Source organism: Lissotriton vulgaris, chromosome 3_1 (assembly GCF_964263255.1).
Source record: "Lissotriton vulgaris chromosome 3_1, aLisVul1.2, whole genome shotgun sequence".
In the NCBI taxonomy this organism is placed as follows: domain Eukaryota; kingdom Metazoa; phylum Chordata; class Amphibia; order Caudata; family Salamandridae; genus Lissotriton; species Lissotriton vulgaris.
The window spans coordinates 645569108-646722540 of NC_141689.1; the positions used below are offsets into that span (position 1 = coordinate 645569108).

Here is a 1153433-nt window from a genome sequence, read left to right on the forward strand (position 1 = left end):
ATTACCGCTATAGCACGTAATGCGTGTTCTGACAAACATGAGATATTCTACAGTTGGTGTTCCGATATGATACACAGGTGTTGTTTTACAGCACCTTTTTACAGATATCCTCCTTTTCCGTGTTGCACACACAGTGACCAGTGGCGTGCAGAATAATTATCGTCTCTATAGAAATTGTTGACACTACCCCTTGGCTCTACAACAATTCACTATTTGGAGCATGTTTTTGTCCTAAATATCACATGATGAGCGTTGGGGTTCCATTTATTTATTAATTTCGTCAAGGTAAAATTTAATATACCGAATAGGATACTTTGAAACACTTCAATGTCTATAAATAGTACAATCCATCCAATAAATCAACACCCCCTTTCTTCTTTCTAACCAGTGCTATCCACTTCTGCCTTGTTTACTGTAACCAATTCTAAATCGCTTTTACTTTGCAAAATTATCGTTATATTCAACAAAAGCATATGTAATGTGTTGGATGTAATAGTTCATATGGACTCACTAAACAGTCACTACGAGTCACAATGGGGTGTGTACCCGATAACAAACACAGATAGAATTTGGCCCCCAGGTTTTTTTGTTACAGTGGGGCTCGAGTGTTACTTAAGCAGGGGTTCTTCGGAAATTATTTCTAAGACAGGATTGGCGCTAGAATCCTTGCTACTATATGACCTGTTGGGCTCAGATAATGTTGTAGCATCTTTAAACAGGAGAGGAGTGCCAATATCGCTGTGAGAAGATCTCTCCTTGTCCGGAGTAGGCGTCAGTGAAGTCACTAATTGGAGGGGTCCTAATGATGAACGTTTATTCTGGAATTCTGTTGATATGCGGCGCTCGGTGATGGCTATCTCATGCTCCAGCATGGAGGCCGCCTTGGTAATAAACTGATCGAGCGTCCCCCTTACAGACCCCCCCCACTAATGATTTCCTTCACTTCGCAGCCCTTGGTGACATATTCCACAATCTTTGTGCACAGGTACTTTGTGACCTAGAAAGTAATAAGCAAGGGCCCCACCAAAAACACAATGAGGCAGAAAGTGAAAAAAGTGAGGCAACAGGTTCTGGGGCAAGATATCACAGTACCTTTAAGTTTTGAAGTCCCATGTAGCCTGATGGTAGGTGGAAAAGGTATGGCCCAGCCCTGCCTCTTCTGACCTCTGAGGGCCACAGAGGGCCTGCCCTTTGCCCGGGCTTAGCCCGGTGTGTCCCGCACGCTGCCCGCGACGCGGGGTGTAAGCGCTATTTCAAGCGCCTCCGGGCGCAGGAAATGACGGGGGCGTCTTCGGCAGCTGTGCACCCTGGGAGGCACAGTCCTCCTCTCAGCGGCTGCAATGGTGGTGAATGCGGCGGCGGGAGGACTGAAGGCAGCTACTCTGGTGGGCCAGCAGCGTTTAGATGGGGAAGCCAGGTAGGGAGCAGATTTTCCCAGTGAAACAAAAGGTATCACCAACACAATGAACAATATTGTACTAATAAGTGAAGGGAATACAACGTACAACCACGTTTGGGTATTGGTTTCATGTTTAATCATTCCAATACTGGAGCCTTTTAAATTGCTTGAAGCAGTGAAATCTGTGTTGCAATCCAATATTTTTGTGAATAGGTCAGACACTTAACTATTACAAATATTGAATACACGTTACCATGAGTAATTGATATGTACACATACATTGGATTTTATTTTATCATCTTTTTCCTGAAGTATATTTGGTACTAGAGAGTAATAATACCTTTCTTTCATCCACCCAGGCCAGTACGCATTCCTCTGTTTGGGACAGCATTGAACATGTTTAGGTGAATGCTAATAAACCTGCATTCGATTTTCCTGGCTAGGCAGGTTTTTCCTAGATGAAGTAAACCAGACCTTTAATTCCAATACTTATGAATGGCATCTCCCATTGCCTCTGACTGACTGGTAGATCAACCAGTATATAAAGAGACAAGTCATCTTGGAAATGTCTTTCCTGGGGGTCCTAAACCAAACGTTTTTAGCTTTTGGAACACTGTAATTAAGGAAAAAACTACAATTGGTGCCTTTAAGGCTTGATAATTACACCAATTGGGCTTGGCCTAAAAAATGTCAGGTTTTCCACATTGCTTGTAATAGCAGTTTATGAGAAAGAATGCTCATGATCTTTGGAAAAACCTGAACGGCTGCCCACAGTTGGTATCCTGCCTGCCTTTTTTTCAGAATCATCAAGTAGCAAGAAGCCTAAAAACCTGGTGCCAACAGAGTCCAAGATAACAGAGGAACCAGAGAGGCATGAATATACAACTCACTGGAGTGTGAGGCTTGCTTGCTATAAGCCCTGTATTTACAGGAATAGTAAGGTATTGATTCAAACTAGTTATGTGCTGTGTTGGATATTGTCTTATAGCAACTAGTCTGTCATGCCCTAGCGGGATCCAAAATCCAATGAGATTTTAGGATGAAACTGGATCGTTTCAGAAAAGTAGAAAGTTGCACGCTACTAAACCCTTGATTACGAGTTTGGTGGTAAACATCACCAAAGTTGCAGGTACGGTACATAGTGATACCACGGGGTTCAGTAAATATTACGTGTTAAACAGCACCGAATATGAGTTTTTACTGTGTACCACGCAATCGTTCTTTATCGCATGTGATGAATAGCGAGTGTTTATTTATCGCATTTAGTAAATACTGAATGTGTTGTTTAGCACATGTGATAAATAACTCACCCGAGGAATAGCAGGTGCATAAAACATCAGGAAGTAGCTATTTTCTGGCATTGGAAGCTCCTGTAGTGTGGAAATGAATCCCTAGAAAACAGAAACAGCGAGAGCAACACACAGAAGGACTTTAGGACAACCCAAAAGTACACCAACAACTCCTTTCCATTTGGGAGTGTGCAGACATTCATTTTGTCTGGACAAAGCACTTTGAGACAACACAAACAAAATCCACTGCTACATTCTGAAAGCACCCTGCCATCACTCATTAGAACCCTACCAAACGCTTTTATCACGGGCCCAGGCAAGAAGATGAAGTAAAATGTTACAAATCCTGAGCTGGAGGTCCTAGCCAAAGAGGTGTTCATTTATTTTTTATTTAGTTTTATTTATTTGTTTATTTATATAGCGCCTGAATCGACCCAAGGAGGAGTATCTCTGCGCTTCGGACAGGCAACAAGGAAAACTGAGAAACTGGAACACAAACAGAAAAGAATGGTCTTAAGGTGCTTCCTGAATTGGAGGTGGTCAGGGCATTGTCTCAAGTAAATAGGGAGTTGATTCCAGTAAAGAGGGCCAAGGTGGGAGAATGCCTTCCCAACCAACCTAGCTTTCCTAACTCAGGGGACCACGAGAAGGGATTTCGTTTCAGAGCGAAGGGACCTGGAGGGCATGTACGGCGTAAATCTCTCGGCAAGATAGGCAGGCCGAGATTTCTATATGGCTTTGTGAACAGTGGTTAAGACACCATGACTGTCTAATGTGCCATCTCATGCTGAAAACGCCACTAAGAACAAACAAAAACATGCTTGTAGGAGATAATGGCCTGTTGCATGATTCTCAGTCAGGTTTTAGACCAGGCTTCAACACCGAGACGGCTCTGCTTGAGGTGTCTGAGTCCATCCGAAGGCACGTGGATGCGGGCGAGGAGGCCATGTTGGTTCTCCTCGACCTATCCGCGGCTTTCGATACTGTATTGCATGACATACTATTGGACCGCCTGCGCAATATTGGAAATGGGGGAACTGTGTTAGCCTGGGTCAGATAATTTCTAACGGATAGATCCCAGCAGGTCTTTCTTCGCCCTTTAATTTCTGAGGAAAGACCGTTGCTTTGCAGTGTCCCGCAGGGCTCCGCACTCAGCCCTTTGTTTTTTAATATTTACCTTACCCCGTTGGCAAAAGTGGTTAAATCCTGGGGGGTCAGAGGGATCTCTTACCCTGATGACACTCAGCTTGTTTTTTCTTTCAGAGATCACTCTGACGGCAGCTTAACCAATTTCCGTCACTGCCTTATCAACATCTCGTTTTGGATGACTACTAATAAACTTAAACTTAATACGGACAAGACGGAAGTCTTGTTCTTTAATCAGAAGTCCCCATTAGCTACCACATTATGGTGGCCCTCAGAGCTAAATCCTCCTCCAGTCCCGGTCCAAGCAGCTCGTAATTTGGGTTTTCAATTTGACAATACTTTATCGTGTAAAACCCAATTAACAAAGTCACTGCAACCTGCTTTGGCAAACTTCACATGATCAGAAAATGTTTTCCTTATCTGCCACTTGATTCACGCAGGACCGTCATACATGCATTAATCACCTCGCATCTTGACTATTCAAATAGTCTGTATGTCGGGGCTCCTGCTTACCTGATCAATTGACTGCAGATTGTGCAGAATGCACCTGCTAGGCTGATTGGTAACATTCCTTACCGTCATTCGATCACTCCATACCTGAGGAGCCTGCACTGTCTTCCAGTGACTCGGCGTATTCAATTTAAAGCACTGGTCATTGCATTTAGGGCCCTTAAATGCCTTGGTCCTGCCTATTTAAGAACTAGGCTTAAAGCTGTCCGCTCCACAAGAGCTCTCAGATCTAATGACCTCTGCCTCCTTTTCACTTCACGTTTTCGCCAGTCCAAAATGGGGGGCAGAGCGTTTGCAGTAGGGACCGCGAAACTCTGGAACAGTCTTCCATTAGATCTTAGGCTCTCACCATCAGAGTTACTGTTCCGGAGTAAATTGAAAACCTGGCTGTTTTCTAGTCTCTAGTCGCTATCGTCCCTCTCTAGCCTGTTGCAGCGCCGGGACACCCCCGTTGGGGGTAGCCGTGCGCTTTATAAGCTTCAAAATAAATAAACAACTAAATAAATAAATAAATGGCCAAAAGGAATACTGAATCAATATATCCACAATGTTGAGAAAATCAAAAAAACAGGTCTAAATCTTGAAATACTAGGTCCTTAAGCAAGTTGCCAAGCACAAGCTCTAAAGCAAGGCATGGCAACTCGTGGTAGTTCTCCACTTCAGCTTAATTGAAGCTGGGGGAAGAAATAATTATACCCAGGAGCGGCCGCTCATACTGTGAAGTGGTGGTGCAAAGATAGGGGAGAACACAAAAAAAGACATTTAAAAAATAAAGAAAATTTCACTTACCTTGCTCCGATTGGCTGCCACCTTGCTCCCGATCCCCACATCCGTTGGGAACTGCTGCACACTGCGCAGGCTCCCAGTTCCTAATCCCAGCGCTGCTCACATGCTTGAAATTCAATTCCCAGCATGTGAGCAGTGCTGGAATGTGTGTGAGCGCCTCAGTTCGGCGCTCAGACATTGACTGGGAGCCGGTGTTGGTTTCTCCACCCAGTTGTATAACACAGCTAGATAGAAAGGATAAGTGCGCATGATGGTTTGGGCAGCCCTCTGGGGCCGGCAAAACCATCATGCACATTTTGTAGTGCCCACCACTCCCCCTTCTCCCTGGTGCTGCAGCTGCAAAGTCACTGTGGCTGTCCCTGCCCTCCCTCGGCTCAGCTAGCAGGCAGTCTGCAGGACCTTAAATAAAAATGATAATAAATAAGTTTTATTACCATTTTATTTATTTCCTTCCCTCTGCTGGCTTTCATCAGGGGGGTGACGCTCATCCACCGTAGCGTTGGAGCCGCCACTGATTATAATCATCCTCAACATGTTTGGAGTGAAAGACATGAAAAGGTGTCTCAAGGTCGGAGGAATCCAAGCCTACAGTCATTAAATTTGATGGTAATGGAAGTACTGTGGTTGTTAAAAAGTTGACTTGCCTGACAATCATCATCGTTGTGAGGAGTGGCCAATGTAAGTTTTTACACATATTCATATTGACTCATATATATGTCATAGGGGCTAACAACTCTTTAAAAGTACTGATGACATGTATAGAGATCTGGCTACAACATTCATAATGCACTGTAATCCTGATGATAAAGGGTTGATTTGCCTGTCCATTACCTTAAGGTTGATATGTTACCACAGTATGGCTAATGTTACGTCTTGTCAGCATCATAACATTGTGATTTCGTCCAGAGCACCTCACAGACCAGTGCAGTATACACAGGCTCGCATCACACAGCATTTACCAATAACTAGTGTGTTTCATCTTATAGTTTCAGCACAATTATTCCTGTTCACCGTATGTACCTGAGTGCAGCCAACTGCTGCTAGGGTATCAAGACATCCTTCTGTAGCACAGATGTTTGTTTTGCTGCCATTAGCCATGTGGGTGTCCAAGGGGAGCTGTATATGCTGCTCACTCACTCTCTGCAAAGCAGCCATCACCTACAGTATTTTGCTAAAGGCCACTAAGAAATACCTTGCACCAAAACCATGGTCTGCTGTGTAGTGCCTGTTGCAAAGAATTATAGCATTGTCAACAAGGGAAGGGGGGCACTAGATCCCCATGTTGGGCTCTAGGGTATCAATAATGATGTAAATACATTGTGTATGGTGCCATATAAAGCCTGTGTATCCTCTGGATCTCAAGCAAACTCATGTTAATGGGTTCCAGCCTTACTCCATCAATCCAGGCTCTTATTCTGTGTTGCTGCACCATTTTGGATCATTGATTGGTGGCCAGGTTTCCATCCTCATACTGCATGGTTTATTGTAGGAGAACACAGATCTGGTATTGTATGATATAGTGGGCCAACAGTGCTGCATCCATGGTGGTGTACTGCAGAATAGAAGTGTGAACTGCTGCAATCATCTTTTGAGAGCTTCACCTGCACCTGTCCCTGATTGTTAATGTAGGTCTGGCCCTGTGTGTGCACATACTATGGGCCCTATTACGATGTCGGACAGAGTGTACTCCGCCTGACATCATCTTGGTCATGGGACCAACCGACACCTATTCCGCAGTCCAGACCGACTAATTAGGATGCGACCGAATACTGTTCAGTCACATTCCTCTACTTTACAATGGGAGCAAGTATTCCTGATGGAATGCATGCTCCCATTGTAAATTAGGAGGTACAGTTCCTCCCTGCACCCCATGGCAGGCTTCTGAAGGTGCCTTCCACGGGGTTCAGAAATGAATCCCTCGGCCTCCAAACGGAGGCAGTGCACCCAAGGGTGCCCTGCTGAGGGCCCCCAAAGTCGAGTTCGGACAGCCTTTCTGTGTCATAAAGGCCGACACAGAAAGGCTGCTGAACCCGACATCGTAATCCCTAGGGTGGGAAGAGCAGCCCTTGGGATTACTGGGTGCATTTCGACTGGCGGACGTGCTCTCTGAGTCGGAAGCCAGTCGGAATGACTGTTCGGATTCCTTTCTGACCGCCTCCATTGTAATGAGGCGATTGAAAAGGAATTAGACTGGCATATTACGATGAGGTCGGAAAGACTCCGACCGACGGTTGGAACCTTTTTTGACCACTTCGTAAGCGGCCCCTATCTATTTTTGCATTATTGTGTTAAACTTTGAATTTTTCTATTGTTTTACAACTTTCCTTTCATTCCCTACACATTCATGGATTTTTACCACCTGGTTTTGACTAGTGGTGTTTTAAGGTGGTATTTTCCAATGTTTTCAATAACCACTAATATTTGTAATTGGGTATTATTTACCTAATGTATTCTTTTTTGCATATGGTTGGTAAATATGTTAAAAAGGGTATATGGACTACAGACATGCAGCATTTAGTACATGGTAAATATCATGTTTTTGAACTCCTGATCATACAATTTGTCCTGTGCTATTTACCCCTGCATGCGGAAATTACTACTATGTCTAACTCAAACAGGGCCAGGGCCGGACTGGGAACCCAAACCGACCCAGGCAAACTGCTCGGCTGGCCCCCGTAGTAGGGGGGTTTGCGGCCCAGCTGTTTGCTACAGCCGTTTTCAGCCAATTTTGTTACATGGGGCCGATATTGCCAGCCCTGGTAATAAACACAGCTTCCTAGGGGCCTAAAGCCAGCCATCCCACCCTGGTGGCCCACAGGGGAAATCACCAGTGCCCGCCACAGCCAGACCTCTGCGCCTTGCAAAACTCTGTCCTGGAGGGCCCACCTTCAGATTGCTATCCAGCAAGCACAGGCAGGTCTCCAAGGAAGGCAATGTCCTCACCGGTAGGCTCTGGGACCGCCTCCTTCAGTGCCCCATCCACTGGTACCATGGAAGGTTAGGGGCTGGTTTCCCAAGCCCACTGCCCTTCCACCTCTTTGAAAAAAAGTGATGGATGGAAAACTTGAATTAATCTCAGACACTGGAAATTCCTAGAGCTAGGGCCACACCTCAATCCATTGTTATTTTGTACACCAAGTCATTTCAGTTTGGACCCAACAATATGCAAACCAGTCTTGAATATGCTCCAAATGGAACAGTCCAGCCTGAACTGTCAAGCCAGGTCCTCCCTGAATTGGGACACACAGAATCCAGGACTGGTTTTGCCTAGTTACGGGCTCATCAACCATGCTCAATTTGGTTCCAGTGACAGTGTGCACAGGACCCATGTCTGGGCATACCCGTCCCACTTAGGGTGACAAAAGAAGCTATACAAAAATTGATGGATGGAAAGCTTGAATTAATTTCAGCCACTGGTAATTCCTCGGGCCGCATCCCATTCATTGTCATTTTTGCACACCTTCCTCTTCTTTGCAGCTGCCTGGGCCATACTTCCATACTCTCTTGACTCTCCTCCTGAGCAGTCATGGCCAGAGTGGTCAGGCAGGCCCACTCAGGGAACCCCAATGTTTCCAGGTGCGACTTGAGCACCACTTCATTCCAGGAAGTGCGATCCAAATCATTCCCTAGCAAACAATCCACAGCATGGCAGAGCTCATAGCTACTTTAATAGAACCTGAGACCCCCTGCCCAACTCAAAAGGAACCAGAGCCACCAAGTTGTGGCTCTCACTGTTGTCTGCTACCACAATCTGGAAAACTGTGAGGCATATTATCAAGGGGGTTTATCTCTGCTTTTTTGGCTTTAAAAACCAAGAAAGCGGAGATAAAATTATCTCTGTATTACCTAGCTGTCGCTAACATCAGTTAGCAACAGCTAGTAGGAGATAGCGACCATCTTGGTCCCCACTTTGCATGTCAGTGATATTTATCACTAATGACATGCAAAGTGGGCGTGCCAAGATGTTAGCGACTGGAAACAGTCGCTAACATCGCTATCTCCTATTACCAACTTTTGGAGATATTCGCGTTAAGCGCGAATATCTCCAAAAGCTAACACCTGCCCTGAGCAGTTCTTAGCCATGTTATCCAATGGGAGGTGGATAACATGGCTAAGAGCATTAGCTCGCTAATGCATGAATATCGCGGACTTTTCAGCGATATTCATGCTTTGCCGCCGATTTTTAAAGCATTTGCGATAAACCTTGGTAATATCAAGGTTTATCTGCGATAAAAATCGCCGCAGATCGGCGATAATTTTTTCACGCTAACCAAGCAATAGCGATAATTATCGCTATTGCTTGGTAATATGCTCCTTTATTTGGTATTACTTTTTCTGAGGATACCAGATGACACATGATAGTATTCATACTTGCTTTTATGTCTCTCAGAGCCTCAACCTTCTGTCCATTGAGAGTGACCTGCTGCCTATTCTTGGAAGTAATGGCAGGCATGTGGGCCTTAGTCACTATCTCTCTGTCACCCAGGACACTAAGGTAATCTTAGCTGTCTCCTCCCATTCTGACTGGGCCCTTCTTTTCCCCAAGTGCTACATTGGCCAATCCCAGGGACTGCCCACTACATGATGGCTGTGCTCTGCTCACCACTGGAGTCAAGCTATCCAGGCTGATGAAGGCTGATAGCCAGAAACCGGTCCTTAGATGCTTGATTCCGGTCTGGGAAAGACATGGCTTGGTAGTTCGGACTGGACTGTTCCCATGAGGCACAGGGTCAGAGCTGATTTGCATATAGCCAGTGTCTAACCCAGGGTGGTGTGGAGTGCAAAAAAAACGATGGATTGAGGCCCAGATCCTTGTACTGGGGTGAATGTATGACATTGTTCTACATTCTGTCCATCAACTGTGTTTTTTGCAATTTTTCACCCCGAGTGTGCTGGGTATACTCAGACGTGAGTCCCAGGCTCTCCACACCACTGGAGTCAAGCTATCCAGGCTGATAGCCAGAAACCGGTCCTTGGATAATTGATTCCGGTCTGGGAAAGACATGGCTTGGTAGTTCGGACTGGACTGTTCCCATGAGGCACAGGGTCAGAGCTGATTTGCATATAGCCAGTGTCTAACCCAGGGTGGTGTGGAGTGCAAAAAAACGATGGATTTAGGCCCAGATCCTTGTACTGGGGTGAATGTATGACATTGTTCTACATTCTGTCCATCAATGGTGTTTTTTGCTCTTAGAGCACCTGGCATCTTCTTTGATGTGTCTATACTCAAGCAATTAGGGACAACCCTACCAGTATTATTATATGTGAAGCCTTTTTTCTGGTTGCCAGTTTGGGTATGGTCGCCTTTCCCCTGTGAACTATTTTGGGGGCCTTTAGAGAACTTTTTCTTGTTTTTATCTCCCACTCCTTCCTCTGGTGGGAACCCTGACCACCCCTTAGGTAGTGCCCCCACAAGCCTTTTCGGACAACCTGGTATGGACCCAGATGTCTGCCTTCTCGGCAAGATTTCTGGGATCATTCACATTTGAACTTGTCTATATCATCTCCCATAACATAATTGGGCACCAGGGGCCTCATTTATGAAAAGTAACGCATCGCTGCGTGAAAACAGCGATCCGTCACTTTTCATTGTGCCCTCCTTGCAACACCAATGATGCGTCATATTTACAGTATGACGCATCATTGTGCAAGGAGTTACAGATACGTCAGTATTTCTGAAGTATCTGTATGGCGCAAAAATAACGCATTGCTGGAGTGTGTCACAAAAGTGACGCAACTCCAGCAATGTGTCCTTTCACATGGGGCAAGCCCCATGTGAAAGGGCCTGCGTCAATCTTACGCCTGCTGTGAGGCAGGCGTAAGAAATTGATGCATTTGCGGCCTAGAAGTGACGCAGTGAAATCTTATAGATTTCACTGCCTCACTTCTATGACCCTTTCTTGCGTCAGAACGGCCCCCTGCATACATTATACCTGGCGCAAGTATAATGTAGTGCAGGGGTTTACCAAGTGACGCATCTACCTAGATGCGTCACTTTGTAAATATGGTGCAACAAGGCACATTTTTACGCTGCTGGTGCGTCACAAAAAGTGACGCACCGGCGGCGTAAAAGTGACGCACATCCTCATAAATGAGGCCCCAGATGTTTAGGGATGCAGACACTGCAAATTTGCTGCAACCAACATTGCTGGACTCCGCTTGCCTAGTTCTTATGCCCAGCTCCCTGAGATTTAGCTCAATTGCCATTTCCTCTCCTCCATTTTTAGCTTGGGCAACCTGAACTCCCTTTCTGCCTTCCTGTCCTCCTTCTGCTCTTAGGGCAAGTACCTTGAAGCAACACTGCTATCCGCCCTCACACTGGGCTCTGTCAGTGGGCTGATGGCCTCCTTCCTCTGGGATCTACTAATCAGGGCCCACAGCCAGGCCCTCCACCACTCCAATCCGAAATCATGTCCTCCACTCATCAGGATCATCCTTGTTAAGATCCTCTTCCTCAGACTCCTCAAGATTGGATCGGATCCCTAAGGCCTCCTCATAGGCAAGGAGGACTACCTGAAGGTGGCCTTACTTTTCACACTTAGCCCCCTCTCCAAACAGAGTTTCTACAGCTCTGCCCTGTTGAGGCTGTCCATTGAGCATCCCCATCACCATGGTAAAAGAAAAAGAGGTAGGAAACTCAATTTTAGAAAAAAGAAAAACAGCCAATCAGAAAGTAGGGAGGATTTAAAAAGGCTCAAATTGGTCTCAGATTAATCATTTAGGAGTTTTAGTGTACCACAAAATAACTGTATGGCACGCCACAAACACAAGTCCTAATTTTAAGTGCTGAACACCAACGTAAGAAACTGGGTGACTGGTTGAGGGGGGTAAAACCCTACTCAAGCAACAACCGCCGTCCTTATTAGGGTGAAGTCACAACCAAACCCCAAATTAACCTGTGCTCATCCCTAGGTTACTTGGCAAAGAGCAGTCAGGGTTAACTTAGAGGCAATGTGTAAAGCATTTGTGCAGCAAGCCACACATAATAAAGTGAAACACAGAAGATAATTCCAACACCAATTTAGAAGAAAATAGTACAATTTAACAAATAATTTAAAATCAAAACAACAAAAATGTTAAAAGTAGAACCAGAGAAAGCAATTTAAAAAATGTAAGTGAAAATAGCATGCAAATGCACAAAGCACCAACTCCGGTAGTCTAGTCGCACTGGACCGAGACAAAGTCACAGGTTCAGGCAAACTGACTGTGGACCGTGGGCTGGCTGCAGAAACCTAGTTAGGCCTGCTGATGAAAGTAGTTTAAATCCAGGTTGCAGATCGGTGGTTCCTAGAAGCTGAAAATCAAGGTCCTGTGTGAACCTCGAGGATGCCATTGATAAGGGCTTGAGATGCAAAGTCCTGCTTTTAAGATGTGTCATTCACCAGCTGGTTCCGAAGGAGCTGTGGGGCTTGCTAAATTGCACAGAGTCCTAGATCCAACAAAAACGAATTTCAGAACAAAGTAGAAGGTAAAGGTAAAAAGTTCAAGGAAAGACCTCCCTCAGGCTGACAGGTGTAATACAAGACACACAAAAGTTGGTGGGAGGTTGCTTGCAATACGTCTAGCCACTGGCAATCATTCTAGGTAGCATATCATCGTTCTTTGGCTCACCAGGCCATCTGAGTTTGGACAAATGCACATCAGTGTTGACCCTGTTTCTTATAGGAACAGTCCAGCCTTAACTGCCAAGCCAGACTCTCCCTGAACCCGAACACAAGCACAAACAAGCCAGGACTGGTACTCTCTAGTTATGGGCTCATCAGAGAGGTGCAACTTGGTTCCAGTGACACAGTGAGCATGGGACCCATGTCTGGGCATACCCATGCCACTTAGACTTATTGCGAGAAGCCTCCCATCTAATTTTGTGCATTTCTTGCACTGCCCTAACGACTGGCAACTGCTTGGGGTAGCACTCTAACCCATTTTTCTTTTGCTCACCATGCCACCTCAGTTTGTACCCAGCCAAATGCAAATCAGGCATGACCCTGTTCGTCATAGGAACAGTCCACCCAAACTGCCAAGCCAGGTTCTCCCTGAATCAGAACACATGTAGCCCAAGACCGGTTTCGCCCGTAACAGGTCCTGGGCTGCTTGTGTTCTGATTCAGGGAGAACCTGCCTAGGCACAGCTGGTCCTGGGTTTATTGTGTTCTGGTTCAGGGAGGACCTGGCTTGGCAGTTCGGGCTGCACTGTTCCTATTAGAGCAGGGTCAAGACTGATTTGTATATGGCTGGGGCCAAACTGATGTGGCATGGCATGTGCAGAATAACGATGGATTGACAGTGGCTGCCATTAATTCAAACATTCCATCCATCACTGTTTTGTATACTTATTAGGCCTAATAAGTGGCCATACTCGAAATTATTCAAGTTATAAGGGGATCACCCCTTCCCTAAAGGAACTGTTGACAACCATTCTCACAAATGGAGCTACCTCTTTACATGCCACTTTACCAGGTTAGCAGGAGAGGTATCCGTGGCATCCGTTCCTACAAACAGTAGGATTCAAAGATGTCACAATGGCAGAGACCTCCAGTAGAGACGTCTCCCTAGAGGAAGAGGTGTTGCTGAATTTATGAAGAGCAGCCACTTTTGATAGTGGCGCGGCAGTAAACTCTGGCAAATCCAAAGCATGCAGATAAGAACGGACTGAAATCTTCCAGGTCCTGTGTCCGTGGTTACCAAAACAAGACATTCCTAAACTTTCCACTGGGTCCTTTAGTTGAAGTGCACACTATTATTGCACTGGCGTCGAGAGAGTTCCCCTGGGCAAATAACTATTATTTATTGTGTGAGCAAGAATTATTATTTTATTTTTTAAATCTTTTTATTGAAACAATATGCTCCATCAAAATACACATCATACAGCAGTGGAAGTGGAGTGGTAAGTTCACAGTAGATGACTATAAAAAAACCTTTCGTCTGCGTACATAGCATCGGCCTCCCCCAAATCATGCCCCAACAAATTGCAGTGGGCTACGCTTAAACATCCCGCCTTCCTGTCTAGACCCCCCTCCCTGATCTGAGCCCTCACCCCAACTTCCCTCCCTCCCCAGCCCCCCCCTGTCATGCCCAGAACCTCTCATAAGCATAGGCTCACGGCTTCTCAGTAAGTGGATGTACCGAATGTATACAGTGTGTGGTGCTCAGTGGGGGAGTTCCCATGAGGGGGTACCCTTATCTCATTGGTGAAGCATCTGGGGTATCCATCCATTCCCCTCTGTGTGTGAGCAAGAATTATTCGTTTATTTAATCATAGTAAACTCAAATTATTGTTAATCACCAGTGAACACAATTATGTTTGCGTTACTGTTGTTAAGATTCATAAACATCTGCTAATCATGAATTCTGAGACGACGTACAATTTGTAATGAAATATTTCATAAAACTAGTTGTAAAACTGTATCTGCAGTGTGGCTGCTGCGACTTGTAAGAATTATAGACACTGATAGTGATAAATAAAAGTCGGGTCTGAGCGCAAGTCTGTGATGAAAGTTGTACCTTGCTTCTTATCACCTGCTGGTCAGAATAGAGTGGAAGACCCACTTCTTCAGGGAGTACCCCAACATCTATCGATGAAGGAGATTCCAGCGTCTCGTCCCATGAATCTGCCCTCGCCTCCAGCCCAAATCTAGAAAACAATGTTAATTTATTCCCTACCAAGCTGGCAGCAGCCTGGGCAGAGTATCTTTACTTCCAGACAGACATCACGGTGCAAACACACTTATTGATATAATATTGGGAATGAGATTGGTCAAACCTTTAAGGAGCACAGCAGGAACGCTAGACATGCATTTATTTGCTATTTGTCTAAAGCCAACAATCATATGTAGTCAGTGTTTGTGCAATGTTCAGTAAATTGGGTATACACATTGTTTATACTGGTGCAGTTAATGCAATTCGCAAATATTTCTGCTCGTTTTCAGGATTTGGTGAGACTTCATTTAATTTATCCACCAAAACAATTTCGCAACTTCATTTTAGCTATTACACAAACAAAGTATTGCATTGCTTCTGATAATATCCTTCAAAAATCTGAGTACGGCTGACAAGTATCTCGAAAGTTACTCCAGTTACAATTTAACTCAATAAAAAGAAAGTACATTTGTAGTTAGATCGTCGTAATCTTACAATTTACTTAACAGAAGAAAATGTTTACCCAATCTCCTAACAGAGAACTCCGAGACAAATGAAATTCGAAATAAAAATGGAGCATTGCACTGCAGCATGGTAGAGCGCACAAACCGAAGGTTAGAAACCTGCACGACTCCATCTAAAACACCTAGGCTCGATTAGACATTTATATGTGGACACAATCTTTTTTTTCCAAAATCTTTATTAAACTGTACCGTTTTTATAGTTCTCGTTAAGCTAAAAATAGAAATGACCTGGGGGTACGGGAGCCTTATCTGTTTCCTCTTACCATACACAGAGGAAGCAGAATCTATTTTTCTTTACAGACAAGAATTGTAGACATCTGCTGCCTGACCCTGGGTGCCTGTACCACCCACGGGCAAAGAGCTAATTATACTGTATATACAATTCTGCCTAATTGAAATGACTGTAATTCGCCGGTTCATCTGGGTCTGCTTACCACCGGCGTGCTGTGGCTCAACTGACTGTGAGTCCTGTTCTAAGCACTTGCACTGCTGCTATTACATACCATGCCCTGGGACTGTCAGAGCCCGGCCCTGTGGGTTATTACATGCTAACGCATAGTGCACACATCTGTCAAAGCAGCCTCAGACGCTCCACTGAGTTGGCGAGGAAGCAAGATTTCGGTTTTAATGTGCAGGATGAATAAGGTTTCAGGACACACACAGGCCCTTATGTGTACCAGTTAATTGCAGAGTTTACACTATTAAAAAGAGACACAATGGCTCAGCCTTCTACTTTGAGACCTAACGCCAGAGCCATGGGCACCTCTGGCTGTCCCATCATAACGGGCGCGGGCGGCTGCGCATGCGCATTTCTCACGAGAAAATGCGCATGCGCGGCCGCCCCCGCGCATGCGCATTAGTAAACAAGACGGAAGACGGAAGATAGCGAGCCCCGGGGACGCGGCGGGCAGCGGCGGGCAAGGTAAGTGCGCTTTAATTATTTTACTCTTTTAATTGAAAGTATTTAGGGAGGGGGGGAGGGAGGCGGGTGGCGGCCAGCTACGCTCCGTCTGCGGAGCGTGCGTAGTGCCGCCTGGCTCCGCCCGCTCCGCAAAATGCGGAGTAGGCGGCACTACGCACACTCCGTGCACGGATCGTAGCTGGCCGCCCACCCCTATTTAAAACCACCCATGGAATGTCATCATTGAGGCACCTGGTGTTGCTGGAAATTTTAAAAATCAATGTTTGCTCCTTTCTAAAAAGGGCTTCTTTACTGATCACTGGGTGTGACTCCAAAATGTTCCAACAGATGTCATTGGCAGTATGATTGGCCTCAGTGTAGTGTGTGCACATCTTCTTGTTATTTCTCCTACACCTGATGTTTCTGCGGTATTCGGAGATTCTAATTTTCACGGGGCGAGTCGTCATGCCCACATACATAAGTTTGCATGGGTATGTGATTAAATATATGCAATTGTGGGTGTTGCAATTGGTGTGTGTCTTTTGAACCCAGGAAATAGTACATTCAAAATTCAAGTCTACGCGTTTCGGTGGATCTTTGCTGTGCGCACCATCTTCCTCAGGACAATATTAAAACAGTTCTGTGAAAGCAATTATTAAAAAATAAAGTCATATTTTGTACTCGGCATACGTTTACAGAAATAATAAGACCATACGTGTTATCAATTTATGCACTGGTTGTCTGCATACTATTAAATATTATTATCCTATCGCATACAGAAATTGATTGTAAATACATAACCACTCCTTTTCTGTCTTGTACATTTGTATACTTTTATTCCCAGGTTACATTATCTTCTGTAGGTCTTACATTCGAACCTTTCCCTGTGCTAATTTTGTGTTCCCATTGTCTTGCATGCATTCCCTCATTCGTACATATTGTTGCCTATTTCAGGCAGCTATTAACCTATAATAGTTGTCACTCGAGTCAACATCATTCATCCATGGGTTAAGCACCCACCTTCTAGGTTGTCTTTCATCAGCGTAAGTCATGAACCTCGTAATAAATTAAGGCCCTGATTCCAGATGGTTGTTATGCTCCTGTATTGATTACAGACAGATGCATTATAATTATGAAGACTTATTCTCTTCAGGTTCACTGTGTTTCTATTCTCAATACTTACTAGTAGAGATATGATGAATCTCAGATAAACGATAATTCTTATGTATACTAGAAGTCTCAAATCCGCATATTCGGTGTATTTATTCTTAAGAATACAAGAGGGCACCTATTTGTGAAAAACATGAGATCTTTTTAAGGTACTATTCTTATATTATAATATTCATACTATACTCCTGCTTGATTGTAGCAGTGCTTTTCCCTACCAGAATTAAAAATGATTTTCAATATGGCATCTCCTGATGAGTTTAAGGTTATTGCATTCCTTTCATGTGTGTTCTTGCCGGGGACTACTTCAATCTTCCCACTTTCAGCGTGCAACTACATCAAATAAGATATTGAATTAGGAACATGCTACTTTCTCCTCTTTAACCAACTTAGTACTGTTTTATCTCTAAGCTAAGTGGCTAGGCGGTATTAATACTACTGTTTTACAGAAATGCTCTGATTACACACCAGAATCAGGAGTGTTATTAATCAACCTGTCATATTGACTGAATTGCCTCTATTGCTACTCCGTCTTTCTAATAATTATGTTAAGGTTATTATTTATACTAAGCCTATTCCTTATTGCTGTTGTGTTCAAATACACTGACTTAACGTAAACATTGTGGTAGATCCACCGAAACGCATCGACTTGAATTTTGAATTTTGAATGTACTGTTCGTTGTTATTCCTTTTTTAAAGAATAGAATTTTTGGTTTGTCAAAGTGCTTTGAACACAATAATGCACGGATACAAATAAGAATATGTGGATATATACAAGAAATACTTGCCAAAAGGAATACATATATGTGTATGTTTTTAACTGATTTTTTTTAATACATGGTATTGTTTTTATAAATAATAAAATCTGTTGTCATAACACATAACTTACCGGCTACGTAGTATATAGGATCTTAGACTAAGTGCTTTTTGTGGTTCCATGGAAGTCTGAATTAACTGAATGTTTGCATGTCACATATATTATAATTAGATCTGTAGTAGGTATAGACCACGGGATTTCTAGTCTTATAGCTGAAGTAGGACATAAGGAACTCAAGGGAACTTTCTTTATTTGTTTGTCTTTACATACCCTGTTCCCTTGACACGAAAGGGTTACTCTCTTTTTGATTTACACAAGGATAGTGGGCCACAACCGGTGGTAGGTCCAAAGATGGTTGGTCTGCGGGGGTTCTTTCTTAGGTCTTGTTCGGATTAGTAGGAGTCGTTTTTTTTAAGTTATTTGTTCTTTTAAAGGCGAATCTAGGGGGTTCTACTGCAGAGTCGCCTACATTAAGGAGCTTCCAGTGCTTATTTATGATCTTCTTGATCGTAGTTGATTCAGGGGTATAGGTGGTTACACATGTTATATGTTTGGTGTTAGTTTTTTCGTTGGTCTGTAGGAGTACCTCCCTGATTGTGTTGCATGCTCTCTTGCAAGTGGTCTTTATAGTCTTTGTCAGATGTTCCCGTCTAGCCAGATGGGTAGTCAGCTCAGAAGCCTGTGTGTTGAAATCTTCCAGCTTGCTGCAGTTACGTCTGAGCCTTAAGTATTGCCCATAGGGTAGGTTATCGCGTAATGCTTTGGCGTGGAAGCTACTGAAGAGTAGCGGACTGTGACTGTCAGTCGGTTTTTTGTAGGTCTTAGTAACTAGCCCTGTGGTGGTGCAGCTAATAAGCAGATCCAGAAAGGGTATTTCTTGTTCTGATGTATTGGCAGGAAAGTGAAGGAAAGGGTTCAAACTATTAACCCTTGTTATGAACAGGGGTATTGTATTTAAGCTCACCTGCCACCCCGGGGTCAGGGGGCCCTTGGCCTACCTCACCGTGTATGTGTGTTACGCCTGACCTATGTGTGGGGGCCTCTCAAGAAGGGTCCGTTCGACACTACCGATTGAGCTCCTGTGTACCATAACCTGTTCCCTCACTATCGGGGCATATTGAAACACCACTTACTACTGGCAGATTATGAGGATATGCTTGTCATTCTTTCACACTATTCGCATGATATAAATGGCGACTGAGCACCAAAGTCTATTTCATGAAAGCAGCATCATGACTAGTATGCCCTCATCCACGCGCTCACCACCTAACACTGGCAGACTATGAGGATATGTATGTCTGTTTGTTTTTACATCCTATTCGCATGATATATATGGAGACTGAGCACCAATGTCTATTTTATGAAGGCAGCTTTAGGACTAATATGCCCCCATTCAAGCGTTCACTTCGGAATCTTGGCTGAGTGCGTGGTTTTGTACATATGCTTGTTCTTTCCTCTCTCATTATATTCTTTACCTTATTAGGTTGGGGATGAGCACCTAGATTATAGGTAGCCATCAGCGCGAAGACGCTCGACACCTGGAAGAATAAGGTATCACAGGTTTACGGGCACTAGGCCTGACACCTGTTATTTCTCTAACATTTGTTCCACACACTGTTAATCCCGTTTATTTTTGGTCCTGACGATTGGCGAAGCGCCTATGGATCCGTTAGGGACCCCAACAAAGCGCGAAACATGTTGATCTAGTTCCTTTTACACCTTTTTCATCTGAGCACTTGTCCTGTGAGCAGCGGCTAGTCATAGTGTAGAAAGATTATAGCTAGATGCTGATATAAACCATAGCCTATTTAATAAGAATACCTCTATATGTGAAAAAATACTATATTCTCATAGATAAACCACCCTATTAAAGGCGATGCGTACACACACACAATTAAGTATCAAAACTAATTTATTTTCTTATTTTGTGTATTGTTCATGATTTGTTTGATAGATCAAAAATTCAAATATTCATATAGGATTCATGATAGTAACTTCATGAAAATAATTTCATCAAACCAACATAGATGTACATAAATCCAATACGATAGACGTAAAGTTGATGAAAGCAGTGCGGAAGATGTCTACTACGCGCGTTTCGGCATACATGCCTTCATCAGGTAGCCGTCTATTGCACATGTAGTTTATGCTGAGTATCATTGATGATGTACTGTAGCTTCAAGAGTGTCTATACTCTAATGGCTGGATCTACAGATTTGTAAAAACACACGAAAGTGGATTGCCACGAGATTAGAAATGTCTCCCGGAGTGAAGACGTAGGGATATATCGGATACTTAAGAACAATACTATCCTTTGGCTACATGCCGATTATGTGCGGATCAAAATGCGGTCATGTATAAACGGTGGCGCCAGGACCAATAGATTAGGTGGATCGACTATGATGTGCCGAAGATATTCTCCTGAAATGTTGGATAGATTCAGTCGGATGACCCTCTCGCCGGGGCGCCGCAGGCTAGGGGTAAGCTCGGATTCAAACCAACCGCCCCTTTTATTTGCTTTGACAGGGACTCTCCAGGACATACACACTTTTAATTGACCATTCGGACCCTTGGTTAAAAACAGGTTCTGGGCACCGTTTGGTCATTTTAAACTCACTCAATTTCCCTAGGCCCTCACACCCACAAGCACAACTGCGGCACCTCCTAAAAAAGATCTCCGCTAAAGAGCCCCCCTGCGGGGCCCGTGAGGGACAGCTGTGCCGCCCACACGAGGAGCAACGCCTCATAATGATACATAGCACTCGCAAGGGTGTCTGAGGGCACTTTAGATAAAAGGAGGATTTCCCCTTCTGCACCTGACAACAACCAACCAAGAGAGCGACTCACAAGCATTGTTCCTTTTTCTATAACTTATTTTTCTTAGAAACCAAATTTTGTTGATCTCTTTTCCTATTCTAGAGGAACGGTTACCACTTCAGGGTAGACACATTATATTTAAGCTTCCTTTCCAGAAGACTAGGACGCCATTGATGTAACGACGCCAAAGGACGACGTGGTCTTTGTATATATTGGTGCTCATCAGAATGTGTTTCGCTTCAAAGTGCAACATGTAGAGACACACCAGACTTGGGGCAAACGTGCTCCCCATGGAAGACCCTTGGGTGTGGTGTTAAATTTGTTCTTCAAATTGAAAATCATTTTCAGTCAGTGTGACGTGTGCACCCTCCATAATGAATGAGATAGGAGTAGGAGCCACCCATTCAGAATAGTGTAGTATTTCCTCTACTCCCTCTAGTGTGGCCAGTTGTGGGATGTTGGTGTAGAGGGCCTCCACATCTAGGGTTAATAAAGCGTCCAGATGGGGGCCCTCATTATTTTGTAGTTCTATGATGTTCAGAACATCCCTTCTGTCTTGTAGAAACATTGGAGTTTTTTTTACTAACGGTCTGAAGAAGTGGTCGCAGAATTTCAACATGGGTTCTAGAACAGACCCGATCCCTGACACAATGGGCCTCCCAGGTGGTGGTATAGTGCCCTTGTGAATTTTTGGCAAGGTGTAGAAGTAAGGAATAAAGGGGTTGTCATTCATGAGGAATTCGGATTAATTTTTGGATATCCATCCTTGCGTGAGGGCTGCTGTTTTATCACAAAAGGGGTGCCATAGTCATCATGTGCACCACAGATTACAGAACAGAATGCCTACGGCAGTTTAGTGACGCAAGGTACTACACCCCCCCGAGAGAACACCCGACCGCCAGACTCATTACCAAAGTCAGGTCCCTGGTGACAGCAGCCCTCATGCACTTAATAGGCAATTATGCCATGATTAAATGTAGCAGGCGTACATTTACGAAAGTGTAAATGCTTTGAAAAGGTGCATTGACTCTTTAAAGCTTTTTTTTTCTGTTTCCACTGTGAACATATTTTTGTTTCTGGGAGGAAACTCCTTTCCTCTTTTACCCATCTCTCTCTTGACACAGGTTTACCACTGGATTTGTTAGAGGTACATTTCCTCCATATCCACAGACTGAAAGTTCCTTACAAAGGATTGTAAATATAAAAAAAAGTTCAAGTTTGTTGGTGTTCACCCACTTTATTATTTTAATAATTTGTAATCTAGGTAAATCCAGACACTAGTGGGAGGTTGGGTAAAGTTTCACCTGCCCTATTACAGAAGGTGAGATTTTAAGGCATCGCAGAAAATCTAATACGAAATTACCGACTCCCTGCCCTTGTGAGATGATTGACTCAGATATCATATTTTACCATGCAGGTGTCATTTTCAATCCGAGTAAGTCTATTTGTGCTTGTAAATTTAGATTTTGAGAATAACTCATACATTTACGCTTCTAATTCAAGTCATTTACACACTTAAGTGCAATTTAAAGTCATAACTGGGTGTGCATATATCTTTGTGAATTGAGTCTCTAAGACAAAGTTAATGTGTGCTCATGAAACACGTGGGGCTGTTTCTGACTGCACAGCTTAGAAACACAGGGACTAATTCTTTGTTTTTCCAGGCTCTAATGTCGGAAAACCATCTATTAAATCAAAGATATTTGGAGTTAATGCATACTCTCAAGATGCCAAAAAACTAAATAAATGATACAGCCCCAGATTCACAGACGTCTTACACATTTAAGTGGTAATAAATTGCACAGAAATGTACTTTGTGGACATAAATTCCACATGCTTACTCACAGACTCAAAACTGATGGAATTTGATATTTTTAAGGTGGACATATGCGTTAGAAAATCTGCCCACATAGAAGCATTTCTACATTTGCAAGTTTAAGGTTGAGAAACAAGATTGGGGAAGTTCTGGGTGGGGCACCCTGCATAAGCAGTTGAACATATAAACTTTGTATGTTGGATGTTTTTACCTGTTGGTATCTTTACATCTTGGGAATGCACATCAATCTGTGCCTGGAAAAGTGAGGCGTGGGCACAGCAGCCAAGACAGCGGCTTTCAATTAGAGCTGTACTCGAGCCCTCAATTTGATCTGCACTCATCTGCTACCTGACAGCATTGCCACCCCCACCCATCTAGGGGTGGCAGGGGATTTAGAGGACCCGCAACTGACGATGCAGAGGGCCTCGAACAGCACCAAGAGCTCTGGAGCTGTTGCGGACACCGGGCAGCCCATACAACATGGCGGCCCTGTGCGGCTATTAGGCCGAAGCGGCTGCGGAGAACTGCAGGCCAGGGGCCTCATTTATGACTTTTTGCCGTAGGGAAGCGCAGCAGGCCTTCCTGCTGCGCTTCCCTACGGCAAAAGAAAAGGGCAGAAATGCGCCGTATCTATAAGATACGGCGCATTCCTGTCCTTTTCCCCTGCGCCGGCGCACGATGGGCTGCCTGCGCCAGCGCAGGCACCCTTGCACAATGGTGCAAGGGTGCCTGCGTTGCGGGGAAGACTATTTTTGTACAGGAAGGGAAACCTTTCTGTACAAAAATAAACACAAGAGGCTTTTCCTCTTTCTATGTGTGCTGCAGAATGCAGCACACATAGAAAAAGGAAATACGAGGAGAAATAAAGACATTTCTCCCTGTTGCGCCTCCCTTACGCCTCCCCTGGGAAGGCGTAAGCTTTTGGCACTGCTTCAGAGTTACGATTTCTGGTAAATCTGGGGCAGTGTCAAAAGGCCATGGATGTTGCTGGGAACGCCCCCAGCAACACCCATTGCACGCCCCTTTAACGCAGAACACTGCGTTAAAGGGACTGATATTTATCAGGCAGCAGTACGCCACAAAAACTGGCGTACTGCTGCCTGATAAATACCACGCAGGCTTCTGCGCCACGGAACTTCATGAAAAGTGAAGTTCCGATGGCGCAAGGGGCCTCATAAATGAGGCCCCTGGAGCGCTGCAGCGGGCTGTTGTGGACCCAGAGCAAAGACCTAAAATCGGAGCGAGGTAGTGGGAGAAGGCACTTCCACCGACCTGCGTGGGTGCAGCTGCTGCGCGTTTCTCTGTCCACAAGAAAAAGAGGTGAGAGGTAGGCTGAGATGACAGTGAGGGGCTGCTGCGGTAGGAAACACTGCTTTAGGGGGCCCGGCAGGCAAAGGAGGCCCGGCAGGCAAAGGAGAAGGACATATGCCTGGGGGGAACTGTAAGGTGGTTCCCAGGCTGTGACGGATCTGACCAGCCCTCGCCATGAATGAGTACGTGGGTGTGCACGAGTGAAAGCTCGAGACTGGGGGCACCCTCGCCAAATTTCCATTCCGTCCGGGGTGGGTGGATTGGCCATGAGGCTGGCGGTGAGCATGTTCCCTTCCTGTAGTGTCCACCCTTGCCCCGCTAGACTGGAGGCAAGGAGCTGCATGCCAAGACGGCCTCTGTATTCAGCTCTGTGCCGAGTTGTGCCGACGGCCTTTGAACTGCACCTGAGGCCAGCGTGCCCTCTCGCTCATTTCCAGCCACTGGGAAGCAGAGGGATGTACAGACGGGGTTGGAGCCCCAAGCCTGCATTGCTACTGATCGCTGGAGGGGGCCCGACCCCCCTTGCGTAATCATCCCGCTTCGAGGTGTGGGCCTTGACTGGGGCTGCATTTGGGATTCTTTTTCCCCCTCCTTCCCTCGATGCTCCATAGAACCCCTGGATGGATCGCTATGGGGTGGCCATGTCTTGGTGTCCTCTGCTGTTGACCTCCAACTCCATCGAGGCCTTGCATCACCTGTGATGGCGGTACTGCTGGCAGCTTGAAATTTCATACCTGGCACTCGGTTGCACTCTCTCCGGCTGGTACTGCTGTGACTGGTCAACCCCGTGCTTCAACGAAGTCACTGCTGCCCCGACTGCGACTCTGGGGTAAGCGGGCCACGTGTGGTGATGAAAGCCCTCTTTCACTTCAACCAAGGATGAACTGGCAAAGATGGGGTGTGGCAGGCCGCCTCCCTCGCATCAGTCCAAACGAAGATCTGCTTTCAGAATATGAGGATTATGGCCTTCCCTGACTACACCCAGGTGGTCCAGCAGACGCTCCTTCAAAGACGGTAAGCAGATGCTTCAAGCCCTCAACTTGCAACACATGCTCCTCTTCCCAGTACGACTGAAGGTAATCTTTAACTCTACCACTTACTTTTTTGATACCCAGGAGCAGGCCTGGGAGTGGGAGGCAGAGAGGAGGGAGAGTAGGCGGCCTGATGGGCATGGGGAGCACAGTTCCCTGGCAGTGGGAGCCCTCACCCCACCCCCCTCAAAAACTATCCAGGAAAAGGCAGGCTCATTCCCAGAGGACTTGTTCCTGCCCCTGTGGAGGAAGGGGCTCATCGGGCTCAGACCAAGAGGAGGCAGAGGAGGAGGACACTGTTCAAAACACCATGCTGGTGTGTAGGCCCGAACTCTTCCAGATCCGGGACGAGGACCACAGCACCCCTGTGAGGTCCTGAGTGGGGAATTGGGTGCATCCTGGATTCTTGTGATTGGAGTGTGTGGGTGGACGTACCTGTTTTATTTCTGTCTGCTTTACACAGACTGTTCCTTTTTTTAGTTTTGAAGTTCCTCTTCGCAGATCTACTGTAGATATAGAACAATAATTGCTGACAGGCGCTACAAACCTAGCATACTGGAGGCCCAATGTGGCTCTTAGCGCTGTCGACCTAGGCTCCTGTTTTGTTCCAGTTATGTGTGGGGTTAGAGTGAGTTGGGGGGTGGGTTGTTATGTTTGGTTTAAAAGGTTTAACCACACAGCTCACTGACACTTTTATTACACACCAGTCACACACAGTCTGAAGCTACGCCTCTGGTACCCCTCCTGTGATTTTGTTCTCACCAGGCCCACAGGAATCCTTGTCCTTGGACATGGCCCCATTGATTTCTGCCCTGATAATGCCTGTTAAGATACTGTCCTGGAACGTCAATTGCCTGCTGGATCGTACCAAGAGGTCCGCGGTTCTCCATTATGTTAAACAATTCCAGCCGGTGGTTCTTCTGTTTCAGGAAACCCATTTGCTGGGTTTCGATTGTCCCTTTTTGGGCCATTTTGGCTATGATAGAGTTTACCACGTGGGGGTCTCCCTGGGATCCAGGAGTGTGGCTATCCTTTTACATAGAGGAATTCAGTTAATGAATAGAATGTTTTATTAGTGCATACCTTTCCTTTCTGACTAGATAGGCCCGCTCCTACCACTAAGAGTGGTGAGGACAGGCAGTGTAACCTTGAATACAAGATAATGTGTGCCCGGTCCAAGGATTGTAACACATCTTTCTTTATCTCGTTTGTTCATTAGCTCCCAACTGGAAAAATCCAGTCCGGGTGTGTCTTTAGGGGTACTGGAAATGTACTTTATGCCTTACCATGTTGGAGGTCAGTCCCCTCTGCAGCAATCCAAGGAGGCTGGTCAGACTGGACCCTATTCGAGTGTATGATTAATAAATCACTTTGGTTTGTATTCTCTACTGTCTGACCGACTCTTCATTTGTATGGAAGGCTGAGAGGTGGTCACGAGTGACCCAGGAGACCCTAATAGGGTCACTTCCTTCAATGCCAATACTCACACATCATGGGCACACTAAACTCTGTTCACCATTGACCTGATTTGACTCCCAATGGCAGTTGTCCTCCAGCTCTCAGAGATCAAGGCCTTCTCCTGCGGTATCTCGGACCATGCCCCGCTTTTGCTTCAATTTGACCCTCAACGGCAACACTACACCCTATGAGGCGTATTAACACTTGGTATTTTACTGAGCAAGAATGCTCCAACTCTATTGAAGCAGAGATCTGTTTTTATTTTAAAGGGTGACAGAGGTACGTTGCAATCAGCAGGTACACTGCAGGTGACCAGCAGCAGCCCATGCAGGTAAGAGCTGTTAGGCCGGGCTGGGGAGGAGGGGCTCAACAGATGACCACGAGGGGAAATTAAATTAAAAAAAATTCCTCATCGTCGTCTGTTGTAATCCCCCCACACAGCCCCACTGCTCCCTCTTGCATGGGCTGTGTCTGGCGGCCTGCAAACCTACTCTTATGGGGTTGGTCAAAGGGTATTCTCGAGGTAAAGAGGTGTAGTAGTTGTTCTGGTGGCCCAAATACTCTTCCTGGAGGGGAGGAAACAGCGGCGGCCCTATATCAAGCCTATATCAACCTATATTGTCAGCTAGTATTGGCAAGATCACAATTGTGTTGGTTCCTGGTAGAAGAGGACAGGCAAGGCTGGAGAACATTGACACAAAGGGTCAACAAACAAAGAGATGCCTATACGATCAGGCTCCCACAATGGCACAAGTCTTTGCAGATTACCATACATTATATGCGTGGGCGCCCCGACTCCTTCATGAGACTGACACCTGAGGCCATATTACCGGAGTGCCCTGGGGGCGCAACGTGTGTTTGCACCCTTTTTGCGTGCCCCGGGGCAATTTGGGCTGCAGACACTTGTGCGCCCCCTTCTGTAATACTGACAGTGACGGTACACACAAAGCACTAGTGATATGATCAGAGGCCATTCCCTCATTTTCATGGGGCGGGAATCCTTTTGACTCTGTGCTCGCTCCGCATTAAAGACGCGAACACAGAGACAAAGAAGCTGTCAGGAGGTGCACCAAAAAGGTGGCGCATTGTCAGTGCACCCCCTGATGGGAGCCCTTTGGGTGGGAGAAGGTTGTCCCATGGACCCCCGCAGATATCCCCTTGCAGGTGGGTGCAGTCACTCACTGCACCCACAAGCAAGGGCTTCTCTAATCCACCTTCAAAGTGCAGGTGGGTTGTCACCAGCACTGTGAAGCACAGAGCGGTTTCAAAGCAGCCACTCTGTTTTGCACCTGAATGCACTTCCCTTGGGGGAGTGCGGGTTCGTGGCTGCCCTTGGGGCAGCGCATTCAATATAATGCAGCGCATTCTCTGGTTAGAACTGGGTACAACTTTTGAAAGTTGCACCCAGCACTAAGCAGGAAAATGTGCCACATATCTAATACGGCCTCTGGTGCTATATGATATTCCACTGCCCTCGATCCCTTGTCCTAGACTAAGCAGCATGACCAGCTGTTCATGATGGAAAAGATTGGAGCGGCGTTCTTAAATATGACTCCAGTGAGAACCTGGGTCCAGACTGATTCCTGGTTGAAGATTTTTGAAGATTTTGGCCTCTCTTGCTTCCCAACCTGCTAGCTATTTACAATGAGGCGGCAGTTCGGGGGACAATCCCCTCTGTGTTGGATATGGCCATGATTGTCATGATCCCTAAACCGAGCCAACTGCTGAACAGATGCTCCTCGTATCGGCCTATCTCCCTGATTAATTTGGTTGTTAAGGTTTTTTGCCAAAGTCTAAGCTAACCAGCTACGCCACACCCTGCCCTATTTTATCCACCCAGATCAATATGCCTTCATGTCAAGTTGCGGTACTCTGCATTGTATTCAAAGGGTCCAGGTGGCCCTCTCCCAGGCACACCGCCTTCAGTGCCCCTCAGTTGCTCCAGTTGAATTTTGAGAAGGCCTTTGACATTGTTGACTGGTCCTTCCTGGGTACAGTACTTTAGAGGGCCGGTTTGTGGCCTGATTTTCGCATACTTTTCTCCTTTATGCCAGCCTGACCGCCCCAGTCTGGGTCAACTGAGCCCTTTCACCTCTATTACCTAGCATAGAAGCACCTGGCAGGGCTGCCCCTTCTCTCCTCATTTAATCGTACTGGCGATCGAGCCCCTGGCACACCTCATTCACTGCATCACTCTTATTCAGAGGTGGTCTTGAGATGAAGACCCTGTAGAGCGCATTGTACTACACACAGATGAAATCTTTGTGTTCTTAGCGAACCACAGACCTCAAGTCTACATTAGATCCTACTGAAATATGGGGAGGAATCCGGCCTCCAGGTGAATTAATTAAAATCCTTGTTGATCCCCATTGCTGGGGACACATATAGGTTTCTTGCACTCACCGATACCTTCACTCCACCTGTCCTTTAAATACCTTGGTATTTAAATCTCATGTCACACACTTAGCCTGGAGCCTTAATCTGATACCTTAGTCAATAGAATTATTGGGGTTGTCTACTGTTGAATGTCCCAGGTTGGGTGGCCCTTTTTAAAATTATGATCTGCCCTGTTTTTTGTATAGCTTCTTAAACGTTTCCCACCCAGTTCGTAGACAATGGTTCCAAACCCTGGCTTCAAAGATCAACACTTTTCTCTTGGCTGGTGGTCACCGTCAGATGACTTTTGTCAATGACGGGCAATACCCTTATGACAGAGGAATGGGTATGGCAGACTATATTATTTCTTGGCCTTGCAGCTGGTCACACTGGTATAAAGTGGGGTGGGAGGACCCCGCCTACTGGGTGGAACTGACCTTGCTTGGCCATAAGAAGCCTGCTCTCTGTGGCCCAATTCTCCAGGACCTCCCCGACTGTACCCAGGTAGAACTACTGTGCTGGAGGGTGACACTCCGCTTTATGGGTTGGTATCAAAACTCACTGGGCTGACCCTCCCCAGGTGGTGGGGGACATGGTTGCACCATACCCCGGGTCTGGAGGGCTTTGTGCGATGGGATAGAATAGGCATTACTCACCTCAGAGGTGTTTGGGTGGGCACTGATGTGCTGGCATTTCGGGAGCTACAGGAGCATTATCAGCTCACCCATACCCAGTTCCATAAATACAGACAGCTGCAGCATGCCCTGTTGGTCAATATTCCCCCCAACAAACAGATTCTGTTGTATGGCATTTTAGATTCCGAATGGATTTTCCAGATTCATGCCCTTATATAGGCACAATTCATGTTGCCCTTATATAGGCATAGAAATCAAGCCCTTATGTAGGCATAGCCCATGCAACCCAAATACAGGCATGGCTACTTCCATCCGTTCACTAAACGTCAAAATGATTTCTTGGAAAACCAGCTTAAGCCGTTAGGGACTTTCTCTTGCTTGAATATTGATTTCTCCAAGAGCTCACTTAGTTTTACAATAAACATCTATTCCTTGCGGGTTCATTCATGAAGTTCATATGCCCGACTTTACGTCAAACATGGCATTCCTAAACACCTTCAAGGTATAAATATCCCTTCATTTGCCCGACGCAGCTTGCTACAGCAAGTGCCAAAGGAAGCCAACTCTCCAGCTGACGCACTGATCAGGAAGCTGCCCTTCTCTGCTGAGAAATCCAGCTCCAGTGTTTCTGGCTCCTCTTGCGGGTTGTTGGGAAATCGAGTCCCGAGACAGAGATACCAGACCTCCTTCATTCTAAGGTATGGAGCTGATTAGAACCTAGAGAAACCTTTGGTAGATTCTTGGCAAAAACTAAACCTATGCCAAAGACCATACTTACTTCTTCCCTCGTACTAGACCTAGGTTAGGTACATTGGGGTAGGCGTATTTTAGAAGGACCAGTTGAGTATTTTAGCCTGTGTTATTTATGTATGTATTTTTATATGGCTTAGAAACCATACAATACTATTACAGTATTATTTTATAATACTATTCTCACTGTACGCATTATACTTTGCATTCTGTCTACTGATTGTAGCAGTTCACCACTCTTGCATAAGAAAGAAGACTGTTCAATAAACCTTTTTTTGAAAACACCTGTCTCACTATTTCTCTGCAAACTCTGTAGAAACGAAGCATGCACGATTGACTGAGTGAAATATTTATCCATTGTTTCCACAACTCTGAAGATAGTTATCCCAGTCCTAGGGAAACAAAGTTGTCATGTTTATGCAGTTGTCCGAAACTACTCCCTTCTTGTGAATTCGAGAAAGTTTCTAGTGACCTCTGAGCTAGCTGGCACTCACAATTAAGTTTAGTATATTCGATAGAGGCCTACTGACCTAAGTCCTACGTAATATCTATAGGATGTATTATTCCAATGCGCAGAGCCTTTTGGGAATATAGGAACTACACTACATGGCGCCCAACATTTGGTAAGGCACTAATTTAACACTAGATACTAAAGTAACTCAGTCGTGCTTTTCACAGAGAACCCTTTTTCCGTAATACTCGAATAGACGTCTGTAGAGGGTAAAAGGATAATATCTGCCATAGCTGAGTAGGACGAAAATCCTATGTATTAGCTTTTTAGTTTGTTCAATGTTGAACGATACAGTGTTCCAAAATATTGTGCACCTTATCTTTGTTTCCTTGAAAACTTGCTTTGCAAACTTTCAGTCAACAAAATGACTGACGAAGTACTTCCTGGGGCCAGTGGAGCTGCGGCTGATCCAGCCAGTGCAGCTTTTAACATAACAGGTTTCCAAGAAACCAACGAGGATGCTATAATCATTCCTCCAAATTTAAGGAAAGCCATCACTATAAAACTTATAAAAATAGGCATATCAGCAAGAGGTGGTAGGGTAGTTTTTGTGATAGAGGCACATGAATATCACCAGACAGAGGTATTCTATTTGTGGATAGTCTTCCCTGAAGCAGATCATAGGAACACTTGTGTTTCACTTCTACAAAGAAGATGAACCATCAGCAGAACAGATTCCTTTCGAGGATATTGAAATTCCACTAACTAACCAAGAGCATGCGCTCTGGTTTAAAGGCGCTCTAAAACATATAAATCACATGACCAGGCTCGGTCCACTAGGTAGACCAGGAGCAACATGGCTAGCTTTAGCCAACTACAGACCTGACCCAGACATTGAATCAATGTCAGATGAACAATTACTTTATAATATACAAAGCTTAATAGAATTACATAATTAAAGGTCTTTACTAAAAACACTCCTACTACATCTAAAAAGAAGTGGGAAAACACTAAACAAACTTCTAAAGAGAAGCGTTCCGAGGTAGATCTCCTCAAAAGGAGCCCTCTGAAAGGAGGTATAACCTCAGGAATAGGGATAATTTGAGAAAACCTGACAGATATCAAGATACTGATACATGCTCCTCTCGTACCTTTCAGACTTCGTCACAGAAATCCGAAAGAAGAGGACGGTCAGAAAACAAGGAAGAACGTGTGAAGTCTAAAGACGATCAGCATGTTCAGAAAAACAAGAAAACTCAATTCACCAAAAAGAAGGTAGCAAGTCTAAAAATCAGACATGTCGAGGTTCTTGAGGACTCAACTCAAGAATGGGGAATGGGCTCAGACAATGTTGGACAGCGCAGCAGAAGTCACCATAGCTCGCAAGAACTTGAAGGATCATCTGGAGACAGTGGAATTGAATGAATTCATTCAAATGGAAACTGCAGATACCAGGGTTAGTTGTCCACATAAGTTATATAAAATAACACTCAAGATGGAGGGGGACATACCAAGAAAAGTGAGAGCACGACTTTCTAGGGGTTATGACATTCTTCTAGCTGAAAAAGACTGACCGCCACAATTTGCCAGGGAGTGCCCACATGTCGAAGACATCATTATGCCAGCCTTCTTCAACCACATGAAACTCATTTAAAAGATATCCTATGCCAGGAAATGGGCAGTAGCCCAAGCTCCTGCATTATACAAAAATCATATAAGATGGGATGAGGACTCGCCTCGCCATAAAATCCAACATAAAAATCAACCAACTGCACAAAGGAAGTACCCACTTCAGCAGGAAGCTAAAAAACAGGTCAGGGAGATATTAGATCAACTTGAATACCAAGAGGTGATTGAAACATGCACCTCGTCAATGAACAATCCTTTGTTTCCTGTCTCCAAACCAGACAATACATATTGTCTAGTTTTAAACTCTTGTTGCAAAACCCTGCCACAGAGGACCTAATACGTATATCAAATGTTATCAGATTGGAAAAGCCCAAAGTATGGTATTCTATATAGGGCAAACAAAACAGATGAAGGAATTGTAATTTGGAGGGGCATTTGGATAAACATTGTTCTGAGCCTTTCTGCAGAGAGTGAAGCTGTCTCTGTGGTTGAGAAGACTTGTAATCTTTGTGGCTCAAAGGAGCATGTGTTTAAAAACTGTCCCTCTTCTTTTGCCTTTAAAAATCCACACTGCACAAAAGTAGGAATGATTTCGTCCCTATCAAAGTAGCTGTGGGGCAAGGTAGGACATTGAGGCAGAAGAGTAGCAACTAATGAGACTTGGTGTAGAAGAATGTTTTGATTACAAAACTCTTTTCTGTGGCTGAAACCTCAGAAAAAGAAACTCCGTTTGAGAAGATAAAAGTAAACTGGTGTTATTACTGAGACTGGAAAGAACATTAAACCCAATGATGGAGCTTCACTAGGTGCTCCTGATAAAGCAATCTTGGTTCCCACACCTGATAAAGATTTGCTTGTCCAATCACAGCAAACATTTTCTTACACCGCTAAGGGGAGTATTGAAAACCAACAACTTTATCCAGCTGACGTGAATGAAGTGCACACATTCAGCTATTGATATATCAAGGTGAAACTTGACCCGCATCTAGTCAAAAGTTACTCCTAAGGATTACAGTTTGTATGACACACCAAATATATGTTCTACTTTAAGTGAATAAATAGTAGAAACACATAACTCTAGTACTGTGAGCACTGTGACGGTCTGCAGTTTCCATAAAGGATTCTTCTGCCGAGATAGACTATGCTTTCAAAGCCCTGGAACAGTCATCTTTATCTGCTTCTGTATTTAGTGGCTTGACCATTGAATGGTGATAAGGATGACTATAAATGTGGACCAAGATCTAACAGCCAAGGATATGTTAACCTCATTAAAAACAAAGGAACATGGGGGATGAAGAGAATGATTTTGAGAGCAATGAATTAAAAGATTTGGGTGCTCAGGGTGAAATAGGTCAACTTAAGGGAAAACCAGAAGAGGCTATTGTCCCTGTGATAAAGAGGAAGCCCATGAAAACATACCTGAAATTGGACAATAAGTAAAATATGATAAAGGCTATTCTATGTGAATGATTTCTAATGCTCTTCTTAGAAAGTATTATTGTTAGGTGTTTGGCAACAACACTTAGGGGCCTATTAGGATGGCGGGCTGGGACTGGCAGCCAGTAGTGCGGCGGTCATGCACTGGCAAGTAGGATTCCACCGCCACAGTGGCGTCCCTAATCCACATCATTGTGGCGGGCGGTGCACACAGCACCGCCCGCCACAATGCTGTGGCTGCACACTGTGCATTTACATGCACAACATGGCAGGCACTGCGCGGTGCCTGCCAAGTTGTGCATGCAAAGGCAAGGGGGTACCATAGGTACCCCACATGTGCCCCATGCCCCCCAACATCCTTGGGGCCCGCAACAGGACCTCAACTGCAAAATCTTTATGCCTTTCTGTGGCGGCAGGCTGATCCCCCCATATGCACAGTAATATGGATGGCGGTGTCTAACAGACACGCCACCATATTCAAACCTTTTCCGCCCGGTCGGCTCATTGACTGGGCGGAAAAGCAGCGGACAGTATTCCCGTCCGCCGCGGTACCCTCGCCAACATAATCAGGCAGGGGGTAAATTGCATGCGGGCAGTGGATAAGGGTAGGCGGATCGCCATCGCCATACTAAAGTTTCAGACAATGCAACTGCAAACTTTGTCTTACCGTATTTGCAGTTGTTTTGTCTGAAGAGGTCAAAGAAGAATGGAAAGGGGCGACCACTCGGTCCCCCCGAACGTATGGTAGGGGGCCCGGATCCCCCCGGGAAACCGTTTTGGGCGGGGGGCGTGTCACGGCTGGTATGCCCGAAGCGGCGTAGCCGGGGCGCGCCTTTTTCCCGCCCAAGAGGGGTTGGCCTAGACACCTACACCGCTGGCCACGCCCAGTAGGCGTACCGGAGGAGGGTACACGCCCTCCCAAGGAGGAATAAAGAGAGCTGGAATCCGAAGAAGCATCCTCTTGTTCCTGTGCTTGGAAGCTGCACCCACTCGTTGCACGTGAGCCCTCGACGGAACAAGGAGCAATTTTGAGAACTTGTAATTCTTGTGTTTCTCTTTCAGCGACTTCGAGGCTACGATCCAGGACCGTGTTGAGCCACAAGGATCGCCATCCGATAAACGATGCCTGGCAAGAAGGCCGGAAAGAAGTCAGGGACTGACCAGATGCTTCGCATGCTGATAAAGGATATGGCAAGCATGAAGAAAGAGATGGCAGCGATGAACAATACGGGTAAACCAAAGAAGGTTATAGGCCCGGCATTGCCGGGAGTAGTCCCCGCAGGGAGGGGAAAAAGGGTCAGGAATAGGGCGGTAGGGGGGGAGGTCCCGGTTCCCGAGTTACCCCCGGCAAGCCCGGTCATTCCAGTCGAGGCCCCGGTACCGATCCCGGATGCGGGCCAACCGATTCCGGTTGTTGTTACGCCCGCCAGCGAGGAGGATATGCCTCCGGAGTTAGCCGCCCAGTTGGCCGCATGGCTCGGCAGAAAAACAGGGGGTGCTACGGCACCGGGAGACACGGCCGAGGAGGCCAAGTTACTAATGCAGCAGTTGCGGCAGTCGCGAGATGCCGCGAAGGCGAATCTTTCTCTTGTCCCCCCACAGGTGACCCCGGAAGGAACAGCAACCGTCGTCGAAAAAGCAGCGGGATCAGCAATGGAGCCGGGTAAGCAGGCATTGCCAATGGCAAGGGAGGGGTCTTTGCCCTCGAGAAGGGAAAAGGTGGTCCAACATATACCGTTGGCCACGAAAGAATTGATTTGGGCTGATAAGTATGTGAATATGTTTTCTCTGCTGACTGACCATCGCGAGATGGAGTACGTTAAGACTCAGAAGGAGTTGTGGCACCCGAGTGTGTGGCGAGCCAAAATGGCGGGTTTCAGGGTTGATGTTCAATTTGGGCCAAGGCCTTTGCGATGTTTACTGCTATTATTGGGGAGCGTAAGCCTGAGGTTTTGACCGAATTGGCCTGCTATCAGGCATGAATAATGGATTTCTATGAGACATATGAGGGCGATGAATGGATGGGTTACGATATGAAGTTTCGTAAGGCCAAGGAGTACGATTCATCTCTGACGTGGGATTGTCTCGACTCGATCTCTTGGCAGAAGCAACTCCTGCCGGGCGCAACAAAGTCATCCTCGTTAGGCGGGAGTGGGTCGGGGCCTTCCTGCCAACAGCCCGCGACGCCCTTTCGAGCAGGCCCCGCTGGCGACCACCAACCAAGGAATGGTGGGAATGGGGGTAAGAAAGGGGTCTGTTGGAACTTTAACAGGGGCAACTGCACAAGGCCACAAGGGACATGTAAGTTCAGACATGTGTGTGCAGGTTGCGGAAATTCTTCACACCCCGAGAGTTCGTGTAGATCCAGGAGTGGTGATACGGGGGGTAGAGGAGGGGCCAAACAGGTCTGAGGGGGTCCATTGTGTACTGTTACCTACCCCCATCGATATCATGGCAATGATCCCCTGGCTAAACGAATACCCTGATCATGTCTCCGCTGGGGTGTTGAGGAACGGATTCTTATATGGTTTCTGCATCCCGGCGGGGGATTTTCGGGGGGAACCACTTTGTAGGAACCAACTCTCGGCTCAGCACAATCCAGCGGTGGTTGAGAGGAAGATTGCAAAAGAGGTTGCCCTTGACCGGGTTGCTGGCCCATATAGGCACCCGCCAGTACCTGATTTCATCTGTTCCCCGTTAGGGGTGGTTCCCAAGAAGGACCCTGGGGAATTTAGGCTGATCCATAACTTGTCAGCTCCGAGGGGTCTTTCGGTGATCGATGCAATTGACCCAGGAGTTTGTTCGGTGCGGTACGCATCCTTCGATGATGCCGTCGCCATGTTGAATCGCCTGGGGCCCGGAGCACTGATGGCGAAGTCCGATATCGAATCAGCGTTCCGGTTGCTCCTGGTACACCCAAGGGATCAGCGTCTGTTAGGCTTTGTGTTCCAGGGTCAATACTACATGGATAAATGTATGCCAATGGGTTGCTCCATCTCTTGTGCCTATTTTGTTTCCTGGAATGGGCATTTACCAAGGCCACTGGCCATAGCAGTGTGATGCATTATCTTGATGATTTTTTTTTTTTGGGGGCGGCCAGCGACACAACATGTGCGCAGGCCTTACATGAATTTTGCACTCTCATGCAGGAATTCGGAGTGCCATTGGCACCAGGCAAAATGGTTGGACCATCCACTTCACTCGAGTTTCTGGGAATTGAGCTCGATTCTGTGGAGGGATGTTTCCGTCTGCCAGTGGGGAAAGTAGCTAAATTCAGGGCTTCCCTGGAACTGTGCATTAGCAAAGAGAAAGTGACTCTCCACCAGTTACAACAAGCAGTAGGGCAGCTTAACTTTGCTCTAAGAGTGATACCAATGGCCCGCCCGTTTTCCCGCTCCATTGCACAAGCCATGGTTGGTCTAAAGGAAGGGCACCACCGCACGAGACTGTCGGCGGAGGTTCGCCAGGACATGCGCATATGGTTGGCGTTCCTGGCGGACTTCAACGGTCGAGTGGTGTGGAACAAGCCGCCAGCGTCTTCGGACGAGCTGGGTTTGTGGACCGACTCGGCGGGGAGCGTGGGATTTGGTGCCATCTTCGGTAATCGATGGTCGGCGCAGACATGGCCGTTGTGGTGGCACACCAGCGGCCTCACAGTTAACATTGGGTTCCTTGAGTTGTTCCCCATTTTTGTGGCTCTGAAGGCATGGCCGGATGAGTTCAGAGATTGCTCTGTGGTGTTTTGGTCCGACAATATGACTGTGGTCGAATGTATAAATAGTCAGGCAGCACGCTGTAAGTGGATATTGAGATTACTGAAAGAAATTGTACTGCTTTGTATGAGACTAAACGTGCAATTCAGAGCGAAACATGTGCCAGGTGTACTGAACCAGGACGCTGATGCACTCTCTCGTTCACACATGCAGGCTTTCAGGGATTATCTACCTTCCGCAGACCTAGCGGCGGCACCATTTCCCGAAGCACTCTGGTTACTCGGTGCCCCGGATTACAGGACCTCGTGGCAGCAAGCTTAGCCCCCAGGACGAGGAAGGCATACGAAGGAGCGTTTCGTTCCTATTGTACATTTTTGGGTCCGACAGGGGGGGACAATTGGGGTCAGGAGGTTAATGTGCTGAAGTTTCTAGTAGCACTGCACAAGGAAGGCCGATCAGCGGCAACGGCCAATAGGCACCGGGCCGCCATTTCTTTCATGGCACAGGCGCATGGTATCAAGGACCCGACATCGTCCTTTTTGGTAAAGAAAGCCCTTCGTGGTTGGCAACGCCTTGAGGGTCGCAGAGTGGACGAGAGGCGCCCGATTGGGTTAGACAGATTGTCCCTGCTGATGTCAATGCTCCCCACGACATGTTCCTCCCAGTTCGAGGCAGTGCTGTTCCGGGCCGCTTTCGCATTAGCATTCCATGGGGCTATGCGGGTGAGCGAGCTGGTGGCAAGAAACAAGAAAGATGTGGAGGGAGGTCTGTGTCGGGATTGCATTCTGATTAAGGGTGATTCTGTGGTGGCCACAATAGCCAAGTCCAAGACTGATCAGAGTGCTAGGGGAGACAGTATTGTGGTCCAGCGCATGCGCGGGTCCCCCATGTGCCCGGTGAAGTGCATTGAGGAATATTTGGCGCAAAGGGCGGATACATGGGGGGGTAGCCTGCTGAGACACATCGACGCCACCCCACTGACGAGGTTCCAGTTTCAGAGGGTGCTAACAATGACAATCGCAGCAGCGGGCCTGGACCCCGGCGATTTCGGGACCCATTCCTTTCGGATAGGGGCTGCTACAGAGGCTACAGCCAGGGGTCAGAGTGTTGAGAAAGTGAAACAACTGGGACGATGGTCCTCGAACTGTTATAAAAGGTATGTGCGTTTGCACATGTTGTGAAGCCAATGTCATGCACTCACGCTTCTTGTCTTCTGTTTGGTTTTCAGTTTCGCGAGCATACCATGCGGGGCGGACTGTGCAGTCGACCCGGCACCTGGGGTCCAGCGGTCAGAGATCACCGGCTGAGGACAGAGTGGTGTGGGTCGTGGGCCACTCATACGTGAGACGGGCCGGAGACGTATTCAAAGCAGGTGACGTGATTCACGCAGCTGGGGAATACGGGTGCAGAGTGACCTTCCACGGAAGGGGCGGGCTCTGTATTGACCAGTTTCAATGTTTTGTCGAGGAACTGTTAGGGCGGCAGAGGTCACCGCCATCTGTAATCATAGTACACCTGGGGGGCAATGATTTGGTGACACTCGGTCGGCGAGTACTACTCGAGCGAGTTCTATCTACTGTTAGCTGGCTGGCGAGAAGGATCCCGGGGTGCACGATAGCATGGTCCCACATGATTCCCAGAAAGGTGTGGCGGGGGGGCCTCTCGGTGCCAGCACTGAACCATTCGGTAAAGAAGGTCAATAACAAACTTAGTAGGTTGCTTCGCTCGGCGCAGTTGCACTGTATTCCGCATGGATGTATTCGGGGGGATCGCATGTATCTCGATGATGGGGTCCATTTGTCCCGGGAGGGGAATGTCTTACTCATAGGAGACTTCTTAGCATGGTTAAGGGGTTTGTAATAACATGACCTTTGGTAGGAGTGTGTGGGGGGGCCGGATAGCCGGTCAACTATCCGGCCTGTGGCGGTAAGGTCATGATCGGTGAGCAGTAATTTCAAGGTCCCTAGAGGGGGGGGCGCCACCCAATATGGATGTAAGCGCCCGTGGGGGGAGATGGCCATTGGCCCCTCCCACGGGGAGGCGGCACCCACTAAGTATGGGTCGCCTAAGGGAAGACGGCCATAGGCCCCTTCCAGGGGAGGAGGCGGCTACATGCCCCTCCTACAAATTTCCCGGGGCCCGGATATCCGCGACGGCGGATGTGATAGACAGTGTGGGGTGGGAGGAGGGTCCACGCTGCCTTCTTACAGACACCCCACACGGGTCCTTGGACGACCTTTAAGATGGCGTCGAGTTAAATGGGGGCCCCCGCAAGACAAGGGAAATTGGAGTTGGCACAGAGGGCACAGTCCTCTGCGCGGCCGCCCTCACACCGTGAGGGGGAGAGTTCTGGTAGTAGGGATCTGACACCGGTTGTGACCTTGCCGTTGGCCCGTAATGCTAGGATATACAATTTTAATTTAGAAAGTATGCATTTGCAGGATGTTAGACTCGGCTAGGAAAACCTTTGTACTAGAGATTTGTTAAGGTTAGCCAAAGAACATGTCTTCATCAAAATGTAATAAATGAAAATTGTACATGATATGAAACTATTATTTTAATGTTTTGATTTTGTTTCATATTTTAATAAATACGGCCGGGGGGGTCACTCCCTCCCGCCTTCCAAAAGTTCAGAACGGCGTCCGTCTTCCCATTCTTGGGGATTGTGTTGGGAGGGGGTAACAGGCATCCCGGCCATACTAGGACAGCATTCTTTAATTGACTATATAGAAAGAACAATGCAAAGCTTTCCCAAGGGGCGAGCCCCTAGTTCAGATGGTTTACCTCAAGAGTTATATGCAACCTTTTGGGATGCAGTTGGTTCTGATTAATTTGATGCATATAAGAACTCCATGAGGGATGGTCTTCTTCCAAATTCTTTGAGGGGGGGATGTATAAAGATAATCTATGAAAAGAAAGGTGATATAAATGATTTTGAAAAGTGGCGTCCAATTAGCCTACTTAATATTATCTAAAGGTATACACCTGTTACAAAGCAACTTTTACAACTACCTACCATTACAACGCAACTTTTACAACGCATACCATTACAACGCATTGCGCTGGGGGGCGCTCTAGGATAGGGAATACGTTTAATTTACTATCCAACACCTTCCCTAGTGTCCACGGGGACTGGAGTTGGAATAGTAAATTATACTTACCACTATCCAGCACCTCTAAGCGCTATGCGTTGTAATGGTATGCGTTGTAATGGTCGCGTTGTAATGGTAGGTAGTTGTAATGGCATGCGTTATAACGTCATACATCCTATCTAAAACTGTGTACCTTCAATTAAGGCCTGTAGTTTTCACAGTCAATGAATCTAAACAAACGTGTGGTGTTTCAAGAAGCAACATTTCTGACAATTTATATTTGGTGGGTTTTCAGTTCATTTAGGTATGGAAGCAAGAACGAGTTGCTCGTGTTTCCATGTTTAAATCTGTAGTTTCAGGTGGCAAGAATACTCTAAATATTGACCTCAGCTTACAACCCTTGCTTATCTGCAACATGATAAAGGTGAGCATTTCTCAAGACAAGGAAGAAATTAAATGGTAATGTTTTTAAAAAAGTGTTTGGTAAACATTTTTGGGGAATTTAGAAAGTTCATTAAGAAGAACAATTTAAATGGGATTCCATTGGTATCGATTTCACCTAGGATTATTTGAAAATAACAAAGGTCACTGGAGAACAGCTACAAATACTAGTTAGTGAGTTTTCTGATCAGCCTTCAAAAGCAATTGGGGAAATGGTTCTGTAAAGTACCTATTTAACATTCATCACGACTTGGCATGGTCCACGGTGCACGGTTGTCTAGGTCTTTTTCTATATTGGAGAAATTCTAGAACCCCTTCTTGAATCAGGAAGGGATGTTTGTCAGAGGAATCTTTTGAACACCTTTTTTTTGGTACTGCCCTATGGAGCTCAAGGTATAGGCGTTGGCAAGGATTTGGGTATCCTACCTAAAGGCAGATGTCATCTTATCTAAAGAGATTGTGGTTTTTGGTCTGATCAGATCCAGCTCCCCTTGCCAAACGTTTTGGATCATTGTTAATTGCTTAAAAGATGCTCTATGGAGAGCCAGGAATATTTTGTCATTCAAATGTGCTGAATTATCCCCCCAAGAAATGTTTGCACTTGCACTTTCCTTGGTGCAAGATTACATGTGCAAAGACATATTAAATAAAGGCAAGATGAGAGCTAATTCTGAATGGTTTGCGGGGGACCATGGGTAATAGTTGTTTCATGATTTAAAACACTGGAAGGCATTAATGTGTTTATTGATTTACTTGCTTTTTGCTTCATAAATGACCTTTTATTTTATATGTTTAAAAAGATCCTTGCTTACGTTTCTTTTAATTCACATGAACACTCAAAATGCAATAGCGTCTATGTAAACCTCACATAGAACTTACTAGTGTCCGGTCTTTACATTGGCTTATGCCTTGCCACCTGAAAAATTGATTGGTTAAAATGCATTCTGGCCTTTGTAATGAGGGTTTTTGAAACTTAAAAAAAAAGTTGCACCAAGGTGAGGCTCACCTATTATACTTTGGATGTGCTGACCTCAGGGTGTCTTCAAATGCGGGATACTCATCTGCATACTTTCTGTTAGTGGGGACTGAGTTTGAGCTTTCCCCTGACTTCCCCATGTACAGCAGCAGAACCTTTCACCTGGAAGAAATTTGGCCTTCAAACATTTTAGCATTTGCCACTTCTGGAAATCTATGTCTGTCGTAGGTCTCCTAAAGTACTCTTTCTCTTTTTAAGAAAGTCCAACATTTGCAGCATTTGCAAAAGTAAACCCATGGGAGCATATTGTTGACTTCTCTGAAGTAGGTGTTTTAGTCTAATGCACCTGTGTCCATAAAATTGCAATAGGGGCAAAATATAGTCTATTGCTAATAACGTATATTGTATTGCTGGATAAGACACAGGTTTTCGGGAGTGGTGAGTACTAAAAAGTAATCATGGGTAAAAGCAAATTAGTGAATTCCACAATTTCAGTTCCAGTACCAACCAGATAAAGAGGTGAAAAAATAACAAATAATACAGTGCAGTTATTGTTTCCCCAGGCTGAATGATTGATTCCTCGGGCTGAAGTAGTTGAAACATAAAGAGATAATGTGGGTTTTCCTGGTGTTTAGAAAAAGGCTTGCCCCATTACCTTATAACTCACTTCAAGGTGTTAATTTTTTTTTGGGGGGGGGGGGGGGGGGTGCTTCTGTGAAACCAAACGTTGTTGATGCTAAATATGCATAGTTAGGGAAGACCAAGTAAGGGATCCAGGACCAAAAAAGTATATGACATTAGACCAAAGCTCAAGTCCCTGTTACACAAGGGATGTGGGTCAGAGCAGTGTATTATTTGAGCATGATAGAACTTTCTAGTGCATCTAACCTGGAAAATTTGGACCAAATTTACTACGATTTGACACACTGTAGTGCAGCAACCAAATATGCTGTGCTTCATTGCTTCAAAGTGGGAGAGTAGAATTGCACATTATCAAGTGAGATATGCTGCTGTTCCTTTCACCCACAGCACTGGTGCATTTTTGGCTGCCTTGACTACCATAGTGCAAGGTTGCGTACACAATGTCTACTATAGGTTTGGTACTTGAATGGAAACCTTTTAAATACAAAATATTAGGCTTTGCCATAGTTAAAACGTTTTCTAACTTTGCATGCATGCTGTACATTACAGCACACATGCAAATTTAGAAACGTTTTGAGAACAGCAAATGTTTTCACACTTACATCGGCCTCGAATAGGCATAATTTTCATACACAGATCCTGGTCTATATATCAGACAGGAACTTATGCGAAAACATTGGGTGGCAAATGGCTATATATCACACAAGGTACACTCCCTTGATGCAAACTATCACCTGGTGCTACTTTGAATTTCTTTAGGGCTACTTTCATGTGCACAACACATTTTGTGCTACAAAGTAAATACCAGCATAGCACTTTGTGTTGATTTGTGTCCGTTTTGTGACAAATCTGAAACAAAAGTTTAGCAATTCTGGGCCCTAAGATACAGCAAAGTTAAGTTATGGCACTGGCTTGTGTGCAGCACAGTCTCCTTCAGCAAGAGTGCCTTCAAAAGGCCGTTGACATCCACAGGTAGGTTGGGTATTATCATCAGGCCCTGTAGTTCTGAATATGCTTTCTTTGATGTGTTATGCCTACTGGTCGTATTCAACAATTAATGTGTAGGTCACATTTATTCAGGGGCTATTGTATAATTTTGGTGTTTCTGGCTTAAGACTGGAGGACTTTGCCATTGCTTATACATCTTTCAGGTTTCTACATATACCCATTGACTTGCCTTGTAATGGGGATGTGTTGGTTGTGTTTCTTAGTAATCAATGCTGTGGAGTACACGGATTGCCCATTATATGATATTTCAGGGCTGTATTGATATTATACATTACAGTTATTTTTACTGTACCAATGGACTCCGGGAACATTCAGTCAATTAAAAAAAATAGTTTCTGCCCCAAGCATATTACCTTAGACATTGTTTCAACATTTCACCAGCTGTGATTGGCTGTGCCATCTGTTTTTGAATAAGAACTGAACAGTCAAGATTGGTTGTTCCCCATCTCATGAGACATTGGTGGTCAGAGTATGGAGTCTGCAAGTAAGATCATAGAGCAAGGTTATGATCCATAGTGCAGAACATGTCAGAGTGAGCCTAAAACCTTATTACAGTCATCGCCACACTGAAAATATCTGTATATTGATAGGCCCCACCAGAGGGGAAACCATAGCACCCACTGTCCTCATCCTTGCCCCGGGATGCAGATCCCAGAGAAAGACTGAGATATGTGGGTTTACATGTGATAAACAGACCAAATAACTGATCACCATTAATGTACCTTTTATTACACGCCAGTTTGTGTGCTTACATTACCAATTAAAGTTTTTAAAAGCTATTAGAGCTGGTAAGCAAATGTATACAAAAAGAAATCAGGATCTGACATACACCATGCTCATAAGAATGCCAAAGCCAAAAGAAGGCTAGAACCTTATCAAAGTGTCCCCGACTTACAGCCTGTGAAACATGAGCATGACCTTCAGCATAGAACATGCCCCCATTCCAGTAATACTGCTATCACGGTTTCAATGAAAGGAGAAACATTCTGTAATCCAGGGTCTTCAAAATATCAATTTCAATGTAATTGGGTTGCTAGTTCATCGACTGTAAATAGTCACATCTATGCTCAATTCCTACCTACACCATTTGCCAGAAGGTGTGAACCATGGCCAGTTACTATAAGCCCCCATCACCTCTATTGCCTTTTCTAAATAGACTTTGGGAAGTTCCTAAAAGCCCCCATTACCTCTATTGTCTTTTCTAAATAGACTTTGGGGAGTTCCTAAAAGTAGTTTGTATTCTGGTATTAAGTGCTAACTGAAAACCTGAAAATGGTCACTTAAGCAGTGCATTTCTAATGATAGCATAACATGAATCTCTTGAGGTTGAGAAAATGTGTCTCTTAATTATGAGGGTGTCACTTCAAAGCTCATACTGTAATATTTGAAATTTGGTGGCAGTGGTTTGTCTGTTATAAGGAATATCTCTTGATGCACCATGTCAAACAGAGGCTTCTGCTAGGGCGTTTGGTTAGAGTGAAGTACCACAAAATCAGATTTGCCTCTGAGGATTAGAGTCCACCCCAAGGCCCTGAAACCTGCGTGCACCACTCGGCGATTTGACAATCTGTTGCCATATGTACCATAAAATTCTCATCAAATGAGATTCCTCTATCTACTCGCAAGTCCTTATCAGTATATCGTGTGATCGTCTAATGGTACCCGTTTAGAGTCAAGTTCATTTGGTCACTGTCTCTCAATGAGTCGAGGCAATCACTGTAGATCTGGCTTAGAGCTAAGCTCAAGATTTCTTTCTTTTCCTTGTAAAAACGCAACTCTCGCCCAGCCTTCCGAGCTTCCTCCATCTCTCTCAGCGCAACTTGCAGCTCTTGAGAAATAATCCCTGGAGTTTCGCGCTCCTTCATAATCCAGTCGAGTGCCATATGACTTCTCATCCTTTCATCTAGGGAGTATTCTGAATAATAGGCGATAACTTCCTATTGACAAAAAAACAAAAAAACAGAGTTATTAAAAACAAATACACATACTCTGCTTTCATAAATAAGTCTTCTTCCCCATCAGTGAGAGAATGCTCATTTTGAAATCATCCATATATCACAATTTAAGAAGTGGCTTTTGATCTCATGAAGTGTTTTGTAAACTTATTTAATAATGCACTGTAGCGTTTTATAAGAACATTTATTACCACAATGTAGAAATTTATATGATGAACATTGTATGCTCCTTCCTGACAGGGCTGCTAGTGTTCCTGGAATTCCTGGGATATTATCGAAGTCCTTATTATTGAAAGTCTTGAGTCCTTCATATTGTGCCTCATGTACAGCTCATTCCACCTGTAGCAGCGATCCCTCTGACCCTAAAACTCAGAAATCCGTCCATCACTGACCACTGGGGACAGCAGGGGTAGGAGGAGGCATCATAGCTCGATGGGCTCTTTTGATAAGGACAGGTTAAACCTTTTTTTTGGTTTTGAGAGTCCATTGTTCCACAAAAAATTCATTGGGGCCACGAGGGGTAGGAGGGTGCATCATAGCTTGTGGGTGGAGTCTGCAGCGGCAGCTTCTCCACAATGGCAGAGGAGTATCGCCTCACGGGTTCAGAGCCAGCAGCTGAAAAACAAAACCATACTTTATTATCATTTTATTTTTCAGCTGCGGCTGAGCCAGCGTGTGAAGGGAGGGGCAGGGCTGGGCCATCGGCGGGGGGGAGGAGTAGTGGCGTATGCCACTTTGGCCGGCCGTCTCAGGCCAGCCAAAATGACATGCACACTTATGTTTCTCCAATCCAGATGTATTGCACAGCTGGGTTGGAGAAATAGCACATACTTCCTGTGTCTGAGCGAGCGTTAATCCATCCCTCTCAAGCCAATACACAGGCTGCTCTGCTCTCATGCTTGAGAGCAGCTTGGAGATTCGTTGGGGAGTCCATGATGTTGTCCCAGGGACTGCTGGGACCAGGAACTGGGAGCAGAGGTGCGCGAGGCAGCCAGAAGCACCAGGTAAGTTTTTAATATTTTCTCATTATTAAAGCCCCCGCTGTGTGCTCCCTGCACCCACTCCACCTGCTCCACCACTCTTTACCTGTGTCAACAGCCACTGGGAGTCTGCTGTTTCTTCTGTCACCTTTATCCTTTCTGCTCCTTGCCTCAGATCCATTGAAATCAGACTGATTTCAACTGTCACTGAGATGATTTAAGGTTCCAAAGTAGCTCTTGATGTTTATGATAGCTTTCAGGATGTCAGTCATCATGGGGAGGTCAGGGTCAAACTTTGCATCAAACAATTACACTGAGAAGGAAGACTTTTGATTTTTTCATATAAGAGGGAAAGGTTCATGTGACCACAGCTAGTCAATCCCTAGATTTCCTTGGTATCTTGCTCTACAAGACCCTTCCTCTTCCTTCAAACCGATGGCCATGAACTTAATTTTAAACTTAGGAAAAAAGCCTCCCCAGTTTGTCATCAGATGTTTGCCCAGACCAAAGACCTCTTTTGAATCTCCTGAAGCAACAAAGCTTTTGAAGACATTCTATCTTCGGGGTAAAGTAATTAATCCCTTTAAGCATGGTTCTAAAGCTCACTTCTGGCAAAAAATACTGATACCAGTAAGATACCCTTTAACATCCTGAAATGGTAATAATTCAAATTCCTCAGAAAGAACTATGACCACTATTTTAGGTTTTAGACTCGCCTGAGAGACTGTTCAGTTGAAAACATCATAAAGAACGAATTATCATGGGTTCTCCCATCACATAATTTTTTTGTGACTCAGCCTTTTGTCAGCCTGCGAAGAAATAGATCTTGACATTCTGCTCTTATGTTAGAATAGAAAGTAATGGTACAAATGGCCCTAAAATCGGTAATTCTGACATACGCACAGCCAATAAATAAAACATGGGTGACCAAATACCACAAGGGTACCAAGTGGTGAACTTTAAGTAAACTCCCTGTCACTTCTCTGACATATAGCAACACTTCTTAGGCAAATTATCACACTTTGTTGGGACAATGATAGAACGTTAGTGCAATGCAACCCACTCTCACAGGAAATACAAATAATCTGTGGGCACTTGAAAAACCTTCTCCATTTGATTGCCTTTTCTGATTATATCTTTATGATATGATTCAATGTGGGTGGTGGAATGCACACCTTTCTTTTTGTTATGTGCTCAGTAATTTGCTTCTCTACTTAATTGTTCAATTTCTTCATCACAGTAGTGGCGTGCAAACTTGATAGCGCTTCACCCAGTGCGCTTGAAATACATCAAACAAAAGGAACCAGGTTAGATCCCTGTACAAGATGCATAGCCGTGGATGCAGCAAATGAATCAATGTCTCAATTGTAATCCTCTTTTACTCTTTTTCATTGTTACTCAATAAGTTTCTCAAACATTTTCCTCTCTATTTTCAATTCATTTTATACATTTAACTTCCCACAAGTAATGTCTTTTTCAAGCACAGAGGAGTAAAACGTTTCCACCAGTCACGATAATTTATTTAAAAATCCAATGCATTTCGGGAATGTTCCCTTCATCAGGGATATCTAAAATACAAATGTTCAAAAAAGACAATCAGTGTTATCATCATATTCCACACCCAATTACCAAACATGAACTCTACCTTATGTGTACCCCATTAAATCTCAGATAGCATCATGCATATATGCCTTGCCCTTACCAAAATTGTCTGCAGTGCTAAATATATACACATTCTGGTACCTAACGATATCCTGTTCCACCTCTGCATGTCTTGCTGTAACATTATGACTGCAATGGTCAACGCCCTTTGCCACATTTAACCTTGTGAGCTTTTTATTTCACGAGCAGTACTTTCCTAAACCTTAGACATAGAAACGCTTACCGTAACTGTTTATTCTTTGTTAGATTCAAGATTTACTTATGGAGTAACAATGAAAAAGAGTAAAGAGGATTACAATTGAGACTTTGATTCATTTGATGCATCCACGGCTGTGCATCTTGTACAGGGATCTAACCCGGTTCCTTTTGTTTGATATATCTCTATGATGACATCTGTTGGATATCAATGTACTGCAGCATCTCATCTCAGGATAATCTTTGTGAGGACATCTTGGTTGTCAGTGGAAATCGGCATGCAATCTCTGTGAAGAGGCATCATTCCTCAGAGTGGAGCTGCAGCCTTTTTATTTGTATGAAATCCAGATGAGGGTATGTGATGTCTTCTGGTGGAACTGTGGATTACTTCACTTTGATGACATCTGCTGGGTGTGACTGAAGTTAGAACATGACTTTATATGTACTGTCTGTCAGCATGTCTATTTGCACTCTGTGTAGCAGAAGCTTTATTTTCTTAGGATAACTGCTGACTGTCAGTGGAACTGCAAACTGCACCCTTTGTTCTCTATGGATTATCTGTTATGACACCAGTCAGTGGATTTTCAGGTTTGGCTCCCCAGTGAATCTTTGTGTGAGCCTCTGTTGGCTCCTATGGATAAGGACACCCAAAACCTTGCTTTCACCAGATTGTTCAATGCAATTGCACCCTTGCATAAATAAATGGATTTGTAAAGCATGCACTTACCAAAGAAAAAGGTGCCCTTGTGCTAGCAGAAGAAGCTTAAAGAAGGTAAAGAAAGAAGCTAGGCTACAAATCAGGTTTCATTCTTTACAAAACGTTGTGTAGCAATTGAAGGACTGAAGAAGTTTTATAAAAGAAGAAACAAGTGAGAGCTTTGTAACACAGAGCACCTCGAAAGTGGAGCACATATGGACTTGAATCTAATGAATATTAGGTGGTCATACATCCCACAGCAGGGATTCAGCCCGAGGCCGAGCCTCTCTTCAGAATTTTCATTATGTTGGATGCTGGCCATCTCATAAGACCGCGGGTTGAAATAAAGGGCGTTTCAATAGTTCAGGTGTGTGATAAGTGCCCGGACTAGCTTTATGTGAGTGCCCAGGTTATATGGGAAAGATTTACTTATTGACGGAACATCAAAAAGCAGGTTGATGATAATTTATCAGTTTGAGTTACAAAGGAGAGTTAAGTGTTGACCATTGTTAGGAATTTAGAATATCAGTTAAGGTGGGTAAATACAAATACATTTAATACAAACAACTTAAGATCGGTAAGAACCTTTTATTGCTAGCAGTATAAGAATATGGCAGCGAACAAGTGAGAACTATTTAAAAGCAAAATGCAACCAGTATACAGCTGGGAATAAGGCATAAGAGGAGGAATCAGTCATACAGGTAGCCTGATGGGCACCGACTATTTGTGTGTTCTTGAGCCATTAAGCACAGAGCCGCCTGGCTTTAAAAGTGATGCTGCGTGTCTAATCTTCTTGCATGGAGCCTCACCAGTCGGCACAAGGAGCGACCTTTTAGAAACACTGTGCCCTGTACTCAAATAGCCACCCTAAATGAGGGGCATTTGTAATAGGCAAAGGTCATCATTTTTCACCATGCCCAATGTCTATCACCACTTCCTGCAGTACCTCTTGAACCCAGTAGCATTTCTTGCAGTACCCCTTCCAAATGGTGCAGGGCCAAGAGCAGGAACATTGCTAACCCACCTGGGCAAGGTTCTGCAGGTACTAGGCGTAGGACCATGCCTTGTGCTCAATACGTGTGTCCTAAGTACCCCTGGGCATGACCTATACACTACTCAGTAGAGTCTGGATGCAGGACATAGCCTTCATCCAGGTCTTGCATCCAGCACTCTGTTGTGCAGTTTTATGCATCTTCATCAATTTAGGTCAATGTTAAATGTGATCCAAACAAATGTAACTCCTGTCTGGTACAGGAAACAGATCATATAACTCAACTATATGCTCTGCACACAGTGCTGTCATTCAAAATAACGAGGCTATGTTAATGTAATCTCATCATAGGTGTGATAAACTCCAAAAATGTGCATATTGTTTTGTTGAACTAAAGTTAGATACAAAGCTCCAGTGGCTATATATATATATATATTGGTTTATTCAGAGGAAATTACATTTTTCAACACTAAATCATTGCTGTAGCTCTCCACTACCCGCCACACATTGGTCCCATGTTTCATTTTATCAAATTCTGTGGGTCCTGATGGGCAATCAAATTTCCAACTAACAACTATCTATACTTTTGTATTCTACCTCTTTCCAAAAACGTTTGCACTGATTGTACAATGAATCAACTAAGTCAGTCAGTACTGGCAATAACCTGAGTCTTCATGTCAAATGTTGATCCATACAAGGAGTCTTGCTTAATTTGGGAAATATTACTATGAAGTTTTGAAAGGAATTGAATTTGTTTTGACCCCCTCTGAACATCCTATGTACTTTACTTACCCAGTTAAAATTGTTCTAGGCGTATACAAAAGAGCACATCCTCCCTCCTGCGCGTACGTATGTGTATATTTTCTCTGAAGCCATTTTAAATGACCTTTTAAAATTCAGATTCAAGACCACAAAGAAAATGTCTCCCAGCAATTTGTCAATTATGGAAAAACAGGCATTACGGAACTTAATGCAGTATCAATCCAGCATTATAAAACCCTCAGACAAAGGGGGGAACGTGGTATTACAAACTAGGGATCAGTAGTGCAAAGAGGCATTACGTCAATTAACAGATACAAACCGCTACCAAAAGACAACGGGTAACGTGTATCAAAGTAGTATTAAAGCATATGACGACTTAATCAGTAAATGTTACGACAAGAAGATGTAGGGACCGGAAGAACATTTGTTTCGGCGCAGTTCAAATCCTGTAATCCCTACTTTTTACCACATTCCCAAAATGCATTAGGACAATTTACATCCGCCTGGTGGACCCATTGTTCCGTCTCTAAATGGACTGACTGAACATTTATAACTATAACTATAATTATAACTATGTTTATTGATCACTATTTATTTCCAATTGTGGCTCAGTTACATTCGTATGTGAAGGATATGAAAGATTTTTTGAACAAGATCATGCATGTGGAATGGGATCCCACGTACCAATTAATAGTCTTAGACATCACCAGTCTTTATACCTGCATACGCCATGAGGATGGAGTGAAAGCAGCAACGTTCTATCTAGAAAAACGTCAACTGCGGTATTCAGAACATAACAAAATGTTAATAGAATTTATGGAATTCTGTTTGAGAAATAAAAAATTTCTGTTTGAAGAACAACATTACAAACAGTTGACTGGCACGGCGATGGGCACCTGCTTTGCCCCAGCTACGCAAACTTGTTCGTTGGCTGGTGGGAGGAGCAGGTGCCCAAAGCCTACCAAGGCGAAACCGCAAGTGGCCGGTTGATAGAGTGGCTCCTAGATATATCGATCTCGTTAACCACAATAAAGTAAATCTGAGATTTTCAGGTACAGTAAGTCCAGTGGCAGTGGACTACCTGGACCTGAAAATATATGTGGAAGAAGGGAAAATCCAGACAGCTCTATACCGCAAATCCACCGGGGGCAATTCAATACTATTTGCCACTAGTAGTCACCCCCCTAAACTGGTCCAAAGTATACCTCATGGCGAACTACTTAGGCTGAAGAGAAACAGCACTAAGGAAGGAGATTTCGAAGCGGCTGCTTCGGAAAGTATACCCAGGTTTACTGTGTGGGGATACAATCCCACAGCACTCAATGCCACATTACAGAAAGTGAGAGGCATCCAGAGGGGCCAATTACTAATCAGTAAAGAGAAAACCGCTGGAGACAAGGGTAAATTCCGGATGGAAACTCCCTACTCTTCGGAAGCCAATCATTTGAAGAACATGCTAAAAAAGAATTGGCATATTCTAAAAACAGATAGCACCATATGTGATGATATTTCCCCTTTCCCATCAGTGACTTTTAAGAAAGCTAGGTCACTTCATGACATACTAGTAAGAAGTCACTTAGAGAAAGTACCACAAAGAGTGAGCACTATAAAACAAATGATGGGCTTCTATCCTTGCAGAAAAAATGCAAAGCGTGTGCCAACAGTAGGAGAGTCCTATCATACACAATTCCAGACATAGAGAAACTGAAGAAAATCACCAAATGTATCACATGTAGGACGCTCTATGCGGTTTACTGCCTGCTATGCGCGTGTTGGCATAGCAGGCAGTAAACCGTATAGGCAGTACGGTTCACCAATTAAAAATCAGAATATTGGAGCCCTTAAGGGCCATTGATAAAATTGATCAAGCTTACCCTGTGGCACGGCACTTTGCAGAGAAACATCACAGTGACCGGAATCAGCTACAGTTTAAATACAAAAAACTATTTCATATTGTCTAATATTTCTAAAATACATGTCATCAATGCAATGTTTATGACTGTATAAATACAGGAAATCTAATAACACGCATGTATCCTTTGTTATTCATGTAGAAAAAATCCCATATCTGTCGAGTTCATGTGCAAAATATAGCAAACATTTCTAAGTTAATGTGCAAAAAACTGTGCAAAAATCTGTGCAAATAGCTTCTAAGCTATATATATATATATATGCAAAGTTTTCCACCGCCATCGTGCCACACACCTTGGGTTCTTCCTGGACGCGGTGGTGAGCCGCGTTGTAGAACCACAGCACAGTCAGCAATAAATCAGTTTTCAGCCGACAACAAGCAGGAGCACACTCGCAAGTGGCTCCGTGAAAAAATATATTTATTTCATTTCTAGATCCCCCCCCCTCAGCGTTGATAGATGCATTTCGACGCTCTGGCTTTGTCAATGTCAATAGCTTCAATAAAGTACCACCATTTTAAGGGAAAAAAGTGCAATTGAAAAGAAAATAGTGAACATAGAAGAAGGCAAAATAGATGCTCTATGCTGTGTTTTCATGTCGGCCATCTTAACATGCAATGCAGTGTAATTAAAAAGAATGCGTCCACGGTGTTATCTTATTCGTTATATCTCAAACAAAACATATAATGTCCCAAATTCAACATTAAAGCAATATATACATCAAAATGTTTTTTTTAAATAGAAAGACAAAAAGAAGAGAAGCGCCAATTTTTTACTCTTTCCAATAGTCTTACATTTTACCCCAGTGTCTATATTGTATAAAGACAACAGTATTTGTGTGTGCAAATATTTTTCTGCTTATTTATACAAAATGTATATTTTTGCACCACAGTTTGTGATGAAATGGGACTTATAATAAAAAGCCATTGAGCCCTGAATGCGCTTAGTTGAATATGGAACGGAGGAGGCAAAGTTCATCTTCATATACATTGCCAGAATGGAGCACACAAAGGTTTTTTTTATCTAAATTCCTGTCTTTTAAATTTTATCTACCAAGTGAAGGAGTGTTACCCCTAAATACACCCCTTAGGAAAACACACACAAAAAAATATATCAATAAGACTTATAAAATAAGCAATTAAATGTCACTAAATTCATATATACAGAGTGTAGATACTTTGGATAACAAACAGATATCATCCATTGTTTTGCCTCAATGGTTTAGACAGGGTATACTCCAAGGCTTCTCCAATCAGAAAAGTATATCATTACATAGACCTATTAAAAAGGAGGAGAAAACTATAAGAATACCCTGTGGTTCACAATGGTGTAAATATATGCAACCACGAACTTCAGTGCTTGAAATTTATTCCAAATGGGACCATAGCTCTTCATCATTATTCAGGCCCTAAGGGGACATAGTGCCCATTTGAATGCTGTATCTGGATTCTAGTCCACATAATCTCCTAACCCTGTCCCCCCTCTCTCATTTTGGGATATTTGGTCCAAGCAGTAAAAGGTTAGAAGAACACGGGTACTTGAGTGACATTCCTCAAAGTAGCGTGCCACTGGATACGTTTTATCTTTTTGGGTTATAGCCCGCATGTGTTCTAGCATTCGCTTCTTAGTTGCATTTATAGTGCTACCAATGTATTTTTTCATGCAAGGACAAACTAAGCAGTACACAGTAAATTCTGAGTTGCAATTCAGCAGTTTATTTATGCTTCTCATAGTCTTAGCACTCTTGCCGTGTATCTCATATGAGGTCTTTTTGCAACTGTACTTGTACGCCTTGCATTTCTTGCAGGGAAAGAACCCATTTATTGGTGCTTTGGGTTTAGCTGTGGATTCATAGTGGCTAGAAACCAATAAATCCCTGATGGATTTAGACCTTCTATATGTTATTAGTGGCTGTGTTGTAACAAGATTTTTGAGGATGCTATCAATTTTAAGAATATGCCAGTTCTTGCGAAACATTTGTACTATTTTAGCAGACTGTGTGTTGAAGCGTGTGATCATATGTGTAGGTTCTGATTGGTTCGTGACACTGCCCTTTATACTTGTTGTAACAGCCAAAAGTTCCCTTTTGGTCATTTTTTCAACTTTCTTAATTGCAGTATCTAGAGAGCTATCAGAATTGCCTCTTGCCTTTAAGCGTATGCATGCCTCCATTTGTGCTGTATTGTAGTCTTCTTCTGATGAGCAGTTTCGATTTATGTGCAAAAGTTCCCCATAGGGAATGTTATAGATCATACTTTTAGAGTGGAAGCTTTTGGCATGAAGCAAAGCATTCCCAGCAATTGGCTTTCTATAAAGTCGTGTCAAGATCCCCGAGTCCTTAATGTAAACCTCTAGATCTAAATAAATAATATATATATTTATTTATTTTTTCCATTGCAAAAAATCAAAAGGCTAAGTGACGTTATAGTTAGGAATTGTTATTATATTTTACTTTACATAAAATAAAACCTTAGAAATTTACTTTAAAAAACAAAGGTAAAAGTGAAGTTTGAGATGTCATAAGTCATGCCATAAATGAGGTCATAGAACATATCATGAGTGATGTAATGTGTGAGGTCATAAGCAGGGCATGGCAGTGGAGCAATTTATAATTAGCCCTGCTATCTATAACTGACATATTCAGCTAACTTTAACATCACTTTAACCTTTTTTTCCAGTGAATTTCTAAGTTTCTTTTTTCCAAATATTTTTTTTTACAGGAAATATCCGCAGAGTCTGACTCCCAGGCTAGGCAAATTGGTCCAAGAGAAAAAACTCCTTTGGCCAAATTGAACACACAATTGTTTTTAATTGGGCTCAATGGAGTCTCCTGAGGGGCCCACGCACACAACTGTCGAGATATACAATTGTATTTTACCTTAATTTCACAAATACCTCTAAATGGATTTACAGCAAATCATGAAAAGCACAATCTGCGGACCAAGAGCTAGCATCTTGCCAAATTAGGTGTAATTCGGTTTAGCAGATTTTGCAGTGGTGCTTCTTTTCCGAATTCTTCGGAAAATGTATGTGGATTTTGGGTTCTGGGTCCTCCCTTTTGTCTCAGCCCCTCACTTGACTGATCACCCCAAAATCTTCCATGCACAAGCTAAGCAAAAAAGAGCCCTTTTTGGGAAGTTTTGTGGAGATGTGATATAATTTTAGATGTTGCAGTGATGTTATCAATGATGTCATAGAAGATGTCATGAGTGATATAATACATGTGGTAATTAGTAGGGTATGGCAAGAGTTATAGTTAACTTACAGCACCAGTTATAGTTACTTGAGATAACTATAAAACTATAACTGGCGAATGTTAGTGTTTTTTCATTTATGTTTTAACTGACATTTTCAGCCAACTAGAACATTCCTTTAGCTTTTTATTTTCAAGGACTATCTTATTTTCTTTTTTAATGCAAAGTAAGATATTATTATACCTAACTATAACTTCACTTTAAACTTTGGCTTTTTTTCAATGAATTACTAGGGCTTGTTGAACGTAAAACTATTTTGTATTACCATATGTAAACCCAACACCCCCCCCCAATCGCACGAAGTTGGCCACAGGACCTGCGACCCAGCCCTGCATCAAACTCCATGTTGACAGACACTGAGCACAGCCTTCGGCCATGCAGAGCACAGGGTTGACACAGGGCTTGGCCTACGGACAAAGCCCCCTTCCAGGCACCCAACCCCCACCCTCAGATCTTCGTAGGCACTCCCCCCCCAACCAACCGACCCCTTATTTAATATGCTGATATTTCTCCATAAATCACCAATAATTTTAATCAACATTACAAACAAATAAAGGTTTGCCAATATTGATTACTTAAACACCTTTTTAATAAATTTTTATTTAAAGACATGTCCATGACAATTTCTTGTAAAATAGTCAAATAATTTTTTTTCTTGGTGCTACATTCCAGGAAGTAGAGCAAAAGCTCCAGCTTGGGAAATGCTTCAGAAAAATATAGTAAGTTCTTCAGAAATCATGGTTTAAATTGCCAAGGTGACTTACTGTCTTGTGTTGCTGGGGGCTGCAAAACCCCCTGCAGTCCCCCACAGCACTAAAACAATTCTGAGTTGTCCCTTCTAGGGACATCACTCAAAATAAAAAAATATGTAAATAGCCCTTGCAGGGCATTATGGGGCACATCTTGAAGTAGCAGTGAAAAATAAAGAAGCAGCTTTCCCAGTGCCCAACCAGAGCACCCCAGGCAATTTTGTTGGGGCTGTAGGGGGAGCAAGAGGGCATGCGCACCCCTGCCGGATCCACATTTGGACCCCTTGCGGGTGCAGCAGAAGCCAGCATTTCTCTCCGCTTGTGGGAGCAGTTTTTACTTTGCGCTTTCTGGGCGGAAGCATTTAAAAGTGACATCACTTTACTTCTTCATACACATCTGTCTATAAAATAGTCCACTTAAGTGCCAATGCTGGCGGATCAATCTCTGATTTCATTACAGTTCTCATTTCATGGTTTGTTAGTTTATTTTTTTTTGATGGATCGTTTTTATTTTTACAAACTTATAAATGCCTCCTTTAGATGCTGGAATGTTCTAATTTTTATTTCTTTTAAATGTCTTTTGCCTATTTTGGGCCAAAAAGGGGCAGCACAGACCACAGACTAGCTTGTTGGTGTGAAAAAGGCCGCTTTATTGGAAACAGGTGCACCTTACATACAAGTTCCCTTGGCCTGTGCCGTACAAAACTAAACCTCACTAAATATTTTCTTCCTACTTTACCCCCCTCCCCTAAACATGTTCCCCCTGCAACAATTATAAACACAACTTGCAATTTCCTAACCTTTCTACAACTACCTAACTAGGTAAACTCCTTATGTTCTTTCATAACTGTAACAGTACCTAATTATACCACAACTGACCTAGGAAAAACGCCCCAAAGAAACAAGCGCACCACACCAGCACCTGTTCCAGCGACTACCCCAATACAAAATTCCTGCCCCCGATGCACCTGCTCCCAAAAAAAGTACCTAGCTGAAAAAGTAATGAGCTATCCAACAACAAACCCTGCAAAAACCAGCTGGAAGCTCGTTCCTTAGGGAGGGAGGGCGGGACAAAGCTACACTGCTCAGTGTCCTCCCTGACCGACTTGTGTCACAAACACCAAAATGGTGGCTTGTGACACATGATTGCCGGTTATAAAACCCCCAAGCCCAAAACTTGCCCAACCCAAGACCAACAGAGCCCAACCAGCCCAATGGGCTCTGGTTGCCAATCCCAAAACTAGCCCAACCCCAAGCCCAACAAGCCCAACACCAGCCCATTGAAGCCCAATCAGCCCAATGGTCTCTGGCTGCCCCCGGCCCAAAAACCCCTGAGGGGGGTTGCAGGCCTCCTGCTGGTCGGCTGCCCCCCCAAGCCCTACTGGGCCAAAAAGGGGGGCTGAACAGAGCACAGACTAGCTTGTTGGTGTGAACAAGGCCACTTTATTGGAAACAGGTGCACCTTGCATACAAATTCCCTTGGCATGTGCTGTATAAAACTAAACCTCCCAAAATACTGTCTTCCTACTTTACCCCCCACCCCTTCCCCTAAACATGTTCCCCCTGCAACAGTTGTAAACACAACTTGCAATTTCCTAACCTTTCTACAACTACCTAACTAGGTAAACTTCTTATGTTCTTTCATAACTGTAACAATACATCATTATACCACAACTGACCTAGGAAAAACGCCACTTGGAAAGTCGACCCCGGCGGCTTTCCGACCCCCAACTAAGACTCCTGACGCTTCGGGTATCTGGACACCCCTATCACCCTGTCCAAAGTCTCCTTCAACTGCACTATATACAATTCCATGCCATAGCGGGACAGATGCACCCCATCTTCCCTGAAGAAATACAGTGCCGCATAGTGCAGCTCCGGATGTTCCATCCTTCCAAACCCTTCTTTGTCGCAAAAAACTCTCATGACCCTTTTATTCTTCCTCCGTGCCCTATCTATGGCTGCCAGCCGTTCAGCCCTTCTCCAAAATCTCCTCGGTATAAACTCAGACCATATCACATGACAACCAGACCACTGCCGCTGAATCTCCAGCAAATCCTGCTTCATTTGTTTCAACAACGCCAAGCCTTTGCATTGCACCAGATCATTGTCCCCTAAACGATAACCAGAACATCCGGGCAAATTCTCCCCTTAACTACCTTACTCAGTGCTGGAATTAACTCATGCCACCTCATGCCCCCCCTTCCCTTGCCAATAACAACGAAAAACCCTAGAATCCAATTCCAGATTCAAATTCCTGGTCTTGTCCCATTCATATCGCTCCGCTTGTTTCACGAAAAAGTGTCCTAAGATGAGGATGGACAATATTTCTATGGTCACCGCACCTGAAAAGACACATATGTGAGACAAGCAATAACAAATCAAGCCTCCTCCTCCACGAAACCCTGCATCCTGATGTATGTCTTATAACAGTCAGATTTCCAGCGCCCCAGTCGCATTAAATCCTCCCTCCCCCACCCCTTCTTCATCGCATCTGTTGACGCGCGTATACGAAAGGAGTGCGTCCCAAACAGTTTGGGGTTCTCACCCACAGCGAGAAGGGCGTGCCGCAGAACCCAACCAAAGTAGTTGCGCCGCTGACACCCGGCTACCCTTAGCCCGTCAAAAAACCTCACCCACCTCATCACTCGCCCTGGACGCCAGCATCCCACCCCACACTGTGAGGCCCACCACCTGATCCACCACGGGTCCCATGACAACCCACTTCCCCACTCCTCGTTGATCAGTCTTCGAGCACCGCAAAAGAACCGCCACCTCCCTGGTCCACAACTCCACCTCCCCCCCACCATATCCTCTGTTTCACTCTTGTCCCCAGGAGCTCTGACACCCGAAAAGCCTCTAAATACATCCATGACATTAGCGTGGAAAACAGAATAGCTTCCTCTCTGTTGTGGCATATCTTCGGCATGAGCCTTATCAAGCCAATAAGAATCCCTGCCAGTACGGTGCAGCATTGCGAGGCATTGGCGCCTCGTTCCCGCGCCCATCCTTCCAATAAAAGTGCCCCCAGTTCACCCGCCAATGGCTCACAGCCCCTATCACATTTTTCTCATGAATGGTATGGCTGACAGCCTGCCTGCGATCGTCACCTTGGACATTCCTTTGTCCATCATTGCCAAAATTAAGTGCACCACCTGCTCACCCCACTGTCATGCCGCGTTGTCCTACTGTCCAAAAAGTCCCGCCAAACCTGCTTGTACGCCCTCCACGTGGAAATGGCCACTGACCCTCTTCCAGTTGAACAACCCTTTCTCTCCTACTGACCACATCCCTGTCGGCACCGGCTTCTTTAATTCGTCCGCCTCCGTGGCCAGCCCATGGAACCTCTGCCACTGTGAACGATACAAAGCATCCACAATGTCATTGTCCACCCCCGGTACATGCCGGGCTTGAAACAAAATGTCATGTTCCAAACATTGCAGCAAAAATACCCTGAACAACTTGAGCACCTGTGGGTCCCTGGCCGACTGCTTATTCACGACATGTACCATCGACATGTTATCCACGTTGAAAATCAACTTTTTGTGTGCCAGCTCCCCTGCCTACGCTGTCACCGCCACCACCAGGGGAAACAGTTCCAAAAATGCAATGCTACTTCCCCCGTTCTGCCACTGTGGGGGCCAAACCTCAGCGCACCACTTCCCTTGCCAATACAGTCCAAAAACACCCACCCCCGCCGCGTCCGAGGAGATGATCGCGTCCCATTCCCACTCCTCCGGGGGGGGCCATGGGAATACCATTAAATTGTTCCAAGAACACCTGCCACATGTGTAGGTCTTCCTTCCTACCCACCGACAGGCACAGATGATGGTGTCAAACTGGGCAGGGACACGCCCAGACATGCCCAGACATCTGCAAAAGGTTAGCCCCGCTCGCACCACCCGGCACGCAAAGTTCCTACCCTGTGCGCCACTCCTCTGGGTCCTGATCTGAACTGACGGACCTCTGCCCCTGTCCCCCGGTGGCCGCATCGACCCGTTGGAGTGGTGCTGGTGCGGACTTACTGCCCCGCCTCCTGTAGGACGCTACTGTCAGGTCCCTCGTGGGAGCGCGACCGCCCACACGAGGCAGAGCCGGACCATCCGCTCGGTGGATTGGAGCCGCATGCTGCTCTCCCAAGCACCTTGCCTTGCTGTCCTGCCAAAAGAAAGAAGTGGAGTCCAACATGCCGGGGTTCAACCTGTCACCTAAGCCGCCAAACCCACCAGCGTCCCCTCGGGAGCCACACCCAAACCCCCCCACCCCCACCACACCGCACGAATGGCCCACGCCACGACAGGGTAGACCACCAGGCCCCAGGCCCCACTCCCCTGCCATGAGCGCCCCACCCTCCTCCCCCCAACCGCCTGCACTTTCCAAGGAACAAAGACTCCAGCTCCCGGAAGACCACACCTCCCCCTGGCCCCCCCTGGCACCCCTGCATCTCCCTGACACCCGACGATCCTGCCAGCTCCCCCCAGGCCTCAGCAGCTGGCAACCGATTGCGCCGGTCCTCAGATGCCCTCCCGCACCGCTCCCCTGCGTCCAAAGCCGGCATGGGCCCCCAACATGGAAAATCCCTGCCCACCACCCCTGCTTCTCCCCCCACCCGTCGCCCAGCATCTCCCTAACCCAGATATTCTTGGGGAGCCCCCCACCCCTCTCCCACTTGGCCCCTCCCCCACACCCAGACTCGTTGGCCTGGCCTGTATCCCTACGCCCCTGGCATCCCCCCTCAGACCCTCTAATGCCCCATGTCCCCCCCTTTTCCCCTCCCCTGCCCCTTCCCCCTCCTCTGCGCTGTCAATAAGCAAGGGGGGAAACCCCCGCTGTTCCCCGGGGTGGGCCCATCCCCCCCACCGCTCAGCCCCTGTTCTGGGATCACTTTACCTCTCTTATTGCCCCGTATTCACTTGTGGGCGCCATCCCTACTCGCCTGCTTCACACCCACGTCCCCTGCCCCTCCCTGGGCCGTGCCGCCCCCACCCTTAACACCAAGGTAGGCAGCGAAGCAGCGTCCTGCTTTCCACCTCGCGGGCATTTGACAGACGCGGCCCGGTGCGCCTTGCGACCGTGCACACTGCCTCCGCTATCACCCACTTCTGCGCTCGCAGGCAATTACCAACGCTGCGACGCCACTTGCTCGGCGCCTAGCGGGCCTCACCTTCACGTCGGGACGCATCCTCTAAGAGGAGGATGGCCTCTAGGACACGCAGATCCTCCAAGCGCGCCAACCCCCCCACCAATGGGCCCGTGCAGAGACGCTGCTCAGATCTCCTTGCTGACAACGTGCACCTACCCTCGCAGCTGGTGACCAAAGGCTCCCGCTGCAACTATCACTGCGAAACGCACAACAAAACGCCACCACACCCACCACAAAGCTAAAGTCAACAAAGCTAAACTGCCCAGTGTCCTCCTTGACCGGCTGTTGGCTTGTGACACAAGATGGCCGGTTATAAAACCCCCAAGCCCAAAACTAGCCCAACTCATGACCAACAGAGCCCAACCAGCCCAATGGGCTCTGGTTGCCAAGCCCAAAACTAGCCCAACCCCAAGCTTAACACCAGCCCAATGGAGCCCAACTAGCCCAATGGGCTCTGGCTGCCCCCTGGCCCAAAAACCCCCAGGGGGGGCAGGCCTCCCGCTGGTCGGCAGCCCCCCCAAAGCCCTATTATGTTTGCAAAAGATTTTTCAAAAACTGTAGGGTTGTAATGCTAGATCTATTGGCTTTGCCAGTGCTCGTTTGCTGATAGAATTATTTCTAACCAGTTTGCCATGAATGTGATTCCTTTAAGATGTCTCAGTGCAGTTTACAGTAGGAATTCTCATGTGGCCAATACATTGCAACTGAAGGAAATGAAAACACATTAGTTCATACTTTGAAGAAGAATGAACTGGAATAAACCAGTCAAAAGATCCTGTTTGGATGAAGGGTTTACTCACTGAGAAAATGAACAATGGGAGTTCTGTATCTTGGGCTGAGATAATAATGCCACGAAGGGCTTTTTTAATTAGCTGTTGATGCCAAGAAATGCGAAAGCACTTAAAACACTTCAAAACATCTAAATATTTAATATGGGCTTTCCCGTGGCAAAACTACAAACAAATGAGTGCGTTTCCAGGTATTTTTAGAAACGGAGTTAATTAAGACAGACTCCGGGCTTTTAATACCACATGGCCTACACAAGTTATTTTCTTTCTTTGCGCACATGGTATTTATTCATGATGTTATCGCAGATTAAAGGCAAAAACAGACCCAGTGTCATATAATGGCCATACAATAAACAGCCATTATGTCAACATAAACAGAAAGCCATCAGTCCTGATTTTATGTCCATGGCCTGATCACCAGCATCCACGGTCCACAGATGCCCACAGCCCTGCAGTTCTAACTTCCTCTTGACGCGGGTGTGGCACAGTGTAACTAATGTCACAGAATGACAGACTCTCTGCTCACTCTGGTATTGGTTGCAAGCTTGCTGCTAATTCCATTTCAGGTGCAAACTCCCAATTCTGGAGGCATTTGATTATGCGCTATTTGCACATATGCTATTTGCCTGTGTTCACATTTTCCAGGCTATGCTAAATGCGGGCACGTTTTCGGCAAGTAAAACCTGGCAAGAATCTTTTAGCAAATTGCACGAAATTCCGATTTGTGCACCATGAGGCGTTCATGGGAGTCCAAGGCTGCCCGAATTGGAACACACGTGGGCAAAGAATGCAGCGGGGCAATTCAAACATGGGAAAATAGCACATGAGCAATTAGTGCATAAGGAAATCCGGCAGACTTGGGAGTTAGCCCTTGAAGAAGAATTGGCAGCAAGTTTGTAATCATGATCTAAATGGATTTTCTTTCTGTTCTTCTGATTACCGCTATATCAGAGATTCCAATTCAGGCTTTTGGCCCACGCAGGGGTGTAACACAGGCCCCTGCATCCCCCGTGGTGCGGGGGGCCCCAGCTGCAGAGGGCCCCCCTGAGCACAGTAGTCAGGTCTGAGCGCTTCGGATAAAATCCGGAGAGGGGGCCACTCCGTGTACATTGCAGGGGGGTCCCTTAAACTTTTGTTACGCCACTGGGGCACGCACACAAGGCTCTACATACCCAAGGGTCAGCCTACAATAATCACTGCCTGAACTTCTACCAACCATCGAGAAGACAGGTGCTTTGCCTCCCTTTCAATTGCTGATACTCCCTGCATCAACCAAAGCAGAAGTGGAGGACGCTCCTTACCTAACATTGCAACCAAGGCATGGAACAGCCTCCCCACACATCTTCGGACCATCCCATCACTTCAGGAATTCTGAATGGTTTCTCAAGACCTGCCTGTTCAAATAAGTCTCTGGGTCCTGCAAGTGCCTGGATACCCTATCGGGTGATTAGTTGTGCTTTTTAAATCTTGATTGATTTATTGATTAAACATGATCTGAATGGTCTACTGAAGGACATTCTAATCACTAGACGGACATCCTCCACAACTCCAAAGATAGGGTGATCACATGCCTCCATTTCCTAGGAAAAACAGTGATCCAGTTTAGCTCCAGTAACAGCAACACATTCTGGAAACTATAGGGTTGGCTTGCTTCACAGTAGTTGAAACAATTACACTACCACAAAACCGTGCAATGAAGTCACGCAGTCCTTGGTAAAACTAAATAATCTGGTTTCCTACAGAAATGTTATTTGCTACTGTGAGAAATGTTGTTGGTTGAGGGGGTTGTGAGCCCTCATTAAGCAACAGCTGCAATCCTAGTCAGGGTGAACCACAAATGTCACTAAATTAACCTGTGCTTACTCCTCTGGTAGCTTGGCCCAAAATCAGTCAGGCTTAACTTAGAACACAACCGGTAATAAAGTGAAAACCCAACAAAGGAAAACTCCTAAACCAAGTTAGAAAAAGAGATTATGGTTTAAAAAATACAATGAGGCCAAAATGACAAAGATCCAATCAGTAGAACTGGAGATATTGAATTTTAAATGTTTAGAGATTGATAACCGTAGCGCCAAACGACGCAAACCCCAACTGAGGGTATCTGGTTACGCTGGACTCGGCAAAAGTTCAGGCTGACCACGATGGAGTGCAGGCCAGACACAGGACAAAGATTGGTCCACTGATGATTGAACCTTATGTCCTTGGTGTGCAGTCTACGCAGCGTTGCTTTGCGATGTTTCTTTTGTCCTTGTCGGTTCCAATGAATCTGCGTGGCGAGGCTTAGAGTCACTCTGTATTGGTTTAATGAGCTGAGCAGCGAGGCTTTGCATCACTTTGCATTAGTTCTGATTAGAGTGGCAGCTGTGTGGTGAGGCCTTGCAGGCTTTGCATTTCTCAGTGTTGATTCTAAGGAGACTGGCAGCTGTGTGGTGAGGCGTTGCATGGCATCAGTTCCGATGAAGCTTACAGCTGACTGATGAAGCTTTGCAACACGCTGGGTTTGGTTAAACATTTAATTAATTGAGGACCTGGGGAGGCACCTTCAAGGGGTCAGGAACGCACTCCAGAAGAGGCCAACAGGGCTCAGACAGGTCTAGCTGCAGGTCCAGTGCAGCAGGTCAGCTGAGGAGTTGAAGGGAGGCCTCAGGATCTCTGCAGCTTAGAATAGGACGTCAGTCAGATGACCCTTGAAGTCACTGTGCCTGGAATGCAGGGAGCAGGTCCAGTCTTCCTTCACAGACAGCATGGTATGCCTCAAGCAACTGGGAACTCCTGTGGCAGCAGGGTAGTCCTTCTTCTGTAGTATCCACCGGTCAAGGAGTGCACTGAAGCGTTGGTCTGAGGGTCTAGTATTAATACAGGGTGCCAGCTTTGAAGTGGGAGAAACATCTATTGCTGGAATTTACTTCCTTCCCCAGCCCTGGTCCAAGGGTTGTTTTTGATTAAAAAAACTAGTGTGAAGTTCTTTATGTATATGCTGAGGCAGCTTTTTTGAAGTGCATGTGTGGTAGGTGACAGCTCTGCCCCTCCCATCTAGCCAGGTTGGCCAATTCTGCCAACACCCAGTCTTTGTGATACTGTCTCGGAGGAACACACAAAGGCCAACTGCCAACTAGAAAATGCCAACTTTCTAAAAGTGGAATTTTCAGAATTGTGTCTTAAAATCTGGCTTTATCATTCTTTTTTTTTTTCCTTTTTAGAGTTTTATATAGCGCGAACTAGACCCAAACCGAATCAGGTATCAGAGCGCTTTACAGAGCACCAGTTACGTTACAGGAGGACACACATTCATTTTTTGTTAGGCACGAGGAGATTAAGTGATTTGCCCAGAATCACAGGATGTTTTTGTTTAGCGTCCTTACCGAGACTCGAACCCAGGTCCCCAGGTCCGAGGTCGAACGCCCAGCCGTTACAATTCACTAGAGACCAAATCCGACATTCCAACCTTCTCCCAATCAAATATTATCACTTATTAAATGTAATAAGGTAACCCAATGTTATCTAATGGGAGAGGTAGGCCTTGTAGTAATGAAAAACAAATGTTTGAGTATTTCACTACCAGGACACGAACACATTTAAAGTACATGTCCAACTTTTTACATACACTGCCCTCTGCTGTATAGGCTACTTAGGACCTACCCTAAGGGTAACATATATTTATTACAAAAAGAAGGTTTAGACCTGGCAAAAGGTTTATTTTGCTAGGTTGAAATTACAGTTTGAAACTACACACAGGCTGAGAATGCAGGCTGAGACACATTGAGTGGGTCCACTTGAGTGGGTGGCAGACCTGCTAGTAGCATTTATTTTACAGGCCCTGGGTACATATATTACCACTTTACTGGGGACCTACAAGTAAATTAAATGTGCCAATTGGATGTATGCCAATTTTACCATGTTGAAAGGAGAGAGCACGTGCACTTCAGTACCGCTTAGTAGTGGTAAAGTGCAGACAGTTCTAAAAGCCAATAAAAACGGGTTCAGACCACAGAATTTATGAATGCAAAACGTTTGGAGGTGACCCTGCAGAGAGGACCAAGTCCAAAATGTACCTTTTAGTTTGAAGATTGAGGAAGTAGAAAAGTATATAATAAATGAAAAAATTGACCTCTGGTAAAGGGTACACTACTTAACTCCTGTTTACATGGCTTAAATAAATGGGGAACTTAAATCTATATACAATTGGCAGGAGGCACAGGAAATAGCTCTTAGTTCTATTCATCTAGGTACTAGTCCTATTCAAGCAGTTCCTCTTCTAAGGGCACAAAGTATCACTTTGGTGCTTAGTACTTTTTGTTTAAGCCTATCAACAAATTTTTGAAACTGCTTGTGAGCCTGAACACATTGACCAGTGTCTCTTTAGCTGTAAAAATTAACACAGTTTCAGCATCATGAGCCTCAGGTGTTCTTGGATTGACTAGGACTAAGACGAGGGACACCAGCAGTGAGGGATTCATTAAAAGGTTCTTTACTCACAATTATCAGGGTCAGCATATTTTAAAACAGGGGTGTAGACTATAATCCAAATGATAAATATTTTCTAAGAGATCTAGCTGCCTACCCCATAAATCCCTAGGAAAAAAACATGATACAAATTAATACAAGCCCTGGCAACTTCTCATGAAGCTTTGCAGAAGTAACAAATGTATCAGTCACATCATTTACTAGCTGAAATAATAGGCTTTTCATTGATTCAAGAGATTTTCTAAAATGCAGACCAGGCCTGGGAAAAGGACGTCAGCGTGCTGTACACAGAGCACATACATGAAGATTAATAGAAACACAAATAAAAATGTAATTAAACACTAAAAATGAAATTGGGGCCCTCTTTAGAGTCTGGTGGATAGGGTATTCTGTCTCCAAGGAAATAGAGTAGCCTTCCCACCAAATTCTTGGTTTGTCTACCTCATTTAGAAATAGCTAGGCCTTAAGTTTTCCATCGACTGATTCTCCAATTGGCTCTGTTGATGGAAAACTTCCTCTGAGGGCGTGAAAGAGTTGGGACATTCAGAGGAAGAACATTACTGAAGCGGCCCTACGTAGTATGAATGGTGTATTGTCTTTTTTTCCTGTTGGGACAGAAAAAAATACAATAATGACCTCCCAAGCCAGGGAGAAAACTCTGAGGGTGTGGACCATTTGTTTTTTTGAAACAACCTCTGGAAAAAGTGGGTGTACTTCCATCAAAAATTACGGTGGCTGCCCACCATATGTTTTGTACACTGAGGGGAGCCACTTTGGCAATAGGTCCTTTCAATGTACAGAGATGACCACTGGGCCAGTGGTCATCTCTAAATTTGATGGGCAGCCTAATGTCATTGCACTGCATGAAAGGGAGACAGTACAACCGAGCCATACCCTTTAAGATGCGATGATGTTTTCCTTTATCCCTTTATTCCATTTTCCTTTTTGTGTGCTTCCGCGAAGTACAATACATGAAAGGAGAAGTGCTGTTCAGCGTGCAGATAGTGAGTGTGTGCTGGTAGAGTGAGTGATTAAAAAGAGCACACCCTGGTTAACCCCTTCGATGCTGATGACGAGCTCAGCTCGTCATCAGCCACGGGGGGCGTGTGCGGATGGCGAGCTGAGCCCGTCATCTAACGCGGCTTTTAGAAAAAAGCCGCGTAGCGTAAAAATAACCGCCGCAGCGATGCGGTTAAATACAGGAAATCCTCAGTGCTGAACAGGGCACACAGTTTGAGTCTGTGTACTGGGAGCATGTGTACATGTAAGGGTACAATGCATAGAGGTAACAGTGCTGGACCCAAAGTGTGCTGTGAAAGTACACAGAGGGAGTGTGCCTGCAATGCTACATTGTATGGAGGTCCCTAGATTCTAATTTGGGAAGCCCAGGCCTGTCTGGTGAAGATATGAGGACAAGAGGAATCCCCAAGACAGGCATGTGACTTGCTGCTAACGAAGCTGCGGTAACATAGATACATTTGAATAAATTCCTAAAAGGTCAGAAGGGAGAACTCTTGATTTTGACCTAATAGTTTGCACTCCCTGATGTGAGACCAGTGAATGGGGAATAATCCTTAACACATTACACAAAGGAAGGTGGTACAGGTATTCATCTTACAACTACCAGAGCATTGGTCTCAAGAGGAACTGTTTTATTGCATTTTAATGTTGCATCACTTTATAGGAGTAGAATTAGAAATAAAATACTACTTTTTCCTATAAAAGCAAGTATTTGGCTGGACAGTGACATATTGTTCATATAGCTTGCATTTTCAGTTATGAAGTTATGTTCACTGACTTGAATCTACACACACCCTACCCCCGAGGGAAGCCTTGACTGCGGGATCACAGCTACCACTGAGAGTTACGTGCAGAAGGGGTTCTTAACTGAGTTGAGCAGAATCCATAGTAGGTTGGGCCCCATCAGGACTAAAAGGCCTCAATCACCATGGTTGAGCCCAGTAGCTCCTGTGGGCCCGTGGCCCTCACCAAAGGATTTTAACAGCTCATTAATGTTCTGCTGCATTTATCGATATGTCCAAGCGCAAAATGCATCCTTGTGTCCATTTTGGGCGTGATGGTGCATTTTGCACGAAAAAATAGCACTAAATGCCAGGAGTAATTTGGGGGGAAATCTTACCCAAGAGGACATTTAGCGCGTTCTGTTGCATTCAGCACTATTTATTAGTATGTGATGCTCCCTTCTAACCATAGAGTCCCACTCTGGATATCTCTCAACATCGAAGAAATGCCTCAGCGTGCATGCAAGATCTTCGTGGGTGCTGCGGTCGGGTTCAAAAACATTAAAGCTTGCCATGGGGAATCTGATGGGGCACACCCTCTTCAGACCCATGCAGGGGACTTTATCCATTCCAAAATGATTAACTTACTTTTAGTCATTAATATGAACGTGCATTTGAGAATCCCTTCTGTCAGAAGTAATGCACAGTGTAACACAACGGGGCACAAGAATATTTGAAGACGGAGTGTGATGACTTTTCAATGCACCTCTATAAAGTGAGGTATGGGTAGCTCAAGTGGACTGGCAAACTGAGTCCAGCAGCAGATGGCCAGGAGATGTTTGCAGGCGAGTGAAACGTGTGTTGGAATTCCTTTATGTGACCTAATAACTGGTTTGTATTGGCATCAGTTTTTTTTTATATCGGGCCAAAGGCGGAGTCCGCCTCCTATATTGAAGCTATGTGGAGTGATTACAGGCATAGACATACCACACTACTCATACTTTTAACTCTTATTTACAAAGCACATGCAGGCATTGCATTGCATTAAAACAAATGAATGTTTTTGCCCAGTAATGAAAGTAAAAAAGTGGTCAAAATCTGCAGTTAAATCAGTGTATTTAAAATTACTTAACATTTGTTACAGCAAAAAAAAAAACAACACTTTGAAATGCAAATCTCTATCCATAAAAGGCTCTCATGAGTTGAGGTGCCCTCTTTCATATATGGTAAGCAGTCTCATCTATGACAAGGTTTACTGCACAGGTTTTGTTTTAGATACCTAATGGTCTTATGCTAAATCTTAAAACAGAACCACTCACATGAAAAAATATAAAAATTCCTTTTGTCAGGCTTTTTTGCATTTTTATGGCCACCTTGGGATGATTCCGTTTGCCAGTGATCGCTGCCAGACACAGGCTGATGGTCGAGCTGTCTAACCACTGAATTTACCACTGCCCGAAAAGTCTCCAATGTAAACATACAGCCAACCACAAACACTTTTAAATATGTGATTTAACTTGAAATAAAAATAGCTTTTTTATTTTCTTTTCCTTAAAAAAATATAAAACAAAAGAAAGACACACATACACTGATCCCGGGTGGGAGAACCTTTCTTAAAGCAGAACTCGTTCATAATTCGAAGCAGTAAAAGCAGCCTGACTGCTGGACTAATCTCCCATCTGCCTTTCCTATCAATGTATTTTTCCCAGATGTTTTCTATTACAATTTGTTATGTGGAAGGCACACTTTTAAGTTGGTGCTAGCAATCGATTGTACCATTTTGCATTTTGCACGGGCCAAATTGCACATTTCATTTTATAATGAACCCCTGAATAACATTTCTACAATTAATGTTATTGTTCCAACGATTTTATTTTCAGGTTGGTCACACTGTGCACCCATCACTGGGATGTCCAACCTTAGTTAGTCAATTGTATGCCTCCTATTTTTATTATTAAAAGCAAACTCAACCCACTGAGGTGCACATCTAGGGTTTAAGATTGGGAAAGAGATCTGGGGGCGTATTATTGATGCATGGTCGCAGTTTGCGGCTGATTATATGGTCTGTTCCAGCGTATGGTCTCCCATTAACAACTCCAAGAATTACAAATGGAGGACTGCACAGGGGAGAAACTTGTATTGGGGATTCACCAACCCCTCTGTGTTTATGTACCTGTACCATAAACCCACCCACCTTCTCCTCCAGCGGGGCTCCACGGGGCCCGCTCAGGGGCCTTTGCGCAAGTTGCTGGTATGGAGCTGATGACAGTGTGGAAAGGGACGAGTGACTCCTTTGGGGATGGTGAGTGCAGGCTTCGATAAGCTGCTTCTACAAGTAATGGTAGCACTGGTACTTTGAAGAAAAAGATGAAAGTTGGCACAACTAGGTTCTAAGCATTCACTCTACGTTCAGATCCGCAAGACAATGTTAATTTCCAACAGGTGAACCTACATTCCTTGCCTCAACAGGTGGAGCGTCCCCCTGACTTTCTACCCTATCGTTATCATTCCCAGTTCATCCTCTTGGGGTTCATAGGAAATGTTCCCTTGTAGTGTAGTTCCTAGTTTCCCACTAGGCCCTGCGCATTGGAATAACATAAACAGTAGTATCGACGTGGAACTGCGGATATTCCAGGCCTCCACTGACTATGCTAAACTTAATTGGGTTGTGTTACCAACTAGCTCAGAGGTCACTGGAAACTTTCTTCTCTGCATAGGAAGTGATCAGCTTCCTTGGCACAGACAAGAAGGGATTCAGTTTTCCAACAACCGTGCAACATGACAACTTTGCTCCTCAGATCAAGAGTCAATCTCTAGGGTCGTGTGAAACAATAGACATGTATTTCACTCAGTCAGTCTAGTGCAGTTTACTTTCACGAGATGTAGAGAATAGAGAGACGGGCGTTTGTCAATAAAGGGTTAACATTTATTGAACAGTCTTTCTTCTCGTACAAGAGAAATGTATTGCCACAATTGCAATAATTGTTATTATAAAAAGTACGTACAGTAAGATAAGTATTGCGAAATAGAACTGTAAAAGCATTGATATGGTTTCTTAGCCATACAATGGTTTAAAAGTAATAAAACATATATACAGTCATATATACATTAGGCTAACATACTCAACTGGTGCTTCTAACTAAGCCTACCCCAGTGTGCCTGACCTAAGCCTAACACGTGAAAGGGGAGTAAGTAAGTAGCTTTAAGTTAAGTTGGTTTTGCCAAGGTTTGTTTCAAGAATTCTCGTCTAAGGGTTTAGTCAACACCATACCTCTGAATAGAATGATGGAGGATTGGTATCTCCTTCAGGGGTCTCTCTCGATATCCCAGTCACCCGCGAGGGTATACCGGAAGCGCCGTGGCTGGATTTCTCTGCACGAGAAAGGCAGCGGCTTCTCTTCAGCGCGTCGAGGAAGGAGGGGGGACAGCGTCCGCGGGCAGCTGGAATCTGCTGGATGTCTTCGCAGAGGGACGGCTGTTCAGCTCCTTAAGCGTACTGCACCATAGGTCGCGCTTTAGCGGCGATAATGGTATCAGCAGCTTCACCACCACAGGATAGCAGGCTGCAGCGACAGAGTGCTAGATTTACCAACACGGGGTCGTGCAGGCAGCTGGCTTCAGTAGCTCGTACAACAGGCATTGCTTAAGGCAACGTTGGTAATATTTATACCTGACAGGTGCTGGGTTTGACGCAAGTTTGCTGGACATAAGACGTCAATTAAAGATGTCACTAGGAAGTGATAGTTATCAGTTGCTCATTAGAGTTCTATTACTAATCAAAACATAGCAAGCGGGGATTTCCAGGTTTGCTGAGTTTTTATCTTGTTGAAGAACTCGGAGTGTTATCTAGGAATATCAGATAGTGACTGCTGCTCTGTCATTGCACTAATTGGTCACAAAGGAAGTGGCAGAGAGTCATGCTGGAATGTGGCTCTGTTCGTGTGAGGCCAGAGATGACTTTTCAGAAAATCGCACTTGAACGGTTATGCCAATATAGGGAATAAATGGATTTATAGCCGAATAAGGGCATAAGGTCACAGTATCGATCAGGAACCTAGATAAACACGCAACACCCTGATGTACACCTTAGTCAAGACTGTGTGTAGACCCTGGTTCCAATGACTCTCCTGGTTCCCTTCTTCGGACGCAAAAGATATTACTAGAATTATTTCAAACGCAGATGTCCTTGCAGAACCCAGAGGCTTTGCCTTCTATCATTCTGAGAAATATGGGGACAGTCCTTTGATGTAGCAGAGGCCACAAACGTGTGAATGGGTTTGATCACATACTACCACCTTTTGCATTGCACTTCAGCAGAACTTTGATGGAATGTCTTTAATGTTACAGAATTGTTATAAATGGAATAGATAAACAAGAACTTAAAATCATAAATGGTCATTTAACCAAGGCTATGCATATACTGTGAATTCAGATTTGGAAATAGGTTTTATCAAAAGCTATGAATTTAGGGTTCTGTTACATTTTACACAATTGGAATATTTCCTGTTGCAGAGTTTCCTACGAAATACCTAAAATAACATGTTATGTTTTTAGATGTATGTGGGACAAAGTTAAGCTCCACTCCAATTTTTCACTTCCTATATAGGTTTCCGTGATACTATACAGAGTCGAAGAGGCTAAGCATGTTTAGCAAGCTGGGACGACTGCATAGGTCAAAACACCAGGGGCGCAATTTAGAAAGGTAAATCTACATGTAGAGATCTCAGTGTGGATACATGTGTTTATACATTTGGGCTGAAAATTTCACTTAGATGTAATTAACAAATAAGAAGGTATGTCCACAGATGAACAGGCTTATGTGTCACCACATTCTTACATGCGGGGTATGAGGGTCATACAACTCAAAGTATGGTTTTAGAGTTACTATTAGTGACCTTACTGATACTTTTTAGATTTAAATTGGCCAAATGTACTTCTACAAAACCTATACATAGATCTCCACTTACTCTATGTAGAACTGTGAATTGAAGAGAATAGGGAAAAGGAATCACCTGAGGAGAATATTAAAAATTTGACATTCATCCCAAGAGGAGGCACATAAATACGTATCACGCTCTAGGCTCTGCTCTTTTCGCCTTGTGCTGTGAGATGTTGTGGAACCAGACATTAGCTACATTTGTTTTCAATGTCTGTGTGTGTTATGAGATGTATTTGAATGTATGTAGAGTGGTGTGAGAGGAGTTATGTCTTTATAACGCATTAACATATTGCATAGTGGTAATTCTCGGAGTATCTGCAGCTGGCCTGTTTACAATTTTCAATGAAATTTGTATGGATGGCTATAATGTCTAAAGTTACATTGCCATTTGTCTTAATAAATTGTCCATTACCTTTTAAATACTTTTACAATGCGATTTGTGCAGGTGCTTGCACCGTCTAAAGTTAAATGCACAGGTTTTCCTTTTTGTTTTTAAGATGCAGGTCTTTGTGCTCAAAGTGGAATTCCCTGCCTACCCCAATCTAAGATTAATTCTTTTGTAGTACTTGCTAATGGCATTTGTATTGTGGACGTTGCTCAAAGGCTTAGCTGGACTAGGATTGAGCCTGTTTGGCCGAGAATAGTACTGGAGTAAATGTTGATATATTTTTTGACAAATTACAAGTGATTTACCTTTGTGTAGTTGTGTTTTTGTATTTGGATGTTCTCCTTGTGCATTCTTCAACCCACTTTGTAGTAGACGTTCTCTCATTTCCAGCCGCTCCCTCTTGACACGTCCACATTTACATTTAAAACATAGTAGTTAAACACACTCTTGGCAGATAACTCTGCCCATGAGAAATAGGATTAGCTTGGGCATAAATCTGCACTCAAGCATTTTGGAATTGCATTTATGGGTATGTAAAGTAGTATTAGAAGAGTACTAATATAGATACTCAGGAAAACCTTTCTGAATTGTCCCAGAATGTTCAGAGCAAGACTGTGGGGGTACATTTGAAAAAATGTTGACTTGAAGCCACCAAAAGGACACTGGGGGAGACCTGTGCAAGGTTTGGACTCTGGAGTTCTGTCCTGTCTAGAAGGTGTGGGAGAATGCATTGACAATGAAGAAAGAGTGCACCATGGTACTTCACTGGGTTTGAGTTGCTATCGGAGTCTATAGTGCCAAGAAGCCTCTGAGTGACAGAGACCAGTGACCTCCATCCGCACTTGAAGCTACAAAAAAATACAAGACCAAGAGGAGATCAACATCAGAACAGATGTCTGTATCTGCTAGGGTACCCATCACTGTGACTTAGAGCTGGCCCAGACTTTTTTTGATAAGCAGGTTTTGTGATTGACCTTGAGGAAGTATCCCGGCCTAGGACAACCAGGACTCCAAGTACCACCACCACAGAGCTGTTGCCCCTCAACTAGTGCTGGTGCTTCCCCATGTCAATAGTATTGTCAACGCCGGCACTTGCCTTGCTAATTGGAAATTCTTGATTAGTCCAGGGCCAGGACTGACATCTCTCCTCTCCATAGCTGTGCAGGATGCATACACTGCAGGTCAGTGTGGCCCGAAAGGCTGGCACCCACTGCAGGTGCTACTTGCATATGAACAACTATTAGCAAACTAGGGCAGCAGAATACTGTTACATTGCGACCCAAGAGGCCGTAAAGAGACGATAAAGTCTTTACTTTCTAGTGCAAAGCCTATTTTGATCTGAAAAGTAGCCCTCAAAGTAATGCAAATACCCTTTGAACTATGGTGAGAGGCAGCCAGTCTCTGCACCAGTGGGGGTGAATCAGTGCACTCTCCCGGTCAATGGCTTCCATCAGACTCACCTCGCCCTACACGGAGGGGTCACCCAATGTGGAGATACAATGTTGGAGAAGATTGTCCTAGCACAGTGCAATATCTTTGTTTGTTATGCTATTATTTGTTGGTAAATGTGACCCTGTGTGTGTGTTATCGTTTTAAAGATGAATTGTTAAGATACCTTAGTAATGAAAGTGAAGGTTAGACTAGCTCACTCCCTCAATTCCCATTACAGCCCAAACTCTTCCAAATCTGTACTTTATGGGCTAACGTATGAAGTGAATAATCACCAATTCTACAGATTGGTCTTTGCTGACCACTTATTCATATTAAGTTCCTATTTTATCCTTTTATATTAAATTATATTCTGTAAAATACGTTACTTTTCTATTTCTTTATTAAACGTTTAATGACAAAACTATATATTTGTTATCAAAGTATTTATATTCATTTTCTGTAATTGCAGAAAGCATAAAGGAGAGGAGAAACACAGTACCTAATTTCTTCTACAATTCAGAAACAACACAGCGAGGAATGAATTATAAGGAACAAAGACCCGTATGTAGCAACGCATCCTCCCATAGACACAAACCCTTTAATGCATGAGGGTCCACGTCCCTCAGATATTCTTAAACACTTTATTGCACGCCCTTTAGAGGTTCATGGGCAGTAATATCAATGGAACGCCTCAAAGGTGCCCTTTATACTGGTTATGTAGTGCATGTCCTATAAAATATAGGGGTGTGCGAAACTCATGTAATTGTCTCCACCATATTTATGTGTAATCGCCACAAACTTACACATTATAACATGAGAAACATAGTCCAGCATTTAGTGCCATTTTCTTAACACAAAAGGCAGCCCCTAGTCTCTAAAATGGATGCGAGGAGGCATTTTGCGCTGAGAAAAAAAAGCTAAATGCAACAGAACACGTACAGCAGCACCCAGCAGCCTCTTGCGCTCTCGAGGTTTGTTGTTTCTGTGCTCCTGATATAGGATTATTGCCCAAAATTACTCGAGTAGGCATGATTGCATAATTTAGGTAATTCTGCATCACAAGAGTAATGCGGCATTACCGCAATTACTACTAATATTTCGACGTAATTAAAATTGCTTCCAGACCTATTATATTACAGGGGATCAGTGCAGTGCCAAATTAACCCCTACATAACTTTCTGCAGACTTCTAGTTGTAACATCACTAGTAATAAGCAGGGCCGGACTGGGAACCAGAACCGGCCCTGGCAAAGTGCTCGGCCGGCCCCCCTCCCCCCTCCGGGAGGAGAGGGGAGGGGGGAGAGGTGCGACCGCGCTCTGTGCCCGGGCTGGTTTTCGGCCGTTTTTGTTATGGGGCCGTTTTTGCAGCATAACGGCCCTGTAACAAAAACGGCCCCAGGGGCCCAAAACCGGCCCCCAACCATGCGGCCCACCGGGGAATTGCCCGGTGCCCGCAACGGCCAGTCCGGGCCTGGTAATAAGGAACCCACATCACTTTACTACTGAAGTATCTTTTCAGAGAAGAAAGACACCGTGTCTGCCAGCAGAACCTTCAATACAATTGCATCAGCTCAGGTTTGTAATAACTCACTTTCAAATAATGCAAGGAATAGATGGCCTTTTCACATTCCTTTCACGTGAACTTTCTTGTTCTGCTCGTCTTTACCCAAAGTATCTCCTGGGTCTGAGGGAAGCAGTACTCCAGGCAGAGGGGAGAGAAGGAGGTTCCCCATGTAAAGAGTGTAAAGTGGGGGTACGGCTGTAAAAAAAGATAATGGGAACTACCCTGCATTCCATGACCTTCAAAAGGAAATGTATTCTTTCGTTATATCCTAAAGTGTATGCCTCTGCTTTGTTAATTGCATCTCAACAATATGTATTTAAAGGAAGGGAGTAGTGGGGGATCGCTTCTTGTGTGCAGTGTTTAGATCTGGCTAAAAGGTGAAATCGCATGTGCTGCACTAACGTGATACAAAGAACATAATACAAGGAGAAAAATTGTGGGTTTGCTGATCGATCTGCACATCTTATGACATTCTGAGTCTACATAGAAATTGTTGAATTCAATTTTTGAGAGGTGCTCAAAAGATGGCGTCTTAATACCCACCACCAGGGTATAAAAAAGTCTCGAGACCTGTATGGTCCAGAGCAATGATTAATCACACTGCACCAGAGCACACTTGATCACTATATCTATAATCCAAAAACAATAGAAGTTATTCAAATAGCAAGAATTATGGGAAAATCCCCCTCAAGATGTGTTTCCTATGAGTCCTCGGTCCAATGTCCTAAGAACAAGGCTTCAAAAAATACTTCAGCCACACTCCCAAATCAGGTCTTGTCACTTTTCACTTTTATTTCCAGAATAAGCGAAGACACAGTAGCAGCCGACATGCGTTTCGCCCGCAGGGCTTTTTCAAGGCTCAAAGAAAGTTGTCCTGTTGACGAGTACAGTAGAGCAAGAAGACAATCAATTTGTTGCGCGAGGAGGTAGCGGCCATGTCTTAGTGTCTAGTGTTGTCTTACGACTGAAGATAAAGCTACCATGTAGCAATCAGTGAGTGAATACATTGTTACAAATGTATTCCAATTTGTCCAAACATTTTATGGCGCAGGTTTATTTACATTGGTACGATAATACATCTCTTTGGCTGTACACAGAACAGGATAGGCGACCAAGAAATGTAAATGAATGAGTACACCCCATTATAATTTTACCACATATATACATAATTAGATTTTAAATAGCACAATTGTAGAAGCTGCAAGTGTTCAAGTTACAAAATGGCCGTTTCATATCAGCTCAGTTTCAGAGTAAGGGGCGGCGTCTCATAATTTGTCACGATCCATGGTATCATTACGCAGCTCTTTGGAAGACGGGACGTTTAGCAATGCTAATGGAACGTATGCAGTGAAAACCTGCTCACTTCGTATCTAAAAAAAGTTGAAATTTGGTATTGAAAACACGAGCGTGAATGTTTACTTTCCAACATATTGTGACCTAAAGGAGGTGGGCTTTTTCGGGTTTTAAAGTTACAAATTAAAATAGTGACCATGCTACAGTATGAACTACTCCTACCATCACTGAATGTATTCGCGTCAATCAAGTGGTGACGCTGTCTGGTGACAAATTGTGGGAAACAGCGACAATTATTTATTTCAAATGCACTATCACACATGCCTACATTTTAGAACAGAAAAGAGGGAAACTTTTGTTTAATGAATAAGGGCAATGTATTGTCCCCATTATTAAGATCAGTGGAAGGGGTAAGTAGTCTCAGTTACTCCCGTTCTCCCTTTCACCCACTTTCCTCAGCAGTCTCTTACTCTGTTAGTCATTTATGACCCCTTTCTCTCCATATCTTCTTGTCTCACGCCCTGTCATTGCAAACTGCTTTCCTATTTAGAAGAGAGAGCAGGAAACCTGCTCTCTCTTCCAAATAGGAAAGCAGATTGCTTTTCCACATGGGGAGCAGCATGTTAGCTGCTCCCCATGTGGAAAAGCAATGCCGGCTCCTGCAGGATGTGGGGAGCCGGCTGGGACCGTGGGGGGATTGGGGACCCCCCCACAGCCCCCAACAAGGAGGGCCAGCCCCAGGAAATGGTGTCCCTGGGCTGGTAGTGGCCCGGGAGGGTGGCCACACGGCCCCCCTCCACAAATAAAAAAATAAATAAATGTAAAAATGGCCCCGGGGGATTGGGTCCCAGGGCCATAAGAGGCCACAGGAGGGGGGCAAGGCAGCCCCCCTCCAAAAGATCATTAAAAAAAAATAAGGTCATGACCGGAGGATGGGGTCCCTGGGGCCAAAAAAGGCCTCGGAGGGGGGCCACACAGCTCCTTCCCAACATTTTAAAAAACGTTTAAAAATTTGAGGGCAGGCCCTGGGGGATGTGGTCCACAGGGCCAAAAAAAAGAGAAAAAGATGGGAGGCTACACAGCCCCCCTTCTTAAAAGTAAATTTAAAAAAAACGGGATCGGGGAGGAGGCCACGCCCCCTCATTGCACCTCTCTGCAAACGTGCCCCTTGCCACGTTTGCATAGGGGGAACTAATTCCCCTTGAATACTGGGGTCCCTAGGAGCCAACTAGCCCACCAGGAACCTCCAGTATGCGCCAGGGGGCTGCGTTGCATAGAGGTGTAAAAAGGGGCGTGGCCTCATTACACCTCTCTTCAGCGCAGCCCCCAGGCTCATACTGGAGGTTCATGGTGGGCTAGTTGGCCCATCAGGTACCTCCAGTAAGCATCAAGGAGCTGCGTTGCAGAGTGTTGTAAAAAGGGGGCGTGGCCTCTGAACACCTCTCTGCAACACAGCTCCCTGGGGCATACTGGAGGTTCCTGGTTGGCTAGTTGGCCCACAGGGGACCTCAGGATTGAAGAGGAATTAATTCCCCAACTTAAAACGCGCCACAGGGTGTGTTTGCACACATGTCACCTCAGGCCCCGCCCCCTTCCTTCATTATTGAGCAAAATATTCCTCTAAAATTAGCCGATCTACGAATTCCGATTTACTCACCTGTTATCACGAGAGACCTTAGTGCTGAATCTTTGAGCCCAGTACGGACCCTGAAAAGGAAATCTAAGCGTATTTACCAGTAACTTGTATGTCCTTCCATAGGAATCTATTGTGTGGTGTTCACCAGAAAAGTTTTTAAGTGTCTATTTTTGAAACGTACAAATATTCCTCTAAAATCAGCCGAACTACGAATTCCGATTTACTCACCTGTTATCAGGAGAGACATCAGTGCTGCATCTTTGAGCCCACTACTGATCCTGAAAAGTAATTCTAACCGTACTTACAGTAACTTGAATTTCCTTCCATAGGCTAACATTGACTGGTTTCACTTGGAAATTCTTCTAAGTGTGGAGTTTTGGAACTTTAAAAAATTCCTCTAAAATCAGCCGAACTACGAATTCCGATTTACTCACCTGTTATCACGAGAGACCTCAGTGCTACATCTTTGAGCCCAGTACGGACCCTGAAAAGTAAATCTAAGCGTACTTACCAGTAACGTGTATGTCCTTCAATAGGAATCTATTGTGTGGTTTTCACCAGAAAAGTTTCTAAGTGTCTATTTTTGAAACGTACAAATATTCCTCTAAAATAAGCTGAACTACGAATTCCGATTTACTCACCTGTTATCAGGAGAGACCTCAGTGCTGCATCTTTCAGCCCACTACTGATCCTGAAAAGTAATTCTAACCGTACTTACAGTAACTTAAATTTCCTTCCATAGGCTAACATTGGCTGGTTTCACTTGGAAATTCTTCTAAGTGTGGAGTTTTGTAAGTTTAAAAAACTCCTAAAAAATCAGCCGAACTACAAATTCCGATTTACTCACCTCTTATCAGGAGAGATCTCAGTGCTGCATCTTTCAGCCCACTACTAATCCTGAAAAGTAATTCTAACCATACTTACCAGTAACTTGAATTTCCTTCCATAGGATACCATTGCCTGCTATATATATATATATACATATATATATATACATTAAAAAAAAATACAATATTACAATTTCAAAATTTTTAAAAACATTTTTTTTCAATTTATATTGAAAATATGTAATGCAATTTAAAAAATAAATAGTTTAAAACAATGTAGTAAATCAGTATAACAAAAATATGACAATTAATACATTTAAAAATTATCATTTACAAAATCTTTGAAATTCACTGAAAAAACCATAGGTTTCAGCCACGTTATAGTTAGGAATTAGCATTTAAAAAACCTTAGAAATTCACAGAAAAAAACCATAGGTTATATTTAGCTGGACATTTCACTCATACAAAACCATTGAAATTCCCCCATTATAGTTAGTTCAGCTAACTATAACTCGCACGCCCACAATGCACTTCTGATGACATCACATATTACATCACTCATGACATGGTCAGTGACATCACTCATGACGTCACTGATGACATCTCAAATGACATCACTGATGACATCATCGTTGTGAAAGAATGGCAGACCTCCTCTCACCGTAATATAACCTTTGATACACACATTCAAAAATAGAAACTGAAATTTAAAAAAAATGGAGATACCAACACCAATTACAACGTTTTCAGTAATTCCAACATCTACATACACATCTACTCATTCACCAACAGTTCTATATAGTCACTCATACATGTACTCACTCATCATATGTACTCATACACCTATACATCCTGTTACACACCGACACTCATCCATAGAGTTACTCACACACACACTCACACATGCAAATAAACTATCAAACATCCATTTACTTGCATATATAGCTATACACACACCACTATACTTACTTCTATAGAAAAGTACACATACTTACTCTCTTAAACAATCACTTATAGAAACACATACTTATTTATACAGGAACTCTTCCAATCTCTCACTCTCACATATACTCACTTATATAAATCAATACTCACATATACTAGTTTAAAACATGTAGTTACTCATAAAGATACTACTGAGACAGTCATTCACTCACTAACACATCCATACACACACTTATCCACCCATACAGTCCTGCACACATGCTGTCTTCAAAACACATACAAACAGTGAGTCAGTCATTCATGCATTATGCGCTAAGTAATATCCCCCACTGAACCATACAGACACTCATACTGATACTCAAAAAACCAACTAATAACCCATATACACACTCATGTAGCTACTCACCAACCCATGCAGCCACTTATACACAAAGTGAGACACTGATACAGATATTTACATATTTAAACATTATTCTTTAATACATGTATTCACTAAGATACATTTAATAAGTCAGTTATACAATCAATTTTACAAAAAAACATCCATTTAGACACGTATTTACCCATTTATTCTTCCATCAACCTTTAGATATACATATATAAAAAATATTTATTTTTCAGAAAGACACACATTCACTGGATGATGTCATTTGAGATGTCATCAGTGATGTCATGAGTGATGTCACTGACCATGTCATGAGTGATGTAATATATGATGTCATCAGCAGTGCATTACGGGCGCGCGAGTTATAGTTAGCTGAACTAACTAGAACGGGGGAATTTCAATGGTTTTGAATGAGTGAAATGTCCAGCTAACTATAACATGTGTGAAACTTATGGTTTTTTTCTGTGAATCTCTCAGGTTTTTTAAATGCTAATTCTTAACTATAACGTGGCTTAAACCTATGTTTTTTTTAGTGAATACATATATATATATATATATATATATATATATATATATATATATATATATATATATATATATATATATATATATATATATATATATATATATATATATATATATTCCTAATGAAGCAACATTAAATCAGCATCAACAAATGTTCATGTATTTTTTTCACATTTCAAATTAATTTCACATTTAGGTACCTTATTTCATATATACAAAGAAAAGATACGAAAACATAAAATACAGTGCGTTTCATTATGACCCACCAACAGTGAATCAAACAGTGCATTCTTAAAAAATAAACATAAAAAACGGATTCACAATTGACTAGGCAGGTTCCACAATTATAATCCTTTTGTTTCAATGAAACCAGCTCTGCTTTCTGCTTAAAATATAAATAACCACTGTGGGCTCTTAAAGGTGCGACCCACACCACACCCCTCCCACAAGGGGTCTTTCCTCTGGTCATCTGAGTTCTTGTCAGCTCCAGGCAGTGGTTGTTGATGTCGAAGTTACGACTGTTTCAGGTTAATGCGATGACTTGTGGGATGAAAATGAGATCTGCATCAAATGTTTTGTCTTCTGTGAAATAATTAGGCCTATCTAGACTTCTGAACTATGTAAAAGAGCAGGGCGTGCCTCTGCCTGTATTTCCGGTCTTGTCTCCATTCAAGCAAACAAGGTTTTTATCCATTCAGTGATGTGCATGGATGGGGCACACCCTGATGATAGCTCTGCCTCCTTGATCATTTCCTCACTGTGTATTGTTTGGAGAGGTAGCAAGGAGGAAGCTTTGAGTTTTATTGAAAGCATAAACAACAATAATCTCAACCTCAAATTCACTGCCACCCTTAGCCAAGAATCTATCACTTTTTTGGACACTGAATTATATATTTACAATGGACACCTTGAAAGTAGAATTTTTCGAAAAACAACTGCAGGAAACAGCATACTTCATGCGGCCAGTGCACACCCGGCACATTTAATTTCGAGCATCCCCTATGGGGAGATGCTTCGTCTACGCCGAGTGTGCAGCAACCCCATAGACCTTAAATTGGCTCAGGAGGACAGTAAGAAACGTTTTTTGGAACGTGGATACTCTGGACAGGTGATTCATAAAGCCATAGAAAAATCTATGATGCTAACTAGGGATTAGCTCCTGACTAGGACTGTGAAGCAGTCAGTAGTTGAAACTGGGGAGACTGAGAATAAATTGGATATGGTAAAGAACAAGTTCCGCATTATAACAGGGTACAGCAGGCAGCACAATGAGCTATAGAAAATCATGAATAAACATTGGCCTTTAGTTACCCGTGATTCGATCATTGGAACCACCCTACCTAAAATAGTCTCCCTCACATTCAGCAAGGCGCCCTCATTTCGGGCTAAAATAGTTGACACTAGTCCAGAGCCATTCAATAAAACGTCTTGGTGGCAACATAATAAAGGATTTTATCGCTGTAAGACCTGTAAGGCGTGCGTCCATGGGGAAAACACTAAAACATACATGGACGGCTTCACTGACCATCCTCATCCCATCACACAGGTTTTGACCTGCAAAACCGAATTTGCGGTTTATGTTCTCCAATGCCCCTGCCTACTGAGATATGTGGGCAGCACAAAGCATGCTGTACATAAGCGCATTTTATAGCATTTGCGTGCGATCACCAATGGTGATAACACATACCCAGTGGCCCGACATTTCAGGGAAACCCACCAGAGTAATAACAGCTTACTGAAGTACTGGGTAATTGATTCAGTACTAGCCAGCAGAAGGGGTGGAGACAGAGAGAGCAAGTTGAGGAGGCTAGAGACTAAATATATCCTTTTACTCAACACCAAGAGCCCGGGGGGATTGAATGTAACGGAGGACCTTTATACATGCTTACCTTGATTAATTTTGTACTAACACACTGTTGATATGTCATCCAGAGTACTTCTGTCTTTTTTTAGCCCGGCTGGGAGACATATGATGTAGCATATGGAATACAAGTTCTAGGTTTTGAATCTGACATTGATCTATACTTGCTGCTATTTTGATTATGAATTTGGTTTTAACATATGATGGGTATGGCTGGATATAGGTAGACTAAACTGGTCCTTGTTCCCTGATAGTCTCATATATCCAACCCACTATGCACTTAATTTACGGTGATAATTATTATTAACGTAGTGACATGGGATAGAAAGTACTTGGAAACAGAGGATTCTCAATAACCTATCTGCTTTGTTCAAATTGTATCATCATTTTATCTATATAGGACTGAATATTTGATTCTGTTATGACTTTAACCATATTTTAAATATTTGTGGTTATTGATGTGTATGAATTTAGATGTACAATATACAGTATTCCAGAGAAAGGATCCTTTAGTAGAAGGGGTTTCCCTTTAGCTGATAGCAGCAAACATTTGCACTATTATGCGGTATTTTGCACATTGCAGGTTTTGCACTATTGCTAGTTGTTGCACATTCAAATTTGCACTATTGCAGGTTTTGCACATATGAAAACGATATGCACTTGCACTTTATTGTATAAAAGCTTACTGTGAATACTGTATTACAAACTTGGGTATTTTACCGATATCAGACAATACAAGTCCTATTGTATTAGAATAATAAGTGATGATATTTATATTTTGTTTGATTACCTCTGTTTGAATTGAAGGTGTTTTTGGACAGCAATCTGGTATTTTACCGTAATTCTATGTCCCAAACCATGGTCTTTATTTCTTACTTTTTAACATGCATCTTAAAGACCTACCAGTATTTTTTCTATGTCTACTATGATGTAACACTACCCTCTCATGTGACTAATATCATCCAATCACTGGCAGTATAAAATTGTGTTTTTTTAAGTTGAACATTGTCATGTGAACAAGGCTCTTGCGAGCCGAAACGTCATGAGACTTCTACTGCACTTGAAATAAAATTTGGAGCACTACAACTGGTCCATGTTCATTGGCTTTCTTCCTGGCTGGAGTTGGTCCAGAGCGCGAGAAAAGTGACGGTGTGTTTGATATATATATATATATATATATATATATATATATATATATATATATATATATATATTCTTAATGAAGCAACATTAAATCAGCATCAACAAATGTTCATGTATTCTTTTCACATTTCAAATTAATTTCACATTTAGGTACCTTATTTCATATATACAAAGAAAAGATACGAAAGCATAAAATACAGTGCGTTTCATTATGACCCACCAACAGTGAATCAAACAGTGCATTCTTAAAAAATAAACATAAAAAACGGATTCACAATTGACTAGGCAGTTTCCACAATTATAATCCTTTTGGTTCAATGAAACCAGCTCTGCTTTCTGCTTAAAATATAAATAACCACTGTGGGCTCTTAAAGGTGCGACCCACGCCCCACCCCTCCCACAAGGGGTCTTTCCTCTGGTCATCTGAGTTCTTGTCAGCTCCAGGCAGTGGTTGTTGATGTCGAAGTTACGACAGTTGCAGGTTAATGCGTTGACTTGGGGGATGAAAATGAGATCTGTGTCAAATGTTTTGTCTTCTGTGAAATAATTAGGCCTATCTAGACTTCTGAACTATGTAAAAGAGCAGGGCGTGCCTCTGCCTGTATTTCCGGTCTTGTCTCCATTCAAGCAAAAAAGGTTTTTACCCATTCAGTGATGTGCATGGATGGGGCACACCCTGATGATAGCTCGGCCTCCTTGATCATTTCCTCACTGTGTATTGGTTTAAAAGAGGGGAGGCGTTCCTGAGGTGCTCCCAGGGAGAGCAAAAGGAGGCCCAGTTGCAAACAAAGAAGGTCATAAAGATACTACATATTGTAGCGGAGGAACAACATACGGGAAGGACCATCATTTTGTTCTGATAGTCCTGATGACTGCCAGTGGAGATACGCTGGGGCAGCAGTGCCTGGCTACCGGCTTTAACTCTGCCTGCTTGGATAGCTTAACCCTAAATAGTCGATTACTTGGTAGGAAGCGGACTTTGCAGCCTCTGGCCCAGTGCTTAGTTTGTAAAAAAAAACTGCAGCTTGCACCACCCACCGTCCCTTTCAGGGCTGCCAATTCCAGTACAATTACAACTACAAAGCATCACATTCCAACAAGTGTAATAATTCAGACTATTACAGGTCCCCGAAGCTATAGTAATGGCTTGGGTGGCAGGTATTAGTCATTTTTAATGCATAGTAATGTATTAAAGAACTGTTGTTGTGCACTTCAAACAGCGCCACCATATGGCAGACTATCATAAGTGCCGGTGTTGTCAATTAAGTGGAAGTGCGGAGCACCGGAAACCGCCTGCTCAAATTAAGCACTGCTCCGGACATTCAACAGTTCCCTTCACTCAGACTGCTCTTGCTGTCAAATATTCTCAAGCAGCCATACATGAATACCTTAGTAAATCAGGGCAGCCATCTGTTAAAAGTAAAATTTGCAGAGAACCATAGATAATACATCTGGTGTTAGCATGCAACCATATGTGAGATGTAAAAAAGCATCAATTACATTTTTCAAATGAGGCAATACTTAGGGTTGGTAGTTGAGGGGTCAGTACCAGTTTATAAAACAAGCACCAAGCATTAGTTGACATCTTACCTGACGGGAGCACTTTGTTTCCCGGAGGGCCTTGAGGCTTCCATTCCAGTGCAGGAGCTGAAAGACGATCATCAGTTCCTATGACATGGAAGATCAGAAAGTCTGGTTTTCAGTGCTTGAAGTTTCTGCAGCATCATATTTACAATTCATTAACAAGATGGAATTGTTTTAAGATAAACTTATTAAGGCTAAGGGCCTGATTTAAAGTTTAGTGGCCAGCCTACTACATCACAAGCATGATGCGATAGCCATACCACTGAGGCTTAGCACAAGTGCCATAGTATATAATGCACATGTAAAAAGGCAGCCAAGATTTCTGTTACATGTGTGACAGGGTAACCTCTTCACAAATCTCTGTACCAGGCCCTCAGTCTTGGTAATTGGTAGTGATTCGCATGATATGACAAGTTGCCATTTTAAATAAGGAACAATCCAAGGTGTCCAATTAGACATCTAAAAGAGTGACATTATATGATAAAGAAATTACAAAACATAATGATGATTTTGTATGGTTTTTTCTTACAACGTTTTCTTCTTAAAGTGCAGTTTCAGCCCATCAGCACTGCCACTGCTCCTCTAGAGCAGAAATCTACAAACTGAGAGATGCAACCCCTGGGGTCCTCTAGCTTCATTTCTTTGGGGCTCACATCCTTTGACAAAGTAGATGCTGAAGCAACTTTGGACAGTAAGTTTTTGGAGGGATTGGCGGAAGGGCAGTAGTGTTTGTAAGTAAAGATAGCTTGGAAGTGTGACCTTGGTTGCTAAGTGCGTTTCCAAACTGTATTCATGTACACAGAATTGATCAAGTGAGAGGGGTGGGGCGAGTGGAGGAGGAGGTAGTTTCACTGATGCCCCCGACTGCAGAGGCACCAGTGACGTAACGAAACATGAGGGGGCCCCCCTGCAAAGTACCTACTGGGGGCCCCTGATGCTGCGGATCCAGTTTAGAACTCTCAGGCCAGGGACCCGCCAGTGCCGGTGGGGTCCCCCGCACCGTGGGGTCTTTTGTTACACCACTGAGGAGCACCCCACCACAGCACATCTGCCCAAAGCTGGGACTCCTTGAGACCTTCTAGAGAAGGGCCAGAGGAGGCGGGTGAGGCGTGGGGGCTCACTGTTTTCACTTATAAGAAGGCAGGGAATACGGATTGCTCGACCTTACAATAAACCATAGGAGGAGGGTGCTGGAGCTCATTGTTTTCTTTTTTTCTTTTTTTTTACAGGTATGCAGAGGATACTGGCCATGGGGAACTCCACATCAATGTCACAGTTGAGAGGAGGCGAGGAGTGTGCACTTCCAGCCAATTGCAATGTCATCTCACCTTGTCTCAGGGTCCACAGATCCCCGTTTTAGCAGACTGCTGAAAGAAGGTGGTCCCAGAGCGGGTGAGCATGCGTGGATAGGAGCAGCAGATATCAAGTGCTTTGTCTTACAATGCTTTGTTCAAGGAAGTGTTGTAAACATAGTGAGATGTCTACAAGTGAGAAAGCACTGGGTAAGGAAATGGGGCTCTGAGATCTATGTTTTCTGTCTACCTATGGATGCAATCTCTGTTGCAGTGTAGCTGTGAGCATCCTAAATTCCTTGCAACGTAAGGGTCATCCTCTCTAGACTCATTTTAATTTCTTCTATAAAGGCACGTGCTCCCATTGACCTGAATTGGCACACCTGCCCTGAAAACCATCTTCACCCTGCAAAAAAGCTAATTTCCATTAACATCGGTGAGGTCACTGCCCAGAACCCTTGAATGTCTACCTTCTTGTAGACTACATAGTTTGAGAAGTAAACTTTGAAGAGCTGTGCTTCATGTGCCAGTACTGCATCTGTTTGCTTTATTTGGTTTTAGGACCATTTTACACAGCACTAGCATTCAGAAGAAATAACTTATAAAGTATGTGGTGTATTGAGTTTATAGTTCAAAGGAGAAAATACAACATGTGAAGGATTTTTGTCCCATTTTTATCAGCGGAAATTTAATTTAATAAACGGTGCCCCCTCCTTCTCTACCTCTTCTGCCCAGCATCTCTTCACCCTTTCTAATCTTACATTTTAAACGGGTAGAGAGACTGACTTATAAACATTTTTGTTTAGTGGGGCTCGCAACAATACAGTTTGAAAGGCTCTGTGCTAGAGACTGCATGCTGCGCTTCGATTAAATTCCAGGCGTGGTGGAAAAATTCACAAATGGACATGAACAGGAATAGATAAGAGTGGAAATAATATATAAAATAACACCAACTTGTTTTTCTGCTATTTCAAACCGCAATACACTAAGAGTTATTTACCAACCTTGGAAGAATGGAAAGCTGGATTACCCTTGCTGGGTCTTGGATTGTGACCTTCAGATCACCACACCCTTCTCGCCGAGTGCTCTACAAAATGCTTACTGTGGGAGATCTGAGTTCTTATTCTGACATCCTAATTTAGTTAAAATTACCTGACTCTTAAAAACTTATTAAAAAATTCTGTGCATCTGTTCCCTTATCTTGCAGCATTTAGTGTACTTGGAGTCACACGAAGCACTATCAGAAAAACATTTATGAACATGCATTGATAAAGGCAATACACCTGGCATATTTATAGAAATGTGCTTCTTGCTGGACTGTCGAGTTTGGGTATATGTGAATGAGCCAGTGACTGGAAGATTGGATAGCTGAGTGAGTTCATGTGTAAATGAATGGATGGGTTAGTATATAAAAGAATGTATGAATTAGTCAATAGATTGATGATTTGGTGAGTAAGAGCAAAATTAATGATTATAATGAGATTTGTTATTTTGTAGCTGGAAAGTGTAGACTTCCTATTATTGCAACTAAACAGCTATTAAGGGTGATTAGCAGTGCAAGCTTCCCTCACACACACACAACATGTAAAGCTGGCCTGAAGGCACAGTGGGCTAATGCATCCACGGATCTGTATTGGATCCCATGGCCCCAGTATCCGACCTCTGCAGGTCTACTCAGTCATTCATGTTTAAAGGTTGATAATAAATGGTGTTGAGTTAGAGAACAAACATCTACCATCCATTGCCAAGATAGCTCTTTTTTTGTGTGTTTTACAGACAGAAGTTACATGCAAAGAACAACTTTTAAAGCTTCTCAAACTAAAAGTGAGCGTAGGATGGATGCAATAATCTTCTTAGTAACATTACCATGGCCCATTCAGTTACAACTCTGTGGTTGCAAAACAAATATCTGTGCTCTTGAATACCTTTCTAGCAAACTACTGTGGGTGGACTGACGCCAGCTGGTTGTCAGGTAGATTTGAATTTGCTAGTCAGAGAAACATGTTTCAGGGAAACTAGGATAGTAAGATTAAGAATAGGCTCATATTAAGGGTTGGGGTCAGAGGTAAGGTCAGGTTTTGTTGAAATTTAAAGGTTATGATAAAAATGTGTGTTTTATCCAGCGTGGTCATGGTCCCACTTTTGTGTCAGCTAGTGCCTGGAATTGTGACAGTGTATAATGATGTTAAAGAAAGTGGGTACATATTGTGAATGGAATCCCACTATGTGGCCAACCCCCCCTGTGAATGGCATTGTTTGGGGCACACCAAGGACCCAATTACAAATAGGGTACTCTTTTTCCTGTTTGTGCCACGCCGCACTTTAAAACAGGCGCACCAGGCGCAAACAGGGAAAGTACACCCTATTATATTGAGTGCTCTGGCCCCAGGGCAGTCGCAAATCTGTGCTGCCCTGGGGAAGTGCATTCAAAAGAAATACAGAAAGACTTTGAAGCAGTAGCACCTTGTTTCACTGTGGAAGCATCTACCCACCTGCACTTTTAGGAGGGGAGTGAGATCCCCTTGCAGGCAGGTGCACTGAGTGACTGCACCTGCCTTCAAGGTAATGTCTGTGGCATCCCCTTCCAGAGTGCTATCATTAGGGGCGCGCTGATAGTGTGCCACCTAAATGGTGGTGCACTATCAGTGTGCCTACCGACAGCTTCCTTGCCTCTGTAATATGGCGAATGGTCACGGAGATTGCCATGCCCCCATGCAAATGAGGAAACACCTCTGGTGATAGCTTGGCGCAATATGTGCACCAACGCTATCTGTATTACAGAAAGGGCTGCACAGGTGTCTGCGGCCCCTTCTGTAATACCAAAGTGCCTTCTGTGATACCAAGGTGCCACAGGGCACTTTCCATAATACGATCCCAGGAGTTAGGTGGAATGCTTGATCAAAACTTATGTCCTGTACCCAACCTCCAGTGAAGACAAACCTGCTGCTCATTTCCTGTGAGTGTTGACCAATGAGCCTACCTAGCCTAAAGTGCAGGTGATCCCAGGTAGTTTGGGTTGGTTGTAGGACGTGGCCTGTAATCAGGCTGTGCCCCTAACCCACTGAGTGCCCAAGTGGTTGAAAAGTTTCAGCACTCCGTCCATCATCTCCTTGTGTTTGTTTTGCCCAAGTCTGATGACATACAACTTTCGAGCATGGACATGGGGGCCAGCCACAAGATCTGGCCTTTGTCAAGGAAATGTGCTTAAACCATCATTATTCCAATTCAAAGCTTTATTCGGCACAAGCCCATGAAAGAATAAATAACATACATACAAATTATAAAAATAAATAACGTTACAGTGTAATCTCAAGCCATTCATAATACCATTTTAAATTCCTTCCGCAATACAATTTGAATATACAGAGTATTATTCAATAAAAGAGGAAACAGTCTTCCTGATTTTGAGAGCTTGACGAATATAACACAATACTGCTGCACAACAAAATTCAGATTCTAGCAGTTGGAGACAGAGCAAAGAGGCAGAAAAAGAACGAAAAGAGTGCAGTAATGTATATGCATAAAAATCGCCCTTGGTCTGGAATAAAAACTACAAAAAACATCGAATGGGCCAGAGATTGTTTAGAAAAACCATCACAAGGACAGGAGGGAAAAAAAGAGAACCACAAAGCCTGCTTAGGGTGGGCTACCAGGAAATACAAAGTACCGAGTCTAAAACAGGTCAGATAAAATCTGCTTTCCAAATTTGTAATCCAAGTAAGGTACCGTTCCTGGTGCTCAGTCTGCCTCAGATCTAAATAACAAGTGACTGAGGTCATGGACTGATGTTTTACAAACCTGAAATGTGATCAATGTGTAGTGAAAAAGGATTTTACCAATTTTTTAGAGCGTCCATTGATTTTTTGAGGTTTGTGAAACGACTTAGAAAGTCCTGTAGTTGCGAAAGAGGACGAGCCATGGGATTGCGGCTGCATGATCTAATATAAGACAGTCTGCAAGAATCATTTTATTCAATGATGGGGCGCGTGCTAGATCTTTAACAATAACAACAGTGGGGCAAACTGAACTAGATCCTCCAAAAAAGGCCAATCCAACTTCCGTATGAGTAACAAAAGTTATCGTAATCTTTGGCAGAGAAGTATCCTGCAGAGAAATTGATTTTACATTGTTTAAAGGTTGCCTATCCAAGAGTAGCCCTAGGCACCAGCCCCATAAGTCCCCTGGGAAATGCACTTACTCTTATAGAGAGAAGTAAGCTCTCTAATAAGTCAAACCACACATGTGACCAACAGAAAGAGCATGACACAGGGCCTCCACCCAATCCTCCATGAGGGCAAACCAAACTGCGCACAACTTTTAAGAAAATTGATAAATGCTTTTTTTAATAAAAGCCGAGGCATAACCGACTCTCTACACAAATGCATATAAAATATTTATATTAGAGTGTAATATGCTATTTATTACCAGTGTTGAGGGTGAATAAAGTCGATAGTGGGTTCTTTCGCTCTCTATACAATTGTAGTAGCATATTGCATCCTGCAGCTCTGCATGCATGCTTAGTGTTTTTCAAGTGCGTTTGTGCTTTAGTTATAAACCATTGATGACAACACTGGGCATGGTGAGCCGCGAGTTATAGTTACTTTAGGGCATACGATATAGATACCCCAACATTTTGCTCCCTTTAAACCCTCTATTCTCGGTGCTGTCTAGGGACTCCACAAACCCTGGGTACCTTTAGAGACCCAATATGTGGGGGAAAGTATGCACATTTGCCCTGGATATCATATGTAGGAAAAGAGTAATTAAGTCTTAAGCTTAAACTGGCTCGAATATAAGCAAGCATTGGCAAATTCAAGAAAGCTTTTTGAGTGTAAAAGAAATCACGCATTACCATAGTAATCCCTGGCACTGAAGGAAACTGCTTTGTGTGTAGGTGTGTTCCTTGTAAAAGGGTGGCATGTTGTAACTCATAGTTTATTCAGCCAATGATAAATTGCCCCTTAATGTATGCTGGAGTATGCGAAAGAAAAATGTCTGTCTGAAACGCCTATAAATAAATATGCTATACATATAATTTTAGTAAAATTAAAAGGTCTTGGCTAACACAGACCTAAAAATGTCAGTCAGTCTGGCATTGACCGCAAGCCTATTGCCTTTGAGAGAGAGAGAGAGAGAGAGAGAGAGAGAGAGAAAGAGAAAGAGAGAGAGAATGTGATGAAGAGAGGAAGAGATGAAGGTAAAAAAGAGGATAACTTCACACAGAACAGTTGCAATTAGACACAAGCTGGCATTTTGTGAAATAGCAGCCTCCAGAAAAGCAAAACACTCCAAAAGAAATTTACAGCAGCATTAGCAGGCATTGGAATCTGATAAAGATGAAATGTGCAGCAGGTGTCACCCACTATCACTTCAGGCTCTAACCATAAAGGCATTACTAAAGTAATTATAAAATAAAAACAAAACTCTAGCACTGAAGGGTACTACCTTGTTTGCAGATGTGCTCCTTGTGAGAGCAAAATGAAGTCACTCTAATTAAATTAACCAGTGGCTTACCTACGTTGAGCCACTGACCCATGCTACATGCTGTAGTGGGTGGAGGCAAAATGTGAATGACACACCTACAGACCAATGGATGAAGAGAGGAACTGAAAACGCCTAATTGTAAATATATTACACATAGTTTTGTAAAATGAAGAGGTTTTGGTCAACGCCAGAACTAGAGAGCTCACCACTGGGGGATGAAAAGCCTCAGCACTTAAGGGTTTAATAATGAAGTAATCACTGTATGGGGCATATCCAACCTGTTACCAAGAGGAGCCAAAGTAGAGCTCTTTTGAGGAGGACTTATGATGTGCAGCCCACTAATGGATGACAAAGTCTTAGTTTGAATTTTTATAAACAAAAGTCATTATTTCATTGGCACCTTCAGACAACACTTTTGACTTGGAGACAGCTATCTTGTAGGTTGTTAGTAGGGATGTATAAAACCTCTGATGACATCTCACACTAAAGAGAACATGCTAAGGGACAGATGAATAATATTGTTGAGACAGAACAGAAAACATGTGAATGCCTTGACAGCCATCTTACTCCTGGCTGTTCCTGACACACTGGACCACATGATGGAGTTAGTTTCAAACTAATGAATAAGATGAGTGATTCCCAGAAGGATAGTGCAGCCGGTCACATGCCTGAAAACTGCTGCCAGCAAGATCATTAACAGAGCAGTGACTTTCGAAGTAGCAAGGTGATTCCTTTGGGTTAGAGAGTCACGAATGGGTACGTTTCCTGCTCCTGTGTGCAAGGGCATGACAGTCCTCTTGATCCCACACACTGGTCCCCCTGCTCCATGAAATGCTTGTTTGTGAAGGGCATGGAAGAGTGAGCAATCCAATCCTCTGTCATGTGGCAGACTCCTCTCTTTGTTTTATAATGCTCTAGAGTAGACCAAGCATTTCCTTCCTATGCTTGCAGAGGACACTTTTTTTTGTGTTCACCGCTTTTCTGTTGTGAACTGGACAAAATGTCGTCACTCAGTTCAACTGACACTCCAATTACAGAAGGACATTGATGTGAGCTGCTCTCAATGTAAGCGACAACAAAAAATGGATTATGGGTTGGGTGGGGGAAGGTCAATCTATTGACACATCTCGCAACTACTTAAGGATATCAACATTCAGTACAAATGACAATTGAAAAAACAATAATTTCGAAGCAGATTCTTTGGTGTGTTTCTTGTCACTGCAAAATGACGATTTAATATGTCCAGACTTGAAGCACAGTCACAGTAAGCCGACACGTGTTTCGTCGTGTACGGGTGAGTCAACACGACTCTTCAGGGCTTTATGTTCAACTCAGACAAAGTGAGTTGAGGATAGTCTGGTGCTTGAATTGACAATATAAAGACTAGTGGAAAATATCCTAACCACTAGTTTCTGTCTATTCTTGTATAGACAATGGTGAGACCGTATGCTCAATTGGTTAGGAACATATAAGTGATTTCACTGCTATGTTTTATCCGCTGGGTTGGTCAAGTTATTCCAAAAGTAAGCTTGATAAGGGTAAGTGGATAGCCGTACCGGGAGGGGAACCATTCGATTAGACACAAAAGAAAACGTGTGCGTTTCTTCATACGCGATGCACGATGGTGCGGTATCCCTCCTCTTGAGTTTCCCGGTCGCCGTTTCCTGTAAGAGTGTTTTACTCAGTCTTCACACCTTCTTCAGGACGTTCACAAAATTGAATTGATGTCTAAGAAATCAAAAACAAAAAATTATTAACTACAATTTTTTGTTTTTGATTTCTTAGACATCAATTCAATTTTGTGAACGTCCTGAAGAAGGTGTGAAGACTGAGTAAAACACCGAAACGCTGCGTCGACTGTGTTCACTTGTGTAGTTAGGATTGTTTTTAAGTAAATTTTGCTATAATTGTCCACTTTTGGGTGGCCTGTATGCTTTGATTTTAACCATGTTTTAGATTGTAACCCGTTCGGGAGGTAATACATTTTATGTTTTAAATTCAGACAATTTTTGTTTAATCACTGTTATTAGTTTATATTCACTCTGTCCACTTGTCTACTTGATATTGCCCTGCTGGAGTTACCATTTTAGTAACTTCCTTTCATAAGTTCCTTAGGTACTTAGTCCTCTTTGTTCATAGGTGAGGATATCTGATCAAGAATCACTAAGACAGGGCCTCTATTCATTTCCTAATATTTTCCAGCCCAGCAGTGCCAAAGTGTAACCTTTAGTCCTTTTACATCTGCAGATGTTAATACCTGCAGAGTTCTTCAGGGTTCCTTCCCGTGCTCCATCTAATCCAATACCTCACTGGCACCTATTTTAACATACATTTTTATCATCCTTTCTCTGCACAATCCTGTGCTGATGATAGTAATGATGAATTCTCAAAGGACTCAAAAGCAGGGTCGGCCACAAGATGTCAGTAAACAGCCTTCATCTCAACAGCTACAAAAGAGAGCCTACTATCTAAATAAAGTCCAGCACTGGCATCAGTACCCCCACAAACTCTCTTTGATCAGCACACCCATGGCCAGCTTTAGCGATGTTGGCACCCAGTGCGACAATCTTTGTTGCCCCACCCACAAAAACACCTTATCTACAAATTCCCTAAATACCATGCTCCAACAGTAAACTAAATCTATCCATAGCCTCTCTCTCAAATATATTTAATTTGTTATGTAGTTCAACTCATAACAGTGTAGAGTGCCAGTGCACTTTGCATCACACATATGTTATACAGAGCCAATGAATCATATGTGTGTAAATCAGTCAACAGGAAAGGTTACAAAAACAATGAGGAGTTCAAGGTGTAGGAGTCACGTCACCGATACTAGTATGTATTATATTTTAAGAGTGTTTGGTTAGGAGAAATACAAACTCAGGATTTAAGATGTACCAAAGTGTTTGGCTTTACTAATAAGAGTGTATTTCTACCCAAATTAACCCTTTTTAGCAACATTGGGATAATAAAAAGTCTGGGGAAAACCATAACGTGCATGCAGCTCGTTGACGGAAAGGCAGTAACCTACTGAGCGGTTCACAGACCACACAGTTTGGTGACTTGCGGGGTACACGTTCTTTGTAGCAGGCATATTAACACTCTGCGCTACTTTGTCATGAATGGAAACTGCCACTAGACAAAACTCTAAACCCTCTCCAGCTGGAACATTAATTGCCAGTTATCTTGAATTTTTTATTGTTGATACTAAAACATGCTGAACACACCCCAATGTCAACCAATGTAAGAAACAAACTTGGTGATGTACTTTGATTCAGACCGCTCATTCATTCAGTCGTGTGTCCATAAGTTAAGACCGATTCTCCTACTTCTTTACACAACTAGTAGGCACTAGTATTGGAAATACCTGTCACATCACAGCTGGACTGTCATCAGTGACAATGGCTATGAGTGTTTGTATTCCACCCACAGAGCCTCAGTAAATCAGTCATTTTAATTCTTTAAATGTGCAATTAATTTTGATGACTAGCTTCAAGGGGTCGGTCCGGCAGAGCTCAGTGTGGTAAGGTTTCTGTGACATTGCATTCAGGGTCGTATGGACCCACCAACAAGTTAGAGGTTTTCATATGGATGTAAGTAGAAGTGGGCGTGCCAACAAAATAACGGGGAGACCCCAGCCAAAGCCCAGCCTGGCTTAAAGAGCCTGTGCATGAGCAAAACCCTAAACATGTTTGACATGTAAATCGTGCAACAAGGCTAAAGAATGATAAATTTACTTCAAATTTCAAGAAAGTGAATTTTGTTGATACAGAGCAGCATTTTACCTTAGTGCACCAGATAATTTTAAAAGTATTTAATAAAAATTAGTGTTTTTAAACATGAGCTGAGAAACATTCATGATCCTGCCCTGATGACAATTGTATTAATGGACTAAGAGGCAAGTCAGTTCTCATATATCTAGTATACATGGTCTAGATTCTGATTATAGATGTAGCACCAGCATAGGCTATTACATTAAATACAACACATGTTTTTGTATAGCACACATCCCAAACGGAGGTATTTGATTATGTTCTCAGAAGTGATAATGAACAAAAAGGATGGTTCAGTGAAATAAAGTATTGGCCTATGATCACACAACGTTGTAAAGCAGGGAAGCTGCATTTATCCCAGCTTTTCCAAGTTTCACACAGTGCAATTCAACCACTAGATTGGTATCTCTTTGTGCCAAAAATAATAATGTTTATGCTCAATCTTAGTAGATGAGATTTGAGTTTGGGTGACAGGCAGAATCCCATTATATTTTGGGCAGTTTTACATTGTGCAAACCTTGCCCAAGGACATGATGCTTTGCAACAGATACATACTATGTTACAATTTTTAGGGCACAGGGAAATTTGCAAAGATTCACAGAATGCTTAGCCGAGATCTGGATTTGAACCAGGCTCCTGATTATACATGGTCAGCAGTTGTAGCCACCAGTCCACAACGTTTGCCGTGAAAACTCAGCTCCTTTTGGGCTTGAGGATCCCAGAGGACTTCAAGTTAACCCAGAGACAGGCATTTGTCTCATGACTGACTCTGAGCAGCTCGCCCTTCTAGCTGTATGCACACAATTAGAGGCAGGTATCTGAATGAAGACAGCTAGTTTAGGTACATCTCATGTACACACGCACCAGGTGTACTTATAATTCTCAAAGCAGTGCCCCGCAATAACACAAACATCCTTGAGCCGTATTTCACCAGTTGCAACCGTCAAAAGTAAGTGCAATGGGTGAAGCCAAACCTATTGGCACAAGGAAAAGAGCACATCTATGATGCTATACTATGTACAACACTCAGCACAAAGGCGCTAACCAACCAGGACCTGCTCAGATCTTTCAATAAGCATTATTAATAAGTGTGAGCTGGCTTGGGTAGGGAACTCATGGTGCTCTAAGGCATAGAGCCAGGCCATTCTGAAAGTAATCTAAAGCTTGACAAAGCAAGGCAAAGTCCATTATACTGAGAAACACACGGCACCCACAGGGGCCCCTGTAGAATAAGAGAGAGATGGTGCATACAACAGTCCTTGAATGCCCGTACAGCAGGAATGGGGTCCCCACTGTATAATATGGTAGTAAATAATGCCCCTTCAGGTTCTTCATCTGGCGCAATAGGTAACTGGGTCTCGATATATGTGGCCGCGCTGTGTGAAATGTGTCAGAGCTCATCACCAACTTAGTTTAGATATGCGCCCATAATTCATAATATACATTGCACATTTCTGGGGAACACTAGATTTCATTATAATGTAAAGGACTCATTTAGCCCCAATGATGAATTTAGCAACAAAAGAAATAGAAATGCACTTCAGCATTTAAAAAAAAAAAAGAGTAGGGTCAAAAGGGGCGTCCTGTGGCTGCAAGCTCCAGCATGCATGCTTCTTCTGCAGAAAACATAGGCCCCTGCATGTCAACAAGTTTAAGAAGCACAGAAAAGCAAAACAGCAGCCCACGAAACAGCAATCTTCTTTCTTAAAGAAAGGCAAACTGCTTGTGAGATACGATTACGCTCAAGATGCTCAGGGGTTATATATTTCGTTTCTGTGAATAGATTTAGGATCCTATCAACCACCACACCATCAGCCTCCTCCCCTCCAAATAATCAGACATCACGGCGGTGTGCACAACAATTGTTACAGCGGAATACAAAGGGAGCAATAGGGAGAGAGTATTGGGGTCCTTATGCTGCGTTCCTAGTGCCTGGACTAATATGTTACCTTCCAGGCTTAATCTAGATGAAGCAACCCAGGACATTCCTGATCGTACATAACATGATTTACTAGGAAGAGGAGTCCGCGAATAACAGGCTAGATGTGGTCGCATGCACAGCAGTGCTTTATTTATAATAAAAAATAAAAAGTGCTGTGGTCCTAGTCAGTAGGCCACCGCAGTTTACACCACACATTGCCACTGTACTTACACAACTACTAACCATCACACTGCTTCAAGTGTGACAATCTAGACTGTTCGAGGCTGCCAAAGCTTTAAGAAGGGCATGGGCGGCAAGCATTAGTTGTTTTTAATGAATATAGAACTAACAAACAACTTCAAATTACACAAACCTGTCTACCATGCAGCAGCTTTCGCAAGTGCAGGTTCCTGCAATTAAGTGCTGGTGCCGAGCTCCAGAAACAATTGTCTCACATCAATGAGTGGTCATTCATCTCTGCCAAATAAAACCCGAACCATGTCCTGTGATAATAATGTCATGCTGATCTATGACCAGTATGGTGATAATAGTTGGCATGGACAAAACATGTGCATGGTCCCCTTCTAGTTCATTACATCTTGGATATCTGGGGATAGAACTAGGACACATTCTATACTTCGTTTTTTGACATATAATATTCATGATGTAACATCAAAACGTCCTCTCCGACATATCTTACACACGAAAAGACTTCATATATCAAAAATGCAGCCTTCCAAGGTTTACTGTTAGCACGAATGTCTTCAGATGTGCAAAGATCTGTTAGTTATTGAGTCCAGTCATTCTCCTCATATTGCAATTTCTGATACATTTGTGCCATTGTCTGATAGCAATATTCAGAAGAACATATTGCTCTGATAATACTATTTTCTGCAGGATCCAGAGTTTCTCTTGTCCTAAAATGAGTAAAAGTTTATTTCAGCTTATTACACAGTAATAACATGAAGTCATTCATAGTATCTTACCTTACTTGTTGGAACTTAGTTAAATTCTCCACTTCATCAAGGACACCTCTACAAATAAAATAGGTTCAGGGATTTTAGATCAGGACAAGATCTGTACTAACACGAATTCTTTGTTACCCTAAAGTGCTGTGTACAAATGACATTTTTGGTTTTTAAGAAAAGTTGTGATATCACACCAGTGATGTGAAAGATACTGAATTATCATTAGTTTTAAAAAAAATGTGTGCTTATTAAATTAGTTACCATTGCCGTAGATGGACTAAGACCTACGATATCGGAGATAAAAATAATTCAGGCATATTCACATCTGTAAGTTATTTATACTCAGCAGATGTTGCCCAATAATATTTCTTAAAGTTAGGACAGCTCAGACCAGCTTCCTCTATGATTCCATACAGTTTTTTCTCCTGCAGTTTCTGGAAGTTTTAACCTTTCATATAAAACTTCTCTTTGCCATTTTTTAATTTGCCATAAAAATCATGGATATCAATAGGCAACTACTGAAATAGATAAAGCAATTTGAGTAGAAAAATCATGGTAATGTAATTCATTCTCTCAGAAGATTGATACTTAAAGATTTTGTTTCAGCTGTTGCCTAATCTCTTCCTATTTCTTTTATGTTATTAACTTGATAGATCCTTCTGTTTCATTGGAAATTTTAATCTCAATATAACTCACTTGTTCGCGACTCATAACTAGAGTGAAAAGTTAGGTTTTTCCAGTAAATGGGAAGTTCCATGTCATAGCTTCCAATTCGATGACATCAATATTATATCCTAAGACATTCTCAAATCTTTTTAGAGTGTCTACACATTTTTTGATAGCCTACTAGTAAGTCATCTGCATAGGTTTCATTCTGTCTATTGACAATCCCAATTTACACCTTTATACAGTTAGTTATTTTTTTAGAGTAGCCGCTATTGGTTGTATTAAGGTGGAAAAATATCTTTGGCGGCTGTAGGCATCTTTGACAAACCCCCCAGGATATCGGAAATATTGGACACCATTTAGGACTAAGAAAGTATTCAGGTTTTGGGTTATTTCAATCAAACCGTACCCTCCTACATAAGTTTCCATTGTACTCAATCTAGAGCTTTCTCTGCATCTGCCAGGATGGCTACCCGAGCAGGGCTCTAGGCTCATGGTGGCCCTGGGCAGAAGGCGTAGGTAGGGGGCCCCTGGAGGAATGCAGACGTGGAGGCCAGTGAAGAGGGGGGGTGGGGGGGTCAGGGTGTTTGGAAGTGGAACAGAGCCGGAGGCCACCAAATCGCTGCCAGGGGCCGCCACGCAAATATGTATCCATCCTCAGAAGATTATTATATTCAATATATATATTGGCGTGGTGGCCCCTGGGATTTGGTGGCCCTGTGCAGGTGCACAGCTTGCACATGCCTAAGGCCGCCCCTGACCCGAGGATGAAATACTGCAATCTAGGAGTCTATAGAGGTAAAACATTTCACTATTTTCTTACACTTTTGATGACCACATCTAAAGGGTTGCTGGTCCGGGTGAAACAAGTTTTTGAGTGTACTCTGTAATGTGTCAGCTAATATGTCTGAATAGACTTTACTATTGGTATTAAGGAGTGATAAAGCTCTGTATGAAGAATAAATGGTGGAGTCTTCATCTGTTATTACTGAAAACTAAAAGATACTTTTTACCATGATTCCAGAGCGGTACCTGACAGAGACAACGTTATCCAGATAAATGCACTATGATATTCTGGAATATGTGTTTCAAAAGTTCTGCCAGCAAGACATTCAGTCCAGATGCTTTCTCACTCTTCATCAATGCCGTCTCCCTTCCCAATGTATTTGATCTTAAAAGGTTGAGTTCACTTTTTGTGTCTATCTGCAACTAATGATGGGAGAGCTAATTTTTCCATAAACTTATTTAATAGGGTGCTGCATGCAGTGCTTCATAGAAGTCTACAATTTGCTGCCCGGATTGCATCATCAATAGGTAATGTATTACTCATCTCTGACCATATTGATCAGGGTGCGGTTTGGGTTTCATGTCTGCTGTGTTAACATTTTCCACACTTCTCACTTAATTTTGTAGGTTTTCTCCATTTGTGTTAAACTCTTTGTGATAGCTTGTTATTTTCTCAGTCTGAGTGTAGAACAGGATCATGTGTCGAATATTACTCAAGTGTTTGTGTTGTTTATCAAATAAAAGCACGGCCACTTATTGAACTGAATGGCGACCATGTCATCTTCCTTGAGTTGTGAAGGACCCCTGTGTGCGGACCACTACAAATCTATATATAGACTGTGAAGGCCTGCTTGTTCCAAATTACTTTTCTTTTAGACCAGTACCAATGGATTATTTAGTGTGTGCACTATAAATGTAGTCAGTCACAAAATATGAACTAACACACACAAAAAAAGACATTAGTCCACCTAAGTGCAACTTAGGTACGCAGATGACTTTTTGAACTGGGCCCTACAAATTTTCTCTGCCACATGAATACATCTATAAATATACATACTGCTATAAAAATAAATGAATTTGCCTGGCACTGGTTCAGTTTATGTGTTATTGCCCAACACATGTTTTCTCTACCTAGAGTAGTAGAAAGATCAAGGAAGTCCTATATGTGAAAACAGATGTATAGAGGTGAGATGGGTATAGGCTGAGTTTTTTTATTGGCAGAGGTACACACACGCTCGTTTAAAGCAGACGGACACCTTCGTAGGAATGTTCCAAAATGTCTGTGTTAGATTTCACATAAAGTGTGATAGACTTCGGCGCTGTGCTCAGAATATCTCTGAACATGTCTAACATGCCACCTGGCATACAGAAGTACCTGGCACTATTTCCAAAGTGTTGCACAGACCAGACAAAATTCATACCATTTGGATAGGAGTAAAACGATATTTGTGGTGTCTCACAGTTCTCAGAATATTTATATCCAACAGATGTTGTACCTAAGCCAAAGCAAGACCATCTGTCTGGAATTTGACTGCAAAATGATTCTCCTTAATACTGCCAACAACTGTAATCGCATCATTTCTATCATTCAAATCATACAGTCGATACATTTTGTCTTTGTTACCTTTAAATAGTTCCATAACACTCAGCAGGATGGATTTAGGTGCAACACACCCTGGGGGTGAAGTTAGTGTGGCCAGTTGACAACCGATACATTTTTAGGGGGAAAAAGACAATAAAGCGATATTCTGCACTATGGGCACCATCAGGCTCGCTGGATCCTGCTCCCTTACCTCAACATTTCCACTCTATATTTGTTTTATCATATAAAAAACATCCACTCCTAAATGTGCTTATACATATCATTTAAATTGACACCAATTTCCTCAGAGAGCTGTTGATTTAGCAGATATGGCCCCTTACAGCTCTTAACAGTCAAGTAAGATCTACTGTAAGCTTCGTTATGATTCCAGCCAGGAATTGCTCATTCAAAATAATTCAAAGCATGCCAGAAATCTTTTGATGGTTGCATACTGTAGATGTTTCCTTCTTCCAGGTGTTGTCGGTCAGATTTATCTGAGAATACTGTGCCCACACCACCCGAAAAAACATAAATAAAACAGAAAGCGCTGCCGCAGGCTAAGCAAGCATAGATTGTGCGCTTCTTCAGTATGTAAATCACACACACACACACACAAACACACACACACACACCCACACACACACACACACACACACACACACACACACACACATACCATATTTAAATGATGCCCTTTGGATAGCTCATATTCTAGGTTATTAGTACTATCCATTACAGCATGGTTCTGAAGATTACATTAGAAACAGGGTATTGAAGGACCCGATCTAGTTCATAGGTGTGGAGGTGATTGGCTTAGTGGGGATAAGAGTGAACCTAACCATTTGATTCTCATAACTAGAGTGGTGTGTGTGTCTGGAGTGTAGGCATGCATAAAATCTCTGGAAATCCCTTTTGCAGATACAGCTTCTCCATTAGTGTGTTTTGGCCATGCCTTACCAGCATATCTGACTAAGATACCAGGGTCTGAAATCTTAGTGTGCAGCGCCATCTCTGCACTGGAGGTTTAGATCTTCGTAATGGAGGGAGAATAAAACACAAAGATTGCATGCTTCCTGAGCTTCTCTGTCGTGGATGTCTAATGAGCATTGACAAACAACATAAGTTCATACCATCCTGTGAGACGTTTTCTGACTAGTGCCTTCCAAGTCAATATTTACTTAGGGCCTGTTAGAAATTGGGGTCTCTAGTTGGTAATGGTTTGCACATTTGTCCAAATAGGGACCTTTCCTTCTAGTCAGGATAAGGTGGATACACTACTGAAATATCCCCTGCTCAACCCTTTGGTAGCTTAGCATGAGCAGTCAGGCTTATCTCAGAGGCAGTGTGTGAAGCATTTGCACATAACCAACAGTAATACAGTGAAAACACTCAAAAAGGACACCACACCCATTTTAGAGAAAAAAAATCCCTCAAACTTATCTGTGCAAACTCGACCAACATGATAAAAAAAACACATACAGTAATCAAAAATAGGCACTTTACAAGTATGACTTTAACATGCAGTTCCTTAAAGGCCAGTAGCGCCTTATGGGTCTACTGCGGTGCTTAAAACAACAGAATCTAACAGTTCCGGCTGACCACAATGGTGCAGACCAGCATTAGTGTCAGCAGACTCGTAAACAGTACCCTTTGGTTTCAGCCAACCGTGTGGGTGCAGGCAAGTTGTGGCAACCATCACTGTTGCGATGTGACGCGTAGTGCTGCAGTATGCGGTGCCCTCCAGTCGGGCTCAGGCAACGGCTCGGTGATGATCATCCAGCGGCATCAGTGAGACCAAGGCTGCGGTGAGGAGAGAGGCAGTGTTTTTGCGGTGCTGACAGGTCACAGTGCAAGCAACAGTGCTGATTGATGGGAGCTATTCAGAAAAGGGGGTGGTGATGAACAGAGTGTCTGAATTAAGCAGACCACTCTTACCCAGTCCAAAGATCAGGGCTTGATCCATCACCGTTATTTATCTCACTGCACCATCCCAGCTCAGAACCTGGCTATATGCAAATCAGTCTGTCCCTGGCCCAGTGCATCATGGGAACAGGGCAGACTAAACTACCAAGCCAATTCTTCACCAGAAAGGAGACAAGCTACCGGGGACCGGTTTCTGGCATTTCAGCCGTCTTCGGCCCGGCTTGCTTGAATCCTGATAGTGCAGTGAGAAAGGGACTCATGTCTGAGTATACCCTGCCACACCTATAGTGGCCAAAAACGATTCAGAAAAGGGGGTGGTGATGAACAGAGTGTCTGAATTAAGCAGACCACTCTTACCCAGTCCAAAGATCAGGGCTTGATCCATCACCGTTATTTATCTCACTGCACCATCCCAGCTCAGAACCTGGCTATATGCAAATCAGTCTGTCCCTGGCCCAGTGCATCATGGGAACAGGGCAGAATAAACTACCAAGCCAATTCTTCACCAGAAAGGAGACAAGCTACCGGGGACCGGTTTCTGGCATTTCAGCCGTCTTCGGCCCGGCTTGCTTGTATCCTGATGGTGCAGTGAGAAAGGGACTCATGTCTGAGTATACCCTGCCACACCTATTGATGGGAGCTGGCATCGGCCGTCCCAGACGGTGGTGTGGGAAGGGGCGGTGCGTCGTGTGACTCACAGGGGTCAAGGTCAGCAGGCAGCAATGTCACTGATGAGGAAATGGTTGGGGTGCAAAGTGCGGCGGTGCCCTCTGCAGTGCCTTCTGGACACGAAGCCAGCAGCAGTGTCGCTGATGGTGTCGGCTGCTTTACCCCTCTGTGGCAACTGAAACCCATGTTTACAGAGGCGGTACCCAGAGGTAAGTTTAGGCATTGCAGTCCCTGAGACTTCGTAAACAGGAGACAAGCTCTTTTTCAATGCCTTGGAGATACTCAGTAACAAGTGAAGAATGTTTATCCCAGTCCTTTAACTGCCAAAGGTAGAAGCAGGAACTGCAGGCCAATCCAACAAAGTAACAACCCATCAAAGGGGGAAGAGAGTGTTGGTGCCTCATCCAAACTAGTTTGGTCCTCTCTGTCCCAGCTTTCCAGCAGGAGGTCGAGACAGCATTATCCAAGGCAGACCATTCCCTTTCAGGTGCAAGGTAATCTCCACCCACTACTCAAAATGCAGCCCAGGTCTATTTAGCCCAGCCCTGACTCATCCAGGAAAGGCAGGACACACCTCAACACCCCGGTGGCTGTCTGAAGAGAATGCACATCCCCAGCTTCCGCCACTCCAAGGCCAGAGTCATTCCACAACCCAGCAGAGGCACACAGGACGGCTAAGCAAGAAAATGCCTACTTTCTAAAAGTGGTATTTTGAAACACAGAACATAAAAATCATCTTTACTAAAAGATGTGTTTCTACATTCTGACCTCAGGCATACTAAACTCCATTTCTGTATCCTTTCCCAACGGTTAGATATACTCGTAAAATGTTACCCCAATCTATCCCATGGGACAGATAGCCTTTCTACAATGAAAAATGATTTACACTGTAGTTCAATATCAGAATATATCAAACACACCAGGACATGTCCTACCTTTCACATATACTGCACCCTGCCCATAGGGGTACTTTGGGCCTACCTTAGGGGTGACTCGTGTAATAAAAAGGAAGGTTAGTACTTGGCAAGAGGATGCACTTGCCAAGTTGACATGGCAGTAAAAACTTCAGGCAGACCGTGCAGTGGCAGGTCTGAAAACCCTTTGAAATTCTGCTGGTGTGGTTGGCACAAAAAGTTGTTAATGGGTGAGTAGCTGCTGCTTTTATTCCCTTCTTTAGTACCTAATGCCTTGTATGTAGCTTTCTTAATTCTGGGAAAGTCTAATCCATCTCACCTAGTTCTGTACCACCGTCTGTCATTTTCTGTTCTTATTTGGCCTTGCTGTGATGGTCTAGGACCTACTTGATTTGAAGGCCAGCCAGTGTGTTACAGGTCGCCAGTTTGCAAGCCTAGCTGAAGTTGGAGAGAAGGAAAACAAGGGACTGATCCGCTGTCTTTGAATGTAAAGCCACTAATTTCGTTCCCTCACGAAGAGTCTAAGTGCAGTCATCGTTTAGACCTGAAATTCTGCTACTATTCAGCTTTACCATCCACATTTACAACAAATACGGACGTTGTTGAAAGAGGCTCCTCCTCTTACATCACATTAAAGCCCCTAAGAAATCACCCAGCCCTGGTCCTGAGGAGAACCTATAATGATTGTGGTTCGAAACATGTAGACTATTAACTTAGGGTCTCCATGTTCAACCAACTCTAATATGGAGGATGACTAAGGACTTCCAATGAAAATACATTGTGTCTTTCTTTTTCCATATTTGATGCCTTTGGAACCCTTCACTGATACCAGGAGTGTTAAGAGAAATCACTCTGGTTTATAACTGTGGACTGGTTGAATATTGATTTATTCTAGTTTTGATTTGTGTCATTATGTTTTACCAATGTGATTTCATTTGTGAAGAGAAAAATGTTTTGTATAGGTTTGCAATTTTGTCAAGAAATATTGAGTAATGTATGTTACCACAGTAATTTGTCTTAATTGATTTACAGGTCATGTTTATTAAGTAGAATGATCTTGTGAAAAAAGTAAAAAACTAAAAGAAACACAACCACCTACTGTTTTGGGTTTTTGCAGGCCCACTAGCAGCATTTGATTTATAGGCCCTGGCACTCTCAGTGCACTTTATCAGGGGCTTACCAGTAAATCAAATACGCCAATCATGGAAATACCAATCCATAATATAATGTACAATAGGAGACCTGCATTTTAACACTTAACATCAGTGAGAAAGTGCACAGAGTCACTAAACCAGCAAAAACACAGTCAAAACCAGAAGGCTCAGAAAACAAAAAGACCGGGTAAACACACCAAAAAATGCCAGGTCTAACAGGGCCCCATTTAAACTATTGCGGGTGGTCGGCTGTCTGTTAGGGCAGCAGAGGGAATTACCTCTCCCACCCTAGTAGCATTACTGCCCACCATGTTTAAAAATCTCTGACAGCCATGGGGAGATCTCTGTACCTTTAGGTGAGGCGCAACCATGGCAGCTCCTCTGAAGGCACAGAAATAGTTCTGAGTTGCCACCATGTTTCAGGTAACCAGTGAGCAAACTTTAAAAATAAAAAATAAGCTACCAAAACAGGAGTTTGTTTTTCAAGAACAAAAGATGAATGATTGTGATACCCTGAGAGTTTTCTCCCAGGGCGTAGTTGTCATTTAAAAATGTTTCCAGTTCAGGACTGCCACAGTTTCTCTTCACTGATGTAATATTGATGGCAGCACATCCACTCTGAAAATTGTTCCAGCACCACTCTATGTCATATATGCATTTGAAGGTCAGGCAGAGGAATCCGCATTTGGTTAGGGCTCTGAACAAGAACCAGTCGAGAAGAAGCGTGGAGGACTTCTATATTGGCATACATGCTCACTTTAAACTACCAAAGTTAAAGTACTAACTATTCCCCCATTAGGAATGATGGAGATAACAGGGGCAATACCCGGAACTATCGTTATTACAAAAGTTTAATTATAAGAGAGCAATGCGTTCCAAAGGGAATTCCTAATCATATTAAGTAATGGTTTTAAAGGATTCCGGCAAATACTGTCCCACAGTATTCACCGGTTCATTTGTGCAGGTTATTGCAGGTAGCCGGTACCAACACTCATTTTTGGAGAGAAAAAGATCGAAATGGGACAGGTAAGGATGGAGCGAAAGGTAGGAAAACAGTAATGAAGGAAGACAGCATGGATAAAAAAGAACCCGCAAGATAAAGAGGGAGAAAATATATGTTGGTGGAAGAAAGAGGCATTAGGTGTAATAAACAATTGGCAGCCTTGGAATTCAGCTACCCTACCATTACGTGGCACCGTTGGCAGCCTCCTAAGTAAATCTGTGGGCCCTTGCTCTTCTATTTTATTTTATTTCTACTTCTGAAGCACTGCGTTTTTTCTTTAATAAGCTGAGTGACTAGTTCTGCTGGTGAAAAAATGACAGAAGAGATTCATATTAGTGTGATATTTGATGTCTGGCACGATTTCATGAGATGCGTTTTTTCAAAAGCAACTTTCTTCGCAGATTGCTCTAAAGTGAATTTTAATGAAACATTTTTTATTTTGGAAATTAAAGTAGGCCAATATTTCCAGTCCATAAAACATAATACTATCCAAATATGCAGCAACAACCAAATTATATTGAGATTCAAATCCCAGGAGCACCCAGACAGTTGTACATGATGCATCTGACCTGCCAATGCACTTCTGTCGTGGGCCTAATTTTCACTTGAATTGCAAGTCTGAAAGTTTATATATTTTTTGTTGCAGAATATTGCATACACGAGGTCTTGAAAATGTACTTGTGAAAAAGTAGAACTGGGGATTAGTTTAAACGCAAATTATCAGCTCACATTTTCTTCAGTAGAATTGCAAATGCAGCAAGTGTTCATATGGGCTATGACTAATTTCTAGACGCTTTCCGTCCTTTATATGTAACTGAGTTCATTTGCTTTGCATATGACAGTTAGTCATCTGTGGCTTCAGATAGACTAAACTAGAGTGGGAGCTGAAACTGAATCCTAGTTTCACCTAGAATACTTTTCAAACTTCTCTCAAAGGGTTTCTAGATTAGCATTGCTATAGAACCATTTTAGAAAGGCTTTTCAACACTATGGCATCTCACATAGATGTGGTTTAATTCCACCATGGTTTTCCTGAGCTTGAGTAATATCCAGAATTGTCCCATTTTTATGTGACATACTTTTGTCTGATGTGTCCACTCTTCCAAATGCATATTGAATGACACTGAGAGTATCTTTATTTTTTGAAAATTAAATAAGCCCGGGCTTTACTTTAGCCTAGCATCTTACCCACCAGTAACTAATTATGAAACACTGTAAAATCTATAAAAACCTAGAAGTCAATGCATTGAGAATGATGACGAAGGAAACACTTTCGGATTCATCTTTCACAATACCTTATGTGCAATGTTGATTGCACGATTGGGCTGACATAGACAGACATTGTCCTTACCAGATTAGGCTGGCTTTCTACATTGTAAACGTAAAAAACCTAAAGTCAGATTCTCCAGTTGATCATGGCATTTCTTCCTAAAATAAAAAATTGTATCCCAAATAAATGTCATAGTGTTGATATATATTATGTACATACTTCCATTCTTAATTATTTTTAGGTAGGACAAAAGAAGTTTGGGGCAGAAACAAAAAGTTAAACAGCAAATGTCCATTTAGCAGAATCTGTTTTCCTGTCCACAATGAAAATGTGCCCCTTTGTCAAATCCTTTGAGCATGTCTTTCAGCCATATACTCCTATTTCAAGACCCTGACATCAGCCTAGAAGATTAATGGGTTATTGCATGTTTAAAAGTATGGCAAACTAGAATGGAATATCTAGTCTATCTATTTAAATCCGTGTTTAGATCGTTAAAGGCAGTGCCTGTTGAGTTTACTTTTAATATTCAGCGTCTCAATTGATGTCTTAAGCTTTTGCTGAATTTCTGGGTCGTAGCTTTGCCCTCTAGTTTGTTGCCTGCAATTTCTTTGCTTTTATTTCCATAACTCATGATTCAACCTCTTCCCTGTGTGTCGGTCAGCTAACCCTTTTCTCCTTGTTTGTTATTTGTGTTCATCGGTTGACTTTAGTGGCATTACCTGTGATATACCTTCATTCCACTCAAATGCACAGAGATGTGCTCTTTTGGAACATGTGGGTATTTCAATGTAATGCTCAGCACCTCCAACACCTAGATCCTTTTCCATAATTAAATGTGGCAAAGTTTCGGAAGGAAGGACTCATGTAGCACTCAAAACTAAATGGCCCTTAGACGACAAGAGCTGTTAGGCCAAAGCAACACTACTGTTCTCTGTGTTCGTGCTTTGCTGTATATTTGAAGACAAAAGGGTACATGTGGGAGAAGGAGACCAGTCCTGCGTTGTTGTAAAGAACGCGCCTCAATTTAACAACTGGTATTCCTGCAGAGCCATCATTTTATTCTGCAGGTTACTAAAGGACTTTACTTTCACGTCTAAAGGTGACCCAGACAGTGACCTTTTATCCTCCCTCATTAATTATTTATTAATGACAGTGGACCTAAGTTTAACCTATTAAATTAAAGTCTGTTCATATATTTTGTACTTTAAATCCCACACTGTAACAGGTGAAAACGACGCTCGCAATAATTTAGGTTAGCGTGAGGTGCACAAATTAGCTGGTGATCTATTTGCACCCGAATACGGTTTGTACATTCAAGAATAGGGTATTGGCGTGCCACTTGCATATGATTTCAAGCCTATCCAAGTCCACAAATCAATTTTCTCTTCCTTTTGCTCCAGAGCCAAACGCAATTTGTGTGCAACTTGTAATCCTATTGTGGGTTTAAACAAGGGTTTGCCTCCAGCACAGAACTTCTAGCCCATTCCTAACCAGGGCCCACATCTTTCTTCTCTAATTCTTATTTCTACCTCTCCTCTCCTTTGAAACCTTTACTCTGTGATTCAGTTTCTTATTCTTGTTAATTGCCCACACTGTTCTCATGCTCATTTTTTTGCTCTTTATTCCTGAAAGTACTGGTGTTTTACATCGCTAGGCCTTTCTCTGCCTGTTTGCCTATATCCTATCCAAAATATTTCATAGAGCTACTCTTAGCCCCTCTAATTACTTCTTCTGAAAATGTTTCTTGTAAATCAAGATGGCGTACTCTACGCTTCATTCTCCTTATTGAGTGCAACTTTTTCAATGTGGTGTATGACACTTTGATCAAGGCACCCCAAAGTTCAATCAAATTATATAAAAATTACTATAAGCCTTGGCCACAATCTCTCAGTGTCAATTAATATTTGATTAGTAAGAAATTGCTTGCCGATCAAATAGGAAACCTATCTCTTGAAGAGGCTGTCTAAATGATGTGCATAAGCGGTAGGCCTGTTTTCCCACTCAACTGTTAGTGGGTGGAGCAAATGTAGCATCAAAGTATGTGCAGCCTTGCCAAACCCAAACTACTAATCAATATTTCCCCAGAGGGTCAGTTTCTCGTAGACTATTCCTTTCCTACATAATAGCTTGAGGGTACTCATTAGAATTTACACTTGCAACTGAGGGGCTCTGCAACACCCCTGGACACAACCCTCATCTGTGTTTGAGAACCTTGTGTGAGGAGCCATGTTGCTCCGTCATGGGCCATTGGTTGCATTTATCATTTTTATGGCTGGTTTGACTGTGTAGCAGACTTTCACGTAATTTGTCATTAAAATATATACATAGAGTCGGCTTCAGAGCAAGCAACTCTCACTATATAATACCAACTGTGAAGTGTATAATGCTGCTCCCTAGGTACTACATACATTATCTTGCATGAGGTGCATTGTTGTCAGACATAGGAAGGGAGTATTTGGTGAATGCTGAAGCATCTTAGAGTTAAAGCTTTTTGCCACTAAAAACAACATATGGGGCATGTGACAGTAATGCTTACTTGAAATATGACGTATCTAAGTAAACACAAATGCATCATAATACTTCTCAGGTTCTAATTTTGAGGGAAATATGTGTGAAAAAGAAACTTCAAAAATGAATACATTTCTTGAAAATTAAAACTTTAACTGCATTTTCAATCCTTTCTTTATTTTACTTTAAGTGACATTTTTCTATTGTGTTACTTATGTAGGTTTGAATGTACACTGATCTATATACTACTTATTGATCCCATGCCTCCCTCGTTCCCTTGTTGTTGATCTCTCCCACCCCATCTCTTTTTCCCCTGGTGCCATGCTGAACCAAACCCTGGGTAAATCTTCAAATCATGTGGCAATGCTGGAAAATAACCACTGTACATGTATGTCCATGAACAATGGGATTTGTAGATTTCTTTCGGCACACACCACTATCAGCATAAGGGCTATTCTATTTTCATATCATTATGCCCGACTAGAATGACCCCTTTGTTCCTCTAATGCCAAGATGTCCATGCACAGGTTCATTATTTGGGTGATGTTAAAATAGTAGCATTAAATAATTTGTTGTATTACTTTTCTAAAAATTTAGCAAAAGCTCCTAAAATGGACATACTAAACACCAAGGCTAAAGCTCTGATTTGTGGGAAATCATTTAGGAGTTAAATGGAGCACACATGCTGTTCCACATGATCCAAATACACTTTATGGATGTAGCCGACTCCCAGGATTGTATTCTACTGAAGAGAGGCAATGTAGCATTCGTGGCACCAACAATGTTGTCTAGTGAGGCCCCCAGAAAGAAAGAATAGAATATCTAGTCAATCTATTTATCTCAGTGTTTCGAATCACTGAAATCAGAAACTTATTCTGTAAAATAGCCACATATATATGTAAGGTTCTCCTAGATTTCAGCCAGCAAAAACAGCATATCGTATTGTTTTTGTTCATGTATAAGAAGTGAAAAGCTGTTATAAGGTTTTCCTCAACAGTATTGTTTTTATTTAATTATTTTAGCAATTTTCTTACTGACTCTTAAGTTTAATAGTTTCAATTCCATTGCCATAGAAACAACAAAAGTGGTATACTTCAGGGCATTCCGTCCCGACCTCCGATCATCTTGCGCAAAGACATATGCTTAAATCTAATTTGCAATCATTTGTAGGTCTCAGTGGGACGTTTCAAAACTTCATATTGTTTCACATTGGAATTTCTCATGTAATAACCGATATATCTACATTGTATTCTTGCCTTATTGACTCGACCAGTGACGTGGCAATACTGATAGCCTATTTGTAGCTTGTCAACTTCCTTTTAAACAATTCCTAAGTAGTATTGAAGGCCCTCATACAAACCATGATGGCAATGGTCAAATTGGTGGATTTGGCTTTTTTTAATTTTTCAGAACCCAAATTACGATACAGTAACACGTTACTGAAGTGCAATTTAGGTTTGCATGTTTGTGTGTAAATAGGAAGTCGGTATTTAGGCGGGAAATGTAGAGGACATCTCTTCCAAATACTGACTCCTTGAGTTATGTATTAATGTTTTGCGGCCAAAATCCAGTCACCAAACAATATTTTACCACCATATCAATGGAGGTGGTGAACCATTCACCAACAGAAAACTCTTTAGTAAATGTAGACAAAACCAATTTTAGAAGCAGTCAGTGGTCCCTGCCTACTCTTAAAATATGTTTGTAAAATGTTCTTTTTTTTTTTTACACAAAAAGCAATCAAAGACATGGAGGTCTGTGACCCCTTCAGGCTACCATGCCTGTGACTCTAGCCAATCATACTCGGTCGCAATTTGTGACCTACCTCATGCATACTAATGAAATACGACGAAGTGCAATCCACTAAGATTCAGTATTTTATTAACCAACCTATTAATACATATGCTGGTTCGCAAAACACCAAACATTTGCTGGAAGTCTGTGCACAAAACATGACCACGTGTACTGAATCAATTATAATAAATTTAAAATCATTAATCGCAAATCTATATTTTTTTGCAATTTTTTACTTCGAATTTGGAATATTAATACATGAGGCTCTTAAATCACATAAATCAGCTTCTAAATATTAATCAATCAATCATCGCCATTTGTATAGCGCGCCACTCACCCGGAGGGTCTCAAGGCGCTGGTGGGTAGGGGTCCGTTACTGCTCGAAGAGCCAAGTCTTGAGGAGCTTCCTGAAGGAGAGATGATCCTGGGTCAGCCGGAGGTGGGTCGGGAGAGAGTTCCATGTCTTGGCTGCCAGGTAGGAGAAGGATCTTCCCCCGGCGGTGGCTTTGTGGATTCGTGGTACGGCGGCGAGCGCAAGGCTGGCTGATCGTAGCTGGCGGGTGTGCGCGTAGAATGTCAGACGGTTGTTGAGGTACTAGGGGGCCCAGATCGTGGAGGGCCTTGTGTGCGTGGGTGAGGAGTCTGAACGTGATCCTCTTGCTGACGGGGAGCCAGTGCAGGTCTCTCAGGTGGCTGGAGATGTGGCTGTGTCGGGGATGTCCAGGACGAGTCGTGCGGAGGCGTTCTGGATGCGCTGGAGTCTTTTCTGAAGTTTGGCTGTGGTTACGGCGTAGAGGGTGTTTCCGTAGTCTAGCCGGCTGGTGACGAGTGCCTGGGTGATCGTCTTCCTGGTTTCGGTGGGGATCCATCGGAAGATCTTGCGGAGCATGAGCAGGGTGTTGAAGCATGATGATGAGACGGCGTTGACTTGTCTGGTCATCGAGAGGGAGGAGTCCAGGATGAAGCCCAGGTTGCGTGCATGGTCCGTTGGTATGGGAGTGGTGCCCAGTGCAGGGGACCACCAGGAGTCGTCCCAGGCGGAGGGCGCTGATTCCAGGATGAGGATTTCCGTCTTGTCTGAGTTCAGTTTCAGGCGGCTGTTCTTCATCCATTCGGCGACGTCTTTCATCCCTTCGTGTAGGATGGTTCTGGCGGTGGCCGGGTCGTTGGTGAGGGAGAGGATCAGCTGGGTGTCGTCGGCGTAGGAGATGATGTTGAGGTTGTGTTTGTGTGCAATGGCTGCGAGAGGGCTCATGTAGACATTGAAGAGGGTTGGGCTTAGTGAAGATCCTTGTGGTACGCCGCCGATGACTTCGGTGGTCTTGGATCTGAACGGGGGGAGGCGGACTCGCTGGGTTCTTCCGGCGAGGAACGAGATGATCCACTCCAGTGCCTTCTCTTGGATTCCAATGTTGTTGAGGCGCTGTACTAGGGTGCGGTGGCAGACAGTGTCGAACGCTGCAGAGAGATCCAGGAGGATGAGGGCCGCTGTTTCCCCGTTGTCGAGCAGGGATCTGATGTCGTCAGTGGCTGCGATGAGGGCGGTCTCGGTGCTGTGGTTGACTTGGAAACCAGACTGCGAGGGGTCAAGGGATCCGTTCGTCTCGAGGAAGGCAGCAAGCTGTCTGTTGACGGTCTTCTCGATGACTTTGGCAGGGAAGGGGAGGAGCGAGATGGGGCGGTAGTTTTTGAGGTCAGTGGGGTCCGCTGTTGGTTTCTTCAGGAGGGCGCTGAGCTTGGCGTGCTTCCAGATCTCCGGGAAGGTGGCGGTGTTGAAGGAGGTGTTGTTGATGTCCCGGAGTTGGGGAGCGATGATGGAGTTGGCCTTGTTGAAGATGTGGTGGGGGCAGGGGTCGGTTGGTGATCCGGAGTGGATGGTGTTCATCATGCGGGTGGTGTCTTCGGTGATGACCGCGGTCCAGGCGCGGATGGTGGTGGTGGGGGGCCTTGGTTCGGTGGTTGGGTGTATTGTTGGTGTGCCGAAGCTGTTGTGTATATCAGGGATCTTGCGGTGGAAGAACAAGGCGAGTGAGTCGCAGAGGTCTTGCGAGAGAGTGATGTCGTTGTTTTCGGCGCTGGGGTTGGAGAGCTCTTTGACGATGCTGAAGAGTTCCTTGCTGTTGTGGGCGTTGTTGTCCAGTCGATCTTTGAATGCTGTCTTCTTGGTGGTGCGGATCAGCTGGTGGTGTTTGCGGGTGGCGTGCTTGAGGACCGTCATGTTGTCTCTGGTCTGGTCGTGGTGCCAGGCTTTCTCGAGGGTGCGGCAGTTCCTCTTGGAGATCTTGAGTTCGTTGGTGAACCAGGGGGCTCTCTTGCTGCCAGGTTTGCAGGGGGGGGGGTCTTCAGTGGTGCGAGGTCATCTGCGCAGTTGGTGAGCCACTGTGTGAGGTTGTTGGCTGCTTCGTTGGGGTCCCTTGTGCTGGCGGGAGGGTTCTTGCAGAGGGAGGTGGCGAGCTGCTCGGCGGTGATCTTGCTCCAGCTCCTGCGAGGAATCTGTTGCGGATGGTGGTGGTGGGTCGTGGGTCTTTTGAAGCTGAAATGGATGCAGCTGTGGTCAGTCCAATGGAGTCCGGTGGAGTGGCTGAAGGAGATGTGTTTGCTGGAGGAGACGACGGGGTCAAGCGTGTGGCCGGCGTAGTGGGTGGGGGTGTTCACCAGTTGCTTGAGTCTGAGGTTAGCGAGGTTGTCCAGCAGGGTGTTGGTGTTGCTGTCCTTGTTGTTCTCCAGGTGGAAGTTGAGTTCCCCTAGGAGGATGTAGTCAGCTGAGGGGAGGGCGTGCAAGCTGATGAAGTCGGCGATGTCTTCGCTGAATTGGGTGCGTGGTCCCGGGGGTCTGTAGATGAGGGTGCCTCGGAGGGTGGTTTTGGGGTCGGTGTGTATCTGGAAGTGGAGGTGTTCGGCGGCGGTGAAGGTGTCGTCGGGGTTGGTCGTGATGCGGATGGTGTTCTTGTGTACGATGGCGATGCCTCCTCCAGTCTGGTTGACGCTGCCCTTCCGGGTGATCTTGTATCCGTCCGGGATGGCTATGGCGATGTCTGGCACTGAGGAGGCATTCATCCTGGTTTCTGTGAGGAAGGCGACGTCTGGTGATGTTGTGTCCAGCAGGTTCCAGAGTTCCACGGCATGTCTGTGGACGGAGCGGGTGTTGAGCAGGATGCACCTGAGGTGGTTGCTGCTGGTGATCGGCTTGTCGGGTGTGGTGCAGGTCCGGAGGCAGGTGAATTTGCAGGCTTGGCAGGTGAAGGGTCCGTGGGTGCGTTTCGGGGTGGCTCAGTAGCAGGCGGGGGTTCGGCCGGCGTTGAGTACGTTGAGGGTGGCGGCGTCGTAGGTCCGTCGTGTGGTCTGGTGTCGACGGGGGCCAGGGGTCGTGGCGCTGGGCGCGGTCCAGGTGCGGACGGGCGCAGAAGGGCTTGCCTTTGGCGCACAATCGGCGCACCCGCTGCGCACGTTCGCTGCGCGATCGCTCTGAGGGCATCATAAATCAGGAGCCGGGATTGAGGAGCAGCTAGGTGGCGGGAGCGGGGTGGCGAATGGGCTGGAGGGGGGCGGGCCGCAGGGAGGCAGCGGCGGGAAGATCCGGAGGTCGGGCGGCTCAGCGGAGGCTGGGTCGTGAAGAAGCAGCACCAGCAGGCAGGCTGGTTGTCAGGCAGCAGTGCTTGGGGGCGACCTAGCCTGGTGAGAGGCTCAGCGGTCGCTCCCTGGCACAGGTACAAGGTCCCCTTAAATCAGGAGCCGGGAGGGAAGAGCAGCTGGGAGGCGGGAGCGGGGTGGCAAATGTGCTGGAGGGGGGCGGGGCCGCAGCGGCGGGAAGATCCGGAGGTCGGGCGGCTCAGCGGCGGCTGGGTCGTCAGAAAGCGGCACCAGCAGGCAGGCTGGTTGTCAGGCAGCAGTGCTTGGGGGCGACCTAGCCTGGTGAGAGGCTCAGCAAATATTGAACTCTCCACCTTTTCTACAAAATGAACAATAGTGTTCACCGTGACGGTGTACTACAGACATAAGTTCCATACAGATATGCTGTCCCAAAGAGTTGTGGGGCTCTGTTGCAGGTTAATAATCACATCGGAGTTAGTTCAATATCTCAGCTATACCTTAAAACGAGTTTTAGTTGCATTAGCTCAAATGGATTAGAGCATGCATAAATCAAAGATTTTCTGAAAGGTGTTCCTCCTGCTAGCAGTATAGGCTGAATCAAAGTCAGCAACTAGACTGGATTATCATGTGTTAAGATCAGAGTTATTTTTTTTTGTAAGACAAACCTCAATGAACTGTTGTTAGGAATTATCACCAAACATATGGTTAAACCCACAGAGCATTAGCAGTTATTTGTATGAAATGTTTTTTTCTCAACAAACGACCTCCATTTCCTCTTACTGTCAAAGGGGATTCCCAAATATTTATTGCCTGTTACTTGCTCAAGAAAACCACAGTAAATCAACAGCCGCTAAAAATGCTCTTTCCAAAAAGCATAACTTATATGTGTGTCATAACTTGCTGTTCCTGGTCTTACTATGTCTTACAGACACATTTCTCCCTCCCCACATTTCACATTTTCAGTACATTATTTTTGTTTCATTGTATTAAGGAAGACCTACAAATGTTACACCTGTTTCTCTTGGTGGTCATTACTTTGCCTTCTATAGTACCTATTAGTGTATAGATGGTATCCCTTCAAATTTGTATTCATTCCTGATCTACTTCCTTCGTTATTCGGTTTGTAAAACCACACAAGCAAGACATAATACAATATTGTTAAAACAAATACAACATATAAGATCTATTCTAATATTGTAGCACAAATATTTATAAAAGAGTTGTCAATTAAAAAAGAAGTAAAATCTTAAAATACATATGCCACAATCAAAAACAGCAAATTGTTTGTTTCTGATTATTACAAGGAGCCTGGGTCTTAGAGTAGATTATTACTCCCATGTCATGCATCCGTCTGGAGAATGTGTGTTTGTCTGGCCCAATAGGCAGAATCAAGACAATATTTCTGCCTACACAAACACAGATCGTTGGAGTCTCTTTTACCGGGTACCTAAATTGCTCAAGCATCGAATTAATGTCAATATGTTTAATTGGAACTAGAGAAATAGGCAAAGGGGGATCGATGTTTAGGTGGAATTATCGAGGGGTTTATCACGTTTTCCTGATCTAATTCTCCAGGCCCAGAATATCTAGAGGTGGCAAAAACAAGTTGCTCGGTAGTGTCAAACCTCATGAGACTAGCCGCCTCCCAAATAAAGTGTTATGCCTAAAAGCCTACTAATAGGGGCAATCCACCTTTTCCTTGGGGTCAGGTATCCTGGGCAGACGAACAACAAATTATCCTCTGGCTCCAGGATCGTTGGACAAAAAAAGCCAATAAGCAGGTTTTCTGCTGATCTCTGTAGTTATGGATTTACTTTTGTCATATTCGATTGACTTTTAGCCAGGCTGGAATGACGCATAGCTTAGGTTTTTTTGTACACCACTATACTGAACTGTATTATTGAAAAGGTTTTTACAAAAGATCTATGTATTTTCTTGCCCTACTTTTACAGCAGTGCTCTGTATTAATTCAGAGGTTTTATACAGTGCTTTGTGCCCCGTTTCATTTACTTTAGAGCACTGGTGCTAACTGTGACACTTTTGAACTAATTCCCATTAAGTCAAATTATAATGATTGATACACTGTAGAGTGCTCTGAAACCGGGTGGAGTGGAACTTGTTATATATATACCAGTGGCGGTCAGTGAAGGGAGCAGGAGCTGTTTCATGCTCTGGCGGCTTCGGTGCGGGCAGGCTCGGTTCCGGCCTTGCGGGGGAAGAAAAGTGTACAGTGCAGAGGCCAGAAGCGTTCTGCTTCGGCCTCCGCTTCGGAGTCGTCTGCGGTCACACGTGGAGGGGGGAGGAGGTGGCGCGAGTTTCCTGCTCACCGGCGCGCCCTCTATTTAATCCTGTACCGCTGCCATTTGAGGGACAGGGCTTTTCTGCCATCCCAGAGCTTCAGGCGGCGCCGCATTTGAGTGTGTTGGGGAGGGGGCGGGTTTTGTGATGCCGGCTTGTTCATCTGTGGGAGAGCAGATAGGCATTGTGAGACAGAAGGGGGTACTAGTTCAGGTTTCACAGGATTTTGGTGATCAGGGTGCGATGGGGCAATTCAGCCCCCTGTTGTTTTCCCCAGCTGTATCCAATAGGGGTGAGGCGATCTTGGTTCAGAGTGGGTCAGTGGGGGAGGGGGAGTGGGCACAGATGGGGGGTTGGGAAGACATGTCTTTTGGGGCTCAGGGACATGATGCAGGCACTTTAACTTCCCCTGTTCATTCCTTGGGTTCCACCAGGGAGGTAGCTGGGAATCTGTTGCAGGCAGGCACCTTTTCTTCAAGGGGTGTGGTGAGTAAGAGGTATGGAGTGGGAGCAAGTTCTTAGGAGGGGCTTGATGTTTTTCCTTCATGATCTAAGGGTGTTCGTGAAGCTGGCAGGGGCAGGAGTGGTGCGGGTTTTGGATGTCAGGAGGAGTTGGGGGGGGTTGTTGGGTTGCGCAATCCTATGTTTGGGAGTCAGGTGTTGGAGGCTCGTGAGGTAGGGGTTCAGGAACAGGTGGTGTCGGGAGGCCAAGCCTTAGGTCCTGCTTCGGCTGTGTTACAGGCCATGCTAGATTTGAGTAGTGGGGAGGAGGTGGTGGAGCCTTCCCCTCCTCCCCGCAGGGTTGGTTTTCATCAGGTAGTGTAGTGATTCAAGGGAAGGAGATTAGGCAGGGAATTTGGTCCAGGGATTCCATTGGTTTTGGTGAGGTTGGCAGTCAGGGGCCCGGCACATCAGTTCAGCCTTTTTCTTTACAGGCTAGGGATCGGCGTGGGACAGCGGACTCGGTAGGGCGGAGTGCAGCCCGTGGTCACAGAGGAGAAGGGAGGGTGGAGCCTAGCGCGGCACATTCCGTACGTTCGGGGGAGCCCGGCGCGGTCAGCAGATGCAGGTCCGGTGCGACCTCGCTGGCCCCTACATATCTTCGCACAAGGAGGACGGATTGGACTGCCGACAATCTTCACAGGAATAGTAAAAGGCTGGGGGAGTACCGGCGGGTACAGTCGGCTCCCCCTGTAAGTGTTCAAAAACTGGTTGGTAAGGCCCATTCTTCTGTGGAAGAGCCTGGGACAGCTCATAAGAGGTTGTTGGTGTCAATAAGAAAAATATGAGAAATCCCTTTTCATGTATTTATTGAAATAGACTGCTGTCTCTTTGGGATCCGTATCTAATTAGAATGGTGATGCATTAAGTTGTATCTAGGGTTGTAACCGGATCAACAAATTTACAATTTCTACAAGATACATCAATCTCTAGCATACTAAAACATGATTTCAACTAAAGAGAATATTGGGACAAAAAGGTTTATCTATAGATTTTTCAAAAGTTTATTGTGTATTTCGATTACAAAACATTTAAAAATTCACATTTATTAAAAAAACATTTTCATAAGTTAAAAAACAATATAATAATTCTACAGTGAAAAATGTGTCGACGCGGCGTTTCGGTGATTTGAATTGTCACCTTCTTCAGGACAATTTTTCAAGATTTAAAACCACTTAATGGGTTGTTGCAAAGTCGCTTTGATCAATGGGCGATTTCAGAATTTGGTATTTGTTCCCTCCTTTCTTCTTGTTATGAAGGTGGTTCCAATAGTAAGTAGGTTATTTCTTTTATTCAGTTTGCAGACCCACTGCGTGAGTTCTCAATCCTCACTACCCAGTTCCTGTTTTTCTCTTTAGAAGGACGGCCGTTTTACTGATCACTACACCATATCGGATTCTCTAGCTGGCACTTTCCGTGTCTGCAATGAGGTTATTCGTAGGGTTTTTAAACCTTAATGGACTGCACTGTTTCTAGAGGCGGCAACTTATTTCCTTTGCAATCCTTTCCGCGGGTGAAGACCTCCCGGACCGTCCTTCGGGTTCAGGAACAGGTGGTGTCAGGAGGCCAAGCCTTAGGGCCTGCTTCGGCTGTGTTACAGGCCATGCTAGATTTGAGTAGTGGGGAGGAGGTGGTGGAGCCTTCCCCTCCTCCCCGCAGGGTTGGTTTTTCATCAGGTAATGTAGTGATTCAAGGGAAGAAGATTAGGCAGGGAATTTGGTCCAGGGATTCCATTGGTTTTGGTGAGGTTGGCAGTCAGGGGCCCAGCACATCAGTCCAGTCTTTTTCTTTACAGGCTAGGGATCGCGTGGGACAGCGGACTCGGTAGGGCGGAGTGCAGCCCGTGGTCACAGAGGAGAAGGGAGGGTGGAGCCTAGCGCTGCACATTCCGTACCGTCGGGGGAGCCCGGCGCGGTCAGCAGATGCAGGTCCGGTGCGACCTCGCTGGCCCCTACATATCTTCACACAAGGAGGACGGATTGGACTGCCGACAATCTTCACAGGAATAGTAAAAGGCTAGGGGAGTACCGGCGGGTACAGTCGGCTCCCCCTGTAAGTGGAGAAGTGTGGCTCACTGGTTAGAGCAGGCAGACCCTGAAGCAGAGGTCAGACCCGGGACCAGGGTTCAATTCCCGACGCGGCAGGGTCTTGAGCTCAAATGTCCATGGACTCGATAATTCTCGCTTCGGTGCCTGACCTAATCATGGGTTCACACTCTGCAACTCTGGGCATTAAGCTTGCTTAATCTCCACAACGGCCCCCCCGCGGCGGGATGCCTGGCTTTCACCTTGGGGATGCCCTGTAGGGGCTATCGCACAGGGAAAAGCCAGGACGGGTTCCCAAGGCAAGCGCGGAGATACCCCTTTGGGGGTCGATTCAGGCGCTATATAAGAAACATAATAATAATAATAATAAAGTGTTCAAAAACTGGTTGGTAAGGCCCATTCTTCTGTGGAAGAGCCTGGGACAGCTCATAAGAGGTTGTTGGTGTCAAGCCCTCCCCAGTTAGAGGAGCCTTTGATTTTGGACTATGGTGAGGATAGCCCCGAGGAAGGGGAACTGTGTGATACTACGTCTGGGTGGGGGGGGGGGGGGGGGGGCATTTTCATGCTTCTCGTAGTGTTTTTCAGGCACCGGTGGAGGTGCAAGCAAAGAAAGTGGTGGTGTCCGGACCAGCTCGAGAGCGCGGTTCCGCAGGAAGGGTTCCTCGGATGGTGGACAACGTGGAGCAAATGGCATGGCGGTCGTGGCCAGGGCAAGCCCCCTTGTTAAACCCAGGTGAGCTTTGTGAACCACGGGCCAAACCGAAAATGGTGTCTGTGGGGACTGGGGGGGAGTCTTTGGAGGGAGAGACGGGAGGTAAACTGTATAAGGGTCGCTACGTCAAGGATCAAGGGGTAGGCACAGGTGATGCGGAGGGTGCAGCTGCCAAGGTTGAGTGTAGCACGAACACTGTGTCAATCGGGGGGGAAAAAGATCCTTTACATAGTAAGGAGTTGAAAATTAAGAAATTACCCTATATGGGTGTGACTAAGCCTTTGGGGGCCCATTTGATGGTTTCTACTAAAGAGAGGATTTGGAAAGGTGAATATGTGGAGCTTTTGAAGTTGCTCCATAGGGAAGTGCGCTCTAAAGAAGGCTCAAAGGGGGAAGAGTATGAGCTGGCTAAGCACCCTAAGGTGCCGCTGACTATTGAAAATTGGACGTCAGCATTTTTAATATACGCTAGTGTATATTGCGAAAAGTTTCCGGAGCGTTGCATTGCTTTATTTAAATACATGGATGTTATCAGAAAGGCGCAGATCACGGGTTGTGGCTTTGCATGGGCTCAATATGACGAAGAGTTTAGGGCTCGTATGGCCTGGGACCCTGATGCCAAGTGGGGCGAGTTGGACACGGATCTTTGGCAACACACAATGGGTGTTTCAGTCGGTGGTAAGACTATTTTCACTGCTAGTGGCTTACCATTAGTTTATCGGCCCTTTCAGGGAAAGCCCACTAGGGGAGGGGTGGGAAGTACAACAAATACACAGTCAGGAGGAGGGGCATGTTGGGACTTTAACAAAGGTCTGTGCTCAAGTTAATTCTGCAGATTTCGGCATGAATGTTCTCAGTGTGGTAGGAGACACCCATCGGTCAAGTGTTGGGGCCTAGAACAGTGTAATGGCTGGATTTTCTGAGTAGGTGGGATCAGCCCCCAGGGGCCCCTCCAACCCAGCCAGAACGTACTCACCTTCTTCCCTCCTCAGGACTCCTCTATCCAGGCACCTGGTACCTACCTGGGGATGGGGAACTCGCAATATACAAGCTCATATTATTAAGAACACCACTAAATCTATAGGGATACTAAGAATACTCACTGATTACTAGGGATATCCATACCCTACACCACACTTATTCACATCAGTTGGTCTCGCGGCCACCCTGACCCAGACCGTTCTACCCTAGGGCAGATCTGACACACAATCTGGTGCGTCTACACACGGGCCTGCAGAACCCAATGCTCCCTTTTCCAAATTGTTCGCGATCCTGCGAAACTACGCGTCAGTGTCCTTCCTGACGTTCTCACTTATTCAAGCCACAATCTGGTGGATTTACACACTGGTTCGACCCCCCAGTGCTCTCATTAACGCCGCATATCAACGACGACCACATTCCTATGAACACCTATACATATATATATATATATATTGGGATATTATCTCAGCTGTCTACTCGGGATGAAACTACAATAATAACTTTGAATATGGGTCCGGATTGTATAGTGTACTCTCTGCTCTTGGCATCAAAGGTTCACTCACTCCCTATTTATGTGATCACCACTTACCTGATTGGGATTACTCATCCATTCACATATCTAGCAAGCACCTAGGAGATTCATTTACCTTCAGTGAACAAGAATAGGGGCTACACACCAGTTTGTTATAAACTGGGGATCTTTTATTATAGTAATATAAACATTTATGCATATCTGACAAAGACTATAGGTAGAACACACCGCTTGAAAGAGAAGGATTACACATAACAGGAACACTCCGCTAAAAGGGAAAAGATTAGGCATAAAGTGTAAATGTAGCTAATGTGATGAAAACAATATCACCTGATTAGTGTGAAGTCTTGTTCTAGCTGTCATCTGGGTTCCTCTCTCGTCTGTGCCTTGGCTCATCTCATGCTCTCTCTCTCTCCTGCACTCTTGGGTACACCTCTGCGCTGATCACTCTGTCTCTGGACTCCTCTCCCCCACACGAACTGTCTCTCCACCTTCCGTCTTCAATCTTAATGGTTCCTGCCGCTCTGATCACCGTTCATTCCACTATCTTATTCACTCTGTCTCTGCGCCAATGTCCAATTCCATCTGCTCCCATAGGTTAATCCACGAGCTCTCCTCTATCTCTTCTAAAAGGCATTACTTCAGACTCCAGCTATTCACACCTCCTCCTGATAAGCAACTGCTTCTGACTGCTTCCTTCAGTTCCAGCTCACTATTCAACTCAGCTCTTCTCCAGATTGAACCCTCTCTCTCTCTCTGCCAACTCCACTCCACTGCTGGACTCTCTGCTGGACTCTCTCCTCGACTCCCCTCTGCTTGACTGCTTCCTGCTTGACTGACTGACTCCGCCTCTGCACTTCACAAATATAGAATGCTGTTTCCTCATGGAAAGTTCCAGCCAGCAGCTTCTTCCCACCAATCCCATGCACCAGGCTCCTTGCGCTAGACGCTCCCACAGTGACCAGTCTGCTTGTTTCGTCTAGAGACCTGAGCCCGGGAACAATTCCTGATTAGATTCAGCTCTGGTCGGTTCTCTCCGGTCCGCTTAGGGCGAACAACAGTTATAACTATAAACATTGCTTTTGCCCTAAAAAGCCTCTCTTCTTCCATCAAGATGGAGTCTCTCTAGCTTTAGGCCTGAAAGGGGTGAAATGCTCCTTAGCTCTGTCAGAATACCTACATAAACCATACCAATATGTCTAATATGTCAAAGCCAATAGGCAATAGACAGGTTAAAGTCAAGAATAAAGGCATATTAAGCAGCTATCCTCTTCTAGGTCTGGAAAAAGGGCTTAAAAAGGGCCAACACAGGCTAAGAATACCTATACTAGATGCGAGCAAGAATAATGATCTATATCACTGCTAAATAAAGCCAAAAACTCTGCCATTACAAACAGCAGGTGGGCAGCAGTGGTCCCAGCAGAGTGCTAGCGCATCCGGTCCCTCTACGCAATCCCAGGCAAACAGAGGGGAAAGAATGCTTCAGGGGTTGGGCCCAACGGCTCGTACTCCGGTTAAGTTGGATCATTTGGTAGACAGTGTGAAGGAGTATGAGGATGTGGGAGCTCAACAAATTTTGCTGACAGGTTTCCAAGAAGGTTTCAGATTGGGTTATTCAGGGCCTCGTGTGCGGCGATGGTCCAAGAATTTGAAATCAGCTAATGAGCTTAAACCAATGGTGCAGGTCAAACTAGATAAGGAAGTGCAAGAAGGTAGGATGGCAGGTCCCTTTGATGATTGGCCTTTGGTGGACTTGATCATTTCACCCATAGGAGTTGTTCCCAAAAAAGAGCCTGGGTAGTATTGTTTAATCCAACACTTATCATGGCCAGAAGGGGCATCAGTTAATGATTTCATTGATGAAGAGTCAGCGTCAGTGTCCTATTCTTTGGTTGATGTGGCCATGTCTTTAGTGGGACCAGCAGGTCCTTTAGCGGAAATGGCGAAATGCAATATAAAATCTGCATTTAGACTGCTTCCATCCTGAAGATTGGAGTCTTCTAGGTATCCATTTCAATGGAAAATGGTACGTGGACAAGGCATTGCCAATGGGTTGTTCGATGTCCTGTTCTCTTTTTGAAACCTTCAGCACTTTTTTACACTGGTTTTTCACTCACCAATCTGGTCATGAGCTAGTCACACACTATCTAGATGATTTCTTTTTTGTGGGGCCCCAGGGATCCTCGGCGTGTCAGGTGCATTGGACAAATTTCAGGAACTTATGGAATATTTGGGAGTGCCATTGGCGCCGGAAAAGACCATGGGTTCTTGCGCGACCATGTCTTTTTTGGGCATTGAGCTTGATTCAAGGGCAATGCAGGCTCGCTTGCCACTGGATAAGAAAGTGAAAATGCTGGATCTGTTACAGTCAATGTTGGCAAAACCAAAGGTTACAGTGAAAGAGGTGCAGGTCCTGTTGGGTCATTTGACTTTTGCTTGCAGGGTTGTGAGAGCAGGGAGAACTTTTTGCAGGCGGCTCGGCAGGGCTCTGTCGGGACATCATTTGCCTCATCACCGTGTGAGATTGACTGCTGGGGTAAAAGAGGATTTACGGATGTGGTCCACCTTTTTGCATTCATTCAATGGAGTCCCTGTGGCTCAGGAGGAAGACTGGTTGTGGGAGGTTCAGATTTTCTCTGAGGCGACAGGCAGTGATGGTTTTGGCCTGTATTGGCAAGGCAGGTGGTGCGCAGAGAAGTGGCCGGACTGGTGGAAAGATGGAGACAGAAGTATCGCCTTCTTGGAATTGTTTCCGGTGGTGGCGGCTTTGACGCTGTGGGGGCAGGAGTTGGCTCACAGAAAGGTTCTGTTTCGCATTGACAATCGGGCTGTGGTCGACATTATCAACAGACAGTCTGCCAGGGATACTCAGATTCTGAAACTGCTGTGAGTCTTTGTGTTGGGGTGCCTTAGGTATGACATCAGCTTTAGGGCTCTACACATTCCTGGTGTTGACAATGACATTGCGGATGCTTTGTCTCGTTCGCAGTGGGAGAGATTCCATGGGCTTGCCTCGGAGGCGGACAGGACACCGACACGCATGCCGGAGCATCTTTGGGAGGTCGTCAACACAGGGTCTTACAGTTGGTGGTAGGTTTGTTGTCTTCATCTACTCGAGCTGCATATGACCTGGCTTGGAGGGATTTCTTGGCGTTGGGGGCTCGCAGACGTGAACCTGGTTGGAGGCGTTTGGAAGATGTAGTTCAATTCATTCTGTATATGATGGATAGAGGGTTATCTAGGGTTACCATTGCTGGGAAGTTAGCAGTCATCTCCTTTATGGGTAAGCTCCTTTTGGGAATACTCTCCTTCGGCTGGTGAAGTGGGGAGGAGATTGTTGGAAGGATGGGCTCGAGAGCATGGAGGGCAGCAGTCAGTTCGGAATCCCTTGTCCTGGCAGAATTTGGCACGGGTGGTGGAGGCTCTCCCTCTTATTTGTACAGATGATTTTGAGGTTTGCCTGTTCTCCACGCTCATGGTGTGGATGTTTATTGGCGCATTTAGGGTTTCAGAGTTGTTGGGTTCTAAGTTTAATAAGGGTATTGGGTGGGAGGATGTTCATTTGTATGAAAAAGGTGTTCATTTATGGCTGCATCGTTCGAAAACTGATCAAAGAGGCAAAGGTAAGGGAGTTTGGTTAGTAGCGTCTTCCCCCCCTGAGACATGCCCCTTACAGTGGGCTAGGAGATGGTGTACTGTTTCTGGGGGGGGTTCTAGAAGCGGGCGTTTTTCAGCATGCGGATGGTGCCAGGGTCACTGAATATCAATTGCGCATGGTATTACGCAAAGCGTTGAGGAGCATTGGTTTGGATGAGAAAAAGTATGGTACTCATTCTTTTCTAATTGGGGCAGCGACTGAAGCACATAATCGGGGTTGGTCTGGGCAAGATATCATGCGCTTAGAGCGTTGGTCATCCGGGTGTTTTCAGCGCTATGTAAGAAATGACGCGGTCGAGGCGCTTGCATCCTTGTTGTCTTAAAATCTGATGCTGCTTTTCTCATTTCAGGTTCGGTGGCGGGCCCTCGTGCAACGGCTATGACCATTTGGATTGTGGGTCATTCATTAGTGAAGTGGGCACAGATTCAAGCACGAAATAGCTATTTTAGATCAATGCTTGGTTTTAATGAGCGTTTTTTCAATGTGATATGGAGGGGAAGAGGGGGCATGTGTTGGAAGGATTTGATTCCTGCTCTTAACTCCTGGTTGGACGGGGGCCATTGACCTGATGTTTTGGTAATACACCTGGGTGCAGGGTGAAGGGATTGGTTCTCTTAAGGAAGAAGGATCTTTCTCTATTGCGGCAGCAGTGGGCAGGTTGCCATGTTTTTTGGACAGGGTTAGTCCCGAGGAGATCTTGGAGAGGGGCTAACAAGCCCAAAGCAATTGATAAGGCGTGGAAAAAGATCAACCTAGAGGTTTCCAGGTTTTGCAGAGATTTGGGTTTTGGTCGTGTGACGCATAGTGACATTCGGTATGATGCAGTTGAGTTCTTTCGAGATGATGGTGTTCACCTTTCCAGGTTGGGTATGGATTTATATCTTTTGGAGTTGTGAGAAGTTCTGTCTCGTTGTTTGAAGATTCAGGAGTTTGCTGGCTAATTCCCCCTTTTGTTCTTAAGTGTCTTTTCGCAGTCTGTTGGGGGGGGGGCAGAAAGGGGGGGTGTAGTTCTCCCCCCCACTTTCTGGGTGGCAGGGTTTAGTTGTGTTTTGTCAGGCTTGGCAAGTTTGTGGTTGGTTTTTACTTGGTTGGCACATTCGTCAGGGGGAATTGGGCATGATGACTTGTTGGGATGGTTACAGAGGTTGGGGGACAAAAAGGGGTTTGAGGGCAAAGGTTGGAGTTTGTTTCATGGTTTGGAGGGTTTGATAAGTTAAAATGTTTATGCGGGGTTTTTTGCATTGTTGGATTTGTAATGATGTAATGTTCGGGTGGGGGCGGGGTCAATGACGTTTAGGGGTGGGGTCGGGGTGTGCAAATTAAGGAAGTTATTATTTAGTGAGGACTAGTTTTGGAAGGCGTTTGCCGAGGTTTTAATTTGTTAATGTGCACCTGTTTCGATAAAAGCGGCCTTTTTCACACACAGAAATTTGCCCCTGGTCTGCTTACCCCCCTCGCCCCTCCCTCCCAAGGGGGGTTTGGGGGGGGCAGCCGACCGAAGGGAAGTCCCCCCCCGGCAGTTTGGGAGGGTCAGGTGGGGGGGTAGTGCAGCTTCCCGGGCATTTCCTCTTATTGGGCTGGTTTTTCCCTACCAAATGGAGCCCAAGCATAAATGCTTGCTGCTCCTCCCCCGGCCACCATTTTAGGTTTGGTGACCTGGTGGCCAGGAGGTTGAGCTTAGAAATTTTTTCCCTCCCTCTTTTTTCGGTACATGTGTGTAGTTACATGTACTTGAGTGTATAATGTTGTCCGTTTTTTCGGTTTATTAATTCTTCGTTTTTTCTTCCTTTTCTTTTTCCTTGGGCCTTTTTGCTGGAACAGGTGGACATGGGGCCTTGTTTCTGTTATAATTGTCGCTTGGAACAGGTGCTGTGCGGGGTTTAGTTGTGTTTTGTCAGGCTTGGCAAGTTTGTGGTTGGTTTTTACTTGGTTGGCACATTCGTCAGGGGGAATTGGGCATGATGACTTGTTGGGATGGTTACAGAGGTTGGGGGACAAAAAGAGGTTTGAGGGCAAACGGTGGACTTTGTTTCATGGGTTGGAGGGTTTGATAAGTTGAAATGTTTATGTGGGGTTTTTTGCATTGTTGGATTTGTAATGACGTAATGTTCGGGTGGGGGCGGGGTCAATGACGTTTAGGGGTGGGGGTGGGGTGTGGAAATTAAGGAAGTTATTATTTAGTGAGGACTAGTTTTTCGAAGGCGTTTGCTGAGGTTTTAATTTGTTAACGTGCACCTGTTTCAATAAAAGCGGCCTTTTTCACACACAGAAATTTCTCCGTGGTCTGCTTACCCCCCTCACCCCTCCCTCCCAAACGGCCTGCTGCATGCTGATCACGAAAATGAAATCGGAGCTGCGTAGAGACGAACTCTCCGACAGCCCACTCCCCCAGCTTCTGTTGTCCAAACAGGGGGCATAAACAGTAGTGCACAAATGAAGGGAGTGCTCCAGTTGTTGCCACCCACTTCACTTCCTCGATGTAGGCCAGCCCTGCCCCTTGCCATTTAGTTCAACAGCGCTGTGCTGAAAATGCCTGGGCTGCAGCATAAGCGCCCTATTGAAAAGTTAATCATTGCCGCTTCCTCCAGCCACTCCCATCACCCCGACATCACTCTCTTCGAGTGTGCCTCGAGGGCGAGCAATATTCCTTGCCCCCGGCCAGCCCATGTGCAGGAGATCTCGTCTCTGACCTCACCCCTTCCTTTAAAAGAAAAACCTTGAAATTGTTTTGGAATTAGAATGAAGCAGTGAGTGAGTGCTCATAGTTGCTCCACATGCTGTACACTTTCTCTCTCTCTCTTCTCCCGTCCCGGATGCTAGTAGGGCAACGCCCCTTTTGCCCATAAAGACCAGCCGCCATTAATATAAACCACTCTTGATAAACTACATGTTAAATATTATCAGCGCAGCTCTAAATTTACCACTTTGACACCGAATTGTCAGTCCTACAGATGGACTCTTCTATAGGAACGCTTGCATTAAAGCTGGCTGTATTATACATGTCTGTGTCAGCCAGTCCTCAGGGTTGCACTACCGCTGCCTGCATTGTGTAGTAAAGCATGCACGTATGCTGCATAAGCATTATCTGTTGAGTGTAGAAATTAACTTGCATTGCCGCTGTTGCTTATTGTGTATGTCCCCCAAGCCTTCCTGTGCCTCTTGTCCTAACTATGACAATTATTCACCTGAGCATCTTTGGCTCTCTGGGTCAGTTGATCTTGTGCACTCCTGCTTCCCCTTGTCCATGTGGCAAATCAGAAGCAAACCCACCCATGCTTCTGTACTGCAGGGCTCACCATGGCTTACCCTCTGTCTCTTCCGCTTGGTGGAGGCATCAAGGACTGCAGCAGGCCCACCTTTACACCCATCTCAAAGGGGGCACTGCATGATTATTTGAACCTGCTGTGTGGCTTGTGCATTGCTCCTTCATTTGTTGAGACTTCAGACTCGCAAAGCTGCTGGCATGCTCTTGCTTTTGCAGAGGAAGCAGTGCGGGGCAGCTTGCTGGGCGTGCTCTGTGGTTGCCACATTCCTCATTTTGCCATTTGTTCCATTTGCCGAGGGGCACACTTGGCTCATGTATTTTGGAGCAGTAGGGGACTAGCTGGATAGCTCTATCAGCAGTGACTGACAGAAGGGTTCTTAGTAGTGTACCAGAGACCTTCACTCATGAAGCCTTGTGGCAATGCCGGGTATGGGTCACTTCTAGCCATATGCACAGCATTAAGAGACCTCCACTCCTGAAGCCGTATGGCAGTGCAGGAGATGGGTCACTTCTAGCCACAAGCTCAGCGGTCAGAGACCTCAACTTATGAAACTGTGTGGCAATGCGGAGATGGGTCACTTCTAGTCACATGCACAGTGATCAGAGACCTCGGCTCATGAAGCCTTGCAGCAGTGCCGGAGATGGGTCACTTCTAGCCACATGCACAGCGGTCAGAGCGCTCCACTCAAAGCCTTGCAGCAATGCCAGAGAAGGGTCACTTCTAGTCACATGCACAACAGTCAGAGACCTCCACTCAGGAAACCATGTGGCAATTGTGGAGATGGGTCACTTCTAGCCACATGCACAGCGGTCAGAGCGCTCCAAACAAAGCCTTGCAGCAGTGCCGGAGATGGGTCACTTGTAGCCACATGCACAGCGGTCAGAGACCTCCACTCATGAAGCCGTATGGCAATGCGGAGATCGGCCACTTCTAGCTACATGCACAGCGGTCAGAGAACTCCACTCATAAAGCCTTGTGGCAGTGTCGGAGATGGGTCACTTCAAGCCACATGCACAGAGGTCAGAGACTTCCACTCATGAAGCCGTGTGGCAAAGCGAAGATGGGTCACTTCTAGCCACATGCACAGTGGTCAGAGACCTCCACTCATGAAGCCGAGTGGCAATGCGTGATGGGTCACTTTTAGTCACATGCACAGCAGTCAGAGACCTCCACTCATGGAGCCTTGCAGCAGTGCCAGAGATGGGTCACTTCTAGCCACATGCACAGCAGTCAGAGACCTCCACTCATGAAGCTGTGTGGCAATGCGGAGATGGGTCACTTCTATCCACATGCACAGCAGTCAGAGACCTCCACTCATGAAGCCGTGTGGCAATGTGGAGATGGTTCACTTGTAGCCACATGCACAGCGGTCAGAGACCTCCACTCATGGAGCCTTGCAGCAGTGCCAGAGATGGGTCACTTCTAGCCACATGCACAGCAGTCCGAGACCTCCACTCATGGAGCCTTGCAGCAGTGCCAGAGATGGGTCACTTCTAGTCACATGCACAGCAGTCAGAGACCTCCACTCATGAAGCTGTGTGGCAATGCGGAGATGGGTCACTTCTATCCACATGCACAGTGGTCAGAGACCTCCACTCATGAAGCCTTGCAGCAGTGCTGAAGATGGGTCACTTCTAGCCACATGCATACAATCAGAGACCTCCACTCATGAAGCTGTGTGGCAATGCGGAGATGGGTCACTTCTATCCACATGCACAGCAGTCAGAGACCTCCACTCATGAAGCCTTGCAGCAGTGCCGGAGATGGGTCACTTCTATCCACATGCACGGTGGTCAGAGACCTCCACTCATGAAGCCTTGCAGTAGTGCCGGAGATGGGTCACTTCTAGCCACATGCATGCAGTCAGAGACCTCCACTCATGAAGCTGTGTGGCAGTGCTGGAGATGGGTCACTTTTAGTCACATGCAGAGAGGTCAGAGACTTCCACTCATGAAGCCGTGTGGCAATGCGAAGATGGGTCACTTCTAGCCACATGCACAGTGGTCAGAGACCTCCACTCATGAAGCCGAGTGGCAATGCGGAGATGGGTCACTTTTAGTCACATGCACAGCAGTCAGAGACCTCCACTCATGGAGCCTTGCAGCAGTGCAAGCGATGGGTCACTTCTAGCCACATGCACAGCAGTCAGAGACCTCCACTCATGAAGCTGTGTGGCAATGCGGAGATGGGTCACTTCTATCCACATGCACAGCAGTCAGAGACCTCCACTCATGAAGCCGTGTGGCAATGTGGAGATGGTTCACTTGTAGCCACATGCACAGCGGTCAGAGACCTCCACTCATGGAGCCTTGCAGCAGTGCCAGAGATGGGTCACTTCTAGCCACATGCACAGCAGTCAGAGACCTCCACTCATGGAGCCTTGCAGCAGTGCCAGAGATGGGTCACTTCTAGTCACATGCACAGCAGTCAGAGACCTCCACTCATGAAGCTGTGTGGCAATGCGGAGATGGGTTACTTCTATCCACATGCACAGTGGTCAGAGACCTCCACTCATGAAGCCTTGCAGCAGTGCCGGAGATGGGTCACTTCTAGCCACATGCATACAATCAGAGACCTCCACTCATGAAGCTGTGTGGCAATGCGGAGATGGGTCACTTCTATCCACATGCACAGCAGTCAGAGACCTCCACTCATGAAGCCTTGCAGCAGTGCCGGAGATGGGTCACTTCTATCCACATGCACGGTGGTCAGAGACCTCCACTCATGAAGCCTTGCAGCAGTGCCGGAGATGGGTCACTTCTAGCCACATGCATGCAGTCAGAGACCTCCACTCATGAAGCTGTGTGGCAGTGCCGGAGATGGGTCACTTTTAGTCACATGCACAGCGGTCAGAGCGCTCCACTCAAAGCCTTGCAGCAGTGCCAGAGATGGGTCACTTGTAGCCACATGCACAGCGGTCAGAGACCTCCACTCATGAAGCCGTATGGCAATGCAGAGATGGGCCACTTCTAGCTACATGCACAGCGGTCAGAGAACTCCACTCATAAAGCCTTGTGGCAGTGTCAGAGATGGGTCACTTCAAGCCACATGCACAGAGGTCAGAGACTTCCACTCATGAAGCCGTGTGGCAATGCGAAGATGGGTCACTTCTAGCCACATGCACAGTGGTCAGAGACCTCCACTCATGAAGCCGAGTGGCAATGCGGAGATGGGTCACTTTTAGTCACATGCACAGCAGTCAGAGACCTCCACTCATGGAGCCTTGCAGCAGTGCCAGAGATGGGTCACTTCTAGCCACATGCACAGCAGTCAGAGACCTCCACTCATGAAGCTGTGTGGCAATGCGGAGATGGGTCACTTCTATCCACATGCACAGCAGTCAGAGACCTCCACTCATGAAGCCATGTGGCAATGTGGAGATGGTTCACTTGTAGCCACATGCACAGCGGTCAGAGACCTCCACTCATGGAGCCTTGCAGCAGTGCCAGAGATGGGTCACTTCTAGCCACATGCACAGCAGTCAGAGACCTCCACTCATGGAGCCTTGCAGCAGTGCCAGAGATGGGTCACTTCTAGTCACATGCACAGCAGTCAGAGACCTCCACTCATGAAGCTGTGTGGCAATGCGGAGATGGGTCACTTCTATCCACATGCACAGTGGTCAGAGACCTCCACTCATGAAGCCTTGCAGCAGTGCCGGAGATGGGTCACTTCTAGCCACATGCATACAATCAGAGACCTCCACTCATGAAGCTGTGTGGCAATGCGGAGATGGGTCACTTCTATCCACATGCACAGCAGTCAGAGACCTCCACTCATGAAGCCTTGCAGCAGTGCCGGAGATGGGTCACTTCTATCCACATGCACGGTGGTCAGAGACCTCCACTCATGAAGCCTTGCAGCAGTGCCGGAGATGGGTCACTTCTAGCCACATGCATGCAGTCAGAGACCTCCACTCATGAAGCTGTGTGGCAGTGCCGGAGATGGGTCACTTTTAGTCACATGCACAGCGGTCAGAGCGCTCCACTCAAAGCCTTGCAGCAGTGCCAGAGATGGGTCACTTGTAGCCACATGCACAGCGGTCAGAGACCTACACTCATGAAGCCGTATGGCAATGCAGAGATGGGCCACTTCTAGCTACATGCACAGCGGTCAGAGAACTCCACTCATAAAGCCTTGTGGCAGTGTCGGAGATGGGTCACTTCAAGCCACATGCACAGAGGTCAGAGACTTCCACTCATGAAGCCGTGTGGCAATGCGAAGATGGGTCACTTCTAGCCACATGCACAGTGGTCAGAGACCTCCACTCATGAAGCCGAGTGGCAATGCGGAGATGGGTCACTTTTAGTCACATGCACAGCAGTCAGAGACCTCCACTCATGGAGCCTTGCAGCAGTGCCAGAGATGGGTCACTTCTAGCCACATGCACAGCAGTCAGAGACCTCCACTCATGAAGCTGTGTGGCAATGCGGAGATGGGTCACTTCTATCCACATGCACAGCAGTCAGAGACCTCCACTCATGAAGCCGTGTGGCAATGTGGAGAGTGTTCACTTGTAGCCACATGCACAGCGGTCAGAGACCTCCACTCATGGAGCCTTGCAGCAGTGCCAGAGATGGGTCACTTCTAGCCACATGCACAGCAGCCAGAGACCTCCACTCATGGAGCCTTGCAGCAGTGCCAGAGATGGGTCACTTCTAGCAACATGCATACAATCAGAGACCTCCACTCATGAAGCTGTGTGGCAATGCGGAGATGGGTCACTTCTATCCACATGCACAGTGGTCAGAGACCTCCACTCATGAAGCCTTGCAGCAGTGCCGGAGATGGGTCACTTCTAGCCACATGCATACAATCAGAGACCTCCACTCATGAAGCTGTGTTGCAATGCGGAGATGGGTCACTTCTATCCACATGCACAGCAGTCAGAGACCTCCACTCATGAAGCCTTGCTGCAGTGCCGGAGATGGGTCACTTCTATCCACATGCACAGTGGTCAGAGACCTCCACTCATGAAGCCTTGCAGCAGTGCCGGAGATGGGTCACTTCTATCCACATGCACAGTGGTCAGAGACCTCCACTCATGAAGCCTTGCAGCAGTGCCGGAGATGGGTCACTTCTAGCCACATGCATGCAGTCAGAGACCTCCACTCATGAAGCTGTGTGGCAGTGCCGGAGATGGGTCACTTTTAGTCACAAGCACAGCGGTCATTGTTATTAAAAGACTGGAATTGGAAAGCTGTTGCAGATACTGTTACTTCTGATGACTGCCTCCTGGTGCACGTTCACAAACCATTCACATAAAGGCTATGAAAGGGCAGCCAACACACCCCACTGATGCTTTAATGTGCATACATTACAATGGAAGCTCTCCTTTGACAACCTCATCATATGCGATGGATCCATCAACTTTCCTAAAACATACTCGCCAGTAGTTATCTGCAGTAGCAAGCCAAAGAGTAAAAATAGTAAAATGCACTCTTAACATAGCGTATGCTAGACTGGCCAATCCTTAAAGGAGCAAAATAAGATGCAGACTTCAGCATTGCCTTGGTGTAATATGTGGATAATGTTATCACAGTCAGTATAATCTAAAGAATTGGACAGCCATGATAAAAGACTGGAAGAAGGAGTAAGTTATGATATTTGAATATTTTGACCTGAACCGTGTGCCAACATAATCAGAACTCTTTACTTCAAAACATTGTGTTCAGCACTGACACATAGATCTTACACAAGCACTACTTTTTCTGAAGCCTGTTGTATTGCCCTTAAAGCTGAAAATACATAGAATACCACGTAGTGCCCAATACACGTGGGGTCCAGCGATTTATCGTTGCTCTGTTCTCAATTGTCAACAGACCCTCTAAAGCCGTCTCTAGAGTCCAGACCTGTTTTGTGATGATCAGGAAAAGAAATGGCGCTTCAACACAAACGGAAAGAAAGGAAGCGAGATGTCTCTACTGGAGTTTCTTCAAAACGCTAACAAAATTAAATTGTCAGCCCTATGTACATACATTGCCACCAAAAGTCATTTTTTAGCAAATAGCCCTGCCTAATACATCAGCGCATTCCCCCTCACAAATCACAGAGGGTAGGGCTGCTTTTCGAAACCTTCTTTTCCTTATACCTCCTCCCTCCTGGAGCTTTGGCTGACATTTCAAGAAACCAAAAGAAAAACAACTGTTTGGCAAACACTGTTCAGTCTTTAAAAATATGACAACACAGCAGCTCCTACTCTCAGGACCTCAATGCCAGTGCAGTCACCCATACCAAATGCACTGATAACTCTCAGGGGGGCGGGGGGGGATTACTTGAGGTAACAAAGGAGGAACTTTGAGGCTTCACTGAGAAATGAAAAATGACTGTGGGAAGTGGGACTCCTGTGCCCAGTGCCACTGACGACTCCTCATTTTACCCTTGAGGTTCACCCCGAGGTTTCGTCTGCTTTCAGCAGCTGCAGTTTCGGGTGAAACTTCAATTCTTGGAATACTGGCCCCATCACCAACTCCCAAAGAGCCCCAAAGCAGTGTATTTAGCGTGCCTTCAGGGCGCGTCAAACTACCCTCGGGACTCATGATAAGTGCTTCTACAGAGAAGTACCATTTGGGGACAGAAAGTAAAATATGGAGTCAGAAAATGTCATATCTCGAGAAGGTTATCCACCATTTTGACCTAGGGGGGAATTTTTCAAGGGTTATTACAAATATATATTCAGCCCCGATAGGGAAAATACTCGTAAATGGAAGAGTCTCAAAAGTCTTTCAGATTAGAAGAGGAACAAGGCAGGGTTGCCGATTTTCTCCACACCTTTTCAACCTTTACATTGAACCCTTAGCTAATAGAATAAGATCTACTGTAGAAATTGTTCCTTTTAGTTTTAAGAGTTGGGTTCTGAAAGTGGCGCTATATGCTGATGACTTAAAGATCTACACTAGTAACTTGAATGATTCGTTGGTCAGCATAAATTGCTTATTATCCGATTTTGGGAGGTTATCTGGTTATCAAATTAACCACCAAAAAATCGAAATCATGCATTGGAATATAACGCTACCCCTGTCTGACTCTAAAAACAAAATTAAATATTTGGGGATTGAAGTTCCAAGAAGCATCGAAGATGTGGCACAAGTCAATCTGGAACTTAAAACCAAAGAAATGAGGAAACTGCTAAAATCATGGAGTGGTTTACATCTCACATTCTTGGGGAGATCAAACATTATCAAAATGGCAATTCTACCAAAGTTCACATTCCTATTCAATGCAATCCCCTTGGAGTTTAATTCTGTGTGTATAAAAAAGATACAGAGTGAAATCAACTCCTTTATTTATGCATCTAAAGGGGTAAGAATAGCCTGGAGAAAGCTTTGCCAAAAGAAAAGTAGGGGGGGGGGGGTCGCCAGTCCAGACTTAGCCATGTACTATAAAGCTTTTCATTTTAAAAACATTAGGATTTTACTTCTTGCCCGGGAGTCCTACGCCGCCTATTGGAAAGCTGTAACCCATCAAGATCAATGTCTTTATACATTTGGCCATCCCAAATACTTTAAAAAGATCAAACTGAAGGTATTAAGATCAGCATATAAAATGTGGTCAGAGATAAGGAAGGTGTGGAGGTTTTCATATTATAGTCCTCTAGCCCCAATATGGAACTCGCCGGGTACTCCAGAATGCCTGAAAGATGCCCTAGCATGTCCTTTGAAAAAAGCAGGAACAGAGAGGTGGGGGGACCTTCTTGAAAATGGGAATCTTAAACATTGAGAAGTTTTAGCGGAAAGAACCAATAATGAACTATCAAGATTCAAATACTACCAAATGGCCAGTTGGACCAGAGGACAAGTAATAATAGTGGATTCGGGCAGCACGCCAGAGGAGAACCTACAAAAAAGAACAATTCGAAAGGAAGTTTCACTCTTGTACTGGCACTTGACCGAGGGAAACGAGGCCGATTTTGATACACCTGAAGACATTTGGAAGAAAACCTTTCCGGATAAAGACGTTCAACATTCTTGGTAAGTATCTTACACCTTTTTATGGCACATTATTCTTTCTGCACCTCTCAGGAGAAACCATCTTTTTACTTTGCATAGGTCGTAGTGGACACCCACAAAGTTGTTTAAGATGAACACACAGATGATGAAATAAAATCCTAAATGTTTTTACATCCACCCACCTTGACGTTTATTGGCATGCAGTCGGTAAGATTGTTGATAAAGCTCTAGATTTCAACGTCAAGGTAAGCCCTTTCACTATAATTGTTGGCATATTAGACACTGCTGAATTTAGTATCAATTTAAGTAAAAAACAGAACCACTTGCTATTTATGTCTATGTTATTAGCTAGAAGATAGGTGTGTAAAAATTGGATCCTTCCATCACCTCCTAAAGCAGATGATTGGGCTAGGGCAATGAACAAATTCAGAAAGCTGGACGAAATGAGAGGGAATACCAAACGTACGAACTACTGGGAATTATGGGACAAGGTTAGGTGGTAGGGCAGGGAGGGAAGTCCAATAATTTAAACAAACACAATCAAGCAAGTTCTTTCTATGGTAGCAGTTTGCTCGCATAAACTAGTCGGAACTTGCTGATATTTATGGCATGGCTATTTTTCGCCTCTCTGGGAACTCCCCCCGTGCACAACTCAGAGGTGACCCTGTTGCCAATTTGCATAAAGATCGTATAAATGAGGACCAAAAAAAAAAAGGCATCTGTGGACTGTTCCCGTGTAAGATAAGGGATGTTGAAACTGCTTTCCGTCACTGGCAATGGCTCCCTTCTGATACCAAGAATTAATATTAGATTCGAAAGACATACACAAACAATTGAAAAATGAAAAAAACAAGTTTTAGATAAGAAGTGGCACCTCCAGCTTCCAAATACAATATCATATGGATAAAACGACAATCTCTTGCTGGACAATCATCTCAGGAAATATAAAGCCACTGCATGGAAGATATCAGAAGTGAACATGGATATTACAATTAATCAGTTCACTGGAAGTGCTCCATCCCATTCATCGCCAATAAGACTCATTTACTGCTAACCTGTAACACCCCTGTGTCTGATCTGAACCCCAATATTTACCAAAAGAATAATTCCGCTCCAATGTCAGACTACACGCCTCATCAGGAAAACACAATTTTAAAAAAAATTTGCAGAGTTTATCAGACTAAAATATTAGATGCATAAAGGACTGAGTTGTAGATCAAAAATAGAGCAAAATGTAAAAAATTGTGGTACAGAGAAAAATGCATAAATTGCCATGAAGGTCCAATTACAGAAGTACACAAATGCAATAATCATAAAAATATATAATGCCTTGTTAAATGAAATCTAGCCAGAAAATTCTACTTGACATACTCCTTAAGAGCACTGACAACAAAAGGGAAGCATAATAAATTGCTTTTGAGGAGAATAGCAAAAGAATCCTAAGAAAGACCCAAAGATTTTTTTGACAAATCACACAACCTATTCATAGATTCTGCAAATTCAGCATGGTATGATCATAGTTAGGGTCACATTAGCAAATCAGAAACGACGAGGTTATTATTAAAAAAACGTATTTTACCACAAACCCATTTCTTAAGGTCAGACATACCCATTTCTTAAGGTCAGAGAAATCTTCCGCTTGCTTCCTCCACGACTGCACTTTGGAGATGTACAACACAAATTAAACCTTTCTTAAGCAATGGCTAATGGAATTTACCACAACTACCCTAAAACTTCCAGAGAAAGTCCTTGAAAATTATACTTTGAGCACATGATAGAAGCTCCATTGACAATAAATTGTTGCTAACAATGTTGTATATTTCTAATACATTTACGTCATTAACCCGATGCTCCACTGAAACAAGAGGAGAGAAGGCTTTGCAGTGAAGCACTGATTAAGAGGGGCAATGAATAGGAGCAAGTTGCACAGAACACCAGAAACTGCATCGATTAAAGAAAAGAAATGGTGTATTACACGAAAATGAGGCCTAACCTTTCATGGCATTATTCACACCTCTACGTGACTGAGATAACGTTCAGGTGCAGCAACATTCATTTATTAGTTACAACTCTATGCATCATTTAACACACTAACTATCAACAATACTTTCCCCTTGACATTTGCACATTTTGCATATTTCTGAAAATGCTACAACACCTGCATGTTTGTACAACAGTATGTGGCCATCATCTCTAGGTGCAACCCCACCCTACCCTAGAAGTTAAATGCCACCTGTGGACTGTACCACCTATTGTGCCATCCAAAGAATGGCCCTTTAAAACATGGTTTCAGGCTACACTATATAGCCTGACTGTAGCAGCTTAACAACCTGCTGATAAACCTGCCAAAACAATCCTTTTTGACAGGAGGAAAAACCTTCCTTTAAATATTAATAATTTACCCCTAAGTACACCTTGACACCCACAAAGTAGGGTGCTCGATATTTAAACGTGGGACATGTGCAAAATTAATGTTGCATGTTTATCGAGTAGTGACTAGCAAACAAAAGCTAACTTCACTGGCAGGGCTCTGTCCAGAACCCAGAAAAAAGTCAAAATACAGATTATAAACTTTAATCTGTAACTTTGGAACAAAATGGATATAATAGTCACTCAATGACTTTTTTCCTATTTATTAAAAGTGCAATTCATAGGTGAAGCTAGATTTTTAATAAATAATTGGGAAGAGTAACTTTTAAAAAGTCTGCCTGAAACTCCAGGCATCTACTTTCTATTAGCAGCTGCCCAGCAAGTGTTTTGCCTGTACGAGGTGTGAAAACTGGTCCCAGAGCAGGAACAATGGCCTAGTTATAGAGAGGTGTTTTTTCCCCTTACAGGAACATCTGTTGCGGTGGGTTATATTAACTTGTAAAGGGGCCTGCACTTTCATAAGTAAACAAAAGGTGAGACTTGGAAATGTAAATCTGTTGTCACCCAAATCAGGCGTGCACCAATCACAGTGGAAACCAGTTTTGAGTAACCACGGGGATGGGATTGCTTATTACCCTGGCCACACCTCTGGGTGAGGGGCACTGTGGTATTGTTTGCAGCAGGACAAAAAAGAACTGCTGAAAAAGTGGGTAAGAACGTTTTACCTATTGGTTGGGGAAGAGTACTGGAGTACCCCCGATCCAATGTCTAGTGAATGGGTACTCACAAACCTTCTCTCCGGGGCCAAATTTACACTGTGGTTTGTGTCTGAGGGCTGCACCAGTGGTGGCGGGGTCAGTGGGGGAGGGGGCAGGGCTAGAGCAACAACATAAAAAACGGACCATGAGGTTGATCACTGGTCCCTGCAGCGGACACCTTCATCCAGTGAGCCACCAGACGACCTGGCATACACACATCTCTCTCTCTCTCGCTCTCTTTCTCTCTCTGTCTCCCTCCCTCCCTCTCTCACTCTCCCTTACTCTGTCCCCCTCCCTCTGTCCCCCTCCCTCGGTCTCCTTTTCCCTCTCTCACTCCCTCACTCTGTCTCCCTTTCCCTCTCTCACTCCCTCACTCTGTCACTCCCTTTCCCTCCCTTCCTTTCTCTCCCTCCCTTTCCCTCTGTCACTTCCTCACTCTGTCTCCCTTTCCCTCTCTCACTCCCTCACTCTGTCTCCCTTTCCCTCTCTCACTCTCTCACTCCCTCAATCTGTCTCCCTTTCCCTCTCTCACTCCCTCACTCTGTCTCCCTTTCCCTCTCTCACTCACTCACTCTGTCTCTCTTTCCCTACCTCACTCCCTAACTCTGTCTCCCTTTCCCTCCCTCACTCCCTCACTCTGTCACTCCCTTTCTCTCCCTCCCTCCCCCTCCATCCCCTACCCTCCCTCCCTTTCCCTGCATCCATTTCCCTCTCTCACTCAGTCTCCCTTTCCCTCCCTCGCTCTGTCTCCCTTTCCCTCCCTTGCTCCCTTACTCCCTCACTCTGTCACTCCCTTTCCCTCCCTCACTCTGTCTCCCTTTCCCTCACTCACTCCGTCTACCTTTCCCTCCCTCACTCCCTCCCTCTGTCTCCCTTTCCCTCTCTCACTCCCTCACCCGGTCTCCCTTTTCCTCCCTCACTCCCTCACTGTCACTCCCTTTCCCTCCCTCGCCCTCCCTTTCCCTTCCTCCCTCCCTTTACCTCCTACCCTTTCCCTCTCTCACTCCCTCACCCGGTCTCCCTTTCCCTCCCTCACTCCCTCACTGTCACTCCCTTTCTCTCCCTCACCCTCCCTTCCCCTTCCTCCCTCCCTCCCTTTCCCTCCTTCCCTCTCTTACTCCCTCACCCGGTCTCCCTTTCCCTTCCCTTTGTCTCCCTTTCTTTCCCTCTCCCTCCCTCGCCCACTGTCATCTCACCCTGCCTCTGTGTCAGCCCGGGCTGAGACAGCTTCGGAGCACACACACACACACATAGCCGCACCAAGCGCATTAACAGGTCTTTAAAAGACCATTAGCATGTTAATGAGGCTGTGTTGTTCACCTCTTAGCGCCCCTGCAGCTCCACTCTAACTATGGCAGGAATCATTCGGCCGGCCCCCACAGAGCAGCAGAGTCTCCGAGTCGCGCTGCTTAGTTTGCAGACACTCTTAAAAAAAAAAAAATTCAAACACTGGTATGATGTGTGCAAGGTCCGCTGGCTGCCAGGGTAGGCTTGTCGGGCCGCCAGCGGCCCGTGGGCCGTACTATGAGTACCCCTGGTCTAGTGGCAACCATAAAAGTGGCACTCCATGGAATACTCCTTAGAACACTTACTGGACCAATGAAAGATTAGAAGAGGACTGGACCTGCTGCCTGTGACCTGAGAGGAGCCCAGAAGAACTGGACCTGCTCCCTCTTGTATGCAGGATAAAGAAGTGAACTTCAAGTTTCATATGGCTCATCTTGTGTGCGACTACAGTGATACAACAAGCTGTAAAAAGCCTTTCTCCTGAAGTGACTAGTTGACCTGGACTGGGCCTTTCTGGCCCTGGACTGGCGGACTCTGTTGGAGTAAGTTCAGGCCTCTAAGGGCAGTTCTGGTCTTCTTCGAAGTGACAACTGTGCTGCAAAAGACCGCCCACCCCAAATAAAAATCAACTTTCTGTAACCATCAACAAGGACCTCCCACTGAAACCATAGGACAGTGCTGTCTCCTCTGCCAGTTTCTAGAGATTAACATGCTGAGGAAAGATTCTTGCCTCATGAATATCTTATGCATGTGGACTTTTCTTGTATTCTCTCAAGAACAGATCACTGTAACATCCTTCACATTGGTGCCCTTGACCCTATGTTTCTCAAACTACAGAAGACTTGGAGTGCCATAGTCCAGAAATTGATCATTTGAACATGGATTGTGATATATGTGGTCTTGAGACCACTGTACTTATTACCAAGCTTAACCAAGGCCCCAGAGAACAATTGGCTTCCCTTGTTATCCATAAACGCAGTCCAGAAAGTGGCACTCCTTAAAAGGTTAGATCATGTTTCGTCATGTTCATAAGCTAGAAAAAAACTCACTTGCTCTTAGTCAAGGAAACAGATTCTTTCAAATCCATTTGCCTCATTCATTAAAGTTTTTATAAAATCAAGCAATCTTGCACTCAAAAATGACTCAAATACCCCCTCTTGAAGAGAAACCTGTGTCCTAATTTCAAGTACTGCTTGCCATCGAGAGATTTTGGAGATTGCGTAAAAGTGCACTGCATCTCAGATTCCTGGGCCCTCACTGTTGAAACAACCTTCCTTCGTAATTCAGAGTCAACCATTCTCACCTGGCCTTTAGGAATGCCTTAATGTGCACTTATTTTGCTAACCACTTCAGGCAGGCCATTAGCTTTCTGTTAGACTTGATATTTATTGCTGGCATCATACTATTTTTCACACTTATAGACATGTGTTGCTGGTGCCAAGATGTCTCTCGATTTGAAGATATGCTCAATAAATATAAAATCAAATGAATAAAATGTAGTGGGGTGAAGAATGTGGGGCATGTCTATAGGGGGTATTTCATAAGAGGTGTGGCCTAAGTAGCAAATGATGAAGCTCAAATCATGTGGACCAGATTTCCGTACACAAATTCATAGCACGCATCTCTTTGCAAAAATAACTATAAACTGCAGGCAAATCTATTTTATAATACAATGGTACTTCTCACCTGCTACAAAATTCTATTCTGTAACCTACATGCAGCGGTCTCCGCCTCTCCTATCTTGTGTGGACATCTCCACACACATATGCCTACATTTTTGTAGAAAATGTATTAGGGACAACAGAGTGGATGGAAAATGGTGAATACCTAGCACTAAATGGTATAGGTTTAGGATGAGAAAGAATGGTTTAAGGAGGGGTTTAGGGAAGGACAAACACAAAAGAGTAAACCCATTGCTATTCAGAGACTGCACCTCTATAGATACTACAGCCAAAGAGAACTCAAAACAGTCATATTTCCTCCAGCTCAGACTTGAAATAAGTTCAGCACTGCAGACGGCCAACCCTACACCCTTCAATAGAAAGTAATGAAGTCAGGGACTTAAACTAGAACCCATATCAAATAATGTCAAAATTAATTCATTTATATTAGTATTTTAAAAATGGATATACATGTATTTTTATGCTAAAGATCAAAGATAAATACAAAATAAACATTTCCTTCATCTGGTATTTAAAAAATAATAATTTTAGTTCGATATAATTGCATTAAGAAATATTTAATTCAGAATTAAATTCTGTTATATTTTGTTCATCATTCAAAATAAATTAATTTACATTAATACTTATCATAAAAATATGTTTACTGTTTTACATTTCCCTACACTTTACGATAGAGAAAGTTCATGCCTAGTGGCAGGGATGTCCACCTATGAGTGGAATGTTACAAGCAGTCATTTTTCACTTGTGAATTAGGCTCCCACCGGCGCTGAATTCAGGGGGGGCAGAGGGGGTGGAGATATTTAAGTCTACCTTGTAGTAAATTTACACTGGTAAATGGTGACTATCTGAAAGTAGTAAGTTTACTACAAAGTGTAGGAGTAAATTTACACATATAGATTTACTCACATATAAATGTGCCTTCAGGAATAGCCACCAAGATGTTTAATAGCATCCTTCACCTTGCCATTAACTATAATAAATTGTACTAGGTGCATATAGAATTTAAGCGGTGTGATACACTACAGTTATAACATTTGATGTTTAACAGCTTTGCAATCTAGACAAAGCACCACCCATGGGAAAAAGTGACAGCCCCTTTCCAGCATCGAACTGCATACATTTCTGTTAGTATAATATAGATGCATGTGTCAGATTTATTTTGTGTTTATATGGCTCTGATACTCACTATTACACTCTGGCTGTTAATGTAATAGTGTAAGTAATAGGGAGTTATTGTATTCCTCCACAGTTCTACTTGTTTTATGGACTTTAGAAGGTTAATAACCTGTGTTATCCTCAATGAAATTTGAACCATGATCTGCTAGTTGTCTACATATTTCCAAGGCGGAATATTAGTCCACTTTCTTAACCCCTCCCCTGCTGATGACGGAACATCTCCGTCATCATCCGCGGTAGCGCTGTGCTGATGACGGAGCGGTTCCGTCACGGCACGCTCGGCACGCCTGCGCGGCGCGGATTCCGCGCCTGCGCTGAGCGTTCTATTGAGCGGGTGGGGCCGTGACGGAACCGCTCCATCATGAGCACAGCGCAACCGACGCTGGAGACGGAGCGGTACCGTCACCCGCCACTCGGACGCCCTCCCCCCTTAGCACTGCGGCGGAATAGCCGCCGCAGTGAAGGGGTTAATAGCTATATTTGTGTAAAACATATCATTTGTTAAGATAGTTCATTGTGTTAATGCACTCTTACGAGGTACATTTGGGGTCATCCATTCTGCCGGGATCTAAGCCATAGCAAGCTTCTAAAACGACTTCTGTGGAAGGTAGAGTGGCCCTTAATGGTAAGGGCGGAAATCTCCTCCTTTTTAGCTATCCGGTGGTCAGAAATAACAATCCCTACACCTTAAAAATACAGCACAACACATTTCCAACCTTCCAAATCCACCTGCAAAGAGTATCCATTTCCCCAGCCAAAACATGTTGTTTCGCTCAATGCTGCAGTTTTTGTTTTTATATTTCTTTTTATTGAAACAAACATCAGCATTAATTTACTTTACAGAGGGTAGGACACGGCAGCCGAGCACACAGCAGAGGGTAGCAGAACCAAACAAATCCCAAAAATAATAAGCATGATAAACCTTCACGGGGAGGAATTTTCATCAGGGATAGCGCTCACGGGTGGCGTACAGATTTCTCCTCTAAAACTATTCCATGGCCCCCAGATCAATGACCATTTCCGAGGGCGTCCCCTTGCCAAATATGTAGTCTTTTCCCTGAACATACACAAATCTATGTTGTTGTCCCATTCTTTCAGGGAGGGGGGCTGCACCGCCTCCCACAACCGAGCTATATTTCGTTTAGCAATCATATACCCCAGCGTGACCCACTGCGTCTGCGAAATATTCAGGTCCATAGGCTCCCATATATTAATCAGACATCTTCTGGCTTCCGGAGGGAGAGTAACTCCAAGTACTCTTTCTATAGTGTTATGTATGTTTCGCCAGTACATGGTGACATGCTTACACTCCCAGATAATGTGCATGAAGGTACCAACTAGACCACAATCCCTCTTACAAAGTCCCGTATCTGCGAGTCCCATATGTACTAACCTAGGTCCTGTAAGGTAGATCCTATGTAAAATCTTAAGTTGCACCAGTCGGAGGCGAGCTGAAATTGCGACCTCTCTAGGGGAAGACCTCTCTAGGGGAAGAAACCCCTATCTGCCAATCTTCCTCGTCTAGTTCTAGCCCGTCCTGTGTCCACTTATCCCTAAGCCCCTCCAGGGAGTCAGTCCTGTTATTAATCAACTTTTTATATATTAAAGAGATTGCTTTATCTGGTAGATGGCCATCTAAAATCCTATCTTTCAGAGGGGAAGCTTCTGAAGGTCCCGCCTCACCAGGTAAGATTGTCAGAAGGGCATGTTGTACCTGCCCATACCTAAAGTATTCCGACGGAGCGAGTTCATGTTCATTCTATAATTCTTGGAATGATTTAATCCGCCCCTTCTCCCAAATGTCCTTGAATGTAGAAATACCTATAAGTTCCCACCTATCAAACCCTTTCGTTTTCCACAGCTTGCCCAACATTTCCGAGTCCCAGAGCGGAGTACCCATCGTTAACTTATTTCTCCATCGCAGGGAGGCCGTAGCTGCATGCCAGACTTTCACGGAGTGCTTCGTAGGGCCTATCAAAGGCACCCTGTTCGGACGAGAGTATAGGGACCTGTTATAGTTTTTACCTGGTAGAAGCCATTTATCCAAGGCATAACCAGGGTCATCCACTCGGCCATAAGTGCAATGGTTAATTGCCGCAAGGTGGGCGGCCCAGTAATACCTTTTTATATCAGGTAGCACGATACCTCAGTCATACCAGGAAAAAGTCAATTTGTGTAAAGTAATGCGAGGCCTCCCCTCCCATAATAGACTACGTTGCAAACTCAATTTCACAGAAGTAACTAGCAGGCACTACATCTAAGGAGTTTTGCAGAGCATAAATAAAGCACGGGAGAACCATCATCTTGAACAATGCCGCTCTACCCAATAAGGAAAGAGGAAGCTTCTTCCAGTTAGATATATCACTCCTGAGCCGACTAAGAGTGGGAAGAAGATTACGAGAGTACCTAAATGGTGAATCTAGAGACACAAAGATCCCCAGATATGTAAACCCTTCCGAGGTAATCTGTATCGGACAATTCCTGGGAAGCACAGGAGGGTCACCCTTTAAGACAAACAAGACAGATTTTCCCCAGTTGATCGAAAGGCCAGAATTCCTCACGAAGGAGGCAAGAACGTCAATAACCACAATAAGGGATTTACGGGGGAGGCCAAATAAAGTAAAATATCATCTGCATATAGGGAGACGCGGTCCTCCCAATCCGGAGACCACCGCAGACCCCTGATAGAAAGCTCCCAGCGCAACCAGGCGGCCAACGGCTCTATAGCCAATGCGAACAGAATGAGGGACAACGGGCAACCCTGACGGGTTCCCCTTCCCAATAAAAAGGCAGCAATACTTTTCTATACACTACCACTTGCTCGAGCGGCTCCGAATACAGCAAGCGTATCCAGCCAATGAATCCAGGGTCAAACTCGAACTTTGCCAACACCGCCGACAAATATGGCCACTCAATTGTATCGAATGTCCTTGTTGCGTCCAATGATGCAATTATAGCCGGAGCTCGCAGAGTCTGGGCCCTGGCCAAAACTCCATGCAATCTATGCAAATTTAAGGCCGTATTTCTGTGAGACATAAAGCCTGACTGATCAGGATGCACCAAATCAGTAATAACCTTAATCAACCTGTTAGCAATTACTTTGGCCAAGATCTTGGGCTCAGCATTGAGTGAGAAATAGGACTATATGAGGCACCATTGGTTTTGATCTTACCCTCCTTATGTATCACTACTATCGATGCAATCCTCTGATCCCTTGGGAAAAGTTCCCCCCTCTCTAGATTCCACAAACTTTTCCTTCAGATTAGGCGCAAGGCGATCCGGCTTAAGCTTGTAAAGCTCTATAGGGAGACCATTAGGGCCCGAAGCTTTGCCGGAGTTCAAAGATCGGATCAGCTGTTAAGTCACTATCTATAAAACCTTTGTCCTCGGCGGAGAGATGTGGGAGCTGTATGTCTCGGAGTAGCAAGTGGAAGTCAGACTCCGGGTATGGAGAGATCGACGCATACACTGTTTGGAAGTGCCTGGCAAACTCATCTACAATTCACTGTGGATCTGTAAGCCTCTCCCCCTCCTCCGTGAGAAGCTCAATGACCAGTCGGCTTGCCAACTCCTTGTCCAACCATGCAATGAGTTTTCTTGCTTTGTCTCTCAGATCATAAAGTCTACCCTGCTGTTCCCTACCAAGCTGTTTCGCCCCATCTGTGACCAGTGCTTTGTAATCGCGCTGTTTCAGCCACAACTGGTGACGTTTCCATTGCGTCACTTCTAGCTCCAAGTCTCTTTCCAGCCCCTCGATCTCAGTCTCCAACTCCACAGCTTCCCTCTCTTTTCCCCTCTTCCCTCCAGCTATCAATGACAAAGCCTGACCCCTAACAACAGTTTTAAAGGCCTCCAATAGGGACTGCGAGGAGGAGACCGATCCCATATTTATGAAAAATATTCTTCTATTTTAGCAAGGAGGTCCTTCCGAATCTTAGGGTTGCGCAGATACCACAGGTTTATAGGGGCCACTTTCCCAGCGGTGTTACGATTCACAACAATATGTATTCATACCGGAGAATGGTCAGAGATCCTCCTAGCCAGATGCTCGACCTTTGCCACATACGATGCATGAGTCGCCGGCACCAGACAGTAGTCCAGCTGAGAAAGCCTATTATGAACCCCAGAGTGAAAGGTATACTGCCTCCCATCCGAATGCAGCAGCCTCCAGCAATCAACCAAACCCAACGCTTCCATGAAATCAGGGAACCACTGCATCGCCCGCCCAACTTCTCGAGGGGGATGTCTGTCCATTGTACCGGAGACAACCGCATTAAAGTCACCTCCCAGCATCAAAAGGCCTTCAGGGAGTGACAAGAGCACTGACCCAAAGTCTGCAAAGGTTGTATTCTGAAGTCCTGGTGGGACATATATGGAAAGGAAAGTAATGTGGCGACCCTCCCATCTACCCGTGACCCCGCTATACCTGCCCCTACCATCCTCCCAATTAGAGGTAACTGCCAAAGGGAGCCTGTTTTAAACCCGGAATGTGCAATCAATTTGTATCCCACTCTATGCAATGCGTTGCATACATTCCCAACTAAATGAGTTTCCTGAACTAGAACCACGTCTGCGCCTGCCTTTTGAGAAATAGGAAAACAACACTCTGCTTGATTTTGTGCCCCAACCCGTTAACGTTCCAACTCAATACTTTTATTTCACTACCCCCTATCATCCACCCAACACCACCGACTCCCTCTGCTTGCCACATATTCAATAAAGGTACCATGCTCATGAACTCTACAAATCAAAAAACATACAAAACTAACAGTCTCCCCCAATTCCCCTCCACCCCGCTGCCCCGTCCATTGGGCTCAAAACTGACCGCGGAAAACTGCAGAGTGCCTGTTGCCCTGGCCCCCAACACTTCAAAGAAAGAAACACTGGAAGAGGATCCCACCCCGCCCCCCCTGCCGACCCCAAAACACAACAAACCCCTGTCCCCATATTTGTGTATACAAAACTCTATGGTAGGCCTTAAGGCAGTACAAAGTCAAGGACCCCAATACTCAAAGTGTCTCTGAAGAATTCAGGTGCCACATCATTCCTGTTCCATCCCCGCCTCCTCCCCGTCCCAACCCGGTGAGTCAGGTCCATCCCGAGGGAGGGTGTCCAGCCAAACAGCTACAATATCTGGATTGTCAAAGAACCAAACTTTCCCACGTACTTCCACTCTCAAACGTGCGGGGAAAATCATAGCATATGTTAATCCCCCGTCTCTCAGCTTCTTTTTAACTGCTAGGAGGTTACGTCGCTGTTTCTGCACCGTCTCCGTGAAATCGGGGAAAAAGGACAGGGCGGCGTTCTCAAATTTGACAGGGCCTCCAATTCTTGCTGTTTGCAGGATAAGGTCTCTGTCTCTAAAATTTGGTATCCTGGCAATCATAGGACGCGGAGGGGCCCATGCCTTGGTCGCCCCCCAGGCACTCTGTGAGCGCGTTCAACAGAGAAGAAATTACTAAGGCCTTTAGGCTGAATATGTTTGAGGATGAGATCCTCCACAAATAGGTCGGGAGCAGGCTCCTCTGACCTTTCGGGCACTCCCAGGATGCGGATGTTGTTTCACCGAGCCCTACTTTCATACTCGTCCAGCTTGCAATCTGCCAACGCCTGAGAGGATGTAAGTACTCTTACGTCCTGCTGAAGCTGGGTCACATCCTAAACCAGGCTGGAGGTCTTCATGTCAAGCGACTTGACTTTCTCATTGACTTTTGTTAGGTCTGCTCGTATGAGATTGACTTCAAGAGACACAGTGTCCAATTTAGCATCTAGCGTCGCCATTTGCTGCCTAAGCGAGGTTTTGATGCCATCTATGGCACCCATAACATCTTGCAATGTGGTCTCACTACCTCGATCCTGGAGTGCACCAGTAACCGCAGCAGAAGATCCCATACCGACTGGCGAACTCTTAGGCTGGGTATACCTGTCCAGCTTGTTGGACCGCACTGGTTTCAGGCCTTGCTGTCCCCTGAAGGATTGCTTCTCGCCATCTTGTTTGAACGCCATTTCCCAGCTGCAGCTGCCAAGCACAGTACCTGCCCCGGGTCACCTCACCTGGCTTTGCTGTCCTGTGGTCTATGGGTCTCGCTACTCACCGTCCGAACCCAAGTGCAGAACTCCCCCCAGTGAGGGGGCGAGAGGGGGTATTCTTGCCACCTCTTTAATCGCTCAACAGAACAGCACTTTGGCGCCCTCGATCCCCCACTCACTTATCGCCTTCACTCCGGGGTCCCAGCAGCAGGCAGCCTCAGCGAAAGAATGGCGCTTCCAACGGGACTCCAGGTGGGCCGCCCAATAATTCCAGCCCCCAACGGTCAGGAAGTCCTCATTGACCCAAGACTTCATATGCACCACTCAGTGCCATGGCCTCCAGCTCTTCTTTTAGGGCTATTCCCCCCTATCGACAGCACAGTCGTCTCAAATGAGAGGCCCTGGGGGGGGGCCACAACGGAGCCCCAGCTCACACTGACCCCCACCGCGCCCCAAGTCAATACGCCGGTCTCCCTCGACAACCGACACTGCACCTCTTGTAGTGCCCCCACCTAAAGCTGGGTGTCAATGAATCACGAAGGGAGGGGTGGGCAGGCCCCCCCACAATGGTGCGCCTCCCCCACAATGGTGCTCCTACCCCCCACTCACCTCCCAACACCTCCAGGTGCCGATGCGGCTGCGATCCAACAGCTACTGCAACCAGGACACCGTCACACAGCGGGCATCTTCATTTCACCGCCAGAAGGGGGGGAAAAGGGGGTGCGACGATGGCTCCACACTCTCTCCTTAGTTTATATCGCCATCCCAGTGTCCTTAATTCTATGATCTCGGCGGACCCATCCGGCAAGTTCCGGAGTGGGCTGCCGCTGTTTTTTAACTCTGGAGCAGGCACCACCAGCACTCGAGACCCCGGTCTTCTCCTCTTGCAGGCCCGGAGTCAGAATGGGCACCACCGAGGCATCCGGCGGCCCCCGACTCCCAGAGTTGGCCCCAACTGCTCTCTTTGGCCTCCGATGCAATGTCCCGGGCTCGGGAGGCAGGATATATGTCAGGATCGTGAGGCCAGAGGGCGGACCCGGCGGAGCCGAGAGCCTACGCGGCCATCTTCGTTGGTAGGGTAGCTCCTCCCCAGGCTGCAGTTTTAACACACCATTGTCAGCCATTCTAGGATGTCGACAATGAAGATGCCTTACATTCTTCTCCTTTCAGGATACAGCATATTAAGAGAGTAGCCCAAAGACAAACCTCAACCAAGAATTCTGATACTTTGAAACAAAAGATCATTTAAACCTGTTAATGAGGAGTTGATTAATTATACTCTCTGTTGGTTTTCTTAATGCCGACGAACAATAGTTAGTGGATTGTGTTTTCAGACTTTACGATGGGATTAAAGCAGAGAAGAAAATACAATTTAACACGGTGTCAAAAATTCAACAGTACCGATCCACATTTGCAATAACGACAGTTTCAAAACTTAATGTCCCGTGGAATATTGTGTGACTTGTGCAGACAACCACTGCAGAGGTGTGTGTATTTTGCAAGACTCAGTTTCTAGCAGTAGTAAATTGGCTCTGGGGCAAATGTGACTGCTCAAGTGTTTTCTGTAATTTGCAGGCCAATGGTGTGAATCCTTGAAATCTTACTCAATGAGCTAATGCTTTTGGTGCAGAGATTGAAGTGTAGCCTGCAGGTCACAAATCCTACTTCTCTCTCCCTTTCTTTTGCTTGCTCTGGAAGCGAGTCTGATGATGAAAAAGAAGTGCCGGAGCTAATGCCCATTTCTTGTACAAATTAAGAATGGGACCTCAATCTTTTCCACTGAACACCCTCTTTGAAATTGTAAGGAAACGCCTCGATTTGCATGGTCACCCCCAAACTTTAGACTCATGCTGCTAGTTTTTCGAATCTGAAGGTGCATGGAGTCTTGCAAAACAAGCTTCTGTGCCAGTGCTCTGACCATTAAAAGAATGTATGTCTGATTGATTCACCTGCAATTGACATAAGTTAAATTACTTATATGTTCCTAGTATATAGACAACTGCGAAGTGCTTATCTTTGGCAACAACATCTCTCCTCGGAATGGCACCTGGTGGCCCACCGAACTCGAACCGACTCCCACACGACAGACCATGCCCACAACCTTGCATCAACCTGGACAGCAAACTCACCATGAAACAACAGATCAATGCAGTCTCTTCCTCCTGCCAAAACAATCTTCAAATGGCTCCAAATCGACAGAAGGAAAACTATCTCCCAAGTCACTAGCATACTAGACTACCGAAATGCACTGTATTCAGGAGCCACCACCGAACTCATAAGAAGACTTCAGATGATTTAGAACTCAGTGGCCAGACTCATCCTCAACCTGCTCAAACGGACCCACATCATCCCATTCTTTGGGAACCTCTCCTGGTTCTGGAGGCAGAAAAAATGCCAATTCAATATACTGACACACGCCTACAAAGCCGTCCATGACCTAGGACCAGAACACATCAACCCTCACCTGAACATTTACCAACCATGAAGAAACCTTCGCTCCGTCTCCCTCGCTCAGACATCTCACATTCCCCGAAGCCACAGTGGAGTCTGTTCCTTCTCCTACCTCGCTGCCGCGTCCTTGAACAGCCTCCACCTCTAGACATCACCTACACGGGCAGAATTAGGAAGCGACTCAAGACCTGGCTTTGCAAATGAGTCCAGCATCAAGATACCCTTATAGGCGATTGGCAGCACTTTACAACTAAAATTGATTGATTTTAACTGTAAGTTAAAGTGTCTCTCATGGACTGCAGCACTAATGCTACCACGAGTGAGACAAAGCAAAGTATGGCACCCAGCCCACCATTGCTGAATGGCAGAGTAGTTGTCGACTGCTAACTTGACTTTGCTATTTAAATAAATGGAAAAGCCCAAACCTTCTTTTTTTAATATTTATAAGTCACCTCTAAGGCAGGTGCCCTAAAGGCAGGGTGCAGTATATAAAAAAATTGGCAATGCGTTTTCTCAACTTAACATGTCCTGACAGTAAGAACCCCGCATTGCCATTTTTACTGTGAAAAGGTCAGTAGCCCAGTGCTTAATTTGTCAGGCGGTCACTGCAGCTTGCACCACCCATTGTCCCTGCCAGTGCTGCCAATGAGAGAACCAACACAACTACTGACCTTCACACTCCTACAAGTGTTACAATCCAGATTATTCCATACCTCCAGATCTATAAGAACCGCTTGGGCAGCAAGTATTAGTGATTTTAATGTATATTTTATTATTAAATAAACGTGGCAGACTTCTATAGGTGCCTGTGTTGACAAATAAGTACAGGTGCCAAGTACCAGAAACCACAGGCTCAAATTAAGCACTGTAGTAGCCCTTTTGGCGAGCACAGAGTTACACGGTGGAGAAGTGTGGCTCAATGGTTAGAGCGGCAGACCCTGATGCAGAGGTCTAGCCCGGGACCAGGGTTCAATTCCCCGCCTCTGCGGGTCTTGGGCTCAAAATTCCACGGACCTGATAATTCTCGCCTCGGTGCCTATTCCAATCATGGAGTCCCACTCTGCAACTCTGGGCAATAGCTTGCTTAATCTCCACAACGGCCCCCACAACGCTAAGGATGCCTGGCCTTCACCCTGGGGGTGCCCAGGAGTGGACGCCTCACATGGAAAGCCAGGATGGGTTCCACAGCGGTATTCGTACAAGCGCCTTGAGACCCTTGCGGGTGTGTAGTGCGCTATACAAGTATCAATTCACATATATTTACATTTACACGCTCAGCAGTGCTAACTTCTGAATGGGACTATTACATTTGATACTTCAAGGTATCAAAAGAATTGTGGCAATAAACCCGCCTTGATGATCAAGTCGAATTTAATATATCTTATGCCCATCTGGAAACTTTAGTAAGTAGCTACTTTGTTGCCCAAATCTTTCAAGTGATTGTTTACGGTTGCTGGCTACAAGGCAGACTTCTGCCTTCCTGGTTGACGTTTGACATACAGGACCTGCATTTGGAAGAGATGAGACCTCTCCTTAGCAGGAAGGCCAAACAGGGTGTGAGCCCAAAAGGTAAGCTTTAAATAGGAAGCCACCTTTGAAGGGAAATTGGTGGACACACACAAGAGTGGCTGCACCTTTGTTCTTGCAGCCAGGTTGGTGTTGGAGACAGAGAGGTAAAACAGTTGCCAAACAGTTTTTTCTGTGGGTGTGTAGCCTCCAGGTAGCCTTACCTCTAGGGTGGGTTAGGAAGGATCACGCACCAAGAGAAGGGTCCTGCCATCTTGAAAGTGGGTAGAATGGCACATTCTGGGATGACTAGATTCCATACCTCACAGGAAGTCATCACCAGGTGGGTAGGAGCCTGATATCTCATTGGCTAGTTGATGCCATATCCCCCACTGGCACACACTAGGCATAAAAGTGGCACTTCTGGCACCCAGACCACAGATTACGGTGAAGAGTGGACAAAAGAAGGACCGTCTGGCTTCCCTGGACTCAGCAAAGACAGGCTGCACTAAAACTAGACAGCACCTGCTGCTCCTCGGGCTAGCAAAGAGGATTGTGGCAACCACAGGAGGAAAAGTCATCCCTGAGCCTCAAACAGGGGTGGCTTTAAGAGTCAGTTGGCTGACTTTTTTTTACAGCTACAGGGCCACAAAAGCTTAAGTAGCCTGAGTTGGTTGCCAAGAATGTCTGACCACCAAAGTACAGACTGGGAGAGTGAGTCCCGACCCTCAAAAGTTGCACTCAAGCCTGCTGGACCTGTAAGAGTCATTGGAGTGCAGTTTGGTCGCACAAGATGGAAGTTATCACCAGTTATGGTAGACTGAAGGTTTGGGTGTAACCAAAGAACAGTAGAGAACTGGACTTGGAGGAACATCGACACCTGCGGTCAAAGTCACCCCACCATAACTGTGCACCAAGGAGTTGCCCACGGAAGACGCCCATCACCAGATGAGAATACTCTCCATCCTTCAGCATTCTGCAATCCTTGCATCAGGACCACTCCTTTATAATCTATGGCAGTTCATTCAAAGAGATTAGTACTGAACTGGATACTGCTTTGACTGAGAGGTAACTGTCCAACCAAACCTCTTTGGTCCCTGTGACTTGCTCTCTATAAGAGTTGATAGTCCAAAGTGGGCCAGAGTACTGCACAAAAGTTTTCCAAAGTTGCAATCATGTTCCATTACAATGATTTTTTTGTGTTGAATGATAAAGCAGTGATTTCTTGTTCCTTGAAAATTCAAATCTCTGGAAACCTCAGATGGATTTTGTCTTTGAAGTGACTATTTGAAGATAGAAATACAAACTACTTTTACAAATTGGTGTTCGATTTTTGTTGTGTTCTGTGTCTTTCTTAATGGACTGTTCTGATACAATTTAATGCTTTGCATTTGTTCCATTAATAAAGCATGACTGCTCAAAGTCACAGCTACCCAGGCTTGATAACAGGTTTTTCAAACAAATCTGACTGGACCTAGTACAGGTGGTGGGTTTATTACACAGTGAGGTCTCACAATCACACCATATAAGATACTGCTTTTCACACAGAAATCCACCTATTCCGTTCGGTGCCCCTCTTGCAGTCTTGCAGCACTTTTGGTTGAAGTTTATATTCTCTACCATTTTACGGACTTTCACTATTATTCAGCACACCACTGACTGGTAGCCGAGTTTGTCCAAAGTACCAGATATAAATGGTGCTAAATCTGAACCAGAGGTTGCATGTGGGAACAGCATTTATTTTTCCTCATCAAACTTTCTTACAGATCAAGAGAGGGAAACCATAAAAGGGGGAAAGAAATATGAAGAGAAAGATGGAAACACAGTAACAAAGAAAGAAGCAGGAATGAAAAAGAACCACAAGGGAGAGTCTGGTGGTGGATTAAAGAGGCAAGGCAGCCTTGATATTATCTAACCTCACTTTCGATAGTGCCGGCCATTTTCTTCTGAGGGAAAATTTGGGACCCAACCCTTGTTCCACAAATTGAGCACTGCATATCAAGAAATAATGTCCTACTTTGATATCCTTCCCTGTGATTTACAAAACACAGAGCATTGTAGATGGATTGTATATATTTAGGAAGCCAATAGCACAGTTAGCTTATGCTTTTGTGGAGTGGCGTAACAATGGCCCCTGCACACAGCCTCCTCTCCCCACATGCGGGGGTCCCCGAGTTCCAGGGGGCCAATCCAGCACTGTGGAAGGATGGAGGGACCCAAGACCTAATGACTGGATCTAGGACGGACCCCCCCCCTGTACTTTGCAGGGGGCCCCCCTCAAGTTTCTCTACACCACTAGAGATTCCTAATGGCCCAGAGATAGCATTCTGTGATTCAGTAAATCCTCCCTTTAATTAGATTATTAGCAGTCCAATAACACGTTCCTCTCGATTTTTTCTTTCCTATCAACGAAAACCACCTTAATCCAGTTCTGCCTGAGGAGGTTAAAACAAGATAACCGTGGAAATATACCCGGCATGTCATCCACTGAGTTCTTGCTTCACAAACACGCGTTTGAAATCTCACAAGTTTCTTTCATATGCCTTCCAAGTTCCTGGTTTTTATTTGGCCAACTCACATTTTAGTTAAGCCCTTTCTGTTCTTTTTATTACCAATGTCAGTGAGAAAGCTTGGGATTTTATCAACTTCCCAGATGTCTCTATGGAAAAAAATAAATATAATAAAGATATTTGGCCAGTTGTTAGCTCAGCCCTTTGATACAGAGACTGTTTTTGGCAGAAAGCGAGCCTTGCTGGATTAGATGCCCCCCTTAATGATTCAAGCCCAAAGCTAAGCTTTTACAATCTGCTAAAGGCGTGTTAGTAAAATTGCATTTCTACAGCACATAAAGTCAATCAACTTCCCGCCAGTGGTGCTCGAACAAGTAGTATTTTCAAATAACACGGTGGAAGCACTGAATAAAAGTACACAAAGCCAAACATTGCAGGAGGGCCTTGGAGGCAATGTTCTGTGCGCCCTGCGTCATGCAGAGCTCTTGGATAGCTTTAACGCTATTGTTTGGCGCTTCAAAGCGCTGTGGGGAAGAGGAGAGGAAGGGACCGGGCAGATCATTTATAAGAGGACAGATGTAAGGAGGGTCTAGGGAAGAGGATGGTAGGAGACATGATGTTAAGTCATGTTGGTAGTCTGCTTATTGATTATACGGCTGGACTAGTGACTTACGGGTACCATGTTTGCCGTATATTCAACTTTAAGGTAGAACATGCTACTGACTGAATGGTCTCTTGGTTTACAAAGATTTAACATCCGCCGGAGAACTTCTTGGGGGAACAAGAGTGCTTTTGAGACTGAAGCAGTACTGACAAGCCAAGTATTGCATGAATCCAGGAGTTTACCCCCTCTTCTCATCAGACCATGGAAAGAGTGATCGTTGGCGACAGTGGTTTGATCGTGAGAGGTGCCTGCCTTTCACTGGCATCCAATGGAAAGGAACCAACTGTCCTCTGGGCAAAATCCATTCAGTACCACATACGGTAGCTATTCACGTACCCGAGCAGAAAGATGCATGTCTGTGTGCAATACAGTGGCTGGTACAAAATGGTGGTTGGTCCCGGCAGTCACGACTGTCTGTGGGCAGCGGTCCAAACAGTTTCTATGCGAGACCAATTGTTATTTTTTTGTCTCAACCAGGAGCTCAATTATTCAAGCAGACGGTTCTGTCGACTACACTAGTTCAGTGCCCCCTAAGAAGCCAGGGGAAGTAACCACTGTTTTGGTAGATTCAACAACCTACATTTGGCGAATGACAAGCCTGTTCTTGTAACCTGGTCTCCCCCAGTTAATAAGACCTTGAATATGTACAGAGGTTCAGGAACTAATATGTATAATGGCTGTACTTCGTGAAGTGCAATACAGGATAGTAGAAAGTGAACCCTTGACATGCCACAGGCTTGCGCCAATCTCACTGAGGGTAGGCATAAGCCGATGGGGCTGTTTAGGGACTGAAAGTGATGGCCCTGTCACAGGAAGAGGAGGTGGTCTGCAGTGGCTGACACTTCCAGTGCTCTTGGAGCTCAAGCGATGCTGGTCCCGGTGGGGCGGGGTTGCATGCTAATCTATCTCAAAGAAGACCAGACTGAGGAGGCACAAGAACATGTGGCACTGTAGACTGGCACCATCTACAAAATGAAAACACGATCAGAGGATGCCAAAGGCCAGACTGGGTGCCTAGAAGCAGAGACTGCTTTGCAAGTTTGGCACCCTGAACTGAACAGGAAGGTTTGCTTTACGTTTCTGAAAATTGGCATATCAAGGTGGCACATTCAGAGTAGAAAATAAATCCAGGGATTGAGGCTCATACAGGAAGACGCATGTCCTCTCTACCCGTGAGCTTTGAAAAGGTAGGCTCGACTAGGGCCTAACTAGCATTATACCCAATCTGTATGTCTCCCCAGGCAGGATCCTCCATTAGGGTGGAGGAGTGTCGCCTCACTGCTTTCTCCAAACCAGTCATACGCACTCTCCCTTTTCTCCATGTAGGCTGCATGGAGAAAATGGTCTCCCCATAGGCGCCCGGCTGGGCGATGTCCCCACCAATCACAACGCTGCCATTGCAGTGTTGTAATCCCTCCCCTCAGCCAATCACAATGCTGCAATGGCAGCGTTGTGATTGGTGGGCACAGCGCCCAGCCGGGCGCCTATGGGAAGACCATTTTCTCCATGTAAGCTGCTTGCAGCCTACATGGATAAAAGGGAGAGTGCACATTATTGTTTTGGTCGTCCCCTGAGGGCCAACCAAACAGTCAGGACCCGTACCATTGGACAAGCCACACCTCCTGAACCAGTTCACCCACCCGCAACCAGGCCTACACTTCTGCTTTCTCGCGGTGCGAGAAGCAGAAACATAAAATGGTAGTTTTACCATTTTTTGTTTCTGCTTCTCGCACTGCGAGGAAGCAGTGGGGCAACGCTCCACACCCCTAATTGAGGAGCGCCCCTGCTCCAATCTACCCCACATAAATCTACTCCAATCCACTGCACTCAACCCCACTATCTACCCCAATCCACCTTCTCCTGCCATGCCCATTCCAATCTACCCTTGTCCAACTACTTCTATATACCCGTCTCCAATCTACCCCTCTTTACCCTAATCTACTTCACCCCTCTCTATAGTAATACACTCTACCTCACCAACTACTCCAACAACCCCTCCCCAAGCTACCCCTTTACAATCTACTTCACTCCAATTTAGCACTCTTCACTCCAATCTACCCCACTCCAATCGACTCTTCTGCACTCCATTGTTCTCCAAATTACCCCAATCCACTCTACCCCAATAGATCCCACTTCACTCTAGTCTGGTCTATCCCACTCCAATCTACTCCAAACTAATGCACTCCACCCAATCTACTCCACTCCACCCAATGTACCTAGATTCTATCTACACCATTCCCATCTATTTACACTGCTCAAATCTACTCCAATTAATTTACCTCACAGTACTCCAATCTGCCCCACTCTACCCCACTCAAATCTACCCACTCTACTACACACCACACCAATCTATCCCACACCCCAATCTACCACACTTCACTCAAATCTCCCTCACTCTAACCCACTCCACCCCACAATTCTCCTCTCCACCCCAATCTACCCTACCCCAATCTGCCCATACCTATTCCGATCTACTCTTCCCCAATCTACCCCATTTCACCCCATTCCACCCCATTACAATCTACCCCACTCCATTCCAATCTATCGCACTCCATTCCAATCTACTCTACTCAAATCATCCCTCTTCAATCTGCTACACTTTATTCTACCCTACTCCCACCTAATCTATACTACTCTAATGCACCCCGCTTCACTGCATCCTAATCTATCCTACTACACTACACTCTTCACAAATCTATTTCACGCCACTCCAATTTCAACTTCACTCCAATCTATCCAACTTCACTCAGCCACACTGTAATCTGCCCCACTCCACTCTACCAGACTCCAATCCACCCAATCTACCCCACTCAACTTTATTCCAAATTACCACACTCCATTCTACTCTACCCAATCTACCCCACTCCACTTCACTCTATGGAGTATGCTACAACATGCCAATCAAATTTACCCCACTGGAGTCCAATCTAACCCACTCCACTCTAATCTACCCCATCCAGTCCTCCCTACTCCAATATACCCCATCCCAATCTATCTACCTCACTCCAATCTACCCCAGTCTTTTCCACTTAAACCTAGACCATTCCAATCTAGCCCAATCTACCCCACTCTAATCTACCTTACTCCTATCAATTTCATTCCTATCTACCCCACTCCAGTTTGTCTCACTTCACTTAAATCTGCCCTACCATAACCCGCTCAATCTCTTCCTCTCCAATCTAACCTACTCTGTCTACTCCGCTCCACCCTAATCTACCCTACTCCACTCTACCCACTCTGCTCTACCCCACTGCCATCTACACTCCCCTCTCCACTCTACTCAACTGCTCTCCAAAATACTCCTCTCACTCAATCTACTTCTCTCCAATCTACCATGTTCCAATCTACCCCATCCACTGCACTCTATTCTTTTCCAATTTACCCAATTCCACTCCAATCAACCCACATATATCCCATCCCAATCTACCCCACAACACTCCAGTATAACCCCACTCCACTCCAATCTACCCCACTCCACTCCAATCTACCCCACTCCACCCCAATCTACCCCACTCCAATCTACTCCACTCCACCCCAATCTACCCCACTCCAATCCTCTTCACTCCAATCTACTCCACTCCACCCCAATCTACCCCACTCCAATCTACTCCACTCCACCCCAATCTACCCCACTCCAATCCTCTTCACTCCAACCTACCCCAATCTAATTAACTATATCCCACTCTATGCCACTAATGTTTAGCCATGCTGAACAGCAGTCACACGGGTGTACAACATAGATTAAACACATTGCCAAAGCCAATATCTCTTGCATAGGCGAGATCTATTCACTTTGACAAAGCTTGTTCCTCCTCGGCTGCCACGGTCTTGCCATGGGTACAGCTGGTATCTACACTGCAGCCTTCTGGCCCATCCTCATCACAGGCTCTGCTCTCCTGAGGGTCTCCTCCCTAGGCCCAGAGCAGCATATCTGGGCTGCGGGCATCGTGGTGCTGTGTAGATTACTGGTCTGTATTGTGCAAGCTGCAGTGCAATACGCTGGCAGAGAATGGTGGCCTTCTCACTTTGAGCAGCATGTCTGGGCTGCAGTCTCCTCTTTCATTTGTAAGCAGTCTCCTCCTAGAAACCATGCTCATCCTTCCTCCATGCTGCACTGCCAACCCCAACGATGCACCACTAGACACAACCTGGTTGGCACCTGCCTATGGGAATCTGAAGGATGTGGCACAATTTGAGTACCAGAACCTGTCACAAAGCAGAAATGTGTCCAAACGTGTGGCACAACTGTAAGGACTCGTAGGAGAACAAAGGGGCTGGATACCGAACATGCAGTCTTGTTCAAGGGCTGATGGAATATGGAGATACATACAGGGGTGGCTTCTCCATTAGGGGGAGAAGCGTTGCCCCACTGGTTTCCTAAGTGCGAGAAGCAGAAACATAAAATGGTTAAACTACCATTTTATGTTTCTGCGTCTTGCACTGCGAGAAAGCAGAAGGGTGTGACTGGTTGGTGGCGGGCAGGTGGGTGTGTTGGGGAGGATCAGCTTGCCCAATGATGCGAGCCCAGACTGTTTGGTTGGCCCTCTTGGGCAGACCAAACCAGTCATGCACACTCTCCCTTTTCTCCATGTAGGCTGTATGCATGCAGCCTACATGGAGTAAATGGTCTCCCCATAGGTGCCTGGCTGGGCGCCTTCCCCACCAATCACAACACTGCCATTGCAGCATTGCGATTGGCTGAGGGGAGGGGAGGGAGGCTGCCTGCTTCCTGTTCAGCAGGAGAGCAGATAAACGGGACCCGGCCAGGAGCCACAGGACCCAGGAAGGTAAGTTTCTTTTTTAAAATATTATTTAACCCCAACATCCCCCTGCACAAACCCCGGCATGAACCCCCATCCCACAAGTCATGCGGGCGATGACTGGATTAGAGTGCAGTAGATTGGGGTAGATTGGAGTAGAGTAGATTGGGATAGATTTAGGGTAGACCTGGGTAAATTGACAAGGGGAAGATTGGGTGGATTAGAGTAGCTTGGAGTAGTGTGGTGTAGATTGGAGTGGGGCATATTGGAGTGGGGTAGATTGGGGTAGAGTGGAGTGCAGTTGATTGGGGCAGACTGGAGTGGAGTGGGGTAGATTGAGTGGAGCAGAGTGGGCTGGGAACTCTGCAGTGGGGTAGATTGGAGTGGAATAGATTAGGGTAACATGGGGAAGATTAGGGTGGCATGGGGTTGAATGGGTGGATCATGGTGAGGTAGATTGGGTGGATTATGGTAGGGTAGATTGTAGTAAAATGGGATTGATTGGAGGGTGATAGATAGGAGTGGACTTGGATAGAGTGTTGTGGGGGTAGATTGTGATGGGGTAGGGTAGATTGGAGTGGAGTAGATTGTGGTTGGCTGCAGTGAGGTAGATGTGAGTAGGTAGTTGGGGATGGAGTGTGGTTGGCTAGATTGAAGTGGGGTTGTTTGGGGTGGTGTGGGGTAGATTTGACTGGCATTTGGTAGATTTGAGTGTTGTGCAATGGGGTAGATTGGGTAGAGTGGAATGGAGTGGGGTAGGTTAGGGTAGATTGGAGTGGGGTAGATTGAGTGGATTGGTGTGAGTAAATTGTGGTAAAGCACAGTGCCCGAAGTGGGATAGAGTTGGATAGATTGAAGTAAAGTGAGATTGATTGGGGTGAAGTGGGGTAGATTAGGGTGGAGTGGGGTAGATTTGATGGATTAGCGTAGGGTAGATTGGAATGGAGTGGGATAGATTGAATAGGAATGACTGGAGTGGGGTAGTTTGGAGTAGGATATATCTGAATGGGATAGATTAGATTGGAGTGGGGTAGATTAGAGTGGAGTGGGGTGGATTGAATTGGGGTCTAGTGGGGTGGGGAAGATTGCAGTAGGGTAGGGTAGATTGAAGTGGGTTGGGGTGGAGTTGGGTGCAGTGCAGTAGATTGGGTTAGAGTTGAGTTGATAGGGCTAGATTTGGGTGGGGGAGATTGGGGTGAGTGGGTTAGATTGGAGTGGGGTACATTTGAGGTGAGTTGGTTAAAATGCAGGGAAGTGAAGTGGGGTACATTTGGGTGGAGCGTGGTAAAGTGAAGTGGGGTGGGGTAGATTAAGTGTAGAGGGTTTGACCAGGTGGATTGGGGTGTGGTAGATTGGAGTGGGGTAGTTTGTGGTAGATTGGAGTGGAGTGAGGTATATCCGAGTGGGGTAGAATGGGTATACTAGAGTGTGGTGGATAGGGGTACATTGGAGTGGAGTGGGGTAGATTAGAACAGAGTGGGGTAGATTTTAGTGGAGTGCAGTAGATTGGGTGGATTAAGATAGATTGGAGTGGGCAGGGTTGACTGGGTTAAATTGAGTGAAGTGGGCACATTTGGAGTGGAGTTGGGTAGATTAGACCGTAGTGGAGTGGAATGCAGTAGATTGGAGTGGAATGGGGTAGACTGGGGTGGGTAGGGTAAATTGAGGTGGGGTGGATTGGAGTGGAATGGGGTAGATTGGGTGAAGCAGATGCGAGTAGGTTAGATTCAGTAGAGTAGAAGGGGTGTAGAGTGGAGTAATGTGTTGTGGAGTGAGTGGCATAGATTGGAGAGGTGTGGAGTCTAGCAGCGTGTTGCAGTGTCTTAGAGTGAAGGTGCGTAGAGTGGAGTGGCACAGTGAGGAGTAGGAATGGTGTGGTAGCGCACTGCCTTTACAGACAACAATTTTTCAATTGAAATGACAATTAGATTTGTCCTGAAATACAGTTTTACTGAACACAAACAAAAGTGTGTGCAAATGTCATCAGCTAGTGTATTGATATGGTTTGATCATATTCAAATATTTATCACCACACTTCACAGTGCTTCATTTGTACTAATTTTGACATATTGTGGAACATCAGCACAGTTCAAATATTTTGTTGAGTACTACAAAAAGAAAATACCCTACACCCTCTCCTCGTACATGGGTACTCAGCAGGATTGTCACATACATTCTCTCACTTTGAAGTCAGAGAAAGAAAAATAAACACCAAGTTCACTGGAATAGAGAGTGTGACGTTTGACCTCTGTCTTTGAATGCACAGCAAGTGTGGCCGCCATGCTCGTGACAGAACCACGCCATCATGAGTCACGGGCGAACTATGCTCATGACGGCGTGGTTCCGTCACTACCCCGCCCACTCCCTAATTCGCCTGGACAGGCGGGGAATCAGTGGCGCCTGGGCGGAGCGGCCGCAGCTTGACAGAACCACGGCCATATGAGCACACACCGCCCATGGCTCATGACGGCATGGTTCCGTCATGAGTAGGGAAGGGGTTCAAGGCCTGTTTTCAGAAAATGAGTTTGTATAAGAATACAGTAAACACATTTGGGCACCAAGAGGGACAAACTCAAACTGGACAACCTAAAGCAAATACAGCCAGCAAATAGGAAGCCAGAATATGAGAATTACAAACCACAAAGCCAATGGTAAGCAATGGGCGGAATGCATTCCTAGGTCAGCTTTCTGAATGTCTTCAGGATGTCTTTAGCATAGGCTGTGACATTAAAAGAGGCAGTGAATGGTGTTGCAATGGCTGTGGGGGTGGCTGAGCATGGGGATGACAAGTAGATGTTTCTTCTGACTGGCGGTCAGGACAGCAGTCCCAATGTGCTGCTCAATGACAACATGCACACTGCCAGACGAATTTACTTCAGCCTCACAATGTGCAGACCTGTTAGAGTCACAAGCCGTGCAAGCAGCATAATTTTCTGTATTAACGCAGAAAAACACTCCTTTCTTTGTTATCAATACAAACACTTAACTGCGCAGTACAAAAGCGAATACCACTCCAAACAAACAATAACGGAGGGGGTGACACAAAGCAACCCCTGGTTGAAAAGGGTTGACCAAAAGCCCCTCTCTATTCATATTCATGGAATAAGGTCTTGGCTGCACTAGAACTAATACAATGTCAACAACGTTACTTCTGCAATAATCCAGATCCGTTATTTAAAAAGCGAAACATCGTCATTTTACGATCTTAACCTGATGTAGAACTTGTTGCCCTTAAAAAATCTGACAAATTAACTACAACACTTTGAATGTAATATTAAATCACATGAAAATAATAAATTACAAACACAGAGCTCCCTATTAACGCATACAGCCGTGAAGTAACGTTTCTCTTGTCAACGCAGATTGCGTTTCTCTACTTTGACAATAATAATGAAAGTTTAATACTTATAAGAAGACCTGTAGGTAGCAGGAAAATATAATTTTCGTTTGCAAATTAAGGGGCTTATTAGGATAGCGGCTTTTCCGCATCCTCTGGGCCGGCCGAAGCCACCGCCGGCCCGGAGGATGCGGAAAATCCGCTGCGGACCCACCAAAGACGCACCTCCACATTAGGATGGCTGGTGGGTCCTGGTTTCAGTCTGCTGCTTTTCCACCGCAGTTGGCTTACAACCGCGGCTGAAAAGCTCTAATATGGTGGCGGTGTCTCTCAGACAGTGGCGGTGTCTCTCAGACACCGCCAGCCATATTAGGATGGGTTTCAAAACATGCTTTTCCGCGGCGGGTTTTCCGCCGTGGAAAAGCATGTAGAACTTCACTGCAGGGGCCCGTTGGGGGGCCCCTGGGTGAAGGGGGGGTGGGGGGGGGCACATGGGGGGTACCTATGGTACCCCCCTGCATTTGTATGCAGAAATCAGCAGGCACCACACGGTGCCTGCCGCTTTCTGCATACAAATGCAATGTATGCATTTTTACCATTGCAGCGGGTGCAGCTTGAAGCCGCACCTGCTGCAATGGTAAAAATAGAGGATGTGACCGCCAGGGTGGCGGTCACATCCTAATTGCACAGGAGGGAACTCCGCAGGCCATGCGGAGGTTCCCTCCTACTCTGGGGTCGCGGACGGACGCAAGTCCCTCTGCGATCCTAATGGGCCCCTTAGTGTAACAATTGAATAAATCAACGCTCGATATACAATATCTTTTGCACTTTCTGTACATCATAACTTCATAACTTTCTCATTAACTCGAGGATTAGTCTCATCCCATCGACAAAATCGTGAACGAAAGATAGCTTGTGCAGCTACTTAGGCAATTAATGAAAACTCATGGTCTGACATATCCAACGTGTAATTATCATTCTCCATCTGATTGCATGTTGAATAGTAGGTTTTTATGGCTTTTAAATAATAATGGCTTTGTTTTATCTTAAACCTCTTCATAAAATTCTGAACGGATTAAATTAAAAACTAATATTATACATTGCATTTCGCCATATTAAGTTAATTTGCGATGTTTAAAATGTTTCCACAAGCAAAATTTTGCGTTATTCACGATTTTCGCCTTTTGTGAATGTTGAGAAGTGTTGTGATTTACATTCGCCTGCTCATGCAGTTTTTCTTTACCTTAAATGTCATTGTATCTACATAGAGAGATCGTTGTCAGTCTGTTCTAAACGGGCTAAGTTGGAAAATGTATACAGCAAGATTACCTTTCAAGACGAATTTTTTTGTAAAATGTTACATATTTCCAGAATTCATCGGAGTTTACTCTTTGGGGATCTTTTGTAGGCAGTGAGCAACATCGCGGACCATATTCATTCACTTCGAACTATTTATTATACCTCAATGACTCTTGAAACTATTTTCTTTCAAGTTGAAACTATTTTCTGCAAAGTTAATGTTTTCGTATTGTGGCTTTTCTATAGCGCCAACAGGTCGACTAGGTAGTTGCCAAATCTTCCTGTGCATGGATGAGGAAAAGGTGTTGCAAGGGTAGCTTATCTGGACTGGAAAAGAGCACCCCACATGGCCAAAACCGTGAGCGACACGCTTAAGCCACCAGATGAACCACCCTACGCAGTCCACCCAGAAGCACTGGAGGTCCAAATTGCTGAAGGCACTGTTAAGCCACCAGATACAGCACTTTCTGGATTCACCACAGAGGCAATAGAGGGCCAAAGCACTGGAGGGAAAGTTCTACCACCTGATAAAGCACAGTCTGGAGACCTCCCAAACACCTGGGGGCTCTGTTACACCATCAGCGAAAAACACCATGTAATTCTAGTAAGGATGGATTAGAGGTGGCCAAGTGGCCCGAGCTACTGTCTTTAGAACCTGGAGACAGGTCAATAGCGTGTGATTTTGGGCAGATCACTTAATCTCACTGTGTCTAAAAATGTGAAGTATAATGTTTGTAACAACTTATCTGTGTAACCCCCACCTGGTGTACACGGTCTGTCTTGTAGAACAGACTACCAACCTATCACATAATGTATAGTGCTCATTGATAGATACAAGCTATTTAGATACCAATACATAAATACATAGCATGCTCAATCTTTATCATTATTTTCTAAAATAATTGTGAGGATATTCCTCTCTAACTCTAGCTTGTTCTTGCTCCAATATGGTTTCTTTTGAGTAGTTGTGACAACTGGATTGACAACATTGTTCCTTTTCCTGAAGGTCGGTTTCCTAGGGACATGTCAGATGTGATTCAAACCATGGAAGCAATTTTACTTTGGAATCAAAACATTGCACAAACTTTTCTGTTTTCTTGGAAGGGTCATCATGTTGATGGGGCAGTGGGCAAGGGAAGACTGCAGGCTGTTTTGTTCAAATCAAACGGTTGTTTCAGTCGATTCTTGGCTGAGTCAAGCGGGGATCTGTAGTGATTTGATTTCTCACGAAAAATGTGCTTTCGGAAACGTGATCTTGCATTGCTGAGGCATGCCAAATTAGTGGTGGAAGGTGTCTTTTTCCTTTGCATATGTAGAGATCTCAAGGTTTTTCTTTCCTCATATAAGGCCTTATTGAACCAAGGAGCACATGGTGTTGCTCTTTTCTTTTTGATTTGGAGTGGGGCTTCTAGCCCCAGCAAAACAGAGAGACTGTCACAGCAGTTTTTGCTGAGGGAAAAAAAGTCGAATGAATAAGCCTAGAGCTCAAGTCAGATTTAGTGATATCAAGTTGGGAGAGTGTTGAGGTGAGGTTAGCAGGTTTGTGTTCTAAGGTCTGCAGGTAAAAGGAGTGTGGTTCGATGTGGTGACCATTTGGAGTTTTTGTCATTGGAGGATGGATATTATAAGTGGCATTCATAATGCCCATTGATGAGGTTGTTTGTCCTAGGGGTTGTGCGGCATTGCATGTGAGCTGTCAATGTGGTGTGGAAGGAGGAGGATGGAGTGAGAAGAGTAGATTGTGTGGGGTGGGTTCACGTTACATGGGGTGTGCATGAGATGGGGTCTTGGTGATGTGGGGTGAGAATGGTAGGAGAGAGAGGGGGTAGCATGGAAGGAAGGAGGAAATGCTGGAGGACAGTTAGTGTGAGCAGAGTGCTCTCTGTGCAGTAGACGGGGGAGGGGAGGAAACTAGGTGGTGTGGGAGAGAATCACAACACCTGTGGGGATTCTGAGCAGTAATACCAGATCCGTGAATGACTGATAATGCTGCGTTCTATTTAGTTGGTGCAGGATTACTGCATCACTCTGATTTCTGTGCCTTAGAAGGGGCGATAATGTGTCATATCATGTAATTTCCATGTTCTGAGGTGTGTTCATTGACACACACATTTTACAGGTTTTACCTGGTAAAAACCCTGCAAGCAAATACCTGTGGGTGTTGGTACATATCACAAAACTTAAACCCGCAATATGGGTGGGAATTCCTGTTCACTTCTGAATTGAGATTCCTACGCGGGCTGCACTGAGGCCAAAAACTGGGCAATTATAAAGCCTATGATGGAGATGTTAACTCGACTTTCTGGCAGATTCTCTTTTACTGCATGTGCTAAATCAAAACATTAGTTCTGAACGTATTTCAGGCAGGAGGCGAGCATTAGTCACTGTTTAATATATTTTTATGGAATACTCAGTTTTGTTTTGTTACATTACAAATTCTTCTCCCACCAACATTTTGTATTATGAACAGAAACACATTTAACAGAAGAAATATGTATTCTCTGCCTCCCTTTGTTAGATGAGAATATTTTTTCCCCAAATTGCATGCTGACTGTGGAAGCGCCATGGAGTCTATGGCCATTAAAGTAAATGGTCCGTAGAGCAGAAAAGGCTATTAGGCTTTTATTTGTTTTGCCATCAAAAGTGGTATTTAAGCAATTCCCCTTCGAGGAGAGTGTGTGTAGGGCAAGGAGGGTTCAAATAAGCAAAGTCATGCTCGTTGTGATCAAGTTCGGAGCACAAGAGTCAGAGTTTGGAGTGTACATGTGTGACTCTGGAAACACGAGAATGCATTCGTGAAAAAAGGTTTAAGTCTTGTGAAGAGTGCCAGCAGTTATAGGACATTTGTGGGACTGCTAAGCCTCAAGAATTAGCTTTGAAGGACATATTTCGCATTTTTAAATTTTCAAATAATTTGTAATTTTGTTTTTGCTTACACAAAGGGGAACATTTTTCTCAGTGGAATATGATCTTCTCCTACGTTACCACCATTAAAAATGTGGGATTTCCTTCTCCACATCCACCCTGGAAACACATTAATTTCTCCATTGATAGGAGTAAATTAAAATGCATCCACAGTGTAAAAAGCTAAATGAAAGTTGCTCGGCAGAAAAAGTTTTGGGTAAGACACTGCAAATCACCAGGTATTCTTAATAATGTTAACAGTTTGAGACATGATTAGATTTCTTTTATTAGCTTCTTGTCACCTTTATTGTCGTAACATCTTGGATCTCTTGTGAATTTCCTGGATACTCGCGGAGGCTCCAGTCTTCTCTGTGGTCGTTTTTGCCAGGCAATATCCGAAGACTTCACAAGAGATCTAATGTGTTACGACAATAGAGGTGACAAGAAGCTAATGAAAGAAATCTAATCAATGTCTTGGACAGACATCGCCACCACTCTCAAACTGTTAACATTATTAAGAATACCCGGTGATTTTTAGTGTCCTACTCAAAACTTTTTCTGCCCTGATGAAGATCTTAAGCTCCTACTACGAAGGTAGAAACACGTTGGCATTTCTTTCTTGAGGCCAAGGGTGAATACAGAAACACTATAAAAAATAACGATTGGTCTAGGCTGTATTAAATTAGCTTGGACAATGAGTTTTACAATTGTACTCTGACCTCAACCGGACCATTTAGTACTGTAGAGACAAATTCATAGAAGCCCTCCCACCAGGTTTCCAAATCTCCCGCCAAGACCGGCCTAAAGGGAGAGGAGGAGGCCTGGCGATAATTCATAAAGAACAACTTCACTGCCGAGCGGTCTCCGAAACCATCACGGACTGTGAAAGCCTTTCTTTCAACATTGAATTCTCACCTAACAGATGCCTTTCTGGCACTCTTATCTATCGCCCCCCCGGCCCCCCGAAGCAGTTCCACGTCAGTCTACCTTCAAGCGTCGCTGAACGTCTCAATACCACATCCAACTTCATCCTGCTAGGTGACTTTAATTTTCATTTCGAGTCAGCTTCAGATCACATAGCCGTGACCTTAGCAGATGATCTAGCAGCTCTGCAACTTTCCCAACGGGTTACTTCTCCCACCCATGTGAAGGGCCATTTGCTGGACCCGGTTTTCAGCAACTGCCCTGGTCTTCTAACCAGTCCACCTATTCCCCTGCCCTGGACGGATCATTTCCTGATCCCCATCAACTGGACTGCGTTTAAAACCCCTGAACCAACACCTACCACGAGACTCACGAGAGCCTGGTCCCACCTAGCAGTTGATAATTGGACTAGCAAACTTTCTGAGAATCCACCCATGATTAATGACAATCCTGGCCTAGCTAACCAGGCATATGCCAACTGGATCACTCAATCTCTTGACGTTGTTCTTCCGAAAAAGAAAATCACACTCAAACGCTCCCACAAAACTGACCAGTGGTATACGGAGACTCTTAGAGACAAGAAACGACTCTGCAGGAAATCGGAAAGACTTTGGCAATCTGATTACTCTACAGACAATAAAACCCTTTATCGAGAAGGCATCAGTGAATATAAAACGATGATAAAAGCGGCTCAGGCCTCATACTTCTCCAAGAAAATTTTGCTTGCTAAATCCAAACCCAAGGAAATTTTCCAAATTATTAAAAAACTAACTAAACAGCCCCCTAGTCTGCAGACGGACAAGTCCACCACCCACTGCAATAATGTTGCCGAATTTTTTCATCAGAAAATAAGCTCTATCTACTCTGCCTTTCCCCCCAAAAACCCTACTCCCTCAGTCCCTCCTCTCCATCCCGCGCCCCCCCGCTCCAGTCAACATCTACCCACGCTGACTTGCTTCCTCCCTTCGGATCTCGCTACTCTTGAACCCTCAGCACGGAAAGTTAAATCCAGATCCCCTGATGACCCTGCCCCACCAGACATAATAATGGCAGCCTCGCAGACCACCCTGCCTATTATTAGGGAGGTTTTAAATGCCTCCATCTCTTCTGGCACGGTTCCAACCGTATGGAAGCAGGCTATGGTCAGAGCCTTATTGAAAAAGCCTAATTTGGACTCTTCCAACCTGAGCAACTACCGCCCCATATCCCTGCTCCCATGGGTAAGCAAGATCCTGGAGAAATATATAAATCAACAACTAATAAACTTCCTGGAAGATCACCACCTACTGGACCCTACCAAGACGGGCTTTAGACCAAAACATGGGACCGAGACCGCCCTCCTCATGGTTACAGAGGAAGCCAGAAAAATCCTGTATCAAGGAGGATCAGTGGCAGTGATCCTCCTTGATCTCAGGGCGGCCTTCGACACGGTCAGCCATGACACTCTGCTGTACCGCATGTCCAAGGCCGGGATTAAGGATAAAGCCTGGTCTTGGTTCCAGTCCTTCTTAGAGGACAGATCCTTCTGTGTGTTCGAAGGCGAGTCTGTGTCCACCAGCAGACCTTTGAATTGCGGAGTCCCCCAGGGCTCTTATCTAAGCCCTGCACTTTTTAACCTGTACATGAGGCCACTGGCTGATGTCGTCCGCCCATTAGGGATTAAGATCATCTCCTATGCGGACGACACGCAGCTGGTGGTCTCCCTGTCGCAGGAAGCCAATCCACCTGCTCAGGGCGGGCTTAGAGATTGCCTGGAGGAAGTGAAGACCTGGATGTCCTTATCGTCCTTAAAATTGAATAGGGACAAAACTGAGCTTATGCTCCTAGGCCCCCCGGATCTCAGCCTCCCCGCTTCCCTGTGGCCACCTAGTTTGGGTTTACCCCAAACTCCCAAAAACAGTATCAAGAGTCTCGGAGTCTGGCTGGACAGATCTCTGTCCTTTAATGTACAAGCCATAAAACTCTCAGCCACATGCCTCATGAGGATGCTAAAGAAAATTCTCCCTCTCCTCCCCCTTGAAGCCAAACAAGCAGCCGTACAAGGTCTAATTCAGTCACGCCTTCATTTTAATAATGCACTCTATCTTGGTGCTCCTGAATTCACTCTGAAAAGGCTTCAAACAGTCCAGAACTGCGCAGCACGCATTTTACTCGACCTCCCCAGCAGACAGTCAGTGAGGGCCGGACTGGCATCCCTTCACTGGCTACCGGTGCGCCAGAGAGTTATGTTTAAAGCTATGTGCATAGCACACCAGGCCTTCTGGAACACTGGCCCCAGGATTACGCGGGACCTAATTACCCACTACACGCCCAACAGAAGCCTACGCTCTAGTCAGACTTTCCTTGCAATGGCTCCCAGAATTTAAAGACCCAGATCCGGAGGTAGGACATTTCCTTATAATGCTGCCAAGGCCTGGAACGCCCTTCCGTTGCATCTCAGAGCCAACCCCAACCTCACGGCCTTCCGCAAACAGCTGAAAACCTTTTTATTTCATCCAGTCTAATTAACCCCCATTCTCTCTCCTCCTGGGCCACTGTACGGATTCATGGTATTCCCAGCGCTTGGACGCCTCCGGGCAGCAATTCGCGCTCTACAAATGCACATCCAATCCAATACAATACAATACATTAACACGACCAGAAAAGTAAAGCCATTCTGATTAGCACTGTTTCCAGTATTCCCTATGATACATTAACATGACCAGAAAAGTAGAGCCATTCTGATTAGCACTGTTTCCAGTATTCCCTATGATACATTAACATGACCAGAAAAGTAGACCCATTCTGATTAGCACAGGTTCCAGTATTCCCACCATCAAAGATACAGTAGACATTTGGGCAGATACTCTAGAGATCAAGGAGTGGCCAAACAGACTCCAACAGATACCCTCAGACTTTAAGAAATAAAACATCAGAAAAGTAACTAATTTGATCCAGAAGTTCACCTAGTAAAAAGGTAGAAAGAGGATAGAAACAGGTTTGATAAAACAAAATAGCCAGGCAGGCAAACATGAGGAAAATGGCCCAGAAAAGGGGGGAAATGCAGATATATGTGACTTGGGCAGTCACGCTGCTAGACAATATTGCAGGAATTACAATATCCCATCATATATGGGCAATTAGGCAATGGAAAACTTTGAAGTAGACACCATGGATTGGCATGCAAGTAAACCTAGTCATCATCATCATCATATTCTTTATTTTGGTTCAAATTAAAACCATGACAGATACATCTTCAGTATACACATACAATTATAAAATACATGGGACACTTCCGTATGTATATAGTAACACCTCAACATGGTAGGGGCTGCAATCTAAGTGACTAATACATTTTCCATATCCAAAAAATATTATTAAAACCTATAAATACATTAAAATTTAGGCATAGATCTTTTTTCAAAAATTAGTAAACTGTACACTTTAAGTAATTATTTATTAATCTAATTTGAGCATGTGCATGGTTATATGAGATTTCAATATTATTTCCACGTGGTCATACCAACTTAAAATACTTTTCTATACAAGGATAAATCCAGAGTTTAATTTTAGCGTTAAGGCCATAAAGTGCATGTGATTAGTTACAGTTTTAATCCAGCTTTAGGTCTTATAAGACTCACATTAAATAAAAACCTACTAACACTAAAAACAATTTTTTGGGAAGTATCTGTTTTCAATATTCTTCCTGCCTCTATACAGGCTTTAGTAATCAGGTTACGGTAAATGGATTTAATCCATTTATTCCTCGTTTTGGTGTATGCTGGGCAAAAAAATAGTACGTGTAAGTCATTTTCCTTTAATGCATTTTGACATAATTCACAAGATTCATTAATATTCCTATCACAGTTTATTGCCCATTTAGATGGGTTCGCATTGATGTGTAACACACCATACCTGAATTTCATGTACAGGGCCTTGGCTAGTGGTGGGTATAACTCATCCAAGAAAGGTTCAAAACTGGCTACTTCCTTTTAAAGGGGAAACTCAGTTGTTAATGTACCATTTCCTACAGAATGTAACACGTTGTGCTGAATAGGAGTCCAAAAAGTGGATTTTAAAAGTTTTTTACTAGCCATAGTCAGCTGTGTCGGAGCTTCCCAAAAATGTTTCAAGCCCAATTTCTCGAACCAGGATTTATTTTTTTGGGTCAACGGAGTCCCCCTGCTTTTGACAATTTCTACAATCTCCTGTGAACCCTCCTTGTAACTGGTCAATTCAGTAGTTGACCAGAGCTGTACCCAATATAGTAGGGGTCTTAATATTGCATGGTGGTCCATGCGTTTGATGTTTAAATCCATAAAAATTGGAATTAGGGGTGTTCTCACTGGCAAGCTTAAAAGCCTTCTGAGAAACTTGTTTGATCCTAGTTCAAAACTCCTTTTGCAGTGTGGTCCCCAAATTTCAGGGCCATAAAGAGCAGCTGATTGTACTTTATATTTGTAAACCTCCAAAGCAGGAGTCAACGCCTTCGATGTACTACTCCCATGCATCTTAATTATTGGCAACGAGTTTTGAAATTGGATAATCTTGTTTTTTGCTAACTGTTGCTTCCAGGACAACTGAGTGTCCAAAGTTATGCCTAAATAACTAACACTGTGTACATACTCTAGTTTTTGGCAGCTTATTGCTAGATTATTTTTTAAATATTTGTGTGGATTTATTGCCATGTACTTTGTTTTGCCGGAATTTATTTCAAGGCCCTTTTTTTTACAGTAATTATTAAAAGAGTTCAATAAAGATTGTAGACCTTTAGGGGTATGCGATATCAGTATGGTGTTGTCAGCAAAAAAAAGGGCTGGCATCAAATCCCCACCCAGCTTGGGCGAGTCATGTGTGCACCCAAGTAGATAGCTTGGAATATCGTTGCCGTATATTGAAAATAGGGTGAGTGCCAGTACGCACCCCTGACGTACGCCACTTCTTACTGGAAGGGCCTCAGTTAATTCACCCCTCGGACCCCACCTTACTTTTGCAAAATTACCTTTGTGCAATCTTATTAATTGCATCAATAATTCTACAGGGACGCCTTGCTGTTTCAATGATTCTCAAAGTAAATTCCGGGGTACGAGGTCAAAAGCAGCCTTCAGGTATACAAAAGCAATATATAAATGGCCCTTTTTTATTTTTAAATATATTTCCAGCATATGCATAAAAATCTAAAAACCTGATCGATTGTGCTTGTTTTTAATCTAAACCCCGCCTGGAATTTTGAGATCACACTATTCTCGTCAGGCCAGTCGTTCAATCTCATTAAAATATGCCTAGAGTCACTTTTTTGTAAAATATCAATTAAACTAATTGGTCGTTAATTTGCAGGGGATTCAGGATGGATGGATGAATGTCATTGATGCAGGATGGATGGATGGATGGCATTCAAATATGCCTGGATGGATGGATGGATGAATCATGGATGCAGGATGGATGGATAAATGTCATTGATGCAGGATGGATGGATGGATGGATGAATGTGATTGATTCAGGATGGATAGATGTATGGATGAATCATGGATGCAGGATGGATGGATGAATGAATGTCATGGAGTCACTTTTTTGTAAAATATCAATTAAACTAATTGGTCGTTAATTTGCAGGGTCACTACGATTGCCTTTCCTAAAAATTGTGACAATTTCTGCCCCTTTACATGTTTCCGGTATTGGTGAACCTGCAGCAATTGCATTATATAAATGATTAATATAGGGGCCCCAAAAACTGCTATCATGCTTCAGTAAATCTCCCAGTATTTTATCAGGGCCTGGGGCTTTCCCTGGCTTAACTGCATCTATTGCCAGTAATGTTTCCTCCAGGCTACAGTGAAGGTTATTAATAGTAGGATTGGGCACAGCTATTACAGTGCAAGGTATCTCTACCACTTGTACATCCGCATAGAGTCTAGAAAAATGGTCCTCCCAAGTTTTTGCATCTAGGAAAAGGTCCTTATCCTCCCAGCTTGTCTTTAGCCCTTTTGCTATTAGACGCCAAAAGCCAGCTTGATCTTTGGGTTTGGCCGCTTGAATTAAATCTGTCCAAATATTATCATCCCATGTTTTTTTGGCATGGGCAAGGGTTTGCTTATATTTAATTCTTTTCTCCCTTACAGCTGCTATATTGTTCTCTTTTATTGACAGTTTAAGATCAGCTTTTACCTCCTGGCACTCCCTATTGTACCATAGATTTGCTCCTATTTTTTTTAACTTTTTCTGCTATCTTCCCCTGGTAAACTACTCAATACTGGTGCCAGTGCATCCTGCAAGGCTTGGTGTACAGCTGTTATTGAAAATTCCACCACTGATAAATTTAAATGAAGGGAAACAATATCTGCAAAGATATTATAAATCTGTATCATGGATTCAGCCTTTCCTAGTATGTGGGGCCACTTTAGAGCACGGCAGTTGTTACTATGTTAGCATCAATGGAGGTAAAAGTTTCTTCATTGTCCAAACTTTTTCCAAGGAAAAGGTCAGGTATTAATGACAAGTGCAAGGGACGATCAGTTCTATGATCAATTTTCAGATCCAATACATTAGGCCAAAACTCAACAGAAACTAATATATAATCAATGCTACTCCTATAATTACCTCTACAAAAGGTTGGAGTATTCGGTCTATCCGAGGGTGACCGACCATTGCAAGCTCTAAGACTACTTTCTACGGCAGAAATATTATTCTTTGTGTCTTCATCTTCAAAAAGATTATCAAGCCCAACCACTGGTTAAAACTTACAATTGAGATCGCCCCCGATAATAACCATTGCACCAGCCTCTATTAGATTAAAAAATGAATCAAATTGATTTATTGTTAAAGATTCTTTCGAAGATGGGTTAAGTCTGTTGTAAATATTAATTAGATATATTATTTTTTTATCCTGTATTTTGATTTTTACACCAACCAAGTCCTGGGATGCTGTGTGCAGTGCAATTGATTCAGTTTTGAGGGTTATTCTAATCCTTATAATGAGAGCCCCTGAAGGCCTACCTCTTGTTGTCGGAATGGCGTTTACGCTGAAGGTCTTAAACCGTACCCTGTGGGGAGTTTCTAGAGCCCAAATCTCTTGTAAGAGAAGAATATCACTTTGCTCTGTATATTCCACCCGTTCCATGGCTTTAAGGTTCCTGTCTAGTCCCACTATATTCCAGGATGTGAATCATATTGCTTTCCGAGTATTTACTCCTGGATTTGTGGTGGGTGGCCTTTGAGGACTATTCGCTATATCAGAAGAAACATTTATGGCCATTGCTGCTCCTCTTCCCCACCAACTGTGTGTAGCTTGTATGCCCTATAAGGGGCTATCTCCCCCTGCAACTCCTCTGGGTAATACAAATTTTTGAAGCGCATTTGTTCTGTACTACTGTTTGCCTCATAATTTGCGGGAAGGAGTATTTCACCGGCTATAGGAGTTGGTAGTCAATCCATGGCATCCAAGACAGATAGTGCCTGGCACCTATTCAGGGATATTATTGGAGCGTCATCATGGACTCATACCCCGGGATGAAGTTTGTAAAAATATTCCAATGGAAGAGCACAAATACAAGTGTTTAGGATGAAGGTTTCCTCTCTGATATTTAATACTGACCGAACCATCTGCAGGCAACGAAAATTGACTATTATTCAATCGCCGTCTAGGTTCTTGAGAGAGGTGCCAACACACCCTACTCTGCGGACCATCAAAATTTTGTTAGTGTTCGTCGTCTAAAATTCTTGTGTTTTGTCAGCCAGTTGACTGTCTTGTTTCACAGAGTTGTCCAGGATTCACTCTGTCCTTTTTTTTAGTGTCGGAACCCCTGCTAAACTTACTATGTAAGGACATGAGGCAGGGGGTAACCCCTTGGATGCACTGGGCCAAAAACTGGAGCTCCTGCGTCATTTGGGAGCTCTGCTGGCGTACTCCTGTGCCGCAACCCTGCTGGGCTACAGACTCTACGTTAGCACCCCGGTTCCCCACTTGGTCCTAGGCTGGGGCTGCCCTGGAACGAGCCGCGTCCTTCTCCCTCAAGAGATTTCCCTGCCCTGCTGCCGGCCCAACTTCTTGAAGCTGCATAGTTCTCCTGCGATCCGAGGTGAGCCGCGCACCAATAACAGCGTCCTTTTCCCTCGAGACCGGCGTGAATTGTGTGTGGCCGCTGCGGACTTCTCCCCCTGCAGATGCAGCGCATCTGCGTGCCGCCATAACCAATCGCGCAATGAGCCACTCCACGCATCAGTTTTGCGTAAAAGGCCATTTATTAGGACAGGCATGACAGATTACAAAACATAACATTATCAACTTTAACAATCCCCCCAACATTCTGCCTTTCAACCGTCATCCACTCACGTGCTCCACCATCCATTCCCAAATCACACCACAACCTCTTTGCATCCCATTCACTTCCCCACTCCTCGGTCATTTCCGTCCATCGCACTCCCGTCTACCACTCTCTCGCCTGTAACCCCCTCCCTGTAAGGGTGCTTTTGCCCGTCATGGACTCCCCACCCCTCCCAGTTCCCGGAACGTCTCCCCCCTTGCCATCCTGTCCTAAACTGGCACGTTGCCCAACATGGCAACCATAACAACACCGCACCAAAAACCCTTTAGCTTGTAGGGTGGGCGGGTGGCAAAAACCTAGCTCTTCCCTGAGGCACCGGGGACAGGAAAAGGAAGTTGTTCCTCTCCTGTCCCCCCCTAAGTAGCCTCCTACCTAACCCCCCCCCTCTGACCTAAAACCCCTTACCTAACTTCCGCCCGCCGTGTCCTCGCGCGAACACCCCGGGGGAAGACTAGTCTGTCGACCTGCATTCCCCCGGGGGCCGCATCGCTCAATGAGCCACTCCACGCATCAGTTTTGCGTAAAAGGCCATTTATTAGGACAGGCATGACAGATTACAAAACATAACATTATCAACTTTAACAATCCCCCCAACATTCTGCCTTTCAACCGTCATCCACTCACGTGCTCCACCATCCATTCCCAAATCACACCACAACCTCTTTGCATCCCATTCACTTCCCCACTCCTCGGTCATTTCCGTCCATCGCACTCCCGTCTACCACTCTCTCGCCTGTAAGCCCCTCCCTGTAAGGGTGATTCTGCCCGTCATGGACTCCCCACCCCTCCCAGTTCCCGCCACCCAGGGAACCCCCGGAGGGTGGTTACCTGCCCCACCAAGCGTGCACCTTTCGAACTCAGACTCTCCTACACCAAATGGACTCGTTCTACAGACAACTGATCAAGTCCCGCAGCTCCATGAGGTAGAATGCATTTCCCATGTGAGAAAGGTGCACGCCGTCGTCCCTGAAAAGAAGAGGTTGTTCCAGCTGGAGCCCGTCATGAGCCAGCACTTTAATCCCCCGATCTGCGCAAAAGAGTCTCATAGCCCTATTCAGTTTCCTGCGGGCCCTTTCCACAGCCGCAGGCTTAAGAGCACCCCTCCAAATCCTCCTCGGCACAAACTCAGTCCATACAATGCAGGCGCCAGCCAGATTGTTCTTCATTACCTCCAAGTCCCTCTGCATCAAGTGCGACAGTGACACCCCCGATTGTTTCACTAAGTCCTTTTCCCCCAGGTGAATGATGATCAAATCCGGGCAGCCCAGCTGCGACACTTTCTTTGTCAGCCATGGTAACAGTTCACCCCATCTCATTCCGCTCTTACCCCACCATTGCACTTCATGATGGCTGCTCCTCAAGCCCAGGCTACGACCGTACACCTGTCTGGCAGCATACTTCGAAGCCCAATGCACAAACGAGTGCCCCACGACCCAAGTGACCGTCTTGGCCCCTGGTCCACGAACACAACCTACGAAGAAAAATATATTAGTACCAAGGCAGACAAAAAACTACGCCAAGCAGCGTCGCCGTCCAAGCGTTGCGCTCCCGCCCTCACTTGCGCACATAGCGCTCGCAGCACCGCGACCTCCAGCGACCGATCCTTCTGATCTCCTCCCAAGACCACCCCAAACCCGCCGCCGCCGTAGCCACCCCAATCCGAAAGGAATGCGTGCCAAACCGAGCCGGGTCCCTACCCAGCCTCTGCAAAGCCATCCGTAGCACTGCCAACAACTGACCCGACGTCAAACGCTTCCGCGATACATGTACAAAGATCTCCCCCTCCGTCTGCTGCACTCTCTGCCTAAAACACAGCCATTCCCGCACCGGACACACATCCTCACACCCACTCACCGACAACCACACCCATTTTCCCCGACCCAACTGGTCAGTCTTGGACCGCCCCAACCAAATGCCCAAACGAAGCCCGTCCACCCGCACATCAGCAAACACCCTACCCGGCGCCCCCTGTGGCCCCAGCAGCTCCGATACGCGAAACGCTCCAAAAAACATCCAGATCATGCATAGGCGAAAAAGCGCCACCTCCCCCCCGTCATAGCAACAAAAAACCAATTCCTGCAAAATCAACCTCAACAAGTCAAACGTGACCGCCTCCCTGGGCAACTCCCCGCCCCCCAACTCAGCCCGCACCCGCCCCCAACCCTTCAACATTCGGCTCAGCAGATCCGAACTAGCCGGATCAAAACCCAAATACAACATGCAGTAAAACGACACACCCGCCAACTTGCCAGCAATCGTTGTCTGTGACAGTCCCTTATCCATGCATTCCAGCACAAAGCGCACAACCCGCCTTTCGCACTCTTCCTTCGGCAAACCCAGCACCCCGTTCCCAGGCCCACAAACTTCCCAAACTCCTTCCAAGCCAATCTGTACGCCCGCCTGGTAGACTCCGCCAGCGACCGTTCCACCAAACCCACCACTCTCACTCCCCCCACGCCCAGATACCCTCCGGCACCTTGGTCTTGCAAGCCTCCGCTCCCGGCGCCAGCTCCCTGAAGCGCAGCCACTGCGAACGAGATAACGCATCCGCAATTTCGTTACTTGCGCCAGGCACATGTTGCGCGCGAAACAGCACATTGTAACGCAGACATAGCAGCATGAAACTTCGCAGCAAGCGCAGCACCCTCAGATCTCTCGCTTTCTGATTGTTGACCAAGTCCACCACTGTCATATTGTCCACGTGGAACAACACAGACCTGTTCTTGAACTCCGGGCCCCACACCAGCAACGCCACCAACAAGGGAAAGAACTCCAAGAAAGCGATGCTCCTGCCCTGACGCAGCCAATGATCCAGCCACCTTTCTGCGCACCAGTGACCGTCCCAGAAAATTCCAAAACCAGCCGCCCCCGCTGCATCCGAGTAAAGCTGAACCTGCCACACCATCCTGTCCCGCACAAAATCCAACGACACTCCATTGAAATCCTCAAGAAAGACCAGCCACACTCGCAAGTCCGACCGGACCCCCAGCGTGATCCTGACCCTGTGATGTGGGAGGGCCACGCCCGACATGGCCATGCCGAGCCGCCTACAGAAAGTCCTCCCCGCCCTCACCACTCTACAGGCAAAGTTCAACAAACCCAGCAAGCGCTGCACAGACCTCAAATCCAGCTTCCGAACCGCAATCGCACTCTTCAAAGCATCCTGCATCTCAGCCACCTTCGCCACCGGCAAGCGTGCCTGCCAGGCCACCGAATCCAATTCAATTCCGAGGAACGTCAGACAACAACTGGGCCCTTCCGTCTTCTCTGGCGCCAAAGGCACCCCAAAATCCTGAGCCAACAGCTGAAACTGCCGCAGCGCCTGACCACAGTCACCCGAACGTCCAGAACCCACAAACAGAAAATCATCCAAGTAGTGGGACACCAGCCGGTGCCCACAGCGGTCCACAAAGGCCCACTGCAAAAAGGAGCTGAAAGTCTCGAAGAGCGCGCAGGAAATCGCACAGCCCATTGGCAGCACCATGTCCACAAAAATGGCCCCGTCAAACTGCATACCCAAGAGAGAGAAATCCGCTGGATGAATGGGAAGAAGCCGAAAGGCCGACTTGATGCCACACTTGGCCATCTCCGCCCCCCTCCCACACGACCGCACCAACCCAATGGCATCATCCACCGAAGCGTACAACACCCTCGAGTCCTCCTCAGCAATGAAATCATTCACCGACCCGCCTTCCGGCCAGGACAAGTGATGGATCAACCGGTACTCCCCTCACTCCTTCTTGGGCACCACCCCCAACGGTGACACGATGAGATCCGCCAAAGGCCACTCCGAGAATGGACCCGCAATCCTGCCCTCCGACACCTCCTTCTCCAATTTACACGCCACTACCCCCGGCAACTCCTTAGCAGACCCCAAATTCTCAGCCCAACGCCTCTCCCTGGGCCCCTGATAGCCAATCCGAAAACCTTCCACAAACCCCCAGTACAAGCGCAACGCTGCCTCCCTATCAGGGTACCGGGAGAGCCATGGACCCATGGCCTCCACCTTAACCGGAGTACGGGCCCTTCGGCCCAGGCTGCCCCCTACCCTTGGCAAATTTCCACTGTTCTGACGGCGTAGCCAGGGTGAGGCACTGCGTGACCGGGTGGCGTCCCCCACACTTAGAACACTCATGCTTGAATTTACAGGAGGGGCGGTTGCAGAAACCTCTGTTAAACCCCCAGCATGCTCCTGAAGCGACCGGCTTGTATTGCTGACCCGCTGAGCCGGACCACACAGGCTGGCTCCCAGGACCACTTGGGGTACCCTGGCTACCCGCCCCAGATTGGGCGGGACGCGGCTGAAAGGACCGATACGTAACCGGAAGACCGCTGGCCGTATGCGTAGACGCCGCCGCCTGCGTCGAGGACATCCACTGGAGCCAAAGCTCCTGATCCACATCCCCCCACGGCTTATCCGGGTTAACACTGACCCGAGCCCTGAACTCTTCGTCATAGCTCAACCACGCGAAACCCCCGAAATGCATCTGCTCCTTCCTTATCACGTCCATGTATTTAAACAAAGCGATAGCCCGATCCCCATGCTTCTCACAATATATACTCGCATAAATCAGAAAGGCAGAAGTCCAATTCTCCACAGTAACCGGCACCCTCGGCCGCCTGGTCAGCTCCCATTCCTCCTCCTTAGACCCCTCCTTCGCCTGAACCTCCCTGTGCAAAAGCTTGAACACATCCACATACTCGTGCCTCCAAATCCTGGCCCTAGTCTTCTCCGACAAATGAGACCCCAGGGGCACACCCAGCCCCATGTATGGCAACTTCTTCCTCAGTTTCTCCACCCCACTCACACCCTCCTCCTTCCCCTCCAGGTCTTCCACCTTGTCCGTCTGCGCGCTGGCCGTCGCGACCTGTTTGCCCCCAGCAGCCTTCACCGGCTCCCCACCGCCCTGGGCTCCAGCCGGCACAGACCCTTCCCCTACCCCCACCGACCGGCAGGGCTTCTTCCTCCCCCCGCTCCCCCCATCCAGCCAGGCGTCCCACCAAGAGCCCTCACCTGACAAAGTTGCAGGAGCCTCCCGCTCCTGTCGCCGTGCGTCCGCCGGCCTTGACATCCCGCTGGTGGCCCGACCAGCGCCATCTCGTGCCTCCTGAGAAGCACCAACCTTGGTAGCTGCCCCCTTAGCCCTGCACACACGCCCAGGCTCACGCAACTCACCCTCTTCCAACTCATCCTCATCATCCTCGTAATCCAACCATTCATCCTAAACATCCAGCGGCACCACCTCAGTCACTACTCTTTTAGCACCCTTCCCTTTCACACCAGGCGTAAATTCACACTCCAACATGGTCGGTGCCCGCTCCCTCGGTGGAGGGCAGGCCGCCGCGGACCCCCCTGCTTCTTCGTCCCGGCGTTTGGAGGCCGTTTTGCGCCCCGCCGGCCCACCCCGGCCTCTGCCAGCCGACCCTGCTGGCCTGACCCCCCCCCCCCGAGCCGTATGCGCTCGGGGAGGCCCCGGTGCCACCAGGTCTCTGATCCGTCAAGGCAGTCCCTGCATACTCCACCCAGACCCACTGACCGTGAGACCCAGGGGTGTGGAAATTAGCAAAATTAATGTACCTAAGCGGCGTTCATTTGCCCTCTCCCGTCCCCCTCCCTGTAGACACCACGTATACCCTGAAATATTGACCGTATCACTCCGCCAGTAAAAGCCCGTGCCCATATGTACATGACAGCCATTTTAGGCACCTTGGCCTCTTGCCCACTCATTAGAATCACTGGCTTCCCTCCTGCGCGCATTTGAGCACCCCCCTCCCACTCTCACATGCATAGACCATGAAACCCAGTACTCTGCGCGACCCTGCTATGAAAGGCAACCCTCCTGCTTGACCCAGGCACCCCCCCCCCATTTCCCTCTTGAAGAAGCATCCTTCGCCTCAGCTGACATAGCCCCCCAGCTGTATCTGACTGCCCCTGTTCTCTCATGTACGGGTCATAAGACCTCTCTCTCTCTGTGCGACTCTGACCCTGCGCGCACCCTGACCCCCTCCTTCTCCCTCACATGGACAAGTCATAAACCTTCCTCCTCTGCAAGACCCTGTCCTTGGGAGTCACGGCCGCGCCTGACCAACACCTCCTTTCCTTTCATGAATAACCCCTCTGTTAGCAAACCCTCCCTCCGCGATGGACTGTCCACACATGTCCGAGGCCATCGCCTAAGCCGGGAGACACTGTTTACTGCCCTTTATTGTATGGAGTCACTCCTCTTCAAATGACCCACTATTGATCCTGGCCTCCCCACCCCCTGGGCTACGATCAGGCGCACACATCCTAATAATCAGCGGAACATTCAGCTGCGTCATTGCCCCCTCTCTTATCAGCAGGTCAAGGGTCCCTATTGTGAACACATGTGGGGTAGGATTGACACGAGGATTATAGGGTTATCTTTCCTTCGTTTCACAATGCTGTGACTGTAGTACCAAGTGTTTTGTAAGGTATAAAAGGTTGAGTCTTAGCTCACTTGTTAGAGCACCTCCCGATGGCACCTTGTTTCGTGTCTGACATGACAGGCTCTCCTCATGAGAATTAAACTCTGTTCTTGATTCCTGCTTCCAGCGCCCGTCTCTTTATTTTGGTAATTATTCAGAATGGGAACTAAGAGGCGTCTTGCGCCAGCAGCCTGGGCATCGATGGTAATATGGGCTCCTGTTCCACAATTGGCGTCCCAACGCGGGGTCCATCAGTGACATAAGGTCCAGTAAGAGAGATCCAGACGATGAGGTGAACATCTAAATGATCGGAGTATACCTGCCTTGAGAGGGCCCTCGTCCGGCTGCCGATTGAATGAACTTCACCTATTCTGAACGGACCTCTCTTGAGTGACCTACTGTCCTGACTGGAATCCCACAGGACTGCTGCGGTAAAATCATGGAGTAAGAGAACGATCGGGCGCTGGAAGGAGGAAGGCGAAGAACTGCCCACACGGTCCGGTCCGGGTAAGGTCGCATAAATGCGACAAATTGTGAAATGATTGTTTGTTGGATAATACTAGTATTACGCTTTATTGAAACCTCTGGAGATTCACCGTCTGCAAACGGAGAAAACAACAGGCTCTCCCTTTGCAAGCAGTGAAGGATAGGTAACGCAGACTTTTGTCCCCGTTGTAATCCGTCGTGCCTATCTTCCTCCCCCACTGTTTCCCGAACTGTCGTTCGTGGATTATTGTCTGGAGATTCTTTGTCTGCAAACAGGGAAGAACAAGGTCTCTCTTTGCAGGTAGAGAAAGAGTGGGTAACGATAACTTTTCGTGCCCACTTATTCTCCCCACTGAATTGCTTGATTGACCGATTATTCGGTATTGGTTCGTTTGAGGTATTCACCGCCGCCAAACAACGGAGAATAGAAATATTCTGCCTAGTCTTTGCCCGCTGTGATAAGATAGGTAATGCAGACTTTTGTCCCCGTTGTAATCCGTCATGCCTATCTTCTCCCCACTGGTTGGTAGCCTGTTTAGCCCGGACCGCTTATTAGAGATGAACCATCCAGCTCCACTGGAGGGCACACCTAATAAGGACATGTTCATTAAGTGTGGACTAGTCGCTATAGCTTATAATAGGTTATGGCATAAAAATAAAAGAAAAAGAGTCGAGCGAAATCAGTAGGCCACTGATGAGTCATCAACTTCGCTAAAAATAAAATAAGAAACGACAGAAATAACCCGCAATAAGAAACATAAAAATGGCGAAGGAAGACAAGCTTGACACCAAGGCAGCCACGAGGTAGCTAGGTTCCGTTGCCTATTCCTGCCCTAAACATGTCTGCCTCATTGCCCACCACGCCCAAATAACGGTCACATGAAATAGATACAAATCAATAGGTACCTACCCCTATTCCGGAAACTCCCGAAGTGCCACAGGTCCGCGGTTACGCCCATCCGGTAGGCGAGGCCTCGAGGCATGCGGGGCTCGCCTGGACGCAGTCGGAAGGGGAGGCTGTGGGGCGGACGGCCCAGAAAACCGTGATGGCCTCTCCTTCTCTCCTCTTCTGCTGCCCTGCAGGCCACGGGGGGGGGCTGTCTTGCCTCAGCCACCGACCACCCACCCCCCTCTGTCTCTCGCCTGGTCCGACCCGCAAAGAAGGCCGAAGCCAAAAGCAAGAACGGCGGCACTTACAGGTAGTCCCGCCACATGTCAAATTCCTGCATAGTTACAGGTAGTCCCGCCACATGCCGACGCCTGGACAAGCGCAAGTAGCCCCGCCACATGTCTACCCCTGGAGAGTTGGAGGTAGTCCCGCCACATGTCAAAAGGGGGGGGGGGCTGTCTTGCCTCAGCCACCGACCCCCCCCCCCATCTTCAATAGCCGGCACGGCCAGTATCAAAGCGGCGGAGCCGAGGATCGGCGCGGGGTCGCTGGAAGGGGGAGGCGGCGCAAACGAGCCTCCCCCACCTCCCTCCAGGTGGAGGCTTCCAGCGACGCCCCAACGCTCTTACTTAAAGAGGGTCCACATCGAAAAGCGGTCCTTTGCCCGGGATGGGCACACGTCCCATGCCTTCTCTCCTCAACTTTGAAGATTCTATGAGAGCCGGGGGACCCCCGACCCCTCCGCATGGGCGCCCCCGTCCCCCTCACTGGGAACCGCGACATCGACGCACTCCTGCCGGTGCCAGCCTCAGTTTGGAAATGGCTAAAACACCGCCAAGGTACAGACTTGTTCAGTTCCGGTGGAACACCAGAGTGACCCGGTAGGAAAATTGTTGCCGCCCTCCCCACTCTTTGAACTGATGGTCCATATTGTTAGACTGTTACCACATTGCGAAAAACTTTTTGAACTGCCAACGGAAGGTTCTGGTCCAACCATGAGTCATTGAAAGACATTCTGACTATACCGGAACCTGCCTGACCTCGCCCAAAATGGCGTCGATACACGAAATGAAACTTTCGAACTCCCTGTTCACCCGGATTGCTCGAATATTGATGCTCTGAGATATGTATGCATTTTTTGGACAATGGAAGTCGATAGGATGGATAATGAGTATGTGTTTAGAGAAGAAAGCAATGTAAGACAGATATTGATCATGTGTTGGGACAATGAACTGATTTAGGGTGGGTACTAATTATGATTTGGAAAATGAACTGGTGTATTTTAGACAGTGAATGAGCATTTGGTTACTGAATTAATGAATTAATTGAAAAACAGAATTCTTGACATGCATCATGCTTGCTCTGTAGGGAAGTTTAATACGATTTTATTGCACTGCTGCACTTTATGCAATGAACTGCCACCAACTTCGTTCTTCTTATGTACAGTTTCAACCTGCTCCGTGGCCGGTCCACTGGGTTGTAGGCCTGTATTTATACATCAACACTTTTTATTAAAAGTATTTTGAAAAAGAAAGCATAGTTGTAGCGGTTGCATTAATGAGTTTTGGATGTTTTGCTACTGTGAGCGAAGAATAAGTATGATGAAAGCTGAAGGTTAAAAAGGACCAGATATTTAGCAGCTACATTAATGTGTCACAGGCAGCCGGAAAAGGGTTTTAGACGCTTTAAAACGACACCACAGAAATGCCACCTGACCGCCACCCTCGCACACAACCAAAAGGGGTCGCGACCAAGTAACTCCTGTAGATACATAGATCATCAATGATTATCTATCTGACATTACTGGTCCCTCTGGGCTTAAACGCCGAGATGGTAAAGAAATGCAGTACGTGGAGATAGGTCGAGTATGTGGTAGGTAAAAACATTTTCGGACTACTGCATGCTGATGTGCTTTGAATGCTGCGCCCCACCCCTTTTTTCTCCTCCCTTCTGCAGGTCGCGTTGGAACATTGACTGAAGTATGGGAGAACGATGATCAAACCGCCGACGAAAAAGGGAAGGAGGGAATAGGAGCATAGTCCTTATGACGATAAGTTTTTAAAAGACGTAGATTTAAACATGACTGTTCCTCCTTAGGACATAGCAACTGGGAGGATGGACTGACATAGAGACTTGACGGGTACTGTAGGACGAAAATTGACTCAAAATAATACGTTAGATAATGTAACTAGACGTTTGACTAGGTAGGGAAAGGACAAAGGAAAGCGTGTGGGTAAGGGTTACCACGGCACCACCCGTCTGGGAAGTTAGAAATGTTGCTGATGTTCAAAATGTACTGCCCCCCTTCTCACACTCTTATAGATCTAGCCAAGCTGTCTGACTGTTCTCCCGATCAATACTTGCCGTTGCCTCAGCCTGGAGAACTTCCCACCAAAGGAAGGAACTGAAAAATGGTTTAAGATCCAACCATGGGTAAATAGCGCGACCAGGTTAATTTCAGATCGACTGACCACGGTGTAAGTATTAGCGACTGAGAACACTCACGAAGATAGTAAATGAGAGAAAAAGGAGGAAAAAGGTAAAAAGAGCTAAGCACATTGATAAATAGGATACTAAAGATGCGCAGCATGCAGAAGTTCTCTTTGGCCAATAACTGTTTTATGTTTTGTCATGAACCCTTTTTGTATGTAACACATGTACTGCCTTCCCCTGTCTGAGTTTGTGTGTATGTAATGTACGAGTTTTATGTCCTCCCTCTGTCTTGTGTTTCCGTGTTACCTGACCCCTACCGTTCTGTGTTATGAATGCACTAAACGACCTGTTGCCGTACACGTCTTTCTCTCTCTCTCCCCTCGATCTCTCTCTCTCCCTCTATCTGTCTCTCTCTCTCTCTCTACATGTCATATGTGTACTGAATAGCTCGTTTAGGTTGCGGACGACTCTCACTCTCTACGAGAGTCCCCCTGTTCCATCTTCCTTTTTGTATATATTTTGTGCCCCGCTGGCACCAGTCTGATTGGATACTCTGTGAACACAAAGGTGTTCAGTGAAATTGACAGATAATAAAATGATTGTGATTTGCCATATTACTACCTCTCCTTTCTACAAAATGAATGAACTCGAATTGGCTAAGAAAGAAAGGACAGGTGAGACGACTAAGGTCCCCTAATCTGGCCCTTTTATAAGGGGGACTATATGTCAATGGCATCCTAATTTTTTAATTGTTAGAGACAAGCGCCAACGTCCAGATTGACCCCCAATGCCCAGATTGCCCCCCCCCCTTTGCACCCAAGCGCGAATGCCCGAAGCGTCCCCGCCCCACTTGATTGACCCCGGCTACTATCCCCGATATATATATATATGATGACCATGAGTAACTGCCGCCCTTCGAGAAAAACCTGTTTGACCCTGTCTTTCAATGATTGCACCCCGCTCTGTTTGAAAGAGTTAGCCAGCTCTAAAGGGAAATGTAAGACTGTTCAGGCTCGGGTTAGAAGGACGAGTCTCCCCTGAATGTTGTCAATCTTGGGTTTTTTTTTTTTTTTTTTGAAATACGCAGGTGATAAGAGTCTGACCTCTGTCCATATACGTCATGAACGAACGCCGATTAGACTTGGTGCGAACGCAGTAGAAATACCCACCTACTTACTTCATGGTAATAGACTTCTGACTATGACCAATGGGCATAACGCCAGGTGCTAGGATTGCGAGTGGAATTCAAATGTAAAAATCTCTTCTCCTGCCAGTTCTCTAAAACTTGTTTTTACCCATTTAAAGATACTCAATCACCGGAGGAGAAGGGCCGGATGTGACGCACAGCCTGGCCGCAGATCATGGGACACATGCGACATCGACCAAAGGTGGAACCGCAGCACAACAAGAAACGGGACGAGGCAGCACTTTCAAAGGCAGTAAAAGAAAGGATGAAGGGCTGTCCTGAAGCTCGCCGTCCGCCAACCCACGTGTGCCTGGAGCCTCCGTCCCCCTTTTCAAGCCCGATTGATGGGCCTGCTTGCTTGATATCCATTGCTCCCTTGGTCACTTTGGTGTGTCCCAGGAAATCTGCTCCCACTCTGCCCTCTCACTCCCATCGACTATTTGAACGACACACCCTCTTTTCCATGTGACTTCTTGCCAAAAAGGAAGAACAGCCTTCAGGTGGGAATAGGGTGTTGCCACGGAAATATAGGTGCCGAGCATAAGGCGCCGCTAAACGGATTGTTTAGGGAACAGGACTGTGGTCTAACAGCAGAGGACTGACTGCACCCTGCAACGTGTAAGGATAAGACCCGAGCTGGACCTATAGCTCCACCGCCGGTGCTCAACAGCGCCAACGAAAGGACACGGACTAGAGCCTACCAGTGATGGCTCACTGCTAAAAGACACTGTGACGAAGAGATCTTGTGTATTGAACTGATTCCGCCCTCAGCTGCTTGGTCAAAATGTTCATTGGTCACATTTTTAAGTCAGAAACATTTATGCTATGTAGTGCTTTTGAAATGATAGGAACTCGACAAATGCAATTTCCTATGTGCTGCATTCTGCCCATCACATCAACTGTTCATGATTTTTATGCAATATGTTAGTATTGACAAATACTATTTCATCAACCACATGTTTATATGTACGCCCATCAACTAGGAAGAATAGGAAAATGAACTCGCTTATGTTAAAAGCGGCGACTGTGGAAATTAGCAAAATTAATGTACCTAAGCGGCGTTCATTTGCCCTCTCCCGTCCCCCTCCCTGTAGACACCACGTATACCCTGAAATATTGACCGTATCACTCCGCCAGTAAAAGCCCGTGCCCATATGTACATGACAGCCATTTTAGGCACCTTGGCCTCTTGCCCACTCATTAGAATCACTGGCTTCCCTCCTGCGCGCATTTGAGCACCCCCCTCCCACTCTCACATGCATAGACCATGAAACCCAGCACTCTGCGCGACCCTGCTATGAAAGGCAACCCTCCTGCTTGACCCAGGCACCCCCTCCCCCATTTCCCTCTTGAAGAAGCATCCTTCGCCTCAGCTGACATAGCCCCCCAGCTGTATCTGACTGCCCCTGTTCTCTCATGTACGGGTCATAAGACCTCTCTCTCTCTGTGCGACTCTGACCCTGCGCGCACCCTGACCCCCTCCTTCTCCCTCACATGGACAAGTCATAAACCTTCCTCCTCTGCAAGACCCTGTCCTTGGGAGTCACGGCCGCGCCTGACCAACACCTCCTTTCCTTTCATGAATAACCCCTCTGTTAGCAAACCCTCCCTCCGCGATGGACTGTCCACACATGTCCGAGGCCATCGCCTAAGCCGGGAGACACTGTTTACTGCCCTTTATTGTATGGAGTCACTCCTCTTCAAAGGACCCACTATTGATCCTGGCCTCCCCACCCCCTGGGCTACGATCAGGCGCACACATCCTAATAATCAGCGGAACATTCAGCTGCGTCATTGCCCCCTCTCTTATCAGCAGGTCAAGGGTCCCTATTGTGAACACATGTGGGGTAGGATTGACACGAGGATTATAGGGTTATCTTTCCTTCGTTTCACAATGCTGTGACTGTAGTACCAAGTGTTTTGTAAGGTATAAAAGGTTGAGTCTCAGCTCACTTGTTAGAGCACCTCCCGATGGCACCTTGTTTCGTGTCTGACATGACAGGCTCTCCTCATGAGAATTAAACTCTGTTCTTGATTCCTGCTTCCAGCGCCCGTCTCTTTATTTTGGTAATTATTCAGAATGGGAACAAAGAGGCGTCTTGCGCCAGCAGCCTGGGCATCGATGGTAATATGGGCTCCTGTTCCACAGGGGCCCCCTACCACGGCCAACGGCCGACGACCTGCCTCGCCCTGGTGCCGGGGCCCCATCGCCCACGGGTACCCCTCCCATCTTCTCCTCCCTGGTGGCACACAGGGGCTGCCACTCCCTCTCATACTCTTCGATGACCCGCCGCTGGTCCCTCGCCCTCTCCTCCTCGGTCATCTGGGCCCACCGGTCAAACATAGACGTCTGCCCCGGCCCTCCATTCCCGGTCAAGGGTGCCACAGCACCACTCGCCCCGTGCCCAGCCCCACCCCGCTGCTGCCCCTTGACGGGGCCCTTTCCCTTGGAACCCTGGGACCTCACCACCCCCTTCCGGCCCTTAGACAGGTCAACCGGCTGCTCAACAGTCGCAAAACTAGCCTCCCCCCCCAGATTCCTCCCCCGACAGCAAGAGGGCGAATTCATCCCCAGCCGCCAATTCCCACTCATCAGAGTCCTCCCCCCCACTGCCATCACTGCTCCCCCCGTACCCCGCCAACTGGCTCAAACTCCTGGACAGTCCGGCCCGAGACGCCAGCAAGTCCTGTCCCTGCACGTGCCCATCAGCCTCCAGCTCGGGGCCCTCCGCCCCCCCATCCCCCTCGGGGACCACCTCCCCCTTAGCCCCGACCTTAGCTGGGAGACTCAATCTCCTCCCTCCCTTCTTTGGGGGCTCCTGCACCTTCCTGGCCTTCCCCCTCCTGGGCCCCCCATCCCTCGACCCAGCAGGCTCCTCCTTACAGGCAGCCACCACAGCTGCCACCCCCGCTGACGCAGACCTGGTCGGGCGGGTCATGCCGACCCAGGCCTGATCCAAGACACCTGGCTGGAGGAGATCTGCCCTCCCAGCCCGGCCAAGCACAAGTAAGGCAGCCCTAACTGCCTCAGCATCAGGGACAGCCATGTAACAAAACCGGCAAAACACCCTCCGCGAGATGCGTGAGGATCGGCAACCCGCTCGGAACGTCCGCAAGATGCGTGACGTTCGGCACCCTACACTCGCCGCCCGGAGCACCTGCTCCGAAATAAGTAAAATTACACTAAATGACAATCCGCCTAAATGCGCCGTACACACTGGCCTACTCGTCGTCCTGGGACACCAAAACGACGACCCACGCTAATCACACACCGCCTACCTAAGTCACACTCCACCTACGCTCCGACAAAAACCTAGCTCTTCCCTGAGGCACCGGGGACAGGAAAAGGAAGTTGTTCCTCTCCTGTCCCCCCCTAAGTAGCCTCCTACCTAACCCCTCCCCCTCTGACCTAAAACCCCTTACCTAACTTCCGCCTGCCGTGTCCTCGCGCGAACACCCCGGGGGAAGACTAGTCTGTCGACCTGCATTCCCCCGGGGGCCGCAGTGCCAGGGAAGTGAGCAGCCCATGTCTGCCGGCTCCTGGACTGCACTTTGAGGCTGTGAGTGACGGGCCTCGGAATTTCACCCAAAGCGCTCAGCGTGTATTGAGCTTCCCCCCTGGGGGGAAATCAGATCGGGCCATTACCGCTGCGGCTGAAGGACTGTGGCAGCGCGTCTCACTCTCTGCTGGCAACTAGCACCGTGGCAGGACCGTGGTAGACATTGCACGCTGTGTGTTCTCATCTGATCTGGCACATATGGGACTGGTGCCAGTATACTAGCTCCTACCTTACTTCTATGCATCTAGGGGCCTGCGTCAAATATGCAGCGCTGCACCTATGCATTGTGGGGGATGGGTTGCGGCCTATGATGTCGTCTATGCAAGCTGGTAGACTTCTCGAATTCCAGGCACTTACAGGCTGCGCACTGCGGGCAGACATCTGATGCGCATAACCTACTCCAGAGTTACCTATGGTCTCTGTGGCTGTTTTCTTACTCCCTGCGCACAATCCAGTGTGAAGATCCTTACCCGAAGACCGGGTTGTGGGTCCTGCCTAGGTGCTGCCACGCTGGACATGTCCTCCTGCTTATACTGTACACTCTGCACACCATTTACACGTCGGCTATAGACTGCTACTGCCTTCTGCTATCAAGGCTACAGGTGATCTTGCTACTAACGTCCTGTTGGCGGTTGGACACAGCCGGGTGTGCTAGGTGGCCGTGGCCCGTTTGAACTATCTTATTCAAAGTGCGATCGCGCACGCTGGGGGCAACGGGTTGTGCCCCTGGACTGCAAGGTTTGAGGCCCACTGCCCATTCGTATGCCCGGTCATCATGGGGAAAACCCGCCCGTCAACCCAGATTGACATTTGACACCAGGAAGGGCGGAATCCGCTCTACCTCTGTTGACTCCGAACTGCCAGACATGGATCATAGCCAAGCCTATTCACAACCCCCAGGGGATGACGTTAAGACACTTCTTTTGGCCGTTCAGACTGACTTGTCCGGGAAGATGGAAACAATGAATAATTGCCTGGACTTTCAGGTTCACAAAGTCGACAAGCATGATGGGCAAATTAAGAAGGCTGAGGGGTGGGAAGGGTTGGGGGGAGTTTTTACTGTTCCGTCCAGTGCAATGTACATGTCTTGCAATGTGATAATTTTGGCAACCTTACTGACAATACTGTCGAGCAAACACTTCCACGACAGATTCATTCCCCTCGTTTTTCATGGCAGCACAACCTAGGCCCCTTAGTATCAAGCTACTTACATGGAATGTCAGGGGGTTGCGGGATCCTCGAATAAGGAGACAGATCTTGGCCTATTTAGATCGCCACCAGGTGCAGATCGCACTGCTCCAGGAGACACACATGGATCCTCGCAGGCCATCAAACTATGGTTATAGGTGGGCCTCCGCCCGAACATTTTCCTGCTATTCGACGTACTCCCATGGTACACTCATTTTGGTTAAAAAAAGTTCACCATTTATACTTGGAGGTACATACAATGATACCTCAGGACGTAGCTGCATTATGTGGGGTACTCTGGGTACGCAGTCGGTCACCTTGGCATGTAGCTATGGTCCTAATCAAGACGACCCCAATTACTTCACTACTCTATGGGGACGTATATTGGACATAGGCTCCACACATGTGCTGTGGGGGGTGATTTTAACATGACCTTACACCCAGAGGTAGACCGCTCCAACCCCTCACCACACTACTACACGAATGCACGCGAAGCTCTCTCTGGAATATTGGAGGAGTACGGGCTTGTAGATATCTGGAGATACACATATCAAGCTTGGATGGAGGGTACGTTTTTCATATCAGGCCATGCCACTTGGTCCCGCCTCGACTACTTGCAGTGCTCGGTGGGCGCGACTCCCTGGATTCGCTCGGCTACTCATTTTGCCCGCACATATTCTGACCATGCTCCTGTATGTTTGGAGTCGGCTACCCCCAACTCAGTGGCCACCCCCCGTTGTTGGAGACTGATACCCGAGTCCCTTTTAGACATTGTTTTTCAGGCTGAGCTCAGGGAGGAGATCAAGGATTTTTTTGTCTCAAATAAAGGCTCTGTAGATCAAATGAACACACTTTGGGAGGCCTTTAAGGTCACTGTCCGGGGTATAGGCATGTCCAAGAGTTGCGGGGTACTCCGAGACATCAGACGGAATTCGCAACGACTGGAGATTGAGATAAAACTCTTGGAGACTAACATGTGGGATGAGAATTCTGGCACACAGAGCTTTGCTCTGAGAAAAACTTACTGACTACATGACCACAGCAGACCATGAGGTGAAATTCCGAGGCAGATACTTCACCGCTCGCAGCTATGGGGAGGGTGAGGGACCTGGCCACGCCTTAGATAATGATATTAAACAACCTAGTTTTTCTAATTACGTGCTGGAAGTAGTTGATGAGGTGGGAGTGCGACATAGAGAAGGCCAAGATATACTTCAAACGTTTACTACGTTCTACATGAATTTGTATAAAACCCAATGTACTACTCCTCCAGACTTTGCACCCATTTTCAGCGACAGCACCCTGGGTTGGTTGGGCGGCACACAACGCAAGTTCCTAGCTGTGCCTTTTGAAGATGACAAGCTGTGGGAAGCTATTATGCAGATGTGGTTAGGCAAGGCTCCGGATCTGATGGCCTACCCATCAATTTTTACAAATCGTACATTGATCAGCTACTCCCAATACTAAAAGAAGTTTTTCTAGAGGCGCACAAGTCGCAAATTCGTTCGCCCTCAATGAGGGAAGCCCTCATCACGTCATTGTTAAAACCGGCTAAATCTGCTGACCGATGTGAATCTTACAGACCCTTATCCCTGTTGAACACTGACACCAAGATCCTTGCTAAATTGTTGGCTAACCCCTTGTGCCTTCTCCTATATAAATTAGTCCTTCCAGATCAGGCGGGTTTCTTACCAGGTAGAGCGACATCCCATAACCTTAGGACCTTGTTTTCCAACTTACAGACAGTTGATCCCAAATTGGCACTAGTGGCCGTTTTTTAGACGCCTCCAAGGCTTTTGACTCGGTGGAATGGGATTACCCGTTTACCGTTCCACAGTGTATGGGACTCCCTATAGGTTTCCTCTCCTGGATTCAGTGGTTGTACACTTCACCTACAACGAGAGGCTTGATCAATGGGCACACCTCACTATCCTTCTCCCTATCCCGCAGCACTCACCAGGGATGTCCCCTCTCCCTGCTCCTTTTCGCCCTGGTAATGGAACCATAGGCGGCAAGGATTAGACAACATTTCAATTATGAAGGTCTTCGCTGCCTATTGCGGCCTGTCCTGATATCCCTCTTGGCGGACGATGTCACCCTCTATGTAAAAATCCCCAGCCAAAATTTAAATCCACTCATGCGCGAATTTGTTAAATTCGGTAGCTATTCAAGCATTAATATAAATTGGACTGAATCACAAATTGGAGTGGCTAGGCGAAATGATCCTTTGACAAGAACAAATTTTTACATATGCTGAATTGCTTCCCCAATCCTCACGTCCCCGTGATATATGGGGCCCGCTGCAGTCATACTTGCTGAACCACCCTATCATTGCTCGATTGTGAAATTCATGTGTTCTGAACGCTTTCAAGATGTGTCTTTTCCCCCCGTGACTGTGACACCTACTGTGGAAGTGCTGTGATGCTTATGGTAAACTGCATTGTATGCTTTGCCATCGCTCATTATGGTGTTGCTGTGTACTTGCACTGTATCTTGTGTAGCATTGACATCCATCTACTCTAACTGACACAGTTCTTCATTTGATGATTGTATCTCCCTAAACTGCTCATGATAATATATCTCTACTGTGAAGGTTGAAAGATTGCTTGTACATTGTTGACGGCTGTTTCAATAAAAAATAATATTAAAAAAAAAAGATACCAGGTGGTCAAAATAACTTCTCTAGCTGAAGCAGCATTCAAATATCAATAACAGAAAATCTAAAATAACGACTTGTGAACTGGCAAGTGAAGGCAAAGGGTTACCACCTGATTTTCTAAACATTTCATACACTAAACCTTACAAGTAATATTCTTCGTAAACCCCAACCCTAATTGTATTTTTATCATACCTGTCACATTATGTAAAAGGAGCCAATTGTACCCACATTTGCAAGAGGCTGGACAGAAAACAACATTAATTTAATAAAATATTTGCAGGTAGATAGTCTAGAAACGTTTGTACATGCAAACAAGGAATAATTAACTTAATTTAATTATATGGCTGGTTCCTTACACATCAGGCGACAACTACATTGAAATAATAAAGGGGCAAATACATCCATTGCAAGCACAGCTGTTCTTCTGGTGTCAGCTGCCATTGGCTCCTGCTCTGGCACAAAACTGGACAAGGGACAGGGGAGTAGGCTCACTGTCCTGACCCTCCCCTGGGAGGGTCCCCTGATTCTGTCCAACCCTCTCCCGTTGGTACAAAAGGGTTTACCTGCCTGTAGGACCCTAGCTTCAAGGTGGACAAGATTCTGAACCAGAAACCACTGAACTTCGACCATATGAACACTCTGGACCTCACTGGAATTTGACTGGGCCAGACTTCGTCTCCGTCCAAAGCATTGTTTGTGCCTGTGCACCATACTTGTTCTGTGCAGTACCTGTGGAGCATCAAGGTCAACTAAAGTATCTCCCTTGGGGTGAAGGAGTCACTCCCCTGCATTCGCAGGCACCGTAACGCAACTGACCTATCTGCTGATTCTGAGCTCCTGTGGACTCCGAAGGCTCCAGCAAGCCAGGACATGGGTTCCATTGTTCCTCGAGGTTGAGCTGCTATCTTCTAAGTTTGAGGCCAGTATCCCTCGTGGGGACCGCATAACCCAAACCCCTGTGCACTGCGTATTTTTGCAAGTGCATATGCTTGTTGGTGTTCCCCAACTAAGTGCATTGGGCTATCAATAGCCCCAACAAACTTAATCCACAACCGGCCGTACCCCCCCCTTCCATCACGGGTGACGCTTCACTAGATTCCACAAATTTCCACCGGTGGATCGAGAGAGTAATCTCTGCCAATGCAAAATCTGTCATCCAAAAACCCGTCCGAGGAAAAAAGAAACCCAATGCCCCCTGGTTTACTCCGGACCTAGCTGACTGTCACCTCAAGTGTAGGCTTTTGGAGAGAGAATGGAGAAAAACCTACGATCCTACGTCCAGATCCATATACATTCTCCAGAGAAAGCAATATCTCACCAATATAAAAAAAGCAAAAAAGGCATTCTTCACTCTAGCAATAGACTCAGCTAAACATAAACAACAAACGATTTTCAATATCGTAAAATCTTTTACTCATCCCAAAGCACTGGCACTTGAAATCCCCCCCTCACAAGCCCTCTGTGATCAAATTGCTGATTTCTTTGAGGAGAAAATTAATAATATCCATAAGGACTTCCCTCCTGCACCTACTCCAACCCAAGAGCCTGACACATCTATTCCCTCACTTAATCAATTCACAGCAGTCTCCCTATTGCAAACGCACAAAGCCATACTAGCCTGCAAATCAGGTGCACCCACGGACTCCTGCCCCCCAGCCATCTTGCACCACCTTATTGAGTCCGTAAACCCACTAATTAATGCGATTGTGAACGAATCCCTCGACTCCGGTATTGTTCCTATTGAGTGGAAGAAGGCCACAGTCAAGCCCCTCATGAAAAAGCAAAATAAATCCCCTACTGATTTGTCTAATATGCGCCCAATCTCACTTCTCCCTGCGCTAGGCAAAATCACCGAGCAACTAGTCCATGAGGAATTAAAGAATTTTGTGGAAAATCAATGTATCCTGCACCCACAGCAATCTGGCTTCCGCCCCGGCCACTCCACAGAAACCGCTTTGATTGAGTTGTCAGACACCATCAAGTTCTTGCAGGATGAGGGCAGGCAGGCTGTCCTCATCCTGCTCGACTTAACCGCGGCCTTCGACACCATCTCACATGCTATTCTAATCAATAGGATGCGTGAGATTGGTGTCTCGGGCTCCGCGCTTGCTTGGATAACTTCATTCTTGTCCAATCGCTCTCAAACGGTCTCCTTAGGCCCCTTTCTTTCTGGTGAACGATCCATCATCTCAGGGGTGCCCCAGGGTTCCATCCTGAGCCCCCTCTTTTTTAATGTATATATGGCCCCCCTTCTCACGTTGATCGAGTCACATGGGATTCTCGTGACATCTTACGCTGACGACACCCAGCTTGTCGTCACCATCGACAAAAGACTTCCGGATGCTGCCACCAGATTCCAGAACTGTCTGTCAGAAGTCTTTTCCTGGCTCAACCTGAATCATTTAAAATGCAACAGCGCCAAAACAGAAATAATTCCCCTAGGCAAAGGCACATTCTTTTCCCCCAAAGACTGGTGGCCTCATAACTCCGAAGCACCACCTAGCGCGGTCGCTTCAGCCCGCAACCTGGGCGTTCAATTTGACGCTTCCCTCAGCTTCGATGAGCATGTGCGCATTACCGCAGGGCGCTGTTTCAGTCTGATCAGGCAATTAAAGAAATGTTTTAATTTTCTGCCTATCACAGCCAGGAAATCAGTCGCGGTGGCGCTTATCCTCTCCCGGCTGGATTATTGTAACGGCCTCCTAGCAGGCATCAAGAAATCCTCTCTGAAAAAACTACAAAGTGTTCAACATGCAGCAGCCAGGCTTGTTTTAAAACTCCCCCGTAGGTCCTCGGCTTCTGCAGCCCTCAACGCCCTCCATTGGCTGCCCCTCCATAAGAGAATCTTATTTAAGCTCTTAGTCACTGTATTTAAAGCTAACAGGTGCACGGCTCCATCCTACTTGACCAAGCGCTTCCAGCGTTACACTCCAACCCGCTGTTTAAGGTCATCTGGCGCCAATTTCATCTTTGAACCCCGTATAAAATTAAAATCCAAGGGTGGAAAGACCTTTTCTTTTCTGGCGGCTAAGGCATGGAACCGTCTCCCCCCCGACCTGAGGCACGCTCCCTCAGAAAGCTTATTTAGGAAATCCCTGAAAACTTGGATTTATTCACAGTCCGACTCCTCAGTTCTCGCAGCTATCTGATCCATGCCCCCCATAGACGACCTTCTGTGTGCTCAGCGCCAAGATGCTCCCTCCGGAGCGATAGTTAGCGCTTTACAAATGCCAATAAATATCAAATATCAAACCTCTGTGCACAATTACTAAAAAAGACTTTTCCCTCCTCGCACTATGTGCCCTGTAAGCTGAGACTTTGTGGAACTGCTAGAGGTCCCCTCGAGACTCCTGTGCCTTGGGCCTGTAGGTCCATGTGAGGGACAGCACACATTTTCTTGGGCTCCTCTGGTTGCTCCAGGCCTGGACAGAACAGTTTCACTATCAAGTCCACAACAAGGTACTAAAGTCAGTTTGTCAGCAATGTGGAGTCAAGTCAATGGCACTGCCCTGCACCACACCAACACACACCATGGAAAACAAGGCCAACATTAGCAAAAACATAGCAAACCTCTAATACACAATAACAAATCATAAGACATTGGCCTGGCTTGTGATCCACATGCTGACAACATGTGTACTTGTTGAGCAATGGACACATGCCTCATGGGTAAAACAGGAAAGTCCTTATGCACACCAACCCATAACCCATAAAACTCCACAATGATCTTCCTAAGTCAATCTCATTTTATATAGATATTAATTCTTCTTTGAGTTCCACACAACTTGGGGCACAGAGGAACAAGCATTGGAGCAAGCAATACATCCAATTTGCACCCCCCCCATTCCCCATAGAATGGTAAGTTGAATAAAAGTCAAATATTTAGTCAGAACAACAAACCGAATATTTGAGAAGAGCACCACAATGATCTTAAAAGCTTTTAATACGGTAATAATATTCAGTTACATGGATTTGCAATTCAGACACAGCATTATACATCCATCCCTTACCAATTATCTTTTAAGGTCACAAAACACATTCTGGGATTTTGCTTTTACAATTTTAAAAGGTATACGATTAGAAAACATAAGAAACGGGAAACCTCGATTACATAGACTAACCCAATCTGATACAGCTATTACATCTGATACAGGTGATGGCAAATCCTGTGTTTTAAGAGGTGCCACACAGGGTGTGCAGTGGCAATGGGAGAGTGAGTGTGTGGGGGCTTAAGCTATGTATACACTGCACAGGCGAAGGGTGTAGAGGGTCAAGACTAGATGACTGGACAGGCTATATCCTAAAAGTAGGGTACACCAGGGCATCAGGCAAGGACTGAAATCACGAGAGATTGCACATATCACCAAAGCACCAAATCCGGGCGCTGCACACTCAGTTAAGGAATGGGAAGGCTGTAATATTGTTGCCATAAATACCAGTGTGTGATATCAGATCCATGGTACTGGACACCATCATGACAGACTTTTCTTATGAGGACCACACCTGTTAACCCTAAAAAAACACAACCAAGATTGGTGAAGGGATGGACAAGCATGAACATACTATATATGGGATTGACAGATGTGGCAATATGTGGAATGACTCTACAGGAACTACCTGTTAGCTCTATGGCTGGTGACACTGGAGACACTGGGAAGGCACCTGTTACTGTGTCTTTTGCTGCACAGGCCACGCTGCACGAGGATCCGCACAGGCACCATATGCAGGTGGTAACTGGAGTGAGGGCACATGCGCCTAATACTCCTTTTAGGGTCAGTCAGTCACCTGAATAGGAATAGTAGCGGGTATGAACTACAGCCCGCTAGAAGAGGACACTGTCCCAGAGTGTATCGATTCTTGCTAGAGAATATGTTATATTATTATTTTATATTGTGAATGTACTCTCTAATGCAACTTATTTCATATTCATCACTGGCTTTTTAAACCCCGACATACTTAAACTTAACCCTGTCTGACTAGAACAAATGTATGATAGGTTAAGGGAGGTATTTTTCTATGGGGTATCCCGAAAGCTCACTTTAGGTCAGCAGATCTGTAGGTCTTATCTGAAGATTTTCAAGCATTTACGGTGGACACAGCGCCCGAATTAAGGGTTTTATCACTCGACCGTGCATTATCTCAACCTTCTTGAGAAGCTCCTTTTCCCTTTGGTTGCCCCGTTTGCGTCACGAAGCACTTTGTAAATACTATGGACCGTGGAAGACAAAGGCGTTATTGGATGTTTTACGTTTTTGTATAGCTTTTATGGTTCTTAACTGAAAAAAAGCATTTGTGATTGATTTATGCATAATTAACACTACATGTTTGACAGAAAAAAGGAGCATGGAAATGTTTAATGTGTTCGTTTCTAAGCTATTTGAAGTTTGATCTATAGAGCAACAGAAGATTTCACAAAAATACAAAGAAAAAAAAACTTCAGGCAAAAGAAATGAGAAATGTCAAAATATGTGGCAACTAAAAGGTATTTCTCAGTTGCAACAAAAAGCACGTAGGCTTTAGATTGGTTGCAATTTAAGAAAACAAAAGTACAAAAATATGTACTAAATCATAACTAGAAACAGTATTTGAATGTTCCATTAAATTTCAACAATCTGGTTCCAATCGCAAGGAGAAACGATGTGTTTTCCAAAATGTTAGGGATTCCCTGAAAGGTCGCAAATCATAGGAGGTGTATTTTGGAAGGATATCTTGTTTTTCATGGTTATCGCCTTCTTGCAAGATGTTTGACAAAGTAGGCTGTTATTTTCAAATGCATGTCTTAGTAATGACGTATTTGTTGCTAAAGATAATAGGCACATCCAAGTATACTGAAGTCATCACAAACCCGGGGAATGTTTTTGCAGCACTGAATATTTTAATTTAAAAATAAAAATAGTCCCAGCTTTACCGATGCATGTTTTCGAAACAGGACTGAGAAAAGAGAAAGGTTCACAGCTAGCCTTCCTGTAGAATCAAGCGAAATTTGGAGAATAGATTTAAGGCCCGATTAAAATGTGCACAGTACAGGCAGGGCAGTAAATCTGACTACAGAATTTAAGTTACTGTACAGTAAAGCCACACAGTACTTGCAACTTCTGTAGAACCTCATAGAAAGGGGAATTACCACATGGAACCGGACTTAAAGGTCATAGAAGCACATGGAATTTCCAATTGCACAGAGTTTAACATATACTGACCACTTGCTCTAAGCAGGTGACAAATGTATGCAGGCGCCTCTGGTGTACAAATCTGCCATAGATTCCACATTTGGCCATGGAGGACTGAGAACTGCATAGTAAAGTGGTCTGGCTCATAACTAAACATATAATCCAGATGGATTGTCTTTGCAATGTATGTCTCTGTTGACGGCTATGACTTCTGTCTGAGGGTCTGGGTTCCTACCGGGCCTGCTTGCAGACATTCTCCCCAAAAGGTTTCACGTCTTGCTAAAAAAAACTAGTTTATTAGGTGGATGAGACTGCTTCCTGTAATATGTGACTACTATTGTGATGGGTGTGGAAGAACTGTTGGTAACACAAGACTGCAAGTAAGTGAGAGCACAAAACTGGTTCAAGTAGTGTGTGACCGGTGCTCTGTGAACGGTGTTAGAATGCTGTCTATATTTAAGAAGTTTTGATTTTCCTCAGTAAGGGCTTTAATAGCTCCCCTTGTACTTACATCAAGGCTATGCTCAAGACATCCTGTGTAAATATTTAACAACTGCAGCCCACATTGCTTCAGCAATCATTCTTAAGTGGAGTCCACTTCCTCCTCTTGTGACAAGGTTTTAGAATTCCTATTGCCTGCATGCCTGAGACATATCATTTAGGATCAAGGACAACAAGTCTGTTTATTTTGCCCACAGGTAAAGCAAGCTTACCGACCAGCATAACATACCTTTTGGCTGAGAATTGACAATATCACAATATTTTGTGGGAAAAGGACTGTCCGCTGCAAAGGCAAAAATATACATTCGTATGTAGATGATGTTCAAATGGAATATATGGTTAATTAAAGCAAAATTTGTACTGTATGGGTGAGTGTTCTAGGGAAATGCAATGAGCTGTAAGCTCAGCCTGCATTAATAACTAGTTCAAGTATAAAAATGTATACACATACTCGTTAAGTTTTCCAAATTTGAAGACCGCACTTTCACAAGTGACGGTATGCGAACCCAAAACCTCCAAGAAAAACTGCTGCACCTTCGAGGAAGCCTGGCGTCACAACCAGACTACAGAAAACATGACAGCCCTCAAGAATGCCACCCGTATACACCACCAGCTGATCCGCACCACCAAAAGGGCAACATTCAAAGAACGACTGGACAACGACACCCACAACAGCAAGGAACTCTTCAGCATCGTCAAAGAGCTCTCGAACCCCAGCGCCTGCAACGACATCACAACCTCACAAAACCTCTGCGACTCACTCGCCTTGTTCTTCCACCGCAAAATCGACGACATACACAACAGCTTCGCCGCACAGACCACGCACCCAACCACTGAACCAGCGCCCCCCACCAACACCCTCTGCAACTGGACACTGGTCAGCACCGAAGACACCACCCGCATGATGAACACCATCCACTCAGGATCCCCAACCGACCTCTGCCCGCCCCACGTCTTCAACAAGGCCGACTCCATCATCGCACCCCAACTCCGGGACATCATCAACATCTCCTTCGCCACCGCCACCTTCCCGGAGAACTGGAAACATGCTGAGCTCAGCGCCCTCCTGAAGAAACCCACCGCTGACTGCAAGGACCTCAAGAACTTCCGCCCCATCTTGCTCCTCCCTTTTCCTGCCAAAGTAATCGAGAAGACCATCAACAAACAGCTTGCCGCCTTCCTCGAGACAAACGGATCCCTCGACCCCTCACAATCCAGTTTCCGAGCTAACTACAGCACCGAGACCGCCCTCATCGCAGCCACCGAAGACATCAGATCCCTGCTTGACAACGGGGAAACAGCTGCCCTCATCCTCCTGGATCTCTCAGCAGCGTTCCACACAGTATGCCACCGCACACTAATAAAGCGCCTCAGCAACACCGGAATCCAAGGGAAGACACTGGAGTGGATCGTCTCGTTCCTCACCGGAAGAACCCAGAGAGTCCGTCTCCCCCTGTTCGGATCCGCGGCCACCGAAGTCATCTGCGTCGTACCTCAAAGATCCTCGCTCAGCCCCACCCTCTTCAATGTATACATGAGCCCCCTCACAGCCATCGCACGTCAACACAACCTCAACATCATCTCCTACGCTGACGACACCCAGCTGATCCTATCCCTCACCAACCACCCCGCAATCGCCAGAGCCAGCCTCCAAGAAGGAATGAAAGACGTCGCAGAATGGATGAAGTCCAGCCGCCTGAAACTGAACTCAGACAAGACGGAAGTCCTCATCCCGGGATCAACCCCCTCCGCATGGGACGACTCCTGGTGGCCCCCTGCCCTGGGCACCGCCCCCAAGCCAACGGACCACGCACGTAACCTTAGTTTCATCCTGGACTCCTCCCTCACGATGACCAAACAAGTCAACGCCGTCTCGTCATCCTGCTTCAACACCCTGCGCATGCTCCGAAAGATCTTCCGATGGATCCCCACCGAAACGAGGAAGACGGTCACCCAGGCCCTCGTCACCAGCCGACTGGACTACGAGAACACCCTCTACGCGGGAACCACAGCCAAACTACAGAAAAGACTCCAGCGCATACAGAACGCCTCCGCATGACTCATCCTGGACATCCCCCGCCACAACCACATCTCTGCCCACCTGAGAGACCTGCACTGGCTCCTCATCAAGAGAATCACGTTCAGACTCCTCAACCATGCACACAAGGCTCTCCACGACTAGGTCCCCAAGTACCTCAACAGCCGCCTCACATTCTACACACCCACCCGCCAGCTCCGCTCGACCAGCCTCGCCCTCACCACCATCCCACACATTCGCAGAGCCACCGCCGGAGGAAGATCCTTCTCCTACCTGGCGGCCAAGACATGGAACTTCCTCCCCATCCACCTACGACTGACCCAGGACCATCTCTCCTTCAGGAAACAACTCAAGACCTGGCTATTCGAGCAGTAGCGGATCCCTCCCCTCCCAGCGCCTTGAGACCCTAACGAGTGAGTAGCGTGCTTTACAAATACACCTGATTGATTGATGATTGATTGACTGGCGCTGAGCAGTGTGAGTCTAGGCACACTTAGGGCCTAGTGGAAGTACTCGAAAATCCAGATCTTCAACTTCTTGAGGAACTCAAGAAGCGAAGAGAAGGCTCTTATATGTAGCCGCAGGTTGTTTCCTGCTTTAGGAGCATTGTATGAGAAGGAACAAATAACATTTTCCATAGATTTGTGGAAGTAGGAGTCTGGATAAGCGGAGATGTCTGGAAGGTTTGTAGAAGCAGTTGCTATTGATGAGGTATGCTGGGACAGTGTAATGTGGTGCCTTGAAAATGTGGATGAGGAGTTTGAATTGTGCTAGTTTGTGAATGGGGAGCCAGTGGAGCACCTTCAGGTGCGGCGTGAAGTGAGTGTGGCATAGGAGGTTAAGAGTGATTGTGGCTGCTGAATTTTGAATAGTCTGTAACCTTCTGGTGAGTTTTTTGTCGATCCCGGAATAGAGGGAGTTCCCATAATCCAGCTTACCTGTGACCATGGAGTGTGGGACGGTTTCTGGGTGCTCATTTGGAGCCACTTGAAATTCTTCCTCAGCATCTTTAGGGTATGGAAGCATGAGGCGGTGACAACACTGACTTGGGTGGTTATGTCGAGTTTGGTTTCGATGACTATCCAGAGGTTCTTGGTGTGGATGGGAGGTGCTAGACTTAGCTCTATTAGCAACCAGGTGGAGTCACACTGTGATGTGCTCTTTTTGAAGATCATCATTTCAGTCTTGTTGGTGCTCAGCCTTAAACAGTTGGTCTTCATTAAGAGGGCGATTTCAGTCATGCAGACATTAAACTTGATCCAGGTACTGGGTGTCTAGTCCATGAGGGAGAGTATGAGTTGAGTGTCATCAACATAGGAGAGGCATTTGATATTGTAAGAGCAGATGATGCTGGCTTGAGGAATGATCTATACATTAAAGAGGGACAGGCCAAGGGAGGATCCTTGCATAACTGCACAGATGCAGTCAATGGTGTCTGAAGTACTGTGCCAGATTCGGGCCTTCCCGTCATGCAGGAGCAGATGCATCCCAGTGCAAATCTCTGGATTTACATGTTGTGTAGGTGTTGGAAGAGGATGGGGTGGGGGACTGTGTAAAATGCTGAGTAGAGGTCCAGGAGGATGAGGGCTGCCGTGTCTCCTCTTTCCAGAGTCATGCAGATATCATCCATATCATCAATGAAGGCAGTTTCCATGACATGGTTGGGCTGGAAGTCAGACTGATTGGTGTTGATGAGTTGTTTGATGAGGTGTCTGTTGATGCTTTTTCCATAAGACCGTGGCCGGGAATGGTATCAGGGAGATCAGTCTGTAGTTGGCGAGCATTGAAGGGTCTGCAAAGGCTTTCTTCAGCAATGGTAGAAAAGTTGTGTGCTTCGAAGCGTCTGGGAAGGTCACAGAATAACTGGAGGCATTCAGAGTGGATGTGAGCATTGCACTGATGGAATGCAGTAAGCAAAATGTAACAATTTCTTGCTATTTCTAATGTCTCAAGAATGGTCCTTCATTCTATGAAAATACATGCAGAAGAACGGAAAGCAAACAATGGACCAAAAATATTTGCAACTTCAAAATATGGTCAGAGGTTGCAGTTTTTGCTACAAAATAGAGAACTTGTTTAGACAATTTCCAAACCATAGTGCATTATTTTCAATTTTTAATGAAAGTGTTTGATGCTTCCCAATATTTATCAAGCATTTGCAATGCGATAGGTCTTGCATTTGGGGGAGATCGAGCTATTGGCTATGTAAATGATAATGCCTTTTACCCATGTTTTTTTTTTAGTGGAGTGGGTGCATGTGGTGTGGTGTGGAGTGGTATTATGTGGTTTGTATTAGAAATATGTAGTTTGTAGTGTATTTGTCTAGTGGAATTGTGTGGCATAGTGAATACTTAGGGGTGAGAGCTGCATAGAATAGTTAAAAAGGAAGATAGAGAGGGATAAGTAGTTTGTGCATGAAGTGGTGACTGAAATCCAGGCAGAGGAGAGGAAAGTGTGTGAGAAAGAGAAAAAAGGGGAGAGCAGGCCACAGACTCATACAGAGAGAGAGTGAAATAATGTTTACGTCCAAAACAAACTAATATGCCCAGCACGGTTTTGCAATGCTGCACGTTTCAGATACTTGCAAAGGGAGGCGAATGTGGAACATATCTCCCCTGAGGGATTCTGTACGCAGTTAGTCCTGCGAGATGAGTCAGTAGGATGGATTGCATCAGGAGTAAATGCTTGTAGTAGTTGAAATGTTATGTGGTCGCTGTTTTGTAATTAATATGATTTAATACCAATAAAGAAATATTTTAAAAAGTATGGAAGTTACTTAACATGGCTGGTTAAACCACATGAAGTTGTATGAAAGTGAAAATGTGCACATATGCAATTGCTTATTTTTCATTATGTTACATCAGCTATCTCCACATGTTCATTACCAATGCTTCATTTCATATGTGCTTTCAGTGCAACCTATTAAAAATAGAAGTAATGACTTGAACATGGCGTAGTTCAAAGACATTGTTCTAGAAGTGAGCTGTTCAAATTGTAAATCGGGAACGTGCACCGTTTTTCTCTTCCAAACTTCCTGGAAGTTTTACGTACGATTGCTAAGCATGTCACAAAGATTTCAGCATATGGGTTCTATGTTAAAACTGACACTTTTTGCCCCCTCCTTAGTTGTTTTGGGGAAAAAATGATTGAACACTTGCATTCATTATTCAAGTCGTAAGGCTAATGGTTTAAAATGTAACTCACAACGATAAAGGTTTTGGTCGAATCTGTTGATCTCCATCAATTTTCAGAATCAATTTCTTCTGACAAAATTGACATATCTTAGGAACTGTATCTTTGAATGCTTGTTAGATATGAACATTAATCTTCTTACCACACCTCAGTGATCTTCAATTTGGCTCCCATTTGAATCCTTCGGCATATGTCCTTTACCATATGCTTTTTATTCACTTAATTATATTTCTCCATTCCCTTAAACATCTATCCACAAATCTTTATAATTAGTATGTTTAGACTTGCCAATACAGTGTCTTACCATGCCATAGGACGTGTATTCCTCTACCCCAAAATGACCACAGTCACTCTCTAAAGCCTCGTTTTCTAAAGGTACATGATAGCTTATTGATTTTTTGCTACGTTAATTTAAACGCATTGAATATGACATAAAATATATTCTTCATGTGCTACCGCTAATTCAAAGTCCTAGTGGGCTACTGAGCCTATTCTTTAAGGCTGAGCAAAAAGTAGATCCGATTCATAGGTATTGTCTTACCTGGGTATCCCTCTGCTACAGAAATGTGATTTTTTTCCTCTTGTGCCAAGAAGAAAGCTTTTTTTTAAAGATATTTTTATTAATTTAAAACAAAAAACATACATCACATGTCAAATAGTGCACTACATTGATAACATCTACATGGTTAATGGAATCAATAATGACTTAGGTCTACGCTTCGGACTCAAATCTGCCCCTTTAGTAATTTCCATATCTACAGTTGGCGAAGTACACAGCTCACCTCGATACACGTTCCATTTACTCCATTTTCTATTCCATTTCTTAGGACAAACCTAGGGTTTAAACACATCTTTCTCAGCTATCACACATTTTTCTAATTCCAGCGCCCAAATTTTTGGTGATGGCTCCTCTCACATCCCCATTTCATTACAATAGCCCGCTTGACTAGTCTATATCCCAGTGTGGTCATTTGTTCCACCTCTGTTAGGTCTGTTGCCTCCTAAATATTAAGAAGCCATAAGCATGGCGTAGGGCTAATTTTTTTATCTAACGCCCTTTGCATGTGTCTTGTGGCTCTTTGAATGTTGGAGGGTCTGCGCACACCCGCTTATTAGTAAAAAATAAATAATTGATGTGATCAATTTTAAACAAGGAATGCGTGCAACCCAGTGTAGCTAAACTTGCACAGATCAGATTCACACACAGTATCAGCGAACACAGCATTTCATTCCTGGATGTTTTAATAACCAAAAATGATCACAAATTTCAAACATCTGTGTACACGAAACCAACAGACAAAAACATCCTACTGTTATTTTCCAGTTTTCACTCACCATCATTGATACAAAATTTACCCTACTCTCAAATGTTGAGATTAAAAAGAATAACATCAGAGGATGAAAAGTTGGAACTGGCTCTTGCAGAACAGAGTGAGAAGTTCACAAAGCGTGGGTATCCTCAAATCATCTTGGATCAAGCATTTAATAAAACACGGTCAAAACAACGAAAAGATTTGCTGATTAGCCAAAACCGACATGTTTTTGTACCGAAATTTTCAACCAGGTCAACAACAATCAGAAAAATCATCAGGACAAGGTGGGAATTGTTGAAACACGATCCGGATTTTAAAGGTTTATTCGCAGAAGAACCTTTATTTGCATACACTCACAGTAAAAACATTAAGAAAATGTTGACATCAACAAACACAGTGAATCAGAAACAATTTACAGGGATGAGCAAATGCTACAACTGTGTCAATTGCAATAACGTGATTACAGGAAACATCATCAATCACCCAAATTCTGGAAAACCGATAACACTCAGGTACAATGGTGACTGCAACACCGGCAATGTTATCTATTCCATTAACTGTCCATGTGGGCTACTTTATGAAGGGAAAACATCTCGTAAGATCAAAGTTCGGATTACTGCACATAAAAGTATCATACGTACCAAAAGCACCAAATCAAATTTTGAACACACTGGACAGAACATCAGCACACTAACGCACAGTTAAGATTCATGATTTTAGAAACATTACCGCTGGGACCAGGTTTTGATAATCGTAGGGCGTTAGCACAAAGAGAAGTGTGGTGGACAACATTTTTACAGACACTAATGCCGGGTTGGCTTAATGATAGAATTGAAATGCAGTGATTTTTATAAGTAGTTGCATGCTGATTGTGTTGCATGGGTGCAATAAGAAAAATGCTTTCTAATGTTTTCTACAATATCTTCATGTTGACAGGAATTATTTAATTCTCAAGGCAACTATTTTCGTGGATTATGCTGAATGGGTTGAATGAGCAATGTGCTTTGCTATGTTTTATTCTTGCAGATTGTAAATATGCAATTACTAAGACAATCAGTTTTGTACACGTGGTCTCTGGTGAAGGTCAATTTTTAGATTTCAATACGTTTCATCTAGCACTGCAGAAACACATTAGCACCATTTTATTGTAGTAAGTGTGCTCAGTTATTTGAAAGTTTGGTTGGGGGTGCACGTAATCAGAAAAGAGTCCAAGAAAAGTAATGTTTATGTGCAAAAAGTGTCTTGTTTATTCAAATTCTTTTGTTTTTCAAAGAGTTCCACATTTGTTAACATACATCAGCCAACGCGTTTCTCTCCCTCACTGGGAGCTTCCTCAGGGCAATTGAATTTATGACGAGCCTTCAGAGTTGAAAAATGCTTGTAATGGATTAGAAATCTAGGCGGACGTAAGTGTTCTTTGCCCAGGTATGGGTAGATGTCACCAGCCGAGGTCTTTGGTTGATTACAAGGGATCCAAAATAATGCCGCCACGTAATTCTTCCTATGCATGCGTAGGTTGTCACCAACCCGGTCCCATGTATACGAACCGGGTTTCAGGATTAAAGAGTCTTCCGACCGGCTCAACTCTGAAGGCTCGTCATAAATTCAATTGCCCTGAGGAAGCTCCCAGTGAGGGAGAGAAACGCGCCAGCTGATGTATGTTAACAAATGTGGAACTCTTTGAAAAACAAAAGAATTTGAATAAACAAGACACTGTTTGCACATAAACATTACTTTTCTTGGACTCTTTTCTGATTACGTGCACCCCCAACCAGACTTTCAAATATCCAAGTGATCTGAAGCTCTGTTGTGTCACTTAGCAGCTGACGCAGGGATTGTGTGCACAAAACTCTCCTACTTATTCATTGAACTGGGACTAAGGTGCGGCATATGAAGGCCCGCTGCTGCTCTGCTAAGTGTGCTCAGTTGTCTGATATTTGTTTTACAATCACGTTTATATACAACACTAGTGGGACCCCACTATTTAGGTGCATTCCAGTACCAAGATTTGGAAACTTATTGAATTAAGATTATTTCAGTAATAGCACATTTCAAGATGGCGTCTTGTTAGTTGTCACTGACATTTAGTCCTTTGTTGATGCTTATGAGTCATATCCCGTGTTCTCGGGGGAACGGTTTATGTGGAATCAATAGTTCGGCATGTCAGCACTCGTGTAAGCGGCATCGGAAACAGACAGGATTATCCTGCGAGCCATATGCATGGTTGTCTCTGAGTAGCGGAGTCCAGCGATGTTAGACTAAGGGCATACTATAACGGGGTATTTCTTTATTCGCTGGGAAGTTGCAGCGTTATTGAGGTATACGCGTTTCACCAAGAATACCGAAGAGACTGTGTTGCTCCATTTTCGCAACTGACACCGTGGGTGGTGTGAAGCTGTGAACAGTGTTTTTTATTTCAGGTAATTATGTTTCTTTTGGAATAAGGTAGCATTGGTTACATTCATCAAGGGTCCCATGGTTTATGGACAATTATTATTATTTTTCGACAGCTCACATGTTTGAGGTCTGGTGTTACATCACAGGAGCAGTGCTTTACTGGCGCCTATACAGTGCAGTAAGTTTATAGGCTTTTATCCATCTTTCTGAAAAGATGCTACTTTAAGAGGTGGGGTATATTTATGGCACTGCTTTTTATTTAAGAGTCGAATCAGCATTTGATTATTGGAATTCGTCACACAAGTTCCTGCTCAGGTTACAGCCATAGACTACGTGACTCTATCCAGCATGACTATTAGTTTGTCAACAGCTTTTTGCGATATTGCGAACAGCTCTCACTTAAGGGTTTACGAGAACATATTAACAGTCACTTCAACATTTAAGCAACGTGTCACAATTTTCGCAGATGTTTCTGAATTAACGTACATGGTTCAGGCGTGTTTTTTACAGCTTTCTTTTCACTTCACTGTCTTCTTTAGATATTTCCTTGGGCAAGTTGCCTATAAGGAACTCTTTATAATCATTAATCTCTGGTCGTGGATGACAACGTATAATTTTTCATTTGATACTAAGGGGCAGATGTATCAAGATTCAATTTTTGCGATTTCTAAATAGCGATTTTTAAGGAATCGATATTTTGAAATCGCAAAATGGAATGTATGTACAAAATCGCAATTATTTAGCGATTTCTTATTTTTCCTTATTTGCAAATTCGCATTTTGCGAATTAGCAATTAAGGAATGATTCCCATTCATTCCTATGTGCCAGAAGGCCCATAGGAATGATTGTGAAGTAATTCTCAAATTGCGAAATCGCAATTTGGTAATCTCAATTTGAGAATTATTTCAAGGGTGCAGGGGTGTCTCAAAGACACCCTGCTGCACCCCTGAAATTTACGTGTGTGCATGTGGCGCACATACATGCCCTATGGGCATGTATGTGCGTCACATGCCACCCTCACAAATGCCAAATAGGGCATTTTTAAAAGAAATCGCAAAATACCACCAACTACAAGTTGGTGGTAATTTGCGATTTCTTAACCCAAATTCGCAATCTCAAAAAGTTACATACATCTCATTTAAGGAATCGCTAAATTTGCGATTCCTTAAATGCTTAAGCAAAATAAGGATTCGCAAATTTTTGCGATTCCTTATTTTGCGATTTTTTTGTTACATATCAAAAAATGCTAAAATGCCTTTTGCGAGTTGCAAAGGCCGAAATTCTGCGAATTTCGGCCTTTGCGAGTTGCAAAATGCTTGATACATCTGCCCCTATGTCAACAGATTATTCATGGTCATTTATCAATGTTTTTATTTTCAACAGTGGTCCCTGAAGAAGGGATTAGCTTAATCCCAAAATGCATTGGGCATGGCCGCATTATTCAGTCGTTTATGACAATGATTTTGTACAATATCGAAGTCTGATGCATTTAACGTTTTAATGTAAAGTACTGACATTTCGTATGTTCATTTTTGTACAACAAAAATATACAAGAAGAACAACAAAAAAATGTGTGTTTAACATTGTGGTTCAATTGACATGATTTATTTTGGTACTAGTGGATAAAATAATGTGAAATCGTAAACATTAGTTTACGCTGTGCATCCAGTATACTGGTGGTTTTTCCACCAGATATATGTCTTGTGGCTCTTTCCCATAGAATTTGTATGTGGGGACATTCCCATATAATATAGTAAAAAGGTGCCTCCTGACTGCAATGACGTAAACACGTCGAGTCTGTGCCCAAGTTTCGCTAGCGTGACCCCCAGGGAGGTATGTTCTTTGAAGGACTTTTAATTGGATCAAGCAGAGCTTTAGAGACATGGCTGCTTCCTTCGGGGACAATAATGCTGTTTGCCAGTCATCGTCTTCAAACTGTCCAACATCAGCTTACCAGCTCTCCCGAAGAGTGTAAAATGGATCTGGTGGATTATTGCATAATTTCTTGTATGTCAACAAAACAGATTTCTCTCATATAGGTTCCGACAGCAATCGATCCTCTAGAGGGGAGGACTCTGGGAGATTGGCAAAGTCAGAGAGGGCTCCTGTGAGGGCATGACCGATCTGTAAATAACATAAGTTTCCCTTTGAGCTACTTGATATTGGTTCTTTAGTTCTGTGAATGTTAACATTTGACCTTTTTTCACTAAGTGGCCTATGGACGAGATGCCAATGGTATTTCACTTATCAAATACCGGTTGGTGACATAGCAAACCCAGTTGTTGGGTAGACCACAGAGGAGTACCTTGAGTCAGTCGGCCCTCCCCTCCCAAACTTCGAGTAGCTTGGTGCCATATCTCTACTGTGGGGGCTGTCGGACCTAGGTATCGATTTTTCCGAACTTTTGAGTGGAGGGCTCGTAAGTAGCCCACCCTGCTCATTTGATATTTATCCAGCAGATATTCTGGGTCCACCTGTGAACGATACATACAATGGTTCACCACTATCAATTGGGAGTCCCAATAGTATAGTTGCATATCCGGGAGGGCTATACCACCATCATTCCAGCCCTTAGTCATATTTTGCATAGCTATCCGAGGTGCCCTCCCATCCCAGAGCAAAGTTCTAACCTCACTGTCAATATGTATAAAGTACGAGTAGGGGACCTTGTGTAAGCAGTTCTGAAGAATATACAGAAACCAGTGGAGCACCGGCATCTTAAAAAGGGCAGCTCGACCCAATAGGGAGAGGGGAAGCGACCTCCAATGTTTGACATCATTATGAAGTCTCTCTAGTGGAACAACCAGGTTATTATCATAAAAGGTCTGAGGGTCTGGAATTATAAAGACTCCCAGATATCTGAATCCTACTGTGTCCCTCTCTACCTCACCCTCGAGGTAGTTTCGGTATTGATCCCTGAATTGCAAAGATCACCGACTTATTCCAGTTCATTGAATAACCAGAATTTGTAAATATGTTTTGGATTCTATGCACCGAAGCATAGGGGGATGTGAGGTACCAGGATATTATCTGCGTACAGAGAAATGTTGTCCTCTTGACCTTCCGCCCATTTCAGCCCTATGACGAGTGGATCCCTCCTCACCCATGAGGCCAGAGGCTCAAGAATTAGTGTAAAAATCAGGGGAGACAGAGGACAACCCTGTCTGGCCCTTCTTTTCAAGGGGAACATTCAAGACACCCGATTGTTGACCCTAACCCACTCTTTCAAGTCAGTATAGAGTACCTTAACCCAGTTCCTAAATTTTGGGCAAAATCCCAGGTGCCGAAGCACCTCAAAGAGATATGGCCATTCTATAGAAGCAAACGCCATTTTGGCAACCAGTGACAATACCACTGCATCTTCTGCTATGACGTGTTTGCAACCAAGGACATTATGGAGTCTGCGGATATTTAATGCTGTGTTTCGGCCAGACACGAAGCCCGATTTATCTGCATGAACTAATGACAGAAGCTTTAAGATCAGGAGAGTCGATAGGAGTATTGCTAAAATTTCGCCTCCACGTTTATAAGCGATATAGGCCTGTAGGAACCGCAGTGGTCAGCAGGCTTGCCTGGTTTACGGATAACCACAGTGGCAGCCAGCCGCTGGTCTTCCGGCAGAACCCCTTTTCGGCAGCTTTCATTATACATTTCTCGCAGATGTGGTGCGACATGTAGAGCCATCAGTTTCAGGAATTCAGTGGGAACCTCGTTGGGGCCCATTGCTTTTCCTGATTGGATGCTATTTATTGCTAGGTGCATTTCATCATTTGAGAGATCCTCCTCTTAAGCCTCTCTGTCTTCTGAGGACAAAGTAGATAGCTGGATGTCAGCAATCAATTGCCAGGAGTCATCCGCTATCGCTATGGCCGTAGTCGAGGAGGTACAAACTTTTTGCAAATAATCCACCAATGCATCCGCAACCTCTTGCAGGTCTGAGAGAAGTTGCTGATTGTCGAGTGTCAATCTAGGCACCCAATGCTCATCCTACTTCCTTCTCTCCAACAAGCCAGCAGTTTGCCAGCTCTGTCCCCCATCTCATAAAGCCTATGCCATGTAGCTAGCATACGGGCCCGTTCCCGCTCTCCAGTCAGAGTTTTATATTCTGCTTGTTTAAGGTCCAAGCGATGGGCCGTAGTTTCATTAGGGGACTGTGCGTGATCGATTTCGAGCTCTTGGAGATCATTCTCCAACTGTATTAGTTGCTGGTGCTGTTTTTCCCGATATCCCACCTTAAGCGCCTTTAAAACCGCCTCAAAAGCCTCCCATACTAGTTGTGCCGAGTCAACGGAACCTACATTTTCAGTAAAGTAGTATTCTGTATGGGTTAGTAAATTCTCCTTCATATTTGGGATTTTAAGTAGGCATGGGTTGATCACTATTGTCTTGTGTTGTCTCGGATTGTGATAGGTAAGCTCCGCCCATACTAGGGAGTGATTAGAAATGTCTCTGGGTATACAGGGATGATTGTGCAGATTATCGATGTTTGTCGTGCGAGTCAGAAAATAGTCTATTCTTGACAAACTTTTGTGGGCGTTTGAATAGTACGTGGAGTGGGTAAGGTCTGGATTAAAGTATTGCCATACATCTATCAGTCCCATGGCCGTGGCAAAATCTGACAGGGGTGTGTTGGGACGTGCCTGGGGGCGAACTGGCTGTCTGTCTAAGTGATCATTAAAGGTGATGTTAAAATCCCCTCCTAGGATTTGGGTTTCACTAGGAAGATCTACCATAGGTTTACCTAGGTCTGTAAGTGCCTCCTTACTCAACACTGGTGGAAGATATATAGAGATGACATTAAGAGCTCTGCCTTCCCAGCTTGCCTCCAACACAGCAAATCTGCCGTGAGGGTCTGCACACGTCCATATTGGCGTGAGTGCAAGACTTTTTTTAACAAGAATACCTGTGCCCCTTGACCCGGATGTGAAGCCTACATGGACCAGAAGCTTATACCCCAACGTGACAGCTCTTTACACTTATTCCCCACCAAATGCGTTACTTGTAGTAGGACCAGATCAGGGGATGAAGAAAGTTGTAATATTCCTGTAGGCCCCTGAATTCGGTGTAGGGTCCTCAGACTTCCATGAGACCGGCGAAGGATTTGAGAATTGGAGGGTTGGTGTGCCTCACATAGAAAGCAGAGGAAAGATCAGAGCATCCTCCATGACAATGCATCAGAAATGTGCCTGTCTATTCCCTGGCCAATACAATGGACTATGCAGGAATTCATCAGCATTTGAAAATCAGTGATAAGCCGTAGCATGGGCATCCAGCAGATCTGGGTCATCTGCTGCAATAGCATTGGGCATCAGTGCCACTGGCCCATTTTACCTAAACTCAATAACCCAAGAAAATGAGCGTTGAACACCGATTTAACATATTTCCATGTACTTTGGTCCTGGCTGAATTTAATTTAGCATTTCAAAATATGAGAATGCACTCTTCAAACTTCTGGAGTCACGTTTCTTGGTAAAACAATTGGTTTCATTCAATAATCTGTGTAAGGTCAGCCCTGAAAGTAGCTCAGTTACTAGTTATGCAGGTACCGTGATATCCATGCAGATAGCACATCGCATGTGTCTAACATCAAAATTCTTGCTGTTGTGTATATATTTCTTGCTGCTGTCGCAGCACTGATAAAAATCACAGCTGCTGCCTAAAGAACAGGTACAAAAGCAAAAAGCTTTTTCTAATGCATGTAGTGGACCCTATAGTTCCTTATACCACACCCACTCCTCACTCTTATACTCGTAAGAAGGATCTGGCACATTAGACCTAAAAGATCATTACCCTGTAACAATTATTTATAGCATTGGCACCTTTCATTGTACATTTGAATGAATTATTCAGGACAGCTGGATATTGTGTACTCTGGAACTTGTAACAGATTATTACATTTACGGTTGTGTAAAACAAAGTTCTGAGTTCCTTGATTAATGCATGTAGAATGTATCTCCCAAGAACGTGAGGCTTTGTAAAATCCAGTGCTGAATTTTTTTTTTCTTTATTACCCTACTCAACTTTGTGAGCATTTCATATGAAAAGGAACTCCTACATTTAATTGTTTGAGACTGCTGTATTTCCCCAAGATAAAATAAATTCCTTCCCAGGAACAACTAATTCTGAATTATTCATTTTTTAACTTATGGTAAAACCTTTCCGAGCATGTGTTTTAAAGTTAATATATTGTGTAAGGCAAACAGACCAATAATATCACATGCTAGTGATAAATAAATAAATAAAAAGTGTGTGCAGGAAGGAATGTATATTAAACAGGTGTACTTTTCCGGTGCTTCTTAGCCCTGAAAGGAAGTGAGGTATCTATCGGCTGCAGGAACGAGCCAGGAGGCAGCAAAGAAGGACGACCCTGGAGTGCACCAATGGTAAGTAGGAGGTGGGAATACAGTTGTTTTACTGATAACAGCAGCCCTTGCATACAGCGCATGCACTCTGTTAGCTCGACCTAAAAAAGTAATAATAGAGAATGAGTGAGAACTTTTATGGGCATTGTAAGACTGCTCTTTGCGTGAGTAAATGTCTGGTTTTGTCTACAGGGGTAACCGTGTACACAGAAGTTCATGAATACTCCTTAAGTGATTACGTTTATGGGTGTCCACAAACTCACAGGGTGTTCCAGCCCTGGATTGATAATTTCCCGCTGAGTTCAACAATTAGATTTTCTCTCAAAATTTTCATGAGGGTGAATCCTTTTTACAACTTGGTAGAGTGTATCTAGTTACAAAATGAAATGTAAAGGTTTAGTCATTGATGTATCACTTAGGCCCTCATTATGAGTGGTCCTTAGAAGACAATGCCTCTTTTTGCATGATCACCCACATTTGATTTTGGACTGATGCTTCTGGGTTTTCTTTTCTGTGCACTGGGACCTTGTTAACCAGGCCCCAGTGCATGTGCTCTGACTTGTTAAACATGCCAATTAGGAATATAGCCAATTTCCACATTTTTAACTTACCTATAAGTCCATGGTATATGGTACAGTGTACCCAGGGTCTGTAAGTTAAATGTACTGCAGCATCCCTTGAACCATCAACATAGTGACAATGTAAAATATGACTGCAGACCACCTCAGAAGACTGCCTGTACAGCTTTAAAACTGAAAATTTGACTTGCTATAATAACCCCTTTTGACAGCCCTAAACCCTCCTTTTAAATACTAAGGCACCCTTAAGTAGGCCTTAATGCTTAGTAAAGCAGGGTGCATGATATTAAAAAGTAGGACATGTCCTTAAAGGGACAAGGCCCCACAGCATTGGGATATATTAAAAATGAAAAATGTTACCTCCACCTAGGAAACAGCGACAAAGTTTATTCTTCATTCGCAAAGCCACCGCCTGAGGAAGATCCTTCTCCTACCTGGCGGCCTAGACATGGAACTCCCTCCCCATCCACCTATGGCTGACCCAGGACCATCTCTCCTTCAGGAAGCAACTCAAGACCTGGCTTTTCGAGCAGTAACGGACCCCTTCCCCCAGCGCCTTGAGACCCTAGCGGGTGAGTAGCGCGCTATATAAATCTGATTGATTGATTTGGCCTTTTACATTTCTTACAACCCCAATACATTAGTAAAGTTGGATTTTTAGTAAATACGTTCCAGAAGGTGCTTTAACCCCTTCGCTGCGGCGGCAATTCCGCCGCAGCGCTAAGGGGGGGGGGGGGGGGGGCCGAGCGGCGCTCGCATGCTCGTGGCGGAACCGCTCCGTCACGAGCCTCGGTTGAGCTGTGCACATGACGAAGCGGTTCCGTCATGGCCTCGCCCGCTCAATGGAACGTTCAGCACAGGCGTGGAATTCACGCCGCGCAGGCGCGCCGAGCGGGCCATGACGGAACCGCTCCGTCATGAGCACAGCTCAACTGATGCTCGTGACGGAGCGGTTCCGTCGCGAGCATGGAAGGAGATAAAGAAAGGCAACTTTTACCTACCATAAACCTCTAGAAGCCAATTTGCATGAGCTTCTAACTGTCACCCAAAAGCTGAAGAGCCCCTTTGAGGAGGTGTGAACTTTTTCCCAGAGCTGAGACAAAGGCCTTGGCTATGAGGAGGTGTTCTGCTTCTGACAGGGTGACCATCTGAGCAGTGCTCAGTTAATTAACTTCAAAGAGGCCTACTTTGTCACATGCAGATTTAGGCAACACCTGGGTAGTGGGTAGGGTTACTCCTGGGAACTTGTTCCCTGTTAGTTAGGGGGGTATGAGTCACCACCACCCTCAGGCTAGTCCCAGGCATAAACGTGGTTCCTCTGGGCACCCTCTTCAGAAAACTAGTGAACCTGTGGAAGACAGAAGAATGACTGCACCAGTTATTGAGACCTGTGTGGTATCTGAAACTCTGGGCTTGCTCCCATTTGTACTGGATGTATGACGGAACAACGCATTCCATTGTAATGCATGCCGTTAAACGCGGCCGCTACAACACAAATGCCTTTACCACACATTTTGTTACAATGATTATGACTTTACCATGCATGACTTTACAATGAATTTTGTTGTAAAAGCATGAATGTTAAAGGCATATGCGTGGCCAAGGTTTTCCCTGATCCCCCTGCCCTGAGCCCTAAAACTGGCCCCCTGTGCAACCCCACCTGACCCCCGGTCACCCCCAAAAATCCGGCACCAACCTGGAGCCCTAAAACTGGATCCCGTTTCAGACCTCCTAGCCCCTAGTTCTTTTAAGAAATATTCAGCCCCATTGCTGACCCCTAAAAGGTGACCCCAGCACCCCCCTGCCCCCAGGCCTCAAGTCATTAAAAAAGCAGGCCCAAATCGCAACGCCTCCTGGCTCCCTGCCCTTACAAAAATACCCGGCCCCAAGCCCTATAACTTGACCCTGGCACTGACCCACATGGTCGCCAGCCCTTAAATAAAATACAAACCCCTTCCCTGAGCCCTGAAACCAGTCCCTGGTGCTCACCCCCTCTGGCTCCCTGCACTAAAAAAAAACACCCCAGCCCAGAGCCTTAAACCCGGGCCTGCTGTGGCCCCATCCCTGAAATACCCCTGCCCCATGCCCTTGCCCTTCTGTGCAAACCCCCTTACCTCCGTGGGGACATGCCTTTTCTTCGAGGCAGATGTGCAGGTTGTTTTTATGTTCCTTGAGCAGAAGCCAGGTCTCTGAGAGCCCGTACCATGCAAATGCCCTTACCACCAGTATCTCATGTATATCCTTACCATTCATACCTTTACAAAATAATTTGTTGCAAAGGCATGCATGGTAAAGGCACATGCGCTGATAAATCATGCATGGTAAAGGCTATGCGTGGTAACGGTCCACTCGTAACTACCGTGTGATAAAGGTTATGCATGGTAACAGCTGAGTTGTAATGGTTGTTTCCCATTTGTACTCAGGACACAGAAGTGGACTTCAAAGGTCATTTCGTTGACCTCCTGTTAAGATCACCCTCTCTGTGTACTTTACCATTCCTATTGTGTTTGTCAGTGAACTAACTTTCTTCTGCCTATTGTATATGTCACAGAGTTCACAATGTAAAACCATTCTACTGTATTTGGCACACGATTACACCAGCCAACAAAGCAAAGACGCTCTCTATCAGCATTGAGCAAAGGTACAAGGAGAAATGGAACATCGTCCTATGAAGCTTAACATAGCTGCTGCCCAAAGATGATACTGTATGGAAAAAGATTAACATATAGGAGGTGATAATGTGATGAACTTGCTCAACCTTGTTTACCCTGCAATGGTTCATACAAACCGTTGTTATATGCAGCATCTATTACTGGGCTAAAATATCTTTCGGTAAGTGAACGCAATAATTCTGAAGGTGCTTGAAAACGTTATGTACACTTCTGAATGATTTTTCATCAAACTGTATTGCTGCTCCTCTATCCATTAAACTGTCCGTCAACGCCTCTGTTGCAGCACTTAGGGGGTATTGTAAAGGTAATAACGGGTTTCCAAGGGCAAATTTAGGAAAATAAATATGCCGCCATTGCTCTACTACTGTATTCTCTCTCCCCCCCCCCCCCCCCCATGCAGCATGGAGAGGAGTTCTGATCCACTTCTTATCAGTACCCTTAGTTTTATGGATGTGCCCTTTTTCTGGACTTCATACATGGTTTGGTCTGAACTTGGCTAGCCCATGTGATAGAAGGCTTTTCTTCTGTGTATACCATAGCTGGGTCAAATATTTTGGACTAATGTCAGGTTGCATCAATAGAGTACGTATGTTATTCTCCACTGGTTTCATTATAGCAGTGACAAACAATGTTGGGCCCATACAGAAATTAAAGTTGTACTGTGCGTTCAGGCAATTGCAGTATTTTTCATTTGACTTATTCTAATGCGCATAGGACCTTTTGACTAATTTTGGTGCTCGCAAGAACCCGCAATACTTGAAATGTCTTACAGCATTTTATGCTTGTAAGTTCAAAGACTCGATTCTTTATTTTAAAATTAGAAATAAAGGACTGTGAAATACTTAAAAAAAAAAAACTTTTGTATGCGATTAGAGGAGCTTGGCAGACAGCTCTGGTGTCAAGCCCGCCCAGAACATTCTGCTGCCAAGGCAACAGGAAGAGGTGTTCCACATCAGACAGGAAAGGAAGGCATATAACAAACAACAACTCCGTGGTTTACTATTGGCGGTTGGAAAAGGTGATTTCTTAAGGTAAGTATGTTTGCAATCTGAAAATGACATGCAATATTAAATGATCGTACAGAAGGAATTCTTCCTTCGCTAGAGTTTTTTTACTGATATCTTGGAGGTTCGGTTTTCTTCATCATGTTCTCCTAGCTTTATTGGCTAAACTTAATATGGAATTGGATACAGACTGGACCGGATTGGGACAGAGAGTGGAAGCACAGTGTGTTCACCAAGTGTTTTTGCAACCTTTTCCCAGTCTTCTCTTCTGCCTCTAGGTTGTTTCAAACCCCCTCTGGGCTGAAGAATAAAGTGTTCTCAGAAAAGAATTTCTCAACTGGGGGAAAACCGTGCAATCCCTATTAGCATTTAACCCACCATTGGCTTCAAGAGAAGTTAGGAGGGGTCATAATCGGATGTGAAGCTCTCAGCATAGAGAACAGAAACTCTCTACCCTTCCTTGTCATATATCAACTCTATCTGGGTCTGTTGGCTTAGTGGACTAATGCGTCAACTGTAGGGGCTTGTGTTCGACTGCATAGTCATAGGCTCAAATCCCAGCGGGTCCACTCAGTCTTTCTTCCTTCCGAGGTCGATAAAATGAGTACCATTGAGTTGGGTAACAATAGACATCCATTATTCAGCACTAAGATACTTCTAGGGGAACATGCACTTTACAAATACATGTTAGGTTATCTCTGCTCCTTCGCATGTAGTGCCTACATTTAAAAAGAGTCAGTGTCCCACTATGTCAAACCATGTCATACAAAACCATGATTAGTCCTTCAGTGGTCCATTTTTGGCAGCTGCACAGGACTACAGTCATCAGATTGATCAGCTCAATAAGCAACAAAGAAATCCACACTTTCCAATTGATAGGAGCACAAAATACGTCTTCAGACGGTGTCAATACCTTCATTCTGGAAGACAAGAGACAGAGAGAAGTGAAACTGGGGCTGTGGGGAGACACTCAGAGTCCACACAGTGCCTCTAGGGTCAATAATTGAAGTGGTTTCAAAGCAATGTCTGTAAAACTGGAGTAGTGCTGGTTCCCTCTATCTATTTATATTACAGAGTCCCAACAAGATTTAAAGACTTTTTGGAGCTAGCCATTGGGTGATAGAGTGATGTCCGGGGTCACCGTCCGGCTGCGCTGAGAGAGGCTCAGGTCTTCTGATGCCACATCAAACCTCCCTCTCTTCCTAAGTTAGAGCAGTGTAGTTGGGAAGTAGGCCTTAAAGTATTTAGTGCCCAGGTAAACAGTCAGGATCCCATTTATACACACATAAAAGAAGCATGAACTGTCAGAGTATAACTTTAAACATTAGCCTGTTCCATTAGGGTAACTCAAACAGGAAAGCATGGGCTAGAGTTGCTGTCAAGTAGGTTGTGACTTTTGTATTATGTTGTTCGACTATGGAAAAGTTTAAAAGAAATATTAGAATGCTTTACATCAATTTCAGAAGTGGGCAGTTTTATTGCTCATTGGTAGAGAAGCGTGTGCATGTATGCAGGAATGCTGTGCCCATCTACCAGGAAGAGTAATAAGATAGTATTTAGTTTAAATAGGCGTATCATAAGTACTATAATGTACAGTGAGTTTACAAAATATAGATTGAACGCTGAAGTCACAGAAGTCAGGTTAACTCATCCTTAGTTACTAAAAGTCAGGCCAATAGACCAAATTGCAAAGGCTGCTCATGCTCACGCAATTAGTGGGGCAGCTGGTATCGTTTACCGAAGTAATTAATAATGACCTATTCATGTAAGAGAGGAGAACTTCATTGGTGCTACAAGGTTAATACTGCTTAACCAAACAGGTTTCCGCCCAACATCCAATACCACTGACAACTAGACAGCCTGGGCCATGTTTATGGAAAAATGTATCAGGAAAAAACTATCCTTAGTTATACTCCTGCTTTGTAGATCTGTCCAAAGCATTTGACTCGGTTGACAGACACCGCCTCTGGAGATAGCTAGCCAAATGCTATATCCCTCCAAATCTGCTAAAAGGATACTCGGAGAACTGGGCCAGGGTCACAGTTGGGCGTAATAAGAGTGTAACCTCAAACATCCGGATAGACAGATGCCTACCACAAGGGTGCGTGTTAGCCCAGACCTCATTTACCTTATACCTAGCAGATCTGTGCCCTCAACTGGATTCCACCAGCTCCCACCCGACCAAATCTGAGTCAAAAACTAATAACTTTACTACTATATGCAGACGACATCGTCTTACTGAACCTTTCTTGCATACATTTGCAAAATCTGTTATTTTCCCTCCACCAGTATTGCTCGACCAATGAGTTATCTATCAACCTTGAGAAAACAAAGGTAGACATATTTAGTAAATGGGTAATCAAGAAAAATATATGGCATTGTAGGGGAAGCAAAGTGGGCAGAAGCAGAAACTACAAGTGCTTGGTGATAGCTCCAGAACCACTGGTCTCATCGATTGCATTTAAGCACCCTGAAAGCAAGGGTGGCATCACAAATATCAACACTTTGAGTCCTGGCAACCAAACTGCAAATTCCTGCCTGGCAGTGTTGTTTGCAGCTGTAAAAGCAACGTTTCTACCAACACTAACATACGCGTGGAATCTTCCTCTGAAAATTTGCAAGTTTCTTGAACATCGCACAGAACAAAGTCTTTCGGCTCTTCTTCCTACTGCCTCAAAGCACCTCTCTGGCACAAATTAGACTGGAATTTGGCCTCCAGGACCAAGCACTGGCACAAGAGAGTTCTTTTCTCAAATACACATCCCTGCTGAGACAGACACTACCTAACTCCAAGGGCCCCCCAGCATAAAGCCTTCCGCCCCCCACACCATCTCCAGCAGAAGCATGGCACTGCAGCCTTTTACTTTTGTTGGTTTTTGACCCGGGCCCCCCTTTCTTTTTATAGCCTACCACGATGTTTTCAAACTCTTTTTAAAATCATTTCCCATTTGCCTCTACAGTTTACGTGTTACTTGATTATGCTTTTCATTTCTTTTTTATAATTGATTTCAATGGTTTTTATTAATCGTGCAAATAAAGTATTCATATTCAGGGTTCACGACCTGGTCACCCACATGACCCATGGTATTCACTCTTGGGAGTCCGCTTTTTTGGACATGCGCATTACCTGCCTCTGCAATCCTTTGTGGTTTCAAAGAGCTATCGTTGGGTGTCCTCCAGATCTTCTCCAAGACACTTTGGCTTGTTCAATCAGGACAACTTTACTGAGTCAGTGCCACACGGAAAGCCCAGTCAGCCCTGCACTTTGAGGGAAGCCAGACCACGCATGCGCACAGCATGATGATTCAGAAAAGCGGTTGTCATAGACCAGAGCTTGCATAACTGAGACGTGTAAGGGGTTGAGCCACCACCCACACTCCTAACAAAAAGAAATGCCCAAAGCCCGGCGGACTGAAAAGGGAGGTAACAGGCCCAAGGAGTTATACAGGAATGAGAAGGCACAAAATCAGTGCAAGGCGGGACGGGGGGCGGGGGGGATTTAGATAAATTCACTGGCACAACCGTGTAGGCACGAGACGAGGGAGGGCAAACAAAGCAGCTCAGCTTGAAACTCACAGCGAGGAGAGAGAGTACAGCTGAGCGAGACATTTTCACCTTCTCAGTGGCCTTACAGTCCGCTTCTTCGGCAGCTCCACCAACCAGCCTGTAGTGCCATGGCTATTGAGATCACATATCACTTCCAGGTCATTCGCATTGTGAACAGGGGTGCAAGGCACAGGCAGACGCCTATATCATAGATTGCATTTATGGAAGTGGTTAAAAAATGCACTTCCGGCCTACCATGATGGCGCTGTAATTGGGACTCTTCATTACTACACATTCACAGATCTCATGCCTGCAAGCTTGTTTTGAAAGCTTTAAATTCTGTGAATGGCTTTTTCTCTAATTTAAGTAGTTTTTGTGGGTTGTCTGCATAGCTGTAAAAGGACAGACTGAATATTGAATTCCACTGTAAATATACTATTATGTTGTCCTTTCCAACAACAGAGCAAATGATGACGATGAACTGGTTAGTATTATTGGGCAATAAAGTGAATTTCTAGCTTTAAAGTGGTTGGCAGATCAGGAAATGTTGATTACTCTTAACAATGTCTTTAAAGGAACAGCCAAAAAGTGGGAGGTTGTTGCCAAAGTATGAGTTAGAAGCTGGACACAGTTCAGAGGAGGGAGTGCTTTCTTTCCAGGGAATAAAGAAAATGGTTTGTTCAGAAGAAAGACACAGAGAGAGGATGAGTCAATGCTTTTCAAAGGACTGTACGGCTCTGTGTCTAATGTAAGAAAACAGATGAACCGAATAATAATGAATGTGAATGGAAGAAGTTGTAACTCCAAATAAAAGCCCAACCCTAAGATATTTGGTGAAGAGCATAATGGTGCAGAGTCTCAATAATTATTGCGTGCTTCAAATTTGCTTATAAATGCAATGTCAACGGGAAGCAGAACTTATTGGTCCTGTTTTACAAAAAACAGGGTATCACTTAATTTTACCACTTCAAATGTCATTTATAGATGTGGAAAATCCACATAGCTGGTGGATTATCCACAGTTGTATGTGTAATGTGGTGGCGTAAAATTTGTGCTTACTAGGCCCTGTTAAAATGATAATTTTGCTGGCAAAATTTTGAAAATTTCATTAAATGAAATCTATATGTAATAAACAAGATTACGCCAGTATGCCATGTCATACAACGAAAACACCGTTAGAGGAAAAATCGTAATGCATTAGGCACTGAAACCAGAATACTAGGAACAATTTGAGCAGAATATCAACAAAAACGTGAGCAGCACCTTCCAAGGTGAGAGGAAATTCTTTAATGCAGGTGGTCAACAAACATTTCTGGTTAATTTTTGACCCAAGCGGAGCTATGCAATTCTGAAAGCAAGCAGCAGTTTCTAATACGGGCAAATGGAAATTCAATTTGAAAAAAACATGTTTGGAATTGAAGTTTGAACCTAATGGGCCGTTTGGGTAATTGTATTTAGTACAAACCACATTTCTCTTGAAAACATTTTTAACAGGAAGTGGTTACCATACAGAGAGGATATTGTACATACATTAGCATCTTCCTCTTCCCTCCCTGAAGACTCCTCTCTTTGATTTATGCAGTCTTTGGTCCTTTTGGAGGGAAAACATCACTCTATTTGTCTGTAATCTCTCCAAACTCTAGTCATCTTTACTTTTTGGGGAAAATCAGGTACGTTCAATGTAGTACTTGCAAAAAGTGTGTTGCTTGAGTGGGGGCAGGCGCCACCATTTTTGCCCCTTTATTTTGTTTTCTTTTTGTTTGTTTGTCGGATGACTCGGAGTTTTAGACTTGGAGTTTGGAGATGAGGCCCTTGTGGAATTCAGTTTTGGTAAGAAATAACATTTGCACATAGCTGGGATGATGAAGGCCTGGGTTTATAGCATATGTTTTCTGAATTTCTTTTTTTTTTGTGTGAATTTTCTACAGGTGTGTTAATCCTTCTACTATGTTGAAGTTTTAATGTTTGGGGCCTAGTCTGCCCTGTGTTAGATTAGATATTGCGTGCATTTTTAATGTGTTTTTTACATTCTCTTTGCTGCTGTTAAATAGATTTGAAAAAAGATAATTTTATGTGTTGGTGGATGGAGTTGTATTAATTGCAATACGTAGAGTTTGTCACCAAGTGAATGTTGGGGGCCAAAAGTCCAGTGCAAACACAAGGAGAAGATGGACGGAGAACTGAAACTTTTCAGACACTCACCCCCATTCACAGATCTAGGTTGAATCCATCATCGTTATTTAGCTCACTTTGCCACCTCAGTTCAGAACCAGTTACATACAAACCAGTCTTGACCCTGTGCCTCATGGCAACAGTCCAGCCCTAACTGCCAAGCCAGGTCTTCCCTGAACCGAAAACAAGAATCCTGGGACCGGTTTTGGGGTAACACCCCTCATCAGCCAAGCTACCTTGAATCCAGTGGCAAAATGAGCCAGGGACCCACGTCTGGGCATATCCTGCCAACTTAGGGTAAACAAATCAAACACAGGGAGATGATGGACGGAGCGCTGAAACTTTTCAGACACTCACGCCCAGTCACAGATCTGTGTTGAATCCACCTTTGTTCTTTAGCTCACTTCGCCACCTCAGTTCAGACCCAGCTATATGCACATCAGTCTTGACCCTGTGCCTCATGGGAACAGTCCAGCCAGAACTAAAGTTCAGTGTCATAGTTAGACATTTTTTTTCCTCAGCTGCCGTCTGCCCTATGTGCTTGCCCAACATTTTTTGTGAGTGTGTGTTTACGTGACATGTATATATATATATATATATATATATATATATATATATATATATATATATATATATATATATATATATATATATATATATATATATCGAGAGAGAGAGAGAGAGAGAGATATTCTGTCTTCGTTTTCCATGCCCCCTTTTTCACTGCCAATGTGGTGGATGGGTTAACTGCCACCATTATGAACAGCCAATGTTTGTATCAATCCTTTTATTACACTTTTAAAAGCCATTTTCTAGGAACATTGACTGAAGACTTCTGACATTTTTATTCATTTTCTTTTTTTTTCCTGATATATGTATTTTTGCTGGAGGCTGGTTGTGGTGCATAGTTGGTTTTTATTTGTTTATTGATTTTTCTTCTAAAACCAATCAAACTAGGTAGATTAGACTAATACTAAATTCCTTGTCATTTTCTTGTTCAACTGATCAATTACCTTTTGTCTGAAGTCTTAAAGTAGGAAAATGCCGATCTACCGCAACGGGAAGCTAGAGGACACAATGAGGCCGACCCTGTGGACTGGAAAGAGGGGGGTTGATTAAAAAAATGCAGACTAGTGGCTGACATGGCAAACCCTAATTAAGTGGTTGTGGTCCCGGTGTGTCACACAGTGGGCACACTTACCTTTTACATTGTTTTGGTGTTCAACTGGTTGTATGCATCTAGTTTGCTGTCTGGGCTCTGAGATTATTCCAAGATGTGCTCTTCATTAATGCTACAGCACTAGGCCAGCCTACACTCTGCCCTCTGATAGCGATGTCTCATGCTCATGCTTACATTGACTCTCCAATATTGTCAGTTTCATTTTGCACTACAAAAGCCTTCTCTTATGCAAGGAACCTCAATGGCACTCCTACTTAGTGATTCAGCCCTGCACCCAAGAGGTATAATGCCAAAAGCATGCAGCTACACAATCTATTTGTATACAGTATTCTTTTTCTTATATTATAAATATTTCAGAACTGTGCTGGGCGTCCCTATTTTGCATTTTTCCCAGCCTGGGAAATAGCTATCTGAGAGCTACTTAAGAAAAAGTCTGTTTGAATTTGGTAACTAAACTGTCATCTTCCTTCTGCGACAAAAGTGACATTACACCCTGCTCATGGAATGTTGCTTTCGTCTATATCACACATTTCCCTAATTCCCACAGCCCATCCATTAAGCCTCTTCTCGCAGGTTGTACTTTTTTTGTTGTTAATATCCATCATCAACAGATATCACACTTGACAAGGCGGATATTGTTAAAACAACACCTATTTCTACAGCAGGAGGATACCAAACATCTTCAAATTTCCAATGCCACCCCTCCTACCCAGGCAAGAAAGGGACACAACAAAGCAAGATAATAAAATACAACAATGATTGGGCAACAATAGTTAGTGTGCAATTAGCTTTTTAACCAAAACTATGCCGCATGGATTCCACTGAAGTAACCTTCTCTTGAATATTACGTTTATTTTAGTAAAAAACTCGAGACTACATTGCTAGTTGTTTTATCGTGATGGCCTCAGTCTCGGATTTTCCACTCACTTTTCTTTTAGTCTTGCTGCCTGTGAGGCTGATAGAGAATCCTTTGGCTGGTTCACCTGTATCATTTAGTAAAATAAGAACCTTATTTTTTTTGGCTCTTCTCTGTTAGCAACTGCCACCATCAGTATTAAGAAGGTCCTTTAGAAAACCCTGCATTAAGGTATGCGCTGCATGGGGGTGTTGCAGGCAGCACTTCTTTTCTTACCCAAGTGGCAAAAAGTGATAACTGAAAGTAGATAATTGTTTTTGCTCTGTTGGCAGACAGCATTAGTGGCGATGTGTCGGTAGGCTACTAGGCATAACGCCCTTCCAGATCTTAGAAAACTGTTGCAAAGACCCAGCCTCCTACCTAGACTCCGTGAAGTACATGAAACTACTATCTGAGTTTCCCCCCTTTTTCTCCCTCGCCTAACCCAGGCTGCGAGGTTCACCTACTGTATTTTTACAGTCAGGTTTTTTCTGGATTCGAGGGCTGAGGGCACGTTAGTGTGTGCACATCGCCCAGGTTCCTTTCACTTGGTCCTGAAGAAAACCTGGTAGATCCCGTCGCAGGTTGAAACATGTAGACCACTATTTTTACACTTCACATAGATACAGCCGGTCATTGAAGCCAACTGAAGTATCTTTTAATTAATTTTAATATTGTTCAGTAGCTTCAGAATAAAATTCCTTTCAAGAAGATATATCTGGACAATTTTTAACATCACACTTCTTATTTGCACTTCAATCACACAAAAATACCCGCTTCACTGTAGTCAGGTGTCGCAGCACACCCGGATGACACTCGGCTGTCCGGGTGGGACCCCGATGATGAAGCATGTCACCAACCAGGTTGGTAAGTGAGGGGTCTTCCTAACAAAAGGAGACTTTCCTTTTGTTATTTCACTTTCTCCTCTTATCCCATTCAGGACTATTGATTTGGTCCTCAGGGGATACTCCTCTTGTTCTTTTTTGGAGACAGCATTAGTAGTCATTAGTTACAGAGCATGGGACAAGAGCAACTTTCACTGATGGGAGAATGGATGCTGCTCATCCTGATCAAGCCATTAAAAGGAGTGGGGAGGACTGAGGAGGTAAGGGAAGTAATTAACCTAATGTGGTTAGGGAGGTCTGGTAGTGAGAAACTAAAAAGGATGATGGTAATGGACTCATTTGGACATTGCAAGGCGGGGCTCAGCCTCTGTTGGGAATACATTGAAAGAGCTTCCTGTTTAATTAACCTAGAGGCTACACTAACCAGTAATTCCTCATAGTAAATTAAATAAAAGGAAAAGACACATACTGAAGAAAAGAAACACCCTTTTATTGACAAAAAATCTTAAAGTCCTACACTCACCTCCCTCAACTTGCCCTCCTCCTCTCCCTAAACCCTAAAAACCATGTCTCCAACTGTTGTTCCCGCAATAGGCCAACCCCTCCACCTAAACCCTGTAATCCCACAACTACCATACATCCAACAGTTCCGCCCACAACAGATGTGGGAGCTATAACATTCTGAAAATCCTTTGATATTCATGTTTTTCAAAAAACATGGTATGAAGAACCATTTCCACCTATAGGTTTTATTGAGAATCATCAATTAGCTACAAGATCATTTGCAAAAGGACAGAACAAGGGAGGAGTAGCTATTTATGTAGCAATAAGATCTCACCCTACATTGCACCACTGGATTTAAAGCAAACCTGGATAAATGGAATAAATATTTATAACTGGGAAAACTAAAAACCAAGTTCCCATTTTGATCTTAATATTTCTATAAAGCTAAAAAACAAAAAGGCTATGATAAAGAAATTTGAAGAGACTGTCTGGGAGATAAATGGATGTATTCTAATGCCAGCAGTCTGCTTCGTGTTAATTTTAACACCAATTTATTCTTTACCATCCCAGATTCAAAACAAGTTCACATTTTAAAAGATCGACAGAAAACTCAACTACAATTAGGCACACATTGCGTAAAAGACAAATTTCTAAAGTCCTTGTTGAATATCTTGCATCACTTGCAATGCCGTATATTGAACGGCCAACACTAAAGAGGTCCCCCAGCAGCTCCCACTAGAATTACTTTAAAATGACACTCAGTATTGGATAACATTCTTGTCAGTTTAAACATCTTTCATAAGATAAACATCTTTCACATTGATTCAAGGCCAGAGTGTAACCACTTTCCGCAGATAATTAATCTATCTGAACAGAGTAGCACTGATATTTATGAGAAGGCTCCAATAACTCAATCTTACACCTATTTCCTTAAAAAGACTAAAGTGGAAAGAATCAAACTTGGGCCTTATTAGTCAATATTTTATATAATCCTTAAAAACGTGGATAGCAAGTGAGGAACTCTTATTGATCTTGGTAAACGACTAGACCATCTTTAGGTCAAAATTACTGGAAATGTTTACACCTCTACCTATTCTTAGAGTGAGAAGTCTGAAAACTCAAGCTAAAACAAATGAATGGGACACCAAAGTATTTTTGCGTAATTTAAATATGGGAATAAGAGCTTTTGGGAATCTTCCAATAGCTACACGTTAATCCAGCTCCACAAAATATAGACAGTTAGGTCAGCGTATAAGAAATACATCTGCAAAAGTTAAATCAGCCTACATAAACCACAACTGGAAAACATTTTAACACATTTGTAGGAAGGGAGAAAAAAAGCTTTCTGGGAGTTTAATAATAATCTGACTTAGGGGGAGCAGAAAGCATATACTGAGAACATCTCTGAATAAGTCTAGATCAAACATGTAAAAAAATAATATGGTACTATCACTTTGTAGGATCCTAATCCAGACAATTCAAAATAATGCTTAATCTTACAGTAGCTTAAGTATACCTCACTTCAACTCCAACATTTTATTAAAGAGGCCAAGACAGATGGGGCACTCGGCCTAAACAGCATTCAATCCGCATTATTCAAGGTTGAGATTAAATTCTGGTCAAGCATTTTCAGCATTTTATTTAACAACAAGCCGGTAATGTAATCTTGGAGAGTCGCTTACTTCACCCTATTCATAAGAGTGGTAAAAGAGATGCTCCAGCAAACTATAGGCTAATTGCCTTAATTGATATTGAGACAAAGTTATTTTTTATTCTTTTATTAAAGGATCTTGAGGACTGCTGCATTAAAGTCCCTAATAACATTACATCAAATGGGATTTTGAAAAGCTATTGGTACTATAACAAACCATATGACCCACTCAGTGGTTATTGAGAACATTTTTAAGTCGATCCTCTCTCTGTGCCTGGTTGTTGACCTAAAGTTTGCATGTGATAAGGTCCCATGGCAGATTTTGTAATTTAAATTAATGAAATGGGGCATGTCTCCAGCTCTGCTTCACACCATTCAACTTTATTATTATAATACTTGAGTCAGAACAAACTGGGCGATGTTTCAATGATTATGCAAGTGATTGTCTAAAACAGGGCTGTGTCCTTAATTTATGCAAAAGAAACAATTGATGGACGGAATGCTGGACAATGCAAGCATTCAACCTCAGTCACAAGGATCTGGGTTAAATCCATAAATCTTTTGCTCACCACACCACCCCACTTTGGACCCAGCCATATGCAAATCAGTCTTGACCTTGTTCCTTGTGGGAAAAGTCCAGAACAAACTGCCAAGCCAGGTCCTGGAAACAAGCATCCTGGGACCGGTTTCAGGGCATCACCTTTCATCAGCTTGAATCCAGTGGTGTAGTGAGCATGGGACCCACGTCTGGGCATACCCTTCCCACTTAGGGCGACATATTCAAAAGAAACAATTGATGGTCTGGTTTGAATCCATAATTCTTTTGCTCACCACCCCAGTTTGGACCCAACCATATACAAATCAGTCTGGACCCCTTTCCTTGTAGGAACAGTCCAGCCCAAACTTCCTGCACCGGAAACAAGCATCCTGGGACCGGTTTCATGGCATCACCCATCATCAGCCAGGTTAGCTTGAATCCAGTGGTGTAGTGAGCACGGGACCCAAATCTGAGAATCCCCTTCCCACTTAGGGTGACATATGCAAAAGATGTGGATGGACTGTTCAAGGATATGCCAACACACAGCAGCATTTTGGACCTGTAAGACATATTATGAATTTTGGTCCAGTTGACAAGGAGTTTAAACTGGAGTCGATGGGCCTGTGTTCTATTTACAGAGCCTATGCCTTACCTAATTGCTGTGCTTTCCCATGTAATTTAGGGTGCTATTCTAGAGGGGTATCTGCCACCTAGACTGCTGCCTTCAGCGTTTTTTGTAGCATATGTCATGTGGTAATTTATGCTGCATATTCAAATGTTGTGGAGCATTACCGCTAGCAGGTTATGGATCTTGCAGCTGTTCCTCCACAAAGGGTGCTGGTAGCTGATTCTGGGCCCCAAGCCACTTTATTTTTCCTGCATATTAGATCTACCAGTTTTAGAGTAGTCTTTCCCCTAACGTTTTGTCTTCTCACCTTCTCTCTTTCTGAATTCGTTTTTGTTGGCCTTAGAACTCTGGGCACATTACCACTGCTAACCAGAGCTAAAGTGCTGTGCTCACACCTTTAAACCTGGTAAAATTGTCTTAGACTCAATTGGCACATTTAATGTACTAATGCGCCTACAGCACTTATGCCACCCACATCAGCAGCCCTTCAAAATATGTATCAGATCTACCGCTGCAGCCTGTGTGTAGTTTTAAACTGCCAATTCGACTTGAAAAAATTAACCTATTGCCAGGCCTAAACCTTTCTTTTTAATGCTGTAAGAAAAGTCTTCTTTTTGTATGACCACCCCCAAGTGTGTGGACTTATGCTGCTGGTTTTTTGACTGAGGACATCTAACCAGACCCTAAAACATGAATGCAAAAAAAGGCTGATACCAGATTGGCATAGGCTAACAAACTTGTAAGCTGCTTGCATATTGTACCCAGGGTATCCATGGCATGTAAATTAGAGGATTTCTCCAGGGATTGCAGCACTTTTGAGCCTGCCTGGATGTATGGCCCAAGTAAAACCTACCTCCCAGTCCACCCCTGCAAGCTGAAAGAGCAGTTTGAACAGCTAAGCGGACTTTGTCCTTTAACTTAGTGGCAAGGCCAAAACCTCCCTCTGCAATATGTGTAAGTCACCACTAAGGCAGGATACAGCCTATTTCCCGGGCAAAGAATGTAGTTAACATATTCTGCAAGTAAAAACTGTTTTACTGTGGAAAGACTTGGTTACCCATAGGTGAGTACAGAGTTACACACTGAACCCTCATTTATGCTAACTCTGTAAAGGTGTGACCAATGTTAATACACCAACATATCAAACAACTCATTAAATTAAGCCCAACTTGATTCTCAAGTCGAAATTAATGTAACACGTGCTGGGTGCACCTTTTGCCTTTAACTTTCCGGTACTCCTGCACCAGATGTGTCCCTGAGACTGATTTCTACCCTCCTGGGGAGATGTGCCACGAATCCCAAGAAAGGAAACAATAGAAGCATGAGTGAGAGAGAGGGGTTACTTCTCTCTGACAGGAGGCCACACAGACGTTGGCCCAAAATGTGAGCTAAAAAGATAAATCCACTTTTGAAGAGTAAATGAGGAACACTTGGGAGAGGTCTGCCCTGTTGTGAGGTAGACAGGCTGGCACTCATGAAGGAGAGGGAAAATCAGTTGCAAAATTGTTTTTTCAGGGACATGTAGCCCCCTTAGTATCTATACAACTGGGTTGCGCAAGGTTGCTCAACATGCCAATAGGAGCCCTGCCACATTTGAAGTCGGCAGAATGGTGTATATTCAGGTAGCCAGATGCCACACTTCAAGAGGTGGCCATTAGGAGGGCTAGAACCTAGTAGCCCATTGGCTACAGAACGTGTCCACCTTGAAGGCATTTTCTGACCAAAAATGGGCACCCCTGGGACCGTGAAAGTAGATCTTATCTGGACTGGAAGAAAAATTGAAGAAGGACAGCACTGCTGCACCATGAAATAGGCAAAGAGAGAGACTGATCCAGCATTGACAGCACCTGCCGAACCTCATGGAAGCAAAGGAGAGGGTCTGTTCCTGCTGTGTCCTGCTCATGGAGAGTCGTCTCCGGAGACCAGCCAAAGCAAGAGACCCCAAGGATCAGTTGGCTGGCCTCCTGTTAGGAGCATGGGCCACAACAGCTGAAGAAGCATAAATGAGCAAGCTGGTAGCTCACATCTTCAAGCTGCCGCTTCTCGTTGCTAAGTAGCACTAGAGACTGGGACCTGATGCTCAAAGTTGCACATGCATTCGCTGAACCAGGGACAGTTGTTGGAGTGCAGTTTGGTAAGCCAGAAGGTGAGTGATTGTACAAGAAAGGTTTCCACTGTGACTGCGACACGGAGTGACTGGTTGCCCAGCGGTGAGTATACTTCTACCACAACCAAGAGGGTTTCAAGGGGCTTCGACCCCCCCCATAGCCAGAACTACCACACCAAGCCTGTGGACCGAAGAGTATATTCAGGAAGACCCTTATTGACCCCTTCACAACTACGGCATCGTTGAGCATCTTCAGCATGCTGAATTCATTGCATCATGACCACTTCATAGAAACCTACAGCAAAGGGGATAAAAGTGCCCGGAAATCACTTAAGGTTGCTTCTACATTTGAAGTAACTGTTTCTGGAGAGCTTGCTGATCCCCCTGACACGGTCCATACTGAAACTGGTTGCCTAAAGTGACTAAGTAACTGCATTGAGCCTTGCCCAAAGTTTTCTCTGAAATAATTTCTAAGTGCCAAATGAATTGAATATACCAATGCTTGTTCGCAGTTGAATGAAAAAGTGCATATTTACTATACCCTGTAAATTCTATATTTTCGAAACCCTCCGGTAAACCTTTTGTGGAGTGGTGTGGCTCACTGGTTATAGGCGGCAGACCCGGAAGCAGAAGTCGTCCCGGGACCAGGGTTCAATTCCCAACGCGGCAGGGTTGTGGACCAGGGTCAGTGGACTCGATAATTCTCGCCTCGGTGCCTACTCTAACCAGGGGTCCCACTCGGCAACTCTGGGCATTAGCTTGCCTAATCGCCACAACGGCCCCATCAATGCCGGGGATGCCTGGCTCCACCTTGGGAATTCCCAGTAGCTACCATCCCACAGGGAAAGCCAGGACGGGTTCCCCAGCGGTATACAGCGCCAGGACGCCGACTGGCAACAGTGCGCTTTACAAGTATACATTACATTACATTTCATTGTGGTGTCTAAAAATACATGGCAGTACTCTTGTTCCTTTATGTGAGCCTTACTGCTTAGAGCCACAGCTACCCAGAGTTGAGCTTCATTTTTGACAAAAGAAACCTACGGGTCCTAAAGGGGTTGATAAGTGTATTACATGGTGAGGTCACACAACCACACCATATAATACACCCCATTTTCCCACAAATGCATACAAGTGACCCTCAAGGTAGGCCCTAAACAGCCTATAGGGGAGGGTGCATTGTATTAAAAAAGTTGGACATGTACTTTTAAGTTTTGCATGTCCTGGTAGGTAAAAACAGTTTGTGATTTTTCACCCGATGCATTTGGGTATTTTTGTTTGTTTTTGTCCAGGTCTCAAATCGTATTTGTTATTTTCATCCAATTGAAATTCGAATCCTACTTTTTGTAACAGAACATTAATGTGGAAATGGAAAATGTTTTTGGGGACCAGCTTGGTTTCTTAGCAACTGGTTAGTACGCCGTCTTAAGTAGCTGCCTCATCACAACAACCTCGCCTCTAACCGAGCTTCAGTATTTAGGACCGTGTTGGTGAACCGCTAGAATTTATTAACGTTAAAGCGTCCTTTTACAGCTTTTACACAAACACAAACGTTACAAATAAATACATCTGAAAGATAATTCAGTGCTAATAGAAACCATATCAAACCTCCTTTGCACGCACCATTAAAGAAAACCACACTTCAAAGTTTCAGTTCTCAGAACACAGTGGAAACAGGCGAGTCATTCCTATCTGTAACATGATTATAACTTTTTCAGTCGTTTGATTGCTTGCACGTTGTTACAGTAATACAGTTTTTGCCACAAAGTAGTTCTTTGTGTCACAAGTCAGAGTAGCACAGAAGAAGTCAATGGCTTTTGTAAACAGAGCGCTAAAATTTAACCCCTCCCCTGCTGGTGACGGAACCACTCCGTCATCAGCCGCGGTCACGCTGTGCTGATGACGGAGCGGTTCCGTCACGGCCCATTCGGCACGCCTGTGCGGCACGGATTCTGCGCAAGCGCTGAGCGTTCTATTGAGCGGGCGGGGCCGTGACGGAACCGCTCCGTCATGAGAACAGCGCAACCGCGGCTGGTGACGGAGCGGTTCCGTCACCAGCACGGGACCGCCGTGCGGCCCCCCGCCCTCTTAGCACTGCGGCGGAATAGCCGCCGCAGTGAAGGGGTTAAACAGGTGACTTCTATATTTGTTCATTCTCGTGTGAAAATGTGTGACATCGAAGGTTTACTCTGTGTGCACCAAAGAGCTCCTTATGGCTCTGCCTTGTGGTGTGCACATCAAAGCAACCCATAGATGAACAGTGCCCTTGATGGAAAATATTATAATCCAGAGGAATATCGATTTCATTTTGTGGTACTCGTTTGCCCCATTAATAGTCAAAATGAAATGTGTAAAGAGTGAGATTAAAGGGAGGTGATAGAGGTGGAATTAAGACTAGTCAGCCTTGGTATTCAGCAACCCTGCCCTTTGATAGCACCAGCTGCGTGGTTCCAAGAAAAACATTACAAATTGAACACGGATTCCTAAACACCTTTTAGCAGTGGCGGCCTTTTCACTTGGGAGGAGGTGTGTCACCTCACTGCTTCAGCTGCAAGCTGAATACAAAAAATAAAATAATAACGTTTGTTAGCCAGCTGTAGCTAGGCTGGCGGGACTGGGCTTCCAGAGTCAAAGCTAGGAGTGGTGGCAGCACCTAAAGTGGCACGTCTCGAGCCCACCAAAGCGTCATGTGCTCTCTGCATGTTCTCCATGCAGGCTGTATTAGATGGATAACATGCACAGCCGGCCAACCCTGTCTAAGCGCCAAACTACGGTGCTCAGACCAACGCAGCGTTGTGATTGGCCAGGGGATTCTGAGAGGCTGTCTAACTCCTGGGAAGGAGGAAGGTAGAAAAAAAGGCGGAGGTCCGCGGTAAAAAGGTATGTGCTTTTTACATTTGTATCGCCCCCCCTCTGTCCATCCCCCAGCCCTCCCACTTACCAACTCTGGTCGGTAGTAGCCACTACTGCCTTTTCGACCTTTAACCCAACTGACTGCATTCCAGTGATCAGCAGCCAGTAGATGGTATGACTCTAGCCAACATATCCCTGGTGAAAGCTTCCTGAAGCAGCAGCGCGAGTGCCAAATAAAACTCAATGCATCAGATCTAATTATATTAAAATATCATACAATTAAATAGACATTGGCTTTACACAGCTGTTCAGTGGGGACCACGAAATGATAGTAGAACTATGCTAAGCAAGCAGAGAACATTATAGTTAAAATAATAATTGATCATGAACTAAAGTAGGGCGTCAGAATTCAACTGCCAAGCCTACATGACTGTAGTGATAATGGCTCTGATGGAGCTAGATTCGAGTCAAATGTGCCTGCTTTATACATAGCTCTAAGAAATAACAAGACGCATTGGTGCAGATTTAGTTAGAAGAAAACGTTTCTTTTTCACTCACAGATCCGGGCGCATTACGTTGTGCAATTCCCTGCAACAGAGGGAGTCAGTTTCTAGTGCCTAGTGAAGTGGAAAGGCCGGTGATGAGTGCTACGTGGACGTAAATATGCATGAGGCAAAGGCCCCTGATTCTTTCTCTGTGTCCCAGAAAAGAATGTACAATCAGTACTATCGTCCAAGCACACACCAAAGTCTTCAGAGAACCTTAAAGGGGACCACACATGTAATACAAGACTCTGTTCGCGAGCAGAGCTCCAAGATCACTTAGAAGCATGCCAGTTCACAAGTTCGGTTAAAAGAAAAGTTGCAACTACTGTAACCGTGTTATTGATTTTTCCCAATAGTAATATTATGCTCAGTGGATAGGTTCAAGGTTAGATGGTAATATTTTCTAGTTTATATAGCATGTTGTTAGGAACTTTCATATTGTTTTATTCTGAATTCAATACAATTGTTGTCTTAAAAACGACCCCAGTAAAGTACCAATACTACATGTTTTTAAACCAAGTTTAAAATAGCCATCAATATTCCACTTACCTCCAATTATTTCAGTGTTAGACCTGGCATCATTGGCGTGGGTTTCCCCTGAATTTTTTTCCTTTGCCTCCTGTTTCTTTGTTGTGTGTTGGACTTTGTTTTTGCTGGTCTAGATGCTTTGGGCACTTTGCCACTGCTGGTCAGTGACAAAGTGAAAGTTCCTCCTGTAAATTGTTGTTATGAATTGGGAATTCCATGATTGGCATATTTGATTTACTAGTCAGTCCCCAGTACAGTGCACTGTGTGTGCCCAGGGCCTGTAAACCAAAATCAAATAAAATCAAATGCTGCTAATGGGACTGCAACTCTGATTGAGCCACCCACAAAAGCAGCCTGTAAATGTAACTCAGACCTGCCACTGCAGTGTCTGTGCGCAGTTTGGTACTGCCATGTCGACTTGACAAATGCACCCAGTTGCCAGGTCCTAACCTTCCCTTTTAATACATGTGAGTCACCACTAAGGTAGGCCCAAGGTACCCCTTTGGGCAGGATGCAGTGCATGTGAAAGTTAGGACATGTCCTGATGTGTGTGGCATGTCCTGATAGTGAAATACTGCCAATTTAGTTTTTTTCACTATTGAAAGGCTATCTTTCCCATAGGATAGAATGGGAGCTCATTTATAACATCTTATAAATATAACTTTCCATTGGGACAATATGGGAAGTTAATGTTTAGTTTGCCTGAACTCAGAATATAAAGATGCATCTTTTAGCGAGGATGATTTTTACAATCTGTGTTTGAAAATACCACTCTTAGAAAGTAGGTATTTTCTTGCTTAGCCATCCTGTGTACCTCTGATAGGTTTTTCTATTGACTGTCTGGCTTTGGCATGACAGGGGCATGGGATGTGCATTCTGTTCAGACAGCCTCTTGGGGGGCTGAGGTGTGTCTTGCGGTCCAGGGTGAGTCAAGTCTGGGCTGAATGGACATACGTGGGCTGCATTAAGAGTAGGGGGAGGAGGTTTCTTGCACACCTGAATGGGCCTGGTCTGCCTTGGACAATGCTGTGTCCACCTCCTTCCAGGAAGCTGCACCAGAGAGGACAGAACTGGTTTTGGCTGGGCAAAGAGCTACTCTGCCACCAAAGAACAAAGGATTTTGTGCTATAAAAAGTGGGGCCCAGCCTTTTAGAATACTTCTGGACTTAAGAGGAACCTCTGCCAAGGAGAAGAGCTGGGAAAGCTGAAGGAGTAGTACTGTCCCTTTGCTGTGTGCTCTTTGGGGTTGGCCTTCAGTGGCTGTTCCTGCCAAGGTGAGGACTAAAAACTTTGCTGGATGATTTGTGTCCTGCTTGAAGAAGATCTCTAAAGGCTTGAAGTAGAGCTTGCTTCCTGTTGTGAAGTCTCAGGGGCACAAAGTCTTCATTTCCTCTGTCCTCCTACATCTGGAACTGCTGTTTCAGCTGCCAAAAATGGAAATTGCAACTCAGACACCAGCGATTGATGCGGTAACCTGCACCAAAGCCTTGGGCACTGCTTGTGAAGAGCACGACTCACCGTACTGACTTACACTGTAGGCCCCACGCCTGCCGATGCCGCACCGCATCGACTCCAAAGCTGTGACCGAGGCCACTGCCTGCACCGGAGCCGAGGACACCGCTTGTGACACGACGCACCCTCCCTGCTCACACCGCAGCCCCAACCTCACCAACGCTTCATCAACACAGAGCCGATACTAGACATAGATGACTCCAGAATCCCCCAACACCGCACCGTCATAAGGAACCGCCACCTCGCCACAAACGTGACGTCACCTCCCCATCACCAGTAAGGAACCGAGGCCTCACCTCCTGTGCATCGCAGTAAGGAACCGAGGCCTCACCTCCCCTGCATCGCAGTAAGGAACCGAGGCCTCACAGGGTCGTAAGGAACATACGCATGCCCTCCCTTGTGGTCGTAATGAAACGATGCCGCCCGGCGCCAAGGAAGCATCACCTCCCCGACGTCGTACTTAGTCTGTTTTCATCGCTTACCAAGGTACTGTTCTTTAGGGGTCTGCGTGATTCTGAGCCCGAGGTCCCGCACCTCCTGGTTGGCGCAGTACTTTGGGATTTTCATCTGTCACGATGTCGCAATAGCTCCAGGTGGAGTTATTGTGAGAATAACCTGTTTTTTGAGGATACCTTGATAACTGAATTGTGGATTTATGTTGTTTTGGTCTTGCTTGGTTTAGATAAAGATTACTTATTTTTCAAAATTGGTGTAGTGTTTTCACTGTATTACTGTATGGGTGCACACATCCTTTACACACTGCCTCGGACATATGCCTGTCTGATCGTGCCAAGCTACCAAGGGGATGAGTGTGGAATTTTAGTTTACGAGCTGAACATCATCTGCGCCAGCTTGTCACCCACGTACAACGTGCACGACAGCCATTTTAGGTATCATGGTCTCCCTGTCCACGATCGATCGCCAGCGCGCTCCTCTGACCCTGCAAGCATCCTCCGCGCACCCTGGCTCCCCCTCCTTCCCTCACATGAGCATAACCCTTCTCCTCCTGCATGACCCTGTCCTTGGGAGTCACGCCCGCGCCTGACCAGCACCTCCTCTCCTTCCATGAATACCCCTCTGTTGATAAACCATCCCTCCGCGCTTGATTGTCCACGCGGCATGAATACCTCTCCTTTGATGACCCCTTCCCCCGAGTCCGACTGTCCACACAGGTCCGAGGCCATCGCCTAAGCCGGGAGATACCTTTTACTGCCCCTTATTGTATGGAGTCGCTCCTCTTCAAAGGACCCACTATTGATCATGGCCTCCCCACCCCATGGGATACGATCAGGCGCACACATCCTAAGAATCGGCGGAACACTCAGCCGCGTGATAGCCCCCTCCTGTTATCAGCAGGGTGAGGACCTCTATTGTGGATGTATGTGGGGGTGGGTTTGACACGAGGATTATGGGGACGTCATTTCGTAAGTTTAAAGAGTCTTTTATGCAATAAAGAATGCTCACATGTCATAAACCAGGGTATAAGAGGCCAGGCCTCAGAGAGGCTGTTAGAGCACCTCGAGACGATACCTTGTTGTCTGATCTGATGTGTTCTGCTCCGTCGGAATAAAACTTCTGTTTCCTGCCTTCTGGTCTCCGGCGCCTGCCTCATTGCTTGGTAATTTGAATGGTACATAGGCGGTTAGCGCCGGGCAAATCTTGAAAAAGGTCATAGCCCTACCCTTTTTCCACAATTGGCGTCCCAAAGCGTGGGGCCCATCAGTGACACGTGGATCCAGTGGGAGAGGTCCCGACGACAGAGTGAACGACTGCAACGATCGGGAGAGCTTGTGTCCGATAGACCCTCGTCTGACAGCCGATCATCCGACCTTCACTAGTTCCGAACAGACCTCTCTCGAGTGATCTACGGTCCTGACTGGGAACCATCAGGAGTGCCACGAACATCACGAAGAATTGAGGACAATCGGGCGCTGGATTCGGAAGACAGGAAACCGTCCATGCGGTCCGGGTAAGGTCGTGTAAACACGACAAATTGAGAAATGATTGTTTGATTTGGATAATACTAGTATTACTCTTTTGTTGATCCCTCTGGAGATTCACCGTCTGCAAACGGAGAAACAACAGGCTCTCTCTTTGCAAGCAGTGAAGGATAGGTAACGCAGACTTTTGTCCCCATTGTAATCCGTCGTGCCTATCTTCCTCCCCCACTGTTTTCCCGAACTGCCGTTCGTGGATTGTTGTCTGGAGATTCTCTGTCTGCAAACAGGGAAGAACAAGGTCTCTCTTTGCAGGTAGAGAAAGAGTGGGTAACGCAAACCTTTAACACGTCGTACCCACTTATTCTCCCTACTGATTGTTTGATTGACCGAACATTGATTGTTCGATATTGGTTCTTTTGAGGTATTCACCGCCGGCAAACAACGGAGAATAGAAATATTCTGTCTAGTCTTTGCCCGCCGTGATAAGATAGGTAGTGCAGACCTTTGTCCCCGTTGTAACCCGTCATGCCTATCTTCTCCCCACTGATTGGTAGCCTGTTCAGCCCGGACCGCTTATTAGAGATGAACCATCCAGCTCCACTGGAAGGCACCCCTAATAAGGACATGTTCACCAAGCATGGACTAGTCGCTATTGCCTATACTAGGTTATGGCATAAATACACAAAAACGGACCTCAAAAGTCAGTGGCCACTGATAGGTTCCTTTGATGATCATAAAATAAAAACATTAGAAATAGCACTCCAGAAAAATAAGACTACGCCCACTATGCTCGATAGTATCGGCATGTGGCGCAAAGAAACGGAACAGCGAAGAAAAAGAGAAGAAGCAAAAATAGGGAAAGAATTACGAAAGGCAGCCCACCTAGCCGCTAAGCAACTAGAAGAAGAAATAAAAGAAAGAAAGGAAGCTACACAAAACCAAGAATCAGGATCAACAGGTCAATGTCCCGCTAGGACCCCCTCTGCGCTCTACCCTGAATTGCCCTCCAAACAGCGGGCGAACGATGAGTTACTGCTAGGTCCCCCGATCATCTACATGCCCCCTCCATATGCCCCCTGCCAACAACACCTGCAGGCCCTGAGTGCGAACGAGAACGACCTTAGCGCTAGTGCACCAGCCCTCACGGCCTCCGCACCAGCCACATTAACAGCACCACCTGATGACCTCGAAACTAGCAAGCACCCACAAGCCAGACCAAATAGGTTGAGCAAAGATGAGCGGGATGGGATTGACAAAATAGCAAAGACACTAGTAGAACGAAGGGAGAGCGAAGAATACACAATGAACATGTATAACTCGCATGCCGACAGCCACAGACGGCATTTCATTTTGCGATTCAGCTACCACACCCTGAACGCATATGAGGATAGGTATCAAAGTAAGGGTCCCGCTAAACTGACAACGCTGTATAGGAAGGTTGATGTTGGAGATGGGACTGAATGTGAGGCAACGGAGCTCTTCATGCAGATGCTTGAGGTCTTCCGCCACCTCACGGAACAAAAACCAGAAGCCAAGGTTACAGTCCCTGAAACGACCTCAGTAGAAGTAGCCAATACTATGATGCCCATCAGAGAAGCGGCCCCTTACTGGATTCCGCCACGTGGTCTGGGAACAAACGATGATATTAATCACGCAGATGCAAAAGTGAGGGTTGTGTACAATTGGGTTTACCAACCATGGGACCGACAAGATATCCTAACTTTTAGACAAACTCTGCCCGATTTAAGAAAGGACCCGACAGCATTCTATACCGAATTAGGCACAGCCTTGGGTTCGACGATAATGACTTTAGCGGACATTGACTTGTTTTTCGGGTTATGCTTGCCAGCTGACGTGTGGAAGCAAATCCGGAAGGCTGACCACACGGATCTGTTTGGACATACCTGGAACCAACTCAGTGAACTAGATAGACAACGAGAGCCTGGAAGGAAACCAATAAAGGACATATTAGAACTCCCAGACAAATTAGTTCAGAAGTTAAAGACACTGATCCCAGAGAAAAAGGTAGATTGGTCGATAGTCACGGCCTGTCATCAGAAACCCCAGGAAGATGTATCAGAATACTTCTCCCGATTCGAGACAGTGTTCTCCGACTACAGTGGCCAAGACATGACCACAGCAACCGGACAACACCTGTTTGTACAAAACTATGTGAAGGGCCTATCACAAGAGGTCTCCCAAAAACTGCAGACGAGTGAGAGTAGTTGGGGGGCCTCCAAACCCGCAGCTATCCTTCAGATGGCTCAGTATTACGAGCAACAGAAAAATGAGAATGATAGGGCGTCCGAGAAAAAGAAGAAGGATTTGAAAGAAAGGGTGATGATAGCCCAGATACAAGGTATAGCGGTCGGACGGGAACCCCAAAGGGGGAACTACCAATCGACCATCCCTAGAAATCCACCTCCTAAAGATCACACCCCAACACCCCACACTGGACGAAGAGACATTAGCGATGACCAATGTGCCTTCTGCAAAGGATTCGGCCATTGGAAATCCCAGTGTCCGGTTCTGCTAGAGATGACCGGAAATAGGGACCCCAAAGATGTAGCGGGTGGACCGAGAAATAGGGGACAAGGACGAGGGCACACAAACGACACCAACAATGACAGATCAGGGAGATCGAACACATTTGACCGCCCCCGACAGAACCAGTATCAACTATCCGACGGTGAGAATGCCCCCGATTTTGCATAGGACTGCCAGGGGCAAGGGAGGGATCCAGTCGAGCTCTGTGTTGACCAGCAAGGTCCTTATGTCACTGCTAAGGTCCTGGGTACAGAGTCTCCATTTTTGGTAGACACTGGGGCGACACGTAGTGTGTTATCGAAACGACTGATTCCAAGGGCACCCTTGTCTGGCTCACACATTACATCGATAGGTTTCGATGGGACGCCCTCCACTAACCCCCTGTCCGTACCTGTCACCTTTGACCTAGAAAGCAACACCACTGACACAACATTTCTGCTCTCCTCCAACTCCCCTGACGCCATTATGGGCATTGACTTACTGAAGCATTATCGAGCTACCATTAGGTGTTCTCCGGATGGAGTCCGAGTCATCCTGTACGACAACCCAGACATACCCAAATCTTACCCTACACGACACATGTGCTCCATAACTGATGCTGACCTGTCCTTGCTTGATACCCTGCCTCCGTACCTATGGGCCAAAAATGACTCTGATGTGGGACGAATGATGATTGACCCTATTCATATAACTGTGAGACAGGACGCTATGCTCCCGAAACTCCCGCAGTATCGGATATCGCCTGAGGGTGAGAAGGCACTGGTAGCGATCATTCAGTCTCTGGTAGATGCAGGAGTGGTCGAAGAAGTGGTTAGCAATGTCTGCAACAGCCCTATCCTACCCATTGTCAAGAAGCAAGGCGAGGGAGATGAGAAAGCGTACCGCTTCATCATCGACCTGCGAGAGATCAACAAAGTGGTTGTACCCCAATACCCCGTAGTCTCAGATATCACCACCATTCTGACCCTCATCCCGTCCACTGCCACCACCTTCACAGTTATCGACCTCAAGAATGCGTTTTTCTCTATCCCCATCCATCCAGACAGCCGTTATCTCTTCGGCTTCACCCTGAAATCCCGCTCGTACCGATTTTGCAGAGCTCCCCAGGGGTACACTGAAAGTCCCAGTATTTACAGCCAGGCCCTCAAAAGACAGCTGGACGCCGTCCAGCTACCGGATGGAGTGGTGTTGATCCAATATGTCGATGATATCCTTTTGGCAGCCGACACCACCCCACTTGCAATCACAGCCACTGTTCAACTCCTACACTTTCTTGCAGAAAATGGCCACAAAGTTTCCAAAAAGAAATTACAGTTCTGCCAGCCACAAGTGACATACCTAGGCCATCTCCTGTCCAAAGAAGGGAGGAAACTCACACCCGACCGAATCCAAACCATTCTAGACACCCCCGTCCCAAAAACACAAAAGCAAGTCCGCTCTTTGGTTGGCCTAACCTCTTTTTGCAGACAATGGTTACCCAATTTCAGCCTCATTGTAAAACCCCTACTTGCCCTGTTGGCCAAAGATGCCCCCTTCCCGCTCCCTTGGACCCCTGAGTGTCAAGCATCCTTTAAGGAATTACGAGATGCCCTCTGTTCAGCGCCCGTCCTGGGAACCCCGGATTACTCCAAACCCTTCTCCCTCTTCACTCACGAAAGGGAGGGGTGTGCATTGTCTGTCCTGACTCAGTCTATAGGTCCAAAGCAGCGTCCTTGTGCCTACGTCTCCGCCACTCTTGATCCTGTAGCCAGAACTTTGCCTGCCTGCCTTCGAGCAGTAGCTGCCGTTGCTGTCTCTATCCGTCAGAACGAAGGAATTGTACTTTCAAACTCTCTCACCGTGTTAGTACCCCATGCTGTCGACACCCTTCTGAACCAAACCAAGACTCAACATTTGACTAGCGCACGACTGACTGGGTACGAATTGACGCTACTTGCACCCCACATCACACTAAAGAGATGCACGACTTTGAATCCTGCCACATTGTTGCCCCTGCCTGAAAATGACCCCGACGTGCCTCCCATACACGGCTGTGTGACCCTCACGGACGAACAAACTAGGAGTAGAGTTGACCTCCGAGACACTGCTTTCACCGACCCCGATGGAGAGCTATGGGTAGACGGCTCATGCATCAAACTCCCAGATGGCACCACTTCAGCTGCCTATGCAGTAACGACAGCCCGAACAGTAGTTGAGACAGCCCGCATCACACAACGATCTGCCCAGGCAGCAGAGCTGATAGCCCTCACACGAGCATGCATCATAGCCACAGGAACCACCGCGAACGTATATACAGACAGCCAGTATGCCTTCGGGGTGGTTCACCATTTTGGGCTCCTGTGGAGGGAAAGGGGATTCCTGACGTCCCACGACACCCCCATCCTTCACGGAGACCTGGTTTCTGCCCTGATTGAAGCGGTTCTCCTCCCCAAACGACTAGCAGTGATCAAATGCCAGGCACACAAGAAGGTGACAGACTTAGTTGGACAAGGGAATGCACTGGCCCACATCACTGCATGAACCACAGCTGAGAATAGGACGGTGACCCGCATGTATGTGACCAGGTCACAAGCAGAGAAATGGACTGACGCAAGGGAAATGATCAGAGACATCCAGTCGGCCAGCACCCCTCACGAACTGACTAAATGGGCATGGGTGGGTTTGAAGGATGATGAGGGCTGCTGGCGAACAAAGGATGCAAACAAATGGTTGCTGCCTGACTCGTACCTGATCCCCATACTGACGATGGCTCATTCCCCCGCACACATAGGATCTGCACCCATGATCGAACTCATTTCCAAAGTCTGGCACAACGACAAAATCCCCGACTCAGCCAGACGCCTAGTCCAGCAGTGCCTTATCTGTCTGCAACACAACCCCGGGAAAGGAACTGTGGTACCCCGGGGAGGGTTTGGGACCCCCAATCACCCCTTTGAGGTCCTCCAGATGGATTACATCCAGGTGGAGAGATGTCAGGGCTTGAAGTATGTACTAGTCATTGTATGTGCCTTCAGCAAATGGGTAGAAGCCTATCTAACCCGTGACAACACTGCCATGACTACTGCCAAAGTACTACTGAAAGAATTCTTTCCTCGCTATGGCCTTTGTCGAATTTTGTGGAGTGACAATGGCCCCCACTTCATAGCTGAGGTTATCCAACTAATCCTAAAGGGGTTGGGGGTGAAACAGAGATTTCATGCGGTCTTCCACCCCCAATCCGCCGGCCTGGTGGAGCGCCATAATGCCACACTGAAGTTGAAATTGTCAAAAATAGTGGCCACCACCGGACTTAAATGGCCGGATGCCCTCCCACTGGCTTTGCTTTCGATGCGCTCCACTCCCACCAAACACCATTTGACTCCCTACGAGGTTGTATTCGGGCGACCGATGAACCTCTGGACTGCTCCCGAACTGACCTCCATTCATGACGTCCCGGACGTCCTACTGTCTGATTATTTGTGCAAGTTAACTAAAACGTTGTCTGTCATTCATCAACAGGTGCAGCAGGCCATCCCCGATGCTTCCAGGGGCCCAGGCCACGACATCCAACCGGGGGACTTCGTTCTAATCCGAAACTTCCAACGGACCAAGAGCCTAGAACCCTGGTGGACGGGCCCCTGGCAAGTGCTGATCACCACACGGACGGCGCTTCGAGTGGAGGGGAAGAGGCACTGGCTGCACGCACACCACTGCCGGAAGGTCTCTGCGACCCTGGCCACGACAGAAAACGTCAACACCCAAGAAGAGCTCCTGAACAAAGATCGACCAACATTGAACTGTTATCCTGATACTGAGGCACTTGAACTTACAAAATTCTCTAATCCCACTGTGCCAACTAGAGAAGGGTATTTCCTGCGTCGAAAGGAGGGAGCTTCGGCAAAGTAGGCCACGGACTAAGTTGAATCTCAGAACGGTGACCTAAACACAACCAAGGGTTACCGGGAGAGAAGCTAAACGAAGTCTGTGGTTCTGCCCGCTACCGAGCACCTTGAAGATGATGGAAGTGCCAGATAAGAAGATGATGGAAGCGCCAAATAGGAAGATGATGGAAGCAACAGGAAATACCCACTACAGGAACCCAAAGGCTGACAACCTGCACAAATCAAAGACAATCGCCTTCTTCATTGTCTTCCTCTTTTGCCTCCTCCTCATGACCTCCTTCTGGATCCTGGAGGAGAGCACACCGGCTTATCAGGCATTGCTGTCCACTGCACAACCAACCCCCATGAAAGAGCACCACCTGATCTCCCTGTCACCTCAGCTCCGAGAGAGACGCAGGGAGTTCTGGAACAATTCCTTCGTGCAACTGTTGCACCAACACAACCTTGCTGCAAATGCCACGAACTGCTGGATCTGCGGGTTGCTCCCGCATGCCACTGGACACTCCATCCCCTTCATCCCTTCTCCTTTCTCAGTTCACGGCTCCTGCCTCGCCTGGTTGATCCTCATGCAAGAGAGCCACAAGGATAACGCCACTTCCAGCCAGACAGTGTCGCACTTCTACTCTGGGTTTTGGCTGAACAAAACCGGAAGGACCTCTGCTCCCCTGTGTCCTGCGCTCACGGGCGCCACCTTCCTTAAAGACATTCCAGCCAAAGAACGTGTCGAAGTACAGGTGCTCCACAATCCAGCTAGATCCACCTTCTCTCATCTGCAAAAACAAACTACCGCCCCTCTGACTGTGGCTCTGTCTGTTATCAATGGCACAAGTCTTGTGTGTCTCAAAGGCCAGGGAACACAGCTGGTGGGTCACAGTTCCTGCCGAATCACCAGAACATTGGACTCAGTTGATCCCCCTTCCTTTGTTGCTTCTCCAAACATGTACTTTGTGTGTGGCACCAAAGCTTACACCTGGCTCCCGAAAGGTTGGAAGGGTATCTGCTACATTGCCTTCGTTCTCCCCCCCACGTATGTAGCCCCTGCTAACCATCACCGGCAGAGGCGTGCAATGACATTGGACAAGCTGACTCCACTGGAGTACAGTTCCTGGATGCAGCAAAGGTACTCGTTCCCCCGTGGGGCCCAATGGCAAACAGCCGCGTTATCCGACACCTGACCCAGGCAGTAGAAACAACGATCAACATTACGGCTGGCATCCTCGCTAACAACACGGCTGAGCTTCAGGCGGTCCGCCTTGTGGCCCTTCAAAACCGCCTTGTCCTAGATGTGGTTCTAGCCGATCGAGGAGGAGCATGCCGCATCATCGGATCTAGCTGTTGCACCTACGTGCCAGATAACTCGCCTTCAGTCTACAAAGCAATTGAACACCTCCACAGACTTTCCTCAGAGGTTCACCAAGAACAAGAAGGATGGTCGCTTGGGAGCTGGTTTTGGGACACTTTGAAGGACTGGGGTTGGAGGTTGTTTTCCTTCGTACTGATACCTGTTGTGATATTACATGGGTGTTGTTTAGGTATCCAATGTCTGCCATCTTTATTCAGCCTCGTTTCTAACTGTATGTGCCCAAAGACTTTGGACTTCCGAAATGAGCACATGAGTCCCCTCTATGAAGTAGAAATACGTGGCCTTATGGGGATAAATCCGAACTGACAAGTTGGCGAGACATGTTGAAAGGGAGGACTGTGGAATTTTAGTTTACGAGCTGAACATCATCTGCGCCAGCTTGTCACCCACGTACAACGTGCACGACAGCCATTTTAGGTATCATGGTCTCCCTGTCCACGATCGATCGCCAGCGCGCTCCTCTGACCCTGCAAGCATCCTCCGCGCACCCTGGCTCCCCCTCCTTCCCTCACATGAGCATAACCCTTCTCCTCCTGCATGACCCTGTCCTTGGGAGTCACGCCCGTGCCTGACCAGCACCTCCTCTCCTTCCATGAATACCCCTCTCTTGATAAACCATCCCTCCGCGCTTGATTGCCCACGCGGCATGAATACCTCTCCTTTGATGACCCCTTCCCCCGAGTCCGACTGTCCACACAGGTCCGAGGCCATCGCCTAAGCCGGGAGATACCGTTTACTGCCCCTTATTGTATGGAGTCGCTCCTCTTCAAAGGACCCACTATTGATCATGGCCTCCCCACCCCATGGGATACGATCAGGCGCACACATCCTAAGAATCGGCGGAACACTCAGCCGCGTGATAGCCCCCTCCTGTTATCAGCAGGGTGAGGACCTCTATTGTGGATGTATGTGGGGGTGGGTTTGACACGAGGATTATGGGGACGTCATTTCGTAAGTTTAAAGAGTCTTTTATGCAATAAAGAATGCTCACATGTCATAAACCAGGGAATAAGAGGCCAGGCCTCAGAGAGGCTGTTAGAGCACCTCGAGACGATACCTTGTTGTCTGATCTGATGTGTTCTGCTCCGTCGGAATAAAACTTCTGTTTCCTGCCTTCTGGTCTCCGGCGCCTGCCTCATTGCTTGGTAATTTGAATGGTACATAGGCGGTTAGCGCCGGGCAAATCTTGAAAAAGGTCATAGCCCTACCCTTTTTCCACATGAGCAGGGTTTATTTTAGAATTGTATCCCCCTTACCCTGACTAGGAAGAAGGGGTCCTACTTGGACAACAGTGCAAACCATTGCCAACTCGAGACCCCCATTTCTAGCAATCACCATTTCACCTTTGGTCTAACAACTTTGCTTGCTTAAAGTATTTGAGATTGTATGAAGTTTAAATATTGCATCAACAGGGCCAGTCTGACCACTCTCATCACTGACTCATTAATGCCCCTCAATGATCCACACTGTGTGTGACAGATATGCCCAGAAGTGGGTCTTGTGTTCACTATGCCACATAACTCATGCTACACCCAACTAAAGAAGACAAACCACACCTTGATTTGCTCCTGTTCCATTTAGAAGAAGCCTGGTCTTGCAGTTCGTGCTGGACTGTTCCTATTGGAGAAGTATTAACCCCTTAAGTGCTGCCTCGGTGCATTGGCCGACGGCAGCACTACCTCCCCAGTGCTGCGCACGACCATTGGACGTCCATTCAGCACTTGTTCCAATGGACAGCACAGCACTGGGGAGGAATGTTTAATAGCATCAATGAGGTTAAGGCTGATTTGAATATGGCTTGTTCCTGTCTGTGGAAGTATGGGGGAAAGAATGATGGATGTTCATGTGGCCGAGAGTGGACCAGTGGCTGAGATTAATTCAAGCATAACTTGTTTGAGTAATCTCAGGAAATCAGCACAATTTAGCTGCGCCAAGTCTCAATGTACCATGATTTTGCGCCTCCCTTCACAATGAAAGTGTTGTTCTAACCGATTTTAGTATTTTAACAATTTCCTTGCAGTACAAAGAGATAAGTTGACCCAGGCAAAAACAAAGAGGTGTCAAAAAGGCAGGATGTGCAACTATCTGCTGGTAAATCAAGGCTCGGTGCAGCAGCACACTGCCTACCTTTTGACTGTGAATTTCTCCTGGTTCACTGCAGTTTCAGACAATGTGTCTGAATAGAAAGCAACGCTATGAAGCGAAACGTAACAGAAAAGACAATAGACCGCTGTACCTGGAACTCCAACATCGTTTTCCCCAAGTTTGCCTCCAGCATATAGTGATAGGCTCCAATGCTTGTGCTCGGATCCTCAGCATCGTTTAGGTCGCCCTTGAAAAAGACAAAAAAAATGAAATGTACTACTTTAAAGTCTATAATTGCGTTTACAAAATAGAAAGTAAACCTGAAATACTTTATTTTTTAATTATTCTTTACTCTATTTCTTGAGAATTACAATGACAGCACATAAAAACAGTAAACTATCGGAAAACTCCTATTACATACAGACTGGAACATTCTCATAATTACCAAGTACAAATCCAGCCCTAATTTTCACTTTCACCACAATTACCTTAAATGGATTTTGCTACCTCTTTACTCATCTGCTCAACAATTAGGAAACTTTGCACATTGCACATAACTGAAAGGTCTGCCTCTTACATAAACATTATGCATGGGTTCCAATTATTTGTGCATACATCTGCTCTTGTTTGTCCATTGCTTTCAGCAGCAGGGAAACTTCACAATTCCTTATTTACTAAAAAAATCATCTGTGAGTAGGTGTGTCTTAATCCATACTAACATGTGATTTACCCCTGAATTCTCTGGACATGCTTACTTGTTGACCTGTTTCGCATAGCTTTCATTTCACAAGGAAGCATGGCTTACTGCTGGAAATACATGGGTAAGTCAAACCCAAATGAGGAGTAAGACACATACAATCTTCATACCTTCTTTTGTCATGAAAATCTTCACAAGTTTTCCAATTTACCAAATTTTAATTACGTCGTCGTTGAAACAGGATTGTACAATTAGCTGTTTGCAATGGATTTTGATAAGCAGTTTTATGCTTGGAGCACTCTCAAACAAGGAGTTTCCATTAGTTAACACAATGTTATCAATACATACACCTTAAAAAAATGACTTTTACCATATGGGCGCTGCATACTCCCATTTCTAGCACTAAAGCTGTCACAGGAGGACATTGCACAAGGTGCCTAGTTTAAGGTCTAAAGATTGTGTTTTGCACTGACATTTTGTCTCACTGAACATATTTAAACCCTTCCGCCCAGGTATTGCAATTTAAAGACCATTCTACAACACTGAGGACCTAATTCTCAAAGGTAACTTACAATTTTGAGAAAAGTAACTTGAATACTTTTCCTACTTTTTGCTTATTCATAACATCCAAGTTTACCCTACTACTAAAAAACACAATAGCAAGTCCAGCATCACACATGGTATAGCAATACCCTACAGAGGAAAATAATGGAGGTGCAGAATTAGAATAAAACTCCATAGATTACAATGTTAAATTAAAAAAGATTTTTGAAATAGTAAAAAATATAAATAAATATAATTCAGTGTTAAAAATAAATACAAATAGTACATATATATTATTTAAATATAACATATTTCAACACCCATTTTTTAATTTAAAAAGTAATGTGACAATGTTTTTATTAAAATATACCTAATTTTGCAGGGTTGGCAACCTTCACATTTTTACAGCTCTCATTCACATATTTTCTTCTACATTGCTCCTGTTACTGTTGGTGGCTAGTTTTAGCACTTTCAAGAGCATATATACATTTTATCATACTAATGAACATTTAAATGCTTAGCAAATAATGGTTTTGTGAGCATGTTTCATAAGTAAACAGGTCTTCTTATGTAAGTTATGATGTGGTTGTCACTGTTGTTGCCATTCTGCTCCATTGAGTACCCATACAAATTAAATATGAAAGGTAGAAAAGGTATTTGACAAGAGTCTTCTAGTACTGCAAATTCAAGAAAGACCAGAACCCGAAACTGGTCATCAGGACCCTAACACTAGCCCCTCATTTGTACAAGCATACTCTGGGCCCTAGTGGAGCCATGGTAAACACCTCTATTACTGAACCCACCTGACACCAATGCTCCTCCTTTGCATGGGATCATATATAGCCTTCAATGGACGCCTGCACAGCATGGCCGAGTTTCAGGCCTGGCCAAAGTGGGTGACTGCTGTGAGTGACAATCTCTCACCCAGTGTATTGGGGCTCAGCCCTAAACTCTTGTGGCGTCACACGCTCAACGCGGGAAAGGAAGCACTTCCTTTTTGATTAGTAACCCTCACACACCCTAGTGGTGTAATGCATCATCATCGGGATCACCCTGAATCCTAAGGGTCAGGGTGGGCTCAACCATATTCCAGGGAGCACTTAGGAGAGACAGGCCAGGGGGTCTAAAGATAAAAATCCCTCTCCGTCTCCAGGTATCCCTTTATTGTTGGAGGCGTATGGGATATTAAAAATGAAACCACTAGGGTGTGTGAGGGTTACTAAACAAAAAGGAAGTGCTTCCTTTCCCATGTTGAGCGGGTAACGCCACAAGAGTTTAGTGCTGAGCCCCAATACACAGTGTGGGATTCGTTCAGTAGTTTATAGTCTAAATCAGGAGGACATATCCACACCCAATATACCTGCTCCACCCTCTCGGCCCTAGGTAGAGCTCTCTCTTCCCCAGGCTTAGTACAGTAGTGACAATCTCTCACCAAACTGCCTTGAATCGAGGACACCAGCACAAGCCACTACGGACATGGACAGTATCAGACCAAGACTCTAGCATGAAATGTTTAAAAAGACATGAGTCCTAAGGGCTAGCTAATTGGAGGGGCAGAATGCCAAAGTAGCAATCATATTTTTGAATGGCTGTACCACAGATATCAGCTTAAAGGACTGTCAGGGGTCCCATTGTGCTGGAAAGACTTTCTGTTGCTTTTTTAAGACAGTAGAAGCCTTGATGCACGCAGGGTACAGGTTAGCATTGTCAACTGGATGCTGTTTTCACCCGATCTGAGTAATAACTAAATCCAACCTCCAGTTGTGTGTGTTTCTTGCAGGATGCATGGGTCTTGCATTCTTTATCCTCATACCCATTAGTCTGTATGGTCGCAATTCTAGATATTAGATTTTGCAGAACAAGAATAAGTTTGGTCCAATGTTCAGGTTGTTTTTGTTTCAGAACCCTTACCAAGATAACCCCAATGTACCAAGTAAGAATTTTTATATATCATTATAGTTTTGAATCTTTACAGAAAGATAGCACCCCTTCACTGCCCATACATTTACACCTCTGATAAAAGGAATCACTTGCTGTAGTAACATGGTAGTGTTTTAATGTCCTTTAGTTTTAACAGTAATGCGGTAGCGATAGAATGATGTTATGAGTGTTCGAAGTTCGGGGGACGGATGGTTAGAATAAAACAGGGAGTGGAGACAGTGGGAGCTATTGTAAACTCCGCTACAATTTAATTGATGCCGGGGTTAATATAGGAATCTTAATATATACAGCATGAGGATCATACATTAGAAAATTGGCAACAAGTTGAAAATGGATGGTATTGAAGCATGAGGATTTTGTTTGTACATAACAGTATATTTATGAACTAAACACTGTAGAGCATTTTTGTGTATTCATTTTCATAGTGTTAATAGTATTCATGTTTTTGCTTTGTTTTAAAGTGGGGAAGATGTGTGGTAGTATGGCAGTGTTTTAATGTGCTTTAGTTTTATTAATAATGCGATCTCGATAGCATGTGTTTAATGGAATGTTATGAGGGCTTGAAGTTTGCGGAACGAACAGTTAGAAGAAGACCAGGAGTGAAGACAGTGGCAGCTTCTGTAACCTCCGCTGCCGCTGAATTGATGCTGGGGTTGAATAAAGGAATCTTAATATATACAGCATAAGAATTGTACATTACACAACGTATATAGAATGTTTTAGGCCCTGATTAAGAGTGTGCCAAGTTCCTGGTTCCAGCACTAGCAAAATCCTATCGCTGCCTTACTCAATGCAACAATGAAAGAATATGGATTTTTTCAACATTCTGTTAGGCTATAAAACCCCTGAACACACAGCTCTCTTCCTTATTTTGTTACTGCTGCTCACAAGATCAGTAAAGCTCTCCTTTTCATCACATTTTTAATATGTTAGCTAGTATCTATATATAGGGTATTTTTAACATTAATATGACTAAATTGTATTGTTTATAATGTTTATATATGTGGTTTCTTAAGTGGTTTAAGTATGGCTTTGAGGAGATATGTTATCCCTAGTACAAGCACTGTCACATTTTATTCTATAAACTGTTAGATTTATGACTGCCAAATGTTAAACAAAATTTCTGCTTTATCGAGGATTTGAACCCAATGGGACTCGCTGGCAGGAATTCTGCATGGCAATACTTTAAGAGTTGAAAATAAGCATTACACGAAGCAGGCGATCATGCAACTGCTTTCCAAAGAGCTCTCACACTTAGATCTTACCACTGTGGCCTTGGATGCAAGCAAGGAGGGGCATTCCTTTGTTTCACTTGAACCAATTATCCAGACTCTCACTCCTGTTGTTGCTCTCTGTGTCCATTGAACAGTGTACACTTTGTGCTGGTAACTCACAAGCCTCACTGTTAGAAAAAGGTACCTCAAAACATCCACTGTCACACTCAGCGGGCGGCCATATGTAGTGATTGGGCATTGAGAAGTAAATTGAATAGGACTGACATTGTGTAATATTGGAAAGATCACAAGTTTAGTTATGATTTGTCAGTTGGTAAGGTTAACTGATTTCTAGAAGCAATAGGCCAATGGACAATATTTGAGGAGCAACAATATGTAAATGTGGAAGGAAAGTTGAATTATTATTATACGGATGGCCAAGGATGTCTATAGCATTGATACCAGGGTGTATGGTTTGCTCACCTATGTTTGTATGCTGGTTTGTGACTATATCCCTCCTCTATGATGATGTTTACCACTGTGTTGTGCTGTACTCTGAATCTGTTCTATTATACTGTATCTGTACTGCTGTGTTTAATACATAAATTATTAAAAAGATATTTTTAAAAAAAGATAATGGAAGGATTAGTAAGTAAGGCTTTGGGTAAATAAACTGGGTCAGTTACAGACTCCATTGATTAAAAATCTCAGTGTCTATAGCAGAATTTATAGAAAATGTTTATTAAAGCTAGTATTCCTCAGGAATTTTGAATTAATGAAGGCCTGAATACTCACATGGGCGACAAGCAGCGCTCTTCAAATCCACATTACATTACCTTACATTACTGAAAGGATAATCATTTCCACAGTAAAAATAAATATATTCAATTCTTTATTGAGCTCAATGTACTCAACACTGAAGATGATGGTATCACTCGCCCTGAGAATGAGTAGCTCCACATCAGAGATATTTTATCTTTGTTCCAACATTTGCCATCTTCCAACCTAACTGCATTTTCATACACCATCACTACTTTTATAGGCTCAGAGAACCAAGATCCCAATCCACCTTTAAATGGTCTTTTGACTCATCACATGTCCCTCTTCCACACTTAAACATAGACTGCTCTTCCCTCTATACTTCATGTGTGCATTTCTTCTTCTTTTTGCTACCCCACTCAAAACAGACATAGATGGCAACATTGTATCCATTCACAATCTGTTAATCTTTAATCCTGGAAGCCTCACTTTCAACAATACAAATGGTGGGACCTTGGTGTCAGTGTTGGAAGTTGTATGAATGGCTCACACCAAATTCTTCATTTCTTGCATCCAATTCAAACCACCAGTCATAGACAACTGCACATTTTCTTTAATAACACTGGAATGGTATACCAAAGCGGTAGAATGATATATCCCTAGTCCATTCAGAAACATTTTAAATTCAGACAAATGATAAACTGTGGTCCATTGTTGATAATCATCTAATCAGGTATTCCTTCACAGAAAAACACATTTTCTAAGCTCCCTTCAACTTGGCAGATATGATTTAATTCATGAAAATGGCTTCTGGCCATCTAGAATAAAAATTGAGGAAAACCAAACGATACTCAAGTTGATTTCCTGCACTAAGGGTGCCTATAATATCCATGGCCAGCTTAGGCCAAGCCTAATCAGGCACCAACATATTATTTACAGAACATGGAATAGTAACTTGGGATTAGACACTGGCCACACAAAATCTACATTATCTCATATATTGCTCCACAACTCTGCCCAGTCCTGGCAACCAAAACATGCCTCCTACCCTCCTTTTCATGGCCCTCATTCCGAAATTCCCCTCATGGGCTAGCTCCACTAATTTCACCCTCATGAACTCCTGAACCACCAAATTGTCTCCACAAAATAACATGCCCTGTATCCTTGTTAATTCTGAGGCTGCAGTGTGGAATGCGTCCATCTCTACAATTATATTTTTGGGCTAATCATTACACATATACTCCATAAATTGCTTCAATCTCACATCTTGCTCTATCACCTCCTACCATTCTTGTTTTAACATAGCACAATTGGTAATGTCTGAGAGGTAATTTATTTCTATCATCTCCTCTTCCTCAATGATACCATCTTGTTCCCAGGAGTCCAATGGTAACCTTGAAAAACAATCAGCCATTATGTTAATAATTCATAGAATATATTCTACATGGTAAAAAAGAAATTACTGTGATCCAGATTGACATTTTGCTATACTAGGAGTAGCTCTCACTTCAACTACGAATTCCGACCTCCATGAGTCATGTGAAAAATGGTTAATTCCTCACCAGCATGCACCAGCTTCCTGCTCCACCCAGCGTAGGAAACTTCTGCACCTCTGAGGCTGCGACTTGCAAAAGCAACTACCTCTTCTCTATTTTCTCCTCTTTGAAGCAACACTGCACCCAATCCATATTGACTAGCATCTGCTACAATAATACTGGAATCCCTGGTATCAAATGGTTTTATACGTAAAGCCTTAGTGCTTTTTAATAATATTGAATTTCTATATACATCTCTCACTCCGCACAAAACGTGCCTCCTTTATTTAGTAAAATTCTCATAGAGCGAGTTTTCTCTACACACATGTAAATGAACCTAGAATAAACTCCAGCAATCCCATGAAAGATCTCAACTGATCTTTACTTTTAGGAAAAGGAGCTTCCACAATGGCTTTCACCAAGTTATTATTTGGCAGCACACCTAGTTTGGAAAATCTATGACCTAATTACTCAACACTTGACACTCCAAAGATACATTTATACACGTTTAACATGATATCTTTTTCTTCAAGTGTGCCTTGAAACAAATGCTGGTTTCCTGTCATGAGAAATTCTGTCTTCTGCATAGACTAGGAAATCATTTTGGAAAAAGTCTACACTTTCCACACCTCTAAACATAGTATCCATCCCTCTCTGTTGAAGCAATTCCAAAAAGCATCCTTTTATAGCTGAATTATCCTTCAGGAGTGACAAACTATGTTAAATTTAGTGATTTCTCATGTAATATAATTTGGTGATATGCAGATGCCATACCCAAGGTCGAAAAAATTCTTACCCCTTTTATTCTAGTCAACACTTCTGTAATGTTACTATTAAGAACTCTGAGATTGACACATAGCCGTACATTTCCGTTTGGTTTACAAGCAATCACTACCAGAGACAGCGACTCAAAGCTCTCACTTGGTTCATTAATATCCAGCGTACATAACTTATCTAACTCTTTCTGTAGGTCAGACCTAATGGCTGAAGAAACATTTCTGACCTTGTGCACCACTGGCTGTGCTACAGTTTACAACCGTATTTTGTGTTTGAAACCCTTCAATTCATCAGCCACATTCCTAAACACTTTGAGAAAATGTACTTTCCACTCTGTTGCTTGTAAAATCCATACTCTCATGAATTCATTCTTAAGAATCACTTGTTCAGGATTGTTAAGGTTCAGAATAAGTCCAAGATTTTTTGATCGAACATTTCCAACAGCAATGACCAATAGTCCACAGCATACACAGCGGCATGTGTTTTGTTCTCCTTGAAAGACACTTCAGTGTCAAATGCACCTAAAACCTCTATAGGTTTCCCCACCTGACACTACAGGCTTAACTTTTGATTGCCTCGGCTTAATATTTTTGTAATTTTTCCACTCATCTCACCCAATTAAGGTAAAAGGTGAACCTGAATCTGCCAACATGTTTACATATACTTCACCAATTCCCAGTTGACATCATGGATGCTTAAACAACACACCACCAACTTGCAATACTTGACCATCCTTACGTGCCATGTCATCCATGCACCATACTACACTTTCATCGCTTGAATCTGAAGTTTCAATCAGAATGTCATTAGCATCAACACTGTATGCTTTGTGCTGTTTGTTTTTGTTACTCTTACACACTTTAGCAAAATGTTAATTTTTCTTGCATTTCATGAATACTTCATCAACATCTGGACTTTTTAGTTTCCCAAGGGTTTGCTGCTATGACATCTACAACATTTTGAACCAGTGTACTTGATAGGTTTGACTTTGCTTTTGACAGTTGCTACTACTCCTTGAGATGTTGTTTTCTGGGTAGAAAGTGGCATTTCTGCTAAATAAGATGCAGTACTCTATACAAGCTGCTATTTCCACAGCTTTGTCCAATGTAGATTAGACATTGTCAATGTCTCTTCAACCTTTCTATTATTTGTCCATTCAACTATCTCATCTTTTATGAGTTCCTATATTTACATGTGGCAGCTAGACTTCTCAGTGCCACAGAAGTTTGGATAGACTCATCAGGCAATTGATGAGGTCTATAAAATGTATGCCTTTCCAGAATTTCATTTTTACGAGGTTCAAATCTATTGGCTGGCATTCTCATGGCCAATGAATACTCGTCCTCTACATCTTCTTCATCCATACCAGGTTGTTGCGGTAAATGCTTTAATATTTTCCTGCCTTCCTGCTCAAGACAATGTTTCAAAAAAGTGTTTTTTTTTCTTTTGCATGAATGCATCAACTTCCAAAGTATCCAAAGATACCTCAAAACCCTCTTCTCACTCAGCACCTACATTTCCTGAATTGGGATTTAAATTGGGTGGTGGTACAATACCTTGCTGCATATTGCGATGTAGTAGTCCTGCCAATGTGCATTTTATAATGATACCTGCAAAATGATATAATTATATAATCTGACCTGCAATTGCTCCTTTATGCCAAGATAATTTTGTTTTACAGTTCATGTTCACCAACTAATATATCAAATAAAATATATATTAGCATTTATATACAATTTCTAACACGAGGATATGCTTATTTGTGATATCGATGCATGTTACATTTAATGATGTGCAAGCTGTGCACATCACAGATGCATTTTACCTGACGCAGTTCAGCTTCACAGGTGTGCAAATCATCAATTCGCACCATGATAAATGCCTCAGGCAAAATGATTCCAGCTGTCCCTCGCCGATGCCGTGCTCTGAAAGATTTGCCACACCGATCAGTCCCAATGAATCAATTGATAAATTTACTGAAGCTCAATCCTCTGGCTCAATGTTCAACATGTAAAATGGCCCATAAACTGACTCACTCATCTCAGAAGGCACTGCTTGTTACACAGCCCATAAAACGTGCCAGGACGTGACCATACACTAGAAAGTCGCTCGCTTCTATTTCTTCTTCCAATATGGCTGTAGCTGGCTGAGACGCAGCCCACTGCCCGTGACACGGCCTGTAAAGGTATGTTGACATGCTAGTCCACTAGAATGCTGGTCTGCTTCAATACCTTGAGTTGCTAGAAGTTACTCCATGCTACCCCTCTAAGATGGCTGCCAACATAACAGTATTGTTTTCTATGGGCGATGAACCATGTCCTCGAAAAATCCTTTGTTTAAAGAGCCACCTGGAGACAGGGCCTAGAACAATTCACCCAAAGGAGATCAAAAGACTAGTCATCCACAATACAGATGCCACAAGTTTGAAGAAAAAATACAAAACCTCCAAATTTGTCGCTTCAGTGCAGATTTTATTTTCTCTCTCAAATTCTCATGGTTACTCTCCTGCCAGTCGTCGTCAACAATGAAAAGTCGCTCAATTCCGTGGTACATTCAAATATCTTAAAATTTTCATTGAGCATAAATGTACATGACTGGCAGGCAAGCAGGACAATCCAAGTGCCTCTCCAGTTTCAAAGTTCAACATTCCTAGAATTGTATTACATTCCAAAACTTTGTACAAAATAATCACTACAACCACATGCTAAACCCAACAATCAACAGATAAAATTACTTGGACTCCTGATTTAGATGTCAGAGTATTGTCATTCTTTGGTAAAAGCAGGAGAGACCAGATGAAAGGTTGAGCTAGAGGTCTTAGGTATTGTCAAGGCAGACTATTGAACATTATAAGTCTATTGACCAAGATATTTGAAATTTCAGAAGAAGCATATATTAATGAAAAGCTTGCAGACCCAAAAGATTTGTTTGTCTACCTGTTTTTGGACACACACAAGCACCGACCACTTTAATGAGAGGAGGAAGAGTATCTTATTGAACCCGGGTTGATAGCTTTGGCATTGTAAGGAAGGTGGGACTTCATCGCAGGGTTTTCTTTTTAGGGATGTTTTCATAAAAGAGATGGTTAAGTACGTGGGGGTATATAAAATGTCAAAGATATTAAAAAACATTTTATATTAAAAAACATTTTAGGAGATAGAAGTTTTGGTAGGGAATAGAGAACAAAGGGGCCCGCATTCAATATTTTTACAATTCAGATGATTGGAATAATGTAGCAATTGAAACACCTCCCTCTATTGTTGGCCCTGTGAAATGATGTTGGAACTCCAAGTATTTAAACAGAAGATGTTTCTTTAAGTAGGAGATAATCAGCTCAGCCACCACTTGCCTGTGCTCCCACCATCCTAGCTCATATATACACATTCAAACAAACCTGGTGTCTACATGGGAACACTGTGAGTGCATTTCACTCTTAACAATCTAAGGCATTACAATGCAGGATACAAAGTCTAAGGCATTACACTGCAAGGTGCATAGAAATATACCACATACCTCCCTCCTTTTCAACAACAAAAACATTAATAAGAAACACCTGAACGAGAGATTGAATGAAACAAAAGAGAAAAGAAAAAAAACTAGGTTCACTTCCTAAGGAAGGATGTGTGCACAACCTCTGTTGACATACTCATATTCCATTAAACATATTCATTGCGAAATTCAGGCCTCTTGGATGCTCTCAGACTCTTCCTCAACTCATGCTTTTCACCCAACTTTCTACACAATGCACCCTCTCTGGGCTTGCCCAGAACATTATTTACCTTCACAACACGCCGTAAATTCCAAATCTTATGATCCTCAGTCATTAAAGCATTATTAAACACCTTGATGACTTTCAAAGGAGGTAAATACTTGGAACATATTTTTAACACTCCCACTCAGATTCCCTATTTTTATCAAATCCCCAACTTGAACTATTGTTTTCTTAACTGCATTGTGACAGTCAAACCAAGCTTTTCTTTCAGACATCTTTTTACTGTTTCATCTCTGCCTGTTGGAGAACACTTAACGTATCACTCACTTTGGCATTCACCCACTGTAGTGTAGTTCCTATATCCCTTATAGCCTCTGCACACTGGAATAATATACGCTATAGATCTGACATAGGACTAAGGTCAGTATGTCTCTATCGAGTACATTAAACTTAATTACTTGTGTGTGCCAGCTAACTCAGAGGTCACTAGAAACTTTCTCGAATGAACAAGAAGGGATTAGTTTCTGACAACCGCATAAACATGACAACTTTGTTTCCCTTAGAGTTGGAACAATATCTTCAGAGTCGTGGAAACAATCGTGCATACTTTGTTTCTACAGAGTTGCACAGAAATAGAGAGACAGGCGTTTCAATGAAAAGGGTTTATTGAACAGTCTTATTTCTCATGCAAGAGATATGAACTGTGACAATCGTAAGACAGAATGCAAAGTATAAAATGTACAGCGTTAGCAGTAATATAAAATAATACTGTAATAGCATGTCTTGTAGCTATGGCATATACTCATTAAAATACATACATAAATAACACAGGCTAAAATACTCATCTGGTGCTTCTAAAATAATCCTACCCCAGTGTACCTAACCTAATTTCAGTACGAGGGAAGAAGTAGGTGCTGTCTTAGTCTGGTTTAGTTAGGCCAAGAGTTGCCAAAAGGTTCTCTAGGTTCTAATCAGCTCCATACCTTAGAATGAGAGTGGATGGTATCTCTTTCCCGGGACTCAATCTCTAACAATCCGCAAGGGGAATCAGAAACACTGGAGCTGGATTCTCAGCGAGGAGGATGACAGCGTCCGGTCAGTGTGTCAGTTGGGGACCTGACTTCCTTCGGGACTTGCTGTGGTGAGCCGCGTCTTGCAAGTAGGTAGTCGAACTGCACCATGCCTTGCCATAGCAAGTGAAGGCATATTTATACCTTGAAAGTGTTTAGGAATGCCAGTATGACTTAAAAGTCGGGCATAAAAACGTCATGAATGAACCCCTAAGGAATAGATGTTCATGAATAATAAACTAATTCTTGGAGAAATCAATATTCAAGCAAGGGGCAGTCCTGAAGGCTTAAGAGTCTGGTTTTCCAAGAACTCGTGACAAAGAGGATCGGATGTAGTTGACCATGCCTTTATTTGGTTAGCACGAGCAATGCCTAAATAAGGACTGGATTTCTATGCATAAATAAGGGCAATGTGAATTATACCAATATAAGGACATGAATCGGGAAATCTAGATATGATATCTAAAGCAACACACAACACCCACTCCACTTTCGTATGTACGACGTTACTATATCCTAAACATGTAAAACATATCTAAAACATAGATACATCTGGATGGCTAAGAACATGTATAAAAAATAATTTGAAAAAATGCATTTAAAACTTTTGCGATGCATGAAATACAATCGTGCTGTACATATTAAAGCAATGTTTCATTTTAAGTATAAGTTGGCAATGAATGCTAATTGAATGAATACACATATATATACATTAATGAAATGGATCATAAATACAGAAGAAAAAAGTGCCGAAACCATTCCATTTCAGATTACATAATCATGTTGATGTGGACAAGGTCATATATTGTCTCTGGAAGTATTCAAAGAATTATTGTTCTCTATGAATAGTACTACTATAAGCAGATTACTTGTGCCAAAAAATGAAAAATACAAATTTGAAAAAAAAAATGTCATCTTAGGAAAAAGTACCAACGTTAGTCCCTTTTAAAAAAAAAAAATGAAGGTCAGAATTAAAGTCTCTCAGAACACTGTGCCAAAATCAAAAGTCAGTGTTAGGGCTTGAGGAAAACATGAAATGTTCTATGTCTGTAGACAAAAATGTGTAGGATTGTAGACAAAAATGTGTATGATTGTAGTGAAGATTAACCGCACATAGATGTGAAGCATCACCTTCAGCATTGATCACATAAGTAATGTTCGTATCGGATGTTACCTGCATGCCTGTTGTTTCCTCTAGTACCTCAGCAGTAGCAATTTGCGTCTGTGAGATCTCAATGAATGCAGTCATCAGGATTGGAAGCCACTGGGGACAACAGAGAGCATGGGCCGTTACGGGGTCCAGCAGAGTATCGATATCCATAGGCATGACTGATGGGAGTGTTAGACAGATGTCTAGCACGCATTCTTCCCCGCAAAGCAGGCAGCGTAGAACAGGTAAAATGCAATCTTGCCATATTGATCTGAATGACAGAAACCATATGGTATTTAATTCTCGTAGACGAGATAAGCCTAGTATTTGAACGATGCGCTCACAACACTTCATCTCCAATAGAGCTCGCTCTAGGGTGCTTGGAGTGGCATTGGTGATTTGGCTTGCCATATAGTAGGAGTAGGAGCAAAAATAGGATACCTGCAACGAGTCCAAAAAGTAGTGGCAGTCCGCCAAACACAGAATGCACAAAGTTGGGAAATATTCAGAGGACTGCTGGAAAAAGGTGCGAACAGTCCTGAACATACGTTCTTAAATAGATGTACAATACCGCTTATATCAGACATGTTTAAGATACGTTCCAACATTTCTGAGAAATGTATAGGGCAGTTTGTATTCAAAAGGGCATGTATCTCAACAGAAGTTCTTGCGACTTGTAGATCATAGGTTTCTTTGGCCGAGGTCAGTGGCACAGTTTTTTGCAAAAGAATGGTTTTCATTCTGCTTAGAGTATCAATTTGTACAGAAGAGATGTTCAGTGAAGGCCATAGAGGAGACTCCCTGGCTGTCTTGGTTTGTGGAAACAATACTTCCATATAGCAAGTGACCTTGGATGACACAGTTACTAGATATGGGATACCTGGCAACATGCCACAGCAGCTGTGATCATTCATAATAAGGTAAATCCCGTTAGAAAGTAGTCCAAAAATTGGATTAATCACTGCAGCTGGTGAGCCTTGCAGGTGACAGGATAAGTTTGTAGTTGTACCATCGCAGGCCCCCTGTAAAATAATACCCTGACAAAGGAGGGAACCACTTAGTGCATTTTCACAATTTGTACCTCTAAGAAACACTTCACGCCCCCCACTCCAACATCTCTTTGTGTATGGTAAATTCCAGGATGTCTTGATGTATTCTTTACCCAAACTTTCATATTTGCCTGCTGGTATGTGTTTTAGGCAATACTGAAAATGGAAAATTGTAACAGGCAGAGTGATTTTACCATGTATGATCCACTCAGTAATTGGCTTTTCTGCCACTGTGAATGGTAATCTTTCCAGTTTTTCAATGCTCAGCACAGTGTAGTTCGCTCCCCTTTGTGCCAGTTTGATCTGTTTATCAGTGAGATCGAATTCTGAAAACAGTGACGTAGTATTGATTAAACGCCAAGGCGCATAGCCTGCACGCAAATTTTGTAGCGTCTAGCCTAATAGCATGATAGAACGTAATTGAGAATGATCATGTTGCAACATGACCAAGTCTTGTTCCATGATGTCTATGGCAGAAGACACAATGCTGTCCAATAAATATATCCTGGACGACAGAGTCGTTAACCCATTGTCTACTACAGAGAGAGATTTCTCTAAATTAATACGATCAATTTCTCGTATTCGTTCTGCAGTCTCTGCTTGGGTAATCTTCCATAATTCGTTATATGCAGCATGTATACCGCCATATATGAAACGTTTTTGATGCAGTTTTCTTGGTCCTAGCAAGAATTCCCTAAGGTCTGCACCATCTTTAAGTAAAGATAAGTGTTGTTTTACATCATCAAGTGTAGATTTCTGTAGCCCATCAAGGCATAGTTTCCCTACACTGTATGTTGTTACTATCCCAGGATGCTGTCTTTGAACATATCTTGGGTCTGGCCTATTGATAGTGAAACCCTGTGTTTTGTTCAGGAATCAATCTTGACAGTTGTTTGTGTCTGTGGGCTAGAGCAACCATTTTTTCCATTCTGGATCTGATCTGTTGTGATGCAAAATATTATGTACGATGACCTCCCCCATGTAGTGCTATTACTTGCAGGTATAGGTATGGTCGGTGTGTTCATGTCCTTGATCTTGGCTAACCCAAGGCAAGACGTTTGTTGGACAGTGTCATTCAAAAACATAATTTTCTCAGGGATGATACAGGTTCTAAACAAAGCTTCTACCCCCTGCACTTGCCAATCTTTGTACCCCAGACAGTTCTTGTCTCAATTGTGTCTTCCCAAATGTCGAAACCATGTATAGACAGTTGGGCAATAAAGACTGTAGAATAAATCTGTTTGTATTGGTTAACATTTTTCGTTCCGGTTTTGTTCACATTTTTAAAATAAAACTATTCTGGATTTGATAACTTGAACCCTGAAAAATATGGAAACCTCTTTGCAAAAGTTTTTGAGCTACCCTTTGGAGGTGTAGGACAATGTTCCCATTGGTTATACATATATACATTTCTAGGTATTGGAGATTTGTGCACGAAATGATGATCATAATGGTTATTACAATACATTTGTTCATAGTCTGATGAACCCTCTAAATATTAATCATTTGTGTATACTGCAGACATTTCTAGACCTGACATCATATTATTAACAGTCTCAAAGTCCCAATCATCAGAAAAGGTACTGGAGGTAATAAAGTCACTTAATGAAATCTTGAATACATGTGGAATCTTCAACCACTCCGAGGGGCCAAAAATGTCATATTCAGTTCTGTCCCAAACTATACCATCCGGGATATGAATGGCTGTGATGTTCACTGCTGACAAGTCTCTTTGTTCACGATGGGATGATTTGTGTGGCTGGAGAAGTAAGTTCACTTTTTTACTTGCTGTGTCCAATTGCATATATATCTTCCATTTAGCAGCATACCCAGAGTTATTACCAGAGCTAACCAAAGTAGAAAGAAGAATATTTCCAAAACAATTCATAGTTCAATCCATGGTGAAACCAGATAAGTCTTTTTCAGATTCAGTTTGTAGTTCCGTAATTTGAGGGTCTGGTTCGGTGGTTCCGAACCCGTTCAATAAAGGTCATCGGAAATAGACGATTTTGGCGTCAGCAGACCGCAAATCACGAGTGCGGTATGTACCAGTGTTTTCGCATTAATCGATCAATGAGAACACTATGTATTTAGGGATTTAGTTTGAACCTCGGGTTCCATTTTGTGAACGGCAGCCATTTTTGTGTGGTTGCCCTCACATAGGCCGATAACTACGGCCAAACGAGTCTTTGGGACACGTACACCTTAGCTGACTTCTGAATGACCTGGCCGAACTGACTCCCTTGCTCGAGGCTGACCTCGTTGAGCCAGTTCCTTGTTAAGCAGCTGGTCAGATAAAGATCAAAGAGCAGGACGTGCCGAAGTTTACAGCACACTGCACCCACCTTTCTATCTTGTTTCCAATCTGTTTCTGCTCCTTCCTTTACAACATATTCATTGATTTGGGTTGAGGTTTTATGATGGATTTGTCCGGCCTGATCGAACAAGAAACTGGAATGTGCTTGGTCATTTCTGGTGGGCTGGACAACGGAAAGTGGGATTGTCGTCATGTGATATGTTTGAAATGTCACCACATGATTGGCTAGTTTGTGTGTAATCGATGCCACCTTTGGAATGTGATTTTTGGCATAAAAGACCATGCTCCGCTCATTGAATTTGTGCAGTCTCTAGCGAACCACCCGTGTTGTGCTTCGTAGATCTCTGTTCTTGGTTGCAGCCAATAAACTTTGGTCTTTGACGTCATCAAGAAGCGTCCCGTGTCTCTGTTGACCAAGGCAGGGGAACTCAAAGGCATTGGGCGTTTTCCCTGGCGCCGCTAGGTTCTAAAACCTGGTCCTTCAAGTTCTGTCCCAAACTATACCATCCGGTATATGAATGGCTGTGATGTTCACTGCTAACAAGTCTCTTTGTTCACGATGGGACGATTTGTGTGGCTGGAGAAGTAAGTTCACTTTTTTACTTGCTGTGCCCAATTGAATATATCTTCCATTTATCAGCATACCCAGAGTTATTACCAGAGCTAACCAAAGTAGAAAGAAGAATATTTTCAAAACAATCCATAGTTCAATCCATGGTGAAACCGGATAAGTCTTTTTCAGGTAATAAAAAAAGTCTGTTGCTTGTTCTTTGAAAGTTATTTTTGCTGGCGTTGTTTCAGGTTCACTGGGATCCTCAGAAAACGTATCAAAGGCAATGAAATAGCCAGAGACAGTTCTGTCAATGGTTGGGATTGCATCAGGATTCGTTGAAATCGCTGGAACCACTTGATCACTTGTTACTTTGTTGTAGACAGGTGTATCAGGACGAACTGTTATTTGGGTTTCAAGAGGAATGAGTTCCATAGCTTTGTTGCTTAGTCCTTTTTTCACTGTAGAATCTTCAAAGGTGATGAGTCTCTCAGTCTGAACCTCTTGGATTGTAGCTAGCGGAGTGCATCTGCTACATTGGCGGAAACCACTTGGCCTACTGCGTAGTATCGGCCACATAGGGTGGTTTGATCAGGTCAATAGACACAAATCTTCTCTCCCTTTTGCCAGCAAGGGGCGGCAGTAAAACTGTTCTTGATCCGTGGATTGCTAGGACAGGTACTGGTTGTCTGTAAGAAGGCCCACATTCCTTCTTGTCCGCGATCTTTTCTCTGACTAGATCACCAAGCTTAGGGATCCAGACAGGCCTTGCTGGGACAGTTGTTTTTCCCCAGTGGTGGTTGGCGTCTGGAACATGTTGCTTTGTTTCAATCTCAGTTCATTTAAGTCCTTTAAAACAGCCAAACGATCTTTGATATCAAATTTTTTATTTTCCACCACCATTCCATGACAATCATGGTCCGGAACCAACATTCTTGTCCCAAATAGGACCTCATATGGAGTGACACCCCTTAGAGAACTTCTTGGCAAATTGTTTAGACTACGTTGGACCCCATAAATATGTTTGACCCACCCATCACCAGAACCTAATACCCTTGCTGTTATAGACTGCTTTATGTCCCGTTTTTTCTTTCCACAACAGAATTTCCCTCAGGATGGAATGGAGAAGAATACGGCAATTCAACACTCAAACTGCCCATGGCTTCTTTGTAAGCTCGAGAACTAAACGCAGGGCCCTGATCAGAGTGTAGTGTGCCTATAGCGTATGTGCCGATAAAAACTCACAAATCTTTTATAACAGTTTGAGCGTTAGCCGAGCGCTGAGGGCACATCCAAATGAACCTTTAACACAAGTCCACTGCGACCATGATATATTTATAGTTACCATCCCTTTGTAAGGGACCGCAGTGGTCCAGGTAAACACAAGCTAATAGTTTATCTGAAATTAACACGGGCATCTGTGCAGAACGTTTCACAGTAGAGACTTTCATCTTTTGGCATATTTCACAGTCCAAGACATAGTTTCTGGTCTGTTTCCTAATGCCAGACCACCAGTATAGTTGTTTTAACAATGACACTGTGGGGGGAGGAGCCAAGCTCGCGACCGTGATGGCCACACTGTAGCTCGGCTCCGCTAGCCTTCCTGCCCAACACACATATCCTGCCCCGAGACGACACACTCGGGAAGAAATGGAAAGGTGAAGCAACGCTCGTACTCACCGTCTGACCTGGGGGCTCCTGCGAGCTGCGGATCCGAAGCTGTGCTCCTGCTTGATCCAGGGCCTTCGCGGCGTGGAGACCAGGGACTTGCCTGTGGAGGTCGGCCGGAGTGACGGTGTTGGCGGCGGCCCCTGGTGGAGGAGAGGGGTCGGCTGGGAGAGGCCATTGTGCGGTTATGCCGGTGGAGACTGACCGGGCCCGGTCCAGCGGCCGGGGGGCCCCATGGCAGGGCGCGGCACGCCGTGGATGGGGGAAGACCGCGCAGGAGGATACCCCCTTTGTCGCCCTGTTCGGCCATCTTGAAGCCCTGCACCCGGAGTCGGCGTGTGGCGTCCACGGGGCGGTGGCGCCGGCGGACCCCCCCTTTGGTGGCTCTCCTTTCTACACCCAGGTTGCCATTTCTGGGGCTCGAGTTAACTCCAGCGGTGGCCTTGCTTGAGGGCCCGCTCCAGAAGTTGAGGCGTGTGGAGACGCAGCTGGACCCGCAAGATGGCGGCCGACGCCCTGGGTCACGGATTTACTCGGGGCGGCGAACTTGTGTCGCTGGAGTGCACGGGGGCATGGTCCTGTGAGCGTGAGCCCACGCTTGGCGATGTCCTTGACGCCCTACAGTCCTTATGTGCGGCCATGGCCCCCGTCGCCCCTGTGCAGGATAGACGGTCTGCGCCATTACTGTTGGGCCGTCCCTCATGAACGCGGCTCGACTTCGAGGAGGCGCTGCTTCGTCCCCCTCAGTTGCTGCGGGGAGTGCTGCCGCCGTGCATCGACAAGACTGTACGCCTGCGGCCCCGAATCTCCAGGTAGCTTTGATTGTGGCGGGTGCTGGTGTGGGCTCCACGCTGGGGCCCGTTCCTGCTCAAATGTTCGGGGAGCGCTGTGGATTGCGGATTCGATCTGCCTCGGTGAGGTCCCGTTGTTACCTTGCGGGGGAGACTTTACTTCCCTGTGCGGCGAGACTGCACCCACACTGTTTGCTGCTCCAGTTGTCACTAATGGAAAGTCTGGACTTCCGCGAAAAGTTCTTGCTTTGCTGCTGGTTGCCGGGGTCCTCTGGTTTACACCCTTGTCCCGTTTTGTTCCGATCGAGTGGCCTTGAAAGGTTTGCTGCCCACTACTTTATCACGCATGGTGGCGATGACTAGGAAAGGACAGGGGTGAGCCGGACTGAACCCGGAGGACTACTGGTTAACGGATGGAGATAAGGAATGCCCCCAATCACGATAATATGGACGATTCCTTCGAAGGTTTATGATACCTGAGACTGTGTCGATCTCGTTTTGATGTTGCATAAATGTGTGGGAAGGCGGGGGGCAGGGGCCGAACGACTCGATTGATGGTTTCCTCCCCCCTCCTGGTTTTTTCCCTTTTTGTCTCTTTTGTTCCCTTCCCTCTCTCTAACTTTTTCTATATTTCGGGTTTCCTATTTAGGGCGACAGGCACGCTGCTGGGGGGGGTAAGCCGTAGCCTTCTGCAGGGGTGCAGGGCGGGGTGGGTGGGTTGGGGTCTCTTATTTGTTCTTTTTTCCCTTAGTTCTATGGCTCTTTTGTATCCCTTTGTCGGGGCGCCGTGTCTGTGCGTGTCTCCCATGGTGTTATTGCAGGTGGGGATGGGGGGCGAGTTGTTTTTCTTTCTACGGTATTGATTGCACATATATTATGACTTGCATGCCCTACCCCCGATAGCTGGATCCTTAGTCACTTTGCGCGCCTTTATCGCTGTGGGGCGCGTGCAGTAGCGCGGCGTTCTTTCTTTTCTTCTTATAATACTTCCCCCCCCCTTTTTTTTCTTATTACTTAAGTTAGTATAGAGGATGATTGTAACCACTGTTGCTGTTCTGGTTCCTCTGTTATGTATCAGTACGATAATTAGGTGGTCGATAGGCAAGCGACGGGCCACGGTGGGCACAGATTTGAAATATGGCGTCTATATCCTGATTGATGTGAACTGTTGCTGATAATCGTCTTTATCGTTGCCTTTATGTCTTTATGCTTGATTCGTGGCCCGCTATGGGAACTCAGATGATTAAAACTGCAACTGATCCTGCTATACTCCCTATTATAAAATTAACCTCCTTCGATACTGCTTTCAGCGGTCGTGCCCAGCTTTTCTCAGACTGAACTACTTGCTTGCACAATGCTGGGTGCTACTGGGAAACCTCCTTATTGATTTCTGTACTTCTCATAATGTGTCGTGGCCGGCCTGACTGGTTGTAGGCCCGTATTTGCATGCTCCTACCTGCACAATAAACGTTTTAAAAAAAAAACAATGACACTGTGGTGGAAACACCTGCATGAGCAGAGGCGAGCCCTTCATGTGCTGCTAGGATTATTCCTAATTTATGTTCCATGTTTGGAATTACCCTATCCCCCACTCCAGGGATACGAAACTGAACATTGTTCGCATCAGTTATATATGAGTATTTGAGTGGAAACCCTTTAGGTAACGCTGCACCGCTGCCTTTGCTTGAAGCATTGACAGCCAGTATTATTTCTCTGTCTATTTTTGTTTTTGAAAGAGTCCAAATTATTGTTTTAAAATCAGATTTGATTAATTCATAGAGAGGTTTAACCCTTTCTGCGTAGTTTAGAATGTAAGTTCATCCAAAATTCAGGAAACCTAGAATCGACTATTAGTTTTTCGGCGTTTTTGGAGGTTGGAGCTGCGCGCACTTTTCTAAAAAGTTGGCTGCCAGGCTTTTGCCTTCACTTTATAGTTCATATCCTTTAACAAAGACGCTCAAATGGGCAATTTGTGATTTTTTTAAATTGAATGTATACCCCTCAGAGGCGAAGCCCAGTATAATGGTGTTTACCCTGTTCAAGTGCCTGTTCAGGTCATCATCTGTCAGATAGTTACTTCGACATATGACAATGCCTTGTCATCATAAGTTTATAGTAGCTCTGTTACCGTTGCTGAGAAGAACCCCGGACTATTCTTGAATCCTTAAGGGAGACGACAGAATTGACGATGGGTCCCTATTATTGAGAAAGCGGTCAGATACCTACTTTCAGGTGCAATGTTTTGACAAAAGAAACCATTTGAAATATCTAATGTGGTTTTATATTTTTTACACACAATGTTATTCATTAGTGCTGCACTGTGTGCATTTTGTACTGCAAAAGTTTTGCAACAAGAGATTAAGTGTCTGTAATCCAAAACTAGACGATATGTGTTTGGAAACAGGAAACAAAGAATTGTTCATTGATGCAAGTTTCAATCACTTCTTGGTATTCAAGTCGATCTAAGATCTCCCTGACCTGTTTTTTAGCTTCTTGCTTAATTGGGTACTGTCTTTGTGCAGTTTGGTTGATTTTTTTAACTGGATCTTATGATGAGGTGAGCAACTGCCCATTTCCTGGCATAAGTATATTTTAAATGTACTGGAATATGGTTAGAGAAGACTAGCATAATGATGTCTTCGCCATGTCGGCACTCCCTGACAAATTCTGGTGGCCAGTCCTGTTCTGCTAGAAGAATGTCATAACCCTTTGAAAGTCGCTCCCAAAAGAGTGCTTTCACTTTTTTTGATAGGTCTCCCTCCATCCAGAGTGTTATTTCATATAACCTATGTGGAGAGCTAAACCTGGTATCTGCAGTTTCAACTTCAATGTACTCATTCAAGTCCACTGTCTCCAGAAGTCCCTTCAGGTTCTGGCGAGCTACTGTTACTACTTCTGTGCTGCCCAACATTGACTGAGCCCATTCACATTCTTGAGTTGTGTCCTCAAGATCCTCGGCATGTCTGATTTTTAGACCTGCTGCATTCTTTTTGGTGAATCGAGGTTTTGGTTTGCTTTTCTGAACGTGTTGATCGTCTTTGGACTTCACGCGTTCTTCTTGTTGATCTGACTCTCCTCTTCTTTTGGATGTCTGTGACGATATCCGAAAGGTATGAGAGGAACGTGTATCAGTATCTTGATACCTGTCAGGTTTTCTCAAATTATCCCTATTCCTGAGGTTATACCTACTTTCAGAGGCCTCCTTTTGAGGAGACCTACCTCGGGGTTGAGAATCTTTCTCTTTTGAATATTGTTTGTTATTTTCTCACTTCTTTTTAGAAGAGTTAAGAATTATTTTCGTAAAGGTCTTTTCAGGAATCTCAGACAGTTGTGGTTTAACTGGTTTACCACCCAAACTCTCTCTGCCTAATTCTTCATAGGATTTTTCAATTATTCTGGCTAGTTCTTGTGGTTGTTCTGTTACATCAAATTCCCTTAGTTTCTGGTGGATTGCCACTGATGCTGCTTCTCCTTTAATATTAGATAATTTTATTGTTGAGACCTGGTTAAAAATTTTCAGTAACTTCATACCTAAATTCAGAGCAGGCTCTGCCCTGTATTAGTTTTGAATCTGTTTCAGGACGTCCGGTATTACCGCCATAGATGAAACACCATGCGTTTTAGTGTAGATAGCAGCGAAGACTGTGCCCCAAGAGGTGCAATCCTCCAGATGTAGTGTTATCCCCATTGGAAAACAGATTTTTAGAATTCTACGTTTGTCATAATGACTGATATTAGGAAATACCGGTTCGATTTGAGTAATTTTTTGAGCTATCCAGAACGGTATTTGTTCATGTTTTGCGGGTAGTTTACCCATGACTGCGTGTAAAGTCTGTGGTGTCATTTTTTGTGTATTCCCCTGGTGAGAGTTTTGTTGTGGAATAACTAATGTAGGTTGGACTGTGAGAGTCCGCATCACATATTGAACCAATTGTCTATAAATTCTGATTTACTCTTTGAGTTGAGTAATTATTTGTCTGACATTTCGTCAATGTCAGGATGAGGTGTGTAACCGGCTAAAACCGGCCATGTTGCTCCGGCTCTACCTAGTGGACCGAGCCTTGTAAATGTTTTAGGGAGCCTTTCAACCAGAGCTCATGCTCTTGGTATGTGAGTGGAATTTTGATATCCTCGAAAGGGATATATTCCTCGGGTGGTTCATCTTCTTTGTAGAAGTGAAACACGTGTGTTACTGGATTTGATTCTGGGAATACTATCCATGAATAGAGTACCTCTGTCTGGTGATATTCATGTGCCTCTATCACAAAAACTGCTCTACCATCTCTTGGTGTTAGGCCATTTTTTATAATTTTTAAAGTGATGGCTCTCCTTAAATTTGGAGGAATGATTACAGCATTCTCATTGGTTTCAGTAAAACCTTTATGATTAAAAGCGGCCGCGACTTGGTCGACTGCAGCTCCACCGGTTTTGGTATTATTGTTCTCAGGCATTGCTTCATGAGAATTGCAGAGCAAGATTCAAGGGAACAAAGATAAGGTGCACAATATTTTGGAACACTGTATCCTTCAACGTTGAACAAACCAAAAAGCTAATACATAGGATTTTCCGTCCTCCTCAGCTGGGGCGGATATTATCCCTACCCACTCCAGACGTTTTATGGAGTATTATGAGTAGGGGGTCTCTGAGAAAAGCATGACTGAGTTACTTCAGTATTTAGCGTTAAATTAGTGCCTTACCAAATGCTGGGCGCCATGTAGTGTAGTTCCTATATCCCTGATAGGCTGTGCGCATTGGAATAATATACACTATAGATTTGACATAGGACTGAGGTCAATATGTCTCTATCGAGTACATTAAACTTAATTACTTGTGTGTGCCTGCTAACTCAGAGGTCACTGGAAACTTTCTCGAATGAACAAGAAGGGATTAGTTTCTGACAACCGCATAAACTTGACAACTCTGTTTCCCTTAGAGTCGGAACTATATCTTCAGAGTTGTGGAAACAATAGATAATCGTTTCACTCAGTCAATCGTGCATATTTTGTTTCTACAGAGTTGCACAGAAATAGAGAGACAGGTGTTTCAATAAAAAGGGTTTATTGAACAGTCTTATTTCTCATGCAAGAGATATGAACTGCTACAATCGTAAGACCGAATGTGAAGTATAAAATGTACAGCGTTAGCAGTAAGATAATATAATACTGTAATAGCATGTCGTGTAGCTATGACATATATTCATTAAAATACATACATAAATAACACAGGCTAAAATACTCATCTGGTGCTTCTACAATAATCCTACCCTAGTGTACCTAACCTGAGTGCAGTACGAGGGAAGAAGTAGGTGCTGTCCTAGTCTGGTTTAGTTATGGCAAGAGTTTCCAAAAGTTTCTCTAGGTTCTAATCAGCTCCATATCTTAGAATGAGAGAGATTGGTATCTCTTTCCCGGGACTCGGTCTCTAACACCCCGCAAGGGGAATCAGAAACACTGGAGCTGGATTCTCAGCAAGGAGGATAACAGGGTCTGGACAGTGCGTCAGTTGGAGACTTGCTGTGGCGAGCCGCGTCGTGCAAGTAGGTAGTCGTACCGCACCGTGCCTTGCCTTAGCAAGTGAAGGAATATTTATGCCTTGAAGGTGTTTAGGAATGCCATTTTTGACGTAAAAGTCGGGCATAAGAACATCATGAATGAACCCCTAGGGAATAGATGTTCATGAATAAGAAATGAGCTCTTGGAGAAATCAATATTCAAGCAAGGAGAAGTCCTAAAGGCTTAAGAGTCTGGTTTTCCAAGAACTCGTTGTGACAAAGCGGATCGGATGTAGTTGACCATGCCTGTATTTGGTTAGCATGAGCAATGCCTAAAGAAGGACTGGATTTCTATGCCTAAATAAGGGCAATGTGAATTATATTTATTATAAGGGCATGAATCTGGAAATCTAGATACGATATCTAAATCGACACACAACACCACAATTGACAAATAACATTATTGGCATTTCTCTTCCTAAACAGTTCAAAAGGAGAGAATCCCATGGTGGCGTCATTCTGTAATTCACCTTAAACAACAATTCTCGTTTCCAGCACATATTACCTGCTAAAGCCCTCTAAATGGTCTCTATTACAAATGTGTTCAGTCTCTCTACCATGCCATTGGTCTCGGGGTGATATAGAGCTGATTTCTGGTTTATGATGCCCCTTTCACCTAAAAATGTCTCCATCTCACGAGGCACAAGTTGCATGCCATTGTCCGTAAGTATTGACATGGGAAATCCTTCTCTTTCAAAAATGTGTTCTAAAAAACTTAGCTCATCACATGCTTCTATTGAATTAGTTATTGCCACCTCGGCAATCTAGAATACACAACGAGTACTAGCACATACTTATCAGTGTTTGAATGCCTTATGGGACCCAGACTCTCTAAGGCAGTCTCTTGCCATGGCTCTTTGGCTACGTCTCTGATTGCCATGGGCTGCACCCTACACTTTAAAATTTCACTAGCATTGGCACACTCAAAACATTCTCTAGCATTTCCACTCTACCTCATTGTCCATTCCTGGCAACCAAAACATGAGTGAGTCTCTCTCTTGTTTGAAATATTCCAGAGTGTCTTTTATGAGCTAGCAACACCAAATCCTCCCTTAAAGAAACAGGGGGAACTAATCTGGTATCTCCCAGAACAAAATTGTCCTGCACGGACAAATCATCCGTATCTCTCCAAAACCCTTGCAATTGCCAGTCCTTTGTATAACATCTTGAATTGTGTCATCCTTGCCTAATTCAGACGACCATTAATCTTCTTTAATAATACCATCTCTGATCAAACACATTTCAAAGTAATCTTCCTCACAGCACTCATTCTCATGTTCACCTCTCTCATCTACCAAATGGTAACACCAATTTGCCACACCGTTTTTCCCTCCAGGAACATATTCCTCTTCTAATTGAAATTCCTACAAAGCAATCACCCAATGCCTTATCCTTGCAGAAACTGCATCTAACCCCTTTTTCTCAAAAACTTCTTTAAGATGTTTGAAATCAGTTTTTATAAAAATGTGTTTCCCTACTCAAACTTCCTCAACTTTTGCACTGTCCATGAAACAGCGAACATCTCCTTCTCGATGACCAAATAACAGTTCTGCCCCTTTCAGACCTCTGGAAATAAACAAAATTGTTCTCCCTATACCATTATGCTTTTGTAGGCGTACCGCATCAAGACCCTTTGAACTAGCATCAGACAATATGATAGACTCTTGTCCTGGCTCAAACTCTGCAAACAGGATACATTTGTAAGGCAATCATTCATTGACCTTAATTCTTCCTCACATTCTTCATTCCACCTGAATATAACACCTTTCTTTAACAAAGACCTCATATGCTTTACTCTCTCTGCAAAATTATCAACAAATTTGTTATAATATTAAGTCATTCCCAGAAATTTAACAAGTTCTTATTTTGAACTGGGGCTGACTGGATTGTTTATAGCTGCAACCAACTCTAGTTTTAGTTCAATGCTTTTTGACATGCTTTTATGATATAATTAGTTGATCTCACTTAAATTGAAGGTACATTTGCCTGCTTTTAAAGTTAAACCATTTTCGCTAAATCTCTCTAAAAACTATTGCACCCATTTATTGTGTTCTTCATCCTCACCAAACACCAGCATGTCACCCTGATAGATTTTAATGCCAAAAATATCCTATCAAACCCTTTCCATCACTCGCTGAAAAACAGCAGCAGCCAAGATCAACTCAAATGGTGTGCAAACAAATTTATAAGTACCAAACAGGGTGATAAAAGCAGTTAATTCTTGAGAATCTTGGTGCAATCTCACTTGATGGTATGCTGAAGTGAGACCTACCAATGAAAAACACTTTGCCCCTTTCAACATTGATAGTATCTCATTGATACTGGGCAACGGGTCGTGATCAACAATGACATATTTGTTCAACTCCTGCACATCTATACAGAAGCACAACTCACCATTAGCCTACTTTGCCATAGCCACAGGGGCAAGCCACATCATGGCATCTACCTGCACAGTTATGCCATCATTCTTCAACGTGTCTAGTTCTACTCTCATCTTGTCCTTAACTATATAAAGTACTCCCTGGACTTTGCTCACTACAGGTTTTGCACCCTTCTTTACTCCAATTGTATGCACATAGTTTTTTAAGCAACCTACTTTGGTCTGGAAGACTCCAGGAAATTCTTGTTTAAAAATTATTATCATTTGCAGTATTTCTACCACTCACTTCACCTATCTGTTCAACTTACTTTAGTCTGTCTGATGGACTAGAATTAGGATCAAGACAAACCTTCAGATCCCTCTGGTGATACCAACTAATGAGGGAATCACCTCTCATGGACACATGCACCTTCCCTGGAATTACTCTTTCCTTTAACTGTATAGACCCACTAAAGTACCCTAACAGTTGGATGTTTTGGCCCCCATAATCTTTTGGGTAAATATCAGGTTTAAATAACTTGACCTTGCAACCCAGGGTTCTTTACAAAAAAATATTTGGAATAAGCGTAATCTTTGCCCTGAATCAAATAGCATAGAGACTGATACACCTTCACCTTGAACTATCTCCCAAGGGCCACCTTTACCATCTTGAACCTGTAAGATAATCTCTTTACCTGAAAAACTATTAGAGCTCCTGAAAATGACTTTACTAATCATGTTTTTGTTACGAACAGAGTTTCTACTATCAGAACTCCTTCAACATTTTGACACATGTCCCTTCTTACCACACTTCACACTTTTTGCATATGGCGTTCGATCACACACAACCTTTATAATTAGCAAAGCAACCATATTCACCATACCTAAAACACTTTTTCCCCAACCTCTTTTGAGCTTTTTGACTTGTGTTTTGATCATTACATTTCTTAAGCGAGGAGACTGGTTGTATCATAACCTCCTTTTCATTAGTGCTTCCCTTTTTTTATTACGTCAACACATGCTAAACTATGTTCATACGTCTTCGCAATGGTAAGAACGTCAGAAAGCAAAAGATCATTCTTTTGTCAAAAGCTTTACTTAGCTTTCTCTAAGCTACAACCTAGCATAAATTGATCACGTAAACTTTCTTCATTATGGCAAAGACATATTACGTTCCGCACTTAAGGACGTGCCACAAACTTAGGCATCATGTGCAAAAACACAATTTCATTTCTTCCAAGGAATCAGAGGATCCCCTGGGTTCTTTAAAAAGAAAGGAGGCGGAGTGACGTTTTTCATGATGTCAACACACATTTATGTTCCAGGTATTAAAGAAATACTCATAAGCACTTGTAACAAGCTCTCTACAGCTTGATCTCAATCTGAAACCTTTAGGAATAGATTTGGATGTGCCCGTCTACGAACACACTGCCCTGAAATCACAGTGACCAGTAAATTTCACGGTGAAGGCAAATGCTACCAGAGTAGGCTCGCCCATTGTCGAACACATGACCAGTATCTTTCACCACAAACTGACTCACTGAAAAATTTAAAATGCAGGATGTGCAATCCCATGCTGCCCAAACATCTAAAATGCTGTGAGGCTATTCTCTTTGTGAAGTTGAGCTTGTTGTCAAATAGGTTGTTGTGTGACACGGTGAGGAGAAAAGCCTGAACTACAGCTGGAATCCAAGTACACACTCGAGCACGAGGAGAAGTACTGGAGTACATGACCTTGCGCTTCTCAAAAGACGCTCATGTTGCCAGCATGTTAGATCAACCACAAGTATTCCAGTTGGCTTACACAAGAGCATTTCATCCAAAACGGCAACTTCCATAAATGAAAATTGTACCTGTAACATGATAACTGGACACATAGACCACTCACCAGTAAAACTCGCGAACAAGCATTAATTTCAGTATTTCGAAAGATCAGGTGTTGAAATGTGGACTGTGAATTGAGGCAATGGTATCACGGAGTTGGTGCAGTCCGATCTTCACCATCAATTTGTCGCCAATGAAATGATGTAGAAACTCCAAGTATTTAAACAGAAGATGTTTATTCAAGTAGGACATAATCACCTCAGCCACCGCCCGTCTGTGCTCCCACCATCCTGGTTCAAAGATACACATTCTAACGAACCAGGTGTCTCCATGGGAACAGGGCGAGTGCATTCCACTCTCAACATTCTAAGGCATTACATTACAAGATACAGAGTCCAAGGAATTACAATGCAAGATACATAGCAAGATACCCCACTTTGCTTTACAAAGGTACTACAACCCAGTGGCACTATAGTTACTAGCAAGGGGAGTATATTTAATAATCCATCTAGATAAAAAATGTTTTAATGAGGCAGAACAGGGAAGCTGTTACCTTTCACAGAACTATATCAATAAATCTGTTGCACTCCTCGGGATTCATAGCTAACGTGAAGAAATCATGTTTAGTACCTTGTCAGGAGATCCAGTTTCTTGTCTTTTTGGTAGATACAGTTCAGCCAGAACTGCAGTTGCAATGAGAGATGTTAATGAGATTAGGAAAGGAACTACTGAGGTTTTTGAGGATGGAATAAGTTCCATTGAGAATGCGGACAAGAAGTCTTGGATTGTTGTAGTCAACCATTCTTTCAATTTCCCTAAGTCCACTTGATTATATATGCCCTACAGAGTTTGAAAATAGGACATCTGAGGTGGAGTTGGTCATGTTCTCAGAATATCGTTTTAGATCAGGACTCAAAGGAAGAGCTAATATGGTCACTACAGAACATGAATACACGGAATGGCAGACCAATATTTGAAGAAGAGCTAGAAGTACTGATAGAAATAAATGCGAGTTTAGAAGGATAGGGCACAAAATGTCGGAAGTTGTCCACAGGTGGTTGCTGGACAGATCAAGAGAAGAATTTGCAAATCAATTGTCTAGAATTGTTGGTAGATTTATTTGCAGTCTATTGTTTCACTCAGGGCAGTGTACAATGTTGTACAATGCTTCACATGGACAATGTTTCAAGAGTGAGGTAAGTCAAGAAGTTGGGAGGACCTCATTGAAGGAACAAGTAGATCTTGCAAAACTCTTATGGGATTACTGTTTCAGGAAGGGAATATCAGTAGTAGTGGAATATATTCATGGGTTCTGAAATGGTGTTATAGGCGAGATGTCAAGAAATGTAAAGGATTCCAGTGATTGGAAATTAGACAGAACAATGTTTACAAACAGTCAGGACATTTTAGGTCCATTTGGAGAAGATCTTTTTGCCAAAAGGCTAAATATTAAATTCAGATCTGGAGGATTGGGGAGTTGATGTGTTTTTTCGGGATTTAATAGGTCTCAGTCCATATAATTTTTCTCCTTTTTCAAAGTCGAGTTTGTTGGTGAAGGTTCGCAGATGCAAAGAGGCAGTACTTGTAATGACTCCAAAATGGATATTCAAACTGTAGTTTCCAATTATGATGGAGATGTATGTGGATTTTTCTCTTTGCCTTCTAAAGTTCAGGAAATTAATAATAGGACCTCAGGGAGAATTACTACAACTTGATCATACAGGGTTCATTCAACTCTGATGGCTTGAAAGCTTTCAGGAGACAGTAGAAAATGCCAGGTCTTTCTGCAGAAGCTTTTAGATTTATATCAAAAACCTGGTCTCAGAGAACTAGGAAAGCCTATAGATTAGCATGGCAAAAATGTGTGTGTTTTTACATTCGAAGGGGTTACAATCCCATTTCAACAAATATAGTAAATGTTGTTAAAGAACCACAGAGTCATTTGCTTCCGGTCTGTCTTAAAGAGGTGTTAAATGTATATTGATCTTCTATTGCAGCTGATCATGTTTTGTTGAATCGACTGTCTGTTGGACTGAATTTACTGGTAAAGAAAACTATGCATACTAAGAGAGTTTTAAAGCCCCCAGTTTCTAAATGTTCATCTGTGTGCGATGTAAAACAGGGTTTTACTGTGATTGAGAAATAGTGCAATAGTGATTTACTGAATCCAAAACATATTTCATGGAAACTGACTGTGTTGTGATGTTTGGTGTCATTTAGAAGAAGAGTTGGATGTTTCTAGTACAGTTTTCAGCCAGAGGATGTATATGTTTTTATATTAAAAGAAGAAGTAAGACTCTTTCAAGACCAATATTTTATCCATTTTGTGAAAATAATGAAAGATTATGTGTGGTTAGATGTTGATTATAAGAGAAGAACACCACATTTGAGCAGTATTGGAGTGCCACATTTTTAAACTCTTAAAGTTTGGCACATAATCCCGTTCTGCAGCTACCTGGTCTAGGTGGAAGAAGAAAGTGATGAGAGAGACAGGTTTAAGTTGGTAGATATGGAGCACATTCTTTGGGAGGTGCTCCTGGGTCAAAAGGGGTTAAATTGGATAGAAGCTTGTAGGATATTTTGAGAGCAGTGAACTGGTCAAATGTGAGCATGTTTAGAAATCTTTATTTTAAGCTAGTAGTGAACGCTATTGATAATGAATTGGCAAAGAGGTGCACAAAAATAATGCTTTGATATAAAATGTAGATATGCCACAGTCTGGTGGGAATAAAATGTGGGTTTTATTAAATTCACGGAGGCTAAGAATTTCCCACCACTCCTAATTAACCCCCCCTGAAGTAAGAAGAAGAAGCATTGTTGAAAGGACATTATTCTCCGGAAGGATAGGATGGAGATTTTCCATTGTTACAACAGTTAAAGGGATTCAAAGTTTCAATTTTGTATCTACTGTGGAGCATTCAAAGAAGGTAAAGAATGACTATGTGTTCAGGAGTTTCAAAATGTTGAAAAGTTCCATGTTCTCCCAATTGTTGCTGCTGTGAGTGGAACAATAAAAGGATGTTGCATAATATTGGCCTCTGTGTCTTTAAAAAATGAAAAGCATTATTAGTTGTATAGTTAGAGGACACAAATGAATTCAGAGCCTTGGATTTGCATGTGGAAGAATTCCACATACAGTTATTTCTCCTGAGGAAATTATACCACTAATAACCAAAATATTAGTGAATAAACAAAAGGTGAAAAAGTAGAGGTAAAACTAAATATTAAAGAAATAATGTAAAGCATTCTACAAAGTGTGTAGGCATTTAACAAGAGAAATTCAGGCTAGTTTATTACATAAGCCTTAGTTGTCCAGTGCCTTCTTTCTTGTGAGGTGAGGTAGTTTTCTAACTGTATTTCACTGAAATCACAGACATTTAAGAGAAGGGAACATTCCATGACTTAATGTCATTGATATTTTAAGTGAATGTCATTTAATTAAATTGCCTCATTTCTGTGACATTTTGGCCTGAGCTAGATAAGACAATTATCTCACTGGGGTAGTACACATAGAGTAAATGTACAACTACTCAACAGGTTATTTTTGCAGAACAATAAGATGTTTCAGCTAGAAATGTGCTGGAATAAAATACTATGGGTACACTCGTAATGCATGTTGCTGCTGCTAAACTTGAATTTTCGCCAAGAGACAGCTGTAAATTTACAGGGGTTTCTGTTGTATCATTCACATAGAGCTGCTGAAGTATTTATGCGTGCTCTTAAATATCCCTAAGGAAAAGTGTGCCCTAGGGCCCGCTGAGTGCATAACCTTTTAACTGAGATACGTTTCCATAAAAGTGACAAATTATGTGGGAGAAATGTCCATGTTAATTTTACACACAAATCAATGCACTTACTTTCAGCCGGCTAAACTCAGGTTTCCAAAACTTACATCAGAAACACAGACCGGAGAGTAATATTACCTAAAGGATAAATATGGAATACTTTATCTTCTGATTCTTCAGTAGCGATAAATAAAACTGTAATACTGCTCAGTTATATTCACTCAGTTTATGCTTCATTTATTTCTTATTCCTTCCGTTATGTCCTTACATAAATCTTAGGTAATGATCTTAAGTGAGGTGAAGTAGTGTGGCTCACTGGTTAGAGGCGGCAGACCCGAGAACAGAGGACGGCCTGGGACCAGGGTTCGATTCCCCGGCGCGGCAGGTTTCTGGACCAGGGTCAGCGGACTCGATAATTCTCTCGCCTCGGTGCCCACTCTGATCAGCGATCACACTCGGCAACTCTGGGCATTAGCTTGCCTCATCTTCACTAACGGCCCCACCAGACCGCCGGGGATGCCTGGTCTCACCCTGGAGATACCCATTAAGGGACCATCTCTCAGGGAAGCCAGGAAGGGTTTCGCAGCGGTCGAAGCGACTTGGGACCCTCCTGGTAAGTAGTGCGCTATATAAATGCCTATACATATACATACATAAGTAAGAAAAAATAGGTGCTTCAATTCTGGCTACATGTCTAGAATTTTTTTTGAACCTTCACGCCCCATCCAAAGTCCACCACCCCTAATCTTGTCGGATTGATTGAGGATGTAAAAAGTTATACCAAACTGGGATCTTATTATATTTAATTTTGCCAAAAATGTCAGTTGTCAGGTCCTGCCCCCTTGGACAATCATTCCATCTGCTTGCTGCGGTGTGCGCTATGTGTATCATTAGGAATGAAATGTTGATGATAAATTGGCAGTATGGGCCAGACTGGGAACCAAAACCGGCCCTGGAAAATGCTCGGCCGTCCCCACCCCCTGCCCCCCCCCCCCAGGCACGGGCCGTGCCGGGCGTTACACTGGGGCGGTGACGTCAGGCAGGGGATGGTCAGGGTGGGGGGATGTAAAATACGGGATAAGGACCATTAGAGGTAAGTATCGATAAAAATAAATAAAACGAATTTCGTTGCCCACTCTGCATCGCCAAATGTGATGCAGAGTTCGCAACGAAATTTGTTTTATTTATTTTTATCGATACTTACCTCTAATGGTCCTTATCCCGTATTTTACATCCCCCCACCCTGACCCTCCCCTGCCTGATGTCACCGCCCCAGTGTAACGCCCGGCACGGCCCGTGCCTGCCCCCCCTCCCCACTCAGGGGGTTGGAGGTGCCGATTTCAAAAACGGCCCTGTAACAAAATTGGCCCCCAGGGGCTTAAAACCGGCCCCCACCCTTGCGGCGCACCGGGGGATTGCCCGGTGCCCGCTATGGCCAGTCCGGGCAGTATCACTGACAAAGAACCCCGTGATTAAATTGCTGACTGTGTAGAATGAGAGGGTTGCCAAATAAATGTATTGTCGTTCCAGTGCCTGCCTGTGTGTGCAGGCCAGCCACACCCCAAACGAGTAGTGATCTATTCTGTTTGTATAATTTAGAGATCATTAATATATTTATAAGAGAGCATCACATGCAAACTTGTCAGAAAATATACATCTGTTAAAAATGTCTTGACTTCTTACAATGCCTGAAGGCGTAACTAATTTTCAAGCATTTTCAGTTGTCAGACTCTGAAAGCACTCAAGATGGTGCAATTATGGCAGTATACATTCATGCTCTGATGAAGGGAGTGGGAGTGCTAGGCGGAGCCAGAATTCAATATTTGAATTCAAAGGGTAAGTCTCACCTAAGTGCAATGGCCCTCGCAAACTTGGAAGTGCTACAGGGGTTTGGCGAGCTTTCCTACAACGCAACATAATTCCAACATGTAAGAATCATTTCTGTCTGCCATCCATTGTATGTGTGGCACATTTTCCTCTGCATCATGCGACTGTGACATTACACTTCCCTCAGAAACCAAGATTTTGATGGAAGAAAAGTTTGAATTAATCTCACTCCTGGGCCCGTATTAGAGATAGAGTGCACTTTCCATGTTTGACTCGCGCTGCCCCCAGGCTGCCCACAGTGCAGCGCATTCAAGAGATAATATGGAACAGCTGCTTAAAAGCTGCTCTGTGCATCCGCCTCCAGTTTTAAATGGGATTAGATATCACCTTGCAGGTCGGTGCAGTGAGTGGCAGCACCCGACTGCAAAGGGATGTGTCAGGGGTCCAGGGGACCCACCTTCATCCCCTTAGAGGGCTGCTTTTAGAAAGTGAACTGAAAGTATGCCACCTTTTTGTGGGGCACTTTCAGTGCACCTTCTAAAGGCATGTTTAAGTCTGCGCCTACGTCGGTAATACGGCGTAGGCGAAGAGCCAAAGTGATTCCCTCATTTGCCCGGGGCCACACTCCCATAAAAATGAGATAATGCCCTCCAATGATAGCACTATCTGTATTACAAAAGGGGCCACTCAAGCATTGCAGCCCCTTCTGCAATACCAAAGAGCCCCGGGGACATAAAGTGGGCGCAAATGCCAGTTGCACCCCAGGACGATTGTGCAATATTCCCCCTGGTGCTGTAAGTAGATTACCATTCTCTCTGGTTTTCCTTGCCACAGTCCTAAATAAACACAGGGACCCAAATCTGGTTCTCTAGTTCCAAATTCGGAAGCTCTACGCCACATCAGAAGGTAATGTTCAACATCCCGTCCAAAGAATAAAAGGATAATGATAACACAGGTTTTCCATGTTTATGGTCCCACTCCCCTTCCTTAAAGCGATTTGCATCTGAAATTCCTCTAAAAGTGACAGAAAGCTTGTTCTTGATCTGCTTGTTTTCTCAGATGGCATCAGAGAAATGTTCTCATTACCTTTAAAAGACTGGAAGGTGGAGGCAGGCTCAAGAGAGCAACCTCCTGTTTTGCTCTGGAACTAGAACACATACATTTCACAATCACTTTTGGAAAATCTTCTGCACCTTAAGATGGCGCCGAGAAGAGAGACTGCACAGGTCTGTCTCCTCAGCCTCCCTGTCCTCCAACAAGAGCCAGGTATCACTCCCAGCTCTAATTTCAGCCAATCCATGAACCGTAAAACTCCTCAAAACCCCTACACGCTACCCTACCCTTAACTTTACAAACACCTCACCCCCCCTTTTTGGACGTGGCCCTTTTAGCAGGGTCATCCCTGAACTTTTTGCCTTCCTCCGGGAATTTTTTCTGAAATGGTGTTGGTGGTTTTAGGACTCTTGGCACTTTATCACTGCTGTCCAGTGTAAAGTGCATGTGCTCTCCATGGTAAACTTAGTAAGATTGGTCTACATCCTGTTGGGCATATTTAATTTACCTATTAGTCCCTTGTAAAGTGGTATTTCATACACGCAGGGCCAGTAAATTAAATGCTACTGGTGGGCTTTCAGCGCTGCTTGCGCCACCCACCAAAGTAGCATTTGAAACCTGTCTCAGGCCTCTGCTTTTGCCGGACCAGCTCGTGCAGTTTACTGCTGCTGTGACATGGCACATAAAGTGGGTGCCAGGTCTGTGACTCCCCTTTCAGTACACATCAGTCCCCCATAAGGTAGGTCATAGCTAACACTATGCAATGTGGGTAAACATACGACATGTGCTGTAACTGTGTGGCATGTCCTGGTAGTGACAAACAGGCATTTTGTTTTTTTGACCACTGTGAGGCTGCCCTCTCATATGAATGCATTGGCGATTCCCTGATATGTGTTTCAGTGGTAATTCCTGACATGAGAGGAGTAGCATGATCAAGTTTGGAATAGTGGTAATAAGTGCTGTGTAATGGTGTTCGCAGATTTATTATCACTGTTTTAGAAATGCCACTTTTAGAAGTGGGCATTTCTGTATGCTATGTGTCTTTGTGCCTGCCTGCTGTGTATTGCATGTCTGGCTCTGGATGACAGGGGCTGGGGAGGTGCAGTGGATGCAGGTTAAGGGTGCCAGGCCTTCTCACGCAGGCAAAAGGGCAGCAGGTCAGCATTCCTTAACCCCTTGTGCTCATGACGAGACCAGGCCATCATGAGTCACAGTTGAGCTGTGCTTATGATGGCCTGGTCTTGTTATAACGCCGCTGCTCAGCCCACGCGCGGTTAATTCCCCGCCTGTGCGGGAGAATTAATGAGTGGGTGGGGTCGTAACGAGCCAAGGCCATCATGAGCACAGCTCCACCGTAACTCATGACAGCCTGGTCTCATCACAAGCACCGTGGCGCTGCGCTCACCCCCCTGCCCCTCCCACACCGTGGAGGAATTAACCCCGCAGGGAAGGGGTTAAGGGCAGCCGCCCAGCAGAGGAGCATCACAGCAGTCCTTCTTCCTGGCAGAGTCTTCTACAGGTCCAGAAGTGTACTGAAGAGTTGGGTCCAATGTTTATACCTGGTGCCCACTTTGAAGTAGGGGTTGTTACTAGAGGTTTCCGTGAAACTGAGGTATCAGGCATCCCCTTCTTTCCTGTCCTGGTCCCCGCTTCCCTGGGGTCTGAAAAGCCTTTGCGATGTGCCAGTGTGGTAGGTGATAGCTTCTCCCCTTGTTAGCCCAGAGTGGCACATCCTGGCAACACCTGGCTTCCCTTTGTCTCTGGGAGCAATACACAAAGACTAACTGCCAGCTATACCTCACCGAGTGACTAAGGAATAGGCTGCAGGCACCAAATGGTTAGGACAAGAAAACTCCAACTTTCTAAAAGTCGTGTTTTCAGAATTGTGACTAAAAATACAACTTTACCATAGAAGTGGGTTCCTAATTACAAATCTTTAGACATCCAATTGGGAGCAGGTAGACAGGTCATGTTTAAAATAATAATTTATTAAATGTAATACGTTAATCCAATGCTATTCTATTGGAAAGGTAGGCCTTGCATTAGTGAAAAAACGAATGTAAGAGTTTTTCACCACTAGAACATGTACAACTTAAAAGTACATGTTCTAATTTTTAAATACACTGCACCTTGCCCTCTGGGACGGTCAGGCTCTACCCCAGTGGTGATATATACGTATTGAAAAGGAAGGTTTGGGTTCGGCAAGAGGCTTACCTTGGCAGGGCGAACTTAGTTTAAAACCAGACACACACACTGCAAAGGCAGGCCTGACACAAGTATAAAAGGCTACTTAAGTGGGTGGCTCAATCCGTGCTGAAGGTCCACTAGTAGCATTATTTTACAGGCCCTAGATACATGTAGTAACAATTTACTAAGACTTACAAGTAAATAAATATGCCAACTAGACCATGTTTGTAGAGAGCAGAATCACTTTACCACTAATTAGCAGTGATAAAGTGTGTAAAGTCATAAAAACCGACAAAAACAGGTTCAGAAAAAAGGAGGAAGGCAAAAGGTTTGGGGATGAACCTGTAGAAAGGGACAAGTCCAACAACCATGATGACCAAAAGGTCATAAAGACTATAGATCTTCCTGATGATGACCAACAAAATATGTTTAGATAAACATTGCTAGGAATCTGGGCATGGCTTACTAGTAAACAAAACAGTGTAATAATGCAAAGGCATCATTGTAGAATTCGTACTTTGATGCCTGTGTGGTGATCGCTCGCAAATGCACAGTATATTTTTAGATTGATGAGCCTCTGTTGATTTGGCAGATGAGCTACTCTAAGATGTCCAGTGCTGATCTTCTGACTGTCCTTCATTGGGTGGCCTTTTAGCAAGATAAATGTCTATGGACAAAACAGTCCACTGATGTCTGAACCAAGCTAGCCACATTGATTGTGAGCTAGGGGATATGGCTGACTTAGGCCACATCACAGGTCTTAAGTGCACTTCTTCTTCTTCTACAGCATCAAACATTACTTCATTGCATGTTTTTGGAAGACTTTTGGTGCACAAATATTAACCTTCCCCATGGTTTTCTAAAGTAATCTTTAACATGGTGCTTAAGCAGAATGTGAGAAAATATGTCTATTTTACAATGCCTCAGTAACAGGTTTCCATTTCTTTTAGCAATTTTGATAAATCCATGCCAAGTAGTGGTGCTGGAACAATTTTCTAAGTAGGGGTGCTGCCATCAGTGTTACTGTTGTATCTACTCATTGTTCTGTTCACAGGGTGGTCTCGCTCGAGTGTGGAATGTTAAGGGGGAGTTCTAGGGTTCAGGCCGGGAGATTCCTTGGAGGCTGGTTGGTGGAGCAAAGGCGATCCGGAAGTTGTTCCCATCGTCAGCTGCTCCTATGGAAGTATAAATAAAGTACTCCACTTACCTGAGCCTTGCAAGTGCTGTCTTGAATACAACACTCAAATGACTGAAGTCATAGCGAATGTGAGAAATCCATGGGTTACATAAATAACTAGCAGAACAATTAGCCCCACCAATTCAGCAAGTGAGTGATAAGGGTGTGATATGTTGCCAGTGGCGTTTTTTGGAGTACACTCTGTAGTGTCTTGTAAATAAAAGAACAATGGAACTCTTTTGGTTCCCACTGCACACCGTAGGCATGTAACATAAGCGGTGCAGAGATTAATTGAAGGCAGGCTTAGAATGTTGAGTTCTGACTTACACGCAGCGGCATAAAGAAGTGTAAAATGACTGTCCATGTGTGCCGTGGTTATTGGTGAGTACCTGGGCTGGCGCACTATTATAAATATATATTACTAAAACATCTTGTGGGATAAGGTCATTTATAAGCATGTTTTCCATTGAAATGGCCACAAAATTCGCATGGACATGTGGTTTTACTGATACAAATATATAACACACAAACGATGTGAAGAAATCGGATTTCTGCAAATATTTATAATTTTCACATTGCCGAGTAATTTTCTTGATTTGTTTCATCCTTTTTAAATCTTTAATTCACTAACGCTTCAGAATTACATAAAATGTGCATCATTTGTGCTTTCTTATCTAATGATATAGTTTGAAATACTTGTAACATTCATTTATAGGCACTTATTCTGTGCTGTGTGTTCGAAAAAAATACTGCCATCCTACAATGTTTCCTATCACACCTTTTGTACCGCAGTCAGATTGTCAAATAGTTCACTTTACAAAATCCTTTGATTTTGCAATGAGCAAAAGCAAGGTAAACATCAATCCCCATGTTAAAAGAAAAAAAAGCAATTTGTCCTGACATTTGACCCTTGTTTATGAATGTACAGCAAATGTCACAAGATATAAACAAAATATAAACGCATCTTTAGTGCTCTTTCATCTTCGGAACTCCATCATGCAGCACCCCCAGCATCCCTACATTGTCAAGAAGAACACACTTCTTTCTTCTAAATCTGCCGGTTTGCTCAACAGGGAAAGTTATTCCCTCTGAGCTATAGTTCTAGGGGACCATGGACAGGCCGCCCTGCTTCCACCAAATCTTTGGGCCTTTTTGTCAGAACATGCGTTATTGTGGCAAAAGGCAGCTCATAGTGCTTATCTTGTGGCAGGAAACGCTCTGGATAGAAACGCATTCACTTTCCACCCACAACTTTTCCTTTAGATTTTCTATTCAAAACACATAAGCACGATTTCTGCCAGAAGTCATAATTTCAGCACGTAAATCAAGAGTGTTTTCATTTCATGGATGCAGAATGACCAAGCAGAGAAAATTAAAGGACAGTGTCACGGGAAAGTAAATGTACAACGCGAGAGAAATTATTCTCCTAGGCTTACATTACGACTGGCCTCTTAATCCTACTGGGACCATTAACATCAGTTACTGGCCCCACTGGATTTATGAGGTCCATGGTGTTTCTGCAGATCTGTTTATTTTCACATAGAAATGTTGGCTGTTGAAAGCCATTGAAAGCTGTACGAAAATCAGGGGGAAATAAGGAATTAACAGAAGAACTGGGCCCCTGGCAATTCCTCATTTCTGAGGGAACCTTATGAGTTTAACTTGTGATTGTCTGGATTTTCCAGCTCCCCGTGGCTATCAATACCCCTGGTGTAGGTAACTCTGGGGATGGGGATACTCCAAGTCATTTTCTGCACCACTCGTACTGACGCCCTTAGAGGGCAAGGTCACTAGAAATCTTTACTCCTGAATATTTCGAAAACTAACAATTTAATGCACCCATGACACTGATGGCATCATCTGCGGACAGGGTTGCTATTTGGATGTCCTTCACTTGTCTCAATTGCTTCATGTCAAGCAGCATCCATAAATTAACACCCTGGATCAGGAGCAGCTATTTTAAAATATGTTCTATTAACCGAAATCTGTGAAGTACGTAGATGGATATCAGTAACATTAATGTTTTTATCTTTCTTTTTGTAGCTTTTCGTAGCATGGACTAGACCAGATGAGTGTCAAAGCAGTTAAGATGAAAAGAGTCTTAATACATCGTTTTGTTACAAAAAACTCCCAACAGCGGCTGACCAAAGGTTCAGCACCTCAATCCCTATATAAAAAAAACAATAAGTGTCCGGTGCATCCACTTCCTGAGCTTGCCGCAATTGTCAACTAGCATCCAGCGAGACAAATTCTGTTGATAAGAGGAAGGTGCACCAGGGATGGAGTCAGAGTCATCAAATTAGTCCAGCTGTTTCCTTTATTGTAGAAAAATTCTTAAAAATCTGACATCAACCAACGCATTTCGTTTGCATGAGGGAACTTCATCAGGGCTTAAAGTACATTGTGAAAAATGTTGCCTTTTCACTTATGTGTTCCTTTGGAGAAAGTAGCTAGTTCGAACTTGGACCTGCCGAATACTATTGACCCGGACTGTGGGGGATCCCTTTATATTTAAATTCACAATGTTTGCGAATGGAGAAATAGACTCCCACTTGATTCGTCAGGAGCTTGTACCATTTTACTGTGTACTCATGTCTGAAAGACTACTTTCTCTAAAGGAACACATAAGTGAAAAAGCAATATATTTCACAATATACTTTAAGTCCTGATGAAGTTCCCTCATGGGAACAAAAGGTGTTGGCTGATGTCTGATTTTTAAGAAATTTTCTATAATAAAGGAAACTGCTGGACTAATTTGATGACTCTGACTCCATCCCTGATGCACCTCCCTCTTATCAACAGAATTTACATCGTTTTGTTACATTGCACTTTGTTCCCCACACTTTTGTGGGCAGTTTCCATGAAGGAAAACAATTTGTTTAAAGCAACTTGAATGTGAGACAAGAATGTGTACAGAAATAGAGTCTACTTATGTCTGCTAATCACCATGCTTTATCTCTTGTATTGTAGCACGTAACATTAAAAAATACATATGAAGGAATGCATGGAGAATTTAGAACATTGGTTTTAAGATATTAAAAGATACTGCCCCATTTTCATAGTCTTTCTTTGAATAACAGAAGTAGTTTCAAAGACATAACTAATGTGGCTGCCATGAGGAGAGTACTTAAGTTGCTTTAAAAGAATGGCCGCTTCCATGAGGACACTCACTGTTCTCTCCAACCATCATTGACCTACATCCAATTCAGCTAATATTCTGGAGCCCTGTTGGCCAGGCACGGTTTCTGTGCTCAGGTTTTAAGCAGGTCAGTCACAAATTCTGGTCCCTTTTCATGATTGGCTCCCTTTTGTTTCTCAATCATTTGATCATTTGCAGATTGTAACCGTATTCAATACAACCATACTTGTTAATCTCGAGACATGCTATACCAGAGCAGAAAAGGGGTTCTGAGCGTTAACTACTATCCTCTATCACTCGTATCTCAAAAATCTGATGCAATATTATTTAATTTTACAACCTACTGAGAGCCAGTTGGTGGAAGGGTAAACTGTTCAATCACAAGATGAACTCCATCCATAACAATATCAGTGTCAATGGTGTAAGAAAAAAAATCCTATCAAGTAATAATAGCATGCTCACAAAAATATGTACAAGTTCAAATAACAGTTGTAGGTTAATCTGCTCCTAGGAAAATAAGTAAATTGCTAGATGGCTATTTTCATCGAGAAACCTTGATTAAGAGGTGATTATTCAAAAGCCTAAATAACCTATCAAACGCTCTAGGTGGGGCCATTCACCACAGATTCATGGTAGTTAGGAAGCAATGTAAAACTCAGCAGAGATAAGGAGTATCTGTCTTCTGCTGAGGTTTTGTATTCACTCTCACAGCAACCATTTTCAAAGCAGGGAAGAGGTGAGGATACCGCCAATTAGATGGTTGTATCATGTTGCTTGCCTTAGTGGCTGTCCGCCACATCTCTGGTATATAATAATGAGGCAACAGTACTCAATGCACGATTTTTACATGGACTGATGGGTAGAAAGGATGATGTTTGGGCTCGTGCTAATGCCTGCCAGCTCAGATCTGGCAATGTACCCTATCACTGTTCTAACAGCTGGTAGGGAATCCCTCCTGATCACCCCTGCTTAGTGTGCATGCATAGGAAATAAGGGAATGCTTAGAAAGTCTCTGAGCCTGGTGACAGAGGGATGCAAACCTTTAGATAAACTTTCTTGTAGTGCGCAAGCATTCCCCTGGTGTTGGAAAGAATTTTAATGTGGCTCTGGGCGCCTGCGTTCTCGGATTTGGGGATTTTCTCTCATACTGCTGTGAATAATTAGCAGAGTGAGAGGAAACCCTGACAATTCTCTAAAGGACAGAGGTGTTCACGGAGCACAGGTTCTGACTGGCAGTCGCAGAATTACCTAGGGTGGCTGTTTAGTGGGAATTGTATGTTGGTGATAGAGTTTGGGTATGTGCAGCTGCTCCTCCTCATCCATGTCTAAATTGAGGCTAAAGTCCCTCATGTTAGTGCAGTGACAGGATTTGTGTAATAATAATGATATAAAGAGTGTAACCGACTTACTAAAGGCACAGCTCAGATTGCTGTAAAAGACGGCAGGTGAAGGTAGCATAAAGTATGCAGCCAAAAATAACTTTTAATTATGCCAGTGCCAATCACTTGGAAAACCCACCCTAAAAACTCAAAACAATATTGGAAGCATGGTGGCAGAGACCATCAGCCAAGGACCCCATTGTAATGAAGATGGTAAATCTCTAGTCTTTTAAGTGCTGGCAGGAGCATCACAAGTGGGCTTTGCATAGCACCAAGGAGCCGAGTCAAAAAAAAACAGAGTGCTTATGAGCCAATGCATCCCGGTCCAGCTGGCTATTGAATTGGTATGGTGGGCAGGGTCTGGCAGTACAGGTTGGAGCCTGTGCTCCAGTTCTGGCTCTCCCTCTGTACAGGTGCCATTCCTCGTTGTGTGTACATGTATAAGCTTTGAAGAGCAGCCTTTGCTGTTTTGTGGTGCAAGACTGTCATCAAGTCGTGGTGGCCCCCTTTCACAGCAAAACCTCTTCTTGCTAATCAAATGTTTAGGCTTTAGAGAAGGTAGTTAGGACATTGGTAGGTGGTACTGGGACTGGAAGAGTGCCGGATGTAGCTTAAGTTCCATTTCAGGCCTTTCCACTAGTAGCAAACGTCTTCCTTCTGTATTCTGCTACATGTCAGGGATCCATCAGTTTAAGTACACCAAGCTGTGAGTCAGTGGAAGCCATCTAGAACCTATGGTTCTATCAAAGCCTTTCCTGCTGGGTTATTGGTCATATGCTTTTCTTTCTATCCCCCTCTCCATTGTTTGTGTGTATGCAGGGTTAGGTGTTCTTCACTCTTGACAGGACCCCCTCTCACACGTAGTTTCCAGTCCTGGCTTCATTGTTTGTGTAAATAGAGAAGGAAGCAGAGGTTGTAGCCTCATGCAATTACATATCTAGCCTGCTGTGCTTGTCTAATCATATAAGTATGTTGGAGGAGCAGGTCTAAAAGTATTGCAATGCGGTTAAGAGGAAGCGGCCCCGACTGAAATACAGAAATTGATGCACAGGTGGCACTGTCTCCTGCCAGACTTTGCAGAGCCAGCTTGAGCCTTGATTCTGGCATGTTGGAGGTGCCAGACCTAAAACTTCAATATTGTACACATCCTATGGTCATGTTCACGTGAGCACCACTACTGGGACCAAATATTGGCCCTGATTAAGTCGGAGCTGCTGGTTTCGGAAGACCTGACGGCGCAACTAGCTCTTCCATGACGTGAGCGGCCTTCACGACTTACCCACACACTTTACAAGGTGGATAGCGATGGCTCTAGTGTCGCCGAAAGAAGGTCTCTGAGATACTAGAAAAGAAACAGAGTACGTATTAAAGTGACTGATTAGAGGACATGTTTGAAATGGCATCCTTCGAGAGAGTAATCTATAAAATCAATAATAGGCTGACACAGATCAGCGGGATATGGAGTGGGTTCCTAGAGTCCGGGAACCACTGAGACGGGGAAGGTAATTAGTTCCCAGCCACAGGTTCTTTTGCTAATGCGACCAGACTACCCCTTGCCCCCCAGTGGGGATGTTCTATAACTTGATACTTATTGGTTGTTATATTACAGATGAGAGTGCTTCTGCCCCGATTAACCATTGCCTGTTATTGTTGGATTTTAATGCGGGATATCCTTGTATTGAACTATGCCTTTCAAAGCTAATTCTGGGGTGCCTCTTGTTCCTACTTCTTACATGTTTATAGCATGACCGAGCTCTATGCGACACGCCAGTCCTAGTTGCTGATGCTAAAGGCCATTACTGAGTATTGCTTTTATCCCAACATCAATACTGACTACCGACGTCAAGCTGTTTATCGCACGTAATATTATGTCCTGCTGTAGACAGTTTTACACACTGTTTGACAATTCTTCCGCCTAAAGCACTAAAGAAATGTGAGACAAAAGTAGGCCCCGTCTTGGCTTTTCACCTGAATAGCACAGAATATGTCCCCCTTCCCCATCTTGCATTGCTGGCGACACGTTTATGTATGCAGAATGGTGAGGGTGCTGACAATCGGTACAAAAGGGGGTGGTAATGGACGGAGCATCTGAACCAATCAAACACTCACACCCAGTCAAAAGATCTGGGTTTAATCCATCACCGTTCTTTTGCCCACTCTGCCACCCCAGTTCAGACACGGCTATATGCAAATCAGTCTGACCCTGTGCCTCATGGGAACAGTCCAGCCAGAATTGCCAAGTCATGCCTTCCCTGGACCGGAAACAAGCTTCCGAGGACCGGTTTCTGGCATTCCAGCCGTCTTCCGCCTGGCTTGCTTGAATCCAGTGGCAAAGTGAGCAAAGGACTCACGTCTGAGCATACCCTGCCACACTTATGGCGGCCAAAAGTGGTACTAAAGGGGGTGGTAATGGACGGAGCATCTGAACCAATCAAACACTCACACCCAGTCAAAAGATTTGGGTTTAATCCATCGCCGTTCTTTAGCCCACTCTGCCACCCCAGTTCAGAGATGGTTATATGCAAATCAATCTGACCCTGTGCCTCATGGGTACAGTCCAGCCCGAACTGCCAAGCCATGTCTTCCCTGGACCGGAAACAAGCTTCCGAGGACTGGTTTCTTGCATTCCAGCCGTCTTCAGCCCGGCTTGCTTGAATCCAGTGGCAAAGTGAGCAAGATACTCACGTCTGAGCATACCCTGCCACACTTATGGCGGTCAAAAGCGGTACAAAAGGGGGTGGTAATGGACGGAGCATCTGAACCAATCAAACACTCACACCCAGTCAAAAGATCTGGGTTTAATCCATCACTGACCTTAGATCTAGGCTGTGAATTGTCTGCTTCTTTTACCTGGTACGCTCCACACTCATATTCCTTTTGATGGGAACTATAACAAGTAAGATCAGTTTCCCTTTTCCCTTACTTGGACCTAGAGTGAGGTCTGCCGCCAGCGGTTGCCCACTGAGAATGAGAACCAGCAAAGGATGCTATTGTTATGCACCACTAGATCTTTTAGCAATGATCCTGAACTGTCTTGATTTACAAAAAGGGGGTGGTGATGAACAGAGTGTCTGAGTTAAACAGACCACTCTTACCCAGTCCAAAGATCAGGGCTTGATCCATCACCGTTATTTATCTCACTGCCCCATCCCAGCTCAGAACCTGGCTATATGCAAATCAGTCTGTCCCTGGCCCAGTGCATCATGGGAACAGGGCAGACTAAACTACCAAGCCAATTCTTCACCAGAAAGGAGACAAGCTACCGGGGACCGGTTTCTGGCATTTCAGCCTTCTTCGGTCCGGCTTGCTTGAATCCTGATGGAGCAGTGAGAAAGGGACTCATGTCTGAGTATACCCTGCCACACCTATAGTGGCCAAAAACGATTTACAAAAAGGGGGTGGTGATGAACAGAGTGTCTGAGTTAAACAGACCACTCTTACCCAGTCCAAAGATCAGGGCTTGATCCATCACCGTTATTTATCTCACTGCCCCATCCCAGCTCAGAACCTGGCTATATGCAAATCAGTCTGTCCCTGGCCCAGTGCATCATGGGAACAGGGCAGACTAAACTACCAAGCCAATTCTTCACCAGAAAGGAGACAAGCTACCGGGGACCGGTTTCTGGCATTTCAGCCTTCTTCGGCCCGGCTTGCTTGAATCCTGATGGAGCAGTGAGAAAGGGACTCATGTCTGAGTATACCCTGCCACACCTATAGTGGCCAAAAACGATTTACAAAAAGGGGGTGGTGATGAACAGAGTGTCTGAGTTAAACAGACCACTCTTACCCAGTCCAAAGATCAGGGCTTGATCCATCACCGTTATTTATCTCACTGCCCCATCCCAGCTCAGAACCTGGCTATATGCAAATCAGTCTGTCCCTGGCCCAGTGCATCATGGGAACAGGGCAGACTAAACTACCAAGCCAATTCTTCACCAGAAAGGAGACAAGCTACCGGGGACCGGTTTCTGGCATTTCAGCCTTCTTCGGCCCGGCTTGCTTGAATCCTGATGGAGCAGTGAGAAAGGGACTCATGTCTGAGTATACCCTGCCACACCTATAGTGGCCAAAAACGATTTACAAAAAGGGGGTGGTGATGAACAGAGTGTCTGAGTTAAACAGACCACTCTTACCCAGTCCAAAGATCAGGGCTTGATCCATCACCGTTATTTATCTCACTGCCCCATCCCAGCTCAGAACCTGGCTATATGCAAATCAGTCTGTCCCTGGCCCAGTGCATCATGGGAACAGGGCAGACTAAACTACCAAGCCAATTCTTCACCAGAAAGGAGACAAGCTACCGGGGACCGGTTTCTGGCATTTCAGCCTTCTTCGGCCCGGCTTGCTTGAATCCTGATGGAGCAGTGAGAAAGGGACTCATGTCTGAGTATACCCTGCCACACCTATAGTGGCCAAAAACGATTTACAAAAAGGGGGTGGTGATGAACAGAGTGTCTGAGTTAAACAGACCACTCTTACCCAGTCCAAAGATCAGGGCTTGATCCATCACCGTTATTTATCTCACTGCCCCATCCCAGCTCAGAACCTGGCTATATGCGTGGAAGGGTATACTCAGATGTGAGTCCCTTGCTCATTGCACCATCAGGATTCAAGCAAGCCGGGCCGAAGAGGCTGAAATGCCAGAAACCGGTCCCCGGTAGCTTGTTTCCTTCCCAGTGTAAGAATTGGCTTTTGTAGTTTGGTTTGCCCTGTTCCCATCATGCACTGGGACAGGAACAGACTAATTTGCATACAGCCAGGTTCTGAAACTGGGATGGTGCAGTGAGCTAAAAAACGGTGTTGGATCTAGCCCTGATCTCTTGACTGGGTGAGAGTATTCTGTTTAATTCGGAGACTCTGTCCCTCACCACCCCTTGTTGTAAATATTCCTGAACTGTCTTGGGCAACTACATTTCTCTGGCAGTATTTGTATCTCATATACGTATTATTTATTGTTATTTATTGCTATTTATATAGCGCACACCTAGCTGGTAGGCAACACAGAGCTGTACCTTACATAGGGTGCATTGGGAGACAACTGAGTACATCTGCTGCGAATAACACAAATAAATTTCACACACTACACTACATTATTATATTTGTTAGGTAGATTTAGTGATTTGCCCAGAAGCATACATTGCTGAGCCTAACGCCAACCAAATTCAGACTGGGTCCCCAGGTTTCAAGATCATCAGCTGTAACCACTAGCGACAGCTCCTTCAGAGGAGGAGAAGATACAAGTTGGACATGGAGAGCCAAACATGCTAATGAATGACATGAAAGTATCTGTGCCTAGCAGAGTCTCAGGTCAGAGCATTCTTTTATTGCTGTTGTTACCTTAGAACATGTAAAAGAGGATAGCCCAAAAGCCACATGAGAGAAAAGCGAATCACAAGTGGGTTTCATATGCTTTTTGGAACAGGACACTACATTGATAAATGTGAAGGCGAGATTGAATGTGATTCAAAAGCATGTGATGTTGGTATCCAGGCCCATGAGGTGACTATGAAACACGCTGCAGCTGTATGTGCATGACTAGTATTGGCATTATGCATTGGCAAGCAAGCATTGACAAACTCGCACTGCTGAACACAGCAAACTCATCCATCATCAATCAATAAAACTTGGATGGCCATACCAAATACCACCCCTGAAGACCTAAGATGAAGAACGCTGCAGAGGGCTTCTATTTCTTCAAACTCCTGTTAGTGCTCCAAGTAGGAACGCTCTTCAAATGCAGGGAGGAATATTATTTTCATTTCAATTATAATGGCAAACAGAATAAATGACCACAAGAGTAGATGATAAAACACCAGGTGTCAGTTTTGAGTATAGTGGAGCCAACATTTACATCACTTGCCTCAGGAATTCAAACCATAACTCAGAGTATCAGTGAAAGTGTATTATGAGACAATAAATAATAGAACGAAACAGAAGAAAGAATTGAGAACAGGATCTCATGAACTCCAAAACACGTATTTGGAAAAATATATTACAGCCCTTAAAAGCATGGTGTCAATTTCAATTGACTATCGGCCAGTTGAAAACAAGTAACCTTTGAGGTAACAAGCCAAAAAGACAGAAAACCTCTCACTGTGTGGTCCCTTCGTGCAGCCCCGCATGTATCAAAGTCAGAATCTAAGGCCAAAAGAAATAAAGATATGCAGACAAGAAAAAACAGTCACACTAGAAATAAAATAACACAGAAGAGTATCTCCATGGTAAAAGTACTTCATCAGTGGAGTGCCTGCAGGTAATGGTTGTGTGTGCCACCCTTTTCAAACCATCACCCGGCACTGAGAAGTGTTTCCTATTTCCCAAATACCGTCTTCTTGGAATTGGCACACCTTGGCTAATGAACTATCAAATTAGTAGAGCCCTTGTTGAGCAAAGTCAAATAACCCACCCACGATCAAACCACAAGTGGGCAATCATAAGTGGCCTTCTTTTTCCAGTCTCCTTGAAATTGGCAACACCTGTCCCCAGTTAAATCAGTAGAGCACAAATGGAGCACGGTAACATGAGTTGCCTGCCCATCAACAACCAGCAGATAGTCAGAAGTAACCTACAGGTTCCCACTTTCAGTCTCCTTGAAATTGACAGCCATCAGTCCTATCACCAGCACAAAACCTTTGATTTTCTCAAGACCAAGCAACCCTTAGAAAACCCTGAAACATTGCTTCATAAACCCTACCTCAATATATTGCCTGCCCTATACTTTTTTGCAACAACTAATCCAGAAAACTTGAAGTGGAATTCAAATCCACAAACAGGTAGTTCAATGGTGAGTTTGTTGAGCAGGAATGTGTAAAGTGAAACTGGGAATGACAATGGCAAAAGCCCCAATCTGACTTGGAAAACGTCTGCTGCAGGAGACATCAGAGAGGTTATTACAAAGCCATAAAGAGAGCGAACCAATAATGCTTACCTCATCAAATGTATTAGTGAGTTATCCAAATAAAGGAAATGCTAAATATCTATTATGAATTGTCTCATCCCAAAGCCCAACGAAACCAACCAGGTGTCAGCAACATGGTGAACACCTTCTTGTGTTCCTTAAGTCCAAATTTGCTAAAATTTCTTACTAAATCACCAAGATCACCAGAATTCCGATCAGGTCTCTTAACTTATCATCCATTATATTTTGTCTTAAAACCTTTTAAATGTTTGAAATCAATAAGGTGCTACGGTTAACCTTTAAGATGAAATGAGACAAGTTTTCCTATGGACACATGTCTACCCGCATACCACAAATAAGTATTTCTCCCTCTTTGTATATAACAAACTTGATAACACCCTCCTCCTCTTTAGCGCTGTATCTGGTCTTCTGAAATATCCAATCATCAGCTCACTTTTCAAAATGCCATCCACTAACCCAATGAATTTGGCAAACTGGTGCCCAATCTCCAACCTCATTTTTCCTTGAAAAGCAGAAACCCAACCCTCTCTAGACAAAATTTAGTTAGATCAACCCTTCTTTATGAGAATAAAAAAATAGGTTGCATACTCATCACCCTCGTTTGTTGTCTATACCACTGTCGACAATAAAATATTGTTGAATAGGCTATAACATTAAGCAGAAGTATCAGGGTTAGGCCTGGGAGAGCTTTTTGTTACACTTGCATGATCTAGAATAGTTTCTGTAATTTTGTGGGATTACCAAATTAAGCAATTAAACCGTTGTAATCCCTTCCACGCTGATGACGAGCTGGGCTCGTCATGGCGTAGCCTCCTTGCACGTTGATGACGAGCCCAGCTCGTCACGTAACATGCGATTTAAAAAATCTCAGCGTTGAGCGGAATTCCGCTTGCGCGCATGAGGTTAAGTAATTATACGGCATTTGTAGTAAAAAAGTGCTACTCATGGTAAAATTGTACTGCAAATACAGTGTGAAGAACTTAATGTGAACAGCTTTTGTTTGGTGTGCTATAGTTATTTGCACAATTTTCTTTGAGGGTGAAAAGAGTCTTTGCATCATCATTGGATAAAAGGAAGCATTTCATGCTACAATACAGCACCAAATACAGGTTTTACATTTCACACAACTACACAAAGTTTCATGTAATTTCTCTAAATACATTGCACAACAACAATTACGCTTATGTTGTCAAACCCCAAATTATTATTTAATCTCCAAGGAATCTAAGCCCACATGCATCAAGCATTTTTGGAATCGCAAACGGTGCGATTCCTTAAAATCGGCCGTTTGCGATTCCAAAAATGCTTTTTGGGATGCATCATTGCTTTTTGTCCAAAATCGCTAATTTTGCGATTTTGGAAAATGCGATTGCATTTAAGGAATCGCAATTTTGAGATTCCTTAAATGCAATGCATCATTTATTGAAAAAATTGCGATCTTGAAGATTGCAAGTGCAAATTACCACGAGGGGGAACCTCGTGGTAATTTGCGAAAAATGTCTAAAATGCTCAAATATGCATTTTAAACACTTTCATGTTACAGACACACATGTCCTTAGGACATGTGTGTGTGAAACATCCATTTAAAAAAACATTTCAGGGGTGCAAGGGGGGGTCCTTTGGACCCCCCCCTGCAGCCATGAAATGCATCAACATTTTGCGAATTCCAATTTGCGAATTCGCAATTCCCATTGATTCCTATGGGCCTTTTGGCCCATAGGAATCAATGGGAAATGCGAAATCGCACATTTGAATTCGCATAATATTTGCGATTCGGTAAAAATTGCGATTTTTACCGAATCGCAAATATTATCCACTTTCAATGATGCATCCCGTTTTGCGATTCCATATTTGCGATTCGGTAAAATTCGCAAATTTGGCATCGCAAAACGGGAGTTTGATGCATGTGGGGGCTAATCTGTTCTCATTAACCGCAATTAAAACTGATTACACCCCAGAAAAGCCAATTAAAGATAGCAGAATGGTCCAACCTTATCACTGCTCTAAAGTGTCCTCCGAAAATTGTTGACTCTACTAAATCTCTGGGAATTACCCTGGACAAAAACCTGAATATGTTAGCACTTCTCAACACAATGGCAAAAAATGCCTGTTTCCATTTAAGCCACTTGCGAAAACTAAAACCATTCCAAAATAAAATAGATCTTAAAACAGCAGTTCGGGCACTGGTCATATCAAGGATCGAATATGGTTGCATTACCTTCACTGGGCTCCCCATGATCTCAACAGCCCCATTGAAAGCATGTCTTAATGCAGCCACAAGACTTATATCGGGATCCAAAAAATTCGACCATATCTCCCCTCACTTGCAAGTACTCAACTGGCTGCCCTTCGAAGCAAGAATTCAATTCAAGTTGGCATGCATCACTCAAAGCATTACACCACAAAACACCAGTTTACCTAGCACAGAAACTCACGCTTTCAGGAGGGTACGGGTTCTCCAGCAGCAAAGCTGACCTACTACTGAAACCGTTCTCCGGGGCAGCACCGAGAATTTGGAACACACTCCCCCCTACCATTTGAAGAATTCCATCCATCGCAGCATTCAAAAAGGAAGCAAAATCGTTTTAAATGAGGAAATTTCTCCCATAAGGCCATATAGCAGATCTTCTGTCTACAAACCTTTCATGTCTGTTTCCATGCTTCTGCTAGCCTTTCATTAACCACATATAGGCTTGTATATATGTTTTACTTGTGGTTTTATGTTTTAAGCTTTTTTATGGTAATTTAACTGTTGACTATTATATATGTATATATGCTTTCCTGAAGTTTAACGTTGTAAATAATTAATGATTCGTAATCTTTAAGATTCGGTTTGTGGTAATGCTCCTGTACAGCGCTCTGATACCCTACGCAGGGCCATGTTCGCGCTACAGAAAACACTAAATAAATAAATAAAAAGTCAGGGTGAGACCAGTTGAGTTTTTAAAAAACTAGCATCCTACAGCATTTCTCAAACATTCATCTCTATTCTACAGTTCAGCATCTATAAGGGCCTTACTGAGTGGCAGGTGAACTGTAAGCCCAAGGGTAGAACTACTCGATCAGTAGCAGGTGAACTTCAATTTGTATGTAGATGACACAAAAAACAACTTCTGCTTGTATAACTGCACATGGAACCAAACCAAAGCGACTTCTAATCTACATCATGTGTTCCAATGGAGAAGGGAAAGCTTCTTGTTCATGGATAAAACTAATGTTGACAATCTAGAAATAGAATATTTTGAGTACAATTCAATACACTGTGATTAGTCACTAGGATTATGCTGTGCCTAATATTGCAACACTGAACTTTATTTGGTAACCCAATCAGCACAGTACCCATGCCATGACTGATGGAGTACCTACTGTAGAAACGCAGTTCTAATTAGTGAAAACACCCATTATTTCACTTTTTGACCTTTGAGCTGTAACCTCCAGGACCCAACTTAAAAAAAACGATCAGCTCCTGTGAAGCTGGGATGCTGAGCAGAATGCTGGTCGTATTTGAACATATGGACACATACCTGTGCACACCTGTAGGCTGAGTGACGAAGTCTAATCTCGCTCAGTTTGTCATCTTTGCACAAGTAGCACTGTGAAAATTAGTGCCCAGGCTAAATTGAATATGATATGAACTAATTGGAGTTCAAAAGGGACTGGACCATTCCATTTTAGATGTAGTGCAGCAGGTGTAATGTGCACTATAAGTGTCAATAAGTTTTTACAGTATATCTAGATATGCATTCCATACAAGTTTGCTGTTGCTGCCTTGTATATAAATTATCAGGCCCAAAATCCAAATAGGAGGCCCATTCTCCGAGTCAGCCTTAATGAGATTCATGCTTTAAACTTCCTTTGCTGGGAGTGTTAATTGTGCTGCCGCCGAAGGTAGTAGATGAAACACTCCAGATCATAACAGATGCATCCCAGGAAAAGAGGTGGGCTTGGAATCTATATATCCATTAGCAGCGCCTCTCTGTAAACTGGCTTGAAGAATGTTCTCACATGGCACAAAAGTAAGACAGATAGATCTCTGGCTCTAGTGAACAACACAGTTTTCTTTGAAGTCTTGGAGAAATGAAACAAGGCCTGTGTGGGTAGAGCTTGACTCAGAAGTGGAGATGTGTCAATTGCTGGAGGAAGTTGTCATTTTGAAAACATCCTAGAGCACCCTACAAGGGTGGGACATGAAGTAGACTGGTGTTGTATGATGTGGTACCACCAGGTTGGATGGGTGCCTCACCAATTATACAAAACATCACCTCCCTTTTTAAGCCCACTCAAAACCTCAGAGAGCCGAGGAGACAGTGAAATCGGGGGACGCCTAGGTTTTACTCTGTATTTTGTGGACTCTCTCCAAGGCTGGTTGCACCAGCTCCCTGGCTCTGTCTTAAGCCTTAAGTGGTGTGAATGTGCTGAGAACCATGAAAGAGGAGGTCCCCTGGACATCTGTGGGCTGGTCCTCTTCAGGGTGCACCTGAAGTATTAAATTCCCCATTGAGCTTCTTTATGTGCTCTTATTCGAAACATTCAGATCCCTCCAGCCCTGCGAATGTGTGCCGCAAGTGGGCGTACCTCTATGGAACACCTGGATGCTTCAGTGCTGAGAATTTGTCAGGAACATCATCATCCTTTGTGCTACTAAGCGTGTGTTAGGTATCTGTCAGTGGACCACTCCAGGCAGCACTGTGGCTGAAGCTTATAAAACCTCGACAGCTTATTTGCGGAAAGTTTATTAGTACCTATGTTCCTCGCTGTATCAAGAAACGGGTATCTAGGAGACCCTGTCAGCATGCATGCAAGGTTTCACTCTGTCTAAAACATGATTTGGTGCCTCTGTGTAGAGAACCGACGTAGCTGCTCTTTTGCATCAATTGAAAACATGCTTCATTCCCATTCTACATTTGCTCAGTATGACTTATTCTGAACGTCAAGTCAGTGAACTTTGTGAAGCTGTTAGTGACTTGTATACTACCGTTAAAAAACAATGTTTAAAAGTACACTGCCAATTAATTTTGCGGATCTTTCAGTGATTCAATCACTTTTAACAATAAGTACAGGCATTTTGCACTTTCCTATAGAAAATCTTGTTTTGTTTAAATCATAATCTTTTATCAGTTCTCTACGTACACGTAATCAATATTTTACTCATTATTCCACATTTTGTCAATTTTATAGTTAATCCAATTTCAAGATGTAAAATGTGACTCCATCTGCACCTTTCATAGAGGCACCAGTAAATCCACCAAATAACGGTGTGTTGGATTAAAACACTTATGGCACATTTAGGGACTATTTTCTGGTTGAGGTTTAGACCTAACAGAAAGAAAAAGGCTATACTATTATTTAGGAAAGGATGAGCAATAGGTGTTTGATGACTTACCACTTTACACAGCTGTTGACGTCTAAGTAGGTCTAGATTGCTTTCAGATGGCCATAACACAATGTAATGATTTATGTTATGTTTTACAGTTTATTTGTTTTCCAGATGGTTTTCCCTTTCACAGAAGGCTGAGAGGGAATTTATGATTTACTATTGTCCTTTCACAGAAGGCTGAGAGGATACAAGACAGTGAGTACACTGCATGGTCCACGAGTGACACAGAGATGTGGTGCACCTTAGTGTATGCATACCGCTCGGGTCATTAAATAGGTTCTGACAAAAACCTAGTATTACCACCTACAGGTTGAAACATGTAGACCACCACATCATTTTTCTTTGTAGATACCTCAGGCCAGTTAAGCCTACTTAGGTATCACACACTGCGTTTAACCTTGTCTGTTTGCTCCTCATTAAACTCTTAGGGAGTACAATAAAGACATTTTTAAACTCACTTTGTCACTCACTTGCACCACTGTTGTGAAAATAATCAGCAGAAAACGAAGGCTTCCCTTTTCTTGGTTGTAGATGATAGGTCAGACTACAATTAAGCAGTCCTACTATCTAATCGTAAAGATAAGCTACAGCTGGGAGTATGATCAGGTATAGGGTACACCACACAGTAACAAATTTACACTTAAGCTCTAATTAGTCTGAGTAAGATTCTAATCTCCCTCCCAATTTTAGACACAATATATAGATACATAGGTAGTCAAGCAAGAAGTAATGATCAGATAATAGAGGATCTGTTACTTAAAATTGAGAAATTTATTGTCACAAGAGATAATATTTGATATTCATTAACATTTAAAAAAAATAGCTACAGTGAGAGCATAGCAACAGGATGTGCTCCAAGGACCAATGTGTATCCAAACTACAGGTACACTTATCGTTCTTCCATAGGTTCTTATTTTAAGGAGGGCCGCTGTTTGCAATTTTTGTCTTGCAAAGCTTTGATTTTGAGGCCTCTTGAATCAGTTTTGGTGCGGTTGACAGTACCACTGGTTTACTTCGACCAGGATACATTCTTGGCTAACATCAAACATGGATAGGGCTAAGATGAGACAAATTCCAACCTTTCCTTCTTCAGGTAAAAGACAAATTCAGGTACTGACCTTCTCTTTAGTTTATCATTCTCTTCCATCAGCAGTAGGTCTGTCAATTCTTTCAGTGGTTTGGTAAGAAGTACATAGTTATATGCATAGAGGAGTACAGGAGTTTTCACTTTGCAGGGCTTCAGAACATCCTTCCTTACTTTAGTTGTGACCGGATAAATGTCAAGTTTATTAAGGGCTGATACCAACAAGCACCATACTTCGACTCTCCTGTTACATTTCAAAATGCTTTACATCAGTTCATTTAGGTCTCTCATGATTGGAGTCGTGTTTTAACTGTATAGAACCAAAATTGTCAACCCCATAACAGATCCATTCCAAATTTCTCTAGTGTTGACCAAAGGACTGCATGGCTGAAGGCAGTGAAGCACACTGCATTGAAGTAAACTTCCGTACTGTATTCGGATGACTCTGCAAAATGATGTGTTGATTAAAAGCGGATCACAGAAAAATCTACCAAAGTTCACCCAGGCAGCAATCTAGCAGTGAGACATGGCAAAGGAAATATTTAAAGCAAAGGTTGTAAGCTTCTAGAGTCACATGACTATAATTTGATACACCAGGAAGCAGGTGTCTGAATGAGATAATGAGAGTATGGTGAAACCGAGAGCATATGTCCTTCAAAATTGTCTAAATGTGGAGCTTGGCACCTCTTAGTTCTACACAGACAGTCATTTTGGAGTTTCATTTCTTGGCTGCCATGTACAACCCTGGTTGCCCTAGGATTTAGCAGGTTCAGGCAGCGGACCCAGGCATTCAGACCAACAAGTGTGAGACCAGAAAAGAGTATCATTGCCCACTCCAGAACCTCTGCTTTTTGAGATGTATGTGATGTGCTGCCATATAGATCTGAATGGCACAGAGATAACCACACTGTCATCATTTGGAAATGTTGACCAGTAACCTATGGCGTGACATATGGTTTCAAAGACATAGAGCTCTATCGGTAAGAAAATAAACGCAGCGGTACCAATGCAAGGGACAGTGATTTATGCAAAACAAGATGAAGTGGAATGAAGAGAAGTATCCAATGCAAAGACTGGCCACAATTGAAGGACAGGTCCCTGAAGAGACACTGCACCCATGAGATTAGCATGTCCAGCCCAAGATGGACAGTGCCTATGCTGTTGGCATCTTGTAGGTATCAAGGACCCCCTGATATGGATGCGACTCCTGGGTCAGGGACAACAATTTCTTGTAGGGATAAATACCCAGGCAGGCTAGAGAGTACAAGAGCTGGCTGACTATAAAAACAATGTTAAAAATGGCACAAAATTATATAATATAAAATGATTTAAGCAATGGACTGGAATGATATCAAAAGGATATACTTTAATATAAATATAAGATAGACATATACATAAAAAGTAAATAAATTACACAATAGACATATTATTTCATAAAATTCATTTGTTTGTTCTCAAAAAGAGAGAAATTCTTTTTCTTTCATAACATATGGCTGTATATCGTGTATCACACGATATACAGCCATATGTTATGAAATAATATGTCTATTGTGTAATTTATTTACTTTTTATGTAGATGTCTATCTTATATTTATATTAAAGTATATCCTTTTGATATCATTCCAGTCCATTGCTTAAATCATTTTTTATTATATAATTTTGTGCCATTTTTAACATTGTTTTTATAGTCAGCCAGCTCTTGTACTCTCTAGCCTGCCTATGCTGTTGGCATCCACTGAACAGGAACACAAAGTGCTCGGGATGAAAGTAATGATCAAGGACTATAGCCTTTTTTGTTCTCAACATAGATATTCATATCCCCTGCAACATATCATCCATCTAAAAAAGACTCCTAGCCCACTTATCATTAATGGTAATGTAAAGGGAAAAGAGGGGAAGAGGAGGGGGCAGGAGGAGGGTTCTGGAGCCAAAGCAGTACCAGTAGACTTGCTGGAGGCACCGGTGCCCTCAGCTGCTGCTGCAGTTTCCAAATGTCCAACAGGGTAGGAAGACCTTGTCCAGGCAGGGTTCAAAACTACAGATAATCACTTCCCTCAGCTGCATCTCAGCCAGTCCGCAAACAGGCAACAGGGCAGTTATCACTACTGCTTTCCCAAGGCGCAGCTCGCCAGCTGCAAGCATCTGTGACCCCAATCTCTGCAGGTAACTTAGCCCAGGAACAGAGCTCGACTACACTAAATGTCACTCTTTTGCTCTCCACAATAAATGTCGGACATGATCCCTTTATCAGATACTGGACATGTTTTTAACAAAGGGATGTGTAGGTAGGTATTCACTAATTTAAAACAGGGATCTGCCGTGATCAACCCTCACTCACCCTTGTAAATCCTGAAGCCTTGAGGAGCTCTTCCTCTTCTGTGACACTAAGCACAAAGGCACACTATTTGCAGCTGGGAAATCAAAGTCTTTGAACAAAAAGCCTGGCCCGCGAGTGACATCTCCAAGGAATGTATTCAAGCTTGGTTTCTATTGTTTTAAAACAAAATGTATCACAAAGTATAACCAATTTTCAAATCACAGTTACAACCCGACAAGGCTGCATGCATATATTTGCTACCATACTCTACACAACTGAAAGACAAGTTTTCATTATGTTTCACTATACCATTCTTAAATACAGCATTTGAAAGCTTCAAAGATCAAGGTTAAGTGGAAGTATGCCGATAACATTTTAAAATCATACATGTCTTCTCTTATAGGAAATGGAATAGTTCATATGTCTGTAAAATACGGATGCAGCTTTATAGATATTGCACACATTGTCAGTAGTATGTGCTCTCTGTTTTGGAAATTAAGTGAACTGACACAGTAAAAGGAACTAATTTGTCCAAGATCACACACTGTGGTCGAGTCGATAAATTTGAGCTGGAATTTAGGACTCCTTTATCCTCAGTTTGCAACCGAGCCACAAGTATTTCGTAGATTTATTGCTTGCAGCTTTCAGCAAGACCCACACTGTACAGCAGATAGGCTGCCTACCTTAGGCCAAGTCACGAAGGCCTGCACCGAGGCACAACCCTGCACAGACAGCCTCTGTAAACCGGCACAAGGACAGCCTGTGGATATTCAGAGTCCTGGTGTCAATGGCCCCTTGTACACTCAGAGTCTGCTACAATGAAATGAAGGATGGCAGCGAGAGCCTGACTACAAGGTACATCCCAGCACAGTCTGTAGTCTATATAAGGAGTCCTAGTATTATCAGAGGGCTTATTGGAATCACAACGCCGCTGCCATTTTAACTGGTCGCCATGAATAATGGCATCGAGGGGTGACTCATTACAGCAGTCTTCAAGTATTTAGAATGGTACAGTCAAGAAAATCTGTAACCAATTTCAAACGTTTAACAAATGAAGACATCATACGATTAACAGACAGACATCGCAGGTTCTCTGAATGTTAGTCCGGGTATACTGTTGGTTGGCCAATAGCCCTACACTAAAATACGAGGCGTTAAGAGTTTATTTTTTTTACCCTGAAATGGGGAATAACATGCATTTCTAATTGTATGTTTTTCCCTATTACGGGAATACAATTGGCACAAATCAACGTCCATACATATATACCACTAGCTTGAGCAGGTGATATATGGAGGCACTGTTTTGGCCCGTGGTGTGGGTGGTACAGTAGTAGAGGGGCGAGCTCGAGGGAATATCTTCTGTTTCGCCTATGCTGCAAGAGTAAGATGGATGGGTATCTGGTGCAACAGATGCTTTAGATGCAGAAGATCCTCTGTCATGTCTGGACCCAGTGTCTCCAGGCCTAGGATTTCTGGGTCTACTTTTTCAAGGCCTGGTAATTTCAGGCAATGTCAGGCATGGAGAAGCAGGAAACCTATTAGTTCCCGGAGTGGTATTCCTCTTTCATGGGGATATTGCTCCAGGTAACTTATAATAAGGGCCTTAATGGCATTAGAAGAATTTGTGTTCGTCAAGGTGGTAGTCAAAAAGAAATCCCCTTTGGGCAACCTAGTCCACCTAAACATATACACTCATACACGTAATCATACACAAAATCATATCACCAGAACATAACACCAACACAATCAAGGGCCAAGTGCTGAAAATATATAATTTTTTTATTAATAAAACATTTAAAAAAGGTTCAAAAGCATTGTTCAGCAAATATGTGCAAGTAAAACAAGGGACCCACGTCTGGGCATACCCATCTCAATTAGGGCGAAAAGTGTTACAGCAAACAAATGATGGACGGAATACCGACAATGCAAACATTCTCCCCCAGCCAAAAGATGTGTTAAATCCGTCATTATTTTTTTCTTGAATGTATGACATTATTCTACATTCTGATCATCAATTGTTGTTTTTGCTTAGGTCGTATGTGAAGCAACTTTTCTAGAGGTGCAGCTCCCTCTGCTTTAGGTTTCTATTCTCAAAGTTTGTAGGAAGTGCATTCAACTCTCTTACACAGTTCCCAAATGCTGTTCATTATGCCTTAGTCTCTAAGTCTTAATGAGCCCTTGCTCAATGTGTCTTTCTCAGGCAGTAGCAAGAACGTAACTGTTGCTTTCTATGCTTTGTCACATGTTGATGTGACGGTCGGAAGTGCTGCGGCCTCAGGTTGTGCAGAGTACCTTAAGCAAAGCAGGAACCTTCTCAAGGGGTGGAGAACTGCTTTAACAGGAGTCACAGATCCAAAAGGAAAGCAAAAGTCTCCCAATCGTGCAGACTACTCCTCGCCAATGGCCGATGGTCCTGACAAAGCACTTGACAGTGGTCCCCAATAGATGTCCATGGGTGACAACTTACAATGCACAGGCAAATGGACTTCGGTCCACTTCAGCAGTCTCACAGCAAAATCAGTCCCCATGGATGTTCAGTCTCGGGCACACCTCGCTCACTGGGATCCCCGTATCCAGATATCCAAAGGGTCTCGCTCCCTTCAGGCTCTCCTCCTCCTCACAGGGCACACTGGTCTTGGCAGACAGCCAGGCTGGTGCTCCAGGCTCAGGACCAGTGCTCTTGGTGCCCTTGTCAGTCTACCCCGCCCTGCTGGTCCTGGTTGCAGTATCTCAAGTTGTTGTGATCTTCTCACTGCTCTGAACAACAAGTGGGTTTGCAGCTTCCACTTTTACATAGTCACTCCAGGTACAAACATGATTTAGTGCCGGCCCCTTTGAAATTCATGTTTTGGGTGTTGGGCTCTTTGAAGTACCTACTTCTTGGTTCTGATCTTCGTCCAGGGGCCTGTCTACCCCAGCAAGGGATGCACCAGAGCTGATGGTCACAACCCAGGTCATGGATGCACCTAAGAGTTAGACCTGAGTGTCATCCTCCAGCGACATTTGCCGCTCAAAGATTCAAACAATTAGGCCTCTCATCCTTTATAGTTCTGTGTTCCTGTACTGTGTACCTTATCAGTCCACCCATCTACCAAAATCATTGTGCTCTGGCCTCCCTGCTCAGCGCCCTTCCTTAATCATAATACGCTTTTAATGCGCACAGGGGATTCTCTGCTCTCCTCGTAGTGTAGCTCTCCCATCAGCCACTGGAATGACAGCAATACACATCGCCTGTCTGGGTCTCTAGTCCACACCTCCATCGTAGAAGTTTCTATATCCTGTACTTCCAAAATGGTAGCCACGGGCCTCTATGTTATGTACTCTCACAGGCACACATACATGCAATATTTATTCCACAGCCCAGTAAGTTACAAAAACAGCCACAGACCTACTGAGACACCAACATGCATTTCAGACACTACATTCTCTAACAGTCCACGTCTCTAGTCCTACAAAGAGCACAGTGTCTCCTTTGCGGTGAATTGTTTCTGTGGTAAGAATATAATCTGGAATAAATTCCTGATGCCCTTCTTACTGTGAGAGACATTACATATGTCTCTTTAACCCAGCTATGATGATGGTAACTCTGAATGGTGTTACCAAAGAACTCTCTGACCTAGAAGAGCTTGAGAGAGTGCTGGAAAATATAGACTCACAGTCCACAAGTATAGACATAACTTCTCAGGAAATTAGGTCATTGGTGTATCAAAGACAAGAACACCCTCCCAAGGCATAGAAATGATGACAGGGAATGGGTTAGAGGCTGTTCTTAAGCAGAAAAAGATAGACACATACAGATCCCAGTTGCTCCTGGATTGTGCCCCACCAACTTGAAAGGAAGTTCTTGATACTTCCTGCCCTCATTTTCCTCTCCCCTGTTTTTTCCCATTTAAGTTTAATGTACGGCAACATCAACGAGTTTCACTACTTTGAATGACGAAATGCAAGGATGAAGGAGTCGGATGTTTTCACTCATCTGACTAAAGGAGTTTTTCTTCTTCCACACAAAGCCAATAATTTTTTCCTTGAAACCCCACCCTCAATGTCCAACCCTCTTTCGACACAGTTTCAGATGGGCAGAAAGATTCTTCCACTTTCCCTTTTGACTCCTACACTTATGGAGATGGATTAAACTATGCCTTCCCATAAAAAAGGACTGTGCTCCATGATTGCTCAACATAAACTGACTGACATTTGATTAAGAGGTAGAAGGTCCTCGCTCAGCTGGCTTCCATGAAACTGGATACTACTCACTTCTTCAAATTGGAGTCTGAGAAACTATAGAGAGGCTGGATAGGTAAGGTCATTTCCACCTCTGGTTATGATAACCAGAGTCATGACCCACAAGGGCAGATACCAATTTCCAGGACGAATGGAGTGCAAATCCTTCTACGCAAGAAGCTTGCTATGAAAACACAGAAAACATGGATACACCGGACAGGCCACTCTGTCTTTGACAAACTATTGATCCAAAATTCTGCGCTTACAGTGGGTTCTGTCTATGCCCATACTGGCCCCAGTTGAGACTTCTACTCCTCAGTAGCCTGCATACTTACAGATGTTGACTGGACAAAACTAATGATTGGGGAGACTGGAATATTGTGCTGGATTCGGTTACAGACAGAATTGGTCCTCCTGATCCTTGATAAAGATAGAAGCGTAATAGAAGATCAGATGTCCTATCATTAATCATTAGCCCCATAGTGGGTGTATCATCCCACATACAAGGAATATATTTGCCTCTCCTTAGCACATGGGATCAAATCCAGATTTCATGTTTCTAAAGTCCGAAATTCTGGCGCAGATGTTAGCAGTGTCTCAGATCATGCATTGATCTGTGCCATACTAGATATCGGTCTGTTAAGTGCTATAACATGCATGGAGGCTGAGTGTCATAAAATATAAACTACCAGAGGGAAAAAGAAATTGTAAGACATGTATAAAGAATATTTGGCAAGAACAAGTGCCTCAGTGCAGCTTCTCTGGGCTGCAGGGAAGTCTTATCTAAGAGAAATTCTGAGGACGGTATTAACAAGAGCATAACAAGAAGCAGCCAAAGCACAAGAACTGACATTAGAAGTAGATAAAGCTGCTTTATAGAAAAGATACAGAAAATGCCCTTCACCTGGACATCTTTAGGCATTACACAACAAAGACATTTAAATTGAACACTATGTCAATCAATCAGGTATTTATAGAGTGCACTACTCACCCGTTAGGGTCTCATGGCTCTCTATGGTACCACAGAAAGCATTGATCTGTATCAAAGGCAACATCTATGAAGGGAGAAGGCGCAGAGGTTCTTGGCCTTAAAACAGTCACAACCCGAGGTAAGTTTGACCATCCCTGAAATTTGGGTTTCTAGAGGACGCATCTTGATTCCATTCCTCCCATGGACATTACAGATTTTGCCTCTTTCTATACCAAACTGCACAATTCCAGGGCAACGAGTGATACCACCCATGAAGACACGTTCATGATCAGATTGTGGATTCTAACTCTTTCACATCATCTAACCGAGGAGCTGGATCATGAGATCTCGGCTGAAGCAATTGCGGGAGCCACCAAGGTAATGGTGACAGTTAAGACTTTGGGGGAGGATGTCCTGTCTTTGGCGTTTTAAAAGGACTGTCGGCTCCTTAACGATGCCTCTTCTGCAGAAAGTATTCCTTGAGGCGGCAGAAATGGGTTCTATACATTCAAAATTCAACTGACACCGCATCTCTCCGATACACAAGCCTGCAAAGATGAACAGTCATGTACTAATTATAGACCCATCTCTCTCCTTAACTGCGCCACAAAAATATTGGCAAAGTACTGGCCATGAGACTGGACAACATGATCATGCTATGTATCCATAGAAATCAAGTGGATATTGTGCTAATGACTAATCACGGAATCATATGCAAACACTAATTTACTTACTGTAGTAGGACAGGTGTGATGCTGCTGAAAAGGTGGTTCTCTACCATGATGCTGAAAAAGCATTTTACCAAGTTATACGTATATATATATATATATATATATATATATATATATATATATATATATATATATATATATATATATATATATATATATATTACCTACTGGCGGTCGCCAGTAGGTATATATAGTTAGGATTTTTTCTCTATGGGATTTTTGAAAATTCTATGTCTATATGTCTAATAACTTTGGCGTTTGTGGACGGAATTGGCTGAAATTTTCAGGAAAATGGAACATTTTGTTTCTGAGCAGCCCCTGACAATTTGGGGGGGTTTCATCAAGGGGGGGCCGAGAAAAAAGGGGGGTCCCAAAACGCGTTTTCCCATGTTAATTTCCATAGGGCGGTTGGCCTCACTTTTAGCTCGAACGGCTGAATGGATTTGCACGAAACTTGGCAAAATTGTAGGGACTGTTAGCCCGATGTGCCTTTGCTAGATCTCAATATATGTGCTCCAGTGGATTTTGAGTAATTTAGGTTCAAAAAAAGATATATATCTGGGCGGAGCCTAACCACACATCTGATCTGATTGGCTGTCAGCACTTCATCCAAGAAGTGTTGGCAGCCATCTTGGGACCAATATACATGATAGCACCTCATTAAAAAGCATTGTAGTTAATAGAGGGTTTTAGGACTTTAGTTACATTATAAATCATTTGTTGATGGTACCATACTCGTTTTAGGAATTGTGGTGGGTTCTAAGGTGATTTTACCATGTGAAAAAACCTTCTGCTGTGATATCATGAATATTGTTTGAAAGAAAACTAATATCTCATGATTTTCCCACAGTGGTTTGGAAGGGGATCTATAAGCTAAACTGAAAGCATATTTCCTGTAAATTCACATTATCTTTCTCAGTCATGTGAAAATGAAGTCTGACATTCTCAGTAAAACATGTACATCCAACAAGGACAGAGACTGTCAGTTGATTCCTTTGTGTTCTACTGCAGCCTCCTAGAGTGTTCTAAAGAACAACTAGAGCGCTAACAGTCCTACTTATTACAAAGGTATGGCACACCTGAAGCCATCTTGATTGGAATAAAGTGGTAACTCTTAAAACATTTAATTTTAAAAGAAACAACATGAGGGGTATATTTTGCCATAGAAAGTATGATTAGTGCTGCAGAATGAAAAATAAAGGCACATTTTGAGTGACTTCTCAAATCCTTTTCTATTTCATTAAAACATTCTGACATGCAGTCTCCCAAAATGGCCACCAGAGACAAAAGAGCCCAAATGTAGCCCAAATATCACCCAGATGTAGCCCAAGTATAGCCCAATGACAGAATGTCCCAGAGTGTTCTAAAGAACAACTAGAGCTCTAACAGTCCTACTTATTACAAAGGTATGGCACACCTGAAGCCATCTTGATTGGAATAAAGTGGTAACTCTTAAAACATTTAATTTAAAAAGAAACAACATGAGGGGGTATATTTTGCCATAGAAAGTATGATTAGTGCTGCAGAATGAAAAATTAGGGCACATTTTGAGTGACTTCTCAAATCCTTTTCTATTTCATTAAAACATTCTGACATGCAGTCTCCCAAAATGGCCACCAGAGACAAAAGAGCCCAAATGTAGCCCAAATATCTCCCAGATATAGCCCAAGTATAGCCCAATGACAGAATGTCCCAGAGTGTTCTAAAGAACAACTAGAGCGCTAACAGTCCTACTTATCACAAAGGTATAGCACACCTGGAGCCATCGTGATGGGAATAAAGTGGTAACTCTTAAAACATTTAATTTAAAAAGGAACAAAATGAGGGTGTATATTATGCAATAGAAGGTATTATTAGTGCTGCAGAAAGAAAAATTAGGGTACATTTTGAGTGACTTTTCAAATCCTCTTCTATTTCATTAAAAAATTCTGACATGCAGTCTCCCAAAATGGCCACCAGAGACAAAGGAGCCCAAATGTAGCCCAAATATCACCCAGATGTAGCCCAAGTATAGCCCAATGACAGAATGTCCCAGAGTGTTCTAAAGAACAACTAGAGCGCTAACAGTCCTACTTATTACAAAGGTATGGCACACCTGAAGCCATCTTGATTGGAATAAAGTGGTGACTCTTAAAACATTTAATTTAAAAAGGAACAAAATGAGGGGGTATATTTTGCCATATGAATTATGATTAGTGCTGCAGAAAGAAAAATTAGGGCACATTTTGAGTGACTTCTCAAACCCTCTTCAATTTCATTAAAAAATTCTGACATACAGTCTCCCAAGATGGCCACCAGAGACAAAAGAGCCTAAATGTAGCCCAAATATCACCCAGATGTACCCCAAGTATAGCCCAATGACAGAATGTCCCAGAGTGTTCTAAAGAACAACTAGAGCGCTAACAGTCTTACTTATGACAAAAGTATGGCACACCAGAAGCCATCTTGATTGGAATGAAGTGGTAAGTCTGAAAACACTCAATTTAAAAAGGAACAACATGAGGGGGTTAATTTTGCCATAGAAAGTATGATTAGTGCTTCAGAAAGAACAATTAGGGATCATTTTGAGTGACTTCTCAAATCCTCTTCTATTTCATTAATAAAATTCTGACATGCAGACTGAAACATGCACTTTGAATACCAGCAGCAGACGTCCCTGGTGAGCAGTAGCTTTACTAAAGTGATCTAATGTGCAACTAGAGTGCTAACATTCAGAATTTATGGCAAATGTGTGACACATCTGAATGCCTTCTTGATGGAACCAAAGTAAACAAGCATTGAAAATGCAATAGATCTCGCCCTCGTTTAAGTTAAAGCCATTCTGTTTGTAATGAGGTGGCTTTTTAGCTTTACTTTTATTAGTGTTTTTTAAACTTTCATGTAAATAACATGCATCTGTATGCATATAAGTATATGTATGCATGCATTTATGTTTGTATTTATATAGATATACAGATGATATATGTTTATATATGTATGTATATATATATTCACTGAAAAAACCATAGGTTATAGACCATATATAGTTAGGAATTAGCATTTACAAAACCTTGAAAATTCACTGAAAAAACCATAGGTTATAGACCATATATAGTTAGGAATTAGCATTCACAAAACCTTGAAAATTCACTGAAAAAACCATAGGTTATAGACCATATATAGTTAGGAATTCGCATTTACAAAACCTTATTTTACTCACACAAAACCATTGAAATTCCATATATAGTTAGTTGCACTAACTATATATCGCGCACCCGCAATCCACTGCTGATGATGTCACATATTACATCATTCATGACATGGTCAGTGACATCACTGATGACATCACTGATGACATCTCAAATGACATCACTGATGACATCAATGATGACAACATCCAGTGACTGTATGTTTCTGTAAAGTTAAAATATGTCTTACATATTGAAGAATGAGTGGATGTATAAGTGTCTGGATGAAGGATTTAGTAGGTGCATGACTGACTGTATGAGTGAGTGATTAAATGTGTCTCACTGAGTGCATGGGTTAGTGACTAAACTGTCTTAATTTGTGCATCATTATGTCTGTTGTTATTGTAAACTGTTGCATGTGTTGATAAGTAGCCATATGAGTAACTATATGGTTTATTGATTGGTTGCCCAAGTATTTGTATGGGAGACTGAGTGTGTGTGTGGGTGGCTGGGAGGTGTATGACTCTGTGCATAGATGTGTGAGCAGTTGATTCACTAGATGTATGGTTTCAAAAGTGCATGTGGAAACAGCTGTATGGGCGGTTGACTGTGTGCATGAGTGTATTGGTGAGTGAATGGATATCTCAGTGCTACATGTCAAAGTAAGTACATATGTAAAACACAGTACATGTGAGAGTTGACATATATAAATAACTGTGCATAAGAGCCAGTGAATGTGTGAGTGTCTGTATGGATCATTGTGAACTTGTATCAGGGATTGTATAAGAGAGTAAATATGTGTTAGTATATGTTTGTGTAGGAAGGGGGAGGCTCTAGTTGGCACAGTGAAACACTAGCGACAAGCAGGGACTCTCTCTTCCTCGTCAGGGCTGAGGGTTACCTTCCAGACAACCTCTGCTTACCCTCTAGGTAGTGTGGCTTAAGCAGTCGTAGGCTAATCTTCGGGGCACATAGGGTTAAACACTTGCAATATTACACCCTCACAACCAACCCACCACACAATGAGACCCAACTGTATTCTGTAAAAATATATATCTTTATATAGATTTTAAGCAGGCTTAGGAATACAGTTATCAGGCTTTCAAATAGCGGTTTCAAGTTACTTAGTTCAAGTTGCCACAGTTCTTTCTAGCAATACGAGTTCTTTGGGGCCTTCTGGCCAGTTCGATAAAGTTCTTGTAGAGCGGGCGGCTTCCAGGGGAGCTGTCCCACGTCGCGTTGCCTTCCCGGGGTCGCTGTTCGTTGCGGCTCTCAGCCGAGCAGGTCACGGGTCATCCGGGGCAGCGGTGCTCTGTGGTGGCAGGGTCCTTTCTCCGTCATCCGCTCCGACCCTGGAGGTGGCGGCTGTTGTGGTGGCGGCCAGTGGCAGTACGGTCCCCAAGTGCAGGACGTACCCAGCCAAGGGCCGGTGCAGCTGTGCGCTCACAGCTGAGCTGTCGGGCAAGGTACCGACTCAGTGGATTCTCGCAGGGCAACGGTCCGTCTTTGCAGGTGGGTTGGCTGTTCGTGGCGCAGTCAACTCGAGAGCTCGGACCGGACGGGCCCTCCTTCGCTTTGCTCTCGGGCTCCCGGTGCAGTTGCAGTCACAGTGTTCGGGCCAGCGGCGGCTGGACCTCGCTGTGCTTCCGCTGTTGCTTTGGGCCCCGGTCACGGTGGTCAGGGGGATGTCGTTGCCTTGGAGGAGACTCCTCCGTTGGTACTGCAGCGCTAGACAGCACACACAGTCGTTTCCTTCAGGATGTAGCGCCCACTGGTCCTGGGGCGCTGGTCAGGGGGCAAGTTCACAGCAAGCCCTTGGAGATCTCTCAACAGAGTTTGGCACAAGTAAAAGCAAAAGTCTTCTCGTAGTCTTTCCTTTCTCCTCTCCTTCGGCAGCAAGGCACCGGACACAGGCCAGAGACAGCACCCTTCCTTGTCCTTCACGGTCCTTCTCGTCGGGCAGAGTTCCTTCTGTAGCCCAAACCGGATCTAATTTTCAAGGAGCAGGGCTCCTTCTTTTATAGGGCATTTCTTTTGTTCTCTCAGGCCAGGGGGGCCTTTGCATAGCCACTCTCAGTCCTTGAGTACCCTGGAGGGTGTACTCCAGCTTCTGCTTTCAGTGTGAGGGGCAGGCGCATCAGACGCCCCACAGGAGGTGGAGCCAGCATTGTGCGGACAGGGGCGGCCAGAGTACCTTGTTGATGGGGGCTTCGCCCTTCCTGGGCCAGGTGTCGGCTGAGTCATCAGTCACTCCCCAGAAGGGTGGAGCCAGCATTGTGGTGGCCGAGCACAGCTATAGTTCGAGTCAAGAGGCACTCCTACCTCCCACTAAGGTGTAATCTGCGCATTCACCACCTGTCATCCTCCCAGCCCTGTCACTCACACATCCCAGACAGTCAGATACACATACCAGCAGAGGCAGGCTGAAATGGTTAGGCAAGCAAACGCTAACTTTCTAAAAGTAGCGTTTGCAAACCCAGGATCCTAAAATAAACTTGACTACAAGAAATATTTTATCATCCTGAGTTCAGGCATACTAAACATGACGCGCTGCCATGCTACTTGAGCCTGCTGGGATTATAGGGTGTAATAATTCCAGCAGCTCAGTCTGGCCTAATGGAGCAGGTAGCCTTCAATAGTGAAATATGGTTTTGGTTGTAAGTCACTACTAGGACATGCCACACACATCAGGCTTGTCCTACCTTTCACCTACAACGCACCCTGCCCGCAGGCCTACCATAGGGGTGACTAATATGTAGTCAAGGGAAGGTTCGGGGGCTGGCAAGTGGGTGCACTTGCCCAGCTAGCGTGACAGTACGAGACCGCACGCGGGTTCTGCGGTCGCAGTTCCCAGACACATCTTTACGGCTGCTTCGGTAGGTGGCGCAACCAGCGCTGCAGGCCCACCAGCAGTATTGGCATCTACAAGCCCCGGCACTCCTAGTGCACTTTACTAGGGACTAACAGTAAATCCAATGAACCAATCATGGATACCAATCGCATGTACAATTTACAGTAGGGAGCACTTGCACTGCGGCACGGGTCAGCCGTGGCGCAGTGCCCTGAGTATCGGAAAACCAGCAAAACATCGGAGGCACATCAGCAAAAAGTGGAAGGGAGACTCACGCCAAGGTGCCAGGTCTAACAGTTTGAATACGTAAAGTTTGTATAACTGTATAGTTGAGGAAATGGAGGTGTGATTGATTCTTTGCATGACTGACTAGGTGTGTGAGTAACTCCATGGATGAGTGACAGTCTGTGAGTGTCTGTTTACACTGATTGTATCTAAGGTTATATTAGAGTCTGAAGAGGTTCATCGTATTATCACATGAATGATATCATCAGTGATGTGATCAGTAATGTCAAATGAGATGTCATCAGTGATGTCATCAGTGATGTCATTTGAGATGTCATCAGTGATGTCATTTGAGATGTCATCAGTGATGTCACTGGCCATGTCATGAATGATGTAATATGTGACATCATCAGCAGTGGATTGCGGGTGCGTGTTATATAGTTAGTGCAACTAACTATATATGGAATTTCAATGGTTTTGTGTGAGTAAAATAAGGTTTTGTAAATGCGAATTCCTAACTATATATGGTCTATAACCTATGGTTTTTTCAGTGAATATATATATATATATATATATATATATATATATATATATATATACATACATAGATATAGATATATATATATATATAAATATATACATATATATATATATATATATATATATATTTTTTTTTTTGCATGCTGGAGTGCTTTGGCCTAGGTTAGAAGTTAATAAGCATGGTCCGTGAGTTCTATCAGAACCATACGACGAACACAAACTATTGACTTACTTTCCGATACCGTCAATATTAACACAGGCACCAGGCAGGGGTGGCCTCTTCAAGGGTACTTTTAATTTTAGCGCTGTCCATTGCTATTTAGATCATCACTCACTATCCAGGGTATCATACACCAGCGTGATGGCCAAAATAAATTCTATAGGCAGATGAGAGTGAACTCATGCTGGCCAATGCGGATTCGTCCATACCACCCTTATGCAGAATACCAACTTTTTAGGCTTCTCAGCTTATGAAAGTAATTAAACTATAATGAAGCTATGCCAATGACACCAACCGCCACAGACTATCTAGCCTTCCAATGGATACCAAGCAAACTGAAGAATCTGAGAATCTTTGTCAGTAGGGATATCCGCGCTACGGCGACACACAACATAAGGATGATGCTAAACCAGATGACAATAGATTTCAGGAAGAGCAAAACTTTACAATTGCCACTGTGGGATAGATCCTAAACAGTGAGGATGGTAATTATGCACCTATTTACTTATGTAATTAGTAGCTACCATGAGAATAAGAGCTTCTAATTTGCAATTCATAGACTATTTCATTAGAAAATATGCACGGTGCCTGACAACACCGAGACTTGCCTCGGTCAGGCTTTATGCAGCTGCCACAGCAGGGAGAAGGAGGCTGCCCCATATGCAACCGTATTATGGGGCCCACTACCTATCTCAACGGGCATATCATTTTAGTTCTAATTCTGAAAAGCCGGATGGGGTCTTGATTGCATGTCATCAACAGAGAGGTATGACTTGCTGTCATACTTTTTATAACAGGGTGTAACATTTTGAAAGATTCAACCCTACCCCTACTAAAAAATTCACTTCCTATATGGACAGAGACACACAACACTAGGTGAAAGGGACCTTATTCATTCAGATGCCCCTACTTGGAATAATGCAACCATCACAATTGACGACAGGCCATTTCTATGAAAAACTTGGCTTGATAAGGGAAACCACACTTTTGGCCAGCTGTACTCAGATGGTATGCTTACATCCTTTGTGGACCTCATGGCAGACTACAGTCTACTCAGAAAACGTTCGGTTATGCCAGAATTAGTGTCAGAGTTGCAGAGTCTTTGTTAGGTACATAAACCAGATTTGTCACCACACCCTGACAACTTTTTCTTTGCACATTTATTTATTTATTTATTTATTTGAAAACCTTTATTATATCGTTCAACACAAGATACAAAAGTAACCCTGCAGCGGCAGGGGCCGGTACCACATGCATGTAACACGGATCAGTAATACCAATAACACAGCTCTTCATCCGACAACCCATGGGTCCAGCAGCGGTAAAGGATAGACGATGTATCGGACACATTTCGAATCAAGGATATGAATAAGGTTTCATTTTATATTTTATATATATTTCATTTTATATTTAACCCCCCCCCCTAGAACGAGATAAAGAAGAAGATACAGGATAGCCGGAGATACACATTCGGAGGTATAAAATATGCGGGTGGGTGTTAAAAGTAGTCGTGGATCAAAATAGGCCAACAGTAAAAACGCGAGCGCCAGTAAGTTCACTAAGGGTAAAGAACTAAACTACCTATCTATCATCACAGGCACCCACTCCATACCCCGCCCACTCATATACATCAGGATGAAATCGAAAGTTATCGCGACCGGACCCTGCGAGAAAAAGAAAAAGAAAAGGGCCATAGAACACAACAAAGGCAAAATAACAAACCCCCCTCACACCCCCCACCCTGCTGCCCTGCAATGGCTATGGCCTACCCCACTAGCAGCGCGCCTGTCGCCCAGAGGAATACCCGAAAGAAAGAAGAGAAGAAAAAAGGGGCCATAGAACAAAACAAAGGCAAAATAACAAACTCCCCCACCACCCTGCACCCCTGCAATGGCTACGGCCTAACCCACTAGCAGCGTGCCTGTCGCCCAGAAACATCCCTAAAAGAAGAAAGCAGCGGATGAGGATAAACAAAAACACACACTCCCGGGCTCCCCTCCCCCCCACCAGATGCGACCCCCCGGAAACAAATTCAAAAGAAAGGACAGCAAAATACACTATCAATTCGGGGAAGTGCCAAACATACCACCCGACTCCCGCAGTTCACAGGTCACAATCCCAGCAACCGATTACATTATTGTCCCGTGTCCTGAAAAGCCCCACAAGTTAACCCTGGCCAGTACGATTGTTCACTGGAGCAATTGTAACCCAGGCCACAGCAGCAGTGAGAGCGGTAAAACTTTCATGGAAATTCAAGTCAGTACGAACAAGCCAATTAAAGAATAAAAGTTCACAGTCCACACAAAGCAAGCGAGGAAAAGCGAACAGGATGATAAAATTCTCCAATAGTCACAGGTGATCTTGTTGAGGCAGTCAAGGTTGTCCATAGTAATGTTCGACGAGATAGGGCTCAAGCAGGGAACGCTGACAATGTTCACGGGCGCGCGATCTGTATTATAGGAATCCACAGCACCAAAGGAATCCAGCTCCTGCACAGGGACCCCGAAGTCGGATATAAGATGTTCCGTTGGTAGCACCGCTGGCTGCGATGATGGCAAAAAGCCACTGTCCGGTCTCCGGCAAAGATCGTCCATTGTTACCGACAGTGCCCGGTAGTTGACGATGATCTGTGAGTGGAGCGTTCTAATGGCCGCCATTACGGCATGCAGCGGTGGCGTGTCTTTTGTCCCCTCCATCGCCTCTCGCAAGCAACAGATCAGGATGCAAACCCCCAGAGGCCGGCTTCTCTGGGGTAGCAGGCACATCTGGAGCGGACACCAACAACGGGCGCTCTCACCTCACGATGTTACTCCTTCGCCGCTGATCAGGGCTCCCGTCCGCACCCCCACGGCAAGCTTACTGTGTCTCCAGGCGTCGGATACGGGGCCAGCAAACGATGTGACACGCCGTAGCATGTGTATTGCAGGCAGGATACAAAATCGCCGTCAAAAACCAGGAAGATTATATCTTCGTTCGGGAGACCGGACAAAGCCCAAAGTTCCAGCCGATGTTGTTCAATTCCAGCCCGGATGGGTTGGAAATCGAGGCCCCGGCTTCAGCTCCGGGGTAGGCCAAGAATGAAACACGCCATATCTCTGTCACCCGGTATGATAAAAAGTTCGGGTTTGCGCCTTCGAGTCAGCTACTCCTCACACATACGGGAGTCCGTGTGAAATCAGGATAACTTGCAGGATATACGAGCTGCTGGCGGAGGTCGGCGGAGCCGGGAGCTTAAGCGGCCATCTTGCTTGGTAGCGTAGCTCCTCCCCCCTTTGCACATTTATTGAATGGAATGGGGCCAGTCTTAAAAGCGGATTTAATGCTTATCTGAGCTTCACAGCTCAGCACCTACAGAACAACTCCTAAAACATAAATGGCAAGCAAGATTAAGCAAATCCTAATCAGAGGAGGACTGGGCTGAACTAAGGTTAACATATCACAAACGTTTAAGGGAGGCTTGTATTAAGCCCGGAGTGCTTTTAAGATAATACAGGACTGCACTGGACCCCGTATACACAGCACAGAGTGAAAATGTCTCCAATGCCATTACGTTGGCAGTGTAAGCCGGCAGATGGGTAAATACTACACATCCTGTGGCAGTGTGCCAATATACAACAATATTGGAATTAAGTATGGACGACTATTAATAAATAGATTGAGTCACCCATTCACCCCCACGCCAGCACGGAGACTTCTGCAGGTTATCCAGTCCATACCGGATAAGACTGCCCATAGGAGATGACGGGTGCCGCTGCTCTTGCAAAACTATGTCTGCTCCAAAAATGGAAATCTATGACCCCTAACAACACAAGAACAATCATTTATTCCCCCCCCTTTGTTTGACAGTGTGTTTACTTAACTACATCATTTGTGCCATTATGTTTGCTTTATTCGTGCTTTCGCCACTTTGTACAGCGCTCTAATACCCGCATGGGACATGTTTGCGCTTTAAAAAACTTTTCAAACAAATAAAAACATTTGCAATGCAATAGGACTCGCATTTACTCAAGATCTATTGCATTGCAAATGGTCATCACGGACAACGGGAGGGAGGGTGGGAGTTCAAGGGAGGAGAATGCACGGACAACGGGAGTGAGGGGGGAGAAGGCACGGACAACGGTAGCCAGGGTGGGGGGAGAGGGGGGAAGGCACGGACAACGGGAGTGCGGGCAGGGGGAGGGGGAGGGGGAGGAAGAGGGCGAGAAGGCACGGACAACACGAGTACAGGTGGGGGAGGGGTTGAGAAGGCACAGACAATGGGAGGGGGGAGTGGAGAAGGCAGTAGGAGAACCTCATTAAAGTAAATGGTGCTCGCAGTCTAAATAACACGTACTGTGTAACACTTGAAGTAAAGGGGCCAGTAGCCATGGGAGGATACAAATAACCTTATCACTTACAAGCAAACGCTGATCTTAGAATTCTCCTCTGGAATTCTGGATGCTTTAGACTGTCAGGATGTGGTAAACTCCCTCTCCCTTATCCTGAAGGATAGTGGTTTTCCTAAGATATTGGAGCAGACTCCTCACTCACATATCGTGACATGCTTCATCATTGGCGTCTATCCACACCCAGGTAAGGTGATACTGCCTGGGCGGGCTCAACCATAGATGGAATGGGAGTTCTTAGATAAAGCAATACTGGATAAGCAGGGATCCAGATGAGTAATTTTTAAAAATACCTTAAGGTATACCCAAACACTATGCTTTATTAGGAGGGTACCTGAGGTATGAATAAACAAGCATTTGCAATGCAATAGATCTCTTATTTACACAAGTTTAAGCTATTAGCATTGTAAATGACAATGCCTTTTATTTATGTTTTATAAACCAAAACATAAATAAAAGGCATTGTCATTTACATTGCCAATAGCTCAAAATCGTGCGTAAATGCAAGAACTATTGCATTGCCAATGCATGTTTTACCTAGCCATGTTGCAGGGTGCAGAACCATATGTTGCCAAAAGAAGTCACATGGGACCTCTTTTGGTCACATATAGGACTGCACCCTGCAAAGTTGGAGTTATTTGCATTATAAATGCCAATGTTTTTGCCTAGCTATGTTATAGGGTGCAGTACCATATGTGGCCAAAAGAGGTCCCATGGGACCTCTTTTGGCCACATATGGTACTGCACTCTGCAGTAGATATGTAAAATCCACCCTATCCATAACGCATTGCATGCAAGGCAGTACCACGAGTATATTCAAATAGCTATGTCCATATATAAAATTAGTAGCTTTGAAATGTGACAAAAGAATTATTAAATTAAATTCCGGATTAGGTTCTACTCTATGGGGAGCTAATGAAGGGAAATTAATAGAAAGTCTCAAATAAATGTGAGATGTACCAGTGAGTAAAGTAACAACCGCCAGCCATGCAGAGGACATAGCTTGTGTACTTAAAAGCAGCGGTTTACAAAGGATAGGAGACAATTAAAAAAATATTTAGTTTTGTTGTTATATACAGTGGAATTATTATAATTGCTTTGCACTATTGCCAATGGTATAAAACAGCTAAAGTAGACAACATTGCCATTTTCAACTCCAATAGCTCCAACTTTAACACATTGGAGACCTATTGAATTGGAATGTAATTGGTCTTGCATTTGTTGGAGTTACTGGCACTATAAATGCCATTTTCTTTCATTTAGACATGTTGCTGGGTGCAGAAGCATATGTGGCCAAAAGAGATCCCGGGAAACCTCTTTTGGCCACATATGGTACAGCACCCTGCAGAAGATATGGTAAATCTACTCTACCCATAATGCATTGTATGCAAGACATTACCACGAGTACATTCAACTAGCCATGTCCATATATAGAATCAGTAGCTTTGAAATGTGACAAAAGAATTATGATATTAATTCCAGATTAGGTTCTACTCTGTGGAGCTGATGAAGGGAAATTAATAGAAGGTCTCATATAAATGTGAGATGTACCACTAGATAAAGTAACCACCGACTGTGTTGGAAATGGCCCTTTATGCAGGGTCATCCCCAAACTTTTTGCCTCTTCCTTCCTTGTTTTTCCTCCCCTGTGGTTGTTGGCAATGGGACCTGGGGCCCTTTATCACTGCTGAACAGTACTAAAGTGCATATGCTCTCTGTATAAATTGTTATTGTGATTGGTTATCCATGATTGGCATATTTGTTTGACCAGGAGTCAAACCCTGGGGGTCGACTGGGCCACACCTCTGTGTTGGCTATCTGGGTACTGTCTACCAGTGTGGACCCATCTATGAGCAAAGTAAGTCTAGGGTCACCCATGGTTTAGCATAGAGAATGATAGAGGGGTCCAACTGGGTTCAGGAAAGCTTAGAACAGGAATAGTCCCATGCTGTTTGGGCCAGTTTCCGTGTTTATCGCCCTGCGCAGGGAATCCATTCGAGGTATCGTTTGGTCTACCCTGGCTTTAGACTGGAAGGGGGTTGTGTTGGAAATGGCCCTTTTTGCAGGGTTATCCCCAAACTTTTTGCTTCTTCCTCCCTTGTTTTTCGTGACTTGTTGGCAATAGGACTGTGGACACTTTACCACTTGCATATGCTCTCTGTATAAATTGTTATTGTGATTGGGTATCCATGATTGGCATATTTGTTTGACCAGTAAGTCCCTAGTAGAGTGCACTGAATGTGCCAGGGCTGGTGATTCAAATGCTACTAGTGGCCCTGCAGCACTGATTGTGCCACCCATAGGAGTAGCCCTAAAATGGTGCCTCAGGCCTGCCACCACAGTGCCTGTGTGCAGTTACTAACTGCCGTGCTTACCTGACCAGTGTCAACACTAGCCAGGCCTAGCCCTTCCCTTTCAATACACATTGGACACCCCTATGAAAGTCCCTAGGTACCCCCCTGGGCAGGGTGCAGTGTATGTGAAAGGTAGAGTATGTACTAGTGTGGGTGTCATGCTCTGGTAGTGAATTACAGCCATTTTCGTTTTATGCTGGGGAATGCTGTGTATAATGTTTACCTGCATATCTTCCCAAAGAAGCAAGATAGAAAATTAAAGTCTGGTAACCCTGAACTCAGAATTTAATAACACATCTTTTAAGAAGGATGGTTTTTAAATCCTGTGTTTGAGAACAGCACTTTTGGAAAGTGGCTGTTTTCTTGGTTGACCTTTCTGTGTGCCTTGGCCTATTTGTGAATTGACCATCTGGTTTGTGAGTGACAGGGGCTGGGGTGGCTCCCAGAGACTGAGTGAGTCATCCCTAGGCTGAATAGCTCCATCTGCATTTTGAATGGTGGGAGGAGGTAGCACCTGCCTTCCACAATGCTGGCTCCACCTCCTGCTGGGCGACTGACGACAATGCCCCTCTCTCTCAAAGGCAAGAAGAAGTCAAGTAAACAAAGTGCTCCAGGACTGACCAGAACTGGTTTATACTAAGCCAATGCCTCTCTGCCCTCAGAGAACAAAGGGAATATTGGTATAAAAAAGGCTACCTAGACTTCAGAAAATTAGATCATCCTGGAATCAAGAAGGACCTTTGCCAAGGAGAAAGCTGGAAGACTGAAGAGGAAGGACTGACCTGCTGTGTGTTTGTGGGCTGACCTGCAGTTGCTTTGCTGCCAAGGAGAGGGGAAGGACTTTGCTGTTGCTGTGTCTCCTTGCTTGAAGAGATCTCCAAGGGCCTGAGGAGAGCTGGCCTCCTGTAAAGAAGCCCCAGGCACAAAAGGACTTCACCCCCAGCTTTCCCCTGAACTCTGCTGTAAGAGTTCTGCCTGTCCTCGAGTGCTTGATCCATTTGTGGGGCCTCTGGAAGTTGTTGCCTGCTGTTTTGGGAGCTGGAAAAGAAGAACAACAGAAGATCTACAATTTTCACGCATCGCTCGCTTGCGGAGCGCATCGTCGACACTGCGAGAAAATTTCCGTCACCCCGAAGATCATCGCAGTGCCTGTTGCTGCTGTAAGAACCGACGCATCGTTCGCTTGCGGAGAGCATTGCCCCAGTACAGGAAGATTCCTGTCGCTGGGAATATCGTCGCAGAGCCTATCGTCGCTGTGAGAAACCGTTGCATCGCTTGCTTGCGGATCCCATCCCATCGCTGCGAACATCGTCGCAGATCCAACGCATCGAGGGGCCGTGAGAGGAGAAGATCAACACTGAGCCGTGCATCATCGCCGCACCGAAGACAGTCGCCATCCCTAAGATCATCGCATCATACCTGTGCGAAATGCTTCCTACCTAACCTGCGCACCGGAATCCATACAAGGTATCGCATCCCTCCCCATACAGACGGGATTCGTCGCAACACGCCTGCTGCATGCAGTGGGGTTGTCGCATCGCCTCCCCAGGGTCTCTCAGTAGTGGCACATCGATTGATTTTCAACTCTGCAGCTTCCACTTGGAACTTTTGTCGAATCTACAGATACTTTGGGGCTAAAAGTGATGCAACTGTGGATTATTTTTTCGCAAACTCTAGAACGCTTTTATACTCATAGTCTTGAACTGTGTATGTTGGATTTTTGTCGTTTTGGTCTTGTGTAGTTTAGATAAAGATACTTTATTTTTCTAAACTGGCGTGGAGTCCATGGGCCCTCTTTTGGCCACTTATGGTTCTGCTCACTGCAGAAGATATGATAAATCCACCCTACCCATAATGCATTGCATGGAAGACAGCTAGTTGAATGTACTCGTGTTACTATGTTCATATATAAAATTAGTAGCTTTGAAATGTGACAAAGAATTATTATATTAACTCCGGAGTAGGATACTACTCTGTGTGGAGTTGATGAAGGGAAATTACCAGAAAGACTCATATAAATGTGAGATGTGCTAGTGAGCAGAGTAACAACTGTCAGCCTTACAGAGGACATAGCTTGTGATCTTTAAAAACCGCTATTTACAAAGGACAAGGGCAGGAGTGAATTGAGAAAATGGGGAATAATGTTTAGTTTTGTTTTTATTTGCAGTAGAATTATTATATCTGCCTTGCACTATTACCAATGGTATAAAAAAGCAAAAGTAAAAAACATTATCATTTCAACACCAACAGCTCTAACTTTAACACATTCGAGCTCTATTGCATTGGAAATGCAATTGGTCTTGCATTTGTTGGAGTTGGAGTTACTGGCCTTATAAATGGCATTTTTTTTATCTAGACATGTTGAAGGGTTCAATGCCAAATGTGGCCTAAGGAGGTCCCGGGGAACCTATTTTGGCCACATATGCTACTGCACTCTGCAAAAGATATGTTAAATCCACCCTACCCATAATGCATTGCATGCAAGACAGTACCACAAGTACATTCAACTAGCTATGTCCATATATAAAATTAGTAGCTTTGAAATGTGACAAAGGAATTATTATAGTAATTCTGGATGAGGTTCTACTCTGTATAGTGCTGATGAAGGGAAATTAATAGAAGGTCTCATATAAATGTGATATTTGCTAGTGAGTAAAGTAACCACTGCCAACTTTACAGAGGATATAGCTTGTGTTCTGAAAAGCCTACATTTACAAAGAACAGGGACAGGAGCCAATTCAAGAAAATGGGGCAGAATATTTAGTTTTTGTTTTGTTATTTGTAGTGGAATTATTATATTTGCTTTGCACTATTGCCAATAGTTTCAAAGAGCAAAAGTAAAAACATTGTAATTTTCAACACCAACAGCTCTAACTTTAACACATTCAAGACCTATTGCATTGGAAATGCAATTGGTCTTGCATTTGTTGGAGTTGGAGTTGGAGTTACAGGCTTTATAAATGCAATTTTAATTTTTTTTTATCTAGACATGTTGCAGGGTGCAGTACCATATGTGGCAAAAAGAGGTCCCGGTGAACCTCTTTTGGCCACATATGGCCGAAGATGTGGTAAATCCACCCTGCCCATAATGCATTGCAGTACCACAAGTACATTCAACTAGCTATGTCCATATATAAAATTAGTAGCTTTGAAATGTGACAAAGGAATTATTATATTAATTCCAGATCAGGTTTTACACTGTGTGGAGCTGATGAAGGGAAATTAATAGATGGTCTCATATAAATCTGAGATGTTCTTGTGAGTGAAGTAAGCACTACCAGACTAGATTAGGACCAAGTGTGTGCCCTGCCTGTATCCTTTTAAGAAAATAGTCCCTTTAGGCTGTAAGTAAGACCTGGGGGTAAGGACACGTGTAACAGGGGTGTCCTCATGGGAGGTTACAAGAGGAGACAAGGAGGTTACTAAGGAGGGACTACTAAGCCTATTGACCAATGAAAAGCCATCATTTACAAAGGACAGGGACAGGAGCCAAATAAAAAGATGGGTGGAAAGTTGGTGGAGCTTTATTCGCCTATCCTGAATACAGCATGTTTTGAAGAGGCAGCGCAAACGCTGCCTAGGCGAGACCTAAAAACATGAACTTGTTAGGTTGTACCAAATATAATTGTTCAGTTGTACCCCTTTTGCTGTTCCAACATGTTTCGGCCCTTGCTAGGAGCCCACGTGGGTCTGGGGCCTTTGTCAGGGCAAATTTACTGTTCTATTGTCCCTGCCTCTATATTATGCACACATTCCATGGACTCATGTGAGGTCTAGTGCACTCACCTGTCTTCTTTCTGTCCTCAGTAGATTTTCCACTGGTCTCTTTTTTCAAATGGCATGCGAATCAGGTGGGAGGTGCTGTCTTTTAGTCACACATTCATCAAAGATTCAGCACCGTTGGATTACCTACAGGAACCCACTCCTTCCGCTGCTGTGTGAACACGGAGGTGCACGGTGGGGGTTCCTGTATGTAATTGATGAATGTGTGACTAAAAGACAGCAATTCATCACTCATCCAAGACTGGGATGGGGAGACTGCTGGTACCTCTGGTGACAGTAAGTTTTTCCTACATCCTCCCCACAAGTCGGGGGAGAGGGGATTCAACGCTTCTGGTGCAGATCCTCAGTCAGGGCTCGGGCCCAGATGAGTTACCACAATGGCCTCTTCTTCTTGGCAACAGTCTTGACCACACTCCTTGCCTTTCTCCTGGTGGCCTCATCTAGAAGCATACTATGTCACCATACTCACCCTGCACATGGTTCTATGGCCTGATCGGCATGACACTAATTTTCACAGCGGCCCCACCTGGCATATGGGATTGCCGACTTCCCTCTGCACACTGGCTACAGCCTGATCGGCACACCAGCAATCTTCATGGCTGGCCTGCATGGCAAACGGGGTGGCCGATTTCCTTGTGCACACAGGCTATGATTGGTGCAAAAGCAGTCTCCTCTCATCTCGCATCAGTGAATCAGTCACCAGGAATTCCCACTGGACCTCGCTCCTTTTATTGTATGCCTCTTCCTCACAGGGCACACTGCTTTTGGCACCCAGGCAGGCACTGGTGCTCCAGGTTCCAGGGCAGGTGGTCTTGAAGTCCCTGGGTACTGTCTCCTCACCCAGCTGGAAGTCCGTAGGCTTTGACCCCCCAGTCATGTTCACAGGCAGGAGTCTTGCAGAGATTCTTCTTGTCCCACAGCTTGACAGTTTACAATGTTTGGGGTCTTGAGCTCCGCACCTTATAGTGCATTTCCAGACATGAAATGTGAGTTTGAGTTTTTGAAGTCTATGTTGGGGGGTCTGCTTCCTTTTTAAGTGCCCTCTTGTCTCCTTCTCCCCGCCCTTCCTCCTGTAAGCAGTCTGTCACAGCAGGAGCAACTCCAAGTCTGATAATTCCACATCATAGGCCATAGGAGTGACTAGAAGTTCACATCTGGATGGCATCCACAGTGATTTGTGTACCAAAAGGTTTCCTCAGGGCATAGGCCTTCTCTATATGATTCTCTTATCTGACCCACCTCCTGCCTGAGATAGGCCCAGGTCCCTTCCCAGTGATCTATCACTGAATCAAAGAGCACCCTTTGAAGTATATTGAAGAGCCTGGCTCTCCTTCCTTCATTGTATGTCCTACCCACATCACAGAAATGCAGCAATCCACAAATCTGTCTCGGCGTGGGGTGGGGGTGCACAGCCAGGCTAATTCCTCTACATCCTCCTGTTCCTCCAGATCTTCCATGTATTGTATCAATCATAAGCTTGGATATCGAAAGTATATATACGAGCCTCCCCCAGGACGACACCATCAAAGTCATTCAGAACACCCCAGAAAGAGCCGATTAGGACTTCAAAACACCAAAATCCTTCATTCTTGAATGTGCAGAATTAGCACTTAAAGAAAACTTCTTCAAGTTTGAAGGGGACCTCTTTCTGCAAACCTATGGCACCTCAATGGGGAGTACCTTTGCCCCAAATGTGGCTGGTTTTTATGTCTTTGACTTTGAAAAAACGCACATACTGGATACCAATAATCCTTTCAGAGAAAATATTACTCTTTGGAAAAGGTATATAGATGATATATTGATGATCTAGCAAGGTGAAGAATAGACTCTTCCCCTTTTTATGGAATGGATTAACAACTGTGATAAGAACTTGAAATTCCCTCCACTGCACAAATAAAAAAAACATTACATTCTTAGATATTAACGTATTCTCTCACCGCAACCTAACACGCAGACTCCACGATGCAGGAAACCAAGACAAGGCCCTCAACTGTATCCGCTCCTTCCTCTCTGGCAGAACGCAGTGGGTCAAACTCCCCCTCCCTTTCCTCTCGGACCCTACACCTACCACCTGCGGAGTGCCCCAGGGCTCCTCCCTCAGCCCGACGTTCTTCAACGTCTACATGGCTCAGCTTGCCACCATTGTCAGAATCTAGGGACTCAACATTGTGTCATACACAGATGACACCCAACTCATACTCTCCCTATACAACAAACCCAACACCGCCAGACACAACTTTCGAGAAGGCATGGAAGTAGTCGCCAAATAGATGAAAAACAGATGCCTATAACTAAACACCAACAAAACGGAAGTACTCATCATGAGCCCAAACCCTGATCCCTGGAACGACATCTGGTGGCCCCCCGCCCTCGGAAACCCAGCCACCCCTACGGACCACGCACGCAACCTGGGAATCATCTTGGACTCAGAGCTCAAAATGGACCCCCCGATCAACTCTGTCTTGTCCTCCTGCTTCCACACCCTCCACCTCCCCGACCTTCAAATGGATCCCTCTTGAACACAGAAAGACCGTCACCCACGCCCTGGTCACCAGCAGACTCGACTATGGCAACGCACTCTATGCCGGAATAAACAAAAACCTCACCCGCAAACTACAGAACATCCAAGACGCCACCACCAGACTGGTCCTCAACCTACCATGTCACTACTACATCTCCCAGCACCTGCGCACACTCCACTGGCTCCCCTTCAAAGCTGGAATCACCTTCAAGATGCTAACCCACGCTCACAAGACCCTCCACGATACCGGACCAGCATACCGGAACAGCCAACTCAAATTTCACACACCCCAAATGACCCTACGATCAGCTCAGCTCTCCAACGCCATGGTCCCACGCGCCAGAAACACCAGATCGGGAGGCCACTCCTTCTCCTTCCTCGCGGCCACAGCCTGGAACAATCTTCCGCTCCACCTCAGACAGACAACATCGCTCCCCATCTTCACAAGAAACCTCAAAACCTGGCTCTTCGACAGACCCCCTCCTTTGATGGACCGGAACCTGAGACCCGCCCCCCAGAGCCTTGAGACCTTTACGGTTGAGTAGTCGTGTTTAACAAACTCCTGATTGATTGATTGACACCATTACCTACTACAAACCTACAACAAGAAACACCTTATTGAAATTTGACAGCTTCCACCCAAGGGCATTTAGGGAGAATTTACCTTATGGGCAATTTCTCCCTCTCAGAAGAAACTGCAGCCAATCGGAAGATTACTTTGTACAAGCATCACCTCTGTCTAACAAACTAATGGACCGAGATAAGATAATAAAATCTTCCCAAAAGCGTGCACATAATCAAAACAGAGATCATCTCCTTGAAGAATTACCCAGAACCGAGAAAAAGATCTCTCTCCCTTGTGTAACTACCTATAGTACTATTTCAAACAAAGTTACCAAAGCCATAAATAAACATTGGCGGTTATTACAAACTGGAAAATTGAACTGTGAGAAACCCCTGTTCTCTTACAAAAAAGCAAGAAGCTTAAAAGATTACCCGGTATCTACCTGCCCAAAAAAATACATTGAACAACCTACCAATACGGTGCTCAATGCTTGGGGATTATCAAATGTGAAAGGGCACTTTCCATGCGGCAACTGTAGTGTGTGTTATGTGACATACACCACCAAGACTCTCGATCTAGACCCAAATAAATCCTGGTACCTAAGGAGGCATACCAATTGTAGCTCAATAAATGTGATCTGTATGATCACTTGCTCTTATGGACTGCGGTACATATGAATGACTAGTAGAAAGATCAAAGTGAGAATTTGCAAACATTGCAGTAACATCATATGCAATCTCAATACAACAAGAATGACTGACCATTTTTTCAAAACAGGACATACAGCAAATTCCTTTAAATGGGCTGTATAGAAGTATTAGAAAAAACCCAAGAGAAGTAACATGACTGACTCCTGGAGAAAGAACAGAGATGGATATACCGATTATCTACACATAGAAAGGGACTGAATGAGAACATTCCCTAGAACACACAGAGTACTAATTAAATCCTTTAAATGGCCAGTGCTTGAACTGTTGATAACACTTTGAACAAGCACCATATGGTCAACTTGAGGGGTCCTATCTGTTGTTGAGTTTGACTTTTTGTAGTCCCTGTCAAAATGCCAATTCTCCGTGGGCAACACTATTCTAATAGGGTTATGCTCTTCAGGCTCCCTTATTCTGATTAAGAAGGAAAATTTACCACAGAATCAGTAAAAACTATCCTCAGGAAGAATTCTCTACAATAAAAGGATCCCTCCGTTGCTTATATCTTGTGAATTATCCACTTCCTAATTCAGGAACAACATCTAGGCACAAATCAGCTCTCTGTATCCACTTAATATAGAGCTTGGCATTTTTTGGCCCAACCGCGAATAATATTGATATTAGGGAATATATCCTGTGACATACACTTGCATAGCTTCCTCTCTTTCTATTAAGGACAAGAAAATCCGGTTTTCAAACATGACCTTTAAACACTTGTTGCCTACATTAATCTCCAATTTGATCGAATGATGTATCGCAAATGGCTCGTAACTTACTCCCTTTGAGAGTGCAGCAGCCCCACACAAAATGGTTAACAAACTGGGAGGCAGGTCCGGCTCGACCAATACCAAACAGCCCGTGACTTGAGCATGCGAACATTCGTACGTTATGGAAAGGCCAGCTAGAACCCATGGGCCTCATTTATGAGGCCCCTTGCGCCATCGGAACTTCACTTTTCATGAAGTTCCGTGGCGCAGAAACCAGCGTGGTATTTATCAGGCAGCAGTACGCCAGTTTTTGTGGCGTACTGCTGCCTGATAAATATCAGTCCCTTTAACGCAGTGTACTGCGTTAAAGGGGCGTGCAATGGGTGTTGCTGGGGGCGTTCCCAGCAACATCCATGGCCTTTTGACACTGCCCCAGATTTACGAGAAATCGTAACTCTGAAGCAGTGCCAAAAGCTTACGCCTCCCCAGGGGAGGCGTAAGGGAGGCGCAACAGCGAGAAATGTCTTTATTTCTCCTCGTATTTCCTTTTTCTATGTGTGCTGCATTCTACAGCACACGTAGAAAGAGGAAAAGCCTCTTGTGATTATTTTTGTACAGAAAGGTTTCCCTTCCTGTACAAAAATAATCTTCCCCGCAACGCAGGCACCCTTGCACCATTGTGCAAGGGTGCCTGCGCTGGCGCAGGCAGCCCATTGTGCGCCGGCGGAGAGGAAAAGGACAGGAATGCGCCGTATCTTATAGATACGGCGCATTTCTTCCCTTTTCTTTTGCCGTAGGGAAGCGCAGCAGGAAGGCCTGCTGCGCTTCCCTGCGGCAAAAAATCATAAATGAGGTCCCATGAGCGCAAGATGCTGAAACGAGTATCTCCGGGATCTTGTGTCAGGGCCAAAATAGGTAACCGACATGGGCGGCTAAACTTGATGACGTAAGTGGCTACTCTGAGGGAGCGCTCATTCCCAGTAGGTTTTACTTTAGCATTCAGGCATTTACAGGACTTTGTCTTCATATTGTCCGTCTCTAGTGTGTGACTACACGCTCTGCCCCCCGCAGGGATCCATGTCATTTGATTTTATCGTGATTCACGTAAGAGAACTTCCTTTCACTTTAGCTATGTTTTAATTAACTCTGCATTTTGCAAAACATTCACCATCTTCTCTGCCATAAATCTTTCTTTAAAAGGAGTCATATATTGATCATACATTTTGACAAATGAGAGGTTAGACCTATGACATGGTCGATAGCCTCATGAAGCACGCAACGTAAATGAACTTTGCATGCTTAATTATAAGATACCTTCCTCGCAAATAGCTTATAAATTAATAGTTACAATGACAATCAGAGGGGTATTATTGCATTATGATTTACATAAAAGAAGCACATTATTAAAATCTGCTTCTAGTGACTATGATTCTCTCACAGGTGACATGTGGAAATAAGAGTTCGCTTAGCATGAATGTTGTATGGTGAAGGTGACACAGAATGCGTGTACAATACCATATACTGCATCCGATTATTTCCACACAATGAGGATTACCTACTATCTTGCTATTCTTCTCTTACAGATACAGCATACTGGGTGAAAATAAAACGTGAGTGCCTGGATAACCCCTCCTCAAGAGGCACACCTTGGTGTGTCTACCTTGAATTCACTGAGGCCGTCTTTGTGGCCTTTTCACTTCTGGTCCTTAAGAAAGCCTTAACATTTTTTCAAAATTGGCTGAAACATGTAGACTAATGACAAATCAAAGGATGTTCAAGACCAATTATATCTTATAAACACCACACTTCGCTTTTAACCTTGTCCTAAGACCCCATTATTAAAAAATGTCTTTGCCTAATTGGAAGGGGATCCTTGAGACAATTTTAAATGAACTTTTTTTCACTGCCTTGCACAACAAAACCCGCTCCACTGTAACCAGGAGTTGAAGCACACCTAGGATGTTCTCAGCACACTAGGTGAGAGCCAAATGATGCACCATGCCACCAATTAGGTAGGTGAATTAGGTAGGTGGGTGAGGGTTCTTCTAAAAAAAAAAGATTTTTTTTAAATATGATTGCAGTTGGATGAAGTTGATTTGATTAGGGTCCCGTCACTTTTGTTTGAACTAATTATCCCGGGATAAGGACGTGCTCCATATAATCCTCGCCCTTCTTTTGATAATAATATAAATAAAATTGTATCATTCAAAGACACACATACATCCAGCAAAGGCATTTAACACACATGCACTGCACAGCACTAAATGCGAACCTAATAAGGGTGAGTTAAGCCCATAGCAGCAGAACCTTACATGAGTGAGCCAGTAGGCCTCAACCCAGTGGCACAGCTAAAAAGGCATGTTCACTTCTACTGATCACTACACGGATGCTCCCGCCACCACACTTATGCTGCTTAACTCCTGGCAAAGGCAGTAGTCTTTCACTACTATAAGGGAAGCTCTTTCAGTTCCCATCCTGGTACAAATAGTCCACAATCTGAGAGACAGGCCTATGTCATGATCTAGACATTGTTGCAGTTGGGGCACTCAGGGCAGGTGTACACGTCGATTACCATGCGACAGACTTTTTATGTCCCAACAGCCAGCAACAAAAAATGCGCTATGGATAGACAAGGTCCTTTGAATGTATCTCAAACTTAAATAAGACACATCAACGTGATGTGGATAGAGTATGAACGAAGACATGAGGGGGCACACGTAAAATTAACTCTAGGGGAGTAGATTTAATGCATTTTATTATTAATTTCACTTGTTCATCCCTACATCAAGTGTTGATATGTTTCAGAGTATATATTCATTTTCAGCATAGCTTGCTATAATGAGTAATTTGTCTGCCTCTTCTTACTGGTGTGTGGAGCACTAAGTTACAATTAACTGTTTGTATAACACAAATCTGTAACTGCAGTATGGTTAAATTAAAAGGTGGAGGGGCACATTATAACTTCATTATTGGAATTTGGTGGCATTTATGAATACAAATTTCGTGAAACTGCAAATTTGTGAATTTGTTTGTCTAGTCAAACATCTGGAATGTTTTTCAGCAAACACTACTTTTTCAAGAAAATTGCAAATATATTAGGGAAACAGCTAGAAATATTTAATAATACCTAATACTTTTCAGTATTTTCCTAGCAACATATGTGTTTTAATAGTGTATTGTAAAACATTTTTTCTATTACCTTTTCTTCTGCAATTTAGGAATTGCTTTTGCTGATTTGAAAAGCTTTTTAAAATCGTTTGCACAAATTTATGGAATGGTTGTAAGAAAAGTTACACAATTTTACACATCCATATTAATGTGTTTGACATGGCAATGATATGCATCTTTTCAAGCTCAAAGGATGAACGACCGAGTTAGGTCCACCAGTATTTGAACCTGTAGCATGGGGGATACGAGTACCCACATATCCCTTCAGCATATACTGAACCTATTGAGCCATCTCACCCTGTAATTTATTTTACTTCTTTCATTAATTTTGAAAAGGAAGAAAATGACCATTTATAGTACAGCTAAAACTCATGGCACCTAATACAGTGGGTATTGCAAATTAAACATACATAAACTGTGTCCGAGTCACAGAGAGGCAGCATGTAAAAACAGGTAGTGATGGCATTGTCCGGTTGTGCCACTATTATTCTGATGTCCTTTGATCCAAGGGACCCATACCTTTGCATGTTGGCGGTCACACCTTCCACATTTGTAGGCTGCATTTTCTGCACTAGAACAGTAGTCCATTTCTCTGTGCCACTTCCGTGTGGTCAGGAGGTCTGCCAGTCTTCAATGCTTAGCAATGGCTTGCTTCGCAACCAAGAACCCAATTCCAGCCAGGGTTATCGAAGTGGCAGAGTTCGCCCAGCCCTCCATTATCCCCCGAAAAGTCACTTTGGGATGTGGAACTGTGGGTGTCTGAAGTTTGGCTGTCAATGCAGCATTTACCTCGCTCTAGTATCACTTTATGACTTGACATGTTTCGATCCAACAGTAGAGGATCCCCTCGGGGGCCAGCACCTTCTACATTCAGAGTTTTGTGCCTTATCCATTTTCCAGAGGCGACTCAGGCAATATAGATATTATGAAAATAATTAACCACGATTAATATTGATATTAGGGAGTATATCCTGTGACCTACACTTGCATAGCTTCCTCTCTTTCTATGAAGGACAAGAAAATCCTGTTTTCAAACATGACCTTTAAACACTTGTTGCCTACATTAATCTCCAATTTGATCGAATGATGTATCGCAAATGGCTCATAACTTACTCCCTTTGAGAGTGCAGCAGCCCCACACAAAATGGTTAACAAACTGGGAGGCAGGTCCGGCTCGACCAATACCAAACAGCCTGTGACTTGAGCATGCGAACATCCGTACATTATGGAAAGGCCAGCTAGAACCCATGAGCGCAAGATGCTGAAACTGGAGTATCTCCGGGATCTTGTGTCAGGGCCAAAATAGGTAACCGACATGGGCGGCTAAACTTGATGACGTAAGTGGCTACTCTGAGGGAGCGCTCATTCCCAGTAGGTTTTACTTTAGCATTCAGGCATTTACAAGACTTTGTCTTCCTATTGTCCGTTTCTTGTGTGTGACTACACGCTCTGCCCCCACAGGGATCCATGTCACTTGATTTTCTCTTGATTCACGTAAGAGAACTTCCTTTCACTTTAGCTATGTTTTAATTAACTCTGTATTTTGCAAAACATTCACCCTCTTCCCCGCCATAAATCTTTCTTTAAAAGGAGTCATATATTGATCATACATTTTGACAAATGAGAGGTTAGACCTATGACATGGTCGATAGCCTCAAGAAGCACGCAACGTAAAGGAACTTTGCATGCTTAATTATAAGATACCTTCCTAGCAAATAGCTTATAAATTAATAGTTACGATGACATTCAGAGGGGTGTTACTGCATTATGATTTACATAAAAGAAGCACATTATTAAAATCTGCTTCTAGTGACTATGATTCTCTCACAGGTGACATGTGGAAATAAGAGTTCGCTTAGCATGAATGTTGTATGGTGAAGGTGACATAGAATGGGTGTACAATACCATATACTGCATCCGATTATTTCCACACAATGAGGATTACCTATTATCTTGCTATTCTTCTCTTACAGATACAGCATACTGGGTGAAAATAAAACGTGAGTGCCTGGATAACCCCTCCTCAAGAGGCACACCTTGGTGTGTCTACCTTGAATTCACTGAGGCAGTCTTTTTGGCCTTTTCATTTCTGGTCCTGAAGAAAGCCTTAACATTTTCTCAAAACTGGCTGAAACATGTAGACTAATGACAAATCAAAGGATGTTCAAGACCAATTATATCTTATAAACACCACACTTAGCTTTTAACCTTGTCCTAGGACCCCATTATTAAAAATGTATTTGCCTAATTGGAAGGGGATCCTTGAGCCAATTTTAAATTAACTTTTTTTCACTGTCTTGCACAACAAAATCCGCTCCACTGTGTCCAGGAGTTGAAGCACACCTAGGATGTACTCAGCACACTAGGTGAGAGCCAAATGATGCACCATGCCACCAATTAGGTAGGTGAATTAGGTAGGAGGGTGCAGTTGATTTGATTAGGGTCCCGTCCCTTATGTTTGAACTAATTATCCCGGGATAAGGGTGTGCTCCATATAATCCTCGCCCTTCTTTTGATAATAATATAAATAAAATTGTATCATTCAAAGACACACATACATCCAGCACAGGCATATAACACACATGCACTGCACAGCACTAAATGCGAACCTAATAAGGGTGAGTTAAGCCCATAGCAGCAGAACCTTACATGAGTGAGCCAGTAGGCCTCAACCCAGTGGCACAGCTAAAAAAGGCATGTTCACTTCTACTGATCACTACACGGATGCTCCCACCACCACGCTTATGCTGCTTAACTCCTGGCAAAGGCAGTAGTCTTTCACTACTATAAGGGAAGCTCTTTCAGTTCCCATCCTGGTACAAATAGTCCACAATCTGAGAGACAGGCCTATGTCATGATCTAGACATTGTTGCAGCTGGGGCACTCAGGGCAGGTGTACACGTCGATTACCATGCGACAGACTTTTTATGTTCCAACAGCCAGCAACAAAAAATGCCCTATGGATAGACAAGGTCCTTTGAATGTATCTCAAACTTAAATAAGACACATCAACGTGATGTGGATAGAGTATGAACGAAGACATGAGGGGGCACACGTAAAATTAACTCTAGGGGAGTAGATTTAATGCATTTTATTATTAATTTCACTTGTTCATCCCTACATCAAGTGTTGATATGTTTCAGAGTATATATTCATTTTCAGCATAGCTTGCTATAATGAGTAATTTGTCTGCCTCTTCTTACTGGTGTGTGGAGCACTAAGTTACAATTAACTGTTTGTATAACACAAATCTGTAACTGCAGTATGGTTAAATTAAAAGGTGGAGGGGCACATTATAACTTCATTATTGGAATTTGGTGGCATTTATGAATACAAATTTCGTGAAACTGCAAAATTTCTGATTTTTTTTGTCTAGTCAAACATCTGGAATGTTTTTTAGCAAACACTACTTTTTCTAGAAAATTGCAAATATGTTAGGGAAACAACTAGAAATATTTAATAATACCTAATACTTTTCAGTATTTTCCTAGCAACATATGTGTTTTAATAGTGTATTGTAAAACCTTATCTCTATTACCTTTTGTTCTGCAATTTGGGAATTGCTTTTGTGGATTTGAAAAGCTTTTTAAAATCGTTTGCACAAATTTATGGAATGCTTGTAAGAAAAGTTACACAATTTTACACATCCATAATAATGTGTTTGACATGTTAATGATATGCATCTTTTCAAGCTCAAAGGATGAAAGACCGAGTTAAGTCCACCAGTATTTGAGCCTGTAGCATGGGGGATACGAGCACCCACATATCCCTTCAGCATATACTGAACCTATTGAGCCATCTCATCCTACAATTTATTTTACTTCTTTCATTAATTTTGAAAAGGAAGAAAATGACCATTTATAGTACAGCTATAACTCATGGCACCTAATACAGTGGGTATTGCAAATTAAACATACATAAACTGTATCCGAGTCACAGAGAGGCAGCATGTAAAAACAGGTAGTGATGGCATTGTCCGGTTGTGCCACTATAATTCTGATGTCCTTTGATCCAAGGGACCCATACCTTTGCATGTTGGCGGTCACACCTTCCATATTTGTAGGCTGCGTTTTCTGCACTAGAACAGTGATCCATTTCTCTGTGCCACTTCCGTGTGGTCAGGAGGTCTGCCAGTCTTCAATGCTTAGCAATGTCTTGCTTCGCAATCAAGAACCCAATTCCAGCCAGGGTTTACGAAGTGGCAGAGTTCGCCCAGCCCTCCATTATCCCCAGAAAAGTCACTTTGGGATGTGGAACTGTGGGTGTCTGAAGTTTGGCTGTCAATGCAGCATTTACCTCGCTCTAGTATCACTTTATGACTTGACATGTTTAGATCGAACGGTAGAGGATCCCCTCGGGGGCCAGCACCTTCTACATTCAGAGTTTTGTGCCTTATCCATTTCCCAGAGGCGACTCAGGCAATGTAGATATTATGAAAATAATTAAATTGGAATTCTCATAGGTTTGAGGGGATGGCCACAATCCGAGCAGCCATCCTGGTCTCCTGCCACCCCTCTTTCTCCATCTCCCCCAACCCCTAGCATCCCAAGGTCACCCACACCCCCTGTAGTAGGTCAGGAGCTTTGAGGAGGACAGATCGGTATAATCTCAAATTACCGTTTCTGACTGGGAATTCCATGGTCACCTTCACCTCAAGTGAGCTGCATTCAGGTAACGCTCCCTGCTCATACCGGTATGTGTCTAAAGCATGGTGTAAGTAGAGGTATTTGAAGAATTGGGATCTAAGGAGTTGAAACACTTCACCTAGTTGTGAAAAAGAAAGAATGTAATCACAGTCTCATACATCTCATATATCACCCAGTAGGAAATACCAATCAAGTCCCACTGTCAGAATACTAACAACTGTGCTGTGTGTTTCAGACAATTTCCTGTTCACAAGGGTTTTCTTGCTGTACTTTTGCCAAACCACGCAATGTGTGTCAGTGCCACCCGCCAACATTAAAGGGGGAGTATGGTGACCTGAGGGAGTGAACGTGAGGGAGCCCCACCATACATTAAGCCCAGAGTTCCTGGTGTCTCAAGGGAGGCCAACTCTGGGTACCAGGCAGAGTCCTGCCTGTCCCCAAACAATCAGTCACTAATTGGTAGTGGGCTCTGTTGAGTAGAGTAACAATAAACATCGGTTATTTAGTGCCAAGATGTCCTTCTGACCCACTCACTGCAGGCAACCTAGTGGCCAGCGGTTTAGCCAGTAATTTAATCTCTATGCTGAGAAGTGAAATAGGTCGGTAGAAAGATAGTTCTTCTGTGGGTTTATTTGGTTTCAGAATAACAGAAATAAATTCACAACGAAGGTCATCCGTGAGAGAACTGGAGCTGCCCACAGCATTAAAAAGAATGTGGAGATGGGGTGTAAGCAGCGACAAAAAGCATTTAAAAACCTCAATTGGGAATCCATTATGAACGTGGGATCTTTCTGGAGGGCACTTTCACCTAGATCTCCTCCAGTGTCAGATGTGCGTCTGAAGTTCCCTGGTCTGCATCCGAAAGGGAGCATAGCAGGAGATTGTTCATGATGGGATATAGCTGTTTCAGTTATGATGGGGCTTACTCTCTATAAAGCTCACTATAGTAGCATGTAGGACATAGAAATCACAACAAATTTATTGGAAGGTTCCCCTGGTAATTTACACAGGGAGGGGAGTAAACAGTGCCAAAGGAGAGACTCTGTGGTTTGTTATTACTAAAAGGGGTCAGAAATACTGACTGAAAAAGGACGTGTGAGGGGGTGTTGGTCTTAGGGGAGTCCTAATTATCAATTGAGTTATAATGGCAAAGAAATATGGAACACTTTTCATACTGTATACCCAAATATTGTAAAATAAACAAATCCACCAAAAATGTTAGAAATATAATTAACACAATTTATTATAGTACCTCCCTTAAGGGTTGCATTCTAAATTATTAAAAAACATTAAAATAATGTTACACGTAATAAAAGATTTGTGATAAAAGACAGTCAAAAGAAAGAGACTCCAGGAAGAGTTCCTTCCAGGGTTCTCCATAGGACAATGAATCAGCCCAAGATAATCTGTGTGAACCTGACTGTAAGAGATACTTCTGGGGCATTAGCACTAACCCCTTGGGCCTCTGGCGATGCCCTGGAGGTAGACTGTGTAATAATCGTGTCTCCCAAGAGAGTGGCATCTAATCCCCAGGCGATAGGCCTCTTACATGTCCAAGAGCCAGCTCAACCAAGAAGCACAGAGAAATTATTTTGACAGGCAAGAAGAGTTTGAGGCAGGTTTCCAGAAATATTTCGGGTTGAGACCCTTCACAATCTTCTGGGAAGTCAAAGAAGTGCAGGATGTTTCTTCTGAAGCGGCCCTCCTCATCCTCAACTCAGAATGACATTTCACTTTTGAAGCATTGTAGTTATTGGACTGTTGGTGTAAGGTCATTCTACAAATTCTTGATAAATGTGAGTGAAATAGAGTGCAGAACTATGGTCACTGCGAATCATGTCATTCCTCATGGATAGAATGGTTTTATTTGACCAATCTGATGTTTATCCAGGGATGTAATAATATTTTAATGTAGGTATTGGTTTAGTATGGACCTAGCTAGGAAACCACAAAGTAAAGGCATGTTATTTTGATGGATAAATTGAGAGTGACAATATTCACTTGAATATGGTAGTAACATATATGGAGCATTCTGCAATTTATTTCTATCCTGGAATATCACACCTTGCATATAGCAGAGGGCTACCATTAGGTGCTCCAATCGCACAAGCTTGTGAGTGGTCTTCCCCAGTGTCTTGCAAGGGGGAGGTGTTATCTTACTGGGCTGAGGCAAAGGGTGCTTAAGAGTTTCCGAAAGCTTCCTCTTTGTTCTTTGACCATGTGGCAGACAACACTTCCAGAGGCTCTGGCCGTGCAGCATTGGCCTCATTGGATGTGACAACCCACTCACACCTGGAACACATGGTGGAATTTTGAGCAGAAGATAACTGGGTTACCAAAAACAAATCCACTGATTGGCTGATTTTGTTCACTTGACAGGGAATGATCTTGGCGGGGACGGGACAGGCTGAAGAGGCGACTGCAACATCACAAAATAAAATGCTGGATAGGGTGTTGACACCTTTTAAACACCGCCCCCTGTCACAGATCTGAGTTTAATCCATCATTATTTTGCTTGCCTTGTCAACCCAGTTTGGACCTAGCCATATGCAAATCAGTCTTTACCCTACTCGTCATGGTAACAGTCCAGTCCAAACTGCCAAGCAGGTCCCTTCTGGACCGGAAACAAGCATCCTGGGCAGGGCTGGACTGGCCATAACGGGCACCGGGCAATCCCCCGGTGCGTCGCATGGGGGGGCGGATTTGGGTCTAGCTGTAAAATCGTCCAAATACCAAAATCGGCTGAAAACTGGCCCCGGCAAAGGACTCGGCTGAACCTCCAACCCCCCCCCGAGTGGGGAGGGGGACCGGCCGAGCACTTTGCCAGGGCCGGTTGTGGTTCCCAGTCCGGCCCTGAACCTGTGACCGGTTTTGGGGTGATACCCCTAATCAACCAAGCTAGCACGAATCCAGTGGTGCAGCGAGCAAGAGACCCACATCTGGGCATACCCTGAGCCACTTAGGGCACACATAGCAACATCACAAAATAAAATGATGGGTTGACCTGCTGGTGTTTCTGGACCTTTCGGCCCTACCCTGGGTTGCCTGGAGTTGATTATAAATGGGGAGCGTGACAGGGACAGTACGTAATGAGGTGCTATGGTGGTGTGTTTCGTATCAAACTGTAAATTTTCTATCCCTCACTTAGTCAGAGGGGAAGTTTGTATAAATGGATAATGGATGCTGAAGACATTATTTGTCCAAGAACCCTTGGTGGGAAACGTGACTTGTTGGCACCAGGTGTCTGCCCCTGCGGGGATTTAAATAGAGATTTATTACAGGACAGAGAAATCATGGCTAATGTATTTTGGTTCATATTTCAAGAGTCACTTGCAGTGCAAACTGTGTGCTGCTGTCCTTGTTTACTTGCTTTTCATTCCAAACTATGTGTAACTGCCATTTCTGTATTGTTTTTTGCTTGATTAAACAACTGTCTTGGTAGAACCACATGCTTCATGTATGTCATCAAGAATGACTCGTCTCAGGAACAGGCATTAGAGTATAGGTGAAGATCAGACTTGCAAGATGTGAGGTTTAGTGTCCATTATAACTGAAGCACTTTAATTATTTATTCTTCACAGAAATATTTGTATCTGAAAGGCCAGTTTGGTCTACGTTGTACTTGAAGGAATCCTATTTCCAGTAGAGGCTGCTTCTGAACGGGGGTGGTGCACCGGGGAGGAGTGGGAGGGGATTGGGTGGAGGGGAGATAAACAGAAAGCAATTACCTGGCTACGGCCAGCCGCTGCCTCTCCTCTGTCCTCTTCTCTGGCAGCAAAAAGCATTTAGTCTCCCTGAACCCCCTAGCCAATTTCAACGCTGCGTGACAACAGCGCTGTGATTGGTCTGAACGCCATGGTTCAGTGCTCAGACAGGCGCTGGAAGGCTGTGCAATACAGCCTGGTGGAAACATGCTAAGTGCGCTTGACTGTTTGGCCGGCCCAAGACCGTCGGCCAAACTATCATGCACCCTTAGGAAGAGCCTACCACTCCTCCCCTAGCTCTGAACAGCCCAGCCCCGCCCCCCAACCAACTGAACCAGTATGCTTAAATTAAATTATAACGTTGCGTTATTATTTAATTTTTCCATTTTGAGCTGCTCAGTGAGCAGTGGAGGGATGCTCCACCGCCTTAGCAGCGGAGCCGCCGCTGCCTATTTCAACCAACTCCATAGCCTGTCCTACATACTGTCAAGACGCATTTGGTCTGCAAAGGTGGTGGCGCTAGAGTTTAAGTCGTGCACTTACGCTGGTGGAAGAGACCGCTTCTTGGACACTCTCAGCAATAAATTCTTTAGTGATCAGTCGAGTGGGCAGTTCATTGAAGAGGGAATTGATGAGAGCCACTTTAGCTGCATCTCGGCGCGCTTCCGCTCGGCTTGAGCAGCACTGCAAGGAAAGCACATCATAAGATCAAAACAGGTAGTCACAACGATTATTTTACAATTTAAAAAAGTTAAAACTCTGCCGTGGATACTACAGAAGATACAGTTTAACATTATCAGTGTGGAAGGTTAACCGAGACAGAACAGAGCTATAAATGTTAAACAATGTTTATGATTCTCTGGCTCCCTAGTGCAGAGGAATTTGGCAGTCAGACAACAGAGGCCTCTTGAAAACACACGTTTTGGGAGCTTCCCCCCAAACAATAATGAATCAGGCAAATTATGAAATGCCTGGCACGGTTATGCAGGCTCTGCAGCCAGGACTAAAAAGGTCTGTATAATGAATTTTGCCTTTTTCTCTTGGTGTTTTAAACAGTTAGAATTATTAGTGCGCATACGTGGTGTAGTTGTAGTGGAAAATAGCCTTGTATGTAATATAGAGCTCAATGACACAGATTTACTTAAAGGTAAGGTAGCTGCATTGCATGAAAGGGAGAGACCAGAACAGCGCCGTATCTGCTGAGATGTGGATCTGTTTTCCTCTCTCCCTGTGCTGGTGAACCTTTGGCTGCCAGGTGCCAACGTACAAGCTCTTGCATAGTGGAAGGGTTTGTGCATTCTACAAAGAATAGTTTTTGTACTTGAAGGGGACTTTAAGTACAAATACTATCTTCTAACACCTTTGCTGTTTTGTATGTGTGCTATACAATGGCGCAGGCATACGAAATAGGAAAACTGAGGAAAATCAAAACATTTCTCCTTGCGCAGCCTGCCTCAAGGAGGTGTAGGATTTTGGTGCAAATCCTCATCTATGATTGTTTGCAGAAAGGGATTTGTGTCAAAACCTATTGGTGGTTGCAATAGCAAGCCACTCATGGAATGCCCCATGACACAGAGTAATGCAAAACAGTGCATTGCGCATCTTTGCATTAATTTGGGAAACTATTCGAAGCAAATCCTGATTGGTGTTGATGGCAAATCTATCATAACACTTTACGTCAGGTTTGCATTACAGAATGTAAATGTGTGTAAATGTAAATGTAGTATACTTGTAAAGCGCACAGCTGCCCCAGCAACGGAGCGTCCCGGCGCTGTATAACGCTGTGGAACCCTTCCTGGCTCTCCCTGTGAGATGCCCCTCCTGGGCACCCCCAAGGTGAAGCCAGGCATCCCAGCGTTGTAGGGGCCGTTGTGGAGATTAAGCAAGCTATTGCCCAGAGTACAGCTTGGGACCCATGATTAGAGTAGGCGCCGAGGCGAGAGAATTATCAAGTCCGCGGACATTATGCCCAAGACCCTGCTGCGTCGGGAATTGAACCCTGGTACCGGGCCTGATCTCTGCTTCAGGGTCTGCCGCTTCTAACCAGTGAGCCACACTTCTCTATTCCAAGTAATGCAAACCTGCTGACAAGCATTAGTAAATCTGGACCAGAGCTGTAGAATACCAGAATAGTCATCACATGGTCAAATAAATCTGGTCATGCATCTTTACCCTTGAAGTGCTGGTAACATAGACAGGAGGACATGCCAAAAACCATGCCCAGACAAAGCTGCTGAGCAGAAAACTATTCAGAGGCACAACATAGGCTAATGGGCTTGACGTACGAACAACCATTCGCAATGATGTGGAATGTAGAGGACGCATCACAAATTGTCCAAAAGCATGCTCGAATACGGATTAGACAGGTGGCAATTTATAACCCCATGTGATTGGCTGCGAATGCACTGATAGAAGGTCAGCATGGGACAGTGGACCAATGTTCTTGCTTCTGAATTCCCAAAGGGAAACATTTTTTTTTTTAAGCTTATGTCCCCAGTTGGCACTCTAACTTGGGGTCACCAAAGTTTGCGATTGGCATTCAGGTCAAACAATTAACACATACCTCCCTTCTATTTGAGAATCAGAAAGCATCTCAAAAGCCGTTGTACGACACATAAAAGGGTCTATTTATGATGCAAAAACAATTGTTTTGTTCATCCGGCCCCTGGTAATTAGCAAACATACACGGCTCAGCAAAGGTTTATACTGCCTAGCAAATACACATGGCACAGTAAAGGAGTACTTTACTTTGAACATGAAAAACACACAGCTGATTTGCTATTGGGTTGCTGGTTGAGGGGAGCATGAGCTCTTTCCAAACAGCAGCCACAATCCATGTCAGGGTGAACCACAAAAGTCACTACATTTACTTGTGTTTAACCCTCTGGTAGCTTGGCACAAAAGCAGTTAAGCTTACCATGAAGGCAATGTGTAAAGTATTTATGGAGCACTCAAACAGTAATAAAGTGAAAACACAACACAAGAAAAACCCCACTCCAATTTAGAAAAAAAAGATAAAATTAGAAACATTATTATACACCAAAAAGAAAAAAAATCCAAATCAGTATAACTGGAGATATGCATTTTCAAAGAGTTAAGGGAAGTGTAGAGCCTACAAGCACAAAGTGCCACTCGCAGTTATCTGGACGTGCTAGACCAGGTGAAAGTCACAAGCTCTGGCCGACCGCAATGGAGCATGGGCCGGATACAGGGACTAGGTTAGTCCTGTTGAAAAAGTTACTTTCTCAAAGTCCAGTGTGGTAGGAGCAGGGATAACAACACGGATAGTTATGGCTGTAGCCACAAAATGCAGGCCAGACATCGCAGATGGTTGTTGCTGTAGCACGAAGATCGTGTCAGGTGTTGCAGACAGTCTTTCTGGAGATTCACGTTTGTGGTCACCTCAGGTTGTCAATGCCGTAGTACAAAGGGCAGATATCACTGTACTGTTCAGCGCTGGCGGTCACTGTAGCATGATGAGTTGGGTTCACATCGGCAGTCAGCAGGGGCAGCAAGATTTTGGTGCGAATGTGCCCGTTTATGGTTGCAAAGAGTCCAAAACCTCAGGATTTCTCCTAGGTTTCCAGGAGGAGCTCAGCTGATGCCACAACCAAGGGTACAGGACCTGTGAGGCACCTCTTGGGGATCAGGAATTCACTGCAGCAGACATTTGCAGGGCTCAGGCAGGTCCTGTGCAGCAGGTCAGCTTGACTGTTGCAGGTGGCCTCTGGAGTTTTTTTGTATTTCTGTAGCTCAAAACAGGTGGCCAGCTAACTAGCGCTTGCAGTCACTCAGGCAACGTGCTATAAAGGGGTATGAGGGTCTTATTTCTATGCTGGATACCAGCTTTAAAGTGGAAAAAACTTCTGGATTTTCCCCATTACAGAAGTTTCTGGAATCTCCTGCCTCACTGCCATGGTCCCAGTTTGTTTGCAGTCACAATAGGCTAGTTTAAAGGTATTTGTGTGTGAACTGAGGCAGTGCCTTGCAAGTGTTACAGGTGGCATCTCCGCCCCTCTCTTCAAGCCAGGATAGCCCATCATGCCAAAATCCATTTCCTATATTGTGTGGTTGCCTGGGAGGAATGCAAAAAGGCCATCTGCCAACTACACCTAGTCATGTGACCCAGGAAACCAGCTGTAGACACCAAATAGGACAAGAAAAAGTCAACTTTCCAAAATCAACATCTTCAGAATTGAAACTTAGAATCCAACTTCACCAATAAAGAAGATTTTAAAGTGCAATTTCTTAGACACACAACGTGATATTTCAACCTGACCCCAAATAAAAGTTATCACTTATTAAATGTAATACGTTATCATTTAACCCCTTCCACGCTCATGACGAGCTGGGCTCGTCATGGCGTAGCCTCCTCGCACGCTGATGACGAGCCCAGCTCGTCACGTAAAGTGCGGTTTTAAAAAACTCAGCACAGGAGCGGAATTGCGCTAGCGCGCATGCGGTTAAGGTAACCCAATGTTATCCAAGGGGAGATGGGCGCCTCAGAGTAGTGAAAAACAAATGTGAGTTTTTTTCCTACTGGTACAGATAAAACTTAAAAATACATGTCCAAAATTTTAAATATACAAAGCACCCTGCACTATGGGCTGTTTAGGACCTTCATTAGTGGTAACATATATTTTAAAAAGTGAGTTTTAGGCTTGCCAAAAGATTTTTTTTTGTTTTGTCAAGTCAAATTGGCAGTTTAAAACTGCACACCGGCTGCAATGGCAGGCCTGAGACATGTTTAAAAGGGCTACTTAAGATTGTGGTACATAAGTGCAGCAGGCTAAATTGTAGCATTTAATGTACATACCCTGAGCACATGTAGTACCACTTTATTAGGGACTTACAAGTAAATTAAAGGTGTAAGCCAATTTTACCATGTTTAGAGGAGAAAGCACAAGCATTTTAGCACCTGTTAGTTGTGGTAAAGTGTACATAGTTCGAAGCCTAACAACAATGAAGTCAGCAAAACAGCAGGGGAAAAGGCAAAAAGTCTGGGGTTTGGGGTGGCCTTGCGGAGAGGGTCCGGTCCAACACTGTTGCTTGCTTTTACATGGTCCTCAAGAAGCAATTATTGCTCTTGAAAGAATTCAAATTCAAAAACAATTGATGGACAGAATGCAGAACAATGTCATACATTCACCCCAGTACAGAGATCTGGGCCTAAATCCATCGTTTTTTTGCACTCCACACCACCCCAGTTCAGACATGGCCATATGCAAATCAGCCTTGACCCTGTGCCTCATGGGAACAATCCAGACCGAACTGCCAAGCCATGTCTTTCCTGGACCGGAATCAAGCATCCTAGGACCGGTTTCTGGCATTCCAGCCGTCTTCAGCCAGGATAGCTTGACTCCTGTGGTGTGGAGAGCATGGGACTCACGTCTGAGCATACCCATCCCACTCGGGTTGACAAATGCAAAAACAACAATTGATGGACAGAATGCAGAACAATGTCATACATTCACCCCAGTACATAGATCTGGGCCTAAATCCATCGTTTTTTTGCACTCCACACCACCCCAGTTCAGACATGGCCATATGCAAATCAGCCTTGACCCTGTGCCTCATGGGAACAATCCAGCCCGAACTGCCAAGCCATGTCTTTCCTGGACCGGAATCAAGCATCCTAGGACCGGTTTCTGGCTATCAGCCATCTTCAACCAGGATAGCTTGACTCCAGTGGGGTGGAGAGCATGAGACTCACGTCTGAGCATACCCATCCCAGGCGGGGTGAAATAATTCAAATCTTTGGCTTTTTCCAATTGTGTAGGAAAATAACCCCCATAAAAAGGTCAAACCTACTTCTTTGTTTGAATTATGTGTTTTACTGAAAATAATAGTAAGATTTTCAATTTCAAGAGGTTACATTCCAGGTAAGGATTAGATGACACCTTTCTTATCTTCTTGCGGTTTGTTAGCATTAGACTACCCCACCAAGTGTAAAAGGGCTTTCTGTACTACACAGCCACCATTAAAAGTAGCAGGGTTCACTAAAAACTTCCACTTTGTGAACAGAATTGCTCTGAACCAGACTTTAGTGCTTCATGTGCAGAAGATGATGCATGAGACCATATTCATGCACATGAGCTCTATGCTTTAGATCTTTAAACTGCACACACAATTGCCCTCTACACAACAATTGGAAATACTTCTAGACGAGACAAGTTACCAGCCTTTTCCAATAGTATTTATAGGAGCTTTCTACCTGCGAGTTCTTGTTCTCCGCCCTGTGATCAGCTTAAGACTTGTATAGAAACTAGGCCCGGGCACTAAAATAAAAGGGGCCCACATTAGTAAATTAGATAGCTAAAACGTGGCTCATGTTTATAAATTAGAGCAGTTTTGATTTTTTAAAGACACGCTGTTTAAGTGTTTTGCGAGGTATGGAAGAGTGCATGGATTTATGCTTTGCTGGAGGCAATTATTGTGGTAATATCAGAGAAATCAACAGTAATAAGCAGCCAGAAGATCATTAAAGAGGCCCACAAATAGCCCAAAAACAGCCCATACACTGACAAGACATACCAGCCCTTTGGGCACGGTCTGCTTGCACTATAGTCCAGTCTGACCCTGCCTGTGATGAGGGAAATAGCTCTCCTCTGTAGAAGAGTACAATAAAACAGGAGATATTTTGTTTTAGGTTTGGGTATATCCATGAAGAGTGGTCAGTCTGAGGCATTGTATGTAGCTTTGTGTACTTGTTTCTCCATGCAGCAAACTCCATATTTGGCAAGTGTGAAGAAATGCATACCTACGCCGGAGCCAAGCTCCAATAATTTTGAGACCCCGATTTTTAACACAGGCAGTTTGGCTTTGTTCGTCCTTGTTGATCTGGCGGCAAGAGACACCACCCTCTATTAAACTACAAATTAGGTAGAGTAAAAAACAAATAGAAACTGAGACCACTCAGTAACTAAATTCAGATCAAAATATGTTTTAAAGGTTTATTACAGAGTTCTTAATTTAAGCGAGACAAAAAAACATTTAATAAATGCCATGAAGGCCCAGACACAGAATATAAAATCAGAAAACAGAATAATCATCCCTATTTAGGCAGTTTAATCTCTCCAGATTATAAGTGTCAAACTCATAAAGAGTTCGACACTCTAAAGGAGAAAAGGAGGCCTAAAGTAAATCGGAAAGTCTTGAAAGAAAAATGAGAAGTCACCCCCAAACCTTCAAACCAGAGGTGTTTTAACACATTTTATGCATGAACAATGAGCAAAAACTGCAGATACAGCATGAAATGATCATAGCTAGCTCACATTAGAAAAATCAAAAAAATGTATAATAACTAAAACTCTTAGCACTAACCCATTTCCTAAGGTAAGAGAAATCTTCCATTTGCTTGTTTAGCAACTGCTCTTCAGGGATGTAACCTACGATGTGAAACTTTTCTCAAAGATTCACATAAAATGTTCTTCTGTAGGCCTACATTGGAACTTTCAGCGAAGTCCTTCAAAATGATAAACAGAGAACACAGAGGAAAGGTTCATTTGCAAAACACTTTCTAGGGACAGTTGCCACACACGACATAGCACTCTGTGCTCTGAGAAACTGTGGGGATAGAAGAATTGAAGCGGGTCACTGATTGGGAGGAGGAATTAAAAGGAGCAAGATGAGCAGAACATCCGAAACTGCATCCATTTTTATAAAATACAGTCTCACGTGAAAATGTGGCATAACTATACTACATTATTATTTACACTTATAAACCATATAATGATGTAGTTCGACTATAGGCATCGTCAAAATTATTAATTTACACAAATGTGTCACCAAAATTGAACATTTAATAAAAATTCCCACCTCTGATTATTTTTAAGTAATCACTAATACCCCACTAAAACAATATTAATCAAACTTTAATTAGGACACGTCTTCATCTTAGGTAGTCAAGCATTTTCCTCAATCATCTTTAATTGATTCATTCTTCCTTCCTTATTCATGAAGTTGTGTTTACAACTTTTTAGCCAAATTTTACAAATGTGAGGCTTTCTGCAGAGAAAAATGCAACATACTATCATCAATCAATGATTTCTAAACGAGATAAAGAGGATAGCTTTGCCATTTGTAAGGTTTAGTTTCCCATTCAGACCTACTTCAATCTTTATGAAGAAAGGTTCTTACATGGTGTATGAGGTGTACTTCACATGTTGATCTGTAAACAGTGGCAGCTCCTCTGTTAAGGGGGAGGAACGTCACCCCCATGCTATACGAGCAGTGCAAAAAAGAAAAAGAAAATTATAATATATTATCTTTTTATTTTTTTGTGTAGGTCTGTAGCCAGGTTGGAGCGGGGCAGGGCTGGGCACGCTACCGTAAGAGTGAAGAGTGGTTTGCACTCCCTAAGTGCACATGATTAGAGGGTCGGCCAAACAGCCATGTGCAATTAGCATGTTCTCCTCCAGGCTATGCTGCACAGCCCGGTGGAGAACATGCTCAAGCTCCCGGGCACTACCTGAGCGGCCAAACATGCTGCTCAGGCCAATCACGGCACTGCTCAGACAGCGTTGTGATTGGCTTGGAGAGTCCAGGAGCCTGGGTGCTTCCAGTGCTCCAGTGCTCCCAATCCAGAGAGATGAGGACCGAGGTGAGGCGTGTGGCACTGGCGAAGGTATGTTTATTTTTTATATATTTTTTTCTATCCATTTCCCCCCGCCTCACCACCCCCGTTCCGAGGAAGCTGTCACTGTTTGTAAATATGTTGATAACGGCTCCTTTTAATAGTCATCAGGTGAATATATACTTCAGTTCTCACGTCAATTCATTCTATTAAAGGGAAAGTTATTTATTAATCTTTTTGAAACTGTAAATACTTTAGCTGTAACAACTCTACTAGGATTTTGGCTCACTACATTTTCAACATTTGCACCATCATGCAGTTCGTGTTTTCCTTGCATAGCTCCTATTTTAATGAATGCTTTGGATTTTATTGATTGTTGTTCAATCAATCAATCAATATATTTGTAGAGCTCGTTACTCACCCGTGAGGGTCTCAAGGCACTGGGGGGATGGGGGTGCTGCTACTGCTCAAAGAGCCAGGTCTTGAGGAGTCTTCTGAAGGCGAGTAGGTCTTAGGTCTGCCGTAGGTGGGTAGGGAGGGTGTTCCAAGTCTTGGCGGCGAGGTAGGAGAAGGATCTGCCACCGGAGGTTAATCGTTGTATTTGGGGGACAGCTGCGAGGGCGAGGCTTGTGGAGAGGAGCTGGCGGGTGGGGGTGTAGAAATTGAGTCTGCTGTTCAGATAGGCTGGTCCGGTGTTGTGTAGTGCTTTGTGTGCATGGGTGAGGAGCTCGAAGGTGATCCTCTTGTGTACGGGGAGCCAGTGTACGTCACTCAGGTGGGGAGTGATGTGGTTGCGGTGGGGGATTCTGAAAACCAGTCGGGGGGAGGCATTTTGAATGCGTTGCAGTCAACGCAGGTGCTTGGCTGGGATTCCTGTGTAGAGTGCATTGCCATAGTCCAGTCTGCTGCTGACGAGGGCCTGTGTCACCGTTCTTCTCGTTTCGGTCGGGATCCACTTGTAGATCCTGCGGAGCATGCAAAGGGTGTTGTAGCAGGAGGAGGAGATGGCGCTGACCTGCTTTGACGTGGAGAGGGAGGAGTCGAGAATGATTCCAAGGTTGCGTATTCGGTTGGTGGGTGTCGGTGCTGCTCCCAGCGTGGTCGGCCACCAGGAGTCGTCCCAGGCTGAGGGGGTGGGTCCGAGGATGAGAACCTCAGTCTTGTCTGAGTTCAGCTTTAGGCGGCTGCTCCTCCTCCAGTCGGAGACGGCCTTCATTCCCTCGTGGAAGTTGGTTTTGGCGGTGTGTGGGTCGTTTTGAGGGAGAGGATGAGCTGGGTGTCGTCAGGATAGAAGATGATGTTGAGGTCGTGCTGACGGGCCACTTGAGCGAGGGGGGCCATGTAGACATTGAACAGTGTCGGGCTGAGGGATGAGCCCTGGGGGACGCCGCAGATGATGTCGGTGGCTTCGAATCGGAAGGGTGGGAGGCGGATGCTTTGGGTTCTGCCGGAGAGGAAGGGCGTGGTCCAGGCGAGGGCCTTCTCTTGTATTCCGGCTTCATGGAGGCGTGTCTTTAGGGTATGGTGGCAGACCGTGTCGAAGGCGGCTGGCAGGTCCAGGAGGATGAGTGCTGAGGTGTTGCCGTTGTCTAGTTGTCGCCTGATGTCATCTGTGGCAGCGATGAGGGCTGTCTCTGTGCTGTGGTTTCGTCTGAAACCGGACTAGGACGGGTCTAAGATGTTGTTGTCTTAGAGGTGGCGGGTCAGCTGCATGTTGACTATTTTCTTGATGACCTTTGCCAGGAACAGGAGCAGGGAGATGGGCCGGAAATTCTTGAGGTCCTTGGGGTCCGCCTTGGGCTTCTTGAGAAGGGCGTTGATCTCTGCATGCTTCCAGCTTTCCGGGATTGTAGCTGTCTCGAAGGAGATGTTGATGACCATCCGCAGTTGGGGTCCGATGATTGTGTCTGCTTTGTTGAATATGTGGTGTGGGCAGGGGTCTGATGGTGATCCTGAGTGGATGGAGTTCATGACCTTGCGAGTCTCGTCGTCGTTGACGGTGGACCAGAAGGTCATGCTGTTTTTGCGGGTGGAGTTCGTGGGGAGTGGTGGAGTCTGGCATGCTCGAGGCGGTCGTGGTGCTGAAGCTGTCATGTATGTCGGTGATCTTGCGGTGGAAGAAGATGGCCAGCGAGGCGCACAGTGCTTGTGAGGGTGGGATGTTGTTGGCGTTGGTGCTGGGGTTGGGGAGTTCCTTCACGATGTGGAAGAGCTTTTTACTGTCGTGTGCGTTGTTATCCAGGCAGTCTTTGAAGGACGATCTCTTGGATAATCTGATGAGGGAATGTTTCGCTACATTACCAGAGAGTGTCAGAGAATAGTGCTGGTAGCACCAAAATATTACATTCATTAAGTCACTCAGTATACATTGACAGGTAATTACAAGTATAATATATCAAGTAACGATTTATACATAGAAAAAAAATTCATACAAATGGAATATTCATAACCATTTTTGCAATTTAATAAAATGTTATTGGAGATTAAAAAAGAAAAGGCATAATGCAATGGCCGGAGATCATAAAATAGCATAAACCGTATTCAGAGAGTATGTCAGGATAAATAGCAGATTTTCGAAAAAGTAGATGATCAAAAGTGCCTAAAATATTTGAGAAATATATATGTATTTATAAGTAGCATTGTATTATAGGCATATTATAAAATTATCAGAAAGAGAGTATGGAACAAAGCAGACAAAAGAAAGTGAATGAATGGTGTGCATACTAAGAAAATTGTGAAAAGTACACTGCGAAAAGTTTGGTAGAATAATAACAAAAGAGACAAAACGTAGGCATGAAAGAGAGGGCATCCTACTGAAAAAGTTAAGGTATTTAGAGCAGGCTGGACTGGGAGCCTATTTTGGGTTTTTTACAGACTAGTCAAATACTGCATGCAGCGAGTGAGCACGACCTGCAAGTGAACTCTGAAACAATTGCTAGTATGGAGCGTTTGCATCAGTTTTTTGTTATATAGGACTGTGCCAGGCTGGACAGAGAGAGGAGACAGAGCATCATGGCTCAATGAATAAACAGTAGAATTGTAAGGAGTGGGTGGATTAAATAATTCAAGAATTAATAATATTGCATAAAATTTTTTAGCAACGTAGAGCATATCAGCTCAATGCATTGTCCAAGGGTAGATCACTGTTTTTCAAACATCACCCTCCACAAATATCACCGACAATCCTTTTTAACAATAATAGCCCTGATGAATTTAACACAGTGCACTGCTTTAGCGCCTTAAAGAATTAAACGTAAACAATTCAATTTGACCTAAAACGGGACAACCATGTAATGGCCGAATTGCACAACATGAAACCAGGAAATTGTGTCTAACTCGCAGTTTCCACTTGACCACGTTATCTGATCCTAGGCAGTTACTTTTTTCAAAGTATCTCTCTCTTACCTTCATCCTCACATGTGAGCACCTTGGAATACAGAGTTTGGTTTGTAAACTGTACAGAAAGAAAAGGCTATAATGTTACTCCATCTATAGTAATACCCTAGGACAGTTTTTTAAATATATATTTTATTGATATAACAATAAAATACCAAAGTTACAATGAAACATAAGATGAAACAGTAGAATAAAAAGACATATATTATTAAGAAATATTATTGTAAAAAGCAATCTGTAACAAACGTAATAATAAAGAAGGGGTAAAGAAACCAACCTATGGAAGAAAATAAGTAAGAGAGGCTATCTAGTCAGGTGATGGAGGAATACATATTTAAGAATAAGAAATAAAAAGGAGGGAAAATAGCAAAAAGAAGGAGAGAAAACAAGAAGAGAAAAGGGGAGGGGAAGAAGTACTGGCTAAGGTAAAGATGGAAAAATAACAGTAGATGGACAGAATGCAGAACAATGTCATACATTCACCCCAGTAAAGAGATCTGGGCCTAAATCCATCGTTTTTTGCACTCCACACCACACCAGTTCAGACATGGCCATATGCAAATCAGCCTTGACCCTGTGCCTCATGGGAACAGTCCAGCCCGAACTGCCAAGCCATGTCTTTCCTGGACGGGAATCAAGCATCCTAGGACCGCTTTCTGGCTAACAGCCGCCTTCAGCCAGGATAGCTTGACTCCAGTGGTGTGGAGAGCATGGGACTCACGTCTGAGCATACCCATCCCACTCGGGGTGACAAATGCAAAAAAAACAGTAGATGGACAGAATGCAGAACAATGTCATACATTCACCCCAGTACAGAGATCTGGGCCTAAATCCATCCTTTTTTTTGCACTCCACACCACCCCAGTTCAGACATGGCCATATGCAAATAAGCCTTGAACCTGTGCCTCATGGGAACAGTCCAGCCCGAACTGCCAAGCCATGTCTTTCCTGGACCGGAATCAAGCATCCTAGGACCGGTTTCTGGCTATCAGACGTCTTCATCCAGGATAGCTTGACTCCAGTGGTGTGGAGAGCATGGGACTCACGTCTGAGCATACCCATCCCACTCGGGGTGACAAATGCAAAAATAACAGTATGTGAACTAGGGTGAATGTATGACATTGTTCTGCATTCTGTCCACCAATTGTTGTTTTTGCATAAGGTAAAGATGGGTCTGAAGATAGGAAAGTAGTAAAAGGAATCCAAAATAAATCAGATTTGGTTTTCTGAGATAACGTTGATGATGAGACAGTAGAGATTCTATGTTCATTGCAGATAAGGTTCCACCACATTAAAGTACATGCTTTAGAGTTATCTTTCCATCAAGTTAAAATAACTTTAAATGCAAGAGAGATAAAAAGACCAAACAAACAGTTTCTACTTTGACATTTATAGGGGGCAAAATATAGCTGACTTTCCCCTTGGTTCACTAACAGCATTGTCTTGGTAGTGGTGGTATGAATATTTCCAAATTCATTAATAGAATCTATCACTTCTAACAACTGTCACTCAATGCAATAGTATAATTTAACTGACATGCATTGCAGGAGTTCCATTATATAGAAAAATACTGATTTGAATGCTTTGATCCAAGGAATAGTGGTCCCTGAAGCCCCACTTTCCCTGAAGCCATGACAGAATTAAAATGAGGCTTTAAAGACATTTGTTATGCATTCTTTATTTTAAAGTGCTGAAGCACTGCAAGCAAGAAACACAGCTGGCTCAGACCCCAGACACAAATCAGCCACCACATTGCCAGCCCACAGGGAAAAATCCTGGTGCCTGAGAGCACCAGTCCAGGCCTGGCTTAGATTGAAAAAGCTACTAATGAGAAAGTAGGATAACAATCTAAAAATAAAGAGGTGAAATAAACCAGTCTTGATTTATTTTCCTTTCAACAGTTTAGACACAAAGTATATAGTCTATGAGTAGTATGTTAGACTTGACAAACTGAGGGGGATCTTCGCCCCCAACTTTAATCCATCGTTTTTTGCACTCCACACCACACCAGTTCAGACATGGCCATATGCAAATCAGCCTTGACCCTGTGCCTCATGGGAACAGTCCAGCCCGAACTGCCAAGCCATGTCTTTCCTGGATGGGAATCAAGCATCCTAGGACCGCTTTCTGGCTAACAGCCGCCTTCAGCCAGGATAGCTTGACTCCAGTGGTGTGGAGAGCATGGGACTCACATCTGAGCATACCCATCCCACTCGGGGTGACAAATGCAAAAATAACAGTAGATGGACAGAATGCAGAACAATGTCATACATTCACCCCAGTACAGAGATCTGGGCCTAAATCCATCCTTTTTTTTGCACTCCACACCACCCCAGTTCAGACATGGCCATATGCAAATAAGCCTTGAACCTGTGCCTCATGGGAACAGTCCAGCCCGAACTGCCAAGCCATGTCTTTCCTGGACCGGAATCAAGCATCCTAGGACCGGTTTCTGGCTATCAGACGTCTTCATCCAGGATAGCTTGACTCCAGTGGTGTGGAGAGCATGGGACTCACGTCTGAGCATACCCATCCCACTCGGGGTGACAAATGCAAAAATAACAGTATGTGAACTAGGGTGAATGTATGACATTGTTCTGCATTCTGTCCACCAATTGTTGTTTTTGCATAAGGTAAAGATGGGTCTGAAGATAGGAAAGTAGTAAAAGGAATCCAAAATAAATCAGATTTGGTTTTCTGAGATAACGTTGATGATGAGACAGTAGAGATTCTATGTTCATTGCAGATAAGGTTCCACCACATTAAAGTACATGCTTTAGAGTTATCTTTCCATCAAGTTAAAATAACTTTAAATGCAAGAGAGATAAAAAGACCAAACAAACAGTTTCTACTTTGACATTTATAGGGGGCAAAATATAGCTGACTTTCCCCTTGGTTCACTAACAGCATTGTCTTGGTAGTGGTGGTATGAATATTTCCAAATTCATTAATAGAATCTATCACTTCTAACAACTGTCACTCAATGCAATAGTATAATTTAACTGAAATGCATTGCAGGAGTTCCATTATATAGAAAAATACTGATTTGAATGCTTTGATCCAAGGAATAGTGGTCCCTGAAGCCCCACTTTCCCTGAAGCCATGACGGAATTAAAATGAGGCTTTAAAGACATTTGTTATGCATTCTTTATTTTAAAGTGCTGAAGCACTGCAAGCAAGAAACACAGCTGGCTCAGACCCCAGACACAAATCAGCCACCACATTGCCAGCCCACAGGGAAAAATCCTGGTGCCTGAGAGCACCAGTCCAGGCCTGGCTTAGATTGAAAAGGCTACTAATGAGAAAGTAGGATAACAATCTAAAAATAAAGAGGTGAAATAAACCAGTCTTGATTTATTTTCCTTTCAACAGTTTAGACACAAAGTATATAGTCTATGAGTAGTATGTTAGACTTGACAAACTGAGGGGGATCTTCGCCCCCAACTTTAATCCATCGTTTTTTGCACTCCACGCCACACCAGTTCAGACATGGCCATATGCAAATCAGCCTTGACCCTGTGCCTCATGGGAACAGTCCAGCCCGAACTGCCAAGCCATGTCTTTCCTGGACGGGAATCAAGCATCCTAGGACCGCTTTCTGGCTAACAGCCGCCTTCAGCCAGGATAGCTTGACTCCAGTGGTGTGGAGAGCATGGGACTCACGTCTGAGCATACCCATCCCACTCGGGGTGACAAATGCAAAAATAACAGTAGATGGACAGAATGCAGAACAATGTCATACATTCACCCCAGTACAGAGATCTGGGCCTAAATCCATCCTTTTTTTTGCACTCCACACCACCCCAGTTCAGACATGGCCATATGCAAATAAGCCTTGAACCTGTGCTTCATGGGAACAGTCCAGCCCGAACTGCCAAGCCATGTCTTTCCTGGACCGGAATCAAGCATCCTAGGACCGGTTTCTGGCTATCAGACGTCTTCATCCAGGATAGCTTGACTCCAGTGGTGTGGAGAGCATGGGACTCACGTCTGAGCATACCCATCCCACTCGGGGTGACATATGCAAAAATAACAGTATGTGAACTAGGGTGAATGTATGACATTGTTCTGCATTCTGTCCACCAATTGTTGTTTTTGCATAAGGTAAAGATGGGTCTGAAGATAGGAAAGTAGTAAAAGGAATCCAAAATAAATCAGATTTGGTTTTCTGAGATAACGTTGATGATGAGACAGTAGAGATTCTATGTTCATTGCAGATAAGGTTCCACCACATTAAAGTACATGCTTTAGAGTTATCTTTCCATCAAGTTAAAATAACTTTAAATGCAAGAGAGATAAAAAGACCAAACAAACAGTTTCTACTTTGACATTTATAGGGGGCAAAATATAGCTGACTTTCCCCTTGGTTCACTAACAGCATTGTCTTGGTAGTGGTGGTATGAATATTTCCAAATTCATTAATAGAATCTATCACTTCTAACAACTGTCACTCAATGCAATAGTATAATTTAACTGAAATGCATTGCAGGAGTTCCATTATATAGAAAAATACTGATTTGAATGCTTTGATCCAAGGAATAGTGGTCCCTGAAGCCCCACTTTCCCTGAAGCCATGACGGAATAAAAATGAGGCTTTAAAGACATTTGTTATGCATTCTTTATTTTAAAGTGCTGAAGCACTGCAAGCAAGAAACACAGCTGGCTCAGACCCCAGACACAAATCAGCCACCACATTGCCAGCCCACAGGGAAAAATCCTGGTGCCTGAGAGCACCAGTCCAGGCCTGGCTTAGATTGAAAAAGCTACTAATGAGAAAGTAGGATAACAATCTAAAAATAAAGAGGTGAAATAAACCAGTCTTGATTTATTTTCCTTTCAACAGTTTAGACACAAAGTATATAGTCTATGAGTAGTATGTTAGACTTGATAAACTGAGGGGGATCTTCGCCCCCAACTTTTTATCTACCTCCTTAATTTTTCTGTTCTCATGTTTGCTGGATTTAGGACTCTGTGCACTTTACCACTGCTAAAAGTGTTAAAGTGCGTATGCTCTCTTTCCTAAACATTGCAATATTGTCTCGTCCCCAATAGGCATATTTAATTTGCTTATAAGCCCTAGTAAAGGGCATTGCAAGTATTCAGGGCCTGTAAATTAAATGCTAATAGTGGGCCAACAGCACTCATTGTGCCGGCCACTTAAGTAGCCCTCTAACCATGGCTCAGGCCTGCCATTGGAGAGCCTATAAGTGCAGTTTACACTTACATTTCAACTTGGCAAAATAAACCTCTTGCCAGGCCGACTCCTTCCTTTTTAATACATATGTCACCCCTAAGGTAGACCCTAGGTAACTCAGGAGGCAGGATGCAATATATTTAAAAGGCAGGACATGAACTTTTAACTTTTACATGCCCTGGTAGTGAAAAACTCCCAAATTCGTTTTCCATTAATGCAAGGCCTATCCCTCCCATAGGAGAACATTGGGATTACCGTATTACATTGTTTATGTCTAATTTCCAATTCTGAAGAGATAGATTTTTAAAGTTTATTGTCTCTGGACTCACAATTAAAAATCCCAACTGATCGTGAATTTTAAATGTCAAGCATAAAAATGCTACATTTTATATATATTCTGTGGCAACAAATGATGGGCGGAATGCTGAATGAATCAAACATTCACCCCCAGTCAAGAAACCTGGGTTAAATCCATTGTTCTTTTGTTCACTATGCCAGCCAGTTTGGAACCAACCATTTGCATATCAGTCTTGACCCTGCTCCTCAGGGGAACATTCCAGGTCGAACTGCCAAGCAGAGCCCTCCTGGATCAGAAAAAAAAATCCTGGGACTGCGTTTGAGGCAACACCCCACATCAGCCAGGATAGTATGATTCCAGTGGCACTGTGAGCAAAGGACCCACGTATGGGCATACCAGTCCCACTTAGGGCAAAAAAGTGCTGTGGCAACAAATGATGGATTGAATGCTGAATGAATCAAACATTCACCCCCAGTATCAAGATCTGGGTTAAATCCATCGTTCTTTTGCTCACTATGCCACCCAGTTTGGTACCAGCCATATGCATATGAGTCTTGACCCTGCTCCTCCAAGGAACAGCCCAGGCCGAACTGAGAAGACGGGTCCTCACTGGGCTGCATACCCCCTTGTAGTTAGTCTGGAGTCAGTGCAATATGGTAGGACCTTTGTGCACTTCATAGAACGTTCTTTGAAGTTTCCCCCCACTTCAAAAGGCACAACTGGATATAAGTACTGGACCTCTTACACCACCACTTCGGTACACATCTGTACCTGTGAAGGCTCTACCAGGAAGAACTACTGTGCTGCTAAAAGACTGGCACTCTGCTGGACTGCTGCTCTGCTGCCTTGCAGTGCTGCCCTCTGGCTTGCTGTTCCCTTGCCTGGGTGAGCAGAGCTGGACCTGTATCACTTGAATGCAGTGTTAATTCAAGGGCTTGCTGGCTTCCCTCCTGATTGAGGTCTCAGGGACATAAAAGACTTTAAAATCCTCTGCACCTGGGGTCTACCATTTGTGAGTCTGCTCTGCCAAGTGGTGCCACCCCAGTCCTGGACCATTTGAAGTGAGGTGCTTCTTGAGCCAACCCACACATCTTCATTGGAACCAGCGCATCTTAACCATTGTTTGGATTGGAACCGGCTCATTCTCATCATTGCACAGAGCAGACCCGGCACATCAAGTTCAGAACCAGCTCATCGATCTCGGAATCGACGCATCCTCTGCTACAAGAGCAGAACCAATGCATTGCATTCTGGACCAGCGCATTGCCCTTGGAACCGCCGCCTTTTGTGGGAAAACTGATGCATCTCCCTCTGTTGCGGTATCGAAATCAGCCCATCACCTCGGCTGCACCCCACAGTAACTTTTGCTCAGTGGGTCCAAGTGGGACCCAGTATCAGGCCAGCGCTCCATTGGGGTTGGCCTGCACTTTTGACTTTGCCCCGGCCCAGCGCAGAAATCTCAAATAGGCTCTTATTCTATATTGAGCTGTTATGTTTGTTCTAGTTGATTCAATGCCCATTAGATTCCCAATGTTAGACTAATGTTCTGATTTGTTACCTTTGCCTCAAATTGTGAAGAACTCTGATATCCTTCGGGATCAAGTTCGGGCTATATAAAACTTTATAAACAAATAAATAAATAAATAAATTGTTTCTAAGCGCTATTTTAAAACCATACTGTGTATCTGTTCAAATGTTATTCTTACTAGCCCAATCCTTTGTGTCTGTTCAATAAAATACTCCCCATCACCTTCATTGTTGGTTCAAGGAGGGATGTAGGCCTGCAGTTTCCTGGGAGAGATTTATCACACTTTTAAAACTGGGAATTATAATCAAAGGTGGTGGGCCAACCTTAGCAATAGCATTGAAAACATTTGTGATAAAATGTGCCCAATTATTTTTACGTTCACAGAAAACATTGGGTCGGGCCCCATCGGGGCCTTGTACTTTGCCCCTACTACTTTCCTTTGAGGCCCTCTGTTTTCCCCCAGTTGAAAACTAAAAAAATGAGTATTCCCTGTTGCATATACCAAGACGTCACCCCGAGGAACCGGTACCCCGTGTGTATTCCACCCATTTTTCTTCTTGTATGTGGACATCCATACTAGAATTAGAGGATTGTCCAAAATATGATGCATTAACTACCTTCCAAAATAGTGTGCTATCTTTTAATTCACTCACTTTTTGGAGAACCTCACATGCACTCTCCTTTAACTGTGACTTTCTGGCCCCTACAGTCTTCTAATAAAATGCATTGCACTTGTGTTCCGTTACTTTGGTTTTGTCTGTAAGACTTTATGGAACTCCCCGAGTGCACTACTACAGCTCGCATCAAACCAACCCCTGGTATAAGCCTTGGGAGAACGTGCATCCCACCTTAGTGACGGCTTTATATTAGCTGAGATATCTAAAAAGGTACTTTTACTAGGAGCTGGCTCAGCGTGCAGATTGAAACATGTGGCCACCTCATCCCTAGTTGTAATCAAAGTGGTGGCAAGGAATCCCTTATGGTCAACCTTCTCCCTTTTGATGGTGTACACATTGGTATTCAGCCAACAAAGGCTGGAAACCCAGAGTCTGGGCATCCTTTAGATTAAGCCCCGTACTACATGACAAGACTGCATGAACACGGTACCCGGTAAATGTATAAATCAGGTGTATTCGATCTCAACAAAGAATCCAGAAATATATTCTTGACGTACATGCTAACTTTAAACCCAAGAGTTGAATTATTTTTACCCATACAGAATACTAAAAGCCCTTAACACAATTACAGGAAAACAGCAAATGACAAATCAGAATTACAAGACCAACGTGCTGCGACATTAGGCTCAGAAAATGTGCATATTTTTAGAGGACAAGAAGCAGTCTATTATATAAAACAAGGTCTGAGTAATCCTAATTGTCTTTGACTTTTTAAACAAATTATACCAAATTTTATTCAGCATGTCAGAAAGCCCGATTAATTTCAAGATCATATTTCTGCAACGACTTAACATTTTGCGAGGTAATTTTTACAGTTCAGAAGCTCTTGTGACAACAGCAATATCTAGAAAATTGTTAATTTTACAAGAGAATTATTTGTTACAGGATAATGCTCATTATTAACAGTAAGCCATCAATAGAATTGGAGATATAGACTGTTTCAATAGCAAGCACTTAGAAGCACATAATCAGGTAATTAATAGAGCCACTTTAAATTATGAAAGTAAAGCCTATTCAGAAAGAATTAACACTTGTGTAAAAGGCCGATCCCTTTCCACGGTTCCCAAAAAAATTAACCTATTCTTAATTGAACTTATTTTTGTACCATTTTGTATTGTTGATGGGGGTATGGAAGATTTTGAATATAGGTAAATTGCTAAACCTGGGCCAATTAACAACATGGAATAACTTCTTAAGCGGGAAATCAGTAAATAAATGGTTTTCAACTGTAGCCCATTTAGGTAGAAGCACATTGTCATTATTTTAGAAATAAAAATGTATACATTTGTCTGACAAAAAAAGATATATGATGTAGTCTGAAATGTTAAAACAGGCACCACCTTGAGATGTAGATGTTTTAAGCAATGTTTGCTATTGTAGGACATTTATTTTTCCAATGACATTTGGACAGGAAAGACTCAAGCGTTTCAAAAGCATGTTGGGTAATTTAAAAGGGAGCAAAGAAAAAGTAAATACAATATTATTGACCATCAGTCTAGTTTGCCTACCATGATAGGTTTAGTGGACAGCAAGTAACAAGCAAAGATGTAATCCGTTCTGTATGACATTACTTTTAAAGTCTCAAGAATGCCAGGTACCCAAACATTTATTTTCTAAACACTCCATTGAAAGTCTATCTTCAAAGAGCTGTTATAGCCATGTATTAGTCAAGGGAGAAGTTCTGTTTCAGTGGAAGTTCGTTCATAACTTGATTCATAAAAATAAGTGCTAATTTCATTAAGATGAATAGAAAAAGAAGAATCAGGATTAGAAATGAGTTTTCACATTACGTCTCCATGAGCAGAAAGTTTAACTACTGAAGATAAACACCATTGGATTATTGGTTTGAATATGTTCTAAAAAGGATGGCAAGCAAACAATAAGGAGAAAAGATAAGAGGCAACCCTGCCTCATTACGCTTAATAGCAGAAAATAAGGGGAAAACATGCCATTCGTAATACAGAGGTTCTTGGGGGAGAATATAAAATAGTGATCATATTATTAAAATTAGGACTAAAACTAAACAATGGTAATGTTGTAATTTAAAAATAGGTCAAATCTACCTGTAAAATGTTTTCCCAGCATCAAGGGGAATGATGGCTATGTGTGCACTTAATGAGAATGCTTTTAGGATAATATTACAAAACATTTTACTATTATCAGAGGCACGCCTCCCGTTGACATAGACAACCTGACCAGGTTATACACGTTTAGGGATAAATGATCAAGCCTATTCACAAGACGTTTAGCACAATCAATATTAATGAGGGTAATGAGTCTAAAGTTTGTGCATAAAGTATGGTCTTTATCAGGAGTAGGAATAAAAATAAGAGTTTCTACAAAATGTAAAATGCAACGTTTAGGTAAAAAAAAAGTTTTGTAAATCAAGTTCTGTAGGGGCGAGGAACCCCTAAAAACAACACAAAATCATATATAATCCAGCCTGGTTTACAGCATTTGGAATTTTTTGTAAAAAAGAATAGTAAGCAAGGCCTCATCTAAGGAGATATTCCCTTCTAATTCATTAAGCATTAATACAGATTTATGGATCCTAGAATTGGAAATAAAATACTTTCCTAGCTGTAAAGTAGATAGGCAGTAGTCTGCTGACTGAAGAGATCTGAATTATTACTCAAACATGAAAAGATACATTTATATAGGAAACATGAACTCTATTAGGTACTTTGTTAATAATTCATCTGATAGATTTCTGCCTCCAAATAAATTAGGCAACATCATATTAGGATTGTTTAGGTCACCATAGTACATGGGTACATTACAGGTGTTATAAGTAGCAATCGTATTTAGCTCGCATTTAGCTTTAAAAAAAAAACAGGTAACATTGTTGAGGACTAACTGATTAAGTAAGCATGTTCTAAAGATTTAATGTGCTGAAGAGATTCCAACTATTTATAATAAGGCATATGTTTCTTCCTAGCAACATATGAGATTACAAAAACCTTGACAAGGTCCTTTAAAGCATCCCAACTATTTTAAATAAATGTTTTATCCGAATTATTAGACTGAAAAAACTCTTGTATATAAAGATCAAATTCCTTATGGAAGTGTCATCTGACAATAGATAATTATTGAACATCCAAACATTAATAACATATTCAAAGGAAAATCACACAGGAGCATGATCTGACAAAAAATTTCCCAAATTTCCAATTTAATCAAATTAGCGGATATGGACTGACTAGAAAAATATAATCAATTCCACTTTGCATTTTTTTGCAGCAGAAAAGAAAAATTCCCTGTTGTCAAGATTACCTTTCTCCAAGTGTAGACTAATAATTAAGAATTGATGACAAATTAAAAGGTGTCAGTTTTATCTAGAGTAAGTTTACTTTCCGAATATTGCTCAATAAAATGGTAAACTATTTAAGTTACAATTGCCCACAGCCAAGTAATTATCACGAGTATAATTCCTTAATTTTAATTTAATAGATGCATACAATATGGAGTTGGCTTGAACAGTACCATAGAAATGTAAAATAGTTATAGAGGTACTGTAAATGTGAGCCACATATAAATCCAAGAAACTTTCAGAATTATGTTGCTGAGAAGTAAATTCAAAATTAAGAGATTTGTGTTACAAAATAATCATCCCACCTTCATGATTTAGGGAAAAGATGACAATACCAACTGACTGTTTTTTAAGGTTAAAAGATTCCTCACTAATACCATGGCTTTTTTAAATAGAGAAACAGGAACCTTAAGCTTAGCTAAGCGAGCCATTTTTTGTTGTTTGGTAGGGTAACTAAAGCCCCTAACATTCCAAGGCATTCCATTAAACACTGTGTAAATATATTGAAGTTGATGGCTAATGTCTTATGTACAGAAAACGCAATAGGGTTAAACATGAAAGTTCAATACTGAATACACAATAGACCATATAAAAAGAGACGATAGAAAATTAAAGAGGGAAGATTGAAAAAAAGATTTCAGAGCAATGACCCATAATGGACCTGACTCTCTCTGCAGGGGCACCCCCAAACTTTTTGCCTGTACCCTCCACTTTTTTGCTGAGTTCATTTTTTCTGACTTTAGAACTCTGTGTACTTTAGCACTGCTAACTTGTACTAAAGTGCTTTTGCTCTCTCCTTTAAACATGGTTTGATTGGCACACACCTGTTTGCCATATTTAAGTTACTTATAAGTCCCTTTTACATTGGTATACCTTATACCCAGGGCCTGTAAATTAAAGGCTACCAGCGGGCCTGCCACAATTATGGTGCTACTCACTTAAGTAGCACTTTAAAACATGTTCCAGGACTACTACTGCAACTTGAATGCTTTTTTTTAAATTGCCATGTCAACTTGTCTTTCAAATCTCCTTGAAAAGCATTAAAGGCCCTAGGTAGCCCACTGGACAGGGTGCTGTGCAATTAAAAGGTTGGAAATGTACTTTTAAGTTTAACATTTCCTAATAGAGAAAACCCCCTACTTTTTCTCGCTACTGTGAAGCCTACCCCTCCAGTAGGATAACATTGAAGAATTCCTTATTACATTTAATAAGCTATAATTTCCAAATGGGAGCAGGACGCCATGTCATGTTTTGTATCTGTAGAACTGCAATGATAAACCCTCTTTCATGGTAAAGTCAGATTGTTCATTATAATTGTGAAAATGCCACTTTTAGAAAGTTGGAATTTTCCTTCCTTAGACTTTTGTGCCTGCAGCCTGTCTTGGGTCACATGACTGGATGTAGCTGACAGACTTTGTGAATTTCTCCCACACAGTCACACAGTAGAGGAATTAGGTTTGCCTCAATTGGCCATCTGCTGGCGGGATGGGGAACAGAGATGAGCACAGCCCCAGCCTCACTTGCAACTGAATAGCCTGTGATCTGCATTCACACAAGGGTTAGCGACTCCACGCTCACTTCAGCCAGCATAGAGTCAGGTCAGGGAAGGCAGAAAATTCCATGCATCTCAAAGAATCTTTCCAGAAGCTTCTAACACATTCTAGAAGGTGGTCACTGGGGTATAAAATAGGACCTTCTGACCCACTCTTAAGCTTACTAATGGACCTATGGAAGGACTCTCAGAGAACTGCCTGCTGCTGTGACCTGATGTGTACTCTGCCAGTCGGATGCTGTACATAGAAGGACAGCTTTGCTGTCTGAAGCTTGCCTCGAACCCCCAGAGTCCAGCCCTGCTGTTGTGCCTACAGCTTCACATGCACCAGAAGTGACTCCAAGGGCTAGTTTTTTGGCCTCCCGTTCAGAGCCACAGGGACATAAAAGGTTCCCACCATCTTGATCTTGCACCTGGACCAAGCATGAGGGAGTCCTGAACCCCTAAGAGGTGTCCCACCAGCCCTAGACCCTTGGTTGTGATGCTGAATGTGCCCAGATGGCCAATTCATAAAACTGAGTACCAAAACTGCTCTGAGAACCAGGAGGACACCGACACCAACCTGCTTGCCTATCCGAAGTGCATCCCGGGTCCAATTGACTTCAAGGTGTCTCCAGCTATGTTTTTCTCCGCAGCAGCAAATCAGTTTCAGCGGTCCTTCATCATGAGGGGAATCAGATCCGTGGAACTGTTTTCGGCCACAACCCTCTGCCTTTGCCCATCAGAGATTTTCAACTTCCATTTCAATGACTAAGTCAGAATGTAGAAATCGTCACTACGACTTTGACCCAAGGCATCCAACGATGATGCTCTCCCCTCGAATACCTCCTGCAGCCTTGTCCTGCTGAACTATACCTTCTCAGACACTTTTTCTTCAAAATGTCTTTCAAGTCCAAAGGTAAACGTGACTGAGTCCAATCCACTTTTTGTATCCACGTGTTCCTTCGCGGTTTGGCCATATTTTTCGACTTTGACCCAGCCTTGCTCAACTAGATGCCCGCAATTGCTGCTTTTAACTTTCAGGCTCTAGTTTTTACTAAAAACTTTAAAAACTCACAATTCTGGTGCTACTGGTTTTTGTCATTTGGGTGTCAAATAATTTATCAAACTTTACTCTATTGTTCAAAATTGGTTTGGGATTTTTGTTCTGCTGTGTTTTCACTTTATTACAGTTTGTGTGATGCGTGAATGCTTTACTCATTGCCTCTAAGTTAGACCTGACTATATTATGTGCCAAGTTTCCCAAGATTGATTACAGATTAATTTAGTGACTTTTTGTGCTACACCCTGCAAGGGATTGTGACTATTGCTTGACCAGGGTTCACACCTCAGTCAACCAACAATTTCTCAAAAACCCAAATTGAAGAAAAACACTAGAAACAAATAAAGCGCACACATAGACAATACAAATACAGCATACTATACAGACCTATGGCAATACATTAGGAAAGGAAGTCAGTACATATAATACACTAATTCAAGTATAGGCACTAGTTGTGTGAGATATGTTCACATCTTCCAATTTATAGTTTTAAAGAATATTAAACTGCTTTAATTCTAGTTTAATGGATCATAAACGATTTTCCTAGCTGTGATAATCGTAGAGAGATCTGAGAAAGGTATATTTGGTGTCCCGGCCAAAATAATTCCTTCTTGGCCTTGTTTGCAGATAATACTTTCAGCAAATCAGTGTATTCTAGAAAAAGCATATTCGATTCTAAGGAGTCTTGAAGACCAGGCTAGGTAGATTTTTCTTCAGAAAAGACAGAGGCCCTGAATACAAGTGGGTCAAAGGAAGGTGCAATTTGTTGCACCCAATTAAATCCTACTTCCCAGGGTTCTGAATTCATAAGGTGAGTTAAATTGCACCTATACATAGTTTTGAGGGAACAATATGGTGGCTTTGGTGCTTAATCCGTCAAAATCTACCATGATGGTGAATACCATACAAGTTTAACTTTTTTAATTCGGGCAGGTTTGATTGCCGAAATGTAATAAAGGGTAGGGCCTTTAATTCACCTAGTAATTACTTGGTGCTGTAAATTCTGCATAACTCAACAATTCTAGCTCCTGTACAAATAGGGGTTTGTGCAGGGGTCAAAAAACTTCACCCCATTATTAATCATGGTGAGAATGTCATGATCCTCCTTATTATCAGGCAAACCATACCGTCTTAAATTACTTGGTGTATTTTTGTTTTTCAGGTCTTCAGTTTCCATTTTAAGGGGCAAGATCAAGCTTGCAAACTTTTGAGAATAGACTCAGAGCGTTGTTCCACTTCAAAGACTCAACCCAACTGTTATCAGTATGCCTCAGCTGTTTATTAATGGCATCTATGAAGCGCTGTGGGCCATCAATCTCCATTAATATTAATGTACAGTGCAATTGGTAGATGACCGAATACTGGATACTGTATCATTTTTAATTCTCTTAGATTTGGCACTTTATGATTGTCTTTTGAACTGGAGCTTCACATGCCATTTTAACTAAATTGAGTTTGCCACGGATACATTTGTAGGTTTCATATTTTCCATAAGAGAACAAGCTTTAGTTTAGCCTCACCCTAGAATTGCAGGATAGTTATCTTGTAGTTTCGTACAACCCATGGTACCAGTACAAGATCAGTGTCATAAATGATTGGAAAATAGGCCAATCACAAACACAATGTTATCCAGGAAATAACCAAAAATGCATCAATACTGGGCTAATATTAAAAAGGAGCATGATGGACTTATCAACAATCTACCCTATGGAATTAATAATGTATGTTCAATTAAGGTGAAACAGTACACTCAATAACCACGATCATGAGAGCCTGATACTTGAAAAGTCAATGTGTCGTATAAAGTATTGCCAATGGTTATTTTGTCTTAGTCACACCGAACATGCATGTGAGATCAGTACTTGAGTATATATCTGAATACATGTTCAGATCCTCAGAAGTAATAAAAACAAATCATGTCACATACTGTATGCACACTAATCAATAACGCAGGGAGCCCTGTACATGTCAGGCCAGTGACTAGACCTAATACACAGATATGAGGCTGGCAAGCTCTCCAATATGTCAATAGTTTGGCCTGGTGCAGGTTTTAAAATGTATTATCACCAGTCCAACCTGCAAGTGGCTAACAACTGAACAAAGATGCTCGCCCAATGTTACGTTTTTAAGGATAAGAGTAACCTTGTCCTGCAAAGACTGCTGCTGACCTTTCATGGGGGTCTGCAGCATTCCACTTCATAGTACAGTTAGAATGGATTAATAGCAAGGGCATTCATTTCAGCTTTCACCACTATCCCCATAAAGTAGATGCCATGCGAGCACAGGTTATATTCCACTTTCTCAGACTATCACTCATTTTATGAAAGAACTTGTATGGAAAAAACAATAACTCCAGCAATGTGTTTTGGGGATTCCGCCTAATCGAAATAATACAAACATGGAAGTAACCCAATGGTACAACAAATACTCATTTTAATACTAATTCGAATCGAAAAAGGTACACGCCCATATTACTTTTAGCGCTACAGGCACATATGCATGATAATCCACACAACGCTCCGACCAGCCAGCATTATAGAAGTCTAGAAGGGTCTTCAGAAACAGATCTTTAAAAGAAAATACTTACTTTTTTATGTAGCACAATGAGCTGATCCACATACTCCTGGATTGCGCACAGCCAATGTATCAGTCTCTGGCTATTCAGCACGTCTACGGCTGCCTGGTGTAATCAATAATTCCAAAACAAGGATGAGGAAAAAAGAAACGCTACTCGTTCCAATAAGAGGCTGGAGAACAACTTGCATCTGGTACATCAAAGAATTGAGAGCATAATAACTTCCTTCTATAAGGCCAAAAGGTGCGCCCAGACATTTATCGTCACCAAATCAGTGCTGATTTTACAGCGAACATTATTCATTTGTTTAAGTAGCCTCACTGTGCTATTGTGTAAATTAGAAAACACAACTGCAAGCTTCCAGCCCTTAAGCTTTTCTCTCTGCTGTGCACAGCCTAATGAATGGGTGAGTGTATTTGTGAGGTGCAGAAGACACCTGGCTACTGTGCCATATCAGCAGAGCAACATTTTAAAGTAATTTCTATGAAAAGACATTCTCATCTCTGCCAAACATGGGGAAAAACTGTTATCCACCGACAGGGTGATATATTTTGTGAACTGGCGCAAACAGCATGATAGCTACTCAGCAGGAGAGCTACATATCAAATCACAAATGTGAGCATGAATGCTCAATGTTTTCACAAATATAATATTATCCTAAGCACCAGCTGAAGTTAGAGACAGGGCATGCATCCATATTCTAACTTCTTCGCATCCCCCTGCTATTCTGAGCCACTGGGGGAAGCATGCATTGGCAAAGCCTATAGGTTTTGGCAGTGAAACTCCTTGCTCTGCTAAATTATTTTTTTTAAATCAGAAATCCATGGGATGAACAACCGTTAAAAGAACAAATGTCAGAGTCACTATGCCAACAGCACATGCAGAATCACAGCCACAAAGGTCGCCATGGCTTGCACTCACAGACGTGCATTACAAGACCCCAATCATCCTGCCAATGCCTAAGCCATGTTTAAGACTATCATCCTTAGTGTGGTCTTCCACCAACTTTATGCCTGCCTACCTCCATTTTTTGCTGAATCTTTTTGTTGGCCTTGGGACTCTGGCCACCTTACCACTGCTAACTAGTGCTAAAGTGCATGTGCTTCTCCACTAAAACATGGTGACATTGGTGTATACCGGATTGGCATATTTAGTTTACATGTAAGTCCCTTGTAAAGTGTTATACAATATACCCAGGGACAGTAATCTAAATGCTACAATTGGGCTTGCAGCACTGGGTGTGCCACCCACAGAAGTAGGCTTTCAAACCTGCCATTGCATGGCCTTTGTGTGCAGTTTACTGCCCCTTCAACTTGGCATTTAAAATCACATGCCAAGCCTCATACTCCCCCTTTATTACACATAGGTCATCCTAAGGTAGGTCCTAGGTAGACCTATCGGCACGGTGGGTGGTAGCTAAAAAGTAGGACATGTATTTTGTCACTACCGGGACATGTAACAATTCAAACAGCCTACTCCTCTTATAGGCTAGCATTGTGTATTCCTTAAAACAGATTTAAGCTGTAATTCCTGATTAGAAAGGAGTGGCTAAACCATGTTTCATATCTTTTCAATGGTAATGATAAATCATCTTTAATTGTAAAGTTGGATTTGAAATTACTATTTTAGAAATGCTACTTTCAGAAAGTGGACTTTTCTCTTCTCTTAACTTTGCTCTGTGTGCCTACAAACTGTCTCCAAAACAAGTCTGTGCTAGGTGACAGCTACACTTTGTGCATTGCCTCTAGACAGTCACAAACACAGGAAGGGTGGGTGTGACAGAGGACTCATCTGCATTCTGATACCCTTCCTGGGCAGGAATGGGGATTCCCCCACAGATAACTTGACAGACAAGGCTGGGATGAAACGGGACCTGTGCACTTCAAGGGGCTGCTTTGAAGCCACCCCCCCCCCACACTTGAAAGGCTCATTTGAGTATAAGTCCTGTGGCCCTGACACCACCATATTAGTACACTACTGACCCTGGGAGGAATTCTGCCGGAGTAAAGACTGCTGTCCTGTAAGGATTGCCACTTTGCCTAGATTGACTGTTCTCAGTAACTTCTTCTCTGCTTTGCTGAGCTGCCCTGTTGCCTGATCTATGCCCTGCTGAGGACAAGGACTGGACCCATCTCACTTGAATCCAGAGTGACTCCAAGGGCTTGCACGCTTTCCTCCTGTTTTTTTTAACGTTTCAGCGACACAAAAGACTTCCTACATTCCTGCTGATGCTGCTGGACTCTGCCATCTGTGTGTCCTATCCTTGCCCGAGGTGCCCACTCGAGTCTTTTTCCTCAGAAGTGGGTTTGCAGCTGTTTTGATACAAAACTGATGCATCATCACCACTTCAAAAGATCATAACCGACGCACCACCCTTTTATGCCGAAACAAAGGCTATTTGACGACAGCGGTTCTACAACCTGCACAGCCCAGCGACGATGCTCTGTATGGCTCAGCGACAACGCATTGTCTTATAACTTTCAATAAGTGCTAACTTTGGATTGGGAGCAGGTAAGATATGATATTTACATTTACATGAATAGAAATTTAAAACCCTATTTAATAATTTAGTCCGATTTTAAGTTACAATTTTAAATATGGCACTTTAGAAAGTTGGCATTTCTTGTCCCAAACCATCTGTGCTTTTCTGCCAGTGTCTTGGACCACATGACTGTAAATGGATCTTTTATGGGGGTTTATGTATTGCTTGCAGATTGAAGGACAAAGGGTGCTTTGGTGTGTACAGGATGAGCCATCCTGACAGAATGACCGAGAGGGGCTGTCCCCAGCTCTACTTACACTTCAAAGGTCTATGCCTCCGACACACACAAAGGAACCTGACACCAGGCCTGCCCTGCTTTTGGTCACCCTCAGACAGTCTGGAGCATTGAAAGGGGACTGGGAAGAACTTTCCAGAACCTTATGTAGGGGTAGGACAGGGAGTCCCCCCACACACAAAGGCGTGTACCAGATCTAAATATTTGACCTCAAGAGCCATTTAACAGAGCATTCCTGGTCTTATTGAAAATTTGAAGGATTCTCCTGCTGCTTAAAGAACTGCCTTGCTGTCTAAGAAGAAATATTGGACGTGCTTGACTTCATCCCAGGCTCCTCTGAGTGACTCAAAGGGTTCATTGGCTGACCTCTGGTGTGAGCTGCAGGGACACAACAAGCTTCAGAGGCCTATCTGCAACTGTCCAGCTGACCTGCTGCCACCTGTCTTGCAACTGGAACTTATACACGAAAAACTTAGGGGTCTAGAAGCTAAACCAGAAGAGTGTTTGCTAATGTAAAACCTATGTCTAATTAGTACTATAGGAATACAAAGAGTAACAGACCAAATTGCCAATAAATGAAACACCTGTAACCGTGAGTCACCCCAGTTGTTTTGGATTCCCATCAAAGTCTTACAAGATCAATATTATCATTTGGTAATCCCTGGCGGGTATTGTGTCTCCTGACCATTGAGATCACATGCATACCCTCTCGGATGGTTCGGGGTAGCGACCACAATCACACAGGTATCACAAATGCTGTTGATTCAGTGGGAAAAGTGCAGTGCAAAAAGAAAGAGTGGTGATTTAAAATAGGATAGGGAACTAACAGAAAAACTTTTAATAGGCGTTGGCCCCTTCCTGATTAAAAACAAGAACAGACTGGCAAAATTATCGCATTGATAACAAATATCTGCGAGGAGACCAACATGTTTCAGCCTCTGAGGGAGTTACCTCAGGCTTTCTTCAGGGTCTCTGTTCTGAGTTGTGCTACTGCCTGTATAAGTGTATAAATGAGTGTGAAAAATTATACAAAAAAACACACGAGTGAAAAGAGCCAGAAAAGGATATAGTGTTCCTTCTTCTGTGCGTACTCCTCTTCGGAAGCAGGTACTTGGTTACTGTAGTCGGGGGACAAACATACAAGTGAAACACTTCCAGCAACTCTGGTCTGAAGATAACAGTGCAAGAAGTCAAGAACTGTGTCATTCTACGATACTCGCCCAGTGCTTCCGGGGAGTGGACCTCACCTCTTCCTGGACCTGGCTCAGGATATGTGAGACCCCGCTCTACGGGAACAGAAACCGACCTCATGATTATGATTACGGAGGGATCAGGGATAGATCTACTCTCGTGCACACTACATGAAGTCAAACATGTTCTGAACGTAGAGTATACTGTCATACACCAAGAAGCGCTCCCGTGTCAGTGCACCTCGTAGCACCCACCCGCCGTGAGTCAAAAGGACTCGAGAAATGTTTCGTTGACAAGGTTATAGGTGTTATTCAGATCAGTGTCAGACGTGGCCCGCCAGGAATGCTAGCGGAGCTATCGTCTTACCTGTCCGTCGTTGTCTCGAGCTGTGACTGAGTCAGGGGGAGGCACAGAACAGTGTACGTCATTCTTACTTGAATGGTTAGGAAAGAAGTTCCCAACCAATCAGCAAGAGATGCAACGACGTAATCTCATACTGAGGCTCGAACTACTCGAGGACGTCATACTCAACACACGGGTAGTTCTAATGATATACAAAAGGACCCCGTAATTATTCAGTGGCTGGTCAAGATTGCCTGACGGGGAGTTTATGAAAGACTGAACCAGGGGATGTCATTATTCAGTCCGTGTTGATCAGTACCCAATTTGTACACCCATCTTTGCTCTTTGCGAAACAGAAAGTTAGACACATCGCTTACATGGGCAGGGATGTGTGGTTTTTCAAGAACATGCCATTTGAAGTCATTTTCACTATGATTGTGCTCAATGAAGTGTTTGGTAAGTTTAGAGATGTCCTTTTTGCAACGGAAAGTGCTTTTATGTTCCTGCATTCTCACTCTAACCTTTCTGGTGGTCATGCCAACATATCGTTCGTTACAGATACAGGTGAGGAGATAAATCAGGTTGTTGCTGTTGCAATTTGAAAATTGTCTCAGCTCCCAAGGTCGATCTGTCCCGATGTCCACACTCGTGATCTTAGAGGTGAGTGGGCAAACAGAGCAATTGCCACAGGGGTGGTGACCTGTAACAGGCGGCAGGTCCCAGAGAGTGCCCACTACTCTCTTAGCAGTGGTTTTGGGACGGGTGTGTACCAGACGATCCCTCAAGTTCTTTGAGCGTTTGAACGCGAACAGTGGGAATTCGAGTTTGTCTTTCCCGCTGTTTAAAATGCGCCAATGTTTCTTGATGACTTTCTGAACCTTATTAGAATTGGTGTTGTATGTGCTCACAAGAGTGAGTCGTTCAGTCGGTGGTTTAGCAGGTTTAGGTTCAAGTAGAGCAGCCCGGTGGTTATTAGCTGCTCTTTTGCATGAGCGATTCACCAGTCTTTTGGGGTAATGTCTTGACTGAAGTTGTTTAGACAGTTCGCCTGCATGTCGTTCAAAGCTTTCTGCAGTGGAGCAGTTCCTCCGAACTCGTAGGAACTGGCCAAATGGGAGATTGTCCCTTAGGGACTTGGGATGCTGACTCTCATATAGTAGGAGTGAATTCCGTGCCATTGGTTTACGGTAGAGTTCACTCTGTAGGCCGTTCGCTGTACAGTAGATAGAGAGATCCAGAAAGGCTACCCGTTCTTTGCTTATTTCAATAGTAAACCGGAGGTAGTCATTTTGATTGTTAAGCCATTCATGGAATAGTAATATAGATTCCTTAGACCCTCTCCACACTACCAAGACATCGTCTATGTATCTCTTCCACCAGATAATAGACGCGAAATGTGGGTTGCTCACATGTAGTACAGTGGTTTGTTCAAATTTGTGAACACACAGGTTCGCCAGGGACGGGGCAAAAATACTTCCCATGCTGGTGCCTGAGATTTGATGATATATTTGGTCTTCATACATGAAAAAGTTTTCCTTCATTGCTATAGTAGCAAGAGCCATGATGAAGGGTACAGGAGTGATGGAGTCAAGCTGTGATTCCTCCAGGATGGTCCGGATGGTGTCTAGAGTAGCATCCTGGGGGATAGAGGTGTATAGCGACTCGATATCCAGCGAGACAAGATAGTCTGTCTCTTGGCAAAAATCAATGTCAGGGATTACCCTCAGGACATCAGTGGTGTCCTTAAGATATGTGGGCATGGTGTACACTAGAGGTTTAAGGAAATGATCCGCAAATGCTGATAAAGGCTCTAGTAAGGACCCCTGCCCTGAAATGATCGGTCTGCCAGGTGGAGGTCTTTGCGGTTTGTGTACTTTGGGCAGGGTATAGAAGTACGGCATCGTGGGATTTTTGGCCTGTAAGAACTGTGCTTCTAGGTTAGTTACCCAACCCTCTAAGATCACGAGTGTGGACATCGGGACAGATCGACCTTGGGAGCTGAGACAATTTTCAAATTGCAACAGCAACAACCTGATTTATCTCCTCACCTGTATCTGTAACGAACAATATGTTGGCATGACCACCAGAAAGGTTAGAGTGAGAATGCAGGAACATAAAAGCACTTTCCGTTGCAAAAAGGACATCTCTAAACTTACCAAACACTTCATTGAGCACAATCATAGTGAAAATGACTTCAAATGGCATGTTCTTGAAAAACCACACATCCCTGCCCATGTAGGCGATGTGTCTAACTTTCTGTTTCGCAAAGATGGGTGTACAAATTGGGTACTGATCAACACGGACTGAATGATGACATCCCCTGGTTCAGTCTTTCATAAACTCCCCGTCAGGCAATCTTGACCAGCCACTGAATAATTACGGGGTCCTTTTGTATATCATTAGAACTACCCGTGTGTTGAGTATGACGTCATCGTGTAGTTCGAGCCTCAGTATGAGATTACGTCGTTGTATCTCTTGCTGATTGGTATGGAACTTCTTTCCTAACCATTCAAGTAAGAATGACGTACACTGTTCTGTGCCTCCCCCTGACTCAGTCACAGCTCGAGACAACGACGGACAGGTAAGACGATAGCTCCGCTAGCATTCCTGGCGGGCCACGTCTGACACTGATCTGAATAACACCTATAACCTTGTCAACGAAACATTTCTCGAGTCCTTTTGACTCACGGCGGGTGGGTGCGACGAGGTGCACTGACACGGGAGCGCTTCTTGGTGTATGACAGTATACTCTACGTTCAGAACATGTTTGACTTCATGTAGTGTGCACGAGAGTAGATCTATCCCTGATCCCTCCGTAATCATAATCATGAGGTCGGTTTCTGTTCCCGTAGAGCGGGGTCTCACATATCCTGAGCCAGGTCCAGGAAGAGGTGAGGTCCACTCCCCGGAAGCACTGGGTGAGTATCGTAGAATGACACAGTTCTTGACTTCTTGCACTGTTATCTTCAGACCAGAGTTGCTGGAAGTGTTTCACTTGTATGTTTGTCCCCCGACTACAGTAACCAAGTACCTGCTTCCGAAGAGGAGTACGCACAGAAGAAGGAACACTATATCCTTTTCTGGCTCTTTTCACTCGTGTGTTTTTTTGTATAATTTTTCACACTCATTTATACACTTATACAGGCAGTAGCACAACTCAGAACAGAGACCCTGAAGAAAGCCTGAGGTACTCCCTCAGAGGCTGAAACATGTTGGTCTCCTCGCAGATATTTGTTATCAATGCGATAATTTTGCCAGTCTGTTCTTGTTTGTAATCAGGAAGGGGCCAACGCCTATTAAAAGTTTTTCTGTTAGTTCCCTATCCTATTTTAAATCACCACTCTTTCTTTTTGCACTGCACTTTTCCCACTGAATCAACAGCATTTGTGATACCTGTGTGATTGTGGTCGCTACCCCGAACCATCCGAGAGGGTATGCATGTGATCTCAATGGTCAGGAGACACAATACCCGCCAGGGATTACCAAATGATAATATTGATCTTGTAAGACTTTGATGGGAACCCAAAACAACTGGGGTGACTCACGGTTACAGGTGTTTCATTTATTGGCGATTTGGTCTGTTACTCTTTGTATTCCTATAGTACTAATTAGACATAGGTTTTACATTAGCAAACACTCTTCTGGTTTAGCTTCTAGACCCCTAAGTTTTTCGTGTATAAGTTAGTCCTTTGGGGGACAATACTTAGGCATTGGTCTTTAAACGTCCCTCTAGCCCTCCCCTACTGTTTGTTTTGTCATTGCAACTGGAACTGCCTGAACCTTGCTGCTGACCTCGGATGGAGTGAGTCCTGATACCCAAGAGGTGCCCCCAGGTCTGGAACCCTTGGTTGGTATCAATGGAACTTCTCCAGAAAAGAAACAGTGAACATTCTGAAGTTTGAATTCTTCGCAACCCTGACCATCCATCACCTTTGACGGGCTCATCAAGTTACAGTGTCTGCGACACCTGACCTGCTCTTCGCGCTACAGCAATGAATGTCAGTGACACTTGAGCTACTGGTGTCTGCCTCCAACACAAATGGTGATCTTTATGGTGCACTTCAGAAGGTAAATATTCAGCAAGACTAACCTGACCCTTGTATCTGATCCACGCTCCATCACTCCCCCCTGCCCCGGATCTAGCATGACTAGATAACCGTGAGTGGCGATTTGTGCTTTCCTGCGATATTTTTACTAAAAAACTGTTGAATTGAATATCTCAAGTTCCACTGATTCGATTTTTTTGTGCTGATGTTAATTTATTTATTAAAATGTACTCTCCAAACTGGTTTGGGATTTTTCTTGTGTTGTGTTTATATTGTATTACTATTTGTGTACTGCATAAATATTTTACATATTGCCTCCAAGTTAAGCCTGGGTGCTTTTGTGCCAGAAGGTTAAGTACAAGTTACATTTCTGACTTTTATGGTTCACGCTGAGAAGAATTGTGGTTGCTGCCAGGTTGTGGGTTTCCACTCTCCTCAACCAATAACTCAATTTCTTACAGATGTCAAGAGCAAAATGAATAAAATGACATAATGCCACAGACTACTTTAGGAAGTGAACTATATGGATTGTATTCAGCAAAGAACAGGAAAATCACCGTCAGAAACAGAATTACCGTATTTACCACGGTATGTACATAAATTATGGAAACGATGGGAAAGGCTAGCATGTCAGTCAGACACTGTAATGGAATCCATTGCTGAAGAAAAAAGAAAAATCCTGATAATCCTCACAGCTGAAACTCCGTTTGTTTATAAGATTGGTGCAGCTTCATTTATTGAAGACAACTTCTTTCACACCCAATGCAGATATAAAAACTTTGAACCATCCATCTTCGAAACATCCACCTTCATGCACAGTAAAATCTTGCCCCGCCAAAATTCATAATCATGAAGTCAAAAAACAAACTTACACGTCCACCACTCAAATGTATTTCATATCTCCCCATACTAACCTACCACTAATACTCTGGGTTCTGGAGCAGCGGGCTACTCGCCAAAAAAGCACTTTAACGCCTTGTCAGGGGTAGTAAGCGCTATATAAATGCAATTACAATTACAATATGCAGATAACTCATGTTTTGCAATTTTCCCACTGTAAATAAACAATACATGCTTACAGAAAATTTGCATAAATCTGACATATTGGGTGCATTTATTGGTCAAGCTACTAGTAAACTTTTACAGAACAGTATGTGTGCATATGTGCCACACCATGAAAGGGTTTAGTCAATATAATCTATGAGGTTGCCTTGCAATATGGAAAGATAAGGAGCAAGTGGTTTGAGCATGAAACCGTTCTGTTCAACAAAAGGAACTGAATCCTTAGTCATTGTTAGATTATACTTGCTTGCTTTGAATCTCGGGCAATTGTTTGATTTCTGCTGAATAATGTATCTTTATAGAAGACTTTGCAGGACTACAGTATGCAAAGGGGATGCAGGCAGCAGGTTTTATGTAAAACAAACCTAACAGCAAGTTTTAGAAATAAATACTTCAACGTGTAAAAATATGTAACTGGCATTTAATACAAATCATCTTTAAAGAACAAATCACACAAATGGAAAATTACCGGAATATAAACAAATGCTGCAAAAGCATCATTATCCAATCAATCACAGTTGATAATAATTGAGAAAACCCAAAAGAATCTTCACTTATAGTGAAGGGGAGATTCATTACTCTAAAGACAAGAGCTCTTGTTGGCTTTGTGCTCAGAATCCTCACGCTTGTGTTCTTCAGTGGGACAAGGCAGATGGCAATAGCCAATGAGGTCACTAGAGCTCTGCAGCAGTGTCACCGTAGCTTCAGCAGCGGGTGAGAACGTTTTAGAGAGGGATACACTTGCAATGCGTAGCCAACTAGGTTGTCCTTTCCTTGAAGAGCTTGTCTGCCTGGCCCAGAGCCCCCAGAAGTCAGGAAAATGAAATGACCAAGTCCTGATATTGCTTGATGCAGGGAAAGACCCTCCTGGTCTGTCCTGCAGCCCCAGGTCATTAGGACATGCTTCCAGGTGCCATGAGTAGCCAGGACCAAGTGTACTCTCCTCAGAACTGGTCAGCTTGATCTCACTCCCAGGAGGGAGTGCTCCTGAGTGTTGTGACGTGCTCTTTCTATTATTACATGCCCAGTGGGCATCCAGGCATGACAGAGCGCTCTTCCCTGACAAGTGTTACTGCAGTGGTTGGTTCTATAGCTGCAGTCTGCTGCTTGAACACATCAGTGGTCTCTAAAACAGCGCTTAGAGACCCCGGTGGTTAAAACAGCGCTTAGAGACCCCGGTGGTTATAACGCGCCATATAAATTAAATAAATAAATAAATAAAGTCATGCATGTTCGTGGTGCACACATGCACTGCCGCCCACGTATAACAATTAATTGCCACAACACTCATGCACAGAGTTGACTTGACTTTACTGAAAAGTTAAACAATTATCAAGAACCAGCCAAACTTTGTAAACGAAGGCTTTCTTAAATGAATTAAAATATCATATTGAATATTATAAATGCATTTTATAATTTCACATCCACTGCTCGAACATGCCAGACTTAATGACGGATTCAGAACGTCCTGCTTGTCCTTCTCTGAGATCAGTGGTCGGATGCTGCACTCCCTGCTTCTCAGAAAGACCCTCGGAAGCTGTATATTCAGCCGCCTCTATGGCTCTTAATCGCCTCAGCAGACCCCTGTTTCCAAACCACAGAGCTCCTGTCTCCAAGCCACAGGCCGTCATCGCCCAGCAGCCCTCAGCCTGGCACGTCATACATACCCATGCTGGCACAGCCTCTGAATTCAGCAGACACCCTGTCAGACACCTGTGTGGTCCGAGCAGGGCGAGGTGTGTATAGTCGGAGACTGGGACATAATAAATGAGGTGTCACGGACGGGGGCGCCCCGATTGAGGTGTTCTACCTGAGAATAGCATTCTTGAATAGCAATGTTACAATTTTTTAAAAATAAAAAAGGGTAACGTTGACGTCCTGGCTTTATAAACATATTTCCACATCATTCTTTTGTTTCCATTCTTGAAGGATTGTGACTAGAGGACACTTCTCAAAAAGAGAGCTACCCATACCTCAATAAAGTTTCCCTTCAAGCGATTGCATAAATAAAAACCATCCCAGAGAGCACGTTTTTCCAGCTTGGTTTCTACCACAGAGTGCCGAGCTACAGTGACACTTATACTTTGGTATCCCATCTAAAACTGATTACAGTAAATTCATGACATCACAACTGCATTTTTAAGGAAATTACAGCACGAGAGCTCTACAGCATTTTTGAGGTTGGCTCAGTCAGTGACGTGAGCATTAGTCCTTGACCAATGAGGTGACCTCATGGTCACAACTTTGACTCCCTGTAGGCCAACTCAAGCAGCCTTCCTTTTAGGTTGGTAGACTGACTACTGTAAACCAGACAACAGTAAAAGCTGTTTTTAAGTTCAAGTTCAAAAATTTGTATAGCGCACTACTCACCCAGAGGGTCTCAAGGCGCTTGAGGGAGGGGGGTGCATTACTGATCGAAAATCCAAGTTTTTAGTTGCTTTCTGACGGAGAGGTGGTTCTGTGTAAGGCGGAGGTGGGTGGGGATAGAATTCCAGGTTTTAGCCGCTAAGTAGGAGAAGGATCTTCCCCACATGGTGGATCTATGGATGCGCGGAATTGCGGCGAGGGCTTGATTGGACGATCGTAGTTGGCGGGAGGGGGTGTGGAAGGACAGTTGCGTGTTGAGGCATTCGGGTCCTAGGTTGTAGAGGGCTTTGTGTGCGTGGGTGAGGAGACGGAACGTTATTCTCTTGTTGACGGGGAGCCAGTGGAGGTCTTTCAGGTGGCCGGAAATGTGAGCTTGCCGGGGGATGTCCAATATGAGTCTGGCTGAGGCGTTTTGGATGCGTTGGAGTTTTTTCTGTAGTTTGGCTGTAGTTTCGGCGTAGAGGGTGTTTCCGTAATCCAGTCGGCTGGTGACCAGTGCGTGAGTGACCGTCTTTCTTGTTTCGGTGGAGATCCAACTGAAGATTTTTTTGAGCATGCGTAGGATGTTGAAGCAAGATGATGAGACGGCGTTGACTTGTCTGGTCATCGAAAGGGAGGAGTCTAGGATGAAGCCCAGGTTACGTGCGTGATCCGTAGGTATGGGTGCGGTTCCCAGGGACGGTGGCCACCATGAGTCGTCCCAGGCAGAGGGGGATGACCCTAAAATGAGGACTTCCGTTTTGTCGGAGTTTAGTTTTAGACGGCTGTTCTTCATCCATTCGGCTACTTCTTTCATTCCTTCATGTAAGTTGGTTTTGGCGGTGTTTGGGTCTTTGGTGAGGGATAGGATCAGCTGAGTGTCGTCTGCGTAGGAGATGATGTTAAGGTTGTGTTGGCGCGCGATGGATGCGAGGGGACTCATGTATACGTTGAAGAGGGTAGGACTGAGTGATGATCCTTGTGGTACGCCGCAGTTTGACTTCGGTGGCTTCTGATTTAAAAGGGGGGAGGCGGACTCTTTGGGTTCTTCCGGCGAGGAACGAGATGATCCAATCCAATGCTTTTCCTTGTATTCCGACGTTGTTGAGGCGTTGTATGAGGGTGCTATGACAGACTGTGTCGAAGGCAGCGGAGAGGTCAAGTAGGATGAGGGCGGCTGTTTCTTCGTTGTCCAGTAGAGTTCGAATGTCATCTGTTGCTGCGATGAGGGCGGTCTCTGTGATGTGTTTGGCTCGGAATTCGGCTCGGAATTCGGACTGTGAGGGGCTTCAAGGAAGGTGGCGAGCTGGCTATTGACGGCTTTCTCAATGACTTTGGCAGGGAAAGGGAGGAGCGAGATGGGGCGGTAGTTCATAAGTTCAGTGGGGTCTGCTGTGGGTTTCTTCAGGAGGGCGCTGAGTTCGGCATGTTTCCAGCTTTCCGGGAAGGTAGCGGAGTTGAAGGAACAGTTGGTGACATCGCGGAGATGGGGTGCGATGATGGAGTCTGCTTTGTTGAAGATGTGGTGGGGACAAGGGTCGGTTGGCGATCCTGAGTGGATGGAGTTCATCAGGCAGAGGGTGTCTTCGGTGGTGATTGGGTTCCAGGCGCAAAGGTTGTTGAGGTGTGGTTTTGGGTCAGAGGTGGGTGGAGTGGACTGGTCTTCGGACTGGTTTTCAAAGCGGTTATGTATTTCGGCGATTTTGTTGTGGAAGAATGAGGATAGAGAGTTGCAGAGGTCTTGGGAGGGAGTGATGTTGTTGGTGCCGGAGGTGGGGTTGGTAAATTGTTTGACGATGTTGAATAGTTCCTTGCTGTTTTGGGCGTTGTTGTCCAGTCGATCCTTGAATGCTGATTTCTTGGTGGATCGAATCAGTTGGTGGTGTTTGCGGGTGGCGTTCTTGAAGGTGGCCAGGTTGTCAGTGGTTGGGTTTTTTTTCCAGGCTTTCTCGAGAGTACGACAGAACTTCTTGGATTTCTTAAGGTCATCGTTGAACCAGGGGGCTTTTTTGCTACCTTGTTTGATTAGATGGTTTTTCAGGGGTGCTAGTTCGTCGGCGCTGTGGGTGATCCATTGTGTGAGGTTGGTGGCTGCTTGGTTTGGGTCCGATGATTTGGCAGGGGGGTTTTGGTGAAGCAAAGTGAAGAGCTGGTCGGTGCTGATTTTGTTCCAATTTCTTCGAGGAATAGGTTGTGAGGGGTTGTGGCTCGTGGACTTTTTGTAGTTGAAGTGAACGCAGCTGTGGTCCGTCCAATGGAGAGCAGTGGTGTGATCGAAGGAGATGTGTTTGCTGGAGGTGAAGATAGGGTCGAGCGTGTGTCCGGCCAAGTGTGTGGGGGTGTCAACAAGTTATTTGAGTCCGAGATTGGCCAGGTTGTCCAGAAGGGTGGTGGTGTTGCTGTCGTTTTCTTTTCCAGGTGGAAGTTGAGGTCTCCCAGTAGAATGTAGTTCTCGGAGGGGAGGGCGTGTGGGCTGATGAAGTCAGTGATGTCTTCGCTGAATTGTGTGCGGGGTCCAGGTGGTCTGTAGATGAGGGTGCCTCTGAGTGTGGTTTTGGGGTCGGTGTGGATCTGGAAGTGAAGGTGTTCGGCGGTAACAAGGTTATCGTCAGAACTGGTCGTGATGCGGATGGTGTTCTTATGGACGATGGCGGTGCCTCCTCCTATTTGGTTGGTGCGGTATTTTCGGATGATCTTGTAGGCGCCCGGGATAGCTATGGCGATGTCGGGTGCTGATGAGGCGTTCATCCATGTTTCTGTAAGGAAGGCGACGTCCGGCGATGTAGTGTCGAGTAGGTTCCAGAGTTCAATGGAGTGTTTGTGGACCGAGCGGGTGTTGAGCAGGATACATTTTAGGTGGTTAGTGTCGGAGCTCTGTTTAGAGTTAGTGGGTTTGGTGTGGGTCCTGATGCAGTCGAACTTGCAGGAGTGGCAGGTGAAAGGTCCATGGGTGTGCCCTGGGGAGGCTTGGTAGCAGTCTTGGAGACGGGCGGGGTTGAGTGCTGAGAGGGTAGCGGCGTCATACGTTATGCGGGTGGAGTGGGTTTTGCGAGGACCAGGGGGTCTGGCGCTGGGTGCGGTCCAGGCGCGGACGGGTGTAGACGGGCTTACCTTTGGCGTATCTTCAGCGTGCATTGGGCGCGACCGCTGCGCGTGAACGCTGTGGATGGTGGAGGGGGCGAAGGAGGAGCAGCTGGGAGGCAGGAGCGGGGTGGAGAGCCGGGCTGGGATGCACAACAACAACAACAAAATGGCAGCAAGCCAAAAGCCAAGCAGGACGAGATTGGGGCACAAGTAATGCTAATGGCAATGAAATGGGCAGTGGAATCGGCACAATCAGGCACAAATCGGCAAGCAGGCAAAGGCAGCAATGTACAACAGTAAACAATCAATGCGCAATCTAACGGCACAGCGCTACGATAAAATCGATTCAGCAATAGCATTGCGAGCAATGCGACAATGCTTCGAGGTCAGAGAGCAGCTTTGCACGATAGCGCTACGATACCAGATCAGATACTGGGCTGGGAGCAGCGTGGGGAGCGACCGTTTCTGAGGAGCTCAGGACGGTCACAGCGCTTATTGCGAAGGGTAGATCCTATACTTTCAGTGGGAGGGAGGAGCAGCTGGGAGGCGGGAGCGGGGTGGAGAGCCGGGCTGGGAGGCACAACAACAACAACAAAATGGCAGCAAGCCAAAAGCCAAACAGGACGAGATTGGGGCACAAGTAATGCTAATGGCAATGAAATGGGCAGTGGAATCGGCACAATCAGGCACAAATCGGCAAGCAGGCAAAGGCAGCAATGTACAACAGTAAACAATCAATGCGCAGTCTAACGGCACAGCGCTACGATAAAATCGATTCAGCAATAGCAATGCGAGCAATGCGACAATGCTCCGAGGTCAGAGAGCAGCTTTGCACGATAGCACTACGATACCAGATCAGATACTGGGCTGGGAGCAGCGTGGGGAGCGACCGCTTCTGAGGAGCTCAGGACGGTCACAGCGCTTATTGCGAAGGGTAGATCCTATACTTTCAGTGGGAGGGAGGAGCAGCTGGGAGGCGGGAGCGGGGTGGAGAGCCGGGCTGGGAGGCACAACAACAACAACAAAATGGCAGCAAGCCATAAGCCAAGCAGGACGAGATTGGGGCACAAGTAATGCTAATGGCAATGAAATGGGCAGTGGAATCGGCACAATCAGGCACAAATCGGCAAGCAGGCAAAGGCAGCAATGTACAACAGTAAACAATCAATGCGCAGTCTAACGGCACAGCGCTACGATAAAATCGATTCAGCAATAGCAATGAGAGCAATGCGACAATGCTTCGAGGTCAGAGAGCAGCTTTGCACGATAGCGCTACGATACCAGATCAGATACTGGGCTGGGAGCAGCGTGGGGAGCGACCGCTTCTGAGGAGCTCAGGACAGTCGCTAAGAAACTGAAGAAGTGTGGAATGATGCGCTGTTAAAAAACTCATTATTAGAATACACTAAAGATAAGTTTTCAAAAGAAAGCTCTTGCTGCAGATTGCTGCCCGATCCCTCCACATTGTGCAAAGGAATCTGGAATGCAGAAATATGACTTTTGTGAAAAATGAACATCTTCATATTTCTTTTAAAGGCGTTTTTAGAACGTATTTTCTATTGCGCTGTACGGCTCCTGATAGCCAACAGCACATTGAGGAACGGCACATAGCAGTTTACAGGGTTTATACCGTTAACTTGAACTTCTGAAAGGAGGGAGTGATGATTCCCTAAATCTGCATTAAATAATAAAGTGTCCAGGCGAACCAAATGAATACGTAAATCAGCGGCTCTTCAGCTACTTTCAGAAAGTGGATGCCGGGAACATTCCTTGAAAGAAGCTGCGATTATACACCCTGGTAAAGGACTTCATTTTATTAATGAATCTATCTCCCTTATGATTATATATATATATATATATATATATATATATATATATATATATATATATATATATATATATATATATATATATATATATATATATATATATATATAAATATATATATATATACATATATATATATATATGCAAAAACTCTGTCTCCCTTGCGCTGTAGCCTTTCTTCCCAGCTGCGAACAGGAACAGGCACGAACCCAGGTATTTTGATGCCAAATTATTTTATTTTCAGTGCTGCCGCCATAACGTTTCAGCTCCATGGAGCCTTGATTATATATATATTCACTTAAAAAACCATAGGTTTCAGGCCTTATATAGTTAGGAATTAGCATTTAAAAAACCATTGAAATTGCTCCTATATAGTTAGTTGTACTAACTATATTTCGCGCACCCGAAATCCACTGCTGATGATGTCACATATTACATCATTCATGACATGGTCAGTGACATCACTGATGACATCTCAAATGACATCACTGATGACATCATCCAGTGACTGTGTGTTTCTGTAAAGTTTAAATATGTTTTACATATTGAAGAATGAGTGGATGTACAAGTGTCTGGATGAAGGATTTAGTAGGTGCGTGACTGACTGTATGAGTGAGTGATTAAATGTGTCTTACTAAATGCATGGGTTAGTGACTAACCTGTCTGTAGTGTGCATCAGTATGTCTGTTGCTGTGTAAGCTGCTGCATGTGTTGATCTGTAGCTATATGAGTGGCTATATGGGTTATTGATTGGTTGCCCAAGTATTTGAATGGGAGACTGAGTGTGAGCAGTTGATTCACTAGGTGTATGAGTTCAAGAGTGCATGTGGAAACAGCTATATGGGCGGTTGACTGTGTGCATGGGTGTGTTGGTGAGTGAATGGATATCTCAGTGATACATGTCCAAGTACGTACATATGTAAAACACAGTGCATGTGAGAGTTGACATATATAAATGACTATACATGAGAGCCAGTGAATGTGCGAGTGGCTGTATGGATCATTGTGTACTTGTATCAGTGATTGTATAAGAGAGTAAGTATGTGTTAGTATATGTTTGAATAAGTAAGGTGTTGTGTGTATAACTGTATAGTTGAGGAAATGGAAGTGTGATTGATTCTTTGCATGACTGACTAGGTGTGTGAGTAACTCCATGGATGAGTGGCAGTGTGTGAGTGTCTGTATAGGAGAGTGTCTGTATAGGTGAGTGTCTGTATAGGTTTATGAGTGCATATGATAGTGTTGTATTGATGAGTGACTGTATGTATGAGTGATTCTATGGGTGAATGAGTGAATGTGTGTGTAGACCTAGGAATCCGTGAGTGCGTATGTAGTAACTGGTGTGTCAATGGTTTCAAGAATGGTAGTCTGTATTTAACACTGGGTGTATCAAAGGTTATATTAGAGTGTGAGGAGGTGCATCGTATTATCACATGAATGATATCATCAGTGATGTCAAATGAGCTGTCATCAGTGATGTCATCAGTGATGTCACTGACCATATCATGAATGATGTAATATGTGACATCATCAGCAGTGGATTGCGGGTACGCGGAATATAGTTAGTACAACTAACTATATAGGAGCAATTTCAATGATTTTTAAATACTAATTCCTAACTATATAAGGCCTGAAACCCATGGTTTTTTAAGTGAATTTGCAAGGTTTTTAAAATGCTAATTCCTAACTATATAAGGCCTGAAACCTATGGTTTTTTAAGTGAATTTGCAAGGTTTTTTTAAATGCTAATTCCTAACTATAATACTATATAAGGCCTGAAACCTATGGTTTTTTTAAGTGAATTTGCAAGGTTTTTTAAATGCTAATTCCTAACTATATAAGGCTTGAAACCTATGGTTTTTTCAGTGAATTTGCAAGGTTTTTAAATGCTAATTCCTAACTATATTAGGCGTGAAACCTATATTTTTTTTCAATAAATTTCAAAGGTTTTGTAAATGCTAATTCTATTAGCCGATAACGTTTATATATGTTATTATCCTTCTGGGACCACCTGAGCAGCCATCTTGTTTCTCAGGAGAAGTGAGGCACAAGAGAGCACAAAACAAGAGTGGAAAACACGAAAAGGGGGCAGGGTAGAGACCCCCTGACCCTCTAGCCCTTCTCAGGGGTCCCAGAAGGACCACCAAGTGCAAAAAAAAATTATTATTATTTTTTTTATCGCGGGGTACGCGCACGGTACGCGTACGGTGTGCGTACCCCTCAATTTTTTCGGATTTCTTTTTTTTTGCCCTTGGGGGTCCTTCTGGGACAGTTACAATAAATGCAGAAGAGCAAACTCCAAGGAGGCAAACTGGGTCTATAAATCCTCAGAGGGAACGCAGTTGAGACAGGACATTTCATAAAAAAAACCTCAGAGGGTAGTCAGTTCAGGTAGGCCATTTCATACAAGCCCATATAGGAAATATTCACCACCAACAATTCGGAAATGGGGCAAACAAAGCAGGCCATGAGTGTAATATATAGGAAGAACACACTCCAAGATGGCCGCCAATGCTGGGAAGGAACACTTCCCTCTCTCTCTTTCTATGCCCAGCAGTACACAGCAAGCCCATTTCTGTTTCCATGACTGGCAGTATCTAGTGCTTATGGGGGGGGGGGCGCCCTTCATCAGCTCCCATGGGAGGAGGCCAGAATGGATGCCAAACCTCCACCAAAACACTATTCAAGGTGAACAAAATGGGTGCCCGTTATGTGAACTACTAAACTTAAGGGTCACCTAGCGAGCCAGGACAGCCCCCCCCCACCCCCCCCCCGGAGAATTCAGGCAAAATCTGATCATCTGGGCAAAGGTGCTAGAGTCCACTCTACAGCCAGGTGCTACCCGGCAGATCAAAGGGGGGCCGTCCCGCTCTGATCTTTATCTCGCTTCAGAAGGCTCAGCCGGCGGGGACTGCCATCCTGCTCCCAAAGGGGGGCCCGTCCCGCTCTGATCTTTATCTCGGTTCAGAAGGCTCAGCCGGCGGGGACTGCCATCCTGCTCCCACAGCCAGAGCACAGCGTGGGCAAAGAAGCCGCTCAGGCATAGTAATTCACATCTCCCGACCCCTGTTGATCGTCCGAGGCTGCCACCGACGAAGATCCCGCAGCGCAGCAGTCCAAGGAGAGAAGGCGGTAGGTCGCCGCAATCAGGGATGCCGCTGTATATGTCAGAGCGGGTCGTATTCCGTACCTCAAGGGAAATCACACAGTATGGCAGTGCGGGCCTCCGGTGCTATTTTCGCGCACCTCCGAGCCCGTCGGAACGGCAGCTCCCCACCCTATGGGACAACACAGGCTTTCCAGTCAGTGCACCAGCACCATTCTAAAGTTAGGCGCATTGTGTGCCTCGTTTTTCCACTTTGAGGCACTGCAGTGTGTAAATTTGGGGTGTCTCGCCGTTTTCTCCATTTCCCGTGTGATCCACTGGGCCTTCAACGCCCTTCAACCACCGCCTCTTATCACACGCGGTGAGCCTGGAGCATCACCTGAGTCTTCCTCACCGCTGGAACAGTCTCTCAAGGGCTCCTGTAGCGCTCCGCCACCGAAGCGCATTCCGGTTCTTCCTCGTGCTTTCAACAGGTATCGGGAGATCGGGGGAGTTTCTTAAGCTTTGATTTAGTTGGTTTACGGGAGTCTGGCTTGTACATCCCGATTCCAGTCTATCTTCTGGCGCTCTCCGGTGCTTTGGTGTAAGAGACACACAGAACATGGAAGAGCCCGCCAAAATCAACAAATGTCTCAGAGGTTAGTCACAGTGAGGCATCTTTACCAATCAAAAATAAGGGTCAATACAAGAGGCTAAAACTATCACAAAAGAAAAAGTGGGACCAAAACACACATAGGCAAAAAATAGAAGGGTCCGGTATATTACAACAAATATAAAAAATGGAAATGTACATGAAAAGACAGTTGGAAATTTCCTCCGAGTTCCACAACATTGCAGGCACTAAGCGACCAATGGCCGGCTTCTATATTGTCGCACAATTGCTTAGCTGTCTTATAATATAATACTGGGGGTCGTTTTTAACCTTTAAATATTGGTGTACAATAAGTATGGACATCAGGAGTTCACAGTCGCATGTTGGGAACTAAATGGTTTAAAGATTTGCCTACTTTGGCAGATGGCATGAGTGCCCTCCTTTAGTAAGAATTAAAAATCCGATCTGATGAAATTTCAGTGGCTGAAATGCACTCACAGAAGCATGCATTCCTGTCTGCAGTCCAGCCTTCAAAGGGACTCTTCATAATTTTTTTTTTTTAAAACTCTTCAAAAAAGAACTAACATTTTTCCTCCTCAACAAATACTGGGGTCCTTAATTCCTACCTTTGACACTGTTATCACGTGCTGCGACCCTGTCATGTCCCCCCCTACTGCCCACCAATTCTATCCCCTCCACTTTCTCCCACCAAACGCCCCTCCATCACGCTACTCTTCCCCCATCCTCCCTCCCTGCTCTCTATATCTACATATGACTCCTAGCCAGACACACGACATCCCACTGATTTGCTACTCCTGCTACTCCCCCAACTCCTACTCCCTTTTTCCCCTCCTGTTTCTCTTCTCCCTCACCCTCCCTAACCTAAGTTCTCACCACCCATGTTAGCTTAATGTTGTTGTTCAGTAAATAGCTTTCGTATTTTTCTGCTTTCTTTGCTATATTGGCTCTTGTTTTGTTCAAATGTTTTTGAATACTGTACCTCCTCACATTCCTGTAGAGCGCTCTGATACCCCTGGGTCTAGCCAGCTCTATAGAAAACCTTTAAAATAAATAAATAAATAAATAAAATGTGTGCCATTGGCTTTTACGTTTGCTGCATTATCAGCCAAAGCTGTCTGGATGCAGTCTCCTGAGAGGAGTGAAACACACGCAGAGTGATGGTATTCTGATGACACAAATAATCTGGTCGTTTCCACAACTTCAGCATTGCTGGGGTTCACCTGGACTCAAGCTGATGGCAAGGACTGCAGACATGCACCTAATCATCTGCGGTGAAGACACGATGACTAGCCACAGACTTTAAATACATATATTAGTTCTCAACAGAATTTGTTTTGCACTTTTTTGCTTTTATTTACAGCCAGCATTAGGAGAAAATCTGGTTGAGAAATATGATGAAAGAGCAAAGGATCTGATTTTGCCGGCTAATAGTATGCACGGTATGTGCTGTGCATCCTATTATCACCAGAATCAACGAAATCAGTCATCTAGGTTGTGACCTACAGAACATGGTCTAATTGTTCAGGTTTGAAGGTGCCCATTTGGTGACTCCATGAAAAGTGACCGCATCATCTACCAGGGACCTCTAGGATGGAGGGGGGGGGGGGTGCCTCTGGTTCTTAGAGATTAAGTACTTCACTAAGACAAGTCCTCATTGGTAGCATGAGCAGTTGGGACATGCTTTCTCTGAAGGTACTAAAGGGAGGTGCTTGCATCAGTACTACTGGTCTTGAACGTTCTGAAGAAAGATGCATCACAAGTTCTTGTCTGGATGAGAGCCCTTGTCATGTCTTTATCCATCTTGGAATGAGTGTCTCCACAAGTGATCCCAACTATGGTGCTCGTAATCCCTTCTTTGACGGGTCTTCAAGCGCGTCCCACTCACGTGTGCTCTACCCAGTCATCTCCTGTGGTTATGAAGAGTGGAGTGAAAAGAAGTGAGCCCAAACGTCAGGAAAGTTGGAGGGCATTTATTCACGTCCAGTTACAGCGTCTCCCGGGCAGCAACTGCCGAGACCAGAATCCACAATGTGTTCCACGCAGGGAACATTCCAAGAAAGAATGCAGAAGCGCGCACAGAACAGATCCAAACACACCACCCCTTCTTCATAAAGAAAAATAAGAAAAGATAGAAAGAAGTACAAAGGGAAAAAAACTGAAGCAAGAATAATCATACAACAAGGAAAACAACCAATTATGGTAAAACTAAATGAAAATAGCCAAACACAAAAATTACCCCATCATGTAGTCTTGAAATTTAGCAGGAACAGATCTGTCTCTGGAAGAAATTTCCCTCAGAGGGTTAGAAAAGATGCCACTCAGAGGGATAGAGTCAGAACGCAAAACACCCCTTCCACTGACAGCGGCAGAACCGGGATCAAGAGAAACATTAACCCCAAACTGCTTGTTGACACACTCAGTCATGGAACTAGGCACAATAGAAATTGTATTTGTATTCCAAACCTTTGCATCATCCAACACAACAACACTATCCTTCACCACAGACACCCTCTTGGGAGAAGAAAAACGCGACTCCCCTTTGTGGAGAAAACCAGGTTTCGTTATCCTTACCCAATCACCTACCCTCACCTTGGACGGAGAGAAAACAGCCGATCTAGTGTCATACTTTTCCTGGACAGAAGCCCTGACATCAGCTACAACGGATAAACACGCAGCATCCACAACCTTCCTTGACTTCCATTCTTTGTTTAATTTGGAACCAGCAACCCTTCCCCGCAACAACGTGAAAGGAGCAACACCAGTAGAAACATGTGTGTCCTCACAGCCCACAACATATCACTAACCGCCACACGCCAATGCAACCCATTCACCAAGGCCAGTTGAAGGTGCTCCTTAACAACATGGTTGAAACGCTCAACCAAACCGTTGCTGCGGGGATGATAGAGTGACGTAAGGATATGTTTAATCCCAACCTCCTTGAAAAATGAAGACATTTCAGCCGAAACCAGCTGCGTACCATTGTCAGACACAATTTCCTAAGGAAAACCCTCCCTTGAGAAAACATCCCGTAAAAACTTGATGACAACAGATGAGCTGATAGAGTCCACAAACCTCACCTCAGGCCACTTGATCATATAGTCAATTAACACCAGAACATACTTGGGAGAAGTACCAATGAGACCATAAGGTCCAGCAATGTCCAATGCTAACTTGGACCAGGGAATGTTCTTCACTACAATGGGTTCAACAGGCGAAGGATGAGTAACCTGTGATTTGTCGCTGTGATTTGACGAGGCTACAAAGGATCCACAAAATGGCCACACGCAACGTCCTCACGTTCCGTGCAGCGAGTCAGGCAAAGGCAGGCAGGAGGCGTGACGCTACATCGTCACCGGAGAAACTGTTAGGGGATGAAAGCAGCAACACAGCAGCGCGTGGACACAGGCACAACGGGGTTAAATACACCCCAATAGGGCGAGGCACAGCACTCCAAAAAGTACCTCTCGGAGCTCGAAGTAGCTCCAACACAGCAGCGGAAGGCAGAGAGGAGCCGCCAGCCAGGAACAGCAACTCTGGTGGACCACGAACACCAGGGCCAGACAAGCAGACGCGCTGGAAAGAAGAGCAGGAAGCAGCTCCGTCGATGGGGAGGCTGGAAACTGGGACGATCGTCGCCAATGAAAAGAGGTGAGCCCAAACGTCAGGTAAGTTGGAGGGCATTTATTCACGTCCAGTTACAACGTCTCCCCGGCAGCAACTGCCGAGACCAGAATCCACAATGTGTTTCACGCAGGGAACCTTCCCAGAAAGAATGCAGAAGCGCGCACAGGACAGATCCCAACATGGAGTCTGGTAATTCTGAGACCAAGGCAGAACAGGCGCATGATTAAAAGGTTATGTTGCTTTCTGGGCAGGCATCCCATCAAGCTGTCGTGGAAGCTATACATTATCTTGTGGGATAGCTTACAGCTCCTTAGACAAGGGTTCCACTGCATGCAGAGTGAGCAGTGTGTGTGGCCACAGAAAACCGGACACTGAATGCCTTGCCTGAGTGCTTTGACAGAGAATACCTCAATGTTTAGTAAAACCATAACTTTACACATAATAACGTTTACAATCACAAATAGCCTTTGAGGGGAGCTGCAGTGTTTGGTGATCCTCCTGAAGAAGCTGGAAAAAGACTGCTCGACTCTATACGGTGTGATGACACAGCTGCCTTTCTAATTCTTGGCGGAGCAATGTCCAGTTCCAACATATTGACAGCCAGTGCTTGATCCTACATTGCCATTTTGTTTTTCAGATATAAAAATTGGTGTCTTCATTCAAATATACTTTATAATCAGTTTGAATGGTTTTAAAACAAAAATCCAAAAAGGTAGAAAATATTCTCTTAGCGGCACGTTTTCTTTGTGCTTGGAAATATTCTACTGATTAAGATATGAGAGAGAGTCCCATGATTTAAAATAAAGCTTCACACATGTCTGTGAACTATGGAGAGGACCTTCAACTGATTTAAGGCAGCCAATGGGAGTTAGTTTAAGAAAATTCATTCTTTGGACTCAAAGGATGAGATCGACAGCTACATTCGGCCATATGTGGAGTAACCGAATTAAGTATTTCAGGAAACCCAGACAGTGCTGGAATGTTATTAAGGCCATTGCAGGCACCTTTTTGTACCGCAGAAATAACCACAGTGACCAACATGTCAACTTGCCTGTCCTCCGCAGATTATTCCATCTGATCTAGATTACCATAACCAAGTCCAGACCGGAGAACCGTGACGAGAAATTAACAACATGACAACAGACCACTAACCTGGGAAAAGTATTATTAATGGATCCCAAATTCTTAATCTCAGTTAACTCAATAGGACAGTTACACATTTTGGAAACTTAGAAGGATGATCACTAGATTCTCATCTATTGTACCCACTATTCAGCCCTGCCATCGGCTGGCTCCATCTGATTAGGTTCTCTCAAAAAGCGCCAGGATACCCGTAGGGTGGCAGTTGCGCTATACAAGAACTATATACAATACAATACAATACAATACAATACAATGATCATGATCTCTATTGACTCAGTGTTTTGTGACTGAGGCGGTTTAATCCCTCTCCAAACATCCACAACGATGCAACAGTGAACAAGAACTGCCACTGAGACTCCCAGAGTCCGCCAAAGAATGTACAAATAAAACTGGCATCCATGGGGAGCATGAGAGGAGTCAGTGGCTCAAGAAAAATATGAAAAATAACCAGGGAAAGGAAAATCTAAGAGGGCCCTTCAATTTAGAACATCAATAAAGCAGGCAGTACATTTATCGGCACATCCCTAAACAATCAAGCAGCTTACTGTCATACTTCTGACAGGTACAACGCCCATGGGCAAAAGACTGTAGTCTCTTAATACTAATTCTGAAGGTTTCTAGAGCAACCAAAATGTTTAGATGACTTAAAAGCTGCTATGACTGCATCATGCCAGGGAATTTGTCATGGTATTAGCTTGGATGGCTAAAGGGCCATGGGACACAGTATCTGAGCACTGCTCCTTTTGGACATGTGGTTTCTTTGGAAAACTTAAAACATGAAACCTATTTGGCTCTCTAAGGAAATAGAACTAATTAGCTCCTTTTGACCCTAGTTCCATTTAATTTTAACTGCTCAGAGAAAGGTGAGTTCTCTTATCCCAGTTACAAGTATATCATGTATTATGTTGATAGTATGACAAAAAGTTCATATACTATACATAGTGATTTGATTTAGATATATATTAAGTTTAACTGTGCAACAAAACTTATATGCTAACTCGTGCATTTCACATCACAGTTCACACGGTCTGATTCGCCCCAAGTAAACATGCAAGATGTTTTTTAAATGGATGCACAGGCATCCCAGTGAAGAGGACATCTTTGTGTTTTCAGGGAGAAAGAGGCTCACGCAGACATGTCAGCTCTGATGGCCATGGCCAAAGCCTTGTGTTCTTGGAGTATGGAATGCCAAACGGAACAACAAAGCAGCTTTGTCTCTCTAGCCTGGCACAGTAGTAGAAAACAAGCTGAAACACATCTTGTAAGATAATGCGCGTGCATGTCTGTTAGGGCCATCTGAGAAACTCACGTTGGCACTTTTGGTGCTGAATACGTTTTGCTCAGCTAAGGCCTAGGAAGAGAGGCGTTCCATCTTCAACTGATTATATCAAAAGCCATCAACTATGCTGCTATTTTTATTAATGTTTTATTTTGGTTTTCATATCATCGTTTATGCTGTTAATATTATTTACAACATTTATTTATAATATCTGCATTGGGATAGTGACTTAATTTTTTATAATCCTTTTAAAGTATACAGGCCCTTATTTATGAGGACTTGCGTCAGTTTTGCGCCGCCGGTGCGTCACTTTTTGTGACGCACCAGCGGTGTAAAAAATGCGCCTCGTTGCGCCATATTTAAAAAGTGACGCATCTAGGTAGATGCGTCACTTTTTAAACCCCTGCGCCACATTATACCCGCGTCAGGTATAATGTATGCAGAGGGGGCGTTCCCCCACAAAAAGCCTCGCAATAGTGACGCAGTGAAATCTATGAGATTTCACTGCGTCACTTTTAGGACGCTGTTGCGTCAAAATCTTGCGCCTGCCTCACAGCAGGCGTAAGACTGACGCAAGCCCTTTCCCATGGGGCTTTCCCCATGTGAAAGGACGCATTGCTGGAGTTGCGCACTTTTGTGACACACTCCAGCAATGCGTCACTTTTGCGCTTACAGATACGTCAGAAATACTGACGTATCTGTAACTCCTTGCGACATGATGAGTCATACATTAAATATGACGCATCAGGAATGTCGTAAGGAGTGCGCAGTGAAAAGTGACGCATCGCGGTTTTCACGCAGCGATGCGTCACTTTTCATAAATGAGGCCCAGAGTGTGGATTTCATGTGCGTGATAGGCTTCCTAAATCTTGACCGCATTTGCTTTCGGAAGTGAAAAAACAGATCAACAGGTATTTCAAAACTTCCTCTAACTCTGCCAATCAGTGCCTACCGCACATGCTGTTGTCGTACCGGAAGTGGGAACGAGTGCGTTTGACTTCAGTTCAACTGTCTTATTCTCCCTGAACCCCCTTCCGAATAGAACCAGGGCTCAAATATAACCACGCTTGTATTTGACAATGCTATGTTCCTGGGAATGCAGACATACTTTGCACAAAAGGTGACCTCTAGGTGACCAACACCTCATTTGGAATAAAGTCAACCTCCTATATGAAATGCCAATATTTAAAAATAAGAAAAGGGAAGACCATTAAACAATCCTACTTGGGAAGCCATGAAGGATAAGGAATCCATATCTCCACCTTGAAGAGAATTCCATCCTAAGACATAATGAAAAATGTGTTTTTTTTTATAATAATTTCCAACAGTAATAAATTTACCACTCTGCTGAAATCTCTTAAACAGATACTGGGAATGAAAATGTTCTAATCACCATATAACTGGCTCCTGGACTCAACTCTAAGCTCTTTTCATGACTGCTCCTATGTTTATGTTTTTAACATGACTTTATTAGAATTTTATTGCCTTTGGCCGTTATAAATCACCTTGTACACTGCTTGGGTCCTGAGCAAGTTAATTGTGTTAACAGATGTAAAGTACAGTTATAGCTTCACGAGAGAACAGGTATTTCACTGCCATGTCCATCTGATATCAGCTCAATGAAAGTCTACAGCGTTCTTCTTGTGTAAATACAACATTCGAAGATCTACGGAGGTCTGTTCTGTGTAGAACCATATGTAACATTTTAGATATGCAACAAGAATTGAAAACAATGGGGACAGGGGAGGATGGAAGAAGAGACTAAGGGTCAGTGTGGAGCCAGGTCAGCCCAGAATGTGTACGCAAGAGGGGAAATTAAGTAGTGTGCTGCTGCGGTGGGCAATCATTAAAGGGAGTGTGCAAAGTTGAGAGTAAATAGGGGGTTGCCTCAAATCTTATTGGTTACCTTAAGTCATATGTTTGGAGTTCGAAGGTATGTGTTGCTATTGTGAGCTTAACGGGGCCATGGTTCGGTCTTCGCCATCTTTCACATGCTCAAGAAACCTGTCCCATTGTGTTATTATTATTATTATTATTATTGGATTTTTATATAGCGCGTAGCTACCCGAGGACGTCCCAGCGCTTGCGACTAGCCAGATAGCAGTATGATTGTTAAGTAGATTGGTTAAATAACCATGTTTTAAGCAGTTTTACGGAATGTAAGATGAGGATTCGCCACGGATAAGGGGGGCAGCAAATTCCAGAGTTTGGCTACATTGTAGGTAAATGATCGGCCTCCACTTCTCTACCTTTTCATTTTCAATGTGGCTGCCAGATGGTGATTGGAGGAACGAAGGAATTTTCTTGGTTGGTAGGGAGTATTGAGAGGTCTGTTAATGGCTGGACCCAGACCCCAGTAGGTCCTATGGGCTATACAAAGGGCCTTAAATTTAACTCTTGCCGTAACCGGTAACCAGTGGAGGGTTCTGAGGGCTTGTTTGGCAGGTTTTATTTTTAGGTACACACCTCAGTAGTCTTGCTGCACAATTCTGTGCAATCTGAAGTTTCCTCAGGGTCGCTATGGGTGTTCCCAGATATAAAGAGCTTCCGTAACCCAATCGAGATAGGACCAGGGCCTGTATCAAAATCCTCCTAGCACTCATTGGAAGAGGGGGAATAATCTTATGAAGAAGTCGCATGATGCAAAAACATGCACCTGTGACTTTTACAACTTGGTCATCGAATTTAAGGGAGCTATCTAGCCAAATGCCCAGGCTTTTTATCTTAGTCTTAGGAAGAGGAGCAGGCCCGAGACAGCTGGGCCAGATTTGTTTCAGGTCAAGGCCCGGGGTGTTACCTAGGATCATTAGCTCTGTTTTTCCGCCATTCATCTTTAGGCAGGAGTGTTCCATCCACAAGGCCAGCTTTCTTAAGCAAGTTCCCAGATCTGAAAGAGAATTGCTTTGGCCATTAAGCGAGATGACCAACTGGGTGTCTTCTGCGTAGGTGACAATCTTTATCCCGTGCGGTAGCACGATGTCGGCTAATGGCTGAATGTAAATATTAAATAATGTGGGGCTCAGGGAGGATCCCTGAGGGACGCCACATCTGATCTCCAGAACTCTGGATGAGAGTTCCCCTGAGAAAACCTGGAAGATCCTCTTCTCTAAATATGATTCAATCCATTTAAGTGCCTCATCCGAGATGCCTTTCCTCCTAAATCTCTCCGCAAGGATTTTAAAGTTCACCTTATCAAAGGCAGAGCTCAAGTCAAGGAGAATGATGGCCACTGCTCCCCCTCGGTCAAGGATCAATTTTGATTCCTCCACCACAGAGAGTAGGGCGGTTTCCGTGCCATGACAAGCCCATGTTACAAGCTCACAGAGACGTCTGACCTACCTGAGCAACACTGAAGGTTTTGCATCAGCCCAATTAAGGAGGGCTTGCAGCCAAGCCGCTATGGAGGGTGCGAGTTTCAATTTCCTTTCAAAAGTGATTATTCATTTCACTGTAAATGCAAGATTGGCCAACCTCATGGACACTTTTTCTTTCTTGGACTGTTCGTATACTCCTACTGAGGACCAAACTTGCAGGATGAGTTTGGGGGTAAGGATGTTTATAATGTAGGTCCAGAAAGGCATAAGGAGTGGATAGGACCAACGCTTTTGTATGAAGTCAGCTACTTGGGTTGAACAGTGGGGGCAAAAATCTACTGCTCATGAAAAACACTTATTTATGGTGGTTGAGGAGAGGTAGACGCTGTGCTGTATGAAGTACTGTATTAAGATAAACTTTGCATTTCAGGATACAGAATGGAGAAATTCAAGTGCTTGTGTCCATTTCTTATCACAAAAGGATCTACCCTACTCTGTCTCACACCTATCCCTCAGTTGAATGAATATGGGAGAGGCATATGGAATTTGAGGCTTATAAAACAAGAAATCTGCCTGCGCCCATGGTGTGTAGGGTTTGAACAAAGGGGTAAGACTCTGGGGTGTATTTGAAAAGGGCAAGAGTCTATGTAGCATGTGCTAGATAGTGTGTTAGGAAGGGCACAACTGCAAAACCCAAAGCAGCCCTGGCAATTTTGTCAGACCAGCCCCGCCGGGGGCAGGGAGCTGGGCCATATGAGGTGTGCAAGTGTGCACTGCTGCTTTTGTTACTGGTGGCCAATATTGCAGCACTGCTGCAAAACCGCCCCCAGTAACAAAATCAGCTCCCATCAATGAAAAAATAGCACCAACTCTCCCAGTCTCCATGGAAAACACCCTATGCCTGCAATGGCCAGTCCGGATCTGGTTGCAGGATAGAAGCGGTCATCTTTGTAGGCCAAATGTATCTGAGAGTTCCTCAAAGGAGAGTGTGTTTGTCATAAAAATATCACCAACGGTTGACGCATTGGACTCGTACCAATGGATATTGGCAGGGATTGGGAAGGCGCACAAATTTGGTCAGTTTGCAGGGATGCTTGAGGCAGCCACAAAGTCAGTGAGAAGTTGTGCTACCTCAGGTGCAGCATCGTGGTAGATCTTGATGTAAAAGAAGAAGATCGTTCACATATAAGGAGACTGTATGGACCACATCGGGGAAAGGAATTTCCCACCTCGCCCAGGTAGCATAGATGGGCATGAAGCCAGAGGCTTCATGCCTAAGGTGAAAAGGAGAGGGGACAGGAGGCAGCCCTGCTGTATTCCCCGACTCACCTTAAAGGAGGCAGAGATTGATTTTCAATCCAAACTCATGCATTTGGGCATTAGTAACGTTTTGTAGGAGACGGATAATGCTACGGTCAAGTCCAAAGTGCTGGAGGACCAAAGAGATAATGAATAGTATCAAATGCCATTTTGAGATCCAGGCTAAGTGCCATGGATATCGGCCAGGATGAGAGAGCAGCTCCCAGTATTCTGTATAAGTATTGGAGATTCAGTAAGGTGTTCCTAGAGGTGATGAACCCATTCTGACCTGAGTGAATGTGTTAGGGAAGGAGCCAGAGAATTTTAACGCTCAAAATGTTATTCAGTATCTTAGAATCTGGATTTTAAATACCTATATACCTATAGGAAGATAGGTCATTTGGAGTTCATCCCAGTTGTGGCAGGGAAACGAAAGAGCCTCCCTCTGGAACAGTGGGAGATTGCCCTCTTCCAAAGACAATGCGTAAGTTCAGCATATTTAGGAGTGAGAAGAGAACCCCTGGGTAGGCATGCTAAAACTTCATGGGGAGGCAACTGTCCCATAAGTTTGCCCACTGGAAGAACACAGATTGCTGTTTTTATAATATGCGAGGATATTGGGGTGTCTAAGTCATCACGATAGATTAAGGAGAGTGGAGGTTCTGTGAGAAAAGCTTAAATATGTGGAGTTGGGGCTTCTGGCGACTGAGTATAAAGACGCTTGTAATAGTCGTGAAAATCAAGTAGAATTTCCTGTTGAATATGAAGCAGAGTCTCTGTTTGAACTATGAGCTCAGTGATGGAGTTCGGAGAGGTATGGCAGGTGGTGAACCAATGGAATAGTCTACCTGCTTTATTCCCATCAGAGTGCCTACTGGCAGTGCACTTCACATAATCAAACTGTTGAAGCTTCACACATAAGGTGGCCTTAGTTAGTCTGGGGTACTCTGAGGGTGACCTCGCAAATCAGGTCAGTGGCAAACTGGAGCTCACGAGTTTTAATCATGTCTTGAGTGTTAGTGAGATCTTTCTCCATCTGCCTGCGAGTGACTGAGGCCAAGCAGATAAAGTGACCATATATGGCTTCTTTGAAAGCTTCCCACTTGATGGAGCAAGATGAAGTAGAGCCTCTGCTGATTTTGAACTAATCACTGATAGAGGATGCTGAGGAATCTCTAAACGGATGATCCTCAAGGACTACACCCAGGAAGATCCAAGTGGGGATGGGAGGATTCCTTCATCCCCATTGAAAGTAGTTACCATTGGGCGGTTGTCAGACATATGTCTTCCCAGTAAACTGTAAACTTACTTATGTGGAGGATAGTATTTGATCCAGTTGTACGGAAAAGGTTGTATGTGGGAGAGTAAAAGGAATATAGACAGAATGCTGGGTTGGGGTGACTTAAAACATCTGCTAGGGTGCAGCGCCCCAAACAGTCTACGAAGGAATGGACAATACTGATAGTAGCGGCCTCTGGGATAGGAGGGTGGGCCTTATCCAAATTAGGTTCCAGGACAACATTTAAATCTCTTCTCAGGATCAAATGGAAGTGGATCCAGGGTGCAAGAAAGCCAGATAGTCATGCTAGAAATGTGAGTTGATTGACTTAGGGGTATAGATGCTACCCAACACCAGTTGTAAAGTGTCTAGAGAGCCCTCCACCAACACAACCCTACCCTCAGGAGCCACAATGGTGAAAGAGAGGAGAATGGGACTCCAGCATGGATCCATATCATGGCACCCCTAGCAAATGCCGAATAGGCGTTAGAGTAGATCTGTCCCTGCAATGTTTCTAAGGTCTGTGTCTCCCTGCTGCAGCCAGGTTGATCTTCCACAAGAAGGGGAAGGGGGCCCCTTTTCGACAAAGGAATGAGTGTATTTTATAGCACTGGTTTGGATTATGCAAACCCCTGATGTTCCATGAGATTAGGTTACATACAGCCTGGGTGTTGAGAACCACATATTTAGTAGGGTAGAGCAGGACTGGGATCAGCAACTGGATGATGCCAGGAAAAAACATCAGGGGACTACCACAACTCGACACTGGTCTATGAAACGTAGGAGGGATCTAGAGGGAGTTGGGACAGAGCTGGGCATAAAAGTAGGAAGGAACAAAACCAGAGCCAAACTGGGCAGCAAGTCAAGTAAACAGCAAACTTGCCAAACATTAGTAATAACTGTTGTGACTTCATTGGAGGGAGTTGGTAAGCAAGATGTTGAACTAACAGTAACACAGTTCAGATTGCCTGCCTGGCACTTAAATGTCACTTGGCTTATGAAGTAGTAATCATTGTAGAAGGGGTAGAATGGAGAGTGAGCAGCGAGGGTGGGGGGCAGCTGCCTTCTCGTTGTGGATGGTACCCCCAAAAGTGAATAGTCCCACAGTAAGATTGTGTATTTGGGACTGAGAGGGGCTTCAAAGGAAATCATCTGACATTTGGTGGAGATCCTTGACCATCAGGTGGATAACGGGAAAATAAAGCATCGTCTGATAAAGATGAGTCAGTGGATAAAGGGACTAGGGCCCGAAAAGATGCCATCATGGCGAGGGCTGTTAGCTTGCTGTCTCAAATCTGCTCAGGTGAAGGAGCAAACAGGGATTGCTGAGAACTTAGACACCCCCCCAATCTGTGGTGGTGGCAGTTGGTGCCACAGCACGGGCTCAGAAAATGGTTAGACTGCTGGGAAGAGGGCATTTGACTCTCAGTCCAAACCCCTACGGCCTCTGGCTCTGTGGCTACTCTGGTACGTAGGGCATTGATACTAAAGAGGGTCCCTAAGAGCTGCAGCATATCTTGTGCCACTCTAAGGGACTGTTAGCGTTTCTGAATCAAGGCGCGGGATATAGGGATGAGTTAAAGAAGGTTTTATTTTATGGAGCACTCGTCTCCTACGTGTAGCCAGTATGCAGGTATAAATGCTGAAACAAGTGCCAGTCCTCCTCCTCGATTATTGCTGAACCGTGGCAACACCTTCCTCGATCCCCAGGAGTTCTCCCTCTGATATTTTCAAGCAGCAGGTTGATAGGGATCTCACACTCAGGAACCCCAAAATGGAAGATGAGAACCGTGTATAAGTGCTTCTGTGTTGTAGTTCGTTTGGAGAGATAGGGAGTGAAGGAGCAACTCAAAAACAAACCAGTGAAACACTTCTATTCGGAGAGGAGAGATGGTGTTGGGTTGGGGAATTATTATTTACATGGACCGGTAAGGAGCTGGCGCCTCCACACTTCAGGCCTCTCCCGCCTCCCTACCCAGCTCGCGAACCGTGCTCGTACCTGGGTTAGCCACGCTCCTCCTGGATCGTGGCTGGGCGAAGCGTGTTCCCGGTAGCCTCCTGGCTCTCCCGCCGTCTCTCGACTCGCTTCCTCCACTCCTCCTCCTCGGGCTTATGTTCTCTCCATATTCCTCCGCTCTCCTTCTCGCTATCCACTCTTCACTTCTCCTTTTACTCCTTGCTCCTCTCGTCCTCCGGTGATGTCACACACCTTCTTCCTGGTCTTGTCTCCTCTTGTTGGTCCAAAGGCTGTGATATCATCCCCGTGGGCGGAGGCCTCGATCATCAAGTCCCAGTTAAAGGGACCAGGACCGATTTCTGTGGTGCCTTCTTGTGACGGGCAAATCCAGGCGTCCTGTCATGGGGAAAGAACGTCCCGAACCTCCCATCAGTCTCTTATCTGGTACGGTCCTTCCCAGGGTGCCCCCACCCTGTGACAGGGACCCATCACCAACCTCTCACAGATTGTATGACAAGGTGCTCTAAAGAGTGAAAACACAACATAGCACACACTTGTGTACCCTGTCCCCGAACACTGCAGGCAATATTTATAAGTCACCTCTACGGCAGACCTTACAGCCCTAAGGCAAGGTGCATACTAATACATGTGAAGACATATCTGCACGAGCAGATATGCCCCAGTGCTGGTCAGTTCCATTACAGCCAGTACAAGCGATCATGTAAGCCATTTTAAAATGTGTACTGGACACTGGTAAAAACAAGTTACCCAGCTACGTGATGGATTTACTGAAAATAGGGATGTTTGGTATCAAACATTTCTTATTAGTGAACCCACACTGATTCCTGTGATGGATTTATTATTACATGAACCCAGAGGGTACCTAAGAGGTTCTCTCTGAAAATCTGCCAACTACTGGTATACCAACTGCCTGGTCTAAGCCAGCCTGCCACCAGAGACTAGTTTTTCACCCCCAGGGGTGAGGGCCTTTGCTCTTAGGAAGTTAGGAACAAAGCCTGCTCAGGCATAGGGTGTTTACACCCCCTCACAAAGGAGGACCTGTGGATCAGCATTCCAAGGCAGGGAGTTCCAAAGAGCCCACTGCCTTTGGTATGCGAATCTGGCTTCCCTCACCGGAGAAGATGCTAACCTATGGCACCTAGACAGGTGAGAGTATTAGTAATCAGAGAGGCGTGCCCACCCTCAGGCTAGTACCACCCCTAAGGTGGGCTACATGAAGTCGATACGACTTTTCAGAGACTGCCATCTTTGACCTTAGGAACTCTGGGACAGAGTTATGCCCACTTCCCAGAGTAGGTGCTCATACAGGGGGCGTAGTGACCCCAAGGATCAGGTGCCCATTGGCTACAGCCCTACAATCCCCTTAACAACACTAAATTTAGTATTTTGGTGCGTCCTTGGCACTGGGAAATCAGCTCCTGCTGTCCTAAGAGAAGAAGATGGATGTGGAGAGTTGCAAACAGCAAGAGCAGAAGATCAACAACTGACTTGGCGTCATCCCTGCCGGACTATCTGCTGTCCTCAACAATTGTGCCAAAGACGACTTGTCCTGCAGCTGCTGTGTCTCCGAAAATAAGATAGAACTGCCAGCACTTCGCTCAAGAACCAGGAACTGCACTTTATCAAAGGGATCTCTGTGACAAAAGCAGTAACCCACTAAGCTACACACATAAAATACTGTTCTGTGATATGCACAGTACACACTCACTGCAGCAGGCATGTTAAACCTCTACGATTAACCTTCAGGGGAGTAGTGGACCTGCTCCCCTGCATCCGCCCAAAGAGACTATAGAGAACTCAGGACGCAAAAACCTGACACCCGAAAACACCACTGCCCAGCCTGAGTTGAAGTGGGGCAATGATTTCAGCTTGGTCCTCTAGCCCTTCAGATACAAAGCCCACCTTGGATTTGCCCACTGTGGGCTTTGCGCCGCTGCGTGCAGCCTCTGTATGCAGGCTCCCTCTGCCGCAAGTGTTCCCAGTGAAGGAAACCCATCACCTCAAAAGACATCTGTCTCCATCACCCCTGGCCCATGGAGAAGAGAAAAAATGCGTTCACACATCCCTGAGCATCGCAAGAGCTGAGCCCACTTGTTGGTTAAGCTTGACTGGTTTCCCAGTCCAAGCCTGTGGCCTCCTTTTAACAGGACTGATCCCTATTGACTAACATTGGGCAGCGGACACTGAAAAGCACCTCTGCACCCAGCCATCCCAGTGCAGCTCAAGGTGACCTTTTGGTGCTGCCTTGGACCTTGCCCTATACTTACCTTAAGTCCAGGAGATTGAATCTGTAAGTTGCTGTGAAGTGTCCAAATGTAGTAAATTGTTCCCCCATAGGTGAACATTGGGCATCCAATGCTGAAAAGCACCGCTGCACCCGGCTGCCTCAGTGCCGCCCGAGGTGACTTGTTGGTGCAGCCTTGGACCTTGCCCCATACTTTGCCTTAAGTCCTGGAGATTGGTCCCGTAAGTCGCTGTGAAGTACTTGTATGCAGTTTATGTCTTTACTCCATAGGATAACAACATCGCTTCAGAAATTGCAGTAAGTGTGGATTTTTCAAACCTATAAAAATTCATAACTGAAAACGTACTTACCTGATTTTGAAGATCATCATGGCAAAAGTTATTTAAAGAGGAGTTATTTTTAGAAATTGGTGTGGATCTTCTTATTGACTTATGTGAATCATTTAGTGATTGTGTGTGTATTTGCAGATGTCTAACACTCTTCTCTGATAAGCCTAAGGCAGCTCGACTACACTACCCCCTAGAGGAGCACCTGGGTATTGCTAGAGCAAGCCCTTGTTCACTCATGAGGGAATACTTGTACCCTTGATACAAAATTCCTCTTTTTGGTATACTTTATAAAGAGCCAGCTTCTTACTGGGGCAAAAAGATGGATCCGGGCAGCTGATGGGTGCCTGGCGTGACTGGCCGTACCGTGCATCAGGTATTTCCCGAGAAGGCTGGAAGGGTGGGAGACCGCTTTTGTTACTTGGGACACTTTTGTAGCAGTGCAGTAGTTTTAAAAACACTGCAGAGTTCCTTGCAAGACCAACAGATTTTTCAGGCAACAATAAACGTGGTAAGATAACTCTGGTGATTAATGTGCCTGCCGAAGAGAGATCAGAGTTTTGTCTAGTGGCAATTTTGAATCATTTAAGGTAGCACAGAGGGTTAATCGCAGAGATTTAACATGCCTGCTGCAGAGAGTGTGTACTATGCAGATCACAGAACAGTATTTTATGTGTGTAGCTCAGTGTGTTACTGCTTTTGTCACAGAGATCCTTTTGATACAGTGCAGTGCATAAGTTAGTTACAATCATAATCTAGGTTAGAAAGTTACGCATTTTTCCAGTCGTTCGTTATCCTAATTTTGCTAAAAAGTGTTTGTTTTGGTACATATAAATTCATGTTAGTAAAGTCAACCATAACCACTGTGTTAAGTTCTGAATCCTGAGTGTGTGCTTCCCCAGACAAAGAACACTTAAAAAATACCTACCAGTATGGATGGCATAGAAATCCTACACCTTGTAGTCCCCTTTGTCTTATGTAACATCTCCTATACACTGATTTACAAATGTATGATTTGATGGCTCTGTACGTGTTTGTGTTGTAAAATGCTCCAATACCCTACACTGGTATGAGAGGCGCTATAAAACAAATTAAATACATGTGAGAGAGATTATAGAGAGATCAGAAGCACTGTTGGAGGATGATAGTCATGGGCTCATTGAAGAGCCCCAATAAAGATTGCCATTTCCTGGTGCACTGTAGGGTCATCATTTACTATGCTTTCAAATCTATTGCAATTGAACATTTAATAAAAAATGTGCTATAGAACACACATTTTCCCCCAATTTCCATGGGGGGGGGGAGAACCTCCTCTAGCAGTGGTCGGGCGTGCCCACTGCTCTTGCTCGCTATGCACCATATGGGGGCTCGGTTGACAATTTGCCATTGCTCCTTTGGGTTCCCAGTCCCGCCCTGGCTGGGTGTGGCATTAAAAGTTGTGGCATTAAAAGAAGTCTGCCATGGAGGATTTGTTAGCCATGCCCCCGTCTGCTCCTATATTTATAACTTCTATTTTTATGGTTCTACTTTATTTATCCAAGGTATCATATGCTTCAACACCACAAATATTTTAAATTATAGCTCCTTTTGCTATTTTTTGGAATACTCATTTCAATGTTTGATCACCAAGCTTGCATGAAAAAGTTGCTATGTTTTAGCACTCTGACACCCTCTGGGTTTTGTCTGCTCTGTATAAAATTGTTAATAAATAAATATGAAAATATATAAATGGGACTACATAGTGAAAATGTGAGAACATGAATAATTCACACAAGTATTATACCCGGACTTTTAAGCGTAGTGGATGTGTATAGATCCTGTGCTTTCACAGTAAAGCTAAGTCTGCATAAAACATTTCACGGCAGTTGGTGATAACTTACCCATTCTGCAATGGTTTACTGCTGCCATCCTCTTGGTATTATCTACAATCACACAAGCAGGGTAACTTTCTCATGCAGATGGCTACTCATTATGTAAATACTAGATTCATTTATACATCCTATGCCTTGTAGATCGTTTTGATTGCATTTCTTAAAACAGCCACCTAAATCCTGACAGCACTCTGAATCATCACCTACAGAGGCACATGTTTTCAATCCACTACTTCCTTTTAGCTCAAGGTGCATTAGAGCCAAAACTGCTCTCCATAATCATTAAGAAAACATGAATTTCCCCCTAAAAGTCCTGCTTTCAATTTGTATCCCGACATGTTTTTTCTATTACAGGTTTTAACCACCAGGCTTTGTACAGTATTACATACATGCACAGTACCGGCTCGAAGAATAATCTAGGTTTCTTTTGGTGGGAAAGTAAGAAAGGGAAGGGGTGAAAGTGAAAGGGTTTGAGAGAAAGAAAAGGGGGGAAAAGAACGGGAAAAAGGAAATGGGAAAGCAGAAAAAAAAATGGGAAAGATAGATGAAGGGTCAGGCATACAAGTGAAGGGAACAGGAGGGAAAGAATAGAAAGAAAGGAAGGAGGAAGCAACGAAGGACAGAAAGAAGTGAAAAAAAGGATAATTGGAAAAGAAGAACAATAGAAAGAAGAAAAGAAAATATGAAAGGGGCAAAGGACAAAGAAGATGGGGAAAAGATAAAGTGAAAAGGTGGTAAGAGAGGAGGATAGAAGGAAAAGGAAACAAATGAAATGGTGTCCCTTTGTTTACTTAAGCTGATTTCATTATTACTTACAGTGACGCATTACCGCCACCCAGGAGACGGTCTAAACCAGGGGTCTCCAACCTTTTCTTTAATCAGAGCTACTTGTGTTAATTGAAAACGATCCCATGCTGCTAATATTATTAGTGGTATAATAGTGACCACATCAAACAAGATTACACTAGTGGCAAGATTTGCACCAGTGATCACCTCCAGGCATCAGGCAGGTTTGGCAGCAATAATGTAAACAAGCATTTCCAATGCAATAGGCCTCACATTTTTTAAACTTTGACCTATTGGCATTGTAAATGAAAATAGCTTTTCTTTATGTGTGGTTTTTACTTATAGTCATTGCTTGCAGGTTTTCAGAAACCTAAATTAAAGGCATTGTCATTTACAATACGAATAGCTCAAATCTCACACATGCGAGATCTATTGCGTTGCAAATGCGTGTTCAAGCTTATTCAAGAGAAAGCAAAGCTCTGTTCCTCTCATAGTCAAATCAATCACTCATTCAATCAATACTTTATTGTTTAAGTTAATAAAAACCATAGCAATATCATGATAGAATGAGAGGTTCAACAGTATACAAACATAAAAATAATTGAAAATAAAGAAAAAAAGCATGTTACTATTTTATCCTAAAAGCAAAACACAGAATCCTCATCATGTTAACAACTGTTGACGGAATTACTATTTCATCAGATATTAGCATTAAAAACATTTAGCATTTGGAATTTCAATAGGGTTGCTAAACATTACTGGATTGGTAGTGTCTGATTCCTTCGGCCATTTGATTTTTTCATAAAGTAATAAAAATGTCATCAGCTTACAAGTCAACTGAGGGTCTGTTGTACCAAGTACTTTAATGATGGCCGGTCTGCACGTTCGAATGCCCCTATCATTAAAAGCATTTTTTTAAAAGCAACACTCGGTTCCATTTTAAGAAAGGGCAGACACAGATGAGGTGAATGAAATCTTGCCTTGCTGAACCACAGAAGCTACATGTTTTGACGCCCTTATACTTCCATGCAGGTTGATCGGTCAAACTCGGTAATACCCCAAATCTAATCGCCATTAACTTTTGTTTCAAATGAGGCGAATATGTTGTACTGAGGTATTCCACCGGTCGTAATGATGTATAGGATTGGAGAACCATCCAAGAATGACATCTTTGGGCTAAAGTGCGTTTGTCTTCTACTGTTTGTCATTCTGCGGTAGACTTGGAAGGAGGGGTTCTGAGCCCAGAGTTCAGTTGTGTTGGTTTCTTTCAGTGCGGTTTTCAGAAATTTGCCATAACTTGAACTTGGATTATCTTCCTGGGCATGCCACAGGGCATCATTTAAAATATTGGTTTTGCCAAAATGTATACCAGGTTTTAATTGCGGCATATTTTCTCCCTATCTCCTGTTGGATAAGGCCGAATTCCAGTCGGACCTGAGCCGGGGATGCATTCTGAGGTAGACTAAAGACTTTTTTATACGTCTTTGTTTGAAGCGAGTCTAGGAGTTCCGCATCCTTGCCATTTAATGCTCGCAGAAGAGTTACTGTAGGTAGTAGTTTCACGGCCATCACTGCTATTAGCGGCTTAAAGATGGACCGTGTAATTTCTTTGCAAGTGAGCAGAATGCATAAATAAGGCCATTTCCTTTTTGAGAGATGTTGTTTCTTAAAATTGGAAATTTAGTCGACAGTACATATAAATACCTGTGGGTATATATAGACAAACAATTCCAAGGTTCTTTTCTCCAAGCTTGAATTGATATTGATGTTGCGGGCAATTCGAAATTGAGTTTTTGTTATGGTAATTTCCAGGGCATTAGTCTTGGCAAACTTTAGTAGCTCATTAAGTGCTCTTTGTAGGCCTATTCTGGTTAGACTAAGCAGGACTATGTCGTCGGTATATGAAAGATGCGTTATGGGCAGTGTAGCCAGGCGCAGAGGATGTGAATTAGCCTGGTCCAATTGTGGTGAGAGATCTGCCATGAATAGATTAAATAAATGGGGGGCTAATACGCAGCCTTGTTTTAATCCAATATCTATTTGTATCTTCCTGGACAATTTTGTACCGTTTGCTATTTTCACACAGACTCACGTGCATGCGTACAATTGTATTATGGGTCGTAGTATTGTTTCCGGGAGACCCAATTTCTGTAATTTACTCTATAACAGACCATGATTCACACGGTTGAACACAGCTTTAAAGTCTCTGAAACATAGCTGTAGTTTTCTTTGCAGGCGTTTGCACTTATTGGCTATTGAGGCATGGATAAAATATTTGTTGTTGTGCCACTCTACTAAGTCCTTCAGGATTAATGATGCATAATATTAGTGCAATTAGCCTGTAGTTTGCCGGGTCCGACTTGTCACCTACCTTGAAGATCGGGTTGATGATTGACCCTTTCCAGCTCGGGGGAAGGATATTTGCTGTACCAATCTCATTATAAAGGCCCACCAACGCAGATGTCCAATAATCGGGATCACTCCTAAAGATGGCTTGCGGGATGCCATTTGGGCCAGGAGCTCTATCGTTGTGTCACAATTTTATTATTCTGGATGTGTTTTCTACTGTGTGGTGTTGACTGGCCGGGGCTAATGGTAGAGCTAGGATGGTACTAAGGTCTTGTGGTCCGGTTGAGTTCTTCCCTGAGGGTTTAGGTTCTAGAGAGTTATCGTTATTGTCCATTTGGCTTTTAAGCAAAGGTGTGAGGTCTTCAAATGTTTTACTTAAATGTACTGCCCATCCTGTCTCTGTTATGGAGGCATTATTTATTACTTGTTTTGATCTTATCGTGCCATTTACTAGTTCCCAAAAGAACCTGTTGTTAGTTTGTTTGGGGCAGGAAAGTAACTTTGTCCAGAATATCTCCTGTTGCGTTTTCTGTTCCTTCCAGATTTGATTTTTTTTTTTAACAAATTTTATTGACAGATTGCACACATAGCGCAGCACCCCGCACTCCGGAGGTAGCTGCCAATCAAATACACAGCATCAAAGAATTGGCAATCTATGCATTGTTTTGAGTCAAAAAGTTGCATGAAACTGAACAATTTAACCCCTCCCCATCCCTCAACCACGCTGAAGCGTCTAGCGGATAGCTTACCGGTGCTAGAACCATATATCAGACACCTACTGGACGTGTCTTTTAGCACTAAGACCGTGCCCAAAGACTGGAAACAGGCGGTGGTTCTACCTCTCAGGAAGAAACGTAACATCAGCTTCGAAAAGCTAGAGAACCTCCGACCTATCTCCCTTCTGCCCTACCTGGCCAAAGTGGCGGAAAAAACGGTAAACCTGCAACTGATGGATTTCGTGGAAGAGGCTGCCCTACTACACGATACCCAGTTTGGTTTCCGTCCCCGCCACTCAACGGAATCAGCGCTTCTGATGGCTGTGGAGACCCTACGTCAGGGGGTGGATGAGGGTCATACTATGGCCCTCATCCTATTGGACCTGAGTGCAGCATTCGACACTGTAGCTCATACCACCCTGCTACAGTGTCTGAATAGTGGAGGGATATCTGGAGCTGCACTCGAATGGATCCAGTCCTTCCTGACGGGGAGGAGCTTTCAGGTCCGTCAGGGCGAATGTTATTCCAGGGATATCGGATTGTTCCAGGGCGTACCCCAGGGATCGTCCCTGAGCCCCACCCTATTTAATCTATATGTCTCCCCAGTGGCCCCCATCGCTGAGGGCCATGATCTGCACATAGTGTCCTACGCCAACGACACGCAGCTGGTTATCTCCCTCTCGCGAGTGCCCGGTCTTGCGGTGGACAGTTTCAGAGCCTGCATGCAAGCCCTTGCAGCCTGGATGTCCACCAACTGCCTCAAATTAAATGGCAGCAAGACCGAGGTGCTCGTAGTGGGGGGGGGCCCATCTGTCTGGTCGTCGGCGTGGTGGCCTCCATGCTTAGGCGAGGTTCCAACACCCTGTCAAGAAGTTAGGAATCTTGGAGTCTGGCTTGATGCTGACCTGTCCTTTGGACCTCAGATAGGCCGGGTGGCGGGTGTCTGCTTCAGCGTCCTAAAAAGTCTACGGAAGGTCCTTGATCTCCTTCCTACGTCAGCCCGTAGAACGCTGGTGCATGCCCTCGTCACATCGCGCCTGGACTACGGCAACTTGCTGTATCTGGGAGCAACCAGCAAGGCAATGAATCGCCTCCAGGTGTTGCAGAATGCGGCAGCCCGCCTCATTCTAAAATTTCCCAAAAGATCGGCCTCCAAAGCTGCCCTTCAGACCCTTCATTGGCTGCCAGTGAGGAGTAGGGTCGAGTTTAAGGCCCTTTGTACCTGCAATCGCATCCTTACTGGGAAGGCGCCAGCACCGCTCCAGAACCTGGTCACCAGGTCCGTACCCACGCGCGCCCTTCGCTCCTCCTATGGAGGCCTATTAAAAGTCCCTAGGATAAGGAGGGCTCGCATGGGAGGTAGATCTTTCCGCTACCTGGTGGCAAAGAGCTGGAATGCCCTACCTCTGGACCTCCGCCTGGAGTCATCTGAACCCAGCTTCAGGAAGAAGCTAAAAACATATCTATATACACGGTAACCGAGCAGATTCTACGATCCTGTCGACTGGAGTTCTTCTGTTTTAGCGCGGGGACACGCCATCTGAGCGTAACCAGGCGCTTTATAAAACTCCCTTAATAATAATAATACCCCCCTGTCCCCCAACTCCCCCCATCTGGATCCCACCCATTCCGGTCGCACGACATCGTCTCACATTTCCTACAAACCAATCTTTGTTCTAATAATGTATACACACCTTCCATTTTGGCCCCTTTATACCACCTCCAGAGCAACCTCCCGTTCCACCTGAGGCTCCAGCCACAGGCCCGATAGTCTGCCCATCGCTTCCATATCTTGTAATGCTTTCGTGGGCATCTTTGGGCCACAAAGATTGGCTGTTCCAGCCCCATACAAAAGTCAAGCCGCTTCTTCCACACCAGAACCGAGGGAGCTCGGGGATCCTTCCATGCTTTGGCTACGTCTCTTTTGGCCAAGGTTAGGCCCAGTAACAGTAGATGCCTCTTATACATGTTAGCCCCCACCTCCTCCAACACATGCAGCAGACCCAGTTGCGGTGTGCGAGGAAGATCCCACCCTAGGACCTCAGACATACAATCCCACAACCTATTCCAGAACCCAGCGAGTGAGCTACAGCTCCACACCGTGTGAATCAATGTCCCCACCTCCCTGCCACACCGGATGTAAATGTAAATGTAAATGTAAATGTATTGGCATTTATATAGCGCACTACTTACCCGTAGGGTCCCAAGGCGCTTCGACCGCTGCGAAACCCTTCCTGGCTTCCCTGAGAGATGGTCCCTTAGTGGGTATCTCCAGGGTGAGACCAGGCATCCCCGGCGGTCTGGTGGGGCCGTTAGTGAAGATGAGGCAAGCTAGTGCCCAGAGTTGCCGAGTGTGATCGCTGATCAGAGTGGGCACCGAGGCGAGAGAATTATCGAGTCCGCTGACCCTGGTCCAGAAACCTGCCGCGCTGGGAATCGAACCCTGGTCCCGGGCCGTCCTCTGCTCTCGGGTCTGCCGCCTCTAACCAGTGAGCCACACTACTTCACCGGAGATAGTCTAGGGATGCAATGAGGCCAGCCCGCCACAACCTCTCCCTTGTAAAGTAGACCCTGTGAAGGTATTTGAATTGGATGAGTCGCAAGCGTATCGCTATGGCCGCACCTCTAGGGGCCGCCAGCGCCACCCACCAGTCCTCCTCGTCCAGTGCCCCCACATCCCTCTCCCATGACTCCCGGAGCTTCAGCAGTGTAGTGGAGCAATGTGTGACTAATGTTTGATATATGCGAGATATCTTTTTGTCCCCTAGGTCCCCCATAAAGACCTTGGCCTCTAATGGACTAAATTCTGGGAGGGAATCAAGACCTTCCCGGCTTGGTGTAATGGCATGGCGGAATTGCAGATATTTAAAGAATTGGGACCAGGGCATATCATACTCTTCGCGTTGATCTTGGAAGGATTTAAGTGTTGTTCCTGACATTACATTTCCTAGGGACGAGATTCTAATATGATCCCAGCTTCTAAAGCCTTGGAGAGACGCCAGAGCAGGTAGACGTCCATTATGCCACAAAGGGGTCTCCTCGGTCAATGTGCCCCACCATCCCATGCGACGTAGTGCCTGCCTCCAGATCCGAAACACTACCTGTGTGGCCGGCGGCAACCTCTTCCGCAGCTGTGCCGCGTACAAAACCGTATGTAGAGTGTTAGAACCCATAAGATGTCGTTCCAGGGCGTATGCCAGGTCCCCCCTATGCCCATACCACCATTCATTCAGGACCAGGAGATGGGAGGCTTGGTAGTATGAAAGGATATCGGAGGTCGCCAAACCACCACAGTATGTTGACAAAAAACAGGTGCGCAGCGCCACCCGCACCGCTCCTCCAGCCCAAAGAAACTGCCCCAGCACCGAATCAACTTGCCGGAACCAATGGGGTGAGATAGGGTGTGGGTGGTTCTGTAATTGATAGAGCAATCAGGGAAGGGCAACCATTTTAAAGATGGCCGACCTGCCATAAATAGTAAGGGGCATTCAGGTCCACGTCTTCATTTCCGTCCGGACCCGATCCCAAACTGGCACCGGATTGCGCTCCCAGGATATCACAGGAACCTCAGAAATAAACACTCCCAAGTATTTAATACCCCCAACCGCTACCTGTAGCGTGGATACCCAGTCCCCCACCCCGGAATGCTCCCCCAATACCCACAGGGTCGACTTACGAGGATTCAGATGTAACCCAGAGGTTTCGCCAAATATCTGCATAATCTCAAGATGACGCGGCCCAACCTGCTAAGATTTGTGAGAAAAAACAGGACATCATCAGCATAGAGGGCAATTCTATCTGATGGGCCCGCTCCCATTCGAAGCCACGAAGCTGTGCATCTATGCGCACCAAAGCCGCCAACGGCTCCATGGCCAGGGCGAACAGGTACGGCGAGAGGGGGCAGCCCTATCTAGTGCCACACCCAATGGAGAACTTAGTGGAAATGGCCCCTGCCACCCTAACCGAGGCTGTCAGGTCTGTATACAAGAGTCTCAAATATGGCAGGAAACGAGGCCCCAAATTGAGCTGAGGCAGAAGTGCAAACAGGTAGACCCAGCTCAGTGAATCGAAGGCCCTGTCCATATCCGCCAGGAGAAATGCCGCTTGCTCCCCGGTATCTCGAACTGCCGCCACCGCCACATGGGCCCTGCGAATATTGTGTCTAGTGCCCTATTGGGCATGAACCCGGCCTGTTCCAGGTGGACGAGCCCCGCAATGTGGGGCAAGAGACAGTTAGCCAGCGCCTTAGCTAAAATCTTAGCCTCTACATTTAGGAGAGATATGGGTCGGTATGACGCATGCTGCTCCGGGGGCCTGCCCGGGCTTGTGGAACACCACCACCTCAGCGTGTCTCCAATCAGTGGGGAGGCTGCCTCGTTCCCTGGCTTCTTCTAGTGCCACTCTATAGTGCGCACCTAGCTGTAGGTGGTATTTCTTGTAGAACTCGCTTGGAAACCCATTGGGTCCCGGAGCCTTCACGGTATTAAGCTCCCCCAAGGCCCCTCCCAACTCTTCCTCCGTCAATGGCAGCTCGAGGCGTTCACGCACCTCATCCGTCACCGCTCGTGGTGGCAAATCCGCGATAAATTTGTCTACCATGTCTGCCGGAAGGCACTCGTTCGGGGCCTACTGAGCAGCATAATACGTCGTGAAGCTTTCAGCCAGCTCCCGCGGGTCTGTGATCAGGGCCCCCCAAAGCATCCAGGAGCCCCGGTAGGGTCTGCGCCTGGAGCATACTTTGGCAGAGCCGGTGCAACATCGTCCCCCCACTGATAAATCCTTCTGCGCTTCGCCAGCCTTACCGGACGCGCCTCATCCAGTAGCAGGGATGCATAGGATTGCTGTGCCAAGAGAAGTTGCCCCACCGCCTGGTTGTCCCCATCCACACTACAGCGGCGCTCCAGGGCTTCAATGTCCACTGCGGCCCGGACTAAGTCTGCCTTACGCTGCCGGCGCGCAGTCGCACACCAAGCAATGTCCACTCCCCGTAGCGTGGGCTTCAGGGCCTCCCACACTGTCTCCGCATCCGTGACAGATCCAACATTCTCAACCCAGAAGTGTGCTGTGGCCTCCCCCATGTGTTTCTGAAAGTCCTCATTCTGAAGGTGCCATGTAGAGAGGCGCCATCGGAATGGCTGCCGCCCTTTATCTAAAGTGAATTCTATGGTGACGGGGGAATGATCCGAGAGCCCCAGCGACAGTAAAGCCGCCAACTCCACTCTGCCAATAGCTGCTCGAGGGACAAACATATAATCTATTCTAGAAAAGGATTTGTGAACTGCAGACAGGTGTGTGTATTCCCGCCCATGTGCATGTAGATATCGCCACGTATCCACCCAGTCTAGACTTCGAACGATGTCCCCCAGTTTAGCGGATACTCCGGCTGCCCGCCCACCCCCAGGCCTACATCAATCTACCAGTCCATCCATGACATCGTTCCAGTCCCCCCCTACCACCGCTGGTGTCTCAGGAATATCCGCCCAGACTGCAAATAGCTTCTCCACCAACGACCATTGCAGAGGAGATGGGGCATACACACTACCCAGCACCAGGGTCTCCTCTCCCACCATACCTCTGATAAATATGTACCTGCCCTGCGGATCAACCCATTGAGTGGAGTGAACATAGGAGAGTCTGCGGTGCACCAATATGGTCACCCCCCAGGATCCTCTGACAAAGCCCGCATGGTAAACCTGCTGGTAGCCAAAACGCTGCAAGCAAAGTGTTTTGTTGCCTAGTAAATGGGTTTCCTGCAGTAACAGGATATCTGCGCGCTCCCTCTTCGCATGCCACAACACAGCCCCCCTCTTAACCTTGTCCAATACTCCCCGCACATTCCAGCTAAGGACCCGAAGGGATGCTCTGGGACCTAAAGTCCTAGTCTTTGCAGTTGCCATCCGGAGACAAGGAAAGGAAATGGCAATATGATGGGCCACGGAGGTGAATACAAATGAACTATGGAGACCCCCCAGCTATTGTGCGACCCAACCCAAACAAACCCCCCTTCCAACACAAAGAACTGCCCCCCCACTCCCAACCCTCACCCCCATACCTCAAAAACGCTGAAGTACCTGTCGCAGTATAGACAGCTCCCGGCCCCAAATGTAGGACCTGAGGCCGTCCACACCAATGGATCCCCCTCAAACTGCCCATACACCCAACTCCCCCCCAACAAGCCCTAAGTAAGGGGGAAATGGACCCGCCCCTCATACATCTACCTCCACCCCGCTGCCCCACAGACATCGCATTCATCATGTACCACAAGTCTCTTCTGCAGCGTCTCTACAGTGGCGCCCCAGGCATACCGATCACTGTAGGATCATATTGATATCAAAGTCTCCCCTGCCTGTGTGCCTGGAGTTAAGGGATCTACAGTCGGAGGGTCAGGGGCATCCTTTGTCCCTCCCGCAGCCCCTCCCAGGTGGCGTGCCTCCTGGATCTGGAACGCCAATTCCTTCTGCTCGTGACCCCGGGCAGCTTGCGACTGTGCCCCACTCTGCAAAGAATCTGAGTCTATGCCCGGCGGGGTATGCACCCCCACCTTCACTGTCTCACAGTCCATTGAAATACCTCCTCCAGAGTATCAAAATAGTGGGCGCAAGACTGGAGCACCACCCTCAGGTGGGCCGGATCAAGCAAAGCATAAGGGAGCTTGAGGTCCCGAAGGCGCGCCTTTGCCGCCATAAACGACTGCCGCTGTTGTTGCACTAGTCTCGTATAGTCCGGAAAGATAAGGATCCGCTGATTTTCATACAGGAGAGGTTCCTTCGCCCGTGCCTGCTGTAAGATGGTATCGCGGTCATGATAGTTCAACAGTTTAGCAATTACAGGATGGGGACGGGCCCCCACGGGCGGCTTTTGGATGAGAGCCCTGTGCGCTCGTTCTATCACGAAGCATCTCGAAAGGGAGTCCGGGGGGAGCCAGCTCTCCAGCCACTGTGCAAAGATTGTCTTCATGTTGCCCTTCTCGCAGCCCCCCGGGAGCCCAACAAAACGCAGGTTATTCCGCCGGGCCCGCCCTTCTGCATCCTCTGCTCGGAGTGCTAGGTTCTTCTGGATACTCTACATGCTGGTGACCTTGTGCTTCAGGGCCGCCAGATCATCTTCCACTCCCGAGATTCTGGTTTCTGCCTCCGTGATGCGGGCCACAGCGTTGCGCAAGTCCTGACACAGTAGGGTAACGTTCGCTCCCACAGCCCCTATTTTTGCATCCAACATATCCCTGGATTGGGTTATGGCCGCCATCAGCGCTGCGTTATCCGGCCCCGGGTTTTGATGACCCCCCCGCAGCCCCGGCCCCCCCGCCTGGCTCCGTAAATTTATCAATAGGACCATGTTTCGTGGACCCGCCACCGCTCCCTCCTCTCGTCATTGTGGGCGGCGGTCAGGGACACTCACAGGGGGTCCAGCCGTCCCGTCCACCAGCACCTTTTCTCCGTCACTCTGGGGTCAGCGGTGTGTTCAGACCCCCTCCCTGCCGCCCGTCGGGCTCCCGTAATGCGGCTGCCCATCCGATTCCAAAGCTCGCCACCCCCGTCAAGATCGTCTGCAGAGAGGGCAACCACAACTCCCCCAGGCCACCTGCAGGATCCCAATGTCATCAGCCAAGTTGCTCCGATCCTTCAGCCAGGCCCGAACTCATGCACGCAAATCGGGCGTCGGTCAGTTGGGCTAGTCGACAGAATACGTGCCTCGCTTCCACCCTTCCGAATCTCAAGCAGGAGGGCAGCCGCAACCCTGTCAGGCCTCCTGTCGCGTGCACCAGCCAAAAGTCTCTTGGCCATCGGCCCCGTCTTGCAGCCCCTCACACCTCTGCCAGTGCCACCATCAATTTCTTGGCCTCAGGGCGCCCATGTGCTGATATACTGCCCACCAGTCCGGGCGCCCCACAGGGCCACTGTCCACTACCACTTTGCGCCTGGCGATGCTGGTCCCCACTCCTGGCCGTGCACACACCTGGAACACACTGGCTTCCTCCTCCGAGGGCCGACCTGCCCCCGATGCACTGCCGACCAACTCCGCCTCAACTGCTGCCTCCCTGGGCGACACCAAACTCCAGCCCCTGGCTCCACCGCATACCTTCAGGCCTCACTATGTGGAAGCCCCAGCACCGCTGCAGATGAAGGGTCGGGCCCCTCACAGTGGCAGCCCGTTATCAGCCGGAGTCTCCCGGGGGCCTCGGATGTCCACCGAAGTTGTTTGGGGAGCACCCGCTCCACTGGGGCTCTCTCCGCTCCCCGCAGCCGCTACCAGTGCGCCGGGCTCAGGGGAATGCTAAACTCGAGGCCCCGGCTTCGCTACCCTGGACCAGGCTGCAGACTGCCGCGCCTCTCCCCACCGTCTCCGGGCACCTCCGCGCTCTGCAAATACCACTGGAGCTTTGCCACACAGTCTGGAGCACAGTTCCGCACCTCCAGGCAGCAGGGCGGTACTGGGAAAACAGGATATTGGTCGGATAATTTGCGGGCAGGATGGAGCTCCACTAGGCTGCGTCGGCCATGATGGCCCGCTTAGCCTCGCCCCAGATTTGTTTTTTTATACCGCTTCCTGATATTTTTTATGTTCTCCCAGGAGTGATTTGGGACTTTTGGCGTCTTGTTTTTCCTGACCGCCTTTCTCAGTTCCTTATCTAAGCAAATAGACTTTACTTGAAATGTTTACAATCTTCTTATTCCTTGTTTTCTGTGCATAATTGATTTTAGGTGCTTGAATGAATAATTTGTTGCCAGCATCCATGACAAATGCTTGAAGCCATATCTCATTCAGCTAACACAATATCATAGCCAAACGTCAGGTTCGCTCAAAAGAGACCTTTCACTGTTCTACTTTTGTCCCCCTCCATCTGGAGCGTTATTTCATATACTTTATGTGTGACACTTACCCTCGTATCAGGTGTTTCTACCGTGATATAATCATTCAAGTCCCCTATCACCAGAAATTTCATCAGGTTCTGGCCAGCTATTGTTACTTCTGCCGCACTGTCTAGCATCATCAGTGCCTATTCCCCAATCAGTAGTCGAGTCCTCAGAATTCTAGGAATGTCTGATCTTTAGACCTTTAGAAGAAGGTTTCTTCTTTTTGAACTGTGGCTTTTGCTTTGGCTTCTCTTCTTTTTAGAAGTGTATTCTTGAGTGTGCTGCTTTTCTGTGGACTTTGTACTCTCTTCTTTTCTTTCTGACCGTCCCTCCCTCTCAGAGTTTTTCGATGAACCCTGAAAGGAATGAAAGGAATGTGTATCAGTATCCTGATACCTGACAGGTTTCCTAATATCCCTTTTCCTGAGGTTATACCTCTTTTCGGGCTCCTGTGGAGGACATCTACCTCTGGATTGAGATTTGTTTCCTTTAAATGTTTGTTGTTTTTTATTATCCCACTTCTTTTTATTTGATGCAGGTGTCTGCTTGGAAGTGTCCTTTTCACAACTGCCCATCAGTTGTGGTTTTAAAGCTTTCCCACCCAAACTGTCTCTGCCTAATTCTGCATATGCAGTTTCAAATATTTTTGGTAGTTCGAGTTCCTGTTCTAAAGGACTGAATTCCCTTAGGCATTGGTGGATAGCCACTGAAGCTGCTTCCACTTAAATATTAGCTAAAATTATGGCTGATACCTAGGCATAGTTACCTAGTAACTACATCCATACATTCAGAGCAGGCTCTGGCCTGTACTCATTCTGTATTTGTCTTAATACATCTGGTTTCGCCGCTAATTACAGAATACCATGAGTTCTGGTATAAATTTCAGCAAAGACTGTACCCCAAGTGGTACAGTATTCTACTTGTGGTGTTATCCCCATGGGCAAGCAGATTGTTAGCATTCTGTGTTTTTCATATGGGGTAGTATTCTGGAATACTGCCTCTGTCATTTTTTGAGCTAATCACATGGCATTTGTTCAAGTTTTGTGGCCATTTTGCCCATCACTGCATGTAATGTTTGTGGTGAGATTTTAGTTGCTGTACCCTGAGCTTCAGTTCCATGTGTTGCAATTATTGGTGGTTGGACTGCAAGTGTCCTCATGACGAATTGTGTTGTTTCTGTATATTTCTACCACTTCTTTGTACTGTGTAAGTCTCCTACTGGCATTGTTTCAGTGTCAGGATGTGGTATGTAGGCTGCTAATATTGCCCATGTTGCCCCTTCTCTTCCGAGTGGTCCGCAGTCTTACTCTTATATGGGGTAGGGTGCCTTAAAACCAGTATTAGTGTTCCTGGTATGTGAGCGGAACCTCAATGTCCTCAAACTGACAGTATTCCACTGGTGTATCTCCTTCTGTATAGGAGAGAAATGTTTGTGTTTTGGCATTTGCTGCTGGGAATGTATCCCACAAATAAAATACCTCTGTTCTGTATGATTCATGTGCCTCAATAACGAAAGCTACTATGCCACTCCTAGGTGTTGAACTACGGTCTAGTAATTTCAAGGTGACTATTTCTGAATATTTCTGCAATTTGTATTGCATCTGCATCTTCTCCGGCTGAGAGGTTCAGATTTACTATTGCGTCATCTCTCGTCTCAGTCATTTGTGTGAAGAAGAAGTTTGTCCAAGGGAACTAAGATAAGGTTTTTTATACACAATTTAGGAACAATGTGTCCTTCAAGCTTGATTAAGCAACAGCTAATAAATGGAATTCTTTTGCCTACTCAGCTGTGGCAGAGTTTGTGCCCACCCACTCCAGACGTCTCTGGTGTTTTGTGAGCAGTGGTCTCTGAGAATAGCACGACTGAACTACTCAGATGCTACTGTTAAACAAGTACCCAACCAAAGTTGGCAACGCCATGTTGTGTAGTTCCTATATTACCTATACAAGATCTGCACGTTTGGATAACAAACTGTGGGATTGGTGGCAGACTGGTTCCATGCACCCCCACTGGATATGTTGGCCTGTCTGTATCAGCTAGCTCATACAGCCACTATAATCTCCTCTTACCAAGGAGAGAAGAGATTATGGCAACCTCAGAACAGGACAACCCTGATCCCCCAGAATCGTGGAAACAATATACTACCTTTCGCTCAGTCACTCGTGCTCACTTAGTTGGTCTCAGAGATACACAGAATAAACATACTGGGTGTTGGACCTAGTGTTACCAGATCACATAGGGTAGCCTGGCCTAGGGTAAGACATTCAGTTCCAAGAAACACAAGAGTAAAGTTTGTACACCACCCTGCAGTAACTTAATGGACTTCCACACAAAAACGACACTACACCAATTTTATGGAAAAATATGGACTGGTTTATAAAAATAGTTTAGATTCACTTTTGTCTTTCTCACACCATCATTTCTCCTTATACTCCTCTTGTTTTACGCGGTTGAAATCACATTACAAAGACATATTTTTACTTCCTCTGTCAACTTACATATGAGCTCCGCACTTCTTTACCCACCGGTATATTGACAGTACTACACAGTAAATAATGAGTGAGCAGTAGATTGAGGAAATTAACCTATACAATTCCCTAAGAAAACATAGGCATTCTAAACAGGCAGTTGTACAGTGTTAACAGAAGTTTCCTCAGTTGATCCCTTCAGTTATGTAACCTCTTAGCACTTCAACTTTTTACAGAGAGTTTCTCTGACACGCAACACAGATTGAAATTCCTGTCACAGGCAACCTACATCCAGGCGTCAGTATCCCAGATAGGCTGAAGAACCTCACCCTAGCTCTGCCTTGTTATAGTCATGCATCAGAATTCCACTGGGTGCCAGGAACGATCTCCTGCCCCTTCTATCTGTGTTTCCAGTCAGGGGTTAGACGAATTGAGGGAAGACCTTAGGCACCCAACAGTTTCCCACTTCCCTCCTTACTTGGGACGGCTATTAGAGTCTGTTTCAGCGCACGGCTCCAGCCCCAAGAATCAGCTCTCTTCAGGGGCCTCCTCCGGTCCCCAACAGTGCTTACCTCGGGGGCCTGATCAAAGTCTGCACACGCCAGCCCTGGGGAGAGGTCGCGCTAGGTCTGTCTCCAGCGCTTGGCTCTGATCCCGCCTCCGGCCGCCTCTGTCGTTTCTCTCACCGGCGGCGCTTCTGCGCAGGCGCGGAAGAGTAGCGGCCCTGAAACGGAGGCTGCTCCACTCAACTGGCACTGGGAGTGGCTCACCTCTGGGCCTGCTCGGTCCTAGGCCCCTCCTGACAGGAAAGCGGTCACCGCCGAGAGTATGCGCAGAAGCGCCCTGCCTCAGGCTCGATCAGCCCTATGCTCTGCTCAACCTCACCTTCACGGCAGCGCCAGTGATTTCCTGCCTGGCCCATCCTCAATGGATTCAGGACAATTGGACCACCCACCGGAGCCCCGACTCTCCTCACCTCGGGCTTCACAGGTGGGGGGGGGGGGGTAAACTCCTGCTGCACTTCCTGACGCAGGTGAGAGGTCCCGATTTTACGTAGGCAGCAGATAGCACCACAGTCACAGAGGAGGGGGGGTTAGAGGTAAAGTCTCTCGCTTTTGGGCCCCAGTCCTCTATCTTCTGCAAAGATCAATCTAGCTCTCCATACTGGACAAAGGGAAGAGGGGGGGTGCTTCTCACTTCTCGCCCTCCTCAGCTGGGATCTCCTAAGCTTCACCGCTAGCTGGGGGTCAGTCCCTACACCCAATTTGAGGTGTCTCCCTGTCCAGGGTCAGCAGGTCGGGACTAACTGGGTCAGGTCTACAGGAATGGGGGTGGTGATCCCTGTAAGGGGGCAACCCTTGAAAAGTAGTCCACCCTATGAAGGCCCTACCCCTTCCAGACCCATAGCCTATACTCCAGCTGCTCCTCTCTGACAAGACAAAATTGTCGCCCTACAGGTGTTCTATTTATACCCTTAGCTCCCAAGGTCCAGAACTAGCCAGAAGGTTCTGGAAGCTTCCTATTCTATCCTATGGGCCCAGTCCCTGAGTTGGCAGTTGTGGCAGTTAATAGCCACCCTTTTACATGGCCCAACCTTTCTAGTCAGAAAAGGGCACCTAGGCCTCAGGTAAAAAACTATGAGGGTGAAAGAGCATCTATCCCCCAGGACAACACCATAAAAATTCAGTGGACACAAAAAAGATTAAAAGGTTATGAGGGGCAAAAAGGGGACAAAATAAATAAGAAAGTTAGGAGGGACTACCCAAAGGCAGACAGGTCTAACACTGGGCATTTGTCAATAAGAATTTATTGAACAGTTCTTATTCTAGTGTAAAATAGAGGAGCTGCAACAACCATTAGACAGTAGCAGAGATATAAGATTAGCAGTACCGCGGAAGTAAAGGGATGGTACAGGTCTACCATTTTGCAGTAATCATGAGTATATACAAGTACATACAATACATGATAATAAGTGCGCACTCCTTCGATGCTTCCCTAACCAGATGTACCTAAATGTACCTAGCATTTGTGTAGGTGTTATGCCAAGAATCCCTCTAGGATCCAGTCAACCCCATTACCTGAGAATCAGAGAATATGGGGCCCATCCTGGTCTCGAGTTGGACACCCCACGAGGGATGTTAGACTACTGTGAGCTGGAGTGTCTGCATGCAGGAACCTCAGCGTCACTCGTCAGTGTGTCAGCCGGGAAGTCAAGGTCTCCAAGGCCTTTCTAAGCAAGATATGATGTATATATACCCGTAGGTCTCCCCAGGGGTCCTACCTTGCGGTACTACTGTGTTGGCCTAAAGGATGACATCGGACCTGAACTTGATAAAGAGAGATTATAGAGGAGATGGTAGTCCTGCTGCGCTTCCAAGAAACTCATGCATAATGTATGAGATTCGAACTAGGGAAAACCCGCGTTCTGAATGCAATGTTGTATCTAGGTAAAAGGCCTGTCCCCAAGAACCGTCATGTATGTAATGTGGGGTAGAATTTATGTGAAAGGTTGCAATGTTACCTGTGCCTATATAGTGTACCTATATGGAATATAACATCCCCCACCTTCTTTATTCTAATTTATTATCCTACTCAATATGTAGTTTTATCTGATACACACTCCTTTTTCCCCTCTGCACTCCCTCACAACCCAAGAGGCCATCCAAGTTGCATAGCTATCATTTACCATTCAGTCCCCAACCACCCAACATATGTTTGGATAGTAGCTTGTATCTACTCCATGGGAAAAGTGCCTGGAGTGGCCAGATGATGAAGTGTGTCACCTATTGAGTAGGTGAGTGCTTCCGTCATTAAACAGGAATGGTTCTGTCATCTGGTAAACCCTCTTTCATTGTGCCAATCTCCAAATGAAGGAAAACAGTTCCTTTGTGTGTTTTATAGTTATAGTTACAACCAGGCTTGCTAATACCTTCAGCACCATTTGATGAATCGTTACGAATAAATAAATAAATAAATAAGGTTAATTCACCTCAGCTCCTTCCTGACAACTTTCAGGGTGCATAGTCAAGAGAGGGCCAAGAAAAGGGGGGTCTCAAAACACATTTTCCTCACCCAAACTCCCATTGGAAGTTTGAACAGTGCTGCTACCAAAACAGCCAAAAAGAAATACACTAAAACTGTCAGAAAGCGAGTTCTTTACCCAGAACCATGGTTTTGCGATTTAGTGTTAATCTGTTCAGTAGTTTTTGAGAAGTGAAGGTTAAAAATGTATAGATATTTCAGGCTGCAGTAGTACAACCGGACTGGCAGATCAAAAGATAAGATCTGTTTGGTTGCCTCACATAAACATAGAAGTTTTGTGTTGCAGCCATGTTAGCACTCGGGACCTAGTCCCTGAAAAAAAGCAAAAAACAAACAGCAGGTAAGGTAGGAATACACTGGCCCCCGAGGCCATGTGAGGGGAGTGTCTGGGACCAAAACATTTTTTAGACAAAGCCACTGTACATTTAAAAAAAAAAAAAGCGGGCTCCCTGAACTTTTACATCTAGAATCGCCCCGGGGTGGGCCAGGGCCCAATGTGATGTGATGTGATGTGAAAGGCATTTATAAAGCGCAACATACACTATACAGTTTCTTGGCGCAATGAGGTTGCTGCATTCTTCAATTTGAAAAACAAAAAATTGGGGAGGGGGTGTGGATGTGTCCCCCTCCCAAACCTCATTATGGCCCCAGGAACCACATCCCCTGGGGCTTGATGTATTTATTTAGGGAGGGGGCACAGGGCCACCTCATAGAGCCACGTAATGGCCCCGGGAATACCAACCTCTGGGGGCACTTTCATTTATTTGAGGAGGGAGGAATGCATGGTACCCTCCCCCACTAGCCATGTTATGGCCCTGGAGACCTTATCCCCCAGGGCCTGATGCAAAACAGGGTGCCAGGAACCCCATCCCCCTGGGACACTGTGTTCCCTGCCTGCGGGGACAGGGAACACTTCATTGCTACCACCAGGTGGGAGAATAAATGGATAGCTCCTGCTTGGCAGAAGCAGAAACACAAATTGTTCCAGCCAGGTAAAGCCGCCTCCCGCTGGCACCCAAGATGGGTGCTAACTGGAGAACTGGGGGGGCTCATGGTCCTATATCTGCGTCCTCCATAGTTTGGAAATTGTGTGGGCGCCCTAGGTGGGACCAGGACACCCACTCTCAAAGAAAACATGGCTGGCACCCAGGATGGATACTGACTGGGGAGTTCAGAGGGCCTTGAGTCTACCCCCACAGCCCCTAATGTTTGGCAATTGTTTGGGTGCCCCGGGTGAGACCTGGACACTCACCCACCAAAAAAAGAAAACAAATATATGTGCACCCAAAGTTTAGTAATGTTGTGTAATGTTGGTAAGGTTTGGTAATGGTCTGTGTGCCCTGGGGCACCACATTAAAAAAACAAATCCCCACCACTTCAGCATTGCAGTGGCAAGGCAACTAAAAATATTCATCGCTCCCTCTTGGGAGGGCAACATAATACCCTGCAAGGGCTTTGTTTATAAAACTGTAGTCCTGTAGTTCCCAAAAGGGCAGGGCAGCATCAATTATTTCTGTGTTGCAGCCCGCAGTGTCGTCTCAAGGAATTTTGGGGTTCTTACGCAAGACATATTTGGGGCCCCTTGTTGGTATCAACTTCGCATTTTATTATCCACTTTTGTGCTATTTGTAGCCTGTATGATGCCAAACAAACTTTCAAAGTGGGGTTTGAACAAAAACAATTGACATGTCTTTTGGAGGACCCTCAACATGATTAAGATGACACTGGGCAAAGAGAAACACAGAGGTGGAGGTAGGCAGACAGAAGAAGAAAGGTTTAGATATTGAAATAGACAGAGGTGAGCTAGAGCAAGATAAATGTTACTTTCCTGGGGGTCATTGAAGATGAGGGCCCAGGGCAATTGCCCACTTTGCTAATCCCTTAAAACATCCCTGGTTGTAGGGGTCTGCAGGGAGCACTGCAGTCCCTGGAATTTTTTTTTTAAACACAAATCCTCCTGGGTCATTGAATGTATGACCCGAGGACAGTTTAACATCCTTTTTAAAGCACTCTGAGCTGGAACTGTATGCTCTTCAGCTGGAATGTGGGGACCCTTTTGGTTGGTCCTATGACTGAATTATGTGGCCTAAACATGGCTGTTTTGAATAAAAATGCCTTATTTAAAATATTTTTATGATAGTTATTATGGAGCATTGCTATGTGTGTTTTATTAAAACCGCCAGATCAGCAGCAGCAATGGGTTCAGATAACATCCCAATCAAAGTCCTTCAATCAAACCCTGAAGACTGGAGCAAATTTTTTACCCCTCTCTTTCAATACTGTTTTGACACATGGGAATATACAAAAATCATGGCGAGGAAGTATTGTGGCCCCCCTTTTGAACAAAGGCTCTAGACTGAATCCAACTAACTACAGACATGTAGCTCTTCTTGATATCACCGGTAAGATCTTTGCAGCATGTGTATTGGACCATTTAAAATACTGGACATTTTCAAATAATGGGATTCCTGTGAAACAGGCCAGCTTCTGCCCATACCACTCAGTCATGGATAACATCGCTATCTTTCAGACTGTCCTTGACAAGTATGTAGTCCTATAATCACAAATAGTTTATTGTGCATTTATTGACTTTTCAACCACTTTTGACAGCATAGGCTATGGAAAAAGCTAGAGAGTCTAGGGACACCCCATGATCTCCTGAAAATAATCATATCTTTGCACACAGCAACATGGTGTAGAGTCAAAATGGGGGGAGAAAGGGGCCTAACTAGTCCAATCCTCATGATAAATGGTCTGAAACAAGGTTGCCTCCTCGCTCCGTTGTTATTTTCCATCTATATAAGTGACCTACCGGGGTACTTCTCCCAAATTAATAATTTTCCCCCTAAGGTATTGCAAAGTGAAATCCATAGCCTAATGTAGACAGACGATATTGTTATATTTGACCATACCCCTATTGGTTTACAAAGAAATTTAGTCAAATTAAATAGATACTCAAAAGAAAATTGTATGATCCTTAACATCTTAAAAACTAAAATTAATCCTTTTAGAGGAAGAAGGAAATTTCCGCCTTTTACATGGTCAATGGTAAGTAAACCGATTGAGATAGTGAAAGAATACGTTTATTGGGGCCGAATCTTTTCGTATAACCTTCATAACGCTTCCCATTTTCAGCACCTCGGGCAAAAGGCAGACTCCCATGTTGGGGCACTACAGAGATTTTACTGCTCAACTGGGAATAGGCATTTTAAATCCATGCTGGAGGTCTACAGTATGAAAATTCCACCCATTTAGTCTCATGTTTTGGAATATATACAGACTAAAACCCGGCGACCAATAAAAGGGAAAGAAGGGATTATCCTACGAAAACTGTTGAAAGTCACCCAATCATTCCCAGTAGAAGATGTACATCTCAAGTTTTCTTTAAAGAGCACATACTTTAGATCCATTTCTAATATTATACGGTAGGATTTTAATCTTTTAAATGCAACTCTTGGCTCCTTAAGACATATATTAAAACTGGAGACTTTTAGAGAAGATTCGGCACTGCACACTTTTAATAGGAATCTCAAAATGGCCCTCGAGGCATCTCAATGCACTGTTGCACTTTTGCCGGCTTGGTCTCCTGCGCATTTGAAGCTCTTTTTAAAACATACGAAGCAGAGAATAAGCTTTGCACTAGATAAGGAGCAATGTACTCAATTAAAGTACTTTAAAAAAAATTGCTGAAAATTTTGTATATAAAACTCCCGAGCATTATCTACAGTTTCAGCTAGAACATAGAGTAAGGCACTGTATTTTTCTTCTGCGATTAGGTATTTTTCCTTTAAAAGTTTACTCTTCTAGATGGCACTCTTTGAGCATTCTTCAGGTATCTGTGATTTGTGTAATGGAGGAGTGCAAGACCTTTCTCCACGTACTTTTTGTTTGTCCAAATCAGACTTTGATAGAGGCTAGTCAACGTTTTATAAACCCTATACGTTTTAGATACAACGTTATTTTAACTCAAGATTTAATTTTGGTGTGCAAGTCTCCTCCTAATGAATTTGTTTATTATAACTTGTATACGTTTTAGGAGCCTCTTAAAATTGTTTTAAAAGTGTGTATACCTAATAATCAAACTCGAACTTTTCTTTGTTAATTTTCATCTACTATGTCTATTATGAGTCTTAAAGCAACCCTAAATGTTTAAACCTAATGACCTCATATTTTGTATTTGTTGACCTCAGTCGAGATCTGAATCAAATAAAAATTTTAATTTGAATAAGGAGCACATTGAATTAAGGTTACTGATATATTGTGATGACTTTTTGACAATGCTAATACATCTGCTGTATATTGCGATGTGCAGTCCCCCTGATAGAACCAATAGGCCTGCCATTTATATTCTGGCGTTTTGACATTTTGCTAAAGCCAGTAGGCCTAACTACTTAAAATGATACTCCTTTATAGTTACTGTATGTTAAAAAACGTAAGAAATTCACTGAAAAACACTAAGTTAAAACTACTTTATTGATCAATATGGTAAAACTCAGAAATCATTGAAAAACATAGGTTAAAGTGATCTTATTGTTAGGTGAAAATATCATAAGACTTTAAACATTAAAAAACACTGAAATTTACCAGTTATAGTTAACTGAAGTAATAGTAACTCGCACCTGCATGGGGTATGAGATCCTGTTGAAAACAAATCCTGTACAGGTATGTGTTGCACATTTAAAATTACACATGGTTGCAATGTCATGCCCCTGAAGATGAAACGGTTTACTCTTAACACAATGACTACTGTCTCCTGCTAACACTGGGATTAGCAGACACCCTTGTCTACAGGTTCCAATGAATATGCTTTGCATCCAATCAGAAAGCTACTTTTACAATACACCTGGGTTACTGGAAATGAAGCTAAATCACCATAACTGCTGATATTGCATTTTTCGTCCTTACACTATATTCCAGGGAGATCTCAGACCCTCAATACACCTGGGGCCTTGTTGCAGATATGGCCCTGTCCCACGCTGCCATGCACGCAAGTCTGTGAACCGGGTACAGAATGTTGCAGTTCATCCTATGTTAGCAAACTAACTGTTTGATGTTCAGGGGCATACCCATGCTTGTACTGGGACCAGTGCATTAGTGAAAGGTGACTAAACTGTTTAAAGCCACTTGTATGTTTTTAGTTTCAAAGGAAGGCAGGTCCAATGAGTGGGTGGGTGCACATGGCTTCAGGGGATGTGGGGGCGGTGTCCCGGTGACCCATTTACTCCTTTTTGAGAGGGAATCCGTGGGGGCTAATTCTAAGTGGTGACCGGTCAGTACATGTCTTGACGGCTTCTGTGATAAAGCAAATGTGCAAAGGCAAAGTATTACCTCATTTGAATGAGGCCATGCAAATGAGGGACCCCCTTGAGGTCATGCTAGTGCACTTTTGGTGCAAGCGAGATCTGTATTACAGAAGTAGCTGTACAAGTGTCTGCAGCTCTTTCTATAACGCCGAAGGGCTCCAGGGGTGAAAAAACAAAAACAGGCACAAACACCCGTTGAACCCCCAGGGGACTTTCTATAATATGGCTCCAGGTTCGTCCACTCAGAGAAGCAACATGAGAAAATTTTACAGACTACGACAAGCACACATTTGTCCATCTGCTATCAGGGCCGGCCTTAGGCATGTGCAAGCTGTGCACCTGCACAGGGCCACCAAACCCCAGGGGCCACCACGCCAATATATATCCTTAATATAATAATTCTCTGAGGATGGATACATATTTGCGTGGCGGCCCCTTGCAGGGATTTGGCAGCCTCTGGCTCTGTTCCACTTCCAAACACCCTGAGCCCCCCTCTTCACTGGCCTCCATGCTCCGTCCTGCCCGGACCCCCTCTTCCGGGGCCCCCTACCTGCGCTCCCTGCCCAGGGCCACCATGAGCCTAGAGCCGCCCCTGCTGCTATGCTTAGCGGAGCTCATCACATAGCAAGCAATGACAAAGCCAATAGGCCTGGCTTCATGCACGTTGAGTACGGACTAAACCATAAACAAAATCTTGCTGCAGTTAAAAAGCAAAACAAGAAAACGGTTCTTTACTCTCTGTATCCAAAGACTCAGTGAGATAAAATGCTTTAATGTGTAATGATTCACTGTTTGTTTGAGAAGCAAAATAGCACAACATGCATTGCAACACGAATACTCCAAAAGAAGTAGAATGAAACACCAAGGCGCCAACAGCGTGTGGTGACAAAGAAATGCTCCAGTGGGCAGCGTCACACTCGCTCTCTGTATATATTGAAGAATTGTTAACAGTACATTTGCAGACAGATGCGCAGGCAAGCCAGACCTAAAAGCAGCACAGAAATAGTACAGGGTGTGACGCCTGAGCCTTGAACACAATGCCGGTGTTACTGGAGTTATTAGTTATTGAGGCGGTTGCTTCCACTCCATATGGCAACTCCCTAGTCATTCTCACTTAACCGCTGTTGGGCAACGAAACTGAAAACTGTTATGATGATTTGCTGCTTGGAAACCATCTACTAACACACCACAAGGCGTGTTCAAAACAAGATGCACACTTGTATCATGTTCAGTTGAACCTCGAACTGAGTGGGATGACTGATGCTCTCCCATCTGCCCTAAAGTGTGAAATACAGGCAAGAATCTCTCCTTCTGCCAAGTGATGCAGATATGAACAGAACCATGTGCTGGGCAGAATCAGTGTAGAGCAGACAAGAGGCTAAACGAACGAAGGTAATAAGGGGCTTGTGAAACCGACAAAACAAAAGACTAAACAACGAAAGGCAGACAGTGGACGGATCCTTGTTTGAAATTGAGTGATCACTCATGATTCCATTCCACTTATTGATCCCCTTGTGGCATATAGACGCTGCACTATGTGTGGCCAGCATAAAAATCAAAGGACACGGATTAGAGGAAAAAACTAAACCAATACACACTGGCAGACATCAATAACCAGTTCTGAGCTAGAACTGGATTCAGTTAGATTTTCCTCACAAAAGAGCTGTTAAAAAACAGTATGCTGTAATTCGGATGCAGTAGAAACTTCTCACATTTATTAGGAGTATCAGTTTTAATTAGGAGTGTGGTAGTAGGATTATTTGACAAAACAGGAGAGCTCAAGAGCAAGGACATTTTAGCTAACGAGGAAGAAATCATCAAACCTTCAGGTATGCTGCAGGAGCAAGGTAGATCATTCAATCAGCATCTTTAATTCTCACAGAAATTAAATCCAGTGGAAATAATCCTCATACAACACAACAATCTCACTCATCATTTGCAAGACGGTTTACGGGTGTTGGCAATGATGAAATGCTCACCCATTGTTCATGTACTGTAATTTCACTCACAGTATGGGTGTCGTTAGAGTTCGTTTTTAGAAAGAATCTTAAAACATGGCTTTTTAACTCATAGCTCCATAACTAGATGTCATAATCATCCGTCTGTTTAGCTACCAGTGCCAAGATGCCCTCGGGCATTCGAGCGCTTTATAAAACGTATTTTCATTTAATTGTCAAAGGATGGCAAACTACAACTCGCCAATTTTGCTGGTCCGCGATCTGTCTATCAACTTAAAACGGGACAGGACAGCATCCTCTATGAGATGCAGTGTCCTAGGCCTTTGCAGCTCTGCAGTACAAGCTCTTTCAAAGATGTTTTTTCCAAGGGTTCTCTACCATATGCCTAAATGAAATAGAGAAAGTGGTTCCACCATGATGTGGTACAAAATATTGATGAACCACATGAATAGCTAACCGTTGTGAAATACAGTAGGCACACACATGTTAGTTTAAATGACAATATTGGTAAAGACAACATTTGCATAACTAAGCTGGTTCTCAGCCACTGCCAATCCTCTGAATAAGAATTTAGTGTGCATGATCATAGATCCAAACTTATTTCCTCCACTGACCCACAGACCATAAAGCATCTTCCACACTACAAAAACACACTCCTGTGAATGCACACACATGCAGCCTTCGGACGCCAATAGAAGTACTAAACATAATGACCCGGGTACTCCAGAACATACCTCCTTTATATGTACTACAGACCTAAAATCTGATTTAGGGCAGAGAAAGAGTACTTGTCTTCCAGTTGGTTGTTACAGTATTATGGTTAAACCTCAAAAGTTTTGGAGAGACATCCAAAATATTAATTCTCCTTCCAAAGTAGGAGAGGGTGCTGCCAAACTGGGTCTGGCTCTGAGATTGCTGCAGATTTGCAAAACTAGGAAGCCAGAATTATAAAAAGCCATCTTGTGTCTCCAAGGCACAAAGCACAAATGAAAATGTACAACTCTAAAAATAGCATCCCTCCTAGCTGACAAACACAGATAAGCACTAGTATGTGAATAAAGCAAACTCGACCACAGGGCTTTAGTTGTCAAGAGAGAAAAAACAAGCAGAATGACAGGGTCTATTTAAGGAAAGAGATTAGAGAACAGTGTTACTCTTTCAGACACTCTATGACATGGAGGCCCAGGTTTACAAATTATTTCTGTCGGTGCAAAGTCAACCAGAGAGATTCAAAGCATCACAGCCTAGTAAGGGTATTTTCTTCTTTTTTCTCAGCTCGAAGGTAAGATAGCAAGAGATCCATCCTTCATTGTAGTCCATCTTTTCTTTGTCATAGAAATTAAAGAGGTACTATGATAAAGCCCTCTTTGCCGTCCAACCTTTTTGACATGAACATAAACAAAGCTGCAATGGAGCCTTCAATAAAGTCCACCTTACATTTTTTGTCTGAGTTTAATGAACTTAAGCTGCATAGATTACCACAAATAAAGCACGACCTGTTGGTTTTGCCATTGCTTTTTTTTACCCACTTTACTACAATGATTTATTTGCTGGCAAAAGGATATTTTACTTTCTGTAGAACATTTAGAAAATCACTGTTCAGATCTTCTAAGAATGTAAAATAATCCCAGATGAACTTTGCTAATGAAAAAATAGATTTTATGTACACTTTTATGGAATGGTAATATTAGCATGCCAATCAAAATTTGGAGATAAAGACACCTGGATGTGATATTATGGAGATGTGGCTCTCCGAAGTAAAATTTTGGTGTATGATGGGAATCTTTCAAATTAGATAGAAACCTCGAGGGGGGAATGGTTCTCTATTTTAGTCACTCTATTGAAATAGAAAACGATTCAAATCTGGCACATTAAAAAAATTAAGCAACCATTTAAGTAAACATTTTTGACTAATGAAGTCTGTTTGCTAACTCAAATGACTGCCTTTATCAGGATTCCTTTTAAGGTTATAATGCGCTCTGATTTTACTCTTTTTTTGTGCCATATACGAAAGCAGTAAGCGTATGTCACTAGTGGTCAAGGATAAAACATCTGTAAACTTTGTTCAACTTACTCCTTCTACAGATTATTTATCTAGTGGACTTCATTCAAAAGTCTGGACGTCTTGTATTACTGTTAGAGTTTATCTCCTTAGATCAAGGGAACCCACATAAAGAAACTTTAGCTGACAGGTGCTTGACTGAATGTGCCATATTTGTATTTCTCCACTAAGGTGGCAAGGTTTCTTCAGGGGCTGAAGTCAATATCGGAGAAGTTCATTGGCGAATAAATCGCCAAAGGAAAAACACCAGTGCTTGTCAAAGCTACCAGAATAGAAAGTATCTGTAGCTCTGGAAATGTGCCTCCAACATCAAAGTGGATATTCAGAGATTATACATACATAACAATTATAAATAAGGTCTGAAGCTCACAGGATTAGAGTAGTACATAAAGAGTACTCTTGTGGAATGACTTTCTTTACTCAAATGCTTGTGTGAATTGGCCATATTTGTGTTCCAGTTATGAGATATTTGAAATGACACATTGGCCCCTTATAGGCAGATGTGGGAATTCTACATTTTTACTATAAGAAACCATCGACTTCCAGATGGGAAATAGTCAGTGCTTCTTTATGCTACCAGATTCTTTGGCGAGGTTCTTTGAATAATAAGGGGGAAATATAAGATTTTGGGAGAACACTGATTACTACGTGTTGTTAAGGTTGCACCAAACAATCAAGTGGCCAACGTGCAAAATGACATGTATATAAGACACGCCACTGTGACTGAATTACACAGTAGCCTGGGACCAGACCCACAGCTGCACTTCAACATGCAGTACACACATGCACACATGCACATCTCGCACCAGCTGGAAGGCAACCACTCAAGCAGATCATAGTGTTCAATAGACGTAATGCTGCAAATCACACAATAAGACACAGACATGGCAAAAGCAGCAGCTTTACCATCTAAGCCTGATTCACACAAAAACTAGGCAAAGTACAAGTGGAGCTCCTCACCTGCACTTCCTTTTCCTACTGGAGCAGTGTATTTTGATCCCATTCTGAGATACTGTAGGAGTGCATCATAATCATGCATAGTCAGCACTTGAATATATTCTGGGTGATTAATGTTGCTAAGAAAAATATGGAGCATTGCATATTTAAAGTACTTGACGTGAAAATTGAGACTTAAAATTGTGTGCATAGAATGTGACTAATAAAGGTCTTTGTAATATTTACATATTATTGTGTATGTGTAGACCAATCTTTAAACATTTAGGCGTAAGTAATTATTTCCATTTGAAATGACATGTTTGTAATTCTTTGCAATTTATGCACGCATTAAGCTGCATTTGTTATTTATGTAGAAATTTCACTTATTTGTAACCTGTACACTGCTAAATCAACATGAGTTTGGGCCTCAAGAAATATTCAGTTCACGCTCACATTTAAAGCCTAGCATGTAATTCGCATTTAACCTTCAATATAGAATGTATTTGTTTGTAGTTGGCATACAAGGCTTTTGTTTTCATTAGATAGCAAGGTATGAGAAGACAAAGTTTGGCAAGGAGAAACGCGGTAACAAGCAAGGAGGTGAGTTCTCATGGAGGAGAAGAAGGATAACCAAGGGCGAATAAAGTTATCGATGTGGGAATGGTTGTGCAAGTATCCAATCTGTGTCAGAATCCTGGAAAAGTACTGGAGAAAGTCATGTGGGATTGTCTACCTTGAATGCAACTAATATTTTATTCTGTTACCTAGTGAGGGTCAAGAGAAACATCTCAGCTTTTCATGGCAAGCAGATCAATGCTTCTGCTTGTGTGGCTTTATATATGTGACCCATGGCTGGAGTGCTTTCTATTGAAGACCCTGAAAGCTGAAACCTTTCTTATTTCACCTTTATTCCATCCTTCAGTTAAATGTTTAAGTGGGCCAAGCTCTCTCACTACTTTCTAGAATTCAAAAACATTCCCATGAGTATGCCTGGAATCTAGTGCTGCAGCAACAAATGATGGACGGAATGCTGAATGAATCAAACATTCTCCCCTAGTCAAGAGATCTGGGTTAAATCCATTATTCTTTTGTTTACTATGCCACTCCAGTTTGGACCCAGCCATATGCAAATCAGTCTTGACCCTATATCTTATTTGTTGCCGCAGCTCTGGAAACGTATCTAGGCACAGGTGATCAGGTGAACTTCTGGGAAGGCCTTGTTAAATTTCCAGCTGGATCTTATTTCCCCCCTCGTAGTGCTTCCTAGTTGAGAGCTCTGGACAGGGGGGATAGGACCCCCTGTTCAAATGCACACTCTTGTGTTCTCCACAGGGAAAATATTTTCCCCTATGAAGAAATCCCTTCCTGGTCACCCTCATAAAATCAGGGAATGATCCACTCCCAGTCGAGACAGAGAAAAGGCCTTAAGCTAGCCCATTGCAGGAGTAAATAATGGACATTTTCCAGGATGGAAAAGAGAAAATTAAGGAGTTTGGGAATGTGGACAGATGTCCATATTTGTGGACAGAGATCTTAACACATTTAAATGAAATAACACTTTCCAGGAGTCTCATTTGTGAATTCTGGGTAGGAGAAAGTAAGGTAAATGTGATCATAAGCATACGTTTACAACCAAATTTTCCTATGTTAATAGGCCCCATGTGTCTCCCACTAGTTGAACTTGTACTTGCACTGTAACATGAAAAGCGCATTATCATTCAAGCCCATTCCCTTATGCAACTAAGAATGCGGAAGCATTTACAGTCCAACAGTCAACACTTATGCTAAACCATAAAACAGCCAATTTCACTATATCACACAGACACAGCTATAACAGAAATGTAACCACAGTCCCATGAACCTACTTTCCCATATATGAAACTCAGGGCCAAAGTGCATTTTTTTAAGTGCTGTATTTAAATTAAATCATTTTGTAGGCATACAAGTTAGTGTACTTAGTACCGTGCTGATCACTGCCACATCATGCCAAAATTCTGGTTAGTGTCCATTCGTCAGAAGATCTAAGTCTTGCACAATTGCTTTCAATTTGATAATTTTTCCAGACACCTTCACCAAATGCTCCAGTGCTATTTTAAATAAAATGAGGGGATGTGATATGCTTCTCTTGCCCTTTTTGTTTGAAATATGCAGCGGTGAAGCCATTTATTTTGCGCTAGTTTTTGAGTAGTCTGTCATAGTTAGTTCAAAGGAAAATCTCAGGAAATTAAATCATTATATTGACCTTTGCAAATCTGTGAAATTCGCCACAAGAAAAGCTCCTGCCACCACTAAATAGCTTGCTACCCTTGGAGCTTGGATACAGATATCTATTAAACTTAATCAACCCTTTTGGTTGAAACGCCCATGCCTCCCTTGCAGGGACACTGGTTGCTGAGGTTGAACTATTCTAGGAACTATATTTTCCTACATTATTTATTTCTGTTTTCTTGGAAAGCCCCTGCTCCTGAGTTGAAATAGGTAAATTGCGGTAGCGGCTGCTACCGGACCCGGGTGTTGAGGCGGGGAACAGAAAAAGAAAACAAACAAAAAGAAACACTTAACTAAAATATCCACTGCTTCTCTTTCATCCTTAGTCCCTCCAACATCTTCCTGCACTCCCGACCAGCAGCAGGAAGCATCCGCCCTCCCAGCCTCCCCATAGCCAATCACAACAATGCAATGCAGTGTTGTGATTGGTCTGAGCCCCGTGGATCGGCTCTCAGACGGGGACTGGGAGGGTTTGCATGTTCCTTACCAGGCTGTGTAATGCAGTTTGGGGGGACATGCAAAGTGCACAGGACTGCTTGGGGCGGCCAGAGAGGGTCCGCCAAGCAGTCCTGCTCACTTCAGGAGGTAAAACCACTCCTCTCCCTACACCGCCAGCCGAGCACCACCCCACCCAAGAGCCACTGAAGTATATAGGGAAAATAAAAAGATAATAGCAATAGTTATTATCATTTTATTTTTATTTTTGTTCAGTAGGTCGGCGCTCCTCCACTTAGCGGAGGAGCAGTCACTAGTAAATTGTTATGGGAATACAGACATGATGATCCAAATAAAATAAAAAGATTGAATCACCAGTTTGTTATGTCCATGATTAATGGTCTCTCGTAGATTGAGCAGTTTGTGCTCTATAGTTCATTGGAACCGCAGGCTTAGTGCACTGCCTTGACTGATGATTATATTGTTGTTTTCCCTGTGTCGTAGACGCTGCCCAATCCAAAGGAAAAACTGCTGGTGACAAGAGGACCCCACTGCACAGGGTAAGGAGTGGAGCCTACCAAGAACTAAACAAGGTGAGGAAATCCAGATGTATGCTGGATTATAAACAGTTACCAAAGGCAAGAGACAGATCCAGCCAAGAGCTGAAAAAGGCGAGTGACTCCAGGTGATTGCTGAAGACTGTAGAGATCACAAGCATGCATAGCAGGGCTGGATAGAAGGTAAGTACCACCAGGTATGTTAAGCAGTTCCAAATGAACAAGGATGCTTGAAGCAGGGACAACAAAGATAGGAAGGGACTCTGAAGTATGCAGGTAAGTAGAAAACTGGATGCGGTGAGCAGGGCCAACAGAGGAGGAAAGGAGCTCTAAAGAGATGCGGGCAAGAAGGGAAATTGTATGCAGGGAGTGGGGCCAATCAGGAACTCAAATTTTAAGCAAGAAATGGAGTGGAAAGTATCTCCGAGATGTCTGCCAGCTCACACATAAGTTTGTGATGTTGCAATACCTGCTTGTGATTTCGGGCCCCACTTGATAGGACTACTCAGGTAGACCTTCCTTCAGGATTACGCCATGGCCCCCGCCACAACCCACACGCAGGTTGGGCAAGTCCTGACAGGTAGGCAGATCTATTCAACAACAGAAGAGTGTCGTAAAGAAGGTGATTTTAGTGCGCACAGAACACAGAGAGGGGACACAAAAGATTATTCAGCATGAGCCACAATGGACATCTGAGGGGATTTTTGGGAAGCCCTCACTCACCACCCTGGGTGGTGACATGCTTCATCATCGGGCCCACCAGGAGAAGCCGAATGCCTCCCTGGTGTGCTACAACGCCAGGTTACTGCGGAGCTGGTTTTTGTGGCAAGAGTGTCAAAAAAAGGGGGGTGATTTAAAATTGTCAGTGACTGTACCATATAAAAAAATGTTATACAATGGTCAGTATGGCATAGATGAAATATATGTGGGGAAACTACCAGTTAATGGCTAGGTTGTTTCCACTTAAAGTGGGGTCGGTCAACATGTTTCTGCCCTTATGTGTAAAATTTTACCGGGCTTTCGTCAGGACCATCAGTTTGTGTACCTCGGCGGTATGGGCACGCTAAGGCCCACCTAACCTGAGGACGTGAAAGTTAAAATTAAAAACAAGTGTAAAAAGTGGGTGCAAAAAACAAACCAAAAGTGATGGTGGTACCTTCAAGTTAGAGGTATCAGGGGTTTGTTATTTACAAGATCCACACCCCATGGGTCTCGGGAGGGGGTGGAGGCAACAATGGCACACCGCCCGCAACGCCTGACACCCGTAGTGCACCTAGCGTCTCCTGCCACGGGGTCCGGTAGCAGGAGACGCTAGGTGGAAATTCGAGTTTAGTATGCCTGAACTCAGAATGATAAAATACATCTTTTAGTGAAGTTGGTTTTAACATTTTGTGTTTGCAAATACAACTTTTAGAAAGTAGGTTTTTGCTTGCCTAACCTTTCATGCCTGCCTCTGCTATGTTGTGTATTCCTTTGTCTGGTTTTGTGAGTGACAGAGTAAACAATACACACCTTACCTACTATTAGTACATCCAAATTTCACTGACCAACAGGGATAAACTGATGAATCATCTAGATCCTCCAACTGTGTTAAATAACACTAATCTCATGGGTCAAAGATGTAGAGTTAAAGAAAAGACAGACACAGGTCCCCAAATCCACATAAATTGTGTGAAAACAGAGAGAGAGCCTCACAGACGTAACTCCCGGAGGGGGTTCCTGGTTAGCAATGCCCAGTATACCCACTTCTCATTATCGGTCACTCTCTCTGTGTGCAGTGGGCAAAAATGACCAACAAACAACTAAATGTATAAATACTAGTGGTGGTATGTAAAGAAAATAGCCAATACCCGAGTGCACCTGTGTAAATAGTGTACCAGTGCGCCTATGACCCCAACAAGAAATATAAACCAATGTATAAAGTGCAACCAAAAAGTTGGTTTAAAAAGATTTTTTGGTAAGGGTTGCTAGCTCTCAATCTTTTATTCTGGTGCTGCAAGCCTACCAGATTAAAAATGTTTTTTCATATACCATGCAAGTTCAAAGTGCCGACATGTTTCATTGCTCTCCTTTCAGCAATTTCATCAGGGCGGTCTGGGGTTCTTGGTTCATCACACTTATATGTGTATCGGACCTGTATCAAGGAATTAAACAGAACACAGAGGTCAAATCAAAAACACCCCGCAGACGGGGGTTTGTGTTAGCGGCCACACACACATAATCCATCGATATAGGTGCCAAGGAATTACCTTATGATTGCCACATCCGGACGTACCGGCAACCATACAGGGGACACCGTGTCATCAGATCACGTGTCCTTCGGTAACTTGGTCAAACTCAAGCCTGCTAAAAAGAGTAAATGTATACAAGGGAAGTTCAATCGTTTGTCAGCCAACAGGTGCAAGTAACACTTCAGCACTCACACCTAAATTTTACATAAATGGCATCCCGTTAATCACGGCGTGTTTGCCTGTTGCCATATACTTATAAAATTGCTCATTTACGAACTGCCTCATACTAATAGTGGAAATGTTCGTACAAATGGTAACGTGCTGGAAGGGAAAGGACTCAATCCTCCCCGTGTTTTTGCACCCGGTATATTTCCGACATGGCAACCTGGCGAGCCCGCCTCGAATTGTCGTCATACGTCCAAACAAGGTGGCTAAATATCAATCAGACAAGCATACCTCAAAGACATGAGCTCTTCAAGTGTCATATAAAATCCTTACTATTGCCGCGTCCCTCCGGCGTTTCCGACGGTCCCACAACCATCTTGCCGTCTCGACGTGGAAGTACCCACAGCTCCAAGCCACGCCCTCCACGTTACGTGACGATCGCGTCAACAGTAACTATGGTGGCCATTTTGGAACGGGTTGAATGTTGTCAACGAGTGACTCCCACAACGTTCCCAACAAAAATAAATGAACGGATGCAGTGGTTTCAAGAGACACATCCACTTCATAATGGGGAAAAAAGGGTAAGTGTAGAAGGCCATTAACTAGACACAGTGTACCTTCATAGTATGAAAAAGCACGGGTGATGTTGAAAAAAGCACAAATAGAGCCAATATAAGTACTACAGGCCATGTGCTGTAGTACTGTTAGATCAACATAACATATATAAAGCCAAACGTCATGGTCACAAGAGTATGTGGCCCGGATATTCACATGTAACAAGGGTCTTCGAATTAGCAACACAGCAAAGGCATAGTGGGCTCAGAAAAATACTGAGAAAACTCAGAAAAAATGCTGGATATACATAGAGAGAGAGCCTTTGAACTCACACCCTATGCAGAGAGCTGCTATGGTGTACAGGGGTCCTAACGTGGAAAGATGAGGGAGTAGCTGTAATTACCTCCTGCTCACTTTATTCCACTCGATATTTTCATTCAGCCCCTCACGGTCTGCCCTTTCTGAAAAAATCCATTTTGCCTCTTTACGTGCCAGGATAAGATCTAAGTTATGTGTGTCTCCCACCACTTTCTCTAGAACAGTCCATGTCAGGTCTTTTTGGTCGTGTCCCTTCTCAATAAAATGCTGTACTAAACGAGTAGTCAACTTCCTCGCTCTTATTGTGCTCAAATGCTCCTGTATGCAAATTTTTACCTTGCGAGAGGTCAGGCCAATGTAGTCTAGCCCACAACTGCAAGTCAGCCCATAAATAACATGTGATGTATTGCAGTTACTGAAGCGGTTAAGAAACCATGTCCTCCCACTCTGCAGAACAACGCTTTTCATGGCTGCGGTGTAACTGCACACTGAGTGGCAGGGCTGGGGAAATCCAAGAGACAGGATGAGTCAGCCCAGTGGTGAATAGAGAGATCTGCATCTAGATAGGGAAGGAGAAGTTGCACCTGAACCTTGAAAATGGCTGTGCCTGCCTTCCACAATGCTGGCTCCACCTCCTGGGGAGCGGCTGATGTCTTTGCCATGCACGCTGAAGAAAGAGAAGGAGTCCTGTAAACAAAGTGCTCTAGGACTGTACTTGCCTTCCACAATGCTGGCTCCACCTCCTCCACATGCCGTCTGATGTGCCCGCCCTTCACTGTGAAAGGAAAGGAGAAGTCTGGTAAACAGAGTGCTTCAGAACTGGTTTGGACTGGGCAAAGGCCCCTCGTCTCTCAGAGAACAAAGGATTTTGGGGTATAAATATTGGGACCCTGATCTCATGAAATTAGATCAATTTGAACTACAAGAAGAAACCTTTACTGAGGAGAGGAACCTGAAGAAACTGAGGAGAGACTATTCCCAAGCTGAAGTGCTGCTTGGGGTATTGGCCTGCAGTGGTTGCCTTACTGCCAAAGGAAGGAGAAAGGAACTTTGTGTACTTTGCTTTCAACTTGTGAAGGATCTTCAAGGGCTTGGAAAAGAGCTTTCCTCCTGCTGAAGTCTCAGGGACAACAGACTTCACCCCCAGCTCTCCAGAGTACTTTGGAAGTGCCTGCTGCTGATTTGGGCCTTCTGAGGAACTGCGTGTCGCAAGGAGCTGGAAGTGCGACTCATTGAAGAAGAAGTCTGTCGCCGTCGCTGTGCCTGCCGTCGCAACTCCGAAGGAGGGTGTCACTGATGGAACTGTCGCATTGCACTGCATCAAGAGAGACGTCTCGCAATGAAGAGGAAGCATGTCGACGTCGCTGCTGCTGCCGTCACAACTCCGAAGGAGGGTGTCGCGGTTGTAGCTGTCGCATTGCACCACATCAAGAGAAGAGTCTTGCAACGAGGTCGGAGCGTGTCGCCGTCGCTATGCCTGCCGTCACAACTCCGAAGAAGGGTGTCGCCGCTGGAACTGTCGCACTGCACTGCATCGAAGAAAAGCACCTCGCATCCCCGAGAAGCGCGCCGCTGTCGGAGCTGCTGCCGTCGCATCGTGGATGTCGCTGCTGTAGTTGGCGCATCATGTGGAAGCTTCACGCATCGTGGGAGAAGAGTGTCGCAGGTGGAGCTGCTGCTGTCCCAACTAGAGACCCCCAAATCTAACAGATTGTAGGTAAATTTGCACAGATTTTGTACATAGAGCATCAGATCAGAGTAGACAAGTCGGCTAGAATTTTCCCTAATGACTTCATTGGGAGGCGAGATGGCGGACACGGCAGTGTCCGAGTGAGACAGGCCTCACTCACCTTCCCTGCTTACTCCCCACTATAACCACCTGGCGGCTATCGAAGTAAAGTAAATTGGTGTGAAGCGTACCTTCTGAAGGCTGTCATTGGTATCGTGGAATGCTCTGGCTTTTGTTGCATCTCTGTCAGATGCAGCTCTGGTGAGTGCTGCGTTCTGCATTCTATCGGAGGTCCTGGATGAGCTGCGGAACGTCTGTCTCTCGGCATCAGGAGGAAATTGCAGCCTGGATCGCGGCTGTGGTCCAGGGTGAGAAGTCCTTGGAAAACCCAGGCTGGAGCGTGTTGCCGGTAATGGCACCAAAGAACGCCAACGCCAATACTAATGTCAAAGGTCCCAAGACGCGGGCGGTGGTTACCGCTATACCACTGGTCCTTGTGTTAGCTACGGCTCAAGTGTGTAGCGAGACTGCCGGTAATTTTTAGGAGATGGTTGCTCTTTCTCCGGGGCCCACTCGGATGGCTGAAAGCATAGCTGAAAGCGTTGGTGCGCAATTGAATGTCCCCGGGATCTTCAAAAAAAGGCAGCAAACAAAAGGTAGGATTAAAGATACTGCTTTGACAGGTGGGAGGACGAGCCCTCTGCCAGCTGATAAAGTTGCAGACATGCCTGTACCATTGATAGATACGTCTGCTCCCGACATACATCATAATTTACCTCGATTGTTAGCACAGCAAGTGGCGGTTGTGGGGGCAACGGTGAATATGGAAACTGAGACTGATAATTTGAATGCTGATTTGGTCGGGGATACAGATAATGTATCAGAAATGGGGGCTCCGACAGCTGGTATAAATCTTCAGAGGGCTCTGCTTCAAGCAACGGCTGGCGGGAGGCTTGTTGAAATACAACGGGAGACTGGGGACAGCAGTGGAGTACTGGGTTGTGATTTGACAAAAAACATTGACTCTGGGGACTCAGGCGGTAAATTTTATTCAATGCCAGATCTATCAAACGCCTCGGAGAATTAAAGTGTTGCTGGGGATTGGGCAGGCGCTAGAAGCTTAACTAGATCAGTCCCGTTGGATGATGACGGTATGATAGCATCCAGGTATAAAGGAACAGTGCGGGAGGTAAAAGGAAATCCCAAAATATTTTTCTATGAGCGGTGCTGCAAATATAGGATCTCCATCGCTTAACTATTCATCTTCACTACAATCTGGCGGGCTGAATGATGGTCAAGGAGGCTGTACCAGCGCACACGGAGAAATTAATGATTCTGGTAATGCGATAGAGAAGGAGATTACCCTAGCCTCTATATTTCAAGCCATAATGACACACCGCGAGGAGACAAAGGCAGAGGGATTACACACACAAGGTGCATTCCGCAAACTTCAGAATATGGTACGCCGGGTCATCAAGTCCTGTACAGAAATGTCCGCTAGGATTGGGGAAGCGGAGCCATAATTGAAGATGAGATTGTGCAGCAGAAAGTGGATGTGACTTCTCTTCATTCATTGCGGGACGAGATAAATTGGAAGCTTATCAATATAGAAAATGGAGGAACAATTTTCGGGTACTTGGTATCCCAGACGGGATGGAAGGCAAAGACATTCGACAATTAACTATTGATTTATTTGTAGAAGCCTTCCCAGAACGTACTCAATGGAAGTGGGAATTCGAGCTGCAGAGAGTCCACAGATTTCCTTTTCATGTACGTGGTGGGGCCAGAGGGGGAGATAATAAGCCTAGGGCCATACTGATTTGTTCGAATAATTTTCTGCTCTGGGAGTCTCTGTATGACCTAGCTAGGCCAGATCGTAAGAGAAGGGGGAAGGGCTGTGAATTCTTTTTGCGACCAGATTTCTGCCTGGCTACAGTTCAACAGAGATGGCATCTGCATCAACTGATTCCTTTATTCCAAGCAAAAGGTGCTCAGGTCTATCTATTAAATTCGTCTAAGCTCAAAATTGTTTACAAAGATAAAACACCATTTTTTATCTCTGAGATAGCCGCAAGGGATTTTTGGGGTACTATATAGTAGTAAGGCTGTTGCATAGTTAATCCCTAGGTTTTATTTATATCTTTCTTTAAGCTAGGGGGCTAGCGGTGTAGTGGAAGGCACACATCCTTTCTCCCCATCACCAACAGGGACTATTCAGTCCCTATGCCTCATTTGGGTGGGGGTGAGTGGGGGGGGTTCACTGGGTGGGTAAGGGGGGATGGGTGGTGGGGATGGTGAGACAAGGAGACGTATTGATGGGTCTTGGCATAGTGGTAGCAGCAAAGGTCTGGTGAATAAACCTTGTATATTCAATTTTTTGGTCGTACTATTATTTGGATTTAATGTAGAATGTGGTCTTAGCAAGCGAGGCATGTTTCTAGAATTTCTTTATGATGATGGGTAAAATGTCTATATGGTCTTGGAACATTTGTGGACTGAACAATAGAAAAAAAGAGGGATTATGGCCCAGAATACTAATCTAATGAAGGTGGACCTGCTCTGTGTACAAGAGACCCATATTGCATGGAATAATAGAAAGTGGTTAAAGGATCTGGGCATGGAGCTTCTGGGCTGTACTCAACAAGGTTCAACTACAAGAGGAGTTGCAATTTTGAAAAGATTTGGGTGGGGGGATTGCAAACGCATAAAAGTTCTGAAAGGGAACTTCGGGGGACACCTTTTACTCTGCACCTCATGAAAAGGGTCTGCCCTTGGATTAATTGTTTGTAACAGTAGAGCAAGCCAGTAAGGCCAGAGTTGATATTCAGCCGAAGATAATATCAGATCATAACCCTATTGTGTTAGAATTAGATATTAGTCATAAGGTGTCATCAAGGGCTTGGACCTTTGAATGTAAACTATTGGTTGACCCGCTATATTGTGAACAAATGTGTAAATGGATTGTAGAATTTTTTAACAACAACCGGGGGTCTGCGTCAGGTCTTATGGTATCGGATGCATTTAAGGTGGGAGCCCGTGGAGAAACTCTAAGCTATTCCATCAATAAACAGCAAAGATTATGGGGTGAAGTGTTTGATGAGATGAATAAATTACGGCTTCTAGAAAATCAGTTTACGGTGGCAATTAGGACAGGTCAAGATACTGAATTAATTTTAAAGGACATAGCTGTCAAAAAAATTAAATTATATCAGAATTTTGCTACGCAACTTGCAGCGAAAATTGCAGTATATAGGTCTGAAGTGTACGTGGCCGGGGAAAATTTCGACCGAATACTGGCCAAAAGGCTACATCAGAAGGAGGTTGCCAATAGGATAAGTAAGATAAAGGATGATCTAGGGCACATTTGTGATAAATCAAGCGAAGTGCTGGCGGTATTTCGCAAATTTTATAATCAGTTATATATAGATGACGATATTACTGGAGCTGAAGGGAAACTGGCTGAGTTCAGTGCTGATCTTGAAATCACAAGGTTGACATATGAACAAATGGAAGAGTTGGATGGCGAAATTACGTGGGAGGAAGTCGAGGCAGCAATAACATCATTGGCCACCGGTAAGGCTGTGGGGCCAGATGACATCCCGCTCTAATTTTATAGGACCTTTCAGTATTGAAAGCTGAACTTATGTCCTTATTTCAGGCCGCACAAATGGGGATCGCACCATTATCCTGGCGTAAGACTATCATTATTGTCTTTTTGAAAAAGGAGAAGTTTGATATATTACCGTCATCATATAGACCTATTTCATTAATAAACTCTGATTGCAAAATCTATTCTAAGATCATAGCAACGCGTCTAGCTGGTGTTATTTCCGAATTGGTTTCAATATTCCAACACAGGTTTATCAGCAGTCGGGACAGCAGGTCATGTAAGGCGTGTGATATCATTTGTGGATTGGGCACAAACAACTAATACCACGATGGGGGTAACCCTGTTGGATGCCGAGAAGGCATTCAACAGGGTTTCCTGGCCACACATGTGGGAGGTTTTAAGATTGAAGGGATTTGGCCCTATGACTTGGCAAGCTCTAATAACATTATATATGACTCCGGAAGCTTGCAGTTGAATTTCTGGCCAAGAGTCTGACTTGTTTACAATCGACCGAGGAACACGGCAAGGATGTCCGTGCTCACCTTTATTATTTGCATTATACATAGATTTTTTTTTAAATAAGTTAAATCAGGCGGAAGGTATAGTACCTGTCCAATTACGGCATATAGATTATAGAACATTGGCATATGCCGATGATATTGTTGTTGTTACTAGAGACATTGTCACCGCAATCCCAAGTATAGATAAACTAGCGTCTCAGTTTGGGCAATTTTCCGGGTACAAATTACATATTTCTAAGACACAGGTGCTGTATATTGGTGGGGAACCGCCCGGAAACATAATTACTGTCCCAGAAGTTACTTATTTAGGAATTAAAATCTCACTGCCTGTCAGTAAAATTCCAGAGTCAAACATGAATCCTGTGCTTACTGAGGTGAATTCAACATTGGAGAGAATGGATCACCTACACTTATCATTGTACGGCAGATCAAACGTATTAAAAATGATGGTATAACCTAAGTTTCTATATATGTTCAGAACCATCCCACTGAAATTCCCTGTTTTATGCTTCAGGAGGCTAGAGAGGATAAGCTCTAGATTTTGTGGGGGTATAGTCAGCAAAGAAGGGCTGATAAGAAGATGGTGCTGCCAAAAGATCGTGGTGGCTGGGGTATACCACACTTTATGCTATATTACTGGGCAGCGGTCTTTCAGTTCATCAGCCCCCTGGTAATTGGGGATAGGGCCAAAATTCTACCATGTGGTACAAAAGGGGGTGGTGATGGACGGAGCATCTGACCAATCAAACACTCACACCCAGTCAACAGATCTGAGTTTAATCCATCACCGTTCTTTAGCCCACTCTGCCACCCCAGTTCAGACATGGCCATATGCAAGTCAGTCTGACCTTGTGCCTCATGGGAACAGTCCAGCCCGAACTGCCAAGCCATGCCTTCCCTGGACCGGAAACAAGCTTCCTAAGCCGGGTTTCTGGCATTACAGCCGTCTTCAGCCAGGCTTGCTTGAATCCAGTGGCAAAGTGAGCAAGGGACTCACGTCTGAGCATACCCTGCCAACTTATGGCGAACAAAGTGGTACAAAAGGGGGTGGTGATGGACGGAGCATCTGAACCAATCAAACACTCACACCCAGTCACAGATCTGGGTTTAATCCATCGTTATTTTGCTCACCACGCCATCCCAGTTCAGACATGACCATATGCAAATCAGTCTTGACCCTGTGCCTCATGGGAAAAGTCCAGCCCGAACTGCCAAGCCATGTCTTCCCCGGACCGGAATCAAGCATCCCAGGACCGGTTCAAACTGGAATGGCATGGTGAGCAAAAAAACAATGGATTTAGCCCCAGATCTCTGTACTGGGGTGAATGTATGACATTGTTCTGCATTCTGTCCATCAACTGTTGTTTTTGCATTTGTTACCCCGAGTGGGACGGGTAGGTTCAGACGTGAGTCCCGTGCTCTCCATTCCACTGGAATCAAGCTATCCTGGCTGATGAGGGCTGAAAGCCCGAAACCGGTCCTAGGATGCTTGTTTCCAGTCCAGGGAGGACCTGGCTTGGCAGTTCGGGCTGGACTGTTCCCATGGGGCACAGGGTCAAGACTGATTTGCATATGGCTGGGTTCAAACTGGAATGGCATGGTGAGCAAAAAAACAATGGATTTAGGCCCAGATCTCTGTACTGGGGTGAATGTATGACATTGTTCTGCATTCTATCCATCAACTGTTGTTTTTGCTCCATATATCAGGAACAGAATCTAGCCCTATGCTCCAACAAGAACCTTACGGTCCTCAACTCAGAGGTTGTCGATTGTGCCCAAAGTTCACTTGCTCGCTCGCTCGCGTATGGGCTTACGTTCGTTCCAGGTAACTGCCTCTAAGGCTTTGGAACAACCTACCGCCCACCCTGAGACAGTCGCAGGATCTCCTGAACTTTAGGAGAAAGCTAAAAACTTGACTCTTTCAGCAATATACGAGTCAGCCGCTGGTGCGCTCCTACTGTTTCTGTCAAGAGGGTTATGCTAGCGCTGGACACTCCCTGGAGTAGCCGAACGCTCTACAAATACCCCTATAACATAAGATATTCTAATCCACATATTCTACGGTGGGTTAGGGCATAATAAAGCCCCATTTCCATATTTATCCATTATTTGTGTACTAATCTGGATGGGCCATACCAGGGTAGGGTTCTACATTTTCTGATAGTTCTTTAGCAGGGCCAATGTTCTCCAAATGCCCCTCCTTTCTAAACGTATAGGCTATAGGGAGGGGTATGTGGTACCAGTCTATTTTCCCTTTCTGCCTAGTGACAGGACTATACCTACATCTCTGGGGCTAGGAAAATCTAACCAGGTGTGCCCCCAGAAAAGGGTGTGTGCAGCACAGTCAATTTCACTACAGAAGATGCAACATGCAACATTAAAAATAGTTGATAATGCTCTCTGCGGCTTACGTACAACACTGGACTGGCCCTAGTGGGTGGTTTCCTAATGGGCCGGAAGGGTAGGGGTGGGGGGCGCTTTTGGAGCAGGCGGACAGTTTTGTAGCAAAGTTTCCCACCAACACCCCCCGGCGGTGCGTCAGAACCAATTGCCAGGGCCGGTTTACATTCCCAGTCTGGCCCTGCATACATAAAGGTGACTTCAGCCTCAGTAGAACTCCTTGACCCATCAGCTGCCTTCGAGTAAACAAAGCATGCCACTTTCCTAAAAATCATCAAAGATAGAATGGGTAGAATGATGCTGTGCTCACTGGTTTTCATTTTATGGGGATAACTGGAGAAAAACAAATACCCAACATCCTCTGCAACCTAGCAGCCATCTACCAGTGGTTCCCCTGAGCTCTATTCACTATCCTTTCCAACCTCTCCATGTGACTGCTAGCCTCTACTATCATGATCTCTTAACATTGTTGTGAGTGCTGCTAGCACAAATGTTTGTTTCTATTTTAAAAATCCTTGTCCTGCCCTGTTGTTTTTAACCACGCTGTACTTACTTGCACTAGGCACTTGCTCCAGGCTCGTGTGCTCCGACCCCGGTCCACCACAGCTGACGCTGCTTGAGTGGAGGGCGAACACACACGGCCTGACACTCCCCCGGGCACACCCGATGCTTCGGCCAGGTGGAGCAGTATTTAATCGGCAAGCAGGGAGCGCGCAGCCGAGTGGTGAGTGCTGCTAGCGCGAATGTTTGTTTCTATTTTAAAAATCCTTGTCCTGCAATGTTGTTTTTAACCACTCTGTACTTACATGCACTAGGCACTTGCTCCAGGCTCGTGTGCTCCGACCCCGGTCCACCACAGCTGACGCTGCTTGAGTGAGGGGTGGACACACACGGCCGGAAACTCCCCCTGGCATGTCCGACGCTTTGGCTAGGCGGCAGGCAGAGCAGTATTTTAACCGCCATGAATCGACTGCGCAGCGGGCGCGGGCAGCAGGCTCGCCGCTGGCGTGCTGAAGGTGCGCCAAAGGTAAGCCCGTCTGCGCCCGTCCGCGCCAGACTGGGCCCAGGGCCCAGCACTGTTATCCCCAGCCCCCCCACTCGACCCCGTTTTACTCTAGGGATACCCATCTTCAACTTAGACAGGCTCCTCAGTCGTCCTGTGCCCATTCCATCTCTATTGTAGACTCCTACAGCCACTGCCACCACTGTGCTTACAATCTCGCATCCCATGAGCCCTGCCACCCCACACACCTGTCATACAGCATGGCCCTGCTGAATTGCAGGTCCCTGCCTAAACACGCTTTTGAGATATCCATGCTCATACAAGACCACCGCCTTGAGGTACTGTTTCTAACGGAAACTTGGCTCTCCCCAGACTCAGACCCAGACGTTGTTCAAGCTTTGCCCCTGGTTTCTGATCCAACACCTTGACAGACCGACTGGGAAGGGAGGAGGAATAGCAATAGTATACAAAGACCATCTTACCTGCCGTTTTATAGACAGCCCCATCTCAGACTGCGAAAACGTCAATTTTGCCATTCAATTCTCCCCTCTGAAATCTCTCTAGGATCCTCATCTACCGCGGCCCGGACATTCGCGGTCAATTCTGCAGTTCACTTTTAGAGACCTCCCTCTCCCTGGCCAGTACTTCACCCAATTTCACCATTTTAGGAGATTTGAACCTCCATTTCGACAATCCTGGGGACAAAGTGGCCACCGAATTGGCACTAGATCTCACAGCTTACCAACTCCATCTTTGGAACCGCCGACCCACTCACATGAAGGGTTATCTCCTGGACCCCATTTTTTCGAACCTCAATGATTTTAAAGTACTGGATCCTGTCCATGTGCCCTGGTCAGGCCACTTTTTAATCCCTCTTAGTTGGCACATCCCCGTCACCCCCCGCCCCCGATCCGCTCCCAGCACTCTCGAACGCCCCTGGTCAAAACTAGCCATAGATGAGTGGAGGCGACTCTTGGAACTCTCCCTTCCACCACACGACTCTGATACCTTAGTAGCAGACACCAAGTTCTATGCTTGGATTGAGAACTCACTCGACAATTCTCCCTAAGAAATATGCCCCCATTCATGGTGGAAAGTCCAAATACCCTTGGTTTAGCAAGGATCTCCGCCTCCTAAAAAAACAATGCAAAAAATCCGAAAGAGCGTGGAGGAAAGAGTTTGCCCCTCAAAAAAAGAAAGAATACAATCACTCTATCCTATTATACAAAAGGGCCCTCAAAACCACACAAGCTGCCTTCTTCGAGGAAAAAATCTGATCCTCCACCAGCTTGTCCAAGGAAACATTCCGCATTGTAAAAAAGCTCCTTAAAATTCCAGACCCCCCCCCTCCCTTGGACCCCTCCAGCAATCGTTGCAATGAGCTTGCTGAATTTTTTGATGACAAAATTCTGAATATTCTCAAGCTCCTCCCCCCCAACAAGTCTGACTACCCACCTGAACCTCTAACCTCTGTGCATCAGCAAATGGACTCTTGCCTAAAATCATTCTCTCCCATCACAGAGGACATACTTCTTCCCATCTTCCAATCTATTAAAAGTGGCTCTCCGCTGGACCCCGCTCCGCTAAACATCTTAAAATCAGTCGCACCTACCATCATCCCTCCGATGCCTAAATTAATCAACACCTCCCTTTCACAGGGCATCGTCCTCTCGAACTGGAAGAGGGCCATAGTAAAAGCACTCCTAAAAAAAACCCACCTTGATCTTTCTGAGCTGTGTAACTTCCGGCCCATGTCATTACTGCCCGGAATCAACAAGGTGGCAGAAAAATGTGTCAACCGCCATCTCTCGGCCTTCCTTGAATCCGGTGGATTACTCCACTCCTCTCAGACGGGCTTTAGCCCGGGCCAGGGCACTAAAACCGCCCTGATTGCTGTGGTGGAAGAGGCTAGAAAGATCCTCGATTCAGGAGGATCAGTGGCAGTGATCCTCCTGCACTTGAGTGCAGCCTTTGACACTGTAAACTATCTCACCATGGTTCATCGGCTCAAGGGACTGGGAATCTCCGGCTCTGCTCTATTCTGGCTGAAATCCGTCCTCCACAACCGATCTTTCCAAGTGCTCGAGGGCAACTCTAGATCCCTCGTGACCCCTGTGCACTGTGGAGTTCCCCAGGGCTCTTCCCTGAGCCCTACACTCTTTAACGTGTACATGTCCCCCATGGAGAAAATAGTTACCCTTCATGGTGTTAAACTTGGGACTTACGCTGACAATACCCAGCTCGTTGTTTCTCTGAGCCAGCTGGATCGTTCCCCCGACAACCTCTATGCCTGCTTTCAAGACATAACCCACTGGATGGACAGCTCACACCTCAAACTTAACAGTGACAAAACAGAGATTTTGGTACTGGGCAACCAATCTCACTTCCTACCCAAGACCATGTGGCCGCCTGTATGGGACCTGCACCAACCCCAAAACAAGCCATTAAGAGCCTGAGAATTTGGTTTGACCAGGACCTCACGTTTAACACCCAAGCTAGGAAAACCGCGGGGGCCTGTTATGGCATCCTCCAGACTACCCGCAAAATCCTTCTCCTCCTTCCATCTGACTCCAGGAAGCTCGTAATTCAGGGCCTCATATTATACAGACTGGATTATGGCAACGCCCTGTACCTCGGCGCCCCTAAGAAAGTCATTGCCAAACTACAGGTCGTCCAAAACTCTGCAGCCAGGCTCCTAACTGGCACTAACAATAGGTGCTCAGCAAAACCCGCTTTAAGATCGCTCCATTGGTTCCCCATACAGGAGAGAGTACACTTCAAAACCTTATGCACTACCCACAAAATTCTCCATGGCAGGGGCCCCCCTATCCTAAAAGATATCATCAGACCCCACAAAGCCACCAGGAACCTTCAGTCTGCCCATCAACATCTAGCCTTCATGCCTAGAATTAAGAGGGCTCGCACAGGGGTCCGCCTGTTTTCCTACAACACCCCCAAGCTGTGGAACTCCTTACCCCTTGCCATGCGCGCTGAACCCAACCTTCTCGCCTTCTGTAAACTCCTGAAAACCTGTCTCTTCCCATAATTTCCATCTCCACCGTCAGCTCACTCACCAGCGCTGGGACGCTCCCGGGCAGCCATGCGCTTTATAAATCCTTCTTTCATTTAATTTAATTTCATGACATTGCATAACATTTTTACACAGTTGACAGCTGGCTCTATCTGCAAATCTCCTCCCATAAAGATGTTTAATTCACCAGACTTGGATATCACACCACCATCTCCAGGTTAACACACAAAACAGACTTCCCCCAAACATGTTGAACTCATTTTCAGTGTTAAACTGCTACCAGAGTACGCAAAATCTTGTCGTTTTTTCATAGACAATAGTCTTAGTCTCCAAAAAGCACACAATAGCAAAGGGGGCACAATTTCAAATTAGACTCCCATGAGTAATCAAAACTTTCCCCGGTGCAGATGTTAAGATATTAATTGAATCTCCTGTACGGATGAGACTGGACTATCAAAATCTCTATTGATAGGAAATCCTAAAGTGCACCTCGCTCAACTCAAAACAATACTCAATGCAGCTGCCAGGCTGGCCACCAGCACTTTAAGGTTTGACCTTATTTCACCTATGTTGTTCCATCTAAAGTGGCTCCCCATTGAAACATGGAGCATGTCTGAAATTGTCTGTAACACACATGAAACCATGTTGTCGGGATAACACAAATCCCTTGCCCAGAATCAGACCAGATCAGGTAGCCCCTTTGGAACAGAGAAAATCAGCTCATTGAAAACCCAAGATTTAAGAAGACAAAAGTTTGAAAAGCAATCCTTCTCATGTATGGCACCTGCGGCATGGAATTACCTCACACCAAACATTAGGACATTTTTGTGCTATGAAGTATTACAAAAACGTATTGCGAACACTCCATTTTCAGCGCCACTTCGAGAATTGAAAACCTCTCTCATTGGTGTAATTGCTATCAGAAATTTTTCAATCCTTCTGTTGGTGCAACAAACTTTATTCACCTCATGTAAATGTTCAGACTGTTCTATCATAAATTTCTATAATACTTTAGTAATATAATATTATATGTTAGATTATTTTTGTATGGTTTGTAAGAATCTGCAACTATGTAATGTCCCCTGTATGAGGCACATAACACGGCTCATCCATAAACCAAGAAATACATTCTGAAAACACTCTCAGGACAGTATCTCTCTATACACCCTATCTTTCTAGATACGAATCTTGAAGCATATATACTCTGAGGAATTCAAGTCCTGTGCGTCCAGTCCTTCCCCGTTGGCATGGTTGCCAACTCCGAGTGGATAGCTACACTTTCGCAAGTCATCACACAAATCTATTTCTCCAAAGTGATGGATTTTTCCAATGATCAGAGCTGCATTTCACAGTCTGAAGCTCCTTTGTCAAGGACTTCCTTTCCTCAAGTAATCAGAAGAAATAGAATCGATTCTCAGTACCCTTCTGCACTCGCACATAGAGGCTGCTATCCTCTCCCGCCAATGGAACTGGCACGTTGGCACTGCCTGTTTCAATTAACTGAGATGATAACATCATAACAGTCTATGAACAAAACTGTGGAAGTCATTCCAATTTTAGGAATTTGCAATAACTTCCATGACAAAAAAATACGGCCTTTGCAGTCGAGCAAGAAACCACAAAAAGAGTTTCGTCTTCATATTTGAAATTTGAAAACAAAATGGCTAGGAAAGCAGCCTTCCGTTTCAGTAAGAGTCTCAATCCGGGTGAGTGAACGTTGGACCTCGGGGACAATTAAGGAAAACTTGGGAAGCCAAACATTGTATTGAAACTTATGAGCCTCTGCGGCGGAAAGAGGTACGTCACAAAAAAACACAAGTGTGGGACTGCTGGCTCCAAGCTTTGGAAGTTTTGTTTGGAATTGAGACGTCCAAAAGCGGCGCTATGCATGCATTACTCCCAGGATGCTTTAACCGAGGGCTGAAAGCGAAATGTTTAACACTTTCTGCAAAATACACACGTGTAACATCACAACTAATGAAAGATGAATAGCAAACAGATCCGCTGTGAACACATAAAGATAGTCTACATTTAAATTTAGAAAGAGCACGTCCATCCATCACAAGTCCAGCGTGACACAGAAAAGGGGAACATAACCAGGTCGCGTGCCAGAACTTTTTCCAAAGAGAGTTACAGTCTTGTGCCATTTCTTTTTACACCAACAGTTGCTCTATAATGGTACGTAGAGGGATCTACTGTTCGACGTCACCTCGTCACAGATGAAGCGAATAGAATATTCTATGGCCACTAACTTCTGAAACGGGGTGCATGATGTGTTAACGTTATAAGTAAATTGACGAATTTCTACCTTGGTGTCCAAACGAAACCAGGAAAGAGGGACCTTTCTGACACGAGTTCCTCTCTATTTTTGGTATATATGCCAAGCTCCAGTGGTTTCAAAAGTGGAAACATCTGCTGAATTCGTGAGCGCCTTGAATGCAGAGTGCGGGTGGCAAGGAGCCAGAAAATGGTCAGTTGGGCCTAAGGTGGGTCTCTTGGCGGCAAGAGGAAATTACAGCGCCGTTTTCATGGTCATGGTATGAGGCTGCAGAGATGAACTGCTCTGCCAAAAAAGGCGCAGAAAAAACATAAAAAAACATATGTCATAATATACATTGAATGGCATAGTCAGCTAGCTTAGTGGCTAAGGCATTAACCTGTCGCCAGTAGGACCACATGCACATTATACCTTGGGGTGCGATAAAACAATTCCTTCATGTTTTTAGGATTTGCAAAATCTGGCACCAATTAGCATGCTAGTGTAACACTGAGTATGAAAGTTATAATACTTAAGTTGAAGCCTTTTACTCCAAAACATGCTCTTAATGCGGCTAGGTTTTTACTTAAAAACTAGCCGTTACTCTGTTTTATCATGAAATTCTGCGTATAAATTGTCAACAGGCCACTAATAGATAAGCATTGGCAAAGACAATAGGTTGCGCCTATGCCAGAGCTATTTGCTTCGGCAATGTGTTTTTAAACATTATGTACACCAATGTGCTGCTATTCAGGATTGCTAAAAGTTAGGGGCATGGAGTTGTGTGGGGTAGAGTGGAATGGGGTAGATTGGGGTAGAGTGTAGAGGGGAAGATTGGCATAGAGTGTAGTGAGGGTAGAGTGAGGTAGAAGGGAATGGGGTGGGTTGGGGTAGATTGGAGTGGGGTGGCTTTGGGTAGTTGGGTCGATCTGCCTGGTAGATTGGAGTGGGGTAGACTGAATTGGAGTAGATTTGGGTAGGGTAGATTGGAGAGAGTAAAGTGGATTGGTGTAGCTTGGAGTGATGTAGACTGGAGTGGAATCGGGTCTATTAGAGTAAAGTGGAGTGGGGTATATTGGGCATATTGCAGGGCAGAACGGCATGGAGTGAAGTAGATTGGGATGGAGTGGGGTAGATTTGGGTACATTGGAGAGGTGTGGGGTAGATTGGAGTGGGGTAGATTGGAATGGGGTAGACTGGATTGGAGTAAATTGGAGTGAAGTTGGATAGAGTGGTGCGTGGTGGATTGGGATGGGGTGGGGTGAGGTAGATTGGAATGGGATAGATTGGAGTGGGGTAGATTGGGTTAGGCTGGGATAGATTGGAAAGGAGTAGATTAGGACGGGGTAGATTGGAGTGGAGTAGATTGGGATACATTGGAGTGTTGTAGATTGGGATACATTGGAGTGGTGTAGATTGGGATACATTGGAGTGGTGTAGATTGAAGTGGGTGGAATTAGATGCAAAAGACTGGAATACGTTTTTTTAAAGCATGTGTTTATTGCAATTGGTACGAAATCAAGGCATAATAAGGCAATACAGATAATGCAAGATACCCAGTTACGCATGCCCAATGGCAGCCTTGTTTGTCAATTACATGTTATCATTGTAAACTTCAACTCAATATAGATTGGAGTAGGTTAAATTGAGGTGGAGAGGGGTGGGGTAGATTAAAGTGGGATGAAGTCGGGTGGATAAGGATGGAGTGGGTTAGATTCAACTTGATGGGGTAGATTTGAGTGGCATATGGTAGATTGGAGTGGAGTAGGCTAGATTAGGTAAAGTAGAATGGAGTGAGGTCAATTGTAGCTTGGAGTGGGGTTGATTGGGGTGGAGTGGCCTAGATTGGAGTGCGGTGGAGTGGAGTTGGATAGATTGGGGTGGAGTCAAGGTTAGAGGGAGGTAGAGTGGGGTTGATTGGAGTGGACTATGGTAGATTAGGGTGGAGTGGAGTAGATTGGGTGGATTCGAATAGGATAGATTGGGATGGAGTGGGGTAGATTGGAGTGGAGTGGGTTGGAGTGCAATGGGGTGGAGTGAGACGGATAGAGTGGTTTGGCGTTGAGAGGGGTGGGCTAGATTTCTGTGGGCTGGGATAGATTGTGGTAGATGTGAGTAGAGTAGATTCGAGTTCAGTAGATAGGGGGGATTAGAGTGTGGTAGATTGGGGTGGATTGGGATATTGGAGTGGAGTGGGGTAAATATGAGTGGAGTGTGGTATATTGGAATGGGATACATTTGAGTGAAGTGGACTGGGGTAGATTTGGGCAGTTTGGAATGGGGTAGAGTGGAGTGGGGTAGATTGAAGTGTGGTAGATTGGATTGAAGTGTGGTATATTGGAGTGGAGTAGATGGTGATAGATTGGAGTGGGGTAGATTGTGGTAGATTGGAGTGCAGTAGATTTTGGTGGAGTGGGGTAGAGTGTGGTGGAGTGGGATATAGTGTGGTGGAGAGGGGTAGATTGGAGTGGAAAGGAGTTGGATAGATTGCAGTGGAGCTTGGAGTAGAGTAAGGTAAATTTGGATGGAGTGCAGTAAATTGGACTGGGGTAGAATGGAGTGGAGTAGAGTGGATTGGAGTGGAGTCGGGTAGACTGTCGTGGGTTGGATTAGGATACAATGGAGTGGGGTGAAGTGGGGTGGATTGGGGTAGATGAGAGTGGGGTGGAGTGGAGTGGGGTAGACTGGAGCACAGGGGGATTGATTTGAGATGAGTGTGGTAGATTCAAGTGTAGAGTGGTAGTTTGGAGTGGGGTTGATTGAGTGAAGTGGAGAAGATTGGACTAGTGTGTGGTAGACTGGGGTGGAGTGGAGTAGATTGGAGTGGGGTAGATTGGATCATAGTGGAGTGTGGTAGATTGGGTTTGAAAGGGGTAGACTGAAGTGGGGTAGATTTAAGTGGGATGGGGTAGATTGGAGTGTGGTGGGTAATTGAAGTGGAGTATATTGGGTGTATTAGAGTATAGTGGATTAGAGTAGGGTAGATTGGAATGGAGTGAGGGAGATTGGAGTGGAGTAGATTGAAGAGAGATGATTGGAGTGTGGGTAGTTTGGAGTGGAGTAGGTTAGATTGGAGATGGAGGTGGGTAGATTGGAAAGGAGTTGGGTAGAGTGGAGTGGGGGAAATCATATGTAGGGGACTGTAGTGGCATGTTGTGTCATGGAGTGAGTGGAGTAGATTGGAGTGGCTTGGAGTAAGGTGGCATGTTGTAGAGTGTCTTTGAGTGGATGGGCATAGAATGGAGTGGCATGTTGTGGATTGGAGTGTCATAGAATGGAGTGATGTGGCATAGAGTGGTAGAGCATAGCGTGGAGTGGAGTAGTGTGGTGTATGCATGGTGCGGTAGCACACTGCCATTACAATTCAACTCATAAACTTTATTTGGCTTTTCAGATAAAAACCATAAAAGTTACAATTAAAACAATACAGACAGATAAAAAGGAACAAGGTGCCCCCAATCAATTAATATAAGCTGTCAATGGGAGGTGCGCAATATCTCACAAACATTATAAAATAACCGAGTCCAAGGTCTCTAGCGGCCTAATCAGTATAAAGTACTAGTAACAACTTGATCTGAGCCTAACTGCCCCTTTTAAAAAACTAAGAACATACCATAAAGTGGACTTTGCAAGTAAGGATTAAAATGTAAAGGCTGGACGTACTTGATTAAAATTTAGGGATTTTTAATGTGGGATTATAAAAGACTTCCTTGGTACCTCATTAAAACTACAAAACATTACAAAGTGGATTATGTCCTGAGGGAACCTGTTCTTGCAACCGCAAAGAGGCAAGGTCTTACCTTTGTAACATCTTCGGGGATAGGCAGGGTGAAATTGAAAATAATCAAAACAGAACCGTGTCAGTAAGAAATAATCGTTCGTTATAGGGAGCCTAAGGAGATACGGTTCCACCGATTGAACTGTTTTTAAGATGATATATCTCCGGACACAGGGCTTCATTAGTTCTAACTCTTCCCTTTTTACTGCCTGCAATCTAAAAAAGTGCTCCTTAACCCAAGCCCGATCTTTCATAGTAATGGATTCTGGGTCACTGTAAAGTTCAGCCCTCCCCAGGCTCCCGAGCCTATCCCCAATATATTTTAACCAGGGGATACAGTGTGCATGGTGAAGGGTCATGCAATCCCTTATGATAGCTTTATATAGCGATGTCCCCTTATTACCCCTCACTTTAAGCCATTAGAGTGGAGGGCGAGACAACAGTAGGTCTGACAAGTAGGGCATACCTAGTTCTTCGTGTACCATAAAGTTAGGAGTTCCCTGGGGCACACATAGAAGTCGTTGTAGAAAACTGTTTTCAATTCTTTGTAACTCATCGGCCTTGGAGTAACCCCAGATTTCCCTACCGTATGATACTTGTGCTAAGCACTTGGCTCTACATATATCTAGCATTGCACCTATTCGTTTTCTGCCCAGCCGACCGGCAAAATTAAAAAATTGCTGCATTAGTTCTTAAAACATCCCCTTTCTTTTTACTTCTTAGGGGACCCCAATTTAGTTTTGCATCCAAAATAACCCCCAAATCGAAAAAAGCCCCAGTTTTAAAATTTAAGGGCTTCCGTGTGCCAAGACCCACCTCCATCACATAGGATTTGGAGTTGTTAACTAACAGTTCCCGGTCCCCCATAAATTCCACAAAGGCATTGAGGAGGGTTTGCAGTCCTCTCGCTGTCCTGGACATGAGGACAGCGTCGTCTGCGTACAGGAGTACCGGCAGACCACGCCAACCGACCTGTGGGGCACCTACCTGGGTAACGGTCAGGGCCTTCTCCAAGTCGTTAATGTAGAGGTTAAATAAAAAAGGGGCCAGATTGCAACCCTGGCGCAATCCTCTCTGAATGGGGAATTGTCAAGTGACCTGTCCCTCTTTCGTGAACCGTACCACAGCTTTAGTGTCCCTGTGTAACTCTCGGAGGAAAAGGACAATCTCTCTGTAAACGCCCATACACTGTAAACATTCCCATAGCTTATTTTGGTTGACACAATCGAAAGCGGGCGATAAGTCCATGAATGCAAGATATATCCTGCCTGAGCGAGCAACTGTGTATTTACTTATAATCATATACAAGTTCAGGCATTGGTGGCCTGGGGACCTCCCTGGGCGAAAGCCATATTGTACATCTGTCATGATATTGTTAACATCATCCCATGTGGACAACCTTTCCAGCAGGTCCTGTCCCAACACCTTGACAGATTAATCCAAGAGGGATTTAGGCCTATAACACAGGGTGCTGGCTCTATTACCTTTCTTAAAAACCGTAACTATGGTTGGCAGGGACCAGGTGCTAGGCAATTCCTTGCTCATAGCAACATTTGTAACCGCAGTAAGGATTGGCCCCCCATACGTGAGGTTTAGATAAAAAAAAGGTCCAGAGGGATAGCATCTGGGCCATGTGCTTTGTTCTTGGACAGCCCAACTATGCCTTTACTAACTTCCACAAGTGTTATGAGAAGGGGTGACTTAACTCCCTCTCTAACTTGTTGTGTGTCTGCTTGCTGGAAGAATATTTCCTGAAAATGACCGACCCATTCCTCTTTCGTAATATGGGCATCTAGGGGCTCGGAGTTTTCCCTGACAAAAAAGGGCAGTTGATAGTGTTCCAAAATTGGGTGCTATTTTTCTGACGACAAGCCTCATTGAGTTTACTCCAAGCCTCATTGAGTTTACTCCAAGCCTCATTGAGTTTACTCCAAAATTCGAGCTCAATCTTCTGCCTTACTATTTCAGATGTGTATACCCCTCGATACACCCTTACCGTGGCGGGATTCCTTGGAAGGGTACTCAAGGCCACCCTCAGGTTCCTAGCTGCCCTCGAGCAGCCACGATCGAACCAGCTCATGGCGTGTCCCTTCCGGAACTTGAGTGGGACTTTAAGAAGGAGGCCAATTGTACATGAGATGGTTAAAAATGACTCCAATACGGCATCAGGCTCCCCCTCCAGCAGTACAGATGTCAAATTCCCTCTTACATGTTGACATAAGGGTCTCGTAAATAGAGTCTTGGAATATCTGCGCCAACCTCGGCCTTCTGACCTGATCTGCTATCCTCAAAGATCCACTGGGGACAACCCAGGAGGGTTTCCCTGCCTTGGGCCAGGTGGTCGAGAAACACAGCGGGTTATGATCACTATAAATGCTGTCCACAACCGAAAAATCCAAAAGCAGTTGGAAAAAAGAGCTGGAAACAAAGATATAATCTATTAATGTTGAGCACCCCTTTCCAGTGAAAGTCGGGAGAAGGTATTTCCTATTATGAGCCACTCTTGTCCTTGACATAGTTAGATCGAACTCGTCAACTAATACATTTAGGGCCCGATGTAGGTAAATCCCATTTACCGATTTTGAAATACCGAATCTTACCGATTCGGTATTTCAAAATCGGTAAATGGGATGTAGGTCCCAACATCTGGATTCTTTACCGAATCCTTAAAATTCGGTATTTACCGATTCGGTAAATACCGAATCGGTATTTGCTATCGAATCCTATGGGCCTTGAAGCCCATAGGATTCAATATCAAATACCGATTCGGTATTTACCGAATCGGTAAATACCGAATTTTGCAAGGATGCAGGGGGTGTCACTTTGACACCCTCTGGCACCCCTGTTTTAGGCTTGTGTGCCATGTGGCACACATACATGCCCTTAGGGCATGTATGTGCGCCACATGGCACAGGTGTACATGCACAGATGTGCATGTACACCTGAATCGGTATTTTACCATGCAATTGTATTGCATGGTAAAATACCGATTTTCAAAGCCCTGTGTCAATGTTAAAATTGGCACCTACATACCAAACATGCATTTTCGGTAATTTTACCGACCGGTATATTTACCGATTCGGTAAAATATACAGAATCGGTAATTTTAACGATTCTGTAATTTTACCGAATCGGTAAAATTACCGATTCGGTAAAATTACCGAAAATGCATGTTTTTTACCCCCTACATCTCCATGGCCATTTACCGGTCGGTAACGGCCGAATTCGGCCGTTACCGGCCGGTAAATGGCCAAAATCTCCCACCTACATCTGGCCCTAAGACTTTCTTCCTGGACGGTGTGTACAATATGCAAAACCGCCGACCGGGGGCATCTCATCCTAGTTTTAAAGCTTGTTGAAGTCTCCTGAGATCACAAGATGACCTGACAGTAAACACTTTATGTCCAAATTCCGTAACAAAATACCCAATCTAGTGATATTACAAAGATTTTGATGCCCGATAATTGCATTATTAAAGTTTAACACCTTCATATTTGTCGACCATTGGGAGAGAGAAATGTCCTTCAAGCAGACATTATTGGTGGGAATTTCCTTCAGTCGGCATGGGGTATTCAAGGAAACATATATTAGCAGGCCTCCCCTCGGTCTACCCATCTGTGAGGCAGTGGCTGGTACAAAAAAGGTCTCATACCCTCGAGGAAAAATGTATTCAATGTGACCCACGTCTCCTGTAAACAAATTATACTAAATCCTTTAATTAAAGAGATCCATCTGGGGTCAATAATCTTGTTTGCAAGCCCAGCTATATTTCAAGAGATAAAATTCTAAGTTCTAGCTTCATCCTCCCCAACTAGGGAATGGCCCACAATATCTTCTTGACGGGGTTCTGAATCCACTGGATCGTCGGGCGCAGGTCAATCGCAAGCGTCCAATAATTCCAAGGGAGCGAAGGGGTTAAATGTAAGAAAGTCTTGGGATACAGCTATCTATTATGTCGAAGCGATATCAAAGGGGATGATGGACAGAGCGTTTGAGCAAATCAAACACTCACCCAAAGTTAACATATCTGGGTTTAATCCATCATCATTCTTTAGCTCACCCCACCACACCAATTCAGACATGGCCATATGCAAATCAGTCTGACCCTGTGCCTCATGGGAACAGTCCAGCCCGAACTGCCAAGCCATCTCTTCCCTGGACCAGAAACAAGCATCCTGGGACCGGTTTCTGGTTCATAACCCTCATCAGCCAGGCTATCTTGAATCCAGTGACAGAGTGAGCAAGGGACCCACATCTGGGCATACCCTGCCAATTCAGGGCGAACAAAGCGATACCAAAGGGGATGATGGACGGAGCGTTTGAGCAAATCAAACACTCACTCCCAGTCAACTGATCTGGGTTTAATCCTTCATCATTCTTTAGCTCACTCCACCACCCCAGTTCAGACATGGCCAAATGCAAATCAGTCTGACTCTGTGCCTCATGGGAACAATCCAGCCCGAACTTCCAAGCCATGTCTTCCCTGGACTGTCTACTATTTTGGATGCCTGATTATATAATCATACAGGTAGGTTTGGAGAAATACTTCTTTCCACACTAGAGTCATACTATGAGGCATAAAAAGTAGCAGCATGTTAACCTGCTCATGCACTCGGCAGTGCCCGCTTGGCATTCTATGCAAGTCACTTAAGATTGTTGGAAAGCTACAAGCAAAGGCTCCTATATGGAAACCATCTCTTCCAGGGTCTGCTCATGTCGGGGTTCTCTGTGACATCTTGCCATAGAGCGAAAGCAGCGGTCATGGCACAATCAAATCTGCAAAATGTCTTTAGGTGGGTCCAATAATCAGACCGATTGGGGCTAAATTATACGTAGAATGTCACACATCCAGCAATTCAAGGTAGTACAGAAATGTGCAGATTTCAGTCTGACAGGTGACCAGTGGCCGTCATGGTGGAGTTTGTGAAAGCTAAACTTGAGGGGAAGTTTCCCAGATCAGAGAGGAGCAAAAGGTTCTTCATTCGTGGTCTGTAAATTCGGCTGATCATCGCCTCTTTCAATCTACCCTAAGCAGTGAAGCGTGCAGGGCAGATAATAGTGGGTCACTAGTAGCCCCGACACTACCCCCAGGCCCCAAATGTGTAGATAAGAAAGTAAGGGGGAAAGTGTCGCTTTCAAGGAGTGTGTTAATTTGCTAGAACTCACTGCGCGAGATGAAGGCCAATTTCACTACACAATTCTGCAAATTGTTTAAAGTAACACGCATATTCCCTCCTCACCTCAGCCCTCAGACAGCCTGAGGGCCAAATCTCCATAACTTTTCAGGCAAATATCAAGGCATCTTTTTCAAAAGGCATGTTACATTTAAGAAATTCGGAGCCGTTTGAAGCAAGGATGTTAACAATACCACTGGGAGGGATTCAGTTGAATTGTTCAAACATAAGCAGCAGAATTCTTAAATATGCCAACTCCCTGAGATGGAAAACCACATAAAATGTGCCAGTTACCTCATCTTGGTTTCCCGCTGTGAGTAGCTAAGGAGACCCCAACATGAAACCCAACAGCGCCGCTGCAGACGGCAGGACCCAATACTCTGGGCTTGCTCTCCATACCTGGAAGCCTAAAGATGGTTTGGCACATGTCCAGGCAGGCAGCATTTGTTAAAAGGTGGGAAACTATCAGGCACTGCCGTGGTCTGAGATGTATACATCAGGAGTGAATGGAAAAACAGTTTGAGCTGCAGTAAAAGTCATAAATGTTTATTTCATCGACCTGGCAGAAGTTGAAGGGGCAGTGCACTACATGGTAAAGTGTTTAGTTTCTAAAAGGAAGTGCTGAGTATTTGCTGCGGAGCGGACTTTGTTCTCTAGCAATCGAAGGAACATTTAAGAGCCTCGCACGGCACTTGTTAAAGTCCCGCCTGCCAAGATCAAGGTCTCCTGAAACGACCTGCAGCCGGGGATCGCTCACATATGGTTTTCATACAGGGCCAGTCACTTATTTTCTGCTTTGTAGTGCTGGGGATAAAAAAAACACATATTTGCTCTCTGGATCTTTCTCCAGGCCTTTGGGGGCTGTGTATTTCAATCGTCCCTCACCTGCCGCTATCCTTCAGACAGCCCTGAAAGGAGAAGCTGTGTGAGAAACAAGCGAACGAGCCTAGCCTGTGACACTTGGCTACGACAGAGATAGTGTGTGGCCCAATGCATCAGGGGCGGCTTTAGGCATGTGCAAGCTGTGCACCTGCACAGGGCCACCAAACCCCAGGGACCACCACGCCAACATATATCCTTAATATAATAATCCTCTGAGGATGGATACATATTTGCATAGCGGCCCCTGGCAGGAATTTGGCAGCCTCCGGCTCTGTTCCACTTCCAAACACCCTGACCTCCCCCCCCCCCCCCTTCACTGGCCTCCGCGTTCCGGTCCGACCCCCTCTTCCGGGGCCTCCTACCTACGCTCCCTGCCCAGGGCCTCCATGAGCCTAGAGCCACCCCTGATTCCTGTCCGTTGAAAGGAGCAGGGATTGCCAGGGCCAGACTGGCCGTAGCGGGCATGGGGCATTTTCCCAGTGGGCAGGAAGGGTGTGGGCCGATTTTTGAGCGGAGGGGGCGGTTTCATCACTGGAGCCGGTTTTGCATCAGTGCTGTAATATTGCCCACTGTAAAAAAGCGGCAGCAGTGGTGCTAAAGCAGCTGGCAGAGGATGCGGAGAGGATGTAGCCTTACGGCTAGAGCGGTCGGCGTCGAAGCTGGGGAACTGTGTTTAAGTCTCGGCAACGACGCTGAACATCCTGTGATTCTGGGAAAATCACTTAATCTCCCCGTACCTAACAAAAATGAATGTGTCCTTGTGTAATGAAACTGGTGCCATGTAAAGCGCTCTGATACCCATTATCTTCGGGTCTAGTTCCTGCCATATAAAACTAAAAAAAAAAAAATTAAAAAGCGGCCGGCAGCAGTACTAAAGCGGCAGCACTGCTTCTCACTAGCACCGCAACCCAAACCCCCGACCCCCACCCCTGGGGCTGGTCCAGCTGAATTGCCAGGGCTGGTTTGTGCTCCCAGTCCAGCCCTGGGCATTGCCCCAGAAAAGGGGAACTCAGAAAAAACATGAGCAAAGTCAATAGGTCTCACCTATGTGAGGTATTGATTTTGTAAATTTTTTTTCACCATATTGTACAACAGCAATTGCTACTTTTCAGCATGGCAGAAAGCTAAAGTTTTTTTATTGCTGGAGAAGTGGTGAGATGCCAAAAGGAGATGGGGAAGCAATTTGGAGGTGGGGAGGTGGGGAGGCAGCACGGCGAGGAGGAGGCAACACAGAGGATGTGGGGGAAAAGAGTTATGTCGCGGTCAGGGGTGTCTGAGTCATAGCACTTAATTTTGTTATGGCAGGTGAGGGCCAACACGGACAACATAGGGAGGAAAGAAGAGATATTTTAGTGCAACACAGATAACAGAAGGATGGAAAAAGAGTGGGGCTAGACAAGCCAACATAGACAATGAATAGAGGGGAGAGTGGAGGTTTGGGAGCAAGCTATCACGGACATGGTTGGAGGCAATTCAATGCGGCATAAGGGAGGGAGGGAGGAGATATGCTAACACAGATAAGGAAAGGAGGGTGGTAGAGTGAGGGCAAGCCGACATGGACAATGAAGGGAGGGTGTTGGGCAAGCCTCGTGGACAATGGATGCAGAGAACATGGGGACAAGTCAACGCAGGCAATGAATTGATGTAATGAGGGAGAGCAGGAGCATCCGAACACACAAAAAAAGTCAGCTGATCTATTTTGTCGCCATACTAGTATCAAAGGGCTATACCCTCAGGAAGCAAAGACAAAAGATTTGGACACAAAAGCCTCACCCACTTTTTCGTGGCAGGCTTTATCATTGGCTAGTCTTCCCCACCATGTTAAGATAATGTCAACATGGTGGTCTCAACCACTGCAAGAGGGAGAATAGAATAAACACTTTCTGGTCATTATGAGGGATCCAGCGAGTTTTATGAAACAATCTCTGTGTAAACCCAAGGCATTACCTTTATTCCGTGGGTACGAAGGGCAGGATTAAAAACAGATCAGGATGCTAATGGGAGCTTATGTCTCGGGCATCCTATCTATTTACCGTCTGCCGGCATGTTTTGGCCGGGGATAGGGCCTTAGTCTGGGCAACCTAGCTACCTCTACCATCCGTTCTATTTCCTCATATGTACATTTTGGTAAAAGTAAGTCTTACATCTACCCATCCAATAGTATTTTCCAACCTATAAATATTAAAGTCATAGTGTAATTGTTATTTTGTTTGTTGTGTCTTTTATTTCCCAATCACACTTCCAGTGCTTACAGGAACTTTCTTAGTGCACAACTCGTAGCACAATTGTGGGAACACAGCACACTTAGATCATGTGAGAAAACAGTAGTATGCATGCACAATAGGTGCACCTACTTACCCTAATTTTACAGGGTTCAGGCTTAGCAGTCCCACTGGGGAAGAACCACTCCTGTAGTCACACACTGTATGTTGGCTATGTGACCAATGTATATAAAATGCCCCGTTATCATGTGGCTCTCTATATGGTGTGCCCCAGAACTGGAGCTAAATCGCAGGATCATTAGGGATTGTATGTCATTGGATAGGGCCAGTAGGATTCCATGCCTTAATTATGTGAACAACATTACAAGGGAGCTAGGTCACCCCGGTGTTTTTTTAACCCAGAAAATCTATGTAACAAGGATGTGGGTTGGGGAAAGACGGCATTCTTGCGCCTTGCAACCGCAGAAAGAGAGGTTGCTGAACTATCAAAGCCCACAGCACGAGCCCATCAGATTTGAAAAACTTCCATCATGATGGAGACCTACCTGGACGTAGTCACTAAACCTAGACATCGTTTTTTTTTTACCATACTGAGGTTTAACATTTTACATTATTTCTTGGCTGAGCCCCTGGGTTGGAACAAGCTAGAGGACTTGGGCCCCTGTTCTTGGGACAGTTTTTAAAGGCAAGAAACCATGCATTTTGTAATGTTTTATGATCACTACTTGCAGTTACGGAAACGTTTTATTTTCCCAATTTTAAAACATAAGGGCTTCCTGCAGGTTCGGCCAGCCTTAGTGTACCTGCAGATGCAGAACGGCCCTTGGGAAATTTTTAATATTTCCAGTTTTTTAGTTGCAGCAGTCAGAGCAAGAAGCAAAAGAAAATAACCTCTTACGTGGCTGTTCTAATATGTATCATACTCTTGTCTCCCTAATGACTGTTGCTTTTAGACTGTTTTATTCATTTGTGTAGTAGATTCTTCTGTTACGCTGTACACTTTTAACATGAAATATTTAGCCCTGAATTTTATTAATAATGGCTTATGGAATGTTATAGATTTTATCTTTTTGGAACACTGCGTATCTTTGTATGCTTTTATGATTTCAATTGATCGAATAACGCAATTTTAACTGACTGACACACACTTCGCACAAAATATATATATATTTTACTATCATAAAGAGAACTACTCACAAACGTCCCGGATTCTAAGCTCAGAAAGTCACCGGAAATGTATCTTTCCATCAGTCTAACTTCCAATCGAAGTTGTTCTAGATGGGTACCAAAGTATTCCATATGCAAGACTAAAAAGGCAGCTCTTTTCATAAATCTTCAAACAATACTTTAAAAACCGGGGCTGATAATTACTATAACCTAACACAGACAATGAACGGATGGGGGTGGGAGTAAGCCAACACGGACAACAACAAACAGAGGGAGGGAGCTTGGGGGCAAGCCAACATAGTCTATTAATGGAAGGTGGGTGGGGGCAAATCTCAGCATGGACAATGAATAGCGGGGCAAATAAGGGGCCCTTATGATTCTGATTTGTTCATGCTTCGGGTGACCAGTGGCTGAATATTACTCTGTTTCAGCGCCTTTGCTCATATGTCTTGAAAAGGGCTGGTATTTTGATGTTTAACTAGAATTCAAGCGCTACTTTATGAATTTGTTGAGTGGCTCTCCTTGCGGACTACGGTCACCACTAAATGAACAGTGGGTTTGACGTTTGTGTTCATTGGTTCAGCAAGTCTGCAGTTTTTATTGATCCTAAGATGTTATAAATTAAACTTAAGGAAGAAAAGATGGACGGAGAATTTGGAATTAAAAAATTGAAATTTTATGTGGCCTTGGAACAGAGCATGACTCAATATATTATATCTGTATGGATTAATCTGATGTTACCTGCTTTCATTGTTATGAGCGATTGGATTACTTTGATACCAACCACCTTTATGGCTAAATTGTTTTGTACATTACTCATTTAGGAATCTTTTGTGTTTCTTGGTTGACACGTTACATCATTTATCTGATCATCCACTGAATCTATTACTGGTTTTCAAGATGATTGACCTCGGCAACGGATTTTGACATCTCAAGATAATAAATGGGCCTTATGGGCGAGGTCATTCACTGGTTAAGTAAACACACTTTGGACAGGAACTTTATTGCACACATTCTCCAAAAAAAGGCATACAATCACTGTCATCAAGACATTTCCCCACTTTGGCTCCTCTACTCCAATTAACCCCAACTATCCATCCTTTCAAGCATAATCCCATGACATCATTGCAATGACTTTACACTACTGCAGCTTTAGCAGCAGAATCCGCTATACCCAACCATAATATATTCCCTCTACTTGCACACCATGAAGTATTTTGACAGAACTGTTAAACGTTATGATACAACAATAAGAGCTACACATGTTGTATAGGGGAAGACACATAACATATAGGAGCAGACCTACAGTACAGAATTATTCTAGCCCTGCTGTCTGCATTTTCAAGGTTCCTCCCCTTCTAATCTTGGACGATTCTTTTTACCAACGCACCTTTATCTCCATTTGACATAGATACACAGAGCCACGGTATTCAATCAAAAGACATTCACCAGTGCAACATTCCTTGCCCACCTTGCTTGGCAATCCAACTTCCCTCAGACTGTCATTATATTCCAGCCACGTACAGCTATCCACATCTATTAGTGTAATACCATGACATCAAGGCAACAAGATCACCCAGCAGCAGCGGATGTTCTTCAAGACACACTAACACAAAATGTTCACTAACGTTCCATGCAGCTGACAGTATGGACTCAACATCTGACCCTTTTTGATGCCTCAGAGACCCATCTATCTATTGAACAGCATGTGGAGCCAGTTGGGATACTAATTGAGAATGTGCATGACAATATACCAGTTTTTGGACAACATTCAAAAGTATAATCTTTCCCCAACATTGAATAATTAAACCTGGGGTTGCTAGTGTCCCCTTCTGAAGGGGGCCGTGCTTGGGACTTCAAGACAGACTGTTCCCATGGGAAGTAAGGTCAGTACTAATTTGCTTAAGATGGGCTTCTGTCGAGAGTGGCACCGTGGGCAAAAAGCGATGGACTGAAATGTGCTCTGAGCAATCACGAGTGGCTGAGATTAATTCAGGCATGTCGTCCACCACCTTGTTTTTTGTAGCAGGTGACATCCTAAGTGAGACAATTATGTCAAGATGTGGGTCCTGTCCTCACTGTGCCCAGAACTCAAGCTGCACCCTTTTGACAAGTTATAAATAGGCCTAAACTGGTCTACAGCTGTTTCTGTTCCCCTCTAGAGGGGGATTTGCCTGGCAATCCAAGATAGACTTTTTCCATGAGGAGTTGGGTCAGTACTGAGTTGCCAAACACTAATCCCTGTCTAGAGTAGAATAGTTTCATGACTCATCAGAAGGGCACTCGAGATTCAGATAAAAGAGCCAGAAGCACCAACAAAAAGTGGCAGAGGCCAGAGACATGGTCATGTGGAAAATCAGACAAAGACAACTGGGGCTGAGATACAGGAGTTGGGTCTTCCAGTGCTTGGAGAAATGGCCATGTAATCAAATCCGCAAACTGGCCATATCCAGGACAATTTCAGAAGCCAAGTAACAGGAACAAGTTGCCTTGCAATTGCTTGATTGTATGCTTTCTATATGTTCCATTTGCTCACTGTATTTGGCCTTCCTAGCACCATTTGTTTGTGCATGTGATTCCCCTCACCTTTCCTTCTTCTCTTGCTTTGTACTTCATTGAAGGAATCTGCTGCAACCTTGGCTTCGTTCTCCTGATTGTGGCTTATTGCTACTGCCATTCCTCAGTGTTCCTTGGTGCTCCCAAGCCCAGGGAATGTCTTGGGGTACTTTCAGGGGTCATTAAACATTATGTGCTATATGTGTGCACTCATATTTTTTAGATGTAATAATAGAATGTTGTCATTATGGTGAGGCTAGCTATATACCAGTGATGAGTGTGGACTATTAAATACCCCAGAGAATAGGAGAGAGATGTGTACCATCGTGTACATCAGCAAGACAAGTCATTCCACTCCAGTGTGTTTCTCATTTTCTCCCCATCATAAGAGTTTGCAGGCTTGATGCTATCCATTTCTCAGACAGCAGCTCTTATTCAGTGTAGACTGGTGGACTAGCATTGGAGCCAGTTTTTCCACCTTTTCTATGATGCTCCAAGGGTACGACAGGGTGGGTGAAAAACATTGGGCTCAGAAGAAGACGATTGAACACCAGTGATTGAGATTAATTGAAGCATCCCATCTATCACTTCATTATTTGTGGTATACAATCAAAGCGGTCACACTCCATCACCATCGCCAGATCATAGTCATCAAAGTCCATCACAAGTTCACCAAGACTCTCTAGTAGCTACCAGGAATGCCTCAACCTCTGACCAGTTACGGATTCCTCAGAGATTTATCCCATCTATTGTTTTTTATTCTGTAAGTGGAGGCAGTTAGGGTATACCAACTGAGAATGTAGGCATGGAAATGTAATATTTATAGGCAATATTCAAGTGTACTCTTTCCTAAACGTCGAATAACTATTGCTTTGTCTGGATCTGATCAAAATCTGGATGGCTCTCCATTCTCTAGAACTAAACACCCAACTGGTTCAATTCCTTCTACGGTCACCTAAATCATCAAACCTACTAATCAGACCACAAATGTAGAATCTAAATAGCGAAATCAATAGTTGCAATTCTTTTCACTGGCTACATCTCTTGGCTTTTCCCATTCAGATGTAGCTTCATTTCAATAAAATATATGAAGTCACATGTTCAACTCTAGTAATGTATTAGTACCTACTCATACTACGTTCTACATCCAAGTCACAGAACAATCTATCTGATCACAAGTTCCAGAACACGTGATCACACCATCCCTTTTCTGCAGCACTTCAACTAGATTAATTTAATAGCCAATTGAATTACAGATTGTCGGCCTGACGTACAAAGCCCTCCAAGTGTACACTTTCTCTGCACCTCACTGGAAAGTTCAAAATCCCTGGGGAAAGTATAGGTGCTGAGATCTCTTATTCCAACAGTTATTCTAAAAGCTTAGTTTTTATTCACTTTTCAGAGATTATCTAATTTTATTTGGAATTTAGTAAAGCATGAGGTTTCCTTGGTGCTAGAAGGCAGTAATAGGACTCCCTATGTAGCACATTCTCTAATATATCTCTATTCAGGCTCTAAAATGCATCCATCGCTCAAAAAAAAAAGTTTTTCAAAATAGTGGTGTCCCCAACTTCATGGTTCTTAACTTTAGCCTACTGTAAAAGATTTCTTTATTGGAAATGTTTATTCTATGGTCTTTCCTTTATGATGTCATGCAAGGCTGACTGTGTGCTGGAAAACAAATTAGCAACATCTCAACGTTTGTCCTCATTGTTTGGCTATATATATATATATATATATATATATATATACACAACTGTAAGGCTGCAATGTGCTCCTTGTGCCATCATCAGACTGTATACCACCTTTGCTTTCTTTCAGTTCTGCCATGTAAGTGGATTTATTTTACAAACCTGCATGTTGTGTTAGGTACCCCTCTGAACATATACCTGAATGTCTGCAAGGAATTCCTTACACTTAAGTTACTGAATCATTGTGAATATCCCATAGAAAAGACCACACACTGTCTAATGCTGGTGCTGGATCTTGATTTCTCTCGCCTCCCAACTCATAAGGAATACCACTGACCACTAGACAATCACTCATCTGAAAATTCTGGAACATATACTACATTTCTGTACATTTATTTGGTACTGCTTCTTTAATGTTGCAGCAAACCACAACAAAGGTTAAATCATAAAAAACATTATAGTTGTGCTAGACTTTTTCAAGTACTTTTAGTGTACATCTGTGCCTTTTATCCAGCGCTTTTTTGGTAAATCTGCATTCCGTTCTATTTGGCATTGAGGTAGCTCTTTCATCCATCCAAAGGTACATGCCCTGGTGGCCGCCTAGCAGCCTCTAGGCTGCACCTTTCCTCCCATCATCCTCTTTGTTTTTTTAATTTACCAATCCTTCAAGAGCTCAGACCCTCAGACTCCTGCAGTTTGCTGTGTGACTTGCTAGAAGGGCAGATTTGCGTAGGCTCTTGCTGGCTGCTCACTTTGCTCATGCTCTCAGGAGGCCCAGCAGTATTAGAGGAACAGCATCTGTCCACCCATGGGGCCACTTTCATTGAAGTTTTCTCCTGTGCAATTTCCTTCAATTGAGACGAGCATCTTCTCAGTAGATGCTAGATCCCTAATAGAAGACCCACCACACTGCTGTGGACTGACCACCCTTAAGTATTTCTGGTTTCCATTGTGATTATTATTTATGAATATATAAATCCTTCCCTGTCCACCATGTGGCACTGACAGGTCTCCTACGAAGGCCTCAAGACGACGGAGATTGCTTTCCTGAGTCAGAAAATTCAGCATTAGAGTTGTATTAACCTTTCTTCGTGCTTCTCAGGCATGTTCACTTAGGGGGGAAAATAAACTGTGACAACAGGGCTTCGTTTCCCATAGGTCCAGGCACTTGAAAAGAAGCTTGCCTATTTCAACCTCTGTACCCCTCATTAACAGCGCAATGAAAAGAGCCTACAAGGTTTTGGTGTTTCTTGTGGTACAAGCATACTAGGGCATGACTGACAGCATGAACAATTAAATGTGCTCAAAGCAGAATAATAACACATAGTCGACATCAAAGACACCCCTTTGAATTGAGAATCAGCAAAGCGTAAGATTGTTCATGTGGAATTTTTTTTAACACTTACATGGTAATACATTTGAGAATCTGGCTTTCACATTTGGGGAGGAGGAGGTCCTAAATAGAGCCCCAATAATCTTTCCCACACCTTTCGTGTTCACGTCGGACAGATGAACCTCCTCTCCTGATTAGAAACTGCTCCTTGAAAAACTGTCCCTGCCTCTGAGAGAGGTGAAGTAGTACAGGGTCGTTTTATGATCTCCACCTCTTGTAATGATAATATTCAAACTTAATGGAGAGGATTTGTCCAGATAACCCAAGATAAAAACCACAGAGACTTATGGAAACACTAGAAAACACAATTGTAACTAGAGTAAAACAGATAGTTGACAACTGACTTAGTTGGAATTTATGTTAATATTCTTTCAAATGTGTACATTCCTATAAAATGTGTTATTTACAATTTTCATTCTTCATCTTTTGTTTAATATACATTAGTCAAAAAATGACTAATAAAACTCCTACTACTCATGCATAGGTGTACCCCATACATAAAAGACATGCATAGAAAATATTTAAAATATAAAAAAATAATGAGTCTGGCCAGAGGAGACACAGCGGTTCTCATTCTCCTGGAGCACTATGCAGCATTTGCCACTGTCTCCCACCAAGGACACACACTTTAATCTGCTCCTTCCGGACTGGAAAGACACAGTCAGCCAAGCCTACCATCTAATCTGCGGAGTTCTGCAAAAATTCTCCCTGGTACCTACCTTCTTCAATCCAAACATGATCCAGCTAGCCAGCATCATCTGCTCTCACAATGTCAACATCCTCCCCATTGCTGATCAAACACAACTCATTCTTTCTCTCATGGACAATGGACCCATTAGCCGTATCAAGTTCAATGCCTGCATGACTGAAATCGCCAACTGGGTAAAGACCAACTGTCTGAAACTGAACACCGACGAGGCCGAAACTGTGATTTTCCAGAAGAGCACTTCACCATGGGACTACACCTGGTGGCCAACAGAGCTAGGACTGACACCCACCCCCACCACCCATGCCAACAACCTCATCATTGTCATTAGCAGCAAACTTGACATGACCACCCAAGTCAACACCGTCACCGCCTCATGCTTCTTCACCCTGAAGATGCTGAGGGAGATTTTGAAATGGATCCTAATGAGCACCTGAAAAACCATCATGCACACCCTGGTCACAAGCAAACTGAACTGGGGAAACAGCCTCTGTGCCCAAAATACTCACCAGAAGGATGCAGACCATTCTGAACTTGGCAATCAGAATTACTATTAACATCCCATGCTGTACTTGCATCACACCACATCTGAAGGCGCTCCACTGGCTCCTCATACAAAACTAGCACACATCAAACTTCTCACCTACACTTTCAAGGCACTATATAACAATGACTCGGCATACCTCAAAAACTCATCTGCTGTAACAGACCTTCCAGACACCTCTGCTTGTCCGTACTCCTACTTGACCATATCCCCCCCATGTGGAAAACCCAATGCAGCGGACCAGCATTCTCCTACATGGCTTCTAAAGTGTGGAACGACCTGCTCCTACACACAAGAGCTTCCTCATCACTTCTTGAACTCTGCAAGAAGCAGAAGACCTGGCTTTTCAAGTAGTCTCACTAGGCCCTAGGTTTGGCTAGACTCACATCTACTCTGTGCCAGGATACTCTACGAGGTGATAGTGCCCTCTGCAAATCTGCATAACGTAACAGATCATCCTTGTAAATGTGCTCTCTCTTGATGGTGCAACAAGCAATGGAGACAGAGTCTCAGGCAGTAAGATGTCCACAGGTATTAGTTGATGTCCATATGTATGCCAACAACAGAAACGAGCAAGCTGAGCTGAAAGACTGAGCTCGATTGAAGTGTTCTCACAGCTCAGATTTTGAGATTTTGTCTGAGCAAGCCCACTGCCCAAAGACACCCATGTTCCAAGGACAAATTCCTTAAATCCAGAAGTGGAATTCAGTGAGCCATCCTCAAAGGGCAAAAGGGAACAAAGGACTTGCTCTTTATGTTAACTTCTCTTAGAAGATAATACACACTTAGCCGAAACAAACTGTATGGACCCCATAAAGAAGAAAGATTAGGTCTCAGGTTCAAGGAAGAGCCCCAATAAATAGCGAAGAAGTGGAAATAATTCACCAAAAACATTAGAAGAGAGTTTAAAGTGAAAGGAATGACCTAGTAAAAACACAAGATATAAAAAAGGGTATGCACCTGTTACAACGCATTTTTTACTCCGCACTACCATTACAACGCGACTTTTACAACGCATACCATTACAACGCATTGCGCTGGGGTGCGCTCTAGGATAGGGAATAAGTATAATTTACTATCCAACACCTTCCCTAGGGTCCACGGGGACTGGAGTTAGAATAGTAAATTATACTTACCACTATCCAGCACCCCAAAGCGCTAGGCGTTGTAATGGTATGCGTTGTAATGGTCGCGTTGTAATGGTAGGTAGTTGTAACGGTATGCGGAGTAACGTCATACATCCATAAAAAAGCTAAGAGCCATCAATTAGGAAGAACTCTTGATCTTTTGAGAAACAAAGGATGCCCAAGGGAGCCTAAGACATTACTAGTTTATAAGTTCTCTTGCCCCTTTTGTACCTATGAATTGAGGCACCGCCCCTTACAAGCATAAGTTTCCATTAGCACAATTAACGCACACATGCGGTTAACACGATTTGAACACAATTGTTAAAAAAAATTGTGAAGAGTGATAAGAGAATAAAATGTATTGAGAATAATTCTTTCTTTATAGTTTCCGTGTCCGAGTCTGTAAACAATGTAGTAAGTATCAGTACACTTGTGTAATAAGGTAAGATAGGTGGAACCCTTTAATTCCAAAATATTGAAGGGTAAGCGGAAGCCTATTTTAATTGTATTTGCCCACCATCAATTGGCTCTGAGTTGCCTAAACACACACATTTTTTAATAGCTCCGTATTTTCCACTGAAAAAGCCCTCCCCGTTTTGGAGGAGTCCGTGAACCCGGCACAGCTGCTTATTTTCCCGCCTTTTTCTGGGAAGCTTCTTATGGACCTGTGTGATGACTGCTTGGCAGGCAAATGCAAGTGCGACTTGTGGCCCACAGAAGCCGCTGCACTGCAACAGCAAAAGCCGGATCTGGCACTGAACTGTGCTGGTGTGAACTCTCTACTCCGACGCAGGGGCGTAACAAACGCCCCCGCAGCCCCCGCAGTGCGGGGGGCCTCACTCTCTTCAGCAAATGAAGGGGGCCCCGGGCCCCTCAGCACTTCAGAGAGCTGTGAGAGAGGCTTGCACTGAAGCAAGCCTCTCTCCCTCTAAAACAGGTGCAGGCTGTCTGCAGCCTGCTCCGAGCCCCTCTCCCCTTCCCTCTGACTGAAGAGAAACAAAGTAACAAGTTGCAATGTTTCTCTTCAGTCAGAGCTAGCAAGGCTGGGAAGGAGGATGGGGTGGGTGGGGGCCTCGAGCAGGAGGCAGCACAGAGCAATTAGGACACAGAACTAGTCATGAGGTCAGGTCTACCTAGTTGTGAAAGGGGAAATGGAGATGGTGTTCTTCCGACAGGTTTTGAAGACACATACCACACTCATGATAAGAGTATGGATGCAAAGATGCTTGTTATTCATGAACTGGTTGCCATTTCCTAAGGAAGAATGGGCAGACGGGTAACACACTGTCCGACACACTTGCAAGACTATGTTTTGAATTAATGGTTTCAAGATCCTTTCTTCTCAATGTTGTGAAATATTGTAGTACTATTTCACAACTGTGGTTGTCATGTAACACCGCACCTTTAGCTGCAGCTCTCCACTGTGAAGTATTTTAAACAATAGCTTGATTCCTATAGGAAATCTTTGGGTTGGATATTTTCGAGCTTTCTGGTGAGGGTGGTGTGGAAAGTTTGTATTCTTTAGTGAATTTGCCTCTATAACATCAGTATATTGTTTCTCTGAATTTAAACTGTGAGAAAGGTGGAGTATGTCTTGAGTAGGTATCCCCTTTGGGAGTGGGGGCCCTCAGAGTCAGACTGTCAGCATTCTCAAGGGCAAAGCTCATATGAGAAGGGATGAGGCAGCAAAATGGTGCCTGTTGTGAAGTCAGCATGCCAGTAGTTGGGTGTGGGCGGAGCTAGGGGGTCAGAGGAAGAGGAGGAGCGGACTTAGGAAGTGGGCAGTTAGAGCAAGGACAATGAAGGGATAAGACGTAGTGAATAAAGCTCCAGTTGACATGAGCACTCGTGTCTGTGTTTTTTGTAGCAGGATGCTACAACTGGCGACGAGGGTGGGATACGCAAAACCCACAGACCCCAGCACCTTGTGAGAATACCCTGTCCCGAGCAGCAGCCTAAATCGAGCTGTCGAGCGTGACTGAACTGCTGCTTCGACTGAAGAGGCCATCAGCAGGCAACTCGACCCCTCTGCAGATCGTGAGGGAACTGAGAGGAGAGACTGAAAAGAGCGCTGAAACGCTCGGTGCCAGAGAAGAGCCCTTCGCGCTCAAAACGTGAAGCACGCCGGCGGTGTGTGCAGTGAGTGGCTCTCATAAAGACAGGAGTCGGGAGCCCACTCCGACCCTGCTAGACCCCAGAGACCTGGAACAGGTGCCCAGCGGTGGGAGAATCGCTCCCTGCAGGACCGGCTGAGGAGCGCGAATGAGCGCCGGAGAACTGGGGCCTGAATGCCCGTGATCGGAAGAAAGAAAAACCCTCACGCCCGATGCGTGCAATTTGGGAGGGTGTTGGAGTTGAGAAGCGCGAAGAGCGCTGAGTAAGGCGGGAGCCCACCCCGGCGGCAGAAGTCAAGGAAAGCTGCCCTACCTGAAGTAGTGACTCCAGCGGTGGATCCTGGCTGCAACCGGTAAGTGGAAGCACTGAAAAATGCAGTAACTCCGGTGAAGAGACGAAAAAACGGCCGAAATCCCGTTGAAAACGAGATTCTCGCGCGGCCATCTTAGAGTCAGGCAGCTGGAGGGACATCCCTGTGAAATTTAGCGGCGGCCATCTTTAAGTCAGGCGAACAGTGGGAATAAGCATTGACAAAGGACAAACATTGGCAAAGACCAAACAGCCATTGGCAAAGGCAACAGACATCCAAACAAACACTGGCGACTACAAGAAACAAGCATTGGCAAAATAAACAAACACTGGCGACTACAAGAAACAAGCATTGGCAAAATAAACAAACACTGGCGACTACAAGAGACAAACTTTGGCAAAATAAATAAGCACTGGCGACTACAAGAAACAAGCATTGGCAAAATAAACAAACACTGGCGACTACAAGAGACAAACTTTGGCAAAATAAATAAGCACTGGCGACTACAAGAAACAAGCAAAGGCAAGTGAAGCAAGCATTAGTGACTAACAAAACAAACATTGACACGTGCAAACAAACATTGGCAAATGCAAGTGAAGAATAAACAGACATTGGCAACTGTAGGTGAAGCAAGCATTGGTGACGGCAACAGTACAAACATTGACGCATGCAAACAAGCGTTGGTGCATGCAAGTGAATATTAATAAGGCAACAGTACAAACATTGACGCATGCAAACAAGCGTTGGTGCATGCAAGTGAATATTAATAAAGTGCCGAAAAGACGACAAACCAGCCCATGCAAATGCAAGAAGCAATCTAAGAAGACGAGCATTGGTAAAGGAAAGTCACCAAGCATTGGTGCCTGTAAGGGCAAGCATTGGCCCAGAGCGAACAAACATTGATACACGCAAACAAACAAACACTGACACGTGCAAATCAACAAACGGAAGCAGGCGTTGACAGTGACCAAACTAACACTGGGGAAGACAAGTAAACAAGCGCTGGTGCAGGCAAACAATCAAGGGTTGGTGCGTACAAGTCAACAAGCCTTGGTATGTGCCACTAAGCAAATGCTGGTAAATGCAAAAGCAGTAAGCGAGGACAACGACACGTGGACAACATTGCACGAATCTTGGCAACCAACCAGAATAAGCACATGCTAACGCGAGAGTGTATCAATCAACAAGCACGAGCAACCACAAGAGTGACTCAACGAACAAGCAGCGACAAAACTAAGGTCAGCACGGGTGTGGGATACGCAAGTGACTGTGCAGTGGCGAACGTCAGGAAGTAACGCGCGTCCGTCAAATAGAGGAGGCCACAAACAAATATAAACCACGACAAAGCATAAGTAATTACTCCCGCATCAGCAACAAGCACGAGCCAATGCGCATGTGGGGTAGCCACTGACCACACACAACAAGCCAGGGAAATCCAAAGGCAACATGGACAGCACAAGGTCCTGCGTCTACGACCGGTCAGGACTTCCTTCTCTCAGGGCGGGAGGAGACGTAAATCAATGCTTCAATCCACATCTTGAAGTATCGCCCCCAGTGGCACAGAGTGACGATTGGATGCAGGACCTCAAACGGCACTGGTGGCTGGAAGCATTGGACGATTTCTTGAAAGCCAACGGTGAGCAAAGGGAAAGAAAATGTCTACTGTTACTCCTCCGTCTGGTGGGTCCCGGGGGCCGATGCCCAATTAGAACATTTTCCAAGGAAGAAGCAGACACTTATGACAAACTCCAAGGGGAACTCCATGCCCATCTCAACGCGCAGGCAGAGGTAGATCACAATCGCATGGTCTTCAACACGGCACGGCAGGAACCAGGCGAACCATTGCCACACTTCATCATTCGGTTGCAAAGTCTGGTTCAAGGCTGTCATTTCAACACGTTTACGAATGAGGATGCTGTTCGGCTCAGAATAATCGAAGGCTGTGAAAACCCCGAAACAAGCCGCAAGATACTTAGAGGACATTGGTCGCTAAATGAAATTATCAAAAAAGCTGAAATTGGGATGCACGTCCAGACAAGAGGCAAATGGAGGGATGTGCATCTGAGTACAAAACTTCGAAATACCTGGGAAGAGAGAACCCAGAATTCCAACAACCACAAAAAGAGAGAGAGAGAAGGCAGGCCAGAGAAAAGACAAAAAAGACAGCGGAGGAGGCACAGTAACATGGAATACTCAGAGTCAGACTACTCAGCGTCTGGCCACTCGGAGAGAACCAAAGAATACTCGGAGTCACCCCGGAATCATCCATCCTCCAGGAGTCCCTCAAGAAGTCAGTCACCGCACAACACACGTCACTCTGACAAAGAGGGAGCGTCCAGTGGGACAGACTGCACTCCTGGGCAAAACGACATTCTGCACAACCAGTGGGGGAGAGAGACAAACAATAGGAGGAGCAGCAGTGATCACGACAGGAAATCGACGTTGGAATATCAATCACCAAGGGGCAAAGATAAGCCCGAGGAAACAGCTAGCAGAAGGATGCACCCCCCACCGATCAGAGACACTAGATCACCAAACAAATGGAGAGGAAAAGACCCACACAGTCATGGGCCTCAAAGCATCCCTGGGCCCCGCCACAACGTGGAAACAGAGCGTGGATGGGTAACATCAGACGAGGAGAACGAAGAGGCAACCGCCTGGGATCAAGCGCAAGGAACAAGCGCGGAATCTTCAAACAATCTCCCAAATGAGACAACCGTGAAAATGTTACGACACAGACACACGAAGAAGCCTTGCAAAGGCAATTCCGAGACGGAAAGCAGCTCGTCACGAACTACCCGGTTCCGAAGATCACCGGGTAAGACATTCCCAAAGGAGCACTCACAGGGGAGACTAAAGGAGCACCCCTCTGATTCAGAGAGCATGTCGGTCCGATCCTTTGAATCAGGAGAATCGTGGTCCCGACAACGACCACACGCAACATTTTTAAAGAAACATTCTCAGCGGGAAGTGAGTGAGGACCCCTCTGACTTAGATAACATCTCGGTCCGATCCGTTGAGTCGACAGAATCATGGTCCCGACAATGGCCATGGCACCAAGCACCTGAACACATCAGCGAACCAAGGGACACTTTTCCCGTTCAGAACAACATGTCTAGCCCCAATGACAATGCACACTCGATTACTCCACCGGACAACCTGCCACATCGAGCACAGGTGCCTTACGACGCAAAGACTACACCGTCACCCCGGGTAGGGGCAGAAAGGCTGACTCGAAGGTCCTGGTCCTGGTCCCACAAAGGGGAAACAGATATCATGGCCAGTGACACTCAAACAAGGATGGACCAACCAGTTGATCCGCAAAGGAAGTCGGGCCCGCCCGGAGAGCCAAGTCATCATCAGACAAGAACGAAACACACAACTATCCAGCCGGTTCCAGGCTTTGTTTGGATCAGGTGCGAGCAGGAGTGGGAGAAGCAACCTGAGGCAACCACTCAATCTCCGAGTCATACCAAGATGGCCTCCCCAGGTCATACTCCACCAGCTGGCATCCTAGACTCGAAACAGGAAGACAGTGTTGGTCTCGACCTGACAAGGCAAAATGAAGCGAAAACACATACAGACACTTGGAAGGGAACTAAAGTAACATCCCCGTGGAAAAGAGGCCGAGCGTCACGTGAGCGAGAGTCACAATGGGGGACAGACTGCCGATATCAAACTGAACTCACCGGAGGCACCCCAGACATTGAAGGCCCCATCCCTCCAGACATCCACAACAGAGCTTGTCTAGTCAAAGACGAACCATTGGTGAATACTTATCACGACATACGTCCATCCCAGAGACTGATAGTGGAGATGGACTGAAAAGTCAGTTTACTTGTTTGTTTTGTTACAAAGGGGGGAGATGTTGTGAAGTCAGCATGCCAGTAGTTGGGTGTGGGCGGAGCTAGGGGGTCAGAGGAAGAGGAGGAGCGGACTTAGGAAGTGGGCAGTTAGAGCAGGGACAATGAAGGGATAAGACGTAGTGAATAAAGCTCCAGTTGACATGAGCACTCGTGTCTGTGTTTTTTGTAGCAGGATGCTACAGTGCCCTCAGGTAAGCACTCTTGTTAGCACGCACCATGTGGGCGTCCGCAGGGGGGTGTGTAAGGGGGGGCAGAGAAGGGTGCAAGGTAGAGAGGAGATGAGTGCAAGGCAGAGAGGAGATGGGTTCCAGGTCTTGTGAGAAGGATACAAGGGGGAGGGGAGAAGGGTGCAAGGTAGAGAGGAGAAGGGTGCAAGGCAGAGAGGAGATGGGTGCAAGGCGGAGGGGAGAAGGGTGAAAGGGGGAGGGGAGATGGGTGCAAGGCAGAGAGGAGATGGGTGCAAGGCGGAGAGGAGAAGGGTGCAAGGCGGAGGGGAGAAGGGTGCAAGGCGGAGGGGAGAAGGGTGCAAGGCGGAGGGGAGAAGGGTGCAAGGCGGAGGGGAGAAGGGTGCACGGCGGACAGGAGAAGGGTGCAAGGCAGAGGGGAGAAGGGTGCAAGGTAGAGAGGAGAAGGGTGCAAGGCAGAGGGGAGAAGGGTGCAAGGTAGAGAGGAGAAGGGTGCAAGGCAGAGGGGAGAAGAATACAAGAGGGAGGGGAGAAGGGTGCAAGGCAGAGGAGAGAAGGGTGCAAGGCAGAGGGGAGAAGGGTGCAAGGCGGAGGGGAGAAGAGTGCAAGGCAGAGCGGAGAAGGGTGCATGGCAGAGGGGAGAAGGGTGCAAGGCAGAGGGGATAAGGGTGCAAGGCAGAGGGGAGAAGGGCACAAGGTGGAGGGGAGAAGGGTGCAAGGCAGAGGAGAGAAGGGTGCAAGGTAGGGAGGAGAAGGGTGCAAGGCGGAGGAGAGAAGAGTGCAAAGGGAAGGGGAGAAGGGTGAAAGGCAGAGAGGAGAAGGGTGCAAGGCAGAGGGGAGATGGGTGCAAGGTAGAGGGAATATGGGAGCAAGACAGAGGGGAGAAGGGTGGAAGACAGAGAGAAGGGTGCAAAGCAGAGGGGAGAAAGGGAGAAGGGTGCAAGGGGGAGGGGAGAAGGGTGCAAGGCAGAGGGGAGAAGGGTGCAAGGCAGAGAGGAGAAGGGTGCAAGGTAGAAGGGAGAAGGGTGCAAGGCAGAGGGGAGAACGGTGCAAGGCAGAGGGGAGAACGGTGCAAGGCAGAGGGGAGATGGGTGCAAGGTAGAGAGAAGATGGGTGCAAGGTAGAGAGAAGATGGGTGCAAGGCAGAGGGGAGAAGGGTGTAAGGCAGAGAGGAGAAGGGTGCAAAGCGGAGGGGGGAAGAGTGCAAGGCGGAGGGGAGAAGGGGAGCAGGGTGCAAGGCAGAGGGGAGCAGGATGCAAGGCAGAGGGGAGAAGGGTGCAAGGCAGAGGGGAGAAGGGTACAAGGTGGAGGGGAGAAGGGTGCAAGGCAGAGGAGAGAAGGGTGCAAGGTAGAGAGGAGAAGGGTGCAAGGCAGAGGAGAGAAGAGTGCAAGGGGGAGGGGAGAAGGGTGAAAGGCAGATGGGAGAAGGGTGCAAGGCAGATGGGAGAAGGGTGCAAGGTAGAGAGGAGAAGGGTGCAAGACAGAGGGGATAAGAGTGCAAGGGGAGGGGAGAAGGGTACAAGGCAGAGGGGAGAAGGGTGCATGGCAGAGGGGAGAATGGTGCAAGGCAGAGGGGAGAATGGTGCAAGGTAGAAAAGGGTTCGAGGCGGAGGGGGAGAAGGGTGCAAGGTGAAGGGTGAGAAGGGTGCAAGGCAGAGGGGAGAAGGGTGCAAGGGGGATGGTGATGAAGTTAAAAAGTAAAAAATGCGCCCCCCCCCCCCCCCTCAGAAATATTTCTGCGTACGCCCATGGCAACACACACTACTTTGTGAGAGAGAGTGGGAGAGAGACTGGAGTGAGAGAGAGAGTTGAGAGTGAGTGGAGAGAGTGGAGAGAGATAGAGTGGAGAGAGATAGAGTGGAGAGAGAGTGGAGAGAGAGAGTGGAGAGAGATAGAGTGTAGAGAGAGTGGAGAGAGACAGTGGAGAGAGAGAGAGTAGAGAAAGAGGGTGGAGAGAGACAGTGGAGAGAGAGTGGAGAGAGAGAGTGTAGGGAGTCAGTGGAGAGAGAGAGGGGAGAGAGTGGAGAGGGAGATAGTGGAAAGAGAGAGAGTAGAGAAAGAGACAGTGGAGAGAGAGTGGCGAGAGAGTAGAAAGAGAGTGGAGGGAGAGAGTGGAGAGAGTGTGGAGAAAGTAGAGAGAGACAGTGGAGAGAGAGAGTGGAGGGAGAGAGAGTGAATAGAGAGTGGAGAGAGAGTGGAGAGATAGAGTGGAGGGAGACAGTGGAGAGAGAGAATAGAGAGTGGAGGGAGACAGTGGAGAGAGGGTGGAGAGAGAGAGAGAGGGAGAGGGAGAGAGAGAGAGTGGAGAGAGAATAGAGAGAGAGAAAGTGGAGAGAGAGACAGCGGAGAGACAGTGGAAAGACAGTGGAGAGAGAGAGAGAGTAGAGATAGAGTTGACAGAGTTGAGAGAGAGAATGGAGAGAGAGTAGAGACTGACTGACTCAGAGACTGAAGACTGACTGACTGAGAGACTGACTGGCTGAGAAACTGACAGAGAGAGAGAGACTGACTGACAGAGAGAGAGAGAGAGAGAAAGAGACTGACTGACTGACAGACTGACAGAAAGAGAGAGAGACTGGCAGACTGGCTGACTGACAGACTGACTGACTGAGAGAGACTGTCTGACTGAGAGACTGAATGACAGAGAAAGAGAGAGAGAGAGAGAGACTGACTGACTGAGAGAGAGAGACTGACTCACTGAGAGAGAGACTGTGATGGAATTGGGGTCACGGTGTGTATGCAGCTATGCAATGCCTCTTAAGATTGCTATTGTCTACTAATAAAAATGTTTTATCAAAATTTGCTCTTTGTAGTTACATCTGCTTTTGAAATACTGCATTGTCGCATTGTCTAATGTTTTAAAACGGAAATGAAAAGGAGTAGTGGATGCACTTTTGTCAAAACTGAACGATGAGTGGGCCCGATGTTGTATATCATGACAGGAGTCTGCATCAGGAAACCCACCTTGAATTGGGCAAACTTCCCTGACGTACTGATGGCAGGGACCCTGTAATGAATGAACCACCACCTATGATAGCCTGCTGGCAGACTAAGCCCAACCTTTGACTCCACCATCCAGTGTTACTTATAACGGCTGGATTAGTTACAGTGGTGTAACAATAGCCCCGCAACCCCCGCAGTATGGCGGGTCGCTGGCCTGAGAGCTCTAGACTGGCACGGAGGATGGGAGGGGGGTCCCCTCCATGTAGTTTGCAGGGGGGCCCCCTCATGTTTCGTTACACCACTGCTCCGACGGTGTGCTTGGCAGTCGTAAAAGGTGGACCTTTGTAAGGGGACCGCCGCTTGCCTGGCGTGTCTGGGAAGCACAGATGCTTCGGAGTAAGAAGATATCCATTCAAAACAATGACGGGTCCATAAAACTTGGAGCCACTGAATATCTTATCTTAAGAATAACAAAAGTCATATTTTTCTAAAAGAATAACACTCCTTGGACATTATATTTATTGTGTGTGATATATATATATCCTGCCTTGAGTCACAGCGACCCTAGAAAACTGACCTGAAAACATTAAAAAGCAAACTGTTCATTCGTCATTTTGATATTTCATCAAACTTTAATAAATCAGAGAGGACTATAACAACTCTGAGCTTTATCAGGAGCAAAGAGATATCATTTTAATCCTTATGTGCATCCATTCATTATGTCATGATTAACTAAGGAAATGGCATTATCACTGGGCTTTTCTAGTCTACGCTTGGTCCCTTGAAGGCAAGCATCCACCCTGCTGACAGGCTGGTGCTAGTCAAGAAGTAATAACATTACATAACCCTTAGTCTGCAGCGTATTCATCACCTCTTCGGAAATCTTGAAAAAGGTTGCATGGATAATGTGCATGTGTGATCAGCTTTCTGACTGAGAAACTGAAATCTCCGGCAGCGCTCAAGCACGGACAGGTTAGAGATATGTGTAGACTCAAAAATCCCAGATTTTCCCAAACTGCCAACTTGAATTAATCATTTGCATGGGTGTAATTTCCATCTGGGGGCTCTCCTTTAGAATTGTGTACTGTAGGATAACATACGTATTTGCATTCAGAACAAGAATTTGCAATGCAATAGGTCTCACATTTATAGAGTATGAGCTATTGACTTTGTAAATGACTAGGGGCCAGATGCAGGTCGCCAATTACCGGTCGGAATGGACATGTAGGTTGCATTAAATGCACAGAATCGGTATGTTTACCGATTCGGTAAATACAGATGTAGGTGGCACTGAAACCAGTGCCACAGGCCATTACCGATTTGTTATTTACCATGTAATACTATTACATGGTAAATAACGAATTCCAGTGTACATGCACATAGGGCATGTCTGTGTGCCACATGGCACACAAGCCAGTAACAGGGGGGCAACAGGGTGTCCAAGTGACACCCTGTCCCCCTTGCAAATTCTGTATTTTTACCGATTCTGTAATTACAGATTCGGTATTTGCCATTGATTCCTATGGGCCTTGAAACCATTAGAAATCAATCGCAAATACCGATTATGTAATTACAGAATCAGTAATTACCGAATCTTACTGATTCAGTATTTTTACCGATTTTTTTTCCTACATAGCAATTACCGATTAGTAAATACCGAATCGGTAAAATTCGGTATTTACCATTCGGTAATTTGCTATTACCTACATCTAGGCCAATGTCTTTTATATATGTGTTGTTTTTCAAATAGATAAATAAAAGGCCTTGCTCTTTACAATGCCAATAGCTTAAACTCTCACAAATGCGAGACCTATTGCATTGCAAATGCGCGCTATAACATTTTTTTTTTTTTTTAATTGGGAGAGAGCATGACCTGCCTGCAAAAGCAGGCAGGACAAAGCTATTTAAGAGAATAATGCTCTGAGGCTGTAATTAAAGGCTATTGAGCAACAACATACGTTAAATGGGGTGCCGCTGTGGGAGGTTACAAAATGAGAATGCAGTACTAAGGAGGGACTACTAGGCCTTTTGACCAATGAACTGCCACAGTTTACAGTGGACAATGACACAAGCCAATGAAAAATTTGGGCGGAGAGTGGGCGGAACTTCAAGTCCCCAACTCTATACAGCATGAATCGCAGAGCAGCGGATACGCTGCCCAGGCTCGACCAAAAAAGGTTCAAAGCATGGCTATCTATTACACTGAGGTCCAATACTCTGTCTCCCCAGCTAAGCTGAACTAGGGCCAAGTCCACATTTCCCCTCTCCCCTCAGTAGCTGAAATCACCACCTGCTGCCCGGAAGCTAGTAGTAGGGGTGGGAAAGCAAGGAGGCAAACCAAATGTCAGTGTGCCTTCTTTTTCCAATTAGTAACAATGTCTGAACCTTGGACCTTTCGATGCCGCCGCCTATAGGGTGCAGAGGGGCCGGTGGGCACATCCTGATTCCTGAGACACCCACTTGGCACTCTGATGCCGGTGCTGGGATGGACGGGATGGTGGAGATGGACTTCAGCGTGAATATGCCAGTGAGTGTCTCTTTTTATGCCTCGCCCAGACGGGACTCGTTCAACAGGCTGGCAGGTGGGGATGCTCCAGCCTAACGTGCACCCCACTCAGCCCAAGCTCCCCAGCCCCCTTTATCATTGCAGTGATCGGCTACAATCTCAATTCTGAGCAAGTGATGGGCAGAGAAGCAAAATACGTAGCAAGACGCCCTCCATTTCTGTGCTGTCAACAAGTGCGACATAACTGGATGAATACAGACCCCTGATCAGAGAGAGGCCCATGCGTTGGGGGTTTCATCTGGGCTCTGCAGGGCCGAGGCCTACACAAAACTCAACAAAACACCCAAAGAGGCAGCATTGCTGTTAATGTTCTGTCTCCAAATTCCTGCAGCGCTTACTCTGTTCTTGATCTTGCAGGCTCCATCTCTCCAGACTTCAGCAACAGAGCTTAAAGTTCCTAAAGGCTGCTGCAGCTGTATAAACCTCTAAAACAGACCTGGGAAGCTTCCCCCCCCCCCCCCCGCTCTCTGGATCCTGTGTAGGATGACCAGATGCCTCAATCTTGCCCAGTAACAAATATGAAAAAAATAAGTGCCGGGACTTAAAGTTTTATCTTATTGTCAGCACTGATGAATGCGGGATTGACATTTGATTTACCTACCACCACACAGTCCCCTCTCCTTTATCTCACTTTTACAGGTTTTTTTCACACCTGCTTTCTTCCTTTGTCCCTCTTTTCCAGTCTCTCTCCCTCCTTCTTTACCCCTTTCTTGTCTTTCTCTCTTGTCCACTTCTGTCCAAGGCATACAAATGAGTACTGGTGAGCACCACCTGCAACCAGCAGCACAAATTAAGCACTGGAAACGGGAGTCCTGGTGACAGTGTGGGCCTTGACTTAGGCTCTCCCTGCTTTGCTCCATTTTTATAAGTAAGCTCCCCGCAAACCTACTCGAGCAGCCCACCTCAAGCACTAGTAGAGATATTGCTGGAGTTCACATACTTAGCAGTAGGTACCATGCCCTGAAGGGAGGAGGGCCAGACATTCCGTAACTAATAAGGAGGATGGGACTGAAGCAATTTAAGCTGGTGATTGCAGGTGGTGGTCAGCAGGACTTATTTTTAGGTTTTACACAGCGCTTGCAAAGTCTTGTATATTTTTGAACAAAATCTTAAAAGGGACTTATAACTCGCTCTTTACTAACCTCTACTTACCATTGATGGATTCTAACATCGCTCTACTTTACTTGCTTCTCATTGGGGAGCACGTTGTCTGCTTTCACTTTCTATACTTCCTGCTCTGCTTCTGCCGTCTAAGCCTTCGCGTGGAGCTTGGACCAAATACAGTTTCCGGTCACTGGCCCCTGACCACTTGCCAGTGTCCTTCCAGTGGCTACTTCACTGGGAAGCTCCTCTCTTTGCACTTCCCAACAATCACTCCTTGCAAGTGCATCTGCAGGCCGTCTCTCTTCCATGCTGTGCTTGTTTAATAAACACTTGTTTAAAGTCTATTTCTCTTTTTCGAACTCTCCAATGCTTTGTATCCCACTGTGAGTCAGTAGATTATGCGGAAAAGAAGCCAACGGTGCCATGTTTCCACAGCTCTCTCCCTATCTCAAGTGCACGTCATTTCAGAACAGCAGGGGATGTGGTTAGCGACACGCCAGACATCTTCACTTCAGAGAATGTGCTGATACTGCCTTCTCTGAAAAGTGTTCTGTGCCACGTCACTGGCTCTAACAGATCGCGGGTAAATGGAGAGAAAGTAGAGCAAGTGAGGGCGGTGAAGTGGTTGGCTATATCTGCTTAATCATATCTGCTTAAGCAGCACGTTTCGTGAAAGTGTATTTTGACATTTTAAAACAATGCAAGGGTGCCGATGTCGAATAAGTTGCAGCAGAAGTGAAATCTGAGGAGCAAGGAGGGGTGTGTGAAAAGTTAGTTAACCCAGGACATTGCATTGTCACCTCTAAACTACACACCCCATAATGCACCTCGCGGGCATGCGCATCTCTAAAAAGAGTAAGATGGTACAAGATAGAGTAAGCAGGGGCTGAGAAACAGCGAGAGGTTCAGCTGTAGGACAAGGATGAACAAAGTGACACTCTCCTTTTCCCAAAAACAGTAGGAACCCAATGTACTGAATTCAGAGACCTAGCTTGAATGAAGTTGTACTACAGAAACAACGTTTACAAGGAACTCATTTAAGATTTTTGATAACAAATTATTGGCAATTTGATTGATTGCCCTGCCTGATAGAACAATATAAAGAAACATATACTGCTAATCTCTTCTGTATATTATTATGATTCAATCATTACATTTTACACTGACAAGCTCACCAAACAACCAAATGGTTATAGCCTATTTCACTGAACTAGGCACTTTATTTCTACAAAACTCAGCAATTTATATACATTTCACATAAAAACAAATTTATTTAGCGGTCCGCACACTGATTTAGCCCTGATTAAAGGTTAAATAGCAGTGTCACCCCTTTTTAATATACCAATCTAGGAGCTAAATAAATTTGTTGAGGCCCACTAGCACGGTATTTTTAAAATCACTCACATCCACTCTATCACTATCTCACTTACACCACACATAGTCTTTCACAACTAAGTGCTCCTGCGTAGTTCGCTAATCGCAGCACGCCCCTTTTCGTAGAGAACTGGGATGGCCCCAATGATGAAGCATGTCACCGCGGGGAAACCCCGGTGAGTGAGGGGACACTAGAAAGAAATGTTTCTTTCTTTTTGGTCTGTACTGACAAAATTTGATCAGTGACCATCATACAAGCTAGGTCTCTGAATCCAGTACATTGGGTTCCTACTGTTTTTGCTAGTTCACTTGGAGGCCGACCTTGTTTAGTTCATCCTCCTTCTCCCTCCACCCCTTTCTACTTTTACTCTCCTATTCCCAACAGGGACCCCGCTGCCAGTGCATTTAATTGCACCCTGAACGGTTTTTATCGTGCACATGTAATGGGATTGCTGCACGGGGTTCAGGTGATAGTGACGTCATTGTAAAGTGTAGGGTTAAAGTGAAGATATTGTAAAGTTTATAGAGAGCAATCATGTGGTGACTGTTGTGGGCAGCAGTGGTGCAATTGTACGGCCATTCGATACCCTTGACATCACTTGGCAGTTTTTTGAGTATAGGTATGACCTCAATATATGGACTTCAGGCAGCACTGATGCCCTGCCATGTACAACAAGAACTTTGATAAAGAGCGCAGCCAGCATTTTGTTCAAGCTGTAATGCCTTTATGAGGTCCGAAGAATTCTATACAGTTGCCACAGAATAACATAGATATTCAGAGCTCTTCTGCAGAAAGGGCATCGAATACACCAAAGAGGTTCAGTGCTAAGAGTGGAAGAGGCTTTTTTTGACTTGTCATCCACTATAACAGGTCCACCAAATTACCTAATATTGCATTTTGCAATCACAGTTAAGGGAGGGGCAGTGGAAATCAGTGATGTTTGATCTGAACATCAGTATCTGGACCCAGCTTTCATCCCATTCATTAGGTCTCGTCTACGTGACGCTCATGCGCTGCATAGGAGGGAACCTTTTGGAATCGATGAGCATTTTGGCAAAAAGCGTGCACGTTTTGCCTTGCTTTCTATTGCAACGTATGCACGTCTGGCGTTTACCTTTTTGGAGCGAGCAGCAGCGCCATGTGTTAGCAATTATCGCGCTCGCTCCCGCAAGGTAAACGCTGCATGTCCCTGCTCTCGGCTGCACTCCCCCCACACCTCCTACTTGTTTATTATTGTAGTTTTAAAGTCGACCAGTGCCCTTCCTGTATGCAATGCTGACCACCCGGCCTCACTTGTTTTCCCCTTGACCCAGCTTGCTTAGCCTTCCTCTTCCCTTTGTCCTGCTCGGTGTCCTCTCCTCCCACCCTCGCTTCATCAGCCCCACCTCTCCCCTCTCCGCGCTCACCTTTCCTCTGACATGGCGCCAGGCTTCCGAAAATGGGTTAAAGAGCCATTGACCTCCACTCAGCATCGATCCTGGCCGTGCTGCATGAGAGGCATCGGGGCGCTGCCCACAGCGTGGCCAGTCAGTGACACGCACACAACAGTCACACCTACACTTGCAGCAACATTATACAGACTTGCACACAGCGCGGCCAGTCAGCGACACGCACACAACAGTCAAACCTACACTTGCAGCAACATTATACAGACTTGCACACAGCACGGCCAGTCAGTGACACGCACACAACAGTCACACCTACACTTGCAGAAACATTATACATACTTGCACACAGCGTGGCCAGTCAGTGGCACGCAAACACAACATTCACGGCATGACAGTTTTCTCAGAGCGGCGGGCTGATGTAACATGATTCCTCTATCCTGGCCTAACCGTTCACTAGACACTGTCTTACTAATGCCACTGCACATTATCTATCATTAACCTTCTGCCAGCACAGCGCCACCATTGGATAGTTTTCTCTTGAAACTGGCGAACGCACGTATTTTTAAAGGAATTTAGTTTTTCATGTTAATCATTCCATTTTTTAATACGTCTTTTGTAACCTGGTTCCGTTTAGCAATGGTGATGGACCAGAAGTTGCTTTCATGAAAGTGGCACAGGGATTCCGAGTTTTTTTGATGGCGGCTCTCTAAGATGCTAAATATATCTGCCAGGTGGCCCTGTTAGCAAAAAAAAAGTAGGTCAGTGATCTTGTGTAGCCACACCCAGGCACGCCACAGACTCTCCCCATTTCAGCCCTGCAGTCTCCTCTCAGGCTAGCACGGCTCTGCATTTCGGCCCCATGGTATACTTGCGCTGGCTCTGCCAGGCCCTCTCCTTATGGCCCTGTTCTTATTTCAGTCCCTGGGTCTCCTCACGCTGGCCCTGCTCCTTATTTCAGTCCCGCTGTCTCCCCAAGGTGGCACTACCTGGCCCTCTCTTTATGGCACTGCCAGGTCCTGTTCTTATCCCAGTCCCGCTGCCTCCTCTTTACTTTCACAAAGAGTGCCCTTCCTTTTCTGTGTCGCACCCCCCCTTTACTCTGATATACTACTACATTTCTGATCACTAGTCTCCACACATAGTCTCCCTGTCCTTGTTCACTCTAGCACTACCACCCTTTCTTTGTTTTTTTCTTCACATATTCCTCTGTTTACAACCATCCTCTTCACCCGCACACTGACCAGCTGTTCCGCTGTTCTTACCCCATCTTCACCTCAGTGCTGGCCTCCTTTTCTCTGTTCTCACCCCTGCCTCCTCTTCATCGTGGAAATGACTTCCTAAACACTTATAAGGTTCCAAAGGCGAGACCTATAGGCTATGCCAATGCTTGTTTTCCTTAGATATTGGTTCAACACTGACACACATGGAGGGAAGAAAAAGACAGAAAAAACTGCCAAGGGAGCAGCTGTTTCTTTTCATTTGAATGGATGAACAAGCAAGCAGAATCTGTGCACAGATGCCTTTCGGGAACAAGCATTGGCAAAGCCATTAGGTTTCAACAATGCGTAACCTATTGGCTTTGTCAATGTTTTTTTACATGTAATACAACAGTTGAGGCGATTAAAACATAGCTTAAAGTAAAAATAAAAAAGCAATGGCTATGTCATAGTGTTTTTTTTTATTATTTACTTTAAGCCATGTTGATAAGCAGCTCAACTGCTGTGCAACATGTAAAAAAAAACATTGACAAAGCCAATTGGTTTTGCGTAGGCGAAACCAATTGACTTTGTCAATGCTTATTAGGGACTGGGACAGAAGTGAACAAGAGAAAAAAGGCAGAAAAGGGGTAAAGGAGGAGAAAGAGAGACTGAAAAAGAGGGACAAGGGATGAAAGCAGGAGTGAAAAGAACCTGCAACGGCGAGATAAAGGGGAAGCGATTGTCTGCTGCTATCTGAATCAAATGTCAACACCGCATTCACAGTGCTGTTAAAAGATAAAACTTTGAGCCCTAGCACTTATTCTTGTTTTCACAAATTAAGCACTGCTATAGACTATTTTCACCTCAAAGCCACATATGTTTTCTTCTTTATACATATGTAATGGTAACAGTGAAAAGGTAACATGTTCCATGTTATGGAAAATTTCGTGGCTAGCAAGAGTATGAAAGAACCTATGAATAATCCATAGTATCATCAGTTCTGTCTTAATACAACCTTTTCTTAATACAGTTTAAGTATACAGCTGGGTTTCTGAGTTACCAATCTCAGAACGTCAAGCTTGTACATTATATTGTTATAAATCTAATGTGTTTTCTATGTAGGCTTTGGTCATTTCCATTATTCGTAGATTTTTTGTCATCAATGATACATTATAATTTAGTTCACAAACCATGTTTTAAAATATTGTTAAACGCACATTTGATGCACCTCTTTTGTTTGAATTTTATTCTGTATTGACCTTACAATTAGATTATTGGTTTGCTTCTAAACAATTAATTTTCTCTCTAAAAAAATTGCCAAAGTGAATATTTAATTTCCCTAATAGTGCAGGAGTTACTTCTAACATGTTGTTTAACATTTGTTGCTGACAGTATTCAGAAAAAAAGGTCACGCCCATGAAATACTTACATTTTTCAAAATTATTATTTTTTATTGGTACGTTTATGATAATTTACACATAAAGGAAGCAAACAAAGTGACATCACTCCGTTTTTGCATTTCTGTATCCTGCTCAAGTTACTGCTAATGTCAAACATACATGGCAATAATCTTCTTGCATCACAAAATTTGTCCTTATAGGACATACTTAAAATTTGATTTAACATAATTAACATCCAAAGACTGAAAAGATTTCTCTAATAATCGGATTTCTTCAACCTACACCATCTGTAACTCATTGTAATACAGTATCTATGTCACTGTGAATTCCTGCTCCTCAGCACATCATATTTCTTCTAGCTCTAACCTTTCATCATGTTTCCTTATGATTAGGGAAAGGCTGATCCCATCTTATTTCCTGTGACTTACTTTAAATGCATATATTTTCAAATATAAACATTAAATTATGTAAGTAAAGTGTACTCATCACAACGATCATATACGTATGTTTTCAAAAGCTGGATGATTAACGAAAAAGTACTTACTCTCAAATCATGTTCATAGTCAACGCAGGTATAAAATAAGAGTGACGTGTGATCTATACTCACGGAGTAATATTAATATAAAGGGGAGAGGATATCATTTTATCCCTCACGTTATATGATGATCACATTCCAAACAGAATGAGAAGATGAACTATATGAAATAATACATATTAACTCAGATAGTTCTACAAAGAATAGCTGTTTACTTAATGATATTTTAGTCTGATTACATCGATCCTAGTGTTATTTTTGAAGGTACTATTATTAGCTCATGCCTGTGCTCCCCTTCTTATGTTATGTGTATTTGTAGAGCACACACTCACCCCTGAGGGTATTCTGGCTCTGAGCAGGTATGTTTCTCTAACCCGGCTTTGGGCGCACAGGTAAATAGAAGAGCCTTCTTCATGCGGAATTCAAGAAGAGAGCAGAAGGCCCTGATGCGAAATGGAAGGTTGTTCCATGCTTTAGGACTGAAGCATGAGAACGCTTCCCTCGTGCTCTGGTACTGTGTATGCATGGAATGTTTGCGAGTCGGAGTCCTGTGGAGCGTAGGTGCCTGGGTGGTTGTTCAGAGAGGTCGGGCCCTCATTGTGTAGTGTCTTGAACGTGCGTGTGAGAAGTTTGAAATTACAGTGTTCATGTAAAGGCTCTTGCCTTTACATAATTCTATCAGATTGGGTTGCTTCGTTACTACTTTTTACCTATTCTACCTAAATGTAACCTTTAGATGTTAATACATTGTTACAATATTTACAAATGCTCTGTGACTCATAACGAACACCTCACTTTCTTTTACATTTTAAAAATGGACTAGCAGTTGTGAAACTTAAACACTAAGGTGCTTTGGCATCAATGTGTCTTTATTATCCTAACTAGTGTTTAATAAATAATTCTTATTGTGATAGTGGTAGGAAGGAAGGTACATTAGAGCAGAGACAATCCAAGATCTGAAAGAAAGCACAGCAGGTGCCTTAAAAATGTTTCTTACCTGAAAGTTACCAAAACAGCTACCTCCTGGAAGGGTCACGTAACATACAAATGGGGGATCTGGCGATGGAACAGACTCATAAACCACAGTGCCTTCACTTGGAAAAACAGACCGCTGCTTCTCCTTGTTCTCCCAGAATTCTTGCAGTATTGACACAACATTCACTGTCAAAGGCAAATTTAGAGAGACTCAACATTAATCACAGTGTAATTGTTGGGAATACTAGATGCATGATATTAACAGAGCAAATGTAATCAAAATAGTTATTACATTCCCACCACTTCACTCTTGCTTCACCAACACTCTTTCAAATGGAAAACAGACACCGGGGTGCTGGGCCATGGAAGTTCAGGACCCCATACCATGGAATGCTATGAACCCTTATCAGGAGAACTAAACAACATGTGCTTGGGTCAACGTTTAATTCTGGTCTGTTTATACAGACACCTGATTGATGACTCTGCACCAAGAGCAGCAAAAAAGGAATGACCTATTGGAGAGCATTCTTGCTTTCATTCATTATTTCAAACCCATGTTTTGATTCTTTCTCTCTCAAGTAGCTGAAAGAGTTTGAACGTTCTTTTTAAAATGTGAAAATCTAAAAAAAAACAAAAAAACGAATGGTAGGGAATAATTGAACCGTAAGGTCCTCTATAACTTGCTGATGTCATCATATAGAGAAATACAGTAAAAGATGTGATGGGTGAATAATGCTTGAATTCCTCTCAGTCACCGGTAATAAAGCATGCTGCTTTCGTGTCCATCCTTTCTTTGCCCACCATGCCTCTCAAGACAGCCCGATAACAGTCAAATGCATATTAGTATTGGAAGCGTCCATTCTGAACTTCCAGGCAAGATCCCAATCAGAAGGAGACTAGTTTTGGCCTACTTGAGCTTCAACATTGAGGTGTAGCTTGAGTCCAGTGGTAGAGTAAGCACAGGACCCACATCCGAGTATAGACATCTTTGTTAGGCCTCACGTAGATAAAATTAAAGGTGGCACTGGCATTACGCCTATCACTTTTTGACAAGTGTTGCCACACAGGGCATTACATTACAGATTATCTAATTAGTGATACCACATTATAGAATATCACATTTACTACACCAATTAGGCAAGAATTTACATTAGTGATCCAGCTGCACAGGACAGCACCAGTACTATTCTACTGACTGCGTACTCTAGAGAAAAAAACCATGCAGTCTAACATCCAATGTGTACATGTAAGAAACACACTGAAGAGGGAGATCTGGCCTTCCTGTTTTATGATGGGATGAGCAATACATGTTTCAGTGTGAAGGTCTGTGAATAATTGCGGCCCAATGTACTAAGAGACAGGTCATACAAAGTGGTTGCCAACTGCTCACCAAACTTTTTCAACCTGCCTCCGATTGTGATGTTCCGTATGCACTAATATATTGCGTCACAAAATCTGTCGTCGGATAACGACCTGCCTAATGAATATTAATTAGGAGCACCACTATTTGCTATTTTTAAAAACGCCCATGTTCCTTAAAAGTACTGGTTCCGTTTAAAAACAAAAATACGTTTCCTCACTAGGAAAAATTCAAAACAAGCAGGAAGTGGTCACCTGGACCACTGCTTCATTGTCAAAAGGTAAACTAACAGGATTCACGAAGGAAAGATGTCCAAAGAGGAAAACCTCCACTGTGAAAATCAGTTACCAGGTCCTTTGAAATGTCAGTATCAGTCAATGGCTTGCAGCCACAACTGCAATAAACGACCATTGACACATACGCTTTGATTGCAACTCACAATTAGAAGATATGCTTCTTTCATGCCCCTCCAAACTGCAATTTGAAGTGGATCTCAAAACCCATTTTGTGATTCAGAAAGGTTTTTCTGACTTGCAAAATGGATTTAGTACAAAGAAATTTGGACAGCATCACAGCCGAATTGGATAAGGAATATAATGACATCATGTCATCACATGCACTGGTCCTTTAACATTCAATTCAGCTTAAAGACCAGATCACTGAACATTCTAAAAGAATTGATAATACACCTATCTTTATATCCGTACTTGTGTAATTAACCCAGTACCCTGCTAACAACTGCTGTGTTTGCCTAATTTGCCTTACTTCACTCAAATGGAATACATCAATAAAATGTAACAAAAGGAGAATATCTATATCAATCTATATCCAGCTCTCTCTCTCTCTCTCTCTCTCTCTCTCTCTCTCTCTATATATATATATATATATATATAAAGTAAGATTATTTCTATGTCTTCTACACAGTGGCAGTTGCCACTGTGTAGTAACTGCTGTTTTTTCTGAGTTTCCATGGGAAGAGAGTTTTTTGTTTTGCTAAAAATGTTGGCGTAGTCTTCACAAAACTTTCCAAAACAAGAAGGTTCATCCACCTCTGCTTCTTCCTGGAAAGATTCGGAGTGATCAGTAAAGTGGGGATGAGAAAAGGGGGGGCTCCCCATACACATTTTTCCCATGCTACTTCCCATAGAAATTTTGGGAGGAGATACAGAAAAATGAGTAACATAACTACACTAATTTGGGTAGAAAGGTAGAGGTTTACTCAGAATGCATGCTTGTTGTGATTTGTTGTATATCTAATTAGCCGTTTTTGAGAACTTAAGCTTTAGAATATACTGATATCTGGACAGGTTCTGTGAGAGTAACATGGTGCTCCAGCTGTTCTGTGAATTAAAAAAAAACAGAGCGATCTAATTGGTCAAAAGGGCCTTTCTTTTCTTTTTAAATTTTTTTTTTTTTACATATCGGCCCATTCAGTACCGCAGGACTAAGCAATCTAATTGAGTGGACACATCATCAAATGAAATGTTGCAGCATGCATTACAATTGTACAGTGGGTTCCACTGAGGACCTGTTGAGTATCAGGGGTGGACTGACCTCAGTGCCCCTATGAGGTGTTGTGTGGTACCACTGGACAATGCAAGAGATAAAAGTGAGGCTTGCACAATCCCACGGTACCTTGGTGCACGTTGTGCAATGGTACCATGGAAGTGCTGCAGTACCGCAAAAAAAAAAAAAAATCAGGGGTGGGTTTCTCTTGGGATTGCGTTGCCATGGGATGTTGAACCCAGAGTGTGAGTTTGCTGCAGGGGGTTAGCCGTAGGCCATGACAATGATGCAATTTGCTGGGTCATGAGTGATGTAATATATGAGGCCATAGGCATTGCATGCCAGGGTTGTGGTTAGAGTTAGCTTAGAAAACTGTTAACAATAAGTAAGTTAGAGTTAGCTCAGTAAACTGTAACCGATAATTATAAATAGACAGACAGATTTCCAACTCCAGTTCCCCATTTTTGATGACCAGTGCACTTTGAAAATATTATTCTCATTCAATTCAAACTTAAGGCAGAAAACAATAAGATGTCAACGAGTTTTAACTATCTTTGCCTTTTTGACGACGCACACTTCATATTTAACATGCTTTATTTAGTTAAACATGGAAAAAGTTCTCGAAACAGTTTGAAAATCAAGCTCCATCTTTGAGTGGTATTGAATACCATACCTACTTCCAGCATTATTTTGATTTGTTACAATCTCATTAAAACAGTGGAATCATATTAAAGATTGTGTAATATGAAACCATACAAGTTATTTATCTACTGTTATTATGCCCCAGTGGGCAAACACTATTTACATAAATCAAGCAGAAATAAGTGTTTTGAACAAAATACATTTTGATACTTTCAAATTGAATATTAGAAATAAAATACTAGTATGAAATAAATATTTCTAAACGACTAATGTAGCCTATGGGCAAACCTCCCATAACTTGTTTTGGTTTCCAGTTTCTTTATAAAATGATACCGCATTCTCATCAATGTATAGTGCAGTCTATCCTTTACTCTAACTGCATTCCTGAAATTATAAAAATGGATTACATTTGCTAAAGTAATGTAAACACAAAATCTAATAACATTGCATAGGTTGACATAGTAGCATTACAAGTGGATATACATTTCCTCATCAATATTAAGTCAATGAGGTTCCTGTGTGTTGATTTGCAAATTATTTCTGGATTCCAATCTCCTCTGTGATTTCTTTCGGTCTCCCCCTCTCACTGTCTTGGGTACACAGTCTATTGCACTGTATGTGATTTTATTGAGATCCCCATTATGGAAATTCTTAAAGTGACATGCTGTGGGATAACTTTCATCTTGATTTTTGATCGACCTTAGGTGTAGCAAAATAAGCATATGTACTGGCAAAATAGTACTACTGATGTATTTTTTTGGGCAACGACAAAAGAGCCTACACCGTATAATCGTTCTTACAGTTTAGTACACATTTGATCTTCACCTTCTTTTTCGAGCTTGTGATTAATGTCCTCATCTATAGAACTCAATTAATGCATTAATGAATGGTGGTACTCCCTAAATTACAACACCAACATGGATATCAGTGCAATAGGATGGTGACTTCTGGTACCAAATAAACTACAACTATGAACAAACTTCAAAGGATAACCTGCGTGCAAGCGAACACACACTAACAAGTTGCATTTGAACTAGATCATTGCAAATGAGGCCTGTTCAGAAGCCACACTAACACAAGTAGCACTCGTAACCTACATCCAACCCCACAGCGATTGATCCCATTCCAATCAGCACATTCAAACAGAATGCCAACTGTGAGTTGCATCTCACATATAGCACGCCAGTGAAAGACAGAATTACAATTGCCCAGAGAAACACACACATCATGAGAAAGTGCATAGCAGCATACCATTAAGTTACACCTGTTAGTGAGAGAACCAACACATTAGCACAGTGGACACGCATGGCACCACACACCACATACCGAAGAGCACAGCAGTTAACCTCTGGGGACGATTAATCCAGTACACAAGCTACAATTTTAAGGAAACGTTGTTGCAATACTGGTAAGAACCATTTAATAAAATAAGTATTGGCAAATGGATGTTGATCATCCTGCTAACCTTAGACGTGGTATCAGTGTCTCCAGTTCAACAAAAATAACTCTACACTGGAGTCACCACAAAAAAGAGGAACTGTTAATGCCAATGGAAATCACAAACATGCAGCATGCCACAACAATTAAATCCAAACTGTCTGAGGACGTACTTTGATATAGGAGGTAACAGCTACATAGGACGAGGCTGCTACAAAGAAAGAGATTATGGCAATCCGCAACTCACTCGGACCTGAGCACGACTCAGTCTTATGTCTGAATGCAGACACACATCATGTGCTTTAAATGTCATATAGTCTTTGGTACAGAGTACCTGCACTTCATTAATTTGAAAGGGAAAGTACCTGCACTCCTCAGCACTGTTAAAATATATTTAATGAAAGGACCGGGGCTTTACGGGAACAAACAGGTACTCTGGACAGGAGTACCAGCACTTCTACATTTCCATTTAAAGCACTGCATACACCCACACATGGATGGAAAAACTTGAAGAAATACAGCAAATGTGCGGAGAAATTTGTTTTCTGCTATCATTCTCTCGTGTATTCTAATCTTTGTAATTGATAATATGAGTTTGTCTCCCGGTAGGGATCTGTTGGGTGTAATGAGGAGCTTCACGCAGACTTGGCACAAGCAGCTGAGCTTAGTGCCTCGCTTACGGTGGCAGAGGTGGAAGAAGCACTTACAAAGGGAATAAGTAAGAAGGCACCAGGTCTAGATGGAGTTCCATTAGATCTTTTTAAGCTCAATACCAATCTTTGGGCACCCCTGCTGACTAATGTTTTTAAATCGGTGGTGATTGATTCAATCCCAGCCTCCTGGAAAGAGGCCATAGTTGAACCTGTGTTTAAAAAAGGGAATAGAAACAACCCTGCCTGTTATAGGACTATTTCCCTTATTGACGCCACCGTCAAGGAGCTGAATAGGCAATCCTTGCCCGACTAGAGACCTGAGCAACTAACAAGGGGATTATCTCTCTTCGGATCTGGTGTTTGACGGAGAAACTGCGAGCTGGTACCGGCTGTAAGCGGGAGTGGAGAGTCAGCGTAATCACTTGCTGAGATTCTGACAGCTCTAGGAACCCCAAGGTTATCCACCCCGCATTGGGATCCTGAATTGGAAAACACGGCTATCAGGAAATAGATAAGAGAGACTCGAGTAGAGCACGCCCAGAAGTTCCAAGGCCAGTGAAAGAAACCAAAACAGGCTATATTGTATTAAGACTAGCAAAAAGACAAACAAAAGAACAAGGAGAAGGGCGTACTCGAAGAGACTCAAGTGTCTCTGAAAGAGGCAAATATGGTGCAGAAATCAACGGAAAACTGACTAAGTAAACAGACCCACGCAGAAATGAGAACTGCCATGCAATAAGGAAAGGACAATCACAACGGCAACCAACCAGTGCCAAGAATATTAGAGAGATTAATGAATCTGTCTTGATAAAGATGGCAGTATATTTGTAAAAGCCATCGAAACGCGTCGACGCAACTACTTGCACAATCAAAAGACCAAAAATCTATCCTGTAGACTAAATAAGAAACAAGAAGTCCAGGTTTTGATTTTGTATAAACCCAGGTTCCTAGATGTGCACACGCCAATGACCAATAGTAAATGTCTGTGTTTGTCTCTCCCCTGTTTGTAAAAATTGTTTTAAAGTTGAATTGATATCTCTGTAATTGTAACTGTATCTTGAATTAATTTTGCTCTTGATTTAAATATGATGATGATGCTTAGAAATGTGTAATATGGTTTTTTAATGTGGACACATGTAGTGTCGCTGGTTTTAATTTTGTACATGTACTAAAATTCATACTGTTTTTAAAAAAAATAAAATCTATATTTTTTACTAAAAATTACTATTTCTTGTGGATGCACTCAAATGTGTAGAACTTAGTAGTCTAGGTTGGGGAACTAAAACATCCCCATTTTGGTCAGTGCCAAGGGAAAACTCCTCTTTTCTACGATTATCTCAAAAACCCAGTATGGCTTTCGATGGGGACTGGGAACAACAGAGCAGTGCCTAAATTTGTCCTTGATTATGGGCAAGTACATGACGGTAAAAGGTGGCTCTATCCACCTTGCCTTCATGGACTTGTCCAGTGCATGTGATACCGTCAACAGGGAGAAATTGTGGGCGCTAATGGCAGAAATAGGATTTGAAAAGGCTCTGATCCTTCTTTTAAAAAGACTTCAAGCAAACACCGTTGTCGCCATAAGATTTGACCCACAAGAGGAAAGGACTAAGCCTATTGTCTCGACTGAAGAAGTTCGGCATGGGTGCATTTTAGCTCCTTTTATTTTCTTGGTTTATACAAATGGTTTGGAAGCATTAATATTGGGCAAGAAAATTGATTTTCCTCGTAATAAAGGCAACCCAGGCCTGCTACTCTCGTATGCGGAGGATACTGTACTCATGGCCTTGACGGCCAACAGTCTACAAACCTCATTGGACGCCTTTACACATTTTATGGCGGCTCTAGAATTGAAGGTCAGTTTTTCAAAGTCATATAATGACATGTGATCCAAAAAAGTACCAAAACCAGAAGTTTTAATGTAAGGGGAAAGACTATCGAAAAGGTGGAAACATTCACATATCTGGGAAACATGTTTAATAAGGAGATTAAATGGGATTCTTTGATCACTGCAAGGGCCCAGCAAACAGGTAGAGTAGTGGAGGGCCTGTTAAGGTTTGCTTGTGAGTTAGGCCATAAGCCAGTGCCCGAGCTTGTTACTTTATACAAAGCAAAATGCTTGTTGATTGCATCTTATGGGGCGGGTGTGCGGGGCTACCAAAACAACCGCTTGTTACAAGTGGTGGAAAACATTGTTGATGATTCCAAATAGTTCTGCCACCTCTTTCTCACACCAAGAAGTGGGGGATGGAATATATAGAAGATCACATTGACATTGCCCCCTTGCTCCAATGGACCAAAATATAGGTTTCTGAAGAATAATAGTTTTCTAGGGAGATCATCGAAGACTGCATTATTTGGACGAGTCTTTGAAGATTCCTAGGTTTCATTTTGTAAGGGATAGGTTATTCGAGATTGGGGTGGGTGAGTACTTTGACACTCCGATGAGTATCCCTGCAGATGCAAAGGTTATAATAAAAGAGGAGTATAACATCTGGGCAACCTTGCATCATTCGCAATTGGAGGTGTCCAATTGCCTAAACATCAATTTAACCTATCCTTCACCATGAATAGTCAGATGGATTTTCTTTTAACAAGATTTCGCTTAGGCAGGTGGTATGGCAATCTTAACCCCTGCCCATGCGACAATATGGCAACCCAGAGCACCATGCACTTTACACTTTTTTGTGCACTTTATAAAGAACCGAGGAAAAGATTCTTAGTACTCCTACTAACGAATATTTGTCCATGTACATATGTTGAGGGGGTTAGACGTCTGCAATTGTTGACCAATTCTGTTATTTGTAGTGCAGTGTTACGTTTCATTAAAACAGCAATGGGCATGGGGAAATGTTATGAATTACAGTAACCGGTTGGGGAGAAGAAATGATTTGTATAATTCTTTTTGAACAAATATAAAATTTTATGGCCGATGAGGCATTTATTCTTAATTGTGATTTTACCTCATTAATGATTTTTTATCATCCGTTTTAATATTTTCAAAATGTATTTTAAAACTGTATTGTTTGTTTGTCAAACTTTTGTGGTCTTGTAACGAATATAGTTAATTTGAATTTGAGTTTGTCTCCCATGTGTACAAAACCTATATTTTCTAAAAGTAAATCTGCCCAGTTCCCTTGTAGTAGCAACATTATCTCCAGCACTATCACCTCAGGGTTCTTCTATGTTTTGACTGGAATTTGATGTTATCCCTGTCAGCATACGTCTTACCCAGCATTCCCCCAATGACCGATACAACAATGGAAAGACAAAGCTGGTTTTCCATGATAGTATTAAAATAGATGTGTTGTTGTTGTTTACAGAAAATAGCCTTGCTGTTTTTCATGGAGGGACCCCTCACTCCCTCAAAGAATTGAAAGCGGTTTGTCTAAAACTGCTGTTTCATCCTTACATTAAAAGAGCATATTTGACAACTCTAAAAAGGAATCAGCATGTGAGCTCTCACATCCAGCTGCAGGACATGGTACCCAAAGAACAGTGCTCACCTTTAAGAGGCACAAAATAGAAATGGCAGATTTTTCACTTACTAAAGAAGTCAAATCAGGTACTGGTAGCAAAGCCTGACCTGTTCACGATTAAAATCTTTCACTTGATTTAACTGAAAGGCCTGATCATGAGTTGGAGGCCTACACTTAGCTGACCTGTACAACAATCTATCACCGGCTCTTTTCCTTCTTTGGGGGTATGCCTAATCAATGGATATTAAATATGAAAAGTTTCTTCAACATGTCTGTTTTGATGTTTAGGGTTACAACCTCATGTCTCTGGGGGAAAATGTTATATTGGCCTTTTCTGGAAAATGTCATTATGCAGATAGAAATCCTTCATAGGCAACACAACCTGCAGAAGACCTGCCTAAAAAAAAGACATCCTAAAACCATGCATTGCAGAATCACTTACCTATACCCATTCCCAGTGGTGTCTCACACAACCCATCAACTCATGAATATAAACCTTATGAAACACTGCATCATGAGATCAACATTTCTAGGACCTTCAAGTCCACTGTGATAAAAATAGAACCATCACAATGTTTAACTTTCCCTTTGCTTTAAACCTTTCAAACTCATGATTAAAGAGGAGGTGGTGGAGAAGTGTGGCTCAATGGTTAGAGGTGGCAGACCCAAAAGCTGAGATCGGCCCGGGACCAGGGTTCGATTCCCATGTGGCAGGGTCTTGTATCAAAATGTCCACGGGCTTGATAATTCTCGCCTCGGTGTCTACTCTAACCTTGGGTCCCACTCTGCAACTCTGGGCAATAGCTTGCTTAATCTTCACAACGGCCCCTTCAACGCCGGGGAGGCCTGGTCTCACCTTGGGGGTGCCCAGAAGGGACCATCTCACAGGGAAAGCCAGGACGAGTTCCCCAGCGGTATACAGCGCCGGGACGCCTGCGGTGTGGCCAGCTGTGCGCTTTATAAGTATGCAACATTTAACATTTAACATTTAACATTTAGCACATGGCATCAGCCCCTCTAACCTGACATTCAATTCACAGCCAGATGTGCGTGCATTATGGAGCGGTGTTCCTTTCACTGTAATTGAGATCACAAACATGATAAATGCATCCTTCATACCACTGGAACACTTGATCGATCTGCTTCTGAAGAACCCAATCGCACAACCCTACCAAGGATTCTGGTTAACTAGAGCGTGAGCGCTAGATTCCATAGTACTGCGTAAACCCTACGGAGGAGGTAACAGCTACAATAATAGATCACACAACCACCAGTAAGGACTCCAAGGGAACAGTGTCCACACTGGCCAACATCACAGAGGTCATCATCATCGGCTGCCTTGTCACCCCTTTATCGTTCAGCAGTGTTGAATGCGGTGGAAAATTATATACTGGGTTAAACACACGGTTAGGCTTTCAAGACCAGCCTTAGAGTGGATTTAATAGTATTTTTCTAAAACACAGCGAGCAAATTTGAATTGGTTCAACTAAGCCCTCCCCTCTCAGAGTGCCAAGTAGACTCTCAAAAGGTTTCTCTCTGACACATCTGTTTTTCAGAGTTCAGATTTTAAAACATTATATTTCAAAATGCACAACGATCCAATTAGCATTGTCTTGGAAAACAACCTAGAAAATAGGGAGTGCCACAAAGTATTTGACCCCATTTGCCACTGAATAAAGGAAAGCTTATTCTACTTAACACGTCATAAGTAGTGGTTCTGGGAAGAGATCCTGCTGTGCACAGGTTTTTGGCTGTCTCTAATTTACAATTCCCTAAGGAGGAATGTGGAAATCATATTTAGGGCTGACCTCACATCTGTGCCCCAGTGCAGTGGTCTTTGGTGACAAGTTTCATCTGCCTCCATTTTACAGATAGTTCCCGCCTCTCCAAGCCAATAATTGCGTAGCAATGGCATCAGCCCTCGTGATGGCTGGCTAAGTAAGTATTGTAATGTGATATACAAATCTCCTCGCCAAAATACTCACAAACAACTGTTGTTGATACAGAACCTGACTGCCCTAATGTTCTTGAACGTAAGCATTATGTGGCCACGGAAAGCTATCCAGGAAATAACATCACTGACTCGCAGTACAGCCAAAGATCACATTTTAAAATATCTGCATCATGGTCAAAATCTGCTGGATCAAACTGACTGGCTACCTCCATCACCTGACTGTATTTCAAAACAGGAACTTGCATCAAGATCCTATCCAAGTCCATCATCCGGCCTTCGAGAGACAACGCACTGAAGCGGTATGTTTGGATTCATGTCCTAGACTCTGGAATCTAGACCCACAATCCTGCTGAGTACAAGTATCTTCAGTGTATAAAAAATGGAGTGATTGCAGAATACTCAATCTTGAATTCGTTTCTGGATTTGAATGGATTCTGTATCCCAGCAACAGTACTCTGCTCAGAGAAGCCCTATGGAAACGCCATTCGTGATGTCAGGTAGTTTATAAAAATCTTGATAAATATATAAATGGCTTAACCCCAAACCGCTGTTAGGGACTGAGGATTTATTTAGAGGTTGTCAGACAGGATATTCTGTCATAATGTTGTGGATATCCCATCCGCAGTAATACCAGTGTCATAGGCTACAATGCACTTGTAATGTAGTAGACGATAGAGCCACCAAGTTTGTGACTGATTATCCTGAGCGCCAAACTCTCAATAGGGCACTATATCAGCAATGTAAACCAACAACAACCTTATTTTATGCAAATTAGCCACGCTAATACCAGTTAAATCAAATTTACTGAGATGTGGGTGTAAATTACTCCAGTCGTTGGAAGCTGCAATATTACAGCAGTAACTAAGTTGAAAGAAGTCAATTTTCTACAAAACTAAATCAGAGTAACAACATACCTTATCAGATATTACGGATGCAATATAGTAAAACTCATTTGCAAACCAGAATGTGCACTTTACATATTGGCTGGTTTACAAATGGGCATGCACATTGCAATGTGATGTGATGTTTGTACAAAAAACTCACAAATTACGCATTCACAGAAGGTTCCAAATCGACCTTCCTAGTGAAAATTACTTAGACCGATCCCAATTTGGGTCCCTTTACGAAATAGATGTTCATACTGGGAAGGTGGCTTGTATTTCTTTCCCAAACTGGAATATATTAATTTTAAAATCAGTCTGTGCCTTTGACTGCCCACATGACTCCCAAGAGGAACAGATTTCCCTTTGCAAATTAGTTAACATTCTCTTTGAGATGCTGGTGACGTTTCATTGATTTGTGATCGTAATTACTATCACAACCGATTGATACATACCAATGTGATCCTCAGTTAGAAGAGGATGTTCCTTCCATGCCCCCCTCCTTACAGTAGCTCATAATAATTTACAAATCCCCTCCTGCAAGTCAAACACTTTGCCGATTTACGCATGGGGTTTACTACATGTGCGAACACCATTTTGAGCCGCAAACTTAGATTGTGCGAACTGCAACAGCAAAATGGCTTGTACATCCGGCATTGGTATCAAATGGAATGCTTCATAACAGGCATACGTGTATTGTTGTAATAGAATGAACCAAAGAAATTATTGATCTTGAGTGGTGCTATAGTGGGAGACAAGAAGAGGCCCTGAGTCTTCTTGAATGCTAACCAGAAGGGAGTCGGCTGAGTAAGAGGCACGAGAAGGTACATAAGAGAGCAACCATTCTAACTGCTTGCCAGGGAAGCGAAGGTCACTATCGTACCACGATGAGTGACAGTGTTGAAGGCCATAGAGAGTAAGAATATGCAAAAGATTATAATGATGAGCAGATGCACTGGAGTTTGATTGTGTTGTCGGCCTGTTTCTTCAAGACAACTCAGTAGCAAGTTTATGGAAAAATAAAAGTCAATCAATAGGTGGTTTTGGAGCAAAACGGAAGGGAAGAAACCCGTGGAAGTTGAATGTGGGTTTCTATCTGCTGTTGGGTTTTCAGTTAGGGCAGAGGAGTGCTGATGTGATTTACTTTGAGTAGAAGATGAAGAGTAGAGAGTTCTTGAAGTGGGAACAGTTTTAACACTGGACAAAGGAGTGTCCACTTTGATCTACAATGGAGTAAAGGTGTCATGTAGGGCAGGCATTGAGCTAGCTGGTCCAAGTACATATTCAGTTCTGCGGGTGAGAGGATGGATAGAGTCAAGTAGGACTGATCAAGCGGTGATGGGGTGGGGTTTAAGAGGATGAGGGAGGGGTAGTTAGAGGTGCTCTGCATGGGTTCCTGAAATGACTATTTTTGGAGAGGAGCAATATGCACATTCCGACGCGATATCTTTAAAGAGCAGGGAGGAAAAAGGAGTGAATTGATGGGAAAGGACAATTTAAGAGACGGAAATGAATCAAGACAGCATGCAGATCTGATTGCGTTATGTACAACAGAGCTCTGTCGCAAACTACATGGCTTATTTTGGAATTACTTCACCAATATCAGGTTCTGTCCTGTCTCTACAAGCATTGCACGAACAAAAATACAGCACCCTCTCTCAGCACAGTCAACATTTTAGTGCACACGCTCACTCCAAGGGTAAACATTCTCCATCGCTTTGCATTCAAAGCATGGAAGTGCTCAGTACAGTCTACAATTTCCTGAACCAATGCAGTACGTGCACATTTCTGCACCTCTTTCTTCGTTCAATTGTTGCATAGCTGATGTTCCAACGCGTGGCCCTCCCTCCGCTTCCAGAAGTGGGGCACCACATGTTGGACCCTGTTATCGCCAACAATATTGATAAACATTATTCAGACTATAGGTGTCCGTCAGCTGTTATAAATTACTTGTTGCCATTCCTCTTCCCTGGCTTTGTCTTCCCTACTGCTCAACCAGGATAAATGCTGGAATGTGTGATGATGTCACGGAATGCTTGGGTGCCTGCTTTTGTCTAGAGTGTCAGGTGGAGGATGCAGGCTGAGCAGCAGGGAGGCTGCCCCTGGTGGGGCCATTCTTCTATCTACCTCTCTTCTTCTACTAAACTTACCCTGGAACGGAACTAAGCCTGAATAAACCTGTCGTGTTTTAAACACCTGGCTAATGGACTTTATATTGACAACATCAGCCCTCTGTGCGCATTTCATCCATTGAGGCATTCATTCCACTGTGCCCTCACTTGGCCTCGCGAGCTAGGCAGCTGTCTGGGCTTTTCTCTACTCCTCCCAGCAACCTTCAAGACAAGCAGTGGTTTTGCTTAGTCATGTCCCTTTTTTCCCATTTGAATTTTTTTCCGGATTCCGGTATAAAATCATACTCTTGCTCAATATATACCACTGCACTCTGAAATCTGCGGAGGCTAGTAAGAGTGCGATAAGAAATAAAACATGAACTAACCAGTATAAAAGTACTAGTTGATCGAACCTCCAAACTCTGAAGACGCTCCTTCCTTGTCTGAAGACAATTTTAAATATTCTATGACAATTAACGTTTCTTGGGTTGCAGGTTCCACTATGAAGGAGTACATTTTTGCCAGATTTAATTAAAAAGTTAACGCTTCAATCTTATAATTGAGTCCGATGCCTTCTGACTAGCTGTTTACTTTCGAGAGACACTTATTATTAAAATGTGACTTCTTTCTGACGAATTAGGCTATCTAAACGAACAGTACATTTAGGAAGAGTATGCAAAGAAATGCATTTAAACACCATTGGAGTCTATTCTTGTGAAAATTAAGAGGCAGATGCCCTACTATTGGAAGAGATACATTTCTACATCTTCTCACTCTTTGTAATAGGTTATCTATTGATATCTTTAAATGCTGAAAAACTAGAAGCTCCATTGCAAATTCAGCATGTGAAACCACGTGTAATGCTGGAAATGCTCAAGGCAGTGTTCTCTATGGTAAGCAACGGTGTTTGTTTAAGGCTACAGTTCCTGATACTTCTTCTCAGGCCCTGGTTGGGGAACCAAATGCAGCCCATGTTCAAACCAGCTCTCTCACTCTCCCCCCCACTCTCCTTCCATCCATCATTTTTGTTTCCCTCCTCTCCTCTCTTTCTCGGACTTCTCCCCTTCCTCTAACTCTTTGCTTATGCCTCCCACTGAGTCTGCTGGAATAAAGGGGCAGAGGCAACAGGAGCAGCATTCAAAGGCCCCAGCCCACCGGGGAAATGCCCATGAGATCAACGGCCTGTCCGGCCTTACTTCTGTTTAATGTTTTCTTTACTAAAAAGGATAAAACAGCTACATACTATACAGGTATTTTATTATTATGGTGCAAGGCTGGTATGAAAATTGTGCTGGCTGCCTGTCATGTTTAAATCCTGAGGTACAGCAGTAAGATTAAAACGACAACACTAAAGGTCTGGAAAGATCTAGCGGATTGATTTTTGGCTAGAGACCCGTTTGGACTTTAGGAATTTAACGAGTACAGTGGACTTTTTTAGGTATCACATGACACCAGCAATAGGTCCAAGAACAATAACACTGCAAGACCGCAGTCTGCTCAAGCCCCTTCATCCATTTGTGGCTTCAAAAGTAATCTGTGAAAATCCTGACTGATCGCTGCTAAGTGAGCGGGGCTAACATTCCACCCCATTTGGGTCAGCGACAGCTGACACAAGTTGCTTCCTCAGCACAGGCTCCCACAGACTTCAAATGCTCCCTTGAGAGTCCTACGGTGAGTCAAGCCAAACAACAAAATGCTTCAATCTGCAGAACTAAGCCTGTTCATTGTGGTCAGTATTATTTATGGAAACGCTTAAGAAACACGCCCTGACCAAGCTTCACAGCGGTGATGCTTCTTTCAGAGACTAGATAGCCATTTGACAGGGCATGAGTTCATCGTCATTTTTGCACAATACACTTTATACTGTTTTACTCAATTGTAAATTGATATCCACAAACTTTGTCTTTTTTGCCTTTTTTTGTATTCAACTTAACCTAAGATAGCATGGACCTGATTCACGAAGGTAAAGTACACTTTTATGTAAATTTACTTTTGTTTTGGAATTCACAAATACTGATTTGATAGTACGTTTACGACTACGGAGATTCCGCAGTCAGGGCAGAGAACTCCGCACATAAAAAGATAGACATGTACTCTGCCCCAACTGTGGAATCTCCGCAGTCATGAACTTACTATTTTTTTCAGTATTAAAAGCTTTATTGTTAAGTTAATAAAAACCATTACAATTAAATAAAATCAGCCAAAAGAGATAACATTTTCAAAGTGCAATATGCAATATGTAATTGTAGGTGTATTTATATAGCGCAACCTGTCACCCAAAGGGCATCCTGGCGCTTGCCTAGGGAACCCGTCCTGGTATTCCCCTGTGAGAGGCCCCGGCGGGGTGTCCACAGGGTGAAAGCCAGGCATCCCGCCGCGAGGGGCCGTCGTGGAGATTAAGCAAGCTATTGCCCAGAGTTGCAGAGTGAGACCCCGTGAGTCGAGTAGGCACCGGAGCGAGAATTGTCGAGGCCGTGGAATTTTGAGCCCGAGATCCACCGAGGCGGGGAATCGAACCCTGGTCCACGGTCGATCCCAGCTTCCGGGTCTGCCGCCTCTAACCACTGAGCCACACTTTTCCAATATGCCAATGTGCAGTTACAGTAGGCAGTCAATGGTTTACTAAGGTAGCTACTTTGTAGCAAACCAGGGGTCTGCCGCCTCTAACCACTGAGCCACACTTTTCCAATATGCCAATGTGCAGTTACAGTAGGCAGTCAATGGTTTACTAAGGTAGCTACTTTGTAGCAAACCAGCCACAAGGAACAGGGTCTTACTATGGGGCAGACCTGACATGGTTCTCAACTCACTCATTTTTATACAAAATACAGCATATCTATCAAGTTAATAGGAAGTTAAAATATCCAAAGTGCCATGTGCTAAGGACCAATGAGCGATTACAGTAGTCAGACAGTAGTTTACTAAAGCATTTGGGGGTAAAAGTAGCTAACCAGTCACCAGGATCCAGAGTCATGTGATAAGGCCAAGCCTAACTTGCTGGGATTCGGCCTGATCATGTCAGAGTGCACTGAGATCCTTCGACCCCAAGATCGGCATCTCCATGTACATCTTGTACTTCACAACAGGGAGTACATACGATGTTATTGGGTTTTGCCCTTAATTGTGGCAAAGTGCAACCGCAGTGGTTGAGGGGAGCCGTTACCGGAGTATTTTGACAAATTTTGCATATCTTGCTGGAACCAAGGGAGCAAAGTTCTTAAAGCAGATAGAGGATGCTTCCTAGCATGAGCACGCCCACACCCCTAGGAACAAGATGACCAGTTCAAGTAACAAACTCCTTTGATTGTCTAAAGGGGGGCAAGAGCATAGCAGATGTAGCCATGTTTCATGCATATAATTACAAAGCCTACAGTCCCTTTTACCTCCTCGGCCAACCCAGGCTGGATTAAAATCTTTTGTGAAACACAAGTAATCGCATGTCCATTATCTGTCTGCTAATTTCTGAATCTATTGCTTCAAGAACATAGGCCTGAGGATTCCCAATGAGGTATAATTTAGGGGCTGCACCATCAATGAGTTTCCTAGTGATAGTAGGTCTTGCTTCCTTCAGGTCTCCTTCAGTTGCGGATTGTTGCGTTTTTCCAGGTGGCATAGGGTATGCCCCCAGCTTATAGGACTGCTTCCTCAATCTGCAGGGACGCAATAGCACTTCTTACTTAGTTGAACCAACGATTACCTGGAGCTTCAAATATGAATTTCAAGTGGCTCTTTAATGAGGACATTGAGGCCTACCTGTACCCGAAACAGAATTTCAGCACAATACAGTATTTCAGCATGGATGTTTCGCAATAGGCCCAGTTCTAGCCTTAAACTTGTACGAAATGTGTATCGCTGCTGTTGGAAGATTTTCCTGTAAGAACTACAATGTATTAGCTCCGAGGCTGAGTCTAGAGCCCCTGGTAAGTGTGGTGACCATATTGCAACCCTTGGAGAAGTGTTGCCTTAGGGTGGGGGCCGCCAAAGTGCTGCTTATTAGACGACTCAATTGGCCAACCCTATACGTAATGGCGTCACCTTTCTTTTTAAAAGATCTCTCACATGTTCCTCCAATATGCCATTTTTGCTGAACCACACACCAAGGTAATTATAGGTTCTTGTTGTGTTAATTGTCTTGCTGCCCAAGGGCCAAGTCACATTCTTTTTTGTTCGGTATCTCACAAAAGTTAAGACTTTTGTTTCGTCCTGATTTACCTGTAGGGTATGGATTTTAATTGTTCAGTGCGTTTAATGTGTTTAGTGCGTTTAATGCCCGTTGTATGCCAGTTTGGATATTGTCCATAATCACAATGTCGTCAGCATACTGTATTATTTACAGATTCACATTTCCGAGCTTGGGAGGAACCAGACAGCCAGACTTCAATGATTTTTATAGATTAGCAGTAGAAAGGTTAAAAGCAGGGGGGCCTGGACGCAGCTCTGCTTTAGGCCTCGATTGGTGTCTATTTTGCGAGTAACCATGTTGAGCCCAGTTTTCACTCTAACCCATGTCTCGGTGTATAATGAGATAACATCTCTTAGCAGCAGTGGGCCCATTGTTGTGGCCTAACTGGTAATCTTGGAGCAATGGGCTAATCCTTGTATAACTCTGTTATGTGCCCAATCCATGATGCTTCTGAAATACCATTGTCCCTCGTTGCTTTACTGTTTTTTAATTTGCTGACGTAATCCCAAAAGCAGTATTGGTTTGGGCCCCTGAGCAACCTTACAATAGTGGCCATTCTTTTGGTTTCTTTACTCCTTGTGTTCCCACACTGTTTTTTATGGGCTAATCTTTTGAGTTTTACTGCCTCTGTTGTGGCTTTTGAAGACTTTTATCTATGGTCAAGTTGAGCTTTAGCAAGAGCTTTTTGTGTGGAGGTGATGGCTGTCATATTGGGTACACAAAAGTTCTCCTGTCATGACTAGTGGTTGGAATTTAGCCTTGATCCCATTTCCCAGCAGAAGCATTCTGAGATCTTCCATGCATTTTGTCCACATCTGGAGGGCTAAATTAGTGTTTCGGGATTAGTAAGGGCACCTGATTGCCTAACCAGACAATGACTGTTTGTTAGACCCAGTGGATTCTGGCTAGATATGTTATGTTATGTTTTGTTAGCTCATATTTATATAGGGCACAGATACTCCCTGGAGTGTCCTGGTGCTGAGAAAAACATAGGCCACATAATGTCGAACAGAGCAGGTCACTTCAAGGGAAATCATAACCAGAAGATGCACGTTTTAAAACTCTTCCTGAAGGTAAGGAGATCTGGACTCTGTCTGACAGATAAAGGAAGGCAGTTCCACAGCCGAGAGGCAACTGCATGAAAAGATCTGTCCCCTACCCGGGAGAGTTGCACCTTTGGGGTGGTAATCAGAAGTTGGGAAGAGGATCTCAAAGTACGCTGAGGCAGATAAGGTTGAAATCTGTCCCTAAAGTTAAGGGGCTCCAATCTTGTGCAAGGCTTTAAAGACCAGGGCTTTAAACTGAATTCTCTTCCGCACCGGAAGCCAGTGCAGCGAAGACAGGAGCTGGGTAGTATGGCTTCTGGGCCCTGTCAGAAAGATGCTTTCTGTATCACTTGGAGACGGCTCAGGAGATATTCGGGGAGGCAGAGATACAAGGAATTAACATAATCTAGAGACTATCAAGGCCTGAACCACTGTCTTCCTGTAGGGGACTGAGAGCAAGGGAAGAAAATTCTGAAGCATTCTCAACCCAAAGCAGACCCCAGCTACGGTATGAATTTGGGTCTTCTATATATTTGATGAGTACTATACACTTGTTCAATAACCCATGCTCACACTTGGGTAGCTTAGCATAGAGCAGTCAGGCTTATCCCCAGGGTCAAAGTGTAAAGTGTCGGCACAAATCACCCTCGCAACACACAGAGTACACTACAAAAAGACTTCACACCGTATGTATAAAACACTGGTCTTTGTATTACACACACATTGAAATCAAAATAATAAACACTTTGGATTTGTACCTTGCAGTTATGAGAAATTCACAAACATATGTTCTGTACATGGGCATTCACTAGCCATGTTATTCCCTTGTAAGTAACATAAACCCATGTGCATACTTTCCCGAGGTGTTCATGATCCAAGCAATCTCTCCCACATCAAAAGGGACAGAAACATATAAGCAGGCTGTTCAGAGGTATTCCACGTTCCTGCTAACACCTTAGCATGAAGCACAACATTCCCAATATCGCAAACCACCATACAGTTTCAATAGTCAAGCAATCACAGGTTTTGACTGCGCTTCGTGACCCAACCACTCAAACTACCCCAGCTAATAATACATGTTTGCAACCACTGGCGACACTTTGAGTAGATTATTGGGACCACCAAAAGCAGAAGGAAACAGTTACGTGTTTTCGACCATCCAGATTAGGCCTTCATGCATTTAGCGGCACTTTCCGAGTGTAGGATCACTATCCCCCCTTTGGCAAAAGGCTGACACCGGAAGCTGGTGCGCTTCCAAATTGAAGAAATGGTTCCCCCTTCAGCAGAGGTGCGAGCTGGAGTTGCTCCAGGCAGCCAGCTGTGGGTGCACACAAGGCACAATGAGACCCCTTGGGTGTAGTCACCATGTTCTCAACAACAGAGTACCTTGTGGCGTGGAAGCTGGCGACCTCGGACGGACGCCATGATGTTAGGCACTGTCATCCTCCAAATCTGGAGGTCGGAGACAGTCTAGGCTTCCAGCTCAGGTCCTGCGGTCTCAGCAAACTTCCACCAACACCACTCGAGCACCACATGCTACAAAATGCGAGATAGCACAAAATTTCCCCAGCACTCCTCAAACTCCTCACGTTACAGCACCCCAGGTGGGCTGCTGATCTTTATGAGCACACTCCTCCGCACAGTCAGGATGGTCCGTGTCCTAGCTGATGATCACCAGTTTCCACTGAACCCTGCCTGGTCCTTATGATCTCATGGAAACAGTGAGATCCTTTCTGTCCCTGGGATTTCTTGGACAGGAGGCCATCACAACAGCCTTTGGGTAGTGCTTAGGGACCCGGGCCATTACAGTTGGAAATTAGCTGCAGATCAGCAACATCCAGGCAAAATCCACCGAGTGATAATTCCCTCCCTGGCGCACGATAAGCCCCAGGCCACTACAAGTCTGGGGATAATCCAGCCACAGTTCCCCATGCCCCAATAGTTCCTCTTTTTGATGTCCCAGAATCGAAACAGTGTAGTATACTTCCAATCCCAAGCATCTTCAACTCCTTAGGGTTATATCCACAATGATCTTTGAAGATGAGATCAGTTCAAAAGGCCACCTTCGAAATGCACAGGCCCTACCTAAATGTTGTCCTGTCTGCCATCTTACCCTGGGAGGTTTGATCAATAACTTTAGTTGGTCCCTGAATGCAGGTGCAAATTCCACTCCATCTAATCCGTCCCAGGAGGCATCTCAGAGTCAAAGGTCTCTGCCATTCCCACATTAGTAATATCGAATCCACTCACACCACCCGTGAGGATTTGCCATTTCTTACTCACCATATCAAACACTATGCTATCACTCTTCTGCACATAGGAAATATAGCTCAATACCATTTCCACAGATCCTTCATGTATATCAATTCGAGAAGCAAACCCCCACCATACTGAACACACCATTCGGTAGGATTCCTGACCAGTGCATGCCCGAAACCAGCGCATGTGCACATGCCCTACCTCTTCCTGACACCACTCCCTGCCCTCAGGGAATACTCCTATGTAGCAAGAGACATGCAGAATCTTGGCAAGTAGCTTTTTACATGTCAAGCCGAATAACAGTAACTTGCAAACAGAGGCCCTGACATGGCAATCGGGGGCGCATTTGAGGAGCTACCTCCGAGGGTGGCCCAACCAGTGCTGCAGGCCCATGGTGGAGCATTTGAGTTACATGCCCTATGTATATGTCTTACCCCTAGACAAGGGATTTACAGCTAACCCAAATCAGCCAATCATGTATATACAAATCGCTAGTACATATATGACAAGCACCCCACCCTGGCACTGAATGGCAGGGTCAACAGTGCCTAAAGTCCTAAGGCTAGCACATTGATAAGCGGAAAGACAGGTGGGACAAAAGTAAAAAGTTGAGGGAAAGCACCAAAGAAAGGGCCATTTCCAACACTGCTGCTCTGTGTTCAGGCCTCTATTTAATTCTTCTGGCTAAGTTCACATTCTCTTCCCCCTTGAAGAGCGCACACGAGTGCTCTTGTTCGCTGGTTGTGATGATAGATTCAATGTGCACTTTAGAAGGTTGTGGTAACCTTCTGTTCTAGCTGAAATTTCAAAATCTGCGATCTGGGCTTCTAGGCGCTTGGAGAGAAAGATGTAGTCGATGATCAATAGGCCTTTATGTGTTGGAGGGAATGACCATTCCTTCTCTTTCTAGTTTTGACTCGGTCTGTAGCTGAGCCGACATCAGTTTATGTGTTAACAGGAAGTCCTGTATATTTGACCTATTCTCATTCAAGTGTTACTTTAAGATGGCAGCTCCAGGCGTTGAGTGTTAAAGTCTCCTACAATTATAATTTTGTGATAAGGGAAATTATAATTTCGTGACTCAAGGTTGTCGAGCAGATCACTTGCCGTCTTTGACATAGATTTTTTGAGCATTAAGATCACAATGAACCAGTATCTGGCTAATTGCTTTCCCATCAAGTTTCAGGCAGCTAATGGAAACTGCTTGGGACGCCATACAGCAAGGATCCAGAATTGTGGCCTCCAACTTAAGTGCTTGATAAATATAGACAAGCCCCCATGAAAGGGTGCCCAAAAAGACTTGTGCAGAGCGCTGGGGGGAAGTTGTCATAGAAACCTGGCATAGTTTTCAGGCAATGCTTCCCTGTTTAGGCTAACACTTTTAAGGCCGGCCACCTTCCATGAGACCGATGAGAGGTTGATATTTAGCCCATGAGGATGATCTTGGGGGCATCTCTCAGAGCTCGGAATGATAAGCCCTTCTTCTAGTTGTGAGGGTTCAATGTGTGTGTTACTTGGGATGTCAGAGCGCACCTCTCTCCGGTTGAGCGTGCATACGATTGTTAAGGCGCCTGGTTCCTCAGGTTCCTCTGTAACCCAGCCTCAATTACCTTATAATGTGCCCTTCAGAACACTCATGGTAGATTGTATTGTGTGTGGGTTTAAGAGTACATAAGTATATTTCTCTGGTAGAGGTTTGTAAAGGTTTATCCCCCATTTGGCAAAGGTGTTTTTTTTCCACCCATACTAAGTCTCTTCGTGTCTCTCTCATCCATACCGAGGCAGGGCCTACTATGTTCGACTTTAGGAGTGGAGGATCAAATCTCACCCATTTGAGGTCCTCCGAGTGGCTGAACAATAGCAACAGGTTTCCTCTATCAAGTGTGTCCTGGAGTTCTTTTGGATAATAGCGGGTATATTGACCAGTTCTTGGTGTTCGCACCCATCCTTCTCTCTAATAGCATGGATAGCAGGCTGTTGGTGCTCAGTATGAACAGGGGGGAGTTCTTTTACAGGCCTTTGAAAGCTCAGCTTTGTTGCTATTGAGAAAAGACCTACTAGTCTCGCTCCCTTAAAGATAGCTGAGTAATGCTCTATCTATCCATCTTGGGTTTGTTAAGCTCGACTTGTCCCCTGTAGGGGTCCCAAGGCACTTGGGGGGGGGGGGGGGGGGGGGGCGGAGGGGGAGTGTAATAAAGTATAATGGTAGTCACGAGGTAAATATCCAAGTAGAGATTTGTTTATAAGTTACAGGATCATAGATGTTGGTTACAACCAGAATGATGGTTGGTTCAAGACCAATTCAAGCTGGTTCAAGGCCCCACCAGGAGCTGCATCTTCACAGCTCAGCCCACTCACACCAGCAGTCACTCTTCCAGTCCACCAGGCATACCAACATTCCACACTGTCATCAAGCATTCCAAGGTTTTATACATACACACATGCAAACTGGCTGAGCTGCTGTAAATATAAGCACAAGGAGCAGCTCCAAGCCCTCAACGTGGGGATCTAATCATTGAAGAGCCATGTCTTGAGGTTTCTCGTCAAGATGAGGAGTGATGTTGTCTGCCTGAGGGGGAGCGGTAGGGCGTTACATGCTCTGGCCGCAAGGAAGAAGAAGGAGCGGCCTCATGTCTGGTCTTTCTGGCATGTGGAACCACGCCGTAGGAGAGCTGGGCTGATCGTAGGGTTCTTTGTGGTGCGAAAACGTTGATTCGGCTGTTGAGGTATGCTGGTCTGGTGTTGGAGGGCCTTGTGTGAATGGGTGAGGATGTTGAAGGTGATTCTAGCCTTGATGGTGAGCCATTGGAGTTTGGGCAGGTGTTGGGAGATGTGGCAGTGTCGTGTTAGGTTGAGGTCCAGTCTGGCAGTGGCGTTCTGGATGTTTTGTAGCTTGCAGGTGAGGTTTTTGTTTAATACGGCGTAGAGTAAGGTGCCGTAGTCGAGTCTGCTGGTGACGAGGGCGTGGTTTACGTTATTTCTGCGCTCGAGGGGGATCCATTTGAAGGTCTTACCTAGGAGGTGGAGGATGTGGAAGCATGAAGATGTGACAGAGTTGATCTGGCGGTCCATTTTGAGCTCGAGCTTGAGTCTAGGATGATTCCAAGGTTGCGTGCGTGGTCCATGGGGGCGGCTGGGCTGCCGAGAGCAGGGGGCCACCAGGTGTCATTCCAGGTGTTGAGGTGTGGGCCCCTGAGGAGTACTTCTGTTTTGTCGGTGTTGAGTTGGAGGCAGCTGCTTTTCATCCATTTGACGACAGCTTCCATGTCTTCTTGGAAGTTGTGTTTGGCTATGTTGGCTTAGTTGGATAAGGAGAGGATGTATAGTCCCCAGCTGCCCACCCACATTTATCACAGGAGTTTGCTTGCTCACTTCTGAGCCGTATGGGTTCAACTGGGTTTAAGCCAGTGAAAAGTCCCTGTGTACGCACCCCCCGGAGTAATCTGATGGTCAATCCGTGCATTTCCAGTCATACTGTGCGCTGTTATCCATTACATATTTATGAGCTCCTTGTGGCGACACCGGACAGATCTTCTGTTTCCCTGTATAGAAGAGGGGACCTGCTGCCCTGTTACCATTTTCCCCAAGATGTTCCATCGGAGAAGTCCCTGTGTTCACGGCCATATGTCCATCCAGATCGGAGGCGTCCTTTGTCAAGCTTTTCTCCTCATCCTCACAGTAAAGTGGAGGAGCCGTCAGCCTTTCGTTATCAACTTTATCACTAGTCGCTAACAGCTAGGGTGTAAACTTATTCGAGTGGTCAAATATGCAGAAGTAATTTGCTGAATTAGAGCCCACCCGTCTCTTAGTAGCATTAGATGGCTTATGTGTCAAAGTTCTTTATAGTAAGCATTGTTTCTTTGTTTCATTCATCTATGTTTTCCTCTCCTTGATAAGCTATATGTTCATGGGGTCCAGGGCTGCCAGAGTGGCAGAGCCCTCCTGCTGCCCTCCCTTGTCTGCTAGCTCTTTGGCAGACTGGATTGTTGTCCTATTGGGTTCCACCTGATATTCCATAGTGGTAGAAATGACCACACTACTATTTAAGTGGACTGACGAATCGCAAGACTCAGCCACGGCCTCCGAGGTGGTGAATGCTGTGTCTTTGGGTGCAACTCATCCGGCGTTAAATGAACTAAAAAGTTCACTCGTATTTAAGCTTATCTCCTGAGACATTGGCTTGCTTCTTGCTGCGCTAGCCTTAACAGTCCCCCCCTAATGCTCATAAATTTTTCAGTAAAAAGCCTAACTTATTGATGATGGGTGAGCACTGACAGAGGGAGCTCTTCCCGGATGTTCTTATTGGGTCCTCTAAGCAACTTAATTTGTTTCCTAATTATTCCATTTGAGTCCTCACTGACTGTATATAGTCAACCTGTGACTCCATCTGGTTTGATTGGCAGAGTAGTACCCTGGCAATTGTGTCCTGTGAGGCACTTATAGCTGCCGGTCAATGGACGCTGGATGCACACACTGTGTCCAGGACTAGGCCAAAATCCTTTTCAACCGATCCCTGTCCTACTATTGGAGTTTGACAACGGGTCTCCTTTATTTAGTCCTATATGGTGGCTAGGATCGATATAACATGTTGCCCAGTTCCTGGTCAGTTAGACTCTCCCTCCTGATCATAATTGGTGAGGTGTTTAATGTTGGTGGTATATCTCCGGAGTTCTATTATATATTCTATAGGCTAGCTGGTGGACTCGGAGTTCGATAGACTTGAACAGCAACCGCGATCCTATATAGCTTTGGGTCTAATTCAGTTATCTCCTTGTTCCTAAATGAATTTGGAGGTTTGGAATTAGTGCCCCCGGCTCTGCCTCAGTGTTACCATTCCTGTTGGCCAGAGATTTAATTAGCATGTGTGGTTGAGGTGGCTTCTCCATTGATAATTTATAAGCTCAGCACCTCGGACAGGATAGCTACCTGCCGATTTTTGACCAAACTATTGTTGCGGCTTCGAGGTTTAAAGTTTGAGTGGTGTTATGGAGTATGCTTGCTGGGCTGGGAGTAAGCCCTGAGAAGTATAATTAAGTGCACAGTCTTACTCCATCTGAGGTTGTTTATGGTTCATCACCGGTAGCTTTGTGGAAATATTGCCTGATCGTTTCTTTTACAGGAGAAATGGCAAGAGGCTTTTGATGCACCACCTCTTTTCTCCCTGGTCTGCCTCCTCACAGACAAGAGATGTGTTGGTGTCAGGGAGTTAAGACAGCGTGGACGTGTCCTCCACCTGCTCCCTTTTAGGGGATGCAGTCTCCTTCTTGGCATCATCATTGCGGTTAAAAGTGTGGTTGAACCTTATTTTGCTTTAGTTAGGCTCTCTGATGGTTCTGCCCTGGGATTTCTGCCAGAGAGCTGCCAGTTGCAAGTTTGGATTAATTACCCTCGATCCACATAGCCCTTTTCTCGCCTTATTCTTGCAGGGTGCTGCCTGCAGTGCTCAGGATTTCTCAGGGCCATCCGAGACCCTAGAAAGTTGGTTTGAAATTTCTTGGTTCTTCTCAGAGCTTCAATAAATGATTTCAAGCAGCGCCTCCACACCTTCCTTAAGACCGGGGAAGGGCACAAGCATGCTTCAGGACCCCACTTAACCCCCTTGCAGGGCTGCTGCCTTCTGGTAACAAAGAATAAAGAGATTTTGGGTAACCCAATAAACCCTTGTAGGCTTGGGCAATAGATAATTCAGGGTGAGGAATGGCTACAAGGGATTTTATTCTTAAACTCAGTACATATGATTAAACGTATAGCATTCATGGGTTGATTAAGTAATTGAACCCTATCGTACCCGGAGGATAACTAAATCATTCTTGTGTTATTCATAAACAATCAATGAAATTAAGCTGAAGAGAAGAAAAGAATGAAGTAAGCACACAGCAAGTTAATTTTATCTGAATTTTTTTTGTATTGAGTTGATCAAAGAGTACAAATCTTGGGGATAAAAAGAAACAAATCCAAGGTTAGCAGTTATGAATGGATGTACATACAAATCAACAAATCAATTCATAACGGATCAACAACTCCATGGATAAAAAGAAGAAGACCAAGTTAACTGGTGTATAAAGGTATCCTTCAAGCATTAATGCTGTGGAGATGGTGATTAGGTCGACGTTTCGGTCTTGCTTGTAGGCATCAATAGGACCATCAGGACTAATTTTTCGTAAAAAGTCCCTTTAGAAAGACAGGGCGGAAATAAAACCTGGTCGCCACCTTCAGTATATTCAACTGGACAATCTGCAGTGACTAATGATGTCAGTTGTGACTGCCGATAAGGTGTTTCTGCTAGAAGTCTTGTCTGGGTAGACAGGTGTATTGTGGTATTAGTCGCACGAACGTCGGTCTCCTGCTCTTGAAACTTTCACTTTAACGAGTACATATATCTACAAACAGCTCTGTTAATGTTCCTGAATCCAGTCCTGCAGCATGCATTCTGTTTTGGTAGTAGAAGCTAAAGACAGATCCATCGATGTACCACAATCCTGACATTCAATGCTCCGCCTTTGTGCCTATACACGTACCACCTCACAACCTGAAGAGGGATGATGGGGTTTGGTGGCATGTGACCAGGAGTCTTGGGTGATGTCAGGAGGCCTGACAGCATCCAGCAGCCTGGTAAGGAAGCCAGCAGCTAGAAGATGTCTATGACTGAGTTGGTGAACTAAATGTGAGCTTTAAGAAGCACCCTTGACTATAAACTAGATGTGAACTAGTGACAAGAGGGCACCACCAACAAATGACGTGGGGTCACAGTCATACGAACAGGAGGACATCTTCTGCTCTTGTGGCAGTGTCTGGATAGAGGAAAGTTAAGGTGGGATATGATAATACATATTTGAGTGCCAACAAACTATATTGCTCATGGGACAAAAAGAATCAGGAATATGTCAAATGTGGTTAGGCCACTTCCCACATCATTAAACCATTCTCCTTTACAGTATCCAGTGAATGCCCGCATCACATTTAACATCAAAAGGGAAATGCCAGTGAAATTATGATGAAACACACCTGAATGCCTATATACTTAAGGATTGTACACATATCTCCACCAGCAATGATCACTCTTCACCCCACAAGCCTTCTGGTTCTCTCGCTCTCTGATTCGATTGGGAACAGCTATTCGCCCAGCAAGGCGCACATGCCACCAAATCAGACCTCACAGAGATCCAGGTGAGGATTCCAATTCGTAAAAAGTAATGATGTAAGTAGCCTATGCTTAGGTTTGCTTCGGCGAATTCATTCTGTGTGCGCAATAGTTGTGCACAACTTGCAACAGTGTGCGTTCTCGAGGACTCGCCTCATTCACCACCACTACTGGGTCAAGACAATTCAAATGATGTGAAGGTCTGCATTAATTCCAGTGATTAATATACATATCTATCTAATTTTGGTGTCTAGTATTCAAAGTTTTAAGTGAGCTGCATAAAGGTTCTCAGTTAGTACGCCTTGCAGTAAAAAAGACACTGTGCTTCCGGTTCTTTTCATGGAAAAAGAGATGCATTCCATCAATGTACCAGCAACGTTTCTATATTTGTATTCCTTATCCAAAAATAAGTGGTGTCTGTCAATGTTTCTTATTTTGGAGTAAAGCTTTGCAGGGAAGTTTCCGAATGATATTTTTCCAAGTGCTTGCTGTGTTATGCAGTTATTAATGTAAGTGTTTATGAAATCAGCAATTGTGAACCAGGCCCCTGGGCGCACAGTCCAGTTTTTCTTAATTAGAACCTCAACCTCAGTTCAACTTCTTTCTGAGTGAGAGTTTCACAAGAAATGTGTGGGAGCCTCTCCCGGGGCTCTGCGCCTGCCCTGTACACTGCAGCTCCCTACACAGCTGTACAGACTGGGACACTTGCCAGGCATATCCACTCGCCCACAGCACTTCCCCTGTTATTCTAGTACAGGGAATCATACATAGGTCTGTTTATACACTACACTCTTGACCTGCAGAACCCTCTTGTACTCCAGTACACGCACCAACAAACAGCTCTGTTGATGTTCCCACATCCAGTCCTGCAGCAGGACTGTTAATCTTGTATACTAATTTACAAACAGCTCCACAGATGCACTTCAAGCCAGACCTACTGTTTCCTGTTCTATTACTAGTTTACACACACACACACACACACACACACACACACACTTACACACACACACACTCACTGCTATTCACAATCCCCAATAGCTCCATCAATGCATTTCAGTCTTTATCGAACTTGCCTTGCACTGCTCCCATTTACTTTATTACTGAAGCTGGCTCAGAGCTCAGTTAATGCACCTCAATATTCAACTGGAATTACCCAGGCTAAGGAATGCACCCCGAGTCCCCCTGCAGCATGCCGCCCCGTTTCACACACCTACCAATACACTGAAGTCCTTCACGTTTTATTTTCACCCACTACAGCACGCAGCTGTGGGCAGTCTTTCACCCCACTTAACTCGTTGGCTAATTTCACTGCGAACAACAGAAATACCCTCTTTCACAACGAGCGCATTCGCACACAAAATAGTTCCCTTCAGTGCAATGGTACACTGTGGCTATGTGTACCTTTTGAGAATGAAATATTATTTTAGCTTTTCATGTTAGCGGAGGCCCTGCATCTCCTCAAACAATAGAGTTTTGCAAAAATCATGACAAAACAAAAAGAAGCATTGACAAAGCTAATAGACAATCAGCTAACAACAGACCTATTAGCTATGCCAGTGTTTATTTTTAGGCTGAGAGGCACAAACAGATCTGCAAAACCACCTTAGTCCTCATCACCAGTAGTTTAAATATATTTATTTCAAAATCCTAAAATATAATGGTACTATTTTTGTGCTTATACCGATTACCGTGTGTGTTTTAACAATCAAGCTTGTAAAGTATCCTACAGGTTGCAATAACTAAACACAAAGGCTACATTTGTTTTTGTTTTTTTAAAGACAAATCATGAGCCCTCCACAGGCATTAATCAGGGCCAGGCTTTCAGAACACAAAAGCTACCTACCATTTGTCACACCTCATGTCACTTTCTCCCAGCCCCCAATTCCTCTCCATATCTATTTCAATCTTGTATGTTCTTTAACCCCTGCTTTCTCCCTCTGTTATTGTTGAACTGTCTTACTCTTATTCCTCTTCCCCGTTCTGCATTTCTTCCTCTTGCACTTGGTCAAAGTCTAAGAGTGAAAACATTATCTGACCCCAGAATTTAGTGCTGTGCCCACCACCTGCACAAATGAATTACTGTGCAAACTATTCTTTCCGCCTAACTATTCCTATCTCTTGTCTTCTGAGCAATAGGCCTTGTATGTATTGTATATTGTGCAAGGACCAAATAAAATAGATATTTACCTTCCTCACTATCCTTATGAGACAATCCCGACTGAAACGTAGTACACTAACTGAGGCAGTGTGGTACACAGGAAGAATGTGCGAGTTCTAATTTCACCAAAAGGAACCTAGATGTGCAGAAACCGCAGCAGTCAATACAGTCAGGCCCTGGTACATACATTTAGCGCTATGCAGTCAAGTAAATTATTAACTCGTACGTTTAGAAAATATCCATATACATTACCCAGAAGTGCTGACAGGGCATGGCAAGGGGACATTAAAATAACTAGTCACGTAGGAGGTAAGGTACAGCACAAACATGATTGAATGGTCCAGTACACAGTATGGAAGGTATTTTTCAACCTTCTCAGTCAACAGGAATATGTAAATCTTCAGGGCCTTTGCCATCTCCTAGTATCCGGATTCTGCATAGTAAAGGGCGCTGGGGTTTTCCTTGGCTTCCCGTAATACGTTTAAACATGGAACTTCATAGCTTACAAGTGCCGCCAAGCCCAAATGAGCATTTTCGAATTCCAGAGACCTTGCTCAGCCCATGGGTTATACTCACTGCTAAGACACACTTTTGTCTATTTCATGAATTTTTACTTTTTCAAAATTCCTCCCCATTACACAGCTCATTGTGACCCATTGGCCTGGCGTAACATGGAATCTTCACAATTCAATCCTGCAAGTGCGCATGGTATTGGAAATAATGTGCAAATCGGTGGCACGTCCAGCAATTCAGCCTAACAACCATTCTAAACTTACTATTGAATCAAAGTTTGTGAATTCCAAAACAAACGTAAACTTACACAAAGGTGTAAGTTTACGTGTGTGAATAGGACCCTCAATGCTTAACATTATGAAAGGAGGACAATCCACACAATTTTTCACAAACAATACTTTCATTCCCAGTTTTTCAGGCATGCAACAGCTATCAGAGAAGGGCGTGGTGAGCGGTCAGTGTTTTCTTCACACATTGCAGGGGTCATTCCAGTAGCGCCAAGGCTGCCCTACCTTACTCAATACATTTGAGTCTGGAGCACTGGTTTGTGAATGTGTTAACCCTTGTGTCTGCGACGATACATCATATGAATTGCATGGAAACGAGACATAGCTTCTGATTATAGCTCTATGTTGTTGTGTATAGCCAACCACAAAGGCCTCTCAGATACACACACAAAAACACACACCTACATACACACACACACTCTAAACTTGCTATTGATGAAAGGCCCATGAGGTGCAATCTAAAGCACTGCTGTGGATGTCACCCTCTCTCAGTCACAAAGGCAGGGTCTTCATTTTACATGTAGCGCAACAGCATATTTTCTTTGTTCTGAAGTGTCTGGTTTTTAACATAAAAACCAGACACTCCAGACCGTAGCCCTTCAAAAGTCTTCAAACTTTTCAATGCCGAGACCCCCCTGTCAAAAACATTTAAGCGTAATGCCAGGATAATTGACACCTACATTGGCAGACACATGTTGACCGACACGTATACTTAGAGGCAACTAGCCATTCATTGCATTGGTTAAGTTTCCCCACACATATATTTTCAACATGTCTTATTGATCAGTAATTAAAATTATTTTTGATACAATTAAGGCATTTTTAATCTTCCCCACCAACACTTATTTTAGTCACCTTCACATCCACTTAGCCACTCACCACTTCACATCACCCACTGCGCAGTAAATCTGGCGTTGAAGCACACTGGGGTGGCACTCGGCCACACCCAGTAGGGCCCAATGATGAAGCATGTCACCGACCAGGTCGGTGAGTGAGGGCTTTCTATAAACACCAAGTTGGTGTTTTTTCCCCCTGTACTATCTGTGCCCTGAATCCTGCCATTTCTAATGAGCTTTGAACACTCTTTTGTTGTTGATATTGTCTACCAGTGGGGAATAAGAGTGTTCACTCTCCCTACCTCTCTTTTTGTTGATACACATCTGTTATCTGTCATCACAGAATTGCAAACAAATAGAAGGTTATATATTATCAGCTAACCCCTCACAGGCACAAGGTCATCATGTGGTTTCAGTCTTAGCTCATTTATCTAAACTGAGCTGAAGTGTTGTCTTGTTGGAGCTGGGCGCCTACTCAGCTACGCAATGTATAACTATAACAGACTCATGGGAGAAGAGTATTATTATTTAAGACAGTTGGTAGACACTGTAAATGGATTTGATATTAAAAATCTGCATAACATTGCCTGAAAGATCTGAAAGAGTGGACGAAAAACATATACTCCTGAGAAAACAGACTGACTTCAGAAAAGATCGATCAGGCAGTGATGGATGGATGCTTATTTTGACATACAGTTATACCGAAATGTATCAAAAAGAAATGTAGTTGCCATTTTGTCTAACTGTTGCCTCCTTTACAGGCAGACCATTAAAATTCTGCATGCTGCTTTTCACCTAACCGCCATTCAAAGCCATAGAATAGCTTATGGAACTCTGATATGATTTTATTTTAGAACCAAGGTCAATAACACCATCAAAGACGCTAGAGAAACAACTCCCAGAGAAAAGTGCCCTCCTGAACTATTATATAGCGCCACATGCCCCTGCATTCTACCCCCAACTACTAGAACCTCAAGTGTTTGTAGACGCAGAGTGTTGAGATCGATGCAATGTTGGACCCTACTCATGAGACTCCACTCTGCAATGGCACATGATTGATACAAGTGTCTTGAGGGGTTCAGATCCTGGCTTGAATGGGATACCCAATTGGCTGACAATTGGGAGGGAAATCACATCAAAACCTTTGAGCATATGCCTTTAGATTGCTCGCTACATAATTCACAATTATATTGAAATTCACAACCACACCATGCACCTGAGGAGTACAAACGAACTATTGGCAGCAGCAGGATTAAAACCGCCAGGGGTATAAAATGACGATGGGGAAATTGGGAAATTAAGGAGGACCCAGAAATTATAGATCACTGGTAGTAAAGACCTGTGATTCATTCAGACATCCCCACACTAAAAGGGAGCAACATGTGGGACCTCTAGAATAGAAAGAGTCGACCGAAGAGAAGATGGCTGTCCCTACTCAGGCAAGTGTTCGCCTGATACAACAGAAGTTTTTTGCATGGAATATACAACACCCCTAAAAAACTGAAATGGATAGAGGCAGAGACCCAGATTGTCTCAGTTGTAAATACAAGGGTGAAACCTTCTTCCATGTAATATGAGAATGTCCTTATTTATTCACTACTAGTCTAAGCTGCCTGGGATACTTATGCAGGTGACCGTCATACAAATTATGAGGAACCTACGGTGGTTGTTATTAGGGAAAATAGAGTAATCGGGACATCCCACCGAAGATGCTTGTGAGTGATGTAAGTATGATGATCACAAAGAGGGGCATTGGGAAGAACTGGTGAGCAGATAATGCCCTTCCTTGACAGACTTGCTTGATTGCATGGGTTACTGTGCCAAGGCAGAATAATTTGTATATAAATTCCATGGGTGACCAAAGGAGCAATGCATTTGCCACATTTTGGAGGAGCTTTGCCAAACTGTGGCTACCACAGCAGAGAACATGATCGGGATGTACAATTGAGTGTCACCTAGAACGCAGATAAAACACTGAAAAAACAAATAGCATCTGAGGAGAGACATAAAACCTGGTTCACCCCATGATGAAGGGGTAACTTTCGCTGCCATTTTTGTAGCATTGTTCTGTGCTCGTCACAATCGTAATCTCCATGCTAGTAAAAAATAAGCATTGCCAAAGTCATTCGGTCTAGTCTTTCACATAGCTACAGTTACCCCAAGTAATAACCGGGTGTTCTTTTCAAGACTGAAAAAACAGTTTAAAGTCTTTAGCAAGACTAACAAGTCTGTCACAAAACTGCTATGACTCCTAATGTTACTAAATGACCTTCTTCAGTAAGGCACAACTGCTTAAAATGTCCTTCACAAATTTAAGGGAGTGTGACTTCAATATAAAAGTTTACATATCCACTTTTACTACTCTAATAAACTGTGCTCGACTTCAATAGGATAAGTAAATAAGCCAGCACTGGGAAATGCTGACAAATCAATATCGCAACTTTCAAAAACATTTCTTGATTACTATGGAACGGGAAACATCCTTTACAACGCAACTTTTACAACGCAGTGCCTTTACGACGCAACTTTCACAACGCAAAGCATTACAACGCATTGCGCTGGGGGGCGCTCTAGGATAGGGAATAGGTTTAATTTACTATCCAACACCTTCCCTACTATACACGGGGACTGGAGTTGGAATAGTAAATTAAACTATTCACTATCCAGTGCCCCAAAGCACTATGCGTTGTAAAGGCATGCGTTGTAAAAAACGCGTTGTAAAGGCATGCGTGGTAAAAGCATGCATTGTAATGTCATACATCCCTATGGAACACTTGTAAAGTAAACCTAGTATATATAGGTACTAGCAATCACAGTCACAAACATATATACATATATTCAAACCTTCATTTCCTCAAGTCAAATGCTAAATTTTCAAAATTCATTCCCAAAGCTGCAGGTCCTCAAGGTGTTACCAGCTCTCACTTAGGTCAAATGTAAAAGCATTACAACACTTCCATTAAGCTGCAGTTCTGCTAGTTATTCCTAGATGTCATTATTGAGTCAGAGGCAAAAGCATTGACATTTTAACATGAAGCTGCAGTTTTACTAGTCCTTACTTGCTGTCATTCACAAGTCAACTGCTAAAGCAATGAAATATTTTCAGGAAGCTACAATTCCACTTGTTGTTAATAGAGGTCCAGCTGAAGTCAGAAGTAACTCCTTCATATGACCTGCACCAAGCTGAGGCACTGTGGCTTTAGTGTATACATCGCCACCTTTAATATTCTAATCATTTATGATTTATTTTCTAAAAGACTCCTTATTTGCCAAAGCTGGTTCATAATAACGAATCAAAATGACAGATTTCAATAAATTTATTGATTTCCTTTTTAAGATTGTGATTACGATCTACTATGGATGGGAACGTTTATTCTTCCAGAAGTACAAGTAGATAGTTTATTTTGGCACTTTATGTTTCGGTAGGTGTCAGTTTTGTGTTTAATTTGAGAGGAGTGTTTTCTGCATACTGACAGTGCTCATACAACACAACATTAGCTGCTGGCTAATACTGATGTGTCAGCACTGTCATCCGGCGTCACTACCAACATAATGCAATCGGTGTGGTGTCATGATAAAAATAGCGTGCCTGCGTAACACATTGCATAGAAGAGCAGCCAAGAAGTCCCCAACAACAGGTATCACAAGAAGGCGCACCAGTAAGGGACCCAGGAATGTTGAGCTTCAGATTTAACTCCTTATGCTCAAGTTCACCTCGTTAGTGACCATTCAGTTGCATAATATGAGATGTTAATGTTTATGGAGAATGTGTTTTGTTACATTAGGCCCTGGTACCAAGCCCTTCGAGTTAAGGTTCCTGGGGAGTTCAGGTTGAAACTAATATAGGCGTATTCCACCTGTGCCCTCCCAACCAATCATTGGGCTCCATGAGAGTGACCGTGACTATACTGTCGTTTCGAAGGACAGTGAATAGGTGAATTAGGTAAATGTGGAATAAAATGGTCAAAGACTAAAGATCTAGACAAAAGAGTCAGAAGTGAAATAGTTTCAGAATTTCCAATGAGGGAAATAGCAGGTGGAGGATATGTGCATGTCCCTTGGTCAAGGCAGGATATTCTGTTGTTTACAAATGATTTTCCTCGGCTGAGAGAAAAGCCTGTGGAATGGTATCGTCAGGTAGACAGATTCATTAAGGTGTCAAAAGTTCTGTGGATTGATCTGGATGGATTCTTTGACATTGTTGTCCCATCAGATCTTTGGACAGAATGCAAAATTTCTGTGAGTTGGCCCAAAGAGGAACCTGCACGAGACACAATTACAGGTGCCCCATCAAAGGATGTTATGGAAATATACAATAAAGTAATTTATTGGCTGAAAGAGAAAATTCCCCCAAAAGAAGTAGATTGGGTTAAAATTGACAGAACAAACCAGGAGCCAAAAGAGTCAGTGCATTCATTTTATGAAAGATTGCTGTTAGACTCTAAACAGTACAGTGGTTATGAAAAATTAAGTGAAAAAGACATGAGCCACTTTATTTAAAGATTTGTTTTTGGCCTGAGACCTGAAATCAGTGAACTGATTAAACATGGAATTGTGGGATGGCAATCACTTTCAGTTGATGATATCCTAAGAAAAGCAAAATATTGCAGTGATGAGATTGATGCGAAGCAGAAAAACCTTAAAGAAAAGGCTATTTGGGCACAAGTGAAGGTAGCTGAGCAACAGCAGATGGCTTTTGATAATAAAAATGGGTATCAGAATCAAGGCAAATTTAAGTATAATTTTAATAACAAACCTAAATGTAATGTGAATATTGAAGAGCTAAAACAGAAGCTCCCATGTTTTAATTGCGGCGAAATTGGACACTGGAAGCGTGAGTGTAAAAATCCGCCCAGAAATTTTAAAAATACCTCATTGAATTCACAGATGCCGAGTGAGGTAAATCAGCAGCAACAGCTACAGCAGCAGTTAAACAAATTAAGTCAGCAGCGACAGCTACAGCGACAGGTAGCCAATCAGCAGAGCCAGATTCCACAAGCACCATTTCCAAATTGTGTAAATACTCAAAGGTATACGCCAGAAACTGGTTTCTGTGTGGGTAATCAGGTAAACCCTTTGTCAAAAACGAATGCGTCGAATGTTTCTCAACAATTCTGGTTGAAAGATAATGAAGTGAATGATTCATCAGATGAATACGCATGACGGTGCCTGAGAGAGGAGGAAGAGTGTGTGCTTGGACCCACTCTTGAGGTAGACTAGGCTGGTCCATTTGTTAATGGTAAAGTGAATGATGTTGATGTCACTTTTCTTGTGGACACAGGTGCTACCCGTTCTACTGTTAGATCAGCAGAAATTGAAAACCTTCCTCTCTCTGGTGAGTGTATCCAAGTTGTAGGTGTAGCAAATCAGCAGATAAAAACAAGCTTAACTGAGCCTGTAGAAGTTGAAATTGGGAATTATAAAGATAAACACAGGTTTCTAGTTTGTGACAGTAGTCCTGTAAATTTGTTAGGTCGAGATATTCTTTGTAAAATGAATTGTAGAATTTATTGTTCACCGAATGGTATTGAACTACAAACTTCAGAAGTAGATGGTCTTTATAAATTGACAATGTTGATGGTCGAAGAGGAAAGTAAATTATTTCCTGCTTTTGACAAAAACAATTTGCCTGAAGAGCTTAAAAAGCCAGTCAATCCAGAAATTTGGGACTTAACTGGAAATTATATGGGTCTTATGAAACATGTGGATCCAGTAAAAATTACTGTAAAACAAGGAATAGATGTTCCGAATGTTCCTCAGTATAAAATGGAAGCTGAAACGATTGAAGGAGTCATTCCAGTTATTGAGAAATTCACAAGTCAAGGTGTTCTGAAAGAGATTGAAAGCAGCCCATGTAATTCACCGATTATGGGTATCAAAAAGCCGAACGGAACTTACAGAATTGTTCAGGATTTAAGAAAAATTAATCAGATTGTTGTTCCATGTTGCCCAATTGTTCAAAACCCTGCGGTAATTCTTTATCAGATTCCGCATGATGCAGAATGGTATACGGTCATAGACCTATGTAATGCATTTTTTACAGTTCCACTGCATCCAGAAAGCCAACAAATTTTTGCATTCAGGTTCCAGAACCGCATTTTAGCATGGTGTCGTATCCCACAGGGGTATACTGAAAGTCCATCTATTTTTAATCAGTTATTAAAGAAATCCCTGGAAGATATGATTTTACCTAAAAATTCAACATTGGTCCAGTATATTGATGACTTGCCTGTAGCAGCAAAGACATGGGAAAATTGTGTAACAGACACCATTACTCTTTTAAATCGATTGGCAGATGAAGGACATAAAGTGTCACCTGCAAAATTACAGTTTTGCAAGCAAGAGGTAAAATATCTTGGTCACAGAATTGCAAAAGGCATCAGACAAGTGACTATAGAAAGAATTAAAATGATTCGAGCAATAAAGCCCCCAACTACTCAAAGACAGGTTAGAATGTTCCTGGGAATGGTTGGTTATTGTCGTCAGTGGATTAGTGGATTTTTGGTAATTGCAACACCACTGCAAAGACTGACAAAAGCAGACATAAAAGATCCAATTAGATTGACAAAAACAGAATTGGAGGCTTTTGAAGAATTAAAAAGAAGTTTGTGTGAAGCTCCAGCTTTGGGAATGCCAGACTATGAAAAAGAATTTGAATTATACTGCAGTGAAAGGGAAGGTTGTGCACTGTCAGTATTGATCCAGTGACATGGAAAACTGAGAAAACCAATTGCTTATTTCTAAACTGTTTTGGACCCTGTTGCATAAGCTTTGCCAGGTTGCTTAAAAGCAGTGGCTGCAACAAGTGTAAGTCTTGAGCAGAGTGAAGGAATCATTATGGGATTTCCTGTAAAGGTATATGTACCTCATTTGGTTGAAATTCTTCTTACCAGAAGCAAAACTCAGCATTTAACTAGTAACAGATTGACAAAATACGAGAAAACAATTCTGGGATCAGATAATGTTTCTATTGCAAGATGTGTGAATTTAAATCCTTCCACATTATTGCCAGATGGTGTTGTCACTGAGGTTAATAATGAAATTGACATGGATCATGAGTGCCTGGATGTTGTAGATTATTGCACCAAACCCGGCAGGATATAAAAGATGTTCCTTTGCCTGAATCTGATTTGGTTTACTTTGTTGATGGTTCCTGTCTAAGAACAGACAAGGGCATTCTGAGAGCAGCATATTCGGTATGCACAGTTTTAGATGTTGTAGAGGGTTCGCCTCTTGATGGAATCCGTTCAGCCCAAATTGCAGAATTGGTTGGTCTAATTCGAGCCTGTGAAAATGCGGAAGGGAAAAAAGTTACCATAGTGACTGATAGTCAGTATGGGTATGGCGTAGTTCATGACTATGGTCAGCTCTGGTCTCAAAGGGGTTATTTAACTTCTGCGGGAATGCCAATCAGGAATGCAAAATTGATCAAGAGATTGATTGATGGCATTCAGTTACCAGAACAAATTGCTGTTGTGAAATGTGCAGCTCATAAAAAAGGTGAGGACTATATTACCAAAGGAAATGCTTACGCGGATGAAATTGCAAGGTATTGTGCAAAGAATAATTATCCAATCAATCGGGAAAAAGACAAAAGTCACATTTTGAACTCTCTCATGCTAATATCTGTAGTAGAAACATGGCAGAGAGTAAAAGAATTACAAGATGAGGCAGATGAAGAAGAGAAAAACACATGGTTAAAAGCAGAGTGCAGACAGCGAGAGGAAGATGGAGTTTGGGTTTACAAAGATGACAGACCAGTAATGCCAAATTGCATCATTGCTGACATGGCGCGGATGTACCATGGTCCAGGGCATTTAGGAAGGGATTCCATGATCAGATTATTCAGAGAGACATGGTTTAATCCAAAATTCAGAATTATTGCAGAGTCGCTTTCCAAAGATGTTTGACCTGCCAACAAATGAATCCTAACAGGAAGACTGTTGTGAGTTTGGGAACCATAGGACGGGAGGGTGGTCCTTTTACCAGGTTGCAAATGGATTTCATTGACATGCCACAACATAATAAGCTCAAGTATGTGCTTGTGTTTGTTTGTCTGTTTTCAAGATGGGTGGAAGCTTTCCCAACTCGTCACAATGACTCAGTCACTGTGGCAAAATTGCTGTTGAGGGAGATCATACCTAGATATGGTTTTCCAGTGACTATTGAAAGTGATCGTGGAACGCATTTTACAAACAGATTGTTAAAATTAATTTGTGAAGCTTTGGGAATTGAGCAGAAGCTGCATTGTGCATACAGACCAGAAGCATCAGTTGTTGTGGAGCAAATAAATGGAACGATCAAGAATAGAATTTCAAAAATGTGCTTAGCTACACGAGTAAAGTGGACAGACGCTTTGCCACTTGTTTTGATGTCTTTGAGAAGCACTCCTGAGAAAAAGACAGGCCTTAGTCCCCATGATATTCTAATGGGTAGAGTTATGAGGCAAGCATTTGTTCCAGTTGGCAAGCTTTTGAGTATAAATGATAGTGCAATTATTGAGTACTGTCAGAATCTTTCTGATACAGTTAATTCTGTGTTTCACCAGGTGAGAACAGATGTGATAACAAGAGAAAAAGAACAAGCTCATGATCTGTTACCTGGAGATTGGGTCAGAACAAAAGTGCATCGAAGGAGAAACTGTTTAGTACCTAGGTGGCAGAAAGCAAGACAAGTAATTCTTGTGACAACTAATGCTGTAAAGTGTAGGGGTTTGAAAAGGTGGGTGCATGCAAGTCACACTATTCGTGTACCACCTCCTGATAATAATTCTGATGAAGAAAGTGATTCAACAACTGATTCAGATTCTGAAGGAGATCCTGAAGGTTCAGAGACTGATGATCAGCAAAACAATCAAGCATTGAATGAAAAAGATCTGGAGATTGTGATTCTAGATCAAGAAAATGAAGATCTGTTAGAAAAAGAATCTCAAGCAGAAAAAGAGGATTCGGAAGTGGAAAATTCGGATCAAGACAATAATCTAGTCCAGGAGAGTATTGAAAAGCAGGAGAGTAGCTCTGTATACGGGAACAAAAATTCTGAAACTGGGAAACTAAAGGTGATCCCTGAAGAAGAGGAAGAATTACCAAGTACCAGCTATAAGGATGATGTTCCTAATGGAGTGAAGCTGCCGAGTAAAGAAATTCCTAGGTACAGATTTGAAGTCTCAGAAACAGATACAGATGAGAGTGACGAAGGTTCTGAAATAAGAAAATTCAGAAAAAGATCTTGGAAAGCTGAATGTAATGAAACTGTGCCAAAGAAGAACATTTTGAAGAAGGGAGATATTTGGCCTGAAGAAAATTTGAAAATCAAATTGATAAAGAAGTCAAAAGAACAGGTCAACGAAATATCAAGTCAGGGAGCTGACTCTGAAAAGAAAAACGAGAAAGGCAGAAAAATTTAAGAAATTTGTGGAAAGACAAAAAGAGTGATTAAGCCCAATCAAAAATATAAGTCCCCAGAGTGGACATACATCCTAATCACGCCAATTGTTGAAGTTGAAAGTAGCAGTCAGGAAGATTTAGAAGAAGCTAGTGACAATGATTGAAGTTGTTTTCTTTTAAATTAGGGTTTTAGTTCATGGCATAAGGCTGAAGAAAATGTGTTAGGTGACACAAGGTCGAAGAAATTGTGGTAGCTGGAAAACACGTTCATGTGACGCAAGGTCGAAGAAAAGCTGTTTTAGGGTTTCTTTTAAAAAAAAAAAATTTAAAGGGGAGATATAGTTTACTTTTACATTACTTACATTTGATACATTCGTAAATGTTTGTTTTTAATAAGGCCTAGTTCTGATACTTCAAGGTGTTCCTTTTTAAGAAGGTGTTGTAAAATGTCTTCAATTTGTGTGGTTCTTTTAATACTGGTTTGGTTAATTTTAGCTGTAGTTTACCCTTTTGGTATAGATAAGCAGAAATTTAAGGCCAATATGACAAGTAAGGCAGTGACTAAACAGGAAAAGCATGCTGGCAAGTCTGACAGAGTTATTGAGCATAATCCAAAGATCCATCAAGATAGATCTGTTGGAGATTTTTCTAGCAATTCGTTTTCTAGGCTTTTGTCTGAATATGTTAAAGTGATGAATGTAAAGGACTGCTATGTCTGTGTGAAGCTTCCTGCTTCTGTCTCAGAGGGGGTTACTTATAACATATTACCCCTCACATATGGCATCACTTGCAGTGTGATTGCTAGTTTGTTTTTATCAAACAGGTCGTCTAGAGTACTATTACTCAGACTTTGATGAGGTTTTTGCAAACCTCAAAGTTGTAAATAGCTTAAACAAAGTTAAGCCTGCGAAGCAGATGAGGGAATTATTTTTGGTAACTAATGAACTTAATTATGAATATGCTTATAGAAATAATTTAACATGCAAGATGAGAGCAGAAGAAAAGACTTTCCTAAATATGGCTGAGGAGAGAAGGGCAATTTATAAAAGAAATGAGGTGCTTAAACATGCTAAGTCTAAATTCTGGCAGATGGAGGATGCTAAGCTTAATAGTGTTAATACAAATGCAGCAATTCACATTGATGAACCAGTTAGTGGTAAATTTTGTATTAGAAGAGATAACACACTTTCTGATAACTTTTTTGTTGGTGCCAATCAATGTGAGGATACCTATCGTATCATAGGGGGATGGGGATTTAAAGGTGGGAAAGATCCTATTTTTCCTGGAATTTATTTTATCTGTGGTAACAAAGCATATTTTAGCCTCCCGGATCATTGGTATGGGACGTGCTACCTTGGATTAGTTTTTCCAAAGATTTTCCATGTTGACAGAAATGAAAAAGGTACCTTCGAATTTGGAGAACACCTGAACAGGTTCAAGAGGGAAAGTTTTACAGAAGTCATGGGAGACATTGTTGGTGCAATTATTCCCATGGTAGGAATAACGATGAATTCAGTCAAGATAAGAAAGATTTCCACGATTGTAGATAGATTGTCAACGGATACTGCCAGTGGTTTCCAGTTAGTTAATACAGAATTTGTTGCAACTAGAAGTATGGTTATGCAGAATCGTCTTGCATTAGACATTCTGCTTGCAAAAGAGGGAGGAGTCTGTGGGGTCCTGCATGTCCAGCATTGTTGTACTTATATTCCTGACAAGAGTCGGAATATTGAGACCCTTATTAAAAATATCACTGAATTTCACACTGAAATTGAACCCCTGGAAGAGGAAAATTTTACTGAACTTTTAAGCAAAAGAATTCAGGCAAATAAAGAATTGTTTTCAGAAATTGGCAGCTCAATCATTGGCAAAGTGCTCTGTCCAGTAATTGTCATCATTATAGTGATACATTTGTTAAAATTTAGTTGCATGATCCACAAGAGAAAGAAGCATCAGAGGGAAAAGAGGAGGATTTATAAACTTAGAAAAGAGCAAGAGAAGGAATATGAATTAGAAGAAATGCGGAGGGAGCAATATGGAGAAAATGAACAAACTGCTGAAACAGGGGTTTAGGGAAACTAATACTGAAGGAGCTCAAGATGTGATGTCTCTAAATTGGGTTCAAAATTTTCAAAATTTTGGGTGTTGTTTAGTGATTTTGAAATCGCCAGATGAGGGAGTTGATGGAGCGAGCTTCAGAATTGATTTTAATCTAGCTTGCGATGTTAATCTCCCATAACTTGACTAATTTTATTAATGAGATTTTGCATGATTTGTGTTATTAAATCAACTTAGAGTAAGATTCCACACACCATTACACACGGGACTAACGTTATGTGCTTTATGTTGCATTTGCAAGTATGTTTTATAATTCATAACTAATATTGTTTTGTTTGTCCTATTGTCTTTGTCAAACACTAATGCGGCTGATTAATTAATGGCATGTGCTATTTTGTATGTGCTTCTGTCTATGTTGTGTCTGTTTATCTCTTTCAGATATATGAAGAATCCTGCTGGACTTTATGAAGAATGGTAGATTTTATAAAATGCTGCTTTTTCTGTGCTTTTTGCTAGGTAACTTATATTAATGGGTTAACATTAGTAATGAAAAGTGGGTAACAGAACGACTTTTATAACCTGAGATTAATTATTCTTTTGTGTTTGTTTAAATACTAACCCGAGTGAAAGGCTTGAGGCCTGTGGATGGTTAGCCTGACAGAAATGAGCCAAGCACAGCCATGTTGGAAGGTTCTTTCAAAAGACATTTCTTTGAATAAACTGAAGTTAAAAACAAGAACAACTGTGCAAAATGTGCTCTGAAAAGTTATTTTCCAAGGCTAAGGAAGTGACAAGCGGCGGATCAGTCGAGCTATGGAGGAAACTGTGAAATGATTTAATAAAATGTATCAAACCTCGGAAGTCGGTGTCGCTTCACGTGAAAAGACAATGGCAAAATGACGTTCTCGTGTGTTGAAAAGTGGCCTCAGGATGGTCTGACGACTGGCAACCAATCAGGTTGCTGAAAGAAATTGAAATTATTACATTGTAGTTAGAATAGTGAGTTAGAAAGGTATAAAACCTAAGCCCTTTGAGAGGAGCGGGGCTGACTGTTCCAAAGGGCGAAGTGCTGTCAGTTTTCCTGGGACACGTAAGAATGTTTTGCTAAGTGTCTTTTTTCCTTGCAGGTCAGAAAGCTAACATAGGGATTTAGGTTATGTTTGTTTAAATTCTTTCATGATGCTATCTTGAAATGCCAGCATTTTGTGCCTTATTCTAATTTAAATAAAGCTACCGATTTAATTAAATGATTGCATTTAATAAAAATGAGCTAATAAAAGTGATTTGAAAATCTATGCTTTAATTATAAAAATAAAAGACTTAAAACGTAAAGCTGGTCTTGATTATTTAGTCTTTACCATTAGCTGATTCATTGACCAAAAGTGGCATAATTAAATGTTTATGTTTATGCAAAACCTGCCATGGTTAAAAGGTTATACTGCAGTTGTATATAATGTACATATAAATTTAGTTAGTCCGATTAATTAGGCCACATGATTCAGTTGCTCAATTTCTGTCTCAGTTTCATGGGCCTTGTGAGATTCATATATGATAGTGAGTATTAGGTAGAGTGTAGTGTAGTATTGAGACGGAATTTCTTTATGAGCGCTGGATCAACAGCCACCCATATTGTGGATGACATTGCATGCAAAATGGCCATCTCACCTGCCGATCATCACCATGTGCATTTGTCCATAAAAGAAAAGGGAAGCAGAAACCATCTAAAGGGTTTCAACCCACTAATAAGGCAGGACATTTTTGTTTTTTTCCTGTGAAGCGGATCTTACTCCCACCGAGGACTTTGCACTGTGATTTCCAGGAACAGCTAAATCTAAACACAACTGTGATTCCAAGAGCAACTCATCCCTAGTGAAGAGAACTTCACACACTTATCAAGATGCATTAGAATGGAGGGGAAAAAGTATCTGGATCCCAGCACGAGCACTGGAAGGACACTAATTATGTAATTAATCCATATTTGGTCCATGCTCCATTGAAGGGACAATCACAGAAAGGAGAAAGTGAAATCTGCATGTGCTGACCAATACGAAGCAAGGAAATGAGAGAGACAATTAAGCAAACCAATGGTAGGCAGTAGGTGGGCTCTAAACCCCCTTTTATTTTTGTTTTGTTAACAATAGATCTCGCAATCAAGAGCGCATGTGGTGTCTCAGCTGAGACCTAAAAAGAGGGTGGCATTCCATCTTTTGAATGCTGACAGGAAGCTGGCTCAAGTACTTTGATGTTGAGTCGCCAAAGCAGTGTCCTTCAACGTGTAATTCATACATTTGGGGACTTAAAAGATGAGACAAATTACACAACTTATATTACATAAAGGGGCATATTTATGTAGTAGTTTAGAAAGCTCTGATCATTCAGCATCATGGAAACCTTTTGGGTTCTACATTGACGATTGAACGCGATACAATTCCTGATTATTGACATTTCCATAGCTTGCTGCTTTCCTTGTTTTGCTGATGAAATTGAACTCACAATGCTTTCTATTTCGAGTTCTTGTTGTACTCGAATCACAAATATTTTGTAAACTAATATATTCCTTACTGCAATTCGTCTTAGTCAATAACTACACAAATAACTTTTGCATCTTGTTATCACACAGTAGTACGGCTAGCATGCAACAGGTTTCCTAATTTTTGCAAGAATTTAATTTACTCACATTTGGTCTTGAAATAGTGATTCAAAATTCCTGCACATCTTCATCATGGCCTGCCTATTAGGCTGAAATCAGCAGTGTGTTAAAATGTACCACTAAATAGTAGAACTATTGAAGCTATTTTTCATAATTCGAGACGAGCTGGGCTATGGTTGAACGAAATAAGAACTCCCAAATGTTTGCTAGTCTGCGATTTTAGCTGAAAGAATGGAAGCAGGGTTAAGTCTTCTTTCACCACATTGTTTCTCTTTCACCCTAAAAAGTCATTCAGTATCAATAGGGAAAGTGGAGTTGTTGTGGGAGAAAATTCTACAAGGTCTGGAGGAAGCCTATTTATGAAAGCTGGAAAGCATATGTCTCTCTTGAATCTAAGAAACCTATTGGGCATACATGGAGGGGTGAGGCCAGAAGGCAGGTCAGTTTGCTCCTAAGCTGTCAGGACAGCAGCCTACCAAGTGCTTCAAGTTTCACCCTCTCAGGTGCTGGATGTCAGTCTGGTTATGGTCTGAGTCTTGACCCAACTAGGGCTCGCATGACTGGTGCTTGTCCACCTTTGACAACCCTTGGGAAATTGAAAAGATCTTGGGCTGTGAACCCTGCTCAAACTATTGGCTTTATTCGGCCTAGCAGGAATAGGTGGAATATGGGCCCTTTAAAGTTTGTGAGATTCTGATAAGGTTGCCAGCCTTGATTACTCTTCTACTTACTTCTGCCTTTTAAAAGTAAAAAAATAAATATGTAAAAAGATAAATAAAATGGTGTGTGACTACTGCTTATGTCACCATTTCCCATTCTTGGATTTTAGTATCCTTTTACATATTTAACAGCATTTCTGCATGGCTAATGTCGCATTCTGGATTTAAGGGCCTTCTCCAAATACCTTCCCTTTTTGGTGAACAGGCTCACAGCATCTCATTGCCCCAATAGTTAAGCCTGTTATTCGCTATTACAATTAAACGTTGTGCATCTACCTATCACATACCTCCTCCCATTGCACAATCAGGCGCTGCATCCCACACAATTATAAACAAAATGACCACACATTGGTGGCCATCACACATAACATGAAAACACTTTCCACATAGGCTCAAAACAAAAACAAGACCCTGAAAACCACACATCCTACATGGTGTAGCTTGCTATTTGCTATCAATGTGGGTAAGTGCTTCAAGTCCCAACATAGATGTAATAAGCGCTTTACAAATACTACAATACTGCACTATTACTACTGGTCCTGCCCACATCACCAACAAATATCTCGAGTTGTGGATTAAGAAAAACCTAATTGCTTTGAAAATCTTGGTGGATCTGTGCTGGAGTATAAATTCTCTAGAATGAAATGTGTATTGCAATTATTTTTCAGATATCATGTTTCCATCAAATGATAAAAAACATATATTTTATTTCTCACACCTTTAGAAACGATTTATTTGTCATGTCAAACCTGTGACACACTACCACAAGCCTTCTAACATTAGAACCTTCAATAACGGAAGGTGTGGTCGGTGAGATGGGGGTGGGGGGGCAGGTTGTGCGCATGGAAGAACCAATGAGTAACCCACATAAAATGTTGATGCTTAAAAGGAACCAGACCTCGATCCAGTTCCTAAACACATTTAGCAACTGGACTCTGTTGAGTTCCATACTTACACCACCTGATGACTGGGTCTGTAACAAGCTTGTTCTTTTAGGAGCTGTGTTCTGAAGGTGAGGAGGAAACACGGTTTGTCTACATTGCCCCACATAATTGATTTTCGGATGGTTACACAAATGAGCTACACTTTCTCACCACCTGTTCAGAGCTCTGAGCCTGGGGACGTGGTGGTGAGGTTGGCCAGTGAGAAGGTGGGGTTAGTCCTGTATCAATCATAGGGTATGCATCTAAGCTAATACTGGATGAAGCAACAAATTAAGAGGGTGAGCAGATCCAAGCTGAGGATCTGGCTTGGCTCTTAGGGTCTAGGGCTCGCCTCTTAGGGCCCATGCACAAGCACAGCCCTGAAAATGCTTGCCATGTAAAATATACAACAAATATCACATAAAATATGGTAAAGTCTCTTCAAAGATAAAAACAAAGTGCATTTCTTTAACATCTGGAAGCTTTGGCATTAATAATTCATATATACTGCACTGAGAAATACTTATTAAAGTTGAATTTTTGAACATGAACGTAGAATCATTCCTGTCACCACCACCACCACCACAGTAACAGTGCCATTAGTGAACTAAGCGGCAAGACAATCGTCATGTCAACCCTGTATGTGGCCCATATTCTTATAGACAGAGCAACATTATAGTCTATTAAATACAACAGAATAGGTTTTTGTACAGCTGGTAGTCTGAACTTACATATTTGAAGGTGTTTTCATATGCAAAAGTGAACTAAAAAAGAGGATCATTAAAAGAAAATATTTGCCTAAGATTACACATTTTGGTTAAGCACAGAAGCCATGATTATTCAAGTTCAAGTTCAAAAGACCTTTATTCGAATTTCATAAAATCCATAAAAGTACCGATTACAGCAACAATTCATTAAAATAAGATACATGCAAACAGATAGAAAAAGTTTTTGTGCAAAGGAACGTCCCAGAATTTTGTACAGTACAATAAGTTTCATTTCATTACATTATATACAAAGTGCAAAGTGACACCTGTTATCGATAATTACTGATATCAGGGGCTTTCCATCGTCTTTCGTGCTCGTATAGCCATTCTTAAGAAAGTGCTGGTGCGAAAAGTCAATTCTTCAGTGTCCAAAGTAAGCAGCATTATATATGAATCTTTGAGGCTAAGTGGTCTGTGTGTTTTTAAAATAGGGGGTTAAAAGCCATTTGATGAATCTCATATAACATTTACAGAAAAACAAAAAATGCAAATCATCTTGAGTACTCATTCCATCACAGGTACATGGGGTGAGATCAGCACTGTGTCGATACCCCAGAGGAAATGACAACAAGAATTTAACAGTTCCCACCCTCAATCGGAACAATAAAGCTCTCTCCCAACTGGACATAGGGAGGGAGAGATAGGGCGGGAGGGTTTGCCCACACAGTCCATTACCAATATATTTCGTAACACTTGATTTCTGGGATTCTCTTTCGAAGCGACCATTTCTGTAAAGTGCATAGAGTGCTTTTTGAACCTCCACCTTGTCCTTTGGTTCAATTAACATTGGGTCAATAAACAAGGTACCTCTGTCAATTTCATTGAGTGATTTAGAAACTTCTGTAAGCCAGGGAATGTTCATGCCGTGTTCACAATTTAGGCAGTCCTTGATAATATTTTGTGTGAGGACAGAAGCTTCATTTCTCCAGATCCTGATCCAGAAAAGAGCCGGTCTGGCTCTAATAAAATCACTTATAAATGGAAGATTTAGTTCTTTATGACAGATGAAATCAGATGAGGAGATCGGGGCACCCAGCACTTTTCTACAAAAGCGGTTTTCCTCTCTTTGAATACATGTACTGCTTCCCAACCCCCATACCTCTGCTCCATACGTGGCAACAGGTGAGCACTGCAATTTAAAAATCTTTAAAATAGCCTTAGTGGCACCAATTTTCTTTGGGCGAGGGAGGCTCAACACGGAATTGTTGGCTTTCGAGAACTTGCTCGTGGCGTGGGCCAAATGCCCACTCCAAGAGCTGTTCGCAGCGAAAACCAACCCTAAGTAAGGAAAGTTAGGGACAGATTCTAATTTGTCTGAGCCTATTCGAATTGTGTTTAACTTACTTTTACCCGGGCCACAGGACATAATAAAAGATTTTTTTAAATTTTCCTTTAGGTCCAGTCCCTCCATGAATTTTACAAAGCAGTGTACCAGCAGACGAAGGGCGTTTGGAGTCCTAGCCATGAGCACCGCATCGTCTGCGTATAAAAGCACGGGTAAAGGATTTCCTAAAATCATTGGGACATCTGGTGTAGCTTTTTTCAGGCAATTGGATAAGCCATTAATGTATATGATGAACAACAGGGGTGCTAAAACGCACCCCTGTCTCACCCCCCTTCCTATCTCAATGGCTCCCGAGACCTCTCCACCCATCCCAATACGTACCCGTGCTTTCAGGTCAGTATGGAGATAGGCTAGAAATCTAACGAGAGTATCATCAAGACCATTAAATGCGAGAATTGACCACAACTTACATCTATTTACGAGATCAAAAGCGGATAAAAGATCTATAAAAGCGAGATAGGTAGGGGATGAGCGGGCAATGCAATATTTATCAATTATCAGCTTCAAATTTAAACATTGCTCCACTGTTCCTACCCCGCTCCTGAACCCCATCTGGCATGGGTCCAGGAAGTCAGTATCCACCGCCCATTCCAATACCCTATTGTAAATTATGCATCCAATGACTTTTAGGGTATTGTCCAGAAGGGAGATTGGGCAGTAGTTTGCTGGATCTGTCCTGTCTCCCTTTTTATAAATTGGGACAATGATACTAGTGGCCCAAATAGATGGCATGGCTACTTGTGGAAGACTGTTAAAGATGTTAAGAAATATAGGTGTCCACAAGTCAGCATTGTGTTTAATAATATCAATAGGGAGACCATTTGGTCCAGGTGCTTTATTTCCTAGACTTTCCCTTATGGCTTTTTTGACTTTGTGGTCTAAGATCTTTAGACCATCCAATTGATCTGATTTGTGGAGAGAATGCTCATCAAGCTCTTCAGGAGGGGCTTCATATATTTTGGAGAAGTGGCTCTCCCGCGCTGCACTGGTTATATTGCAGCTTATTTGGGTGAGCTCTTTACCCATTTCCCTCGTTTTTCGGACAGCGGACCAAAATGGACCACTGCCACCCAAATTTGCACTAATTATCAGGGAGTCCCAGTGATCGGACAATAAGTTAGCCTTCCTAGCCGATATTTTATCTTTATAGTTTTTCCTGGCGGCTTGGACAGCAACTCTGCACCTTGGTTTGGCAGAGAGTACCTTTCTTAACTCTCTGTTAGCCAAGGAGCAAGACAAGTCAAACCACCTAGGCTCTTTGCATTCTTTGGGAAGTGGGACTGAAAGGAGAGTTTTGATGGTATGACATAATACTTCAAAATCTGCTATTAGTTTCTCATTGTTACCAGTGGGGGACAAGCAAGATTTTATCAAATGTGGGTATAACGTTTGTACGCTATCTAGAATAGCCTCACAGTCACTCCTCTCCATTTCAATCGAAGACCATCAATTGAGGGTGTAATATCCCTTGCCCCGTTTAGATTCATGTAAATTGGGCTAGATACAAAATTTAAAATAACCAACAAAGGATTATGGTCACTAAAGGAAGTTTGCACCACAGAGGTGTTTGCTATGCGATCAGTTAAGAGTGGTGATGTAAATACATAATCAATAGTAGAGCTACTATTCCCACTGATAAACGTGGGAACATGGGGGAAATTAGTATTATGCCCTTCCCTCATAGCATCAGCAAGGTTAAATTCAGTTAGTATTTTAAACAATTCTAATCCCCTGCGATCTGCTGAGTCAGAGCAAATGGGAACATCAGACCCGTAGTTCTTTGTTAATTTCACATTAAAATCGCCCCCTATTAGAATACCAATGTTAGTGTCTACTATTGAGGAACATTCAAGCATACTTAAAACCTTTGATAAAGCCAAAAAATTTGTGTTCGGTACAGAATAGAAATCATTATTATAAAAATTAATTAAATAGATCAAGGTCTTTGACTTTAACTTATATTCGAGAATTTGTATGTTAGGATTATCAGAGTTATCAATCTGCAAATCTCTGATTATACCACCTGCCAGAATTCTAATCCCTATGAATAAGCCACCCACTGCTCGACCAAATCTAGGTTTGGGTGATGTTAAGCTGAAACAGTGGTATCCCTCAATATGCAAATTCCCCACAGCCCATGTTTCTTGAAACATAAGGATATCCACATCATTAATCACCTCAATCCATGCAGGGTCCAACAACTTAGCTTCCAGCCCTGCAACATTCCAACTTAAAATCGATAAACCATAAGCATTACAACATTTACCCAATCGACTCCCAGTATTCCTAATTTTGTGATGAATTGGCTTATCTGAGGTGGGCAAAATGGGCAAAATGCTATTGGTAGGCGTGATTTCTGTAAGATCAATCAGGTCACGACAAACTGCATCTAGAACCAGAGGTCCCTCCAATGTAATAGTTGCAGCCTGTCCATGTGCATGTGTTTTTTATTGTTGTCCGCTGTTCCCAGTCAGTCCTGATCATCTAAATTGGAAAAATATTCAAAACGATTGTAGGTTGGGATGTTGAATGTTGTTGGTGTGAACTGATAGGGATCAGGAGCTGGATAAGACCGTTCTCTATAATTTTGTTGGTGCATCGCTGGGAACTGTGGATAGTGAGGAAAGTGAGGGGCGGGATTTGACATTAGTGGCTGGTTCCGCAAATTGTGGCTATTCATATGATTTGCAAAGGGCTTCTGATTCTGGATAAAAAGCGGTGATTTAATCCTTGCTCCAAAATTCATATCGTGATAAGGGATTACAGGATGACTTGCCATAGTCTGGTCAGGAGGTATCAAATGCCTATAAAAATAACCTAATGGAAGGAGTGTGGTGTTAAATTCCCAGGGAGAGGGTGATGGGGCGCAGGCAAGTGTTTTTTCCGCCCATGATTATTCAACTTTTTCTTGTTTAAATTTGAACGACTTGGCCACTAAATGGGAATCTGTTTGTTTCCCCTTTTACCTCTATGGTAATGATTTGTTTCTACCTCTTTGTGCATGAGGGTGGAAGAGTAAGGGTGGCAGGCAAGAGACACATGAAAGCTCGGCTTGTTATGGTTTCAAAGTTCCAATGGAACCTCGAGCTGAGTCAGCGTCAGTCTTCAGGCTTGAGCCTGGCCCGAACTTTCAGCATCTCACCCATCTCTAGTCTAATCATATTAGGAGAAAATGCAGAGATAAGCCAGATTCTGCCCAATGTTAAACAAAAGGAATATTGGACACAAGGGGCAATACAGTAGCTTATGCCCTGGGAGCATTACAGGTGTCTGTACTCACTTTGTGCACCCCAGTCGCACAATGGTATCACAGAAGGGACATCTATTCATTTGCATAGGGAAATGCAAATGAGGGAGCCATATTATAGACACCTGCACAGGTGGAAACAAGCCCTTAAAAGGCAAACTCATCCTGCATCGTAAAAGGCGGCACACTATCCGTGTGCCTTCTAAAGTCAGCCCTCTAGAGGGGAAAGTGGGGGAATCCCATTAACCACCCGCAGAGATCCCCCTGCAGGTGGGTGCAGCCACACACTGCACCCGTCTATAGGATAATCTATCTCTACTCTCTAAAGTGCAGACACCTTACAGCCTGAACAGTGCAAAACAGAGCAGCTGAATACAGCAGCCACTCCGAATTTCACTGAATCCACTGTGCCGAGCTTGCGGCTGCCGTGAGGGCAGCACATTCATTGCAATTAGGTGCACTGTTCATGTTTGCACCCGGCGCACCTGATTAAAGGTGTGCCGTGGCGCAAACAAGTACAGTGTGCCTGATACATAATACGACCCCAGAAAGGTTTCACTTCATATCACTTAAATCATAGGACAGATGTCAATTTTACGCTTTTCAGAATCTCTCTACAGGATTGGGGATTGCATCTCCAGATGAAATTTTTTTTTACCCTTTCTCAGTGTGTTCTAAGCAACTCATCATAATGACATTCTAAAACAGTCATTCAGGCCAATATAAGTATTTTTCATCATTGCAGACTATTTTACCAGCGTTTGTCATATGTTATATTCAAAGTTCCACCCAGAAGCTCAGCACTAACCCATAAATAAACACTGTAGACAGTTGTGCCTCGGTTCAGCCGCCAAAGAATAGCATCACATAAGCAGAAGGAATACAACTGTGCTTATTAAGTAGCAATATTATGGTGGTCATTAGGATGGCGGACGGACCTGCGTCAGTCCACCACCCCAGAGTAGGAGGGACCGTCCGCAGGGGCAGCGGCGGTCCCTCCGTGCAGATTAGGATGTGACCGCCACCCTGGCGGTCACATCCTCAATATTTAACATTGCGGCGGGTGCTGCTTGAAGCAGCACCCGCCGCAAGGTTAAATATGCATGCATCGCATTTACATGCACAAAGCGGCAGGCACTGCGCGGTGCCTGCTGCTTCGTGCACGCAAATGCAGGGGGGTACCATGTGCACCCCCCCACGCCCCCCGTCAACCTGGGGGCCCGCATCGGGCCCCCAAAGACATCTCAGTATGCCTTTCCACGGCGGAGAAGCCGCAGCGGAAAGGCATCAGTTTTCCCCCTTCCTAATATGGCTGGCGGTGTCTGTTAGACATCGCCTTCATATTAGAGCTTTTCCGCCGCGGTCGTAAGGCGACCACGGCGGAAAAGCGGCGGGCGGTCTTCCTGACCCTTCAGCCATCCTAATCTGGTGGGGGGTCTTTGAAGTGTCCGCAGCGGTTTTTCCGCATCCTCCGGGCCGGCAGACACTTCCGCCGGCCCGGAGGATGCGGAAAAAATGCAATCCTAATGAGGGCCTATGTGTGGATGTGCCCTGGTTCAAAGCCATATGCAAAAACCACAGGTGATGGACAGAATGCAGAACAATGTCATACATTCACCCCAGTGCAGAGATCTGGGCCTAAATCCATCGTTTTTTTGCACTCCACACCACCCCAGTTCAGACATGGCCATATGCAAATCAGTCTGACCCTGTGCCTCATGGGAACAGTCTGAGCATACCCATCCCACTCGGGGTGACAAATGCAAAAACCACAGGTGATGGACAGAATGCAGAACAATGTCATGGTTCAAAGCCATGTCACAGATGAATTCAGAGGACCTATTTAGACAAGCATTGGCATAGCCAATAGGTCTCGCCTTTGGGACCCTATAAGTATTTAGCCATGCAACAGTTGATGTTGTTGCACCAAGGATAATCTGCTGGATAACTAAACACTTATAAGGTCCCAAAGGCGAGACCTATTGGCTATGCCAATGCTTGTTGTAAGTGCCAGCACTGCTGTGTTGAGATTTTTTGGCCAATGATACACTGTGTGACAGTGTGCAGAACTATAAAGTTGAGTCTTCTGCTCGATAAAGTCATATAACCAGTGTACTTGCAGACATGTTCACAAAGAAGCATATAGTGCTCCTGAGAGATAAAACATGTTTATGGTTTCCCAACTCAATGGAAATGAATAGTCCTGCAGACTTGTACCAGTCAGTGATCATGACATTAAACACGGATCCCTGCAGTTGGCGCCTTAGTCCACTGAGCCATCAAGACCTGACTAGAACACTAAGGGCATTGCAGCAGTACACACATGTGGACATAGAACGCCTGGGAAACAGATGACTCAATTCACAAATGTTTTTCTGCACATAACAAACTCATGTGGGGGAAATGTGGCACTTGTGCAAGTAAGGATCTGTGGATACTCACATGTGTAGCTATAAGTGCAGACAATGTGCGAGATCTGATGATTTTCTGCAGTTGAAATCAACACCCTAGGGAAGGGAAGTAGGTGGTGTAACCCAAATGTCAGATATGTGCAATGCATATAGAAGGAACACCCATGAAGCCTACGCTTTGCGTAACCGCAAACCTTTGCAATGCTTTACCCACAATTTTCTACACTTCTAATATATGCCTAGAGTAAACGAGACAGGAGTAGGAAGCATGGAAAGTGTGGGAAGAGGTCATAAAAAAAACATTTCATAATATATTACTAAGTAAAATGTTTTCCATGGGAAAGAAAATATAAAAAATGCTTTTGTGAAACACCAAATGGATTTTCCAGAATTATGAAATGTACATGTGCAAACCCCAAAAGTTGTACAAACTGTTCAGATACTACTAGAACATCAGCCAAATTGTCATACATCTCTGAAAATTAAAGGTTTATGCCCACAGGGATTTATAAACTATGTTTATTAGTTTATGAAAAGAAATATTTCTACAGATCAGACATGCACATAGAATTGGAACAGCATTATATTGACACATATGGCCCAGCAACTAATGCAGCCAAGCACAGCACCAAACACTGAATCGCTGACGTGCTACCCCAAACCCATTGCCACAAAGATACATGACATCTTTGTGAAAGATGCCCCAAAATGTTTCGTAGATGAAAGAACACACTTAAGGTGGCACTCAGTCTCCTCATAAGTGTAGTGACTCTCTCTTCCTCATAAGAGACTAGCACTGTGTATCTTCAACGCATTTTAAAATGTGTGGTGTTCCACAGAAACAAAGAGAACAGAAAGGAAATTCACAATAAACAAAGAACAGCTCACCTATTGCATATAAAGCCTGCTACGCAGTCTCAACTTCACATGAATCCCTTGAGGCTAGTCATAGCATGGCTTTGTGTCAGTTCATAAAATTAAGACCCACGTTTACTAATGTGTTGCATGGGCACTCGTGTGATAAAGTGCTGCAAAGCAGCGCAGCAATCTGCCATACTTTATAAAGGTGCTCATGCACAGGTCAGACTTGTACTGCTTCACAAAAGTGATTACTTTGTAAATCCTGGCCCATGTGTAAGAGGAAAGCACAAACGTCTAGTCCTAATTCCTAGAGACTTGAATACATAAAGTTGAATATCTCCCAGGTAAGGAGGCAACGCCCTTGATTTTAACAGGTATGGTTAATAGTGATGATGTATTTTTCTATTTCATTGCACTGTGAACAGCACGTGCTCTTGTAACCCAGGTGAACGGGATTGAATTCACCAACCTCATATAAATATAGAATGAGCCGTTCTTATCTGGTATTTCAGTCTGAGTGAGACCTGCAGGCCAGAAATTGTGAAAGCAAGTGCTGAACTGACTGACCTCTCAGGAGCGGTTTAAAAAGTCTCCGCCTCCTGTCGGGCTTCTGGTGTCTAATATATGCCCCTCAACTCGTTACTGTTAGTGCCTTTGTAACCAAGTCATAGAACATAGGGAGAAAGGGTGGACAAAGACCGAAGGAGGGAAAGTGGGAGAGAAAGGAGGAGGGGAGAGAGAGGGGAAGAAGAGCGGAAAGAAATGACAGAAAAAAGAAAGGGAGGGTGAGGCAGAAAGTGAGACAGAGAGAGGAAATGAGAGGAGATATAATGAGGCACAGTGTGAGAAAGGAAAGAACGGAGATGACAGCGAGATGGCGGGAAGAACGAAAGAAAGAAAAATAGATAGTGAGATTGAAGAGAAGACAGAACAATACTGAAAGAAAGCCAGGGAAGTAGATAGAGATAAATGGGGAATAGGAACAGAACGAGGATAGAGAAGTGGGGAGAAAGAAGACGAGCATGCTCGCCTCGCGCTCAAAGTAAAAATAAAAAAGTTTGACAAGAGGCAGGAGGGGGAGTGGAGAGAGGAGGATGCCTCTGCCAGTTTCCCCTGCGGGAGCGAGCAGGAGCCATCTGTTAATTACAAACAGGTGGTTTGAAAGCTCACTCCCGCAAGGGAATCGCCAAACGTGCACGCGTTGCCATTCAAAGCAATGCAATGCGAGCACGTTTTTGACTGCAAAACAGAATCGATTTCTAAAGGTCTATTTCCTTTGCAGCACATACACACTACGTAGGCGAGACCTAAAAAATGGCAGTGCACAAAGGAGTCTTGCAGGCTCTTGTGCTATGGGTCAGATATCAGGTATGGTATAACAGCATTGCAAACCCTTAAGCTATGGTTAAAGTGTAGTTTATATTAGGGATAAAGTACACCCGCCATACATTATTAGTATCTTGCAAGTCACAAAGAAGTTCCATTACAATAGAAGACGAGATTGAAGTCAGAGTTCCTTTATAAGGTTACGGAACTCCAAGGTGGCTTGTAATATCCTTCTCATGTGTGCCTTGGGTCCTTTATCCCATATAGTACATTGTCAAACAAACACCTTTCCCACAAACCACTTAAAATATTTGTGCATTTCTCTTTCATATGAAAGAGTGAGCATGTTTGCAAACATGTAGACTAAAAATAAAAACTCAAGTGCAAATTTAAACAGATAAAAAGAATTGGTGCATACATATATTAGAAACAGTTCAATACAAGTCAGTTTTTGGAAAAAAGACAAAGTAGTTCGGAATATGTACAAACATTTTGAAAGATTCAAGCTTTTCTCTATCTTAGGAGTGAAAAAAATAAACAATTTCCCTGCTTGTCCTTATAAGCTATTGAAATAGAGCAGAAGAAAGAAAAGCAACGTTTAATTTTCGTGATTATGCTCCTGGTGCAACGCAAAGGTTGCCCACTCTTTACACGTCATAGGCACGTCACAGATATGTAAGACACATGTTATGATTAGGCAAATCAAATCAAATAAACTTTATTCGGCTTCATTGTGTAAAACCATAAAAGTTTGTCAAAACACAAGCCAATTCATAAAATGGTATACATTTCATCACACAATAAGCCTAATTCCACAAAAATCTAAAACAATCCAGAAACAAATGCAAAGTTTAAATACCTATTTCCTCAATGACCAATAAAAAAATTTGGGTAAGAAATGGGGAGGCTGTCAGGCCTTAACTAATATATGTATATCATCACATTACAAGGAACCTAGACAAGTGCTAACAATTAACCAAAGCAAGCACTGGCCTTCACCGCAGATTTCAAGACGCTTATAATAAACATAATACATTCTTCATGCAGCAGCTGTAAATAGATGAGAGCTGGGCTGGGCTGGCCTGCTTAAAATTCATCCTTTTTAATATGGGGGGGGGAGGTAATAAAATGTTTACGGGGCCCTCATAAAATTTACAAAATAATATGAAGTGCAACAAACACTGTGGAGACCCCTCGTCGCAGCCACAGGGAGCTAACAGCTGTCCTCGTGTACTCCGCTTGGCACAGCCAACATAAAATGAAACAAATCCAGGCGAAACCTGGTCAATAAAAAATGTTCATTAATACTAAAAGGCCCCAGAAGATATGGCTCGGCTGATGGTGTTGTTTTCAACGTTAATATTTTTTGAACACTTTGGGGCCCATTAGGATGGCGGGCGGATTGCCTCCGCCAGGGTGGCGGTGGCCACCGCCACCCTGGCGGAGGCAATCCGCCCGCCATCCTTCCCTGCAATCCCCCCCCGCCATATTACGATGGCGGAGGGGACCGCAGCGGAGAGAAAGACCGCCCGCCTGTTTTCCGCCCGGTCGCATAGCGGCCGGGGCGGAAAAGGGAGAACATGGTGGCGGTGTCTATCAGACACCGCCAGCCATATTAGAATAGGCATTTGTCAATGCCTTTCCGTGGCAGCAATGCCGCCACGGAAAGGCATGCGGTGTTCACTCTGGGGGCCCCCCGTGGGCCCCCAGAGTGAAGGCCAAAGGGGGGTGGCACACGGGGGGTACCTGTGGTACCCCCCTGCCTTTGCATACTCGAAGAGGCAGGCACCGCACGGTGCCTGCCGCTTCGAATATGCAAATGCGTGCTTCTGTTTTTCACATTGTGGTGGGCGGAGCAGTGAGCACCGCCCGCCACAATGTTAAATTGAGGAATGCGCCCGCCACTGTGGAGGGCGCATCCTAATGGCAATGTCAGGACCCCCGCCCTTCAGGCGGGCGGTCCCGAGTTCCGCTAGGGTGGCGGGCGGGCAGAGCCCGCCCGCCATCCTAATGTACCCCTTTGTTTCTTCAATTCTAGTTCTTCCCTCTCTAATATCTTAAAACTACTAAAAGACTATTGTATCAACCCCACATCCTTTTTAGTTATCAGTTCGGAGTTGAGGAACAGTTAGACCCTTCCTAGACTTTTAAAGCTGGTATTGTGTATCTAAGCCATAGAATATGAAGGGCGTGGTCGAGAGTCATACATTCTCTTAATATCAGTTGACTCAGCCCTAATCCTTCGCTTAACCATACCTTCAGCCAAAACATTAATGGGCGGAGAGCCAATATATCAGTTAAATAGGGCACCCCAAGTTCCTCATGCACCATTATATTAGACGTACCACGAGGGACGCCCAATAAGCGCTTCAAGAATGTATTCTCGACTACTTGTAGGTCAGTTGTAGACACATGCCTCTATATTTCACTACCGTAAGAGGCCGTTACAATGCCCTTAACCTGATAGATCTTTAAAAGAGCCACGATCGGTCTCTTACCCAATTTCGACGCAAAATAAAAAATGGCTGCGTTCACCCGCACCAAATCTCCCCTCTTTCTCTGTTTTAAAGGGCTCCATTTCATCCGCCTGTCCAATACGACCAACAAATATGAAAAATCAGTAGGCCTCACCAACCATTAGCTTATTCTTGAGGAATTGACAATCATATTCTAGATCTGTCCAGAGGAATATTTCCCACTCATCGTCATGCAATTGGCTTTTAGGTGCAGTTATCTTTCCTCCGTTTATAGAGTGCTTGCATTGCAATGCATAAGGGACGATTTAACATCAAACAAGTATATTCAGCATCATACTTTGTCACAGTATCTCATGCAAAACCTACACATACCAATACCACACCACTACCCATACAATCAACAATACCATTAATACTACCACAAAACACCAATATCATACACTAACAATACAGCACACCACCACCATTACTATCACCACCATGAAGTACCAATACTACATACGCCAATATTATTACCACCCATGCTACCACCAACAAAACTCACACTATCACACCCCTGCCAAGTACTGGCAAAGTCAGCAGGTCTAGCTTTCATTCACTAGTGCAAGGAAACATTTCTGCTTGCCTGAGTTTGCTTAAGCTGTCACATTAAACCTAGTCTTAATAGCTTTCTAATGCTAGGTTTTAAAATATATATATATATATATATTTTTAGACTTGCCGGCAACTTCCTTGGCAGTGCTACTGGGCTACTTTCTTGCCACTCATTCCATCTGCAATGCATGGCATCAAGCATGACCACAGCTTCTAAGTGAGACAGCCATCTTGGAATGGTGTTGTCCTAGGTGCCCTATTATTGTATAGTTTCCAAGATTATCACCATGTTTACAAGCAACATACCTGTTAGTACACTATGCTCAAAGCCATTCCTAGATGGCTGTCCAGTGCTATGTTGACTGGATAATCTTCGATTAGTATAGTGCCTAAAATATATGTGTTTTATCATTTCAAGATGACTAACACATTGCTTCTAAATTTTAAAACAATGATATTCTGTGCACAATTTCGCTCATGTATGACCACCCACTGCTTTTTTTATTGCAAACAAATGCTTTCCACGTTTCAGCTGTGGCAGTTTAGTTTTACCTTTATTCTTTTTTTTAATCCTCAATGAGCTTGTTTGAATTTGTTTTGTTTGTATATTATAGACTATGGGAGGGAGAGAGAATGAAAAAAATGAGTCAGTGGGTACATGAATTGTTTCATGAGTCCATGTAGGAATAACACGGTGCAAGCATGAGTTGTTTTGAGAGCCAAAACTCACCAATGAAACACTTTAATCTATAAACCTCAGGAATTATTTATCTGCTTCTCATTAGCGAATGCACAGAACTTGATTCTTATAAAATCTGACTTCGACATCACAAAGATGTATCAGGACTCCAAGCAGCTGGATGTAGATTTTATAAAGATCTGAGATTATATTTAAGGATGAATGTCCACCAATGTAGCTTCCCTGAATGGGTTTGGACACACCTCTAATAATTTCATAGTTGGGTCATGGCTTGGCAGTTAAAGTCGACTTGGCTGTCTGCAGCAAGAGTAACCTTAATTTACTGTTGCTGCAGACTGAGTAAAGTGGGAGAACGGACAAACCAACAGGGAGAACGGAGCCAAAACTGAGCCAGTTGCCTGGCTTGAATCCTAGAGCTCATTCACAAGATGAGCGTTGAAAACAGCTGCATGTAAATCATGCAACAAGCATCCTGTAAAAATATGATAACGTGTCTTGTTTTTTTATGCTGACGCGTCTCACCTTAGTAAATCAGATTATGTCACTGCTTTGAGTGGCATTTATTAGGCCAGGAATTTGCCTCCTTCTCCATTTCTCGCGGAACACTGCAAGGGTGTCAGTGTTCCCTGTTATTATTTGCCCTATACATTGATTTGTTTTTAAATAAACTAAATCATGCTGAGAATATTAAACCAGTTCAAGTTTCCCACATGAATTATAGAGCTCTCGCTTATGCTGATGATATAGTTGTAGTAACCACAGATATTAATAGGGCGATATCAGCAATAGAGGATTTAGCAACCCAGTTCGGATCTTTTTCAGGGTACAAGTTGAGCATCTCTAAGACTGAAACACTTTATGTTGGCCAGGACCCCCGGTTCATATTAGAACTGCTACAGAAATCTCCTATTTAGGTATTAAAATTGCAATGCCACTTTCTATTATCCCCGATTTAAATATAAATACGGTTCTGAAGAAAGTCAATTCAATGTTGGAGAGAATAGACCATCTTCATCTATCTCTCTATGGGCGTGCCAATGTTTTACAAATGTCGGTATTACCCAAATTTTTATATATGTTCCTTACTATACCGCTTGAGTACCCCCCTAGCTGCTTTAAGCAGCTTGAAAGGATGTCAGCAAGATTTCTATGGGGTTACAAGCGTCAGATACGGGCATATAAAAAGATGATATTGCCTAAAGACCGGGGTGGCTGGGGTATACCGCATTTTCTGTATTATTATTTGGCGTCTGTCTTGCAGTTTATTAATCCATTGGTAATTGGTGATAGGGCACGAATTTTACCGAGTCATTCTCCCTCTATTTATGAATTTGGACTTTGGAAGGGATGTAGGGGCTGCTTACTTAAAGTGATAGAACCTAGTTATTTAAAAAAAACTAAATTTAAGATATTGAAATCATCCTATGTGGCATGGAGACTTGTCAAGCGGCAGCTTGGTTTCTCAAAGATTATTGCTTACACACCCTTTGCAACACCAGATATCCTCCCGCCAATATTCAGAGACTCTGTTATCAATAGATGGCGTCTGAATGGAATCCAGTACCTGGGTGATTTACTGCTTGACGGACACCTTGCTTCTTTTGTTGAGCTGCAGAATAAATTTAGGTTGCCAAAATGTGATTTCTTTAAATTCCTACAGATCTGTAGTTATCTTAATACTCTAGGCCCCCAGGTGGAATCTCAATTGAGGAGAATTCCTCTTATTGAGAGTATGATTAGGAAAACATCGATAGGACAATACTACAGACTTCTTATTCTTTCACTTCCTGATGACTTAGAGGTATATCAAAATAAATGGTCTATAAAGTTAGGCAGTAACATAATTAATATGGAGGAATCAATTAGTCTAGCAAACATAATTCTGATAACAGGAAGGATGGGTTCTCAACATTGTATGGCTTCATACGATCTTTATTACACGCCTAGCAAGATATCTAAATGTGGAACAATGGTTGGGACCACTTGCAGCAGATGTGGTGAACCTGCAGCAGACGCTGTGCATATGTTTTTTGTTTGTCCGAAATTAGCTGACCTATTTTTTCTATTTAACAATTCTTGGGCGTATTACTGGGGACACCGGTAACCATAACGGGGGAATTGGTATTGATAGGTGTAACTTCAGATACACTTTCTGAGTCTAGGAAAAGATTTGTGTTCATTTGTATGGCGCTAGTGCACGCATGTATCACGCACGATTGGATTAGCCCTGTCCCCCCTTCTTTTGATTCGTGGCATGCTCGCCTCTTAGCTATGTATAATTTGGAAGTGGCTCTATATAGGACCAAGGGCTGGAAAAAGAGGTCTACTGGTATGAAGATCTGGACCCCGGTCATGGACTGGATATAAGGGAAAATGTTTGGCCACTTTTTTTGTATTTGCTATGTATTTTCGTTGTTCTTGCACTGTAATATGTTATCTTCTCATGTAATACCTGACGTTTTCTGCTCTGCTTTCCTTGCATAAAATGGGATAAAAACACCAATAAATAAAAAAATAAAAAAATGAGTGGCGTTTATTAAAAGTGATTGTTTTAAAACATGAACTTGGAAATTGTCATGCACCCTCTCCCTGCCCTGATGACAATGCCACTAGTGAACTCAAAGGCAAGTCAGTTGACATGATCAAACAAGAAAGAACAGTTTTCCCTTATCTACCACATAATTGAAAAAATGCAGCTGCTACAAAATAGGTGACAAGAACAAGACCATAACTTACAATATTACAACAAGATATATATTATTTATTTCATTTTTATAAATATATGCTCCATAAATTTACTTCAAGTAACATTGTTTCAGAGAATTCATCAGACATAGTTAAATTTATAATTTTTATACAGACAAAATATTTTTTATAAATACTGAAAAAGAGAACACAAGAATATAACTACGAATGCAAGTGAGTCAAACATTTATGACAAATCAAATGACTGAAGACAAATACATATGAAATGACCCCTGGAAAAAAGAAAAAAGATAACATCCGAACACATTCATAACAATCTCCACATTACCACTCAAACTACACACATTCTCACAACATTTAAAACACGGAAGAAAAATCAAGAGTGAAGGTCTCCATAGTCAATGGGAGACCCCGCACTTGGTCGACGCGTTTCGGCGGCTCAGGGCCACCTTCTTCAGGACCACTTCCGGTAAAGAAACCCAAATGTCCAGGGGGTAAAGAGGAGCGAGGGTTGACACTACTGATGACGATCTAGTGGTGCAATCCAATTATAAATTCCTGAGGGTAGTATGTCATCTATAAATGATCCCTATATAGGTAGCTGAAGGAGTAAATCGGATGTTCTGAGATTACTGAGGTAAGATTAGTCCTTGGCCTTCTATTTATTGATAAAAACCACCAATAGTTGGGTCCCAGCTCTTTTAGGTTAAAATTATGTCCATGAGGTATTATTAATTCATGTTCTATTCAGAATACTGGGAATGTTGCATCCAAACTATGGCGCGTCCTGATAAGATATGAGACTCAACGTCAGTGTGTCCGCATCGGATGTAATTTCAAACGCCGGGCTTACCTCAGTAATCTCAGAACATCCGATTTACTCCTTCAGCTACCTATATAGGGATCATTTATAGATGACATACTACCCTCAGGAATTTATAATTGGATTGCGCCACTAGATCGTCATCAGTAGTGTCAACCCTCGCTCCTCTTTACCCCCTGGACATTTGGGTTTCTTTACCGGAAGTGGTCCTGAAGAAGGTGGCCCTGAGCCGCTGAAACGCGTCGACCAAGTGCGGGGTCTCCCATTGACTATGGAGACCTTCACTCTTGATTTTTCTTCCGTGTTTTAAATGTTGTGAGAATGTGTGTAGTTTGAGTGGTAATGTGGAGATTGTTATGAATGTGTTCGGATGTTATCTTTTTTCTTTTTTCCAGGGGCCATTTCATATGTATTTGTCTTTAGTCATTTGATTTGTCATAAATGTTTGACTCACTTGCATTCGTAGTTATATTCTTGTGTTCTCTTTTTCAGTATTTATAAAAAATATTTTGTCTGTATAAAAATTATAAATTTAACTATGTCTGATGAATTCTCTGAAACAATGTTACTTGAAGTAAATTTATGGAGCATATATTTATAAAAATGAAATAAATAATATATATCTTGTTGTAATATTTTAAGTTATGGTCTTGTTCTTGTCACCTATTTTGTAGCAGCTGCATTTTTTCAATTATGTGGTAGATAAGGGAAAACTGTTCTTTCTTGTTTGATCATTTCATTCCCCTCCTTCCCTGGCTTGTACAAGTCCTGAGGGGGTCCCATCATTATTGCTAAGTCAGTTGACATGTGCACTCTATATGTGGCCTAGAATCTTATCATAGAGAGGGCAACATTATAGTCTGTTAACTCAAACACAAGAGGTTTTTTAGACAGCACGATTCCTGAACTCTTGCATTTGAAAATATACTCATATGTAATAATGAAGACAAAGGAGGCTCGGTGAAATAAAATATTTTCTTAGTATCAAACTGTTTATTCAAGCAGGGAATCCAGGATTGATTTCAGATTTTCTCGTTTCACATTCTGCAATTCAGCCACTAGGGGGTGTATTGCATTTGGTTGCCCGTTTTACATCAAAGGTCACTGCTTTGCCATTAATGATTGCTGCGTGAGGTTGGAACCTCAGCCACATGGGCTGAGGTTCCAAGAAGACCACTAAATGAGGCAGGATTCTGACTTAAGCCTGGCTCGAGCTTTCAGTGACTCGCTCACCTCTATGACTGAGCCTTGGATGGCAGACTGAACTACGAAAATGTATCTGATAGGAAGAGAGAGCTGAGGGCAATGGTCTGATTGGGTCCCTGCCTCTCATTCACTCCATGAAAGTGTGCTTCTTGCAAGGCCTGAGTGGGTTTGGGTCCTGTCAGAGCTCAGATGCTGTATTAATTAGAAAGCCGTCTTTGAAAGGGGTCATAAAGTCATGTCCTTTACAGACAAAAAATGCACAAGGGTACAAAGCCTTGAGCTAATCCACAACCTGTTCACATTTCATTTTAACTTCATCTTGCATTCCCTAAGGGCATTTGTATTTTCCATGTTGAGTGTCTGCAGTTTTCTCATGCAACACATGGCTCTTATGTGCACTGAGTCACTTCTACATGCCTGGATGAACTCTGGATTTTGGTGAGTATGGAAAAGTTTGATGAGGAGGTACAGAGCTGTCAAAATAATAACAGCGCCAAAGGGAAATAAAATGAAGTGCCTAAAGCCAAGTTGGTGGGTTGGTTGCATGGGGTGTTGGTCAAGTGAGGAGATGGACAGATGAACGTGTAAACAGTATGAAGAAGAAAATGGTGAGTTTGTGGTAGGCAAATGGAGGATTGTAAACAGATGTAGGAAGAAAAAGGTAATACTTGTCCAACTTAGTGAGAAAAGTCAGAGGAAAGAGACATGAAGAGGAACATGTGATCGAGAGACCCCTTCCACAGCTACAATGTCTACTCAGTCTTAAATTTTCAGAACTGAAACATGTTGAAATCGAATTATTCACAACAAAAGCACCCTTTTGATAATATAAACAAGCTGCAATGGCAAAGCCTAATAGGTCAGGCTTGTTTCTTAGGTGTATGTCAATTGTTGTGGCATATGTCTGGATGCAGTGCCAAAAACTGCAGAAATAAATTGCCGAAATGTAATGCCACGCCTCATTTTTTTAAAAATGAACAGATCTGAGGCTATCCACCCCTTCCATAGATTAGAAAGTCTTGACAATCGAACTAACCACAAATTCTGATTTTGCAAAGCCAAACCTGAATTATACACCAAAATATGTTGCTACTGAACAGCGTCCTATTGCTCTAGCCCCCTAAACAACCTACCACAAAAACAATGGCCCTGGTTTTCAACAATGAAAATTTCCTCTCCTTTAAAGAGCATGTAAAAAAGAAATCTCACAGAGCTTGGTAGCAGATCGGCCTTCTTCAGAAAAATCAAACTATGCCTCCAATGTATGTATTTGAGCTTATATAGCGCACAGCTACCCACAGTGGGTTTCCCGGCGCTTGCTTAGGGAACCCATCCTGGTATTCCCCTGTGAGATAGCCCCGGCAGGGTATCCACAAGGTGAAAGCCAGGCATCCCGCCACGAGGGGCCGTTGTGGAGATTAAGCAAGCTATTGCCCAGAGTCGCAGAGTGTGAACCCGTGAGTCGAGAAGGCACCGGAGCGAGAATTATCGAGTCCATGGAATTTTTAGCCCAAGACCCGCCGAGGCGGGGAATTGAACCGTGGTCCAGGACCGATCTCAGCTTCCGGGTCTGCCGCCTCTAACCCCTGAGCCACACTTCTCCAAGGCCATACATTCCTTCCTATTGCTCCGATAAATAAACCCCTGCAGTCATGACCACATCATCCACATTCTGAAAACCCATCGTTGGCTGCCACTCCAACCTAAATCTTGTTCAGGCCAATCAGCACACTAAACAAGGGCATGAGCCCCACAACCACTCAATACTGGGCTAAAGAACTTACCTTCTCTGGCTACACCCACCCGAACACCACAAACCTTATGGTGCTGGAGACTTAAAAAAAAAAGAGAGGAGATGCCCCTTCTCCACTTTTGCCCTGAATTTCAGGAGCAATCTTTCTTACCTCACGTCATTGAGACCAGGGCCGGCTTTAGAACAGTGTGACCGGTGCTGCCACACTGGGCGTTGACCTGGGCAGGGGGACACAGACCTTCGGGGGTCTGTGTTTAGCAATAACTTACGATTACGAGAGGGATCTGAGTTTTGTCTAGTGGCACTTTTGACTCCCCATAAAGAGGAGCAGAGAGTTAATGCTTGCTGTAAAGAACACATACCTGCAGATCACGGATCCGTACTGTATGTGGATAGGTGAGTGGATTACTGCATCCGTCACAGAGATCCTTCTGTTACCGCAGCAACAGAAGCTCCTGCTCTAGGAAGAAAGTATTTGGAACTCAATGGTCTCAGGTTGGGAGTAACATTAGTAATAGAAGCACATCAACAATGTTACAAAGTCAAAAACCGATGTATCCAGAAAGAAATTTATAATGGAGAAGAATCCTTGATATGGAGAAAACTTTATTGTTCCTCTTGTTGTGGCCAACACGTGTTTCATCGCAGGGAAACAAGCTGCGAATCTTCAGGGCCTTGTTCCGATGAAAGCCGAGATTTAGTGATGCGGCCAAAAGCCCATGCGGGCGAGAGTGTGACGAAGGCGCCTTAAGCGCGAGGTTTAATTCGAACCTTATTGAGCTCTTAAATGGGCCATAACCGGGAGGAGAAAAAGTTTGTAGCTGCAACGTTCGAACAGCAAAATCAGGCGGGTACACCTGGTTAGCTTAGTTCCCCCTCTTGTTGTTCCCGGCGCCGTTTGTCGAACAACAAGAGGGGGAACTAAGCTAACCAGGTGTACCCGCCTGATTTTGCTGTTCGAACGTTGCAGCTACAAACTTTTTCTCCTCCCGGTTATGGCCCATTTAAGAGCTCAATAAGGTTCGAATTAAACCTCGCGCTTAAGGCGCCTTCGTCACACTCTCGCCCGCATGGGCTTTTGGCCGCATCACTAAATCTCGGCTTTCATCGGAACAAGGCCCTGAAGATTCGCAGCTTGTTTCCCTGCGATGAAACACGTGTTGGCCACAACAAGAGGAACAATAAAGTTTTCTCCATATCAAGGATTCTTCTCCATTATAAATTTCTTTCTGGATACATCGGTTTTTGACTTTGTAACATTGTTGATGTGCTTCTATTACTAATGTTACTCCCAACCTGAGACCATTGAGTTCCAAATACTTTCTTCCTAGAGCAGGGGCTTCTGTTGCTTTTGTACACTTGTGTGGATTTCTGATCCACCTTTGAGCGGTTACGAGGGATTACCGCCCGCCCCATTGCCTGGAAAAATAATACCTGATAACCATAAAATATCCTACGGTTACCCGGCTGTGCGCCTTTCACAATCTGGAATACCTTAAACCCTCTCAGTAGATCTATACCTTCTGTTACCGCAGTTCATGAGATACAGCCCTAATGTAGAATAGTGACTGTTACGAACTGTCATCAAGGAGATGCATGCAAACTATAAAATAGTTTAGGACCTTTGGTTTTTTCCACCAGTCCTTCAATATCTATTCCTAATGTCGCTGAAAAGGGATTGTTTGGGTATATATACATTCTTATTAGTAAAGCCAGCCTTTACCAGTGCTTTAAAACAAATTAAATGTATGTGAGAGAGGGGCTATGGAGAGATGAGGGGCTCTTTTGCCTAGTAGCAATGTGGGAACTCAAGGAGGGGGATTTTGGGGGGCCGAGGAACAAAAACAGCTGTCGCACCAGGCATCAACAGCGGTAAAGAGGGCCCTGATTGAGACAAGTATTCTTCCAGGACCTTTAGGAAAGAAATTAAGACTCTCCTCGCCTCCATTCACACACCTTCTTCCTGACCCTCACACCAGTTCCTATTGAATGCCTGCCATCATGTGGCCTGCACTGATTGAGTGGCCCTTGCTTATGCAAGGGCCACTCAATCAGCAGCACTGTATACCTTCATCGCTTTTCAAACACTTGTTTAACTGCATCGCTGCGGCGGTTATTTTTCCGCTACGCTTTTTTTTCCTAAAAGCCGCGTTAGATGACGAGCTCAGCTCGTTATCCGCAAACGCCCACCGTGGCTGATGACGAGCTGAGCTCGTCATCAGCATCGAAGGGGTTAAGTTGCTGAAGCTGTATCTCCTCGAGATATGGAATTAACTAAACTGCCCAACAGGCTAGGTCTGCACCTCACAAATAAATAATTAAATAAATAATGCTACATGAACTGTTTTTATTCAGTTTAGTGGTTTGCCTAATATACAGGCATTCGTGTTCTCACGTGCAGAGTTTACTATATTCCGTATTTCTCATGTGCGAATTGCGTTTTGCCACAGAAGTCATCGATATCACATAATTCACAAGTATTATTTGCATTTAAGGTGAAGACCTTGCAGGGGCGCAGCTTTTTATAATGCAGCATTTGCATTTGGACGTCGGCTTAAGGATGTGGTGCGGACTGAACCCGGATGATGGTCAATTCTGTGGCTCATCCAAGGTTATTCGGGCCCACGTCCCTTGCTTGTACTAGGGCCCAAGGTGACATTTCGACACCACCAATATTCTGATACACAGTACCTCGTGGCAAAGACTGAACTGGCCCACCCTCAGAAATAATAGCAAAATAACTTAATCGCAGACAATTTCAAATCCTATCCAACACGGCCTGAAAGTAAGATTAATAAAGAACAAGCATTGACAAAGCAGATGGGTTTCACTGTATTTAAAAAACAATGGTATTTACATTTTGATGCCCTTCAAAAGCTGCAATCAACACGTTACCTTAGGGTGTTACTAGAGGTTCCTTGAGTTAGGCGCAAGTACTTCCTGTAGCAGGCTGGGCCCTTTCTAGAGAACCCATCGGCATGATGTTTAACTCATTCACAAAATTAGCACCTCATGCCAGACATACAATGTCCGCCGAGGTGGAGTTAGGTTAGGTATATCAGGTTCTCAGGTATGTAAGGTACTGTAGAAGAATGTGGTAAAAAGGCATGGTAGAGTAGGTATGGTGTAGTAGGCTGTTATGGTATGTCTGGTACGGGTCATAAGTAGGTAGGCTATCTTAGCTAGGGTATTGTAGATAGGTAAGGCAGATAGGTATGATAGGGTGTATTTTAGGTTAGGTATGATAAATTAGGACTAGTAGGCAGGTATGGCATGCTAACTACAGAAAGTATGCTCGGTTAAGTAAGGTAGGTTAAGTATGACAGGTATGCTGAGGAGGTATGGGAGGCAAGTAGACACAGTAGGTATGATAAGTAAGTAGGCATGGTAGCTAGGTAAGATAGATTGGGTATGTTAGGTTATCTATGATAGGTACATGGCTGTGATTACTTAGTTATGGCAGGCATGTGTGGTATGGTCGTGTAGCCTAGGTAGGTTAGGCAAAGTAGGATATTCATGGTAGGCTGGTAGGTTGGTATGTTAGGTATCCTGTAGCAGCATTTTAGGTTGGAATGTGGAGACGTGTGGCTCAATGGTTAGAGCAGGCAGACCTCGATGCAGAGCTCTGGCCAGGGACCAGGGTTCGATTCCTGCCCCGGCGGGTCTCGGTCTCATTAATTCCCCTGACCGGATATTCTCGCCTCAGTGCCTATTCTGATCATGGGTCCCACGCTGCAACTCTGGGCAATAGCTTGCTTAGTCTCCACAATGGCCCCCACAACGCGAGGGATGCCTGGTCTGCACCATGGGGGTGCCCAGGAGAGGACACTTCACAGGGGAAGCCAGGAAGGGTTCCCTTGCGGTATTCGTACAAGTGCCGGGAAACTCACTGCGGGTAGCTGTGCGCTATACAAGTACAAAAACATTTACATTTACAATGCTAGGTAGGTAGATTTTATAGGTTAGTCAGGGTAGGCTATTTATGGTAGATAAGGTTAGTTAGCTAGGTATGATAGGCTGTGTTAAGATTGTGGTTAATATTGAACATTTTGTGCTATGAAAGCATTTGCTAGACCTGCTTGCAAACCTTAGCATTGTTAATGAAAAGCATAAACATGTACTGCTGTTAATAAAGCACACGTTTTACCTATGGGTGAACGGTATATTTGCATATTGTTTATGCTTCTTTCTTTCAATTCACAGCATTAGAAGTTAAAAAATACAGTCATGAAGTAGAAGAAAAATAATGGATCAATATAATTGCTTGTAGACTCTTTTCAATAATATCAACAGTAATGATCATAATAAAATGCCTTTTGCTGAAAAGTTGCATGGGTAGAGTTTACTGTCCCCGTAGAAAAGAAATGAACACTTAAGGGACAACAGTAAATAGCGCTGCGCCTTTATTTTATGAAAGGCACAGGCATCCGGGCGGCAAGCATTAAAGCCACAACCCAGCATGGCCAGCAAGCTTAATACATCTAAGAGAACAAACTACGAACCACTTTGAAGTTGCAGCCCATGGTGCATCTGCATTTTAACATCAAAAAAGGACTTTAATCCAGGGCAACAAAATCTAATGGGAGCACAAATGGGGCAACTAAGCCATCTTTAAATTCCACGGCCTTGCTGGACGGCCCAGCCACGCAACCACAGACCATGAAACACATGAAACGCAGCGGCTGAAGGGGGCAGACACAAGCGCACTCTCCCTCGGTACTTCTTAAAACTTCCGCCTGATGCATTGATGACAAGAGTAAGGCATAGCTGATGCGGTCTGTGTGAAATCTAAAAAAGTGTAGCCTGTTATTAGTACGTTTGCGGAATGGCAATGCTTCGAAAGACGGATTCGACCGAGTTCACCTAACCCAGCAGATTTAAGGTAGACATGTGCGAAATATCACCGGACCTTCATAAACTGTATGAGCTGTGGGGACGATCAGCACTAAACACAGGACTGACACTCATGTTGACGTGCGCTCACTGTGCCTGTGGTGACAGTGATAACTAGGTCTCGGTTTAACAAAAGGAAGTAAAAATAGACTAACTTCGTCTCCTTGCGGGTGACTGCGTGTGGGCCGACCAGCCGCTCAGGAAAGAGTAAAATGTACATTTAGCAACACCGCAGGCACACGCGCTGCATAGAACTCTGAAGAAAATAACATGTCTGCAGCTGATTACGCTGCACGTTAGCGGGTGTTCAAATAACACTATTGTAGACCGTTTTATTGACTGCTTTGGTTATAATGAAAGAAAGATGCCAGGCCACAAATGTTCTGCAGACTCGTGTGCAGCGTGTTATTTACAGTTTACCTCTTAAGTCCTTCAAAGCGGGACGACTTTTCCATGGCCCCGAATTCTGAACTACTTACTACCAGTGGGGGAAAAAAGTAGGGGAACTGTGGGTGGAGAATCTGAGGGCGGGAATAACCAGAGGATTAAATAAGTGGGCGGATTCAGAGGTGTGGCCAGAATATGCAAAACATCCCAATATTTTGCATTTGTTTGGCATTTCGCTAACCAGTTACAGCTTATTGTTATTTAATTCATCCGATAAACATGATTATTTAAGGTTTAATATGAGTTATTGACATTAAAATACATTCACAAAGTGGGATATGTTTCCAATCACAGATTGTCCCAAATACACTTACAATTGGAAGCACAAGCCCATTAGTGTCTGAGCCATGGAGTTTCTGTCATCAGCATTTCTCCTCCCTTTTCCCAAAAGACCAGGTCAAACATGAATGACAAAATATCCTAGTTTGCAAATCCTTCTATGTAACTATGGCTCTGCCATATTTGCAACACAATACATCTGCTGCATAATCTGACATTTAACCAATAAATTGTAGCTCAAACGGATCAAAAGTTACTAAAAAATGTGACTTGTGTTGCTGCGAAGAGAATGGCCCTTTGTAAAGGCTGACTAACCACCTTTCTCACTGATGCATTTGTAAGTTACACTGGTACTAATAACACCTTGGCTGCAGCGCGAATTCCGCCGCAGTGCTGGACATTCTATTCTTGGGCATGGTTCGGACGGCCCCCGGCCATCTTGCGCACATCTTGCCAGGGGCCGTCATGAGCACCGAAGGGGCTAAGGCAAAATCTTTCCAGAGACGGTTAGCATGTGTAAAAATGTCAAAATAATAAAGCATCAGAAAGTATACTGCATTATGCTGCAACCTTTTCTTTTGTTGCATAATTTTGTCCTCTTGTGCCGGCTAATTCCAGTGGTCCCGAAGCAAGCAGCACAAGTTAAGAGTGCTTGTGCGTGAAGCAGAGGAAGTGTGAAATTTGCAAACTTAGTTTGATGTGCGTTCAAATCCTGCATTGCCGCTCCCTGGTGAGTTGCAGATATTATGTGCTGAAACAAGACTTACGTAGGTACCGATTGGTGAGGCGGACTGGCTTCAAGGGCAGGGACGGCTTTAGCGCTGGTGGCGTCCTGTGCAGCAATGTTTGTTGGCGCCCCCAATGACCACCTCCAACACAGATTCCCTCACTACCACCCTTTAACAGTGCCCCTCAAGTCTCCATAACCACACTTTCTCTCAGATGTGTTTAATTTGATTTACAGCATCACTCATACCAGTGTCGGGTGTCAGAGCACTTTACATCACACACATTACACAGACAATTATACGTGTGTAAATCACTGTATAGGAAATGCTACATAAGACAAAGGACTACAAGATGTAGGAGTCACATGACAACCATACTAGTAGGATGTATAGTTTAATAGTGATTGGTCTGGAGAAACAGAAACTCAGAAATTAAAACGTAATACCATGGTTGGGGGTTCTCTTTAATAATCAAAAAAGATTTCTATCCAAATGAACACTTTTGCAACATTAGGATAATCCTAGACTAGGGGAAAAATCCATAACACACTTATTTATACCTTGCAGCTCTAATCCACTGACCTATTTATATTACGTGCACTTTGTGATCTGCATGGTACATTTTCTTTGCAGCAGGCACATTAACCGTCTGCGCTACCTTTCCATGAGTAAAAACTTCCACTAGACAAAACTCTGATCTCTCTCTAGGAAGAATATTAATCACCAGAGTTATCGCGACATTTTTATTGTTGCTGAAAAGTGCTGGAGGCCAGGTAAGAGGCAGCAAGCGCTTTTAAATCCATAATATACTTGCAAACAACGCCCTGCCCTAGAACCGGACCTCCCGAAGGGTCCTGTGACCTCATGAGAGAGTCACTGTTGTTCTAGGGCCTACCCGCAAGACTGGAGGTGAAATTCAGTATGGATTGTGATGGACAGGCCTTCAAGGTAAACCCAAGGCATTAGGAATATGATTGGGTCTAAAAATAAAAGTTGACTGGAACTCCCTTCCCTGGAGGATGACCGTTTCCAACTCAAATAGATGGGATAGTTAACCATGGCTTGAAGAAGTATGCTTAATCTTTCAAGGAAAAGATTCATGAATTTCAGATTCTTGCTTTCAGTCTCACAAATGTTTACAGCACAGATCATCAGGATACACCAAAAACATTTTCGCCCTGGACGCCATTTAACCAAGATGTCAGGGGTAGTGCAAGTGACATCACACACTCTGTGACCTTAATGATATTACTGGAAGTGACATTGTATGGCTTTTGCCACTGAATCGTTCCAAGAAGTAATTTCACATGACCATAACCATTATGACATCACAATAATTGACATTGCTGAAATTCCATAGTATCTTCATGATTAATATACCAATACAACATTGATGTGTCTATTTTAAGATACAACCTATATTAAGGTGCTAGCATGTATGCCAAAGGACCATTATCAGTTTTTCTTTGCTTTACATAAAACTTATGTGTTTTTCTGAATAAATAATAGCACCACAAAACAGCACTGGGAACCTACATTATTAAAGCCACAGGGTAATAGTTCCTGTATTAAATATCACAATGAGAAATTAATTGGTAAATAAGGATTTAAAAAAACAATAGTAGTTGTGTCCCAATGTATTATTTTGATAATAGACCATACATTGACTCTGGACTATGATACTGATTTGAATAATTTCTTATTGTTACCGCATTTTGTTTTGTGATCTTTTGCAAGGCACCAGAAGTGAAGGTATTATTCAAGCACATCCTTTTTCATTAATTCATAATAATGAAACTTGGCAACAACTTATTAAAAAATGTTTGTGTAAAGTATAATTCCAGGTGTGATGGTAAAATATGGAAGTTTCTTCCAAAAGAACACAAGAGCAAGGCAGGACGCACCCTGCACAGTACTTTTACCACAGCAACTGTTCCAGTAACCACTGTAAGCAATAGAGAACCTTGCAGAGATCACGTGGAACACAGAAGGTTAGAATGAAAACAATTCTACTTATTACAACATTACAACAGGACATCTTCCTTCCTAGGAAAAATAAAAAACAAAAAAATAAAATATTTAACACACAAAATCCTCCAACCATTTAGGTTTAGAACATACTCTCTTCTTAAAAGAAATATCATTAGTGACAGGTTTAGAAAACTCCAAATTCTCAAAAGGTTTAACAAGAACATTTCCGGAATCAATATTTTCAATATTAGATGTACCGATGGTTATATTTCCAGTATCTACATTAACATTTTCAGAAATTAAATTTTCTTTACCAGAAGTTTTTTCAGATGAACTAACATTAGCACTTTCAGAAATGATATTTTCATTTCCCGAAGTTACTTCAGAAGTTGTTATAACACCACCTTGTTTTCCCTCAACAAATTGTTCAACAGAAGGATTGCTCACAACATTTTCTTGAGCATCAGACACACAAAAATCAGAAGAATTGGTTTGGCTATCGACATCATCAAAAGTACCAAAAGGCAAGGAAGGAGTGGAATTTGAAAGTTTTTCTTTTTTTCCTCGGTAGATAGCTATCCTTCTGCTGTTCCAAACTTTACCATCACTTACTAGGACAGCAGTACGTAAAACTTTCTTAATTTGCATGGGATTAGAAAATTGAGATTCACCTGTGCGAACTTTCAAGGGTTTTTTAACCTTCACCTACATTCCAGCCTTAATGACAACAAAACCTGAACTAAATTCATCATCAAAAATTCATTTATATTGTAAATGTTTTTCAAGAATATTGTTTTTTTACAGAACTCATAGAAATATCACGACTAGAACTTTTAAGTAACCACTCAGGATTACATTTAGTTCTGGCTATTCGTCATCTCATAATTTCAAAAGATCACATTTTTAAAGCCTCATGATTATTGGTTCTATACGTCCAAACAGCTTTAAGGACTTGAAGTTCCCAATCAGTCCCTTTCATGACAGCAATTTGAATAGCATTTTTAAGTTCCTTGTGAAATCTCTCGCACATACCATTACCACTAGGGTTGAATACTGAGGTGGTCTTATGTTTCACACCTACTCTTTCAAAGAAAGGAAAGTATAAATCTTTTAGGGTAGTAAGGTCCCGGGCTTAGGCAATGAGGATCCCTTAAAGTCTAAAAAGTCACTGCTGAGCTCCAGATGAAGCTGTCGGTTTTGCCAACTTAGACAAAAATAGTACGCCATTATCGCTAATAATTTGAACAGAAAGACCCTCATTAATGAAGACAGCGTCAATGAAATGTAAAACAGAGGCAGAATCAATTTTGTCTACAATGGCAATAGTAGGCCACCTTGAAAAAATGTCAATCATGGAAATAACAAATTTTGGAGTGCTACCAATGGGCCCCATAATGTCAATTGCAACATTATGCCAGGGACAATCAGGTATGATAGGCTCACACATGTCAAGTCTCAAAGTTTAAAGTGCGTTGTCAGAGTTAGCACAAATAACACACTCTTGCACAATTCTTTCAGCATTAATATCAATTCCTGGCCACCATACCATTTTTTGACATTCGGTTTGGTTTTCACTATACCACAGTTTGCCTTATACTGTATTTTATTATTTATCAAGAGGAGCATGCATTGCACTGCTGAATTTAAAGTGTAATGTCCCAGTCCTTGCGGAAGCTATATAAAGTAAACAATGTTCATCAAGACACTGTTTACCCTCTGTTCCAGCAGTGGCATCTGGCAATCGTTGAAAGTGGTAAGGCGTAATTCTTGCCCTGAAATGCAGCGAGTGAGTTCGACCTCTTTTAGTAAGGGCTCAAGGGGAAAACTGAGAAACAGAATGGGTCTGAGAATCTGAACAATGTTTTTGGATGCAAGGCATTTGGACTTTTTATGGCCTCGCCCTATGCAACTAGGATGATAGCTGTGACTCTGGAAGACTGGCGATGTCTCCATGGCATTGGGCTAAACATCCAAGCAGTTTTTGGCCCCGGCAACCTGACACGTGAACTGATTTGAAAAAAATGATTTGATTGCAACCTGAAATCATCAACAAAATGTAATATAAAGAAACTAATAGTGCTTCCAAACTTACAAATGTTCTTATGTAAAACACTCATACTCGTTGGGTCTAGTTTGAACTATATAAAACTGCGAATGAATTCATGAATGGCTAGTAGGCAGCTTGGGGTATTGTGCCACCAGGAGCACACATGGCAGCATTCTGCTGGTAGTAATGATGGTATTAATCATGACCAGGGTTTAAAAATTGTATCTTCTGTCAGCTATGCACATCTGGAGTGGACAACACAGATTTATGGAGCAAAACACTTTTCTCATTTGATACATTTTGCCATTCATAGGACATTTTAAGATTCTGTGATGGATTCAGGACCACTTCGATAAACCTTTCAGTCTCCCGCAACAATGCAGTTAATCCCCTCTATTGCTGTCATTTCCAAAAGAAATTATATTGGAGAATGCACAAAAATCAATGAACAAGGAAGTTCTCCTTTAGGCTTCTTTCCATTTTCGGAGTACTCTTTTAATTCCAACCTGAGACAGCTCACTGATGCCTTACTGAAAGAGAATGGCTTGTTCCTGCTTCTTAAATAGAGGCAGCAGAAGATAAATGGATTTTTGGTTTCTCACCTGATCCTCAAGGTAACCACAATGGGTCAAGCTTTTCAAGAATTCAATGGTAAGCAAGGGGGGGCTAAAAGTGCAGGGCGTCAGAGGCACATTAAATGCTAATCACAATCACTAAGCATTGGTCTGTTCTTGGTTTGCGGTCAGAGAGTACCATCCATGTGACAACTAAGATTGTCAGAAATTGGGTTCATAATTTGGAAATGGAGGATCCCCTACCAACTTAATTAACACAATTTGTGTAAACTAACACACAGTTCAGAGAATCTTCACTTGACTCCTGATAGCTATAGCACATGCAGCAGGTAATCATCTCAAGAGAAGTGTATTATTAAACACACACTTTCCTGGGGATTATTACCTTTACATTACAAACCACTTTACAGTCAAGAAAAAAAAGAAAAACATGACCAGTCAAATCTAGAAAATCATAGAAAACAATAATGATCTAAAAGGCACTAAAATAATTAAAATAGCATATTGGAACCAGCAATAAGTGGTAAGGTTAAAAGAGCCCAGAAAAAAGTAAAGTTCCATCGAAAACTGTAGTCCATGTTTGATTGGGATGATTAGATACACCAAGAGCATTATCCTGTTAAAAGATTTTACATTGGAAAGTTGACTACAAAAGGAAAGTATAAATCTTTTAGGGTAGTAAGGTCCCGGGCTTAGGCAATGAGGATCCCTTAAAGTCTAAAAAGTGACTGCTGAGCTCCAGATGAAGCTGTCGGTTTTGGCACCAAAAGCTCCAAGTGGGACAAACCAAAATTTTATAACTACCAAGTTGCTTAATCAATGGGAAGTATTTTCCACCCCATTCCAAGTTTTTAACTCCATATTTTACTTTTTCAATTCTTATAATCCTCCAGTGGAGCAAGGCTGGAAGTGGTAACTAGTCAGGGATCCACGAGACCGGATACCTTTTCTGTGAGGTAATACTGAACCGGGTTTCTGAATAGCAAAAAGCTCTAAGTGCAATGAACAGGATTTTCTTGCCCACCTTTGGAGTGACCTTGTCTCAGTCCTCTGGAGGCTAAAAAAGTTAAAATTCAGCCATTTCTTCGGCTACTTGGAGCGTTCCTTCTGGTGAAGCATGGAGTCAGGGGTCATCCTGCTTTTTGCCTCCCTTGAGCATCTAAATAGGAGGCCAACCACCTGATCCTTGGAGAGCACTTATAGTCTGTCCCAGTGTGCCATGCAGACATCATGAGCCTTCTTTCTTCCACCACAGCCTTCTTCATCAGGAGTAGTCTTCACAGGTCCAGAAATGTCAAGAGGTGGAGATTGTGAGGTGCCAGTCATATCCTATGCATCAGCCAGTGAATAGAGAATGAATCCTATCCAATCTTGCCCCTATTCCTGCCTCACTTCCTCTTGGTTATACTGTGACAATTCCCAAAAGCTGTTAAAGATGGATACACCCTTCTTATATGTGGAAGGGCTCCAAGCAGGCCCCTAATGACTTTCCAATTTTGATGAGGTCACCTCCCCTACGTCATGGTCCAAACTGATTCTATCTCCTCCTGGGGAATGGAGTCATAGGTGGGCTCTGGGATTGAATGGGAGCAGATCCTGCAGCCTCATTTGGCATCAGTAAGTCAAAAGAAGAGTTAGCTGTCCTTTGTTCTGCCAATGGTCCTGTGCCCCTCCAAGATGGCTAATTCCTGATAAGTGGCATATTGTCCACAACATCACTGCATCCCTGGATCTGCAGTCAAACTAAGGAGAGGCACTGATTAATATGTACATCAATCATAAGAGGTTAGCAATCCTCATTCATGTAGTATCCAAGAAATCCTCCCAATGCGTTATTCCATGAGAAAAAGTTCTTTAGTTGAAAATAGTTCAACATAATAACAGCCAACACATTTTTATCTTATGAAGAACTTCTTCAGGGCAATTCATGGGCATCAACAACTAGTTATTAAAAAGTTTCAAAACACCTATCCCACAGGTACATCTCATGTTATATAATAATTAGTCAACTCAAACAGTTGCATGTATGGGAGCAGTTTAATGACATCAAGGTGTGCTGTGGTTCCCTGGGTCTGCAGGCCTGGCCATTTTCTTCTAGAAAACAAGGTGATTACCTCAAGCGGATGGTGAGATGAGTGGCTAAATTAATTACAGCCTGTTTTGACAAAGGCCGACAAAGTACATCTTTGATAAGTTGCTTTTTCAATACTGTTATCAGAACTGTTTTCACCAATAAATTAGATTGATTTTAAAAATGAGTTGAACATCAATTTGAATTATTTTTCAAATATTTTCCCACGAGAAAAAGTTAAATACATGTTTTATTGACACCCAGGCCAGCATTCTCTAAAACTGCAGCTTCTATGCCATCAATGACTGTAAGGACACCTGTTTTCAGTGTGCAATTTTTGTTTTTTGTATAATAGGGACCCTATCAGTGAGTTAACAGGCCTATTGGGTGGCACATTATATTTTAAATAGGTTTTTTAACAAGGCAAAAGTCCTTTTCATCGAAATGTTTTACTACACACCATCCTATATATGACATAAGTGTTGGCTAAATACACACTGCAGTTCACCGATGAAATTTACCTTGGACACATTGAAGCATTTTCTGATCCATACACTATGGTCTTAAAGGAAAGTTAAAGAGAGCAACTGGGTGACAATAATTCCACCAATGACATTTTAGGGCTAAACGTGCATGTACTGTGCCATTGAACATCAGTGTCATAGGGCAGAAACGCCAAATGGCAGCCAAAAACTGAATTCTGAATAAGGCACAAACAAAACCCCAAGCATTTGCAAATCAATAGGTCTTGCTTTTACACAAGACCTATGCATTGCAAATGGTAGGCATCATGAGGGGCGGGCAGGGGATAAGACACAGACAACGGGAGGGCGGTCTGGGGGGAGAGAAGGCACTGACAATGGGAGGGCGAGCAATTTGGGGGTTAAGAAGGTATGGACAGTGGGGGGTGAGTAAAGAAGGCACTAAAGCATGTTGTGCCTGCAGTAGGAGAACCTCATTAAAGAAAATAGTGCTCACAGTCTAATTAACACATACTGTGTTAAAAACAGAAGTAAAGGGGCCAGTAGCCATGTAAGGTGACAAATGAAGCGGCGGCGGTACTAAGTAGGGACTAACAAGCCTGTTGACTAATCAGAAGCTGGCATTAAGGACAGACAATGACACAAGCCAATGGCAAATATGGGCGGAGGGTGGTTGGGGCTTCTATACCCTACTCCTCTACAATAGGTCTCGCAGAGCAGCGAATGCGTGTTAGCTCTAGGCTCGACCTGAAAAATCAAAGCTGACCATGCAAAAAAGGTAGATTTTCTGCAATTTGCAGCAATGATCCAAGTCAGATCATAGATATCCTGTATGATTGTTCTTCCCTAGATCTGCTCACATCCATATTGCAGATCTAGTATTCTGCTATTTATGTACTGCAGAAACCCTAGGTTGACCTGTAAATATTTAATAATTTGCAGTTTAACTAGAAAAGATTTGCTCTGTCATGTTAAGAGTGAATCTCTCACCTCTTATTCAGAAGGTTTCATCTGGTTCTGGTCAGTCTTTAGGCAGGATCTTGAAAGCGTATGTCAATCTCAACATATTTGACACTCATTAAATTACTCCACCCTTTAGGCAAGCCAGGATTTCGAGTTGTTGCAAGGGTTCCAAACCAAAGCAATTTCTCAGACAGGCTTGACTAAGGCATGGCCCAACATTCATACAAAAATGTCCTACAGTGTGCATAAAAATGAAGAAACTCAAGTGTCGCTATCTTTGTCAATTTGCTTTCTTCATAGGAAACATTATGCCTCTCTTTGGGTGCTAGAATGGCAGGTTTGAGTTGTCAGAAGCAGGCAAGAGAAAACAATTGACGGGATGTCCTGATTATCAGTTTTGGCTATCACAGCCAGGGCCTGAAAATATCTATATCTCTGGGGTGATCAATCGGATCTGTGAATTCCTTGGCTAACATGTATCAAGGGTAGACTTAACTTAAAAGCATGGTGGGTTGTTTAACAAGAGCTATGGTTACTTATTAGATGGAGGAACAACCATCCTTAGTGATTACAGGGTACCTTGATCTATGTTACCCTTTGTAGCTTGAAGGCAGGGGACTTTAAGGCTCTGGAGCTTGACTTTCAAAATATCTTACGTTTTATTGATGTGAAATTGGTGTCTGGAAAAGAGTCTATTCATGTACCTACTATCAATATTTGGAGTGTGTTTGTTTTGAGCCTGGAGTCACAGCCTGGTGAGTTTTGCTATCTTCTCATAAATTATTAGAGACTGTAATTAGAAAGCCCACAGAGGAAGATATTGCAGTGATTATTTTCCAGCAGCCTCTCTACTCAGATTGGATCTTCCTAGTCTCAGCAATTTCACACTTACATCCCTTTGTAAGTAGAGAATTAGCTTTAAGCATGAAGGATTAGATAATTCACCACAGGTTGTTCGGAGGGAGCAGACCCATTTATGCCAATCTCTTATAAGAGATGAGACAAAAGTCAAGGGAAAACTACTATGAAAACAGGTTGTCTAAAGAGGTGGTTGGCCTCAAAGTTATTCAAGACTCAGAAGTGGAAGATCAAACCAGAGTAAGGAGTCTGCCAGGATATAATCAAATCAAGGCATTCTCAATTCCTCTTACATGAAGTCGGGTGACATGCTGTCTAGATGGCAGTCCTTATCAGGAAAACCAAACAGAAATCTAGCCTAGATTGTGCTGCTGCAAGGCATCACTTACAGTTAAGTTAAAGAAAAGGGCCAACCCTTCTCAGGGGTCTAGCTGCTCCATGAACTAATGCATTAACTGCAGAAATCTCTGTCTGAGTGCACTATCACAGGTTTGAATTCCCCCAAAGCCTACTATTGCTTTCATCCATCCAAGGTTGCTAAAATGAGTACCATTGAGTTGGGTAACAATAAACATCTGCTATTTCAGTGAAAAACAAGACACCCCTGCTGGGGTGAACATGTGCTTTACAAATACACGTTATGTTTAGGACAGTAGACAGTGATCAAATCTTGTAGCAACTACACACTGAAGATACACACTGAAGACCAATTTTCTTTGGAATTAAAATGATGTCAACATTCCTTACAAAGGAAAGAAAAATCTGTATTAAGTCAATTGATATTCAACATAGTCACATATTAGTTGTAAATGTGGTTCTTCTCGTCTATCAGAGGTAGTAAATATGTGGTGTGGAGTTAGGACTGTCATTCAGTCACATGGCTAGGTTAGGCCCGGGAAGAAACACTGCCATTTTACATAAACATATTTCTTCAGAGGCGGCTGGCAGGGAATAGGGGTGGGAAAATATATATATATTTTTAAAACACTCATCTCCTTTCTGCTGCCACCATCTCTCCTCCATTGTTTCTGACGAGCCCCGGAAGCCCACAGGCTACCCTAAGCAACCACAATGCTGCAATGCAGCATTGTGATTGGTCTGAGCGCCGTGGTTTGGTGCTCAGACTGGGACAGGGAGACTGTGCATGTTCCTCACCAGGTTGTGCATTACAGCCTGGCGGGGAACATACAAAGTGTGCATGACTGTTTGGCCTGCCCAATACAGCCAGCCAAGCAGTCATGCACACTTAGTGTGCATGAAATACTAGTGCTCCCTGTGCCTCTAACCCCGCCCCACCTTAACCCCAGCCCAGGACCACAAAAATATAAAATGATAATAACTTTATTATCATTTTATTTTCCCCTTTTTTTACTGCTCTGAGAGCAGTGGGGCTAAACTCCTCTACCTTAGCAGAGGAGTTGCCCCCGCATTTCTTAAGTTGCCTTTTTTTCCTTCTCAATGACTTTTGACACATTTGCGTGTGTGACAGTGCAGGATTAGTTTATCTGAAACCACATTTCTTACAGTTCCACTTCATAAGTACACTATCACGTCACCTTGAACATTTAGTACAAGACCTGAGCACACATTGTGCAAATGTTGTTGTTTGTTATTCGTCCATGGGCTGACATGGCTATTACAAGAAATTAAACAATGTCAGCCTGACTGAAGCCTCAACACGGAAGCATGGTTACTGTTATTATACATACACATGCATTTCTGTGTTCAAATCAGACGAGCACTCTGCTGTGACTGCAAGGTTGCTGTTGTCGGAGTATCAGCCCAGCCGATTCCTGCTTTCCCTCTGCGAAGAGGGATGTGCAACTTGTGACCAAAACGGGGACCTGCATATATTTACCTTCAGGTAATGGGGAGTTCGATCATCTAGTAGGGGATTCTTAGCAGATTCCGTCCTAGGCACCTAGGTTAGGGAACGCATAGTAGAAGTACACTAAACACAGTACTTCTATGCCAACATACATACACTGCTTAGCACCATGTGGAATCGTTTATCCTTTATACTGATTTTAAACTGTTAATCACTTTTATCTGCTTCTGTCTATTTATCATTGCAGTGCATATCTTCTATACAAGAATCACAATGGTTCAATAAATATTGAAACACCCCTTTGTGTATTTCTTGTGCATCTTTCAGAGTATGTACGACTGAACGAAAAGGTCCTAGATCTGTTGGAAGGATTTGTTGGGGAGTCAGGGAGATCATGTTCTGAGGTTTCCCAAACTATTTGCTACCTTACTAGGTCTATGGATACTTATGGTGGCATTGTGAGCTAACAGGACTATAAGCCAGCGTATCTTGAGGGGGTGCTTACAATCAGTCTGGCACCATTTCAAAGTGTATGTTGTCCAACAAATGAACAGTTGCTATTGAGAAAGTGGAAACTGTACAACAATACACCATATGCCAAATAGTTTTAAGGTGCTGATCTGATTATCAGAATTGATACAAACTGCATAGAAGCTTTCAGGTCTGCTTGGCTAATGAAATAAGTTTCTAAACAGCATGTTGCACTCTTGTTTAGCAAGTGGGTAACAGGGTTTGGGGCCTAAACATTCAAAACTACCAAGTACTCACAGAGAGAAACTATTTCTTGAAGCTTTATTCAGTGTAGAGCCTTCCTATGGATTCTGAAGATGGGTTTCTAGATTGTAGCTAGCTTACATGTCCGCCTCCCCATGTTTTATCATATATTATGTATGTATGTATGCATGCAGGTATATTGTATTTCTATAGTGCAAGTGTAGCCACAAGGCAGAGGAGTGCTGTACGTGGTCCAATACGAGCAAAAAGGCAAAAAGTAAGGAGAGGAATCTGGGTTATTTATGACTCATGCATTGTAATGTAGTGTTCTTTAAAGAGGTGAGTCTTCAACCTATATATTACATCGGAGCAGCATTGAGGCGGTCTGGATGTATACAAGGATGTTGATCCAGATCTTTGGTGCATAAATGGAAAGGGCCTTCTGTCTTGTTTTTATTTTTTTACACTTCTTATTCTGCATTTGCATGGCTCCTGGCTGCCTGTGTGCTGAGACTCACCAGGAACGGATAGCTTGTCTGCAATATATGTGGGGAGCTGGTTATGAGCTTGAAATAGATTTTGTCATTGTGGGTATTTAAATTTCACTGACTTACTCAAGAGGTCCAGTTGTATATAGCATTGGTACCATCCTTGGAAAAATATCCCAGCTAAACTGATCTTTTCTAGTTCTCAGGTGTGGGCCAAGATGAAGAAATTGTCCTGGTATGGAAGGCTCAGCTGATAACATGATGGATTTTATGGCAAGACAAGAGACTAGTATTGTGGATTACATCTTTATTCACCACTTCTGAGCAGCAAACACTTCAAAGACATCAGAAGTAGAACACTAAGCACCACACAATGAAATTAGAACTCTATAGTCCAATATAAGCCTTCAGTCTGTCATATTCTTCCTCTTTTGTTTGCTGCTTCTGAACAGATAAGTACTTTCATAGGTATCTAATTTAAATTGTACGTTTGTGAGTTGGCTGATGTATGGTGTTAAAGGAGTAACCCAATTCATGGGTCATTTAGAGTATGGAATTGAATGAATGTTGGTTTGATATCATTTAAAAAAACTATTTTTCTTTTGCAAGGAGGTTTTCATTTGTCCAATGTAATGAGGCAGTTTAGACCCTTTGTTAGTGTAGTTCTAGAGGAAGATTTCGTTTAGGAGATGGAAGGATAGAATTACAGATTACCTTTCTGTTTGGGAGCATATATGTCGTATTGTTTTATTAAGCTAGTGTGTCTCCTCGAGTTTTGCTATCTGGGCATATGGATTCATTCAAGTGAAACATACTGGCAGCCATGTTTGATGTGGGTGCGCATGTGCGCCTGACTTTTGTAAATGCATATGTTTTTATAGGAAGTTTGCTATGTTTCTTAGACACTTGGGTATGTTTTTAAGGGAATTAGGTATGCAAGTCTGCTGCCAGGCAACACGCATTGCTGTTTCTAACGATAATAGGTGACAATTTCTCAATTTTCAGCGTAAAAAACCTTTAAACAATTGCAAACTCCCTTGAGCAACTGAGTTTGGAAGAGACATTGTGATTTAAGAGTGTTTGAAGGGGTTTATTTGAAATGGCAGAATAAGGCACTGGTGATATTCATCAAAAGATTTGACTTATGAATTAAAGTGTGGCCATGCACAAGCTAAAAAACAAATCTAAGATATGTTTGCCTCCGAAATTGTCAATTGGTAAAAGTCCTTTGATTTATAGAATGATGAAGGGAATTTGCTTGAAGAGGCCACCTAGAGCAAGAAATGAATCCCTTTGAGAGGTGCATCTGCTTTTCAAATTGTTTTAAGGGTGGCAAGGTAATAAATATCTTGGTCAAAAGTAATTGTCGTGGAAGTTATCAACTTTTTTGTGTCGGATTTTGTTTACGAGGGTTTGAGATACTAGAACATTGGATGCTAGTAGTAGGTTCTATCAACCACATGGAGTTATGTTTGATAATTTGTGGATGACGGAAACTATGTCAGAGTCTGTTTTTTATCCAAGATTTGATGTTTCTCCTAGGTTATGAGTAGTATGGTGTATCAAGGAGTATCAATGCGGATTTGTAAAGAATAGGAGTACTGGTGTAGACGAGTTGTTAATTTCTTATGTGAGACCATTCGTTGGTGTTTTGACTGCTGCTATAGCTAGATGAGTGAAGCCAGTGATGAATGAGGCAGGTATAAATGTATCTGCATTTACGGCACATTCTGTTAGGAGCGCTATGGCTAGTAAGGGTTTTATGACTGGGAAAGAAAGGAGGAGATTTTAAAACAGCAGACTAGTCTAATGCAGAGGTGTTTAGGAAGTACTATTTTAGACCAGTTGAACATGTTTCAAGCAGTGCACTGAAAGGCTTTAAACCTGCATAATGCTTGCCTCCTGTCTTGCCAATAAATGTTGATTTCGATAGGCTTCACTTCAAAGAGAATTGTGATTTTATTATAGACAAGGAGGCTAGCATTATCCTTCGCTTGGGGAGGATTCTTATGGTTTGCATTTTGTAATATATATATATTTTTTTTAATTTGGCAGTTTACTGTTATGTGGTAGTGTGTAGTAGAGTGTAATTCGATTTTTAGTATTTCAGAAAATCAATGGACTACTTTAGGAGTTGGAGAAAGGAGCAAGATATTTTTAGGAGTACGCAACAAAAAAAGGGGAAGAAGATGGCAGACAGAAGGATTGTATTAAAATATGGAGTTTTATTTTCCTTGTGTGATGTTTAATGCTCTACTTCTTATTTCAAGTGTTTTCTGCTCAGAAGTTGTAAATAGAGATTTAATGCATAATTCTAGCCCATTATATTCCCTCTTGCTCACCTTGAAAGAGGTAGGAAATGCCCCCAAATGCCACACCTGCCTTAGAGGACCATGAAAGGCAAATGACTCCCACATTTTGGCAACATGAGGGTCGAAGTATCTTATAAGCACAATCCATGCTTGGAGAAGGTATGGGATCTTGACCAATGCGTAGGAACTTCAGAGGACTATTTAACACCTTACCAGTGGGCTAAATCGGTGGTGTTGGGCCATTCAATCACCCTGCATTGGACAATAGGGGAGGAGTTTTCAATGGGAGGGTTGGCCAGTGAATGTCCTCTATGCTTGGGGCTGGAGGATACCTGTGCATCCTAAAGAAATGTTATACTCTGGTTTCTTATGTTTTCCTGTAGATCGTATAGAATTTTAGATAAATGCAAATTGGCATAGTGGGCACTCGCATTTTGGCCTGAACCAAAAATTAACCAAACCAAGTGAAGGCACCAAATGAAGGAGAGAATATTGTGGCATATACATTTGGGGAATATTTGTTTCAATGGTTTGAGAGAAACTTTCTGGCAAAACCCATGTTAATTGCAAAAGCAAGCTTTACATTAGTAGCAGTGGAAATTATTAAATGCACATCTGTAGAAAAGGTGTACAGTCTGTAGTTCACAGAAATTTTTTTTATTGAAAGAGGGAGTATGGAATGGTGCTACCTCAGATGGATATATGACGTTACAAAGCATGCAACTACAACGCATGCTTTTACAGCGCAGTCTTTACATCGCAATTACCATTACATTGCATGTTTTTGCAACGCATGTCATTATAATGCATTTTATAAAACTACCATTACAACGCATTCCACTACAACGCATACCATTACATTGCATATCATTGCAATGCATAAGGCGTTTAGGGCAACAGTAGGGTAAGTGTTGGATAGTGTAGGGGTAAAAATTACTATTCCCACTCCAGTGAGTGCAACAGTAGGGAAAGTGTTTGATAGTGTAGGGGTAAAAACTACCATTTCCATGTACCCCAAAACCAATATCATCACTAATACTAAAAAAATCTCCATTACTTATCTTATAATGCATTTTAATGGCATGCGTGTAATGGCATGCGTTGTAGTGGCGTGAGTTGTAGTGGCGTGAGTTGTAGTGGTGTGAGTTGTAGTGGCGTGAGTTGTAATGACATGCAATGTAAACGCAGTTGCGTTGTAAGAGTTGCGTTTTAAAGGTAGGTCTTTGTAATGACTGCGTTGGAATGGAGGTTTCCCCCTCAGACGGCTCCTTGCTACGAGAAGGATGCAACTTTACTAAGAAAGGAAACCATTGCCCAAAACGAATATTAAAATAGTCTGGAGCACGCATGGAGAGTAACAACAACCAGCAGAGTATACATAAGCTCAGAAAGTTGTAGGGCTGGAACTGTTTATTATGTATTTTAAGATGGAACTTGTTTGTATGCTATTTTCACACAGGTTATATTTCTAGCTCTATATGTAAACACAGATGATTTGATATTAAAAATGTTCAATACATGCGCTTCGGTCCTTATTACAAGATGGTAGAGCAGTATCAACTCGCAACCAAATAATGAGTGTCCAGAGCAATCATGATAGAAAAAGAGACAGCTGGTGTATGTTTGTCAATAAGACTTTTTCAAGTCTACAAATAAATTATTCGTAAACCTTGTTTACTGATAGTTAGTAAAAGGTTGCACTTGTTGATCATAGTGACTGGAACAAACTAATTCCGGAGTACATTGTGGGCAAACACTATTCGTCACTTTATTCTAAATGCAATTACTGCAGAGACGTAACTTTGCTATACACCACACTGTGAGAAGTTGGCCCGATATGCAACGTTCGCTATTCTAGCGACCGCTATGTATCGTTCCAACGACCCTTATGGTGTTTGGTTGTAAGTCAACCTATAGACCAGCTATCCTAGTAGCGTGGATACGAGCAGTCTAAGGCTAAAGACTCGAGAGGGCGCGTTAAGCCAGCTGTTTACCACACATGTACCCCTTGAACACCCAGTGAAAGGACACCACACAAGTGTTATGAAAATAAACAGTATATTTATTAAGAATCACAACAGCCCTGTACTCTTTATGAGGACAGGGTACTAAGCACACACCAAATCTCTTTAGCAAATACTTCAAGTGCACAGTTTAAAACAAGTGTCCGGAGACACGGAAAGATTAAGGCAAGTCGGAAGCGAGGGACTCGGGACCCTAGAGTAAGGAGGCTATGCAGGCACCGAAATGCCGAGTTACCTAGCCACGAGGGCTGCGGCTGCAAGTCTTACAGGCATCGGGGTCTTCGCTGACGAGCCAGGAGCCGGAAGAAAAGGAGTTGCTGGCCGGCGACCAGTGATGAATAGTTCGTAGAGATCCAAGCCTGGATCGGAGATTGATGAAACCTGAAAGCAGAGGGGACCAAGTTCGTACTACTAGCCAGTAGTCAGAGGGTACCAGGAAGGCACCGGTTGGCCGTCACCTCGACCAGGTGAGTGGGCGACGCTAGGCTCTGCAGTCTCACGGACCAGGAGGCGTTGTCGGCGACCACGGTGGAGGTGCGAGCTGTCCCACGACGGATGTCGCTGTCGGCGTCTTGAGTGGACCAGGAGGGTCCGGGGTGCTTCTCGACAAGATGGAAGCAAGGGCCAGTCTGGAGCAACCAGATCGGCAGTGTTGATTTTCGGATGTCGTCACAGAAGGGCACAAGCCAGCGGCTAGTGACCAGACAACGTGATGAGCAGCGAGCAGAAGGGCCCCACGCAGATCGTGGAGATGCTGGGAGACTGCACTTCGGCGCTGGAGCGGCTCAGGGTCGGGGCTTCTCGGACCCCAGAGCACTCACCAGAGAGTTACCTCGATGGTCGTGCTGGTTTTTAAGAGCGTGCAGGTTCTGATGATGGCCGGTCCCTCGAGGTCTCGTCGCACCCACAGATCACAGCTGAGCTGATGACGTGGGTAGAGGTCAGAGGTGCCAGGGAAGCCGGTTCTCGTCGAGCTGGGCCGTCGGATTCCTTGAGGAAGGACTTGCAGCAAACCGCAGAGTTCTTAGATGGTGCCCGCTGATGCAGGGTGACTACTCCTTAGCCACAAGGGAGAAATCTTGAGAAGAGTCTTGAAGTCCTTTCGTAGAAAGTATTCTTGATTCAAAGATGATCTAATTTGGAAGGGTCCCCGCTCCGGCCTTTATCCTAAAGAAAGGGGCGGGTACATGACTAGGTCCTGCCCTAAGGGTGGGACCAGGAAGGGGGGTAGTTACACCCCTCTCCCCTGCCGGACTTTCCCCAGGCCAGGGCTGTCGCCCCTGGAACTGGTTCTAACCGGCAGATGCGTAGTGAGCACCGGGGTGCCACTCCGCAGTCACCTTCTCGCAAAAGCCCTACCTACCCAGAATACACAAACCCTGTCTGGGACGGTGCGAACACCGCCCTCGACAGGAAACCCTTTGTCCAGCGCTCCTCGCTGGAAGGACTCCCAGCAGCAGGAGGTCAGACTTGTGTCTGTGGTGGCAGTATCCATTTTGTGGAGCTGAGGCTTCAGTTAACTTTAACCGGGGTTCACAGTTACGTACATGTCGTGTCCCTCTAGAAGGGTGGAATGCTAACCTCGTCGCCAGCATTGGTGAGAGGGCAGCACCCCGATTCGTATGACACCTTACTCGACATGCCTGGATAACGCGACACCGGAGTTACCGATATGGTACGCGTTATCATGGAACAGCTATTGGGTCTTGATTCCGCAAGCTGCAACCGGGCTCGGCTCGGGCCTGAACCTAGCTCACACGAGCCCACGCACTCTGCCTTCAGGATCGTTAAGGCCTGCCATAGGAGTGACTGATAGGAACTCGGGTGTCCATTGTATGGTTAGATATAGAGCTACTATATCTAAAGCAAAGGGTGATTACACGACTTCGCCCCAGCTGTCATGCAGCCAGTTGTGTCAAATTTAGGAGGCCAGCCAGGGGTGGCATAATACATGCTGCAGCCCCTGGCGGCCCTGGGTACACCTATGCCCTGGGTTACAGGGTCTGGTAAGGTGGCCCAGTACCAATTGGAAATGTACCTAGGGTACATGGAATCCATTTTAAAGAGAGAGCAGTAGGCCTGGGGTCCTGATTGGCAGGGTCCCAGGTCGACTATGTCCAAAACCAGCTAAAACACAGGGCAAAAAGTTGGGGGCAACCATAGTCAGGATGTACCTTCCTACACAACCCCCCCCCAAACGAAAGGAGATAAGGCTATCCTTGTCCAGGTAAGCCTCTATTACCTAAGTGGCCATATAAGGAAGGACCAGCTCTGGCTTGGTTTCCCCCTGTGTCATGGTCCACTAGGCAACCCCTCACCCTAAGGGTATCTGAGGGTCTCCACCATAGGGAATCTCTGTCTCTGGTGTGTCTTGGGAAAGAAGAAGGCTGATGCTGGGATGGAGTACTGAAGTGAGGCTCCTCTACCTTTGGGCTCATCTTCCTCCAATCACCATTCATCATGCGTGCCTTTCTCTCTTTAGCTGAGATGCACTGAGCTCTCAGGGTCAGCCTCTGGCTACCTAAAGCTGGAGGCTGAGTCCCTCTGTTTGGCTTACTGGAGGGACAGGTCAGGTCTGGGGTTTTTAGGCCCCATGTTTGGCTGTGCCCAACAGTGTCCAGCTGTGGGAGTTCCCTAACTACTTTTAAGGGGGATCCCTCAGGAGTCTGTTTTATTTTCACTTGGCTAGGTTTACCAGCTTCCGTGATCCTAATCTGCTGATTAAGGGGTTCTTTTGGACAGGGGGCCCTTTTGGGGCCACCACTGGCCTCCCTGTCCTCTTCAGCCCTGGGCTGACTGAGGCAGGGTAGAGAGGTGCAGGCTACCTGCTCCAGACTGGGTCCCACCTGGGAAGGGTCCACTGCCATCAGGGGCTCTGCCAGGCTAGGCCTGACTACCTCTGGGGCAGTTCCTTCAACAGGGGTAGAGTCAGTTCCCTGAGGAGGCTGGCTCTCACCTAGTGTCTGGGAGGGGGAAGACTCTTCTTCCTCCTCAATGCTCTCTGTTTGAGTGGAGTGATCCATTGTTTCAGGCTTCACAACCTCACTATCTGTTTGAGTAGAGGCTGAGACCATTTCAACCTTGCCAACCTTTTCAGGAGGGCACTCAGTCTGTGTTTGGGCTGTGACTGTCACAGCCCTCCTATCCTGTCCTGGAAAGTCTGTCTGAGCCTGGGCAGTGGCTACCACTGCCCTTCCAACCTTTTCAGGGAGGAATGGTGCTTGGACTGGGGCTGTAGCTATTACTGCCCCACTAACCTGTCTGGATAGGCCTATCATTCTGGAATGAGTTTCTTGCTCCACCTCAGCCCATGCTGAGAGTTCCAGGTCATTCCCCAGTAAGCAATCTACGGGTAGGTTATCTGTCACTGCCACTCTCATGGGCCCTGTGACATTACCCCAGCTGAGCTTGACTACTGCCATGGGATGCCTTCTCTTCATTCCATGAATGTCCGTCACCTGATAAGTAAAACCAGGGGTCAGTTGAGCAGAGGGGACCAGATGGTCACTCACCATGGTGAGGCTGGCCCCTGTGTCTCTGAATGCCTCAACTTTCTGACCATTCACTAAAACTTCTTGTCTATACTTTCCCAAAATGTGGGGTCCAGTAGTGAAGTTGGCAAACCCCATGCCAGTCTCACAGACAAGAGTGTGGTCAGGGAACCTGGCTAAGCCATAGTCCTCCTGATTGCCCAACGTAATGCCCACCACATTCTTGGGGGCACTCCCACCACCTGGGGGATTACCACTAGTGGTAACAGGAGGTTTAGGAGTATTACTTGGGGGTATGTTTTCCTTATTGCTATTTTTAGGGCATTTGGCATCACTTTTGTAATGGCCCACCTGTTTACAGGTATGGCAATAAGGTTTCTTCTGTTCTGAAGGAGTGTTCTGGGACCCACCACCCTTGTTGGAGTTTTGGGGCCCTTGGGAAGTCTTCTCTGTGGATTTATCCCCACCCTTCTCTTGAGGCTTGGTTGATTCCTTTTTCTGGTCACCACCTTGGTTTTTAGGCCTAACCCTGGTTCTGACCCATTTGTCTGCCCTCTTACCCAATTCCTGTGGAGAGGTCAGATCAGAGTCTACCAGGTGCTGATGTAATAACTGGTTCTGACAATTATTTAAGATTTGCTCCCTCATAATTAGATTATACAATCCTTTAAAATCAGTAACCTTACTACCCAGTAACCAGCCTTCAAAAGCCTTAGTGGCACAATCGACAAAATCAGACCAGTCTTGAGCCTGCGTTTTCTGGGTATCCCTGAACAGCACCCTGTACTGCTCAGTGGTTAGGCCGAACCCTTCAACGAGTGTATTCTTCAAGACGTGGTAATTATTAGCGTCCTCTACCCTTGTGGTGAGGAGCTTGTCTCTTCCTTTTCCTTCAAAGGAGAGCCACAAGATAGCTGCCCACTGACTCTGGGGAACGCCTTGCACAGTGCAGGCCCTCTCCAAAGCAGTAATCCATTTGTGGATGTCGTCCCCTTGTTTAAAGGGGGGCACTATCTTCCCAAGGTGTTTCGTATCGAAACTCTTTTCCCTATTACTAGGTACATTGCTGCCACCAGTGGGGACTGCCCCACTTAACTGTTGCTCTCTAGCAAAAGCAAGCTTTTCTTTGGCCAGGGCAAGTTCTTCCCTTTCGATCCTCAGATTAGCTGCCCTTTCCTTAGCTTCGTACACTCTCCTCTGAGGGGACGTCATCCCTCTTTGAGAAGAGTTGCGAGAGCCATTGGTTCGAACGGATCTGTTAGAGCCTCTTGATAGAGACCTAACTCGTCCATTCCCAATGTTAAGCGCACCTGACAGTAGCGCCGGGGGTCCCCCAGTACCACTATCATGTCTGCTTAAGTTGGACCGTGTCAGTCTGACGACTTCTACCTGTCCCTTATCTGCCTCGTCCCCAGAGAGATCCTCATCCTCATCCTCCTCGCCATCTTCGTTCTCAGTTGCGAGGTGAATGAGGTCAGGATCGCCCCGGGTTCCCTCGAGGGGAGGCATGCCTCCTTCTGGATTAGAAGGGCTAAGAAGCTTCTCAGCCTTTCTGGCATCATAAGTCTCTAGGAGACCAATCAGAAAGGAGGTGGTGGGGTTAGCCCCTTGCTTAATCTTCCTAGAGGTACATACTTGTCGTAACTCATGGAAGTTAAGCGCAGTATATCTTGACGGGATGACCTGTGGAGGGTCAACTGACACAAGGGGAGACTCAGAGTTTCCTCCTTTGTCCGACATACTGCTTCTAGTGTGGTGTAAGTGATGCACCTACCTACACTATGTGTTTACCTACTGTTCCCTTGCTAAGAGCTGTAGCCAAGGTGTGCTAAGCCTTGAGGAGCTACAACAGCTGGTTCAGTAGAACTCAGAGTATTCTAAGCTTTAGTTATATGTACTAACAGTACTTGTGTGATCTTTCAACAAGATATTCTTAGGATACGTGTGGTAAACCAACAGCAAGCTCAAATCCCACCCGCTGCTCACCAATGTGAGAAGTTGGCCCGATATGCAACGTTCGCTATTCTAGCGACCGCTATGTATCGTTCCAACGACCCTTATGGTGTTTGGTTGTAAGTCAACCTATAGACCAGCTATCCTAGTAGCGTGGATACGAGCAGTCTAAGGCTAAAGACTCGAGAGGGCGCGTTAAGCCAGCTGTTTACCACACATGTACCCCTTGAACACCCAGTGAAAGGACACCACACAAGTGTTATGAAAATAAACAGTATATTTATTAAGAATCACAACAGCCCTGTACTCTTTATGAGGACAGGGTACTAAGCACACACCAAATCTCTTTAGCAAATACTTCAAGTGCACAGTTTAAAACAAGTGTCCGGAGACACGGAAAGATTAAGGCAAGTCGGAAGCGAGGGACTCGGGACCCTAGAGTAAGGAGGCTATGCAGGCACCGAAATGCCGAGTTACCTAGCCACGAGGGCTGCGGCTGCAAGTCTTACAGGCATCGGGGTCTTCGCTGACGAGCCAGGAGCCGGAAGAAAAGGAGTTGCTGGCCGGCGACCAGTGATGAATAGTTCGTAGAGATCCAAGCCTGGATCGGAGATTGATGAAACCTGAAAGCAGAGGGGACCAAGTTCGTACTACTAGCCAGTAGTCAGAGGGTACCAGGAAGGCACCGGTTGGCCGTCACCTCGACCAGGTGAGTGGGCGACGCTAGGCTCTGCAGTCTCACGGACCAGGAGGCGTTGTCGGCGACCACGGTGGAGGTGCGAGCTGTCCCACGACGGATGTCGCTGTCGGCGTCTTGAGTGGACCAGGAGGGTCCGGGGTGCTTCTCGACAAGATGGAAGCAAGGGCCAGTCTGGAGCAACCAGATCGGCAGTGTTGATTTTCGGATGTCGTCACAGAAGGGCACAAGCCAGCGGCTAGTGACCAGACAACGTGATGAGCAGCGAGCAGAAGGGCCCCACGCAGATCGTGGAGATGCTGGGAGACTGCACTTCGGCGCTGGAGCGGCTCAGGGTCGGGGCTTCTCGGACCCCAGAGCACTCACCAGAGAGTTACCTCGATGGTCGTGCTGGTTTTTAAGAGCGTGCAGGTTCTGATGATGGCCGGTCCCTCGAGGTCTCGTCGCACCCACAGATCACAGCTGAGCTGATGACGTGGGTAGAGGTCAGAGGTGCCAGGGAAGCCGGTTCTCGTCGAGCTGGGCCGTCGGATTCCTTGAGGAAGGACTTGCAGCAAACCGCAGAGTTCTTAGATGGTGCCCGCTGATGCAGGGTGACTACTCCTTAGCCACAAGGGAGAAATCTTGAGAAGAGTCTTGAAGTCCTTTCGTAGAAAGTATTCTTGATTCAAAGATGATCTAATTTGGAAGGGTCCCCGCTCCGGCCTTTATCCTAAAGAAAGGGGCGGGTACATGACTAGGTCCTGCCCTAAGGGTGGGACCAGGAAGGGGGGTAGTTACACCCCTCTCCCCTGCCGGACTTTCCCCAGGCCAGGGCTGTCGCCCCTGGAACTGGTTCTAACCGGCAGATGCGTAGTGAGCACCGGGGTGCCACTCCGCAGTCACCTTCTCGCAAAAGCCCTACCTACCCAGAATACACAAACCCTGTCTGGGACGGTGCGAACACCGCCCTCGACAGGAAACCCTTTGTCCAGCGCTCCTCGTTGGAAGGACTCCCAGCAGCAGGAGGTCAGACTTGTGTCTGTGGTGGCAGTATCCATTTTGTGGAGCTGAGGCTTCAGTTAACTTTAACCGGGGTTCACAGTTACGTACATGTCGTGTCCCTCTAGAAGGGTGGAATGCTAACCTCGTCGCCAGCATTGGTGAGAGGGCAGCACCCCGATTCGTATGACACCTTACTCGACATGCCTGGATAACGCGACACCGGAGTTACCGATATGGTACGCGTTATCATGGAACAGCTATTGGGTCTTGATTCCGCAAGCTGCAACCGGGCTCGGCTCGGGCCTGAACCTAGCTCACACGAGCCCACGCACTCTGCCTTCAGGATCGTTAAGGCCTGCCATAGGAGTGACTGATAGGAACTCGGGTGTCCATTGTATGGTTAGATATAGAGCTACTATATCTAAAGCAAAGGGTGATTACACGACTTCGCCCCAGCTGTCATGCAGCCAGTTGTGTCAAATTTAGGAGGCCAGCCAGGGGTGGCATAATACATGCTGCAGCCCCTGGCGACACTGGGTACACCTATGCCCTGGGTTACAGGGTCTGGTAAGGTGGCCCAGTACCAATTGGAAATGTACCTAGGGTACATGGAATCCATTTTAAAGAGAGAGCAGTAGGCCTGGGGTCCTGATTGGCAGGGTCCCAGGTCGACTATGTCCAAAACCAGCTAAAACACAGGGCAAAAAGTTGGGGGCAACCATAGTCAGGATGTACCTTCCTACACACACGTAGCAATTCTTAAGACAACAGCCCATTAAAGTCCAACTTGTATTTTCATCAACCATTAATGCCTTGAATAAGTCATGGTCCATCTCTACAACTCTCTAAACGTACTGATTGTTGTTACCGTCTAGTTGTACTCCACACTATTTTCTTATTTATTTGCAGAAGTGATACGTTTTGATATTCACTTAATTATTTTTTTTATTATTTATCATTATTTATTTGTAGAGCATCAACTGTCACCCTTAGGCATTCTGTTGCTAGCACTGCAGAAAGGCGCATAAGGAGGAGAGAAAGGATAACTCAGCGGCAGCGAGGAAAACTGATACAGATCTGAAAAAACTAACAAAAAAAGAATTTACAATGCCATTCGGCTTTGTTTACCTTTACCTAGAAGCAAGACTGATTGGTATTGAAAGATTTGTTGATAGTGGTATGTCAAAATCAATGTTGTATCTTCCACATTTCTGTTGCAGTTTTTCTAGTGACAACTCTTCACCTTCAGACCAGTGTTTAAACATGCCCCTGTTTGCAAAAGCTGCATTGGAGCCACAAGAATGACCAATCTATTGATGGCGAAACCAAAAAGTCCCTCTAGGTAGGTCACACACAGAAGGGGATGAAAGCAAAAAAGTAGGAGCAAGGCAACAGAGACTGACAAGAAAGCCTTCCCATCATGAACAAGGATTGGCTCTGTGTAGTGTGGTATACAAGGCTTTCGTCCGACCAACAGTTGGAGCATTCTTTGGAGAGATTACAAAACAACCTCACTACAATAGGAGATGGTGAAAAGGAGTGCTGCGCTTTAATGGAATCGGACGGTTTTAAGCTGTATATGAAAAACCTGGTGAGAAGTGGTCAGGCTAAGGATGAGGGGATGAATGTCCCAGAGTTCCATAGTATAGGCCCACAGATTCCCAAGGTCTGTCCCCTGGATCAAGCCTTACGGAAGCAAAGAAGAGAGAACATTGAAAGGGATCCTAATCTGAGGGGTATCCCAGGGATATAAGGGGAAATAGGGAAGATCAGTATATTTCGGACTCTGGAGATAATGTGGCAGATGAATGCGGCAGACAGCATTAAACTGTGGTGTTTGACTGGAAGCCAATGTCACATACGGTGGGTCTCACGTACGTGACATAATTTCTGTAGGCCAGCCATGAGGTATATAGCCATATTTTAGATCCTCTGCTACTTAGCAATTTGAATTTCGGGAAGACTGAGAAAGAGGTAATTGCTGTAGTCGTGTGGAGACATGATATTTGAGCTTGTGACCCGGACCTACTTATTCTGAGGGAGAAAGGACAGGGTTTTTCTGATGCCTTTAAGTGACAGAAAAAAGGATGCCTATGTTTTCAGTTTGGAAAGCATTGAATCTGCTCCAATAGGGACAGGCTAGCCCGAAATTCCAGGTGAGGTTCTCCCTGAAACATAACACAAGCAACCAAAGATCCAGCTGCACCCGGCTGACAAGCCATCATGCTGAAACCGGACTTGGGTTGCTTTTGTTTCAGCTCAGGGATAACCTGGCCTGGCAGTTTAGGCTTGACTGTTCCTGTTGGAGCAGGGACAAGACAAATATGCATATGGATGGGTCCATACTGAGGTGGTATGCTGAGCATAGTAGCAGTGGATTGGGAGGCAGTCCACAGAAATTAATAGTGGCTGAGATTAATTCAAGAATTGCATCCATGACTTTTTGGTATACTTCAGTGAAACAGGTATGCCCAGAGGTGTGGCCCATGCTCACTGTGCCACTAGAGCCAATCTGCACTTGACTGACGATCCCCAATCAGGGTGGAAAGGGTCTTGGGTTGCTTGTATTCAAGTTCAGGGAGGACCTGGCCTGGCAGATCGGGATGAACTGTTCCTATTGGAGTGGGGTCAAGGCTGATTTAAATATTTCTGGTCCTAAAAAGGCGGCATGGTGTGCAGAATAACAATGGTTTGGGATGCAGCCAGAGTAATTACCAGTGCCCGATATTGATTCAATGAATCGATCCATCACTTTTTTGCGAACCTAAGATGAAATTTAGGCAGAGAAAATTCATCAAGTGTTCTACTTTGAATTAGAATTTGGGAATCTCGACCCTAAATCTAAAGGTGTATTCTACTAATAGCATAAAACTACAAAAGGTTTGTAAACTAATCCCACATTTTATTTTCCATAAGATGGTCTATGAAAATTATTCTGGTTAACATTGTAGAGGCCATATGTGCTATTATTCTGGTCACAAAAAGTAGTCACATTTGGCAACCAGTAGTTTTTGCTTCCAGAATCTTATTTTGTTAACAGACTGATGCACTAAGAGACCAGTTTGTAAAATAAAGAATCTGAGTGGGTCGCAGTCCGACCATCTTAATTGATATTAATTAGGTTAGTCACAAATTGTAATTCAATAGATTGATCACACTCCCAGATATGGAGGTCTGCAAGTGTCAGTGGACCTTTAGTCCTGTGATTACTTAAAGAGAACAGGGCTGTAAAGTTTCAGCGACAGTTTGCAGTGATCCCCTCAACGACTACCTACTCCCCCTGAGGGTTGTACCCCAATTTACAAGATGGAATTCAGATTGCACACCTTTGAAAAGTTAGTAACTCCCAAGTTGGGATGGTAACTTATTCGCAGCAGGCAAGGATCCCCTTTGGACCACTTCCATTTGCAAACCATTGATACACCTGGTACTAATTTAGTATTTGGAAGGGATCCCTAAAACACTCCCCGTCCAAATACTGAATTGGTATCCAGTTATTATATCATTTTAGGGGGCAGTGAGTCTAATTACAGCAAGAGACCAATAATTTGCAATTCAGTCTTGGCCCTGCTCCAAAAGAGAGAGTCCAATCCAAGCTACTACACCACCATCCCTCTGAAACATTTTAGCACACCGTGGGGATGGATGTAAATGCACAACTCAATGTTAACCACTAGTATTCACAATTATGATACTAATTTCATACTCAAAGCTGACCTCTTTCCTATGCTTTGAAGCAGTTGTACTATTATTGGAAATAAATATGGCGTTCACCTCTTAGCTTTCACTGGAAATAGGAGCATTTGGGTGATAAAAACCTCTAAAGATGTTAAACATTTGTTTGCGGTAATGCTTGCTGGCATTGTTTTTGCAAATGTATCTACCGTCTCCATTGTTGAAATTAAATCTGTACCCCCATGGTCTAAGATTTTATTTATATTTGAATATTGTTGCCAAAGGTTTGCTTAAGCTTTAAATGTGACCTCCCCAAAACAAAATCCTCTCTCTTGAGAAGTCTGAAAAAGTCCAAGACAACGTCTTAAAACATTTAAAGTAGGCAGTAATGAAGGCTACATACTGTCAGGATCACCAGCCGGCTCCAATTGGTTTACCTCGTGACATTTCTTCAGTTTTAGGGCCATCCTTCTGTGTGTTAGAAGCAGGCAAAGAAGTGCAGAACAGAGCTCGCTATCTTCCCCATCCAGCTTCATGTGCATGTAAGTCTCAGAATATCTTTCATCTGACTGGATTTGGTCTGGATAACAATGGATCGTCTAAATGTTGTATAAGACATCATGAAGCCAGTGTGCAGCACAAAAGGCAAGCAAATGCTGCAGTTACCAGACTAGGAATTCGATCTGGAGACTCATTTACGACGGATTCATGCTGGACTTTCAGATCTACAATTTCAGAACTCACTTGTACCATTACACAGTACATGGAGGGCTACGCAGCAACTGAGATACTGTTGTGGTAAAGGCAACATCATTTAAGGAGCCTTAGATTGTACCCAATTGCTTCTTTTGGAGGACAGATGTGCATGAACACCCTGTCAGGTATATCTGGGTGAATTCATCATTTTGGAATAGCTATTATTGTGAAAGAAAGTGAAACATATCCTTCATTACTTTTGCTTCCTTAAGGTTAGTGGGGATTGTAATGTAACTAAACAAGGGGTTTGCTGCGGAGTTTTTTTTTGATATGCTGACAAATATTACATCCTCCCTTTTATGTTATGACAGACTAAAATCAAGAAACTAAAGCTAGAGGGCAGATAGCTGTAGAGAGAGAAGAAATCACTCCAGGTAAACAATGTTTTACCTATTGGCTAGAGGTCATGGATCGAATATGATTTATGCGTAGTGTTTAGGTGAGAGCCTGAATACCTCCAAGTCTCAGGAGTCTCAACAACCTTACCGTCTTCAAAACCTTCTCTCCCGAGCAAACTGTTCTCTGTCCACTTCTCCTTTCCTACAGGAACCTCTGTTTGCTCAGCATGTAGTGCGAGAGGATTGTGGAGTTCTGACTCAGTGAGTAGGGCCGAGGTTGGAGCCATTTCCCTAGAGTCCACAAAATCAAAATGGAAAGTGAAGAGGTAGTGTCCAAAAAAGAGCACTGGAGGTGGATACGCCCTCCTCTTGAAACGTTTTTAGTAACACAAAGATCCACCCTTCAATAGATTCAGAATTATGTACTCACAGGTTTCGTGTGTTTCCTACAGTGGTGGAAGCACACAGTGTTTGTTTAAATACCCCTCACACACCAAAAGGGCCCTTTGTATCATGCTTCATCATATGGGTCTTCCCGCCTCACTGCAGGACGGGGCTTGCTACTACCTACGACTACGTGGGCGCACTGGTTTTCAGGACACTATGTGTTATGTAGGAAAGTGAGTGAGTGAATTAGTGAATTTTAAAAAGCACCTGGCTCTTCTGGACTGAAAAACTTTAATTTTCCTCGGAGCTGGTACTGTTAAAATGGTGGGTGTGAGGTGTATTGTTTTAATGGGCAATCCCTCCGGTGTATGTCAACATGTTTCGAATAGCTCAGGCTTCTTCTTTAGGACCAAGCAAGATCCCTTCTATACTCACTATAATATAAAGCAAATGTCAAAAGAATAGTCCAAAGTAAACAAATGTTTAAAGTGATATATGCACAAGTAGTGCTACTACGTGATAAGCATGCCAATTTGTCACGCACAAGATACAGTATCCACTAGGTATTCTACTTAGTTATCTTAAAAAGAAACACAGCATTAGAAATGCAAGATATATACTGCATCCAGCGTTCTTATTGGTGACCTGTAAACAAGGTGATGTAGAGTGATAAATATTCTCCTTAGGCTTAACTGTGTAGCAAACACTGGTGCGGTGTCCTGCAAGTAAAAATGACAATACAAGACACACAAACACTGAACATAAAACACACACTCTATATGAGCCAGCAGTTGTAAATTAGTGAATACATAGGATGGCCTTTAACCGCTAGAAGAATCACTCTTAGTCATAGACCGTTAGTTGTGCCTAGAGAAAGAAACATTTGTACATACTTGTTCACAAAGGAGACAATGCCCTATGAGCCTTAGAACGGGTGAGAATGGTGCCTATAGTCACACTCTGTGGATGGAAAACAGGGTTGTATTAGGGAAGGCATGTAAGCCAAAAGGATATTTATGTCTGCCACATCCTCCCGTGTTACTCGGCTATGCCGTACTTACTACACCAAGGACACTGCCTCGCCCAGATATCACCTCCCAGGGGCTCGTCGAACACTGAGATCACTGGGTGGAGTCTTTAAGTAGTGTTCTTAATTGGCCGAATTGCCGCCAAAAAGGTTTCCTATCGAATCAGTACTGAACTACTCAATGCGCCCTGGACGTAGTTCGCCCGAACAGCTTCCAGTCACGTGACATCTCAGGGAAAGGTAACTGTGATCCTTGAGGCTAGACGGCTAAACTTCTTAGCGGGTGGACTCAGCTACATTGTTTTTCCAAGAGGTGCCCATTGTGCCCCGGAAGTAGTTCGTATTAGCTTCGACCAATAGTGAACTCGCCATAGAGGGGGATCCTGTAAATGTGCCGCTATCTTCCAGTAAGGCAGGATACTGGGATTTAGTCAGTTGAAAGCGTGTTACAATATGGAAACGCTCTTGTGCAACGATGGCCACGTAATACGTGAAGTATTACGTCCGTCGACTAGACTGCTCACCTTGCGTGTGAAACCGATGGTGACGCCTCGGTGGCCCCATAAAAATTAGTGCTGTCTCTCCGCAATGTATATCAGCCCCGGTTGAACCTGTGTTAGGAAATCCTGTACAACACAATAGAAGGGCTCAGGATTAATGGTAGCACCCATCATAGGAGAGGTATAGACCCACTACCCAGCGTATGTGATGTTAAGATACACAGCAGGGTATTTATTATGGATTATTACTGGGTACGGCATCATAATGGTAGAGGAAGGTTAATTAGTGTATAGCTCATGTGGTTAATGACACTACTGGTCTAGAAGCAATGTCAGCTCTTCAGGCGTCCCCACAGCATGTGGGGCCATTGCTTCTGTATGTTCAAGATGGCATAGAGTGGTCAGTTTTAAATGTAACTTAACTCAAGAGAGGTCCCTTCTAACAGGGTCCAATTGAACTGAACTCCAAGGGTCTCAGGTGAATTGGCCCTAGGGGATGTCATCATTCAGACACACTATATGGGTACCCAATCGGAATAACCATCACTGTTCTTTCTCCAAGAGGACATTTTCGCCATTTAGTTGTTCCATGACGGTCCATAGTAAATCCTCCACAGTGTGTTTGGTGGTTAGGTAGTGCGTTGCCATCCTAGTTGTGCTCTTCTTGCAGCGAACATTGCTCTTGTGTTCCCCAATGCAGATCTTGACTGGTCTCATTGTCATACCAATATACTCCAAGCCGCATGAGCACATGATCATGTAAGCACAGGTTTCTACTATTGCAATTGGTGAATCTCCTATGTTCCCACTCGGTGCCATTCCTGAATCTTATGTGTCTACTTTTCTTCATGAGGTGGCATGTACTGCAATTACCGCATGGGTGATGCCCCTGCACTGGGGGGAGCAGTGGATTCTCAATGGTCATGGGTTGTCCTGTATGTGGTCTTGTGTGGACAAGCATGTCCTTCAGATTTCTTCCCCTTTTGTGTGCAAACATAGGTTTTGGGAGATTGAGGCTACCGCAGTTGATAATTCTCCAGTGTTTGTTAATGATATTAGATACCTGGTTTGAGTGGGTGTTAAATGTGGTGACACATATTGGTCTCTCCTCTTGTTCCCTAGGTACTCTGTCTTCCAGTAATGCATCCCTGTTATTGTTCCGTGCCCTTTTCATAGCTTTGTTAATGATCACTGGTGGATAGTTGTGTTTCTCTAGTTTGGCTTTCAAATCAGAGGCTTTTATTTTGAAATCCCTTAACTCTGTGCAGTTCCTCCGGAGATTAAGATATTGCCCGTAAGGGAGAATGTCCCGTAGGTGGAGGGCGTGAAAACTGTTGTACAATAGTAAACAGTTCTTTGCTGTTTCCTTGAAATGTGTCATGGTCTTCAAGGTGCCACTATCCGGATATATATTGAGATCCAGGAAGACCAAGTTGTCTCGTGAAGTTGTGTTTGTGAATTTGAGGAAGGCATTTTGTTGGTTGAGCCAGACCATGAAGGCTTCAGTAGAAGGAATGTCCCCTTCCCATATTACCAAAACTTCCTCAATATAATGTTTACAAGATTTTATGTTGTGAAAGAATGGATTGTCGGGGTGCAAGATCCTATTAGTCTCAAGATGGTTCACGTAGAGACCAGCTATGCTGGAGCGAAAGTGTCAGCACGAGGGGGTTATATCGATAAAAAAAGAAAACAAATAGAACAGTTCTTTATGTCCAAGTTTAAGACCTACTATCAGGGCCTAAACAATAAAGAGGAGTGGGAAAGACTCATAAGATGATGTTAATATAAAATGTCCTAAAGATACGAGTACCCACATTGAGGGCAACCTGAGACAAAAATGTCCTGTCATGTTGGTCTTTCTAGATCTTCTAACTCTTCACTAAATAAATATGGTAAGAAAGAGACACATAATATGAGCATTTGTGGATAGATTCTGTTTCCATATAAAAATAGTCCATTCCCCAATCAGACTCTATAATATTAAGGACTGGACAATATAATGTACAATGCATTGAATATGAGGTCTAATCCGTTAGTGGTAGCATAAGAAAAATTATAGGCATTAGATCTGTGGTCCTAATTTAGTTGGTGAAAAAATATATATAACTGCAGTAATTATTTGGATAATCTGTTTAAAATGTAGATGGCATTGAAGATATAGATATGACAAGAGAGCCGTACAACTACAAATAGTAATCATATGTTTAGACTGTTAATAATATGATGCAGTACTTGGTTTAAATTGAGCCATTGTTTGTCCTTGACAAGAGAGCTGTACAACTACAAATAGTAAACATATGTCTAGTCTGTTGACAAAATGGAGGACCTGGCTTGGCAGTTCGGGCTGGACTGTTCCCATAAAGAACAGGGACAAGACTGATTTGCATATGGCTAGGTCCAAACTGGGGTGGTGTGCTTAGCAAAAGAATGATGGATTAACCTAGATCCTTGTGACTGGGGGTGAATGTTTGCATTGTCCAGCATTCCGGTCATCAATTGTTTCTTTTGCATATGTCACCCTAAGAGGGAAGGGTATGTCCAGACGTGAGTCCAGTGCTCACTACACCACTAGATTCAAGATAGCCTGGCTGATGAAGGGTGATGCCCTGAAACCTGGACATGGAAGTGGGCTCAAGGTACTTTGCAGGCCTCTGTGGATCCAGAAGAACGGACTCATCTCCTCTGAGAGTAAACCTTTGGGACTTTAACGCTGGGGGAATAAGAATCAGTTTTCCAATTGGACTCATAAGGGGTTCTTGATATCTATCTCCAGAGTCCGCAACTATCTTGAGGAAGATTTTATATCATAAGTATACAACTGGTGACTGTTTTTTGAGCAGCTACAAGGTAAGCAAGTGGGAATATGTGCACGTTGAAAAGGTTTTCAGAAAGGGTTTAGTCTTGTGGGACATCACTATTAATCAAGTAAACTAAGAAGGAAGATGTAAGCTTGTCTGGTCTACTGATTTTAATTGTAAAGGACGGATATGAACAAGGCTAGTGCCATTTCTTCTATGCATAGGACTAAAACCATAGGTTTGAGAAGCATTTCATAGTCATTTGGAACCAGTGAGAATGCCAAGTTTTATCTAGCTCGTCAAGTAACTCATTTCTTACAAAGTAGCATGGTTATTTTTTGCGTGTACTGTGGGTGGGAGCCATCAGTAAATCACTAGCCTTTTGATGTGATGAGAATTTGGCAAAGAAATACCCTTTCAAGCACCTAAGCAATGCATCAGTGACTACTAATCAATCTGTAACAGGAACATGTGTGTATTAAAAAGGTGTCAGGACGTGCATCTTGTTTAGAAGAGGTATACATTTTTCATTTTTTGAATTTAGAGTGAAATCACAAGAGTGAAACGCTGGCACAGGTATGCGAAATATGAAAACGTTAGTATTATAGATCCCAGTGGTGGAAGAAGGTATTATGAAGGATGATATGATCTTAATATCCAGTCATTGGAAATATTTGTACTCAAATTAAATTTGATGGCTGCACTAATTGTAAAGAAAGGGTGTCATCAAACTGTGACTCGCCCAGCTATATGGTTACTCATAATAGCCAATGTTACCACTGACATAACGCTGCTTTTGTAGTGAATCTGCGTGCCCATGTGAAGCCCCCCATCTTTCCATAGCTCTGCATTTGTGTTTCTGTTAGCAGCAGTTCATTTGAGAACACGCCTTGATCATTTCTTTTATGGGATTGAGAGAGCGCAATTTGAATAAAACATATATCCGAGCCATAGTTACAAGCATATCGTATAACGTAGGAATGAAATGTATACTGTAACGTGAAGTTAACACCTATATCATATAATCAACCGATGTAATCAAGGTAATATAGGAAATGTAACTGTATTTACTCTTGAACATGCATTAGATTCAGAAGGCCCGTATACGTAGTGGGCTAATGTAGAAATGTGTAGAAATGCTTACGAACTGAAGAACGTGCAAAGTAGAATTCATGTACGTGTGTAACTTTAAATGGAGAAACGGCGAGAAATGTAACATGGAGAGATGTGCAGAGAACATACATAACGATGTAACGAATGAGAATATAAAGTTATATTCTATGTAATTTATATTCTATGTAATCTGTATCCTATGTAATTTATATTCGGTGTAAAATGTATTCACTTAAGCAAACGATTTACTAAATGCGATTATATATAAATGTGTGTTAAAGGTTATACTGTGTAGAAAGCTTCTTGTAGGAATGTTAGAAGGGTTTAGGTCATGTGTGATTTTAACCTAGCTGACCAAGGGTTCGCAGGAGTGTAGTCCGCTGTATGTAATTTAGTGGGCTCACAGGAGTCGTGAATAGCTTTGATGTGAACGTGCGAGCCAAGGAGTCTAGTTCTTGTTAGATTTAAGGTGACAATGCCGGACGAAGTTTATGGCCTAAACGTGATAAGAGACGCTTGGAATTTGAGTTTTGTTTTGAAATGACCATTCACAGGACCAACTAAGGTTACAAATATAGCCGTAAAGAACTAAAGGTCTGTTGAGGTGATAGACTTTGCTCCGAAAGTGTCAAATGTAATGTCGAATGAAGTCACCAGCAAGAAGACGAAGATGGCGTCTAAGGAGAAGGGTCAACTTAACGGACGACGCGAAGAGATGAAGCCATGGAAAGAGCAAAGAATGAGATCATGGGGAAAGTACGTGGTGGGCGTCGAAGGGGCGTTCCACCCATACTGTGATTGTGTATTTTAGGGACAGCACCCCGGAGAGAAGATCAGCGAGAAGATAGCGAAGAGCTCAGAGCGCAGAACAGAAGATCAGAGCGCAGATGACTTGAGCAGATGTCTTGAGAAGTCAGAGAGAGAGAGAGATCAGAGCGCAAGAGAGCAGTAGGCCGAGGACCCTTAGAGAGCGGATGGGTAGGCAGAGAGGGTACTGCTTCTCGATAGAAATTACCTTTAGAGGTTAAGAGAGTTTGAACTTCTTTGGAAGTCAAACTGCTGACACCTTTTTTAGGTTAGGAACTTGCGAAGTAGGGATGTCACTTAGTATAGAGTAGGGACAGATTAACTCGATTATTTTTCTCTTTCTTTAAATGACGCAACGGAACCACATCATATCTATGCTTTTAATTTGTTGATTCTCGAGCTGACTTTAATTGTATTCGTTTATAGACTGAGATTCTTTAGGGAATATATGTTCCTTCTAGTTCCTGTATATTTGATGAACCTTATCCTGAGAGGATTGTATATGCAACTTTTCTTAATTTTATATTAAATCTTTTAACCCTTATCAGTTGTAAGTGGTTCTTCAGAGTTGCGTCAGTTTATGGGGTTTATCTAACCTATGCGGGGTTTGTCTTTTACTCAATGACAGAAAACAACCGATCCAAAATTGACGAATGAGATAAGTTATCAAATTGATCAAAAAAAGTATTAAAATCTCATTCCCAGCAGTTGGTAGCAGAGAAAGATGGTTTTCTTCTTGAGGAAGACAACCTAGGTCAGGTCTAGATTACCCCAAGGTCCCTAGTCATCGACGACCAGAAGAAGAATCCCTGCCGAAGAAGGTGCTGACGGTGCGTCGAGAGAAAAGCAGCAGAGTCGGTCGAGAGTGAGTATAAGGGTCATGCGTTGTAAGATTGCGGTATTTTATGTTGTACTTGTGTTGTAATGTCAAGCGGAGTTGAATGCCTGTAGTGTGATTGAGGGAAGGTTGTGAGCGCGCGCAACCGGATAAAATCTTAAGTTCAAAGAGAGCTTAAGTGGTTCGGGTGTATCGAACACCCAGAGTAATTTGTCTACCATTGAAAGGGGGTCATGAGGTACCATTGATCGCCCGACAGACCGATGATAGGGGGAGCGTAAGAGTGAGTGTATGAGTAACGGACGCTGGTCGTACGTTTACTGTGTGTAAGTAACCTATCAGTAGAGGCAAGCGTCTGACCGTCAGAGAGGACAGACGTTTCGTCAGTTGAGGTGACAATTACAGTTAGACTGTGGCCGTACAGTCAGAGAAAAGTGATCGCTTGGACGGAAGTAGTCATTTTTCAGCGTATGAATGAAAACGCATGCAAGATCGTGAGACGAGTTGAGAACGGAGGGGAACTGCTGCAGACAGAACGAGTGACGTCAGCGTAGAGCCGCGCTGAGATTGGTCGGTCAGAGTCGCGCTGGGATAGGCCGATTAGCGAGAGTCGCGTAGGGATTGGTTGGTTGTCATCGGGACGTAAATAAGGAAGAAAATAAGAGAAAATTGTAGATTATCGAAAATGAGGTGTTTTAGACGTTTAAGGGCGATCTTTAAGAGAGATAGAGGAAACTTGTATGCCGGGAAGAAGCTCCACCAGAAGGCACACCAGCTTATCATATGGCAGTAAATGTAGGCTTACACTCAATACTATGGATCTCTGAGTGGAATAAGCTAACAGAAGGGAATAAGGAACTGACGTTTCCGAGATACGGGACGTTTAAGCTAGAAGTATTGAACCAACTGAAAGCGGTAATGCTTGCAACAAGACCTCTACCGAGGCCAACACAGTTCGAAGCCCTTAGTGCATGGTTTAGAGCAGCACACGAAAAGAGCTTAAAGAGACGCCAGGAAAGAGTAAGGCGATCGGTAAAAGCGGTGCAGGATGCTAAATGGGACGATGAAGCCAAAAAGTGGAGGGTGCAAAGGATAGAAGCAGACAAACTGTTCACAATGTTAGAAGCTACGGGAGAAAAGAAACCTCTTGAAGAAGATGAGGATAGCGAGCCAGATGAGGATCTAATAGAGAGACTATTAACAGATAGACCACCTCCGTACAGCGGAGAAGCTGAAAGTCCTGTACTGCAACAAGGGGACGGAGCTAGATGGGGGGAATATAAATCGCTTCCAGTAACAGAGCGGGATGCCAAGAAGGGTGAGGAGGTACCTCAATCTAGTTCCGAACAGAGAGTAGTAGGAAGATTCGTGGTCCAGAAGGTGCCAGAAACGCAGTATGCAAGATCGTATCAAATGCCAGATGCTCTACAAGTACCTGTTACCATAGGGCCTATAGTGTCAATCTACAACCCAGAAGGGGTCCAGCAGGAGGAACAGGCACGATGGGACAGAGAAAGGGCAGAGACAGGGGGAAGGAATAATACGATCAATTCCCAAAGGCAGTTGTCAGGACCAATGAGTCGGAGTACCCCACTAGATTCTGCAACGGGTCCCTGGGTAGAACAGGGGGGCCAAAGAGGACAGATGGATTTAAGGGGACCGAAACCGAAATCCTATAAGGAATTAAGGGAATATTTGAGAGAATGGGATATTGCCAAAGAAACTGAGAATAAGAAATTAGAAACAGGAGCAGAATGGAGTGATCAGGATAACAGGATTCTCTCTCATTGTGGAGCTGGCGAAAGCAGCCCAGAGTGGGAGAGAGGGAGTCAAGGAAGTAGAGGAGATACTTGCCATATTACCAGCGGCAATATGCAAATGTGCAACGACAGAAGTACAGGGTGTGGGGAGGTGCCTCGCGTCACCTTTAGTGAGGGAGAACGAAGGACGCAGGAGTACAGAAATAGTTTCAGATGCACTCGCCATGCCCCAGATGAAAATGCGCGACATTGGAATCACGGGAACATGGAGAGTCGTGAAACGTCTCGACATGCCTCCGGTGATCACAAACGAAATCACGGAAACATGGAGAGCCGCGAAGGGTCTCGCCATGCATCCGATGAACACGAACGAAGTCATGAGAATATAGGAAGTCGCGAAACTTCTCGCCATGCATCCGGTGATCACGAACGAGATCGCGGGAGCATGGAGGGCCATGAAGGATCTTATCGGTTGTTGAGCGACACCAGACAGCAAGCGAGTTATAGTGGTTTAGAACAGCACGGAGGATCCTATATCGTATCGGAAGAAACCGAGCCGAAAAGACGGAATGTAGTGATGGGGAATGGAGCAATGTTCCACCACACCCCAAGGGAAGATGGAAAGGCTTGGGATCTAGAGAGGTGGGAACAAAGAGATGGAAGAAAAACTCCTCATAACTCACCTGTGCTTAGGCGTAGGGCGCATAGTGGAGGTGAGAGGGATGTAAGAGAACAACCTAGGACTGACGTACTGAGAGCTGAAATAAAAGCAAGACGGATTGATGTAATGAGTTTAAAATCAGACTTGGATGAGATAATTGATGGCACAGTGGCAATAGAAAGGTTAGAGCTGTACGAACCAGATGAAATACTGTTTTTATCTAAGGATGTTACTCGGAAAGCAAGGGCAGCTCATGAAAAATTATCTGAATTGGCAGACAAGTATATGATAGACATGTCACGAACTAAAGCCTTACAGGCCAACCATAGGCTGAATTGCACAGATCGAGATCTAGATGAGCGTAGAACGATTGGGCTAAGAGTAGACATAAGGGAACTGATCATGTGTATCAGGATATGGAGAGATCTGGATAGATGGGAGGAAAAATGGTCCAAGAGGGGATCTGTCAGAAGGAGTGCACTTGTGAAGTCCCAGGATGGAGACCTAATGCGAATGGAAGCTTTCCCTTTGCGAGAAATCGCGAACGGAAACTACGTTCATGTGCCCTGGAGTAGGGGGGATTTAGCGGTATTCACTAATTCTTTCCCCAAGTTAAGAGAGAACCCCGTAGAGTGGTACAAGCAGGTAGAGAGGTTCGTGAAGATCTCTAAGGTGCTGTGGATCGATTTGAACACTCTGTTCGATATCGTAGTACCCGGAGATTTGTGGACGGCATGCAAACTTAGTATCGAATGGCCCACTTGTGAGCCTCCGAGAGATGCCCAGACAAACGGCCCATCAGAGAGAGTCATGGAAAAGTACGAAAGAGTAATTGCATGGTTAAAAGAGAAAGTACCGGTGCAAGACATAGACTGGGTTAAGATAGATCGAACAACTCAGGAACCTAAAGAGACAGTTCACGAATTCTACGAGAGATTGCTGAAAGCATTCAAACAGTATAGCGGGTTGGATGTCATGGATCCTAAAGACATAGGACAGTTTGTGTCGAAGTTCGTTCTAGGATTAAGGCCAGACATAAGCCTAATGATTCAACAGCATTTGATTTGTTGGCAGAACAAACCGTTAGATGAGATTCTGAGGTATGCGAGGTACTGTAGCGACGAAATAGACTCAAAAGCAAAGAAACTTAAAGAAAAGCTGATGTTGGTGCAGATGCAATCAGCTGGAAAGGGTGGACAGCGGCAACAGGGAACAGGAACCCCAGTAAAGAAACAGAATAATCAAAACAGAGATGAGGAAGAAAGACCGAGACCGAGAATAGATATCGCGACACTGAAAAAGACAACGAGGTGCCATCAGTGTAACGAGGTGGGACATTGGAGACGCGAGTGTCCCTATAATGTCGAGACGGGGGAATTAGAACAGGAGGAGGATGAGGCTCAACCCAGTATGGTAAGGGGAACAGCAGTCCCGAAGGGAAAGTTTATCAAAGGGGGGAATCAGACTCCTCGAGCCCCGTTCCCTCAACCGCCTCGCATTACAAATGAAGGAAAAACCTATAGACAAATGCCATTGTTCGTAGGAGGAGAAGAATGCTACTACGTTGATCCTCTTACAGGGCAACGAGTGAATAGGGAAGAAGACTGTACTCTAGGAGCAGCCCTGGAGGTAGACCAGAGAGGACCATACGTAGAGGCTGAGGTGGCTGGATGTCCTACGACCTTTTTGGTAGATACGGGGGCAACTCGATCCACTCTGAGATCAGCGGTAGTCCCAGGTTTGCCAATGTCGGGAGAGACGATTCAGGTGGTAGGAGTCGCAAACAGGAGAATGACGAATCCTCTAACAGAACCAGTATCAGTGAAGATAGGGAATTACAGTGATGAACATCAGTTTGTAATCTGTGATTCTAGCCCTGTGTGTCTGTTAGGAAGAGATCTGTTGTGTAAATTGAATTGCACAATACATTGCACACCTGAAGGAGTAGAAGTGCAGACCAACGATGAGGATGCCGATTTTAAAGTTGTAAACTCGCAGGAATGCGTGGAACTATATCCTACCTTGACAGTGGAGGAGCTTCCACAGGACTTGAGGGAGAAAGTGTCAGCTGAAGTGTGGGATTTTACTGGAGAAGAAATAGGATTGATCAAAGGGGTAGAACCAGTAAAGATTATGGTAAGGCCCAACGCCGAGTATCCGAGAATACCACAGTATAAGTTGACACCGGAGACGATTGCAGGAATAAAGCCTGTGATTGAGTCCATGATTAAACAGGGAATACTGAAGGAGATTGTGGGAAGTCCATGTAACTCCCCGATTATGGGTTTACAGAAGCCTAGTGGAAAATACAGAATAGTGCAGGATCTTCGAAAGATTAATAATATTGTTGTCTCATGTTGTCCAGTGGTACCGAATCCATCAGTGATATTATTTCAGATACCGTTCCAAGCTGAATGGTTCACCGTGGTAGATTTGTGCCAGGCTTTCTTTTCGATTCCTTTGGATGAAGAGAGCCAGTATCTTTTCGCTTTTAAGCTGGAAGATCGCGTTTTAACATGGTGTCGTATCCCTCAGGGGTATACAGAAAGCCCATCGATTTTTAACCAGCTACTGAAGAAGAATCTTGAAAGTCTAGTACTGCCCAAGAACTCGGTTCTAGTCCAGTACATAGACGACCTCCTAGTTGCGTCAGAAACTGAGGAAGCTTGCAGAGTAGACACCATTACCTTACTAAATCACTTGGCCGAGAACGGACACAAGGTGTCTCCAAGTAAATTGCAGTATTGTCTGACCGAAGTGCAATACTTGGGCCACAGGATTGAAAAGGGAAAGCGGAAGGTGTCTCCAGATATAATAGAGGCGATCATGAAAATGAACGCGCCTACAACACAAAGAGAAGTCAGGATGTTTCTAGGCATGGTCGGTTATTGTCGGCAGTGGATAGCCAACTTCTCACTGAAGGCAAAACCGTTACTACAACTGACGCACAAAGGAGTAAGTGATCCGGTACCATGGGACAAAGATTGTTTGATGGCGTTTTTGCAGCTGAGGGAGGACTTATGTCGTGCCCCGGCTTTAGGAATGCCTGATTACACAAAACCATTCTTGCTTTACTGCTGCGAAAGAGAGGGATGCGCTTTAGCAGTTTTGGCCCAGTTACATTGAGATGCGCGTAGGCCAGTGGCGTATTTTTCGGCTACATTAGATCCAGTAGCCGCAGCGTTGCCCGGATGTCTCAAATCCGTAGCTGCAACGGGTGTCAGCATTGAACGTTGTGAAAGTGTGGTAATGGGACATCAGTTAGTGGTGTACGTACCGCATTCTGTAGAATTGTTAATGACCAGGACTAAGACTCAGCATCTGACGAATAGCAGGCTCACACGCTACGAGCAAGTCATACTGGCTGCCGAGAATGTGACCCTAAGAAGATGCTCCGTCTTGAATCCTGCAACTTTGATGCCACTTCCAAATGAGATTGATGATGAAATTTGTACAGATCATGACTGCCTAGATGTGACTGAACTATGCACCATACCGAGACCAGATATCGTAGATGAGCCATTGACTGACCCCGATGAAATATTCTTCGTTGATGGTTCATGTGTAAGAGACGATATTGGTCAGCTGAGAGCAGCATATGCAGTTTGCACTATTACCAGAGTTGTGGAAGCCGCCTGCCTGGAAGGAGTACATTCCGCTCAGGTAGCTGAAATTATTGCTTTGACCCGTGCCTGCTTAGCAGGTAACAAAATTCGAGTCACCATATACACCGATAGCCAGTATGGTTTCGGGGTAGTTCACGACTATGGGCAGTTATGGTCTCAAAGAGGTTACATGACCTCCTCGGGTTCTCCAATTAGGAATGGAGAATTCGTGAGATTATTGTTAGAGGCATTGCAAGGTCCGTCAGCCATAGCAGTTATCAAATGTGCCGCGCACACGAAGAACGTAGACTTTGTGTCGCAAGGCAACCGTTATGCTGACGAGGTAGCGCGTTACTGCGCAGAACAAGGTTATTCTCACACCAATGTAGAAGTAGGGGAAATACAGGAAAGAACTGAATTGACAATGTTGTTAGATACTGTAGATACATGGGATGAGTTAAAGTGTGTTCAGGAAAATGCACCAGATGATGAGAAAAAGGGTTGGGAGACAGCTGGATGTACAAAAAGTGAAATGAATTTTTGGATCTCTGCAGATGGGAGAGCAGTTTTACCAAATGAACTTGTTAGTCCAATGGCAAGGAAATTGCATGGATCAGCACACATAGGTAGAGATGCTATGGTGAGAGTATTCAGACAAACGTGGTTTAACCCGAAGTTTAGAGTAGCGGCAGAAGCAGTATGTCAGCGATGTGCGATCTGTCAGCAGCTAAACGTAGGAAAGAGAACACCAGTCACATTGAGTCACATTGGGAGGTCTGGGGGGCCTTTCAATAGGATGCAGCTTGACTTTATCGAAATGCCTAAATGCAATAGACTCAGATACGTTTTAGTGATTGTCTGTATATTTTCTAGATGGGTCGAAGCCTACCCGGCACGTAGGTGCGATACACTTACAGTAGCAAAATTGTTGCTTAGGGAGTTGATACCGAGGTTTGGGGTGCCATCCTCTTTGGAATCGGACAGAGGAACTCATTTCAATAGCGAAATAGTGAAGATGCTATGTTCAGCTTTGAGTATTGACCAGAAGCTCCATTGCAGTTATCAACCAGAAGCTTCAGGGATTGTAGAACAAATCAACAGTACAATCAAGTCCAGACTTGCCAAAGTTTGTTCATCGACATCCCTGAATTGGCCTGATGCACTTCCATTGGTTCTTATGAGCATACGTAGCACACCAGATAGGAAAACAGGTCTGTCTCCACACGAGGTGCTAATGGGAAGAGCTATGAGATTGCCATCGGTTCCGACTACAGCGCTAGTGAACATCACAGACGATTTGATCTTGGACTACTGCAAGGGACTATCTGATGCCATTAATTCTGTGTCCCTCCAGGTCCAGGCTGCAGAGGTTCCATCAGCACAAGACTTGTGCCATGACTTGTGTCCAGGGGACTGGGTCCTGGTGAAGAAGCACGTTAGGAAGAACTGTCTAGACGTGCGCTGGCGAGGACCGTTTCAAGTCATACTAGTTACGAACACTGCAGTAAAGTGTGGAGGTTTGCCCAACTGGATACACGCCTCACACACCCGAAGAGTGCCAACACCTCTGGAAGAAACAGCTCCTCTCTCGGATGAGAATCCAGCGGAAAGCGGAGAAGCCACAGAGGGGGAAAGCCAAGCTGAAGAGGTGATCGAAGAAGCTGAGCCGGTGTCGGAGCAGGCCGACGATGGTCAGGACACCAGTGGGACCGAAGTCGTCTCAGAAGAAGAGAGTACCTGGGAGTTCGAATCAGATAACAAACAAGCTGTGAGCGATCAAGAGACGAGTCCAAGAACAAGGAGCAGGAGGACAAGGAGTGACGAAGCTAGTTGGCCGGAGAGAAGAAGAAGGCCAAGCTTAAAAGCAGATCAAGAAAGAACCCTTGTCCCGATCTCTGAAGAGTCGGATCAAGAAGAAGAAACTACAGATTCAGGCTCTGAGAGTCCGAGAAGATCAAGAAGGGTACGTGTGCCCTGCAGAAGGTACGCCACCCCAGAGTGGACTTATCTAGCAGATGTCTTGGGGACAGAAATCTGGGAGAGTGAAAGAAGTGAAGGTAATCGATCTCGATCCATTTGTGGCAGTGGAGATATGGATGTTGACGCCTGGACTCGAGACTGAGGGGTTACTGACTTTCACACTTCCCATACCCCCATACCTAAGTCGGATCAAAGATCTAGTGCTAAATCGATTACAGTTTCCGACTTTTGGTCATCAAATTCCAGAAGAAGAAGAAAAAGTTGTTCGTTTTGAACTATTGGAACTTGTTGTTAAAGCTGCAGGTACGAGAATAATTGTTGATGCATAAAGACTTTTGTATATAAGCTATAAAGAAGAAGATAACCTAGAGCCGAGTGGAAAGAAGAATAAATTTAGGGATTACATTTAGAGGACGGAGAAGGGTTAGGGTTGTCTGTTGCTAAAGAGAAAAAGACATTGTTGTGAAAAGAGACTTTTGTTGATAAAGAGCACTTTACGGACTGAGAAAGCAAATAAAACAAACCAAAGACTTGAAAAGAGAAACTTTCCTCGCAACAGAAGGAGTTACGCTGTTTTGATAACATGGAGAACGGCAACCCAAACCGAAAAGCCAAATGCATAATAGGTACATTAATAGCAGTAGTAATTTTTCTCATTATTACAGTAGTGACCATATCATACACAGTAGGACATGAAAGTGATAAAGAAACAGAAGATGTCAAGCCTGTAACGACTTTGAAACCTGCTCTTGTTGGGAAGGAGGAGGAGAGCAATGTCATCCGTGAAAAGGCGTTACTGGCAAATGAAGCATGTAGGTTACACATAGACGAGTCACAGGGAAATTTTAGGTCAAATGCATATGCCAAGTTATTATACGAGTATATCGATGCCATGGAGGCCAAAGAATGCTACGTTTGTATGCAATTGCCGGCTTCCGTAGACGAAGGCATCCAATATCATCATCTCCCACTGACTTATGGGATAACATGTAGTTTACTGCTTAGTATATTTTATGGTAGAGAAGGGTTTGAGTACTACTTTTCAAATTATGATTCGGTAATGCCTGAAGTTCCGAATTATAAACAAATGAATAAGTGGGACTATTATAAAAAAGAGGATAGACTAGCTAAATTCTTTCTTCCTTGGGATACATTAGATACATCATACGCACGCAGAAATAATCTGACTTGCAAAGTGTCAGAGGTAGAGAAAAAGTTCATAGGACAAGTAGATGACCGATACAGAAGGCAGAAGATTCTAAAAATGTCAGGACAGTGGAAAACAGATTGGACCGAAGAGGAAAAAGCGCACAAGAAGAAAGGCAGCAATGGTCCAATAGCTTTGGATAGAACGCAGAAGGGAAAGTTATGTTTAACTCGAGGCAAGACGTATTATGAAAGTGTATTTGTAGGTGAAGTAAATTGCGAACATGCTTTTAGGTTAGAGTACTACACGAAAGATTTTATGAAAGGGATGCAAGCGATTCCAAATGTATATTTTGTATGTGGAAGAAATGCCTATGTAAAACTGCCTGACAATTGGTATGGTTCGTGTTACTTGGCAATTGTCTTCCCCAAAATATATCATGCAAAGGATTTAGCGATCATAGAAGGAAAGGCTTCGAAGAAAGAGAAAAGGGAAGTAGGAGATGCAGAAGTAGTTGGAGACATATTTGGAGCGATGTTTCCTATGTTAGGTTTGATACTTAACGATGTTAAGATCAGGAGACTAGCTACAGTTGTAGATAGATTATCTGCAAGTACTGCAAGGTCATTAATGTTAGTAGAAGGAGAGATGCAGTCGATTAGGGCAATGGTTCTTCAGAACCGACTTGCTTTAGATGTACTGCTAGCGAAAGAGGGCGGAGTTTGCAAGGCTTTGAAGGTCCAAGAATGTTGTACTTACATTCCAGACAATTCAAAACCACTTGAGAAAGTCATACAGAACATTACACAGATACATAAAGAAATCGAAGATTTATCAAAAACAAATGTTTGGGAAAAAGTAGGTCATGGAGTAGGAAAGGTTGGAAGTTGGTTTGCCAACCTTGGCAAAAGTATTGTGTGGTATATATTAAAACCTGTATTGATAGCATTGATTTGCATAATCACATTATTAGGGTTTGTGAAATTGTATAAATGGTATAGGTCGAACCGGTTACAAAGATCCATGAGAGAGCAAGAAAGGAGATTAGCTGCTTTACAAGATCAACAGTACAAGAGTTTAAGAGCTCTCGAAACGATAAAAAGAGGAAATATTGTAACTAGTTCTGTGTAAGGGTGCTATTCAAATTGCATTTAGTGATGACTCCCAGAAGTCATCAAAGGGGGGAACTGAGAGAGCACAATTTGAATAAAACATATATCCGAGCCATAGTTACAAGCATATCGTATAACGTAGGAATGAAATGTATACTGTAACGTGAAGTTAACACCTATATCATATAATCAACCGATGTAATCAAGGTAATATAGGAAATGTAACTGTATTTACTCTTGAACATGCATTAGATTCAGAAGGCCCGTATACGTAGTGGGCTAATGTAGAAATGTGTAGAAATGCTTACGAACTGAAGAACGTGCAAAGTAGAATTCATGTACGTGTGTAACTTTAAATGGAGAAACGGCGAGAAATGTAACATGGAGAGATGTGCAGAGAACATACATAACGATGTAACGAATGAGAATATAAAGTTATATTCTATGTAATTTATATTCTATGTAATCTGTATCCTATGTAATTTATATTCGGTGTAAAATGTATTCACTTAAGCAAACGATTTACTAAATGCGATTATATATAAATGTGTGTTAAAGGTTATACTGTGTAGAAAGCTTCTTGTAGGAATGTTAGAAGGGTTTAGGTCATGTGTGATTTTAACCTAGCTGACCAAGGGTTCGCAGGAGTGTAGTCCGCTGTATGTAATTTAGTGGGCTCACAGGAGTCGTGAATAGCTTTGATGTGAACGTGCGAGCCAAGGAGTCTAGTTCTTGTTAGATTTAAGGTGACAATGCCGGACGAAGTTTATGGCCTAAACGTGATAAGAGACGCTTGGAATTTGAGTTTTGTTTTGAAATGACCATTCACAGGACCAACTAAGGTTACAAATATAGCCGTAAAGAACTAAAGGTCTGTTGAGGTGATAGACTTTGCTCCGAAAGTGTCAAATGTAATGTCGAATGAAGTCACCAGCAAGAAGACGAAGATGGCGTCTAAGGAGAAGGGTCAACTTAACGGACGACGCGAAGAGATGAAGCCATGGAAAGAGCAAAGAATGAGATCATGGGGAAAGTACGTGGTGGGCGTCGAAGGGGCGTTCCACCCATACTGTGATTGTGTATTTTAGGGACAGCACCCCGGAGAGAAGATCAGCGAGAAGATAGCGAAGAGCTCAGAGCGCAGAACAGAAGATCAGAGCGCAGATGACTTGAGCAGATGTCTTGAGAAGTCAGAGAGAGAGAGAGATCAGAGCGCAAGAGAGCAGTAGGCCGAGGACCCTTAGAGAGCGGATGGGTAGGCAGAGAGGGTACTGCTTCTCGATAGAAATTACCTTTAGAGGTTAAGAGAGTTTGAACTTCTTTGGAAGTCAAACTGCTGACACCTTTTTTAGGTTAGGAACTTGCGAAGTAGGGATGTCACTTAGTATAGAGTAGGGACAGATTAACTCGATTATTTTTCTCTTTCTTTAGATGACGCAACGGAACCACATCATATCTATGCTTTTAATTTGTTGATTCTCGAGCTGACTTTAATTGTATTCGTTTATAGACTGAGATTCTTTAGGGAATATATGTTCCTTCTAGTTCCTGTATATTTGATGAACCTTATCCTGAGAGGATTGTATATGCAACTTTTCTTAATTTTATATTAAATCTTTTAACCCTTATCAGTTGTAAGTGGTTCTTCAGAGTTGCGTCAGTTTATGGGGTTTATCTAACCTATGCAGGGTTTGTCTTTTACTCAATGACAGAAAACAACCGATCCAAAATTGACGAATGAGATAAGTTATCAAATTGATCAAAAAAAGGTATTAAAATCTCATTCCCAGCAGGATCAAAAGGCTGCTGGAATCTTGTTGTCGAGGGGGTGCAGAGTTTCAATGGGGAAAGGGAAAGAGGATTTTCCACCTGATACAAGCAGCTATAAAGATTCCTTAAAACTAATATGATTTCATATTAGTGGGTGACCATCTAAGCAAATGCCAGGATGCAAAATTGGCAATAGCAGGGCCGTGATTCACAGTCATTTGTTCACACAGCTTTATTCAGGTGTGTAAATTCACTTTTTCTATCAGAGAAACTTTAAATTGCACATATTAAACGGTTTATTTACACATTGCTTTACTGCAGTATGGTCCTGGAAGTAAATGTGTGTGATCACGTTTGTTTGCCATTTCACACCCTGAAAACATTTGGAAAATGTACCCTGTCAAGAGTAAATGAAAATCAGTTTATCTAAAGCGAACGCTCCTAAATATTCAAGATGGTGTTGGAGAAGGCGTCTCCATATGAGAAAAAAGGTGAAAAATGGTAGCAAGAGCATTCACACTGCATCAAGAACTTACTTATAGATTGGCCTACAGGAAAATCAGGCAGTGCCCGAAGGGCTGATCTGACAGGTCTGTGCGTGGGCTAGTTTTTTTGGTTGTGCGGGACCGGTTTTATGGTCTGCCGGGCAGGGTTCACAGTTGACTTCCCTGACATTAAAACAAACATTGCCTGCAGCAAGCTCATATACATACAGTATCTTCCGTATACCTTGCAAAATGCTTATACTGAGTTTCTTTACAAGTGTATAACTGCCACAGTTTGTAAACCTGGGCCACTTTTGTGTCCTGTTGCATCCTTTTCGCTCAAGGAGTGCTGGCAACCTGAGTCTGAATCCTTGATGCTCCCCAGGTGTTTCCCCAGGTGCTCTCCCCTGCCCGAGACTTGCCAGAGTGGGTGATAAAGTGAATGAGGCGACCATGACGTTCCCACCCCTGCACTCCTCAGCTACCAGCCTCCAGGGGCGCTGAGCTGACCCGGGCACTATAAACCATTCTCAAGGTCCCAGAAGCGTTGAAGCAACCAGGACAACACACATGGAGGACATCTGACCCCATTTAGAGCACCCAGATCAGCAAGGTGGCAAGTAAGTGGAAAATCAGGAGAGGTGGAGGATCAAGATGTGGGACCGATACTGCCCTCCTCCATCTTGGAGGTTGACGCATCTCGACTGAAGGAGCCAACAGTGTGCCCATGGAGACCCTGTGGCTCATCTATGGTCGGGCTAGTAAATCAGGGCTGTCTCTCCTTCCTCTGATACTATCGCCTGAAGCCCCGCTTGTTCGCGCTGCCCAAGTCTCTCTGCATCAACGCCCTCAAGTGGCACACCGCAGACTGGCCGTCTCTCACTACTCCAGTCTCTCGCCCACAGCACCGAACTAATGACTACCTTTACTCCATTTACAAAATCCCCTACACTAGCTATGGTGCCTTCATGTCCTACAGCACTGAGCTACCACCATTGCCATAGTTGGCACCCCGCAAAAGCTAAGGAACATCCACGGGCTCCACCACCACCACCCGGCCTTCTTCCCCTACGGCCAGCACCAGCTCGGGGATCCCTCCAGGCCCAAGAACAACACCCGTGAGTGCAAAAGCACCCGAAAGGCCTGGCTGAGTGAGCACCACAAGAACACCAGCGATGGCAAGAAGATCATATTTTGTAAATATGTAATCTATATTTGTCCAACCCTAATCACTTCAACTTTTCTTGATATGTAATCTTGAGTGAATTTGCAACTTGCATATATGTAACTCTAACCACAAGTATCAGTAGAAGACATATGTACTTACTACCATTCTTTTTGAGTTTAGAGTTTGTATCTTTTGTGTAATTCATGTATTCTGAAGTCCTTATGTACTGTAACTGGTTCTATTGTAAAATGCTCTGAGACCAGGGGTGGCTCCTCCACTAGGGCAGAGGAGCGTCGCCTCACTGCTTTCTTGCAGTGCGAGAAAGCCAAAACATAAAATGGTAATAACTAAACATTATTACCATTTTATGTTTCCTTTGTGCGTTGCAGGTGGGCGGGCTGCTCTGCTCTTTGAGCAGGGCAGGGAAGAGTGGTTTGCACACTCCTGAGTGCGCATGGCTGGTTTAGTCGGCCCTCTCGGGCCGCCCAAACCAGTCATGTGCACTCTGCCCTTTCTCCATGCAGGCTGCATAGTAGCCTAGATGGAGAACATGACCACCCCATTAGTCCCTGGCTGGGTGTTTTCCCGACCAATCACAACACTGCTTGCAGCATTGTGATTGGCTATGGGGAGGGTCTGGAGGGAGCTTGGCTGCCTGCTTCCTGTTCCGGTTGGAGGCAGGATAGTAGGAGCAGAAGCCAAGAAGACACGTGACCCGGCGGAAAGGAAGGTAAGTTAAATGTAATTATTATTTACCCGTGACCCCCATCATCCCGCCTGCGACACCCCCACAAATCCCCCCCACTGGTGACCCATCGCGCCCGTGACCCCCCCCCCTACCTGCGAGCAATGCTGACCTCGACTGTCTGACACCTTCGTATAAAGTATGCGCTGTATAAAAACTTATAAATAAATACTTTTATAGCCATCTATTTTACTATGGGGACACTTTTATTTTGGTGCCCGAGTCTATTTTGTGCCCCAATCTGACCTTGTTCACTGTTGTGTTCGGTCAAGCACAAAAGTAATTCGGGAGATTATTGTAGGGGCCACATTACAGACAGTGCCCTAGAGGCACAATAGGGATATGAACCAGTCTTCTGAACCCCCACAGCACTGTTTTACAGAAGGGGCCATAGATGCTTGTGCAGCCACTACTCTCATATGGAGAGCATCTGCACTATATAAAGGAATAAAACACATTACTGCTGCGCCTTCACTGTATTATGGACCCAGGCACAGAGGTAAAGAAGCCATCAAGAGTTGCACTAAATGTGCCACAAAACGGTGGTGCATGTGGTACACAAACAAGGATGCGTAGTCCAGGTGTAGTGGAAGATCCCTCTTTATTGACAGGTAGTTAGGTGGCAGGTTACAGGATAGTAAGTTGTAGGGAGAAACCCCACCAGGAGAGAGCTACCAGCTCCTCAGCCTCAGATGACCAACTCACAATCTTTACACAGAGAGGCACACTAACATTCCATGATGTCACAGGACATTCTCATAAAGTGGTAGAGAGGGAAAATACATAGAAGCATTTACCACACATCCTCTTCCGTTAACAAACAACAGCAAGAAAGAAGTTAAGACGGAGCAGAAGGATTCAGAGGAGACTGTAGACACCAAAAGCTAATCAAAGGGACATATTGAAAAGCAGGAAACTCAAGCAAGAAAGCAGAAACAAAGGACAATAAAAAGAGGCATGTAGAAAGATAAACATAAGATGCACAGATAAACTAAATGCAAATTATATAACATGCCCATCCACCCTCCTTAATAAAACAAGGTAGCGATCCTGGCAAATCAAGCAGGGTGTAACAACATAATCACAAAATCAGTGCAGATGGAAATAAGCACAATAAGATGAAAATAGGAACCTACAGAAAAAGGAATGCCTTGCAAAAGAAACTAGTGCATGACGTGCACTAAAAACCTCCCCAAAAAGGGTACACATAGAAAGGCAACCTTAAAACCGAGAAACAAAACAACTCCCCAGGAAAGGGTACACCAGAGGAACCAAAGACCCCTGGAACAAAGTAGACAGTAACCACGCAAAGGTGGCACAACTACACCAAGAGGTAGCGCTGACAACGCACCCCGACAACCCACATAGAGTGATGCAACTCCTCCCCAAACAAAAGGGTACACCATTGACCAATGTAGAAATTGTTCAAGATAACATCACTAAATGGCGGCGCTGACAACGCACACCACTTTCCCCATAAAAAGGGTACACAAAGAAAACTAATCTTTGAAACTTTGGAGAAAAATATCTAGATGCAGACAACCTCCCCTAATAAAAGGGTACACCACGTTAAAAAAAAAATGACTTCTCCAAAGAGTAACGACAAGACCCTAGAAAACCACAAGTAGGCACTGACTGGCACCACAACCCCACAACTTCCCCTAAGTAAGGGTACACCAAAACTACTAACCCTAAGTAGATGGATGGAGTATAAATTAAACACAAACACCCTAGCTGCACAAGCAGGGTGAAACACAGGATACACACCCTGTGAGACCAAAACCAAAACATCCCCTATAAGCACATACAGGGTACACCATAAGGTACAACATCACCCTAGTCTCAAAATAAGGCACTGTAGGGTTAAGATGTTGCCTTAGGAAACGTACAGCTCAAAACATACACCCACCCACAACATGAACAGAGATGCTAAAAAGTTCACCACAATGACATAGTACAACCCCCAAAAGTAAATGAAACAACCCATTACGCCCAACACACACATCAAGCTTCAACATACACCAAAATACAAATAAGGTAAAACATAGGCAAATGAGTTTTTAGCTCCGGTGAGCGATTTCTCACCCGAGGTCTTCATGGCCAGGATTGTCCAAAAGTCCTTAAGAAAGACTTCACAGCAGGAAACTAAGTAGGGTGACATGCAGGCAAGACTTAAAAAGAAAATCGCAGGATCCTCCACTTAAGAAAACAAAGGAAAACTCGAGACCTGTAGTCAATGCACAAATGCGCTGATGCGCAGGGAAAAGTACCTTCAAATCTGAAGAGAGACACCCAAACAGCGTGTGTGCGACTGAGGCAAACTAAGTGCGCAGGAACTGCTAGCAGAGATGATACCAAAACAGTCAAAATCCTTGCGTAGACGCTTCGTGATTGTCGGAGTCCGTTGCTGTGGAAACCGATCAGCGTGGACAGTTTCCTGGAGGCTGGTGTAACTAAAATGGCTTCCTCGTGACGTGAGCAGACGGAGAAACGTCGGGAAGAATGAGGAGCTTGCGTAAAGAACGCTGATCCATGAACGTCGTCACTATCATCCACCAACATCGCCATGCATACCACTACGTCATCAGAGGTGCAGCGGAAAGCGGAATGAACGGACCAACAGGGGACAGAAATGCAGTTGGGAAGGACGCCTGGCGAGAACCAATGCCGCTGTGAAACAATGAGACGCTCAGCAACTGTCAAACCAGCAGGTACAGAAGAAACAGCACTCGAGTGAATTTCAGAGCAGGGTCTGCAACGTGTCCACACATCAATGAAAAAGAAGCAGGCAAGTCATAGTACTCAAATCTTGGGCACAGTCACGCAGAAAATGAGCTAAAGAACTCAAATCTTGGGCACAGTCACGTAGAAAACAAAGGTTTAATCTCACCAACTGAAAGTATCCTTAATTCCCCATCGATGTTGAGCACAATCCCAAGAGAGAAAACAACATCAGCCTCAGAACTTGCAGACGTTAGGTTGACAGTTAAACTGTCACTGAACCAAGGCAACATGTTGAAGGCCAAAATAGGGAAAGAAAACGTAACCTCACAGACGAAAGTTGCTGTGCCTGAGAGCGTACTGCCAGAGCCAGGGCACCTCCATAAGAGCAAACAGAAAAAGTGCTCAAGAAAAATGCCCACACTGTGTGAAAACACAGAATAAACACAGTGGCTGTAATAATAGTGAACTGTCATTGGACGCAAGAAGACAGGAAGGCACAACAGGGTGATCAGGCCCGCTGAGACAGTGTCTCTTGTAGCTGGAAACAGTCAGACTCCAGATGACAGAGAGATGGCAGTTAGGGCTCTCACAACACAGACGCCCAGGGTGAAGGCTGTCCAAATTGAAAAGGACACTGGTGGGGTTAGCTGGGCGTTACTCTGATTCCATGAGATAACTTACTTAAATATAGAACAGTCCTTCTTGGTTTCCTTTAATGTTGAGCTTGAATCTTCCTTCCTTGCAGCGTAGATTAATCCAAAACGTCGCCAAACTGTGGTACACAAACAAGGATGCGTAGTCCAGGTGTAGTGGAAGATCCCTCTTTATTGACAGGTAGTTAGGTGGCAGGTTACAGGATAGTAAGTTGTAGGGAGAAACCCCACCAGGAGAGAGCTACCAGCTCCTCAGCCTCAGATGACCAACTCACAATCTTTACACAGAGAGGCACACTAACATTCCATGATGTCACAGGACATTCTCATAAAGTGGTAGAGAGGGAAAATACATAGAAGCATTTACCACAGTGCACAGCCAGTGGAGCCATTAAGGGAGCAAGCACCTCTGGACCCCCCTATCATCATCCTACACATGGGTGCAGTCGCTCTCTGGACTTACCTGCAGGGGAAGCTCTGTTGCCCTTTAAGTGCAGGCCGGTTGCCGCCTTATGGTGAAAGACTGACTGGCTGCCTAAATCAGCCAGTCAGTCTTTCACTTATGTGCTGCCCCAGGGCAGCCCCAGGTCACGGCTGGCCGTGGGGGGCATTATCTGTAACATCAGTGCATTATCAGTAATCAGACGCACCGACCCTGTTAGAGCTTGGTGCACCTACTTAAATGCACACCTAGTGCACACAAGGACAGTGGGCCCTTATTGGAATATGGTCCCGGTACTACAGAGTACAATGAGATAACTGTGATTGTTACTGCTCCCAGTGATACAGCTTCTCATGAGTACTCCTGGAGTCCTTTGTTGATTCCAGATAAAAGTAATCCTCCAATCAAACAGAAGCGTGAAGCTAGAGTGTATATTTTTTGAACCGGACCCCTACTAGCGATTGGGTCGAGTCCAACCTCTCTGTACAGTGAAAACAGAAACAAAGCCCAGACATAGCATGTGACATTGGGTTCGAGACACAAAGCTTCTTTCAAGAGTGGGTGACACTTCATACTCGCCATTCACGAGTAAGCCTAGTGTAAGTCATACTTTCAGAATTGGGTTCAGAGGCTAAACAAACACTGACAGCAATAAGGAAAGTGTGAGACGATAGAGAGAGGTGGGAAGTTCCAACTGAAGACGGTACAATGTAACTGGTGTACTTAAAAAAGAGTTCACTCGCTGTTTCTCTCTTTAATTGGCAGCATCATCCTGCACAACTCTCCAAAAGGCATTCAATGTTTGTATTACAACAGCACATTTAACCACGGAAGAGAGAGACTATACAGAATAACGCAATAATGCACAACCACTGGCAAAACCAAGACACCGCCAACGAATTATGAAGGGCAATGGCAGCATCGAGATCCAGTTTCAAATGGATGGTGCAAGTACCAAAACTAAGTATTCACCAGTAAGTAACTGCTCCTAGAAAGCTCGCCTACTTCCTTCAAACAAGAGACTGAAAATCAACATCGTTATCTGAATGTTTCCCGAAAAATGCTACAATTTATGCATGCTTTGCTGTTTTTAGTTCACTCCTCCCATATTGTAAATCCATCCGCGTCATTCTCGTAAACTTTCTTCCGACGTGTATTTGGAAGAGTGATTATTCTGCATTTAGAAATACAAAGAAGGAAAATTGCTACTTGAGGCAAGCTTTGGTTTTTTATTTCCAAAGATTATAGATTATATTGGCCAACTGCATGCTTGGTGCACCACACACAAAAATACATACATATATTTTTTTGTCTAAAGATGAATGTTTATTGGTGACCTATCTAAAAGAAAAGGACATGCTGGCTCAGGTAGTTCATTTTAAATCAATAAACACGGAAGTTGCTCGTAACAAACTGGCTTGCTGGTTGGCTGAGGTATGAGCCCTGGGGAAGCAGCAACCACAATCCTTACCCAAAATGGTCCTGTGCTCAACCTTCTGGTAGCTTGTCACAGAGCAGTCAGGCTTAATTTAGAGGCAATGTGTAAAGTAAACTTTCTTTAATGAATAAAACAAGACTAAAAGGACAAAAATCCAATTAGTGGAACTGGAGATATGTAATTTTAAAGATTTTAGTAAAAATAGCACCTATAAGCACAAAGCACCAACTGTGGCTTATGGTTGCACTGGACAGGACAACATCGCAAGTTCAGGCCAAACGCAATAGAGCATGGGACAGCTACACGTACCCAGTTAGGCCCACTGAACAAAGTACCCTAAATTCTATTGTAAGAAAGTACAACACAGGTAATCCAAAGAAGGCTTCTTCAAAAAGATATGTTTAAGATCCTGATGACAACCATAGTCAGCTGTCCTTCGCACTTTTCTTCAACTTCCCCACTGTCAAACCCAAACATTCTCAAAACACCCAGTACACAGAATTCCTACATGCAAAGTCAGCTTGAAATACCACATACCCTACACCCATATAAACAAACATGAGAAAGAACAGCACAGAGGGAAAAAATACACATACATAATAATCCCATATACAACAGGTATGTTAAGATGCAAGCTCAATCAAACAAATAAAGTACCTCCACCAGATTAGAGACACAAAGTAAGCTACATAACAATCTCTCAAGAAAGTAGGTTTTACACTCTTCCGAGAGCTTCTCCTCATCTCGGTCCTAGCTCCTTCAGCTCTGTTGCCCAAATACTTGAGATTTATCGGTCCTTCTTCAGAATGTAAGGATACATCTTCAAGTTTGATTCCAGTGAGGCCAGAGCTACCAAAACTACATTTGACCACTCTCCCTAAATTCCAAATCTGGTGGTCATTGGTCTTTGCAGAATTCTTGAACAGTTTTGTGATCTTTATTGGTCTAATGAATTTTAAAAACATCGGTACATACACCGGGACGTTTGATTTTCACTCAATCCCCAACCCGTACTTTAGTCACCTTGAGATTCTAGAAATTGTCAAACTCCTCCTTTGTCTGTGTAATTTTCCTTTCTTTGCCCTCCATCCACTCATTTTCCCTTGACATGCGATCAACTCCACATCCTCTCCTTTCATTCATCCAACTGGGACACAAGCAATTTGGCGTCCTGCCCCCAACATAATTCAAAGGGAATCACATCAGCTGTGGAATGAGGGGTCAACCTATACACTCGGACTTTGTATTTCACTTCCTCCATTCAGGATTTGCCATGTGCTCTGGCCTGCTTTATGGCCTCTTTCAACACCGTACTGAGTCAGTCAACATGCTATTAGTTTCTGAATGATAAAAAGCTGACTTCTTGTGTACTATTCCTTTATTCTTCAAGAAATTTTCCATCTCTCTTGAGGAAGTTGAACTCCATTGTCTTAACAAAAATAGCCTTTGCAATCAAAGATAGCCTTCGCAATCAAATATTTCATCAAGAAAATTAACCACCATACACCTTTGATAAAATTAACAATCAATATGTCTGGCCACCTGAAGAACATGTCCATCCAACTCAAAATGTTATGATCCACACCAGAATGCGAATAGGGCCAATTATGTCTAAAGCTATTTCCTCCCAAGGACCAGATGGTAATTCACGAACATACATGGGTTGGGTCCCAGATTTCAATATTCTGTTCATGCTCAAACATTCAATACAATCTCTGACCTTCCTTTCCACCATTATATACATTCCTGGCCACCAGTAGTCAGCACAAATACTTACCTTCATTTTTAAATCCCTAAATGGCTTTCATGTGCCAAGGAAATATTGCGATCTCTCAAACCCATACATGGCATTAATCTACTTCCCCTTAACAGAAGTTTACCTCTTACAGAATGTTCCTCCTTCGCATTGCAAACTCCTTCCAAATCTTTTCCACATTCCATTGCCCAGATTCACATTGTGGTATAACACTTTGTAACGTTTGATCATCCTTTATTTATCTTAACCACTTATTCGAAAGTATAGCACCACTCGAATAACACTTCTAATTCCTCACCATGAAATTTACCATCAAAATAATATCCTCAACATCATATGAAACACTCTGAATACATAATCTGGATAAATAATAATTCAGAGCATTTTTCGCACCAGGAACATAAGTCAGATTAAATTCAAATTCTTCCAATGCTACGACCCCCTTGCAGATCCTACTTCAAACCGAATTCCTTTGCTCATAAAAATTTCCCTTAAGGGTTTGTGGTCAGTTTTAATTTAAAAAATAATACCCCAGAAAAATGTCCTTAAATTCCCGTAATGCCCAATTAACCACCAATTTTTTCCTTCTTAATAACTGAACAATTCATCCCTGCACCATTCAGACTTCTAGAAATGAATAAAATGGTCTTCTCTTTGACTTCAATCACTTGCATCAGAACAGTTCCCAGGCCCTTTGAACTGGTGTCTGTCATCAAAATACTTTCATGACCAGGCTCAATACAGCTTAAACAAGGAGCATTCTTCAAAACAGAATTCAAAAGCTCATACTTCTTTTCATGTACACCGTCGCACGTAAATTCTTTTTTTTTAATAAATCTGTTTATTAGGTAGTTGTTTGTCATCAGCAAATCATTAACAGCATTGTATCTATACAGTACTGGCCACACACAGGGTGCCAAGCATCAGCGATTACCTGCCACTCCTCCCTCCCCCTAGTTTCGCAAAAAGTCTATCCTCTAGGGGAAAGTGAAGGATCCCCTCTCCGCTAGATTAAGTTCACTCTCCCCTCCCTGTTCACCCCACCTCAGCTGACCCCCTGTACTTCATCCATGGCCCCCAGATATTTTTGTATTTGCGGGGGCTGCCCTGGACCCGGTATGTTTTTCATTCTGCGTACTGACACCAGTCTAAATCGTCCTTCCACTCTTTTACCGTTGGGGATCGAGGTGCCCCCATAGTCTGGCCATGTTCTGTTTCGCCACCCCGCCACCTGGGTTATTTGGGCCATTTCTTGTTCTCTATAATGCCCAGTTGGATTTCTAGCCCTGTAACTTCCTTCATTACCTCAATAGCCTTACTCCAGAAGTACTGGATTACGGGGCATTCCCATGTCCCACATAAATTCAAGAACTTCTTGCAAATGCTAATCATGCTCACTTGAACTACTTTCAAACACCAATATATCGTACTGATATTTTTAACTCCAGGAATAACTGTAAGTACCTTTTTCATTGCTCTCTGGAAAATTGACTAAGCAAAAACCAAGCCAAAGGGCATTCTGATACACTTGAGTAATAAAAGATGTTAATTCAGGAGACAAGGGATGCAATTTATTCTAATGGTAAGTGGACTCTAACTCAAGAGATGAGAATTATTTTATGTTACCCAATGTGCTCAGCATCTCAGCTATGTTTGGTAAAGGATAGTGATCCACAATCACACAGTCGTTCAGTTCCCTTAGATCAGCACATAGTCCCACTTCACCATTTGACTTTTGTGAAAGTACTACAGGTGACAACCATTCAGACCCTTCGACTGCCTCAATTATGCTATGTCTCTAGTTTTTCTAACTTGCGTGCCTTGTCATCTTTTACTTTTAATGGTACATCCCTGACTTTACTTACTTTAGCTACTGAGCCAGGCCTAATCTTAATAAAATGGAGATAATTCTTTAAACATATTAACTCCTTCGTAAACACAATAGGAACATAATTTACATAACAAGCATTAATAGAGGAATCCTGGACCATATTCACAAGTTCCTTTAATCTGACAGAAGGAGATTCATTAGGATCAAGATAAACCCTCAGATCCCTCTGGTTGAACCAACTAATAAGAGAATCTCCTATCATCAAGACAAACATTTTCCCAAGTGGCTATTCTGCCAACAAATTCTTTGGTACCAGTGAAGTAACCCAACAACTTGATATGCTCACCCCCATAGCCCTTTGCTCTTATATCAGGTTTTAAATACTTAACTTTCCCTTTCAATTGAGTCATCAAAGATCTTGGGTACCAACATAACTTTGGCCCCCGAGTCAAATAGCATTTTGACAGGAGCACCTTCAATGTGCACTTCTTCAAAAAGGATCACAATCATCATTTGCTATTACTTGCAAAATATTTTCATTACAATCTTTCTCCAAGAAACCATCTACCTCTCTAATTCTCCCTTTGTCACTCACCGATCTACAATGATTTATAAATGTGACTGTTTCTTCCATATAACTTGCATATAGATTTCGAACCTGGGCAATCGTTGTAATTTGCTAAATGAAAAGTATTATTACAGCAAAAACATTTAGGTTGTGATTTTGTAGACTCTTTACATTTTTCTCTTAAATGTTTTCATTTTCCCCAATCCTACTTCTGTCATAATCACCCCTTTCATGCAGAACATTTCCTTTTTTGATAGTATCAACATGCCATGGAATGTTCAAAGGTTTTAACAATGGTTATAACTACTTTTAGCAAGGGATTATATTTTTGCCAGCGACTTTCTAGCTTTCCCAATCACACACCCCAAAATGAATTGATCACGCAGATATTTGTTACATGAAGAATCAAATTTATATGTTGAAGCTAACTTTCGTAAAGAAGTTATGTACTCCGTAACAGACTCATCAGATCTCTGCATTATGTTCCCTAACGGTACCACTCCAATACAGTACCTATCATATGAATCTATTGAACATCTAATTTCGTTATGCGTATTTCATCTTAATTTAACCCTGAGGCATATTCATAAGAAAGATCTGGTAAATCCTCAAGTACCTACAAACCTTTAGGACGTAAAGAGTGCATAACAATTGAGGATTTATGCTCCGCACTTAATGAAGTGTTTTATACTCTGACATAAGGGTTGAACACCTTTTTCCATCTAGACCAGTGATGCACTAGTTCTCCAAGAGAAGACAAAAAGAAATGGCAGAGCATTAACATTCTGCATAGGAGAACTGAGAAGTTAAGCCTAAAAAGGCAAAAGCAAAAAAACGAAATGAATAACCCAGAAAAAATTAAATCAAAAGCCAAACAAAAAAAAACTGATGTGATACTCGAATCCATCCAATAACACTGGGATTCAATTCAATACCAAGATCCCCAGTGAAACTGAAAAGGAAACTAAAATGAAATGTATAGGAGCAGGTGCTGAAAGTACAGTTTGCAAAGGAATGGGAAGAGAATGTAAAAGTCTGGGTCAGGTTCATAGATTATCTTTTTATTATCTGGAATGGATCGACAGAGAGTGCCTCCCTCTTCCTTGAATCTATAAATGTCAATATTCTTAACCTTAAGTTCACGAGCTCCATCAGTGAATCAAATGTACATTTTCTTGATTTGGAGGTTTTTATCAACAATGGTAGAATACATAAACGTACCTTGAGGAAGCCCACAGCTGGGAATTCCATTTTACATTGCAATAGCTTCCATCCACAAAGATTGAAATACAGCATCCCCTATGCCAAACAATTGCTAATGAAAAGAAACTGCAGTGAGAAAGGCTCTCTACAAGTAGCAAAGAGAAACCTAACGGATAGATTCTGTGAAAGGGGATACAGTCAATCAGTTTTGATCAAGTTGTAAAAAAGGTTGGCAAATTATCTAGAAATGACATCTAGGGAGTAGCAAAAAAAGAGAAGAAAAAAACAGCAGAAGATGTAAGGGTGATTACCGGGTACAATGCCTATCATGCTAGTGTGAGAGACTGCATGAATAGGCATTGGCAACTGGCCAAAGGGGATCCTACAATTGGGGACATAGTCTCTAGAAAGCCGTTGATATCTTTCAGGAGCGCTAAATCAACAAGAGAAGATTTGGTCAAGAGTAGCCCTGAGATAATTGAAGCAAAAAACTGGCTCTCAGACAATACAGGTTTCACGAAATGTCTAAAGTGCAAGGCATGCAAACATGGTGTAAACACTAAGGACGTACGTTTGCCTTTCATGCACAAACAGTGGAGGATTCCACAGTTCTTAAACTGCAGAAGTGACCATGTTGTATATGTGCTGCAGTGTACATGTCCACTCCGATACATTAGTAGCACTATACATGTGGCCCACGTTAGGATCCTCCAGCATCTTAGAGCAATAAATAAGAAAGATCAAGCATATCTGGTTGCTCGCCACATAAACGAAATACATGGTGGAAAGAGTGAGGAACTAACTTATTTTATAATTGATTCAGTTCCCAAACGAAGGAGAGGGGGAAATCGAGAAAGCAAATTAAGACAACTAGAATCTAGGTACATTTTAATGTTTGATTCTAAGGCCCCCAAAGGCTTAAATTCAGTTGAAGATTTACCTATACATTTAGGATAAGGTATGGAGGATAGAAGAGTGATAAGAATAGACTTTGAGTGAAATTCAACACTGTAAGGAGGATGTCATTTGAAGGGATGCATTCAAGATATTTATTTTGGTGTTTAGGAAAAGATTTTAGAGTTCTGTATTTAGACTTTTACTGGCACCATTAATTAAATAAATTTGTTCCGAGGGGGATTTAGATTTTAAACCTATCAAATCATGACTGTTTTTTAAATAGAAGCCGTTTTTACAATGTTTTAATCACTTGCCTTTTTATTGGAAGTTAACGTGTATTTATATAATTATATATATATCTGTGGTTTTAAGCATTGGCCTTACGGCGGCATTAGGAGCCACTATTGTCAAAATTTGCACACATTTGTGTACTGTATTTCTAACTATGCATTCGGGTATAGGCCTGTATTATATTGTGTATCGTATATATACATGATTTTTTTTAGAACGTTTTGAGTTATGTTGGATATCTCAGCTGCTATTGTATTTTTGCACTACCGATAGGGGCTACTATTGCATTGTTTGCACATTTATAGGAAAGCATTTGCACCGGCTACCACCTATTGCAAATTTGAACACGCATACAAGCTGTCCCATCACCTAAATTGCATATCTGCAGGATAACACTGACAGATACAAAACATATTCTACTAGCCATAAGTAGATACTAAGATGCTACAGGAGACCTACCTGTTATTGCGAAATTTGCACAAAAGTATGCTGCTATAAATGTATCTGCTCCAGCTACAAATATGCAACTTTGCACATTGAACTCTGCTGCTACATTGCTCAAAATAAACATCTATAGGAAAGCACTTACACACTTAAATCATTCAGAAATGCTACCAAATAATATGGTGTGCATCATGCGCGCACTTCTGTTTTAATAGGCGTTTTCATCACTGTATTGAGATGCTAAATAACAATATATTATTAAACCGAAAATCCAGATACACACCATCAGGATAACATTACATTACAAAGACCAAACAGTTTTGAACTACCCGCCATATTGCACTGAATTGAATTGAACGAAAGACTCTCACGCGCTCAGTCAGAGAGTGGTATAATAATGTTTTATTTAGAAAAAGAGAAAGGAAAAGAAAAAATACACATTCGAGAGAAAATCTAAAAATAGTAAATCAAAAAGCACACAAAAAAATGATATAATTATGAAAAGAGAAAAAAATTGAAAGCACTGTTTATGTAATTTAAATTAAACTTAAATATACCTTTGTGAGTGTTGTTAATTCTGAAAACCAACGGAATATTTTGTCTATGTCAATACGGTCATGTGATGTGGCAAGGTTTTACTTTAAAAGCGTTTTGAAAAATAAACTCCTTATGTGATCAAGGCAGGGTATTCTGCTGAAACTCGTCATGGTTCAAAGCAAATAAGAATAACAATTCTAACTATATCGTTGGAGACTGCTGTGTCATCATTCCGGTGCGGGAGAGAGGCACTGGATCTGTTTGGTAACATTCATACATAATATATATATACATACATAATATATACATACACACACACATATTACCTACTGGCGGTCGCCAGTAGGTATATATAGTTAGGATTTTTTCTCTATGTGATTTTTGAAAATTCTATGTCTAATAACTTTGGCGTTTGTGGACGAAATTGGCGGAAATTTTCAGGAAAATGTAACATTTTGTTTCTGAGCAGCCCCTGACAATTTGGGGGGGTTTCATCAAGGGGGGGCCGAGAAAAAAGGGGGGTCCCAAAACGCGTTTTTCCCATGTTAATTTCCATAGGGCGGTTGGCCTCACTTTTAGCTCGAACGGCTGAATGGATTTGCACGAAACTTGGCAAAATTGTAGGGACTGTTAGCCCGATGTGCCTTTGCTTGGTCTCAATATATGTGCTCCAGTGGATTTTGAGTAATTTAGGTTCAAAAAAAGATATATATCTGGGCGGAGCTAACCACACATCTGATCTGATTGGCTGTCAGCACTTCATCCAAGAAGTGTTGGCAGCCATCTTGGGACCAATATACATGATAGCACCTCATTAAAAAGCATTGTAGTTAATAGAGGGTTTTAGGACTTCAGTTACATTATAAATCATTTGTTGATGGTACCATACTCGTTTTAGGAATTGTGGTGGGTTCTAAGGTGATTTTACCATGTGAAAAAACCTTCTGCTGTGATATCATGAATATTGTTTGAAAGAAAACTAATATCTCATGATTTTCCCACAGTGGTTTGGAAGGTGATCTATAAGCTAAACTGAAAGCATATTTTCTGTAAATTCACATTATCTTTCTCAGTCATGTGAAAATGAAGTCTGACATTCTCAGTAAAACATGTACATCTAACAAGGACAGAGACTGTCAGTTGATTCCTTTGTGTTCTACTGCAGCCTCCTAGAGTGTTCTAAAGAACAACTAGAGCGCTAACAGTCCTACTTATTACAAAGGTATGGCACACCTGAAGCCATCTTGATTGGAATAAAGTGGTAACTCTTAAAACATTTAATTTAAAAAGAAACAACATGAGGGGGTATATTTTGCCATAGAAAGTATGATTAGTGCTGCAGAATGAAAAATTAGGGCACATTTTGAGTGACTTCTCAAATCCTTTTCTATTTCATTAAAACATTCTGACATGCAGTCTCCCAAGATGGCCACCAGAGACAAAAGAGCCCAAATGTAGCCCAAATATCACCCAGATGTAGCCCAAGTATAGCCCAATGACAGAATGTCCCAGAGTGTTCTAAAGAACAACTAGAGCGCTAACAGTCCTACTTATTACAAAGGTATGGCACACCTGAAGCCATCTTGATTGGAATAAAGTGGTAACTCTTAAAACATTTAATTTAAAAAGAAACAACATGAGGGGGTATATTTTGCCATAGAAAGTATGATTAGTGCTGCAGAATGAAAAATTAGGGCACATTTTGAGTGACTTCTCAAATCCTCTTCTATTTCATTAAAAAATTCTGACATGCAGTCTCCCAAAATGGCCACCAGAGACAAAAGAGCCCAAATGTAGCCCAAATATCACCCAGATGTAGCCCAAGTATAGCCCAATGACAGAATGTCCCAGAGTGTTCTAAAGAACAACTAGAGCGCTAACAGTCCTACTTATTACAAAGGTATGGCACACCTGAAGCCATCTTGATTGGAATGAAGTGGTAAGTCTGAAAACACTCAATTTAAAAAGGAACAACATGAGGGGGTTAATTTTGCCATAGAAAGTATGATTAGTGCTTCAGAAAGAAAAATTAGGGATCATTTTGAGTGACTTCTCAAATCCTCTTCTATTTCATTAAAAAAATTCTGACATGCAGACTGAAACATGCACTTTGAATTCCAGCAGCAGACGTCCCTGGTGAGCAGTAGCTTTACTACAGTGATCTAATGTGCAACTAGAGTGCTAACATTCAGAATTTATGGCAAATGTGTGACACATCTGAATGCCTTCTTGATGGAACCAAAGTAAACAAGCATTGAAAATGCAATAGCCCTCGTTTAAGTTAAAGCCATTCCGTTTGTAATGAGGTGGCTTTTTAGCTTTGCTTTTATTAGTGTTTTTTTCAACTTTCATGTAAATAACATGCATCTGTATGCATATAAGTATATGTATGCATGCATTTATGTTTGTATTTATATAGATATACAGATGATATATGTTTATATATGTATGTATATATATATATATTCACTGAAAAAACCATAGGCTATAGACCATATATAGTTAGGAATTAGCATTTACAAAACCTTGAAAATTCACTGAAAAAACCATAGGTTATAGACCATATATAGTTAGGAATTCGCATTTACAAAACCTTATTTTACTCACACAAAACCATTGAAATTCCATATATAGTTAGTTGCACTAACTATATATCGCGCACCCGCAAACCACTGCTGATGATGTCACATATTACATCATTCATGACATGGTCAGTGACATCACTGATGACATCACTGATGACATCTCAAATGACATCACTGATGACATCTCAAATGACATCACTGATGACATCACTGATGACATCTCATTTGACATTACTGATCACATCCCTGATGATATCATTCATGTGATAATACGATGAACCTCTTCAGACTCTAATATAACCTTAGATACAATCAGTGTAAACAGACACTCACAGACTGTCACTCATCCATGGAGTTACTCACACACCTAGTCAGTCATGCAAAGAATCAATCACACCTCCATTTCCTCAACTATACAGTTATACAAACTTTACTTATTCAAACATATACTAACACATATTTACTCTCTTATACAATCCCTGATACAAGTTCACAATGATCCATACAGCCACTCACACATTCACTGGCTCTTATGCACAGTTATTTATATATGTCAACTCTCACATGTACTGTGTTTTACATATGTACTTACTTTGACATGTAGCACTGAGATATCCATTCACTCACCAATACACTCATGCACACAGTCAACCGCCCATACAGCTGTTTCCACATGCACTTTTGAAACCATACATCTAGTGAATCAACTGCTCACACATCTATGCACAGAGTCATACACCTCCCAGCCACCCACACACACACTCAGTCTCCCATACAAATACTTGGGCAACCAATCAATAACCCATATAGTTACTCATATAGCTACTTATCAACACATGCAACAGTTTACAGAACAACAGACATAATGATGCACAAATTAAGACAGTTTAGTCACTAACCCATGCACTCAGTGAGACACATTTAATCACTCACTCATACAGTCAGTCATGCACCTACTAAATCCTTCATCCAGACACTTATACATCCACTCATTCTTCAATATGTAAGACATATTTTAACTTTACAGAAACATACAGTCACTGGATGTTGTCATCAGTGATGTCATCAGTGATGTCATTTGAGATGTCATCAGTGATGTCATCAGTGATGTCACTGACCATGTCATGAATGATGTAATATGTGACATCATCAGCAGTGGATTGCGGGTGCGCGATATATAGTTAGTGCAACTAACTATATATGGAATTTCAATGGTTTTGTGTGAGTAAAATAAGGTTTTGTAAATGCGAATTCCTAACTATATATGGTCTATAACCTATGGTTTTTTTCAGTGAATATATATATATATATATATATATATATATATATATAGCATATACGATTATCCACAATGTGAAGAAATAACCATCCGGCACTCCAGGTAGATTTTACAGAAACACTCGGGCTTTATTCACGACGAGATTACAACATCTACGCGTTTCAGCAGACTCCTGCTGCCTTGTTCACGATGTTTTAAAGCACCATTTTTCACGTTAAAATACACAGTAAGTGACATTAAAAAGGGACACAACATGCTGTAAAAAAAGGTCTAAGCCTTCGGTCATGATGGCAGCCATATTTCAACATGTTATTTTACCCACATTTACATTCTTTTTCACACCGGGACAATTTCTTTAAAGTGGGCATGTCTCTCCTCACTATCCATCCCAATTATGGAACTATGTTATTAAAAGGTTTCATTATTTGAAAGACATAGCAACAAGTTTAATTTGAGGGTGATTTCATAAAAATATAAAGTGCAATTATATAGCGGGAATATTTATTCCTCGCAATTTTAAACACTATATTTCATATAAAATATACCAAAATTCAATCTCAATTAATGCTTGTCAGAAATGTATTTTTTTTATTTTAATTTTTTATTCGGAAATAAGACATGTATTACCATAGAAACAAAACAGCTCAATTTCAATACAAATTGTTCCCACATGTCACATTTCAGTTTTTCAAATTATACTCCCCCCAGCCACCCCCCACCCCAGTCGGTTCGTCGGAGGAGAGAAAAGAGCCAAACAAAAAATTGACTGGGCATTTGATACAAAGGATACAGGGATAAGAAAGCAATGCAGCCCCAATACATATGCATACATAAATGGAGACAAAGAGATGAAAAAGCCAACCAAAGAAATCAATATTATCTGTATTCAAGCCATGTGGATAAAGGTTCCCACATCCGCTCCCCATCTCTCCGGGCTCTAGCTCCTCTTCTTTTAAATACAGAAATTTCCCAGTTGCACGTATTAATAAATTTACTCAGCCAGACATGCACATTTGGGGGAATAGGGTCAAGCCAGACAGTAGTTAAACAGAGTCTAAAAACAGTAATTGCAATAAAAATCAACTTACGTTCGGGTTCAGACATATTTTGCTCGATAATCCCAAGCATAATAGCCTGAGGTGTCAAAACCACGTCGAAGCCAAACATTTGACCCAAATACTGCTTCACTTTTTGTACTAGAGGAGCAAGTTCAGGGCAGGACGCAAGCATATGCACACTATCTGCCGCTAGTTCCCCGCATCGTGGGCAGTTTATCCCCGCAGTACCACCCCATTTAAATATTCTGGCAGGGGTAATATACAGGTTATACCAGGTTTTAAAACATTGTACTTGCAGATTGGCAGAAAAAAAAACAGATCGACAAAAAAAAAAAGTGCATCGTCACAAGCCCCCTGCTCAGTGTGGCTCACTGGTTAGAGGCGGCGGACCCAGAAGCAGAGGTTGGCCCGGGACCAGGGTTCAATTCCCGACGCGGCAGGGTGTTGGGCCAATGTCAGCGGGCTTGATAAATCTCGCCTCGGTGCCACTTTAACCATGGGTCCCACTCAGCAACTCTGGGCAATAGCTTGCTTAAACTCCACAAATGGCCCCATCAACGCTGGGGATGCCTGGCTTCACCTTGGGGGTGCCCAGCAGGGACCATCTCACAGGAAAAGCCAGGACGGGTTCCCCAGCGTTATACAGCGCCAGGAAACCTACGGGTAGCAGTGCGCTTTACAAGCTCAAAAACATTTACATTTACATTTGAACCCCAGAATTCCAGTGTACAAAATGCTTATTTAAATCATCAGACTTCCTGGCAATCAACATTTTATAAATCGGGGATAAAGATGTTTGACCCCCTTTTAAAGCTTCAATTACAGTATTAGGAGCCCAGCATGTTGTCTTTCTACTAAAAAAGTTCCTAATCTGTAGAAACTTAAAAAATTGTCTATTACATAATCCATGTTTTGTTTTAATTTCTTCGAAACTCATCAGTCCTGATATAGAAGCTATGTCCCCAATCCTCCTAACCCCCTGAGAGAGCCAGACCCTGAAAAAAGCATCCCGAAAAATATCTGCAAATAGCAAATTATCTGCAAATGAAGAATATATATGTAATCTACCAATATCAAACATTTTCCGGACTGACACCCATACTTTATATGCACCCAAAAGTACCTTGAACCTCATCCGCTTAAAATATGAGTAATCAATTTGTCTAAACAAAAGTCCCTGTGCAGTAGATCCTAAAATTAGATGATAGATCGAAATATCATCACAATCTGGCATCTCCATATCCAGTAAATCAGTAATACGTCTTAGTGTAATAGCAAAATAGTAAACCTGTAGATTTGGTACCGCCCAACCCCCTCTGTCTCTAGGGAGAGTCACATATTTCAAAGCCCGTCTTGGTCGTTTGCCAATTGGTAGTGGGATAGCTCTTAGACAATACAAAATCTTAGGTAGGAAGATCATTTTAATTACGTTGCATCTGCCCATTAGGGTCAGATGTAAGGAATTAATTTGTCGCGCCTCTATGTCTAATCTCCGAATTAAAGGACCTAAATTTAATTCGACTAACTCATCAGGATTTGCACCTATCTCTATCCCCAGATATTTAGCTTGTCCTACAATGTGGGGGTCTATCCAATCAATGTTTTCATTACAGATAATTTGTGTCTTTGCCTTGTTTAAGTGGTACCCAGAAATAGCCCCAAATTGAGAAGTTAGCATTTGAATTCCTTGAAAAGCTGACAATGGAGAGTCTGTTAAAATGGCGAGGTCATCAGCATCCCAAGGATTTTTGTATCGCCTCCTTTAGCGTGTACTGGTCGGATGGATGCTTCATTTACAATTTTCCTAATTAAAGGATCGATATATATCGAAAATAAAAAGGGAGAACAGGGGCACCCCTGCCTAGTTCCTCGACTTATGTTGATTATCCCCGATTGAATCCCCATGATTGAAACCTCAGCTATAGGTTGTGCATACATACTCTTTAAAGCACCAATAAACTTCTCTCCTATACCATAATGCTGCAGAGCAGCCCATAAAAAAGGCCAGGAGACCCTATCAAAGGCTTTCTCCGCATTCAGCAGAATCAAAGCCATAGGGTCTCCTGTCACCTTAGTATAGTCAAAGAGCGTTATCGTGCGGCGGATATGTGCAATGGTTTCTCTACCTGGCACAAAACCATGTTGTTGAGGGGTAACTAGTTTTTTAATTACTCTAGCAAGCCGATTAGCAAAGATTTTAGAATATATTTTTATATCGCTATTTATATCCACAAGTTGACCCTGCACACCAAAACCAATTAATGAACACAATATTACCAGACTTCTTCAGGGCTTGACTCAAATATATCTTTATACACAGCTTTCCGTCCGTCTTGAGAGTTGTATATTCAATAAAGTTTTCAAGTGTGGTAGTGGCGGATTATGCGTTCAAGATATACCCTCAGTTCGTTATTTCCAATCAGAAAAAGAAGAATGAAGTGTATGCCATATATCTGGTATCGGCGTCTCGTAAGAATGCGGTCGTCTGGTCGTCTGGTGTCACCACACACCAGACGACCAGACGACTGCATTCTTACGAGATATATTTGAGTCAAGCCCTGAAGAAGTCCGGTTTCGGACGAAACGCGTTGGCTATTGTTTTTATCTACAAATTTTGAATAAAAAGGAAAGAATAAAGAAGAAAATTGACTTGGAACTTTCTTGGGAGAACATTTGAATATCTTTTCTCTTATGAACAAATGGAGACTAAGCACAAATATTGTGTTCAATAATTGGTTTTGGTGTGCAGGGTCAACTTGTGGAATTTGATGTATAAAACAAATAGTTTTTTGTTTTTGTTTTATGTTTTTGGGATCTAGGGGACTGTATCCCAGACCACTTGCACCCACACTACATAAACAATAGGATCTTGGCAATCGGTGCGGCCCTAGTAGCCTCAATCCCCGTTTCTGCTTGAATCCAGCATCAACAACCGTCCCTAGTTCTTCTATACAGAGTTCAGCCTCCAACATTGCTACTTCATCCTGCGTTAACCCCACCACCTCTTTATCATCAAGATATTTTTGTATCTCTTTTAGCAGACCCCCATTGTCAGTAATATCTTCCTTATATAATTTTTGATAAAACTTCTGTAAAGCTACAGCAATAGCCTCTACATCTGAAACTAACCCCACATCGGGGTCCAGAATTTCTTTAATACGAGACGCTGCTTCTCTCTCTTTTGTTCTAACTGCTAACAGTTGTCCCGCTCTCTCGTTGTTTTCATATACCTTGGATTGCCACGCCACAAACTTAGCTGCCGCTTTCCTCTGAGATATTTCTGTTATAGCTGCTTTAACAATAGTGATTTGTGTTTGGGCCACATCCCCATGCCTCCATCCGCTAACGTTTTTACTAGGGTTAACTCGGCCTCTTCAAGCTTCTCGTAAAGTTCCTGCAATTTTATTTTCTCTCTTCTCTGACTCTCCCATCCATACCGTGTAGTCTCACCCCTTATTCCCGCCTTCAATGTATCCCAGATATTCTGTATATTAGTACTCCCTGTGTTCTCCGTAATAAACTGCATAATCCATCTTGTCATACAATGAATGTAGCCCCTATCGTACAACAAACCTCTATTAAAAGTCCAGATATTAGGTTTCTTAACCCTCTGGTGAATTTGAACCTCAAGTACCAGTGGATTGTGGTCCGAAATCACCCTCGGGTATTTAACTATGCTAGATCCTTGTATTAAACTTGAAGAAATAAAAAAATAATCTAATCGAGAATGAGTTTTGTGAGGCGCAGAAAAAAAAGTATATCCGGGATAGCTACTTCTAAAATAAGCCCAGGTGTCGATCAGACCATGTAATTCTAACATTTGCATTAAAGACTTATATACTTTGGGTTTCCGACCCTGATATTCCTTGTATGGATATCTCAGATGTTCACTTCCTATATTAATATTGAAATCCCCACACAGTATAATCGGGGCGGGCCATCCTACAAGTTCTACCCTAAGCCCATTATACAGTTCTGGATCATCTAATATTGGTCCATAAACAGAGCAGAGTGTAAAATGCCTACTCTGAATGTTGCCTTGAACTATAACCCAGCGACCATATGAGTCCACCAGTGAGCGAGTGACATTTATCAGTCCCCAACGGGCCAAAACTGCCACTCCTTTGGTTTTTGCTTCTAATCTGGTCCATGCAACCAGTTGGAAACCCTCAAACTCCAGACACTTGTGACGGGAGCTTTCAATATGTGTCTCTTGGAGACAGATTATATCGGGGTTTAGATAGCGGATATCTTCTCTAAACTGGCGCCGCTTACAGGGGTCATTGAGCCCACAAATATTTATTGAAGCGATCCTGACATTAGCCATCCCTGATAAATACGCTTGCCAACCAAATCAATAGCACCCATTCCAAAAAAAAAATGCTTTTTACAAAACACAACTCTGCATCCTATAACAATTTCGAAACCGCCCCCCTCCCCCTCCCCATGATGAACCGACCACCCCCACCCACCCACCCACCCTCCCATCCCGACAATCAGGTAAAAAAGGTCCACGGACCCTTGCGATGGCTCCCACGTGCAAGGGGCAGCCTGATCACCCCCTGATCTCCCAAGGGCCGACAATCCTTAAACCATAGGAGAGGGAGTAGAAAAAGCAAAAAGAGGCTGCCCTCTCAGTTCATACCATCCAGATTATAAACAGCTTGAACAGCAGAATCACCGTATCCCAATATCCCCAAAATAAACATTTTTTTTTCCTTACAAATCCTCGGGGGGTCACAAAAGGAAGAAGGAACAAGGAAAAGCAACAACACTCTTATAACCATACAGCTAAATCACCGGCCAAGCCAATATCTCTTGTCAGTCTTGCAATTCTTTTAAGTAGCTCTCAGCTTCAATTTCCGATGTGAAGACCCTTACTTTTCCTGGATGTATCACCTTCAGCCTGGCCGGGTTCATCAAAAAAACCTCACACCTCTTTTTTTTAAATGGGGCAATCAGTTGTCGCAACCGCCATCTCCTCTCCACAGTGGTGTGGCAAATATCTGGTCTTACAAAAAAAGTGTGGCCCTCCGCAGTCCTTCTGGCATCTGGTCGTGCTTTCTCAAAAATCGCTTGTCTTAACAAAAAATTGCCAAAAAAATCAAAATGGCCCTAGGTTTTTGCTCCCCCCACCCTGTCTTCTAAGCATCATTGGGAAACGATGAACTCTTTGAATGTCTGACTCCCAAGACCACTGGGCCAGTTCTGGAAATACAGCTTTAAATAGTTTCAAAACAAAGCCTCTAATATCCTCGCCCTCCGCTTTTTCTTCGATACCCAAAAGGCGTAAGTTGTTCCTTCGAAGCCTGTTTTCGGACTCCTCAAGTTTCCACATAATGTCCGAGTATCTTTCATCATTAGAGGACATTTTCGTGTCAACCGTCTCCAGCCTTGCTTCAACCTCAACAATTCGTTTCTCTAATGCGGCAGTCCTAGCAATAACTTCTGCACAAGCTTTAGTGTTTTTACGAATAGCCCCTTGTATTTTTTTCGTTGCTAGCTGCGCTCTTTTATGCTCTTGCCGGGCTTCGCTCTGTATAGACTTCAGCATAGCATATATCAAAGAGTTAGAAGGGGGTGTTGTATTCTCTGTATCCACCAGTGTGTTCCCTAATTCTTGCCTCTGAGAACCTGTGGTGACCCCAGAATAGTCCCACTGGAGGGTATTACTAGTGTCAGACTCACTCTTCCGGCGAGTTTGGCCCAGCTGTAAAGACCTCCTTTGTAGCCTGGGTGCTCTTTTTAGCGTATCTGCGGTATTAGGGGGACTGCCTTCGCTAGAGGAGCCTTCTGTTTGCTCAGAATCAGTTGTTTCATCCGTCCCTTCCACTGGTGAAAAAAACTATCCTCATCATGCTTTTCCTGCACGCTATCCACATCTATCTCTGTATCTGAGCGCCCCCCCTCCAGGGTTTGTTGCATAAGGGTTCCATCAGAGGCAATATCTGCAGTCTGACCACACTCCAGAGAGTTGTTAGTCTGTAAATTTTTGCCAAGCCCTTCGAACTCTACATCTTGGCCTGCGTTATTGCCAGGAGAAGACCTGCCAGTAATTTTGTTGGACGAGGTTTTCCCGGAAAACATCCCCGGGACGGTAAGTACCGTAGGCTGAATGGGTATTTTAGGACCAGCGGGCCCCCCTTCCTTTCTGGCCCCGGTCTCAGCATGAGCCATTCCTACCGATTGCCCTTTCTCCACAGTTTTCCCTTTCATTGCCACTGTCTTTTTAGCACTCACCAGCGCAGCTTTCTCGAGCTTTGCCTCTTTCTCCGCCATTGCCCGCACTTTTTTTCAGCCAGCGTCTCCGAGACCTTCTGTTTAGCCCCGGAGGATTTTGCCGCTGTACCTGTCCCTGGCGTTGTTCCGTTCCTGCGAGGCGGCATATCACGAGAGCAGCTGCTGACGTCTCCGACCGTAGTTAGTGTCTCCCGGCCGGTCCCGCTATCATTCCCCAGCTTCTTCCTGCTGCCAGTTTCCTTCTTGCTCTTGGAGCCGGACTCCAGCTCTCGAGTCGGCTTCTGGTCTAGCCACGCCCGCAGCACTCTCAGGTGAGTGCGAGAGCGGAGTTCTGTGCAAATCAGCCGCGCACACCTCAGCCGGAGGTTGCGTTCTTCCCAGTCGAGTACCATAGGATACAGTGGAGCCTCAGATCTGTAGCAGATTTGCCGAAGATCACCCCTCCATGCTTCCGTCTTACTCCCTCATAGACACTGCAAAGTTGCCGAGCGAGACCAGGGAGTGACACCCGCACATTTACGCTGCCGCCATCTTACCCTCTACCGCTTGTCAGAAATTTAAAGTGCAAATGCTTAACAATAATAACGGTTTGGCAAAAACATATTATTCTGGCTAGTGCCTTTATGAGTTGGGTGCAAATTCCAGCAAATTAAAGTGCAAGTGCATTTGTACAAAGTATGTTTCACTTTCACTTCCACCATTGATAAGTCCAATATAGCCTTCCTGGACCTCAGTATACAACACAAGAATGGGGCACTTTATGCGTCCCTCCATAGGAAACCAACAGAAAGAAATACACTGCTTTTCTATAAAACTCACCACCCCTGTGCATTAATCAGCACATTGATTGTGCCATCTTCCACACACGTGGGTCCTTACATTGTGCGCATTCACGTAATGGCCTGCTCACCTTCCACCTCATACTTGGGCTTCCAGCTGGTACCCATGTGAGTATCCTTTTCTTATCCTTTGCACGGTGCCACAACCTCCACACGAGCCGGTCCATTACCCTTCAGGTGTCCCTACGATCATAGGTCCTGAAGTGACCCTACACTGCACACAGGGTTGAAACGCCGTCAAGTTGCATAAACTAACCATTGTTCACCAGCACTGATCACTGTATCTAGCGCTGTATACTGTACATTTATATGTAAATGGTCGTTTATGTGAAGCATTTAAACCTTGTATATATTTCATACATATATCACTAATTTTCTAGGTTCCGTTTTTCACTGGGACACCTTTCACTCAGAACTATATGTTCAAATGTATTACTTTGTAACACTATTTCATTTCAAGGATTATATAAAAAAATTTGATTCAAAAACAAATCAGAGGTGTATTTGCTTCCTTCTCTCTCCAATATCACTATAACCCAATATATTGCCATTGTGCTCATATACATTGAGATTACTTCATTAAGTGTCCACAGGAGCCTCTGTCTTTTGATAATAGGTTTATTACCCTGGTTCCGCCTGAGAAGGGTTCCCTTGTTACTGTCCTGTAATTTTAGCCAAGACCTCCCCTTCCACAATCAGTTACCCTTCATGTTCAGTCCTTCCTTTTCCCCGGCATGTTCCGGGAGTAGCAGTGGAGGGGCATCCTCTTTTGAGACTGATGCAACATCAGGGTACCTTAAAGTTAGGGAACTTTAAGTAACTTTTCCATTGGTCTTAGATTTAGATATCCGCTTCGGTTGCTTAGCCTGCCTGCAATCGTTATAACTTTCTCTCAGAGGCTTCGATGTAGCGCTTGGTCCTTGTGCCACTGTGTCCAAAGATAATGGCTCTTGAATAAACGGTAAGGAAACTATGGAGCAGAGTGAAATCGTAGAACTTTTAGGGATGCCAACCACAGCAGCAGTAAGGGGCAGCCTTCTCACCATATGATTAATCTCATTGCTAATTGCTGTCATAGCACGCTGTAGCATTCTATCCAATGAGAGGCCTCTTAGTTCGTAGAGTTGGTAAGCCTCCTTCAGATAAAATAGACAAGTCACGAGGACCAAGGGGGTGGCCCAGCATGTCCTCTTCTTGGCTCTGATAGGTGCAGGCGGGTCTCTCTTGGCCCTGGCTTAGCCCACGTGCGTCCCGCACTGCGGGACAAAAGATGTGCCTTTATGGCAGCTGGAGGGCTGTCCCCGCCTCCCGTGCCGCACAGAATGCTGGGAGACTGAGTATCACCACATCCAGACACCACAAGGAGAAGGTAAGTTTGTTAAAGAGCCTTGGACAGCCCGGTTTGCAGAACCCCGCTGCAGGACAGCAGAGGCACCTTTACAGCAGCGGGAGGGCTGTCCACACCGCCTGCGCCGCACAAAATGCTGGTGGACCGAGTCCCACCGCAGCGAGCCACCACAACAAGCAGGCACTTTGTTGAACGGCCTTAGACAGCCTGGTTTTCAGAACTCCCAAGTCTCAAGATACTGTTATAAAAGGGAGCGGAGAATCTCCGTCTTTGTGCACAGGCGACCCCTATGGCAGTGCTGAAATTGGGCAACGGGCCATTGTATGAACACAGGGAGGCCATATTCCAACTGAAGCCAACATGTGAATTTCAATGTTTTTTTTAGCTTAAGTTTGAAATTACATTTTCACTTAGCTATAACAACACTTTAACCTTTGTTTTTTCAGGATGTATTATCCAGTGGCACTAGGAAATTGATTTTTGTGGGTTGCTAATAACTTTGTCCCCATATGACGAATCTTCTCGAAACGTTCCATAAAAAAATCCTTCACATCAGCTTCCTCCTGGAAGGTTTCTGGGTGATCTTTCAAGAGGGTGCTGAGAAAAAGGCAGGGGACTCAAAATACATTTTCCCATGCAATTCTTCATGGGGAAATTGCATAGCAATACCACAAAAATGGCTGAACAGAATTAAACCAAATCTAGCTGAAAGATATGTCAAAGCATGCTTTTTGCCATTCAGTAGTTTTTGAGAATTAAGGCTCAAAGTTTATGTATATTTCACACCACGGTTTCACCCCAGATACACCAAGGTGGGCCTGCGAGCTCATGCACGGGTGTTGATTGTCTGGCTGCCGCCAGGCAATCACAACATGGAGTAAAAGCTGCTGCCACCATCTACAGCCCCTTGGACTCATTCACTGAGTACTACAAAAATGAATTTAAATGAGATATAAGGGGGCAGCTTGGGGATACTCTGACACTCCTAGGCATGCGGAGTTGTCTCCCCAGGCCAAATGTTAAAACAGTGTTTTTAGGGAGCTCAATGGATCCAAGAAGCCACTGTGAGCCCCAATGCAGGCCTCTAAAGAAATGTGGTGGATCTACGGATCCATGGTTCAACAAAATTTTTTTTAAATGGGTCTTGGGCACCTATGACTGGGTTGGGCATATGGCCTGATGGCAAGCCAGGCCATACACCCAAACTTGCGCCGCGCATGGCTGAAGGCCATGCGCGGCAGAGGGTTAGGCAACCATGGGTGATAGGCGCAGGGCCTGCTCAAGCACGGCAAAGGACATCTTACTTTATGTTAAGGATCCACCACGGGTCCCAGTGAGCCCCCAAGAGAATTGTGGAGGATCCATGGTGCATCAAAATCAAAAAAGCGGGGGTTGGGTATTTAAAAAAAAAATAGACTACAAATTTACTGAAAAACCAAATGGCAAAGTGACAATATAGTTAGAAATTGTGATAATATCTTACTTTACATTATAAAAACCTTAAAAATTGGTTGAAAAAAACATATGAAATGACGGTTATAGTTAGTTGAAAATGTCAGTTAAAACATGTCTTAAACTAACAAAACCACTGAAATTTAACAGTTATAGCTCTCATGTAACTATACCACATGCCCTAAAGTAAATATACCTTGCGCCTTCGCCATGCACTGTGTTGTTATCAATGATGTAATTCCAGATATCATTAGGGATGTCATCAATGCAGTCACTGAACATGTCAGGAGTTATGTAATATGAGGGTGCAAGCAGATGATGGGGAGGGCGTGAGTTACAGTTACTTTAGGGTACAAGTTATAGTTCTTTGAGATAACCCATCTGATAAATGACTCCAGGGTCAACATGTCAACATTACTTCCATTTAGCTTCTTAGCATACACTATTAGATACTAGATATACATAGACAGGGTTGCAACAGTTTTCTGTTTCTCAAAATCAGGAGCAACCCAGGGATTATTCAGTTACTTGTTATGCATTTTGTTGTATGTTTTTGTTCACACTTTGAGCACTGCATCGTCTGCACTAATAAATCTTTGTAAGATATTTTTTAAATCTATGAAGCTGTACATTGTTCCTAGATAAAAAAAAGTACTTCTATTCAAATAGGCAAATGTCCTGTACTTTTTTTCTGACCAACAGAAATGACTCTACCCATCCTTGTTTAAAAATAAGATCGAAGTTTAACATAAATGAGTTCAACAGGACTACTGGTGGATTACATTATAATTACCCTGGTTCTCGTGGGCATACAGTGTTGTCCTTGTTCTTTTTATGTGTTTGTGCACATCCGCAAAAAATACTGCCCTTTAGTGCCAAGAGTAATGCAACAGCAAGCTTTTAAAAACAAACAAAAAAAAAAAAAAAATATATATATATATATATATATATATATATATATATATATATATATATATATATATACATATATATATATATATATATATTCACTGAACAAACCATAGGTTATAGACCATATATAGTTAGGAATTAGCATTTACAAAACCATATTTTACTCACACAAAACCATTGAAATTTCATATATAGTTAGTTGCCCTAACTATATATCGCGCACCCGCAATCCACTGCTGATGATGTCACATATTACATCATTCATGACATGGTCAGTGACATCACTGATGACATCTCAAATGACATCACTGATGACATCACTGATGACATCATTCATGTGATAATACGATGAACCTCTTCAGACTCTAATATAACCTTAGATACACTCAGTGTAAACAGACACTCACAGATTGTCACTCATCCATGGAGTTACTCATGCACCTACTCAGTCATGCAAAGAATCAATCACACCTCCATTTCCTCAACTATACAGTTATACACACCTTACTAATTCAAACATATTCTAACATATTTTTACTCTCTTATACAATCACTGATACAAGTTTTCAATGATCCATGCAGCCACTCACATATTCACTGGCTCTTCTACACAGTTATTTATATATGTCTACTCTCACATGTACTGTGTTTTACATATGTACTTACTTTGACATGTAGCAATGAGATATCCATTCACTCAGCAATACACTCATGCACACAGTCAACTGCCCATGCAGCTGTTTCCACATGCACTTTTGAACCCATACATATAGTGAATCAACTGCTCACACATCTATGCACAGAGTCATACACCTTCCATCAACTCACACACATACTCAGTCTCCCATACAAATACTTGGACAAACAATCAATAACCAATATAGTTACTCATATAGCTACTGATCAACACATGCAGCAGTATACAGAACAACAGATATAATGATGCACAAAATAAGACAGTTTAGTCACTACCATGCAGGTCACACACTCGACCCCATCTTCACCTCCAGCAATCATGTCTCCTTCAGCCACACTACGGATCTCCTCTGGACTGACCACAGCTGCGTTCACTTCACCTACAACAAGCCGAAACCCACCAACCACCTCCAACCTACTCTGCAAAGAAACTGGAACAAAATCACCATCGACCAGATCTCCTCATCACTCCTTCTAAACACCCCAACCCACTCTTCTAACCCAGACCAAGCCGCCGCCAACTTCACCCTATGGTTATCCAACACCGCCGACATCCTAGCACCACTGAAAAAACGTCAAAGCAAACCTGGCAGCAAGAAGGCCTCATGGTTCAACGATGATCTTAAGAAGTCCAAGAAACTCTGCCGCTCCCTTGAAAAGGCCTGGAAAAAAGACCCAACCACTAGCACCAAGGACGCCTTCAAAAACGCCACCCGCACACACCACCAACTAATCCGAAAGGCCAAGAAAACAGCATTCAAGGATCGATTAGACACCAACGCCCACAACAGCAAGGAACTTTTCAACATCGTCAAGGAATTCACCAACCCCTCGGCCAACTCCAACGACATCACCCCCTCTCAAGCCCTCTGCGACTCCCTGGCTTTATTCTTCCACAACAAAATTGCAGACATCCACAACAGCTTCGACAACCAACCCGGAGACCAACCCACCCAACCATTTGCTGAACATTCTCCCCCCTTGAACACCCTTTACGACTGGAACCCAATCTCCACTGAGGACACCATCCGCCTGATGAACTCCATCCACTCAGGATCCCCCACAGACCCATGTCCTCACCACATCTTCAACAAAGCAGACTCCGTCATAGCACCGCACCTCCGAGACGTCATCAACTGCTCCTTCAACTCCGCCACCTTCCCGGAAAGCTGGAAACACGCTGAACTCACCGCCCTTCTGAAAAAACCCACAGCAGACCCCACCGAACTCAAAAATTACCGCCCCATATCGCTCCTTCCTTTCCCGGCCAAAGTCATCGAGAAAGCTGTCAACAACCAGCTCGCCGCTTTCCTCGAAGCCAACAAATCCCTCGACTCCTCACAATCTGGCTTCCGAGCAAAACACAGCACTGAGACCGCCCTCATCGCAGCAACAGACGACATTCGAACTCTACTGGATAATGGAGACACAGTCGCCCTCATCCTCCTCGACCTCTCTGCAGCCTTCGACACAGTCTGCCACAGCACCCTTTTACAACGCCTCAGAAACATCGGAATACAAGGAAAAGCACTTGAATGGATCACCTCGTTCCTCACCGGAAGAACCCAGAGAGTCCGCCTTCCACCATTCAAGTCCGAGGCCACTGAAGTCATCTGTGGCGTACCACAAGGATCCTCACTCAGTCCCACCCTCTTCAACGTATACATGAGCCCCCTCGCGGCCATCGCTCGCCAACACAATCTCAACATCATCTCCTACGCGGATGACACTCAACTGATCCTTTCTCTAACCAATGACCCCAGCACCGCCAAAACTAACCTACACGAAGGAATGAAAGAAGTTGCCGAATGGATGAAACAAAGCCGTCTGAAACTGAACTCAGATAAAACAGAAGTCCTCATCTTAGGTACATCCCCCTCTGCATGGGACGACTCTTGGTGGCCGGAAGCCCTTGGAAAAGCACCCATCCCGACAGACCACGCACGGAACCTAGGCATTATCCTGGATTCTTCACTTTCAATGAACAGACAAGTCAGCGCCGTATCCTCATCCTGCTTCAACATTCTTCGCATGCTCAAAAAAACATTTCGCTGGATCCCCACCGAAACCAGAAAAACTGTCACCCATGCTCTGGTCACGAGCCGACTGGACTACGGAAACACCCTCTACGCAGGTACTACCGCTAAACTCCAGAAGAAACTCCAACGGATCCAAAACGCCTCAGCCAGGATCATATTAGACATCCCGCGTAACGAACACATCTCTGGTCACCTGAAAGACCTCCACTGGCTTCCCGTCAATAAGAGGATCACTTTCCGACTGCTAACCCACGCACACAAATCACTCTACGACATCGGACCAGAATGCCTCAACTCACGACTGTCCTTCTACACCCCCTCCCGCCAACTACGTTCTTCCAGCCAAGCCCTCGCCACTGTACCTCGCATCAACAAGTCCACCATGGGAGGCAGATCCTTCTCATACCTGGCAGCTAAAACATGGAACTCACTCCCCACTTACCTTCGCCTTACCCAGAACCACCTAGCATTCAGAAAGCAACTTAAAATATGGATATTTGACAAGTAATCCTCCTCCCCTCCCTAAGCGCCTTGAGACCCTCTGGGTATGTAGTGCGCTATGTAAATTATTTGACTTGACTTGACTTGACATGCACTCAGTGACACACATTTAATCACTCTCTCATACAGTCAGTTATGCACCTACTAAATCCTTCATCCAGACACTTAAACATCCACTCATTCTTCAATATGTAAGACATATTTTTACTTTACTGCAACATACAGTCACTGGATGATGTCATCAGTGATGTCATCAGTGATGTCATTTGAGATGTCATCAGTGATGTCATCAGTGATGTCACTGACCATGTCATGAATGATGTAATATGTGACATCATCAGCAGTGGATTGCGGGTGCGCGATATATAGTTAGGGCAACTAACTATATATGAAATTTCAATGGTTTTGTGTGAGTAAAATATGGTTTTGTAAATGCTAATTCCTAACTATATATGGTCTATAACCTATGGTTTTTTCAGTGAATTTTCAAGGTTTTGTAAATGCTAATTCCTAACTATATATGGTCTATAACCTATGGTTTTTTCAGTGAATATATATATATACATACATATATAAACATATATCATCTGTATATCTATATAAATACAAACATAAATGCATGCATACATATACTTATATGCATACAGATGCGTGTTATTTACATGAAAGTTGAAAAAACACTAATAAAAGCAAAGCTAAAAAGTCACCTCATTACAAACAGAATGGCTTTAACTTAAACGAGGGCGAGATCTATTGCATTTTCAATTCTTGTTTACTTTGGTTCCATCAAGAAGGCATTCAGATGTGTCACACATTTGCCATAAATTCTGAATGTTAGCACTCTAGTTGCACATTAGATCACTGTAGTAAAGCTACTGCTCACCAGGGACGTCTGCTGCTGGTATTCAAAGTGCATGTTTCAGTCTGCATGTCAGAATTTTTTTAATGAAATTGAAGAGGGTTTGAGAAGTCACTCAAAATGTGCCCTAATTTTTCTTTCTGCAGCACTAATCATAATTCATATGGCAAAATATACCCCCTCATTTTGTTCCTTTTTAAATTAAATGTTTTAAGAGTTACCACTTTATTCCAATCAAGATGGCTTCAGGTGTGCCATACCTTTGTAATAAGTAGGACTGTTAGCGCTCTAGTTGTTCTTTAGAACACTCTGGGACATTCTGTCATTGGGCTATACTTGGGCTACATCTGGGTGATATTTGGGCTACATTTGGGCTCTTTTGTCTCTGGTGGCCATTTTGGAAGACTGCATGTCAGAAATGTTTAATGAAATAGAAGAGGATTTGAAAAGTCACTCAAAATGTGCCCTAATTTTTCTTTCTGCAGCACTAATAATACCTTCAATTGCATAATATACCCCCTCATTTTGTTCCTTTTTAAATTAAATGTTTTAAGAGTTACCACTTTATTCCCATCACGATGGCTGCAGGTGTGCTATACCTTTGTAATAAGTAGGACTGTTAGCGCTCTAGTTGTTCTTTAGAACACTCTGGGACATTCTGTCATTGGGCTATACTTGGGCTACATCTGGGTGATATTTGGGCTACATTTGGGCTCTTTTGTCTCTGGTGGCCATTTTGGGAGACTGCATGTCAGAATGTTTTAATGAAATAGAAAAGGATTTGAGAAGTCACTCAAAATGTGCCCTAATTTTTCATTCTGCAGCACTAATCATAATTCATATGGCAAATTATACCCCCTCATTTTGTTCCTTTTTAAATTAAATGTTTTAAGAGTTACCACTTTATTCCAATCAAGATGGCTTCAGGTGTGCCATACCTTTGTAATAAGTAGGACTGTTAGCGCTCTAGTTGTTCTTTAGAACACTCTGGGACATTCTGTCATTGGGCTATACTTGGGCTACATCTGGGTGATATTTGGGCTACATTTGGGCTCTTTTGTCTCTGGTGGCCATTTTGGGAGACTGCATGTCAGAATGTTTTAATGAAATAGAAAAGGATTTGAGAAGTCACTCAAAATGTGCCCTAATTTTTCATTCTGCAGCACTAATCATACTTTCTATGGCAAAATATACCCCCTCATGTTGTTTCTTTTTAAATTAAATGTTTTAAGAGTTACCACTTTATTCCAATCAAGATGGCTTCAGGTGTGCCATACCTTTGTAATAAGTAGGACTGTTAGCGCTCTAGTTGTTCTTTAGAACACTCTAGGAGGCTGCAGTAGAACACAAAGGAATCAACTGACAGTCTCTGTCCTTGTTGGATGTACATGTTTTACTGAGAATGTCAGACTTCATTTTCACATGACTGAGAAAGATAATGTGAATTTACAGAAAATATGCTTTCAGTTTAGCTTATAGATCCCCTTCCAAACCACTGTGGGAAAATCATGAGATATTAGTTTTCTTTCAAACAATATTCATGATATCACAGCAGAAGGTTTTTTCACATGGAAAAATCACCTTAGAACCCACCACAATTCCTAAAACGAGTATGGTACCATCAACAAATGATTTATAATGTAACTAAAGTCCTAAAACCCTCTATTAACTACAATGCTTTTTAATGAGGTGCTATGATGTATATTGGTCCCAAGATGGCTGCCAACACTTCTTGGATGAAGTGCTGACAGCCAATCAGATCAGATGTGTGGTTAGGCTCCGCCCAGATATATATCTTTTTTTGATCCTAAATTACTCAAAATCCACTGGAGCAAATATATTGAGACCTAGCAAAGGCACATCGGGCTAACAGTCCCTACAATTTTGCCAAGTTTCGTGCAAATCCATTCAGCCGTTCGAGCTAAAAGTGAGGCCAACCGCCCTATGGAAATTAACATGGGAAAAACGTGTTTTGGGACCCCCCTTTTTTCTCGGCCCCCCTTGATGAAACCCCCCCAAATTGTATGGGGCTGCTCAGAAACAAAATGTTCCATTTTCCTGAAAATTTCAGCCGATTCCGTCCACAAACGCCAAAGTTATTAGACATAGAATTTTCAAAAAACCCATAGAGAAAAATCCTAACTATATATACCTACTGGCGACCGCCAGTAGGTTATATATATATATATATATATATATATATATATATATATATATATATATATATATATATATATATATATAAAAATAATACTTTTATTAGGGCCCAGCAGCTCCCTAAACATTTTAGCTGGGCCCTCGCTGTCGCTTGTATTGCGCCATCTCCCATGCAGGCACTACTAATAACGTCCACCTGAGCGAAAAGGGATTTGACATTCTTTCTTATTAACAAGGAATGTCAAACACCATTGCAAGATGAACATCCATGTTTACACATTTGAGCGTATTGCAAAAGTGGAAAGCTTTGAATCTTTTTGTTATGCTTCAACAAAAATCATTCCAGTATGGACATCCATGTATCAGCCTGCATGCATATTACCGAACTGTTATCTTGGAAAACAAATTGGTATATTTCATAACAAGTCACAATTTAAGATATCTACCTGTGCCTCCTCAAGCATATACTCATATTTGAATGATTTTTCTTATTCAAAACTATTCGAAGATGGCCACCCAAGTGTCAACCTGCATGTTCAGACATAAGTGGCCATCTTGGAATGTGTGCAGCAAACAGTATTATTTCTTCAGTCTTCCAACATGGTAGATGCTTTGCTCTTAAACATACCGCCTTAACCAATATCTAGTTTAGCTGCCTATAAACGTGAGAACTATGTAGCCAATTTTTAAGAAAGTTGTGCTGAAAAGTAAATTTTTCCTCAATTTCTTTCAAAGAATGTGAACCCCCCAGGCTCCTTAGTAGAGTAATTCCATGCAGGCACACCATGGAAGTATGATGTACTTTATTATCACCCTTTCCATTCTATTGGATTTTAGCCAGTTTATGTGGAAATGGTGTGCAAATTCGACGACGTGGGCATGGTTTTCTAAAATGGTCACATGGACGGGGATACGACATCCTTCTCTCCTCCAGTTACTCCAGCGTAAATTGGTCATGTTTGCTTTGCTCATTTGATACAGTTTAGGGAAGGGATTTATGTCCCTCTACTTTCAGAGTTCAACAGCTGACCGTGTGTTTACTGATCCCTGGGCAGCACATGGTGAGTGAGTGTGCTACTTGCAAAATGTTAACGATGCATGTTTCCCTTGATGTTTAGAAATACGTTGCTCAGGATTGTCCCACTCTCGCTGTAAATAATAACTCATTTGCATAAACCTTGCTTTTTAAAAATACAGTGAAATATTGTGGAATTGCACCACTCACTTTTCTACACACAGAAAGTTTAACTCAGCAAAACATTGAAAATGCATTCAACAGATGTGAGTCACAATAACGTGCTGGGGGCGCTCCAGCCTTACAGGTTAAAGAGTTGTGTGCCCGCCATGACGGCATGTCCAGATGTCATTCCTAAATTAAAGAGAAGAATGCGTAGATGGAATGTTTTCGATGACAGCTTCAGAATCAAGCCTTGTTTCGGATTCAGCAGGGGGTGGATACTGTTTTTTTTTTATTTACCTGCCCCACCCCCGCCCCATTCCACCGTCCATCACGTGCTTCCTGGTACAGGCGCTATGCATTGAATCTTTCTCCATTATGTTCATCATCCTGGACATTTTCACTGGAGAGGTCGTGTCCCTACCATAGAGCGCCTTCAATGCTTGGCCCCCTAATGAGCGCCATTCTCTAGTTTGGAGCTTCCTTTGTCATTCATGTCTTTGGAACTTCCTAATGATGACGTTTGAAAGAACAGCGCCGCAGAATCCCAGGAAAGTGCCAGAACGGTACAAAGCACACCTGACAGAAACAGATCTCACTTTGTCTCATGCAGAATTTAAGCGCTAATCAGGCTGCGGCAAGGCCTCACTCCTTTGTCAGGAACCATCAGTCGCGCTCTACAAAGTGCTTATTAAAAAGTTTCATTCATTCTGTACCTCTGGCACAAAGATTGTGAAAACTCGCGTTTTTTTACTTGCAGGAATAGGTGTTATTTTCATGCAACAACGTAAAGTTATTTTATTTTGCTATTGAATGAATTGAAGTTTTGAGGAATCGAATGTTTTTAAATTCCAGATTTTAGGCGGAGGGACGCTGCTGCCATGATGGCAGGCCATGATTGGAGGGCAGCCTTCCGTAGATGCCAACTCTGTACTAAACACTGCAAACATGTGCAACCACTTAAGAGTTCCTTCGGTGGTTCACCGCGGATCTGCGGAAAACCACAGTGAACATAACTCCTCCTGTGGTGAAGAGAGTCCTTAAAGTCTGTCCCTCGAGCCAGAAGTGGTCTGCTAGGCCGTGAGAAACACATACATATACGAGCGACATATCCAGATATTTATACTGTCCTACAAGCAGCGCCAATTCTGTGTCAGAGTTTCAAGTAATGGCTGGAAAGCACTAGTACGTGTGTCATGTTTATGTTTTCAGATTTCTAGAGCACATGGCTGCCCGTGAGCGTCCGTATTATTATTATTATTATTATTATTATTATTATTATTATTATTATTATTATTGCATTGCAGACTTGTAGCTTTGACTCAGGGTGCATGCTGAAAATGTGTTGGAGATTTACCTGTCACGCAGGCACAAACAAAAGGTCTAATAAAATAATGTATTGTGTTGTAATTGCATTTATATAGTGCTTACTACCCCTGAAGAGGCGTCTAAGTGCTTTTTCGGCGAGTAGCACGCTACTCCTGGACGGATAAAGGATTAGTGGTGAATTAGTATGGTGACATATGAAAGTAATTTGAGTAGTGGAAATTATTTGAAGTGAGAAGGGTAGCGGAGGGAGAAAGGTTTGCATTCATATAGCGCTTGTTACCCCTGAAGGGGTGTTGAAGCACTTTTCTGGCGAGTAGCATACTACTCCGAAACCCATAAAGGATTAGTGTTGAAAATTAGTATAGTGAAATATGAAAGTAGTTTGAGTGGTGGATGTATTATTCAGTTGGATAGAGAAAGGTAGCAGAGGGATAGAAGAGGGAAAATGGTTTGCATATATATAATGCTTGCTTACCTCCGATGAGGTGTTGAAGCACTTTTTTTGGTAAGTAGCACGCTACTCTGGGACCCATAAAGGATTAGTGGTGAATTAGTATAGTGGAATATGAAATTTGAGAAGTTCACATGTTAGTCTGCTATCTATACTACTATTATAAAGAGAGAACTTGCACTTTTAGGCAAGGTAAACTCGGGAACCACAGTGCCAATGTACACACCCGATACACCGTTGAAATCGGCAGGGTGTGTAGATGGTCATAGGCTTTAAAAAATTTAAAAATAAACGTTATATAAAAAGTTAAATTTTTACAAAAAGTAGTTCCCCCAAAGTAGCGCCGGCCGCGACTGTGCGTTGTCACGTCAGGAGCAGGGGAGGAGCAGCGTCCCAGGAGCGGCGGACATGGCGTGCAAGGGAGGAGCGGTGAAGTGAGGCCAGCGGCGGAGTGGAGAGGTGGATATGGCGCGGGGAGGAGCGGCGGCGGACAGGTGGTGAGTGGCAGAGCGGAGAAATATGGACCGGCGGTGTGAGCAGCAGAGGCAAGGTAAGAATCCGGGGCAGCCAGGGTTGGGGCGGGCGGGCGGGGCACGGGCTGCTGGGGAATGTCATGACAGGCGGGGGTAGGGGAAGCCTGCATTTCAGGTTTGCGTGCTCTCCCGCCCCGGCCCCCGCCCGCCACAACATTGTCCGGGACACAGACAATGTCATGGTGGGCGGGGGTCTGGGCGGGAGAGCACGCAAACCTGAAATGCAGCCCCCAGACCCCTTCTACCCCAGGCAACGCTGGGGCGGGCTGCTAGTTTTGATTGAAAAGGACAGTGGAAGGATAGGAGAGTAAAGGATTTTTTGTTTTTTTGGACTTCATAGCAGTAGGATGAGGCTTTTGGATGAGTAAAAGGGGGTTGTGGAGGGGAAACGTCAAAGAGAAGAGTTTAGAAAAGTTTGTTTTGGGGATTGATATAGTAAAAGAGGTGTTAGATGATGCAAGGAAGGGGGAGTCTAGAAGGGTTATTTTGGGGTTCATATAAGTGGTATGGGGTTTGGGATAAATGAGAGAATGGGTGTAGAGGATATATTGTTAGATGTAGAAGGTGAGAAATAGGGTAATGCAGTGGAAAGAGTAGTAGAAAGAAGTTTGAGATGAGTCAGAAAGTTGGGTTAGAAGATATATTGAGAGAAGTATAGGGTGAGAAATAGGGTAGTGCATTGGATATGTTGAACTAGAAAAAATTGATAAATATATAGATCCATAAGTACATTGAAAGTGTATAGATGCAAAAGGGGGTAGGTATATGTAGATTAAAGATATTGATAGAGGTACAGGATGAGAAATAGGGTAGAGCATTGGATATGCTTTTCAGGAGGAAAGTAACAAACACACAGATCCAAGTACATGGAAGATACATAGATGCACAATGGAAGAAGTACATGTAGACCAAAGATGCCCCTGATAAACTCCGGTTTTCAAGTGTTATTGTACTTGAATTTTTTTTTAACATAATTATTCTACATGTTTATGCAAAGCAATACACAAAAATAGGTACATATCTATAGTAAAAATACATGATTATATACAGAGGGATATCCTATAAATTTCTGTTTACATATAGTGCTTATTTGGGTAAGAGCCAATACTGGAGTCGTTTTCTGAAGATAAGGTGGCTGTCTGTGGATCTTATGTTGGGTGTAAAGAGTTCGATAGTTTGGCTGCTGGAACAGAGAAGGATGTGCCACCCATGTTTTTATTCTTGTATCTTGGGATTTTGAGGGGAGGTGCCATTTTAGAGTCGAGGTTCCTTTGGTGAATGTGTTTGGTGATTTTATTCCTGATGAAGAGCGGTCCTATTCCATGTATTGCTTTGTGGGTGATACAAAGCAGCTTGAACGTGGATCTTCTGGCAACCGGTAACCAATGCAGGGCTTTCAAGGCAGGTGAGATGTGGTCTCACGGTTTGATATGCCAGAGTAGTCTTGCAGCCGAGCTCTGAAACCGTTGTAGTCTTTTCATGGTCGTTAAAGGTGATCCGTGGTAGAGGCAATTGGCGTAATCGAGTTTGGACAGAACAAGGGAGATGGTAGCTTGGACTTTGTGTGGAAATCCCGAATGAGGGAAAACTCATTGTAGCGTTTCTATAGTGACCATGCTTGATGTTGCTAATTTGTCCACTTGGGCAGTCATCGATAGCTCAGAGTCCAGGGTCATTCCGAGGTTTCTTACTTCCTTCAATACTTTAGGTGGTGATCTCAGTTCATCAGGCCAGGCGGCAAGCGGGTCATAATGTTTCCAATCGCCACATGTGAGTAGTTCCATTTTGAAAGTATTCAATTTGAGGTGGCTCCAAGTAATCCACTGATCCACAGCTCTGAGACAACTGAAAATTGGGGAGTTTCCAATGTCTTTGGGTCATTCTAGTTGTAGGAGTATTTGTGTGTCATCTGCATAGTTATAGGAAGTGAGGTGAAATTGATTGATCAATACCGGTAATGACTTTATGTAGATGTTGAAAAGCATGGGCAAGATGATAGAGCCTTGAGGGACCCCTGCTTTTGTGGAGTATAGTTTGGATGAGGAAGGTGGGGTATGGATGACATTAGTTCTGCTTCAAAGGTAGGACGCAATCCAGTCTAGAGCAGTCTCCTCTATGCCGGCTTCATAGAGTCTTTGTTTCAGAGTGTCATGGTCAACCATGTCAAAGGCAGCCAAGAGGTCCAAGAGGAGAAGCGCAGCAACCCCATTGTGGTCTACTGTGTTCATCAGGTCATCCCAGACTGCAAGGAAGGCAGATTCTGTGCCTCTTCCCGGACGGAAACCTTTTTGGAAGTCTGAAAGTATGTCATTCTCTTCAATGAATTGGGACATCTGGGCGAACACTGCTCTTTCTATCAGTGTGCCCTGGAAAGCTCCATTTGTAATGGGTCTGTAATTGTCAAGGTTCAGTGGGTCCAAGTTTGGTTTCTTCAGTAAAGGGGGTATGTATGACTTTTTGATTTCTTCTGGAAATATTCCGGTAGTTGAGGAATCATTGATGATTCTTCTTACTGGAGTGGCAGCAGAGGTTGTTAGAAGAGTTATCTTGAAAGTTTGTGATGGACACAGGTCAGAAGGGCTGCCAGCATGCCTGCTTGCTTTGACCAGGTCCATAAGTTCATCGTGTGAGATATGTTGGAAGGAACGGAGAGGCTGGGTTAGAGTATTCTTGGATTGTTGTTTTGTCAAAGGGTTAGTGCTGGTGCTTTGTCTCTGTTTTAAGTAGTAGTCTAACGTGTCTGGTTTATCAGTGTAATGATTTGCCAGTTTGTCTATGGAATCTTGAGTAACAGGAAGAGTTCCTTCTAGGCAATTTGGTTTACAAAATTCATTGAGTATTTTATAGAATTCTTTATTTTCACATTTAGTATTTTGAATTCTATCAGAATAGTACCTTTTCTTAGCTTTTTTGATAGCTGACTTGTAAAATCTGTACATTTTCTGTAGGTAAAGTTTGTCTTGTTCGGCGTTTGTTTTGAGCCAGGAACGTTGCAGCTTTCTAATTTATTTTTTCATGTCTTTTATCTCTATGTTTCTCCAAGGCACTTTTTTTCTTTTGTTCCTTTTGTTCTGTTGTGTGGTTTTGGTTGGTATCAGGATGTCAAAAGCTTCCTGTAGCCCCTCATATAGTTTTTAACAGAATTTATTGTTTTTCAGATTTGTACTGGATGTTAGTTGTGTTTCTAAGTGCTCCAAATTGAGTTTGTTCCACGGTCGATAGGTGGATGGATGTAAGGTAGTCTTAGAGGAGTTGCTTAGTGTTGTTTTATGTTGAATAGCAAGTAAGTGGTGGTCTGACCATGTGACTGGAGTAATAGTTTGAAAGGTAACTAGTTCGGGATTAGTAAAAATGACATCTAGGATATGTCCACCGATGTATGTGGGTTTGTGGACAAACTGATGCAGGTTTAGTGCGTCTAGGCCAGTGATTATCATTTTTGGATGGGTCATATTGGGTTTGTCAAACCAAACGTTGAGGTCACCCAGAATGCATAGGTTGGAGTGTATTGTTATCAGGTTTGTAACTGTGTCTACAAGTGCGTCTGGGAATGTCGCCTTGCTAGGTGGAGGTCTGTAAAGGTGTAGGAGGTTACAGGAGGAAGACAGTGTAGGATTGCATCTGGTGAGCAGAGCCTCACAATCCTTTATGGTGATGTGGCCAACTTTAGTGATATGTAATGTTTGCCTGAACACAAGAGTTCGACCACCTTCTTTTTTGCCTATACAATTTTGGGTGATCGTTTGATAGCCTAGAGGAACAGCTTCATGCAGGACTGGAGCCATATCATCTCCCAACCATGATTTAGTTATGAATAGTATGTCTGGTTTTGCATTGGTGGGAAGGTCGTAGATGTGATGTTTGTTTTTAAAGAGAGATCGAGCATTTATTAGTAGACAGTTTAGAGAATGGGCTTTGGTGATAGTGAGACTTTGTTTTGTAGAAGAGTGATTTGTATTGTGTGGGTTTGTAGCAGGTGTGTTTTAGTTCTGTATTAGCTGTGTTAGGATAGCAATTGTGTAGCTGTTCTCTATCATGTTCCTCATCCAGCATGCTAAGAAAGCATTTTGATGGGTCTGTATGTGTAGGTGGTGGAGACGGTGTTTGAGAGTAAGTTGGTGTGCTGTGTTGTTTTCGTGGTGTAACTTTATTGTGCAGTAGACATGGGGAAGTGAAGTTGTGAGGTGTGGCACACCGCTTATATTGTTTGTGTGTTTTTAGGGCGGCAGGTGTATGAGTCAGGGGTGGTGGTGCAGCATGTGGGTCTTGTAGTAAGGTTCTAAATTGCCCAATGGATGAGAGGCGTTTGGAAGAGAGTTGCTGTGTTGCTGTATCCGTGTTAGATGTGGTGGAAGAGATAAAGCTTGCCATTGGTGTTTGTTCCTTTGTGTGGTTTGAACCGTGGGTGTATGTTTGTATTTTGTGATGGTAAATATTATGAGGTGTTGCGCTTGGAAGATCTTGTTGTGTTGGTGTGTGTGATGTGTTTTGGTTTTGAGGAGTAGTCAAAAGAGGTGCTGGTGTATTATTTTCAAACAATGGATTTGTTTGTATAGTATTGTTTGTGAGAGAAGGTTGTTTGGTAGAGGGGGTGGTGATGTGTTTATGAGTAGAGTGTATGTTTTGGGTAGGAGGGAATGAAGTAGAGGTAAGAGTGTTTGTCTGAGACTGGTTTGTTGCAAGATTTAAAAGGTATGGTGCTGTGCAGTGTATGTGCTGTGCATTTGTGTTATTATAGTAGAAGGTAGAGGAGGGTGTTGGTTGGACAAATGATGGATGGCTGATTATATGTTTGTTAGTGATAAAAAGTGGTCTGTTAGGAGTAATTAGAGCAGGGAGTGTGTGTCTGGATGGAATGTAGTTAATTATGGTGTGGAATGGGGTTGTGTTAGTGATGAGTGGATTGGTTTGTGGTATAGGATAGGGTTGTGTATTGTTTGTAGGTGATGGCGGAAATGTGTGGTAGCTGCGATAGAAGGGTGTATAGGTGTGGTTTGTGTGATTTTGTAGTGGGTGCTAAGATATGGATTTGTGCATAGTGTTGGTTTGTAGTAAGTGTGTGGTGTACATTTGGTATGGTGAGTGTGATGCTCTGTTTGTGGATGGTGTGGGCCAGGTATTACTGAAGGGGAAAATGGGCAGCATTTCTGGCCCTAGTCCCAACCAGTCTTGAACCGGCTCAAAGAAGCATTCCCCGCTCTCTGATGTAGAAATATCCCTGTTGCTAGGGTAGCAAGGGGGGCTGGTTTCACTCACTTGCTAACACAAAATGGGAGCTGAGGGTGGACTGCTTAACATACAGGTCTTAGCACAGAGCAAGGGAGAAAAATAGAGGGAACAACTGAAAGTTACGGGGAATGAGAAGGAAAAAACTACAGATTTAGGACTGCAAATCCCACAATTCAACAGGTTAAATGGAGAGTCACAGGCAAGGAAGAACCACAAGTTTAAACACAAAACAGGTGATAAAGTATGCAATCACGGGCAGGTTAAACTACAATTTTAAACTGTAACAATCACAGGCAAAGACAGTTAAAGAATAAATAAATAAATAAATACATAAATATTTTATTTAAACAAATGATGCAATTACAGGTAGGGACAATCATTTTTTAAATTGTTAGGAAAGAGACAGCCCTAGTCTGCCACCCTACCACTTCCTGGACTCTGCTGCTTCACTGCAATCTGGGGCACAGGTAGACTGCAATTCACCAACATTTCGGGGGAATGTTTTGAGGTGCACCCAGCAAGGCCTTAAGGGGCCTGTGCAGATGTGAGAGGAGGGCTCAGGGTTGCCTGGGAGCTGAAGAGCCAATCAGTAGGCCTACGTTTGCTGGCCTGGGGGTGAGGCTGGGGAGCTGCTCCTCTATTACGAAATATTATAGGAGACAGACAGGCTCAATCCACACTTTGGACTTCTGCAGGTAAGGGCCTAACAAACTTGTCCTCTAACAATATGGTTTGTATAAAACTTTATTCCCTCTCCTGGCCAAAAAACGTAGTGCACAGTCCCTATTAAACACAGCTTAAACAGTAGATTACTGCTGTCTCAGAGCACCCTCTGTTCTCTCTCTGATGTAGATATATCCCTGTTGCGGGGGGGGGGGCTGGTTTCACTCACTTGCTAACATAAAATGGGAGCTGGGGGTGGACTGCTTAAAATACAGGTCTTAGCACAGAGCAAGGGGGAAAAACAGAGGGAAAAACTGATAGTTACGGGGAATGAGAGGGAAAAAATCTACAGAGTTAGGACTGCAAATCCCACAATTCCACAGGTTAAATGGAGACAGTCACAGGCAAGGAAGAATCACAAGTTTAAACACAAAACAGGTGATAAAGTATGCAATCATGGGGAGGTTAAAACTACAATTTTAAACTGAAACTGTAACAACCACAGGCAAAGACAGTTGAAGAAAAAAAAGGAAAAAAATTATGCAAATATATGTTCTTGTAGTGCTTCATACTGGATTTGTGTTGCTTCTAAGCTCTATAAACAGCACATTATAACTACTACCCATTTAAAAAGGACTTAATTCACAAACCTCAGAAGGGTGGAAGTCTGAATTGTCCTCCCTAAGTTTAACAACATTTCTTAGCTGCAAGCGTTTGATTCACTTAACAAATTAACCAAAAATGTCTCCAAGAAAGGAATATGCTACTTACCAGTATGCATCTGTTCTTGGCATAGAGGGCTGCAGAGTGGTACATTATGAATAGATCGCCATCTGGTGTTGGGCTCGGATGATTGCACTTTGTTTTTCTCTTGGAGAGTCTTTTGTATCTTGGTGACTCCTCCCTTGGTTGGTAGTGCGCATTGGCATCGGCTCCATCCTTAGATTGTTTTGCCATAGTAGGGTTAGATGGAGTAGTATGATAGAATACAGATAAGAATGCCCATGTAAGTGTATCTAAATAAGATAATGTTGGAACAGACACAGGTTTCCGGGGAGGCTGGGAGGGCATGTACCACTCTGCAGCCCTCTATGCCAAGAACAGATGCATACTGGTAAGTAGCATATTCCGTTCGAGGCATATGGGCTGCAGATGGTACATTATGAATAGACTATACAGCAGTTCTCTCCCTAGCGGTGGTTGCCCGTGTCTGTTGCAACTGTCTGAAATAAAGTTTTTAATACTGCTTGTCCCACTCTAGCTTGTTGTGTTGTGTGCACATCTACACAATAGTGTTTTGTGAAGGTGTGCGGTGTAACCCAGGTAGCTGCTTTGCATATGTCATCTAGTGGAATGTTTCCCAAAAATGCCATAGATGCTCCTAGTTTACGTGTAGAGTGAGCTCTAGGAGGAACAGTTAATGTTCTCTTTGCTTTTAAGTAGCATATTTGAATGCATTTTACAATCCATCTGGCAATGCCCGCTTTAGAGATGGGATTGCCTTTATGTGTAGGAGAAAACGCAACAAATAGCTGTTTTGTCTTTCTGGAAGTTTGTGTTCTTTCTATATAGTACAATATTGCCCTTCTAACATCCAACGTATGTAGGGCTCTTTCTGCTACTGTTTGTGGTTTTGGAAAGAAAACCGGTAATTCCACTGATTGATTGATGTGGAATGCCGAAATTACCTTTGGTAAGAATTTTGGGTTTGTTCTAAGAACCACTTTATTTTGGTGTAACTGCATGAATGGTTCTTGAATCGTAAAAGCCTGCAACTCACTTACTCTTCTAAGTGACGTGATAGCTATGAGGAAGGCCACCTTCCATGTGAGGAATTGTATTTCACACCTATGCATAGGTTCAAAGGGTGGGCCCATTAGTCTGGTAAGTACTATGTTGAGATTCCAGACTGGGGAAGGTGGTCGTCTTGGTGGAATGACTCTTTTGAGTCCCTCCATGAAAGCTTTAATTGCTGGTACTTTAAACAGGGAAAGATGTTGCCTGTTTTGTAGGTACGCCGCTATGGCTGCGAGATGAACTCTGATAGAGGTATATGCTAAGTTACATTGCTGCAAGTGTAGTAAATAGCAAATGATTTGTTTAGTGGATGCGTCCAGAGGGTTGATGTGCTTACTGTTACAGTGTATAGCAAACCTTTTCCATTTTGCTGCATAGCATGCTCTGGTGGTAGGACGTCTTGCTTGTTTAATGATTTCCATACATTCTGGTAGTAAATCTAAATATCCAAACTCTATGACCTCAGGAGCCAGATCGCTGGGATCTGGGTGCATTATTTCTCCATGGTTCTGTGTAAGATGCATGGGTAATAATCTTAGTTTTTGATGTGGCACTTGTGAGAGTTGTAGTAGCGTGGTGAACCACGGCTGTCTTGCCCACGTGGGTGCCACTAGTATCATTGTCATTGAGTGTTGCTGCAGTTTCCGAACCAGTAACGGAATTAGTGGGAGGGGAGGGAACGCGTAAGCAAATTTGTTGGACCAATTTATCCATAGTGCATTGCCCTGGGACCGTTGGTGTGGGTACCTGGATGCGAAGTTTTTGCATTTTGCGTTCTGATGATTGGCAAACAGATCTATCTCTGGTTGCCCCCATCTCTGGAAGAATGACTGCAGTATTTGGTCGTGCAGCTCCCATTCGTGTACTTGTTCTGACTGTCTGCTTAGGATGTCTGCTATCCGATTTTGAACTCCTGGTAGGTGTTCTGCTAACAGATAGATCTTTTGAGGAATGGCCCATCTCCAAATGTCCTGTGCTAGTTTGGATAGTTGGAGAGAGTGTGTCCCCCCCCTGTTTTTGAATATAATACATTGCAGTCATGTTGTCTGTTCTGATCAGGACTGCCTTGCTTGTTATTTGCATTTGGAAAGCCTTTAGTGCTAGAAATACTGCTAATAGTTCCAGGTAGTTGATGTGCAGTTTCTTTTGCTGCACACTCCACTTCCCCTGCACTGTGTATTTGTCCATATGCGCTCCCCATCCGGAGAGCGATGCGTCCGCTGTTATTATCACTTGTGGAATTGGCTCTAGGAACGACCGTCCCTTGGAAATGTTTTCTGTGTTCCACCACTTCAGAGAGCTATACGTCCGGTCGTTTACCAACACCAGATCTGTAATCTGACCTTGAGCCTGATTCCACTGTGTCGCTAGACACTCCTGTAGTGGACGCATTTGTAGCCTGGCATGTGGTATTAGCAGTATGCAGGAGGACATCATGCCTAACAGTTGCATAAACACTTGTGCTGGTAGTGAGTGTTGTGGTTGAAATCTTTGTATTAACCCGACCATTGTCTGTATCCTGATTGGGTTGGGGTATGCTATTGCCTTTTCTGTGTCTATCGTAGCCCCCAGGTATTGCTGAATCTGGTTTGGTTGCAGGTGTGACTTTTTGTAGTTCACCGTAAACCCTAGGTGGTGCAGCAATTGAATTGTCTTCTGTGTGTTGTGAAGACATTCTTCTTGTGACTTGGCCTTTATTAGCCAATCGTCCAAGTATGGGAAGACATGTATTTGTTGTCTTCTTAGGTGTGCTGCCACCACAGCTAGGCATTTTGTGAAAACTCTCGGTGCTGTTGTGACACCGAACGGAAGGACTTTGAACTGATAGTGTTGTCCTTCTACTACAAACATTAGGTATTTTCTGTGGGCTTTGTGAATTGGGATATGAAAGTAAGCGTCTTTTAGATCCAGTGTAGAAAGAAAGTCCCCTTTCTTCAGTAAAGGGAGTACCTGTTGGAGCGTGACCATGTGGAAATGCTCCGAATTTATGTAAGCATTGAGAGGTCTGAGGTCCAATATTGGTCTTAGGGACCCGTCTTTTTTGGGAATTAGGAAGTATAGAGAGTATACTCCTGTCCCTTGTTGATTTTTTGGGACCTTCTCTATTGCATGCTTTTGTAGAAGTGCTATTACTTCTTCTTTTAACAATGTCAGATGATCTTGACTCATTGGACGCTGTTTGGGGGGGATGTTTGGTGGGGTAGCTGTGAGTTCTAGGCAATAACCATGTTGGATAATCTGTCTCACCCACTTGTCTGATGTGATGTTTTCCCAGACAGGTAGGAACTGTGATAGACGTCCCCCGACCGGTGTTATGTGGTCTGGGGGGAGTTCTATGAAGTCACTGTTTTGGGGTTGAGGCGTTGCGGTTGTTATTATTTCCGCGGCCTCTACCTTTGTTGTTGTTACCCCTGTAATTTCCTCTTGAATTGGGTGATGTAGGTGTGAAAGAGGTGGATTGCTGATTTGTTCCTGTATTTTTTGAGCCCCCTCTATAGGTGGATCTACGAAAGGAACCTCTTTGTGTTGGCTGTTGCAATGCTCCCATTGACTTCGCCGTTTCTGTATCTTTTTTCATTTTTTCTAAGGTCTCATCTGTGCTTGAACCAAAAAGTGTCTTTTGATCAAATGGTTGGTTCAGTAAGGACGTTTGTACTTCCTGTTTGAATCCTGAGATTCTAAGCCATGCATGTCTCCTTAACATGACACTGGTGTTGATGGATCTTGCTGCAGTGTCTGCTGCGTCTAGGGCACACTTAATGGAAGTATTAGTTATTATTTTACCTTCCTGTATTAACTGATCTGCCTTTTTCTGATGTTCTTTGGGGAGATGTGTGATGAGTTTTTCTAATTCATCATAATGTGCCCTGTCATAACGTGCAAGTAGTGCCTGTGTATTGGCTATACGCCAGCTATTTGCCGCTTGTGATGCTACTCTCTTGCCTGATGCATCTATTAATTTTGACTCTTTATCAGGAGGAGGAGCCTCTCCTGTAGATAATGAGTTTGCTCTTTTACGAGCGTTTGAGACTACAAGCGAGTCCAGAGGTACATGCCCTTTGATAAATATTGGATCCTTTGGATCCTTTGGAGCCGCCTTATATTTTTTATCAATTCTTGGGTTTAACACCCTAGCCCTCACTGGGTCTTTGAATATTTCTTCTGTGTGACTGAGAAGACCCTTCAACATAGGAAGAGTACCTGATGTTCTTTGTGCATTAGGTAGCGTCTCTAACAGGAAATCCTCTATTTGAGGTTCTGTATGTATATCTACTTTATGATATTTTGCTGCCCTATTAATGAGCTGTACAAACCCAGTGTTATCATCAGGTGGTGAAGGCTTTGAGGGATATAACTCTGGGTCGTTGTCCTCATCTGACCCTACGTCATAATTTTCCCATGGGTCATCCTCATCTGGGATGGTTTCATCATCCCCTTGAGGTTCTCCCTCCCCTGGATCACTGTCTACATCAGACTGAGGTGTAGATGGTCTTGGTGTGGAAGGTGTAGGAATATTTGGCATAGTGTGAGGAATAGGAGAAGAGGGTGTGACTTTAGGTCTAGGAGAAGCAGGAGGAGTTGTATTTGTCCCCAGTGTTCTCTTTTTTGAAGGAAGAGATTTATCTTCTGTCTGTTCATTCTTTCTCTTCTTCGTCACTACTTTGCCAGTTTGCGGATCGATAAACAAAATCTTTTGTTTGGGATCTGTCTGTTGCTCCTGAATCGGTACCGAAGGCCCTGGTTCCGAAAGGTGCTTATGTTTTCGATCGTCAGTGTTCGGTGTTTTCGGCACCGAGTGTCAACTCGATTCCGACTTTCTGGGTATCGAGTGAGTCTTGGACGACGAATCATGTTTCTGTTTCGACATGGAATGTTTCGATACCGAGCTTTCCCTTGTATGGAGCTTCGGTGTCGAAGTCGATGTTGACCTTTTCTCGGATCCGACATGGTGGGAGGCCGAGTGTTTCGGTTTCAGTTTCGGTTTCGTTGCCGGGCCCGAGGGCGGGGCGTCGGAAACTTTTTTCTGCGGTTTGACCGGGCTCGAAGGCGGGGTCGTTACCGCACGGGGTCGGTTTTTCGGTAAGGGGACGTCGTCACTCACGGTTTGTTGCACGTCGAGTTCTTCAACATCCGACTGGTCCCCTTCCGACCCCGACTGATCCTCTTCTTCCTCAATCTGCTCGTCTCCGAACAGCTCTGGGATCGCCTCCGACTGCATTCTGGAAACATCGTGTCTTCGAGCTCGACGATTTCTAATCGTTAGCTTGGAGGAGAATGCTGCGCAGGCTTCGCAGTCCCTGGATTCGTGTTCAGGCGATAGACAGAGGTTGCACACCTCGTGTAGGTCCTTGTGTGGGAACTTAGCACCACACGTTGGACATTTTTTGAATGGAGTCCTTTCCATGGACTCCGGGCTTGACTGCGTCGAGAAAGGCCTCCTGTTGACGTAGATCAAAGTTTTTTCTTCGATTTTGAATTCGCAACGCGTCGGGATGGAAATGAAACGCGTTCGATAACAATACCGTCGAATTGGAAAGGGAATACGCGCCGATAAATCACTTTTCCCTGAAGTTGATCTGGAGCGTCTCGATCCTCATCCGAACCCGATGGCGGAAAAAAACAATCTAAGGATGGAGCCGATGCCCATGCGCACTACCAACCAAGGGAGGAGTCACCAAGATACAAAAAACTCTCCAAGAGAAAAACAAAGTGCAATCATCCGAGCCCAACACCAGATGGCGATCTATTCATAATGTACCATCTGCAGCCCATATGCCTCGAACAGAAAGTTGTTTTTGTCCCTACAATCAGTTTTAGAGAGAATGTTCAAAATATTGCAAAATGCAATAAACAACGAGACATGTATTAAATGTACACCTGATTTAGCCTGTAATTTAATAACAACTAGCCCCCTGGGGCTTTTGACTGATGATTTACCTGGGCTATCTATCGTTACAACTACAAACCAGGTTACTGGGGGTAGGATGTCAAACAAGGTTATTACAAACCCCGGTACCCTTAAGACACCTATTTCAGGGAATCTTTTGTCATGGAATGTGGCTGGAATATCTTCCAAAATGGACAGCGCTGATTGGTTTGAATTTATTAACAAGTATGACCTCTGTATCTTCCAAGAGACTTGGGCGTGTGAGGCTACTTTTGCATTGGGGTATGTAAATGTTCATGTTCCTGCTACTAAGGGACCTAAAGGGCGGCCGATGGGGGGCCTTACCATATGGGTTAGGCAGTCTTTAAAAATTGCTGTAAAATGTGTGGAACTTGACCAAAAAGATATCCAGCTTATCAGATTGACCAGTGATTTACCCATCTCTATAGATATTTATAATATCTATGCCAGAGGTGGCAGCAAAGGTAGATCCGAGGTTCTTATGTGCCTTTTTACACTGCTTGAGACCCAATCTGCAGGAAAAAACATTCTAATTGCAGGTGATTTGAATCGGACATTCGAACCTCTCATCACTGGTGATTCTCCTCTGGGATCGGAGGAAGATAAGCTTTGGGACATTCCCACATTAGAGTCCCCCCCGATAACTCGGTGGACGGCTGACATTCTAGGTCTAAACGCTATGTGCTTGGAGCATGGGCTACGAGCCCTGAACGGCCGAACCCAATCAGACCGTGTTCCCGCCATGACGTTTAATAACGGGCGAAGTAAAAGTCGCATTGACTACGTCATCTGTAGTATATCGATATGGTCATCTCTCAGTGACATGGTAGTTACAGCCAGGATAGAAAGCGACCACGACCCGTTATGTGTTTCACATAATTGGTGGACACCTAACGTAATTACTCCAAACCCTTGTGACCTACTTGTGCCACCTACGATCACGCCATCCAATAACATGCGTAGGTTAAGATGGTCTGGTGTTAAGACTGACCAGCAGGCCCTGGAAAAGATAGGAGCAGCGGCAGACAAGGCCATTTTGGCACTGGAAAACATTTTTGCAAATATACAAGGACATGAAGATATTAACATAGTTCATACGACTCTCTTTAATGAAGTCAAAAACTTCTTCTTAAAACCCGCACGAAATAATAGGGCTCGTCCATTTAAATCAGCAAAGTGGTACAATCAAGATTGCAGGGCAGCAAGATTTAAATTAGGAGCTGCAATTAAAAGCAATAATTTGAGTGAGATTCGGTCTGCCAGGAAGCACTACAAAAACTGCATTGCCAGGGCAAAAAGAGACTGGGATGAAGACCACTGGCAGAAACTGAGATGTGCTAGTGAAAGTAAAAACTCTAGACAATTTTGGCATATTGTCAAATGGGGCCATGATAGATCTCCAGAGCCTCCCAACAATAATGTCCCTCATGATGCTTGGGTGAAATTCTTCAGCGAGCAGTACTCTTCCAGAGATCAGCCCGTTAGCAACTCTAGCCTAATATATCTGTTCGCAGATGAAGATATCTTTATGATAAGCGAGGTCCTGATTGCCCTGAAATCTGTGCACAGGGGCCGTGCCCCGGGTAATGACGGTGTTCCGGCGGATGTCTTTTTAGACGACACCGACAGGTGGAGCAAGTACATCTGCCTTTTACTAAACCATATAGCCAGGGGCGCTGAAATCCCGGTTTCCTGGCGGGGTGCTGTCATTATCCCAGTATATAAAAAGGGGGATCGTGCTCAACCCTGTAATTACCGCCCAATCAGCCTAATAGACACGGTCCAAAAAGTGGTAGGACGTGTAATTATTAATAATCTGCTTGATTGGGCTGAGGAGCAGAACGTCCTATCTCCCTTTCAGGCTGGGTTCCGCAGAGCAACTAGCACTGTGGACCAGGTCTTCCGCTTCCAACTGATACAATGGAGGACTGTGGTCCTGGGCGGATGCAGTCTCTACGCAGCTTTTGTTGACCTACGGGCTGCATTCGACTTGGTGCCGAGGGCAAAATTGTGGGAGGTGTTGGCAGCTCTGGGGGTCCCGATGACTATTTTAACCTTGATCATGAGACTCCATGAGGGCACTTACGCTAAGATCCAATGGGGTGGTTACGGTAACAATACTATTGACTTCCCTGTCGAGCGTGGGGTCCGACAGGGTTGTTCAATGGCACCGACATTGTTTACTCTTTTTATAAACGGAATTGTTCCCCGTATGCAAAACGAGCCCGTAGATGCTCCCTCACTTGCAAGGTGCAAAAGTTCCTATTTTAATGTTCGCAGACGACACCTTAATTTTATCAAAATCCCCTAGCGGTCTGCAAAAGGCATTGGTAATTTTTGACAAATTTTGTAGCGATCATGGCTTGGAGGTAAATGCAGCTAAAACAAAACTCATGGTTTTTAATCCTTGTAGGAACTTCAAATCTAAAATATCCATGAGTGGGCGCTGCCTTGAAGTGGTGAATTCATTTACTTATCTGAGGATACAAATCTCAAATGATAACAGATGGAACCACCACCTAAATCTGGCAGTATTAAGACACAAACAACTGGCTGGTACCATCATTAAGGAGCACATGAAATCCTTAACTAAACCAATCAAACCACCATTAATCATATATGAGGCTAAGGCAATAGGGTCTGCACTGTATGGGGCAGAGCTGTGGGGGCAAGAAAACCTCCAGGAGCTACAGAGGTCAGAGAATAGCTTCCTCCGAAAACTAACTCGCACCCCACAGAGCAGCCCCCTCCTGCCACTCAGATATGACCTTGGCAGGAAGGAAATCTCGGCTATGTGTAAACTTCGACCGATATTATATTGGCGTAGAATCTGGACCACCCCTGAGTTGTCACAATATGCAGAAGGATTTGCTGATGTGATCAAAGCAGATCGATTTCATAAAATTAAATGGTTTAGATCACTAAGAACAGCATTAAGTGAACTAGGGTTAAGTGAATTGTGGTCTGATCCAACCGGATCATCCTTCCCATCCAAGTTGTTTATAAAAAACCTTTATTGGGAGCAGGTTGAAAATAAGAGTCTCCTTAACAATAACAATTGGTCTATGACAACTGCCTTCCTTGAAGCTAAACTGTTTCCAATGTTTGAAATCTACTGGGATATTATAACCAAACCCATGGACAGGAAACTGTTTTTCCAAATGAGGGCTGGCTCTCTACCTCTTGGTAATTTAACATCTAAATGGAGAGATGGATGTCCAGCTACTTGCCCAGTTTGTGGGGAAGGTAAAGAGACGCTGGGTCACTTCTTGTTTGTCTGTCATGTATATTCTGTCCCTAGACATGTTTGGTTGGCTCCCATGTGTAGAAATTTGGGTCTAAAAGCAGCATGGTAGCTCTACGCATTGTTAAAACTACCTCCTTAAATTGGATTATTATAGCGACCGCTAAGTACTTCGGGTGGGCGTGGGTAACTAGGCAGAGATTGCTAGCAGGGTGACTACTCTCTGCCTAGCTGATCAGAGACTGCTAGTTTATCTATTCTCTGTTCCCATGCCAGGTGTCTATCTGACGAAAATATTTTATATCAATTTTTAACTATGAAATAGGATTGCTTTTAAATATAACTTGTATTATATGAACTTTGTACCTTGTTGGTAAACAACTGGATGAAATGTTATTTTAAACTCCTTTTTTAACGTGTATTGTGCTTAAAGTCATGTCTGACTTTGTAATTTAATTGTATTTTATTATGTGTTTGTTTGTCTGCTTTTATGAGTAAACACTCGAATAAAGCACTTTTGAAATTGAATTAAATGTACTGTTTTGCACTGTACTGTAAACTTATCATTGAGAGATGGTGAAGCAGCACATGCGGCTTGACCAATACTGAATTTAAATGCAGAACATGAGCAGACACTTTCCTAATTTACTGCTCATAGGAAACCCACCTTTTTCTGCATGTCACCCCAGATTTTTCCCTGTCGTTTTTGGTAATGGTGCAGCGCAAAGATTGCCCACCATTTACATGACATTTATCAGAGTGCCTTCCCTGTAGGATCTAAGAACTAACAAATGTTTTGTTTTAATTTAGAGTGATTAATAAAGAATCATCTTCATTTAGTAGAAAATGTATTAACCATAGAGATTGTGTTTAAATGTGCAAATGCATATTAAATGTGCAGCATTGACGTTCATGCTAAAATTAACGTGAGTAGGCCTGTATTTCACCATGCTGCATAAAGCGTATTTAATTTTTCTGCTAACTCGATATTTCTTGCAGGTATTCACATGCATGGTTAGTTGAGAATAGATGCATTACTGTACTAGTGATATGGAAGAACAGGACCTAAGAAAAGGACCTTGATGAAAGGTACACAGAGAGACAGAGCTCTAATTGAATTAACTATTGTCCAGAAGTTGCAACCTACGTGTGTTTGAGGCAAAGAAGTCGTTCCTATTTCCAGTGTGGGATAACCTGGAGTTGTCGCCGTCTGCAACGTGATGATTAGTGGATTTCAATGGACTTCTAAAGCTATGATCGAGGTGGTGTCACCCAAAGGACTTTACACGTTATAACATACATTTCCCATTGGACTGCTGCTTAGATCTCTTTCCTGATGCAGACCAGACCATTTTTTGGCTCTGCGCAGACTCTCTCACACATGTTTTCCTGATTTCCTGATTTCTCACTGAGACTTTGCAGATTCCTGCAGAGAACTTTTCTTGATTCCCTCCTTCCTTAAGACATTGATAGCTTGACAGACTTTGAGAGGTTTTATGCACTAATGCTTTTTCAGATTTTTGCTTAAGTGTGGCTTAGGCTGACTGACATATATTCTTGACCCATAGAAGACTCTTTAACGAGGGACTGAGATGCGAGCATTTTCTCTTTGATTTCTTTTGTCTGGACCGGACTTCTTTTATGGAGTCCCCTCGATTTTTAGAATCACCATTATTCCCCAAACCATCCTCCGGACTATGACAATCTAGATTACTAATGTATAGGAAAGAGAACCCTAAATTATTCTGTGACCATCATATTTTGATGTTGCTGTTCTGTATAGCCATCACAGAACTGCTTATCTGTTTCATACTAATTCTCTTTCATTTCTTTAGGCATCTGGGGATCCCTGTCATCATTCTATATCTTTATAGCATGGTACTGAGATTAGTTTATTTGAATTGGATTATTAATTTGTGATAAACCTATTGTTCTTGACTACTGATTCCTGGTCCTCATTGTGTTGCCAAATGGTTGCACTGTTAAGTGAAATCTGATTGACTGTTAATGCTAACTCTCATCACCAAATAGATAGATGCAAAGATCCATCAGAGGACCAATGGTAAAAAAGTGGACCCAGAAAATGCTGGATCAGTGGCTTTAGAACTCTGTGTATCTTACCCCTGTTAACCAAGAGTGAAGTGCCTATCCTCCCCTTTAAACATGGTTAAATCAGCTTCTTCCAAATTGGCACATTTAACTTGCATGCAAGTCTGTAGTTTATGATGTAGAAATTGCACTGAAAGTCTGGAAGTTAGATGCCACTGGTTGCTTACAGCAACTATTGTGCCATCCACTACAGTGGTAGTGTAACTTGAGAAAAAATAAATTTGAATGGCAAAGACGTCCCTTTTAAATATTATTAAGTCTTACTTATGTAGGCCATGTAGCCCACATGGCGGAACGGATGGTATTTAAAAGTGGTGCAGGTAAAAAAATATAAAAATATTACCATGTGCCTACATTTACACGGCCCTAAAAACTATTTTCACTGTGGCAGGCCTCACTGTACTTTGTAGAAAATCAGAGTACAAATTAAAATACTAATACTGTACCTCAGGAATGAGACTAGTAAGAACTTTTTTTAATAGTTATTAAAAACCAGACTTCTCCATTGAATTGGGGATTTAATAGATATTAAGGAATACTGACTTTTGCAAATTTACCTTTTCTCTGCCTGAAGTTCTGGATGGCTAATTTGCATTAATTCTCTAGCAACTCCCAGCTAGATTCCTCGTAAAAGCACAAAATTGGCTGATGGAAATGGCAAGAGATGACTTCTCTAAACACAATAGAATATCCAAGGTGGGAGTTGTGGGCATTCGTTTGACATCACAGTTTTAAATCCTATCTGACACTTATTTTTTTTTCACAACAAATTTTATTGGGTTTTCAGTCGAAATATTCAGGCCAACATGGCCCACTGATACACATAAGGCAGCAGAGCCCATTGTCCATACTCAGTGATATAGCTATAGAAAGCATCAATCCAGAAACTGACATCTATCTTGGATTAAGCGCAGGAAAAGCACTTATGATGTAAACTTTTCTTAATCTATGTGGTTTTATATCAACTTTTATAGAGTCGATTTTATCTACATTTTATGACTTTGACTCTGTTTTGTATGATTTATGTGCTGTGTACCTTCGTGATCCTTTGTGATCGAAATAAAGTGATGATGATGGAAATCATCAATCAATCCAGTCACCCCACCCATGACCCATATGCCAATCATTACAACATTATGTATAATAACCATGACAGAGCGCCAGAGTGCCTCAAGGTCTAACATTATATTGTATTTCTACATCAAGGAGGAAGTCCACAGTGGGGACCGAAGCCAGAACCGACCCCTATAGTCAGCCCATCATTGCCAAATCTTAGTGTGTTTATGTGGGTACCCCTGTGCCCGATATACTTGGATTTCCATCCCCATACAATGATCCATCTCTTTCTTCCAACTATCCACTGTGAGTTGCGTTACATCTTTCCACTGCTTTGCAATGTCTCTCTTTGCCAGGGTTAAGTCAAGTAATAGTAAATTACTTTTATATCTTTTACCCCCTATCCCCTAGGTACTATGGAGTAGGATCAACTTGGCACAAATGATGTAAATCTCTTATAGCTGTGCACGCCATAGTCCAAGTTGCCTTAGGAACTTGCTTAATAATAGAATGGAGAAGAAGCAAGAATTTGCATGTATAAACAGGAATTAGGTGAGATGTCAAATTGGAAAACAGGCCAGAAACACTCTTCGCGTTTTTCAATAACTGTATTTAAATATGAATATACAGTGAAAGCACTTATCACCCGAGATATCAAAGACTATTTACAGTTGTGTAATGTGTCCCAAGTGAAGTTATTAACCAAAAACATAGAAATAGCATTTGTGAAGCACTATGTGAAAGGTTTAAAATAAAACTTTTTTGTATCCAAAAAGCGACCACTCTCATTTTTCACAATGCATAACATCTATATAGTTGTAGAATGCCAGTTTCAGTAGTTCGCTTTTCTTAATTGTCGACGGCGGTTGCAACCCTAATCCAGATGTAGGGTCTCTTCAGGACCTACAATGTTGGAGACATCTGATTTGCGAATTGCTAGAATGTTAGTGCTGTGTGTGAAGAACAGTGTACAGGTGAATTAAAATTTTTCCTCACTAGGAAACCCGTCCGGGTTCCCTATGGAGCTTGTGAGTTTCAGCAATTCTGGGAAGCTCAATGGCTGTCCTTTATGTTGCAGTGCTGGCATTCCTTGTTGTAGTCAAGGAATGGTCATTGAACCTGCAAGGACCGATGGAGCGGTTCGGTAGCTGGCGCTTCTAAGCAATTTAAAAAGAAAGTCTGCACAGCCAGCGACAAATGCGAATCAATCGCCTGCGCTGACTACAACAAGGAATCCCAGCACTGCAACATAAAGGACAGCCATTGAGCTTCCCAGAATTGCTGAAACTCACAAGCTCCATAGGGAACCCTGCCGGGTTTCCTAGTGAGTACAAATTTTAATTCACCTGTACACGGTTCTTCACACACAGCATTAACGCTCTAGCAATTCGCAAATCAGATGTCCCCAACATTGTAGGTCCTGAAAAGACCCTACATCCGTATTAGGGTCGAAACGCCATTGACAATTAAGAAAAGCGAACTACTAAAACTGGCATTCTATAACTATATAGATGTTATGTATTGTGAATAATGAGAGTGGGCGCTTTTTGGATACAAAAACGTTTTATTTGAAACCTTTCACATAGTGCTTCACAAATGCTATTTCTATGTTTTTGGTTCATAACTTCACTTGGGACACATTACACAACTGTAAATAGTCTTTGATATCTTGTGTGATAATTGCTTTCACTGTACATTCATATTTAAATACAGTTATTGAAAAACGCAAACAGTGTTTCTGGCTTGTTTTCCTATTTGACATCTCACCTAATCCCTGTTTATACATGCAAATTCTCCCTTCTTCTCCATTCTATTATTAAGTATCTTCCCCACAGGAGCCATTGTTTTCTATATAATACTTAATTACCCAGGCTACATTGTGAGTATGGTTCCCTTGTTCCTTAGTTTGAGGCCCTAGGAACTTGGCCACACCTTACTCATTCTATACATGCTAGGCAGGCATACAAAAAGCGTGGCACGCTGATCTGATTTTTGCAAAATAAACCGGATTACTGGAAAGATACACAAGTGCTCAATCTACCTCAACTATCATTCTCTAGAGTGGCAGTCATAATTTGGTTCCCATAATTCCAATGCCTATGGCACATGTAGAATACCCCAGCAGTAGGTAGCAAAAGCGCAAAGGGCAAAATGCACATTAGCTCGTTATAGGAAAGAAAACAGAATGCAATTCCTACAGTGCCCAAATCTGCAAATATCAAGTTAGCAATAGTACATGGAAAGTATGCAGTAACAATCACACGTGACACATCTTTATGCAGATAGGAGCACATATCAATGTTCAGTGCTCATCTTCAGTACTTGAACTCCAGGTGGAGCGTGATCTATTACGGCGTTTGGATGTGGACTTCTTGGACCGTTTGCGCCAGTCGCTTTGTAATGAATCAGAGTCTATTCTTGGAGGAGTATGAGACTTAATCACAACAAATCAGTCCATCCATTGGCATGCTGCTTCCCGAGTGTCAAAGAACAATGAACAGGAGTTGTAGACCACTCACAAATGGGCGGGATATAGTAGCATATATTGGATTTTGAGGTTCTGTAGTTTTTGTTTTGCTGCTAGGAAGGATTGACGTTGTTGATGGACCATTTTGGTATAGTCTGGAAAGATCATGATAGGAACCGAAGTGTACATGATTTCATCTTGGCTCCAAGCGTATCAGAGTATAGCATCCCTGTCCAGATAATTAAGACATTTCACAATAATAGGTCTGGACCAGGCTCCAGACAGGGGCTTCTTTACTAGCAGCCACAAAGCAAAACAAAAGGCTCTCTGCTAGGACCACCGATCTAATCCACTGTGTCAGAAATGTTTCCATGGAGGTTCCTTCATAGCCCTCCGGGAAGCCCACAAATCCCAGGTTGTTCCGTCCAGCGAAGCCCATCACCACCTCAACGCATATCACCAGTTCCCTGGTTGTTGTTGCTAAAGTAGTGATCTTATCCTGCAGGGCCGCCACTGAGTCAGACATCAGATACCCTGGTTTCTACCTCAGTTATGCAATTCACCGTCTTCCCCAGGTCCTGACACAGCAATGTAACACCAGAGCCTACTGCCCCTATCTTTGCCTCCAGTGCATCTCTTGATTGAGTTATGGTCGTGAGTAGCAGAGCATTGTCAGGACACTGCAGTAGGGACTCCGCTCGATCGGCACTCTCAGATCTGGCACTGGTATACTGGTCAATAGTGCACTGTTTGGTGGTTGTTGTCGCAGGCTTGTCTTTGAACATTGTTGACATATTCAAACACTATGCCACCAAAAAAGAACCCTTGGTACCACAATAGGGACCCACCACTGGACTATGGAGAAGTTGTGGGAGTCGTGCAGGCAGGAGGCCAAGAGAGGCCCCCCCAGAGCCCAGAGATCATATGGAAGCAACAAGAGCCACACCCTGCAAACACTCCAGGCCTAGACCACCCCAGCCACAAACAAACCAGGACCTGGACTGGCCGCCTCCACAACCAGGGATGAACTGTGGCACTGCACACCTTAACGGAGCACAGTGCCTAGGAGTCTATCCAGTCCAACATGCTGCTAAGAGCCAATGTCGCAGAGGGAAAAAAAGGGAAGAACGGGGCACAAGAGCAGGGGCCTGCCAGTATCTGCAGCTGCCTCAACCGGCGCGGCAAGCCAGGCAATGGCAAGATGTAGCAGGGAGAGGGTCAACAGCTAAGGCCCCGGACATCGCCGGCAGAGATCGCCCCCAAGCTCCAAGACACTCCTCAGGGGGGAGGGGTAGCAGTGGCGCCCCGCCACAGAGCACTCACAGTCCACAAGAGGGCAAAGCAAGCCACCTCTCCCAGGCAGTCACAAGACACCGAAAGAGGAAGGGGCCCCACACCTGTAGTACACACCGCATCAGGGGGCTCCCGCGACCGGGGTGATTCTGAACCGGGCAAGAGCCCGATTCCCGGCACAATCACCGCGTTCGCAGCCTGTGCCAACTCACGCACCCGCATGGGCTCACCCAACCCGCACTACAGGTCCTGCAAGTGATACTCCTCACCTCCGGCCTCTGCACTCACACTTCTCGGGGGCCCTGGAAGCTTCGCAAGCCGCACAGGGCCGCCCCTCCCTCCAACACCAACGTGGGCCGACCACAGACGCTAGAATGCGAGGCAAGGCTGCGACGCACAGACCAGGCTTCCAAATCCACATGATCTCCAGTCCTCTTCGAAGCATCCACCGCCATGAGCTGCTCTCGGTCCCTGCACCTAGGCCATGGCAGCAGGATTACATATGGATCATGGACGGGCCACCGTGAGCTTGCCTAGAGTGCATGCGCCATCTTCCTGTGCCAGGCCACTCCCCCGACAGGTATTTTATACTAAATGTAACACTTTGGAGCACTTGAAAGAGAAAGAAAGGTAAATGCTAGGGCAATTCTTATGCATTCTCTGGTTTCTGAAGAACTGTGCTTTTGTCTTTCCAGACTTCTGGCTTTGGGTGTAATATGGGTACAGTGTATGCTTCTAAGTGGATTTTAGGGAGAACAATAGTGATTATTAAAGTGCACTCCCCTAAACACCCTCAACCCTCAGAACCCAAGTTTAATGTGGATGAAGTATTTTGCCATCTTGAAAATGCCAGAACACATTGCCTTTTGGGTCTGTTTGCAGTAAGCCAAACAGGAACTACTGAAAATTGGGTAGGGTAGTTCCCATTAACTTTCACAGCATTGATTAGGTAAAAAGAAGGTCCTCAAAAAAATTTCGAAGTTAAGGTTACCTTTTGCGAATGCTCTGTTTATATTAACAATAATCTAGAAGAACATTTTTATAAACAATTGCTATAATTAAATTACCTCACTGAATAACGGACAATGAAGCCTAGTTCGCCCCCTTTTGCATCAGAGGGCAATGCAATTTGATGCGAAAGGGGATGAACTAGGCTTCATACATAAATTTGGAGACCCCGGATTCTTTAAAATAGTATGTCTCAAGACTGCGGTGCTTTGCTGCCAAATTGCATAACATTAGGAAATAATTAAAACTCAGCTTTTACAGTGGACTGGCACCGATCTGTGATTCCCATTGGTCTCCTGAAAGGTCTAAGGACAGCATGCCCCTTCCACTACGGGAAGCAGGGATATTAACCTGGGGCGAACTGATAGATAATGGAAGCCTGAGCCCTTGGGATCTGGGGCAGGAGATCACCAACAGGCTGTCAAGATTTAAATATCTCCAAATTAAAAGCTTGGGTCTTTGTATTGGGACAGAAAGGGGTTCTTTAAACGAGCTTGAGTCCCAGATGATCAGCAGCGTTATTTAAAAAAAAGGAAGTGGTGAACTGGTACTGGCTTCTGGTGGACCTATCCGATGGACACTTTGGTTTAACAACGGAACTGTTGACCATTCCATCCTTCTCGACCGCGTCGGGAGAGCCGGCATTGGGGGACTGGCTCTGGCCTGGCTTACTTCCTTTTTGCAGAACCGCACCCAGGCCGTTCAGCTGGAGGGTTTCTCCGCACCCCTGCGGGATGTCAGCTGCAGGGTGCCTCAAGGCTCCTCCCTTTCCCCCCTCCTCTTCAATCTTTACATCTTTCCTCTCATTTTCGCCTTACAGAAAATGGAGGTCACTGTATTTAATTATGCCGATGACCTCCAACTGATCTTTAAGCTCTCTTATTCCTCGGACTCTATTCACAACTTCCAGACGGTTATCATTTTTATCAGGGACTGGATGGACTGCAATCACCTTAAGTTAAACCCCGATAAGACCGAGCTGGTACTTACAGGTGGCAGCTCCAGCCCCTGGTCACCTTTGTTTTGGCCCTCAACTCTTGGTACCCCCCCCCCCTCACCGTCTTCCTCTGTCAAAACACTAGGAATCAAACTCAACAGTATCCTTACTCTGCATTCTCAAGTCAGCACTGTGGTCTCTTCTTGCTTCCTAACCCTTCGCACTATCCGTAAAATTTCCTGTTTCTTTTCTTTCTCAGCCCTCAAGCTTATCCTGTTGGCCAGGGTCATGTCCCGACTTGACTATGGCAACGTTCTTCACTCTTGCATCCCAGCCTATGACCTCCATCGCTTGCAGCTTATCCAAAACCACGCAGTCCGATTACTCTATAAACTTCCCAAATCTTGCCATGTCACTCCCCTTCTAAAAACTCTACACTGGCTTCCCATCCGACAACGCGCTCTCTTCAAGATGGGTTGCATGACCTTTCAGGCCCTAGCTGGCACCGCCCCTGCCTTCATTAATTCTCAAATCAAGGCCTACATTCCCAACCGAGAGCTGCGCTCGTCCACTCAGTCTCTGCTCTGTGTCCCTCGCTTAAAAAAAAAAGAGATCTGGTGGCCTGAACTTTTCAATCTTGGCTCTGCTCTTCTGGAATTCTCTTCCCCTGTCCATCAGGGCCTCCTCTATCTATCTTGACTTCCGCAAATCCTTAAAGACTTTCCTATTTTCTCAAGCTTTCTCTCCCTAGCTGTCCTCCTCCTTTTTTTCCTGGGTCCACGTCCCCAGCGCCATGAAACCGCACGGTGACCGAGCGCTTTATAAGTCTTTTAACTTCAACTTCAACTGTGGGGGAAGAGCTTGCCAGGGATGCAGCTGGAAGATATATGGCAATTATCTTGCACTATTCTATACTCCTCGTGCATGCTGCAAATTTTTCTGTCTTCACAGGGTTACTTGGATTCCGCTTAGACTATCCAAACTGCCCCATGCCGAGATGTCCAAAATGTGGCCAGGAGTGTCCTAAGATTCAAGGGCTCTGGCTAGACGTGAGTAATTCTGTGTCAGTGATACTCTGTGAAACGCTCCAGGTAATCAAAACTCTTGTTCTTTTTGTCATCCCGGAATATTATGAATCTCTGTCAATCAACACAAGAAAGCTGATTTTCTATTTGATATTGCTTGCTCATAGACAGATATGTAAGAATTGGATAAAATCCACCACGACTAAAATAGATTGGATGATCTCTGTAAAATACACAATCTGGTTAGAAAGGGCATCGGAAAGCAAAAGGAATGAGTTTTGGATCCCATATGAAAATTGGGTTGTCATCTAATCGAATATAGTCCGATGTTTAGGCCTTTACACTAGATAGATTGCTTCATTATTCCGGCGGTAGCTCCACAGGAGGCTGTGTCAGACTGAGCTATTTATGGTTGGAGAAGTTGCAGCAGGGTGTAAAGGGGTGCATCCTTGGCTCTAAACAAAGATCTCTGGCTAGTGCTACATCTAGTGAGACCCCGGGGCTCATTTTAAGTCTTTTTTTTTATATCCAAGGCGAATGAGTACTTATGGAAATGTGTGAAGTCTGTTTCGTTTTCATTTTTTTTTCTTAAGTCAAGTTGTGTCCAACATCATTGTTAATAGAAAAGCTTCTGTATTTCTAATTACAATGTTAAGCATGAGGTTTAGGCAAACTATACAAATATAAGTAGTATTAAAAATAAACTTACAAAGAAACAATTGAAAGTACAGTGTTTAAAAAAATAAAATAATGTACAGAGTGATAATGGTTGCCCTGGGAGATAAGGTATTCTGTGGTCTCCAATGACTTTTTTTTATATGTGATGTGGTCTACCGGGATCTGAGGACAAATCGATCAGTCTTGTTAGGGACAGGGCTTAGGTAGTGCTAAAGCACAAGAAGAAGACCATTGATGCAACTTTCATGCCAGGAGGCTTCTATAGACCATACCATATTTACGGATGTCATCAAGCTATTAAGGAAGTCTGGGTCTAGGGCAGAGTTGGCCAAGTGTAACAAAGTTGACTTTAAGGATACTTCAAGAGCAGCCCTGTGATTTTTTACTACTGGGTTTACATTTCAGAGGTGGTATTTTTGAGGACAAGAAATGTGCCTAGTCGTTAGAGCTGTCGAGATAGTCTGTAACTTTTTGCAATGGGTGTTTGTGGGAGCTAAACACAGTCATTGTGTGACACATTATTTTGATAATTTTCTTGTTGAGGGGATGGAAATTGGGTTAATGGTTGAGGGGGGAGAAACCCTACTCAAGCAGTAACCACAAGTTTTTGTCAGGGTGAAACACAAGAGAACCTCAAATTAACCTGTGCTTAATCCTTGGCACAAAAGCACTCAGGCTTAATTTGGAGGGAATGTGTAAAGTATTTATGCAGCACTTTAAATAGTAATAAAGTGAAAACAGAACACAAGAAAAATTCTACACCAATTTAGAAACAAATATTGAAATGTAATACGTTATTTGAGGCCAAAACAACAGAAATCCAATCAGTAAAACTAGAGATATTTAAAGATTTAAGTAAAAATAGTATCCAGAAGCACAAAGCATACTGTAGTTATCTGGTCACGCCTAACCGGGACAAGGTCACAAGACTGCAATGGAGCCTGGGCCACCTACAGGGACCCAGGTAGGGCCATTGAACAAGAGTTCCTTAAATCCTGGTTGCGGAGTGCAAAGTCCTTCACCGAGGATCTGTCGCATAGTGGCAGGTCCGAAGAGATGCAGCAGTGATGTAGTCCTGCAACAGGGGTGTGTTGATTCCGATGTGATGCCTTGCATCAGGGATGTGTAACGCAGTGGCTGTTCCAACCGAATGAGATTGTGATGCAAAGTCCTCACGCAGCAACGGTTCCGATAAACAGCTACTGGGATGCAGGGCTCTGCAACGAGGATGAATCATGCAACCGTTGTCCCGAAGGGTCAAGGTTGGCAATGGGGATGCTATATACATCAGCCTTTCAGATGAGCAGTGGCTGTGATGCAAGACCTCTGCAACGGGGATGCATCCCACAGTGGCGGTTCCAATGACCTTCTGAGGAGATGCATCATGTTGTGACGCCTCTGTGATCCCAGTGGCTTCAGAACAGAAGGTCAGCCTATCGGCCCTTGGAGATTCTTCTGGGAGACCTGGGAAGCACAGGCAGGAGTCAGCAGTTCAGTAGCAGAGTCCTCGCGCAGCAATGCAGGTCTTGGGCAGAAAGAAAGCAGTCCTTGGTCTGCAAAGCAGTTTTGGACAGCAGGGCAGTCCTTTTTGCAGGGTCCCAGAAAAATATCTAAAGAGTTGGGTCTGAAGGTTCAATACTTATACCCACTATGCAGTAGGAGAATATTCCGGAGGTTTTCAACGTCAGAGGTGTCTGAAATTTCCTACCTCCCTGCCCTGGCCCAGATTGTCTGGTCTAGCACAAATAGGAGCTAAGAGGGAAAATATGGACCGGGTCGTCCTCTACTAAAAAATTAGTCATCAACAAAAACCCTGTCCAGAGGACGTTAGTTGTGTCAGTTACTTATATAACAGAACAGTCTAAAGGTACTATAACTGTTATCCTCCCCTGTATGCTTTCATTCTGGTAAGGGGACGTTTCACTGCACTCCGTCCTAAATTCCTTAAAATTGGAATAAAAACCAATTGGCCAGCACCTCTTTGGCAGTTACACAGAACACACCAGAAAAATGTCTGACACCTTTAGTCAGTACCTGATGTCCACAACATCAATGTTAGACCAAGTTCTACATAGAAAAAATGTGAAAGAACCGAATGACACCTCACGGAAACACCACCAACGGGGTAACTGGTATGAAATCTCCAGACAGGGCCCCTGTCTCATCATCGGTTGTCATCCGGTTCACAAAGAAAAAAGGAAAAGCGTGTCCAAAGCAACAAACCAAAAAGTGCATAGAATAGTGGAAGCAGAGAAAATCTGCTAGTGACAAAAAAGTGCATAAAAAACAGCAGACACTTTTCTTTAATAACTTTATTCGTAGAGAAATGGGTGTGTGCTGTTAAAATAAAAAGGCTGGTAGCTATTCATGCACAGCATTACCTATTGCCGACATGTTTCACTGCCATAGCAATTTTGGCAGATTCATCAGGGCCGCACGATATGCTGAAAATGGTTTATTAGCTCAATCAATCCTGGTTTGCAACCACATCCAAATGTTTAAGTCACGACTGAGGCAGGTTTAGCGAGGTAGAGAAGGCCAGAAGGGTCCCAGTGTTGTTTCATACATCTTAGCCATCAGTGCCACTGAATGTGAATCAATGAAAGAATATGTTTATTGTTATTGTTTAATAAAATAAAACAATGTATGTGAGGTTCCAGGCTTTGCAAATGCAGAGAATATGACCAAGAGAGAATTGTCTGCCCAGACGCTCCACGGAGCATCAGTACCTAAGAAGGAGCCGAAGAAGGATTCCTGCAGGCAGCAGGAAAATGGAAGAACTTCTCAAATTCTGTGTGCAGGGGAGAACGTGTGTGTATGTGACGACTTCAGATAGAAAGTGCGTGTGCATGTCTACCAACTTAGAGGTGTGTGCGTGATTATATATGTACGAGTCAGCGAGTGTGCTGTCTGGCTCCTTGCACTAACATATTTGGTCTTGAATCATTTTGGGGGCATCCGTGGCAGCATGGTGACCATGTGCAGTCTCTGTAAAACCCCGGCATATTTGTGGGAATTTTAAGCATCAGTAGCCATCCATGACACTTAGGTGCCAATTCCTGGCATGTTGGGGCAATCTCTTGTACAATGTGGACCACACTGGCCAGTGCATGCTGATGGTTGAAATTGCTGGGCCCATCATAATAGTGGTCATTCTTGCTATATCCATATGTGGCAGTGACACATATGATGACTTGAAGAAAACGATAAAATGATGTTTGGGCACTGACAGATACTTAATAAAAATCAAAAGGCAGCATTTCAGGATATTTTATGTAAATAATAAGCTTTTGTTTATGGGTATTAACTTTCTTGTTGCAAGATGAAAAGCGTGTATTTGATAGAAAAATGTGTTTATTTTCATATACTGACAAGCTGATACGTGGGGACATAAATTATTGACTTTCCAAATATGTATCTAAAGCAGATAGTTAAGTGGTTTTCAGAACCCCTGTCTGAGCACTGATGTATGAGCTTGTAAAATTGGTCTTGCTCTGTGTTGTGTACTGCCAGAGAATGTATGATGTGGGAAATATTTTTATTTTTCCACTCTGCTCTTTTCAAGGAAATTCTCAGTTGTAACAGCTGCGTAAAATGAAAAGGATTGGTCGAAGGATCATAGGAATGTAAAGTAGTATAGTAAACAGATGATATGTACATAAAAAGCCACCTCGTATTATATTTATCGGACAACCAGTTTCATTTACGACTTTTTAAAATCGTTTCAGGAAAAATTGTGCTCAAATATTCTTTTTTTTTAACCGCTTTTTTCTTAGGGCAGGCATTCCTGCAATGCTTCTGGGGAGCACCAGACACAGTTGTCACGCTATGAAAATAATAGAATATTTACCAATGCCCTTTTAGTGCCTGTAATTTTGAGCAGAAATTGGGTGAAATGTGTCTACAATGCTGCATTTCACCCCATTTATTAGAAGTTTATTTGGGGGCCACACCTTAACGACCAGCCCTTGACCACATGTTGAACTTCGCGGCAGCTGTCATGCCCACCACTTTCAAAGATCATCAGCCGCCACCACTGAGATTCAGTGCCAGAGCCCCTTCGGTTTACCCAAGCGCTGGCTCTCACCTAAGCTCACGCAAGGAACCCGTCCTTGTGGAGTGAAGGGGAGAAATAATCGTTTGGCCAGCTGGACGACCTACATACGAGGAAGGGGGACATTGTGGGGGTGGTCGAGTCCTGTTTGGGGCGGAACACGATTATAGGCAATGTTTCAACACTGCTTTCAAATGCAAATAAACACACTTGGCGACCTAATGTTCTCTCACAGCTGGTGGGTACGAGTGATCAATTATGCTGCTTCAAGAACAAAGTGATTTTGTTATAGAAATGTAGTAACTGCTCTTCAGTTCCACTTGTAATGCGTGTTTTAACACTTCTTAGAAGGACTGCTGCACACTTAATGGAGGAATGGCTTTATATATCCAATGGACAGCTGTTGTAGTACTTGAAGAGGAAGGTGCTTGCATATTTTAGGGGAACAATTAGACTTTGAATAACTTGGGGCTGGCCCCTCCTAGGACGGATGCTATACTTAAAATGTTGCTGTACTAATACCTTGACCAGTGCCATTTTACTGTTATTGATAGAACGCACACCTATCAACAGAAGTGGTGTGAATTCAATAGATAGGGTGTCACCGAACACCAATGGATGGGCCAGGGACCATAGGTTGCAGCTCTATGAAATTAGGAAAGTAGTTTCTCTTCTGCATCCTGAACTGTTGGGTCTGCCATGAGGTGTACAGGACAATTGTCAGTTTCACAACAGAATGACGATGCTTTTGTGGTGGGGAAAGCAAAAGGAAAATCCAAACAAGGTAGGTTTGGGAAGGAATGTGGACATTTCAAAATGGCAGCCCTGGGGTGGGTGCACACTCACAAAAAGATGGTGTCCTTTGGGCTGGACTTTCATTGGAAGGACCTTGGACCAAGGTCAGACATTCTATGGATATGGCAGGACACCAGCTGTCACTATTTTAACATAATTTCATGGAATATGTATATTTTACTATTACTTATGGCTGCAGACAGTCTTCAGGAGTAAGTTTGGGGTAATCTGAGCGCACATGTTAATATGATTTGCATACATTTCTTTTCATAGTTTTTTTTGTGAATTTAGAAATGTATGCCACACGGAGATACCTACATTGTGTAGATTTCAAGTTTTTAGCAATTCTTTGTCAATCAGCCCCTCAAAGTCGACTGAGCCAGATGTGCAGTAATTATGGTTAAAGGAGAATTGTTGTTATGGTAATTAGTAAATCAAAACATACTAAAAAGTGCATGTTGTAGCTTAGATAAAGAACTCGGACCCAGCAGATTTTCGCATCCAATTTTGATGTCATAAGCGCTTCTCACATTTTGCAATGCCCCAGTGGTCCCCCCTCAGATATTCCCAATGTAATACCTGAAATAAAATAACTTGAAAAAACATTTGAGGATCTTTCCCTCAATCCTAAAGTACAAGCCTTCGAGATAGGTATACTGCATGGCTATGACTACAACTGTGGTTTGAGTCTTTAACATACAATCTCAGGATAGGCCAGCTACAGGAGGCATGACCCTCTAATATCTGTGAGACCGGAAGGATATTCTGGCAGTCTGTTTTGCTGGGCCCCTGCAGCCCCCACCCCCTCCGCCCCCAGAGCATAAGGTGTGTGTGTGTAGTGTTTAGGTACATGAGAGGTATACACCTCAGTTACATTCTCCCTTGTTCAGGCCCTCCAAGGTTGCCAAGTCGTCCATGTCACTTATGTCACTTAGTGGCACGGTTCCTATGTCCTTTCACAGCCTAGTCCACTTTGCATCTCTGCTTTCATTCTTTCCTGTAGTAACCAGAATACAGAGTATGTGTCTGGTTTGAAATCACAGATCCTTAGATGGAGGAGGAAGGACTCTTAGTATTTTCCCTCCCTGGAGAAAGCCAGTTCCCTCGGGTGAGCCTATGGACCGGCAGACAAGTGCAAAGTATAAACAGAGCACAGTAGCGAAGGTCATGGCAAAAGCTGCACACCTGCATAAAGAGATGGGCTGCCTCGCCAACCCTTGCAGCCAGTGAGTATGAATAAAATAATTTGATAAATGACATGGTAACCCTAACCACAGCCGGACTGGCCGTAACGGGCACCGGACAGTTCCCCGGTGGGCCGGAGGGGTGGGGGCCGGGTTTGTGCCCGCGGAGGCTGCTTTTCTTATGGGGGCCGGTTTTGCAGCAATTCTGCAATATCTGCCCCTGAAAGAAAAGCGAGAGCAGTGCTTTTGCTAGCATCCATTCCCCCAACCCCGCTCCCAGGGCTGGTCGTGGAGCAAGCTGCCAGGGATGGTTGCTGTTCCCTGTCCGGCCCTGAACCTAACTGAGGCTTTCATGGATAACTGTAATAAACTATTTTTCTGCCCATGCTTATAGGCTAATAAAGAAATAATGCATCAAATGCACAGGTCAATGAGAGTCAATATTTATTCATTATTATGTATATTTGAAAATTAATTCCAAGCAGGTTCGCACAATAGAAAAAGCATTGACAAGGTCAAAGGGTATTTTTTTCTTTTCAGTCTGGTGCTATATAAAATGAAGACTACATGTACAAGCATGCAAAGGAAAACAAGCATTAGCAAAGCCAGTAGGTTAACAAGCACCAGAATTTAATGAAAATCAAGCATTGGAAAAGCCAATGTCTCACCTTTTTCACCTATTAGTTTTGAAAATGCTTTTGCTGCGCAGCATCGGCAAAAAAATGCTTTTCATCAACAACAAAAAAATGTGTTGATATTAACATGCTTATGCGCGGGCACACGTCATTCTGCATCTGCTCATATGAATAAGCATGTGTAACGATACAGATGCATGCATCACCATGCATTCGAATGCCTACACAATTAAATAGGCTCCATATTAACTTTTAATTTACCGTTCTAGGAGGGCAGGGTTTTTTTTGTTTATATTTTCCTAACGGAGTGGCCCGGGAGCAAATGGCAGCTTCCAGACACTCCCAAAAACAGGGGGTAAAAAATTATCTGAAGGACTGCAAGGGGTGAGACAGCAATGGAGGACCAAGTGAGGCTAGGTAACTGGGAGTAGGCATGTGAAAACAGACTAGCTTGAGGCTGAGGAAGGAATAAATCAATCTAAAAAGTCAGGGGTGGGGGAGCAGTGGATGAGGTAGGAGAAGATACATTGAGCATGTGGGGAGTGAGAAGCAGGACATGAGGGCAAGAACAAGTGGAGGAGGCAACTAAGTAACTGGGGTTGGGGAGGAGCAAGTCACACAGATCACACAGGGGATTATTTGAGGCAGGGAGGAACAAACAAGAGATTCTCATGGAGTGCAGAATGGAAAAAAAGTAGCTCCCTGAAAGTGAACAGTGTAAGGGTACAAGTCATCCAATGAAAATGATTACAAAAATGTCATACTCCAATAGAGGGACAAACACAAGGAGAGGAAGTAGAGCTATTTAATAAGAAGTAGTAGTCAATGGATCCCATCAATGGTAAACAATGAGCTGGCTCCAAGACCACTGTATGTTTTTGGTTTGGTCCACTGGAGGTTTTTCCACTACAGACAGCTAAAAGCAATCAGTAGACAAGACCTAAAAATAATGAGACTGAATAGACATTGCGTGACAAAGAAGGATATTCAATCTTTCTTTCTAATGCACTTCATTGTTTATTTTGAGCTGCGGGCAGGTATGTGTAGATAATTACCGTACTTAAAATGGGCTGTTCTGTACAGGCACATGTAGGAGAGTAGGGTCTGCTTCCTATGGGTACCCCCACTTTTTACTGTGTTTCACTGGTTTTTCGACTTTAGTATGGCTGTGGTCCTGCTAATGAGGCGCACAGCCTAGCTGTTTCTCTCTAAATTGATACCATGTACTTTAGGTACATACCAGATTGGTTACCGGGTCACCCTTCTGAGCCCCTGTACATAGTACCTTAGGTACCCAGGGCATAGGGACCCCAGAAGCCTACCAGGGGCAGAAGCATGTATTGTGCCACCCCTGGTTAGCCTTCCAAACTGACACCACAGGTCTGCACTTGCAGCCTGGGTAAGGTGGTGTAAGCACCCCTTACTTAGATATAGTATACCTATATCTACCCTTATATATAGACACATAGTAACTTATAAGTCACTCCTATGGCAGGCCTTGGCAATCTTGAAGGCAGAGTGCTTGGTTTTGTGTGAGAGGGTGCCCTAGCATGAGCTGAGCCCCTCTGCAGCTTTCGGAACCATCTCCTTATAGCTGTTCTATGATATAGCCATACCATATACCCTTAAGTGCATTATAAATCTCGCAGTTAATGCTAACTTTGGTTTGGCTTTATCAAAACATGTTGTGTAAGGTGTCAAACACTTTGGAATACTGGGGGTAGCATTCCACCCGTCTAAAGGGAGAAGACATGGACATACTGGTACACCTGGTTAAAGTTAAACAGAGCCCCAGCATCACAAAATGGATGCTGCTGCTACAGACACAAGTCTGCCCTCCTGCTGCTGGATGAAACTCTGGCAGAGAGACCTGGACAATAGGTTTCCTGTCAGACAGGCTTTAGTGTATTGGGGCAGGGTGGGTTGCATCAGTGAATACTTTTCAGACACTGCCTGGGGCACACAAGGTGCTCCATGCATTTCCCAGTTCAAACCGGGAGCTGGGGCACTCAGCCCCAGCTCTAGTGCGAAACTGGACAAAGGGGAAGTGGAGTAACCACCCCCTCCCCAGGTCCACCCATTGGAGGGACCTTAGAGTTAGCCCAACCCCTAAACTTGCTATAAGAATAGGATCCTAGTCCCTAGGACTTTAGATTAACCAGGACAAAACTCTGCAACATATATCTTGGAACATTCGACATTCCATATTAACTGGAAGATGGAAGAAATCTCCCTTGTGGTCAAGGAGGGACCACCCTGTTCAAACAGGCAACAAAAGCATCTTTGCCAGTCTGCATTTTCGAGGCTCCCGCCGGATGCCAAAGAATCTGCTACACAAGACATGGACTTCCAGACATCTCTGAAGCTGACCCGAGCTCCAAGCAAAGCTGAGACCCATAGCCGACACGAGAGACGTGGGACTGGAACTCCTGGACATCCTGCATTTTTGCATCTGCACCTACTTCCCGATGTGCTCCCGAAGTTGTGCATTGGGGTATTTGATGCCCCTACCCGAGCACCTTTTGCACCGAAGTATAAAGGCCAGCACTCCACAAGTGATCTGTGAGTTCACTTTCTTCAACACAGCTCGAGGCCCCTTTGTGGTTCTTAGTCCGTTGGCTAGTGAGACCCCACAAAGGCCAATCCTTGATTTCTTTAGAGTTCCTGGTTGCTTCAGACGTGCTCTGACTCCCCTCCAAAGGAGGAGTCCCCCAGACCTTGCTTGTCTGAACCGAAGCCAATCTCAAGATCTTGCATGGGTTGCTGTTACAAGGCTTGGTGGGTCCAATCTGGATTCTGATGCTGAAGCACTCAACATCCTTTGTGGGACAGCTCGAATCCAGCTCCTGGTTGTCGTCGACGCCTCCTGGTCCTCGCGGCTGAAGAGTCAAGCTTTACCTCTTTCACCTGAAAAACCCGACATTGGTTGGCATCTTCTCCTCGCCATCCTGGTCACTGGCTAGTGACTCAGACTCCTCTGCTTTCAGGGTCTTCACAGCTCCAATCCACTCTTGGATCCACCCGGACACTTTTCCTCTGGTCGCCTGCAGCATTTCTTTGCAGCTCTCCATAGGAAACGACGATGAAACCCGACACCAAAAGACACCTATGCACCCGGCTTCCCTGGGTGAGGTAACACGAGTACTCCGGTGCTCCCGTGGGTCTTGACTCTCGAAGTGCCCTAGTCTAAAAGGGTTCCATCATAGTTCACCTCCAAGTGCCCTTAATCTTTAAAATTGTAACTTGTTCCTTCTCCATAGAAAGTCAATGATGATCAGCGGCTGTGTTTAGACACTGCACGCATCCCCCGTGGGCCTCCTGTGTCCCTACCTTGGGTGGCTCCTGGTAGCCCCAGCGGTTCTACAGGCCCTAGGCCTGCTTTCTAACCCTCACGTGGTTCTTATACCACTATTTTAGTATATGGTTTGTGAGGCCCCTAGGGCATAACGTATACTGTGCAACTTATTGTATTGTATGTATTGTATTCCAGTCTTATATAGCCAAAACACTGCCACCCAAAGGGTATCCTGGCGCTTTGAAAGACAAACTAGCACACAGTCACAGGGATCACGCTACTCTAGGAAAGAGATACGTTTTTAAATTTCTCTTGAAAAGAAGGAATTCACTTTGGCTCCTCAATTGGAGAGGAAGAGAATTCCAAAGGCTGGCGGCAGCAAAGCTGAAAAATCGGCCGCCCATTCTAGACCTCTGAAACCTGGGAACCGTAACCAGGCAGGCAGAGGAAGAGCGCAAAGTTCGTGAAGCAGTGTACCAGGAAAAAAGATTCTGCAACAAAACAGGACCCTGTCCGTGCAGGGCCTTAAAGACCAAACACGAGGCCTTAAAGAGAATCCGCTGCTGGACGGGTAACCAGTGGAGATCACGCAACGCTGCGGTGGATGAGGCGATGCGCGGACGAGACAAGGCCAACTTGGCTGCCATGTTTTGTATCCGTTGGAGTTTGCCAACCAAGTTCTTAGGTGCACCCAGAAGCAATGCGTTGCAATAGTCCAACCTGCTCAGTATAATCCCCCGCACAGCTTCAGATCGAGCCGGGGCTGGGAGCATAGGAAGGACTTCGCGTAGCATGCGGAGCAATACCCTGCAAGTAGAAATGGTCTTGTTGGCAAAACCATCCAGTTGAAGGTTGGGACCAAACATAACTCCCAAGTTGCGCACGAAGTCTGCGGCTGTCACTGATCCCGAAAAGCAAGAAGGCCAGAATTCCTCAGGTAGAGAACGTGGAACACGATCAGTGGAGCAATACAATACCTCCGTTTTCGATCTATTAAACTGGAGCGAGTTGGAGCACAACCAGTCTGCTGTAGCTGACATACAGCGATGGAAGGTCTCTAGGGAAACAGCCTCTCCACCTTCCAACGAAAATATCAGTTGGGTATCGTTGGCATAATTGAATACCGAGATACCAAAGGTACTGATAAGTTGAATTAAAGGGCGAAGGTACAGGTTAAACAGTATGGGGCTAATGGCTGAGCCCTGGGGCACCCCCTGCCCAACCATCCGCACACCTGATCTATAGGGCGGCAGGGCCACCACTTGCTGTCTATTACAGAGATACGAGACTGACCAGTCTCGAGCTAGCCCTGTTACTCCAGCCTCCTCCAGTCTCCTGATAAGAATCGGATGGCTGACCGTGTCGAATGCGGCTGACATGTTGAGCAGCACCAGAAAGGCTGCTCGCCCAGTGTCGACTCGCGAACGAAGTTTGTCCAGCACGACCACCAGAGCCGACTCCGTCCCATGCGCCGGGCGGAACCCAAACTGGGCCACATCCAGACAGTTGTTATCTTCCAGGTATCTGGACAGAGACTGGGTAGCCACCTTCTCCATGATTTTAACTGGAAAAGGGAGCAATGAAATGGGCCTATAATTCTCCGGGCAGGTGGGGTCAAGGGTAGGCTTCTTCAGAAGGGGGGACACCACTGCTGTTTTCCAACAGTCCGGAACCAAAGCAGATTCAAAGGACTGGAGACAGATGGAATATAGTGGGTAAAAAAAGTTCCTTTTGAAAGAGCTTTCAAAATGTATGAGGAAGCGGGTCCATCGGGGAACCCGAGGACACCGACCGTGCTAGTCTGCAAAAATCCTCCAAATTCGGGACAGAGAAATGGCTCAGCCGAGGCTGGATCAGCAGATCTTCTGGGTCGGCCAGGGTAGATGGAAAAACCCAGGGTGGCAGAGACTGGGAGTCAGACGGAGTAAGACCGCTCAGTATGGTACCTATCTTAGCTTCAAATGCGCCTGCCAAAGAGTTGCATAAAGCCTGAGAAGCCAAGATGTTATTCGAGGCACAGGTAGGCTGGGAGAGATCACTAACAATCCTAAACAAAGCCTGTGACTTGTTAGGTGCTTTATTCAAAGTCTCTTCAAAATAGATAGCTTTCGCACATTTAATCTGTGCTTTATATTCCATTAAAGTGAGCTTAAAGATGGTCTTGTCCGGATGTAAATAATGCTTCCTCCAAGCCCTTTCAGCCCGTTTACACCGCAGTTTCGACTGCCGAAGATCACTGGAGTACCAAGGCTTAGCCTTTATCTGTCTGTCCCTTGACCTACGGAGAGGGACCACCCGATCCAAGGAGTTCGAGATTTGCTGACATAGAATGTTATAGCTTTCTTCCGCATTATCCCCCAACACGTATTCACCAGGGAGTAGGCTGGGCAGAGCCGAGGCCTTTAGGAGCCTAGACCAAGGCCTGCCCACCTTAAAGGATTTCGACCGTGCAGCATCTAAGGAGTCGGCCACAAGATGAAGGGAAAAGGAGACCAAAGCATGGTCCGTCCAACATTGAGGGGAAATGCCTTTCACCGACACCTGCCTGCTGTCCGCGAAGACCAAGTCCAGAATATGGCCCTTCAGATGAGTAGTGGAGAGTACCAGCTGTTGCAGCTGAATATTGCTGCACGCCTGGCATAGATCATTAAAAGCAGAGTGTGCAGGACCATTCGGCCACAAATTAAAATCACCCAGGATGAGTAACCTAGAGTGGGAATTGGAGAGGTCATAGATGAGGTCGATGAAATCAGGCAGAGTAGATACTGTCTTGCCCGTGGGTCTATAACATAGCACCCCAGACTGCAATACCCCTTTCTGTCCAGTAAAGGAAAAACCCATCAATTCAAAGCCCTGCACCTCTTTGACCTTTAACTGGGTAAGGGATATTGTTTCTCTAAAGATAAAACCTATACCTCCACCTCTGTTCTCCAGGCGGGGAGTGTGCCTGATTTTGTAGCCTACTGGACAAGCCAGTCCTAATTCCACATTGCTGTCTGCCCTCGTCCAAGTCTCCGTAATGAAGAGCACATCCAGGTCAAGCGATTCAATGAGAAAAACTATCTCAGTGTGATGCTTGCATAGGGACCTCACGTTCAAAAGACCACAAGCAAGCAACTCCGGCCTGTGGGCGGGCGTACCCTGCTGGGTCAACCTGAGCTGCCTAAGTTCTAAACTGGAATAGACAGTACGAGGATAGGTAGAAGTTCCCGGCGTCCGGCGCAACATGTGCGCGTACGGGCGCAAACGGGCTTACCACTGGCGCACCTCCGGTGCGCCTACAACGCGCCCGCTGCGCGCCAACGCTGCACGCTTGATCAGTGTCCATCTTAAATACCGAAGAACGCGAGAGTCCTGTGAGGGCAAGCCGCTGGCCCCTCACCTAAGATGGCGCCTAGGAATGCTCACCCCCTCAAAGCCCAACCCAATATGGCGGCCAAACAACGGCGGCACGAAACGATTTCAACTGGGCCCCCCGATGTCCCACTGTCCTGCAAAGTGCGGGTGCAAGCCGATTACAGTGCAGGTAAGATCTACCTATGTTCCCCAAATGATGCGGCAAAGCTAGCGCGCCTGCAGCCAAAGCACGCGCAGCGCGATGTTGCCAAATGCAAGTAAGTGCTTTTTAAAAAGTTAAAATTAATGCCAGAGCAAGAAAACAGTAGCGCGTCACGCAGCGCGTAGCCAGTAAGTCAATCTACCGGTCTGGTGGGAAGTACCTGCTTAAATAGGCTCTTCCTGCGAGCGCGAGAGTCCTGTGAGGGCAAGCCGCTGGCCCCTCACCTAAGATGGCGCCTAGGAATGCTCACCCCTCAAAGCCCAACCCAATATGGCGGCCAAACAACTTATCATATGCTAATTAAGTTCCTTGGATCGTACTTTTACCTCTGACCTCATAAAGAGTCCAGAGGGGTTGTGTTTAGAATAAAAACATATATATTTGATATTTACCTTGTGTGGTGTGCTTTCATTTTATCATTCAAGAGATTATAATTGGTAAAACAACTAGCTTAATTCACCTCTAAGTCTTAACCTGAAGGCTGCTCTCCACAGTTACCACTAGGATAGCTTTTTAAAAAGGTTGACTTTAAACCTACCATCAATAAGGGTATTCTGGACTGGGTCAATGCCATCATATGCCAGGTCAACTTCTCACAGCACACATGAAGAGAAATACCACAGTGGCACACATACACTCATCTCACATGCATGCACACTTGAAAGAGACCCTATGTCAGGTGAAATCTTCAGCCAGTGTTAGATCCCTGCTTAGCAGCATATGGCACGCTTCAATCTACGCCTATGCTAATGGTAAAATCATAAGTAAAAGTTGCAGAAGGCAAAGTTCTGCGACTAATCGGCAACAATTGAGGGCATGGTATAGGACATGGACCACTTGCCAGCTACGCACATGGAGAAGTGGATAGAAAACAAACAGGAGATAAACAAAACTATAATTTTTCTCTTTTTCACAATGTAAATTTAACTTGATTTTGGTTGAGTTTTGATTCATTCCCGCACTTTCTGCGTCCCACAAGAAGAATAAAAAGGATTCCCTATGTAACAGTTTCACATTTGTTAAGGTAGTCAGAATATCTCTTTCCATAGTCATATTTTACACATCCATTAGGACACTACACAGCATTGACACACAGACGTTGTAAGGGGATAAAAGATTAGCGAATCCAATTCGGGCAGTGCACTCGAAAGATTTAACTGAAGACTGGATTTCAGCTTGTTTATGACTGGTTTAAAGCAGAACCTATACTCCAATCCTGAAGCGTTACACTACCAGCTCAACCATTGGCAAAGCCAAACTATTCCACTTGCAACATCCTTTGCCCCTTATTTCTTTCTCCATTTTTAGAAGGGTTTACCAAAGGAAAGTCGCTTACAACATTCTCCAAGGCAACCTATCCGCTATCTCGAGCAACCTTGTTGGTTAGTGTTATAAGGTGGCATCTGCAGGCCAAAGAAAGAATTGAGAAAGACACATAACCCCATGCACTGTGCCCACTCCAGTATACATGCGCTCTCCTATCCCTGCATTCCTTAGGATAAACAGCCAACATGTTTTGTGGTTATAGTGTTCATGGTTGGCTGCAGCTTTATTATGAATACTTGCATAAACTTTGGTAATAACTGTATGATCCATAGTCATAAATCATCCTTTGTGAACTGTCAAACTTTGGCTATCATGAATTATATACTTTGCTTGTCATACACATTGTTTGCCGTAAATTGTTTGTACATCACAAATTCGTAAATCACACCGACAGTTCATTGGCCAGTTCTTTTGCAGGTTTATCTCTTTTCTTGTCACTTCTGGGTCATACAATTTTTCGGTTGGTTTCCATGCACTTTGCATGTGGGGGGGTAGCTTCTCCCCGGAGTTAGGCTGCGACGCGCTACCTTGTTAGTCTCATTTGTGCTCTGCCATCCGGCAGGATCTGGGCTGTGAGTGCCGTCTGTTTGCTTGTCCCATTTTGTTAGGCTAACTCACCCTGCCGTGAGGCATCCCGAAGTGATTGGCCCTACTCTTACACACTGCCCTGTCGGTGTGTCTCCATAACCAACCATTGTATCCTTATTTCTCTGCCACGCCGCCAGGGAGTTTAACATCTTCCTGCGGCTCCCCTCGCGTCCTCCTCTTATTAATATTATTTTTTTACTTGCAGCCTGCCAGAGGCATTATTCCCCACAGGTTATCCCAGAACACATGCATCCCCTCTTCTGATAGGTGAACCCCATCCCGCCCATATAGCTCTGGGCAGCTGAGTGGACGAGGCCGTGCCTGATGCTTTCCAAGTCGTTGGTTTTGCAGAACTTGTTAACTGCAATGTTCAACTTTCTACTCATGTTTTCAACTGCCTTGTGTGATTCAGCTACCTGCCACACCATTCTACTGAACAGCTCCGACCAAATGATGGACGTACTACCAAAGAACCACGCTGCCTCTCTTAGGTCCATCTGGATGGCCTTGAGGAGTGCCTTCCTCTCCCTTTGGGATTGGTCGTTACCCCCGAGGTGGTTTATCAAGATGTCCAGGTGCCATGCTTTGTCTACCTGTAGATCCCTTAGGGCAGCTAATTCCATCTCATCCCCAGATGCCCCAGCCATCAGATGCAAGTGTTGACTGATCTTCCTGTCCGCCGCTGCCACCAAGACTGCATCCTGGATACTAACAAGTTGCCCTCCTGCTGAAGCAATGGTCACAAATGTCACTCACGTAGGTCCTGTATGCACGGACCGCCATCTGCCTACTGCTTGCATCCCTGCCTCGGTCATCCCGTGGTGTGCTGCGCCAATCCTAAATGAGTGGGAGCCAAAAGCTGCTGTGGGAGGCCCTGCTGGGAACTGAAACTTGCTTAGGTGATTCCAATATTCATGTTTAAAAGGTGAACCCTCCCCTACTGGTCACACAGCCATGTAAGTTAGGAGGCAGCAGACTGCACATTATCTGTGGTCCTTGATGCACTTCAACTGCACCTCCTCCCCCTTGCCGACCTGATTTGTTTTTTAACTACCTCAGGAGCAGCTCCACCTCCGCTAAGCCGAGTTTGACATTGGCTGCCTGCAAGCACCACCCAGCTGGCCCAGACCTCCTGGGCACTCCTGGGTGCTACTAGCTCGCTGAGGCAAAATGCCCCTAAGAACGCGGTTGGGAAGGCCGCCTTGAAAAGGTTTAGCTCAAAAGGTGTCTATGAGCTGGCCCAATCTCGTGAAGTTTATGCTGTCTACCCTTACACCCTCTGCCTGTTTCCACCCTCTCATCACTGCTTTGATGTAGTGAGAGGCTGTGGGGTCCTTGCCAGAGCACATTTTTGTGAAGTGCGCAACGGCGGACAGGTGGGCCTGTCCCCATGGTCTAGACCTTTTGCTGGTGAATGCCCACTGGATGAACCACTCGACTGCCCTCCTTGTTTCGTCCATATTACCCAGTGTCTGGATTCCTCCTATTTGCATCACTGTCCCTTCGTATTTTCTGTAGCACCTGGCTGCTTCCGGAGCAAGGGATTGGTTCACTATCACCAACAAGTCTTTCCTGCCAGGCCCCATAACTGTTCTGGAAAGGGCATAATGTCCTGCTCTGCTCCTGCAGACAATTCCCTGAATCTGCTCATCTGTGCTCGAGAAAGGGCATCCGCCACCGTGTTCTCCACCCCTTATACATGACGTGCCTTCAAATCTAAGTTCCCTCCAACTGCTATTTAACTAACTGACACATTAGTCTAAGCGTATCTGGGCACCAGCTGAGCCTCTGTTGATTGCCTGTACCATCCCTTTGTTGTCTGACCATAGCGTCAGCTTCATGTTTCTCAGTTCCTGCCTCCAGACTCTTAGGGCCACTACAATGGGGAAGAGCAGAAGAAATGTAATGTTGCTGGTGATGCCCTTTTTGTACCAACTGTTCACCATTAGCCTGTGCACCATATGTCGCCCAGGATTGCCCCGAAACCTGGTTTACCCACTGCATCAGTAAACAGGGCTGTCTGCTTGGCTGTCACCCAGCCTTCTCTCCAGATCAGGACTCGCTTACCCCTTCCCCCAGGATGACGTGGTGATGCTTGTGAATGAGTTCTGCTGTTAGCCGAATGAGGCGCCTGGCAAAAACGCCGCCCGCGGGAATGACCCAGGCAGCGAAATTGAGTTTGCCAATCAACCGCTGTCGATTGCAGAGAGTTGGCTTGTCATGGCCGCAGAGCACCCTATCTCTTCACTGAAATTCCTCTTTATCCTCTGGAAATCTGGATGCTCCTGCGACAAAGTTTAACTCTATTCCCAGAAATGTGATTTTTGTAGCGGGCCTACTGTCTTCTCTGCTGCCACCGGTATCCTCAGCTACCCAGCTAACACTTGGAATGCCTAAGTGTGCTACCACACTCTGTTGACCTTGCGGGGCCTGTGAACAGAAAGTCATCTAGGTAATGTTGCTTGACCCCCACAGGATGCCTGTCATGCAGGGCTCATTCCAGAAAGGTGCTACATTTTTCAAAGTATACGCAGGATACATCACACCCGATGGGCATTGCTTTGTACAGAGCCCCTTCCCACTGGAAACCCAAGAGCTGGAAACTTGAGGGTTGAACCGGGAGGAAGGCGGAAGGGACTCAATGTCTGCTTTTGCCATGAGGCTTCTTGGCCTAAGGACCTTACTAAGTCAATGGCTTTGTTGACTGTAGCGTAACCAACGGAGCATTCTTCGGCGCTGATCAAGTCATTCATCGACGTCCCCTCAGGTAAGGAGGGGTGGTGAATTATTCTGAACTCAACTGGTTCCTTCTTGGGAACTACTCCCAGGGGAGAGATTACAAATCCCTTAGTTTTCTGAAGAGGCAGGGAGCCCTCTCTCCTACTCGGGGATTTCTCTTTTTCTAGCTTTTTGCGAACCACCTCATGGTGTTGTAGTGCTTATTTTAAGATTTTTGCGCCGCCCATTGGGAGTGGACCCTCTAATGCGATAACAAAACCTTCCTCAAAACCTTGCAAGAGCATGGCGACATCGGTATTGTTGTTGTATTTGTTGGCTAGACGACAGAGTTGCTGTGTGTTGATGGGGGACTTGGCTAGCCAATAGTTGTGTACTCCCTTTTGTCCCCCTCTCTTTTTATGACTGAATTACTGTTTTCTTTTCTTCTCTTATTTGTCCCTCCTATGTTCTTTCTTGCGTATGCAACCTGCTGCCAGATGTCCTCCACCACATGCGGAGCATATGTGCTGGAATTTGCACGAGGCTTCCCAGGTGCATTAGTTGAAATCATATTTCCAGCAGATGGCAGCCGGCCCGCTGGGGAGTGGGGGTTTCCATGTATTAAATGTTTTGGGCCCATGAAATGACTTGCCCTTCCCTTTGTAAAAAGAACCCCGAAAGGCCTGTTCACTTTTTCCTGCCCGTGTTTTAACCTCTTTTGCTACAATCATTTTGTGTATGAAACCGAACACATCTTCGTCATTCCACTCTATTTTTAGGTGTGTCTGCATCTTTAATCTAAAACATTTGTCATATCCTAACCACACAATACCAGGGAATTGCCTCTCTGCCCCATGGATGTTGGCCCCATATAGCCATAGAACGGCCGCACAGCGTCGGTACTTCTCAACAATTATGTAGGCCATTATTCTAAATGTGTCTAGCCAGTTATCAAAATTCCTTTCTTTCCGCTCCCTTCTCCTTTCCCTTCTATCCTCATCTTTTTTGTCACACACCGTCAGGTTCAGCCCCTCTAATAGATCTCCAACAGTGAGAAAATGTCAATAAATTCCTTCTGTATCAAATAAAGATGGGGGGAGAGCGAGGAAAGGTAAAGGGATGTCCCTATCCCCAAATTCAATTTACAAACAATGTGGACGTATCCACTAGAAGAGGAAAAGGTTTTGGACTGACTGTGGTAGTAAACAGTGCCACAGAACCATTAGGTTTTGTTAAAAGACCCCTCGCACACCAACCTGGTTGGTGTCATGCTTCATCATTGGTGTCCCAACCGGGTGGCCGAATGCCACCCAGTTGTGATACGACGCCGGATTACAGAGGAGCTGGTGTGGTGTGTTTGTGTGATGTGAGATGTGCAGGTTAAAAATATCTCTGGGAATCCTTGCTAACTGTGTTTATTTGTGGCGGTCCAGGATATGTTAAAATCCAAGACCACAGCTAATGGAGTGGTTTTGACTCGTAGTTGTCTTTGGAAGTTTTACATGTTTCAGCCCCCAAAGGATAAAAGAGGGGGCTTTCATCAGGACCATGTGAAAAAAAGGAGAGTGAGTGGCAAAATATGGCCATGTGACAATTAAAAATCTCAACTCACGTGCTAAGGGCTGTTGGAAAAAGTGAGAAGAGTTGCTACTTACGACCTGACTGGTTGAAATCTGTAAGAGAAGAGGCTAGATAAAACACATAAAAGAATAAAGAAGCAACATAAAATGCAATCTTATGCGTGATCATGCGCCTGTCTACGTCTCCATAGTGGGCACAGTGGTGAGTCCTTATAGTCTGGTAGCCTGGTGGAAGAAGTATTAATAAATTATAGTAGCATGTGGCAGGTAAATCGGCTATACCATGTGACAAAATAGCATGCTACTCAGCAATGACGTGATGCTATCGATAGCGAGAACTGTGGCAAACATGCAGCATGCTAAGGATGTCATCATGTGGGGCAATCGTCGTCCTGCGATGGCCCCTGGTTGCAGAGTATATCCACGGTATAGTTGGTAGGCTTCATAGAAGGTGGCCGGTGGGTTGCCTGTGGCACAAATGACCGGCAATGATTGCAACGTGCTGCTGATTGTAAGAGAACGCGCAAGTTTGAAAAAAGTGTGGTTTAAAACGTGCGGTTTTAAAAGGAGAACATAATTACACTGGATAAAGTGTTTGGCAGCATTTCAGGGCCCGGGAGGGGAATTGTCTGTAGTCACACTCTGTGACAAAGGAAGAATCGGCAAAAGCGAAGAGAAACATCAAGGCAAGTAGCGCAACTGTATACGAAAGTCGTATACATGTCTGAGCATATCTGCGATAAAGATAAGTGAATGCGCTGAGCATAGCGTGCTCATAGGCCGTGACATCTTACTTTGTCAAAATGAATGTCCCACTACAACCTACTTCGGTCTCCCGTGGTCCCCGCTGCTGGCGGTTGTGTCGGTGCCGGGAAATAAATAACGAGAGCCTCGGCGTGTGGGTACGCCCATCGGCGAAACAGCTAGAGCGCTCTCTATGGGCTTACTACACATGTGTGGGCACCATATTGAGTAATGTGAAAATCCCTAAGCAGGTATGCACTTAGTGCCGGGGACTTCCTGAAAGAGGGATTCAGTGTGAAGGAGCACATTAAAGAAAGGAGTGCATTACTGTTATTGGGATCCACGAATGGCTATGGCGCTAAAAATTAAGGAATGCTAATGCAATCATGTGTGGGCCTAAGGAAGGGGTGAGTTTATAAGCTCAAGGGCGGGGGATCGTGTGGCAAATCCAGGGCTGGTAAAGCTAAATAGCTCAAACTAGGCGCACCGTGATAAAGTAGGCGCCTTCTGACATTCTGACGGACCAGTCCCCACAGGGCCGGGTTCGTCAATGTCCCGGGGGTGCCTATCATTGCAGTCTGCAATGACAGGACGGGAGCATGGCTCCCGGCCTGTCATTGCAAAAACTGCTTTGCTTCATGGAAGCGAGAGCAGGAAACCTGCTCTTGCTTACACAAAGCAAGGCAGATTGCTTTTGGACATGGTGAACTGCATGTTAGCAGCTTCTCTTTTCCAAAAGAAATGCCGGCTCCCGCAGGAGGCAGGGAGCCAGCTGGGACCGCAGAGGCATTAGGGCTACCCCTGTGGCCCCCAACATGAGGCCAGGTCCCGGGGGATAGGGTCCTCGGGCCATAATTGGCCTCAGGAGGGAGGCCACACAGTCCCCCCCCCCTCCAAAATATTTTAAAAAATCAAGGCTGGCCAGGCCCCGGGAAATGGGGTCCCCAGGGCCAAAAGTGGCACAGGGAATCCTCCCGTATAAATACTTTTTTTTAAATTAAAAAACGAGGCCATGTCCCATGGGATGGGGTCCCCGGGGCCTAAATTGTTCTTGGGAGGGGGGCCATGTGGCACCTTTCATGTTTTTTTATTGGAAAAAAAGGCTCAGGCCCAGGGGATGGGGCCCCCAGGGCCCAAAAATTACGAAGAGAAGGGGACCACACAGCCCGTTCTAAAAAACTAAATAAAAGAGAAGTCAGCATCTTGCTAGATGCCCCACCCCCTCCCTGCACCACTCAAATCTTAAGGGTCCTTAGGGGCAAAGAAGTACGCACGTTTGCAGACTGGTGGGCAAAGGAGCTGTGGACGTTTCCACCTGTCAGCAGCCCCACTCTCTGGGGCATACTGGAGGTATCAGGTAGGCTACTTGGCCCCTAAGTAACCCCAGCAGTGAAGTGGACTTTAATCCCTATCCAAGAGCACGCCAGGGAGCATGCTTGCAGAGTGGTCGGGAAAGGGGGTGTGACCTGCTATGAGAACTTAGCAATGCTGCTGTGGGGGACTTACTGGCGGTAATAGGAGGGGTAGTTGGCCCCCAAGATTGTCCCTGGGGACCAACTACCCCTCCTGTTACCTCCACTAAGTCTCACACAGTTGGATTGCTAAGAGTTCTACAGAGGTCATGCTTCCCCTTTTCCACCACTCCGCAAACACACCTATTGGCACAGTACTGGTTGGGGGATGTAGTTCACTTTACTCCTGAGGGATTTTGGGGGCCAAGAAGCCCTGCAGGTACCTCCTGTAAGTCCAACCCAGTGGAATTCCTGATGCTAGTTGGAGGTCCAGCCCTCTTTCTCCACTACTCTGCAAACGTGACTACCAGTTAAAGAAGCATTTGTAATGTAGTAGGTCTCGCATTTGCAAGAGTTGGAGCTATTGGCAAAGTACATGTAAATGTTTTTTACTAATGTTTTTGGAGTGGAGTGGATGAACATTGTGTGTTGTGGAATTATGTGGTATGTTGTTCAGTGAAATTATGTGGATAGAAAGTATGTAGTATCTAGTGTATAGGAATTATGTAGAGTGGGATTATGTGTTATGGAGAGTAATTACGTGGTATGGTAGTCGGTGTTGTGGAGTGGTAACCTCGGGTTTAGTCTTTCTTGGGTCTATAGAAGCTAAACTATGAACGAAAAGAAGGGATGACTGAGGAGCACTTCTGGACCTAGTCAGAGGTATGAGCAGGGCCACTGAAATTATGCAACTGTTTGGCTGCACGACTTTCGTATAATTATAAATTTTCCGTATTAGCCACATAATTCATCATCTGCACCCTAATCTGCAGATTTGAACAAAAAAAGCCTTGTTTCTAGCTCAAACGTCTCAAACATTATTAAAAATGCAGCAACAAGTGTTACAGCATTGTGGAAGGTGCTTTGCAAACCTAGAATGGTCACCTATTACTTATTGCTAAATGTGGGTGTAAAACAGGTACTAAGGATGTGCAAGTCACTCTTGCTCCTTGCCTCTTTCTGTATTTGGGTTGCTTCTATCCGTATCTTTTTTTATGCACTTATTTTGCCTCTTTCTGCAGCTCTCCTGCTTCTTTCTGTACCCCTTGCCTCTTTCTCCACCCATCCACCCTCTTTCTGCACCCCTGTTGCCACTTTCTGCACCTCTGTTCTTTTTTCTGTACTTCTTCTGTTTCTTTCTGCATATCTCTTGCTTCTTTCTGCACCCCACATACCTCTTTCTACACCTCCTTTCTTCATTTTTCACCCCTCTTGCCTCTTTCTGCACCTCTCTTTCATCTTTCTGTACTTCTTTTGTTTCTTTTTGCAACTCTTTTGCTTCTTCCTGCATCCCTCTTTCTTCTTTCTGTACCCCACAAACCTCTTTCTACACCCCCTTTCTTCTTTTTGCACCTCTCTTGCCTCTTTCTGCACCTCTGTTTTTTCTTTCTGCACGTCTTTTGCTTCTTTCTGCAACTCTTTTGCTTTTTCCACCACCCCTTTTCCCTCTTTCTTCACCTCTGTTGCTTTTCTCTGCACTCCTCTTGCCTCTTTCACACCCCTCTTCCTGCACCCCTCTTGCTTCTTTCTGCACCTCTCTTCCTTCTTTTTGCATGTCTTTTGTTTCTTCCTGTACCGCTCTTGTTTCTTTCTGTATCCCTCTTGCCTATTTCTCTACCCCACTTCCCCTTTTTACATCTCTGTTGATTCTTTATGCACTTCTCTTGCTTCTTTCTTCACCGCTCTTGCTTCTTTCTGTACCCCTCATGCCTCTGTTTGCACCCCTGTGCTTCTTTCTGCATCCCTCTTGCCTATTTCTGCACCTCTATTGCTTCTTTCTGCACTTCTTTTGTATCTTTCTGCACCTCTTGCTTCTTTCTGCACCCCTAATGCCTCTTTCTGCACCCCTCTTCCCTCTTTCTGTACTTCTTTTGTATCTTTCTGCAGCACTCTTTCCTCTTACTGCACCCTGTGACTCTCTCTACCCCTCTTCCCTCTTTCTACACCTTTGTTTCTTCTTTCTGCACTTCTTTTGTTTATTGCTGCACATCTCTTATTTATTTCAGCTCCCCGTGCCTTTCTGCAGCCCTTTTTTCTCTATGTTTCACCCCTCTTGCCTCTTTCTGCACCTCCATTGTTTTTTTCTGCACCACTCTTGCTTCTTTCTGCACCTCTCTTGCTTCTTTCTGCACCTCTCTTGCTTCTTTCTGCACCTCTCTTCCCTATTTCTGCACCCCTCTCGCATCTTTCTGCCCCCCTCTCACCTCTTCCTGCACCTCTGTTCCTTCTTTCTGCTCTTCTTTTGTTGATTTGTGCCCCACTCTTGCTTCTTTCTGCACCCCTCTGCCACTTTCTCTACCCCTGTTCCACGTTTTTGCATCTCTGTTGCTTCTTTCTGCACTTGTCTAGCCTCTTTCCCCACCTCTCATCCACCTTTCTGCACCTCTGTTGCTTCTTTCTGCAACCCCTGTGCCCCTTTCTACATCCCTTTTTCCTCTGTCTGCTCCCCTCTTGCCTCTTTCTGCACCTTTAATCCTTCTTTATCGCTGTTTTACCTGCACATAGCTGTTTGCATTTGCACTTTCGCTGCTGTTTCGCGCCTGGGTAAGAGTTGCTCAGCCCTATTGCTGACCATGGTGCCCGTATGTAAGAGCGAGCCCACCTCCTCTCAGGTCAGCGTTCTAGTGGTTGGAGTTTTTTGTAGGGATAAAGAGGGAATACCGAATCGCTAATACTGAATGTCTTCACATTCATTCCTATGGGCCTCCAAGCCCATAGAAATGAATGGGTAGGTATTCCTTATTACCGAATCTCAATTACCGATTCGGTAATAAGGAATATCAAGGATTCCGAATTTTTTACCGAATCTTTACCTACATAGGAAATCCCGATTTCTTAATAGCGAATCAGTAAAATTTGCTATTAAGAAATCGGTATTTCTGATTTACCTACATCGGGCCCAAAGCTTTTTACCAATTTTAAATCTCCCTAACTTGAAAACTGAATTTGTTAAGCCTCATTTTTTATCGCTGTTTGCACCTGCACATAGCTGTTTACATTTGTACTTTTGCTGCGGTTTCACGTCCGGATGGGAGTTGCTCAGCCCTATTCCTGACCGCGGTGCGCATATGTAAGAGTGGGCCCGCCTCCTCTCAGGTTAACGATCTCGTGGTTGGAGCTTTTTAGAAGGATAAAGAGGGAATGCTGACCGGCACACCAAAGACAAGCCTGTCTGTGCCTGGAATGCACCAGGACCCCTGCCCGATTTCCTAACATAACCTACAACAGGGAACTGCTCCTGGCTTTAAACCACAATAGATGTGGTAATGTTCAAATCCGACTAAATGAGGAGAACAATAATGCCAAATTGTGCCCCCACTGCAAGTTTTCACTCCTGAACAGCAGCCTCCCAACTACCCCATCGGCCCCTGACTCCCCTGAAATCAGGGGTTTGCTAACTAACTTAGCCAGTAGAGTTAAGAACTCAACTTCTGCAAGCACACCTCCGTTCCCACCCTCCCCAGTGGTTTCTCATACCTCACAGCCAAGTATTTGGTACTCAGCGCCATCTTGCTAAACGCCAGGTCTGCAATGAAACACAGATATGAACTAGCATGCTTACTCCAAACCACCAGTCCTGATGGAATGTTTCCTACTGAAACATGGGCCACCAACTCTTCAGAACCTGACTGGGTAGCTACACTTCCAACTGGCTACTCGCTTGTAAGCCGGCCCAGAATAGGCCAAATGGGGTGTGGGATTGCTATCATATATAGGTCCGAGTTCAAAACGGCTTTTGATCCTGTATCATTGACAGGAGCAGAAGCAATGACGTTTAACATCAAAATCAGGAACACACTTACCTTTCCTGGGCTGCTGATTTATTGAGAAGCTGGACCTTTCTCCCAAGCTCTTCAATCCCTAATGGAATCATGTCTTGACTCCCCCATGTTTACCATATTAGGGTGTTTTAACTTCCACTCAGAATGGGGTGATGATGCTTGTACCTCGGTGCTGATAGACACCTTTGAAGCCTTTGGTCTTATTCAGATAGTCTTAAAACCTACCCGCAAGGCTCCACATACCCCGGAGGGGATCTTTACCAATAACCCGTTGATCAGTATTGATATGATCCTGCCACTTACCTGGACTGATCATATGGCTATTTTTTTTTTAACCTACCGGTTGGGCACAACAACCATTTGCCCTTACCCCCACTACCGCCGGCCAAAACATGGACCTGAAGCAACTGAAGAGCCGACGAGCTAGCAATCCTGTTAGATAACAGCATGCCGACCCTAGGGGCAGACCCGAACTCTGCAGCCGATAGCTATGACAATTGGATTAGGTCTGCCCCATGGTACAACCTAAAGTTGAAAATCCTTGCTGCAACTTGCAGATGCCTCGAACGAATATAGAGGGTGGACTACAATTCACCAGCCAAAAAGAGCTATCATCTAGCACTCATGTGCTACAAAATAGCTATTATGAGGGCCAAAAAAAACTTCTATACCAGTAAAATTGAGGGGACTAAAAATTCTACTAGAGAACTCTTCAAGGCGGTTAATGCACTATTCAAACTCAAACAGGGGTTCACTTTTGCTCAGGATCAAGGGCCTTGCGACAAAATAGCTATGTTCTTTCAGTTGAAGATCCAAACAATATACCAAGAATTAGAGAGCCTGAATATAGGGCCCTCCTCCCTGCAGGCGCCGCCCGAGGTGAAGGTATCCTCTGCATCATGTATCCTGAGTAGTTTTTTCCCCCGACCACTAACATGGTAAACAACCTTCTAACTTCAAGTAAATTGGGCTCCCCCACGGACCCTTGCCCACCAAATATTATCCATGGGGTCTCAAGTACAGCCAGTACATTGCTTACCCCTCTTCTGAACACTGCCATTGGCACTGGAGTTTTACCGAACTCCTGGAAGAAGGCATGTGTAAGGCCTATCCCATAGAAACCTTCTTTGGATCCTCTCGAGGTGACCACTATGACCCGATTTCATGTCTGCCCTTACAGCTAAGGTTCTGGAAAAAGCTGTTAATTCAGAGCTCATGAAATACTTAGAAAACAAAACATTCTTAGATCAAACGCAACATGGTTTCCGGTCAGGCCATTCCATAGAATCTGCACTTATTATGGCAACTGAAGAAATACGTTGCCAGATCGATGGGGGTGGGAGGGCTATTCTGATCCTACTGGACCTATCAGCCGTGTTTGACACAGTTAACTATAATGTTCTCAATCACGGCTAAAGGCAGTAGGAATTGGAGACACCGCCATTGCCCTTCTCACCTCTTTCGTCTCTGACAGAGACCAAAGTGTTTGTTGAGACAATCTGAAATCTGGCAACTTTTACCTGCCAGGTGGTGTATCATGGGGTCGGCACTCTACCCAACGTTGTTTAACATCTATGTCTCCCCTCTAACCAAACTGATCAGGGACCATGACTTTTCACTTGTATCATATGTAGATGATACTCAAATCATCATATCTAACTCATCAAAAACAGATCCAATTGCAGACAGATACCATAGCTGTCTTGGCCATATCATGACCTGAATGCATAAAAACTACCTAAAACAAAATGCTAATAAGACAGGGGTCATGGAACTTGGTAATGGATTTCCAATCTGGACCCAGTCATGGTTCTCCGCAGAGGCAGATGCATGCCCGGTTCCAGCCACCAAAGTCAGGAACCTAGGAATCCAGTGTGATGCCCTACTTAACTTCTCAAGACAAATAAACCAACTGACCTCTGTCTGCTACCTCTTCCTAAAAATACTCCGAAAAATCCTGCCCTTCTTACCCATGGAGTAGAGTAAAACTGTGGTGGCAGCCCTCATTCTTTCCCATTTGGACTACTGTAACACTCTGTACCTGGGTGTAAATAAACATCAATTGTCCAAACTCCAATCCTTGCAGAATATTGCAGCACACACCCTTATCAATATTCCTAAATACAGTCACATCTCAGATGTCATCAGAAACTCACATTGGGTACCAGTTGATCAGTGAATTTAGTTCAAAGCTTTTTGTCTTGTACATAAAGCCATGCTTGGAGGAGCAGCCAAAGACTTTCACACATTTTTCCAATGGCATGCTGTTCCCGGATGTTAAGATCGGCTAATAAAGCTCTGCTCTCGGTGCCCAGAGCCAGAAGAACCAGGTGGGGAGGCAGATGCCTCTCTTTTCTGGCATCAAAGCTCTGGTATGAACTTCCATTAAACATCAGGCAACTCTCTAGATCTCATTTCAGGAGACACATTAAAACCTGTCTCTTCCCTCGCAAATAATAACCAAGGCCTTCCTGACTTTCTGTACCTTTCTTGCCCTCCCAGCGCCAAGACGCCTCGGCATTCATGGGCTTTATAAGACTTTACTTACTTACTTCTTTTAGGTTTTTTTGCAACTCTTACTTCCTTCTGTATCCCTATTCCCTCTTTCTCCAACCTACTTCCCCCTTTCTGCATCTCTGTTGCATCTATATTAGCTTCTCTTGCTTCTTTCTGCACCTTTCTTGCTTCTTTCTGCACCCCTCATGCCTCTTTCTGCACCCCTCATGTCTCTTTCCCTACCCCTTGTGCCTCTTTCTATACCCCATGTGCCTCTTTCTGCACCCCTCACGCCTCTTCCTGTACCTCTGCTGCTTCTTTCTGCACCACTTGTGTTTCTTTCTGCACATCTCTTACTTCTTTCTGCACATCTCTTGCTTCTTTCTTCACCCCTTTTCCCCCTTTTGGCATCTCTGTAGCTTCTTTCTGCACTTCTCTTGCTTCTTTCTCCATCCCTCATCCCTCTTTCTGCACCTCTCTTGCTTGTTTCTGCACCTCTTGTGCCTCTTTTTGCACCACTCTTTCCTCTTTCTGCACCCCCTTCTCTCTTTCTTTACCCCTCTTCCCTCTTTCTGCACCCCTCCTCCTTCACCCCTCTTCCCTCTTTCTTCACCCCTCTTCCCTCTATCTGTACTTCTTTTGTTTTGTCTGCACCTCTCTTGGTTCTTTCTGCACCCTTTTACCACTTTCTGGACCCATCTTCCTTCTTTCTGCACTTCTGTTCTATCTTTCTGCACTTTGTTTGTTTCTTTCTGCAGCTCTCTTGCTTCTTTTTGCAGCCCCTTGCCTCTTTCTCCGTCCCACTTCCCTCTTTTTGCACCCCTGTTGGCTCTTGCTGCACCTCTGTTACTTATTTCTGCACTTCTTTTGTTTCTTTCTGCACATCTCTTGCTTCTTTCTGTACTTCTCTCGCCTCCTTCTGTACTCAAATGGGACGTGCAAGCTGTCAAGTTTAAAAGTCTGTGTGCTCTTGTGACTGAGGTATATTTCTACTTGAATATGTATTCTCACATGTGTTATGCATCTGAAGATGGTAGCTTAAAAAGTAGGTAGCTTCTTCTATAGGTGTTCTCAGTTCTGCTCTGTCATTCAGTTGCACAGGCAGGCATGTTTTATGTATATAGGTGTTATAGAGCCCCTCAGATATACTATTGAATACCCATGTGCCCTGTATTATGAGCAGAAAGAAATACATACACCTTTTTGTACAAATATTTACAGAGTATGCTGTTTGAAACATAGTTATTCAAGTATTTCTATGTTTATTTTTATTTAGCATGTCACTCCATAAAAGCAGAGACACACATGCATACCTTCACAAACTTGGTCAGACTTACAACAGTGATCTGCTTAGTATTGCTGTTTTATATTTGGTAGGTAGGCCTAACATTCTGAGCAGTCGATTAATAATGAACTTACAAGAGAAAAGTGAGGTTTAAGACATCTAGGGAGAAGAATTAGTGATTAGGCTACTTTGTATGAGTCTGTTGTAAGGTACAGTCAAAGTAGGCCTCTTTCTGCACCTCTGTTGGTTCTTTCTGCACTTCTCTTGCTTCTTTCGGTGCCTTTCTTCATCTTTCTGCACAGGTGTTACCTATGTAGGCATATCTAGAAATTAGCATTTAAAAAACCTTTAAAATTCACTGAACAAAAATCAGAGGCTTCAGGGACATTTTAGCTAGGAATTAGCTTTTAAAAAGCCTTTGAAATTCACTGAAGGTTCCAGGGACGTTATAATTAGAAATTAACATTTAAAAAACCTTCGAAATTTGCTGAAAAACCAGAGGTTTCAGGGATGTTATAGTAGGTAGGACATTTGACTGGTACAAAACCAGAGAAATTTTGCCATTATGGTTAGTTGAGCTGCCATTTTCGAAACCATAGATACACCAATACCAGTTACTACATATCCACTCACTGATTCCTAGGTCTACACACACGTCCACTCACTCATACAGTTACTCATACATGCAGTCACTCATCAATACAGCTCTATCATATGTACTCATACACCTACACAGACACTCACACACCACAACTGATCTGGTGATCTCTCTTCGCTCCTGCCCTGAGTGGTCGCTCCCTTGTCTCTCCACCGAGACTCGGTATCGTAGAACTGCGCTGCATTGTAATTGACTGTGCCTGTATTTTCAACTGGAAAGTAATTGTTTTTACCTCGCCTGCTTGCACCATATCTGTATTGACATTGAATTAATAGCACGATATCCCTCGGCGCCTTGCTCTACTCCCCCCCTCCATTTTGTCCCTGTTGTTGTTGTGCTCCGTGTGCGTTGACCTGAGCCCGCCCCGCCTCCCAGCTGAGCCGCCCTCCCACTAACTAGGTACAGCGCTCCCAGTCCCAGAAACGCTGTGATCTCTCTTCACTCCTGCCCTGAGTGGTCGCTCCCTTGTCTCTCCACCGAGACTCGGTATCGTAGAACTGCGCTGCATTGTAATTGATTGTGCCTGTATTTTCAACTGGAAAGTAATTGTTTTTACCTCGCCTGCTTGCACCATATCTGTATTGACATTGACTTAATAGCGCGATATCCCTCGGCGCCTTGCTCTACTCCCCTCCTCCATTTTGTCCCTGTTGTTGTTGTGCTCCGTGTGCGTTGACCTGAGCCCGCCCCGCCTCCCAGCTGAGCCGCCCTCGCCCCTCCCCCTTCCCACCATCCATATATGACTGCAGCCCATGCGCGCAGCGTCCACGCGCAGCGACCGCGCCCCATCCGCGCCGAAGGTGCGCCAAAGGTAAGCCCGTCTACGCCCGTCCGCGCCTGGACCGCGCCCAGCGCCATACCCCCTGGCCCTCGCATTGCCCAGCCCTCCCGCATTACCTACAATGCCACCACCCTCCTAGCCCTTAACCCCGGCCGCTCTCCCAACTGCGTCTGAGCCGCTCCTGGACACACCCATGGACCCTTCTCTTGCTACTCCTGCAAGTTCGACGGCACCAAGAACAACTCCTCATCTACGAACACACAACAGATATCCAACCCCAACCACCTAAAATGCATCCTGCTCAACACCTGCTCAGTCCACAGGCACGCCATCGACCTCTGGAATCTACTAGACACCATATCTCCGGACGTCGCCTTCCTAACAGAAACATGGATGAACGCCTCTTCCGCCCCAGACATCACTATTGCCATCCCAGAAGACTATAAGATCATACGCAAGGACCGTACCGGCCACACAGGGGGAGGAATCGCTATCGTCCACAAGAAATCCATCCACATCTCAACCAGCTCTGACGTCAATCTCGCCAACTCTGAACACCTTCACTTCCAGATCCACACCGACCCCAAAACCACACTCAGAGGCACCCTCCTTTACAGACCTCCAGGACCCCGCGCACAATTCAGTGAGGACATCACGGATTTCATCACTCCACACGCCCTCCCATCCAAAGATTACATCCTTCTGGGAGACCTCAATTTTCACCTTGAAAAGAGCAACGACCATAACTCCACCACCCTTTTGGACAACCTCGCCAACCTCGGACTTAAACAACTGGTCACTTCCCCCACCCACATCGCTGGTCACACACTCGACCCTATCTTCACTTCCAGCAACCATGTATCCTTCAGCCACACTACGGCTCTCCTCTGGACTGACCACAGCTACGTCCACTTTACCTACAACAAGCCCAAACCCAACAACCACCCCCAACCAACTCTGCAAAGAAACTGGAACAAAATCACCATCGACCAGATCTCCTCATCGCTTCTTCTATACCCCCCAGCCCACTCCTCAAACCCCGACCAAGCCGCCACCAACCTCACCCTATGGTTATCCAACAGCGCCGACATCCTAGCACCACTGAAAAAACGACAAATCAAACTTGGCAGCAAGAAAGCTTCCTAGTTCAACGATGATCTTAAGAAATCCAAGAAACTCTGCCGCTCCCTGGAGAAGGCCTGGAAAAAAGACCCAACCACCAGCACCAAGGAAGCCTTCAAAAACGCCACTCGCACACACCACCAACTGATCCGAAAAGCCAAGAAAACCGACTTCAAGAACCGACTAGATAGCAACGCCCACAACAGCAAGGAACTTTTCAACATCGTCAAGGAATTCACCAATCCCTCGGCCAACTCCAACGACATCACCACCTCTCAAGCCCTCTGCGACTCCCTAGCCTCATTCTTCCACAACAAAATCGCAGACATCCACAACAGCTTCGACAACCAACCCGGAGACCAACCCACCCAACCATCTGCTGGACCTTCACCACCCTCGAACATCCTTAATGACTGGAACCCAATCTCCACTGAGGACACTATCCGCCTGATGAACTCCATCCACTCAGGATCCCCAACTGACCCATGCCCTCACCACATCTTCAACAAAGCAGACTCCATCATAGCACCGCACCTCAGAGACGTCATCAACTGCTCCCTCAACTCCGCCACCTTCCCGGAAAGCTGGAAACACGCAGAACTCAGCGCACTTCTGAAAAAACCCACAGCGGACCCCACCGAACTCAAAAAATACCATCCCATCTCGCTCCTTCCATTCCCGGCCAAAGTCATCGAGAAAGCTGTCAACAACCAGCTCGCCGCCTTCCTTGAAGCCAACAACTCCCTCGACTCCTCACAGTCCGGCTTCCGAGCCAAACACAGCACTGAAACCGCCCTCATCGCAGCAACAGACGACATTCGAACCCTACTGGACAATGGAGACACAGTCGCCCTCATCCTCCTCAACCTCTCCGCAGCCTTCGACACAGTCTGCCATAACACCCTTCTACAGCGCCTCAGAAACAATGGAATCCAAGGAAAAGCACTAGAATGGATCACCTCGTTCCTCACCGGAAGAACCCAGAGAGTCCGCCTCCCACCATTCAAGTCAGAGGCCACTGAAGTCATCTGCGGCGTTCCACAAGGATCTTCACTCAGCCCCACCCTTTTCAACGTATACATGAGCCCCCTCGCGACCATCGCACGCCAACACAACCTCAACATCATCTCCTACGCGGACGACACTCAACTGATCCTATCACTCACCAATGACCCTCGCACCGCCAAAACTAACCTACACGAAGGAATGAAAGAAGTTGCCGAATGGATGAAACATAGCCGTCTGAAACTGAACTCTGATAAAACAGAAGTCCTTATCTTAGGTACCTCCCCCTTCGCATGGGACGATTCTTGGTGGCCAGAAGCCCTTGGAAAAGCACCCATCCCGACAGACCATGCACGGAACCTGGGCGTCATCCTGGATTCCTCACTTTCAATGTACAAACAAGTCAACGCCGTCTCTTCATCCTGCTTCAACATTCTTCACATGCTCAAAAAAACATTTCGTTGGATCCCCACCGAAACTAGGAAAACGGTCACCCACGCCCTGGTCACGAGCCGACTGGACTACGGAAACACCCTCTACGCCGGTACTACCGCCAAACTCCCAAAAAAACTCCAACGAATTCAAAACGCCTCAGCCAGGCTCATATTAGACATCCCGCGTAAAGAACATATCTCTGATCACCTGAAAAACCTCCACTGGCTTCCCGTCAATAAGAGGATCACCTTCCGGCTACTAACCCACGCACACAAAGCACTCTACGAAATCGGACCAGAATACCTCAACACACGACTGTCCTTCTACTCCCCCTCCCGCCAGCTACGATCATCCAACCAAGCCCTTGCCACTGTACCTCGCATCAACAAAACCACCATGGGAGGTAGATCCTTCTCCTACCTGGCAGCTAAAACCTGGAACTCCCTTCCCACTCACCTTCGCCTTACCCAGAATCACCTAGCATTCAGAAAGCAACTTAAAACGTGGATATTTGACAAGTAATTCCCCTCCCCTCCTCAAGCGCCTTGAGACCCTCTGGGTATGTAGAGCGCTATATAAATTCTTTGACTTGACTTGACTTGACAACTCACACATAGAGTTACCCACACACCGAGTCACTCATGCAAATAATCAATCACACTCCCATTTTACTCACATATACAGTTATACAAACACCACTTGATTTATTCATTCATATACTAAAACATACTTACTCTCTTATACAATCAGTAACACAAGCATACACCTATCTATACAGCCACACTCAAAATCAGTCACTCTCACATATAGTCCTTTATATACTCCAACACTCATATATACTGCCTTTTACATAATATGTAGTTACTCACACATGTACCACTGAGACATCCATTTACTCACCAACACACACTCACCAACCTATACAGCCCCTCACATTTGCACTGTTGAACCCATATACCCAGTGAATCATCTACTCAAACATCCATACACAGAGTCAAACACTCCCCACCCACCCACACAGACACTCAGGCACCCATACAGATACCCAGACAGCCAATAGACATATAGACACTTGTGTAGCTACTCACCAACCCATGCTACTGCTTATGCACCAACTGACAGACTGATACAGACATTCACACAGTTTAGCCAGTAATCCATGCATTCAATAAGACCTGATTAATCACTCACTTATACAGTGTGTCGCGCACCTACTAAATCATCCTTCCAGACACTTATACACCCACTCATTCTTGAATACATCTTCGCATATATAACATTTAAACTTTTCAGAAACACACATTCACTGGATGATGTCCTCAGTTATGTCATCAGTGTCATTTGAGATGTCACCAGTGATGTCACTGACCATGTCATGAGTGATGTAATATGTGATGTCATCAGCAGTGCTTTGCAGGGGGAGAGTTATAGTTAGCTCTACTAACTATAACATCCGAATTTCTCTGGTTTTGTACAAGTGAAATGTCCAACTAACTATAACGTCCCTGAAACCTATGGTTTTTTCAATGTATTTCTAAGGTTTTTTTAAATGCTAATTTCCAACTATAACGCCCCTGAAACCTATGGTTTTTTCACTGAATTTCAAAGGTTTTTTAATTGATAACTTCTAACTATAATGTTCATTATACCTATTGTATTTTCAGTATCTTTCATTTTTTTGGGTGATATTCAGTAAGTTTAATATCGTAAAAATATATATTTTTTGTTAATAAAACTATATAATGCCTTCTATTTTCTTAAATATTAATAATACCTACCTATCTCGGTGGGTGCGCGCATTCAAGGAGCCATATTGGTAAAGTCGTGAAGAATGCAGATTTGGTTGGCGACTGCTGTGCGGTGCCTTGTTCTGTGTAACGTTATATACGTATGGGGTTGTGTCGGTTGCGCGTTTGGTATCCGAGGAGTGCGCAGTGCCTGGCTCTGCGTAACTTCATGTACGTATGAGGTTGTGCCGATGTGCGCCTCCCTTAAATATTTTTAATGTTTCAAAACTACACACATATATAACTTTAATGTTTATATGAGGGCAATACATTATCTAAACTATTTATAAAAATAATATATTTGTACTTGTAATAAACATATTATTGTTGAATATATTTTCACAAAGTAGCGTCGTGTGTGCGCTAGTTGCGCGCCACTTGTGCTACTCCCATGTAACTGTAAAATAATGCATTTTATTGGTTCATAAGTTTTCCCTCTGTAACAATTGAAGGACCCCACCCATTTTAGTCATTCATCATCAAAGCTTTATTTCGATATACAGAATATCATAAAAGCACATAAAAATATAAAAACACAATTCATTAGCATTACATTTTTTTAAAAAGTTTATAATAAAAGACCATTCATATTTCAATAAATATTTTAAAAAATATATTAAACTTTAACAGCTTTGTGAATATTTAAAAAGATTCAGCTAAAACTAAAATCATCTAATAGCCTTCAATCTAATCAGCCAGGCCCAACTAAGAAATTTGGCCACCCCACACACTAAGGTTGTACTAGTGTCAGCCTTGAGTATTCTGGGTGCAGAGGAGTGGTCCCTAGTTCCAAGCAACAGACACACAGGTTTGAGCCATTTCTGCCTGAGTTTTGCGTAGGCTGGGCATACAAAGAAGACATGAGGAATGTTTTCAGTGACACCTTCACAGATTGGGCAGTCAGAAGAGGTTTGGTACGGGGGCTTCCACTTGCAGGTGTAATCGCGGAGGGGGAGTATTCCCAATCTGAACTGGATGAAAAGGGATCTATCTCTTGGTTTCGTAATATAATCCAAGTAGGACTCCAAGCGAGGCTTTAATTTATGCTGTCTAAATGCCTCAGTCAGCCTACCTTGGTTTGGGTCCCTTTGTTCTTGATCATCAACCCATGTCCAGTAGGCTCGCTTAGTTTCAGTCTTGGATAAAGAGACCCCAGGCTCCCAGTCAGTTGGCAAGCCAGAATTGCGCCGGAACTTCTTTATATTACGAATCCAGCTAATTTTATGAGCACCATAGAGATTCATAACTTCTCTCAAACCATCTAAATACCTAGAGAGCTCCGGTGTCCGCCATAACAGAGCCCAGTATAAAAGAGGGCGTAACCTGGCTAGATCCTTGATAGAGCGGCGACCCAGATCACTCAATAGTGGTTCGATGGGAGTACCCCTTGAAAGCGATACCAGCTCCCTAAAAAACGTATTCTCTGAAGTGACCAGGGCATCAACACATTCAAAGCCCCACATCTCTGCGCCATAAAGGGCGCAACCTACAGCTTTTGCAGCGTAAATATCCAAAGTGGGAGCAATGGGCTTAGAGATGGATGTACGATGTTCTCGCCCTAAAGCTCCAACTACCCTTTTATGGTTTAATGCCATTTTGTCAATGTGAGGCTGCCACTTTAATTTATCCGAAATTCTAATTCTCAAGTAGTCAAATTCATTTACGCGTTCCAGTGACACCCCGTCCAAGGAAAGGGTGTATCTGGATGACTTACTAGGATTAAGATAAAGGAGCTTAGTTTTCGAGGTATTTATGACAAGAGCCCTAAGCTTACAGAACAGACAAAAGCGGTCCAGCAACTTCTGCAATCTGCGGGAGTTTTTGATACGAACAGCGTATCGTCCGCAAAGAGGAGAGCGGGGACTTTATCACCCGCCAGGACCGGGGCATCAGCGTTTATTTCTAGCAAAAAAGAGACTGCACCATTCACAAATAACGTGAAAAGTGTTGGGGCTAGCACGCAGCCCTGGCGTACCCTTCGAATCACAGGGATTCTATCGGTTTTTTGCTCTTGTGATCCCCGTCTAATACGGGCATAGGTACCATCATGCATGCGTTAACAAGAAAGAACAGTTATCCCTTAACTACCACATAATTGAAAAAATGCAGTTGCTACAAAGTGGGTGACAAGAACAAGACCATAACTTACAATATTACAACAAGGTATATATTATTTATTTCATTTTTATAAATATATGCTCCACAAATTTACTTCAAGTAACATTGTTTCAGAAAATTCATCAGACATAATTAAATTTATAATTTTTATACAGACAATTTTTATAAATACTGAAGAAGAGAACACAAGAATCTAACTACGCATGCAAATCAGTCAAACATATATAACAAATCAAATAACTAAAGACAAGTACATATGAAATGACCCCTGGAAAAAAGAAAAAAGGTAACAACCGACCACATTCATAACAATCTCCACATTACCACTCAAACTACACACATTCTCACAACATTTAAAACACGGAAGAAAAATCAAGAGTGAAGGTCTCCATAGTCAATGGGAGACCCCGCACTTGGTCGACGCGTTTCGGCGGCTCAGGGCCACCTTCTTCAGGACCACTTCCGTTAAAGAAACCCAAATGTCCAGGGGGTAAAGAGGAGCGAGGGTAGACACTATTGATGGCGATCTAGTGACGCAATCCAATTATAAATATCCTGAGGGTAGTATGACATCTAAAGATGATCCCTGTATAGGTGGCTGCAGGAGTAAATCGGATGATCTAAGAATCCTGAGGTAAGATTAGTCCTTGGCCTTCTATTTATTGATAAAAAACCACCAATAGTTGGGTCCCAGCTCTTTTAGGTAAAAATTATGTCCATGAGGTATTATTGTTCTATTTCGAATACTGGGAATGTTGCATCCAAGCTATGGCGCATCCTGCTAAAATATGAGACTCGACTTCCATGTGACCGCATCGGGTGAAATTTCAAACGCCGGGAAGGCATCATGCGTGCGTGCCAGGAGATTCAAAATTGGTAAAGGAATCCCCATCTCCTCCAAGATCAGCCATAGGCGGTCTCGGGGGACCAGGTCAAAGGCGGTCTTCAAGTCAATAAATACCAAATAAAGACCGCCTTTGCCAATGGTAACCACCTTCCAGTGTAGGAGCACCAGCCTAAACGCTTGATCTACTGTGCCTGTACAAGCCCTGAAGCCTGCCTGAAAGGGTGAGATGATGTTATTATCCTCAGCCCAAGAAAGAATCCTCTCCAAGAGTACCCTGCCAACCAATTTCTGCCCCACATCTATAAGACTAATTGGGCGATAGTTGTCAGGGTCCTCCCTGGGGCCCTTCTTGTAAATAGGGATCACTTCTGCCGCCTTCCATGAGTTTGGGACAGGTGAACCTTCCAGCAAAGCATTCATCAGGATTGCAAAGTAAATGGCCCAACCGTCAGGATTGGCTTTAAAAAGGTCGCCAGGTACACCGTCCTGCCCTGGGGCTTTAGCAGGTACAATTTTAGCTATTGCAGCCAGGACCTCTTTTTTATCAACTCTAGTGAGAGGAGCCTGTCCAGATCCAACATCCAGGGCACCGCTCAAATGCCCTGGGGCTCCGGGCAGTTCATTACCACCATAGAGTTTACTAAAGTGCTCAAACCATTCATTATCTGTAATATGGTTGGGGATTTGGTCAGGATCACAACCATTCGATCTTCTGACTAAGGCCCAAAATAGATCACCATTCTTGGTTTTACTTGCTTCTCTAAGGCTTTCCCAATGGGATTCTTCCCACTCCCTTTTAGCTGTTGTATAGCTTGTCTATAATGCAGTCTGGCCAGCCGAACAGCTACTGGATTACATGATTTGATTGCAAGAATTAAGTTATTTTTCATCATTCTACAATTGCTATCAAACCATTTCTGCACCGGTTTTACAGTTGTGGAACTCTTTTTCCCTGGAACTATAAACAGTTTGCCAATCTGATCCATAGTAGCAGTGTGAATGGCTTCTGCCTCTACAGGCCCAGCCACGCCATTACATACTGCAGAAAGCCTTAGGGACTGCTCACTAAGGATTCCATCCAGCGCACTCAGTCCGGTTTCGTCCATACTAAACTTAGGCCACTTGAGGAATCTATTGCAATTAGATGGTATAGTTTGCTTGGTTATTAGCCTCGCACTATTTGATGGGGTATGTTCCCTTCTCTGCCACAAATCCACCAGTGTGAGGGACAAGGGGTTATGGTCACTCTCCACTGATGGTATAATGACCATATCCACCACTGACTTCCATGCTCTCCTGTCTACCATTATATAGTCGATTCTACTCTCACACGATACTCTGTTGTATGTATTTGCCCCTGAGCATCGGAGCTGGTGCGACCATTCACAGCTCTTAGACCTGTTTCAATCATTAGAGCATTCAGTTGAATAACTACTGAAGACCATCTCCTCACAGGCGAGAGAGAAAGGGGCGGAACGCCCCATTGGGCATCGTCTTCATGCACTCCAAGAATGTCATCTACTGCCAAAGGTTCAAACGAGCAGTTAAAGTCCCGAGCAACCAAAATTACAGAGTCAGGAGAACACATTTTAAGCAGATCAGTTAAAGTATCAATAGTAGTGGATTTAGCCCCCCCTTGGGTACCTCTAGCATATACATTAAAGAGTTCCCAAGTGGGGACACCATTCATACCCCCAATGGAAAGTCTCATAATATCCAAAGATGAACAAGTGTGGTGAATAATCTTGAGATTAAAATCAACCCTTATCCATACCATACGCCCGCCAGAGGGACGACCACGCCCCACCGTAGTAGCAGGTACGTAAAAACAAGAAAATCCCTGCTTATATAGAGGTTCAAGGCTCCATGTCTCCTGAAACATACATATGTCATACCCATCAATAAAATTATTCCAATCCGGTAATGAAAGCTTGTTTCGCAAACGTGCCACATTCCACGAAACAAGTTTGAGATTATTACTATGAGCCTTATCGGAAATTGGGACACATGAGGTTTCACCTAAGTCCTGGCTAGGTACAATAATAGAGTTTCTCAGAATGTCTAATGCTAAATTTGAGGACTCATGCCCCACGGACTGTCGTAATGTAAATGAGTCGGGAGAGCAACCACCCGTAGGGGAAGGCGGATTATTCAATTCTCTTACTCCATCATAGAGTCAATCAACAGCCTCCAGACAATCAAAGTGGTTGTGACTGAGGAAAGTGTCCATGTGAAGGGGGGCATATGCCATCCCCCCTGAGGTGGTCCCCTCCCGCTCCGCTGTACCAATGTCCAACCATCTAACTGTGGGTTAAAATAACCTGGGGGATAAAAGTAGGTCAGTGGGAGAGAGTGAATAGTCGTTCCTGTGCTAGGGTATCTCCAGTTACAAATATAATCAACAATTCTAGGGTTGTTAAAATTGATCAAAATACAGTCGCCCCTTATATTTTTTGCCAGATGACCAACCCATGTAACCCTCCGAATCATAAGTAATTTACCAACAAGATGCGGGGGCAGGGGTCTATTCGTGTTTAACCAATGTACAACCCTATTCCAAAGTTCTGTGGGGGTTTCAACCTCATCTTTGCCCAACTTTGGTACCCCGGCTAAAACAACCACAAGTGAACCTCCGGGGGTAAGTTTAAGGTTTTTTTCCCTATATTAGATTGGGTAGTAGGGACCTCCCCTCCTGGCATATCTTGTGGTGGATTATGTTTTTGCCGACATGAGCTATTTATTTTGGCAGGTGCTTTGTCCTTTATAGGGGGTGTAGCTGCAGGTGCAGGTGAAACCAGATGGGCTGTATTTGATACTATTATTTCTTTATGGGTGGCTGGAGCTGGAGCAACAGCCTTTTCCCTGTGGGTTTTAACTAATGATTTAGTAACTGTAGAAGAATTATCCCTTATGGTGGGTTCTAAAATTCCCTTAATGTCACGCTCAATCCTTTTTAAATGGACCTCGATCTTGCTCAGCCTATCCTCTAATAGAGCTATAAAGGAGCCTGAGAGTCTCATAGATGGCATTTGACTCAGCCTCCTGCACCCCCTCCCGTTCCCCTTGACTGGGCAAACCGCCTGTTACCTGGATCGCCCTACACAGCAGTGAGGAATCAGCTGAGCCCGGGGGCAGGGTTTGAGCAGGCTGCTCCAGGGTGACAGGATTTTCTTTCATGACTTTTCGGGCTTTCCTTTTCCTCCCACCAATGTTATTTACTAGTCCTTTTTTATTTTTTGGGATTGCCCCTGGGTCTCTCCCACACTGTTGCCTAGTATTGTGCACCTTAACTATATTAGGCACAGAAGGAAACCTTTGGGGGGATAACAACAATGATTCTGAGGCCGTGGACTGGCTACTAATTGAAGCCTGAGACAAATCGCAAGTGGGGAGCTGTGGGGTGGGGAGTTCTAAAATTGGGGAAACACTTAAACCACTATTAGCATTTAGGTTAACAGGAGTCTGTGCATTCGCAATGTGTCCCATTGAAGACCTCCTTGCAATAGCCGATTCCGGAGAGACACGTCACTCCATTATAGTAATCCCCTCATCAACAACACAGTTCATCCTCGTTATGAACTGGTCCATGGCTCCCGTGAAATTGGCAGTGTCCGTTCTCCCCTTCACCTCCTTAGGCGGCATTGCAAAATTCCCAGTACACTACAATAATGTACAATTAGCAAAGTACTCACAAGGGTAGATCGCGCGGCAAATGAAAAGGGGATGGCCTGACCCGGCCCTCTCTGGTCTCGAACAGGCTTAAACGGGCCCGGGCGCTCCCGCGCGTGACTCGCGGGGCGAGAGGCGTTCCTCTCTCTTAACGCGCCTCCGGGCGCTCTGCAGGCGTCACTCGCGCGCCACAACCGCCGGGGCACCAGAGAATTGGAGTCCCTGCGGCGGCGATGGTACAGGTGCGGCGCGTCGAGCCATTCCCCTCACGGCGAAATGATAGCAGCCCCAAGGGAATCCTGTTGAGCAGTTCCCCTCACGGCAACGGGTAGGTTTTGCTCCGCCACTGACACTCGAAAAAACGCTCCCAATGAGCGCTCGGCGCTCCTCTCTCTTAACGCACCTCCGGGCGCTTTACTGGCGTCACTCGCGCGCCACAACCGCCAGGGCACCTGAGAATTGGAGTCCCTGCGGCAGCGATGGTACAGGTGCGGCACGTCGAGCCATTCCCCTCACGGCGAAATGACAGCAGCCCCAAGGGAATGCTGTTGAGCCGTTCCCCTCACGGCAATGGGTAGGTTTTGCTCCGCCACTAACACTCGAAAAAAACGCTTTTAGTCATTCTCTCTTGTGGTTTTGCAGCTATTCTGTATATTGTTTTTGTGTTTTTACTGTAAAACTATTGAAATGCCTTTTTCAAATCCGGATCCACAACTTCCATCTGATTATGAAGACATCGAAGAACCACCTCCCAAGAAAAGACCTAAATCCATTGTCTGGAAGTTTTTCACCATCCCAGATGGCGAAAACAAAGTTAATGCTCGGAAGGTGAGCTGTACTCTATGTCTCAGATTTTGTCAAGAGGAAGTGACAAAAAGCACTCATTTGGGACATTGAGTATGTACAAGCACCTGCAGACAATTCATCCAAGACATTTTTCATGAGAGCAGCTGCAACATGAACAAGAAAACATGCAGCAAGGTGACCAGGGAGCTGGTCTAAGTACTTCTGGAGCGTCAAGCACCTCGTCTCGAGGTCCAGACGTTTGCACCGAGTTTGCCAACTTGCAACAACACTGCATAAAATGCAAAGTCATTATGTTGTGGTGAACAATCTGTGGATGCTGTTTGTTCTGCAGCAAAGCATCGTTGCTGCTAATTTTAATTTTTTTATTAGGATATCTTTATAATTCTAAAAGTTAAGACTTTAGCCTGTTGCTTTTTTCAGTTTTCTAAAAACACCACAAAAATATTACAAAATAGTTTAAAAAAAAATTTAAAAAGAAAAAAAAAAACTTTTCAGAACTACCTTATCTGGTTAAAAAAGAGAAATAACTGCATGCTAATATCTGGTGATTGCATGAGTATATGTATAGAGATTGATTGATTAAAAGGTCTGCATGTGCAGTGCACAGGAAATTATAGCACTAACCCTGGGCGTAGTGTGCGGAGTGGGGCTACGCGGAGCTACGCGAAGTGGGCACAATACTACGTCCACCCGCGCACTCCGCGTAGCCCCACTACGCGCCGCCCGCCTCCCTCCCGCCCTCCCTAATTACTTCAATAAAAGGATAGAAAGCTTTTAAAAACACTTAACTTGTCCGCCGCGTCCCCGGGGCTCCCTCTCGCCGTCCCTGGATTCGCACCGCCATTTCGAATACTAATGCGCATGCGCGGGCGCCCGCGCATGCGCATTTCTCATGAGAAATGCGCATGCCACAGGTCGAGGTCGTGTGTTCGCCACACGGACAGCTTCCACCACAACTGGTAAGACAAAAACCCCTAGCTTAATTACTATTGAGAATGCCCTCCTAATCGGAGCATGACTCACAATCTGGTCTCCTCAACCTTTTTAGCAGATCGAATTAAATTATCGATCGCAGACGCAAAGCAACAGGACGGGACTTCCAACCGAGACCTGCCTAGACTCTAAACTCGGTAAGCTATTGCCTACCAAGGACTTGGGCCCACCACTCTCCCTAACCTCACTAACGGCATTTCTCTCCCCTGCAGAGTGACTCGGGGATCAAGCGATCACTCCGGCTCATCAATATCGCCGTTCCAAGAAAGCACGCCAAATCGGAAAAACCCGCTATCAGTGGGTACGCTCTCAACCTCCCTCCACGCCTTGCTAGCCTGCACACAGTCCGTTTTATTTCCTAGGCACTTTTAAGGGATACTCGGCGCCTTGTTAGACTGCTTATCTCAAAAAGGACTTTTAGGTAAAACTCGGCGTACCCAGTGAATAGGAAACTCGAATTTTCACTTTTTTCTCGATATGTACACGGGCTTCTGCCTCCTCACTTCCACGGAGGTGGCAGCTTTTCACTATCGCTCCGACAATAGCACGAGCCTTAGAACATCCTCCCTTGAACCCCACACTCCGTCCCGGATTACCCACACTGTCATCGGCAATGCTCACGGCACTACCCGCTTAAGAATGTAAATAAGCACCTTTTTGGCACCACAACTGCACTGCGATTTCGAAAACTGTAAGTATTATATGTGACAAAGTTGACCTAGCATTTCTTTCGCAGAATTGTGTTTAAATCTTTTTTTTTCTTTCTGCTTCTTCCCTGTTTTTTCCTACAGGCTAAACTAAATTGTAATACCAGGCAAAATAAACTCTAAGTCCTGATGATGATCCCATTTTTATTCTGAGCACGGGATCGAAACGCCGTCGACTTTTTGCCTAGTAGACATACAGTGTAACTTGTGATTTTTTATGTATGTACTACTCTGGGTATTACTGTCAATTCTAATGCACAACATTACCCAGTTCTGCTCACCAACTTTGCCTGAAGTAAACTGCTCCTTCTTTCTTCTACATTCTTTTCTCTAACTTCCAGTACAACACAGGCTTGTGCTTTACTTCACACAGAAATATTTTTGTTGTGAAACTGTATTTGAAATTTACAAACCTGTTAAATCCAACAAATAAATTCCTTACCCGGCTGGGTTTAGGAAAAGAATATATAGTTTCCGATTGGGTCTATATTAAATTGATTTTGTATACTGTTCTGAGCTTAGGACCTTTGTAGTTTGAAAAAATTGATACCCATGGTCCATAGCCACCCAGTGGGTCCCCCTTGTTTTTCGTCTAAAACGCCCACCTTTATATAGCACTGCATGTGTTACTGCCTGGGTAATTGCATGACTACATGGGTAGTAACTGGATGATTAGAGTACTCCAAGGAAAGTGCATAGTGAATGTATACGTGCTTGGGTATTGGCGTAGTGATTGTATAAGTACATGGTGTTGCCTAGGTAATTGGAGGAGTGCATGTGAAGTGACAGGGAGATGGCTTGACTGCATGGGTACTACCGGGGTACTTGGAAGAGTGAATCAGTAGTGTGTAGGTGGTTAGAGGTCTGCATGGGTAGGGCATGGAGAATTGTACTGGTGCATTAGTTAGTGCCTGGGTCTTTCCATGAGTACATGCATAGTGACTGGATGATTAGAGTACTGCAAAGAGAGCGCATGGTGAATTATAAGTGCTTGAGTATTGGTGGAGTGATTGGATAACTACATGGTGTGCAAGGGGCGATTGGAGGATTGCATGGGAAGTGACAGGGGGATTGCTGGACTGCATGGGTACTACCTGGTAATTGGAGGAGTGAATCAGTAGTATGTAGGTTGATAGAGGTCTGGATGGGTAGTGCATGGAGCACTGTAGCAGTGCAGGAGCTAGTGCCTGATCATTCATTGCATGAGTACATGAATAGTGATCCCCCGCGTGGTCCCCCTCCAGGGCCACTTCTAGCCCCGGGGACCCCCATCTCCCAGGGCTGGCCCTCTCTGTTGGGGACCGTGGGGTAAGCCTCAATGCCCCCACGGCCCTATCGGCTCCCTGCGTCCTGTGGGAGCCGGCATTGCTTTTCTACATGCAGCTCCCCGTGCATGCAGCTCCCCGTGTGGAAAAGCAATTCAGCTTTGCTTCATTGAAGTGAGAGCAGGTTTCCCTGCTCTCGCTTCAATGAAGCAAAGACACTTTCATTGCAAACAGCAGTGTCCCGGGGGTGGGCACCCTGGGACACTGTAGGAGCCGGCCCTCCATTTTTACGGACAACCCAAAATACACTTCCAATTTCAGCTACATCGGGACCACATGCTCCAGGCACTGGCTTGCTTTAGGCATTGATATAGCCTCTGAAACATTAGAATCTTTAGAAAAAGAAATAGCAGAGGTACTCAAACAAATTAACGACTCTGATCCCAGTGCTGAATGCAAAAAACTCCTTGATCAAGTAGAAAAGACGTGGCAGATTTTCACAGAATCGAACAAAACAAAAAATCCAATAAAGTCAAAAAAGACATAAAAAGTTACAGTATTGAAAACACTTATCCTTACATACAGAAAGACTTCTATACCAACAAACCCCATTTCAACCCCAATACCAGACCTTGGGGAAGATACAATAAGAGACAAAACCTCGTTGGTTTCTCCGACACCTCAGGAGACTCCTCTGACAGCTCAGATCCAGGCGAGGGAGGTAGTAACTCTAGACGTGGAGGTGGAGCCCAGGCCAATTTTTTATCCAGGGGCCAGCCGAACACTCCACAACGCGGTCGGGTGAAGAAACCACAACGATGGTTCAATGCACCTGGCGAACGCAAGACACGCAACAATTTCTACCAATGGTAGAACACTCCACCAATACTGAACTCTCATCTGAGATGATCCCCATTTTCAATCTTTCTCAGCATACACTGCAGGGCCCCGAACTTGAACTCTTGAAAAAAGGACTTTCATTCGTTCCAACGATCCGTCCAAACTTCATGGAGTTACAGGCAGAATTATTAAAATTCTTCAGATTGATTCGCCTTAAAGCCTTTTTTCAATTGCATCCATCCCCTTCCATAAGTTCTAATACCCCTTTCCGTCCGCCATCCACTTTTTCACCTACCGCCAACATGGTTCCATCAGAAATTATAACCTTTGAAGAACTTGTTATAAAAGATCTGGTGGAATTAGAAAAGAAAAAACTCTATATTCCGTACAATATTTCACGGCTAGAGAAAGATGCCATCAGCACACTGAAAGACAATTCTTCCCTCATAATAAAAAGTGCTGACAAGTGTGGCGGAATAGTACTGCAGGACATTGAAACCTACAGAATGGAAGTACTACGCCAACTAGCTAACACTGATCATTATCAGCGCTTACCTGGGAACCCAACCAAAGAGATCCAAGCCACTATCCTGGAACTCACAACTCACGCACGGACTGAAGGTTTCTTGAGCAAAAAAGAACATTGTTTTTAAAATGTAAAGAACCCACGCCTACCGGTGATATACACCTTATCCAAAGTGCATAAAAACGCCACTAAACCTCCAGGCAGGCCAATTGTTTCAGCCTGTGGGTCTGTCCTGGAACCGCTTGGTGCCTATGTGGATTCTTTCATAAAAGAATTCGTTCCTACCACAGCCTGCTATGTGAGGGATAGCATGGGGATGATAAATCTTATAGAGCACTACCCCTTTGATCCTGCCATTAACACCTTGTGCACCATGGATGTAGAGTCGCTCTACACGAACATCCCACAAACAGCGGCTCTACTGGTGATCCAGAGAATTCTGGACACACGACCTCGTCCACACAGGGTCCCGACCTTTTTCATTCTCCAATTGCTTGAATTGTGCTTATCCAGGAATTTTTTCACTTTTGATGGCACATTCTATCAACAAATAAAGGGGACATCCATGGGGGCAATTTTTGCTCCCAACCTGGCAGTTTTGTTCATGGATGCTTTGGAAACTGGCGTCATCCTAACAGACAGTAATCCATTTTTCACAGGAATATCCCTGTGGCGTCGTTATATTGATGACATTTTTCTAATCTGGAACCTCGACATTGACACTTTGAACCTGTTTCTACATTGGCTAAATAATAATTGTGCAGATTTGACCTTCACTTTGGCCCATAACAAATCTGAAATTGCTTTTCTTGACTTAACTATTTACAACTGCGATGGTGAGCTACTAACACGCCTCTATAGGAAGCCCACAGAGCGGAATACCCTGTTGAGCTACAGTAGCAACCACCCAAGAGCACTAAAAGATTCTTTACCCTATTCCCAATTTCTCAGGATAAGGCATAACTGCTCTAATAAGTCTGACTACTTCAAAGAAGCCAATGTTTTATCAAATAAACTTAAATCACGTGGCTATCCGAGAAGACTGGTCAAAGCAGCATCCAAAAGGGCGTGGTACTGTCCACGCGATGCCCTTTTAACACCCAAGATGCGAGAAAGTAAAGACAGAATAGCCTGTGTGACCACATTTTGCCCAGTTTCCAACAAGATTCGGAAATCAATCCTCAGACATTGGCCCACCATAAATGCAGGCCCCATTAACCTAGAGAGACCCCTTTTCGCATTTCGAAAAAATAAAAACTTGAAAGACCATCTTGTCAGGGCATCTCTGCCAGTCCCTACCCCTTGAACCACCTTAGACTCCAATTGGGGGCTTCCTCCACTACTAGGACATGTTAAATGTGGACAAAGTATTGTTTGTGATTTCACGATAGAGGCACGCAATATCTGTCACAATGGCATTACATTCGAAATGAAATCGTTCACAAATTGCAATACATGTAATGTCATTTACGCGATCTTTTGCCCATGCCAAAAAATGTACATAGGGCAAACCAGTCAGAAAGCAAAGACTCGCATCTGTCAGCACCGCAGCAGAATCAGGTGTAAAACGCCCAATGCGCCCTTGGTGGACCACTTCGCTGAGATGAACCACACAGCGGATGATATCAAATGGACAATTCTTAAAGTCATCAGGCTCCCACACAGAGGAGGAAACCTTTCTCAACTCCTGAACAGAGAAGAACTCAAGTCCATAATCCAGTTCAATACTATTCGGACTGGATTGAACAAAAGCGAAGACTGGACTAATCTACTCTAATCTGAACAATGATCAAACAACTCAGAGAAATCTGTCTAACACTACTGAAACTCTGACCAAGTATTTTAAATGGCTACTGACAACAATTTCACTAATCCTCCTGGATAATAGAGCATAAATTGTGGAAATGTAATCTGTCAAATTGTTTATCACAATTGTAGCACTTTTTAATTATCACCATTTACCATCATGTGATGTGATATCCTTTAAACACCGACAATGGATTCACTATAACTAATTCACATCACTAGCGCCGTCCCTATCACTTCACGCACAAAACCAAACCCCACTCCAAGATGGCCGCCACACTAGCCACATTGATTCCACGGTCACGTGATTAGCATCACCTGACCGAACAGCCATAGCGAGGGACTGAGCTTCCACAAATCGTGAAGCTACTCAGGCTGCGGGCGCCAGTGGGGGTGGGCACCCTGGGACACTGTAGGAGCCGGCCCTGGGAGGTGGTGGTCCCCAGGGCCATCACTGGCTCCAGGTGGGGGGCCGCGCAGCCACCCCTCCCACCATTGGCAAAGCCCCGGGGAGGTGGTGGTCCCTGGGGCTTGGGGGTCTGTCACAGACCCCCAAATTTGAATAATTAGAACCCCGGAGAGGTGGTGGTCCCCGGGGCATGTGGGGGGCGCTTTTCTTTTTTTTTTTGTGGCCGGATCCATGGATCCTCCGTGCATCTCGCCAATTAAAAAAAAATGCGTTTTTTGGCCCTGGGGGTCCTTGTGGGATCCCCTAAGCAGGCCTAGGGGTTCAGGGTGTTTCTACCCTGCCCCTTTATCTTGTTTTACGCATTTGTTACCCTGGTTTCTTGTGCCTCGGTTCTACAGAGGCACAAGATGGCTGCCAACACTTCCTGGTTTGAAGTGTTGACAGCCAATTAGAATGCAGCACGTGATCGGCAGGGTGCGCAGATCCTACGTGCCTTTTTATATTGAAACTTTTATTTTTTGATTTTCTTAGCAACTACTGAACGGATTTACACCATTTAAGGAAAAGAGTGCTTTCTGAACCAAGCACTACCTTTCTGCCAAATTTGGTGTAATTCCGTTCAGCAGTTCCAGTTGTAGCCATGTCTAAAGTTTCCTATGGGAAATGCATTTTTCACCTCTTTTTCTTGAATTTCTCAGGAAGTACTGAACAGATTTACACCATTTAACAAAAAGAGTTCTTTCTGAAACAAGGGCTAACTTTTTGCAAAATTTGGTGTAATTCTGTTCAGCAGTTCGGGCTGTATCCGTGTCAAAAGTTTTCCATGGGAATTAACAAGGAGAAAACACATTTTGGGACACTCCTTTTTTCTCGGCCCCCGCTAGCCAAATCACCCCGAAACTTTCAAGATAGGAGCGGACCGGAGCGCCCCACTAGTTTTGAATATTTCGCAAAGATTCGTCAACAGGCGCCAAAGTTATTGGGAAAAGAAAAAACGCTTTTTGAATAGAAACTAACTAACTATAACTATCTACTGGCGACCGCCTGTAGGTAATAGATAGATATTTATTTTCACACATATATACATAGAGGGCGTTTGGGTCAGCTCTGTTCTGACATTGGTCTGTCCAGTGTCATTAACACTCTGCTTCCATCCATGAGAACGAACTGCATGGGCTAAATGTTCAGTCCACATCAGTCATTGGCTCGCTTGCCCTGGGAATGACGACATTTTCTGATCATATGTACATCCACCTGAAACGGAGTCAGTGTCAGGGCTGGGTGGCCAGACCTCTATAGTTTTGAAGCTTCCCTTTTCAGGTCCATGCTTCCCCTCTTGTTATCTTCGTGTTCCTTAAGAGGGTATTATAGCTCTCCAGGCAGTGCTAATGTGGTGATGCTTGCTTGCTGCTCATTTCATCTGCAGTGTGCTCTATCCCACATGGTAGCTTCCTCTAAACCAATAGACCATTAAGCGATGCTGTTTTCCTTGGTATATCATTGTTTTACCATTCCATGACGGCCAACACATTGGTTCTAAATGTGACAGCCATGCTTCAACAAAAATATGTTATTTACAATTCTTTTGCAAGATGTGCACCCGATGCGATGTTAAGTTTTGTAATTGCAAGCATATGGACTTGCTGTTTAGACAGCAACAGGTTTTATTTTTTTCTACACATATTCTTTTAATTTAGCTAGCATATGTTGTTGTGTTTGTGTGTGTTTTATTGCAGTTGAGTCAGAGGGTGAATTCACAAATCAGTCAGTGGATGTATGCATGAGCTCAAAGATGAGTGACAAAGTGCATGTATGATGTGCCTATTCCCATCTATGACACAAAAGACACTTTCAGTTTTAGGCCAGACTATTGGCATTGCTAATTCTTGCTTACACAATGTCTAAGTAGCTGCCATGAAGTTATACTGCCCATTGAGTAATGGAAAACTATTCTTTTCAACTAAAAGATGAAAGAAAATTTCTAAACCTGCTAAAACATGCCATAAATATAAAACATCTTTGGCTTTCTGCGCTATTCGTACATTGTTTATTCACATTAACCAATTGTGTTTTAGATGATTATACACGACTGCACTTTGTACACCGTCTCTTTTTATCTAAATTGAACCGTTTACATTCCATACAGCACTTTAAAACGGTGTTGTCAAAGTAATTTAATAAATCAATACATTATTGTGTATTATTTTGGGTTGGTCCTAAATAGAAAAATGTTCAAAAGGCATTACTCTCCAGACCCGTCCACTCTTCTGAGTCCCTCAAAACAACTGGCGCATGTAAGGGGAAGGGGGAGGCAGAGGGTAAGATAATAAACTACCACAAAGGAAGTCTTTGGTATTAAAACTTCAGCAATGTATGTGTTGCACAAAGAACATTCCTCTATGAAAGACTTCCATGGTTGGCTGGCATCCCTTTAAATCAATCTATAGCACGTAATCAAGAAACCCATATCACTTTAACAAAAAAAAAAATCACAAGTGCACTCTCCACCATCTGGGTCCCATTAAAGGCTGTAACTTCGCCAGGCAAGTTGCTGAAATTAGTTTCAGAGCACCTCGGTATATTGTAAAAAGTTGTTGAAAGAAATGATAAAACAATGCTAGAAAATGTCACAGGGGCTGCCACAGAACCAATGCTTCATACGTAAAATGTGTTAGTAATAGAAGAGAACAACAGATTGAGTGTTCTAAGAAGCATAAGAAAATAACCATATAATGAGATTTAATCAAAAATGTGATAGTCGTTTTAATAGCTGATCTGATCAGGAAATGAATTATTCAATAGAAAAGGAAATGGTGAATTAAACAGAAGTAACTGGACTGCAGTGCATATTAGTCGAAGACCACGCGGGGGTGGTAAAAAAATCAACCAAGAGCAAGTCAAATCTGCGTTTCAAACAGAAGGAAAAGTATGTGAAGAAGTGTGGCTCACTGGTTAGAGGAGGCAGACCTGGAAGCAGAGGTCAGCCTGGGACTAGGGTTCAATTCCCAGCTCGGCGGGGTCTTGAGTCCTAAAAATGTCCATGAACTCTACAATTCTCGCTCTGGTGCCTACTCGGTTCACACTCTGCGACTGGGCAATAAACCTCCCCATGGCCCCTCGCGGCGGGATGCCTGGCTTTCACCTTGCGAATACCCTGCCGGGGTTATCTCACAGGGGAATACGAGATGCCTGGCTTTCACCTTGCGAATACCCTGCCGGGGTTATCTCACAGGGGAATACCAGGACGGGTTCCCTAAACAAGCACTTAGAAACTGCTTGGTGATTTGCGCTATATAAATTCCTGTACATTTAAATGTTTTTATTGTTTATTTTCGGTTTCTTCGCCATCCATTTCTCCGTACGTGTTACTGGCAGGTCATCCATATCCAGTCTCAAACCTTCTACCTGTTGTTGCCGTTTAGTCTGAGAACTTTTCAGAGAAAAGAGGAATATGGCAGATTCATGGACGTAATTTGCCCAATGCACCATTGTAACGGAAGTGATATCACATATTCTTTCAGTGCAGATAGCACAATTTTGACTAAAAGAAATAACTTAAGGCGGCAATAGCACTTACAGGGTGAGAGTGTCAATGTTAACCATCCTCATTTTTTATGCATCCTCATTTCCAACATTTGGATTGTAAATTGTTTTCATAGATCATCTGTGAATGTTGTGCTTGCGAGGTTGGGCCTACTGCACACTACTGCACCCACCACTGTGTTGGTGCATTAAGCAGGAGATGAGAAGGATGGCCAAACTGCAAAGTTTTGAAGTTTGTGCAGTAACAAATTTGTAATTTTGAATCTGGATGTCATGCCATTTTCCTGAAATGTCTGAGCCTCTTTCCTCACTGCTCCAACCTTCTATCCTCCCCTGACTCTCTTCTCTTATACAAAGGTCTTTTCAACTATTTGGCTCTTCAGTAAATTCTTTAGGGGTCGCCATTGATCATCATCTAAATAGTAAAATGTATTTTAATAATTACCCACAAATACTGCCTGCGATTTTCTTCCGTCATAAGAGAATCAGAATCCTCTAACGTATCCTCCATTTTTGCCACTCTTAGCTCTTATTTATTTCTCCAAAAAGGGCTCCTCGGATATGTAGCCTTTCCTCATGAGTACTTGGTTTTCTGTGCGAAAGAAGGGTAACTGTTGTCCATGCAAACATGTTGTATTTTGCAGGCATATCTTTGAAGTTAAGCTTAGCAAAACAATGGGATTCGAGCTCTAACCCTGAAATGGGGAGCTCAATGGAAAGAACACCTCACTCATTCTGAAGGAAAATATGTGGCTTCAAAATTTATCAAAACGTGTATACCACACTGCCGATACAGCAAGCCTTAGAATAATGCCGTCTCACTAAATTGACTAGACAAGTACATTGATTTGTGTGTCAAGCATCTTCATTTGTTCCATGTACCTAGTCTTTTGTTACACGTACTCAGTCAGAGCTACTTCGGGCCACTATAGGCATGTATGTCATGGTGCAAAATTGACTATTTATGAGTGGTATCCTCTCAGGAACGGCACAATTCACAAATAGTTTATGAAAGTCATACGGAAAGACAAGCTAAATATTTAATACTTAACTTCAGCCATGGGATATGTTGGGAAAAGTGATTAAGTTCCAACCATTGTAAAAATGGTTGAAATGTTCTAACTTAGAATCTCAGCTGAAGCTAATCATTGAGAGCGCTGCAGAAGGCATTAAACTAGGAATGCCGTAGAAGGACAGCCAGGTTCCCTGGAAAGCCTGTAAAGCCAGGCAGCATGATCAAGAACGGTTATCTGCTCCATAAAGAAATATCCTACTTCCAGATGAAAAAAATAATTGTTTTTGAAGTATCTGTACACAGAGGTCGCAATGTTGAGGTTTGTACTAGGACAAAGCTGCATCCATAGCCATATCCAAGCGCCAGCAGTGAGGTAAGTCGATAGAAGTTGAGGTTCGCCCTTTGCATACCTCTACATTATTTGCTTCATCAGGTTCAACTTATGTACAGTATTCCGTTTTGTCACCACAAATGTGAACATTCACACTAACATATGCATAGCAACAAAGTGAAGAATGTACACCTGTGCAAGGCATTTTGTGCGGCCTAGGCTGTGTCTGCAAGGTTTGTCATCGACCTATGGTGTGTGGAGCACAGTTTGAGATTTGCGAAAGCCTGTAATTCCTGGGTGGCCAGTTAATGGGCAAAGCACAGAAGCTTCTTTTGTCTTTCCAGGTTTTGGTTACTTGTCGATTGGGGCACCAGAATTTACATGTAGTTTGGGGAATTTAGCGTCAAGAAGCAGTACTATGATTATCATATTCAAGTATTATAGAGTTTAGAAGCAGTTTAGGGTTTGTACAATTCTATGCGGTGCAAGTTCTCCGGTGCTCGTATGTAAATTAAACTTTGCCGTACCTGGATACTCGCTGGGAGCGATAGCCCTCAGATACACTTTTGGGGATTAGAATAATGATTTTAAAAGTTTGATTCAATGCCTCTTCTTTTGTTCTGAGACAGAAATTGCATGGCAATGGTCTCATGGAGAAGTGTGGCTCAATGGTTAGAGCGGCAGACCCTGATGCAGAGGTCTGGCCCTGGACCAGGTTTCAATTCCTGCCTTGGTGGGTCTTGGGCTCAATTTCCTCAGACCTGATAATTCTCGCCTCGATGCCTAATTTAATCATGGGTCCCACTCTGAAACTCTAGGCAATAGCTTGCTTAATCTCCACAACGGCCCCAACAGCGCTGGGATGCCTCGCTTCACCTTGGGGGTGCCCAGGAGTGGGCAATTCACACGGAAAAGCCAGGAAGGGTTCCACAGCGGTATGCGTACAGCACCTAGAGCCCTCAGTGTATAAGTGCGCTATACAAGTACGAAGTTTACAGTTTACAGTTTATGTACTCTTGGTGTAGTGTAACTTCAAATTCATAGAAACAAAAATATTATTCTCACCTGCTGAGGCTGTCACCCACACCATTTGGCTTCAGCTCCAGGAATTTCCACCAAATGCAAGCATCATTGATTGCGCTGAAGTTTGATAAACATGGTACTCAGGGCAGTAACATCAAAGGCAGCTAGTAGACTTGCATCTCTGCATAGAGAAACCTGTTTACGGATATTTCTGTGTTCTCTGCAGCATTATTAATTCTGGGGAATTTCTAGGCTTTCCCGTGATCACCATTTGTCCAGCTCTGTGTGCGCTTCATCCATTCATCTGTCTGGAGGCCTATAAACTGTATGTGTTTGACATTGTTAACCTACCTAGAGTACGGATATGAGGCTCATGGTCCAGACAGACTCTCTGGTTAATGTGGTCAGCTATGATGTGTTGTTTTGTGGCGAAAGGATAAAATGACACACTACCAAAAATGACCTCCTTGTTAGGGAATCAGTGAAACCCAATTACCAAGCTGTTAAACCAAATATGTATGTAGCTCATCACTATGTATATACTGACACAATCCCTTCCCCTGGATAGGTTCCCACCCTTGTCTAGACTCACCTCCAACGAATCCCGCCAACCACTGTAGAGGCTTGGCCAAAGGAGAAAAAAAAAGAAAGCGTCAGGGTGGTGAGACTAACAGAGATCAAATCACTAGTGGTATTAGAGTCATCATAAAATGTATCTTTATCCTACTTTAATACCGTAAATCTCTGCTATTCTCAATAATTGGGATATTTTTCTAAACATAATTAGAAAGAGGAACCAGGAGCCCAGTATTGCCAAGTCAAGCTTTCAAATGAGCAGATTTCACAGGTAGTTACACAAACAATAAATTGCTTGTGGATGATCCTTCAAGTGTGTACTCTTGGCATACAGCATGTGCAGCGGTTGCAGAAATGCTGAGGCCAGGCATGTGCAAGTGATGGGATCTTGGCTCCGGTAGACTCGATGCAAATAGTCTACTTAAGAAAGATGAAGGGGTTGACGTGGAATGAGAAGTGAAGAAGGTAACAATGTTTGATGCCGTCGGGAAAACATCTGTCAATTATGACATCTTAAGCCCTAACATAGCTCTAGGGAAACAAGGGAAACAAAGGAAATATGCATTAGATTGACATAAATGTTCAGGTTCTGGAGCTCTTCCTCAGTAGAGATTGCCTGACAATGTGGGACAAATGTCAGGCGCCAATAGCATTATCAAAGTAGAATAGAGATACAGCTTTCAGATGAATGGGATGCGGAATTCTTAACATCACAGTCTTAAAGGAAGACAACAGTCGCCCTAACAGCAGGCAAACTTTGAAGCTCACCATACACATGGCTCACTTCTAAACCTGACTAGTGTTGTTATCACAAGGAATGTGGTTTCCAGGAGAGGACCTCGCCTTACAGGAGGCCAATGCTTCAAATATATTGATCTGAAAGTGCAACAGAATTGGGAAAAGTTCCCACTGAAGCATGGAATTGAGCAAAAAAAAGAAGAAAACAAAACATTTCAAATAGAGCCATGACATGGAAGTAAACTACCTTAAGCCATTGGTAGATATCTTGCCCCGTGGTGCAGATAGGACTTCAAATAAGACTACAATGTCGTTATTTGGAATTAGGTCTACCATATCACTCATTTAGTGCAGCTCTTCTGCAAATCCCGTGTGTTTGACATTTGTCCCTCACTCTCTTGAGCAGGCTGATGGAGCTTGGCACAATACTCTGAAGGTGAGATGATCGCCAGATGATGAATATTTATTCAGTGATGAGTGTCAGGAGCTCCAGCTCCCCAACAAGAGCTACTGATAGCCTTCTCCCCTATGTGTCCAGAGAACAGGTTACGAGCTTACCTGGATTCCGTTTTGACATGCCGTCTGTCTCACTTTATCTGAGCTCTCCAAATAACGTTTATTAGAGCTGCCTTGCATGAGTTTCTTGCAACTCCAAAAGCACTTGATTTGATGGAACGGGGAGGACCATGGGTATTGCAGTGAGGCAGGCCAATGTGTGCTTTTATTTGTTCTGCACATTACTACCAACAATGACATCTACTTCTATAGCACTTTCAGAAACTGGAACAGCACATCACATGTGCATCTACATCTACTAAGCGGAGGAGGATGCAAGAAAGTGGCTGATAGTGGGAGAAGTCTGTATGTCAGAGGTCAGGATAGAAGATGAGCTGGTGGAGAATCTTCATGATTGGCAAAAGATGGCAGGCACTATGATGAATGACAAGGAGGACCTAGACTCCTCACGGGGAGGCGGTCTGAGGGTACCTGCCAGGGTAACTCGAATACTTGATGTACAGTTTTTGACAAACAAAAGTAGGTCTTTAAATTATCTCTCTGCTGACCACTAACTCCAATTTGCTGCCATGGCACAATGCAGATGTCATTTTAATATGTAGGTTGCCCAATCAGTCACTGTATGTAGTGAAGTGTAGTATTACAAAGAAAAAGCCGATACAAAAACATAAATGGCGGTCTCACCAAAGATGGACAGGTGTAAGCACAAATGAAAAGTAATGAAGTGCTCTAATGGCCAAGTTACTGACTTTGGAACTTAGCGTTCTGGGGTCAAACGATGGCGGTGGAATTCTAGGCAAAAAAACTTTCACTATACGTCGAATTGCAATAACAATATATTTTGTTCTAAATTACTTGCTGTTCTATTATTTAAATAGGTTTAATAATGGAAAATAAAGTAAGCATTTGTACATATATAAAAGTTATCTATTTAGTACTGTCTCAATCACTTTTCCCTTTCACATCCTAGTTTCTGTAATCCGGTCACCAGTGGATTCCAAAAATTAAATACTGGTTTATGAACAACAGATGATGTTTGGCATAATTTCGCTGCAATACAAATGTTCTATATAAATTGCTGCACTGCACTGTGCTATCAAGAATCCCTAATATTGCTTATCACCGTAAAAGTTCAAGTGGCAGTGATGTTTACGATTCAAATCCAACCTTTTCTTGACCGCACAAATAATTTATATCACTGGTAACATCACAAGTAAACTGACTGGCCCTAAGGTTAATGTCATCCAGTTCATATCAGAGGGCGGGAATAATGTTTATGCAGCTTTCACATATGTAAAAAAGCACCTTTTAAATCTCACTAACCAGCCAGCTTGTAACTTTCTGATTGTGAAACATCTCTTGTGGACCACAACAAAAACTTACAGTAGGCTTAGAGCCCACCCATTGCTTACCATTAGTTGGCTTTATTAGAACTCGTTGTTTGGTTCTTATTCAATGCCTTTCCCATCCTTTTAATTGGCAGACTTGTATCCTTCCACTGCTCACATGTGGGGAACTACTTTTTTATTTTTCCACCAAGCACTCAATGAGAATGCATGAGTCTTCTTGCTAGTTCATGTACTGCTTACCCCCCTCAACTATCTGCCCCACTCACTCATCCTCTATCTCTTCCAGACCTTCAAACAAATGTTTTATGTGACTTTATTTTCAGGAGGGCTTGGTAGCTGCCTTTTATTTCCGGGCTGTACAGCATTCCATCGTTTCTGCACCCCTATGTTGATTCTTCTCCCCCACCCACTACTCTGTAGCTTCATATACTCCCCAACTGCTCCTCTGCTGATCCTACATGCTTCGCAGTCAGATAATTATTACATTTTTTTTATGTACATTTTTTTAGAGGGTCTGAAAGTAGCCATTTCCTACAGGTCCACTCCACTATCCAAAAAGTTATTTTGTGCAAATTAAATGTCTTCTTTTTTTTTTTTAATGGATCTAAGTGACGTTCACCATCTTGAATTGCTAAACAAAAGAAAAAAGGAAATGGCGCTTGCGTCCTGAAAATGCATGTGTACACCTACATCCCTACATCATGACAAGGTGAGACTAGTTGGCTTTGTCAATACTGTGTGCTTGTGTCATTTAAAAAGCCATAAACTTTTTTTCTTTCCAGGACAAAAAGCCCAAAATGTTGATACTGTGACCATTTTTTCCATTTGTGCATTATCCAATAACTGCTTCTGGCTCGCTTCTCTTTTTTACGTGTTTCTCATGTCTTAGAATGCATACCTTTTTGTCATCCAATCAGCACATGCTGTGCACCGGTTCTTGCAAGCTCCCTTTTCATTTCTCTGCGCAAATCCATTTCTCTTTCCTGCTTCTTGCGGTGTACTCCTGGGTTCCAATTATGCTGCAAGTCATCCCATAGCCGGGAATGAGAGTGTCTTTTAGAAATTGGGTTTCTGGTTGGCAGAAGTATGCACCCTGTCCAAGTAAGAACCACAATACTAGTCAAGGTAAGTAACAAGCTTGGGCCAAGCTACCTGGGCTGCCCCCTGCCAGCTTGGCACATTGCACACTTCTGCTTAAGTTAAGGCTGACTGCTAAGTATTTGTGCAACACTTCAAACTGTGAAAACACAAAAAGATACCACACCTGGTTAGGAAAAATGAGTTTAATTTAATGAACAAAACAAGACCAAAACGACAAAACTCCAGTAAGTAAAACTGGAGTTATGAAAATTTAAAGAATAAACTGAAATATTGTGTTCAAATGCATAAAGCATCAACGGGTGCTATCCGGTCACGTTAGACTGGGTCAAATCTAAAAGTTCAGGTTGACTGCAATGGAGCCCAGGTCAAATGCAGGGACCAAGCTATGCCCGCTACAAAGTACCATTGTTGCGTTGTAAAAAATGAGATGCTGGGTGGAGGCGAGGTGATGCGCCAACAACAGTCCTCAAAGGTTGGCAATGCGTCGGTTCTGAGACGTGAAAAGGCGATGAATGGCCGAGAATGGGGTCGATGCGCAGACTGGTTATCGATGTGTCAGAGTCGATCCTAGTAACAGTGACGCATCCGCATGCATCTGAATCCTTTGCATCAACGGAAATGCCTAGATTCTACTGGAGCAGCACTTTACACCCACTTCAGAGGGTCCATTGGCAGGGCAGACTCACAGATAGCAGAGTCCAAGTGCTATAGCAAGTGAGTGGAAAGCCTTTTATGTCCATGAGAGTTCAATCAGGAGGCAAGTCAGCAAGTCCATGGAGTCACTCTGGATTTAAGTGACGTAGGTCCAGTCCTTCTCAGTCAGGCCAGCGGGGCAGCAGGTCAGCAGGTCAGCATAGCAAGAAAACAGTTCTTCCAGAGCAGCAGTCCAGTAGAGTGGCAGTCCTTCAGCAGCACAGCAGTCCTCCTTCGTGGCAGTCTCCGGAGGTATTGAAGTGGTAGGATCACAAGTCCAGTTCTTATACCCAGTGATCCCTTTGAAGTGGAGGAAAATTCAAAGATGGGCTTTGAAGTGCACAGAGATCCTCCTTTCTTGCCCTGGCTCCCAACTCACTGCAGGGGGTTAGGCAGTCTTTTTAAGTCTGGGCGGTGAACTCAGCTCCGCTTGCGGAGTTTGCAGAGTTTGCCATACTCAGTATGACGCGGAGTTCGCGGAGTTCTGAAAAACTCAGTTTTGTGTTGCGGACTGGAGTTCTTTTCCTCACTCACGTTAGTCAACGTCAAGTTGGCGAGCACGAGCAAGGGAAATCCACCTCCCAGGCAAGATTTCTCAACGCAGGTGGTCAGATTTCTCATTGCAAGTGGTCGAGTATGTTGGCGACCGCTCACGTTGAGAAAGCATCCGTTCTCGTTGAGAAAGCTGCTGTTCAAGCAAAAATCTACTTGAGCGGCAGAAAAGAAGCAGCACCCTCTTGCATTGTGCATGGTGCCGTTCGCTATGATTGCACAGTGCGGACAAGCACCTGGCACTGAAAATCACTGTGACTGCATTTATCTAACGCACTCTGCTGCTGGCGAAGCTCCACGTAGCGGGCCTGCCACTGTGTGTGGCTGTATAGAGGAAATGTAGAAAGCCCAGATACCCTCTCCACAGACGTGTATTGGAGACAGTCACCCAGGGTTAGGAGCAGGAAAATGCAAACTTTCTAAATGAGACATTTTCAAAATTGTAACGATAAATTCTTCTTTACCTTTAAAGATGATTATTACAATTCCATAGGTACAAAACATGACAGATCTACCTGCTTGAGATCTACCTGCTTACAATTGAGAATTATAATTTAGATGTAATAAGTAATCCTCAATGTTAACCTGTGGAGGAATTTTCCAGGACATGTAAAACTTAAAAGTAAATGTTCTATCTTATAATTACACACCACCCTGCCTTCTGGGCTGCCTAGGTCTACCTTATGGGTGAACTATATAGAATAGAAGGGGAGTTTAAGGCTAGGCAAAGGGTTTTAAATGCCAAGTCGAAATGGGACTGTCAACTGCATACACAGGCTCTGCAGTAGCAGGCCTGAAACATGTTTAGTTGGCTACTTAGGTGGGTGGCACAATCAGTGCTGCAGGCCCAGTAGTAGCATTTCATTTACAGGTCCTGTGCACATGCAGTGCACTTTACTAGGGACCTATAGGTAATTTAAATATGCCAATTGGGGATAGGTCAATCAAACCATGTTTAGGGGAGTGAGCAGAAACCCTTTAGCACTGGTTAGCAGTGATAAAGTGCACATAGTCCTAAGGCAAACAAAAACAAATACAGCAAAAAGGGGAGGAGGAAGGCAAAACGTTTAGGGTGACCCAGCAGAAAGGGCCATTTCCAATAGTGCCATGGTCATTGTTACCCATGTTACAAGTTCACATTGGATTACCCCCAACCACCCCCATGAGAGCCAAGCTTTGCCAACATGGAGCACTTTACGTGGACTCCAGCCACTGAAGGCAAATTACAGCGCAGGACAAAAATGCATAAAGGCCTGCTGAGTTTCTTAAAGCCATGTGTCCACAGCGTAAGACTAGCATTTACTGTGCACAGTTCTGTAGCAAGTAAGTTTAGCAAATGCAAGAAAAATACATTAAACTCTTGTAGATGACAAAAGAAAACAGGTGTCATCAAAAATATATAACATATTAGCTTTCAAACAAACTAGCACACCAATGAACAATGGCCCATAAGGGACTGACAACTGAGAGATGAAACGGTCTGGTGGCTCAATGGACTAAAGCATCCACTACAGGGATCTGTTTTTGTCCGCTTGATCACAGGTTAGAACACTCGAGGGTAAAATTAGCCTTTCATCCTTCCACGGATGATAAAATGAGTAGCATTGAGTTAGCTAATAAGACATTTCCCCTATCTGTGAGTTGCACCACCAGATCTTCTGGGGTGAATGTGTGATACACCTCTTATGTTATATTTGGTTCTAAAAGAGTAATGGCCAGATATACAGATTATTGGGAAGCCTAGCATGATTCAGGTGAAAATAGGTAGTCATCTCCGCTGTTCCTGCAGAATACTGCATGCCATATGTACAGATCTACACCATCCTGATGGAGATCTCTACATCATGAATGTTTGCAGAGGAGTTGCCATGTTTCCAGCAGCTGCTCAGCAAACTTTTTTGTTTTACATAAATAAAGTCCCAAAGCGGGTGTGAGTCCTTTTTTTTTCTCTCGGGTCCAGAAGTTAAAACCTAGTGGTCATGAAGAGAACGAAAAAGAAACAGAATACATCAGACCTTCTGCTCTAAATAGCAGTAGCAGCAGGCATGGATCAGGGGTAGCGGGGTGGTGCGGAGTAAGATGGTGTAAGAAAAGGAAAAAACAAAACAAATGCAATTTACCTTAGCATCTTGTGTCTCTCACGTCGTCTCTCCTCGGCATGTAGAATGAACAGAAAAAAAAGAAAGCACAACGAGAATCCCTTATCTCCACGTCTCTCCCACCTCGTCTCTCCTCGGCTTCTGGGATTAATGGGAACTAGGAAGCACACTCAGGATCCCCTAAGCCAATCACAACGTTGCAATGCAGCTTTGTGGTTGGTCTGAGCCCTATGGTTTGGCGCTCAGCCAGGGAATGTTGTCCTGTGCATGTTCTCCACATAGTCTGTAATGCAGCCTAGGTGAAGAACATTTAAAGTGCGCATGATGCTTTGGCCGGGCTGAAACAGATGGCCAAAGCGTCATGTGCACTTACAGTGTGCCCACATTACTCCCTTGCGAGCAGAGCATACCCGCCACACCACAGCAGGAACAAATAAAATCAACAGCAAGCTATTATCATTGTATTTTTCCTTTCTTTCATTGCTGCTAAGAAGGAGAGCAACGCTCCTCCGCCTTAGAGAAGGAGACGCCACTGCTAAATAGAGTGGGCAGTCTGATGCCCTTACACCAATAGAGCCAAGTCCTGCATGCCATCACTGGAAGATTTCCACCAGCAAAGCCATCAGGGATTCCAGAGTGTAAATAGAGCAGGCAAACCATTGGTTTGGCTAACAGGGTACTCCAACCCATTGGAGTACTCTGTCCGTCAAACTCTAAATTGGGCTCCAAGTTCTTCTGGTTCACAGAAGGTCTTTGCTGAAACCTTCACATAAAGGCCATGTGTTTGTTCTGTGTGGTAGCCAAAATGATACAATCATTGGTAGGGAGCAGGCTGTATGGAAGTGAAAGGAATGCCGCTCTGCGGGACTACGCCAATTTAGTCAAATTCAATATTTGCAGGTGTTATTAACAGAGGGCATACAAGGTATTGGCGCATTATGTTAATTTCTAGAAACAATGGACTTTATGCTTCTTTAATTGACTAACGCACTTGTGTAATGTTTTAAGAGAGGTTGTTCCAAACTTTGATACCTAAGTGTGTTTAACTTAGTTAATAAAATTAAATCTATTTTCAGATACAATGGATCTCTAACCTGGAGTAATAGACTCACGGTTTTGTGTCTTTCCTTCACTCACTACCAATGTAACCTTCTAATTGCTGGATGATGCATGCATGCGCGCCCTCCATGAAGATCCAGTCACAAGCCTTCCTGCAGGGTTCTGCATCCAACTATAAATCTTAACCATCATAGCAATGCTAAATAACCCGTCGAACTTGTGTTCTTAAAGAGAAATGGTGTCCCTTTGCTGAAATGATCGAAAAACTCAACATTGAGAAACAACAGAACATGCAGCCAATACCACAGGTCTGTGGGAAGGCAGGCAGACCACAGTGTAAAAACCACCACATCTCGAAGGACAGAGGAAAGCTAACATGCCACAGGTGCGCACCACGCGAGCAAAGAAGCACGCTGCCAGGTGCTGGCCGCGCTGACAGCTCTTTGCACATAACACATTCATCCCAGCGGGTCTGGGGGTCCGTGAGAGGCTCAACATTTCATCTTCAGCAAATTAAAAGCAGGTCCGCGTTTTATGGCTCTGGTTTTATCTTAAACAGATCCCTAACACTTTTTCACGACCTGCCAGGCTTTTCAGATGAACATTGTTCTGCATGGAATCTAGTTAGAAGGTTTTTTTGTTGTAATAACTATCCCCCTCACTAGTATTTATTAAAGAAAACACGTTGTACTTCCTGGTGATTATTCAGTGTATCTGTGTGTTTGCAAATGCAGTAGACAGTTTGCCCACTTCTTTTCAAGCGTGCACGCTGAAAGTTGTGCACGCTTAAATATAAATCGAAATACCTACTGGAGACCATGCCACAGACGTTAAGAGCATCTGAATCATTCGTACCTCACAAATGAACACGAAAAAGCCAGCAAATACATTGCAGATGATGCTTTTTATTGGGTGAACATGAAGCAGGCCTTTCATTACTTTTCAAGGGTATAACTTTTCATGTGCACCTCTTCTTCAGGGGTCAAAGAAATCAAAGGCAGATAAAGTTTGTGGTGTGTGTTCAGTATCTCAGAGAGGCCAGCACAACTTTCAGCGTGCACGCTTATAAAGGGGGACAGCCTGTCTGCGGTATATGCAGGCATACCAATACACTGGATAATACCCAGGAAATGGAATATGGATTTCTTTTAATAACTAGTAAATGGGAGAGGTAGTTATTTAACCAAATTAACATCTAACTAGATTCGATGCAAAACCATTTTTATCTGCAAAGCCACGCAGTTCATGGGTAAATAATGGGGATCACATTTATGCAGTCTACGGCATGCTTGGGCATCTCAAGGGCAGAGTTTTGTTGTGATTGCACAACAAAACCCCGGGGATGGTTTTATGATCCTTCAAAACAATCAAATATGTATTTAAAGCATCATTGAAAAAGGATTCCATCAGGTATCCAAAAATATCTATTGCCTCATTTCTTATGAAACCTGCTTTTTGGGCATCATTTGATGGCCCAATGCGCAATCGAGTAGATGAACAGAGAAGCTCATTCATCCACAATGGCCTTCTAAGTTGGCAGTGAACAAGGACTTGTGGTTGGAGCTCCAGATCTTACCCATGGTAGCCTGCAGTGCCATACCTGCTACTATGCATCACTGAAAGCAGCAGGATGCTTTGACACATTTAAAGATACACACAGAGCCTACGTATATCTTCGCAGCCAGTCTCTGAAGAGGACATTGCACTGGTGGAATAAAATAGACACACAATCAGCAATGCAAGGGCAAACATGAAGTGAGGATACCACGTGGTTATTCCATTTAAATCTCGATGCCAAGAGAAGCCAATGAGCTCTAAGCCGGTAGAATTAAAGGGGGCACACAGCCTAAGTTTATGGATGTGCACACCATAACAAGTGCCACATGGACATACTATGCATAAACATCCAATTTCTTAATTACATTTGCAGTCTCCTGCAAAGGACAGCACAGGAGACAGAAGGTGGCAGGAGGCCCACCCATCTGTAAGAGGCTACCCATACCTTCAAATGGGGCCAGACTGCAGAATCAAGGTGGGCACATGCAGAGACTGACTGCACTGCACTATCCACTTTAAACAAAGGAGATATCAAGGAAGGAAAGGGGTACATCCTCTTCCCCAAACTTTAATGAATATAACAACTTAGACGCACTCATAGGTTATTCTGCAAGGCCGGCGGGATCACATGAAGCCAGAAGTAGGTTTCCACAAGGGAGGTTCTCCTTGATGAATGTGTGACTACAGGAGTCCCCCATCTTCAGGGATCCGTTTGAGCATTACTAAGTAATATACAAAATTGTAACCCTCCTGTGAGCCCGTAAGTACGGTCATCACACTCCTTGCATAGCACACCTAACCGTGTGTGCTGAAACTCACTTTTTCACGTGGTGGCAAACTATTTTTATTTCAAGAAAGCGCTGACCTCTGAAAAAGAGGGGTGTCTCTCACTTGCACTCGAAGAAGTGTAGTAAAACCTTTCTTCACTCTTGGTAAGTTTTTCACAAACGACTTTAATGAATTAGTTGTTTGGTATGTATAACAAGGGGGAAAAAAGGAGGAACTTAAGAGCAGGTCGCCCTCCGAGGACATCATATGAAAGCGGGAGCCCACATTCCTGGGTTCCAAGACCTGTCTTGTGTTGTGGCTACTCACCAAAATAATAAGTGGAGCCAAAAAAGAAAGAAAGCTTTCTTTCTAGAGTCCCCTCACTCACCGGAGTTTCCTCACGGTGACATGCTTCAACATTGGGGACATCCCAGTTCTCTACGAAAAGGGGCGTGCTGTGACTTGCGAACTACGTAGGAGCACTTAGTTGTTAAGGACTATGTGTGGTGCAGAAGTGTGGTGGGGTGGAGTGGGTGTAAGTGGTTTAAAAATACCGTGCTAGTGGGCCTCAATAATTTATTCTGCTCCTAGGTTGGTATATTTAAAATTGGAGTTTACACTGTATTCCGACCTACTAGGAAGGTAGAATCAGTGTATGGTCAACATGTTTCACGCTACCCCTGGCGTTTCTTCAGGACCATACAGGGACTAGCCCTGTATTTACCACTCCTATCAACCCTAACTTAGGGATTGAGTGTAAATTAAAAATGATTTCACAATTTTTTACGCTGCTCAATATACAAACATGCGTGGTTCAGAATACATACGTTTTTGCTTACTGACATATGTTTTTAATCATTGATGAACATTTACGGGTGCCTAATAGCACTTCATTGTCTCAGAGGGGGGGGCGGTGTCACTTCTATGGAAACATTGTTCCTGATTGGTAACACCGCGTAGCATTACCTAGCTGCTTCCCCGTCGGACCGCATGCGGTCCGTAAATGTTCATCAATGATTAAAAACATATGTCAATAAGCAAAAACATATGTATTCTGAATCACGCATGTTTGTATATTGAGCAGCGTAAAAAATTGTGAAATCATTTTTAATTTAAACTCAATCCCTAAGTTAGGGTTGATAGGAGTGGTAAATACAGGGCTGGTCCCTGTATGGTCCTGAAGAAATGCCAGGGGTAGCGTGAAACATGTTGACCATACACTGATCCTACCTTCATAGTAGGTCGAAATACAGTGTAAACCCCCTTTTAATATACCAACCTAGGAGCAGAATAAATTATTGAGGCCCACTAGCACAGTATTTTTAAACCACTTACACCCACTCCACCCCACCACACCACACTTCTGCACCACACATAGTCCTTCACAACTAAGTGCTCCTACGTAGTTCGCAAGTCGCAGCACGCCCCTTTTCGTAGAAAACTGGGATGGCCCCAATGATGAAGCATGTCACCGTGAGGAAACTCCGGTGAGTGAGGGGACTCTAGAAAGAAAGCTTTCTTTCTTTTTTGGCTCCACTTATTATTTAGGTGAGTAGCCACAACACAAGACAGGTCTTGGAACCCAGGAATGTGGGCTCCCACTTTCATTAGTTGTTTGGTGTTCATTTTTCTATGTGATCATTCTTTATTTCTTGATGGCAGTCGTTATTGCTTCATAACAATGATTTCACAAGAAACAGACATTCATATTTGCCCAATGCATTTCGGGCAAAATGCCCTTCTTCAGGGGATGTACAACTGTAATGTAGAGGAAACTTAGATTAATCAGCCTTTCTTGTATTGAACCCAAGTTAAAAAGGTGATGCGATGAAAAAGATGGAAGGTACTCATGCATACGGGGCCCAGCAGGCGAGATAAATATGTTGTGTTTCAAACGCCTTACTCCCGGTGTAACAATGGTCATGAGTTTGCAGAAAAAGGTGATCCTACGTAGAATCGTGCAATCATGTTCATCGACACCATCAGCCCTGTTTCCAAACGCTTTGTTACCATTCTAAGTTTGTACACTTTCCCACATTTTTTACAATTTTTTCACCATTCTTCACCCGGTTACTTGTTTCACAGGCACCATTCTACATCCGATCACCTTTTTCTGCAAACGCATGATCAACGGAAGATCAGCCTTTCTTGTATTGAACCCAAGTTTCCTCTATATTACAGCTGTACATCCCCTGAAGAATGGCATTTAGCCCCAATTGCATTGGGCAAATATTTGCTTGTCTAACCATTCAAACCTGCCTCTGCTAGTTTGTGTATTCCTATGTCTGGTTTTGTGAGTGACAGGGCTGGGGAATTCCAGGAGACAGGCTGAGTCACCCAGTGGTGAATAGCGAGATCTGCATCTAGATGGGAGGGACGAGTGCACCTGAACTCTGAATAGGGCTGTGCCTTCCTTCCACAATGCTGGCTTCACCCCCTGGGGAGCGGCTGATGTCTCTGCCCTGCACACTGAAAGAAGAGAAGGAGTCCGGTAAACAAAGTGCTCCAGGAATGTACTTGCCTTCCACAATGCTGGCTCCACCTCCTGTGGGGCGTCTGATGTGCATGCCCTGCACTGTGAAAGGAAAGGAGAACTCTGGTAAACAGAGGGCTTCAGAACTGGTTTGGACTGGGCAAAGGCCCCTCTCCCCTTAGAGAACAAAGGATTTCTGAGTATAAATATGGGGGACCCTGATCCTATGAAATTAGATCCCTTTGGACTTCAAGAAGAAACCTTTACTGAGGAGAGGAACCTGAAGAAACTGAGGAAATACTATTCCCAAGCTGAAGTGCTGCTTGGGGGTTTGGCCTGCAGTGGTTGCCTTACTGCCAAAGGAAGGAGAAAGGAACTTTGAGTACTTTGCTTTCAACTTGTGAAGGATCTCCAAGGGCTTGGAAAAGAGCTTGCCTCCTGCTAAAGTCTCGGGGACAACAGACTTCACCCTCTAGCTCCCTAGAGTTCTCTTAAGAGTGCCTGCTGCTGCTTTGGGCCTTCTGAGGAACTGCATGTCACAAGGAGCTGGAAGCGTGACTCAACTAGAAGAAGCCTGTCACAGTCACTGTGCCTGCCGTCGCAACTCCGGAGAAAGGAGGATGTCGCCGCTGAAACTGTTGCACTGCACCGCATCGGAGAGAAGCATGCCGCAACGAAGAGGAAGCATGTCGCCGTCGCTGCTGCCGTTGCAACTCTCCGAAGAATGAGGGTGTCGCCGCTTGAGCTGTTGCACTGCACCGCATCAGGAGAAGAATCTCGCACCGAGGTCGGAGCGTGCCGTCGTCGCTGTGCCTGCCGTCGCAACTCCGAAGAAGGAGGGTGTCGCTGCTGGACCTGTTGCATTGCACCGCGTCGACCAAGAGCACCTCGCATCCCCGAGAAGCGCGCCGCCATCGGAGCTGCTGAGGTCGCATCTTTAATGTCACCGCTGTAGTTGTTGCATCAAGCGGAAGCTTCACGCATCGTGGAGAAGAGCGTCGCCGCTGGAGCTGTTGCCGTTGCATCGTAAGGGTGTCCCGCTGCAGCCCACCCATTGAACCGAGAGTTTCTCGCAACCCCGCGAAGCGTGCCGCATCTGGAAGATCTTCACGTCTTTATTTATTTGTATCTGAACTTTGCCGCATTTCCCATCGCTGAGACATTGCTTGTCGTCGCAACGCAACGCAACTTAAGGTACATTGATGCAGAGTGTCCCATCTAAGAACTGAACTGAACTAAGCTTAAATCTACCATCTTAAAGTAATCATAGTGTATATTTTTGTCATTTATGGTCTTGTGGTAACTCTATATAAAGTCTACTTATTTTTTATATAAAACCTGTGTGGTGTCCATTTGTAGTGTTTTCACTGGGTTACTGTATGTGGTCACAACTGCTTAACTTACATCGCCTCTGAAATAAGCCTTGACTGCTCGCGCCACGCAACCTAGAGAGTGAGCAGGGGTTATTTTAGGTGTGTGATCCCCTTGTCCTGACTAGAGGAGAGGGTCCCTACTTGTCACAAGTACCTACCTGTGCCAACTAGAGACCCCCAAATCTAACAACAACCAATTGAGATTTCCCTCACAGGTAACATCCTGCATCAGATTTATCCAATTAACAATTCCATCCTGGAGGACAAAAGTAGAACACCTACAAAGTCATCTTGCATTGTGGTCCCTGGTAGCCCCGTTTGATATATAAACTCATAATAAATTGCACCGGCACAATTCTGTGGCATGCTGGTGGCCCATAGGAAACACTTGGAGATGATGGATGGAGCACTGACACTTTTCAGACACTCGTCCCGAGTCACAGATCTGGGTTGAATCCATCATGGTTCTTTAGCTCTCTTCGCCACCTTAGTTCAGACCCAGCAACTTGCAAATCAGTCTTGACCCTGTGCCTCATGGGAACAGTTCAGCCCGAATTGCCAAGCCAGGTCTTCCCTGAACTTGGAAACAAGTCCTGGTACCGATTTCAGGGTAACACCCCTCCTCAGCTAGGCTAGATTGAATCCAGTGGCAAAGTGAGCAAGGCACCCACGTCTGGGCATACCCTGCCAACTTAGCGTGAACAACTCACCCCAAGTCACAGATCTGGGTTGAATCCATCATCATTCATTAGCTCACTTTGCCACTCCAGTTGAGACACCACTATATGCAAATCAATCTTGGCCCTGTGCCTCATGGGAACAGTCCAGCCCGAACTGCCAAGCCATGTCTTCCCTGGACCGGAAACAAGCATCCTAGGACTGGTTGTGGGCTAACAGTCCTCATCAGCCAGGCTAGCTTGAACCCAGTGGCAAAGTGAGCAAGGGACCCATGTCTGGGCATACCTTGGCAACTTAGGGCGAACAAAGCAAACAAAAGGAGATGATGGACGGAGCGCTGAAACTTTTCAGAAACTCACCCTCAGTCACAGATCTGGGTTTAATCCATCATCGTGCTTTAGCTCACTTTGCCACCTCAGTTCAGAATCAGCTATATGCAAATCAGTCTTGACCCTGTGCCTCATGGGAACAGTCCAGCCCGAACTGCCAAACCTTCCCTGAACTGGAAACAAGCCTAGCTGATGAGGGTGACACCGCTCATCAGCCAGGCTAGCTTGAATCCAGTGGCAAAGTTAAGAAGGGACACACGTCTGGGTATACAACTGTTGTTAGGGTGAACAAAGCAAACACACAGAGATAATGGATGGAGCACTAAGGGGTGAGTAGAGTCTAACATGTGGTTCTCTTTCAGCCCCATCTCTTGCACGAAGTGTAGTTCAAGAATGGCTGCTCTTTCAGAGCATGCACACTGATGCCTGGGCCCATGACTATGTGTGGACATAAGCTGACAGTAGGAATGAAGTGTAGCCGAAGCAACCTCCCGCAGGAAGTCTAATAGCAGTATCATAGAAGCTTCCTACTCAGTTATTGGTTAGACAGGTCCCAGTGCGACAATCAACACAACAGGTAATGGCAGACGTGTGTTTGGACCTGGGAGCCAGGCCAGTTTGAATATCAGACTGGTTTCTATGGGCTCTTAGGTTTGTGACCACTGAAGCATGTGCCTGTCTGTCAATGGCAGCCAGGCGCCCCCCACCCATCAAAGTTTAGACCGCTGCTGGTGTAAAGGATATGCCATCTTTTCTCTGCACAGCTGTCCTTACCGCTCCACCCCAAGCAGAATGTATGCCTTTTACTAATAGAAATGGTGATCGTGATTAAGTAAAGCTATTTTGTATTAAATAAATGCCGAAAAATCTGCACGTTTTAAACTCTGACAACAGAATCCTGCCTTTCTAATTTACTAAACTTTTGGAACTGTGAGCACATTACAGAATTAAAACATTACCTACTGTTAACAAGACCAACGGTGGCAGGAAAATGGGATTTCCACCGCAGAAGCACCAACGGAGAATTGGAAACAACCAAGTTTAGCGAGTATAGAATAAAAATAAATTAGGGCTTAAGTCTCGAAGGAAATAACGTCTGGTAAGTACTAAATTTTAGTTGTCATACTAATGTGCATCCTGTCTGCTTCTGGTGTAAGCAGCTCATATGCTGCTTATTTCTTGGACGTGTGTGTTTTTCTTCCCCATTGTTTCTGGTGCAACAATGTTTTATTTGTGCAACACACAGGGGAGGTGTCCCTAGTATGAGTGTACATGGTAGAGGCACAGCATGAGTTTTCCCACAGTTCTCGTTTATAAGATAACATTTTTAAAAGTTTTTCGACTTAGTAAAGTTTTAAATTAACCTTCTGCGCACTTCAAGTGACACCATCGGTCCAGGCTGTCACTGACTATCTTATCCGGTGATGTCTCCATCCCGACCCTCTCAGTCCATGTCACTAGCTCTCTCTCTTTCTCCTCATCCTGCTACCTCGAGGCCATTCACTACTAACCCACTTCTTTCCAATAGCTACCCTGCAGGATCAGTGGATGACCTGGAGCCATCTCAAAATGAATGCTTCAAAAACTGAAATACTCACGTGTGGCAATTGGAAACATTGCAACCCACTTGCCGAATGGCCTGATGAACTGGGATCACTGCCTAAAATATCGAAGGAAGTAAGAAACCTCGGAATGACCATGGACTCCAAGCTGTCGATGAATGCCCAAGTGGATAAACTAGCAAGATCAAGCTTTGCTACTATAAAAACGCTGCAACTAATTTTCCCTCATTTGGGATTTCCACACAAGGTCCAAGCTACCATCTCCCTTGTTCTGTCCAAACTCGCTTACGCCAATAGCCTCTACCACGGATCACCTTTAACGACCATGACAAGACTACAACGGATTCAGAACTCGGCTGCCAGACTACTCTTGCATATCAAACCGCGGGACCACATCTCCCCTGCCTTGAAAGCCGTGCGTTGGTTACCATTGCCAGAAGATCCATGTTCAGGCTGCTTTGTATCACCCACAAAGCAATACATGGAATGGGACCACTTTACATCAGGAATAAAATCACCAAACACATTCAACAAAGGAACCTCCGCTCTAAAGGAGCAACTCGCCTCAAAATCCCACCATACAAGAAAAAAACCATGGGTGGCACATCCTTCTCTGTTCAAACAGCCAAACTATGGACCTTTTTACCCCCCAACATAAGGTCCACCGACAACCATCTTATCTTCAGAAAACTACCCCAGATTTGGCTCTTCCCCACATAAGCACCATACGCAAACAGAAATTTACAGCATATCACTCTGTATACAAGCATTTTTTCACTATAGATATGTACCTATCTTTGTGTATTACTTTGTAGAAACATGTAAAATAATTATTTTGTTGAGAGAAAAAAATAAATAAATAAATAAAAATCATCTTTGGTCTACATGTACATACTTCCATTGTGCATCTATGTACCTTCCATGTACTTGGATCTGTGTGTCTGTTACTTTTCTCCTGAAAAAGCATATCCAATGCAGTACCCTATTTCTCATCCTGTGCCTCTATCAATATCTTTAATCTACATAAACTTACCTCCTTTATGTATCTACATACTTTCAATGTAATTATGGATCTATATATTTATCACTTTCTTCTAATTTAGAATTTCCAATGCACTACCCTATTTCTCAGCCTATAGTTCGCTCAATATATCTTCTAGCCCAACCTTCTGACTCATCTCAAACTACTTCTACTACTCCTTCCAATGCACTACCCTATCTCTCATCCTATACTTCTATCAATATATCCTCTACATCCACTCTCTCATTTACCCCAAACCCCATACCACTACTATGATTGCTAAAATAACCCTTTCTAGACTCTGTCCCTCCTTGCATCATCTGACACCTCTTTTGCTATACCGATCCCCTAAAACAAACCTCTCTAAACTCTTCCCTCTGAGTCCTCCCCTCCAAAACTCCTTTTTCTCACCCAAAAGCCTCCTCCTACTGCTAAGACCTAAAAAAAAATCATAATAATCCTACATTCTTTTATCCCTCCACTATCCTTTTCAATCGAAATTAACAGACTAACATGCTCACTTCTCAAATTCCATATTCAACTATACTAATATACTACCCAAATAACTGAATAACATATCCACTACTCAAATTACTTCATATTTTTTTTACTATACTAATTTTCAACAGTAATCCTTTATGGGTTCCGGAGTGGCGTGCTAATCACCAGAAAAGCGCTTCAACAACCATCAGGGGTAACAAGTGCTATATGAATGCAAATCTTTCTTCCCCATTTATCCCTCCACTAACCTTTTCACTCCAAGTAACTGATTAATATCCACTACTGAAATTACTTCATATTTCACCATATTCATTCACTACTAATCCTTTGTAGGCTTCCTGAATAGCGTGCGTCAACAAGCGCTACATAAATACAAACCTTTGTCCTCCTCTATCCTTCTGCTATCATTCCAAATCCAATTAACTGACTAACCTATCCACCACTTAAAATGTACTTGCATGTTTCACTATACTAATTCAACTCTAATCCTCTATGGGTCCCGGAGTAGCGTGCTACTCGCCGAAAAAGCGCTTTGAACCCTCGTCAGGGGTTGTAAGAGCTATATAAATGCAATTACAATACAATACTTGCTGTTTCCTGATGTCTCCTCTTGCTTCCTCAGTCTGTCACTGGCTGTGTTTGACAGCATCTGCGTGCCCTTCTGTACCACCTGTTCTTTAACTTCCCATGATCCATTAATGCGGATTTCTGGTGATCTCCTGTCGTACTCTTTCTGCCCTTGCACTCCAACTCCCTGCCACTGGCTGTCTCTTCCTGCCCTTCTGCCTCTGCCTGCCCTTCCACCCCAACATAGTCCCTGTCAATGGGTGTCACTGCCCGACCTCCCCTCTCACTAGCTGTCTCGGTTTACTTCATGCACCGCCAATCCCTACTACTTGGAGCGTTAGCTACACTACACCTGCCTTTCAAACACTCTAAACACTCTCAATTGCGGTCTACCAACATTATTTGTTTGGCTTCCCTTCTGCACAGTCCTTTCCTCTGACTGGTGGTCTCTTTACACTGGAATGATACAGGAGGGGGCCAGAAACGTGCAGCATGGTTTACTAAATTATGCAGCAATAAGAGGCAAATGATGTGGTATTATGTGGCACATTTTGTGATAGTATTACTTTTATTATTTTGCCATTTTACACAGGTTTAACACTGTGAGCAAAGGCCTCACTCCATTGGTACCAGTTAAACACCTAAATATAGCAATAAGCAACCACCCAACATTTTCAAAAGTCTTTCTACTGCACTGAAACCTTTTGCACCGTTTTAGTAACTGTTGATCCATTTGCACTAGAATCAAAATTATTTTTGTAATGAAAATCTGCAGAATAAACAGCAGATAATGAATTATGTAGTGAATTCATAATTATATGGGCAATGTGGCAGCCGCAAAAACCGCAGAATTTCAGTTGCCCTGATCATAACCATCTCACACACTCCCACAGCACCAAACACACAGCAGGTAATACTACAAAGAATAGAAAATGCCTAACAAAGCACATATCTATTGAATGTACCAATACTTGTTTAACATGTTATGTCTGATATTAAAAGCCCAGCATGCAAATTACTATTTGCAACAACAAAAAAGTCCCGGTGACTGAAGGCATCATATGTAATGTGGGGCCACTTGGCAGCACGGCTACCTCACAAATGCCACATGCCGTCTTAAGCTCACTGAACAGGATGGGGTCTAATGCCTGGGGTGCCACATGTACATAATGCGTAAGGATGCTTATATTGCATGCACACTGAATACAGTGTATGCCGATCAAGTACTGGGGGCTGCAGGTTCAAATGCTGTTCTGGTGCCATTAGCATTAAAGGGCAGAGGAAAGCCCGCCAAGCCGTGTTTGAAAGTACTCCACACCAACAGCAGAGGACGGACGAGCTTTGCTGCGCGCGCTCTGATGCAAGCCTTGGTCCGCAGACAAGTTCCACAAAGTATGGTGAAATAAAATCTGGCACCCCGAGCCCGAGGACAGAGCAGCACTGCGGGGGATGCACGCGGACAGCTTGTTTACGCAGCGTGGGAACGGCTTCTTGCACAGCTTTATCTCTGGGTATCAGGCTGCCGTCGGAATAACTCAGCCTCACATCCTAAAAGGCAATTTGTAAAGTAATCAGAGGATTGATGGAAAAACCCACGAACTAGCAAAGTTCATGAGAAACCCTCTTTAGCCTCTGTTGTTCTACAGCTTCAAACAGTTAATTTTCAGAAATCCAAGTTAAAAAAAACACTATCTTGATCGGCCAGATTTCGTGTTTTGGTGCGAACAACAAGGGACGTTTATTCTCAAAAGTAATTGAGTAGAAAATATTGAAACTTGAAATCGCCCCACATTTGAGTCTATAAAATGAAATGGAGCTAACACTTATGGTTATTTCCCGGAACACAAAAAAAGTAACTGGATAGGCAAAGCAAACACACAAGGGAAGGGAAACCTGCAGCAAAGTTATTCTTTCATGGCCGCAATCGAGCGTACCGCAGCGCTAGACCAACACACAAAGTAACGCAATGCGGTGTTGTTTGCACTTGTATAGCGCCTACCACAGTTTGTGCGGTCGTTCCGTAGCGCTTTAGGATGAGGGAATAGAGCTCACTGAACAGCCTCACAACGAGAACACGCTGCTCATTTTGGAGCTGCGCTACTGATGGTCATCCCAGAATACTTAAACAAACTCGCTGAATTCCACCGATCCGCGTGCTCATTCATTCATTCACTCTCAGTACTCGCCCCTCTGTACTCACAGTCTCTGAACACCATGGCGGGGTCTCTGTGAGGCAGCACCTGGGCCACTACCAGCTGCAGGGACTCCAGCGTCCGGTCCATCTCGCTGCTGCGCGCACCCGCGCAGTGTCCTCATGCCTGGGTCCCTCCACTTCTGGGCTGCATTTGTGCAGTTCATTGATGCTCCGGATTACCAAGGAATCCCTTTTAACATCTGCCAATCAGACATCGCCCGGAATCTAAAGAGCCCCCAGGGGTCCCCTTCCCCGCTCGCTTATCTTTGTTGTGCGCGGAGCTAATTAGCTCTCGGGCCGGCTGACAGGCTCGCTCCTACCGCTCCCTCCTGTTGCACACACCCACCCACCGGCCCGCAGCAGCTAATCACGTGAAAGGCATTCATTCCTCGCTCCCTCAGACTTTCCCCGAGTGTGCAGACGCCGGAGCTCTGCTCGCTTGAGTTGAAATAAGAACACAATAAGAGCAAGCTCTGCCTCTTGACGGTCCGTTGCTATTGAAACAATAACTCGAGCTGTGAGTGGTTGCCAAATGTGTGACTGAAGGGACAGGGGATGTTTACAGAACTCTGCCCCAAACACTTATCTACTAATATAAAACCATTCTATTCAGCAAGCCTACACGTGACTCTCTTTGACGCATTCATTTTACGACTCATAAGAAGACGAAGTACACCACATTTTCTGATATTCCGCTCGTGTGATATACCAAGCGACTGCCTATGACACCTGCACATAGCTGTCTGGCTCCCTGCAGTCGGGTTCATTGCCAATTAAACAATCTATCGCCATATTATGAGAGTGCATCTTGGGCTCAGGGAGCTGTTAGCTCCCCTGCGGCAGAGAGGCGCACATTTTACAAACTCACGATCTCATCCGTATGAGGGTGTGGTCCTAGTCAAATGGGGGTACACCTTTGCCTCTGCGCCCTATTATTAATGCTGATGCGGGACACACTGATTCTTGAATGGAACCACACAGGAGAGTGCACGCAATCAGTGTGACATCAGAAGGTGAATTCTGGGAAGGCATTCCTGGGACCCCAGGTACACCCTCTGTGGAGCAGTGAAGTAGCACACAACCTGCAGGGAGATCTCGACTCCATAATCAAACTCAGCCTAATTTTCCTCATTAGACAGAGACCACGCGCAAATGAGGGAAAACACACAAAGGGGAAAGAAGTAGGAAAAGAAAGACGGGAAAAACGCCGCAAAAGGATATAGCAGGAAACTAAAGAGACAGGGACACGGAGTGTCTGATAGTGAACAGAACAGTGGCGGCTGGTGGAATTTGAACCTGGTGGGGCTATGAAGTAGGCATCAACGAACGGGAGCGAGCGAGCGAAGCGAGCGAGCCCGACGGCAATAAGGGGGGTGTGGGGGGGTTCTCCCCCCACGAAGAAATTTTTTAAAAATTGGCTTTTTTTGGTGCAATTTTCCGCACTATTTCTGTGATAAATGGACTGAAAAATCAGTTCTTCTAGGCATTCATAAAAGAAAACTCATACATTATTTCAGAGATTTTCTGTGTTGCCAAGCAAGACTGACTTCTGAAGAGGGCCAGGGTACTAAGCCAGGTTGCACATCCACAAAGAAACACACTTGTAATTTTGTTCCTACCAAAAATGACAGCTGGCCATTTCCTTTTCTGCATCAGCTATTCATTGTTGATTGCCCAGTAATCATTATGACATATTAAATAGCTACATGTATAAGAAATATCAGTTTGAAACAAACATTTAATTTTTAGGAAGTCAGCAAAAGCTTTGATTTTTTAGCAAGGCAATTTTGCAAAATAATTAAGTAAATATTGTATTTAAAATAGTTCATATAGCTCTCTGAAGCCCTTGGGTCTATCAGTATTTAAGAAAACCACTAAATAAAAATAAGTTAGGAAATGAGTCTAATATGCATTGCTTATAATATAAGAAATATCCATTAAAAATCTTTCATTTATTTAAGAAAGAACAAAAACGTTATTTGCAGAAGCAGGCTAGGTAAGAATGTTTTACTTTATTTTTAAATACTTTGCATGCCACCCTCAGGCCCTTGTGGCAGTCAGTATAGTAGAAAATGGCTACATAAAAATAAAATATGAAAATAAATAAATGTATATTTTAAGAAATATCCCTTCAAAACCAATATGATATTTGTAAACACAAACAAAATTATTTTAAATAATACTATGCAAATTGTTTGAATGCCACTCTCAGGTCCTTGTGCCCTTCAGCCAGCACAGCAGAAAAAGTTAAACAAAAAGAAATTATGGAAATAAATAAATGTACATTCTAGTGTGGTGATGCGGACACCAGCACTAGTATGACCACTAATGAGTGGTACTTGACAGGACTACAAATGTGAAAGTGAACGCTCTTCAAATTTTTTAAAAGTGTATCTTTTTAACATTTGAAAGCTTTGACATTATCAAGTCAAAATATAGCACTGCACTAAGACTTCATTAAACATAGAAGGAGGGAGCGGCTGACACCTCCACCTGAATAGGGCTATGCCTATTCCAACACAAATAGCTATATAACCGCCTGTAGTGTGCCTGGAGCCAGAGAAGAAAGGGCAGGGGCCTTTTGAGGATCAAAGACAGCTGTCTTTTGTTGTCTCCCCCACTTCAAAGACCTCGCTGTGACATCCCCAAATTGGTTCACTTTGGGGTCTGGAGGAGACTCTGCAACTATGATGTACAACGCTGCTAGGAAGGACTGCCCCTTTGTCACTTGCTTTGCTGTACTGCCTATGCACTCTGCTCAGCTATGTTGGCCTGCTCCCTGCTACCTCTGCAATGAGGGACAATTGGGCCTCTATATCCTACAAGTTCCCAAGAACTTGTTAGCTTTCCTCCTGTTATGGATGAATCAGGGCTATTTGTATGTTATTGGGCCACTGTTCTGACCGACTTTTTCGGCCCTCCTTTGAGGGAGAATGATTGGAGGTGACTCCAGCCTATTATCCTTCTAGTGCAGGGATTAGAACTATAAACAGGGCCTATTCATAAGGCACAGTAATGCACTTTCGTACCCTTTTCCTTAGATCAGGGCTTATAAACTTAAGCTAGGGGATAGATTCATTAGTATTAGTGATAATCCGTCCTCTTGCAAGAGTGCTAGTATACCTTCTATGGAGTTATGCTTATTTCGGGCCTTGTAGGCCTCAAACGGGAGAGACTCAATCTTGCTTTCTGCCCCGGCAGCTTGAGATGCTTCTAGGTCAAGTGTAATGTTTTAGTTTCAAAGTGTTGTTCGCTTGGAGAGAACTGGCTCAGGCTGGCCCTTATCGAAAGACTGTATTTTTCTCCACTCCGAAGACACAACATCAGGCCGGCCGGCTGGGAACGTGTCCTTGGTACGGGGAGGTACAAGAATTTGGTGGGCGGCAGGTTACTGGCCGTAACTTTCCATGAAAGGACAAGCTTCCATATTAGCGAAAGCGTTAAGCTGTGAGTCAGTCAGTCTGTAGGCGGCAGCTAGCCGTTAGCATCAATGCCAATAATTATTTCCAGGCAGACAGTTGCCATTTTGAAGTACGAGAAAGATCATGAGGCTGATACTCTCTGAGAAAGATTGAAGAGGAGAGAGGAGTAGTGCGGAGCGATCGGAGACAGAGAGAGACAGCAGCTAATAAAGAGGAAGGTTCCAGTGACTTGGAGGGAAGCGAAGGAGACAGAGCATAGCGGTGCAGACGTGTACTCGTGACTGCTGAGGTGTGATTCCGAGACGAGCCTAGGCACAGACGAGAAGGGAACCTAAATGACTGTCGAACTCCGACTTCGTGCTCATAAGGTGACCTCTGCCCCACTTTGCATAGTGTGCACATTCTAACCTTTCACTTTTCTTTGCAGGATATATGTTATAGAATAGTGCTGTGTTTATAATCATTGTAATAAAATACCCCAGTTCTTAGTGAACCAACATGTGCCGTGTATTCTTGTTCAATCAGGGTAACCTGGTCTTCTAGTCAGACATTGTTTTCATGAACGGATGTAAATCCCGGTCAGGTAACAGGTGACTGAATAATGAGGGAGAGAGGGACCATTCGATGCTGAGAGCAGAAGGTACATGATTCAATTTGGTAAGTTGTGCTAATTCCTGTTATTGTAGTATCACCCCGAGTAGCCAATGAGAGATTCCTTCCAAAGGTATTCATAGGAGAGTGATCGTCATTGGTAAGCGGCGTTAATGAGAGCACCAGGGGGGACACTGGTGTGTAGATCCGCCGGATTGCGGATCGGGCTGCGAGTGAAAGAACACTGGGGTGGATACCAGTGTCTAGTTCCGCCGGATTGTGGACCGGATTGGAAGGAAGAGAGCAGTAGGGCTGCAGCCTAGTGCGTAAGGCACGCCGGATTGCGTGTCGAGTGAGCACTGATGGTGATCAGTGTGTAATGGTAAATAATCAGAACTGCCCCAGGGTAGATTAGTCTGGGCCTAAGTTGCCGTGAGACTAGCTGGTATAAGTGGGATATTGTAGAAAACCTATGCGTGTGTATAGCTATTTCCCCATCCTTAGGTACGAGATATAAATATATATATGTACATACCTATTGTTAATACGTTCTAAGGAGGGAGGTGATTACGTTCCGACTGGGTTGGAGGTGCTCTAAGGAGCTGATCCCATCTGGTTAGAGAATCCGGACGTTACAGCCACCAGACACACTCACATTGTCTAGCGCCTGCTGTGTTGGCGCTCAGTCACCTTTTGCTACTAGTCGTACTCGACACTGCTGTTTCTGAAGATACCGCAGTGGTGTAGACCTTTACCCTCAGTCAGCGCCGGGAGCACCGAGTGGCGTGAGCGCATTCTGGTTGCCTAGCAACACAACGATCTGAGCTCGCTCTCTCCAGGCTCTTTGGGCCGAAGATTCACAAGACTGCATCTACTGCGGCTGAACACCAGTCCTGCCTGCCTCTGTACCTCTTACCAACACGAGCTCCATGTGTGAGGCCCACCAACACAGCAGTATGGGGCCACAGACCTGCCTGTGCTCCAGCGGCCAAGCCAGAGCCCAACTCCTCTTCCTACCATTGTGGACCCCGTGTGCGAGACCGCCGACAACGAGAGCAGTGACTCCAAGCCCCAGGTACTGTCCCGAAGGCCTGTGCAGGCTAACTTCAACCACCACTGCATTGAAAATCTTGTCTTGTCTTGCCGGTGGGCTCATTTGAGGATTGCTGTTATTCCCTTAAAGGTTCCTGAGCACTGTGATGAGCTATTAACGTTACTAGTACTGGCATAACTCTTGATAGACTATTGAATTGCTGTCCTTTAGGCCTGGTTTTAATTACATAAAGATGGTCTATTTTTCTAGAACTAGTGTGGAGTGTTTTGCTTTGTCTTTCACTGTTACTTTACTATGCGTTGCAGAAATACTTTACACATTGCCTCTTTGATAAGCCTCCCCTGCGCCAAGCTACCAGACGAGGAGCACAGGTAATCTTGCATCTGAATTAACCTGAGTGGTGGTGGGTACTGCTTGGCTTAGGTGTATACCTTATCCAAACAAAAACCCCATTTGTAACTGACACATTCAGCAGCGCCTGCTGCTGCACGTTGCCTGCTATCATTCCGAGCTGCAATGTGCAAGTGGAGGGGGGCAGCAGCTTATCAGATTTCACCTGGGCCCATAACAAAAGCCGAAGTTAAAGGGCCAAGGAGATATCTGAAGCCTCAAACCTAAAAGCAAATGCCTCGACCAATGGGAAACAGCTTCCCTCTTCGTGCTGGACCTCTCAGCCGCCTTCAACACCGTTTCCCACCACACCCTCTGCACAAGATTCCACGATGCCAGCATCTGGAACAAAGCCCTGGATGGATCTGCTCCTTCCTCACCGGCCGAACACAGAGAGTACGACTTCCACCATTCAACTGAAAACCCACAGAGATCAGCTGCAAAGGGTCTCAAGGCGCCTCCCTGAGCCCCAAGCTCTTCAGGCCCCATTTGCAGACATCGTCAAGAACCACAGACTCAACATTGTCTCCTACACCGATAACATCCAGCTGATTCTCTACCTCACAGAAGAATCCACAGCTGCCAAGAGCAACTTCCACAACAGGATAAATGCAGTCACCACCAGGATGAAGGACAGCTGCCTCAAGCTTAACTAACTCAAACAAGACCTAAGGCCTCAACCTGGGATCCACCCCCAAGTGTTGCCATTCCCTCTGCCTTGGTTGACTCTTGGTGGCCCAGGAAGAGGGGGTCTGCAGCACTTGGAACCCCCCCTCCCCCACACGCCCACTGACTACGTGCGAAACCATGGCAACCTCCAGGACCTCTCTCTCTCAATAAACCACCAAATCAATGTTGTTTATTCCTCCTATTTCCACATGCTCTATCTACTTCATGAAATCTTCCAGTTTGCCCCCAGTGAGTACAACAACACTGTCACCCATGAGCTTGTCAGCACTCTATCCAGCACCACCCAGAAACTCCATAAGAAACTGCTGAACATCAAGAACACCTCCGCCAAACTCATCCCGAACGTCCCACGCCGCAGCCACATCACCGGCCACCTGAGAAGGGAAATATCCAATACAACGCATGCCAACACAACGCAAGTACCATTACATCGCAATGCTATTACAATGCATAGCATTACAATGTAAAGCATTATAATGCATATACTTTTACCACACATGCCTTTACATGAATTTCTTTGTATAGGCAAGCATGGTAAAAGCATATGTGTTTTACATGTAAGTATAAGGTAAGTATAGGGTTTAGGGTGGGTTTGGGTTTTGAGGTCTAGGGGTATAGGTTTGGGTTGCCAAGGTTAATTTTAGGGTTCAGGATGGGTATATGTTTTGGGGTGCCAAGGTTCATTTTAGGATTCAGGGTGGGTTTGGATTTTAGGGTGCACAGGGTAATTTTAGGGCTCGGACAAATTTGGATTTTGTGGTGCCAAGGGTAATTTAAAGTTTTAGGGTTTAGGGTTGTAAGGGTAATTTTAGGGTTCAGGGTTGATTTTGGTTTTGGGGTGGTAAGGGTAATTTTAGGGTTTAGGGGGTATGGGTATTAGGGTGGTAAGGGTAATTTTAGAATTTTAAGGGGGTAGGGCTATTGGCACTGGTACAAAGGGTAATTTTGGGGTTGCCTGGGGGTATTAATATATATATATATATATTAATGGCGGACGTGATGGTGATTGCCTGAGGTGCAGAGGCAGGACGTTCCAGAAGTTTAGACAAGGATCTTTCTCCAGCACTGGTCTACAGATGTGTGATGGTGGCCTGCGCCAGTTGGGCGGAGTGGAGATGTCAGGGGAAAGTGTAGAAGCAGAAGTGGTGGTTGAGCTATGTATGTCTGGCGTTGTGGAGGGATTTGTAGGCATGCATGAGGCGCTTGCGCTAAGGTAATTCTTTTGTTGAAAGATAGCAAGTGAAGGTCTCTCAGGGAATATATGACGTTATATCGCATGCCAACACAAAGAATGCCATTATAATACAGTTGTAACAACACAAGTGCTGTTGCAACGCATTACCATTGCAAAGCACACTTTTACCATGCATATGCCTTTACCACGCATGCCATTACAAGGCAAAGACATGCGTGGTAAAGGCATAGACTTGGTAAAAGTGGTTAAGGTAAGTAATTGTGTGTCTCTGTTTGTATGTATATATATATATATATATATATATATATATATATATATATATATATATATATATATATATAAGTTTTAGGGTTTGGGGTTGTAAGGGTAATTTTAGGGTTCAGGGTTGATTTTGGTTTTGGGGTGGTAAGGGTAATTTTAGGGTTTAGGGGGTATGGGTATTAGGGTGGTAAGGGTAATTTTAGAATTTTAAGGGGGTAGGGCTATTGGCACTGGTACAAAGGGTAATTTTGGGGTTGCCTGGGGGTATTATATATATATATATATATATATATATATATATATATATATATATATATTAATACCCCCAGGCAACCCCAAAATTACCCTTTGTATATATATATATATATATATATATATATATTAATACCCCCAGGCAACCCCAAAATTACCCTTTGTACCAGTGCCAATAGCCCTACCCCCTTAAAATTCTAAAATTACCCTTACCACCCTAATACCCATACCCCCTAAACCCTAAAATTACCCTTACCACCCCAAAACCAAAATCAACCCTGAACCCTAAAATTACCCTTACAACCCCAAACCCTAAAACTTATATATATATATATATATATATATATATATATATATATATACATACAAACAGAGACACACAATTACTTACCTTAACCACTTTTACCAAGTCTATGCCTTTACCACGCATGTCTTTGCCTTGTAATGGCATGCGTGGTAAAGGCATATGCATGGTAAAAGTGTGCTTTGCAATGGTAATGCGTTGCAACAGCACTTGTGTTGTTACAACTGTATTATAATGGCATTCTTTGTGTTGGCATGCGATATAACGTCATATATTCCCTGAGAGACCTTCACTTGCTATCTTTCAACAAAAGAATTACCTTAGCGCAAGCGCCTCATGCATGCCTACAAATCCCTCCACAACGCCAGACATACATAGCTCAACCACCACTTCTGCTTCTACACTTTCCCCTGACATCTCCACTCCGCCCAACTGGCGCAGGCCACCATCACACATCTGTAGACCAGTGCTGGAGAAAGATCCTTGTCTAAACTTCTGGAACGTCCTGCCTCTGCACCTCAGGCAATCACCATCACGTCCGCCATTAAGGAAGGACCTCAAGACTTGGCTCGTCAAATCAATCGCAGGTCCCCTCCCCTCAACCCCCCACACACAGCGCCTTGAGACTCTACGGGTGAGTAGTCTTGCTTTAAATAGTAATTGATTTGAAGCAATGGAGCAGAAAGAAAGGCTTAAAGCTTATCACATCATAAGACGCTTGCTTTTAAATTTGTATTTGCAAACATTTTAAATTTAAATACCACTATTTTGTTTCTATTTCTTTTTATAGTGCCACTCATCCACACGTATGGTGTCAAAGCGCTTTAGATCACATGTACATATATATTGACAATAAATGAAGAGTGTAAATCAATGTACAGGTTGTGTAATAAAAGTAAGTAACGGTTACAAGGTTGAAGAGTTGCATGCTGTTTATAGCTCACTGTGCTATATGGGAAGGATTAAAATATATGGACTGTACATAACCAAATGAGCTCTGTATTCAAAGCAGTAACCCACTTATCTAGTTTCATAAAATAAAAATCTGTCATCTGCATATTACATAGCATTTTGCATGAAGTGCACTGCATGAGACACATTAACCCTTGCAAGTTTATTTAAATGCACTCATGAGTCATATACTACTTTGTAATTATTTTAACATATAGCACACTCTAGTCTAGTATCATGACTCATGATACTAGACTAGAGTGTGCTATATGTTAAAATAATTACAAAGTAGTATATTTAAATAATGGAAATATTGCAAAAATAATTTAAAAGAACAATAATTAATACTTCACACTTACCCCAGTTATCAGGCAGCTTCTGTCTTGGTCAGTCAGCCGGTTGATGCTAGTTGCTGGCTGGCTGCGCTTCTCCTTTTGTTGTCCAGCAGCTACTGGTTCAGAGAGAGCTGAAACAGTAAAGCTTTCACTTTCAGGATGAAAGTGAAGGCTCTACTCTGTGCAGCATGTGACACCACGTCACAGGGTCATGAGTTAAGTCTCATGACTCTGTGACATAAATAAAATGCTTACAGCGTTTTTTTTTTCTTTTAAATAAAGTTAAAAGTTTCACTACAATAATCATTCAGTGTAATGATTATTGTAATTTAAAAAATGACCTTTCTTAAATGAGTCGTTTTTAGAATGCTGGGGTCAGTTATGCATGACCCCACCCCTTCCAGTGACGACATGTACATAGACTTCAATGCAGCCTGAGCCTCGGGCTTACACTGTACCCGCCCGAGGCTGCTGTAAATTTACGAGGCTGCTTTGCGTCATTTCTGGGCGGGCCCCAAAAGGGCCATTCTTTATACTCCCGGGCTGGCACCTAATGCGCCCGTGGGCAGTGAGTCAGTCTTTAGCATTCACTTGTGACACATGCGCAAAAGCGCATGTGTCACAAATCACCCCACACGCTGCCTCCATTTCCTGCCTGGCCTGCCTGCTGCTGCAGTGACGCTCGCTCAAGTGCGTCCTAATGGCAGGCAGGCAGCAGGTCAGATGACAGATGGCCAGGCCCGGGGCTGTGATCGGCAGTGCGGTTCCGGTTCTGATTTAAAATGCAAAGTAACATTGCTGTTACTTAGCATTTTAAATCCCTTGCTTGCTATGCCGGCCGAGTCGATAGGGAGGGCGGAGCCCCGCCGCCCTTAAAAGAAAACCGCCGCTGGAACAGAAGAGGCATGAGGTCGATTCAGGACCACACTGCCTTGGTTTTCAGCATGCTGACATTCAAAGGCACAGGCCGCAGGTTTCTATGCAGAGCTATGGCCACCATCACTCATTCTAGTACAAATTAAGCACTGCAAGTCTGCAGTCAAAGTCAGGCCAGCATGATCAAACCACTGGTAAGTAGGGGCGGAGCTTGGTTAGTAATATTAGGGGGGTGTAAGCTTCAGGTTTATCATCAATCATGCTGGCATGTCATATTAAAATATATTATTAGAGAAGCAGTACAGAAGGTGATATTAAGGGGCGGTGGAAAGGGAACGGAGTGCAGATAGTAAGAAGTACTTAAAAAACAATATTTTGTAAAATAACCAACATTTTCTGTGTTTGTGTGTGTTTGTTTTTATGTAGAAACCCCAGAAGAAATCTGACTGACTCCTCACCATACCGGACTGAAAACAACTGTACTCAACTACTTACCATAGAATAGATTTATTAGAGGGGGGGTACACCCCAAACCTCCCCATGAAGCTACACACCTGCTGGTTAGGCATTTCAGGCACACTGATACAGTCTGTGCTGTGCGTGCCCAATGAGGATGTGCTGCGACATAGAACAGTAACCCTGTGCAAACGCGCCAGGGCAATTTAGTATTTTGGGGGATTCTATAGTGAGCACAACTTGAATGAGTGGTGTGGTAGTAAGGTGACCAGAAGTCCCGGATTTGCTGTGACAATCCCGATTTTTCACCAGCTGTCCCAACAGATTTTGTCAAAGTTAGCTCATGTCCCGTCTTTTAGAGAGGATAGACTGAAAACAGAGGGAGGCAGATTTTTATGTGCTCAAAGGCAGGACGAATTGGCAGTTCTTACAGAACACAATTTAATGAACACCAATGAGGGTAGATTTAAAAGTTTCTTTTAATTTATTTCCTTAGTACCTCTTGTCCGTGTTTCTATGTTGAGGCTTGCTGTCATGTTATGCGGTACAAAAGGGGGTAGTGATGGACGGAGCATCTGAATCAATCAAACACTCACACCCAGTCAAAAGATCTGGGTATAATTAAAAGCGGTACAAAAGGGGGTGGTGATGGACGGAGCATCTGAATCAATCAAACACTCACACCCAGTCAAAAGATCTGGGTTTAATCCATCACCGTTCTTTAGCCCACTCTGCCACCCCAGTTCAGACCTGGCTATATGCAAATCAGTCTGACCCTGTGCCTCATGGGAACAGTCCAGACCGAACTGCCAAGCCATGTCTTCCCTGGACCGGAAACAAGTCTCCGAGAACCGGTTTGAGGCATTCCAGCCGTCTTCAGCCCGGCTTGCTTGTATCCAGTGGCAAAGTGAGCAAGGGTCTCACGTCTGAGCATACCCTGCCACACCTATGGCGGCCAAAAGCGGTACAAAAGGGGGTGGTGATGGACAGAGCTTCTGAATCAATCAAACGCTCACACCCAGTCAAAAGATCTGGGTTTAATCCATCACCGTTCTTTAGCCCACTCTGCCACCCCAGTTCAGACATGGCTATATGCAAATCAGTCTGACCCTGTGCCTCATGGGAACAGTCCAGCCCGAACTGCCAAGCCATGTCTTCCCTGGACCGGAAACAAGCCTCCGAGGACCGGTTTCTGGCATTCCAGCCGTCTTTAGCCCGGCTTGCTTGAATCCAGTTCGCTGTCATTTTATGCCACTCGGCTGATGTAACAGAGTAGTCTTTCTTCTATGTTTCCTAAATGTCCTGGTATTTGGTATTTAAAATCTGCTCACCCTATGTGGCAGGTGTGTTTGAGGGAGTGTGTGCATATATACACATAGAGTGACATAGCTATAGTGCCATGGGCCCTAATCCAATGAAATAAAATAGCCCCCTATGTTAATGTCGATAATAAAATATAGCCATAATTGGAGTGCTGTGGGTCCCTCACACCCCAGGGTCCTGGTACCACTACACCTGCAGCACTAATAACAGCTATTTGTATGTATTTAGGTATGCATGAGTGTTTCATTCGTTTTGGGATGGTGGGAATTTATTTGACCAATGTATACTGCATGTACATCCCTGATACACAGTAGTAATTTTGTTACCCTCCCACCAGATAAGACTATTATCTTTGCACAAGCATCGTAAATTCAAGGGACCCTTATTTAAATGTTGCAGGGGTCATGATTTGCGAGGAAGTACATCTCCCAAATGCAACCACAAGATGTTTTCCTTACATCTTGTGCCTCCGCTTAGGCGCTTATTTTTCTGACTCTAGTCTCAAGTTCTTATGTGTAATGAATCACATAGGTCATGTAAGATACAGCTACAGCGGTGATATGAACGAGGCACGGCTTCGGCAAATCTGCTGGAATATTCCAGGGAGTTACAATAAAAGTCACTGGGATTTTGCAAATATTTCTTTGTATGATTTCCACTTACATATAGATATAACCTTGCCAACCGCTATTAAATTATTTGCAAAGTATAAAATATAGTTTCTTGTTCAAACAGATCAAAAGTTACTTAAATACCTGCCATAAGTAGTGAAACTCATTGACATTGAAGTTAACTGATCACTTTCGAGCTCTAAATTGCTGCATTCAGATATTAACCAGGTAATAATGAGATTAACCCCTTCACTGTGGCGGCTATTCCGCGGCAGTGCTAAGGGGGGAGGGCGGCCGAACGGCGGGAGCATGCTGGTGACGGAACCGCTCCGTCACCAGCGTCGGTTGCACTGTGCTGATGATGGAGCGGTTCCGTCATGGCCCCGCCCGCTCAATAGAACGCGCCGCGCATGCGCCAAATCAGCGCCGCCCAGGCGCGGCGGCCAGGCCATGATGGAACCGCTCCGTCATCAGCACAACGCGACCGCGGCTGATGACGGAGCAGTTCCGCCATCAGCAGGGGAGGGGTTAAACTATTGCCCATACATTATCAATGTCTAAAAATGATGTACGGAGGAAGGGATTTCATTTGTAGCATATTAATCTTTACATATTTTAAGGTCTTTTAAGTAGCTGGATGTCAGAGTCCCATGGGTATTAATATTGTCGAACAAGAATGTAATTCCTAAAATATCGACTACAAAAATATAGTGAAGATTAGTATATAGATTTATTCTTCTTAACCCCACATACATGTACCTTGACTATATATATATATATATATATATATATATATATATATATATATATATATATATATATATATAAAACCTACTGGCGGTCGCCAGTAGGTAGTTATAGTTAGGACCTATTATCCATAGGAAAACCGCAACATTCTATTGGCAATAACTTTGGCGTCGATTGATGAATCTTCTTGAAATTTTCCAAACTTTTAGGCAGCTCAGTTCCACTCCTTCATGAAAAGTTTGGGGGTGATTGGTCAAGCGGGGGTGAGAAAAAAGGGGATCCCAAAACGTGTTTTCCCCATGCAATTTCCCATAGGACCTTTAGACACGGCTACAGCCCGAACGGCTGAACGGAATTACACCAAATTTGGCAGAGAGGTAGTCCTCAGTTCCAACTTGTGTCTTTTGCTTATATGGTGTCAATCTGTTCAGTAGTTCCTGAGAAAATGACAGTTAAAGTAATTTATATATCTATGGGCGCAGTGGATCCGCATATCTATCCGCGTACCCAAAGCGCAGCCTGCACGCACCCTGCCGTGCACGAGCTGCATGCTGATTGGCTGATCTGGGACACACGGTTGGTCTAACATTGGATGTTTTATTGGAAACGAGCTTTGTAGTCAGATTTTGTTACCCTTTTCACATGTAATTTACACGAGTTTTGAGATAGAAGATCATAGTAAATACGGATATAGGAAGAGAAATATTATTAATTTGGGGAATTTCGAGAATATGAATTTGAATGGGCCTGATAACCATATCAAAATTATGAATTTTGAATAAATTTGGCCGTTTAGAAGTAATATAGAGTGTCGACAAAATAGACTGAAGTGTGATGGTTTTTTTCTACCGGTTGTCATCCATATTTTCAATAAAGTTTTATTGTATAGGTAAAGTCAATGAAGAGTCAGAGCCCCTTATGCTCCTCTAATGAGGTGGAAGGTGAAGTATTGCGGCGGCCATATTGTGTAAGGGTGTGTGACGGTTTTCTAATAACTACAAACTGGATTTCTAATATTTTTGTTCTTTTAACATAGTTATGGGTGTTTGGACTATTGAAACTAATATAATGTTGTATAATGGCATGTGTATCGTATATGCTGAACATGCCGAAGGAACACATGATTAATGTAAATGCAGTGAACATTCCTAAGATGGCGTATGTTTACTATGCCGAATCGCCTGGATGAGGAGAATGTCCGATCATCTAGGTGAGCTCTTGAGTTGGATAGTGACTTTGTGCATTACAATATGGGTAAATAGAGGCACACTAGGGTGAGATGCCAAGGAATAAGCTTTTAATCATGCACTGCAAATGGTTAACACAAGGAGATTGTTTAGTGCTGGAATTTTTTTTTCGTTTTGACCCGGATGGGGGCGTAATGGCTGGATGCAATATATGTTGTGAGGAATGGAGGGATTGTTTCGTGTGATATGGATTATAGATGGATTGCTTTTTATGTGTAAGTTTGAGATGGAACCTAGTAGGGGTACCTGCTGGATGAAAATATAACCCTGTATGTATTTATGAGAACATACTGACTGATGACGATAAATAGAGTAGTATGATGGAAATGATTATGCACATTTGGTTGCAGATAGTCGACTAAATGAATCAGAGCAGAATTGTCTCAGGGTAGTGCTCAGTGTGAAAAGGTGATTAGGGAGTTTTGGATTGAGATGAAATAGTGGCTCATATGTGTATATATATACTTACGATTTTAGGTAACAGACCACACTCTCTGTTGAACAACGGTTCCGTATGAGGAACGTACAAGATTAGACGGTAAGGGTTCATGTTGGAAAATATTTCTCTTCACTCCTCATTTTGTCGAATATTATTGAATGTGATGTGTAACTGGTGGCTATATGATATTTGTTTTGCTCCAGTTGGATCCGTTTTTTATCAAGTTATCAATTGTTTTCCCGGAATACGGTGCAAATGCCATACAACATTGTGGATGGATATTTGAATAGGTGTTTAACCTCCCTGACCTCAGCCCCTCCCCGCTCCCGCCTCCCAGCTGACCACCCCCTCCCACGGATACTGCTCTCCTCTCCCTTCCGCCCGAACGCTGTGACCGCCCTGCTCCTCGCAGAAGAGGTCGCTCCCAACGCTGCTCCCTGCTGCCCTTACCGCCAGACCGATAAGTGCTTCCTGCCTTGCTTGCACAACTTATTGCATTTTACCTGCGCAGATTAATTGCATTTAAACCTGATTGTAGCGCTTGACTGCTTTGCCACTTAACCTGCCCACAGATCGTAGCGCTAGACTGCCCTACCTAATTTGGATTTGCTTTTATTTCTATCTGCTCGCGCTCGACGGCGTCGCATTGCTACACTGTAGCTTTCTAGTGCCAAGTAACTCTCCATAGCGCTTAGCTGCCAAGGTGCGCTTGCACTCGAAGCTATTCCGATTGCGGCCATTTTAATCGCACTGGTGTTGTTGTTGTTTAACCTCCCTGACCTCAGCCCCTCCCCGCTCCCGCCTCCCAGCTGACCACCCCCTCCCACGGATACTGCTCTCCTCTCCCTTCCGCCCGAACGCTGTGACCGCCCTGCTCCTCGCAGAAGAGGTCGCTCCCAACGCTGCTCCCTGCTGCCCTTACCGCCAGACCGATAAGTGCTTCCTGCCTTGCTTGCACAACTTATTGCATTTTACCTGCGCAGATTAATTGCATTTAAACCTGATTGTAGCGCTTGACTGCTTTGCCACTTAACCTGCCCACAGATCGTAGCGCTAGACTGCGCTACCTAATTTGGATTTGCTTTTATTTCTATCTGCTCGCGCTCGACGGCGTCGCATTGCTACACTGTAGCTTTCTAGTGCCAAGTAACTCTCCATAGCGCTTAGCTGCCAAGGTGCGCTTGCACTCGAAGCTATTCCGATTGCGGCCATTTTAATCGCACTGGTGTTGTTGTTGTTTAACCTCCCTGACCTCAGCCCCTCCCCGCTCCCGCCTCCCAGCTGACCACCCCCTCCCACGGATACTGCTCTCCTCTCCCTTCCGCCCGAACGCTGTGACCGCCCTGCTCCTCGCAGAAGAGGTCGCTCCCAACGCTGCTCCCTGCTGCCCTTACCGCCAGACCGATAAGTGCTTCCTGCCTTGCTTGCACAACTTATTGCATTTTACCTGCGCAGATTAATTGCATTTAAACCTGATTGTAGCGCTTGACTGCTTTGCCACTTAACCTGCCCACAGATCGTAGCGCTAGACTGCCCTACCTAATTTGGATTTGCTTTTATTTCTATCTGCTCGCGCTCGACGGCGTCGCATTGCTACACTGTAGCTTTCTAGTGCCAAGTAACTCTCCATAGCGCTTAGCTGCCAAGGTGCGCTTGCACTCGAAGCTATTCCGATTGCGGCCATTTTAATCGCACTGGTGTTGTTGTTGTTTAACCTCCCTGACCTCAGCCCCTCCCCGCTCCCGCCTCCCAGCTGACCACCCCCTCGCCCCTCCCCTTCCCAGTATCCATATATGACAGTCGCACTTGCGCGCAGCGTTCACGCGCAGCGACCGCGCCCAATCCGCGCCGAAGGTGCGCCAAAGGTAAGCCCGTCTACGCCCGTCCGCGCCTGGACCGCGCCCAGCGCCATACCCCCTGGTCCTCGCGCTGCCCAGCCCTCCCGCATTACCTACGATGCCGCCACCCTCCTAGCCCTTAACCCCGGTCGCATCCCCAACTGCGTCCAAGCCGCTCCCGGACACACCCATGGACCTTTCTCCTGCTACTCCTGCAAATTCAGCGGCACCGACAACATGTCCGCTACGACCACACCACAGACGCCCGACCCCAACCACCTACAATGCATCCTTCTCAACACCCGCTCGGTCCACAGACACGCCATTGACCTATGGAATCTACTAGACACCATTTCTCCAGACATCGCCTTCCTAACGGAAACATGGATGAACGCTTCCTCCGCACCAGACATCACCATTGCCATCCCTGAAAATTATAAGATCACTCGCAAAGACCGTACCAGCCACACAGGAGGAGGAATCGCTATCGTCCATAAGAAAACAATCCGCATCTCAACCAGCTCTGATGCCAACCTCGCCAACTCAGAACACCTTCACTTCCAGATCCACATCGACCCCAAAACAACACTCAGAGGCACTCTCCTCTACAGACCACCAGGACCCCGCGCAAAATTCAGTGAAGACATCACGGACTTCATCACCCCTCACGCGCTCCCCTCCAAAGACTACATCCTTCTGGGAGACCTCAACTTTCACCTTGAAAAGATAAACAACCACAACACCGCCACCCTCGTGGACAACCTCGCCAACCTCGGACTTAAACAACTAGTCACTTCCCCCACCCACATCGCAGGTCACACACTCGACCCCATCTTCACCTCCAGCAATCATGTCTCCTTCAGCCACACTACGGAGCTCCTATGGACCGACCACAGCTGCGTTCACTTCTCCTACAACAAGCCGAAACCCATCAACCACTCCCAACCTACCCTGCAAAGAAACTGGAACAAAATCACCACAGACCAAATCTCCGCATCGCTTCTTCGAAACTCCCCAGCCCTCTCATCTAACGCCAACGAAGCCGCCGCCAACCTCACCCTATGGTTATCCAACACCGCCGACACCTTAGCTCCACTGAAAAAACGTCAAAGCAAACCTGGCAGCAAGAAAGCCTCATGGTTCAACGATGATCTCAAGAAGTCCAAGAAACTCTGCCGCTCCCTTGAAAAGGCCTGGAAAAAAGACCCAACCACCAGCACCAAGGACGCCTTCAAAAGCGCCACCCGCACTCACCACCAACTGATCCGAAAAGCCAAGAAAACAGCATTCAAGGATCGACTTGACAACAACGCCCACAACAGCAAGGAACTTTTCAACATCGTCAAGGAATTTTCCAATCCCTCGGCCAACGCCAACGACATCACCCCCTCTCAAACCCTCTGCGACTCCCTAGCCTCTTTTTTCCACAACAAGATTGCAGACATCCACAACAGCTTTGACAACCATCCCGGAAACCAACCCACCCTACCATCTGCTGAACATCTTCCCCCCGTGAACACCCTTAACGCCTGGAACCCAATCTCCACTGAGGACACCACCCGCCTGATGAATTCCATCCACTCAGGATCCCCCACAGACCCATGCCCTCACCACATCTTCAACAAAGCAGACTCCGTCATAGCACCGCACCTCCGAGACGTCATCAACTTCTCCTTCAACTCCGCTACCTTCCCAGAAGACTGGAAACACGCTGAACTCACCGTCCTTCTGAAAAAACCAACAGCGGACCCCACCGAACTCAAAAATTACCGCCCCATCTCACTTCTTCCATTCCCAGCCAAAGTCATCGAGAAAGCCGTCAACAACCAGCTCGCCGCCTTCCTCGAAGCCAACAAATCCCTCGACCCCTCACAATCTGGCTTCCGAGCAGAACACAGCACTGAGACCGCCCTCATCGCAGCAACAGACGACATTCGAACTCTACTGGACAATGGAGACACAGTCGCCCTCATCCTCCTCGACCTCTCTGCAGCATTCGACACAGTCTGCCACAGCACCCTTCTACAACGCCTCAATAACATCGGAATTCAAGGAAAAGCACTTGAATGGATCACCTCGTTCCTCACCGGAAGAACCCAGAGAGTCCGCCTTCCTCCATTCAAGTCCGAGGCCTCTGAAGTCATCTGCGGCGTACCTCAAGGATCCTCACTCAGTCCCACCCTCTTCAACGTATACATGAGCCCCCTCGCGGCCATCGCACGCCAACACAACCTCAACATCATCTCTTACGCGGATGACACTCAACTGATCCTTTCCCTCACCAATGATCCCAGCACCGCCAAAACAAACCTACACGAAGGAATGAAAGAAGTTGCCGAATGGATGAAACAAAGCCGTCTGAAACTGAACTCAGACAAAACAGAAGTCCTCATCTTAGGCACATCCCCCTCCGCTTGGGACGACTCCTGGTGGCCGGAAGCCCTCGGAAAAGCACCCATCCCGACAGACCACGCACGGAACCTTGGAGTCATCCTGGATTCTTCACTCTCAATGAACAGACAAGTCAGCGCCGTATCCTCTTCCTGCTTCAACATTCTTCGCATGCTCAGAAAAACATTTCGCTGGATCCCCTCCGAAACAAGGAAAACAGTCACCCACGCTCTGGTCACGAGCCGACTGGACTACGGAAACACCCTCTACGCAGGTACCACCGCTAAACTCCAGAAGAAACTCCAACGAATCCAAAACGCCTCAGCCAGGCTCATATTAGACATCCCACGCAACGAACACATCTCTGATCACCTTAAAGACCTCCACTGGCTACCCGTCAATAAGAGAATCACTTTCCGACTGCTTACCCACGCACACAAAGCACTCTACGACATCGGACCAGATTGCCTCAACTCTCGAATGTCCTTCTACACCCCCTCCCGCCAACTTCGTTCTTCCAGCCAAGCCCTCGCCACTGTACCCCGCATCAACAGGACCACCATGGGAGGCAGATCCTTCTCATACCTGGCTGCTAAAACATGGAACTCACTCCCCGCTTACCTTCGCCTCACCCAGAACCACCTAGCGTTCAGAAAGCAGCTTAAAACGTGGATATTTGACAAATAATCCTCCTCCCCTTCCTAAGCGCCTTGAAACCCTCTGGGTATGTAGTGCGCTATACAAATTTTATGACTTGACTTGACTTGACTTAGAGATGTGAATAATGGAAGAACCGATCTACATAAAAATCACTCCATGATCATCTGTTGAGCACTTGGGTGATATGGTGGACGTGACTATATGTCAATAGGATTGTATAACATGGGAATATATATTCTCTTAAATCTATTTATAGCCCTGAAGAAGTCAGAGATGCAGAAGCATCGCTAACTGAGGAAACACGTGTTGTCTAGAGAGGAGCTGAAGAGAGTTACATGTGTTTGAGCTGAAGATTTTATCATACTTCAAGAATAAAATCAACGTGTGAAAACAAGAAAAGACTGGACTTCTTTGAATTACATGAGGAGTTGTGCTCAGGACATTGCCCCTTTTTTGTGTACTGGATCAGGTTTCTGGTCCATATCTAGGGACAAGAGTGGCTGTCCCTGTCCTTGGGAGCACACTGTATTGTTTGTTTGGACTTGATTTGGGATAATTTGAGTTACACTGTGCGAAGAAAAGCCTTGCTACTGTTCTTTGCTCTCTCAAAATCAGAAAGTGTTGGCAGCCATCTTGTGCCTCATTAGAACCGAGGCACAAAAAACCCAAAACAAATGACGCAAAACGCGAAATGGGGGCAGTTGGTAAACTAATTCCTCTTCAATCCAGAGGTCCCCTAGGAGTCAACTAGCCCACCAGGTACCTCCAGTAAGTGCCACAGAGCTGTGCTGCAGAGTGTTGTAAAAAGGGGCATGGCCTCTGAATACCTTTCTGCAACGCAGCTCCCTGGCGCATACTGGAGGTTCCTGGTGGGCTAGTTGGCCCCCAGGTACCCCCAGGATTCAAGGGGAGTTCGTTCCCCCACTGCAAATGCACCAAGGGATGCGTTTGCAGAGTGGTGCAAGGAGGGGGCGGGGCCTAGGGACGATTGTGTCTTTTAAAAAAAAAAAGACTTTTTTTTGGCCCTGTGGGTCCTTGTGGGACCCCCTGAGAAGGCCTAGGGGGTCAGGGTGTGTCTCTGGATTGAAGATGAATTAATTCCCCAACTTACAATGTGCCACAGGGTGTGTTTGCACACATATCCTCTCAGGCCCTGCCCCCTAACTTCACCACTGTGCAAACGTGCCCCATGGTGCATTTTAAGTTGGTAGATTAAGTCCCCTTGAATCCTGAGGTCCCCTGGTGGCCAACTAGCCCACCAGGTACCTCCAGTAAGCGCCACAGGGCTGCGTTGCAGAGAGGTGTAAAAAGGGGCGTGGCCTTTGAACACCTCTCTGCAACGCAGCTCCCTGGCGCATACTGGAGGTACCTGGTGGGCTAGTTGGCCCCCAGGGGATCTTTGGATTGAAGATGAATTAATTCCCCAACTTAAAACACGCCACAGGGCGTGTTTGCACACATATCACCTCAGGCCCGCCCCTACCTTCACCACTGTGCAAACACGCCCAGTGGTGCGTTTTAAGTTGGGGGATTAAGTCCCCTTGAATCCTGAGGTCCCCTGGTGGCCAACTAGCCCACGAGGTACCTCCAGTAAGCGCCACAGAGCTGCATTGCAGAGAGGTGTTAAAAGGGGGGTAGCCTCAGAACACCTCTCCACAACGCAGCTCCCAGGCGCATAATGGAGGTACCTGGTAGGCTAGTTGGCCGCCAGGGGACCGCAGGATTCAAGGGGACTTAATTCCCCAACTTAAAACACGCCACGGGGCGCATTTGCACAGTGGTGAAGGTAGGGGGCGGGGCCTAAGGTGATATGTGAGCAAACACGCCCTATGGCGTGTTTTAAGTTGGGAAACTAATTCCTCTTCAATCCAGAGGTCCCCAAGGAGTCAACTAGCCCACCAGGTACCTCCAGTAAGTGCCACGGAGCTGTGCTGCAGAGTGTTGTAAAAAGGGGCAAGGCTTCTGAATACCTTTCTGCAACGCAGCTCCCTGGCGCATACTGGAGGTACCTGGTGGGCTAGTTGGTCCCTAGGGGACCGCAGCATTGAAGTTGAATTAATTCCCCAACTTAAAACGCGCCACAGGTCGTGTCTGTACACATGTCACCGCAGGCCCCTCCCCCTTCCTTCACCATTGTACAAATATTCCTCTAAAATCAGTCGAACTATGAATTCCGATTTACTCACCTGTTATCAGGAGAGAACTCATTGCTGCATCTTTTTGCCCAGCACTGACCCTGAAAAGTAATTCTAAGCTTACTTACCAGTAACTTGTATTTCCTTCCATAGGTATCCATTGTGTGGTTTTCAGCAGAACAGTTTCTAAGTGTCGATTTTTGAAATGTACAAATATTCCCAATTTACTCACCTGTTATCATGAGAGAAGCCAGTGCTGCATCTTTGAGCCCAGCACCGACCCTGAAAAGTAAATCTAAGCTCACTTACAAGTAACTTGTATTTCCTTCCATAGGTATCCATTGTGTGGCTTTCAGCAGAAAAGTTTCTAATTGTCGATTTTTGAAACGTGCAAATATTCCCAATTTACTCACCTGTTATCAGGAGAGAAGCCAGTGCTGCATCTCTGAGCCCAGCACCGACCCTGAAAAGTAATTCTAAGTGAACTTACCAGTAACTTGTATTTCCTTCCATAGTAATCCATTGTGTGGTTTTCACCAGAAAAGTTTCTAAGTGTCGATTTTTGAAACGTACAAATATTCCTCTAAAATCAGCCGAACTACGAAATCCTCATTTACTCACCTGTTATCAGGAGAGAACCCAGTGCTGCATCTTTTAGCGATGGATTTAGGCCCAAATCTCTGTACTGGGGAGAATGTATGACATTGTTCTGCATTCTGTCCATCAACTGTTGTTTTTGCATTTGTCACCCTGAGTGGGACGAGTATGCTCAGATGTGAGTCCCATGCTCTCCACACCACTGGAGTCAGGCTATCCTGGCTGAAGACGGCTGATAGCCAGAAACTGGTCCTAGGATGCTTGATTCCGGTCCAGGAAAGACATGGCTTGGCAGTTCGGGCTGGACTGTTCCCATGAGGCACAGGGTCAAGGCTGATTTGCATATGGCCATGTCTGAACTGGGGTGGTGTGGAGTGCCAAAAAACAATAGATTTAGGCCCAGATCTCTGTACTGGGGTGAATGTATGACATTGTTCTGCATTCTGCCCATCAACTGTTATTTTAGCATGCATCTTTTAGTCCAGCACTGACCCTGAAAAGTAATTGTAAGCGTACTTACCAGTAACTTGTATTTCCTTCCATAGGAATCCATTGTGTGGTTTTCAGAAGAAAGGTTTCTAAGTGTTGATTTTTGAAACGTACAAATATTCTTCTGAAATCATCTGAACTACGAATTCCGATTTAGTCACCTGTTATCAGGAGAGAACTCAGTGCTGCATCTTTTAGCCCAGCACTGACCCTGAAAAGTAATTCTAAGCGTACTTACCAGTAACTTGTATTTCCTTCCATAGGAATACATTGTGTGGTTTTCACCAGAAAAGTGCCTAAGTGTCCATTTTTGAAACGTACAAATATTCCTCTAAAATCAGCTGAAGTACGAATTCCGATTGACTTACCTGTTATCATTAGAGACGTCAGTGCTGCATCTTTGAGACCAAAACTGCCTCTGAAAAGTAATTCTAAGCGTACTTACCAGTAATTTGTATTTCCTTCCATAGGAATCCATTGTGTGGTTTTCACCAGAAAAGTTTCTAAGTATCTATTTTCACAAACTGATGACGGCTGATAGCCAGAAACCGGTCCTAGGATGCTTGATTACGGTCCAGGGAAGACATGGCTTGGCAGTTCGGGCTGGACTGTTCCCATGAGGCACAGGGTCGAGGCTGATTTGCATATGTCCATGTCTGAACTGGGTTGGTGTAGTGAGCAAAAAAACGATGGATTTAGGCCCAGATCTCTGTACTGGGGTGAATGTATGACATTGTTCTGCATTCTGTCCATCAACTGTTGTTTTTGCATTTGTCACCCAGAGTGGGACGGGTATGCTCAGACGCGAGTCCCGTGCTCTCCACACCACTGGAGTCAAGCTACCCTGGCTGATGACGGCTGATAGCCAGAAACCGGACCTAGAATGCTTGACTCCGGTCCAGGGAAGACATGGCTTGGCAGTTCGGGCTGGACTGTTCCCATGAGGCACAGGGTCAAGGCTGATTTGCATATGGTCATGTCGGAACTGGGGTTGTGTGAAGTACAAACAAACTATGGATTTAGGCTCAGATCTCTGTGCTGGGGTGAATGTATGACATTGTTCTGCATTCTGTCCATCAACTGTTATTTTCGCATGCATCTTTTAGCTCATCACTGACCCTGAAAAGTAATTGTAAGCGTACTTACCAGTAACGTGTATTTCCTTCCATAGGAATCCATTGTGTGGTATTCAGAAGAAAAGTTTCTAAGTGTTGATTTTTGAAACGTACAAATACTCCTCTAAGATCATCCGAACTACGAATTCCGATTTAGTCACCTGTTATCAGGAGAGAACCCAGTGCTGCATCTTTTAGCCCAGCACTGACCCTGAAAAGTAATTCTAAACGTACTTACCAGTAACTTGTATTTCCTTCCATAGGAATCCATTGTGTGGTTATCACCAGAAAAGTTTCTAAGTGTCGATTTTTGAAACGTACAAATATTCCTCTAAAATCAGCTTAAGTAAGAATTCCGATTGACTCACCTGTTATCAGTAGAGACGTCAGTGCTGCATCTTTGAGACCAGCACTGACCCTGAAAAGTAATTCTAAGCGTACTTACCAGTAATTTGTATTTCCTTTCATAGGAATCCATTGTGTGGTTTTCACCAGAAAAGTTTCTAAGTGTCTATTTTCACAAACTAAAAATATTTCTTAAAAATTGCCTGTTTGACTTTAACGCATTCTTTCGACTGTTTACAGGAGATGCACCTGTGCTGGTTCTAGGATACACCACTGAGTAAGAAAAAGTAACGTTAACACTACTTACCTGATAAGTGAATTTCCTCCCATAGGGTAACATTGGTGATTCTATGTGAAAAAGTTTCCCTGTCAACTTTTAAAATACAATAATATTCCTTAAAATCACTTCTGTAACCAAAACGTTTTTACTCAACTGTTTACAGGAGATATCCCAGGACTGAATCTAGGATATTGTCTTGTGGTTAGAAAAGTAATCCAAAAAGTAGCTAATTGCATTTAACTAGAAATTCACATTGAGCACAATGTTGCATTGTGTTGCGCATTACAACAACTGCAACTACTGTACTTAAAAGTCTATTGCCTATTGGCAAAGTATTTAAACTAAAGTAATTCATTCAGAGAAAGTATATTTTGTAATGTAATGTATAATGTAATTATAATGTAATTTAAAAAATAAAATATCTAAAAATAAATAGTTTAAAAAAATGTAGTAAAACTATAAAAAAAATATAAGAATTAATACATTTAAAAATTGTCATTTAGAAAACCTTTGAAATTCACTGAAAAAACCATAGGTTTCAGACATGTCATAGTTAGGAATTATTATTTAAAAAACCTTTGAAATTCACTGAAAAAAAACATAGGTTTCAGACATGTTATAGTTAGGAATTAGCATTTAAAAAACCTTAGAAATTCACTGAAAAAACCATAGATTTTAGAGTTAGTTGGACATATCACTTGCACAAAACCATTGACATTCCCCCGTTATAGTTAGCTGTACTAACTATAACTTGCGCGCCCGCAATCCACTGCTGATGATGTCACATATTACATCATTCATGACATGGTCAGTGACATCACTGATGACATCACTGATGACATCTCAAATGACATCACTGTTGACATCATCCATGTGACAATCTGATACATCTTATCATACACTAGTATAACCTTTCAACACTCATTATAAAATATGGAGTACCGTATTTGAAACCATTGACACACCAATACAAGTTTCTAAAAACCCACTCAGGGATTCCTACATCTACACACACATCTAAACACTTACCTGTAGATTCACTCATACATGCTAACAAAGATCAATTGAACACTATTAAATATAGTAATACACCTACATCAACATTACACACCAGCACACATCCTATTCACTTATGCAGTCATTCTACTTACTTATGCAAACAGTTGATCATACTTATATTTACTAAGCTACACACTTACACAAACACCACTTTATTTATTGATATAGATAGTAACTCATACTTAGTATGTTATAAAATCACTATTACAAGTATACAGTTATCCATACGTCACTCATACAATCACTGAGTCTTATGTATAGTTATTTATATACAACAACTGTCACATACACTGCTTTTTATATTTCTAGTTTCTTGGACATGTATCATTGAGAAATATATTTACTCATCACCACACCCATAAAAAGATTCACTCACCCAAACAACTGTTTTCACATACAATCTTAACATTATATACCTACTAAATCAACTATTTACACATCTGTGGACAGTCACACACCTCCCACCAAACCACACACACATTCATTCACTATCCCATACAAATACTAACTTAACTAATTATTAACTAATATAGACTTTCACATAGCTAGTAACCAACTTATGTAGTAGTTTACACAACAAGAGATAGAGTGATACAGGTATTCACAAAGTTTAATCACTATCCCATATTTTTAGTGAGACACTTTAATTTCGTCACTTAGACAGTCAATAACATTGCTACTAAATCCTCCATTCAGACACTTATACATGCACTCAGTCTTCAAGGCAGATTGCTATATATATATATATATATATATTCACTGAAAAAACCATGGGTTATAAACCATATATAGTTAGGAATTAGCATTTACAAAACCTTATTTTACTCACACAAAACCATTGAAATTCCATATATAGTTAGTTGCACTAACTATATATCGCGCACCCGCAATCCACTGCTGATGATGTCACATATTACATCATTCATGACATGGTCAGTGACATCACTGATGACATCTCAAATGACATCACTGATGACATCACTGATGACATCTCAAATGACATCACTGATGACATCACTGATGACATCATCCAGTGACTGTGTGTTTCTGTAAAGTTTAAATATGTTTTACATATTGAAGAATGAGTAGATGTAGAAGTGTCTGGATGAAGGATTTAGTAGGTGCGTGACTGACTGTATGAGTGAGTGATTAAATGTGTCTCACTGAGTGCATGGGTTAGTGACTAAACTGTCTTAATTTGTGCATCATTATGTCTGTTGTTCTGTAAACTGCTGCATGTGTTAATCAGTAGCTATATGAGTAACTATATGGGTTATTGATTGATTGTCGAAGTATTTGTATGGGAGACTGAGTGTGTGTGTGGCTGGCTGGGAGATGTGTGACTCTGTGCAGATCAATGTGTTCTTGTATCAATGATTGTATAAGAGAGCAAGTATGTGTTAGTATATGTTTGAAAATGTAAGGTACTCTATGTTTAACTGTATTGATTAGAAAATGGAAGTGTGATTCATCCTTTACAGGACTGACTAGGTGTGTGAGTAACTCCATGGATGAGTGGCAGAGTGTGAGTGTCTGTATTGGTGTATGAGTGCATATGATAGTGTTGTAAAGATGAGTGATTGTATGTATGAATGATTGTATGGGTGAATGAGTGAATCTGTGTGTAGACATAGGAATCAGTGAGTGCGTATGTAGTAACTAGTATTGGTGTGTCAATGGTTTAAAAAATTATATTCTGTATTTTACACTGGATGTAACAGAGGTTATATTAAAGTGTGAGGAGATGCATTGTATTGTCACATGAATTATATCATCAGTGATGTCATCAGTGATGTCATTTGAGATGTCATCAGTGATGTCATCAGTGATGTCATTTAAGATGTTATCAGTGATGTCATTTGAGATGTCATCAGTGATGTGATCAGTGATGTCATTTGAGATGTGATCAGTGATGTCATCTGAGATGTCATCAGTGATGTCATCAGTGATGTCACTGACCATGCAATGAATGATGTAATATGTGACATCATCAGCAGTGGATTGCGGGTGCGCGATATACAGTTAGTGCAACTAACTATATATGAAATTTCAATGGTTTTGTGTGAGTAAAATAAGGTTTTGTAAATGCTAATTCCTAACTATATATGGTCTATAACCCATGGTTTTTTCAGTGAATTTTCAAGGTTTTGTAAATGCTAATTCCTAACTATATATGGTCTATAACCTATGGTTTTTTCAGTGAATTTCAATGGTTTTTTAATAGCAAATATCAAAAGCTTTAAAATGTCAAGTACGTGGTAGGTAAAAACATTTTCGTGTTTATGCACGCTGATGTGCTTTGAACGCTGCCCCCGCCCCCTCTTTTCTTTTAGGAGTATTCTCTCTTTGCAGATAGTGAAGGGTAGGTAACGCAGGCCTTTGCCCCCGTTGTAATCCGTCGCGCCTGCTTCCCTCTCCATTTGATTGATTGTTATCCAAGCATTTACTGTTTTGGAATTGGTTCTCTTTGGTTCATTCTCTATTTACAAACAAGCACAGAGTCGCAATACTCTGTTTAGTCTTTGCAGATAGTGAAAAATCGTTAGAAAAAACAAAAGGAATCAAGCAAAATCAGTAGGCCACTAATGGGATCTCTTTTTGACCTCGCTAAAATAGAAACATTAGGAACAACACCTCATGAGAAATATGAAACTAGTGAGAGGAACTGAGCTCGACGCCATGATGGCTGCAAGACAGCTCGGCTCCGTCGCCCACCCCGCCCAAAATAACGACAAACCCTATGCAAATATTATAAATATATACAACACACCAGCAAAGTAACAGGGTAAAACGTTTTATTAAATAACTATTTACATGGCAGCCTGCTGCAACATCGATCCAAATGCATGCCGCCGTTCCCGGGATTTCTCCCCAACTACTCTGCGGCCTACGAGATGGAGAGGCCGGGGCGTGGCTAGGCGGGGCCTCCGGCCGCAACCACAGCGCCAACGATCGCTGCTGACGGAGGGGAGCCTTGCCGGTGAGAACAACTGATCTGAAGAACAGCTGCCTGCGGTGCCTCCCTGAGCCGCTTGACGGAGGCCCCCGAGGGGCGGTGTGGTGGCGCAGACTCGGAGGGGGCGCTTGGCTCCTGCCCCCTCCCCAAGTCTTGTTGCCCTGGTATGGCCTGAGATCGCCCCCGACATAGGCGGCCGGCTCCCGGGGTCAGGCGGAACTTGTTGCCTTTTGATGCCTCTTCCATTCTGGACCTTGTCCCACAATCCGTTTGACCTGAAGACACGTCCTGCGGTGCCCTGGTCCAACCATCACATATACCTGCGCCAGGAGACGGCGTGGGGTGCACTGGAAGGGAGAGGCGGCGCGAACGAGCCTCCCCCACCTCCCCAGGTGGAGGTTTCTCAGCTACACCCCAGTGCTTCACTCGACAAGCTGAGTTGCGCCCGCTCCTGCGGCACAGTGCCTCGCTCGGCCAGCTGAATTACGCCTGCTCTTGCTATTACAGCGTCTCACCCGCCATCCGGCTGAATTGCACACACTCTTGCGGTACAGCGACAGGCGGCTGCCACGGAGCTCAGGAAATGGTGGTCGGCTCCACAGACTTGGGCCTGGCCTGCAAGGATGGCTCTGGGCAACCCTGGAACTCGGACGCTTGACTGCTAGGGCATGGGCCCCATTCCCAAAAGCGTCCCCTCAGCCTTGAAGATTCTACAAGAGTCACCGGGGCCCCCGACTCCCGCTGACTTCCGGTGGGGAGCGACTGCCATGATTGCTCGCGGAATGGCCACGACGTAGCCACGGGGTGCTCTCATGCTGACGCCAGCTTCAGTCTGAAACACCCAGAAACACTGTAGACTACCAATTCGATCAGTTCCGGTGGAGCCCCAACGTGACCCGGTAGAGAAGAACTTGCCCTCCCCTCTTTGACTGATGGTTCTTGTTGCCTGTCCCTTCTGTTGTCATTTAACGCAACTTTTTGGACTGCTGAAAGGGGTTCTGTTCCGACCGCTGGTTGGTGCAGACATTTTGACTATATTCTGGACCTGCCCGGCCTCGCCCAAAATGGCGTCGGTATAAATGAGACTCGCAACTCCTTGATGTGTACTGGTTGCTCAGCCTTGATATCACAAGATATGTATGCAGTTTTGGAGCACATTGCGGGCGGGGACGGGTACTGATTGAACATTTGGACATCCCTATTGATATTAAGTTCTGATGTATTATTCATTACTGTACTATTGAAAGTTCGAATTAACGTTACTCATGGCACTTGCCCGCAAATGTATATCTAGATAATTTCATTGTAACTGTTAGACACCTTAATTCCTGCAACCTAATGGCCCGCCCGTTACGTTTTTCTACAGTGTAAAGGTCCCCTCATCATATACGATTCCAGTTTGCTCCGTGGCCGGCCCACGTGGTTGTAGGCCCGTATTTGTATACTGACATTTTTGCAAAAAAGAGTTTTCGAAGGAAGTATGGAATCAGCGTCATAACAATCGTCTAGGTTGGTAAGGTTTTAGAATAATGGCTGTTATTCCCAAACAATAGAAGACAGATAATGCAGACCCTTTGCCTGAATTTAGGATTGATTGAAATTTGTATCCGTCACACCTGCCCTTTTTTCAGAATTGTTAGAAAATGGTCGACCGTAGCTTAAGGTATCTGCCAAATGTAAGGTGTGGTATTTTGTCCCATAAAATAAGACTAATTGAGAAACAAATACACGAAGAGGGAACTCGAATTTAGAGACAAACAAAATGAAACATTTTTTGGCATCATAAGAAGGGGAGGATATGTTACACAGAAAAATAATGCGAAAGGGATAGCCAAGATCTGTTGTATCACACGTTCCTGCAGCTAGTCTGATACATGGTAAGTAGAAGCTTTTTCGTGTTTGCGCGCGCTGACATCCTCTGAATGCTGTATCCCCCCCCTTTCTTTTCTCCTCTGTAGGTTACATCGGAGTTCCGACTGAAGAATGGAGTGGACTTGGACCGCACCGTGTTCCATGTAAGGAAAGACATAGACAAGCGCTGTGAGATATTGCATGGAGTGCAGACCATCACTGGGAACGTGAAAAATTGTATGGTGTGACTGTGCGTACATGCCCTGATTGTATGGTATGAATGTGCATGTATTCCATATGCCCGGCCGATAAACGTTCTGTTTGCGCAACTACCGCGTTAGAAAACAACATCGTGACGCGTCGCGTAACTGCCACGTATCGCGTTGTTGCGTAATGCGTCATATGACGCGCCACGTTAGCGCACCCGAAAGTGCTCCGGTGCGCGAGGCGCGAAGCTCAGCTTCCCGGAAGCGATCCGGGGCGCGGCGCGGAGCGCGTAACGTAAGCATAACAGGTCATGTGACTTGTTAATAAAACTTTTCATTGGTTCATTTCACTTTTGGTTTCCTAATGATGTAAGGCTAGATCATGTGACCTAAAAATAACACTTTTCATTGGTTTAGAACTATTTTTTGTCCCAAATGATGAAAACCCCTCCTTGTTTCCTCACTCTGACTTTCATCTTTGTGAGAGGAAGACCTTTTTTCATCACTTAGCAATAGCAAGTGTTGTAGCTTCAGCTGGTGCATCCCCACCACCACCACCACCTGCTAGGAAGATAGTACCACCTCCTCAGGTGGTGGTTGAGCAAGAGGTGCCCCCCTCCCACACCTTCTTGTTGCCTGATTCGGCCAAGTCAATCGATCGAGCATGAGACTCTGTTGTGATCTGAAGAACCGCTGCCTGCGGTGCCTCCCTGAGCCGCTTGACGGAGGCCCCCGAGGGGCGGTGTGGTGGCGCGGACTGGGAAGGGGCGCTTGGCTCCTGCCCCCTCCCCAAGTCTCGCTCAGCCAGCTGAGTTGCGCCCACTCTTGCGGCCTACGACATGGAGAGGCCGGGGCGTTGACTAGGCGGGGCCTCCGGCCGCAACCACAGCGCCAACGATCGCTGCTGACGGAGGGGAGCCTTGCCGGTAAGAGCCACTGATCTGAAGAACGGCTGCCTGCGGTGCCTCCCTGAACAGCTTGACGGAGGCCCCCGAGGGGCGGTGTGGTGGCGCGGACTGGGAGGGGGCACTTGGCTCCTGCCCCCTCCCCAAGTCTTGTTGCCCTGGTGTGGCCTAAGATCGCCCCCGACAGAGGCGGCCGGCTCCCGGGGTCCAGCGGAACTTTTTGCCTTTTGGTGGCTCTTCTATTCTGCACCTTGTCCCACAATCCGTTTGACCTGAAGTCACGTCCTGCGGTGCCCTCGCAATGTGGCCTGGTCCCTGAATGTGTGCAGGGGGACGGTATTCCTCGCTCGGCCAGCAGAGTTGCGCCCACTCTTGCGACCTACAACATGGAGAGGCCAGGGCGTTGACTAGGCGGGGCCTCCGGCCGCAACCACAGCACCAACGATCGCTGCTAATGGAGGGAAGCCTTGCCGGTGAGAGCCACTGATCTGAAGAACCACTGCCTGCGGTGCCTCCCTGAACCGCTTGACGGTGGCCCCCGAGGGGCGGTGTGGTGGCGCGGACTGGGAGGGGGCGCTTGGCTCCTGCCCCTTCCCCAAGTCTTGTTGCCCTGGTGTGGCCTGAGATCGCCCCCGACATAGGCGGCCGGCTCCCGGGGTCCAGTGGAACTTTTTGCCTTTTGGTGACTCTTCTATTCTGCACCTTGTCCCACAATCCGTTTGACCTGAAGACACGTCCTGCGGTGCCCTCGCAATGTGGCCTGGTCCCTGAATGTGTGCAGGGGAAGGGTATTCCTCGCTCGGCCAGCAGTGTTGCGCCCACTCTTGCGACCTACGACATGGAGAGACCAGGGCGTTGACTAGGCGGGGCCTCCGGCCGCAACCACAGCGCCAACGATCGCTGCTAACAGAGGGGAGCCTTGCCGGTGAGAGCCACTGATCTGAAGAACCGCTGCCTGCGGTGCCTCCCTGAACCGCTTGACGGTGGCCCCCGAGGGGCGGTGTGGTGGCGCGGATTGGGAGGGGGCGCTTGGCTCCTGCCCCCTCCCCAAGTCTTGTTGCCCTGGTGTGGCCTGAGATCGCCCCCGACATAGGCGGCCGGCTCCCGGGGTCCGGCGGAACTTTTTGCCTTTTGGTGACTCTTCCATTCTGCACCTTGTCCCACAATCCGTTTGACCTGAAGACACGTCCTGCGGTGCCCTCGCAATGCGGCCTGGTCCCTGAATGTGTGCAGGGGGACGGTATTGATTGGATCAAGATGGCGGCTTCACACAAAGCTGACTCAAGTGTTGCTGCTGATGCTATGCAGACAAAAACTGGTTTTCAGTTTGTACATTCTTCAGGATTTTTCCATCCAAGGCTGGTTGAGAGTTTGTAGAACGATGGCTTCAGATTTTCAACATACTACTCTTCAACATTCTTCATAAATGTAACAATGTGAGACTCACTAGGAGAACGGCCGTTTATCTTTCCTTTCAAAATGCTGCCAACAATATTTTCTGAATGGAAGACACCATGTTGTAGCATAAAGGGCTGCGTCAAGGGTGATATTGCCCAGAATGTCTTGTTTTCTAGTGCTTGTAATGACGAAGCCAGAACTGCCGAAAGGGATTCTGGTCCTGCCGCTACTTATTGGAGACATTGAACTATACTCTGAACCTGCCTGGCCTCGACCAAAATGGCGCCAGTATGGGAGCGACTTGCAACTCCTTATGACGTTCTAGTTACTTAGCCTTGACGTTATGGGGGATGTATGTGGTCTTTGTGCACATGGCGGGCGGGGAAGGGTACTGACTGGGAATACGGACAACCCTATTGATGTCGATTTTTCATTATTGATTATTGTATTAATAAAGCTTCAAAATAATGTTACCCATGATACTCGCCCATGGTGTGCGTATGGACGATTTTATTGTAACTGATCCTGTTATACTTTCAATTATAAAATCAACCTTCACTGATCCTGCAACCGTTTGTCACGTTTAGTTTTTTCAATTAAATGGCTCGCTTGTTACATACTCCTATACCCCTGGCTTTTGAAAGACACCATCTTGTAGAATAAAGGGCTGCGTCAAGGGTGGTATTGCCCAAAATGTCTTGTTTTCTAGTGCTCGTAATGACGAAGCCAGAACTACCGAAAGGGATTCTGGTCCTGTCGCTACTTATTGGAGACATTGAACTATACTCTGGACCTGCCTGGCCTCGACCAAAATGGCGCCAGTATGGGAGCGACGTGCAACTCCTTATGACGTCCTAGTTACTTAGCCTTGACGTTATGGGGGATGTATGCGGTCTTGGTGCACATGGCGGGCGGGGAAGGGTACTGACTGGGAATACGGACAACCCTATTGATGTCGATTTTTCATGATTGATTATTGTATTAATAAAGCTTCGAAATAATGTTACCCATAATACTCGCCCATGGTGTGGGTATGGACGATTTTATTGTAACTGATCCTGTTATACTTTCAATTATAAAATCAACCTTCACTGATCCTGCAACCGTTTGTCACGTTTAGTTTTTCCAATTAAATGGCTCGCTTGTTACATACTCCTATACCCCTGGCTTTTGACCCTTTCCTATGTGCGGTCTGTACTACCGCCCTCGGGCGATCTATGTAATGAACAGACTACCATTGCCGAAACACAAGGGAATGCATCTCAGAGAGATAAGTCAAGTACGTGGTAGATAGAAACATTTTCGTGCTTATGCACGCTGATGTGCTTTGAACGATGCCCCCCCCCTCCTCATCATTTAGATTACCACCGCCCATTGCACAAAAGCCCATTGTTTGTTTTTTTGCCCCGCGGGGCCCTTTTAAAGCCTCCACATCAAACCTAGGGGGTCATGGAGGATCTACTATGCCCCCTTATGGTCATTTCCCCCTTCGTTTTGGCCTCCTCTTGTCTCTCGATCCTACCGAGAGACAAGATGGCGGCCGCTCCGGACTGTTTAGAATGTTGACAGACACCGGAGAGCCAATCAGCTCCGCTTCGCGAAGTTCCGTTACGCGTCAAGTACGCGAACCGGAGTGCTACCCGGAGCGCTGTCACAGATATATATTTTTTTTTTAACGTTAATTTATCAAAATCCACTGGAGCGCATATATTGAGACCTAGCAAAGGCACATCGGGCTAACAGTCCCTACAATTTTGCCAAGTTTCATGCAAATCCATTCAGCCGTTCGAGCTAAAAGTGAGGCCAACCGCCCTATGGAAATTAACATGGGAAAAACGTGTTTTGGGACCCCCCTTTTTTCTCGGCCCCCCTTGACGAACACCCCCCAAATTTTCAGGGGCTGCTCAGAAACAAAATGTGCCATTTTCCTGAAAATTTCAGCCAATTCCGTCCACAAACGCCAAAGTATACCTATTGGCGACCGCCAGCAGGTAATATATATATATATATATATATATATATATATATATATATATATATATATCTATATATATATATATATATATAAATATATATATACTTATTTAAATATCGAACCAAACCACATTCACTGGATGATGTCATCAGTGATGTCATCAGTGATGTCATTTGAGATGTCATCAGTGATGTCACTGACCATGTCATGAATGATGTAATATGCAACATCATCAGCAGTGGATTGCGGGCGCGCGAGTTATAGTTAGTACAACTAACTATAACGGGGGAATTGCAATGGTTTTGTACGATTGAAATTTCCAACTAACTATAACACCCCTAAAACCTATGGTTTTTTTCAGTGAATATATATATATAAATATATATATTATATACTCGTTCCTCATCCTCCGATAAAGCCGGGACACTTCCACCCGAGGTGCACCTCCGGGTCCAAGGCAGCCCGTTTTTTTAAATGCCACTCACCGTGCAATCAAGCAAGCGTGCACTCCTCGCCTGAAATAACACCAGGTCCAGTAGTTGTTCCAAAGAAATTTCTTTTCAGTGAATCCAGCTGAAACAAAAAGCACTCAACTCGTTTCGGCAAAGCCGCCTTGCTTACGGGACCCGTGAACAAGGCAGGTGTGCTGAAACGTGTCATGCTGTTTTAACAATAAACCCTGTACTGGATGGCTAATTCTGCTCCTGTGTCGGTGTCTGGTTTTTGAGCCAGGAAGTCGGGTGTGGTTGGAATATTATATATATATATATATATATCCGATAACCACACTCTACGTGCTATGTTTCCACGCCAAAGAAAACAAGAGACGGACTCTTGCATTTGACAGCAGCCGCTGTAGTTTTATTTATTTTTTCATTCTTTTAAGTGCATTGCTGTGCCCTCCACCAAACGCGTTTCGGCGATCCCAGACGACTTGCTCGCTGGTCAGTTTGTGGTAAATAAATTTACCTAGTCAGTTTTTCCGTATAATTATCATTACAAGACAGCTCATTCAAATGAGAGGCAGAGTCCGTGGTATCTGAGTCATACGGGTTTTAATGAAAAATGAACCTCGAGGTTGGAGATCATGTTCCGTCACCACTAGGGTTCGGGAAGGGACAGTCAACGTTTTATTAACATTACACATTATATATAGTAAAGTAACATAATTGAATCCAATACAGTAGGCGTAACAGGTGAAAAAGAGCGAGATAAGAACACATGTGCGTAACAAGGGGGCGTGAAAGAAGGCGTGTAATAGGCGTACACGGAGGCGTATAATGTGAACGTAATGTGGACGTCACAGAAAGTGTCATAAGTGGGTGTATGCACAGAGGTAATCTGCAGAGTCAGCAGGAAGTGCGGATGCGCGCGCAGCTAGCATGACGTGACATAGTTGTGTAACTGGGGAGAACTTTAACACTAGTAGAGGAGACAGAAGTCTGGGATGTCAGAACGACCTGGACCTATAACATATCTGGTATCTTATATTTGGAGGATGTATTATCTGGAGTAAAAGGTCTCTCGGGCAGAGGCTATTCTATACTGAATGCTAGTGCGTGCATATGTGTCTACGTGTCTACGTGCAGGGCCATGGCCTACTATGGCAACGGGAACTGTAAATTACTTGCATGGAAACAGGAAGGCTTGCTCTTTGCTCTGCAGCCGGGGAGATGTTTACCTAAATCACTAGACAGGAATGTATTTTCGAGGAGGCTGGACAGATAACTTGAAGGCAAAATACTGTCTTGGCAGGCAGGCCAGGTTGAGCCAGGCACCGCTTCGCTTGGCAGGAAGTAAGGCAGAGGTCAGGGATACGTGTCCATGCTGCAGCTTTCAGCGGCAGAAAGCAGAAAGGGCTCGGAGACAGAAATCAGGGCCTAGCTCGGCAGAGCCAGGAAAAACGCAAAAGTGTACCATGTAAAGACGTTGGCATGGCATAGTTAGGAACTGAATTATCGATCCATTCATGGTGGATCTGAAAGAGGACATGTTAACGTTGGACGCAAATGTATTTGCGTCTTCATATTCGGTCATGGAGGGAAATTACATGTACTTGTAAGCACGTACATGGAGACGTTGGGGTACACGTTAGGGGACATACTTGACCATAAAAATTTCAATGACCCCATTCCCTCCTTGTCCCCTACGTTCCCTTCAGGATATATCAATCTTCATGAGTCCATCTATCTGTTCATATAACATCATTTGTTCATCTTTTTTCATTCGGGCACGAGAACGTGGACTTGGATGGGGAATACATGATGTGGCGCACAAGCCGCAAATCGCTGGCCCGCATTGTAGACATAGACAACAACTGAATACTATGAGTAGGGCTATTCCAAGGAATGATAGAACTTTCCATCCCCAGGCTGATATTACACTCCAGAGCCAACCGGACCAGGTCCAGGTGCCTGGATTCTGGTGTATCTGACTTGCAATCTTGTGGAGCCGAGTTATGGCTCTATATACTGACGGTGCGTTATTTGGAATGAAAACACAACAACTGGATCCGATGACTCTACAAGCCCCGCCCCTATCTGCCAGGATGACGTCAAGGACGAGACGATTTTGAAGAACGACAAGTCTCATAGCAGACTGCTCTTCTGTTAAGTTACCTAGGGCAAAAGTAGTTTCATTCACTACTGCTTCAAGGGTTCTGGTCAATTTACGTATCAGTTTACTATTTGAGACAGTTCCTAAATAAGGAAAGAATCCTTTATTGAAATCTGTGTATTGTTCCCACGTTGTTTCAGTGTAATCGACAATCGGGAGATCTCTCTTGGGTCTAACATGAATGAGATGAGAATTTCTATGGTAGTCAGGTGGGGCTAGAAAAACAGGTGGCAGTAGGAATGCAATGTAACAAGTACCATCCCAGTCTAAAGGTAAACGTATATAAGCTGTATGGCCACAAATGAAATAGGAATGTCGGGAAGCTTTGAATGTAGACTTGCCTTTGTCACTGAATTCAATAACTGTATCACAATCGCTGTGTCCTAGATGTACTGAACCATTCTTCCTAACGCATAGGTCACCCTTCATGAGGCTAAGTGTAAAATTACCTAATCCATATACTTCGTTTTCTAGATCGGTACCTGTCATTTGGGGAAGACCCTCCTTGTCTGGGAAACATGCCTTATTCATAACTGTATTCAGGTCTCCCCATATCCAATTACCTTGGGAAACTTTGGACTTACTGTCTAACGAGGACATTAACGTAAACCATGCACCACATGAACCATTATGTGTAAACGGGTAAGGAAAAAGAGGCAAGGCTCTCGTCATTTTCTGGTAGGGAGGGAGTCGGCCACATACCCAGCAATTAGTGGCATTGCTGGTCTGGTGGGAATGATGTAACATACGGATGAAAGAATTGTTACGCAGTGCAAGTCGATAAGAAAGTTCGTGCGGGGGCAGATCACTAAAGGTGTGGTCTGCAGTGTCATTGAAAGAAGAATGTGCTTGTATAGTAAAGTATACGTGTAACATATAGCTTAGGCATATAATCGTAAGACTCAGAAAAAACATGACAATTAAAGTAACAATACAACGGCTCCGGAGATTCTTGCAATATTTCTGTTTCTTGATCTCCTGTCTATCTCTCTCACTATGTGGGTCTAGCTTGTACATGTCAGGAACCTGTCTAACCGCTTCACCCAGGGGGGGACTTAAACAATTAAACTGTCTGACTTACTAGACCTCAACTTTAATTTGTACTCCTGGGACGGAGTTTTCTCTACCAGGGGGAGTTTAGTATCAATGATTGGAATGCGGCAGTCCTGGGAAACAGTGTTTGGCAGAAGTCCATAACATTTCTTGACGTGGCTCGAATGGAGCCAATTTTTTCTTCCTTCGAGTTTCACTGCAGTCCTCGTGGTCATCAAAACGATCTTAGGTTCCTTCCAGCGGGGCTCCAGAGGGCTCGACCGGTCAAAGTTGCGGACGTACACGTAATCACCAGGGACGATCTTGTGTGGCTTCACCTCGGTGTTGTCCGGAAAGGCTGCTGCGACCTGTGAACGACATGATTGTAGTGCAGACATCAAGGAAGCAAGGTAATCTGTCAGCATATTACTGTCAACATCGGTTAATTTACGGGGCAGAGGCGTCCCCCACATATTTGGTGGCCGGCCAAAAACCACCTCATACGGGGATAGCCCTGTCCTAGAATGGGCTACCATTCGCATATAGAAGAGAGCAACTGGAAGGGCTACTATCCAGTCTACTCCTTTTTCTGCACAGACCTTGGCAAGACGCGTTTTCAGAGTCTGATTGTGTCTCTCTACTAATCCAGCTGCTTCGGGATGCCGAACACAGTGGAACTTCCATTGGTAACCTAACAAAAGGGAAACTAGCTTCATGAGCTCGGACGAGAATGGCTGTCCGTTATCTGAATACACGACACGAGGCAAACCAAACCTCGGGAAAAATTCGCGAACCAACTGCTTGGCAGTGGTCACGGCAGTGTAATCTGGGACTGGATATGCTTCTGTCCATCGGGAAAGTGCACATACAACTACGAGGACGTACTTGAATCCTCGACAACGGTCCATCTGGATATAATCCATCTGGAGGACTTCAAAAGGGTGATCAGGAGGATGAAATCCACCTTGCTCTACGGGAATGCCTTTACCTAGGTTGAACTGACAACAGATCATGCAAGTACGCACTTTCTGTTTTGCTGCTGCTCGTAAATGTTTATTGAACCAAAGGTTTTGAATACTGTCTAACATAGCTTTTTCTCCTAAATGTGCTGGACTGTGTGCTGTGTTAATGATAACTTGAACCATAGAGTCGGGGAGAAACCATGTGGCTTTTCCCTTCGTCATCCATCCCTGTTCTGTCTGGATCCCTCCTAGTTCTGTCCATTTCTTGATTTCGTCTGGAGTAGCATGTGTCTGTATGTCAATCACATCTAGGGCGGGATCCCTAACTGTCATGCAATGTGTTGGAACTACTGTCTTTGTCATATCAGTCGTATGAGTATGAGTCTGAGCTGTATGCTTGGCTGTTCGATCTGCCAGGTCGTTACCCTGGGAAATGGTATCTGTGACTTTCGTATGTGCTTTACACTTCATGATGGCTATGGCTGTAGGCAAATGTATTGCTTCTAACAGAGCTTGAATGAGGGGACCGTGCTGTATCTTGGCACCGTGGGAAGTTAAGAAACCTCTCTCTTGCCAAAGGACTCCGAAGTCGTGTACAACTCCGAATGCATAACGGGAATCTGTGTATATGTTAACTTTCAGGTTCTTGGCTCGAATACAGGCTTGAGTCAGAGCAATGAGCTCTGCTGCTTGGGCAGACAGGGTGTCAATACGATGTGTTTCTATGACTTCAGTTTCAGTGGTCACTGCATATGCGGCCACTAACTCTCCTGTACTTGTTCTCATACATGAACCATCCACATAAAGTGTCAGGTCTGGATCTGGTAAAGCGATGTCTGTCAAGTCTTGTCTGGGTTTCGTCATAGTGTTAATGACTTCCACACAGTCATGTGACATAGGGTCTGTTGTACTTAACGGTAAAAGTGTAGCAGGATTCAGTGTATTGCAGCGTCTGATTTCTATGTGTGGCTGGAATAACGTCAATTCATAACCTGTCAGTCGTGCTATAGTCAAGTGCTGAGTCTGTGTACGGTTTAAAAGAACTTCCACGGAATGTGGAACCTGTACTGTCAATTGGTGTCCTAATACTATGGAATCACTTTGTCTGATTGCTAGAGCTGTTGCTGCTACAGATTTCAAGCACGAAGGCAGAGCCTGCGCTACTGGATCCAATGTACTGGAGAAATAAGTACATTGGTTTGTGTGAACCTGCTTGATCTTGGGTGAGTACTGATAATGCAGTACCTTCGCGTTCTGTGACAAAAAGTGTAAAAGGCTTGCTGTAACATGGTGTCGCTAAAACTGGTGCTTGACATAGGGCTTTCTTCAAGTCGTCAAAAGCTTGTGTATGTTCCTGAGTCCAAGGGAGGACAGTCGATGACGCTGCCTCCTGGGTTGTCAACTGTATAAGGGGCTTGGCTAGATATGCGTACTGAGGGATCCATTGTCTACAGTAAGAGGTGAGGCCTATGAAGGCCCGTACTTCTTTTTGTGTCTTGGGCTGTGGCATATGTACAATTGACTGGATGCGGTCAGGTGTTAGCTGTCTCCCCCTCTTGGACAGCAAGTGACCAAGGTACACAACTTGCTGAACACAGAATTGCAGCTTCGAAGGAGACACTTTGTGTCCCTTGTCGGCCAGAAAATATAGGACTGTCAGAGATGCATGTTCACATTCTTGTTCACTTCGGGCGGTGATCAATAGATCATCGACGTACTGTAGTAGGGCAGTGTTAGCAGGCATGTGGATACTGTCAAGTTGTCTTTTCAAGGCTTGGCTATAGATACTCGGACTTTCCGTGAACCCTTGAGGTGCATGTGCAAATTTAAAGCTTCGGCCATTTAAACTGAATCCGAAAAGGTACTGGCTTTCCGGAGCAATGGGAACACTGAAGAAGGCATTCTTGAGATCGATTACAGTAAAGAACACCGCTTCGGAATCAATTGCAGTCAATAGGGATGAAATATCTGGGACCACTGGAAACTGAGGTATGATACATTTGTTAAGCTCTCTAAGGTCAATCACTAGTCGATAAACTGGAGGTGCATTTGGATCAGTACGTTTAAGAATCGGAATGATTGGAGAATTACAAACATTTGAGTCAGTTTCTACAACTACTCCTTGAGCAATAAGCTCGTCAATGATTTTCAATAAGGCTGCTACAGCCTCAGGTGGCAATTTGTATTGTCGGATTCTGGGCAGTACAACACCTTGCTTGAGTGTAACACGATAGGGAGTAATATGCATACAACCTACATCAGTCGGACCTTGTGCCCATAAATGCTGTGGAACATTCTGTAATCGGGGATCAAAATCTCTCAACACATAGTGACCCTTAAAGTCACGTAAAAACAATCTCACTCCTTCCGGAGAACAACAAATTACAGCTCCTAGAGCTTACAGCGTTTTAATACCAAGCAAGTTTTCTGGACATGATTTGGTAAGCAATAAATCTGTAGTACGGGACAATGGACCAACTGCAAGGGGAACTGGTTTCGATACTTCATTAACAATAGGTTTTCCGGAAAATCCAAGGGAAACATTCTGTGAGCCTGAGAGGGGTGCCCCTGGAACCTCGTCATGACTAATGGTAGTTCTGCTTGCCCCTGTGTCAATCAAAATTTTTCTGTCTTTTCCTAATACCTGACTATGTACATAAGGACCCTCTTGATCTACAGGAATCTCGATGAGAGGCAAACCCACTTCCCTCTCTAGGCTATTTCATGAGTACTGTTGGTAATCTGGATACTCTGACTGTGCATACTGGTACATCTGCTGTGTAACGTGTTGTGTTGCGGCAATGGGCTGGGGCTGTGGTACCGCTACGGTCTGTTGTGGAACATGTTGTGGAATATGCATAGGTTGTACATTCTGCGGAGTATGTTGCTGAACCTGATCCTGCCTAGGCGGACGTGGTCTTTCTTTCGTTTTACCTGTAGCAATATTGTGTTTCAGAACGGCACAATCACTTATAAAGTGACCTGGTTGCTTACAATAATTGCAATTTCCTTTAACAGGACCTGTAGGACGACTAGTCTGTGTGCTCTGCATGTTACCCCTCTTCTGACCATCTGCTGGAACAGACTGGGCAACTAATACTTTCATTTTAGTGTCTTTCATACGTCTCTGTTCATGATCGTGTTCTTCTCTGATTTTATTCTGGAGGTACTGTAACATTTGTAACATTTGGGAAGGCGTATTAGCTTGCCATGTACTTTCGACTTTCAATACACGGTTCTTAACCTGGGGTAAGGAATTCTCAACTAATTTGGTCACGAAAAGATGTGGAAATGACTCGCTACTTGTTTTCAGGCCACTATTAATAATAAAACATTTCTCGAATCTAGAATAAAAATCACTAGTGTCTTCGTCTTGTTTTTGCTTACAGGCTGAAATTGCATCCCAATCTTCCTTTTTAACTGTCAATAATCTAGGCAAAACCTGTACTAACAATCCTGGTAATGCTTTAGTTTTGTCCCCAAGACCTAAACCTGGGGTACGTGTCTTTTCTTCATCTTCTAATTCGGCCCAAATAATCTTTTTATCTCCCACCTCCCATTCTTTTTCTTTCAGTTTCTCGTAAATCCCTGCTGGCAATAATACTTTTAACATCTTAAGAATGTCTGAATATGTGTAATCACCCATAAGTAACATGTCTTTTAATTCACGGTGGAAACCTGCAGGATCTTTATCGTGACAAGGTACAATTTTCTTCATTTCCAATAATTCCATTTTAGTCAAAGGAGTGTACACAAACACTCGTTCAAGCGTATCATCTGGCTTCCGGATCGGATGTACTTCACGTAAGGGATTCTGTCTGTCTAGGTGATATGGTTGTCTAACTGGGGGTGGAACGGAAAAAAGACGTGGAGTCAGGAACGTACTATATTTGTGACGTTGTTCTAAAATGATATCAATTAAATCGGTACCTAGGCCTCTCCATCTTCTCAGGAGTAAGTCTTGCAATAGATTATACAATGGACCTGGATCAGATTGTTGATTTTCATACTGGGTAATGAGATGTTGGGTCATGTATATACCAGCTAATCGCTGTTCTTCTGGAGTAAGACTTAAAAACGTTTGCACTACTAGATCATCTTTATATATACTGTCATCCCCGGCCCATTGGACTGCTGACCGGGCTAGTTCCTGATCACGTAAGGTAATGAGTTCATGATAACCTATTCTTTCTTTCAGGATTTTATCAGTAACTTGGAATATATGTTCAAGAGAACATTGCTCTGGTATGGGGGAAAGGTAATGTTTCTTGCTTCCTAGACGAATGGGTCTGTCAAAAGGACTATTTAAAGGATACTGTTTAGGGAGTTTCGCCCTACCTACGTACGCTATCGTATCTTGAGTCGCTACAGGATTCTCTGGCTCTTCCTCCTCTGAGGAGTCTTTTTCATCTGACTCACGTGTCCTATCAGCCTTGCGTCGGGCATGTATGGCTACTATTTCTTTACGGATCTTTCTGGTCATGGCATCTATACAATTTTGTTTATCATGTTTACAATCTGCAATATTCTGACTCCATTTTGCCAAACCCTCCATCTCTTCTTGCGAAAAACCTGGCTGATCTTGTTCCCTTATCAAACAATTAATCAGAAATCGCAATAATAACCCTTGAGTCTCGACTTTCTGGTATGCCATGGCTTCCCGAACACATTCTGGACCCTCCCCCGTTCGAATAAAGTGATATATTTTGTCTAGATGGTCTGGCATTTCTGGTAATGTCATCAAATAATCTGTAACACGTCTTAGACGTAACAATGCTAACACTATGTCTCCTTGCTTGCCAGGTACGGGATCATATCTACAATCTCCAAGTGCTTGTTTAAGCTTTTCAGATGTGCTTGCTTTTGGTGTACGCTGCGTAGCTAACTCTCTCAGTGTCACTCGATGTAATTGTGGCGGGGTTCGGTGGTAGCCTCCTACGGCACCTCCCGAAGCGGAAGCATGAGCATGACTTGACGTCATTGCGTGTGGGAAAGGTAAAGGTATATTTAACGGGGAGGACTGAGTCGTATCTGTAGCAAAAGGGTTAAGAGGACCAGAAGTAGGGGGACCAGTAGGGGAAGCGACAACAGGTGCGGGAAGTAATCCTGGATGTGGAGGGGTCGTAGCTTGATCAGCAGGAAAATGCTGTGGCAGATTATTATTAGCAGGATGTACGGGTACGTTGGTATATGCGGGAGCTACATCATCCAAATAGGAAGAAAGGAAAATATCTGTTGCGGTCTTATGGTGACGTACTTTAGTCGGAACCAATGGTGGTGGCAAGTTACAGAGTACTTCCGGGGTGGCCTTAGGCAGGCCCTCGGCAAGAACTGGATACATGCCTGTAATGAGTGCATTTCTTTGGCGGTCTAATTGTTCTGATCTGACCTGTTCTCCTTCTTCTAGTAACTCTTTTTCTTTGGCTTTTTCGGATTCTTCTCTACTTCTCTCTGCTTTTCTGAATTCTTTTTCTGTTCTTCTATGCGATTCTTTACGCCACAATTCTATGGCATCTTTCTGAGATTGTCTGGCTTTCTTTTTCCATAATGCTTCTTCTACTCTCATGATGCACTCGGCATCCCATGTCCCTGAGACAGGCCATCTAAACTTCTCTTCTAGGTGCTTAGTATAGTCCACCCACAAATCTAAATACAACACAGCATCTAAGCCGTGCTTGTGGTACATAAAATACCCTGGAGTGTCCCTAGGCGGGACAGGAACTGCTTCTTCGAGTATCCCTTTCCTAGTTCCTATCTGACGTAACTTTGAAAATAACGGCATTTTATACTTTGACTCGAACACAATAAACACAGTAATGGAAAGCAAACAGTCATTCATACCACGACATAAAACATGTTAAAACATTTCGAATAGATACTGTCTAGTACATAAAACACAATGCCTGGAATCACGTGAGATAATGCTTGCAGACTTGAATACTGTATCACTGAATTACTGAATTACTAGATGCACTGCTAAACAGTACAGACCGGTCCCATAAAGAGACACGTCATACCGCGCTCACCTAAGTGAACACGTACGGACCAGGACTGTGTACCCAGACCTGTCTTGACCGAACAAAAACTAATGCACCCGTCTAGATGCGTCCCTAGCAACAGTACTCACCGGGAGCAATACTTGAACTTGAACTTGAAGGCCTCTGACTGGACTGGACTTCTACGCATGCGCCTCGACACTTCGGAACAGGTGGGCCTCTGGATACCTCGGACACTGCTACTCTCGGCTGGGCTCTGTTCGGGATCCTCCGCACTCCTCACCGCCTCGTCTGGATGTCGACCGCAGTCTCCGTCACCTCCGTAGGCCTGAGGGAGATACAGGAAAACCTGCAGATGCGCATAGGTGTCCGTCACGGCTGTGGCAGGGGGCAAGGCCTGCGACGCATCGCCGGCGCGTGGGCTGGGGGAGGGGTCCCTGTTCGGGCGCCAAATTAGGTGGTAAATAAATTTACCTAGTCAGTTTTTCCGTATAATTATCATTACAAGACAGCTCATTCAAATGAGAGGCAGAGTCCGTGGTATCTGAGTCATACGGGTTTTAATGAAAAATGAACCTCGAGGTTGGAGATCATGTTCCGTCACCACTAGGGTTCGGGAAGGGACAGTCAACGTTTTATTAACATTACACATTATATATAGTAAAGTAACATAATTGAATCCATACAGTAGGCGTAACAGGTGAAAAAGAGCGAGATAAGAACACATGTGCGTAACAAGGGGGCGTGAAAGAAGGCGTGTAATAGGCGTACACGGAGGCGTATAATGTGAACGTAATGTGGATGTCACAGAAAGTGTCATAAGTGGGTGTATGCACAGAGGTAATCTGCAGAGTCAGCAGGAAGTGCGGATGCGCGCGCAGCTAGCATGACGTGACATAGTTGTGTAACTGGGGAGAACTTTAACACTAGTAGAGGAGACAGAAGTCTGGGATGTCAGAACGACCTGGACCTATAACATATCTGGTATCTTATATTTGGAGGATGTATTATCTGGAGTAAAAGGTCTCTCGGGCAGAGGCTATTCTATACTGAATGCTAGTGCGTGCATATGTGTCTACGTGTCTACGTGCAGGGCCATGGGCCTACTATGGCAACGGGAACTGTAAATTACTTGCATGGAAACAGGAAGGCTTGCTCTTTGCTCTGCAGCCGGGGAGATGTTTACCTAAATCACTAGACAGGAATGTATTTTCGAGGAGGCTGGACAGATAACTTGAAGGCAAAATACTGTCTTGGCAGGCAGGCCAGGTTGAGCCAGGCACCGCTTCACTTGGCAGGAAGTAAGGCAGAGGTCAGGGATACGTGTCCATGCTGCAGCTTTCAGAGGCAGAAAGCAGAAAGGGCTCGGAGACAGAAATCAGGGCCTAGCTTGGCAGAGCCAGGAAAAACGCAAAAGTGTACTATGTAAAGACGTTGGCATGGCATAGTTAGGAACTGAATTATCGATCCATTCATGGTGGATCTGAAAGAGGACATGTTAACGTTGGACGCAAATGTATTTGCGTCTTCATATTCGGTCATGGAGGGAAATTACATGTACTTGTAAGCACGTACATGGAGACGTTGGGGTACACGTTAGGGGGCATACTTGACCATAAAAATTTCAATTACCTCAAGTTAGTGATCATTCCCCCTCTATGTTTTAAACTTAACAATGATACGGTAACCCAGGTGAACGGGCGCTCAGCAAAATAAGGATGTTGTATTAAATTTGAAATATCTTACTGGTGCTTCAAGAGGAGAGGTGTGATTACCAACACCACCACACCTACTAAGTAGGTCTTAACAATGAATATTTCTCCCCGAGCACTCAAAACAAATTAAAGTGAATGTTTGGAGTTCAAAGTCAATATAGTTTGTAAATTGACACAGTCACAGGTAAGTAATCCAAGTATTGATCATCAACTCAAGTCCTTCCAATCAAGGATGCTTTATTTTCTTTGATGATTCTTATTCTTCAAAGTTCACAAATATCCACATACAGTAGCCATCGGAACAAGCAGCCAACACGTGTTTCGTCGTGTTAATTTGTACACATCGACTTCATCAGGGCTGCAACCATAATATAAATAATCATAGTGTAAATTATAAAGTAACACATAGATCAACAAACTCTACAGTTTGAAGGAACCCGTGAAAAGTAGAGTGGAACCAACTAAACCATAAAGAACACACAACCCGAGTGAGTGTGCATGTCTCAGGTTAAACCGTCACCAGATCAATTTTAGTACGTAAAAAAGCATCTATTTTATTAAATACACTCTATCATTTATAATCCAAAATTCGTCCTTGAGTTATAAAAGGTTCATGGGCTAATACCCAAACGGACCCCACAGGAGTTCCCCAATCACCAGTCTTTTAATTTCAGAGGTTGTCCCACCTCATGAATGATATCATACTCAAATACCTAAAATACGCACAAGTTAGTTGCACACAAAGTTATGTGCCATAGAAAGTTAGAGAGCTTTATTCTTATACCCAATTCGATATTCCTAGTTACTCAGTCTCACAACTCAAGTAAATATAAAGTTAAATGTGTCTGCACAATTACCGTAATCCACATGTACCGACGAGTTTACTTCTCAAATGTTATTCCCTCTTTTACGTAATTCAAAATTTCCAATATAGCACTTTTCAACCCTAAAATTTAAACATCCCAAGAGCTCCAATTAGACATGTATCTAACAGTGAATCTATTAAGACGGGTCACGTCCCCAATCAATATTCAACTTACCCCACTTTCAAAATAAAGTCAGAACGGGAGTCCTCTTCTCTGTATACAATGTGGCTATATCGCCACAGTCACTATCTAAAATAAATGATCGAATACACCGAGCTCAATATCTGTGTACCAAAATACATACGTAACGGAGTTTCACAATGTTAGTATCCCTCACACATACCTATATTCAGTCGCGCGGTCGTCTATCCACGATACCGCTCTATAGTCGGTGTCCTGCATAAGCGCCATGTTAGTATTCCTATTTATGTTATTTTACTTCAGGCGCCATCTTGTAGTGGGGTAAGGTGTTATCACTAAGCATCTTGCTCCTCAAGTTGTCATGAAAAACAATAAGACACGGGTGTAACCAGTCTCGTCTATAAGTTATAGTATTAACGCTCTTGTATCAGCATACCGTCCTTATAAATTCAGTATTCAAAAACGGGCACCATATTATGTTTACTTAAAGTCACCACCATCTCGGTCTAATAATACAGGATATCAACTATCCAAAAACGGGCGCCATATTACGTTTCCTTAAAGTCTCAATCACAATACATTAATAACAGCCATCGTCCTTATAAGCTCAGTACCCAAAACGGGCACAGTTTTAGTCTTATTTACGTATCTACACTATTGATTTATTAGTTATTTAACTATTTCTCAAAGATTCTCAAAATGTATACTATCACTAAATCTCTGTAAGTAATTAGGTTGATTAGTACATTTTGCCGGGGTCGCGTAACTACATATTTGCAAGCGCAGTAAATATACATTTACACACTCTTGTCCAATTCCATATATAAGGAGTTACAAAAAACGGGCCCTTATCCTCTCACAGTCTAAAATTTATGTAATAAACAGAGGATCTACAGCTCTGCACATATGGCTTGTCATCTCAGGACGAAAATAAAATTGGGTCCACATGTAGAAAACAGGCAAGTAACAGTCATGGGTCCTAGACTGATTCGTTTCACCGCAGAATAGGAGATGATAGATGGAAGATTAAGTGAATTCAAAAGTTGAAAGCGTGGGTAACATAGAACCATATACATCTATCACATATCAAAATGACACACATATATACACTTTCAACATAGTCATCTGTTGAATTAAATAGAAACAAGAATATACAATACATGTCAGAATACAATTAATTATTAGTTGTAGTTTTTAACGAGAGAGAGAGAGTCTACTCTAATCATTTACTATATGGTCCATCATCAGCATATTCATATACACTTATACATATACATGTACTGGTCTCCCCCAAATTACATGTTCCATTTAGCTAGTGTTATTAGATATCAACGTCTTCTAACAGTTAATCACATACTTATATTGGTTCACATTTAATCATTTCCCATAAAATACTGATATTCATGGTCATTGTTCAAACCTAGTTCCACTGCTTTGAATTTCATTAACCACATAACTTCGGTTCTCCTCAATTTCAGTTGTCTGTTACCTCCTCTCGGGTGTGGGCTGACATATTCAATTCCATGAAAGCTAAAATTGTGTTCATCCCTATTATCACAATTCTGGACAACATGTGCTGCTATGGGATATCTCGTATCCCCATTCTTCCATGCCCTAATATGTTCCATAATCCTATCTCGAAGTCTCCTGATTGTGCTGCCCACATATACTTTACCACATGAGCAGACTAGCACATATACTACATACGTAGTGTCACAGTTAATGAAAGTCCCAATTTCATATGTATCCGATCCATTGTAACTGAAGCTCGTGACTTTCTTCTTTGCCCATCTGCAAGAGCTACAACGTCCACACCTATGGAAACCTTTCATCTTATTCTTCAACCAAATCTCTGATCTCACAGTAGGGTAACTTGGACTCACTGCATTAGCCAGGGTCTTACCCTTTCTAAATGTGATGCTGGGTCTTTCCCCTATAAAGGGCAACAGATCTTTATCTGTTCTTAATAAGTGCCAGTGTCGATTCAGTATAGAATACAACTTATGGCTTTCCACATTATAGTGTGTGATCAGCCGTATTTGTTCCTTTTGTTCAGTACTCTTCCCTTTAGGTAAAAGTGTCTGTGTTCTATCTAAATCATTTGCTCTCCTTCTCGCTTTATCTACCTTATCATGTTCATAGCCTCTCGCTTTAAACCTACGCGAGATATATGACAAGTTCAGTTTAAATTCACTCTCCTCTGAGCAATTCCTTCTTGCCCGCACCATTTTACCGAAAGGTATCTTTTCAATCTGGCTCCTTGGGTGACAGCTTTGTGCATGCAAAACTGCATTACAGCTAGTTTCCTTCCTGTATAGTCTACTACATAGTCTATTCTCTTTTATATACAATTCAATATCAAGAAATGCCATTTTCTCCTGGCTAAACTGAGTAATGAAACTTAAATTCACATCATTATCATTCAAGTACTCAAAAAATTCTTTGAGTTTCACCTCAGTGCCAGTCCAGATCATCAGACAGTCGTCTATAAAACGACCCCAGTAGTGAATATACTGTATCCATCTATGACCGCGATGACCCCAGATCCACTCCGCCTCAAACCACCCCATAAAGAGGTTAGCAAAAGACGGAGCGAATCTCGAACCCATCGCAGTACCAAGGCGTTGTCTATACCATTTACTGTTAAAAAGAAAAACATTATTCTCAAGTACCAGTTCTGTCATCTTTAAAATCATCACAGTGTGATCAAAGAGCTCAGCCGGTCTCCTGTTCAGAAATGTCTCAATTGCACATAATCCCAAACAATGATGAATATTCAAATACAAAGATACCACATCAAGGGTGACCAGGTACATACCAGGTTCCCACATAAGATCACTCATGACATTTAACACATGTTTTGTATCCTGGATAAATGAGGGCAAATTTTTTACATATGGCCTCAAAAAGATATCAATGTATTCAGACAGTCTCTCAGTCGGTCCCCCAAACCCGGAAATAATAGGTCTTCCTGGCGGGTTTTCTCTATTTTTATGCACCTTGGGAAGTGTATATAAACATGGTGAGCGTGGAGTCATTACCACTAAATAATTATATTCATCAAAGTCAAGTAGAGTCTGGTCATACCATATTTTCAAAAATCCATTTATCTAGTCGTCACATCTGTTAAAGGATTTCCACTTAAGGATTCATAGTACATGTCATTGTTCAATTGAGAGAGGATTTCATCATTATAAACCTGCGTGTCTTGTATAACTACATTTCCTCCCTTATCCGCCATACGGATGTTTAAATTTTAGGGTCGAAAAGTGCTATATTGGAAATTGTGAATTACGTAAACGAGAGAATAACATTTGAGAAGTAAACTCGTCGGTACATGTGGATTACGGTAATTGTACAGACACATGTAACTTTATATTTACTTGAGTTGTGAGACTGAGTAACTAGGAATATCGAATTGGGTATAAGAATATAGCTCTCTAACTTTCTATGGCACATAACTTTGTGTGCAACTAACTTGTGCGTATTTTAGGTATTTGAGTATGATATCATTCATGAGGTGGGACAACCTCTGAAATTAAAAGACTGGTGATTGGGGAACTCCTGTGGGGTCCATTTGGGTATTAGCCCATGAACCTTTTATAACTCAAGGATGAATTTTGGATTATAAATGATAGAGTGTGTTTAATGAAATAGATGCTTTTTTACTTGCTGAAACTGATCTGGTGATGGTTTAACCTGAGACATGCACACTCACTCGGGTTGTGTGTTCTTTATGGTTTTGTTGGTTCCACTCTACTTTTCACGGGTTCCTTCAAACTGTAGAGTTTGCTGATCTATGTGTTACTTTATAATTTACACTTATGTTTATTTACATTATGGTTGCAGCCCTGATGAAGTCGATGTGTACAAATTAACACGACGAAACACGTGTTGGCTGCTTGTTCCGATGGCTACTGTATGTGGATATTTGTGAACTTTGAAGAATAAGAACCATCAAAGAAAATAAAGCATCCTTGATTGGAAGGGCTTGAGTTGATGATCAATACTCGGATTACTTACCTGTGACTGTGTCAATTTACAAACTATATTGACTTTGAACTCCAAACATTCACTTTAATTTGTTTTGAGTGCTCGGGGAGAATTATTCATTGTTAAGACCTACTTAGTAGGTGTGGTGGGTGTTGGTAATCACACCTCTCCTCTTGAAGCACCAGTAAGATATTTCGAATTTAATACAACATCCTTATTTTGCTATGCGCCCGTTCACCTGGGTTACCGTATCATTGTTAAGTTTAAAACATACAGGGGGAATGAGCACTAACTGACCAGCGAGCAAGGCGACTGGGGTCGCCGAAACGCGTTTGGTGGAGGGCACAGCAATGCACTTAAAAGAATGAAAAAATAAATAAAACTACAGCGGCTGCTGTCAAATGCAAGAGTCCGTCTCTCTCATTTTCTTTGGCGTGGAAACTTAGCACGTACAGAGTGGTTATCGGATATATATATATATATATATATATATATTCAATGAAAAAACCATAGGTTATAGACCATATATAGTTAGGGATTAGCATTTAAAAAACCTTATTTTACTCACACAACCATTGAAATTCGCATATATAGTTAGTTGCACTAACTATATATCGCGCACCCGCAATCCACTGCTGATGATGTCACATATTACATCATTCATGACATGGTCAGTGACATCACTGATGACATCACTGATGACATCATCCAGTGACTGTATGTTTCTGTAAAGTTAAAATATGTCTTACATATTGAAGAATGAGTGGATGTATAAGTGTCTGGATGAAGGATTTAGTAGGTCAATGACTGACTGTATGAGAGAGTGATTAAATGTGTCTCACTGAGTGCATGGGTTAGTGATTAAACTGTCTTAATTTATGCATCATTATGTCTGTTGTTCTGTAAACTGCTGCATGTGTTGATCAGTAGCTATATGAGTAACTATATGGGTAATTGATTGGTTGCCCAAGTATTTGTATGGGAGAGTGAGTGTGTGTGTGTGGGTGGCTGGGAGGTGTGTGACTATTTGCATAGATGTGTGAACAGTTGATTCACTAGATGTATGGGTTCAAAACTGCATGTGGAAACAGCTGTATGGGTGGTTGACTGTGTGCATGAGTGTATTGGTGAGTGAATGGATATCTCAGTGCTACATGTCAAAGTAAGTACATATGTAAAACACAGTACATGTGAGAGTTGACATATATAAATTACTGTGTTTAAGAGCAAGTGAATTTGTGAGTGGCTGCATGGATCATTGAAAACTTGTATCAGTGATTGTATAAGAGAGTAAATATGTGTTAGAATATGTTTCAATAAGTAAGGTGTGTATAACTGTATAGTTGAGGAAATGGAGGTGTGATTGATTCTTTGCATGACTGACTAGGTGTATGAGTAACTCCATGGATGAATGACAATCTGTGAGTGTCTGTTTACACTGAGTGTATCTAAGGTTATATCAGAGTCTGTAGAGGTTCATTGTATTAACACATGAATGATGTCATCAGTGATGTTGTCAGTGATGTCATTTGAGTTGTCATCAGTGATGTCATCAGTGATGTCACTGACCATGTCATGAATGATGTAATATGTGACATCATCAGCAGTGGATTGCGGGTGCGTGATATATAGTTAGTGCAACTAACTATATATGCGAATTTCAATGGTTTTGTGTGAGTAAAATAAGGTTTTTTAAATGCTAATCCCTAACTATATATGGTCTATAACCTATGGTTTTTTCATTGAATTTTCAAGGTTTTGTAAATGCTAATTCCTAACTATATATGGTCTATAACCTATGGTTTTTTCAGTGAATTTCAATGTTTTTTTAATAGCAAATATCAAAAGCTGTAAAATGTATTATTCTTTTAAATGAAAAATATATTTTATGTTTTTAATATAATTTCTTTATGCATCTGCCAAACCCTGACCTCTTAATAGTGCACTGTGGTGGAAATGATTTGGGCACTATGACTGGGGTTGGTCTGGAAACGCTTTTAAAGGACACCTTTCCTCAATTGATGACACCTTTTGCCCAAACTTCCTTAGTATATTCCAATATATGCCAAAGACAGAAATGAAACTGGTCCAACCAATTTTGTCCACAATTTGAGAAATCACGGAAACATGTGAATAAATCTGTTTCTGCTTACATGAGAGACTATGGAATGGGTTCAATAATCAAAAATAACGTGCGTTTCAACATGCAAGACATCTACAGACGAGATGGTGTGCACTTGTCAGATGAGGGGAATAGAATATTCCTCCTGAATTTAAGACTGTGTATTGTAACCTACTTGAAGGTACCTAAATCAGCCACAGAACCCAATAGCTCTTTTCAGAGCTACCCTACCTCTGATCATTCTAAACATTTATCTTTTTTTAAGTTTTTTCACTATTTTTCACCAAAGTACGCTCCCCGGTACGCTTACCGGTGCGCGTACCGGGTGTCTCCACGCGTTTTTTTGTTTTTTTTTGCCTATTTGAGCGTCCTAATCCCCCCTCAGAAAACCTAAAGGGTCAGGAAGTGTCTACCGTGCCCCCTTCTACCCATTCCGAACATTGTTTGCCCTCCATCTTGTGTCTCAATTCTACCGAAACATAAAATGGAGGACTCCCGTAACGCTGCTGGTACGCGTACAGGTGCGCGAACCGGTAAGCGTTCGATAAAAAAAGGTGGGAAAGTAATTTACAGAAAAACCACTTGAGACACTTTCATCAAATATAGAATAGGCCCTACTACATAGCAGTCCCTACATTTACCGAATTTGATGGAATTCCATTGAGACATTTATGCTGTAGGCCTGACTAAATATCCTGAGGTAAATTACATGACAAAAACACATATGAAGTGTTAGAATTGACAACCAATTAAAATGTTACTTTCATTTTCTACTATTATATCATGACATTTGATTGGTTATGTACCTGAATATATATAAAGAAAGAGAGAGAAACACAGCCATTTTGACTACTACTTCCTGAAGTACATTTGGAGAGCATTTTCACTGACAAATTAAACTTCTTTTTGAAAGGTAAGAAGTTATTTTAAAAATTTGAAATGAGAACTATGTTATGGTAATTTGTGAAAACGTTTTCAGATAGTTATATACTGTCCCTCTGTAAGAGTTAGAGATTGAGATAGGCTTCTCTGTTATAATTATGGATTGAGTTAGGCTTCTATGGTATAATTATGAATTTACTTAGTCTTCATCACAGGCACTTTTTAATAGTTCTACTTCCTGCCTGAATCCATACAGTGCCCAAAGATAACTTCACTGGTAAAAACTCACAAGTACCTGCCTGAACTTTAACCCAACAGTAACCTATCTCTACTGATATATTTATTTTTTATGCAATTTACAGCAAGAAAATGGAAGCACCACAGAAAGAAAATAATATTTCCTTTCAAATAAAGATTGAAAACAATCCAAATGAAAAAATGATGAAAATGACTTTTTGGATGACACATTAGACGAAGAATTAATTGAATATGTAGAAGAATATGAATCATGGAATGAAAAGGAGGACATACCTGATGAATTGATGTTACAAATTCTTTTAGATTTTGAAAAATCTGAACAATAAATTTAAATTTTAAAATTAAAAATTGTTTGAGACATTATTCTTTTTTATATGTAAATTATGAAATAGTACCAAAATAGATATAATATAAAGTGAGACTTAAAATATACTGTACAACTTTGTTGTGTTACATAGTAAGTTTGCTCATAGTTACTTCTTTTCTCCAACTATATTATCTCCAATGTGTATTTAACATCTCTTTATCATCTCCTGCCTCCATATTGTTTCTGCTTTCCAGACAGACTATGGTATGAATTCCATATACCACAATAACTTCTGAAACAACTTGCAAGATATCTACAAAGGAGACGGTGTTTATTTATTTTTAGACTCTGCATTGGTACCTACATGTTGCTACGTAAATAAAAATAAACAAAAAAAAACAACAAAAAGAACAATCATTAAACATACAATATTTGAAAATGCTATCATTCTTTTTTCCCCATATTACGCTCCCCGGACCGCTTGCCGGTGCGCGTACCGGGCGCTCCCCCCGCAAAAAAACGAAAAAAAAAAAAAAATTGCCCCGCTGGGCCCTTTTAAAGCCCCCATATCAAACATAGGGGGTCAGGGAGGATCTACTCTGCCCCCGTATGGTCATTTCCCCCTTTGTTTTGGCCACCTCTTGTGTCTCGATCCTACCGAGACACAAGATGGCAGCCGCTCCGGATTGTTTAGAATGTTTACAGACACCGGGGAGAGAATCAGCTTTCCGCGCGCAAGTCGCGTACCGGGGCGCGCTTACAGATATATATATTTTTTTTAACCTAAATTACTCAAAATCCACTATTGCACATATCTTGAGACCTAGCAAAGGCACATTGGGCTACCAGTCCCAACAATTTTGCCAAGTTTTGTGGAAATCCATTCAGCCGTTCGAGCAAAAAGTGAGTCCAACCGCCCTATGGAAAACTCAATGTTAAAAACACGTTTTGGGACCCCCTTTTTTCTCGGCCCCCACTTCACGAAACACCCCCAAACTTTCAGGGGATGCTCAAAAACAAAATGTGCCATTTTCCTGAAAATTTCAGCCAATTCTGTCCTTCAACGCCAAAGTTATTCAACATAGAATTTTCAGAAATCCCTATTCAAAAAAATCCTAACTATATATACCTACTGGCGACCGCCAGTAGGTAATATATATATATATATATATATATATATATATATACGCTCCAAAGTGCTGCTCGATTGATCCTCGACCAATCAACGCTGATGTCGTCGGTAGTAGCAGCCGCTACTCTTAATATCCACAACTTCCGAGTCCCGTTGGTTAAAAGGACACAGAGACGACACACCAAGAGAACTTTGCACAAACCCTTTATTGTGCACTCGTGGAACAAGGACGACGTGTTTCGGCGTTAGCCTTTTTCAAGTAGCCACCATTTTGAATTTTACACATATATAAGTCCATCATCCATGTCTTAATTCATAAACATGAAGAAAATACTTCGATTGCATACATTTCGTTGCAAAAACCAATCTGTATATGTACATATATCAACATTATAATTGCATAATATTTCAGCAAGTGTAAATGTTAGTGTCTAATTTGTGGGTGGGACACGGAGGGTGATGTTATTGTTGTGGACTGACAATATCCTCAGCTCCGCGATCGTGAACTACACAATCGCTAAGATGGTCGGGAAATGAAGTGTAATAATAGACTCCCGTAACTAGGGGTTACCAATTGGTTGAGCCTGTCGGGAGGTTTTTATTATTACGGGTATGCTGAGAGCGGGTTTCAATACCATAATGGAGATCTTGTGTTGATTGGTACATACAAACCAACAAATTCAAAGTCCAGTAACTCGGGAGCTCCCTTAGTTCATGTGCCTTTAGCGCGGGCTGTGGCTCCGATTACGAAATCAACACGCCCATCTAATTTGTGGTTCTGTGGTTGGATAAACACGGGGTTCGATACTCCTGTCAGTTATGTGTCTCCACCGGTCTCAGCAAATTCTCTTTGTTATTAACCCAAATTGAGATTAAAATTTGGAAAGAAGTACTTGATTTGCTGCTGAAACTATATGCAATCAGATCCAGCACCAAATCTAAAATACCTAACACAATGGGATCCTCAGACATAAATCTACAGGAACAGGACATTGAACTCCTAAGAGACATGTACCAATTGGAAATCGCAGACAAAGATGAGAGAAGCGATCATGTAGTTCTAAAAGCATGCGGTGTAACGAACAGACAATTAAAGCATAGTGGCCTAAGATTAAAGACGAAATTTAATCCGAATGTCCCATTTGATAACATAGAGGCCTACAGTCAAGCAGTGGCAACGGAATTGAAAAGAACACGAAAAAAATTCAAAAACTCCGAATGGGATAACCTGACTAAAGATCAAAGAACCTCCTTAAAAATGTTGGAGGAAGATGCCTCAATTGTGATCAAGCCCTCCGATAAGGGGGGCAACGTTGTAGTAATGAACTATAAGGACTACAAAACGGAGGCAATAAGACAATTGAACGATGTCTCATGCTATGAATTGATCAATTGGGAGCAATACAAGAAAACTATAAAAGACTATCACACACTGCTTGGAGGCTGGTACCACACAGGATTACTGGACACAGACGAATATACATTTTTGAAAAAAGACAACCCACGCATTCCCTGTATATACTTCCTCCCGAAGATCCACAAGGACCCCACTACACCACCAGGGCGTCCTATTGTGTCCTCTAATGGAGGGCTACTGGAGAACACCTCAATATTCTTAGATCTATATCTAAATGATTATGTACTTAACCTGAATTCTTATTGCAGGGACAGTACTGATTTTTTGAAAAGATTGCATGATCTAAAATGGGAGGATGGCTATCACATGATCAGTATGGACGTATGCTCACTCTATAAGTGCATTAATCAAGTGAAGGGAGTAGAAGCATGTATGCATTATCTGAGAAGTCGACATGTGGATTGTTATGAGCACAATGCTATGCTCAAGACTATGATGTTGTACTGTTTACAAGAGAATATTTTTCTCTTTGAAAAAGCGGTATACCGACAACGATCTGGGACCGCGATGGAGACTTGTTTTGCCCCCAGCCTAGCGAACCTCTTCCTAGGCTGGTGGGAGGAACAGGTCGTCTGGTCAGAGGGATCGGAGGTGTACACTGACCACATCTTGATGTGGGTCAGGTACATCGACGATCTGTTCATAATTTGGAATGGCCCGGAGACATTAGCTAAACAGTTCATCAATCATCTTGGAATAAATGACCTCAATCTTCGCTTTACCTATACCATCAGTAACACATATTGTGAATTTCTAGATGTAGCAGTTGAGGTGAGAGAAGGTAACTTAACTACACGTCTGTTCCGCAAGGCAACAGCAGGCAATGCGGTGCTGCATGCGACGAGCCACCACCCAATTCCCCTGAAGAGAAGTATTCCCTACGGGGAGTTGTTGAGCGCTCGCCGCAATTGCAGCACTGACACTGATTATGAGAATGAACAGAGGGCAATGTTAGAACGTTTCACTGAAAGAGGATATGATGAGGAAACACTAGAAATTGCCCAAAATAAAGTTCAAGGCCTCAGTCATGAAGAAGTCCTGTTTAGAACATCAACTAGCGATAAAAAAAGAAAGGAGATCACAAACAAAAGTCAACCGAATGCACCCCGTATGATTACGAATTTCAGTAGGGGAGCATTAGCCCTGGAAAAAGTGATGAGGGCCAATTGGAACCTATTGGTTTCTGACCCTATCATTGGAGAACTTGTGGGTACAAAGCCGCAGGTAACATACCGTAGGGCACGATCCCTGACAGATAGACTTGCACACAGTTATCTAGATGAACCATCAAAAAATAAGTGGCCCCCTATCCCCAAAGGATTCTCAGTTTGCGGCAACTGTAAGTGCGATCGCAATGGGAAATCCCGCAAAGATTACCAGATAGGGACAGGCCAAACGAAAATGATTAAACACCAAATAAACTGCAACACAGACTTCGTTGTCTACGTGCTTGAATGCCCTTGTGGCCTCAAGTACGTGGGCAGCACAAAGCATCCTCTTAAGGTTAGGATCTTACAGCACTTACGTGCCATCAACAACAAAGACCATTATTACCCAATGGCTCGCCATTATGAAGAAAGCCATAAAAGCAATAATGGAAGCCTTAGGTTCTATGGCATTGATAAGATACCTAAGAATATTAGAGGTGGAGATTGAGAGGCACAACTTAGGACCAGAGAGTCCAAAAACATTATTGATATGGGGAGCAAGACCCCAAATGGACTGAATTACGGAGAAGAACTATCATCCCATATAGGCTCTTGACACTATGACGGTACAGGGCAGAGGCCAACCCGCAGTATGAGTAATATGTGTATATGGTAACCACGAGCACAATTTGTATCAGTGTAACTCTCTAGCAATGGGCCATCATTATTAACATAGAAATGGGTATAACAACCATTATGGTAGAGCATTCCGAATGCCAGTAACCCCATAACCTAGATGGTCATAAGTAGATTTGCACAACATTCACTGAGGAGAAAAGTATGTTGGTTATTGATTATGTTGAATAACGAATTTGTTATATTATTATTATTTTTTGCATTATCATTATTTTCACTAAAACTCACTATTTAATATCTCACTTCTCACTTATCCATAATTGACAAGCACTCGAACATTAGACCTGCCACCCCCCTAACACTATCCCAGCCCATGCATGGACAATCTTAGGGAATTCAAGATGATAAAGGGAGCTCCCTTATCATCAAGTACTTCTTTCCAATTTTTAATCTCAATTTGTGTTAATAACAAAGAGAATTTGCTGAGACCGGTGGAGACACATAACTGACAGGAGTATCGAACCCCGTGTTTATCCAACCACGGAACCACAAATTAGATGGGCGTGTTGATTCCGTAATCGGAGCCACAGCCCGCGCTAAACGCACATGAACTAAGGGAGCTCCCAAGTTACTGGACTTTGAATTTGTTGGTTTGTATGTACCGATCAACACAAGATCTCCATTATGGTATTGAAACCCGCTCTCAGCATACCCGTAGTAATAAAAACCTCCCGACAGGCTCAACCAATTGGTAACCCCTAGTTACGGGAGTCCATTATCACACTTCATTTCCCGACCATCTTAGCGATTGTGTAGTTCACGATCGCGGAGCTGAGGATATTGTCGGTCTACAACAATAACATCACCCTCCGTGTCGCATCCACAAATTAGACACTAACATTTACACTTGCTGAAATATTATGCAATTATAATGTTGATATATGTACATATACAGATTGGTTTTTGCAACGAAATGTATGCAATCGAAGTATTTTCTTCATGTTTATGAATTAAGACATGGATGATGGACTTATATATGTGTAAAATTCAAAATGGTGGCTACTTGAAAAAGGCTAACGCCGAAACGCGTTGTCCTTGTTCCACGAGTGCACAATAAAGGGTTTGTGCAAAGTTCTCTTGGTGTGTCGTCTCTGTGTCCTTTTAACCAATGGGACTCGGAAGTTGTGGATATATATATATATATATATATATGTATATATATATATATATATATATATTCACTGAAAAAACCATAGGTTACAGACCATATATAGTTAGGAATTAGCATTTACAAAACCTTAATTTACCCCCACAAAACCATAGAAATTCGCATATATAGTTAGTTGCAATAACTATATATCGCGCATCCGCAATCCACTGCTGATGATGTCACATATTACATCATTCATGACATGGTCAGTGACATCACTGATGACATCACTGTTGACATCATCCAGTGACTGTAAGTTTCTGTAAAGTTAAAATATGTCTTACATATTGAAGAATGAGTGGATGTATAAGTGTCTGGATGAAGGATTTAGTAGGTGCATGACTGACTGTATGAGTAAATGATTAAATGTGTCTAACTGAGTGCATGGGTTAGTGACTAAACTGTCTGAATGTGTGCATCAGTATGTCTGTTGTTGTGTAAGATGCTGCATGTGTTGATCAGAAGCTATATGAGTAACTATATGGGTTATTGATTGGTTGCCCAAGTATTTGTATGGGAGACTGAGTGTGTGTGTGGGTGGCTGGGAGGTGTGAGTAGTTGGTTCACTATATGTATGGGTTCAAAAGTGCATGTGGAAACAGCTGTGTGGGCGGTTGACTGTCTGCATGAGTGTATTGGTGATTGAATGGATTTCTCAGTGCTACATGTCAAAGTAAGTACATATGTAAAACACAGTACATGTGAGAGTTGACATATATAAATAACTGTGCATAAGAGCCAGTGAATGTGTGAGTGGCTGTATGGATCATTGTGAACTTGTATCAGGGATTGTATAAGAGAGTAAATATGTGTTAGTATATGTTTGAATAAGTAAAGTGTGTATAACTGTATAGTTGAGGAAATGGAGGAGTGATTGATTCTTTTCATGACTGACTAGATGTATGAGTAACTCCATGGATGAGTGACAATCTGTGAGTGTCTGTTTACACTGATTGTATCTAAGGTTATATTAGAGTCTGAAGAGGTTCATCGTATTATCACATGAATGATATTATCAGTGATGTGATCAGTAATGTCAAATGAGATGTCATCAGTGATGTCATCAGTGATGTCATTTGAGATGTCATCAGTGATGTCATTTGAGATGTCATCAGTGATGTAATTTGAGATGTCATCAGTGATGTCATCAGTGATGTCATTTGAGATGTCATCAGTGATGTCATTTGAGATGTCATCAGTGATGTAATTTGAGATGTCATCAGTGATGTCATCAGTGATGTCACTGACCATGTCATGAATGATGTAATATGTGACATCATCAGCAGTGGATTGCGGGTGCGCGATATATAGTTATTGCAACTAACTATTTATGCGAATTTCTATGGTTTTGTGCGAGTAAATTAAGGTTTTGTAAATGCTAATTCCTAACTATATATGGTCTGTAACCTATGGTTTTTTCAGAGAATTTCAATGGTTTTTTAATAGCAAATATGAAAAGCTTTAAAATGTCAAGTACGTGGTAGGTAAAAACATTTTCGTGTCTATGCACGCTGATGTGCTTTGAACGCTGCCCCCCCCCTTTTTTCTTTTAGGAGTATTCTCTCTTTGCAGATAGTGAAGGGTAGGTAACGCAGGCCTTTGCCCCCGTTGTAATCCGTCGTGCCTGCTTCTCTCTCCATTTGATTGATTGTTATCCAAGCATTTACTGTTTTAGAATTGGATCTCTTTGCTTCATTCTCTAATAACAAACAAGCACAGAGTCGCAATACTCTGTTTAGTCTTTGCAGATAGTGAAAAATCGTTTTAAAAAACAAAAGGAATCGAGCAAAATCAGTAGGCCACTAATGGGATCTCTTTTTGACCTCGCTAAAATAGAAACATTAGGAACAACCCCTCATGAGAAATACGAAACTAGTGATATGAACTGAGCTCGACGCCATGATGGCTGCAAGACAGCTCGGCTCCGCCACCCACCCCGCCCAAATTCTATAAGTTCCGGTGGAGTCGCAACGTGAACAGGTTGAGAAGAACTTGCCCTCCCCTCTTTGACTGAAGGTTCTTGTAGCCTGTCCCTTCTGTTGTCATTTAACAGAACTTTTTGGACTACTGAAAGGGGTTGTGTTCCGACCGCTGGTTGGTGGAGACATTTTGACTATATTCTGGACCTGCATTGTCGCGTAATGCGTCATATGACGCGCCGCGTTAGCGCACCCGGAAGTACTCCGGTGCGCAAGGCGCAGCTCCTCGGAAGCGATCCAGAGCGCGGCGCGCAGCACGTAACATAAGCATAACAGGTCATGTGACTTGTTAATAAAACTTTTCATTGGTTCATTTTACTTTTGTTATTCTAATGATGAAAGGCTTGGTCATAATAACGCTTTCATTGCTTTCGAACATTTTTTTTTCTTAAACATATATGTTATATTATTCCAGGCTAATGTATTTTCCCGGGAACTTTACAACTGTCCTGCAAGTAAAATATTCCTATTTCGAGAAAAAGGGCGTTTCTTCGTCCCATGAGGGAGCCGTTGAGCAAAAGAGGCTCGGCCTTCTGTCTTAGTCGCCGATAGGCCTGAATATCAGATTCTTATCGATCACTTTATGTTGCAGGAGTAGAAAACACAACAGCCCTTGACCATTTATCTTTACTGCGTTCCTGCGTATTATACCTTTTAACCGTCATGTAATTGGACTGCTTTATTTCACTTGCCTTTTACTGATTCGAAAACAGTGGCTATTATTCAAAACTTTTCCAATGTAAGTACTACTACCATGTTCTGTTTTAAAAACCTTTATTGTGAAAATGTCAGTATACAAATACGGGCCTATAACCACGTGGGCCGGCTACGGAGCAAACTGGAATCGTATATGATGAGGGGACATTTACACTGTAGAACAACGTAACGGGCGACCCATTAGGTTGTAAGAACTAAGGTGTCTAACATTTGCGGAATCGGTGGACGTACATTTTATAATTAAAGTACAACAGGGCCAGTTACAATAAAATTATCTAGATATACATTTGCGGGCAAGTACCATGGGTGACGTTAAATCGAACTTTCAATAGTACAGTAATCAATAACACATCAGAACTTAATATCAATAGGGATGTCCAAATGTTCAATCAGTACTCGTCCCCGCCCGCCATGTGCTTCAAAACTGCATACGTATCTCGTGATATCAAGGTTGGGCAACCAGTACACAACAAGGAGTTACGAGTCCCATTTATACCGGCGCCATTTTGGGCGAGGCCGGACAGGTCCAGGATATAGTCAAAATGTCTCCACCAACCAGCGACTATGATGATATTCATAAGCTCTATTGATTAGAATAACACTCCTCTCTCCACATGAAATTAATTTGCCGCAAGTTAAACATGTCATTTTCATTTTCCCAAAGTTCTTCTGAAGATTTAGAACCGTTTCCCTTGCCTCTGATTCTGTCACTGCCACTTCATTGGTGGATGTACTGGCAGGTCGGGGATTATCCACCAAATCAAACTGCAGATGAGATGCCTTCACCTGGGGAGGCAGAAGAGGTCCGTTTACGCCGCCTCTCCCCCCCCCCCCCCGGGCACCCCACGCCGTCTTTCGGCGCAGCATTGTAGGATGGCCACACCAGTGCGGCAACTTGCTGGACACCACCTCGGTGCCATCCGGATCTCGGCGCGTTCGAGTCACTGTACCGCAAGAGAGGGAGAAACTCAGCTGGACATGCCGTCTTTCGGCGCAGCATTGTAGGATGGCCACACCAGTGCGGCAACTTGCTGGACACCACCTCGGTGCCATCCGGATCTCGGCGCGTTCGAGTCACTGTACCGCAAGAGCGGGAGAAACTCAGCTGGACACGCCGTCTTTCGGCACAGCATTGTAGGATGGCCACACCAGTGCGGCAACTTGCTGGTCACCACCTCGGTGCCATCCGGATCTCGGCGCGATGTGCTGCCTTCGGCCTACTGTAGCAGCAAGTGCGGGCGCAACTCGGCTGGACGGCGTGTGAAACGCTAAGGGGCACTGCAGATGAGGTGCCTCCAACTGGGGAGGCGGAAGAGGGCCGTTCGCGCCGCCTCCCCCCGGGCACCCCACGCCGTCTTTCGGCGCAGCATTGTAGGATGGCCACACCAGTGCAACTTGCTGGACACCAACTCGGTGCCATCCGGATCTCGGCGCGTTGTGCTGCCTTCGGCCTACTCGCACATCGGTCCGCTACTGACGCCGCCTCATGGGCCAACGGATTTTGTACGCTTTTTATAGCCCAAAGCCGCATAACAGGTCATGTGACTTGTTTATAAAACTTTTCATCGGTTCATTTTACTTTTGGTTTCCTAATGATGGAAGGCTTGATCATATGACCTAAAAATAACACTTTTCATTGGATTAAAACATTTTTTTTTCCCAAACGATGAAAGACCCACCTTTTTTTTTCTCACTCAGCAATCAAAAAAGGTTCCGTTAGATGACAACAGAGGGGACAGGCAACAAGAACCATCACTCAAAAAAGGGGAGGGCAAATTCTTCCCTAGCGGGTCACGTTGGGGCTCCACCGGACCTCATCGAATTGATAGTCTACAGTGTTTCTGGATGTTTCAGACTGAAGCTGGCGTCAGCATGAGAGCACCACCTTCTCGTAGCTCCGTTGTGGCCATTCCGCAAACAATCATGGCAGCCGCTCCCCACCGGAAGCCTGCGGGAGTCGGGGGCCCCCAAGACTTTTGTAGAATCTTCAAGGCTGAGGGGACGCTTTCGAGAATGGAGCCCAAGCCCTAGCAGACAAGCGTCCGAGTTCCAAGGTGTCCCAGGGCCATTTTAGTGGACCAGGCCCAAATCCGAAGAGCCGGCCGCCATTTTAAGAGTCCTGTGGCAGCCGCCTATCGCTGCACCGCAAGAGTGGGCGCAACTCAACTACATGGTGAGCGAGACGCTGTAGCCGCAAGAGCGGGCGATAAACAGCTGAATGGCGGATGAGGCACAGTGTAGCAAAAGCGGGCAGAATGGCAACTGAAATGGTAAAGGGGTGCCCGTTCACGCCGCCTCCCCCTCGCCCCCCGGGGTGCCCCACGCCGTTTTTCGGAGCAGCATTGTAGGATACCAAAACCAGTGCGGCACCCAGGTGACATCACCTGGGTGCCGTCCAGAACTCAGCACGTTGTGCTGCCTTGGGACTATTCGCACAAAAGACAGCTACTGACCATTGTTGCTTCTGTTTTTAAAATTTTTTTTAAACGTGTTTACTGTTTTTGTTGCGTTGTATATATTTATAAGTTATTAAAGTTTTATAATCCTACTACTTTGTTGGAGTGCTATATATTTTTAATGTGACACATAATTGTAAAAACTTTGATGTACAAAGAGGCATCCCTGGAATCTTCCGCTTCAGGCTCGGTCCCACACACCCTCACAGTGAGAATCCCCTCCCCAATCACAATACAGGATGGTTATCAGATAGTAGGAACGCGTGTGGTGTGGCGGATCTCATCGGGTGGGGGCCTTGATCTACTGTAACTCCTTTGAAGAGGGGTGATTCTTTACAGTTGAGGCCATAAACTACATCCGCAGGGCTACGTGATAGCCTGGGACCGGCCTGGACAATCAGACACAAAGGAAGAGGAATGTCAGAGGGTGCGGTAGTGAATAGGGTGGAAGGGTGGTGTCGGGCGGGCACAGGGTGTGATTCTCAGGGAAGAGCAGCGCAGATGGGGGGAGGTTTATGGCCCATGCATAAGAGAGAGAGCGGGGGTGACCAGTGCGTGGGGGAGATGCTTGCGAGGGTGGGGAGCCATGCTGAGGATCGGCGGCGTGCAGAGAGTGGGTCTGGTCAAGGCATCTAAAATGGCTGCCGTGCACGACAAAAGTGTGGCATTGGAAAAAAAGCAAGATGGCGCAGACAATGTTTATCAATACGGATTAATTTATACCAATTATTTTTAACAATATATTTACTCGCAGTGTCAAAATGGCGGTCAACACTTCCTGATTTCCTTCAAATCGAACGTTAACAGACGTCGCGATCGGCGTCGTGCAGAGAGTGGGTCTGGTCAAGGCATCTAAAATGGCTGCCGTGCACGACAAAAGTGTGGCATTGGAAAAAAAGCAAGATGGCGCAGACAATGCTTATCAATACGGATTAATTTATAACAATTAATTTTAACAATATATTTACTCGCAGTGTCAAAATGGCGGTCAACACTTCCTGATTTCCTTTGAATCGAACGTTAACAGACGTCACGCAGCAAAAAAAAAAAAAAAACGCTCAGCGCAGCCGCTGGAAGACAAGTATCAACATATATGAGCCTCCTCAGCCACCCTCAGAAAACATAGGGGGTCAGGATACGTCTCCCGTACCCCCTTATACCCATTTCTCACATTGTTTTTCCTCCATCTTGTAATTTAATTAAATCGAAACACAAAATGGCGAATTCCCGTTTCGCGTCCCGGTTCACTACCCGGTTCGCGAACCGGAAAGCGATTCTACCGCAAAAAAACAATATTTTTTTATTTGCCCCACGGGACCCTTTAATAACCCCAACATCCTTCCTAGGGGGTCAAGAAGGGTCTACCTTGCCCCCTTTCATTAAATTCCCCCTTCGTTTTTCTCCTCCTCTTATCTCTCGATCCTACCGAGAGACAAGATGGCGGCCGCTCCGGACTGTTTAGAATGTTGACAGACGCCGGAGAGCCAATCAGCTTCGCTTCGCAAAGCTCCGTTACGCGAAAAGTTCGCGAACCGTAGCGCTACCCGGGAAGCTGTCACAGATATATCTGTTTTTTAAAACGTTAATTTCTCAAAATCCACTGGAGCACATATATTGAGACCCAGCAAAGGCACATCGGGCTAACAGTCCCTACAATTTTGCCAAGTTTCGTGCAAATCCATTCAGCCGTTCGAGCTAAAAGTGAGGCCAAATGCCCTATGGAAAACTCAATTAAAAAATGCGTTTTGGGACCCCCCTTTTTTCTTGGCCCCCCTAGACGAAACCCCCCCAAATTCTCAGGGGCTGCTCAGAAACAAAATGTGCCATTTTCCTGATAATTTCAGCCGATTCCGTCCACAAACGCCAAAGTTATTAGACATAGAATTTTCAAAAGTTCCATAGAGAAAAAATCCTTACTATATATACCTACTGGCGACCGCCAGTAGGTAATATATATATATATATATATATATATATATATATATATATATATATATATATATATATATGTATTAGTTGCAATAGTATGGAAACATTTAAAGTATTTTTTCTGTTTTCATCGCATGTGATGGCACTTTGCACTTTAAATGGGTGGTCAGCCCTCATGACAATGTCATGTGATCAAGGCTATCTCTAGCCGAAACGCGTCATGGCGGACTGGTGCTGGGCTAACATTCAATAAAAGAAAATTTGCACCATCTTTGGGTCTTGCTGGTTCCTGTTTTCCTGAGTGGCGGAATTTGCTGCATTGGTTTACTTTGGGAGCTCTACATACCTCGTATTCCAGCCGGGAGTGCTTCCTACTGCGAGACCCCTCCACGATCTGGGCAAGTTGCGGCAAGAAGCTACGTTCCTTTGGGATTTTTTTCAAAACTCCGTGTTGGAGACGCCGCCACGCCCCAGGGAAAAGCGGATTTGCTTGCTGGCCGTTCGGAGGAAAAATCGGAAGTAGTTCGGGGCTTCAGATCAGCGTCGGTTGGTCCGGAAATCCTGAGCTCACCGAGCGAGTACCGAGAGCGGCTGCACTAACAGACTGCAACATCTCCTGTGTGGAGTAACGGAATCGACTTTGTGCTGCATTGCCGGTAGGAACGTTTTTGTGTGTGCCCTTTTGCAATTTTGCCCACTGCTGCACTATGTCCGCGGACACGTTAAGGGGGCAAATGGAGGCGTCCAGGGGCATGTTTACGGACCCCCCCGGCTGGGGAGTCGCTCCTAATCCCAGTTCAAATGCTGTACCCGAGCAAGGCTCTGGAATTAAAGAACTGTTCAAACGCTTAGAGAAATGCAGCAAAAGCGAACAGTCTAAGTGGTGGGAGCATACCTCGCTGTCAGGCTATCTGGAGGTGGGACGCGTGCCACGGGGTTTGCGCATCTTACTAGCCCCCTCATATGAGAAACCCGACCCCCAGATGCTAGCGGATTGGGCGCAATGTAACCTGGAAAATTCCAAACGCCTAATGGGTATTCTCATTCAATATGCCGAAAGCGATAGAGTTAAACTACTGGATGAAATTGCCACAATCAACGCTGAAATTGACAAACTTCCTCCCTCTGCTGAAATCACCAAATACAGAGAGGAGATGAACATTAGGCTCAAACGCGAGGAAGATGTCATTAAGAAGAGAAAGGCATACAAGTTTCAGCGTGATAGACTGGATTATGAGAACGGCCAGATCTTCACGTTCGCCAAAAGATACGATAACATCAAACAGCGACGTAGCAATGATGTTATGAATACCAATCCCACCACTAGCTCTAATATTGGTACAACATCAGACACAAGACAGATTGAAACATCTTCGGTCTCAGGGGATAGTTCACAATATAAAAGTGAATCCGATTCGGAGGCTAGGCGTCAGCAATTGTTGGGGTTTCGCAAATTTACTCCAGCGCAGGAGTTGGAAATGGTCCAACAGGATCGAAAACTAACCCTACGTTCTGGAGCTCAGGCAGCCGCCGCCAGCACGACAACAGGAAACGCGCAGAGAGGCGGAAAAGCAACAAACGCCGCAAATGCAGGCGGCAGGCAAAGGAAGCAGCGTTCCAGAAGGCAGTGGAACAAGACACAACCTGCTCAGCCTCAACAATAGAAACAACAGACATTTTACATTCTGACGCCCATGCAGTCATTAACTTATCGGACATTATTCTGACTCCTAAGGAAACTTCCATATTATCGTTGGGACTGTCTTACAGTCCTAAAGGAGATTTTGATTATGCTACCACCAAAATAGACATATTCAAGTTTGTGCGCAAACTCAAACTTCGCAAACATTTTGCTACGCACACTGGAGCTGATCGGAATTCTGCCAATACGAATCAAGTAGCTGCTCCTATTACAAATGCATTGAGTGGTGCCAGTGACAATGTAACGCTAGGAGCAGCCTTAACACAAGAACTATTGGAACTCCAGCAAGAGGAAATGTGTCCTATTACAGAGAGTCAGACAGCACTTGGAGGCGAACCCTTACCGACTGCATGTTCGACTCCTTTCAAAATCAAATCCAAATTCTATCCCCTGATGCTAAAAGACAATGTGGATATTTTTCATGACCGTGTCACCTCACAATTAAAGGACCTACAGATCAAGACTGCTAATTCGACCAAGCGCTACAACCATAAGGACAGAGAATACCACACTTTGATTAAAAAGCTCAGAGCAAACAAAAACTTGGTGATCAGACAATCGGATAAAGGGGGTAACGTGGTCTTATGGCCGCGCAAGATGTACTTTGAGGAAGCCCACCAACAACTTAACGATAGGGAATCTTACAGGCGCATCTCTATGCAGGAGGCTCTCAAGGCAAGGAATGAAATCTATCTTAAACTGTCCGCCTGGAGGAGTAAGGGCTTGATTTCAATGGATGAATATAAGTTTCTTAAAAAGGACTATCCAGTCACGCCTGTTATTTATTTCATTCCAAAAGTACATAAAAACTTACAACAACCCCCGGGCAGGCCCATTATATCTGCTTGCAACAGCCTGCTGGAAAATATGAGTAGATACATTGATTTTTTCTTACAGGACTATGTACGAGGCCTGCCATCATTCATTCTGGACACCAGTGATCTACTGAGAAAAATTCAAGACTTCAGAAGGAGTCCTAATTTTGTTCTGGTATCTATGGACGTCACGTAGCTCTATACCAGTATATTTCATATTGATGGTCTGAGGGCCATACAACATTTCCTTGGGAAAAGAGACACTTGCTTCCAGGAACATTCAAAAATGTTGTTAGACATGATTACTATCTGTCTTGAAAATAATGTTTTTCTGTTTGCTAACCAGCTTTTTCTACAGACCAGGGGTGTGGCAATGGGGGCCTGCTTCTCTCCCAGTTACGCCTGTCTTCATATGGGGTACTGGGAGGAGCAGGTCCTGATGAAACAACATGTTGCCATTATGAATTCCAACGTAAAACTTTGGTTAAGGTACATAGATGACCTGGTGTTTGTATGGGATGGAACTGAAGAAGGGGTCATTGAATTTATAAAGGAATTGAATGACAATAATCTCAACATTCAATTCACTAGCACCCTCAGCAAACAGTCCATCGTGTTCTTGGATGTGGAGATCTTTGTCCAGGAAGGTAGCCTTCAGACCAGACTATATCGTAAGCCCACAGCAGGGAACACATTGCTGCACGCGGATAGTCATCATCCAGCACATCTGATGCGCAGTATCCCCTACGGGGAGATGCTTCGTGTTCGGAGAATATGCAGCAATGAGCAAGAATGCCGGCTGGCACAATCCCTCTGTAGGGCTCGGTTCATTCAACGGGGCTACAAGTCAGAAACTATAGACATGGCTATCAAGAGGGCAAATAAGATTGATAGGGCAACACTCCTGGGCTCAGGTAGTGTTCAACAAAGGTCTTCAACTGAGAAATCGTGTGAAGAAACCAGACTTATTATGGAATACAGTAACCAATACAAAAGTATCCATAAAATTGTCAGGGACAACTGGTTCTTAGTTTCCAGTGATCCCATTATAGGCCCTCTTTTGACCAAACATCCTAGCATTACCTACCGCAAAGCTCGTTCAATGCATGATAGTCTGGTATCTAGTAGCCCTGAGGTGATTTCTGGATCGTGGCTCAGTGACAGTAAAGGTTTTTTAAGGCGTTCTACCTGTAAAGCTTGTAAACATGGTATCAGTAAAACGGAGGTCATTACTCCTCTATCGCCTTTTCCAATTAAAATCAAACAGAAACTGAACTGCAAATCTGAGTTTGCAGTTTATGTTCTAGAGTGCCCATGCGGGCTGAGATATGTGGGTAGCACTAGACCACAAGTGCACAAGCGAATACTACAGCATCTGCGAGCTATCACCCACGCAGATGCAACATATCCTGTAGCCAGGCACTTTGAGAACAAACATGGAAAAGATTCCTCTCTGTTGAGGTACTTTGCGATAGATTGTGTTCCTCCCCAGAGGAGGGGCGGTGATAGGGAGTCTCTACTTCGTAAATTGGAGACTCGCTACATAATATTACTTGACACCAAGGCACCGCAAGGCCTTAATATTGGGGAGGATTGCCACACCTATCTCTGAGTACCCAGATATTATATGTTGCCAGCTTTCTGTACCTTCTGTGATTCAATCTTATAATGAAATTTGTCTGTTTATGAACTGTGGATTATTATTTCCGTATTTTAAAAACATGCTCCCTATACCCTCCATGACCTTTTTGTTTAATTGTTTTGATTTATCAATTTTTTCACTTTCTTGGTAGCACTTTTCTTGCCATTACAATGTTTTGCACTAACAGCGTATTTGCACAACTTGCAGTCTCTACCTCAGGTCTTATGCATTTGCCCACTTGGGCATTTTCATAAATTGTTTTGATTCCATGACAACGGGGAATTACAATTAGAGCAATTTTGCACATCTCCATTTGCACATGTTAGCAGTGTTTTTTTGGTATTTTAATGGTTATATATTATTTGTATATAATTATTTATTCGGCTTTTAACTTTTATACTATTTTAAAAGTTTTTCATAGCCGTTGCCATGTATATTTATACTGCATTTGTTTACCTGAGAGTCATTTCCTGGTCGATATTAATTGTATTTTACTGTAATTTTAGATAAATTTTTGACACTGTGTGCAATACCGGCATTCATGCTGTAATGTATTAGTTGCAATAGTATGGAAACATTGAAAGTATTTTTTCAGTTTTCATCGCATGTGATGGCACTTTGCACTTTAAATGGGTGGTCAGCCCTCATGACGATGTCATGTGATCAAGGCTATCTCTAGCCGAAACGCGTCATGGCGGACTGGTGCTGGGCTAACATTCAATAAAAGAAAATTTGCACCATCTTTGGGTCTTGCTGGTTCCTGTTTTCCTGAGTGGCGGAATTTGCTGCATTGGTTTACTTTGGGAGCTCTACATACCTCATATATATATATATATATATATATATATATATATATATATATATATATATATATATATTATGTACAAATTAACACAATGAAACACGTGTTGGCTGCTTGTTCCGATGGCTACTGTATGTGGATATTTGTGAACTTTGAAGAATGAGAACCATCAAAGAAAATAAAGCATCCTTGATTGGAAGGACTTGAGTTGATGATCAATACTTGGATTACTTACCTGTGACTGTGTCAATTTACAAACTATATTGACTTTGAACTCCAAACATTCACTTTAAATTGTTTTGAGTGCTCGGGGAGAATTATTCAATGTTTTAAACTTAGTTACACCAATCCCTGGCAGGCAACCATTTAGTAAACATTGTCAACAGACTACAAGCAAGCATAGGCACTAGGAGTAGACAGTGTAGAAGACAGACTCCCTTGTTTGCAAATTGTCACAAAGGAAATCACGTATTATACTGTCATTATTATAAAAACACACCTTCTAAAATATGTATATACATAATAAAATATAAATACATATGTAATAGTGCTTTAAACAGCATAACAATATCAAATAACTTTTAAATTTGACATTGAAAATACTCCTTCATGCATTCAACTCATCATACAAAAATAACATTGGCAGGGGCATTGTAATATTTTAAAAGAGCACCACTCGCTGTTTACTTGCTATTAGTGGTTAATTGCCCTGTTCATGTGCAAAAAACAAATAATTGTGTCTCAATAAAGTGCATATGTGATAAAAACTCCCAGCCGGGAGTTTCAAAATTTTCCTGAGTGTAGTTTGAAAACAACACTCTTATCCTGGGGAAAAGGAGTATTTGGGCAGAAGAATATGATTATCAAACATTTTTATATATATATATATATATATATTAGCAGCCCGTCCCGACGTTGTCCGGGTATGAATTGCTGTCGGACAGTAGTATATTGTTTTGTAGGATTTCGTTTTGATAGCATTTCTTATCTGTGACAGGCCTGTGAAACGCTCTGATTCACAGTGTACTGCTGATGCATTTAAGAGTGCGCATTCAGTAGTGTGTGAACTCTAGTTTCCCTTCTTTATTTTTCCTTGCAATATTATATAGCACAAACTCGACAACATGGCATGAGCACAATTTACATTACAGAAGAACACATTCATTTGTGGTAGGCACGGGGAGACAAAGCGATTTGCCTGGAATCACAGGATGTTGAGCTGATGCCGAGATTCGAATGTAGCTCCCCAGCTCTAAAGTTCGCAATTCTTGAACTTGTGGCGGGAGGTGTGTCTAAAAGTGTATGTCGTTCTGGCCATCAATGAGAGAGACCTGTGCATTTTTCAAATCGGTGGTGAAAAAATATGAGTATGTTGCTGGAGATGTGGGCCGCAGTGCCACCAATGTACTTACCGGGGGAGGGTAAACACCCATTATTCCACAACTTTCTTTCCGCATACCATCACTCCGCATACTTTCATTACGAAAGTACTATGACTCCGAAATGACATTGTAACGCATGGAATTACATTTTATATGCTTTTACCACACATACATTTACAACGAAATTCGTTGTAAATGCATGTATGGTTAAAGCATGTTTTTTTAATGTTTGGATAAGGTAAGTATGGGTATAGGGGTATATGTTTTGGGGTACTGAGGTATATGTTTTGGGGTGTTTGGTTATTTTAAGGGTTCAGATATAGTTTTGGGTTATGGGGTACAGGGGTAGTTTTAGGGTTTAGGGATAGGTATGGGTTTTGGGGTACAGGGGTATTTTTAGGGTTCAGGGCTAGGTTTGGGTTTTGGGGTACAGGTGTATTTTTAGGGTTCAGGGGTAGGTTTGGGGTTTGGGGTACAGGGGTATTTTAAGGGTTCAGGGCTAGGTTTGGGTTTTGGGGTACAGGGGTATTTTTAGGGTTCAGGGCTAGGTTTAGGTTTTGGGGTACAGGGGTATTTTAGGGTTCATGGGTAGGTTTGGGTTTTGGGGTACAGGGTTATTTTTAGGGTTCATCGCTAGGTTTGGATTTTGGGGTACAGGGGTATTTTTAGGGTTCAGGGGTAGGTTTGGGTTTTGGGGTACAGCGGTATTTTTAGGGTTCAGGGCTAGGTTTGGGTTTTGGGGTACAGGGGTATTTTTAGGGTTCAGGGGTAGGTTTGGGTTTTGAGGTACAGGGGTATTTATAGGGTTCAGGGCTAGGTTTGGGTTTTGGGGTACAGGGGTATTTTTAAGGTTTAGGGATAGGTTTGGGTTTTGGGGTACAAGGTATATTTAAAGGGTTAAGATGGGTTAGTGTTTAAGGGTCTTGGGGTATTTTAAGAAGTACGGGTGGGTTATGATTATGGGGTGCAGGGGTATTTAAAGGGAGCAGGGTGGACACCCGGACCTGGAATGTACAGAACCTGGGAAGAAAAAACAATGGAATATTGGGCACAACGCTCGCTTTTTTCCCCATAATCCCACGCCCCGCACACGCCCACGCCCCCAGCACACGCCCACACCCCCAGCACATGCCCACAGCACATGATATGAGACATGGCATGAAGGGCGGAACATACCACACACCCCCAGCCTTTGTCACGCCCCTAGCACACGCCCATAGCACAATGCAGACACGCCCACAAGGGACTACTTTGCTGGCACGGTTCTTTTACCTTTTAAATGTATATGGTGGGCGTCTGCATAGCCTATGTCCTGTATTGGGTGTTGTGATTGGTGCTGTGGTTCCGGAGATTACCCGCCTCAAAGGTTTGGGCTCTCTCTTTATTATATTAGTATAGATATTACCTGCTGGCGGGCGCCAGTAGGTAGTTATAGTTACAACCTAGTTTCCATAGGAAAAGCATTTTTTGGAAAAAAAGTGTATCCAGGTCAGTTCCTATCATGGAAGTTTGGGGGTGATTCGTCAAGCAGGTCCTAGGATGCTTGTTTCCAGTCCAGGGAGGACCTGGCTTGGCAGTTCGGGCTGGACTGTTTCCATGGGGCACAGGGTCAAGACTGATTTGCATATGGCTGGGTTCAAACTGGAATGGCATGGTGAGCAAAAAAATGATGGATTTAGGCTCGGATCTCTGTACTGGGGTGAATGGATGAAATTGTTCTGCATTCTGTCCATCAACTGTTGTTTTTGCATTTGTCACTCCGAGTGGGACGGGCAGGCTCAGAAGTGAGTCCTGTGCTCTCCATGCCACCGGAATCAAGCTATCCTGGCTGATGAGGGCTGAAAGCCCAAAACCGGTCCTAGGATGCTTGTTTCCAATCCCTCGAGGACCTGGCTTGACAGTTCGGGCTGGACTGTTCCCATGGGACACAGGGTCAAGACTGATATGCATATGGCTGGGTTCAAACTGGAATGACATGGTGAGCAAAAAAAACGATGGATTTAGGCCCAGATCTCTGTACTGGGATGAATGTATGACATTGTTCTGCATTCTGTCCATCAACTGTTGTTTTGACATTCATCAAGCGGGGGCTCAGAAAAAAGGGGGGTCCCAAAATGCGTTTTCCCCATGTTAATTTCAATAGGAAATGTTGCGACAAACTACAGTCCGAACTGCTGAAAGGAATCACCACAAATTTGACAGAAAGGTAGATCTTGGTTCAGAAAGCAACCTTTTTTTTAAAGGGTGTAAATCCGTTAAGTAGTGTTTGAGAAATGCAAAAAATAAGAGTAAAAAAATAATTTCCCATAGGAAACTTTGTGCGAGGCTACAGCCGAAACTACTGAACGGAATAACCCCAAATTGGCAAAAAGGTAGTGCTTGGATCAGAAAGTGACCTTTTTTTTTAAATGGTGTAAATCCGTTCCGTGGTTGCTAAGAAGTTAGAAAAATAAAAGTTTCGAAATCTTGGCAGAGCCTAAGTCCCATGAACAAGCTTCACTGTGATTGGCTGCCAACACTCCAAACCAGGAAGTGTTGGCAGCCATCTTGTGGCTCGGTAGAAGCGAGTCACTAGAAAGCAGAAAAACAAAGGTATACAACAAGAGAAGGGGCAGGGTAGAAACACCCTGACCCCTAGGCCTGCTCAGGGGGCCCCTGAAGGACCCCAGGGCCAAAAAAAGCATAAAATAAAATTGACACAATTCGGGCTGGGGTTGCGGGTTCCTGCGTATTATTTTAATGAGGCCCTCGGGTGGGCTAGGTCCCGGGGGCATTTCTTAAAAAATAATAGTGGGGGCTTGCTGGGGATGCAGGGGCCCGTTGAGGTCCCCACAACCCCTGGGCTTCACTCATGTTGGGAGGGGGGTTGTGCGGCCCCTCTCCTGGAGCCCACCATGTGCTTATAACTTTGGCATCGTTTGACAAATCTTTACCAAATTTTTAAAAAAGTTTCTCTTTTTCATCAGCTCCTATCTAGAAAGTTTGGAGGTGATTGGTCAAGGGGGGGGGGGGGCTGAGAAAAAAAGGGGAGTCCCAAAATGTGTTTTCTCAATGCATTTTCCATGGGAAACTTTAGAGAAGGCTACAGGTCAAACTGCTGAACGGAATTACGCCAAATTTGGCAGGGAGAAAGGTTATGATTCAGAAAGGGATCTTTTGTTGAATTGGTGTTCATATGTTCAGTAGTTTTTGAGAAAGATCACATTTTACAGATATCGATATTTGAGAATTCTGACATGTGATGGGCTGAGGGGTTACGAGCTTGTGGCTCATAGGCAGTGAACGGTTGAAACTAGGAAGTGTAGGCAGGCATTTTGTGACTTAATCTGTCAACTTGCATCTCTCTGTGTAGAAGCCATCGGGTGTGTAGTTTTACCTCTGCGAGGCAACACTGGCATCTGTGTCTGTGTGAGATACCCCTTTCATGCTGCCTCTACCGACATCCCCAGGTCGCAGCTATGCTTTTAAAAGCCAGTCAGTGGGCTCGGAGCTCTGTGAGTCTGTCGGCCCGACCCTCTGCACTACCCAAACACCACTGCAGTACCTAACTAAACACTAAACCACTACTACTAGCATGACCCCCTACACTACAGAAACACCACTGCACTACCTTAAACCGTAAAACACTACCCCTAGCATGACCCCCTACACTACACAAACACCACTGCACTACCCTAAACCCTAAAACACTACCCGCAGCACAACCCTTATACTACCCAAACACCACTGCACTACCCTAAACTCCAAAACACTACACCCAGCACAACTACCTACACTACACAAACACCACTGCACTACCCTAAACCCTAAATCTACCCCAGCACGACCCCCTACTCTACACAAACACCACTGCACTACCCTAAACCTTAAAACACTACCCCAGCACAACCCCCTACACTACACAAACACCACTGCACTACCCTAAACCCTAAAACACTACCCAGCACGTCCCCCTACACTACACAATCATCACTGCACTACCCTAATCCCTAAATCTACCCCCATCATGACTCCCTACAGTACCCAAACATCACTACACTATTGTAAACCCTAAATCTACGTCCAGCACTACCCACTATACTATCCAAATAACACTGCACTACCCTAGACCCTAAAACACTACCACCAGCATGACTCCCTATACTACCCAAACACCACTGCACTACCATAAACCCTAAAACACTACCCCAGCACTACCCCAGCATGACCCCTACACTACCTAAACACCACTGCACTACTGTAAAACGCTACCCCCAGCATGACCGCAAACTACCCAAACACCACTGTACTACCCTAAACCATAAAACACTACCAGTCCATTGGCTCACAGGTCTGTGTTTGCGAGCCGACGGCTCGTAGCTCTCTCTGTGTGAGCCGAGCCCATGGTCCACAGCTCTCCCTCTGCGAAGCTGCCTGACGGCCCGCAGGTCTCCCTGTGCTAGCCGGATCACAGCTGTCACTCTGCGAACCGATATTGGGAATATAAGGTGGCTCTAAAAAGAGCCTTTGTGTTTATTAGTAGGAGTTACCTATACGTGTGGGTGCACAGCTTTAGGTTATTCAGGAAAACTCAATTTCCCTGATCTGTAAAGTGTACTCCATCACTTCTGTAGATATCAGCCATATCAAAACGTATGTTGTTGTTGTAGATCAACCCCATTGTATGGTCTCTGGTGTATGCTGACACAGCTTGGTTGACATTTTTCCTACAATTTTTAATCTGAGGACAACATTGGTTTTACCATTTCCGCTTCTGTCTTTGGCATATATTGGAATATACAAAGAAAGTTTGAGGTAAAAGCAACATCAATTGTCAAAAGGTGTCCTTCATTAGCATTTCCAAACCTACCCCAGTCAATGTGACTAGGTCGTTACCACCACAGTGCACAATTATGAGGTCAGGGTGTTGGAGATGCAAGCAGGTTTTAACCAAAGGGGCCAAATGGTGCCACTTCAATCCTCTCTGTCCAAACCATTTAATGTCCACATTTTGTAAACCTGGGTCTAAGTCAATACTTCCCTGTTATGTATACCTCTTGCACCAGAAAACATAGCTATGTCCTACGATCTACACTAGCATTTTGAAGGTATAGCTGGAAGATATGGATAGATGTCTGTAGCTCTTTCAGTCCGTCCGTAGAATAAGAGATATGTTTAACGATGGGGAACTACTGTTTTTTCTCATACAGAACGATAACTGATTGGGAGATAAAAAGTATTGTTTACTTAAAAGTAGGGTGCGTGTTAGTTTGTCGAAAGCATCTCTGTCATTGGTTAATAAAAAGCAGTTTGAACGTGGGGTACACATGATAGGATAAAATTTGCTCAGTTCAACTACATCTACTACTTGCATTTGGAAGGCACTGTTCGAACTTAAAACAATGAACTTTTAACCTGCAGGTGCGTTAAATGTTCGAGAAAATGTTGCAAAAAAATATCGTTAGGTTTTTAAAAATTATGAACTTTTAAACTGCATGTGTCGTAGAATGTTCTAGAAAGTGTGTTGATAGAATACGCTGAACTTCTCACCTATTTGTGCTCTTACATTTCTTAAAAACTGTTTATATGGAAAGTTCAAAAATAACCAATAGAGAGAAGATTTGCAATCTGAAAAAAATCAAGGAACTATTCTGATTTGTTCTTTACATGTATTTATGTGTGGAGCAACAGGGAAATTGTGCCATTACTGCTTCCGTTCTTGATGAGAGAGGTGCATTACATGTATGTGGGACAAAGAAAGAATTGCATGCGTTTGTGACATTTGGAATCTGCATACCAACTACGAACGTAAGTTAAATTATGCTTAGTGTGGAAATAGCAGAGTAAGAGTAGAAAATTAATGTGTTATTTACTTAACAGAGATGGAACAAAAACCAGAATTGTTATGTGGACAATTTGTGGTCTCATTTTTTATAGTGAGAGGTAGTTTTCAATATCAGCCAAGACGGGTGTGTTACAGGGAGACTTTGGATTTTGTTGTTGTTATCAAATCGAAGTTGTTGGGGAGTGTTTCTTTAGAAGAATTTTTTTATAAATATGTGAGAGATGAAAAATAAATGAAAATGTTCTGTGTATATTTTCTGTACGGTTTTGATCACAGTGCTAAAGTAAAGGTGATTATTAGTGAAGGTAATATTCAGAGTGTGTTTGTCTGCTGAATATACACAGGCCTTTAATTGGTCCGGGTCTTGTTGGTACTGAGCTCTGCCACCCGTTTAAGACAGTTGTCAAATTTTTCATTCCACTTAAAGCTGTTAATATATGTATAGTAAAGGGATGATGCATAAAAAGTTTGGGAATTACACCTTGATTTACTCTGTCCAGCTCTCACCACCAATTTGTGCCCCCAGTGCTACTTATTTATTTATGTATTTATTGTAGAGTTTTATATAGCGCGAACAAGGCCCGTGGGTATCAGAGCGCTTAACATCAGAATAGATAACCAACACAAATGTTGACATTATAGGAAACAAACAGATATGAGGTATATAATAGAATGAATACAATTATGTGAACAGTATATATGCAAAACAAAACACATGTGCAAATCGCATTAATAGGTGTGATAAGGCTAAGCTTATATCATATGCCCATATTCCTAGCCGGGTGAGGTAGGCGATGTTAAAGTTTTGGCTTAACAAGTGTTAACCTTTTCTAAAAACAGAGCCGTTATGAGGTAGATAGTGTGGATATGAATATGAGAGAATAGTATATATGCGAAGCACAGGTACCATGCAATTCGTATTAAGATGTGGGGTAAGGCTAAGCTTATATCATATGCCATATACCCAGTTAAGATATATTATCCCATTGCCCTTCAGGTCATTAAGTAAGAGTATCTCTGCATCTTATATAAATCTCAATTCTTGAGTCACCAAATAGCTACTGTTTATAAAAATAATCTAAGACAGCTCTATGCATTATAAAAATAGCTCTTCTAAGTTTATTGCCATATTGGTAGGGTTTGTACTATATAGAGAATGGTGCAATCAGTTTCATCGGTATAAAACTGTACTGTGTTATGTTGGAAATATTACATATGCATAGGTTGTGATGTTATATTTTACACTGTGAGGTACATTTGAATATAAGTGAAGACAGGTGTTATACTGCGAACCTGTTGAAAATGTGCACAGATTACATGGAGAGTAAATGGACAAAGTAAACGTACATGTTGCTTTCTGTATGTATGCATGGTTAGAATCAATTTGATGATGTTTTAAGAAATAATCTAAATAGTGTTTGTGCTTCACAATTGGGTATACTGCACCGTGTTTATAGTTAGTGACTAGATGCTGCTAAAGGGATTATTTATTGCTCATTCTTACGAAATAAAGGTGGAGAGGGGCGTTTCTTTACAAGAGATATTTTATCAATGTGTAAGAGATAAAATTGAGAAAAAAATGTTAGTAAATTTTCTGTACGATTTTTTCACACTAGTAAAGTAACTGTTATAAGTGATGAAACTTGTTAGGTTGTGTCTCTGTGCTGAATATACGCAGGCCTTTAAGTGGGCCGGATTTTACCTGTGCAGAACACTGTTACTGCTTTTACACAACCGTCATTTTTTATCCCACTGGAAGCCCTGAATATACGTATATTAAAGGAATGGTATAATTAAAGTTTGGGAATTACACCTCTGTTTACTCTCCTCATCTCATATTCTTTATTTCGTGCACCCTATAGTAGTGTTTATAAAAATTAAGTAATAGAGCTTTATACAGTATAAAAATAACACTTATACTTTTTTGGCGTGTTCGTGGGATCTGTAGTGTATAGAGAAGGTGGTTATCAGTTTCAATGGCACAAAACGGACGTGACATATGTTTGAAAGATTACATGGTTTTAGGAATAAGCTTTTGCTCTGCGAGTTTTCGGGCCCGCAGTTGTACCTCTGCAAGCCAACCCTGGAAACATACTTCAGCTCTCTCTCTGCGAGATACCCCCTTCACGCTCCTTCTCCCCACATAACACTCCAGCAGCTATCCCTTTGCAAGTTGATGGCCCACAGCTCTCCCTATACTACCCGGCCCGTAGCTGTTTCTCTCTGAGCCGGGCCATAGCTCTCCCTCTACGAGCCAGCCAGTCGGCTGGCAGGTCTTCCTCTACGAGCCAGCCCGCCAGCTCGCAACTCTCGCTCTGTGAACCACCAGTCGGCTCGCAGCTCTTTATCTGTGACCCGTCGGGCCCACAGTTGTAGCTCTCCAAGCCTTCACTGGAAATATACTGCAGGTCTCTCTCTACAGGATACCCCCTTCACGCTTTCTCTCCCCACATCACCTTCCCGCACCTATGATTTGCAAGCCGACAGGCTGCAACTTTCCCTATAGAAGTTGTCCCGCAGCTCTTTCTGTGTGTGCCGGCCCGCAGCTCTTCTTCTGCGAGCCCATGGACTGCAGCTCTCCCTCTACGAGCCAGTCAGTCAGCTCGCAGGTCTCCCTCTGCAAACCATCGTTCCGCTCGCAGATATTCGTCTGCGAGCCGTTGGGCCCACAGTTATACCTCAGCAAGCCAACACTGGAAATATACCGCACTTCTCTCTGCAAGATATCCCCTTCATGGTCCCTCTTCCGAAATTACCGGTCGTAGCTATCTCTTTGCAAGGCGACGGCCTTTACTTTTCACTATACTATTTGGCCTGCCGCTGTTCTTCTGGTAGCCGACCCGCAGGTGTCCCTCTGCATGCCATGTAGTTTAGCAATCCTGCTGTCAGTGTCATGCACTTCTCCAATCATCCATCCAGCACTATCTACTTACCCTATTACTCTGCCAATACCTAAGCACTTATAAATTCACCAAGCACTTGGTTTGCAGCACTGTAATCATTCTAGTTAGTAGTTATGTACTATGGAATGGCCTAGCCACTAAGACAAGTACAGCTGTAATATTCTGTGCAGTATCTATGCACACCTCTAACCAGCTACATACTATTGGTACACTCCTATAAATACCCAGTTAGTACCCATGCAGTCTAGGAATTATGCTGTCAGTCCCATGCACTTTTCTAATTATCCATCCAGCACTATCTACTTATTCTATCACTCCGGCAATACCTAAGCACTTATAAATTTACCATCCACTCTGTTTGCAGCACTGCAATCATTCTAGTTAGTAGTTATGTACTTATGGAATGCCCTAGCCACTAAGACAAGTACAGCTTTACTATTCTGTGCAGTATCTATGCACACCTATAACCAGCTACATACCATTGGTATACTCCTTTAAATCCCCAGTTAGTACCTGTGCAGACTAGGAATTATGCTGTCAGTCCCATGCACTTTTCTAACCATCCATTCAGCACTATCTACTTATGCTATCACTCCGGAAATACCTAAGCACTTATAAATTCACCATCCACTCTGTTTGCAGCACTGTATTAATTCTAGTTAGTAGTTATGTACTTATGGAATGGCCTAGCCACTAAGACAAGTACAGCTAAAATATTTAGTGCACTATCTATGCTCACCTTTAACCAGCTACATACTATTGATACACTGGTATAAATACCCAGTTAATACCTATGCAGTCTAGGAATCCTGCTGTCAGTCCCATGCACTTTTCTAATTAGTCATCTACCATTATCTACTTATCCAATCACTCCACCAAAAGTTAAGTACCTATCATTTCAACATACACTAGGTTTACAACACTGTAATCATTCCAGTTAGTAGTCCTGTACTTATGGAAGGCCCTAGCCACTAACACTACTATAGATACAATATTTTGCGCACTATGAATGCAGACCTCTAACCAGGTACATACTATAGATATAGTCTTCTAAACACCCAGTTAGTACCTATGCAGTGTAGAAATCCTCCAGTCAGTCCCAAGCACTTCTCCAATCAACCATCCAGCACAATCTATTTATTCTATCACTTTGTGAATAGCTAAGCACTTATAAATTCACTATGCACTCTGTTTGCAGCACTGTAATCGTTCCAGTTACTAGTCAAGCACTTATGGAATGGCCTAGCCACTAAGACAAGTAGAACTGCAATATTCTGTGCACTATCCCATGCAGACCTTTAACCAGCTACATAGTATTGGTAATCTTCTCTAAATATCCAGTTAGTACCATTGCAGTGTAGGAAACCTCCTGTCAGTCCTATGCACTTCTCCAATCACCCATCCAGCACTATCTACTTATCCTATCACTCCGCCAATACCTAAGTACTTATACATGCACTCAGGCACTCTCCTTTTTTACAGTATTGTAATCTTTTAGTCCCTAGCCCTTCATGGAATGATAAAGGTTGTAACCATGCAGTTACACAATTAGATGTGTACTACTAATGCTGTGCTCTAGTATCTTTCACACTACTCATACACTACTACAATTATGCAGGTAGCACTGTTCCGTTGCTGAAATTATTGATCTAGTTTCTTTGTATGTATTTTTATAGTTATACATGTGAATATTTAAATATTATTATATTAAATTGCTTTAAAAACGTTTCTTATTTTACAGATATTTCGCATAATTATTAAGAAAGAGTAAAAATGACAAGAAAAGAGCAAATAAAAAGAGAACAAAGAAAAGGAAAAGAGGAGTTAGATCAACTACAACATGGATCTTTAAAGAAAAAGTGTTCTGGTAAGAGAAGTAAATATTTAGTTTTTAAACTTGCAAAAACAGTTCCCAATTTGGAAAAAAAATAAAGAACAGACAGATACATCAAGGACAGTGACACAAAAGGAAAAAAAAATGTACAAAAAAGTGAAAAATTGGATTATAGGAAAGAGAATTATGTTGGAAGCAGGAAGAAACAATTTTCAGAAATTCGAAAAAGAATATATAAAAGTAGAGTACTCCAAAATTTACTAAAAAATTAAAAAAATATAAAAGGAGATCAGCATTTTACAAACAAAAAAAGGAGATTCGAAGTGACATTTGAAAAAGCCTTTCAATTGAAAAGAAAACTATTTATCTTACCTATAAAAAGATTGAAGACTTTAATTACAATAATGTAGCATATGAAGGACAAATGTAAAAAAAAAAGAATTGTAAATAGAACTAATTTTTGTAAAAAAAATTCTGGGGAATGGAAGCATACTTCTAGTACGGAATCTTTTTTAAATGAAGAAGGTTATTTTCAGCAAAATAAATTACTGCATGCAGTTGATACCTGTGGTCGTTGTTATGAAGAGAAAAATGGTTGTCCAATTGAAAAAGAAAAGATAGTTCCTAGAAATATTGAACAAGTAATAGCTGAGGAAGTTCAAGGGAGACATACACAGGCTCCAGTGTTTACATGGGATTGTAGTAGTATTTGTAGTATATGTCAACAATCTATTGATATTTTACAAAATTTCTTAAGAGAATGTGGTAGAAAAACTGTAAAACAGAAGATTAGGATATTACAAGGACTGGATCCTTGCAAAGAGAGAAAAAATACAGGGTTGCAAGGTCATTCTCTGGCTTGTCTTTCTAGGAAAGTGTGTCAAAGTCATTTTCATCATTTAAGAATGTTAGCAGTACATCATTCCGAAATGCGAAAGTTAGTTAGAAGATTATACTACGTGAAAAGTCCTGCATTATGTCTAAATGAAATTAATACAGCTCTTTTGCATGATTTTTCATGGTTCTGTGTTGGATGTAAACAAAAATTGTGATGATATAGAGTTACGTTTCTTTGCTGGTCAAGAGGAGTGTAGAGAAAGTGAAAGTTTGATAATTGTAGGTGTTGAACAAGAGATGGAAGATAGTTCTTATGTGAAGTTTGAAAAAGAAATAACAATGTTTAAAGTAGTTTCTGGTGAAAATCCCAACTATATTTGTATTTGTTGTTGACGTACTCATTATAAAATTCAAACTAGGAATTTAGATGTGTTTTTAAAAAGTGAAAACGAAAACAATGATAAATGGAAAAAATGTGTTGCTTATCTGTTTGTGGAAGGTCGTTTTGAGTTAGGTACTGTACAATGTATTTGTGAATATATTCTTACAATAAATAAGAAGAAAAGAAAATGCCAGCTAGAGCTGTCCATAAAGACTTAGAATTAGGAGGTTAATATGTACTTAAAGATTTAAGTACATATGAGGACATCCCTATACAATCTGTGTACCCTTTTCAGGCTATAATTCATATGGAGCCTAAAAGAGGTAAGCTGCCTCCAACAGAACTACAAAGAGGTTTCAAAGGAAGAGTTGTATATTTGCCTTTAGAATTCAAGAAAAATGTTGAAACTGTTGGTGTAGAAAGAGAGGATACTGAACCTGTAGTCATTCTTGTTAATGGTGTACCCACAAAGAGTAGGAAAATATGGCAAGAGTTAGTAGATGTCCTGAAAGTCCAAAAGGCTACATTATATCTGGTGCAAAACAATATTTACTATAAAACTGTAAATTTAGAAGAAGAAGAAATTACTTTAGAAGATGAAACACATATTTCAAGTGGACAAATAGAAAAAGTGGAGAATTCCAGAAAAGAAGAAATTTATGAACATTATACTATAAACCCTCTACATTCAAAAGAACTGATAGGAAATATTATTGAATTGTTCCAGATAAAAAAAGCAAAAGGAACTCCCATGAGTGTGTGGGAAAAAAGTTTGAAAGCTTGTTGTTTTCCACAGCTATTCCCTACTAGAAAAGGTGGATGATATGATGAACGACCAGTTCAGATTCCAGCTTCACAATATCGTACTTTACGCCTATACTCAGAAGAACCCAGATTTCATCAGTGTATTCCATATTTGTTTCATCTTTTATTTGAGAGTGATCTGTCTGCACTTTCATATGCAGTCAACCATATATTAAAAACTGGAATGCATCTTTCACATGTTTCTGCAAAGGAATTTATGGACAAAGTTGAAGAAAGAGACAAACATTTAGAATCACAGTTAATTAATTTTCTGGCATGTCAACATGACACTAATGAATATTGGTATTGACGTCATGGGGAATTAAAATGTATGTTAAGAAACTTATGAACCCCTACGTGGTTTGTTACACTTAGCTGTGCTGAGTATGCATGGGATGATTTACTGGATTATGTATGAGAAGCAAATTCAAATATAGAAAATATTGAATTGAAGACACCTGGAGAACTGTGTTCCCTAGATCCTGTAAATGTCTGCAGATATTGTAATCATAGATTTGAAGCTATGATGTCTTTCATCTGTAATAAAAAAATCCACCTATTGGCTAAGTTATTGTTTTTTTGGCGAGAAAAGAATACCAAGCTAGAGGTGCTCCTCATATACATATGCTTTTATGGATCAAAAATGCACCCAAATTTAGAACTGATTCAGATGAGACTGTTTTATCTTTTATTGAAGAGTATGTTACCTGTGCGATTCCAAAAACAGGCGGAGAAAATATCTCAAGACAGCAAGTCTTACGGTTTCAGAGTCATAGATGTGGAAAATATTGCAGACGGAAATATGAGTCAAAGGCTACATTTTACACAAAATGTCGATTTGGCTTTCCACGTCCATTAATTTCCAAAGGAATAGTGAACAGTTTTATATCAGCAGTGAGGCATACTATCAGTCGAAAATCACACAAAAATACTTATAATATAAAAAGAACAGAAGAATCAAAGTACATTAATGATTACAAGCAGGTGATTTTGAAGATGTGGAATGCAAATATGAACATACAATATGTTGCAGATATCTCAATTGCTGTTGCTCGCTATGCCACATCATGTATTACCGAGTCTGAGAAGACAGAATTGAAAGAAATGTGGGAGGAAATTTCACAGAAGGCACTTAGGAAAAAATTGTAAAGCTTCAGCTTGAAGATGCTTTTACATCGAGAAATTGGATCCTACGAATGTTCGGATTGATTGACATCTGCAAGTTTATATTCAAAGTCAAGAGGAATCATCTGGATAAGTCCAGGCCTTGTTGCAGCACAAAATCGAGTTTTGAAATCTGTACAAGAAATTGAATACTTGGCACTGAATGAACCAGGAAGTACAGATATTCTGATATCAAATATGTTGGATACATACTATCCAAATAGAAGTCCATACCTGGAAAACATATGTCTATATGAAATACTACAACATTATAGTTTAAACATTTTTTTTTTTACAGAAAAAAGAAATGAAGGAAGGAAAATACGCTGTAAGTGGATCAGAAGAATGTTTGGTAAAGTATAAAGTATGACAAAGGAAATTTGATTAGTCACAGGAAATTAAGTTGTGATACTCCAGATAAAAGAGAGTTTTTCTATGTAGCTCTTTGCAACTCTTCAAACCTTGGCGGACTGAATTGGAATTAATTGGAGATTTTGACTGCTATGAAGATTCTTTAAATCCATTTAAAGATAGCATTGAACATACAATTCCAAATAATCTCCAAATGTTTAACAAAGAGATTAATCAAGAAAGAACTATTGCAGCTGAAATTGCTGGAGATAGTTCTCAAGATAGTCAGAGTTCTGCTCCACAAAGTCAAGGGGGCATATTATCAAGGGGGTTTATCTCCGCTTTTTTGGCTTTAAAAGCCAAGAAAGCGGAGATAAAATGATCTCCCTATTACCTAGCTGTCGCTAACACCAGTTAGTGACAGCTAGTAGGAGATAGCGGCCATCTTGGGCCCGCTCTGCATGTCAGTGATATTTATCACTAATGACATGCAAAGTGGGCGTGCCAAGATGTTAGCGACTGGAAACAGTCGCTAACATCGCTATCTCCTATTACCAACTTTTGGAGATATTCGCGCTAAGCGCGAATATCTCCAAAAGCTAACACTTGCCCCTGAGCAGTTCTTAGCCATGTTATCCAATGGTAGGTGGATAACATGGCTAAGAGCATTAGCTCGGCAATGCATGAATATCGCTGACTTTTCAGTGATATTCATGCATTTCGGCCGATTTTTATCGCTTAGGAGATATACCTTGATAATAGCAAGGTTCCTAAGCGATAAAAATCGCCGCAGCTCGGCGATAAAAATATCGCCGCTAAACCAACATAGCGATAATTATCGCTAGTTGTTGGTAATATGCCCCAAGATCCCCTAGGAGAAGCCAAATTTTAAAATGAAGCGGCAGTAGAAAAGAGTGAAGTGGAAACGGTGAAGCAAGCACTACAGAACAATATTGATTTGAAAAATTTGGAGGAACCTTTGAATACTGAACAGAAAAAAATATATCATCAAGTTACACAACAGATACAACATGGATTACTGCATGAAAAGAATGATTGCCAATGAGCCAATGTACATAATTTAGACCTATTCTTACGTACATCAGTAGACAAACTGGAACGGGGTAAAGTTTCTTGATTCAATGTTTGTCAAGTTATCTACAGAAAACAACAGATTCACATTTATCTCGTGCTGTAACTGCTCCAAGTTGGTTAGCAGCTCACAACATTAAAAGGTTTACATTACATTGTCTACTTATGTTACCAGTAGAACATGAAAATAAGTTGGAATACCACAGGCTATCTGGAGTAGCTTGTTTCGAAGTTTCAAGAGTACTGAAGAAAATGAAACTTCTGGTAATTGATGAAGTAAGCACGTTTGTACAATTGAGGATGCAGCAGATTTTAAAAACAAATTACAATGTTTTATTTGGAGGAAAACATGTATTTGTATTTGATGATCTACTACAACTCACACATGTGAAACGCCAACCAACTTTTAAAACTCTTCTTCATGAAGACACTAAAAAATCTTTAGCAAGTATTGGAAATGTGAACATTTGGAATTATTTTGAATATAAAGAACATGCAATAAGCAAATGATGAAGCTTATGGAAATATTCTTCAAAATATTAGAATTGGTGTCTTAACAAAGGATGGAAAAAATGCTTTAGAAAGTCAGCTACTAAGAAACTTGTTTCCAAAAGAAAATATTGCAGCTGAAGCAATCTACCGAAGAATTGCAGAAAAGAAATCTATAATTTGCCTTATGCCAACACTGAAAGAATGCTCTACATTCAATGATGAACTGTTGAAACTGGAGAATGAACCGATAATGAAAATGGTAGCTATTGATAAAATAGAACATGAAGGAGTAACTATACTTTTGTCAGTGAAATTGCAGTTAAAATTAGACTCTTTGGAAAAATAAATATCTAAGACTGCTGGTTTGGAAAAGACTGTGGGGCAGATTTATGAGGCCGTTGCACCTCTTTGAGATTTCACTCAGTCACTTTCAGGGCAATGCTGTGTCAAAACGCTGCGCCTGCTTGAAGCAGGCATAGGTCTTGACGCAGCATTGTGCAGATGGTCTACCCCCGAGCCTTGCTGGAGCTGCGCCGCGCTTGCGACGCAACTCCAGCAATGCACCACATTTCCGGCACAGATGCGTCACGCATCTGTGCCGTTTTTGCACCATGGTGCGCCGCATTATAAATGAGGCGCACCATGGGTGGTGGAGCTGTGGCGCACTGTGGCGCACGTTAACTGGCGCATCCCTGGGGATGCGCCAGTTAACATAAATCTGCCCCTGTATATGTATCTCTAAACTGCTAGGTAATATTACAGCATAATTTACATGTTGAGAAAGGATTAGAAAATGGAACAATGGGGAAAGTTGTTGACTTTGTTAGTTATGCAAATAGAGATGGGATTGAATTTGTGAAGATTAAATTTGATCAGATTGAATAGGTGTAACAGATTGGACGCTGTTCTGTTCGTTTCGTGCTTGTAAAATATTTGTATGTTCGTAGAAAACAGTTTCCTGTTTGTTTAACATATGCAGTGACTATTCATAAATCTCAAGGTTTAAATGTAGACAGTGCTTTGGTAAATATTGGAAGTTCTGTGTTTAAGGAGGGTATGGCATATGTTGCATTATCTCGAGTAAGAACGTTATCCGGATTGTATTTGATTGATTTTGATGAAGAAATGATTAGTGCAGATGTAAATTGTATAAAAGAATACAATAGGTTAACCCCTTCGGTGCTCATGACGAGCTCAGCTCGTCATGAGGCACAGTGCTCGTGTGCTCATGACGAGCTCAGCTCGTCATGACCACACCCAGTTCTATTAGGGCCCAGCACACTAGAAGAATATCTCAAGCAGCGAAGGTGTAAAGAAGACTCTATGCTCCTAGCTTAGGTGAATATCCTATTTATGAAAAATATTTAATACGTCCAAAATGAAAATATGACAACGATTCTACTGAGGTTGCAAAGAAAAAAAAGATTTGAAAAGAATGATGAGTCTGGAAAGAAAATAGAAGGGAACACAGATGATAATATTGTAGGATTTCAGTTTGAAAACAGTTCAGGTATCAACTGCTATGCTAATGTAATCTTCAACGTTGTGTTTTTAAAAACAAATCTACAGCATGCAATAATGGAAAATCGAGAAAAAAGATTTTGTTCTTTGTTACATTATATTTTTGAGAAGTTGAAAACTGATAAAACCAAAATCCATACTGCTTCTGATGTGCGGAATCTTCTGGATATATGTTCTGGATCTTCACAATTTACCCAGAATGTACAGCAAAATGCTCCGGAGTTTCTTATATTTATGCTTGCAGTATTAGAAGATGAAGGTATACAAATAGAAAATCTGTTTGGACTACGTTACAGATGGGTTCATACATGTGACAGCTGTTCATTTTTGTCTACTACTAAAATAGACACTAAACGATTCATATATTTAACAATGCCAGATTTGAAAACAGTGTCTTTCAACAATTTAGTAAAATTAGCTAATCAACATACGGAATGTACTCAGTGCAAATCATAAATGTTGTCAACATTATTTATACAAAGATGTGGACAATATATTATTTTAATGCTCCAATGTTGTAAAGCAGATGGAACAAAATTGGAAACCAACATTAAAAATGTTGTGGCAGGTCAAGTTTTAATTTCAGAAGAACTTTTAAAACATTGGCTATTGTTTTCCATGATGGAACTACTTCAACATCTGGTTGTTGTGTAAGCTGCTGCATGGGTTGGTCAGTAGCTACATAAGTGTCTATAAGAGTTATTGATTGGTTGCCTGAGTCTTTGTATGGGAGAATGAGTGTATGTGTGGGTGGCTGGGAGTTTTGTGAGTCTGTGCATAGATGTGTGAGTGGTTGATTCACTGGGTGTATGGGTTCAAGAGTGCATGTGGAAACAGCTCTATGGGTGGGTGAGTGTATGTATGGGTGTGTTGGTGAGTGAATGGATGGCTCAGTGGTACATGTCGAAGTAACTACATATGAGTGGCGGTGTTTGAGTGTCTGTATAGGTGTATGAGTGCATATGATAGTGTTGTATTGATGAGTGACTGTATGTATGAGTGATTGTATGGGTGAATGAGTGGATGTGTGTGTAGACCTAGGAATCAGTGAGTGCATATGTAGTAACTGGTATTGGTGTGCTGATGGTTTCGAGAATGGTGGTCTGTAATTTACAGTGGCTGTATCAAATGTTATATTAGAGTGTGAGGAGGTGCATCATATTTTCACGTGGATGATGTAATTTGAGATGCTATCAGTGATGCCATCAGTGATGGCACTGACCATGTCATGAATGATGTAATATGTGACGTCATCAGCAGTGCATTGTCGGGGCGCGAGTTATAGTTAGCTGAACTAACTATAACAGCGGAATTTCTATGGTTTTGTAAGAGTGAAATGTCCAACTAACTTTAACGTCCCTGAAACCTATGGTTTTTTCAGTGAATTTCTAAGGTTTTTTAGATGCTTATTTCTAACTATAACATGCCTGAAACCTACGTTTTTTCCAGTGGCAAGGCAGGTAGATGTGGAGTTAAGAAGAGTAAACCTATACTTACCTTCATGATATTGTGGTGGATAGTATTCTGGCAATGATGACCGCCAATGGAGAAAACTGAGTTAGCTAAATATGATTGAGAGCCTGATTTAGAGTTTGGCAGACAGGTTACACATTCACAAACATGATGAATATCCCACCCACTGTATTACAAGTGGATCATATCCAATGGCACTTGTAATACAGCAGGCGGGATACTCGCCACATTTGTGAAAGAGTAACCGGACAGGGGAACTTTAAATCAGACCTGCAGTCTGAAGGTAGTTGTTAGACCTGCCATCCTTAGCATGGTTTCCCCCTAACTTTTTGCCTTCAGACCTCCTGTTTTTGCTGACTTTGTTTTTTGCTGGTCTTAGGGCGCTGCACACTTTACCAGCAGTTCTAAAGTGCTTGTGCTCTCTCCTTAACACATGTTACATTGCCTTATACCCAATTTGCATATTTGGTTCACCTGTAAGCCCTTAGTGAAGTGGTACCGCCTGGTCCCAGGGCCTGAAAATTAAATGGTACTAGTGGGCCTGCAGCACTGATGGTGCAAGCCACTTAAGTAGCACTTTAAATATATCTCAGGCCTGTCATTGCAGCCTGTGTGTGCTTGGAGTTTTAAACTGCCATTTCAACCTGGCAATGCTGACCTTTTGCCAGGCTCAAACCTCTTTTTAATACATATGTCACCCTTATATAGGCCCTGGACAACCCAGAGGGCAGGGTGCAATGTATTTAAAAAGCAGGGCATGTACTTTTAAGTCTTACATGTCCGGATAGGCAAACACTCTCAAATTAGTTTTACACGACTGCATGGCCAACCTTGTCCATCGGATAACATTGGAGTTACCTCATTACATGTACTAAGTGTAAATTTCAAATGGGAACAGGTTAACCATTTTATATTTTGTGTCTTCGGAAATGTAATGAAAAATGTTAACTTATGGTTCAGTCGGATTTTAAATTACAATTTTGATAACACCACTTTTAGAAAGATTTTTAAACAACAAAGCACCAGCCGTCACTTTAGAGTGCTGCTTTTAATTGAACTGACTCACATCATTCTATGATTCAAATGGTCTGAAGTATTTATTTACTTCTCACTAAATCTTTTGCATGTTTAAATCATTTGTCAAGCATGTGGATATGAAAGACAGAACTCCTAGTGCAATTCATCAACATATATAAATACAACAGTGAACATAAAACTCAAAATATAATATAAACAATAAACAATAAAGCTAGATCCAGTCAATACTCTAAACAACAGCCGTTATAGTGGTTATTTTTTCAGTTATTCATTTTTTCTGAGAGGCTGTTGCCTAATGGGTACACCTTTAAAGCCTGCCTGCTCCCTACAGGAAAGTAATGTTCAATATATATGTTTTCCCAGTAGAAGTTAATGCAGACGCATTTCGAGGCCCATATTTGTTTTCAGGGTTCTCTTCAGAGCTTAGACTGGATAGAATCTGGAATGAAAGGTCCAGAAATATTTAATTGTGACTTTTGTCCCTCTCCTAGTCTGTTTACACAAATACTACAATTTCTTAATCAAAGCGTGAATTTGGGTACCTGTTGTGGTTCATTTTGTGACCAAACATCCTTTGTTTTAGTTCGGGATTAAAGAATATTCCTTTCAGGTTGCAAGTATTAGTCTGTAAGTGAGGAGAAAACAGGCTTTAGTATAAGGCTAATTGCAGGGTGTTCGTTGTGAACAATGTACGGGCGCATAACTTACTTTCAAAGTCTTTTTGGTTCTTGTTGACTTAGTAGCTAATCAATATTATCGTCAGTTGCAGTGTATCGATTTTCTGATGGCTCTTCCACAGCCGATGGACATCAAGCCGAACCGAATTTATTAACTGACATGTGTTGCTAAAACGAAAGGAGCCACGCTATGAGAGTTACAAAGCAGCCGCATTGGCGTAGGTTCTTCCAACAGCTCTTGCGGTAGCATTACACTCACATGCTTTCTGAACACTTGTCTCCCTTGATGTGCTGGATGCTTCCGATTAGTTGGGAACCGGGTTTCTGGTTACCGGTGTATTTCCTGGACTCGCAAAGCAGTGACTTATGGGCGTTGTGGTTTCCGTAATATAGAATAGTATAATGCTCCTCATTGATAGTGTAACGCGGTGGCTGGTGACACAGTCTGGTTTATTATGCAATGCATTCTGGCAGTTATAGTTTCCGGTAAATCTTGCCCAGATGATTAGGCCTTCTTTCCAAGACCTGGCGGTAGCCAAAGGCACAGTAATTTGATTCCTTCTGGAGCTTGAGTTTAGGTTCTCCCTATTTCCGCCATCTCGTTGAGGTCATTCATTGTACTGTTAAACTTGAGCATCAAATACACTTCTTTCGTCAGTAGTGCTGTCTCAGTGTCTCCTCCACTTGGGTTAGGTTTTATGACACATAGTACAGTCCATTTAAAATCCATTTCACTAAGATTCTTTCCATGAAATGGCTAACCATCGGGCGGTGGCTACTTTTGTTTTTATTATTGATCGGTGTTTCACAAGTTGTTGTCTTATTTCTTCATTTGCTTCCCCTATATACAGTTTTTGGCAGGGGCATATAACTGCATATATGGCATTTTTTGTTTTACAGTTTAAAAATTATTTCTGTGTCCATTTGATGTTCTGTTGGAAGGAATACAGTGCCCACGATTGTTGTATCGCATACCGAGCAATTGCCACACTTGTGGTGCCCCACTATGGGTTTGAGGTGGCACTGTGATACAAGGTATTTTTTCCTTGTTGTTGGGGTGATCTCTGCCCGTACAATTTGTTGACTTATACTGGTATTCTTTTTCAGTGGTGGTTGTAATGGTGGTTTCATATTTTCTAACAGGTGCCAATTTTTTAGTATAATCTGGCGAAATTTGTTCGTGTGTGGTCCCAATGTGGAAACGCAAACCAATTTGTCTTCGTGTTGTTTAACCTTTTTATATAATAAGCATTCTATGGCTGTATAGTGTGCTCTTCTCATTGCATGTTTGAGCAACTTCTAGGGATAACCTTGAACTCTCAATTGGTCGTGAAATGATCCTGCATGTATTGCATGTCTTCTCGGCGTGTGCAGTTTCTTCTGATCCTTAGTAGTTGTCTGTACGGTAGATTGTCCTTAAGACTTCTAGGGTGAAAACTCCTATGATGTAATAGAGTATTTCTGCCCATTAGTTTTTAATGCAAGGTGGCTATCAATTCATTTTTAATCGGTTTGACTTCAACATCGAGGAATGTTAAGCTGTTTTTGCTCTTGGTGAGAGTAAATTGGATGTCTGGATGTCTACAGTTCAACCATTGAAAGAAGCTGTCCAATTTGTTTTCTGTGCTGTTCCATAGGCACCAGATGTTATCTATATAACGGTACCACTGTTTCAAGTGTTCCAAGTGGGGATAATGGTTGAAAATATATCTGGCCTCAAAACGTGCCATATACAATATGGCCATCTCTGGTGCGAAGGGACAACCCATCACGGTCCCCTTGGTTTTGGACATAAAATGTTTCTTCGAATTTGAAGTCATTATTCTTGAGTGCTATTGCTGCAAGTTTCAAGTTGAACTCAGTGGATACCCGGTGTGGACGAATTCTCGAATCTAAATAATGTTCCAATGCCTCTAATGCTTCATCCTGTGGGATTTCTGCGAATAAGGATATCACGCCAAGGGATACCAGCCATTGCTCTGAAGGATCAAAGTATGGTCCTTATGTTTTCTTTATGAAATCCATGGTGTCTCTTAAGTACAATGGTGCTTCCTGGAAGAATGGTTTCAGGAAAGTATCCACATATTTTGATAATGGCTCCATCAATGAATCGCATCCGGAGACAATGTGTCTTCCTGGTGGCTCCAGGAGATGTTTGTGAATTTGGGGTAAAAAATAGATGACCGGAATTCATTTTTTTTTGGTTAGATATTCAAAGTCTTTCTTCCCCAGGATTCCTGACTCCAAACCGTCCTTTGGTATTCCATTTATAAGTCCCTGGAATTCTCATGTGAGGTCTTTGGTTTGTCTATACCAAATGGGGTTGAGAACATGCTTGCAATATTCATTCAAGTACATTTCTTTGGGTCAAATTACGACTGCTCCGCCTTTATCGGCCGCCTTGATGACTATTGAATCAACTTTATTGAGTTCTTGAATTGCCTTTTGTTGTCCCCATGTGAGGTTGTTCTTAATGTAGGGCTTTTGCATCTCTAGTTGCTGAATAGATGATAAAACCACTTGCTCAAATGCAAGTATTTTTTTGGAACCATATTTTCTATTTTTATTTATTTAAGAGGTTGTACATATCGCTGGCCAGATCCGAAGGTATCGGAGCACTTTTGTAGTAGATAGGAGAGAAATCACATAAAAGAGACAAAAATCAACATAAGTGTTCAAAAGTTCCAGTGTGCTGTGCGTCCGAGGTGCGCATTGAGGTAGAGAGGTCCAGAGGTAGTCTCGATGCGTGGACAAAGTCTTGGGCTAAGTCTTCCTCCAAGAGGTGATGCACGAGGAAAGGTTAGGGGGCAGGGATGAGGTAGGGCATGGGTAGTCATAGTACAGCTCGCGGGCCGCCAGCGGCCCAGCAAGGCTTCCTTGGCGGCCCGCAGACCTTGCAGACATCGTACCTGTGTTTTTAAAAAACAAAATAAAGAGTGTCCGCAAACACTGCTGGTTGCAGCAGCCCGGCTCTGAGAGACTCTTCTCTATGGGGGCCGGCCGATTCCAGTGATTGTCAGAGTGGAGATGCAGGGGTGCTAAGAGGTGAAATACAACAAAGCTTTATTAACATGTAAATGGTCTTTTAAAGACCTGTGAAGTACTCGGGTGCGGCTGTGTGTGTGCGCTGGGGAAGCTGTCTCAGCCCGGGCTGACACACACACACACGGGGTGAGGTGACAGAGGGTGACATAGGGAGGCAGAGGGAGGGAGACAGAGAGGGAGGGAGACAGAGGGAGGGAGAGGGAGGGAGAGGAAGGGAGACAGAGAGAAAGAGAGACAGAGAGAGACAGAGAGAGGGAGACAGAGAGAGGGAGACAGAGAGAGGGAGGCAGAGAGGGAGACAGAGGGAGAGAGACAGGGAGGGATACAGCGGTAGGGAGACTGAGAGACAGGGAGAGAGAGAGATGGAGACAGCGATGGAGGAAGGGAGACAGAGAGAGAGGGAGACAGAGGGAGGGAAACAGAGGCAGGGAGACAGAAGGATGGTGACAGAGAGAGGGAGGGAGGGAGACAGATAGAGGAAGGGAGACAGAGGGAGGGAGATAGAGGGAGAGAGAGAGTGGGAGAGAGGGAGAGAGAGTGGGAGAGAGGGAGTGAAACAGAGAGAGAGAGAGAGGAGGACAGATAAAGTGGGAGACAAAGGGAGGGAGACAGAGGGAGGGAGACAGAAGGAGGGAGACAGAAGGAGAGAGACAGAGGAAGGGAGACAGAGGGAGGGAGACAGAGGGACAGATACAGAGGGAGGGAGACAGATAGAGGAAAACAGACAGAGGGAGACAGACGGAGACAGACAGAGGGAGACAGAGGGAGGGAGACAGAGGGAGGGAGACAGAGAGAAGGAGACAGAGAGAGAGAGGGAGGGAGAGAGAGAGAGGGAGGGAGAGAGAGAGAGGGTGACAGAGTGAGTGAGACAGAGAGAAAGAGAGAGGGAGGGAGAGAGAGGGAGAAAGAGTGGGCAAGAGAGGGAGGGGGAGAGAGGAAGAGAGAAAGAGAGAGAGAGAGACAGAGAGAGAGATGTGTGTATGCCAGGTCTGGTGGCTCAGTAGACGAAGGTGTCTGATGCAGGGACCTATGTTCAACCTCATGGTCACAGTTTTTTAAAACTTTAGGCCCACCCCCACCCCCTCTGACCCCGCCCCCACCGGTGCGGCCCTGGGCCACAAACCACACTGTAAATTTGGCCCCCGAAAGTTTGTGAGTACCCATGAGATAGGGAGTGATGGAGCATTGCATGGTAGGTGCAGAGTTGAGGCTTGTGTGTTTCGGATTTCAGTTCGGGAAGGCACGGTTGAGGTAGAGGTCTTTTAGGAGTCTTTTGAATTTTATGAAGGAGGGAATAGTCCTGATATCAACAGGGATGGAGTTCCAGATTTTGGGTGCGTTTCCTGCGAAGGAAAGTGCCGCGTTTTTTTGCTTGCATGTTTTCAGTGGGATGAGTAAGAGGGTGTTGGAGCTTCTGAGCTTTCTTGACTGGCCGGTTTTCTTGAGTTCTCACCCTGATTTTTCGGAAGAATTCAATTGCTTCTATCTTCTATTTTGGGAAATCTGTCCATTTGTTGGGGGCGAATTTTGGGCCAACACCCTTTTTCAAAAAACTTTTTAAAAGTTGGCATTTTCCAGCTTTAGCCATTGGATACCTACAGACTCTTTCTGGGTCACATAACTGGGTGTAGCTGACAGGTAGGCTTTGAGATTTCGTCCCTCAAAATAGGGAGCTTAGGTGTGACTGGATGGGCTATCACTGACAGGGTGGGAGTGAGGAGACTGGCCCAGCCCCACTTCACTTAAATAGGCTGTGTCCTGTCTCTGCACAAAGGGTTACATACCCTCGTAGTTAGTCTGGAGCCAGGGCCAGGAAGGGAGGCCGCCTGTGCATTTCAAAGGAATGCCTTTAGAAGCTTCTTCCCACTTCAAAGGCACAACTGGGTTTAAATACTGGACCTCAGACACCAACTCTTCCGTACACTTCTGGACCTGTGGATACTTTGTCAGGAAGAAGGACTGCTGTGCTGCTGAAAGTACTGCCACTCTGCTAGACTCCTGCTTTGAAGGACTGTTGCTCTGCTGTGCTGAACAGCTGTTTGCTGCCGTCTTGCCTGCATGAGTAGGACTGGACCTGCATCTCTTGAACCCAGAACTCCAGATTGACTCCAAGGTCAAGTTAGTTGTTCTCCTCATCTGAAGCCTCAAAAACACAACAGTTTTCAAACAATCTTGCACCTGGACTCTTCCACCTGCGAGTCCACTCTGCCAAGTGGTGCCATCCCAGTCCTGCGCTCTTGGAAATGGAAGTGGGCCTAAGGTGCTCTACCAGCCTCTGTGGATCTAGCAGAACAGAAGCATTTCCTTTGCTGCATGACCCGAACCCGAGCAGAACTGATATATCACTGCTGCAGGGATTCAACCCATCACAAAGATCGGCATCGCAGCCCATCGTAACTGCCACTGCGCAACACATCCTCAGTATCCCTCGTCAACGGCAGCCTTGACAACAATGCTGGGCTCTGCATTGTAGTCTCACAGCTCCTTGGAAGTCACATCGCCCCAACTGTGTGCTGCATCACTGACACCAGATTATGCATCAAAAGCCTCGTCAATGGAATCCTTGACGACGAAGACACAGGCCCTCGCATCGCAGCTTCGCCGTATCTCGGGACTGAGGCATTGCATTGACTGCGCAATCCATCTTCTATGTGGATCTTCACAATTCTCTGCAAAGCTAGATTTAAGGTACTCCTTTCAATGGAACTAACTGGGTTCCTGTGGCCAGCTCATGCTCCATCACATTCCACCTGAACGTGTAACTTTGTCCCAGTCCGGCACAGATATCTACAGTTGGCACTAGAGTGTTCCTGTTAATGTTTTTCAGTGAAAATAGCAAGAACAGAAAAGTCATCTAGAGTTGCTGAAATTATTCCAACGTCTTAACAGGTCACAGTAAACTCCACAGGCACCCATGTGCATCTCAAGTGAGCTTGCCAACTCGCTGGCTCAAGGGAGCCTTTTAAACACAAGGGGGGAGGGAGCACACTGCCTCTTATCCCAGCACAGTTCACCCCATGCCTCATGGGAATAGTCCAGCCCGAACCAGAAACTAGCATCCTGGAACTGGTTTCGGGGTAACACCCCATATCAGCCAGGCTAGCTTGAATCCAGTGACAAAGTGAGCAAGGGACCCATGTCTGGGCATACCCTGCCGAACTTGGGGCTTACAAAGAAAGCACCAGGAGATGATGGACGGAGCGCTGAAACTTTTCAGACACTCACCCCTAGTCACAGATCTGAGTTAAATCCATCATCGTTCTTTAGCACCCTTTGCCACCCCAGTTCAGACCCAGCCAGATTTGTGACTGGGGGGTGAGTGTCTGAAAAGTTTAATTGTTCCGTCCATCATCTCCTTGTGTTTGCTTTGTTTGCCCTACGTTGGCAGCGTATTGCCAGACGTGTGCCCCTTGCTCACTTTGCCACTGGATTCAAGCTAGCCTGGCTGATGAGGGCTGTTACCCCGAAACCTGACCCATGACGCCTGTGGGAGCCTGGGCCAGCTATGTACATTAGCCATCAACGCCATGGCACCTTAGCCACACAGTGGCAGGATGTCTAAAGAGGTGGAGACCATGCATGTGTGAAGGAGGCAAGTCACCCATGAATAAGAATGTACACAAAGCCAAGTGTGGCGTGGATGTGATGGCCAGGCTGCGGTATGCTGACCACACAGATATCCATGTCGACAGACCCCGCTGGTGTATGGAGTGTAGTGGACAGTGGACGCAACCATGTCACCCCAGCCAGTGGGGAAGATCGCGGGACTGTAGCTTGTTACGTTCCCCCATAAGCGTGAGCGGATTGGGCTGGCCCCGCGTATGCCAGTACTGCATAGGGGTGTGAATAAAAGGTACATAACCCTGGGGTTGGTCCTCTTCCGGAATGCCTAGCATCTCTGGCATGGCGTTGCCTCTCACCCCACCACGAGGCCGATGCCGTCTCCATGAGCGGATTAGCCTGTGATCCTGTGCGCCTGCTGTACCCCGTGTCACGGTCCAATGGCTCCTCAGGATCGAGGCGATGCTAAATGGGTTCCACCTCCAGCTTTCTCCGTGCTCTAGGAATTTCTACCACCAATCACGATAGTAAGCAGGCGAGGGAAAAAAGGTCCGGGACGGGAAGTGCTGTAGAAGGGATATCTGAAATGACACAAAACAAGCTGTAAGTGGAGAGTCCTACTCTTCATACACTAAACCTGATTCCCCTATGATCTCCCTTCATACCTGATTTGTCTCAGACACCTCTCCCTTCTAATAATAACTCTGAATGAGATTACTTCTCTCACAACATGGGAGTGTTCCCTGAAAGACAAGAAACGGGTATTTGGTTACTACGGATTCCCTCCACTGAATTCTACTACTATCCCCTTGGCCTATTTCCATACATACCATACACTCTCCGTCCCTTATTTATGAATGAGTTCTACCCAGGTATCTCTTCTGAGTTCAATGGCACTGTGCATTCATGAAATAACAAAAAGGTTAAAAAGCAGCAAGAGGAATAGTTCGTTCTAATGTTCCTTCTTCCCTGATCAGAGTTTCAATAACGAAGAAACATCACATTAGAAACGAATGTCCTTACCATCTGTTTTTCTAGTTTGTGGATCAAATGGCATACCAGGACTTCTTTCTCTCTCAGCACCGGGTTCTTTCAGGTTTCGAACTTCTTTCTTCCAAAGCCCCGTTCTGGCAATTGAGGGTGCAATCCGGTGTCTCTAATCACCCAAACCGAAATGCTCCGCTTCCCCACTGTGTCTCCCGGATAAGAACCAATACCCACACGGAGAGGGGGAAATCCAGCGTCTCTCCGAACTGTGGAAATAGTGCCCAAAGTGCTTCCGAACACGAGAGGGAGCAAATCCAGCGTCTCTTGCTTCGGAAAACAAACAAACCTACCAAGTCCCGAGCACGAGAGGGGGAAATCCGGCGTCTCTCCCCTCGATGACCCACTCGCTTTCTTCCGACTCGAGAGGGTGAAATCCGGCGTCTCTCCGAGCGGTACGAGCAAATCAATCCCTGACTCTCCGGCATGGTTACAAGGTATGGAGCAATACTCCACAAACTCAACGGTTCGCAAAATCCCTTGAAGGTAACCCCGCAGCCGCGGGTTACGGAAATAGTACACAGTACTTTTGGAAACACTTTAACGGGCAAGACACCCTCTCCGAATCTACAGTTGTCCACAGCAATGACAAAATCACGTGCATCGCACCCCAAGCCTCGCGGGATTAAATGCTTTCTTCTCTAGCCTTTAGCACTCCAGGCCTTCTGGAACATGTAGTCTTTTGACCATTACTGGGTAGGCACAGGTCGGATCCTGACACCCCGGTCCGCTGGTTCCCAAACCAGTCTTGCCTACCCCTGAGCACCAAGTCCTAAATGCCCACCTGCCGACACTGGCGTGTATCCAAGATGGCCCACCACGTGCCCGCGCTTGCTCCAAGCTCGAGGCCCGCGACCCTGGCAACCTGCTACGACTGTCACGGCCTCCGCGAGCAAGGCGTGCAGGACTTCTTTCTAGTTTACATACTCTACCGGCTGACCCAGCGGACTAGTAGGTCACACGTTTGGAACTGAGTCTTGATTACACTATGGCAGAGGACGATGTTTATGGCTGACTGGAAATCACTATACTCCCTTTGATGTGGTGCCACCAAGACTGTGCTCAGCATCACAACCACACGTGCATGTGGTCCCACGCGGACTACTGCCCCAGGGCCATACTATTTTCGAGTAGGTCACACATTTGGAACTGAGTCTTGATCATGCAATGAGCGGGTACACATGGCAATGCAGACTTTACATCACTATACTCCCTTCGATGTGCTGCCACCAAGTCTGTGCTTAGCATCACAACCACACGTGCATGTGGGCCCACACAGACTACTGCCCACGGCCTACGTTGCCCTCGAGTAGGTCACAGAATTGGAACTGGACATCGATGATTCAAAGGCAGAGTGCATTTCAATGCACTCAAGGAGAGGCGTAAGATGATGACGAGTTGCATATGCGAGGAGAAAAGGATCATCGTTACGGAGGTCATCGGACACTAGGACAACTGCCCTGCTGTCACTAACTCTGTGCATCGCGAGCCTAACACATGTAGCTGTGGGCCACTGCTGACTGCTGCCTCCAGTCTACACTGCGGTCCAGTAGGTCACAGAGTCCTGATTTAGCAATGGCGGAGTTCATATCAGTGTACCAGCATCATAGCAGACTGCATACCCTCAGTCCCGGTGCCACTAAGTCTGTTCCCCGACAGATTGAACACAACCAAGTCGATAGTATAGCAGTTTTAATTTTGGATTAAGACTGTTCAAACCCTCTTAGTATGATTGAAATTTTAGGTGGCAATATGAGCCTATAATGATCCATGCATGGGTTCTTTTAGATATCACAGGTTTATCCATTGGGAATGAAATCTTTTTTCCAGATTCATTTATAACTCTATTTAATGCAGTTTGAGGAAGGGGTAAGACCCAGTGCTCCACTGCCTTAAAAGAAGCTAGGGCCAAGTTAAAATAATTGTATGCTAGAATATTTCTTGTGTCATTTATTACTTCCCACACAATTGTGCTTAACATAAGTCTTGGATATTTTTTAGCTTGTAGCAGAATTTCAAATAAGCTCCCAAACTACTTATAAGCGGTCTCATGCAGACAAACTCTAAGCGGATTTGGGCAGGTGAAGCCTGAGTAGGTAGATTATATAGGCGACGATAGGTCACTACAATTGCAATATCTATTAATTTGTCCGCCTTTCCTCCATGTACATCAACTCAATACATCAGAGAAGGGGCATGTTTAGAGGTAATTTCTTGCAAGAGTAGCTGGATAGACAAGCTTTTTAATGAAGTTCCGTAATGAAGAGAAAATGGTTGATAGAGTATTATTTCTTCTTTGAATTGTCTAACTCTGGTTCGTAAATGAGTCAAGAATCACCCCCAAGTATTTGTGCTCAGATAAAGTTTCCAAAGCCGTCCCTTCTATATAGAATTTTGGTGGTGAAGATATTCCCCTTGATACAAGCATGATTTTTGTTTTCTTAAGATTACCTCTCAACCTATGATCCGCAGCGTACTGAGCGGTTGTATTGATTATCAGCTGAAGGACAACCTTTGTATAACTAATCAAGACATCAACAGCATACAGCATGTGTGAAACATTAAAAACAGTAACTGTAGGTGAATGGGAATTGACCCTATATAAGGCAGAAGACATTTCGGCAAGATACAAATTAAATTAAAGAGGAGCCAATATACTGCCTTGTTTTAAGCCATTTCTTGTTGGAATTTTGTGGGAAATCGTAGTGCCATTACCCAGCCTGACTCTTGTCCAGTTGTCTGTGTATAGCAATTGGATAGCTCTTAGGAGAGGGGGAGGAAATTCCCAGTTCAATAGCTTAGACCACAAGATGTTTCTCTGCACCAAATCAAAAGCTGAAGTAAAATCTATGTAGCAAAGTTGTAGAGTTAAAGGGCGGTACCCTGCCTATTCGAATAATAAGGGCAGTATCTCGTTATTGGTAGTTGTGCCAATTCCCTTAATGAACCCCGTCAAATTCTTTGGCAACAATTACTAATATCGGCCCATTCTGTTAGTTCAGCTAGCAGACATTTTGCTAAATATTTTGCTTCCCCATTGTCAAGAATTCCTGTCATGCGAGGGGAGGAAAACGGTAACCAGCGAAAACGGACTACATTTCCCAGGATGCTTAGCGGTTGAGAGGTTATGTAAACAGGAGAGCCGTTACATAACTCAAGGAAAGCACGCCCTTATGTAAACAGGAGAGCTGTTATATAACTCAAGGAAAACACGCCCTTATGTAAACAGGAGAGCTGTTACATAACTCAAGGAAAACACGCCCTTATGTAAACAGGAGAGCTGTTACATAACTCAAGGAAAACACGCCCTATAAAGGGAGGAACCTGGAGGTACAACGCTGTCGGATATTGTGTTTACACCGACGTACCTGCTTCGTGAAGAGCAGCATTCCGGAGTGGTGCTCCAGTAAGGCAAGAACGGAGGTAGGTCGAGTCGTTACTCCCTGGGCCGTGTCTTGCCCCATCGTCACCTGTGAAGGACCCGGAAGCTCTACCGGTCAACCATTGAGCTTCGCTTTTTGACTCGGCTGAGTCAAGGCGCAGTGGCGCTTATGCTGGTTGGAGTCGTAACTCCCAGCCCGACCAGAGATACAGGGACTGCCAGCTGTAACGCACACCAGGAGGTGTTTGCCGCGTTACAGACTCGGAAGTCCACAGGATCGATCGAGCGGCTGCTCTCGGTTCAGTCTTCTTGCTTTTGATTGGGGTATCGGTGACGCATCACCAGGAGGTGACTCCGCGTCCCGGTGCAGTCTGAGGAAGAGGTTGAGCGGCTGCTCCCTTCAAGTAGAGACCCCGGCTGGGTGTTTCCCTGACTCCTCGATTCTCCCCAACACTCTTCGTGCCCCTCACAGCCTACCGATTGGCATTGTCGGCCATTTCATTTCTGCCCTCTGTTGGCATACGCCGGGATCGGCGTATATGCAGAGGACGGTTAGGACCATCCGTGCTGTGGGCTGGTAACGTACTTAGCCTGGAGGATACAAGTGACTATAACTTTTGTTTACTCTTTGTATTATTTGTGCCTTCATAAAAATAACTAACCCTTCACAAGTGGTTGCGTCCCCATTATCGTGTCTGTTAAATGATCCTGAGACGTTCAGGGCGTTACAAAATATCCGACCTTAATAACACTAACTGTCTCCCGGTCGATAACAGACATGGCAACACTTGATGATGTGCTGGCTGCTTTAGCGACCGTGCAAGTTGAATTGGCTGCCTCTAGGCAAGAAACAGCCGATGTAAAAGCCAGACTGGATGCTATCCAATTGGACCCGCTCACGCCCAGCACCTCCCTCACGAACCAGACCCCTGCGGTAGTAGTGGAAATGCCGGTAGCCACACCCTTGGCAACTCCAGAGAGGTACAGTGGGGATCCTAACACAGTGCAGGTATTCCTCACACAAGTGGCGCTACATTTATCGTGCAAACCAAAGGCGTTCCCCACGAGTCAGGCTCGTGTGGCTTTCCTTATTTCCTATTTGGCTGGAAACACGGCACAGTGGGCCGTACCTCTGGTGAGCAGGGACGACCCCATCTTATGTGATTGGGGTGCTTTTCGCGAGGAATTCCTGAAGGTATTCGACAGAAGGGCTGACTCGTACACGGCGGACCGTGAAATGCTTGAGTTGAAACAGGGATCCAACGACCTGGTGCAGTATCTCAACGCGTTCCGAAGGCTGGTTGCGGAAACCAAGTGGCCTGTTGCTAAACAGACGGCGCTCTTCCATCAAGGGCTGTGCGATGAGCTCAAGGACGCTGTGGCTCATATTGACCCTCAACCCAAGACATGTGAGGGCCTTATCAACCTGGTATCACGGCTGGAACATAGGCTAAGTGAAAGAAAGGGGGATCATGGGAGAAAAGGAAAATCCCTTCCATCCTATGTGACGGTGGGAAGTCCTGAAACTTCCACCGCATCCAAGGGAGAACCCATGGACATCGGCGCAATACGAGCGAGCCTCACAGCCACGGAGAAAGAGTCACGCCGTAAACAAGGATTGTGCCTATATTGTGGCAAAAAAGGCCACTACGTACGTGAATGCCCTGCCAAACCGAAAACGTCACGTTATCGGGCCAACCGGTCGGTAACAGCCGTGGTGGACATACCGGCGGAAAACTAGAGGACTCCCAGACCAAAGCAGGGGCATCTCGGAGTCACTCATCCATCCCTTCACTTTCCAACTCGGTCACTAAGGGACAACGACACCTGTTTCTCACGGTGCACGTGGGAGTGCATGACCAGTGGATACCCGTTGTGGCCATGGTGGATTCAGGGGCCACTGGCATGTTTATGGACCACAACGAGGCATGCAGGCTAGGGCTAGTGCTTCTTCCCAAAGCTGTACCCGAAGACGTCTATGCTGTAGACGGAAGGCGATTGGTGACGGGGCCCATCGGGCAGCACACGGGGGTCCTTCCGGTGAGATATGGGAGGAACCATATGGAACAAATCGATTTTAACATCATCCGAGCGCCCCAATATGGTGTCATATTAGGATTGCCGTGGCTACAGAAACACAACCCCTCTGTGGATTGGCCAACACATCGCATCGAAATGACGTCACCGTATTGCACCCTGCATTGTGGAATACGACCGGAATCCCTTGACGCAGATGAGAGCGGGAGTCAGACGGTGGCTACAGCGGCAGAAAAAGATGTGGCTCTCCCCCAGGCTTATCACAGTTTTGAGGACGTATTTGATGAGGTGAAGGCGGAAATGCTACCACCACATAGACAGTTTGGCGGCCAGATTGACCTGGTGCCAGGGGCCAGCGTTCCCAGCGGCAGGCTGTATGCCCTGACAGAGCCTGAAAACGTGCATCTCCGTAGGTACCTGGATAAACTCCTCAAGCTAGGATTCATCCGCCCGTCCAAGTCTCCGGCCGCCTCGCCACTCTTCTTCATCCCGAAGGCTAATGGGGAGCTGAGAGCCTGTGTGGACTTTAGGGCATTGAATGCGATAACCATAAAAAATCGGTACCCCTTGCCTCTCATCAGTGTACTTCTGGAACAGGTCAAGAAAGCTCGTATCTACACCAAGTTGGATTTGAAAGGGGCATACCATCTGGTGCGCATGAGGGACGGAGACGAGTGGAAGACCGCCTTTAAGACCAGGTTCGGCCTTTTTGAGTACCTCGTCATGCCGTTCGGTCTGTGCAACGCCCCGGCAGCCTTTCAGTACTTTCTGAATGAGGTATTCAGAGAGGAGTTGGATATCTACGTGGTCGTATATATCGCCGACATCCTCATCTATTCGTCCAGTGTGGAGGAGCACGTACACCACGTCAAAGCTGTGCTCCAAAAACTGAGGGAAAACATGCTGTTTTGTAAACTCAGCAAGTGTGACTTCCACGTCACATCCGTGGAATTCCTCGGAGTGATGCTGAGTCCAGAGGGACAGGAGATGGCAGAACGAAAGATCAAGGCGGTGAAAGAATGGCCAGTGCCCCAAAGCGTGAAGGACGTCCAAAGTTTCATTGGCTTCGCCAACTTTTACAGGCGGTTTATAGATGGATTTTCAGGATTGGTGGCCCCAATCACACAGCTACTGAGGAAATCCAAGGAGTTTGTCTGGTCCCCTGAAGCGAACACAGCCTTTGAGGCCCTGAAAAGCGCCTTTGGTATGGCGCCGGTGTTGGCTCACCCCGATCCGGATCTCCCCTACGTGGTGGAAGCGGACACATCGGATGTGGCGCTGGAGGCTATCTTGTCCCAACGCAACCACAACACAGGGGTGCTTCATCCCGTTGCGTACATGTCCCGCAAACTCAACGACGCCGAACGCAACTACCATATTGCGGAGAAGGAGCTTCTAGCAATCAAGGACGCCTTCACCGAATGGAGGCATTGGTTGATGGGGGCAAGACATGTGGTATCGGTGTACACGGACAATCGGAACCTACAGTTCATGACGGCCATAAGACACCTTTCTCCCAGGCAGCTGCAGTGGATGATCTTCTTTGCGGGGTTCAACTTCCGCATCACATATCGGCCGGGGACGGAAAACAGGAAGGCGGACGCCCTGTCCCGTCAATCTGCAGTTAAGGAACCATTGCCTGCAACCGAGCATTCCATCATTTCCCGAGGATGGTATTGGGGGTTATCCAACCGGATACTTTCCTGAGGGGAATAAAGAGAGGGATCAGGTCATTCGCATGGCGGAGGTGGCTCCTCAGTCACAGAGAATGGCAGCTGAAGGACGGGATACCCCTGAAGGGCAGGTGCCTATTGATACCCACGCCTAGGCTAAGGAAACAAGCATTCATCTGGTGCCATGACTCTCCATGCGCAGGTCATTTGGGCTTTGAAAAAACGGTGGCTAGCATGGGACGGCATTTCTGGTGGCCAACCATGAGAGTGGATGTCAGGAGGTGGGGACAGGAGTGTCCTACGTGTGCTACCATCAAGGCCGACCATGGCCGAACCCAAGGGCTCTTACATCCACTTCCAACCCCGGATAGACCATGGGATAGCATATCACTGGACTTCGTGGTGGGCCTACCGGTAGACCAGGGGATGACGGCAATACTGGTGGTGGTGGATTACTTGACGAAAATGGGGCACTTCATCCCCTGCAAGAGAATCCCTACGGCCGGGGAATTGGCGTCACTACTCCTAAAGAATGTGGTACGACTGCATGGATTACCTGGGGTGATCGTGTCGGACCGGGGGTCGCAGTTTACTGCGCAATTCTGGAAAACTTGGTGCACTGCGCTGCACGTTAAGACCGCCCTGTCCACCAGCTACCACCCTCAAACGGACGGCCAAACCGAGCGCCTGAACCAAACGCTCAAACAGTATCTGCGATGTTTTGTGGACCAGGGCAGGGAAGAATGGGTCGACTTGCTATGGGTTGCAGAGATAGCCTACAACAACGCCACTCACAGCTCCACACAGTCATCTCCGTTCTATAGCAACTATGGCCAACATCCCAGGTTCTTGCCATTTCTACATCCGTTCAGAGAGGACAGGATTCCCGCCACAGCGGACAGGGTGGCACACATAAAAGACACGTTGATGCGCTCAAGGGCTGTCCTAATAGAGGCCAAGAGAAGATACAAGGCTGCGGCAGACAGGAAGAGAAGGCCCGGGCCACTGTACCGCACTGGAGACTACGTCTGGATATCCACAAGAAACATGAGGTTTCGAAAGAACGGTGTGTTCCATCCCAAGTACATGGGCCCCTATCGAATTACCAAGTGTATGGGTCCCGTGAACGTGAAGGTGTGCTTGCCCCAGTCATTGCGGATACACCCTGTCTTTCATGTATCATTGCTCAAACCAGCACCCTCCAAGCCGTCTGGGACACCTAGGCCGGTATGCGTGGAGTCGGAGGTGGAGTATGAAGTGTCGGGCATACTGGCGTCCAAATGGCACAGGGGGAAGCTGTGGTACCTGGTTGTGTGGAAAGGCTATGGCCCGGAGGAGCAATCATGGGAACCGGCTGAAGGGGTTCATGCTCCGCGCTTGGTCTCCTTGTTCCATCTGCGTTTTCCTGCCAGCGCTGGCCCCGTGGGGAGCCGCTGAGAGGGAGGATGTACTGTCAAGAATTCCTGTCATGCGAGGGGAGGAAAACGGTAACCAGCGAAAACGGACTACATCTCCCAGGATGCTTAGTGGTTGAGAGGTTATGTAAACAGGAGAGCCGTTACATAACTCAAGGAAAACACGCCCTTATGTAAACAGGAGAGCTGTTACATAACTCAAGGAAAACACGCCCTTATGTAAACAGGAGAGCTGTTACATAACTCAAGGAAAACACGCCCTTATGTTAGGCATGGGCGGAAAATCCGTTCCGCTCGCGGATTTTGCGGATTTTCGGGAAATTGCGAATCTCCCGCAAAATCCGCAAATCCGCGAGCAGCGGATTTTGCTCGCACTGCTCGCACTGTTCGCGCGTTCGCGTGAGTTCGCGCCCCGCGAATAAGTGCAAAATTGCAGAAATACGATCTTAGCAAAACTGAAAGTAACTACTTACCAGGTTCAAAAGTTCAGGCTCATCATTTGTAGCCATTTCCTGTAGTGCTTCCTGAGGGGCCCCTCCAGAGTTCAGTTGCCAGTTGAAACTATTATGTGACCCTGCTCTGAACCTCAGAATAGTTACACATATGCCACAAAGGTCCTGAATTACAGCTAAGGGAGACAAGCAGGAGCCAGGCTGGAAGTTAAAATCCATTAATCAGCCCCTAATTCATTATTGTCAGTTGGGGCAGGGCAGGTGTTGTAACTAATTTTGCAACAATGAAAGCACTTAGCAAGTGAAAAAGATCACTAATCAGGGCGCACTAAGGAAGCAGGTGCCAGCTAAAAAAATATTCTGTGACACACTAATCAGCCCCAAATTAATTCAGGTCACTTGAGGCAGGGAAGGTGTGCTTTGCTTTGCCGAAAATAATGTACACTGGACAACCAGAGGGTGTGGTGATGAAACAGAGGGTGGCATGGGTGGGCCAGAGGGTGGCATGAGTAGTCAGAGAGTGGCAGTGGTGACAGAGAGTGGCAGTGATGAAGAAGAGTGTCCCAAACAGGCTGGACACGTAGAAACAACAAGTTCGCGAAACTTGCGACCCGACAGGTAAGTTCGCAATTTGCGAAAGTGTACAAAACCCTCGCGAACTGGCAGAAACACGGGCGAACACAAAAAAAAAAAATCCGCAAATTCGCGGGAATTCGCGGATTTTGCGGATTGCGAATCCGCAAATCCGCAAAATTCGCGAACGCGAGATCCGCAAAATTCGCTCATGCTTACCTTATGTAAACAGGAGAGCTGTTACATAACTCAAGGAAAACACGCCCTATAAAGGGAGGAACCTGGAGGTACAACGCTGTCGGATATTGTGTTTACACCGACGTACCTGCTTCGTGAAGAGCAGCGTTCCGGAGTGGTGCTCCAGTAAGGCAAGAACGGAGGTAGGTCGAGTCGTTACTCCCTGGGCCGTGTCTTGCCCCATCGTCACCTGTGAAGGACCCGGAAGCTCTACCGTCGTAACTCCCAGCCCGACCAGAGATACAGGGACTGCCAGCTGTAACGCACACCAGGAGGTGTTTGCCGCGTTACAGACTCGGAAGTCCACAGGATCGATCGAGCGGCTGCTCTCGGTTCAGTCTTCTTGCTTTTGATTGGGGTATCGGTGACGCATCACCAGGAGGTGACTCCGCGTCCCGTTGCAGTCTGAGGAAGAGGTTGAGCGGCTGCTCCCTTCAGGTAGAGACCCCGGCTGGGTGTTTCCCTGACTCCTCGATTCTCCCCAACACTCTTCGTGCCCCTCACAGCCTACCGATTGGCATTGTCGGCCATTTCATTTCTGCCCTCTGTTGGCATACGCCGGGATCGGCGTATATGCAGAAGACGGTTAGGACCATCCGTGCTGTGGGCTGGTAACGTACTTAGCCTGGAGGATTCCAGTGACTATAACTTTTGTTTACTCTTTGTATTATTTGTGCCTTCATTAAAATAACTAACCCTTCACAAGTGGTTGCGTCCTCATTATCGTGTCTGTTAAACGATCCTGAGACGTTCAGGGCGTTACACCCATCTAATAAAGGAATCAACCTGTAGTTGGAAGGTAAGGTGGTATGATCGGCTTTATCAATTAGGGCCAATATAGACCCATGCCAGCCATCTGGAATTTCTTGATTGCTTAGGACATACTCAAATAAGGTGGTCAGTTTATATTCCCAAAATTGTGGATTGTGCTTGTAAGTCGCCTGTGGAAATCAGTTAGGACCAGGGGCACCATCTTGCAGGTTCCTGGGAATTATTTTCTCCACTTCTCCTAAAGAGATCGCTTTGAGTAAGGCTTTCCCCTCCCAGTTTAAAAAAGCTATTTTCTGGGTACCCTTTGTTGATTTTGCACCCCCATACATTTCTTCTAAGTAAGCTGACAAAGAGGCTTCAGAGATTATCAAAGTCGAAGGAGACTTCTTCGAACCTACTGGTTGATTCACAAACTGCCAAAATTCTCTGGTATCCTTTTTCTGGATGAATTTTACAACAACAAGGACTACCTCAGATTTGGATGAGCCCCAAACAGTTTTTTTGCATAATGATCTTAATGTAGGAAGGATTTCACTCTGTGTGATCAATTTGGATTATTTCACAGCACCCATAAGGCGGGTTCAGCTTTTTTCTTGCTGTTATGAGTTCGGCAGAGACTCATCCGGGCTGGGATCATGTCAGGGCAAATAATTTTCCCACCTTACAGGTCTCAACTTGATTCACTAGTAGTAGCTTAGTAAGTTGAACCCATGGTACCAGAGGGTTTGATGTTGTGTCACATATTTTTATCCCTCTAAGGCCTAGCTTAATGATTTACTTTATTAATGGAATCTATAGACCACTGCTGCTTCTTATAATTGATCATAGAAAGACAACAAATATCCAGTTGAGCTTGTTGATGCAGGGAGGCATGCAGATTTAGTTGGATCATCTGTGGTTGATGGCCACTTTCCGGCCTGCTTCCCAGCGCATATTAAGCCACACTACTGAATGAGAAGTTGCTGAGTGATAAGTTGCATGCGTTGGAATATCAGAATCAATCCAGCCATTCAAGACTCTCAGACTCAGATGCTCCACATTACTTATAAATTGTCTTCCACTTGCATCCTTCCTCTGTCTGCATGGTTTAAACTATGGAATATGCCAGATATGGTAATGTGTTTCCAGTATTTGATCCTTGGGTGGCTCCTGGAGCAAATTCATGTTAAAATCACCAGTCATAAAAATAAAGGGAACCAGATTTGTTGTCATAAACCCAGTAAATTACCAATGGTTTCTTTCTTTTTTTGCCAGTGATAGATGTATGAAAACATTTATAATCAGTAAAAGAAGTGCACCTGAAGAAGTATAATCCCAAACATTTACTGCTTGCAGATTGGGACGGTCAATGATTATCTCCTCTATTATGGCATTAAGATCAGCCTCTACTTATCAGGCAAGACCTCCTCCAGAGTGTCCATTTGTATTTGTTTTCAATACTGGTTTGCTGAAACCCAAGTATGCTAGAAGATCATTTACGCCGTGGGCCAAAGTTTCTTGCACAGAATGTATTTCGGTCTTGCTAGACCCCATATTATTACTTGAAAATGTTTGGTGTTTATTCCACACATCACAGCTAAATTCCTCAAGGGGCTTACTGGTGGATGGCCATGTGGCAGAGCTACCTATTAAAATCTGATAACCAGGTCAAACACAACAATAGAATAACCCAAGTGTCTTGAATGGTACTCAAAGGAAATCAGTGTCTGGTCCCAAGCAACCCTAATATGCCCCTCAAAAAGAAAAGGAGGGACAAACTATGTCCACAGAATGATTCAAGCACTCAAATAGTAGGAAAGAAACCATTTTCATCCAAAAGTAAATGATTACAGGTCCACCTTAACCCATGTTTGGGCCAAAGGAGGTGCAATCTAATAGTCTATGAATAAGAGTAGCATGGACCCGTCCATGCCGTAACACACATGGGGAGTACTCTCTGTATGCGGCACTCTGCTGCTTTGTTGTAATGCACTAATCAGACGGTATACAAATCTGGCATTACTAAGCCGGTCATCCGGAAAAGCACTTGGGCTTTTGAACAGACTGCCACTTTGGAAATCAGCCCTGAGCAAGTCAAGGTATTACTCACCTATAAACGAAACACATGTTGGCTGAATGCTTCTAAGGTGGATGTACAATTCCATTAATGTTTGGAATTTTCATTGGCTATATGAAAGTCAACGTTTTTCTTATTTGAAGACTATTGGATTACACCTCCTTTGGCCCGAACATGGATTAAAGTAGACTTGTAATAATTTACTGTTTTATGAACAGTTTGCTTCCTACTATTTGAGTGCTTGGATCATTCTGTTGACATATGGCCGAGTTACCCTGCGGATCTGAGCCCCCACCAGTCAGTTGTACAGCATTACCAGAGACCTCTGTTGCAGGCAATTTCTTGACTGAAAAAGCCTTGGAGGGGCGTGGCTTGATCGGCCAGCATGGCAGACGCAGCTTAGCGAAGCTCTGTTCACCCACGCCATAATCCTTCAATTACCTGGAAATATCCTACTCTGACGACTCACCGAGCTTTATAGATTCCACAAATGGTCCCGGAGCACGGCGATGACTTCTGCTTAGCGATCGGCTAGGCGGCAGCAGAGATCTCTCCCCTCCTGCATGTGAATTACTGCTCCGGCTGCTGCAGCCCGCCCGGGGCCCATGCGGCGAGATCAAGGTGAGGGCCCGAGCCTGCTTTCCAGCAACCCGACCCTGATGCAGCGGAGCCTGACGCTCCCGATGTGCCGCCCCAGGGGATAGGAATGGTGCAGGTGTGCAAAGAGCCCGGCCGGACCGTCCCTCCTGGCTTTGTGGCTGCCATCTTGCCGTCGGGGTCTGGGGCGCAGTGGTGCCGGCCTTGAGGTGTGGCCCGGATCACTGTGGGTGCTGTGCGGCACCCTGGAAGGACACATCGGAGCAGGGTGCCCTCTGTCCCTGACTGGCTGGTTGTGAGACCGGAGTGCTACTGAGGCGATTTTACGGGTCGGACCGTGGCCAACGACTGAGTGGCCCGCAGTCCTCCCTTCCTCTCTTGTGACCGGTGTGGGACTGGCCGGGCCCTGGGCCGACTCCGAGACCTTCAACACGCATTGGTGCCGTGGGAACAATCCTGCATACTGCTGGGCCCACTGGGCGGAGACGATCTAGGCCTCCTACATGAGGGCCCGGGGGGGGGGGGGGGGCTGTAACTGTGACTGGGCGAACACACGTGGCCCTCCATCCTCGAGTCTGTGAGCCCTGTAGGTCTACATTTGCCGGCCAGAGGCCTGTATGGGCCCCTCCCCCCCAGATCTGGTGTGTCCGCTTGGTGAGAGAGACCGGGGTGGCTGCTCCCCCCCGTGGCCTATACTCCCCCTCGGCCCGATTTCATGGCTGTGTCACATGCATTTGCGGGGTTGTACCTCCCCGGTCTTGGTTCTCCTACTGCTGTCTTGAGGAGCGCCCGCCCACCCGATGAGCTGCACTTTTCGTCCCCGGTCCGCTACACGGCCCACAGTCACACATCAGGATGTTCAAGGGCGGGCCGGGTGGGGCCGGCCCCAAGCAGGGCACCATCAATCAGTTTACCACGGCCACTGGAGGTGCCACGGGTGGAGATGGGGGCAGCCCGGCTCCGGATAACACTGGCAATCAACAATGTCCGTGATATGTTGGACGCAAAAACTGGCACGGTGGGGTCTGAGGTATCCTTTCTCCGCCAGGATTTCCGTAAGACAGTTGACCGGATCACCAAGGCGGAAACAAGGGTCTCGACAGTGGAAGATTCCCTAACTTCACTTCAAAACAAAGTCAACAAGCTGACTGTTGTCTCACAGGAGCTGGCCTCTGGAGTGGAGAACGCGGAGGGCCAAGCCCGGAGGAATAAACTTCGCTTCATGGGCCTGGCAGAGTGCTGCAAAGGAGTATCCATGACAAGCTTTATTACGAAGTGGCTCAAAGATATCCGACCTCCGGATCTGTTATCCTCTGCCTTCATAGTGGAGCGGGCGCACAGGGCCCTGACGCGGAAGCCTCCTCCAGGTGAGGCCCCAAGGCCTTTTATCACCAAGATCATGAACTACGCCGACAGGGATGCTGTTCTGCGCTTCGCCAGGACACACAGAGACAGCTTCATATATGATTCCAGCTCCATCTTGGTCTTTCCAGACTACACACGTCTGGTCCAGCAGCAGCACCAATCTTTTCTGGCCTCAAAGCGCAGACTTCAAGAATTGAACATACAATATATGCTGTTATATCCGGCCCGGATGCGGGTTATCTATAATTCCAAGTCATATTTCTTTGATTCCCCAGAGGCGGTCTTTGCAGGGTCTGATGAACGCTCACAGCTCTGAGCGAACTCTCCATCAGCCTTGGAATCGGACTCTTCCAGCAGTTCAAGAACTCAGCAGCCTTGGCGCAATAAGTCCCAGAAGCGACAAGGTCCAGGGTCGGATAGAGTTTTGCTGAGCCCAGAGAGATTGTCCTGACGGCTCCGGACTGCTCCACTTGCCTAATAATGTTGCATAGAAAATGTGTATATTGAATTTTATTTTAGTGATGTTGTCCTCTGAGTGGGCGTGGGACCCGCTTTGCAGGCTGCTAGGCCCAGATCCCTTTGCACTCTCCTCTTCTTTAGGTTGAGAGGGTGGGATGGGAACCTTTGTTGTGGTATCTGGGGGCCTCCCGTTGGGGGTCCTCTGCCATCTGCACTGCGACAGATGCTCCTTGTTTTTGGTAGTGTTGGGTGGGGGTGTCCGCGTTTCGGACGTGTTGGTTTCTTTTGCTTATGTATGGTTAACACGTGCAGATGGTGCGCTCAGGTATATCTTGTCTCCTATGCAGATCCCCTAGCTGTATACAACTTCTTCCAAGAGCCCAATGACGTCAGCTGAGGTACATCCCCTAGGAGACTTGACAGTGGTCTCCTGGAATGTTCGGGGATTATTGAACAAGGTGAAATGGGGGGCTATCTTGCGACAAGCAAGGAGGTATGGGGCAGACATCCCACTCCTACAGGAAACCCATCTACTGGGCACGAAGGCCCCTTACCTCGCCCATTTTGGATTCCATTACATATATCACGCAGGGTTCACAAGAGGCTCCAGGGGGGTGGCAGTTCTTGTACACCGCAGAGTCCAGTTCCAATATATAGCTCATAGAGCGGATCCTGGGGGCCGTTTCCTGTTTGTCACGGGTAAGGTACATGGTGAGCAGATCACCGTTGGGAGCTTTTATGCCCCTCCACCTTTGGATGCCAATTTTATCGACAATTTATTAAGGGTCTGGGGATCCCTCCCGACTGGTTTGACCCTGATGGGGGGCGACTGGAACGATATAATGGGGCCTTCAGATAGACAACGCACCTCGGACACCCCTGTAACACATGGTCCGACCGAACGGTTTACCTTGGCGTCGACATTAGACTGGGCTGACATATGGCGCAAATTTCACCATGCCAAACATGAATACACATATCTGTCAGCGGTCAATGGGTCACAGTCCCAGTTTGATTACTTTTTTTGTTCCCCGGGTTTTTCTCCATAGATTCTCTCAGGTGCAACACCGACCTCGTAGTTGGTCCGGCCATTCCCCAGTCATGCTGCGTTTCCACATGTGCTCACGCAGGCCTCCATTCCGCTGGCGTATGTCCCCTTGGCACCTCCTCAGTCGGGCCTATCAGGAAATGCTTGATGCAACGATCACTACATACTTAGCCGACAATGACCCCTCCGCCCCGGCGAACAGGACTCTCTGGGAGGCCCTCTAACCGACCATCCAGGGTTCCGACAATAGCTATCGCACACAGGAGAAACGTAAGCAACGTGAACACCTCGATACCCTGGAAGTGAGCCAGGCAACTCTGTCTGCCCAACTCAGTGCCAATCCCTGTCCCGTTATTCGCCATAATCTGCTCGTAGCACAACAAGAACTGCGTCCATATCTCCTGGGTGAAGCCAAAGAGATCTGGGAGGCATCTCAACATCGGATATATCAGTGGGGGGATAAGTCTAGTAAAATGCTACATAGACTGTGCCAAGCGGACAGCACCCCGGGGGTCACACCTGTGATCCAAGGTCCAGATGGGTCCCTGTACACGGTGCCGAGAGAGGTAGCGAACGAATTTGCTCGACACCTTGCATCTCTCTATGCCCGCAAGGAGCAGATCTCTGCTGAACTTATAGCGGAGTTTCTCACGGACATTCCACCTCGCCGGCTCCCAGATTCAGTGCGGGAGACCCTGGAGGCTCCCATTACGTTGGAGGAACTATCTGGCGCACTCCGTGTGATCTGGCTGGGTCACACCCGGGCCCCATCAAGTTCCCCATGGAATTCCTTTGGTCCAACATGACCCTGTTGGGACCGCACTTGTTGGCGACCATAGTGGACGCAATAGACCTGGGAAGTCTGCCCCGGGACTGGCAACATGTGGAAATAGTGCTTTTTCTTAAACCTGGCAGACCCCCTGAAGACCCATCCTCCTATCGTCCCATTCTCCTAATTAATTTCGAACCCAAGTTGCTGGGGAAAGTCCTGGTCGATCGCCTGCGGGGGTGCATTACTGATCTGATTCACCCCGATCAATCGCGCTTTATGCCACAGAGTGCTACAAGACATAATATCAGACGTGTGCATAACGCCATCGCAGCGGCCTCTACTCTAGGTCGCCCTGCTTCCCTGTTATTAGCCGATATTAACAAGGCTTTTGACTCCCTAAGCTGGGTCTATCTTTTTCAGCTGCTTGAAGCAGTCAACTTTGGGCCCCGCTTTCTGGCATACATACGCCTGTTGTATACGAACCTGACAGCTTAGGTCTGAATTGCTGTACCTGCCCTTTACTGATCCAAAGGGGCACCCGCCAGGGTTGCCAGCTATCTCTGTTGCTGTTCGCCCTGGCGGTGGAGCCACTGGCGGCCTGGGTGAGAAGCGACCCAGTGCCCCGGGGGTTCGATGGTCTTGCTCATGGTCACACCGTTTAGCGCTATACGCGGATGACATTCATAGAAAAATTGCGCCTTGAGGTATTATTTTATCTTATTGAATCTTTTTCACATGTCATATCTATGTACCATAACTCCAAAGAACATCAGAAAGCGTGGTATTTTAATTCAGAACTTTTATATCATATCTGAAATCATTATATTTATTTAGGTTCTTCATAAGTAAGGCAACACAAAAACACTACTACATTCAGTAAATTCCCAGTAGTGTGTTACACCGTTGGTATAATATGTACAAACCATATATACACATAGAATGCTACTGAAAATACAGTCAGCTCAGTCCATCACTCTCTTTTTTACAAATCCTGTTGTTGGTGATTCCTAACCCAAAACGGTGCCTGGACGTCCTTTTCTACATGATGGACCGGTGGTACTCTGGACCTCGTATCCTAGAAATCCTCCAGGTCTTTGGTAGCACCACCGGGTTGCACACCAATCCCGCCAAATCAGTCTTCTTCCCAGTGTGCAGACATCAGGGTCGTGAAACATAGGCTGCGCAGCTGTCCCGGGCCACAGGCGGGTTCAAATATCTTGGGATTTACATCTCCCCAAGTCCCAGGATCTCATGTGCACACAATATCACCCCCTTAACGGTTAGCCTCAAGAACGAGACAGCGGTATGTTCCCCTCTCCCATCGTCCCTTTATGGGCGTTCAGCCATTTTCAAAATGGTGTCCCTACCTCGGATTTTGTATCGCCTCCAAAATTTCCCATATCCTATCCCCGTACCTGGTTTGCACAAGTGAATGCCATACAAAATAATTTCCTGTGGGGGGGGTGGGGCGGTCCGGGTGGCACTCCGCACTTGTTCCCAGTCCTCGTACTGCGGTGGGATTGTGGCTGCTGACATTTATTCCAATTATGTCGCATCCCACATGTAAGCAATCAATGAACGATGGTACAATTCTCCCACAGACCCAGCGTATGCTATAGAACATGCCACCATGGAACATGTCCCCTTACTCCACTTACTGTACAGCGATACAAGGCTAGATCATCTTCTGCATCCTGGCAGACTAGCTATACAGCTGTTGCGGGTTAAGACCAGGCAGATGGGATGGAAGGGAAGACTAACTCGACAAACCCCACTGTGGCAGGGCACATGACTCAAGACTGCAACCACACTGAGAGGGTTTCGGGGTTGGGACCTGGAAAGGAGCTTGACCCTAGGAGATGTCATGAGGGGAGGACACATTAAAATCATTTCAACAACTACAAACGGATTTCAGCCTTCATAGGTCGCAATTTTACAAATATTTCCAATTGCCACACGCCCTCTCTCCCCAAATCCGTAATGTGGAGGCCCTCCCCGAGTTCCAGCCCTTGGGGGACCTCGGACTGCACAAAAGCAGACAAATCTATCAAACACTGACGACACGCACCCCCACAACTCTGGACAAGACCCGACTGGCCTGGCAGGCTGATATCCCTGAATTGACGAACGACGACTGGCTGAGGCGATTGCCAGCCCTAGAGGCACGGCAATCTCCACAGGCTACAGACGCATCCAGTTTAAATATCTGCACCGAGTTTACTACACTAGGGTACGTCTGTGGTGAATGGGGGTCATTCAGTCACCAGTGTGCTTGCGGTGTATCAGCGAGGAGGGGTCCTTCTTCCATACTGTGTCGACCTGCACTGCCTTGCATCCCTTTTGGAACAGGATTTGTTTGTGCCTAAGCATGGGCGGAAAATTCGTTCCGCTCGCGGATTTCGCAGATTTTTGGTAAATTCGCAATCCGCGAGTTTCGCGAATTTCCCGCAAAATCCGCGAACGGAAATCCGCGAACGGGATTGGGTCAAAAGTTCAAGCTGACTTTTGTAACTCTTTTAGAATGGCACCAGCAAGCTGCCAGAGCCATTCTAAAATAGTTACAAAAGTCAGCTTCAACAGGAAGCTCTAATAGATAAAGTAAAGCAGGTGCTGCTCAAATTCAGTTACACAATCATTAATCACCCCAAACTTGGGTTGATTAATGATTGTGTAACCTAATTTGACCTTCAACTGGAGCACCTGCTTTACTTTATCTATTAGTGCTTCATGTTGAAGCTATTTCTAGCTATTTTAGAATGGCGCTGGCAGCTTGCCGGCGCCATTCAAAGTGGGGCTGAGGGCAAAAGGGCACAAAAGTGGGACAGAGGGCAGAAGGGGACAAAAAATGAGTGGGGCAGAAGGGCACAGAAACAAGTGGTACAGAGGGCAGATGGGCATAAAAAACAAGAAGGTGGCAGTGATTAAGCAGGCAAAAAAAAAAAACCCCGCAAAATTGCAAAGCGCCTCGCGAACACGCAAAGCGCCTCGCAAACACCCAAAAATAAAAAATCCGCAAATTCCCGCAAATTTGCGAATTTTGCAGATTGCCAATTCGCAAATCCGCAAATTCGCGAATTGCCAATTCGCAAAATTCGCCCATGCTTATTCGTGCCTCAATGAGGTATTGGGGTGGGTGCTTCCACTGGAACCACAGCTGTTTCCATTACATTCCACAGATGACATTGGGGGAACCGCTATAAACAACATCTACTGTTTCTTGCTCTCACTATTGCCAAAAGAGACATAGCGCAGGGTTGAAAGGCGCCATCTCATCCGACTATTGGTAAATGGAATTCTGCACTGGACCAGTGTATGGGGGCGGAGATAGCTGTTTTTGAAGCCCGGGGCTCCCCCCGGAAACACCGTAAGATATGGACACGTTGGGCAACATATCGGGGAATAGACTTGCCCCCCTGCCCAATGACGACTCATAAAGGCTGCCCCTCGACCCCCGCTCCACAACGCTCCCAACCATGGTGTTTGATTACATTATTATCATTTTGTGATGACTATAGGGAACTTGCTGCATCATGTACTGAATCTGGTGATTTGACCACTGCCTGTATACTGTTCTTATTTTTTGTTTACCTGCATGTTTGGCAGGTGCTGTTTATTTTAGTGGTAATAGATATTGCTCCAAATGTCGTCCACTTATTCGTTTAAGCCAATGTGGGTCTTCGGCCGATATACTGAAAAATTACCAAATGACATAGTTGCTAGAATTTTTTCCGAGGGTCGTTCCCCAGATTACAAAGGGGAATATCCTGCTGTAGATCAGTAGAACATCTTTTAGCAGTATTAGTTGCCAAATGTATTTGTGCTGTGTAGGTGTCTGTTTTCAGCTGCTGTTTGATATCTATTATTACTGATTCTAGGAAGCCCGAACGGTTTTCCAGTTTACCATCAAGTATCGGGCTGCATGCACAGGCTGAGTCAAGTTGAGCTTCAGCTTTAGCCCTCTGCATCAATGAATTTAGCGCAGCAATTTTTGAGTCAGTTGCAGAGTCATAAATAGCCATTGTGTTAAGAAGATCCACCTGTAGGTCTAACTTACTTGACTGCCATGTTAAAGCTATTCTACTGCTTGGAATGAATAAAGCAAGATGCCCCATGTTTTATTTCTTCGCCATCCAGCTGAGGTGATTTACTGAACAGGGTATCCACATGAACTGAGGTATCAGGACTCACCGATAAATGGAAGCATTTCGAGAACCTCCTTTCCTCCTGCGATGTCGCAGTCTTAGCCTGAGAAGCAGGGAAGACCTCATCTAAAGTCTCCTCAGAGAATGTTCTATTTCCTGGCTGGACTGGTAAAAGTACACCTTAGGCTGTTTGCTGTGCTGTTTCCCAAGCAAGTTTGACTGTGACGGACCCGGTACCGCCTGTTTCTTCTGAAGGCGCTTTCTCGATGTTGTTATAGAAGAATGATGTACTTCAAATGATACCCAAATATCCTTATGTTTTGTCAGGGCTTTATTAGTCTCCAAGATACAATTGGCGGGCTCTTGGCAATTAATCCCATGAGCATCTGCCTTTAGGGCGTTAAGCATACCTGACTGCAAGGACTCGGGTCCGCCTTTTCCCTTAGAAGGTACTGTTGCCTGGGATCGCCTATTTTCCCATACATCTATACTATTTTTTGTCCAGTCCTCTCACTGGAAAGCAGTTTTTACCCCTTAAGCTGCCCAGAGGTGCTTTTTGCAATGATTCAGGGGCACTTGGCGATTGTAGGGGGGTTTGTAGACCATTTACATCTTTATTATATGAAAACAGGGTACCCATTGGGTTCCTTAATAAAATGTAATTTAGTCAAAAATGTCACCAGTGATTCTTGACTGAAAGCAGCCAGCTCTGACAGGGAAAGGAGGGTCCCCCCTCCCCCCTCCTTGATCAGCAGTGCCTGTCGTACATGCTACTGGGGCCTTTGTAACTTTTGTATGTGTTGCAACATTAGAGAGCTTTTGCCTGTGCCAGACAATTGTTGGAGCCCCCTTGTCTTTCCAGAGCGCATGGCGATTACCAGTTATTTGTTGCCATTGGTAAATTGCCAAGCTATACCTCACTAACTATGTTTGGGGTGGATTGAGCTCCCGTTCAGACAGGCCACCCTGCATTTCAGGCTTGCCTATTCCTATTCGTTCAATCATTCCACCCACCACGGGTGTATTTTCACACAGCTCTGTACCGACAAGATAGACATTGACTGAGCAGAATTCTCGTTGCTATTCATACCACCACCTGTGACATCCGTGCTGTAACATATGAGACTGGCCACAACTTCTTGCATACGCACTGTGTCTATGAGAACACTCCCTACTAGGCTGATCAGACAGAGATTGCTGTGCAAAGCAATGGGGCTATGCAGAGTATCTGAATAGCAACAACACTAAGGCTAAGTAACTATCAAGAGAAATAGCTAATATTCAGTGAGGAGGTTTTGGCGGGAGACGGTAATCTGATTGGATTGGCAGTTTGCACGGATTCCCATGCACTTTTGATTAAACAGAGGGGCGATTTAACCCCGATTAGAGGGTCTCACTGACCTCGTACTTCTTTCCAGAAAGAATAATGTTCATCATGGGTTTTACTGGTGATAAAGCATGTTGTTTTGAAGTTCATCCGAGTCAGTAACTCTCTTGTTTAAATACCAAAGCGTGTCTTCTAAAATAAAGCACTTTGTGCCCAGCCGTGATAAACTGGCAGCACGCGCTGGGCCAAGCAGCCGACGGCCGACCACAGAGGCAAAGAATGCGGCCATGAAACATGTACAACGTAAGTAACATTATATTCTTGGAAAGAAAAGGAAACAGAACAAGGCCAACAATGGGGACTAGAAAAAGCAAAGACTTTTTATTTGACACGAAGGAACCCAGAGCAGCTCTTCGAGTACATTATTCAGTATTCTCTAAGCAGCAGTTTACGTTGGATGGTTTTGTTTATAGCTATGTGTATTTAATAGGATTGTCAAGAACATGACGTCATCACTAAAATCAGGAAGACTATAAGGGGCAGATGTATCAAGATTCCGATTTGCGACTTCTAAATAGCGAATTTTTACGAATCGCTATTTAGAATTCGCAAAATGGAATGTATGTACAAAATCGCTATTTTTTAGCGATTCCTTAATATTCTTTATTTGCGAATTCACAAATAAAGAATAATTTCCAATGCATTCCTATGGGCCAGGAGGCCCATAGGAATGATAGTGCAATAATTCTCAAATTGCGAATTCGCAAATTGCTAATCGCAATTTGAGAATTATTTCAAGGGTGCAGGGGTGTCTCAAAGACACCCTGCTGCACCCCTGAAATTTACATGTGTATGCATGTGGCGCACATACATGCCCTATGGGCATGTATGTGCCTCACACGCCACCCTTACAAATGCCAAATAGGGCATTTTTAAAAGAAATCGCAAATTACCACCAACTACAACTACAACTACTTGCGATTTCTTAACACAAAATCGCAATTTCAAAAAGTTACATACATATCATTTAAGGAATCGCAAAATTTGCGATTCCTTAAATGCTATGGCAAAATATGGCAGCATGCGCAGGGCCAAGCAGCCGACGGCCGACCACAGAGGCAAAGAATGCGGCCATGAAACATGTACAACGTAAGTAACATTATATTCTTGGAAAGAAAAGGAAACAGAACAGGGCCAACAATGGAGACTAGAAAACGCAAAGACTTTTTATTTGACACGAAGGAACCCAGAGCAGCTCTTCGAGTACATTATTCAGTATTCCCTAAGCAGCAGTTTACGTTGGATGGTTTTGTTTATAGCTATGTGTATTTAATAGGATTGTCAAGAACATGACGTCATCACTAAAATCATGAAGACTATAAGGGGCAGATGTATCAAGATTCCGATTTGCGACTTCTAAATAGTGAATTTTTACGAATCGCTATTTAGAATTCGCAAAATGGAATGTATGTACAAAATCGCTATTTTTTAGCGATTCCTTAATATTCTTTATTTGCGAATTCGCAAATAAAGAATAATTTCCAATGCATTCCTATGGGCCAGGAGGCCCATAGGAATGATAGTGCAATAATTCTCAAATTGCGAATTCGCAATTTGCTAATCGCAATTTGAGAATTATTTCAAGGGTGCAGGGGTGTCTCAAAGACACCCTGCTGCACCCCTGAAATTTACATGTGTATGCATGTGGCGCACATACATGCCCTATGGGCATGTATGTGCCTCACACGCCACCCTTACAAATGCCAAATAGGGCATTTTTAAAAGAAATCACAAATTACCACCAACTACAACTACAACTACTTGCGATTTCTTAACACAAAATCGCAATTTCAAAAAGTTACATACATATCATTTAAGGAATCGCAAAATTTGAGATTCCTTAAATGCTATGGCAAAATCAAGAATCGCAAATTATTGCGATTCCTTAAATTGCGATTTTTTCTTACATATGAAAAAATGCTAAAAGGCGGTTTGCGAGTCGCAAAAGCCTTGATACATCTGGCCCTAAGTCTCCATGGCCAGTGCTCACCTTTCTCTTCCCTGTCGCAGCCACAGAGCCGTTCCGGTTTCCCATGACCCGAGTCACATACGGCCAGTATTTACGTTTTTTATTTATGAGGTCCAGCAGCGTTTTTGCCATGGTTGGTTATGCTCATCCGTTTCTCTCAAATGTCTCCCGAGCTCCTGCTACATTTCTTCTGACTTCAGCAGAATGCGCCGCTGTCCTTGCGAAGTAGTTTAGTCACTGGTGGCCAAAGGGTCAATTGACAGAGTCCCTAAGAAGAGGGTCTAAGGGTGCTACTCTCATTTCTTCTAGGTGCACGAGGAAGATGGCAGGTTCCGGCCAATCTTAGAATATATTCCATCTGAAGAACACATTGAAGATGCTGCATCTGGCCCAGGTCATCTCTGTCCAATATCCTGATGATGTTCATGGTGTCCTTGGATATGCAGGAAGCCTCCCCACCCTGTAGTCCCACAGGTGCTTCCTCTGCATTGTTAGGCCCTTTGGCCTCACCTTGGCCTAGGTGTTTAGAAAGGTCATTGTGAAGGTTGCACTCAATAGCTTCCCTGGGATTCACCTTCAATCAGTAAAACCAAATCAGCAGCCAGGCAGAGGATTCCCTTTATAGAAGCAGTTCTGCACAGTGACAGTCAAAGCTTTTCCACCCTAGCAGTGAGTCTGGGAAATTCAGTATAGTAGTCTGATGTTTTGGGCTCAATTCTTTGTTCAGGTTGGACATTTTTGAGGTTTCTTGGTCTCCTGATTTTGTGTATACTGTAGGGGCCTCATGCATTGGCTTATGCAGGCTCCGCAGTGGAACCTCTGCCTTCAATGACCTCAGCACTGCAGATTCCTCTCAGATGAGGGGGCCCAGGACCTTCAATGGCGGATGAAGGATACTAGCTTGACTTCTGACAGGCTGTTCTCCCTACCCTATCCCATTCAGAGCTCACAGTGGTGATGGATGCATCAACTCTGGGCTGGATGAAGTGGAGATCAGAGACATGTGGTCTCTCCTGGAGCAAAACCACCACATCACTTTTTTGGAGCTTCTTAACATACGGCTGGCTCTCAGGGCATTTTTGTGTCCCATCAAGGGAAACCTTTTGCAAATACAGCCGGAAACATGACCAAGGTGATATTGCAAGAGGGAGTTGTGAGGGGTCATGTGCTGTGCCAGGATGCAATGATGACACTATGGCACTGGCTGGACCTGCAGGGTATCTTCTGTCAAACATCTAGTAGGGCCAGGGTGGATGAGCTCGCCAAATACTACCTAACCACACACGAGCACCTAGAGGTAGTCTAAGGTGTATTCACTTAGTGAGGTGTGTCTTAGTAGATCTTTTCCACATCAGAGATAAAGCTCATTATGGAGCCTTTTGCACTCTGTAGTTCTCCCCTCAAGATTCCATTAAGACGTATTCCACCTTCCGAGGGACTTCAATCTGTTTCGCCGCATCCTCTGGTTCTGAAGAAGGTCACAAAGGAAAAGGCTCAAATGGTCCAGAGGGACTGGTATCCAGCCTGTTGAGTCAGAGTGCCTCCTTTCTGCCCCATCTACTACTTTGGGAAGACCCTCTCCCAACAAAAAGACAGGATGCCACACCTGAACCTTCACAACCTACATCTCCATGCCTGCAGATTGAATAGACCCAAATGGGCTTCTTTGATCTGTCTAAGTAAGTGGTGGATGTCATCTTGGCAGCTCGCCTCCATCCACAAAGTTGGTTCATCTTGACATTGGTCCACGTTTGTGCCCTGGTTTAAGGTTAATCCCCTGCAGGCTAATATTTTTGGCATGGGACAGTCTATCACACTCCCAGTTGTCTTCTCAATGCCACATACCTCTAAGGTGGATGAGTTTCATCATCCTTTGGACCGAAAGGCAGCACTTAGGTTTTATTTCAATCAGATGAAGATACACCATGATGACAATCTTCTCAGTGGGGTAAGGGAAGGTTCACCAGGGTTAGAAAAGGTAGTAGTCAGCCAGAAAAGGGCAGTATCCAGATGGATTGTTCACATCATAAAAATATGCTGTACCAAAGCCAAGAATGAGGCTCTACCAGAGCCAAGGCTGCCATTACAGCCTTTTTTTAGGGGTGTTCCTGCACTGGTAATCTGCCAGGTGGCTACATAGGCATCCATCCACACCTTCAGCAGGCATTACTTCATTGACCCTCAAGTTCGCATAGAGGGCCAATTTTCCGGCTCAGTCATGTTTCAGAGTGTGAAGTCCTCTCCCCAGACACTCCATCTTTTGGGAATTACTACTTTGATATCTATTCAATAGGTGAGGAGTCTCTGGCTCTAAGTATCCACAAGAGAAACACGTTTCTTACCTTTTATAACACCCTTTCTGTTGACTACTCCAACCCAGTGCATCATTTGTCAAATAAGTGCCAGGACCATGACCAGAAGGCTTATCACCACCCATTGCCCCATCATTGCTGCCAATTATGGTACCAAAACAACTACTAACCATCTCTCTAGCCTGCAAGTGCAACAGTTCACATTATTCCAAGTCCCCAAAGCTAAAGGAATGGCTGGGGAGGCAGGTATTAGTATTTATTTAATGTATATTGTATTCATAGATAACTGTTGTTCTTCTCAGCTCTAAATTAGATGAGCAGCGCCACCATGTAGCACAGAGTCATATGTATGGTGATGACAATTAAGTCCTAAAAATCTCTAAAAAGAAACTCATCTGGCACTCAAAAAGGGAAACAGAGGAAAGGTTGTGGGCCAAGGTGCTCCATGATGTGAAAAGAAACAAACAGCAGCGGAAGGTTCTGGCTTACTGTGAACAGTTTTCAAAATCCAAGAGCACCTTGCATTAATTCGCACCTGACAGAAGAAGCTTGGGGTTATTACCTTTGGCATCACTTCAACGCGGCACCATTAGACAAAACAATCGGGCCATCTGAACCCACTAGAAGCTCATCAGATCGGGCCTAATCATCAAAGCTAGCTTGTATGGCCTTCACGGGAAAAAAAATTGCAAGAAGGATTACGAAAGACAAGACAGAGGGGCACCCGGTCCTAACGGTATCCCTCCCCCATCCTGTATAAGCAAGACCCGGAAAATTCTTCAGTGGTATTATTACCGCTTTACAAACAGATTTTAGAAACAGTGATAGTAGCCGACTCATGGAAGTGGTCAATAATTGCCCCAATCCACAAGAAAGGCAGCATAAACTAAGCAAAAAACTAGACTCATGGCCTTAATAGACAACAACGCCAAATACTGCGCTGGCCTTCTACTGGATGAGCTTACGGACTGGGCCAATGATAATGCAGTGATCTCCATCAACCAGAGAGGTTTCCACAAACACACAGGAACAACAACAAACATCCTGGCCGTAACACTTCTAATAGATGCCGCCAAATCTGCCAACTATTCACTCTATGTCTGCTTCATCGATTTTACCTCTGCCTTCGATACCATCAACAGAAATACACTGTGGGATAAGCTCTCTAAAAGAAAATTCCCATCAGCTTTACTATCTCTACTGATGCTACTACATACGGACACATGGATGCAAATCAAGCTGGGATCATGGGATTGTTTGTCAAGGAAAATACAGATGACCAAGGGCCTTCAACAAGGATGAGTTTTGGCCCCGACCCTTTTCAACATCTTAATGTCCGACCTCACACCCGACCTAGACAACTGCAACTCTCATGCTCCCAAGCTGGGAAGTCTCAATCTCTCAAACTTATTGTACGCCGTTGCCATTGTTTTAATCAGCCGTACGCTGATTGGTTTATAACATCAAATTGAATCAACACATAAGTACTCGGTAACAAATGGTTTAAGCATAAACCACTCTAAAACAAAAGCGATGAGAATAAACTGTAAGAGGTCTACACCCAGGTTCCTCTGGTAACTTGGAGGATTATCTCTGGAAATTGTGGAAGAATATATGTATTTGGGTGTAATAGTTGATAATAAAGGTACATTCCAACCACAGAAAGAAGCAACAGCAAGGAGAGGGATTGCAACAGCGGTTGCATTGAAAAATCTCAAATTGAAAACGGCTGGCCGCAGCTTTACCCTTTTGCTACAGGTGGTCCAAGCTAAACTTCTACCTGCTATCACCTATGGTTCTAAAAGTTTTATTAGAATCCCACACCATAATATTAAAAAGAAAAAAACAGCATGCCAATGGTAGCATGCTTTAACTTTAAAAATGAATTAGCCATCCATCGCTTATATTTTAATAGAACTGTAAAGGCTCTTCCTAGCAGGCCTAGTTTTATTGCCCAGCTTAGAAAAATGTAAATCTTATTGGTCCTCTCAATAGGTAATATTGGCTTCGAATTAATCTATTCTAAAGACATAGTTGAAATCTACATGCGATCAGGAAAAGTGCTGTAACACTCACGTTGCAAGAGGGCCAGTGGCTGAAGTGGGATAACGCATTGCCCCACACTGTATGCTGAAGCAAATTAGGTAAAACAGTTGAATCGACTAATTGAAGAAAAGGCATATCCAAAGTCGCTCAATGTATGAATTTCTTTGATTTGTGAAATTCCTTTTGGTTACATAAGCCTAAAGTCAAATCTACATTTGTCGCTAGGCCAGACTGTAGGAACCTCGCTCTGTACATACTATACCAAATTACGGTATTGTGTGCATAGAGTCCAGTGGATCCCCAAAGGCTTACAGAGGTAAAAGTACATAATACCTTACTCTCTAATTGTGGTAGTGTGGGTGAGTAGTAAGGCTTTACCAGAGGGTAGTGTTAAGCATTAACTGTACACACTCAGCAAAAAATATATCACACACTCAAAGACTGAGCTAAGACCAAATATTTTTATCAAAAATATTTCTTTGTTGTATATTACTCATAGAACCTAGAAGGATTTGTACAATTAAATATGATTGCACTTTTGAAGACAGTGTTAAAAAAGCAAGCTGGATAATAATGATTTTTTTTACAGGAAGAGATATGGTCAACTGATTGGTGGCCTCCCGCTCTTGGGGTTTGTCCTAAGCCCTCCCAGTCCGCTCGAAATCTGGGTGTCATTTTTGACAATAAACTTTCTTTCGACAAACAGGTCAGCAGGACGATCTCTACCTGTTGTGGAGCCCTTAGAACCCTGAGGAAGTTGGTGCACTATCTTTCACCTGAGGCCCGGAAAACTGTTACAGTAGCAATAATCTCCTCTAGGTTAGATTATTGTAATGCACTGTACTTAGGTATCAATAAACAGCAGGTACAACGCCTGCAATTGGTACAAAATGCAGCTGCTCGGTTCGTTGCGGACGCCCCCAGACTTTCATCAGCAACCTCCATTAGGAGGGACCTTCATTGGCTCCCTATGCAGGCCAGGATAGAGTTCAAGGCTCTTTGTCTTACCCACCGTGCCTTGTATCGGAAGATGTCAAATCCTTGTTAATACCCTATACCCCTGGTAGAGCCCTTCGATCTGCCAATAAAAATCTTTTGGTGAGCCCCAGAATCTATAAAGCCAGATGGGGCGGGAGGTCTTTCCACTCCCTTGTCTCCAAGATCTGGAATACCCTTCCGGCGGATATTAAAGGTCAGTCGGCTTACTCTCTCTTTCGAAAGGCCCTGAAGACTTGGTTCTTCAGGGAGACTTATCTGTAAACTCCTTCCTTCTACCGCACAGCCTATACCATTATTAGCGCCTTGACGCCTACGGGCAAAGTCGCGCTGGACAAATCCCTTTTCAATTCAATTCAATTCAGTTTGTTAAAATGTGCAAATATAGTTGTAATTACTTTTGGATTACTTTCAATTACATTTCAGGATTACTTTTTTCAGGATTACTTTTTCTACTCAGTGTGATTTGCCTAGATATCACACTGGGACATTTCCCGGATAAAAGGTAAGTAAACAATTGTTCTTAAAACACAGTTTCTTACATTTTCATACAATTTTCCAACCCACACAAAACTTTTTTCCACAGAATAACAGTCAATGCAGTAATATGAGATGAAATCAGGTTATCGGTTTAAAGGTGAGTAATTGGTCTTGGGAGTTGAATTTCTGGGCTTAGAACCAGGGTTCCCAAGGGTCAAGAATGCACTCAAAGAGCCCCCTCAGCGGCACTTGGGCAGTTAGATGTAGAGTACTGAGGCCCAATGTTATCTAATGGGGGAAAGGGGGCCTCTGGTTGGTGGCTGCTCACGAGCAGTCCACTTGGATGTGGTAGCAAAGCTCCTAGGGTTTAGCTCAGGGTAAAGGGGGATCCTATTTAGTGCACAAGGTGCACCCACAGTGGCGTAGGGGCGGCATGGTGCAGGGTGTTAATTTGGCATTGGGTGCCCTCTTGTTTTCAATGGGAGTTGCCGGTTTTGGGTTTTTGGCTGCAGGCTCGGTGCAGGACGTCTTCCGGCAGGTACCAACAGCTGGGCAGGTAAGTTGGAGGGCTCAGGGATGTAGGTGCACCTCAGGTCCTCTTCTCTACCGCACATGGCGGCTGGATGCAGTGGTGCCTTTGGAGGTTGTATTTCACCTTACCTGGCCACTCGTGGTTGAGCAGGGGTCTCTGTGCAGAGGCTGCAGGCGACGTTGAGGAGTCCTGGAGGGGTCAACCCAGGGTTGACTCTGACTCTGAAGTGCTGGGGGACCTTTCTGGGACCAGAGGGCCACTCAGACTCGGGCGGCAGGAGACGGGTGCTGTGGTGGTTCCAGGCATCAGGTTTCTTTGTCTTCAGCAGGCTCGGAGTCTTGCTTTGGAGATTCTTTTGAACAAAGCTACTGTTTACGGGAGATCCAGTCTTTGTTGAAGGCAGTCAGTCCTCCCAGGGATTCTGGAGGTCACTGGCTGACTTTTGGCACAGGATCCCTAGAAACTACAGACGAGCCAATAGGGCTGGGGCCAAGTCAGTTCTTCTCTGCAGTCTCCTCTGCTGGGCATCTTCTTTCATCCTTCTTCGTAGGTTGCGGAAATCTGCTTTCTGGGTTCAGGGCTGCCCCCTAAATACTGTATTTAGGGGGCATTTTAGTGGTCTTGAGGTGAGTAGCCAATAGGCTACTGACCTCACATGACCCCTAAAACGCCACATTGGGGAGCGGGCACAATCCCCAACACTGGAGAGTGCCTGCCATCTACAAGATTGCGGGCACTGAAGAGTGGGCTTCACCTCGCCTCCCTTACCTGAGGGGTGGGGTTGACTGAGGTGGGCACACCTTCTGGGCTGTTCTAATTTCTCCCACCTGTCCTCCCACCGAACAGGGGTTGAGACAGGAAGGGGGCCTGCTCCTGATAGCAGGAGGGGCTAGGGGTTGTGTTACAAAAGCAGCAAGGCCTTTGAAGCTCCCCTGCCACAGGTGGCTCTTCCTGACCCTGGTGAGGTGTGACCACCTCAGCCCAGTAAAGGCTCTGTTTCTGGGCCCAGGGAGCGAAGGCTCCCACCTCAGGGGTCAGAAACATTCCTCGTGGTGGCAGGCGGGTGTTCGCCAGTCAGGGAACCCTCCCAAGGCTGGTCATTTTCAAGGAATGTTGTAAAGACACGGGTTGACCCAGCAAGTCCCTGGGACCTGGGTGAATGATTGGTACAGACAAGGTGGTCCCAGAAAGTAAATCAATCAAAATCACTTAAATGAATTCGATAGAAATTATAGCACCATTGTATTTAATCACAAAGTGTCATATAAACTTATTTACAAAAATGAGTACACAGTTCAAATATATACAATGCCCCTATTGGGTAGGACAGGGAAGGTAGTGTTGGGATAGTGAAGGTATAGGGAATTATGATACAAGTTAATTGAGTCCAAGTAAATCAAAACATCATAATCAGTAAACACAATGGAGAAAAACTTCATCGGTCCATTGACACAAACATGCCTCAGATACAATAAAATCACAAATGATATGTTAGGGAAGAGGCTGAACAAAGAAGCGGAATGTCGACGTTTCGACCCAGGTAGATGCAGGTATAGCTGTGACCTTGCTAGAGGGTCTTCATCAGGACAGTGGAGCAGGGAAGGCGGGGCAAAGGATCTATATAAAAATAGAATTCATAAATTTATATTGTTGAGGGTCTAATAAAGATCCCTAACGCTTCTATAGTTATAAAAAGGAACGAGAGGAAGGGGGTTCTTGAATATCATAACACTAGAGGAATACATATACGATGACATTGATATTGAGAATGCAGGACTAACTCAACAGACATTGGGAGCCCTGAACAGGAATTTGTGCCAAAAATAAAGTATGAACAAAGCCGATGTTAACAGGGCCATTTAGACAAGCTAATTTCAGTGTGGCAACTAGAGTGACATGTCCACTGAAATAAAGGCTAGTACGTACATGAAAGACCAGGTGCCTACCTGTAGTTGTTAGAAGAGGCATGGTGGGGTACACAGACACTCTCAGTGGGATTCAAAATGTGGCTGCGTCTGGAATCAAAGTGAGCCATCAATGTATCAAGAGGTACCTGGCGGATCATACGCCATATAAAGAATATAAAGCAAGGGTTCAATGTAATGGCGGGCAGAGCCATCATGGAAAGACGTCTAGTAAAGTGCCTCAAAGAGATGGATATGGACAGTAAGGTTTATACATTGGGTGAAGCTGTGTCTATAGGTGTAAGGGGCACATTCTAGTTAAAAAGCGCACCACATGAAGGAAAGATCACCCAAGACATGTACAAGGTACCTATAATGCGCAGCATGTGTATAGCGGTCCATACCTTAGGTCACATGACTTAGACTCATTCCGCCACAACGTCTTCTCACCAGTGACTTTTGAACCGGAACCCCCACCCGCCCAAGACGCCTGTTTTTTTCCTTACCTCAGGTATGTGCGCTGGATCGGCAAGCTAATCCTTAGACATGTGTTCTGGTTAGGTGACTATACACCTCACTATCTACAACTCCCTTCTTTTTCTTTGTACAGTGTCTGACTGATCGACTGGGACATACCGTCCACCTTCAGTGACACCATATCGCTTTAAGACACCACGCTTAGGTAGGTGCTGGGTTCTACATCTTTTTACTTGTATCCTTCGATATGCCTGTGAAACATTTAGCCCTTACCGAGCCTATGTCTAATATTTTCCCAGAATCGACTGTCATTTACCTGGGCTGCTCCGCGTTTAATTTGAGCCACCATCGGTCGGCTGATTATCGCCACTCTGAACCCCACTCCACCAGCCTGTTTACTCATGTGACCTAAGGTATGGACCGCTATACACATGCTGCGCATTATAGGTACCTTGTACATGTCTTGGGTGATCTTTCCTTCATGTGGTGCGCTTTTTAACTAGAATGTGCCCCTTACACCTATAGACACAGCTTCACCCAATGTATAAACCTTACTGTCCATATCCATCTCTTTGAGGCACTTTACTAGACGTCTTTCCATGATGGCTCTGCCCGCCATTACATTGAACCCTTGCTTTATATTCTTTATATGGCGTATGATCCGCCAGGTACCTCTTGATACATTGATGGCTCACTTTGATTCCAGACGCAGCCACATTTTGAATCCCACTGAGAGTGTCTGTGTACCCCACCGTGCCCCTTCTAACAACTACAGGTAGGCACCTGGTCTTTCATGTACGTACTAGCCTTTATTTCAGTGGACATGTCACTCTAGTTGCCACACTGAAATTAGCTTGTCTAAATGGCCCTGTTAACATCGGCTTTCTTCATACTTTATTTTTGGGACAAATTCCTGTTCAGGGCTCCCAATGTCTGTTGTGTTAGTCCTGCATTCTCATTATCAATGTCATCGTATATGTATTCCTCTAGTGTTATGATATTCAAGAACCCCCTTCCTCTCGTTCCTTTTTATAACTATAGAAGCGTTAGGGATCTTTATTAGACCCTCAACAATATAAATTTATGAATTCTATTTTTATATAGATCCTTTGCCCCGCCTTCCCTGCTCCACTGTCCTGATGAAGACCCTCTAGCAAGGTCACAGCTATACCTGCATCTACCTGGGTCGAAACGTCGACATTCCGTTTCTTTGTTCAGCCTCTTCCCTAACATATCATTTGTGATTTTATTGTATCTGAGGCATGTTTGTGTCAATGGACCGATGAATTTTTTCTCCATTGTGTTTACTGATGATGATGTTTTGATTTACTTGGACTCAATTAACTTGTATCATAATTCCCTATACCTTCACTATCCCAACACTACCTTCCCTGTCCTACCCAATAGGGGCATTGTATATATTTGAACTGTGTACTCATTTTTGTAAATAGGTTTATATGACACTTTGTGATTAAATACAATGGTGCTATAATTTCTATCGAATTCATTTAAGTGATTTTGATTGATTTACTTTCTGGGACCACCTTGTCTGTACCGGTCATTTTCAGGGGGCATTTCTAAGATGCCCTCTGAGTCATTGGTATAATAAATCCCACACTGGCATCAGTGTGGGTTTATTATGCGGAGATGTTTGCTACCAAAATTCCCAGAATTCAGTAAAGCCATTATGGTGCTGTGGAGTTCATAATGACAAACTCCCAGAGCATATACCTTTCATGGCTTTACTGTACTTACATAGTCTAAGAATGGATTTAGACACCGTAGGGGTAAAGTGCTCATTCAAATGTGCCCTCACCGGTGGTTTATTGCACCCAGATAGAGAGGTATCTTACCTATACCATAGGCAATGGGTTGCAGGAATGACATACAAGTATTTGTGCCATGTCGACTCTTCACTTTTCTCTGCACCAAAATACGTAGCCTGCAATGGCAGTGTATGTGTGTTAAGGTACAGCATCTCTAAGGGTGGCACAATATGTGTTGCAGCCCATAGACGCTTTCCCTGGTCACAGTGCCCTTGGTACCCATGGTACCTTTTACATGGGACTTACATGTGGCCAGAGAGGTGCCAATTGGGGGTACAAAGGTACAGTTTTGGGAAAGAACACGAGCCCTGGGAGCCTGATTGGCAGGGACTTAGGGCACATCAAGTAAAAGTGCATCAGAAATCTGGCAAAAAGTGGAGGGGGGGTTACTTCAACAGAAACCCACTTTCCTACATAGACCTAAACAAGGAGGCTCCCTGGCCCATACTTACACAATGAGAATGATGACAGCACGGAGTTTAAGTGAAAAGTATTTAGCTTATTGCCAGTTGTTAGCCATTAGACAGGTTTCACCTTTTACATGTCTCTGTTGTTGGCATCTACCTGCCATTTGAAATGGCAGCAGAGGACAGCCTCATAATGGATGAATAGGCTGATGAATGGACTGAGATGGCTTCCACTGGTGGTATGCTAGGCCTCAGGTGTAAACCATGAACTTTCAGTATTGTTGACGGGACTGGTGTGCTGAGACAGCAAGCCCAAGGAACAGACCCTACCATGGCTATCCTTGAATGGATATATGAACAACGAAAGCCAATTTGCTGTCTTTTTCAACCCATACATTAGAACAACTATGGCTTTACCCTGCCAGTTTTTACAACAAAATCAGTTAGTACACCATAACATACTAACACATTAAAATTCAATTACAATAAACACAATTTCAATGCGCCCATTTATGCTGAATACCATTAAAACGATAAATGGTATTTAACAGCAGAAATCGATAAAAAGCAATGTCCTGGAATTCAAATAAAAAGTCCATTACACTGTGCTTGTTAGAAGAATTCCAAACAATAAAAGGATTTGTCAGCTTTGAAGAAATGCTGCATTTTGGCACACACCACCATTCCAACGCTTCTGCCCAACGTGCATATGCAAAAGGTTAACGGGCCTGTAGTCCTACCTTACTGCCTAGGAATGTTGTACAATGCTCTCCAAAGGAAAACGTTCTTGCTTCAAATGCCAGTAAGGGTAAACATCAAACCAAAAAACAGGAAAAACAATAATTTTCTGTCAAGAGTGAATTACCTTTTAAAAAAGCACTATAATGTATAATGGTAGCAAAACATCATTTTGTAATCAGTTGCTGTCTGCTCCTGCTCAGGACCAAGCTTTTGAGACAGTGCCACTTAGTGGTTAATTTAAGTATACCACTAATGAAAACATAGGCATTAACTCCTTTATAATAAATATAGAAAATATTTTTAGAAAAAAAATCCCCTTTCTTCCAGTTTTTAGGTCTCGCTATTCGATGCGCATGCGCATCGAGCTTGCGAGCATATAGGGCTTTAACCAGAGTTAAACTAACTGGCGATTTTGTGCTGTGCCCGTGTGGTTTTAGGTCAATGCGCAAGCGCATTGACCTAAAATGCGCGTGCACAGCACCAAATCGCCGTCTGTTCCCGCACTCCTCCCACACCCCCGCTCCGCCCCCTCCCCTGCCTGCCATGTCGCGTCGCATTTCTCCTCCCCCCTCCCCACAGCAATGCCCTCCGTTTTGACTCGCTGCCTCCTCCCGCTCCGCCCCCTCCCCTGCCTGCCGTGTCGTGTCGCATTTCTCCTCCCCCTCCCCACAGCAATGCCCTCCGTTTTGACTCGCTGCCTCCTCCCGCTCTCCTTAATCCGCTCTCCCTCCTCCCACACCCCCGCTCCGCCCCCTCCCCTGCCTGCCGCGTCGCATTTCTCCTCCCCCCTCCCCACAGCAATGCAGGCCTGTTGCGACAACACCTAACCAGGGGAACAAGCCTGCTATCCCTTCCGCTTGTTTTCCATACAACTTTGTCCGCTATCTCTTCACTCCCGCCTGTGCACCCCTTGTCCCCATCTCTTTATCTCTTTACTCCCGCCCGTTTTGCCCATCTCTTTACTCCCGCCCGTGCACCCCTTGTCTGCTATCTCTTTACTCCCGCCCGCCCGTTGTCCCATCTCTTTATTCCCGCCCGTGCACCCCGATCTCCGTGGCAGGGTGCGTGGGCCGTGCCTTGTAGCGCTGTCGCTATGTCCAGTGTTCGGCGCGTGGCCGTCGTGTCTTCGCTTTTAAACTGAGATCTCTCTTCCGGTTGTCTATATGCGTGCACTTGAACTCTATTAAGGTAAAGGTTTATACCCCAGCGTTTGACTTTGCTAAGTAATCGCAGTTGTTGCTCCGTTTTATAGAACGTATAATTACTTTTAAAACAGTAAAATATTTGCCAAAAAAACATCTGGAGTTCCTGCTTGGGGTTGGTAGTGGTGTTAGAATGTTATCCCACGGCTCCTTTTGCCTGTACGAGGAAGCTCCACGAGTCGATGGTACCCGTTTATTTTGCATGGCAATCCGTATCCCAAAAGCTTATATTGCGTGTTACTTGTGAGGTGCTAGACCTACGAAATGTGTTTGGCAGCTTCAGATATACTCTCTGACTTAGTGACATTTTAATATTTGGTGGGACACGGGCAGTATATATATTTAGGGCCCCCTGCGTGTTTTTGTTAATTTTTATATTTATTTCTCCGTATCTGCTCGTTCAGGCCCTTATGCTACTAATCAGTGCTGAATTATTGTAATGATTCAGAAATGGGGTACCACAGTAACAGCCGAATGTTCAAGTTACTTCGTGTCCGCCGGGGCAGAGCGCTTGCAATTAAAACTTTAGTTCCCAAATATTTGCATTCACAGATGTGGTCCTCCACTACAGACGTTATTGCTATAATTAGTTTTAGTAAAGTTATGTTAAAAAAAACAATGCGTCCTCGCATACATTTTTGCTATGTGGATGTATTTAAACAAAGCATTGTAAACAGACGCTCATGTATAGTATGCATGCATTCACAATACATTTTTACAGCGAATGCCACATCTCGCGAAGAGACGTGATTTCGGGAATTTTCCATAAACCATCTTGTAAATGAACTAAATATGCTGGCGTAGTTTCAACCTGGCCTACCACCATACAGACCAAACTACACCCTAGTAAAACACTCTGTGAAGTGATACCGCGCACAGTGGTATTTTCGCTGAGAAAAAAACACTTATCCAACACAAAATAACTTTTGCACTGGAAAGGAAATGCCCATGTTACTGCAGGAAATCGCCTTGGTTAAAACCCATGGCATTAAACTTCTATTAGGCATGCTGGTCTGTCAAATTGGAAAAATAATCCGTTTTCTATGGGCTACATTGTTAAACCAGGAATTTTGACTATCATACGTTTTATTGGAGGGCTTGGAAGTGGGGGTCCATGCAATTGCTCATGGTTTAAAACTTCTCTGCTCAGACGTCCCAATAGGGACCGTTTTTTTTATTCAGCAGTATTGTACTTTCATCATAAATGTTTTATATGTAACTAACCATTTTTTTTTTTTTTTAAAACAGATTTTTATTGTTTTTTTGAAAAAGGCCATACAGACAGCCCCATTGGCATCATAGAGAAGTCGTTGGGAAGGAGATATGCATTACAATTATACCAATTAGCATTCCTGCGGCCCTCCCAGAGCTGGCTGCAAGCAAAGAGTCTCGACAGGGACCCCCAGGAGCACATTACTGGTTCCCCACCATCTCCCTATAGTTAGCCCAACATACAGCTCTGTTCGCCTCCATGTGTGTTACTGTCCAAAATGCAGATTTCAATAGAAAACTCCCAATACCCAACCCACCCCCTGGTCCTTAATCACCCCAACAAAGCCTCTCCTCCCCATCCACACTCCCAAGCATGCCGCAAGCGACTAAAATACTCAGGGAGTCGCCCAGATCCCCTGCACCACCTTCTAGACTCCTTGCCTCGCAGTTCTCAATCTAGGGCAGACACGGAACACTGGGGGAAAGTCCTTGTCCTCTCACACCTGAGCCATTTCCATTAATTTCTCGCTCCCATCATGCCTAGCCATGCATAGCCTGTAGTTCCCAATACATAACTTAAACCATGCGGTTGGCATGAAACCTAATGCGAGAGGAATAGAAGGGAAAGTGATGCACCATGTCATCCGACCTAAAAGATGCTAGTGAAAGGGAACACATAGCAGCAAAATGCCAAAAGTAAGCAGAGTCCAACATCCACCCTCATGGGTATTGCTGGTCATCCCAAAGTTAAAAAGAAACAATGCAACTAATGGCGAATTTGAAATTATTCTTCCTGCGTACTAGAAACAATGACGTGCAGCAGAAAAGTAATCGGCACATTACATTTTAAGGAAGTAACTCCAGAGGGTAAAAAAAGCTTAGGGTATAATAAAATACAGAATTGAAAGCGTTATTTATTGCTTGGACTTTCTCAGCCCATCAAAAATCGACTTGTGACCCCCGGTTTAGGAAACACTGCTCTTGTTTGAAGCACCGCAGGAAATGCATAACAAGCTCTAAATTGTCTACAGAACTATCAGTTGGTGAAAAGTATAGCATGCACTTGTTGGTATTGTTGCGAAGTATGTGGTGCCTTTACTGTGCCCAGCATATCATATATATATATATATATATATATATATATATATATATATATATCTATATATATATATATATATATATATATATATATATATATATATATATAACTTTTTAATAGGCACAGAATGGGGAAACCCCTGTGATACTGCAGGCCTCGAGATGGGTGTTGCTTTGTGCATAACTTTAAAAAAATAAATTATTAAGAGTATTATAGAGCACGAACTAGAAACAGATATATTGGGCATCAGAGAGCTTTACCTGAGCATCAGTTTCGATACACAAGGACACATTCATTTTTATTAGGCACAGGGTGATTTGCACAGAATTACAGGATGTTGTGCGTCATTGCTGAGACTCAGACCCAGTTCCCCAACTTTGAGGTCGATTGCTCTACACTGTCTACAGGCTCCGTTTTGTTGTGTTTTAAGACACTCAATTCAGGGGGGGGGGGGGGGGGGAGGACTTTCTGTTTGCCATAATGACTTTAAAGTCCAAACCGTGGATATGTGCTGATCTCGGATAGGGACTGTCTGCCTAGTATATGAGCTTCTCGATAGGAGTAAAATGCATTTTTAGGTTAGTTAGGTGTCTATTTGGAAAGAGTGTTTTAAGGTATTATTTTGATGTGTTTGAGTCACGTGAAGAAACCTGCCTTTGTTAGTGTTTTGGTTTATATTGGATGTTGTAGTATCTTCTCTGGTGTTGTGTGCATGGCTCCTCTGTGGTGGTCTGTGCTCAGCTGCTCCGGGGTGGTCTGTGCGGTGCTAGTCTGTACCTACTCCCTGACAATCAGCGATGCAAATATGAACGTTCTAAAGGAGCGGTGGTCCCAACCCCAGGTGCCCTTTACACAGTGTAAGTAGCTGCACCGCACCACACCACTTTGCATCAAAAAGAGCATTACTTTGCTGTAATTTGAGCAGATTAGAGCAAGGACCACAGTTTTTAAATCCAAAACCCAGTCTGCTCAGATAGGCATGGGTTTTTTTACTGGAGAGAAGCTTCCAGTACAAATCCTAGGCTAAACAGGACACTCGCGCCTCTGCACAATGGTGTACAGATGTGTGCCAGCTCTGGGGCAGTAGACAGCAGCAGGCCATTTAAGATATATATGGCTCTGCGTTGCTTTTTCCACCTTGAGCAGCTCCACATAGCACCTTTGGTTGCTACCCTGCATTGTACTAAAATAAATGTTCCCCATAGTGAGCATGTCTGGCATGCTCAGCTTTAACCCTCACACCCTCTGGCAGCTGGTGGCAGTTATACACCCTTGCTTCACTCTTGGGCTCCCTCTCCGTGCTTCTCTTCCTTGCAGCACTCTCTGCTCCCTCTCTGTGCTTCTCTCCCCTGCTGCACTCTCGTGCTCTCTAGAGATGTGGCCTAATGACCAGAGCTGCCATCTAAGTCACGTAAATACAAAACATGTTGCATTCCAAATGCTATAGGTGTCACATTCGCGAAAGTTATAACTATTGGCATTGTAAATGACAAAGCTATCCATTTAGCTATTTTAAAAACCAACACATAAATAAAATATTTGTCATTTACAAGACCAATAGCTCCAACTTTTCTAATGCGAGACCTAATGCATTTCCAATGCTTGTTTCGCCAGTTACTCCTCTTCCTTCATCTTTGCCTCCAAGAAAAAAACACCTCTTAAGTGTGGACATCCAATGTCCGCCGACACAATTGACCTTTTAGGACAATTGCAATACAGGTAAATATTTTTATAAAAATTACCATGTACTGTAGATTATTTTGAAGTACAATATGTTTACACAAATAGGAAGGAAGACAATTTTAAATGGAATGTGGTAATAAGCAGCTAATTGTCTGAAGAAATTGAGCAGAGGACATCCCCAACATTGGGCTCAGAAAGAGCCATTATGACTATGGTACAAATATAACCCCACTATGGTAGTCTTTATGATCACCTAGGAGGGAGCTAATTTAGATCTGTATGGGGGATTAAAACAAAATTGCACTATGTCCATGCTTTAGTGCAGGTGTTACTATTAAGTCATAATAACATATGGGAATTACATTTTCACAATATCTACAAATGCCACTTGTCTCCATAGGGCAAGTAAACGGCCCACAGACCTGCTTTCCAAGGGAACAGAACTCCTTCTCGCCACAGAAAAAGCCCGGGCTGTCATTGTAAGTATTACGTTGAAATAATTAACAAGCACAAAAAAAAACCATGTAGTACATTTACGTAAAACAGAGGAACTATATTGGACCAGTTGTGTTTAGTTACTGAGGTTTTCTTTTTTCCAAATCTTACTAAGTTTGAAGCCCCCTCCAGCAGGTGTTGTGCAGTACATGGGGATGTAATATATCCAACACCGTCCGGTACTTACCTCAGGGCCAGTGCTGGGCAGTGTCAGGGGCATAAATTACTATTCTAAATACACAAGGGTCCACAACTCAGGGCAGGTGTTGGTCAGTGACTGGGGGCATAAATTATTATTCTAACCCTACTAGGGGCATAACTCAGGGTAGGTATTGGACAGTGACCAGAGGCATACATTACTATTCTAACTCTGCAAGGGAAGGGGCATAACTCAGGGAAGGTGCCGGATAGTGACAGGGGTCTTAAATTACTATTCAAACTCCGCTGGGGCAAACCTCAGGTCAGGTACTAGACAGTGACCGAGGGCATAAATTACTAACACTGCAGGGACCATAACTCAGGGCAGGTGTCGGACAGTGACATGGGTCATAATTTACTACTCTAACTCCGCAGGGGGGCAAAAATCAGGGCTGTTGCTGGAAAGTTAGCGGGGGCATTAATTACAATTCTAACTCTGCAAGGAGGAGTAACTCGGGGCAGGTGCTGGACACTGACGGGGCATAAATATTTTAAGTCCGTGGAGGGCATAATTCAGGGCAGATGTTGGACACTGACTGGGGATGTATTTTACTAATGCCACTCCACTGGAGGCATCCCTGAAGGCAAGGAAGTGGTCAATGACTGGGGTCTTATTAATTATTTTCACTCTAATTGTGAGGCCCCACAAAGCAGGTGGTGCTGGAGACTGTCTGTTTCTAGTATTGCTATTGAAAGTCCTCTAGGTACTTACATCTGGGCTACAGTTGCGTGTAGACTATGTTTTAAATAAAAAATGTAGATAAAAGCAAAACTAATATTTTAAGATGAAATTGGTTTTTCTTTGCACACAGAAGGAAATAGTTTTTTCAAAATTCCAGTATCCTCAGAAATCCATGGCCCACTTGCCGAAAGAACAAATGAAGAGTTTCACCTTTCCTTCCACATGTCTGAATTCGCCAATCAACAACCAACCAACTTGCAACTTTATTCAAAACAAAACTTCTTTCAGGCAAACACAATACTTGACTCATTGGTTTTGAGCAGAAAAATAACAGCATTTCCCTCCCACTAGGCAATTTGTAGATTTCAAAACTTGTAAATTATGGCCTTCCAAAACAAATTAGATTTTTCTATTTCTCACCTCATGTAGATTGCAATAAGTTACTGTGAGGAAGAGCAGTCCGGAACCCCTGCAAAGGAACATTTTCCCCATTATCTTTCCCCGTCTCCTCTCATGTATTTGCAGAGCTGGCCCGAGGAGTGCTAGTCCTTTAAGGCGACGGACTTCCCAGGTCAGTCGAGCGGGTCATGTGGGGAGGAGGTCTTCAAATCGGAGGCCGCCGGAGGAAGCGGGTGTTCTCTGGGACCAACGGACGAAGAACGCCAGGAGAAGACACTTGCACGAACCTTCCTGGTGAGCCCGTGGGTGAAAGCAGGGGACCTACAAGACTTGGCAACCGAGGAGAAGAACCGGAGCGGATCGGAGCCAGCCGAAGAAACAGACAGGCAGCCAGACCCTACCTGGCAACGCGCAGACTCGAGCCACGGCCCCAGAGGGACGTGGCTCCACAAGGTACGAGGATGGTTTTCCTCGGTGTGGGGACACGCATTAGAGGGTTCTAAAGGGGGAGTGAAAAGTGGAGACCAAGTCTCTGGCTCGTTCTCGGTGTAGTAGTAACGCGCACTGCACGGCACGTAACACTGGTGACGGTATTGGTGGCAATTCCCTACACTTCCCCTAACTCCCTGCGCCACTGTTGCGATAAACAAACAAGCCCCTTACTGGGATTTTCTTTCTTTTTGTTTCTTTCCTTATGGTACCGACGGGTCACGGCCGCCAAGCTTAAGATCCAGCTGAACTCCCACCTTCCATCAGAGAGTTCAAGAGGAGTGGCTAAACCACACTACAACATCCAGAATTCCTCGCCCAGTGACCCGGGTTACTTTGTCTTTTGCCTTTCGCCTTTTGCCTTTTGACTTTTACTTTGGACCAGAGACCATAACGAACAAAAGTATTGCTTGTTGTATCCTACTGACATTAAAATCCTTAATCAGAAACCTGCCTACCCTGGTCTGCTTCTCCACCACACCACAGTTACATTGTTTCCTCTCTTTTAACAGTTAAAATAAATAAACAAACATATCAATATTAAAGCACTTAAATGTAAAAAAAAAATCATTTTTTTTCTATTTTTTTGAGACCTGGACAAAATGGCATCTTCCCGCCCAAGCATTTTATGTCTAATCCAGACATGGAACCAGGCTCCTGTAGTACAATGGCTATCTTTACTGTAAGGAGAGAGAAGAGAAATGTGCCCAGGAATTATTGGATGTAGGTACATTTTCACTCATCCCATTGCACAGGCAGAACTGTTACTCTGGTGCAGACTGTTGTTAGTAGAGCAGAGCATAACCCCTCTGTCTCTGCAATGGAGTTTGAAGTCAGAGAACATGTGCAACAAATACAAATGCTTGCATCCACCTCCAATGATCCCTGAGGCTCCATTTTGCGGGAGGTATCACAAAACAATTCCATGCATGTTGCTAGCAGTATGGCCTCCACCATCCCCAATCTCCATAGAATGGTCCAAAGAAGAAAACAGGCAAGTAATCCAAAATGTGTAGCCCCTCAAACAAACTCCAACGCTAACATACCCCTTGAACTAACATTAACATTTAGGGGCCGATTTTGATGTTGGACAGATCAATCATTCAAAATACCCTGAATTTGTCAAACTATCTTCACCTTCGTAGCTGGAAGGAGGCTTCAAGGCTGGCCATGCTCTAGCTTTTCTGCACAATTCTGGGCCTCATGGATCAGCCAATGCACCCAGTCTGTGCTAACTGATCCTGATATAGTTACTTCAGCACCGGGCTGGGTGGTGGCCATTACTTTCTTGAGGCTGGTGCCACCCCCCCTGGCTCCAGAAGTGCCACTTCAAGGTCTGACCCTAACACAGATTTTAGATCCAGGGCCAATGTTAGCTATATCTCAATGTCTTGTTGCGAGATTACTAAAGCACAGTGTGGGAGGATTCTCCAGCAGTGCCTTTGCCTTGATGCCAGTATCTTCAATGCCTTGAGCCCTTATTTGGTGCAGACGCCATGCAGGTCGTTCAGAATATCCCACATGATGAGATGATTTGGAAGAGATGAAAACATTGTTTCCCCGTAATTAAATTGATGCTGGCCTGTATTTAGATCTTCAAAATGCTAGTGGTCTTGATACCTCACCAGAGACAGATTTGGACTCCCCATTGGTAACCTCCACCAAGAAAAGTGCAACCTTGAGTGTAGTAGTTCATAGGGCTACAGAGGTGCCGGGACTACAGTTTCCAACTGTGGAAACCAATGCTAATTTGCTTACAGAAATCTTGCTACCTGGCTCTTAAACCTCAGTACCTTTGCTACCTTTCAATGAAGCCCCGACAGAAAATCTGTCTTGTATGGAGACAAGGTAGATTTAGTCTTGGAGCTGTTTAAGGATGTGAAACGTCGCTTTTAGCGACGGCTTTTGTACGAAAAGCCTTTATAACGAAAGTGAAACCACGTCAGCATCATTACTACGTTCGTGGTTATGCTGCAAAGTGCATTAGCAATGAATGGCTCAGAAACGCATGTCATTACAATGACATCTTTACATTGTAGTTGACCACGCATGTCACTACAACAAACCTTTTTTGTTGTAGTTGACAACACAGGAACGGCAAGGAGAAGACATCATTAGTACGACCGTAGTTGTATCACAATGTGCATTTGCTGGAACGGCTTTTCAGCACACAACACTTGCAGCTCATGCCCAAATATACTCTATTACTGTACAGTATTTCCCAATCCTCAGGGAGAGAGAGGAGGGAACCAAGGAATATGATGAGGAAGTCTGGGACTTGGAGTATTCAAATCATTACTTTCCTTGTCCATCTTCTACTTTTATATTTAATATACGTGGGAAAATATTAATTAAGGAATATTACTTTTAATGTAATCAAAACGCAGTAATTAATACATTTTGAAACAATTGGGGCACTCACATTTAGGGGAAGGTCACTTACTTTCAGAGACGGGATGCCAGAGGGGAAAAGGGGTTTTGGGTGGGGTAGTGTGTTAAAAATCGGGTATTTATTTTTATATCTGAGGAGTAATGTGACTATCTCGGTAATTGATTTTGGAAATAATTATGCAGCACATAATATTGTTTAAAAAAAATAGAAACATTTAGTTTAATGGATAAGGAGACTTACTTTCTTCATATTCGTAGCTCACCAGGCACGGGAGGAGTACATGCCTCATAGAGCTCATTCCTGTGGATCGGACCTGATGCCCTACAGAAGGTTCTGCATTGGTACACTTCGTGCCCCACTGGAGGATATTCATGGTCACACAGGAGGTTGGACTTATCTAATAAGCCAACTAATAAGCCAACTAATGGAACAGTTTAGGACTACTCAGTCTCAAGAGTGAAATATGCATTTTAATTCTGAGTTCAAAGTACTGAAAAAGGAGTATGATTAAACAAATTTCTATTTCAAATCCAGTCGTTTGCAGCGAGTAAAACATGTATGTGTTCTGCCTCTTTTAAATACAATTTTAATCTTAATTTCCTCTTTCTTTTCCCTGGGTTGTTTCTGGAGAGCATCCGTGACAAGGATTTCAGACCTGTCTAGCACGAACATTCCAGGACCTAGATCATCACCAACGTTCCTATTCGTGATCTCACTCCTTTGAGTTTGGTTGAAGTCCCCGAAGGCGATGCCTGACGTAAACATGCCTGCCTGCCTCTGAGGGACTCCATCCCCAGAGGACACTTCTGAGTCCAGGAGGAGGGTCTCCAATGATAGTGCTTTTTCCACAGCACAGCACAGAACGAAGCCCAGTTAAAGACCAGGCCAAGAGAGAGTATGCCATCGCCTGTAAGACGCTAGGCACGGCCATCGGTTTTTGGGGTTAAGTAAAGCCTCTGGTTATTTTGAAGATACTGTTCAACTGTAGCCCAGCAGACACTTATACTCGGACTGTACTTTTCTCTTTTTTTCTGTTGTACGTTTTCACAATCCTTTTCTGCATGACACACCTACTCAACTCAATCATCAGGATGGGGAACCGAAAATTGCTGGGGGAGAACAGCCTAATGCATTTTTCTCACAAGTGAGCACCACACTGGATACTTTTTTAGCTAGGCAGAGTCAGGGTTATTTCTAAAGAAATCGACTTGGCTAAGAGACGGCTCCCTCTGGAGTAAGGCGATATATCTGCTGGTAGGCAGAGTATTTTATCTTGTCACAATCCAGGCAGCCCCATTAGCCCAATTACTTCTCATTGAGATTCCAGAGGGAAATGCCAAGTGCAGAATGGAACTTTTGCCATCAGACACTACTGACCATGACTCCTGGAAGCACAAGTATAAGGGTGTTGGTAGGCACAGGACTGGGATAAATTATAAGATAGTTAGGAAAATCAAAACCCGCTGGGAGACCTGTATGTACAAGCAGCCATCTAGGACCAGTTTCCTGCCAGATTTGGTGGGGAAAAATGGTGACATCAACTGGGATATGATTTTTAACAAGTTCAAGGACCTGTTCCATTCCTGCATGATCCCACCACCCCCTAGTTGAGTAAATTGTAAGTCTATAGCTTGCCGTTTCAAAACTTTCTAGAATTAATCACCCTAAAAACCTGGACCGTGCCATGGCAGTTGAGTCAATGAATGCACATGTGTGAACTCCACCTCTGGTATGGAAGGGCACGGCAAGGTACACATTGCAATTTGAGAATACCAGTACGGCTGCTCCACCATCCATCATTACTTGGGAAACCAGGCCAGAAATGACTAGAGACCATCATTGGGCTGACCCGACTGATGTGGACGTTGGTTCTAACTAAGGAAGGCCCTACTAAATCTACTCATCTCAGTAGCCAGGGCAGAGACCTATGCTAAACTCATAAACAAGGTTTGCAACTAACTAACTAAAAACTCAGACTTACGCATTGATGGAGCAAGGTTTCATATGTAAAGAAACTTGCTTGGATTCAATCCTCTCGAAATACATGTAATAAATTAACCAACATGTTTTGTGATTACTAATAATTACACAACACAACATTTTATTTCATCTAGGGGAAGCTGGTATATGTGTTTTACTAACAAGTAATCCGAGTGACTTAAAATGGCTGCCGAAAATGCGGGAACTCTTCTGCGCATGCGTCTACTGCATCTACGTAGTATGACGCCCTTTGCTTTTAGTGGGATTTTTTTGCAGCTGCGCAGTAGCATTAAAATGGCCACTTTGAACTTCGTATGTTTTGCTTACCTGCTAATGCAATAGATAAAATAAATTAATGGGATTAGAGTAGGAATACGTGGTATACAGTGCATTCATTTATTTTCGTATTCTAACATGTTCTCCTTTTACTTTATTATTAGTTCATATTTGGGTCTGGAGAGTAACTGAGTTCTCTATCTTGTCTGAACTCTACACATGCGTATTAAAGTCATGACACTCCTGGGACAATGACATTGAATCACCTCCATGAACTTTCTCACAAGCAATGTGCCTGAGAACTTTACCGCTTGACCCGGAGAAAGGAAGAAAATTGAACAAATATTGTATACATTGTACAAGAAATAATGTGAATGTTGCTGGGAGGAATAAAGCATGGGAAAGTAAATTTAGGGGTGGGAACTTAAAACAATTAAACCAAACAAGATGACTTCACATTAGTATGGTATGATGACCTCTCCCCGTCCCACTGACCAATCGAATGAAGGGAATACACACATTTTTAAACATTGGGGGTGGTACATACACTGAGAATAGTATAACTAAGGTAGGCTCAGTTAGTTAGATTGTCCGACTTGTCACAGACCTGTCAATGACCCAATGTTGAGGAAGAAGGTTGCGGATGCTACAGAGCAACAAGGGGTGGTCGAGCTCTCTGGAAGAAGAATCGGGAGATTGCTGATGGAGAAGAATCAATCTATCTAGAAGGGGAAGAGAGTAGCACCAGAGAGGGGTGTAACGCTGGTGTTGCACTTAGAAGAGGTTACCTGTCCTGTCCTGCACCGGTCCTGAACTGCTGGCTCCTGATTAGTTCGGAGCCCTTTCTTTTCCAGCCCTTGGACAGGGGTTGGTCCTCGCACCATTCTAGGTAAATATAAATCTATGTGGTATGTCCCTGTATTGTTTTCCTTTTCCACCCTCCCCAGATACCAATGTCTACAGATTTTTCTAAGTCTTTAAAGATTTTTGTTTTGATCATTATTTTTATTCTTGAGAAGTTGGTGATTGAAATGAATTGGCATTTGACTCTCAAAATATTGCATAGTCTGTGGTTATTCAAAGAAAATAAAGGTGAATGTTATTTATGCCTATTATGCTAACAACCTGATCTATCGACCAGAGGAAATTATGAACTAGGGTATTAAGGATTATAAGAAAAGGTGTATAGGTAAATATATTTCAAGGTAGACTAAGTCCGAAATTTTTTAGAAAATACCCCGAGCTGGCAATCCTGCTCCATCAGTATTACTTGGTAGCAGAGCTATGGTTAGGTTTTAGTTAAGATAGGTAGTTAAGTTGTTTTTGAATATTGATTTATGTATTACCAAAACCTGCATGTATTGTTTTATGTTGTCCAGAATTCCCCAGGGATATTGAATAACGGGTGGTAAATGAAAGCCACACTCCAGTGAGGTTACTTGCCTTGATGAAGAAAGTGTGGAAAGTTAGATAAAACTTGAAGCACTAGTTAGGGATTATTTTCGTACAAATGTGAGAGTGACTGCTAGCAAATGAGTTCACTGGTGAAACTTTGGTCTTATATCACCTAGAAAGGGTAATACTGATGGAGCAACAGGTTCTTTAATGCTTGAGTAAAGAGTAAGCAGAAATGTTTTACTCGTAGTGTGTGAAGGGTAAACGGAAAAGTTTTATTCGCAGTAAAAATAATTACTTTTTTTTAATTTAGTCAATCAGGCACAGTAGCAAATGTTTTTACGTTGTCGATTAATGAAATGCATAAGTAAAATTGAAAGAAATTGAGTTTTGTAATTACCTTGTACAGGAGGGGTCAGTTGCGGGTGCTGCATCTACGTCACTGAGAGCCGCGCTGGGATTGGTAGAAACAGCGGGTGTGTAGCCGAGGAAAAAATTGTAAAGGAGGGGTGAGTGCAGAGAGTGAAACTCACGTCACAGGAAAGCCGCACAAGCATTGGTTAAACTAATTCAGTAAAACAAAGGCTGATTGGGCATAAAAATAGAAGACGCGCCGGTACTGGAGAAGCATTTAAGAAGAATAAACAATTATTTATTGCCAAAATAGAATTTTCAGTGTTAATAGATAGTGGAGATTATATTTGGAACCCTGATCCAACTATAATAGGGTCCCGTCCAGATAGAAGATTTATAGGTTTTGCCCACGAGCAGTACATTAGAGGGAGACCAAGTACAATGTACGGAGAGAAAAGAAAAATTTCATTCATACAGAAAATCAAGAATTGTTTTAAAAAGGATAAACTCATTTAAACCAGAGAAGGAATTATTATTCCTCCCCCAAATACACATGCATCATATATGATGATAGAAAGAGCCTACCACACTTGTGTATGGTTAGAAAATTGGATAGAATACACAAAAGATAATGGAATATTAGCATTTCCAGAGTACAGAACATTTAATGGAAGCATTTTACATAATTTTCGAACTTGCATGAATGAGTTAGAACCAAGACCTAGATTAACTCAGTATGAAGCATTAGAAGAATCGGAGACTGAGACTTTTGAGTTAGATAGTCCGAAATGTGACAGGAACTTGAGTAAATGTTATCCTAAATTCCCTCGAGAAACCAGAGAAAAACAAATGAAGCAATGGAGACAGGCTATGGTAGTGGAAGGATTATATCCTGTATTAACCACAGAAGAACCAACAGGAAGTAAATGTACAGAGAAAACAAAACATTTAGTGATTGGTAGTGGGGATTCTGAGGAGGATTACTTTGAAGATTTATTAATGAAAAACCCTCCACCTTATCAGGAAGAAGTAAATAGAATTACCCCATGTGCCCCGTTTTTAAAACACCCTTGGTTCTGCAGTTTGTACATGAGACTACATTGGAAAGGGTACTTCAAGAAAAAGAAAGAGAAGCAATAAATAAAAATAGAAGTGAGTTATGCCAGAAAATAACTCAATCAAATAGTAGTCCTGAAGCACTAACTATGCCAGTAACTATAGTTCCTGTAGTTTCCTTTTATGGGAATAAGCAAACTTGTCCTAAAACCCCTCTTCTGACAACTCCAATCACACAAACCAGAAAAGAAAATATATTAATTGATGACCAGGCAAGTGAGTGTGAGTCAGTAATTTCTTTAATGGATTTGCCTATAAGAGAGCCAATAATTGATTCATTCAGGAAAGTTACCCCCGGGTGCTCAAAAGAGGTACAAATCGAAACACCCACAGGAACAAAAAGTGCCACTGTAGTAACACCAGAAGAGATAGAATGGTGGACAGGAGAAATTGAAAAGCCAAAATCACAGCCCAAGGTATTGGATATATTCAAATTGAGAGTAGAATTGGAAGAAATGATAGCTGGAAATGTAGGGATAGAGAGATTAAATACTTTCAATTAAGAAGAGTTGCTATTCATAAGTAGAAGCATCGCCCGAAATACCAAAATGTTTCATGAAAAATTAATGAATTTGGCTTCAGAAATGGGAATTGACACAGGTAAATCTAAAGTATTTGAAAAACCATATAAAGCAGAATTTTCTGAGAAAGATTTAGAAAACATGAATGTGTCAGGCAGAAAGTTACAAATAAAAGAATTATTGTCATTGTTGCAAAAGTGTGGGAGATTTAAATATCATCAGGTAATTACTTTTCTGAAAGGGAAAAGTTCCCCAAAGGATTTAGATAGGTGGGAAACTAGATGGATAAAGAAAAAGGAAGAAGCACAGGCAAATTGAAAGACATCTGAGTATTTGATGAAAGATGCAGAAAAGGTTGAAAGGTTGTGTCCAATGAGAGAAGTTTCTGGAGGAGGTTATGCACATGATCCATGGACCCAACAGGATATTTTATCATTTACAAATGATTTCCCAAAGCTTAAGAGGAAAACCAGTCGAATGGTTTAGGCAAGTTGAAAGGTTTGTGAAAGTTTCGAAATTTTTGTTGAAGGTTTTAGATGGGCTGTTTGACATTGTTGTTCCTGCTGATTGATGGGAAGAACGTAAAATCACAGTAGACTGGCCTAACAATAAGTACACAAGAGATGCAAAGACAGGAGTCCCATCAGACGATGTGATGAAAAAATATCATCAGGTAATTACTTTTCTGAAAGGGAAAATTCCCCCTAAGGAAACAGATTGGATAAAAATAGACAGGACAACTCAAGAAAAGAATTAGTCAGTACATGCATATTATGAACAACTTTTACAGGTGTTCAAGTAGTATAGTGTGTTCGAAAACATTGAAAACAAGGATATGACACATTTTGCATATCGTTTTGTGACTGGGTTAAGGACAGATATATCACAAATTATTTAAGAGAATAATTTGTGTTGGCAAGCGAAGCCAATCGACGAAATTCTCAAGTATGCAAAGTACTGTGGGGATGAGATTGACAATAGACGAAAGAATTTAGAAGAAAAGGTAATGTGGGCTCAAGTTAAATTAGCAGAGCAACAACAAGAACTTCAACTAAGCAACCAGGCAGATAATTAAGGAAAAGGGCAAGGCCAAGGAGAGAATAGTGGAGGCAAACCAAGAGGGCAAATGAGCAAATAGGAATAGAAAAAGTTTCCCTGTCATGGGCACGGAAAATTGGGGCACTGAAAAAACGAGTGTAAATTTATACAGAATAATTCCCAAAATCAAAATTTTAATCCACAGATGCAGAATGAGGTGTTAATGAGGCAACTGCAGCAGGTTATACAGCATCAATTGCCACCTTCCCCATTGCCAGATTTTGTGAGTCAAGTCAACTACAGTGTGGACACCGGATTCCGGGAGGGAAGTGGTAAGAAAGATTTTGGAACACCACAATTTCTTTTGCAGGATACAACTTTTGATGAAGAGACTCAATGACGGTGCCTGAGAGGGGGGTAGGGAATGCGTACTTGGCGCATCCTTGCAAGTTGATCAGTCAGATCCATACATAGAAGGTAAGGTTCAGGGAAATGACATCACCTTCTTATTAGACACTGGTGCTACCCGTTCTACTGCATGAACAGCAGACATCCCAAACCTACCCCTCTAGGGAAAAGCGATCCAAGTAGTGGGCATTTCTAATAAACAGATTAGGACCTCAATTACCGAACCAATGGAGGTATGTATTGGCAATTTCAAAGATATGCACAAGTTCGTGGTCTGTGACTTGAGTCCTGTAAATTTGATAGGAAGGGATTTATTGTGCAAAATGAACTGCACAATATTTTGTACACCGGATGGTGTTGCAATTCAGACTCCTGAGGAGGATGGAATATACAAAATGATGTTAGCTAAACAGGGAACAGGAGTGAATGACACAATTACAGTGATGACCCCAGATAAGCAACCAGAAGAGGTCCAAAATAACATAAATCCTGACATGTGGGATTTTACAGGAAAAGAAGTAGGATTGATGGCAAATGTAGACCCAGTAAAAATAACTGTAAAAGAAGGTGCAGTCTGCCCAAATACCCGACAATACAAAATGAGCCCAGAAATAAAGGATGGTGTTGCAGCAGAAATTGAACGATTAGTTACGCAAGGCATATTAAAAGAAACAACGAGTAGTCCCTGTAATTCACCTATAATTGGTATAAAGAAGCCTAGCAGCAAATATAGGGTGGTCCAAGATTTGAGGAAAATAAATAAAATTGTTGTACAATGTTGTCCTATAGTGCCCAATCCAGCAGTAATCTTATATCCGATACCATGGAGCGCAGGATGGTTCACTGTAATTGATTTATGCCATGCATTTTTCTCCATTCCCTTGCATCCTGATAGCCAGTTTTTATTTTCGTTCAAATTTGACAAGCATGTTTATGTTTGGAATCGTGTTCCGCAAGAGTACGCTGATAGTCCTTCGATTTTTAATCAGATTCTGAAAAAATGTCTTGAATCGTTGCCGTTGCCTAGACAGTCTGTCTTGGTGCAGTACATTGATGACTTATTAGTCACCTCAAAAATCCTAAATGATTGGGTAATTGATTCATTTGCATTATTGAATCACCTGGCTGAAGGTGGACATAAAGTGTTGCCGGAGAAATTAAAATTTTGCACAATTTCGTTGAAATATTTGGGACACCAAACAGAAAGAGGAGTCAGAAGAGTGACTTCAGAAAGAATCAAAATAATAAGAAATATGAAATTACCTCAGACTCGGAAAGAAATAAGGATGTTTCTTTAAGTCGTAGAATATTGCAGACAGTGGATTGTGGGATTTGCAGTACTAGCCAAACCATTGATACAATTGGCAAAGAAGATAGCAAGAGATCCAGTAGAGTGGAATGATGAAAGCATAACAGCCTTTTTGAAATTACGCAACTGTCTGTGCGAAGCATCTGCAATAGGTATGCCAGGTTATTATAAATAATTTGCACTATTCTGTGATGTGAGAGACAACTGCGCGCGCTCAGGTCTAACACGGACACATGGCTTAATGTGACGCCCTGTGGCATATTTCTCTGCTACTTTGGACCCAGAGGCATCTGCATTGCCAGGGTGCTTAAAAGCCGTAGCTGCAACATGCATGAGTCGGGAACAAAGTGAGTCTATAATATTGGGACACCCTGTAACTGTGTATGTCCCACATGCAGTTGTAATTTTACTGACAAGAACCCAAACACAGTACCTTACTCCTAGTTGGCTGACTAAGTAGGAGCAGGTTATATTAGGTGCACAAAATGTAACAATAGTCAGATGAACTATCTTAAACCCTGCAACTTTGTTGCTTGATTCACCTTTTGAAGAAGTAAAAGATGAGGTTGAACATAAATGCCTTGATGTGACTGAGTTAAGTAACAAACCTCAAAGACAGAGGTCTGCGCAAAAAACCTATCTCCCTAGAGTGGAACGCGATATTGGAAGTCTTTAAGGCTAAAGACTTGTAGAAGAGATATAACGGGGGTCTGGGGGTACCAGGGTCCAGCAGTTATATATGTGAAGCTGTATAAGAGGTGTCCGAGACGTGTTAAAAGATCATATGAGTAATGTTTTATTTGCAGGAGAGTGGTTGCTAGGCCGAACTTTGCTGGAGTGAGTTGTATCTTTATACTAGCTACTTATAATGTCATGTGGATTCAATTGGTGGGAGGGGGAGTTATCTTAAGCAGTTATGTTATAAGTGTCATGGACCACATTTAAAATTGTAAACTGTCGGCGAAATGTGCAATGATACTTGTAAATGCTCAAACTGCTCTGTAATTGTGGAAGTACTCCTGCACTGTATGGTATATGTGTATCATGACACTAAAACTTAATAAGAACATTTTTTTTTAAAAAGTACCAACCCTTGCCCAGACATACAGGAAGAACCTTTAAAGAATGCAGAACATGATCTGTTTGTAGATGACGCTTGTATGCTCCATGAGGAAGGAGGATTGAGCGCTGCTTATGCTGTATGCACATTGGCAGGAATAGTCGAAGCATCCTATTTACCAGGAGTCAAGTCTGCACAAATAGCCGATTTGGTAGCTTATATTAAAGCTTGCAAAATTGGCAAAAATTGGAGAGTAACCATTTATACTGTCAGTATGATTACGGGGTTGTGCATGACTGTGGCCAGCTCTGGATGCAAAGGAATTTCATGACTTCTTCAGGAACCCCTATTAAAAATTGACATATTTTCAAAGAATTAATTGAAGCATTTCAATTGGCAAAAGAAGTGGCTGTGGTCAAGTGTGCTGCTCACCAATCTGGAAATAATAAAGTGACAGCTGGTAATCGTTACGCTGGCCAAGTTGGCCAGCGTTGCAAAATAGCAGTAAATAGGAAAATTGATGCATGTGGAATCAGCTGCCAACCTATGCTACTTGGGGGCATAGGAACATGGGAGGAAGAGAGAGAATTACAAAATGAAGCAGAAACAAAAGAAAAGGCAGAATGGGAAAAAAATAGGTTGTCAGAGAAGAGCAGATGATGGTGTGTGGGTTTACTTAGATGGAAGACCTGTGTTACCTGACTGCATGCTTGCACCAATGGCTAGGATGGATCATGGAGACACCCACATAGGCAGAGATGCAATGATTAGACTTTTTCGACGAGATTGGTTGAACGCAAGGTTCAGGAATCTCACCGAGAGTCTTTGCCAGGCAGGAACACTGTAGTTTGTCCAGGAAAGATTGGGAAAGCTGAGGGACCATTTATAAGACTATAGTTAGATTTCATTCAATTACCTGCTTGTCGAGGATTAAACTATGTACTTGTCATTGTCTGTTTATTTTCAAAGTGGGTGGAGGCATACCTCATCAGGAGAAATAACAGCTTGACAGTGGCCAAACTCCTATTACGAAAACTCATTCCTAGGTTCGGTTTTCCAGTAACTATTGAATCAGACCGAGGGTCTCATTTTAATAATGAAATAATTTGATTAATTTGTGAAGCGTTTAAAATTGAGCAAAAGCTGCACTGTGCATACCGCCCAGAGGCTTCTGGAGTGGTAGAACAATTGAATGGCACAATCAAGTCAAGACTGGGAAAGGTGTGTGTATCCACCCCACTGGAGTGGCCTGATGCTTTACTTCTTGTCCTGATGGGACTCAGAAGCAATCCAGACAAGAATTCAGTCTTGAGTCTCCATGAGATACTCATGGGAAGGGCAATGAGGCAATCATTTATACCAGGACACAAGAGGTTGAATATATCTGATGATTTGGTACTGAAGTGTTGCAAAGAGTTGGCTGACCAAGTGCGTTCTATCTCTCACCAGGTTGGGGAAGATGCTGTTGCCAGGCAGCCGAACCAAGCGCATGATCTGAATCCTGGTGACTGGGTAGTAGGGAAAGATAACACTCGAGAATCATGCCTAGCACCAAGGTGGGGAAAGCCACATTAAGTTATATTGGTTACAACAACTGCTGTAAAATGTGCAGGATTACCTAATTTGATGCATGCCAGCCACACGAAGAGGATACCAGCACCTGATGAAACAGAATCACAACAAGCTGAAGTGGTTGAAAGGGCAGATGGTTGTACAGCTGAAGAATCACAGGCAATAGATTCTGAAGTCGCTGATCAAGAACAACCTAGCACTAGTCAGGATGACTGGATCCCAATAGTGGACATACCTAAAATCATTGTAAGAACCAGAAGTCAAACACGATTAGAGAGACAGAGTGATAGTGAAAACGAGTCAGAAATAGAAGAACACACTCAGATAAAAGAAAACAAAGGTAAAATCAAATCTGAGAAGGACCAGATAAGGAAAGAGCAATATACTCAAACAGAAGCAAATAAAAGCAACACTCACAAGTCTGAGGAGGGACAGATAGATACTAGAGAAAACGCTCAGGCCGAAGACAATCAAGAAATTATAAGACCTGAGCAGAACCAGTTAGGTATAGAAAAACAAGTTCAGGAAGAAGAAGGAGACAAAATCAAAGTCAACAAACGCCTGTACAGGGTCAGAATAGAGAAGAAGAATGGACTAGGTCAGATAGAGAGGAATTCTGACGACAGAAATAATCAAATTGTGCCACAACTCAATGAAAACTAAAGGGCTTTTGAAGAAATTGAAAGCACAGTGCCAATTAAAAGACTCAGAAAAGGTGATACTTGGCATAGTATTATCAAGAGACTGAAATATCGTCTTAAGACAATAAATGAAGAACCTGTCCAAGTAAATGAAATAACAAGTCAATCTGGACCGTCCACTGAAAAGCCAAGAAGGAGAAGTCCACGATTTAAAAGACTGAATAATAAATTCAGGGGTCCTGAATGGACAAATGTAATTCTTGAGGCTTTCGAGAATTTCAAAATAAGTGGAGAAAGTGATGAAGAATTAGAGGTTGATCCAATAGACAAAGAAGTGAGACCAACTTGAAAGGAAGAAATTCCCAAGGTTCTACCCAGTACAAAATTCAGAATGAGGGAAGAAATCTTTCTATTCCAAAATGGCTGATAAGAGAGTTGTTGGAAAACCGAAACAGAATTGTGTAGAAAGATGCTGTAAAATGTGTATATCAAGCATATTCTTAGTACTTATAATATGGTTAGGACTGACAATATCCGTTCCCTATCTAATGACCGAAAGTAAGCAAAATAACACTAGTGCACGTGGAAAGGTAGCTAATATTAAGCAAGACAGACTAGAATTAGAAGCACCAGATGAGACAGATTTACATCACAGAGTAAATAAAAATGATACAGATTTAAATGTTTTTGCAAACATACTGTAGAAATCATGGAAGTTATTGATTGTTATGTATGTATGAAATTACCGACATCTGTAGCAGAAGGAGTAACATATCCTCATTTACCATTGGCATATGTAATTTCATGTAGTATTTTAGCGAGTTTATTTCATAGAACTGGAACGTTACAATGTTATTATTCTAAATTAGATGTGATTTTTCCTGAAGTTCCCCTGTGTAGAAATATGAATCCCGTCCTTAGTAGTAGAGATTCACAATTCATGGGTGAATATTTTCTAATAATGAAGACAATAGATATAGCAGATGCACATAAGCACAATCTAACATGTAAATTACAAGAGGAAGGAAAGACATTTTTTAATTTTGTAGAGAAAAGAAGACAGGATTTCCATAGAAGGGCCTCTGAACCGAAACCTCAGATACCTAAGTGGGCTGAGAGGGAAGAATTTACTTGCAACTGGCAAGACTCATGCTTCTATGTCCCTGGATCTTGAAAAGAAAGGGAAAATCTGTCTCCATAGGTTAAAAACAGATTATAACAATATATTCATTGGTTCCAGTGAATGTGAACACAATTTCCTGATAATTGGGGGTTGGGGACTAAAAGGGAGAACTGATCCAGTATTTTCTGGAGTTTATTATGTTTGTGAAAACAAAGCTTATTTTAGGCTGCCTGACCACTGGTATGGAAGTTGCTATTACAGAACAGTATTCCCAAAGGTATATCATGTAAAGAAAATCACTGGAAGCAATGAAGAAAATAACTGACTAACACGCAAGAAAAGGGCTAGTTTCTCAGAAATTGTCGGAAATAAATTTAGTGCATTGATACCTTCAGTGGGAGTAATTCTGAATATGCAAAGAATCTAAATCATCAACACTGGTTGATCGCTTATCGAATGGCACTGATGGAGGATTTTTATTGATCAATACCGAATTAGTTGCGGTAAGATCTATGGTTTTGCAAAATTGACTTGCTCCAGACATATTATTGGCAAAAGAGGGCAGAGTCTGTAAAATGTTGAAGGCGCAACATTGTTGCACCTACATACCTGACAAAAGTGTTGGAATTGAGAGATATGTCAAAAATATTACAAATTTGGAAGAATTGAAACCACTGGAAGTTGACAGTACATGGAAGAAACTAACTGATGGTATTTCTTTTATAGGTAGTTGGTTCTCTAATGTGGGGAAAAGTGTTGTAGGCAAAATACTGATGCCAATATTAGGCATAACTTTATTGGTTTTAACAATAATGATTTGGTGCAAATGCTGCAGGAAAAGAAAATGGTATGAAGTGAATAAGAAAGGAAAGAAAAGAAAATATGATGACATTCAACTTGAAGAAATAAAAGAAGAGATTTACAAAAGAATGAAAGGTTTTCAAAAGAAAAAAGGAAAAGAAAATTCCAAAGTGATTGAAGAAATAGAACTGGGAAATTGCTAAAGTTGGCATCTGATTCAGAAATTAGTGATGGCATAGAATGCCATCAAAGAGGAGATTGATGGAGTAAGGTTTCATACGTAAAGAAACTTGCTCGTATTCCATCCTCTCAAAATAACATGTAATAAATTAACCAACATGGTTTGTGATTACTAATAATTGCACCACACAATATTTTATTTAATCTAAAGGAAGCTAGTATATGTGTTTTACTAACAAGTAATCCAAGTGACTTAAAATGGCTGCCGAAAACGCAGGAACTCTTCTGCCCTTGCGTCTACTGCATCTACATAGTATGACGTCCTTTTAGTGGGAATTCTTTGCAGCTGCGCAGTAGCAATAAAATGGCCGCTTTGAGCTTCACCTCCTAATGCATATGGCTATGCTTAAACTAAACTTCGTATGTTTTGCCTAACTGCTAATGCAATAGATAAAATACATTAATGGGATTAGAGTAGGAATAAGTGGTATACAGTGCATTAATTTATTTTCGTATTCTAACATGTTCTCCTTTTACTTTATTTTTAGTTCATATTTGGGCCTGGAGAGTGACTGAATTCTCCATCTTGTCTGAACTCTACACATGCGTCTTAAAGTCATAAAACAGGGGACAATGACATTCAATCACCGCCAAGAACTGTCTCACAAGCAATGTGCCTGAGATCTTTACCTCTTGACCCGGAGAAAGGTAGAAAATTGAACAAATATTGTATAAATTGTACAAGAAATAATGTGAATGTTGCTGGGAGGATTAAAGCATGGGAAAGTAAATTTAGGGGTGGGAACAATTAAACCAAAGAAGATGACTTCACATTAGTATGGTGTGATGACCTCTCCACATCCCACTGACCAATTGAATGAAGGGAATACACACATTTTAAAACATTGGGGGTGGTACATAAACAGAGAACAGTATAACTAAGGTAGGCTCAGTTAGTTAGATTGTCCAACTTGTCACAGACCTGTCACTGACTCAACGTTGCGGAAGAAGGGCGCGGATGCGAAAGAGCTACAAGGGCTGGTCGAGTTCTCTGAAAGGAGAATTGGGATATTGCTGATGAAGAAGAATCGATCTATCTAGAAGGAGAAGAGAGTAGTAGCAGAGAGGGGTGTAACACTGGCATTGCACTTAGAAGAGGTTACCTGTCCTGTCCTGCACCTGTCCTGAACTGCTTGTTCCTGATTAGTCGGGAGCAGTGCTTAGGTGCTGAGTGCCGAAAATTTTGCCAAGGAGCCCACCGCTCACTTCGTCCTCCGGTGAGCCCCACTTTCAACACTCACTGCCTTAGTTTCCATCTTCTAACCTTGATCTGTTGTCTGTCCCCTAAGTCTTTGCTCTAAGAGTCTATACTCTCACCTCTCTAATTGTTTTCTATAATTTTTGTCACACCCTGTATTTCTGATTTGCCCTCTATTCATTTTAGCCCTGCCCTTTTTTCTCTTCACTTTTATCCATGCGCTGCTCTCTCTCCCCTTGATCTTGGCTCTTTACTATCATTCTCTAGCAGTGATTAGCTGTGTCTCCATTTTATCATGTGTCTGCTTTTTCTCTCTGCCCTGTCCTTCACATCCTTTCATTCTATCTGCTCTCTTCCTAATCCTTTTTTTTTTATTTATTTATTGCCACGAACATCAAGTACACAGCTCCAGGCCTACAACCTCATGGGCCGGCAGCATTAAACACATGTCATATAAACAATGAGCTCTTTCGTACACGGCCTATCAGCCGACAACCCGGGGGTCCGGCGGCGTGTTCCTCATAGGAGCTGACAGTTACATAGTTATCCTCGGCACAAGGGCTGGGTTTAGTCGTCGTGCGGATTTTCGTCTTTTATTCTACCATTCTTCCACCCATCCTCCCTCCCCGTTACTCCACAGTCAGTGTTCCAGTCAAGTATGTTTGTGTCATAACTATACTAAAACTAACTCCCAACTAGGCCGTTGGCCCTGTCCCCCCCCCCCCCTCCCCTTCAACCTCCACGGGTACCGATAGTATGTTCGTCCAAGTGACATCTAGATCTGCCTCCCAAATACGCCTGGGCCCATGTTTATCCCTGAACAGTGTCTACGCCCCACCTGGGTCTTTCTATCTGGGATGCCTGTCCCTGTTGCAATGTCCCAGCTAGATCGGGTGTAGGCTGTGCGATCTCAATCCCACCCTGTTCATCTAACCAATGCCCATACCGCTCTACTCCTCCATCGCACTCAGTGTCACACTCTCTGGGTCAGGTGCACAGCTTTCCTCTCTCACCGACCGTGACCCGACTTCAGATTCACTGTTTGCATGTTTATCTAGAGTCTCCCCCCGGGCTTTCAGATTCTTCTCGCTCCCTCCCTGCAAGGTAAGTTTGATACAGTGTCCAAAAATTCTTAGGGCAGCTTTTTGGAGGCAGTAGTTCGCTATAGTTCCCTGCTTGCGTGCTACAATACAACATGTCTCGTGCCCATCTAGTTCTGGTTGGGAGCAGTCCTCTCATCCAGCAGTGTGCTACGACTCTCTTAGCCATTAGCATCCCCATATCTGTGAGTCTGCGAAGTGCGACCGGGAGCCGCCTGGAGTTGCCAATGAGTGCTAGGCCCGGTTCCGGGGACATGTCTACCTCCAGTATTTTGCTCATTTCCGAGAAAATATCGCACCAGAAAGACTGGATGCCCGGGCAGGCCATGCCAAGTGCATGAAGTCAGCGTCGGCAGCATGACAGTGTTCACGATGACCGCAGGCCATATCTGTGGAGTCTCTCCGGGGTGTAATACACCCTCTGCAGGAACTTGAAGTGGATCAATCTGTGTCTGCCATTAAGCGATATCCGCTTCGTGCTTTCGCAGATGTACCGCCACGTTGCGTCATCTAACGTGGTTTCCAAGTCTCTTTGCCAGGACAATCTTGCTTTCATGAGCCGATGTTCGCCTTGTGATCTAGCCACCCTGTACAGGTTCGTGAGAAGCTTCCGAGGCTCCTTAGCCTTGATGACATATGACAACTCAAGGACCTCAGGGGGTTCTGCCATGTCCGGACTTAGCAGCTCCGAAAGTGCACTCCGCGTTCTGTGAAAGTGGAAGCGCTGCAGCATAGGCACTTCTCTGCTATCGCCGCGCACCTGACCCCAGGTTTTGGCCACACCGTTCAGAAAGAGGTCGCCTGCTCGATGGAGATCAAGTTTCGCCAGCTCTCTGATGACACCTTTTTCTGCCATAGGCGGTAGCCAGAGCATCAACCCCACGGCATCTCTGGGGAGTATAGTAGCGCTCCTCCCTGCCGTTGTAAGAGTGAGTGCCAAGCATGGTTGGTGGCAGTAATGGAGTCTAACACTCCTATTCTACGGTCTGGGGGCATGCAGATCGTGGCCGGAAAAGAGGGCGCGGGTGCGCGAAGAGTCGCTCCATACGTACATGCGGGATCATTTTGTCTCCGTGAATCCAAGTGTGCAGGTGCGACGCCTGAGCCGTTCTGTAGTAGAGTTCAAGATCCGGGGCCGCCAGGTCTCCCAGACTGTAGGGCAATGTGAGCGTCGACCATTTGACCCTCGGTTGCTTTCCCGCCCACGCTAAGCTGGTCATGAGGCTCGTTAGCCTCTGAAAGAAGGCTTTGGATAGCACAATTGGGAGGCACTAAAGAGGAACAGGAACCGCGGCAACACCACCATCTTCATGATGGCTATGCGGCCCATCAGAGTGAGAGGCAATTTACTCCAAATCTCTATATCATCATCCAATTTGCTGACCGCTCTGCCATAGTTTTGACTAATGAGCAGGTCCGGATCCGTATGTATTTGTATTCCAAGGTACCTAATCGGGTCTTCTGACCACTTGAGTGGGTACTCTGTCTCCACCTGCCTAGTCAAAGGCGTGAGGGGAAGCACAATAGATTTCGCCCAGTTGACTTTAAGTCCGGATAGCGCACCGAAGCGTACCACCTCTCTCAGCAGCGGGGGGAGGTTCCTCGCCGGATCGTGCACATACAGCAACATGTCATCCGCATACATGGACACCACTATTTTGTAGGTCGGGAACTGTATGCCCTCGTGGCCGTGATATTCTCTCATTGCACAAGCCAAAGGCTCCGCCGCTAGAGCATATAACAAAGGGGATAGGGGGCACCCCTGGCGGGTTCCTCTGCCGATATAGAGAGATTCCGAGACTGCATTGCCAACTCGCACTCTGGCCGAGGGTCCTTTATAGAGAGCGCCCACCATTTGCAGGAAGGGCTCCCCAAGTCCCATCCGGCGTAGTACCTGGAGTAGAAACGGCCAGTCAACCGAGTCGAACGCCTTTTCCATATCTAGAAAAATGGCTGCGGCTGTCACGTCTTGCTTAACATGTTGGACCGTTCCTAGCACCGTCCTTATTGTTCCTGCTAGGTATAAAACCTGCTTGTTCTGGGGCTACCAATTCTGGAGCCAGCAGTGCTAATCTGGTAGCCAGCACTTTAGCATATAGCTTCGTGTCTACGTTCAGCAGCGACAGAGGACGGTATGATCTGCACTCATCATGCGTCTTGCCCAGCTTAAGTATTATGACTATCATCGCTTCTCTCATGGAGCTCGGCATGCTACCCTGGATGCAAATTTCGCTCATCAGTGTGGAAATATGCGGCAGTAACTGCTCCTGAAACGTTTTGTAGAAGTCTACGGTCAGGCCATCCATGCCAGGCGCACTACCCAATCGCACTGAGGTCAGAGCATCTCTAATTTCATCAAGTTGTATAGGGTACATGAGGAATTCCCTTTGAGAGTCAGAGAGGAATGGGAGCTGTATGTGCTCCAAGTAGTCTATAATTTCGGTTGATATTTCCCCACACTTCGAGGAGTACAATTCCGAGTAATAATCTCTAAAGATGGATGCTATATCTGCCTCACCTGTGGCTCTTTGGCCATCTGCGTGCTTCATTTCCGAGACCAGTGGTTTCCCTCTCCTACCTTTGAGAATGTTAGCCAGCACTGAGCCAGGTCTCTCTCCCTCCATATGTGCGGGCCGTGGCATATTTGCCCAGATGTTTAATTTCCCTGTCTGCTTCGCCATGGAACTCCACCAGAAGGCGTTTGATACCCTCCTCGTGTCCTCATCCGGGAGATTACGCTGCTGCTTCTCAAGGGCTTGCAGCTGGTTTTCTAGCTCCGCCAGTCAACTTCTTATCTCCTTCAGGACGCTGGAGTGTTTAGACATTGCAATGCCCCGTATGTAGACTTTAAACGCCTCCCACACGGTCTGAAAGTCCTCCACCGATCCGACGTTCTCTTAAAAAAATACTTCGATCGACTCTGCAAGTTCTCCGTGAAAAATTGGGTCTAGTAGCGAGTACGGTGGAAAGCGCCATGTAAAAGGGGGGATTTTCCTAACTGGGGCCTCCATTACCAGCAATATGGGGGAATGGTCTGACACCGTGCGCGGCAACACTTTGCAATGTTTAATACTGCGGTTAGTCCTCGAGGTGGCGAACCAATAGTCTATTCTATTGTGCACTCCGTGATAAGCCGAGTAGTGTGTGTACTCACCCGGACCCGGATTTCTGCTACTCCACACATCCTTCATGTCTAACACTAGAAGTCTAGCTACCAACATCTGTGCAGCCGCCGGCTGTCCGCGAGGTGGGCCTGTAGACCTGTCCAAATCTGGATTGAGTGTCAGGTTAAAATCCCCTCCCCATATTATGTGGGGCATGTCGTATGTACCTATCTTAACTGCTAGTGATTTGTAGAATTCTGGGGGGTCATAATTGGGACCGTATGCATTGACTACCAGCAAGTCCAGCTCCCTTCCCCCACAGGTCGCTATGACGTATCTACCCTCCGGGTCGGCGCTTAGCATCTGAATCTGTATTTTCGAATCCGGGTTGACCCATGTGATAACCCCCCAGGCGTGAGTAGTGAACCCGGCTGCTGCTATGTTACCCTCGAGGCCTCTACTGTGTAGCATCCTGCTTGATAGTGGCAAATGTGTTTCCTGCAGCAGCACTATGTCTACGTTGTGTCTTCTTAGGTAGACCACCAGTTTTCTGAAGTCATTCAAACCCCGGGCATTCCAAGTAAGGGCACAAACCATGGCTGACTGTGCATGGTCTTGTGCACTCGGTAAACCAGTCATGTTAGGGTGTAGTACATAGTGTGAGAGGCGCCAGACAGACGGAAGTGGACCCGATCAGCACGGCCATCCAGGAAGCAGGGTGCATCACGAGCACAGGTCATTCTATAGTAAGCCAGTCGTGTCCATGGAGGTAAGGGAGAAGGTACAGACATCCTGAAACAATAAAACATCCCACTTCCCATTAGTTCTCCCCCCCTCCCACAGCAGACCAACCCCAACTCGGCCTAGCATGAAAAACCATCCCCCCCCCCTGAACTTTCCAAATAACCCAAGTAGTCCCTCGCAGGACCCATTAGTGCGTACAGCGCTAGGGCAGAGGTCGCCATAAAAAGTACAGATAGCAATTTCATGCTAAATTGTTTCTCATTGACGCTCCTAGCGCCAGCACCACATCAGTGTCCTTCAACAAGAGCGAAAGTCACTGAACTAGTGTGCCACATGCAGCAGCCCCCTAAACTTGTGCATCTATCCCCCCCCAGCCTGCATCCGGGCTCAGTGCATGCTAACTAAGCACCAAAAGGAACACGTAAGCCCCCTCACTGACTGTTAATGTCCGTCACTTGCATGCATAAAGAAGGAGATAACTTGGACAGATCTCACCATGTTTCGAGGACTTCTCAGCTTTCGTGCGCTCCTTGAGTCAGCTCCACTCCCCATCGCCCATCGCGCAGAAGGCTCAACTCGGCAGGTCCCAGCTCCCCAAAGAGTCTCAGGCCGTGCCACAGCCCATCAAATGGCAGTGCTACAGCGAAGATGCGGCAATCCTTTTCCTGCTCGTCCAGGCCGCTGGCGATTACCTGCTCACTAGTCTGGCTTCTGGGGCTGCTCCTTTGTTCCTTAGTCCAAGTTTTCAGGGTCTTTTGGAGGTCTTTTGGATCCGTGAAGAAGTGAGAGTGCCCCTGTCGGTTGAAGCTTAGCTTCGCCGGATACAGCATGGCATAATCCAGCCCTAAGTCCCGGAGTTGCTGTTCATATGGAGCAAAGTGCCTGCGTTCCTCCTGCACCTTCGCTGTGAAGTCCGGGTATAGGGAGATGGCTGCCCCCTCAAACTGCAGCCTACCATTCTCTCTGGCCACATGCAGCACCGTATCTCTGTCTCTGTAGTCAAGAAGTTTTGCGATGATTGGCCTCGGGTGTGCTCCCGGGCGCGGACGCGGGCCCAGCGAGCGATGCGCCATCTCAACTATGAACATGGGAGATAAGACATCTTCTCCCAGTAGTGTGGTCAGCAGCTTCTCCACAAACAGCTCCATCTTCCCGGTGTGCGTAGTCTCCGAAACACCTGTGATGCGTATGTTAGAGCGCCTGGAGCGGGCTTCCAAGTCCTCTGATTTATCTTGTATTACCTGAAGGAGCTTGCCAATTTGTTTACGATCTTTGTCCAGTTCTATCTGCGCTCCCTCCACTTCGGTCAGGCACCTTTCTGACATGTCCAATCTTTTGGCATGCTTGTCCACCCTTTTGGACATCCGGTCCATGCGATACGTGAGGGCATCTATCTTCGTACCTATCGGCGCCATACTGCCCTGCAGGCCTTTCTCCATAGTGACCAACAGTTCCTTAATGCCCGAGTAGATCGAACCCTCCGATCCCCCGTCCCCCTGCGGAGGATCAGGCTGCCATGGCTCTGGGGCCTTTGCTTGCCGCTGTTCAAAGGAGAGCTTAGATTGTGTCTTGTCTCCTTTCCCATGGTGCCCCGATCAACCGCAATGTGTAGTGCCACTCCGTTTGGTGCTCTGAACCAGTGTCCGCGCAATCTGCTCGCTGCTTGCCTTCCGCCTGTCCCCTCCGCTGAAGTTAGCAGCGTCACTACGCTTTCTCAATAACAGGGCCACTCTTACCAGCTACGGGCGCAGTACAGATGGTCGTTCCCCGCAATTCTACAGGATTCCCGCTCCGACCGCCAGTGGCATTCCCTCCAGAACTCAGGCAGATGCAGGGGAGTGCGGGCAAGGGTCAGTGTTCTTCTTGGTGAGGACCCCGGGTGTCCAAGGTGCCCGCAGGGAGGTCACTACAGTTGTTCCGGGACCGCTGGCATATTCCGCCCTGCAGCGCTCTCACTAAGTGCCCATAGATCAGGGCCAGCACCTTGAACTCTTCTGCTGCGCAATATGCTCTGTGGGAGCTGACAGTCTGCTTCAGGGTTAGTGTGCCCAAGTGGTAGGGGGGTTTAGTTGCCCGGCTACCGGCAGCCCTGGGACTCACCAGACCTCCCCCAGATGGCAGCAACCGGTGGGGCCCTTCAGGCCCTGTTGGTATTTCGGGCGGGGGGAAGTGGGGGAGTATGGGTCTGGGCCTGCCCGAGCCTACTCCGCCGCCCGCTACTGTTGCCGTCCGCTCCCCCGGCTCATCAGCCACCTCCGGACCTCGCAGGGCTTCGGTGTCCCCTGTGTCGATTGCTCTGCTCCTGCCGAAAGACTCGCGGCGCGTGCCAGAGGACGTGCACGCCAGCACCGAGGCTCCATGGCCTGTCCCCCCACCTCAATTGCGTCCTCACCTCTCCGCTCCAGGACCTCAAAGTTCCACACGGCAACTAATATCTAGCAAGCGGGGCATTCGGAGGCAATGTTCCAACTTACAGGAGCTCCGGAGCATTTGCTGTGGTACGACGCACACCGGGTAACGCGTCAGGCGGGACCGCGGCTTAGCGGCCCTGGTAGCCGGGGTGGAAGTTCACCTGTAACACGATCCCGGGCAGTCGGGGAGCCGCGCAAGTCACTGATAGTGCGGCCACGTATCTCCGGATGTCATGCCCCAACTCCGATTGTGCCTTTGCTCCGTCGGTTCAGGATAATTTCTGGGTATTTAGGGTGCTTTCGCGGAGCTCCGCACTAAAGCGTCCACCATCGACGCTGGCAAGCTCCGGCCCCCTTCTCTCTTCCTAATCCTCTCTTCTTCACATCATGGCTACTTTCTCTTTGTATCTGATTTGCTCTCCTCCTTTTCTTTACTTTGCTCTGTTTTATCTCTCTCCTCTCTTGTTGTTTCTTCTCCTCTTTACTCTTGCTGTCTCTCATCTCTAACACTGCTGCTGCCTGTGACCCGTCATCAGCCTGTACCTGTCCCTGCTATTTTGAACTCTGCGTTTTCCTGTTGTCATTCTTAAAGAAGCAGAAGATGACGTGTTTTACTTTCTTACCTACACCGAGTGCAAAAACAAAATGTTCACCAAATGAAAATGCTTTTTTACATATATTAATCAGTGTGGTATGGCGGGGTTTATTGCGGAAAAAGGCGGCTGCTCGAGCACTGCAGGTCATGTCAATGCTAGTGCTGCCTGTAATAAGTAGGTCCAGAAATGGCGACGGCATCCACTGCTAAGCTTGCTGTGACCCTGCCTGCTACAGCACAGACATTGTCCCCAGCAGTATTGTTGCCAATGCATGTAAGTATGGCTGTGGTGCCTATTGGACTCACGCATGCTCAGCAATTACCATGCTGGGGTGCAGCGCACAGATTCTACAGGTGACGCCATGGCGCACAAAAGTTGTGTTGGCCCAGGCCGTATCGAGCACGTTGAGAATAGCAGCAATACAGGGCTGCAGGATATGCTACTCTGGCATGCAACAAGTGGAAAACCAACACTTACTTTCATTTATTCTTCCACAAGAGCCCTCACTCCCAAGTTCCAAATGCACTCTTGCAGCTTCTTTGCCTCAACTCTGTCATGAGCCAGCCCCCAGCTACAATTATCCAATGGGGAATAAGGCTCAGACAGTGGCTGGGTGCAGCAGACTAGGGGAATAGAATGCAAGCCATAGTTTGTTGATGACTTCTTGGATTTGTGATCAGCATGATGACATCATCACTAATGTGGTGATACACAATCATGCCTGCCTGGACAGGCGTATGCCGGCCTGCCTATGAACATTTACCAGCCAGTCACAACGCAATGTATGTTATTCTTTTTATTTTGAATTTGAACAATTAATATTGAGACCACCACCTGCAGGGTCAGAAATTGTAGCCCTGGCCCTGTGAAAGAAGTGCTGGTGCTGAGCGCCTGCTCAAATTAAGCACTTGTCGGGAGCCCTTTCTTTTCCAGCCCTTGGCCAGGGGTTGGTCCTCGCACCATTCTAGGTAAAACTAAATCTATGTGGTATGTCCTTGTACCGTTTTCCTTTTCCACCCTTCCCAGGTACGAATGTCTAGAGATTTTACTAAGTCTTTCAAGATTTTTGTATTGATTATTATTTTTGCTCTTGAGAAGTTGGTGATTGACATGCATTGCTATTTGACTCACAAAATATTGCATAGATAACGTTTTTAAAACTCTTTTGAGTCTGTGATCATTCAAAGAAAATAAAGGTAAATGTCTTTTATGCCTATTATGCTAACAACCTGATCTATCGACCAGAGGGAATTATGAACTAAGGTATTGAGGGTTTATAAGAAAGGGTGTATAGGTAAATATATTTTAAGGTAGACTAATTCCGGAATTTCAATGGAGGAGTTGCCAGCTTATTGTATGAATGTTTATGGGCCCAGGTGAGTATGGTGTTTTAAAAAATAACCCAAGCTTGTAATGTCGCTCCATCAGCATCTTGGAATACAATGACATTTTAGTTTTCAGAGGTTGGGCTTGATTCGGGTCATCAAGCAAGCATTTTGCTGGAGATTGTGTGGGTATAATTGCAGTAATTCGGCCTCAGCTGGTTGCCTAATTTGAATTGCTACTGTTAGAACTGGGGGTCTCTAGTTGGCAAAGGTAGGTACCACTGTCTAAATAGGGACCCCTGCTTCAAGTCAGGGTAAGGAAGATACACTCTTTAGATAACCCCTGCTCACCCCCTTTGTAGCTTGGCACAAGCCGTCAGGCTTATCAAAGGCAATGTGCTAAGTATTTGTACCAACACTCACAGTAACACTGTGAAAACACCACAAACTGACTCCACAACAGTTTAGAAAAATAAAGGTATTTAATCTAAACTACACATGACCAAAACAACAAAAATCCAACATACACAGTTCAAGAATATGGTTTCAAATGAGTTCTTAAAGTTACATTAAAACAATCCACAGTTGCGTCACGTTTTAACCAACAGTAGCTTTAGATGCGACAAAGTTCCAAAACAGATGCTGGTGCAGTGGAAAACAAGCGATGCGTCACTCGCTGGATGCAGTGGGCGTGTTGCGACAAATCTGGTCTGTATGGGGAGGGAGGCGATACCTTGTATGGATTCCGGTGCGTAGGTTCCGTAGGGAGCGTCTCGCAAAGGCACAATGCGACGATTTTCGGGACGGCCACTATCTCCAGTGCGGCGGCGATGTGGGGCGCTTCGTCGATCTTCTCCACTCGCTGCCCCTTGATGCGATGGCTCTGCGACGATGTTCGCAGGGACGTGATGCGGTCCGCAAGCAAGCGGTGCGGCGATCTCACCCAGCGACGACAGGCTCTGCAACAATACTCGCAGTGATGGTACTTCTCCCGTACCGGTGCGATGCGTTCCACAAGCGAAGGATGCGTCAGTTCTTGCAGCGGCAACAGGTGCTGCGACGATCTCGATCTTTGCGGTGGTGGGAATTTCCTCGCACTGTTGGGCATGCTCTCTGCAAGTGAGCAATGCGTGAAAATGTGCAGATAGACTTAGTTTCTTGTTCTCCAGCTTTCCAAACAGCAGGCTACAACTTCCAGAAGCCCCTCAGTCGGATTCAGCACTCAGGAAGGGTAGAACTCTCTCAGCAGAGTTAAGGAAAAACTGGGGGTGAAGTCCTTTTGTTCCTGGGACTTCTTAACAGGAGGCAAGCTCATAACAGGACCATGGAGATCTCTTCAAGCAAGGGGACAAAGCAACAACAAAGTCCTTCCCCTCTCCTTGGCAGCAAAGCAACTGCTTCTTCAGTCTTCCAGCTTTCTCCTTGGCAGAGGTTCCTTCTTGATTCCAGCATGATCTAATTTTCTGTAGTCTGGGGTCCTATACTTACACCCCTAAAAGTCTTTGTTCCCTTTGTGCAGGAGGGCTCTGAGCCCGGTCTGAACCAGTTCTGGGTGTTCCTTGAGCACTTTGTTTTCCTGGCTTCTCCTTTCCTTTCAGAGTGAGGGGCAGGGTCATCAGCCGCCCAGCAGGAGGTGGAGCATGCATTGTGGAAAGCAGGCACAGCCCTATTCAGACCCAGGTGCTATCTCCTCCCACCACTCAAGATGCAGATGCAGTCATTCAGCCTAGGGCTGACTCATCCAGCCTACTGGGGGCTTCCCAGCCCCTGTCACTCTCAAACCAGACAGTCAATTCACAAACAGGCCAAGGCACACAGAAAGGTCAGACAAGAGTATTGCCACTTTCTAAAAGTGCTGTTCTCAAACACAGATTTAAAAACAACCTTTCCTAAAAGATGTCTTATTAAATTCTGAGTTCAGGGATACTAGACTTTCATGTCCTATCTTGCTCCAACGGCAAGATATGCTGGTAGCCACTGTAGCCAGCATTCCCCATGACATCCTATGGGGCAAGATAGCCTTACAATAATGAAAAACGAAAATGGCTGTAATTCACTACCAGAGCATGTCACCTACACTAGTACATGCTCTACCTTTCACATACACTGCACCCTGCCCAAGGGGGTACCTTGGGCCTTCCATGGTCAAATGACCAATGTGTGCAGAAAGGGAAGGGTTAGGCCTGGTCAGTGGGGACACTGATCAGGGGGACATGGCAGTTCAAAAACTGCACACAGGCACTGTGGTGGCAGGCCTGAGACACCATTTTAGGGCTACTCATGTGGGTGGCACAATCAGTGCTGCAGGCCCACTAGTAGCATTTGGATCACCAGCCTTGGCACACTCAGTGCACTTTACTAGGGACTTCTTGGTGAGACAAATATGCCAAATATGGATAACCAATTACAATAACATTTTACACAGGGAGCACTTGCACTTTGACACTGATCAACAGTGGCAAAGTGCCCAAAGCATCTAAACAAGCAAAAACGAAATCCAGCACAGCATCAAAAATACAGGAGGTAGAGGCAAAAAGACAAGGGAAACCACGCCAAAGATGCCAGGTCTAACAGCTACTAAGAAGCTTACTGAAACCTTAAGAACAATTGTATACCTGTTCTGCCTCTGGGTTATTCTTATCACCAGTTTTATGGCACACAGCCCGCTAGGAGAGGCCCACTACCCAGTATCCCGAATATGCCAACAGAGCCACCATTGCTATTTCAAACAGATTTCGCCCCAAGTCGTATTTGGAGGATTAAGATAGACTCCCAATTGCTCATGTTGCATCCACCGACTTCAGGGGGTATAGGCAGGGGCAAAAGAGATAGAGGTGCATCTACCCATAGGGAGCTGCAACAAGACATTGCCTCCCCTCTGAATCTGATTTGCTGGAATATTGGTGGTCTGAGCTCTAAGCAGTCAGACCCGAATTGGCTGTTTAATTTCAAACTATAATATTGTGATGCTTCAGGAAACTTGGCCCCAGGGCAACATTGCCTGGGATGGGTATGAATCTTTTACAGTACCTCCCATTCGTTCTGCTGGGGGGTGGATGGAGCCCAGGAAGGCTACCATGGTCCGAGTGTCCAAGTCATTAAGGGATTCAGGTGCTGTGGATCGTTTACCCCAGCAGTTTTCAGTTCTTTTTGATAAATGTTTATAACCTGGTGGCTGAATTAGGCTGTCAATTTAAGGCATTGGGTAATGTAATTGAGATTCTGTGAAGTATATATCAGATTGGATCTTGAGTGAGTTTTCTCTGGTTTTTGGGGGTGATTTTAACGCCAAACTTGGTTTACATGAAACTCTTGGTGATCCTTTGCAGTGACAGCCTCTCTATGTCTGGCCCCACGGGCAACCAAAAAGGGCAATCTGGCTTGCGATATCTGTTAAAATTGAATCTACGTAATTTGGCTGAAATTAGTGGCGAATTGGCTTCTCAAGTTTCCACCTTTATAGGTAATTGGCAAGGCACCATCACTGATTACAACATTTTTGGTAGGAGCCAGGCTGACTTTGTAGCTGCCGGAGGCACCATTACTAGTGGGTATAGTGACCATAATCCCAACTAACTGAAATTCGGATGGCCCAACAATTATCCCCGTATAAAGGAGTCTGTAATTGAACTCCTAAGGACAAGGGACTCCGATGGCAGACAACAAATATCTCTTCCTTGATGGTCACGACCGTCAGGGCTAACCCCGGTCAGATGCTAAATCACATTCTAATCGTAGAACATCCACCACTGGAAGTAATTGCGGCCTTTGGAAATTTAAATAATTTTATTAAGTCCCTTCTTACAAGTCCTATTAAATAACTTGACACCACCCAGCTGGGTTCATTTGACAAGGGCCGCTAATCAAATGCTACAAGACGCCTGAAATACCATTTCTAGAGACAGAAATCTTATAGCTGGAGCAAAGCAATACTATAAATGAACCCTTAAAAATCGCAAGATGGGGGGGCGTGGCTTAGCAAGCCATCATGGCGAACATATGCTGAGTGAGCTCCTTCCAGCCCTGATCTTCATCCTTCATTGATCCTGTTCCTCCGGCAGCAATATCTTCCTCTAAGCTGTCCTTGAGGCGCAGGTGCAGTAACCGCGGCTGAGGCCTGGTGGTGGCATGGAAGCTGCAGCCTCATGTGAGGCACTGGTGCCTTCCCTGGCCGGGGGGGCGGAGCCGCAGCAGCTGATCTTTCCTGCCGAGGGTGGCGAGCTGTTTCCCCGTGCCTACATTGGAGTATTTCCTCCGCCTTGCACCCGAGTGCCACAGGGCGGGCCCCCTCGGATTGGCGAGGACTGAACACTGGACACGCATGCCGCCATCGGTGAGTCGCGGTCATCCCCTTGAGGACTCGGGGCGACTGGCCACCCTCCTGCCTGGTGAAATCTCCTCTCTGGCTGCCTGGAGGCCCTGTGGGTGGCACCCGGGGAACTTGGCGGCCCGAGATCTTGAATTGACCAGGGGCTCTCTGCCGCTTGGGGCCCTCCTCTTCTTCCTCCCCCCTCCCACACAGATCTGGCCTGGAGTTCAGCGGCACCTTCAGGCCACATGGGGACGTGGATTGGCCAGCACAGGATTGGTGCCCTGCTTCCCCCAGCTGCTCTGGGGGTGCTGTGTGGGGGGCCTGCAGACTTTGGTGGTGCCTCCCTACGTTTCCTGGCTGGCCTGCAGGCAGCGGCCCGCAAACCTGGTCACTACAACCCCTGGGGGACGAGGCCTAGCGCTGCTGCTGCTTCTCCTGCCTCCTTTTCCCCTCACACGAGCTGGCTCCAGGGAATATGATGGCCTTGTCGGGTCGTTGTGTGCCACCGCCTGGGGGTGCTGTGTGGTGACGGTGGCTGCCCTAGGGCCTGGACATTGGAGTGTACCCACCTGTATGTTCTGCCACTATCCGCGAGCTCTCCCTCGCTCTTTCACCCGACTCCCCATCCAGCCGCTTAGATCCACTCTCACAGGGGGTCCCATTTGGACCTTGGCTCCCAGACCCGACCGGCTTTTACTAACCCGGCCGTCACTGACGCACTGGTCCCCCAGTGCACCATCACACACTTACCCTCAAATTAGTGGCACCCCTCCGCAGACGTCCTTGTCTGTGTTTCTCGATCGCCATATTCTACCCGATCCCTGCGCCTGACCCGCTCCACATTCCCCGGAGTTTTTTCTTCACGGGGTGAATCTTCACCCGTACTATCAATCGCGTCCACCCGACCTACTAGAGACATAGCCCTCCCTCACGGCCACCTCACTAACTTAGAAGCTCTACCCTTATACCAGATGATCTTGCCAGCACTAGCCCCGCTGTTTTCATCTTCCCCTTTTGGGGTGCTTTACACTACTTGTATGTGCCAGCGCCGTATTCATTACACCCATCCCTGATATCCAGCAGCATCGAGCCAAACCAGCATTCACTTGCTCGCCAGGCGCGTCTGCCAGCCCCCGGCTTCTTCTTGTGACCTTTCACCACCAAGGGTCGCAGGCCCCTGATTCAGCCTGTAAGCTCCCTGCCACCCCTGTCCTTGGCTCACATGGCCCACCTAGTTCCTTTTCTCTCCCTTTCGTTCCCCTCATCTGTCCTTTTCGCCCCACAGCACCACAATTGAGACAACCATGTCCTGAAGATGGTCCCAAATGACTAAAGCCCGCAGTGCAACTACAGGCGCATTCTCCATCGTGGCTCTATTTAAATTGTGATTTGAGCTGTAAAGTCACTCTAACGGTGTCACTCACTGAGCCACCCACTGTATAAAACTTTCACCTCGTTCACTTTGCGCCGTTCACGCTCTCCACCTTGTCACTTGTGTCGTCACTGACCACTTGTACATATTTGAGCACCAAGTTTATATCTGGTTGTCATATGAATTTTCTCACGCTGTGCAGCCCCAATTGTATGAATATGACCATGCCCATTTATCTTTTTTGAAATACAAAAATAATTTCAACAATTATGGTATTTGAATAAGCGTCTCCATTATTCATGTTTGTGTAATGCTTCGTGCACACAAAAGTAATTGCCTTACGAATATTACCTGTTGGGATATTGTATTTTGCTACAACTTTGAACCCTAATCCAGACTAGGTTTATGGGTCACACTCCTGTTACTCCCTACAAAACCTGCCGGGGGCTGGCGTGATCCTCTTTCCCTCCCATCAGCGGTCGGTCGGACCGCGGATGCACTTATTCCGGTGCCAACGGCCTCCCTTGGGACTGGCGTGGAGGCCAGTGAGTCCGTATCACACCCCTGGGTTACATATCAACTTTGGTGGTTTCGGTGGCCGGATCGGGCCGCGTGGGCCATAGTCTGTCGCAGTTGCTTCCACTAAGATTGCATCACCTGTGCCGGCCTTACCTTCGGAGCGGGGCTCGACGGTCCCCGACGGACTGTCACCTGGGTTGTCGGGGGGGATCACTTGGCCAGCCATGACAAGAGACAAGCCTGGGGGTATGGGGGGGGGGGGCTAGACCAAGCAGAGCACAATGGATACATTTACTGACCAGGGGCCTCTGCGGCGGCATCTGTGGGGACCCAGGGAGCTGTACCCGACAACACCGCTCTCATGGCAGCCATCATGCAGTCTAGGGACATCCTTGATGCCAAAAACAGGGCGATGGGCTCAGATGTTATGCTACTGCGGCAAGATCTCCGTAATTCGGTGGCTCGCATTACTGAGACAGAATCAAGAGTCTCGGGGTGGAGGACGTTGTTACCACCTTGCAGCAGCGAGTGACCTCTTTAGAGAGTGTCCAGCGGGTCTTGGCATCAAGGGTGGAGGAGGCTGAGGGAAGGGCACTCCGCAACAATCTACACTTTGTTGGCTTTCCAGAAGGGTGTGAATCTGGAGATATGGAGCAGTTCCTCACTCAGTGGTTGGAGAGCTGGGTGCCCCCGTAATCCCTATCCAAATGCTTTGTTATTGGGCGCACCCACAGGGCCCAGATGCAGAAACCCACGGCTGGGGCTCGCCTGAGGCCTGTAATCACAACGTTGCTCAACTATCATGACCGGGACGCTTTCCTGAAACAGGCTAGGGCCAAAGAGCCGCTGCTGTATGACAATGCCCGCATCTTGAGCTTCCTGACTACACAAAACTGGTCCAACAGCAGAGGATATAATTTCTTGCAGCTAAAGCCCGCTTCCGAGAGCTCAACCTCTCATATGCGTTGCTCTACATGGACAGGCTGCGGGTTGTGTATCACACTCGTACTCACATCTTTGATTCCTCATTCGTCGCCCGGGAGGGATTCTGACTCTTCTTCGAGCAGCGTGGCTCAGAATCTACCCAAAGTCAAGGTGAGAGGCTCTGGGCGCTCCAGATCTAGACAGCAAACGAATCCGCTGACGCCCCATCTCGCATAGTGTCTTCCTCGCGTCAAAATGCACCAGCTGACTGATTGACATAGGGAACATTTGTCTAAGGACCTCATGTACATCGTTTTGGCCGGAATGGACTGAAGACGGCCGATATTGCTGCTGGACATTAACATCCAGAGATAGGGCCAGCTGACAATGGGCTGTAAGTTGGGGGTCCATCGTTTGGGGTCAGCCCGCTCTGCCTGCCGCAACAAATTCTTCAATGTTCTTGAGGTATAGGGGGCGGGGGACTAGTTGGGTTGTTCTGAGGAGTTATCGTTTTTTAATCACACTGTTCTCTCTTCTGTCTGAACCATGCCGCGTTGATCGTGTCATCTGTATATCTCATGTTCCTCAAGCCCCCCGATGGCTACCACATTGGTTGGTCCTCCGGATCCCACCAGGTCTCTGCAGATAATGAGCTGGAATGTAAGAGGGGTGCTAGATAAGGTTAAACGTGGGGCATTCCTCAAACAAGCCAAGAATGCTGGTGCCAATATTTTGATGTTGCAAGAGACACACCTCATGGGGACAAAGGTGCTGTGTTTCCAACGCTTTGGCTACATACATGTGTTCCACTCGGGGCTTGTAAGGGGGTCCAGGGGAGTCGCAATCCTGGTACATCGCAGGGTCCCCCATGCACATGTTAAGACATGGGGAGACATAAAGGGCAGGTACCTCTTTATACAGGGCACAGTGGATGGCGAAACTGTGATATTGGGGAGTATTTAAGCCCCCCTGCCGTTATCCTGGGGGCTTGTGGAGAAACTTATGACCCTGTGGGCGGACATACCGGAGAGCTTGACAGAAGTGGGTGGGGATTGGACTGACGTGTTAGATGTGGCCAGAGATCATTGGAGGCCGGGGGTCCCCCTGAGGCCCGTCACCCTACCAAGCTCCATTCCCTGGTGATGGGCCTAGACTGGGTTGACCCGTGGCGCAGGATACATGGCACGACTCAGGGCTATACTTATCTATCGGCGGTCCATGACTCTTTTTCCCGCATTGATTGTATTTTTGTCTCCCAGTGCAGGAAAAAGTAGGGTGGTGGCGGCAGATATTCTTCCCCGTGGGCTCTCAGATCATCACACCTGTTGGTAATCAAAAAATGGTGGTACCGGGATAGGCCAGATCCAGCATATTCTGTTGAGCGGTGGCGTATGGGGGATCATACCTTACACATTATCCTAAATTCAGCGCCACTGCGGGGTTCCCTGCCGCCTGCCACACAGCTTGTTTATCAGATCTGGAGGCTGCCACTACGGAGGATGGACTGGTGAAACAGGCTGACTCGGGAGACGCCTCTATGGCACAAAGGACGCTTGCCACAGCTGGCAACTCTGCCCGGATTCCATGACTGATTATGGGCCCTACTTGAGAATTTTGCATTATTGATGGGGATCATTTGGATTTAGACATTAACATTTCCAAGACTCACTACATGGTGTGTGGCTCTCAGAGGGGTAAGATCAGGAACATGCCCATCAAGGGCAATAATATTACCCAGGTTAAAGAATCTCATTTAGGAGTAACATTGGAAGTCATAGGTAGGTCAGAATTCTTCACCAAGACTGTGCCATCTTAAAAGGGGACTCTGGTAAGATCAAGGAGCTTTACCTGAGAAAGGCAGCTGCTAACAGAGAGGGCAAGGAGATCCTGAAGCCCAACATGAGGGAGTTGATTTGCATCTAAACTGCTATGGGAGCTCTCATATGTAAACAATTTCAGCACTTCTGGCGAAATTTCAAGTGGGGACTATTAGGTGCTTCCCTACAGGTCAAATCGACTTTAAGTTCATTTTACTCTGTCCCTGTGATGAATCTTCCCCCTCAAACTCTAGTTCACTTTTTATTTTCTTGCAAATTCTATCAAACATTTAGATGTAAATACTTAGTGCCAATTCTTAAAAACTTGGGTTTTTATCAGTATAAGCCTGCATTTTATTTCTTCTGTCTACTGCCTGACAACACTGTTTGTTACTCTGTGGAAGCTTTTTTAAAAAGCGATCTACATTGGTGAAAGTATATTGATTTTTAAGAACTTCGTTAAGGTTGCTTCCTTATTCTCTTATTTAGTATATGTATTGTATTGGAGCTCCCTACTTGTCACGTATTGCACCTTAGTGTAAAGCTACCAGTGTGGAAGCTAGAAAGTGTGCAGCATAGTGGAACCTTTATGTTTTTAATGCCATCCTGGTTTAATGTCATTTTATTGAATCAAACTGGAATTTTAGGTTTGCTCTTTTATGATCATATTTATAATCGAATCAAGAAATCAACCAATCAATCATCATTTCATTTAGTTTCTCCAATGGTACACTCCTATAATTGATTAATCATTTGGGCTTCTGTTTTTATGTGTAAGCTTAACCTTTCTCGGCTTTCTTCCTTCTCCCAAAGTAATTCAATGTTGATTATACTTCTATCTACTAAACACTTGTTGTATTCCTATTCTTGATTATACCGATTGTTTCCAGCTTCACAACACCTTGAAGAAGACACTTGACAGTTTATAAAGCATTGAGAGGTTAAGTGTTCCTTATCCTGACCCTCTCATGATCAGGTACTAGGGATGGAAAGGAGGTTGAAGAATTGTTGGAGTAAGAATTTTTACCTGCACAGCTATCCAAGGACACACCTGTCACCTGCACAACATGACCCCTGTGTGGGCCCTGCTGTTTAGAGGTTACAGGCCTCAGTTACATTGCCCTGGGCACTGCCATTTTCTCTTAGCTTAAACAGAAGAAGAAAGCAAGTCTGACCCAAGATTCACCCAGCTGCTCTTGCCTGCAAGGACCCGCACCCCTACCAGGCCCCACCTCATTGTATATTTCTCACAAACAGCAGAAGTCAAGTTCCTCTATAAATCTTGCAACATGCCCCACGTCCCCCTCCTAAGCCATGAATAGGATAAGGGAAGTTCCCACCACAGCTACGTCAAGCAAGATATCCGATAAACTGAGGATAACTGTGGCGAAGTATTATCGCAGACTGCCTGATTGACACATGAATAGAACCCTTCAAAACAATAATAACACATTTGTGAATAATGACAAACTTCCAGTCAGAATGGCAGGAACTCAGTCTAGGCTAGTGTACTTGCCACACAATTACGAGAAGGTAGTCCCATCTACACTAATGATGGGAAAGTCACCAGGCAGGGGCGTGAGAGGCGATAGAAGGATATGTGGTTCGAGGTGACGTAATATAGCGTGACCATAGGCCCCTCACCCCTGAACAAGTATAAAAGGGTGGTCCGCCCGATTATCGTTGAACTACTCTCTGTCAGCACATGGGTGGCGGACAAGAGTTTTTCCCAGGGGTTACTCGAGATAGCCCCTGTTTCATGTACTTAGGTTTCATGTACTTAGATTCTACTCCATTGTATATTCTGCTGTAATGAAATGCTTTTTCCTTGTTGCATTTAAAGTTGTATTCCATTATTTGAAATGTTATGCTTTCTCTGACTTTGTTTTATCCACACTGCATTTAAAGTCTTTGAACTTATACTTTCAGGACATCATACATGCAGTGGTGAGTGTGCCCAATAATATGTGCTTAACCTTTTCAATGCTATCTACCTCAGTTCAGAAGTGTACTTAAAGTATAGTCTCTCTCTCTCTCATGGCAGCTGTAAACTGTACTTTGTAAATTCGTACTGGTCCATGTGACTTTCAAGAGAATGCTGGGTACAGGACCAAGTACTATATGATTTTTATGCTATCACTGAATATTTCTAGAAGCTGTGTCTTCAAATAAATTGTACAACTCCAAGCTTCAGTCTCCAAAAGCTCATATGTATGTTTTTTCCTGTTTTAGAGCAAGAGGTCCAGGACAGCCCCGGTGCAATTTAAGCCACCCTATTCCCCTTAGTTCTCACTCACGGTCTCGCCAGCGCGGCTTCTGAAAGCTGTGCGCTGAGTCCTCCTGGCCCCTCCTGCCTCCTCCCCTTAATAAATCATCCCCTCCGACAAGTGGTGACCTCGACGTGATAATAAGGAGTTAAACTGACAGGATGCAGCTGGTTCCTAAGGAGGAAGTACTAAACTGCTAAACGACTCTGCAGCCATCCTGCTGGACCATTGTGAGGGGACAGCACAGCGCAGAGGGTAAGCATACATAATATTGTGTCTGCCCGCCGCTGCGCTATATCTCTCTCTTGGGTTTGGCCGAATGGTGGGCTTTGTTGTGATACAGCGGTACATCTGATGGTCCAGGCTTCCTGTCTGTTAACCTTGTTATTTGATTCTACGCAGAGGAGGGATTGTGCGCTATCTGGAGATTGAACCTGACAGTTGGGTAATTACTGAGATACATGTGCTTTTTGTTGCTAAAAGTAGCTTCATGTTTTTGCTGTTTCTTCTGTGATTGCTAAGAAGGATTGTAGCAGTCGAATTGTCAAGGCTTATTCTATATTTACTCTTAAGCGCGGTGCCTCTCTAGAGGGAGGGGACCTTTAATACATCTTTTTGGCTTTTTTTAAGTGACCCTCTGAAGTTTCAGGGAAGGAGGACCGCACGTGGCAGGTCTCTCAGCTTACTGGAGCCTCTCCGCAGGGGGAGGGCCTTTGATGCATCTGCAACAGGGTGTCAAGGAAGGAAAGGGTTGCGTCTAGCATCTTTTTCAGTATATTCGTGCAAGAGATCCTCTGTTTGATAGGAGTGACAGAGACGAGGTAATCTCTCATGTCAGTAGTCCATGAGAAAGAAGGAGTTTCAGCAGGTCCGATTAGCTACCGTGACCTTTGATCTTTCCTTAAATTTAGCGGTGATATCCCCTGCTGTATGTCCAGGGAAGAGTTCTGTGCGGGACTAAGAAGTTTATTTACTCATATTGTAGGCATTATATTTTCGCCAAGCTAAAACGTGATTTATTAATTATTGTTGGTACGCCCCACATGTATAGGGAACACTCTAGCGCACTCTAGTGGCCATAGAGCGTGATTTTTGTAAAAGAATTGTTGAAGTGTTTACATTTAACTTTCCTCTTATTAGATGCCTGTTTAGACACAGACCGGCATGTTAGCGCCTAGTGTTTAATGGTGAATGTATTTTTAGGTTCATAGAACAAAACTTGTGTGATTCTTACTGTTTTCATGGTCTATCGATATATAAGCACATTGTGATTGTTCATCTTTCCTTGGCTAATTATAAACTGTGAACATCGAATTTCTGTTTATCATTGTGTTGTCTGGCCTCATACCAATATTACCACTTAAGGGTAAAAGGCTCGCTAAGTAGGGACTACTGTGCACAACTGTGATGTCTGGCCCCGTACCATTATCACTTAGGGGGGGGGCCCGCTAAGTAGAAATTGCTGCTAAATATATTTTGTGACCATCATTTGAAGACTGTTCTTTTAGCGAGATTCAATAACTAGGGAGATTGTAAATGCATTTCTGTGTTTCCCATGTATGTTGATCTGCCACTGGCTAAGCTGAAGAGAGTCTATAAGCTACAGCATTTCGAGCCACACGGTTGTCACACATATATATATTTCTTGTTTTCCTTTTTTCTTGCTGCTGTTAACTTGCGTGCATCTGGCATTCAGGATTTCCCCTTCCCTCTACAAGCACTGCAGGCTCACGAGGGAAGTCTCAGGGAAGTGCTCTGCGTTATTTTTAAACTACAGATCGTTTAGAATAAATAAGAAATGTTTTTATTTTTTTAACTGCATTCCACGCTAGGAATAGGATACATGAGTATAAGAGGTATCCAGTCATCATAGAAGCATTGTGCTTGTGGTAAACTGTCCCGACCCCGAAAACAACAGACAGGAGGTCAGCCTGTTTTTAATACATATACATACATATAACAAAAGAAAGTACAGATGAGCTATAGTGGACAACAAATTGAGGTAGTCCTACACATATTGAACAATAAAATTGTATCAGTGCAGAACGTGAGCGCACAAACTTATAGAGAATTTAACAGAAAGGAAATTTCCTTAATATCTAGGGCATGGGACTTGTTGGGAATCCCACTCACACAGGGTACTGAGATAAGGGCATCCACATTGCATCTAGTGAAACTGTGCCTCCCAGTGCCAACGTATACATCCCCCACTGATGACACACAACTTACACTCCAGTCAGTAGGTAGTGTAGTAAGTAGCGAAAGACCTGATACTGCTCCTCAGTGTTCACTCACACCGCCTCCTCCAAGCACCAGCTGCCCGGAGGGGCAGGAAGAGTCACAGGATACCCTCACTCCACTAGGCTGTGAGCATAACGCCCATGGGTTGCATAACAAGCTGCAGCAGCAGCTATCACCAAGACTCACAGAACTATTACAAAGACATCCTTCCACGACGCATTATCCAGAAATCTGGGCATATTTACAAAGACGCATGTTGAAAGGAGATTAGTTTCGCCACATTCACTGCCACAGATAGCCTACCTCAAAGACAACTCGACTCTAGGAGATGAGCAGACAGCCCACACAAGATCCAAGACTACAGATTACGGTACACATAGTGAACGGCTGTGTTGTTGCCCTTTCTGAGGATACAGCAACATCCCCTGAGTCTGTCTCACCCCTGACATGTACAGTCATTTTGACGCTAATCTCAGCCCTAGGAATTGACATAACACACTTGCAGCCGGTAAGGCTGACAATAATACCCGGTGGCGTTGCACACTTACGCCAGCCTACACACAACACAGAAGGATAATGTCAACACCCACAGTACATCCACCAGCCTATGACGCAGATGACATTAATTTAGGACGGGGTATAAAGACTGACATAGAACTCTTATCAGATGTCCAGGCAGCCGGAGGCCATGACGATGCCTAAGCCCCAGACATCTCAGATAATTCACAAGATAGTACATCAGAGAGTACATCAGGTCAGCTATCCCTAAGTTCGCAAAGTCCAGTACTGCAGAACGCAACATCAGTAATGCCAGGTCAAATTGACACGCTATTGATAATAAAAATGAGACGTGTCCAACTCTGCAGCCCCCAGCAGGAAGAAAACAAAGAGAGCCATGAGGCCTCTGGTGCTTCACAGCACAGCTCCTACATGACACTCCCCAGACTCGACAGCCCAGCACCCACTTCCCTCACTAAGGATCACGATACCCCAAGAACAAGAACAAGACATTATGGCCCATTCCGATTCCCGAGCCACCAGCATTGCAATACACAGAGTCAGTATAATGAGTGGCAGCCCCTTAACACAGGTCCTAAAAGAGAGGAAGAACACCTGCTACAATTCAATGAAGTAAAGAAAGACAGCGAACAGTATCCCTCTGAGGTAGTAACTGAGGGAGACATTAGCAGGAATAGGACAGAAAGTGACCTATGCCAAAGAACAGGTAAAGAAGTAGGGGACGTGTCACACACACAGTACCCAAGAAGCCCCACAGAAAATACAGCAGCACACCAGCAACTGTCATTATACCTAGCCAGTATAGGGGATAGAATGACTGAGCAGATGGGAGCAAAGAAAAAACCGGCACCAAATGAAGTAGCTAGTAGTGTGAAGGAGGTAGAGCCACACAGTGGTGGAGTCCAATCTATCATGCCACAGCAAGGGCCATGGATAGACTTACATCAGGAAGCACAAAGTATAGCCCCACCACAGATCAACATAGCAGCTTCTCTCACAGCCAACTTAAGTGTGCCCCAAGCTCCGTCTACAATCATTAATTATAACACTCAGGGGACACGACCACCTAAACATATGCCTCAGGCATCACCTCCAGTAGTTACACCACGTAGGCTAGTGAGACCACAGCTAGAGCAAGACGATTTGGATCTGCCAAAAATGTTCGAACAGGCAGAAGAAAGGAGAAGGCAGAGAAGAAGAGAGATAGAAAGAATTGCAGTACTAGGTGACTATGGGCGACTGGATGACGTCCAACAGGAATATGATGCATCAGGTACAGCACATCTGCACACCGCCAGATCTGGAATACTGCACCATATGACCCTTGACAGGCCAAGACCGCCACTGATCAATGGTCTGACGCCAAAAGAGATAGTGATACTTAAGAGAAGGGAGTGACCTTTATGTCAATCCATTCTCAGATAAATTGGCAGACTGGACAGAAACAAATGCATCTCAAATGAAGGTTTGGCCCCGAGAGGGTTCCTTTGAGCCAGATGAAATGGCCACTGCTGAAGAATGTATATTGCAGGGAAAAGGAAATGACGATTGGAACTATACCTACATGCGCGAAGGCCTAAGGGTCTGGAAGAAATACGCACGCAGGTATTGTCACACAAGACCCACAGGGGTAACACACCAGCTGCCCCTGCTGTCCAAGGAGGTCAATGACCCCCCTACCTCAGTAACTTGGTCCCTAATGGACAAAGAAAATTTGAAGAGAGAACTCCCACCCCTCATGGAGGGTGCGGGAACGTGGATAGAAGCCTTTGAAAATGACACTTCAAGTGTGTCATTGGCTATTTGGAATATGAAAAGACTACTCACATCCCTGATTGGAAAGGATGCAGAGGATATGTTTTCACGCATCAACACCAGGCTTTGCACCACTAATTCAGAATTAGATGGTGATCCTTTCAATAAAATAAGATCAGCGCTATGGAACGAACTGCGCCAGAAGTTTCCAGATGTCTCAGACATCGGATCTCTAATGTCACAAATAAGGCAATTAGCTATTGAGAACACAACTGCTGAATTAGAACAGCAGAAATTAAAGAAAAGAAAAAATCTTGATGCAGTTAGGCTAGATACACCAGTGAGTCAAGTGACTACTGTCACCAATGTTTCACAAAGTGCCTTAAATATACCAGGAGGTAACACACAGGTAACAACACATCAGATACAACAGGTACCTCAGCAACACATGCCTGTGTACAAAATGGTGCCCCTGACACAAGCCCCTGTATCACAAGGAGCTTCAGTCCTGCCCCCCATTGATTCGGTTTCACAGGGCACCATCCAGCAGCACAAGGCTGGAGGCAATTCAAGTCAGGATAAACCCACAGACAACTCTAGTGTGTCCCTTGTTGTCATGTCTCACAAAGATTAGAGAGGACCCAGTTGTGAATGTCATGATTAACAACAACACGTATAGTTTTTTTGATTGACACAGGTGCCATATTCTCCTGCATCAAGGGGAGGGCACTGCCCACTTCCAACTAGAGCGCAAACACACTAGATTTCTCTGAAAAGATATTAAGGGTCCCTTTCACAGAACAAGTACGAATAGAAATAGGAGATAAAGTTATTGAGGAGCGTCTACTTCATGCACCACAGTCCACGTGATCTGATGGCCAAATTAAATATGAAAGATAAGAATATGTTTCAATGAAAAAGGCACAATGCCCTTTTCGGTTCCCAAGTGCACGCAGACTGTCAGTTCTATGTTTGCATTTTTGTTCAGAAATAGATAGTTATGTTATGTGAATGGTCAAATATAATTCACACTGTATATATCGCCAAATATTGCAAAATAGAGCAACTAACTAAAATTATTTATTCTTACGACCTAAAATTCAGCAGCAGCTGACACAGGCACAAGAAAGATATAAAATGATGGAATGGAATGCACACTAGTTGCATCGCATTTCTTTTCAGATGTAGACATGAGATCATGTGCTGCTAGGCCCATTGAGCATTTCATCCTTCTAAGGTGGATTCAAGAAATACCTTGAGTTGGGAACAATGGGATCTGCTGTTTATCATAAATATACCATTCTGAGTGAACATGTGCATTACAAATAAGCCATCTTTATTTCTATAATACGATTCGTATATTTTACATATTGCAAATAGAAACAGCACATGTTTTCAGATATTAAAAAGAACTGAAAAGCCAACAGGGTTGTTTTTATTTTCGGACCGCGTTCACAAGTAGCTTTCCTGGCCAAGTGCATATTCTGGGCGTAGAGCCAAACAGGAAAAAGGTTTCCTGTAGTCGACAGAGGTGGTCGTATATCTGAATTATGAATATGAAAGCAGTAGCCAGAAGGCCCGGACATGCACCATCTCTATCCCCAGCACAAACTGACTGTGCCCCCCCATTCTGCTTGCCCAAAATACACCCTCAACAGTGCAAGAAGATACATCATGCCCATACACTATTGGTAATACACAGCACTATGATTTCATTGCGCAGCTGCACCTTAGAGAGACACAGAGAAGTGCCCCACCTGAAGAAAAAAGTTGAGGAAAGAGAGGGGAGTACAACAGGATATTTCATATTTTTTTTTGCTGACAGACGATGATAGGAAAACCTGTCATGCCACAGGCCCTTCTGCAAATAGCACTCAGTCAGTTGCACCTTCCTACACAGGCCTCACATGATATCATGTCCACAGCTTTGCAGACAGAGTGGTTCATCCCCAGTGCACATGAACAGATACAACCCTTTGTATCCTTTTTTAGGGTCCTTTTTAGAGCTCCACATTAACTATGTAGACATGATTGACAGATGCCTAATAATAAGACACATCATGTTAGTGGTGTGCCCCTTTTTCACGGTGGATTTAAGTTGGACCATGTGTTCATTATGACGCAAAGGCCGCAGCTAACTTCCTACTTCATGAGGTCATATGTCACTGAGGATTACTGGATGCCGTTGCAGTGACCCGCAGTGACAGTGGCGACAATGTTAGGCCTGTTCAAAGCCAAGATCAGTAAGATAAGTGCCACAATTGGGAAGGAATGGCTATATTGCCTTCTCGTTGCTCTGTCTACGCTTAGAAAGACTCTCAGCTCTGATCATCACATCACATCTCATCGGCTTGTCACTGACAGATCAATGAATATGGTTGTTCCCTCCACCAGACTTAAATTAAGATACTGGGCCCTCTTCTGATATTATAAACGATGAATCGTTGTTCATTTATGTGCACTAATGCGTGCTCCAAAGTTCCTTTCCATCCAGATATCGAAGAAAAGAACAAGGGTCCTATCTCTGATGAACTTCCGCCTATCTGCTTTGGGACACACATCTTTGTAAAAGGAGCAGTCCGGAAGTGGAGAGACTTTAAATTCAACAAACACTTGCAAATGAACTTTTTGAGGTTCCACTCGTCACCATCCAAGATCTGAACATTGAAGACATCATGTACCCACAGACTTTACAAGAATGTGAAGATCGTATGATGGCCTACGGACTGAGACGCAGCAACAGAACAACGCTCCATGTCAAGATTTTAATTAATAAGATATGTACAAATATAATTATTTTCTTTGTTATGTTTGTAGTTTAGTAACAGCATTCCACTGGTTTGCAGTGCAATCTGAGAGAGAGAGAGAAGATACTAGCAATATTAGATTTGTAACGACCACAGAGCTTCCCATGCACAAGACACTTCCTGCTAACAAGCAAACTGGGATAAGCACCAGTAGTAACTATGACACCTCTGTGCCTGTCTTGACACCTTCTGTACCCCATGCTGACCCTACAGGAAGGGACTTGACACTCGATATCATCTTGATCCCCACTGTGCCAGGTACCCCAAGACGATCCCGACAAAATACAAGAAGTCTTAGACATAGAATGAGTAGCGAGATAGTGCCAGTTAGATATACATAGCATACCCGACTTATGGCAGACTGGGTTAGTAATCTCCAAGACACAGTTGTTTACACCTTCGACCAGCACTCTATGCCTGATTTTTCCTCCCAGCGCCCTGGTATGTCAGTACAGAATGATGGTACCCATAACGCATTGTTAGATAACATGTGGTACAGAGACATGAGGGAGGTGGGAAGAAAGGCCACAAATGAGTCATGCTTTGTATGTTCTCACATTCCACACGCTGTAGCCACAGATGAATTGATCTTTCCTAAAGAAGTCCCACCACCCACAGCCAAATGTCTTTCACACTTGTTTCTTTGCCGCATACATGGGCAGATACAGCTCCACTCAGCCAAAGTGGATGATGCATTTGTAAATACAACAGAGTGGGATGACAAGTATGAGAACATTTAGGGACATCACCAATACATTGGAAATAGAAAGGAGAATGGAGGTTTACCGTGATATGAAAGTACCTGCCGACATAATGCAGGATTGGGAACATCACTATAAGAAAATAGGGTACTTCACCTTCCCAACACCCCCATCCAAATGCCACTCACCTGAACATCACCGATGTAACAACACCCATGACACATGCCCTTGTCAGTGGAGACCTATTCTGCACCTGAAGGCCAACATTTATTTCGACAATAAGTGGAATGGTCCACATGACATAATATGTAAGGCAGCCTCCTTAGGTAGCACAGCTATAGGACAAGAGCACAAAAATAATTTAAATGTGGAGACAGAAAGAGAGTGTGATGAGATATGGGGTAGGGAAACTAGAAGATACATGTCCAGTGAGGGTACACCATACACACGGGAAAAAGAATACAAGCTAAAGTCTCCTCTCCTTTGCTTCCTAGGTAATGGAACGGTACCTGTGGGCAGGAATGCCAATTACAAGAGCACTAGTACTAATTCGGACTCGAAGTACAGCACGTCCATCCTCATTGGCATCTATTGGATATGCGGAGAAAATATGTATCTGCAGCTGCCTCCCCAATGGCAAGGACTTTGTTCTATCTTGACGATGCATGAATGGCATCTCGTCGTCCCAGCAGTGAACATTTCCCGCATCCACACACACCCAATGGCAGGTGATGTCACCCTGCCCCACCACCGAAAAAGAGAAATCAATAAGTACTCCTCAGATGACACATTCCATGAGATTTCGGAAGATTTCAACTATGCTGAACTTTTCTTTGGGGGAGCGATCCCCATGTTCCAGACAAAAGCCAATGCTCAATGGCTCCAAGTAACAAGATATGAACTGATGCAGCTTGTTAACAACACCCGTGATGGGTTCAACGCCGTGGAAGAAGAACTACGACCCTTGAGACTAATGGTTCTGGAACAAAGCTATGTTCTAGACCAGTTAATTGCGATGAATAGTGGTGGATGCGACAGAATGGGAAAATAGTCCTGCTGTGTCTTCATTTTGGCCGATGATGCTGATAACGGAACACTTACAAAGGCCATTGAGGACTTGGACAATTTGGGGAGACAGATGCCTGAGGATGGAAGTGCAGAAGCAGATGTTTTAAGTAATTGGTCCAATTTGGACTGGATGCCTTCATGGCTATCTGCAGTACTAAATTTTATAATGCCTATATTATGTGTGCTTGTGGTTGTGTAATTTTGAACACAGATTATGTTGCATTATGTTGGAAGATTAAGGTCTAAGATAGTTAAGATGAACTACACAGGTACACGCATGGGACAAGGGGAAGATGTAGAGATAGCAATGTTGAACATAGAGCGTACCATCCCTGACCCTCACTCAGCGCAGTTCCCCTCTGAAAGTCAATACCTCCCTATGAGATCATGTGTACGAGATTGGACCAGAAGAGGGTTTGGGAACAAATTCTTCATAAAATTGCCCTGGCCACCCCCCATCTCCAGCTAAGTATACAGTTCGAATGGTGTTTGAAGATGATTTGATAAAGTTCGAATTTCGAACTTAAGGGGGGAATGTTGGAGTAAGAATTTTTACCTGCACAGCTATCCAAGGACACACCTGTCACCTGCACAACATGACCCCTGTGTGGGCCCTGCTGTTTAGAGGTTACAGGCCTCAGTTACATTGCCCTGGGCACTGCCATTTTCTCTTAGCTTAAACAGAAGAAGAAAGCAAGTCTGACCCAAGATTCACCCAGCTGCTCTTGCCTGCAAGGACCCGCACCCCTACCAGGCCCCACCTCATTGTATATTTCTCACAAACAGCAGAAGTCAAGTTCCTCTATAAATCTTGCAACATGCCCCACGTCCCCCTCCTAAGCCATGAATAGGATAAGGGAAGTTCCCACCACAGCTACGTCAAGCAAGATATCCGATAAACTGAGGATAACTGTGGCGAAGTATTATCGCAGACTGCCTGATTGACACATGAATAGAACCCTTCAAAACAATAATAACACATTTGTGAATAATGACAAACTTCCAATCAGAATGGCAGGAACTCAGTCTAGGCTAGTGTACTTGCCACACAATTACGAGAAGGTAGTCCCATCTACACTAATGATGGGAAAGTCACCAGGCAGGGGCGTGAGAGGCGATAGAAGGATATGTGGTTCGAGGTGACGTAATATAGCGTGACCATAGGCCCCTCACCCCTGAACAAGTATAAAAGGGTGGTCCGCCCGATTATCGTTGAACTACTCTCTGTCAGCACATGGGTGGCGGACAAGAGTTTTTCCCAGGGGTTACTCGAGATAGCCCCTGTTTCATGTACTTAAGATTCTACTCCATTGTATATTCTGCTGTAATGAAATGCTTTTTCCTTGTTGCATTTAAAGTTGTATTCCATTATTTGAAATGTTATGCTTTCTCTGACTTTGTTTTATCCACACTGCATTTAAAGTCTTTGAACTTATACTTTCAGGACATCATACATGCAGTGGTGAGTGTGCCCAATAATATGTGCTTAACCTTTTCAATGCTATCTACCTCAGTTCAGAAGTGTACTTAAAGTATAGTCTCTCTCTCTCTCATGGCAGCTGTAAACTGTACTTTGTAAATTCGTACTGGTCCATGTGACTTTCAAGAGAATGCTGGGTACAGGACCAAGTACTATATGATTTTTATGCTATCACTGAATATTTCTAGAAGCTGTGTCTTCAAATAAATTGTACAACTCCAAGCTTCAGTCTCCAAAAGCTCATATGTATGTTTTTTCCTGTTTTAGAGCAAGAGGTCCAGGACAGCCCCGGTGCAATTTAAGCCACCCTATTCCCCTTAGTTCTCACTCACGGTCTCGCCAGCGCGGCTTCTGAAAGCTGTGCGCTGAGTCCTCCTGGCCCCTCCTGCCTCCTCCCCTTAATAAATCATCCCCTCCGACAGAATGATATGGCTCATTATTAGCGGACATAGGTGCTCATCTGTTTAACACACACCGCATTGCATGCTTGTCTAGCGTGCATTACTATCATCCCATCCTTCGAAAATCCTTTTGGTCGTTCAGCATTCCAGACTGGATTGATGCCTTCTCAGCAAGTGAACTTCCCAACCTCTGTTCAGCATACGTATCTGGAATGCTGAACAGTAATCAAGCTTCCATCCCATCAATGCAGCAATTCCGATTGCCTTCAGGGAACCTTTGCTATTTGTAATGTGGTTGAACTCAAAAAGATGACAGTGGGGACATTCGGCACTAAACTCATCTAGCTCTGGATTTTATTGCTTCCTCAAGTTATATTCAAGCATTACGGCTCTCTACTGGAACATAAACTGCTCTCTGGATAGAATATGACGCGTGTACTGAAAGCTACAGAAGCAGCCATCAATCAATAAGATCCATCAATCTATTTACAAGATAGGTTTGGGGATGCAGATGTTTACAATACAATCAGTACACCTGCTACACCTGATCATGCATTCATGCAGAGAGATCACCCAGCGGTGTGACTTGAACACTGTTCGCTAGATGGCTTCAGTCTCCGGTACATCCTATGCAACAGATGACTCCCAAAAAAGCATCCTTACACCACAAGTTGTGCTCCGCAGTTGGTGCGAATAATTAAAGGTGATGGCTTTTTTTTACGGATTTTTATACAACGCGAACTTGACCCGAAGGCATCGGGTATCAGAGCGCTTTACACGAGCACCAGTTGCTTTACATGAGGACACATTCATTTTTTGTAAGGCACGGGGAGATTAAGTGATTTGCCCAGGATCAGAGGATGTTGTGCGTCCTTGCCGAGACTTGAACCCGGTTCCCCAGATTTGAGGTCGACTGCCCCAGCCTTTAGCCCAACTCCGACAGATTAACTGCATAAAATTCCCTATGGGCGGCACAGTGGCTAAAGCAGGAGACAACTGCGGAGGGGTTTCAAGAATGGGGCCTAATCAATATATCTAGGGAGGACTATTTCCAAGAACAGTTATAATTTGGACTATAAGCTACACAACAGTTTATATTGTTTTTCTTAGATATCTCAAACGGAGACAAGCCCTCTGTGCTTAATAAAATGGAATGGAGGCATTGATGGACATAAGATAAAATTAACAGGGAATCGACCAGAAAGCAAGAAAATATAGATTGTCTACGTAGCTTGTGTTCAATGCACCAGGCTCGAGGTAAAAAGGATAAGGAATTTATATAGGAGAAATGACAGATGGCGATTGGTGGAAGCACAATTGGTGCTTATTGATGAGGTTCCTTCCACTAGTGATCAACTGATTCAGTTCTCTAGGCATCAACTGGTTCAGTTCAACTATCTCCTTCAAATATACAGCACTGGACAGAAAGTGAAACCAAGATTCTTCGCTGATTGCCTGGAATGCCTTTGCAAAAGGGGGAGATATCTAGGTCTTGGTATGGGTAAGTAGTGTTATCCAAGACTCCTGGGTGATGATGATGGCTTTAGAGTTTTGTCGGACGTGATGATATGGAACTAGCGAGGGACAGCAAAAATTCTGATGATAAGTGGGATATTGCCTAGTGTTGATGACCTTGTGGTAAGGCTAGATGTATGATGATGGAAGCACACATCTACTGCACCAGGAAAGGGGGTTTCATTTAGACGTACACCAAAATCTAACGCCCATAGTTGGAGTTTTGGCTTAGGTGTATAGTAAGTCTATAAGAGAGCCCACAGGACGCATACGCTTCTACTGATACCTGTTATTGCAATGGATGACCTAAAATTAAACCTGCTAGTAAAAATGCCTTGTGTTAACAAACAAAATGCTGGCATACTATGATAACAGTTGCGATCTCCAAGTGCTGAATTTAATCTTGCAGATTGAGTTTATTTAAAAAACGTGCAATATATAGTGGAGCACTCTGATTTACAAAGCTACTATATGTAATGTTCTGAGGGGGGTATGCGAAGGATGAAACCATCTCTTTGCAGCCAAAGGGTGTGATGTAAACCCTTAAAAATAGCGGGGTGAAGTCAGATTGTGGAAGACTGGCCAAACACGTTCTGGCACTCAATTTCAAACACCTTATGAACATGATTACATCTAGGGGAAGTTGATTTAAAAGCCCGCAAAAATTGGTGTTGGCTCATACACCCAAAACAACACAGTTGTACTCGACAAAATCTCCCCAAAGAACAAGTTCAGTAGCACCTTTTCTGGTACATACTCAATCTAACTGCAGATTCTGCATCTTGTAAGTATCCCCAAGTGCCAGACTGGATTCAGAAACTTTACAAGCAATTCCCTTGTGAGTTGGTAGGTGGTGTCGTGCTGCTCCGCATCAAGTCAGTCTGTTACAGATGTGACATCAGGTCCACTTTGAGACCGCCACCATCTCGTGCTGAAGTCAGTTTATTCTTTCTCATCTCGTTCATGCCGTCGGACACAGAGCCATTGAAATCAGAGGAGCCGTGTCCAGAGATTTGGGTTCTCATTACTGGATCATGTGACCCCATTACAAATAACAGGGAGGAGGGTGGATCTGTGAATTATCTGCAGTTAGCTAGTCTCTACCAGAAAAGGCAAAACTGAAGGAAGGGCCTGGCAAATGTCCATGACTGGCACACTGCAGGCCAGCGCAGTGGTGGCAGCCTTCGCTCCAGTGGAACGAGCATCCAAGATTTCTGTGGGATGCTTATAGGCTAGCCCATAGCACATCTTTTATGCACAGAGCAATCACTGGGGAAATGGTTCTCTTCGGCACTGCTTTTCCGATTTTTGCTTCAGAAAAGCCAACGAAAAACTGGTTGTCTTGGTCTATACTCTGATGCAACCGATATAAAAACTAAGAGGCCAGGGTTACACGGCCTCATCGGGTTCAAATGCTAGAGGTTCATATGGCAACTTCTAGCCTCACAGTAAACTGGAAGAAAACACAGTACGTTCACCTGATAAGTTACAGGTACGCCACTTCCCCATGGCATTTTTTAAGCAAGACTACAGATGGCCTTTTTTAATACTTCGGTATGCACTTCACAGTTGATCACCAGGAGGATTGGGATACAAACATTCTCCTATCCTTAGTAGCACTTGCTCTCACTTTGAATCATGGGCCTCACTACCCCCATAATATCATGGGATGAGCCGCGCTGCATAAAAACATGAATCTACCTCACTTTTTATATGTGCTGCAAAACTACACATACATACTTTGACAACCTTTTTCACAACACCCAGGCATTGGTCTCCAAGTTCCTTTAGTTGGGCAAAGTACCTAGGGTCTTATATACCAAATGCACCCTTCTAGCATACAATGGTGACCTCAGTACTCCAGACTTATGGATCTATTACATGGGGGTCAAGTGGTGCCAATTAGCGACTGGCTGTTCAGAGACCATCAAAACTTCTTCCTGGTGTTGGAGCTTTAAACAGTTAAAAAGCTACGCATACTCAATTTACTATACAGAGGACATCCTCCATTCTGGCTTCCAAAAGGCTGCTGCTCTTGTGCTGGTAGACAGCTTAGATTCACATATAACGGAATAATAAACTCACTGCTCTAACTACTCATTCGGCAGGCACCAGTCAAACAAGTAACACTAATTACTTTGATTGGCATCTCTAAACTGGGTGACGTATGGAACGGGGACCATATAGTTACAAGTGAACACTTAGTGGAAGAATTTTAACTGCATAAATCAAAGTTTTAAAAAAAGAATACCTTCAGTTCAGCCATACGATGGACACTTACAGAGCAGACTTGGAAGATGTACTGGAATATAACCAGCTGAAGTCCCAATTAATACTGAACAATCTGGCCCCAAATCTGGGATTTTGAAGTTGTACTGATCATCTTTCCTTTATTGCCTGGACACATTACAGAGTACACGATCTGCGTGGAAACCAGACAGAGGCGAGGTGGATGACGACGAATGGCGGAATGCCAAGATGGCCGTTCAAATGTTTTCCATTTCCTCTAATCGAAGACTGATCCACTTACATTACTTTCAGAGGACATAATACAGTCCAGACAGACTTTTTAAACTGGGGAGAGCCAAATAACCAGCATGTACACGTGGTGATCCCCAGCGGTCCTTATACCATATGGGATGGTCATGCCCAATAAATAGTTATTATTAAAAGAACACACACAACATTTTGACTAAAATTTTTCAAATATCTGCAAAGATGGACCCTAAGGTTGCACTGGATGATGGAGGGGAAAAACAGACACAAAACCAAAAAGACTGTCAGGCATTAAGTGGCATGGGGGTGTGGCCCAAAGACTACTGGAAAAGTACTGTTTAGGAGGTATATAAATCTCACCACATCTCACCACCACACGCTTTGGAGTCCCCACAGATGCTGGAGCAAAGTCACCACGGACCAGCTTACCACATCGCTGGGCCAGAACCCACCCGCTGACACCAACACACCTGACGCCAACACCGCAGCACTCAACCTCAACCTCACACACTGGATCACCAACTGCGCCGACGACCTTGCTCCACTAAAAAACACCCACAGCAAGACCACCACCAGAAAACCCTCATGGTTCAGAGACACCCTCAAAGTCGCAAAGAAATCCTGCCGCACTCTCGAAAAGACCTGGCGCAAAGAACGGAGAACAGGACAGCCCTCAAAGCGCCACCCGCGAATACCACCAGCAGATCCGGAACACCAAGAGGACATCGCTCAAGGAATGACTAGACAACAACACCCACAACAGCAAGGAACTCTTCAGCATCATCAAAGAGTTTTCGAACCCTGACGCCAGCAGCAACAACATCACCCCTTCGCTAGACCTCTGCAACTCCCTCGCCACGTTCTTACACCGCAAGATCACAGACATACAAGACAGCTTTGGACCCCAATCGCCACCCCCGGATAACAGCCCAACGACCCCCACCACCACCACCAACTCCTGGACCCCCATCAGCAGTGAAGACACCATCCCCATCATGAACACTATGGACTCCGGCTCCCCCGCAGACCCGTGCCCCCATCACATCTTCAACAAGGCCGACACCATCATCGCACCCCACCTACGGAACGTAATTAACAGCTCCTTCACGTCAGCCACCTTCCCGGAGAGCTGGAAGCACGCTGAGATCAATGCACTCCTGAAAAAACCCACCGTAGACCCCAGGGACCTCAAGAACTTCCGGCCCATCTCGCTCCTCCCCTTCCCGGCCAAAGTCATCGAGAAGACCGTCCACAAATAGCTGACCGCCTTCTTTGAGGACAACAACTTGCTCGACCCCTCCCAGTCCGGATTTCGTGCAAACCACAGCACCGAGACCGCCCTCATCGCAGCCAGTGACGACATCAGAACCTTGATGGACAACGGAGGAACAGCCGCCCTCATCCTCCTGGACCTCTTGCACCCTTTGACACCGTATGCCACCGCACCCTAGCACACCGCCTCAACAACACGGGCATCCAGGGGAAGGCTCTGGAATGGATCACCTAGTTCCTCACTGGCAGAACCCAGAGAGTCCGCCTCCCCCCCTTCCGATCCTCAGCAACTGAAATCATCTGCGGCGTACCCCAAGGATCCTCTCTCAGCCCAACACTCTTCAACATCTACATGAGCCCCCTCGCCACCATTGCACAAAAATACAACATCATCTCCTACTCCGACGACACCCAGCTGATACTCTCCCTCACCAAGGACTCAGCCACCGCCAAATCGAACTTCCAGAAAGGAATGAAAGAGGTAGCTGACTGGATGAAGCACAGCCGTCTCAAACTCAACTCGGATAAGACAGAGGTCCTCATCCTCGGACAAACCCCCTCAGCATGGGACGACTCCTGGTGGCCCTCGGCACTGGGCACCGCACCGACACCCACAGACCACGCACGCAACCTGGGCTTCATCCTGGACTCCTCGCTCACAAAGACCAGACAAGTAAACGCCATCTCTTCCTCATGCTTCAACACCCTGCGTATGCTCCGGAAGATCTTCCAATGGATCCCCACCGAAAGCAGAAGAACAGCCACCCAGGCCCTCGTCACCAGCCGACTGGACTACGGGAATGCCCTCTACGCTGGGACAACCACCAAACTCCAGAACCATCTCCAGCGCATACAAAACTCCTCCGCACGACTCATCCTCAACATCCCCCAACACAGCCACATCTCAACTAAGCATGGGCGAATTTTGCGAATCTCACGTTCGCGAATTTTGCGGATTTGCGAACTCGCAATCCGCAAAATCAGCGAATTCTCGCGAATTTGCAGATTTTTTTTTGTGTTTGCGCGGGTTTCTGCCAGTTCGCGAGGGTTTTGTACAATTTCGCAAATTGCGAACTTACCTGTCGGGTCGCAAGTTTCGCGAACTTGTTGTTTCTACGTGTCCAGCCTGTTTGGGACACTCTTCTTCATCACTGCCACTCTCTGTCACCACTGCCACTCTCTGACTACTCATGCCACCCTCTGGCCCACCCATGCCACCCTCTGTTTCATCACAGCACCCTCTGGTTGTCCAGGCAGTGTACATTATTGTGGCAACGCAAGCACACCTTCCCTGCCTCAAGTGACCTGAATTAATTTGGGGCTGATTAATGTGTCACAGAATATTTTTTTAGCTGGCACCTGCTTCCTTAGTGCTTCCTGATTAGTGATCTTTTGCACTTGCTAAGTGCTTTCATTGTTGTAAAATTAGTTACAACACCTGCCCTGCCCCAACTGACAATAATGAATTAGGGGCTGATTAATGGATTTGAACTTCCAGCCTGGCTCCTGCTTGTCTCCCTTAGCTGTAATTCAGGACCTTTTTGGCATATGTGTAACTATTCTGAGGTTCAGAGCAGGGTCACATAATAGTTGCAACTGGCAACTGAACTCTGGAGGGGCCCCTCAGGAAGCACTACAGGAAATGGTTACTAATGATGAGCCTGAACTTTTGAACCTGGTAAGTAGTTTCAGTTTTGCTAAGATCGTATTTCTGCAATTTTGCACGTATTCGCGGGGCGCGAAGTTGTACTGGGAAGCCGCGAACTCACGCGAACAGTGCGAGCAGTGCGAGCAAAATCCGCTGCTCGCGGATTTGCGGATTTTGCAGGAGATTCGCGAATCTCACGGATTGCGAATTTACCGAAAATCCGCAAAATCCGCGAGCGAAACGGATTTTCCGCCCATGCTTAATCTCAACCCACCTGAGAAATCCCCACTGGCTTCCAGTCAGTAAAAGAATCACGTTCAGACTGCTCACCCACGCTCACAAAGCACTCCACAACCTGGGCCCGGAATACCTCAGCAGCCGACTCACGTTCTACACCCCCGCCCGCCAGCTCTGCTCAGCCAACCTCGCCCTCGCCACCATCCCACGGATCCGCAGAGCCACCACCGGAGGAAGGTCGTTCTCCTACCTGGCAGCAAAGACCTGGAACTCCCTCCCCACCCACCTACGACTGACCCAGGACCACCTCAGCTTCAGGAAGCACCTCAAGACCTGGTTCTTCGAGGAGTAGCAGCTCCCCGCACCTCCAGCGCCTTGAGACCCTAACGGGTGAGTAGCGCGCTCTACAAATATCTGATTGATTGATAAATAGAGAAGGATGTGCCAGTAAACAATTACAAATGTGGGGCACTTGATCTTCCAGGCAAAATGACTTGTGAACTATGCAGGGTCACCTGCCAAATGTTGTATATTTGTTTCAGACACAGTGTCATATGCGTTATAATGGGTTTACTCAGAAACATTACTTGCTGTAAATGATATATGTGCCTCTGCCTTTTCTACATTTGCTGTACTGTTTTCCCCGTTTTTTTTTGGTTTTTTTTATAGCTAAGAGCCCTTTTGATGTTAAGTTGGTGAAGTCGTTCCTCCTCTTTAGAGGAGTATGTTGGAGAACAGAAATCCAGCAAGGTGGTGGACTGCCAAATATGGAAGGATGTAACCACCTTCAACAGGAAAGCCGCCTTTGTCTGAAGGACCAGTTTGTCTTGGAAAGACTACGTGTATAGTTGCTGGATACACAAAGCCTGGAGTTCACCTACTCATCTAGCAGGTGTGATTGCAATAAGAAACACAGTTCAGATGGTTAAGGAAGAACTATGCATAGGTTTGAATGGAGCACCCATTAGATAAGTGACAACCACATTTAGGTACCACTGCACCATCATAAAGGGGGTCTGTGGAAACATTTGGGTCAGCCCATTAAAAGAGCTATCACAACAGGTGACTTGAAAAAAGAAGGCTGACCCGGTAAACACAAGAAGGCCGAAAGGACTGACAAATAACCTTTAATTGTGGACACAGCAAGGCCTTGCTGGACGAATGAAAGACAAAAACAGAAGGATGTCTTGCTTGTAAGGGTTAAACATGAAGGAGGGACCACTTCTCCCTGCGCTCTTAAAAATACAGATGACAGAGGATGATCGATAACCAACTTTCCCCACTCACTCTCAACGACATGGAGGTGTGCAGGCTCAGGTGTAAGACCTGGCTGAGGTGTTGTGACAATAGTTCTCTCCCGCAGATGCCAGATTTGGGGACAAATGTTCATGGCCAACAGATGTGGGTACCACACTCTCTTGGCTCTTCCCAGAGCCAATAAGATGACTTGGCCTGGTCTATCCTGAACTTTTTCAGCATGTTGAGCAGCAGAGGGAGGGGCAGAAAGCATACAGGATTCTCATACCATACAGAAGTCTCCCACAGAGGGCCACTGCTCCTGATGGGGTTTTCTTGTTATCTTATCAACAACTTACTTAATTTACATGGAAGTACTGGCATCTTTTTGATTACATCATTTCACTCTTTTTCTTAAAAGTTGCACGCTTAGATTCTTCTTCTCAACAATCGCCAAATGATGTAATCAAAAAGATGCCGGTACTTCCATGTAAATTAAGTAAGATTATGACTTTCCATATTTACTCTTTTTATCTGTCAGATCTTTCTTTTGTTTTTTTATAAATTCACCCTTACGCTTTTCTTTTCAATACTTCCCTTAGTTAATATTTGTCTCAGGACAAACTCTGTTCACAAGAACTGCTTCCCCATGTTATTGCTTTCGATATTTCCTTTTAATAACTCTTGTTTCTTTTCTTGAATTGACTCATCACTTTTCTTTTTTGTACTTCCTTTTGTCTATATGCCAGACTCTTTTCTCAGCATCTTCTTATAAACCTTTTTTCGTTGTTTTTAATAAATAATGTAGTATAACAGAGATAAGCTGGCGTCCCTCTCCAAGCTAGCAGGCAACTGCCCTTACAAGCTAGGATGTAGAACACCCTTACAATAAAGTTCTAAAAAGAATGATAGTCTTAAAGGGAGAGCACCAACTCAGAATACAACAGCCACCTTGGGAACTCCAATGTGCAAAAGTCTGGGCACTGTGCATTCCCTGCAGTAGAGAATGGATTGAGCCAGGGTTCTCCTCATTGCTGGAAAACAACCAGTTCTACTCCAAAGTGTAACTGTCATTCATGATCCTCTTGGCACCGCTGGCTGATTTAGTCCACCCTGGAATTTAAAGATCCCGCCAGGTGTTAGGCAATCATGGAGATGCCCTGAGCAGTCAGCCGCTTCCAACGTCGTAGGGCTTCTTGGAACAGGAACCACAACTGCACTCTACCGTTTGTTGCAGTACCACATGGCATTCATGTACATGAGAACCTGCACTGGTTCCCCATTGATAGTTGGATTTGGAGCTTTCAGTGTTCAGAGAATCACTCACAACTCCAACAATTTGATGTGGAGAGTAACTTCTGACAGAGACCGGAGTCCTCTTCTCACCACCTCTCCCAGATGACACCCTCCTCCAACCCAGCAACGGATATACCAGTCACAACCATTAGCACTGGATGGGGTAAGGCGAGGGCCTGCCACTGGCCCAATTGCAATTTGGAAGCCACCACTGTAGACATTTACAGGCTCTGACATCTGGATGGAGTCTGACAGGTTGCCTTTGGTGTTGACCCCACTGAGACATCAGTCCACTGCAGAACAGGCATGTGCTACCTGCCATGGTCCACAAGCAGGAAGCAGGATGTCGAGAGGCCCAGAAGACTCAGAGCTGCTATCCATAAATCCCAGGTCAAGGGTTGAAACATTGGGATCATGGATCGAATGTCCTGCACTCATTGAGGTGGAGGAATAGCTTGAAGAAGCACCATATCCAGGATGACTCTAATGAAGGAGAGCCACCATGAAGTAGTTAGATGTGACTTCTGCGCGTTGATGGAGAAACCCAAATATGTTAACAGGTTGGCGAAGATCTGGAGGTTGTTTAGGCCTGTGTATGGCAAGCCCACCTTTAGTTGGTATACCCAACATCCACAGAAGGGTTGCAACAACTTCCATCACCTTCGAGAACACCTGAAGTGACTGGTCAGGCCAAAAGCGAGCAAGAACTGGAAGTGCTCTTAGCTTACCTGAAACTTCAGGTATTATATGGGGGAATGTTGAATGGGGATGTAGAAGTATGCAACCTGCAAATCAAGAGACACCATCCAGTCTACTGGATGCCGGGTAGCCAGAAATTGGGCAAGAGTAAGCATTTTAAACTTGTTCTTATGAAGGAAGCAGTTCAGAGAGTGGAGATCTAGGATGGGGTGAAGGCCTCTGTCTTTTTTTTTCGGCACCAGGCAGTAACAGGAGTAACAACTAGTCCCAACCTATGGTGCCAGCACCCTCTCTATCCGCCAAGTGACTAGAGAGCTTGAACTTCTTCATGGAGTAGGGACAAGTGGTCCTCCTGCAAATGTTGTGGTATGAGTGACATGTCTGGGATAAGCCAGAAAAAGTATGGAGTATCCGTGTTTTATGATCTTGAGCACCCACTGGACTGATGTGATGCTCCTCTACGGGAAATTTGTGCACTGCAAAGGACAAATGGAAATAGTTTGCAGCGGCTGGGGGAGGGTGATTAGAGCTTGGTCCATGGGGCCTGAATGCTGTCATCTGGCTCCCCAGCCTTGCCCTCGAAGGAGCAGGGAGACCTGTTGCTGCGGAGGCAGATGTTGGCATTGACTCTGCTGATACCTCTTTCAGACACTTTGAATGGGGCATTGCTGTTGGGGCAACTGCCGAAGAGGCTGAGCTAGGCCCAGCGAGAGAGTGGTGGTCTTGCTCTTCTAACAAGGCAGAGTTGCTCTCCTTAAAAGGCAGAGTCTGCCTTCGCTTCAAAACGTTTTGGGCCATGGAACGGCATGTCCATCCTCCGTGCAACGACCGACCAGGCCTTTGGTTGGGTTCATGCCAGAACGGATGGATATCCTCTAGATTAGCTGGCAAGGTGTCTGCCACTCTGTCTCACAAGGTGTGCAAATACAGTCCCAGGAGACAGGAGGTATTGACAGATTGTAAGGCAATGCTGGTAGTAGAGAAAACGTGTTTTGCAACATTTCGCTTCCTCTTGAATTCCCTGCCAGGTGGGTGGTGTGGTAGAGAAGGAGTTGAGGTTGAGGCGACTGGACGATGCATGGACCACTAGGCTCTCCGGGGTAGAATGTTGCACAAAGAAGACCGAGCTTCCGGGTGCAGGCCTGTGTGCCTTGCCACTTTTCGACTGACTCAGGGCAAGATCCAGGCTTTTTCCAGGTGCCCACCAGTATGTCCTTAAGAAATTCATTAAAAGATACAAGAGATTCCTGGTTTGTGGCTCCTGGTTTGAGGACTTCGGTTAAGACGTTAGCTAAACTTTCACCATGGGCAATGTCAAAACAAACACTTCCAATGCTTTGCTAATGACAGTGGCAAAAGACGTGAATTCCTCTGTGGTCATAGGGTTTGGAGAATTTAGTTCAATGTCAGGGGAGGTGTCCAACCCACTGGCATTTTGCAAGTCCTCCAATATTATGGACTCCTCATAAAAAATCCTTTGTCATCATCGTCATAGTATTGTGGATCCTGTTCAGAGAAGCTATACTGACTTTGTTCAGGTATGGATAAGCCCCCGAATCTGATAAAATGATCGCATCTAGGTCCTATGTATGTGCCTGTGTCCATTGGTCTGTGGTGTAGGTCTCGGCACCGTAAGAGGGGTTGGCTGTTGCACCAATGCAGGAGCCGGTGGCACCCTGCTGGATGACGGCGCCAACCTCAGTGGTACGGTCAGCAGAGGATGGATTGTAAACTGGCCTTCAACAGGCAGCCACCTCGGATCCTTGGGGCCATGAAAATGCTCCAGCAGGCTCTCTTGGGAGTAATAAAAAAGATCTCTTTAGCCTCTCTCAGCTGGCAGAGTTTGGCCTCTGTAGCAGTATGCTTGACAGGAAGTTGGAGAAGAACCACTGCTTGAGTCCATTCAATGGGTTGACACCATGACCTAGAAGTACCCGCGCTGCTGTGTGACTGAACAGTGTGAATGGTAGAATGGTGGAAAGCCATTCTTGTACCTTTTGCATTTTTTGTGGGATTTTCTTGATTTAAGTGACTTATATGAACTCCTGGACCTCTATGTGGAGAGGTCCGGAAAACTACTCAGGAGCAAGAGCGCAAACACACTTTTGCCTTCCACTGGGATCGAGACTGCTTTCACGACTTCCTTTGGAGTTCAACGATATCAAGCTTGGCTATATGGTCTCGCATGGCTTTGCAGTTCACATTAGTGCAGCACAAGTAAAACTTTGTATCATGCGAGGAAGTGAGGCACCAGAGGCAGAAATCATGGGTGTCTGTCACGGACATTGTCTGGGGACAGTTACAACGTGGCTTGAATATTTGCACACTGTGTCAAATTTTGAAGTTTTTTTTCTTGAAGGAAAAAAGTCAGTCAGAGGCAGCACTGGTGGCTCCAGATTTCCGTCTGAGAAAGAACGGACATAAGAATGCATAGGTGCAGTCTCCTAGTAGCTCTGGTGTGACATCTGTAACCGACAAACCAGACGCAGAGCAGCACTCTACCACCTACCAATGCGCAAAGGTATTGCTAATAAAGTTTCTGGATCCAGTCTGCCACGGCAAGGTAAGGATTCTGCAGTTAAATGTCTATCATGAATGGATGTACTGGCAACAGACTCAGACTTCCTAACCTACAAATAATGGGGTCCAGACATGGCAATTTCTGAGTTAGGTGTGGCATCTCTAAAATTTACATCACTGGCCCACTTCAAAATAGGAAAATCCATGGGGTGGATTATATAATGAGTAAAGGCCGAGAATGAGGCATGTGATGGAAGGGGCATGATCAGTGGGTGGGCCATGTCCGGCTGGAGCACAGAGGGGAAGCAAGACTGCAAGCTTAGCGGTCCCTAGTCATTTTCAGCTTTTAAAGATGGTGTTTCTGCAGCTACTAACTCAGTGGCAGAACACATATGGTGAACTTTAAACATGACCATCTGACTTAGTTCTTCAGAAATAAGCCCCATCATAAGCCACTTCAGTTTACATGCCAGAATAGCGGAGACAAAAAAGCTTCTAAACATTACTTGCTCTCTGCAATCAGTAAACAACTGATTTGGCCTGGCGGATTTCTACTATTTCAGGCTAGTTTTGCCACCAAAGTGCCAGCAGATCATACTAGTGTCATAATATTCCAAGTTTGGCTTCCAGTAGGTTATAATATTGAGACGCTGCATCTTTGAGTTTTGTTTAATTTTCAACAGCAAAGCAACATGTTCTTAAAGAATAAAGAGGCTTTATAGAATCAATGTATATAAATATATTTATTTCGCAGGAAAAAAATGCTTCTTTTATGGTTACTACTCCCATATCCAAAAGATGATGGGGCTTGAAGTAAAACATTTGCATTTTTCTAGTTATCCCCAAAAATCTGCAGCGTCCACGCTCCACTTAATGTTCTGCATATTGTCGCGACGCTCTTTTGTGAAAACGTTTGCTTCTCCTTTCTGTAACCGTCGCCTCTGGGAAGCTTTTTGTTGTTTGGTCAGCTGACGTTTAATCTTTTGTTTCACCAGTTCCTGAAAGCCAGAACGCATAATGTTAAAATCTGAGCTTTGTGTTTAACAGCTGAGCAGACAGACACTTAAGAACAGGAGGAATACTCGCAAGTTACACACATCAAATTCAGATTTCATATAAATAAGAGGATAACATCGTTCAAAGTTTAACGCCCAGTTGACTGTCAAATGTGCCTGCCCCCTCAATATGAACTTACCCCCAAGTCAGCTCTGGTTGATAACAACATATTAAAACATTCCAGGCGGCAGTTAGTGCGGATGAGAGATGTGGCATTTGAGGCCACCTATATAAAGTACCAGCTGGCCTGGGTGCAATCTCTTCCCACTACAGATTTCAAAATTAATGATAACACATTCTCGCCAAAGATGGTGGGGAAGCGTAAGATCGCAAACTTTAAGAGTGTGCAAGCTCAAAGTGAAGGTTTTCAAGTTGTAACGAAACAGAAAGTAATCGAAAAAACTGACCACTGGAAATGGAAAATACCAAGCAACAGTTTATGGTTACCATATTAACCATAATAGATGCAGGTGTATTGTTTTGCTTCACAAGCAGAGCACAACTACCTTTCATGGACAATCAAAGACAGACTACAGCTGAGTGCGGTCATCAGCAGAATAGACCCAGTGGCATATCCTGATGTAGAAATGGAGGTCCTCTCTGGGAGGTGCCACTTGAATATAAGAAACAACTAAGGAGTGACTTAGTGGTGCTGTGGACAAAGAATTAAAGTCAAGCACACCATAGGAAAAAACCTTCCACCATCAGTGACAAGGCGATATTGGAACCAAAAAAGGGAAATGGGTGAATACACATACAAAAGCAAAGGCAATAATACGAGTAAAGCTAAGAATCGGTGAACACCGAAGTAATATTCGTTGTCACAAGACCAATACAAAACTAACATCTCACTATTTCCAGCAGAAACACACACCAGAAGAATTGAAATGGACTGTGATCGAACAACTGACCCAGGGCTCTGAGGCCAGTTTGTTCGAAAAAGAACAAAGATGGATATATCGCCTGGCTAGCCATCAAACGGGCCTTAATGACGATATTCCTTGGGGTACAGTGATGAAGAGATAAGAGCTTTCCCCAAGTATTGTTTATATTTGTCTTCCTGCTTTCTTCTTCATTTAATATCCTTTCAGAATGGGAAGAGATTCCCTATTATGAATAATGACTCAATACCTAACTGAATCGATATAATTAATGATTCCAAATTATGAAGACTTTGTTACTTGTGACGTGGTCCCTCAATATCTCAATGCTTATGCATATTTATTAGAGTATTCTGTGTTGATCAATACTAAATAAATTACATTTCAAATGTATTTCTAAAATGGCTTCGATTATTTTAGGTATAATAACTACCAATGACTATTTGCCGCATTTTGCAGCATGAGGCAGTTCTGAATGCCCTAAACATTTGTCCTTCAGGGGCCTATAATGTTTAAGTCCACCTAGCAAGCCGTTTTATAGATCTGGTTTGTTTATTTGAAATGAAGACATTATCAATAAAGTTCTGGCTCTTAAAGAAAAAAAGAGAGAAAAGGATAACAGTGAAATACGATTTATGGCTGGGGCTCTGGCAGTTACATAATTGTGTTTTATAAATGAGTTTTAAAATAGCGTTTAACAATAATGTAGAGGGTTTTTCCGTGTCCATTTTTGGGAATCCCTTTCATTAATTTACACGGGACGAATTCTAAACACAAACTCCGTCTTGTCGTAAACTAAAAGATAACGCCCCTTTAAGACGCGACGCATGCCTGACACGTGACCAACCTCTGACCTCTCTCTTTTATTGACGCTACGCGTCTGTAGCCTCACTTTCCGGGCGGCGGCAGTGGACATAGTAGGTTGCTGGAGGCGAGACGTTACTAGAGAAGTAAGTTTGGCACATTTTGTCAAAATCGGCACGGATTACAATTTCTTTTCCAACGCCGAGACTGACGATCCAACCCTTCTTTTCACACAGTGGCAGTAGCGTGAAAATAGCCTCCCCCGCTTAAGCCCACTGATGACAGCACCATAAATTCGTGCTGTGAGTATTAGAAACCGGCAACTCTCCATGTTCTGTTGCTTTTCCGAGTGGGTCCCGAATTCCTGGCTCGTGTTTTACATGGGTGGAATAGGGTCTCATTTTCTGCGATTTCCACGAAAACGAGGTCAATTAAATATGCACCTTTTACAATCCTAGGAGACCATTTTGCATTTGAATACTCATCATAGCCAGTGAAACAGAATTTGCAACATTACTGGCCATGTTAAACTGATGAGATAGTATGTTGTTTTGAAGGCTTGCTTAAACAAGTAAGCCTTCTTTCTCTACATGCTAAGACAGGGTAGTTACCTTCCCAAGTCTATCCCTCCCTTATCCTAAAATTTGGGCGGTTGAGGGGTTGTCACTAGGAAGTGACTTATAATGCTGGAACTAAAAGGGATATATGTATTATTGAATATTTTGTACATAATAAGAGTGTTTTGTAATATGCATTAATGCTGTGCTTTTCATTACAGTTTTTTTGGGCCCCTGGAAATACTAGGGTGCAGAAACCGAACTTTCCGGTAATTTTGATAAAAATCAATTTTTCACATACATCCACTGGTCGGACGCGCCTTAGCGAGCGCGGACCACCAGGGATATTCACGTCACTGTTCCTGAAGAAAGCTGCATGAATGAATAGAGACAGCTGAAACATGTCGACCCACCTTTGAAGGGATATAAGTGGCCAATAATATTACCACTAACAATATCCCACACACTGTTTTTAATAATATTAGCTGACCACCAAATAAAATTGTTTCGGGTACAACTAATATTTTTTAATTCACTATCACTTGCACTTAAACACATACATCAAGTTCATTTCACGAGAACCTGCTCCGCTGTAAACCAGGCGCTGAAGCACTGGAGGGACATTCGGTTCCTCCAGTGGGAACCCCATGATGAAGCATGTCACCACTAGGGTGAGTGAGGGTTCTTCTTAAATAAATATGAATTATTGCCTTTGCTTTTGTATGTGTATTCACCCATTTCCCTTTTTTGGTTCCAATATCGCCTTGTCACTGATGGTGGAAGGTTTTTTCCTATGGTGTGCTTGACTTTAATTCTTTGTCCACAGCACCACTAAGTCATTCCTTAGTTGTTTCTTATATTTATGATTGGGGATATAGGAGTGATCCTTTATTAATCCTCCCTCTCTTGTTGTTAATATATAGGTGCCACTTGAACCCAGTGGCTGGTCTAGTGGCATCTCACAGCAGATGGGAGGACAGAAAACACCTGTGACAAACTAGAGATGTGCGCAGAGCTGGTGACTGTTCAAGCTTCTGCTCTAATGGTCCTACTGACCCTTATGGGCGGTCGAATTAACATTTCTATCAAAAGGATTGGCGGTTGTCAACCAGCTGAGGCCAGGACGGCTCCTGCATTAGATAGTGTTCTATCACCAGCTGCTATGGAAGCACAATGCAATGGACATTCCCTTGTTTCAGCATTGTTGACTCAAGGGCATGGTCTAACTGCTCAAGATCCTAAGGAGAAAGGTGTAGATGCAGCTAAATTAGATCTTGAATAATGTTACGAATTAAGACAACCCGTTCATGCACAGACACCAGATAAACTACTATCAGCAGTTCTGTTTCATCCACAATCAATCAATCAAAGGGGTTCTCTAATTTCAATATCATTACCTTTATAATGTTCCACATTATATTACTTAAAACTGCCTTTCCTGGTTGTCACAGTGAGAAAAGCAAAGGAACTCCATCCTTTCAAGGGTTTAGATTTTGCTAGCCACTGTAGCTAAAAATTGCTTTGGGCATTTTAGCCAGGCCTACAGACGTGGATACATGCCTAGGGTTATTTTCGCATCAATTATCTTTCCTTTTACACGTCTATTCAACATCATCTTCTATTACTTCACCTTCCTCTTCTTTGTGGATCTTTGCTCTCCATCCTGCCTCTTTTTCTCTCTCCAATCTTCTCATCTTGTTACTCCCTCACCCCAGTCCATATCAATACACATTTGTCTGAACATCCTTTCTCATCCCCTCTTCCAGCTCTCTCCAACTTCTTCTGTTATCACTACACACTGTTTCTGTTTTGCTCTACCTTTCTCTGCTCCCTTTTCTCTTCACCTTCCTCCACCGTGAAATTTCTTTCCTCCCCTCTAAAGCCGGTCTGCCTGCACTAATCCTTTATAAGTTCAATTCTCTACATTGCTTCGTGATTTGTATAACCAACGTCTACGTTCAATCTTTCCTCATTCATTGGTTTCCTCACCAGTATCTTCAACTTTTCTTCAAGACGTCCCACGACTCTCCATTTTTCTTAATCTTTCCATTACTTTCAGAGGTTGTGTCTTCCTTTCATTCATCAGTCTTCACATCTGTGGGCATCTTTCTCAATCTATTTCCTCTCCTTCCCAGCTTCTTTAGTCTCACCACTCCTCTACCCATCTTTCTTTATGTGTCTTTATTCACTCTCTCCGTTTTTCCCACTCTACTTTCCATACCCATACTCCTTCCTGCGCTCTCTGTATATGTCCTGCTACTCTATATATCCACCACCTGACCCACTATTCACATTTTTCTCTGTGTATCTTATTCCTACCTATTTTCCTGTGCTTTTCTCCTGGAAGTTGTAATAAAGATGAATGGTAGGAACTCCAGACGTAGTCACGAGGTAAGTTTCATGTAGAGGTTTATTCAAGTATAGATGGAAGATGGTATATTCACGTATAATTCAAGGCCCCACCAGGAGCAGGTTCTTTGCTGCTCGGCCCTCAGTCTCCAACTGTCATTTCTCTCACAACCAGGCACACCAACATTCTGATCTCACATCAACATTCTAACTTTTCAGTACACATTCATACAGGCTGAGCAGCAAGAAGAGGAGATCAAAGTACAACATAAGTCTTGCTCTTTTCCCTTTATTAAACAATTCTCACTCTTGCAAAGACACTATTTACTTAGAAACAAACTATTACTGCATTGTACTTACATAAGGATCCTCAGTGACTGTTAGAGGAAGCTAAACAAGGGGCAGACTTATGCGAATTACACCTATATAAGGTTTTTTATAAATAGTTAAGGCATTTCTTAAACAGTAATTAGAACTGCTTCTCTTGACCTTCCAGTCCAACATTTGCTTATCTCCCATCTGGCTCACTTTATATTAGGGTTATAAGGGGGTACGGGCAAAGGAAGCTAAGGGTGATTTTAGAGTTAGGAGGTGAGAGAGATAAAGGAAGAAAGGGTAATTTTAGGGGTGGATATAGGTAAAGGGAAATATGGGTGAGTTTAGGGTTTAGGGGTGTAGTAGTAGTAAAGGTAGTTTAGGGGTAATTTTAGGATTTAGGAGTGGGTAGATATAAAGGGAAGTAAGGAGGGTTTATATTAAAAAGAGGGACTTAGGGGGATTACCACCAGAACGCAAAAAGGGGTGGGAGGGGTTCACCCTCTCAATATAGGATAAAGGCATGTGTTGTAAAGCTGTGCGTAGTATTGGAACACATTGTATAGGTCGACGCGTCGTAATGCACACAGTGTAAAAGCATATCTGTTATCAGTCATCTACCTGGAGGCACCTTGCATAAGAACATGTGGGTGAAGTGGAGGACTAACAGTGTGTCTAGGCCCAGCGCCATATGATAGAATAGAGAGCTCTCTCTGGTCTAGTTTTTAACGGGGGATTGCCCAGCGCCATCCACAGAGGAGCCCAGGACCAGTCCGCTGAGGGGAGTCTCGTGCTTCTTTCAAACATCTCCAGTCAATCCAGACTGAGCAACCAACAGTATAATTGATCAGGACTACATGCTTCAACCGCACAATTTAACCAGGGATTGCTAAAGCGCGGGGAAGACTTGGGGGATTGTTTAGAGTTTGACAGACATGGTGCTCTGCCGTAAACTTGGCGGAGTATCCCATCCGCCAAACTGATGTCCCACCCCGCCTGCTCTATTTAGAGTAGGACGGAGCATCATTTTCGGTGGTGGTGTCTCACTGGTTCCTCTGGCAGAAACCTTACACCTAGAGCTCAAAGGCCTCTAGGCCGTGGGTGTAAATGCATCAGGCCTTTTGTGCTATTTAGAGTGGATGGTCTGATGTACTTGTTTTCTGTTTTGGCAGTGCCAGGGAAAGTCTGGAAGTCACAAAGAGAAGGAAAAAAAAGTACCCCCTTCAGGGAGGAAAACTCCCAGGGTGTCACAGTCATTAATATTCTGTTTTACAAACCCAAACTTCCAGTTTGGGACTTTATGTAATACAGTAAGCTTGCTGACCGGCCACAGGAAACATGGGGGACGCTCAGAAAACATTTGTACCTTCAGAGGAGCCTCCATACCTTGAAGGTATAGGGATCTCCGCCAGTGCGGCAGAGAGCTCTAAATATGGTGGGCGGTAATCTGTTAGGGTGGCAGAGGTAATAAACCCGCCACCCTGGCAGATGACGCACACCTGCCAAAGTCTAAATGAGGGCTTAAGTTCCTCCAGGGAAGAAATCGTTTTTATGCGTCTGTAAAAGCTGTGCAAAAGCAGGGATTCATCAGGGATTCAACCCATTTAATTTTCAGAAACCAATTTTACAAGGCTTACATTTAGAGATGAGTTTAGGCCCCACTACCACCACCCCACACAAACCCCTCAAGGCATAGCCGCTGACAATAACTGCCGTTCGTTGCACGGGTGGCCGGGCTGCGGAGGGGAAGGGGTGGCAGAAAGGCTCCTGAAGCCCAAGACACCCCTAGATTAGCATCCAAATAAAATCAGATTTACCGCAATTGAAGCTCCCACACATGGAGAAGCAGTGGACCAGACGCTGCTGCCAGCCAGCTGCGATTCAAAGTGTGTAATGAGCCTGCATTTTCGATGCTTGAAGGGATATGACGTTCTTTTTGGGGAGAATGAGTCGGACAGGAAACGATGGTTTACTGTCAAAGATTTCTCAGGATTTTGCGCTTCCTAGATATTGACTCTGCTGAAAATCGTTAAACGATCACACATATTTCATTTTTATAAATAGGCAATGGAAGGCACATGAAATCGCGGATTACATATATCAGACGGGCGGAGGAAGCCCAGCAAATCAAAAAGTTTTGCAGTTCCAAAACAAGCATCCCTTTCTCCACATGGAGGCAGCATTGTACCGTTAAAAGAACAGAGCACAGCTAAAAACAGTTGCAGCAAGTGACAGACGACAGAAAGAGAACAGGGCACGCGATAAACTGGAGGTCAAGGAGAGTAATAACAGATCAATCAATTATTCAAGTACTTTAACTCATGAAGCAGAGAAAATAAGTACACACCGGAAGGAATTTAACAGATGTACAATTACAAAAGAATGCATTTTAGCCGATTGTGCTTTCGCTACTAAAGCCCTGAAGAAACTATCAATCGCGCTCTCAACATGCTCTGCTCATATCAGATCACGATTACATGTACAATGAGAGCGCTGATAACATCTGCAATTACATGTATAACAACACTGTGCACGGCGGGGGCGCGAGCTATAGTATCTTCAGGCCCCGAGTTACTAAAGTTAACTGGCATTGTAACCTAAGTAGACCTCTACATGGAACCCCCGTTTACCTTCGTTATCATCATTTCTTTGTGATCCGAAGAGGTCTCTCTCGCCTCTAGGATTGTGTCTTTTTGGGAATCGTTTATTTTAACATCCAAGCGTTATGCTATGTACACTGTGTGCTGCAAGAAGGGTGTGCCCCAGTCGCCATTATGGGTCTGGAAGACGAATGGGAGACGGGTAGCGTATTCAGCCCTAAATAGGTGTGATAGTCATTTTTGAAGTGGTGAAACTGGTGAAGTGGTGTTGTATAGACATCGAGTAGCCATGATGTGTGTGGCGAATTGTTAGACCTGGCACCACTGGCGTGGGTCTCCCTTCCATTTTTGCTGTTGCCTCATGTATTTTTGCTGGTGTTAGATGCTTTGGGCACTGTGCCACTGCAATTACGTTCCACAGTGCAAGTGCTCCTTATTGTAAATTGATGTATTAATCAGTGGTTCCATGTTTGACTAATTGGTTTACTTGTCAGACCCTAGTCTAGTGCACTGAGTCAAGTGTAGGGCGTGTAATCCAAATGCTGCTGGTGGGCTTGCAGCACTGGTTGTGCCAGCCACAGAAGCAGCCTTGTAAAATGTGTCTAAGGTCTGCCATTGCAGAGCCTGGTTGCAGTCTGGTACTGTCATGCTGACTGGGCAAGTGCACCCACTTGCCAGTCCCTAAACCTTCCATTTTCTTCATATCAGTCACCCCTATTGTAGGCCCAAGGGCAGGGTGCATTGTAAGTACAAGGTAGGACAAGCCCTGACGTGTGTGGCATGTCCTAATAGTGAATTACAGCCATTTTCGTTTTTCACTATTGCAAGGCTACCTGTTCTCCATGGGCCAGAATGGCCTGTTAGAGTTATTACATTTTATAATCCTACCTGTCTCAGAGAACATGGTAGAAATTAGAGTATGCCTGAACTCCGAATAATAAAATACATATTTTAATGAAGTTGGATTTAAATATTCTGTGTTTGCAAATACCACTTTTAGAAAGTAGGTAGTTGCTTGTCTAACCATTCAAACCTGCCTCTGCTAGGTTGTGTATTCCTATGTCTGGTTTTGTGAGTGACAGGGCTTGGGAATTCCAGGAGACAGGCTGAGTCACCCGGTGGTGAACAGAGAGATCTGTACCCAAATGGGAGGGAGGAGTTGCACCTGAACCTTAAATAGGGCTGTGCCTGCCTTTCACAATGCTGGCTCCACCCCCTGGGGAGCGGCTGATGTCTCTGCCCTGCACACTGAAAGAAGAGGAGTCCTGTAAACAAAGTGCTCCAGGACTGTACTTGCCTTCCACAATGCTCGCTCCACCTCCTGTGGGGCGTCTGTTGTGCATGCTCTGCACTGTGAAAGGAAAGGAGAAGTCTGGTAAAGAGTGCTTCAGAACTGGTTTGGACTGGGCAAAGACCCCTCTCCCCTCAGAGAACAAAGGATTTTGGGGTATAAATATTGAGACCCTGATCCCATGAAATCAGATCACTTTGGACTACAAGAAGAAACCGTTACTGAGGAGAGGAACCTGTAGAAACTGAGGAGAGACTATTCCCAAGCTAAAGTGCTGCTTTAGGGATTGGCCTGCAGTGGTTGCCTTACTGCCAAAGGAAGGAGAAAGGAACTTTGGTACTTTGCTTTCAACTTGTGAAGGATCTCCAAGGGCTTGGAAAAGAGCTTGCCTCCTGCTGAAGTCTCAGAGACAACAGACTTCACCCCCCAGCTCCCCAGAGTTCTTTGGAAGTGCCTGCTGCCGTTTTGGGCCTTCTGAGGGACTGCGTGTCACAAGGAGCTGGAAGCGCGACTTAACGAGAAGAAGCGTGTCACCGTCGCAACTCCGAAGGAGGGTGTCGCCGCTCGAACGGTCGCACTGCACCGCATCGGAGAGAATCGTGCCGCAACGAGGAGGAAGCATGTCGCCGTCGCTGCTGCTGCAGTCGCAACTCCGAAGGAGGGTGTCGCCACTGTAGTTTTTTGCCCTGCACCGCATCAGGAGAAGAATCTCGCAACGAGGTAGGAGAGTGTCGCCGTTGCTGTGCCTGCCGACGCAACTCCGAAGGGTGTCGCATTGCACCGCATCGACCAAGAACACCTCCCATCCCCGAGAAGCGGGCCGCCGTCAGAGCTGCTGCTGTCGCATCTTGGCTGTCGCTGCTGTAGTCGCATCGAGTGGAAGCTTCGCGCATCATGTGAGAAGAGCGTCGCCGCTGGAGCTGCTGTCGTCGCATCGTAAGGGTGTAAGGGTGTCGCATCGTAAGGGTGTAAGGGTGTCGCCGCTGCAGTCCACACATCGAACCGAGAACTTCTCGCATTCCCAAGCAACGTGCCGCATCTGGAAGATCTTCACATCTTTATTTCTTTGTATCTGAACTTTGCCGCATTTCCCATCGCTGTGACATTGCTTGTCATGGAAGGGCAGCGCAACCTAAGGTACATTGACGCAGAGTGTCGCATCTAAGAACTGAACTGAACTATGCTTAAATCTACCATCTTAAAGTAATCATAGTGTGTATTTTTGTTGTTTATGGTCTTGCGGTAACTCTATATAAAGTCTACTTATTTTTGATACAAAACCTGAGTGGTGTCCATTTGTAGTGTTGTCACTGGGTTACTGTATGTGGTCACAACTGCTTAACTTACAACGCCTCTGAGATAAGCCCTTCTGCTCGTGCCAAGCTACCAAGGGGGTGAGCAGGGGTTATTTCAGGAGTGTAATCCCCTAATCCGGACTAGAGGAGAGGGTCCCTATTTGTCACAAGTACCTACCTGTGCCAACTAGAGACCCCCAAATCTAACACTAATCCATTCCGGTTACATTATCGGTTATGTAAGTGCGGGTCTGTGCGATAGGCATGAGGAGTGTTACCAGGAGTAAATTCAGAGCACTGCCACATTTTCAACACACTGGCATGGTTTTGTAACAAGCAGCATAGCAATCAAGCGATGGGAGGTGTCTGGGCAATGTTTGACAAAGCCTCGGAGGCAAAGCGGAGGGTCGGGCTTGACCGGTGAGGAAGTGATCTCGGAGATAGCCGTACAGACCTCACATCAATAGTCAGAGACCTTAAAGCATAACCAGGCGAGATGACAAAAATCCACCATGGGAGCAGAACAGCAGAGGCATCTGTCGCTGGAAGTGAGTCCCAGCTTGTGTAGGTGAACAGGGTGTGGTAAAGCCTGTGCAAATATTTAAAATGAATTAGGCGCAGGCGATAGTTCGGGGATAGTCGCTTCGTCTGGTTGCAACAATAAAGTCAGTTAGCTTGGGAGATGTCAACACCAAGATCCTCGCCCCATGCAACACGTGTGCTATCAGTGGAGATGGAGGTGGCGGCCAGATTGAGGGCATAGATTTTGGTAACCAACTTCAGAGGGGAAGGAGACGAATACAGAAAGTCAAGAGTGATCATTGAGGGTGGAGGCAAGGGGAACGAAGGATGCCGGGTGCTGCAGATAGCACGAAGCGGATACAAGAATAAAGTGTCCATGGGACCGTCCGTGGGAGAATAGAATGTGTTCCCCGGGTTGAGATCGGCCAATGTAGTCAACCCCAGGCGAGTGGCGTGCTTGGACATCCCGGAGGGCTGAAGAGGAGGAAAAGCCGGATGCCGAACAATTGGCATCTTATTTGCTCAGAGTGCAAGACAGACGGCGTAGACCCAGCGCAAGGTCTCAACTGTGTCTATTTCTGTGCGTGGGGCTTTGGCAGGGACGAACAGGGCAGTTTGAGAGCGGCTACGGGGCCACGAGGTCCGCCTCAACCGCCAGGTCCAGCTGGAAGAGAGTAGGATGAATCCAGAAGTGCAAAAAACTGGCCTGAGCACACAATGCGTAAAGTTTAAAGTTGGGGGCACCCAGGCCATTGCACACCATCGGGAGGGTAAGAGTGTCATACGCAATCGTGGGTTGCCTACCGTCCCAGATTAAAGAGATAATCAGCGAGCGGATCCTACGAAAAAAGTGGGCAGTGAGGGGAACAGGGATGTTCAGAAAAAGATAAATTTAGGGAGGACCACCATCTTGGCAATAGCTATGCATCCGGCCAGGGACAAGAGTAGCCGGCTCCATTGGGGAATCTTGAATTCGAGCCAGTCCACTGCACGACCAAAGTTAGCCCTCCAAAGTTCATCCACGTCCCTAGTGAGCCAGATACCCAAATAGCGAGTTGGGCCTGATGCCCACACGAAAGGGAAGTCCGGAGTGAAGGGCATAGTGGCGTCGGTGAGAGGAAAGAGGACTGACTTACTCCAGTTCACCTGGATACCAGAGTAGCCTCCGAACCGTATGAAGTCGCATACTAGAGGACTGAGATTTTCCTGGGGATGGCAGACATACACCGTAATATCGTCCGCGTACACGGAGACTAAGAGGGCACGGGCTGCAAAGCCAATGCCCCTCTGGGTGTGGTGTTGTCGGAGTCTGGCCGCCAGTGGCTCATAGCAATAGCAAAGAGCATGGGTGAAAGCGGGCACCCCTGGCGGGTACCGCGGCCGAAAGGGATGGGATCAGATATTAGTCCGTTAATTCGAAGACAGGCTGTGGGTAAAGTGTATAGGAGTGAGATTTTGCGTAAAAAAAGAGGACTGAAGCCAAGACATGGAAGGAGAGAGTTCAAGAAGAGCCGTTCAAGGGTATCAAAGGCCTTAGTGGCGTCAAGAAGGGCGGCTACTACGGGGAGAGCGGGATTATTTGATGGAGGACAGAAAAGAGGGTCAGAAGATTGTGTGAAGTAGCGCGGCCAGGAATGAAGCCGGACTGATTGGGGAGAGCAATGAGTGGCATGAGAAGAAGGAGACGCGAAGCGATAAGCTTGGCAAAAATGTTATTGTCCGTATTAATAAGGGACAGTGGGCGGTAGGAATCGCGATATTCAGGGAACTTGTCCGGCTTGAGAAGAAGAGTTAGCATAGCCTCGTGGAGTGACGGTGGGAGTTGACCATTCGAGAGAATCGTTATACATGGCAGCCAGGTGCGGTACCAAAAGTTGGGTGAATGTCTTATAGAAAGAGACCATCCAGGCATACCATGGATTGTGGCAAGTATTTCCTCTTTGGAGAAGGTCTTGTCGAGGAATTCTGGGGGATAGTTTGAGCCATAAAAGCTCGAGGGTATCGAAGTACGGGGTGAGGGTATCAAAGTACTGGGTGAGGGCATCAAAGTACTGGGTGAGGGCATCAAAGTACTGGGTGAGGGCATCAAAGTACTGGGTGAGGGTATCAAAGTACTGGGTGAAGGTATCAAAGTACTGGGTGAGGGTATCAAAGTACTGGGTGAGGGTATCAAAGTACTGGGTGAGGGTATCAAAGTACTGGGTGAGGGCATCAAAGTACTGGGTGAGGGTATCAAAGTACTGGGTGAGGGTATCAAAGTACTGGGTGAGGGTATCAAAGTACTGGGTGAGGGTATCAAAGTACTGGGTGAGGACCTTGCGCGAGGGGGTAGAACCTGCAGTGTATAATTTCGAATAGTACTCTGGTACTTGACTCCGGACGTACAGCAGCGCTCCTGCTATTAGATCTGAGCGCTGCTTTCGATACTGTGTCCCACCAGATACTGATTCAACGCTTAGAGGAAGCTGGAGTAGCAGGCACCGCTCTACAGTGGTTTCGATCCTTTCTCTCAGATCGAACCTTTGAAGTGGCAATACCACCCTGCCAATCCACCATCTATCCCTTGGACCTGGGGGTCCCACAGGGCTCTTCATTGAGCCCCACCTTGTTTAACCTCTATGTGAAACCGCTAGCTGCAGTCGTCAAACAGTGGGGTCTAACGATGACCTCATATGCGGACGATACGCAGCTGGCGGTGACACATAGTGGAGACCCTGAAGTGGAGGCCCCCAGATTCCGAGCTGGACTTGTGGCAGTAGCGAGTTGGCTTCGTACCAATTGCCTTCAGTTGAATGCCACCAAAACTGAGGTGTTGGTCTTGGGGAAACATGTTGAGCTATGGGGAAACCAGTGGTGGCCTCCAGAGCTGGGCATTATTCCTTTCCCAGCTTCTTTTTTTTTTTTTTTTTTTAAATATCTTTATTCAGACAAATTTTTTCCCCCCCCCCACATTTTTCTTTTACATCCGGTATGTTTTCACCATTGTACAGTCATTTGCATCACATACAGATTTGTATTAATAAACAAATGATCAAAACGGAAACAAAAAACAAATAAGGAAACAAAAGAGAAGAGAGCCAGAATACATATTTACACCAATCATGCAGAAAGGCTACGACAACCACTAAACTTCCAAATTTTGTGTCCTACTTTCTCTCCGTGAAATCAGTTACCAAATTTCTCAGCTGCTATCCACAACAGGTTTCCTAGATTTCCATTTCTCAATAGGTAGCCATATCTTACTCCCCAGGGCTTTTGCCTTCCTTCCTCTTCTATCGTATATGGCCTTCTCCAAATTATATGTAGATAGTAGTCTTGCTACCCACATCTGAAACGACGGAGCTGATTTTTCCTTCCATGCCTTAGCTACGATTATCCTAAATACTGCAGTTACCATGAATAAAAATTCTGGATATCTTGTATTTACATCTAGGCTTACCCCCAAGATTATCAGCTCTTCAGTTAGTTTTGATTGTATTCCCAGTGATTTATCCAGAAACTCTTCTATCGCTAGTTTTAGAGTATACAATTGTGGGCAGTTTGCAAACATATGTGTTATATTGGCCTCTGTAGAGTTGCACCTTGGACACGTTATCCCAGAGGAGCCGCCCCAGCTGGCTATTCTGGCTGGTGTAAAATATAAAGAGTAAACTGTTTTATAATGTTGTGTTTGAAGTGTCGCTGAGCATAAAATAGTTCGACCATAATCTAAAGAAGTTTGCAAGTCTTCCGGTCGGGCCTTTACCTGTTCTCTCCATTTATTAGTGTATTTTTCTCTGTCGTCTATCTTATAAACTTGGAGCTCTGCATACAGCTGTCTTATTGAGCATGGAAGGCTGCTACCCAGATATTCCATTATTCTACAGCTCTTCATCCCTCCTACACCCCCTGTTTTTGTGTGAAAATAACTCCTCACTTGAAGGTATTTGAAGAAATTATTCCCAGCTATGTTATATCTCTTCTGTATATCTTGGAATGTTAAAATTTCCCCCTCTGTGTCCATTAGATCCCCCAATTTCCTAATCCCTTTTGAGTCCCATTCCCTCATAACTGTGTCACGGAAGATTTCCATTGGGAGGTCGTTGTTCATATAAAGCCTTAAATACCTGTTGTACCTTCCTAGTCCTAGTCTTTTCCTTATTGCTTTCCAAACTTTATAGATCGCGCTCAGAGTCTTGAATTTTGTGCGCTTAAAGTATGCGAAGTCCACTGTTGTTACTAGGGCGTTTCCTGCCGCATTACCTAAAAGGGCTACATATACATTAGCCGGTCTCTTTCTTCCCTCCTCCTCTTCCTGCGCACCTCCACCTAATAGCCCTTTGGAGTATTGTAGAGCTGTTGCCCAGTAATAGAATCTAAAATCCGGTGCTCCCCAACCTCCCCTTTCTCGTGACAAAGTTAAAAAACGGTATGCCCTACGTGTCTTCCCCTGAGCCCAAATTAGTTTGTTTATTACTGATTCTACTTTATTAAACCATATCCCTTCAATAAAGAGTGGAATTGTCCTAAACAAATATAAAAATTTTGGAAAGGTAACCATTTTAACAAAATTAATTCTACCCATGAGAGTCAAGTGTAAATTGTTGACCCTCTCCAAGTTGGTTTTAACTTTGTCTAGTAGTGGTTTCATATTTATCTCAACTAACTTTTCCAAATCCGCTGTCACCTTGATACCCAAGTATTTTGTATCTGAGACAACTCTTGGATCTGCAAATGTAGTATGTCTATTCTGCACTATTTGTGTTTTTCCCTTATTTATTGAGTAACCCGATACCTCTCCAAATTTTCTTGCCTCCTGTTCAATCATGGCCAATGACTCCTCTGGTGTAGGTGTTATGACAGCCACGTCGTCTGCGTACGCAAATATTTTGTACTCCTTTCCATGCAATAAAACTGGCTTAATCCACCTATTTTTTGTGAGCCTTCTCAGATAGGGATCTAAATAGATTGCGAATAGTAGAGGTGAAGCTGGACATCCCTGCCTAGTTCCCCGCCTAATCTGTACTGCGTTGGAGTATGCTCTGTTAATGCGTATCCTAGCACTAGGATGTTTATATAGCGCCTGGATTGCGGTTATATACCCTCGACCAATACCAGCCCACTCCATAGCCTTCCATAGGTACGCCCAAGAGACCCTGTCAAAGGCCTTTTCGGCATCCAAAAAGATAGCTGCGACAGGGTCCCCCAAGGCTGCTTCAGCATCCAAAATAGTGATTAGCTGTCTAATATGTTCGGTAGTTCCTTTGCCAGGAATGAACCCATGCTGTGTAGGGGACACCACCCTCTCTATCACCCTACTCAGTCTATTAGCCAATGCTTTAGAGAATATTTTTGCATCGGCATTGAGCAGAGTGATAGGTCTGTAAGAGCCCGGCTCAGTGGGAGATTTATCTTTTTTTAAAATGACAATTATGTCAGCGCCCGCCCAAGATTGAGGAACTATTCTGCCTCCCTGTGCCAAGCAGCAAATTGACCAAATGTCTTTAGCTAATACCTCCCAAAAAGTCTTATAAAATTCTACCGGGATCTGATCCTGGCCTGTTGCTTTTCCAGAGGGTAAGCTGAATATTGCATCCCTTATCTCCTGCATTGTTAGCTGCACATCCAATTTGTCCCTTTCTTCTATGCTCAATCCCTCTTGTAAGCTTTCCCTTAGATATTCCAGGCTTTTCGCCTCTATCTCTCCATCATTTTTGTCCTGCTCATACAACCTCTCATAAAATCTTCTGAACACCTCCTGGACCTCTTCAACTTTATTAACGATTACCCCACTATCGTCCTTAATTTCTTTAATCTCGCCTGCAGCTAACGTTTGTCGAGTTCTTATTGCGAGCAAGTGTCCCACCCTCTCATTATATTCATAGCATTTTTCTTTATTTGCTAAATATCTACTTGCTGTTTTTTGTGCCAAGGTAGTTCCTGTCTCTGCCTTCTGTGCCTCTATAGCCACTAAGATCTGGTCGATGGGCTCTTGTTTTTCTATTGCATCTAATAGCCTTTTTTCTAGCTCTGTCAAAGTTCTAATTTCATCTTCCACCTTTTCCCTTTCTCTTTTATTTCTACGTAATGTATAACTCAGTGTCTCCCCCCGTATTCCCGCTTTAAAACTGTCCCAGACCATATCTGCCGAGGCTGAGTATCTATTTATATCCCAAAATTGAGTCATCCATTCTTTCATCCTTACAATATAATCCTCCTCTTTCAGCAGCCCTCTCTCAAATGTCCATGTTGAGTTAACTTTTCCTATTTTTTGTGTCGTTGCAAGGCTTAATACCAACGGGTTGTGATCCGACATTATTCTTGGAAGGCATTCTATTTTGGCCCTACTGACTAGAGAGCTAGAGATAAAAAAGTAGTCCAGTCGAGCTACTGTTTGATGTGGCGCTGAATAAAAAGTGCTGCCAACGCCTACTGGATTAAATTCCAGCCATATATCCACCAGCGCATTATATCTAGCAAGATTTTGTACAGCTTTATGCACCTTTTTTTTCCTTCCCTGGTATAGACCTCCACTTGCATCTAATATTCCATTTAACCCATTAATATTGAAATCCCCACAGCAGATCACTGGCTCTGGCCACAAGGCCAACTCTCTACCAATAAAATCTAATAATGCCGGATCGTCGTCGTTTGGGCCATATAGCGATACCAGAGTACATCTTCCCATAGCTGTTTCTATGTCTAATATCACCCATCTTCCATCCAGATCCTCTTTTTTCTTTTTAATTTGGGCTATTCCTTTTCTAGCCAGAACTGCCACCCCCTTATTTCTTCCCTCTTGACTTGTACTAGCAAGGATCTCAAGCCCCATTTGGCCAAGTAGGAACTTTTCTTCAGCTGCTATGTGTGTTTCTTGTATACAGGTTATATCTATTTTCCAATAACGCAGCAGTGAAGATAGCTTCTGTCTTTTTTCCATATTATTTAGCCCACAGATGTTAATCGACATTATCCTAACTGCCATATTTCATATTTAGGACTTGCCAGCTCCACATCCGCTTTTCTGACTTTTTGTCTTTTTCTATACATTCTTTAAGTGTTACACACCAAACTTTACAAATCTGTATTTTTTTAAACCACCACCTCACACCCATGACCTCTTCCCTTCCCTCCCCCCCCCCCCCTTGACGCCCCCCACCCCGAGAACCCCCCCTCTATGACAGGCAAATAGGTCATCCCTGACCTATGCGTGTCCGCTTAGCACTGTAGAGTCGCCCCCCCTCCCCTGCCCTCTTATCGCCTTCTACATTTTCTTGTCAGGCATAATCAAGTTTCCTTCATTATTTCCTCCTGGCCCCTCTTTGTTCTTGTAGTTCTGTCAGAAACTCCCCCGCTTTAATTTCAGAAAAGAACATTCTAGTGCGACCTGCGACTATGACCTTCAATTTCGCTGGGAACATTAAGTATGCCTCTGCACCATGGGACTTAAACTCGTTAATCAATTGCCTTAGCCTCCAGCGTCTCTCCACTGTTATGTGGCAAAAGTCGGGTCTCGCGAAAAAAGTTACCCCTTCCACTGATTTTTTGGCGTCAGGCCTGGCTCTCTCCATAAGCTCTTGTCTTGCCAGATAGTTCCCAAAAAATACCAGCATAGCTCTGGGCAGTGTTCCTGAGCCTTCCTTATGGTTTTTCTTTACAAAGAGTGGATACCTATGGGCCCTCTGCACCTCCTGTTCCCAGTTCCAGGGCACCTCCGGGAATGCTCCCTTTAGCAGCTTAACAACAAAGCCTCTGGGATCTTGGCCCTCAATCCCTTCCTCAATTCCCAGGAGTCTAGCATTGTTCCGTCTCTGACGATTCTCCAAATCCTCCACCTTCCACTGTAGATCTTCCATGGCCTTATTCTGTCCCTCTTTGGTCGTTTGCCACTCATTTACTTCATCCTCTAAGCGGCCCGTTCTTTCTTCCACTTCAATGACTCTTTCCTCTACCTCTTCAAATTTTTTATTTATTTTCCTAATTGAGGCTTGGATTTTTTTTGTGTCGTGTCTGGCTCTGCGGCTTTCTGCCCTCGCCTCCATTTGCATTTGTTTCAGTGTGGCAAACATCAAGTCCAGCTTCCCCCCCTCGTTTATTGTCTCTTTTTCATCTTCCTTATATAAGCTAGAGGTAGCGGAATAGTCCCATACCAGCCTGTTAGTTGTTCCCTTATGCATATTCTGTGAGGAGCCTGCTCTTCTTCTTGCTGCAGTTTCACGCTTTTTTTGCGTGCCTCTCCCTCTAGAAGTGTCGCTATCCTCATAGCTTGATAGTGAGCCTGTCATTTCGTTTTCCTCCTCACTACTTGCTAATGTAGGCTCAGATTCAGACTGTTTCCTCTGGTACAGAGAAAAACCCATCGCCGTCAGCCCCTTCAGCCCCGACAGTAAATACTGCCCCTTCTATCTTGCCATCGAATGCCTCCTCCTGCGCAGTAGTCTCTTTGCCTTTGGCTTGTAGCTGCTCTCCTCTGATTTCCTCCTCTACCTCTTTAAGGGCTTCCAACATTTGCCCTGTATTCGATGTCAAACCCCCACAGTATGCCTCTCTCACCTTCTGAGCCGGATCGTAGTCCTGCAGTGCCGGCGTCTGTCCATGCTCCAAGGCGCCGCCGTCTGACTGTGCCTGAACTGCCGTCTGGTGCTCCGACGGAGGCTCCGCGGGAAGCGTGAGCTCCGTAGATTCCGGTTGCTTGGTAACGTTTTGGCTTGCGTCCTCGAGGACGCTCTGCGCTGCTCCTGCGGGCTGTTTGGCAGACGCGTCTTGCCGAGAACCTGTAACTCCAGGGCTTCGTGATGCCTCCGCTCTCGTCTTGCCACCAAAAGCCTCGGACACTAAAGGCTGCCGATACACGGTATCATTCCTCTTTCTTTCCGCCGCATCTCGTGTTGCTGGCGCGTTGGTAGCGCTTCTCATGTCCTTATTTTGATTTGGCATTCTCTCTTTTTCGCCGGCTTTCTCAAGCTTTCTCAGTTGTGTCTTTGTCAATGTGGAAACCGTGGGGGTTACCTTTTTGTTGTTCGTTGGGGCATTTGTTTTGGGGATAGCGCCTAATTTGCTCACATCCTTTTGCATTGATTCCTTGCTTGTAGCGCTTGTAGTGCTCGACATGGATAACTGTTGGGCTTTCTCTTTTCCTCGTGTGGCCATACCTGCAGTCAATGTCTTAAAGATTCTGAAATACCACGATTTTGTTTTCTTGATTATATTTGCCAGATTAATGAGGCCTCCGTGGTATAACGAGACTGTGAATTGCATCCTGTTTGTGGTTCCCCATTAGCGCCTGTATTCTTTTCCCAATAGCAGGAGAGGGGTCTGAGTGCGACTTACTCCCACAGCGCCTCGGCGGCCATCTTGCCCCCCGTTTTTCAGTGTTTTCCAGCTTCTGGTGTGAAAAACCTAGGAATTTGGCTGGATCCTGCGCTCACCTTCACAGACCACACGAAGAGGGTTGCAGCCACCTGCTACGGTATCTTGCGTATCTTGCGTGGCATAAGGCCGGTCTTGAAATATTTTGACCCCCCCCCCACCCGACAGCTCGTGGTCCAGGCAGCAATTTTATCTCGGCTGGACTGCGGTAGCTTGCTGATGATAGGGGTAAACCAGGCTGAGGCATCCAGGCTCCAAAGGGTTCAAAATGCCGCGGCGCGGGCCATTGTGGGTCTTCCCAGACATTGTTCTGTGTAGGGTACCATCTCGGCCCTACATTGGCTACCGGTCAGACAGCGGATCAAGTTTAAGGTGCTCTGTCTGGCCTTTTTCTTCGCCGCCGGCACTGGCCAACCTGCTCATTCCCTACATCCCTCCGAGATCATTAAGATCTGAGGCTCTTCACCTAGCAGTCTGCCCCCGTTTTAAACTTAGCAGAATGGGTGGCCGCTCGTACCGGGTGCTTGCTGCAGGATTGTGGAACTCGCTCCCGGTGCACATCCGAGCTCTGAATGATTTGTCCACCTTCAGGCGTGCAATAAAAACTTTTTTGTTTCCCGCTTCCGAGTAGCCGCCCCTTTCTTCTTTTTCCCTTTGTGTGTTATGTTCTAGTACCTGTCTAGCGCCAGGACGCCCCTTGGCTGGGGCATCTGTGCACTATAAAAATATAATTAACATAACATAACATAACATAAAACGTGCCTTAATTTCATCATGGGAGGTAGTCCGAATGGGGCCACCATCTTGAAGCGATGTGATATGGGAAGCGGCACGGGGCGGGCGAAGTAGGTTGGCCAGGGTTTTGCCGGGCCGATCGCCCTCACCAAAAGGGCGTGCTCGGGCCTCTCTACCAAGGAATGAGATCTCTCTGTTGACCTCCTTGGCGAATTCAGTGTGTTTCTCGCGAAGGCGAGCAAGTGTTTCCAAGAGCGTGTCATATCGAATAATGAATGCACTTAGGAGCCTCACCAGCTTTTTGAATAAAAAATTAGGCTAATTCCCAAAGCCGGGTTTTTAATATGGAGGATTTCGCCATCACAATTTTTGCAGTGAATGTATTGTGTGCAATTACCTTTATATCTTTTATACACACCTCAAATAATACTATGCATTTTTACTAACCCCCCCCCCCCCCTACAAACACACATCTGGAGCTTAGCTCCTAGCCAATTCGTTTTTGTAATCAACAAATCAGCTAAGGTTTCCACACACTTCAACACCACACATTCCCAATCCACACCACATAATTCAATGCAATTACACAACACACCACATACATTCAATCCACAACACACAATTACACATCATGCTGCAAAATTCAACAGCCCACCACATAATTAAACTCCACTAAATACCACTCCACAACACTAAGTTCCATTCCACATTATTCCACTCCATAACACACAATCCCACTCCGAATAATAACTCCACTACACTCAATACCACATAATTACTAGCCACATAAGTCCACATCACACCAAGCCACATAATTCCACTGCACAAATTCACTGAACAACACGTAATTCCATGCCACACAATTTCACAAATACCTAATCCAACCCAACCCACATAGTTCTACAACACACCACATACATACACTCCGTAACACACTGGCAAAAAACATTGCCATTTACAATGCCGAACGCTCTAACTCAAACAAATGCGAGACCAATTGCATTCCAAATGCTTGTTAATCTTACAGTTATTCCCTACAAACGTTACACCATAGGTAACTGACTGTGTACTACACACACACACACCTCTAAACCAAAAACAAGAGACAATTTATATTTCTGTTACAAAGAACTTAAAGCATGTCCTAGCTTTACACAAACAATTCATACCCCTTATCCTGGAGTGCAGTGTTGTTGCCTATATTTATAGTGTATTAGGTGGGTTTCCACTAATATAAACAATGAACACGTTACTTACCTTTGGTAACGCTTTTTCTGGTGGATACAGTATCTGCCTGTGGATTCCTCACCTTATAAATATCCCCTGCGCCAGCATTCCGGAAAGTTTTCGTAGCTCTCTACGTCGACGAGGTCGTCACAGTGTCATGGCTTCGCACGCGACTCCGCATGACATCACCAGAGCCATAAGAAGACCACTTCAGCATGATGACGTCAGTTCCACCCATTTTTTCTGTGCCACAGAGGCAAAACGGGCGGTCTGACCATATATACAATGCATACATAGTACACAAAATTCACACAAATACACTCAGTGTACAAAGAAAGAAGAAAGCTTGCACTTCAAACAAGACAACAATAAATAAATAGAGGTAACAAAGTCTGGAGAAGACAGAATACATCAAAAAAACGAATACCTCATCTTTTAAGGTATAAAAGGGTGGACAACAGGGAGGCGGGTGAGTCTGTGAGGAATCTACAGGCAGATACTGTATCCACCAGAAAAAGCGTTACCGAAGATAAGTAACTTGTTCTTCTGATGGATACATCTGCCTGTGGATTCCTCACCTTATGAATAGAATCCCACAGCGGTACCTCTCCCGGAGGAGGGTGTCCACCCTTCTATACCAAAAAGTCCTGTAAAACAGAACGCGCAAACTGGCCGTCCCTCCTCACCTCGGAATCCAAGCAGTAATGCTTCGCAAAAGTGTGGAGGGAGGCCCAAGTTGCGGCTTTACAAATGTCCAACATAGGAACACCTCTGGACAAGGCCGAAGTAGATGATTTAGCCCTGGTGAAATAAGCCCTAATGCCTACAGGAGGCTCCTTACCAGCCAGGGAATAGCATACCCTAACGCACAAGATGATCCATCTTGATAAAGTGCGCTTGTGCACTGCCTAGCCACTCGACCAGCATATCCAAAAAAGAGCTGGTCATCCTGGCGAAAGTCCTTTGTCCTGTTCAAATAGAAGCGAACTGTCCTCTTTGGATCTAAACAATGGAGTCTCTCCTCCTCTTTGGATGGGTGAGGAGGAGGATAGAAAGTAGGAGGGTAATCGACTAACCTAGGTGGAAGGGAGTCACCACCTTAGGCAGAAAAGAAGCCCTGGTCCCAAGTGCCATGCTTTCAGCATGTATGGTCAGAAAAGGCGGCTTTGAACTCAAAGCCTGGAGTTCACTCACCCTCCTGGCTGAAGTGATAGCTACCAGGAAGACCGTTTTGAAAGTTAAAAGCCTTAAAGGACAAATATGCATAGGTTCGAATGTGGAACTCATTAAAATGTTTAACACCAGATTCAAATCCCACTGGGGCATAATAAAAGGAGTGGGGAAAAACATGTTTGTCAGCCCCTTAATGAACCTTAAGACTATAGGAGACCTAAATAAAGAAGGCTGATCAGGCAAACACAAAAATGCCGACAATGCAGACAAATATCTTTTCACAGTGGCCACAGCACATCCCTGCTGAGCCACATGAAGAGAAAAATAAAGAATATCAGAAAGATGGGATTTTAAGGGATCAATAGATTTCTCTCCACACCACTTAACAAATTTAGACCACCTGCATGAATAGACAGACTTGGAGGAGTGTCGCCTGGCCGATAATATAACGTCCACCACGTCAGACAGAAGAGAAAAAGAATTCAGGTTGCCCTATTCAATATCCAGGCATGAAGGTGCAGGCTCTGGAAGTGGGGGTGTAGAACCTGCCCCTCCGACTACGAGAGGCGGTCTACCCTGAGAGGGAGACGGAGCAGAGGGTGTGACGAGAGGTGAAGAAGGTCTGTGTACCACACCCTTCTTGGCCAATCCGAGGCGATCAATATAACTTGGGCCCGGTCTTGGCAAATCTTCCTCAGAACCGGAGGAATCAAGGGTATGGGAGGAAACGAGTCAAGGAGTTGTGAGCTCCAACTCGACTGAAACGCGTCCCCCAACGCTCCCTGCACCGGAAACTGGAGACTGCAGAATGACGAGCAATGCGCGTTCGAGAATGGCAAATGGGCCCACCCGAGGAGTTCCCAACGTCCGAAAGATGTGATTAACTACCTCCGGATGAAGCCTCCACTCGTGGTTGGCAGAGAACTGTCGACTAAGACTGTCCGCACGCACGTTCAGCACCCACGCCAGATCACTTGCCATCAAGCTAATCCGATGGTCCGGAGCCCAGGACCAGAGTCGCAAAGCCTCTCTGCAGAGACGGTACGACCCTACTCCTCCCTGCTTGTTGACATACCACATCGCGGCAGTGTTGTTCGTCAGGACCTGAACCGACTGACCGTGAAGGGAAGAAAGGAAGGTCTTAAGTGCCAAACGTATTGCCCGCAATTCCAGAAGGTTGATGTGAAATAACCTTTCCTCAGGAGACCAAAGACCCTTGATCCCCAGATCCCCCAGATGCGCACCCCACCGTAGGGTAGAGGCATCCGTTATCACTGTGGCCACCAATGGAGGAAGATGAAAGGGCTTTCCTTGAGACAGATTGCCCTGCACGCTACAAGACCGATCCGCTGCAGCTTTTCTGGAGATCCTCACAGACTCCGTGAGATCTCCGTTGTGCTGATACCACTGCCTGCGGAGACACCACGGGAGCGCCCTCATGTGCCAGCGTGCATGGTTGACCAGCAGGATGCAGGAAGCAAACAGACCGAGCAGGCGAAGGACCTTCAGAACTGGAACAACCACTCAGTTGTAAAACAAAGGAGTCATTTCCTGTATGTAGAGAATCCTTTGCGGAGGAGGAAATGCTCGACACACAGTGGTATCCAGTACTGCCCCTATGAACAGGTTGCGCTGTGAGTGCACCAGGTGAGACTTGGGTACATTTATCGAAAAACCCAATTTGAACAACAGCTGGGCTGTAACCTGCAAATGATGACTCACCACGTCTGTAGAGACTCTGCCTTTAACAGCCTGTCGTCCAGGTAGGGGAAAACTGGAATCCCCGACCTCCTGAGATGGGCAGCCACCACTGCCAACACCTTGGTAAAGATTCGAGGTGCAGTAGTAAGACCAAATGGAAGGACCGCAAACTGTAGTGTTGCGATCCAACCGTGAAACGGAGATACTTCCTGAGCGGCTTCAGGATCGGGATGTGAAAATACGCATCCTGCAAGTCGATGTACACCATCCAGTCCTCTTGTTGCAGCGCCTGAACAACCTACGCTAGAGTAAGCATCTTGAACCTCTCCTGTTTGAGAAACAGATTCAAGATTCTGAGATCCAGGATGGGACGTAACTTGCCATCCTTCTTGGGGGGGGGGGTTCAGGAAATACCAGGAGTAGCACCCCTGACCCCTTTCCTGCTCCGGAACCCCCTCTATCATACCCTGTTGCAAAAAGGTAAGAACCTCCTTCTGAAGGAGAAGTAAATGATCCTGCGTACAAAACCCCTGGCAAGGAGGGTAAGGAGGAGGGAATTCCCTGAAGGGAAGGGCGTACCCATTTTCTACAAGATCTAGAACCCAAAGGTCCGAAGTGATTAATTTCCAATCTTGTAGAAAATGGGTAAGTAGGCCTCCCACAGGACCCACATGTTCCAGGATAGCGGATCTAGGGCAGCTGTGCTGCATTACAGGGAGGGGTAGGGGAGGTAGAAGAGGAGGAGGAAGAGGGATGTCGTCCAGCTCCACGAAGGCGACCTCTGCCTTTACCTCTGTAGGATTTATACAAAGGGTTTTGCTGCTGCTGCTGTTGTTGCTGAGGCTGACGGGAACGAAAGGAAGATTTCCCAAAACCACTGAAACCAAACCCTCTTGACTGAGACTGCAAACCCAGGATTTTGCTGTGGCTTTTCTGTCCTTACATTTCTGCAACACAGAGTCAGCTTTTTCCCCAAAGAGCTTAGAACTGTGAAAGGGAAGATCCAAAAGAGCAGCTTGCACATCCAGTGAAAAACCAGAATTTCTTAACCATGCATGCCTCCTAGTAGCAACAGATGAACCTATCACCCTTGCCACTGAATCTGCAGTGTCCAGATCCGACTGGATTACTTGGCGAGCAGCCGCCTGAGAGTCCGCTAAGACCTCACTTAAACTGCTCTGATCCTCTTCCAATAACTTTGGGAGAATCTGCTTGGCAGAGTCCATAAGGGAGAATCTGCTTGGCAGAGTCCATAAGGGCGTGAATATATCTACCCAAAAGACAAGTTGCGTTGGTGGATTTCAAAGCCATACTGGCTGACGAAAAAAACTTTCTTTGCAGATTGCTCAAGCTTTTTTGAGTCTCTATCAGCCGGTGCTTGAGGAAAAGAGCCTACCGACTGCTTTGAGCATGAAGGCTGAACCACCAAGCTTTGGGGTTAAGGGTGAGAAGTAAAGAATTCAGGGTCCCCTGGTGCTGGTCTATATCTTCTAGAGACAGATCTAGAAACAGCAGGAGCAGAGAGAGGATTACTCCAAACTTCTAATATCAGCTCCGTCAGCGCATCATTGAAGGTTAAAAGAGGTTCCACCACAGATGAAGGAGAATAAAGCACCTCTGTTAGAAGATTAGGCTTATATTCAGCCATAGGAAGCTGCAGGTCCAACAGAATCAGCTGCCTTCTTAATGACAACATGATAAGGAGCTACATCCTTACAAGGAGAAGCTTTCTACGATGCAAAATCCCCTTCTGGAGAGACATCCAAACCACTTGCCTCACACAAGTCTTCATACAAGTCTCATAAATTTCGCCTTCTTCCAAGTCACTAGCCTGATATTGCTCCTCTTCAATCAGCCTTTGCGCTTCCCTTCTAAGACGCATCCTCGGTAGTGGCATCGGAGGCTCCATCCACGGCGTCGACGGCTCTGGCAACGGCGTCGAAGGAGGCTCTGTGACTACAAACTGCGTCGAACGAACCCTGGAAGAAGAGACGCCAGATTGAGCCGAGGACTGCTCATACAGCGTCGACACTCTCGGCGCCGGAAACTGCCATGACGGCACCATCGGCATATATGGCATAAAGGGGGCCGGAGAATAATGCTGAGGCACACCCAAATTAAATGCCAAAGGGCCCATGGGACCCAATGGTGCTCCAGAGAGTCATGTAGCTCTGGTAAAAATACCATACATCGCATTTATGAAATGCGATGGATCCGAACCCGGCGAGGGAACGAAGGATACTGCGCCGGGTCGACTTCCTTACGAGGAGTCTCCGAAGTCGGATCCACTGGAGTCACAGGTGGAGCCTCAGGAGCAGCAGGAGACTCTACCTCTACTGGATTCGAAGCCCCATCCGAAGCCGGAGAATCAAACGGCACCGGAGACTGCGCCAGAGTACCCACATAAGGAGACCTGACTGGAGACCCAGAAGGCGAAGGAGAAAAGTCCTTGACACGACGTCGAGGAGCCGGCGAAGGAGACTTCGAAGCTCGAGACTTCGCCGAACGACGTCGAGACTCATGCCTCTTCTTCTTCTTGTGCCTTCTCTTGGATCCATGCGAAGTCGACGACCTCGACTTTGATCTTTTACGACTTCTTTTCTCCTTTCTCACCTTGGACATGTAGAGCTTAGCCTCTCTTTCCTTCAGCAGCTTAGGGTTGATCTTCCTGCAAGATGAACAACCTTCGACATCGTGATCACTCGAAAGGCACCAAAGGCAGTCATCATGCGGGTCAGTGATCTACATGGGACCTCCGCATTCCTTACAGGGCTTGAAACCCGACTACCTAGGAACAGACATAGTCGAGAACAGAATCAATCAAAGTCTCGAAAAACAAAGTAGCAGTAGGAAGATAGGAGAGTCCCAGAAAATCGATTAGCTTTGTAGCACGGAAAAAAGGAACTGACGTCATCAAGCCGACGTTGTCTTCTTATGGCTCCGGTGACGTCATGTGGAGTCGCGTGTGGAGCCATGACGCTGTGACGACCTTGTCAGCGCAGAGAGCTACGCAAAATTTCCAGAATGCTGGCGCAGGGGGATATTCATAAGGTGAGGAATCCACAGGCAGATGTATCCATCAGAAAATGCCTTTTACGTACCACAAAAATACACCTTTATATTAAATAGTCTTGAAAAAGCCTTTGGCCTCCAAGACAAACATGCATGCCAAAACAAGTACTAGCTATTTTGAAGCATCAAAAACCGTACAAGCACTGAATCTGAAGTTTGAGAAAAAGAACAAGAAAAAACATGGTCCTCACATACTTCTAATTATTTTTTTATTCCTTATTCAATGCTGTAACTACTTACAGCTGATATTAATTTGGTGAACCATACATACCGCTGTAAGATCTATATGCATATAATATTCGGAGGACTTGAAGACATTATACACTTTATTCAACACTATTCTGTTGTTGGGGAGACAATCTAGAAAAATATGAATACCCTGCACATCTTAATAATTGCAGTAACTGTTAATGTAATTGCTGGCCACATATTACAGTCTATTAGTTTACTCGATCAGTGGGCAGAAGGAGAACTGCTCGGTGTGTACTTACTGGTGGGATAGTTGAACAGCTCCCAACGCTGCCGCCAAATGACATGCCGCTTTCAGTCCGTCTTCTGTGTTCACTCACGTGATCCCTGCTGCCTTCGTCTCTGGAATATACAAGAACATGTCTCACAATGCTTGCTTCCTCAGCAGAACTCCTTGGAGGTACATCTAAAGTGTACACACAAATTCCCACAATCAGTCATGAGTACGGACCTATAAAGGTGATGTAGCACAGATAAACTGGGTTATGTCAGAACTAGTAAGGTATGATGAAGAGGTAGGGAGAGCATCCGGTTTTTGTATTGTAAGTCTCCTTCCAGAAGTTTCTACCCCACTCCTCTAGGCAACTGTACTCTGCGCCACCAACCTGTATTGTGACATATCAGCAGGCATTCTAGAATGCCAGCTGATTGAGTGTCAGTTGGAGAAGATCTGCTGGGGAGTCGACACGCTGTGTGCCACTGCGCTGTCCTCCCATTTCTGCTGTGCTGTTTCCCTTACAAGAATAAACTTTCTAAACTAAAACCTATGTGAGAGTAATTCTTCATAAGAATGGCGACGATTCCAGCCACCAACGAACCAGCGCGTATTGAGGCATTCCACCGCTGGCATTACCTCCACTGTCCTTCAAGCAGCTTTCTCCAGAGGGGCCGTGTACTTGTGTTCTATCGCCAGCTGAGCGGTTGTTCCCGATTGAACTTTCAAGCTCATTCGTGAGGTAAATTTTGCCTTCGGCATAGTGCTCCCTCAATGACGTCTTTGTCACGCATGGTGCATTCCATTCCGGCACTTTCGTGAGGAGACGACTCACTTCAGCTAAGTGCGCACAAAGCTATGTCATTGCCACGCAAGGTGCGTTCCAAGTTAGCTTTGCACTGGCGGCAGCTACCGCTTCAGTTTCTTGTGGAACGTCCAGTACGGCTAACATTATCTAGTGGTGACGTCAGTGAAATGCACAACCATCTAACGGCAAGCGCAACTTCGTCGGTCTGCCATCTTTAATTACTTTTTTTTTCTTCTCTCAACGCATCGTATTTACAGATTATTGTGCATGTACAGCGTCTCTTCACCACACTGCTTGGCTGCTCGGTATATCTCCCCCAATCCTTATTATAAACATTATTATCTCTCTACATCCTGCCACCTACCAATCCTGTAAGAAAAGGTGGATTCTTACCAAGGCAGATTCTAAGGTATTTTTGTTCTTGAATTTGCTTCGCTTTTATTCACATTTTATTGGCAGGGTGGACAGACACATTTACGCATTGTATTTGGTGGGGGCTACCATTTCACTGATATTTGTGAATTCACACCCATGTAAAATTATTTGTGATATCCAGTAGCTGGCTAAAGTTTTACCGTTCAACCACAACCCCACTATGGCTTCTGATAATGTGTATAATTTATCACCAAACACAAGCATTTTACCAGCAGCAGGAAAGCCTGTATTAAAATGAGTTATGGCGTGAATATTTCACTGATTACATTTCTACATTCGATGTGGAGGAGGAAGACTTAACCCCTGCGAAGAAAACTAAAATTTTACTGAACTGCTTGGGAGCTGGTGGGTTCAAAGTCGAATAAATAAAAAAATCAGTTCAAGTGATCAGTGGGACGTACATAGTATAGTTGAACTACGACTAAGGGTGTAGCCGATTCAGGATCGCCAAATACTATTGTTAATAAAGAGGTGTGGGACAAAAAAAGTATGCATTGTTTGTGTCACAAATTAACCCAACCTGATGTTTCTCTTGAAATGAAATGAAAAATTCCACTTGTATAGCGCATAACCACCCGGAGGCCTCTTAAAACATTCACCGGCGAACCAATTGAAATTTTGGGCTACAGAAAATTGAAATTTGTTTTTTAAAAATAGAGAAACCATAAGCAACTTGTATGTTTCTGCTACTGGTCCTTCAGTATTGGGTTGGAGGGATCAGGGCAAGTTAGGTTTGTCCTAAATCCATACAGCCCTGAACCTGTTTTACTTATGCAGGCAGAGGATAATTTAGGATCAGCCATGTCCAAGAGATTCCCCAAGGTTTTTGACGGAAGCATTGAGAAGCTAAACGGGTTTAAACCTAGAAAACAACTCAAAGCAAATGCAAAGCTCTGCATACACAAGGTGAGAAATATTCCCTTCGCATTAAAAGAAGTTAGATTACAACTAGAAGTTTTACAAAAAGCAGGGGTCAGAGGACCCACTGAACTCTGAGTGGGCTGTGCCACTGGTCGTAACTAGGAAGGCCAATGGAAAGTTCAGACTATGCATCAACATACGCGACCTCAATCAGAGCATCCAGGTGGACCAGCATCCTCTACTAGAGATCAAAAAACATGCAGTGGTTCTCTACCATTGACCTCACGGCGGTCTATCATTAGGTATCTCGACACCCAGACAGCAGAAATGTAACGACCTTTCTATCACCTTTCGGTTGTTATAGATTTAAGAGAGTTCCCTTTGGTTTAGCGTCTTCAGCCGCAATGTTCCAAAAAAGCATACAGGTGGTATTCAAGGGCTTTGAGAACCTGCTCATCTTTCAGATGACATTTTGGTTATGGGTAGAAGCAAAGATGAGCACGACTGAACTTTGTGTAAGGTATTGTGCAATTTACAGGAAAAAGGTTTGACAGCTGAATACAATAAATGTACATTTGCAACAAGAAAAACAAGGGACATATTTAGGCCATGAAATCACACAAGAGGGTATCAAACCAAAGAAAGAATTGTTGGGGGCCATAAGAGATGCTCCAGTGCCTAACAATAGAGAAGAAGTGCTAACATTCGTGGGGTTGGTGGAATTCTATTCCAAGTTTGTGACAAATCTTCCCACCAAAACTTATGTTATCAGACAGCAGTTAAAACTTAAGAACACATTTGAATGGCCCACGAGTGCCAAAAATGTTTTGTCTCTCTTAAAGACGATATTTGTAATGCCTCTGCCTTACAAGGTTTAGATCCCAATTTACCTAGTATTGTCACTACTGATGCTAATGGAAGGGGCATAGGTGCTGTGCTCACCCAGAAGAACATGTTAGATGGTGAGGTCACCATCGCTTTTGCCTCGCGCTCTTTAACTCGTACTGAGGAGAAATATTCTGTAATTGACTGCGAGGCTCTTGCGTGTGTCTGAGGTCTGGAGCACTTCGCTAATTTGTTTGGGGTAAGAAAGTCTTATTGCGGAGTGATCATAAATCCCTCACTAAAGTATTAACCACTAAGGGGATGTATGCTGCCTCACCTAGACTGGCTCGCATGTCGGTGAGACTGTTGGATTTCAATTATGATGTGCAATAGGAGACAAGATTGCAGGCGTTTTGCTCTTTTTTCCCCTACAGAGAAAGTTTGAAATGTGTCGATTAAATGCTTCTAACCTTGGTTTCTTCCCAGTAGGCCCATACTGAGTGTTTTCTTTTTTATACAAGCAGGAAACTATTGGGGCAAAACTTATGATAACATTATGGCTATGCCTGTTATTCTACTAGTTTAAGGTTATTTCAAAATGAAAAAGCAGGAGAGGGAATGACAGAAAAAGCTGGAATGGGAGTAAATGAAGAGCACTCAATCGAACTATTGACCCAGGAGGTTAGGTCACGGCCCCTCAGGAAGAAGAGAAAACAGAGTATAGAAAGTCTCCTACCTTTTGCCCAGTGTTGGATATTAAATCTAATACTTCCATATAGAAAGGACTTGACATGGTAAAGGCTACTATGATAAAAGGCTACATATGCTGAACAAGCATGAAAAGCGCATGAAAAGCTGCAAAGTGCTCTCACTAGCCATGTTGAGCATACACTAATTTTAAAATACTAATTTAAATCCACTAGCAGTTTTCTACTGTAAATACTTTGGCGACAGATTGTAAATTTGATTGAAAAGAGCTGTTATAACGTAGAGTTTCAGAATGTAATGAAAAGTAAAAACGTATGGATAGCACATTTCCAGAAACAAAAGCATAAAGGGAGTGGCTGAATAGGTAAATACCTTAGACCTTTTCGGTATAGATTAAGATGAACTTAAAAGGGCCACCTGGATTAGAAAAATGTGAGTTTTCATGAAATTACAAAATACATTAAACGTAAGGTACATTCAGGTATCTCTAAACCAAGGGCAGAAAACAACAGTTCTTTGTACAAAGTATTTTTCCTTGTTTTCTGCCCTGCATGCTTTTACTCTGCATCTTCTCTGTATGGTTAGTCCTAGTTTTCTGCTTGTCAAGCAAATGTTCAGCAAGGGTTTCACGTTCAATGACAGAAAAAGATACTTACCTTCTGTAGTGATATTTCTGGTGGACCTATACAATCCATTCCTCACTTTAGGGCTATCATCAAGACTAGACTGATCAGGAAACTTTTTACCGCAGCAACAGCTCTTCAGATCCAACAGGTGGCGCCATGAAGCTTGAGCCACAGCTTTGCCCGCCCAGGATGTGGCAACACAAGTACATTTAAGGTGGGGACTAACCGTTTTAGTATCAGTTCCTGGTACTTTTTCTACATCAAATTGAGGCAAGTAGAGAGACATTGAAAGAGCATAAATGCCAGCAATGGAGCTGTTGGACCAGGCATGAAGGCCAGTGTAGTGTTGGTGAGTATGGAATGACGGAACCTTTGTGGCACCTGATGGACTCAGTAGAACTGTGACGTAAGCATTAGAGCGTAGTGAAGTGAATGCAGGTTTAAAATGTAGAGTTTTCGGTTACAAACAGGAATAAAGATGTGTTATACTAAGCTCTGTGTGTGGCGTAGTCATTGACGAGTACCCAGGCTGGGCAGGACGCTACTGCCAGTCAAAGATTTTTCTTGGTCAAAGCACAGCAGATCTGAATGCAAAGGCTAACCGAAAACGAGACTGGTGCTCAGCTACCACTTTGCCCTTCTTAGATACAGAAAACCGCACTTGGAGTCGACCACCCACCCTTCCTAATGTATGTGGTAGTTTTAATAAGACACTACATGCCTGGAAATTTGCTGAATTTGTGCTGTATTAAATGACTGTAGGAAGATATTTATGTATTTATTTATGTTTGGTAATCTATATTTTGGAGACTGTTTTTACATGAAACTGTAACATAGTTAGCTTGCTTCTACATACTTTTATGCTCGCTACATGGTTTGGCAAGTATGATGGTGTCAATATATTCAGAAATATTGAAATATTTCTCCCTGTAAGGTCAGATATATAAAAGCTGCTTGTACGTAAATTGTTAGTATTCTGTCTCTTTCGCCTCAGTAGGCTAATGCACTCACTGCAGAGATCTTGGTTTGACCCTGTGGATAATGTGGCATTATTGTTTAAATGTAGAGGGTGGAAGGGATGACCCACAAATATGTTGGAGGGGAACATTCCCCACTGAAGATCTGGGAAAATGGGGTCATAAATCTGAACCAGAGGCTAGAGACTCCCCTGATGCTGGTGCTACTGTTTCCGCACGCATGACTGAAAAGTTCTCATTCGCCATCTGGCATGTGACAAAAAACAGGATGCATTAGACCATTAGGCCTAACAGCCTTAAAGTTGTATAATTGGAATTGGTGTCCAAGCCAAAATCCTATCCAAAATGTCTGCAATTCTCGGAGAAAGTGGAAAAGCACAGGGGACTCAATCTTCACTAACAGTCATCGAAGTATGTTAATACATGGACTCCAGAGCTCAATATTGAAGCTGCCAGCACATGGGTAAACCCAAGCGATGAGGTCACCAGGCTAAATGGCAAAACTGTGAACAAGAATTAGTTACTTACCTGTAATCCTAGTTCTCATCCAGGGGTATACTCATCAAAGTCATAATCTATGAATAATCCCCGCCCAAGTGCGGGATCCCAGAGCATATAGAAAATACATATAAATATATATGTATATATATATATGTGAAAACATATTTGCCGCCTAAAACATTTCCCAACTGGCAAAATTTGCCGCAAAATTACATACATACAGTAGTACTCTTCCAAAACCTAAGGAAGAAAGAGAGCAGAAAACATTTGTATACAACAATGCTTTATTGCCCTAGGAAAAACCTGTAATTGCAGGCATTTGCCAGTAGGCTGCAGTAGAGTATAAAGCAAACAAAGAAAACTGACACCTTGCCTTTAAGGCAATAGAGTAGGTGTACCGTGCCTTTAAGACCTGAAGGCAATCCCCTGCTCCCATGGTGCACCACAGGTGACAGTTGGGTCAGTTCTTTTTGGAGGTGCATAACACCTGAGGAGATCCACAATAAAACATCTCATAACTTTGTAACTCTGCTCGTCCGGGGAGGTGGGCGGGAGCTTATGACTTTGATGAGTATACCCCTGGATGAGAACTCGGATTACAGGTAAGTAACTAATCCTTCTCATCCAGGGGATACTCATCAATAGTCATAATCTATGAATAGATTAGCAAGCGCATACCCAAAGTCTCGCGGACGAGCAAGAAGTATAAAAACTTCACAGAAAAGACTAAGACATATATCGCAAATACATCTTATGCAAATAAATTCCTCAAAGAGGCCTGCCCAACTCTGGCATCGGCCTGAGTATCTGAGTCCAGGCAATAATGGCGGGTAAAGGTATGAACAGACCGCCAAGTTGTCGCTTTACAAATTTCAGAAATAGGAACATTACGAAGGAGAGCTGTAGTGGAAGCTTTCCCTTTAGCAGAATGTGCATGCGGTTTACCCTGTAAGTTCTTGTTAGCTAGTTGGTAAGCTAAGGTTATACAGGAGACAATCCAGCAAGAAATGGACCTTCTAGAAGTTGACAGGCCAGTATTAGTACTGCCATAATTAACAAAAAGCCGGTCAGACTTTCTCAGAGCCAGGGTTTTTGACAAGTAGAACTTTAGGACCCTCCGGAGATCCAGAGAGTGTAATGACCTCTCCGGGGGTGTGGAAGGATTAGGAAAAAAAGTAGGTAAGGTAATAGACTGGTTGATATGAAAGTCTGAAACTACCTTAGGCAGGAAACTTGGGTGCGTTCTTAAGACCACCCTATTGGCATGAAAAACTGTGTAAGGTTCCTTGCAACACAAGGCCTGGATTTCACTGACCCTACGGGCAGAGGTAATCGCCACTATAAAAGCAGCTTTCCAGGTCAAGTGCTGCAAAGAGGCCTTATGTATAGGCTCGAAAGGAGCACTCATCAGCTTAGTCAGGACAATATTAAGCTCCCAGGGAGGAGAGGGGGACCTCACCGGTGGGAAGACTTTTTTCAGACCTTCTAGGAAATCTTTCACTACAGGCATAAGGAAGAAAGATGTCTGATTAGGAGACTTCCTATATGCTGTGATTGCAGCTAAATGAACCCTGATGGAGGGGTATTTCAGGCCTGATCTCGCTAAATGCAATAGATATGGAAGAATCACCTGCTCTTGGCCATGTACCGGGTCAAGAGAGTGCTCATGACACCATAAGAAGAACCTCTTCCACTTGAAAGTGTAGGACTTCCTAGTGGAGGGTCGCTTCGATTCTTTAAGAATAGTCATGCAGTCTGCTGGGAGGTCTAAATGTCCATACCTGATGACCTCAGGAGCCATGCCGTCAAGCGAAGGGAAGGAAGGTTGGGGTGCAACACCTTCCCCTGGTCTTTGGTCAACAAGTCTGGACGGCATGGTAGGCGCCGGTGAGGAACCTCCGACATCTGAAGAAGATCGGGGTACCCCCACTGGCGTGGCTACTCTGGTGCTATTAGGATCATTCTGGTGTTGGTCCTGTAGAACTTCTGAATCACCGCCGGGATCAGAGGCAGGGGAGGAAAGGCGTAGAGTAACGTCTGCGACCAGCTGATCAAAAGGCCATTCCCCAGTGATCCCTGTTGGGGGAACCTGGACGCGAGGACGGGGCATTTTGTATTGGCCGCGTCTGCGAACTGGTCTACGTCCGGTACGCCCCAACACCGAAAAACCTCTTGAGCCACTTCCTCGTTGAGCACCCAATCGTGCGTTTCTACGAAGATTCTGCTGAGGCAGTCTGCTTGGACGTTTTGAATTCCTGGTAGATGAACTGCCACGATGGACAGGCCTCTTGCTAGGAGCCAATGCCAGATAGCTTGTGCTTCCAGAGACAAGACTCTTGACCTCGCGCCTCCCTGTTTGCTCAGATAGAACATAGTTGTCGTGTTGTCCGTCTGAACCTGGAGGTGGTTGGTGCGCAGAGCAGGATAAAGAGACTTGAGAGCAAGATGAACTGCTCGAAGCTCCAGGAAGTTGATATGGTAGCCTTGCTCTACCTCGGACCAAAGGCCTTGAACTTGGAGTTGGTCCATGTGAGCACCCCAGCCTTGAAGGGAGGCATCCGTGACAATTGACTGAGATGGAGGAGGACGATGGAATGGCACTCCTCGGAGAAGATTGGATCGTTTCAACCACCATCTGATCGAGTCCCTGGCTTCTTGAGGAAGCAAGACCCGGTCTTCCCACTGATCCGATCTCTGAGACCACTGATCTTCGAGGGCTTGTTGTAGAGGTCTCATGTGAAGGCGAGCATTGGGCACAATGTAAATGCATGAAGCCATCGATCCCAGAAGAGAGGACACTTGTCTGGCTGTGGGGGCCTGATTGTCCAGAAGAAGGCGACCCTTCAGGAGCATAGATGACAACCTCTCTTCCGAAGGACACACGCTTGCTTGAAGTGAGTCCAGAGAAGCACCCAGGTAGTGGATCCGCTGGGAAGGGTTGAGAACTGATTTCTTCAGATTGACGTGAAGACCCAACGACTCCATCAGTTTGAGGCAGAACGACAGATTGTTCTGAAGCAGCGACGGGGTGGAGCTCTTCAACAGCCAATCGTCTAGATATGGATAGACGAAGATCTTTCTTTTGCGGAGAAAAGCAGCCACCACCGCCATGCACTTGGAGAATGTCCAAGGTGCAGATTTCAGGCCAAACGGCAGCACTCGATATTGGTAGTGACGACGTCCGATCTGAAACCTTAGAAACTTCCGATGCTTGATTGACACTGGTATGTGGAAGTAGGCGTCCTGCAAGTCGATGGCACACATCCAGTCTCCCTGATGAAGATGTGGGAAGATCTGGTGGAGGGCGAGCATACTGAACCTTTCTTTTCGTATGAATTTGTTTAGCCTTCGAAGATCTAGAATGGGCCTGTATTCTTTGACAGTTCCTCGTTTTTGAACCAGATAATATCGTGAGTACACTCCTTGATTTTTGTGAGTTGAGGGAACCTCCTCTATGGCCATTTTCTCTAGAAGGACGGAGACTTCGTCTTGTAGCAATTGACTCTTGTAACGTGGAAGATGTTGCGATTGGGGGAGAACCTGCGGAGGAGGAGATTTGAACCTCAGCAAGTAACCATGCTGCACAATATTCAGCACCCATCTGTCTTTTGTAATGGATTCCCACTCTCTCAGATGATGAGAAACACTCCCTCCCACCGGAGTGGAGGAAGCAATGGCTCAGGGCTTAGGAGGTTTCTTTGAGGAGGGCTGCTGTCTGTTATTGCCACCTCTTCCTGTGCCAGGACAACGCTGCTGGAACTGCGTCTTCCGCGGAGACTGGGATTGCCACTGAGGGGTTTGAACCCTCTGTTGGAAGGACTTCCTGTCTCCTTGGCGAAAGCGTTTCTTGAACTCCTTGCGCTTTTCTAATCCCACAGCTTTGACGGTGTCCATTTCTGCCTTCATTTTGGACATTTCGTCGTCCGTGTGTGGACCAAACAGAGATTTTCCATTGATGGGCAAATTCAAAATCTTCTTCAGGGAGTCTGGTTTGAGCCCTGTCAGGCGGAGCCAGGCCGAACGACGGGAACAAATACCACTTGAATAGCCATGAGCCGCAAGATCAGAGGCATCCACTGCGGCGCTAATAACTTGATTGGCTACAAGGCCTCCTTCCTGTAAAGTCTCCAGAAAATCTTGGCGATCTTCCTTGGGGAGCTTCTCTGTAAAGCGAGTCAGGGAGTCCCAAAGGGACCTGTCGTACCTTCCAAGCAAGGCAGAGGCGCTAGCCACCTTCATAAAGGAAGAAGAGGTGTTGCATACCTTCCTACCAAAAGAGTCCATAAGTTTACTATCTTTTTCAGGTGGTACTGAGGAAGAAGTAGAGCCTGCATGGGACTTCATGGCAGCCGCCACAATGATGGAATCCCCAGGAGGATCCGATCTGAGGAACAAGGGATCCTCTGCAGGGGCCTTGTACTTTTTGGCTATCCGAGATGGAACAGATCCCACCACTGCTGGTGTGAGGAAAGTAGCCATAGCTGTTTCTAGGAGGCCGGGGACCAGAGGCAGTAGAGGTCTGGGCACTGTACGATGACGGAGGGTATCAAAAATCACAGAAGTGGGAACCACTGAAGTGTGCAGCGTGATATTCAGCTTTTTTGCTCCCCTGACCAGTACATCGGAGAAAGTCGCGAGGTCATCAATTGGAGAGACTCAGGAAGGAGGCGTAGAGGAGTAGGTCGGAGAATAATCTCGGTAAGACGACCTAGACGAGTACGACCTTGTGGAAAATCTTGTATGCCGCCTCTTATGGGACCTGTCACGATTCCTGCTGTGACTGTCCCTGGACCTAGAGCGATGTCTTGATGGAGACCTCCGTCTTGGCCGGATTGGAGATCTTGGTCTGACAGGTGTCCTTGGCCGCACTGGAGAACGTGATCTGACTCGAGATCTCGGCCTGGGTGAAATCCTGGGACTCCGAGGAGATCTAGCTGGTTTGGCTGGAGTCTTTGCCTTAGACGGGGAATATGTACGGGAGTAATCCGAGCCCGGACTACTCTGTCCAGATACAGCCCCTTGAGGATGTTGAGAAATCAAGGTGCCCGCAGTTCTGGGCGAAGATTCTGGGGAGACATGCACGATGTTCAAGCCAGGAGATGATGATTTCCCTCCTGAAGTCTTAGAACCAGGTGACTCCACCTCTGCCGTCACTTTATCCCTCGACGGCGAAATCCTCGGCGTCGAAGACGTCTGGGTGACTAGTGGCGTCGAGCGGTGTCTTGATACTCTCGACGGTGATCGATCACGTCGTGAAAGGCTCGACTGAGAACCTCGACGTCGATCCGGAGACTTCGACGTCGATCTCCCTCGACCAGGTTGAGATACTTCACGACGTATTCTCGACGACGACTCTCGACGTCGTCTCGACGATGATCTTCCTCGACGGCGACCTTTCCTGGCGTCGCCTCGGCGTCGACCTCCTTGACGTCGAAGGATGGGATCTGACAGTCCCTCTCGACGGCGGCCCGCTAGCCAGTGGCGACCTAGATGCCGTCCTAGCTCTCGACGCCGATCCCTTCCGGGGCGGTGGAGAGTGTCTCGACGTCGACGGAAGCCTCGACGTCGACGGAGACTTAGATGAAGTAGCAGCCATGGACTTCGAGCCCGAAGCATGCCGCCTCAACGCCGACTTACTTGACTGCGGCGGAGATCTTCGACGTCGTGAAGATGATCTGGGCCTTTCGACGGCGACCTCGACGGAGTTCTTCGACCTTCATTCCTCTTTCTGGGGACAGGAGAAGTGGAATGACGCCGATTTTGGCCGTGCTTGCTTGTAGGAGAAGATCTAGGGGCTGTGGAAGCACCCACCTGGTGACTTTTGTCCATCTCCTGCATGGCATGAAGTCGAATCTTCTCCCTGTCGCGAAGAGTCCGACTTTTAAATTTTTTACAGTGATGGCACTGATCAGGAATGTGTGAAGATGGAAGACACACAATAAACACAGAATGTGGGTCAGTCAGAGCCATCTTTTTGTCACAAGAAGGACATTTCCGGAACAGAGCAGGCATTCTGACAGGAAATTCTTGTGGGTTACCACAGAAAAATAAATCAGAAGCCTTATTTATTCAAAAAATGTTGAAATATAAGAGAAAACTCTCTCAAAAGAACAATTTCAGTTGAAAACTGAAGAGCTCAAGCTCCAGGATCCTCACAGAAGGAGCCGGAAAAAAGAACTGACCCAACTGTCACCTGTGGTGCACCATGGGAGCAGGGGATTGCCTTCAGGTCTTAAAGGCACGGTACCCCTACTCTAATGCCTTAAAGGCAAGGTATCAGTTTTCTTTGTTTGCTTTATACTGTACTGCAGCCTACTGGCAAATGCCTGCAATTACAGGTTTTTCCTATGGCAATAAAGCATTGTTGTATACAAATGTTTTCTGCTCTCTTTCTTCCTTAGGGTTTGGAAGAGTACTACTGTATGTATGTAATTTTGCGGCAAATTTTGCCAGTTGGGAAATGTTTTAGGCTGCAAATATGTTTTCACATATATATTTATATGTATTTTCGATATGCTCCGGGATCCCGCACATGGGCGGGGATTATTCATAGATTATGACTATTGATGAGTATCCCCTGGATGAGAAACAGTGCTGTGACCACACCATGTGCTACGCAAAAAAATGGACGGAATGCTGAATAAATCATACATTCACCCCCAGTCAAGAGATCTGGGTTAAATCCATTTTTCTTTTGCTCACCATGCCACCCCAGTTTAGACCCAGCCATATGCAAATGAGTCTTGACCCTGTGCCTCATGGGAACAGTCCAGATCAAACTGGAGGTGGCATGGTGAGCAAAAGAATGACGGATTTAACCCAGATCTCTTGACTGGGGTGAATGCTTAGATTTGTTATGCATTCCGTCCATAAATTGTTTTTCTTTTGCTTCCTCGCCCTAAGTGCAACGGGTATGCCCAGACATGGGTCCCGGGCTCAATGTGCCACTGGAATCAAGCTATCCTGGCTGATGAGGGGTGTAACCCCCCCAAATCCGGTCCTAGGATGCTATGTTTCCGGTCCAGGGAGGACTCGTCAGTTCAGGCTGGACTGTTTCCATGAGGCACAGGGTTGATTTGCATATGGCCAGGTCTAAACTGAGGTGGCACAGTGAGCAAAAGAATGATGGATTTAACCCAGATCTCTTGACTGGGGGTGAATGTTTTGATTTGTTCTGCATTCCGTCCATCAATTGTGTGTCTTTTACAACCTCACCATGAACATCATGTTGTGCCTGTGAGAAGGTAGGATTGGTAGATGAAAGTAGGAATCCTGGGGGTCCAGGAATACCAGTAAAAACATACACTGACTGCCAACAGTACCTGGCTCAAGGACAGCATTTTGAACTTCAGCAGAGTGAAAAGACTTAAGATGCTGCTGCTGTAGATGGCGGTGTCCTCTAGGTCAAACCATTCCCTGAAAAAAGCAATATTTCTGCTGGGATGCCTGGATTGGTTACGACGGCTTTTGTAGAAGGGACTTATAGCCTTGGAAAAGCCTGGAGCTTTCTCTAATGCTAAAGGAACTGTTTTGCCAGGGAGGGCAAGTGAGCATGCCACTGTGCAACTCTTTTTAGAATCACTCTATGGAGGAATCACTTAACAGCAGAAATCCATCATCGAGCATGCCAACTAAAGTAACTTGGCAATCACCTGAAAAACCAGTAGAGCACTTTCAGGCAGACAGCACAGGGAACAGGATGTGGCCATAGACCAAACTACCTTATCTGGCAGTCCAAGTCATACTTCAGGATTTTTTGGGAGACATCAAGATGTCGATGACCAAATCTAAAAATGTATTTTGATGTGGCCAGGAGTATGTATTGTATATTGTATTGTGTTGTATGCTGTTTTTTTGGGTGGGGGATGCCCCCATTAGAGCACCGGCTTATGTCCCCCTGTTAGAACCGGCTGTCTCCAGTTGGCAGAGGTATGCACTTCTGACAAATAGGGACACACCTTTTCTAGTCAGGGAAAGGGGATCCCACCCTTCGATAACCCCTGCTCACCCCCTTGGTAGCTTGGCAGAGCAGACAGGCTTATCTCAGAGGCTGTGTGTTAAGCATTTATGACCACATACAGAAATAAAGTGAATACACTACAAATGGACACAACACAGTAGTATTAAAAAAATAAGTATTTTTATATAAGGCTTAGCACAAGACCAAATGACGACAAAAATGTACACAATCTTAATAAATACTCTGGAAAGGGAAAAATGATAGTTCAAAGGTAGTTTCTTCTTGAGCACAAAGTCTTTCGTATCAAAGCAAATCTTCTTCTTGGAAACACAGTTCTTGGCAACAGGGTAACCCACACGGGGGCTACACGACGTCGAGGCAAAGTTAATCCAAAGGTTCGGCGTCGACCGCGAGGAGCGCTACGTCGAGCCCGGAGTCACACGGACCCCCAACAACACAGTACCTTTGGAAAATGAAGCACACGATGATCAGCGGCGTCGAGCAATCCGGCATCGCGTCGTCGGTGTCGATCAGGCCTCAGCAGGCGTCGTCGATGATGATGCGGTTGCAAAGAGTGAGCAGCGCTCACGGCGTCGAGAGGGCACGAGGGCGATGCGATCAGCAGCGGTGCAGACACAAGGTCCCTTGGAGCTGGAGCCGAACTCACTACTCACTGGCGTTGCTGCTGGCGTCGATCGGGCCCGGTGGCCGGCGTCGAGGAAGCGGGACACTGGAGCCGTTACTCACGATGTCGCGCTGGATTCGGCGACGTCCGTCGGCGTCGAGGTTGCTGGCTCTTTCAGAGGTGCTGGATTCACAGGTTCCAGCAAATAGCACTTTAAGCAGATGAAGTCCTTTAGCCCTGTGACTTCAGCAGGAGACTGGCACTCTTCCAGTCCTTGGAGATTTTCTTAGCAAGCGTGAGAGTACACACACAGTTCCTCTCTCCTGGTTCCTTTGCAAAAATAAAGAAGCACTGCAGGATTCCCCCCAGCAAACAGCACACTGGCAGAAGGGGTAGGCAAGTTCTTATATCAGCAGGCCTCTTGCATGCGCTATGTATGCATTTTTACATAGCGCGGACTTCACCCGAAGGTGTCAGACCGCTTTTTAATAGGAAATGGTGCATTACAGGAGAAAAAGTGACATGTGTGCAAGTAGAGGTACGGTATAATATTGAAATTAATGGAGGGCACTCAAACACAAGAACAAACGTTACGTAGGCGATGGTGGCACTGTGGAAGTATCAAAAGCAAACAAAAAGTACCGTAAAAGCTAGGAAACAGAACAACACGATATCAGCCCCTCGCCAGCCAGAGGCAACAGTGCGGCCAATACTGCAAGATTGCTCTAAACACAAGAACGAACGTTATGTAGGCGAAGGTGGCACTGTGCAAGTATCAAAAGCAAACAAAATGGCTATGCAGGACTGCGTTGGAAGTGGGGGTAGTCTTATACGGCGAGTATAGCACGAAACCTACATTTTATCATGAAAAGTAGGGGGTCGTCTTATACGCCGAGTCGTCTTATACGCCGGAAAATACGGTACTCCCCTTCCTAGATCTTCAAAGTCTCTCTTCCCTTTCCCAGAACAAAGTCCCTTTATGTCTCAGGAATTTTATTTGTTTATTGATAGACTTACCAACCCCTTGAGGTCGAGTAGGTGTAGTCTGTAAAACCCGTAGCTCAACACTGGGTTTCTGAGACACTGAGCAACAAGACTTAAATAGAGGAACAAGTTTTAAGCATTTAAACAGCACCAAAACAATTGAAGAAGAAATCAACACAACAGTCAAGAAAATCAACACCAATTTGTAAAAATAGACTATATTTTTATAAGAATTTAGACACTAGAATGAAAAAGATCCACCGGGGGATTCCGAAGATATAGTTTTTACAAGCAATAATAAATCAAAGCAATTTCACTCAACCACGAACAAGTCTTGGCAAAGTCAATGAATTGTACACTTGTCATAAGTTTTCTTTGAAAAAGTTTCCAAGTCGTCACTGGACTACCAGTCGCCCGTTGTCTAGGTCATAGGACAATCCTTCATGGTCAATAACTCGCCTTCTGAGGCTCCCAGCAACTCTCCAACAGCACTACTGGGCTCAGCCAACTCGGGTGCAACTCTTTTGGTCAGATCTTGGTCCTCATGCTGCACAGTGGCGGGGATATCGGCTTGAAGTGTTTGGGCTACCACCTTGTCCCAGCAGGCTTCCTCAGCTGCTGTGTCATTATGTTGCAAACAGGAGGCTAGTCAGCTGGCCCTTGGAGTTCTACTGGTTTGACTGGACCCCGGAGACCGCTTCTTCTGGAGCAGGACACAGCAGGCACAGTCCCCCTTTTCGCTAGCTACAAGGTGGCTGGTCTGTGCAGCCTTCCTTTGCTGGTCCCTCGTTGCCGCAGGGCAGTCCTTCTTAGGTTCTTCTTCTAAGTCGGTCGATGTCTGGGTGCCAGGAGTGATCCCTATATGCTCGGAAAGTGCCCTCAGGATAGATTGTGGTTGGTAGCTAATGGGATACCAGGTTTTCTCCCACCTGGCAACCACTTCCTGAGGAGTGTGGCATCCAGCTATCCTAGGATGCACCAGTCTCCCCACTCCCAAGATAATGAGAACCGTTTCTCGGTGTTCAGACAAAACTAGCCCACCTCGAGTTGTGGCCATCTCAGGGCAACATGCCCCAAGGGAAACCGGTTTGGCGACTGATTTCCACTCTCTGCTTCCAGTGCCATCCTGTCTACCTCAAAAATGGGGCAACCCTCCCCCCTGGTGTTACATATCTGCCCTTCAAAGTCAGCTTCACCTTTGAAATCTGCCTTTCAGGGCTAACACCCCAGTGACTTCCTGCAGGAGGGAGGTGACACCTCCCTGGCTTGGCATTGCTCTCCTTCCTGAGAGTCATTGGCACGTCTCTCCAGGAGGGAAGAAAGCGATCTTGTGGAACAGGCTCCAGGTGTGCCTGGGAAGACAAAGGTGCTTTAAATGCAACAAAGTGGCAGCTTTACTAAAGCAGCACACTGCAACAAGTTATATTAGTTTCAACTTGAGATACTAGTTGAGCTTAATGTAATGAGTTGTTTGATACCTTGGAGTGACTTCTTTGACTGCACCGTTCAAAAGTTAGCACAGCTGATGGGTCAGTGTGTACCCTATGTACCCTGTGCTTGTCAAATGGGTGACAAAGTCTTTCCACAGTAAAAAAATGTTTATTGTAAGGATATGCAAAGAGCATGCCCTGACTGGGTCATATGTTGCACCCTGCCTTTAGGGCTCGGTAGGCCTCCCAGAGGGGTGACTTGCACACATGTCATGGGGAAGTGTTGGCTTGGTCATTGCTTTTAACGGCCAAGTCGGGCTAGCAATGTATGACTGTTCTACCAGTCTGCAGTGGCGGACCGGGAGAATGAATTTACTTGGGGTGGTACAATTAGTGCTGCAAGCCCTGGAGTACACCTCTAACTTACATACCAAAGTACTAGGGTACCATTTACTAGGGACTTACAGGTAAGTTAGCCATTTCCAATTGGGTACAGCCAATTCAACATAAACTTTAAGGTCAGGGCACTAGCACAAAGTTCTGGATAGCAGGTATAAGTGCATTCAGAGTTGATACATCAGCAGCATCTGATGAAAAACTAGGGGGTGACCGTACAAAAAGTGATTTAACACAGCCTCACCGGATGATATGCAACACTCTTTTGTCTGAGGTAACAGTCTGCCACCCTAGCAGACAGTGCTGAATCCTGCCTCTAACAGCGTGACTATGTCTCCAAGGATGCTAAGGAGGCTTAGACAATGAGGAGGCTGGGGAGGCTGCCGATTGGGACATATGCTGCCCAATGTCCACAAGATCTGTTGGCACCATGACTGCAGCCACAAAAGGGCTGAGGAGAATGCTTAGAAGTCTACAGCTGTTGGGGATGTGGAAAGCCACTACTATACCCATGAAGAGGGCAAAAGTGTGTGTGCTGTTGATGCGGCAGGTCAGACAGCCCCAAAGAAATCATTGAGGCTCTGCTTTCTTTGAAGCAGGTGGGAGCCGCCAACCAGCATGTCCATCAGGCTAGCCTGAACTGCTCTCCAAAATCCAGGGGAGAGCATCCAAGCATGCCTATGAATGGCCACACTGATACCAATGGCTTTGCCCACAGTCGATGTTATCAAGCCAACATATCCTGATCTTAGCCCAGGAGGCCCATCATCAATTGTCAGTGAAAGGATTGCATGAGCCCCATCCTCTTGGAAGATTACCCAAACCGGGGCAAATGAGTCCCAGAAGTTGTGTGCATAAACGCTCTATAAAGCAACTGACATTCACAGACCACAATGCGAGAATCAGAGACCAGAACACTCTCTTCCCAAAGTCTTGAGACATTTAAATACGTGGTCAGTAGGAGGAATAGCGAGGAATGCATTCAGATTCATCTTACTGACTGAAGCCTGTACCACCAAGGACTCAAGTGAGGGAAGTTGGATCAGAAAGGTAGGATCCCCGCAGGGCAACAACAGGCAATCTGGCAGTTGACCAGGGGCCTCTGACCAGGACTTTACCCAGGTTACCAAGAGTGTCGGGGAAGGCCTGATAAAAGGGAAGGGCTTGGAAGTAGTCTGATCTGGTTGAAGCACCTCAGTCAATGCATTTGTTTACTTCCTGACTGGAGTGCTCTAGACACAGAATCACCACAGCAAATGACACTCTACTCAGTGGCAGGCACCAGAGAAAAGAAAAAGTCAGTGTCTGGAAAAGTGTCCAGTCCACTGGCATCTTGGGGATAACTCATACCAATTGTCCTTATGGTAGGCCTGAGCAAATTTGACTCTAGTATCATACAAGCCATTATCGGAATATTTCCAAAAGAGATCATGCACAAGAGGAGTCGCTTGACGCAAGGGAGCTGTGTCAATATCAGAAGGATTGCTCGAGTGTAATGGAATAAGTGCTGCGGACAGTGGTGTATACTTAGGTCGGCGTGGCGCTGTCTCAGAGTCAGACAACATTAAGGGTTGACTGACGACATCCAGCGTCGGCGTATTGGCCATTGGCACAGGACATGGACACAGGAAGGGACTCAGTACCAAAGCCAGTATGGACCCGGGAACACATTCAGCGGGAGGCCCTGCTGCAGAGGTCCAAATGGGAGACCTCTGGGCTTCTTGGGGCCTTTTGGAGTGCCTGTGGGAGATGGTGTTGTGCCAAGAAATGCATAGCAACGCACTCTGAAACTCCTGATTTTGTTAAAAGTTGCCCCGGGCCCAGGTAAATGGGCTGCTGCAGGTAGGGTTAGGAACACGCTCTGTTGAACTACTTCGGAAGCAGGTCTGTGAAGCATAATACACCCTCTCAAGAGATTGAGAGTGACGGAACCGGGCCAGGTCCGACATGGAATTCTTTAGCTTCTTCTTCAACTTGTCCTAAGACTTTTACCTCAACAACGACATGTCGCAGGAATGGCTTCAGGAATGAGACTGGGATCTTCCCAGTGAATTTGACCGAAGCAGGGTCTTCTGATGTTTGGCGATGGGGAGCTTAGCCTCACACTTCCAGATAGTCTTCAGGTATATCCAGGCACAGTAACTGCAGGTCTTGCAGTCGTGGCTCAACACCAAACATCGCAGGTAAACTAACCGGGGATCAGTCACAGACATTTGTTTGTGACATTCTCATAAGGCTGAAGCCCTGTCAACTTTGGAGGTGAAATAACCCTAGTACACTGGAAAAAAATTTTAAAAGGAAAATGATACTTACCCAGTATGCATCTGTTCGTACATATAGAGCTGTAGTGTCATATGCTTGTGCATAGATCGCCATCTAGTGTTGGGTCCGGATGTTTGCACTTTGTTTTTGTTTGAAGTCGTCTTTCCCGTCACGAGGTAGGTGACTCCTCCTTAGATTGTGTAGTAAATAGGTCCACGCTTGAAGGTAGTTTTCATGTAGTTTTATTGAGCAGATAAGTTAAGTCAGGTACAAGCTCAATAGGAGACTTAACCCCTTCCATACTCATGACGAGCTGGGCTCGTCATGGTGTAGCCTCCTCATACACTGATGACGAGCCCAGCTCGTCATAAAACAATAGAAATAACGAATTCCCAGCACAGGAGGGGAATTGCCTTAGCAGCCATGGAGTTAAGGGACCTAGGGGAGACCCCACCAGGAGCTCCTATCCAGGTGCTCAGCCCATGCAAACTGTCACTCTGCAGTCAGAGTACTAACATTCTGACTGCAGCATTTATGAACATTCTAAAGATGGTATAAATGCATCACATAGGGAATGATAGGATATTACATATCCCCCTTTCTTATATAAATATTAAAAAGTTAGAAACATCATTTTAGAAGCAGAGAATGAAATCAAGAAAAGAGAGCACAAGAAAGAAAGAATTAACGAAATAGGAAAAGAAACAATCCAGAAGTAGGAATAGGAACAAACCAGAAATAGAAATCCAGAAAAAGGAAAAGAAGCAATCCAGAAATAGGAATAGGAGAATAGAACCAAACATACCGACCATCCTCCCTTCTCACACAACGGCAGAAAAGAAAAGAAAAGAAGAAAATACGAAACACAACTCCAACGCATACCTACTGGCCAGAACAGGAATGAATGGAGAACGAAGAGAAATGGAAATTATAGAACACAGAAAAGCAGAGAAAGAAGAAGAAAACAGAAAAGAAGATGAGGAACAAATTGGGATAACCTCATCAAGGCACTATTAACCATAAACATAATACAAATCAGTAATGCAATGGGAACAGTGAGAAAAGTTAATCAAAATACAATGAAAATAGAACATATTTAGCTAAAAAAATGCATGAAGGCACTAAAATATAACTAGAACATAAGCTAAATATGATAATAAGGCATAATCTCTTTATGAAAAAAACAAAGTGCACCAAAATAGAAACAGAACTTACTGGCAATGTAAGAATAAATACTAAACTGTGTGGAAAGCCACGTTGTGCACTTAATAAAATGCTAAATAACTAGCAAAAATGAGAAAACTCGTGAAAAGAGATATAAGAAACTTTAAACTTTTCAAAAATCCCTTCAAATTGGACCGAAAAGACAGAGTATGGGTGGGAACCCATGTCACACAAAGGGAATTGTACCTTAAAATAACTCCTAATCAGGAAAAGAAATACACGGATAAGTATGAGTAGGAACCCATAACAATAAAGTCAAGGGACAGTATCCCAAGCAAGACGAAATGCACCTACAAAACTAAGGGGTGCAAGTGAGGACAACTATTGTGGTGCTGTTAGAAACCAAAAAAAAGGACTAAAATCCTTACCAAAACACAGAAAAACTAAAATAATGAGAGATGTGTATCGACACTAAGTGTGCACAACTATAATCTAAAGGGAGTATGACCCTATGCGAGATAAAGACAACAAAACTAGTGAGATCTCAGTGAAAGAATAATTGTGGTGGCAAGTGAAGGAGTGTGCGCACCACCCAACACTGAAGATAAACGAGGATGAGGAGACCAGCTCCCACACACCACTAAACATGCCTAAATAACACTAAAATATGACATTTCACCTAAGAAAAATAGACACATCACCCACCAGAATGAAAAATGAAAAATAAAAAAAATGTTATCAAATGGCACATTACTTTTGATAAGTACTCACAGTAAATGGCAAGAAACATTAACTTATCTCTAAGAAAAGAGAACAGGAACCAACAAGACAGTGAGCAACCTATAAATAGTGCACACCGAAACTAAGACAAGCCCATAACAAATCTGCAACACAAAAAAAAATAAATGAACAACATTAGCTCCGGTGAGCGATCTGTCTCACCCGAGATACCTTTTCCTCAGAACACTTAGTCACAAATGTCACGCACAAGGATTGAGCTCTCAGACGATTTAATAGAGCGCTCCAGCTTCAATAGGAACATTTCCTTGATAGTCGCTCGATGAGCTCAAATGAATTTAAACCCAACACGGGTCACACGAACGGGTGAAAACAATCAGCATTGCGCTTCTGAAGAACTGTCAGGGTTGACACATCGAAGATGATGACACGCTCCTTACGTTGCTGGTGGCAGATTCCTTACGTTGCTCCGGGTGGCTCACGGAGCGCTGCTGCTCACTAGCGTAATGCTGCATCAGACACTCCAGTAAGCTGGGAAAGACGTCACTTGCCAGAATCCTTGCCTCCACGCGACACATACTGATCACCATACCCTCCTACAGGGTTCGAATGCGTCATCAAAACAAAGAGACAATTGAAGAGAAAAGAACTCCTCACCAACTGAAAACGGACTCCAAGAAGCAGTTGGTCTCAATGACAACAGCAGGTAGATTGAATTACTCGACGTTATAGATGACAGAAAAATGTTTAACTACCACACGCTTCCATTTAAACAACGATGTGAGTTCAAATAAAATGAATGTCACAACGATATCTTCGTGTCACAGATGTCTCGCTCAGCAATATGGATTTGAAGAGTTTAACCTCTTGTATGAACTGTATTGCCTCTCTAGTTAAAATCGTGAACACTTTAAAAATGAAGCCGAATGTCATGAAAAAGTTAAACATTTCTCCAGTAGGTGGCATCGAGTATCCATTTGTACACGTTTTAAAAGCAAAAGAAATCACAATACTGATAATTTGCTTTTCTTTTCGGTTACGATGTTTTAGATTGGCAATTGTCATCCAAATGCTTGTAGAAAGAATTTATACATTTTGAGTTAAGCAGAAATAGGTTGAAGAATGATGACAAACTAAATTTAAATCTTTGTAGTCTCATTATAAAATAGTCCGACAAAGTGTGATCAGCCTAACTGTCGCTAGAGGTTGTGTAGAGGCTTGATTCAGCACAGGTTGGCAAGGCTTGTAATTACAAAGCAATTTAGTGGTTCCAGTTTGTTGAGAAAGGGACTACAGTCAGAGAAATGACTCACCAGACACTTGTATAACTGGCAGGCTGTTGTGGGCGACAGATGTCGGGTCACTGGTGGGGTCTCGGTGCCAGTTGGGGTGTCTTGAGTGAAATTCAGATTAACTTGTTCTTGTGACTTGCTTGTAGTATTTTGTAACTTGCTTGTAGTAACTTGCTTGTAGGTTCTTTCAGGATCGTCGCCAAAATAATGTAGTAAATAGGTCCACGCTTGAAGGTAGTTTTCATGTAGTTTTATTGAGCAGATAAGCCAGGAGCTCCTATCCAGGTGCTCAGCCCATGCAAACTGTCACTCTGCAGTCAGAGTACTAACATTCTGACTGCAGCATTTATGAACATTCTAAAGATGGTATAAATGCATCACATAGGGAATGATAGGATATTACAGATTGTTTTGCCGTAAAGGGTGATGATGGAGTTAGTAAGAGTAGTCAAGAGAGATGTCCATGTTCATAGTATCTAATTAAGATATTACTGCAACTGGTAAAGTTACCCAAGGAGGGGGGTGGGCGCAAGTGACTATACAGGTGGAAGAGGTTTGGCTCCGAGGCCAGGGCTACTGACTCAGGAATCTGGGAATCACGGTTCGATCCCCGGCACTGGCGGCAGATTAGCCCAGCACTATGTGACTCTGGGCAATAGCTTGCTTAATCTTCCCAACGGCCCCCAGCGCCTAGAAACCCTTACGGGTGATTGTGCGCTTTACAAATGTGGATTCTTGTTATTATTATTATTACAGCTCTATATTCTAAGAACAGATGCATACTGGGTAAGTCGGATTTTCCGTTTGAGGCATATGAGCTCTAGATCATATGCTTGTGCATAGCCTACATAGCCATTATCTCCCAAAGCGGTGACTAAACTGTAGCTGTTGCAGTGGTCTGAAACAGTGTACGTAAAACTGCCTGGCCCACACTAGCTTGCCGTCCTGCTAACACATCTACACAATAGTGTTTTGTGAATGTGGGTGGGGTAGACCATGTTGCAGCTCTGCAGATTTCATCTATGGGTCTATTTCCTAAGAATGCCATAGAAGCCCCCAGTTTGCATGTAGAATGCGCTCTAGGGGGAATTGTTAATGTGCGTTTAGCTTTAATGTGCATATTTGAATGCACTTAACTATCCATCGTGCAATACTTGATTTTGATATTGGATATCCTTTATGTGGAGGAGCAAAAACAACAAAAAATTACTTGGTTTTCCTGAAAGGTTTTGTTCTTTCTATGTAGTATAGTAATGCCCTTTTGACATCTAAGTTGTGAGTGTCGGCTTGGACTTGTGTTTTAGTGCCAAAGGTGTTGGGTTGGCACCGAGAAGGGATCGGTTCGAGCCCGAACCGGAACGCTTTTCATATGTTTCTGAGCCGGGCCGGAGGGAAGGGCATCTGAAACTTTGTCAATGCCGACCTTGGCCCGAAGGCAAAGGAGGGACCAGAGCCTTTGTCTTAGGTTGTTGAGGGGCAAGAGGTTGTTTTTACTCATGGTAAGCTGACCCGGAGTAACTAGCTCCTCTTCTTTGATGTCGGAGTCATCCTCGGACACAGAGAATTGTTCCTGTTCTTCAGCTCCTTGGGCATGATATTCGGAGTTGGACCCTTCAATAGATGTCCAGTGCGGAGCCGCTTTTCTGTTGCATCTCATGACGCCGAGCCCGACGATCACAAAGTTGTGAAAATTTAGCATGACACCCGGGACATAACTTGAGAGTCCATGCCATCGACTGCTAGAGCGGTCGGCGCAAGTAGGCCCGATGGCCTTCCACAAGTTTTCCAATCGAAGATTTTAAAGTTGAGACTATATGCGACGTCTGGTGAACCACAAACTATACCAATACCGTAGAGGGTATTGTTTGAGAGTCAAATGGGTCCGAGAAATGGTGCCGAACTGGAGAGCAGCAATACACATCAGAACCAGATGGCGGGAAAAAAAACTATCTAAGGATGGAGTCGATGCCCATTCGCACTATCACCAAAAGCAGGAGTCACCTACCTCGTGACTGGAAAGACTTCGAACAAATAAAGTGCAAACATCCGGACCCAACACTAGATGTCGGTCTATGCACAAGCATATGATCTACAGCTCATATGCCTTGAACATATCTTTCCCAAAAACTTCGAAAAGCAAAGCGTCATAGAGTTTAGGGGAAGCTCCGGATGCAGTCTGTTGGGGCAGAAAGAAAAGTTCTGATGCCAGCAGATATGGGTATTGCCTATTTAGGCCTGTGCTCATCACTGCTGGCACAGGGCGACATCTATGTGCAGCCACAGACACTACACGTCGAGTGTAGGGGTACTGCTTAAGATTTTCTGGATCCAGTCTGTCCCGTGGGGGAATATTCAAAGGTGAGGAATCTGTGATTAGAAGTCTGTCAGGCAGCCACAGCTAGAACCTCAGAAGCCAATCTAAAACGTTCCACTATTCAAGTCAATATCTGGGACCTATGAAGGTGCTCTGCTAAGGGTTTGTCTTGAAAACATGTGGAAAGCTTATCCTTTGATTCCTGGATAATGTCTGCTGACTTCGAGGATGGAAGTGGCATCAAAGTTGTATCAAAAGTGCAGTGTTTAGTGCCATAAAAGGCATTTGGTCCTTCGGAAGTGGCATCTAGACTGGGACTTGTAATGGGCAGAATTGAAATGCTGGTGTTTGCTTGAATCACCAAACACTTGAATGCGGACTCACCGTTATGCGGTGGTCATGAGGACAAGTGTTACATCCCGAATATATCCAGCATGGCCTGCAGAAAAGCCTCTGGCTTGTGGGAAGCAGATGGAGTCAGGAACTACAACTATACATTCTTTAGTATGTCAACAAGCTCAAATGACCAGAACAGAGTCTGGGAACAGGGTCAAGTCCCCAAATGGCCCAAGGAGAAAATAATTTCCTCAAGAAAGACAATGACGGCCACTCCTTGCTATGGTGCATTTTTTGTTTTTTTTGGTGGGAAGATCTCCTGGGAGAAGGTCACTGTCAGGAGAACTGAATTGGACAATGACTGCTGTGAGGTATCTCTATAGGCTGTGGCCAAAAATAACTGCCTCCCATTCTCTGATGGCCCTTCAAATGTACTCATAAGCAGAAATCGCAGGCTAATTAATTGTGTTTTGAGCCAAGACACCACATGCAGATCGAACAGAAACATCTTTAATGGCACCTATGACAGGGTTTTAATGCTGAAAATATAACAAAAGACTGACATTTGATCCAGTCGCTGTTGAAAGCAAAGGAATTTCGTATGTGAGATACAGAGATCTCAGAGAGTAATCAGTATCTATTAACAAATGCAGACAATTATGCGGTTTTCTGCAATATCGAAACGGTAATTACTACAATAACTTTACACATATGCCTTCATACCTGTGAAACAATGCTGAATAAGCGAGTGATTGTCCTTGGCTGTCAAACCCTTTAACATTCAGATAGACAAGTGGCAGGGTCAGGGCAGAGTTGTGTAGCTTAAGTCATACATTTAAAAAATTCAGTTTTACACATGAAGATGGAGGAAAAAAGTATTACACTGTGTGAGAAAGTCTTCCGTTTTGCCATGATCACCCCCATTTTTTCACAGATACTGGTGGTAACTGACTCTGGCTGCGTCCAGGTTTCTGCTTACCAAGACCAGTGCTCTGATTAAAAAGGTATAAGGTCATCAGATGTAACTACAATTGGCACTGACAACCTACCTGTAATTACCTAGTATATGGTAGGGCATGTAGGTTTAGAAGCCCAGCAACTTTGAGGCACTTAAGTGCGCACTGCTGTGTTGCCTGCTGTCATTTTAAAAGTCAGCCCTGCTTTCCAAGCTGCTTTTAAACTGAAATTACATGCACATTCGACTTTGGATTTAAAGCCACTTCCAAAGTGTTAAATTACCTTATTTTTAAATATAAGTCACCCCTAAGGTCTAACCTAGGTGCCCCAAGCTTAAGGTGCCATGAAAAATAAGCAGCAACATTTTAAAAGAGGTTTTTATATGCCCTGGTGAGGGGAAAAACTACCAATTTTATTTTTCCCCATTGTAGCACTTTAGCACCATAGGCTAACATAGGGATACCGTAATACAATGTATCAGGTGGGAATGAGCTGAAATAATATTTCAAGGACTTAAGATTGGTAACAATAAATCATAGATCATAACTAATACAGACAAGAAGTTATAGAACTTCATGAGGTGATCAGTGGCTTGCATAGAGAGGTTATCTGGGGGTTGGGAGGGTACGCAGTAGCAGCGAACAGTCCTGGAAGTGAGCTAGGTAAATCAAACTGCTTTAAAGAGGGCAAGACAGTAGGGAATGACAGCCAGGCCTACCCCTCTTCCTGTAACCCCACCCAGATAGGAGCCTCAGGAATGGAATTTGCCGGAGGTCTGGAAAGGGAGTGTTAACCCCTTCGATGCGGGCGTTATTCCCCCACTGTGCTGGGAGGGGCGCTCACAGCGCCCGCATGCTACATGACGAGCTGAGCTCGTCATGAGCTACTGAGCTCCTCTGCACATGACTAGCTCAGCTCGTCACAGGTGCATTGGCTCCCGTGGAACGCTCAGCACAGCAGGGGAATTCTCCCCGCACCGGAGCGTTCCACGGGCCATGACGAGCTGAGCTCGTCATGAGCACCGGAGAGCCGTGGCTCATGACCAGCTCAGCTCGTCATGAGCACCGAAAAGGTTAAGGGAAATGGCCCACATCAGTAGGTTGGCCTAGCCGGTTCTTACTCCCAAGGACAGAAATTCTCCATCTTGAATTTTAAAGTACAGTGCTTTGTGGGACTAGAATGTGCCACACTGGATGAAGCTGTCAATATTCAGGGGTGAGCTGTCAATATTCAGGGGTGTCCCCTGCTTGTCGCCCTGGAACATTGGATAAACATGCGAGAGCTGCATAGCAACTCAGATCTGCTGTCTGAAACTGCAAGGAGAAGGTCTGCCCTGCTGGAACCCTGGTCTCCACCCCCAAAGGATTGCACTCTGAAGGACTGCTCCTGCTGCACACTATGAACTACAGCCCTGAGGACTTGGACTTTCTATGAGAAAGTGCCATCTTTCTTGCATTGGTATGCCCCTACTTTTTGCTGAACTGTTGATGTGCTTTGACTGAGTGTGCCCTGGGCTCCTGCCAAACAGGTACCAAGGGACTGTGTTCCTCCCTAAAACGGTGTTGAAACTAAACCCCAATTGGCATCTCTGGCCACCTATCAGCCCCTAGTATATGGTACCCTAGGTACCCAGGGCATGGTGACCAGAGAAGACCCCTAAGGGCTGCAGCACTTATTGTGCCACACTTGGGGACCCTGTACCCTGACACCCACACACTGCCTTTGCAGGCTGAGTGTCTAGGTACAGAACTAAACAGAGTCGACATGGCACACATCCCTGTGTACCATGCCCACAAGACCCCCTGCCCTGGCATACCTCAGTCACCCCCCTAGCTGGGTGCCCTATATCTGTGGTGTGGGCACAGGTGCATGAGCCCTGTGCCCCTACAGTACCCAGGGCCATTCCTGGGCACTGTAAGTGCAGTAATGCCATTAAGAGTATATGGTGCTGGGAGGTTGTCATTACGAACTCCACGTGTTTATAAACAACAAGGGGGCCCCAATGAGTCAGCACAGGACCTCGGGGAACGTAATAATTTCAAACAACAGTGGTCCCATGCAATTATTATGGTAGGAACAATGAATATAGACAACATTGATCTATATTGGTTTTGACATGTCCAGCCGGACAGAGGTCACAATCTTGACTTGATCAACAATGGAAAAGAAAAAGAATTCCTTAAACGATTCACCGTAGTGGAAAGTCCTCAGTTTTTGCCTAATAACCCTGTTTTGTTTCTTCCTTAACTGTAATTATCTGTATGTGTTTGGGTACAGGCTTGTGCCCCACTACGGTGAATTGTTGAAGGAATTCTTTTTCTTTTCCATTGTTGATCAAGTAAAGATTGTGACCTCTGTCCGGCTGGACATGTCAAAACCAATATAGATAAATTTTGTCTATATTCATTGTTCCTACCATAATAATTGCATGGGACCACTGTTTGAAATTATTACGAACTCCACAGCACCATAATGGTCCTACTGAAGACTGACAAGTTTGATATCAAACTTCTCAGCACATTAAACCCACACGGATGTCAGTGTGGGATTTAATGTAAAATGCACCAGAGGGCATCTTAGAGATGCCCCCTGAAATCCTAACCTACAATCCACGTCTGGTCTGAGAAGCTGCCTAGGCTGCCGCACAGCAGACATGTTGCAGGACCCCTGGGTGGAGAGCCCCCCCCCTGCTCTCCTGGGGCTGCAACAATGCACCTCCTGGGAGAGGTGCCAGGTCTCCTCCCCCAGGATGTGCAGGGGGAAGCTTCAAAGGCCTGCCGCCCTTGTGAGCTTCTCCAGACCACTTGCTGTACTCAGCAATTGGCCCCCACCAGTTCTGAACCCCACTTTGGCGGGAAGACTGGCGGGAAACCCAACGTCAAGGGGGGGGGGGGGGGGGGGGGAGGTTCCAGCCTGTGCCAACCCCACTCCTCCAGGAGAGGAGCAAGCTACGGGGTGTACCCACCCCAGGACAGGACCTGCCTTGCCCTACCTGTAATGCCCCTAAATTCAGTATTTAGGGGCACCCTGAAGCTTCCTGCCGGCGATCCCGATAAGAAAAGAAGAAAGAAGATCAAGAAGAAGACCTGCCGTGCAGCTGCTAACAACAGGACGACACCAACTGACTTGGCCCCAGCCCTACCGGCCTGTCGATCCTGGAACCTGCTCCTGCTTAATCCCGGTGACTCCTGTGGAGAGCAACCTTGGACAACCCGGAGGACCTGCCTGCCATGACCCTCTAACAGACTGGGACTCCCCTGAGCAGAGACTCTGCTCCAACAGCAATACCAATGGTGCCATCCAAGAACCACAAATCCAGCCCACTCTGCACCCGCCAAGCCTGGCCCGTGCCTGAGTGATCCAAGACCACAAGGACGTCCCCCCAGCAACTGGGACCCGAAGTCCAGTGCCCAGACGACGCCTCCGTCTCAGAACCAGGGACCCCCCCCCCACTAACTGCGAACAGCTGAGGGTAAGCTTTCCCGACGCCAAAAGACAACCCTGCACCCGGCACCCCACGGTCCCCTCTGCCTTTCTTTGTGGTACCTACCTCTTCTCCAGGATCCCAACTTACCTCTCGAAGGTGTGGTCGCACCTGAAGAATCTCCGTCCCTGAGCCTGAAGCCTTTGTTCCCTTTTTAACTTTCCTATTAGCTAACATTGAGCGCCCGACGGCTCAAAAGCACCCTGCACCCAGCTGCCCGAGTGCGGCTGGGAGTGCAACTACTACCCTACTCTACTTACCCACTTGCCCGGAGTAAGTGACCAGGAGCTCAGCTCCCACAGCCGCGTGGCCTGCTTGCTTGCAGCCACCAATCGAAGGCCCCCTGCCCTCCATTGGATTGCATTGGGCCTACTCTCTCTGCACCCGGCTGCCCCTGTGCCGCTGAGGGTGTAACTAATGTACCTTCCCGACCCTGGGAGACCCCCAAGTCTATGCCCAGAACCTTCACTTCACCAGTCGAGTACTCACCTGGAAACCGATAACTCGCTTTCCTGCCATTGGACAACATTGACTGGTTTGACTCGAAAAATCTTGTGAAGTTTTGAAACTCAAAAATATTCCTATAAAATCAACTGAGTAACGAATTTCGAATTACTCACCTGGAGTCAGGAGAGGAGCCAGTACTGTGCCTCTCAGCCCAGTACTGAACCGCAAAAGTAATTAGAACTGTACTTACCCATAACCTGAATTTTCTTCCATAGGATAACATTGCTAGTTTTTCACTGAAAAGTTTCTAAGTGTCAACTTTTAAAATACCTTTATATTCTTTAACAATCATTTCAATAACCAAAACGCTTTTACTAAACTGTTTTCAGCTTAGACCCCAGGACTGAATCTAGGATCCAGTCCTGGAATTACAAAAGTAATCTATAAAGTAATCAACTGCATTTATGTAGAAAAACCCATTGAGCTCAATGTTTAATTGTGTTTAGAATTGTGTTGCCTACTGCAACCGCTGCACCTGTTGTGTTTACAAAGTTCATTGCATTTCTGCAAAGCAATTATCTGAGAACACTCATATTGAGAAAAGTATATTTTGCTACCGGTTGGTTCTAAAAATAAAACAACTATATCTTTTGATATAAAAACAATTGTCCTGGAGTTCAGTCCTTGAGTGTGTGAAACCTTTTTCTGACTGTGTACAACAAATGCTTTACACTGTCCTCTGGTACTGCCTTATTGCTAGACCAAGCTACCACTTTAGAGAGTACGGTCAGCCCTGACTTTAACGTCTGGCGGTTGTGGTATCTATACACACTGTACCTTACTTTGGTCCAGTATATATAGAGCCACTTTCTCACACTTGCTTAAAAAAAAAAAGTTAAGTAGTGGACTCCCTAAAAGCAAAAGATTAACAGAGTTCACCTGCACCATCTCCCTTAAGAAGTTCCCAGCCTCGAGTGAGTCAAGTGGACTTTCAAGAATTTGTACAGGTGCATTATCGGAATTGTAGTCCCAAACTTTCAAGGAACATCTCAGAGCTTCAAATCCCATGATTTGTATTTTAGACACTTAAGGTAAGGTAAGGTGTTTTGGAACTTTGGGAAGACGTTCCCGAAGTTTGGAGCAGCTTTCGGAAAAAATCTCCATAAGGTGACAGACCAGTTGACGAGAGTCAGGCCGCTGATGTTGAACTGCGAACAGGCCTGGATTTCAGGTTTGTCCCGCTGAAAGCTACGGAGCTCAAGACTTCCAGCATTTCAGAGGCCTTGTGCTGAGCCAAGCTGCAGCTGTAGACTCAAAACCCGCCATGAAGAGGAGCAGCGCTCGACGGCGAGAGATAATTCTCCAGGAAAGTTTCTAAGTGAGAAGGTCAAATTTTGACCAGGTCCTCCCTCTTAGTGTATCTGTTCAGGGCTCCATTGCAGGCAGCCTCAAAAGTTGACTTTGTCCAGTTAGTGCTATATGTTTTTAAGCACTAGTAAGTGCTTATTTTTTTAAATTCATATCTCTGGTTCCCTATATTGGATTTTTTGTAGCTTTGGTGTAATTTTATTCATAAAAATGTTTCCGATTTTTATAAATTGCTTGTGATTTTCTATTGTGTGTTGGGTCTTACTTATTTAATGTATTTGTGTTTTAAATGCTTTCGATACCAGTCTCCGAGGTTAAGCATACCTGCTCGCAACCAGGTACCAAGGGTTGAGCCAGGAGTTAATGTATTGAATCCATGACTGGACCTTACATTGCGTTGGTGGCCTTATTGCTAGTGTTAGGTACATACTTACCCCCACTAATAATCCACCTTTCAATACATTGTTTTCCAATGTTCCCTGACAGTCACTTCATAACAGTCGCAACGATTTATGAGCTGCAAGAACAAAATGCATAGACTATAATTGCAGTGCTAAATAGCCCTAAAGTCAGTCGTAACCAGTGTGCATAAAACTGCAACCAAAAAAAAAAAAGTGTAGAGCAAAACAATATCCCAGTAGAGGATTGTGTGCAAGTTCAACATAAAGGCTGCACCATTTGGCAAATATCACTACGCACGAAGATAACCATAGGTACTGGAATAGTTTCCTAAAAAAAACTGAAGAAACCCGCTCACGGTGCAGGTTAAAAGCATTCCCTACTGCCACAGATCTCATCATGAGTAGTGTTTTTACTTTTTGTTGCTAACTGCTCTGTGTTGACTAACAATGAATTGTTGGGGAGTCTATATATATGGATACTGGATCGGAACAAATATGCATGGTGATTAGAACCAGTGGGGAATACCGACCTATGGTTAACCCTGTTGCTTGATATATCACAGCGATCATATTTCAATAATACAACCGGGCCATGACTAGTGATCCATTAGCTCCACTAAATTCTCTGTGTGAAGGAATGGTATAGTCTTACAGAGCAAGAACAGCTGTGAATGGGCAGCTTTTAGAAGAGTCCTGAATGTGCATCTGAAATTATAGGATGCCCCTTACTTTGCGCCTCCGGCCTTGATGTGCTCTACAGATTTCTAAGATGACCTACCTACTTTGATTGGAATGCCCCTGGATGGTAAACGGCTTTCAAGTGGTTACTCCCTGGAGCAACTCTGAGCCAGTTGCACAACAGCACGCTCACAGGCCTCCAGGGCTAAACAGTACCAGCATCAACTTCACCAATCGTCAGATTAATAAGTATAACTGGCTTTTAAATGTCTAGGTGCTTGCCTATTTGCAAAAAATGAGAAGACTCCTGCCACACCTTGGTCGTGCCAGAACTTGCTAACGCAAAAGAGGTTATAATCATAACAGGAAGGAGCTGCCCATCAAGTTCCTCACATGTACTGGTGATCTTTGCCCTTGGCCTCCGGCACACTGATCTCAGCTTTATCATTCCAGGGTGTTAGAAAACAAGACATCCAGTGAAAAGTTGCAAATAGCACCCTGGCCAAATTGAACACTTGCTTTAGGTGTTCAATGGCCACACTGCCGATTTCCTCCCGGACCAGAGCAAGCTCCTGGAAAGGCTCAAGTGCTGCTATAACAGGGAAACTTCAAATTAAGTTGACTTAATTTGATGCTTTCCACTGAAGGCAACATGACGTATTGCTGGTTACTTTTAATTCTTAGTCATTTTTAAACAGAACTTGATTGTATGTCTCACAGAAAAGTTGCGCAGGATCACCTCACCTCTGCTTGCGCTGGGTCACAGAAAGTACGATGCCTTAACATGCCATGACTCAGGATTGTTTAAAAAAAAAAATGTAAGCATGTATTCAAATGTATATCCAAATTGGAACATATTAAATTTGGAATATAACGAGAGCCAATTCTATGCACTTATCTCAACAACACAGACAGTAAAAAGTTAAATGTAAAAGCACTATAAAGTCATGTAAAAGCAACATATATTTCTGAACATACTGATGTATCAAAAACATGCTTGTTAAAAGAGGCGCTGTAAGCATCAGCATGTTAAACATATTACAAGGCAATTATTCTAGAGAGATAGATGCAATTGATTGACGTGCTTTTCTACCTGAAAGGTCGAAATTCTTTGTTTGTGGCTGACAAGGAAACCAGATCTGGACACTCCTCTTCATGTTCCCTTAGGTATGCAGTAGGTTGGTCTTGACCAGCCTCAGCTGGATCGAGGATTGTACTTTCATCAACTTTATCATCTACGCAGTTCATTTCAGGGCTGTCTATGTGACACGGTTTCTCTCCAATATTCTTCCCCTCCAGTTCCTCTAATGCAAGTGAGAACTCAGTCAGGTCTAAGCCTTGCAGAATGCGTCCTCTTTCTTCTTTTTGAGAAACGAGGTCCTCTTGGTTAAGGCCATCCGAGAACAGGGGTTCAGAGTCATCTGAATCATCCAAGACATTGCGATCTTCCTCTGTGTTGCATGTATGCGTGTTGCTTTCTTCATCATCTAAAAATTGTGATGGATTATCTTCAGTCTCATCCTCTGGGCCCCCAGGGTGCAGAAGTTCATCATCTTCCTGCATTTCCTTAGTGAAACCACTGGCTGCAATCTCAACATCTAAAGAACATGCCCTCCTGGGAAAGAAAATGCATATTTGTAATAAGAAAATGAAACCCAACTCAAACGAAAAAGATCAACTGACAGTGCTGGTTCTGAGAAGCTGCACCTGGCAGGATAAAATCATGTTCTTGAACATAGTCAGATATTGTTGAGATTCTCACGGCCTTCAAATGCCATCAACTAAAACAGTTTATTTACAACAACACTAAACAATTTCAAATGTATTATTTGGTTACAATAAGCTACGTTTGGGTGTTTTTGTACAGGCAAGTTATCTAGACCGAGCAAAAATGCTTGGTGAGAATGAATTCAGGTCAGGCAGGTAACCTCACGCATAACGAGCTACATGTAAAGCTTTTCTCAACTTTGGGGCAATGAGAAGAGGGGGAGATATTCTTAAAGATAACACTGCAACAAGGAAACCTATTAAGTATATTAGCATGCTGTCCATTTCCTATAGTGAAGAAATCAAGTTAACTCAGCATGTGAGATCTAGCATCATGCTTTAACCAGATGCACCTCACCGGTAAGTTGTCTAGCTGGTTGCTTCTGATTAAAAAGATTTTTGTTTTTTGTCATCATGATGATGATTCAAGTTATTTCATAAATTAAATCACATTAGACCCCCTCCTATGGGAAGTCTTTGCAAAATTAAAAAACACATGGGCACCTTAGTCCTCATACCCCCTGCCAACTTTGGCCTCTGTTTACATGGAGATGTCCTTTCAGGTGGATTGAGAGGATACAGGGGAAGAGCCAAAGGGGTCATATTCAGAGGCCCAATCGCCCGGACATCTGGAGTTTCTGGGTAAGGGCCCAGGAGAAAGAGTAAAGGAGTGAAATTCATCGATAGCATCAAAGGAGATGGCCCAGAGGAGGACAAGCTATGTGGAACTGAATTTTTTCATTTATAAATGAGACAGCTTCCCCCCATACTCGAGAGATGCCTGAAGGTGTTCAGAAATGCTGGTTCATTTTTGTTTTTTTGGCCACCACTACCATTAGTACAGCAGCTGCATTGGCAATGGGACAAACATGCATGGGGCCAATGCACCCCCATAATGAGTGTGGCGCTAGCACAAAGGGTGGGGAGCCATTTTGCTTGTTAGCATTAGGTCCAGATTGCAAGCTACGGGGGAGAATGTGGATATTGTCCCCCTTTTTTCATAACAAAGGGGCAGACAGTCTGCTTTGGGTGTCAGAGCTGGAAATAACAGCCAGTGGAATGGGCAGAAAAGTAGGTATCATTGGTGCTGCAGTGGCACCATGACCCTGGGGTGTGAGGGCCGAACTAAACCCCTATTATTGCTGCTTTACTCATTCCGTTCATGCGTTCGGGCTCAGTCCACCCTTGCTGTGCCAGTGTTGTTTCCAGCATCAGACCAATGGCCCAAGAGAGGGAATAATTGGAGCAGTGGACACTCCTTAGCGTTAGGCTTCAGGGAGATGTCAGAAAGGAGGATGGGTGGAGGACTTCAACATGGGGTAGAGAAGACTTACTGCTTCGCAAGGCAGTAGGTCTCATTAGTGAAGCAAGTAAAGTGGCACTGGGGCTGGCCACTGTGAAACACCCACTGCATCACAATTAAGACGGTCTTATACTTTACAACAAGACATGAAGAGAGCATTAGGGAAGAGGTGGTTCACACATGGGCACTCTTTTTTTCTGTAAGGGACACAGAATCTGTTTCAAGAATGGAGTGTAGGGCAGATGTGGTGGGGAAGGGGCGAAAGAGACAGAGGGAATCACCTACAATTCATGGCTACAGCGACCATTAGTGCAGAAGGCGAAAATGCATTGGGACCCAAGAGCATGAGGACGTCAATTAATGGGAGTGGTGTTTTTTGTTTAGTTCAGTTTGTATGGGTTTGCTCTTTTATACATCTAATATTTAGTGTGAAGTATGAGCTACTGAAAGTGCCCCTGATATTATCTCTTAAGTCCTAGTCCTTGCGCTCAGCCCTAACCCTCACAATTACCCAAGACATTCCATAACGATTTGGAGAGGTGACTGACTTCAAAATATTTTGGGTAAGGGGGCTCAGAAAAAACAAGTTTGAAGACCTCTGGCTTGGGGTAATCTATACATGTGGTTAATAAAGATATGAACTTAAAGAATATCTGTATTCTCCGAGTCATAAACTGTGGATGAATTCACAATTGAATGAGCGGGATTTCTGGGGTTTTTCTTTGCAATATTTGAAGGATTTGTTTCTTCCAACCTGCCGACACAATGTTACGTTCCTCCACAGTTTCTAAATAATTTTGAAAATATTCCATATTGTCTGGTCATTTCATAGGTTCCCCAAAAGTAGACCAGAAAGGCTGAGTCCTGCTCTTTGAAAAATTCTGGACAGACATTGTTAAAGGCACGACTGGAAAAGTACAGTGTTCTCTCTTCATCAAAGGGGACAAACTCACTGCCCTTTCTTCACTTGAGACCAGAACAAAGTTTACACCAGTGAAGAGAATAACAACCCAAAATACAGATGAGAAATAATCAAGTAGCAGGAAAGTACCCGAAACAACAACAAAATGAAACTAAGAAATAGTAAAAGAATTTCCAAAACCAGATAGACTTCTGTCCTTCATACCGCTGCTAATTTACCGGTTATGTGGTTCAAGGCACACTTAATTGGCTGAAAAGGTAGGTGACAATGCATGACCTCATGCACATCACGTAATAGTGACAAATAAAAACAGCAATGTGACAATTGCAGGATGGATACACAAATGGAAAGCGCATGGTAATGGCTGTATATTCTGTGGAACCTGGGGGACGCAGAGGGTGTCAATGCTTAAGGTGGATGCCCCTTTGCCGAACCTCTTTTGCCCCTGCTATTTTTGCCCCAGAATGCCCCCAGGAGTATCCCCATGGTGACTGCTGGTGGAAGGCCTGCTGCGGTCTCGGGGAAGAGGGAAGAGAGTTTTGGGAAATGGTTTTGGTGCCAGCAATGTACTGTTGCTTTTGAAAGGAACCCCTAGGAGTGGATGTTTGAAGGGCACACAGATTTGACAGTGTCTGTGTCCCTTTTCTCTTTTAATGTTTTGCAGTATCTGGTCAACCTGAGAGCCGAAGAGTGTTTGCCATCGAAGGGCAGACTGAGCAGATGCTGTTGGACCTCTGGTCTAAAACTGGAGACACCGAGTCAGGCGTTACATCTAGCCACAACACTAGCGTAACCCAAAAGGGGTAAGTAGCATCCAGGTCACAGCGTATGGTGGATTTGGAGATGATCTTTCCCTCTGCCACCAACTCTTCTCCTCTTAGCCTATACTCACCTTGGGGTGCTAAAGGAAGCTTCTGCGTTTCATCCTAATGTGCCCGGTCGTATTGTGAGATTAGGCCAATGGATTTAGTGATTCTTCAGTGGGTGGCAGCCTGCACTGCTACCATTTTCCCTGATGAGTATTTTCTTGCTCTCCTTGTTGGGCAGGAGAGCATCTTCTGTGGCTTGGATCAAGAGGGGAGTCAGGGAGGACGTGACCCCCCCGTATGTAAGGTGGATCATTTGGGTAGGGTTTATATGTTTTCTCCACCTGGGAAGTTACTACCCTTGCTTGAATAGGTTCTTTGAAGGTGTCTAAAGTGGATTTCAGAATACCCTTCAACAAAGGCGGGGACTGCAGTGTATGCTGGAAATCCTCGACCTAATGGAGGACATGCATGTCCACCTTGTCAAATGTGGCCCCTCTCTGTACCATTTCCTGATACACTGTGTGGTGGTATGGGGAGAACATCTAACCAGGTATTGATCTAAGACAGGATCTCCTCCTGGGCAATCGACAATGGACAATGTTATACAATTCATTCACTATTACTATGTCACAATTCAAAAGCCTGTGAATTTTAAACAAATGAAGAACAATGCCTCTATTAAATAATCTGCCACATTTCAGGGGGCCTGTACTAAGTGTAAAAAATTAAATGACCCAGAAGGCCCTTCTCCACTGAGCAAGAGGATCAGAACCCACTAGACATAGTAAAACCTATTAGGATTAAACCAATTAGGGTAGTCAATTCCCTTTGGAAATGACCACCCCAAGCTTGTAAGTAACAGAGCAGCTAAGCAGTGCTGTCAATTCATGAAAGGCGAAACGTGGGAGCTTTTCAGAACACCCAAATTAAGTAAATAATAAAATATCTAATTCCCCAACTCGGATTTTCATTTTCCTTCCCAAGTCCTGCCATTTTTTATACCTTTACTGGATTACACAAGCATATTTAGAATTTTTGGTTTAAAACTCACAACTATACATAGTACAGTGCCATCATGCACTTAGTGATATACACCCTCTATATATGACTAGTAATAAAAAGGTTTCTACTGACAACTTCGCTCTTAATATGGTTTTCCTACACATATAAATCCTTTACATATTTGGGGCGGAGATCTAATCGTCTCTGGAGTAAGTGTATTTGTGAGCCAGGATGGTGAGGAGGAGCGGCTGAACATGCAGAATTTTTTATTGCCCTAAACCAGAGCAGACACTTCAGTAGAAAACGTGCTGTCCATGCAGTTGACAATACAAGTGCCATGCAACGGTTTCTGTTCAATATCACAAAATGACTTTGATATGATGTCATGTACGGTTATCAGCTTACTATGAGCACAACATTTCTTATTTACATGTAACTGCATGTTAATTAAACAATAATACCTAAAACTGCATTAGGATTAAGAGTTCAGGATCTTTCAATTTATCTAAGCGACACTATATGTGAATATCAGAGTGCTCTAATTTGTTACACTACCACTTCCTTTGATTTGGCCTACAAGATTATACCTAATGTGTTGGAGTGAGTTAGACTCACAAAAAGAACAGATGGCACACTTAGGGTAAAAGCCTAACTCAGACTCTTTACTTACCTAACATCTGTAAAGGTTGGATATAGTTCACTTTCATAGCTGAATCGCTTCTTAAAGAACTCTCGAATGCATTTCACATCTCTATCAAAATACCTAAAATAAGTAAACACAAAATTAAAGATTTACTGGAGGATAGTATTGTGTCCAAAGTGCCAAATTTGCTTTTTAAGATGAATTCTTAGTCTAGCTGAGTCTTTGTTAAGAGAACTAGATCATATAATATCATTCTCCTCTCATAGCTAAATGTTGTGGGGAGACATCTTGGCAATAACCAAGCATGAAAACAATGTGGTGTTTAAAGTATGCCTACACAACACTCCATAATCAAGAGCAACAGTGTGAGAGATCATGGTACTGGATCCCCAATGCTGGTGCAGTACAATGCCAACAACATTAGAGATGTTGTATGAAATACACACCATTCAGCATTAACATGTGATGTGGACACCATTTGTGGGAAATCAATCATGGTCACTCGATCCTCATCATCAATCATGATATTGAACTCATTGAAATCGCCATGAATCAGGCCATGGTTAGCCAGCTTGACAATGAGTTCCATCAGCTCACTGTACACGGATGAAGGGTCCTCCATGGAACGCACCTGGCACCTAGCAGAGTACAAAAGAAAAACATAAGTGCAAGGAGAAGCGCCAAAACCTCATTTTCTGAAGAACAACACAATCATATTATTCACTTATGACTGGATACTCTTAACAGGAGATATACCAGTATATCCAGATTCAAGAATTTGTAGACGGCTAATCACTGTACTTAAAATAATGAAACCTGCTCAGAAAGTATGATTCAAAACAGATATTATGCTATTTAATTTCAGACAGATTTTATTTAAAAAAACGTTACTTTTTCATACCTGAAAAACTATCTGCAACAGCAGGCGAGTTGAGCTTTGAAAAAAAGGAACATTCTATTGGATGACATTGTGGATGAATCTATGCAGAATTTGGATTGGTGGAGCACGTTTTCATATGTCATTATTTAGCAAACATTTCATGAAGGGAAACCTGAATTTCTTAAATGGAGAAGCTAAATGTTCTGAAAGTTTAGCCGTGGTAAATTTAGGGACATTCTTAAATTGCATGGTAATGTGCTAAACAGAGTGAACATTGAAGCCAGTAGGTCTTGCCTTTAGTTTGCCAATGCTTTTTGCCAATGCCGTGCATCATCAGCAAAAAGAGGGAGGGGGGGGGGGGGGGCAAATGACGTCTAGCTTGGTGAGACATGCAAGTGGAAATGGCGTGATTATTTTTCCAATTACTCCCCCAAGATGCAGACACCACTCTTTGAGTAGAACATTAAAAAAATGAAAGTTAAATGTGCACACCAGCATATTTCGTAAAAGCAGTAACATGCCAACAAATTGCAGCTGCTAAGCCCCCTAAAACAATTTAACAAAAAGGACAACAATGGGAGGGGCGAGGAAGCACAGTAGGAGTCAGTAGTTGGGGTGCGTTAGAGCTAGCAAAAGGGAGAGGGATAGTAACATAACACAGAACATAACGTGTGTATTTGTAAAGATAACGTTTACTACTACGGGTATCTTGGCGCTAAATAACATGTTTGTTGGAGCATGAGGCAAGTGGGAGGCTACAAAAACAAGCATTTGCAATGCAACAGGTCTCGCATTAGGAAAGTTTGAGCTATTGGTATTGTAAATGACAAATTTTGTATTTATGTTTTATTTATGAAAATAGCGAAATTAATAGCTTTGTCATTTATAATGCCAATAGTTATAACTTTTGCAAATGTGACACCTATAGCATTTGTAATGCAATATGTGTTGTATTTATGTGACTTACATGTATTGATATTACAAATAAAAATAGCTTTTAATTTTTTTAAATAATTAATACTTACATAAAAGTTATTGTACTTTATAATAGCAATAGCTTAAACTTTTGTAAATAACTTTTTTGAAGATTATGTTCAGTGTATTTTATTGTGACGAAAATCCAAGAACAGAAGTGAAATATTAACATCTTTTTGTGACATTTGTAATAAAGCTTGAAACATTGAGAGAACATATTTGAACCAGTTGTTGTTGAATGGTTGCACAGATTGATGCTGTGGTGGTGCTGAGTGAAGCGATAGATAGAGTGAGTGCGATAGATAGAGGGAGGGCGATAGATAGAGTGAGTGAGTGCGATAGATAGAGGGAGGGCGATAGATAGAGTGAGTGAGTGCGATAGATAGAGGGAGGGCGATAGATAGAGTGAGTGAGGGCGAAAGATAGAGTGAGTAAGGGCGATAGATAGAGTGAGTGAGGGCGATAGATAGAGTGAGTGAGGGCGATAGATAGAGTGAGTAAGGGCGATAGATAGAGTGAGTGAGGGCGATAGATAGAGTGAGTGAGGGCGATAGATAGAGTGAGTGAGGGCGATAGAGATAGTGAGTGAGGGCGATAGAGATAGTGAGTGAGGGCGATAGATAGTGAGTAAAGGCGATAGTGAGTAAAGGCGATAGATAGTGAGTAAAGGCGATAGATAGTGAGTAAAGGCGATAGATAGTGAGTAAAGGCGATAGATAGTGAGTAAGGGCGATGGGCGGTAGAGTGAGGGCGGTAGAGTGAGGGCGGTAGAGTGAGGGCGGTAGAGTGAGGGCGGTAGAGTGAGGGCGGTAGAGTGAGGGCGATAGAGTGAGGGCGATAGAGTGAGGGCGATAGAGTGAGGGCAGTAGAGTGGTAGAGAGAGGGCAGTAGAGTGGTAGAGTGAGGGCAGTAGAGTGAGGGTGGTAGAGAGGGCATGAGGGCGGTAGAGTGAGGGCATGAGGGCGGTAGAGTGAGGGCATGAGGGCGGTAGAGTGAGGGCGGTAGAGTGAGGGCAGTAGAGTGAGGGTGTTAGAGTGAAAGTGGTATGGCAGGGGTCTTCAAAGTGTGGGCGCGACCCCCGGGGGGCGTGGAGTGATGGAAAGTGGGTCGTACATTCCCGGTCACACTTCTGCCCAGGCCCACAGAACTACAGGGGATTCAGCCACCCACCTCCCCTATAGTGTGTCTCAGCTCAAGCTGCTGTGGGCTCCGCCGTGTCTGCAGTCTTATCGGAGTTGCTCACAGGTCATTAAAGATCATTTGCGTGTCCTGGTCCAGGGCCGGCTTCAGGCAGAGGGTTTGCTTTTAAAAATATGCTTTTCTGTACAGAGTCATCCACTCAGGAGGATAGCAGTGGACTGTGAATTAAATGAGCTCAACTCTAGCAGTATGTGTCAACCCTAGTAAAATGAGTTATGTGTGTGGGGCAGCTTTGAGCTGAAATGTGTCAACCTCTCATAAGTTCCCTGAGGGGGTAGGAGGGTCAGCTGCAAGCCAGGGGTGTAAGGCAAAATGGTAATCCCCCCCCGCCCGTCTTCCATATCTTGGCCTTGGGCTCAATGGGGGCCTCGTGAAGGGTTGGCCCCCCTGCACTTACTGCATGATTTTAATGTTTGGCAATATATGTATGGAAGGATCAAGCCAAATATCCAAATATGGTTTTCATTTGTACTGTGGCAGACATGCTAATAAATTCTCTTTGTGTGATGGAGGTCATAGGCGTACATAGTTCCTATATGGAACCTATGCAATGTGGATGGTCTCCTATATCAGTAAGGGGCTGTACAAAAAAACGTTGCTGTTAATCGATTGTGGGGGCCTGATCAGTACAGGGGCTGGGATGATGTCGTCTGGCATCAAGGGATCTTCACCTGGCGGAACAGCTGAACTTGGCCTCTACACAGCTGAGTAGGCATGGGGGAGTTTAGGTACTGGACTCAATGAACTACTTCCCTTCCCAGTGCATTTATGAGAAGTGGCAGATGGAGGCTCTGAAAGGACTTGACCAATATGATTATATAAGCATCTGGAGGCTGCATACTCTCTTCAGGGACTACTAAAAGAAGAAAACCACACTGTGCATCATTGGTTGCCACATTTTACCGCTGGATGGCCACACAACACTGACATAAAGGGACAAACTTATGCTGTGAGATGCAACTATCTTTAATGTTACTTAAAGCGACCTGTGTCTTGTACATGGTTGAGTTCTTCTGATCAACATACTTGAGGAGTGTTTTTGCACTTTGGTGTGACAGAACGTTCACAATTCAGAGGCCAAGCGGTTGTATTCCATAGATCCTCAAAACATTCATCATATACAGGTGTACTGGCAATAGGTCTCACCTTTAATTAAGTTAAAGCCATTTGCTTTGCTATACAATATCATTAGCAAAACAAATGGCTTTAACTTAATTAAAAGGCAAGACCTATTGCATTTCAATGCTTGTTTTTCTAGTTCCAGTACCCCCTGGGCCCCCACTCTGCCTATTCCTTACATTTATATTTTACATTTACTGCAGTGCTGTGAGAATGTATTTCATGAAAATAAATATAAAGTAGGGTTGCCAAAATAAAAATATCATCCATTTGATGTTTAAAGAGCCTCCTCTTGACACTAAATAGGATTGTAAATAAAATCATATGAATTCATTCCTAATGTGACTTTTCTGTCTTTGGCCCCTTTAATTATCAGTCCTGGATCATTGAGGCAGCCCTACAACACAATTAAAAGTGCCTTCTATTTATATTTGCTGTTCGAAGTATGCACATATGAGTGCTGAAATATACAGCTTTAGGTGAATGTTTATTTTTGTACCGTCTGGGCCATCAAAATAATGAGCAGGCAACCTTAACCCTAGGACTGGAAGTGTGTTGCAGGATCAGCACATTATTTATTTCCTCCACCCTCGGTCCCTGATTAATGCCATAATAGCAATAGTTTAACTTGTATCTGAAACCCCTCGCCCCGTCAATAACATGCTGAGTTACTTCATGTGTCTGGGAATACGCCCAGCATTCAGACTACTCGCCCTTCACTTGCACACTCACCCTGCACTCACACTGATCACCATGCACTCACACCATTCACTCGCTCACCCTGCATTCACAGCCATCACTCTGCACTCACAATGCACTTATGCTGTTCACCCTGTACCTCACCCTGCAGTCACACAAGCACACTACTCCCCCACACTCATGTGACACTTCACCCACCTGTCCCCCTCACTGCTCAATCTGCAATCTCACTCAAACAAGCCCATCACTAACCATGCATTCATTCGTCCTACTCTGCACTTACATCTGCACCCAAATTTATATGGTCACCTTACTCACCCTGTAGTCACTCCTCATTCCCTACTCTCGTGCTGTTGCATCACTCACTGTGCACTCACATGGGCACTCTTGTCATCCACAGAGTGCAGAGGGTTAAAGTGCCTGCTACAAAGAATATGTACCATGCAGATCACAGAAATGAGTGTGAGTAAACTATGAGTAGCGCTATAAAAAATGAAATGTTTGTCAGAAAGGTGTTATAGAGAGCTGAAGTGCATTGTTGGTGAGTGGTTGTGAGGGAATTTATGGAGGAGGTGGAAACTGGGGAGGGGGCACCAAAAAAGACGGTTGCACCATGTGTGACCAGTGCTAGGGCCAGCCCTGCCTGGGAGTGTAGGCCCCCCCACGAAGTTTGGGTTTCGTGGCTCCCCCGTTTCTGCCTATTACTATTATTATTTATATTTGTAGTGCACTACTGTTTCCAAAAGGTGTCTTGGGGCTAATAGCCATCTGCTGCCTGAAGGCAAATGAGAAACACACAGAAGGGGAAGGAGAACCAGCCAAATGGGGTAACCTCCAGAGCATAGAGCCAGGTTTTGTGCAAAAAATGTCAAAACAATGAAGCAATTCTATCCCAAAATAACACAGCATCACATAACATTATTTAAATGTTGTTCCCACACAATTTAGTCAAGCCTGTCGTGTAATTTGGGCCTCACCTGCCTCATAATTCCAGTAGCCCTGCCTACAGGTTTAGAAATGTTTGTCAGGAGGGGGTCCTTATGACTGAAATTTTTGACAGGGGGGTCTCGCCACCCACAAGTTTGAAGACCTCTGTGGTAAGGTGGTAGAGTGAGAGCGGTAGAGTGAGGGCGGTAGAGTTGTAGAGTGGGAGCGGTAGAGTGGTAGAGAGAGGGTGGTAGAGAGAGGGCGGTATGGCGGTAGAGTGAGGGCAGTATAGTGAGGGTGTGAGGGCGGTAGAGTGTGTGAGGACGGTAGAGTCAGGGTATTAGAGTGGTAGAGTGAGAGCGGTAGAGTGAGGGCGGTAGAGTGGTAGAGTGAGAGTGGTAGAGTGGTAGAGTGGTAGAGTGGTGGAGTGGTGGAGTGGTGGAGTGGTGGAGTGGTGGAGTGGTGGAGTGGTGGAGTGGTGGAGTGGTGGAGTGGTAGAGAGAGGGCAGTATAGTGAGGGCGGTAGAGTGAGTGAGGGCGGCAGAGTCAGGGTAGTAGAGTGGTAGAGTGAGAGTGGTAGAGTGGTAGAGTGAGGGCGGTAGAGTTGTAGAGTGAGAGCGGTAGAGTGGTAGAGAGAGTGGTAGAGAGAGTGGTAGAGTGAGAGTGGTAGAGAGAGGGTGGTAGAGTGGTAGAGAGAGGGTGGTAGAGTGGTAGAGAGAGGGTGGTAGAGTGGTAGAGAGAGGGCGGTAGAGTGAGGGCAGTATAGTGAGGGTGTGAGGGCGGTAGAGTGGTAAAGTGAGGGTGGTAGAGTCAGGGTAGTAGAGTGGTAGAGTGAGAGCGGTAGAGTGGTAGAGTGGTAGAGTGAGAGCGGTAGAGTGGTAGAGTGGTAGAGTGAGAGCGGTAGAGCGGTAGAGTGAGAGCGGTAGAGTGAGAGTGGTAGAGAGAGGGTGGTAGAGTGGTAGAGAGAGGGTGGTAGAGTGGTAGAGAGAGGGTGGTAGAGTGGTAGAGAGAGGGTGGTAGAGAGAGGGCGGTATGGCGGTAGAGTGAGGGCCGTATAGTGAAGGTGTGAGGGCCGTATAGTGAGGGTGTGAGGGCGGTAGAGTGAGTGAGGGCGGTAGAGTGAGTGAGGGCGGTAGAGTGAGTGAGGGCGGTAGAGTGAGTGAGGGCGGTAGAGTGAGTGAGGGCGGTAGAGTGAGTGAGGGCGGTAGAGTGAGTGAGGGCGGTAGAGTGAGTGAGGGCGGCAGAGTGAGGGCGGCAGAGTGAGGGCGGCAGAGTGAGGGCGGCAGAGTGAGGGCGGCAGAGTAAGGGCGGCAGAGTAAGGGTGTGAGGGCGGTAGAGTGGTAGAGTGAGGGCGGTAGAGTGAGGGCAGTAGGGCGGTAGAGTGAGGGCGGTAGAGTGGTAGAATAAGGGCGGTAGAGCGGTAGAGTGAGGGTGGTAGAGTGGTAGAGTGAGGGCAGTAGAGTGGTAGAGTGAGGGCGGTAGAGTGGTTGCAAATGCTTGTTACGTTCAGTCTCCGTCCTTACACTTTATATAGAAGGGTTTTGGATGAAGTGAACGGATGGGGTTCTCGGCAAGTAATGACTCCCTCCCCAAATGTAAGCGAAATACAGAGAGGACAGAGGAAGCTGGGGCTTCAGGTTTTCAGAGAAGGCGAGGGAGACAACATTTGGTGATATCACCCGAGGGCCTCCTTTGTTCCATCTCTCGTTGGAGGGGGTGGGGAGGTAATGAGCATTGAGGAGGGGTGTGAGACGTGTGCTGGGGTAGGTGAGATTGAGTGAAGAGGGGGAGTAAGGCAGGATTGTAAGTCTTTGTGCCTTGAATATTCGTCTCTCCTTCCTTTTTCTTTCTTAACTTCTGCACTTTGTTGTTTTTTTTTAAAGAATTGTGCTTATTTAAATAAAGACAGAGTCTCTTGAAATAAGGAATATTTTAAGGAAGTTACGTATGTGTGGTTTTAAAATAGGTATATGCATTTTCAATTCAGTGTGCCATTTGTAACCATAATCGTGCTCCGCTTGCCAGAAAAATAGAACATTCAGCTTATATTTTACCTTTGAAAATATTTAGCAGAACTGCAGAGTGCATTTTAGCACATGATACATTCTGCACTGCACAGCATTTATTACAGTAAAATGCATGTTTTTTTTCCCGGTAAAATGTAGGTCCTCGAACCTAAGAAATCTGTTTATTGTTCTGAAGTGATTACTTGGGGCTAGACACATTTTTCATTGTATAACGAGGTACCGAAATTAGGCTAAGCTACAAAAAATGCACATGGACTCTGCATCAAGCCTTTTGTGTCTTTCGCTGCGCCCGCCCTATAATGTCTTAATTAATATTGTTTTTCCATTTACTGCTGTGTAATGTAGGGTCCTTATTCCTAGATTCTGAATTGTCGGAAACCATAGAATGGCAGAGGAAAGGCAGTGCTGGGAGGGGGGGCTGAGCAACCATGCCAGCATTCCGATTCACGGGCAGATGGTCCTGTTTATGACCTGCAGAGCACGTGAAGTGGCTGGTGGCAAATGGAATCAGAGGTGCCGCGGTCGCTTTGATGTTCTTGTCTTGTCTTGCTTTGTGGGAGGGGTAGGGAGAGCGAATTCCTGTGCACGCGCCTGGCTCACATGAACTGTATGCGATCCGCACTTGGGTAGACTTTTCGGAATCTTTACTATAAATCTCTCCTACCATCCCTACAGGATGGAATAGACGAGACCTAAAAAGAGACCAATAAGTTTCCTGGATGTGAGCAGCAGAATGATACAAGTTATCTTACCAAAATGATTGCAAATAAGCTATGCTTTAGGGGAGGGATAAACAAAAACAGAAAGGAAAGATGAAGAATAAGAAACAAATTACACTGACAAGAAAGTTAACCAATGGTAAGCAGCAGGTTGGCCAAATACCACTCTAAGTATTGGTATTGGTATTATCCACAATAATAAACTATCCCCCAGGAGGTCGAGTACCCCAAACGTGCGACGACACGACTCACGGAGGAGTACCAGGCAAAACTGTCAGCAATGCAAATTAAAATTGAGCCTGGAAACCTAGAGAATAAAAACCTGAAATGGTTCATAGGAAAGCTAGAGGAAGTAGTCCGGTGTTTGAAAGTAGAACTAAAAAGGGATAAAAAAACAAGTGGGAAACCACCCAGCCGAGTAAAATGGTTCTCTGTCGAGTGCCAATCTAAAAAAAGGGAGATACGGGCAGCACAAAGGAAACAAAAAAAGAACTTCACCCATGAGAGACAGGCTCACATAAGTAAGCTAAAAAAAGATTATAAAAAAATGGTAAATTACGCTAAAAGGTCATTTAAAGAGAAATGTTGGTCAAACCTGTTAGAAGCAATTGAAGAGAAAAATCTTAGACAATTTTGGAAATTGGTAAAGGCAGCGATTGGCCCAACAGACGGCGAACTAAAATGTGTAGTTAGTGAGGCAGCATGGGAGAAGTATATAAGGGAACTGTATGGGGTAAGAGTCCCTAGAAGCCATATAGAGACCCAAAAATGGCAAGAAATATCAGAAGATCTAAAATCTAACTTTAATGCAAAACAAGTAGAACAAACTATAAAAGAATTGAAACTAACCCGTGCGGCAGGACCGGACAATCTTCCTGCTATAATATTGAAGTCAGAGGTAAAGTGGTGGGCAAGATTTTTTGCGCAGATGTTCCGTATAATATTAACAGAAGGCTTAATGCCACCTAACTGGAAGGGCGCAATAATCAGGCCAATCCATAAGAAAGGAAGTATGGAGGCACCACAAAATTACCGTCTGATTAATCTCTTAGACATAGGAGAGAAAGTTTTCTCAAAAATTGTATTGAAACATCTAAACGCATGGGTAAGGGAGTGTCAAATTGTACCCATAGAACAGGGAGGATTTAGGGAGGGACACTCCACGATAGATCACGGTTTTGCATTGTGTGCTATGGCAAAGAAGTCAACGGAACAAAATGGCAAGCTATGCTGTTGTTTCGTTGACTTCCGAGCAGCCTTTGACTCAGTTGATCGTGTATGCCTATGGGAAACACTATTAAAGGTAAATATCCCAAGAGATCTTCTGACCATAATAATGGAACTACATAGTGGGAATTGGGCGCAAGTTATTAAGGATACGGCGGGTTCATTGACACAAAAAATACCTATAGACAACGGCTTAAGACAGGGCTGTGTCCTAGCCCCGCAGTTATTCTCAATATTCCTATCAGACCTCCCGGCCATTCTAGAGGTGGAGGGTAGTGCAAGCCCCAGAATGGATGGTAACAAGGTGCCCTGCCTACTATATGCTGACGACCTGGTAATTGTAGACCAGACCGAGAGAGGCCTCCAAAGAAAACTTAATGCCTTTAACGCATATTGTGCCAGAAAATTTCTAACGGTCAACCTAGATAAAACAAAAATCCTATGTTTTGGGGAAAAAAATAAGCAGATTTAACTGGTACCTAGGTGAGCTCAAACTGGAGACAGTTAATGAGTATCGCTACCTAGGGATATGGTTTGACAAGAGACTAAACTGGTACACGCATCTGGAAACACAAAAAGCAAAAGCTCACACCTCAATATGTGGCTTAAAGATGTTTAATAGGGACTATGGAGAGATGTCTCACCGTCCAATGTTAAGAGCCTTTGAGGCAATGATCCCCCCCCCCCCCCCAAGTCCTGTATGGAGCAGAAATCCTTTATTTGAGCGGTAAGGGAGCCTGGGACTTGGTGGAGGGAAAATGCCTTAAAGGTCTCCTTTCTCTCCCTCAATCATCTATGATACAAGCTATAAGAAGAGAAATGGGCACAAAGTCCTGGGAGATACAAATACAAATGGCAATAATCAGACTTTGGAAACGTTTTGAAGATCCAGATGGGCAAAAAGTAGCACAATGGTGTAGGAATGAAATCCAAAAGAGTGACCTAAAATGGGCAAAAGCATGTGGGGAAAGATTGACAGAAATTTGTAAAAGTTTAAAGATAGAGGTGTCCCAGGAAACCCAACAATTACTTTCTACTAGGAGCGAGCTGAAACTAAAGGGGAAGGAAACATCTGGAATGCGTGATATGAGTTACTTAGCAAAAAAGAATTCAGTAACACACATGATGAGCTCCTGGGCAAACGAAAATTGGTTTCCTTACCTAGACATCCTGCCCAACCGTGGTTTTAGGCAGGAGATTTTAAGGTTGCGGATTGGTCTCAACCCATGGCTAATAAATAAAGATCTGAAACCGAAAATGTTAGATCAGAAAGGGTGCTGCAGGTGTAACCTGGGATGTAAAGGAGACCTGTTACATATCCTTCTCGACTGCTTGACACTATTGGAACAACGGAAACGGTGGCTGCGCCCCGTGTTCCTAAAATATGATATAAGAACGAGGGCACAGGCAGTCGACCTATTAACTGAAATTCCCACCGTGGATATCGCCACTGCCCTTGGAAAATACATAAAAGTAGTACTGAGTGACTTAAGAAACCAGGAATAACTGTAGGACTGTATAAATCTTAATCTAATGAACTATTTTTAAACAAGGGAAATTACCGGGTTTTAACTGTAAATGCAAAGTGTTATTTTAAAGGCAATTTTACTAGCGTGGGTAACAGTATAAAGGTATGTAAGTGTCTAAACTAAATCGGATCAATTTATAATGTTTTATCGTTTTATGGGAATATTTTAAATTTGCGATACTGTTCCTTGTACATGTTTAAAGACCATGGTCATAATAAACTTATACTTGACTTGACTTGATTATCCACAATAAGCCTTTGACAACAGACCACCAAAAGTGGCCTATATGCTAGACCTAAAAATTTATTGCACACCGGATTACATTATGTTCCAATACAATTTTAAGGTTTGTGAGGTTATGCTTTCTCTCAGACTTTCAATATGTAGGTCTCCTAAGCTATATAAAATAAGAAACTTGAACGTATGTAGTCATCTGAGACTTGTTTGTCCTTGTAAAATGTATTTAAAGAATGGCTAATATCACACACTAACCTCCAAATTTAAAGAAGCACACTAGTCACAAATAGCAAATACCTTAAGATGGTACTCTTAGTCACGCACCAGGAGGCCCAACAAATGTATGTGCATAATAATAATAATAATAATAATAATCCACATTTGTAAAGCGCACAATCACCCGTAAGGGTCTCTAGGCGCTGGGGGCCGTTAGGAAGATTAAGCAAGCTATTGCCCAGAGTCACATGGTGCTGGGCTAATCTGCCGCCGGCCCCGGGGATCGAACCGTGATCCCCAGATTCCGGAGTCAGTCGCCCTAGCCGCGGCGCCACACCTCTTCCCATACCTCTTTTGCTGTGCAGCCAGAAATACTGAAGTGTTTTGTCTGCCATCACAAGTTCAGTAGAACATACTGAACAATAGTCTTATTGCTGGAGCACGGCTGCACTTTATTTGCAATTTCCATATTTGAGCAGCTGTTATCTAAATGTTCTTCTCCTGGAATTTCAACACAAGGCATTAACACGAGCACAAACAGATGAGCATCTCAAGCCCAGACTAGTCCATGTCATGCTGAAGGAAACCTATCACTGTGATTACAATCCACATTTGTGATTGTGATACTAGGATCAAAGGTCTCAATGTCTTGTGATCTACAGGGAGCTATGTGAAGAATTGCTTCTGATATATTTAACCAATTATCTGGTTCATTACAAAACCATACGCCTTGTAGGTCCCAGAGACTAAGCTACAAGTTTTTTATCTGGTTACAACACTAGCTTTGTTTTATGTGTGAATTTTAGTTAAATAACGAGATCATATTGGAATTAGTGCCTAGTCAACCAGTCAAATCACAGCACATCTTTGGGATTGTCAGTTGCTACATAGCAGTCATAACATTGCAAGTAATTTTTAGTAAGTTAAATCATGGTACTTTACATCACAGGTAATTAGTTTGGCAAATCTTCATAAAACTTAGCAAAAAATAATAAATCCACTTCAGCTTCTTCCTGGAAAGTTTTGGTGTGATCAGTCAAACGGTGGCCGGGAAAAAGGGAGTGGTGGTTCCAAACCGCAATTATACCATGCAATTTTCATAGTGAAAATTGAACAGCACCTTAGCCTAAACAGCTAAACAAAATTTCACCAAATTTAGTTGAAAGCTAGATCTTTTCCAAGATACCTGCTTTTTGTGTTTTAATATAAATCTGTATAGTAGGTTTTGAAAAATTAAGGTTCAAATATATAGATTTTTGGACAGTTGGTGTCCAGATATGTTCCACTTGGCCAATTTAAAGGGAACTAATCAATCTTGATTGGTTGGTCATAAACTGAACAATATGGTGTGGCAGCCATTCCAGGACGCAGGTACATGATCCTGGTGTCCTGAAAATCAATACAAAATATGTAAGGGGAAAGGGTGAACACACCATGACCCCAAAAGGTATGTGAGGAGGATCCCTGAAGGATGTCGAGTGGCTGGTCACAACAAAATATTTGCATTGACTCTGAGATATGGTCCCCGATGAAATGCATTGTAGTGAATGGTAGGTTTTAAGGTTAACAAAAAGGAGCCATATAAAGTGTGATGGCAGATTTTAATCCCATTTTAAATCATTTGTTGGTGGTACCATATTAATTTCAGGAACTGTGGTGCATTCTAAGATGATTTTACTCAGTGTAAAATGCTGTTCCTCTGCTGGGATTTGATGAAAATGTTTGAGAGAAAAGTGTTTTCTCTCATGATTTTCGCATACAGGTTACGGCAGGTGCTACAAAATCTAAAATGAGAGCATATTTTCTAGAAATTCACTTAGTCTCCCTCAGCCATGTGAGAATAAAGACTGACAAACTGAGTAATACATATACTTCCAACAGGAGTAGCAGCCTGTCAAATGATTGCCCAGTGTTCCACTGCAGTCTCACACAGTGTTCTGATGAACAACTAGAGCACTAACATTCTTATTTATAACATTAATGTGGCACACCTGCTGCCATCTTGATTGAATCAAAGCTGTGAAATGTAAAACATTTCCTTCATAGATTAACAAAATGAGTGCATGAATTTCACAACTTCACATTGTGGTCAGACCCCAGGCACCAGAGACCACTGTTGTGGGGGTCTGTGTTGGACATTTGCCCATAAAGTGCATTAAGACGAAGTACACTGTGTAGAGAGTCCAGGCAACCCTTAATGGTTTACAGGGCTTTCTTCAAAACTCCCAAGTGCTCGAATTTGTGGCAGAGTGGTCGAACAGCTAATCAAAGGGGAGTGTTGAGCATATGTTGTACACACAGTCAATAAATGAAACAATTAAGAAATCCTAAACCAATTTAAAAAAAGAAACACTGGATTTTGTATTATTTTAGGCACAAAGATCTTAGTGAACGGGTGAGTACTTTTCAATATAGGTTTTCAGCATTTAAGTAGACTATACTGTATTCGTGGTAAAGCATAGGACCACTTGTCAACGACTTACAGGACTGTGCTTCAGGACTTGAGTTAAGTAGGGGCCAAGGTCCAAGACAACACCAACAGGTCACCTTGGTTGGCTCGGAGTTGTCCGGGTGCAGAGGTGTTGTCCGGGACAGGCGGCCTGTTGAAGTTAATGGGAAACAGTACCTGCAAAAAGAAGCTGTAAGTGGAGACTGGGGGGGCTACACCCTGAGAGATGCCATCTGTTTTCCAAGGTTTTTGGAGGCTGAATAGCTGCATGATGAGTCATCTTTGGCACAATTGTCAGGGACAGCAGGCAGGCTGGCATGGTTGGTGATAAGTCAGTTGCTGCTCCTTAGTTGTGGCGGCTCTTTGGGTCCTGCTTTTTGAGTCGGTCAATTCGGACATTCTGGTGCCAGGGGCTCCCATAAATACTAGATTTTGAGGCACTAAGGGGAGTGAATGATAGTAGCCAATGTGCTACTTACCCTTGGGGTTACTACACCCCTTATATGACTACTAGGCATGGGCATATCTCTGTCTCAGAGTTCTTAGTTCCACCAAAAACAATATGGTGGAACCCTTCCTTTGTAGAGCGCATCAGGTAGCCCACCTTGGGGGGTGTAACTAGCCTGTATGTGCACACGTCTAGTTCATACCCAATTCCATGCCTGTGCTGGTGCGAAATGGGCCTCAGGGCAGGGGGTGGTATTCTCCATGTCTTGAGGAAGCAGGGGTTGCACATCACAGGTGGGAGAGGCTTTGAAGCTGCTGGTCTTGATATGAAGATCCACTACCATCTGCTAGGAGGAGGTTTAAATACCGCCTGCCACAGCAGGCATAGTTCCTGATCTCCTGAGGGCATTGGCTTTCACAGCTGGGGTCAGAAACTTGTCTGTGGTGGCAGGCTGGACAGGACAAGTCTGCCAACACACTACAGGACTAGTAGGTTTCAGGGGGCACCCCTAAGGTGCCCTCTAGGTGAATGGTATAATACATCTTATACTGGGATTAGTATAAATTTATTAAACCAAGGTGTCTGATACCACATCATTTCAGTGAAGCCATTATGTAGCTGAGTAACTCGTTTTGACCAGTACCAACGACATACCTTAAGATGGCTATTCTGTTCACTTGCAATATCTAGCAATTGAACTATAAATGATGGTGCCATATCTGCTCTTGCCGATATGTCCTCACTTAGGATATAAAGCACCCTGCCTTTGGGATGTAAGGCCTGCTGTAGGGGTGGCTTACATTTATCATATACAGTGATATAGGCCTGGCACACAGGGTGTGAGCCATGTCGCGTTTTCACCATGGTTTGCACCAAGTAATGTTGCAGGGATTCTGTGGAGCCATAGAACTATACTTGGGATCATAGAACTTAGAAGGTAGGGACTGAGTCGTGCTCCCACCTGAGTAGCCATGAGCCCGGGAACAACTAGCTATGGTGTCTCACTTTCCCTCTTACTCACTCACATATAAACTAGTAATTAGACACACTAGAACACATCGCTCCCGACCCCTTCAGGTATCACGGTTGCGGGCCATCATTTCGCTCTCACACTGATACTATTCCACAATAAGATCTGACAGAGTCACGAGAAAAGCTTAAAATGTTTATTTGAACTATTGTGCACTAGTATGCAGTATACGTGCCACAATAAGATGCCTAACGTAAGTACGGCCAGCATAGTATCATAAACTGAACTGTCATTATATAAGACACAGTAGCTGAACCCCCTCGCCTTCAACAAAAGCAAAATTATTATATACAAGAAGATCTCTGGGTGTATGCTGTAAACCCCGTACCTTAGCATACACAGATTAAAGTTCTACATCTCAGGTGCTGTCACGATCTCTTCCCTGGAAAGATCCCTCTCCAAGTGTGTTGTTACCTATTCGTGCATACCTATATGGCAGAAATATTTGTTCCCAAACAACAGCTGCCTTTGTGTGTTTTCTTTGGTGCCAAGGCCTGACCAGAACAAAATACAAAGTGTCATTGTTGTTTGACCTAGTCTACGGTGTGTAGACTAAATCCCAAGAAAGAACAGAACGTGAAAACAAGGACTTGTTCTGTGTGAGAGTACAGTGTGGCACAAAGCAAAATACGTTTGTATATTAACATGCGCAAAGTAGAGGACACTCTGCAACGTGCTCATGCTAACATAGGGAAAACGACAATAGGCCTGCAAGGGACACATGATGGTCACACAACCTGCAACAGCAGTCTGCATGTAATTTTGTATTTTGTTTTAAAATGAAAAAGACAATTTGCAGAGGAAAACTAGCTTTAGAACCGCATTGATTTATGCAGAGAGAAGGGACTGATGTCAGTGCAGTAGTGGGGGTGCTTTATGGCTACAGTGACATCTCAGTGGCGTCATTTCTGGCACAGAGTTGAAGCCGGCACCCCCTATTCCAACAGAAAACTACTGAAATGTTTCCAGATCCAGTCTGACACTTGGGATACTCCAAAGGTGGGGACCTGCGGGTAGACGGATCTGAATAGGCATTACTAAACTGGGGAGTTGCCACACAGCTGTTGAATTTGTGATGGTAAAAAACTTCAAGGAAGGGGGGGGGGGGGCACTTCGTCCATAGACATCTTTCTTATATTTCAGGCCCTGTGATTGAATACAGGAATAATCTCTTGCCTTTTCCTTCTGAGCCCCTGGCATTTACTGGGTTTACTCAATTCACTTCCTCTGACAGTCACCAGGAAATAATGTCTCAAACCTCTAGGTTGTTCGTGGAGGGCAGATTAGCCCCGGTTATGAACCACAGAAACAAATGTTGGAGAAGGGCACAGAGGAAGCACTCCTTGACAAATGATAGTACTATTGCTGCTTCCGAACCAAGACGATATCTTTAAGTAGTAGGCACAGAAGTATGCATTTAAACTTTTTTACATAAATTGCACAACACGCCTGCGATGCAATGTGATGAATCTGGATGCAGACTAAAGATATTATGGATGTCACAGTGACAAAGCAGATATATATATATATATATATATACATACATATATATCATGGGTGTGCTGTCTCATTACCAGTTATGCAAATATTCTAAATTATACATATTTAAGTGACTCAATCTCGCACTGCTATGCTGGGTTGAGGGGTGAGAAGGTACATGGCTGTGGCATGCCTAGTGGCAAAGAGGAGGGTGGTAGTGATATGGGAGAACAAGTCCTTCACCTCAGACCAAGGTTTGGATAGCTGAGCTTATATACTTGAATTGTAAGATGGAAACTTATGCTAACAGGCTGTGCCCATCATCTCACACCTCAAAGATATTAGGGGGGGGAGGAAGGGGGGACTACCCAAAAATCTTATTTAAAACAAAAATTAAAACAAACATATGTGTTTGATGTGCTAACCCTCTAGGAAACCTTTACACTGTGGTGGAGGTAACGCTACATTTTATGTGTAAGTGATCACTGGAGCATTCAGCTACATTAATCCATTGTTTGAGATTTTAATGATGCAACACATCTATGGTCCATTTAAACATCTATGGAGCTATCATTTCATTTCCAATCTTTATTTCGGCCATTTGGCCATAAAAGATACACAATACACATATACAATCACAGATAATCATTTCATAAAAGGATAAAAACCATTGGAATGCATGTACTAAAAAATACTATACAAAATATGCATCTAAAAAAGATTTTTTTAAGAGGGACCCAAGACCTTTAAAATACGGTTACGCGTATGCCAAACATTGGTTAGAAATTTTGTTAAAGCAAAAACAGTTGGGCCAGAAATATCAGATTTTAAAATCCTGTACATAGGTGCGTATTCCCTGCAGCCCATATTCCTTATCAACGGGAGAAGCCAGTATTTTCTTGCTACCTTGTAGGCTGGGCAGAAAAAAGCCACATGCAAGTCGGTTTCCTCCGTTGCATCACATACCGGACACTGCTTTGTGGTGGGAGCCGATAACTAGGCGCTTGTAAAGGACCGGAAGGGCAGTGTGCCGTATCTCCATTGGAGAAACAGCTTTCTTGCAAGTACAGGGGAAATAGGATCCAGTACCTTCTCAAACCTATACAGATCCTTGCTTTGCAGAAATACGGAGGATAAGGACCCTTCTTCCTGGGTAGCTTGGGCCCTGGCAAATTTGTGTTCGTGATATACGTTGGCCAGGGACCTTTTAGAGATGTTTAGTGCGGCATTCACCGGCTCAGTCCATAAGTCAGGGAGCCCTAATTCCATGCAAGTGACTTGGATATATTTGATCCAGGGGATATTGAGCGCTTTTGGGTGATTCAAAAGTTCGACCCGTTCCGCCCTGTATTCTGCAAGGTCATTGCTGCTCCACAGCCTGCGCCAAAAGGCTATGGGTCTCAGGCTTATTTCATCTGCTAACGGTCGTAAACCCAAGTCAAGCCTCAAGGGGAGGAGCGGGGTGCTGGACGGGAGTGCGGCTATCTGTCTTATAAACTTGTTTTCCGTTAGTGACAGACTCCGACAAGGTGTATGACCCCACAGTTCCGCCCCATACATAATCGCTCCCCTAGCCTGGGCCTTATATATCTGGATTAGTGCCCCCAATGGACGGTATGTTGAACCGGTCATCATCCGGGCAATACCTCCAGTGGTTTGGATGAGTTTGAGGTTAGCCCTACTCTGATGGGATCCCCAAGTCATGGTTTCGTTAAGAGTCACACCAAGGTATTCAAAAGTGGCTACTCTCTCGAGCCGTACAGCTCCCAATTGCGGATTTGGCTTCAATTTTTGGCTCGGATTCAAGACCATGAATTTGGTTTTTGTCGCATTCATTTCTAGCCCCCTATCAGTACAGAAGGCCACAAAGGAATCCAAAATCCTCTGTATACCCATGGGGGTTTTAGATAGCAGCAGGGTGTCGTCCGCAAACATAATTGCGGGCACCCTGCTGCCATTTAATTTAGGGGCGTCAGTATAGTCAGTGGCGTTCAGGTGGGCGATTACCCCGTTGACGAAGAGACAAAACAGGGTCGGTGCCAGCACACAACCCTGCCTTACCCCCCGGCCAACGGGGAATCTATCGGTCAGTTCCCCCGACCTCCCGCACCTCACTCGGGCATAATTATTGTGGTGCAGCCTCTGTAAGATCAATAGGATGTCCGGGGGAACGCCCATCTCTGCCAGGACGCTCCAAAGTTTCCCCCTGGGCACCAGGTCGAAGGCGGCCCGTAAGTCCACAAAAATTGTGTACAGACTACCCCCCTCGAATTTTGCTGCCCTCCAATAGATTAGGTTTAATCTGAAAACCTGGTCCACTGTGGATACCCCCTTCCTGAATCCAGCCTGGTAAGGACTAAGGGCACCCACTTCCTCCATCCAGTCCTGGAGCCGGTTCAGCAAAACCCTACCAAACAGTTTCTGTGCCACGTCTATTAAACTGATTGGTCTGTAGTTGGCTGGGAGGAGAGGCAAGCCCTTTTTAAAGATGGGGACCACCTCTGCCCCCAGCCAAGTACTAGGGATTTCCATGCCGCCAAGCACTCCATTGAAAAGTGCGGCAAGGTAAGGGGCCCAGACAATGGGCTCCTGTTTAAACATATCCCCTGCTAAACCATCCAGTCCTGGCGCCTTTCCGGAGGCCAGACCTGAAATGGCAGCAGTGACCTCGCCCAACGTTATTGGCTCCCCTTCATAACCCGGCCAGCCCACCTCAGTGTCAGCAGGAGATTCTCCCGGCTCAGAGCTGTATAGGGACTGGAAGTGAGCTTGTCACACCCCTGGGGCAATGTTGGGCTCTAGTGCCGATTGTAAATTCCCCGATCCCCCGTTCACTATCCTCCAAAACAGGCGTTGGTTTTGGATCGCTAGGGCCATGGTGAGTTCTTCCCACTGGTTTTCCTCCCATTCGGCCTTAGCATGGGCAACGAGTTTCTTGTAAGCTCGCCTGCTTTGCTTAAGGCTATCCCCCCCTGAGCCCTCCTTGATTAATCTGAGGAGTTCTGTTTTTGCCCGTCTGCATGCTGGGTTATACCATGATGTTTTGCCTTGCCGCCCCCCTCTTGGCTTCCGTGAACTACAGGTGAAATGAGGTGCCGCAGCTTTTATGAGGTCCTCATGCGCCTTGTACAGTTTGTCCTGGGAGTCTTTGTTATTTGCCTCGATATCCAAGCTCCCCACAGTTTCCAAGATGGAAGTTATCCCTTCATAGAGCATGGGGAGTTTATTCTTGCTTGTAACCAAGTGCTCCCACCTGATTCTTCTCCTGCTATTGTCCAGGAGAAGCGCAGGATTATTCCCTTCCGCGTTGGTCACGGGAGCTTGGGGGCCAGGGTGGGCAAGGTCAAGCTCAAGTGCATTGTGGTCACTGTCGGTCCTTTCCCTCACCCTAAAGTCCTGGATTATCGGCCACTTCACCATTTGGGCCAAGACATAGTCCAGACGGGACTCTCTTCCATGTCTATTGTAGGTGGTTTTACTAGGTATGTCGGATTTCATTCGCCCGTTGCAAGCTCTGATTCCGAACTTTAAGGTGAGGGCTGTAATTTGTAGTGCTAGTGGGGTCCAAGCCTTCGGGGGATGCTTCCACTAGGGGCACTGCCCATCTGGCCTCTTCTTCCGATGATAACCCGTCCAGAAGGCCGGGGAGTGGCTCAAAATGAGAATTAAAATCCCCTCCCACTACATAGAAAGAATCACTTGGTAGATCAGATATATAGTTGGAGAGTTCATCTATAGTCAATGATTCCTTTGCGATTCCCGTTGGCCTAGAATAGATATTAATGAACAAAAGTTTGACTTGGTTGGGCCATAATAATGAAACCACAAGGATATCTTCAGAGTTAGCCGACAACCGTGTGGCCACGCAGCCCAGGTGAGATGCAACCCAAGTCGTAAGCCCCCCTGACGGACGGCCTTTGCCTTCCCACCTCGCTGGAATGAAGAATGACATGTAGCCTTGGTGACCATAGTCCTCTCTGGCCCAGGTTTCCTGGAACATACATACATCTCCAGTCTCGATATAATTTGCCCAGTCCGGATCACCCAGTTTATTGGCCAGTCCAGCAACATTCCAGCAGATTAGCCTCAAATGTTCAGGGGTGTCAGTTGCCGCGCCAGGAGGGTTGGAAGAGATGGTTCCAGACTCTACTGCAGTCAGAAGTTTTGACACATTACCAACAGTAGGGGCAGATGGCTCAGAAAGTCTGCAGGAGCCGTTCTCCACAGGTATTATCATATTCAGTATTCCAGAAGCGTTGTTAACATTGTGGGCAGATAGATCAGAAAGTCTGCTGGTGCCATTATCCAGAAACACTGGATCATTCAATGGGCCAAGGGTTTTACCAACAGTCGGAGTAGATGGCTCAAAAAGTCTGCAGGAACCGCAATCCCGGGTCACTGGCTTGTGAGTGGAAAGTCAATCGACCCCATCCAAGCCATTCAGGCAATTGAAACGGTTGAAATGAAAATAGGGTGTGTCCGGCACATGAAGATTTGGGCGTTGTACATAATCCTTGTGTCTGCGTCTACGTTCCACCCTTGTCCATTCATCATGCGGTGGAGCATAATGCATGCGAGTAGGGGGGAATAAGAAGGATACTGGAAGGGTCTGAATAGTGGAGTCCAGTGATCTATTTATTCCTTCACAGATGTGCAGAACAGTGCCCGGATCTTTAAAAGTTACCAAAATACAATCCCCTATTATTGTTTTTCTGGTCTTCCCTAACCAAGGGACCCTTCTAACCATAATAATCTCATTGTTAAAATGCGATGGTAGGGGTCGATTCCAGTTTAGCCATTTAATGACCTTTTTCTTTAGGGATTAGTAGTCTTCATTTTCCCCTGATCTTAGATGGGGGGCACCTGCTAGGACCACCCTTAGACTATTAGCTTCTGGGGGCAGATCTGGTCTTCGTGGTCTTTGGGCTGGGCGGCCCGGAGAGAGTAAAGGGGCGCTGCGAGCTTCTTGGTGGCCATCGTTAATCCCTATCTGGGAGCTTTGGGGGACAGGGTCTATTGGTTGTGAAGGCCTATTGGTTGAATTACTGCGCAGTGCCTGGACTGAAATAGCCATTAATGGCTGCAGGGGGGGGGGGCAGTAGGCACACTCTGCGGGGGGACTTTGTTGGCACCCTGTGGGGCTCCTATTTTAGGAGGATTTCCTGTGGGGGGGTGAGGACCCACATTTTTGTATTGCTTACTAACTAAGGTGTTCAAGGTAGTAAGAGATGTCTCTAATAGAGTGAGCCTAATCTCAACTTTTTTGAGGCTATCGCTAATAGGCTGCAGAAGGGAACGAAGTAGGAATTCTATACTCCCTATAGATGTAAGAGGGGGAGTTGTATTGGATGTATTGGCTACTAGGTCGTTGTTGGTATCAGCTATGTTGGAACTTGGGGCCTTAGAGGGAAGAGCGATAGTCACAATCTCCTTGTCCTTCCCAGATTGGAGTGCGTTTATATGTTTTTTACCAAAATCTAGATGGGATACTTTGGTTTTCCCCCGCCCCCCCATTGACTTCCTACTCCGTTTGCTAGGTGGAGGCCTATGCAACTCCGCCACAACACTTTGTTTTGGCTTACTTTTCTTGGTTACATGCAAAGGGGGAGTTTGGGTAACCAAATTAACGGGGGTGACACAAGTCATGGGAGGAGTATCAATAGACTTTCCGGGCGCCAACCCTGGGTAGCTAGGAGTTTCCCGAAGTAAGAGGGGGAAATCCTCAAGGGTCGGGGGATTTGAACTATTGGGGGGCGTACCTTCCTCTTGGGAAATAGGATACGGGATGATCTCAGTCAAGGGTCTGCTCTTCATAGACTCAATGGAGCGCCGCCGCTCCGCCCTGCGTCTCTCTAGAGAGTTTTCTTTACCCGCATCTCCCTTGGCAGATTTAAAGTAATTGTCCAGTGTCCCTGTATTGTTGCCCCCATCCCTTAATGGAGTTTCACGTGGTGTCGGCGAGGGCATCGCCTTAGTCAGAGTGGTAGTTGGAAGTAAAAGGTAAGGGATAGGGCCCAGCCCGGCCTCCTTCGGCCCCTGACGGCCACAGACGGTCCCGCCCTTGTCCCGGGCTTCTCCCGGCGCTCCCGCGCGCTACCGCGCAGCGGTATAGGCAGTATCAATTTATGAAGCGCAGGGGAAGGGGAGGAGCAGACAAGGAGAGCGGCCCAGGTGTTGAGAGTTGGGTCTGGCAAGCGCTCCTGGGAACTGTAGTCCCGGTCCAGCGCCTGCTCTCGCTCGCAGCCCCACCTGTCACTCGCCTTCTCAGGGACACCGTCGTACTTCCCAGCAGTTCCTGGTGGATCGCCCCACACGAAGCGGGACCCGCGCAGCGGGTTCCGAGAGAGGTAGGCAAGTCTTCGCTGGGTTTTCAGATGCTCCTTCCAGCAGGCTCCAACAAATGGCAGAATAAGGAGCTATCTATGTGCCTTGTTAAATGCTGTTTTCAGATGAAATATTGCTTATTACTGCGCCAGTCGCCCCAGTCTGAGAGAGTACTTGATTAATAAATAATATAATGTGACCATGATGCAGTAAGTAACCAATGCTTAGGGAGCTCCCTCGATTTTGACATCTTTTTGAGATGCAGGGTAGCCTTCCAGACACCTTGTAAACTTTCATAACACATTTTCAAGTATAACTAACTACTTCACTGTACTGATACTGTTAGTTATTTGCAAAATAAACAGAATTTTTTTTCCCGCTCCTGTACATCCTTCTATATGTCATTTACTATAGCAAGACAACTCTCATTCGTAGCACTTCAATTAAACAGTCAGTTTTTGTAGATATGTTTGCATCCCCATTTATCAGTAAGTTTATTTCATTATAATGTTCTGATGTGAATTGTCCCCATAACATCTTCTGCACTTCTTGTTTAAGAAAAAAATATTTTTTTAATAACTGAGATGCATGAAAGAGCATATTTAGTACTTACAGTGGATAGCCATTAACAAGCTCCATAACAATTGCGTGTCTGTTGTAGTCATATGGTTTGGGAACTGGAAATCCTCGCTCGTACAGCGCCTGCAGCAAGACAAATGTGTAATTGGGTCACCAATTCAATTGGGTTAATGTCTCCCCACCTTAAAGCAACCAACATCCTACGCATGGCCCAAAAAAGACAAATCTACAAAATGTGTTGCACTTAATCCACTGCTAAATTTCAATACAAACAAACAAGCTCATAATACAAACAAACAAGCTCACTGTTCAGTGCAAGTCACAACAGAATAGGGAGCTGTGCAAACCAGTAATGCATAAATGTTATGGTCTCACCGGATTTAACAAATAAGAGATTGCTATTTAATAGAACTGTTTTAGGGGTTGATTTAAAGAATATTTCGGATACATCATTTGCTTATAGTTGCACAGAAATGATGTGAATGAAAACTCTTAAACCAGATTCTTAGAATCAGGATTGGTATAATTTTACTTGTCCAAAGTGAAATTGCTGATGTGAACATTCCCTAAGTTTGGGAGAGTTTCAGCATTTGCAAATTTAAGGTTGGGGCCAGCACTGCAAGAGTATCTAGGCACGCCGGTGGTGAATTTCTACAAACTCATATTTTGGGGTATTTACTTTTCCCATTTCGGGGAAACTATAAATACTCACATCTGACACAGGCGGATTTAACACCACACAGGTAAAAGAGGAGGGAAAATCGGTTCTCTACCTCTAGGGCCGTTGTAACTATTCTATAGTACTCAAAACATCTTCTGTGAATCTAATTAGTGTCAAATGTAGGAGAAACCCTACTGGAGCAATTTTCTGCCACCCGTAGCCCTAGGCTTGTGAATTGGGCCTTCAGCACTTCTCTCAAGGAGCAATCACAAAGAGAAATAAATCTGACATTGCTTAAGGATGTGTGCCAGAACAGCAAAAGGCTATAATAAAGATAAAATTGGATAACAGAGATAGAATTCCAATGAACGCAAGTGCATAGAATTATTTTACTAAGCAGCACTTTCCCTCAGACACTCCAAAAGGAAGGACACAATTCCAATCTTAGACCAGTGTTGTGCACAGCAACTATGCGCCTTATATGCTGAAATCATTTAAACCAATCACACCACATCAACGTTTATCTTCCGACTTTATTTCTTTATTCTGAAAACTATGGAGAGTATTTTGGCAAGAAATGCTACAAAGACTGCCAAGGTTGTACATCGGCAAACAAAATAATCTACAGAATAACCAATTAGCTGCATACAATACGCACTTCAAAATATCTCAGAAGATGAATAAAAATAAACATGGAATACTACGGAGGGCATGAGAGATCACATATAGGACAATGATGAAGATGTATTCCATCTTTCCTTCTTGTATAAGGAGGTATATTTTTAGAGCAGGTTTGAAGGTGGGTGAAGGTGATGGAGCGCAGAGAAGAGAATTAAAACGGTGCGGTCCAAGCAATTTTAAAAAACAAAACACTGAAGTTTGTTGAGTGGAGTTTTCAGCTGTTGGAGAGAGGGTACGTATTTCACAATGTTTTCAGCTAGGTAGAAAGGAGTCCATTTATTGTTTTAAAATCTGGCATAAGTAGCTTCTACATAGCCCAGATTTTGGCAGACAGCCATGTACCCTGGTACTGAGGATGTGAGGCACCGATACATCCAGGATGGCGATAAAAAGTCCTTGTAGCAAACTGTATTTTCTTATCTACTATCTAATGGAGAAAATTAATATAGTGAGTCCAACTAGTAAACTGTCGCAGTAGTCCGGTTTTCTGAAAGCCAAGACAGAGATTAGTGCTTGGTTAGTACAGAAGCAGATATTGGGGTGGATGAGCAATGTTGGACTGGCTTTACGGGAAGTCTGAACCTGCTCGTAGTCCAGCTTGGCAGGGCCGGTGTGTGTGCCTTTTTTATGTTTGGCCCCATTAAATGTGACGGTACCCAAATAATTACTAAAATACATAAATGAACAGCCTACACGTGGCCCATTCAAGGTGGCCAATTTGACAAAGTTGGACTTCCCGAAAAGTCAGTCCAGTCCTTTAATGACGTGAAATTTTATGCACCAAACTTTGCTTAACTTAAGAGACGAGTGCCTCACCTGTGGCAATGGGCAGATTACTAAATTATATCATATATATATATATATATATATTTATATTATGGAACGCAGACCATGCATCAGATACACTGCTCTGCATTTCATTACTTTAAAATGTCTTAGTAAAAGTACTCTAGGGTGTAACACAATAACTACACATAGGCTCAATAAAGTAGAAATGTCTTCAACAGCTTAGAGTGTTAGATACAAACAGATGCTACACTGCACCTTCAAGTTCCATAAATAAAATGTTAACACTCGCTATTCCACCAAATTGGATGTGCAGAGATCAATGTTGGAAATACAGTAAAGACAGAGGGAACAGACAACATTTGGCTAACGTTGCTGAGCAAAACAACAAAAGGAGCTCATGCAGTCTTTTGTCCATGGATAAACAAATATGGGCATTCCTTAAGCAAAGTGAAAAGGAAAGCATGCAGAACTGAACTCATTCATATACATAAGCAGCAGGCGGAAGCATGTGCTGCCCTGCTTTTTACCCCCCTCTGCCCAGCCTAGCTGGGCACCAACAGAGGTTTTATAGCAACCTGCAGAGAGATGCCAGAGCTAAGCTTTAGTAAATAAGTCCTTTCTAAGGAATGGGTCTGAACATCCCAGAACCATAAATTATTTTAATTATTTGCTTGGCACACAACAGAACGTCATTTCTAAGGAATGAGTCTTAACATTCCATAACCATAAATTATTTGCATAGTACACAACAGGACCGGTTTAATGTTGTCAACAAAACAACGATTGGTAGTGTTGCTCGAATCAATGGCACCTACTGTATCACCCGCATGTTAGACAAAATAACCCAAGAGGCACTCTCTTTTAAACATCTATATTACCAGATATGACATGAACCAGACTTCAGTCTAGCCCATATGCTTGACGTACGTCTGGTCTTCTGGAAATCGAGGTAGGAGAGACCATGGGAATCACAATGGACGCAAGACCAAGACCCTAAATCTTCCTACCGAAAAACCTATGAAAATCCTATGCGACAACCTTACTCGGCACGTTTTGGGAAACCTGTTCAATCCAAACTACACCCAAGATGCTGAGGGGTGGTGTAGTTTCGTACCAGAATGATTCTAACTCCGGCATGTATCCAAAACTGCCTGAAGCATTACATTCACCCTTCCACCCCCTTTGACAATTCAAAATGCAGTTATTGGACCCCAAATTAACTTCCGGGCCGATTTTACTAATCAGCTTACTTGTAGTCAGTTGGTCATGAATGTTGTTATACGGTATCTTACTTTCACTTTGTTTTAGGATCACATTTAAGTCTCTATGACTTCCACATAAAAGCTTTTAAAAAAACATGCTGCTCATTTGGGGGTGTATGTATTTAAACCTCGTTTTGCGAGTGCTTAATAGCAATTTTTTTCAAATCGCCATTAAGGACTCGCATAACGCAACGTATGTAGGAATCACAATAATAATTGCGATGCCTACATATTCCTTAATTGCGAATCGCAATTAAGGAGTACCTTCCGACTCCATTCCTAGAGGCCCATAGGAAGGAATGAGTACCCAATGTAATTTCAAGGGCGCCCACTGAAATGTGCATGTGCGCCACATGGCACTTTGTAAAATGCAAAAAAGTGTATTTTTATAGGAAATGGCAATTTACCACCAACTTGAAGTGGTGGTAATTTGCGATTCCTTAAAGCAATATCGCAATTTGCGATGACTACAAGAATAGCATTTAGGGCATCACAAATAGTGATTCCCTAACTGCATTTGCAATTTAGGTAATCGCAAATAATTGCAATTACCCATAAGCAAATTCTTAAAGCTTGATACATTGCAAAACGCTTTTTGGGGATCGTAAACGGGCCGATTCTGCGAATCGGCCAGTTTGTGATCGCAAAATGTGTAGATACATCTGGCCCTTAGACCTTTATTAGCCTATATGTCCCCTTGGATCCTTCTCTCAGCAGTAATTGAGCAAGCTGCTAGGCAGAAGACTTGATAATCTATCTAGTAATTACAAATCTATTTCTTCATCAAGAGATAATGTGGTCTAACAGAGCAGAAAATGCATTAAAATGCTCAACCTTTATATGCAACCATTGCCAATAAGCATAATGGATAGTGTTATTCTACAACTTACTTTATTCCTACAAAGTCACAAAAAATCACATCACAGGACCCCGTACAATAATTAAAACCAAGGAATATAGGTTTGGGCATAGTCTATGAAGAGAGCTGCTCTTTAAAAAAGGCATGTTTAGTAAGGTAGGCACACAGTTTTTCTTGAAAAAGAAAGTGTTTATTTTGGTTGAAACTAATTTTTAAACTCATTCACTTGTCCACTGCCGTCCAAAATATTGGTCCTAATTACATTCCCTTACAGCAGCCAACGTAAGCGACCTGATTTAAACCAATAGTCTGAAAAAGAACCTTGTACAAATGTCACACCTCACCCCTTAGCCACTGTGTATATACATTTTTTCCACTCAAAGCAGGTAGGTAATGCATGGACTGACATTAGTGTTGGCAGGTAGTTTAGCCGTTAGTTGTGGGAACGACAGACAACGTTACATGAATAATGATCCCAAGATTTTAAAGTCTTTAAACAATTCATATTATATTTATGTAAAGAAACATATCACATTTGAATATGCATTGTAAATGTATAACCCCTTTGCTGCTAGGCCTTTTCCCACCGTGCTAAGCCTTTTATTTGGCTATTTGGGGTAGTTCGCGCTGAGGCCCCTGTAACTTTTTGACCACATAAGGTATCCACGCCAAATTTGAATCCTTTTCTTCCAACATCATGGAGATTTTAAAGGTATCCAGGAATTCTTGATTCCCCTGGAGGGGACCCAAAAATTAGCCAAAATACAGCTACATTTTGTTTTTTGGGGGGAGGGGGGGAGAAAAAGGTGCTGCAAATGAAAGTCTTTTTTTCCCAGCTAATGGTATCAACAATGGGTGTGTGGTGGTTAAATCACCATCTTCCCAGTTTTCAGGAACTGACAGACTTTTGTCTGAAAACCGCATTGTTAACACAGTTTTGGCTTTTTCCTGGGACAGGGCATATTTTTGCTATTTTTTGTGCTTTCAACCTCCTTTCAGTTAATGGTAAAGATGGGTAAGAAGACAATAATGGATCCTAGAAAGCTATACATTTGTGGAAAGTAGACGACATTCTGAATTCAGCAAGGGGTCAACTGTCTAGACCCTTTAAGGTTTTCTTTTACAAACTAACAGTTGAAAATGGGAAACATTGAAAATGAGTTGAAAAAACAGCTATTTGTGGTAACGTTTTCACCTGTAATTTCTAAGTACAACAGATTTAGTACGACTATATATCCCCACAACCCTTCCGGTTGTGGAGATATATAGGACTTGTATGTTCACCAAAACCTGAGGAACCCAAAACCAATATCTGAGCAGCATCTTGCAATGGCTTTTTATTGTATACCGGGGATATAGCACTTAATTTGGGAAAATATAAATAGTTAAAAATCGGTATGAAAGACACCTATGTATTTCTGAAATGGGAACATATTATAGAGTTTCGAAACAGTAGGTATTTGCACTTATCTGAAATTTTGGGAACCCATACTAGCCTGTGAACTATAGGACATTTTTCAAAGTGAGTTCCTTTTACACATAGTCTTACATTTGGAAGGCAGAAATGCATGCATCGAAAGTCAATAGGTAATAACAGTTGCTCTACAATTCTGTGTTCCCCTAAGTCTCCCGATAAAAATGGTACCTCACTTGTGTGGGTGGGTCTAGTGCCCGCAACAGAAAACATCCCTTAACGCAACATGGTAAAACCAAATTTTTACAGTGCAAACAGACTCTTTTTTTTTGTTAAGTGCCTAGCTGTAGATTTTGAACCCTAGCTCTACCTGGACCTAGGGAAACCTAGCAAACCTATGTATATTTTTTTAAACTAGACATCCAGGGTAATCCAGGATGGGGTGACTTGTCTTGCTCTCACCAGGTTCAGATACCCAGAATCCCTTGCAAACCTCAATTTTACAAAAACAAACTTTTTCCACACATTTCTGTGATGGAAAGTTTTAGAATCTGCATGAATCCACACAAATTTCCACCCACCCCCATTTCCGAAAGTCTTACGATAAAAATGGTACCTCACTTGTGTGGGTAGGCCTAGTGCCTGCGACAGGAAACAGGCCAAAATTCAACGTGGACATACTACATCTTTATAGTGAATACTGACTCTTCTTTTTTGCAAAGTGCCTAGCTGTAGATTTTGAACAATAGCTCTGCCAGCACCTAGGGAAACCTAGCACACCGATACATTTTGAAAAACTAGACACCCAGGGAAATCCAGGATGGGGGTGACTTGTTTGGCTCTCACCAGGTTCTGTTACATAGAATCCCTTGCAAATCTCAAACTTTGTAAAAAAACTAAAAAAACATTTATCTCACATTTCTGTGATGGAAAGTTCTGGAATCTGCGTTGGTCCACAAACTTCTACTCACCCCGCATCCTCCAAAGTCTCCTGATAAAAATGTTACCTCACTCGTGTGGGTGGGTCAAGAACCCGCGACAGGCATGGGCCAAAACGTATTGTGGAGACATCAAAATTACCAATCACAAAACAACCTGGTTTTCTAAGGGGGGCACCTGGGTTTTTGGCTCCAGGCTCAGCAGCAATTTAGGGAAACATACCAAACCCATATATTTCTGAAAACTAGATACCCTGGGGAGTCCAGTGAGGTATGGCTTGCGTGAATCCCCCAATGTATCCCTACCCAGGATCCCTTGCAAACCTCAAATAGCTGGGAAAAAAGATATCACTTTTTCCACACATTTTTGTGTGGGATCACTGTGCCAGCACACATGTCCTACCACCCAGAGTTTTCCTTGGTCTCCCGAGTAAAATGATACCTCACTGGCTATTTTTTTGGGGGGTGGGGGCATTGGGATGCCCATTCTGGGCAGCCCTCTCCCCAAAGTATTACAAGGCAGCATGATCACAGGTGCCTAGTGGTCTCCTTACCCCCACCCCAGGGGGCAGATGTGGGGCTACTGCCCCCATCTGCCTCGAGGGGGGGACAAAAAGACAGTAGCATCTTTTTTTTGGGGGGGGGGGAGATTTATACCCCTGTTCTCATGACAGAATGGTTCCGTCATGAGCACAGGAAAACTGGTGCTCATGACGGAACCATTATGTCATAAGCACAGAAAGAGATAAAGGATCATTAGGTTGTTTATTATCAACAGTCAATGAGGTCAGACACAAGTAGAGGACATAGAATGTGGCTGAACGGTTTCACGGTCATCAACTGTACCAAACCAAAAGTAACATATGCACAATAAACAAACCGAATGAAGGGTCAAGTCTTGATAATTCAGAGCTCTTGCTATGCTTGAAATAGAGTACCTCTCCAGCTTAAAACAAAAGGTGACCTGTAGCCCCATGGAGTTTGGAAATGATGCAGAATACATTTTGTTTATGATATTCCTTACATCTATTTACTGAATTGTAGGAATGTGGTTTTCTGTTACAATACCACCCCTCCCCCCCCACACTTTTGACTTTGATGCAACTGAATGTGACTGGGCTCCTGCTAACCAGGTTACCAGTGTATGTGTTCTTTCCCAAAACTGTACCTTTGTTTCCACAATTGGTACACACCTAGCACACATATAAGCCCCCTTGTAAAAGGTACCAGTGGTACAAAGGGCCTTGTGGCCAGAGCGGCTCTCTAAGGGATGCAGCATGTATTGTGCCACCCTCAGAGACACCTCACCAAACACATACTCACTGCCATTGCAGACTGTGTGTTTTGGCACAGATCCCTGTGTGCCATGCCTACAAACCACTACCCTTGGCATAGGTAAGTCACCCTTCTAGCATGCCTCACAGCCCTAAGGCAGGGTGCACTATACCACAGGTGAGGGTATAGCTGCATGAGCAATATGACCCTACAGTGTCTACCATCATTCTTAGACATTGTAAGTACAGTGAAGCCATATTGAGTACATGAGCTGGGAGTTTGAAGTTTGGAACTCCACAAGCCCATGATGGCTTTACTGAATGCTACGAAGTTTGATATCAAACTTCTCAGCATAATAAACCCACACTGATACCATTGCCGGATTTATTATAAAATGCACTCAGAAGGCATCTTAGAAATTCCCCTGAAAAACAACCAACTCTCTAGTGTGTGACTGACCAGTCTCTACTGGCCTGCCACTTACATACATGTTTCTGACCCCCTGAAGTGGGAGCCTAGCGCTCTCGTGGGTCTGAAACAAATCCTGCTTGGGTTGGAGGTGCTTCTCACCTACTCCCTAGCAGGAACAGCTTTCAGGGCAGTGAGCCTTATAGGCTTCCTGCCCTCTGTTATGCTACACAGAGCCTCTCCAGCTAGTGGAATGCCTGCCCCTGACCAAGCCCCGTTTTTGATGGCAAGGTCGGCGGGAAAATTAGTATGCAGAGAGGAGTGTCCCCTCTCAGCCAGGACCACCCCTAGGGTGTCCCGAGCTGAAGTTACCCCCTGTTAGAATTGGGTGCCTCTAGTTGGCACAAGTAGGTACTTGTGACAAATGGGGACCGTCTCCTCTAGTCAGAGTAAGGGGGATTACACTCCTAAAATAACCCCTGCTCACCCCCTTGGTAGCTTGGCACAAGCAGCAAGGCTTTATTTCAGGGGCGTTGTAAGTTAAGCATTTGTGACCACATACAGTAACCCAGTGACAAAACTAACAATGGACACCACACAAAGTTTTATATCAAAAATAGGTATATTTTATATAGAGTTACCACAAGACCAATAAACAACAAAAAGAATCCACAGTACTATTTGATTTCAAGAGTTCTTGTAAAAAGGCTAAAATCAAGGTTCTGTGCAAGTCGGTAGCCTGGTCCTGCTACAGCGTTGTTGAAAATAACACAGAGTCTAGCGAATCCAGCGGACCGCGTCGGTACAGGCCCACTCAAATGTCGACAGACTCAGTCACTGTACCTTTTACTTCGGGCGGCCGGCACGGATGTGCGAGCAGGTTCCGGTGTTCGTCGCGGTGCAGAAAGGAAGCGTTGCAGGACACGTTGTCCCTCGATGCGGTGCAGGCAGCGGCCCGTTGACAGAGTCGGTGGATCCAAGGATTGCGTTGCAGGGCGAGACGGTGCTTCGTTGCGGTGCGGCAACCTAGCTGGAGTTCGGGAGCTGGCGTCGATCAGTCCGGACAGCGGTGCGAGTCGGGCGGTGCGTGCGAAGCGGTGCCCAACTCCAGGGCCGTCACAGGACTCTGAGTCAGCAGCAGGGACCGCTTCGGTCAGACCAGTACGAGTCGGTGTAGCGAGGCGTTGCACGTCGCGGTGTCTACCAGTCGTGGTGCAGGCTACGGCTCAGTGACGGCGTTGGTGAGCTCAGAGATTGCGTTGTTCGAGGCGGACGTTGCTTGATGCGGTGCCTACAAGACATCGGGCCGGTTGTCAGAGTCGGTCACAGCTCCCTGCCTTTAGCGTTTCCAGCAGCAATTTACAAAGATTGGTGAAGTCCACTTGTCGTGGGACTTCGGTCAGGGGGTAAGCTCTCTTCCAAGCCCTTGGAGATCTTTGCACAAGTTGAAAGAAAAGTCCACAAAGTTCAGTATCCTCTCTTTGGCAGTCAGGCAACCACTGCAGGCCAATCCCCCAAGCAGCACTTCAGCTTGGGAATAGTCTCTCCTCAGTTTTTTCAGGTTCCTCTCCTAAGCAGAGGTTTCGTCTTGTAAGTGCAGAAGTGATCTAATTTCTTGAGATCAGGGTCCCAATATTTATACCCCAAAATCCTTTAATCTCTTAGGGGAGTGGGGCCTGTGCCCAGTCCAAACCGGGTTCGGAAGCACTCTGTTTACCATAATTCTCCTTTCCTTTCACAGTGCAGGGCAGGAACATCAGACGCCCCACAGGATGTGGAGCCAGCATTGTGGAAAGCAAGTACAGCCCTGGAGCAGTTTGTTGACAGTCTTCCTTCTCTTCTTTCATCAGTGTGCAGGGCAGAGACATCAGACGCACCAAAGGAGGTGTAGCCAGCACTGTGGGGGGCAGGCACAGTCCTATTCAGGTCCCAGCTGCAACTCCTCCCTCCCATCTAGATGCAGATCTCTCTATTCACCACTGTCTCCTGGAATCCCCCAGCCCTGTCACTCAAACTCCACACAAGGAATACACAACCTCGCAGAGGCAAGCTTAAATTGTTAGGCACGCAAATACCTACTTTCTAAAAGTGGTATTTGCAAACAGAATATTAAAATAAACTTCACTAAAAGATTAATTTTATTATTCTGAGTCCAGGCATATTAAACTCAAATTTCCACAACGTTCTCTGAGTCTGCTAGGATTATAAACATGTAATAATCTAGCAGCCCATTCTGGCCTATGGGGAACAGGTAGCCTTGCAATAGTGAAAAACGAAAATGGCTGTAATTCACTATTAGGACATGCCACACACATCAGGCTTGTCCTACCTTATACTTACAATGCACCCTGCCCGTGGGCCTACCATAGGGGTGACTAATATGAAGTCAAGGGAAGGTTTAGGGACTGGCAAGTGGGTGCACTTGCCCAGTCAGCATGACAGTATCAGACTGCATGCAGGCTCTGCAATGGCAGACCTTAGACACAATTTACAAGGCCGCTTCTGTGGGTGGCACAACCAGTGCTGCAAGCCCACTAGCAGCATTTGGATTTACATGCCCTGGGCACACTCAGTGCACTCTACTAGGGTCTGACAAGTAAACCAAATAGTCAATCATTGAATCACCAATTAATACATCCATGTACAATAGGGAGAGCATATGCACTTTAGCACTGATCAGCAGTGGTAAAGTGCCTAGAGTCATAAAGTAGCCAACAACAGGTCAGAAAAAATATAGGAGGAAGGAAAAAAGCTCAGGGATAACCCTGCAAAGAGGGCCAAGTCCAACACCCCTTCCTTAAAAATTGTTCATAATAGATGAAAGGGTTTTAGCCAATAGGATCAGAGGATATCCCCTCCCCAAAGGGTGTAGTCACTCTAAAGGTAAGTAGCCCATTGGCTATTACCTGCCAGTACCTGTAGCACCCCTAAAGTGAGTATTTAGGGGCAACCCTACACCTTGGTCCTCACATTCCTGGTGACCTAAAGAAGAAGAAGGACCAAAGAGCTGTGCAGCAGCGAAGACTCCAGACGACAACGGACTTGGCCCCCGCCCTACCGGCTTGTCTGCAGCCCTCAAAGAAACCTGCTCGAAGTAGCGACTCATCCTGCAGGCCCAGCAACCTCCACAACCCTGGGAGGACTGTCTGCCTTCCCTAAAGACCAAAAGCTCCCAAGGACAGCGGCCCAGTCCACAAAGAAACCAGCACCAAGGACTCCCCTGCCTTCTGGATCCTGCCCATTCTGCATCTGACGCCCACGGCCCAAGTCTGAATTGCCCACCGGTCCAGTTAAGTCTCTCCAGCGATCCCGTCCACGACACCATCGGTGGCTGACCTCTCCTGGACTCCACGAAGAAGTCTGCAGCATCAGCACAGGGGGTCCCTTGACTAATACTGGCTCCGGTGAAGATTTTCCAATGTCTTAAGGCACACCTTTATACTCAGCCCCCCGACTTTGGGGAGCCCAGCCGACGGTGCACAGGTGTCCACCGACATCCCAACTTACCTGCCCAGTCATTAGTCACATTCTACCAGCCTCCTGGTCCAGGTCTGCAGCCTCTTTGTAAAACCAAATTCCCCATTCACTTGCATAGGGCGCCCAACGTGGTCTCTGCACCCTGCTGACCCTGTGCCGCTGGTGGTGAAAGCTTGGTGCTGTGCTGCTTTGCGCGCCCCAGATCCGTGCTTGCCTAAACTGCCAGGCTGTCCCCTGAAGCCAAGTGTACTTATCTGCAAACCATGCATCTCTGATCACCCCAAAAACTAACATTGGGCTCCGGGCATTCGCTTTGACCTCTGCACACAGCCGCCAGTGCAGCTGGTGGTGCAGATTTGGTGTCCACTTGTATCTTGCCCTGTGTTGGTCTAAACCCCCGAAGACTGGGATTGTAAGTCGTGTACTTACCGGTTAGTGTGCATAACTGTTTTCCTTCAATAGTATTACATTGTATTTCTTGATATTTCACTAAGTGTCTATGTTTCTACGTTGCTAATTATTGCTACTGATGATTGACACCACAAAGTATTTGTGTAATACTACTGTAAAATATTCCCATTGCTATTTGCAACACATTCCTACTGTACTTGAACATATTGCAAATCTGAAATTGATACTTATCTGCAAACGAGTTCTTCTTGATTCTAAAATAAAAGTAACAAAGTGATATTTTTGTACAAACATTGGACTTGGAGTTAGTCATTGAGTGTGTGCCTCATTTTTTGAATGTGTGTGTAGAACAAATACTTAACATAACCCTCTGATAAGCCTAATTGCCCAATCACACTACAACAAAAGACTGTAAGGTATTATCTGCTTTAGCATCTGTAAAGTCTCTGGGGATCCATTCGACTGTGCACACTATACCTTATTTCGGTATGGTATACACAGAGTCAGCTTTCTACATGAATGAAAACAGAAAAGGTGTTTCACCTATAAAACAAATTAGATCAAGTGTTTCAGTGGCAAAATATGTGCTGAAGAAAGCACCACGCTCTGTCTTTTTTTTTTTTGCTTTTTGAGGGCAAAGAGGGGTACTGAGCACAGGCCATTATTTTGTCTACTTTTGACTAGTATTAGGGGGTGGAGATAAACAGGGGAAAGCCATCTCCAGTGGTGTGAATTAATGGCCTTCTGCTGGTACAGTGTTATTCACGCTAAACCTCTCCTAAATATCCAAAAACTTTCCTACTCTACTTCTCACGTAGAGGAAAGCAATGCCATCCTAGTGACAGCAATATTTTTACCGCGAGTATCGTACCCGCTTGGCCTAGCACCGTAGTGATGGAGTGGCAACGGATTTGGAGGCTGCTGTTTTCGAGTGCAGCTAGCACAAGAAACCCCGGTGTAGGGACAGGCCAACAGGAAAAAAGGAATCCCATGGAGGAGTTTAGAAAGAGAGCACTATAGGTAAAGCCATAACTGGCATCACCAGTACTATACATTTTCTGTGTAAAGGATAATTACATTGCTTCTACATGTGTATTACATTTTCTGGGTGTAACACATGTGATGTCTGGTGCTAAGTGTGTGTCTGAGCATATCAGCGAGAGACAAGGACACAGAGACCTGCAATGATGCTGCATATGCCTTAACGAGGGACAGGGCCTGTAACAACTTGTGTAGCCCCAAGTAGAAAGACTGTAACGCTATTAGAACCGTCAATCCATTGAGGGTAGAATGGTCTAAAAGAAAACAGGGCAAAACAGAAAGACACGCATTGAAATGTAGGAGCAGATGCTCTGTGTCAGCCATTTTAGCCCTTGAGTGTCCTCAGTAAAGCGCACAATATTCCAGTGTTCCAATTAATGCAAATCTGACAGCTCTATACTACCATCAATTCTGTATTTTTATTCCCTCATAGTCAGTTGATATCGATCTTGGAGATTCACAACTAGTACCCAAGACAAGCCTCATTACAGTATCTACCCACATATTCCTCCTCTTTATTCCCATAACAGCTGCCTGTGAAGCTCACAGATGTGTTAGCAACTAGAGTGTTCACCTACCTCACAAAAAATGTGTATGCCGAAAGACATGATGGAGAAAACACTTTTAGAATCATCCAATTTCCTGTGCAGAAGATTGCACGTGAAAATGGTTCTTAACTCAGGTACCACAAATTCCTGAAATTGAGGAGTCCTCAAAAGCAAACCAAACATTTTGCATGTATTATATCTTTAAAGCGTTCCACGTTTTGTGTAGTCCAAGACAGTTTTTACTATGCTTTAAAAAAAGTAGCCTCCATGTTGTGACGGATTTACAATGTTACCTATTTTAACATGTTTTTAATTAATTACCCTTGAATGTATATTTTATAGGCAATGAATACTTTGTCACAAAAGTGTTTCACTTCTTTATATTTAACTCACAATAAAGATAATTTTGAAGACAGTGCATACTCTTTAGAGAGATACAACTACTGACAAAAGGAAGTCGAAAAGGCTAAAAGAAAAATGAAATGTCCACACAGCAACTCATTTGAAGGGTCTCACCAGCCATCTGTAAATATAAGATTAATCTGCAAATAGCTTCATGAACCTCTACAAACCTATTGCTGCATGTGTAACTGGACAATTAAAGAAATTCTTTATCAACCAAAAAGTTACTATTTCAAAATTAAGGCGGTATTGAAGGAGAGAGAGGATGGTTAATCCGAGATAACAGATATGGAAACGGGATGCTAGACTTAGATTCCATTAACTTTTTTTATCACCTTAAGATGCATTATGCAATACTTGCAAATATTGATACCTGCCCTCACACATTTTAAGCAGCTGGTTTCATATCTGCATCCGCAGCACAATACATTTATTTGGGCCCGCTGCACGGAACAGTTTTAAACTGAACATCTCCTATTAAGTTGAATAGCACCCACTATTTCATGAATATAGAAGATTAGTACTTATTGTTCATTTGAAATATGTGGTAAAACTACAGCAGCCCAATATGGAAATAAACTTAAAAGAGTTTCCTGGGTACTATCCGTCATTTATATGACAAAGTTAAATCCTTACTTTCATTTAATTTAGTCTCCTCTATTGGAAAATATTTTATTTCTAAAGCTTCTATTCCAGCAACGTATTGTTTACAAATACATAATGTTAGTGCGCCAATAGTTCATTGAAACTCTGTGGAGAAGCTGCAGTAGAACACTGCAGAATCAAATCGACAAGCCCCTGCTCCTTGGGAAGTAATATTTTACATAGAAAATCACTTTTTATTTACGTTCATGGCTCAGGATAATATTTCTGAATTTACAGAAAATGTGACCTCATTTTTGCTTCTGGAGCACTTACCATCATTTCCATGAGAAAATCATGGGAGAATTTTTTTTTCTCTCAAACATACCCCATCAAATCCTAGCAAGGTGTCAGATTTTTTTACATTGTGAAATTGCCCTGGAGCTCAGCACAACTCCTACAAATGTGCATGTTACCACCCAAACAATTATTCATATTGTGACTGAAATCTATTATCACTCCTTCTATAAGCCTTAAAATCATTCTCCACAATAGAATAGAATAGAAGGGTTTTTGTATAGCGCATGGCTACCCGGAAGCATCCCAGTGCTGTGTGGTCAACTAGAGTGGGGACTACCTTCTATGGAAAGAGCCAGGTTTTAAGTTGTTTATGGAAAGCTAAGTGGTTCGGTTGTCTGCACAAATGCAAAGGCAGGCGGTTCCACAGCCTGGAGGCATTATACGAGAAGCGTCTGCCTCCACTTCTGGCCTTCCTGACCCTTAGTACAGCTGCGAGGTTCGAGGTACATCTCATCGGAGCGAAGGCTTCTGTTGGCCTTATAAGGGTGTATCAAAGATTTGATAATAGGGGCCTATTTCCACTTAGGGACTTAGGGGCAACGAACAGGGCCTTAAAGTTGATTCTTTCTTGAACCGGTAGCCAATGGAGCAGGTGTAATGCTGGTTTTGCAAAACCTCGTTTCTGGGTTCCCATAAGCAGTCTTGCAGCAGAATTCTGCACGGTCTGCAATTTTGAAATGACATAGTTGGGGGAGCCCAGATAAAGGGCATTACCAAAGTCTAATCTTGATAAGATGAGCGCTTGAACCAAGATTTTTTCGCTTGATCTGGTAAAACGGCAGAACTATGCAAATCATTCTCAGCAGGCCAAAACAAAGCACCGTGGTTTTAGTGGCCTGCACCTTGAATGTCAGATCTTGGTTCAACCAGACACCCAGACTTTTTATCTCTGTTTTCGGGATGGGTGCTGATCCAATACAAGTTGGCCACATAGTGTTAGCTATAAAGTTTAATTGGTTGCCGAGTAAAATAAGCTCAGTTTTGTCACTGTTGAGTTTTAAGTAGGAAAGACTCATCCACTTGGTGACTTCCCCCAGGCAGTGGTGGATATCCAGGGGCATATGGTTGATCTGGGTCAAAGCCACCACCAGCTGGGTGTCATCGGCGTGACTATATGGATCCCAAAGGGGGCCACAATGTCCGCCAGTGGATGCATATAGACATTAAAAAGGGTTGAGCTCAAAGATGAGCCCAGTGGGACTCCACACTTGAGTGGGACCGGTTTAGACAGGGCGTCACCTGAGAACACCTGGAAATACCTATCCTCCAGGAAGGATTGGATCCTGCTCCTTGGGGAAGTAATATTTTACATAGCATATCAGTTTTTATTTACGCTCATGGCTCAGGATAATATTTCTGAATTTATAGAAAATTGATGAAAAATTGCCGGACGCTCCTATATTCCCGAGTCGATGAGCCAGGATCTGGTGGTTCACCATGTGGAAAGCGGCGCTTAGGTCAGGGAGTATTATGGCGGCTGCGCCTTTCAAATCAAGAATCTTCCTAGTTTCTTCCACCACTGCCAATAAGGTGGTTTGGGTGCCTTGCCGTGGTTGGAAGCCCGTTTGCGAGGGTTGGAAAATGTGATTAGATTCCAGGAACGTGAAGAGAGTATGGTGAACTATTTTCTCTGCAATTTTGACCATTGCCGGGAGCAGCGAGATAGGACGATAGTTGCCCAAATCTGCCAGGTCCAGGTTTGGCTTTTTAAGCAGGGCTTTTACCATAGCTTTCTTCCATTTGGGGGGAAGGGAGTGGGGGGGGGGGGGGGTTAGGACAGTCCCTGATGAAAGGAAAGAGTTGATCAGACTGGTCATTCTGGGGGCCACCATAGACTATGCCATATTTAAGATGTTAAGAGGTGCAGGGTTCAGTGGTGACCCTGACTTTATCTTAGATAAGGTAGCGGAGAATGACTCCTGAGTCAGCAGTGTGAAAGTCTCCAGATGGTACTTATTTCCAAGCTGGAATTCTGCAAGTTCATTGCAGCAGTCTCCTGACGGATCGGGTGCCACTGGGGGATCTGGGGTTTTAAGAAATTTTTTTGCAAACAAATGCGAACACATTTCGCACCGCCTTGTCACCAAAAAAAAAAATTTCCACCTGAATAATCCTATGTAAAATGCAACATCTAACAAACTATTTTTTGACTTTCACCCTCAATTTTAAGGGTCTGAATTACAATAGCAATATTTTCCAAGGAGGAGGGCACTTCTAGGTAGGTATTGACCAGACTGGATTACGGTCCTCGGGTTCACCTCAGGACCCTCCTGACTCCACCCTGGTCAATACCTACCCGGGAGTGCCATTCCCTTTAATATTTATTAAGCAGGGATCTAACAGTAAACTCAACCAGAGGCTCAAAACTATCAATCACTAAAATAGAATTCTGTTTATTTCAAATTAAATGGAAGATGCTGGTACGATGTCGAGAGGTCCTGAGAAAAGGATTCATGCACCTTTGCTAAGAGCGGGTGGCTGCCACTTGAAACCACATGAGACTTGACCATAGAATATTCAGATATACGTGCAAGAAGAGTTTGGGCTAGTCACACTTAATTTCTTAAATCAACAGAGAAAGCTCAAGTTGTAACGTTCTAGCAGATTGTTTTCGCTCAGACACAACTGTTGAGAATTAGATAGGCTTGTCGGTAATTTGAAAGGCTATGATTTTCCCCCACTAACCTCCTGCCAACAGAACCAGTCCAGGGAGAACCTGGCCTGGCAATTCGGGCTGGACTGTTACCAAGGGGAGCAGGGTCAAGACTGATTAGCATATGGCTGGCTTTTAACTGGAATGGCATGGGAGCAAAACAATGGATTTAGGCCCAGTTGTCTGTACTGGTGGTTTGACATTGTGCAACATTATGTCTGTCAATTGTTCTTTTTGCAACAGAACCCACTTGGCGTGGCCATAGGCTAAACAGAAGGTTTGGCCTTTGTATGTACCATGTGTTGAGTCTGCCTGCTTGTTGCAACACATGAGGTGGCAAACTAGACCTGAAAATCATCCACCAGGGTTGATGACCACAAGTATAAAGATTGGACTTCAAGTAAACTTTCTACAATTGCACGTTATGGGCTGGATCTGAAAGTTTTTTTTTCTTTTTAATTAATGGTGGTAGATTCAGGTTTTCAACGTGGTCCCCATATAGCTCTAGTATTCCTTGTCTCACTGAGTGTATCTTATACATAAGCATACACTATCTGGGATTTCCAGTCTTCTCAACTAATAAGATTGTAAAACTCCTGTTTCCTAGCCAACTCTTTATTTTCCTTTGTTCCAAACCCGGCTGGTTGGATTTTAAGTCTGACCTAAGTTTATCTTCTGGTTTGTGCCTAGCGTAAATGTGTCCAACATTTTTTTGTTGTAAAGTTGTGCAGAAATTCCACTGGGTGTTTGAATGAACAATGGTTTTACGACCCTTCTTATAACTCAAATCCTGTTCATTTAAATTAAACTTGCAAATATAAAATACTTTAAAATAAAAAAATACATTACAAGCTCACAGTGGGGCTGAGCAGGAAAGTCAGCTCAACCTCACACTTAACCTTCTGTGCTGTGCACTTTTAACTTTAATGTACACCTTTTTCTTTTATGGTAGAGGCCTGGCTCCTCTGTCATTTTGTTGTGTTAGCGTAATAGTTTAGTTCAAGCAGTCAATCCCTTTATCATTTTTTTTCCTTGGTTTATTACTCAATTTTATTTTAATATGTTTTTACTTCTAAGTATGTGGGGAGTGCTCCTTGCAAACGGTTGTTGAGCTCCTGTTTAGCCTTTTCTTTTTAACATTTTTCTTTTCTTTTCTTTCAACGGCTTCGGCAAACCAGCCCTACTTCTGGCCAAATTTTTGGGGATTGCCCAATGAGGTTTGCTCTCCTTTGATTCAAAAAGATATTTTTTCAAAGTTTCATGAATTAGCGATGGCTATACTTAATCTATCCCTGAGCCAAGATGACATCCCTATCAGCCTTAAAGAAGTAGTGGTCCTTCTCCTCTTGAAATAAAAACAGGAGATGACCCCTCAATGTTAAAGAATTAACGCCCAATCTCCCTCCTTCCCTACCTAGCCAAGATCATGGAAGCTCATATCGCTCACCATCTTTGTTCCATCATAGAAGGCTCATCGTTTTTAGGCTCACACCAGGTGGGTTTCCAGCCCAGTCACTCTACAGAATCTGTAATATACTCCGAAGTAGACGGTATGAGAGAGGAGGTGGAAGTTCAGGCCCAGGTGCTAGTCCTTCTGTATCATTTGGCAGCCTTTGACACCATGGATCAGGACAGCCTTCTTGACTGTGTCGAGGCCGCCAGGCTGTGTCCAGGATTGGATAAACGTCTTTACTATCGGACGGATCACAATCAGTTCACCTCTTCCCTTCGGCTCCTCCAAGGTTAAGCTCAGCTGCAGAGTGCCTTAGGAACCTCTTTATCTCCCATCCTATTTCATCTTTATATTCGCCCGCTGGTAAACGCCCTACAAAAGCGAAATTTAAAAATATATAACTATGCCGATGATATGTAGCTAGTATTTAACCTTGTGAATACTCCTGACTCAATAGCATTCTTCCAGAGCACCATGATCTTCATTCAGGAACGAATGGGCAGTCACCAACTAAAGTTGAACTCTGATAAAAACCGAGGTGATGTTGGTCAAAAACAAACTGCACTGCTGAAGACCTTCCTTTTGACCTTGGGTGTTGGGATCCCCCCCCATCACTCCTAAAAAGGTGGTCCAGAGCCTTGGCATAATTGTTGAAGTACTGTCAATGAAACCCCAGATTGCTGCAGTGACTTCTTCCTGCTTCATGAAATAAAAATTAAAAATATCTGAACATTTTTCTCAATTAAAGTCATCATCCAGATTGTACTTGCACTAGTGAATTCCCACATTGCCTATGCTAACGTCCTTTACCTGGGCTTGCTAAAGGGTTTGAGCCAAAGACTGCAGCTGGTCCAGAATCAAGCAGCCTGATTAGTCTATCAACAGCCAAGATATCGTCACACTACACAGTTACTAAAGAAATTGCACTGGCGCCCAACTGCACATTGAACATGGTTTAAAACAGGCTTCATGATTTTTCAAATTCAGCAGATTGAAATTCCCATTTTGTTTCCTCTAGAATTAGGAACAACACTCCTAGGTGTAACCTTAGATCAGCACATCTCAATCTCCTAGAGGTTCCTAAATTCTACAGAAAAAGGCTAGTGGGGTTGCCTCCCGACACCTGGAACTCCTTTCCGGCCAACATAAGAGCAGCAACTTCCTAGGAGTAGTTCAGAAAACTGCAAAAAGCATGATCCTTCAGACAAGCTTACGACTGAGCTAAATCTGTGCTTTGCTGCTAGAACTCAGAGCGCCATTAAACCTTTTGGTGAACGTGTGCTTTAGAAGTTTCCTATAACATAACAATGAGAAAGCAGGTCACCACTACATTACCACCTAACATGGAAATATTTTGTCAGGATTGTGGAACTGGTTTGGCCATTGGTCTTGCTTTTATTGCAAATCAGTACTTTAGTCTTTTTCCAACTCAACTCCCATCATGTGAAGGAATACAGTTTCTGGAAACTGTGATTAATATATTAGCCACGTGTGCCTCCTGACTGTGGATTGCCTCCATCCACAGTCCTCCAGGATTTGCCTGGAATTCCAATGCTAGTTTATGTAAAATTATCAACCTTTTTGCAGTTAGCAGTCCCAACCACCTACTTTCTTCACAACTTCATTACACGGCTCAATTACCCCCCTGTGCCCTGAAATTACAGATCTGATCGACTCATCTATGGTACCGCTCCGATTGAAAATCCTCTCTCTTAACGTGAGGGGTCTAAATAAACCTGTCAAACGTCGGGGGATACTTTCCCTTCTAGAACACTCCACAGCAGACATCTGCCTATTACAACAGACACACTTGCTGCCAAGGGACCACCACCAACTTAAATCCCGGGCCTTCCCCTTGCGTTTTTCTAGTCCGCATCCAAGAAGGTGGCGGGGGTGGCAATCCTAGTATCCAGATCCTTTAGGGGTCAAGTCCTACAGAGGGAGGCAGAGATCAAGGGCAGGTTGCTGATCACCGCTTTCTGATTGCTGGGCAGACACTTTTAGTGGGTGCCATATACGCACCCAATGAAGGTCAGGAAAAGTTCCTGCACACGGCCTTAGAGACAGCCACAGCGAACACTCAACCACACCTGTTACTGGGGGGAAACCTCAATTTAGTATTCCATAACACGGCGGATCGTTCTTGCCAACTCTCGGGGCAGCTGGGATCACTCTCCACGGAGAGTCACACACATCTATCAGACCTGGGCCTGGTCGACCCATGGAGACACTTCCACCCACACTCCACGGCATACACCTACTACTCGGCAGCCCATAAATCCTATGCTAGGCCTGACTACTATCTTTGCTCCTCACAACTGGTGCCCCGAGTGCAAGATGTGGATATACTCCCGACCTCCTTGGTAATGACCACCTTTCTCTTCTCGGATGTGCCTGCCCCACCTCGACATTGGCGCCTGCGGGATGCCTTGCTTCAGAGCCCTACCGGGGTGGAGCGGATTAAAGCCGCCATCACCCAATTTCTGACTCACAATGCCAACAATGACACCACTAAGGCCACACAATGGGCTGCGCTCAAAGCAGTCTTGCGGGGAGAGTTAATCTCTATGGCCACGGCTAACAATAGAGACCGCACCCAGAAGAGAGCCGAAATAACCCAACGGGTAGCGGAGTTGGAGCAGATGCACCAACGAAAGGGGGCAGCCCGAGCCTGGCGCCAACTCTGTACGGAGAGGAAGATGCTGGCGGCCCTAGACCAAGATGTGGTGGAATATGCGGCTCTACGCCTCCGACATGCACACTATACTGGGGGTGATCGCTGCGGGAAGCTATTGGAGAGTAAATTAAGAGAGCAACGCCAAAGACAAGGCATAAGAGCCATACGGACCAGTCGGGGAGACCTAGCTGTCGACGGTGTAGACATAGCTTCGGCTTTTGGGGACTTTTATGAATCTCTATACGCAGCTGACTCGCTCGACCTCCAGGCTGGCCGTGCTTCCCTGGGAGGCACGGCCCTCCCGTCACTGAACGAGGCGCAAGCGGAGTTCCTCGATCGACCCATTGGCCTGGAGGAGGTGGTCTCGGCGATATCCCGCCTCAAATTGGGGAAATCACCGGGCCCAGACGGCTACTCGACGGCCTTTCATAAAACGTTCTGTCACCAGGTTGCGCCGCTACTGCAGGACCTTTTATAAAACCTTTAGCCAACCCGGTGCCATTTTAGAGGCGGCGATAACGGTCATACCCAAACCTGGCCTAGACCCCACACGCTGTAGTTCCTATAGGGCGATATCCCTCTTAAACCTAGACCTCAAGCTCTACACTGGCATCCTCGCGAGTAGGTTGGCACCATACATGCAGCAGCTGGTGGAACGGGACCAGGCTGGTTTCATTCCCCAACGGCAGACCAGCGATAACAACATACGGGTCCTCCACCTCATCGAGGCGGGGTCGCGGACAAGGCCAGATTGCATGCTATGTACCATCGATGCCGAAAAGTCCTTGGATAGGGTGCACTGGCCCTATCTGGAATTGGTGCTACAACACTTCGGCGTGGGGGAGGTTCTCCGCAACTGCATACTGAACTGCTATCATCGGCCCAGTGCCACAGTCCTTGTCAATGGCCACACCTCCCCGAGCTTCCCGATCGGCAGGGGCACCAGACAGGGGTGCCCTCTCTCCCCTATCCTTTTTGCTCTGTACATGGAGCCATTGGTTCAACGAGTCAGGCAACATCCCCTCATCAAGGGCATCCCCTTTGGCGGTGACGTGCATAAGATCAGTTTATACGCTGATGATATCCTTCTCTCCCTTACGGAGCCGATGCAGTCAGTCCGAGCACTCTTTATTGAACTTCATACCTTTGCACTGGCCTTGGGGTTTAAGATCAATGTGGAGAAATCGGAAGCCCTGAATATCTCCCTGTCACCGGAGACACTCGTCGATGTTCAAGGCGAGTTCGATTTGCAGTGGTCAAATACCACCATCCCTTATCTAGGAGTTCTGTTGGCCCCTACCGTCCAGGCCACTGCGGAAGTGAATTACGCTAGGCTCCGCTTGCGCCTCTGCGACGAACTCCGGAGATGGAAACATCACTCGCTCTCATGGCTGGGGCGGATAGCAGCCACTAAGATGACCCTGCTCCCACAAATCCTTTACGTGTTCCAAAATCTCTCTCTGCGCCCCCCAGCCGGGTGGCTTCAGCGGACGCAGTCTGATTTGGCGCGCTTTATCTGGAACGGTCGTCGTCCACGCTTCAAGCATGCCATTGCGATACTTCCGCCCGCCCACGGTGGGGTTGGTGTGCCTGACCTCCTTTTATATTATCAAGCGACACAACTTCGCACCTTGGTGGAGTGGTTCCAGCTGGAATCGGGCAAGAATTGGCTTTTTCAAGACCAAGCTGTGGAGGGCAGGCCCTTACAGGGGGTTCCGTTTCTCCTCAGATGCCACCGCCCTCCCAATCTATACGCATCACAGATTACAAGCACTGTCTTGGATGTATGGGATCGGGTGGCGACCCGGCACGAGCTCACCTTGTTTCCCTCTCCGATGGCTCCGCTGTTCGATAACCCCGAGTTTTCCCCGGGACTGGACCCCAGGGCATTTGTAGCCTGGAGACGCTCACCCTGCAGGGCCCTGGGACATATGTTCAACTTGAACAGTATCCTCTCCTTTCAGCAGGTGAAGGAGGACTATGGTATACCGGAATCTGACCGCCTACCGTATCCACAGGTCCGACATTGGGCTTTGCAGCCAGAATTCAGACCGGGCGCGCAACGCCCCCTCACCCCGTATGAAAGTGGCTGGTAACCCGAACCTCTGATGAGAAGCCGATTTCCGACTTGTACCAGCAGCTCCTCCTCACAAACATTTATAACGCAGGGAGGAACAGGTGGGAACGGGACTTGGGGAGATCACTTACGCACAAAGAATGGGATGGCATCTATCACAGGGCCAGACACTCTACTTACCACATGGGCCTCACCGACACCCTGACCAAAGTGGCCACCTATTGGTACCATACACCTGAACGCTTACATCAATGGGATCCCCGCATTAGAGACCGCTGCTGGAGGGGGTGCGGGGGGGGGGGGGGGGGGAGGGGCTTGGCACCTTGGAGCATTTACTCTGGAGCTGCGACCACTTGCAACCCTACTGGAGTTCGATCTTACATGACATAGATTCACATCTGGATACTCAGCTCCCTAGATTCCCCGCTTACACTCTGTTAGGACTCCCCAATGCCCTGATGTACCCCTTGAAATCTAGGAGAGGGAGGCTTAGAGCGATTGCGCTGGGGGCAGCCGTGCAGAACATCCTGGCACACTGGAGTACCACACAACCCCCCCCCCCCCCCCCCCACATAATGGCTGGCTGCACCGGCTCTGGACGGTTCTGGGGATGGAGACGTTGTCTTTGGCAAGGGCAGGGAGAGGAGTTTGCGGAACTTTGGCGACCATTTTTGACTCTGCGCCTAGCTGACACTCCGATCGAGGAGCCGAGGGCCCCAATGAGCAGGCGCAAGACACGGGGCTGAGGTTTGGTTGCTACCCTCCCTTGGTGGCGTGGCGATTCCCCTTTCCCTTTTCTTTTGCTTTGTGGACAAGGGGGGGGGGTGGACTTTTTTCTCCTTTGCAGAGACCCTACATGTCTGGACTTGATGTCATTCTCACTGCCACACATCTCTGACTGGGTCGCACAAGAAGAGCTTGACTTTGTTCTATCCGAGGGGGAAATGTGGCATGTATGTTTTTCCTGTTTTGAAACTTCAATAAAAGATTTAAACCATAAATATTAAAACGCCTAGTTAGCATTACAACACCAGTTTCGGAGTAATTATAACACCAAGACTAAACTGCTCTATCAGCAAACACTTCACCTCTACAAGAAAGCTTCCCAGTCATCTCTCCGTCTTTATAACGAAGAGCAATTTGCCATCCCCTTGATGCCCACAAAAGGTCTTCAAAACCGTTAAAGCACGTAGGTGGTAAAACACTGTGTGAACTGTGTGAACCCCTTTCACTATCCTCTGAAGGAAAATAAATACATTAAAATTAGAGAATTATGTTTTCCAGGCAACCAAACTGAAATGGAGGCCCCATCTGAGAAGAGCCAGGAATCTGGAGCTCCGACTTCTTTCTTAAAATTTATTTTTTCCAAATATAGCATACCTTCATGTACGCAAATTCCTTCATGGCAGCCAAGCGTGATAAGTAAAGCCACGACATGCTACGTCTGTGCTTGTGGTAGTCACGTTTATTTTTGAGATTTCGAAAGGAGGTCCTCCCGAGTCTGTGCAACTTCAATGCAAGCTGTTCCTCTTCATCATTTGCCACAATGTAAATATCTAAATGAAAAGCAAGAGGAGAGGCACAATTGTTAGAATGAGAGCGTTCAGCCTTGTAACTGGTGAAAGAACATTACATAAGATAGGCCCTACTACCAGCTTGTAAATAAACTTTTTGAATAATGCAAGGAGAAACATTTTGGAGTGTAAGCATAGATTGTAAATTCCTGTAAGTGGTGAAACCTTCAATTTCAGGAATCCCAAATTATAATGATTATTGCATGTACAGTTTGGTAGAACGCTGAAAGAAACAAAGTTAAGAAAACTGCTTAGTGAAAAAAACACCAGATTTTACCCAATGCATCTTGTCACAGACTTTTTAATGAATAAATATTAACATAATCTTTAGCCCACAGTGGAACGTTAGTAGCATTAGAAAGAGGTGCGTATCCCACCCCTTAGTACCTCGCACTTCAACCTATATGTATGACCATTAGCTGAGATAGTGGAAACTTGTGGCCTCACTCTTTTCTTGTATGCGGACGATACACAAATGGTTGTATCTCGGTCATCCAAGGACAACCAGAATGTAAAGACCCTTAACTCCTGTCTCACCCAAGTCTCATTATGGATGAATGCTAACTCCTTGAAACTGAACGGAGACAAGACGGAGGTCCTGTTGGTGTGCAACCTACCCCACCCATAGGGCCCTCACATGTAGCCCACAACTTTGGGCCTCCTCTCCCTGCCCAGTCCTAGCCGTAAAGAATTCCGGACTCTGGTTGGATGACAAATTTATCACAAGTCAACACATCAACAGAGTGTGGTATCTTGAAGCGGCTAAGGCAGATCCTTCATGGCCTACATACTTCCACCAAGAGAACCGTAGTATAGGCCCTGGTTATTTCTAGGCTAGACTACAGGAATAGTTTGTACCTGGGGGTGGCAAAAACAGTGCTTAAACGCCTCCAGAATGTACAAAACACTGCTGCATGCCTCTCGCTCCACTCTTCTGAATCCACCTCTACTGCCAATAGGACAAGGAACCTACATTGGTAGGCCATTGAATGGCTGCTGAGAATTAGGTGTTGTGCTATCTGCACAAATGATTCAAACAACAGACCCAGTTACCTTAGAGGTTTGGTATATACGGACCATTTTTGGAATTCTACTCATCGCAGTCTGGCCGCAATTCCTAAAATTAGGGAATTCTGACAAGAAGGCCAAGCGTTCTCTTTTCTGAAACTTTGGAATGAACTGCCTTTGACACCGAGAGAATACCGCTCACTCTCTTTGTTTTGCAGATTGTTAAAAGTGTGGTTGTTCTCATCCTCTGATTCTTCCTAAATGCTTTAATGTTTTCTGTGATTGGTCTTTGGCTCAACCGCCTTTCCTTATTGAGCTCAGCACTGGATAAGCACACTTTACGTAGCCATGCAATTTTCAAAATATGCATAATAATCTGTATCATCTCATTTTCTCATATCTGCAACCACTCCAATGATATACTGTTGGTCAGTTATTATGGGAAGTAATAACCTGAAACAAACCAGCTTAAATATGCAAACTATCACACTTTTTCAGTCCACCCCTCCCAGGTGCTCCTACCCTCTGCCCTACACCAGCACATCTCAGGTGCTCCAGTCTGCCCTCACTCCTTCCCAGAGCACTGACGGAGAGCAGGAGATGGACGTGTGTGGAAGAGGATGATTCAGTTCATCCGTCATAATGCCAGTATCCAGTGCTTGATGGTGGGTTGCTCTTCTTTTGCGACGGGGTTATGTCTAGAGATTATTAATCATGGCTGCCTGTATCTGGTACAAGCTTAGGAGATGCCGTCTGTTGCTCCTGGATGGACTCTAAAGAGCATTGCCAATGAGGACTGTAATGCAGAACATTCCTCACTGATGTTATGATGCATTTGTCCTGTATCTTTGGCTTTCCTCTTACATTTAAATGGTCTGTCTGGATAGACTTAATAAAGAATAGGAAAAACATCCACGAAAAACATGTATCCTCTTTACTGGCCACCAATCTTTCTTAAACAGTTGTGATTTAAAAGTAAGACGCACTATAGTGTGTTAAATGAGTGTATGTCAAGTTGAATGTAGAAATATTTAAAAATGGTATTAAAATATGCATAAAACTAGAAAACGTGAATGTACCATTGTTTTTTGCTCTCCACTATCCCAAGTGCTGTAGAGTATCATGAACTGTATGCCAATTACTGTTCGGGCTAGGTAGGATGTAGCTTTATTGGGCCATTCGGGGTAACTCTTATATCCCTATATTCCTTGGGACATCATTTCTTTTTTATGTGTTCCCTCCCTTTCTGACTCCTCGGAATAACAGCAAAACTCAGTAAGCACTTTCTGCAGAGGCCACACTAAAATCTCATAACAGTCACTCCTGTGCAGCATGCTACTCATTTGACAATGCACTTTGGGTGTATGAAATGCTTTATAACTAGAATGACAATACACAACTAGATCTATCCTGATTTAAATCAAACACATAGTAGGGATTTGGAGAAGCTATCAACATACAGAGTGAGCTAACTGAATATGCTGTACCTCACGTTTCACCATATAGAGATGGAGTCATCATTACAAACGCTCAGAGAAATTCCAATGCAGTTTATAACATCAGCCAATGGAGGTTAACAGTATGCATAATATCCTGAAAATGTGTCTCTCTGTTGGAAAACGAATATTTTAATTTATTTTTCTCAAGTACACAACATGACAATTTTGAGTTACCTGATTCTTTGCCAACGCCCATTTGGTTGCCAACAGAGTTCACAACTTCACGAGAACAGAGAGTTTTCAAGGCTAGATAATCATACCCAGTGTTGGTTAAACGATAGCCCTGGACAGCTAAAAAGTAACAGATAAATAAGAATAAGTACAAACATTCTACTCATAAGGCACACAGAATTTACTGAAAATAAAAGTTCTGTTTCACATGTCGGGGTGAATTATAAACATTGCATTTGGGAAAAAATTATCTAGCCTGCTCTACTTAAAATAATGCACTGTCCAGGTAGAACAAAATTTGGCTCACTATAATTTGAGGTCAGAACACAATTTTTCTATTTGAATAAAAATGGATTGGCACTCAGCTAAAGTATTTTGGGGTTTATACTTCCTAGAAGACACCTCATCAAAAAGAAAGTGTATTACCTGTAAAACCGGTTCTCTGTCACAATAGTATTTGCCAAATTCAAGAACACTGAATATCTCCCTCCCTTTGTGATGCCAGAACCCTTTAATGCATTACCTAGGCCAGCCAGCAACCTTAAAAACACATTGCAGTTTTTTCTAACCTCTGTATATTTAGCATGAAGGCTAGCTATGCCTTTGCAGATTTTTTTTGTTTTAATATTGTTTCTAAAAACAGAGAGAGTAAAAAGTTTCTTTATTAGCTAAGTAATGCGTAAGTTGGATATGTTGACCGTTTCTAAAAAGTATGTCTAAATTAAAGTACAATGTCTTTAATTTAGATAGACATATGGTTTGTTCATTTAACAGTTTTCTCTTGTAAAAAGTTCCCCCAGATCCCAGACTTAAGCACAGATATTCGGCGTTGATGAATATTAACAAAAATCCTACAACGGAGAATCATAATTTGGCACAACGGCCTTCACAATAAAACTACATTGGATTGAAAAAATACTGTATTTCAGATATCGCTACATATATCATTTCGATTTAGCCTAAAAATGTACGGAGTTTGAATGACAGGATAAAAGAAAGTTTGACATTTAGCACACATTAACAAAAATGTTTGAAGATCAAGTATATCTAAACAAACTGGATTTGGTTTTATATTAAAACCATAGTGATCTTCATATATGGAAATATCGTATTGGCATAAAATACCAATCTAAATTATGCATATTACTAACCTTGGCACCAAGTGCCCGTTTCTTTCACAGACATTGGGGATCCTTCTACTGCCTTGTGGCTATGGAACGCTGCCCACCTTCTGACTCACACATTGGCTCACCCCTAGGCGACGGAAAGGTACACCTTTTAAATGCAGCTATATGCTGCAGCTAACATCCCATTTTTGGAGTGGAATTGTTAAATTAAAAAAGAAATACGGAATAGCAGAAGCTTCCATCAATTCCACTTTTAATCCAAACATGTGACCACAGATTGTAAAGTCGAGAAAGGTAGAAGCCAAAACACCGTTAGTCAGTCATCAAATGACCAGGCCATGAAAGCTTACATGGCTAACATAGCATCAACTCAGAGTATAGTGCTTCCAGCATAACCAAAGGGTGAGGCAAGAGTTTCTCAAAAAGAACTCGGAAGCAGGGAAATGCTACAAAAAGAACAGGATTTGATTTTTGTGGCAAATGGACTTTCATTTGAAGCAAAGGTGGATAGGATACACAAATTTGCAAGCTAAATGGTTCATAACGAGCTCATGATGGGCTGTAAATCAAGAGTGATCGGGCTGCTGAGCGTGTAAGCAGTAAAACACCTAGATGATCGACTAGAACATTGAGAAGGGAAGAGTTTTTGGTGAACGCACTAAGCAGTTGCAGCAGATCCTAAAAATTGCATGATGTTTAAAGTCTGTTTAAGGTAATGAATTATGAAGTGGGCCTTTGTAGCACAGGCTTATTGTTGTATTTTTTTTTTTGTTCCGTTGAAGTTGATGATTTATGAAGTAGCAGAATCTGGCAGGAAGTTGAGTCTGCGGTGATTGGAACAAAAACAAATTGATGGAAAGAATACTTCAATTAATCTCAAATACAGGTAATTGCTCAGGCCGCACTCTTGTCCATCATTTTTTCCCCACTGCTCCACACTAAACAAATATCGGCCTCATTCCTTCTCAGATAAGAATGGTCAAGCCGAGCTGCCAGACTATGTTACCTCCAGCACAGGACCCATGTCTGGACATAACCATCACACTTGGATATCTAATGCATCAAAATGATGAAAGGAATGCATTAATATAGCTTTATAGCCCAACATAGCAGTCTATACTGGCCATTAAAGGCCTACTCCAGCGTTCAGTTAGTCCCTTTACCAAAGGAGCCGGGCTTTAATGGCCAGTATAGCCCAGCTGTGGCGGGCTAGAAAGCTATTAGAAGATTTTGTCACATCAGGGCAGAATGTTCTAATTAGTAAAACAAAGGCCTCACGGAGCCCGGAGGGATAAAAACCCCTTGGGCTCCTTGAGGTCTTTGTTTACAGCTGTTGCTATTAAACCTTTAATTGCTGCCGTCGGCCATTGGCCGACGGCAGCACTACCTCCCCAGTGCTGCCGTCGGCCAATGGCCGATGCGGCCCCGCCCGCGCACGGAAACGCCCGCACTGCGGTTAAATTACCGCAAGCGGTTAACGGGTTAAAGACAACCCTTGAAATGTTGATGCACCGGGCTTCTACCAGCCATTAGAAGCTCGGAGCTTCTAAGGCTTCAACGGAGAGCTAAACATTCCAAGCTCTAAATAACGTCATTCATTGGTATGGATTCAGCCCTTATTACAGCTCATTGTTTTTCACCCATTGTACTGCTCTATACAGAGATCAGTCAAATGTAGTTCAGCCTTGGTCCTGCCCCAAAGGGACAATCCAGCCTGAACTGCCTGTCTTAAGGGGCCCTGGCTTGGCAGTTCAGGCTGGACTTCTAAACCATATTTGAAGTCACACCTTCAGACAGCATACTGGGCAAAATCATTTTGGCCCACCAATCGGTCCTTTTCGATCTGAAAAGTGCCTTGTAAACATTTGATCATTTCCTCAATGACCCTGAGTTTTCTGAAGGGATTGGATTGACTTGGCACTGTCTCGTGAAAAAAGTTATACATTTTAAAGTAAACATTCAGAGAACCAATCACAGTTCATAACCTAGCAACTAACATACACGCATTTGCTTCAAATCCACATAAATTCTACCTGCAAATTGAACTTAAAGTTAAACAAAGCGAAAGGGCTCAGATTCTTAACCACACATTTTCGTTTTATCAGAAAAGCAAATAATTTATTTCCCGCACTGATAAAGTAGGCATAACAGAAGAGTTGAAGAAATTTATTTTTGAGAAAGAGTCGGGAAATTGTTTTTCGATCACAATTGCACTTGATCAATGACAACATCCTCGTGTTGTATTTCTTTCACATTTCAAAGCATATAAATTAAAAAATAAGCATGTAACATTTGAATTCCAGGCTGACATCAAATCCCACATGACACTGTACAGTTTATTTATTTGGTTTCAGTATGCCATAACGTATCAGCGCTAAGCAGAGCCAAGCACCGGGTTATATTCTTTCCAAGAGAGCTCTTCACAATGCATATGAATGACTAACTACATAAGATAAAGGTGTGCCTTTGGTTTGACGCTTCCTGCAAGAACAATAGAGACAAAGGACTTGTTTTTTAATTGCATAACGAGGATACATTTAACTTCTTGGCAATAACGCAGCTGCACACAGTGAAAGACTGTTCTATGGACATGAAGTGAATGCACAATTTGTGCACAATTAAAACATGGTTTTGGAATGGTTAAATGAGCAGAATAGAGGTCCAGCCGTTATAACGAATACAGTTGTTTGCCAGCAACGCAGGAAAAATTTGAGATAGTATGAGTCATATAAGCTTTTAGATTTGTTATTTTGTTTAGGGTTTTTATTTGTATTTTTAAAAAATAAGTCTTTTGGGACGAAGATAATATTTGTACCTGAATTGCTTATTAAGAGATGACATACTTTGTAACAGGTATGCATTCTAGGGTCAGGTCTTGATCAAATTAACTTGTGACAGTGACGGGAAAATTATCTAAAACAAGCACAGCAAGAGCAACAATTTGTAGGAAACGCCTCACCGACCAAGGGATTCAGATTGGGACAAGTGCAGCTAAATCCTAGGATATTATATAAATATTTATTTCTGCCTTTTGCATAACATATCTTAATCCCACATCTTATGGGTGACCCTAGCACTATAGTTCGAGCAAGAGGATATATTTATAAAGTTATGAGTCAAAGTATTTCTTAAGACAGGTGTTCAGATTTTCTAGTACAGTTTTGTGCATTTTGGCTACATTCCTGACCTCAGACATTTTAAGGCATTTCCATGCGTTTTCAGTCTTCAATCCCAATACAAGACTCCCCCAAGACAAGGACCAACATATGAATACCCAGTTGCTTCAAAGAAATTTCTGTGAACCTCTGCTAAAGCTCATGTGTACCAGAACAAAGAGATGCAACTTACATTTCGAGCGTTCATATGCCAGCAGCTTGTGCTTCACCAGTTCTCGCAAAACCTTATTGCAGCCACCGTGTTTCAAACTAGCGATGGAGGCTGTCAAGCTGGCTGGAACTATCTCATGATTCTTCATGCCCATTTCAATCTAGGAAAAAGAAAGTGAATGCTAGAGCTGGTAAACTGTTTTTGAACATGTCACAACTCATAGGGCCAAGGAGGAATCCCTGCTATATACACCCTCATCTATGTATGATCTAAAGAAAAAGTATACCAATGCAGTACAGAAACTATACAAGTTTATTTGGTATTTCTACAGCACAAAGAGGCAGGACAGGGTGAAAGACAAGCATAAAGTCAACTACGGATATGCAGGGTAGGTGGCTTATGAACAGCTAATTCATTGTAATGTAGTCTTCAACTCTTTTCTAAACTGGAGCAACGTTGGGGCAGTCCTGGTGGATATAGGGTTGTTCCAGATCCTGCATGCATGGAGGGAAAAGGCCTGCTGCCTTGGTCTTTTCTTGTAAAAACTTCTTAGTCTGCAGTCTGATGGGGTTCTGGCTGCAACTGTGCCGACAACTGCAGAGATGGTGAGCTGGTCTGCAAGGTAGGCAGGGGTGTGAGTCGTGATTGCTTTATAAATGATGCAGCTGGTTTTGGAGATGGTGCAGACCGACTAGGCAAGTCAATATGTATTCTATGAGGATGGGGGTGATGTGATCATATTTCTTTATGCCTTGGATAAAACATGATGTGGAGAACTGGGAACGCAAAGCACCCAGGCAACTTTTGTCAGACCAGCCACCCCGCACAGTGCATAGCGAGTGAGCCTGGCCACTACAAGATGATATTTGGAGGTTTCCGCCACCCAAGAAAATTGGGGGGGGAAATTGTGAATTCTACAACACGTTTATCATTATATATTCAATTGCAATAGCTTTTAAAGCATAGTAAATGAGGACCTTACTGTGTACCAGGATATGACAATCTTTGTTGGGGCTCTTCAATGATTCCCTCACTATCACCCTCAAATAGTGCCTCTCATCTCTCCATAGCCCCTCGCTCACATTTATTTTGTTTTATAGCACCTCTCATACCAGTGCAGGGTGTCGGAGCACTTTACATCATACCCACATACAGAGACAATGAATCATCCATGTGTAAATCAGTGTATAGAAAATGGCACATAAGGCAACGGGTACGACAAGGCGTAGGATTCACATGTCATCCACAGTGGTAGGCATTTTATAATAATGATTAGTCTAGAGAAGCACAAACTTGGGATCCAGAACATAACACAGTGGTTAGGGTTGGCTTTAATAATAAGAATGTATTTCTACACAAACACCCATTTTTAGCAATATCAGGATAATGAAAGACTGGGAAAAGCATAACTTTTTAAGCTGTACCATGCAGTTTGCTTGCAGCTCTTTGATGGCAGTTCATAGCTCACTGTGCTGGATTACAATTTTAATTTATGAATTCCACAGTAACAAAAGAATCGGTGACAAAAGCAGAGACACACTGAATTATGCACATAAAATACTGTTCTTTGATATGCATGGAATGCAGGAATATTAACCTTCTGTGCTACCCTAGATGAGTCAAAACTTCTACTAGACAAAACACATCTCTTTCCAGCAGGTACAGTGATCACCAGAGTTATCTTGACACTTTTATTGTTGCCCAAAAACTGCTGGATATGCAAGGAACATTGCAGTGCTTTTAAAACTGCTGCACTGTTATAAAACTGGCCACGAACCTTCCAGCCTCCGAGGAAACGCCTGATGCCCAGAACTGCTAGTCAGGACTTGTGTCTGATGCCTCTAAGGGGTACCAGTGAGGAGTCTGAAACTCCATAGAGCAGGGCGTTACCTCCATCCAGATGCAAGAATACAAGGGCATACCCAGAATTTGTGATCTCACTTTCTGAAAGAAATGGTTTGACTTTCTTTAGAACAGAGATCTGGTACCAGGGTGTTTTTGTTGTATTGGCAATGTGTTCCTTGGTGGTGTGGTTGGCGCTCAGGGTCAAACAAAGTGAATTGGCACTGGGTGAAAGTTAGGGTCTAAAGTCATCAAGGTTCATGTTATTGAGCAAGGTTTGTACTGTTTCTTGTATTTTTGTTCTTGGCAAATAAAATCAATTCTGTCTTGGTTGGGTTAGGCTTCAGGGAGGGTGATTCTGGTCAGGCTGATGTGCAGTATTTGAGGAGCTGGATCTCTGAAGCAGAGGAGATTTTCAAGCAGAGTTTTCTATCATATTCCCTATTAAATGTGGGTTGCTTGATGGCTTCAAATTACTTATTGAAGGCTGCATAAGTATTCAGATATGAAACATGCTTCAATATTTTTTCTCAATGTATAACAAATGAGAAAATATGATTTTTAAATAACCCGCCCTCCATTCCCAGAAAACAAGGACCATATTTATGGTGAGGAAACACAACAAGTCACCTTGTGGCGCTGCATTACAAGGAAAGGGCAGGAATAGGCCGTATTTAGAAGAACACAACGCATTCCTGTCCTTGTCCCTGCACTGGTGCCATTTTGGCTGCCTAGCACCAATCCAGCCACCCTTGCACCATGGTGCAAAGGTGCATGCGTTGCAGACAGGATTGTTTTTGTGCAAGAAGGAACCTCTTCCTGCACAAAAAACAATCCTGAGAGGCAAACTCCTCTTTCTATGTGTGCTGCAGACTGCGGCACACATAAAAAGAAGGAATGAGGAGAAATAAAGATATTACGCCTCACCAGGGGAGACTTATCCTTTTGGCGCTTTCCCAGGTTTACCAGTTCTGGTAAATCTGGAAATGCATCGAAAACCACGAGAATTGCATGGGAACACTCATGTGATGCCCATAGAATGCATCCCTGAGGCACAGTAAGCCAACGCAGCGATTTGAACGGTGTTACTTTACTCGAGATTTATGAAGCCTCTCAGTGCCACGCAAGGTGGCCTTGCGTGGCTTCATAAAGCTCTTTTTTGTGTTTCTTTGCTCTTGCACAATGTTGCATGGTGCAAGAGTGACGTAGAGGGCTCTTAACACCATCACTGCTGATGGTTTTCCCCTCCTGTGCTAGCCCCGATTTATTCCCATTGTTCATGACGAGCTCAGTTCGTCATGAGTGTACGAGAGGTGTACTTCATGACGAGCTGAGCTCGTCATGAGCATTGAAGGGGTTAAATATGCCTCCAAGTACATTACAAACAGAAGCTGGACATTATATGGATACTGCAAGACACTGAGGAATTCTATAATCATACAGAGGCGTGAGGTCCTGTCTAAGGACATTATACTCAAATGAGACTTGCTTTTACCTTTATGTGCATACTCACGTTAATGCTATTTCTTATAATCAGTGGGCAAAACAGAAACTACACTATATCAAACCACTCTTTACTAGAATAATAGATTTGAGGGGTTGTGCCACCTGGAAGCCAAAAGTGGAACACCACCTGCTGTTATGAACCTACTGGATTGTACAAATTGTGTTGCAACACTACTTTAGTATTACAAGTCTGTTCTAGCATCAGAGCAGGCCTGTAATACGAAAACGTGATGGACAAATTATATAGGCTTATAATTTCATCAACCTTTATCTCTAGTGATTAAACTTCCACAAGAAAAAATATAATTTCATAAAACAAAACCAGACGCTTGTGATGAAAATTACAAAAACAGAAGCATATTTGTCCAAACAATAGCTTTAACATGTAGCTATAGCTAAATACAGAACAAGCGCTAATTCCAAGGATTTCAACACTTCTCTAGTATCTATATCTTCTATCATAACTTACCTACTGTATCCAAGTAAAGACTGAGGGGCCCATTAGGATGTCGGGCGGACGTTCGTCCACCCGCCACCCTAGGTGGTGGGTGGACCCAGTGGTGCGTCGGTCCTGCACCGGCGATCAGGATACCACCGCCACCGTGGCATCCTCCATTCCCAGTATTGTGGCGGGCGGTGCTCACAGCACCATCCACCACAATGCTGGGAATGCACTGTGTGCATTGTCATGCACAAGGTGACAGGCACAGCGAGGTGCCTGCCACCATGTCCATGACAATGCAGGGGGTACCATAGGTGCCCCCCATGTGCCCCCCAATACCCTGGGGGCCCGCAACGGTCCCCCATAGCCAAAATCTGCATGCCTTTCCGTGGCGGAAACGCCACCACGGAACGGCTGCTTCCCGCTCCCATGCTAATATGGATGGCGGTGTCTAGCAGACACCGCCACCATATATAGCCCCTTTTCCGCCCGGTCCACTGGTCAACCGGCGGAAAACCAGCAGACGGTCTTCCCGGCTGCCAGGGTCCCCACCGCCATACTAATATGGCAGGCGGGGTAGGATGTAGGGCGGATCGTCATCGCCATGCGGGCGGTGTCGATCGGCCCTACATCCTAATGGACCCCCGAGTCTTCTTACTCCACTGGTGCATCTAATAATTTACATGCATTTTAAAAATGTGCTTTTTAAAATGCTGGTCTACGTTCACTACTAAAAAGATGAGTGCTAGTTCCCTGGTGCAACCACTTGTATGCTCCATAGAGCTTATCAAAGGGTCCAAAGTGAGTCTCAATACATGAATAAACTAACTATACCCTTTTTCTTTCATAGTTTCAAGAAGGCATGTTAAGCAATGAAACATTAGTGTAGTGTACTCACTAGCTTGATACATTTAACCAAATGCTTTAACTCCTCGAATGCTACTGAGAGGAAATTACGGTTAAACCCACCAGAGGTTGGGGGAAGATCAGGTGCAAAACTTGGAAGTCCCCACAAAGCCCTCTATCCTCACTCCAGTTGAAAAGTTGCTAATGCAGAAACCGCTCTCACCATCAGCCTCAATCAATAGCGATCTTCTCAACACTAGTGAATCTTTCTGGGCCTACTACTAGCCTTCTCTCCTCTACCTCACGGAGTTCATATTCCACAGCATCAACTATTGTTCCCTAGTTCGTCACCTTGCAGACGTTTTTGATCTTATCCAGGACAATGCACCCAACACTTTATTTCTTACTGAAATTTGGCTAGGCCAGTCTACAGCAGCCAAATCCACTTTAGCGCTTCCTCCTGACTATTATTTGAAGAACTTTAATAGGCCCAGTGGAAGAGAAGGCAGCACTGCTGTTATCTATGAAAATACGCTGGCTTGCATCCTCATTCAATATTCCATCTCTGTGAAAGAGGCTTCTTTAAAATTTCTCCTAACTATAATTTTACTTTTCGGAACTTTTAACCCATCATCCCGGGCACCTCCATAGGTGTTGACTATCTTTATAGCACCCCTGGTTATCAAGCTAGCCAATTTTAATATTTCCGGCAATCGTAATCTGCATCTGGATGCCTAAAACGATCGCAACATCCCCAATTTTATAGACTATCTTGAGCTATGTAGCTAACCCAATTAGTTAAGGGTGCCACGCATTCCGCTGGCCATCTTTTAGACCCGGTATTGTCAAAACTTAGCACCCTATAGGCTACCTCCCCTCTTCCCATGTTGTGGATCGACTATTTTATGATCTTTCTGTCCATCTGCTTACCCCCGCCAAGCAGCTTCTTTGGGTTTGGATTCAACCTGTAAACGCCCTTGCCACAAGCTTGACTATCAAAAATTCAGGAACTTTATTCAGGTAAGCTGCCGCACCTGGCTGTTAATATGGAAAAAGTCAATGCTAACATGTAAAACGATGCATTCATTTATGAGAATGAAATCATGTCTTTATTAACCGCATCGCTGCTGCGGTTATTTTTGCGCTGTGTGGCTGTTTTCGATTAACCGCGTTACATGACGAGCTCAGCTCGTCATCCGCACACGTCACCCGTGGTCGATGACGAGCTCAGCTCGTCATCAGCATCGAAGGGGTTAACATATTGACCTGTTTTGATCTACACAAGTTGTGAACCAAGGACCGAGGTCACTGAGTGATAAAGGTCACAGGTGAGGTGGCATGTAGCCTGCAGACAAACGCACGAACAGTAAACAGGGATGTGGAATTCCTATAGCCCGACGCCCAGGACATATTGTTTGGAGTCAAGGGCAACCAGTTTTAATGTGCATTTTGTCCTTGGGACAAGTAGGCCCAACCCCCTGCAGCACAAACCCTTTGACGTCCAGTTTGCAGTAGTACATTAGGGCCAGGGAAGGGCAAATCCTGAAGTCAGGTTATTATTTGTGTGCCTATGTTAATGCTGTTCAAAATTGTATTTATGGTTCATTAATTGAAAGCCTTTATTATTAGGGTGAGCGCTCTAAGTAAATGTAAGTTCTGACTGCACTACTGACAGTGGTTACAGTTTATAAATGTGTACTCACGGTTTCAAAATTTAGCAATATGAGGCTATGCATAATGCTCCCAGAATGCTCTCTGATTAGATGCAAATATTTGCAGAAGCTTTAGAGCAAGATTAATGACTCTTTTCTTTCAATATAAAATGTTCCTAAAAAAATGAAAGTAGGAAAAAAATACATTTTGCCAAACTACTGTGACATTTCAGGTAGTTTCTTTGCAGCATCATTTGGTAAAATGTGTTGATGCTTTCTAGTATTTCGCAAAAACATTCATATTGGAAAATCAGTGTAAACAGTTTCAATAGGATTATGAGAAACATAAAAATAAACAAGCATTGGCAAAGCCAGTAGGTCTGAAATTAGTGTCCGCTTTTTAATGTTGCCATTACGTGACTTGTTTTGGCGTGGTTTTTGTAAAGCCTTTTTGATGTGAAAGCTGCCGGGCCCTCGCCTTTATAACAAACCTTGGCAAAAGCAAATAAAAAATGGGTCTAAAAAAGCACACACTGTCGCATTAGTTACTGCCACTGAGCAAAACTACAATGTGTGCCAATATACTCCGTGTGAAAGAGCTTAATGCCGTCACTCACAGTGAAGCCAGCCGATACAGACAGAGGGAGAGAGAATTTTAATTAACAAATAAGGTTGTGGTTAACGCCAGACCAAATTAGGGGCCCTATTATTAAAGAAAATCTCAAAGTGCACCCTTGGTATATGTCCTTGCATTAAGTGCAGCTGTATGACTTTCGTGCATTTACAAGAATTTATAGAAGTAGGGCAAGAAATGTACTCCTAGAAAATATTTGTGAACTGCAGTTTATCATGACCAAATATGCATGTCTAGATTTGCTCATACGAAAACCCGATTGTTTGCAAGGTCATTTTCCCATCAACCACTTTTTTCCAAACTCTGGAAGAAGGTTTACGTCTGCCATTGTCAGGAGTAAATTTCCAACATTTCTCAGTATTGGAAAAGATTAGTGAAGAGTTGTTGAAAACCCTTAAAACATGCAAGTTAGTAGATTTGCACAGACTTAAAGGACATTCCATCCCTGAAACCATTGCTTACCACTACCTTCAGTCCCAGTATGTAGATCTGCAGAAACGTGGCAACATAAAGGGATTGCCAGCATTCAAGAACCACTATGGTATGAGCACTGGCATAATCAGAGAGGCTATATAAGCTCTTATATAATAAGATTGCTGCCATAATTTGTTGCCGAACCAAAGGGACAAGTGGATTTTGCTAAAGGACAAGTAGATTTATGAAGCAACTTGCCCCATGGACAAGTAGATATTTTAATAAATTCCACACCCCTGGTAAACCTTAGATCAATTCCACAGATTGGTGCAGCAACACTAGAATAGTCTAGGGAGATTGACCCTAATAAACCACACATTGCCAGATGGGATACACACTTTCCTATAACACAATAAAGTAAGATGCCACATCAGTTCGGAACATATAGCCAATCAGGACACCGCAATCACGTGCTCCCCATGCCAGACATCTGGACATGTTTTCCACAGACCGGTAAGGTCAAGGCCCCTCTGTATTTTCCATTAGACAATTAATTTATGCCTCCAAATGGAGCAAATTACATTTCTCATCATTCTTGGATCACCTGAAACTTTTATTGCCTACAATAAAATGTATAAAAAGAGGTCGCGGACCAACAGATTGTAAATTGTGACAGTCCTCAGACCCTGCTCCTGTAACTATTCTCCTGGCCGCACTTTTTAATTAAACAAAATGTTCCTGTTTTGTCAAACGCCTCTTGTCTCTTGTTTAATTCAAGGTATTTCATGTTCAAGTAACATGGCCTCAAATGTGGAGGAAGCCAACAATTCTTTGCAATCCTGGCTTATGCAACCTCCATTTTCAAACTTTACACCACACACAGTACTTATTAAAATTGGTTGTTATATAGAAAATTAGTAAGAAATGAGAATGCATTTTTATGTACTCAAACAAGTAAACCAAGAACCCTTGAAGATTTCTCGTTTGATACAAAAAGATGATTTATAAAACTTTTGAGCTGCTGTTAAAAATGTTGTGTATGTACACAAGGGAAACCCAAAGATCATAAGGGACCATGGGTACTTGAATAATTCTAGAGACAATAGCCCCTTAACAAAAAATGAAATACAGTCGTTCTGGATACAAAAATCAGGCCCTTAAACAGATTCAATGATCAGAGTTTTTAATTTTTTTACAACAATTCGAACAAAAATTTGAATTACCCCAGCCAGAATAATTTCAAAAAACAAAGATCAGAAGAGCAAAAAAAAACAATGAACTAAAACAAAAAATGAGCAAAAAAAACAAAGTGCACAGAAAACCAGATGTTAAAAACTGACAACAAAAACATAGACATATACAGGCAAGCAAACAGTGACCAATGTTAATATAACAACTGTAGGTCACTTCTTATTAAAATAAAAAAACACTACTGCACCGAAAACAAAAATACTACAAAGCATGGTATAATGGGTCAGAGTGTATGTCAATGACGTTTCGATCCTTTAGAAATATGGGATCATCATATGGACTGATGCTCAGTTACCTGGCATGGTATCAATTGATATATTACATAAAGCAGCTGATTTTTCAACAATCTGTAATTAAGCAAACAACAGACTTTTTCAACACAATTAGTGACTGTCCACAAGTATCATACGGAGATGAAGCACAAAGGTAGTGCACTGTTGTATCCAAAAATTGTGGTGGATTTGGGAGAAATCCAAATATACACTCCTATAACGATACGATCAATTTTAGTACTGCTTCTATTAACAAGCGTTTTCAATACGATGCGAGAGTAAACCTCAAGTGGGAATCAATGCCTTAATAGAGAAGTGGTCCTGAATGAAACAGCATGCGTGTCATGCTGACTAAAATTGATCTTATCGTTTTATGGGTGTATATGTGGATTTCTCCCCAATCTGCTGCAATTTTGGCCTACAACAGGGCACTACACTTGTGCTTCATCTTCCTACGATACTCATGAACAGGCAAAAATTGTTTTGAAAAAGCCTTTTTGCTTAGTTACAGAATGTTGAAAAATCAGGTGCTTTATGTAATATATCAATTGATAACATGCCAGGCAACTGATCCTCAGACCGGATGATGATCCCATAGTTTTACGGGAACAAAACGTCATCGACATACACTCTGACCAGTTACACTATGCTTTGTAGTATTTTTGTTTTGGGAGCAGTAGTGTTTTCTTTTTAATAAGGGACCTAAAGATGTTATATTAATGTTGGTTTCTGTTTGCTTGCCTGTATATGTCTATATGTTTTTTGTTGTCAGTTTTTAACACCCTGTTTTTAGTGATATATCGTTTTTTGCTCAATGTTTGTTTTAGTTCATTGTTTTTTTGCTCTCTTGAACTTTCGCTTTTGAAATTATTCCAGCAGGGGTAATTCAAAATGTTGTTCGAATTGTAGTAATAAAATTGAGCACTCTGATCATTGAATCTGTTTATGTAACTGATTTTTGTATCCAGAACAACTGTATTTCATTTTGGGGGGGGTGGAGGGGGAGGGCGTTGTCTCCAGAGCTAAAAATGTAACACACTGAAAGTAATGATGGTTTGAAGGACTGCATATCACAAGTCTAATTCCAAGCAAGTCCCATTTAACTTTACATCCTTTGGAGGTCACTGTAAGAACTATTACATTAAATTAGGTAACAAACGTCCTTAATTTACAGCTCATAGAAACAGCACAATTGCAAATAGTCACTAATGATGGGAGTATTATCCAAATTTCTCTCTAGAGAAAAGTGCACATCAACTTTAAAAGTCTTCTTGGAAGGCCAAAGGACACTCCTCAACTTTCTTTCTTTTTTTTATCAGTAAAGTAGTTCAGCATGGCCCCTTAGACCTGTTGGGGGCGGGGGGGGGGGGGGGGGGTGCTTTGGTGCAGCCTTTGTCTGCAAGTGTTGGCTTTGTCCACTGGAGCAGACATCAGTCACCAATACTCATCAAGCTTTTCCATCTGGCATGTGTGTATAACTATGGTTGCTGTTAAATCTGTGTTTTGAATAATCCCAATTGAGGGTGCTCAAACAGGTTAATGGCATTGTGACCTTGAGTCAAAGAATGCATGTATATGGTGTGAAAAAGGGTTGCACGTGTCCACGTGTGATCTCGACTAGCCTTATTTGTGCAGTCTATGAATCCATACACTTTGGGTAATCCCAAACTAGCAGACTGCAAGAGGGTCAGTCAAAGGTGATTCGACTTTAGGAATTTCCTTTAAGTCTGCATGGTGGTCACCCATCCTTTAACAAGCGATTGCGTGCCTGTGATGGTGAACCACTTGATTTATAATCTGTGGGCTCCGTTCTGCCGTTTCCAAAATGTACAAATATATAAGAGCACTTTGAGGGGTATTCATGTTGTGATCTATCTTTTGGGCCTAGTTTGTTTTTCCGAGACCTGGTGGGACATGCATACCTACAGGAAAGGTACCTTTTTTGTATCAATCTCTTAAACAACCACTGTGTGAAGGTCAATCGTTTGGTATGGGAGTCTGTACAGAAAGAGTAACCTAACATCTAATCCGAGTAATTATTTAACAAACTTGCATAGTATAGGTAAACACTGAAGCAAATAGGCTTTACTGGATTAAATGAGATGCAAAGCTATATTATGCACTAAGTATACTTTTTTTGTCTTTTAAAGTAAAGCCTCTTAAGGCTACAGAGCTAATAGATTTGTGACATTTTAGATGTTCTATAGGGTTGGGGACAATGAAATGCCTCAAAGAGAAATTTGTGGCTTCAAACTGAGACACAGCAGCTCACAATAAATAGCTATTTAATTATTTAAAGGTAGATAACTTTAAAAACACATACAGGAAAGAAAACCAGGTTCCAGTAGACCGAATGGTCTTGAAGATAGGACTGAAAATAGGCTGAAGAAAAAGGCAGCACTGGATAAATTGGAGAACAAAGCTACTTCAGGCTTTTCTGCACCGGAACATTCCTGATCTATTCATAGTGCTAAAGGTAGATCTTTAGTACGATCCTACAAATAAATGCCATAAGGTTTAGTGCACCTAAGTTTCCACCAAAAAGTATGAGGGAAAATGGCGGTGTGGAAGAATTGAAGGAGGGAAGTAAATAGTGGGAAAGGAACAGAGGGATGAGGAGGAGAAGTAATGTAACATAAGAGGACATACAATGAGGGAGAAGGGTACATGATGTTATGTCACACTGGATTGCTTTCACCACTGTGGTAAATGTTCTTGACCGTGTCCCTTAAATGGTGTCCTCTAGGAATGTAATTGTCTCGGCATTTGATTGGTGCAAAAATAATTTTACCATGGAATATATAGGTTGTAGGGATGAGTGACACTATTCAGAATTAAAGCTTGCGAACAATGAAAACAATTCTAAAAACAGGGAACAAGGTAAAAGAGAGAAAACGTCACTAATTGTTGCCCTCACCGCCATCCTGATAGCCCATGTCCTCTCAAGGAGGCAGAGTAAATGAGGTCATTAGCATGCAACATGCTACCTAGCCATATACAATACAGCCAGGGTCGATAAGTGGCCTCTTGCAACAACAGACTGTGTAGAGAAAAATGTTCTGGTACATTCCTAGAAAACTCAAAGCACTGACAACTCTCAGACCTGGAAAGTGAAAACCTATGGACAGAGATATAGCTTAATTTTCTGGGCTGTGCAAAGTGGTTAGTTCCCATGGGTGAAGGTGTCAATGATCAGAAGCGGTACCCACCATCATAAGAGCACCTATCCTTGTAGGCTGAATTACATACATTACGAAGCTGCCTATTCGGGAGGGGACCATTAGGATTTTTGGTAAAATGTTCATACATCTCTACTGATATGCTTTCTCCTTTGTAGACAATAGACAGAGGAGAGTAACAGTAGCTCTTCCGATTAAAAAGCTACCTCTAGTTTTTCAAAATTAGAATTTGGCTACAATATCACCCCTCCATTGCCCATTGTCGAATTTTCCTTCACCTTCTGTTAGAATACCTACTATATAACTTTCTTGAAATAGCAATGCACAGGCCATGAAAATGTGAATACTCACCTCCCCCTAGACCAGAGGTCTTCAAAATTTTTGATGCCGAGACCCCCTTGTAAAGCCTTTTTAAGCTTAAGGACCCCCTTCCAACAAAAGTTTCTAGAAACTCGTACTCATCATCAACAACTATCGACAACCATAAATGCGCCTGTTAGACCTCATCACATCCATCCATCCTTCCATCATTCATCCACCCTTTCATCCTTCCATCTATACATCCATCCTTTACACATCCACCCTTCATCCATCCATCCATCCATCCATCCACCTTTTTACACATCCATCCATCCATAATTCATCCATCCACCCTTCATCCATCCACCTTTTCATCCTTCCATCCATACATTCATCCTTCATCCATCCACCTTTTCATCCTTCCATCCTTCATCCACCCACCCTTACATCCATATATTCAATCAATCAATCAAAGCATTTGTATAGCGCGCTACTCACCCGGAGGGTCTCAAGGCGCTTGGGGGAGGGGGGTCCGCTACTGCTCGAACAGCCAGGTCTGAGTTGCTTCCTGAAGGCGAGGTGGACTTGGGCCAGGCGGAGGTGGATGGGGAGGGAGTTCCACATCTTAGCAGCCAGGTAGGAGAAGGATCTTCCTCCCGTTGTGGCTCTTCGGATGCGGGGGACGGCGGCGAGGGCGTGGCTGGTCGATCGGAGCTGGCGGGTGAGAGTGTAGAAGGTCAGGCGGTCGTTGAGGTATCTTGGGCCTTGGTTGTGGAGAGCTTTGCGTGCGTGAGGAGTCGGAACGTGATTCTCTTGCTGACGGGGAGCCAGTGCAGGTTTCTCAGGTGTACAGAGATGTGGCTGTGTCGGGGGATGTCCAGGATGAGGCGTGCTGAGGCGTTCTGAATGCGCTGGAGTCTTTTCTTGAGTTTTGCTGTGGTTCCGGCGTAGAGGGAGTTGCCGTAGTCCAGTCGGCTGGTGACGAGGGCCTGGGTGACAGTCTTCCTGGTTTCGGTGGGGATCCACTTAAAGATCTTACGTAGCATGCGTAGGATGTTGAAACATGACGAGGAGACGGCGTTGACTTGTTTGGTCATGGAGAGGGAAGAGTCCAGGATGAAGCCTAGGTTGCGTGCGTGGTCTGTTGGTTTGGGTGCGCTGCCCAGGGCAGGGGGCCACCAGGAGTCGTCCCAGGCGGAGGGCGAAGATCCCAGGATGAGGACTTCCGTCTTATCTGAGTTCAGTTCCAGGCGGCTGTTCATCATCCACTCGGCTACGTCTTTCATCCCTTCGTGTAGGTTGGTTCTGGCGGTGGCAGGGTCGTTGGTGAGGGAGAGGATCAGCTGGGTGTCGTCGGCGTAGGAGATGATGTTGAGGTTGTGTTGGCGTGCGATGGCCGCAAGGGGGCTCATGTAGATGTTGAACAGCGTGGGGCTGAGTGATGATCCTTGTGGTACGCCGCAGATGACTTCGGTGGCCTCTGATCTGAACGGGGGGAGGCGGACTCTCTGTGTTCTTCCGGAGAGGAAGGAGATGATCCATTCCAGTGCCTTCTCCTGGATTCCGATGTTGTTGAGGCGCTGCACTAGGGTGCGGTGGCAGACCGTGTCGAACGCCGCGGAGAGGTCCAGGAGGATGAGGGCCGCTGTTTCCCCGTTGTCGAGCAGGGTTTGGATGTCGTCGGTGGCTGCGATGAGGGCGGTCTCGGTGCTGTGGTTGGCCCGGAAGCCGGACTGCGAGTGGTCGAGGGATCCATTCGTCTCGAGGTAGGCGGCCAGCTGTCTGTTGACGGTCTTCTCGATGACTTTGGCAGGAAAAGGAAGAAGCGAGATGGGGCGGTAGTTTTTGAGGTCGGTGGGGTCTGCTGATGGTTTCTTCAGTAGGGCACTGAGTTCGGCGTGCTTCCAGCTCTCTGGGAAGGTGGCGGTGTCGAAGGAGGTGTTGATGATGTCCCGTAGATGGGGTGCGATGACGGAGTCGGCCTTGTTGAAGACGTGGTGAGGGCAGGGGTCTGTTGGAGATCCGGAGTGGATGGAGTTCATCGTGCGGATGGTGTCATTGGTGTTGATCGGGGTCCAGGCGCAGAGGGTGGTGGTGAGGGGCGTTGGTACGGTCGTAGGGTGCGTCGTCTGTGTGCTGAAACTGTTGTGTATGTCTGCGATCTTGCTGTGGAAGAACGAGGCGAGTGAGTTGCAGAGGTCTTGCGAGGGAGTGATGTTGTTGTTTCCGGCTCTAGGGTTCGAGAGCTCTTTGACGATGTTGAAGAGTTCCTTGCTGTTGTGGGCGTTGTTGTCCAGTCGTTCCTTGAATGCGGTTTTCTTGGTGGCGTGGATCAGTTGGTGGTGTTTTCGAGTGGCGAGCTTGAGGGTGGTCATGTTGTCTGTATTTGGGTCTCTGCGCCAGGCTTTCTCAAGGGCCCCGCAGTTCTTCTTGGAGCTCTTGAGTTCGTCGGTGAACCAGGATGCTCTCTTGGTGCCGGGTCTGGCGGGGGGGGTCTTCAGTGGAGCGAGGTCGAACTGCGCAGTTGCTGATCCACCTCGTGAGGTTGTTGGTGGCTTGGTTGGGGTTCGCTGAGCTGGCGGGAGGGTTCTGGCTCAGGGATGTGGCGAGCTGGTCGGCTGTGATCTTGTTCCAGCTTCTGCGGGGGACCTGTTGCGGGTGGTGGTGGAGCGTGGTCCTTCTGAAGCTGAAGTGGACGCAGCTGTGGTCTGTCCAGTGGAGTCCGGTGGCGTGGCTGAAGGAGATGTCCTTGCTGGAGGAGAAGATGGGGTTATCCACCCTTTCATCCATATATTCATCCTTCATCCATCCACCCTTTCATCCATCCATTCACCCATCATTCACCCACCCACTTTTTCACACATCCATCCATCATGATCCATGCAACCTTTTATCCATCCATACATCCACCCTTCATCCATCCACCCTTTCATCCATTCATCCACCCACCTTTTCTGTTCCTCTCTCATGGGGGAGGGGTTCAGTATCTCTCTGCGTCTTCTTCCTTCTTCTTCCTCTCTCATGGGAGGGCATCTCTGTGCCTCCCTGCTGGGGGCGGGGGGCGGACAGGCTGTAACAACATCTCACCTGAAGAACAGACTCTCAGGCACATTTCTCCGCACAGGCGCCAGGTAGGAGGGTTCGTGCTTTGTGCTTTACGCTTTACAGGCGGGACCCACAGCTCCAGGCGCGCAATGTCCATGGAACTCAAAGGGCTACAGCCTCCTCCCCTCCCCCCAGCTCTCCCCCCTCGTGTATGTGAGCCGGGCTGAAACACCTTCAGGGACACACACAAAGCTGCACCCGAGTACTTCAAAGGTCTTTAAAAAAGACCTTTTACTTGTTAATGAGGCTTTGTTGTCTTTCACACCTCGGTGTGAATTAGGCCTCCGCCGTGAGCACCCTCAATCAGCCCGCGCCACCAAGGCAAAATGACCCCCTTCCCAGGACTCCACGACCCCCCTGGGGGTCGCGCCCCACAGATTGAAGACCCCTGCCCTAGACCCACGAATCAGGTCAATTAAACATTCTCTTGTCTTTCAGACAACAGATACTTCTGCGACATCCTAAGATGACCACTTCAAATTGCAACTACACATTTAATTGTGAATATTGCTGATTGTCAAGATCATTTGTGAGCTATGCTGCACACTTTCTATATATATTGATTTACATATCTACTTGAAAGAAGCAAACCTCATCATAAAATAGTAAATACTGCACAGAAAGAAACATGCATACAGCTTCAAAAGCATTAAATGGAATATGGTAGATCACCGTTTTAAAAGGCTTTCCTTAAACATGTGTGTTATTAAACTTTTGTGAACGCTCATTAGGCAAGCAGAGAATCTGAGATTGTCTGCGAGAGAGTTCGACTTGTGCATACCCTAACAAAACTTCATTAGTTGTGTTTTTTTTTTACTTGTTCAAGGTCAGGATTACTACAATCAAGTGCGTTTGGCGAATTTATTCTCTCACAATTGTGATCCCGTCAGAGAAGTAGAGAGGTCGGTAGAGATGGAATGCATTATATGCAAAAACAATTGATGGACAGAATGCAGAACAATGTCATACATTCACCCCAGTACAGAGATCTGGGCCTAAATCCATCGTTTTTTTGCACTCCACACTACCCCAGTGCAGACATGGCCATATGCAAATCAGCCTTGACCCTGTGCCTCATGGGAACAGTCCAGCCCGAACTGCCTAGCCATGTCTTTCCTGGACCAGAATCAAGCATCCTAGGACCGGTTTCTGGCTATCAGCCGTCTTCAGCCAGGATAGCTGGACCCCAGTGGCGTGGAGAGCATGGGACTCACGTCCGAGCATACCCATCCCACTCGGGGTGACAAATGCACAAACAACAATTGATGGACAGAATGCAGAACAATGTCATACATTTACCCCAGTACAGAGATCTGGGCCAAAATCCATCGTTTTTTTGCACCACACACCACCCCAGTTCAGACATGGCCATATGCAAATCAGCCTTGACCCTGTGCCTCATGGGAACAGTCCAGCCCGAACTGCCAAGCCATGTCTTTCCTGGACCTGAATCAAGCATCCTGGGACCGGTTTCTGGCTATCAGCCAGGATAGCTGGACCCCAGTAATATGTGATGCATAACATTTAGTTCTGGCATCTAGGTGTAGCCAATGTAGTTGACTGTTTTTGAGAAAGGAAGGGAGCCAGTTCAGGATGAAAGCATACCTTACAATTGACTTCAAAGAAATGTTTTTAAAAATGTGACTTGTAGTCAAAGTGCTTGAAAGATGTAGATATGAACCAAAAGTCAGGCCTCACCAACATTCACAACATGCGATGCATTATCCAGCACTTGCAACGTAACGCTGTATGCACTGCACTCCGGCCTAAAGTCATACTGGAAGTTGCTGAGAAAGCTTTTCGTCAAGTTTTGTCTTTTCAGTTTGCATGTTCACCATACTTCCAATGATTTTGCCAAGGAGAGGAAGCTTCAACACTGATCCAAAGCTCGTTAAGGCTCAAGGCTGGGCTTATTTTAAGGAGAAAAAAATTGGAGTTTTGAGTTATGGAAAAAAGATGCCTTAAAAGGCTATTTTTAGATCAACAACGTAAGCGCAATCCTATGGAGTATATGTTTGGTCAGGATGGCTAAAAAGTGCTCACCTTGAACCTCAATTGTTTATTTAATTATGTGGCTGCTTTCTAGAGAGTTGTGGGTCACCTTCTGGTTACTTCAGAGAGCTAAAGCGTGTAAGGGGTTCATTAAGTCTGATCAGTACGGAGTCCGATGTTCTTCAATCAAGACCCCTTTACTGTTGGGACTCAGTTGCAGGCAAGTTTGATTTTTACTAGCAACATGTGATTTAAGTGTCATTTAGTTCCGTACTTGCATTACATCTACATTTTCTGTTTTCAATGCACAAATGTCAAGTTTTCCTTTTGAGGCATCACTGCTTGTTCTCTTTGGGCAATGTGTTGATTCGGAGAACTGCACGCCTTAGGCCTCAAAAAGGTGGGATTTCAAAAAAGTCACAGGGTGGAAAAACTTCACAGCTCTTAATACCATACTCAGGTCAGTCACCACTCTGTGCATGAAACCACCATATGCACGCCACCAGACATGAATCTCCCAAATCTCTCTTTTGCAACTACTGCAAGAGACAAGACACCAGTCTTAAAATGCACCTCCTACACTAATGTGCAGGCAAGGAAGTTGTACGGCAGCACGCAGAATGTGCAATAAAGGTTGTCCTATGCAGTCACAAAAATGATAGTTACAGGTTTTCTTTAAAGTGTGTGTTGAATTATTAAGATCTATTGACACACCCATGCAAACCACACCAGAGAAGTAACCACAGTTATTTTTGTTACATCATGTTGTTATCGTTGGCATTTGTTATCCTGTGTTCATTTTCCATAGTGCGTTATCATTTCGGGCAACTTATATAGTATGTGGCTGTTTATGGAAAATATTTGTTGAGGATTACTTTAATGAAGTGTAAGCTTTTTATGTGTTGTAAGTGAGCTATTAATTGCCAGATTCTGCACCTTTTTTGGTTCACTGACAATTATTTTACCCCAAGGCAAGAAGGTTTTACATTGATCATGTAAAAACAATTCTTAAAGAATGTTTTTAATCAATGTTTTAATGAAGTTATGCAGAAATACTTTCTAGAAGATGCATGGAAGCACTATATAGGAAACTATAAAAATGTTTCATTTTGTGCATTGTGATTCGTCAGAAGAAAAGATGCATCTAAAAGTTATTTTGGGGTGACCAATAGCAAGGCTCCTGTTGCGAAATATTCAACATGTTGTAGGTAAACAAACTTACGCATGTCAAAACCACTATAGTTAAGACAAAATCAGTGCTTTTTTAACTACCTGATATATATTTATGTATAAATGCACATCAAAGGCATGTGTGTCTTGTGGGATACCTGTTAAACAGTATTATTATCTCCAGGATTGGACAAGACAATAAAAAGGGAGCAGAGTGGATAAGTCACATTACCTGTCAATCCAAGTGTCACTAGATAGTTGGAAACAGTCACTCATATGCTTTTCACCAATCAGAGTCTGAGTAGAAACACAGTAGCCACCAATCAACTGCTTCAGGTAGATTTTGACAATATATACAAATTTCTGATAGGAAACATTAAGAAGAATAGAATACAACACACCCACACTTACAACTGATGCAGGCAGGGGCTGAGCTCAATGCCCTCTCTAAATACACACAAGAGGTGAGAAAGGCTAACAAGGTTCGAACCTGGCCCAGGTTGAATGTCAACCAGACCGCCACTCGCAGACACCACCAACTCATCAGGCCCGCCAAGAGGACCGCCTTCAAGGACCGACTCGACAACAACGCACACAACACCAAAGATCTCTTCAGCATCGTGAAAGAACTCTCCAACCCCAACCCCAGCTCCAACACCAACAACATCCCACCATCACAAGACCTGTGCGACTCACTGGCCACCTTTTTTCACCGCAAGATCACAAACATCCACGAAAGCTTCAACTCCGACCCCCGCGCACTCACCACCGAGCCCACCACCCGTGCGATTATCACCCGCACCAACCGCCTGACCACCTGGTCCAGCATCAGCGACGAAGACACCATCAAAACCATGAACTCCATCCACTCCGGATCCCCATCGGACCCCTGCCCTCACCATGTCTTCAACAAGGCCAGCGCTACCATCGCGCCCCACCTCCGGAAAACCATCAACTGCTCCTTCGAGACAGCCACCTACCCGGAAATCTGGAAGCATGCCGAGATCAACGCCCTTCTGAAGAAACCCAAGGCGGACCCCAAGAACTTCCGCCCCATCTCCCTGCTCCTGTTCCCGGCGAAAGTAACAGAGAAGATCGTCAACAAACAGCTAACCCGCTACCTTGAAGACAACAGCATCCTGGACCCCTCCCAATCCGGCTTTCGCAGCAACCACAGCACCAAGACCGCCCTCATCGCCGCCACTGACGACATCAGGACCCTGATGGACAAAGGAGAGACAGCCGCCCTCATCCTCCTGGACCTATCAGCAGCCTTTGACACAGTCTGCCACCGCACCCTATCAACAGGCCTCCAGGACGCCGGCATTCAAGAGAAGGCCTTGGCCTGGACCCCATCCTTCCTCTCCGGAAGAACCCAGAGCGTCCGCCTCCCACCCTTCCGCTCAAAAACCACCGAGATCATCTGTGGCGTTCCACAGGGATCCTCCGCAGAATCTTCAAATGGATCCCTATCGACACGAGAAAGACCGTCACCCAGGTCCTCGTCACCAGCCGACTCGACTACGGGAACGCCTTCTACTCAGGAACTACTAACAAGCTCCTGAAACGACTACAACGAGTCCAGAACGCCTCAGCTCGACTGATCCTCGATGTCCCCCGTCGCAGCCATATCACACCCCACCTGAGAGACCTGCACTGGCTTCCCATCAACAAGAGGATCACCTTCAAGCTCCTCATCCACGCACACAAAGCACTCCACAACACCGGACCTACCTACCTCAACAGCCAAATCAGCTTCCACACCCCCTCCCGAAGCCTCTGCTCAGCCAACCTCACCCTCGCTACAGTCCCTCGCATCCGGAAAACCACAGCCAGCGGAAGATCCTTCTCCTACCTCGCCGCCAAGACCTGGAACACCCTCCCAACCACCCTACGACAGACTGAGGACCTACTGGCCTTCAGAAGACTCCTCAAGACCTGACTCTTCGATCAGTAGCAGCACCCCCCCCCCCCCACCCCGCACCCCCTAGCGTCTTGAGACCCTAACGGGTATGTTGCGCGCTTTAGAAATGCAATGATTGATTGATTGATTGAATGTCTGACTCAGCCCTTGTCCTATGGCAGCTGGAGAGCCAAAACAGAGCAGAGCCAAGCATCCCACACGTTACCTTCCCTGTTGTAGTTATAAATAAAGAAATGTGCAAATAAAAGACAACACAGCTATACACACAAAATCTAAAAAGGTGTTTTTCTCCAGTGTGTGTGACTGCAGCAGTGATATTAAAAAATGGTCGTCCTGCTCCAAAACATATTGTGTGAAATTGAATTAACGTGTAATTAACGAAGTGCCCAAATCTAGGCTATCAATAACTGAACACAAGTATTATCCTTGGGTGATGAAAGGTAGGGAGTTGAAATCTTCATTCAGTAGCTTAACCGATCTGCGTACTAATAAATCTGGAATACATCATCTGCAGAGGGTGCAAAATGTGACAGCACGTACTCTCTTTGCTCTCCCTAAATTCTGTTCAATGTCAAAACTTGTCCTAAATTACACTGGTTGCCGGTGGACAAGAGAATACATTTCAAGACCTTGTGTATAGCACAAAAAAATCTTTACCCATCAAGCGCCTCAGGGCCGAACTGGGAACATGAACGTTTTTAGGAAAAGCCAAGGATATAAATTGATTATGTACAACCATCACTCAAGCGTCTCAGCAAGTCAGAATGTATCAATAGATATGCTTGTAGTGACAGCAAGACCAGTATTGCCTTCGTTTTGTCTACTCTGTACTGTGTTTGTAAAAATGTCCTTCTAATAAAATCTTTTGAAATAAAAAAAATAAAGAAACCGGCCTAGGCAAACTACTCAGTTCAGTCAGTTTAGGATGTGTGTAATGTAAAAACCTGAGTGATTTAATAGGTGCCCTGCCGACAACAGCAATATTGCCTCGATGTCTGTTACTATAGATAGAGTATACTGATCACCTCCTGTGGCCAGGAACCGTTGAAATTAAGAACACTAAAAACAGACTCGAAGCTCACACTCACCGCAGTCAGCACACGGAATTGCTCCCTGGTGAGGTATCGCAGCATCACCACGTTTAACTTCCCCATGGCTGATTCTGGATTCCACGCCACTCAGGACACTGCTGATTTAGCCTGTATTTACTACATGCGGGACTGGAAAGAGAAAGTGACATCACATGTAGACGACAAACCACGGAAACACACATGCTCTAAAGCATGACACGTGACTTGTACTAACTAGTGCCGAATTGTTTTTTTTTTACTACACCTAACATGGCCGCCTCCCTTTCAACAGGGGGTTTAGCGGCGTCCAATGAGGACATCGGGGCACCAGCCAGTAACCAAAATGTAGCCATCTTGAAGTGACAAACATCCGCGAACCGTAGTATTACTCAGACGGACCACAAACACGTATGCTATTGAGCAACGTCAATGCAACTATTTAAGATAGAAAGCGTATGAACATTGGATTGCTCATTTTAACATTTTTTTCTGCAGTTGTATATAGCGCGAATGGTATTGGGACTTTTTACACGAGCCTCAGTTACACAGGAACACATTAATTTTTGTTGGCACGGGAGTATTAAGTGAATTGCACAGAATCAAGGATGTTACGTCTACGCCGAGGATAGAACCTGGTTCCAACACGTTGTGTGCCTCTGAAGTTACAGTTTTCTAAAGCGTCACAGCCGTAACGGAAATAGAAGACACTACGTCAGTCTATTTAGCTCTAATCATTCTTTGTACGCTGGCGTTTTGTACTGGAGTCTGAGTGGAAGGTGTTCTTGGCTCTTTGTAGGACGATCCTCTTGTACCTAGCGGTCCAGTAACAAACTCTGTTTGTAGGTGTTTTCTGAATACACTGCAGGGCTGTGTGGCATTTTTACTGAGCTTGTTTTGCTTATGCTTAACAAAGTTGCTGTAGATTCGAAGTTCTACTTTGCCATAGTGTGTCCTCTTTCTTAGCAGGCTCGCCTGCTGATGCGCTTGCGCATAGCTGGCGAAGCTCTATAGTGCAGACATGCCAACCCTCCCGATTCAGGCGTGAGACTGCCGATTTCAAGGCTAGTCTCCCGCCTCCCGATTCCTGCAAGCAAAAACCCGATTCCTCGGGGTTTCAGCTGACAGGGCTTGGTATTGTGTAAAGTGCCAATTCTACCAGCAATAGTCAGAGTGGCCATGCAGGGGCTCTAGAAGGGGTGAAAAACCAACAAAGCGTCATTAACAAGGGAATGGTCTTTTAAAGACCTGTGAAGTATGGGGGGGGGGGGGGGGGGATGGGGGGCACTGTGTATGCACAGGAAGCTGTTATAGCCCGGGCTGTCGCACAGGAGGGTGGGGCGGGGGGAGCATGCACTGCCAGCAACCTGCCAGGCCAGTGCACAACACTTGCATCACCCTCTCTCTGCCTGCCATTGCGCTCCATGCTTCTGAAATGTATGAAATAAACGTGCATTTGTGTTTCAAATGTCACATCCTGAAGCAGCACACTTCCAAAGCCCATACATGCCAGTAACTCGATTCAAGGCCCCATTCTCCAGATTTATTTTTTTTATCTCCCTCTTTGCTCTTCTGAAATGTTGGCATGTATGATAGTGCCTTATCCAGAGTTTAACCACTGGTGATTCCGTGCAGTGCATGTGCGCTTTTTAGGTCATTGCGCAAGCGCAAGCCCTAAAAAGCGCGTGCACAATGCCACCAGCCGCCTGCCTGCCTCGCATTACCACAAAGGCAGCCCAGCCACCCTCCCACAAGCTTCTCAGCGTGCGCTCTGCATTTCTCCTCCCAGCGCATTCCTCATCCCCTAATTATTCACGGCCGGCCGGCCGTACTTTCAGTTTCACGGCCGCCAGGTCGTGTCTCATTTTATGCTCTCTAATGCTTGTTTTTTTTTTACTTGTTATTAAATTCCATTCTGCGCCTGTAAACACTTTGCGAAAGAAATATTAACATTACTTGGATAATCTGATATAAACAAAGTATAAAAAAAGAACAGAAATAGCTCTGAGTGTCTCACTTTACACAGCCGCCAGGCTGTGTCTCGCATTTTTTTAACATGGCAGCTTTCTCGCATTTCTCATCCCCCCTTTCCCCCCCCCCCCCCCCCCCCCCCCACAGCAGTGCCAAGAGATTTTTTTTCTACAGTATTCGGACTCTGTCTCTACTTTAATGCACACTTTAGCTCCTTCTTCTTATCTCTCTTCCCCTTCCCCTCTCGCCAGCCACATTTCTTTGCTTCCCTCTCTACACCTCTCTCCACTGTCTTTCCTTCATTTTCTTTCCTCCCACATCTCTCCATCCCATTCCCTCCCCCTCCCCCTGCTGCTCTCTGTCTTATCTCCTCCCTCTTCCTTTATCTCCTCTTCCGCCCCGGCACAGAAAGCTCTCGTGACCCGCAGTCCCTTCCCTCGCGCCCTCTCCCTCCTGTCTCCCTGATATCTATCACCAGTCCCCGCGCTCACATCATTCTCCTGTCTCTGCCCGCCTTTTCTTCTCACGGTCTCCTCTTTCTGTCTCCATCTTTTATGAACAGCCGTCTCCCTCCCTGCCCTCTTCCCACAGTCTGCCTCTTCCTTCCCCGCCATGATAAACTGTTGTTTTAGATGATGTGCAGAGCAGCACCGCCCGGCCCAGCCCCACTCCCAATCTCGTGTCTAGTTTCACCGGTGCAAAGTGTGTCTGTAGTTCTTTCACGTTAAGCTTTAACTGCATTTCTGCACTGTGGCCCACGGCTGTGTCCGTCCTGTTTTCAGAGCACAATTTTCACAATCGCATGTACACTGTTGGTGCTGACGGTTAATCATTCCTACCTTCGTTCTGTGCTCACCCTGACCCCTCTAACTCTCCATTTCATCATTCTCTTGTCTCTTATTTTCTTGCCCTTTGTTTCAAGCTTTTAAAAAAGTTTTGTTTTCATTCTTCTGTCCTTTTCCTGTTTTGCATTTTCTCTTCATACCCGTTTCTTCTTTTGTTGGTCCATTTTTCTTAATTTTTTTCCTTATTTGTAATATCAATACATCTAAGTCAGGTAAATACAAAACATGTTGCATTACAAATGCTATAGGTGTCACATTTGCAAAATTTATAACTATTGGCATTGTAAATGACAAAGCTATTAATTTAGCTATTTTAAAAAATAACACATACATTTAAAAAAATTCATTTATAAGACCAATAGCTCAAACTTTCCTAATGCGAGCCCTATTGCATTTCCAATGCTTGTTTTTAGGGCTCGTCCTATTAATCCCACAAGGGATAATAGGACGAGAGTATAGTAGCCAAAATAAGCCGTCAAACTATCGGGCGGATTTCTAAGAGTGCATGTGCTCATGCACGAGCTTGCCATTTGCTTCCCAGCCGCCTTGCATCAGGCAGCTCGGCCTCAGGCATTCACCCCAGCGCGCGTTAATTACACTTAATTAATCCCTGCTGTTTCACACTTCTTTCACGGCCGCAAGGCCGTGCTTCAAAGGGATCCGCTCCCCCGCCCCTAAAAGCTTCGTTCGGCGATGTTCTTGTTGATACTGGTGCAGGCATCTTAAGCCTCGATCCCTAGTTTTCTTTGCTGCTTTTCATAACTGTGTCTTATGTTTAACACCACAACACAAACATGTTTTTAATATTGTTTTCTTTAGTGCAATGTGCACAGGATGCTTCTACCGAGTCTATTGCTTTTTTAAGTCCTCTAATTGTGTCTCATTTGTGCTGCTTGTAAAATCATATACAACAAAAATTGCCAATGCCGCTAATTTCTGAATAAGACAATTATTTAGTCAAAACATACGGATGAGACAGTATGTTTGTTGATTTTAATTACAATTCTTTTTATTTCTTTTTAGTTTCTATTAACCACTTCTATTTAAATGAGTACTTTTTCAAATTTGAAACAATTGAAACGGCCCAGAGATTATCCAAAACACAGCTAGAGAAAATTCAAGCCCTGGAAAGTGCGATCTCGACCAATCAATTAATCACAGATTCCAAAACGTTACTGGAAAAGATGCAGAAAGATATTGGAGAATTTAAAGATTATACGGTTAACCAAAAAACCGCGCAATACGAGAAAGACAAAAACAACTTTAATTTAGAGAAAGTCTATCCATTTCTCCAAACGGATTTCTATTCTAGACCAGAATCCAGAAAACATTTACAACAATACCAGGGAAGATCCTACAATAAATTCATAACCTTCTCAGATACGTCATCATCTGGAAGTTCAAGCGAAGGTGATAATTCAACCCACCAGAGTAACTATAACAGAAGAGGTGGCCACCAACAGCAATATCAAAATTTTCAGCAACAACAACAAGGTCCTTTTTTAGCCAGAGGCCAAACAAAACAACGGGGAAAGACAAGGAACATCTCCCAACCATGGGAAATGTCGACGAGACGGCAAAATTACAAGAACTAACCCTATCGCCAATATTCAATTTATCAGAAAAGATACTGACAAAAGAGGAGGAGTCAATTCTGAGGAAAGGACTTACGTTTGTCCCGTCGAAACACACAGACTTCATTAAACTTAAAACTGAAGTGATTGAATTTTGTCGAAAATTGAGGTTGAAGTCATTTTTTTCCGACAACAGCTATCAACCTGCATTGGAGACAATTGGATTACGTAACAAATCAACATTCTGTCCCACAACTAACAAGGTCCCTAAAGAAATAATTACATTTGAACGCTCTATATTATCTGCTGTGACCCAAATGGAAGATAAAAAGAAATGGGTGAAATATAATATTTCAAAATCAGAATCAGCAGCTTTGGTGAATCTAAAAGCAGACACCTCTGTCATCATAAAGCAGGTGGATAAAGGTGGGTCAATAGTCATCTGGGACAAAGAATTATACATACAAGAAGTACAGAGACAATTGAGTGATGATACATGTTATCGCAGAATCAAGAAAGATCCAACATCTGACTTAAAAAATGAACTATTTGCCATACTTGATGCCGGTTTTGAACAGGGATTTCTTGGTAAAAAGGAGTTTGAATTTCTAAAAACCAACCATCCTAGAATACCCTTATTATATGTATTGCCTAAAATACATAGAAATGAAACATCACCCCCAGGCCGCCCGATAGTTTCAGGCTGTGGTTCTTTATTAGAACCGATTTCTAAATTTGTGGATTTTTTTCTTAAGCCTTTTCTCCATCAGGTAAGATCTTTCATACAGGACACAACTGATTTTATAAATAAACTCTCGACCATTGAGTTTGACAAAGATGTGGATTTAATGGTCACTATGGACATCACATCTCTTTACACGCAAATACCCCAGGATGAAGGCATCAACATCCTTTAATTATATCTGGAGGAGCGTGAGAGACCACATAGCGTACCAACCGCATTCATTAAAAAACTAGCAGAATTTGCCCTCAAGAAAAATTACTTTAATTTTAATGGGGAATTTTTCTTCCCAGTAGGAGGCGTGGCCATGGGTTGCCCTTTTGCCCCTGAATTGGCCATCTTGTTTATGGCCAAATATGAAGAAACATTTGTTTATCACAACAACCCCTTCGCACAATGGATAACACACTGGTTTCGTTTCATTGACGATATCTTCTTTGTGTGGAGAGGATCAGAAGAGGATTTAAAAAACTTTCATGTATGGATAAACAACAGAATGCCATCAATTAAATTCAGTTTGGATTATTCCAGAGACAAAATGCCATTTCTGGACGTTGAGGTTTACCCCTCCAGTGGAGGTTTAGTGACAACCCTGTACAAGAAACCAACAGATTGAAACAAAGCCTTACATTTCGGGAGCAACCACCCACGCAGCCTAAAGGACAACTTGCATTATGGGCAGTACCTCCGTATTCGGCGCAATTGTACAGAGAAGGGAGAATACTTACCACATGCAAAAAATCTCACTGTCAATCTTAAACAACGTGGATATCCAAAGAAATTGCTCAAAAAATCAATGAAAAGAGCGTGGTGGACACCCAGAGAATGTCTACTGGAGAGAAGATCCAAAAAGGAAACTGAAAGAATGGTATTTGTATCCACCTTATGTCCTGATTCCAATGCTTTGAAAAAATTGGTTAAACAGAACTGGCATTTGCTGAAAAATTTGGACCCGTCCTTCCAGAATGAACCACTGTTTGCATTTAAAAAAAACTACAGCATCTCGAACCACCTAGTGAGAGCAGCCTTTCCAGAAGCCAAAAATCCAGATTTACGTACTATTTTACGCTTGGCTCCAGTCCAAGGTCACCACAAATGTGGCACTTGTTCTTGTTGTGATTCAACACAGGAAGGAAAAGTTTTCACACACTATCAAATTAATTGGAAACATGAAGTTGTCTCCAATTGCAAAACTCGGTATGTGATATATGGAATTTTGTTCCCATGCAACTTATTATACATTGAAAAACCAATCAAGAAGTGCGTGTGAGGATACAGCAACATGAATCAAAATAAAAAATAATGTCATCAGCGCTCCTCTGGTAAGCCACTGAAAAGAAAAAAATCATAAAGATACTGATTTGACATGGACAGTAATTTCAAAGGTCGAAAATGATGCAAGAGGTGGCAATTTGGATGCTAAACTGATGAAAAGAGAAGCAATGCTCATAGTAAAGTTCAACACGGCATTTACAGGATTTAATGAACTGTCAGAAATGTTCAAACTGTAACCACATTGACCCCCCAGATAGATTCAGCCAAGCACCACATATTAATGTCATCCAACTTCAACCACATCGTTCCATGACTGTTTTAACCAGACTGTCTGTCACAGGAGCTAGTAAAAGTGATTCATCTCAACTATCTGATGAAAATGTTTTGCGTAAATTTCCATTTTTTCCATGAGGCGCCACCAAAAGTAAATTTCAAAAAAATATCAATCTGAAACAACATATGACGTTCCTCACACGTAAGCCATCGCAATGCAAATTTGCTCCAACCCAACGAGTTTAATAAAGTTGGAACAAGAAAGTAAGTGTCCTGTGAGCCATGAACACTGACCACATCCCATGTGGTTCAGGAGGCTTATGCAAACAGATGTCGTGGGACTTGGACACTCGACTGTCCCTCGAAGAAAGCAAGAAAGTTTTTTTTCAACCCACGTTCGCGTTGTGCCGTCACATGAGACAACTAAAAGAGACTCATGTTAAACAATCTGATGAAGAGGTTTCACCTCAGATTTATTTCCGCACAAATTTCCACTCGCCTCGAGGCACCACGAAATTCCATATAAATACTTATCTGCAACAACTTATGTAAACTACTCCAACTTAAAGAGAACACCCGAATCAATAAAGTTGGAATAAAAAAGAAGCACCCTTTGAACCACAAATACCGCCCAGCACCGGGATTACACTTCCCAAGATCCTATGCGGTCCAGGAAGTGAATGCAAACAGACGAGCATTCGGACGTCGTGTGACTTGGGCACCGGGTAGTCCGCTTCTAAAAAAGTAAGGAGGTTTCGTTTAACGCACGCGCGCCCGGTGCATAATTGCCACTGATATTCCAAAGGGACGTTGGTTTTTTAATATAAAAACTACCGTTTGTTTACAGATCTAAACCAACTATAACTACCAACAGTGTATACAACGTGCCTGACCCGCCCATTCAGGTAAGCGTTACTTTGGAATTAACACGCGCAGCAACACAATGGTGTTGGCCACAGGACCATTAACCTAATCAAATCACGTTATTGCCCCCCCATTTAGAAACGGCGAGCCAGGCAGTCGACAACAGGCTATAGAAACTCACAAGTAAGTGGTTATGGAGATTGAATGATGTTGAAAGATGTGGTGAGGAATTGGTCTCAAATGGTTTGAATTTTGCCCTGATCTTGGTTTCCTGCATTTTTTGCAGACTTTGGTTTCAAGAACATTACCAGCTATTCTCTGATGAGTGCGAGGTAGGTGAGGAAACTTGCAGTTTTGGGAACAGGCAGCTTAGCAGTAGTTATCCCAAAATCCTAAAACCAACTCTGTTCTTCCATTACAGATATTGGTCCTGATGAGAACTCCGAAATGACGGGAGTTCGAAACGCGTAGACTCTTTTTTTGTTATAAGCCAAAATCAACAATTTAGTAATTAAGATAAATATAACTGTACATACACATTTTTGCTGAAAAACAAATATTGGCTTTTTGTTGTGAATATTGCAATTCCAGCATTCATTGAATCATTTATGTTTTGTTGTGGTTGTTTGTATTGGTTTGAGTGATGAATGAATGTAGATTGAATGGTGAATAAGATGTAATCTTTGTAAATAAGTAAGTTGTGATTTTTGATATAATATATATCATTTTTTGCTGTGTACACCAGGTTTTAACATTTGTACAACAATTTGAAAAAGTACTCATTTAAATAGTGGTTAATAGAAACTAAAAAGAAACAAAAAGAATTGTAATTAAAATCAACAAACATACTGTCTCATCCGTATGTTTTGACTAAATAATTGTCTTATTCAGAAATTAGTGGCATTGGCAATTTTTGTTGTTTATTAGAAGCTTGTGGCAAGCTGTGTCGTTGGGAGCCCAGACCCAGTGGTATTGTTCTAGCTTGTAAAATCATAGCATGTCATGGAGGCGGAAGCAGCTCCAGATGGGCATCACTCACCTTGTGCCTCGGCTGGTAAATGGCTTCACAAGCTTTTCTTCATCCTGTACTCCTGTGGGCTTGAATAGACAGACTACTCGTTTATTTGTTTCCCCTGGCTCTATTATGCACTGTGCTCTCTACACAGCTTGGCAGCTTTGTGGGAAATTTGAGATCTTGCTATTGAAGGCAACTTAATTCACTATGTGTTCCACGTCTGCCACTGCAGTAAAGACAACAATCTCTGCTAGGAGCCTAATTTGCCCTTTATTATCCCATCACTGTCTCCTTTCCCAACACTTCGAGAAACGATTCAAACCTATCATGCTAGTCCAAACTGATTGGCTCAACCCCCCCTCTTTTTCTGATAAATTAAGTATAAATACATTACAATAAGCTTAAAAACAATGTTACCCTTTGTGATAATAAAACATTACTTTCGACAAAATGGTGCTGCTGTATGGGTATTTTTAAACTCGTAAAGGTGCATTTAATAAATGTATTTATTTTTAAAATATGTTTACAATTTGCTGTTGTGGAAATAAATTAAATGAGGGGATGTTGCGTAAAGGCCAAAGCTGCTGATTTAGTGCTGGGGAACAAGGTCGGTATCTAGGGGTAAGCTCAACATCTTGTTTTTTCTTGTCTTGCCTTCTGCTCCCCTGATTGTACTTTTTTTCTTGCCTTCGGCTCCCCCACTCCATCCATCCATCCATCCCCCCCACTCCATCCATCCATCTCCCCCACTCCATCCATCCCCGCACTCCATCCATCCATCCCCCCACTCCATCCATCCATCCCCCCACTCCATCCATCCACCCCCCACTCATCCATCCCCCCACTCCTTCCATCCCCCCACTCCATCCATCCACCCATCCCACTCCATCCATAAATCCCCCCACTCCATCCATTCCCCCACTCCATCCATCCCACTCCATCCATCCATCCCCTCCATCCATCCCCCACTCCATCCATCCATCCCCTCCATCCATCCATCCCACTCCATCCATCCATCCATCCATCCCCCCACTCCATCCATCCATCCATCCATCCATCCCCTCCATCCATCCATCCCCCCACTCCATCCATCAACCCCGCTCCATCCATCCTCCCCACTCCATCCATCCATCCCCTCCATCCATCCATCCCCCCACTCCATCCATCCATCCATCCATCATTCCCATTCCATCCATCCATCCCCCCACTCCATCCATCCATCTCCATCCATCCATATCCATCCATCCCACTCCATCCATCCCCCACTCCATCCATCCCCCCACTCCATCCATCCATCCATCCCACTCCATCCATTCCCCCCACTCCATCCTTCCCCCAACTCCATAAACCCATCCCCCACTCCATCCATCCATCCCCCCACTCCATCCATCCATCCCCCACTCCATCCATCCATCCCCCCACTCCATCCATCCATCCCCCACTCCACCATCCATCCATCCCCCCACTCCATCCATCTATCCATCCCCCCACTCCATCCATCCATCCATCCTACTACATCCATCCATCCCCCCACTCCATCCATCCATCCCCCCACTCCATCCATGCACCCCCCACTCTATCCATCCATCCATCCATCCATCCATCCATCCATCCATCCATCCATCCATCCATCCATCCATTCCCCCACTCCATCCATCCATCCATCCATCCATCCATCCATCCATCCATCCATCCATCCCTCCCCCCACTCCATCCATCCATCCACCCCCCCATCCCCCCACTCCATCCATCCCCCCACTCCATCCATCCACCCCCCCACTCCATCCATCCATCTCCCCACTCCATCCATCCATCCCCCCACTCCATCCATCTATCCATCACCTCGCTCCATCCATCCATCCATCCCACTCCATCCATCCCCCCATTCAATCCATCCATCCCCCCCACTCCATCCATCCATCCATCCCCCACTCCATCCATCCATCCATCCCCCCACTCCATCCATCCATCCATCCATCCATCCATCCATCCATCCATCCCCGCACTCCATCCATCCATCCCCGCACTCCATCCATCCATCCATCTATTTACCCGACTCCATCCATCCCTCCCCGCCCCACACTCCATCCCTCCCCGCCCCACACTCCATCCCTCCTCACACTCCATCCCTCCCCCACCCCACACTCCATCCCTCCCCCGCCCCACACTCCATCTTTCCCCCGCCCCATACTCCATCCCTCCCCCGGCCCACACTCCATCCCTCGCCCACACTCCATCCCTCGCCCTCTTGCCCTGCCTCTATCTCTCACCCTGCCTCTATCTTTCGCCCTCCCTCTATCCATCTATCGCCCTCACTATCCATCGCATCACCACAGCATCACTCAGGGGCACCACAACATCACTATGCGCTACCAGAGCATCACTGAACGCCACAGCATCACTCGTCGCCACCACAACATCATTCAGAGCCACCCCAGCATCAATCTGTGCAACCATTCAACAACAACTGATTCAAATATGTTCTCTCAATGTTTCAAACTTTATTACAAATGTCACAAAAAAGTTAATATTTCACTTCTGTTCTTGTATTTTCATCACAATAAAATACACTAAACATAATCTTCCAAAAAGTTATTTGCAAAAGTTTAAGCTATTGCCATTATTAATTACAATAACTTTTATTTAAGTATTAAATATTGAAAAAAATACAACCCATTGTTATTTTTAATATTAATACATCTAAGTCATGTAAATACAACACATATTGCATTACAAATGCTATAGGTGTCACGTTTGCAAAAGTTAACACTATTGGCATTGTAAATGACAAAGTTATTAATTCAGCTATTTTCAAAACAAAAACATAAACAAAAATGTTGTCATTTACAATACTAATACCTCTAACTTTACTAATGCGAGCCCTATTGCATTGCAAATGCTTGTTTGTATGGCAAAGAGCAGCAACGGCTAAACATAAACATCAGCAGAAGAATATGATGTATATTTTTGTTTTACTTTGCAATGTGTGGAATTAACATCCGCAATACTAGGCGTAGTCGCCTGGGGTGACAATTTAAACAGAAGCTCTGCGGTCAGCACACATGCCAAACATTTTAAAAGTGGAAGATTTGGGGAAAAAATAAATTGGGGGAATGTATTTTCTCCACTGACATATTTTGTAGCAGAGTCAATTTTATGTGGATGACTTCTAAGAGCAAGCCAGTTTGGGCATTAAAAATCTTGAGTCTCCCACCTGAATCGGGACTATTGGCATGTACAAGTCAGATCTACTATGCTCTCTCCACTGTTCGCTTGTCAAAAGCAGCCGAAAACCGATTCAACACGTGAGCCCCAAGATCAAGATGAGGAAATCTTAGAACGACACATAAGCTGTGTTAATGGGCGCTGCTTCATTTGTGAACGTTATAACCATCCATATTAATCAGTCCAATGTAATTCAATGTAAATTGCAAATTGGACCCACATTAACATTGCAAGTAGTTTGGATATATACATGCCCAACATCCTGCCAGTTTTGATATAGCCTGTTCAACAAGTGTGGACGAAAGTAATTGTGACACCGTGAATTTTAGGATTTCAAAGTGAGGTGATATGTCTACTACTTTGCAATTAATATGTGACTGGTGACTTTATGAACAGCTTTATCGCTCCACCCTGATATGTCACTGTCTTTCACACCTCGCATCTTCTGGAGGCCATTGATTTGTTTGTCATGTAGGTTAATTAACAATCTAATTTGACTTAATCAATATAAGGTTAGGCCTCCGTTGCTATCAAAGGCTATTAGTGGAGTGGTGTGGCTCACTGGTTAGAGGGAGCAGACCCGGAAGCAGAAGTCGGCCCGGGACCAGGGTTCAATTCCCGACGCGGCAGGGTCGTGGACCAAGGTCAGCGGACTCGATAATTCTCGCCTCGGTGCCTACTCTAACCAGGGGTCCCACTTGGCAACTCTGGGCATTAGCTTGCCGAATCTCCACAATGGGCCCATCAATGCCGGGGATGCCTGGCTCCACCTTGGGGACTCCCAGTAGGGACCATCCCACAGGGAAAGCCATGATGGGTTCCCCAGCGGTATACAGCGCCAGGACGCCGGCTGGTAACAGTGTGCTTTACAAGTAATACATTACAGTGGGACTGAGGCTGAGGTGTGTCAGGGGCACCCCTGTTATAGCGTGTGCTGTTTGGTTGCTAAAGACATATTGTGGGCTTAACAAGAGTTTATACAGCTGTTGAAGCCTGCCCTTTGCTTATCATTTTCCTTTCCTTGGCACTTGGTTTTGCTTGTCCATCATGTTTTGTTCCTCCCCTTGAGCATCGCCTCTTACCATCATCTTGATTGAATGATTTGTGTCCATCCCCAGCTCACATTTAGGGAACTACTTTTTTATTTTTCTTTGAGCACTCCATGAGAGTGTGTTAAAATCAGTGAATACAATGTCAATGACGTCATAATATATTCATGCATAACAATGGCAGGGGCGTGGCTTGGATGCCGAGGAGGTAGGCAGCGTGAGCTCGGAGCTCCGTGCCCGATCCCGGAAAATATCCTGAAAATTTGATCGTACCCCGAGGTAACCGATACCATCCGGTACTGGAAGGTACTGCGGAGGGTCCAGGGCCCACGGAGGACGACACCGAGCCATCCCGCAGCAATATTTCGACTGTGAAAGTTGAACCCAGGCGAGAAGTCGCGGACCCCAAAATGGCGGCGAGGGCATGAGACCGATCGCAACGGGGACATCTACCCGGAGACCCACTGAGGACTGCTCCCTGACTCATTAGAGGTGTTGGCGGCCGCATCGCGCCTCTCCCCGGGTGCCGAGTGGACTTCGGGCGCACCCTCGGGCGGTGGCTGAGGACCGCCCCCCTGGTAGGGGCGACGACGGAGCGGCAGTGACCCAGTGACGAGAGCCCCGGGCCTCTGGCACGTCTGGCGCTGGCCGGGCTGCGATCGCTCAGTGCTTCCTGCATCTTGGTGACATATCTGGGCCCGAGAGCCCTGCCGGAGGACGGAACCCGACGGCACTCAGAGGGCGACCAGGAACACATTCAGGCCCAGATGGGGAAGACGAAGGGGAAGGGAGATGGCGCGACCGATACTGAGGCTGCGGAGGGAGCGGAGAGAGACCAAGCGGCATTGCAGCGGATGCAGGATTGTATCCTGGAGGCCATCGCCACCACAAAGGACGCCCTGCAGCAAGATATAGCTCAGGTGGCGACGGGCTTGGGCCTCCTGAAGGCCGACCACGACAAACTTAAAGACAGGGTGAAATCCGTGGAGATCACGGTTAAGGACTTAGCCCCAGGCCAGGAAACGATGAAGGCCCAGATGGCAGACGTGATGGACCGCCTGAAGGTGCTGGAAAGGAGGGCCGAGGATGCAGAAAACAGAAACAGGCGCAACAACGTACGCCTAGTGGGCCTGCCAGAAAAAATTGAAGGCGACGACATGGTGGGCTACTTGGATAACTGGCTGCGGACGGAGGTGGCACCAGAAGGTCTGTCCCCCTTCTTCTCCCTGGAACGGGCACATAGAGTTCCGGCGCGCCCGCCAGCTTTGGGCCTTCCTCCTCGTCCGGTGGTGTTCAAGCTGCTCCATTACCGGGACAGAGACTGGCTCTTGCAGAGGGCGAGAGAGGCAGGCCCCTTCCAAGTGGATAACAACAGAGTCACCATGTTCCCGGACTACACATTTGAGACGCAGCGACTCCGGGCAAACTTCCTGTCCCTCAAGCGGGAGCTCCGCCAGGAAGGCATCAAATATTCCCTGTTGTTCCTGGCCAAGCTAAGAGTGGTGGTGGATGAGAAATCTTTATTCTTCACGACCTCCGCGGACGCCTGGGACTGGTGGGACACTTATAAGGCGGGAACGGACGGTGCTAAGGCCAGGGAGGAAGAGGCTAAGGTGGCGAAGCCGATCAGGCAGTCCCAACGGATCAGGAGGAACCGCAAGAGAACCGGGAAACCTTCGATGTCGCAGACGGAGGCGGAGAGGCAGGCGGCCCTACAGGCGGTGGTGGACTTATCTAGGACCGCCAGGACTCAGTCCGGGAAGGGCACAGAATCTGAGGACCCAGGCACGGGCTCAGAGACAGGACAATCGGAATTTGGTGGAGCCCGGGGCCCTATTGTGACGCCGCAGACTTCGGGAGAGATACTAGAGGCGTGTTGAACTGGCCTGGCGGAGTGAACTCGTTGGTTGGACACCGGGGCACTGGGCCTGCAGCAGTGGAACATTATTGATTGAGGTTTTGGGGAGCTGTAATGTGGGGATTGTGGGGTGGAGCGCGCGGGGCTGATTTGTTTTAAGGTCTTATAGCATTGAGCCGCGCCTTACTGGCCCCTAAGGTCATCGCAGTGGGGACTGCGACCATCACCACCTTTCCTTGAGGGGTGGTCGGGAGTGTTGGTTTGGATGGGGGTACTTCCAGTTGCGGGGGGCCTGTCCTGGGGGGGTGGGAGTTGCGAGCAGTTGGGGTTGCTCAGGGGGTAGTTGTTGTTGGAGGGGTTCGGCTTCCTGTTTGGAGAGGGTGGGTGGGTGGGCCCGTGGTCGCGGGACTTATGCGGACATTGTTCTTTGCTATATGGTCCGGTTGTGTAGGGGGGAATGGCTAGTACTGGGGCGTTGAAATGTGTGACCTGGAATGTGCGGGGTATGCAGTCCATGACGCGCAGACATAAAGTTCAGGCGTACCTCAAGCGTAGGGGGGTACATATAGCGTTCCTGCAGGAGACGCATCTAAATAAGCAAGAAGGGGCGGCTCTGCAAAGGCGCTGGAGGGGGCAGCTATTCTACACGACATTCTCAGCATTTGCAAGGGGGGCATTGATTTGGATACGAGCGGGGGTCCCCTTCCAAGTCTCAAAATCATCGGTGGACCCTGAGGGCAGATATGTGGCGGTGGAGGGGAGGCTGAGAGGCAGGATGATATCTCTCTGTAATGTGTATGCTCCTAATGTAGACCTGCCCGCTTTCTTGTCTACCATCTCGGGCAAATTGGCGGGTTATTTGGCAGGGCCGGTCCTCTTGGGGGGGGACTTCAACTCAGTTGAGGATGTGCTACTAGATAGGTC

At 44.3% G+C, this 1153433-nt stretch overlaps 2 protein-coding genes across 2 annotated transcripts; both read right to left on the reverse strand.

Annotated features, from left to right (window-relative positions):
- Positions 1–44464: 44464 nt before the first annotated feature.
- On the reverse strand, positions 44465–782860 carry LIX1 (limb and CNS expressed 1). The gene is made up of 6 exons (XM_086960960.1): positions 782515–782860; positions 516054–516217; positions 358919–359059; positions 259311–259406; positions 87576–87653; positions 44465–45694 (listed from the first exon to the last, which is right to left on the reverse strand). Exons 1-6 carry the CDS (start codon positions 782594–782596, stop codon positions 45410–45412), a joined length of 846 nt encoding a protein of 281 aa, XP_086817086.1. The 5' UTR covers positions 782597–782860; the 3' UTR covers positions 44465–45409.
- Positions 782861–991800: 208940 nt separating this feature from the next.
- RIOK2 (RIO kinase 2) lies at positions 991801–1138052 on the reverse strand. Its single transcript, XM_086960961.1, has 10 exons — positions 1137840–1138052; positions 1116244–1116382; positions 1111772–1111888; positions 1108897–1109072; positions 1083583–1083671; positions 1059931–1060122; positions 1059512–1059604; positions 1054132–1054653; positions 1020490–1020589; positions 991801–992070 (listed from the first exon to the last, which is right to left on the reverse strand). The coding sequence occupies exons 1-10, from the start codon at positions 1137903–1137905 to the stop codon at positions 991909–991911; spliced, it is 1656 nt and encodes a 551-aa protein (XP_086817087.1). The 5' UTR covers positions 1137906–1138052; the 3' UTR covers positions 991801–991908.
- Positions 1138053–1153433: the final 15381 nt, after the last annotated feature.

What these genes read in the sequence shown, in the direction of transcription:
- LIX1 (XM_086960960.1), bottom strand. Translation starts at nt 782,596, where the DNA reads ATGGACCGGACGCTGGAGTCCCTGCAGCTGGTAGTGGCCCAGGTGCTG. An exon ending in GCTGTTTTGGTAACTTTCAG is followed by an intron (nt 359,060 to 516,053) that starts GTAAGAAACATT and finishes CTTTCCTTGCAG; the next exon opens with TGCTGCTCAAGCCGAGCGGA. An exon ending in AAACGATGTTGGAGTTCCAG is followed by an intron (nt 87,654 to 259,310) that starts GTACAGCGGTCT and finishes TCCATGTCATAG; the next exon opens with GAACTGATGATCGTCTTTCA.
- RIOK2 (XM_086960961.1), bottom strand. Translation starts at nt 1,137,905, where the DNA reads ATGGGGAAGTTAAACGTGGTGATGCTGCGATACCTCACCAGGGAGCAA. An exon ending in AGGAATTTGCGTACATGAAG is followed by an intron (nt 1,083,672 to 1,108,896) that starts GTATGCTATATT and finishes GTCTTGCTGCAG; the next exon opens with GCGCTGTACGAGCGAGGATT. An exon ending in CTTGTTAATGGCTATCCACT is followed by an intron (nt 1,060,123 to 1,083,582) that starts GTAAGTACTAAA and finishes GTACTCTGCTAG; the next exon opens with GTGCCAGGTGCGTTCCATGG.